A 939,854-nucleotide genomic window follows, 5' to 3' on the forward strand; every position below is an offset into this window, starting at 1 on the left:
CAGTATGTAAAATGTAATAAAAAAATGTATGCACTCTACTGTAAGTCGCTCTGGATAAGAGCGTCTGCTAAATGACTAAAATGTAAAATGTTAATCTAACTGCACTGTCCAATTTACAGTAGCCATTACAGTGAAATAATACAATGCTATTGTTTGAGGAGAGTGCACAATTATGAACTTGAAAATGTATTAATAATAAATCAATTCGGCACATTTGGGCAGTCTTGATACAACATTTTGAACAGAAATTCAATGATTCATTGGATCAGTCTAAAAACTTTGCACATACACTGCTGCCATCGAGTGGCCAAAATCTAAATTGCGCCTGGGCTGGAATAATACATTATGGCCTTTCTCTTGCATTTCAAACATGATGGTACAAAAAAATGCATGTATTATCTTTTACCAGATCTAATGTGTTATATTCTCCAACATTAATTCAACATTTCCACAAACTTCAAAGTGTTTCCTTTCAAATGGTATCAAGAATATGCTTATCCTTGCTTCAGGTCCTGAGCTACAGGCAGTTAGCCTGTCGCTTAAAATGACATACCCAAATCTATCTTAATTAAAGGTGAATAAAATAAAAATAATGTTCTTGGAACAATTTGAGAACATGACTTTAAAAAGAACCATGAGAAAACCTGTAGGAAATTCACACAGAAGAACATTGTTTCTTAAATGTTCTCTAAACTATTTGAGAACATTCCCAATGTCGACGTAATTTCCTGTCTCCAAGAGGAAACGCACTTTTAGGTTCCACCTCTGAAGAATGGCAAAGGCTACTTATACATGTTCACAAATTGAGTGTAGTAATTTCCACATGGAGTTGATAAATAGGACACTGACAGCTGTGAAAATTGACAAAATATCCAATGGATTATGATAATTTTATTGTGAAAAAAAAGTGGCGGTGCAAAACATAAGTTTGCACCCCCCCATGGCTCAAGTGGATACAAGCTGTTCGGCTCATCTATTGTGTAGAAGAATAGCTTTGCAGCCATTTCTGATCAATAAACAACGCCATGCTGGTGGGTGGTAACATTCAAATAAAACCCAGCCCTGAAATGAAACGCTGGCTGAAAAATGATTTGTATGTCATAGCAAAAGACACCACATTCACACAGATTTGTCACTTCAAGCCCAAATATATATAATACTTTGACTAAAATGATGACTTATTGACATATCATTGTGCAACATCATGGGTAAGCTCTGGCCATCGTCTTTCAGCTTGAAAAAGTGGATTTCTATGGCCGTTTAAAAAAGATGAGAATGTTATGTTCCAAAGCCAAGCGACTATCCTACACCCTTCTCAGAAATGGGTGGGAAGATTGTATGCAAAATAACCATAGGACAACCACTCTCTCACCACGCTCAATGAAACATATGGTTCTTAGAACGTTATGTGCTAGCTGGGCAGTTCGATTAAGATTCGATTTTTGGCGGCATTGCATGAAGCGCAGTTTCATTGGCTGCAGCTTGGTTATTCTATTGCCTAAAGCTTAGTTTCATTGGCTAATGGCTATGTCTTGGAACTATTTCCTAAATCTTGGTTTAATTAGCAGAAGTAAAGTCGTATTTTCTAAAAGCTTGGTTCCATTGGCTAGAGCTTGGTTCCATTGGCTAGAGCTTGGCTACATTAGAATGGTCTAACAGTAGTCTACCACAACAGCTTAGAACCTGTAACATTTAAGTGATAATGCTCGAGAAGCCGGTGTTTGGAGGATATATTGGATATGTTGTTAGACCCAAGACGACAAAGTCGCATACTGATGTTCTGTGACTTGATGGATGGAGAACAGGAAACAAGGTGAAGAGGGCGGCACCAGGCAGCAAACTCATTCTGCCAATCGAACTGAGATGCTTCATATGCACCACATGTTGGGCTCAGATTCACCACGCAGTGTAAGTGTGTGCGTTGTCTGATGCACCGCCGCGCAGTGTGTGAGTTGTTCTCAGATTCACCACGCAGTGCGAGTGTGTTTTGCAATGCAACACCACGCAATGCGCGTGTTGTGTCTTAGTTTGTGTTGGATACAGTACGTCTGTTTTCTGCCTGTTCAGTGGCAGGGAGTGTGACTTCCCTCTTGTGGAAAATGGGATCTGAGAAGTTATGCCGCTGTGTACACATTCTTCAAAATGGATTTCAAGCACTGTGTTTTCTCTCTGCGGGCTCGCAGTGTTGCAATTGTTCTGCACTTACACAGAGAACGCTTTCATTAAAGGCTCAGTGAAATCAAAATTAAGTTTTCCTTGTATCATATTGTACTACAACTTTCTAATCAGCAGGTTTGCAAGGGCAGGAGTTTCAGCTTTCCACCGTGACATCACCATGCGGTAAATTGGTTAATAGACTAATAGAGAGAAGTAGTAATGGCGTCTTTTTGTAGGCACTAACTCCGCCATGGTCCGTTGGACAAAGCATATGGTGAAAATGAATGGCATTTTTTTAGGAGATTTTGGATAAACTCTGAAAATAAGGTCTGTTGTAAACACATGCTTAGGAGATCTTATCTGTTTTGTTCTATGAGATACTCTTCAGTTAAATTCTTCAAAATTCACAAAAAGTGATGTTATGTCATTAAAAAAAAGTACATAACTCATAAAGCTCGTGTTAACTGACTGCTATTATCTCATAGAACAAAACATAAGACATCCTAATCATGTGTTAACCTCAGACGCTATTTTCGGTGTTAATTCCAAAACCCTATTCTTTTCCCATTCATTTTCCCCCATAGGGATGGCTGAACAAACCAGAGCTAACTCGTTTCTGGATTTTAGGACGACAAACTGGCGAGCTGTATAACAAATAGAGTTCCAAACCTCTCTGCCAATAACAGCTACTTTCAGTTTACCCTTCTCCACTCAGGCCACTTCCAGACAGTTCTTAGCAAAATGTTTGAGAATGTTTTTCGCTAAAAAGCTATTTTTGCCAATTTTTATGGTCATCTATTACAGTAAAGTACTTATTTGTTACCCAGAAATGATTTAATATTGATATAAATGACTGCACTGGGCCTTTAAAGTCTTCACGTGCCTTTTTCCCCCTTCCTCTGCTGTGCTCCCTCTGTTAATTTAGGATACGCCTGGAGTGTAGCACGCACGCACGCAAATATTTATGCACACTTTTTCCTTTTTAGAACCGGTCAAATGTCCTCCCTTGTCTGAATTCTCCTTTGTTTACTATTCTTGTAAAGACGTCTGGTTCTCACAAGTATAGTAAAACAAAAACACCCACACATACAGGGGGTGTTTACCCAAACTATTCATGTCATGTTCCCTGTGCAGCTCTCAGGATTACAATCCATGACCTTCAAATTGAACCTTCCCACCACTACTCACAGACAACCTCATGTTTTCTTCTGTTCCCTTTCTTCCCTTCACCTTGCTTTAATATTAATAAAAAGTAGAAGCCACAGAGAAATGTTTGTATTTTTGTACAGGCCTTATCTTTCTTCCTTCACGGTCAAATTCAGATTTTCTTATCAACGTTAGGCATTTCCAGACATTGTCAAATATGAGATCTACAGTAGGATTATTTCTCCTCTTCCATATCATCCTTAAATGATCATGTCAGGAGCACACGTACAACAGCAACCAGACAGGCACGGCATGCCAGATGGAAACAGCAAGTGTGTGAGTAAACTTTCCAAATGTTGATAAAACCAAATACGCTAGACAAGGTGGGATCTTTTTGTGTCTGTAAAAGGCATTATGCGAGATTGCGGTGGAAATGCCTTTATGCGCAAATATTGATATAATAACCATCATATCGAAGTAAATGTGGGAGTCACTCGATGATATGTTGTGTGGTCCTTCCACTACGATTCAGGAAAGCATGCCGTTTATTAGGCTACATACAGATGAAATAAATGATGATGGGTCGTGAAAGTGCAAGGTGATGAGCTTGATGCTCCTTTCCAATACATATCAAGGGTCTTATTCTGGTGACATGATCGATCGATCCTTGGCTGCCGTTTGACAAATAAACATAACATTGCTCTTTTGTCCATAATAATCTCATCATGAAGGCTATACCCAAACTGTATCTGCAAGTTGTTGGCTAGAGCGCAACGTGTCAAGACAAGAGTGGGCACATTCTCTATATAGCCATCAGTAGAGTTGAAAATGCGATGGAAACCCATTTAACTTTGTGTTTTTTATTCGGTAAATGGAAATTTAATGGCAAAAGTTATTATGTGCACCACGTCATTACGCACAGCCTTTTATCCGCAAGAAGTCAATTTGATGGAATTTTAAAACATTTGTTATTTATCTAGGCAAGTCAGGAACAAGAACAAATGATTATTTACAATAGCGGTCTACCAAAAGGCAGTTCGTTCCAGTTGCTAGCTGCAGCGAACTGAAAAGAGGAGCGACCCATGGATGTGTGTGCTTTGGGGATCTTGAACAGACTGTGACCGGCAGAACGGGTGTTGTAGAGGATGAGGGCTGCAGTAGGTGTCTCAGATAGGTGGGAGTGAGGCCTAAACATGCTGACTACGCCGCTCGCGTCGCGTGTGCGATACATTTAAACATACGTTATTCAATTATTGCGCACGCCAACGAGCATCTGCGTTGCCAAGCGCTAAAATAGAAGTCAGTTCTGACGCTGATCGCGGTGCATGTCCTGCCTCTCCTGTCTCCTCATTGGTTTATAGAAACAGATACCCACGTGCCATCTCCTCATACTATGAAAGTTAAGATGCCAATCGCCATATGAAGTCCAAAAAAGAAAAAGCCTGGAAGGAGGAGAGATGACTAGAAACAATTCAGTTGACCGTTTTATGTTGGATTAAATGTCAGAGTAGAGGACCTTGTGCATTTCAGGTAAGTTAATATAACAACAACGTTTATATCCCAGGACAAATTAGCTAGCAAATAGGACAATTTATATTATTTCAAGCTGCATGTCGCGATCGCGTTTGGTGTGGGGGGACAAAATCAATTTGCGCACATCCAGAGTGTTTTATAAATAAGCATCAATCAGTGGGTCTTGCGATGGGTATACAGAGATGACCAGTTTACAGAGGAGTATAGAGTGCAGTGATGTGTCCAATAAGGAGCAAAGGGGGCTGGAAAAAGCGCATATTGTTTTTACATCTCTGGTTGGAAAATTGTTATTAATAATTTTTAATGCGGATTATAGAATATTCACGTTAAATTCTATAGCCAATTGGACGGAAACCTAGCTAGTGACAACTTGCAAAGCCCCCATTCTAACAAGAATATGGTTAAGGGGGAAAAAATACACCTTTTAAGTCTAACTCATTTAGGAGGTTGTCTCAAGGCTAATGTTACCAGGGCTGACAAATAAAAAAATGGGGGATACAAGTTTTGGGATATTTTCATCAGGGGACAGATCAAACAACCAAAAATAAATGAGCAATTCAATAATTGGGGTCACCACAGACTCTGGGGTCAGTGGTGATGATGGGTTGTACCTGAGGAATGGCCCATCTCATTCTACTACACCTCACTGGTCACAGGGAAATACTGACCCCAAAGGTCAAAGTTTTCTGGTCTTAACACAAATCAAGAGTCATTTCAATTGTCAAAACTAACACCAAGTAAATACTAGTTCAATCATCTGGTGACGCAAGCTCATTGGGGGAAGTTTGAAAAGACAGAGGATCTTCCTTCAGAAAAGTTACTTACATTATGATCATAAAGTAATTAAAGTAATATTTACTCAATCCCTTTAGGCTGTAATACGATGAATGATTTGATCGGAGACGACAAGAAAGGATGAGCGAGAATTCAGGATGACTTCAGTTCTGGAGGAAGAGAGAAAGAGAGTATGTATAACGACAGTGAGACGGGTGCGTTCAATTCAACGTTTGCTATGTTGCTTGCAGGTTTCTACTGAACAACACTTTTCCCCAAAACGGCGTGCACTTTTCTTCTCCCCCAGGCCACCAATCACACCGTTCTTCGGTGGTCGTTCAGTACAATACTGTTTCTGTTGAATTAAACGTTGAACACCAGTCTGTTGTACTGAATGCCCCCCTGGACTGCCCTCAGAGAGAGAAAGAATCAGAATGTCTTGCCTGGTTGGTTCAGTGGACCTGTAGGATCCAGCACCTACTGTACCTGCCTGTCTGTCAGCCTGCCGGCCTGTCTGTAACTAACCAAACCGTCTCACACAGGGAAAACCGTGACTAGTCCTGTTCAAATACGATTTGAAATGCATCCTTTCCCATACAGTACAGGCAAACCCAGTCCTTAGACTACAGGAAGAGGAGAGTCAACACACGCCTGCACTTCAATGACAGTGGCGTGTAACTAGAGCATACAGTATAGAATCACCCCTGTCCGTGCTTATAACCATTACACTCCATTGCTGTTTTGGTTAGTAATTATTGCCTTATCTCATTGTAGAGCCTCTAGCCCTGCTCAATACGCCTTAGCTAACCCTTTAGTTTACCTCCCACACATGCGGTGACCTCACCTGGTTTAAATTATGTTTCTCGAGACAATATCTCTTTCATCACCACTCAGTGCATAGGTTTACCTCCACTGTATTCACATCCTACCATACCTTTGTCTGTACATTAGGAATGAATCTATTCTACCGTGCCCAGAAACCTGCTCCTTTTATTCTCTGTTACGAACGTACTAGATGACCACTTCTTATAGCCTTTAGCCATACCCTTATCCTACTCCTCCTCTGGTGATGTAGAGGTTAATCCAGGCCCTGCAGTGCCTAGCTCCACTCCCATTCCCCAGGCGCTCTCATTTGTTGACTTCTGTAACTGTAAAAACCTTGGTTTCATGCATGTTAACAATAGAAGCCTCCTCCCTAAGTTTGTTTTATTCACTGCTTTAGCACACTCCGCCAACCCTGATGTCCTAGCCGTTTCTGAATCCTGGTTTAGGAAGACCACCAAAACCCCTGAAATTTCCATCCCTAACTATAACATTTTCCGACAAGAGAGAACTGCCAAAGGGGGTGGAGTTGCAATCAACTGCAGAGATAGTAAGACAGAACTCTGCAGGCTATCCAGGTCTGTGCCCAAACAATTTGAGCTTCCACTTTTAAAAATCCACCTTTCCAGAAACAAGTCTCTCACCGTTGCCACTTGCTATAGACCACCTTCTGCCCCCAGCTGTGCACTGGACACCATATGTGAATTGATTGCCCCCCCATCTATCTTCAGAGCTCGTGCTGTTAGGTGACCTAAACTGGGACATGCTTAACACCCCGGCCATCCTACAATCTAAGCTTGATGCCCTCAATCTCACACAAATTATCAATGAACCTACCAGGTATAACCCCAAATCCGTAAACACGGGCACCCTCATAGATATCATCCTAACCAACCTGCCCTCCAAATACACCTCTGCTGTCTTCAACCAGAGTCTCAGCGATCACTGCCTCATTGCCTGCGTCCATAATGGGTCTGAGGTCAAACGACCACCCCTCATCACTGTCAAACGCTCCCTAAAACACTTCAGCGAGCAGGCCTTTCTAATCGACCTGGCCCGGGTATCCTGGAAGGATATTGACCTCACTCCGTCAGTAGAGGATGCCTGGCTATTCTTTAAAAGTGCTTTCCTCACCATCTTAAATAAGCATGCCCCATTCAATTTTTTTTATTTTATACCAGGAACAGATATAGCCCTTGGTTCACTCCTGACCTGACTGCCCTTGACCAGCACAAAAACATCCTGTGGCGTACTGCATTAGCATCAAATAGCCCCCACGATATGCAACTTTTCAGGGAAGTTAGGAACCAATATACAGTCGTGGCCAAAAGTTTTGAGAATGACACAAATATTAAGGTCTGGCAGCAATATCCTTGCCTGTGAAGCCCTTTTTGTGCAAAGCAATGATGACGGCACGTGTTTCCTTGCAGGTAACCATGATTGACAGAGGAAGAACAATGATTCCAAGCACCACCCTCCTTTTGAAGCTTCCAGTCTGTTATTCGAACTCAATCAGCATGACATAGTGATCTCCAGCCTTGTCCTCGTCAACACTCACACCTGTGTTAACGAGATAATTACTGACATGTCAGCTGGTCCTTTTGTGGCAGGGCTGAAATGCAGTGGAAATGTTTTTTGGGGGATTCAGTTCATTTGCATGGCAAATAGGGACTTTGCAATTAATTGCAATTCATCTGATCACTCTTCATAACATTCTGGAGTTATATGCAAATTGCCATCATACAAACTAAGGCAGCAGACATTGAAAATTAATATTTGTGTCATTCTCAAAACTTTTGGCCACGACTGTACACAGGCAGTTCGGAAAACAAAGGGTAGCTTTTTCTAAAAGAAATTTGCATCCTGTAGCACAAACTCCAAAAAGTTCTGGGACACTGTAAAGTCCATGGCGAATAAGAGCACCTCCTCCCAGCAGCCCAGCACTGAGGCTAGGAAACACTGTCACCACCGATAAATCCATGATAATTGAGAATTTCAATAAGCATTTTTCATACAGCTGGCCTTGCCTTCCACCTGGCTACCCCGGTCAACAGCCCTGCACCCCCCACAGCAACTTGACCAAGCCTCCCCATTTCTCTTTCACCTAAATCCAGAGAGCTGATGTTCTGAAAGAGCTGCAAAATCTGGACCCCTACAAATCAGCCCGGCTAGACAATCTGTACCGTCTCTTCATAAAATTATCCGCCGAAATTGTTGCAACCCATATTACTAGCCTGTTCAACCTCTCACGTATCGTCTGAGGTCCCCAAAGGTTGGAAAGCTGCCGCTGTCATCCCCCTCTTCAAAGGGGGAGACACTCTAGACCCAAACTGCTACAGACCTATATCTATCCTACCCTGCCTTTCTAAGGTCTTCGAAAGCCAAGTTAACAAACAGATCACCGACCATTTAGAATCCCACCGTACCTTCTCCGCTATGCAATCTGGTTTCCGAGCTGGTCATGGGTGCACCTCAGCCACGCTCAAGGTCCTAAACGATATTATAACCGCCATCGATAAGAGACAATACTGTGCAGCTGTATTCATTGACCTGGCCAAGGCTTTCGACTCGGTCAATCACCACATGCTTATCGGCAGACTCAACAGCGTTGGTTTATCAAATGACTGCCTCGCCTGGTTCACCAACTACTTCTCAGACAGAGTTCAGTGTGTCAAATCGGAGGGCCTGTTGTCCGGACTTCTGGCAGTCTCTATGGTGGTGCCACAGGGTTCAATTCTCGGGCCGACTCTTTTCTTTGTATACATCAACGATGTCGCTCTTGCTGCGGGTGATTCCCTGATTCACCTCTACGCAGACGACACCATTCTGTATACATCTGGCGCTTCTTTGGACACTGTGTTAACAAACCTCCAAACGAGCTTCAATGCCATACAACACTCCTTCCCGTGGCCTCCAACTGCTCTTAAACGCTAGTAAAACCAAATGTATGCTTTTCAACCGTTCGCTGACTGCACCCGCCCGCCCGACTAGCATCACTACTCTGGATGGTTCTGACATAGAATATGTGGACAACTACAAATACCTAGGTGTCTGGTTAGACTGTAAACTCTCCTTCCAGACTCACATTAAGCACCTCCAATCCAAAATTAAATCTAGAATTGGCTTCCCATTTCGCAACAAAGCACCCTTCACTCACGCTGCCAAACATACCCTCGTAAAACTGACTATCCTACCGATCCTTGACTTCGGCGATGTCATTTACAAAATATCCTCCAGCACTCTACTCAGCAAATTGAATGCAGTCCATCACAGTGCCATCCGTTTTGTCACCAAAGCCCCATATACTACCCACCACTACGACCTGTATGCACTCGTTGGCTGACCCTCGCTTCATATTCGTCGCCAAACCCACTGGCTCCAGGTCATCTAAGTCTTTGCTAGGTAAAGTCCCGCCTTATCTCAGCTCACTGGTCACCATAGCAGCACCCACCTGTAGCACGCGCTCCAGCAGGTATATCTCACTGGTCACCCCTAAAGCCCATTCCTCCTTTGGCTGCCTTTCCTTCCAGTTCTCTGCTGCCAACTGGAAGGAACTGCAAAAATCACTGAAGCTGGAGACTCATATCTCCCTCACTAACTTTAAGCACCAGCTGTCAGAGCAGCTCACAGATCACTGCACCTGTACATAACCCATCTGTAAATAGCCCATCCAACTACCTCATCCCCCATACTGTTATTTATTTTGCTCCTTCGCACCCCAGTATCTCTACTTGCACACTCATCTTCTGCACATCTATCACTTGTGGTGGTTTATTTCTTTACTATCAAATTAGGAGAGACAAACTTATCACACAAGTCAGAGTTATACTTAAACTAAATCTTTAATAATAAGAGCTTTGCAATAGCAATGACTTTCAACGATTCACCATTTCTAATGATCCATTGAGAGTGATAAAACAAAAGTACAAAGGTCTTTTATAACCAAGATACACCCCTTTCAACCTACATGACGAACAACAGATGCATAGAATGGTTACAAGGTTAAGATTTGTATGAAAGATATCTATAATACATAGCAGACATCATCTGCTGTGTCAACAGTTTTCATTGTATAGACCAGTGTCTGGCCCTTCTACTCCAAACTGGAACCATCTCTCCCTGGTACAGTATAGAACAGAAACATTAACTCATGTTCTCTGGAATGCTCTTTAGGTTTTATCACCCAAAGACATCGTAAATCTCCTCTGTCAGTGTTATCTCATAGAGGCCCATCCTCAGTAGAACACACACACAATAGTTAACAGAATACTCTATTCTGTCAAATAAAACAACCATTATAATGCAAAATACAAGCATTATAACATAATCTTGCAATTTCCCTGACACACTCCAGTGTTTAATTGCTATATTGTAATTGTTTCACCACTATGGCCTATTTATTTTCTTACCTCCCTTATCCTACATCATTTACACACACTGTATATAGACCTTTTCTATTGTACTGCATGTGTGTTTATTCCATGTGTAACTCTGTGTTGTCGTTTGTGTCGCACTGCTTTGCTTTATCTTAGCCTGGTCGCAGTTGTAAATGAGAACTTGTTCTCAACTAGCCTACCTGGTTAAATAAAGGTGAAATAAAAAACTCTGGTGCTGGTAAAACCACAGAAGTCTCTAGAGGGTTCCCTGTTACTATATCCATTACCTGACAGCCCTGCACAGGGACAGAATGTTCCTTCACTAACATGTGCATAGTACTCACACACACACGTTATTCATCCTTCTATCTGTGTGGTCGATGGTAATTGAATTGAGTGTATTGGTATAAGAGAGATTAAGGAGCGTAGGAGCCACTTCCACAGTAGTGACCAACTTGGCATTTAAAAACCATTAGTCCCATAAGCCACAGCTCGACGCAGTCATTGCAGAAGTAACTCCACGTTTGTGACTGTAATTGTAGGTGAGGATGTGTGGGTGTCACCATGCACATTTTAAATCCCACTAGCACACGCTCTATACCTTTGACAGATGCAATATGACTGGTAGGATAGAGCAGAGACATGGAGAAATCCTGATACTAATTACACCTTTCACATAGCATTAGAGAACAGTCTGATCACAATCAATAAGCACGCACACACATTATACAGTTGTAGATATAACCGGGCATTTGCATGTTAATAGGAAATCAGCTGAGCTGATGGAATAGGATGGAGGCAGAGAGCAGGGGAAATGTAATCACTCAGCTGTACATGGAAACTAAAAACCAGGCAGTCTACAGGATAGAATGACTGAATTGCAATGAGAGAAAGCTGTTCAAATTCAGTTTAGAATAACATGCCAGTGCAGTGCCTTCATAAAGTATTCACACCCATTGACTTTTTCCACATTTTGTTTTGTTACAGCCTGAATTTCAAACGAATTATAATGTCAAAGTGGAATTAACTTTTAGAAATGTTTACAAACTAATTAAAAATGAAAAGATGAAATGTCTTGAGTCAATAAGTATTCAACCCTAAATAAGTTCAGAAGTAAAAATGTGTTTATAACAAGTCACTGAATAAGTTGCATGGACTCTGTGTGCAATAATAGTGTTTATCACAAATGTTATATGACTACGTCATCTCTGTACCCCACACATACAATTATCTGTAAGGTCCCTCAGTCGAGCAGTGAATTTCAAACACAGATTCAACCAAAGACCAGGGAGGTTTTCCAATGTCTTGCAAAGGGCACCTATTGGCAGATACAGTAGGTAAGAAAAGCAGACATTGAACATCCCTTTGAGCATGGTGAAGTTATAGATTACACTTTGGATGGTGTTTCAGTACAGTCACTACAAAGACACCTTCCTAACTCAGTTGCCGGAGAGGAAGGAATCTGATCAGGGATTTCACCAAGAGGCCAATGGTGACTTTAAAACAGTTACAGAGTTTAATGGCTGTGATAGAACACTGAGGATGGATCAAAAACATTGTAGTTATTCCACAATACTAACCTAATTGACAGAGTGAAAAAAAGGAAGCCTGTACAGAACAAAAATATTCCAAAACATGCATCCAGTTTGCAACAAGGTGCTAAAGTAATACTGCAAAAAAATTTGGCAAAGCAATTACATTTTTGTCCTGAATACAAAATTATGTTTGGGGCAAATCCAATACAACACATTACGGAGTACCACTCTCCATATTTTCAAGCATAGTGGTGGCTGCATCATGTTACGGGTATGGGTGTAATCGTTACGGACTGGGGAGTTTTTCAGGATAAAAAAATTAATGAAATGGAGCTAAGCACAGGCAAAATCCTAGAGGAAAATCTGGTTCAGTCTGTTTTCCACCAGACACTGGGAAATTAATTAACCTTTTAGCATGGCAATAACCTAAAACATAAGGCCAAATCTACACGGGAGTTGCTTACCAAGAAGACAGTGAATGTTCCTGAGTGGCCGAGTTACAGTTTTGACTTAAATCTACTTGAAAATCTATGGCAAGACCTGAAAATGGTTGGCTAAGCAATTATTAACAACCCATTTGACAGAGCTTGAAGAATGTTGAAAGGAATACATGGGAAACTGTTAAACAATCCAGGTGTGGAAAGCTCTTAGAGACATACCCGGAAAGACTACAACTGTAATCGCTGCCAAAGGTGTCTACAAAGTATGGACTCATATAACATGTTTTCACTTTGTCATTGTGGTGTATTGTGTGTAGATGGGTAAAAACAACAATTGAATCCATTTTGAATTCCGGCTGTAACACAATGTTAAATAAGTCAAGGTATGAATACTTTCTGAAAGCACTGTAGTTACTCAAATACACCATGAAGCTGATATCTGTTAAAGTGACATGCAGCATTGTTCCTGAGATAAATATCCAGCTCCAGTTCATAAAATGGCAAGTGTTAAACATACATTGGCGACTCAATAGGGATATATGGTCAATAGGAAACAATGTCACAGTCTACTGCAGCAGCTACACTATAACAACGATAGTGTGTGACGATAAACCAGCGGTGCTTATGGAGATGAATGCAGGACCACCTCACCATTCAACAGCAGTCAAGCCGTGTGAAGTGAATGCCAGTAAACCTCCATACATTGATAAAAAGCGTAGCAGGCAGAGGCTGATCCTATTACAGTACAGCTGTAGATGGGAGAGGGATAGGCACCCACTGCCATTCAGCTAATTCCTACAGTAGGCCTGATCCAGTTCTAAGGAAGTTAAGATTTACAGTTAATCCTCCCCATCCATGGTTTCCCAAAGATCATTAACCACATACACTGTACAGTACCTGCAGCCATCTTAACTGGGACCTTCTGGTGCATCTATAATGAGAAATACTGGGAGAGCTGTTTAGCCCATATGCTGCTATGAAACTATTGGCACTGTCTGGGATAACGGGTGACTATGTGGTATTAGGACTAGTAATACGGGAGGTAAATGCGTAGTGGTGCCATGAAATTACCACGAAGCACAGGGAAGTATGTTCATTTCATGTAAAAACTATTAAACTAAAGTGTGAGAGCAACAGGTAAATTCATAGTTGACTTAAAATGTCCTCCGCTCCATCTCACTCAGTTCGGGGCAAGTTTTTCAAGTTACACCAGTTGAGGACGGTCTCAGTCATTTCTGCATGGATGCCTCTCCTCCAAATGTGTCTGGGCCACCGTCTTTTCCCCTGGGACTTCTATTTCAGGGACTGGCGAGTGATGTCGGTGGACCGTTTCCGAATGGTGTGTCGAATCCAACTGCAAATCTCCGATGGGAAAGACTGGGATATCAGGTGCTTCAACGTTAGAGGGCCTTAAGGTTTGGGTAGCGGCCGAAGAGAACTCTAAAACGTACATTACATGTCCTGAAGGAAAACACTAATTTCAAAAAGACTTAACGGGGCTGCGGGGGTTTCTGTGGTAAAACATTAAAAAGAGGATCACGAAGGTTAATCGAAAAATAAGTACGTAGACATTTCAGCCATGTACTGCATTTTATTGAAGCGGTTGAAAAAAAGAACAAGGTCTTTCTATTAGAATTTGTTGATTGAAAACAAGCTAAAGATATATTTTCTACTGCTGTTGTGTTCAATGTCACCATTGCTCCCATCATTCTAATACCAGTACAGGAATCAGCTGATATATATATATATTTTAAAAAAGCAATATTGGAAAGAATGAGAAAGGATATTTGAGTTAAGGCTGAAAGCATAAGGCCTTTGTTTTGCTTGACTGCTACAGAACTCAATCACAGTGTCTACGGAACTAGGGGAAGAGAATTGGATAACACTTTATTTTCCAGTCCAGTTTCCACTGTATTTACTAGGATTATTATGTGGTAATAATGGCTACTTTCTGGTACTTATTTCAAATAATTCAACACAATTTGCATCTGGCTGGCACCAAGTGGTAGTGGTGCTTGTTTGAATGAATATCAAAGAAAAGTAATTCCTAGCTTATTGTAGAATTACAATGTTTGTCAAAACCTGACATTTCTGTACCATTAAATGAAGTGCAACCGATTCTCTAGTCCACTGTCATCAATGGGAAAAACTGTTTCTGTACAAAACATCCCTCAAATCATGTTTCAGTTATGTATGTCCTCAATATGATTATATGCCATTTCATACACAACAGGGAGTAGGATCAAGTTGCCCCAAGATGCTGGTCAGAGGTCAGTTTTGCTTTTCCACCCCTAACGGGTAGGTAGGATTAGAGTGGGGTTAGCTGATCCTAGATTTGTGCCTAAGAATAACTTACGTCCTGCTTCAATGTCCCGAGTTCTTCTACCGCCATGCCACAACCACGAGACATGAAGAACCATGACATTTCAGGAAGAAAACCAAACAAACGGAGGGGAAAAAAGTGTGCTTTGACATAACTCGTGACACACCGTAAAATAGCAGCAGCATTCATATAGAAATGTGGTTCAACACGTTTACAAATCACTTGTTAAAAATCGCTTTAATCTCGCAGTCGATTAATTGAATTCATAGTCCGATGATATGAAAATATACACGCCCCAAAAAACAGTGTCTGCATCTCTCAATAGTCCCGTCAACTTGATGATCTCAGGGTGTGAGAAACAATACAGAACAAAGGAACCATGAAGAGAAATAAACTAGCTAAACTAAAAAGTTAAATATCTTCATGCAGAGTCATCCATACTTTACATACACACATACATACATACAAAGTACACTTTTGCTCGCTATTCGCCTTTAAGAATAGATCTGTAAACACTGTTTGGGTCTGTCGGTCAGTGAAGCCATATTCCCATCACGCCACACACGCTTTCCCAGTCAAAAAAAAAAAAAAAAAGTCCAAGGCTCCTGCCTTTTCAGAAGGTTGTCTTTGCGTCGTATTGTTATATTCCCTCAATCCCCCGTCTCTTAACATCCTCCCAAGTATTTACCCCATGCTAAAACTAGAGAAGCAGAATAACTGTTAGAATGGAAGCTCTATTCATGTTTCTATGTGTGTGTTTAAAAAACAAAGTGGTTTGTGGGTAAAGGAAGGTTCTAGGTAGATTGTAGTTAGGGTAGGGTTTGGTAGAGGGGGGTTGTGGGTAAAGGACACGTGAATTATGGGTAAAAGTAGACATGGGTAGTAGAGGTACATGTTGCAGTCCTCTCTCTCTTCTGTGCCCAATAGGGGGTCGAGGAGAGGAAAGGTAGGCTACGGATAAGGTACAGCCGAGATGGTTAGTAGGGGGCAGAGGTTGAGGTCTTTTCTCTCCTGTGCTCAAAGGCCTGTCAGGAGAGATAGATAGTATAAGTCTGGAGATGGATGCATTGAGGGTACAGGAGGGAAAGGGTAGAGATAGGTAGAGGCTCTCCTCTCTCTCCATCTTTCTCAGAGGCCCTGTAGGAACTCCTGGAGCTGCCTGACGATCTCTGTGTCCACCGTCTCCATCAGAGCCCCAAAGCCCTGGTCCCCCATCAGAGCCTGCTGGGCCTTCAGCTTCTCATACACATACTGCTGTAAGGAGACACTGTGCACCGGATCCTCCAGGGCCAACTATAGAAACACACAGAGAGAGACAGGCAGTTAGCAGGACGCCTAAGACAGATTCTCATAGGCCTACTGCTGTAAGGTCATACATCTAGCTAGAAATTCCTCTAGCTGTGGGAGGTAGAGAGAAATGTAGGAATTCAGCAAGACACATAGCACAAATAGAGAATGCAGCAACACGTACTGTGCACTGTGTGATCGAAGACTAGCCACAAGAGACCGAACAGGGAGTGAGTGTGTGTTTGTGTCCTAACCTGGTTGCAGATGAGAAATAGTTGTGGGACTGTGCTTCATCAGATAATCACACTAATTAGTCTACAGGGGAAATCAGGGGAAACAGAGCCAGAGAGAAATGCCACTGTGAGCTTCTTCTGAGAGGCAGGTAATGACCTTCTTGACTCCTAAGCCAATCAGTGAAGGTATACTCTCTATGGTAATTCCCTGTCATTACTGTGTAATCAAACCACCAGGGTTGAGCATGGACTTAATAGAGATAATGTCATCAACGTTACACAATAACAATCCTAATCAGAGTGCCCTAATGTGACACGTGCGTTATGGTTCCCACTCGCTGATTTCCCAGAAGGAGCAGTGAAAAGCAATGCCGAGGTAAATCAACGATCAATATCACGCATGTAGTGAAGTGAAATTATGAGCAAGGGACCTGTAATTAAAAATACGTTTGTGGTGTGTGTGTGTCGTGGTTGAGTGAAACAGTAGCCAATTATGGAAGCTTACACATGCATAGGTGCATATTGAGTGTGGTTCCCCACACTGTGCACGAATAGAAAAACACTAAACACAGATGTGTGTTTGCTCTGCATACTGGGCACAACAGAGGGAACATATGATGAAGAGAAAAAAGGAGAGGTACAGAGTGCCAGCTAAAGAGCGAGGGGTGGAGAGAGAGAACGCCGTGGGGCTTGAGAGTAATGTAAAAAAAAAAAAAGGCCACAGATTAGGGGATTGGGATAGGTATTCGGGGGAACTATACGACCCCCTGCTGTGTCCACCGGCTGAGGTAAAAACCTGACACGGCGCTAAAATAATCAAACAAACACAGGGGTATTACGATCCTCTGGAGAGAGAGGAACAGGAGACTACTGTAACTGTTCAACACTGGGTTTCAAAGAACATAAGAGAACGTAAGGCCGGGACGATACCAGTATCGCGACACTCAGTATCGTGGTAAGGAAACAACACAGATTTATCTTCTTTCGGAAAAAAGCCCTAATGTCGGAAACAAACATCATTATGTTGTCATCCAGAGTCACATTTATTTATTTTCCAGGCTTAAGCACACAATATTTTAAAGGACAAAAGAGTTTTGTCTTTGTGTTTGAATTTTTACCATGGAAGAAATATTGAGCTAATGGTATTGTCACAGATGGTATCGCGAGAGAGTTAAAAGCACTCTTATACAACATACATTGAATGTGTCTGGCCCTGCCTTTACCAAAACAACCAAATCAAAAGTGCCCTGTCAGTCCTTCCTGTGAACTGCATTGTTACAGGCAGTAGCAGCAGCATACAAGCCTGTTGGCGCTCCGGTACCGCTTGCTGTGCGGTAGCAGAGAACAGTCTATGGACTAGGGTGGCTGGAGTCTGACAATTTCTTTGACACTGTCTGGTATAGAGGTCCTGGATGGCAGGAAGCTTAGCCCCAGTGATGTACTGGGCCGTACGTACTACCCACTGTAGTGTCTTGCGGTCGGAGGCTGAGCAGTTGCCATGCAGTGACGCATCCAGTCAGTATGCCCTTGATGGTGCAGTAGTAGAACTTTTTGAGGATCTGAAGACCCATGCCAAATCTTCTGAGGGGGAATAGGCTTTGTCGTGCCCTCTTAACAACTGTCTTTGTGTGTTTGGACCATGATAGTTTGTTGGTGATGTGGACACCAAGGAACTTGAAGCTCTCAACCTGCTCCACTACAGCCCTGTCGATGAGAGTGGGGGCGTGCTCGGTCTTCCTTTTCCTGTAGTCCACAATCATCTCCTTTGTCTTGATGACGTTGAGGGAGAGGTTGTTATCCTGGCACCACACAGCCAGGTTTCTGACCTCCTCCCTATAGGCTGTCTCATCGATATCGGTAATCAGGCCTACCCCTGTTGTGTCGCCAGCAAACTTCTTTGCTCGCTTCGAGGCAAGCAACACTGAAGCATGCATGAGAGCATCAGCTGTTCCGGACGACTGTGTGATCACGCTCTCCGTAGCTGATGTGAGTAAGACCTTTAAACAGGTCAACATCCACAAGGCCAGACTGATTACCAGGATGTGTACTCAGAGCATGCGCTGACCAACTGGCAAGCTGTCCCTGACCCAGTCTGTAATACCAACAAATTTCAAGCAGACCACCATAGTCCCTGTGCCCAAGAAAGTGAAGGTAACCTGCCTAAATGACTACCGCCCCGTAACACTCATGTCGGTAGCCATGAACTGCTTTGAAAGGCTGGTCATGGCTCACATCAACACCGTCATCCCGGAAACCCTAGACCCACTCCAACTCGCATAATGCCCCAACAGATCCACAGATGATGCAATCTCAATTGCACTCCACACTGACCTTCGCCACCTGGACAAAAGGAACATGTGAGTTCATTGACTAAAGCTCAGTGTTCAACACCAAGTGCCCACAAAGCTCATCACTAAGTTAAGGACCCCGGGACTAAACACTTCCCTCTGCAACTGGATCCTGGACTTCCTGACAAGCTGCCCCCAGGTGGTAAGGGTAGGCAACAACACACCTGCCACACTGATCCTCAACACGGGAGCCCCTCAGGGGTGCGTGCTTAGTCCCCTCCTGACCTCCCTATTCACCCACGACTGCGTGGCTAAGCACGACTTCAACGCCATCATTAAGTTTGCTGATGACACAACAGTGATAGGCCTGATCACAGACAATGATGAGACAGCGTATAGGGAAAAGGTCAGAGACCTGGCAGTGTGGTGCCAGGACAACAACCTCTACATGAGACATGAGCAAGACAAAGGAGCTGATTGTGGACTACAGAAAAAGGATGGCCAAACACGCCCCCAGTCACATCGGCGGGGCTGTAGTGGATGGGGTCGAGAGCTTCATGTTCCTTGGTGTCCACATCACTAACAAACTATCATGGTCCAAACACACCAAGAAAGTCGTGAAGAGGACATGACAACACATTTTCCCACTCAGGAGACTGAAAGCATTTGGCATGGGTCCCCAGATCCTCAAAGTTATACAGCTGCACCATGGAGAGCATCCTGACTGGTTGCATCACCGCCTGGTATGGCAACTGCTCGGCATCCGACTGTATGGCGCTACAGAGGGTAGTGAGTACGGCCCAGTAAGCATTTCACGGTTGTATTCGGCGCATGTGACAAATTAAAATTGATTTTCCTGTGACATTACATAAATTCTTCTCAGGGCTGGGTTTTAATTGAATGTTACCACACACCAGCATGGGATTGTTAATTAATCAGAAACCACTGCAAAGTTATTCCTTTTTGGGACTGAGATGTGCCAAACAGCCTTGTGTCCACACGGCCGCCGGAACCATAGAGCTAATTAAAATAGGGGGTGCAAACTTGTTTTTGCACCTCCACTGGTATTTACATTTTTTATTTAAGTATCATAATCCGTTAGATCATTTGTACATTTTCACTTATTTTTGAGATAGTCTGTATAAAAAAATGACCATTTCATAAATAGTATAATTGCGTGATATATCATTTTGAAAACCCACTCTCACCAAGAGATGAATGGTTTTGACCGATAAAGCTTTGCTGCACTACACTCTCCAATGCTGGAAACCACAAGTGTCTACCCAAAAAATGAAAAGGCACCTGCGAACGGAAATTCAAGGAACTTAAAGTTACATGTAATTTGCGGCATGCATGATCATGAGCAATGTCATTGTAGCCTATAATTTCACTTCCCCTGTGAGAACCATGAGCACGGTCTGACTTGGCTTTGCTGTACATCACATCAAAGCCTGCCAGCAGCCTACCTACCAAAGGTTGCACAGTGTCCATTACAACGCAGAAAAGCGCAAATCAGCCAATAGTTATCCATATTACCGGAGCTTCATCTTATTCTTCTCACTGTTTCTATGGTGTATTCCAGGCTGCAATTTATGGAAGATGTCAAAACTTAATGGCAAAAGATAGGCAAGCGGTTTCCATCTGAGGCGAAGTTTTTCCTAAATCAATGCTTATGACAATTCCAGCTCCAGAACGAGCCATCTGGATAATATTTTGAATACAGTGTAGTAAAAAAAAGTAACAAAAATCAACGCCTGGACACCCGCCCGCTACCCTGTGGGAACACAACTGTTCAGTCAGGGAGAAGAGAAAGGGGTATGACAGAGGAAGTTAAAGGAGAGAAGGGGGGGGGGATAAGATGAAAGGAGAAATTATGGTAAGGGGAGAAAAGAGGTAAGCGGAGAGAAGAGAATGGTTGACAGACAGGCAGGAGCCTAAGGAGCACAGGATTGTTTAGACAGAGAATAAGATAGGGGAGGGTGAAAAGACGGAAGAAGAGAATGAGTGTAAGGGAAAAGAGAGTGAAGAGGTGAGGAGAAAGCTGCTGTCAGAGAAGCATTAACCTGTGGGTTCAGTCAGGAAGAGCGGGAGAGGAAGGATGTAGAAGAGAGATGAGTGGAAGGGAGCGATGAAGGGAGAGATCAGGGAAAGAGATGAAACGTAGGGAAAGGGAAAAATGCTGGCTGTGGGTTGTTGAGTGGCAGTAGCCTAGTGAGAAGAGGGGAGAGGCAGGGGAGAGATGAGAGGAAAAGAGAGATGAAGGGAGACGCATGTAAGGGAAAAAAAGAGGGAAGAGGAGAGGTTACTGGCAGAAGCCTGGTGGGTACAGATCTGTTTTATCAGCGAGAAAAGGGAGAGGAGAGAGGACAAAAGAGGGGGAAGAGGAAAGGTCCTATAGCTGGTAGAGGCCTGGTGGGCGGAGGGCAATTGTGTCGAAGGCTCAGTGCCAACTGGCACTCTATTCACTACTTTTGACCAGAGTAGTGCACTATAAGGATTGGGGTGTCATTTGGAACGTAACCTAAATATCTAATCCTGTTACCTAAGCTCTCTGCAGGTACTATCTGCTGTTGATTCCATATATAGTATATAGAGAAAAAACAGACAACTTAGATGCAATTATTTTTGCTCCAGTTTTGTTTACAGGTTTATGGTGGCGCCTGCTAGAAAATACTTGAGAAACAAACCTGTGTAATAACACCAAATCCCTGTCTGGGGGTGGATGCACAGCTTCCTGGGTAACATCATCTGTACTATGATTTAATACATGTAACTGGTGTCTTGCAATTTCCTGACCAAGCTCCTTCCCGTTTCCAGAGAGAAAAAAAAAAGACGGGTACCATGGACCAATAATATACAATTTCTATGACGTATTAATGCAAAAATACAAAATAGGTATGTGCGAATAGATGCAGTAAACGGACATATCAACTGTCTGAGGGCCGATTTTTTTTTTAGTTGTCTAAAAGCTCAAGTCACAAAATAAAATGGTCTGTAACACAATATAGGCCAAAAAAGGTGAATGAAAATTGTGTTGTGTGATGCAAGGAACTACTTCACAAAATAACCTTCACTGTCATCACTGGTATTGACAATGGAAGGCTGCTGCTCTCTGATCCCATGTATTACATCTCTTGCTGTTGTGGCTTTGAGCAAGGCACTTAACACCCACAAAGTGAAATAATGCACTGTATAAAACACATGTGGTCCATCAAGCCTCCATCTGGAGAGCTACTGGGTGTGCAGGCTTTTGATACAGCCCTGCTCAAACGCACCAGTCAGCTTTGTCGCAATTACATGGCCAGTATTGAATAGAGGAGAATCCGCGCCAATTTTGAGTGCTTGAGAGACCGTTTTACAACCAGAGTATGCAGAATTGGTCTCATCAATTACCACCCGTATCAACTGCGTGTATTGGTAATTTGCGGTTATACACGAGCGCAGGACATCGGACATGAACAAGGACATAAATGCACGCTAATCGCTAAATAGTTAACTAGCGAGATAAACAGCCACACTACACAATATGTTTTGAGTTGGCTACCTAGTTATTCTGTTGTATATCATTATTTCTTCCTCCACCTCTCGCTCCTCCCCCCAACCCCCTCCTCTGGCAACGAACCACTGGCACATACGCAGGTGATGCACACGCCATGACTTTTCCAGGATCTTCATTGCTATAACTGGGCAAATAACTCAATAGCAATTATCATCAACAAATGTTCAAATGCGGATAGGCTCGCTTTGATTTTAAAAACGCATCTGGCGACTGCATGATGGAAAGACAGCTCGTGTCTGTCAATGCAGGCCTACAATAATTATACTCCGATGCGCTCTGCAGAGATTGGGAGGACAGTGAGCAAAACATCGCATCCAGAGGACACTTTGATCCAATTCTGATCGGAATAGCCTAATTGTTTGATTCTGTTTGAGAGACTTAAAAAAAAACATGCCCATTCAGACAACTAATCCATAATCTGCGTGTCCAACACATTAAACATAAAAAAAAAGAAGTTCTCGGGCAGGTGGACAACCGTTAATGTCGAGCCCTGCTCCATGACACATTCACACATCTCCAAACTAGCTGTGTGGCACTGGCAGAGGCTCAACATATGTGCTACTCACCTGTTAACCAAACAATTGATCCACTGGATTCCGAAATAGACATTTGCAACATTGTTCCATGATCTTAATCGTGCTGAATCTTCGCTACTTGCTTATTTGTTTGTTTAACGGAGAATCGGATATGTTCCCTGTGACAAAGTCACCACATTAAGTTAAAAAAATGCCACAGCCTTCCCTAATTCCCCTGATAACCAGGTGGAAGGGGATAGAAAAGGACTAACAAAGCCGTCTGACATCTTTTCAGTCAAAAGGTAGGCTAAAACAAATGTCATTTTCTAGGCTGTAATAACCTCCTATTTATATACTTGTCGGCCAACAGTGCTTCATGGGCCTACAATAGAACTAGGCTACATCAATTAAATAGGGTGGAGAACTTTTAGGAGAACATAAAAGTTAATTAAATTGCAACAAATTGCCTACATCAAGAAACCTTTTGATTAATGGGCACATTTCTCCATTTACAGTGGTATAATCATGTCAGATTCTTCCCCGCTGGTATTGTTTTAAATAGCGTTTCCAGTGTGAACGACATCACCGGGATGTCCAGGAAAGGCTTGCAAATCTCTCGGTAAGGAAAAGTAGTAGATTTTCAGGGAAATATTAAACCCTAATATGTAGCTAACGTAATCCCCATGACCTCTGAATCCCTTTCTATCCATACCTAGTGTGTGTGGAGAGGAACAACGGCTCATAGACTTGTTACTCATAGCCAAATGGATTGTGGAGTGCGATTTCATTTCATCACCGCTCACGTCAGACCGTTTCGTGTGCTCTTAAAAAGAGAAACATGGGTTTTCAACTGCACCTCTGACCCTGTTCATCTCCATGCAAGCACACACATCATTCGCAATCTCCGCCCACACGTCATTCTCAACCTCTTTACACACAGGTAGTATATGCATGAGCCTACACCTACACTCACATTATGTGCACACTTCACATGCTCATGATTGTTCAACGGCGGTCTTCAGTAAACGGCGGTAACTTCACCTCCTCCCGGTTCCCTTTGTCCCCCAGGCTTTATACAGAAAGTAACAATAAACAGATGATATACACTGAGTGTACCAAACATTTGGAACGCCTACTCTTTCCATGACAGAATGACTAGGTCAATTCAGGTGAAAGCTATGATCCCGTATTGATGTCCCTTGTTAAGGATCTTCAAGCCTTGAGATAATTGAGCCATGGATTGTGTATGTGTACATTTCAGAGGGTGAATGGGCAGGACAAAATATTTAAGTGCCTTTGAAGGGAGTATGGTAGTAGGTACCAGGCGCACCGGTTTGAGTGTGTCAAGAACTGCAACACTTTGTTTTTCACGCTCAACAGTTTCTCGTGTTTAATCAAGAATGATTCACCACCCAAAGGACATCCAGCCAACTTGACAACTGTGGGAAGCATTGGAGTCAACATGGGCCAGCATCCCTGTGGAACGCTTTCGACACTGTGTAGAGTTCATGCCCAGACGAATTGAGGCTGTTTCTCAGGGCAAAAGGGGGTGCAACTCAATATCAGGAAGGTGTCCCTAATGTTTTGTACACTCAGTGTGTGTTAAACATATTAGACGAAGAGGAAGAAAAGGAGGGAGGACAGAAGAGGAATAGAGAAAACGGAGAAAGAAAATACAGAGGCAGGTATTCTTTAGCAGTCGACACGAGAACACGCAAGCACACACACACTTTAGCATTCTTGCGGCGTGTGGTGCGAAACCTCGACAAGACGCACACACACGCATCTGATACTGAATAATGAGAAACGACATCAACTGCCTACCTCAAAACACCAGTTTGAACGAGTTTTACCAAACACAGATGGAGAGCCCAGAGTCTTCTCTGCCCGGCACCGAGCGCTGCTTTTAGTGGACGCTGTTGTCTTGCATAAACTAAATTGTGCTGTACTGTAGACAATCCTCCCTGATTGGAGATCCAGCCATTCCTCAACACAACCACACTGGTCCTGCTCTATTCTGGACTGTGCCTCTCAGGTCACATTACACATCTGAAAAGATTTCAAAACACCAATTCAACTAAGCCTATCAGCTGGCTGTGTCCATTACCATACGGCTAAGGGCCAGTCTTTTCACATTGACACACTAGTCCTGGAGAGCTGCAATGTGTGCAGACTGGTGTTCCCGCCCTGCACTTGACCTAAGTTCACAGTGAGTCACTGGAGCCAAGCCACGGAAACACAGAAGTCTGTGGTCTAATGGAAATGGCATTTCAGTCTCTCTTCACGCTACACTACACTTAGCCCAATTAAAGTCTGCCTCTCTTGTCCCAATGACAACATTACTCAGCCCTTTTAAATTACTCCCATTGATACCCAATTTTTTTACGGTCATCTTTAATAAGGCAGTCATTAAGACTATATGAAGGTGCTTAAAAAGTTGACAGGACACATTTACCTTGGGGAAAAAGTAATTGGAGTGTGTGTGTTGAGGTAAAACGCTGTTGCCCTCTGATCGATACAGAGGGAATGTCTAACTGGCCCGTCTAGACCAGGTCAATAACCCAACATTAAAAGGGACAATCCTTAGTTGAAACAATGAAGTGATGTCCCCGCCTCTACATTGGTAAAATGCTGAGGGATGGGCCTGGAGAAATGTAACCACTCAAATTCAAAGCCAGAGCTACTGCATGGATGCAAGGACAATCCAAGATATCAAAAGTACAGTTCTAAGCACGTTTTGAGGCTATCCAATGTTTGTTGACATTTACAATGTTTAGAAATATTGGCCTTTTTTTCTCTCTTCAAATTTTGGGTTCTGATGGGGTACGATAGTTGAACTACGTTCGTGAGGCATTTATACGTGCATTCTTCCCAAATCAATGACTATATCTCATTAATCTAAAAGTCCAAAAATGGATGTTCAGTAGCAATCCCGGATTGCCCTTTCAACTATGAGACTGTAAATCTGATCAAACGTCATCACACACTTTACCTCACACAGACATAAGAGGTTGTGGAACCGTCTTAAGAGGTAATAATCCAGGTTAAACTACTCACAATAGTATTCATTATAGCAATTCTGAAATTCAGAGTTGATATTATTTACTAACACGCACACAAGAGGACACGTTTCCCCTGTAAACTCCGGGCAGGTATGATAAATGGGAGACCGCTTAGGCAGTGACAGGTGGTTATTAAAGCAGCACTAATGAGTGTTATCTGTATTCATAATGATCTTCATTACACTGGTCAGTAGAGCTGCTAAAACAACAGGAGATGGGCTGGGGGACCTTGGTGCTCCAACTGAGGACGGGAGGAATTTAAGCTTTTCGGACCGTAGGAAAGCCATGTGTGTGCATAGATGCAGTCATGAAAATGCAAGCGGGCACGCACACACAGTCACACATGCACGCACAGTCGCTGTACCCCCTCGCTGCTAACGAGACGCCATTAGCAGTGACCTCTGGGTCAATTAGTGACCCGGGTCTCGCTGTTGAGCGCGGGATGCAAGGGCCTGCCTGGGAGCCCAGGTGTCAGAGAGGAAAACAAGTTACTGTATTGACTAATCACTGATACGGGAATAGGGATGTGCGAGGTGTGTGTGTATGTGTTTCTGCATATTTTGAAAAGAGAGCGAGGAGAGACAAGAGAGTCAGAAGAAAGGAAAGACTGGGGGCAGAGACATGCATATTGATGAGAAGAACTATGAGAGAGAGAGATGGAGAGAGATGGAGGGAAAACTGCTGAAAGATTGACAATGAGAGTAAAAACAGACATTTCCCTGTCTCTCTCCTGTGTGTGATGTATTGACTAGGTTCATGATCCCTAAGCTCGTCAGAGGATTAAGCCTTAATTATAGTAATTTCCACACTAAATGAAGCAGTACAAATTAAATTGCCCTGAACAGCATTGGGCGAAAGGGCGTAATTAGTTATAGCACACAAACCCACACACACGCGTACCCCCCCCCCCCCCAAAACACCAATCAGAGCACACCAACTGTCCAACTTAACCCTGCTGATGATTTCTGTTATTTTACTGAGGGCATAAGTAAACAAACTAAACAAAGCCACATCAACACAGAGGGCAATGTGTGTGTGTGCGTGCATAGGGCAGCAGGTAGCCTAGCGGTTAAGAGCGTTGGGCCAGCGAACAGAAAGGTCGCTGTTTCGAATCCCCGAGCCAACTAGGTGAGAAATCTGTTGATGTGCCCTCAAGACACTTAACCCTAATTGCTTCTGTAAGTCGCTCTGGATAAGAGTGCCTGCCAAATTACTCAAATGTAAAAATGCATTGGGAAAATTGCACATAGGCTACCTCAGATCAACTTCAAATAGCTATCAAATATTGTACTATGTAACTATTTAACTGAAGGACTATGGTGTGCCTGTGCTTAATATCTAGTGAATGTGAAGCCACAAACACAGATACTAATCAAAAGATCAGCCTCCTCTGTTCTTTTGAGCCAGTAGCAGTGTTGGCTGGAGCTCTTGGGAGGCATGGGGGGGGGGGGGGGGGGGGGGGGGGTATAACAGCGGCTCTAAGAGATCGATAAGCCCAAAGGGACCTGCCTCTGTGAATTACTCTGTATGTGTGTGGGTGTGTGTGTGTCCTGTGAGATGCCCAGGAGCTGCTGATTGAAGACAGGAGTGAGACAAGCCATCAAGGGGGATGAGAGTAGAGGAAAAATCAGTTTTATTGTGTTCTCCAGAGATGAAAGAGAGGCTTTATAAACGACCACAGTAAATAGCTGATGTGGCAAGCAATCATAGGGCTGATTGATGGCATGGACTGAGGATACACAGCTGAACATGTGTGTGAGGAATTGTGTGTGTGTGTGTGTGTGTGTGTGTGCGGGCGTGCATGCATTTGTCTCTCTCAGACGAGGATAACTCACAGGCGGAATCAATAACAGAATGATGTCATCCGCACCATTGGTCTTCGGGGGCCCTTTTTCTTTTATTACTGGTGACACACATCTTCAGTCAATTCACTACTGTGATTGTCTGCATTGGGTCTGTCTGTTGCTAGCAAATGGCCAGTCCCTTTTTTAGTGTACAGCCAGTAGAGTGGAAATGAGACTGAGTCAGCCTCTAGACAGCCTCTAGCTACAAGGTCCAACAATGGAACACCACGGTTCCAATTAAATTTCCACAGTAGTACAAACTTCAGTGAGTAAAAAAAAAAAATATATGTAAAAAGCAGGAGATGAGCATTGTGTCCTTCCATTTCCAATCACCAGACTGTGGAGTGAATGACTCTGAACAAGCCATAAAGAACCATCTGACCAAGAGACCAATCATGCCACTCAATTATCACACTCAGCCTTGAGGCCTCTGGCCGGCACACACCAATCAATCCATGTATCAATGCATAGAAAAGAAATGGAACTGACAAGCTAGCACACACACACGAACACACGTATGTACACAAATCCACCAATTGATTGATGTATCAATGCCCATAAGTGCCAGGAAACAGAACAGTCCGATCCATGTCATCGGATAAGTGGTTCCTCATCGGACACCTGTCTGGGTGGTTCAATATTTGCTTCCCCTCCACCAACTCTATGATTTATAAAATAAATCCAGATAACACTACTTCAGCTCCGGCCACTTTCTTCATATCGCTCTACAGCAGGGTTCCACAACTGGCGGCTGGTGTTTTATCCCCCCCCCCCCCCCCCCCCCAAATGTATCATTTTTTGGGGGGACATACGTCTAAAAACACCAGGAAATCAGCTCCCAATTATTTAAATTTTGGAAATCTGTTCCCAAGTATTCCCCACGCATAATAAAAAGACACGTGATCATATACAAATTAAATGATTACGTTTTAGTCAAATATTTTATCTGTTTGGGCTTCTTGCGGTCAATTTGAAGTCCACAAATTATTTGTAATTATGTTCCGCCCCCCCCCCCCCCGATAATTCACTCAAATTAATCTAGTTGATGATCCCTGCTTCACAGAGTAGCTGGTGATTCAGTACCACATGATTGTCTCTGACTATCTAGCGTTTCTTCTGCCTCCGGGGGCCTGTGTCCATGCAAACATATTCCAGTACGTGTGAATAGTTGGATCAGCAAGAGATGATGTGAAGGACACGTCTACAAACCCATTTCATAACCTACTAATCTATTTAGCTTTAGCAGGTTACGAGGAAAAACAAACATTCAACAACAATGTCAATGTATTAGGAAAGCTAAACTAGTTCTATCGCCCTATTAAAGAGTTAAGAGGAATCTTCAGTACGAGCAAGTCAGTCATAAAAAAAAACGACAAAAGGTTATTGTGTCTGACTGGATGTGAGAAGCCCCAAATAGTCCTGTTCCTCTGGTCTCCTGGTGATGTAACATGCTGCACCATTTCCCTCAGCCATTTTATCTGGAGCCCCAATTAAATCCCCACTGCATTCCCCACCAGCCTCCATAAATCAAACAACGCCATTAAAGCAGCTAAAATAAACTACTTAAAAATCCCAAACACACGCAAACAGTTGACCACAGCACAGACTGTGACAAATCCCAGGCAGGCAGCACAGTCCAATGCCCATGGTACGGTGGTGTCGTGTGTCTGACTGATTAAATTATGACAGGCTATTTTATCAAATCGATTACCTAACGTTTGATTGATTACGTGATTGAATTAAACCATGCAACAATTAACTCGTTAATAACCTGGGGTACCACGGAAGAGTGTTTATAGAGCTGCTGTCTTCCGAATAAACTCTTAAAGATCCGAAGATCTTTTATATCAATAGAAGTCTATAATTAATCGTCACCTTATACAGTCTCATCTGAACATCGTAACAGTCTTGGTTATCTTCACAAACCCTGGCTAACAAGTTGAATCAGCAATACAAAAATTGGCTTAATTATTTATTTACTAAATACCTAAATAATCACACAGAATTACATATACACAGGATGGATCATACATCGATTACGAATAATGTCATAAAAGAAAAAGTCCCTAGCGGACGAAACAGATATGACAGCTTGTTACACAAAGAAAGGGGGTTGGTTTTGAATGAAAGAGTGGGAAGACTGATGGACAAAAGGAATTGGGTCTAAATTGGACCTTGAGAAGCTATGCTACTGTAAATACAGAATCTTATGCATTCTAATAACCGCCCATTCAGAAAATGAAAATGCAAGATATATATTTACACTGAGCTGCACTTCGATAGATGGGTCGAAGATGAAAGACTGGTTTGCCCAGCAGATATCGCCCTTGTCCTTTGAAGAATATTTCTGGTCGTAGTGTTGTAGGGCGGATACGTTGTACCCTGTCATTGTTATTAGGAGATTGGTCTGTCCTTTCCTTTCCTAGGCCACGTACGTTTGCAGCTGATAACTCAACTTCTAGGATGTATCACTTCTTTAGTGAATAAGAGTTCAAAGTTCATACCATTTTGCCATAATCAGCTCGCACTGTATTCTGTCTGGTCTAGTAGAAATTCATCATTCCAGCGTGGTGATCGTCACCTCCACGTGATCTGGTCTCATGTAAATTTCGTTATGTAGGGTGGATATTCAACCATTCGCAACCACAGCTCACGTTGGGGTTTGCTTAGTCTGACGTGAATTGGGTCACGGGGGCTTTATACTGGGGAAGAGAAGGGCATGTTTCATCCCTCTCCAACCAATGTCTGTTCACTTGGGCGTGGCCACTGAGTGTGCATAAAATGACTTATGAAAACAATTCTCTCATTTAGAAGGCTAAAATTACATTTAATCTTTTCACAAATAGTTTCATATCTAAACATATAAATTTCACAATTCCATTTGAATCTGAATGTGTAGACTTTCCAAGATACAATTTATGTCGTCCTATCAGATATAATGTCCCAGACAACTGATCTGACATCATATTCTTTAAGTACCAACGGACACTTTCAAGTGGTTGGATTACAGAAATATTGTTCCATTCCCCAACCTTTTGATGTTACTGTATTGCAAAGTCTCTCTCTGTGGTAACAGAGGATTTTCAAAAGTCAATTCTATAGAGTGGAGAGACCTTCGGTATTTATGGGGTGGGGGATGGGGGTCATAAACCAGTGGTGGGAAGAGAGAGAAAGGGAGTTTTATGACCCTCACGCAACAGGGCAAAGTCATGACAGTGGGAAGAGACTCAAAGCAACTGGGTTCAAAGCCCAGTTTATTTATTTCATTTTTGAATGTTTGAGAGATGAACTATCCCTCACTACCTCTGTAGTAATGTACCAGAGAGAATACGCAAATCCCTTAAAAAAATATAATTTGTGACCAAACGTTCACTGTCTCGCTGCCTCTCGTTTGCATTAAAATAAATCAATAGCTCCTCCAGTAGCTCCTCCAGTTTCGAGGTCTGTCCTGGACTGGGGAAGTAGTGAGACAACACTTACGAGCACCAGACCAGACTCCAAACAGCTGAAGTAATTGATATTGACTTTGCCCTAAAACATGGTACAGATTAGAGTATCAGAGCCACCAATTTCCTGGCCCTTTTTCTTTCTACCTTCTTATCCTCTTGGGACTGTTTTCATGGTTTCGATTTTTTGAGCCTGAAGGTGATCTGGAAATCGTCGACCCTGCCAGACAACATCTGAACGTTGTCTGGCGAACGCCTGTTCGTCTCTGTAGTGGAGAGCATTCTACTGTATGGACGTGAGTTGTGGACACTGGGCAAGATGTTAAATGCAACTGGATGGCTGATGATGATTTAAGTTTTGGCATTAGAACACCATACAACTATGAATCTTTATGAAACAATTCTGAAGTTAAATTAAGTAATTACATGCACAAGGCCTGTTGTTCATGATTTATAGATGACTACAGGTCCTCAGACGGTTAGAAATGTACGTAATGGGGAAATGGAGGTGAACGGGGGAGGCTCATGCTTTTAAAATTTCAGTCAGGGGGAAGGTTTAGTATTTTTTATTAATCATTTCATTTGTAATTTATAACATTTTAATATTTTTCATTGTTTTAGAATGAATTGCTTATTATATCTTGATGTGTGTCTGATGCTGCCCCTCATCTCTGATTCTCCTCTGGGCACGCAATATCAAGTGCGTCTATAGGCTTTAAGTGTGGGAATCAATTATCCATAGTGTATAGGCCTAGGCTATACGAAGTGCATGCTCGGAGAAGCACAGGGCAAAGCTACATTTCGAAGAAAAAAAAACGTCCTTCCCGAGTCTTTTTCATGACAGCTTTGTGGTGCTGAAACTTGAAGAGGCAGCCGGAGCACAATCAATCAGAGACGGACAGCGCCTGGTTCTGAAAGTAGGCCAATTCAGGCTAATTCGAGTAGGCATTACTCATTTTAACAGTCTTTATTTTAATTAGACTTTTCTAACAACAAGAGGGCTTTGTGTTGGAGCCTATTTCTTCCTATTTAAGAAATAGGAAGAATTTATAGACTGCTATCCATAGATTTTCTGGGCCAATTCCTCTACCAACTCATTAAATACCTGTGTTAGTGAAGGACTTTGTGTGTTAAGTTAAAATCAGGACTCGAATTGAGGGGGTATGGGAGGGTATGCCATACATTTTGTTATAAAAAATGGCAAAAAGCATTGGCCGACACCTTGTTAGCTAAAGACTTAAGAAAATAAAACAGACCTGATTAAATAAAGCGATCTATAAACGGTGCTTTAGTCCGTGACGCTTTCTGCTAGAAACAAGCTGTAAAATACCAAGGAAAGATGTGACTCTGATGCATTATGGGGATATATTTGGTTAGTCTCTACGACATTCAGACGTTGAGCTACAACCTACAACTTTCTGTAAACTCAGAGAGCTTGTAAGGAAATAGTTGTTACCACCTTTCTCCTTGGGTTAAGCCATGGAAGAGTAGCCAGCAGTTAAAGCTGAAATGTTTCTGCGTCAGGCCTACTCTGTCTGGGGTGGAAAGGTAGGCCTAACTTTTGAAAGTACCATGCTTAGATTCATAATGAAGTCACATATTTAATTATTTGCAAATCAGACAAATCACATAGACACACTGATATGGCATTGGAGAATTATGATAAGATGAACGCATAGGCCTCTCTCTCCGTCCATTCTTAATTTCGGTAATTTGTGTGGTATACAAAAATAATCTGCTACGGTCTCCAGTTATGTAAAATTACGTAGAATTGTATGAAATGCTACTTTTTCCTTGGATCCTCAAATATGATGATAGATTCCTGCAATCATTTGTTTTAAAGGACATCTTTTCACCCCTACCCTTGTCTGTGGTGGTCTACGAACCAACAACCTTCTGGCATCACAATTGCCACGTTGCCATGCAATGCTTACACGATAGAGAACAGTTTCTAAAACTGCTCTGGTCTGTCCCAGGAGTGAGGATAAATGGTAGGAATGTCTTTTGCTATCCTCTTTGTTTTATTTTGGGTACAGGGGAGGGTCGGGTTTAGTGAAAGTACACTACCGTTCAAAAGTTTGGGGTCACTTACAAATGTCCTTGTTTTTGAAAGAAAATCACATTTTCTGTCCATAAAAATAACATCAAATTGATCAGAAATACAGTGTAGACATTGTTAATGTTGTAACTCACTATTGTAGCTGGAAACAACATTTTTTTAAATGGAATATCTACATAGGCGTACAGAGGCCCATTATCAGCAAACATCACTCCTGTGTTCCAATGGCACTTTGTGTTAGCTAATCCAAGTTTAGCATTTTAAAAGGTTAGTTGATCATTAGAAAACCCTTTGCAATTAGGTTAGTATAGCTGAAAACTGTTGTGCTAATTAAAGAAGCAATAAAACTGTCCTTCTTTAGACTAGTTGAGTATCTGAAGCATCAGCATTTGTGGGTTCGGTTACAGGCTCAAAATGGCCAGGAACAAATAACTTTCTTCTGAAACTCGCCAGTCTATTCTTGTTCTGAGAAAGGAAGGCTATTCCATTGGAGAAATTGCCAAGAAACTGAAGATCTCGTACAACGCTGTGTACTACTCCCTTCACAGAACAGCGCAAACTGGCTCTAACCAGAATAGAAAGAGGAGTGGGAGGCCCCGATGCACAACTGAGCAAGAGGACAAGTACATTAGAGTGTCTAGTTTGAGAAACTGACACCTCACAAGTCCTCAACTGGAAGCTTCATTAAATAGTACCCACAAAACACCAGTCTCAACGTCAACAGTGAAGAGGCGACACTGGGATGCTGGCCTTCTAGGCAGAGTTGCAAAGAAAAAGCCATATCTCAGACTGGCCAATAAAAAGAAACGATTATGATGGGCAAAAGAACACAGACAGTGTACAGAGTCGCCTCTTCACTGTTGACGTTGAGACTGGTGTTTTTTAAGTGACCCCAAACTTTTGAACGGTAGTGTATATTTTGCTGAATTGAGGGCCATCCATTTTCATTTTAGAGAGGTCCCATTTACTCCAAGTAACCCTTATTATAAATAATGTACAGCCTCTAATAAATAGTTGATATGCTATATAAACAAATTATGTTTTTTATCAACTATCATCCCTCCGCTGAGACTAATGCCATTTCCAAGACAACTGGGGACTTTAAAAAATAATGAGATCCGACTGGGAAAAAACTGTTATCTAAACTTTCTAGAGCTCTGACTTTCCAACCTGAAGATCACAGAAGTCATGATTTGACCTCGTTCCCCCCCCCCCCCTGAGTTCCCAGTTGAAAGCACCATCTTGAAAGCACAATGACCATCAGATGCAGTTACCATCAGTTCAGTAAAATAAGCAAATGCTACTGCCCAAACATCATTCCTACAGAACAGTTTTTATTAGGTTAATGTCAATTTGAGCGGTGCTTTTTGACTGCGAAATTGATCTCGACTCAGAAAAGGTTGGTGACCACTGAACTAATGGCTTGTATGCAAAGCTTAAAATGAAGCGTTAAACCAACATGAAACCCACAGAGCTCTCTGCACTCATCTATTAAACAGTAAATTCACACCCCTGGCTGCCAGTCAGAGTGATGCAAATCCAACTTGGCAGGAGTGTCATATAGATCATGGATGTGTTATGTCACATGTTTAAATAATTGATAATGGAAAGAGCGAGAGAGAGATTCACACCACTCATTTCCTCCAACCCCATTGCAGTCCCTTCTAAGTTTCTCTCACCCTCTTTCTATCTCTGAAAGATACCGTCATTTATTTGATCGCGCCTCCTAGGCCATTAGCTTCACCCATCTGTCACTCTCTGTAAAGTATCTCATGCAGGAAGGAATGAGAGTTAAACTTGATTTGAGACAATAGACACTGACAAACACTTTTATTGCATTGTTGTTCTGTGTCTTTAATGTCTTTGCACCAACAAGCACTTTAGGGTTACATTTCAAACCCGAGAATTTCAAAGCCTGAAAGCTCTTTTCCAAAAAACAAGTGGGAAAATATAAATATAATCTGCTGCAGTTTAAAAATGGATGCCTTTGTGTCACAGAAATACAGCCCTCATATTTTACTTCCATATTACCACAAACTTCCATATTAATGTTTTCCCTTGTGTGGAGGTCACTGGCTCAACACACAAACAAATAACACGAAATACCAATGGTTACACATTGAAAAATGATTGCGCTACTTTTATTCAGTCGGGTCAGTGCCTTTTGCTGGTCTGGCGGTCCCCCTTCTGTCTAGTCAATAATACATTACTTTCCCAGCTATCTGTTAATCTTACACAGGGTCTGAAAATGTTGGACCGTTACGGATCTCTCGGGAATCTCTCAGTCCCTATACTTCCTTTGCATGTTCATGAGGAAGTGCTGTGGCCTTATGGGAGGGGCAGGCCGTCAATGCTAGGATATCGATTCGGCAAGGCCTAAAAGCGTGAAATGCTCTTTCTCATTCTCACTTCAGTGGCGGAAGGATGGATTCTCTTAGCATAGCTTTTTGTGCACCCCCCCCCCCCCCCCCCCCCCCCTCAGAGAGAGATGGCAATCCCTCAAGTCAACGGCGGACTTTAATGCCTACACATGATCATCTTTATTCTCCCAAACACACAATGTACTATTTATAAACAGCACTTCACTTGTGTGAAAGCAGGGAACTTACATAAAGATCGATCAATTCTGTCGAAGGGTGAAACAGCGGTATCTCATGGCTATATTTCCAGCATAAAATAGAAAAAAAGTGGTGTTGATATCTCTCCCGGCTGGCACTCGATTGATATGTACATGACATTGCATTAAGTGGGTGAGACAGATTGCGGCACCTGATGTATTGTGTTTTATTCACGAAACTCTGGAGGGGACTGAGACAGCAGGTCTTCCTGCTCCACAGAGATCTCCCAGACTCCTCTACACCCTGTTGGAATGCACGAAGCAAATTAAGATGCTGTTGTCACAGTTCATGTGCACAGATCTGCGTCGACAACCCGTTCATAAAAAGCCTCAACGGTTCATATGGATGCTGGGTAGTTTTGTCTTGCTTCATTACGACAGTCGCAAACTTCTCCAGAATGCTCAGTCACCGTGGAGTCAGTTAGAGCTTCTAACTATGGTATGATTGCTATCCAACTCTTCCACAACGTGTCAAGGCTGAGCTACATCTGTAGCTGGTGGTGTAGAAGTGAAAACTTCAGCACAGCAATCTTTTCAAACTTCTTTGAGAAGGTTCAGTTCACCTTTTTCCGTTAATTTATACCCTCAGACTTCACTGTCGCTGAGGCAGCTGCTAACTTAGATTAAAAAAAAAAAAAATTGTCACTAGTCGATAGCGCTTTCAAAAAGTTTGGATATCTTTTCAGGAGTCGTGAGAAATCCTTTTGAGTACTAGGACGCACTCTTTGAACAATGAGAATGTCCCAGAAATGTCTCTTCAGGATTCAGCCACCCTCTGTGCTGATGGAACTTCTGCCGCAATGTATAATTTCTCCAAGTTTAACTAGAGGACTTCTCAGCTGCTGCTGATCACTTCAAACAAAGTCTTAAAAACTCAGCCACTTCAGGCCGATGGCGCAGCTCACTTTGGTGTGACTGTCTGCATGCTTACACAGCATCTGTTCTGTTAATTCACCCCTTTCCGTCTCCGGTCTCCTTGCTGCTCTTAGAATAGGCTCTAAATCACGTGTCAAACTCATTCCCCGGAAGGCCAAGTGTCTGCGGGTTTTCACTCCAACCTTGTACTTGATTGATGAATTCAGGTCACTAATTAGTAAGGAACTCCCATCACCTGGTTGTCTAGGTCTTAATTGAAAATAAAAAAAACTAAGCCAGCAGCCACTAGGCCCTCCATGGAATGAGTTTGACACCCCTGCTCTAAATTATATTAATGGGATACTTTACATCCAGTTTGCAGAACTGTAATGATAGGGAACATCCCGAGGAAAGTGTCCAGGGAACACTAAGCTCCAGGAATCTCTTATCAGACCACCTCGACATTGGCAGCGGGAAGCTACACTGGTGATCTTGAACTATGCTTACTCAGGACCAAATCAACGGTAGTGCTTTAATTGATCAATTATCTGTTCCGGATCAATGACAAATCTGTCAAATAACCATTATGTAACTGGATTGACGAGCCCTGAATGTGACCCAGCAAGTTCATGTGCATAATCAGGACAGGAGGTGAAATCATCATTTAGGATGCTGCATTCTGTAAGTGGGCCCAGGACAAGATGACATTTTGAGCTGAAATGGCCTACGTGCTGTGTTAGTAGACTACATAGAAGTAGTCAAACAAATTCAATTAATTTTGGATCGATTACAAGAGCCATCAGCGTTGGGTCATTACTTGAAACCAGACAATTTACTCTGAGAAATGAACCAGGGATCCAATGAATCCATCAGACTCTAGACATTTAAGACGTTATGTCTGGCTACTCACCGATCCGCACAGTAGGAGTATTAAATACAGAGACGGCATATAAATCACATACACAACGGGCACATTACATACTACAGTAAATGGGCTAAATGAATATGCTGGCGTCCGCCGGAGAGGCTGCATTATAATTTATTACCTTCTGGCTCGTTAAGACAGGCACAACGCTACTCCCTTCACCTTCGTTAAGATGCTTCCGCTGTTCTAATTAGGCTGTTTGGGACCAGATAAGAGAGAAAGTAACACGGAATATGAACACTAATGATTAATGTTTACATACGTCAGAGTCTAGGACTATTCCTCTGACGTAAATAAGAAGGAATGCAAACAAAATGCAGACCCACATTGTAAAAGAACCAACCCCCTCTGAATTAGGGAAGGGAGTTTTTGAATACTAAATCACTATTGCTAATAGGAGACTTTCAGGTCTTGAAAACTTCTGCATTACGACTTTTACTAGAGCAGGAGAAGTATGGTACAAGCTGTACTCAGGTGTATTTCAACAGCAAATGTTCAAGTATTTCCAACTGGCCTTACATTGATTTTGACATTTGCTTAGTTTGTTGTTTCCCCTATAGTTTCTGGGAGATGGAGAGAAGCTGTACATAAACAAAACAAAGAAAAAACATGACATCATTACCATTATCAAGCAGGAAATAGGTCTGACCCCAAGTGTGACAATTACCCAGCATTCAGTTCTCTAATGGGCTACACGACCTGAAGCAATTAGGCAGATGCCGAGAGAAGCCCTGCACTGAATACGAAGCCTCTCCGTTAGTGTGACAAGCACAAGGAAGAGCAGGATGAGGTTAGGATAATGGTGATACAGTGACAGATGAGGCCAACTTTAAAAAAATATATTTTAAACAGAGCACAAACTTAAAAGTTGACCGACATCCATGCATGACAGAGCTCAAGGTTTCTTTTTGTTGCACTATTGACTTCCAAAATGTGTAAGTACTGTAGCTATGACCTTAGAAAAGTAGCTGAATTGTTCTCTGCATGGATCACAAAATCTCAATGGGTTTGGTGGGAATGAAATCGCAATGAGCATTTTGTACTATCAGACGGGAAAATTAACAAGGTAGAAATGGCCTAGAGCAATGCAATTGTTATCACAATGCTTCTACATACAGTGACAGACACAATGATTGGCTATTGATTCCATTCTTCAAAACATTGCCATTACTTGCTTTGTGTGTATGTGTGAGTGCATGAGTAGCACGCATGTGAGTTGAGAACTATACAATCTGGCGCACCCGTTGTGTGTTAAGAGGTTGAGAACTAGGCTAATCATTTTGTAAATTAAGTCAAGGTTTGTGACTAGATGGAACACAGCTACAGACAATAGGTAGTTATCGCCATAGCAATGGAAAGCACCAAGTCGCTTTCTGACTTAAAAACATCCAAACGTCCAAAGTGCAAACTCGTGGTATTTCAATGGTAAATCTCGCCCGCAGCTGTATTCCATCTAGTAACAACCGAAGTCAACCTGTCACAATAAATACAGTCCATCTCTCAACGGCCAAATAACACATCAGCTTGCATGAATTTTCTGCTCCAGCTCTGGCCTGTAGCCCCAAGTTAACCCAGAAAGGAGAATACATCCCCATTTATCTTCACCTTGCTTCTATTCAAAAAGGTGCAAATTGAAACTCGTCTGTCAAAATGCCATTCGGTTATCAGATTGTCCCCGTCTTAAATACAGTACTGGTGGAGAGGAGAGCTCCGAGACTACAGTGACAGATACTCAGGCTGATGGCTCAATACGCTGCAAGCGCCACACTAGAATTTCTCAGCTTTCAGAATACATCAGAGGGTTATTCTTTAATGCAACTAGATTATAGTGACAGTTGCAGTAATAGCCTGAAAAGGCAAAGATAAGAGCAATAAAGCAGTTTGTCATTTTTAAACGATGACAGATTATTATCAGTGGCCTTTGAAAGAGAGAAAAATGATCACACGATAAAACACACGTCAAACGTGCTTCCATAATAAGTCTTCCTGTTCTTCAAAAAAAAAAAGGACAATACAAAATGGATTAAGTGGGATCATGAACTGATGAGTAATAAGCCTAACATCTCATCTTCTAATACAACAAATAAGATTTATGATTAAAAAAAAAAGAAAAAGGAATTTGGTCCAAGCTTCCAAATGACCTATAGCGATGTTCGAGTCTGCATGAGGCTCTTTGGGGGAAACGAATGCCGACCTCTCCAGCTTTGCATCCAAAAGTTTGGCCGCACCTACTCATTCAAGGGTTTTTCAGTGAATAACAGTGAAGACATCAAAACGATGCAATAACACATATGGAATCATGTAGTAACCAAAAAAGTGTCAAACAAATCAAAATATATTTTATATTTGAGATTCTTCAAAGTAGCCACCCTTTGCCTTGATGACAATGTAGAAAATAGTTAAAAAATAAAGAAAAACCCTTGAATGAGTAGGTGTGTCCAAACTTTTGACTGGTACTGTATATGGGATAATTGGATTTTTATTGAATTACTTAACCTACCTTTATGTAGTCATTTTGATTCCTAACATAAGGCTTCTTTACAAGCAAGCGCCACTGTTGAGGTTCTTACCTTCTTGAAGACTGTGTTCCACAATGTAACATAGCCAGTTAATATTATGGTTTCAATAAATGGATCTTAAATTGCCATTTAGCTATTAGGATTTGTTATCTGTAATGGTTATGATAAATTATGCATTGTGGCGCACTGTTGGCATATTGATAAATGTATATATATTTTTTTTTAAATCGGGGTACTCGGGGGAAACAAATCATGTGAGTACTCGAACAGTCAAAACATGTCAAATTCCCATCCCTATTTCCGACGCAGCCCCACTGTGTGCGCCAGTGGTTCTGAGGGTTTCACTTGAGGGCCTGCTAAACGGCGTGACGGCGAAGGGGAGCCTAAGCTGTCGGAGCGAGCAAACACGAACACACACAGGGGCTGAAAGCCCACCATTACTGTGGGAAAATGTCAGAGCATTCTCACTGAAAACCATCACTGGAGCCTGCACACACATATATGAACACACACACACACACACACACACACACACACACACACACACACACACACACACACACACACACACACACACACACACACACACACACACACACACACACACACACACACACACACACACACACACACACACACACACACACACTACAGTGCATGACCAAGACAAGAGCACAGTTTTTAAAGCGTAAATTCATGATTAAACTGGTTAGCGTGAGAGATATAGAAAATATTTTTTGACTAAAACAGCCGATTTTGACTAGAGCTGTAGCCGTCCCCCCGTCACACACCACCATAATATTTGCAGGGAGTTAATGTCAACTAAGACTTAAAATCCTATGAACTTTCAGGGAACTCTAGAGCTGGGAATTAAGTCTTCCTAAAAACATCCAGATAGAAGCTGAACATTCTGTATGTGCTCTAAATATCAGAAAGCACTACAATGGTAAATCAGGTTAAAGGTAGTACACTTTATAGGGAGCCATTTGGGACTGAGATGCACTGGGTAATATTCTTTATCACTCCCCTATTCCCTCTGCATATCATATTTGACGTGCATAGCCACAGATACGCATGCAGGCACACAATACACTGCATCTACAATAATTACAGCAGTGCATCTTTATAGACCTACAGAATACAAATCTGAAAGTTAACAAATACAGACATCTTAATTCCAATACAAGCACATCCACTATGAGGCTAAAGGTCTGCAATTTAGATGTAATTAGATTGTAATGAAGCCACACCTTGCACAAATTTAACAATCGATGCAGAATGGCTGTTCTGTGGCTCAGTGGATTACTGAGTGGGTCTTTGCCTGACGATACCGGCTATGCTGCCAGACATCTTTATCATAGAGAATAAGCAGTATTGTTTCGGACCCGTATGGCTTCAGTAATTCAGCGGCCAAAGGCTGTATTATAGTGTAAATCCCTGGCAAAGCCTATCCTATCCCCTTCACTGTACAGCCTTAGAGAGAGAAAATGAGAAAGAGGGAGGGGAACGAGAGGACGATATCCTCTATACGTGGAGCTGTTAGGGTGCCAGAACAAGAAACCCTTTCTTCATCAGTATTTTCTCTGAAACTAAAATCAGTCGTCTCACTTTTCTCCCTCTTTGTTTCTTCCCTCCTTACATAAGGAACACAACCTGCACCTTAGTGCCTTCTTTTAGTTTCTTCACAATCCCGTAACACTTCTCTTCCTTGCCATCTTCGTCTCTCTCCCACCCCCTCTACCTTATTCCTGTACAAATCATGTCTTCCATTCAATCCCAATACCAGCACATCCACTATATGGCTAAATGTCAGCAATTTACCTCTGAGTGCTTTATCTTTTCCCCCCCGTAACACCTCTCTTCGTCTTTCTCCCACTCCCTCTACCTTCTTCCTATACAAATCATGTCTTCCATTCAATTACAATACCAGCACATCCACTATACGGCAATTTACCTCGGAGTGCTTTCTCTTCCTTTTTTTCTTCCCCTAACACTTCTTCCTCACCCGCTTGCTCTCCCACCCCCTCTACCTTCTTCCTGTACAAATCATGTCTTCCATTCTGCACTCCTTTCCTGTCTTCCTCTAGATATCCCCTTTCCCTTCATCTCCCTCGTTCACCGTCCTGCTCCTTGCCCTCCGAAACATAAAGATAGGGCTTTACATCCTACACGTCTTCTCCGGCGCTTCCTCTTTCTGATCCCTAACACATCTCTTCTACTCCACCTCTCACGCTCTTTTCGCTCCGTCCTATAAAGACACTGCCTTCAATTCCTTAACCGGGACTGATACTACGAGGCTCTCCTCCCGACCTCCACACAAAGACCACGCCTAACAGTTTGACCTCTTATCTTCCTTTATTTTCTCTGTATCCTTCTCTGGCTCCCAGACACCTGTCTCGTACCCTCCCTCCTCCAGAACTTCATATGAAGACCAGGCTTTACATCTCTAACCCTTCCTCTCATCTTAACCTATAAGCGTCTAAGCCCTGTCTAAGCCGGGGGAGGGGGGTAATCCAAGCTATATGGAATTGTTTTAAGAAGGTCATACCAAGGGTCATTTTGCTATTTGATTTAGAATTTTTATATATGAAACAAACATATACAAAATTATTTGATGAAAATTTGTATTTGGCTTCACTGCTATTAACCCATACAAACGCATTGAATAAAAGATTCACTACATGGAACAACAGATAGCCTCCCCCCCAAAAAAAAATCTGAAGAAAGTTTGTTCTGAAGTGTCTTTCCGAGAGATAGAAGACATTTTCCAGGAAGTCTCATGGTCAGAAGTCTTTCATAGGCGGATGCAGTGGATCCAATGCAAAAAAAAACATATCTATTATTGGGGGTTAATAATAATAGTTTTAATTTGTAAAGCGCTTCACACACACCCAAGGCGCTAATTAAGAAAAAATAATAAAAAATCCAACACAGAACATTGTTCGCAGACAACAATAAAAGCTATATACAGGTGTCATCAGATTCGGTGGATAGGAGAACAGAATTAACATAGGTCCTTGAAAGCTTTTGTGAACAGCAGTCTTTAGCTGTGCTTTAAACGAGGCCAGAAACTCTGAAGCCCTGACAGTGACTGGAAGTGCGTACCACAGCTGAGTCACCACACAACTGAAAGCCCTATCACCCATAGTTTTTAGCCTGCTGTGGAGCTGCTGAAGGAAGTTGGACCTGAAGACCAGAAGGGTGCGTGCGGCAGGAGCTTGGTAGATAAAGGCGTGGATGACTTGCTCAACAGCGGGTTGTGACAGCATAGGTCATAACCAGGCAATGTTCTGTAGATGGAAAAAGAGAGACTTTGGTCACACTTTTGATGTGGGCCTCAAACAAGAGCCAACTGCCAATTATTACACCCAGGTTTGCGAACCTCAATGGAGGAGAGGACCTTGACACCACAAATATTGAGGCTGTAGCTGCTGATGTTAATTATGGTGTGAGAGCCAATTAGGAAGACCTCAGTCTTTTTGCAGTTTAATTGCAGGAAACTCTGCTGCATCCACGCTTTGATGTCCTGCAGGCAACTGATCCGGAGTGCAGTGGCATTGGCAGTATCAGTGTTTTTGAGACATACAGCTGAGTATCGTCGACATAAAAGTGAAAGCCCAGTCCGTGTTTCCTCAAGATGTTTCTCTGTGGAAGATAGAAAACAGTAGCGGCTCTAGGACCGAGCCTTGAGGGACCTCCTGGCGGAGCGTCACTGTGTCTGACCTATTAGGACCGATGGCTACAAACTGGGAGTGATCAGTGAGAGAGACATTGTCCTGGACTGGTTTAGGTCCTAACAGGCCCAAGAGCTTCTCCATGCGGTCCAGCAGATTGGCATGTCTGACCATGTCAAATGCTGCACTTAGGTCCAGCAATTAGAGGACGCTGGCAGCCCCAGAGTCCGCATTCATAAGACGGTCATTGCTGATCCTTACCCAAGGCAATCTGTGCTGTGTCTACCTCTGAAACCCAACTGTAAGGGGTCGAGTAGGTTGTGAGTAGCCAGATGGTGTTGTACTGTAGTTGGAGACAGGCCTGTAGTTCTGGAGGTTGTCATGGTCAGATCCAGGCTCGCTTTTTCATAATCATCCACTGTTCTCCTTCACATGGAGACCATGCTCTCCTCTTCTCTCTCTCTGTTCTCTCCATACTGAGATAGATAAAAGGGTGTTGACACCCAGGCTCACCATGTTCCCACTTCAAAGAGCCCCAAATTAGACATTCTCCTGATGGCTTCAGCAGCCCCTGTTTGTGTGTTCGTATATATATGTGTGCTTTCTCTAATAGCATGAGTGGGGGTGGAGGAGCCTCTTCTCACCATCACACACACTAAAGGCCCCATGCTTCTCAGCTGAAACAGTTTGGAAGTTTTTGTGCATATATTATGACAACATTTTGTTACTTTTTTATTTTAGTTTTGGACTTTGGTGAGGTTTTTTCCGGCTGTTCGGGCACACAACATTTTTTTCGGAGGAAAGCTGAAGTTGGTAGCCCAAGTCTACGCCCCTTTGTCGGTTATTGGTCAACAATAGTGATACTTCAATAAAGTCTGTTGTCATTCAACGAGAGCCGTCTTGTTTTCATGCACATTTTTTCATTGTGAAATACTGCACCAAACATATTAGCTGGATATAAAATTGCACGACTAAGATCTCCTCTGCAAAAATGTCAACATTTTTGACAGATTTTTTGAGTTATCTTAGATTAATTCTGACTATTTTGAGGAAGTGTACAGTATACTGGCTACGGTGTCTCAAAATGGACATATAGCACTATTGCCGCTTTTGATAAATTTGTCACACTTGTTTGGTTTGCCCAGCCGAACTGAAGCATGCTGACGCCTTAATGGGCACCTCTGATGGAAGCTGAGGTGAGGTATCACAGTACTGCCAGGAGCCAAAGATAAGATACACCATGAAACAATGCTATATGTATCAAGCGTCTCAGAGTAGAAGTGCTGATCTAGGATCAGTTTTGTCTTTTAGATCAAAATGAATACAATTATGTTGACAATGGGGACCGATTCCTAGATCTTACTTTGAGATGCTTCATACATATGGCCCTTGGGCAGTATTTCAAAGGGGCTGGAACTATGGTTTAATATGGTAAATTAAGTCAGGGAGATGGAGAGGTTAAGATCAAGAGGTGAGCATAGAATGAATAAATTCCATATCTTTCTATTCTCTCTGGGTCCAATTTTAACCTCATAAGCGTGAGCAATGTGAACTTTCCTGCAAGTCTGCGATTGATGTCAATGCATGATTTGTGCAGTGGTTTGAGTTCCTTGCTCGTAAAGTATCAAATGCTTGAAAAGTCTGAAAAATATTTTTCCTATGGGATGGTGTCCATCCCCTACAGCCAATTAAATACTAGGCTATATCTGAATTGTGTGTAGGGCCTACTGAACGTTTAATGTTAAAACTGGACACAAACACTCCATTCTCAGACCCAAAGCCATATGGATAATTTATCTAAATTACGAGAGAGAAGAGGGTATTATAGGGTATTAATAGATAATTATGATGATTTATTATTAAAATGTCCTCTTCATGCTAAATGGTGTCCATTTAAAATGTGAATGTGCAAATTTCCACTGAGCACACAAAGACCCAGTTCTTACACTACAGTGAGGTCCAAAAAGATTGACACCCTTGATAAAGATGAGCAAAAATTACTATAATATAATTGAAATAACTGAGCTATATTGTATGCAAAAGATTTTTGTGAAATTGTTATTTTATACGAATACAATTGCTCAGAGAAAAAGAGGGATCTTAAGACCATTTCTCCATACATAATCTTCCCAGATCCTTGATATTCCTTGTCTGCACTTATGGACTGCCCTCATCGATTCAAACCACAGGTTTTTAATGGGTTTCAAGTCCGGATACTGAGATGGCCCTTGCAAAATGTTGATTTTGTGGCCAATTAGCTATTTCTTTGTGGATTTTAATGTGTGCTTGGGGTTATTGTCTTGCTGGCCAAGTTCCAGCCTCCTGGTAGAGGCAACTAGGTTTTTGACAAAAATAGCCTGGTACAGGGTAAAGTTTAAAAGCCATTGCCAACTGTACTGGTATGCTTCCAAGTCAAAAGAGTTTGCGCATATATTATGACGCCAATGTGTAACTTTTTTGTTTGTTTTGGTGTTCGGCAAGGTTTTTTCCAGTTTCCCCCCGTATTTTCTTGAGGCAAGTCAAAATCAAATCAAATTGTATTTGTCACACGCCCCGAATACAACAGGTGTAGAATTTACTGTGAAATGCTTACCGACGAGCCCTTTCCATACAATGCAGAATTAAAAAGAAAATGTACAAAAAACAAAAAAGCAAATAACAAAAATAACAACGAGACTATATACAAGGAGTACAAGCACCGAGTCAATGTGCAGGGGTACGGGGAAGTTGAGGTAATATGTACATGTAGGTAAGGTATAAGTGACTAGGCAATCAGGATTTGGTTTGCACATTTTGGGGAATATTCAGAGGTGGAAACTTTCTGTGGGAATTAACGGGAATATATGGGAATTAACAGTAATACCATTTAAATGTTTTTTGCATTGGATATATTTACCATATTATATGGGGAGACAGAAACATAAACCCTTTTACCTTATCATAAGTAGACATAATTGCAAATTATTAAATACTTCCAATAGAAAAATATATATAAATAAATGTAGTTACGAATTGTACTTTAATTAAATTAGTTGACTCTTCACATGGGATGATTCCACAGAACAGCAAAAGGGAATATTGAATGATCCATCGCATCTCCGAAAAACTGTAAAATGATAGTCTAGAAACGAAAGCTTTGGTTGTCTTCCCCTCAGGCTTCCATGTCCTCTCCCTGGACCTCCTCAATGTCCACCGGATGGCAACCAATTTATCAACCCTGTATTGGTCAGCCTGTTGCGTGCTTTGGTGTGTGTGTTCCCGAACAAGGACCAGTTGTGATTTGAGTCGGCTGATGTTGGTGGGATTTGGAGGATGATGGAGGCAACAGCGGAAAGAGCCTCAGATCCACAAAGTCCCTTCCACCAGGTGGCTGATGAGATATGTTGGCACGAATGCCATATTACATCTCCATCCCAAAGCCCTTTCCTGAAAGTGTACTTCACCAGACTGCCAAGAACCTTGCCCTCATCCAGGCCAAGGTGACGAGACAAGGTAGTGATGACACCATAGGCCTTGCTGATCTCTGCACCAGACAAGATGCTCTTGCCAGCATAGTTGGGGTCGAACATGTACGCTGCGGCGTGTATGGGCTTCAGGCAGAAGTCTTTGCGCTTTTTTATGTATTTCAGAACTGCAGTTTCCTCTGCTTGGAGCAATAGATAAGAGGGCAGGGCATTACGAATTTCTTCTCTTACATCTGCAAGCAGAGTCTGAACATCAGACAGGATGGCATTGTCTCCCTCAATCTGTGCAATGGCTACTGATAAAGGTTTCAGGAGTATCCGGCTGCTTACCACTCTCCTAAAATACATCATCCAGGAGGATCCTCTTGATGGCGCTGTCCATATCGGCAGACTGTGATATGGCCATTTCTTGGAGAGACTCCTTCAAACATGATGCCAACACCAACCCAACTAGTGCAGCTTCAATGTGGTGCTCTTATTCTTCTCACTTTACTTTCTGAGGTAGATTGCTGCTATAACTTGATGACCCTTCACATACCTAACCATTTATTTGGCTCTCTTGTAGAGTGCTTCCATTGTTTTCAGTGCCATGATGTCCTTGAGGAGCAGATTCAATGCATGAGCAGCACAGCCAATGGGTGTGATGTGAAGGTAGGACTCCTCCACTTTAGACCAAGCAGCCTTCATGTTCGCAGCATTGTCTGTTACTAGTGCAAATACCTTCTGTGGTTAAAGGTCATTGATGACTGCCTTCAGCTTATCTGCAATGTAGAGACCGGTGTGTCTGTTGTCCCTTGTGTCTGTGCTCTTGTAGAATACTGATTGAGGGGTGGAGATGATGTAGTTAATTATTCCTTGCCCACAAACATTCGACCACCCATCAGAGATGATTGCAATACAGACTGCTTTCTCTATGATTTGCTTGACCTACACTTGAACTCTGTTGAACTCTGCATCCAGCAAATGAGTAGATAAAGCATGTCTGGTTGGAGGGGTGTATGCTGGGTGAAGAACATTCAGAAATCTCTTCCAATACACATTGCCTGTGAGCATCAGAGGTCAACCAGTTGCATACACAGCTCGAGCAAGACATTCTGATTCCAGGAGGACCATGAGCTGTTGCTATCAATAAAGTGTCTGATTCATCATTTTCACCTCGAATAGAAGTAGAGGGACTTTTGTCAGAGGTTGCTTGTTGTGAGTGCTGAGGGAACTTTATGCACTTGGCCAGATGATTCTGCATCTTTGTTGCATTCTTCACATATGATTTGGCACAGTATTTGCAAATGTACACAGCTTTTCCTTCTACATTAGCTGCAGTGAAATGTCTCCACACATCAGATAGTGCCCGTGGCATTTTCCAAGAATAGGAAAAAATGAGTTAAAAGAACAAATAGAATTCCATGTACAGATAAATAGTTAAGCAGTTAGATTAAACAACTCTTTTGTAAGATAAATGTTTTAAAATAATGCATGTATGGAAACAGGTGAATTAACATTCCTCAGTTAGCAGGCCCAAGCAAGCTAAAACCCACATGGCAGCAAAAACTAACTAGCAGAAATTGTTAACAAGTTAGAAATGATTTAAACATACTTTTCTGTAGGCTACTATTTACTAGTTAACAAAAAATCATGTATGTCATAAAATATATTCACCCCACCCAGTAATCAAAACTTACCAGAAAGCATGTAGTCCTTGGCTCAGACAGTGTGGCAGTGTGGGCTCAATAGCATCTCATTAGTGTGCAAGATCTTGAGAATCAGCTGTACAGGTGATGGAAGAGTGCACTGCGCATTCAGAGGGTTGCAATTCCATTGAATTAGGGATAGTTTAACCAAAATATGCCACAAGACCTAGAATTGCCTTTTGTGCATATCCCACAAGAAAGGTTCACTGTTATAAGCAATTTTTAAAAATGAATTTAAGCAAAATTCCCATGGAAAATTTACCAGAAAGTTTCCGACCATTTGCAACCCTAATCAGGATAGATAATAAAGAGTAGCAGCAGCGTATGTAGAGAGTGTGAGAGTATGAAAGCCGCCTCCAACGTTGTTTTACAGAATTTGGCAGTACGCCCAACCGGCCTCACAACCACAGACCACGTGTAACCATGCCAGCCAAGGACCTCCACATCCGGCTTCTTCACCTGCGAGATTGTCTGAGACCAGCCACCCGGACAACTGATGAAACTGTGGGTTTGCACAATCGAATAATTTTTGCACAAACTGTCAGAAACCGTCTTAGGGAAGCTCATCTGCGTGCTCGTCGTCCTCACCAGGATCTTGACCTGACTGCAGATTGGCGTTGTAACTGACTTCAGTGGACAAATGCTTACCTTTGATGGCCACCGGCACGCTGGAAAGGTGTGCTCTTCACGGATGAATCCCGGTTTCAACTGCACCGGGCAGATGGCAGACAGCGTGTTTGGTGTGTGGGCGAGCTGTTTGCGGATGTCAACGTTATGAACATGGAGCCCCATGGTTCCCCATGGTGGTGGGGTTATGGTATGGGCAGGCATAAGCTACGGACAACAAACACAATTGCATTTTATCAATGGCAATTTGAATGCACAGAGATTTTGTGACGAGATCCTAAGGCCCATTGTCGGGCCATTCCTCCACCGCCCTCACCTCATGTTTCAGCATGATAATGCACAATCCCATGTCACAAGGATCTGTACACAATTCCTGGAAGCTGAAAATGTTCCAGTTCCTCCATGGCCTGCATATTCACCAGACATGTTAACCACTGAGCAGTTTGGGATGCTCTGGATCGATGTATGACAGCGTGTTCCAGTTCCCGCCAATATCCAGCAACTTTGCACAGCCATTGAAGAGGAGTGGGACAACATTCCACAGGCCACATTCAACAGCCTGATCAACTCTATGCGAAGGGGATGTCACGTGCTGCATGAGGCAAATGGTCACACCAGATACTGACTGGTTTTCTGATACACGCCCCTACCTTTTTTTAAGGTATCTGTGACCAACAGACGCATATATGTACTCCCAGTCATGTGAAATAAATAGATTAGGGCCTAATGAATTTATTTAAATTGACTGATTTCCTTATATGAACTGTAACTCAGTAAAATCTTTGAAATTGCTGCATGTTGCATTTATATTTTTGTTCCACGTAATTACAGATTTCTTGATTTATCAGATTAATTCTGACTATTTTGGGGAAGTGTATACTGGCTATGTTGTTGCTAAGGAGTCTCAAGAGGGACAAACCGTAATATTGCTGCTTTTTTCTCGCTTTTCAAGTTAAGGTCTTTTATTAAGGGAGTATGCAAGGCACAGACCTTCGCATCTCCTTGCCGAGTTCTGCTAGGAGCAATCCGAACCTTGTACGCGGGCGCCTTTAACCCATCAGCTGGGGAGAACTGGAAAGCAATACCAGGCTACTAGTGGATGACGTATACGAGTTAATGGGGGCTCTGCAAGACAAAATCCAAGAGGAAAACCAACTTTGTCATTCACATTATGGTTCATAAACGGGATTATTTGGGCAGGTCAATGATCAGGGGAAAGTTCATCTCGTGGACAGACTATGTTAACGTAAATCGTACCATAGATCTGTATTTATAATATAAACACCAATTGATGACACGCAGCAATAGTTTTGGTGCTTGGGTTTTTCCATCACTGGTAAACTTGGACAAATCAGGATTGGGTGAATGCGGTATTTGTGTGGTTTTGAAGGAGAGTCTGAAAGGGCGGTCATAGTCTGTTTACGAGAGATAAAATGATGTAAACATTCTGGTAGAGGTCATCCTGCAATGGGATGCGTGTGATAACAAGCAGCATTAGTTCAGGGGCTTAGGTTTTTTTTCTCACTTGTTATTTGGACAAATCACAATTTTCGAGAGAGGGTGGAGCTCCTCTTTCCGGTTCCACTCCTAGCATTTATTCATATCTTCTCTTAATATGTATGGACACAGAACTTAATCGAGCATCTGGCCAATTATGCAAGACATTAGTTCTGGGTGAAAAGCGATTAGGGATACATTTGACAGACCACAAGACAAGACATTTCCAGTAAAAGTAGTGCCCTATTTCTTCTGCTATTTAGAAGTAACACGTGGCAGAGCTAGGAAAAGCTGAACCCTTGAGAAACTCTCGAGGAAATGACGAGACAAAAACAGTCATTCCAGGATTATTCCTCTTCATTTTGAAGCGTACACAGTGACGTTTAGGCCAAAACAAAAGCAGCGGCGCATCTCTTTCGCTCCATGTCATCTGTTTGAGGACAGTAAATCGTATGATCCCACAGAGAAAAGTGGGAGGATGGAATGATCAATGAGAGCCATCACAACCACTCAGAACCAAAACAAACCAATTGAACACACTGAAAAAAGTCCAGCTCTGACCCATTACGACTGGTTTTCAACCATATTGTTTTTCTTCACTTCTTCTACTGTAGGTTTGGGAATGGCCAAGGACCTCACGATACGATGATACTTAGGTGCTGATGCGATATGTATTGCGATTCTATATTGCGATTTTACTGCAATTTGATGTTTCAAACATATTGCTCACCATATGTCTTTTGCAGAGGGACAACAGAGAACGAGTTCTGATCAGTCAGGGAAAGAAAAGTGCTAAAACATATTGTCCCATTTAAAAAGAATGCGGAGAACAAGCCATGAAAGAAAATGACTGGAGTTTGTGCATATACAGCCAACTAACGCAAAAAATAATATTGCGAAAGTCAAAACGATACATCGTCAAAAATAATATCCCGATATGCAACTATCGATTTTTCCCTCATCACTATTCTGCTGTCGTATTTTTCATAACACGGGTTATGTGTAATCTAAATGCTTTTAGCTGTGGCGACAGATTGATCGTTTATGTTTCAAGTTGATATTTAGTGCGTGTCCCCCTTTCCCCTCCACTTCATACATGATAACATCTTTAATAATATAAACTTGAAGCTGATTTAGATGACTGTCTTTACCTCCAACATGCTCCGGGGGACATTTCCTGCCAGACACACACTGTACAAAAATGAAAAGTCTGGAGAAGCCAGGAGGAGGTTGGAATGTGACCCAGTTAGGGAGCTTGCCACTGGGGAGCGAGAAGAACTGTGACAACCACACATACACAGTTACAGACACACCGGTCAAAACACTGATGGCAAACACAGATGGGCCAGCCCATATCACTCCATCTGCAGGTCATTCCAAAGACAGATTCACGTACAATCACGTGCACAAATCAAATCCAGTTTTATTTTAATCCTACATTTATAGCAGTTACCCTGGCCTAAACTCCCAAAAGAGGCAGACAATTGTGTCCTGCACGGGGGTGCTACGCCTGAACATTAAATATCAAATAAAAAATACAGAATAGCCTCTGAACCAAACCATCGATCCCACATTGTCACTCCACATTCTGACTCCAGCACCCTCCATCATCTGTCACTCAACATCCCTCCTCGACTCCATCTTCCACACTGTGCCCATCACGCCACTGCCTCTGCTCCTAGTCAATTCTTCATCCTCTTCTTTTTGTTTCCCTCTTCTCTCGCCTCCTCCACCTATCCCTGATGCTCTCGTCTCAAAGTGCTGCCCCCACCCCCATTGATGTTCCTATGTCTTCCCCCATCCCTTCTTTATATGCTCACCACCCATCATCGATGCGCTCTCCATCTTGCTCAAAGTGCTGTACAGTGTCTCTGTCTGGAGTTTGTGTATCTGAGGGTATGGTGTTTGTGAAAGACAGAGTGTGTGTATCGAGGACTATGTGTGTTTGTAAGACAGTGTGTATTTCAGTTGGATAATGGCCTAGCTCTGAGTCCTGGTTTTCTTACACTACAATGAGCAAGCATTATCCAAATTGCCTTGACCACACACACACACACACACACACACACACACACACACACACACACACACACACACACACACAGCCCTGGCATAGAGTCCCCTGAGGGTAGAGGGAGTAGAAACACAAATTACCATTGGATAAACAAGAGATCCAGAAGTCTGGACACCCACACACACACCCCACTAGTACAACCACACACAACACACACACTGAACGACCACACCCTGCTAGTACACACACCCACACACATAGTAGACTGATGGCAAGACACACCAGGGAAGCGCTCCACCCGGGTTTGTCTGTCAGTGAAAGAGGGAAGAGAAACAGCAGAAGTCTGAGGGAACAACACAGCGTAACTTCAGATTTATCCCTCTGTTATTCTGTTCATCTTTTATTCAGACAGCAGAGCAGGGGGAAATCTTTTCATCCGAAAAGATACAACCATCATCTGCAAGCAGAGGGACCTCCAGGCATGAATAAAACAAAAGAACTAGAAAGGTAGATTTTGCAGGAAAAATTGTGCGACTTGCTTCAGCTGTCCAAATGTATTTTTATGTCAGTGGGAGAAGTGTAGAAGTTAAAATTGATAGAGGCTAGTGTTTAAAATGTGAGACTAGTGTAGTAGCAGAGGTAGTGACTGTATTATAAATAGTAGTGGGATAATATATTTTAGTTGTTTATTAGCAGTAGAAGTAGTTACTTCAGTGGTGGTGGAGGGAGGACGGATGGAGGGAAGGAGGGAGTGATGGCTGAAAAGATGTAAGGAGGGAGGGAAAGGAGGACAAAAGGAAGGTAGGGGCAAGGAGGTATAGAGGAATGAGAGGGAGAGAAATGAATCGAGAGGTAGATTGAGAGCAGAATGGAGTGATGGCGGGAAGGGAGGTATGATAGAGCTCACTCCTTCGTCTTCCTGGCTGTTGTCTGTACATTATTGAGGTTCTACAGCGAGAGGTGAAGCATATATAACTAATATGAGAGGAGACTGAAAAGGAGAGATGAGGATATTTCACCACACACACACACACCGGTGAGAGAGTTGAACCTCGGGCAACACACACGGTTGTGAGGGTCATGGAATTTTGGATGACAGTAATTGGCCAGCCACATTATTTCCCGCCACACATTGTCTCCTCTCCTTCGCTCCTGACTGCATGTGCTGCCATAGAAATGTAATTAAAACATTCTATTTCTATGTTTGCTGCTGCTGCATTGTGCGGGGCGTTGCCTAGGCGACCGAAGACTCATTCGCTAGTTTCATCAAGGCGCAACAAAGTTTCATCACGTCGTTAAAGGGATAGTTCACCCAAATTACACAATGACATATTGGTTTCCTTACCTTGTAAGCAGTATGTGAATTAGGTGTGACAGCAATCCATGCTTTAGTTGCCCTGGCACTGTGTCCACATGCTAATCTTTTAGCGTTTGTGGCACAAACCCCAATCAAGTCATGGGACCGATATTAGCATTTTTAACGCATCATTTTCAAAACGTCTATGTGACTTTTTTTGAGCTTCACAATCAATTTGAGATACTTTCAGATTATTTGGACATGATGCACAAAAAATGCTAATATCAGTCATGTGTGAACTATCCCTTTAAGAGTCCATATTACTGCATGAATGCCTGGCCATCTTCAGCCAGCTGTTTGCCCCCCCCCCCCCAACCCCCCAAAATGGTTATGTCACCGTTAAACGGTAATTGTGCCAGCCCTACACACACTAACACTGTTACAACTGCTGCTGTTACGTCTGCTCCGTCTAAACCAACCCAGACACACACAAACACACACTACATCGGAAGAGACGTCGATATCTTACGCTTCAAGGGCCGAACCCCGACATGAAATTTGTGCGTGTAACCCCGACTTACACAAAATTCTCCTATTGACATCCATTCATGATTGACAAAGCCAGGCAGTGTTGCATCTCAGGAGAGGCTCATTTCCATCCTAGGCCCACTGATTTAACGAGTTGGCACTTCTACGGCAATAAAAGAGTTCAGAGTCGTTAACGCCTTCAAAGAAAATGAAACTTTCCACACCTATGAGCTTGTTCAGTGGTTGGATGGATGGTGCTAAATGGTGTTTATTAATTTAGCTTCAGGCCGGTTCAGAGAAAGGCTACAGCTAGCTGAGAGCGAGAGAGAGAAACAGAGGAGGAGAAGGAGTAGGATGAGGAGGAGAAAATGAAACATAACAACAGCACCTCCGGGCACTACAACACCTACCTGCTTGCAGACAAACTAAACCGCATCCCCACATGCTCTTGTTAAAGCCTCCAATATACATGACATCTGAACGTCCCCGAATGGAGATCGAGACCATATCCATTTCCACAAATGACCACTATATCAAGCGTTTGGGAGAATGAGAGTTACAGATGATACATTTTCTGCACTATTTTGTGCAGCACCTGAACAAAGGGGATACGAATATGGATATACCGCCACACGGGCACAAACGCACGCGCACACACACTTCGGGTGTTTAATAAGTGAAGCTACACTTGCGGCGCAACCAGGAGTCGTGGCTTATGGAGTGGACACATGGCGCCCCAGACGTCACTTAGCCAAAGGTCACTGTTGATGGGACACTGTAGCAGCACATAAACAGGTACACTGTTACACACACACAGGCCAAATGCTACCTCGCAGACTATGTTGCATACAATTTTGCCAGGTGACACACAAGAGGACACCAACACGGTACACTTGCATGCACACACACACACAACGCTATTCAATTGTGCAGGTGAGACACTCACTGGCATGCTAATGTGTTGATTGTGCAGTCTGATGAGGTCTGGAAACACCAGTGTTTAAAATATTTAATCGAAATAGCGATTGAGGAGCAAGAATATTGTGTTAGACTGGTGTCAGTCTAGACAGTTTAGTGCAGTTTGTCCATTCTGCCTCAGAGGTTTACTCATTGTCCCCCTGTTGATGTATGTCTGCTGCTTTTAAACAGCTCCCATTGAAGAGGCTTGAGACCTTGTCTCATGCTATGGTAAGCGCCACAGAACAAACTTTACAAGCTTCTGGATAGCTGAAATGTCTGTGACGGTTTTCTCCCGAGGAGACTAAATATGATAAGCGCAACATGAAAGGTAAAGTGAAGGTTAAAAAAAAACATGGTTTTGTTGCTTATTTCAAATGCCCTTCTGAGAACGGTACGCAGGGCGGTGCATATGCACAGTTAATCTGTCTCTTTAATTGAGACTAGGGAAAGGGTTTCCGCCCTGCGACGAGCAGCACTAGAGATGTGAGCAGGAGTGCGTGTGTGTGTGTTTTGCTACACTCTAGACTCCGAGAGTGCTCTGACTGGGCCTTGTTCCATTCTATTACTGTCACACCGGTGGTAGGGGGCCGTGTCCCAGATCACACAACTACTGAAGCAAACCCACCTGCTAGAGACAGCGCTTGAGTGCACACAGCGGCTGTGCAGGTGTGAGATATCGCCGTGTTGGACTGGGGATCTAAGGCAGAACATTTAGCTCTCTTCTAACACTTAAAAAACGAATATGCTCTCCCCTTGCTGGCTAGCAAGCAGATCAACAATGTATGTGTGTGTGTGTGTGTGAGAGAGTGAGAGAGAGTGAGAGTGAGAGCGAGAGAGAAACAGAGAGAGAAAGAGTCAGACTGAACACAGCGACCATCCTTCAAGGGAGCTGCGCTGGAACAAGCAGTGCCAGCTGTGTGTGTGTTATAGTGCTGCTGTCTCTTTGTGCTCTGCTGTCTTACCCTCAGGGGAAACATCAGGGGTCTGGGCTGAGGTGATAAGTGCTGTGGGACACCGCCACACAGTGCCGACATAAACAAACATGCAAACAAAACCGTGCGCGCGCAGACATACACACACACACACACACGTATACACTCATTCCCACACACCCCTGTGCGTAGATGTGCACCAACACACCAACTTATTCAACCTGTTTAGGAGAGTAAGCGGGCGGTTGGTAGAGTAAAGTCATACTTTAATATATATAGCGTTATTATTTTACCCACTGTGAACCACCCGTGGAGCCTGCAGAGGAACCATGACTGTCCACAGACACACAGCAGGACGGACACACGTAAAACGAGAACCATGGCTCAGAAAGTTGCCAATGGTTTGAAACAAAACCAAATACCAACACGCTCTGCAGTGGGGAGAAAATGCTGTGGTTGTAATTTAACAGAACACACTGTCCTCTGTCTCTCTCTCTCTGTGTGTGTGTGTGTGTGTGTGTGTGTGTGTGTGTGTGTGTGTGTGTGTGTGTGTGTGTATAGACTCACCAGTTTCTTCCTCTTGTCCTGTTCTGTGGGAGGCTCCTCATCGTCAGTCAGCTTGGGTTCCTCGAAATGGCTCATCAACATACAGCTAGCAGAGAGAAACACACACACACAGTTACACATGGACAGACAGACCTGTACCAACATATACATGCACCCTACGCACGCACACATACATGCAAGCGCGCCACACACAGACAGACACATGTACAATGCGCCAACACATATGGCCCAACGGGTAGGCCCATGAATCATGCAGCCGTGTGATTGATAATGCAGTAGTGAATGTATCATAGACATGGTGACTGTGATGAAGAGTCTTCGAGGGGAGAGAACCTTAGGGCATGACATCATCTAAAACCCATGATGCACTGCGGCATCACTCTCGTATATCATACACACCAGATACTTGCTGCACACACAAACATTCACACATTCATTCACATACATATTTACACACAAAAGTATTATACAGGTGATTCTCATGAAACCAGTTTCAAACATGTCTATAGCAAATTGAGCAACAAAACCATGATGCATCTGCAAATATCAACTATCATTCTGAGGACTAAGATGTTTAGTTTTTGGCAAAGTGTCATATTTTAAATAAACTTTATCCCGAATCCTTAATTTTCACCCCAAATTGTCATTACCGAAATACATCCGGATTAAATTCTCTGGTCATTTTTTATAAAATGTTAAATTAGAAAAACCCAACATGCATGAATAAAACACAAAATATGTTGTCGTTTGTCCATAAATCACAAAAAAGGTTATAATAGTTGAAGTTTACATTAAACTATAATATTTATTACGTACAAAGTGTCTGTGGACACTTTGTCAAGTTTCTGTAAAAATGGCAATCTAGAGATGTAATAGAACTTCATTTATTTGCTTACTGTATATGAATTCAGAATGAGGTTCTTATTCTCAAACACCCCTTTGACTCCACTTCACCTTCGCATTACCGAAAAGGCTGAAGCTCAAATTGGGTAAAGATGTCAAATACAATTTGATTATAATTGTATAATTACATTTTTAATTAGTGGAGCAACATAAAAAATATATTTGAAATGTATTACTTTTTTGGACTGTTACGGTAATGAGAACTTTGTGGAAATGGTGGTAAAATGCATAATATCTAATCGAAAAACATAATAATTATGAAATAGATAAGTACAGATCTAATCTCAGTGATCCAAGAGGAAATGGAAATGTCATGAAAAATGACAAGATATTTGGGGTCAAATGTCAGTTTTGTGAGAATGACACACACACACACACACACACACACACACACACACACACACACACACACACACACACACACACACACACACACACACACACACACACACACACACACACACACACACACACACACACACACAAATACACACACACACACAAATACACAAGCATGGTGGTGACAAACTACCCAGTAATTCCTCACTATTTGCATCAACTTCTTATTTCCATCAGTGTGTCCGTTTATTGCATTTGCAAACAATAAAAGCAAGAATCTTCCATTTACTAGGATGCCCAGAGCTGATTCCTAACAACTTTCAACAACAGTCAAAATAACTTGAAGTGTGAACTCCGCATGCCAGTTTGCTGTCTGGGCGGGGGTCGGTAGCGCTGGGGCTGCTATCATATGTCTGGGGTAAACACTATTACGCTGTGCACCATTGTTCCCTGTGCCATTTCACGCACCATTAAATCCCCAGATTGGCACAGCCAATGTTATGTTGAACCAGCACACCTCCTCCTTATGGGATTACATTACTTTTTCAAACTTTCTCTTTAGGCTTTTGGGTTCGATGTCTTTCAGATTCCTACCACCGATTCCGATTTCATGTAGGCGCCCTCAGATTCTAACCGTAGACACTGTGGTTCTTGCTTTCTGTTTCTCACATTCACACAGTTTAAAGGATCAGACTAAATCCATTTTTTGCATCACACGCATTTCCATTTCTGTCATCAGTTCTATTGACTGTCGTTGTGGTCATGCTGTGGGCAAGCTATGGTCATAATGTGGTGGTGCTGTGGTCGTGTTGTGGTCGCGTTCAGGTCAGACGTACTCTTTGAGGGTTCCTGTGTCGGAGTCTTCCGTCATCACGTCATGCAGCGCCTCCACACAGATGTTGATGATGCCACAGAACTTCTCCTGGACCACACTAGAACACACAAAAAAATCACATTAAAAAAGGCAAACTGCAACAACACACATTCGCAAACAAACTGCAAAACAACAACAAGAACAAGACTATGAACAACAACCATTTAAGATAACGCTGTTGTTGTTGTTCCAGTGTAACACACAGAACATCTCCACACTGGGACACAATAAGAGACAGTTTCTTCTGGATCATCCACAGTGTCCGGTATCAAACAGTTGGATCAATGGTCCCTTTGAGAATCGTGCGTGTTCCCGCGTGGCTCAGCTGGTAGAGCAGCCAGGGTTGTGGGTTCGATTCCCACGGGGGACAAATATGAAAATGTATGCACTCATATAAGAGGGTCTACTAAAATGTCAATTGTTTCAATTGAAATAATGTTTGTACCCTGTGCTGCTACCATGCTGTGCTGTTGTCTTAGGTGTTTTGTCCTATATTTTTAATCCCCGTCCCCGATGGAGGCCTTTTGCTAGGCCTACATTGTAAATAAGAATTTCTTCTTAACTGACTTGCCCAATTAAATAAAGGTTTTATTCATTGATGTAAATATCGCAATCGCCATCACACTGCCCTATCCCCCATCTGGACAAGAGGAACACCTATGTAAGAATGCTGTTAATTGACTACAGCTCAGCATTCAACACCATAGTACCCTCCAAGCTCATCATCAAACTGGAGGCCCTGTGTCTCAACCCCGCCCTGTGCAATTGGGTCCTGGACTTCCCGACGGGCCGCCCCCAGGTGGTCAAGGTAGGAAACATCTCCACTTCGCTGACCCTCAACACTGGGGCCCCACAAGGGTGCATGCTCAGCCACCTCCTGTACTCCCTGTTCACCCACGCCTCCAACTCAATCATCAAGTTTTCAGGCGACACAACAGTAGTGGGCTTGATTACCAACAACGACGAGACAGCCTACAAGGAGGAGGTGAGGGCACTCGGAGTGTGGTGTCAGGAAAACAACCTCTCACTCAACGTCAACAAAACAAAGGAGATGATCGTGGACTTCAGGAATCAGCAGAGGGAGCACCTCCCTATCCAAATCTACGAGACAGCAGTGGAGAAGGTGGAAAATGTTAAGCTACACATCACAGACAAACTGAAATGTTACACAAACTTTAACAGATGCACAATCGAGAGCATCCTGTAGGGCTGTATCACAGCCTGGTACTGCTCCTGTAGGGCTGTATCACAGCCTGGTACGGCAACTGCACAGCCCTCAACCACAAGGCTCTCCAGAGGGTAGTGAGGTCAGCACAACGCATCACCGGGGGGGCAAACTACCTGCCCTCCATGACACCTACAGCCCCCGATGTCACAGGAAGGCCAAAAAGATCCTCAAGGACAACAACAACCCGAGCCACTGCTACAATCCAGAAGGCGAGGTCAAAAAGGTGCATCAAAGCTGGGACCGAGAGACTGAAAAACAGCTTCTATCTCAAGGCCATCAGACTGCTAAACAGCAATCACTAACTCAGAGAGGCTGCTGCCTACATTGAGACCCAATCACTGGCCACTTTAATAAATGGATCACTAGTCACTTTAAATAATGCCACTTTAATCATGTTTAAATATGCTACATTACTCATATCATATGTATATACTGTATTTTACACCATCTATTGCACCTTGCCTATGCTGCTCGGCCATCGCTCATCCATATATTTATATGTACATATTCTCATTCACCCCTTTAGATTTGTGTGTATTAGGTAGTTGTTGGGAAATTGTTAGATTACTTGTTAGATATTACTGCACTGTCGGAATTAGAAGCACAAGCATTTCGCTACACTAGCATTAACATCTGCTAATCATGTGTATGTGATCAATAACATTTGATTTGTCCCAGAGTCTGTTTGGGCTATTTATTTCTTGACACGCTGACTAATAGAACAGATACACTTTTCTCCTATGGGGGATAGTAGATTGACATAGGCTAGTGATGTTGCTGTTCGTTACTCGTCTTGTTGGCTGAGGGAAAGTAAAATGGACAGTTATTCAAAGTGCACATCGTTTCGTGGATTCATTCGACCATTTAAGAAAAACAAGTGTCACACAAAACTTGAAAAAGCCATACAATCCACATGGGTAAAATCATTGAGGATAACACACAACGTCTGGGACTTTTTTCCATTATGGTCCTCAGAATTTGGTAAGAAGGAACACACAATGTTGCATCCTCGGCTTGGATGTTCTGTTAATGATAATTTAGAGGCGAAAGAAACACACCTATTTAGGCGAGGCGCTGGCTAGCGGAGTAGAACACTTGAAAAATTAAAGGAGAGCAGCACACTCTAGGAGCTCAGATGCAATAATGTAATAACCTAATATCCAACGTTTCGACAGATAAGCTGTCTTGATCAGGGTTAATAATTACCATAATCTAAATGAGATTTCTGTCATTCTGAGCACCTTGGGTGGATGATCTAATCAGCTTACGCACCCAATGCATATGGGTCCGGCAGATTTCGCCAATGTCCGGTAAATTCAAATGTTGCTGATCAAATATCCTGTGCCACATTTTCCGAACGCAAACCCCGATGTGTGGCTTTATGTCACAGAAACGATATTGGCGCCATGTGTGTGCCAAACATGTACAGAGCATTCGGAAAGTATTCAGACCCCTTGACCTTTTCCACATTTTGTTACATTACAGCCTTATTCAAAAATGTATTAAACAAATAAAAATCTCAATCTACACACAAAACCCGATGATGACGAAGCAAAAACAGGTTTAGAAATGTTTGCAAATTTATCAAAAATAAAACTGAAATACTTTATTTACATAAGTATTTAGAAATTGAGCTCAGGTGCATCCTGTTTCCATTGATCATCCTTGAGATGTGTATACAATTTCATTGGAGTCCACCTGTGGTAAATTCAATTGATTGGACATGATTTGGAAAGGCACACATCTGTCTATATAAAGGTCCCACAGTTGACAGTGCATGCCAGAGCAAAAACCAAACCACGAAGTCGAAGCTCCGAGACAGCATTGTGTCGAGGCACAGAACTGGGGAAGGGTGCCAAAAAAATATCTGCAGCATTGAAAGTCCCCAAGAACACAGTGGCCTCCATCATTCTTAAATGGATTTAGTTTGGAACCACCAAGCCTCTTCCTAGAGGTGGCGGCCCTGCCAAACTGAGCAATCAGGGGAGCAGGGCCTTGGTCAGGGAGGTGACCAAAAACCTGATGGGCACTGTGACAGAGCTCCAGAGTTCCTCTGTGGAGATGGGAGAACCTTCCAGAAGGACAACCATCTGTGCAGCACTCCACCAATCTGGCCTTTACGGTAGTGGCCAGACGGAAGCCACTCTTCAGTAAAAAGGCACATGACAGTCAGCTTTGAGTTTGCCAAAAGGCACCTAAAGGACTCTGACCATGAGAAACAAATTTCTCTGGTCTAATGAAAGCAAGATTGAACTCTTTGGCCTGAATGCCAAGCGTCACATCTGGAGGAAACCTGGCACCATCCCTACGGTGAAGCATGGTGGTGGCAGCATCCTGCTATGGGGATGTTTTTCAGCGACAGGGACCAGGAGACTAGTCAGGATCGAGGGAAAGATGAACAGAGAAAAGTACAGAGAGATCCTTGATGAAAACCTGCTCCAGAGTGCTCAGGGCCTCAGACTGGGGCGAAGGTTCCACGCCCAACAGGACAACGATCCTAAACACAGCCAAGACAATGAAGAGCGGTTTCGGGACAAGTCTCTGAATGTCCTTGAGTGGCCCAGCCAAAACCCGGACTTGAATCAGAGCGAACATCTCTGGAGAGATATCTGTGCAGCGATGCTCCCCATCCAACCTGACAGAACTTGAGAGGATCTGCAGAAAAGAATGGGGGAAACTCCCCAAATACAGGTGTGCCAAGCTTATAGCTTGCCAAAGCTGCCAAAGGTTCTTCAACAAAGTACTGAGTAAAGGGTCTGAATACTTATGCAAATGCTATATTTAGGTTTATTTTCAATAAATTTGTAACAATTTCAAAAAAACTGTTTTTCTTTGTCATTATGGGGTATTGTGTGTAGATTGATGAGAAAAAACTAAACAATTTAATCAATTTTAGAATAAGGCTGTAACGTACCAAAATGTAGAAAAAGTCAAGGGGTCTGAATACTTTCCGAATGCACTGTATGTGTGCAAACATGTGAATGTCTACATGGAGAGAAGTAACATCCCCGGGGACATACAGTATCAGTCAAAAGTTTGGACAAACCTACTCATTCAAGGGTTTTTCATAATTTTTTACTATTTTCTACATTGTTGAATAATAGTGAAGACATCAAAACTATGAAATAACACACATGGAATCATGTAGTAACCTAAAATTGTTAGACAAATCAAAATATATTTCATATTTGAGATTCTTCAAAGTAGACAGACACCCTTTGCCTTGATGACAGCTTTGCACACTCTAGACATTCTCTCAACCAGCTTCACGTGGTGGCAGGTAGCCTAGTGGTTAGAGCGTTGGATTAGTAACCGAAAAGTTGCAAGATCGAATCCCCGAGCTGACAAGGCAAAAATCTGTCGTTCTGCCCCTGAACAAGGCAGTTTAACCCACTGTTCCTAGGCCGACATTGAAAATAAGAATTTGTTCTTAACTGACTTGCCTAGTTAAATAAAGTTAAAAAAAAGAGGAATACTTTTCCAACAGTCTTGAAGGACTTCCCACATATGCTGAGCCCTTGCTGGCTGCATTTCCTTCACTCTGCAGTCCAACTCATCCCAAAACATCTCAATTGGGTTGAGGTCGGGTGATTGTGGAGGCCAGGTCATCTGATGCAGCACTCCATCACTCTCCTTCTTGGTCAAATAGCCCTTACACAGCCTGGAGGTTGGTTTTGGGTCATTGTCATGTTGAAAAACAAATGATAGTCCCACTAAGCGCATACCAGATGGGATGGCGTATCACTGCAGAATGATGTGGTAGCCATGCTGGTTAAGTGTTCCTTGAATTCTAAATAAACCATTGACAGTGTCACCAGCAAAGCACCCCCACACAATCACTCCTCCTCCTCCATGCTTCACGGTAGGAACCACACATACGGAGATCATCCATTCACCTATTCTGCGTCTCACAAAGACATGACGGTTGGAGCCCAAAATCTCAAATTTGGACTCATCAGACCAAAGGACAGATATCCACCCATCTAATGTCCATTGCTTGTGTTTCTTGGCGCAAGCTTGTCTCTTCTTCTTATTGGTGCCCTTTAGTAGTGCTGTAACACTAAAATAACACATCCTAGATCTGAATGAATGAAATATTCTTATTAAATACTTTTTTCTTTACATAGTTGAATGTGCTGACAACAAAATCACACAAAAATGATCAATGGAAATCAAATTTATCAACCCATGGAGGTCTGGATTTGGAGTCACACTCAAAATTAAAGTGGAAAACCACACTATAGGCTGATCCAACTTTGATGTAATGTCCTTAAAACAAGTCAAAATGAGGCTCAGTAGTGTGTGTGGCCTCCACGTGCCTGTATGACCTCCCTACAACACCTGGGCATGCTCCTGATGAGGTGGCGGATGGTCTCCTGAGGGATCTCCTCCCAGACCTGGACTAAAGCATCCGCCAACTCCTGGACAGTCTGTGGTGCAACGTGGCGTTGGTGGATGGAGCGAGACATGATGTCCCAGATGTGCTCAATTGGATTCAGGTCTGGGGAACGGGCAGGCCAGTCCATAGCATCAATGCCTTCCTCTTGCAGGAACTGCTGACACACTCCAGCCACATGAGGTCTAGCATTGTCTTGCATTAGGAGGAACCCAGGGCCAACCGCACCAGCATATGGTCTCACAAGGGGTCTGAGGATCTCATCTCGGTACCTAATGGCAGTCAGGCTACCTCTGGCGAGCACATGGAGGGCTGTGCGGCCCCCCAAAGAAATGCCACCCCACACCATGACTGACCCACCGCCAAACCGGTCATGCTGGAAGATGTTGCAGGCAGCAGAACGTTCTCCACGGCGTCTCCAGACTCTGTCACATGTGCTCATGTGCTCAGTGTGAACCTGCTTTCATCTGTGAAGAGCACAGGGCGCCAGTGGCGAATTTGCCAATCTTGGTGTTCTCTGGCAAATGCCAAACGTCCTGCACGGTGTTGGGCTATAAGCACAACCCACACCTGTGGACGTCGGGCCCTCATACCACCCTCATGGAGTCTGTTTCTGACCGTTTGAGCAGACACATGCACATTTGTGGCCTGCTGGAGGTCATTTTGCAGGGCTCTGGCAGTGCTCCACCTGCTCCTCCTTGCACAAAGGCGGAGGTAGCGGTCCTGCTGCTGGGTTATTGCCCTCCTACGGCCTCCTCCACGTCTCCTGATGTACTGGCCTGTCTCCTGGTAGCACCTCCATGCTCTGGACACTACGCTGACACACAGCAAACCTTCTTGCCACAGCTCGCATTGATGTGCCATCCTGGATGAGCTGCACTACCTGAGCCACTTGTGTGGGTTGTAGACTCCGTCTCATGCTACCACTAGAGTGAAAGCACCGCCAGCATTCAAAAGTGACCAAAACATCAGCCAGGAAGCATAGGAACTGAGAAGTGGTCTGTGGTCACCACCTGCAGAACCACTCCTTTATTGGGGGTGTCTTGCTAATTGCCTATAATTTCCACCTTTTGTCTAATCCATTTGCACAACAGAATGTGAAATTTATTGTCAATCAGTGTTGCTTCCTAAGTGGACAGTTTGATTTCACAGAAGTGTGATTGACTTGGAGTTACATTGTGTTGTTTAAGTGTTCCCTTTATTTTTTTGAGCAGTGTATATTTGGTTACTACTGTACATGTTTCCATATGTGTTATTTCATAGTTTATGTCTTCACTATTATTCGACAATGTAGAAAATAGTAAAAAATACAGAAAAACCCTTGATTAAGTAGGTGTGTCCAACATTTTGACTGGTACTTTATGACAGACAACCCTGGAGCAGAGGATCAAAGAACATATTTAACATCACGTTGGACCTTAACTTCCACTACAACACACATTGCTCCCCTCGTGTGTCGCGTCTATGTTCACCCTCACCTATTCACTTTCTCGCTCATATAATTTCTAGCCACATATTCCACTTTTCTCTTTCCCGCTCGCCCTCCCTCTTGGTCTTTCTACTTGCTTTGTTTCTCTGTCTGGCTTTCAGTGTCAGTCTGTCTCTGTTGGTTTCACTCATCTACCACTCACCTACGTTTGTTTCCAAGAACCCAATACTTGGCAGTCATAAAAACACATAGGCCTATTGTGAAATTGCAGTACTTCCTCCCTCTACGAACTAACGAAGCTAATACCTGAAAGGGAATGAAGAGAACATCTCTCTAAGATTCAAAACCTGCTCTAGTCTACACACCATTGGATTGGAAAATATTATCTAAGGTTCAAATGCTAATAGCACGATCTGAGAAAGCAAAATCCCTCACAAAAGTTGAGTACCCCTAACATTCTAAACACTTCTCAATCAACTTTCCAGTGCTGTGTATGAAAGGGATAATAACGTAATAATAAATGAATAATAAGCTATCAGCGGTCTAAATGGGGGCTATAATAATAAAATGCCATTTAGCAGACACTTTTATCCAAAGCGACTTACAGTCACGCATGCATACATTTTACGTGTGGGTAGTCCCAGGAATCGAACCCACTATCCTGGCATTGCAAGCGCCATGCTATACCAAGTGAGCTACAGATGACCACAAAGCTGGGTGTGAGTAGCAAAGGCCAAGCTTGTATTTCAGACATTGATTTGGAGAGACAGGAAAGTCGATTCCATTCTAGTGACAGGGATTTAAGTTTGGCTGGAGAGAGCAGATGGGACGGAGAGAGGTAAAGTGACTTCATTGATTATCCATGTGTAGTAATCTGTGGAGTGTATGTGTTGATAGATATTGGATTGGGAAGGAGCTGGGCAAAACCATTTATTTGGGATTTGATGATACTTTAACGTATGCCTTTTCATGAGGCACAATGATGGTACCTCGACATCTGCTGAAGTACGTGTAAAAAAAGAAAAAGTAGGGTGTAAAATTCTTGCTAAACTAGCCCACTGGTAGTGCTTTATTTGACAGTCATGTTTCAGTGATAACATCATGTTATTACTGTATGTTAGGTGGTAACCATGGTTACTATCTTGGAGGGGAGAGAGACCGGGGAGACATGAAGTGAGGGAGGGAAAAGACAGTGAGCAAGAAAGAGAGGGTGAAAGAAGATCTGGATAAGAAAATTCTGCCAATAAGACAAGCAAAGAATGCATATTAGAAAGTAGGGAATGTGGGCAGTGATTGAAAATGAGAGGACAGAGAGACACATTTTTCTCTAATGTGGTGAAAACCCGATGGGGAAGACAAGGTCCAGCCACCATTTGATAGCTCAGCTCAGTGCATCAAAGATATAATCTATCAGTGCTCGACTTTGGCAGGAGCTCATCGGAGCGGAGTGCCGGCACCTAAAATCATCTGCTGCTTAAGCTCCTTTTGCTCCTGCACCTAAATATAAACCGTACCGGCACCCAAATTGAGTACCGGCACCTATTTCAGACCAAGTCGAGCACTACAATCTATTAAACATCTGATGACACATTCACCAGAGTTCGTTACATGTTGGACCTTCAAGCCGTTTCAGTTTTCTGCATGTCATCCTCCATGTTTTATTTATTCATAGGTTCCAACAGTTCATATAGGCTGAATTATTGAGGGCACGCATCTGTGAGTATATGTAGCTGGCTGGTTCCAGTTCAACCTCAAGCCCCATTCCCTAGCAAGCTAGCTAACTAAGTTACTAGCTAGCCTTCTCACAAGTTATTTGCTAGCTAACTAGCTTACTATCTAACTAACGTTAACTAAGTAGCTTCCTAACCGACTAACAAATATTAGCTAACTAACGAATTAGCTAACTAAATAACAGATCTGAAAGGACTATGCTGTCAAAACTACACTTCCTTCAGAAAGCTGAAGATACAGAATTTCAGCTACTTTAATGTTTCCCATTGAACACCCAATGCCTAGGGGAAAAAAACATTCATAGATTCATTATTTGAGACTTTCTTTGAAAGGGTGAGAACAGAGTGGGTTGGTCATACCAATGGAAGGAAACGAGAGGGGAAAATAACTTGAGAAAAAGAGGGCAGTGGAGCTTCAAACTCAGCGTCAAACTTGTGAGTGGATGGATAGTCGAGACAAAGGTTTTTATAACTAACCCATGATAGACCACAGCCTGTCGTTTCTAATGGGAGCAAATTAATCCTAGCGGGCAGTACAAGCAAGGAGGTGGGCAGAGCCAAGCGATGCTATTGGCGCATTCTAGTATGTATTAGCATATTTTCGTTAGGGAATGCCTACTCTAAAGCGCACATGTGCAATAACTCAATTCGACCCTTGAACTCCTAAAGAACACAATTTTTTTTTAAACATTGGCAAAGGGTAAAGTCAAGAGATCCAAGGTAGAGATCAAATGATTCATTGATGAGAAAATAAACAGGCAAAATACATCTCGCTCCATCTTCTCCCACTACCGGCCACTAGGCTTCCTCTCATCACCATATTTGGTGGTGGGTGGAAATGCCAACCGGAAAATGTATACATCCGGTGAAACATCTGGCTCATTGTTCGATTTGTGATCGAGCCGGCCCGGAGTCAAAGTCAGCCAATAAGCTTAATTTTGTAGAATGAGTAGCTTTTTCATACTCTTGACAAAATGTCTGTCAATAGCTGCCAATTGTCAGTTGTACATATGCTGTCGTTTTGCCATAGCCATAGTTTGCCATAATAATGTACAGCTACCCCTTTGGTACAACATTTCTACCCTCAAGTCTAAACATGCATTGCTGTTTACATATTAACATTGAAATTATAGCTTAAAGGGGCGGCAGCGTAGCCTAGTGGTTAGAGCATTGGACTAGTAACCGAAAGGTTGCAAGATCGAATCCCCGAGCTGACAAGGTACAAATCTGTCGTTCTGCCCCTGAACAAGGCAGTTAATCCACTGTTCCTAGGCCGTCATTGAAAATAAGAATTTGTTCTTAACTGAATTGCCTAGTAAAATAAAGGTAAAACATTTTTATTTTTTAAATGGCTAAGAGAAAACAATCATATTGAAAGCCTCAAACTGCAAATCTTAAAAACGGACAATAGACTAAAGAAAAACTGTTCTGATGCCACCTCACATAACAGTCTGAACAAGGTGCATTAAAAGTAGAGCCAAACAATTATACAAATGACATTTAGACACTTTTGGAGGACTACATCTTACGCCAACAGACAAACTTGTCTCGGATACTTTCCTATGTCCAGTCATGCGTTTAATAACATTTTAAAACTTTAATAACCTTGCTGTGTAACACACACTATTGGACACCCCTACCCTTAATCTCCTGATATTAGTGTCAGGCTTGGCTGTCATGGCAACCGATTGAAGTAGGCGCCCGGCGTCATATTAAAGATCCCTTATCACAAGTGAGGCTGTGTCAGTTCGAATTCCGTTCTGCTCGACACCTCGTTCGTGATTATTTACCAATGGGTGTCACCCCACCTCCATTCCAGAGGAGATAAAAACATGGACGTGTCAGGGAAGCCAAAGAGTGTCCTCGAGGAGCAAGGAAAGACACATTCTTACTGTATGTAGCTAGTTGCAATGCTTCATGGTGCTAGGGTCAGGCAGGGGATTTTTCTCTCTCCATTAATACTTTAACAGTGTCATACGCATATCCATCTATGACGTATATCAGTGTCGTTCGAAGAAACTTGCGGTTTTGTACATTTCCAGTTCTGTGGTGGAATTTGGGTTGATTTGATTGAACTCGGCCTGTATTTTTGATGTATTCTGTGACTTGAGGACGTTCCCAGCTGGGAAACTTCCATCTCCCTCTTGAGATCTCAAACAAACAAAAGCAACAGTACAAATGCCACAATTGAGTAACTTCTTTAAGAACTGATTCTCTCTTAAAGCTGTTTGACCACATTGAATCGGCAAAGCAGTAACTCATTCACTTTAGTTTGATTGTAATGCTATACAATCCTTGTAGTCCCACACATATGTCTGGAAGATTGGCATGCCAATTTACCAGGTCAAACAAAATACAAATGACCATGGACCAGGGCACTCTTCCATGAAACTGACCACGCAATTTATGCATGCTAAGTAGAGGATATAATAACCTAAAAGCTAGGATTCCAAAACGTGTACTTTACTTATTTAAAGACTTGCAAAAGTCCTTTTAAACTTGATAATCCTATGACCAAAAAACAGGAGGACCGAAAGTCCAATAAGCTATCCTCTGCTGATAAGGAATAAAAAGCTACATTTCCTTCAATGGCTTTAGAGACTAACACAAACCCATCGATAAAAAAATAAAAATAATAAATAAATAAAAAAGGTTGTTTAACAGTGAAAGAAATAGTGATGGATGGACTGAATAAATAAGCATTTCACTGTTGGTCTACAGCACACCTGTTGTTTACGAAGCATGTGACGAATAAAAATGGATTTCGATTCATTTTTTGTTGAATAGTTTATGGTGAGCTAAATGCTCACTTTTAAAAGAAAATGAAGGGGGGACTGAAGTGGTACCCTACTCAGACCAACACCTCTCTAGCCTCTTCAAACCAGAACACTGATTTACATTCAGCGACAGAAAATAAACTAGTCATCCAACATCATTATCATAAGATAGGACAAGAGACGGCTGCAAAATTAAACAAATCATTGAAATGTAAGTGGCAAGGAACAGTTAGTGAGTGGAATAACTGCATGTTAAAGGAGACGGAGTAGTTATCTGAAGCCACCGTGTTATCAGATATTTACATTACATTACTGGCAAAGCAGAAGCTGTTATTCCCATCTGACACACACGACAGTGAATTTACACAAAACATTATTTTTTATATCTCCATTTATTTATGGATTGCCCTGACTAAGTCGCTGTGGATAAAAGCATCTGCCAAATAAGGCTTTCCCAAACTTAGCCACTGTAGTAGTTGGAATTCGGTTCAATCGCAGTGGATCGAATCATGTGAATCAAAAGAATCATTTGTGAATAGCGAACAGGCGGCTAATTTTAGGAAAAAAGACGTTGTTTTGGATTACGTGGTCGCAAAACTCGTTTTGAAGATACTTCAAGTTGGGCATTCAATTTATGAGATATTGCAACTCAATAGATGCTAGTCAACCTGCAAAGTAAACACGACTAAGGTAAGCAAAACATGACTAAACTACGAAAGAAGAAACTTTGTGCGCGTTCCTCAGCTGTCTAAAAATATTTGTATGGTAGTTGTAGATGTTGTTAAATGTAGAATTCAAGCTGAATAGGAGCTGAAGCAGTTCATTATTAAGAATAGGTCTGATTACTTTAGCAGAGTGATATATATTTCAGCTAGGTCATCAATTGTAAAATAATAATAAAATAAAAAATAAAAATAAAAAAAAATGCAGGATATGCCTCTGCAAAATGAAAAATGAAAAACGGTGGTCCCTGTAACTCATTTCAAAACCATTATACCAAAAGTCTAACATCTTTTGGTATGGCTGATAGGTGTATTTGCTTGCTCGCCACAAAAAAAAATGAAATCCATTAAACAGTAAATCAACTGTGTATGGCCTAGTACTCTGTCACCGTACGATTCGATTGAGGCGACGTCTACAAAATTCCTCAAACTAAAGCATTTCAGCTGTGTGACTGTGTGAAATAGGGTGATAGTTTGGAGATGCAACACAGCCAGCAAAGGCTGTCATATCCAATTGCTGACGCAACGCAACGGAGGGGGTGTACAAAAGAACTCCCACTTGCCTACAGTACGATTGTCACATCAAAACAAAAGAAAACTCAGCCCTCAGAATCTGGATAAGGAATTTACCACCATACAACACAATACTTAGAAAGGAGAAGTTCATTCGGAATCCTTTGAAAATCTTTCCAAAAAAGTTCAATAATATGTTTTACCTCCCACTCGGCTATCTGCCACGGTATAATCATTTCAGTGCTTGTAATTCAGTGCTCATTCTTTCTGGCTCACATAAAAGACAAGAAAATAGAATATCAAATGAAATATTTATCGACCAACAGTTGTAAACAAATATTTGTGGTCTTAGTAAGTCCTGAGACTTATACACAAAGCTCCTGCTCCAGCTGTTAGGTTTGACATTATGGTTATATCCTATGACAACCACCCACCATCAATACTGTAGCACAATTAGTTTGTTGACATTTTGAGTCAAGTTGATCAATGTCTCGACAAAGCAGTAACAGATTTTGCTTTCAGGATGAGGACAGTCCTGAATTGACCCTGGCAATGTTTGCACTCTGTGTGGCGTCAGAGAGAGGTGTGTGACCCTTTTAGATTATGTTTTTTGATCCAGCCCAGACTGTCCTACTTACATCCTATCGACCAGCTGTACTCCAATGGTCATCCTCTCTCTCTCTCTCTCACACACACACACACACACACACACATACTAACATTTCATATTTTAAATGGTATTTTACAAAATATTCCATCCCAAGAAAAAAACACCTTTCTCCCAGAAGTGTTATTCTAAAGCTTATAAAGCATATGTCACCATTTGATTAGAGCTTTGATCGGCATGACATTCAAGCCTGATGCTACCTGATCCTGATGAGCCATACATTAATAAAGACATTTTATGAGCCCAAGCCCAAAAAAGCCCAAATTATTGTGCTGGTATCCAATACATAGCCTATAATATACAGTGCATTTGGAAAGTATTCAGGCCCCTTCCCTTTTCCCACATTTTGTTACGTTACAGACTCCAAAATGACCCCCAAAAAGTTGCAAATGCATTAAAAAAATATCTTACTTACATAAGTATTCAGACCCTTTGTTATGAGACTCGAAATTGAGCTCAGGTGAATCCTGTTTCCATTGACCATCCTTGAGATGTTTCTACAACTTGATTGGAGTCCACATGTGGTAAATTCAAATTGGTTGGACATGATTTGAAAAGGCACACGTCTATATAAAAAGGTCCCACAGCTGACAGTGCATGTCAGAGCAAAACCCAAGCCATGAGGTCGAAGGAATTGTCCGTAGAGCTCAGAGACAGGATTGTGTCAAGGCGCAGATCTTGGGAAGGGTACCAAAACATTTCTGCAGCATTGAAAGGATAAGCGCCTTGGTCTGGGAGGTGACCAAGAATCCGATAGTCACTCTGACAGAGCTCTAGAGTTCCTCTGTAGAGATGGGAGAACCTTCCAGAAGGACAACCATCTCTGCAGGACTCCACCAATCAGGCCTTTATGGTAGTAGTCAGACGGAAGCCACTAATCAGTAAAAGGCACATGATCGCCCGCTTGGAGTTAAAAATGCACCTAAAGAACTCCATGACCTTGAGAAACAAGATTCTCTGGTCTGATGAAACCAAGATTGAACTATTTGCCCTGAATGCCAAGCGTCACGTCTGGAGGAAACCTGGCACCATCTATACGGTGAAGCATGTGCCAGCAGCATACCACCCTGCGTCCTACTGCTGGCATGCTTCTGAAGCTAAGCAGGGTTGGCCCTGGTCAGTCCCTGGATGGGAGACCTGATGCTGCTGGAAGTGGTATTGCAGGGCCTGTAGGAGGCACCCTTTCCTCTGGTCCCCCCCAAAATATCCCAATGCCCCAGGGTAGCGATTGGGGACATTGCCCTCTGTAGGGTGCTGTCTTTCAGATGGGAGGTTAAACGGATGTCCTGACTCTGTGGTCAGTAAAGATCCCATTGCACTTATTGTAAGAGTAGTGGTGTTAACCCCGGTGTCCTGGCTAAATTCCCAATCTGGCCTTCATACCATCATGGCCACCTAATCATCCCGTTTATAAATTGGCTGATTCATCTCCTCTCCCCTGTAACTATTCCCCAGGTTGTTGCTGTAAATGAGAATATGTTCTCAGTCAACTTACCTGGTAAAATCATGGCAGCATCATGCTGTGGGGATGTTTTTCAGCGGTAGAGACTGGGAGACTAGTCAGGATCAAGGGAAAGATGAATGGAGCAAAGCACAGAGAGAGAGATCCTCGATGAAAACCTGGTTCACCATCCAAAAGGACAACGACCCTAAGCACGAGTGGCTTCGGGACAATTTAATCCATTTCAGAATAAGGCAGTAACAAAATGTGGAAAAAGGCAAGGAGACTGAACGCACTGTATAGGCTACCGCACATGACAGAAAAACATAAAAGCAAATAGATGTAGTAGCTCTTGGGTAAACAAATTAAACTAGCTCCAGTGGACTGTACTGCATTGTGTTCGGGGGCGGCAGGTAGCCTAGTGGTTAGAGCGTTGGACTTGTAACCGAAATGTTGCAAGATCGAATCCCTGACAAGATCGAATCCCTGACAAGGTAAAAATCTGTCGTTCTGCCCCTGAACAAGACAGTTAACCTACTGTCCCTAGGCCGTCAATGAAAATAAGAATTTGATCTTAACTGACTTGCCTAGTTAAATAAAAAAAATATGGACTGGAATAACACATTCAAACCATAACGCGTGGAGGGAACATGCAATCCTGGTGCAGGACATAAGGCCTACAAATTACCAAGGGGCTAAAATATAATAGGGCCTATTTTACATTTTTATCATTAGTAGGCTGACGCATATATACCTTTCAATCTTTACCAAGATTGAATATTTATGGTCTGAACAAATAACTGCCATAGCCTAAAGCCATCACGAGTTCGCTCTTCTTTCAAACTCCCCTTGAGTTTTACTGGCTGCTGTACTTAACATTCAGCAAACAAGAGCTTGCCTCCCTCTTCCAACAGTATATTCGTATAAGAAATACAAAAACAAAATGTCTAGCAAGCTATTCTAGTCTTTCCTGGGACTTAGAAGTTAGAAGCGTATGCATAAACCATCATTCATTATCTAAATATAAGGCTAATACTGCATTGAATGTTTTACCCGAAAGAAGTAGGACATCATATATATATATATATATATATATATATATATATATATATATATATATATATATATATATATATATATATATATATATATCAATCTTGAACAGGATTATCGATTTTGGATTACATTTGAATGGAATTGATGGAGAGAGAGAATAGGGATGGGCTTTTGACCTTTTTTGACTGTTCGAGTACTTGCATGATTCGACTGAACAAAAAAAAAACATTAAAAAAAAGCTATTTTTTAGAACAAGAGCAGTACTGGAAAGAAATTATCCATATGCCAACAGTGAGCAACAATAACACATTTATAACCATTACAGATAAATCCTAATAGCTAAATTGCCTCATATAGTCAATAAAAAAACAAGTGCAATTTAAGATGAATTTATTGAAACTGTAATATCAAGTGGTTATATTATATCGTGGCACCCAATCTTCAAAAAGGAAGTAACCTCATCAATGGGGCGCTTGCTCATTGGCAATTTTAGCATGTAAATCTTGGTGGGACAAACTTTAAAAAAATACTATGCATGCCAGCAAAGCCACTACACAAAACTAAACAATACATTAATTGCACTATAACGGTGACAAACGGTGCCTACAAACTGTTAGGGCCTACATAAAGCTGTCCCAACAGCAGAGTCCCAACACCTTACCACTGCTACACCTGGCTATCAGCGGAGCCTTGTCTGGCAGCGAAACAGTTAATTCAGCCTCATTTACTGCCTTTAAAAAAACATAAATGCTATGACTGACATGTTAAACAAATGTGGTTTCTACTGGGAATTGAGATGTACAAACTATGGCATAAGGGAACGCCGAACAGATAAGAGGCAATCCGTAATTTCGATTAAGACATTGAGCGAGCTAGGACGGACATTGTCAATATAACTATTTGTTCAGCACTTTTGAAATGTACAGTGACAGAATTCAGAATATGTTCCGTTCTTACAGTATTCTCCCTGTACACCAAGTCAGAACCGTAGGATAAATAACGGGGGCATATAAGCAGACAATGAAAGCTCTTACAATATTCAATGACATGTCTCTAAAACAGGCTATAGGCTAATTAAGAGGGGAAAAGGGAACAAATTAATAGCGTGAGGCACATGGGCTACTAACAGCTTACTACACAACATACACTTAGTAAAGTTATTACTTTCTTAGCTACAGTATACATATCTCCCTGGCATATTACATAATTTATGCAGCAGCATACAATACATTTTTGGACCTACGTTGTTGTGCTGTGCTCACTTCCTCCCAAACCACTCATTGTTGAATCTGCGATTCCCAACTTGTTTAATGTTTATGTCCAATGTCCGATGAGCACTGATAGGTTTTATCTATAATTTCTCTTCATTACTTCTCTTCATACGACAAGGATTGAAAAGGACTTGCCAGTAGATTGTCAACTTGATTCATGATGACTGCTAGCTAATATTTTGAAAGTATGATGTTGACATGATCAGACCAATCAAAGCTACTGTACATATAACGTGATTTTACATTTTATTTCTGGCCAATGACCCTGAGAGCTTTCTTGGATGGGCACTTCTAATATCAGCGGCCAAAGGGATAGAATTTTCGAGGTCTTCCCTTACACTTCGCAGTGACATACACAACCGTTCAAAAGTTTGTGGTCACTTACAAATGTCCTTGTTTTTGAAAGAAAATCAAATTTTTTGTCCATTAAAATAACATCAAATTGATCAGAAATACAGTGTAGACATTGTTAATGACTATTGTAGGTGGAAATAGAAGATTTATTTTATGTAATATCTACATAGGCGTATAGAGGCCCATTATCAGCAACCATCACTCCTGTGTTCCAATGGCATGTTGTGTTATCTAATCCAAGTTTATAATTTTAAAAGGCTAATTGATCATTAGAAAACCCTTTTGCAATTATGTTAGCACAGCTGAAAACTGTTGTCCTGATTAAATAAGCAATAAAACTGTCCTTCTTTAGACAAGTTGAGTATCTGGAGCATCAGCATTTGTGGGTTTGATTACAGGCTCAAAATGGCCAGAAACAAATAACTTTCTTCTGACACTCGTCAGTCTCTTCTTGTTCTGAGAAACGAAGGCTATTCCATGCAAGAAATTGCCAAGAAAATGAAGATCTCGTACAACGCTGTGTACTACTCCCTTCACAGAACAGCGCAAACTGGCTCTAACCAGAATAGAAAGAGTGGGAGGCCCAGGTGCACAACTGAGCAAGAGGACTATATTGAGTTTATTATGCCTGTCCTTGGAATTTTCTAAATGGATTAACTATTCTACATTGAATATTTCATGTGGATGAGTTATGGCTAGGACATCTGTCTGGTGAGTAGGCCAAGGCTTAATGATTCTGATGAAAATACGCTCTGCCTTCATCAAACTAACGTTGTTGCATAGTTTCAGTGTGGAACCTGTCTTTGTTGAGGGGGTAAATGCCACTAGCAGTTTGCAAAGTAGGGTCGTCACTTACGTTAGTTATCACAGCCACAAATTCATAAACCCTGCCTGTTTCTACAATTTTGCTTCATAAAATCAGATTTTAAACTTAACCACATTGCTTACCTTTTTTTTTATTGAATTAATTTTGGGCAACAGATATATACAACAAAATGCACAATGTGGACCCAGAGGATATAACTTGAAAGTATTCATTAAAACGCTTATCTCCAAAGTGGTCCTCGATGGTAAAAATAACTAACACATTTAGATTAAAAGACAAAATGACAAACAACCATAAATACATTCATTACATTGACATCCTAAAAAGTGGAACTATTCACTGCACTTCTCCCTAACCTTAAAAATCAACCATATTAATTTCACATTAAAACAATCTATTAATCGCACATCATACCGATCCTTCAAATAAATACACCTGACCAGCAGTAGGGGGCACAAGGAGCAATGGAGTGGTTTCCCTTAGACAACCTTGTCCGAATGAAAAACTTTGCCTGCTTTTTAAAGCTATTTTTACTTTTTATTTGCTTGATCTCCAAGGGATGGCTATTCCATAGACAAATGCCTGTATGGAAAAACGTGCTCCTCGCAGTACTGTTTACTCTTATGCCTCACCCTAAACTTAAATTTAGACAAAAAAAGCACATGTTTACTTTCATAAATTTTTACAATACAGCCAATGTTGACTTAGTGGCTGTGGTAATTAGTGACAACCGCAAAGTAGCCTAAGCAAAAATTACATAATTATTCCAAAACTGCAACTCATTGTCGGAACACATATTTTCCTACTTCAGTTAACAAGTCCATTATGAATTTGAGATAAAACTCAATTTGGCAAGGAATGTAGCTTGTGTATCCCATCAGAGACGTTTTTATAGGCATTTATTTCTGTTGGTGCACACAGCACGCGTGTGTAGAGGGAGCTGTCAGAACGCAATTGAGTGAGTGAGTGAGTGAGACATTAAGGGAGCAGAACTGTGTGATGCTTGGCTTGGTTTCTTTTTTGTTGTGTCCCGCTATTACACATGTACAAGAGAGAGTGCTCACGTGCGCACTGATTTAAAGCAGCTATATTCAAGTAATAGGCTGTTTTTAAAACTCTGAGCTGCAATAAAAAAAAATACATCTTTACAATAACTGTTTTTGTCAAAAGAAAAAAAGATACCGTGAGACGATACATGCATTGTGAACTGTGCTCCATGCTGAGATGTGCTGTCTGTGATTGATCATGCAGATAGCAGTGAGAGGGCCATAGAGAAGCCAGATTTAGACAAAGAATATAAATGAACCGTTAACATCATGCTGTTCATAAAAATAATTTGCCAGTTTCTTGCAGTTATTTTGTCTCTGCGTACAGTTTGAAGTTGCTAACTGGTAGATACCATAGCATGCTAGTAGATACCATAGACTTCCAGACATTGCACTAACACTAGTTAGCATTGGCTAGGGAAACTACTTCTAACTTTCTTCATGCTGGATGCAGAGACAAAAATTGTATCTATGACTCAGTGGAAAAAGATGAAGGCTTCATTGCAAAAATCCTAGGGTATCACTTTAAACAACTAAAACCAGATATAAAGTATGTAGAAAAGATAATGGAGCTACAGTTGAAGTCGGAAGTTTACATACACCTTAGCCAAATACATTTAAACTCAGTTTTCACAATTCCTGACATTTAATCCTAGTAAAAAATTCCCTGTCATAGGTCAGTTAGGATCACCACTTTATTTTAAGAATGTGAAATGTCAGAATAATAGTAGAGAGAATGATTTATTTCAGCTTTTATTTCTTTCATCACATTCCCAGTGGGTCAGACGTTTACATACACGCAATTAGTATTTGGCAGAATTGCCTTTAATTTGTTTAACTTGGGTCAAAAGTTTTGGGTAGCCTTCCACAAGCTTCCCACAATAAGTTGGGTGAATTTTGGCCCATTCCTCCTGACAGAGCTGGTGTAACTGAGTCAGGTTTGTAGGCCTCCTGGCTAGCACACGCTTTTCAGTTCTGCCCACAAATGTTCTATAGGGTTGAAGTCAGGGCTTTGTGATGGCCACTCCAATACCTTGACTTTGGTATCCTTAAGCCATTTTGCCACAACTTTGGAAGTATGCTTGGGGTCATTGTCCATTTGGAAGACCCATTTGCGACCAAGCTTTAACTTCCTGACTGATGTCTTGAGATGTTGCTTCAATATAGCCACATCATTTTCTTTCCTCATGATGCCAACTATTTTGTTAAGTGCACCAGTCCCATCCTGCAGCAAAGCACCCCCACAACATGATGCTGCCACCCCCATGCTTCACGGTTGGGATGGTTTTCTTCAGCTTGCAAGCATCCCCCTTTTTCCTCCAAACATAGCAATGGTCATTATAGCCAAACAGTTCTATTTTTGTTTCATCAGACCAGAGGACATTTCTCCAAAAGTAAGATCTTTGTCCCTATGTGCAGTTGCAAACCGTAGTCTGTCTTCTATTATGGCGGTTTTGGAGCAGTGGCTTCTTCCTTGCTGAACGGCCTTTCAGGTTATGTCGATATAGGACTGGTTTTACTGTGGATATAGATGCTTTTGTACCCGTTTCCTCCAGCATCTTCACATGGTCGTTTGCTGTTGTTCTGGGATTGAATTGCACTTTTCGCACCAAAGTACGTTCATCTCTAGGAGACAGAACGTGTCTCGTTCCTGAGCGGTATGACGGCTGCGTGGTCCCATGGTGTTTATACTTGCGTACTATTGTTTGTACAGATGAACGTGGTACCTTCAGGCGTTTGGAAATTGCTCCCAAGGATGAACCAGACTTGTGGAGGTCTACAATTGCTTTTCTTTCAAGAGGTCTTGGCTGATTTCTTTTGATTTTCCCATGATGTCAAGCAAAGAGGCACTGAATTTGAAGGTAGGCCTTGAAATGCATCCACAGGTACACCTCCAATTGACTCAAATTATGTTAATTAGCCTATCAGAAGCTTCTAAAGCCATGACATCATTTTCTGGAATTTTCCAAGCTGTTTATTAAAGGCACAGTCAACTTAGTGTATGTAAACTTCTGACCCACTGGAATTGTGATATAGTGAATTATAAGTGAAATAATCTGTCTGTAAACAATTGTTGGAAAAAATTAGTTTTAATGACTCCAACCTAAGTGTAAGTAAACTTCCGATTTCAACTGTATATATTTTTTATATTAAGATCATCTTTGAAAACTAACAATCACCAAAATAAAAAAACTAGACAGTCAGGGAAAATCAAAAATACCTAAATTGTCATACCATTGATCTTGTAAAAATTTGGGTCAGAGAACGGTCATTGGCTACGCCCACATCCCCAGTCCACCTGGTCATGCTGCTGATCCAGTTTCTGCTTTCCTGCCTGCGGCTATGGAACCCTGACCTGTTCACTGGATGTGCTACCTTGTCCCGGACCTGCTGTTTCGACCGTCTCTCTTTTGCTCTATTAATCTCTCCGGCTACCGCGCCGCCGGTCTCTACCTCTGAATGCACGGCTATGAAAAGCATACTGACATTTACTCCTGATGTGCTGACCTGTTACAACCTCTATACCACAGTGATTATTATTCAACCATGTTGGTCAACTATGAACGATCTTGTATTAATGGGCATGCACTCTTATAATCTCCAACCGGCACAGCCAGAAAAGGACTGGCCACCGCTCGGAGCCTGGTTACTCTCTAGGTTTCTTCGTAGGTTCCTGACTTTAGGGATTTTTTTCTAGCCACTGTTCTTCTACATCTGCATTGCTTGCTCTTCAGGTTTTTAGGCTGGGTATCTATATATGCACTTCGTAACAACTTCTGATGTAAAAAGGGCTTAATCCTATACATTTGATTGATTGATGCAATTGTACTATTACTGTGAGATAAACAGTGTGTGTTAACTTGGCTGTTTTCCCTTCGTGGCAGGAGCAGCAGTAGAATTCAGCTGGTCACCCTCCAGCCAACCGTACCAGACCTTCTTAACAACACCCTCACTATCACCATGCCAGACCACCCTAGGGGCAGAGTGTGTGTGCGCCCAGGGATCTTTTTGGATCAAAATTATGCTTAGGTGGTGGGCGGGGCAGGTAGTGGCGTGGCCATGGCCAACGGTACCATGCCCACTATTGGCCGAAGTAACAGAATGTAGCTCCTTTACAACCAATTTCCTACCATTCTACACATTTTTCCATATCTTATGCAATTGTGTATGTTACTAGGCCTATGTTGTGTAAATTTCCCCAGCGTGGCTACAAATGACAATGTATCCTCAGTCAACTCACCTGGTTAAATAAAATAAAAATCTGTGACTCAAACATTATAACAAAATCAATGGGGGCCACATGCCATGACAACAATACTCCTGAACGCATCATTTTTGGAGTTTTAGATTCTCCCATACTATCTAGCTTTTATTTTGTACAAATACAGTGTATTCGGAAAGTATCTATTCAGATCCCTTCACTTTTTGTTACGTTACAGCTTTATTCTAAAATTGATTAAATAATTTCCCCCCTCATCCATCCACAAACAATACCCCATAATAACAAAGCAAAAAGTTTTTTTTGAATTTTTTAAAAATTTATCAATAAAAATAAACTGATATAATACATTTACATAAATATTCAGACCCGTTACTCAGTACTTTGTTGAAGCACCTTTGGCAGCGATTACAGCCTTGAGTCTTCTTGGGTATGGACTCCAATCAAGTTGTAGATACATCAAGGATTATCAATGGAAACAGGATGTACCTGAGCTCAATTGAGTCTCATAGCAAAGGGTTGGAATACTTAGTAAGTAAGGTATTTCTGGTTTTCATTTTTAATACATTAGCAAAAATGTCTAAAAACCTGTTTTCACTTTGTCATTATGGGGCAATGTGTGTAGATTGATGATGATTTGTTTATTTAATCCTTTTATAATAAGGCTGTAACGTAACAAAATGTGGAAAAAGTCAAGGGGTATGGATACTTTCCAAATGCACTGTATGTGTGCACATATGTGAATGTCAACATGGAGAGAAGTGACATCCCCGGGGACCATGGGACATATAGTACCAGTCAAAAATTTGGACAAACCTACTCGTTCAAGGGTTTTTCTTTAGTTTTACAATTTTCTACATTGTTGAATAACAGTGAAGACATCAAAACTATGAAATAACACATATGGAATCATGTAGTAACGAAAAAAGTATAAAACATAACAAAATATTTTATATTCTTCAAAGTAGCCACCCATTGCCTTGACAGCTTTGCAGCACTCTTGGCATTCTCTCAACCAGTTTCATGAGGAATGCTTTTCCAACATTCTTGAAGGAGTTCCCACATATGCTGAGCACTTGTTGGCTGCTTTTCCTTCACCTTTGCGGTCCAAATCATCCCACACCATCTATATTGAAACCAAAAATCTTGATTTGGACTCATCAGACCAAAAGGACAGATTTCCAACAGTCTAATGTCCATTCCTCATGTTTCTTGGCCCAAGCAAGTTTTCTTCTTATTGGTGTCCTTTAGTAGTGCTTTCTTTGCAGCAATTCAACCATGAAGGCCTGATTCACACAGTCTCCTCTGAACAGTTGATGTTGAGATGTGTCTGTTTATTTGGGATGCAATTTCTGAGGCTGGTAACTCTAATGAACTTATCCTCTCAGCAGCAGAGGTAACTCTGGGTCTTCCATTCCTGTGGTGGTCCTCATGAGAGCCAGTTTCATCATAGCGATTGATGGTTTTTGCGACTGCACTTGAAGAAACTTTCAAAGTTCTATATATTTTCCGGATTGATTGACCTTCATGTCTTAAAGTAATGACGGACTGTCGTTTCTCTTTGCTTATTTGAGCTGTTCTTGCCACACTATGTACTTGGTCTTCTAACAAATCTTCTGTACACCTCCTACCTTGTCACAACATAACTGATTGGCTCAAATGCATAAAGAAGGAAATCAATTCCACAAATTAACTTTTAAGATCTGTTAATTGAAATGCATTCCAGGTGACTACATCATGGTTGAGAGAATGCCAAGAGTGTGCAAAGCTGTCATCAAGGCAAGGAGTGAATATTTGAAGAATCTCATATATATTATATATATTTTGATTTGTTTAAAATTGTTTTGGTTACTACATGATTTCATGTGTTATTTAATAGTTTTGATGTCGTCACTATTATTCTACAATTTATAAAATAAAAAAATTAAATAAAACCTTGAATGAGTATGTGTTCTAAAACTTTTGACCCGGTATTGTTTTTTTTAATACAATGTTTGGACTTGAGCGTCCCGCCCAAGACATTTCTATGCAGAAAAAACACAGGTGTGTGTGCCGACCTGTGTTTTTTCGTCAGCCAATGGGAGTCAGGGTATGGAAATAAAGAGAACTGAAACGCTCCAACTTATTTGCTAGGTGTGTCCTCACCTGTTGTCTGATGGTAAGAGGGAGAGCAGAGCCAGAGACGACAGCTTCCTCCTCTCCGGCTGTGTGATGTTGTCCATGCGGTCAACCCACATCTCTATCACACAACCTAACAACTGGCCAATCTGACACAAGAGAGAGAGAAAGTGAGAAAGAAAGGGAGAGAGAGAGAGAGAGCAAGAACACAAGGTTCAAGCATATCAGTCATCTGAAGTGGCCTCTGTCTTTCAAAGTCACAGAAAAGAAGTGGACAGGTGAAAGCATAACAGCTGTTAGTCTTCATCCACAACGCTCTCACCTATTTTGTCACATCAGTACTGATGGAGGAGTAGAGCTTATGAGATACACCCTAGTGTATACAGTGCATTAGGAAAGTATTCAGACCCCTTGACTTTTTCCACATATTGTAAAGTTTCAGCCTGATTCTAAAATTGATTAAATAAAAAAAAATCCTCAATCTACACACATTACCACATAATGACAAAACAGGTTTTTAGAAATGTTTTCAAATATATATTTTAAAAAATAGATATACAAAAATACCTTAATTACATTAGCATTCAGACCCTTTGCTATGAGACTCGAAATTGAGCTCCGGTGAATCATATTTCCATGAATCATCCTTGAGATGTTTCTACAACTTGATTGGAGTCCACCAGTGGTAAATACAATTGATTGGACATGATTAGGAAAGACACACACCTGTTTATATAAAGTCCCCACAGTTGACAGTGCATTTCAGAACAAAAACCAAGTATTGAGGTTTAAAGGAATTGTCCGTGAGCTATGGGACAGGCTTGTGTCGAGGCACAGATCTGAGGAAGGGCACAAAAAATGTATGCAGCTTTGAAGGTCCCCAAGAACACAGTGGCCTCCATTATTCTTCAATGGGAGAAGTTTGGAATCACCAAGACTCTTCCTAGAGCTGGCTGGCTAGCCAAACTGAGCAATGGGGGGAGAAGGGCCTTGGTCAGGGAGGTGACCAAGAAACTGATGGTCACTCTGACAGAGCTTCAGAGTTCCTCTGTGGAGATGGGAGAAACTTCCAGAAGAACAACCATCTCTGCAGCACTCCACCAATTAGGCATTTATGGCCAAACGGAAGTCAGTCTTTAGTAAAACACACATGACAGCCCTCTTGGAGTAAGCCAAAAGGCGCCTAAAGGACTCTGACCACGAGAAACAAGATTTTCTGGTCTGATGAAACCAAGATTGAACTCCTTGGCCTGAATGTCAAGCGTCACGTCTGGAGGAAACCTGGCACCATCCCTAAGATGAAGCATATGGTGGTGGCAGCATCATGCTGTGGGGATGTATTTCAGTGGCAGGGACTGGGAGACTAGTCAGGATCAAGGCAAAGATGAACGAAGCAAAGTACAGAGAGATCCTTGATGAAAACCTGCTCCAGAGCGCCCAGGACTGGGGTGAAGGTTCACCTTCCAACAGGACAATGACCCTAAGCAAACAGCCAAGACAATGCAGGAGTGGCTACAGGACATGTCTCTGAATGTCCTTGAGTGGCCCAGCCAGAGCCCGGACTTGATCTCTGGAGATACTTGAAATGAAAATAGTTGCACAGCGAAGCTCCCCATCCAACCTGACAGAGGTTGAGAGGATCTGCAGAGAAGAATGGGAGAAACTCCCCAAATACAGGTGTGCCAAGCTTGTAGTGTCATACCCAAGAAGACTCGAGGCTGTAATCACTTTCAAAGGTGCTTCAACAAAGTACTGCGTAAAGGGTCTGAATACTTACGTAAATGTAATATTTTGAATAAAATAGCAAAAATGTCTAAACCCATTTTTGCTTTGTCATTATATATACATACATACACTTGAAGTCGGAAGTTTACATACAATTAGGTTGGAGTCATTAAAACTCATTTTTCAATCACTTCAACATTTTCTGTTAGGACATCTACTTTGTGCATGACACGTCATTTTTCCAACATTTGTTTACAGACAGATTATCACAATTAAAGTGGGTCAGAAGTTTACATACACTAAGTTGATTGTGCCTTTAAACAGCCTGGGAAGTTCCAGAAAAGTATGTCATGGCTTTAGAAGCTTCTGATAGGCTAATTGACATAATTTTAGACAATTGGAGGTGTACCTGTGGATGTATTTCAAGGCCTTCCTCAAACTCAGTGCCTCTTTGCTAGACATCGTGGGAAAATCAAAAGAAATCAGCCAAGACCTCAGAAAGAAAATTGTAGACCTCCACAAGTCTGGTTCATCCTTGGGAGCAACTTCCAAACGCCTGAAGGTACCATGTTCATCTGTACAAACAATAGTACGCAAGTATAAACACCATGGGACCACGCAGCCGTCATACCGCTCAGGAAGGAGACGCGTTCTGCCTCCTAAAAATGAACGTACTTTGGTACAACAGCAAAGGACCTTGTGAAGATGCTGGAGGAAACAGGTACAAAAGCATCTATATCCACAGTAAAACGAGTCCTATATCGACATAACCTGAAAGGCCGCTCAGCAAGGAAGAAGCCACTACTCCAAAACCGCCCTAAAAAAGCCAGACTACGGTTTGCAACTGGACATGGGGACAAAGATCGTACTTTTTGGCGAAATGTCGTCTGATGAAACAAAAATAGAACTGTTAATGACCATCGTTATGTTTGGAGGAAAAAGGGGGAGGCTTGCAAGCCAAAGAACACCATCCCAACCGTGAAGCACGGGGGTGGCAGCATAATGTTGTGGGGGTGCTTTGCTGTAGGAGGGACTGGTGCACTTCACAAAATAGATGGCATTGTGAGGAAGCAACATCTCAAGACATCAGTCAGGAAGTTAAAGCTTGGTCGCAAATTGGTCTTCCAAATGGACAATGACCCCAAAGCATACTTCCAATGTGGCAAAATGCCTTAAGGACAACAAAGTTATGGTATTGGAGTGGACATCACAAATCTCTGACCTCAATCCTATAGAAAATGTGTGGGCAGAACATAAAAAGTGTGTGTGAGCAAGGAGGCCTACAAACCTGACTCAGTTACACCAGCTCTGTCAGGAGGAATGGGCCAAAATCCACCCAACTTATTGTGGGAAGTTTGCGGAAGGCTACCCAAAACGTTGAGCCATGTTAAACAATTTAAAGGCAATGCTCCCAAATACTAATTGAATGTATGTAAACATCTGACCCACTGGGAATGTGATGAAAGAAATAAAAGCTGAAATCATTCTCTACTATTATTCTGACATTTCACATCTTAAAATAAAGTGGTGATCCTAACTGACCTAAGACAGGGAATTGTTACTAGGATTAAATGTCTGGAATTGTGAAAAACTAAGTTTAAATGTATTTGTCTAAGGTGTATGTAAACTTCCGACTTAAACTGTATATAGGGCATCTATAATTTGGTCCCTGGTGGACCACGAGGTTGTCTGGTTTGGGTTTCCCACCGAACTCCATCCTCCATTTTCATCAGGGAAAGGTGTACACAGAGGAAAGACAAACAGCCAACTCCCTATAGCAAAGTCTGTATCAGAGGTTCTTAAACTCTGTTTGGCTTCGTAGGCCTCATGAGACCTAACTGTGCGTTTATCCCAATTGGATAGCCTATGTACCCAGCAGGGCCTGATCTGTACGGTGTGGTGACTTGAGCATTAGCAGAGATAGTTAACCCACAGACATCTCAAAACTCTTAGCATAGCAGACAAACAGGCATATACAGTGCATTTGGAAAGTATTCAGACCCCATGACTTTTTCCAAATTTTGTTGCCTTATTCTATAATGGATAAAATGTTTTTTTCCCCCTTATCAATCTACACACAAGAATTCCACAGAGGAACTCTGAAGCTCTGTCAGAGTGACCATTCGGTTCTTGGTCACCTCCCTGACCATGGCCCGTCTTACTGAGAAGTGGCTTCCGTCTGACCACTCTACCATAAAGGCCTGATTGGTGGAGTGCTGCAGAGATGGTTGTCCTTCTGGAAGGTTCTCCCATCGCCACAGAGGAACACTGGAGCTCTGTCAGAGTGACCATTGGGTTCTTGGTCACCTCCCTGACCAAGGCCCTTCTCCCCCGATTGCTCAGTTTGGCCGGGTGGCCAGTTCTAGGAAGAGTCTTGGTGGTTCTAAACTTCTTCCATTTAAGAATGATGGAGGCCACTGTGTTCTTGGGGACCTTCAATGCTGCAGACATTTTTTGGTACCCTTCCCCTCGATACAATCCTGTCTCAGAGCATTACAGACAATTCCTTCGAGCTCATGGCTTGGTTTTTGCTCTGACATGAACTGCCAACTGTGGGACCTTATATAGACAGGTGTGTGTCTTTCCAAATCATGTCCAATCAATGCAATTTACCACAGGTGGACTCCAAGTTGTAGAAAGATCTCAAGGATGATCAATGGAAACAGGATGCACCTGAGTTCAATTTTGAATCTCATAGGAAAGTGTCTGAATACTTATGCAAATAAGGTATCTGTTTTTATTTTTAATACATTTTCAAAAATGTATGAAAACCTGTTTACGCTTTGTCATTATGGGGTATTGTGTGTAGATTGCTGAGGATTTTTATTTATTTAATCAATTTTAGAAAAAAGGCTATAACGTAACAAAATGTGGAAAAAGTCAAGAGGTCTGAATACTTTGGTGGACTGAACGTGATTTAATCATTTAGGCTGCTGTTGAGGGGGAGCAGAATTTCTTTCATTTATTCTCTGTCGCTAAAGAAAAGTTGTACAGACAATAGAGGGTAATTATAAATAAAAATCTAAACAAAAAGGCATCTTGGGAAAATGTTTGTTGCTTTAAGTACTACGGAGGTAACAAAGTTAAATTACGGGAGAGGGGGGGTTAAATGATGTAACGTCCTGGTTAGAGTTACGGGACATATGGTACATCCAATATGCCTACCGTTCCACCACTCTACTAGTTGGCATGGTGTCTCACCTCCTGGTTGTACTCGCTGGCCATCTGTGTGAGGAGAGAGGAGAAGAAACTAGCGTTCTGCAGCAGGACTCTTCCCATGATGCCCAGGTAGGTGGACATCACCACCGGGTACCGCTACAAACACACACACAAGAAAGAACAGGGTAAATGCTGAAAACATGATGTGGAGAGGAGCATGTACGTATTACTGTCAATGAGTAAGTACAGTATATGCCAAGGTAACTGATGAAAGCATAAAACCTTGAGCGCTTTCAGAACAAACCAGTCAAGGTAATTGTATGAGTTTGACATACAGTAGCGCTGAGCAATTAGCGCTTTTTGAGGTTGGTTCGTTTTCAATTCGATTATTAAAAAATAATCAAGGATTTCAGTTTCGATATTATTATTTTTTTAAACATTAAATGTATTATGCATTTTGTCAGTTGAATGCTGTAAAACAGAAAACCGGAGCACCTGGCACCTACTACCATACCCCGTTCAAAGGCAATTCAATATTTTGCCTCGCCCATTCAGCCTCCGAATGACACATACACAATCCATGTCTCAAGGGTTCAAAATCCTTCTTTAAAACCTGTTTCCACCCCTTCATCTACACTGATTGAAGTGGATTTAACAAGTGACATCAAAAGCTATGGAGGGTTCATAGCCTTCAACCTGAATTCACCTGGTCAGTCTGTCATGGAAAGAGTATAATGTTTAGTACACTCAGTTTACAGTGACCTATAGAGGCTAAATGGCTTATACTGTCATTCAATTTAGTCCTTATAGTATTCGACAGGGAATGACATAAGGAGAACCCATAGTGAGTGAGTGAGAGACTAAAGGTTCCTATGGAAGGTTCTGACAGGACGCCATAGCAGATAAAGCAGAGCTCTCATAAGAGAGATAAAAAGAGAAAGACAGAGAGACAGACTAAGGTTGCAAAAATGCTGGTAACTTTCCCCAAATCCCCAACCAGGATTTCTGGAAAACCTGTGAATTTAAGGAAAGCTACTGGAATTTAGCTACCCTGGTTGCACCAAAGCCCAGCTCCAGAACAGGTACAAAGCATTAACAGGTAGCTCACCTCTCCATCCACGATCCCTCTGAAGACAGAAGGCAGCAGGGGCTGGAACATGTGGGCTCCTAACACGGGGCTAACCTTCAGAGCTACTTCTACCACCTACAGAGATTGAGAAAGAGACAGCTATTAGTCTACTATAACGCGATGCGGCTTGGTTGGTTGATCACTCGTTGTCCTACTAGAACGGCTCCTCCCTCTCGTGCTTTATCAGCTCAGTTTAATAAGGTAGCTAAAAAATTACTTTCTGCTGCTTTCCTCACTCAGATCGGACCGGGTGTGGCTCTGACAAGGTCTATACAGAAAGGGTCTTGTTGACCTCTGGTCCGTTTGGAAAAGTTATGTATATTTAAAAAAACATTTTATGCATATAGGGTCTGGGTGGGAAAGCCCCAGGATCATTTCGGAAAGGGTTCGACTTTTTGGACCTGTGAAAAACTCTATTACCAGGTCCTGTGCCTGAAACTGTACTTCAATCCTAGAATGAACATCCTGGAAAAGAACACCTACCCCAAGGTCTAAAACCAGCTAGTTAGCAGAGTCAACATCCTTACCAGTCCTGGACACCGTATGAACAGATTAACTAATGACTCTGAACAAAACGGACAACCCTCCCCAACGCTTGGCTCTAGGTGCACTAGATGCGGCTATCGCCCCAATAAGAAATCCCGCTACTAGAACACTAATGAGATGCTATTGAGCCTTCTGGTAAGCTTTCTGGTAAGTTTTGATTACAATACTGGGTGGGGTGAATATATTTTATATGACATACATGATTTGTTGTTAACTAGTAAATAGTAGCCTACAGCAAAGTGTGTTTTAAATTATTTGTTAATTTGTGCTAGTTAGTTTTTGCTACCATGTGGGTTTTAGTTTACTTGATTCACCTGTTTCCATACATGTTTCATTTTAAAACAAGTATCTTACAAAGGAGTTTATTAATCTAACTGCTTAACTATTTATCTGTACATGGAATTGTATTTGGTGTTTTTCTTACAATTTTTTCCCTAATCTTTACAGGAAAATGCCACGGGCACTATCTGATGTGTGGAGACATTTCACTGCAGCTAATGCAGAAGGAAAAGCTGTGTACATTTGCAAATACTGTGCCAAATCATATGTGAAGAATGCAACAAAAATGCAGAATCATCTGGCCAAGTGCATAAAGTTCACTCAGCGCTCACATCAAGTCCCTCTACTTCTATTCGAGGTGAAAATGATGAATCAGACACCTTATCGATAGCAACAGCTCACGGTCCTCCTGGAATCAGAAGTTTTTTGACTCAATGGAGGAACGTAGTCAGAGAAATGTTGATGAATATCTTGCTCAAGCTCTGTATGCAACTGGTTGACCTCTAATGCGCACAGGCAATGTGTATTGGAAGAGATTTCTGAATGTTCTTCACCCAGTTAACACCCCTCCAAACCAGACATGCTTTATCTACTCATTTGCTGGAAGCAGAGTTCAACAGAGCTCAAGTGAAGGTCAAGCAAATCATAGAGAAAGCAGAATGTATTGCAATCATCTCTGATGGGTGGTCGAATGTTCATGGGCAAGGAATAATTAACTACATCATCTCTACCCCTCTACCAGTAAGAGCACAGACACGCGGGACAACAGACACCCGGGACAACAGACACCCGGGACAACAGACACCCGGGACAACAGACACCCGGGACAACAGACACCCGGGACAACAGACACCCGGGACAACAGACACCCGGGACAACAGACACGCGGGACAACAGACACGCGGGACAACAGACACATGGGACAACAGACACACCGGTCTCTACATTGTAGATGAGTTGAAGGCAGTCATCAATGACCTTGGACCACAAAAGGTATTTGCACTGGTGACAGACAATGCTGTGAACATGAAGGCTGCTTGGTCTAAAGTGGAGGAGTCCAACTTACATCACACCCAGCAGCTGTGCTGCTCATGCATTGAATCTGCTCCTAAATGAAATCATGGCACTGAAAACAATGGATACACTCTACAAAAGAGCCAAGGAAATGGTTAGATATGTGAAGGGTCAAGTTATAGCAGCAATCTACCTGACCAAGCAAAGTGAGAAGAATAAGAGCACCACATTGAAGCTGCCCAGCAACACCCGTTGGGGTGGTGTTGGCATCATGTTTGACAGTCTCCTGGAGGGGAAGGAGTCTCTCCAAGAAATCGCCATATCACAGTCTGCCAATATGGACAGCCCCATCAAGAGGATCCCCCTGGATGATGTATTTTGGGAGAGTGGTAAGCAGTCTGAAACTCCTGAAACCTATAGCAGTAGCAATTGCACAGATTGAGGGAGACAATGCCATCCTGTCTGATGTTCAGACTCTGCTTGCAGACGTAAGAGAAGAAGTCCGTAATGCCCTGCCCACTTCACTGTTGCTCCAAGCAGAGGAAACTGCAGTTCTGAAATACATAAAAAAGCGCGAAGACTTCTGCCTGAAGCCCATACACGCCATAGCGAACATGTTGGACCCCAAGTATGCTGGCAAGAGCATCCTGTCTGGTGGAAAGATCAACAAGGCCTATGGTGTCATCACTACCGTGTCTCGCCACCTTGGCCTGGATGAGGGCAAGGTTCTTGGCAGTCTGGCGAAGTACACAACAAAGCAAGGGCTTTGGGATGGAGATGCAAAATGGCAGTCGTGCTAACATATCGCATCAGCCACCTGGTGGAAGGGACTTTATGGATCTGAGGATCATTCCCCTGTTGCCTCCATTATCCTCCAAATTCCACCAACATCAGCCGCCTCAGAGACTGATGTTTAAGAGGTGGACATTGCGGAGGTTCGCTGAGAAGACATGGAAGCCTGAGAAGAAGACAACCAAAGCTTTAGTTTCTAGACTATCATTTTACAGATGTATGTTGAAAAAGTTTTTGGGAGATGCGATGGATCATTGGGGATTATTCAACATTCCCTCCTTTTGTTGTTCAGTGAAATCATTCCATGTGAAGCATCAACTCATTTAATTAAAGTTCAACTCGTAACTTAATTGTTTTTTAAATGTTCTATTGGAAGGATTTAATAATTTGCAATTATGTCTACTTATGATAAGGTAAAAGGGTTTATGTTTCTGTCTCCATATGATATGGTAAACCAATGCAAAAAACATCAACATTTAAATGGTATTAATATTAATTTACATATATTCCCACCTCTGAATATTCCCCAAAATGTGCAACCCTATCCGCGACGCCCTCAGACGAACCATCAAACAGGCATAGCTTCAATACAGGACTAAGATCGAATCCTACTACACCGGCTCTGACACTCGTCAGATGTGGCAGGGCTTAAACTAATACAGACTACAAAGGGAAACCCAGCCACGATCTGCCCTGTGATGCGAGCCTACCAGATGAGCTAAATGCCTTTCATGCTCACTTCGAGGCAAGCAACACTGAAGCATGCATGAGAGAACCAGCCGTTCCGGACAACTGTGTTCACGCTCTCGGTAGCCAATGTGAGGAAGACCTTAAAAAAGGTCAACATTCAAAAAGCCGCGGGGCCAGACGGATTACCAGGACGTGTACTCAAAGCACGCGCGGATCAACTGACTAGTGTCTTCACTGACATTTTCAACCTCTCCCTGACCAAGTCTGTAATACCTAATGTGTCAAGCAGACCACCATAATCCCTGTGCCCAAGGTAACCTGCCTAAATGATTACTGCCCATAGCACTCACATCGGTAGCTGGTCATGGCTCACATCAACACCAGCAAACCCTGGAAACCCTAGACCACTAATTCGCATACTGCCCCAGCAGATCAACAGATGGCACAATCTCAATCGCACTTCACACTGCCCTTTCCCACCCAGACAAAAGGAAAACATATGTAAGAATGCTGTTCATTGACTAGAGCTCAGCGTTCAACAACATAGTGCCCACAAAACACATCACTAAGCTAAGGACCCTGGGACTAAACACCTCCCTCTGCAACTGGATTGTGGACATCCTGACAGGCCGCACCCAGGTGGTAAGGGTAGGTAACAACACATCTGCCACGCTGTTCCTGAACACTGGGGCCCCTCAGGGGTGCGTGCTTAGCTCCCTCCTGTACTCCCTGTTCACCCACGACTGCGTGGCCAAACACGACTCCAACACCATTAAGTTTGATCACCGACAACAATGACACAGTCTATAGGGAGGAGGTCAGAGACCTGGCAGTGTGGTGCCAGAACAACAGCCTCTACCTCAATGTGAGATTGACAAAGGAGCTGATTGTGGACTACAGGAAAAAGGAGGGCCGAACACGCCCCCATTCACATTAACAGGTCTTTAGTGGAGTGGGTCGAGAGTTTCAAGTTCTTTGGTGTCCACATCACCAACTAACTATCATGGTCCAAACACACCAAGACAGTCCTGATGAGGGCACAACAACACATTTTCCCCCTCAGGAGACCGAAAAGATTTGACATGGGGCCCCAGATCCTCAAAAAGTTCTACAGCTGCACCATTGAGAGCATCCAGACTAGAGGTCGACCGATTATTCGGAATGGCCGATTAATTAGGGCCGATTTCAAGTTTTCATAACAATCGGAAATCGGTAATTTTGGACGCCAATTTTGCCGATTTGTTAAAAAAAAATTAACACCTTTATTTAACTAGGCAAGTCAGTTAAGAACACATTCTTATTTTCAATGACGGCCTAGGAACGGTGGGTTAACTGCCTTGTTCAGGGGCAGAAAGACAGATTTTTACCTTGTCAGCTCAGGGATTCAATCTTGCAACCTTACGGTTAACTAGTCCAACGCTCTAACCACCTGCCTCACGAGGAGCCCGCTTGTTACGCGAATGCAGTAAGAAGCCAAGGTAAGTTGCTAGCTAGCATGAAACTTATCTTATAAAAATCAATCAATCAATCAATCAATCATAATCACTAGTTATAATTACACGCAGAGTCAGTGTATATGCAACAGTTTGGGCCGCCTAATTTGCCAGAATTTTACGTAATTATGACATAACATTGAAGGTTGTGCAATGTAACAGGAATATTTAGACTTAGGGATGCCACCCGTTAGATAAAATACGGAACGGTTCCGTATTTCACTGAAAGAATAAACGTCTTGTTTTCGAGACAATAGTTTCCGGATTCGACCATATTAATGACCTAAGGCTCGTATTTCTGTGTGTTATTATGTTATAATTAAGTCTATGATTTGATAGAGCAGTCTGACTGAGCGATGGTAGGCACCAGCAGGCTCGTAAGCATTCATTCAAACAGCCCTTTCGTGCGTTTTGCCAGCAGCTTTTCGCAATGCTTCAAGCAAGCGCTGTTTATGACTTCAAGCCTATCAACTCCCGAGATTAGGCTGGTGTAACCGATGTGAAATGGCTAGCTAGTTACCGGGGTGCGCGCTAATAGCGTTTCAAACGTCACTCGCTCTGAGACTTGGAGTAGTTGTTACCCTTGCTCTGCATGGGTAACGCTGCTTTGAGGGTGGCTGTTGTCGATGTGTTCCTGGTTCGAGCCCAGGTAGCGGCGAGGAGAGGGATGGAAGCTATACTGTTACACTGGCAATACTAAAGTGCCTATAAGAACACCCAATAGTCAAAGGTATATGAAATACAAATTGTATAGAGAGAAATAGTCCTATAATTCCTATAATAACTACAACCTAAAACTTCTTACCTGGGAATATTGAAGACTCATGTTAAAAGGAACCACCAGCTTTCATATGTTCTCATGTTCTGAGCAAGGAATTTAAACGTTAGCTTTTTTTACATGGCACATATTGCACTTTTACTTTCTTCTCCAACACTTTGTTTTTGCATTATTTAAACCAAATTGAACATGTTTCATTATTTAATTGAGGCTAAATTGATTTTATTGATGTATTATAAGTTTAAATAAGTGTTCATTCAGTATTGTTGTAATTGTCATTATTACAAATACATTTTTATTTTATTTTATTATAAATCGGCCGATTAATTGGTATCGGCTTTTTTTGGTCGTCCAATAATCGGTATCGGCGTTGAAAAATCATAATCGGTCGACCTCTAATCCAGACCGGTTATATTACCGCCTGGTATGGCAACTGCTCGGCATCTGAACGTAAGGCGCTACAAAGGGTAGTGCGTACGGCCCAGTACATCACTGGGGCCAAGCTTCCTACCATCCAGGACCTATATACTAGGCGGTATCAGAGGAAGGCCCAAAAAATTGTCAAAGACTCCAGTCACCCAATTCATAGACTGTTCGCTCTGCTACCGCACGGCAAGCGGTACCGGATCTCCAAGTTGAGGACCAAAAGGCTCTTTAACAGCTTCTACTCCCAAGCCATAAGAATGCTGAACAATTAATCTAATGGCCTCCCGGACTATTTACATTGACACCCCCCCTTTTGTTTTTACACTGCTGCTACTTGCTGTTTATTATCTATGCATAGTCACTTTACTCCTACCTACATGTACACAATAACTCGACTAACCTGTACCCCCTCACATTGACTCAGTACCGGTACACCCTGTATATGTGACCCGATTTAGGAAACTAGGCGTATGTCGCAAGTCACGACTTCACATGAGAGCCATTTGAACAGACATTTTTTTTTATTTATTTTTTTATCAAAATGCGTTTTTTGGCAGAAATGCCATCTCGGACATTCATGTGCCTTTATAACAAACATGTATGCCGTCTGTAAATACAAATACAATTGTTAAATTACGAGCCTTGTTGGTTAAACCACAGAAAAAGACGCAACCTTCTCACTAGCCATGATTGGCTGTGATAATGAGTGGGCTGGACATGCCGAGACAGGAGTTCGGATTGGTCTGCCATCAGTCTGTGTTGGTAATATTGTCGAACGCAGCTTTTTTTATGTATTGTGTAGTGGAGCTGCATAAGTGTTGCTCTCCACTTTCTGGAGGATCAAGTTTTGAAATCAGTAGAATTAGAGTATGTTAGCTAAAGAGATGGAGAAAACACCTGTCTCTGGATTACATCTTCAAACTAAGGGCAACCATGGTATGGCATTCCTGACAGGAAGACGCATCCATGATGCATGTTGATGTATGCAGGTAAGATAGTCTAGCATTGGCAGATATTACACATTTCTAATTTTTTACAAAGTGGTTTCATTTCAAGCAAAAGTGTACTGTTAGCTAGCTAGCTAGCATTAGCTGGCTGGCTCCCTAGCTGACATTATTATTTGTATCCCAGAGCCGATTGCTTTTCTAGTTAGAGCCTAATGTTAGCTAGCTAACATTGAACCTGGTTGGTTAGCTCCCAGCACTGTGGCATTGTTGGCACTGTGTTAATTGTTGTTTAACTAGCTAACGTTAGCTGGCTGGCTTGTTAGCTAATGCTACGTGATGTGTGTGAACTTAAACTTTGTTTACCTAGCTATGTTCATTGTTTACCTAGCTAGCTAGCAATATGTCTTAAGCTAAAGTGTACTGTTAGCTAGCTAATGTTAGCTGGCTGGCTCGTTAGCTAACGTTACATTACGTGTGTACAACACCCGTTGAATATGGCCGGTGTCAGTAAACATCTGCAAAAAAGCGTAATGAAATTGTTGCCAGCAGAGCTGGTCAGGCTGTTTTCATGTTATCCATAGGTAAACAAATCATTGGCCAGACCGTCAAGTGTGCACTCCGAGAGCAAAACAAGATCAGTGGGACTAAAGCTTAACAGGGTGTGAACAATGCTGAGTGGGTGTAGACAAAGAAGAGCTCTTCATGAGATACCAAAACATTCAAAGGCCATTTTCTCAAAAGTGAGTTTAGAAGTTGATCAACTTTCAAAGCATAATTACTTTCTTCAAATGCAGTGTATGATATACCATTTGGTAGCTCTAAGTCTCTACTTTTATCCAATGAAAAAACACAATTTCAAATTTTGCTACATAAGACCGAATCCAGGTGGTGAGTCACGTATATAGCCGTGTTACTTTTTATTTTCTCAACCCTTTCTTGAACTGCATTGTTGGTTAAGGACTTGTAAGTAAGCATTTCACAATAAGGTGAAGTATTCAACCCCTTTGTTATGGTTAGCCTAAATAAGTGCATGAGTAAACATTTGCTTAAGTCACATAATAAGTTGCATGGACTCACTTTGCGTGCAATAATAGTGTTTGCCATGATTTTGGAATGACTACCTCATCTCTGTATCCCACACATACAATGATCTGTAAGGTCCCCTCAGTCGAGCAGTGAACTTCAAAAAACAGATTCAACCACAAAGAACAGGGAGGTTTTCCAATGCCTCTCAAAGAAAGGCACCTATTGGTAGATGTTAAAAAATAAATACCAGACATTAAATAAATATGAAATATCCCTTTGAGCATGGTGAAGTTATTAATTACACTTTGTACGGTGTATTAATACACCCAGTCACTACAAATACAGGCATCCTTCCTAACTCAGTTGCCGGAGAGGAAGGAAACTGCTCAGGGATTTCACCATGAGGCCAATGGTGACTTTAAAACAGTTACAGAACTGAATGACTGTGATAGGAGAAATCTGTTGATGGCTAAACATTGTATTTACTACACAATACTACCTAATTGACAGAGTGAAAAGGAAGCCTGTACAGAATGAAAATATTCCAAAACATGTTTCGCAACTAGGCACTAAAGTAAAACAGCAAAAATGTTGGCAAAGAAATTAACTTTTTATCCTGAATACAAAGTGTTAGGTTTCGGGCTAATCCAGTACAACACATTACAGAGTACCACTCTTACCCAGAAATAATCACCACTGTTATTGCTTTCAAAAGTGATTCTAACATGTATTGACTCAGGGGTGTGAATACTTAAGTAAATGAGATATCTGTATTTCATTTTCAAAACATTTGAGTGTAGATGGGTGAGAAAAAAAACATACATTGAATTAATTCTGAATTCAGGCTGTAACAACAAAATGTGGAATAAAGAGTATGAATACTCTGAGCAATATGTTTGGAACATCAAATCGCAATAAAATTGGAATATCGAATCGCAACACATAAAATAGTGAGAATCACAATACACATCGAATCAGCACCCAAGTATCATGATAATATCATATTTTGAGGTCCCTGGCAATTCCCAGCCCTAGATAACATAGGATAGTGGATAAACGATATGAGTGAGTATGTGTGTAAGTATGTGTTTGTTTTGTGTGTGTTATGACATGAATAGCAGGGCATCCGATCTAAAGACTCCTCTCCTCTGCCCAGAGCACCATGATCAAAGACATATAATCAGGACATAAACCCTGACCTCTCCACAGTTTAACATCTTCTCAGAATTTTACTATTTCGATAGCCTCTCCCTCTAATACTTTTCAACATTTCACTTCGTTTGATCTTTCAACTTCAAACATTTGACACCATGGCCAATGACTAAATCTCAGTTAGAAGACGATACAAAATAACTTAATGGAACATTTCAGCCAGGGCTCGACATTAACGCTCGTCTTCGTCTGGGACAAGTCAAAAAGCCTCATGTCCAAACCGATGCTGACATGAGGCACCAGAAAATGTAGCCAAACTTTAATGAAACTTCAATTACATAAATATGGGCTAAACGGCAGTCATGTTTGATAAATATAATGAAGTATAATTAACAATGTCTAAAGGGTTGATTCTGTCGACATACTCGAGGCACGGTTAGTTCAGATCAAATGGTCACCCGAGAGTGCGCACAGCATACCACCCACATTGAATCTGAGCTGCGGCGGTCAACATTCTGACACTATTTAACCATAAACTTAATTGTTTAAAACCTGGACTTATGTAATTTTATGAAGCATGTCTTACCTCGTTTCAAAGTAACTTAGCCCAAAATACGACAGTGGAAATGTTGAGGAAATTATTTTATAAACACTTTATATGCCATTGAAACCAACATTCTTCTCATATTCTATTGGTTTTCAAATCAACATAATTTTATTGCCCAGCAGCCAAATGCATAATTATAGTCATACAAGTAACCCATGCTAGATGATGCATCTTTAGATCTCCCTCTCTTTCTTAGTTTCTAACAGATATTTTTCATCGCTGTCACAGGAAACCGCTCATGTGCACTTTTGAGAATGGTGTATTCCCGGTCATTTCCTTTTGGAACCTTCGCACGTAGCCTGCATTGTTGCACTTATAATATGTGACCGACCGGCTCGATTCGTATTCACGTGAGGCCATGTACTAAAAAAACTAAGACTAAAAGCTGGTTTATACTATGGGTGTGTCATAAATTCAATCTGTAGTGCCAGATTGTGCTTAGAGTGCACTCTGGGCTTTCGTAAACTCGTTGTCAGATTGTCCATTTGTAAATTCAGAGAGTTTCGCTCTCGGAGCCCACACTGGACGCTCTGGCGGAGGAGTAAGGTCAGAACGCTCGGATTAACCCAACAGCAGCATTCAAGCAAACTGGCTAACGTTGGCTAGCTTGCTAGCTACTTCCAGACACAAATGAGGGAACCGCTCACTCTGACCATTTTATTTGCCTTAGCAGCACTGGTTAGGCAGTTTTTTTGTGGTATTCAGAGCGTTGGTTCTGCAACTGCGCTGCTGGCAACAATTTAATTACGTTTTTTTGCTAACGTTTACTGACACCGGCCATATTCAACAGGTGTTGAGTGTTCGTAAATTCGTCAGTTATTCATAAGAACTAAAAAGTTATCAACATTAAGTTAAACAGTCAGATCTGTTGCATCAGCCTCATTGCTTTTTTACATTTTGTAATGTGCAGTGGTTGTATGAATTTAGGATCTGTCCCAGAATCTATTTTTGAACATTGTTCTAGTGTCCAAGGAATGACAGGACACCATTAATTTTGAGCCCTGGAAGGAATTATTTTATATAGACATAAAAAGTATTTGGTTGTAATGTTACAATATTTTATAGGCTACAAAGGGTGACCAACCATTCCTGCACGAGAGCCTTAAAGGGGAAGTGTTGTATATTGAGATAGGCTTGAATATGCCAATGTTGCAGAGTGTAGCCTACATTTTTGTCTGATTCTCTATGGCAAAAAATATGCATTTGATCTTGTAAAGTGGTTCATTGCATCATACAATTACGTAAAAATTGTGTTACACACCTTTTTTTTGAGGGGGTGTGGGGGGGGGGGGGTTGATTGGTGATGCAATCAACAGTGGATGGGTGGAGAAACAATCCAGATTGCTAGCTCACCGTTCTGTTCCAAGTGAAACCGAATGGGAGCATTCACACCGTCAGGGTGGTCCCACTAGGGCAAACGGCCAGAACAGCGAAGGGCCTACCTGAATGTATCTAATAAACGTCTGTTTGTGTTTTCTATTGCAAAACATTCTGCTACGGTGTGCACTAGTGAATAAAACCGAGGCTAGTGAGAACAGAGAGGGTGAAAGCATTCTCTGAGCTGAGTCTTCATCACTCTGTTGTTCTGCTTCTGTCCTCAAATGGGAGCTAAGTTCTTTAATAGGGATGATTCAGCAACACACATCGGTCCCCCGTTCAAATGTTTAAGATGCATCGGTCAGAAAAATCTATTGAAAAGTTATGAATCATTGATTCACCGAAATGTTTTGCTCAAATTACTTTCTTTCTACCTTCCCGAAAATACCTCTGATCTTTTGTGACAACTGTGTCCTCTCCTTCAGTGGTGAACTAAGCATGTAATTGCATTGACAGTCATTCACCTTAAAGTCATTTTGCATGCCAAACAACCTCAAGAAATAGGTTCTTCGGAAACTATTCAGACACCTTGACTTTCTCCACATTGTTACATTACAGCCTTATTCTAAAATAAAATAAAAATAAAAAAGGTCAGCAATCTACATATAATACCCAATAATGACAAAATGAAAACAGATTTTTATACATTTTTACTAATCTACAGAAAATTCGAAATAAATCTAAAAAAAAATCTAAATCACAGAGTAATTTTCATCATAGGTACACTTCTACTATGACAGACAAAATGAGAAAAAACAATCCAGAAAATCACATTGTAGGATTTTTAATGAATTTATTTGCAAATTATGGTGGAAAATAAGTATTTGGTCAATAACAAAAGTTTCTCAATACTTTGTTATATACCCTTTGTTGGCAATGACAGAGGTCAAATGTTTTCTGTAAGTCTTCACAAGGTTTTCACACACTGTTGCTGGTATTTTGGCCCATTCCTCCATGCAGATCTCCTCTAGAGCAGTGATGTTTTGGGGCTGTTGCTGGTCAACACGGACTTTCAACTCCCTCCAAAAATGTTCTATGGGGTTGAGATCTGGAGACTGGCTAGGCCACTCCAGGACCTTGAAATGCTTCTTACGAAGCCACTCCTTCGTTGCCTGGGCGGTGTGTTTGGGATCATTGTCATGCTGAAAGACCCAGCCACGTTTCATCTCCAATGCCCTTGCTGATGGAAGGAGGTTTTCACTCAAAATCACACGATACATGGCCCCATTCATTCTTTCCTTTACACGGACCAGTCGTCCTGGTCCCTTTGCAGAATAACAGCCCCAAAGCATGATGTTTCCATCCCCATGCTTCACAGTACACGACGAGTTGAGTTTTTACCAAAAAGTTCTATTTTGGTTTCATCTGACCATATGACATTCTCCCAATCTTCTTCTGGATCATCCAAATGCTCTCTAGCAAACTTCAGACGGGCCTGGACATGTACTGGCTTAAGCAGGGGGACACGTCTGGCACTGCAGGATTTGAGTCCCTGGCGGCGTAGTGTGTTACTGATGGTAGGCTTTGTTACTTTGGTCCCAGCTCTCTGCAGGTCATTCACTAGGTCCCGCCGCGTGGTTCTGGGATTTTTGCTCACCGTTCTTGTGATCATTTTGACCCCACGGGGTGAGATCTTGCGTGGAGCCCCAGATCGAGGGAGATTATCAGTGGTCTTGTATGACTTCCATTTCCTAATAATTGCTCCCATAGTTGATTTCTTCAAACCAAGCTGCTTACCTATTGCAGATTCAGTCTTCCCGGCCTGGTGCAGGTCTACAATTTTGTTTCTGGTGTCCTTTGACAGCTCTTTGGTCTTGGCCATAGTGGAGTTTGGAGTGTGACTGTTTGAGGTTGTGGACAGGTGTCTTTTATACTGATAACAAGTTCAAACAGGTGCCATTAATACAGGTAACGAGTGGAGGACAGAGGAGCCTCTTAAAGAAGAAGTTACAGGTCTGTGAGAGCCAGAAATCTTGGTTCTTGGTTGGTGACCAAATACTTATTTTCCACCATAATTTGTAAATAAATTCATAAAAAATCCTACAATGTGATTTTCTGGATTTTTTCCCCTCATTTTGTCTGTCATAGTTGAAGTGTACCTATGATGAAAATTACAGGCCTCTCTCATCTTTTTATGTGGGAGAACTTGCACAATTGGTGGCTGACTAAATACTTTTTTGCCCCACTGTATATACATATATTCTACATTGTTGAATATATATATATATATATATATATATATATATATATATATATATATATATATATATATATATATATATATACACACACATTCTACATTGTTGAATATATATATATATACACACATACATTCTACATTGTAGAATATATACACACACACACACACACAACATTGTAGGCATGTGAGGACGCTAATGGGGCATGGACCAAGAAAAATGGCCCCATTCCAGATGATGTAAAGGATTACAACAAGAGCATGGGAGGTGTGGATATGTCAGACGCGCTGATAGGCTACTACAATTTTCTCCACAAGACAATGAAATGGTACAAGACATTGTTCTATCACTTCATCGACATTGCTGTGGTGAATGCATTCATCCTCCAGAAGGAAATGGCTAAGAACTGTGGACAGACCCCCATGACACAGCTAGCCTTCAGAGAGCTGCTCATCCAGGAGCTTGCCGACTACAGCACAAAGTCCACTGCAGCGCCTTCTGTCCCCTCTACTCCTGCCACCAGTGGTGTTCACCTGCCAAAATACATAACTGCAGACCTGAATGTGCCGCAGGGCCAAAAGAGTACAGCGGGGAGGCATCGTTGTATTCTTTGCAGTTGTGTGTTGGGAGGCATTGGATCAGTGTTCTCGTTACATCTCATGTTAGTACCTTTTATGTAGGGAAGCTAATGATTCATTATTTATGACATTCCTGGGTGTGTAAACGTACATTTTGATTACCATAGCATTTTATGTTCTCTGTAGTTATGTACTTGAAAATGTATCAATTGACCGAGTCGGCCACTTGGGTATATTTGGGGACACTTCGTCCTAAATATTATGTAGCTCTCACTCTCTCATGTTCCCCTGTTGTGAACAACATCTAAATTATCCCCAGCTTCCTGTCAATGTCCTATGTCAATGTCTTTTGCATTTCAAAGAAGAAAAAATCTATATGTAGAAAACACTTTTTTGTTTGTTTGATCTATTACCAGATCTATTGTGTTATATTCACCTACATTAATTTCACATCTACACAAACTTCAAAGTGTTTCTTTTCAAATAGTATCAATAATATGCATATTCTTGCTTCAGGTCCTGAGCTACAGGTAGTTAGATTTGGGTATGTCATTTTTGGCTGAAATTGAGATGGAGGGTCCTATCCAGAAGAGGATAATCAGCTTTTTGATATGCCACGCCTGTCAGGGGGATGGATTATCTTGGCAAAGGAGAAATGCTCAATCACAGGATGTAAACAGATTTGTGCCCAACATTTTAGAGAAATATGCTTTTTGTGTTTATGGAACATTTCGGGGATTTTTTATTTCAGCTCATGAAACATGGGACCAAGACTTTACATGTTGTGTTTATATTATTATTCAGTGTATATACATACATACATATACACTGAACAAAAATATAAACTCAACATGTAAAGTGTTGGTTCCATTATGAACACTTGCTCTTTCCTTTTATACTAACCAGGTGAATCCAAGTGAAAGCTATGATTCCTTATTGATGTCACTTGTTAAATCCACTTCAAATCAGCGTAGGGGAGGAGACAAGTTAAAGAATGATTTTTAAGTCTTGAGACATGGATTGTGCATGTATGCCATTGTGTGTGTGTGTGTGCCATTGAGTGGACAAGACAAGATTGAAGTGCCTCTGAACGTGGTATGGCAGTGGATGCACCGGTTTGAGTGTCAAGAACTGCAGCGCTGCTGGGTTTTTCACACAACAGTTTCCCAAGTGTATCAAGAATGGTCCACCACCCAAAAGACATCCAGTCAACTTAACACAACTGGGAAGCATTGGAGTCAATGCGGGCCAGCATCCCTGTGGAACGCTTGACACCTTGTAGAGTCCATGCCCAGACGAATTGAGTCTGTTATGGAGGCAAAAGGTGGTGCAACTCAATATTAATAAAGGTGTTCCTAATGTTTTGTACAATCGGTGTATATCTGGTGCAGAGAGATGAGAAAATGAGTTTCTCAGTCATGGAAATAAAAGTACTGAAAACATGTTGGCTCACTATTTTAAAATAAAATGGAAAATAAACTATAGGATTAAAAATACCGGCGTTTTGGTCAGGGACAACTGACTAGCGCTAGCTAACGATACCTAGAAGAAGAAAAAACAAAAAAACAAAAGTGTCAATAATCAATATAATATCAGCCAAAATAATATTGAGATATTTAACTATAGACTTTTCCCCCATCACCAATTCAGTCCCGACAAATTATTTCGGTTTACACGCAGAATCTTTCCACGAGAGATGACACAAACACACAACACAAATTCACACACAACCAGGTAATGGAATTCCAATATGGATCCTGCATCCCCAGCGTAATAATGCTCTTTCCTAGTATTTTCCAGGGGAGCTTAACTTCAATAACAACAACAGCGTTTTTTTCATGTCGTCAGAACAAAACATGCCAGACACACAACGAGGGAGGCATATCAAAATCATAATGGAAAAAAATAGTCCATGCAGTCTTTTAAAAAGTTCCCTCATTGCGTTTGAAGTTGGCGAGAAATGACAGTTAGCAAGCTGACTTTTTATATTTGAGGTAATGAATGACGATGTAGGTTGTCAACGTGGTAACGGCTGAGCGGCTAAGAGCTTTTCCAAGTTAACGAATTGCACGTATGTATGCAGCACTTTGGAGGGTGAGCAAGACCTCTAAAGAAATTATAGGCTCCTGTATATTGGAATGGTAAAGGTCAAGTCTATTACTAAAAAGCATAGAAAGGCGAAACATTATTTAACATACATTAATAGACATAATATTCAACTCCAAACCCATGGAAAGTGGAAGATAAGCAGGCAAGATGGATGTCCCTTCACTAAGAAGAACGTAGAGTGTTTCTACATTATATTCCAATATGGATAAATATCTAGAATCATGTTTGTCGACCCTTTCTGGTCTCTAAATAACGTCTCGGCTATCAACTTTTTAGGAGTAACATCATATTAAAAGCTTTCACCGAGGCTACAGTAAACACTATTATCGAGACTACTGTCAACAAACTGATCTTTTAAACAATGTACACGTGATGACTTCACCAACAAGTCAATGAATGTGAAACTTTTGGTACAATACAGACATGCTGCACATCAACTCAGTTCCTGTAGTAGACAATAGTGCTCCGTAGACGTGACGTCAGTAGAACGTTAACAGCACGACAGGATCAACTAGCTAACCTATAGAATGATCTAGAGGCAAAAACAGCACCAACAACAACTAACAACAGGATGAGAAAGAAAAAACACTTCGACCAGAGCCATATATTTAGACATATTTATAAATATACATCTCTGACCTCAATCAGTTGCCTCAGTTCCCCTCATTAGCTGAGAAAAACACAGCAGCGTCTCTGTTCATCAATTTGTGTGTCAATTAGCAGCGAGTGGCATCACCTCTGCTCTGTTGCTATCGACAACCGCACTGGAGGAGTAACAAGTTAATTAGCGTCACTAAGAGTCACTTCCTGTAGCTACCCTACCCTTCCCCAGAAATGGTGTGTCAGTGGCGGTCGGTGCCGTTTAAGATAATTAAAAAATATATATTAGCATGGCCTTATTTCTGACAGAACATTGGATGACTGTCACTCATATTCCATTCACTCAGCTTAATGTAACATCGATAGTTTTAAGTTACTACACGATACAAATTTTTCCTAAACCCATCATAAGGCTGCTACAATCTAGCCTATGAATGAAAATTTACCACGTACAGAGGTCGAGAGAAAGATGAGTAATCAAGTTGAAAGACAGTGACACATTCAATAACGCCTTGCACACTCTTGCCTGCAGCTAGCTGATCTAGGATGTAATCATTAGTCCAACAGTTGCAAAAGAGAGTTTCTATTGGACCAATTCAGGTATATTTATCCCAGTTTCATTCCATTTGCTTCCGTTTAAGAAACGTTATTCAACATAATCGGCATAATGAATACACCCCTAATCACACGCAAACACAGTTCCCTTTCATAGCAGCCACATACAAACAGCATGATCACGTTTCTCATTAATTCCTTCTCGCATCGACGTACTCTCCTCCTTTCACCTTTTCCCTTCGCTTGTGGAATTCAGTGCACAACACATCAGCTGTCTGTGACCAGGCAAAAAACACTTTCCAAGCCAAACCTTTATAACATACCCGCTAACCGCTACACACAGCCTACATCGTTGTCACCATATTTGCTAACGTCTTAGTCAACATCGCTACTAGAACTAATGCATTAGTAAACCCGCTACAATCATGCAGTACAGTGTACAGTGAGCATGCAAGCAGATGACCAGTTATACCTGAATAAAACCAAAAGCTAAACTTGACTTGGAAAAGTTCCAGTGTTGGATAGCCATAGCCAGCTAGCTAACATAACATCCGTCTCTGTTTAAGCTGGGTGTTTGAATAGCCTAACTAAGGAAGTGAAGTTTTTTTTAAACTAGCTAGCTCTAGCTAGTTCGCTCTCTCTCTTGCTCTCTCTGTTCAACTATTGTCTTTGAGTCAACTACTCACCATATGTTATGCACTGCAATGCTAGCTAGCTTTAGCTTATGCTTTGAGTACTATACTCATTCTGATCCTTTGATTGGGTAGACAACATGTCAGTTCAGGCTGCAAGAGCTTTGATAGGTTGGAGGATGTCCTCCAGAAGTTGTCAATGTGTAAGTCTATGGAAAGGGGTGAGAACCATGGTTTTGTACCAAGTGGAGGATAGAAACTAGCTGTCCTCCGGCTACACCATGGTGCTACCTAACAGAGTGCTGTTGAGGGTACTGTAGACTTTCATTGCAAAAACAGTGTGTTATTTTGGTCCTCCCCATCCTTCTCTGAGGAGACTCCACTGGTGTGTATATGTGTAATAATAATTTGGTAGGTGCTTATATTTGCCTTATTTCACACATGTATTAATATGCATGTGAAAAATGGAAGTGTTTTTTTTGCATTTCCCACTGAGACACCCAGACATCACAGCTCTTCAAGGTAAATATACCCTGAGTGTACAAAACATTACGAACACCTTCCTAATATTGAGTTGCACCACCTTTTGCCCTCAGAACAGCCTCAATTCGTCCGGTCATGGACTCTACAAGGTGTCGAAAGCGTTCCAAAGGGATGCTGGCTCATGTTGACTCCAATGCGTTCCACAGTGGTGGACCAGTCTTGATACAAACGGGAAACTGTTGAGCATAAAAAACCCAGCAGTGTTGCAGTTCTTGACACAAACCGCACTGACTACCATAGCCCATTCAAAAGGCACTTAAATCTTTTGTCTTTCCCATGGCACACATACACAATCCATGTCACAATTGTCTCAAGGCTTAAGAATCCTTCTTTAATCAACTATACTAATTGAAGTGGATTTAACAAGTGACATCAATAAGGGATTATAGCTTTCACCTGGAATCACATGGTCAGTATGTCATGGAAAGAGCAGTTGTTTTGTACACTCTGTGTAATGGCTTGTTATAGTGCTTGATGAAGATTATATGGGGAATGGAGGGAGAGCGGGAAAGAGGATGGGAGGGAGAGAAGCTTTCACAGAATAGTACCATATATTTTAAAACATTTTTAATCTAGAACTATTCCACACGCTCAATTAAAAAAATGAACTGGACACTCTCTATTGCCAAATGGCCACTGAGGCAACAAATTGAGGTAAGAGAGATGTGGGCCTTCTTCTGAATACAAGGATTGTCTGGTTCCACACTCTAGATCCAAGATGGCAGTGGAGTCAAACAGGTGGCTGTAATCTGACACCGAGACTCATGCATTTCTTTCTTACTCTCTCCATCTCCCCGACTCTCTCTTTTACTCTTTCTGTCTCCCCCACTTCTCTGTTCCCTCTCTTTCACTTCCTCTCCCCATCTCTTTCTATTGCCTTCTCCTTCTCTCTCAGGGGCCAGCGGGACACAGCAGCACGGTGCCTGGCCTCAGCCTCTCTCTCTGTCTCTCACACTGGCATCGCAGACTTGAGCTGCTTTTCCTCCTCAGTCATCCTCAGTCATCCTCAGTCATCCTCTTCAACAGGGAGGCAAGTGGCTGACACTGTCCCCACAGAAAAAACACAGACACGCACAACTCTGTCCTTCAGAGCACACCACACACCACCCTTCTCCTTCTCTCACTCCCTCCTTCCCTCTTACTCTCCTGTTGCTCCGAGGGGCGACTCCCAAATCGACAGTGCTGACCAAAGTCTGTACACATCTCCACCTCATCTCACCCTTAATCCTTCTCCTACTCTCTCTTCTTCCCTCTAGTCCTCCCCTCTCATTAAGTTCCCGTCAGCCTCCCAAACCCACTGAACAAGCCAATGCAGCTATGAACACCACAACAATCACTTTAGAAACCAGATCACCAAGTATATACTGAACAAAAATATAAACACAACATGTAAAGTGTTGGTCCAATGTTTCATGAGCTAAGAGTCCAGAAATGTTCCATACGCACAAAAAGCTTATTTCGCTCACATTTTGTGCACAAATTTGTTTACATTCCGGTTAGTGAGTATTTTTCATTGACAAGATAATCCATCCACTTGACAGGTGTGGCATATCAAGAAGCTGATTGAACAGCACGATCATTACACAGGTGCACCTTGTGCTGCGGCCAATAAAATGCCACTTTAAAATGTGCAGTTTTGTCACAACACAATGCTACAGATGTCTAAAGTTTTAAGGGAGCATGCAATTGGCATGCTGACTGCAGGAATCTCCGCCAGAGAATTCAATGTTCATTTCTCTACCACAAGCCGCTTCCAACGTTGTTTTAGAGAATTTGACAGTACGTCCAACCGGCCTCACAACCGCAGACCATGTGTAACCACGCCAGCCCAGGACCTTCACATCCAGCTTCTTCACCTGCGGGATCATCTGAGGGGGTGCTGCACATTATTTCTGTCTATAAAGCCCTTTTGTGGGGGAAAATCTAATTCTGATTGGCTGGGCCTGGCTGCCAAATGGGTGGGCCTATGCCCGCCCAGGCCTACCCATGGCTGCGCCCCTGCCCAGTCATGTGAAATCCCCAGATTAGGGCCGAATTAATTTATTTCAATTAACTGATTTCCTTATATGAACTGTAACTCAGTAAAATCTTTGAAATTGTTGCATGTTGCATTTACATTTTTGTTCAGTATACATTGAGACCAGTGGCATCTGGTGGGATTTTAAAGCGGAGGACGGGCTCATGGTAATGACTGGAACAGATTGGAATAAATGGAATCAAATCATGGTTTCCATATGTTTGGCACCATTAAATTCTAAAATGGATGGATGGAAGCAAAGATGGAGAGGAAAAGGACGGAAACAAAGGAAAGGAGAAGCGCGAGAAAGCGGAGATGAGTAGGGAGGGAGTTAGCTATCAGGGTGAACCATACAATGCAGTATTAAAAGAGCACACAGCCTAGTTATTCCCTCTGATTTTATCAAATAAAATGTTAACAGCAGAAGGCTGACTCCTGGTACAGGGAGAGGTTTTTCCCCTCACTGCCCTGTTACACTGATGGACATACTGTACGCACAGGCTGGGGGGGGGGGGGGGGGGGCAGGGAAAATATGTAGATAGAGCTCATTTGTTTGTTTCTTTGTAAAATATGTAGTCTTATTTAGTCTTTGGCCCACCGAGATATCAAGAGGAAATCAAACATAGTCCTCATCCACAGCTAGATTAAACCAGCATTGGTCTCCCATTACTGTACAATGTTCATTTGAACTATTAGTTTTATGGACAGGCTGTGCCCAGAGCGAAACAACCTTCACATCCTACTGGGCAGTACAATTAGAGTGACCTTATACTGGGCAGTTGCTTTGTTCAAGTAACACTGTGCCTGTTGTTTTTAGTGTGAATTAGTTAACTCTCACTGCTGATAGAGCCCCAAAACCTTGCACAGTTACTGGGGCAGTACACTACTCTTGGCTCATACTGCCCCCAAATCAAAGCAAATTTAATTTTTCACATGCTTTGTAAACAACAGGTGTAGACTAACAGTAAAATGCTTACTTACGGGCCCTTCCCTACAATGCAGAGAGAAAAAAAGAAAAAAGTATAACATGAGGAATAAATACACAATGAGTAACGATAACTTGGCTATATACACGGGCTACCAGTACCGAGTCTATGTGCAGGGGTACGAGGTAATTGAAGTTGATATGTACATATAGGCAGGGATAAAGTGACTAGGCAACAAGATAATAAACAGCAGCAGCAGAGTCTGTGAAGAATCAAAAGAGTCGATGCAGATTGTCCCGGTAGCTATTGGTTAACTATTTTACTATTTAGCAGTCTTATGGCTTGGGGGAAGAAGCTGTTCACGGTCCTGTTGGTTCCAGACTTGGTGCTCCGGTACCGCTTGCCTTGCGGTAGCAGAGAGAACAGTCTATAAATTGGGTGGCTGGAGTCTCTGACAATTTTTAGGGCCTTCCTCTGACACCGACTGATATAGAGAACTTGGATGGCAGGGAGCTTGGCCCATACGCACTACCCTCTGTAGCACCTTGCGGTCAGATGCCAAGCAGTTGCCCTACCAAGCGGTGATGCAGCCAGTCAAGATGGTCTCAATGGTGCAGCTGTAGAACTATTTTGGAGGATCTGAGTGCCCATGCCAAGTCTTTTCAGCCTCCTAAGGGGGAAGAGGCGCTGTCGTGCCTTGTTCAAGACTGTGTTGTTGTGTGTGCCATGTTAATTCCTTAGTGATGTGGACAGTGAGGAACTTGAAGCTCTCGAACCCGCTCCCCTCCAGCCCCGTAATGTATAGTATTGGGGAAGAGAGGGAAGCAGGGATCACAGAATGGATACAAGAACCACAAATCTCTTTCTTCCTCTAGAGCAGGGTTTGCCAAACTTGGTCCTGCCCCCCCGGGTGCACGTCTTGGTTTTTGCCCTAGCACTACACACCTGATTCAAATAACCACCTCATCAAGCTTTGATTATTTGAATCAGTTGTGTAGTGCTACGGCAAAAAACCCAAACGTGCACCCGGGGGGGGGGACAGAGTTTGGGAAACACTACTATAGAGCGCACTCTCCTCGCTCCCCCGCCTCTCCCTCTTCGGGGCTCATGCTAGGCAGCAGCGTAGTCGTGTTAGAAGTGGAGTTTTCCCAGAAACACAATTCTCAGAGAAGCCATGATTAAATTCCTAAAGCCGACCGGCGCATCGATAATGGAGAGTAAAACAGAGTGAAAACAAAATGTACAAAAGGGTGCAAGCGCGGGCACACAAGCACAGACACACTACCTTCAGAACTTGGACTTGTCCTTCGTTGGTGATATCTTTGAGTAGATTACAGAAGGATCTGCACAGGCCCTCAGCATAGTTCTGTAGGAAGTCAGTAGCTGACAGGTAGATGTAGGCGTTGACTATCTGGAAGCATGTCCTCAGGTTCTCTGAGCTCATCTCTGAAACGGATAAACACACATCACATTAGAGGGAGGGAGAGATGAGCCAGACAGACTCCTAATCTCTGTGTGCTTTACAGTGTGCAAGGTCCTTTCTCACCAGGCACTGAGAGGCTGGCCTGGCACTAAGGGATGGATGCTCTTGAGGATGCCACCCCTCAGCAGACCCAGGGAATATCAACATCCACTGCCCAGATCCATGTCTCGTGTCGGTGCTAGGAACCAAGTGATATCGTGAGTCTCAATGATTTGACTCACTAGCACATTTTGAACAGCCAAGGGCTTGAACAAACCAGGCCGTCATGCAGTCCACGATCCAACATTAGTCAAGAACACTTGGAGAAACTCAACCCTTCCTGGTTTAAAAAAAAGTAAAATAAATCAAAATAACTGTTGCTATGTCTTGCAAAACACCACACGCCTAACTACAGCACCATGCGGGGCTAACATGATAACAAATACATTCTCCAACATAACATCTCAATGATTCAAAAACGCCCTCCACTTACATTGGCAGCATAACTAACATTATTACTAGCATCGAATCACTTCTGGAGCGATACATAGCCGTTAGGCCCGAGTCCCTGGTGTTTTCCAAACCAGTGTGTTTTCCACATCTACCTGATTAGTGACAGAGTTTTGCAGTTCAGTGATTGAAGCAAACACAAACCCTCACGAGGTAGAGACTCCAGCTGTGTGTTTATGTTTCTGGATTATTAGCGCTGATCAATTATGTGTAACACACTTGTCTAATCACCAACAATCTTATTTTCATTATTATTTACATTTTCTTTACTCTGTTCAGCCCTAAGTGTTAATCCGCGCAGAAAGGTATAGTAGAGCGGGGTTGAGTCCCCAATGGCACCCTATTCCCTATGTATAGTGCACTACTGTTGACAAGGGCCCATAGGACTCTGGTCAAAAGTAGTGCATTTATAGGGAATAGGGTGCCTATTGGGACGGACCCCTCGGAGCCTTAATCCTATCAAGAGAATCTGCATCTCGCCACAGAAAAGGAGCAAACGACAGGACATCGACGAGACAAAGTAGAAAGCTGTACAACAAAGCAATCAATAAATCTAATTGAAATTGATACGGAAATCTGCATATTTTTAACAATTCAAGCCACTAGGGAACTAAAATGCAAATGAGAAAGACATGAATAAGGGATTAATGATGAACCTTTACTAATCATTATGGAACCTAGCTACTCCCAGACAGTATTCAAGCCACTAGGAATTAACATATAAATGAGAAATACATGATGATGGGATTAATGACGAACCTTTACTAATCATTATGGATCCCAGCTACTGTAACCCTGTTGTTCATCATGTGACTCACTGTGGGCTTGTAAGAGCTGCTTTTGACAGGGTTTCTTTCCATAGATGTGCAATAACTAAACTGACCACTGCCACAGAGCCATACTGGTGTGTGTGTATATGTCAGCAAACTCTTCCTAGATTGCTGCGAGGAGCTCAATTTAACAGTGATGTGGAGTGTCATGGTGGCTGATCCAACCCCCCACCCCCAACACACACACACACACACACACACACACACACACACACACACACACACACACACACACACACACACACACACACACACACAGAGAGAGGAAGCTTGTGTCTGACGGTAATGTGAAGTGACAGGGTTACCGCTCCTAACGCCTGGAATAGCAGTCTGCTTGCATCCCCAGAAACACACACCTCTTACCCTTTCAAATCCCCTCCCTCTCCTCTCCCTTCCCAGAATTTGTCCTCTCTTCCCTCTCATGCTGTCGGTCTATTTCTCCCTCTCTCTCTCTCCCTCTCTCTCTGGGCCCTTCTGTAAGCCCCCTAAAACAAGCTCTCACTATCCAGTAGACAGCACTTTGCTCCCACTCAAGGATATTTTGTGTGCATCTATTTGCTAATCAAGAAAAAGGAAGGTTCTAGACCGACATGCTCTTCTCAAGGGTCTGACCATATCAGATACAAATCATACATCATTCTATGAGACTCACCTACCAGATACTAAGGTTGTGTCATTTATAGTGCACTAATTTGGATTTTTTCCCAGGGCCTATAGGGACGTAGTGTAGGCCACTCCGGCATATTGATTGGTACCACTTCAAGCCTCGGTCACACTGTAGACAGACTCACTTTGGGTTGAGGTTATGGGTGGAATCAAATTCTGTTAGCAGCAATCAATAATTTAAAATAAAGATCTATCCAGCTTTTGACGCCCCACCCACTTGATCCAGTTCCTGATCGAACGTGATTGTTTTCCTCCTTCCGGCCGATTGACAAACAAGTAAAACTTTGTTAAATATTAATTATATTTGTCAAAACTATTAAATTATGTGAACAGAATTTGAAAGATATGTTCATTTTATGTTGAGGATAAATATTACAAAAAAAAATGTAATGTTTGTTTCCACGTAGTATAATACTCAGAAGCCATCGTCAGTTAGCATTAGCATTTTCACAGAGAATGAATGGTGGTGTTAGCTAGTTAGCATATTAGCAAAAAAATGTAAACCGTGCCAATATGTTGAATGTAGATAACACATTAGGTTATTTGGAATCTGTTGTGCCACAAAGCTAACACCACAAGGCATTCTCTATTACCAATTTCAGACAGAAGATGAAGTATGTTACCTATAAAAAATATAAAATCAAATTTTATTAGTCACATACACATGGTTAGTAGATGTTATTGCGAGTGTAGCGAAATGCTTGTGCTTCTAGTTCCGACAGAAGCACGAGCATAAGGAAATATTTGTATGAACCCCTTTCTTGCAGGTATACCACTTTTATAAATATCAGTAGGCATGGTAAAATAGTGGGAATTGGGTCTGTGTATGAAAGGGATATATGAGTGAACATATATTTCAAATTCTGTACATGTTATTTAATAGTTATGACAGATTTTATTCGTATTTAACAACATTTTGCTCGTTTGTGAATGGACCGGAAGGAGGAAAATAATCGCAACAAATCTGATGCGCCCTTGTTGGCGCGCGTCATACGGTGAATTAACAAAGAAATAAACCTCCCCTGCACTTTGTAGGTTGTTGTTGTTGGATGCATTAGCCTAGTTGTCTGAATCTTTCTTACAGAGACGTAGTACAGGCCAGTTTAGTTAGCTGGTGGACTCCCTCTATTCTCAAAGCAGTGAGCGATAGATATCAAGGGCACTTCTAACCTGGATAAAAAAGGAAATTAATATGTGAATGTACAAATCCTACATTTCCTGTAAGAAAGAGGGGTAAAATGGCAAAGATGTATTGCCATTGAATCCGATGCTCATTCCCATTCAAGCTACAAGTAATAATGTATGTGACGTGCATTCGTAGTGTAAGTGACAAATCATTTTGGCTCGAGGGCCACATCAGGGTTTTCAAAATTCAGCGGAGGGCCGCCAGATTTCTTTCCAGACATATTTGTTCGTCAAAAGGGCAGTTATTTGTAAATAAAATAATACATTTCCCCAATCTTTTGAACTCAAACCTCCCCAGGACTGGATTGAATGGGCTTGCGGGCTATGCACAGGTTGTTAATGTGGGCAATGTATTTCATAGCATCTGCTCTCTCCACATGTAGTTAATGATGATAATGTATGCAAGGCAGCTTTTTAGTCAGCATCTCAACCCTGCTAGCTTCATGAATATATAAAGTGTCTTCAGAAAGGATTCACAACCCTTGAAACGTTAACATTTTGTTGTGGTACAACCGGATTTAAAAATGGATTAAATTGAGATTTTGTGTCACTGGCCTACACACAATACCCCATAATGTCAAAGTGTAATTAAGTTCAGGAGTATACATTTGCTTAAGAAGTCACACTAAGTTCCATGGACAAAAACAGTGTTTGACAGTGAATGACTACCTCCTCTCTGTAGCACACACAAACAATTATATGTAAGGTCCCTCAGCCGAGCAGTGAATTTCAAACACAGATTCAGTCCCAAAGACCAGGGAGGTTTTCCAATGCCTCGCAAAGGGCACCCATTGGCATGTGGGTAAAAATATAAATGTATATCCCTTGGAGCATGGTGAAGTTATTAATTACACTTTGGAAGGTGAATCAACACAACCAGTCGATACAAAGATACAGGCGTCCATCCTAACTCAGTTGCCGGAGAGGAAGAAAACTGATCAGGATATTACCATGAGGGCAATGGTGACTTTAAAACAGTTAGAGTTTAATGGCTGTGATAGTTTTCTCCTGAGGATGGATCAACAACCCAAATGACAGAGTGAAAAGAAGAAGGCCTGTACAGAATAAAAATATTCCAAAACATGCATCCTGTTTGCAATAAGGCACTAAAGTAAAACTGCAAAAATCATGGCAAAGAAATTTACTTTGTCCTGGATACAAAGCATTATGTTTGGGGCATATCCAACATCACTGAGAATCACACTTCCTATTTTTAAGCATGTTATGGCTATGCTTGTCATCGGCAAGGACTACAGAGGGTTTTTTTTAGGATAAAAAGGAAACGGAATAGAGCTTAACACAAGCAGAGGAAAACCTGGTTCCAACAGATACTAGGAGAAAAAAAATCTACTTTCAGCAGGACAATAACCTAAAACGCAAGGCCAAATATACACTTTAGTTGCGTACCAAGACGACATATGTTTCTGAGTGGCCTAGTTAGTGTTTGCCTTAAATCTACTTGAAAATCTATGGCAAGACTTGAAAATGGCTGTCTAGCAGTGATCAACAACCAACTTGACAGAGCTTGAATAATCTTTTTAATAATAATGTGCAAATATTGTACCATCGAGGTGTGCAACGCTCTTAATTAGAGACTAACCCATAATGACTCCAAGCTCTAATCGCTGCCAACAGTGATTCTATCATGTATTGACTCAGGGGTGTGAATACTTGTGTAAATTAGATTTTTTTTAAAATTATAATCAATTTAAACTATTTAGTTACAAAATGTGTAATAAGTCGAGGGGTATGAATACGTTCTGAAGGCACTGTATGACCTATGAGCTTGGCGAGTGAATGTGTCCGACCAGATAATTAGCTAATTGATTCTGTACACTGGCCACTTCATACACATCACTTACGTACACATAATCACCACTGGCGATAAGGTTAGGCACCTTGCCTAAGTACACAGTCATGGAGGCGCTTCTAATCCCATGCAGATCAAACACTCACTTAACCAAGTTGGCCTCCAGAGACATGGCTCTACAGTACTCACTATGCCCATTAAACATGAATAGATTGAGACATTCCTTCCTATCATCAATATATTACACATAGAGCTATATGAGCTATTTAAATAAACTCTGAAATCCAAGTAAAATGTAAGTTACTCTTAAGCGCTTTTCTTTCAGACAGCCAGCGGAATAGAGCAGAGTTCCCCGCCTAGTACACCATTTGTCTCTCTAGTCAAAGCGGCAAGTGTGTTCACAAGAGGGCGACAGGCCCAGGTGACCACAGCAACAAAATAAAGAAACATTATCGATGTCTGAAATAATTATCACTAACATTATTTATCCGAAAATGGATTAGAAAACAATAACTTCTATTGTTAATGTGACTCACAACTGATTAGCTGGTTTAGCTGGTACTGCTGTTATGTGCTGAGTATCACCACGCAGGGTATGTTTTGTGATTGGGTGGGAAGGCAGCACACTTTCTGCAATTTTACACATTTTGCCATTTGACAAATATTTTTGTTGTTGTTGCAGTTTTATAGCTAATCTCATGCTATTCTACACATTTTGCCATGAGGCTGAGAGAAAATGTTGCCATTTTAAAGCCAATTTCCTGCAATTCTACACATTTTGCCATGGGGCAGAGACGAAAATATGCAGTTTTATAGCTAATCTCATGCTATTTATTTAGCATTTTGAAAACAAATGTAAGCTAAAATATAGGTGTGTTGGCTGTGATAAAGGCACTGAATTATGAGTTGTCTTGTTTGCTAAATTAACAAATGAAATTGGCAGTGGCATGGTGCATACCACCCTGCAGGCCACTGCTGGCTTGCCTCTGAAGCTAAGCAGGGTTGGTTCTGGTCAGTCGCTGGATGGGCCACCAGATGCTTCTGGAAGTGGTGTTGGAGGGCCAGTAAGAGGCACTCTTTCATCTGGCAAAAAAAAAAAAAACGAATATCCTAATGCCCCAGTGGTGATGGGGACAATACCCTGTGTGGGGTGCAGTTTATCGGGTAGGATGTTAAACGGGTGTCCCGACTCTCTGTGGTCACCAAAGATACCATGGCACTTATCGTAAGAGTAGGGGTGTTAACCCCGGTGTCCTGGCTAAATTCCCCAATCTGGCTCTCCCGTAATCATATCCAGCTTCCAATTGGCTCATTCATCCCTCCTCCTCTCCCCTGTAACTATTCCCCAGGTCGTTGCTATAAATGAGAATGTGTCCTCAGTCAACTTACCTGGTAAATAAAGGTTAAATAAATACATTAAATATAGCCATAGAAGCAGTGACATATCCCTCAATGCAGTCATATTCGTTGGCTTATTGGGGGTATGACTTTCAGTTATTTCTTCTTGGCAATCCATCACTTGAGAGTTAATGTCATTACAGGTCATTATATTTAATCAAATCTAACTAAACCAGTGCACTGCTTGCTATGAATTATATCTAATGGTGTTTGCATTTTTAGGTAAAAAGACAAATAATTTATTGTTTGGAACAATTAAAGAGCATTTGTACATTTGTAGAGCATTTGTAGATAGAGTGGGTGGGCCTGGCTATTTTTCAAGCAGTGCCGTCGTTACAGGGGCATAGGCACGAGTGGGCCCAGACCCACCCATTGGGATAAAAATGTATTTAATTGTATTTTTTTTTGTCAACGATCTACACAAAACACCAATGCCAAAGTGGAATAAAAATGATAAAATAAAAAACACTAATATACCTTGATTTGATAAGTATTCACCCGAGTCAATTAAGGGATAATGCCCGAGAAGCCAGTGTTTGGAGGATATATTGGAATGGGTGTTAGGCCCGAGATGAATTTGGCAAACCGAGCCAATATATCCTCCAAACAACGGCTTTGAAGCCATTATCACTTTTATACAACGGGTTACCAACATATTAAACTAATGATTGACATTTTCGTTAATAACTTTATTTTGTGACTACAGAGTGGCGCAGCGGTCTAAGGCGTTACTACAGACCCAGGTTCGATGCCAGGCTGTGTCGCAGCCGGCCGCGACCGGGAGACCCATGAGGCGGCACACAATTGGCTCAGCGTCATCTGGGTTAGGGGAGGGTTTGGTCGGCCAGGATGTCCTTGTCCCATCGCACTCTAGCGACTCCTTGTGGCGGTGTGGGCACATGCGCGCCGAAAAATTGGTGTGGCTGGCTTCCGGGTTAAGCGAGCAGTGTGTCAAGAAGCAGTGCGGCTTGGCAGGGTCGTGTTTCAGAGGACGCATGGCTCTCGACCTTCACCTTTCCTGAGTCCGTACGGGAGTTGCAGTGATGGGACAAGACTAACTACCAATTGGATATCACGAAATAGGGGAGAAAAAGTGGTAAAAATACAAATAAAATAACGTTCTTTTGATTAATTTATTCACACTATTTCATCCTTCCACAAGATAGTCCCGACACAAATCGAGGGTCGCTACACAAGCCGGCTGGTCATTAGTGCCATCGCTTCGGTTGCCAGAGACGCAACCCAGTCAGTTCAGTCTTTTTGTTCTGTATCTATGGACACGACCCAGTCATTCGTTCTAAATTTTCCATTGCCATACCGGCTGGCAACATTCTTATCCCTTGGTTGCTAGCTAACTTAAAGTCATGTCAAAAGGTGCAGAATATGCCAGAATAACAGCAAAGTGTCTGCATTTGCATAAGCGGTTTTCGAGTGACATTTATTTGGATACATCCATAACAATGAGCTATTGAGGCGCGATTTCACCTGGCATAGAAAGTATGCTCACTCGTCAGGACAAAATGTTCAGAGGAGATAGCCAACAACACAGCTAACAAAATCAATTCAAACTGAAGCTGGAAAGACTGCAAACTAGCTGCACTTCATTTCATTTAAACTTTTTTCAATTGACATTTCTTTGTATCCATAAAAATTATGCAAGCTGATTCATGATTTCGACAGGCTGAGAAGCGCTGCCTGTCTGTCAGTCTCGTCCTCACTCCCGACATGTTCATTACTATGGGAGAGCTGGAGGTCGAATTTGAATATTGGAACAATGTTGCAAATACCGGAGAGACAGCAAGTTTTATACAAATCTCCTCTGATGAAAACTAAATATTAGTCTAGTCTAAAAGAAATGTGAGATAATGTCAAGATGCTTCCTATAGTGGAAATCAAGTTTATAAATTCCCTGGTTGGGCTGATGAGACAGTGGATTGCACAGTCAGATGGAACAGAGAAATAGGCATTTTAACGTCATAGATTCAACCGGTGTTAACTTGTGGAATAGACACCAGCTGGAATACGGTTTTAACCAAATCAGCATTCAGGATTAGACCCACCCGTTGTATAATTCATGTTAGAAACACCATTGGCAGTGATTACAGCTGAGTATTTGCACACCTGGATTGAGGAATATGTTATTTCCCTGCCGAAAGGTAAATTCCTCTCCCAGTTGCTGGTGTAAAGACTGGAGCAGGTTTTCCTCTAGGATTTTACTTGTGCTTAAATCCACCCCGTTTCTTTTTATTTTAGTCTTTGCCAATATCAAGCATACCCATACCATGATGCAGTCACCACCATGCTTGAAAATAAGGAGGCAGTTACTCAGTGATGTGTCGCGTTTGCATTAAGGCCAGGAAGTGTATTCCTTTGCCTTGTTTTTTCATAGTACAACTTTAGTGCCTTGTTGCATAAAGGATGGATGTTTTGGATTTTTTAAAATTGTTTATATTTGTATTTTTCTTTTCACTCTGTCATTTAGTTCATTATTCTGGAGTCACTCACTACTATGTTGTTGACCATCCTCAGTTTTCTCCCATCACAGACACGGAACTCCGTAGCTATGTTAAAATCACCTCAATGACCTCATGGTGACATCCCTGAGCAGTTTCCCTCCAGTCATGCAGCTTAGTTCAGAAGGATGACTGTATTTTTGATGCAACTGGGTGGTTTAATACATCATCCACAGCATACAGTGCATTCGGAAAGTATTCAGACCCCTTCCCTTCTTCCACATTTTGATACTTTACAGCCTTATTCTAAACAAATAAAAATATCCTCAATCTACACACAATATCCCATAATGAAAAGTTCAATTGATTGAACATGATCTGGAAAGGCACACGCCTGTCTATATAAAGGTCCCACAGTTGACAGTGCATGTCAGAGCAAAAACCAAGCCATGAGGTTGAATAAATTGTCCGTAGAGCTCCGAGAACAGATTGTGTCGAGGCACAGACTTAAGGGTACCAAAACATTTATGCAGCATTGAAGGTCCATAAGAACACAGTAGCCACCATCATTCTTAAATGGAAGAAGTTTGAAAACACCAAGACTCTTCTTAGAGCTGGCTTCCCGGCCAAACTGAGCAATCGGGGGAGAAGGGCCTTGGTCAGGGAGGTGACCAAGAACCCAACCCAAAAACCCAATGGGAGAACCTTCCAGAATGACAACCATCTCTGCAGCACTCCACCAATCAGGCCTTTATGGCACTGGCCAGACGGAAGCCACTCCTCAGTAAAAGGCAGATGATAGCCCTCTTGGAGTTTGACAAAAGGCACCTAAACGACTCTGATGAAACCAAAATGGAACTTTTTAACCTGAATGCCAAACGTCAAGTCTGGAGGAAACCTGGCACCATACCTACAGTGAAGCATGGTGGTGGCAGCATCATGCTGTGGGGATGTTTTTCAGTTGCAGGGACTGGGAGACTAGTCAGGATCGAGGGAAAGATGAACGGAGAAAAGTACAGAGAGATCCTTGATGAAAACCTGCTCCAGAGTGCTCAGAACCTCAGACTGGGGCGAAGGTTCACCTTACAACAGGACAACGACCCTAAGCACACAGCCAAGACAACGCAGGAGTGGCTTCGGGACAAGTGTCTGAATGTCCTTGAGTGGCCCAGCCAGAGCTGGGACTTGAACTCGATCAAACATCTCTGGAGAGACCTGAAAATAGCTGTGCAACGACGCTCCCCATCCAATCTGACAGAGCTTGAGAGGATCTGCAGAGAAGAATGGGAGAAACTCCCCAAATACAGGTGTTCCAAGCTTGTAGCGTCATACCCAAGAAGACTCGAGGCTGTGATCATTGCCAAAGGTGCTTCAACAAAGTACCGAGTAAAGGGTCTGAATACTTACGTAAATGTTTTTATTTTTTATTTAATTTTTTTATAAATTAGCAAACATTTATAAAAAACTGTTTTTGCTTTGTCATTATGGGGTATTGTATGTAGATTGACAAGAGAAAAAAAATAAGGCTGTAACGTAACAAAACTTGGAAAAAGTCTGAATACTTTCCGAATGCACTGCAGATATTAGCGTCATCCAAAATTCCATGACAGTCACATCCTTACTTTACTGACTATTGTCCCTGTGGGATTTTTTTTTTTGCAGTATCATGTACAAGAACTGTATAGTAGAGAAATAGTAATATTAACCTGAGCTGTTGAGGGATATCGCACCTGGCACAAATTATTGTCTAGTTCTCTTTTTGCTGCTTGGCGGTGCCCTATACCTGCGCCCAGATGGGAGTAGTTCAAAATCCAGGCACAGGGGGTGTCTTACTTTTTTTTTGTGAGCCTTACAGAGGGCCCTCACCTTAAATATCTAATCTAAGCCTGTCTGTTTGACTCAAAGAACCTTGCTTGCTGTGGTGATAATCCTCCAAATATTTTTCTGGCTGACAGCGGCATTACTAAACCAACAAACAAAAAGTTAAAATACTCAATAAAATATGTGTAAAACAGAGTCAGTCAACAATTAAAATATCCCAGGTTTTTGCCAAAGTAGTCTTTGCTGACGCTTTTTGTAGATGAGGTCTGTACATTTACTCCACTGAAGCGTATTGTCCAAGAGGACACACAGATATTTGTATTCCTCAACAATCTATGTTCCGACCTCTGATAGCTGTTGTAGAGGTCGGACTTTTTGGCTTCCTGAAGTCTATACACATCTCTTGGTTGGTGCTGAGAAACAAGTGTGATTCATCACACCACTCTACAAAGTCATTTCAGACTGGGCCATGGTTTTCCTCATCATCATGCAACAGGCTGATCAAGGCAGTGTCATCAGCGAACATGACAAAGTGTCTGTCAGGATGGGAACTTCTACAACGTGATGTGCAGGAGTGGGGACAAAATACATCCCTGTTGGTGGTGCATTTGTCCGACATGTGAGGACACACCTTGACCTGCTGTGAACTCGATCGTGTACATTACAACCCCTGAACAATATTAAAACATCAGCCTGTTTTTCACAATAATCCTCAGACATTTGTAATGACTCTTTCATTTGTTGTACATCCAACAAAGTCGTCTGATTCAAATCGAGAGAAGAAAACATTGTTCATTAGCCATATTCAGGCTGATGTTTCGAAATTGTTCAGGGGTTGTAATGTACACAAAAGCCCAGGACCAGACAAAATAAGTGGATTTGTGTTAAAAGCACTCTGCTGAACAATTAGCTGGCGTTAGACATTTTTCAATCCTCCCTCGGCCAGCAACAAGTGCCAGCATTGTTAAAAAACTCAACAATTATGCCCATTCCTAAAGCATCCGGTACCCCATGTATATAGCCTCTTATTTTTTTACTTTATTTAGTAAATATTTTCTTAACTCTATTTCTTGAACTGCATTGTTGGTTAAGGGCTTGTAAGTAAGCATTTCCCGCTAAGGTCTACACCTGTTGTATTCGGCGCATGTAAGAAATTAAATTAGATCTAATCCCTGTGCAGAATGACTACCGTCCTGTCGCCTTGACATTCTTAGTAATGAAGTGCTTTGACAAAATTGTTTTTAAAGTCATATCTTCGGCGCCACCAAGCAGTTCCTCGACCCCTTTCAGTTTGCAGAGGAGTTGATGCCATTCTTACTCTCCTCAACTTGGTCTACAGACATCTAGAGGGCGCCAAATCCCATGTCTGAACATTCAGTTCATTAGCCATGTTCGGCCCCTAATTCCTCCTAAGGTCAACATTGGCTTTTCCCCTGCCTTTGTGGGGGGCCACTAGTCATGGATTGTATCCCTTGCCAGGCCACACTCGAGTTTCCTGAGGAGAGGTCCTCTCCACCCTTTGCTTTTTGCCTCCTTGTCCACCAGTAGCAGTCTTTTAATCTCACGTTGTACATATCTTAAAGCCTGTCCATCACCCTCAGCATAAACTGCCTTCTTTCTACTAAGAAGTGATTTCAGATGTTTTGATACCAAGGGAAGATTTCACAGGTCCGGGTAGGCACAACTGACAACAAAGAAGTTTATATAGTCTGAAACAACATATGTGAGTTCATTAAGAGCATAGCTGCTGTCCTCAAATAACTCCTACATAGTACAGTCAAACACCCTTGGAGACGAGTGATACGGTTCTCGTTCCAGATCTGGACAGTTTTAACTGTATGTTTCTCCCGCTCCAGGAACCGATAGAAGCTTGGCCGGAGGTAGACAATGTTGTGGTCTGATGTCCTCAGGGGAGGTTTGGTGGTGGCAGAGAAAGCATTTGGTATTGTCCCATGGCACAAATCAAGAGTCTTATTTTCCTCAGATGGCATTTCACATACTGGTGGTATGTGAACAGGACCTTGCGTCAAGTGCAGTTGTTAAAATCCCCTAATATAAATGTGGGTGTGCCAGGGGAAATGGAGTCCAATTTCTGTGACAGAAAATAAATAATTTCTGATGCCTTTGCTAGATTCGGTTTTGTTTGAATGTACACAACGGTAAACCATTGGGGAAACTCACAGGGCGGATAGTAGGCTCGCAGTGACATAGAAAGTAATTCGATGTCGGGGGTACAGAGTCCCTCTCTTACCAGGATCGATTTACACCACTGATCCCTGACAAGCAGGCAGACTCCCCCGCCGTGATGTTTCCCTGTAGCGGTCAGATCATGGTCCGCACTGACCAGTGTGAAGCCGGCAGTCACTGTACGGAACTCTGTCATCCAGCTCACCCGCTTTCCCCCTCAGTGACTGGGTGTTGATCAGCAAGTTGGTGGGTAAGGAAAGTTTGTTCTTAAATATTTTAAGTCTGTCTGATTCCCCACGTTTTCCATGTTTGCATTTGGGCTTGTAATCCATCCACTCGCAGACAATCAGAGATGGGCCCTTGGGATAACGATCACGTTGCTTTGTTGAAGTAGGAACCCTTTGCTGTATTGGATTCTGCTGCCAGCAGCGTTTCCATAACTTAGTCTGTTTGTAGCGGGTATGTACACCATCAACAAGATCAGTCCAACACCCCAAAACTGTAAAGACATCTTTGACAGATGGTTAAGAAACAAAGTGTAAAAATATGTTAAAAACCTAAAAAGAACGCCACGGCAAACATAGCACACACTGCGGGATGCAAAAGAGCCGCACCCCCTTTGCTCATCAGTCAGGCTCAAGTGCAGAGCAACCCAACTCAATGATTAAACACAGAAACATGTCAGACAAGTGCAGCTGTACATTCTCAAATTGGAGCTTGAGGGGCTTCGACTAAATAAATAAAAATGATTAGTGATGCACCGATATAACATTTTTGGCCGATACCTGGTATTTTCATTGCCCATAAAAAACGACACCGATACTGATACCCGACATTTAACATTTCTGCGGCATTTTAAGCATTCTAGTACAGTTAAATAGTTAACACACACACACACACGGACGCAGCGGTCTAAGGCACTGCATCTCAGTGCAAGAGGTATCACATCCTTCCGTGATTGGGAGTCCCATAGCACAATTGGCACAGCATCATCCGGGTTTAGCCGTCATTGTAATTAAGAATTTGTTTATTAACTGACTTGCCTAGTTAAATAAAGGCTATACACACACACACAGACCAAAAAGTTATTTTGTTGGCATTTACATATGTCCCCATTACCAGTAAAACATAATCAAAACCTATTTCTTTCACTTACTTGCTGTGCTGTTTCGTTAATTCGTTCAGTCGTTTCATTCTCAACCAAGATTTCAAACACTATGGAACGCCGTTTGGGTCATTGCGTGTCAAATAACACTATTTGACGTGTCAAATAAGCTTGTTGACCAATCAGGACCTGAATATGACTGCACGTCACATAATACATTTACGCGTTCATAAATGTTTTACGTAGTTATTACACATTGATTACACTATCACTCGTATTTCATATGTCACAACGATTCACCGATACGAATGCTATGATGGTAAAGTTGTCTCGCGCACCTACAGTGCTGGTCATTAAAAAAAAGCTAGCTAGCTCATGGATGCAAACAATGTTCTTTCCCAAAAACATAGCATAACAACAATCTGTTTCAGTAGCTGCAGTTAGCTAGCTAACTATATAGCTAGGTGTCATCTAAGATAACCCTAATTTATAAGACAGTTCTTATTTGATTAATGGTCGGACCCATCTGTGAAGCTAGCCACAATAAGGATTAGCCACAATAGTGGACTTTGCGGTTAGCCTTCAAAATAAAAGTGTCATTGACAGTGATGCAAATGAATACAAATAGTAGACATATGCCAACGTTGGAACGTTGTTATATAAAATCAAATAAAGACAATTTGTTAATTTCACAAAAATCTGTTGAAATCACACTGGATGTATTATACTTCAGAATTGCATTGGGGGCATACTTATTTCACTGTACAGCCTTACCTATGGATTGTGGATCAATGACATGGGGTCTACTCAGTGACACCCAGAGAACATTAGTATCGTAACTCTAATTGCTGGACTCTGAAACAACTGTGAATTGAGCCACATTTACTGTCAACCTATGTGTATTGAACACTATTCCCGGTGAAAAACAATACTGCGTGGATGTTTTGGAGTCTGATAACTGAGGACGTTGTTGGGAAAAAACAGCTTGGGTATTGAGTAGACTGATAACCCATTTCATTGGTCCCCAATCCTTAGGTAAAGCTGTACAGCGCAATATGAATGTCAATACACACAATAGGCCGGGAAGGTTATTTCACACAGTCACAGTCCCGCTACAACGCTAATATTTGCGTAAACTCTTCACGGTTGTGTTCTGTGGGTGTCACCGAGTAGACCGATACCCCATTTCATTGCTTCACATTCCAAACTTGTTTAACATTATCTAGTCTAAATATGGCATGATTCCACCAATTGTAACCTTCTGCATCACTTTCAAATCCTTATTGTGGCTAGCTTCGGAACACATAACCCGGTCCGGAAGAGCCTCACTAGCCAGAAGAAGCTAGCTGGCTGCTTATAACGTTAGCTTTGGGCAACAGGGTTAAGTAGCTGGCTAGCTATTCATTTTCATAAACTGAAGTTCAATTTCAATAGGCAAACAACAAGTGGCTACCTAGCTAATACGTACAAGGATTCCTAAATCATTGTTTAAAGTAATGAAAATGACTGCAGTTTCTACTGGTCATTGTTTTCAGGCTGGTTGTATTGGTTCTAGCTAGGTACCAAGCTAAAGCTAGCTACCCTAGAAGTTGCAGTCAAACAAATAATGCTTTATTACCAACACAGTATTGTAAATACTTTTTTGTACAGCTTTCACAGTGCTACTGATAGTAGTGGTGGTGCTTGGCTCGCATGTAAAAATTCAGAACACACAACATTCTAGAACAGAACTGTGTTATTTGCAAAGACCCAAACGGCGTTCCATAGTATGTCGTGTAGCTAATAGCAGTGACGCTATTACTGTGCAACTCTGGTATGGCAACGTGTACCAGTGCTCGACCAGTCAGCAAAAGCCAACATCATCCACGTCAGAGAACAATGAAATGAATTCCATTATCTTGCCGTTAATGGATTTCACCTTTTGAGTTGTTGAAATTTCGCTGAAATGTTCTTACCCTTTCAAATGACTGCTCGACTTGTTGACTGCTCGATCCACACAGCGGACATTGTGGGTTAAGTTAGGAATGCTGTGTTGCACAACATTTTACGTGGCATCATTACATCATCTACCTATGTCATATAGGTATGCACGTCAGCTTTGACGTTGGTTTTGCACATCGGCGTTAAACTAGACATCGGGCCGATACCAATGTTGGCATTTTTAGCTAATATCAGCCGATTCTGATATGTTCACCGATATATCGTGCATCCCTACAAATAATTTATGAATACTAAAAAATGCATTAACATGGTGCTGGAAAAGGCAGAACACCTGGGAATTAGTTGGTAAGGTCTGGGAGGATGGTGCTAAAGTCTTAAGATCTATGCATGGCCAGTGACGTATACATCCTAGACCTTTAAAAGGTTTGACTTCACCATTATGTATCCCACTCACAGTTAAAACACACCCCATATGATTACCCAAAAGGCAACTGGAGAAACAGCATAGAGTATTGGAATAATCTGTCTCTGTGGCGTGCTCATTTAGAGCAGCCCAGAGGCCGATGGGACATAAGCCTGAAGAGACTTGGAGACTAAGCCAAACCAACAAATACCCAGGGGGAACTAGCCGGAAGTGCCACGGGCCAAACCAACAACAAGCCACCAAGGATCCCTGTGGAAGTGCCCCAGGGCAGATGACACATATCCACTGTATGAGGCAGTTAGAGACAGTATGATTACTGACAAAAGCTAAATCCTTCAGCAATGGTTTGGAAGCTAAAAATAAACATTTGCATTCAAATTAGCTAATTCCAAGTGTTTATAGGTCCAATACAGCAATGTCTTTTTCTTCTCAATATCAAATAACATCTGGTTAACAATTAAGTACCTTACTGTGATTGTTTTCAATTAAAATGGTCAAAAGCAAACAAAAAAAGCTTCTTAGCAAAGATACATTTCTCTAGCAAGAATTCTGCTAGGACTGTCTGGGAGAAGTGTGAGTGGGGAGGGAAAACTGAAAATTAGTTATTGGCAGAGAGGTTTGAAATTCTTACTTATTGGTCTATTTAGTAATTAGGCCAAAAATCCATCGCACCAAAACAGGATGACGCTACAATGACAATTTCACAGTACTATTCCAACCTCATAGTATGGAAATATACATGTACAGTCGGAAGTTTACATACACTTAGGTTGGAGTCATTAAAGCTCATTTTTCAAAAACTCTTGTTAACCTGTTGAGGACAGAGGGCGCTGTTTTCACTTTGGGGGAAAATCGTGCCCAATTTAAACGGCCTCGTACTCAATTCTTGCTCGTACAATATGCATATTATTATTACTATTGGATAGAAAACACTCTAGTTTCTAAAACCGTTTGAATTATATCTGTGAGTAAAACAGAACTCATTTTGCAGCAAACTTCCTGACAGGAAGTGGAAAATCTGAAATCGATGCTCTGTTCTAGGGCCTGCCTATAAATGTCCTTGATATTTATTAGTATACATGCACTTCATACGTCTTCCACTAGATGTCGACAGGCAGTGAGAGAAGAAATGGAGTGTATAACTTGATCTGGGGTCGAATAAAAGCTCTTTGTATGACGTGTCACCAGTTTCCTGTTTTCTGGAGCGCGCGCAAAGGGACCTGGTATTGCCTTCTGAAAGGCTGCCGTTATAGACGACTAATATCTCCGGCTTTGATTTTATTTGATAAATGTGACAATATCATCGTAAAGTATGTTTTTTCAATATAGTTTTATTAGATTATTGAAATTTATTCGGGACGTTAGGCGTGTTGCGTTGTGTGCCTTTGTTCAGGAAGGAGAGCTTTGCGCTACTTTGCTAGCTTTCCGTGCTAATTGACTGGAGAAGAGGACATTCTAAAACCAAACAACGATTGTTCTGGACAAAGGACCCCTTGTACAACATTCTGATGGAAGATCATCAAAAGTAGGACCCATTTTATGATGCTATTTCATATATCTGTCGAACATGTTGTACTAGTAGTTTGCGCCCAGATTTTGGGCACGCTCTCGCTATAACTAAGCTGGATGTCGTAATGAAGTTATTTTTAGAATTCTAACACGGCGATTGCATTAAGAACTAGTGTATCTATCATTTCCTATACAACATGTATTTTCTAGTAACGTTTATGAATAGTTATTTGGTCAGAATAGTTGAGTGTCATAAAAATATCCGCACATTCTGGGAAAAAGATGCTACGTTAGCAGAATGTATAACCACTGATTTCAGCTCTAAATATGCACATTTTCGAACAAAACATAAGTGTATGTATAACCTGATGTTATAGGACTGTCATCTGATGAAGGTTTATGAAGGTTAGTGAAAATTAATATATTTTGCTGGTTTATTCCCTATCGCTATCGCTAACGTGCCTTGATGAATGAATGCGGTAGTGTGGTAGGCTATTGTAGTAAGCTAATATAATGCTATATTGTGTTTTCGCTGTAAAACACTTAAAAAAATCGGAAATATTGGCTGGATTCACAAGATGTTTGTCTTTAATTTGCTGTACACCATCGATTTTTCAGAAATGTTTTATGATGAGTATTTAGGTATTTGACGTTGGTGTCTAATTACTCTGGCTGCTTCGGTCCTATTTGTGACGGTAGCTGTGATGGTAGCTGCAATGTAAAACTGATTTATACCTCAAATATGCACATTTTTCGAACAAAACATAGATTTATTGTATAACATGTTATAAGACTGTCATCTGATGAAGTTGTTTCTTGGTTAGTTTGGTTGGTTCTTGGTTAGTTAGGTTGGCTTTGTGCATGCTACCTGTGCTGTGAAAAATGTCTGTCCTTTTTTGTATTTGGTGGTGAGCTAACATAAATATATGTGGTGTTTTCGCTGTAAAACATTTTAAAAATCGGACATGTTGACTGTATTCACAAGTTGTGTATCTTTCATTTGCTGTATTGGACTTGTTAATGTGTGAAAATTAAATATTTCTCAAAAATATTTTTTGAATTTCGCGCTCTGCCTTTTCAGTGGAATGTGGGAGGAGTTCCGCTAGCGGAACCCCGGTGCCAGACAGGTTAAACAAACTATAGTCATGGCAAGTCGGTTAGGACATCTAATTTGTGCATGACACATGTCATTTTTCCAACAATTGTTTACAGATTATTTCACTTATAATTCACTGTATCACAATTCCAGTGGGTCAGAAGTTTACATACACTAAGTTGACTGTGCCTTTAAACAGCTTGCAAAGTTCCAGAAAATTATGTCATGGCTTTAGAAGCTTCTGATTGACTCAAATTATGTCAATTAGCCTATTGGAGGTGTACCTGTGGATGTATTTTAAGGCCTAACTTCAAACTCAGTGCCTCTTTGCTTGACATCATGGGAAAATCAAAAGAAATCAGCCAAGACCTCAGGAAAAAAAATTATAGACCTCCACAAGTCTGGTTCATCATTGGGAGCAATTTCCAAACGCCTGAAGGTACCACGTTCATCTGTACAAACAATAGTACGTAAGTATAAACACCATGGGACCACGCAGCCTGCATACCGCTCAGGAAGGAGACGTGTTCTGTCTCCTGGAGATGAACGTACTTTGGTGCGAAAAGTGCAAATCAATCCCAGAACAACAGCAAAGGACCTTGTGAAGATGCTGGAGGAAACAGGTACAAAAGTATCTATATCCACATTAAAACGAGTCCTATATCGACATGTTTGGTGGAAAAAGCGGGAGACTTGAAAGCCGAAGAACACCATCCCAACCGTGAAGCACAGGGTTGGCAGCATCATGTTGCGGGGGTGCTTTGCTGCAGGAGGGACTGGTGCACTTCACAAAATAGATGGCATCATGAGGGAGGAAAATTATGTGAATATATTGACTCAACATCTCAAGACATCAGTCAGGGAGTTAAAGCTTGGTCGCAAATGGGTCTTCCAAATGGACAATGACCCCAAGCATTCTTCCAAAGTTGTGGAAAAATGGCTTAAGGACAACAAAGTCAAGGTATTGGAGTGGCCATCACAAAGCCCTGACCTCAATTCTATAGAACATTTGTGGGCAGAACTGAAAAAGCCAGGAGGACTACAAACCTGACTCAGTTACACCAGCTCTGTCAGGAGGAATGGGCCAAAATTCACCCAATTTATTGTGGGAAGCTTGTGGAAGGCTACCCGAAACATTTGACCCAAGTTAAACAATTTAAAGGCAATGCTACCAAATACTAATTGAGTGTATGTAAACTTCTGACCCACTGGGAATGTGATGAAAGAAAAAGCTGAAATAAATCATTCTCTCTACTATTATTCTGACATTTCACATTCTTAAAATACAGTTCTGATCCTAACTCACCTAAAACAGGGGACTTTGAACTAGGATTAAATATCAGGAACTGTGAAAACTGAGTTTAAATGTATTTGGCTAAGGTGAATGTAAAGTTCCGACTTCAACTGTACATAAAACACAGGGAAACCATTTCATTTTGTACTGGACTGGGTCTTTATCAAAGAGTCACATTCTGAGCAGACCAATGCTGCTTTACTCAAGTAGCCTAGCTGCTACAAATGAATTATTGGATATTTCAACATACACTAGCCATTGACATAATCTAAAAGTTATACCCAGGTGAAAATTATCCTCTGAATAACTTTATTTCAGCACAATGCCAGATACGGCTAAGGTGAGAAATGGGACTTCTACAGGTTTTAATTGTTCCCTGAAGGATGGAAGAATGGAGTGAGTGCAAGTAAACTAATAGAACGCTTTGATAAAGCTCCCTTTCAATTCCGTTGAGGATCCTTTCACAGAGGGAAATTCACTTTGGAACGTTGGAATGCACTGGGAACGTGTTAGGGGAGGATGTTGGAAGTTTGTCTGAATAAGGGTTCTTCTTACTACTAATGGATGAAATGATGGTATTAGACAGTGAAGAGGAAGAGGCGGGGAGAGAGAACAGAGAAAAGAGAAAGGGACATGCAAAGAGAGAGAGAATGTGAACGATAATCTCCATATAGACTGTTTCTAAATAAACAATTTGAAGTGCAGTATGATCCTCATAGCCCCAGAGACGGGTTCCCAGCATGACACACACTAGTCCTAAAGCAGTCCAGGCATGATGTGGCCCATCAAGTGACTTTACGCTCCAATGTGCATAATCCATTCTTCAAATGTATATCCATATTACAGCAGGGATCAACTAGATTCAGCCTCGGGGCGATTTTTTTCTTGAGCGGATGGTCAGGGGACCGGCCCGGAACATAATTAAAAATAATTTGTAAACCGCAAATTGACCGCAGGAAGCCCAACAGATATAATATTTGACTAAAACAATCCTCTCAAACCTTGCTTACATTTGTATACGATCATTCTCTATTATGCGTGGGAATACTCTGTAATGGCTTTCCAATGTTAAAACCACTTGGAGCTGATTTGCTGGTGTTTTTACAGTCTTATGTCCAACAATAAAAATAAATACATAATTCTGCTCAGAAAACTTGGGGGCCCAAATAAAATTAAAATAAATCAACTGTGGCCAAGCAGTTAGGGAACCCTGAATTACAGATTAAATGCCTGGGCACCAGCAGTATTTTGTCTTTTTAACAGGATTAGGATATGGCATTCACTTGACCGAGGATACTTGTTAATACATACTAAATGATCAGTGTTTCCCCTATATTCATTTAACAGTGGCGGGCTACTGCTGGTAAATCGTTGCTGCAACCCCCCAAAATTTGGGGTTGGTAAAATGTTTTCAGCGTAAACTTAAATGACTAAAACCAGATATAAATTATGCAGAAAAGTTAATGGAGCTATACATGTTTAAATAAGATCATCTTTGAGAACTAAAAAACAAATAAATAAAAAAACTAATCAGGGAGAATCAAAAATCCCCAAAATGTCATGCCTATGGTTGCACATATTGGCGAATATTCAGAGGTGGAAACTTTCCGTGGGAAGAAAAAGGAATATATGGGAAATAACGGAAATATATGCAAATGAATACCATTTAAATGTATATGTTTATTGCATTGGATATATTTAGACAGAAAGATGGAGACAGAAAGATAAACCTTTTACATTATCATAAGTAGACATAACTGCAAATTATTAAATCCTTCCAATAGAAATAAAAAATTAAAAAATAGTTGTGAATTGAACTTGAATTAAATGAGTTGACCCTTCACATGGAATGATTTCACTGATCAACATTGAATATTGAATGATCCCCAATGATCCATCGCATCTCCCAAAAACGTTTTCAACATACATCTGTAAAATGATAGTCTAGAAACTAAAGCTTTGGTTGTCTTCCTCAGGCTTCCATGTCTTCTCCCTGGACCTCCTCAATGTCCACCTCTTGAACAGACTCTGAGGCCTCATCTTCACTGTCACCTTGTTGAGGATGGCTCGTTGTCAGGCTCAAAAAGGCAAATATTTGCCTGGATGGCCACATATTTTTCAACCCTTGTATTGGTCAGCCTGTTGCGTGCTTTGGTGTGTGTGTTCCCAAACAAGGACCAGTTGCGCTCTGAGGTGGCTGATGTTGGTGGGATTTAAAGGATGGAGGAGGAAACAGGGGAAAGAGCCTCAGATCCACAAAGTCCCTTTCACCAGGTGGCTGATGAGATATGTTGGCACGAATGCCAAATTGAATCTCCATCCCAAAGCCCTTGCTTGGAAGTGTACTTTGCCAGACTGCCAAGAACCTTGCCCTCATCCAGGCCAAGGTGGCAAGACACGGTAGTAATGACACCATAGGCCTTGTTGATCTCTGTACAGGACAGGATGCTCTTACCAGCATACTTGGGGACCAACATCTACGCTGTGGCGTGTATGGGCCTCAGGCAGAAGTCTTCACGCTTTTTGATGTATTGCTTGGCGTAACAGTGAAGTGGGCAGGGCATTACGGATTTCTTCTCTTACATCTGCAAGCAGAGTCTGAACATCAGACAGGATGGCATTGTCTCCCTCAATCCGTGCAATGGCTACTGCTATAGGTTTCAGGAGTTTCAGGCTGCTTACCACTCTCCCAAAATACATCATCCAGGAGGATCCTCTTGATGGGGCTGTCCATATCGGCAGACTGATATGGCAATTTCTTGGGAGACTCCTTCCCCTCCAGGAGACTGTCAAACATGATGCCAACACCACCCCAACGGGTTGCTGGGCAGCTTCAATGTGGTGCTCTTATTCTTCTCACTTTGCTTGGTGAGGTAGATTGCTGCTATAACTTGAGGACCCTTCACATAACCTAACCATTTCCTTGGCTCTCTTGTAGAGTGTATCCATTGTTTTCAGTGCCATGATGTCCTTGAGGAGCAGATTAAATGCATGAGCAGCACAGCCAATGGGTGTGATGTAAGTTGGACTCCTCCACTTTAGACCAAGCAGCCTTCATGTTCGCAGCATTGTCTGTCACCAGTGCAAATACCTTCTGTGGTCCAAGGTCATTGATGACTGCCTTCAGCTCATCTGCAATGTAGAGACCGGTGTATATGTTGTCCCTTGTGTCTGTGCTCTTGTAGCATACTGGTTGAGGGGTGGAGATGATGTAGTTAATTATTCCTTGCCCATGAACATTCGACCACCCATCAGAGATGATTGCAATACATTCTGCTTTCTCTATGATTTGCTTGACCTTCACTTGACCTCTGTTGAACTCTGCATCCAGCAAATGAGTAGATAAAGCATGTCTGGTTGGAGGGGTGTATGCTGGGTGAAGAACATTCAGAAATCTCTTCCAATACACATTGCCTGTGAGCATCATAGGTCAACCAGTTGCATACACAGCTCGAGCAAGACATTCATCAGCATTTCTCGTTTGCAACCCTAGTCATGCCATTGATTTTGTTATAATGCTTAAGTCACACAGGTAGGATAAGAACACGGCACATGCCAAAATGTGTAGAATTGCAGGAAATTTGCTTGAAAATGGCAACATTTTGTCCACGTCCACCCCCCTCCCCTAGCGCAGGTGAGGAATGGCACTACAATTCCCTCAATTCCACACACACTGATTTGATCCCCTCAGGTGGTGCATCAGACTGGGTTCTCTCACGCACAAACATCCACGTACACACACACACACACACACACACACACCTAGGGAGGTTTCTCATGGCTGGATATGAAAACATATCGCCGCATACACCCAGAACACTCCAGGGGGTTATGGATCAGGAGAAGTCAAGGACTTAAATAACACTGACGGTTTCTAATGGCTCTAAACCATTTAACTAATAACTATGTACCTTTTCTAATGACATGCAAAAACCTTGGGAACTTTCACCAAGCAGTTCATTTACATTCATCGGAAATGGTGAAAGCCAGCTGATAAGCTGTGCAAATACAGTAGCAATATCTTCCAGGGACTGTTCATATGAATATCAATACGAGAAAAAAGGCATTCAGGGAGAGAATAAATTGAATTGGATTTCGCGGCTGCATTGAATTTGGGAAGGACAATGTGGAGTGAAAGGTTGGATTTAATAAGGCTTTCAAAAAAATCATAAAAACTCCAGTGTGTGTGAACGGGGGGGGGGGCAGCCGAGTCAACACTTTAAAAACAAAAGCATTAAAGTTTGTACACCCCTATAACTCTCTTTCTGATGGGGGCTGAGAGCAGTATGTCGAAGTAATTTGCTAAACAAATCGCAATATCAAGGTCCGTTGACAAGTCTTCACCTTTCCTTAAAAGCTACTTGTCCATGAGCTAATATACCTAGTTGAATTTCAATACATTTAATGGGTTTGGACGACCGTGCCAAACGGAAGTCTAGTTCTGCCTTGTTCTGGCTGTTGGAGAAGCAGAGATCGTCTTTTAGTGAGCTACCTGTACGCACTGGGGTGATCAGATGCAATACACAGCCCTCTTTCAAGTGACTCACCTGCATCTCCAACTCCCCAAGCACATCACAACTTTTAATACCAGGTGTACATTGTTCACTAATTGTCTTGTCATTCAAACCTGCCTGCTGACCTGCTGAATTGGAGATAAATGAGAGAATTATTTTTAAAAGAATGTCTAAAATTGTCTGTGTGGCATTTTTATGATTTGTCCATCTGTATGACCTCTGTGGTATAGTAGACGTCATTCTCTTGCTCTGACTCATTCTCCTTCCTTTCCCTCTCCTCCTCAGCACCATTAAAAGCAGAGGTAAGACAGGGGCATAGTATAGGCCCAGCAAAGGCCCCGTGAAGATATTCCTTGTGGGCCTAGAAGTCACTTGAAAATAAAAAAATATATCCAATCAAACTATTGGCTGCTACAAAACATCACTGAGCTGGATTGATAAACTAGGTCTTTGTATTACCGACAACAGCTGCAAAGGTACTGATAAAAACATTCACAGAAGATAGCAGTCTGGCCCTGGGCATATGGTGGAGACCGGCAGGACTAGGAATTATCGGACAAAACAAAGTGTGTGTTCAACGCTGGGCCTGCATTTCTGTGAGATAACCATTCCCGAAACAGCTTTAATGTCTGTTGGGAACACTGAGGCTCTGAGGCTGTCGCGGTGACCGTATTACCGCCAGTCATGACCTCGGTCAAAATGTCTGTGACCGTTGGTTATCCCATCCAAAACTGCACAAATTAATGCTGATTGTTAGTCTACTAAACTTGCTAATGACCTGGTACTCGGACGGACAATCGAGCGCTCTCTAATCCCTCTCTAAACAAGTCATGATTTAATTTGAATAATAAGGGAAAATGGTGATGGATTCCGAAATGGACACGGGAAAGCCCTGGACCCAATATGCATACACTTATTTTTAAAACCCGTTCCCGAAAGGACAACCGGTCCAAGTGAGGGAAGCAGCAGAAAAGCCAATTGTTTTGCTACTTTTTTTTTTTTACATGTCTTTCTTTAAACTGGAGCAATTACACAGACACAGAGAGACAGAGAGAAATAGAGAGAGGATGTAGGCTATTAGGGAGCAGAGGCCGTGCGATGTGTGTGTGAGTTAGACATGGGAGGCTGGGAGCAACATAACTCCATTCAGATTCTAGCCTAAATAGCAGCCTACCTGTTGGCTTTTGGTTGGTGTAGCCTTTCTTTCTCATTTCAATTGTGTAATTTTACTTGAATATTCCATAGGTTAGGGCCAAATGAATTGATTTCATTTGACTGATTTCCTTATATGAACTTCAACATCCTTGAAATTGTTGCGTGTTGTGTTTATAATTTTGTTCAGTATAATTTGTGGAACTCACATTTTTCTGTCAGCCTGTCCTTAGTGCCCATTTGATGCACAGATTTTCAATCTCGTCATGGAGCCCCCAAAACCTGCAACTTTTGGGAATGGACCAACAGCCTCCTAGGGTTGTGGCGATCATGAAATTTTGTTAGTCGGCAATTGTCATGCATATGACTGCCAGTCTCACCGTAATTAACCGTTAATTAACCATTGCTTTGCTGCTCTGCTTGTGTGGCAGCCAAGTTGGGGTGTATCTAATCAATGGATTTCACATGACTGGGCAGGGGCGCAGCCATGATTGTGCCTGGGAGGGCATAGGCCCACCCACTTGGGAACCAGGCTCACCCACTGGGGAGCCAGGCCCAGCCAATCAGAATGAGTCATTCCCCCCCAAGAGGATCCTGCAGGTGAAGAAGCCGGATGTTGAGGTCCTGGGCTGGTGTGGTTACATGTGGTGGACATCACTGGAGTCAACATGCCAATTGCATGCTCCCTCAAAACTTGAGACACAATGCAATGCCACAGATGTGACAAAACTGAACATTATAGAGTGTCAGTTAAGAACAAATTATTTTTACAATGACGGCCTTCACCGGCCAAACCCGGACGATGCTGGACCAATTGTGCGCTGCCCTATGGGACTCCCAATCACGGCCGGTTGTGATACAGCCTGGATGGATGGATGATCTTGACAAAAGATAAAATGCTCACTAACAGGGAGGGATCTTAACAAATTAGCTTTTTGTGCGTATGGAAAATGTCTGGGATCTTTTATTCCAGCTCATGAAACATGGCACCAACATTTTACATGTTGCGTTTATATTTTTGTTCAGTATACATTTGGTGAGACTCTGTACCATTAGGGTGTAAGGGTGACCAGACTGTCTGTATAAGCCGTTAGACTAATTCAGAGTAAAGACACAGGGCTGCTCCTTGAGTTCACAGCAATCGCACATAAACCACAGAGAATAGAATTCAAAATAAAGCATAAATGGATGACGTCCCATGGTGAACAAACTTTTCTAAACTACAGAAGAAGAATGACCATCCTCTATTGAACTTCAATCACATCAGTAAACAAGGTTATGTAAAACCTTAGGCTGCGCAATCTAATACTCATCCTGGGACAATAACCGGACTGAATTATTTGCCTCGCCAAATTTAAATAATGGGTTATAGTAAGTCATGGATATTTATTGTTGTGTACACAGAAGGACAACGCATAATTGAACTAAGAGAGGCTTAACTTTTAAAACTAGGAGAGCCCTTTGTTCCCCATGGTTCACAGAGCACTCCATGCCTTTGTGCAACAACCCCAGCGGAACAGCCATGGCCTGATAACACAGTGGGCATAAAGATCAGACCATGAACATGCTGATACATCAGTGTCCATAGACCACCAACACTCCAACTGCATTAGGTAGCAAGTTATGGTCGCTAGAGTATGCTAGCTAGAGACCAACAGCTTCATAAGAACCAAGTAGCGCTGTTGTTCATTACCAAGCCCCCTAACACAGCATCAACAACAAGATGGCCGAAGGAGCTTCAGAGTTAGTGAAAAGGCTAGGGCGCCCTGTGGTGGAGGCGGGCTTTGAAAAGTCATGTCTGAGCAGAAACCTCAAGAGAGAGAAAGATGGAGAGAGAAGAGACAGGCATGGCTCAGCATAGGCGCCAAAAGCAAGTGTATAGGGCGTCCTCCATAGACCCTAAACGTTAATGATGTGAAGGCAAAAAATATAACTCTGGAACAGGCCTAGAGTAGAGATACAGTAGATGGAATAGAGCAGTGGTCACCAACCTTTTCTGAGTCAAGATCACTTTCGCAGTCTTAAAAGCAAGCCGAGATCCAAAGCTCAGATTTGTTTTAAACATTACTTACAAAATTTTACAAATCAAATCTTATTTGTCACATGCTCCGAATACAACACGTGTAGACCTTACAGTGAAATGCTTACTTGAAAGCCCTTAACCAACAATGCAGTTTTGAGAGAAAAAAAGAAGAAAAAAAGTATAAAAGTAACAAATAATTCAAGAGCAGCAGTAAAATAACAATAGTGAGGCTATATACAGGGGGTACCAGTACAGAGTCAATGTGCGTGGGCACCGGTTAGTCGAGGTAATATGTACACTAACGTTTAAAAGTCTGGCGTTACTTACAAATGTCCTTGCTTTTGAAAGAAAAGCTCATTTATTGTCCATTAAAATAACATCAAATTGATCAGAAAAACAGATGGTACCTGCAACAATTAACATTGTTAATGTTGTAAATGACTATTGTAGCTGGAAACGGACGATTTTTTAATGGAATATCTACATAGGCCCATTATCAGCAACCATCACTCCTGTGTTCCAATGACACATTGTGTTAGCTAATCCAAGTCTATCATTTTAAAAGGCTAATTTATAATTAGAAACCCCTTTTGCAATTATGTTAGCACAGCTGAAAACTGTTGTTCTGATTAAAGAAGCAATAAAACTGTCCTTCTTTAGACTAGTTGAGTATCTGGAGCATCAGCATTTGTGGGTTCGATTACAGGCTCAAAATGGCCAGAAACAAATAACTTTCTTCTGAAACTCGTCAATCTATTCTTGTTCTGAGAAATGAAGGCTATTCCCATGCGAGAAATTGCCAAGGAACTGAAGATCTCATCTACGATCATCCACTTCCCTTCATTCACTTCCGGAAGTTTTCTCGAAAGATGAGGGAACCATTCCTTCGCCTCATTATAACATCTTTGGTCTGACAGATTATGTGACACCCAGAATGCATTGTATAATGTCAACAAACATGGCACCACACATAGCTGGCAAAAGCTATGCTAATTATGATCAGTACAACACTCAAAAAAGTATTTTGCACACATCATATTTGTCCATTACAATATTTGCAATAATCGGAATGCATTATGTCACCAGTACATGAAAACATGTGAATAAAACTGTAAATACATTATGCTCCATAAATACATACATACATACATACTGAATGCTCCTACAAAAGAAACGACAACACGATATACAGAATATAAGGAACTCTGATAGGAACGCACACATGTCCAAAGTTATTATTTGTAAGGAAAACATCAAGGAAGGCAAAGCGAGCACCAGCAAGAAAATGCTCCAATTCTCGCAAGACCGCGCAAATATATGCATACTTGATCTGCGCAAACATGCGTGAAGTGCGGTGGGCTCTCCTCGAAGAGAGAAGTTGATCCTGCTCAGTAAAGCCTCAAACATAAAGTTGAAACATAGCCTATAGATAATTAGCAGGCAGCCATCCCCTCCGACGCCATCTTCCAGACATTAACCTCACAAAAACAGTTCTGTAGAAATGAGGTTTGTGCAATAGGCCTAATACATTATCACAGCATAGCCTGACAATATTGTTATTCTCAGACCATATTATATTTCAAAACTCAAACTTTGATAACAAAATAGATCAGTTGGTGTAGTAATTGCGAGGCACAGCTGAGCATAAATTGAAATAAGTTGCTTTGCATTTTACTGGACTGATGGTACCTGCATCTGATGGTCATGGTGCTTCAAGACAACTGGGTGGAAGAATATATACACTACCGGTCAAAAGTTGTAGAATGTTCCATTTTCTACATTGTAGAATAATAGTGAAGACATCAAAACGATGAAAGAACACATGGAATCATGTAGTAAGCAAAAAAAAGTGTTAAACAAATCAAAATATATGTTATATTTGAGATTCCTCAAAGTAGCCACCCTTTGCCTTGATGACAGCTTTGCACACTTGGCATTTTCTCAACCAGCTTCATGAGGGAGTCACCTATTATTATTATTATATTATTATATTATACCTAGAATGCATTTAAATGAACAGGTGTGCCTTGTTAAAAGATAATTTGTGGATAAGGATAAATTCATTAGAGTTAACAGCCTCAGAAATTGCAGCTCAAATAAATGCTTCACAGAGTTCAAGCAACAGACACATCAAATCAAATGTATTTATATAGCCCTTCTTACATCAGCTGATATCTCAAAGTGCTGTACAGAAACCCAGCCTAAAACCCCAAACAGCAAGCAATGCACATCTCAACATCAACTGTTCAGAGGAGACTGTGGGAATCAGGCCTTCATGGTCGAATTACTGCAAAGAAACCACTACTAAAGGACACCAACAAGAAGAGGAGACACAAGCAAAGTGTATATAGAAAGAGGTCAAATGCTGACGTCAGTGATCTTCAGGTTGGAAAGTCGGAGCTCTAGAAAGACGCCAGAGTTTCCGACTTTGAATTCCGAAAAACTTGAGTTGCAACGCGACTGTCTTATGCACAAATTCACGCTGTTCCTATGATCAGAGAAAGTGAAATATTCCCCGATAATAAAACACACACAACGAGCTGCTACTAAAAATGCAGGCCTATCGATACACTTGGCTACTAATTCATAGCAGCTGCAGCGTGAGTGGTCGTGGCTCTTCGCTGTATTCTTTGACAGCCTCTCAGGTCATGGTATTTAAAAGTTATTGAATCTCATGTGGACTTTGATGGAAGCTGTAGCCACGGTGATTTGAGTTGAGTTATCCGATTGGCCGGCTTCTGAATCAAGTGCAAACTGCGTAACACGAGAAAAAAAAGGAAAGGAGCGCAAGCCTTTATCTTTGGCTTTTCTACAGAAATGTTTGGTGATCGACTAGGAATGCCTTGAAGATCGAGCAGTCGATCACGATAGACCAGTTGATGACCACTGGAATAGAGTGTATACTAATGAAAACGCTATGACATCATCTGAAAATGTGTTGCAGCTGATTTCGAACAGTCCATTTAGAAAGCAAAGACCTCCGGAGTTACTGCAGATCCCATCCAAATTAGAGATTCAGAGTTAAATACAGAGATCCAATAAATTAGAGTAAATGGATTGGAGACATTGTCCTATTGTCTGGTAACCTTTGTCGTTCTGTAATGTGTCTAACATTCCCCTCTGCAATAGCTGCGATTTGGGATAAAGCCTCTTTTTAAAAAGATATCTCTTATCTGAACGTGATAACTGTGTGGGCCACCATACAAGACGTCCGACGAGATTCATGTGTCAAAAGAAAGAGAATACAAAATGGAGTCAAGCTCCTGCCATGTAGAGATCCCTCTGGGTGTGTTGGTGTGGAGGTCAGCTGTCAGAATACATCAGATTAGCATTAGAGTAGGAAGTAGGAGTCTTCACTGAACAACACCAGGCAGAGAGGCATGAAGGTGTATTCATTAGGGCAGGAAATTGCCAGGGACCTCAAAATACAATATTTTTGTGACATTTAGGCGGCAATATGTATTGGGATTCTCACGATTCTATGTGCATTACCATTCGACACTGTGATTTTATTTTATTTGATATAGCTTTGTATAAGTCTGGCTGCAGAGAGAAAAAGCAATAAAAAGTGGTTTTGATCAGTCATGGAAATAAAAGTGCTGACATGTTGGCTCACTATTTAAAAAGAAGACAGAAAACAAGCTAAAATACCAGAGTCTTGCCACAGGTACACCCGACTTGCACTTTGGAGTCAAAGTATCAATAAAATATTGTCCCAAATAATATTTCGATATGTAACTGTATAGATGTTTTCCCCCATCCCTAGTATTAATATCATTGTTTTTTAAAGCATGGTCTGACATCTCAAGTAACATTGTTTTCTACCTGACTGACTTATCTTTCAGCCTGCTGTTATCGTGCAGTAGCTTATTTTAGCTCGTACTAACTGCTTAGCTAGGTAAGATTATCCATCAAACTCATTAACTAGTAACATTCCCCTGCTCCAGTTCAGCAGAGATATACCAGTCATCTTCATCTGCCAGACCAGACCAGGCTAGACCAAACAACACTAGCAGACCAGACTATTTGGGATATAACGATTCACCGATATGTATCGGTCTACAGTTCAAATGTTTAAGATGCCAGTGCATTGGTCCTCAGGAGCCCAAACTGATCCAAAACCGATTCAAATGTTACAAATCACCGGTTCACTGACAATTTTTACAACAAAAAATCTGCCTTATTCTGAAAACACCTCTTACCTGATGTGACTAAATTCATGCACTCTCTCCTTCAGCATATCAAACTGTTATGCATGTAACTGTGTATGACATTGAACTACAAATCTGTTAACTGTGCACACGGTGCAGGAGACGCAGCTGCTTGCGCCAACGAGAGGTAAGCCTACCCTATCACTGTTCTAATATTCGTAGGCTACATCTGCACGGTACCTTCAGCATTAAGATGTTTGTGAAATGGCTTTCGCAACATTAAATCATAGGATTTATTAATTGAGGGACAACCAATGTAATTTGTTGGGTCATTGTTACCAAATGCGCGGTAAAAAAGGGTGTTTTACCGGAGGAGCTGTGTAGGCTCCCGGAGTGGGCCAAACTCACATCAGCACTTTGTCATTTTTACATGAACAGGGTGAAGGTGTCATTTCATAACAAGGACAGGAATCATTCTTGCGAGCAGCACTGGTTGGAATGGGAGAAGAGAGCAGTTCTCCTCAATAAAGTAAAACGGTCAAAACAATTTGCTTTTGAGACGGGGGGGGGGGGGGGTGAAATCCAAAACAATGTTATATTAACTGGCTATATATGGCATAGCTAATTTCTAAATATAAATATTGACATATTAATAGCTAAAAACATTTTAAATCTACTATATTGACAAGTTAATCAGTAGGCGATGAGGATTTCAGATATAAATTGCTGCCCCCCCAATAAACAGTGACAAATAGCTTCTGTGAATGTGACGCAAAAAAAAGGGGGGTCCAAATTATATATCCAACTAAACACCAGTGCTAAGATGCAAACTGCAAACCCGAATGGCAACTCAGGGGAATCACATTAATTCATACCAGTTATTGCCACGGCACTACTGAACACGTCTGACATTTTAATAACAGAATGAAAATCCTAAGGTCTATTTCTTCTATTAATAAATGCATTTCCTAAAAATGAGGCCTACTAACAGAGGCTAGCGCTTCCCTCCTAACCCGACGTGCGGCTTGTTGTATGACTAATGAGAAGGAGCTGTCACTAGTTGTGAAATTGATTACATCTGTGGAAAACCTCATTAAGAGAAGTGTCACACTTTCCATTAGGCCAGAATAGGAAAGTGGGAGAAGGATGAAAGGAGGGAGTGACGGGTGTGGCTGTAAGTCGGGTCTGGGGTGTTAACACTGAATAAGGACACCCTTTCTGAGGACATCAAAGGTCCTTCTGCATATATAGTTGACAGATGGGTTAGTAGGTGGATCGTCTGATCAACCTAGAGCAGCAGCAACATCGCTCATCTTTCTGTACTGTCTAGTCTAGGTCCCACAAGATACCAATTTCCATTAGAAACCATTTAAAGTTAATCTTGCATTTCACCTGAGAAAAGTAGGCTGGCCACACCAAGAAAAGGACAGGAGAAAAGTAGCTGGTCAAATAAAATAAAATCTTATTGGCCACATACACATGGTTGGCAGATGTTAATGCGAGTGTAGCGAAATGCTTGTGCTTCTAGTTCTGACATTATAGTAATATCTAACAAGTCATCTAACAGTTCCACAACAAACTACCTTCTACACACAAATGTAAAGGGATGGAATAGCGCTGTCTGCTGATAAAATGCCAATTCGTGAGTGGAGAAGTGCAACTGTCTGAAGCACGAAATTAGTCTGATGCTGAGCAGAAATTACAATAAGAAGTATTTTATACAGTTGAAGTCAGAAGTTCACATACACCTTAGCCAAATGCATTTAAACTCAGTTTTTCACAATTCCTGACATTTAATCCTAGTAAAAATTCCCTGTCTTAGGTCAGTTAGGATCACCACTTTATTTTAAGAATCTGAAATGTCAGAATAATAGTAGAGAGAATGATTTATTTCAGCTTTAATTTCTTTCATCACATTCCCAGTAGGTCAGATGTTTACATACACTGAATTAGTATTTGGTAGCATTGCCTTTAAATTGTTTAACTTGTGTCAAACGTTTCGGGTAGCCTTCCACAAGCTTCCCACAATAAGTTGGGTGAATTTTGGCCCATTCTTCCAGACAGAGCTGGTGTAACTGAGTCAGGTTTGTAGGCCTCCTTGCTCGCACACACCTTTTCAGTTCTGCCGACAAATTTTCTATTGGATTGAGGTCAGGGCTTTGTGATGGCCACTCCAATACCTCGACTTTGTTGTCCTTAAGCCATTTTGCCACAACTTTGGAAGTATGCTTGGGGTCATTGTCCATTTGGAAGACCCATTTGCGACCAAGCTTTAACTTCCTGACTGATGTTTTGAGATGTTGTTTCAATATATCCACAGAATTTTAACACTGAATAAGGACACCCTTTCTAAGGACATCAAAGGTTATTCTGCATGTATAGTTGACAGATGGGTTAGTCGGTAGATCGTCTGATCAACCTAGAGCAGCAGCAACATAGCTCATCTTTCTTTACTGTCTAGTACATTTTAATAAGGACAGACATTATAGGGGTGTCAATGCGGCACATCAGCATTGGGAGAGCCATTCTGGGGGCACAGAGGTGTGTAAAGGGAGAAAGGGGGTGAGAGGGTGAGAGGCCAACCAGCTGTATTAAAAGAGATATTAAAGCTATCTGCCTGGGAGACAGTTTGACGGGTGTTTAGGAGCTTAAATAAGCTTCAAAACTAAATGAGTCCGTGGGGATGAGGAGGCTGTGAATGGATGGTGACTAACTGAGTGTCATCCCATTCCCAACACACTGTAAGAGCAGGATCTGGAGGCAAAGCCACAGAGATATAGACATGTTACATCATATGTCTGTCTCTTCATGCTTTTCTACATTACTGAGAAGATAAAGGAACCCATTTGGACAGCAGAAAAATGGGGATGTTACGAAAAAAATACTACTATTCACAAGGCCTATTTTAGCTGCATTTATTTAAAACCTCTTGGGTTTTTTTACACCATTTTTCTTCCCAATTTCGTGATATCCAATTGCGATCCAATTAAGATCTTGTCTCATCGCTGCAACTCCCTAACGGGCTCGGGAGAGGCGAAGGTCAAGTCATGCATGACCCGCCAAACATGACCCGCCAAACCCTGCTCCTTAACACCCACCCGCTTAACCCAGAAGCTAGCTGCACCAATGTGTCAGAGGAAACACTGTTCAACTGATGACCGAAGTCAGCCTGCAGGCGCCCGGCCTGCCAACAAGAAGTCGCTACAGCGCGATGAGCCCCCCCCCTATCCCGGACGATGCTGGGCCAATTGTGTGCCTGCTCTATGGGACTCCCGGTCATGGCCGGTTGTGACACAGCCTGGGATCGAACCAGGATCTGTAGTGATGATGAAGTGCCTTAGACCGCTGCGCCACTCGGGAGTCCAAAACCTCTCCTCTCTTTATGTTGTTTGTGAGAATGTATTGGGACTGAAAGGCTATGGGGCTGATTTAGACCTGGTTGCTGACGCACAAATCTGGGCAAGAGCAACGGTTGCCAGATTGAAAAGAGGGAGAAGTTATTTACAGCATGGAATTCATAAAACATGAGAGCTTTATGTGGGTTAATGCTGGGAGCACACGCTGATATTAGGTCCACTCATCGCTATTCAATAGCAACTACAGCACACCCCACTCCTATCAGACTAAGACTATATGGGATAGACAATGCCATTGGCAGCTGCCCTCAAGAGCCCATCTAGATATATTTAAAGAGTGATCTAAGACAGTATCAGGGCTGAAAGTAAGGTGGTGCGGTCCGGTATGACGTCCCGGCAAAATAAATACCGGGGGGTACGCCATACCGGTAAAAACATGAGCATATCACAGTAATTAAAACAAAATGTCGAGAAAACTGGAAGCTATTATATCACTTATCATTACCACATGTCAGAGGCATGAAAAATGAGCGCATGGACTTGAAAACGGGTGGTATAGCCTACGCTCAAAACTGGATGTGGTTAGATGAAAAACACTGACATTTTGCCAAGGCAGAGGCGAGTGGCTGACAACGAGACGCACGCGGACATCAGTGGACGCATACATTCTGGCCTAATGACAATCAGCAAATGTCATTACACTTGTCGTGTTTTGTGTGACAGATGACATTCACCACTGTCTGGAGGCTGGAAATGTTGCGAGTGGATGAACGTCCGCGGGTAGCCTAGTAAAGGAGCTATTGGAGTGAAAACATGAATGGTTGTGTTCATGCCACAATAAAATAAAATTTTAAAAGTTAAATATTAACGACTAGGCTCAGATATATTATTGAATTAATATGGATTCTATATGTAATTATATCATTAGGCCCATAACATTTTTTGGTGCATGCGAGGTCCTGTACTGGGAAGAAATGAATTCTACTTTTACAACTGGACCGTATCCATATATACCTGGAGTTACATAGTGAGCCTGTGTCAATGTTCCCCAAACTACACTGCTTACAGCACTGAATCAATCCCCACTCTTCAATCCCGTCTCTGTACTCTGTCTTCACACCACAGGCCTGGGGATTTACTACTGACCACAAGTCGCCCAGCCACTAGCGCCACACTCAATCAAGCACCAGTGAATACAACATCATGATTCCTCTGGCCTTGAAGCAATTCCTGGAACAAGACGAACTATGACCCTATATCACAGAACTGAGTGATAGGCTACTCTGTCGTCCCTCCCTGACTCAACCCTAGGACAGCAACAAGTTACACTACGGAGACTCATTCGACAGAGAAAACTATAGGATTACATTTTTCCAAAAAGAAAACTACATAATATTGTTTTCGTTTTTTGAGATCATACCTTTCATAACATGAAGACATTTGACATTTTAGCCAGTTAGTACCGGCTCTTAACCAGAATGACTTACAATAAGTGTGTGTAACTATGTAAATCGAAACAATGAGTTTTTACTGCTTCTGCCTACTTACACAGAATGATGATGGATGTGCTTTTTAGGACTGCCAATGTCTGTTTGTGGTTATTGCTGTCGGGCTTGGGCGGTATACTGTATGTACCTTACACCGGGGTATTTGGAAATAGCCACGGGATGGTTTTACAATACCGATGAAACTATTCCCTTTAAGTTTTTCAATACATTTTAATATTTGAAGCTACTGTTTAAGAAAATACCTGCAGTCTAGTTGTGCAATAGGTTAGATAATGCAGATCACGTTCTTCCTTTCACCCGTCTCATTATTTGACATTATGAAGCTAACATGTACCATAGTTCACCAGAAAACAGTTAAGCCAGTCACGTGTGTGTTTGTAACTGGCACAACGGGAGAAAGCAGGAGCAGTGAGTCCAGCTGTGTATTGACAGTGGTGGAATTTTATATTGAAAGTCAACTGTGTTTTGCTTCAACAGAGTGATCAGGGACATGCAACTACAGTTTTCCTTCACAGAAAATACATTAGCGCAACACTATTTGGCTGGCAGCCACACAAGTAAATTAGCTTACAATAAAAAAAAAAGCTATGTCTTTTTTAGCAAGAACAATGTATGGCCATCATATTTCTAATGTTTATCATAGAAAGAGTGTAGCCAGCTACATTTCCTAATGTTTTGTTTAAAGTTAGTATTTTAATAAGTATTTTATACGTGCGTTTACAAAACATAGCAAAACATTTCTAAAGCATATTTTTTTGCATGCGTGAAAAACGCAGAATTCCGCATTATAAGACTCTTAAGTTTATCTTGCTAGTTATTATAAGTGGCTGAATGAATAAGATGACTGCATTATATTGTGTTAGCTTTCTGCCATATTTGAGAAGTCAAAGCTCGTCTTCCCCTCTCCCTTCATCTCTGAGCATTTTTTGTGCATGTTTGGCGCCTACTTGTGTACTAAGCCGGTAATACCGTATATCCCAGTACAAGAGAAGGACAGTTTGACGATATAAAAATCTTGATACCATCCAACCCTATTTCTTGACGTTCACTCTGCAGTCTGCATGGTTAGATGGATGCAGAAGATGGTGACATTATGATTTCCACAAGCATTCTATAATTACACTACTAGTTTGTGTATCTTATTGTCTGTCTTTTGCTAGCTAGTTGTGTTAGCTAATGCTAAAAACGAGTTAGTTGGCTAGCTAACGTGCTAAAAGTACTAAAGGTCTGAGCACACAGCTACCTAATATCAAATCAAATTTTATTTGTCACATTCGCCGAATACAACAGCTGTAGACCTTATAGTGAAATGCTTACATACAAGCCCTTAACCAACAATGCAGTTAAGAAAAATAAGTGTTGAGTAAAACAGATACAGTAAGTAACAAATACTTAAAGATCAGCAGTAAAATAACAGCAGCGAGGCTATATACAGGGGATACCAGTACAAAGTCAATGCGCGGGGGCACAGGTTAGTTGAGGTAATATTTACATGTAGGTAGAGTTAAAGTGACTATGCATAGATAATAACCAGAGAGTAGCAGCAGCGTAAAAGAGGGGGTGGGGACAATGTAAATAGTCTGGATTTGATTAGCTGTTCAGAAGTCTTATAGCTTGGTGGTAGAAGCTGTTTAGAAGCCTTTTGGACCTAGACTTGGCGCGCCGGTACCGCTTGCTATGCGGTAGCAGAGAGAACAGTCTATGACTAGAGTGGCTGGAGTCTGACAATTTTTACAGCCTTCTTACACCGTAAGAAGGTATAGAGGTCCTGGATGGTAGGAAGCTTGGCCCCAGTGGCTTGCAGTCAGAGGCCGAGCAGTTGCCATACCAGGCAGTGATGCAACCAGTCAGGATGCTCTCGATGGTGCAGCTGTTGAACTTTTTGAGGATCTGAGGACCCATGCCAAATCTTTTCAGTCTCCTGAGGGGGAATAGGCTTCATTGTGCCCTCTTCACGACTGTCTTGGTGCGTTTGGCCATGATAGTTTGTTGGTGATGTGGACACCTGCTCCTGGGGGCGTGCCCAGTTCTCCTTTTCTCGTAGTCCACAATCCTCTCCTTTGTCTTGATCACGTTGAGGGAGAGGTTGTTATCCTGGCACCACACGGCCAGGTCTCTGACCTCCTCCCTGTAGGCTGTCTCATCGTTGTCGGTGATCAGGCCTATCACTGTTGTGTCGTCAGCAAACTTGATGGTGTTGGAGTCGTGCCTGGCCATGCAGTCATGGGTGAACAGGGAGTACAGGAGGGGACCGAGCACGCACCCCTGAGGGGCCCCCGTGTTGAGGATCAGCATGGCAGATGTGTTGTTACCTAACCTTACAACCTTGGGGGCGGTCCGTCAGGAAGTCCAGGATCCAGTTGCAGAGGTAGGTGATGAATCCCAGGGTCCTTAGCTTATTGATGAGCTTTGAGGGCACTATGGTGTTGAACGCTGAGCTCCAGTCAATGAATAGACTTCTCACATAGGTGTTCCTTTTGTCCAGGTGGGAAAGGGCAGTGTGGAGTGCAATAGAGATTGCATCATCTGTGGATCTGTTGGGGCGGTATGCAATTGAAGGGGTCTAGGGTTTCTGGGATAATGGTGTTGATGTGAGCTATGACCAACCTTTCAAAGCACTTCATGGCTACAGACGTGAGTACTACGGGTCAGTAGTCATTTAGCCAGGTTACCTTGGTGTTCTTGGGCACAGGGATGAATAGACTTCGGTCATAAGAGACAGCAGCAGAAACATTATGTACAAAATGAGTTACAATTAACGTGAAAAAACACACAATAGCACAATTGGTTGAATGCCCGTAGAAAGGGAGCCATCCCCTCAGCGCCATTATTATAGCATGGTACTAGTGCTTGTGAAGGCCTAGATAAAACATGTTGTTTGTGCAATGGTATCTACTAAAATCAGAGAGGAATTGTTACGAATTCCCTGCCGGTGACTCTTAGCACACCATCTCATTCTCACAGCCCTCTCTCAGGGACACAAACTCTGCAACTTTCGAACTCCAGCATTAGGCTCCCTTCCCCCTCTAGGCTATGGGTCGTAAACTGACCCGTCACACCTCTGTACCTAGCCAAACCGATTGGTTGCTAGAGTTCATGGTTGCCAGGGGCCTTATGACACAGTGGGGTCAGCCAATCACAGGCATTTCTGCGATTGGCTGCTTCCAACTTTCAGTCTCAACAAGAGCAGCAAACTCCTCTCTGCCCTGCACAACAACAACACCAGCTGGACTCATATCTGGACTGGACTTGTGGGATGGTGTGCGGGACTGGTGTGACATTTGAATTTTGTTCGTAGTTAGTTGTTACCATTGTTGTACGCTGCCTCTATGTACAGCTGTATTGTAATATGTGCATGTAGCAAACACATTTTCATACAGTCTTTCCCATGTTAATAGCCTTAATAGCCTCAGTTCTAGTATTGGGTACAGTGTGTTCATTAGCTATTTTTGTTTTGAGTTGGACTGAACAGAATAAAACCATCAGAATGGAGAAAGTCACATTGAAATCACATAGAATTTGGGTTGCCAACCTATGGTCATGAACTACTCCCACAATCGTTCACAAATGCATCGTCAACATCAACAATGTAAAACTCACCCAGGAGAGCTGACATGTTCTGGAAGATTCTCAGCAGCTCTGGGGTGATTGCCGGACTATTCTCCAACGTCACCAACCTGTAGGTTGATAAAGGGATGGAGGAGAGAAAGGAGGGTGGAGAGAGAGGGGGGGGGGGGGGGGGGGGGGGGTGAAATGGAGAAAGAGGACCCGAGAGTTAGCGTCACAGAAGCATTTAAAGCTGCTGACCAGACCATAACGAAGCCCTAGATTTCCAGTTTACATTAGTAATTTAGCAGACGCTCTTATCCAGAGCGACTTAAGAGTAGTGAGAGCATACATTTTCACACTGGTCACCAGTGGGAATCGAACCCACAACCCTGGCGTTGCAAGCACCATGCTTCACCAATGGAACAGAACAGATAACACTACAAAAACTGTGTTTGAGATTCAAAATATGTACATATCTATGGCTGGAGAAGAAACGTCAACGTGTCAATGTGTGGCTGAACCATAAAAGAAGAATCTGTCTGAATGAGTCAATCAAACTCAAACCATGACAATGGTTCATCACAGTCAATTGAGTCAGTCTATTGAGAGCAACTCAAGCTCATTCTAGCACGTCACTGCAGACGTTCTGCCCTTTGAGATGAGAATTTAAAAGCAGACAATGTGCTTGTTCAAAGACTGTCCTGTTTGACACACCGGCTCAGAGATAGGACGCGTAATCCCTCTTATCACTGCTAACCATGTGTAACTAGGCCAACGTCATCGAAAGGCACAACAAAAGACGAGCCACGCTAAGGCCTCAGTGTTCAAGCTTTTGCAAGCCAGACAGGCCTTCCACAATAGGATCATTTACTACAAAATGGCCCTGTAAGGAGAACCACCATTTTGAACAAATTTAAATGTCTTCTTTTCAGAGCTCTAGTCGCACAGGAAAATGGGCAGTGTGTGTTACGTCTACTTTGAACTTATCGTCATCGCCCATCAGAGGGCATGAACGAACATGAAAGAGAGTGATTGAAGGAAAGAGATGAGGGAGAGAAGGACAGAGCTAGAGAAAGGGGAGAACAAAAAAACGAGTGACGGACCGCGAGACAGAACACAAAATAGAGTGCGAGACAGCAGGTCGAAAAAAAAGAGAAGCCGTTGACACAAATGACTCTGTAAATGAGGTAAACACGTATTTCGGTTACAACTGTTTATCTGGGAGGAAGCAAAGGCAAAATCAACGTCACGTAAGCGGAGGGGAGCGAGAGAGAGAGAGAGAGAGCGCATAATGGGAGAGAGATGGGTGAGAAAAAGCAGAGGGAAGAAAAAGAGGGAAAAATCTAAGAGGGGAGTGAGAGAGAGAGCTACAGAGGGTGGGATGGAAGAAAGGTGAGTGCTATAAGTGCCTGATAAACGTCTGCCTTTAGAAGAGTGACAGAGACCGTTAGTATCAGTCTGCTCTCAGGGCTGAGTTTGTGTGTGTTTGTCTCTGTGTGGAACTGTTTGTCTCTGTGTGTGTGTGTACGTACCACAGCTCCAGTCCGTCCTCTAGCAGGTAGACATGCGGTGGTTGCGAGACATCTGTACTCAGCTGGATCACAGGAAGCAGGAAGAGATACAGGTTCTTACTCTCCGCCCCCAGGCCCTGTGATGACATCATACAGGAATTGACATAAGCCTACCACATTATGAGGGGGTAAAGATTACGATGGTGTGTATATGTGTCCATGGCACTACTTGTTTACTGGATTTGTACTTTACTACACAGTATATTGACACAGACCCTGGTTAAGATTGGGCAGCAAATGGACATCAAATGGAAGAAAAAGGACCGAAACTGAGGGACGACCTGGATTTGTCCAATAAGACTAGCTTCCGTTCCAAAAAACTTTTCAGTTGCAAAAGGTTTTACTACAATTTGCACTAATGAATATGAGCCTACACTAAAAAGCCAAGCATTTACGGTATTGAAAATCATAGTGTCGGCATTTCAAAATACCCCAGTATACGGTTATTCGCTCAAGCCTCCCATACATTTCCCACACGCACACTGGGAGAAGCGATGAGAAACAGCAACGAAGGGCTAAGGGGCAAGACGGAGTGTATTTTTGATTTAAACATTTTTTTTTACCTTTATTTAACTAGCCAAGTCAGTTAAGAACAAATTCTTATTTTCAATGACGGCCGAGGAACAGTGGGTTAACTGCCTTGTTCAGGGGCAAAACAACAAATTTTTACCTTGTCAGCTCGGGGATTCGATCTCGCAACGTTTCGGTTGCTAGTCCAACGCTCCAACCACTAGGCTACCTGCCGCCCCGTATGTCATACCTGTACAAGGTGAACCAGTGTGGTGAGTATGGCACAACGCAGCATGTTGTGTTCTTCTGATTGTTTCCAAAGCAGTGGCAGGTACTGGACCAGACAGCCTACATATGGCCGGATCTAAGAGAAAACACAATCTGATCAGCAACAACAAACACCAGAGCATTCCATTCAATAGAAACACAAAGGCCTTCATACAATATGAATGTGTAAGCCCAAATCAAATCAATCAATATCTTTATTGTCCCAAGTGTGTACAGGTCCAGGTGCCAGTTGTACTAGTTAGGGCGTACGTCTTGTACTAACACAATGTCTAACGTGGGAAGTATTCTGAGCCAGACCTAACCATTCTAACTGTTGGATAATGTCCTTCCTTGTAATCGTAGGGTTGGTAGGGAGCAGGTCAAGATATTATTTGTGGTAACACGATTTCAAAATATCAAGAAAGACTCCAACAGCTTACTTTTCACACATGCATCGTCTCTGTGTACATTCTCTCCTAAGCAGCCATAACAATGTATTAATCCGAAGGACCCAACACAAACAGACTAACTCTTTTCACTGGCTGCTAATGTTCCCTGAAATGTGCTCATTTGCTGCTTGGCAATAAAAGTCAAATGAGTAAATATCAAATTAAGCCCCACTCCTCTAACAGACTCGCAACTCTACAGTAGAGCTCAGAGTGAGTTTACCATAGCCCACACACTCCTTTCTCTCCCTCTCTCACACACACCCTCTCTTTCTCTGGCAGCTTTTCTGTAAAGGAGGTGTTTATAATGACATCTTTATTGGATTGAGTCAGAGGCATGGCGACTGAGACCAGTCGCTCCCTTTCCTCTGCGAAACTGGTAAATATGTCAGCACCTGCGGCCTCCGATTCACAACTACCTAAGTGCAATGGGCCAAAACTTAATTATACCGTTGTTTTAATACCCATTTTCATGCACAAGAGCCTGTCTCTTTCTTTCTCCACTTGCTCCAGCTCCTCCTGGCTTCCTGTCCCTTTCCCCTCTTAGACTTCTTTCTCTCACTTCCCTCCACCTCCCTCCCTCCTTTTCGGAGAGCTCCTTTGTTTGAATGTCTTGCACCGTTACACATTTTTAAGGATCAGGGGGAAAAGAGAATCACAAAAAGACAGACAGCTTTCAAAATGCAGCCCTTTAAAGAAGATGAGAGGGAACCAAGCCATTCTAAAGGGTGATTTGTAAATTCAGAAGAGAAAGAGAGAAAATATATATATATACCCCATCTCCAAGCAATGGTTTCATTATGCCTTTTCTACCCCATTATTTCTTCATTTTTTTTGCCTTTAAGAATTCCCTGTGAGGTGTAATAGAATATTCACGTGACTGCGTTCTCGCTCACAGGCAGTTAAGACAGGCGATTTAAATATAATCACAGTTGACTGGAGTGGAATCCATTTATGAGGGAGTGAAGTCAAGAGAGCGTTGAGGAGAAATAGAGTACCCCACTGAATAATACGGGGGTCAAAGAATAAAGGTCATCAAAGGCTGACAAACACCGGGTAGATTTAGTAAAACAATTCGATGGTACATGACGGATCATAAAACTATTATAAAAGTGCTTAGAAGGGACAAAAGAAAAACAAAAATGGCGAGTGAGAGCTTTCGTCGTGCTCAGTTGAACTCAGAGTTCACTTCATGACTTGTGATGACTGACAAACGCGTCATCAGTGGAAGGACGGCAGAACCCAGCAGTTGAAGGCGACTGGCTGAGAAAGTGACGACTGGTTTCATTTGCTCTTAGAAAGTCGCTTTGTTTCCTCTAGCCTGAGGGAGAGCAGGCTGAGAAATGTTGCATACCGGTTACATGATGGTTGTTCTTAACAGCAAGGGCTGTCCCCTAATAAATCAAAGGCAATGGATGCCACTGTATTTCTTTAAATTATGTAGCGTTTTTTAACCCAGCTACTAGAATTCCATTACATGTGCATATCCTACCATGACGTATACCATGACCTTAGTAATAAATAAAATAAAAAAATAAAAAATTCAGGCAATGAGCTCTTTGGCATTTGACCCCTCACCTGGATGTTGACCCTCTCAATGACACATGAGATCACATGGAGGACCTGCATCTTAGTGTCACACTCTGTCACCTGCTGCAACAGCTGGAATAGCAGGCTGAAAATAGACTCCAGATACTAAAGGGTGAGAGAGGAGGGAGGTAGAGGGAGAGAGAGAGAGAGGGAGGGAGAGCATTTTAATATCCCATTATCGCATACCATGCATTTACCCCCCAAAAAATGTATTAAAAAAAAAAGCAATGCCAGAATAGAAGACGATTAGCAACATTCTTTAAAAAACATTTCTCTCCTAGAAAAGGCACTCACCGGTAAGAACTGTTCTGTCCGGAACTCAAAGTCGTCGACAGGTGATGACACGTTAAGGAAGAGAAACTGACAGGTCTTACAAGAGGTTCATCTTCACAGAGAGACTTCACAGTGACAGGAAGAGAGGTGCATAACAATATGAATTTTTGAAAGAAGCAACACATTTGTATTTCAGCAAAATAGATTCAATGAGAAGGATATTGAGTTTCAGAGTTGTGGCCGTCTCGATCCGCACCTTTAGAACAAAAACAAAACATTGGTATTTCTGCCAAATATCTCTGAGGGATGGGGCTGAATACGGAGCTGTACTCACAGTTGAGAGAAGACCGACTAAGAATAAGAGATGAACGTAAGGTTTTTGTTGTGGGTGATTGTGATGAGCGAGGTAATTAACCGAAATGTCAGGTTTAAAAAACAAATAATTGACAGGCATCGGCTCAATTACTTCAATTCAATTTCGTTCACATTTTTTTCTGTGAGCTCAATGGGCACATAAATCAGATCAAGCCTGAACTGTGCGATGTAGTAGGGAGTTGTAGTTTCCAAAAAGCCAATATTATACACGGCAGAAAATCTAATCAAACGTGGTAATTAACTACAATGACCATAATCCATTGCTCCTAGTTGTCCGGTCTGTGCATTTCTTTTATACCTTCTACGAGAAGAGACAGAAGAATGCGCGATTGAGAGGGGTAGCAGTTGCTTCACGAGGTAAACTACATGACCAAAAGTATGTGGACATCTGCTCGTCGAACATCTCATTCCAAAATCATGGGCATTAATATTGAGTTGGTCCCCCCTTCGGTGCTAGAACAGCTTCCACTCTTCTGGGAAAGCTTTCCACTAGATGTTGGAACATTGCTGTGGGGACGTGGTTCCATCCAGCCACAAGAGCATTAGTTAGGTAGGGCACTGATGTTCGGGCGATTAGACCTGCCTCGCAGTTGGCGTTCCAATTCATCCCAAAGGTGTTCGATGGTGTGGAGGTAAGGGCTCTGTGCAGACCACTCAAAGTTCTTCCATGCTGATCTCGACAAACCATTTCTGTATGTACCTCACTTTGTGCACAGGGGCAATGTCATGCTGAAACAGAAAAGGGCATTCCCCAAACTGTTTTGGAATTACAGAATTATCTAGAATGTCATTGTATGCTGTAGCGTTAAGATTTTCCTTCACAGGAACTAAGGGGCCTAGCCCAAACCATGAAAAACAGCCCCAGATCATTATTTATCCTCCACCAAACTTTACAGTTGGCACTATGCATTCGGGCAGGTAGCATCCTCCTCGCATCCGCCAAAACCCAGATTCATTCGTTAGACTGCCAGATGGCGAAGCGTGATTCATCACTCCAGAGAATGTGTTTCCACTGCTCTTGAGTCCAATGGCGGCAAGCTTTACACCACTCCAGCCGACGCTTGGTAATGTGCATGGTGATCTTAGGCTTACGTGCGGCGATGTTTAATAAGTAATAAGCCGTAATGGACAGTCACAACCATCATGGGACTTTTTACTCCATTTTTTATTCTGTATAGTGCATTTCATGTTCAATTTTAAACTCAAATTGAAAAGAGAAGACTTGAGAACACCGAAGTAAAGTTGCCGTGTCACTTTCATGGGGGAATTGTAAGACGTCCAGTGTTATTGACTGTCTCCTCTGTGTAATCTACCACTGCCAATGTGATGAAGCTCATGTCTACGACAGGAACAAATGATGAGACCTAGGAGAGGAAAACAAGTCTGGGCCCGGAGTGGAACTATGGAGTGACTACAACCTACTGTCAGTGACGAGAGTTGAGCAGGAGTGTGTGTGTGTGTGAGAGTGTGTGTGTGAGAGAGCGTAGGGCCTTTCTCTCACCGCTAATGTTAAACCAAGTACGGCGGGCAGTCAATAAAAGCTCTGACGCAGTATCGGCCCAGCAGTTGAATAGCCTAGTCCAAAAGTCATCAACAAAAAACATTAAGTGAAAGCACCACTATCAAACCCTGCCTTGACAATCATTCAAGTGTATATCTTTTTTTTGTCTCTGTGAACTGTATATTGAGCATACATTGCACATTTGATGAATGAATACTAGTCAGCGCCTATATTGACAAGACGGCATATGGGCCGACAATTTGACACTACGGCAGTAAGTGAAAAGAATGAACGTGCTTGGAGCATATAACTTATAGTAATAACTACGTTTGCTCTGCTGCTTTAGAAACACTGAATGCCACCCTTAGTGAGATTCCATTCAACTGATAAGAATAAACTGCATTTCCTTTCATTCCTATGACATCTACCGGCTGAGAGAAGCAATAGGCCTAGAGCTTTAGCATTCTCGGATTGGCTAGCACTGCTCTAAAAGGTGGGCATGAAAAGGCCAGCAATTTGACCCCGTTACCGGGCAGAAGCAGACAATGACATTTAAATAAGAATCTCCAGCTCTGTTCAGTTTATATACCTCGGAAGAACGATTTCCTGTGCGTCTGTGTTCCCTTTCTGCAGTCAAGGCAATCACCTCCATTTATTTCATTTGTTGTGGGTAAGCGACACCAACTTAGACATCCCACAGCATGGATAATAACTACGATGCTCACTAAAGACGTCAGTGAAATCAGTTCTTTTTTTAGATGTTCTTACAGCCCTTCTCTAGCTTCACCCTGCTATTCTACAGAGCTCAGATGACAAACAGCCTAGCTGGAGTGACAGAAAATGGGCCACAATGGGCTGAAGAGTGCCACTGCCACAGCGTGAAGCAGCCTTAATGGTTATGGGAACTTTCTTTCCGCTGAGTAGAGGCAGGGCTTGGCAAAAAAAAGGAATCAAATGTCACCAGGAAGTATTTTCAGTCGAGGTTTTGGTAAACAGGGCAGAAATCAGATGGGTCTGAAAAGCAAGGACGAGGACTGAGGAATTGGCAGCCAGCTGAGCTGTCTACAGGGGATGGATATCTATGACTAGTGTGACTCACCTCATAAATATCACTGATAAATGCCCAGTGTGTGGTCCAGTGTGTGTGTGTGTGTGTTGAGCTTTCTCATGCAAAAATCCCTCTCTCTTTTATCATCGTCTCTCTCACTCTTTTTCCCTCTAAACAATTCCCTAAATACTAAATGCACAAACAAATTACAGTATTTCAAATACACTTTTTGATCATGGTCTACCAAACCATGCAAATGACTTTACTTGCACACTTAAAAGGCAGTAATATTACACTTATTACAGGGCAGTATTTATAACATTATTTAATAATAATTACTTTGGAATAATGTATAATACTGTTAGTTGTTTCCTAACTGAATATATTAGTGGTCTACTTCCGTTCAGAATGACGAGGTGATTGGTTCCAAAACATTCACATTACTGGACAGGGAACCAGGTTATTGGTGTCTGGAGTTATTGATAACCAGTAGCTGGTTTGATGAATACGTTTTCAGTCAGACCGTGAGTGGCTATCATCAATTACTCTGACGGTAATACCGCCAATCAGGGTCCCAGCAGTCCCTAATTGAAGGAGGCAGTATTGATCAGAAGGTATAAATAATTTGGACGGTAGCCTGTGAGTAATCAATCGAGAACCATTCCATGTGCAGAGCAGAGGGACTTTAAGGGTGATGCATGAGTGTTGTCCAACTACTTTACGTAGAGTAAGGTCAATACTGTATGTGGACCAGACACAACACATCCCACGCTGGAAACAGTCCTTCATGTGAGTAGTAAAAGTGAGCAGTACAGGCCCAACACAGCAGCAGCGGGTGGCTAGCCGGCTACAGTTTTGCAACTCTCTACAAATGGCATGTTATTGAACACTCCCCAACCACCCACCCTCTTCATGGAAATGCTGGTCTGTAATTCTCTCTCTTCAAGTGAGAGATCTGTGTGTGATTGGGCACTGTGGGTAATGGAGGCAATCTCAAGTCTATTTGGGGCAAATATCGGTTCTGAATATCATTCATCAGACTGTGTAGAAGCAGACTTCCAAACAGACATGTCAGAGCAGAGTTGACTCTAGGACACTGTGTATAGAGTATCACTTCTACAGGCTAATTAGCAAGTAAGCCATCATGGATGCAAAGTTTATTAGAAGCAGCTTAGCAATTAGCGTACTACAAGTACATCATGTTAGCATGGAGTTAATGTCCTGAAGCTCACACAACATAGATTTCCAATTAACAAGCTCTGGCATCTCGGCAGAATTAACTGGCCATTTGTCCTGCCTTGTAAAGTGTGTGAATAACACTTGTTGCTACTAAAGGACCAGTAGTCACTATATTAACTGTGTCTAACAGCCTAATCATGGCTTTCATTACTCTTTAATGTGTGTGTGTGTGTGTGTGTGTGTGTGTGTGTGTGTGTGTGTGTGTGTGTGTGTGTGTGTGTGTGTGTCTCACCACTAGGTCTGGGTCCTGCATGAGGTTAAGGATGACCTCGTAGAGCAGCGGCCGTAGTTCGGATTTAAACTTCACTGAAATCCACTGACCTATGAGCCAGATCACCCGCCGACGAATCAGCTTGTACCTGGACAGCAGAGGGAGGGGGGGGGAGAACCAATCAGCTTGTGCCAGGACTGCGTTCAGTACGTTTTTACATTCTGGAACGTTCAATTGAACGGAAACGGTGCAGTAATGAACGACCAGTTGAAAAATGGGGGAGGGGTCAGGTTGTGGGTTGTCAGCATGGCCAATGCCCTTTAACTACATCCCTCATTGCTTCAAGCCACACCTCGCCACACCCACCAAATGGGAACAAACATACAAGAGCATTTTTGGGGGAAACATGTCATTCAGTATAAACCGTTCCGCAATGTGAAGTAGCAAGCATTCAAGCGAACAGAACGCACCTCTGGACAACAGAGGAGGAGATGACAGTGAGGCGTTGATACACATTCATATAGTGTAACATAACGATAGTTCGCCGATTGGGAGAGCTACACTAGAGAGATAGAGCAGGTACTGTAGCAAAGCACCCATCCCTTAAAACCACCCCCACTCATTATGTAGGCTGAAAGACACTTAACATGTCACTGATCTGTTTTTAACAGGGAACTGGTGAATTAGCGGCAATTGAATTAGGCTTACATATAATATTAGAGCACATAAAGATAAAGGCAAATTCATTTTCACTGAACAAGAACATCTGAAAATTCTGGAGCCGTGTAGTGTTTTGACAGTAAAAATGTTATATATATATATATATATATATATATATATATATATATATATATATATATATATATATACACTGCTCAAAAAAATAAAGGGAACACTAAAATAACACATCCTAGATCTGAATGAATGAAATATTCGTATTAAATACTTTTTTCTTTACATAATTGAATGTGCTGACAACAACATCACACAAAAATTATCAATGGAAATCAAATTTATCAACCCATGGAGGTCTGGATTTGGAGTCACACTCAAAATTAAAGTGGGAAACCACACAACAGGCTGATCCAACTTTGATGTAATGTCCTTAAAACAAGTCAAAATGAGGCTCAGTAGTGTGTGTGTGGCCTCCACATGCCTGTATGACCTCCCTACAACGCCTGGGCATGCTCCTGATGAGGTGGCGGATGGTCTCCTGAGGGGTCTCCTCCCAGACCTGGACTAAAGCATCTGCCAACTCCTGGACAGTCTGTGGTGCAACGTGGCGTTGGTGGATGGAGCGAGACATGATGTCCCAGATGTGCTCAATTGGATTCAGGTCTGGGGAATGGGCGGGCCAGTCCATAGCATCAATGCCTTCCTCTTGCAGGAACTGCTGACACACTCCAGCCACATGAGGTCTAGCATTCTCTTGCATTAGGAGGAACCCAGGGCCAACCGCACCAGCATATGGTCTCACAAGGGGTCTGAGGATCTCATCTCGGTACCTAATGCAGTCAGGCTACCTCTGGCGAGCACATGGAGGGCTGTGCGGCCCCCCAAAGAAATGCCACCCCACACCATGACTGACCCACCGCCAAACCGGTCATGCTGGAGGATGTTGCAGGCAGCAGAACGTTCTCCACGGCGTCTCCAGACTCTGTCACATGTGCTCATCTGCTCAGTGTGAACCTGCTTTCATCTGTGAAGAGGACAGGGCGCCAGTGGCGAATTTGCCAATCTTGGTGTTCTCTGGCAAATGCCAAACGTCCTGCACGGTGTTGGGCTGTAAGCACAACCCCCACCTGTGGAAGTCATACCACCCTCATGGAGTCTGTTTCTGACCGTTTGAGCAGACACATGCACATTTGTGGCCTGCTGGAGGTCATTTTGCAGGGCTCTGGCAGTGCTCCTCCTTGCACAAAGGCGGAGGTAGCGGTCCTGCTGCTGGGTTGTTGCCCTCCTACGGCCTCCTTCACGTCTCCTGATGTACTGGCCTGTCTCCTGGTAGCGCCTCCATGCTCTGGACACTACGCTGACAGACACAGCAAACCTTCTTGCCACAGCTCGCATTGATGTGCCATCCTGGATGAGCTGCACTACCTGAGCCACTTGTGTGGGTTGTAGACTCCGTCTCATGCTACCACTAGAGTGAAAGCACCGCCAGCCTTCAAAAGTGGCCAAAACATCAGCCAGGAAGCATAGGAACTGAGAAGTGGTCTGTGGTCACCACCTGCAGAACCACTCCTTTATTGGGGGTGTCTTGCTAATTGCCTATAATTTCCACCTTTTGTCTATTCCATTTGCACAACAGCATGTGAAATTTATTGTCAATCAGTGTTGCTTCCTAAGTGGACAGTTTGATTTCACAGAAGTGTGATTGACTTGGAGTTACATTGTGTTGTTTAAAAACTTCTTATGGCTGCAAGGGAAAGTATTGAGTAGCCAGTGAAATCGTGCCCATTTCAAACGGCCTCGTACTCAATTCTTGCTCGTACAATATGGATATTATTATTACTATTGGATAGAAAACACTCTCTAGTTTCTAAAACCGTTGGAATTATTTCTCTGAGTGAAACAGAACTCATTTGGCAGCACTTTCCCTGACCAGGAAGTGGAATGTCAGAAATATATGCTCTGTTCAACTTCCTGCCTATACATGGTCATGACACGTAGGAGTCTACGTACACTCCATACGCCTTCCTCTGGGTGTCAAGAGGATGTGAGAGAAGAAATTTTGTGTTCATCTTGGTCTGAGGTGGAATAAAAGCTATTTCTTTGACGTGACCGTCCACTTCCGGTACTCTGAAGCGCGCGACTTGGAAGTGGGATTGCCTTCTGTTTTGCTGCCGTAATAGACGACAACTATCTCCGGCTCTGATTTTTTTTGATACATGTGACCATATCATCGTAATGTATGTTTTTTCAATATAGTTTAATCAGATTATTGAAATTTTTTCGGGAGTTTTACCGTGTTCCGTTCTCTGACTGTGTTTACGTTGGAGAGATCCGTGCCACTCGGCTAGTGCCCATGCTAAATGAAGAGGGAAAGTTGCCATTCTGAATCCAAACAACGACTCATCTGGACAAAGGACACCTTGTTCAACATTCTGATGAAAGATCAGCAAAAGTAAGACCCAATTTATGATGTTATTTCATATATCTGTCGTGCATGTGAACTGGTCGTGGGCGCCCAGAAATTTTCAGAAATTATTGTGGCTACGCTAATATAGCGCTACATTTTGTTTTCGCTGTAAAACATTTAATAAATCGGAAATATTGTCTGGAATCACAAGATGCCTGTCTTTCAATTGCTGCACACTATGTATTTTTCAGAAATGTTTTATGATGAGTAATTAGGTATTTGACGTTGGTGTCTGTAAATATTATGGCTGCTTTCGGTGCAATTTCTGATTGTAGCTGAAATGTAAACTATGATTTATACCTGAAATATGCAAATTTTTCGAACAAAACATATGCTATACAATAAATATGTTATCAGACTGTCATCTGATGAAGTTTTTTCTTGGTTAGTGGCTATTTATTTCTTTATTTGGTCGAATTTGTGATAGCTAGTGATGGAGTAAGAAACTGATGGAGTTAGAAAAGTGGTGTCTTTTGCTAACGTGGTTAGCTAATAGATTTACATATTTTGTCTTCCCTGTAAAACATTTTAAAAATCGGACATGTTGGCTTGATTCACAAGATGTGTACCTTTCATATGCTGTATTGGACTTGTTAATGTGTGAAAGTTAAATATTTTTAAAAAATATCTTTTGAATTTCGCGCCCTGCACTTGAGCTGGATGTTGTCATAAGTGTACCGGTGTCGGGCCAGCCAGCCTAACAGGTTAAGTGTTCCCTTTATTTTTTTGAGCAGTGTATATATACACACATACACACACACACACACACACACACACACACACACACACACACACACATATACACACAGTACCAGTCAAAAGTTTGGACACACCTACTCATTCAAGAGTTTTTCTTTATTTGTACTATTTTCTGCATTATAGAATAATAGTGAAGACATCAAAACTATGAAATAACACATATGGAATCATGTAGTAACCAGAAAAGTGGTGTGCAGCGACGCTCTTCATCCAACCTGACAGAGCATGAGACAATCTGCAGAGAAGAATGGGAGAAACTCCGCAAATACAGGTGTGCCAAGCTTGTAGCGTCATACCCAAGAAGACTCGGGGGCTGTAATCGCTGCCAAAAAGGCGCTTCAACAAAGTACTGAGTAAAGGGTCTGAATACTTATGTTAATGTGATTTCACACTCGATACAGTCAATGTCAGATGCACCTACTCATATTTAAACTGTGTGTCACTCTGGAGACAGACAAGTCATCGATCACACACTGACTCACCTTAAATCATAAACATTTATGAAGGCAGACAGTGTCAAAGAGCTTTACAGCAGAATACCAAGTAGAACACAATAAAAAAAAAAGAGGCATGAACAATATCGTTCAGGTTGGTGTCAAGACAAGCCTTGGCATGAAAACAGACAAAGCTAATTCTCTCTCAGTGACATGGATTTTACACACCTATGTCTCCAGGTCAGAACATCGCTTAATGCTCAATTCAAATGCTCATTAATCATTTTTTACATTTACATTTTAGTCATTTAGCAGACGCTCTTATCCAGAGCGACTTACAGTAGAGTGCATACATTTTATTACATTTTACATACTGAGACAAGGATATCCCTACCGGCCAAACCCTCCCTAACCCGGACGACGCTATGCCAATTGTGCGTCGCCCCACGGACCTCCCGGTTGCGGCCGGCTGCGACAGAGCCTGGGCGCGAACCCAGAGACTCTGGTGGTGCAGCTAGCACTGCGATGCAGTGCCCTAGACCACTGCGCCACCCGGGAGGTCGATCCATACTCATCCGTGTGCATTTTGAATGTCCCTATGTAGTACCTTTAAAAGACATCTAATAAAAACTTGTGTTTAATTTCCCTTCCGCTGGCCCAGAGATGAGGGAGAAAGAGAGGAGAAGGGCTATGTGTGAGTGTTTAGGTGAGGGGGGGGTCAGAGGGAGGGCCTGCTATTCATGGCTCCTCTTCCTGCATCTGACCATACACCACCACAGCCAGTTTCAGAGTACCAGACCCGCCACAGGCTCCAAGGCCGATTAGCGCACGCCTAATGCATTGTGAACTACCGGAACATCAGAACACTGGCCCTGGAGAACAGAGAGTTGGCACTAGAGTCCTTCATAGAAGCACAAATCCTGACGTGAACCCATGCAGGCAGACACATCATGTGAGCACTGACTACCACAGTCTGATAAAAAACAACTGCGTCTCTCAAAGGCCTTTTGGCACTCTGCTAACGCGTCGTAAACTAGCTGTAGGAACAGACACAGATCTGGAATGTATTCAATTCAATGGAGAGGAGAAAATGGCTCTTTCTCCCTCCCTCACCCCTCCCAGTGAGTATTAAGAGCAGGCTGGCAGGTGACGGGTGCAGGTGGGCCATATGTGGTGCCCTTTAAGAACACGCCGATCTGTCTAATCACTCTGCAGCATCATTCCCCTCCCTCCCTCCCTCCCTACCTCCCTCCCTCCCTCCCTCCGAACACAGGTATTCCACATGTGGTGGCCTTTACTACAACACAATGCAGGCTTATCCATCCACTACCATCAGCCATTACCCAGAGGGCCGAGCAGCACGGGCAGGGGGAAATGCCAACAGCAAGGTTGAGGCAGACACGGTTGTCCTTGCCCGTACCAAACCACTGCCTGTCTGACAGTGTCCACACAAGAAGGTCAGCAGAGAAAGCAGCAGATGCCTTTTAGCAACTGCCCTGGCTGGATCAGTCTCTCTTAGTATCTGTCTCTCTCTCTCTCCTATCCGTCTCGCATTTCTCTCTTTTTTTACCTTCTTACGTCTGTATACTTCCGCCCAGTACGGATGGCAGATAATGAACGGCTTGATTCCAAATGCCTTCTTCCATAATTCTCTGGCTCTGCTTTTCACCATACAAATACCCACACGGATTAACAAACACCAGCAAACAATTCAGCTATACACACTAAGGATGCATCCCAAATGGCACCCTAATCCGTATATAGTGCTGTAGTGGCAGAATTACCTATAAAATATTGAGTTCCATTTAGGTTGCATCCTAACTATATCGGTTGAGATCCAGACTTGCACGTTAAACCACTAAAACGGAACAGTACTAGGGTTGGGCGGTATCCAGTTTCATATAGTCATACCGTCCTTCCCTCACCCCGGGATTTACGGTATTACCAGCTTAGTACACAATGGGGAGCCAAAAATGTTAAAAAGCCCATTGGGTGTCTATTAAGAGAATGCTAACAACATTTGCACAAGTAATAGAACATTTCAATGAAATATGCTAACGAGCGCAAATTAAAATAAATGAAAAATCAAATAAAAAAGTAAATCCAGCTCATAAAGTTACACATCTATAGACAGGAACTACCGAATGTCATTTTTGGTGAGTTAAGACATTTACAAGCGAATATGAACGAGAGACATTGTGCAAATGAACAAAGTTTTGAGGCATGCGTGTCTGAAGGAAGAACAGTACTAGCTCTCGAGCAGCATGTCTACAAGCTGTGTCTTTGTGGAGTCTGTTGTCGCTAGGACAACGGGCCTGCCATGCTCTGCGAAGAGGGGGGAGGAGCAGACTGACTAAGAAAAAATAGGAGACCAAAACTAGGAAATCAAGATAGCAGTGGCAGCTGTACAAATAACTAATCCAAAGGGCTTTGCCTTCTCAAACACAGCAGAAAGCTAACACAACACAATGTCCCATCACCTTATTAACTCAGCCACTTAGATAGCAAGTTAAACTTAGGGGTCGTGTTAGAACACAGAATTCTGATTTCACACAGGAAAAATAAATATGAATAATCTTGCTGCATTTTGTAAACATAGAACTAAAATGCATCTTATTGTAATTTTTTGCCAGCCTATTTTTCCTCAGGTAAAATTCTAGATTAACTTCAAGCAAAACATTAGGAAATGTAGCTGGCTACACTCTTTCTATGATAGTCCTAAAAATAAATAGGATGGCCATGCATAATTTTTGCCAAAAAGACCTTGCTTTTTCATTGTACGCTACTTTACTTGTGTGGCTGCCAGCCAAATAGTGTTGCACTTCTGTTGTCATCTGATGAAAATGAAGCAATTTTGTGCCAAATGTGTTGCACTAATTTGTTATATTTGAAGGAATACTATAGTTGCACGTCCCTGACCACTCTATTGAAGCAAAAAAAACAATGTTGACTTTCAATATAAACACGACCCACACACACACACACAAAGGCCAGAAGGGGACCGCATGACTGTGTTGTAGCATTGGGTATGGAGATAAATTATATATATATATATTTGTCTTTATTTAACCTTTATTTAACCAGGAAAAGCCCATTGAGAAATGGCCTCGTTTACAAGGGAGACCTGAAAGGCAGCAGCAATCAATACAAGATTTAAAAATGTAAAACAACACACAATCAGCACGACACGATCTAATACATCTAGGTGAAGCATAGATTGTAGACTATTCCATGCCTCTGGAGCACACTAGGAGAAGGCAGTCTTAACTCCGTAAAGGCCCTGGGGAAGTAGCTTTAGCTTTAGTCGTTTTTGCTTCCTCACAAGATTATCCATATGAACTTTAAAGGTCAGCTTGTCGTCCAACCATACACAGTGCTTTCAGAAAGTATTCACACCCCTTGACTTTTTCCACATTTTGTTGTGTTACAGCCTGAACTTAAAATGGATTCAATTGAGATTTTGTGTCACAGGCCTACACACACAATACCAAATAACGTCAAAGTGGATTTATGTTTTTAGAAATTTGAACAAATTATTTCTTGAGTCAGTAAGTGTTCATGGGTGGAATTAAAGAGCTTATGTTTGGTCATGTATTATTGTTGTGGTCGCTGTATATAAAAGTACCATGTATGTAAAATGTACAGTTGAAGTCGGAAGTTAACATACACCTTAGCCAAATGCATTTAAACTCAGTTTTCCACAATTCCTGACATTTAATCCTAGTAAAAGTTCCCTGTCGTAGGTCAGTTAGGATCACCACTTTATTTTAAGAATGTGAAATATCAGAATAATAGTTGAGAGTGATTTATTTCAGCTTTTATTTCTTTCATCACAGTCCCAGTGGGTCAGAAGTTTATATACACTCAATTTGTATTTGGTAGCATTGCCTTTAAATTGTTTCACTTGGGTCAAACGTTTTGGGTAGCCTTCCACAAGCTTCCCACAATAAGTTGGGTGAATGTTGGCCCATTCCTCCTGACAGAGCTGGCGTAACCGAGTAAGGTTAGTAGGGCTTCTTTGCTTGCACACGCTTTTTCAGTTCTGCCCACACATTTTCTACAGGATTGAGGTCAGGGCTTTGTGATGGCCACTCCAATACCTTGATTTTGTTGTGATTAAGCCATTTTGCCACAACTTTGGAAGTATGCTTGGGGTCATTGTCCATTTGGAAGACCCATTTGCGACCAAGCTTTAACTTCCTGACTGATGTCTTGAGATGTTGCTTCAATATATCCATATCATTTTCTTTCCTCATGATGCCATCTATTTTGTGAAGTGCACCAGTCCCTCCTACAGCAAAACACCCCCACAACATGATGCTGCCACCCCCGTGCTTCACAGTTGGGATGGTGTTCTTCGGCTTGCAAGCCCTCCCCATTTCTCCTCCAAACATAACGATGGTCATTATTGCCAAAAAGTTCGATTTTTGTTTCATCAGACCAGAGGACATTTCTCCAAAAAGTACGATCTTTATCCCCATGTGCAGATGCAAACTCTAGTCTGGCTTTTTATGGCGGTTTTGGAGCAGTGGCTTCTTCCTTGCTGAGCGGCCTTTCAGGTTATGTCGATATAGGACTCGCTTTACTGTGGATATAGATACTTTTGTACCTGTTTCCTCCAGCATCTTCACAAGGTCCTTTGCTGTTGTTCTGGGATTGATTTGCACTTTTCGCACCAAAGTACGTTCATCTCTAGGAGACAGAACACGTCTCCTTCCTGAGCGGTATGAAGGCTGCGTGGTCCCATGGTGTTTATACTTGCGTACTATTTTTTGTACAGATTAACGTGGTACCTTCAGGCGTTTGGAAATTGCTCCCCCAGGATGAACCAGACTTGTGAAGGTCTACAATTCTTTTTTCTGAGGTCTCGGCTGATTTATTTTGATTTTCCCATGGTGTCAAGCAAAGAGGCGCTGAAATTGAAGGTAGGCCTTGAAATACATCCACAGGTACACCTCCAATTATGGGATAGTGTGTGTAGACGAGTGAGAAGAAAATAGATTTAATCCATTTTGAATTCAGGCTGTAACAAGGGTATGAATACTTTCTGAAGGCACTGTACCTAGGTAACTGTTGGGGATGGGCATTTGATATTATTTCACTTTTTAAATAATAATCATCATGAATTTATACTCGAAATTCAAAAATTATAATTGCTCTACTCTCTTGACCAATCAGAATGATGCAACATGCCACAACAGCAGACAGTGCTCAGTTGTTTTCAGGGTACTATATCGGTAGTTTTTGGCTAACAGTAGACTAGGCGAATAGCAACAGTGAAAAAAGTCTGATGTTCTCCATCATATAATGTTGTGTTTTCAGGTGAGTGTTTTGCATTGATCTGTGTCAGGTCTTGTGGACCCTGCGTTGGTGCGCGCCTGTAGGCTAATTGCTATTTGAAGTGGGAAAAATACCATACCGTTGTCAGGGCTGACCGGAAGGCTAAATACTCTGATATTAAAATGCCTTTTACATGTAAAACGCATCCTATGTGAGAGAAAATGTACTTGGAAATAAAACAAATCACGTTGTGCGTCCTCAGAACTGTAAGAACTGCCAAAGCCACGTGATGTCTGAAGCAGCAGTAGCTCACAGCGACTGACAGGAGAAATTCCATTCAAGGACAATGCAGGAAATTATCAATGTTCAAACGCTTCTATCCACAAGCAATCTATCCACAAGCAATATTTGTGCTTCGCTTTTCAAACGGTTCCAAATATCTACCATCTCTCACAATCTCCCAGACTCTCACTCATTCACGACAAGAAAAAAAAGAAACTGAAAAAAAAAAAACGATGTTGAAAAGTGTATCAGAGCTGACTTTATTCTCTGAAGAAACTAAAAATACTCTCCCTCTTTGAAGAGCAGCAGCTCACCCACCACAGATACATGATAAGGCCAGATGGAGCTACCTTAACTAAAGTAAGTCTGTGTGCTTTGATGTGTCCGAGAGGCTTGAGCCATTGTCATTCCGTGGAAAGAACACCCCCCCATCAAAGCCCCATTGTGACATCACCACACCTGCACTGTGACATCACACCATCGTTGGGACATCACTTCCTTTGTGTGTTTGACCACTCAAGTGTCGAGAGGGTTCCTTTGTACTACATGAGATCACACATTCCACCTTTACCCTCTCCTCCTCCTCCTCCTCTCCTTCAAACACTGTCTCTCCCTCACACTTCTTTGAGCTGAGTCATCACAGCCTGAGTCTGGATGTTTGTAGTGACACCAACTACTAACCAAGTGACAGTCCTTCTTGGCTAAAGGAGTGATTTGCATTGATTGATGGAGAAAGAGTGGATGGAGGTTACATAAATGAAGCTCAATTGAGTCAACAGTAACTCCTGTCATTGGGTGGCAATAGAGGAAACCAGTTCACGGATTGGGTAACAGGAGAGTTGTCACGTCCTACGTTCTTGGAAAAGCATTACACCTATACAAATGCAATCCATCACTGTTAATAATGCATCATTATGACACTTATGACATACCTGTGGTGGCTCACGTGTAGCTCGCCCAGAAGCTGATTGTTGAACCACTGGTCAAAGTCAATGTTGTCAAACAGCTCGTATGCCGCCAGCCCCACTGCATTGTACACTGTGGACAAATAGGGACACACAAATTAAAAAAATGTTCAACAATGAAATACTGTTACGACTGAAAGATGCCATCTATTTCTATTCTCTTGCCATCGGATATCTAACAGTCTGAGCTGTAAATTTGGGGTTTTGTCATTTTATATTGAAGGAAACGTGAGGCATAAGGAACAAAACAGAAACTGTGATGCAGCGGCGGTGCATTACTATTCTCATCCATAAAGCCCATTTGAGTAACTACACTGAAGAGCCCACTGACACTAGATGTGGATTTTATAGCGTGAGAAACAGTCAACTATAAACCATGTGAACAGCTGATGACAACACAGTGGCGGTGTGTTGGACAAACGATGTCATTAACAGCGCTGGGAGAACCTGCGGTGCGCTAACAACCACAGAGGGGAGGAGGACACATGCTGGAAGCAACATCAGGACAAGGACAGTCTTTCTACAAAATGAGACCCGGAGAGGGAGTTATAGTCTGTATAAGGAGTGATCAAATTATAGAGAGGGATGGGGCGAGGAAGAGAGAGGGGGGGGTGCAAGGTAAAAAAATAAATAAGAAGGGATGGCGAAATGAAAGAGTGATAGGGTTTTTTAGTCTCTCTTGGGAGTAAATCACTGGAGGTAGAGAACAGGAACATCAGTGTGTCCTCCTGTATGCCAGTATGACTCATCTGGATATTCTGTGTTCCAAAACACCATCTAGACTTACAGTTAAGTCCCAGTAGTGAAAAATATCCCCAGGAAATGTTCCTGTTTTATCTTATTTTCAAACCCTGAATGAGATCTACTAAGGATCCAGTGAGATTTACGGTATATGAGAACGTCCGTCAAAATCCTGTGATGTCAGAGCTGCCAGGCACTTGAAACCGTCAGACTATAGTCACTGCAAAAAGGCGGCAGCTGATTGTATACAGCCTCTGGATAAGGGAATAATCCTAAGGCTCTTCCTAGGATAGCTACAGTACATTTCTTGGAAGACTACTGCAGCCATTTCTCATCTGGATGTCTGAGCTTCAGACTTAAGGAGCAAAGGTACCTCCGACCTTGCAGAGAGCCGTGACCTCTGACCTTACTCCAGTGAGACCACAAGATCTCATGATTACCTACCTGCATCCTTCATCAGCAGCTGAACAGGATCATCCACATTGCTTGGTCCTGCAATCACACACATAACACCGAGTTAAACCTACACACAAACGATAATAAGCTGAACATGGAAAATTATGAAATCCTCTGTCCCTCTCACTTACACCCCTGTTGCTGGAGACTGAGTGGCTTCCCACAATCAATATTTGGCTCTCAGCTAAAATGACATTTTCCAATCTAGTGTTATCCAATTTTTCCTCACTCAGACAGTCCTCTATAATATAACTCTGTCAGAGGAGAACACTGGCCTAAAGACACCCTGTAATTGTCCTGTGTTTGTGTGCACTGACAACTCACTCTGGAAACGAATAACTTATCACAGGTCTGTGTCACAGGGGGAACCTCATATTGTAATCTAAAGAATGTGTTCCTAAAGACTCTTGAACGGCAGTGTTGTATAGCACATGTTCTGAGCCATTTAACATTTTTACATTTTTTACATTTTAGTCATTTAGCAGACGCTCTTATCCAGAGCGACTTACAGTAGAGTGCATACATTTTATTACATTTTACATACTGAGACAAGGATATCCCTACCGGCCAAACCCTCCCTAACCCGGACGACGCTATGCCAATTGTGCGTCGCCCCACGGACCTCCCGGTTGCGACAGAGCCTGGGCGCGAACCCAGAGACTCTGGTGGCGCAGCTAGCACTGCGATGCAGTGCCCTAGACCACTGCGCCACCCGGGAGGTCGCTAAGTGGACACCTCTACAACCAAGGCTGTGGTTGGAGAAGGCCAGGTTCGAAAGGAATCAGGCTGCGTTTTGTAAAACATGTTTATATTTTGCCTTTATTTAAACAGGATGCCACAATGAGATAAGAAATGATTGTCTTGAGAGGACAATACAATGACAGACGTACCTTGTAGATTCAGCACCATCTCCAGCAGCACTGGTGTCAGAGTCTGACTGTAGTTGTGGAATATGTCCAAGAACAACACTTCTGTACAAGGCTGGTGAAAGAGGGGGGGGGGGGGGGGGGGGGGGAATAGGTAAACAACAACACAAACAAATACTCCCTTTCCATGAGATCCAGTCCCTCTCCGTCAGTTCTACTGGCACTAAATCAATGAGCAGGGGAGCCACGTGGAATGCATGGCATGAGACTCCTCACTGACAGCAACAGCCAGGTGTCACTCACAGGGTTAAATGATAGTCATCACCTATACACCACCTGTCAAGCTTTATTAGATCATGCCACAAACACAACCCACCCATCAAACATGTTCTACTCCCACGGGGGGAAACAACCCTGACATGATCAACACCGGCGGAAATCAATAACTAGGTGTTAAGTCTCGCTGCCCATGACAGACCATTGACAATAAAGCCATACTGACAAACAGCTCATTAGAGGACCACGGTGGAGATGGCAGAGGGAAGGCGACACCAAGGACACATCACCCACTGTACTGGGGAAGGCAAATCTATTTTCCTCCCAGCAGGCACACAGCATGCTTTAGTGGAGACTGGGGCATGCATGTCAAGATTCGTTTATTTATATGCAAGGCCCTGAGTTTGCAATGACCACATGATCTGACTAGAAAACAAACACTTGGACCTAGTCGTCAGTGTCTGTGTAGTTGAAAGCCAAGCAGGATTGATGGGGTAGGGGTGGTAGCAGATTTGGGACAGTTGTGATTGGGCGCAAACCGGAGAGCGCGGATATCCTCAGCGAGACAAATGAATGTAAAAGGAGTCGGCACCAATTACATCCTCCACTGTTACCTCATCAGCGGTCGACTGTACTGGTGTACTTCAAAAGAAGTTTGGATCCTAAACCAGAGCGCCATGGAAGTAAGAAAAGCTGGGCTTAACTGAGACAGAGGGAATATTAGAGAAAAAGAGATGGAGAAGAAGAAGCAAGGTGGTGAGGGAGAGGGAGGGAGGAGTCTGATAGCAAGTAAGGAGATGATACAGGCAGCAGGCAAAACCAAAACAAAGCCTACCCCCAATTCATTGAGAATCAGACAGTCAGACATCAGAGACGTCACTAAAACATCCCCCCTGTGCCATGCTACCCACTGGTCCTAACTATAGGAAAGATAAATAGTATATCAAATACATTTCCTTGTATCAGAGCTCAATACTACGAGTGCAGACCTTTCCTTTTTCTAACCATGGTCTGTTTTTGGGTGAGAGTAGTGCTGAGTGATTAGTGCTTTTTGAGATGGGGTCGGTAAAAAAATAAATATGGATTGGATCATAATTATTTATTTTTTTAAACATTAAATGCACAATGTGGGTTGAAAGCTGTAACAGAATAAAACAATGGATATAAGTCCTATGACGGCAGTGACTGCCCGTTGCTGCTTAGCACTTATTAACTCATCATTTACTCACATTACTGTAATAAAATATTTCCATGTGGATATTACATTAGTTTAATTTGATGACTATTATTTCATTCCAAGTCATCATCTCAATAGAGATGACAAAATATGTGCTGTCTAACCAAATAACTATTTTAGTCGTTATTTTATGAATGCTGAATTACCATCCATCACTCACTTAGATCATGTATTTTCTGGTCAGGGTCTCCATTAGCCGGTAATAGCAGGCTTTTGGCCGTTAGAAAAATCGAAAAGCCGATAAATAAAATTGGCTTCGCCACATTGTCTGGGAGAAGAAGAAATCCCACTGCGAAATAACGCTTCTTAGCCTATTAGTTGATGGAAATACTTGTGAATGGTCATGCTTATGAGTCTTATGTTCATTTGCATAATTTAGTGGAATTAAATTGGTATATTTGTTATGTATCTTATTTATCACACGAGTACAGCATACAGATAGAGCTTTTAGGCGGACAATCTATCATACTTTCAGCTTCTGCTGAAGCTTCTCAAACAGAAAATGCATACATAAGCAACAGAAGGTAGACGTCATCAGCGCGTCAAACACCACTTTGCAATGTGCTGGAGGCCGTGTGCATTTTGAAAACATATAATTGTTTGAAACCTGAACATTTTAATACATATTAAAAAGGCATGTCGTACCTCACTTCAAAGTAGCCTAGCAAAATATCAGACCATATCCGTGGAGGCAATTATTTTATAGCAACTTCCTTTCATTGTCCGGTAGCCAAAGGCAAAATCCTAGTCATATTAGCAACCCATGCTAGTTGTTTCATATTAGCTCTCCCCTCTTTCTAAATGGCTAATGGATATTTTCACCTCGGTCACATGAAACAGCTCGCACGTATGGTGCCCTTTTGACAACAGTGTTCTCCCGCTAATTGCATTATGGAACGAACATTCGCGCGTAACCTACTGCCTTGTGTGCACTGTTGCACTTAAACTGTGAAGAAATAATAGTTCATCATCATTTTAAGCTAAACGTTCTGATCTATTGCATCGGACTCGTTTGCTTACATTTGTTTGATGTAGCCGAGGCCTACTGGTTGTATGAATGTGGGATCCGTTGTCCCACAACTGTCCCAGAGTCTGTGTGGAGTAGGCCATTTATTACTCGACAAGCTGACCAATAGAATAAGTCAACTTTTCTACTATGGGGGATAGTAGATTGACATAGTGTAGTAATTTTCCTGTTCGTCACTCGTTGGCCGAGGAAAAGTAAATGTGGACAGATATTCTAACAAGTGCACACCAGAATTCGGTAAGGAGGACCGCACATCGTTGCATCCTCGACCAGAATTCGGTAAGGAGGACCGCACATCGTTGCATCCTCGACCAGAATTCGGTAAGGAGGACCGCACATCCTTGCATCCTCGACCAGAATTCAGTAAGGACCGCACATCGTTGCATCCTCGACCAGAATTCGGTAAGAAGGACCGCACATCGTTGCATCCTCGACCAGAATTCGGTAAGAAGGACCGCACATCGTTGCATCCTCGACCAGAATTCAGTAAGGACCGCACATCGTTGCATCCTCGACCAGAATTCGGTAAGAAGGACCGCACATCGTTGCATCCTCGACCAGAATTCAGTAAGGACCGCACATCGTTGCATCCTCGACTTGCATATCCTATTAAGACGCATTACCATAATCTAAATGGGATTTCAGGTTACGCACCAAAAGCATCTCTCTCAAATTTCCGGTAAATTTAAATGCTGATGGTCAAATTTCCGGTGCCACATTTTCAGAAACCCTGTTAAAGCGAGAGATACCTTCGAAGCAACTGTTCTCGTTCCCTCTCGATCGTGCATTATTCTGTCTCTCGCTCTCCGTGTCTACCCCACACTAACTTAATGGAGCAGGCATAAAACAAACACACAGACCGGACAATTGCATGCGTAATGGATTACGGTCATTGTAGTTAATTACCACGTTGTGTGTGCTAAGCTATGTAGAATATTGGCCTGTTGCAAACTACCCTACATCATCGCATAGTTCGGGCTTGACCGGATTTATCTGTAGAGAACTGCTCAATGTGTGCAGTTCATTGAGGGAAAAAAATGGAATTAAACAATTGAACCTACAGTTCGTTGGTCAATGAGTCGCTTAAAAAATGTAAAATAACATAAACGTTGGTTAATTGCTCAGCTAGTATAAGCCCTAATTGATAGTTTGACTGACCGGCACTGCAATAAGACACATTATTACTGTGTTTAAAGGGAACGCACAGTTTATTTTGCTGAAGACATCTGAAATACTTGTCTTCCTTTTCTTGTATGACAGTTCAGCTAAAGACTACTCTCATTCTTCCCTCTGGTAAGGAGAATATCGTCGCTCTCGCGTGCTTGTAATGGTGTGTGGGGTTGTTATTTTACTAAGACCATACATCACTGGCCACAGGTAGAAACACTATCTCACCTCTACATCCTTATCCTATCACACTTTCTGTCTCACAAATCTAAAGGATTTGTTTGGTTCCCGGTTGTATGTGGCTGTGCTGTGGTATCTTGTTGCACCCCAGTCAAGGACTCCCAAGCAATACAGGAGAAGAGGGATATGATGAAATGGAGGGGAAATAAATCAGCTTCAGTGGGACTGAATACATTGTTGAAATCAAATCAGCAAAGCTGTTAGTGAGAGCAGTGACAGGGAGAGCATGGCTGCTTTCAACGGCTTGCCTGTGCTGAGCAAGTCAGTCGGTCTTGTCTTTGTGCACTGGCATCTATGCGTGTGTGCGTGTGTGTGTGTGTGCGCGCGTGTGTCATTCACTCACCCGTAGACTGTATTTCCAGGAGTCACCCCCTGTTTCTTCAACAGCTGCGAATACAAAAACAGAGCAACAATGAGATAAGGAGGTTGTATGTGTGTGTGTGTGTCTGTGTGGGTGTACTCCAGTATGGTGTGGAGATTCAGAAGGACACATTAGCAGAGTTAACGTGAGGAGAGAAAAGCTGGCAAAGCGACAGGGAAACACATCAGTAGCCGTATGTATTTGTGAGCGTACCGAAGCCCTCGGGGTCCTCCTCCCACATGGACAGCTCTTCCTCGGTCAGCAGAAAGTAGTGGGAGACGAGACGCCGTCCGATCTCCGTGAGGGTGGGGTGTGTGAAGAACGCCGTCTTGATCTTGTGGGCCTCCAGACTCTCCGGCTTACTGTCTGAGAGGGGCGACCCAGAGAGCATGTAAGAACTTACACACACACACACACACACACACACTATTCAAAACTAACCACAACCATCGACAACTAAGTCTCGACAGCTCAGAGAGAAACTAAACTCCACTGTGGCTCCTCCTAACCCGTTATATTATTATAATGGTACATTAATGATGCTTGCAATCTGCCTGCCTGCCAAGGAAGTGCAGTTTTTTGTGGTTGGCTGTATTAACGATGCTACGCCATGTTGATTTCTCCCGCTGTCTCTTTCTATTCTATTTCCTCTCCCTAATTTTCATCTTGCTCTCGCTCCTCGCTCTACTCCTTTATTCTCTCCTTCCCATTTTCTCTTCCCTCCCACCTCCCTCTCCCCACTAGGGCTGGCACAATTACATATAACCATGTCACCAACACTTATGGATGAAGACCGTCATGAAAATAAAATAACAGCCATAACTGGATAAAAATAGTAATAAAGATAGTAAAAATAGTCCAAAATATAGTCCAAAATTCCATCACCATGACAGCCCTAGCCCCCACCCTCCACCTACCCTCGATGTTCTTGCAGGGTTTGTAGGCCTCGTTCTTGACGATGGTTTTGATGAGGTTCATGCACTGGACGGTAAAGCGCTCGAAGACGAGGCCCTCACCGGCCGGCGTGAACACGTAGCTGACAGCAAATTCCAGAGAGCGCTGGATCAGTGGGATGAACGCACACGGGTGGACCTCCAGGAAATCTAATAACTATAGAGAAAGAGAGAGAGAGAGAGATGGTTAAGGAAAAACATGATTCAGAGAAGATGGAGAAAATATTAAACAAGAGAGTAAGGTAGAAAAAAAGGATGGCTAAGGAAAGAACGTCAGAAAAGGAGAAGGAAAAGCAGAACAAAATTAAATAAGGGGAAATAATAACAAATATAGAGAGAAGAAATGTAGAAAAAGAGAGAAAGTAAGACAAATGAAGTTGAAGCACTTGGCGCCGGGATATCAGCCTCTGTCAACAGTACCTGGTATGCAATCAAGACTACTGAGAAACTAACTAGTGTACAGTTGTAACAACACATAGTTGTTGACTGATCAGTTTGACTCACCACTTTAGTGTACAGTATGATAGTCTTCTCAAGCTTCTCTCGACATGGGCTGTCTGGGCCTACCTGCCGACCTGGAAGAAATAAAACCAAAACAAATATGAGCAACAGCACGTTATGACAACAGTATAAAAACAACAAGCCATATGACAAGACTATAAAACAACAATACAAAATATGACAAGTGTTCATCTCTTGCCAACATTACGTGCATCACTTTCAACAAGGGGCTACCCATGAAGATGTTACTCTGATGTCAACCCCCCCCCCCCCCCCCCCCGTGATCATCAATGCCAGACATCGGAGTCCATCTCCCTGCCCGGCTGCCAATAAACCCCGGCTGCCAATAAACCAGGGAGGGGAGGAGAAGACGGAGAGGAAATTGTTAGGTATCCACTGATCTTTTCTGTGTAATACAATCAGAACAGAGCTCGAGTTGAAGGGAGAAGGGAATGAAGGCGGTGAAATCATAACGCACTTCACTACGGATGGATATTTTAATTCCTCCAGTGTATCCAATTCAAATAACTTATTTCCTGGGAGGGAACGTCATGTGTGGTGACGAATGGTACATACAAGACATGAGGCCTTGGCTTCACTTTATAACCACAATACACTCTGGGAGAGTGAATGAAACCGCCACCTGGGAGAACAGGGCCTTTGTTTCTCTAATATAATAAAGTAGACTAATAAAGACAGTGCCGTGTCAGGAATAACTCCCTCGGCCGATCAAAATGAATCTATAAAAACAATAAGCTGTGGCCAATAAAAGAAAATGCCCCGGGAGGTTTACTTCCTCATCACCGTTCCTGATGACATCATCAAGAACAGGAAGCAACGGTCCTGTTCCCAAGCCTCGCAAAGCCGCTGATCCCTCAATATCAGTCTGTTAAGGTTGCGAAGGCCTGCGCCCGGCCTTTTCTATCACCATTGCGTCAGCCCAATCAGCTTCCTCTGATGAACTATGCCGGTGGTTTAGTTACTGACAGGCAGGAGACAACAGGACAACAACACATGTAAAGTCATACTTAGGTGGTGATAGCTAAATATAAAGCTTTACGTGACAGTCTGAGGTTACTGTATCAAGACAATCTCTGTATTGAATTATATGCAGTAGCATAATATCCATCACTACGGTTTGGCAAATTCATTAGATATACCTTGGCTGACGTTAGGCTACTATATTGCTGTTAGTCTCTCGTTGACATCAATATATTAAGCTTCTTTTGGCTCATATTGCCTAAGCCTATTGTCCTGGTGTTCGATATGCCTTTCTCTTGAAAGACGGCAAGTGCTTGTTTTACTTCCAAAAAATGCAGTGCTGCGGCTTCTGTTTTCTGATTGATTGAAGGTGATCCAATCGCTTTCGAATTTGTTTTGGGGAAAGCCTATCTGCCCAAACAACTTCAACGGAATCCCTTCCAGACTAGTAGTGCAGCGGTAATCAGTCTGGTAATTACGAGGCTACCTGTTCCCATACCCCAAAACACATCCTTCCGCAGACAGTGACACCTGTAATAACATGGAATATCCAGACAGCTGACCTCAGCGGAAGGATCATGCACAGGAGAAGGAGAGAGAAAATAGAGGATGGTGCAACTCAACGGACATGCTTCTTTATTCGCCCTTATCTTGCAGGGAGACTGATATTTCTCCTGGCTCAGAGCGCCTACGAGCTTCCGCTGTCGGACAGCCCAAAATACCAACGGACCCAATACACCCCGACCTCCACTGACCCTCTGCAATAAGGACATATTGTGTGTGAAAATAGGGACAGATACCAGTAATTACATTTCTAACACACCATCTGAAGCACTGAGACTTACCCCTATGTGTGTGGTGTGTGGGTGGGTGCTGGGTGTGTGGTGTGTGTGTCATTAGATAATTGTATAATTAGAAAGTTAATAAATATTTAGGAAAAACATTTCAGGATACTTACTGCATTCTAGGAACTGTTTCAGTCTCTCAAAAACTGCATTGAGGAAGCCCTGGTGAGAGAGAGAGGGGAAAAGAGGGGCAGAGGAGGGAAGCGAGAAGAATGAGAGGGGGTACAGGGTTTGTTCAATCTCGGTGGCATCTTGGTGGTCGCATCACTGTTTTATCACATAATTAGGAGAGGCAGTCACACAACTGAGCACATGAGTCATCATACACGTTACAGACACACACACAGGCTTGCCAGGCACACTGACTCAGTGTGCCTGGCAAGCCTGTGCGACATGTCACTGACAGTTCATAATCTGCCCAGACTGGAAAACACGGAGCCTTCTCACTGGGCACAAACTGGTTGAGTCAACATTGATTCCACACGATTTTTAAAAAATGAAGGGAAAAAAATGTAACGTGATGACATTGAATCGACGTGGGAAACTGATTGGACTTGCAAAAAGTTATCAACGTAAAAGGAATTACGTGAATGTTTTTTCACGCAACTTTTAACCTATATTTAATGACACCGTTAATCCTTTAATAGCCTACGGCAGAGGACCACAGAGCTTCAGCACGGAAATCAACGAGGTACCAAATCCAAACATAGGGATGATACACTTTAAGCCTACACAACAGTAACAACCTAAAGTTAGCTCAGTTAAGACAATGACTCTATTATGCCCATGGGGACACGCAGGTTGCTGCTCTGTGCATACATAAAACAACAATCAAAACAAAGACAAGGACATATACAGACAACAAACACAGGTATAAAAAGCAGTTCATAAGCGATCAATGTGGAAATGAGCTAGTATAACTAGCAGGACCTTTTCACAGCGTTGTAAACTCTTCCACTATCCAGTCACATCTATAGGCTTTTCAGCCTGACCTGCCTCCAGCTACAGTGTCACAACGGAAACACAATTACACAAGGCAAAGCGCTATGGTGTGTCCCCTTTGTTATCAAACTGTCACCAATAAGATTTATTTGCAAATATATTCTGCAGTATGCGGGAGAGCTACTGTAACTTTGGGGCAGAAAGAACGTTTCCCTTCACTTTGCCTAGGTGGGGCGGAAGACTTCCTACAAAACCAGTCACATTATTACCAGGCCTTAGGCTGTGTGAGCAGGTAACAACAAACTAGAGAGGGCGAGAAAGCAAGGCAGATAAAGAAAGAGCTGTGTAAAACCGGGATGCAGTCTCTCAGGGCAGGATTTGATAAATACCCAGGATATACAGTGCCTTTGGAAAGTATTCAGACTCCTGGATTTTTCCACATTGTGTTACAGCCTTCTAAAATGGATCAACATTTTTTTTTTTACAAATCCTCAGCAATCTACACACAATACCCCATAGCAAAAACAGTTTTTTGAAATGTTTGAAATTGTAGTAATATTTTTTTTTTAACAGAAAAAGCTTATTTACATAAGTATTCAGGCACTTTGCTATGAGACGCCAAACTGAGCTCAGATGCATCCCGTATCCATTGATCATCCTTGAAATGTTTCTACAATTTGGAGTCTGTGCTAAATTCAATTGATTGGACATGATTTGGAAAGGCAAACCTGTCTTTATAAAAGTCCCACAGTTGACAGTGCATGTCAGAACAAAAACCAAGCCATGAGGTCAAAGGAATTGGGTAACAAAACATTTCTGCAGTATTGAAGGTCCCCAAGAATACAGTGGCCTTCATCAATCTTAAATGGAAGTTTGGAATCACCAAGACTCTTCCTAGAGCTGGCTGCCTGACCAAACTGAGCAATCGGGGGAGAAGGGCCTTGGTCTGGGAGGTGACCAAGAACCCGATGGTCACTCTGACAGAGCTCTAGAGTTTGTCTGTGGTGATGGGAGAACATTCCAGAAGGACAACCATCTCTGCAGCACTCCACCAATCAGGCCTTTATGGTAAAATGGCCAGGCAGAAGTCATTCCTCAGTACATGATTCAACCACAAAGAACAAGGAGGTTTAAAAATCCCTCGCAAAGATGGGCACCTATTGGGAGATGGATTTTTTTTATTTTTATGTAAAAGCAGACTTAGAATATCCCTTTAAGCATGGTGAAGTTATTACACTTTGGATGGTGTATGAATACATCCAGTCACTACAAAGATACAGGTGTCTTTCCTAACTCAGTTACTGGAGAGGAAGGAGACCGCTCAGGGATTTCACCATGAGGCCAATGGTGACAAACAGTTAGAGTTTAACGGCTGTGATAGGAAAAAAACTGAGGATGGATCAACAACATTGTAGTTACTCCAAAATACTAACCCTTTTGACAGAGTGAAAAGAAGGAAGCGTGTACAGAATAAAAAACTATTCCAATTGATGCATCAGTTTGCAACAGGACACTAAAGTAATACTGCAAAGAATGTGGCAAAGCAATTCACTTTTTGTCCTGGATACAAAGTGTTATGTGTTGTATTGGATTTTCCCGAAACATAACTGAGTACCACTCATCATATTTTCAAGCATAGTGGTGGCTGCATCATAGTGGTGGCTGTTATGGGTATGATTGTAATCATTAAGGAATAGGGAGTTTTTCAGAATAAAAAAAAGGAATGGCGCTAAGCACAGGCAAAATCCTTGAGGAAAACCTGGTTCAGTCTGCTTTCCACCAGACACTAGAAAATGAATTCACCTTTCAGCAGGACAATAACCTAAAACACAAGGCCAAATCTACACGAGTTGCTCACCAAGAAGACAGTGAATGTTCCTGAGTCGCCGAGTTACAGTTTTGACTTAAATCTTCAACAAGACTTAAATTGTTTTCTAGCAATTATCAACAAACTACTTGACAGAGCTTGAAGAACTTTGAAAAGAGTAAATGGGCAAATGTTACACAAGCCAGGTGTGGAAAGCTCTTAGAGTATTACCCATTAAGACTCACAGCTGTAACCGCTGCCAAAGGAGTTTCTACAAACTATTCACAGAAATACCTTATTTACTAGGGATGCAGCGCTATGACATTTTTGGCCGATACCAATATCTGATATTTTCCTTACCTAAAAAAACGACACCGATAACCGACAAACATTTTTAGCGACCTTTTAAGCATTCTAGTACAGTTAAATAGTTAGACCGCTGCGTCCGTGTGTATGTTAAGGCACTGCATCTCAGTGCAAGAGGCGTCACTACAGTCCCTGGTTCGAATCCAGGCTGTATCACATCCGGTCGTGATTGGGAGTCCCATGGGCAGTGCACAATTGGCCCAGCGTCGTCCAGGTTTGGCCGGGGTATGCCGACATTGTAAATAAGAACTTGTTCTTAACTGACTTGCCTAGTTAAATAAAGGTCACACACACACACACACACACACACACACACACACACACACACACACACACACACACACACACACACACACACACACACACACACACACACACACACACACACACACACACACACCCTGCCTATCTAAGGTCTTCGAAAGCCAAGTCAACAAACAGATCACTGACCATCTCGAATCCCACCGTACCTTCTCCGCTGTGCAATCCGGTTTCCGAGCCGGTCACGGGTGCACCTCAGCCACGCTCAAGGTACTAAACGATATCATAACCGCCATCGATAAAAGACAGTACTGTGCAGCCGTCTTCATCGACCTGGCCAAGGCTTTCGACTCTGTCAATCACCGTATTCTTATTGGCAGACTCAAAAGCCTTGGTTTCTCGAATGACTGCCTTGCCTGGTTCACCAACTACTTTGCAGACAGAGCTCAGTGTGTCAAATCGGAGGGCATGCTGTCCGGTCCTCTGGCAGTCTCTATGGGGGTACCACAGGGTTCAATTCTCGGGCCGACTCTTTTCTCTGTATATATCAATGATGTTGCTCTTGCTGCGGGCGATTCCCTGATCCACCTCTACGCAGACAACACCATTCTGTATACTTCTGGCCCTTCCTTGGACACTGTGCTATCTAACCTCCAAACGAGCTTCAATGCCATACAACACTCCTTCCGTGGCCTCCAACTGCTCTTAAACGCTAGTAAAACCAAATGCATGCTTTTCAACCGGTCGCTGCCTGCACCCGCACGCCCGACTAGCATCACCACCCTGGATGGTTCCGACCTAGAATATGTGGACATCTATAAGTACCTAGGTGTCTGGCTAGACTGCAAACTCTCCTTCCTGACTCATATTAAACATCTCCAATCCAAAATCAAATCGTTTTGAGGCTTTCTAGAGTCGGCTTTTTAGAGTCGGCTTTCTATTTCGCAACAAAGCCTCCTTCACTCACGCCGCCAAACTTACCCTAGTAAAACTAACTATCCTACCGATCCTCGACTTTGGCGATGTCATCTACAAAATAGCTTCCAATACTCTACTCAGCAAACTGGATGCAGTTTATCACAGTGCCATCCGTTTTGTTACTAAAGCACCTTATACCACCCACCACTGCGACCTGTATGCTCTAGTCGGCTGGCCCTCGCTACATGTTCGTCGTCAGACCCACTGGCTCCAGGTCATCTACAAGGCTATGCTAGGTAAAGCGCCGCCTTATCTCAGTTCACTGGTCACGATGGCAACACCCACCCGTAGCACGCGCTGCAGCAGGTGTATCTCACTGATCATCCCTAAAGCCAAAACCTCATTTGGCCGCCTTTCCTTCCAGTTCTCTGCTGCCTGCGACTGGAACGAATTGCAAAAATCTCTGAAGTTGGAGACTTTTATCTCCCTCAACAACTTTAAACATCTGCTATCTGAGCAGCTAACCGATCGCTGCAGCTGTACATAGTCCATCGGTATATAGCCCACCCAATTTACCTACCTCATCCCCATACTGCTTTTATTTATTTACTTTTCTGCTCTTTTGCACACCAGTATCTCTACTTGCACATGATCATCTGATGATTTATCACCCCAGTGTTAATCTGCTAAATTGTAATTATTCGCTCCTATGGCCTATTTATTGCCTACCTCCTCATGCCTTTTGCACACATTGTATATAGAGTCTCTTTTTCCCCCCCCTACTATGTTATTGACTTGTTTATTGTTTACTCCATGTGTAACTCTGTGTTGTTGTCTGTTCACACTGCTATGCTTTATCTTGGCCAGGTCGCAGTTGCAAATGAGAACTTGTTCTCAACTAGCCTACCTGGTTAAATAAAGGTGAAATTAAAAAAAAAAAAAACACACACACACTGAGCAAAAAGTTATTTTGTTGGCATTTACATATGTCCCCATTACCAGTAAAACATCAAAACCTATTTCTTTCACTTACTTGCTGTGCTGTTTCGTTGTTCATTTGTTCAGTCATTTCATTCTCAACCAGGATTTCCTCATACAAGTCAAGCAGTGAAGTTTCAGCTCTGTCTGTCCGTGGCCTCTCTTCCTCGGTGCGCACAGTCACTGTGTACGTTTCCATCTTGTCCAGGTCTGTATGTAACATTTCACGTAAACCCTGTTTCTTGTCTGCAACAAAGTAGCAGTCCTTACCTAGCATCGTACCTAGCATCGAGCATGGTGGCGACACAGTAAAGAGGCTCAGAGAGAATGCAACCAAATCGCTTGTTCACAGCCTCTAGTAGAGAACTTTTGCAAGTTTTCCCCATCGACCCACTGTGCTGTCAGACTCAGCATGCTCATGGGGCTGACATCGATGGTCCAAATGTCAGCCGTGAAGCTAATAGCAGTGACGCCCCTAGCAAGTGCGTATCAACAATAATGTTTCACTCCGGTAGGGCAACATCTGAAAAATAGCGCCTACTTGGTAGTGTGTACCGGTGCTCGACCAGTCGCGAAAGCCAACATCATCCTCGACAGAGAATGTTGCATGTGGCCTTTTTATTATCTTCCCTTGAAACTTCAAAATAGATCCAAACCACAGACATTGTGGGCTAGGTTAGGATTGCTGTGTTGCACGTGTAGCGCTGGATTATTCGTGGCGTCATTACGTCATCTACCTACGTTATATAGGTATGCACGTCAGCTTTGACATTGGTTTTGCACATCGGTGTAAAACTATACATCAGGCCAATGCAGATGTTGGCATTTTTAGCTAATATCGTCCGATTCCGATATGCTTACCAATATATCGTGCATCCCCATTATTTACATAAGTATTCAGACCCTTTGCTATGAGACTCAAAATTGAGGTCAGGTGCATCCTGTTTCCATTGATCATCCTTGAAAAGTTTCTACAACTTGCTTGGAGTCAACCTGTGGTAAATTCAATTGATTGGACATGATTTGGAAAGGCACACACATCTATACAAGGTTCCATAGTTTACAGTGCATGTCAGAGAATGGCCTTGGTCTGGGAGGTGACCAAGAACCCAATGGTCACTCTGACAGAGCTCCAGTGTTCCTCTGTGGAGATGGGAGAACCTTCCAGAAAGACAACCATCTCTGCAGCACTCCACCAATCAGGCCTGCATGGTAGTGTGGCCAGACGGAAGCCACTTCTCTGTAAAAGGCACATGACAGCCCACTTGGAGTTTGCCCAAAGGCACCTAAAGGACTATGACCATGAGAAACAAGATTCTCTGGTCTGATGAAACCAATATTGAACTCTTTGACCTGAATGCCAAGCGTCAAATCTGGAGGAAACCTGGCACCATCCCTACGGTGAAGCATGGTGGTGGCATCATCATGCTGTGCGGATGTTTTTCAGCGGCAGGGACTGGGAGACTAGTGAGGATCAAGGGAAAGATGAGCGAGGCAAAGTACAGAGAGATCCTTGATGAAAACCTGCTCCAGAGCGCTCAGGACAGACTGGGGCGAGCGTTCACCTCCAACAGGACAATGACCCTAAGCACACAGCCAAGACAATGCAGGAGTGGCTTTGGGACAAGTCTCTGAATGTCCTTGAGTGGCACAGCCAGAGCCTGGACTTGAACCCGATCGAATAAATCTGGAGAGACTTGAAAATAGATGTGCAACTACACTCCCCACCTAACTTGACAGAGGTTGAGAGAATCGGCAGAGAAGAATGGGAAAAACTCCCCAAATACAGGTGTGCCAAGCTTGTAACGTCATACCCAAAAAGACTCGAGGCTATAATCACTGTAAAAGGTGCTTATACAACATACTGAGTAAAGGGTCTGAATACTTTTAAGTCTATTTTAGAATAAGTCTGTAACATAACTAAATGTGGAAAAAGTGAAGGGGTCTGTGTCCTTTCCCGAATGCACTGTACATACTGAACAAAAATAACAATTTCAAAGATTTTACTGAGTTACAGTTCATAAGGAAATCAGTCAAAAATAAATTAGGCCCCAATCTATGGATTTCCCATGACTGGGAATGGGTGCAGCCATGGTCAGCCTTGGAGAGCATAAGCCCACCCACTGGGGAGCCAGGCCACACCAATCAGAATGAGGTTTTCACCACAAAAGAGCTTCATTACAGACATAAATACCCCCCACGCCCCTCAGACGATCCCGCAGGTGAAGAAGCCGAATGTGGAAGTCCTGGGCTGGCGTGGTTTCACGCGGTCTGCGGTTGTGAGGCCGGATGGACGTACTGCTAAATACTCTAAAACAACGTTGGAGGAAGCTTATGGTAGAGAAATAGTTCATTACATTCTCTGGCAACAGCTCTGGTGTACATTCCTGCAGTAAAAATGCCAATTGCATGCTACCTCAAAACCTCTGTGGCATTGTGTTGTGTAATAAAACTGCACATTTTAAAGTGGCCATTTATTGTCCCCAGCACAAGGTGCACATGTCTAATGATCATGCGGTTTAATCAGCTTCTTGATATGCCACACCTGTCAGGTGGACGGATTATCTTTGCAGAGGAGAAATGGTCACTAACAGGGATGTAAACACGTTTATATTTTTGTTCGGTGTATATTTATATTCCTGACTGACGTCTTTCATTCTGACATGTCTTAATGTCTTGTTCTTGCTCTGTTTCAGAGGGGTATGAAAGGGTGAGAAAGGGTGCCATAGTGATCTATCTGCTCTAAAGTTTGATCAAATTGAAAGAAGATTACCCAACAAAAGCATGTCCTCCAAGAAGGCTCTAAATGGAAGCACTTTGGAAACAAGTCAATCAGGACTCTGTGTGTGTGTGCATATGTGTATAAGAATCTCTGCCTACATCAGTGAATTTCATTATTCATTTGTGAAGGAGTTAAGGCAAGGCACAGCCTGAAAGAGAACTAATTAAAACCCATTTAAATGAGCTTCCTTTCCCTGTGGAGTCTATAATGAGGCAACCTGCAACAACAGCTTCATTAAACTTCTCACATCTCCACTGTTGTGGGTCTATTAAGCAGCTCTACACATCTGAGATGGCATGCTGGGAGTAATATGGAGAAAATGCCACTGGTTGTGCTTTGGGAAATATAAGCAGGTGATAAGAGATAAGAAGGAGGAGGAGAGGGTGAGTGGCTCAAACTACCCCTTGACAGTCAACTCACGCCTCATCCCTCTCTCCTTCCTTCTCTCCTTTAACTTTTTCCTTTGACATTCGCAGAACAAGAGGTTGGCTTAATAGGCCCCTGTTGTTCCTTAAACACACCACTCAGATATGAAGGATAGGAGAGTTGGAGTCAAGAGTTCAAATGACCAGAGTCCTCGGAGCAAATGATTCCATTAACTCCAAGCCAGGGGAACAGCCCTCGGCACAAGCACACTTTAATAATTTCATTGGACGATTTACACTAAATTGAATTAACAGTTCCAGGACCTTCATAGCGGGGTCTAGCTTTAAGGAAGACTGCATTCAGGGCCAAGGTTATTATGGTAAACAAAAACAAAAAATGAAAAAGCTAATTTAGTAAACTGAAATAAAATAATTAACAAACCTGTTAAAAAAAAAAAAAAGAACTATACTGAAACTATTATCGTCGACTCCAAAACAAAATTAAACTTAAAAAAAACAATGAATTACGGTCTAATGAGTTTAAGCTGTTTTTCTAATGGGGTTTTCAAGCTTCTGAATCTGGCGGGTCACATTGAGATTAACGTTAGAATTTAAAGGTAAACTCAGTGAGATGATGAGCAGCACAGCATATATATTGGGCACGTTTGCGTGGTAAGGCTAAAGCAACTAACTGTAGACAAACGTCGAGGAGTGAAGACGGGGGAGGTGCATCTGCGACAGTTGGACACTAACGTGGTTTTCCAACAGCCAGGCTCGGATCAACATGGTAGTGTTGCCATTGTTTATTAAATGTTTTCTAATCTATCTAACCCCCATATCACACACTCAAACAACTGAAATCATATTATAGTGTGTGTACATTGTAGTATCACTTTGTGAGAGAGCCTCAAAATGTAACATATATTTGATATATATCCAGTGTACACATAAATGGCGGAAAATTATTTCCCGTTTCAGTCATGTATTTGGTCACGTTAGCGTGGGTCAAATAAAACCACCTTAAGGATTAGTTGACAATAGAGCCTCCCACAATGCATGCGATGGCTGCAGGATGAAGTAGGTGAAGAGCAACTACAGAAACTTGCCGTCGACTGCAGTCATACTTCATGACCTTTCATCACGTGATTTTTGTAAAGTTCATGTAATTGACATGTAGGCGCAAGTCAAACAATTTCCATCCCCAGAATGCAACACACTTTGAAAAGGCGGTGACACTTGACAAAAGCGATCCGCTCGAACGCGCCCATTGAGATGAGCAAGATTTTGGGGCAATTAGCATAGCCAGAAAATATTTTTGCTTTGTTATATTGTATTGTTGCATGGTATACGAAACTTCAGTACATTTTCGATACAAGAACATGAAAAACGGTTATGTACTAGAATTTTAGTTACTTTCAGTACTTCTTTCAAATGGGTCTCACATCATATACGGATTGAAAGGATTGAGTCTGTCTGATCATTTGTCTGAATCTTCTCAAGGGGGCAATAGTAAGCTAGCCAGGCTACTTGCACTTGCAGCTGACACAGCGTGAGCCACTTCTGAGAAGCAAGCCTGAGAAGCAAGTGTGACGAGAGAAAATACAGACCGCATGGCTTCTCCTAAGGAAAACATACTTCCATGCCTACAGCTTGTTGACAAAACTGTCTCTAGAAGCGAACTATGGAAATACCTCGCTGACAAATCAGATGAGGCCCAGCCTACGGAAACTAAGCAAAAGGTGTTATTGCAGCGCAAGGGAGGTTTAGTTCGGAAACGACAATCTATTTTACACATGACATTTGCATTGTGACATTATTCTACTAGCAACTTGTATTCAGCATGACATTCACGGAGCATTATAATAGGATTACGATCCAAAAGTAAATGTAAAATGCCCTCATAAATTCTCTATGACAGCAATATATTTAGACTACTTCATGTATGTCTGGGCTTGCTAGCAGTAGCCAGCCAGCAGCCCTGGGCGGCGTATTGCACCCTGGGAGTTGAAATTCACTCAGAATTGTAGTATGCTGTGTAAAATCCATTGTAGAGAATATTGGAATATAGAAGATTCAGAAATTAGGAAAGATGCCTGTATCTTTGTATTGACCGGGTGTATTGATACACCATCCAAATTGTAATTAATAACTTCACCACGCTCAAAGGGATATTCAATGTCTGCTTTTTTTTTTACCCATCTACCAATAGATGTCTTTCTATGCGACGCATTGGAAAACCTCCCTGGTCTTTGTGGTTGAATCAGTGCTTGAAATTCACTCTTCGACTGAGGGGACCTTACAGATAATTGTATGTGTAGAGTACAGAGATTAGAGATTATTGACAAATCCCATCTTTGCTTCTTTCCAGAATAACTTTCATCTGGTTTTCCACACTCACCATCACTTCCATATTCTGTTGTGGCTCCTGGAATCCATGGACCGTCAGCTTCCGAAGTACTGGGAGGACAATGTAAACAATGAACTTTAGATACAAGTCAATCAGAACTGTGTGTGTGTGTGTGTGCGTGCGTGCGTGCGTGCGTGCGTGTGCGTGCGTGAATGATTCCAGCTACCTTTAAGTGACAGTAGAGTCCTCTCCAGTGAGCTGAGGGCATGGGCCTGATCCACGGCTAGGACCTGCTGGAGGAAGCAGTCTGTGTGGTGGCTCCACAGGGAGCAGGCAAAGCTGTAGATGCCCGATGCCAGCTGCAACACACACACAAAACTCAATTAAATAAGACTCCTTATTTTGGGTCAATCAATGTGTGTGAGTATGAGAATGTGAGTGTGAGTGCGATCGAGCCACAGGTGCAATTTGGCTTTCGATGGCAGGGTTATTGTTCTCTCCGTGAGATTACCCCGGAGCAATAAATTGTAGTTTTCCTAAATTACTTTTTCTTGTAATGGCAACACGGTCTGTCAATTTCTAAACTATTGCTTTGTCATTAATTCTAGAATCATGAGGGACTGACGTTCCATATAACTGTTAACTGTTACTGTGACTTGGCATATTAAACTGCAGAATGAGAATCCTCTGCGGTTGATTGTTGTACAAGTAAAGCAATGCCATTAAAAACTAACTTTGTGCGCTCCCTCTTTGGTGAGAAGTGAGAGAAGCTCTGTGAGATAATGGAGCAGAAAAAACAAGACTGTGGAGAAGACAAATGGCTGAATGGGGGAATGAGCCAATGAGATTAAGCAAAGTGACTGAAGTGATTTATCCTCTAACACAGCCGAAGACACTAATGTTATCAGTCCAGCACATCTCCACAGAAACCATTCATGATAAATCTCCATGCTAACAACAAATCCCTCCGTTTGGCCTGAGGGAGAGAAGAACCCCAAACAGGGCAGGACAACAACATTGACAGTTTTCTAAAGTGCGAAGTTGATGTGGATTGTCTTTAAAGGAAATGATGATCCAAAATATCCAGCAATTCAAGGCTCCACGTCTACAAATGAGATGTCGGACTCATTTGATCTAGTGTTTGTTTGATGGTTATTTTTTATAGTGGCTGACATGTCTAAGGTTCAACTGATGACTCGGAGGAGTATTCCATCTTTAAAATGACAGTATGTTCAATACACACATTTTAGTCAAAGTAATGTTGATGGGATTTCTTTAATAATTTCTTAATGCAAACCCTAAAGAGTATGAAAGTGACTTCAAAAAGAAATGACACAATATATCAAATGTTTACATCCATTGTGGTATTCAGACCACTTGACTTTTTCCATCTGGTTTAAGTTCTAGCCTTATTCTAAAATAGATGAAATTACATTTTTTTCTCATCAATCTACACACAATACCCCATAATGACAAAGTGAAAACAAGTTTAGAAATTTTCGCGAATTTATTACAAATAAAAACAGAAATACCTTATTTACGTAAGTATTCAAACCCTTTGCTATGAGACTCAAAATTGAGCTCAGGTGCATCCTGTATCCACTGATCATCCTTGAGATGTTTCTACAACTTGGTTGGAGTCCACCTGTGGTAAATTCAACTGATTGGACATGATTTGGAAAGGCACACACCGTTCTATATAAGGTCCCACAGTTGACAATGCATGTCAGAGCAAAAACCAAACCATGAGGTCGAAGGAATTGTCCATAGAGCTCAGAGACAGGATTGTGTTGAGGCACAGATCTGGGGAAGGGTACCAAAAAATGTCTGCAGCATTGACGGTCCCCAAGAACACAGTGGCCTCCATTCTTAAAAGGAAGACATTTGGAACCACCAAGACTCTTCAGAGCTATCCGCCCTGCCAAACTGAGCAATCGGGGGGAGAAGGGCCTTGGTCAGGGGGGTGACCAAGAACCCGATGGTCACTGACAGAGCTCCAGAGTTCCTTTCTAGAAAGACAACTATCTCTGCAGCACTCCACCAATCAGGCCTTTATGGTAGAATGTCCAGATGGAAGCCACTCCTCAGTAAAAGGCACATGACAGCCCACTTCGAGTTTGCCAAAGGGCACCTAAAGGACTCTCAGATCATGAGAAACAAGATTATCTAGTCTGATGAAACCAAGACTGAACTCCTTGGCCTGAATGCCAAGTGTCACGTCTGGAGGAAAACCGGCACTCTCCCTACGGTGAAGCACGATGGTGGAAGCATTATGCTGTTGGGATCTTTTTCAGTGGCAGGGACTGGGAGACTAGTCAGGATCTAGGGAAAGATGAACGGAGCAAAGTACAGAGAGATCCATGATGAAAACCTGCCGCAGAGCACTCAGGACCTCAGACTGGGGTGAGGGTTCACCTTCCAACAGCCAAGACAATGCAGGAGTGGCTTCGGGACAAGTCTCTGAATGTCTTTGAGTGCCCCAGCGTGAGCCCAGCTTGAACCCCATCGAACATCTCTGGAGAGACCTGAAAATAGCTGTACAGCGACGCACCCCATCCAACCTGACAGAGCTTAAGAGGATCTGCAGAAGAATGTGAGAAACTCCCCAAATACAGGTGTGCCAAGCATGTAGCGTCAAACCCAAGAAGACTCGAGGCTGTAATCGGTGCCAAAGGTGCTTTAACAAAGTACTGAGTAAAAGGGTCTGAATACTTAAATAAATGTTCAAAGATTTCTAAAAACCAGTTTTTGCTTTGTCATTGCAGGGTATTGTGTGTAGATTGATGGGGGGGACAATTGAATCCATTTTAGAATAAGGCTGTAACATAACAAAACGTGGAAAAAGTCCAGGGGTCTGAATATTTCTAAATGCTCTGTTCAGTGCCGTGGTAAAGTATTTGTCTCCTTTCCGATTCTGTTTTTGCATATTTTTTATACTGAATGTTAAATCAGAGCTTCAACCAAAACCTAATATTAGATAAAGGGAACCTGAGTTTACAAAAATAGTATACTTATTTTATTTATTTAATTTTCAAAAGTTAACATCCAATTCCCCTGTGTGAAAAAGTAATTGCCTTACACTCAATAACTGGTTGTGCCACCTTTAACTGCAATTACTGCAACCAAATGCTTCCTGTCGTTGTTGAGCCGTCTCTCACATCGCTGTGGAGGAATTTTGCCCCACTCTTGCATGCAGAACTGCTTTAACTCAGCGACATTTGTGGGTTTTCAAGCATGAACTGCTCATTTCAAATCCTGCCACAACATCTCAACTGGGATTAGGTCTGGACTTTGACTAGGCCATTCCAAAACTTGAAATTCATTGCTTTTCAACCATTTTCATGTAGAGTTGATTGTGTGTTTTGGATCATTGTCTTGCTGCCTGACCCAGCTGCTCTTCAGCTTCAGCTCACAGATGGATGACCTGACATTTTCCCGCAAAATTATCTGATAAAGCGCAGAAATCATGGTTCCTTTAAATAAGGCAAGATATCCAGGTCCTGAGGCAGCAAAGCATCCCCAAACCATCAAACTACCGACACCATGCTTGACCGAAAGTCAAGCATAAAGTATCACATTAGTAAGACTGCTGAATGTTATTTATTCCGCTCATCCCTCCATTCCGTTTTCAAGCAACAAGGTATGGAATATCAAAGCCCCAAACAAGGTGCCATCCATCCAGACACTCGTTCATCATGGTGAGTTTGTGTGTGTGCCTGTTCCTGACACTCGTTTATCACGCCATGCTCAATCCCTCCTACCTGTCAGTCACAAGATGAACAAAAGGGCCTTCAGAGGATCAGAGCGAAAGAGAGGGGCCAGACCGATGAGAAAAACATGGGGAGAGGTATAAGACAGAGGAGAAAAGATGTCTGGAGAAAAAAGGAGAGGAGGAAGAGGTGTTTAGAGACAGAAATAGGAATAAAAAGAAAAGAGGATTGAGAGAGAGGATGACAGAGGAGAAGGACATAATGGGTCTCTGTCATCAATGAATTTGAATGAAGGTAGCCCGCCTGTCGAATAATACATGTATTTGATACAAAAGAGGCCTGTTCCTCCTCTCCACTGAAGGAAAGAAGCCTCATTATTCAAACACTGGCACAGATAAAAGCTTTTAATACTTTTTAAGGCCTCTTTCCCAGCCCCACTCAATCTCATTCTGTCGCTCCCTCTTTCATTCTGCAAAAACACATACTAACATCTCTTCAACCCACCTGCCGCTAACATACACTACTGTTCAAATGTTTGGGGTCACTTAGAAATGTCCTTGTTTTTGAAAGAAAAGCAACATTTTTGTCCATTAGAATAACATCAAATTGATCAGAAATACAGTGTAGATATTATTAATGTTTTAAATGACTATTGTAGCTAGAAACGGCCAATTTTTTAGGCGTACAGAGGCCCATTATCAGCAACAATCAGTCCTGTGTTCCAATGGCACGTTGTGTTAGCCTTTTTAAAATGATAAAATTGGATTAGCTAACTGATCATTAGAAAACCCTTTTGCAATTATGTTAGCACAGCTGAAAACTGTTGTTCTGAATAAAGAAGCAATAAAACTGTCCTTCTTTAGACTAGTTGAGTATCTGGAGCATCAGCATTTGTGGGTTTGATTACAGGCTCAAATTGGCCAGAAACAAATAACTTTCTTCTGAAACTCGTCAGTCTATTCTTGTTCTGAGAAATGAAGTCTATTCCATGCGAGAAATTGCAAAGAATCTGAAGATCTCGTACACCGCTGTGTACTACTCCCTTCACAGAACAGCGCAAACTGGCTCTAACCAGAATAGAAAAAGAAGTGGGAGGCCCCGGTGCACAACTGAGCAAGTGGACAAGTACATTAGAGTGTCTAGTTTGAGAACCAGACGCCTCACAAGTCCTCAACTGGAAGCTTCATGACATAGTACCCGCAAAACGCCAGTCTCAACGTCAACAGTGAAGAGGCGACTCCGGGATGCTGGCCTTCTAGGCAGAATTGCAAAGAAAAAGCCATATCTCAGACTGGCCAACAAAAAGAAAAGATTAAGATGGGCTAAAGAACACAGACACTGGACAGAGGAACTCTGCCTAGAAGGCCAGCATCCCGGAGTCGCCTCTTCACTATTGACGTTGAGACTGGTGTTTTGCGAGTATGTAGATATTCAATTTTATTTTTTAATCAGCCGCTTCCAGCTACAAAAGTAATTTACAACATTAATGTCTATACTATATTTCTGATCAATTTGATGTTATTTCAATGGACTTTTTTTGGTGCTTTTCTTTGAAAAAACAAGGACATTTCTAAGTGACCCCAAACTTTTGAACGGTAGTGTATGTATTCAATTGCGCCCATCAGCCACACATACTCTAACAATCAAGCTGTGTGTGTGTGTGTGTGTGTGTGTGTGTGTGTGTGTGTGTGTGTGTGTGTGTGTGTGTGTGTGTGTGTGTGTGTGCATGGAAAAGAGAAAGAAAAAACCATGCTGGAGTAAGCTAATCGTCATTGAGAACTTACTTTTCCGGTGCTTCAATTCCCTGTCACACCGTCAAAGAATTATCCACAAATGCTTATATGAAAAAGTAACTTGAGATTGGCATTCAACAAAGTAATTTACTCTTAAAATTAAAGTGCCAAAGAAACACCCATCACACAAGTCAGCACTTTATAGGCTTGATGGAAATGGTGCCAAGGATAAAGTAAAGAATAAATCTATTTCACTCGAAGTAACCAAAACACTACATTTCCTGTATGCCTTTCATGTAATTTATTCCTTCATTCCGTTCAACCACTCTGACATACAGGCATTTTACAGGCACTGATATTCTCTCCCTATTCTAACATTTACTCCATTAAGATGATTCATGTAGACAATAATCGAGGAGATATTAGGGGTGTAGTGTGCCAGCTTAGGACTATAATCCATCAGTCTTTGCTGACACCCATTATAACACTAATGTTATTGAACTACTCTGGAGGAGCTGGAACTCAAGATGTAATGAATAGGGTTGAAAAATCCCAGGAACATTACCCAAAGCCTCCTCCCTAAATTTGTTTTATTCACTGCTTTCGCACACTCCGCCAACCCGTATGTCCTAGCCGTGTCTGAATACTGATTTAGGAAGGCCACCAAAAATCCTGAAATTTCCATCCCTAACTATAACATTTTCCAACAAGATTGACAGTTCTAAGGGGGCAGAGTTGCAATCTACTGCAGAGATAGCCTGCAGAGTTCTGTCATACTATCCAGGTCTGTGCCCAAACAATTCGAGCTTATACTTTTAAAAATGTCACCTTTCCAGAAACAAGTCTCTCACCGTTGCCGCTTGTTATAGACCCCCTTCAGCCCCCAGCTGTGCCCTGGATACCATATGTGAATTGATTGCCCCCCATCTATCTTCAGAGTTTGTACTGTTAGGTGACCTAAACTGGGACATGCTTAACACCCTGGCCGTCCTACAATCTAAGCTAGATGCCCTCAACCTCACACAAATTATCAAGGAACCTACCAGGTACAACCCTAAATCCGTAACCATGGGCACCCTCTTAGATATCATCCTGACCAACTTGCCCTCCAAACACACCTCCGCTGTTTTCAACCAGGATCTCAGCGATCACTGCCTCATTGCCTGCGTGCGTAATGGGTCTGCGGTCAAACGACCACCCCTCATCACAATCAAATGCTCCCTAAAACACTTCAGCGAGCAGGCCTTTCTAATCGACCTGGCCCGGGTATCCTGGAAGGATTTTGACCCCATCCCATCAGTAGAAGATGCCTGGTTGCTCTTTAAAAGTGCTTTCCTCACCATCTTAAAAAAGCATGCCCCATTCAAAAAATGTAAAACTAATAACAGATATAGCCCTTGGTTCACCCCAGACTTGACTGCCCTTGACCAGCACAAAAACATCCTGTGGCGTTAGCATCGAATAGCCACCGCAATATGCAACTTTTCAGGTAAGTCAGGAACCAATATAAATCAGTCAGTTAGGAAAGCAAAGGCTAGCTTTTTCAAACAGAAATTTGCATCAAGTAGCACTAATTCCAAAACAGCACCTCCTCCCAGCTGCCCACTGCACTGAGGTTAGGAAACACTGTCACCACCGATAAATCTACGATAATTGATCATTTCAATAAGCATTTTCCACGGCTGGCCATGCTTTCCACTTGGCTAACCCTACCCCGGCCAACAGCTCAGCACCCCCTGCAGCAAATTGCAAAAATCACTGAAGTTGGAGTCTTATATCTCCCTCTCTAACTTTAAGCATTAGCTGTCAGAGCAGCTTACCAATCACTGTACCTGTACACAGCCAATCTGTAAATAGCACACCCAACTACCTCATCCCCATATTGTTATTTATTCTCTTGCCCTTTCGCACACCAATATCTCTACTTGCATATCATCATCTGCACATCTATCACTCCAGTGTTAATGCTAAATTGTAATATGTCACCTCTATGGCCTATTTATTGCCTCACCTCCCTACTCGTTTACATTTGCACACACTGTACATAGATTCTTCTATTGTGTTATTGGTTGTACGTTTGTTTATTCCATGTGTAACTCTGTGTTGTTGTTTTTGTCGCACTGCTTTGCTTTATCTTGGCCAGGTCGCAGTTGTAAATGAGAACTTGTTCTGTCTTATCCGGTGTCCTGTGTGAATTTAAGTATGCTCTCTCTAATTCTCTCTCTCTCTCTCTCTCTCTCTCGGAGGACCTGAGCCCTAGGACCATGCCTCAGGACTATCTGGCATGATGACTCCTTGCTGTCCCCAGTCCACCTGGCCGTGCTGCTGCTCCAGTTTCAACTGTTCTGCCTGTGGCTATGGAACCCTGACCTGTTCACCGGACGTGCTACCTGTCCCAGACCTGCTGTTTTCAACTCTCTAGAAACAGCAGGAGCGGTAGAGATACTCTTAATGATCGGCTATGAAAAGCCAACTGACATTTACTCCTGAGGTGCTGACTTGTTGCACCCTCGACAACTACTGTGATTATTATTATTTGACCATGCTGGTCATTTATGAACATTTGAACATCTTGGCCATGTTCTGTTATAATCTCCACCCGGCACAGCCAGAAGAGGACTGGCCACCCCTCATAGCCTGGTTCCTCTCTAGGTTTCTTCCTAGGTTTTGGCCTTTCTATGGAGTTTTTCCTAGCCACCGTGCTTCTACACCTGCATTGCTTGCTGTTTGGGGTTTTAGGCTGGGTTTCTGTACAGCACTTCGAGATATCAGCTGATGTACGAAGGTCTATATAAATAAATTTGATCTCAACTGGCCTACCTGGTTAAATAAAAGGTGCAATAAAAAATGTTTAAAAAATCCCAGGTGGAAGATTCCCTGAATCAAGGCTTAATAAACAGCAAATACAGAATCCATCCAGGATCTCTGAAAAACATTGCAATTTGGGGAATATAACTGAATAAGGCGATAATAATAAGTGCAGACCAGGACGGCTCGGTGGGATTGTTGAGGAGGAGCCTCGGCTCTCTCTCCTCTCCCCCGTGCGCCCTTCCTTTCCCTTAAACTTCGTTCTGAATAAGCCAGTCAAGAAACCCAGTGCAGGGATGGACTATTAAGCCTGACATGGAAGGTTATGAGCACATGGAAAAGTGGCATAATAAAAGTATCTAATCCACTCATGAGGGACCTGGAGAGGAGCCGTATAAATAATAAATCCAATCCGTTATTAATATTATGTGAAACCACAGGGGTCTTAAATAAGACTATGTGATATAAACCAATAAAGCAGCCTTCTTTGGTTGAATTACATATTATAAAACTGGATCCTGGATGATGATTGGCTGATAGCAGGGAGTTATACACCTCAATCCCCAGGTAACACCTGTTCATTATCAATTCATATCCAGTGTCCTACAGCCTAGCCAGGCAATTCATATACTTAATCTCTCCGGGAAAAAAGCATCTAGACATTATTTCCCCATGCTATGTTGCAGCTATTTCAGCACCACGGAGGGAGTCTCTGCAACTGGGCCCTGTCAAAGATCATCTATTATATTGTCAAGATAATCGAGTGGCCGCTCTACCAATGGAAATACAAGTCCTCAATGATTGAAGGCATGCGAGAACATTCTAGCAAATGAGAGGGCAGATACGCATGTGCACAGCAGTCATTTTTTTATCAAAAGTTCCCAGAATGCCACGTGCATACCCTTATATCAGTACGTTTGTAACAGCCTAAAGATTACAAAACTTAAATTCGATCAAATAAGCCTCATGTAATTCGACACACTATACAAAAAAAAAACGCTTCTCACATGGACAGATTTTGGGCACCTCTTCCTCTCTGGCCGCGCCTAGCTCCACACCAGAGCTCTTAAATGGGTGATATGCCAAACCTGTGGAAAGGACTGTGAGCAACATATACATATTTGGCAGGAAGAACAAATCCCACTTAGGATTTCTATTGATCCCATGAACCTTTCGCCTAGTTTTAGAGATTTGTAAAGTTAATAGTAAACAAAATATGTATTTTCAAGTACGGCTACAGGACTCCTAAATTAAACACCACAAAATTGGTGCCAAACCCCAGGAAGAGGGGGCTAGCATTTGGTTTGCAACAGTTGGACTTTGTCTAAACCTTACTGCCTGCCTATCCGACCTGGGCAACAATGTTGCATTTTATTTTTGCAATCTCCGTGCGATAGTGAAGAATGAATGTGACGAGACTGACAGCTTCTCTGAGAAATGTATTTATCAGGATCACTATAATGGATAAATCCAAATAAATGGCAATAGAAACAAAGGTAAAACCAATGAAAATGCATGGTTTGCTGTCATTCCACCTCCTTGATGTGTTAGCTTCAGTTGGCTAGCTAGCAAAAGAGAAGTAGCTAGCTTGCTTGGTAACCTTTTTTTGCTTAGAATGTCCATGCCAATAGAATGGAAAACCAGCCAGTTTGGCTAGCAACTTCAGAATATCAGAATATCTGAACTTATGACTGGACTATATCCTATGGTGGAAGAATGAAAAAAATGTGCTCAAAATAATGTTGATCGAAAACATGTCAACCTTTTTATATATATATATATATATATATATATATATAAAAAAATAGATATAGATATATAGATAGGCAACAGTTTTATCAGAACAATAAGGCAATAGACCCAGGAATTATCGTGAACAACACCCTCCTAAGAGCTGTTTCCTCAGCCCTTCGCTTCACTTCAGTAGAGTCCATTAAAGCCTATAAAAGGGCATACAACACTAGTCTGTTTCGGCCTTCTGAATGAGACCCTGGTAGACCTTCTGCTAGGGGCAGGACAATACCAGTATTGCAACGCTCATTCGTATCGTGGCAAAGAAAACAAACACGAAGCGGATTTAACTTCTTTAGGAAAGCAGCCATAATGTTGGAAACGTTATGTTGTCATCCAGAATAACATATTTATTTGTCAAGTTATAATAAATCATATTTTACATACAGCAGGTTTTTAAAGGACCAAATAGTTTGGTCTGCATCGTGTTTACATTTTTGCGATAGTGGTATCGTCCCGCACCTACTTTCTCCAATGAGGAAACATTTCGCAAAGGAAATTTACAGTGGTACAAGTACTATGCAGCAGGTAGCCTCGAGGTTAGAGAGTTGTGCCAGAATCTGGTTTGAATCCCGAAGTTCAATTGCTCCAGGTGTACTTGCACCGATGAACACTTGTATAAGTGTGTTAAAGGACAAATATAAGCATCCCCCAAAGTATTATTATATGCTTAACTCTGTGCAGCAGCCCCCCCCCCCCCCCCCCTGGCTGCAAGACCACTCCACCTCCAGGTGCACCAGGATAATTGGATAATGTATAAATGACTAGAATGTCCTCTACGGTTCCAGAAGCTTCCAGTCCAGTTCTGCATAGTTTTCAAAGCATTAAAAGCCCAAACTAAGCTCGAGTTGGATCATTTTGATATGTATAGGCTATTATATGTCTAATTCATGTCATTACGATGTCATCAAAATTAAAATGTTAAACGCATGATATATTCATAAGCTTAATGGCTCCCATGGTGATAGTAATCTATTGGCCCATTTTCATTCCATTCAAGTCATTAATTTATGAATCATCTGCAAAGCTTTATATAGCATTTCACCCAGTGTGATATTCTTTATTGGTAAAGAACTACTGGTTCATTACCAAAACCCCAATTCAAAAGACATGCTAAATGGTAACTCTCAACCCCAATTTCAGCCTTTGCCCAAACCCTTCAAATAATAATACATTTAAAAAATGCGTTCAGATGAGAAGTTGTGGGTGGGGGGAATTGCTCATAAATATTCATTTTGGGGGTGGGTAAACAGTTGAACCTGACGGCAACACTTTCTTACTAAAGCATACTTCCCAGAAGTCCACTGTCACGCTCTGATGATAAAATGATGTGCATCGAGAGCATATACAGCTCTTGACAGTTAGCTCACAGCGGTAAGGCGGCGAGTTCCTTACATCTATTGCCACTTGTGGTGTAAGTCTGAATCCACCACGGGGCACCTGAATCTTTGAACTGTGGACTCACATTTAACGTGGTAATGTGTTGGGAAGAAAAGTGCAATCATCACCTTGAAAATGAAGATAAGGGTCCTCAATTCCATCCAACCCGCATTTCAGTATTTACGCAGTAGCTCTTTTTCCAATGGTCAAATGAACTCATAGCCTACATAATAACTCATAGCCTACATGTGTTTTTTTCTTCGTAAAAGCACATTAGAAGTGTATGAAACGGTAAGCAAAAACATTGCATTTGGTCATATGTGGAAATATGGCTTACTGCTTTTAGAATTTTGTGTAACGTCAGTAGTCTACTCAAGGAAGTATGCAAAATATATTGGCACACTCCACTTACCAAGAACATTGCCAAATAAGGAGTGCCTGTCACCTGCTTTTATAGTAAGCCTTGAGGAAGTACCACCCAGCACATCTAGAAGAGAGTGTATTTCATACCGAACCCTTACCTTGAGATGACGTAATAGAACCTTCTGAAGGTGCCTCGACATCACAATTTCAATGGGAGAGTTGAACCGCTAGGGACAAAAAGCACTAGACTACTTAAAATACCTAAATATATCACTTTTGACAAACTGTCAAAATGAAGACCAGAATTGACATGTTTCACTATAACTAAGCCTAAAACATCTGATTTTCAAAGATTTTTTTTGTTCATGAAAGTTACTCTTTGTGATTCCTCTCTCATTCTCTCCTCCCTTATACTCTACTCCCTTTCTCCATCTCTCTTAGTAATATTTCCTCCCTGTATCTCATCCTCCTCCTCTCCCCATTCCTCAGTCATTTTCTACCAGCAGCCCACTAGGCAGTCATGTGCAGCTGGCAGAGTGCCAGTGTTTACTGGGAGCAGCCAATGGCCAATAAAACCGAGAGCCAGTTAATGTCCCATCCATCCATGTGTGTCCAGGTTTCCGTTAGTCGGTAATAGTTAGCTTTTGGCCGATAAAAAAAAATGAAAAGTCGATAAATAAAATTGGTGCCACCCAATTGTCCAGGAGAAGAAAAAATCCCATTGCAAAATAATGCTTTTTAGCCTATTTATTGACGGAAATAGCAGTCGATGGAAACACTTGACTGGTCATGCTTATCGGTCTGTAGTTAATCTGCATAATTTAGTGTATATTAAATTGGCGTGTGTACATCATATGCATTATGTGTTTTATTTATCACACGCGTACAACACACAGATACAGAGCCTTTGAGCCAAAAATCTGTCAGACAGTGTGGGAGCTGCTGCTACAGCTCCTCAAACAGCAAATGAATACATAGGCAACGGAAGGCAGGCCTCATCAGCGCGTCACACAACAACTTGCAATGAGCTGGAGGCAGCATGCATTTGGAAAACATACCTAATTGTTTGAAACCTGAACGTTTTACTACATTTTATGAGGCATGCATTACCTTGCTTCAAAGTAGCCAAGCCAAAACCAGACCATATCTGCGGAGGAAATTATTTTAGATAAACGTCCTTTCATTGTCCAAGTGCCAAAGGCATAATCCGAGTCATATTACATTTAGATTTTAGTCATTTAGCAGACACTCTTATTCAGAGCGACTTACAGTAGCAATTAGGGTTAGGTATCTTGCTCAACCTATGCTAGTTGTTGCATATTAGATCTGTCCTCTTTCTAAATGTCTAATGGATATTTTCATCTGTCACATGAGACCGCTAACATGAGCGGTGCGTGTTTTCCCACTAATTTCATTACGGAACGAACATTCGTGCGTAGCCTACTGCCTTGTGCGCATTGCTGCGCTTAAAATGTGAACAAGCTAAACGTTCTGATCTGTTGCATCAGACTCATTGCATTTTACTTTTCTTTTATGTAGCCGAGGCATACTGGTTGTATGAATTTGGGACTGTCCCAGAGTGTATGGAATACCACAACTGTCCCAGAGTGTATGGAATAGGCCATTTCGTTCATTCCAAGCTGACCAACACAATAGGTCAAGTTTAATACTATGGGGGATAGTAGATTGACATTGGCTAGTGATTTTTCTGTTCGTTAGCTGAGGAAAAGTAAATGTGGACAGATATTCTAACATCTTCAAAGTGAACATCAGAATCCGGTAAGAAGTACCGCACATCATTGCATCCTTGACTTCTATCAATACGAATGACCATAATCTAAATAGGATTTCTGTCATTCTGAGCACTGTGGGGGGGGACCATATGGGTCCAATAAATTTCTCAAATGTCCGGTAAATTAAAACGATTCCAGTCAAATATCCAGCGACACATTTTCCTAACTGAAAACCTGGTACTTGTTTATCAGTCCGTCCAACCTGTCTGTCTGGGAGAACTGAGACACCTGCTTCTCAGCTTCACACACAACTACTGAAAAGGGACAGAGATATGGCCTACATTAATATTATTATTATTATTATTATGTATGCCATTAAGCAGACGCTTTTATCTGAATGGACCTATGCGTTCATCATTTTTTTCATGTATATGTGGTCGCATGAATCAAACTCTACCAACTACCAACTGAGCTAGAGGACCACACTATGTAGCGAGTATATAATCCAGGCCTGCAGAGTTACTGTACTGTTACTTTTACTGTTCAGTCTAAATATCAACCTTCTCAGATCAGTCTGCTCAGCCAACCTGAGGCCAACACCAGAGGACAGGTTAAGTAGGGAGGACTAACTAAAACACTCCTTAACATATTTTAATAAAAGGCCTTCTTCGAAGCACAGAGCTAGGGCTGGGCGGTATTTTACTCTATACCAGTATTGATGCTTGGATGGGTTTGGGTTAATGCCAACTATTGTATTCTAACTATAGAATTCTAATAATTATTCTATTTCCATGATTTCAACAGTTCAGCCAAGTGTTTTGATCTCAGTTTGATCTAAATTGTAAGTCAAATAACAATTGCAATATTTGGTAAAAATAATGCCTCGAATGTTTTGCCCATATCGTGCGGGAAATGCAGAAATTTATGAAATTGCTGAAAATCATTTTTGGTTGAAGTTTGAACAGTATAAAACAATCAAAATGGAGAAAAACCCAATGTAATCACTTACTACTGAAAAAGCTAACGGAGAATTTGTATTACACTGAACAAAAAAAATGAACGCAACATGTAAAGTGTTACTCCCATGTTCCATGAGCTGAAATAAAACATCCCAGAAATGTTCCATACGCACAAAAAACGTATTTCTCAAATTTTTCACAAATTTGTTTACATCCGTGTTAGTGAGCATTTCCCATTTGCCAAGATGATCCATCCACCTGACAGGTGTGGCATATCAAGAAGCTGATTCAACAGCATGATCATTACACAGGTGCACCTTGTGCTGTGGCCAATAAAAGGCAACTCTAAAATGTGCGGTTTTGTCACAACACAATGCCACAGATGTCTCAAGTTTTGAGGGAGCGTGCAATTGGCATGTTGACTGCAGAAATGTCCACCAGAGCTGTTACCAGAGAATGTAATGTTCATTTCTCTACCATAAGCCTCCTCCAACATCATTTTATACAATTTGGCAGTACGTCCAACCGGCCTCACAACCTCAAACCACGTGTACGGCGTCGTGTGGGCGAGCAGTTTGTGGATGTCAACGTTGTGAACAGAGTGCCCCATGGTGGCAGTGCGGTTACGGTACGGGCAGGCATAAGCTACGGACAACGAACAAAAATTCATTTTATCAATGGCAATTTGAATACACAGAAATACCATGAGATCCTGAGGCCCACTGTGACACACATTTTGAATGTATCTGTGACCAACAGATGCATATCTGTATTCCCAGTCATGTGAAATCCATAGATTAGGGCATTATTTATTTATTTATTTAAATCGACTGATTTCCTCAAATGGACTAGAGGTCGACCGATTATGATTTTTCAACGCTGATACCGATACCGATTATTGGAGGACCATAAAAGCCGATACCGATTAATCGGACGATTTTTTTACATTTTATTTTTGTAATAATGACAATTACAACAATACTGAATGAACACTTATTTTAACTTAATATAATACATCAATAAAATCAATTTAGCCTCAAATAAATAATGAAACATGTTCAATTTGGTTTAAATAATGCAAAAACAAAGTGTTGGAGAAGAAAGTAAAAGTGCTATATGTGCCATGTAAGAAAGCTAACGTTTAAGTTCCTTGCTCAGAACATGAGAACATATGAAAGCTGGTGGTTCCTTTTAACATGAGTCTTCAATATTCCCAGGTAAGAAGTTTTAGGTTGTAGTTATTATAGGAATTATAGGACAATTTCTCTCTATACCATTTGTATTTCATTAACCTTTGACTATTAGATGTTCTTATAGGCACTTTAGTATTGCCAGTGTAACAGTATAGCTTCCATCCCTCTCCTCGCCGCTACCTGGGCTCGAACCAGGAACACATCGACAACAGCCACCCTCAAAGCAGCGTTACTGATGAAAGAATTTGTTTCCTAAATGTTCGTTAACCAATTTAATTATAACAATGCAAACACTATCCGTTTATAAGAATTTGTAAGATTCTTATTTGCATAAAATAGACAGAGACCCGTGTCCAAATTAATCAATAGCGTTTATTCTCGAGAGATCTCCCCCCCAAAAACCATGTACCTCACATTATATATTACAAACAGCGTCATAGAGTCCCTCCCCCTCCAACTAGGACAAAGCTGATCAAAAGTTCATTCCAACACGCTTACGCACATACCTTACACACAATATCTGAATTATCTCCTGAAATCTCTCAGTTTATTACCACTTAGCTGACAGTTCCAGTCCCCCCCCCCAGATATGGAAAACCCAGAGGGGCTTGAGCTGTCTTCCCTTATCTCCACAGAGTTATAGCTTAGTGGTTCAAACACAGGTTAATGATCCACTTAGTTTTCTTTAGGCACACACACAGAAATTCCTTTCTACCCCCCTACATGCTACCTAACCTCTAATCCTAATGGTTAAGTTTCTGGGTAGAATTATTTAATCATTTATCTTAAACCTTGATAAAATATCCTAACAGTTACCCATGCAGAGCAAGGGGAACAACTACTCCAAGTCTCAGAGCGAGTGACGTTTGAAACACTATTAGCGCGCACCCCGCTAACTAGCTAGCCATTTTACATCTGTTACACGAGCCGAATCTCGGGAGTTGATGGGCTTGAAGTCATAAACAGCGCAACGCTTGACGCACAACGAAGAGCTGCTGGCAAAACGCACGAAAGTGCTGTTTGAATGAATGCTTACGAGCCTGCTGCTGCCTACCACCGCTCAGTCAGACTGCTCATTCAAATCATAGACTTAGTTATAACATAATAACACACAGAAATACGAGCCTTAGGTCATTAATATGGTCGAATCCGGAAACTATCATCTCGAAAACAAGACGTTTATTCTTTCAGTGAAATACGGAACCGTTCCATATTTTATCTAAGGGGTGGCATCCATTAGTCTAAATATTCCTGTTACATTGCACAACCTTCAATGTTATGTCATAATTACGTAAAATTCTGGCAAATTAGGCGGCCCAAACTGTTGCATATACACTGACTCTGCGTGCAATGAACGCAAGAGAAGTGACACAATTTCACCTGGTTAATATTGCCTGCTAAACCTGAATTTCTTTTAGCTAAATATGCAGGTTTAAAAATATATACAATGCTCAAAAAAATAAAGGGAACACTAAAATAACACATCCTAGATCTGAATGAATTAAATATTCTTATTAAATACTTTTTTCTTTACATAGTTGAATGTGCTGACAACAAAATCACACAAAAATTATCAATGGAAATCAAATTTATCAACCCATGGAGGTCTGGATTTGGAGTCACACTCAAAATTAAAGTGGAAAACCACACTACAGGCTGATCCAACTTTGATGTAATGTCCTTAAAGCAAGTCAAAATGAGGCTCAGTAGTGTGTGTGGCCTCCACGTGCCTGTATGACCTCCCTACAACACCTGGGCATGCTCCTGATGAGGTGGCGGAGGGATCTCCTCCCAGACCTGGACTAAAGCATCCGCCAACTCCTGGACAGTCTGTGGTGCAACGTGGGGTTGGTGGATGGAGCGAGACATGATGTCCCAGATGTGCTCAATTGGATTCAGGTCTGGGGAACGGGCCAGTCCATAGCATCAATGCCTTCCTCTTGCAGGAACTGCTGACACACTCCAGCCACATGAGGTCTAGCATTGTCTTGCATTAGGAGGAACCCAGGGCCAACCGCACCAGCATATGGTCTCACAAGGGGTCTGAGGATCTCATCTCGGTACCTAATGGCAGTCAGGCTACCTCTGGCGAGCACATGGAGGGCTGTGCGGCCCCCCAAAGAAATACCACCCCACACCATGAGTGACTCACCGCCAAACCGGTCATGCTGGAGGATGTTGCAGGCAGCAGAACGTTCTCCACGGTGTCTCCAGACTCTGTCACGTCTGTCACATGTGCTCATGTGCTCAATGTGAACCTGCTTTCATCTGTGAAGAGCACAGGGCGCCAGTGGCGAATTTGCCAATCTTGGTGTTCTCTGGCAAATGCCAAACGTCCTGCACGGTGTTGGGCTGTAAGCACAACCCCCACCTGTGGACGTCGGGCCCTCATACCACCCTCATGGAGTCTGTTTCTGACCGTTTGAGCAGACACATGCACATTTGTGGCCTGCTGGAGGTCATTTTGCAGGGCTCTGGCAGTGCTCCTCCTGCTCCTCCTTGCACAAAGGCGGAGGTAGCGGTCCTGCTGCTGGGTTGTTGCCCTCCTACGGCCTCCTCCACGTCTCCTGATGTACTGGCCTGTCTCCTGGTAGCGCCTCCATGCTCTGGACACTACGCTGACAGACACAGCAAACCTTCTTGCCACAGCTCGCATTGATGTGCCATCCTGGATGAGCTGCACTACCTGAGCCACTTGTGTGGGTTGTAGACTCCGTCTCATGCTACCACTAGAGTGAAAGCACCGCCAGCATTCAAAAGTGACCAAAACATCAGCCAGGAAGCATAGGAACTGAGAAGTGGTCTGTGGTCACCACCTGCAGAACCACTCCTTTATTTGGGGTGTCTTGCTAATTGCCTATAATTTCCACCTTTTGTCTATTCCATTTGCACAACAGCATGTGAAATTTATTGTCAATCAGTGTTGCTTCCTAAGTGGACAGTTTGATTTCACAGAAGTGTGATTGACTTGGAGTTACATTGTGTTGTTTAAGTGTTCCCTTTATTTTTTTGAGCAGTGTACTTCTGTGAATTGATTTTAAGAAAGGCATTGATGTTCATGGTTAGGTACACATTGGAGCAACGATACGCACCGCATCGATTATATGCAACTCAGGACACGCTAGATAAACTAGTAATATCATCAACCATGTGTAGTTAACTAGTGATTATGATTGATTGATTGTTTTTTATAAGATAAGTTTAATGCTAGCTAGCAACTTACCTTGGCTTACTGCATTCGCGTAACAGGCGGGCTCCTCGTGGAGTGCAATGAGAGGCAGGTGGTTAGAGCGTTGGACTAGTTAACTGTAAGGTTGCAAGATTGAATCCCCCGAGCTGACAAGGTGAAAATCTGTCGTTCTGCCCCTGAACGAGGCAGTTAACCCACCATTCCAAGGACGTCATTGAAAATAAGAATGTGTTCTTAACTTACTTGCTTAGTTAAATAAAGATGAAATAAAGGTGTAGAAAAATAAAAATAAATTAATTAAAATCGGCCAAATCGGTGTCCAAAAATACCGATTTCCGATTGTTATGAAAACTTGAAATCGTCCCTAATTAATCGGCCAGTCCGATTAATCGGTCGACCTCTAATATGGACCGTAACTCAGTCAAATCTTTGAAGTTGTTGCATGTTGCGTTTACATTTTTGTTCAGTATATTTCAAAACATAAAATATCAAACAAATTCCCCATTTTTTTTTATTTAAATATGATATAATACTTGGGCCATATCGCCCAGACCTACAAAGGTGAAAAAATTCACAGGGGAAATTGAAATTGGATACGATTCATTATCGATGAATGTGGAGCTCTGGCTGCCCAATGCCAAACACTACATACTGGTGTTTGAGGAAGAGGGAAGTTCAGAGACTTAATGCCAGGCAATAATATGGAGGTATACTTCATTACTAAGACTGTCTCAGGGCAGTAGCTCTCAATGGTAGCATCAAATCCTTTCTGGGAGTATCAAAACGTTGATGCACCCTTATAGATTGGGTTTAAGTCAATAGTTCTGACCGGATTACTCACCAAGGATATAGAAAAACAGCATAACATTTGTGTATCTTAAAAATGAACGTCTGTTTTATTCAAAATGGACAGACAAAAAGATTAGAACTTGAATCAATCATTGTAACAAGGACTCTTGTCTCTCCTACTATAGTCTTTAAACTCTGGTAAAAACTATTAGTGTTTCAGTTGAACTTGTTTTTTGTCTGTTTCCTGGTGTTTTCTATGAGCCACCGCGTTGACACTGGGTTGTGCGGAGGATAGCTGTGTTTGTTGATGGGCCATTTAGTACTGAAATCATCATCACTGCCCGCATCATTAAAAAAACTCTGTTTAAATGAGTCTCTGAAAGACTGCCCACACAGCCCACAGTCTGACCCCACGCCTTATGTATTTTGTATCATTTTATATGCTGAGGACTTATCGTCTTTAAAAAACATGGAGGGGAAATGGTGTTACTTCAGAGTCTGAGCATCTGTACACACACACACACCCACTGCAGAGAAATCAGCACACAGCTAAACAGAGACACCCAGAGGCCAAGGCTGGCACAGCACGTGCATCAAACCGAGGAAGAGAGCAGCAGGGATGGGCAGGCGGAGGAAGGAAATACAATTGAGAACTACAGAGAATGAATGTACGAGAGAAATACAGTGCCCTTAGAAATATTCAGACCCCTTGACTTAATCCACATTTTGTTGCGTTAAAGCCTGAATTCAAAATGAATTAAATGTTTTTTTCTCATGTATAACAATACCCCATAATGACAAAGTGAAAACATGTTGTTTTTAGAAACTTGAGCAAATTTACTGAAAACTAAACAGAAATATCTAATTTACATAAGTATTCACACCCCGAAGTCAATACATGTTAGATTCACCTTTAGCAGCGATTAACGCTGTGCGTCTTCCTGGGTAAGTCTCTAAGAGCTTTGCACACCTGGATTGTACAATATTTGCACATTCTTTCAAAAAATTATTCAAGGGCCATCAAGTTAGTCGTTGATCATAACTAGACAGTCATTCCAATGTCGCGCCATAGATTTAAAAGCTGATTTAAGTCAAAACTGTAACTAGGCCACTCAGGAACATTCAATGTCATCTTGGTAAACAACTCCAGTGTATAGAGAGATACAGAAAAAGAGACACTCACATGGGAGTGTTTGACCTTTAGGCCATGCTCTCCCGAACCACAACAGGGTTGGTACATCCTGGTACACCGCAAGCCTGTATCTTTATAGTGACTGGGTGTATTGATACATCATCCAAAGTGTAATTAATAACTTCACCACGCGCAAAGGGATATTCAATGTCCGCTTTTTCTTTTTATCCATCTTCCAATAGGTGGCCTTCTTTGCGAAGCATTGGAAAACCTCCCTGGTCTTTGTGGTTGAATCTGTGTTTGAAATCCACTGCTCGACTGAGGTACCTTACAGATGATTGTATGTGTGGGGTACAGAGATGTAGTCATAAGGCTTGCCATAACAAAGGGGTTGAATACTTATTGAGTCGAGACATTTCAGATTTCCATTTTTAATTAATTTGTAAATATTTCATTTTGACATTATGAAGTATTGTGTGTAGGCCAGTGACACAAAATCTCTATTTCATCCATTTTAAATTCAGGCTGTAACACACAAATGTGGAAAAGGTCAAGGGATGTGAATACTTTCTGAAGGCACTAAGTGTTTAGACTCACAAAGACAGACAGGAAGAAAAAAAAAAAAGAGGGAAAGTAAAGAAAAAGGGAAAGTGGCGAGAGAGAAAAAGAGGGAGAGAGAACGAGATGTAGCGACGGGCGTCCTTACGTCTTGAAACAATCGTTTGTCCTGGGCCAGGCGCTTGGAGGCCAGGGTCTTGGTGACGTGGTAGAAGGTGAGTAGAGCCCTGTGCTGCTGCAGCCCGTCCTGACCCTTCACTGACTCGAGCAGGATGGGTATCAGCTCTGGCCACTGGCGGGGACAGTCCAAACGGGCCACCTTGGCTATCAGCACTGCTATCTGGGTGGCTATCTGTTCATACAGGAAACATATACAATAGGTTAAACATTATTAGAATAATAATCAGGAATGTTTTCAGGATAGTCAAAACACATGCATTGAAGAAATGTTTTTGTGCAACTTCAATGGGGACTTGCTCTCTGCTTATTGTTTCAGCACAGACAAGTGGGGGAGGGGCACAAGAGGAGCAGGTGTCCGACATGGACGGAGAAAGAAAGAAAGTAGCCAAACCGACTCGCAAAAGTTAGAGGTGTTGCTGCTATAGGTTATCTATAATCTCATCTGGTAGTGTCTGTCTTGACTGCATCAAATCGATGTAAAGAAGCTAGCTAGCTACACTAGCCAACTAAATTAGTTAGACAGCTAGCTAGTCAGCAAGGCTAATTGAGGCGATTTTGCTGCGCTCCACGCGTCCCTGTCTACAACAACTAACCAACAGATGCATATCTATATTCCCAGTCATGTGAAAGACATAGATTAGGGCCTAATGAATTTATTTGCATTGACTGCTTTCCTTAAATTAACTGCAACTCCGTGAAATCTTTGAAATTGTTACATGTTGCGTTTATATTTTTGTTTAGTGTATAAAAATCACGATCTTCCTGATTAACCTCTAATTCCTCCCAAACCCGGATCCGGGAGCACCCCCATCAGTAAAAAAGCTGACTAGCATAGCCTAGCATAGCGTCACAAGTAAATACTAGCATCTAAATATCATTAAATCACAAGTCCAAGACACCAGATGAAAGATACACATCTTGTGAATCCAGCCATCATTTCTGATTTTTAAAATGTTTTACAGGGAAGACACAATATGTAAATCTATTAGCTAACCACGTTAGCAAAAGACACCACTTTTTTTACTCCACCAGTTTTTTACTCCATCAGTAGCTATCACAAATTCGACCAAATAAAGATATAAATAGCCACTAACCAAGAAACAACTTCACCAGATGACAGTCTGATAACATATTTATTGTATAGCATATGTTTTGTTAGAAAAATGTGCATATTTCAGGTATAAATCATAGTTTACCATTGCAGCCACCATCACAACTCTCACCAAAGCGACTAGAATAACTACAGAGAGCAACGTGTATTACCTAATTACTCATCATAAAACATTTCTTAAAAATACACAGCGTACAGCAAATGAAAGACACAGATCTTGTGAATCCAGCCAATATTTCAGATTTTTTAAGTGTTTTACAGCGAAAACACAATATAGCATTATATTAGCTTACCACAATAGCAAACCACACAACAGCACTGATTCAAGCCAAAAATAGCGATAACGTATAACCCAGCAAAATATATAAATTTTTTCACTGACCTGCTCAGAATTCTTCAGATGACAGTCCTATAACATCATATTACACAATGCATATAGAGTTTGTTCGAAAATGTGCATATTTAGCGGCACAAATCGTGGTTATACAATGAGAAAAGTAGCCAAGCTGCAAAGAAAATGTCAGGAGAAATCTTGGGAAAGGCACCTATTCTAATCGATAAGTAATCATAAACTTGACTAAAAAATACAGATTGGACAGCAAATGAAAGATAAATTAGTTCTTAATGCAATCGCTGTGTTCGATTTTTTAAATGAACGTTACTGCGCAATACAGCGTGCGCTAAAGCGAGACCGCACCGAAATTCATGGCGGAATTATTATTTGACATTTGTCAACATAAATACGAATTAACAGCATAAAGACTGCTTACTATTTGCTGAGCTTCCATCAGAATCTTGGGCAAGGTGTCCTTTCTCCAGAACAATCGTCTTTTGGTTGAAAGATGTCCTCTTCTCCTGTCGAAATAGCCGCTAACATTAGCTATGTGCCGGAAAGGTGTCCAACTCCTGATAGCGCGTCACAAAGAAATCCCAGAAAATCGCAATAAACTGATATAAACTGCTATAAGTCGGTTTAAATTAACTACCTTATGATGTCTTTAACAACTATAACGAATAAAAACATGACCGGAGATATAGAACTGCTAAAACGAAAGCTTTGCAGGACGCCATTGTGATGTCCCTCTTGCGCCAGGCGCCCCGTTGAAAAGAACGGTACTTCCGTTCCACGGTCTTATATAGGGCCCCAGATGGTGCAATCCACTCCATTCAAATTCTCACCGCTTACTGACATCTAGAGGAAGGCGTATGCAGTGCATGTAGCCCCATAGCTTACATGGGGACTTATAAACTGACCCTAGAACAGGGACCTCGATTTCAGAAATCTCACTTCCTGACAGGAAATGTGCTGCAGAACGAGTTCTGTTTCACTCAGAGAAATAATTCAAACGGTTTTAGAAACTAGAGAGTGGTTTCTATCCAATAGTAATAATAATATGCATATTGTACGAGCAAGAATTGAGTACGAGACAGTTTAATTTGGGAACGAAATTATTACAAAGTGCAAATAGCACCCCCTATTGCCAAGAGGTTAACACTAGTTCCTAACTTTTAAAATAACTGGGCTCTCCCATGATTACTGTAGATATGGAACACCGGCAGCAGACACACTGGCTAGTGGCTACTAAGACACACCGTGTTCGATCAGCAGAGCAAACCGTTTCCAGTTAGCAGCAACTCAGTGCTAGTATGTTTGAATGGCCATTACGGTAGCAGGTTTGCCAGCATGCTGATGAAGTTGTACTGCACCAAAGTTATGGGACTGTTGTCAGAAATACTGACAAATAATCACAAAATTCCTTAGCTAGATGACTGGTGCACTCGAATGTGTGGATAAGCCACTGGGAGTAAACGGATACCGGACTGCACTTTGGTCAAAGAGTGATGACAGACACAGAAGCCCAGTCGAGGATTTTAATGATGCAACAGAGTATACATGTAGTCTGTGTACAGAGGGAAACGGGATAAAATCAATCGAAAATTACTACAATGTAAATCCAATAAACAATATATTAAATGTCAGAAATCTCTATACACAATAAGAGAAAAATAACAGCATAATTCCTCTCAGGAGAAGTAACATTACAGTTACAACAACTGGTAGGCTAATCACAATTGTACAAAATAGTAGAACTGGTGAAGAAAGTTACTCCTCTACATACAAATATCTTGTATTTACAGATAACAGCAGCAACATTATAAAAGTGACTTACATTTGGTAAAAAACGGACAAATATCCCTGCAAATTAAAACTGTCTGATCTCCACGAAAGCCAACCGAACTGAGAAATAAGTTTAATTTCTATACTAACAATTGCCTGCCATGGTGAATAATCCAATAATAAACTGGTAGAACACATGAAAGGAAACAAAAAGAATTCACCGGAATCTCTAAATGAAAACAAACATGTAGATCAATAAAATGTTCTGGTACATCAAATTACATTTAGATGATTCTAAATTCAAATCTAATGGGCTTTAATCCATCCACACCAGAATTAGTGTAACCAATTCAAACTTATTAAAAGCCTCCATCTTCCTTTCTACGAAGGGAGGTCTGTGTCCTCATGGTGGGCATCAGCTCCACCAGTTGTACCCCAATGTGTCTGTAGGGCAGTGCCATCGGAGTCCTAACGTGGGCTCTTCAGGGTCCACACGGTCTTGGGAGAGCCACAGATCTTGCTTCTTTAGGGAGATGCTCAACAACAGCTGGGACATTACTCGCCCATTGACTTATCTCAAATCCTTCTGTGGCAAGCAGAGTCCTTGACTTGTTCACCAGCTGGCGTGCTTCCTGGTATTCAGGGAGGCTATGCAGGCAATTGTCGACTTAGAAGGCATGTTCCACCATCTGTAGCACATCCTCATTACAATCATTATGATCGCGCACATGTTGCTGCAAGGCGAATGTGGCGGAGAAGAGGCTGCAGGTTGTGCCAGAAGGAAGCACCTGTCATTCATAGACGATTGAGGTCATCTGAACGGGAGATGGTGGAAGTGAACAGGCACCGTTGTTCCTTGCTGGAACTGGACAGGAAGTTAGAAGGTCCTTGGAGTGCCCAACGAAGTATTGTGTTGACTGCAACAGGTTCACCTTAAGGGCCCATGCACACCGGTTCCATCTGCGTTAAGAAGTGGGGGTGATCTGGACCAATCAGGACCAGGGGACTGGCCTTGGTGAAGGTCGTCTGACGAAACCAAAATGTAACTCTTTGGCCTGAATGCAAAGCATCACGTCTGATGAAACCAGGCACCGCTCATCACCTGGCCAACACCATTCCTACGGTGAAGCATGGTGGTGCAACATCATGCTGTGGGGATGATTTTCAGCAGCAGGTAATGGGAGACAAGTCAGGATCAAGGGAAAGATGAACAGAGCAAAGTACAGAGAGATCCTTGATGAAAACCTGTTACATAGTGCTCAGGACCTCAGACTGGGGTGAAGGATCACCTTCCAACAGGACAATGACCCTAAGCATACAGCCAAGACAACACAAGCATGGCTTCGGGACAAGTCTCTGAATGCCCTAGAGTGGCCCAGCCAGAGCCCGGACTTGAACCTGATCAATCATCTCTGGAGAGACCTGAAAATAGCTGTGCATCGACGCGCCCCATCCAACCTGACAGAGCTTGAGAGGATCTGCAGAGAAGAATGGGAGAAACTCCCCAAATACAGGTGCGCTAAGCTTGTAGCGTTATACCCAAGAAGACTCGAGGCTGTAAATTGCTGCCAAAGGTGCTTCAACAAAGTACTGAGTAAAGGGTCTGAATACTTATGTAAATGTGATATTTTTTTAAATAAATTTGCAAACATTTCTAAAAACCCGTTTTTGCTTTGTCATTGTGGGAATTTGACATTTGAGAAACATGGATAAACGTCGAATTCTGACGTCAGACAGAGCTGGTAGGTTCTACATGCAATGTCTTAAACGCTTTGAATGAATCATCACCTTAGAAAGCGCTGTCCATTTCGTTGCGTTTGGCTTTCAAAGAACATCCACAATTACCATGGTTTTCCACTCAGTTTCAAACAGTTGTTGAACTTTTTCTTCAAATTGATCATCACAGTGAGGTCAAAAAATGTAGCCTAACTGAGTTTTAAAAGCATGCTACTGTTTTGATATGTGTTTGATGTGATTTTCAATTGCATTTGCATCTTTGTCAGAGTGGTTGGAGGGGACAATAGAGCACTGAGTACTAGGCCATTTGTGACCCAATTGTCATTCACAAATTGGGTACTACCAACGCATGTTCAAAGGTAACGTGAAATTTGACTGTGGTCATGACTCATGACTGACGGTGTGGTGGTGACCGTATTAGGTTAATTTGCTAAAATTTGCGGAATAAAATCTGGGGCGTGTGTATTTTTGTTAGTCACCATGCATCTTATTTACCACACAGCATACAGAAACTATTTTGAGCTGAATATTATTTGCCAGACAGTGCTAGAGCTGCTTCTGCAGATACTCAGCATGTTGTTACTCGAGTGAAACATGCTTTAATAAGCCCAGTCACTGCACAACAATTCTAAATGCAATGGCGTTTTAAAAACTGTTTTGATGGCCACGCTAAAATAAATAATTGGTAATTGAAGTGCGCATCCCATTCATCATTTAAATTCATAGGCAAGGTAGGCAGGCTAACAGAGCGTCACCCACCACTTTTCAATGTGAGCTGGACGAAGCATGCATTTTGAAAACATACTTAATTGTTTGAAAGCTGAACGTTTTACTTCATATTATGAGGCATTTCTTACCTTGCTTCAAAGTAGCCTAGGCTAAATCCAACCAGAGAAACATTGACAATTATTTTAAAGACTTCCTCATTTGCCATCCATTGAAACCAGCATTTCTCTCCTGTTCTATTGGTTTTCATGTCAACTTTCTTTAGTTGTCCAGCAGCTGAAGGCAAATCCTAGTCATATTAGCAAGCCATCCTAGTTGTTACATCTTTAGATTTGTTTAGTTTCTAAGTGAGATTTTCATATCTATCACATATGGAACCGCTCTCATCAGGTGCACTGTTTAGAATGTTTTCCTGCAAATTGGAAAATGTTTGAAAATGAAGTTTTATTGGCTGCTTCATTGCAGGAGTTGCATGTTCTATTAAGATGAATTGCCATAAACTAAATGTGACTCCAACCCCATCATTAAGTTTGCTCATGAAACGAAGGTGGTAGGTCTGATCAGGACAACAACCGCTCCCTCAATGCCTTCAAAACAAAGGAGCTGATTGTGTACTACAGGAAACGGAGGGCCGAGCACGCCCCCATTCACATTGACGGGGCTGTAGTGGAGCAGGTCGACAGTGTCAAGTTCCTGGGTGTCGAGGGGGTTGGAGGGGCGAAATGTGAGACTGACGTGTTTTCCGTTTGCTCCCACAGTATTCTTAAAGTTTATGTGAATTTTGCAGCAAAACTGTAGTTATTTTCAAATATTCGTTTGATGATCCCTTCCCGTAAAAACCAAGACTACTTTGCTTTCGAATGTCAGCATGTCGACGAAACATAAGGCCAAAAACATGACTTTGAGAAAACCCGGCCTACAAGACCCACTTATCAACACCCTCTCCGGAGTCTGAGGGCCCGGAGACACACACTTTACCCGGGGGTACGGCTTGGCCTGGCGGCGCTGAAATTAACAATCGAGGCCATCAAACTGCAAAGCTCTGAGATAGCTCAAATGAAAACGGAGGTAGTTGCTACAATTGAGGCCCGAATACAGGAGGTTTCTGATACTTTAAAAGCAGATCTAACCATCCTGTGAAACGAGACGGTGCCAGCAATCACATCACTCAAAACAACAACAGAGTTGCACACTACAACGATTGCAGCCCTGGAAACCTCCGCTACCAATGTCTCCAAACGACTACTACAGGACCATCCAGGTGTGAAGTATGGACTGCGATTCCCGGCCCGTCTACGGCTTTCTCATGATGGTAAACACTACACATTTGATTCTCCGGATGAGGCTATGGCTCACATTCAACGTCACATCAAGAAGTCTTGAATTTGCCCAAAGATCAGCAACTGCTGCTTGCGAAATGTGGATAGTAAGTAAGTAGCCCACCTGTGGTACAACTATGTTTAGTTATAAGGTACTATTCTTGTACAGTTGGGGAGTTGGCGAACCCACTCAAGCTTATTTGATGTGATCTAATGTTTTGATCATATAATGTGCTTGCCTTACAAGCATTCAGTCATATTAATTTCATTGTATTAAGGTTTTACTTAACTCCTTTGTTTCCAGGCTGTCTCATTCACCTATTTGGTTTGTTTACATAGTGCCTTCAGTGACTCAAAATATTTTTGGTTATTGGTTTACTACATCCGTTTATACCGACCCAATAAACAGAAAATGTTCCGAGGCTACACGATTTTGGGGGTCTTCAATTCAATTTTAAAGGTTTTGAATGTAATTTATGCCCAGCAAACTTTCAACGTTGCACACACATATTTTTTTGGTCTTGGCTGTAAATTGTCTTATTGTCTAACCAGACAATTTTTTTTTTTTTTATCGTCTTACTACGATTTGCCTACTTCAAATTAGGTTTTTGGTTGAGAGCCTTGATACATTTTCTCTCTCAATGCCTGTTATAAGACTGGGAATATAATTGTATTATCTACAAGTGGTGTGCTTTTGTAATTTCGATTGCGCACTTTGTTTTTTTTCTCTTTTTGCTGCTTGATCCACTAACACAAAACACGACTTTAAGAACACATTCTTATTTTCAATGATGGCCAAGGAACGTTGGGTTAACTGCCTCGTTCAGGGGCAGAACTACAGATTTTTACCTTGTCAGCTCAGGGATTCAATCTTGCAACCTTACGGTTAACTAGTCCAACGCTCTAACCACCTGCCTCATGAGGAACCTGCCTAATGAGGAGCCTGCCTGTTACGCGAATGCAGTAAGAAGCCAAGGTAAGTTGCTAGCTTGCATTAAACTTATCTTATAAAAAACAATCAATCAATCATAATCACTAGTTATAACTACACATGGTTGATGATATTACTAGTTTATCTAGCGTGTCCTGCGTTGCATATAATCGATGCGGTGCACATTCGCGATAAAGGACTGTCGTTGCTCCAACGTGTACCTAACCATAAACATCGATGCCTTTCTTAAAATCAATACACAGAAGTATATATTTTTAAACCTGCATATTTAGCTAAAAGAAATCCAGGTTAGCAGGCAATATTAACCAGGTGAAATTGTGTCACTTCTCTTGCGTTCATTGAACGGAGAGTCAGGGTATATGCAACAGTTTGTGCCGCCTGGCTCATTGCGAACTAATTTGCCAGAATTTTACGTAATTATGACATAACATTGAAGGTTGTGCAATGTAACAGGAATATTTAGACTTATGGATGCCACCCCTTAGATAAAATATGGAACGGTTCCGTATTTCACTGAAAGAATTAATGTCTTGTTTTCGAGATGATAGTTTCCGGATTCGACCATATTAATGACCTAAGGCTCGTATTTCTGTGTGTTATTATGTTATAATTAAGTCTATGATTTGATTGAGCAGTCTGAGCGATGGTAGGCACCAGCAGGCTCGTAAGCATTCATTCAAACAGCACTTTCGTGCGTTTTGCCAGCAGCTCTTCGCAATGCTTCAAGTATATGACTTCAAGCCCATCAACTCCAAAGATTAGGCTCGTGTAACCGATGTGAAATGGCTAGCTAGTTAGCCGGGTGCGCGCTAATAGTGTTTCAAACGTCACTCGCTCTGAGACTTGGAGTAGTTGTTCCCCTTGCTCTGCATGGGTAACGCTGCTTCGAGGGTGGCTGTTGTCGATGTGTTCCTGGTTCGAGCCCAGGTAGGAGCGAGGAGAGGGACGGAAGCTATACTGTTACACTGGCAATACTAAAGTGCCTATAAGGACATCCAATAGTCAAAGGTATATGAAATAAAAATCGTATAGAGAGAAATTGTCCTATAATTCCTATAAAAACTACAACCTAAAACTTATTACCTGGGAATATTGAAGACTCATGATAAAAGGAACCACCAGCTTTCATATGTTCTCATGTTCTGAGCAAGGAACTTAAACGTTAGCTTTCTTACAGGGCACATATTGCACTTTTACTTTCTTCTCCAACACTGTTTTTGCATGATTTAAACCAAATTGAACATGTTTCATTATTTATTTGAGGCTAAATTGATTTTATTGATGTATTATATTAAGTTAAAATAAGTGTTCATTCAGTATTGTTGTAATTGTCATTATTACAACAACAAAAATATACATATTAAAAATCGGCCGATTAATCGGTATCGGCTTTTTTTGATTCTCCAATAAATCGGTATTGAAAAATCATATCATCGGCCGACCTCTAGTTTGTAGTTTTTCAAGTGATTGCCTATCCAAAATCCAGTGTAAATGGTGTCAGATTGCACTTCCTAAGGCTTCCATTAGATGTCAACAGTCTTTAGAAAGTTGTTTGAGGATTCTATTGTGAAAGGGGAGCAAATAAGACCAGTCACAGTAAGTGCCTCAGCTGAAAGCTATGAGTTGTTTATCGCGTGCGGCCGTAAGCACGAGCTCCGTCCCCTTTCTAATGACAAAGGAATTGTCCGGTTGAAACATTATTGAAGATTTATGATAAAAACATCCTAAAGATTGATTATATACATCGTTTGACATGTTTCTACGAACTGTAATGGAACTTTTGAGACTTTTCGTCTGGACTTCGTGCTCGTGCCTTGTGCATTTGGATTAGTGAACTAAACGCGTGAACAAAAAGGAGGTATTTGGACATAAATATGGACTTTATCGAACAAAACAAACATTCATTGTGGAACTGTGATTCCTGGGAGTGCATTCCGATGAAGACCATCAAAGGTAAGTGAATATTTATAACGCTATTTCTGACTTTTGTTGACTCCACAACATTGAATTGTAAAGTTCTAATGTTGTCATTCTGTCTTCAAAAAAAAAAATTCAACAAGTTATTCTGGGGTTTTTGGGTATTCATTGCTTTTCCACTCTATTCTCTAATGACAGGGTTGTATAACGGGAGTGCTCAGGGTGGCCGAAATAATATGATCAGGTACATTTCGTGGAACATCAAAGGGGCTAACAACCCTGTGAAGCGTAAGAGGGTGCTGACACACTTAAAGGGTTTGAACGCAAATGTTGCATTTCTACAAGAGACTCACTTGAGGACTGGTGGGCACTTTAGGATGCGTAGGGACTGGGTTGGACAAGCGTTCCACTCTAACTTTCATAGTAAATCAAGAGGTGCTGCCATTTTGGTTGATAAATCTACTCGTTTTGTAGCTTCTGAGGTTATTGCTGATCCTAAGGGACGATACGTCATAGTACCCGGTAAACTGTTTTCTACCCCTCTTGTTTTGGCTCGTCTGTATGCTCCCAATTGGGATGACAAGTTTAATTTCTTCCTTATCTGCTATACCCAATTTTGATTCCCATTTGTTGATTTTAGGGGGGATTTCAACTGTACAATGTCCCCAGTTCTTCACAAGTCCTCACAAAGAACTACAGACCTATATAAATGTGCCCTACATATTCAATCTTTTCTTCAGAAATATGCTATGTGTGAGGCCTGGCGTTTCCTACACCCTACAGATAGACAGTATTCCCTTTTTTCTCATGTTCATCAAACATACTCCCACACTGATTACTTATTTTTGGACAAAAAACTTCTGCCTAGCCTTCGGAGGTGTACTTATGAGAGTAGTGTTACTTCTGACCATTCACCATTAGTGCTTGAACTAGAGTTTCCCCAGCAACCTCCTGTGTTATCAATGGCGTCTTAGCCCCATTTTACTCTCAGCTAAGGAGTTTGTCAATTTCATTTCTGCTGAAATCACCTTATTCCTAGAAATTAATTAAACGGCAGGTACAGTTGAAGTCGGAAATTTACACACACTTATGTTAGTCATTAAAACTTGTTTTTCAGCATCTCCATGAATTTCTTGTTAACAAACTAAAGTTTTGGCAAGTTGGTTAAGACATCTACTTTGTGCATGACAAGTCATTTTTCCAGCAATTGTTGACAGACCAATTATTTCACTTTATCACAATTCCAGTGGGTCAGAAGTTTACATACACGAAGTTGACTGTGCCTTTAAACAGCTTGGAAATGTTCCGAAAATTATGTCATGGCTTTATAAGCTTCTGATAGGCTAATTGACATCATTTGAGTCAATTGGAGGTGTACCTGTGGATATATTTCAAGGCCTACCTTCAAACTCACTGCCTCTTTGCTTGACATCATGGGAAAATTAAACTAAATCAGCCAAGACCTCAGATCCACTGGATCACCGGATCCACTGGTCCGGGGCAAAACTTGGAAAAATAATCTCTGATTTTGATGCTACTCGTGTCCGATGTAAAACGGTACCAGCCACACAGTATCATATGTTTTGGGGCCGTCACAAACTGTCAGGTTTCTGGGAATGAATATGATTATAGTGACTTGCGGATGCCTTGTTCATCTTGCCCTGTAAAACACTAAAATGTGGCTCGTTTTGTCCTGTTTTTTATTTTGTTTATGCTTACAAAAAAAAACGTTTTTTAATAAAGCATTGTAAACTTTATTTTTGACTGTCTGAGTGGTTGCATTTCTCCACCCCTATCCCTTGTCTGTTTACAAGAACAATGGTGAGGTGTCCACTCTGTCCCTGTACTACAGATGCCCTTTAACCTTTGTAGCCTTCTGCCCGGTGTGTTTAACTTGTCTAAAGTACGGTATCTTCATAGCTAATCTTTTTTATTTGTACTATTTCTAGTTGAGTATATTATTTATATTGTTTTGTATTGTCTGGTGTGTAAAACTGAATAAACAGAGTAAAAAAATATAAGTTCCTTGGTGTCCACATCATTAAGGATCTATCATGGTCCACACATACCAACAAAGTTGTGTAGAGTGCACGACAAAGGAGGCCTCCCCCTAAGGGGATACAGCTGCACCTTAGAGAGCATCTGATTGCATCACCGCTTGGTATGGCAACTGTTTGGAATCTGACCGCAAGGCGATACAGAGAGTAGTGTGTACAGCTCAGTACATCACTGGGGCCAAGCTTCCTGCCATCCAGGACCTCTATACCAGGCGGTGTCAGAGGAAGGCCCTAAAAATGTGGAAAGACACCAGCCACCCAAGTCATTCACTGTTCTCTCGGCTACCGCACGGCAAGCGGTACCGATACACCAAGTCTGGAACCAACAGGACCCTAAACAGCTTCTACCCCCAAGCCATAAGACTGCTAAATAGTCAACCAAATAGTTACCCGGACTATCTGCAGTTACCCTTTTTTACCTCGTACCCCTGCACATCGACTCGGCACTGGTACCCCGTGCACAGTATTCAGACTTTTGACTTTTCCACATTTTTGTTACGTAACGTTATTCTAAAATGTACAAAAACATTTTTTTACAATATCCATCTACACACAATAGCCCATAATAACAAAGTAAAAACTAAAATAAATATCACATTTACATAAGTATTCAGACCCTTTACTCAGTACTTTGTTGAAGCACCTTTGGCAGCGATTACAGCCGAGTCTTCTTGGGTATGACGCTACAATCTTGGCACACCTGTATTTGGGGAGTTTCTCTCATTCCTCTCTGCAGATCCTCTCAAGCTCTGTCAGGTTAGATGGGGAGCGTTGCTGCACAGCTATTTTCAGGTCTCTCCAGAAATGTTTGATCGGGTTCAAGTCCGGGATCTGGCTGGGCCTCTCAACGACATTCAGAGACTTGTCCCAAAGCCACTCCTGCGTTGTCTTGGCTTTGTGATTAGGGTGATTGTCCTGTTGGAAGGTGAACTTCACCCCAGTCGGAAGTCCTGAGCGCTCTGGAGCAGGTTTTCATCAAGGATTTCTCTGTACTTTGCTCGATCCTGACTAGTCTCCCAGTCCCTGCCGCTGAAAAACATCCCCCACAGCATGAGGCTGCCACCACCATGCTTCACTGAAGGGATGGTGCCAGGTTTGCTCCAGACGTGAGACTTGCCATTCAGGACAAAGAGTTCAATCTTGGTTTTATTGTTTCTCATGGTCTGAGAGTCCGTTAGGTGCCTTTTGGCAAACTCCAAGCGGGCTGTCATGTGCCTTTTACTGAGGAGTGGCTTCATTCTGGCTACTCTACCATGAAGGCCTGATTTGGTGGAGTGCTGCAGAGATGGGAGAATCTTCCAGAAGGACAACCATCTCCACAGAGGAACTCTGGAGCTCTGTTAGAGTGAGGATCAGGTTCTTGGTCACCTCCACGACCAAGGCCCTTCTCCCCCCCCGATTGCTCAGTTTGGCTGTGTGGCCAGCTCTAGGAGGAGTCTTGGTGGTTCCAAACTTCTTCCATTTAAGAATGGAGGCCACTGTGTTCTTGGGGACCTTCAATGCTACAGACATCTTTTGGCACCCTTCCCCAGATCTGTGCATCAACACAATCCTGTCTCTGAGCTCGATAGACAATTACTTTAACCTCATGACTGTTTTGCTCAAACATCCCCTGTAAACTTTGACCTTATATAGACAGGTGTGTGCATTTCCAAATTGTGTCCAATCAATTGAATTTACCACAGGTGGACTCCAATCAAGTTGTAGAAACATCTCAAGGATGATCAATGGAAACAGGATGCACCTGAGCTGAATTTTTATTAATAGCAAAGGGTCTGAACATTTATGTAAATAAGGTATATTTTTTATGTGTAATACAGTTGGGGAAAAGTTTTTTTTTTTTTTTTTACTGTTTTCACTGTCATTATGTGGTATTGTGTTTAGATTGCTGATTTTAGAATTAAGCTGTAACGTTTAAAAAAATGTGGAAAAAGTCAAGGGGTCTGAATACTTTCCGAAGGCACTGTATATAGCCAAGTAATCGTATTCATTATTACTTTTATTATTACGTGTTATTACTTTCCTATTATTTCTCTATTTCCTTTCTCTCTGCGTTGTTGGGAAGGACCCGTAAGGAAGCATTTCATCTGTTGTTTACGAAGCATGCGAGAAATAACATTTGATATCTTGCTAGGGACCGAAGATGGGCCAATAAGCTTCTGTAAGAAGTGTCACTCCACTGACTGCACAGATGGCAATAAAGATTAATCATATTTGTATGTGTGTGTGAAAATAATTGGTGTGATCGGGCAAAACTCACTTATCTGCATTACAGTCATAGCAGAGGGAGAACAGGGACATTGATCAAGATGCATTATGGCAAGCTGAGTGTTCTCTTCATTTTGGATTTTTGCTTGTGCATGCATGCAGCACACTCTCTCTGAGGCATTTGGAGGTGATGTGTGATACGGTAAGGTTACACTATATGCAGCCTTAGGGGGGAGATTAACTCTAGACCACACACACATCATTGGATTACAGCAGATTGCTGACGGAGTCAACCTCCTTTCCAGAGGGGTGACAGAGAGAGGAAGAGACAGGTGAGACAAGGGGCTAGAATGGCTGAAATGCTCTCCATTTGGACACAGACAGCCACTGCTACTAGTAGAGAGGTATCCCTAGGTAGGGGTCTCTGTAGAAGTATGGCCACTTCTCCAAGACAGAGCCAAATGGACATACTGGAAAGCTGTTTGGGAGTGTTCCACTTTGTGATGGTGGTCGATGAAATGATGCCCCGAAAGGGACGAGTCATTGGTTGACAGCTCACGCAAAACAAATGACTGACCTGGTTGACGGGCTCGTTGAAGTTGGTGATCAGGCCAGCTCGCAGCGACGTCTTCTCCTCTTCTGACAGAGCACTGGACGGACACACACACACACAGAACTAGGTTACAATAAGGTTACAAAATAATGCCAAACATCAACGCAAACATCTTTTCAATACTCAATTTCCATTTTGAATTAGATGACTGCTTCAAATGTGTTATCAGAAACGCTCTCCACTCTAATGGAATTGTTTGAGGCCTCAATATGCTAGAGGAAAGGACGGGGGAGGCACATTAACCATGTGCAATTCCTGTCAAATACCACCATCTGCTTCTTTAGTGAGGCGGTCAGCGAGAATGACCCTCGTATTATTACATTTCCACACCCTTCCATTTGAGAGGGAGAGGAAAGCCATGGCATTATCAACTGCCTGACACAGCACCCAGCTGATATCCTGTGAGAGACGCCTTCTGCTTTGAATCCAATTTCCCCAGGGAGAGAGGTAGCGCCACAGCGCAGGCTTTAATATAGAGGGCTGATACGACATGAAGATGACAGAGCAGCAGTGAGGGATAGCTCCGTCCCTGTATGAAGCTATTGTATACACTGTCCCGGGCTAACACTAGAACTGCTAAAGCAGTCATTTTGACTGCTCATACATTTTTTAAATGTAAAGTCATGCCACCCTCCGTTCTTGACTTTTCCTAAATAAGTCCATATAACACTGTCTTTGTTAAAATCTTAAATATCACAAACAAAACTGGAGTTTTAACCAGTTTTAGGGGGGCATGTCATTTTTTGAATGGTTTTCCCCCATTGCCCCTACTTCTCCACACATTTGAAAGTGCAGTACCCAGCTGATGATCACCTTGATAATTAACTCAAAACTGAAACTAATTTCACACATAACAGATTCAATAAATTAAGTAAGGTACGATGGGGAGAATGGGTGAGTTGAGTGAGGGGAAGCGAACTATGCATAATTATGTAATCACCAATTGTGAATGAAGAACAGGGCAGGCCATTCTATTGTATTGATCTGTTCTAATTATAATCTCAAAAAACGGTATGTACCCTATATCAGTCCACAGAATGTGTTTTTTGGTTTTTACATATAGCCTACAGTAACAAAATAATGAAAATGCTATTGTGTTATTTGAAATAAAAATGGTATTCTAATTTTACCCATGGCCTTCATAAAACACCAATTTATAATCTTTTCAATAGCATATATGAAATGTATTAATTACACGTATAGAATATTGCAGTCAGAATGACTGCTCATTAGATTGAAGGAGGTCCCTCGAGGCCCAGCGGTTCTATTGTTAGAGGAAGCGGGAGAGAGAGAGAGGGGAGAGGGGAGGGAATCATGGAGAGGTAAGAATGTTAAGAAGAGTGAGGAAGGAAAGGTGGCAGCAGTGGATGAGAAAATAGGAATTAAAGCAGGAGATGAGAAACAGAAGAGAGAGGGGATTAAGTGAAGTGTAATGTGAAGAAGGGAAGAGGGACAGAGAAAGAGGGAAGAGTTGTCACATCCCATACAAAGTAGCAGACATCCTAACCGCGGTAGAAGTTTGTGCGACAAGCCCGCAGATAGTTTCCCCCAGTAAATTGGGCAACTTCTGTAGGCACTGGGTGCATTAAGCGCAAAGCAATGGCCAGGAGTTCATTGCACCTTCCACAGCAAGCAGAGGTGACAACGGCTCTGTTCGACAAATGACAATGAAGTACCCACACCTACAAAAGAAAAGAAGGGGGGACTTTGGAAGGAGAGCACAAGGGGTGAGAGGTAAAAATCAAAAGAATGGCTGGAGATTGCAGAGGCAGAACTGATTGTCTTTGAGGTGAGGTGGTTAAAAACAGTCTTTGTTCTGTGGACCTGTAGGTGAACTTGAAACATTAAGCTAGTCAGCAATCCCATAGCTGTGAATGGACAATACCATCCCATAGGTTGTGTCTGCACAATACTATCAGTATGGCCTACACTAGATGGACGTAAGAGAATGGCGCCAATGAATAACAATGTGAGCTCACAAAACACACACAGCTGAGCCCAATCATTTTGCAGAACTCGCCATTAATACTGAAACATGATGATGGGAGAGGTGTAACAGGTGTGGGAAGATATTTTTTTTAATCGTAAAAAGGCGAGATGAGAGAGAAGACGAGACAGAACCATAAGGAAAGTGAAAAGAATGGCGGGAAGAACGGAAAGAAGCAAGAGAAGAAGAAGAGGGAGGTAAAAGAGAGAAGGCTTACTTTGGTGCGACTCTCCTCCAGTACCTGTCGATGCCATTTTTGAAGTAGAGCACGGCAAGCCATCGGACGTTAACATCCAACATGTGGTTGTTGAAGATATTCTAGAGGACAGAAAACACAGGGCAGCGTTTAAATAACTTAGTAGGTGGGAGGAATCAATATTATTTAAACCACTGTGATAATGTCCTTTGCTGCAGCTGGAATTGAATTTCACAGCTATCCAAGGAGTCGTTTCAGAAACTACACAAAGTGCTTACATTCTTGGGTTAGGGTCTGGTTTGGAATTGGGCCTTCTTATGGGACGGTAGCGTCCCACCTGGCCAACATCCGGTGAAATTGCAGAGCGCCAAATTCAAAATACTGAAATACTCATAATAAACATTCATAAAATATACAAGTGTTATACATCGGCTTAAAGTTTCCCTTCTTGTTAATCCAGCCGCTTTGTCAAGATTTCAAAAAGGCTTTACGGCGAAAGCATACCATGCGATTATCTGCGGACAGCGCCCCGCTTACAAAAGCATACAAACATTTTACAACCAAGTAAAGGAATTACAAAAGTCAGAAACAGCGATAAAATTAATCACTTACCTTTGATGATCTGCATATGTTAGCAGTCACAAGAGTCCATGTTACACATTAAATGTTTGTTTTGTTCGATAAAGTCCCTCTTTATGTCCCAAAAACTCAGTTTTGTTGGCGTGTTTGTTCAGTAATCCACTGGCTCAAAGGCGGTCACGACATGCAGATGAAAACATTCTAATAGTACCTGTAAAGTTCGTCGAAACATGTCAAACGATGTTTATAATTAATCCTCAGGTTGTCTATTGTCTAAATAATTGATCATATTTCAACCGGACAATAGCGTCTTCAATAGAAAAGAAAAACAACGAAAGGTGCGCAATCAGTCACTCGCTCAAAATAGCTCTGGTTCATTTAGAGTCCACTGAAAGAATGTTCTCATTCTTCCTCGTTTTTCAGAATACAAGCCTGAAACAATGTCTAAAGACTGTTGACATCTAGTGGAAACCATAGGAACTGGAATTTGGGTCCTATCCAAATACATACTGTATAGGCATTCAATAGAAAAGTACCCACATCAAAAATATCCCACTTCCTGGACGGATTTTCCTCAGGTTTTCGCCTGCCATATCAGTTCTGTTATACTCACAGACATTATTTTAACAGTTTTGGAAACTTTAGAGTGTTTTCTATCCAATACTACCATGCATATGCTAGCTTCTGGGCCTGAGTAACAGGCAGTTTACTTTGGGCACGTTTGTCATCCAAACTTCAAAATACTGCCCCCTACCCAAGAGAGATTAACAAAGCCACACTGGCTGGCTGCTTATCTTAGCTGTCCTACAAGGATTTTTTGAGTGACAGAGCGAGAACCCAAACTTTGGGCTCATTAAAAAAGATGTACCAGCACCCGAGGTGAGTTCGGCGGAGGTGGGGGTGCATGAGAGGGGCATGCTGGGAGCTCGCAGTCTGGAGTACGCACCTGGCGCCAGACTGAGACAATCACAGCAGAGTGCTGCCACACTCCACTGTACACACACACACTTCTCTCAGCAGGAGAACTGAAGGGTGAAGCTGCGTTGAGTAGCGAACCACAGGGGTGAGTGGGGGCAGAGTACAACAATGTTCTCTGTTATTAACTCAGTCCTGACTGTCTGAATACAGCAGAGTTCTAGGCTCAGAGCTGATTCAAACGGTGTTGTTCTGTGGGTAGAAAAAGCAGAACCTGGCAGTGCAGCCTCAGTTGGGTGGCTGATGTGGCTAGGGTTGCAAAGGGAGGGTATATTACTGGAAACTTTCAAAAGTTTACCATTAAACTACCAGAATTTTGCCATCTTTCAAGGATTTTACGTAATCTATCACAAGATATCCAGTGGCCCCTTTGGGAACTTCAGACTATCACAGGTGTCTGTAATAATCTCTGGCCCTCTGTGTGGCCTCATCACATGTAAAATATATGAAATATGATGATTTTAAAATAAATACAAAGCCGTAAAAAAACATTAACCTAAATATAAACCATCAACTTAGTGAATACAAATGTATTTTTTGTGTGTTTATTTTTTTTTACTATGTCAATATGTATTCGCTGTCAATGTTTTGTCATTGTCATTTTTGTGAAAAAAGTCAAGTTGGAAGAGTTCATTGAAAAGAATGCCTTTGTTGATTAGATGCTTTTTAAATTAATTAAGCTATTTTCTCTTGAACTTTGTCATGGACAAAGATATAGTGCATTCGGAAAAAGACTCAAGGCTGTAATCGCTGCCAAAGGTGATTCGACAAAGTACTGAGTAAAGGGCCTGAATACTTATGCAAATGTTATAGCAAATTTATTAAACTAAATAAAAACTAAAAAGTGTCTAAAAACCTGTTTTTCTTTGTCATTATGGGGTATTGTATGTAGATTGATGAGGGGGAAAAACTATTTAATCAATTTCAGAATAAGGCTGTTACGTAACAAAATGTGGAAAAAGTCAAGGGGTCTGAATACTTTCCCAATGCACTGTAAAATGTATATCATGTATGAAAAGAAAAAATAGTTATTCAAGTATAAATTACTAACGTTTTTATTTTTTATTTAACCTTTATTTAACTAGATAAGTCAGTTAAGAACAAATTCATATTTACAATGACGGCCTACCCCGGCCAAACCCTAACGACGCTGGGCCAATTGTGCACCGCCCTATGGGACTCCCAATCACGGCCGGTTGTGATACAGCCTGGAATCGAGCCAGGGTCTGTAGTGACACCTCTAGCACAGATGCAGTGCCTTACACCGCTGCGCCACTCGGGAGCCCACGTTAAAACAGATTGCCATAGATTTTCTGTTGTTTAGAAAAATTACTGAAGATTCTGGAAAATTACCGGTAGCATTGCAACCCTAGGAGTGGCAAACAACCACCTACTGTAACAAGGTATTGGATAGCTGATGGATAGAGATCAACAAAGACCATCTACAGTACACTGACTGAATGAGGAGAGATGGTGAGGAGGATGGGACAGATTAGATTTCTTTACAGCCTCTGTGGAGTATCACACACACACACAGTATCCTGCTACTATGGTTTACCCCATGGCTCTAACAGCAGCACAGTGACACATCAACCTGGGCTAGACTGGGGCATTGTGTGTAACCTAATGGTCTATCATTTATGACAGGGACTAATGCAATGTGACAATGGGATAATGACAGTCAAGGTTAGTGTACAGCTGAGCACCAGTGAGCATCCCATCTATTTCTCTGTCACTATCTCTACCATTCCTGTTAATTTTTTAAAACTTTTTTATTTTATTATTGTAGTGAGGGTGGGGTGATTTGTTAGTAGTGATTCTAAATCAGAGCAAAAAACTGCCCACAGATATTCTTTATGGAAACCACACAAGCTGATCGCCGCTGCCGTTGTTGTTTCTGCTGCTGTTGTTGTTATTATTGATATCCAGCCTTCTCTGACATTTGAGAACCCAGTTGCATATAGTATCACATCACCACAGCTTTGCATAAATCAAGATGATCCAAAACCACAAGAGAAGCATGTTGGGCCCACAGAAGGCCTACCTTTTTAAAAATGTCTGCATAAATTGACCCAAAACGTTCTAGCCCATATCCTATCCATTGTGTAATAATTAGAGGAACAAACTTAACTTGAGGAACTCAAAGCTTTGCACAAATCAATGGATGATGTGTGGTAAGCTCCAGTATAGACGTTGGTGCCTGTGTGTGTGTTAGACATACCAGCAGTACAGAGTAGAAGCCAGGTTGTGTCTCCCACTGTCGTAGCTGCTCCTCAGCAGGCTTCAGTAGAGCGGTATCCTGACTGGTGGCCTGGGTCAGGGCCTGTAGGACCACCGAGCTGGCACTCTCCATATCCATACCTAGAGACACCTGGGGGTTAGAGAGCGAGAGAGAGAGAGAGGACGGGGGTGGAACAGAAGGGGGAGAGGAGAATGAAAGGGAGAGGGGATGGAGACAGAGGGTGAAGAAGAGTGTGAGAGGAGGGGAGAGAGAGAGAGAGAGAGAGAGAGAGAGAGCGAGGCAGAAAGAGTGAGAAGGGTTCAACACCACCTTCCCATAACAGGAATATGGAAATGATTAAACTTCAGTAGAAGGCACAAGGCAGACATTATGCCTGCACAAATAGACAAATAAACCAAGGAGGTCTTTACATGCCTCTTCATCCCACCATCCCTCCCCTCCTTCCATCATCACGGTCCTCTCTCGCTCTATAACAGATCACACTGTAAGTAAAATCACTCAGAGGCTAGAATGGTAGTCCCAATGACGCAGGCACAGCCAATGACGCAGGCAGGCACAGCCTGACACAGCAGAGCAACACACCTGGTGCTCATGCAGACAAAACCCTCTGCGACTTTGACGGAAATCATTCTATCCTACAGTCGAAACTGCCTGACTTGTAAATTTCAAAAAGGGAGACCCGAGTCAATCTATCTCCAATGTTACTCAGAAGAACTAACAATGATAATCCCTGAAGAAATAGGCTATACAGCTCTCTGTCTGTACGGCATGACTTTAAATTATTTCTCAGCATTGCCTGAAATTACTTTAAATGTTTCATGTAGTGTTATTTTACTACCCATTTGATAACGTCTACATCCCAGCAGATTTGGTTGTTTTTATCAAAATGTCAAAAAACTCAAATCTGCTTTACCCAACTGTGTGGAGACCAAAGGGGCCCCCAGTGTTATGTAAGCCTGAGACCAGGTTTGATCATTTATAAGTCTAAATTGAATTAATGATGATAGACACAAAGGAAGTTTCCTTCGTTACATAGAGGCCCAAGCCACTTTTTGATTCAAAACACAATGATGAGTTCTATAACCAGTAATAAACCTAATGGCACAATGAAAAATAGCATCTAGTGGTTTAAGTGTAGATGCTGCTGCATGCATATAGATAATATCCCCATAATCTAAAATAAACGTAAAAATGGCGTGGACAATTTCCTTCCTATTAACAAAAGTCAGACCATGAACTTAAACTTCTTCACCAGCTCAGTAACATGACAGTTTGTCATCAAGCCAGATACCAAGATATTTGTAGGATGGAAGGAAGTCAATTTGTGTAATATTCAAACTAGTCATTACAAATTCATTTAAATGTGGGTTATTATGGGACCTACAATCTATATAAATAACATTGGTAATGCAGTCACAAATATATATCCGATTGATTAACATTAAGAATACCATTTACAGATAGAAAATAACGTAGCTGTTTGTGGACCAATGATTCTCGTATTTTTGCAAGACAAAGGAGCCTGGAAATTGGCCGATAACTATCGAGATCACTACTATCCCCGCACTTATGGAGTTGTAGCACAAAAGCTGCTTTCCACTCATTTTGAAAATGTCCTGATACTAAAGTTACATTTTAAAAAATGTGTTACTGAGCCAGCAATGAGTGGCGCTGCATAATAAGCAAAGACGGGTCCAAATTGTCAGCCCCTAATGACTTCTTGATGTCAATAGCAAATAAGGCAGCAAGAACTTCTGTTCCTTTGAGTTGCCAAAAAGACTACCAATTCCCAAGTCATGTGAGGTTGACTGATCCATCGAGGCAACTGAAAGCTGTATGTGGGGAAAAACAGGAAACCAGCTCAGATAAAATGCTAATTAAAAGTGTCAGAAATCTTAACTTTTTCAGTAATGACAGTCTAAAACTACTTGCTTAGGCCGGAAAGTAGAGGAATTACCCGGCTTCAGTGAATGAACAGTTTTCCAAAATTTTGAGGGATCACTAACAGTCTGCCATAGCGCTAAGGAAGTACTTTGATTTGGCCTGTTTAACTGCGGCAGTGCACATACACCATATATACAAAAGTATGTGGACACCCCTTCAAATTAGTGGATTCGGCTATTTCAGCCACACCCATTGCTGACAGGTGTATAAAATTGAGCACAACCATGCAATTTCCATACACAAACATTGGCAGTGGAATAGCCTTATTGAAGAGCTCAGTGACTTGCAAGGTGGCACCATCATAGGGTGCCATCTTTCCAACAAGTCAGTCCGTCAAATTTCTGCCCTGCTAGAGCTGACCCGGTCAACTGTAAGTGCTGTTATTGTGAAGTGGAAACGTCTAGGAGCAAAAACAGCTCAGCCGCGAAGTGGTAGGCCACACAAGTTCACAGACCGAGATAGCCGATTACTGAAGTGCATAGCACTTACAAATCATCTGTCCTCGGTTGCAACACTCACTACTGCGTACCAAACTGCCTCGAAGCAACGTCAGCACAAGAACTGTTCGTTGGGAACCTCATGAAATGGAGTTCCATGGCCGAGCAGCTGCACACAAGCCTAAGATCACCATAAGCAATGCGAAACGTCAGCTGGAGTGGTGTAAAGCTCGCCGCCATTAGACTCTGGAGTCATGGAAACGCGTTCTCTGGAGTGATGAATCACGCTTCACCATCTGGAAGTCCGCCGGATGAATCTGGGTTTTCGGATGCCAGGAGAATGCTACCTTCCCAATGCATAGTACCAACTGTAAATTTTGGTGGGAGGAGGAATAATGGTCTGGGGCTGTTTTTCATGGTTCAGGAAAGGCCACCTCAATTCCAGGGAAGGGAAATCATATGCTACAGCATACAATGACATTCTATACTGAACAAAAATATAAACGCAACATGTAAAGTGTTGGTCCCATGTTTCATGAACATAAATAAATTGCAAATGTTTTCGATATGCACAGAAACCTTATTTTCCTCAAATTCTGTGGACAAATTTGTTTACATCCCTGTTAATAAGCATTTCTCCTTTGCCAAGATAATCCATCAACCTGACAGGTGTGGCATATCAAGCAGCTGATTAAACAGCATGACTATTACACAGGTGCACCTTGTGCTGGGGCAATAAAAGGCCACTAAAATGTGCAGTTTTGTCAAACAACACAATGCCACAGATCTCTCAAGTTTTAAGGGAGAGTACAATTGGCATGCTAACTGCAGGAATGTCCACCAGAGCTGTTGAATGGGGAATTGAAGAATTTCTCTACCATAAGCCACCTCCAACATAATTTTAAAGAATTTGGCAGTACATTCACCTGGCCTCACAACCGCAGACCACATGTAACCACGCCAGACCAAAACATCTACATATGGCTTCTTGAACTGCAGGATCGTCTGAGGGGGGATGTGATGAGGAGTACTTGTCTGTAATAAAGCCCTTTTGTGGGGAAAAACGAATTCTGATTGGCTGGGCATGGCTCCCCAGTGGGTGTGCCTATGCCCTCCCAGGCCCACCCATGGCTGCGCCCCTGCCCAGTCATGTGAAATCCATAGATTATGGCCTAATTTGTTCATTTAAATTAACTGATTTCCTTATATGAACTGTAACTCAGTAAAATCATCTAAATTGTTGCATGTTGCGTTTATATTTTTGTTCAGTATAGATAATTCTGTGCTTCCAACTTAGTGGCAACAGTTTGGGGAAGGCCCTTTCCTGTTTCAGCATGACGATGCCCCCGTGCACAAAGCTAGGTCCATACAGAAATAGTTTGTCGAGATCGGTGTAAAAGAACTTGACTGGCTACACCGAGTCCTGACCTCAACTCCATCGAACACCTTCGGGATGAATTGGAACGTCGACTGCGAGCCAGGCCTAATTACCAAACATCAGTGCCCGGCCTTGCGGCTGAATGGAAGCAAAACCCCGCAGAAATGTTCCAACATCTAGTGGAAAGCCTTCACAGAAGAGTGGAGGCTGTTATAGCAGCAAAGAGGTGACCAACTCCATGTTAATGCCCATCATTTTAGAATGAGACATTCGATGAGCAGGTGTCCACATCATTTTTGTCAAGTAGTGTATTTCTCAATTGCCTAAATAGCTAATGAGCCAGTTAGTCTAGCCTTGGCCCAGACTTGATTTCTTATCAAGACGCGGTCAGAGTACAGGACAGTACCATGGAATAGTTTGTTTTTTGACTCTGAATCGCTTGAAAGGAGCATGTTTATCAACCAGAGGTAAAAATGGATGAGAAAAATTAAAGTGGCAAAACAGTGTCTGGTATGCAGCTAGTATAAAAAAGCTCTGCATAACAGATTATGAAGGAATGCCAGGGGTGAGAATTTCCACTTACACAGTAGACCACAGCAATAAATATAAATATTTTGGATATGGACACTTTTAAGAAAGCCTTATGACATAAAAGAAGGTCTTACATAAATAGCCCCTTTTCCCCCCCCATCACATCTGAAAATGAGGTAGTCCGCAATGGCAACGTCCTTATCCATAATCAAATTATTCAGCCAGGTCTGTGAGATAAGCAGAACTTCTGGGCTAGTGTCATGCACCCAGACATCAATCCAGAAAGTCCAGTTTAGACATCAGGCTTCACACATTTTATGTAACAGTCCAAGCCCTCTGCGGGGCTTGAAAACAGCAGGAGTATCCATGGTGACAAGAGTCAATCGAACTGGATGAGATAGCCACAATAGGCTTCCTGATTGGATTCAAAGATGCAGAGCTAATAGCAGAATTCAGGTAAATGTGCACAAGATTACTATGGACAATACACCTACGCTTGTGGACACATGTAGCAAAACATTAGCTTGATATAAAACTATTAATAGCATAGGTGGAGCTAGCAATAGTTCCTTAAGGCAGCTAACGGAGCTATCAACGGAAATGTAATTAACAGGCACAGAATGGCTATTTACAATACCCTATAAACATGGGACGCTGTGGTGGAATTATATCGCTGCGATTTAATGAGAGTAGATACATTTGAGGAGCTAAAGGCAATGACAAGTCAAAATCATGTATTTCATGAAATTTGTTGATATTTCGATTAAACCAGATCAAAGTATAATAAACAAAGTATGAAAAATGACCGTTGCTTCTACATTGATAAAGTGTGATCATAAAAAGTTACTGATCCTTGCCCATGTCAAACATTTGGGTTCAGGAGGCGGGATTATTAAGGGGATAGGGTGACGTCACTCTAACTCATTTTAATACACCAATGGTAACATGATAGTCGCTTACCTAATTTAAGTACCGGCTTGCAACCAACATTGGAGAAGGCATGTTTGCGGAAGGGCGTGGTTAATATAGCTAGATAGCTACTCTACTGGTGCCAAAATTTTACTGTAGGGTGTCAGCAAATATAATTAAAAGTTTACACTATTCATCTCTGGCAAAGATACTTAAGACATGCCAAATGGGAGATGTTTATTTAAAAAAAATGCATTGATGCAATTTCAATGTTGTTTGAGTTTCTTTGTGTATCACCAAATTTGCTTGAAAGGATTTTACTGCATCCAAGTTTCTTGACATAGGCGTTTCAAAGAGCTGTCAGCCAAGATTCCTGCCCCGTCAGCCGGTCTTCTCAAACATCCTGGGAGTTAGCTATGAGAGATAAAGTACTTTTTCTCTGGGAAAAATATTATGGGTGATGTTTAGTCACTCAAAAGGCTATTTTACATGGGAATCAGCATGACTGTTCAGGACCTTTAAAAAGACAAAAAACAAGCTGAAAAACTTGTGAACAGTGAAATATATGATAATGTAAACGGGCAATCCGGGATTGGTACATAGTTGTTTTCACTTTTAAATACACACACACACACACACACACACACACACACACACAAAGCTATGCTCCCTCACGTTTTATCCACATATCCCTCTGGAATTCATACTCAACACTGCATATCTCCAGCAATGGATAAAAGCCACTCGTACACCAGCAGTTGTGCCATGAAGCTACAAGAACAGAGACAGACAGCCAGAGATCAGAGCGCAACATGTGCAGAGGAAGGCCTATTCAGTAAGGAAATCAGCTTCGCTAGACTGCCATCTAGAGGCATGAAGAAATTAGAATCCAAAACACCAAACAAGAGAGAATGCTGTTATGTAGGCCTACAGAGTAGCCTATGGTTATAGATGCTAAACTCACTCAGTACAAAGAAGTGATAAAGATCATACAGCAGCATATTGCAACGCGTTTTAAACTAACCCAAGCTGAATCTCAATAGCCTTTCCTCGACTCCTTCTCCAAACCTTCACTCACTTCCTACTCAGTCAGATGGAAGTGAGAAGTGGATCCAAGGAGAGGAAACAAGTATAAGAGGAAACATGCTTGTTAGCAATGAGTCATGTCTGAAAAATGCATTTAAATTCACTGCCAAAAGAACACATTAGAACACATTTATTTACTTATTTTTTAGAGAAGAAAACAATTGAGATGGAAAAGCGTATCCAGTGTAAACTTAAATGACAAAATCCAGATAATGTAGAAGATAAATGGACCTATACATTTTTAAGTAAGAGTATCTTTGAAAGAAAAATAAAATAAAAGCTAGAGTCAGAGAATTTAAAATAAAATCTGCATTCAGGAGTATTTTTATCATGAATTGGGCCCCCACAGATTTTGTTATGTTTGAGTCACTCGGAATGCAAAATGTGTAGAATTGCAGGGAATTAGCTTTAAACAGCTACAATGTTAGCCATAAGATTCCGATCTTACGCTCGCCGTAATTAGGTTGTCATTATGGGGTGTTGTGTGTAGATTGATGAGGAAAATGTTCTATTTAATCCATTTTAGAATAAAACATAACAAAATCTGAAAAAAGTCAAGGGGTCGGAAATACGTTCCGAATGTACTGTACACACACACACACACACCTGGCAAGTGTCTACACTGACATTATCAACCTCTCCCTGACCAAGTCTGTAATACCTACATGTTTCAAGCAGACCACCATTGTCCCTGTGCCCAAGAAAGCAAAGGCAACCTGCCTAAATTATTACCACCCCATAGGAGTGTGGTGCAGGGACAACAACCTCTCCCTCAACATGAGCAAGACAAAGGAGATGATTGTGGACTTCAGGAAAAGGAGGGTCGAACATGCCCCAATTCACATCAACGGGGCTGTTGTGGAGCGGGTCGACAGTTTCAAGTTACTATGGTCCAAACACACCACGAAAGTCGTGAAGAGGGCACGACAACGCCTTTCCCCCTTCAGGAGACTGAAAAGATTTGGTATGGGTCCCCAGATTAGAGGTCGACCAATTAATCGGAATGAGCGATTAATTAGGGCCAATTTCAATTTCAAGAATCGGTAATCGGCAATTTTGGATGCCGATTATGGCTGATTATATTGCAATCCACGAGGAGCCTGCGTGGCAGGCTGACCACCTGTTACGCGAGTGCAGGCAGCAAGGAGCCATGGTAAGTTGCTAGTTAGCATTAAACTTATCTTATAAAAAAACAATCAATCTTAACTAATTCAATAGTTAACTACACATGGTTGATGATATTACTAGTTGAACTAGCTTGTCCCGCGTTGCATATAATCAATGCGGTGCCTGAAATTGTGTCACTTCTCTTTCTTTCAGAGTAAGCAGAGTCAGGGTATATGCAGCAGTTTGGGCCGCCTGGCTCGTTGCGAACGGTGTGAAGACCATTTCTTCCTAACAAAGACCGTAATTAATTTGCCAGAATTTTATTCATTCATTCAAACAGCACTTTCCTCCGTTTGCCAGCAGCTTTTCGCAAAACTTGAAGCAAAGCGCTGTTTATGACTTAATGCCTATCAACTCCCGAGATTAGGCTGGCAATACTATAGTGCCTATAAGCACATCCAATAGTCAAAGGTCTATGAAATACAAAAGGTATAGAGAGAAAAAGTCCTGTAATAACTACAACCTAAAACTTCTTAATTGGGAATATTGAAGACTCATGTTAAAAGGAACGACCAGCTTTCATATGTTCTCCTGTTCTGAGCAAGGAACTTAAACGTTAGCTTTTTTACATGGCACATATTGCACTTTTACTTTCTTCTCCAACACTATGTTTTTGCATTATTTAAACCAAATTGAACATGTTTCATCATTTATTTGAGACTAAATTGATTTTATTGATATATTATATTAAGTTAAAATAAAAGTGTTCATTGTTCATTCAGTATTGTTGTAATTGTCATTATTACAAATATATAAAAATTGGCCTATTAATCGGTATCGGCTTTTTTTTGGTCCTCCAATAACCGGTATCGGCGTTGAAAAATCATAATCAGTCGACCTCTACCCCAAATCCTCAAAAAGTTCTACAGCTGCAACATCGAGAGCATCCTGACTGGTTGCATCACTGCCTGATACGGCAATTACTCGGCCTCCGACCAGAGGGTAGTGCGTATGGACCAGTACATCACTGGGGCTAAGCTGCCTGCCATCCAGGACCTCTACACCAGGCGGTGTCAGAGGGAGGCCCTAAAAATTGTCAAAGACCCCAGCCACTCCAGTCATACACTGTTCTCTCTACTACCGCATGGCAAGCGGTACCGGAGTGCCAAGTCTAGGACACATCAGAAAATCAGATTTCACCATTTAAATTAGTGATGCACTGCAATGACATTTTTGGCCGATACCGATATCCGATATATTCCTTGCCAAAACTAACGACACCGATATTGAACAGCCTTTTAAGCATTCAAATACAGTTAAATAGTTAACACACACACACACAGACGCAGTGGTCTAAGGCACTGCATCTCAGCGCAAGAGGTGTAACAAAGTCCCTGGTTCGAATCCAGGCTGTATCACATCCGGCCGTGATTGGGAGTCCCATAGGGCGGCGCACAATTGGCCCAGTGTCGTCCGGGTTGGCCGCCATTGTAAATATGAATTTGTTCTCTAGTGACTTACCTAGTTAAATAAAGGTTACACACACACCACACTGACCAAAAAGTAATTTTGTTGGCATTTACATATGTCCCCATTACCAGTAAAACTTCATCAAAACCTATTTCTTTCACTTACTTGCTGTGCTGTTTCGTTGTTCATTTGTCATTTCATTCTCAACCAGGATTTCATCATACATTGCCTTGCAAACGCATTCATCCCCCTTGGCTTTTTTCCTATTTAGTTGCATTCCAACCTGTACCTTAAATTGATTTTTATTTGGATTTCATGTGATGGACATACACAAAATAGTCAAAATTGGTGACATGAAATGCAAAAATAAAAAGTTGTTTACAAAAATTCAAAAAAATAAAAAACTGAAAAGTGGTGTGTGCGTGCATATGTACAGTTGAAGTCGGAAGTTTACATACACTTAGGTTGGAGTATTAAAACTTGTTTTTCAATCACTCCACAAAATTCGTGTTAACAAACTATAGTTTTGGCAACTCGGTTAGGACATCTACTTTCTGCATGACAAGTAATTTTTCCAACAATTGTTTACAGACAGGTTATTTCTCTTATAATTCCCTGTATCACAATTCCAGTGGGTCAGAAGTTTCCATACAATAAGTTGACTGTGCCTTTAAACAGCTTGGAAAATTCCAGAAAATGATGTCATGGCTTTAGATGCTTCTGATAGGCTAATTGACATCATTTGAGTCAATTGGAGGTGTACCTGTGGACGTATTTTAAGGCCTACCTTCAAACTCAGTGCCTCTTTGCTTGACATCATGGGAAAATCAATGGAAATCAGCCAAGGCCTCAGAAAAAAGAATTGTAAGCCTCCCGGGTGGCGCAGTGGTCTAGGGCACTGCATCGCAGTGCTAACTGCGCCACCAGAGTCTCTGGGTTCGCGCCCAGGCTCTGTCGCAGCCGGCCGCGACCGGGAGGTCCGTGGGGCGACGCACAATTGGGCTAGCGTCGTCCGGGTTAGGGAGGGTTTGGCCGGTAGGGATATCCTTGTCTCATCGCGCTCCAGCGACTCCTGTGGCGGGCCGGGCGCAGTGCGCGCTAACCAAGGGGGCCAGGTGCACGGTGTTTCCTCCGACACATTGGTGCGGCTGACTTCCGGGTTGGAGGCGCGCTGTGTTAAAGAAGCAGTGCGGCTTGGTTGGGTTGTGCTTCGGAGGACGCATGGCTTTCGACCTTCGTCTCTCCCGAGCCCGTACGGGAGTTGTAGCGATGAGACAAGATAGTAATTACTAGCGATTGGATACCACGAAAATTGGGGAGATAAGGGGATAAAATTTAAAAAATAAATAAAAATAAAAATAAAAAAAAGAATTGTAGACCTCCACAAGTCTGGATCATGCTTGGGAGCAATTTCCAAATGCCTGAAGGTACCACGTTAATCTGTACAAACAATAGTAGGCAGGTATAAACACTATGGGACGACACAGCCATCATACCGCTCAGGAAGGAGACGCGTTCTGTCTCCTAGAGATGAACGTACTTTGATGCGAAAAGTGCAAATCAATCCCAGAACAACAGCAAAGGACGTTGTGAAGATGCTGGAGGAAACAGGCACAAAAGTATCTATAGCCACAGTAAAACGAGTCCTATATCGACATAACCTGAAAGGCTGCTCAGCAAGGAAGAAGCCACTGCTCCAAAACCGTCATAAAAAAGCCAGACTACGGTTTGCAACTGCACATGGGAACAAAGATGGTACTTCTTGGAGAAATGTCCTCTGGTCTGATGAAACAAAAAGAGACCTGTTTGGCCATAATGACCATCGTTATGTTTGGAGGAAAAAGGGGAAGGCTTGCAAGCCGAAGAACACCATCCCAACCATGAAGCACGGGGGTGGCAGCATCATGTTGTGGGGGTGCTTTGCTGCAGGAGGAACTGGTGCACTTCACAAAATAGATGGCATCATGAGGGAGGAAAATGATGTGGATATATTGAAGCAACCTCTCAAGACATCAGTCAGGAAGTTAAAGCTTGGTCGCAAATGGGTCTTCCAAATGGACAATGACCCCAAGCATACTTCCAAAGTTGTGGCAACATGGCTTAAGGATAACAAAGTAAAGGTATTGGAGCTGCCATCACAAAGCCCTGACCTCAATCCTGTAGAAAATGTGTAGGCAGAACTGAAAAAGTGTGTGCTAGCAAGGAGGCCTACAAACCTGACTCAGTTACACCAGCTCTATCAGGAGAAATGGGCCAAAATTCACCCAACTTATTGTGGGAAGCTTGTGGAAGGCTACACAAAACGTTTGACCCAAGTTAAACAATTTAAAGGAAATGCTACCAAATACTAATTGAGTGTATGTAAACTTCTGACCCACTGGGAATGTGATGAAAGAAATTAAAGCTAAAATAAATCATTCTCGCTACTATTATTCTGACATTTCACATTCTTAAAATAAAATGGTGATCCTAACTGACCTAAGACAGGAAATTGTTACTAGGATTAAATGTCAGGAATTGTGAAAAACGGAGTTAAAATGCATTAGGCTAAGGTGTATGTAAATTTCCGACTTCTACTTTATTCACCCCTTTTTCTATGAAGCACCTAAATAAGATCTGACATAATTAGTTGTATGAACTCCACCTGTGTGCAATCTAAGTGTGACATGATCTGTCAAATGATCTCAGTATATACACCTGTTCTGAAAGGCCCCAGAGTCTGCAACACCACTAAGCAAGGGGCACCACCAGAAGTATAGAAGTACAGATCAGGGTTGGGTTATAAAAAAATACCAGAAACGTTGAACATGCCACGGAGCACCATTAAATCCGTTATTAAAAAATTGAAAGAATATGGCACCACAGCAAACCTGCCAAGAGAGGGCTGCCCACCAAAACTCACAGACCAGGCAAGGTGGGCATTAATCAGAGAGGCAACAAAGACACCAAAGATAACCCTGAAGGAGCTGCAAAGCTCCACAGCGGAGATTGGAATATCTGTCCATAGGACCACTTTAAGCCGTAAAAAAGTAAAAAATAAGCAAACACGTTTGGTGTTCGCCAAAAGGCATGTGGGAGACTCCCCAAACATATGGAAGAAGGTACTCTGGTCAGACGAGTCTAAAATTTAGCTTTTTGGCCATCAAGGAAAATGCTATCTCTGGTGCAAACCCAACACCTCTCATCACCCCGAGAACACCATTCCAAGAGTGAAGCATGGTGGTGGTAGCATCATGCTGTGGGGAAGTTTTTCATTGGCAGGGACTGGGAAACTGTTCAGAATTGGAAAAATAATTGATGGCGCTAAATACAGGGGCATTTTTGAGGGAAACCCGTTTCAGTCTTCCAGGGATTTGAGACTGGAACGGAGGTTCACCTTCCAGCAGGACAACGAACCTAAGCATACTGCTAAAGCAACACTTGAGTGGTTTAAGGGAAAATATTTAAATGTATTAGAATGGCCTAGTCAAAGCCAGATCTCAATCCAATTGAGAATCTGTGTTATGACTAAAAGATTGCTGTACACCAGCGGAACCCATCCAACTTGAAGGAACTGGAGCAGTTTTGCCTTGAAGAATGGGCAAAAATCCCAGTGGCTAGATGTGCCAAGCTTATAGAGACATACCCCAAGAGGCTTGCAGCAAAAGGTGGCTCTACAAAGTATTGACTTTGGGGGGGGTGAATAGTTATGCGCGCTCAAGTTCAGTTAGTGTGTCTTATTTCTTGCTTGTTTTACAATAAAAAATAAATAAATAAATATATTTTGCATCTTCAAAGTGGTAGGCATGTTTTGTAAATCAAATGAAACAAACCCCCCAAAAATCTATTTTAATTCCAGGTTGTGAGGCAACAAAATAGGAAAAATGCCAAGGGGGTGAATACTTTCGCAAGCCACTGTACATGTCAAGCAGTGAAGTTTCAGCTCTGTCTGTCCGTGACCTCTCTTCCTTAGTGCGCACTGTCACTGTGTCCGTTTCCATCTTGTCCAACTGTGTATGTAACATTTCACGTAAACCCTGTTTGTCTGCATCGAAATAGCGGTCCTTGTACTTAGCATCGAGCATGGTGGCGACACAGTAAAGAGGCTCAGAAAATGCCACCGAATCGCTTGTTTTTAGTTACACAGTAATAATGTCACTGCTATTAGCTTCACGACACACTATGGAACGCCGTTTGGGTCTTTGATTGTCAAAAAATAAATACCAAATAACACAATTTGACACGTCAAATAACACAGTTCTATTATAGAATGTTATGTGTTCTGAATTTGCATGTGCAAGCCAAGCGCCACCACTACTATCAGTAGCACTGTCAAAGCTGTACAAAAAAGTCTGCAAACAAGCAAACACCGGCCACGAACGACGAGTTTACAATACCGAGTTGGTAATAAAGCATTATTTGTTCGACCGCAACTTCTGGGGTAGCTAGCTAGCTTCAGCTTGCTAGAACCAATACAACCAGCATGAAAACAATGACCAGTAGAAACTGCAGTCATTTTCACTATTTTTTAGCAATGATTTAGCAATCCTAGTGAGTAAGTATTAGCTATACTTGTTGTTTGCCTATTGAAATTGAACTTCAGTTCATGAAAATAAATAGCAGCCAGCTACTTAACCCTGTTGCCCAAAGCTAACGTTATAAGCAGCCAGCTTGCTTCATCTGGCTAGTGAGGCTCAACCGGACCGGGTTATGTGTTGTGAAAATAGCCACAATAAGGATTAAGCACAATAGTGGAATTTGTGGTTTGCCTTCAAAATAAAAGGTACCTCTTTGAAAGTGATGGTTACAATTGGAGGAATCATGCCATATTTAGACTAGATAATGTTAAACAAGGTTGGAATGTGAAGCAATGAAATAGGGTGCAATGAAATGGGGTATCAGTCTACTCAATACCCAATATATCTTTTCGCCAACATCCTCCTCAGAGTTATCAGACTCCAAAACATCCACGCGGTATTGTTTTTCCTCGAGAATAGTGTTCAATACACATAGGTTGACAATAAATGTGGCTCAATTCACAGTTGTTTCAGAGTCCCGCAATTAGAGCTACGGCACTAATGTCCTCTGGGTGCCACTGAGTAAACCCATGTCATTGAGCCACAATCCATAGGTAAGGCTGTACAGTGAAACAAGTATGCCCCCAATGCAATTCTAAAGTATTATACATCCAGTGTGATTACAACAGATTTTTGTGAAATTAACAAATTGTCTTTATTTGATTTTATATAACATTCCAACTTTGTTTAGCATGATCGCCAGCAGCATACCACCCTGCATCCCACTGCTGGCATCCCACTGCTGGCTTGCTTCTGAAGCTAAGCAGGGTTGGTCCTGGTCAGTCCCTGGATGGGAGACTAGATGCTGCTGGAAGTGGTGTTGGAGGGACAGTAGGAGGCACTCTTTCCTCTGGTCTAAAAAATTATCCCAATGCCCCAGGGCAGTGATTGGGGACACTGCCCTGTGTAGGGTGCCGTCTTTCGGATGGGACGTTAAACGGGTGTCCTGACTCTCTGAGGTCATTAAAGATCCCATGGCACTTATCGTAAGAGTAGGGGTGTTATCCCCGGTGTCCTGGCTAAATTCCCAATCTGGCCCTCAAACCATCATGGTCACCTAATAATCCCCAGTTTACAATTGGCTCTTTCATCCCCCTCCTCTCCCCTGTAACTATTCCCCAGGTCGTTGCTGCAAATGAGAATGTGTTCTCAGTCAACTTACCTGGTAAAATAAAGAATAAATAAAAATAAATATTCAATTATGGCATAATTCTACTGTCAATGACATACTTTTATTTTGAAGGCTAACCGCAAAGTCCACTATTGTGGCTAATCCTTATTGTGGCTAGCTTCACAGATGGGTCCGACCATTAATCAAATAAGAAATGTCTTATAAATTAGGGTTATTTTAGATTACACCTAGCTATATAGTTAGCTAGCTAACAGCTGTCGTTATGCTATGTTTTTGGGGAAGAACATTGTTTGCATCCATGAGCTAGCTAGCTTTTTTTATGACCAGCACCATAGGTGCACGAGACAACTTTTCCAGCATCATAGCATACGTATCGATGATTCATTGTGACATATGAAATACGAGTGATAGTGTAATCAATGTGTAATAACGTAAAAATTGTATGAACGCGTTAAATGATTATGTGAAGTGCAGTTATATTCAGGTCCTGATTGGTCAACAAGCTTATTTGACACGTCAAATAACACACAAAGACCCAAATGGCATCCCATAGAAATCCTGGTTGAGAATGAAATGACTGAACAAATGAACAACGAACCAGCACAGCAATTAAGTGAAAGAAATAGGTTTTGATTATGTTTTACTGGTAATGGGGACATAGTCAATGCCAACAAAGTCTGCTGTGTGGATCGAGCAGTCAACAAGTCGAGCAGTCATTTGAAAGAGTAAGAAATATATTTTGATTTGTTTAACACTTTTTTGGTACCTACATGATTCCATATATGGTATTTCATATTTTTAATGTCTTCACTATTATTCTACAATGTAGGAAAAAGTACAAATAAAGAAAAACCCTTGAATGAGTAGGTGCCCAAATTTTACAGGTACAAAATTTTATTACATTTTGCATAAGAGCGATATCTTATGGGTTCCCCATCCGTATGTAAGGCTTGCTTTGTATGTAAGGCTCCGTATGTACGTTTATTTTATATATTATATACTTCTGGTACATTCTTTCACCCTCTCTCCACTGGGATTATCTGCCTCTGACCCTATTTACGGGGTCTGAGTTACTGGCTTACTTGTGCTCTTCCATGCAGTCCCTAGGAGGGGTGCGTCACTTGAGTGGGTTGAGTCACTGACATGATCTTCCTGTCCGGTTTTGCGCCCCCTCAGGCTCATGCAGCGGAGGAGTTCTTTGTGGGCTACACTCAGCCTTGTCTCAGGGTAGTAAGTTGGTGGTCTGTTGATATCCCTGTAGTGGTGTGGGTGCTATCCCTTGGCCAAGTGGGTGGAGTTATAACCTGCCTGGTTGGGTATCATTGGACGGGGCAACAGTGTCCCCTGACCCTGTCTCAGCCGCCAGTATCTATGCTGCAATAGTATATGTGTCCAGGAGGCTAGGATCAGTCTTAAATCTGGTGTCCCGTGTGAATTTAAGTAATTCTCTCTCTCCCTTCCAAAGGACCTGAGCCCTAGAACCATGCCTCAGGACTACCTGGCCTGATGACTCATTGCTGTCCAACTGGTCATGCTGCTGCTCCAGTTTCAACTGTTCTGCCTGCAGCTATGGAACCCCTGACGCGCTACCTTGTCTCGGACCTGCTTTTTTTGTCTTTCACTGAATGCTCGGCTATGAAAAGCCAATTGACATTTACTCCTGAGGTACTGACCTGTTGCACCCTCTACAACCACTGTGATTGTTATTTGACCTTGCTGGTCATCTATGAACATCTTGAAGAACAATCTGGCCATGTGCTCTCTGAGGTTTTAGGCTGGGTTTCTGTATACGCACTTTGTGACATCTGCTGATGTAAAAAGGGCTTTATAAATACATTTGATTTTATTTGATCAGTGGGTGATATTTGTATGTTTTCATTGGAGGAGTGTGGTTACAAAGATGTGCTCTCGAAACAGATTAGAATATCAAGAACAATTGGAGTTTGTTTTGTTGGTGGTGTAGTCCTGTGTAAACTAAAAGACGTATCAGAAAAGTCAGAATTTCTGATTCAAATCGCATTGCTGGGAGTATCATCACGAGCAAGAGTCCCGTCATAGTTAGACAGGTGAAACAGAGCTAGCTTCACTGCAAGATGGATATGACTAACGTTAGCCCTCGTCGTAGCTATAAAATCAAAACAATGATTTGGCATATCTGACCACCCCCACTAGCCTCAACTCTCGAGGCACATTCTGCAGCTGAAAAGCTTCATACCGTTGGGCTCTTACTATAATAAAAGTAGAACTAACGTTAACTAGCTACAGTACATACTTAAAGGATATGTTTGCTATTCTGCAAAGCTGTCAGAGACATAGTTAGCTACAGTAGCTAAAGTTAGCTAGCTACCTAGACTAGAGAGACCTTGCTAGCTAGTTACCGTACGTTGGTTATTCTAAAAAAACGTTGAAGAATTTGCCCTCAGTATCATGGTAGAGACTAAAGCGCTAAATTTGTTTGCTACGTTTCTTTCATGTAACGTTAGCTAGGTGAATTGTCAACACAGACATGGAGGAAGAAACTAGGAAGAAACGTGTCTATCAACTAGCAAGCTAGCTAACGTTAGCAACATCCTTGTAAAGATAGCTAACACGACTTAAGGGGAAGGCTTTCATTTGCGAATGACACACTTTTGCAGATTGCAGTCACAAATTAAGACTCACCTAAGAAATGATATCTTGATAGAAACACTGTAACTTGACTAATCTTGTGTCAGCTGTTCGCAGCTACAAACGCACACGCTGTCGCTTGGAAGGGCGCGATCCACAGCAAGCAAGGCGCGTTTTGATGACGTAACATATTAGCTTAATTTGTTATTTTAGATCGTGCACATAAATACATGTCTGTGCCACCACCAGCTTCACTAAAATACTAAACTTTTGATCTCAAATCCTAAATGCTGAACTATAGAGACATTTTAAATGTTAACTTCATTGTCCAAATCGTGCAGTCATGGTCCAAATACAGTGCCTTCGGAAAGTATTCAGACTCCTTAACTTTTTCCACATTTTGTTACGTTATTCTAAAATGGATTAAATATAATTTCCCCCTTACCAATCTACACACAATACCCCATAATGACAAAGTGACACAACAGTTTGGGTCTCAGGCACCATGAGACCCAAACCGTTGATGGCAGCAGCGCAAGCCCCCAACAACAGACATTAGACAGGCTCTTCAGCACAACAACAGGCTCTTCACAGGAAAGAAGTGCGATAAGGGACGGAGTGAGAAAATCCCAGCGCTGATTACATAAATTATTGCTGTTGATATGCAGCCATGCCATGTCGAAAAACCGTGCAGGCTCGGATGGAGAAATTGTGCAATGATTGCTCTGCAAGTACAAAGCACAAGCTCTCAAACACCACATACACGGCGTTAACATATTACTGGACGTCCATGAACACGCAGTCATACATCACTGGAACGAGCCATCACATTGATGAGAAGTGGGACATGAAGTCCCATGGACTGACCACCGGGAACATGGAGGAGAGAGACACAGCAGTAAGGTGAGCGCTGTCTGATTGCAATGAAGGAGATATAGAGACCCTATTAAATTACTAGAGGGTCTATGTCATAAACACCTCAAAGTTCCAAATGGGGTGAAAATGTCAGCCATATTTGTGAGGGATAAATCTTAACCAGTCTAATTAAACTTATGCACGAAAATAAAAGTATGGCATGTGATATATCATAAATTGTGAAATATAAATGTCAACCTAAAACATTGTCATATAACTAATAATACAGTTTATATGGGTTTATACCAATTTCCTGTATAGTTCATGTGATATGTGCAAATAATTTCATAAAAACATGAAACTAGTACAGTTAGGGGCCCTGACTATCAAAACATAGGTGTAGACATCACATTTTCTGTGTTATCATGGTTGGTTCTACAGATATGATGGAAAATACATTGCCTGGTTATGGAGGTTACATTTTTAAATGCCCAAACCAGTAGAAAGCCAGAGCTTATCCATGATGTTGCACAACGATTTAAGTCAATAAGTCATCGTTTTAGTCAAAGTATGATATAGTTGGGCTTGAAGTGGCAAATCTGAACTGCCCACTTCGTGCAAATCCATGTGATTGCAGTGTCTTTTCCTATGATATGACATACAAATTGTTTAAAGCCTACGTTTCATTTCAGGGCTGAGTTTTATTTTAATGTTACCGCCACCCAGCATGGCATTATTTATTAATCAGAAACAGCTGCAAAATTATCAGTTTTCGTGACTAAGATGAGCCAAACAGCCTTGTGTCCACATGGCCGCCTGAGCCATGAAACAAATAAAAATAGGGGGGTACAAACTTATGTTTCTGCATCACTACTTATTTTACCACACAATTATCATAATCCATTGGATAATTTGTAAATGTTAATTTATTGTTGAGCTAGTCTGTATTATTTTTTATATATGACCATTTTATGAATCGTATAATTGCGTGATATGATCGCATTTAGCAAACCCGCTCCCCTCGCTGCCCCAAGATTAATGGTTTACTCTACTGCTTTGATTGGTATGATGTTAGCTAGAAACCACAAGTGTCTACAGTGGCGAACCGTCATTCAGGGCAGAGCCCCACCTGTTTTGATCCCCACTTGTTCAGCTAAAGAAATTTATTAAAAAAGAAAAAAATTGTTGCCTGTTTTGCATGTTACTTTGGCATTAGTATGTGTCACATCAGTTTGCAAACAATGTAAAAAAATATATATAATAATCAGAGTTAATAAAGCCGCATACACAAACATATATATTTCTTTGTTGTTGTTATTTTTACCCCCTTTTTCGTGATATCTAATTGGTAGTTACAGTCGTCTCATCACTGCAACTCCCGTACGGACTCGGGAGAGGGAAAGGTCGAGAGCCATGCGTCCTCCAAAATACGACCCTGCCAAGCCGCACTGCTTCTTGACACATGTAACAGTATAACTTTAAACCGTCCCCTCGCCCCGACACGGGCGCGAACCAGGGACCCTCTGCACACATCAACAACTGACACCCACGAAGCGTCGTTACCCATCGCTCCACAAAAGCCGCGGCCCTTGCAGAGCAAGGTGCAACCCTACTTCTAGGTTTCAGAGCAAGTGACGTAACTGATTGAAACGCTACTAGCGCGTACCCGCTAACTAGCTAGCCATTTCACATCCGTTACACTCACCCCCCTTTCAACCTCCTCCTTTTCCGCAGCAACCAGTGATCCGGGTCAACAGCATCAATGTAACAGTATAACTTTAAACCCACCCCTCGCCCCGACACGGGCGCGAACCAGGGACCCTCTGCACACATCAACAACTGACACCCACGAAGCGTCGTTACCCATCGCTCCACAAAAGCCGCGGCCCTTGCAGAGCAAGGTGCAACCCTACTTCTAGGTTTCAGAGCAAGTGACGTAACTGATTGAAACGCTACTAGCGCGTACCCGCTAACTAGCTAGCCATTTCACATCCGTTACACACACTGCTCGCTTAACCCTGAAGCCAGCCGCACCAATGTATTGGAGGAAACACCGTACAACTGGCGAGTGAAGTCAGCTTGCAGGCGCCTGGCTCGCCACAAGGAGTCGCTAGAGTGCAATGGGACAAGGACATCCTGGCCGGCCAAACCCTCCTCTAACCCAGACGTTGCTGGGCCAATTGTGTGCCGCCTCATGGGTCTCCCGATCACTGCCAACTGTGACACACCCTGGGATCAAACCCAGGTCTCTAGTGACGCCTCAAGCACCACTATGCAGTGCCTTACACCGCTGCGCCACTCGGGAGGCCCCCCATGGTGTCATTTTTGACGTCTTGATTCAACCTTCTTTTTCTTCAGAGTTCCCAGTTGTCTTGAAAGCACCATCAATCCAGAGCATGCCAGACTTTGATGACAAAATCTGCCCACAAGGACCACCGCGCCAGCTTCCTGTTCAAGTGAGCACAGCACAACAAGGTGAGTCCAAAAATGTATTGTATGCTGCTCCATAAATTATGTAATATGCCAAGGAGATCTGTATACCATAGCTAAGAAAGTAATACTAAGTGTATGTTGTGTAGTAAGCTATTAGTAGCCCATGTGCCTCACCCTAATAATTTGGTATCTTTCCCCCTCATAACTTAGCCTACTGTTCTGACTTGGTGGTGTACATGTAGCCTATAGCCTGTTTTAGAGAAATGTAATCATTTAATATTGTAAGAGCTTTCATTGTCTGATTATGCCCACTTTATTTATCCTATGGTTCTGACTTGGTGTACGTCTGTCCTAGCTCACTCATTAATGTCTTAATCAAAATTACGGATAGCCTCTTATCCGCTCGTCGCTCCCTTATGCCATAGTTTGCATATCTCAATTGTCAGTATAAAACACATTTGTTTAAGCAAGTCAGCCATATCAACTATGTTTTTTTTAAAGGCAGTACATGAGGCTGAATGAACTGTTTCGCTGCCAGACAAGGCTCCGTTGACAGCCAGGTGTAGCAGTGGTAAGGATTCACTCCATGGTGCTGAAAAGAAAGCTCTGCAGTTGGAACAGCTTTATCTAGGCCCGAACAGTTTGTGAGCACCGTTTGTGACTGTTATAGTGCAATTAATGTATTGTTTAGTGTTGTGGCATGCATAAAAAAATGGGGGAGTTTGCCCCACCAAGATTTGCATGCTAAAATCGCCACTGAGTGTCTACCCAGATAATGAAAAGGCACCCGAAAAATAAAATTCAAGGAACTAATAGTTACATGTCATTTGCAACGTGCATGATCATGAGCAAAGTCATTGTAGCCCATCATTTCACTTCCACTGTGAGAACCATGAGCATGGGCTGACTTTGCTTTGCTGTTCCACAGCTGAAGCCTGCCAGCAGCCTACCAAAGTTTGCACCGTGTCCATTACAATGTAGAAAAACGCAATAGTTATCCATATTACTGGAGCTTCATTTTATTCAATTTTTATGGCCGATTCACGGCCGCAATTTATGGAAAATGCCAAAACTTTGGCAATAACAAGCATTGATATAGGGAAAACGATCTATTGTTATGACAAATCCAGCCATAGGGCCAGATGGCTAAACATTTGAACAGGGTGTAGTAAAAAAAAAACAGCAACAACAGATAACATTAGCTAGCTAGATAAGATTAGCATACTAGCTACACTGAGTTGGAACCTAAAAGTGCATCTCGAGGAAATGACGTTGAAATAGTGGCAGAGTTTTCTTTTTAAATGGCAGTTTAAACATTAAGAAATGTTTTACATTTGTCACATCCCTAACAGTTAATAACCTTTGGTTTTCAGATTTAACAACATTCTTAAACCTTAGTTACATTGAAATTTCTCAGTTGAGCCTTTCACCTGTGTAAAACCTTTAATTCCCCCTTCCAGTGGGATCAAGATAATCTTCATTTTCGGCACCAAAACTATTCTAATCACAACTATAATATTTAGCCCAATCTTGATTAAAGGCCACGGCAAAGGTTTTCCTGTTTGTTAAAAGTTGTCCTTCATCTGCAGTTATGGACTGCCCTCTTCAATTAAAACCACGCTTTCAATGGGGTTCAAGTCTAGAGACTGAGATGACCATTGCAAAATGTTGATTTTGAAAAACAGAAGCATATGCAGAAAAGTATGTCATACCTATGGTAAAATATGGGGGTGGATCTTTGATGTTATGGAGCTATTTTGTTTCCACTGGTCCTGGGGCCCTGGCTAAGGTCAACAGCCTTGTTTGTCAAGAGGTGTGGAAGGGTGGGGAAGGTACCTGCAGTCAGAGAATAAGACAAGGATGCAAATGATATCCACTACTCTACCGGTCCAGAAGACATCAGCTAGACAACCAGCATCTTCCAACTCTCAGAGGTAAGTTTGCTTTCACTGGGGCTCATCTCAGATGTACATAGGTGGTTAAGTGTTCGTAACTCGGTCCATCCCTGTCACAGAAGACTCCGAATTTGAATTAACCTGGTGTGCTCTCTGTGCTCTCGTAGAGAAAGACCTGTTGTGCTTAAGGGATGAAGATCCAGATTGTGATACTGCTGTTTGCTCTAGTGAGCATCCCTTTAGCAGCAAGCCTCAACGAAGCTACCCTTAATGAAGGTATGTCTAGTGTGTGTGTGTGTGTGTGAGACAGGTGAGTGTAGAGTGTCTCTGTCGGTCTCTGGGATGACAATAAAAAAATGTTGGTCAAGAGGTGAAAAAAAGTTACAATTAGAACCTGTAGAGTACTTAAAGAATACATATGTGCAAATTAGGCTCAAATTGTTAGCTGTAGCTAAAGTGTTAGGACAACCGTAATAGCCATGAAAAATATCTTTAAGCTGCTTGTTGGTGTACTGTGACATGTGAGATACCTTCCTAACATAGTCATTGTTCTGCTATTATTGTCATAGCAGCTAATCATACCCTTATTCCAATTGGCACTCCTATATCCAATGTTGAGTGTTCTGGCGCAAAATGCTGCTTTGCATTATCCAGTTGAGTGTTACACATTGCAGGTGGATGAGATCAGAGACCTAAGGGCCTAGATTCCATCCATAGCACCAAAGATCCACGCTATTGTGCGATTTAAATTCAAAGGCAATGTTCCCACTTTAGCTGAGACTGCATTCACCCTAAACGGTAAAACACTGCATATGTCGGTTCAATAGAAAATTATCCAGCTACAAGGCAGATCTTCCACACTACAGATTAAATCTAACCCCTTATACCCGCAATGCTAAAAAATGTATTCTATTCAACTGAGACATTTACTCTGTTCGTATTCTTATATTTTGCCTCTTATTATTGTTGCATTGTCGAGAAGGAACCTGCAAGTAAGCATTTCATTGGACAATGTGTATCCCGTACATATGACTAATTCAATGCAGGAAAACTGAAATCAGTCTTACCTCATTTCTACCAGCATCTCACGTGTGCAATTAGAGGCGAAAAAAAACTCTAGATCAACTTTACTCCACACACAGAAACACATAAAGCTCTCCCTCGCCCTCCATTTGGCAAATCTGACCATAACTTTATCTTCCGGATTCTTGCTTACAAGCAAAAACTAAAGCAGGAAGAACCTGTGCAGAGCTCAATACGGAAATGGTCCAATGAAGCGGATGCTAAGCTACAGGACTGTTTTGCTAGCACAGACTGGAATATGGATTCATCCGATGGCATTGAGGAGTGTAAGTTCTTTGACGACGTCATCCCCACAGTGACCATACGTAATTTTCCCAACCAGGAGCCATGGATTACAGACAACATCCGCACTGAGCTAAAGGCTGGAGCTGCCACTTTCAAGGAGCGGGACACTAATTCGGACACTTATAAGACATTCCGCTACGCCCTCTGTTGAAACATCAAACAGGCAAAGTGTCAATAAAGGACTAAGATCGAATCTGACACTTGTCGGATGTGGCAGGGCATTCAAACTATCATGCATTACAAAGGGAAACCCAGCCACGAACTGTCCAGTGATGCAAGCCTACCAGACAAGCAAAATGCCTTCTATGCTCACTTCGAGACGAACAACACTGAACCATGCATAAGAGCACCAGCTGTGTGATCACATTCTGTGAGTAAGACCTTTAAACAGTTTAACATTCACAAGGCCGCAGGGCCAGACGGATTACCAGGACATGTACTAAGAGCATGCGCTGACCAGCTGGTGAGTGTCTTCACTGACATTTTCAACCTCTCCCTGACCCAGTCTGTAATACCTACATGTTTCAAGTAGACCACCATAGTCTGTGTGCCCAAGAACGCCAAGGTAACCTGCCTAAATGACTATTGCCCCGTAGCACTCACAGCTGTAGCCATGAAATGCTTTGAATGGCTTGTCATGGCTCACATCAACAGCATCATCCTAGACACCCTGGACCCACTCTAATTCGCATACCGCCCCAACAGATCCACAGATGACGCATTCTCTATTGCACTCCACACTGCCCTTTCCCACCTGGACAAGAGGAACAGTGTATTCTGAGAGGGTTTCATCAGGGAAGTATTTGTACTCCAATGTAGTAAAGAGGAAGGAATGTCATTTTCAGGGTATAATGGTATACTTAGTTAGTAGTAGGCCTACATGTTATTCAAACTCTACCCCAAGAACTTTATACAATAACTGGTCCCCCACAAACTGATCCATCTGAAACTCTGTCTGAGCATCAAGGACCATTTTGTTTGTGTTGGGAGGTCAATAGGTTGCTAACCACGTGCTACAGCTAAGCTGATCATTTGTTACTGGACCCTGGTGTATTGTGAATGTGCATGCTTAAAGCACTAGTATGTGCTATTCTAATTAAAACAAAATGTATATTAGGCTACATTGTATTGTTCTACAACTTTTGACTTCTTCTTTACCAGAGCAGTACACATGATGGCTACAGGTTAAAAGCGAAATCATTATGGTCAACTGATCATCGTACAGACAGATACAGTTGGGGTCAAATATATTGGCACCCTTGAACGATTCCCTATTTATTTTGAAATACATTGAAATAAAAAAAACCGCTCATGTGTTATTGTTTGATTTACAACTGCACATAACTCCCAAAATGTAATAATAGACTGAAATTGCGATTTTTCACTAAATGATTCAAAATTAAAATTATTTTGGTTGGAGCCAAGTTATTCTCGTTTACTGTGTAATTTACTACGCTTTGATATCCACCACCAACTACTGTAACTAAAAAAAAAAATGATGGTGTGTCTATGCCTGCAAGTTGCTACAGTATGTCTGATATTTGTCTCATATTTTCCTCTGCTGCTTTCTTGGTTGAACCAGGTCTCGCTTGAAAAATCAATTCTCTCTCAATGTGACTAACCTGGATAAATAAAGGTTAAGTAAATCAAATAAAGTCAGTGTTAACAGAACAATAGAAGCCAGGGGATTCAAACACAGCAAATGTATTGCTCAAAAAAGTATACACATGAAAGAACAAATTGTACAAGTGGATTAAACAAATGTTTTTCCTGGATTGTAACAGTTGTAACAAATCCATGACCCATTTATCAGGGAATCTTTAAGATCCAATATGTATACTGACCGAAAAGGTGTTGGCTTGAAATTAAAATACATTATTAATCAGGGTGGAATGATATTGTTCAGATATCTGCAAGTGATTCAAAGTAGGCCTATTTTATCCAAGAAATGTTGAATAAATGCCAGGTGCTTTTGCATCATGTATGCAGTATTGGAACCAAACCATAATGTTTACAGAAAGGTAAACATTTGAGATTTTTGCAACAATTGACATTCAAAAAATTCAAAAAAAGTTATTTGTGGTTTTTGTTTGAAGGTGAATATTCCTCTAGTAGTAGTGAGAGACCGCTATGGTGAGATATCATATGCATTCTTTGGTCTTTGCCTCCTGATTTAATGGGCTTGACCAATAAGCAAAAACATGTCTCCAAACCTCGGCAGCATTTCAATCGGCACCTTATTCCCTATGTGTAGTGCACTTTGCATACTTTGCTGGTGCTACTGCCTGGCCACCATCTCCTTCGCCCACAGCCCTTCTTTCTCCCTCCCCCTGGGCCGTCCCAGTGCAGCCTGCCTCCTGTGGGGTCCAGTCCCAGCGCCACACATGAAGCATGTGGTCATAGAAGGAACAGCTGGCCATCAGGCAGGACACTGCAGGGCTGTCCACGGCAGGGTTAGGACAGGCAGGTGGGCCTGCCACAGAGCTAGCAGATGACGGGGATAAACTCTCAGGTATATAACGTCCTGTGTCATCCTCCAAGGAGGTATCGAAGCTGGCAGTGGGAGATTCATACTGAATCCTTAGGTGTCCTCCTGTACGGCTCTCTGTTTGGGACTGTCTTGGCTCTGTGGTCTCCAGAGGGGAGCAGGGGGGAGGCTCCTCCAGGGAAAGCTGGGACCAGTCAGCCCCATAGGCCAGGGAATTGTGGAGGATATAGGAGGCTAGGACAGAACATGCTCCTCCGCTGCCCTCTAGAGGAAGAAGTAAATATTACAGGTTTGACAAAATGACAAGACATAACTTGGGTCTTATTCATAAGAACACAGGGTAGAAAAACTTTTGCAATAAAAAAATAAAACAAGTGTTTCTTATTGGACAAATTCAGGTAGGCCCCTCCCTGCTTCAGTTGTTTCCTTGTGAATACAACCCAGCTCTTCAACCAGACAGACATGGTAGTTGTGGCAAAGCGGCGAGTTTTCATGTGAGCAGCATCACGTCCCAGACAGTCAGACTCACCCAGAGCTTGCTGGCAGTGAAGGATGTGGAAGTCGTTGTGCATGCAGGCAGCCAACAGCAAGTGCTCATGGGTAGGATGCCACTTCAGTCTCCACACTCCGCCACCCAGAGCACTCTCACTGAGAGGCTGACGCATGTTCCTCTCGTCCCACAGGAGCACCTGCTCGTCATAGCTACAGGACAGGAGAGAGTTCACATGATTCACTGCATTTCAAATGGAACACTATTCCCTATGTAGTGCACTACTTTTGTCCCGAGTCCAGATATTCCCTATAGAGTGCACTACGTTTGAACAGAGCCCTATGGGCTCTGGTCAAAAGTAGTGCACTACATTGAGAACAGTGGGCCATTTCGGACGCAAGCACTATAGGGTTCGTATGGGCCTCAGGGTTTGACACCAATCTATCTTTCACACATCTGGTAAGTAACATCAATGAGTATGTTGATAGAAAAAACGGATTACTCAGCTTTTCTCCCAGGGACACATAGTGAATATAAAAAGGGGAGCTTGATGAATACAAGGATTATAGTATATTATAATACCAGCCTGGCCTTTTGAAAATAAAACACCTGACTGAAATAGTCCAATCAATGTTCATTTACCTGCCTGTGGCTAGAATGCGCTCCCGATGTGGGCTACTGTGTACACTGCATACACCCATCGAGTGCCTTCAAGAGAGGAAAAACAGTATTGGTTACATGTTCATTTAAGACATGTTTCTGATGCACCTACTTACTTTGCCATGGGAATGGCGAATGCATTTTGACTGTGTATTGTGTCAACATGCTCACCTCTTGCTGGTGAATGTGGGGGAAGAGGGACCCATCCTAAGATCCCATCCCTTAAGTTTGCAGTCATCCCCGCCTGCCAGGTGCATTCCATTCAGACAACACACACCCACACACACACACACACCAACCCACAGAAGATAAAAACATAGGATGTATGTCACAACTTTTTAAAACACGAGGATCCCGTCTGCTCAAAAAGCATGACAACCCTGATCACCTTATTAAGGCAAAGTGTAAACATCATCATCGCACAAGGAGGGGCAAACATTTAGGTTGCAGAAACAAAGACAGATAAACAGAAAATAGGATGGATAACACAGAACTTGACAGGAGGGTATTGAGCACTAAGCAGCCTGTATTAGCTAGATGTGTTTCGAGAGGGAGTGTTACCGGAGTAGACAAGCTGAGTATCCCAGTATGAGAACGCTGAGATCCAGGCTTCAAAGTCGTGGGCCTTCCACTGTGATACAGCAGTGAGACTGTTCTCCCCCAGGGACAAGACGTTGACACAGCCTGCAGAGTCACTGGACACCACACGCACGTCACTACTGCAGAGAGGAAGAGGAGAGGATACACCATGGTTGTCCATGGTTGCGTCTCAAATGGCACCCTATTCCCTATTATGTGCACTACTTTTAAACGGGGCCCACAGGGATGAAAACCCTAGGTAATCACATAACTTAGTACTATATCCTAAACAATTCTATTGCGCTGCTCTTTCTCTGACAATATTAAAATGTAAAATGACTTAAATGGAATATTAGGAATATGTAATCCTAAAATGATATTACTCTTGTCTGAACAGACAAAACCATTCAAAATACTACATCAGAGAGCATAATTTAGCCACAGAGGATCAATAGCTTCCAAAAACTTGCTGTGGATCAAGTTTTAGCATAAGCACTTCAAGTCGGGAAGGCCACAATTTGGGCCGCATGCACGCCAAATATAGAACAGCTTGTTGCGTTGTGGCCAGAGACATATAATCCAAAGAAGGGTTTTGAAAACCTCTAAGCCTGGCAATTTGACTGTTAAACTCATGGGTACACTCGCTATTGCTGCCAGTCCTGACTTGAATGGATTATATTGCTATGGTTGGTTGCGGCTGTCAGTTGGCCTTTCGCAAATTTCAAGATATAATTCCGAGAAAAACTTTAACGTTTGGAAAGCAAATGCCTACTGCTGAAAATAGAAGACTAATCTGTCTGTAGAAGCCAACAAATTGTTTTTGCAACTACTTTTGAGCGATTCTGAGCGAACAACACTGTTTTTCTAAGTAGCTTATCTTGAAATAAGCTATTGGCGTGAGTGCATCGGCCATCGCCGGTGAGTAGCCTAGGCTTCATCTTCATCATTCAGTGCCACTGGAAAGTTATTTAGTAGCCTACTGCAACCTATAATATACACTGAGTGTAAAAAAACATTGCGTTGCATCCCCTCTATCCTCAGAACAGCCTCAATTCGTCGGGGCATGGACTCTACAAGGTGTCGAAAGCGTTCCACAGGGGTGATGGTCCATGTCTTCCCACAGTTGTGTCAAGTTGGCTGAATGTCCTTTGGGTGGTGGACCATTCTTGATATACACAGGAAACTGTTGAGCGTGATAAACCCAGCAGCTTTGCAGTTCTTGACACTCAAACTGGTGCGCCTGGCACCTACTACCATACCCCATTCAAAGGCACTTCAATCTTTTGTCTTGCCCATTCACCCTCTGAATGACACACATACACAATCCATGTCTCAAGGCTTAAAAATAAAATAAAGGGGGATTAGAAATGATGCAAACAATTAAATTGATAGAACCTACAATCTGCAATATTAAAGCTGATCTACCCCCCCAAAATAAAAATAAAATACAAATGATGTATTTTTGTTTTGGTTTTTTTACCCCTTTTTCTCCCCAGTTTCATGTTATCCAATTGGTAGTTACAGTCTTGTCTCATCGCTGCAACTCCCGTACGGACTCGGGAGAGGCAAAGGTTGAGAGCTGTGCGTCCTCCGAAACACGACCCAACCAAGCCGCACTGCTTCTTGACACAATACCCGCTTAACCCGGAAGCCAGCCGCACCAATATGCCGGAGGAAACAACGTACACCTGGCGACCGTGTCAGCGTGCATGCGCCCGGCCCACTACAGGAGTCGCTAGAGCGCGATGGGACAAGGACATCCCTGCCGGCCAAACCCTCCCCTAACCCGGACGACGCTGGCCCAAATGGATCTCCCGGTCGCGGCAGTGCTCAAACCAGGATCTCTAGTGGCACAGCTAGCACTGCAGTGTCTTAGACGACTGCGCCACTCGGGAGGCACAAATGATGTATTTTAACATGTAAATGACGTAGAATTGCATGAAATGCATTTATAAAAAGGCCCATTTATTTCAAGGCCCTGCTAAAGAAAATCCCCATGTGTGGAAATCTAAAAAAAGAAATGCCTCTGTTCAACTGTATGCCACTACGGAAATGTGACTATAGATGCATGCAATGCTTTATAATTTAATCTTTATTTAACTAGGCGAGTCAGTTAAGAACAAATTCTTATTTACAATGACGGACTACACCGGCCAAACCTGGACGACGCTGGGCCAATTGTGCGCCGCACTATGGGACTCCCAATCACGGCCGGTTGTGATACAGCCTGGATTTCAACCAGGGTGTCTGTAGTGACGCCTCTAGCACCGAGATGCAGTGCCTTAGACAGCTGCACCACTCGGGAGCCCAAATAATTAACTTGAAACAGACAAACCTACCACGGATATGCTTACATTTTTGAAATTTTACTGTATTAGAACATTAGTTGTCCAATCTGTGGCCTTTAGTAACCTCCCATGCAGCGTTCAGTATATCCCAAATGAAGCCATTATCCTCACCTGTTACCTCTTCCAGTGGACCAGTCTAATGACAGAGCCAACTTATCAGCTCCCAGTCCAAAACTGGTCACAGTCTGCAGAGCACACCGGCCTTCCTACTGGAGACACGTATCCATAAGAGCAATGCCCCAAGCTAGGGTTGCACAATTCCATAGTTTTTCTGAAATCCTGTTTAGAGGATTACAGATGTTGTGCTTATTCCTTCCTGATTCCAGTAATATTGCAAATCAGGATCTCTGGACAACCAGGGAATTTGGGGAAGTTACCAGAATTTTGCAACCCTAGCCCAAACACTCTTTAACATAACGGACATGGATATTCGACAGTGAATGAATCTGTATCTCACCTGACTGTCTATGAGTCTGTGCAGCTGTATCTCCCCACTGGCTGTAGCCATGCCCAACAGAGGCCTCTCTGACACTGGTACATGACACCTGAGAATAGAGGTATAGCAACAAAGTCATCATCAAGGCCAGGTGGAGGATCTCCATTGAAATAGCTTTTTAGTTCCGGACGAGGTTTAATGTGTCAAGGAAACCAGCCCAAACTGAAAAAAAGCTTGTAGCTGTTTGCGTCATCTTACCATTTTAGATTTAATATAGCTGGTGTGTCAATCCGCTGCAGCTCACTGAGGGGCGGACACATAGGTCCTTGTTGACGAAACTTGAACAGGTACAGTCGGCCAATCCGAGTAGCCGCGTCCTCTGGTCCCTGATGATTGCACAATGAGAGAACTGTTACACCACCTTATACACACACCAGAGTCCCAACGTGTATGAGAAGTAGCAACTTTCTGATATAGAGTCAGTGACATACATCATGGTGTATACAGTCATACACTACATGACCAAAAGTATGTGGACAACCTGCTCGTCGAACATCCCCTTCCAAAAATCATGGGCATTAATATGGAGTTGGGCCCCCCCTTTGCTGCTATAACATCCTGCACTCGTCTGGGAAGGCTTTCCACTAGATGTTGGAACATTGCTGCGAGGACTTGCTTCCATTCTGCCACAAGAGCATTAGTGAGGTCGGGCACTGATGGCTTAGATTGGCTTAGATCGGGTTGCTTGTAGCTGGTTTGAGAATGATTTAAAAGACAGAACACAGTGTGTACTTACTGATGGCGTTAAGTCAGGATTTCTAGTCATAACAAAAGGTGTCCCACAAGGTTCGATTCTTGGTTCAGTTCTTTTCACAATTTATATTAACGGCATTGGTCTATTTGTACAAAACTGTAACTGTCATCTGTAAGTAGATGACACTGTTGTATACTCTACTGCCTCTACGGAAGCTCAGGCTCTGTTGACTCTTCAATCTGCTTTTACTACCTTGCAGAAAGCCTTGGTTGACCTGAAGTTGGTACTAAATGCTGGTAAAATCAAGTACATGTTATTTTACAAATCATGTAATGATGTAACTGATGATTTTTGCATAAGTACGTTAGATGGTGCCCCAATTGATCGTGTCCCCGCCTAAAAATATATGGGCATCTGGATTGACGAAAAGCTATCTTTTCAAAAGCATGTTGACGAGTTAGTCAAGAAATTAAGAATTAAGTTGGGCTTCTTTTATAGGAATAGGGCTTGCCTTTCATTAAAAATAGTAGAAAACAGATAATTCAGTCTACATTTATTCCTGTTGAAGTGTATGGCGATATTATATACATGAATGCAGATGCCAGTGTTTTGGACACAATTTATCATAGCACACTTCGTTTTATAACATCTGACAGTTTTGACACTCACCACTACATCTTTTAACATAAAGTTGGTTGGACATCGCTAAAAACACGTAGGTTACTTCATCATTCTGTTTATAAAGCCTTGCTCAAACTACCAATTTACTTAACATCATTGTTGAAATATAGAAACTCGGATTACAACACTAGATCACAGGGTTGGTTAATGACGGAGACTTCCCTTTACTTTTCCTACCAGGCCCCTATCATGTTGAATAATCTCCAAGTAATGCTTCATTTGGATGTGTTATTGTCTCTGGGTCAGTGTAGGAGAAAGGGATTCTTATATTGATAAATGTGTTTATTTTGTTTGTTAATTGTGTATATAATATTTGCTATTTATTTAATTGTGTGTTTTAAGTTGTGTATAATTTTATTTTCCTGTATTGTTACCAGGGCACATTTGCAAATGAGACCTAGGTCTCAATGTGTTTTTCCCTGGTTAAATGAAAAGTTACCTGTTTGGGATAGGGGGCGGTATTTTCACATCCGGATGAAAAGCATGCCCAAAGTAAACTGCCTGCTACTCAGGCCCAGAAGCTAGGATATATATAATTGGTAGATTTGGATAGAAAACACTCTAAAGTTTCTAAAACTGTTAAAAACATGTCTGTGAGTATAACAGAACTTATTTGGCAGGCGAAACAGAGGACAAACCATCCAGGATTTTTTTGTTGTTGAGGTGACTGTTTTCAATTGCTTTTCTATGGGAATCTAGATTTCTGAGGCATCTGGTTGCAGTTCCTAGGGCTTCCACTAGATGTCAACAGTCTTTAGAAATTGGTTGATGTTTTTCTTTTGAGTAAAGAAGAAGTATGGCTGTTCAGACTGAGTGTCGAGTCTAGCGTACTGTTGTGTTTGGGGCGCACAACCTGGCGCTCGCTTCACTTTAATTTTATCCACTATTGAATACAGTTTATTCCGTCTTAAATTTTATCGATTATATACGTTTTAAAATATCTGAAGTTGGATTATGAAAGTTGTTTGAAATATTTGGACGAAGATTACAGGTAATTTATTAGATAATGTGTAGTCATGTTGGGCAAGTTGGAACCGGTGTTTTTCTGAATCAAACGTGCCAAATAAATGGACATTTTGGGGATATAACGACGGAATTAATTGAACAAAAGGACCATTTGTGATGTTTATGGAACATATTGGAGTGCCAACAGAAAAAGATCTTCAAAGGTAAGCCATGAATTATATCGTTATTTCTGAGTTTTGTGTCGGGCCTGGTGGGTTGAAATATGATTGTCATGTGTTTGTTTGATGGGGTGCTGTCCTCAGATAATCACATGGTTTGCTTTCCCCGTAAAGCCTTTTTGAAATCTGACACGGTGGCTGGATTAACAAGAAGTTAAGCTGAATTTTGATGTATTACACTTGTGATTGTATGAAAGTTAAATATTTCTAATCATTTATTTTGAATTCCGCGCTCTGCAATTTCACCGGATGTTGTTGAAACGTTCCGCTAGTGGAACCCCTAGCCGTAAAAGGTTTTAATAAATGTTGGGCGATTAGGCCTGGCTCGCAGTCGCCGTTCCAATTCATCCCAAAGGTGTTTGATGAAGTTGAGGTCAGGGCTCTGTGCAGGCCAGTCAAGTTCTTCCACACCGATCTCGACAAACCATTTCTGTATGGACCTCACTTTGTGCACGGGGGCATTGTAATGCTGAAACAGGAAAGGGCCTTCCCCAAACTACTAGTACAAAGTTCGACGCACAGAACAGACTAGAAATGTATGCTGTGGCGTTAAGATTTCCCTAAGGGGCCTAGCCAAACTTTACAGTTGGCACTATGCATTCGAGCAGGTAGCGTTCTACTGGCATCCTTCAAACCCAGATTTGTCTGTCGGACTGCCAGATGATGAAGCGTGATTCATCACTCCAGAGAACGCGTTCCCACTGCTCCAGAGTCCAATGGTGTCAAGCTTTACACCACTCCAGCTGCTGCTCGGCTTCCCGACGAACAGTTATTGTGCTGATGTTGCTTTCAAAGGCAGTTTGGAACTCGGTAGAGAGTGTTGCAACCAAGGACAGAGGATTTTTAAGTGCTACACGCTTCATTAAACACTCGGCGGTCCGTTCTGTGAGATTGTGTGACCAACCATTTCGGGGCTGAGCAGTTGTTGCTCCTAGACGTTTCCACGTCACAATAACAGCACTTACAGTTGACCGGGGCAGCTCTAGCAGGCCAGCAATTTGACAAACTAACTTGTTGGGAAGGTGGCATCCTATGGCGGTGCCACATTGAAAGTCACTGAGCTCTTCAGTAAGGCCATTCTACTGACAATGTTTGTCTATGGAGATTGCATGGCGGTGTGCTCGATTTTATACACCTGTCAGCATTGGGTGTAGCTGAAGTAGCTGAATCCACTCATTTCACGAAGAGTCCACATACTTTTGTGTATATAGTGTATCTTAGTTTGATTGTCTGCTTGTCTAACGATAGTATCTACAATCTTACCCCATCTGGCCCTTTCTGCAGTTGATATGTTCCACATGCCAGTATGTTGTGCCACTGTGGGATGGGGCACCACTCCACTGTGTCGGCACTCAGCTCTGTGTCAAACACCTGTAGACTGCGGGTCCTTGACTTCCAAGCCATCGCAAAATGTTCTGCATATTACTGGACCACAGCACCAGTCAAATATGCAAATATGGACAGTGTCAACAATTATTATGCCAAGATAACACAGCCCACCATCAACAACATGAACACGGGTAACCTAGGATTGGATCAAATATTAGTTAACTAGCTAGCTAACTAACTATTTAACTGCTGGTTGAGATACATGCAACATAAACAAGCTAGCCTCCAGCTAGCGCATATATTTAGCAAAACCAGCACTAACGTTACTGTTAACAAGCTATAATTTACCTCCCTACTTGGCTAGCAACAGGCGTCTAGACGAACATCTAGCTAGCTACACAGTTCAAACTATAGTATTTCGATTTAATTATAACGCACATATCCCAATACGCTATATTTGTTTACAGATCAACATATATTCTGATAAAGAAATTAGAAACATACATGTGAAGCAGCTATTCGGCTGGCAAACACTTCCTGAATGACGCTGCCACGTCACCGACTGGGGGCTACATTCAGCATCGAAACGTTGCACAATGTTACATAGACGTGGGATATCACAAGCCACCCACTGGCAACCACACACAGTGGAGGTTCCCTGACCATCAGCTCATGCCCACACCAACACAAAATATGGATGGAAATCTACCGTTGACCCAATCATCGTATTGCACCGTGGTAGATAAAAAAGACCAGTCTAAACTAATATGCTACACGCATACAACATCTGGGATATTCAATGTTGGGTGAGTGTTGATAGCTATCTAGCCATTTCCGTATGGGTAGAAACCTTGCGTTATAACGACGTAAACTGACCAGAAAACTGACCTAGCGAGCTACAGTAGTTGTGGACATGTAGCTAGCTATTTATTATACATTAGCGATTATACAGTTTTGCTCATATAGAGAGGCGATCTCATCTCATCGCCTCGGGCGAATCACAGTAAGCTCGTGCTGCAGTGTTCAGGTTAATGCTAACAACAACAACAACAAAGCTGCCGCCAGTGGTACTATATAGATATTGCTATAATATTCACCTGTAAAAGAAATATCCATGACATTGGTGTAGTAGCACATGCAGCTGACATCACACTTGTTTTCTGTTTCAGCTTGACAAATGCCTTTGATGTGTGGAGCACAGATTTCACCGAGGAGACATTGAACCAGTTTGTATGTATCCTGTACATATGTATGTACATATGTAGGTTCTTAATGAGTTATTTTGGCATTTCCCCTCTGTATATGATAACAAAATGACATGCACATTTATTTTCAGAGACAGAAGTTTGCCTTAAAGTCAACAGAGGATTATATCCTGAAAATCAGGTATGTTTATCCCATTTCCCAGATTATTTTAATCCAAGGACCTCATGCACTCCTTGATATCCTTACACTTTCCATGCCTTTACAATACTTACATATTCCTTTAATTCCTCCCCTCTCCTCTCCTATGTTCTTCCAGGTCTGCGTGTGGGAGTGGGAGTGTGTCGGTATCGGTGCAGGACACGAGTGCAGTGCTCTATGTAGTGGCCAGTCCAGGAGACCTGAGTGTGACTCTGTCCAGGCTAAAAGAACAAGAGGCTAAAGAGGTCCTGAGAGAGCTGCTGTTTAGAATGGCAGACAGCCTGACCCATTTAAACAATACTGGTGAGATATTGTTTAATACAAAGTTCTCCTCACATACTGTACTCTTTCCGATCTAGGGAAGGCCTTGCTAACTGCTGTTACAGAATGCATGTGTACTCTTACCACACGGTCTTTATGTTCTCTGTTGTGTTACTATGTTCTGTCCAGCAGGCCCTGCCTCATTCAGTCCTGGGAAGAGTCCGCACAAACGGAATACAGGTGCTGTGTGACAAGTTCTCTTCATCTTCTTTTTTCCTGTAGATATGTATTTTTAGTTGCCTTGGTAAATTACAATAGAACATAACTCATCCTCTAACGTATGAGGATGAGCTATCCTCATAGCTCATCCTCATAGAGGTGTATTAGGAACGATGATGTATAGTAAATGCTACTCTTGCTCTTTCAGACTTTGAGCCAAGGAGACACCAGCAGAGTGGCCAAACTTTGGCAGTCAAGAAGCGTCTCCCAGGAGATTCTCTCATCAACCCAGGAACTAAGAGGTAGGTACCTTCTCACTGAGATCAGGACAGTGGATGTGTCCCAAATGGCACCCTATCTCATATATAGTGTACTGTTTTTTTACCAGAGCCCATAGGTCTCAGCTTAAAAGTAGTGCACTTTAAAGGGATAGGCCTTAATTCCAAAATAGTCCACTAATTTAAAAGGCTGGGCCCTGGTCAAAAGTAGTGCACTATAACTGGAATAGGGTGGCATTTGGGACGTAGCGACAGACGGTCTTTACATACTGTATTTACATGCATCTGCATGCAAATAATGTAAAGAGACAAGTTCACTATTATTTATGTTTTTCTGACCTTTTTCAGAAAGCGTCAAGCAACCGGGGTGGCATTTGATGAAGAAGACGATCAATGATGATTTGCTAAGAGGAATGACCACAGTTGCTTTCCATCCTTGCTGTCACATTTCTCCAGCATACAAACAATATAGTGCATGAATGTTCTTTTAATCCACTAACACTAATCCATACAACTTCAACAAAAAAAAAGATATACCTATTTAATGAATACTGTCCAAATGATGACAATCTACTTTTTAAGGACTAATGGGGTAGAGTCTCAAATGGCACTCATTCCCTACTTGGTGCACTACTTTTGACCAGATCCCTATGGGTCATGATTAAAAGTAGTGCACTATATAGGGTGCATGATTAAAAGTAGTGCACTATATAGGGTGCAATTTTAGACGCACTCATTATCATTACCTTAATCACTGTGGGAAGACTTGAAACATGATATTTAAAAAATAATAATAATAATAATAATTCTCCCCAATTTCCGTGGTATTTAATTGGTAGTTACAGTCTTGTCTCATCGCTGCAACTCCCGTACGGACTCGGGAGAAGCGAAGGTCGTGAGCTGTGCGTCTTCCGAAACACAACCCAACCAAACCGCACTGCTTCTTGACACAGTGCCCGCTTAACCCGGAAGCCAGCCGCACCAATGTGTCGGAGGAAACACCGTACACCTAGCTACCGTGTCAGCGTGCATTGCGCCTGGCTTGCCACAGGATTCGCTAGTGCGCAAACGGACATCCCTGCCGGCCAAACCCTCCACTAACCCGGACGCAGCTGGGCCAATTGTGCACCGCCCCATGGGTCTCCCGGCTGCGACAGAGCCTGGACTCGAACCCAGAATCTCTAGTGGCACAGCCTTAGACCACTGCGCCACTCGGGAGGCCCGTATTTTAATCTTTTAACTTTATAATAATCATTACTTTTTAAAGCCATTCTCCTTGTCCAAACATTCATGTCGATTTGTTCTAATAGCATAATTATAATTTTTAACAAGAGTCAAATCTGCTCAGGAAACCATGAAATGGATAGTGTATATCAGACTATGATTCTCATATCTATATTGTTAGCAAAATGACTGCAAGCCTTCAAAGAGCATGCACAGTAAACTATTTGGTTCTAATACCTAATGTTGAAGTTAGCTACTAGAATACCATAATTAAATGTATGATTAAAACCATAGATAAAAAGGACCCAATTGATACCTGATTTATTTGTCATTTTTTTGTTTAAAAATCCAGATCACCCAACGTGAAGCACAGAATACAGAAACAACAGTAGAATCAGCAACAAGTCCAAATGTAACGCAAGAAGAACAAATATGAACAGATGCTTTACAACAGAAAAATGTCAGACACATTTTCATAAAATATATAGATATATATTATATTCATATGCACACATACACTACCTGGGTACATTCCAAAGCATTTTTGCTTAGGAGCAAAGCCAAGTAACCACTAGATTGATGAAGAAAAAAAAATATCTCATTGTATTTGCACCCATGTAGAATTGCACCTAATTCTCATATTTGCTGGTGTCGTTTTAAAAAAAATAACTGTTTTTGTTTTACTTTTACTCCAGAGACCTTTGAACAATAAGTTTTTGTCAATTTTACATTTGTTTTTTTTAAATCAAGCTTTTTTCTGCTCAGGGAAAACTTCAAATACATTTAAGTATTCAGAGATGTTGGGTGGCAACAACAGATCAAACAATGATCAAAACCATCTAAAATGGTCCTAAACCACATCGCTGTTCCTTTGACATCCAGAGTCACAGAACTCTAGTTAAAGCAGAGCATCACGGTCATCATTTAGTCTGAGTTAAAGGACACAAGTTAACCTCAAGTTCATTACATCTTTCCTCACGGCTTTTCAGACCCAACATATACAGGTAGCATTAATTAAACAAATTTCAAAGACAGGCCTGGTTTCTCATTCTCATATTAGTTCACATGAAAAATTATAATTTTATCCTGGACATCAGTAAAACATTTCACCTACTTTACATTCTGAGGAAAACAAATTACAACAATTAGTTTCCTTGTTTAATAGTAAAAGGATAACAACCACCCCAGTCAAGATATTTTTTTTCAAATAAGTCCCACATTAAGAAATCAATGTGTTAAATTACATAGAATTAGTCCATGAAATAACTTAAGCAATTTCTGAGAGGAATAAAGAGAGATCACAACTATATCTTTACAACACAAACACCCCATGAACATATCCATTTCAAATCACATGGCAACATACATATTCAAGAAATGACAAACATTTATCTTCATTAATGACCTGGTGTGGGTGTTCTTCAAAATTCTAATATGCTCCAACTTCCAAAAAATAAGTCAGCTGACTTGAAAGCATCTTGTAAATCATACAATCTCAAGTTCAAACTAAACAATGATCAGAAAGTTCAACTTCTTTTTCTCACAGTGATGGTAGTGCAGTAGTGTATGCTTATTATTGTAAATCCTGTATGTGTCCTTTCTTATAGGTATTACAGGATAGTCATTATTAAGTTCAGTTCTTTTCACGGTTTTTGATTACTTAAATTATTCTTGTTGATTACCTTCATTGTAAAGTAAGTTATTACATAGTGTCCAACATAGGATCTTGTCGAAAGAAACAAATCATTATGATTTGTAGAAGCACAAAATTCAGCATTCAGTAGAAAGTGCTCTAATTATCATGTCGAGACAAAAATATACAGTGTCCAAATGAAGAGGCTAGAGATTTGGGAGGCACCATCAGCATATAGAATCATTCCGCTACATTCTCTTAAAAGAGGAAATCTGGTGCAGCTTTCCTCTGACTCACTTAGTCTATTAAAGTGATTTCAAATAAAAGGCCAACGATTCAGGACTCACGTCAAAACTTACTTAGCTATCAACCATCATCAGTTATTGCGAAATCAATCACAGATCCGATATCTGTTCTGTATACATTTCAATATGTCCTGTATACGTTCAGAAAATGAATAATTCTTCTTGCCACAGAAAAATATAGATATACACTGCTCAAAAAAATAAAGGGAACACTTAAACAACACAATGTAACTCCAAGTCAATCACACTTCTGTGAAATCAAACTGTCCACTTAGGAAGCAACACTGATTGACAATAAATTTCACATGCTGTTGTGCAAATGGAATAGACAAAAGGTGGAAATTATAGGCAATTAGCAAGACACCCCCAATAAAGGAGTGGTTCTGCAGGTGGTGACCACAGACCACTTCTCAGTTCCTATGCTTCCTGGCTGATGTTTTGGTCACTTTTGAATGCTGGCTGTGCTTTCACTCTAGTGGTAGCATGAGACGGAGTCTACAACCCACACAAGTGGCTCAGGTAGTGCAGCTCATCCAGGATGGCACATCAATGCGAGCTGTGGCAAGAAGGTTTGCTGTGTCTGTCAGCGTAGTGTCCAGAGCATGGAGGCGCTACCAGGAGACAGGCCAGTACATCAGGAGACGTGGAGGAGGCCGTAGGAGGGCAACAACCCAGCAGCAGGACCGCTACCTCCGCCTTTGTGCAAGGAGGAGCACTGCCAGAGCCCTGCAAAATGACCTCCAGCAGGCCACAAATGTGCATGTGTCAGCATATGGTCTCACAAGGGGTCTGAGGATCTCATCTCGGTACCTAATGGCAGTCAGGCTACCTCTGGCGAGCACATGGAGGGCTGTGCGGCCCCACAAAGAAATGCCACCCCACACCATGACTGACCCACCGCCAAACCGGTCATGCTGGAGGATGTTGCAGGCAGCAGAACGTTCTCCACGGCGTCTCCAGACTCTGTCACGTCTATCACATGTGCTCATGTGCTCAGTGTGAACCTGCTTTCATCTGTGAAGAGCACAGGGCGCCAGTGGCGAATTTGCCAATCTTGGTGTTCTCTGGCAAATGCCAAAAGTCCTGCACGGTGTTGGGCTGTAAGCACAACCCCCACCTGTGGACGTCGGGCCCTCATACCACCCTCATGGAGTCTGTTTCTGACCGTTTGAGCAGACACATGCACATTTGTGGCCTGCTGGAGGTCATTTTGCAGGGCTCTGGCAGTGCTCCTCCTTGCACAAAGGCGGAGGTAGCGGTCCTGCTGCTGGGTTGTTGCCCTCCTACGGCCTCCTTCACGTCTCCTGATGTACTGGCCTGTCTCCTGGTAGCGCCTCCATGCTCTGGACACTACGCTGACAGACACAGCAAACCTTCTTGCCACAGCTCGCATTGATGTGCCATCCTGGATGAGCTGCACTACCTGAGCCACTTGTGTGGGTTGTAGACTCCGTCTCATGCTACCACTAGAGTGAAAGCACCGCCAGCCTTCAAAAGTGGCCAAAACATCAGCCAGGAAGCATAGGAACTGAGAAGTGGTCTGTGGTCACCACCTGCAGAACCACTCCTTTATTGGGGGTGTCTTGCTAATTGCCTATAATTTCCACCTTTTGTCTTTTCCATTTGCACAACAGCATGTGAAATTTATTGTCAATCAGTGTTGCTTCCTAAGTGGACAGTTTGATTTCACAGAAGTGTGATTGACTTGGAGTTACATTGTGTTGTTTAAGTGTTCCCTTTATTTTTTTGAGCAGTGTATATACGGTATGACACAACACTAGTTTGACTGGTTTCATGACAGCATGCTCTCAAGGCAGGTAGAGGATTTTAAAGGGGGTTGGGGTGGAATCTCTGGTTGAATATGAACATTGAGTCCCAAATGGCACCCTATTCCCGTCAGTACATGATGCACTACTATTGAACAGAGCCCCATGGGCCATGGTCAAAAGTAGTGCACTATTAGGGAATAGGGTGCGATTTAGGACGCATCATTGTACTTTGGCAGGGACGGAACACATTTGACCAATGTTGAATCACAAATTCACTGCGTCAAACATCTGATAAAAGATTAGACTCAGTAAAGTGGTCATATCAGAAGGAATTATATAATATTTTGTGACATCATCGGCAGTGAATGAAGCCAACTTACTAGTAGCGACATTAATACCTAATCAGACCTTTTGATATCAGTCCATTCTAGATGGACCACATTGGTTTTCAGTGTTCCCATCTATCAATATATATATAAAAAAGATACATATAAACATTCCTATAACAACATATCTCCATTAAAATACAAGCATTCTCACTGTAGCAGTATGTTTCCCATGACAGAAGACCTATCTCTTCGTCACCTCAGCCTTTAACCATGGCTAACTCTGTGACAGCTTTGAGAGGCTGACTTCACTTTTCTGTCCTCTTCTCTGTCCCACTGTGTTTCCTTCTCTGAGTCCAATGCCTCAGTCTCTGTCACTGTTAGGTGCTTGAGGCTAAAAATGAAATGTATCTTACTTTCCCCTGGGTAGATAGAGACGGTACAATCTCTTCCTAGTACATGTAAATCAGTGGAGGCTGGTGGGAGGAGCTATAGGAGGATGGGCTCATTGTAATGGCTGGAATTAAATCAATGGAACGGAGTCAAACATTCCAGCCCTTACAATGAGCCCTGCCTCCTATAGCTCCTCCCACCAGCCTCCTCTGATGTATATTTCCTCCTCTCTCTTTCTAATAGACACACCCTCTCTGAATTTCCTCCTCCCACTTTGTATATCTAGCCACACCCTCTCCGAGAGTCCTCCTGCCACGTGGTCTGTCCAGCCACGCCCCCTCTCTGAGTTTCCACAGTTCAACAGACAGTATCTGTGTTAAAGGAGAGCTGCACCTGCCATGGAGACATACAGGTGATTAGTAAAGGATAAAATACAGTCAAGTTTACTTACAGGTAATGACTTAGTTATTACGTTTAAGTGTGATCCGCATAGTGTGTCTATGTAGACAACATCCCATCTCACTTTCTCAGTCTTTTCCTCTCCCCTCACACCCTCTCTTCCCTTTACACCCTCTCCTCTCTCTTCCTGCCTCTCACCCTCTCCTCTTCAAAGCTGATGAGGCCCTCATCGTCGTCACTCTCCAGTTCCTCCGGCTCTTCGCTGACCAGGGCGCTGAGCTCCGTATTGGCCGGCCGGGGCCTCAGCAGGGTGAGCAGGCGCTGCAGGGGTGACTGGCCTCCACCAGGGGGGGAACTCTCCTGCTGCTCCAGGTTGTCACTTTGCTTCTTGGCAAAGTTCACGAACACCTAAGGGAGGGAGAGAACGCAGAGAAACAAAGACAAGGGGATATAATTGAGACTTTTAAGCTTAGATGTTTCAGCTGCAAGGCCTTCCTCAAGTCAACAAACAAACATGAAAGGGAGCAATAACCGATGTCTGTGCATGCACAGATTTTTTTTTATAAACGTTTAAAATCACCTCATCTGGACTGTCTCAGTGGAAATTATCAGTGGTGTAAAGTACTTAAGTAAACATACTTCAAAGTACTATTTAAGTAGCTTTTTGGGGTATCTGTACATTACTATTTATATTTTTGACAAATTTACTTTTACTTCACTACATTCCTAAATAAAAGTATGTATGTTTTACTCAATACATTTTCCCTGACACCCCCTGCTTAGCAGGACAGGAAAATTGTCTTAATTCCCACTTATCAAGAGAACATCCCTGGTCATCCATACTGCCTCTGATCTGGCGGACTAAAATGCTTTGTTTGTAAATGATGAGTTTTGGAGAGTGCCCCATGGCTATCTGTAAATAAAAATAAAATGAAGAAGTGATGCCATCTGGTTTGCTTTATATAAGGAATTTGGAAAAATTTATATTTTTACTTTTGATATTTAAGTATATTTTAGCAATTACATTTACTTGTGATACTTAAGTATATTTAAAACCAAATACTTTTACTGAAGTAGTATTTTACTGGGTGACTTTCACTTTTACTTGAGCCCTTTTCTGTTAAGTTATCTTGACTTATTCTCAAGTTTGAAAATTGGGTACTTTTTCCACCACTGGAAATGACTAAACACAGTGTAACAGTAACTCACATTGTCCAGTGTAGTCTGGCTGACAGAGTAGTCCTCTATCCCCAGCACCTCCACCACCTGCTCCATCTTACTGAACACCTGGGCCAGGGAGATACTGTCGGACTTCAGCTGGAACTGGACTTTAGTGTGGTGGCGCTCCTGGGGGTGGATTCAATTCAAACAACTTGTGTTACTTGCAATCACACCTGCAATTTTTTTTTTTCCCTGCCACTGACTCTGCTGATGGCAGTTATGTCAAAGAAGAGTCTACCTGCATTAACTGGGATATGTGGTCCAACTAAACGTAGGGTTCTACTCAATCTGTAAAGCTGAAGCTTTCATTTAAAAGGTCATTTCCGATTGAGCCGGCGACATACGCAGCGTTTATCGCGAATGCATTCTCTGCGAGAGCAGGAACATTGCCTTTAAATTTTAAATCACGCTGTAAAGCAGAACTTCCTCGATGCGGAATGAATAGAGCCCTAATCGAATGCACTGACTGTAAGCGCTCTGGATAAGTTCCAAGTATCAAGTTTTAATGTCACGCGCAAAAGTTCAGTGAAATGCCTTTCTTGCAAGCTCCAAACCCAACAATGCAGTAATCAATATCAATGTAGCACAAAAAAATAGCACAAGAGCGTCTGCTAAATGGCAAATGTAATGTGTACCTTTAGTACAGCCTCAGGGAAATTCCTGTTGAAGAATCTCACCACCTCCTTCACATTGGCACTGGTTCTAGTCCGCACTGTGATCATGTAACCGTCACCAAACCTAAGGAAGGCACACAACCACGATGAGAGTAGACAAGACACACAGGCCATGTTTGCTTAATTTAGAAATTCAACCTTCTTCCTTGAAGTAATCACGGCTCTAAATTGGTTGGATTGGCAGAGTAACAGGGTGGTAACCTTGCTTACATCTATCTGACCACATATGGATCTGTGCTTACCTCAAGGAAATAAGGAAGGAAGGATGCATTTCTGAAGTATTTCAACAGGGTCACAGATTACATAACAGGTCGTGTAACCATATAGACAAACGACAAGTTGAAGGATGGAGGAAATAGAAAAAAAGAAGGGGGATTCAAAGATGGTTACAGATTAGTTGGCATCCCATAATGTCTTCAGCTTCTGGTTGGCCGAGCAAAAGAGTGAGGCCACACCCTGCATTAGCTGAGTGAGTGTGCACTTCCTCTGACCTGTTCTTGAGGTGCTGGATGCTGCCCAGGCATTTGAACCTGCCGTTGACCATGATGCCCAGTCTGGTGCACAGTGCCTCACATTCCTCCATACTGCAGAGTCAGAGACATTCACAATTGACATTTTAGTCATTTAGCAGACATACTGACAGTCACCGCTATCAGCAGAATCAGTGCCAGGAGGAAAAAACAAGCGTGAGTGTGAGTGCAAGGCAGGGGATAACAGACGTCTTACCCACTCACTTCAATAATACAGATACTAGTAAATACATTTGCAGCACACAGTATGCAGCACATGTCTGATGAGAATGAGTGTCTCACCTGTGTGATGTCAGCACCACAGAGCGTCCCGTCTTGATGATATCAAGGATGAGGTTCCAGAGGAATCTGCGGGCCTTAGGGTCCATCCCTGTAGTAGGTTCGTCCTGGACAAACACACAGAACAGGACACAATCAGAACTGAGGGTATTCTATCTTATCCAGAGGAGAATATGTATTTTTGTAAGTATTTTAGAATTTTTCAAACAAAAGACAATATTTGTTTTTAAATTAAATGAAGAGAAACAAAAAATATAATAAAATAAAAATTAGCCAGAGCCCTATGGCACCCTACTTCCTATATAGTGCATTACTTTTAACCAGAGTCCTATGGTCCCTGGTCAAAGGTAGTGCACTATATAGAGAATAGGGTGCCATTTGGGTCACACATGGTGATGGGGTTGAGTGAGTCTAACCAGGAAGATGAGAGAGGGGTATCCGATGAGGGCGATGGCAGTAGACAGCTTGCGCTTGTTTCCCCCACTGTAGGTGCCAGCGGGCTTGTCTGCATACTTGGAGAGCTCCAGTTTCTCTAGGGCCCATGAGACCACCTGAGAGGGGAAGATGAAAGTAAACGAGGAACTTATCAACAACATCGATTCAGAAAAATCACACAGTAATATAATATTTTGAATGCGAAATGTGGAGTGTGTGTGTGTGCATACGTTTGTATGTGTGTGCGTGCATGCATATGTGCATGTGTGTGTGCCCGCTTGAGAGTTTGCGTGTGTTGTAGCCGTACCCTCTGCTCGTCCTTCCAGGGGATGCCTCGGAGGCGTGTGTACAGCTCCAGGTGCTCTCTGGCTGTCAGGTCTTCAAACAAGGCATCAAACTGAGGGCAGTAACCAATGCTCTGCTGCACTCTCAACAGCTCCCTCAGGATACTGACAACACAATACAGATCCAGCTCAACAACAGTACCTGGGCCCGTATTCATAAAGCGTCTAAGAGTAGGAGCACTGATCGAGGCTCACGTCCTCCCTGTCCATATAGTCTTACTGATGATTATCTAAAAGGCTAAACTGATTATAGATCAGCACTCCTGAGACAATTTATGAATACGAGCCATGATGTACAGATTTATTACTAAAACTAGCATAACACATTGAGACGTGTATTGGAATTAGCAATAACCACTTCGGTATCAATCTCAGGTAGGCTACAGTACCAGTATCTGATATAAACTTTTACTAAGACTAGCATAGAGCATTGAGATTTGTGTTAGCATTGTGATTAAAGACCCATCTGGGGTACGTCCCAAATGGCACCCTGTTACCTATATAGTGCACTACTTTTGACCAGGGCCCGTCAAAAGTAGTACACTATAAAGGGAATCGGGTGCAATTTGGTACGCAAGACCTGGTGTATATGTAAAATACCTGTTTCCCCCTATGAAGGCCTCCCCTCCCGTGGTGCTCTCGTCACCAGTCAGCATCTTAAAGGTGGTGGTCTTCCCTGCTCCGTTCACCCCCAGGAGGCCAAAACACTCCCCAGGACGCACGCCCAAACACAACCGGTCCACAGCCAAGATACGACCCATCTTCCTCGACTTGTACACCTGGTGACACAGAGCATGGTATAAGGAAGTGACTATTTATGCATTGCGCGTTTTACATAACTCTCAAGTTTAAATAGCCTCCTTGTAATGCACATTGTTGAAGAAAAATGTCTATTTAAATCATGCTGCCAGATTACAATGAGGTGCATAGTATTGTTTGCACAGATCTGTTCCACGGAAATGTTGCCTCTAGTTAGTGCTGAGCGATTAACCGAAATGTTGGTTATTTTTCGGTTGTTAAACAACTAATTGATGACATCAGTTAAATTATTTAATTCCATTTGTAAAAAAAAATAATCTGTGAGCTCAATGCACACATTGCGCAATTTCTCTAGACATAAATCAGATCAAGCCCGAACTGTGCGATGCAGTAGGGAGTTTCCAACAGGCCAATATTCTACATAGCTTAGCATGATAGAGAATGACAGAGAGCAGCTGCTTCGCGAGGTATCTCAAATAAAATTAAATCAAATATCTCTACCTGAATATACATTATCTACGTCAGGAATGGGCAACTTTGATCATGAGGGGCCGCAGTTGCTCACGGGCCTGCGTACCCACATCCATACATTTCATAGTTAATTATGTGCAATTCTACACATTTTTGCCATTGAGCGAAGAGGATTCTACACAATTTGCCATAGGGTGGAGAGAAATGTTTGCAGTTTTTAATATGATATCTGAGTGAGACTGACTACCAAAATCAATGGTGGCCCCCCGGCCAGTAATTCGACCATGATTACTACGTTTAGATAGCTGGCCATTAGATTAACTTACATCTATAAAATGTTAGCTGACATGGGCTAATTGAGTGACTGTCAATGACTGACATAACAAGAGAGAAACTGCTGATGAACAACCAAATTTCGAAATTGCACCTTGTGTATTCTACTATTCTAACTCGCAACAGTAAGTTGAGACCCTGGCATGAGTTCCAATATATATATATATGGATATATATATATGTTTCTTTGGGGGGGGGGGGGGGGGGGCTCCGAGGAATTGATCCGAGGGCCTTCAAAAGAGAGGCATGCCACCAGTTGCCCATCCCTGATCTAAGTGATTGATAGGTCAGCAGGCATAAAAGTATGCCTTATTTACTTTGAATAACTACTAAAATAGAAATGTTGTCAGACAGCAGCTTTATAGAGATAAGATGATGACTTGGAATGAAATAATAAAGTCACTAAATATTTTTGTTTTACTATACACAACAACTGAAATATTTTATTAAAGTAAAGTAGTGTGAATAAATGATGGTAGTAAGCAGTCACTATCATCATGGGACTTTTATTCATTGTTTTATTCTGTGTTGTTATAGCATTCAACCCACATAATGCATAGTGCATTTCATGTTTTTTTTAAAATATCGAAACCGAAAACCGGGATTATTTTTTAAATAACTGAAGCGAAACGACCTGAAGCACAAATCGCTCAGCATTGCCACTAGTGTCTAGTGATACTCAATTGACCTTAATGCTATTTAACCTACTATACACTTATCTATTCTGGTCCTGAAGCTAAATAAAGCACATTGGGATCTCTGTGTCTGTCTGACCTTGGTGAGGTTGTCAATCTTCAGCATGTCGTTGTCAGCATCTCCTCTCAGTACTCTCCGTCTCTCACAGGCCACATCCACATCATCATCCTCTATGAGCTGGCTGCTCACTGGTACTCTCCTGTTACAGTACACACACACACACACACACACACACACACACACACACACACACACACACACACACACACACACACACACACACACACACACACACACACACACACACAGTCTTGTACAGCTAACTTTTGTACAGCTAACACAATTCAGTCCCATTCAAAATCCTATTTTCCTTAACCCCTAACCCTAAATGTAACCCTAACCCGTACTCTTACCCTAACCTTAGCCTTAACCCAAAAATCTAACTGCAACCCTAAAACTAACCCTAGCTCCTAACCCTTAACGTAATTCTAACCCTAATACTAACTATAACCTTAACCCTAAACCCCCTAGAAATAGCATTTGACTCTGTGGGGATTAACAAAATGTCCCCAGTTGGTCAAATGTTTGTTCGTTTACTATGCTTGTGGGGACCAGAAGTCTACACACACACACACACACACTCAGAGTCTGCACAGAACTAGAACACTGCAGTGGATCTTATTGGTGTAATACACACACACACACACATACTAATGCATGCACATTCCACATATAGCACATTGCATGCACCTACACACACGAGCAGACACACATGCACACACACACTCACAAGGGTTTCCTGAGGAAGTTGTACTGACACAGGATGGTGATGAAGAATCCTACAAAGCCCTCGATTGTCATGGCTACCAGCCCTCGAGTCACAATGTCCCACTCAAATGGAGACTTGATCTTGTCAAACTGACCTGAGAGTTAAATATATAAGAGAGATTGAATAGATTGATTAAATTCAACAGGAGGAGGGCAGGATTCAAATGTACGGAACTTGAAATATAATTGAACTGTAACAATACCTATTTTAGCATAGTACTCATTGATGTATTCGTTATAGGCCATTTCCATCAGGCCGTGACCCAGGTTGTAGTTTGGGAAGATAAGGAAACAGGACTTTAGGTAGCTGTTCACCAGTTTCAGATCCTGCAGGGAGAGACCAAAACACAGTGGTGTGAGGAAATGTTCAATATAGGGTTGCTAAATTCTGGTCATTTTCCAAAAATTCTTTCAGTTTTTCAGAAATCCTGTTTAGAAGTTTCGGGATTTCCTGCTTCTTCCCTCCTGATTTCAGGCAACTTTCAAACGGAATTTCAGAAAAACCTTGGGGAAAGTTATAGGAATTCTGTAATCTGTCAGTACACCAATACTGTCAGCAGAGTAAAACACACACCTTGTCATGCTCAAAGAGCTGCAGCAGGAAGGTAGCCACTGTGGCAGTGATGCCTATGAAAAGGTTGATGACGATGAGGAACACATAGGCCGTGCTGGGCACCTCGAAACAGAAGGAGGCCGGGTACATGATTGGAGTGATAGACCACCTGAAGGGAGAGAGAGAGAGGGAGGGAGGGAGGGAGAGAGAGAGATAGATAGAAGGTTGAATAGAGAGAGAAAGAGAATGAAAGAGAGGGGAAAGAGAGAAAGAAAGTATGATAATAGGCTATATTCATTAAACATTCATTACAGTTTCTTGATATCGTCAAAGACAGTTATGAATAATGCATTACTGTTCTTAAATGATGTCATCAAAAGAACACTGTCTATGTTTTTTTTCCAGGTTACCTACGGTAAATCCAAAAGCAATTTTTCTGTGTATCCCTCATAATGGGTCTTAGATAAGAGAAGTGCTGATGTGTCTTCAGTGAAGTGCACTCACCCGTAGAGGAGGAAGAGAGACAGGACCGCAGGGAAGTTGGTTGGGGATGTGTACGCAGGAAGGTCAAAGACAAACAGGATAAGGACACAGCACGTGGCAGGCACCAGATAGTTCAACTAAGAGACAGAGCGAGACAGAAGAGTTTCAGTTAGATAGGCTGGCAGAAATAGACAATATCTCTCAAATATTCATAGTACCCTCTGTAGATAAACAGGACAAACAGAGAGAAGACAGACAGGCCCTGGTAGGACTTGTTTCAGGGAGTACGGCTATAGGGACTACTTCCATGCACAACGCACACAATAACAAACTTCACCCCCCCTCACCATGTCCCATATATAGTTAGCCAGCCAGTAGATGACTGGGTCACATCCAGACACAAACTGCAGGTGCTTGGCCTTGGTCGACTTCTCTGCCACCAGAAAGACCACAAAGCTGGCTGGTACAAAGGACATGGCCACGATGATGAAGATAGCTATCACCACATCAGTGCCCTGGAGCCTGGAGGGACCAAAATAAACTTATTAAGATAGTGTTTGCATCCCAAATGGCACCCTATCCCCTATATAGGGCCCAATAGGGAGTAGTGGGCCATTTGAGACACTGTCAGGTACTTTCAGAAATGTTGTACCATATATAGTATAATATACAGTAACTCAATGCATAAATTCTTACAAGTAGTCCAGAGAGAGGCTTGCACTGGTGCGGTTCATGGGGTGGTTGGTCAGTGTGATTCCTGCAGAGCCAAGCACACATCAACAACATGGTTTAGATGTAACAACAGTATAGCTTCCGTCCCTCTCCTCGCCCCGAACCAGGGACCCGCTGCACACATCGACGACAGCCACCCTCGAAGCATCATTACCCATCGCGCCACAAAAGCTGCGGCCCTTGCAGAGCAAGGGGAACAACTACTTCAAGGTCTCAGAGCGAGTGACGTCACCGATTGAAACGCTATTAATGCGCACCCCACAAACTAGCTAGCCATTTCACATCGGTTACACAAGGAACTTTGAAAATACATTTTCACATAAACAACTACCTAATTCAAATAATCCCAGCCAGAGTGCCAGCCTGTTTGTGCTATAATGCTAACTCCTCGTCACCTGTGAAGAAAAGGGAGAAATAAGAGTCTTGACTCCGCCCTAAATCTGTCCGTGTGAAAATACAGCGTGAAGCAGACTAAGTGGGAATTTGGTCAACATAAAATATAATTGCTAATTTGCTACGTGAGGCTTATTTGATCTAATAGAAGTTGGTAATGTTTAGGTTTTTATGAATGTATTGATATAAGTGTACGCCAGTGGCATTCCGCCAACATTGAGAAAAAATATTTTATAACGGAGCTGTGCCTGTTGTTCACACACGTATCGACCCTCTCATTGGCTCGAATTATCCAGCCAACCTCTCGTCTGCCTTCATTTATTTCCATTGTTAGAGTGGTCAGTCCAGTATCTCGTCAGTACATAGATAATCTTTGTTGTCACTCATTGTCATTGCTTTGACAGCAATGAAGTTGGCAAGATAAAAAACTGATCTGGAACCAGGCTTCTGAGTACGTACAGGTAACACCGATATAAAGTGTCTTAATAGGGCGTTGGGCCACAACTAGCCAGAACAGATTCTACAAGTGTCTGGAACTCTATTGGCGGGATGCAACACCATTCTTCCATGAGAAATTCTATAATTTGGTGTTTTGTTGATGGTGGTGGAAAATGCTCCATCCAGAAGCTTCCATAAGTGTTCAACTAGGTTGAGATCAGGTGACACACACACCGACACACAGACCCTTTAAAAACATCTATGCTCCTTCCTTTGAGAGCCCTCTTTAACAGTCAGGGAGGTCTCTTCTAGCCATCGTAGCCAAAACAATGGGCAACTGGGCATTTTCATACATTATCCTAAGCATGGTGGGATGTTAATTGCTTAATTACCTCAGGAACCACACCTGTGTGGAAGCACCTGCTTTCAATGTGGTTTGTATCCCTCAATTATTCAAGTGTCTCCTTTATTTTGGCAGAATCTCTTACCGTATGCGGCAGGGTTGCCCTTGCCTGGAGGCAGGTTGGCACGCAGGATGGCATTGTTGAGGACGTTGAGATAGGTTGGCATGCTGTGGTACCCTTTATTATTGAACAGCACCTATTGGGATGGGGACAATTCTGTCACTGGCAATGAGACAGCAGCGCAAATAGCTAAGTGTAATAATAAACCTGTCCATCAAACTGACACTAGAGTTGCATCCCAAATGGCCCCCTTTTCCCTATATAGTGCACTACACCCTCCCCCTTTCAAGAAAATGCCCTTCTGCTGACCTGAGCTGATCTGCGGACTGCTATTTTGCGAACCATGGGCGGAGTCTTTTTCCCAAAGGATGCTGGGACTGATTTCTGTATGTTGCCTACTGTGAGTCCTCCATATCTAGGAGAGAGGGAGGGAGAGAGAAAAGACATTTAAAGCGTGTGTGTACGCGTCTGTGCCCGACCCCGGTGAGTCTGTTACCTGTGCCCGACCCCGGTGAGTCTGTTACCTGTGCAAGCGCAGTCTGTCAGAGGTGTAGAGGAGATACTCTGACACGTTGCGCCCGGTGATGTCTACCAGAATGTCCCCGGTGACCACCTTCATAAGGGGCGGCCGCCCCCCCACCCCGCTGGGGCAGGAGAAGCCCGTCCCCTGCATGGAGCAAATACAACGAACCAGCTCCCGGATGAACAGGGACAGGGTGGGAGGAGACGTCACCGTTTCTGAAGACAGACACATAGACAGAGGCATGATTTTTAGGGAGGCTACTGTAGAGGACTCTAGTAAGTAAGGAGAGTAAGTAAGCCTTTTCTGAGCCAAAATGGCCGACACAGGACTCTACTGTAGCTATCAAATACAATTATATAATGTTTATATAATGCAATTATATGACACAGGGTACAAGTACTATAATACAGTATGATAGGATAAAACATTATCCTACATACGAAGTATAGCATATCCTTTTAGACAGTTTTTACCACCTGAGCATTGAGCACGGTGGTGGGAGGGGCGCAAAGACATACCCCTGACAGTGGTAGGAGTGGTGGCAGTGAAGTTCCACAGCCCATCCTCAAAGCGAGTGTCGGGGTCATCGGAGGGGGCTGGCGAGGGGGGAGGGGGTACAAAGTTGGACAGTGGCACTCCCTGGGTGAAGGAGTCCAGACACATGGAGTCAAAGTAGCGGGCGGCCAGGGTCTTGCTGTTGTTGGCGCTGGGGTTGAGCGTCTGTGCCAGCTGGTCCAGGGTGCTGTTGAAGGGCGTTTTGAGGACGCAGGTGGCGCCCACGCCCGATGGCAGACGCAGCGTGTTGGCGATCTTCTGAGGGCTGGCATCCGGGGACAGTCTACTCCTGAGGAGAGGAAGAACAGGAGGCTGTTATAAAGCTACAGACGGAAGCTTTACAACATCCATGGCCTGTAGATGAATGTTACCTGTCAGAAAGAAGGATACGATTATGGATGTGTAAAACAGCGCATTTACATTGTGTATATACTAGCATGAGTGACATACAGTCCCCTACTCCCAATGTCTGTCTGACCTGTACTGTGGGCGGTCTTCGTTGGCGTAGGGGATGAAGTTGCCACGGGGCTGGGTGTAGTTGTGGTACTGGGATGGGGACAGGATCAGTGGTGGCAGATCTCCTGAAGAACAGAAGACAGACATCACGCCACGATGACCGACAAACACTGACAAACAGCCAAGTCAGGTTCAAGATCAGCTGTAGTTGAACTTGAGGGGAAACAAACGGTACTTGTCTGTCGTGCACTCACACCTGCACTTTTCTTCCTCTTCCTGCCACTGATTCTGCTCACAGCGGGTATTTCAAAGAAGAGTCCACATGCAATAACTGTGATATGTGGTTGTTTTCTCCTGCTAAACTTAGTTGACTACACTCCGGGATAAGAGTGCCTGCTAAGTGACTAAAATGTTCAAATGTAATGTCACTTGTAGTTGTCCTCACCGATGGAAGGCACCGAGAGCGCAACAGTCATGGCCACGCAGACAAAGAATGCGGGCAGCAGGATCTGTGAGAAGAGGCCCTTGGTGTTCCTCTTGGCGCAGTGGAACCTCTTGACGATGAGGCCGTGGAACTGGCGTAGCTTCAGCCACCAGCCCTCCAGCTTGACGCTGCCCTGCCCCTCCAGGACCACAGGCTCCGGGGAGGCCTCCTCCACATCCGCTGGAAGTAGAGAGAGATGGAGCGAGACAAAGAGAGAGACATTAGCAAAGCCTAAAAACGCCTCACATAGAGCAAAATAACTCTCACAAACTCATCCGACCATATTATATATCTCATTGCCCCCAGTTGGCCAGGTACGTGTGGTAAAAGAGAATGTGTTCTTAATAACATACCTGGTTAAATATAATGAAGATAAAAAAAAGGTATTCACTAAGTAACACCCTCTCGATGTCCTTCAGTCTCCTGATCCAACAGTGGGACTCTTACCCCTCAGGCTGGTAGAGTGAGGGTCCCGTCCATTGTCGAAGAGGCGGCAGTAGTCTCCGTAGAAGTCTGCGTAGAGCCCTTCCTCATCCCCCAGTACGGACCCCAGGGAGGAGGAGGAGCGCAGGGAGGATTGGCTCTGGCTGAGCCTGGAGCTCATCACCAGGTTAGAGAGCTCTACCTCTGGCCTCTCCAGACTGCTGCTGCTCCCCGCCGGAGCCCCCGGCTCCTGTGGATAGGGAGAAAGCAAGTCAAATAAGTAAGCCTTGTCTGAGCCAGAACGGCCTAACAGTAGCCCATCTCATGTTAGCGTGTGGCAGCTTGATGTCTAAGTACACCCCCTGGACCAGACGCAAGTCTATCGCAGGGATGAGAGATGGGTAAGTTAAGATTCATCGATTCATTAATTAGTCAACCAAGGGTGTCTTTATCGATTAGAAAATAAGGGAAGCTAAGATAAAATAAACACATTTGTGAAATTACTAGAATGTTTCATTTGTTCAAATAAATGAACATTACTCTGTTTTGCAATCAACTAATAATCAATTCTGAAAAGCATGTGTTGAACTAATCCCTACCTGTGGCTTTCCAGAGCCCCCCAGACCCACTGCAGCAGCAGGTTTCCCCACTGAGATACCGCCGAGGGAATCCTTCATGTCTGGGAGGAGAGAGAATTGAATAGATCATGATTAACATTTAAAGAGAGTTGCAACACCACCACTAAATAGATAACTTGTGAAAAGTCTATGTCAGCATTTAGCTATTTGGCAACGCAAACACTGTTTGCAAACTCAGCAGAAATGAAATTCATGATGTGTATCATAAATAATGAATGTAATGAAGCCCTCCCAAAATAACTTTATTGATCCGTGTAGCCGCAGACAGACACACAAAGCTTTGGTCCCACACACAAAAATAGAATCACTAGAATGGACATCCCTATTCAAGTCAATGATGCCATAATTGGTGGACTGGCAGCCATTTTGAGTGTACTCGTAGAAGTAAAGGCATATTTCTTTGGTCTCACCGGCATCACTGTTCTCCAGGGACTGGTCCTCCTCGGACACCTTGAGGAAGACCTCCTCCAGAGTGGTGTCCATCACCCCGAAGCTGGTCAGAGCCAAGATGGCCAGATTTTGCTCCAATGCCTGGGAATAGGAAATATGGGCTCTGGTCAAAAGTAGTGCACTATAAAGGGAATAGGGTGCCATTTGAGACACAATCTGAGTCTGTCTGTCTAAGTGAGTACCTGAAAGAGTGTCTAGGTCTTTGTCTGTCTGTCTGAGTGTGTGGGTCAAGTCTCTCTAGGTCATGTGTCTCTCTGAGTGTGTGGGTCTTTGTCTGTATGTATGTCTGTCTGAGTGGGTGTGTACCTTTATCTCTAGGTCTGTGTCTGTGTCTGAGTGGGTATACCTTCATCTCTAGGTCTGTGTCTGAGTGGGTGTACCTTCATGTCTAGGTCTGTGTCTGTGTCTGAGTGGGTGTACCTTCATCTCTAGGTTTGTGTCTGTCTGAGTGTGTACCTGAAATAGCCTCTCGAAGCAGCCCTTCTTGACAGCCTCAGAGGGCAACACATAGGATAGCTCAGTGTTGGAGTCAGACAGCAGCAGACAGGACCCCACAAACTGACGAATGAACTGGGTGACCCGGGCCTCCGAGCAGGGAGACAGGGAGGAGGAGGAGGGGGGCAGGGAGGAGGAGGAAGGGGACAGGGTGGAGGGAGGCTGGGTGACCTGGTCTGGAGGCACAAACACACAGCATGATGGATGGAGGGAGGGAAAGGAGGATAAGGTGTAAGCAGAGAGTGGGGCAGCGGGAAAAGTAGAGGACAAAGAGACTTTTCAGAGCCAAATACTAGCTGTACATGTTCAAAGACTTTTAAAAGAGAAAGTGAAAGATATTATAGAGAACACAGGAAGTTGGTGGCACCTTAATTGGGGAGGACAGGCTCGTGGTAATGGCTGGAGTGGAATAAGTTGAATGGTATCAAATACATCAAACACATGCTTTCCATGTGTTGATGCCGTTCGCTCCATTCCCGCCATTATTATGAGCCGTCCTCCCCTCAACAACCTCCACTGAAAGAAAACAAATCCATCATATTCTAAAAGTGAGGGACAGAGGAAGGCTGTCATTGATAACAAACTGAGACAGCTTGTGACTAAATGAAAAAGAGAAACACTCATACACATATAAAAGACTCACCTCCGCTCTCACTCTGTTTCTTGACCAGGGTGAGTTTGTAGCCGTCTCCGTAGGTGCTCTTGAGAAAGAGTGGAGAGCCGCAGCACTTGAGTTTCCCATGGGAGATGATGGCTATGCGGTCTCCTAACAGGTCAGCCTCATCCATGTGGTGGGTGGACAGCAGGATGGTGCGACCTAGAAACACAGTTGAAACGTTTCTCTTTCAATATACGCTGAGTGCACAAAACATTAGCAACACCTTCCTAATATTGAAGGTGTTGCCCTCAGAACAGCCTCATGTCGTCGGGGCATGTACTGTACATACTCTACAAGTTGTCGAAAGCGTTCCACAGAGATGCTGGCCCATGTTGACTCCAATGGTTCCACAGTTGTATCAAGTTGGCTGGATGTCCTTTGGGTGGTGAACCATTCTTGATACACACGGGAAACTGTTGAGCGTGAAAACGCCAGCAACTTTGCAGTTCTTGACACACTCAAACCGGTGCGCCTGGCACCTACTAACATACCCAGTTCAAAAGCACTTCAATCTTTTGTCTCGCCCATTCACCCTCTGAATGGCACACATACACAATCTACAGTATGCCACAATTGTCTCAAGGCTTAAAAATCCTTCTTTAACCTGTCTCCTCCCCTTCATCTACACTGATTGAAGTGGATTTAACAAGTGACATCAATAAGGGATTATAGCTTTCACCTGGTAAGTCTCTGTCATGGAAAGAGCTGGTGTTCCTAATGTTTTGTACACTCAGTGTACATCAAAGGGAAGAGGGTGACAAACCAGTGCACTCTATAGGGAACAGGGTGACAAACCAGTGCACTCAATAGGGAACAGGGTGACAAACCAGTGCACTCAATAGGGAACAGGGTGACAAACCAGTGCACTCTATAGGGAACATGGTGACAAACCAGTGCACTCAATAGGGAACAGGGTGACAAACCAGTGCACTCTATAGGGAACAGGGTGACAAACCAGTGCACTCTATAGGGAACAGGGTGACAAACCAGTGCACTCTATAGGGAACAGGGTGACAAACCAGTGCACTCAATAGGGAACAGGGTGACAAACCAGTGCACTCAATAGGGAACAGGGTGACAAACCAGTGCACTCTATAGGGAACAGGGTGACAAACCAGTGCACTCAATAGGGAACAGGGTGACAAACCAGTGCACTCAATAGGGAACAGGGTGACAAACCAGTGCACTCTATAGGGAACAGGGTGACAAACCAGTGCACTCTATAGGGAACAGGGTGACAAACCAGTGCACTCAATAGGGAACAGGGTGACAAACCAGTGCACTCAATAGGGAACAGGGTGACAAACCAGTGCACTCTATAGGGAACAGGGTGACAAACCAGTGCACTCTATAGGGAACAGGGTGACAAACCAGTGCACTCAATAGGGAACAGGGTGACAAACCAGTGCACTCAATAGGGAACAGGGTGACAAACCAGTGCACTCTATAGGGAACAGGGTGACAAACCAGTGCACTCTATAGGGAACAGGGTGACAAACCAGTGCACTCTATAGGGAACAGGGTGACAAACCAGTGCACTCTATAGGGAACAGGGTGACAAACCAGTGCAGTCAATAGGGAACAGGGTGACAAACCAGTGCACTCAATAGGGAACAGGGTGACAAACCAGTGCACTCTATAGGGAACAGGGTGACAAACCAGTGCACTCTATAGGGAACATGGTGACAAACCAGTGCACTCTATAGGGAACAGGGTGACAAACCAGTGCACTCAATAGGGAACAGGGTGACAAACCAGTGCACTCTATAGGGAACAGGGTGACAAACCAGTGCACTCTATGGGGAACAGGGTGACAAACCAGTGCACTCAATAGGGAACAGGGTGACAAACCAGTGCACTCTATAGGGAACAGGGTGACAAACCAGTGCACTCAATAGGGAACAAGGTGACAAACCAGTGCACTCTATAGGGAACAGGGTGACAAACCAGTGCACTCTATAGGGAACAGGGTGACAAACCAGTGCACTCTATAGGGAACAGGGTGACAAACCAGTGCACTCAATAGGGAACAGGGTGACAAACCAGTGCACTCTATAGGGAACAGGGTGACAAACCAGTGCACTCTATAGGGAACATGGTGACAAACCAGTGCACTCTATAGGGAACAGGGTGACAAACCAGTGCACTCAATAGGGAACAGGGTGACAAACCAGTGCACTCTATAGGGAACAGGGTGACAAACCAGTGCACTCTATGGGGAACAGGGTGACAAACCAGTGCACTCAATAGGGAACAGGGTGACAAACCAGTGCACTCAATAGGGAACAGGGTGACAAACCAGTGCACTCTATGGGGAACAGGGTGACAAACCAGTGCACTCTATAGGGAACAGGGTGACAAACCAGTGCACTCAATAGGGAACAAGGTGACAAACCAGTGCACTCTATAGGGAACAGGGTGACAAACCAGTGCACTCTATAGGGAACAGGGTGACAAACCAGTGCACTCTATAGGGAACAGGGTGACAAACCAGTGCACTCAATAGGGAACAGGGTGACAAACCAGTGCACTCTATAAGGAACAGGGTGACAAACCAGTGCACTCTATAGGGAACAGGGTGACAAACCAGTGCACTCAATAGGGAACAGGGTGACAAACCAGTGCACTCTATAGGGAACAGGGTGACAAACCAGTGCACTCTATGGGGAACAGGGTGACAAACCAGTGCACTCAATAGGGAACAGGGTGACAAACCAGTGCACTCTATAGGGAACAGGGTGCCATTTGAGACACAATCTTAGTGTGGTTGACCCATGTCTCACCTGTTGTGAGTGTTAGTGTGCGAGGGTTAGTGTGTGAGTTTGACGCATCATGTCTCACCCTGTTTATACTTGAGGATGAGGTCCCAGATGGCTCTGCGTGCGTAGGGGTCCACCCCCGCTGTAGGCTCATCCAGGATGACGGCCCGGGAGCCGCCCACAAACGCTATGGCCACGGACAGCTTCCTCTTCATTCCCCCAGACAGAGTCTGCACCAGGCTGTGACGCTTATTATTCAACTCTAGATCGTCTATCATCCTGACAACATACACACAACTCATGGTCATTTACATTATTTTGGGCTGTGGATGGGTATAATTTGTTTCCAAACTATACATATCCTTCAATGGCAGTCACCTGTACTTATATACTATCGACACCCTTCAATTTGAAGAGGTGAGATCCTAATCTAATGCCATGTTGATAGTTTAATTTCCACCTTAGGGTCTTTGACTTGGTTAAACCATCCAAATGGGATGTGACGTACTTGTCCATCTCCTTGCGGATGTCTTCCTCGGCCATGCCTTTGAGTTTGGAGTAGAACCACAGGTGCTCCTCCACGCTGAGCTTGTCAAAGAGCACATTGTGCTGGGGACACATGCCCAGGTTCTGCCTGATACGCTCCATGTCAGTACGGATGTCATGGCCGTAGATGGTGGCTGAGCCAGAGGTGGGCGGGAACAGGCCTGTAAGAATAGACCTGGGGATCGTAGTAGAGAACCAATGGTAGTTAGTGACAAGGTTAGTTAGAGAGGGAAGAAATGGACACGTAAAACATAGGTTATACTGTATTTGAAGGCCATTTTGTGGACATTACGGTGATGTTATGGGAATCATATGGGAAAGTCAAGGAAAGATGACGGGAACGTTATGGTGATGTTATAGCCAACATTATGCATGGCCTGTTTATAATTTATCATTACATGACAATTGTTTACAAATAGTTCATCTACAATATGGTTTATAAGCAGATGATGAATAGCCCTTCAAACAAATTCTTACCAAAACATACAACACACATCTCCCCGTGTCTCTCTGTAAATCCACACGTCAACACAACACAAACGACTGGGGACCCTCTGACACACACGTGGGCACACACACATTTCTCTCTCTCACATGGTGGTGGTCTTGCCGGCTCCGTTGTGTCCCAGGAAGGACACCACCTGGTTCTCGTGGAGGTTGAGGCTCAGCTTGTTGAGGGCCAGCTTATTGCCCATCTTGTAGACCTTGGTCAGCTTGTCTATACAAACCACCAGAGGCAGGTGGCTGGGCTCCTCTTCAATACCACGCATCTCCTCTGGAGGGAGAGAGAGCCAGCGAGCGAGAGAAAGAGAGAGAGAGAGGGAGAGAGAGGATAAAGCTGCTGTCTATTACAGAACCAGGGAAGAACCTTATTTTGAGATGAGATTTTTTGGTAACATCTAATTTGGATAGTCCCAAATCAATGCTTTATAGATGTTGAGTAGATGTTCAACTACCTATCAACAATATTTCTACTAACTATCCACTAACCAAGTCCAAGGTCAGGCTTGGCCCTACCAGATCGCCGGTGTTCCATGGCACACGCCTGGTCCTCCTCCATGACACTCAGCCTGGCCCCTCCCCCCCAAGGACACTCCCATGTCTCCACACGCCCACTGCCCAGCCAGTAGGACTTCTGCAGGGGGAAGTACCACGGCCGAGGCAGCCCATACATCCCTGGAGGACAGGAGAGAATGGGTGAAAAACCCCATTTGTGATTCAGCCCAGTTGCTTCCATAAACATATTCAGACAGTCAGTGACAAAACAGGGACACAAAAGGGAGGGATTTAAGTTAGCAGCCAAACACTTGAAAAATGGAAATCCATATTGGATGTTGACTGTTTACCTGGGTGCACAGCCTCTATGTACCAGGTGAGTACTCCATACACACTAGCATCGATGATGAGCATCATCATGGACAGGCCAAGGTTGAAGTCATCGCCCTCTACAGGTGACTGGTTGATGGTGCGCCACTGGATACCAACCCCAGCCACCTCGTACAGAGCAAAGTACTTAGATCCCAGTCCGAACGCTGTGGTCGACATAAGAGACTGGAGAGAGGAGAAAATGGGAATAAGGACAATGGACCTGTTAAAAGCTATTGACATTTATGAAGATCAATGTCTTTCAAGGGCTGACTGATTCAGACTGGTATTGTCAGAGAATAGAATAGAATTTTGCAATTCACGACTCTTGAAGTCTGGTTTCTTCCTGACTTTCAACTACTTTGCTTGACATTTTGATACATTTTGATACACCTTTGACACTCAGAAACAGGCCATTTGACTCAGTGAAAGAGACAAATAACGAAATCTAGCCATGAGCCTGGGGTCATGTTTCTCTCATTAAATATATCCAGACAGTCTAGACATGGGCACAGTTTATGACTTACAAAAAAATTCCCTGTCATGAATAAAGCATAGGGAGAGAGTCAGACAGGGAGGAGAACAAAGGCCAGATCTTACAGCGATACACTTCTCGAAGGCCGTGATCTTGTCATGGGCCACCTCCTCCCTGATGGCCACGTACATGTATGGGACATAGCTGAGGAAGTAGATTATCCCACCACACGCTGACGCCAGCTTGGCCTTGGAGTAGATCACTGACACCAGGAAACTGACATACACAGACAGGACACAGACAGACAGAAAGGAGAGAAATACTGTTGGCATTTACTAATCTTGTTTCTAAACACTTTCGCCCAATGGACAATAGCCTGGAGATGTATTTTTATTTATTTATTTAATTTAACCTATTTAACTAGGCAAGCCAGTAAAGAACAAATTCTTATTTACAATGACAGCCTACCAAAAGGCAAAAGGCCTCCTGCGGGTATGGGGGCTGGGATTGAACTTTTATCAAATCAACCGTTAAATATTATAGTGACTCATGGTGAGTGATTCATTAGATTCATCTCTAACACCCTGAATGTGTGTGACGTCACTGCTGCTTTGATATCACGGCTTTCAGCGAGGATTGCAACAACAGAGAGAGGGAAACCAGTCAAAGCAGAAGTTGCAGATGCCCCTAGACACTGTTAGTTTCACATTTCCCCCCGATAACGGTGAAGATTTCAGGAAGGTAAACTGATCCTATATCTGTGCCTAAGGCCATGGCAACTTCTATCTGGGACAAAAGTTGAAAGCTGCACATATGCTCCCAATGATTTAATGGTTGAAAGAGCAGTGTGCAACTTTCTTTATAGTATAATATTATGTTCGTCTGCACTTCTCCTACTATTTTGGCTGTGTGTCAACTCGTGCTTTTTACTAGACGAACGTCAGAGCAGCAGTGGTGCCATTACCAGAACATAATGGTGGCGATGGCGTAGATGGAGAGGAAGAGCCAGATGATGAAGATGTCGCTGTGGAGGAGCACCCGACCGTACTTCAGGATGGCCGTCAGGGCCGTCACTGAGATGGACAACTGGACAAAGCCAGTGATGAACCAGGCCACCCAGTGGACCGCGTTGTTCAGGCCCATCATCTTCATCACCTACAGGCCAGGCAGGGAGGATACAGGTTACTTTCCAGAAGAGGTTATTCCTCTTATTTACACTCTTACAGTCACTCATATGGATGTGAATGTGACCTCAACCCCCACCCCCTCCCCAGATATGAAACAAAATATTCTGAATATGAAAAAAAAAAAAACTCATACAATATTATCATAGGAATTCAACTTGGAAAAACATTTAATTGAAATCCATATTTCTCCAGCAGGGGACAGAAGAGAGGCAATAAATACGAGTGACATCATCTTGCTATAGGATGCCGAACAAAGGCAGAGAGTAGATGGCTTTAGTGTTGCTGCTTCAATGTCACAGACAGACAGACATTGGATAGGAGATGCATTCTAAATACCACCCTTTTCCCTATATAGTGTACCAATTTTGACTAGAAGTCTGGTCAAAAGTATTGTACTACAAAGGGGTTGCCATTTGGAACACACACCGAGAGCCTAGTGTAGACAGGTGAGCAGGCAGCTGCAGGCAGCCTCACCTCTTTGAGCCGGTGCTCCTTCTCCGCCACAATGTGTTGGATCATCATGGCTACAGAGTAGACCCAGGAGATCACCATGCACAGAGGCATCATGTGCTCGATCACAAACAGGAAGCTATGGACCAACGACAGACATGAGAAATCACTCGCTCAATGCTAAACCTCATTTAGATCTGTTATTGAATCATTTGGCAGTCGAGCAAGTTGAGGAGACTAAACTGCTGGATGTAACCCTAGGTAGCAAGCGTTCACGGTCAAAACTCAATGGTTGCTAAAATGAGAAGAGGTCCTTCCATGATAGGGCGTTGCTCTGCCTTCTTGACATCTCAGTCGACCAGACAGGTCCTACAGGCCCTAGTTTTGTCGCACCTGGACTACTGCCCAGGTATGTGGTCATGTGCGGCAAAGGACATAGGTCAATTGCATTTGGTCCAGAACAAAGCAGCACGTATTGCATTTAGACGTACACGGGAGGGTAAGTGTCAGGAACACGTATGTCAATCTCTCCTGGCTCAAGGTTGAGGAGAGATTGACTGCATCACTAATGGTCTTTGTGCGAGGTATTGATGTGTTGAAGGTACAGAACTGTCTGTTCAAGCAGTTGGCAGACAGTTTGGACACTCATCGGTACAACACAAGACATGCAACCAGAGGTCTCTTCACAGTCCCTAGGTCCAGAACCGAGGCTGGGAAACGCACAGTATTAAATAGAGCCATGACTACATGGAACTCTCTGCCACCCCAAGTAACTCAAGCTAGCAATAAAAACAGTTTTAAAAAACGGATAAAAGGGGACTGTGAAGAGACACACGCATTTTATATATCTTGTATTGTAATTTGCACTGTACTATGTATTAGACCTAGATATTGTGTGTACTCTATGTACTAATATGTAGGCTATGTTTGACATTTTAAATGTACTTCAGTCTTTGACTTATAATGTTCTGTACTATCTATCCATCTATCTATCCGTCCATCCATCCATCTATCTATATGTCTATCTATCTAAATGTGCAGGGCCAATGTAATTTGATTACCTCAGCAATAGTGCCAGAATGAATGGTTATTTTGGCCACAGTCCCAGGGCAGAGCAACTATAAGAAAAACCCAATGTGAGTAGAGGAGAGGTATATTGAGAGAGTTCCAAGTCTTACTCGTCTCTTGTGTAGCAGGGGTAAGGGAACATCTGAACATAGTTGCCAGGCTCCACCACGTCATGGCCCACAAACGTGTTAATGATGGCTCTCTCCATCATATCTGAGGACACACGCACGCGCACACACACACACACACACACACACACACACACACACACACACACACACACACACACACACACACACACACACACACACACACACACACACACACACACACAGCAGAGATGACAGGGCCCATCAAGTTTTCCCCAAAACATACAGAGAATGTGCTGGATCTGCAGCTTGGCGTTGGTACCCACACAGGTGTGCCTACCTCAAGATCACTAGGGTAAGCAGTTTACCCCAATAAACCCTTATCTTAATAAAACACAAGCAAAAAATTTGTTTGACATAACAATTGTGTCCTCCGTGAACCTGATTTTGTCAGTTGATTTATAGTCTATGTACAGTATAGCCTATTTATAGTTTTGCCTTCGGCAGATAACGCTGAAACAACAAGTACAGCTTTGAGTTTTGAGACGTCTTCTTCACTACTAAGCAAGGGGAATGAGAAACATATCAACGACACAACATTGTGAAATGCCATACCAGCATTCTAATTATGTATAAAACACTAATTAGAGCCAACAGTTTTCTTCATATTAATTCATTTGAAATAGCCCAGGTGCCAATCTATTCTGCTTTGGTTAAAGGGATACTTTGTGATTTTGGCATGCTAGCAGATATCCATAGACTTCCAGTCATTGTGCTAACACTAGTTAGCATTGGCTCGTGAAACTACCTTTAACTTCCTTCATACTGGACGCAGACATAAAAAAGTTATCCACGAGTTCATCTGACTCTGGGGAAATAGATAAAGTGCCTCATTGCCAAAATCCAGAAGAATCCGTTTAATGCCTTTGTGGCTGTGATGCTGATGATAATGGCTAGAGTTGTCTAGAGTTGTCTAAAGTTGTCTAGAGTTGGATAGAATTGGCTAGAGTTGGCTAAAGTTGGCTAGAGTTGTCTAAAGTTAGCTACAGTTGGCTAAAGTTAGCTACAGTTGGCTAAAGTTAGCTACAGTTGGCTAAATGTGGCTAGAGTTGGCTAAAGTTGGCTAGAGTTGTCTAAAGTTAGCTACAGTTGGCTAAAGTTAGCTAGAGTTGGCTAAATGTGGCTAGAGTTGGCTAAACTTGGCTAGAGTTGGCTAAACTTGGCTAGAGTTGGCTAGAATTGACAATATTTCAGTAGACAACATGGAGGATTCTGGTCACGTACCCTGGATCCACACAAAGCCGTAGAGGAAGTAGAACTTTCCCCCCGTGTTGGGCCCTGGGCGCCAGTAGGCCCGGCGGATCTCGTTGGTTTTCTCTGTGAAGCTGGAGTTCTGTCTGATCTTATAGAGGACATGAGGAGGCAGGGAGCCATCTAGGTTGGTCTGGAATATCACACCTGGATGAGAGGGAAGGGGACATTATGTACACTATGTCTTTGACATTATTTCCTCACAATATGAAACCTATTTCCGATCGGAGGCTAGCTGCATGCCATAGCCACTGCCCTTTCCGTAAAATCCATCTGGCCACCTGGGCCTGGCCGTTAGCCACGATCTGTGTTTTACTGTAAAGCCTAATCGAGTGCCAGAGACACATTTCCATTTTGTGATCATGTAATGGACAGTAAAGTTGTCATATCCTTGCTTATGATTAAATCAAGTAGTCTGCCCACTGCAGTGGTTCGTGGACTCACTGGCAAACACTGAGATGTTATCATGGTAAGCTTGGTTCAGTGTGTAGTTGACGATGCTGTCCTCATCCGGAAAACCCTTGAAGATATCCACACTGACCTGGAACAAGAAGAAGAAGAAGAATAAGAAAAAAAGAAGAATACTTCATTGATCCATTTTCCTTGCAGTCAATGGAAAATTGTTTTCCGTCTTGATCCCAACCAGATGGCAGCCACAGTGCAGCGCCAACCCCCAAGAGCACAAGAAACGTCTATATCGGCAACATCGGTAATAATAGTCCCTGTCCTGGGCTCTGGTCAAAAGTAGTGCACTATATAGGGAATAGGGTGCCATATGGGATGAATCCTGGGACTATTGGATGGAGCTTTGCATCCTTGTCCAGAGCTGATTATCAGTGCTCATATTACTGCACGCCTGCTGTCTGTGTTCGGATCAATATACAGTACTCAGGTTCCACTGCTCTTCCTGTGTCAGTCTGAATCAGAACGCCCATGTCTACAGTTCTTCCTGCCCGTACACCAGAATCTTATAAAGCTCTCATGTAATGGATAGTGACCTTGAGCGTTCTTTCCAACCAGGACTACTTCTACTAGATTTACTATTCCTCTGTGGGTTTTTTTGTGTGTGTGTTTGTGTGTTTCTTTCTTTTTCATTCAAGTTTCATACTGACCTTGGACATGAAGTGTGTCCAGCCACAGGCGGCGTTGTCAATGGTGTCCAGCTGCTCCAGCAGGGTGGAGGTGTTGGGCAGGGTGTAGTTGCCCTCCAGCAAACCACGCAGCAGATCACTGTCTGTCCCATTCAGCAGTTCCGGGTGACCACGTAGGTCAGAGGTCAACTAGGAAGAGGAATACATAAGGAGTTAATGCACAGGTAGGCATATCCATGGGCTTATTGTCCAGTAGTGTGTATCTGTTTATGTTACAGTGTACATATGGGCTTATCAGGCAAGATATGGACTGTATTAATATACGGTGTGGGGGACAATACATTTTTTCAAGATTGCCAGTTAAATCTTATGCCATTTATCAGACAATATTACCTTATGAGGTGAGGTGAATAGTGTCTGTTACTGTATATGAAGAGAGGTAAAAGCTGTGTGTTACCTGCTGCATCCAGGCCAGGTGGTGGTGCAGCTTGCCCTCCTCCAGATAAGTCCTGAGCTGGGCAGAGATGTTGAGCCACACCCGGGCGTAGTGAGTCACGTTCCCCACAAATGCAAATGTCTCATTGGCCTTCACACAGAAGCAGAGTCACGGGTCACCGACACAGAAGAAGCTATCCCAGGCCTAGCTCTGGTCCAGGATGTTACGTGCAGCTTGCTGGTGCTGAGGCTTCTCAGTGTCAGCAAGCCACATCCTGAAGCAGAGCTATCCCAGTCCCATGAGCGTCTCGTTACTCTATCCACGTCCTTTCAACTGTCCTTTTCTGTTGAGTCCTTTCTGTGGCCATTCCCTCTACTTTTTGCCTCTCTCCCTCCCTCTCTAGTTTTGTTCATTTCTTAAAATCCCTCCCTCCTCCAGTCCTCTTGCTAAGATAACAAATCTAGCTATAGACCATCTGCCAATAACAAGCCGGTGGTAACTAGTGGGATGTACAGAGAAACAGAGAATCAATTGCCAGTTCTGCATATGTTGTGGTTTGGCGAGACCTCCGGGGACTGACGATAGCATGATTCATCTGGCAACGCATTGACTTCCTACACATCTTGCCCTTAACCGATGTACAGAACATGATTAATGTGTAAGGCTGGGATACAAATGACCATGGGGCTCCTAGTGAATTCCCAACATTTTCTCAATACACTGTGAGTCTCAAAGTGTCTGACAACAGCTAGGCCGTATTAAATGAAAGAAAAACCTGGAGCACCGGCTATCCTCGGTTTAGTCTTGGCATTTGGAAATAGATCACATCTTGTGTACGTAAGCACCAGTTTTCCTCGTACTTTATCAAATGAATATAGACAATGCCTGGGCAGCAGTGTGCATAGCTCTGTAGCCTAATGACATCTGAATAACTCTATTACAGTACACTGTATAGGTACAAGTCACTGTGTACATGCTACAGTACATCCACAACAACGATACAGATGCCAGAGCATGAAAGAACATGGTCAAGTACTTGCCTTCTGAATGACTTTGTCCACCTGTGAGCCGATGGGAGAGTAGAGGATCTTGGGATTTGTAGTCATCAGATGCACTAGTAAGCCCAGATTGCGCTGCTCTTTACTGGTAAAGCCCAGAGAGCTCATATTCCCTTGCTTTAAAGCCTCTGGCTCAATGATTCTGGAGACAGTAGACAGGGATCAACAACTTCAGCCTTTACGGCATAGGTGTGGGTGACAGGGAGCAACTCCATGGGTGACAGGGAATTGGCATGATAGCATAAACAGACTAGCACTCAGGCAATTGGATCTGCAGTTAAAGTACAATGGCATAGAAATGATCCTATTACATAGACACAAACCTGTTGTTCCCACACAGAATAGGCTGCAGCCCTGCCCACAGCTGCACAAAGGTGGAAAACGAGTGAGGGTTCTCTTCTTTCACATTCTCTTTCTCTCGTCCTCTCCCCTCCTCTCCGCCCTCCTCCCAGGTGTTCTCGGTGGTGTTGGGCCCCCAGGTGGTGGCGTTGAGGGACCAGGAAGTGGTGGTGTTGGCTGGAGCCCCAGGGGGGGCGTGGCCGGCACAGGCGCCCTTGGGGAGCAGGCGAGCCAGGCCTGACAGCAGGTCTACATCCCTGAGGAGCCTCTCCACGTCAGCCAAGTCCTTCAGCAGAGCACCCAGGTGGGACTGGGACAGAGGGGCCGAGGAGTTGGCTTGCTCCAGATGCAGCTGGAGAGAGAAGGCCGAAAGGTGTGGAGAGACAGAAGAAAGGGGGAGAGTATGAGAGAGCGAGAGGAAGAGAAAGAGAGAGACAGATGTGGAGAAGAATCAAAGGGAGAGAGAATAATGAAAGTATTAGCGATAGATACTGAGATACAGTAGTATATACTGAGATAGATAGGGAACTGAGATAGTTACTGAGATAGATACTGAGGAGCCATAGAATGTTAGCCATTCCAAATACAAAATCCACAGTATTTATTTATGTGTGTTTGATGAGGGAAAAGCACCTCACCACAGGGATTCTCAGTTCAAAGCAGCCATTGAGTGTGTCCCAAATGGCACCCTATTTCCTATATAGTGCACTACTTTTTTTATGGGCCCTGGTCAAAATTACAGCACTGCATAGGGAATAGGGTGCCATTTTGGATGAAGCGATTGTCTCTAATGTACCTTGTCAATGAGGCTCTGTGTGTCTATCTGCTCTCGGAGCTCCTGGCTCATCTCTCCAAAGCGCTCAGTCCTTTGTCCCGCCCCACCACCACATGCTGCGCTGTGATAGGCCTGGAGCAGGGACTGCTGCTTCTCGGGAACCAATAGGATCTTGCTCAGCTCACTAGGCCCATCCTCCCCACAGGTAAGCATTTCCAACATGGCACCAGTCAGGAGAACACCCTTTGAAAAAACAATCAACAGCACATTCAATAGAATTCACCATCATCAGCATCATCATCATCATCATCATGTATGGTATCAATTATTTCAATGGTAGTCTTGTAAAGGCTATTGATACAGGTAATTGATTCAGGCTATACGATAAAGGCTATTGATTCAATAGAAAAAAGACAGGAGGAAGGAGGAAAGAAAAGGAGGATGATTCAGATAGAGGAGGATAGATAAGATAGGCAGTGCACCTCCACCTCCTTCAGTCCCTGAGGGTCGTATCTCTGGCCTGCCCCTCCTCCTGCTAGGCCTAAAGCCTGGGACATGAGTTTGAGTAGAGCCTGCCGATGTGCTGCTTTGGTTGGGTCTCGTAAAGCTTTGTGGATCAGTCCACCATCCAGACTTTGCATGACTCCCAGCAGCTTCTCCTGAGGGGACGATAGGAGGGGATTACTGCTGAGCTAATACACCGACTCAGATCAATTCAATTCAATATTTCCCATTAGTAGCCTACCTCCAGTTGAAGGATCTTCTCTGCAGGGGTGTGTGTGGTCTCTTTTTCCCTTCCAGAACTGTGACTACTCCCCCCTCCAGTTCTGGGGTACAGGCCAAAGATCAGGTTGAATACCTGCAGTTCAGCAAGTTAAAGAGAGGACCCACACACTCAGAGAACAGGAGGATAAACACACACACGCACGTGCACACACACGCAAACACACACACAGGTGGCAGACAGGACGTCAGTGTTTGTTCGCATAGGGAAAGCTGTCAGAAAGACAGGATAATGAAGAGAAACAAGAAGGGGCAGACAGAAAGTGACTGACTGGAGAAGATAAAGATGAGGACCTGATGCCAGGCCTAGACAATTAACTGGGACAGAGATGGAGGGAAACGGAAAGTTGGGAGGCACCGAGCCATATATTGATACTGTATGATTCAATGTCATTCCTCAATGACAATACGTCTTTGCCAAATCTGTAATCTTGGCAAACGGGTGTATATTCAAATTTAGATGTCAAAATTGTGTTATCTAAATGTAAATATACCCAATATTTCAGATTTGGCAGTCTATACTAACATTGTTTCTTACTTCCTTGTTCATCAGTCATGTCACAACATTTGAATGTAAACTCTGCATTACCCCATAACTAAAACAGTCCCCAGGGGGCAGATGAGGACTAGGGATGGAGGGTGGTTGGGTTGGTGGGTGTGTCCTGTCCTGTCCTGTCCTGTCCTGTCCTGTCCTGTCCTGTCCTGTCCTGTCCTGTCTGTCTGTCTGTCTGTCTGTCTGTCTGTCTGTCTGTCTGTCTGTCTGTCTGTCTGTCTGTCTGTCTGTCTGTCTGTCTGTCTGTCTGTCTGTCTGTCTGTCTGTCTGTCTGTCAGGATCACAGACCTCTTTGAGGTTGATAGGAGTGGAGAGCAGCAGGCTGGCGGTGTCATTGGGGAGTGACAGATTCCTGACCAGGAACTGATGGAACACTGACTGGTTCTTCAACACACTGGCTACTGTGAACCCTGCAGGGCAAGAATCACACAGCACAACCACAGATAATACACATGAAGACTTCCAGGAAGTGCTTATCCAATAGAAATCGCACAGAACAGTATCAAATGCAGTGTACGTACATCCAATAACTTGTAGGTGCCGGGTACAAAAATAAACTAATGGAATTAAGATAGATACCCACAAACTGACAGTTCTGTGGAAGCTACTCTGAAAATGTAGTTTACCGAGCTACCAATTACTTCACACTGGAAGAAGTTAAGCTACACTAAAGCTACCCTTAAGAAAAATATAATTGACTTAACTAAAGTTACTTTGAAAAAGAAGTTCAGTACATCCAAGCTACTTTTTGAAAAATGTTCATATGTACATCTGAAATGTCATAGACTACACATTTCAAGGCAGATCACTTTGGGGTCATATGCTAACAGAATGTGTAATTTAGCCTATTCGACACAAAAACTATGTTTCAAGTGAGAATTAGGCGGGTCGGATGATGAAAAAGAAAGGAAATGATTGCCTACTTCACCCAAAAAGAGTAGTGTGTAGTTCCAGTAGTTAGCTACACCACTACATGGCAAAAAAAGTAATTAACTACTGAAAACACTACCTACTACTACCAAGCTACTGCAAAACCTAGTTAAATTACTAGTTAAACTACATGTAGTTCACTACTCCCCAACACTGCAAACGGATGAATGCTCCTGCAGTTTATTGTGTAACGTTTCAACCCAAAGGTCTTTGTCCTCCTGAAACTTTTTTGTGCATGTGTATCACTTGGGTGTGGCACGCACACACACTGCAGGAAATCACTATCCAGAGAGAGCACTTGTTTCTTGCTAGAATTCCTCAAGCTTATTGATTTCCGTGCCCTGAAAGGACAAACACAAACCTTTGATTTGAAAGGTTAAATTGCTTGTCTTCCAAATCTGTCTACAGCTGGTGTCCTCAATATTGAGAGCAGAGGTAGTTTAGAGAGGTACAGGTTCACTGTAACACAGACACACACACACACATAGGGCTGTATAACCGTGTAACCGTGTAACCAACGGTTATGGGCCATCATGAAAATAAAATAACTGTCATAACCTTTGAAAAATAAATGTGACACACACACCTTGGCTGGTGTTGAAATTGTTGTCCAGTGGGTAGGGCCCTGCAGATGTGCTGAGGCTCTCCAGGTGTTGCTGTAGGGACTCCAGCTCCTGGCCCAGTCCTGGCCTGTCTGCTGTGAAGAGGTGGTTCTGTAACACCACCTCACGGATCCGCTCCAACAACTGGGTGACACTGGGGGAGGGGGGGGGGGGGGGGGGTGAAATAGAGGAGAGTGAGGGAAAGAAAGGTGGAAAGAGAGTGGAGGGAGTGAAAGGAAGGGACAAAGAGAGAGAGAGAGAGAGAGAGAGAGAGAGAGCAGACAGATGAGAGAGAGAGAGAGGACAGATGACAGAGAGAGAGAGAGAGAGAGAGAGAGGACAGATGAGAGAGAGGGAGATGACAGAGAGAGAGAGAGAGAGAGAGAGAGAGAGAGAGAGAGAGAGAGAGAGAGAGAGAGAGAGAGAAAGAGAGAAAGCAGACAGATGAGAGAGAAAAGAGAAAAGAGAGAGTATTGAGAGAGGTGTGGGGTCTAGTTCTAGGTAAAGACACAATGACAGCCCCGACAAATCAAAAAACTAAGCAGACGGAGATTAATCAATCACATGCATACAATTGCAGGTAATGACCACCATCCAATCCTACTGTTAAGTGTTATGGACATTAACACTGTTAGGACATTAGTGCTTAGTGGCATTAAACTATTAGCTGCCTGTCATATAGGAGAGAAACAAAAGGGGGAGGTAGAGAGAGAGAGAGAGAGAGAAAGCTGGGACTGTTTGACTCACGTTGAGTTCTTGTACTGTAGGAAGCCAAACTCGTCCCTCTGGCCGTCGGGACAGAGAGACTGCATGATGGGAATGATGCCTGCTGAGGTGAGGGGAGCTGCGCTGTAGAAGGCTGGACATACAGGATGTACACCAGGGAAGGACGGGGTGGGGGGCAGGTGGTAGGTAGGGAATAGAGAATAGAGAATAGAGAGAGAGGACAGGGATAAAGAAGGGCAGGGAGAGATAGGCAGGACACAGATAGTCAGGACAAAGATAGGCAGGACAAAGAGATATGATTCACAGGAAAAGCAAGGAAGAGAGAGAAGGGAGAGGATTAAAGGATTGGTTGGGAGGAGGTTGGAGGGTTTGAATGTAAAGACCAAACCCCAAAAAGTATGTCAAATGAGTAAAGAGAAAAAGAGAGAGGAAGTTAGAAAGAAAGAAAAAAAAAACAGATCACAGATAACACACAGTCAGTAGCCAGAGAGGAGAGGGACCAAGATGTCAGGGCTGAATTCTTGGACATAATGATATCATTCTGTCTCAACAAAATGCTGCTTTTGTTCCTAAACCACTCATAAATGGTGACTGCTGGACACGCTTTCACCAAGCCTGCAAAAAAACTAGGTCCATACTAACAAGGTCTGGACATAATGAAAGGTGTCCCGCAGGGGTCAATTCTGGGTCCTGTACTTTTTACTTTTTACATTAACAATATTGATGTCTGTACAAATGTTTTACCTGCACTTGTATGCCAATGATACTGTTGTGTATGCTATTGTCTGCCTTCATTGTACTAAAGAAAAACCTTATTGAAATTAAAATCTGAAATTAGTATTGAATGCAGGTAAAACTAAATATATGTTGTTCTCTGGAGTTCATAAAAAGACCTTAATTTAAGCATATGTACTTTGGATGGTGTTCATATTGATAGTGTCCCTACTTACAAATACAGTATCTGTGCATCTGGATAGACGAAAGGCTGTCTTTTAAAAAGCATATTGATGAGTTAGTTAAAAAGCTAAGAATGAAAATGGGTTTCTTCTATAGAAATAGGTCATGCCTCTCGCTAAATAGTAGAAACCAGATTATTCAGTCGACGTCCCTAACAGTTCTATACTATGGTGACATCTTCTATATGAACACAGCTGCAACTTCATTAAAGCCGTTAGCTACTGTAGATACTGTTTATCAGAGCGCACTGTGCTTTATTACGGGCAACAGTTTTAGTACTCATTACTAGTTAAACTACTGCAGTCTTTACCAGAAAGTTGGTCGGCCATCTTTGATGTCACGTAGATTGATACTTTTCTTTTCGATTTTTTGTTTTTTTACTTTTACCCCTTTTTCTCCCCAACTTGGTATCCAATTGGTAGTTACAGTCTTGTCTCATCGCTGCAACTCCCGTACGGACTCGGGAGAGGCGAAGGTCGAGAGCCATGTGTCCTCCGAAACACGACCCGACCAAGCTGCACTGCTTCTTGACACAATGAAGCCAGCCACATCAATGTGTCGTAGGAAACACCGTACACCTGGCGACCGTGTCATCGTGCATGCGCCCGGCCCGCCACAGGAGTCGCTAGAGCGCGATGGGACAAGGACATCCCTGCCGGCCAAACCCTCCCCTAATTCAGGGCTCATCTGTAAAAGAGACCATGTCTCAGTATGACTCCCTGATAAAAATAAATGTTAAATAAAATAATACTGTACAATGGAATGGTCCGTGTTTCCATGACTACCGTGGAGAGTTTTTCTTAACCTTTCTCTCTCAGCAGCTCCATCCATCCCCCTGGCAACAACACTCTCTATTCTCTTCAATGATACATCCATTCATCCCTCCTATTACACTGTCATGCATCCCTTCGGATAAAACAAAAAGCATCCTAACGATGCATATCCTAGCTATTCACAAATAGGCCACTTTGAGAATGTATTGTTTTGATATAACGGTTGCCTTGATTGGCAATGTAGAGCGCTACCTATAAAGGATATTACTAAAAGCTGTTTGTGATCTTGGTCTTTAAATGATTAAACGGATCAACTAGTGTTCGGATGTTAATGTAGTTTTAGTCTGATTGTTCTTAACGTGCAGTGATATTTTGCAGCTTTTTTGTTCACATAAGACTTGGGTATAAAAATGAATTACCCCCTGTGATTATAAAAATCTATCCATCTCACCAACGTTGCTTTTATCCTAATACAACCGGATGCTAAACTGCTGACACTTACTCTGGTGCTATTACTGTCTCATTGAATAACCTATAAAAATTGGAAATACCCACTTCTGAGCCAATTCCAGATGAAGGAGTCCTTATGTGAGCACTTCTCGTGATGGTCTAGGATGAAGCAGCAACCTAGAGACACTGGTCTAAGGTCAGTTTGTTTTGGGTTTCCCACCTCTGATGGTTAATGTAAGGTTTGGAGAGGGTAAACTGATCCCAGATCTGTACCTAAGGGCAATTAGTATTCAGAGCTGCTGAGTAATATCTGTCATGTTAAGTGTTACAGTGACAGACTCTCTAGTGATGGCAGCCTGTTGAAGACGACAGTCGGTACATCCCACATGTTTTCCTGGCACCACTCTGCCAGGGAGTAGTTTAGAGGTCTGGCAGGAGATCAGGCTCTCCCTCAACGTCAGCAAAACCAAGGAGCTGATTGTGGACTACAAGAAAAGAGGGGGGGGGGGCACGCCCCTATTGTCATCGACGGGGACGCAGTGGAGAGAGTCAAAAGCGTCAAGTTACTAAGCGTGCACATCACAGGGGACCTGACATGGACCAACCGTACTACTACCACGGTGAAGAAGGCGCAACCTCGAAGGCGCAACACACACATGGACCGTGGCGCTTCTCCTTCCAGTAGACTATAAAGACGTTAGAACACAGAACATGCCTGTCAAAAAAGTTCTGTTTCTGAGAATGTTGAAGGAATGTTCCTTGATAACTGCATAGCTGGAATTGAAGTCCCGTGTTGCTTCGTTGGTAAGAGCAGAACACAAGCAGAACCCAAGGTCGTGGGTTCAATTCCCACAGGGATTTCAAAGACCTACACTTACAAAACGTGTATGCATTGTACTGTGCTGTAAGGAGGCCCGAGCACACCCCCATTCACATCGACTGACTACCTTATCATATTGACTCATCCCCCATGTGCTGCTGCTACTGTTTTATCTACCCTGTTGCCTAGTCACTTTATTCCTAGTTATATGTACATATCCACCTCAATTACCTCGCACCCTTGCACATCGACTCTGTACTGGTACCCCGTATATATAGCCAAGTTATTGTTACTCATTGTGTACTTATTAATACGTATTATTTCTCTATTTTCTTTCTCTCTGCCTTGTTGGGAAGGGCCCGTAAGCATTTCACTGCTAGTCCACAGCTGTTGTTTACGAAGCATGTGACTAATAAATAAAGTTTGATTTGACACATACGCACGCAGGCAGGCAGGCATGCACGCGCGCGCACACGCACGCACGCACGCACGCACGCACGCACGCACGCACACACACACACACACACACACACACACACACACACACACACACAGTCAATGCTGCTGTTCTATTATATATAATTTATTATACTGCGCGACCAAGACACTGCCAACTTTATATCAGTAAATACTGTTTATTATTACTAAGCATACTAGCTCTTTTATTACTTGCTACAGTATTTTATACTTTTTGTCTTGTTTTTATTGATATAGATTATTGTTCTGCATTATTGAGGGAGCTAGCAGACAAGTATTTCACTGCACCTTTTATGCCTGCTGTAAACTGTGTGACGATTAGTATATCTTTTTTTAACGTTATCCTATTCCCTATGTAGTTCACTATTTTTGACCGGGGCTAATAGTGCTCTGTTCAAAAGTAGTGCACTAAATACGAAATCGGGGTACCATTTGGGACGTAAACAGTCCTATCTTCCACATTTACAACCCAGTTCAGACCGGACATCTGGTCCCCCTTCACACACTGAGCTCAGGATAAAAGGACACAAGATCATCAAAGGTCAATGGTTTAGTCGATCAGTCAACCAGCGGAAAGGTAGATCCAGTGTCAGTCGGTTAGATCTAGTTCCAGACAGATTTATGGTACAGGTATGTGATGTATACATGATGTATTATATGTTGCTACCAGTAACTGGTTATCACAGAAACACAGAAACATAGACACAGGCACCCATACTGATTCCCACATACTCACACACACAGACAACATTCACCTTCAAATCCACACAGACAGCCCAGTGACTTTATTTGTGATCATGACCGTGTAAGTGCAGTCACAGATAGCATTTTGTATTTGCTCCCTACACATTTGAGCCGGTGGTTGTGCGCCCGCGTGTGTGTATGTGTGTGTGTGTGTGTGTGTATATATGTGGCAGGGTGCCAGTGTGTTCCTTACAGCGCTAACCTGGGCACAAAGCACTTCAGTATTAGTCAGATGTGTGAAATAGGATCTGTTGGCTGGATATGACATTGTAGACAGATCCCACCCCAGTCACTGAGAATACGTCCCAAATGGCACCCTATTCCCTATATAATGCACTGTCCTGGTCAAAACTAGTGCACTATAAAGGGAACTACAGTGCTGACAACACAGAGACCAGGAGGGGAGGCATACACACACATTTCTTTTTAAATATTTGACATTGAAGTTCTTTAACAGACACTGTTATTCAGAGGAACTTAAAGAAGCAATTAGGGTTAAGCGCCCTGCTCAGGAGCACATTTTTTTCACCTAGTCGGCTCAGAGATTCGAACCAGCGACCTTTCGATTACTGGCCCAACGCTCTTAACCGCCAGGCTACCACACACACACACACGTACAAACACATATATTAGGAGACCAGAGTCAGAGTCAAGGTAAATATAACCATAGATGAGATTTTCATGAATGAGTCAGTCACAGCCACAGTAATAAAGACGTATTCGACACTTACAGACTGCTCCAGCATGCAGTGAACATGCATCATGCGGAGGAGACAATAGAGAGTAGAGAAGAGAAAAAGAAGACAGAGAGAGAGAGGGAGAGATATAAAGAGAGAACGAGTAGAGGGCCATAGAATAAAAGAGAGAAAAAAACATGTAAATAAAACAGGTGTGTATGTCTGTGGACAATGACAGTGCACAAACTAACATGACTAAACATGACTAACAGTACCACGAATGACAACACGACTAGACAGTAGTGTCTTTGCAACCAGCCCTTCACTAGCAGATTAGCAAAGCTAATGTTTGCCTTCTACAACTAAACAGAAATAAGTGTCAATTCACAACAACACATGTAGGCTGTCTCAAATGACACCCTATTCCCTTTAAAGTGCACTACTTTTGACCAGTAGTGCACTATATAGGGAATACAGTGCCATTTGAGACGCATACATTCTATATTTAGGCCAATACGCGTCTGTATCTACGTCTGTATCTACGGAGCATTGTAGGCTACAGCACTGTTCATTTTCTTCTAGAACTCCACAGTGGGACTGTCAATGAAAGTATGGTTAGATTAATGTGTTGTGTTTGAATTGGTGGACCCCTTTCCCACTGGGAGGCAATAGTGAGGTAAGCATGGGAGATTCTCACACATCCACCGCACAGTAACTAACCAACCACTAACCACCATCACTCCTCAACCCTCTGCATCCTGGCCTCCTCTCATCTTCTTCTGCATTAACCTGCTCCCAGATCTCTTTGTGCTCTTGCCAAATCCATTGCTGTCCTGGACAGTTGTTGTTACCCCCATATTCAAGTCTGGAGATTGTTTTTTGGTCAATAATTATGGACCTACACTCAGTACACAAAACATAAAGAACACCTGTTCTTTCCATGACATAGACTGACCAAGTGAATCCAGGTGAAAGCTAGGATCCCGTATTGATGCCACTTGTTAAAAGTAGATGAAGAGGAGGAGACAAGTTAAAGAAGGATTTTTAAGTCTTGAGACAATTGAAACATGCATTGCGTATTTGTGCCATTCAGAGTGGGCAGGACTAAAGATTCAAGTGCCTTTGAACAGGGTATGGTAGTAGGTGCCAGGCGCACCGGTTTGTGTCAAGAACTGCAACGTTGCTGGGTTTTTCATGCTCAACAGTTTCCCGTGTGCATCAAGAATTGTCCACCACCCCAAGGACATCCAGCCAACTTGACACAACTGTGAGAAGCATTGGAGTCAATACGGGCCAGCATCCCTGTGGAACGCTTTCGACACCTTGTAGAGTCCATGCCCCAATGAATTGAGGTTGTTTTGAGGGCAAGGGAAGATCAATATTAGGAAGGTGTTCCTAATGTTTGGTATACTCAGTGTATTAGAATTTTGCCAATTATTTCAAAGGCTGCAGAGAGGGTAGTTGCTGAGTAATTTGATTGATCACTTGAATACTTGTGATTTGTCATTTACACCCGATGAAATTTGGCTTCAGAGATAATCATTCTACTGAATCAGCAAACTGTTATTTTTGGGGGGAAGGTTCAATTGAAACTTGACAAAGTGGGAGTGGTAGGAGCTTTGCAAAAAGCATTTGATACTGTAAATCGGGTTGGGCTAAATGTGGAAGACACGTTTCAGTTGAATACATTCAGTTGGACAACTGACAAGGTATCCCCCTTTCCCTTTCCCTTTCCCTAAATAACAAATTATATTCTCTAAACTAGCAATGTTTAAAGAAAAAGCATTGAACCTTTTCTGACATCTTTATTAAGTCAGAAGAAAATCTATATTGTGTCTGAATATAAATACCTGGGTGTGGTATTAGACTCTGACTGACTTTAAAAAAACATGTAAAGAAGCTGTTTAATACTGTGCAATTTTACATTAGACATAACGGTGCCTTCAGAAAGTATTCACACCCCTTGAGTTTTTTCACATTGTGTTGTGTTACAGCCTGAATTGAAAATGATTACATTGAGATTTTGTGTCACTGGCCTACACACAATACCCCATAATTTCAAAGTGGAATTATGTTTATTGACATTTTAGCTAATTAATTAAAAATGAAAAGCTGAAATGTCTTGAGTCAATAAGTATTCAACCCCTTTGTTATGGCAAGCCTAAATAAGTCCAGGAGTAGAAATGTGCTTAACAAGTCTCATAATAAGTTGCATGCACAATAATATTACTTTAAATTATTTTTGAATGACTACCTTATCTATGGGCCCCACACATACAACTATCGGTAAGCTCCCTCAGTTGAACAGTGAATTTGAAACACATATTCAACCACAAAGACCAGGGAGGTTTTCCATTGCCTCGCAAAGAAGGGCACATATTGGTAGAAGGGTAAAAAAAAGCAGATATTGAATATCCCTTTGAGCATGTTGAAGTTATTAATTACACTTTGGGTGGTGTATCAATACAGCCAGTCACTACAAAGATACAGGTGCCCTTCCTAACCCAGTTGCTGGAGAGGAAGGAAACTGCTCCGGTATTTCACCATGAGACGAATGGTGACTTTAAATTGCTTTACTTTATTTAACCTTAATTTAACTTGGAAAGTCAGTTAAGAACTAATTCTTATTTACAATGACGGCCTACCCCGGCCAAACCCTAACCCGGACGAGGCTAGGCCAATTGTGCGCCACCCTATGGGACCCTAAGGGACTCCCAATTACAGCCAGTTGTGATAAAGCCTGGAATTGAACCAGGGTCTGCAGTGATGCCTCTAGCACTGAGATGCAGTGCCTTAGACAGCTGTGCCACTCGGGAGCCCATTTTAAACAGTTACAGAGTTTAATGGCTGGGATAGGCAAAAACTGAGGACGGCTCAACAACATTGTAGTTACTCCACAATACTAACCTAATTGATAAAGTGAAAAGAAGAAAGTCTGTACAGAATCAAAATATTCCAAGACAAGCATCCTGTTTGCAACAAGCCACTAAAGTAATACTGCAAAACATGTGGCAAAGCATTTCACTTTTTGTCCTGAATACAAAATGTTACAGTGCATTTGGAAAGTATTCAGACCCCTTGACCTTTTACACATTTTGTTACCTTACTGCCCTGATTATTATTTTTTATTTTTTAATCAATCTACACACAATATCCCGTAATGACAAAGATAAAACTGTTTTTTTTAATTATCTGGGCAAATGTATAAAAAATAAAAAACCTTATTTAAGTAAGTATTCAGACCCTTTGCTATGAGACTCAAAATTGAGCTCAGGTGCATCCTGTTTCCATTGATCATCCTTGAGATGTTTCTACAACTTGATTGGAGTCCACCTGTGGTAAATTCAATTGATTGGAAAGGATTTGGAAAGGCACACACCTGTCTATATAAGGTCCCACTGTCACGCCCTGGCCTTAGTATTCTTTGTTTTCTTTATTATTTTAGTTAGGTCACGGTGTGACATGGGAAGTTTGTGTGTTTTGTCTAGTTTAGGGTGTGTGTATTGTTTAGGGGGTGTTGAATAGTGTATGGGGTTGTGTTCAGGAGAGAGTTCTAGGAAAGTCTATGGTTGCCTGGTTTGGTTCTCAATCAGAGACAGATGTCATTAATTGTCTCTGATTGGGAGCCATATTTAAGGCAGCCATAGGCTTTAGGTGATTGTGGGAGATTGTCTATGTGTAGTGTTTGTGTCAGCACTATCTGTATTTATAGCTTCACGGTCGTCAGTTTTGTTATTTTGTTAGTTAGTGTATAGTTGTTCGTTTCTTGTTTGTTTTCTCTCTTCTTATAATAAAGAAGATGTATTTTGCACACGCTGCGCCTTGGTCCAATCTCTCACAGCAAGACGATCGTGACAGAATCTCCCACCACACATGGATCAAGCAGCGTGAGCGGAACCAACAACAGCGGCAAAGTAACCAGGACTCGTGGACATGGGAGGATGTATTGGACGGCAAGGGTTGCTACACATGGGAGGAGATCCGAGCTGGAAGAGATCGCCTTCCATGGGAACAGCTGGAGGCGATTAGGAGAGCAGAGGCAACCGGAGAGAGGAACCGAAGATATGAGGGTACGCGACTAGCAAGGAAGCCTGTGAGTAAACCCCAAAAATTTCTTGGGGGGGGGGGGGCTAAGAGGTAGTGGGCCAAGGGCAGGTAGGAGACCTGCGCCCACTTCCCAGGCTAACCGTGGAGAGCGGGAGTACGGGCAGACACCGTGTTACGCAGTAGAGCGCACGGTGTCTCCTGTACGTGTTCATAGCCCGGTGCGGGTTATTCCACCTCCCCGCACTGGTAGGGCTAGATTGAGCGTTGAGCCGGATGTCATGAAGCCAGGCCCTACATATCTGGCCACCAGTACGTCTCCTCAGGCCGGCTTACATGGCACCAGCCTTACGCATGGTGTCCCCGGTTCGCCTACATAGCCCGGTGCGGGTTATTCCACCTCCCCGCACTGGTCGGGCGACGGGGAGCATTCAACCAGGTAAGGTTGGGCAGGCTCAATGCTCAAGGGAGCCAGTACGCCTGCACGGTCCGGTATTTCCGGCGCCACCTCCCCGCCCCAGCCTAGTACCACCAGTGCCTACACCACGCACCAGGCTTCCAGTGCGTTTCCAGAGCCCTGTTCCTCCTCCACGCACTCTCCCTATGGTGCGTGTCTCCAGCCCAGTGCTTCCAGTTCCGGCACCACGCACTAAGCCACCTGTGCGTCTCCAGAGCCCTGTACACACTGTTCCTTCTCCCCGTACTCGCCCTGATGTGCGTGCCCTCAGCCCGGTACCACCAGTGCCGGTACCACACACCAGGCCTATAGTACGCCTTGAGAGTCCAGTGTGCCCTGTTGTTGTTCCCCGCACTAGCCTGAAGGTGCATGTCCTTAGCCCGGTACCTCCAGTTCCGGCACCACGCACCAGGCCTACAGTGCGTCTCAGCCGGCCTGAACTGCCCGTCTGCCCAACGGCGCCTGAACTGCCCGTCTGCCCAACGGAGCCTGAACTGCACGTCTGCCCAACGGCGCCTGAACTGCCCGTCTGCCCTACGCCGTCTGAACTGTCCGTCTGTATTGAGCCTTCAAAGCCGCCCGTCTGCCATGAGCCTGCAAAGCCGCCCGTCTGCCATGAGCCTACAGAGCCGTCCGCCAGACAGGAGCCGCTAGAGCCGTCCGCCAGACAGGATCAGCCAGAGCCTTCCGCCAGACCGGATCAGCCAGAGCCTTCCGCCAGACCGGATCAGCCAGAGCCCTCCGCCAGACCGGATCAGCCAGAGCCTTCCGCCAGAAGCTCTACACCCACAGTGCATGTCAGAGCGACAAACCAAGCCATGAGGTCAAAGGAATTGTCCGTAGAGCTCCGAGATAGGATTGTGTCGAGGCACAGATCTGGGGAAGGGTACCAAAACATTTCTGCAGCATTGAAGGTCCCCAAGAACACAGTGGCCTCCATCATTCTTCAATGGAAGAAGTTTGGAACCACCAAGACTCTTCCTTAGAACTGGCCGCCCGTCCAAACTGAGCAATTGGGTGGGAAGGACCTTAGTCAGAGAGGTGACCAAGAACCCGATGGTCACACTGACAGAGCTCCAGTGTTTCTCTGTGGAGATGGGAGAACCTTCCAGAAGGACAACCATCTCTGCAGCACTCCATCAATCAGGCCTGCATGGTAGAGTGGCCAGAAGGAAGCCACTCCTCAATAAAAGGCACATGACAGCCCGTTTGGAGTTTGCCAACAGGCACCTAAAGGACTCTCAGGTCTGATGAAACCAAGATTGAACTCTTTGGCCTGAATGCCAAGCGTCAAGTCTGGAGGAAACCTGTCACCATCCCTACGGTGAAGCATGGTGATGGCAGCATCATGCTGTGGGGATGTTTTTCAGCGGCAGGGACTGGAAGACTAGTCAGGATCGAGGGAAAGATGAACGGAGCAAAGTACAGAGAGATCCTTGATGAAAAACTGCTCCAGACTTCAGACTGGGGCGAAGGTTCACCTTCCAACAGGACAACGACTCTAAGCACACAGCCAAGACAATGCAGGCTCTGATTGGCCCAACCAGAGCTCGGGCTTGAACCCGCTCTACCATTTCTGGAGACACCTGAAAATAGCTGTGCAGTGACGCTTCCCATCCAACCTGACAGAGCTTGAGAAGGTCTGCAGAGAAGAATGGGAGAAACTTCCCAAATACAGGTGTGCCACGCTTGTAGTGTCATACCCAAGAAGACTTGAGGCTGTAATCGCTGCCAAAGGTGCTTAAACAAAGTAAAGGGTCTGAATACTTATGCAAATGTGATATTTCAGTTTTTTATTTGTAATACATTTGCTAAAATGTCTAAAAAACAGATTTTGCTTTGTCATTATGGGGTTTTGTGTGTAGATTGACGAAGATAAATTAACTATTTAATCAATTTTAGAATAAGGCTGTAACGTAACAAAATGTGTAAAAAGTCAAGGGGTCTGAATACTTCCCGAATACACTGTATGTTTGGGGCAAATCCAATACAACACATTACTCTACATAGTGATGGCTGTATCGTGTCATGGGTATGCTTGTACTGGGGAGTTTTTCAGGATAAAAAAATGACTGAATGGAGCTAAGCACATGCAAAATCCTAGAGGAAAACCCGGTTCAGTCTGCTTTCCACAAGACACTGGGAGATTAATTCACCTTTCAGCAGGACAATAACCTAAAACACAAGGCCAAATCTACACTGGAGTTTCTTACCAAGAAGACAATGAATTTTCCTGAATGTTCCTGAGTGGCCGAGTTACAGTTTTGACTTAAATCTACTTAAAAATCTTTGGCAAGACCTGAAAGTGGTTGTCTAACAATGATCAACAACCAATTTGACAGTGCTTGGATAATTAAAAAAATAATAATGCGCAACTGTTGCACAAAACAGGCGTGGAAAGCTCTAATTGCTGTAATTGCTGCCAAAGGTGGTTTTACAAGGTATTGACTCAGAGGTGTGAATACTTATGTAAATTAGACACTTATGTTTTTCATTTTCAATCAATTTGCAAAAATGTCTAAAAACATGTTTTCACTTTGTCATTATGGGGTATTGTGTGAAAATGGGTGAGAAAAAAACAACTATTTAATGCACTTTGAATACAGGCTGTAACACAACAAAATGTGGAATAAGTCAAGGGGTCTGAATACTTTCTGAAGGCACTGTATAATAAATTGTCTTAACACTAATGCTGCTAAGGTTTATATGCACGCTATGATATTTTCTCACATGTTCTATTGCATTGCAAGTTGGTCACAAGAAGGAAAAAAAGGCCAATCAAACCATTGCAAATCTCAGTACAAGCGTGCATTGAAAGGTTTTCGATCAGAAACCCGAATATTCATCACCATTGTTAAATTCTCAACCCAATTTGTTAAGTTTCGAAGTTTTTGTACATTTTAAAATGTAAAGCTGCTTTTTAAATGTTTACATGGACTTGCTCCACAACCCTTAAGTAGTCAAGTGACTACTTTACTATCTATTGTATATGGTCCAATACTTGGGGTAGTTTCAGTGTGTAGAATAGATTTTGCTCAATCTGCATTTTCTGTAAAAACTGTTCACCACTGGAACCAACTTCCCGAAAAAAGTAAATGTGTGGCGAACCTTTTTTGTTGCTGTTTGTTTTTCTTGCAGTTTTTTTTAACTGTTTTTACGACTCTTAATTCCAATAGCAATGTATCTGATTATTATTATGTGCAATGTCTTGACTTCAGTCTGGAAATGCATCTCTTTGTCCTGACCTGTATTTGTTTTGTATTTTGTATTATATACACTACCAGTCAAACGTTTGGACACACAAGGAAACCAGGAAAACATTATTTATACGAACAGACAACATACAAACATCAGACACACATTTTTTTGATATACAGTAACAGTCAAAAGTGTAGACACACCTACTCATTCAAGGGTTTTTCTTATTTAAAAAAAAACAATTTTCTACATTGTAGAATAATAGTGAATACATCAAAACTATGAAATAACACATATGGAATCACGTAGTAACCAAAAAATGTTAAACAAATCAAAATATATTTGAGATTTGAGATTTTTCAAATAGCCACCCTTTGCCTTGATGACAGCTTTGCACACTTTTGGTATTCTCTCAACCAGCTTCATGAGGTAGTCACCTGGAATACATTTCAATTAACATGTGTGCCCTGTAAAAAGTTAATTTGTGGAATGTCTTTCCTTCTTATTTGGTAAAAGACCAAGTCCATATTATGGCGAGATCAGCTCAAATAAGCAAAGAGAAATGACAGTCCATCATTACTTTAAGACATGAAGGTCAGTCAATCCGGAGAAAATATCCAAAACGTTGAAAGTTTCTTCAAGTGCAGTCGCAAAAACCATCAACCGCTATGATGAAACTGGCTGTCATGAAGACCGCCACAGGAAAGGAAGACCCATTGTTACTTCCGCTGCAGAGGATAAATTCATTAGAGTTAACTACACCTCAGATTGCAGTCCAAATAAATGCTTTACAGAGTTCAAGTAACAGACACATCTTAATATCAACTGTTCAGTGGAAACTGTGTGAATCAGGCCTTCATGGTAGAATTGCTGCAAAGAAACCACTACTAAAGGACACCAATAAGAAAAAGACTTGCTTCGGTCAAGAAAAACGAGCAATGGACATTAGACCGGTGGAAATGTGTCCTTTGGTTTGATGAGTCCAAATTGAGATTTTTGGTTCCAACCACCATCTCTTTGTGAGACGCAGAGTAGGTGAATGGATGATCTCTGCCTGTGTGGTTCCCACCGTGAAGCATGGAGGAGGAGGTGTGATAGTGTGGGAGTGCTTTGCTAATGACACTGTCTGTGATTTATTTAGAATTCAAGGCACACTTAACCAGCATGGCTACAGTATTCTGCAGCGATACGCTATCCCATCTGGTATGCGCTTAGTGGTACTATAATTTGTTTTTCAACAGGACAATGACCCAAAACACACCTCCAGTCTATGTAGGGGCTATTTGACCAAGAAAGAGAGTGATGGAGTGCTGCATCAGATGACCTGGCCTCCACAATCACTCGACCTCAACCCAATTGAGATGGTTTGGGATGAGTTGGACCGCGGAGTAAAGGAAAAGCAGCCAACAAGTGCTAAGCATATGTGGGAACTCCTTCAAGACTGTTGGAAAAGCATTCCAGGTGAACCTGAATGAGAATGCCAAGAGTGTGCAAAGCTGTCATCAAGGCAAAGGATGGATACTTTGAAGAATCTCAAATAAAACATATATTTTGATTTGTTTAACACTTTCTTGGTTACTACATGATTCCATATGTGTTATTTCATAGTGTTGATGTCTTCACTACTATTATACAATGTAGAAAATAATACAAATAAAGAAAAACCCTTGAATGAGTAGGTGTGTCTATACTTTGACTGTTACTGTATCTCAACAACAATGTCTGATGTTTGTATGTTGTCTGTTCGTATAAATCATATTTTTCCTTGTTTATACTGTATGTTCACCTGCCCGGGGACTGCAGACTGAAATTAGCTGTTGGTTAAGTCTGGTACAATGCAACTTTTCTCAAGTGTACTGAGACTTATGTTTTGTTGTACATTGTCCCTGTTCAAATAAACGTAACAATAATACCAAACTATGTTGGCAGGACAATGAGTTACAAGGAGTTTGCATGGTAACAAACAGACTGGCACTTCGGCTACTTTTACATCACTTCTATTGCTCTTCAATTTCGACACTCTTTTGTGTAGCTCCCCTTCTTTCTTTCCTACCTTCCTTGACGGGGATGGCAGGTTTCTTCTGGCGCAGGCCCAGCAGAATGAAGAAGAGGACCAGAGGGATGAAGATCTCAAAGGCCAACACCCACTGTAGAGAGGGAGGGAGGGAGGGAGAGAGAGAGAGGGGCAGGGAGGGAGAGAGAGCGTTAAACCGCTGAACAGCTCGACCAGTCTAGGTACAGTAGTTGTAAACAGCACACAGGTGTGGCTACAAGGTTGAATTTAGTTAGCTACTACTTTCTTTCCACAATGAACCACTCCTTGTCGAGTCTCATTTACTTGGTGATATATCAGCGTAGTGAATGGATTGAGTTGACTTAACCCAGTGTCAGTTATTGATCCATTAAATCAGGGAGCTGGAGTGAAGGTTGTTCAGTTTGCTAAACAAGCACTATTGGCTCATGGACTGGGTGCCAAAACGGCCAGTGCTTCCAAAGTGGTCTGCTACAGATATTACTTATGAAGAAAGGGGGGTATAGAAGATGGAAGATGCAGCACTATAAGAAACACCACACACACTGACACAAATCACTGACACAAATCACACACACATACACACAAAGCAGGTAATCTGTGTGAACTGCCTGGTGTATATTGGCAGGAAAAGGAACTAGCACTGACAATTTCACATGTGTCAACTGACACGAGTCATCTAGTAGTGGAGCCATAGCAGAAGAGCAAAACAGTTACAAAATAAATTTTAAAAAAACACATAAAACCAGCCCCTTGCCAGGCTATCATTGCAAATAAGAATTTGATTGACTTGCCAGTTGCCTCGTTAGATAAAAGGTTAAATAAAAAAACGGGGGTCCAATTGTTCCTCCTTACGTCTCTCTATGAGAGACGGTACCACTCTCTAAACATTCAATTATACTTGCCTTGAACGCAACAAAGTGATGATTCATAAATCACATCAAGAATGTTGAGGAACGGTAGGTAGGGTTTATGCATCCTGATCAGTATTCATGAGCGAAAGAAAGAGAGACAAAGAGAAAGAGAGAGAGATGCAGAGAGGAGGAAGTATAGTGGAAAGAGGAAAGGAGAGAGGGGAGAGAGAGAGAGAGAAGCGAGAGAAAGAGACGGAGAGAGGAGGGAGTGTAGAGGAAAGAGATGTCATGACTTGCCCTGTTGGGTGAGGATTAGAGGCGCCCCCCCACCCCCCCCCCCACCAGTTTCATGACCGGTCGTAAATATTGTGTAGAAACTTTAGCTTTGGCAGGATTGAGGGGAAAGAAACCTCTTTGTTACAAGGAGATTCCTCGCGCCAAAACGGTAACATCAAAAAATTGAATAATGAAACAACAGTTCTGTAGTTCAAGCGGTTGGAGTGGTCCGTGGGCACTTAAAGAACAATTAAGTCAGATCAGTTGTGTTTTGGGATCCCACGAAGGGCAGTATAACAACATAACTGTATCTCTGAATGTGTATATTTCCCAGTGAATGTGTATATTTCCCAGATTCACATCCAAATGTTGGGGAACTGATATGATTAAATATGAAACTATTTGTGAGAAGATGTAATGTGATGTGAGCCTTCTAAATGAGAGAAGTGCTTTTCATATGAAGTCTTAACCAAGTCAGTGGCCACACCCACGTGAGCACACACATTACGTCGGCATCATGGAACGCCCCTTTTCCCAGAGTGCATAAAACCCACTTCTGACAAAATGAACATTAGATTTGGATGGTGTGAACCGGAAGTCACGAATGGTTAAGAAATCTACAAAACTAAAGACCAGAGAACGTGAGGACATGCGTCCCCACGCTGAAATGGTTACCACTCTATAGACCAACGAGACCGAGAGCGTTAGCTGAAAGGTACTGAATGGCTAGAAACTCTGAAACTTTCAACAGAGAAGAAGAACATCTCTACAAGACTACAAATTCACAGTATGCAGCTGTATATGTAAAATAGTCTAGGAAACTCGACCGAAGAAGAGAGAGAAGAACAATTTCCTCCCACCACTATAGATACCTCTGAAGTATATATTCTAACGAACCAAGCCCGAGAACCATGGGGTGGTACCTCTAAAGAACATTTCCCTATCCAATAACCATTGGTACATCTGGAAAATCAGTTCTAACAGACACAACCAGAGACTTTCTGTCGAATTACTCCTCAGACGGACCGGCGATTTCAACAGAGACAACAAAGACATACAATCGGAAATATATACATTGCAAATCTTTTCGAATGAGCGGCCGATCATGTGCAAAGTATAGCATTTCCATGAGCATAATTTTGAGCTGTGGGTAGATGAAGTCCTTTGTCTTTTCTCCCACTCTTTCTTACATGCCACTCCCTTTTCATTTGGTCTAACAAGCCGTCATATCGGTTTATTCCGATATTCTGATCTGTCCTGGTTATTAGACTTTTCATTGCATTGTGTTAGTAACCAATAACTATACTGTTTGTGTGTTCATGTAATTCTGTGTGATTATTTAGTTAGATAGTAAATAAATAATTAAGCCAATTTGTATATCGCTGATTCATCATTTATGCTAGGGTTTGTGCAGAAGGATTTTGCGACTGTCACGTTCGTCTTGTGGTGCATGAACGGACCAAGGCGCAGCAGGTGAGGAATACATACTAATTTATTGAATGAAAGACGAAAACACTGACAAAACACTAGAACAAACTACAAAACAATAAACGAAGGCAACAGACCTGAAACCAACGAACTTACATATAGACGAAGAACGCACGAACAGGAACAGACTACCTAAAACGAACGAACAAACGAAACAGTCCCATGTGGTATACACTGACACAGGAACAATCACCCACAAACAAACAGTGAGAACAACCTACCTTAATATGGCTCTCAATCAGAGGAAACGACACACACCTGCCTCTAATTGAGAACCATACCAGGCCACACATTAACCCAACATAGAAAACACATAACATAGACTACCCACCCCAACTCACGCCCTGACCAACTAAACACATACAAAACAACAGAAAACAGGTCAGGAACGTGACAGAACCCCCCCCTCAAGGTGCGAACTCCGGGCGCACCCCTAAAACTCAAGGGGAGGGTCTGGGTGGGCATCTGTCCGCGGTGGCGGCTCCGGCGGTGGACGAGGACACCACTCCACCACTGTCTTTGTCCCCCTCCTTAGCGTCCCTTGAGTGGCGACCCTCGCCCCCGACCATGGTCCAGGAACCTTCACCAAAGCCCCTCCTAGATAGAGGAGACAACTCAGGACAGAGAGATAGCTCAGGACAAAGAGGTAGCTGAGGACAAAGAGGTAGCTCAGGACAAAGAGGTAGCTCAGGACAAAGAGGTAGCTCAGGACAGAGAGGTAGCTTAGAACAGAGGGACAACTCTGGACTACTGGCAGCTCCGGACTGAGTGGCAGCTCCGGACTGAGTGGCAGCTCCGGACTGAGTGGCAGCTCCGGACTGTAGGGCAGCTCCGGACTGTAGGGCAGCTCCGGACTGGAGGGCAGCTCATGACTGGAGGGCAGCTCATGACTAGAGGGCAGCTCATGACTGTAGGGCAGCTCATGACTGTAGGGCAGCTCATGACTGTCTGGCGGCTCTGGCAGCTCCTGACTGGCTGACGTCTCTGGCAGCTCCTGACTGGCTGACGTCTCTGGCAGCTCCTGACTGGCTGGCGGCTCTGGCAGCTCCTGACTGGCTGGCGGCTCTGGCAGCTCCTGACTGGCTGGCGGCTCTGGCAGCTCCTGACTGGCTGGCGGCTCTGGCAGCTCCTGACTGGCTGGAGGCTCTGGCAGCTCCTGACTGACGGACGGCTCTAGCGGCTCCTGACTGACGGACGGCTCTAATGGCTCGGGACAGACGGGCGGCTCTAATTGCTCGTGGCAGACAGATGGCTCAGATGGCGCTGGGCAGACAGATGGCTCAGATGGCGCTAGGCAGACAGATGGCTCAGACGGCGCTGGGCAGACGGATGGCTCAGATGGCGCTGGGCAGACGGATGGCTCAGACGGCGCTGGGCAGACGGATGGCTCAGACAGCGCTGGGCAGACGGATGGCTCAGACAGCGCTGGGCAGACGGATGGCTCAGACGGCGCTGGGCAGACGGATGGCTCAGACGGCGCTGGGCAGACGGATGGCTCAGACGGCGCTGGGCAGACGGATGGCTCAGACGGCGCTGGGCAGACGGATGGCTCAGACGGCGCTGGGCAGACGGATGGCTCAGACGGCGCTGGGCAGACGAGCAGTGCAGGCGGCGTTGAGCAGACGAGCAGTGCAGGCAGTTCAGACGGCGCTGGGCAGGCAGGCAGCTCAGACGGCGCTGGACAGACGAGCAGTGCAGGCGGCGTTGAGCAGACGAGCAGTGCAGGCAGTTCAGACGGCGCTGGGCAGGCAGGCAGCTCAGACGGCGCTGGACAGACGAGCAGTGCAGGCGGCGTTGGGCAGACGGCCAACTCTGACCTGCTGAGGTGCACAGTAGGCCTGGTGCGTGGTGCCGGAACTGGTGGTACCGGACTGGAGACACGCACCTCAAGGCTAGTGCGGGGAGCAGGAACAGGGCACACTGGACTCTCGATGCGCACTATAGGCCTGGTGCGTGGTGCCGGAACTGGTGGTACCGGGCTGAGGGCACGCACCTCAGGGCGAGTGCGGGGAGAAGGAACAGTGCGTACAGGGCTCTGGAGAAGCACAGGAGGCTTGGTGCGTGGTGCCGGAACTGGAGGCACTGGGCTGGAGACACGCACCACAGGGAGAGTGCGTGGAGGAGGAACAGGGCTCTGGAGACGCACTGGAAGCCTGGTGCGTGGTGTAGGCACTGGTGGTACTGGGCTGGGGCCACGCACCATAAGGCGAGTGCGGGGTGCTGGAACTGGAGGTACTGGGCTGGGGCGGGAAGGTGGCGCCGGATATACCGGACCGTGCAGGCGTACTGGCTCCCTTGAGCACTGAGCCTGCCCAACCTTACCTGGTTGCATGCTCCCCGTAGCCCGTCCAGTGCGGGGAGGTGGAATAACCCGCACTGGGCTGTGTTGGCGAACCGGGGACACCATGCGTAAGGCTGGTGCCATGTACACCGGCCCGAGGAGACGTACTGGAGGCCAGATATGTAGAGCCGGCTTCATGGCACTTGGCTCAATGCTCACTCTAGCCCGCCCAGTGCGGGGAGGTGGAATAACCCGCACCGGGCTATGCACCCGTACAGGAGACACCGTGCGCTCTTCCGCATAACACGGTGTCTGCCCGTACTCCCGCTCTCCACGGTAAGCATGGGAAGTGGGCGCAGGTTTCCTACCTGCCCTCGCCACACTACCCTTTAGCCCCCCCCCCAATACATTTTTGGGTGAGCCTCTCGGGCTTCCGTGCTAGACGCGTCCCCTCATAACGCCGGTTCCTCTCTCCGGTTGCCTCCGCTCTCCGAGCTGCCGCCAGCTGTTCCCATGGGAGGCGATCCTTTCCAGCCAGGATCTCCTCCCATGTGTAGCAACCCTTGCCGTCCAAAACATCCTCCCATGTCCATTCCTCTTTCGTGCGCTGTCTCTCTCTCCCGTTACACCGCTGCTTGATCCTTTGTTGGTGGGTGATTCTGTCACGTTCGTCTTGTGGTGCATGAACGGACCAAGGCGCAGCAGGTGAGGAATACATACTAATTTATTGAATGAAAGACGAAAACACTGACAAAACACTAGAACAAACTACAAAACAATAAACGAAGGCAACAGACCTGAAACCAACAAACTTACATATAGACGAAGAACGCACGAACAGGAACAGACTACCTAAAACGAACGAACAAACGAAACAGTCCCATGTGGTATACACTGACACAGGAACAATCACCCACAAACAAACAGTGAGAACAACCTACCTTAATATGGCTCTCAATCAGAGGAAACGACACACACCTGCCTCTAATTGAGAACCATACCAGGCCACACATTAACCCAACATAGAAAACACATAACATAGACTACCCACCCCAACTCACGCCCTGACCAACTAAACACATACAAAACAACAGAAAACAGGTCAGGAACGTGACAGCGACATTCAGAATGAGATTGATAGAAGGTAAATAACAATTAATTAATGACTGATTAATGACTGAAATGTAAGAGATATTTATATCTTTAAGAGTTATTTCGGCAAACGGTAACTCGTTAAATAAACCTTTTCCGTAGTGCCCCAAAATTGCTGATGATGAATTGTTACATGAGTAATTGAATCATCGCAATAATTAAACATAGTTAATCGATTTGATAAAACAATCGTCATCACATTAATGATAGCCAAGTCATGACAGAGAGTAAAGGAGAGAGGGGAGAGAGAGAGAAGAGAGAGAAAGAGATGGAGAGAGTGTAGAGGAAAGAGGAAAGGAGAGAGTAAAGGAGAGAGAGAGAGAGAAAGAGAGAGAGAGAGAGAGAGAGAGAGAGAGAGAGAGAGAGATAGAGAGATAGAGAGAGATAGAGAGAGAGAGAAGAGGAATAATGTGTGTGACAAAAAGAGCAGTGTGCTGATTTTCTCTTCTCTCCCGAGTGTTCAAATAGCTGCTGGTCTCTATGCGCTGCGGAGGTCTGTGTTCTCCTAGAGAAGAGAAATCATTTGAGATGCAGACTCTGACCCTAACTCCATCCTCTGCTACAGTCTTCTCTGCTGGGACTCCCATGGCCCATATAGGCCAAGCAAGCCTCACTTTATGGGAGTGGCAAACATTGGTCACCTGAGGGGACATGGTGTGCGTTCCAAATGTGTCTCTATAAGCCCTGGTCAAAAGTAGTGCAGTACATAGGGAATAGAGTGCCATTTGGAACACAGCCCAGTTCTCCTCATCTATGCTGGTTACCTGATCTAACCCTCTTTCCAACTAGATCTGTCCTGGTTTAACCCTGTCCTTATTTTCCATTCTACAGCTGAAGTTCCCTGCATTGGGTACAATGACTGATAATGCATATAATAAGCTTAACATTAACATAAAAATGTTGTATGGACATGAAGTAGGGCTTTGTTGGACAAAATAATGTTTATATTATCATGCAAAACATGTCACTTAATGGGTAGTATGGAGATGAGAGTGTACCTACAGTGAAGGAAAAAAGTATTTGATCCCCTGCTGATTTTGTACGTTTGCCCACTGACAAAGAAATGATCAGTCTATAATTTTAATGGTAGCTTTATTTGAACAGTGAGAGACAGAATAACAACAAAAAAATCCAGAAAAACGCATGTCAAAAATGTTATAAATTGATTTGCATTTTAATGAGGGAAATAAGTATTTGAGCCCCTCTCAATCAGAAAGATTTCTGGCTCCCAGGTGTCTTTCATACAGGTAACGAGCTGAGATTAGGAGCACACTCTTAAAGGGAGTGCTCCTAATCTCAGTTTCTTACCTGTATAAAAGACACCTGTCCACAGAAGCAATCAATCAATCAGATTCCAAACTCTCCACCATGGCCAAGACCAAAGAGCTCTCCAAGGATGTCAGGGACAAGATTGTAGACCTACACAAGGCTGGAATGGGCTACAAGACCATCGCCAAGCAGCTTGGTGAGAAGGTGACAACAGTTTCTGCGATTATTCGCAAATGGAAGAAACACAAAAGAACTGTCAATCTCCCTCAGCCTGGGGCTCCATGCAAGATCTCACCTCGTGGAGTTGCAATGATCATGAGAACGGTGAGGAATCAGCCCAGAACTACACAGGAGGATCTTGTCAATGATCTCAAGGCAGCTGGGACCATAGTCACCAAGAAAACAATTGGTAACACACTACGCCGTGAAGGACTGAAATCCTGCAGCGCCCGCAAGGTCCCCCTGCTCAAGAAAGCACATATACATGCCCGTCTGAAGTTTGCCAATGAACATCTGAATGATTCAGAGGACAACTGGGTCACCGTGTTGTGGTCAGATGAGACCAAAATGGAGTTCTTTGGCATCAACTCAACTTGCCGTGTTTGGAGGAGGAGGAATGCTGCCTATGACCCCAAGAAACCATCCCCACCGTCAAACATGGAGGTGGAAACATTATGCTTTGGGGGTGTTTTTCTGCTAAGGGGACAGGACAACTTCACCGCATCAAAGGGACGATGGACGGGGCCATGTACCGTCAAATCTTGGGTGAAAACCTCCTTCCCTCAGCCAGGGTATTGAAAATGGGTCGTGGATGGGTATTCCAGCATGACAATGACCCAAAACACACGGCCAAGGCAACAAAGGAGTGGCTCAAGAAGAAGCACATTAAGGTCCAGGAGTGGCCTAGCCAGTCTCCAGACCTTAATCCCATAGAAAATCTGTGGAGGGAGCTGAAGGTTCGAGTTGCCAAACGTCAGCCTCGAAACCTTAATGACTTGAAGAAGATCTGCAAAGAGGAGTGGGACAAAATCCCTCCTGAGATGTGTGCAAACCTTGTGGCCAACTACAAGAAACGTCTGACCTCTGTGATTGCCAACAAGGGTTTTGCCACCAAGTACTAAGTCATGTTTTGCAGAGGGGTCAAATACTTATTTCCCTCATTAAAATGCAAATCAATTCATAAAATTTTTGACATGTGTTTTTCTGGATATTTTTTTTGTTATTCTGTCTCTCACTGTTCAAATAAACCTACCATTAAAATTATAGACTGATCATTTCTTTGTCAGTGGGCAAACGTACAAAATCAGCAGGGGATCAAATACTTTTTTCCCTCACTGTACAGACAGACTGAGGGTGGGATTGTAGTGATGTGGGTTTAAGGGTCAGAGATGGTGTGTGGGAGACAGATGACGTTATTGACACAATGGGAGTGTCAGAGACCCAGTCAGAGTACACAGACTACCTCATTCTACGGCATGGTGTCATGGTACCCAGCACCTAGAGAAACAGTCATCTCTCGCTCGCTCTCTCTCTCTCTCTCTCTCTCTCTCTCTCTCTCTCTCTCTCTCTCTCTCTCTCTCTCTCTCTCTCTCTCTCTCGCTCTCTCCAACACCCACACATGCATACATGCAGGCCACCTGTCCAATCACAGGCTGGATGCTGAGTGCTGAGTCACCGGAAAGATGGAGGATGGATAGGTGATTGAGTGACAATGAAGGTGTTTGTGTGTGCCTGTGCGTGTGTGAGTGATGTACTCTCTTCACCCTGCTCTGTCCCAATCGTCTCTTGTTCACATGAGAGACAGGGGGGTCAGACATTCTGTCTCTGTGTCTGTCTGTGAAGGTCATGACGGACAAACAGCTCTTTGACATGCTTCTCTCACAATGCCCTGACACACTTAACAAAGCTTCCATTGTAAGATCCTGAGTAGTAAACACAACTCCTCTCTCTCTGTGTATACACACATGCATGAACAAACACATTCAGTATGCACACACACAGGCACAAGCACACACACACACACTCAAACACACGCACGCACGCATGCACAAACACACACAGGCAAGCGCACAGACACACACACACACAAACACACTGCAGGAAATCACTGTCCAGAGGGAGCGCTTGTTTCTTGATAGAATTCCTCAAGCTTATTGATTTCCGAGCCCTGAAAGGACAAAAACAAACCTTTAATTCGAATATTAAATAGCTTCCCTTCCGAATCAGTGCGTTTCAAAGTGCCCGTTTGAGTCTTTTCCTCCCCCAAATTTGCATGTCGAAGGTATATCTTCCATTATTTATAGGTGTGCCAATGCGTCTATCTGCCTCTGCTGTCCTCAATACTGAGTGCAAAGATAGTTTAGAGAGGTACAGGTTTACTGTAACACAGACACCCACCCACCCACCCACCCGCACGCACGCACGCACGCACGCACGCACGCACGCACGCACGCACGCACGCACGCACGCACGCACGCACACACACACACACACACACACACACACACACTATAAACAGATTCTGGGACTACAGGCTTCACAGGTAATCTGATGTCACTTAACAAACAACATCACTCACCTCTGTAGTAGATATACTTTAGCACAAAAAAAATATCTAACAAACACTCACAAACTAACCACCATCTAGGCACCCGAACACCACTCAGATATGGCCCTGACATGGTCTGCAGTCCACAGGAGGCTGCTGAGGGGAGGACGGCTCATAACAATGGCCGGAACGGAGCGAATGGAATGGCCATTCCACTGATTCCTCTCCAGCCATTACCACGAGCCTGTCCTACCCAATTAAGGTGCCAACAACCTCCTGTGCTGCAGTTCCACACAAGATAAAAAAACAAAACCCTACTTATTCCACTGACAAATCATGCAGCATAAAAATGGCCAGTGTTAAGTACAGTGCCTTTGGAAAGTATTCAGACCCCTTGACTTTTTCCACATTTTCTTACGTTACAGCCTTATTCTAAAATTGATTAAATAAATAAATAAAAATCCTCAGCAATCTACACACATTCCCCCATAATGACAAAGTGAAAATAGGTTTTATTTACATAAGTATTCAGACCCTTTGCTATGAGACTCGAAATCGAGCTCAGGTGCATCCTGTTTCTATTGATCATCCTTCAGGTGTTTCTACAAATTTATTGGAGTCCACATATGGTAAATTCAATTGACTGGACATGATTTTAAAAGGTACACACCTGTCTATATAAGGTCCAACAATTGACAGTGCATGTCAGAGCAAAAACCAAGCCACGAGGTCAAAGGAATTGTCCGTAGAGCTCCTACACAGGATTATGCACAGATCTGGGAAAGGGTACCAAAAAATGTCTGCGGCATTGAAGGTCCCCAAGAACACAGTGGCTTCTATCATTTTTAAATGGAAGAAGTTTGGAACCCCCAAGACTCTTCTTAGAGCTGGCTGCCCAGCCAAACTGAGCAATAGGAAGGGCCTTTGTCTGGGCGGTGACCAAGAACCCGATGGTCACTCTGTGGCAATGGGAGAACCTTCTTGAAGGACAACCATCTCTGCAGCACTCCACCAATCAGGCCTTTATGCCAGACGGAAGCCACTCCTCAGTAAAAAGCACATGATAGCCTGCTTGGAGTTTGACAAAAGGCACCTAAAGACTATCAGAACGTGAGAAACAAGATTATCTGGTCTGATGAAACCAAGATTCAACTCTTTGGCCTGAATGCCAAGTGTCACGTCTGGAGGAAACCTGGCACCATCCCTACGGTGAAGCATGGTGGTGGCAGCATCATGCTGTGGGGGTGTTTTTCAGCAGCAGGTACTGTGAGACTAGTCAGGATTGAGGCAAAGATGAACAGAGCAAAGTACAGAGAGATCCTTGATGAAAACCTGCTCCAGAGCACTCAGGACCTCAGACTAGGGCGAAGGTTCACCTTCCAACAGGACAATGACCCTAAGCACACAGTCAAGACAATGCAGGAGTTGCTTCGGGACAAGTCTCTGAATGTCCTTGATTGGCCCAACCAGAGCCCGGACTTGAACCCGATCAAACATCTCTGGAGACACCTGAAAATAGCTGTGCAGCGACGCTCCCCATCCAACCTGACAGAACTTGAGAGGATCTGCAGAGAAGAATGGGAGAAACTTCCCAAATACAGGTGTGCCAAGCTTGTAGCGTCACACCCAAGAAGACTCGAGGCTGTAATTGCTGCTAAAGGTGCTTCAACAAAGTACTGAGTAAAGGGTCTGAATACTTATGTAAATGTCATATTTCTGTTTTTGCTTTGTCATTATGTGGTATTGTGTGTAGATTGATGAGGGGGGGAAACAATTTGATCAATTTTAGAATAACACTGTAACCTAACAAAATGTGGAAAAAGTCAAGGGGTCTGAATACTTTCCGAAGGCACTGTATATTGTAGTGTCAAGGATCTCAACAATTATAAAGCTATACCACAAAGTATTAAATAGCATTCCCCTTGCCTATATATTTATAGTATTCCCAAAGGTATCACTTCCTCAAATAAAGTGAGAATTCTCACTTTAAATGGGATTATTTTGATAATAACAACAAAAAGCAGTGAAACTTTAGTGTGTTTCTTTCCCACCTAGGGAGAGTCTAATAAATGGAAAGAGTGAAATAGGGACCAACAGAGAGAGAGAGAACTGGAAGGGGAGAGGTGAGAGATAGAGAACTGGGAGGGAAATTGGATTTTAAAGTCCTAGGGAATTGCATTCCTGCCATGCCATGCAAACTTTTCCCACTGATTCATTATACAGGCTGCATGGTGCCCAATTCCTTATGCAGTGCACTGCTTTTGACCAGGGCCCATAGGACTCTGGTCAAAAGTTGGGCACTATATAGGGTATAGGGTGCCATTTGTGACGAGCCCACAATGTAGCCAATGTCTGAGGTTTAAGGATGTGTGGGTGGGTGGGTGGGGGAGATGGAAAAATTAAATGCCTGAATATTGCAGAGCAGCTTATCGCAAGGGTTCAATCAGTCACTCAACAGGCAACTGGAGTGCACAATAGAGCCGGAATGGAACCATGGTCAATTGCACTGGATTGATTCTCCATACTACGTCATAATAAGAGGCTAGCTTGAGCCGCAGACAGACCCTTATTTCCCCAGGAAAGGGCCCACTCCCCTCTCTCTCTCTACCTGATTGCTTAGAGGAATAGCCTTAGTCTATGAATAGTGTCTGCCTCTGACCTGCAGAATCAATCCAACATAGAGATGTTTGCATTTGAACTGGAATTAATTTGTACAGGTCACCATGGCCCCGTTCCAGGCTAACTAGATTGTAGACACCTGGATACTGTAGGTGTTTATGTGCCCTTGAGCAAGGCATTTAACCCTAATTTGCTCCACGTGCGCCATACTACTATGGCTGACAACACAATTCACGACACCTATCCGAAAACCAAATTAGTTTCTTCCTTCAGGCTTCTTTTTCTTCTTTGGACTTTATATGACAGTTGGCAACCAATTTTATGGTGCATTACTACAACTGACTGGAGTGTGGACCTCAGTTAATCTTTCAATCACCCACGTGGGTATATGCTCCTAAAAACCACTGAGGAGACGGGAGAGGCCGGACTTGCAGCTCGTTGAGAATCACAAATAGAACCAATTTCTATTTTAGCGCCTGGCCATGCAATGATGTGCAATGATTGAATAACCTGTATGTGTACATTTATTTTGCAACGCTCGAGCGGTGTGGTCAGCACGTAAGAAGTATACAAAGTTACAGTAGCTAGGTTTCCATCGAATTGGCGGAATATTTTTTGGGGGGCCGGCAGGACGCATGGCTCTCGACCTTTGCCTCTCCCGATTCCGTAGGGGAGTTGCAGCGATGGGACAAGATCGTAACTACCAATTGGACATCACATAATTATTTATATTTTTAACAACTATGTGTGTATTTTTCCACCCGATCAAATGTACTTGTTGTGGATAAAAGGCTGTGTGTGATGACGTAGTTAAATGGGGTTCCATCGCATATTCAACTCTACTGATGGCTTTGTAAAAAAACAATGTTGCATTATATAGCAAACGTGCCCACTCTGGTCTTGGCAGGCTCAGTGCGCTCCAGCTAAGAGCTCGAAGATACAGTGTGGGTAAACTTGCCTACACAATGAGATTATTATGGACAAAAGAGCGGGACAATTTTTTATTTGACTTCACAGCGTGGTGAAAGTGCATGGTGATTGATGCTCCTTCCCAATAAATATAGAGGGTCTTATTCTTGTGACATGATGACTGATGATGTAGCCTAATAAACTGCATGCTTTCCCAGGTCGTAGTGGGAGGACCACACAACCTATCATCCATCGTGTGTCACAACTTCCGCCGAAGTTGACTCCCCTGCCTGTTCGGGCGGTGCTCGGCGGTCGTCGTCACCGTCCTACTAGCCGCCACCGATCCCTTTTTCGTTTGTCTGGTTGTTTTGTCTTATTAGTTGCATCTGTTGTTTTTGTTTCGTAATGAGCTTCCCTATAATTAGGAGTTTGACCCGCCCTTGTTTTGTGCGGGATTGTTTTTGTTACGTGTGTGTATGTTGGGTGTTTGGCAAGTGTTTTCACTGCGCCCTGGATGTTCGGGCTTATTCAGTTTGTTGTAAAAAAGAAAAAATAAGGAATATTTTTCCCAAGCGGCTCTCTCTCTCTGCGTCTGGTTCTTTCGCTCACCTAGTCCCGCGTAACAGAATCCCGCACCTCAAAAATGGAACCAGCAGGAGCAGCCGCGTCTCCTCTCCCATCGATGGAGGAAAGGGTCCTCCATCACACCAGTGTTCTCCACAGAATTGGGTCGGCTATGGACCAAATGATGGAGAGGATGGATCGATGGGAGAGGAGTGGCCTTCCCACCTCATCTCCAGCACCCCCTCCTCCAGCACCTCCTGTTCCTGTTACAGCATCTGGCTCCGGGGCTCTTCGGCTGGCGCTCCCACGGGAGTATGATGGAACGGCGGCCGGGTGTCAGGGGTTTCTTCTCCAGCTGGAGCTTTACCTGGCGACCGTTCGTCCTACTCCCTCCGGAGAGGAGAGCGTGAGCGCCCTCGTCTCCTGTTTGACTGGACGAGCTCTTGAATGGGCCAACGCAGTGTGGAATGGCCCAGACTCGGCGAGGGATCATTACCCTGAGTTCACCCGCCGATTCCGAGCAGTGTTTGACCACCCACCAGAGGGTCGTGCGGCGGGTGAACGGCTGTTCCACCTGCGTCAGGAGACGAGGAGCGTACAGGACTTTGCCCTGGAGTTCAGGACCTTGGCTGCAGGAGCAGGGTGGAACGACAGGGCCTTAATCGACCATTTTCGATGTAGCCTTAGGGAGGACGTCCGCAGGGAGCTAGCGTGTCGGGACACCACACTCACGCTGGACGAACTTATTGACATCTTGATCTACTCTGCCACCCGCGCGGCGCATGTGTCTCTGGTGCGTAAGGTACTTGGGCGACTGCTGGAGCATGACCTGTATTGCAAGGCGGAGAAATGTGAGTTCTTCAAACAGGCCGTTTCCTTCCTGGGTTATCGTATTTCCACCTACGGGGTGGTGATGGAGGATGACCGCGTTACAGCCGTGCGTAATTGGCCGACTCCGACCACGGTGAAAGAGGTGCAGCGGTTTTTAGGGTTTGCCAATTACTACCGGAGGTTTATCCGGGGTTTTGGTCAGGTGGCTGCTCCCATTACCTCACTGCTGAAGGGAGGACCGGTGCGCTTGCGTTGGTCAGCAGAGGCGGACAGAGCTTTCAGTCGTCTGAAGGAGCTGTTTACCAATGCGCCCGTGTTGGCGCATCCGGACCCCTCTTTAGCGTTCATAGTGGAGGTGGACGCGTCCGAGGCGGGGGTCGGGGCCGTGCTGTCCCAGCGCTCGGGCGAACCACCCAAGCTCCGCCCTTGTGCCTTCTTTTCGAGGAAGCTCGGTCCGGCGGAGCGAAACTATGATGTGGGGGACCGGGAGTTGTTAGCTGTAGTCAAGGCTCTGAAGGTGTGGAGACATTGGCTTGAGGGGGCGAAACACCCTTTTCTCATCTGGACTGACCATCGTAATCTCGAGTACATCCGGGAAGCGAGGAGACTAAATCCGCGTCAGGCTAGATGGGCCATGTTTTTCACCAGGTTTCAGTTCACCATCTCGTACCGACCAGGCTCCCAAAACACCAAGGCCGACGCGCTGTCCCGTCTCTATGATACCGAGGAGCGGTCCGTTGAGCCAACTCCCATCATTCCACCTTCATGTCTCGTGGCACCGGTGGTATGGGAGGTGGACGCGGAGATAGAGAGAGCCTCACGGTTAGAGCAGACCCCTCCTAACTGTCCAGCGGGGGTTCAATACGTGCCGGGAGGGGTCCGGGATAAGCTAATCCTTTGGGCTCATACTCTCCCCTCCTCGGGTCATCCGGGCATCGAGAGGACAGTGCGGAGTCTTAGAGGGAGATACTGGTGGCCCACGTTGGCTAAGGACGTGAGATTTTATGTCTCCTCCTGCTCGGTGTGCGCTCAGAGCAAGGCTCCTCGGCACTTGCCTAGAGGGAAGTTACAGCCCCTCCCCGTTCCACAACGGCCGTGGACACATTTATCGGTGGACTTTCTTACCGATCTTCCCCCGTCCCAGGGAAGTACTACGATTTTGGTCGTTGTGGATCGGTTTTCTAAGTCCTGCCATCTCATCCCGTTGCCCGGTCTCCCTACGGCCCTGCAGACTGCGGAGGCCTTGTTTACCCATGTCTTCCGGCACTATGGGGTGCCTGAGGACATCGTTTCTGATCGGGGCCCCCAATTCACGTCCAGAGTTTGGAGGGCGTTTATGGAAAGACTGGGGGTCTCGGTCAGCTTGACCTCGGGTTTTCACCCCGAGAGTAATGGGCAGGTGGAGCGCGTAAACCAGGATGTGGGCAGGTTTCTGCGGTCATATTGCCGGGACCGGCCTGGTGAGTGGGCGAGGTATGTTCCTTGGGCTGAGCTCGCTCAGAACTCCCTCCGCCACTCCTCAACGAACATGTCCCCGTTTGAGTGTGTGTTAGGTTACCAGCCGGTCCTGGCCCCATGGCACCAGAGTCAGACCGAGGCTCCTGCGGTAGAGGACTGGGTACAGCGCTCCAAGGACACCTGGAAAGCCGTCCAGGAATCGCTAAAGTTAGCAGGACAACGGCAGAAGAGGAGCGCTGACCAGCACCGCAGTGAGGCCCCCGTGTTCACACCGGGGGACAGGCTCTGGCTCTCGACCCGAAACCTGCCTCTCCGCCTGCCCTGTCGGAAGCTGGGGCCGCAGTGTGTGGGGCCGTTTAAAGTCCTGAGGAGAATAAACGAGGTGTGTTATAGGTTACAACTCCCTAGGTATTACCGTATTAACCCCTCGTTTCATGTGTCTCTCCTCAGGCCGGTGGTGGCTGGTCCCCTGCAAGAAGGTGAGGTGCCTGAGGTCCCTCCACCCCCTCTGGAGATCGAGGGGTACCCGGCGTACACAGTACGTGCCATTCTGGACTCGAGACGCCGGGTGAGGGGCCTACAGTACCTCGTGGACTGGGAGGGGTACGGTCCGGAGGAGAGATGCTGGGTTCCGGTGGGGGACATTTTAGATCCTACTCTACTGAGAGACTTCCACCGCTTCCACCCGGATCGCCCGGCACCTCGCCCTCCGGGTCGTCCTCGAGGCCGGTGGCGGCGCGCTGCGGGAGCCGCGCGTCAGGAGGGGGGTACTGTCACGACTTCCGCCGAAGTTGACTCCCCTGCCTGTTCGGGCGGTGCTCGGCGGTCGTCGTCACCGTCCTACTAGCCGCCACCGATCCCTTTTTCGTTTGTCTGGTTGTTTTGTCTTATTAGTTGCACCTGTTGTTTTTGTTTCGTAATGAGCTTCCCTATAATTAGGAGTTTGACCCGCCCTTGTTTTGTGCGGGATTGTTTTTGTTACGTGTGTGTATGTTGGGTGTTTGGCAAGTGTTTTCACTGCGCCCTGGATGTTCGGGCTTATTCAGTTTGTTGTAAAAAAGAAAAAATAAGGAATATTTTTCCCAAGCGGCTCTCTCTCTCTGCGTCTGGTTCTTTCGCTCACCTAGTCCCGCGTAACATCGTGTGACTCCAAGATTACGTCGATATGATGGTTATTATATCAATATTTGCGAATAAAGGAGTTCCCACCGCTATTTCTCGCATAATTCATTTTACAGACACAAAAAGATCCCACCTTGTCTAGCATATTATGTTTTGCTGACACGTTTACCGACAAATTTACTGTTTCCATCAGCCCTATTGTGACATTTTTTATCGTTTTTATGCGCATCAAAAGGTTGGATGGAAACCTGGTTACTAAGGAGGAAGAAACGCACATCTCTGAGTTGTTAATTACCAAGCAAACTGTGAGCATCACAAACAAACTTTGATCTTTCTGCTTGTGGAGGCGTCGCTTTTAATCAATACCAGTCAACTCAGGACCGCATGGGCCTTTATGCATGAAATACATCCAAATTAGCAGCTTCATCACAGCAATTAGTGGAGATTCTGTCTCTAGAGCCTTTCGTTGTTTTACACTGCAACTAAGAACAACTGAACACACTCTCATCCTCTCTATTCTGCTGTCTTCTACTTTCACTATCTCGGTCTTCCTCTGCTTCGCTGTCTGTCTCGCTCTGCCTCTCTTTCTTCTTCCTCTCTCTCTCTCTCTTTCTAGCTTTCTCTCTCTCTTACCTTCTCTCTCTACATATCTCTCTGTTTCACTCTTTTTTTCCCAGCCTAGTTACTTGCGCCCCAGTCTTTAAAATTGGAGATTCTACTCAATAGAAAGACAAGTCACAAAAATACACAGAACATCTGGTCTCATTTCACCCCTCATTTCATCTGCTTTTCCACCTAGGTAATTGTGTTTCTTTTTAGCTGGCATCTTTCCTTGTAGCCTATCTCTCCTCTGTTCTCTCCTCTGTTCTCTTCTCTGTTCTCTCCTCTGTTCTCTCCCGTTCTCTCCACTGTTCTCTCCTCTGTTTTCTCCCCGGTTCTTTCCTCTGTTCTCTTCTCTGTTCTCTCCTCTGCTATCTCCTCTGTTCTCTCCCCTGCCCTCTCCCCTGTTCTCTCCTCTGTTCTCTCCCCTGTTCTCTCCCCTGTTTTCTCCTCTGTTCTCTTCTCTGTTCTCTCCTCTGTTCTCTCCCGTTCTCTCCACTGTTCTCTCCACTGTTCTCTCCCCGGTTCTTTCCTCTGTTCTCTTCTCTGTTATCTCCCTTGTTCGCTCTGCTATCTCCTCTGTTCTCTCCCCTGCCCTCTCCCCTGTTCTCTCCCCTGTTCTCTCCACTGTTCTCTCCCTGGTTCTTTCCTCTGTTCTCTCCCTTGTTCTCTCCTCTGCTATCTCCTCTGTTCTCTCTCCTGTTCTCTCCTCTGCTATCTCCTCTGTTCTCTCCCCTGCCCTCTCCCCTGTTCTCTCCACTGTTCTCTCCCCTGCCCTCTCCCCTGTTCTCTCCCCTGTTCTCTCCACTGTTCTCTCCCTGGTTCTTTCCTCTGTTCTCTCCCTTGTTCTCTCCTCTGCTATCTCCTCTGTTCTCTCTCCTGTTCTCTCCCCGGTTCTTTCCTCTGTTCTCTTCTCTGTTCTCTCCCTTGTTCTCTCCTCTGCTATCTCCTCTGTTCTCTCTCCTGTTCTCTCCCCTGTTCTCTCCTCTGTTCTCTCCCCTGTTATCTCACATAAAGGAGCTCGTTTCTGCTGCTGCTCTAACTCTCGTCTAATACAATGCAGCTGATCAATTATTAACGAGCAGCTCGGCACTCATTTGCAGGTAAATTATTAAGAGGGCTGATCATGAGAAAGCTCCGTTGATGGACCCAATGTGGAGCACTCTATTGGACAGTAATGTGTGAGAGAAATGCCATGTGTGTGTGTGTGTGGGTGTGTATGTACCTGGGGGTAGAGATGTGTGTGTGGGTGTGTATGTACCTGAGGGTAGAGATGTGTGTGTGGGTGGGTGTGTTTGTACATGGGAGTTGAGATGTGTGTGTGCGTGTCTCGTAGTTGAATCAGAATTAGTTAGGTAACATAGATAAATAAGATGTTTTATTTACTTTCATAATATGCTTATGTGAGATACTTGTCATTAGAATGTCTCTTTTTGGACTATACTGTCGGCAGTTGCATTTTTCCTTTCTTCTCTAGGGAAAAGTCACTTGGGGCCCAGAGAGGGGAGAGGTCAGGCTTGTCTTTTACATGTCTGGTAATATGCAGAATATCAGAAAGGAAGAGGTCAGAATGGAACATTATCTTCATATGTGAATGTATCTGTTAAACCATGTGAAGGGATGATTAAGGGGGAACCAATTATCCCTTGGCTCCACAATGTCTGTGCACAAGTCACTCCCCTCAGTGAGCTTGTCCAGGTAGTGGGGAGAAGAGGGGGTGTATTTGAGATGGGAGTACCTAGAATTGACAATTGATATATGCCATTGGATGAGGTAATGTTTTGGTACTATGAAGTACCAAGAACGAGATTAGAACCTTGTCTTAGAGACCAAACTGAACGATAATTTATAGCTAATGCTATCTGGCTATGGGATACTCCTCTCTCAAGTAAAAGGCCCTTTGTGAATTTCCTGAGATCTGTGGTTCGTCATGTGAGTTGAGAGGGGTGTATCTTGGCTATAAAAGATACTAGAATTCTTTTGTAAGGACTCTCAGAATTCATTTATAGACACTGAATTGATCTGAGAGTCAAAGGGCTATGGTGAAGCTCATATAATTAAAGATGAAGTTTAAAATATAACTCTGACTTGTGTGTGGTTTGTAAACTCTCCTCATTTAGTAATACAGGAAATTACCACGACACGTGTTCACATCAAACACGATAATACTGCTGGATTATGTGAAAACACATCACTTTGACTGCTTTCGCAACACACACACAGTTCAGTCCACCCCTGTAGTGCTCTGTAGCGTCAGTCATGCTATGGCTGGAAGGCAGGCAGCATCCCTGTCCATTTACCCAGTGTGTCACAACGTTAGAGCACACATGGCCCTAGCCACCTGTCATGGCGTGGCCCTCTTTGGGTATGGCGAGTACCCTCCCCCTCCCTCTCTCTCTCTCTCCTACACCCAGGTTCTGTTATCTCAGGTCATAAATTCCTGGAGGAGACTCTCTCTCCCCTGGCTAGGCAGTATAGAGAGAGAGAGTTTCACAGTAGAACAAAGAAACTTCTTCTACATCACAGAACTTGAGAACTGAACAATATCCATGTTTTGGAGAATGTGTAAACGGTCGGTGGAGAAACCAGCTACGACCGGTCCGTTTTGTTTCATGTTGTGACCTCGTGGAAAGACAGCCACATTACCATAACTCTGTTTATACAGGAGCCTCCATTATGAGGTTTGCATCTAATTATTGTACAAAATGAATGAGTAAAGATGAAACTATTTGTGAAATTATGTAAGGTGATGTTGAACCGTTAATGTGAGAGAATTGTATTTCTGTTCAAAGTTTAACGAAGTCATTGGCCTGCCCCATGAGCACAGACATTGATCTGGCGTCATGGGACACCCCTTTAGTACTGTTACGAATAAAACCCCGACCTGAAGAATTTCCCTTCAGACCATGCCTACCTCGGTCAGCTGAGGGACCGAAGGTTGAGTAGAGACCACAAGAGTCTCAGTATAAGCTAAGGTCGTAATGGTTGTTGAAACTCTGAGACAATCGATTCCAACAGAATAAGAGCAACTCTTCGATACTAATTACTAGTCTGCAGCTAGGAATTATGTACCATTGAATGCGAAGACCGACAACCGCCGAAACATCTATTCTATAAAAACATTTCTGGGTGGTGCTCTGAAGTATCCATTCTAACCACGAGATACTTCATGGGAACCGAGAGAGACGGGCGGATGAACTTTCCAACTGAAAGACGGACGATTCCAACAGAGATCACGACGACACACTGAGCGTAAATATATATTGATTGCAATTATTCCCGAATGAGTGAGCGTTCATGTGCAAAGGATTAGCATTTCAATCAATATAATTATCAACTGTGTAGTGACTTATAATTCCCGCCCTTCTCAGTCCACCCCCACTTCCCTTTGTCCACCAAGCCGCCATATCGGCTTAGCCCACTAGGGAACATCCCCTATAATTTCCTTGTAACCATATCTACTGTTTGTTTGTTTATGCACTTCTATGATTATTTAGTTAGTTAGTAAATAAATTATTAAGACAATTGATGTATGGATGATTCATAGTGAAGGCTGGGTTCGTGCAGATAACCAACAACTTACAACGTTTGGAATGAGACTAATGTGAGGTAAAGAATAATTCATTAATTAGAAGACTAATTGATCAGATATTAAAATATCTGAAAAGTTATATTAGGAAAATTATAACTTTGTAATCTGAATATTTTCCTTGGTGCTCCGACTTCCTAGTTAACCTCTTTGGGCTTGGGGGCAGTATTTTGACGTCCGGATGAAAAGTGTGCCCAAAGTAAACTGCCTGTTCTTCAGGCACAGGTGCTAGGATACGCATATAATTGGTAGATTTGGATAGGAGAATTTCCCTTCAGACCACGCGAAATCCTCCCAGATTGCAGTTCCTAGGGCTTCCACTAAATGTCAACAGTCTTTAGAAAGAGTTTCAGGCTTGTTTTTGGAAAAATGAGCTAGAAGTTGTAGTTTTTCTAGTTGGCTCCCATTTTGGCTGTAGTGTTTTCATGCGCGTGGATGAGAGCGCGTTATTTGTTGTTTATCTCCGGTAAAGACAATAACAATTCTCCATTTAAAATTTTATCGTTTATTTATGTATTAGGGTACCTGAGGTTTGATTATAAACGTTGTTTGACTTGTTTGGATAAGTTTATTGGTAACGTTTGGAATTCATTTTGTATCCATTTTGAAGGAGGGAAACCGGTGGATTATTGAATGAAGCGCGCCAGCTAAACTGAGTTTTTATGGATATAAAGAAGGACTTTATCGAACAAAAGGACCCTTTGTGATGTTCCTGGGACCTTTTGAAGTGCCAACAGAGGAAGATCTTCAAAGGTAAGGCATTTATTATATCGCTATTTCTGACTGCGCACCTGCCTGGTTGAAATGTTTTTCATGGTTTTGTATGCGGGGCGCTCTCCTCAGATAATCGCATGGTGTGCTTTCGCCGTAAAGCCTTTTTGAAATCTGACACAGCGGCTGGATTAACAAGAAGTGAAGCTTTATTTTGATGTATAACACTTGTATTTTCATGAATGTTAAATATTTATATTTCTGTAATTTGAATTTCGCGCTCTGCAATTTCATCGGATGTTGTCGAGGTGGGTCGCTAGCAGAACGCCTGCGCCAGAAAGGTTAATTACATTTACATGATTAGTTTAATCACGTTATAATAATTACAGAGAATTGATTTGATAAAATAACAGTCTTCAATTTAATGATGCCAAAGACACGACACACCCTACCCTTCCTCCACCACTGTCTCTCTAGCATAATACCAGCCCTACCCTCTGCCACTATCTCTAACTATCATAATATCAGCCCTCTGCCACTGTCTCTCTATCATAATACCACGGCATTTACATTCACTGGCTTTCTCTATCTTACACCCAATTTTAAAGTCCATAGAGTTTCATAAACAGCAACATCTCCTCAGGCAAATGAGAGAGAGAGCCGGCCTTATGTAAATACGAAGATCAGAAATAAAAAGAACATTCCGTCCTCCTGAAGGAGTTGGAGATTATCGTTTGCTGTTTGCTGCATTATGCAAATGTGAGGAGTGTCAGTGTGTGTGTGTGTGTTTGTGTGTGTTTTTGGCTGATGACAGGGAAGGTGAAAGTGGAAGGTTATGTACAGGTCAGCAGTCACACACACACACAGACATACACATCGCATTCTCTTGTGTCTCACGCCGGTGACATCAGCAACCTCCCTGTGTCACCATGAGAGAGAAAGCTCTACCCAGCCCCAAAGACCGTTTTTATACAATGACATAATCTTTGAGGCTCCAGATATTACATAACGACATCGTCATGCAAAGATCCCTTCATATAAATTTGACTTATTGCAAATGCCAAACTTTTATCACCATGCTACAGTACAAATTGTTTGGACACATTACAACACATCTCCATTGGGGTTGTTTTCTCAGGAGCTGTAGCAGTGTAGTCATACAGTGTTGCGGCCGGCCGGCGCTCTGTTCTGTTCCAAGGTGTTAGGTAAACAGACTACAGTCTGGCAACACTGTCACACAGCTACATGGGCTGGCCAACCTGAACCACACTGGTGCATTGGCCACGTCCCAAATGGCACCATATCCCCTATATAGTGCACAACTTTGGAAGTGCACTAGGGAATAGCGTGCCATTTGCCAGGGAATGGTGGAAGTCAGCCGCCTGCAGTGGACAGCATCCCTACTGCTGTTACAGTTGTAATTTTCAGTAAGCATTAAACATATTTCTAAAGGACTTGGGATTAGTGAGTGGAAGCGATAATGAAATTAGAGTAGAATTGTGGAGGTAGTTTGAGGTGAAAAAGAAAGACAGAAAAAGTAACTAGTCTAGTAACTAGAAAACTAGTAACTAGAAAAAGGGGACAGATGAGAGTGAAAGAGAGGCACTCAGAGAAGAGGTGTAGAATGGGGTTAACAAGTGTCCTTTATCACTAATTAATGTTAAAGGGTCAGGTGGTCTCTAAACCTGGGATGACAGGTGTGAGCCAGGACAACAATGAGCAGGTTACGTTCCAAACAACACCCTATAATAGTGCACTACTTTTGGCCAGTGCACATCTGGCTTTGGTCAAAAGTAGTGCACTACATAGAGAATAGAGTGCCATTTGGAACATACATCTATTCGTTCCACAAATCACCTATGAATATGTCATATCCTTTGGAGAGGACTGATAACAGGACGTGTGGGCACTGAACGTCTGTTAGGCACATCCTGCTATGAATTACACATAGTTTGAAATGGTGTCTCTCTGCAAGGAGTCACCATTGGAAGACACGAGGAGTTACTGCAATGTCTTATGGAGGGACTCCATACCCTGGCAGAATGCCATGACTAGGCATTCGATACATTGCTGGAGCATATCCACGGATTCCCCACTGGGTAGCGGGTCACACCCGTAATCTCCCAGCCTACCCCAGTGTCCCGAGAACCCCGCTTACCTCCTCCGGAGCGCTACGCTGGAGATTCCGGAACCTGCTGGGTTTTTCTCTCGCAGTGCTCCCTCATTTTCGAGCTGCAGCCTTCTTCGTTCCCCTCGGACCTCTGGAGGATGGCGTATATCATAGCACTGATGTCCAGGAGGGCACTCGCCTGGGCCACAGTGGTGTGGGAGCAACAGTCCGCCGTCTGGCTCAGTCTGGAGGAGTTTGTGGAGGAAGTTCGGAAGGTGTTTGATTCTCCGTTGTCCGGGAGCGAGGCTGCTTAAGCTGCTCCCGTAGTGTGGCAGACCACCCAGTGGATTTTCGCACGTTGGCGGCTGAGAGTGCCTGGATCCCGGAAGCATTGTTTGACATGTTCCTTCACGGACTATTGGAGGTGATCAAAGATGAGCTCGCAGCCCAGGAGCTGCCCATGGACCTTGACTCCCTCATGGCCTTGACCATCTGGATCGATGGGCTACTTCAAGGTCAGAACTGGCAAGTGTCTTCAATTCCCACAATTCCCACTTCACATTTTCAACCTCTCACGGATTCCCCCGGTACTGCTGCTCATTCCGTTCACCAGCTCCGGAGGTCTATGTCACCGGCCTTCTAGGCGTCACCGAACTGGATCATTACCACCAACTTCGGACTGTCTTGTCTCATTACGCACACCTGGTTCACATTCCCCCATCACCGTGTTAGTGTGCACTTGTTATTGCGGGTCTCGTCCCATGTATCGTTATTACGGGTCTTGTCCCGTGTATGTAATAGAGGTTTATACCTCACTCTTTGTTTGGGTTATAGCCCTGTGCTATACATATATACGTCTTGGTTTTGGGCTTCGTCCCCATCACGTTCATGGGGTACGCTATTTTGGAGTGGAGACACTGGTTGGAGGGGGCGGAACATCCGTTCATTGTGTGGACAGACCACAAGAACCTGGAAAATCTCCGCACCGCCAAGCGTCTCAATTCCAGGCAAGCTAGATGGGCCCTGCTTTTCACCCGGTTTAACTTCTCCCTCTCCTACCGACCAGGATCCAAGAACATCAAGCCGGATGCGCTGTCACGCCGCTATAGCCCCGCGGCTACACTCTTGGACCCCGAGACCATCCTTCCCACCTCATGTCTGGCGATGGCACTCAGCTGGGGAATAGGGAAGCAGGGCCGTGAGGCGCGTTCCCAGCCGAGCTCCCCTCCAGGTGTCGCCCATCTTCCTCATTATCCCCGGTGTTCTCTGTTTGTCTGTTGCCAGTTCGTCTTGTCTTGTCAGGTCTTACCAGTGTGTTTTCCCGTCTCCCTGCTTTCTCATGTTCTGTTTCCTAGTTTCCCCGGTTCTGACCATTCTGCCTGCCCTGACCCCGAACCTGCCTGCTGTTCTGTACCTGCCTGACTCTGACACATTTACGAACCTGTCTTTCCTGACCCTGAACCTGCCTGCTGTTCTGTACCTTATTAACTCTGCCCTGGATTACGGACCTCTGCCGGCCTTTGACCTGTCTTTTGCCTGCCCCCTGCTTGGGTCAATAAACATATGTGACTCTATCTGTCTGCATCTGGGTCTTATCGTGAGCTCTGATAGAGAGAGTGAGTCTAGAATGATTAATGACGCTGATTATTATAACAATTTTGGATGCAGCCACAAGCAGGCAGGGGGCTAGTATGGCTACTAGCTAACATCTGGGAAACACTCCTGCAATGTTGGGCACAGCTGGGGTGTAATCATTACTCCAAAAAGTTTTGCAACGGATACGTTTACTCCAAACGGAAAACGTTTTGCAACGAAAATCGTTTTCCTTTGGACAAATTCAGGTAAGCCCCACACTGTTTTGTTCCATTTTCTTCAGTTTGGTTATGTTTGGTTCCTAGTGAAATAATTAATACACACCATTTCAAAATGTTTTGCAACTGAAAACAAAAACAGGCGTTTCTTATTAATGGACTTATTCACGTATGTCCCTTCTTGATTTGGCCTGTAAAATGATTTCACCATGGTGAAAACTGTTCAGCCTCCCTCCCTCCCTCCCTCCCTTCCTCCTTCTCTCACTCTCTCTTCTATCTCTCTATTCTCTCTGTTTTTCTCCCTATCCTTAAGTTATATCTCTACTCATGCAGTTTCCTTGACTATGATGTGAACTCATTCAAACACTAATTCAGAATCGATGCTCCCTCTTCAACATGGCCACCTGAGACGGCAGGCTTTCTCTCTAACCATAGCTGTCTAATCTCCCTTTCCCTCTCGCTCTCTCCTTCAGTAAACCTCTATCTTCTTCAGTAAGCCAGGGAATAAGACCACCCTCAATAAATACCATTTCCTAAATCGTGACTTTCTTTTCCTCAAGCATACATACACTATAAATAATGTACTAATCAGCTTTGGATAATATATGCCAAAGTAGACAGAAAAGCAATCTGGGTATAAATAGTGGAAGATAAAAAGACAAGCCCACCAGACTCTCTCCTGTCCTCACATTCACCCCAGTACAGTCACACACACACGTCTTTCTCGCAGACACTCACGCAGACACACACACATGCACACACACACACATGCACACACACACACACACACACACACACACACACACACACACACACACACACACACACACACACACACACACACACACACACACACACACACACACACACACACACACACACACACACACACAAAGTTTCTGGGCGGAAGTTTAAATGATTAATTGGGATCCAAGACGACAGTATCAATCATTAACATTCCCTCCCTCTTTCCCTCCTTCCATCCCTTCCTCCCTCCTTCTGCACTTGGCACAGCCTTCATCTAAGTGCCTGAGCAGAGCACTCCTCTGAGGACCTTCTACAAGCATCACAGTGCGCAGCTGAACATTGTATGCTGGAAACACTTGGTTTGTTATTTTTTATTAAAACAAAACCGCTATTCATTAAATACGAATACAGAACTTGTTTTTGCGTGGATTCTGCGACGTGGTAAGCTTTAACAGCTCGGACCGGCATTTCTTGTCCCGGAATCCCACTTAACAGACAGGTTGAAGACTGCTAGCCATGAAGCTAGCAAAGTACCAGTCCCAGATGTGTTTTGCAATGGAGCCCTCATTGTCTGGAGAAATAAATGAACGGTTCCAGTGCTGTAGAAGCTGTATCTACTACGGGTCGCCAGCCTACGTAAGAAACTGGGGAAAACGCAGAATGGAACGTTTACATTTTCTACGCCGTTGGCTGGACGGCGTTCGCGCTTGTTGAATGCATCTCCGCCTTGTAGTTTGTCGTTATCCGACTGGCTGGTGTTGCCCGGAGCTCTCCCATCTGATAGCGGAGTTGAATGAGCACAGCATGAGGAAAAAAGCAATCAACGATGGTCGCGTGTTACGAGTCGTGGAAGCCGAAGACAGCGACCTCCTGCAAAGCAGTCTACACTCCCAACGAGAGGCCAGGAGGGGATACAAACAACAAATAGTTTTGCCGTCCTGGAGCCTGTTCTTCCTGCACCCTCGTCGCTGTACATGCCTGTGTCTGCGGCCACAGTGCCTACTATTTCGAAGTCGACGTCGGCAACCTTCCGTCCCTGCTCTGGATCGAGCGGGGCTTTTCCATCTGTCGGAGGCCTGAATCCTGTGAAGCGTGGGAGTGGGCGGATTTCCTCGTCCTTCTCGCCAGCTGTGATTTTGGGCAGCTCCGTGGTAAGAAATGTGACCGTTCCTGGTGCAAAAACAATGTCCTATCCAGGAGCAAGAGTAAATTACATTACTAAGCTGCTCCCGAATGTACTACGCCAGGACATGGAAATCGATTCTATCGTAGTCCATGTGGGTTTTAATGACATTATGAAGGGCAGCTCTGAACAGTTGAAACTGGATTTTAATGAGCTGATTGACTCTCTGCTAAACATAAATAAAAGACCCCTCGTATCTGGCCCTGTGCCCTCTCTTAATAGTGGCATTGAACGCTTTAGCAGGATTCTTTCTCTTCACAACTGGCTACGGGATTATTGCAGCTCAATGGGTGTAACGTTTGCTGACAATTTCGATACCTTTTGGAAACAAAACGCGTTTTATAAGGAGGATGGGATCCACCCAAATCATTTGGGTTCCTGGATCCTTTCACAGCATTATAAGGCTGCGTTGAGACAATGACTTATCAATGACCCAAGCCCAGCTCAGCTAATCCCTACCATTGTGACGCAGTGTAGTCATAATGCTTCAGCAAATGTACATTACACCAGGGGCATCGGTAGACACAATATAAGTAACATCATGTATGTCCTTCTAACTGCTCTGAATGCCTCTGCTGATCCTACAGCTATTGTATGCAGTAATCATGTGCCTACAAACCCGATTTACACTGTTTGCACTGAGCCGGTGTGCCCTAGGAGGAAGTCCACAGGATAAAGAACATGAGCACATCTATTGTTGCTAAGCTTCTGAGTAAAGCAATAAAAACAACTAAGCATCCCAGAAGAAAAGTGCTCAAAAAAGCCCACGTTAACATATGTAGCTTAAGAAATAAGGTTAATGAAATCCATAATGTAATAGTAACAGGTTATCTGTTCATATTCTGACTATCTCTGAAACTCACTTCGATAATACCTTTGATGATACAGTGGTAGCAATACAAGGTTATAACATTTACAGAAAATATAGAAATACCAATGGTGGAGGTGTTGCTGTATATATTCAGAAACACATTCCTGCAAAGATTAGAAAGGATCTCATGTTAAATACTGTTGAGGTAATATGGCCGCAGGGTCATCTGCCTCACCCGAAGCCCATTCTGGTGGAAAGCAGTTATAGACAACCAAGTGCTGACAGTCAGTATCTGGATAACATGTGTGAAATGCTTGATCATGTATATGAGTTCAATAGAGAGGTTTACTTTCTGGGTGATTTAAATATTGACTGGCTTTCATCAGGCTGCCCACTCAAGAGAAAGCTTCAAACTGTAACTACTGCCTGCAACCTGGTTCAGGTAATCAATCAACCTACCAGGGTAATTACAAACAGTACAGGAATGAAATCATCAACATGTATTGATCATATTTTACTAATGTTGCAGAGATTTGTTTGAAAGCAGTATCCAAATCTATCGGATGCAGTGATCACAGTATGGAAGCCATATCTAGGAAAACCAAAGTTCCAAAGGCTGGGCCTAATATAGTGTATAAGAGGTCATTCAAGAAGTTTTGTAGTGATTCCTATGTTGTTGGTGTAAAGAATATTTGTTTGTGGTTTGTGGTGTGTAAAGAGGAGCAAACAGACACTGCACTTCACACATTTATGAAATTGCTTATTCCAGTTACAATTAAGCATGCACCTAATAAGAAAATGACTGTAAAAACTGTTAAATCCCCATGGATTGATGGGGAATTGAAAAATTGTATGGTTGAGAGGGATGAGGAAAAAGGAATGGCAAATACATCTGACTGCACAACCGATTGGCAAACATACTGCAAATTGAGAAATCGATACTAAACTGAATAAAAAGAAGACGAAACTACACTATGAAACAAAGATAAATGATAGAATGATAGTAAAAAGCTTTGGAGCACTTTAAATGACATTTTGGGAAAAAAGGCAAACTCAGCTCCATCATTAATTGAATCAGATGGCTCATTCATCACAAAACCAACTGATATTGCCAACTACTTTTCATTGGCAAGATTAGCAAATTTAGGCATGCCATGCCAGCAACATACGCTGACACTACACATCCAAGTATATCTGACCAAATTATGAAAGACAAGCATTGTAATTTAGCATTCCCTAAAGTGAGTGTGGAAGAAGTGAGAAAATGATTGGTGTCTATCAACAATGACAATCCACCCGGGTCTGACAACTTGGATGGAAAATTACTGAGGATAATAGCGGACGATATTGCCACTCCTATTGGCCATATTTTACATTTAAGCCTACAAGAATGTGTGTGCCCCCAGGCTTGGAGGGAAGCAAATGTCATTCTGCTACACTAGAATAGTAAAGCCCCCTTTACTGGCTCAAATAGCCGACCAATCAGCCTGTTACCAACCCTCAGTAAACTTTGACCAGATACAATGCTATTTTACAGTAAACAAATTGACAACAAACATTCAGCATGCTTATAGGGAAGGATATTCAACAAGCACAGCACTTACACATTATGACTGATGATTGATGATAAAAAGATTGTGGTGGCTGTTTTGTTAGACTTCAGTGGGGCTTTTGACATTATTGATCATAGTCTGCTGCTGGAAAAACGTATGCGCTATGGCTTTACACTCCCTGCAATATTGTGGATAAAGAGTTACCTGTCTAACAGAACACAGAGGCTGTTTTTAATGGAAGCCTTTCCAACATAATCTAGGTAGAATCAGGAATTCCCCAGGGCAGCTGTCTAGGCCCATTACTTTTTAAAATCTTTACTAATGACACCCCACTGGCTTTGAGTAAAGCCAGAGTTTCTATGTATGCGGATGACTCAACTCTATACATGTCAGCTACTACAGCGACTGAAATGACTGCAACACTTAACTTTTTATGGCTGCAGGGGCAGTATTGAGTAGCTCTGTTTAAGGTGCCCATTTCAAACGGCCTCGTACTCAATTCTTGCTCGTACAATATGCATATTATTGTTATTATTGGATAGAAAACACTCTCTAGTTTCTATAGCCGTTTGAATTATGTCTCTGAGTGGAACAGAACTCATTCTACAGCACTTTTCCTGATATGGTGTGAGATTTCAGAAATCTTGGCCCCTGCTCCCAGGTCAGTTCATAAGTCCCTGTGAAGGCTATGATGCTACAAACACTGCCTACGCCTTCCTCTAGATGTCAGTAAGAGGTGACAATTTGAATGGAGTCGATTGCGCAATCAGGGCCTGTATAAAACGCCAAAGACCGGATGTACCGTTCTTTTCCTGCTGCGCCTGACGCACGATGTACGTTGGACCTGCTCTCTTTCCAAGCTTGGGTTTAGCCAGTAATATTTCGCCGGTCATGTTTTTACTCGTTATAGGTGTTAAAGACATCATAAGGTAGTTAATTTAAACCGTTTTATAGCAATTTATATCCGTTTAGTGCGATTTTGAGGCAATTCTTGGTGATGCACTTTGAAGCTTTGGGCACGTTTCCAGTACCGGTCGAACGTTAGTGGGCATTTCGACGGACAATAGGACATCTTTCGACCAAAAGAAGATTAGACCCAAGAAAGGATACATTGCCCAAGATTCTGATGGAAGATCACCTCATAGTAAAAAATATTTAAGATGATAAATCGTTGTTCTGTCGAAAGATTTTAAACGCATATTCCGCCATTTTCTTTGGTATAGCTTCGCTTGGCGAACCCTGTATTGCACAGTAAGGATAATTTTAGAAATGTAATTCAGCGATTGCATTAAGAACTAATTTGTCTTTCGATAGCTGTCCAACTTATATTTTTTTAGTCAAGTTTATGAATAGTTAATCATGAGACAAGATCACTGTCAAATATGGCGCCCGACATTTTCAGGCTAGTTTTGCTAGTTTTGTCATTGTATAACCACGTTTTTTTGTGGCTAAATATGCACATTTTCGAACAAACTCTATATGTATGTTGTAATATGATGTTACAGGAGTGTCATCGGAAGAATTCTGAGAAGGTTAGTGAAAAAATCTATATATTTTGGCGATGATTACGTTATCGCTCTCTTTGGCTAGAATCAATGCTCTGGTAACGTTTGCACATGTGGTATGCTAATATAACGATTTATTGTGTTTTCGCTGTAAAACACTTAGAACATCTGAAATATTGTCTGAATTCACAAGATCTGTGTCTTTCCATTGCTGTGAGCTGTGTATTTTTAAGAAATGTTTTATGATTAGTAATTAGGTAATACACGTTGCTCTGTGTATTTATTCTAGTCGAGTTGTGATGGTGGGTGCAATTGTAAACTATGATTTATACCTGAAATATGCACATTTTTCTAACAAAACCTATCCTATACAATAAATATGTTATCAGACTGTCATCTGATGAGGTTTTTTCTTGGTTAGTGGCTATCAATATCTTTATTTGGCCGAATTGGTGATAGCTACTGGTGGAGAGAAAAAATGGTGGACAAAGAAAAATGGTGTCTTTTGCTAACGTGGTTAGCTAATAGATTTACATATTTTGTCTTCCCTGTAAAACATTTAAAAAATCTGAAATGGTGGCTTTATTCACAAGATCTGTATCTTTCATTTGGTGTCTTGGACTTGTGATTTAATGATATTTAGATGCTACTATTTAATTGTGACGCTATGCTAGCGATGCTAATCAGTGTGGGGGGGGTGGGGGATGTTGTCATAGGTGTACCGACCTCGGGCTTGCAGCCATAAGAGGTTAACAAAGAGTTGCAGTTAGTTTCAGAGTGGGTAGCAAGGAATAAGTTAGTCCAAAATATTTCTAAAACTAAAAGCATTGTATTTGGGACAAATCATTCACTAAACGCTAAACCTCAACTAAATCTTATAATAAATAATGTAGAAATTGAGCAAGTTGAGGTGAATAAACTGCTTGGACTAACCCTGGATTGTAAACTGTCATGGTCAAAACATATTGATACAACAGTAGCTAAGATGGGGAGAAGTATATCAATAATAAAGCGCTACTCTACCTTCTTAACAGCACTATCAACAAGGTAGGTCCTACAGGCCCTGGTTTTAATCGCACCTGGACTACTGTTCAGTCGTGTGGTCAGGTGCCACAAAAAAAGGAAAGTTGCAATTGGAAAGTTGCAATTGGCTCAGAACAGGGCAGCACGACTGGCCCTTGGATGCAATACTAATAATATACATGTCAATCTCTCCTGGCTCAAAGTGGAGGAGAGATTGACTTCATCACTACTTGTTTTTAATGAGAAGTATTGACATGTTGAATGCTATCTGTTTGAACTGCTGTCGCACAGCTCGGACACCCATGCATACCCCACAAGACATGCCACACGAGGTCTCTTCACAGTCCCCAAGTCCAGAACAGACTATGGCAGGCGCACAGTACTACATAGAGCCATGACTACATGAAACTCTATTCCACATCAAGTAACTGATGCAAGCAGTAAAATTAGATTTTAAAAAACAGATAAAATACACCTTATGGAACAGCGGGGACTGTGAAGCAGCACAAACATAGGCACAGATACATGCATACACAAACATACGATAACATGCGCACTATACACACACATACACATGGATTTTGTACTGTAGATATGTGGTAGTGGTGGAGTAGGGGCCTGAGGGCACACAGTGTGTTGTGAAATCTGTGTTGCGAAACTGCCTTAATTTTGCTGGGCCCCAGGAAGAGTAGCTGCTGCTAATGGGGATCCATAATAAATACAAATACTGTACACTGGCCTACTCTCCACTGCTTACACAAAACTACAAGATCCACAACCTAAAGGCCCGCATGATTTACCAAACAACAGCAATGTGGAGAATATTCATAATTTTGGAAAAGAGACTGTGGGGAAACCTATGTTCGGCTGTTAGCCAACTCCACTATTGAGCAATGGAGGAGTTGGCTAAAGCACAAAGCTATGTGAATACCAGACTAAGGCTTGTGTTATCGCCGGGTGAAATGAACAATGGACTCCACAGGTTATGTGACAAAGATGAGTAGCTACTCTACTGCAGCATCTGCCTAAATCCTGCTCCTCTCCCCTCCCGTCCTTTCCCCACCTCTCATCTCCTCTACTCTGCTCTGCTTTCCTCTCATCTCCTCTCCCACTCCCCCCCTCTCCTATTCTCTACACTCCTACTCAGCCCTTTTTCCCACTCCGCTCCACTCCCCATTAGACAGACAAGACAACATGAATTTTGCAAACAAGCTCCTCTCTGCTTCCTTTTACCAGACAGACAGTGAACAAGACGTTCTGCTGGCTGGGCCATCAATCCTAAGAAGAGAGGCTGTTGGACACAGAAGACACGTAGAACAAACAAACTATCTTTCTCCTGTCACCCAAAGTCATATCCATCTAACAGACAACATTTAGCGAGATGTTCACTTAGGCACTTCGGCATACAGGACACTTCCCATTACTTGGAACTAAAACCCTTCTGGAGAATAAAAATCTGCCTTTTACAACAAACTAGAAGAGAGGACGCATTTAAATAATGGCCTGTAATACATCCCAAATGGCAGTCTATTCCCTATATAGTGCACTTTGACCAGGGCCCATAGGACTCTCGTGAAGTAGTGCACTATGTAGGGAATAGGGTGCCAATTGAGACACAGTCCTGGGAGACGGTTATCTTTCACATGATTAGTTTTACATCAGAAAATTCAAGATGTCTACAAAGGTAAAACATGACGATTTGATAAGGATGAACATTGTATTATGGTTATGGTACAACAGCTGTAAATATTTAATGGTATGCATTAAACACGGCAACTAAATTAGGTAAAGCAGCCGTGAGGCCATTTTCATTCCATTAACAGTAAGACACCCTGATTACAGCTGAGGGGACACAGCAAGGGATAGAGGAGGGAGGGAGATAGAGAACACGTGAAAAGAGAGATGGAGGACAGACGCAGAGAAATAGACAGACGTACATTTCACATTCTGTAGACGCGTGTGGATGTGTGCACGTTGATAGTCACACTTCCACATCATATTAAATAACCAATCTCATGACGACGATCCTAATTGATGACAATAATGGTTGTAATTAAACGAACACGCATAGACACGCACGCCTTCCCTGGTCTCAGTAGGTGTGAGAGCATTGTTACTGGCTACAGATCTGTAACAGCAAACAGGTGGCTCGCACAGCAGGACTGGGGAAGGGGCCATGCACAGCCGAGATACAGTCATATCAACACACAGTCACACACACTGTCACACACACACACACACACTGTCACACACACACACACACACACACACACACACACACACACACACACACACACACACACACACACACACACACACACACACACACACACACACACACACACACACACACACACACGCACACACCCTGACTTGAGAATACACAGTGGTAGATCCTTCCACCATTAGATCCAAGTCTCTGTCTACTATTCCCAGCAGTCAAGCTTTACTAATCCCTGACTAACTATGAAATGACTTTATGAGATGTAGTTATAAAGCCATTTGACAGGGAAGGCTCCACACTCACCATACTGTCACTCAGTTATGTCAAACACATAGCAGGTGATATGAGGTCAACACTTGACCATTGCGCTTTATCCTTTCAGTTACAGCAGGCAAAATGTTATGATTACTAATCTCCCTCTGTCTCTCTCTCTGCCCGCGTGGTGAACGGCGGCTGTTGGAATTCTCTCCCTCTCCCCTAATTATTTTTTTCTTCTTCTCCATCTCGTATATTCAACCCAGTCTCTCTCCAGCACGCTAGGCTCTGGAAAGAAGGAGTCGGAGCAGAGGACTCTTAAAACCCATCGGAGGGCCTGTGATTTTTCTTCTTCTTCCCCTCTATGGAAATCAAATGCCCATCCAACTGATTTGTTCTGGCACCGGCCCAGCCAACACCACCACCAACACTGCCACCACCACCAACCAGTGATGTGTGGTCAGGGTAGACAGGGTTGGCATTGTTTTACCCTGTGAAAACGAGTGAAAAAATAACTGTAATGAAAAATAAATAAATCTACATTTTATCAATAATCATTTCGTCATCGTCATGCTTTTTTCTGCATGATAAAATCTATTTCTGAACTCGTACTTAGGTCCCAAATTTGCGGTGATCTGGTACAAAATGCGCAAGGAGGCCAGGGGAATGGCACCCTCGCCGTGTGCCTTTCTCCTGTCCTTCAAACTCTAAGCTCAATGAAAGGCAATGACATGACTTGCGCATGCGTGTGTCTACCTTATACTGCCAGCTAAAGGATGCTGAAAGGCAGGCAGAAAGCTTCGCTGCCTTCCATGTGTCAATATGTCCCATGAATTTTCATATATTGGTGTGAAAAAAGTAATGGGGTTTACATTCGTTTTACTGCTAGCTAAAGTTAGCTGAACAGGATGACTAACATATTGCATCTGAAACCGTTTTCATAGTTGGATTTTCGTGCGAAACAGGGAGTTATAAGGGATGGAAGACCAACACCTGAGCTTAGGGACCTACATCAAAGGAAGGGACAGAAAATAACACTATAGTTTCAATCTGAGTGTTATGACCAGAAAGACTGGCTCTGTGGCTGCGCTGTTAGCAGCTGACTCAATTGCTTCCCCTGCCTGCTGTTCTCCACAAGCGACAGCGTTTGGACAAGAGCCAGTTACTGCAACTTGAACAACTTGCCTATAGCACTCAACAAGTGTGAGAAGTCTCTCTCACATCCAAAGACAGACAGCTTTTAAAACATTTGGCAGCTCACGGGTAGATCTGTCATTGAATGAACATCTGCATGCAGAAAGCAAAAGTAAAAGAGAACAGTGGCATTTGAATTAATGCTCATCATGCTACCTAGGTGAGAGTGCAGGCTCATCAAACAGGCCCAGGGGAAAGTACGTGTAGCTATAACATGCCTTCAATTTAAAAAATGAACCGTTAGCGACTCATTTAGAGACCAACACCATGTTTGCTTTTTGCTCATGATGGAATTGTCAATGAAGAACAAAGAACAAAGGGATGGATATGAGTGTCTGCCATACCCGTATCAGCCGCACAATGCAAGTCCTGGAACGGCAGCGTTAAGACTTTGATCATTTCTATGAGAGATTCGAGCAGAAATGCAATGATCTGGGCTTGGCAGAAAGCGAAACTCGTAGTAAACAGCCGATCAGTAGATAGGGGGGGAATTTACTACAACATACTGGACAAAACCAATGTTCAGATGAGAGCCATGTTTGACCACATTGGTGAACTTAATTTCCTTGGCTTAGTGGACCGCACATTTTTTTCAACAATGTCACAAAAGTTAGACACCAGCAGATGAGAGCCTGTCAAAATATGCTAAGAACTTTAATTTCGTTAGACTTAATGCTGATCTTGTCAGACTGTACAGTTCACAAATGGTACGAGACAAATAATTTAGACTGCTCCTCAGCTTTTTGTTCCAGCATGACACAAACTGTCCTCGAGGTGACAAAGTTACTACAGCTCCCAAGGCGACAAAGTTACTACAGCTCCCAAGGCGACAAAGTTACTGCAGCTGGTCATCACTATACCAGCCACCAACAGCGTCCGTTGAGGGAATTTTCTGAAATGGATAAAGACATGCAGTTGAAACTGGACCGATCAAAGATGACTCTCATCCCTTGCCATATGATGACTCTCATCCCTTGCCCTTGCCATCGCGTCAAGACCGACAGACTTCTAAAACTGAGGGCCAACAGGCAGTTCAGTCACTGATGTCTTTACCCAGAAGGATAGACGGGTGGTGCAAATGTGTATTTACAGTAGCGCCGTCTACTATTATTACATTACATGTCTATTGTGTATCTCAATCAGTAGCAATAACTACTAAGCATTTTTGTGTGTAGCACTGTCTACAAGTAGGTCTACTCGCTGGCATTTGGGTCGCTGTCTGTGGTGCTGAAAGTCACCTGTTCATGCAGGGCCTGGGAATCAGGGTTTACGTTAGCCGGTAATTGCTTGCTTTTGGCTGATAAAATAAATTAAAAGCTGATAAATAACATTTAGGAGAGAGAGAAAGCGAGAGAGGAGCCTTGGCCTAGGCTACTGTTGATTGCAAAGATAGAGGCCTTTTTTCATTTAAGTAAAACTAAAGTTAGAGAGTATGACTGTAGTGAAAATTCTATACAAGGTAGGGCTCCAGACTGCGACCATTTAGTCGCATTTTATGACCCTTTCACTTGGCTGTGTGAGTAAAAAGAAACATTGGTCGCATTGTTGCGGGATGCACATTCATTCACCTCACTAAAAACGCCTTATTCTTTAGGAGGCTAAAACCATGATTTGGTCAAACAGTAAAGTGCATTATCCTCTTGATTCATGCAATGAAAGTATCTGCCTGTGTGCCCCTGTACCTGTTTTGCTGGGGACCGCTGCTGTGTCGAAAGAGTCACTCTCTCCTTTCCCGGGGGGAAAAATGCTCCGGGAGAAAGAAAAGTGTTCTGATTGTATAACATAAAAAAGTCAAATTCCTGTGAAAACACAACTATCTTGTTGTCACAGATGGAAAGAGGATGTTCTCAGCTTTCTGTAGGTAAACTTTTTATTTCTCAACTCTCAATTATGAGCTCAATAGCACCTATTTTGACAGATATTTGATATGGCTTTGAGATACAGAGCACTCGAAACGCACATTGGTCATTGTGAGTGAATAGGCCTCATTGGACAATAGGCAAGAACTGCAACTTTTTTGGGGACATTAAATGTCTCAATAGAAAGTGCCTACTCGGCCTCAGACCTCACCACACGTCACTGCCACCTACACTGCTACCAGCACCACCACCAAGACTGCTACCACCACCACTACCACTAAGACTGACACCACCAGCCATCACTACCACCAACACTGCCACCACCACCAAGACTGCCACCACCAACACAGCAACCAACACCAACACCACCAAAACTGCCACCACCACCAACACTGCCACCACCACCACCAAAACTGCCACCACCAACACAGTAACCAACACCAACACCACCAAAACTGCCACCACCACCACCACCGCCACCACCACCAACACTGCCACCACCACCAAGACTGCCACCACTACCACCAACACTGTCACCACCACCACCACCAAGACTGCCATCACCACCACTACCACCAACACTGCCACCATCACCACCAAGACTACCACCACCAACAGAACTGCCACCATCACCACTACCACCAACATTGCCACCACAACCACCAGCAAGACTGCCACCACCACCACTCCTACCAGGCTGGGAGTCTAGGCTAGGCCAGTGAGAATCCAGATGGAACTGAATGGGAATTTGGAATATGGGGGGCGGCTGTGGCTACTGTATCTTGTAGCCAATTCTTTGTGCATGAAAACAATAGAAGAGCTGCAGCACAGTATGGGACCAGGCTAGTGTCTGTCAGGCTTGGGTTAACCCAACATCTAGTCCTAGAGAGGGCCTGCATGAACCATGCCAGGTGTGACTGTGAGCCAATAAAATAGGTACTGTATGGAAGGCCATGTTTACTGGTTGTGTTATCAATCAGCCATAAAGCTGTCTCTGTGTGTGTTTATTATGCTGTGTGTCATAAAACATATTTATTACAGTGCCAAACAGCATCAGACTACAGGAAGTTCTGTCATACTTCTAAAGACAACTGGTCCCAAGTCAATCCTTTTTTTCTAAATCCTTAAAATGACGAAACTTAAAAAGGCTGTTAAACATGATAGAAAACATCAAATGCATGCCTCGGGCTGGAGTAACAACTGAATTAATCAGGTACTGAACTGTAATATTCAAATTGAATAACCTGTCAATCAAAATCCTCAAGTTATTGGATATTCATCCAATTGGAACATCCAGGAATATTCAAATCCCCTTTCGTAAAAAAAAGTTATCCAAGGGCTTGCAGATTATCTTTTCTTACTTGTTGAATATATTCTATGCCCAATTCAATATTTTAAACTGTTTCTGTCACTTCAATTATACAAAGAAAGAGGCAATACATAAAAACAAAAAAAGCATGTATAAGCACTCGTAAAAAAAACAAAAAAACATTTGTAATATAATTTTGAGAGAGTTTCATTTTTGGTACCGGTTTCAGTCAGGGGCTGAAGTAAACTCAGAGTCAGACATTCAGGAAAATGTATATCCTCATATGCATATTGCATACCCTACATATCAGCCACTGCAGGTTGGGCCAAATAATTCTGAAGGCTCTAGTCACGACTCATTGACGACATCATTCATGAGCTCTCACTATTAGTGAGGGATAATGGATTAGAGTAGTACACATTAGGCTTGTACAGTACTGTAGTAGTACTACTCCAAAGTGAGAAATCTGTGTGCAGCCCCTCCAGACTGACCTCCATTTCCATCTCTCTCCTGTCTGAGTCCTGTCCCTGCTGTGAGATCAGCATACAGAGATAGTGTGTGTCTAACATCCCCAACATCTATGAGCTACTGCAGTGCTAGTCCATTAGAGTTTACAGATATCATGTATAATTTATTGGCTTGCCAGTTTGACGCGCTCCTCTGTAGTTGTCACTTTCTCTCTTTCTCCGTTTCAATCTTTCTCCCCCTTTTACCTCTCTCCCATCTCTCTCTCCCTTTCCCTCTCTCTCTCTGTCTCTGTTACCCAGCCAGCTCTGCCCGGCGCGGCACGGCCCTCAGTCAGCCAATCATTCAGGGACACTGAGTGCCTGACTGGGAGAACTAGGTCATGAGTGCTGATGCTGCTGCTGCACTAGGCAGGCTAGTGGTGAGCTAAGAGTGGGACAGAGAGGCGTTTGACCACACTCTCTCTCTTGCTCACTGTCTCTCAGCTTTGACCCCTCTCTATCTTTCTCTGTTCTCTCTTCCTCTCAGCTCTCTCTTCTTTTCTCTCTCTCTCGCTCTCTCTCTCTCCCTCTCTCTCTCGCTCTCTCACTCTCTCTCTCTCTCCAACAGAAACATGTCTGCAAAACAGGAGCAGTGACAGGGAGTTATTGACAGACAGGAAGAGGAGCTAAAGGTTTGACGCTACAGCCATGGGACTTTCCTGTACCAAACAACAAAGGGATGAGGTGACGTTATTTAGTGAGATTTGCATTACGCCTCGACAGACATTGTTTTGCCTTGGAAATAATCACAAGGTTTTTCTGTGTGGCACGGACTGTCAGGCAGAAAACAAAACAATGAACCATGGTCTTCACACCGTGGCGTCAGTTGGTTGCTATGCAAATAAAAACCTTTCCCGGTACAGTAGGCTCTTTCGAAAGCACAGTAAAAAGTTGTAAATTATCAACTCTCCTCACAAACATTGCTCTGTCCATAAAATGTCAAACGTGCACTGGCATAGTGGACACTCACAAATGGCAACCCATTATTCCCTATATAGTGCAATACTTTTGACCAGAGCCCTATGGGCCCCGGGAATAGAGTCAGTCACAGCCACAGAGTTTCCAATTTCTATACAATAGCAGGACTCACACATTAGAACATAGACCAAAGCATGCCACTGGTCCTGACAAATGCTGACTAGCCCCATCCTAGAACCCATCAATCCACTAGGCTAATGCTATAGACATCTTCCTGAGCCCCTGCAAGCCCAGCGCTGGGCTGCATGTTAATACACCTACAGATGACGTGGCTGTTACTAATATTACTCTGTGGCAACCCTAGTGTACTCCAGGGAATCTATCTGACGTCTTTATTGAGGCTGTGTCCTAAATTGCACCTTATTCTCTATGTAGTGCAGTACTGTAGTGCATGAACAGGGCCCTCTGGTCAAAGACTTGTGCACTATATAGGGAATAGGGTATGGGCCCTGGTCAAAAGTAGTGCACTATAAAGGGAATAGGGTGGCATTTGAGACAGATCCTGTGTGTGATCTCTGAAGGGGAACCAAAGATAAAAATAGCACAAAAAAAGGACACGGTTGGCAAAGACATTAGGCTACGATGGATGATGGATAAAACTAAGCATATTTAGGAACAACAAAACAAATGTGTCCGGAGCTCTACATCGCCAATTGTATTTCTAACATCTACCCTTTTAATGGAAAGGGTAGATGTGAACTATAAAGATCTTTACGCAAAACCCCCACTGCTGTAAATGGAAAGGCTCCAAAATGCATGGAAATAGATTGTGCTCTCTATAGACTACTATAAATAGGCCATGTTGACTAATTAACTAAAAACAGTCCTTTAGGTCATTAGGATTTAAAGTAGGTACTTTACACTGTACATTAAAGGGGTTCACTCCAAAGTTTGTCAGGTGCTGTCTACAAACTAGGCACCATACATTATAAGCATTGTTCTGGGATTCATCCAATGGCATTGAGCTTGAATACCTCCTCAGTCACTGGCTTCATCAATAAGTTGACCGTAAGTACATATCCCAACCAGAAGCCATGGATTACAGGCAACATCCGCACCGAGCTAAAGGCTAGAGCTGCCGCTTTCAAGGAGCGGGACACTAATCCGAACGCTTATAAGAAATCCTGCTATTCTCTCAGACGAACCATCCAAGCAAGGTGTCAATACAGGACTAAGATTGAATCCTACTACACCGGCTCTGATACACATCGGATGTGGCAGGGCTCGCAAACTATTACAGACTACAAAGGGAAACCCAGTTGTGAGCTGCACAGTGACGCGAGCCTACCAGATGGGGTAAATGCATTTTATACTCGCTTCGAGGCAAGCAACACTGAAGCATGCATGAGAGCACCAGCTGTTCCGGACGACTGTGTGATCACGCTCTCCATAGCCGATGTGAGCAAGATCTTTAAACAGGTCAACATTCACAAGGCCGCGAGGCCAGAAGGATTACCAGGACGTGTACACAGAGCACGCACATACCAACTGGCAAGAGTCTTCATTGACAGTTTCAACCTCTCCCTGACCCAGTCTGCAATACCTACATATTTCATGGAGACCACCATAATCCCCGTGCCCAAGAACACGAAGGTAACCTACCTAAATGACTACCGCCCATAGCACTCACGTCAGTAGCCATGAAGTACTTTGAAAGGCTGGTCATGGCTCACATCAACACCATCATCCCGGAAACCCTAGACCCATACCAATTCGCATACTGCCCCAACAGATCCACAGATGATGCAATCCCAATTGCACTTCACACTGCCCTTTCCCACCTGGACAAAAGAAACACCTATATGTAAATGCTGTTCACTGACTACAGCTCAGCGTTCAACACCATAGTGTCCACAAAGCTCATCACTAAGCTAAGGTTCCTGGGACTAAACACCTCCCTCTGCAGCTGCATCCTGGACTTCCTGATGGGCCGCCACCAGGTGGCAAGGGTAGGCAACCACACATCTGCCACGCTGATCCTCAACACGGGAGCCCCTCAGGGGTGTGTGCTTCGTCCCCTCCCTCCTGTACTCCCTGTTCGCCAAGCACAACTCCAACATCATCATTAAGTTTGCTGACGACACAAAGGTGGTAGGCCTAATCACAGACAACGATGAGACAGCCTATAGGGAGGGGCTCAGAGACCTGGCAGTGTGGTGCCAGGACAACAACCTCTCCCTCAACGTGAGCAAGACAAAGGAGCTGATCGTGGACTACAGCAAAAGGAGGGCAGAACATGCCCCCATTCACGTCAACGGTGCTGTAGTGGAGCGGATCGAGAGCTTGAAATTCCTTGGTGTCCTCATCACCAACAAACTAACATGGTTCCTGCCATCCAAGACCTATACACTAGGCGGTGTCAGAGGAAGGCCCAAAAGATTGTCAAAGACTCCAGACACCTGAAGTCATGGACTGTTCTCTCTGCTACCGCACGGCCAGTTTTATTTTCTTAAAACTGCATTGTTGGTTAAGGGCTTGTAAGTAAGCATTTCACGGTAAGGTTATATTCGGTTGATTTGATATTCAAGCCCAAATTCCAAGTGAATGGGAAAGGCACCATCTAATTAGAGTTACGTAAGAGTTCATTCAATCCCATTAAGTCCGTTTTACATAATAATAATCATATCATAACAGGTTATAACTTAATAATATGCTATTCTGTATCTGTAGTTATAGAAGAGTTAGATTACTGCTCAGGGTCTTTTAGGTGCTGCTGCAGCTTTACTAATCTGACATAAGCGTGTAACACTGTGTAGCCTAACACATGCACGTGCTACTGATTGGGGAGCTCTCTAAGAAAGTAGTGTCGTTTGTTCCACTGTGTGGTTTTAGAAAACAATGTGTAGACCAGTGTTTAAAAAAAACGTGTAGACGAGTCAAGACATACACGTACTATAACATTAAAATGAGCCAGAGCTGCGAAAATCCTTGGATTCGGGTCCTTTCTCTCTATTATCCTATCTGAAGAGAGAGCCACCACAGAGCATCTTATTTTTGCAGGGATATGCACAGATAGGTGCCAGAGCACCTGCCCCCTCTGTGAAAGTGCCCCTCCCAAGATGTTAGACGGAGCACCAGCTGTCCCCATTCTCAGTGTCCTGTCCTTACTGTAATTGTCTGTCAGGTAGCCTAGGCTACACTTGAGGCTGGTGTTTAACCAAAAGACCCAAATAGATGCATACAAGCAATTGGTTACGCTATACTTATGCTTTTTTTTTTATATGAATACCATTTAGTTACTTAAATGTAATCTATTATCATTTCAAGATGCATATCATGATACATTTTCACGATACCAGAATGACTTGCATTTAAAAAAGTTTATTAAATGTGTGTTTACATCTTCTTCACTACCACATTGATTGATGTACTGAGGCGCATGATCTGATATTAGTTGTTGTTTGTTGAAACAAAACAACCTGTTCAGTTCTATGTGCACGACAAGTAAAACCCGGTGCTACACCACCACATCTAAACATCTTGGAAACTACGGCAGCGCAAAATGGCCTACAATTTCACAAACATATCAGTGAATGAGATTTATTGATAATAAATGGGACGAGGTGCTAAATGTTCAGTCGATACATGATGATGACTCTGAATATCATGCCATTGAAATACATTCAATGCAACTGCAGCAACCGAATTCTATTGGAGACCGACGCCTGTCGGATCTCGCGCTGACATCCGGCGAGCGCACAAGCTAAAGAAGGCCCACATTTCCAAGTGTCTCCATTCTAATGATCATCTATGAATATCAACGAAAATGTTTCCTTACCGGTCCTCTCCTCTTCAAAGACACATTCTTCCACAACAGAAGATGTAGCTGGTGGAGGAATCCCATTTTCACAGGCTCGCGGTTTAACGGTTAAATTATGACACCGTTAATTAAGTTGCCATATAGTGGTGGATTTTTGGAAATGGATTACGAACCATTCCGACGTTTTAAATGACAATTTGAATACATTTCTGTTGGACAAGCTATACAGACTTGATATGGGCTTATTTGCCCATTTTACCTCTCGCTCTCTATCTCTCTCTCTCAACTAGACCAGATGACTGTTTTCCTCCACTGATGGCTAAATGTGACTAGCTGTATTTCAGCGGCAAGCCAGGCTGGTATTCTGTATGCAATCACCATCCGCGGAAAAATACAGAAGCATCCAATGGAAACCGTGCTTATGCAATGCGTTAGAATGAACCGAGCACCGTGGGTATAGGGAGAAATATCACCGTCGTGCAGTCTAGTGGGCGGAGACAGCTACAGTAGTCTACCTCTTCTCCCACTGGAATCTCGATACTATTCTTTGAAACACAAAGTTCTTCCAGCCAAAACCTAGTAGTCTATGTAATACATATAGTTCCAGTATTTTAACCTCGTCATTTCAGTGTAGACAGCCTCTCAGTGTTCCCAAATCTGAGTTGTAGAATTCTAGATCTCTCTAAATGTTGTTCTTCCTTACAAAATATTTTTTTATGACCATTGCTGTCTCAAATGTTTAGTCATGCACTCATGTGTCACTCTGTATGTGTGTGTGTGTGTGTGTGTGTGTGTGTGTGTGTGTGTGTGTGTGTGTGTGTGTGTGTGCAGAGAGAGAGATTATACAAAAATGGAGACAGACTGAGCATCTTTGTGTCTTTATGCAGGGGTTCTAAATACTAGGGGTCTGGGAGGACCCAACTAAGTTGTCTAGTCAAATCTTAAACAAAATATTGTGTTCATATCAATTCACTTCTACCACTTGAGGATGATCTATTTATTTACCTGTTCCTAAAGAATATACCTGGCAAAGCAAATGCTTTACTTCCGATGCCATCTAGTGGTCTTTTTATAAATTGTTACTGCTACAATTGTTATCTTTTCCCTTTATATAGTGTGCTACGTAGAGAATAGGGCTCCAATTGGGGCACAACAGTAGTGGCACGACAGTAGTGGCACGACAGTAGTGTTCTACTTGTTAGTAGGGGAAAGTAGGGGTGTGATAAACGTATAAAAGCATAGGGAAATGCTCCTCAGTGGTTTATTGCGAAGGTGTGAGTAGATAAAACACGATTTAAATGATAGCCCTTTTCAAGCCTTCCATTTTGGTACAATTATCAGTTTAAATCAGACAGCTTTTGCACAGTAGCCAAACTGAGGGCATGGTCACGGGCGGGACCTGGTCTACAACAGGAGAGAAACTAGGCAGGGCTGTGTTTGAACAGATACAGTGCATTTGGAAAGTATTCAGACCCCTTGACTTTTTCCACATTTTGTTAAGTTTCAGCCTTATTCTAAAATGTATTAAATAGTTTTCCCCCATTATCAATCTACACACAATACCCCATAATGACAAAGCAAAAACCGTTTTTTTGAATTTTTAGCAAAAAATAATAAGAAAATACTGAAATATCACATTTACATATGTATTCAGACCCTTTACTCTGTACTTTGTTGAAGCAACTTTGGCAGAGATTACAGCCTCGAGTATTCTTGGGTATGACGCTACAAACATTTGGGGAGTTTCTCACATTCTTCTCTGCAGATACTCTCAAGCAGGTTAGATGAGGAGCGCCGCTGCACAGCTATTTTAAGGTCTCTCCAGAGATGTTCGATCGGGTTCAAGTCCGGGCTCTGGCTGGGTCACTCAAGGACATTCAGAGACTTGTCCCAAAGCCACTCTTCATTGTCTTGACTGTGTGCCTAAGGTCACTGTCCTGTTGGAAGGTGAACCTTCGCCCTAGTCTGAGGTCCTGAGTGCTCTGGAGCAGGTTTTCATCAAGGATCTCTCTGTACTTTGCTCTGTTCATCTTTCCCTCGAGCCTGACTAGTCCCCCAGTTCCTGCCGCTGAAAAACATCCCCACAGCATGATGCTGCCACCACCATGCTTCACCATAGGGATGGTGCCAGTTTTCCTACAGACGTGACGCTTGGCATTCAGGCCAAAGAGTTCAATCTTGGTTTCATCAGACCAGAGAATCTTGTTTCTCATGGTCTGATAGTCTTTAGTTATCTTTTGGCAAACTCCAAGCAAGCTGTCATGTGGCTTTTACTGAGTGGCTTTCGTCTGGTCACTCTACCATATAGGCCTGATTGGTGGAGTGCTCCAGAGATGGTTGTACTTCTGGAAGGTTCTCCCATCTCCACAGAGGAATTCTGGAGCTCTGTCAGAGTGACCATCGGGTTCTTGGTCACCTCCCTGACCAAGGCCCTTCTCTAGGAAGACTATTGGTGGTTCCAAACTTCTTCCATTTAAGAATGATGGAGGCCACTGTGTTCTTGGGGACCTTCAATGCTGCAGACATTTTTTGGTGCCTTTCCCCAGATCTGTGCCTCGACACAATCCTGTCTCGGAGCTCTACGGACAATTCCTTCGATCTCATGGCTTGGTTTTTGCTCTGACATGCACTGTCATCTGTGGGACCTTATATAGACAGGTGTGTGCCTTTCCAAATCATGTCCAATCAATTGAATTTACCACAGGTGGACTCCAATCAAGTTGTAGAAACATCTCAAGGATGATCAATGGAAACAGGATGCACCTGAGCTCGATTTCGAGTCTCATAGCAAAGGGTCTGAATACTTATGTAAATAATTTACACTGTGTGTAAATTGCAGAGGATTTTTATTTATTGAAACAATTTTAGAATAAGGCTGTAACGTAACAAAGTGTGGAAGTAAATTGCTGGCAAGCCAACTGCAAGAAAAGTGGCATTGGCCACATAAAACCGTTATTCTGTGGTCATGGTGTGGTACCTCTTTCCTCTCCATTTTTCAACAATGGCACGAAAACATTGTGGTTAAGTCACACGCCCTTGGTGCCTACGGATGACCTCAACTGAAGTGATTGTTCTGAGCATACAGCTTAGATTATTAATGGGGAAAAGATATTGAACAAAGCTCAAATACAGTAAAAAAAAAAAAGGGAAGCTGGAACATATGAAATGAATTCAGAGCAGAAAACCGATTAGGATCTACTGATTAGGATCTAGTAGAAAGTCCGGTTGACCAAAAACTCTGCTTGTACCCTCGTCCAATGATTGAAATACGCTTATTTTGGGCTCTTTCATTATTGTGATTGTTGTTGTGAGCACTAAATATGCTCCCAACAATTGAATGAGTACATATAAAATGTAAATAATGAGAGTAAAATTAATGTATTCTTAAAGTAACTACAAGAGTGCCCTACCAAAGCTCAGCTGTACTATCCAAATGACTGTCATAAAGTCACAACCAAGGGTGTGGTTTGTGGTAAGTGCATGTTGAGAGAGAACAGAATGATGATGTAGTGATAAAGGAGCAAAAACGGGTCAAAACAGGATTTCCTACACACTGGTATGTGCCGCTGCCTACGTTACTACATAATCTCAAGGGAGAAAAGTCATCTTCAGTGAGTCTTACCTCCACAGGACAGCAAACACGGACAGACATTCACCTCGGACCTCACCCAGGTGAGTACAATTGAGCCTTGGTGTCGTGAGACGTACCACTGAGCCTAGGTGTCGTGAGACATCTCTATTTGCCAAATCAAATCTTATTGGTCACATTCACATGGTTAGCAGATGTTAATGCGAGTGTAGCGAAATGCTTGTGCTTCTAGTTCCGACAGTGCAGTAATATCTAACAAGTGATCTAATAATGCCAGCGCTACTAAAAGGGTTCTATGGAATGGGATGCTCATCTGGGTAAATTTAAAAAAAGAATCGGTGATGGCATGGCTTACTACCAGGGAGAACACTAAATATAAGAGTATCTATGCATTAGATAAAATGTTTGTTGTTGCAGCCTTTTTGGGACATCTCCTTGATGTGTCTTTATGCACGAAGAATGCAATGGTTCTGAATACTACACTCTTAGAAAAAAAGGAGCTATCGCAAACCTTAAATGGTTCTTTGGCTGTCCCCATAGGAGAACCCTTTGAATAACCATTTTTGGTTCCAGGTTCCTTTCCACAGAAGGTTCTACATAAAACCCAAAGGGGTTCTATGTGGAACCAAAAAGGGTTTTCCCTGGAACCAAAACGTGTTCTCCTATGGAGACAGCTGAATAACCTTTTTGGAATACTTTTTTCTAAGAGTGTAGGGGTCTGGGAAGGCTGAAAAATAATGTTCCTGTTATGCACAGCATGATACATTGTATCTCATTACATAGCCACACACAGCAGGAGGCCATTCAGGCGTCACACATTATATTTCACACCGCATGAATCAGCACAAAGCAAGAGCACTTCAGCAGGTACCATCTGAAACCATTTCTGTTCCTCTGACTGTCATTTCATCTCCTTTGAAACTGTATGGAGGAGGCAGAAAACGTGCCTTTATGTACATGGGCTATGTGAAAAAAGAGAGATAATTTTCATTTGTAGTGATATATGAATATTTTCTGATTACTTGAATCAATTAATCAGTCCTCAGATATGGTACATTGCATCTTCTGTAAGGCTAATAATTTGCTGTACTTAATGTATTTAACTGTCACAGTGATTGTGAAATACTGATGGTAAGTGGGATGGTTATCTTAAAAATAGAAAGAAGTGAGAGGAAGTGGTATTGCAGAGGGGAAAGTGAAAGTGGAGTGACTATTTTCATTCATTAGAGAATCTTCTGCCATATTGTTCATGTCTGTATTTATAAGGAATTCCAAGAGCTTCTTCCAACCCTATTCTTTAAAGACCCGATTCAGACTTAGAAAAGGTATGCTTTTCCTAAGCGTTTTGACTGGGCCCTTGAATCTATTGAATACTAATTTATCTTATTGTCTTACCAGGGAGGAAATATTACACTATTCGAGTAACAATCCCAAGGAGATCGTGTGATTCTGGACTAAACTAAAGTACGCCGCAATTCCACCATTCAGTCTGTTGCCTGCCTGTCATCCCCTGAGTCAGTGATGACTACCTCCATGCCCCTGTTCCTCTCAGCCATTATGCTCCTCAGCATCTCCTCTTATGTGCTCCACCAGAGGCTCCTACTGCTGGCTCAGATAGGGATCGCTCATCAACACCAACCCAGGAACCTCACCATCCTGCTGTGGCACTGGCCCTTCGGCCATCCCTACAGCCTGGAGGGAGATGTGTGCAGCGACAAGTACGGTATCCCAGGCTGCCTCCTCAGTGACAACACCTCCCTGTTCCCCCAGGCAGACGTGGTGGTCTTCCACCACCATGAGCTGAGGACCGGCCGCTCTTCCCTGCCTCTCCACCTCCCCCGGCCAGTCTCCCAGCGCTGGCTCTGGCTGTCCCTTGAGCCCCCGGTGCACAATGGCAACCTGACCCAGTACAATGGACTGTTCAACTGGACCATGAGCTACCGAGGCGACGCTGACATATCCATGCCCTATGGGAAGATAGTTCCGGTTCCACATAACGGTAACAGTAACAGTAGCAGCTTTGTGATCCCCAAGAAGGGGGCTTGTCTGGCCAGCTGGGTGGTCAGCAACTACAGGCCGGACCATGCCAGGAGTCAAGTCTACCAGAGCCTGAGGAAGTACATTCCCATAGAGGTGTATGGACACTGGTCAAAGAGGCCACTGACCGACCAAAGTCTGATACCCATCATTGGCCACTGTAACTTCTACCTGGCTTTTGAAAACTCAGTGGCATTGGACTACATAACTGAGAAGTTGTGGAGGAATGCCTACCAAGCAGGGGCAGTACCTGTGGTTCTGGGAACCTCTCGGGCTAACTATGAGGCCCTTGTGCCACCAGGCTCGTTCATCCATGTCAGTGACTTCAATAGCACAGAGGGGCTGGCTGTCTTCCTACAGCAGCTGGCCACAGACAGAGGACGCTATGAGGGTTACTTCAAGTGGCGTCAGACACATAGAATCAAGATGTACACCGACTGGAGAGAGAGGCTCTGTAATATCTGTGCCAACTATCAAAGACTACCAGGTAACAAGGTGTACTACGATCTGGAGGCATGGGCCAGTAGATAACATCATAGATGCTTTTGCTACTGTAGGTTATTTTGTACTACAATATGTTCAAGAACTTGTACTGTAGCCAGTTTTTTTTCACATGCAAAACAACAGTCTGCAGTGAAACTTGAAATGCATTCTGTTCTGGTGGTGTGCCACTTTAACATCAGCTGGATGATATTACAACATTGACATTCGGTCCCTAATGCAGAAACACCACAGACAAATCACAACTTCTGTAAAAGAGGGAAGTTATTAATATAACACCCAGCTTTCTGACACAATACATTTTTTTGTTCATATATTAGATGCTTTATTTTATTATTATTATTAGTATGCATTTTCTTTCTGTATCTAATCAGGTTGGCAAATGTGGGTGGGCAAGTGGGAGGGATAGGGAAGGATCAGGGGACAAACAAGGGCTTTTCGGGATTCGGAGCGGTTTCACTTTTGTAAAAATGTATGCTTAAAACTTCAAGAAAAAAAGAAGGAAAAAAAGAAAAAAATGGAAATAAGGAAATGACACAACCGTGTAGGCTAGCTAGCTCATGATGCAATTGTAATGGCACAAGACAATGTCTTTCCTGGCAGTAATATTGAGGGTAAGCTTTCATAGATTTTTTCTCTCTCAGTATTTGGCTACTTATAATACGTTACAGTATAGTTCATACCCTTTATTTAGGCATAATGACTAATGCAAGTAAGTTGCCAACCTTAGCATGACTTACTCGACTTAAGTCCTTCGCTCCTATGGGGAGAATAGGCAGTTGATGAATGTCCTCCATCACACTTGGTTCAGGGTTTTTCCAGATCACACCAATTGAGGCAATTCTCAGTCATTTCTACCTGGATGTCTCTCCTCCAAGTGCCTCTGGGTCAACCCCTGTTTCTTTTCCCCTGGAAAAGAATAGTAAACCATAAACAAAATCCCTGTACCAAAATGTACGCAATTCCTCTCAGAGAGACTGTGCATTAACAGTTCTGCATGTCACTCAATTCAAACTAACTCCTCTGTAACCTAATGTGACTGTATAACCAATAGTGATGCATATTATTGAATTTCTAGTTTCAATGAAAATTACACACACAACCGTTGCATCTCAAATGATACACTATTCCCTACATAGTGTAATTTATAGGGAATAGTGTGCCATTTGGGATGCAGGCTTAGTTTCTGGTACAGATACTGAGGAGATGTTGCTTTATAATCTCTATATCTATGGATTCAGGGAACAATAATTGATGCACATATAGCTCTGGCCACCAGATGTCATGATTGCCTAAAAACTGAATAAAATATGGAAACAATAAAGATATGCTTTTTACATTTCTTCAATGGTGTAAAGTACTTAAGTAAAACTACTTTAAAGTACAACTTAAGTCGTTTTTTGGGGGTATCTGTACTTAACTATTTATATTTTCAAAATTGTTTACTTTTACTTCACTACATTAAAACATTCCCAAACCAGAAACCGTGGATTGATGGCAGCATTCGCGTGAAACTGAAAGCGCGAACCACTGCCTTTAATCAGGGCAAGGTGACCGGAACCATGACTGAAAACAAACAGTGTACCTATTCACTCCGCAATGCAATCAAGCAAGCTAAAGGTCAGTATAGAGACAAAGTAGGGTCGCAATTCAACGGCTCAGACACGAGAGGTATGTGGCAGGGTCTACAGTCAATCACGGACTATAAAAGGAAAATCAGCCCCGTCGCGGACCAGGATGTCTTGCTCCCAGACAGACTAAACTTTGCTCCCTTTGAGGACAATACAGTGCCACTGACACGGCCCGCTACCAAAACCTGCGGTCTCTCCTTCACTGCAGCCGATGTGAGAAAAACATTTAAACGTGTCAACCCTCGCAAGGCTGCAGGCCCAGACGGCATCCCAGCCGCATCCTTAGAGCATGCGCAGACCAGCTGGCTGGTGTGTTTACGGACATGTTTAATCAAACCTTATCCCAGTCTGCTGTCCCCACATGCTTCAAGAGGGCCACCATTGTTCCTGTTCCCAAGAAAGCTAAGGTAACTGAGCTAAATGACTACCGTAGCAAGTCAAGGACCATATCACCTCCACCCTACCTGACACCCTAGACCCACTCCAATTTGCTTACCGCCCCAATAGGTCCACAGACAACGCAATCACAGTGCACACTGCCCTAACCCATCTGGACAAGAGGAATACCTATGTGAGAATGCTGTTCATCGACTACAGCTCAGCATTTAACACCATAGTACCATCCAAACTTGCCATCAAGCTTGAGACCCTGGGTCTCGACCCCGCCCTGTGCAACTGGGTCCTGAACTTCCTGACGGGCCACCCCCAGGTGGTGAGGGTAGGTAACATCTCCACCCCGCTGATCCTCAACACTGGGGCCCCACAAGGGTGCGTTCTCAGCCCTCTCCTGTACTCCCTGTTCACCCACGACTGCATGGCCATGCACGCCTCCAACTCAATCATCAAGTTTGCAGACGACACGACAGTGGTAAGCTTGATTACCAACAAAGACGAGACGGTCTACAGGTAGGAGGTGAGGGCCCTCTGAATGTGGTGTCAGGAAAATAACCGAAGTCAGTACAGATGCATCAAAGCAGGGACCGAGATACTGAAAAACAGCTTCTATCTCAAGGCCACCAGGCTGTTAAACAGCCACCACTAACATTGAGTGGCTGCTGCCAACATACTGACTCAACTCCAGCCACTTTAATAATGGATAAATTGATGTAATAAATTTATCACTAGCCACTTTAAACAATGCCACTTCATATAATGTTTACATACCCTACATTACTCATCTCATATGTATATACTGTACTCTATACCACCCACTGCATCTTGCCTATGCCGTTCTATACCATCACTCATTCATATATTTTGTTATGTACATATTCTTATTCATTCCTTTACACTTGTGTGTATAAGGTAATTGTTGTGAAATGGTTAGGTTAGATTACTCGTTGGATATTACTGCATTGTCGGAACTAGAAGCACAAGCATTTCGCTACACTCACATTAACATCTGCTAAACATGTGTATGTGACAAATATAATTTGATTTGATTTACATTCCTAAAGAAATGTACTTTTTACTCCATACACTTTACCTGACACCCAAAAGTACTTGAATACTTAGAAGGACAAGAAATTGATCCAGTTCACACACTTATCAAGAGAACATCCCTGGCTATCCCTACTGCCTCTGATCTGGCGACTCACTAAACACAAATGCTTTGTTTATGAATTATATCTGAGTGTTTGAGTGTGCCCCTGGCTATCTGTAAATTTAAAAAACAAGAAAATTGTGCTGTCTGCTTTGCTTAAGTATCAAAATATACTTCAGTATTATACTTAATTATATTTTAGCAATTACATTTACTTTTGATACTTAAGTACATTTAAAACCAAATACTTTTAGACTTTTACTCAAGTAGTATTTTACTGGGTTACTTTCACTTTAGCTTGAGTCATTTTCAATGAAGGTATCTTTACTTTTACTCAAGTATGACAATTGGGTACTTTTTCCACCACTGGATTTCTTGAGTTTAGAATAAATAATTAATTGTTTAATAGGCTATTAACATACAGTACCAGTCAAAAATGTGGATACACCTCCTTAATCCAGGGTTTTTCTTTATTTTTACTATTTTCTACATTGTAGAATAATAGTGAAGACATCAAAACTGAAATAACACACATGCAGTAACCAAAAAAGTGTTAAAACAAATCCAAATATATTTTATATTTGAGATTCTTCAAAATAGCCACCCTTTGCCTTGATGACAGCTTTGCACACTCTTGGCATTATTTCAACCATCTTCACCTGGAATGCTTTTCCAACAGTTTTGAAGGAGTTCCCACATATGCTGAGCACTTTTTGGCTGCTTTTCCTTCACTCTGCGGTCCAACTCATCCCAAGCTATCTCAATTGGGTTGAGGTCGGGTGATTGTGGAGGCCAGGTCATCTGATACACTTTCCCTCTTGGTAAAATAGCCCTTACACAGCCTGGAGGTGTTGGGTCATTGTCCTGTTGAAAAACAAACGATAGTCCCACTAAGCGCAAACCAGATGGGATGGCGTATTTCTGCAGAATGCTGTGGTAGCCATGCTGGTTAAGTGTGCCTTGAATTCTAAATAAATCACAGACAGTGTCACCAGTAAAGCACCTCCACACCATCACACCTCCATGCTTCACAGTGGGAACCACACATGCAGAGATCATCCATTTACCTACTCTGTGTCTCACAAAGACATGGTGGTTGGAACCAAAAATCTCACATTTGGACTCATCAGACCAAAGGACAAATTTCACCAGTCAAATGTCCATTGCTCGTGTTTCTTGGCCCAAGCAAGTCTCTTTTTCTTATTGGTGTCCTTTAGTAGTGGTTTCTTTGCAGCAATTTGACCATGAAGGCCTGATTCACACAGTCTCCTCTGAACAGTTGATGTTGAGATGTGTCTCTTACTTGAACTCTTTGAAGCATTTATTTGGGTTGCAATCTGAGGTGCAGTTAACTCTAATGAACCTATCCTCTGCAGCAGAGGTAACTCTGGGTCTTCCTTTCCCGTGGCGGTCCTCATGAGAGCCAGTTTCATCATAACGCTTGATGGTTTTTGCGACTGCACTGGAAGAAGTTTTTGAAGTTTTTTAAATTTTCCAGATTGACTGACCTTCATGTCTTAAAGTAATGACGGACTGTCGTTTGTCTTTGCTTATTTGAGCTGTTCTCACCGTAATATGGACTTGGTCTTTTACCAAATAGGGCTAATTTAAAACTGTTTTGCTTACTACATGATTCCATATGCTTTATTTCATAGTTTCATAGCTTCAATATTATTCTACAATTTGATAAAATAGTAAAAATAAAGAAAAACCCTGGAATGAGTAGGTGTGTCCAATTTTTGAATGTTACTGTATATTTCGATCCTCTCAAGAGATCCCAGATTATTGTTTGCATCACATCTAGTATTTTAGCTCGATTTTCATTTAAAAATAATCTTCACTTGAAGCTTTAGATCATCTTCCAACACGATTGTCCATTATGTCATCAAAAACACAGCACAGCAGACCATGTTGCAGTTAAGATAGTATAAATACTTTATTACATTTTTCTGATATGTCGACATGCATCATGTTTAACAATCCCAGTAGTAGTAAAAGAGGTTGTTCATCTCTCAGGGTTGGTGCGTTAATTACCCTCTTGTCGGGGGGGGGGGGGGGGGGTTACTGTAGAGAAGGGCAGTCACTAATCACTCCTGGAGATTCTTAACCATCCACATTCGTGAAAGCAAGCAAAGAGCAAATTTCAACCCTTCAACAAAGATTTATGGAAAAGCTAGGAATTATGATCAGGATTTTGCAACCCTGGGCCTAGGGGACAGTATTGATGTACAGGTAACTGCCAGAATAAAAGGAAACCCATGAGGAAATGAGGGATACAAAGTACTGTATATTGAAGGCAGGTGCTTCCACACAGGTGTGGTTCCTTAAAAGTCCAAAGCAGATGCTTTTCTCAATATCAAATCATTTCTGGGTAACAATTAAGTGCCTTACTGTGATTGTTTTCAATTAAAATGATCAAAAATAAACAAAAATAGCTTCTTAGCAAAGAGCAACTTCTCAAACATGAATTTTGCTAGGACAGTCTGGGATTGGTCTGAGTGAGGAGGGGGAAAACTGAAAACTAACTGTTATTGGCAGAGAGGTTTGGAACTCCCTTCTTATTGGTCTATTAACGACACCTGGGTATGACACCAGGCAGGCCAAAACTACAGTAGGCTGAACATTTCAGGCAGTCTTTTCAAACAGCTCTTACACTTAAAGTGCATTACCATCATTTTCACAATGTTAGTGTTATTCTAACCTCAGTGTGGAAATCCATGACAGACTGACCAGGTGAAAGGTATGAACCCTTATTGATGTCACCTGTTAAATCCACTTCAAACAGTGAAGATGAAGGGGGAGGAGACAGGTTAAAGAATGCTTTTTAAGCCTTGAGACATGGATTGAGTATGTGTGCCATTCAGAGGGTGAATGGGCAAGACAAGATATTTAAGTGCCTTTGAACAGGGTATGGCAGTAGGTTCCAGGCACACTGGTTTGAGTGTCAAGAACTGCAACACTGCTGGGTTTTTCCACTCTCAACAGTTTCCCGTGTGTATCACAAATGGTCCACCACCCAAAGGACATCCAGCCAACTTGACACAACTGTGGGAGGCATTGGAGTCAACATAAGCCAGCATCCCTGTGGAACGCTTTCAATACCTTGTAAAGTCCATGCCCTAACGAACTTAGGCTGTTCTGAGCGTAAAAGGGGTGCAATTCAATATTAGGATGTGTGTTCCTAATGTTTTGTGCATTCAGTGTATATATAAAACATTTGACTGCACTGGGCTTTAAGCAATTAACATCCCATCATGCTTTGGGTCATGTATAAAAATGTCAAGTTGGCCATTATTTTGGCTACAATGGCTAGAAGCAGAAATCTGTGACTTTGAAAGACGATAGGGGGTTTAAAGGGTGTGTGTGTGTGTGTGTCTCTGTCACCAGATCTCAACCAAATTGAACACTTATGGGAGATTCTGGTGCGGCGCCTGAGACAGTGTTCTCCACCACCATCAACAAACTCCATATTATGGAATTTATTGTGGAAGAATGGTGTCACATCCCTCCAAAAGAGTTCCAGACACTTGTAGAATCTATGCCAAAGTGCATTGAAGCTGTTCTGGAGGCTCGTGGGTGGCAACACTTCCAATTAAGACACTTTGTATTGGGGTTCTTTATTTTGGCAGTTACCTGTAGGTATGTGGTAAAACAGTCAAGGTTTGATGTTCAGCAATCTTAACAAGTCATCTAGGCCTACATCAACAGATGGGTCCATTCTAAAGAGAATCCTCTTCCTATCTTACATACATTGTTCTTGAAGCCTAACTGGGCAAATAAAATTGTCTGCATCCACAAATCATTCATGTTACAGTATGTGTCGGACTACCTTTTCCTTCAGTGTGAGAGTTGAGGCAGAGTAAGAGAAATGGTTAAGTACATAGGAGAGCTAATGACATCAGCATTCCTGAGAGACAACAGCAATAGGCAACTTCTGAAAAGACTAGTGTACTCCAAAGAGCACCCTTTTCCCTATAGTGCAAAACTTTTGACCAGGCCCTATCTGGCTTTCATAAAAAGTAAATGCACTATACAAAGATTGGGGTGCAATTTGGGTCTCACATTAGGCTAAAGAAAACAGTGGTCCATTTGACACAGCAATCAGAAATATAGACTAATAATGTGTACAAATACATCATTAGTGGCAGTTTGCCATCTCTGTACAGTACACGTCATTGGCTATTTACATAAACGTCATCACAAATCACGGGGACAAATATATGTACACAATGGGGTTGCTCTGTTTCAGAGTTCTGTAAAGTTCCAAATTCCTTTGAAATCATTCATATTATCTAAATATCATAAGCAAGTTTACACAGGAAACTTGAATAACAATCATAAATGCATATAGACTTTTATCCCTTTTCAGCAGAACCCAGTGTCATCAAGTCATGCATAGAGGGACCATATATAATGATAATATAATGGCTATATAAGAGAGCTTTAACAGGTCAGGTTTACCGTATGCGCTGCATGTGTACATGAAACAGTAAAATAAAATACAAATTATATATATTATTATTTTTTAAAGTTAAATTATTAGAAAGTCAATGAGTTTCAGATATTTAAGATGCATAATTAATGGAACTTCATTCCCTATATATGTGTATGTAGGGAATGAGGTGCCTTTTGGAATGCAGCCATTTAGTCTGGCCAATGATTAGCATTGACAGCCTTATAATTGTACTATGCCAACCATTCCTCATCTCCGTTTCAAAGGCTTGAACTAACGTCTGCAGTTCCATAACTATTTCTAGGACCAGTTTTCAAGTCTACAGCTACCTATAGGCCCATAACACATCTTTCCTTTCCCACTGTTATGTTCTCCTTGAACCTGTCTGTGGGTATCTGTCGTATACCCAGGGTGGTATTCATTAGTGCACACTGTAGCAATACATTTTGCAATGGAAACAGAAATCACCATTTCTTGTTGGAAAAGTTCAGGTATAGTCCCTCTGTCAGTTTTCTTCTGTTTGATTTCTAGTGAATACGACCCAGAAGTTCCTCTGTACAGGGGTGACACTGCGCAAAGGACTGAAGGGGAGAGCAGTACTTGGAGAATGCTATACATCATCATACACACTAATCTCTCAGTCAGTTTGTTGGTTGATGTGTGCACATGTTTGAAAAAAAAAGGAAAGAATTTTACAGGATCAATTACACCAGAGATAAGATAAACATAACAAAATACGAAGGAATGGATATTTTAGGTCAGACGGAAAGGTACAATATCGTGTAGGTTTTCTAAGTGCGAGAGACGTCATGGGTCCCAGATATCAGTCCGATCCAAGAGGAGATTCACCAGCATGCCACTTCAATCTGCCATTCAGATACAATGTCCATACGGTCCACCACTTCTCTTCCTCCTCCTTTTCAAGTCCGTCTTTCTCACAACTTCCGCTCATTCCTTCTCTCCTTACAAACCTGCCGCCCTACCGTGTTAGGAGTGTATCATGTGAGACAGGCTAGTATAGAGAAACCCGATGTGTATTTGTAGGTGTTTGAGTAATTAAGTGTGATTTGATCTTCCTGTACGTGTAGGATGATATCTTTTATAGGTACATATCAGAATGTCCAGGGTTGTCAGGGTTACTTGTGGCTCTGCTGAAGGGTGGAATCATCAAACAAAGGATTCTTCACCTCCATTTCCCCCGTCTAAAGAGAGAGAGAGTTAATGACAACCTGCCATGAGATGAGGAAGAATGTGTAGTTTATAAAACTATGATTAGTAGTATTGAGTCCATTTATTTCCCCCCTCCCCTGATTAAAATTGTTACTTGATAATTCTGTTCTGATTTACATAACCTGTTCATTTTCTATTGTTAATTGCTCTATTTTCTAATTTAACATTGAGCTTTGGCAATATGTATCAATACGTCATGCCAATAAAGCAAATGCGAGAGAGAAAAGAAGAGAAGTCTGTAGCCTACTTTTTATAAAATTGTATTCAAAGTAAATGTACAGTATTTAACAAAAATGTATTCAAACTAGGAGGTAAATATATATTGGATATCAGTCGTGTATCGTTGCCTCTACCATGCCTGCATGTCTGTACAGTACACTGTGTGTGTCTTTCTCTTACTGGGGCCAATCCAGGACACTCGTACACCGTGAAATCCCCGTCCTCATTCTCCTCATCTGACGTGGCCCCAGAGTCAGGCACCTTTGGTTCATCCCGGTGTCTGAAGAATAAGGAAAAACACAGAACAGAACACCGAGTCATGGAGGTATCCAAACATCACACCACAACCTACAATTCACCCTGATACAGACTGACAGGAAGACAAGGGAGAAGAAGGGAGGGAAGAGGAGGAGAGAGGCGAGACGTGGGCTGTGTCTGGAAACGCTAATAGCCTTCTTCCTCTGTCCTTTTCCCCCTCAATTCCTGGTAAAACACTTTGGAGGACCACCAAGTAGCTTTACAAAAGAGGAGACAAGGAATTGACAGCTAGGAACATTTTCAGACAGCCAGGGACAGAGGGCAGACAGGTAAGTCTGGTTACGTAGCTGACAGGACAAACAGACGGAGTGGAGCTAGCAGGCCTGGGGCATGACTCACTTCTCCAGGGAGAGCATCTGCTGTTTCTGGTGTTGGTAGTGGTACATCTGGGCATTCTGAGCCAGCCTCTTATCCCCAGGCTGCAGGCAGGGCATACGATTACATTAGAGGGCATGGTGGCACCCTACTCCCTACACAGTACACTACTTTTAAACAGACGATATAAGAATCGGGTGCCATTTGGGAGTGTTTCAATAGAACATTATTGTACAGAACATGATTGTTTCAATGTGATTAGTATTGCATTGCATTTAAAATTGAAAACACACTTTACAGTAAAACAATAAAATGAAGATAAAAAAACAAACAGAAGGCAAAAGCGATGAATAAAAATACAAACTAACATGAAAGATAACGTAGGAAAAAAAACGGATAAAATAACATTTATATGATTTCTATTGTAACCATGACTTTGTAATGCGATTGTGTTCTGTACTCACCACATTGTTGTCATAGGAATGGGGCCCCATACCCCCATAAGCAGGGTAGTCTGCCTTCTGAGCCAGGCGCACACCTCTCTGCATCCTGAGATGATACAGGGACATCAGAGTTAGCTCTATGCCATACCCAGCACATTGTACATCCTACTGTAATGATTGTGGTTCTATTTTGTAAAATGCACTTTCTTCTTTGTCAGCATTTATAACATGGAATAGATCACAGGGCTCTAGACAGACTTTTTTCCATTTTGACTTGTGTCCCATATTGTACCTGCATTCCATACAGAACCAGGCTAACGACTAGCCATCTATTAAATGACCATGCCCTTGTAGGGCTTGACATTCAGGTACATTTGCTAGTGGCACACTGGGCCAGTGCCACCTGAAAACTACTAGCCTGAATGAAAAGAATACTTGCCCGGCAAAGCAGATGATTTGCGCATCATTTAAATGTCATCTTTAATTTGCGGGCTGAGCAAGTAGCTTATAATTACATACCCTCAAACAAAATGACATTTTAACTTGACAATATCATATTTGCATTTATTGTTTGGAGGGAAAAATATAACCTATACACAATCTCAAAAAGGGTGTTATTTGTTAGAGATTTTGAGGGCCCTATTTAATTTTCCCAGTTTCTCCAAGTTTTTTCAGGTTTTCACTCTTGAAATATATCGATATTTGTTATACTACAAAAACTGCATATTCTAACAATGCCTAACCCACACCAGAAGAGATAGTTGTGTTTGGCTAGCAGCGTTTTGTACTGTACAGTGTAGGCTACATGTTGTGATGGCGGAATTTGCTAAACAAATGCCGGGCAATTGATACAAATCATTATGATATCATTCTGCCAGGTAGGCCTACTTTGTAGTCAACATTTAATTGGGAAGTTTTTTGGTGAAAGCCTTTAGACAATGTTCATTCAAACAGCGCATGATGGGTGAATTGTGCATCCCAAAGTCAACTAAGACTTCGGATCAAACTTTTAGAATACCTGGTTTGCATACCCATTGTTGCGTACCGATTGATGTTCGAATAAATCTTGATACATTTTTTTTTTTTTTAAATGAACCAAAAACTAACGTAACCAGCTAAAGCAATTAAAAAATTGGTGTCGCACTGCCAAGTCAAAGGGTCGCAAATTCGAGGATTTCGGTCACAGTTTTGAACTCTGGATTAAAGTTTAAACCAATATGAATCTAATCTCCCTGAATTTGCTTTGTAATAATAACAAATAGTCATGTAGCAAGTTAAACCTCGGTTGTTTATTAATGCTGAGTCAGTCGAGACTCTAAAATGGTTACATGGAGTAAATCTCTACTAGTCCGTACAACTAAAGTGCATACAATTTACAATCAGCAACTTAAACGTACAATAAAACAAAGCAACAATGTGACCACTAAAAACACACCAAACTGTCCGTTCACAAAACAGTTAAGTCAATGTACAGTAAAGTACCACGCAACATCTAAGAAACCAAAGCCAACTGGAACAAGACACAGATGTAGGGAGAAATTTACCTGATCCAACAGACACCAGCCAAGAGCAAGGCCACAGATCCCATGACCACAAACACACTGGTCATGACTGTAAAGAGGAAAAGAAAGGGTGTTAGGAAAAGAGGATGAAAACGGCTGGTCGAGAAAAGGGAAGACATATCTCTCGAAGAGGGTATAGATCAGAGGAGACGACAGACAGACTAAGCCACTGTCTGGGTTAGTTCACAGACTAGGAGAAGTAAGTGGGACAGGAAAATGAATCCATTCACAAGGTTGTATGCATCCCAAATTGAATCCCTGGGAATATCTTGCCATTTGGGGCACTAACCTCGGTTAAGAGCCAAGAGCAGTTAAAGTCAATGTAGCATTCACAAGATAATCAGGATGTGGAGAAACTTCAGATTGGAGAACAATGGTTCCCCCTGTTCAATATTTCCATGAGAAATGTGTAGATAATACTGGAACGTTCTGGACTCATGTATATAGAGGAAAGCATTTTGCTGTTCAAATCGAAACATTAAAAAGTAATAAGGAAGGTTACATGCCAATAAACACATGATCGTTGGAGGGGTAAGGGATGATCAGGGGCCCACTACGGACTGCTGGGATGTGGGTGGTGGTGGTGAGGGCCGTCATTGTGGGGGCGGCTGTAGTCGTGTTATACGGGGCTGTAGTGGTATTGTGTGTCGTAGGCTGCTCTGTGGTAGGCCGTTGGGTGAGGATCATGGATCGGTCATCTTCCTCCTCGGCTTTGGAAAAATCCTGAGAGAGAGGAGCTAGGAGATACAAAAATGAGAGAATTAATGGTAATTGATAGCAAGGAAAACTATACTACCAATAAAGCAAATCATATGATCAAAAGTATGGCACTGTAAAGCCAAAGGTTTTCTTCTCTCACCTGGATGTTTGACCCCTGACTCCTTCTGTTGGCTGATGATGGTGGACAGGAAGTCTATCTCCTCATCCACTTCAGGGAACGTGGTCACTTTGCCCGCTGAAAGGAGAACATGATCTTGGTCATTGGGTTTCAATGATTACTTACACAACGATGTGAGGAGAGGAGAAGACAGAGGTAGACGCAGAGAGAGAGAGAGAGCAATTCCTCCTCCACCATCTGGGTGATTGCAGGTATGAGTCAGAGATCTACAATCGCCAATGATGACCTTCTACTACACCTTAGTGACCATGGGGAATCAGTCATCAGATACTGATAAGACAAGCTACACTTAATCAACTGCACAAGCTATTGATTTCCACACAGAATGAAAGGCTACGAAATAATACAAAACACAGAGCCATATAGTCACACAACTGTAGAGATCAGGTATCTATTCATCCTATAATTGTATTAATAGTACTGCTGTAGGTCAGGGTGGCAGATCAACAGGAAAACCACAGCCCTGCTGACTAAGGGAAATACAGAGTCTTTGGTACTTGACTCCAGAGGCATACACTTTAAATGGGGAGCTAACATGGCCACCATATGGAATTACAGTGTCATCATGTAAATGCATCATATTGCATCTATTACTGAACATAAATACAAAACGCAACAACTTCAAAGATTTTACTTATTCTTATTTACAATGACGGCCTACCCCGGCCAAACCCGGCCGCCGCTGGGCCAATTGTGTGCCGCCCTATGGGACTACCAATCACGGCCGGATGTGATGCAGCTGGATTCGAACCAGGTACTGCAGTGGCGCCTCTTGCAATGAGATGCAGTGTCTTAGACCACTGCGCCACTCGGGAGCCATGGGTGGGCCTGGGAGGGCATAGGCCCACCTACTGGGGAGCCAGGCCCACCTACTGGGGAGCCAGGCCCAGTCAATCAGAATGAATTCTTCCCCACAAAATGGCCATGCTGTTTAATCAGCTTCTTGATATGCCACACCTGCCAGGTGGATGGCTTATCTTGGTAAAGCAGAAATGCTCACTAACAGGGATGTAAACAAACTTGTGTTCAAAATAAGCTTTTTGTTCATATGGAAAATGTCTAGCATCTTTTATTTCAGCTCACAACACTTTACATGTTGTGTTTATATTTTTGTTCAGTGTAAATACATGGCTATCCTTGACTCCATCCATATACCCCATACTGCTACTCATAGGGACACAGAGGAATTCCAGTTAGAAAGAACTGGTCCATGCTGCCCTTGTGTGGATAAACACACACACCTACAACAAGTGAGTCGATGATAAGTGCAAGGATCCAAATCCAAATCATTCATCAAGTACAAAAGGCTTGCGCAAACACAAACTGCAGCCTTGCAAAAGCATTAAATATCTTTGTATTTGCAGAGATGACACGCTGCATGTTTCTTACATTGGATTGGTTTGTGATTAATCATAAAGGGTTACTATATCAACAGTAATTAATAAATGCTGGTTTCACAGGTGAGGTGAGAGCAGTGAGGTGATAAACTGCATAGCAGTACGGTGCTGTAAGTGTTAGAATGTGTGTGTGTGGTACTGTAATGCCTGTGTGTCTATGTATGAGACTGAGTAAGCCAGTGATACTGTGTGTTGCTAGCTGGATCAAAGTGAGAGAACCTCTGTGTGGGTGGGTGTCTATGACAGAGTGAATGTGAGGTGCTTTCGTGCATACGTGTGTGTGTGTGTGTGTGTGTGTGTGTGTGTGTGTGTGTGTGTGAGGGAGAGTGGTGCAGTGTGTGTATGTGAGAGAGAGTGTGTGTGCATGCATGCGTGTATTTGTGTGTGTAAGAGAGTCTGTACATTACATATTAGTGAGAGTGGGGGAATGTGTCGCAGTGTGTGGGTGGATAGGTCAGCGTCTCTGTCATGAAGAGGTGCTCTGAGCGTGTGGGTGGAGGGCACAGAGGAGGTAGGGAGAGAACGATAGAGAGAGATAGAGAGAGAAAGACGGAGGGAGAGCGAGAGAGAAATCATGAATGAAAACCATAACCAGGGCAACAGAGAAAGGAACCAAGAAAGGGAAGGGAGGGGAGAGGATAGAAGGTAACTATTCCCCAGGTCATTTCTGTAAATGAGAATGTGTTCTCAGTCAACTTACCTGGTAAAATAAGGGTTGAATAAATACAAATAAAAAAAGAGAGGGGGTCAGATTCAGATTAAATATGTGGTTCAGAGGTGAAGAACCGTAAATGAACCAAAGACCCATTTCTAAAGGCCATTTCAAGTACTGTTGGGTATTATTATTTTCTGATGTAATAAATGTTTTCAAAATGTGAGACTTTGGTCATATACATCATCACTCCATAGCTTTCGTGCCAACCGACCACATTGTAAGTGCTCTTCGCCTAGAGGTCAGTAAAGTGAAGTGCACAATAATACAATAGTGATGAATTGACCAGTGGCTTCCAAGCAGCTCTGAATAATATTAACTGCTGGGCACCCTGTCATCAATTCTTCCTATTCAGTTCAATGCAACTATTGTATGCAGCAGACCACAGATATAACTCTCTCATGAGCTGAAATAAAAGATGTTCCATATGCACAAAAATATTATTTCTCTCAAATTTGATGTAGAAATTTGTTTATATCCCTGTTAGTGAGCATTTCTCCTTTACCAAAATAATCCATGCACCTGACAGGTGTGCTATATCAAAAAGATGATTAAACAGCATGGCCATTACACAGGTGCACCTTGTGCTGGGCAAAAATAAAGGACCCCTCTCAAAATGTGCAGTTGTGTCACACAACACAATGCCACAGATGTCTCAATTTGAGGGAGTGTGCAATTGGCATGCTAACTGCAGGAATGTCCACCAGAGCTGAAGCCAGAGAATTATACATTCATTTCGCTACCGTAAGCCGCCTCCGTCGTTTTAGAGAATTTGGCAGTACGTCCAACCGGCCTCACAACCGCAGACCACATGTGATGACGTGCAGCAGCTTGCAGAGATTTGTAGTCTTGCATGACGTCTTCTTTGATGCTATTTAGAATTTTTGAATCAGAGTAAATAGAGCCAAATATATTGAATAAAGCCACCTTGTCCGTGAGAGATTTACATGGATATCAACATTTCATGCCAGGGTAAGCTTACACAAAACATAGCCCTTATTTGAAGTGTTTCTAAAATCTACAAAGGATAAAATTAATGGTGGAAAAACAACTGGAACCATTTCAGTGTTTGAACGCTAGGTTTTATGGGTATTATGACGTGGCCAGTCACATTCTGTTAAAGGTCCCCAAAGCACATACATCCCTGGGTCGCTCGTCTTTTCAGTTCGCTGCAGCTAGCGACTGGAACGAGCTGTAACAAACACGAACTGGACAGTTTATTGTCAATCTCTTCTTTCAATGACTCAAATCATGGACACTTACTGACAGATGTGTTGTGTTGCTACCATGCTATGTTGTTGTCTTAGGTCTCTCTTTATGTAGTGTTGTCTCTCTTGTCGTGATGTGTGTTTTGTCCTATATTTTTAATCCCAGCCCCCGTCCACGCAGGAGGCCTTTTGGTAGGCCGTCATTGTAAATAAGACTTTGTTCTTAAAACTTCTTATGGCTGCAATCCCGTTAACGGGATGATATGACAACAGCCAGAGAAAGTGCAGGGCGCCAAATTCAAACAGAAATCTCATAATTAAAATTCCTCAAACATACATGTATTTTATACCATTTTAAAGGTAATCTTGTTGTTAATCCCACCAAAGTGTCCGATTTCAAATAGGCTTTACAGCGAAAGCACCACAAACGATTATGTTAGGTCACCGCAAAATCACAGAAAAACACAATTTTTCAGCCAGAGACAGGAGTCACAAAAAGCAGAAAGAGATAAAATGAATCACTAACCTTTGATGATCTTCATCAGATGACACTAATAGGACTTCATGTTACACAATACATATATGTTTTGTTCGATAAAGTTAATATTTATATCCAAAAACCTCCGTTTACATTGGCGCCATGTTCAGAAATGTCTCCAAAATATCCTGAGAAATTGCAGAGAGCCACGTCAAACATAAATACTCATCATAAACTTTGATGAAAGATACATGTTTTACATAGAATTAAAGATACACTTGTTCTTAATGCAACCGCTATGTTAGATTTCAAAAAAACTTTACGGAAAAAGCAAACCATGCAATAATCTGAGACGGCGCTCAGAAAAAAAATAATTATCCGCCATGTTGGAGTCAACAGAAATCAGAAATAACATTATAAATATTCCCTTACCTTTGATGATCATCAGAATGCACTCCCAGGGAATCCTAGTTCCACAATAACTGTTTGTTTTGTTCGATAATGTCCATTAAAAGTAGCTACTTTTGTTAGCGCGTTTAGTACACAAATCCAAACGCTCCAGCCGAACGTCGGACGAAAACTTCAAAAAGTTATATTACAGGTCGAAGAAACTTGTCAAACTAAGTATAGAATCAATCTTTTGGATGTTGTTATCATAAATATTCAATAACGTTCCAACCGGAGAATTCCTTTGTCTGTAGAGAAGCAATGGAACGCAGGTCACTATCATGTGAAATGCACATGACCAGGACCTGGCTCTCTGCCAGACCACTGACTCAAACAGCTCCCATCCGGCTCCACATCACAGTAGAAGCCTCATTCAAGGTTCTACAGACTGTTGACATCTAGTGGAAGCCGTAGGAAGTGCAAACAGATCCATATCCCACTGTTTATTCAATAGGGTCTGGGTTGAAAATCGACCAACCTCAGATTTCCCACTTCCTGTTTGGATTTATTCTCAGGTTTTTGCCTGCCATATGAGTTCTGTTATACTCACAGACATCATTCAAACAGTTTTAGACACTTCAGAGTGTTTTCTATCCAATACTAATAATAATATGCATATAATAGCAAATGGGACTGAGGAGCAGGCCGTTTACTCTGGGCACCTTTCATCCAAGCTACTCAATATGGCCCCTGCAGCCATAATTAACTGACTTGCCTAGTTAAATAAAATAAAAAGTCCACTGCAACTCAATAGCCCCAAATAGTAGCCGACTAAACAACACGATATACGATGGAGTTGAGCAGCAGCTGGTGTGAGCAGACTGGTGCACCAACATCACATAAAATGATTTATTAAAATAAAAACACTATTGATTTCAGCACCCAAAGAATATCCTGCAATTACACAGAACATTTTATGTGACGTCGGAGCTCTAGTCAGTCCACACTAGTCGCAGTTAAACTCCAATTGTTAATCGTTGTTTAAAATCGGCTATATCGGCTGTATAGTTGAGCCATGATAATACTGTAACGACCCTGGGTTTATAAGTGCGGAAATCGACTCTGCCGCTTGAGCATGCTTTTGCGGCACAGTCGATAGCGCACTGGACTTTGGGCTAGAATGTCGATGGTTCAAAGACCTGCTCCCTGCCTGTTTCATTACATTGGTGTCAGAAGTGATCTGACCTTGCATCCACGACAGTGCGTGTGCTTGACCGGTGAGCGCGTTCCTGTAAGACGTAAAGTCGCAAGCTAGTGCGGGAACGCGCTCTTTGAAAGGAGGGAGTAGTGTAACGACCCTGGGTTTATAAGCGCGGAAATGGACTCTACCACACGAGCATGCTTTTGCGGCACAGTCAATAGCGCGCCGGACCTCGGGCTAGAAGGTCGAGGGTTCGAGACCTGCTCCCTGCCTGTTTCATTACAATATGGTGTATAAGACAAAAAGGCCTCACTGCTTGTCTCCTGGCATATGAAATGAGTAAATGTCATTAAGTATTGAATTATAAAATCACAGAACCCTTTTCAGTCTGGCTCCCTTCTAGCTGTGGTCGATGGCATATGGGTCTTAATGACGCAAGCCAGTTATGCATATATTAGTGAACTATTCCCTATTGATAACAGAGAAAAGGTTGCACCTGAAACCAATGCAAGTTAGTCAACTCCAGCTGCAATTTCCAATAATCTGGTGGTCACAGTTAAAGTGACAATCTCGGACTTAAACAACAGCTAGGGAAAGTGGTGACGTTTGGGAGGGACAAAGGACACAGTGGCAACAGAAATATGAGTCATACTGCAGCTCAATGCTCAAATGTAATTATTCTGTCACATTTCCTCAAAATGTTCTGTGTTTGTCGAGTGGGTGGTTGGGGCTGGGTAAAGACCAATCTCTTGTTTGAACATGTCTGCAAATATTGCCCTGTTTTGGGGGAAATTACCTGAAATAGGCAACTGTTTGCCCTGTGTGTCTAGCAGCCATTGTCTACTGGAAATATGCTGCCGATTGCCCCATGTGCCTAGTGGCCATGGTCTCAAGTGTATTACATATAATTGTTCCAGGTGTTTTGTAAGTGAGTGAGCTGTACGTTAGGGCAGGGTTCCCCAACTGGCTGCCCACGTGCTGTGGTTTAATTTGGCCCCCCAAGTTTTCTGAGCAACTGAAAAACGTATGTGTACTCTGCACAAAAATATTCTCTCAAATTTTGTGCACAAATTTGTTTACATCCCTGTTAAGTGAGCATTTATCATTTGCCAAGATGTGTTTGTCGAGTGGGTTACATCCATCGTTTTAGAGAAATTGGCAGTCCCTCCAACCGGCCTCACAACATACAAAGTGGTTCGCATGCGATGCATTCTTATCCATTCAATTCAGTCATGTGTCAGTCATGTCCCAAGTGGCTGCAAAGAACTAATGGCCATTAGGAAAATGGATACCACTTAAATGCGGTGGGCTAAAATCGGTGAATTAACTGTGTGTACAGCTGCAAATCCAGAGGTACATCTCAAATGGCATCCTTATTCACTACATAGTGCACTATTTCTGAACAGAAGCCAGACTATGGTCAGAGCAGTGCATACAGGGACCATTTGGGAAGCAACATGTCCAGATGACAGATACTCAAAGTCTAAACGGGTAGAATGATCTATATCACAACCAACATCCGTGTTGACATGGCCATCCATACGAGTGGACGATCGTTTCCAACAGGGCAAACTGTTGCTCACAATATCAGTGTGCTCAAGTGTGTATGGGGTGGAGGATAGAGTGTGTGAAGGACAGCAAGAGGAAAAGAGAAAAGGAGGATAGAGAGCGATAGAGAGGAAGAGAGATATGTGGTAGAGGAAAGAATAATAGAGGGGTCCTCTCTAACCTTCTGTTTCGTGATTTACTCTGTTTACCATCAGCTCTTCTAGAGCCAGTCAGTGGATGTGTCCCCAAATGGCACGCTTGCGTTAAAAGTAGCATGCTCTATAGGGATTAGCGTGCCATTTGGGATGTCTTTTCTGCCAGTGGATCAGGGAAAACCTGCTTGGCAGACAGTCGTGCTTTTAAAATCTGCGCCGAGGGATACTCGTTTCGACTTTGTTGTGACTAGGCTGTAATCTCACAGACCGACGGTGAATCAGGTCTCAGTCTTTCAATTCCTTTCCTTCTTTATGTAGGGCTTTCCTGGAGTCGCCCCTCCCTCCAGTGTCTGTCTGGCCTATGACTAAATCTAAGAGATATCTTTATGGGTTTTAATGCCAATTGTTTTGTATCAGTACCACTTTATTAAAGTCATCCATTCTCATGTTGAACCCTTATGAATCCTTTCCCATTGCTCTGGCTCGCTCTCTCCATTGGAATAACGGACCTTTTCCCTGAGCTATCAGCTCTCAGTCCCCTGATGACGCACCTCCTACGCTGTCTCATTCACACTCGTTAAAGTCTGAGGCAGTGGGGGGACTGGAGGGGAGACTGCTATTATCCATTAAAAAGTGAGCAATATTAACTTATTTTTCACATTAAACTAGTCTCTCGTGAGATGGGACAGACAATGTGGAACAGTTCTCCCTGTGCCCTCGTTTTGTGTAACAGGTTATTAGGACGAATCTCGTGGGGGTACACTCGATGTTCCCTCAAAAGGTCTGCTGAGCGCAAACTTGAACATTGTGAAAATTCTGTGCAACTCCTGGCGCTCGTTTACTGCGAACACTGCGGCTGTACCCGCTTTAACTTAGTTTTGACAGTGGTCAAGTTGACTGCTGTGGCAATTTGATCATAATTTAGTCCTACCAGAGTGGGCTACCATCAAAACCAATGGAGAAAATGGATCTCATAACATTCTAACATGGAAATAGCTGTTATATCATTCAGCCTACAGTAGCAGCCAATGTGTGGTGTTCAATGTAGGCCTACATTCGATTAGACCAGTGGTTCCCAAACTTTTTATAGTCCCGAACCCCTTCAAACATTCAACCTCCAGCTACGTACCCCCTCTAGCACCAGGGCAGGGGACTCTCAAATGTTTTTTTGCTGTCATTATAAGCCTGCCACACACACACACACACACTATACAATACATTTATTAAACATAAGAATGAGTGTGAGTTGTCTTCACAACCCGGCTTGTGGGAAGTGACAAAGAGCTCTTATAGGACCAGGGCACAAATAATAATAATAATCAATAATTTTGCTCTTTATTTAGCCATCTTATATAGAAAACTTTATTTGTTAATTGAAAATTGTGAATAACTCAAAGGTTAATGAGAAGGGTGTGCTTGAAAGGATGCACATAACTGCAATGTTGGGTTGTATTGGAGAGAGTCTCAGTCTTAAGTCATTTCCCACACACAGTCTGTGCCTGTATTTAGTTTTCATGTTAGTGAGGGCCGAGAATCCCCTCTCACATAGGTACGTGGTTGCAAAGTGCAACAGTGTCTTAACAGCGCGATTTGCCAAAGCAAGAAAGCGTAGCTCAATCCAGAAATCTGGCCGTGGCTTCCGATTCAATTCCATTTTCACAGAACTGCTTTATGCAATTTCGATGAGGCTCTCTTGTTCAGATATCGGTAAATGGACTGGAGGCAGGGCATGAAAGGGTTAACGAATCCAGTTGTTTGTGTCGTCCGTTTTGGGAAATAACCTGCGTAATTGCGCACCAAACTCACTCAGGTGCTTCGCTATATCACATTTGACATTGTGAGTTCATTTGCACACAAAAAATCATACAATGATGAAAATACCTGTGTATTGTCCTTGTTAATGCAGACAGAAAAGAGCTCCAACTTCTTAAATGATAGCCTCAATTTTGTCCTGCACATTGAATATAGTTGTGGAGAGTCCCTGTAATCCTGGATTCAGATCATTCAGGTGAGAAAAAACATCACCCAGACAGGCCAGTCGTGTGAGAAACTCATCATGCAAGTGGTCAGACAAGTGAAAATTAAAGAAAACTAAGTTTGTCTCTCAATTTAAAAAAAAGTGTGAATAGTTTGCCCCTTGACAACCAGCGCACTTCTGTATGTTGTAAAAGCATTACATGGTTGCTGCCCATATCATTGCATAGTGCAGAAAATACACAAGAGTTTAGGGGCCTTGCTTTAACAAAGTTAACCATTTTCACTGTAGTGTCCAAAACGTCTTTCAAGCTGTCAGGTATTCCCTTGGCAGCAAGAGCTGCAGTGTACCCAAGTGGCGTCGGGGGCAACTGTTTGCACGCGCATTACCACTCCATTAGGTCTCCCTGTCATGGCTTTTGCGCCACAGATACTAACACATCTTGACCACCAAAGTCCATTTGATGTCACAAAGCTGTCCAGTACTTTAAAAATATCCTCTCCTCTTGTCCTGGTTTCCAGTGGTTTGCAGAAGAGGATGTCTTCCTTAATTGACCCCCCATAAACGTAACGGACATTTACCAGGAGCTGTGCCAGGCCCGCCACGTCTGTTGACTCATCCAGCTGGAAGGCATATATTGCACTGGCTTGTATGCGAAGCAGTAATTGTTTCAAAACATCTCCTGCCATGTCACTGATGCGTCGTGAAACAGTGTTGTTTGATGAAGGCATTTTCTGTATAGTTTTTTGGGCCTTTTCCCCCAGCATTGTCTCAGCCATATTCGTGGCAGCAGGAAGAATTAAGTTCTACAGAATAGTGTGGAGCTTGCCTGTCCTAGCCACTCGGTAGCTCACAATATAAGACTCTTCTAGCCCCTTCTTTTAATAGTATCTGTTGCCTTTATACATGTCTTACTACTTGGAAGTCTTAATTCTCGCTCAAAAAACTCCCATGGCTTATTTTTCTAATTGGCATGTTTTGATTCTAAATGTCTGCGCAAGAGTGAAGGTTTCATCGTGTTGTGAGATAGCACTTTTGAACATATAACACACTGTGGCTAAGGAAAGGCACTACTCCATACTTCCTATGGACTAATCTGTCCATAGGACCAGTTTAAGCAATACACTCCACAAAGCTGGGCTTTACGGAAGTGGCCAGGAAAAAAGAAAATAAGCAAAAATGTTTGGTGTTCGCCAACAGGCATATGGGAGACTCATCAAGCATATGGAAGAAGGTACTCTGGTCAGATAAGACTAACATTGAGCTTTTTGGCCATCAAGGAAAACGCAAACCCAACACCTCTCTTCCCCCCGAGAACAACATCCCCACAGTGAAGCATGTTTGTGGAAGCATCGTGCTGTGGGGATGTTTTTCCATCGGCAGGGACTGGGAAACTGGTCAGAATTGAAGGAATGATGGATGCCGCTAAATACAGGGAAATTCTTGAGGGAAACCTGTTTCAGTCTTCCAGAGATTTGAGACTGGGATGGAGGTTCACCTTCCAGCAGGACAATGAACCTAAGCATACTGCTAAAGCAACACTTGAGTGGTTTAAGGGGAACATTTAAATGTATTGGAATGGCCTAGTCAATGCCAGACCTCAATCCAATTGAGAATCTGTGGTATGACTTAAAGATTGCTGTACACCAGCAGAACCCATTCAACTTGAAGGAGCTGTAGCAGTTTGCCTTGAAGAATGGGCAAAAATCCCAGTGGCTAGATGTGCCAAGCTTATAGAGACATACCCCAAGAGACTTGCAGCTGTAATTGCTGCAAAAGGTGGCTCTACAAATAGACGGAAGTCTTATTTCTTGTTTGTTTTACAATTAAACATATTTTGCATCTTCAAAGTGGTAGGCATGTTGTGTAAATCAAATGATACACCCCCCCCCCCCCCATTTTTTTTATTCCAGGTTGTAAGGCAACAAAATAGGAAACATGCCAAGGGGGGGGGTGAAAACTTTCGCAAGCCACTGTACACAATAAAATGCATCATTATTCCCATACCACTATTACAGAGAATCAGACAAATTATGCTACCCTCCACGTATTGGCTACTTAGCTCTTCAAGCCTGTCTCAAAATACAACACTGCTCCTTTAAAAACATGAAAAGGCACTTTACCTGACTCACTTTTCAAAGATGGCTTGAAATGCACACGATTGCAGCTCTTGTAAAAAGCAATCACTCCCCCATGGCTGACTACAAATGATCTATAACTTGGCTAATAACTCACTAACTAGCAAAGGATACGAACAAAAGTGCACGTGGCTACATTTAGCTCTCGATTTGATCTCAAAACAAGTGCATCTACTCATGACCGCTGTCGTGACGTGACTTCATTTATGTGATGAGTGTTATTTATCTAATAATTACCTACCATGTTTAATTGTTACCAGACTAAATTAATCATGCAACAATTAACTCAGTAGGAATTTGGGGAACCACGGAGGAAGTTGTTTAATGAGTTTCCATCTCCCGAATTATACTAAAGAATATATACATAAGTTATATAAATCGATAAGTCACATAATCATTACCTCATATCAGTCTCATTCTGAACATTGCAGACTTCTTGAATCTGCACAACCCTGAGTCTTACTGATTATTCCGTACCACACAAATTGATTTGATTATTTATTTACTAACAAACTAAATGATGACACACACATACACTTACTGATTTGAAACTTAATAAGAAGAAAACAGGTCCCTAGTGGACTAACACAATATGACACTTGTTACAAAAGATGGAGAGTTAAAGAGAGACAACACTTAGATACAGTCAGGAACTACACTCACAGTAATCCTAATACCTTGCCCCGAACTGCTGCCCGTTTGGGTAAGAAGTAATGCATGTATTTACGTGTTGAAGGTCTTCGTCGTGTATCTCTGTTGGACCCAGGCCTTCGTGAAAAGGGTTCGATTGGGCCTTCTCCTTAGTTCGTAAGTGTAAGTCTCTGTATGTCCACAAGAGGTCACAATGTCCTTCTCCTTAGTTGTCTGTGTTTACTTTCACTCGTTCTGGAAGAGTGGTCTTCTGAGGACAGCTAATCAGCTGTGTTGATGATCCCCAGAGTTGTGATGAGAGCAGTGTAGTCGACGATGATTTGAAGAGAATCACCGGATGGTCCTATTCACTTTCTTAGATACAGTACTTAGAACAGCTACTCAACCGTAACATTGATTGGTTAGAGGCTACTTTGTCTTCTTCAACTCGTGTTGTTTTTCAGGGTCGTGACCAATGGAGACCTAGCTGCAGCTTGTGGTCCTTCTAGTCTGGTATGTCAATTCTTAACTCAGTCTTTTATACACTTGGGTAAAAAGAGGCATTTCTGTCATACTGACGGGTAAAACAGGCAAAACGTCGGGCAAAACATCAAAAACTATGATCTCGTTAGAAATCTAAAATCACATTCCTATCTTAACTAACGAGTCACCCTCCTGGATCCGGGATCCTACTTTATGATGTTTTTCTCATATGTATCCAATAAAATCAGAGCCGGAGCATTTCGTCGTGTATACGTAACGCATTTCAGAAGACAATGTGAGGTTCCCTGGTGCGCAGTTGAATACTGACAAAAGAGCGGACCTGTCACTACAAAAGCTCTCATTCGGTCTCACATCAAGCTAGACACCCCATTCAACATTTTACTGCCTGTTGACATCTAGTGGAAGGCGTATGAAGTGCATACAGATCCATAAATATAAGCCAGTTGAATAGGCAGGCCCTGACACAGAGCCCCATTTTCATTATTTTCACTTCCTGTTTGGAAGTTTGCTGCCAAATGAGTTCTGTTTTACTCACAGATATAATTCAAACAGTTTTAGAAACTTCAGAGTGTTTTCTATCCAATAGTAATAATAATATGCATATTGTATGATCTAGAACAGAGTACGAGGCCGTTGAATTTGGGCACGATTTTTTCCCAAAGTGAAAACAGCGCCCCCTGTTAAGAAGAAGTTAACAAAAATATTATCTTCATCTTTGATATTTCCTACACAGCGTAAAGGATGTAAACCTGATATACACAGTGTGAAAGCTCTTCAAGTTAAAATATATTTTCGTTATATCGCTTTTATATAATTTTTAATGACAATATATAAATTAATTTCCCATCTCTCATCATTCCCCACATTCGGATGTTCAAATATACTGTCCCAGTGTTCACTGTTGGACGTTAGAATGTTTGGGCTGCAAAACCTTCCGTAACAAAGATTCCATTCACCAATACTAGAGACCAAAACCCACACACCAATGGCTCTGTAGACGCTGATCGATTGTAGCCTGATCTTTGGATCCTCACAGGAGAGTCATGACACCGCTCATGCTGTAAACATAGTCCAGTTCAAAGTAAATGGCACAGTTCCATATATGGCAATGGTATATTTGCAAATAGGCCTACTGCAGCTCTGATTGGTTACGACACACCGATCTGTGTAGAGTTCGGGCCTGTCATATCTGTCAATGCAATAGAATCTTACTCCGATGCATTCTGCTTACAACAAAATATCTTGCATAGTTAGTTTTGCATACTCAATATGCATAATACAGTGCTCCGCTCTCATGCTATGAGGGCATTCTCCGACAATGTTCTCTTGTGTACGCTTGTGAGAACGAGAATGTGGAGAATGCATAAAACATTACATTTGCGAAGCACTCGCACTCCCTCTACTGTATTACCTCATGCTTCACCTCCCCACTTACTGAACCTTCTTCCAGCCAGGACAATAGCAACAAGACAAAACAAGATATTCACAAAGCAAATATAATAACTATTATCAGCTAGATAATTCAATCGTAATAATCTAACTAGCCAGCTAGTTAAACAGGCAAACTAATGTTATGCAAGGTAGATGTACATTTTTTGGGGGTACCTACCAATTCTTCGTGGCTAGCTAGCTAGATAGCCCTATTGACTTATTATGGGCTTGTGATCTACGTTATGTAGACAGGTAAACATGCCAAAATTAACACAGCATGTATTTATTAACATATCAAACATTTCATTCCGATGGCGGAGTGTATTTTCTCTCGCTTCAGCTCAAACAATGAAATAACTGATTTCAAGAAATTTTACCACATTTTTTAAGTGGTTGCATTTTATTTTTAATTGCATACTTTCCGTTGAAGCTTGCATTGATGCATGGTAGTATGCTTTTTTGAGAAACACCCCAAGTCTTGCATAGTTCGTTTTGTTTCGGTATGTTGCATTGAAAGTGGGTAATATTGCATTGATTCGATCACAATTCCCACAGTAAAGGGAAATGTTGATAGTGTTAACTAACGGGGAAAACTCTAGAAAGTTGAGTGAAGTTCAAACTAGTGCTTCTCTGCGCAGGCAGATATTTCTTCTGCACGGCAGTCCTGAGGTTGCCGTGCAACCTCTCTGAGCTTAGAGGGAACATTGGGTACACTTACATTCAGCATCTTTTGAAATTCAGAAGGAGAGGGGATATTTGGCCCAAAGGCTTGGTCAAGGCTTGCAACGAAACATGCTTTGTGGCTTTGACTACTGTTTCTACACTAGCAGTAAAACAGCAATGCATTGGCATTAGTAGGGATAAGTGAACATACCAAAATGGGAGGCGTGAGCGTGTCTCCTCTTCACTATGCATCTGCCATGCGAGTTCTCTACCAGCGGGTTGAGGCAGGGGCCGCAGTGTGAGCTGCCCGGCTGGCAGAAATGACGCCCTGCTCGGGCACAGTCTAAGCTCCGCGGGCATACTGAAGAAGACCCTGTGGAGATAGTAAGACACAGAGAAACATTAGTCTTCACATCCATTTGGATTTTAACGTCAGTGCACCTGCGCTAACAGTGAAAAGGCAAGCCCATCTCTTCCTGACTGTTGGTGCTAACATCAGCAGACATATTACTTAAACATGTTCCTGTAAAAATGCTAATCAAATGTATTGTCAATCAAAACACCCGTCTCTATGACAATACCCATTGAGGCTTCCACACAAATTGGACACACACACACACTAGAGAACTAAGCATATAACATTATGCACAGAGGCATCTCATGAGTCTTATAGCCTAGCTATTATCAGGGTGCCTAAGGTGACAACGGAAGAGTGAGTGAGAGAGAAAATAGACAAAGGAAAAAATAGAATCATAATTACTGGTGCCTGACAGTACGTCATCTAATATAATACGCCTTCAGGCCAGCCCTACCACTCACTGAGCTACAGCTAATCAGAATAGACATTACGTCCCAAATGGCACCCTATTCCCTGTGTAATGCACTACTGTTGACCAGAGCAATGGTCACAATAAGTGCACTACACAGGGAATAGGGTGCCATTTGAGTCACATCTATAGTTTTAGCTGAGGATATACCTAGTCCGACATCTACTTCACTACCTCTCAGGAAAACCAGCCAAATTCCTCACTGTACCAAATCTCACCACTATGGTTGAGTCAGAGAAACCAAACTCCTCTGAAGTCTGGGGGCAGTCTTTAGCTTGTAGAGTTTGTTATCTAAGGGTCAGAAATTATTCTGCAGGTTTAGGCTACCATGGAGGAGGTTGAAATCCTTCACTCTGATGTGAACAGAATATTAAACTACAGTATTTCTTGACTGGTGTTTGATGTTGTTTTTGGGGCCATGGTCATGTGGCCTCTGTCGCCACCTGACCGGTGTGTAGTGGGGTGGAGGTGGACATGCTCTCTGGGCTGGGGGACTATATGGGCCAGCAGGTGGGTCCTAAGATAAGGGTAAAGACTGTGCTGTTAGCTAAAGGCCCTTTTCTCATGGAATAGTAACCCTCACTGTGACTAGAACAGTGAGTGAGTCAGTCAGTCTGCCAAAGGCTCCTGACTCCTGTTGGGTTGTATGTTTGGTGTCATGTTGAGATAGGTGTTTTTACTGTTAGGCAGGCTGACTAAACTCCTAACCGACTAAATAATGCTCTCCGCGGAGAGTTAGACCAAATGACAGGCCCTGGTCAAAAGTAGTGCACTACATAGGCCAGGGAATAGCCAATCGGGACGAAGCTTTAGTCTTTGTGTGTGTGTGTGTGTGTGTGTGTGTGTGAGGTCTTGGCTGGGCTCGACTTAGCAAGGCTGTTAGAGGATTCATAAAATCAGCCGTAGGCTTGTTCGTCTCTGCCTGCCAATGCTCTGTAAGCATTCAATAGGCTGAGGGAAGCAAATAATTAAAAGTAAATTTATCAATATTAACCCCTTATTGACTCTCCCCACAAAAAGGACTCAGCCAACCACTGAAACTCTAGGCTGCTGTGGTTGCCATAACGACTGCCATGGCAACAGACAGCGTGACATCAGGTGCGAGTCAAACTGTGAATGCAGAATCCGAGGATGGCGAGAAGGGGTGGGGGAAGGTGGGATTAAGACAAACTAAGATTAAGACAAACGATAGCGAGAAGGGAACATTTATTTTAAGGGGGTTAGTAAACGTTAAAGGACAGTGTTTATTTTAAGTAGTAAACTATGCTCCAGTCTGCTTCTGGAGCGTTATCAATGAGATATTCATGAGTTTTGACCCTGAAAAGCAAAAACAAACCCTTGAATCTCATCTGAATGTAATATTAAAGTAGCTAAAAAAAAGCTACAAATACTGACCTATATTTATTCTCCCTCATTCTCATACGTCCCCTACGTCCCAAATTGCAGCCTATTTCGTCTAGGGCTCTGGTCAAAAGTTGTGCACTATGTAGGGAATAGGGTGCAATTTGGCACGCAAATTCAGTTTTCCCGATCTGACTAATTAACTCAATATCTGGCCCAAATGGCTTTTTTTTTGCACTTGACAAATCAGGCTTCTCAGTTGGGTTCTGACAGAGAGCAGATCTCCTGTAATCTTCATTCAGTACCAGCAGGCTATAATCCCCCCCCCCCCCATATCTCATTTTCCTCAGAAAGCACGGTCTCTCAACAATATGCTAGTCTAGACCCTGGCTATGGCCATGAAACTTTAGAAGACAACAAGAGAGAGAACGGAATATGTTTCCTCAGCAGCGTGACAAAAAAATTAAAAAAAATAACTACTTGAGATTACCCTGTAAACCATGTAATTAAAAATGACAAAAACATTGAAAGGAGAAAATAGGTTGTGAGGGGTATGAACAAACAACAAGACCCAGGTCTTTACAAAGCATCCATGTCAACTAGTGATGGTCTTCCATAGGCAGCATCCAGCTGCTTGCGGCCTAAGCAGGCTCAACTGACTACAAGCCATTCATCATTCTCCACAACTGTCCGTGGGTCAATAAATCCACAACTGACACATATAACCAAATCCTCTCTGGGTACACTTGAGGTTGCCTCGTTCATCTGTCAGCACACACTGCGTCCCAAATGGCATCATATTCCTATCTACTGCTCTACTTTTGACCTAGTATTAAGGGAATAGGGTGCCATTTGGGAAGGGCTGGTGTCCATCTAGCAGCATACTGTATGCAAAACAGAAGACGTAAATGTAGTACTGCAATCTCTCCAACTCTACCAAACTAAAAGGTGAGTCAAGTAGACTGTCTCCTCCATTTTGATGTGAAGGGGTTGTATGCCTATGAACTGTCTGCCAGAGTCAATTCCATTTAAAAAAAACTACTGAAGACCTGGAATAGAAAAAACAATGGCAATAATTTTCTGGGAACTCCAATGAATTCAGAAACAGAATTCAAATTTAACCCTTGTGTGGCGGTGGTCATGTTTTTGTTATTCACCCAATGTTTGCGGGTCTCATAACCCAATAATGTTGTTGGTCTTTTAAAACAATACAGCCGTAACAATTTATGTAAAAACTTAAAAATGTTCACATGTCAATTACAAGCAATATAGACAGCATACATGGTTAACGTTTGCCATTTACCTCGGCTAGATAACATATATATCAATAAAAGTGCTATCCCTTTTTTTATATAATTAAGACATGGGTGGAATAAAATCATGTTTATCTTGAACAAATATAAATGCAAAAGTTATCGCTATTGATGTCTATTGCTTTGAATTGAACAAATGGGAAGGACAAATGACACACTATATTTTATGGAAATTATAAATGAGCCCCATTGAACACAGATTAAGGCCAGTCTACACACCACATGGACAGAGTTTTACTCTGTGTGTGTTGCAAATGTATTTCTTGATGCATGTGTACTGTGTCTTCCTGTCCTTCTTGGGTCCACACACAAGTCGCAGCGCTTCTTCTTGTTGCTACCGGCTGCAATCTAGAATGATGAAAACACTTAGTTGAGGAATTTTACTAACATCTCACTCACATATATAGTTACAGCAGGCCAAGGTAATAGAGTCAGACACACACACCATCACTCATACTTACTTCCGGTATTGGAGTTGTTGGTTCTGTGGATCGGGCGGATGGGGCACCAGCATCCTCCTCCTGAATCCTCCTCACGATGGCCTCAGAAGCTGGGGTCCTTGGGATATGTTGCCTCCTCTGGATTTGAGGTCTTACCCAGCTCCTCGAGAAAGAGCCGTCCCCTCTGAAGCTCTGTTCCAATCTGGGTTCAATGCCATCCAGATGACAAACGTGTTGTACGCCGAGATCTCCAAGATGTTGATGAATATCACAAGTGGCCAGCTTAGGGTTCTTCTTTTGCAGCTGTAGCCAGTCACCAGCTTGTCTAAATTGTCCACCCCTCCTTTTATGGTATTGTAATTTTACGTACTGTTCCTACCATCGTCAGCTTCCGAGAGGAGCTCCTGTCCAAACTTGTGCAAAGTAAAAACGTGTTGCATGTGATGTTGTGGCCACGGAGTCCCTGTGTCACATCCAGGACAACCCACATCCTTTGGTTCTTCTCAGGGGCCATCTCCATCTAACTGCCACGTATACACTTGCAAGTTCCACGCATATGATGAAGCAGCATCACAGGCAGCTCAGATCTTGATTCCATATTTTGTGGGTTTAGACAGTATGTACTGCCTGAAGGGGCAACGGCCCCTAAATGGCATAAGCTGCTCAGCAACAGTAACATTGGCCCCAGGGTTGTAAAACAGGGGAAGGCGGTCCCACCCACTTGTCCCACACTGACCCGATTGCAGCTAGCTTGTCTCTCTGCCGCCGATGTTATTCACAGAAAATGAGCAAAGGCCAATGAGTCTCAAGTTGAACAAATTATTTATTGTATCATTTTTCTTTCAGTAAACATTTAAAATGGGCCCCACAGACACGAACACCACACAAGGGTTAATTGACTCAAATTGAAATGGTATGACTATGGGGATTATCAAAGCACTACGGCAAGGTACGGTCTACGTGCTCCTCCACAACCTGCCACCTATTGGGGCTGGTGATCCTCAGGGCTAGGCAGGCTGTGTGAGGTCAGCTAGCTAGCTGTAAGCTGCTGTCAGAGGCCAGACATTAATTAAGCCCCGTGTACCTAGGGCACTGAAGGGTGGCGACCGTGGCGCTAATCTGAAAACACGACAGGCAGTCTCCATCAAGAGCCTGCTATTTACAAATAGAAGACTCTGCCTGTCTGTCTATCCGTTTGAGAGATGTCAACAGGAAGAGTCCAGACTGATTAGCATCCTCTTTTAGGCTAATTGTTTACTATTAAGACTTAAGGAGGTCCCAAATGGCACCCTATTTCCCATATAGTGCACTCTTTTTGACCAGTGCCCTATGGTAGTAGTGCACTATATAGGGAATACTAGGATTCCATTTGGGACACAGCCTCACACTCTTCCAGAGGGTGTTATAGAAAAGATGCAGTTCTATATTGGGCCCTTGGCTCACTTCTGCTCCATCTGTTTAGAGCCATTTTCTGTTTACCATCAAACAGCACGTTCGAGTGATGCGTGCGCATCCCAACATCAAAAAGCGCTGTAGCAGGATAGCTAACACTGATGTCGGGACCTTGACAAATTTAACAGTGAGTGAGTGATGACCATATTAACACGCGAGACTGATGGCTTTATCTCTATAATTAACAAAAATATAAAACGCAACAATTTAAAAGATTTTAGTGAGTTACATTTTATGTAAAGTAATCAGTCAACTGAAATAAATTCATTAGGCCTTAATCTATGGATTTCACATGACTAGGCAGGGGTGCAGCCATGGGTAGGTCTGGGAGGGTATAGCCAGGCCCAGCCAATCAGAATGAGTTTTTCCCCACAACAGGGCTTTGTTACAGACAGAAACACTCCTCAGCACCGCTCTCCCGATCCCACAGGTGAAGAAGCCTGATATGGAGGTCCTAGGCTGGCTTGGTTACACGTGGTCTGCGGTTGTGAGGCCGGTTGGACGTACTGTCAAATTCTCTAAAACAACGTTTAGCATCTACTTTTATGTTTATTCCATGGCCAAACATCTCTCTAGCTATCCCTTATTCCACAATAAGCCTTTTACGCCCAATGGTCCCTCAACTTCAGACAATTCGGAACTCTCCATCTTCTCTTAAACCCAACCTACCTTCACCCATTTTCCCTACGCTGCTTCCTTCACTTGTTCTTCTCCTGATTTGATAACATCTAGACTCAGTAACGTAAAAAAAATTAAATAAATGTAAGTGTTGTGGTGTACTGTTTTTGCTACCCTTTTCACCTGTGTAATGCTGTCCTCCTGCTTACTCTGGGGTTCAGACTGAATGCAGTGGTAAACGTGCTGCTCACAATTAACAGCAGCAACATGGACCTGTTAAATTGACAAGAAAGGTGTTGATATAGCTACGTTTAGGCATGGCTTCCTTGTTTTGAGTACGTTAAGTGTGTTTCTCATTCTGCTGGAGGGGACCTAGTATTTTATATAAAACCTACCTTCCTTGTCCAGTTTTTCCATTTCTAACTCATCCACCAAAATATACTGTTTTTACATGCCATTTGTGCTGGTCGATTTCCTAAAATGGAAAAGCATAAGAATCTGTGCGCTCTCGGATAGTAATAATACTTCATATGGTGCTTCGGGATGTCCCAGGTTTGTGGCATTGATTAATAAATCATTTAATGTTTACTTAAAAATTCAGATGTTTATATGTTATGTATAAAAGGGATACACTCACCAGAGAGTTTATTAGAGACACCCATCTAGTACTGGGTCAGACCCCACTTTTCCTCCAGAACATCCTGAATTATTTGGGGCATTCTACAAAGGTGTCGGAAACGTTCCACAGGGATGTTGGACCATGCTGACACGATGGCATCACACAGTTGCTGCAGATTGGAAGGCGGTACATTCATGCTGCTTACAGCCAATTCCATTGAGTTGAGGTCTGGAGACTGCGCAGGCCACTCAAGAAAACTGATCTCGCGGTCATGTTCCAGGCGATGTTGTTCCCCTCCTCAATTGTCCAGTGTTGGTGATTGCGTGCCCATTGAGGCCGATTTTTCTTGTTTTTAGCTGATAGGAGTGGAACCCGGTGTGGTAGTGACAAGGATCAACGAGTTGTGCGTTCCAAGATGTCGTTCTGCACACCACTGTTGTACTACTCCGTTATTTTTCTGTTTGTGGCCCGCCTGTTAGCTTGCACGATTTTTGCCATTCTCTTCCACCCTATACTCAACAAGCTGTTTTTGCCGACAGGACTGCCCCTGACTGGATGTTTTTTGTTTGTTGCACCATTCTCGGTAAACTCTAGACACTGTCATGCATGAAAAGCCCAGGAGTTTAGCCATTTGAGTCACTGGATCAGGCACTTGGCACCAATAATCATACCACGCTCAAAGTTGCTTAGTCACACTTTCCTATTCTATCATTCAATTGAACAGCAACTGGATGCTTTGATGCCTGTCTGCCTGCTTTACCAACCTGCCCTCCAAATACACCTCTGCTGTCTTCAACCAAGATCTCAGCGATCACCGTTTCATTTCTTGCGTCCGTAATGGGTCTGCGGTCAAACGACCACCCCTCATCACTGTCAAACGCTCCCTAAAACACTTCAGCGAGTAGGCCTTTCTAATCGTCCTGGCCCGGGTATCCTGGAAGGATATTGACCTCATTCCGTCAGTAGAAGATGCCTGGTTATTATTTAAAAGTGCTTTCCTCACAATCTTAAATAAGCATGCCCCCATTCAAAAGACTTAGAACCAGGAACAGATATAGCCCGTGGTTCACTCCAGACCTGACTGCCCTTGACCAGCACAAAAACATCCTGTGGCGTACTGCATTAGCATCAAATAGTCCCCGCGATATGCAACTTTTCAGGGAAGTCAGGAACCAATATACACAGGCAGTTAGGAAGGCAAAGGCTAGCTTATTCAAACAGAAATGTTCATCCTGCAGCACAAACTCCAAAAAGTTCTGGAACACTGTAAAGTCCATGGAGAATAAGAGCTGCCCACTGCACTGAGGCTAGGAAACACTGTCACCACCGATAAATCCACGATAATTGAGAATTTCAATAAGCATTTTTCTACGGCTGCCCATGCTTTCCACCTGGCTACCCCTACCCTGATCAACAGCCCTGCACCCCCCACAGCAACTCGGCCAAGCCTCCCCATTTCTCCTTCACCCAAATCCAGATAGCTGATGTTCTGAAAGAGCTGCAAAATCTCGACCCCTACAAATCAGCAGGGCTAGATAATCTGGACCCTCTATTTCTAAAATTATCAGCTGAAATTGTTGCAACCCCTATTACTAGCCTGTTCAACCTCTCTTTCGCGTCGTCTGAGATCCCCAAAGATTGGAAAGCTGCCGCGGTCATCTCCCTCTCCAAAGGGGGAGACACTCTAGACCCAAACTGTTACAGACCTATATCCTCCTGCCCTGCCTTTCTAAATTTTTCGAAAGCCAAGTGAACAAACAGATCACCGACCATTTCGAATTCCACCGTACCTTCTCCGCTTTGCAATCTGGTTTCCGAGCTGGTCATGGGTGCACCTCAGCCACGCTCAAGGTCCGAAACGATATCATAACCACCATCGATAAGAGACAATACTGTGCAGCTGTATTCATAGACCTGGCCAAGGCTTTCGACTCGGCCAATAACCACATTCTTATCGGCAGACTCAACAGCCTTGGTTTCTCAAATGACTGCCTCGCCTGGTTCACCAACTACTTCTCAGACAGAGTTCAGTGTGTCAAATCGGAGGGCCTGTTGTCCGGACATCTGGCAGTCTCTATGGGGGTGCCACAGGATTCAATTCTCGGGCCGACTCTCTTCTCTGAATACATCAATGATGTCGCTCTTGCTGCTGGTGAGTCTCTGATCCACCTCTACGCAGATGATACCATTCTGTATACATCTGGCCTTTCTTTGGACACTGTGTTAATTAACCTCCAGACGAGCTTCAATGCCTAACAACTCTCCTTCTGTGACCTCCAACTGCTCTTAAATGCAATCAAAACTAAATGCATGCTCTTCAACCGATCGCTACCAGCACCTGTCCGCCCGTCCAGCATCACTACTCTGGACGGTTCTGACATAGAATATGTGGACATCTACAAATACCTAGGTATCTGGTTAGACTGTAAACTCTCCTTCCAGACTCATATTAAGCATCTCCAATCCAAAATTAAATCTAGAGTCGGCTTCCTATTTCGTAACAAAGCATCCTTCACTTATGCTCCCAAACATACCCTTGTAAAACTGACTATCCTACCGATCCTTGACTTCGGCGATGTCATTTACAAAAGCCTCCAACACTCTAGTCAGCAAATTGAACGCAGTCCATCACAGTGCCATCCGTTTTGTCACCAAAGCCCCATATACTACCCACCACTGCGACCTGTATGCTCTCGTTGGCTGGCCTTCATATCCGTCGCTTCATATCCATCGCCAAACCCACTGACTCCAGGTCATCTATAAGTCATTGCTAGGTAAAGCCCCACCTTATCTCAGCTCACTGTTCACCATAGCAGCACCCACCCGCAGCACCCGCTCCAGCAGGTATATTTCACTGGTCACCCCCAAAGCCAATTCCTCCTTTGGCCGCCTTTCCTTCCAGTTCTCTGCTGCCAATGACTGGAACGAACTGCAAAAAAAATAAAATCACTGAAGCTGGAGACTCATATCTCCCTCACTAACTTTAAGCACCAGCTGTCAGAGCAGCTCACAGATTACTGCACCTGTACATAGCCAATATGTAAATAGCCCATCCAACTACCTCATCACCATACTGTATTTATTTATTTAGCTCCTTTGCACCCCAGTACCGCTACTTGCATACTCATCTATCACCCCAGTGTTTAATTTACCATACTGTAATAATTTCACCACTATGGCCTATTTATTGCCTCACCCCCCTTATCCTACATCATTTGCACACACTGTATATAGACTTTCTCTATTGTATTATTGACTATATGTTTGTTTATTCCATGTGTAACTGTTGTTGTTTGTGTCCCACTGCTTTGCTTCATCTTGGCCAGGTCGCAGTTGTAAATGGGAACTTGTTCTCAACTAGCCTACCTGGTTAATTAAAGGGGAAATAAAAAAAAATTAAAAAAAATGATATAACAAGCCATGACTCACTGTCTGTAGGTGCGGCCCATTTTCAAGAATGGATGGCGTACCTAAAACTGTCCGGTGAGTATGTATTGTTTACCATTTTGATTTCTTTAAAAACAATTGTTGGAGTTCAGGTGTTTGACCTGATTGATGAGTGACTAAGCATATTTATTTGAGAAAAATGCACCTATTCATTTATGATTGTGGATAGATAATGCAATGTGTTCAACTGGCTTAAAATCTGCAACAGGACATGTCAACAAATTTTTTTGCATCTTCATTGTTGGACATAAAATACAAAAAAAATAAGAATGCTAAGTGATTTTGATTAAAACACAAGCATTTTGCTAAACCCGCAATAACATCTGCTAAATGTGTGTGTGACCAATAAAATTGATTTGAATTGTTAAAATCTGTACCCAAGTATTCCCACACATAATAGAGAGACGTGATCGCATACAAATATAAGCAAGGTTTGAAATTATTATGTTTTAGTCAAATATATATGTTTGGGCTTCTTGTGGTCAATTTGCAGTGTATTAATTATTTGTATTCAAGTTCCAGCCCATCGACCATTCTCAAAAAAAAGAACAAAAAAAAGAAATATATATTTTTTTAACATCAGCCAGTGGCTGAATTTAGTTGATCCCTGCTGTAGGGTCTTAAGTAACCTCGTCCCAAAGTTAAATTTCTACCACATAAAGGGAAAGCCGGCTGGGGACAAGATTAGGTCTGAAAGTATTGTACGTAGAAATGTAATTATTTCTATGGTAGACATTGAATATTTCCATTACAACAATGTCCAGTAGTGAGTGTGATCTCCCCTGAGAGAACCTACAGGTGTGAACCCATGTGAACCATTGAAGGTCATTGAGACCCCCCAGTCTGTTGTATTATAGATATCCTCAGCTGCCTGGCAGATATTTCCTTTCCACACAACCTAATCCTTAAATTAATTTTCTCCCCTGTGACATTCTGCACAGCTATACAAGGACACAACAAGTCTACCTTGCATATGGCAATCACTGAACTGGATTGACCTGGTAATCCATATGCAAAGTGAACTTCTTATGTCCTTGTTTAGCCGTGCCGAATGTCACAGGAGAGAAGATACGTTTTTTAGGCATAAATGTATAAAGATTATTCTGTCCTTAATGCACTTCACATTATTTTACCTCCGTTAATCCAGACTGTGCACAGAACCTTCCTTGGTTATGATGAAACTGACATGCACTTAAAATAATTATGTTTCTGGTACTGAAAACAAAAATATGATGTAATGTCCATCTGGTTACTGGAATGTGGATTTACTGATCAACATTAAAATGTTAAATCAAACAGATTCATGGGTTACAGAATACAGTTTAGGCTAATTAATGATTTATTCTATACACTAATATCCCTGCTTTAAATGATGAAGAGACTGACTAAAATAGAATGGATTCAAATGACTCCCATTGATCAGTGTTGTTTGACAGCGGCCGGGAATGAGTTCGGCTTCTATTCCAGTGCCTGAGTGGCTATATTATTAGAAATGATCCCTCAACCTTAATTTGAGGACGTGTAGATGTAATTACCTTCATATGATATGAGCATTTATGGGAATGGAACTCTGCAATGGAAAATCTTTGTTGCGTAAAATAAGTATCTTTCGTAAATACTAATCTATGATTCAAAGTACTTTGGTTTATTCCTCTTCAGAAAACAAAAGGAGGATTCAAGAGCAAAGATGGTTTTAGAAATGTCAAGTGTCCTCTTAGTGAACTTTTTTTTTTTTAAGTACTCCTAGAAATACAGTATGAGAAACAGGACATAGGGTAACGTGGGGTGACTAGCCCCTCCTGTCCAATTGATGACACAAAAAAGCAATGTTTGCAGAAGAAAAATGGTATGTAGTTGATGGGCATGCTTAGGCAAACAAACTATGACGGGAAATATGTGGCTATAGTTTACACTTCATAGTTAATTAATGAAATGTATTAAAAAAAAAAATATATATATATTTTTATTTTTTAGAAAAGGGGCGTTTTCCCCCCCCCAAGCGATTGTGGTAACGTACAGGAACTCAAGTCCTTCTGTTCTCCCGATCTAGAATGGTGACCGCATTACCTCCAGAGATAATTATCTTCGGTTATTGTCACTGTGGTGTATATTACCCCCGAGCTGACATCACAACGTCTCAAGGAACTACACTGGATTTTGTGCAAACTGGAAACCACATATCCCGAGGCAGCATTTATTGTAGCTGGCGACTTCAATAAAATAAATCTGAGGAAAAAGCTCCCGAAATTCTAACACTAGTTCTCTGTTACACACGAGAGAATACTCTTGACCATTGTTTCTCTTGCTTCCAGGATGGCTACAAGGCCCTTCCCCACCCTCCTTCCCCAAATGAGATCAAGCCTACATCCTGCTTCTCCCCGCCTATAGGCAGAAACGTAAGCATGAGGCAGCTGTGGTAAGGACTGTTCAACGTTGGTCTGACTAATAGGAATCTATGGTTCAAGATTGTTTTGATTAGGGGGACTGGTAACTTTTGGGAATTGTATCGAAATATACTATGACTCGGAGACTAGTTTCATCAGGAAATGCATAGAGGATGTTGTTCCTACTGTGACGATTAGAACTTATCTATCCCCGGTTTTTGGTTTGGATAACAAAATTTGTGCAAAACTGAAAGCGCGAACCACCGCATGGAATCATGGCAAGGTGACTGAGAACATGGACATGTACAAATAGACCAGCTACGACCTCCTTAAGGCAAAATGACAGTACAGCGACATAGTGGAGTCCCAATTCAAAAGCTCAGACATGAGAAACATGGTGGGGACTCCAGACCCTCAGGTACTATAAAGGAAAAGCCTGCTACGATGTGGACACCGACGCCTCTCTCCGGAACAAGCTAAACACCTTCGCCCGCGTGGAGGAAAACACAGAGCCGACGATGTGGGCTCCTGTCGCTCACGAGGACTGTGTGCTCCGTGGCCGACGCGAGTAAGCCATTTAAGCGTGTTAACCCTCGCAAGGCTGCCAGCCCAGACGGTATCTCTAGCCACGTCCTTGGAACATGTGCAGACTAGCTGGCTGGAGTGTTTGTGGACATATTCAAATATCTCCTTCTCCCAGTCTGTTGTCCCTACTTGCTTCAAAATGTCCACTATTGTTTCTGTATGCAAGAAAGCAAAAGGTAACTGAACTAAATGACTATCGCCCCTTGGCACTCACTTCTGTCATCATGAAGTGTTTTAAGAGGCTAGTTAAGAATAATTTTACATCCACTACAATTTGTATACCGCCCCAACAGATCCACAGACCACACAATCGCCATTGCACTGCCCTATCCCTCTTGGACAAGAGGAATACCTACACTACCGTTCAAAAGTTTGGGGTCACTTAGAAATGTCCTTGTGTTGTAAAAGAAAAGCACATTTTTTGTCCATTAAAATAACATTAAATTGATCAGAAATACAGTGTAGACATTGTTAATGTTGTAAATGACCTTTGTAGCTGGAAACGGCAGATTTATTATGGAATATCTACATAGGCGTACAGAGGCCCATTATCAGCAGCCATCACTCCTGTGTTCCAATGGCACGTTGTGTTAGCTAATCCAAGTTTATCATTTATTTTAAAAGGCTAATTGATCATTAGAAAACACTTTTGCGAATTATGTTAGAACAGCTTAAAACTGTTGTGCTGATTAATGAAGCAATAAAACTGGCCTTCTTTAGACTAGTTTAGTATCAAATCAAATTTCATTGGTCACATACACATGGTTAGCAGATAATGCAAGTGTAGCGAAATGCTTGTGTTTCTAGTTCTGACAATGCAGTAATATCTAACAAGTAATCTAACAAATTCACAACAACTACCTTATACACACACACACATGTAAAGGGATGAATAGAATATGTACATATAAATATATGGATGAGCGATGGCGTGCGGCATAGGCAAGATGCAGTAGATGGTATAGAACACAGTATATACATATGAGATGAGTAATGTAGGATATGTAAACATTATTAAAGTAGCGTTATTTAAAGTGACTAGTGATACCTTTATTAAGTCCATTTATTTAAAATGGCCAGAGATTTGAGTCTGTATGTTGGCAGCAGCCTCTCTATGTTAGTGATGGCTGTTTAACAGTCTGATGGCCTTGAGATAGAGACTGAAGAACAGCTTCTTGGTCCCAGCTTGATGTGCCTGTTCTGACCTCGACTTCTGGATGATAGCGGGGTGAACAGGCAGTGGTTCGGGTGGTTGTTGTCCTTGATTATCTTTTTGGCCTTCCTGTGACATCGGGTGCTGTAGGTGTCCTGGAGGGCAGGTAGTTTGCCCCCGGTGATGCGTTGTGCAGACAACACCAACCTCTGGAGAGCCTTGCGGTTGAGGGCGGTGCAATTGCCGTACCTTGCGGTGATACAGCCCAACAGGATGCTCTCAATTGTGCATCTGTAAAAGTTTGATTGTTTTAGCTGACAAGCCAAATTTCTTCAGCCTCCTGAGTTTGAAGAGGCGCTGTTGCGCCTTCTTCACCACGCTGTCTGTGTGGGTGGACCATTTCAGTGTTTGTGATGTGTGCACTGGGGAACAAAAAATAAATAAATCCACCTTCTAACACTACTGTCCCGTTGATGTGGATGGGGGGGGGGGGGGGGGGGGTGCTGTTTCCTGTGGTCCACGATCCTCTCCTTTGTTTTGCTGACGTTGAGTGAGAGGTTATTTTCTGGACACCACACTCGGAGGGTCCTCACCTCCTCCCTGTAGGCCGTGTCTGGAGCATCAGCATTTGTGGGTTCGATTACAGGCTCAAAATGGCCAGAAACAAAGACTTTCTTCTGAAACTCATCAGTCTTGTTCTGAGATATTAAGGCTATTCCATGCAAGAAATTGCCAAGAAACTGAAGATCTCATACAACGCTGTGTAATACTCCCTTCACAGAACAGCGCAAACTGGCTCTAACCAGAATAGAAAGAGTGGGAGGCCCCGGTGCACAACTGAGCTAGTACATTACAGTATCTAGTTTTGGAAACAGATGCCTCACAACGCATCATTGGGGGCACACTGCCTGCCTCTGGTCTGGAAGCTAATTTCCTGCAATTCTATTCATTCTGCCATAGGGTTTTGTACTGTGTATTTAAATAGTGTATTCTCGACATAGCTCATTATAATATTTATACTGCTGTGCATTGTATTTTAATTACACTGTTTAAGCCTTACACATATATATATATATATAATCCAGTATAAAAAAAAAAATATATATATATATATATATATATTTCTCGACAGTGCAAAAACAGAGTAAAAAACTAAGCCATGTAGGAACAGTCCCTAGAGCTCCGAGACAGGATTGTGCTGAGGCACAGGTCTGGGGAAGAGTATCAAAACATTTCTGCAGCATTGAACACAGTGGCCTCCATCATTATTAAATGGAAGAAGTTTGGAATCACCAAGACTCTTCCTAGAGCTGGCCGCCCGGTTAAACTGAGCAATCGGGGTAGAAGGGCCCAATGGTCACTCTGACAGAGCTCCAGAGTTCCTCTGTGGAGATGGGAGAAACTTCCAGAAGGACCAATCAGGCCTTGATGGTAGATTGGCCAGACGGAAGCCCCTCAGTAAAAAGGCAGCCCGCTTGGAGTTTGCTAAAAAGTACCTAAAGACTCTCAAACCATGAGAAACAAGATTCTCTGGTCTGATGAAACCAAGATTGAACTCTTTGGCGTGATTGCCAAGCGGCAAGTCTGGAGCAAACCTTGCACCATCCCTAGGGTGACGCATGGGTGGCTGCATCATGCTGTGGGGATGTTTTTCAGTGGCAGGGACTGGGAGACTAGTCAGAATCGAGGCAAGGATGAACAGAGAAAAGTAGAGAGAGATCCTTGATGAAAACCTGCTCCAGAGCTCTCAGGACCTCAGACTGGGGTGAAGGTTCACAATCCAACAGGGCAACGACCCTAAGCACACAGCCAAGAGTGGCTTTGGGACAATTCTCTGAACGTCCTTGAGTGGCCCAGACAGAGCTCGGACTTGAACCCGATCTAACATCTCTGGAGAGACCTGAAAATAGCTGTGCAGCGACACTCCCCATTCAACCTGACAGAACTTGAGTGGATCTGCAGACAAAAATGAGAGAAACTCCCTGAATACAGGTGCACCAAGCTTGTAGCATCATACCCAAGAAGACTCAAGGCTGTAATCACTGCCTAAGGTGCTTCAACAAAGTACTGAGTAAAAGGGTCTGAATACTTATGTAAATGTAATAGTTTTTTTTTTTAAAGGGACAAATTCTAAAAACCTGTTTTTGCTTTAAAATTATGGGGTATTGTGTAGATTGCTGAGGGGAAAAAACAAAAGAATATGGTTGTAACATAAAATGTGGAAAGGGTTGGCTCTGAAAACTTTCAGAATGCACTGTATTTCTGTAGATATATTGATGATTTATAAAGCCAGGCAGTTAGTTACCCTACATGACGTTCTAGATCAGGGGTGTCAAACTCATTTTGCCACGGAGGGCTGCACTTTGCTGTCAAAATGTGCTTTAGTTTCGATGACTGTTAGCAAGCTGGACAGAGTAGAGAGACTAACTGTAGGTCCATTATCATTTATACACAGTTTTGATTTAGTTTGAGTCATTGCCAGGTCGATCGAGATCGTTTTTCCCCTGAGAAAAAAGGGATCTATAAACATAAAATAATGATTTACTCAAACCACCCCTGTCCTAGATGGTTCAAGAGTAACAAAGGGTTGAGACAGAGAGAGAATACTCTTATGAGCATTGAGAGAGAAGTGAGTTCTTGAACATTTACCTACGGCACCAGAGATGTTATTGACAATAAGAGATAGCATGAAAGAGGAATGACTCAAAAACATAGAAGAGAGAGAGCGAGAGGAAGAAAGAGAGCAAGAGGAAGAAAGCGAGAGACCAAGAGAATGAGAGACATAGAATTGGAGAGGAAGAGAAGGCTGGGAGAAAGGCAGTCTAAGCTGGTCCTCCCAGTGCCAGCAGCACACACCACATCAGCAGAAAGACTAAACATCTCACTGACACGTCGACAGGATTCATCTTCAAGCGAGCACTACTCTGACGTTTTTTGGAACCACCGTATGAAGCGTTTGGTCTTTTGTGACATGATAAGATCTGAAAGCTGCTGACAGGTAGCAGTTAGTTCACCATGTGACGTCAGTCACTTCCATACCAAAAGCACACTGTCGACTAGACAATACCTAGAAAAAAACGGTTTAAAAGGTTTCTTCATGTTTTAAATCAGATCTTAGTTCACATACTGTTAGTGTAAAAAGGCCCTAAGACTTGCTGTGCCAGTCTAACATCAAGTCCGTACGCTTGTTGAGACTCAAGCACAGACCTCTACAGACGTCAGATTGGGTGAGACGAGAAGAGGCAGGTGATATGAAGAAACTACATTCAGTCACGCGCCGAAAACCAACGCCTTCGGGAGAAGGCACAGACCTGCCCTGGTCGCGTTGTCACAGTTACGCTCCACAGCTTCTAATAAACCTAGGCAGAACCTTTTAATTCAGCCCTCCCTCTTCCCCTACTCTTGGGGCAGCGGCAATACAACAAATTCGACATCTCCACCGCGACAAAGCAAATCGATACAGGAATGCATTTATTATGAGCATTTCCTACAGAGACCAACACTTTAAAAAGTCAACCCTCTAATTATCAATTATCATTGAGAGCCTTTTAAAATTGTGCTTCTGGTATTCCAAGTGGCATATTTTCCAAGAGCTAGACATACCCTCTGGTTTCCTTGAACAGTCAGAAGCAGCATCCTAAATGGCGTCCTAGTCGCTATATAGTACACTATGGGCCCTGTTCACAAGTAGTACACTATATAGGGAATATGGGTTCCATTTGGGACTCTGCGGAATGTCTACACTTTGTGTGATGCCAGAGCTATATTCTATCCAAAAGACTGGAGAAACAAACCCACATATCTACATTAAAATTAACAATGGGGTCTATCTCGGCCAAAATGACAAGGTCTGGCACAGGGACAAAGCTTCCCAATGGCCTGAAACCGCTTCGCTCGAAAACAGAATGCCCTAAATGGCTTCTCAACAACAAAAACATTTTTTGGGGGGGACATTTAGCCATAAAAGGTGAAAGTGTGTTCAGGACAGGAGTGCCAGCACAGCACATCTCCTTTAGGAGCTGAATACTATACAACTGTAGTTATCTCCTCTACAGTCCTAACATAATGCTGCCATATGGTTAGCCAGTGTGTTCAGGACAGGAGTGCCAGCCCAGCAGATGTCCTTTAGGAGCTTTAGGAGCTGCAGTATACTATAACAGCTCCATTTCTCTTGTTTCCACACAGTCCTAAAATCAGGTTCTCAATTCTACAGCTTTAACAGAAGCCAGCTCTCATCCCTCTGCCCTTCTATCCAGCTCACACATACCCAGGTTGATTCCAAAAGAGAATGTCAACTGTTAAAAACAACTGCTATTACACAGTCTGCATGACAACTTGTCATTATTACACGCTACTGTACATACGTTTCTACATACCAGATGTTATAACGTCCTTATATAATTGACCAAACTCTGTCACATTATTACATTGAATTGAATGATGGGTGGCATAACCATGTCACATGCAGTTATAGTGTGTGCACAGGCACCGTGAGTAGTGACATTTGAGGTGTTATAAAACAGTTCTGAATATGTTTGATACTGTACCACATGAGTTGAGAGTATCACAAAACCATTCAGGATCTCCAAGAAACATGGGCAAATGAGAGCACAGATGTATTTAGGATTTTTATTTATTTTGACAAACAAAACAAACTGCTCTGGAACACAACAGGAAGTGACAGCTGTGAAAAAAGAAGAGTGTGCAGGCTACTGTAACAATTACATAATATGGGTAGTTAGTCAGGTAGCCAGCCCACTAAGTAATTGCAACATGTAGCTCTATGGGAACAGGGTTAGAGAGCCCTGCTCTACACAGTCCAAACAAAGTGTTTTGTTTGACAGTATAGAGCCCCACAGTGGAGGTGTCATAATACCCAGAAAACCTAGCAGTCAAAAAGGGAAATGGTTCCAATCGTTTTTCCACCATTCATTTTCCCATAGGAAATTTTAGAAACACTTGAAATAAGGGCTGTGTTTCGTGTAGGCTTACCCTGGAGTGATGTTTTGATAACCATGTAAATTTCTCTCAGACAAGGTGACTTTTATCAATATATTCAGCTCTAGTTACCCTCAGATTCTGTAAAGGCTAATCAGCATCAAAGTAGACATCATGCAAGACTACAAATCCCTGCAACCTCCTGCAAGTCATTTTAGCTGATACCTTTGCTATTTAAAACTTGCACAACAAAGTTTACAGAATTGTCAACTTAAATAAATGTATTTATTCATACTAAATTTAGCTAACAGATATTTAATCCAGAGATTCTTACCCTTGATTTGGCAGTCTCATCATGGAGTTTGTAGTTCTTTATGATAGCCAGATTAACAGCTAATTAGCATTTCATTTTGGGGGTTAATACAGGCAAATATATTTATAAGTCACCTTGCCCTAGAGAGATTTACACAGTTACCAAAACTTCGCGCCAGGTTAAGCCTACACAAAACACAGCGCTAATTTTAAGTGTTTCTAAAATCACCTTTGGGAAAAATGTATGATGGAAGAACGATTGGAACCATTTACTTGTTTGACTGCTAGGTTTTATGGGTATGACGAGTCATACTGTGGTACTCTATTGCCACTAGCTAGCCATTCATTCACCCATAGGGCCACGGCATGAGCACGAGCAGCCCCACTGTGCCTCGATCGATGCATAGCTAGATGGCTAGCTATTAGCTGACTAGCTATAGGAGGAATCCCGAATTATAAAGCTGACGTTGCAGCACATCACACAATACATTCCCCCTATGAGCCCTGGTCAAAAGTAGCACACTAGAAAAGGAATAGGGTGCAATTTGGGACACAGCCCAACTCATTGATGCCTGTGCGTAAGAGCTCACATCAGTAAATCCAGGTTCATGTTGCCTGTCAAACACAGCAGCACTAAAACCAGTGGCAGGGCTATGCCGCGCACTTGCACTCGCTGCTACCCTTTTCATATCACAGATGGTATCACCTCTCCTGTGCCCGGGTCAGGGAAACAGGGATGAAAGGAATTAATCAAGGTGGTGAGAAGCACTGTTAACAGTCCTGCACTCCAATAAAGCATGCTAAGTGAAAACACAAAACGATCCTGGAAATCAGAGTGGAAACTCAAAGCACAACATGTGCTCTGCTTCTGTTCTGAGGAGCGAGATCATGCCATACCATGAATGGCATAGAAAATCATCATCTTCACAGAATGCAATCTACTTGATTGGGTTAAACATGAATTGACACAGATCCGTGTTCATTATGTTATATAGTACAGTAAAATGTATTTTTGTGTAGCAATTGTCGTGGAATTATTCTAATCAAAGGAGAGACTTAGATTTCTTCAAAAACATTCAAACTTCATTGGTAATTACTGCAGTAATGGAACGTTAACAACCACCCCAATGGTGTAGAGTTAAAGCCCAAATAAACAGGATTCTGTTACAACTCTTTATAGTCTTCCTGAGTCCTTGTGACGAAGAACAGATATGTTGAAATTATACAAAATGGTACATTGTGCTCTCATGCAACAGACATCAAGATTTACATTGCGGCAAATATGTCTCTAGTTTATTTACTGCTTGCTTACACAAAAATACTAATGCAACCTAGAATACTAAATCCTTTCCTTAAATAAACAGGTGGTTGGTTCTCCCTGTTACCGACAGACAGGCAACACAGACACTAATCAAGGTTTGGAATGCAATGCAGTCTTTAGGTTATCACCAAGCCATCGTGAATCTACTTGTCAGCGTTAAATCTCAGGCTTCTCTCCCTTCACACAGACACATGAAAGTTCTAACAATCCTACTGTGTTGCCTCTAAGAAAAACAGACAGTGTGAGTACTAATATAGGATTACATTCTAATATAAGAGTAATGTGATTGACAATGTTGTAATTCTACGACACAATCTATAGAGTATTTGTGGTGTTGCTTCTTAGTTCTTTGCATGTCTCTGAGTTTTGTTGATTTTAAGAATACTTTTGATTCCATATGGCGTAATGGATAATATTACAAAACCCTCCAAAGTGGTGTTGGGGGTAAAGTATACGACATTATAAAATCTATTTATTTGAACAACACATGTAGCATTAAAATGAACAATAAAACTACAGAGTTTTTTGCGCGAGGGGTGAGACAAGGGTGCAGTTTAAGTCCAACATCTATATCAACGAACTAGCAGTGTTGTTGGACCGATCTGCAGCCCCTGGACAAACCCTCAAAGATGAGGTCAGATCCCTGCTCTATGCAGATAACCTTGTCCTACTGTCACCAACAGAGCAAGGTCTACAGGAACAACTTAACATTATTTGGGAATACAGCATCAACTTACAGAATACCAAAGTTGTGATTTTCCAGAAAAAGGCCAGGAATCAGAGCAGCAGACACTCCTTCAAATTAGGAAATACCATGGTTGATCATGCCCAATGGTACAACTACCTGGAACTAAAAATCAGTGCCTCTGGTGGATTTGGTATAGCAGTGAATGCACTAAAAGAAAAAGCCTGCAAAGCATTTTACTCCATAAAAATACATCTCAAAAATAGATATTAATATCCAAATCTGGTGCAAAATATTCAATAGTGTAATTTTACCAATTGCACTATATGGAAGTGAGGTTTGGGGTCCAAACTGTAATTACGATTATGAGCTTTGGGAGAAAAACCAGATAGAAAATCTACATACAGAATATTGCAGAATTATCCTAAATATCCAAAAGAAAGTACCAAATAATGCAAGCAGAGCGGAACTCGGACGATTCCCTTTAAATTGTAAATATAAAGAAAAGGACACTAACATTTTGGCATAATTTGAGATTAAGCCCCAAACATTCTTACAATTCAAAGCACTGGAAAGCCAAGAGCTGAACCCTGAAAAGAGTCCCCTATGTCAGCGGTTAAAAACACTAAACAACCCTATTATTCAAACAAGGAAATTCATCAAATTGTTACAAAAATAAAAACCTACTTGACAAATTGTGAAGATGAAACAAAAACACAGAATAAACTGAATTGCTATTTGGCAATCAAAAGATAATACAAATGGGCAGAATCTCTCTACACTGTCAGAGATACAAAACAGAGACCGATCCTGACCAAATACTGGCTCAGCGACCACCAAATAGCTAAAGAAAAAAGGGAGACACAAAAAGACAGGGCTAATCAAAGAGGTGTGGTCCCTGCACGCCAGGGGAGGTAGAGACAGAGATGCACTTTTCCTCTACTGTGAGAAATACTCCCAAATAAGATCATATTTTTATCAATAAAATATCTCAATCAATTCCTAACTTCTGTGCATTTACTAATAACATAAAAAGGTGGGAATTATTCTGGGTGGGGGGAAAAAAACACAAATCTGTTTCCATTGATCATCCTTGAGATGTTTCTACAACTTGATTGGAGTCCACCTGGGGTAAATTCAATTGATTGGACATGATTTGGAAAGGCACACACCTGTCTATATAAGGTCCCACAGTTGACAGTGCATGTCAGAGCAAAAACCATGCCATGAGGTCGAAGAAATTGTCCGTAGAGCTCCGAGACAGGTTTGTCTCAAGGGACAGATCTGGGGAAAGGCACCCCAAAAAATGTCTGCAGCATTGAAGGTCCCCAAGAACAGTGGCCTCCTCCATTCCTAAATGGAAGAAGTTTGGAACCACCAACACTCTTCCTTGAGCTGGCGCACCCAGCCAAACTGAGCAATTGGGGGAGAAGGGCCTTGGTCTGGGAGGTAACCAAGAACCCGATGGTCACTCTGACAAAGCTCCTTTGTGGAGATGGGAGAACTTTCCAGAAGGACAACCATCTCTGCAGCACTCCACCAGTCAGGCTTTTATGGTAAAGTGAGCAGACAGAAGCCACATGACAGCTTGATTGGAGGCAACTAAAGGACTCTCCGACCATGAGAAACATGATTCTCTGGTTTGATGAAACCAAGATTTAAGTCTTTGGCCTGAATGCCAAGCGTCACATCTGGAAGAAACCTGGCCCCATCCCTACGTTGAAGGATGGTGGTGGCAGCCTCATGCTTGTGGGGATGTTTTTCAGAGACAGACTGGGAGACTAGTCAGGATCGGGGGAAAGATGAACGGAGCAAAGTACAGAGAGATCCTTGATGAAAACCTGCTCCAGAGCTCTCAGGACCTCAAACTGGGGTGAACGTTCACCTTCCAACAGGACAACAACCCTAAGCACACAGCCAAGGCAACGCAGGAGTGGCTTCGGGACAAGTCTCTGAATGTCCTTGAGTGGCCCAGCCAGAGCCCAATCGAACATATCTGGAGAGACCTGAAAATAGCTGTGCAGTGACGCTCCTCATCCAACCTGAGAGCATGAGGATCTGCAGAGAAGAATGGAAGAAACTCCCCAAATACAGGTGTGCCAAGCTTGTAGCGTCATACCCAAGGAGGCTGTAATCGCTGCCAAAGGTGCTTCAGCAAAGTACTGAGTAAACAAAGTCACGTTGTCATTATGGGGTATTGTGTGTAGATTTAAAAAAAAGGTGTCTAACATAACAAAATGTGGAAAAAGTCAAGGGGTCTGAATACTTTCTGAACACACTAAGTGCTGGAATTAGTTAGCAGGGGTCTTTGATTTAACATGAGTGTTTTGACATATTTCTAATACCTTTTAAGACATATGATGGTAGATGCTGTCTAAGACCCCTTTCCCATCTGTTTGACCAGAAATCAAAGCTTTTGCTTATTCCAAATGTTTTGGCTGGAAAATGGTTGACAAACGTTAATAAAACAAATTATAATATATGTGTGTGTGTGAGAGAGAGATACAGTAGACTTTCATTGACACCCAATATGACATGGTCATGGGTCCTTTTACTTGGAAATGACCAGAACAATCACAATGGGGATCAGTTGCCAAATATTCTAGAGCATTGCATATAGAAATGCCATGAAGAGCTGATATGATACCTTACTCTATATGTCAGAGAGGCATGTTTGTTCTACATAGAAATATACTTTATATTTTCCAATTAAAATATCCCTTTTTCAAATCTAAAAAAGCCTATGATCTGAAATTAATAGTATTATCTATTTTTGAGTTTGTGTAGGCTTAGAGGCCTACCATATGTTACCTTTTGTAGGGAACGCGCTAACACCTGCGCATTAATATGTTTACATTGACAGCATATGACATCATCCACATCGGGATCAACTTTCAGAAATGTGCGCACAACACGCAGACTTAAATATTAAAAGAGCTGTTCTTACCTGGCATGCATGCGCTCATAGCAACGAAGGTTGCAAAGACAGCAACCTGGGTTAGAAGCGTGGCGGCGGTTCTCGGTCGGTGATCGACACCTCTTCTCGGGGATGGCATACTGCAAAGCGCTCTTACAACTGATACAACTGAGCTGGAGATGGGGAGTCAGGGTTGATCATTCCCCCATCCCCTTAGAACAGAAAGAAGCTTAGGAAAGGTGCTCAGCTTTTGTAAATATGTAGTCAGAATGCGGAGTAGAAACGGCGCTCAGTTGCAAGTACCAGATTCGGTAATAGAGCGCTGGTCAACGATTTCGTCTGCTATGTGTTTTGCGCAGGATCCCATTATGTCGCTTTATGTGTGACGGTTGAAGAAACGAGTGAGGGCAGGGCTGCTGTCTGTCACAGAGTTTCTATGGTGTTGTGAGAGAGTTACGTAGATGTCGTCACGATGCGCGCCTAATCAGTTTTACCGTACGCACAGCCGCAAATACAAGCCACAGTACCAAAGCCAACAGGTGCATTTTAATGGACTATAGTGCCTCCCCGGTTCTGAGAGAAATGTGTTCATAAAAAGCCCTTTGCTATTTTTTAAAGGATTAAAATCATCTGTATAAGGGCACACCGACGATTCATACATAATGACACCAAGGTTACATAATAAAAGGCTGAAATAGATAAATTAAGTCTGGAATAGAGATTCTAAACATTGTCCTACTTAATTATGTGGCTGAACCAATATCTCTTGAAATAGTATCGTTTTTAGAGTGTTTTGTTTGTGGAAGACCAATACTTAATGTGGGTTATACATATTATATATTTGTAGTAGGCCTATAGTTTGTAGAGCAGGGGTATTCAACTCCTACCCTACGAGGTCCGGTCCAGAGCCTGCTAGTTCTGTTCTATCTGATAATTGACGGCACCCACCTGGTGTCCCAGGTCTAAATCAGTCCCTGGTTAGAGGACAGAAATGAAAGGAAAAAACACACAGTGGAACTGGCTTCCAGGTCCAGAAGTGAATTTGAGGGCTCTAGTCTGTACCCCTCAAACTCGAAGCCAGTTCCACTGCATTTTTTCATTGTTCCCCTCTAGACAGTGACTGATTTAGACCTGTGACACGAGGTGTGTGCAATTAATTGTGCAATGAATTTTCAGGTCGAACAGAAAACCAGGAGGCTCCAGACTTCCTAGAGTAAGAGTTGAGTACCCCTGGTCTATACATTTGGCATTTCCCAAGACAACATTTTTAAACCACAATTAAATCTATGGCAGACATTGTCCTATTCTGGAAGGTGCAACGATGCAAGGCATAGTAGCAAGTCTCTCTTCAGACTAACTGTAGATTGTGCCCAGATGGAAATATGACAGTCAATGTGAATGCAAGACTAAATACTGCTCCACTTGAACCCAACAATCATTTAAAAAGGGGCAATCTGGGATTGGTCCATTGGTCCATTTGAGAGTAGTTCAAATTTCTCCAGTCTCATCCCTGAGCTGTTTAACAAAAAAAAGTGGCAAGATGTCCATGTTGTTTTTCAAATCCCAGACTGCCCCTTTAACAAACCGTTGTGTTCCAAAGGAAAAACATACAGACGAACATATTGAATCAACAATGATTTATTATCAGTAACAGTCCTTTGTATAACATTGAGTAAAATAAATCTAAAAGTACAGGCATCAAAAGGGACATAAATGCAGAGTGCAATACATAATAAATACAAATAATTGAGGAGATCATATTACGTGTATCAATGAAGGCACTGAAGAGAAAGTCAAAAATAAAAACTTGTCACAGCTGCTAAGACAAGCATCTGTGGAAAGACTATATGATAGTGAAAAGGGTCAAAAAACGTATGAAGTCAACATAGCATTAAATACAGTATGTACAGATGCTTTCTCTGTTGGGAATAGCTCAATGTTATAACTGAGGTATTCATATCAATAAGAATTTGTCAAATATTAAGGACGACATATCAAATACCATTACTCATTTGCCTTGCTTTCCATGTCTTGCGATAACAGAACAGTTAACACATCAATATGTTTGACGGATTGTCATTTCAATTTGAAATAGAACATAAAAAGTACTTTGAATGAGATGCTTTCTAGTATTTCATAAGGCACTGTTACTATAGAATTGCTTGCACAAATTACTTGCTTCCCAGACACCTTTTCAACATATCTCAATAAATACACGCCAGAAGAATATTATTGGAGGTTGATGCACAATTATAAAAGTATTGGAATTACTCTGACAGAAAAAGAGATTCAAAAACTGACAGGAAAATTCAGAGTAGAGAGCAACTGTACGAAAGTAATGAAAGAACACCAATAAGATGCCAACAAGGACACATATCAGTCGTTGAACCTATTGGAATAAATACTCTATGATTTTGATTTAGCCATGGCTAGCTATACTGTAGCTTTGCTCATGTTGTCATGGTCCACTCTAAATACAATTTAACACAAACTAGATAAGTCAGACCCTTGACAGCTTTTGGATTCAGGGTAAAGCCAATTAAAATGGTTGAGCAGTAGTGCAGATCATAGAGGACACATCAATGATGATATTGAACGTTATATACCCCACCAAGAACACCTGAAGTGTGTGAGTTAATTTCATATTTACAGCACACCATAATATGGACACAACTGGGTCTTTCTATTGTGCTCATCATTCACTACCCAGTGAATATATAGTAAAAAAGGACAATGGAGTGAGTTCCTAACCTGATTCCAGATCAGTTTGTGGCCTTTCTAATTCCAAAGCTGTCATTGTCAAGCCATGTTTTTTTTAATGACAATGAATGACAGTGAGAGTTGGCATGAGCGCACAAACATCTGGCACTCAAGCTACAATGCACATGCTATCAATTGGAATGTGGACGTAATCTGTCAAAATATAGAAACAATAGGAAAACAACATATACAGGCATTGAAGTTGCACCTGAAACCCGATCAATGTACATACAGGCTGATGATTTGGTAGAGGTGGATAATATTGGTGAAAAAAAGTAACTGTTATTTAAGACAATAATCTTGAAGACGAAAACTAAGCAGTAAAATTATTGGCAAAACTACTGTATACAAACCATTTCCATTGATGAAATTGTCTATGCTATTGTGAGATTAATTGTGTATAATATCCCGGTCTTGGTAAAAAAAACAAAATCCAAATTGTCACCAGCATACAGCCCAAACAATGACTCAATCCACACTGCCTTCTCGGAGTCCTTCTTCTATCCCGTCACAGAGTCCTTCTTCTGCGCTGCTGCTCCCTCCTGGGCCACAGTCACTCCCTCTCCCTCTGCCTCTGCCTCTGCCTCAGGGATCACCTCTGCTGCCTCTGGCTCCTCTGTACTGGGGGCAGCCTTCTCCACCGCCTCACTGGTGGCATGTGGAGGCGGAGGGGGCAGGGAGTTCAAATCCACCGTGGGTTGTGGATTTGCTCTCTGGACATCTGAAGTGCTCTCAGTGCTCTCCGACTCCTCTGGCATTGGTGCAGGGACAGGGACTTTCTCCGTCTCCAGGGCTGTTGTCGTGGCTGCAGGAATTTCTGTTGGTGTGAGTGCAGGCACTAGGAGCTCTGTGTCCAGGGCTGTTGGTATGGGTGTGGGGATCTCCTCTTGTGCTATGGGTGTTACTGCTACTGCCTCCATCTGCGTTGAGAGTAGGGAAGATACCGCCTCCGAACTAGGAGACGTATCCTCTTGGGTTAGAGCTGCTGGTGCCGAAGCCTCTTCCTGAACTGTTTTCAGAGATTCCTTCTCTTTGCTTGAGGGTACACTACTAACCTCCTGGCTTGAGGGGGACACTACTACTGCGGTCTCCTGTGAAACTGCAGCCACCTCCACGCCTGGCTCGCTGTCCTCTTCCTGCACAGCATTCTCTATCTCCTGTATGGCACTCTCGATGGCTGATTCTGTGTTCTCCTGTAAGGAGCTCTCGATCTCTCTGAACTTTTTCTCACGCTCAGCATCCTGGGTCACATCCTCTGAGATTTTGGTCTGCACCTCTGGGGCCACACTCAAGATTGTCACCGACTCTCCTCCTTTCAGGACGGAGCCGTTCGTTAGGGCAGGGGATGGACTGTTCTCTGGCTGGACAGGAGGTGGAGGGGCTTTCTTCTTTTGTTTTGAAGTGGTTGCATTATCTTTGACTGGATCCTGGTGGACGATCTCTGGAGACGATGGAGCGTCTGCGTCCTGGTCCTCCCCCTCTCCCTCTCCCTCCTCAGGGATGCCGTCCACACTGGGCACCTCCAGGCAGGACTCGTTGACCAGGATGGGGGAGCCATCCAGCTGGATCATAGAGACCACCTGCTTCATCCTGCGCCTCCTATGGGCCTCCCCAGTATCACCAGTCTCCTCCCCCTCATCTTGTCCCTGCCCTTCCTCCGGTTCTGTCCCGTACTCCCCAGCCCAATCGATGGCAGTGTTGTCCCCCAGCAGGTGCAGGTTGGGGTCACTGCTGGTCAATACAATGCTGTCCCTGTACAGGTTGTGTCTCCTCTGGACTGCTGCCTCCTTCACAGCTACACAGGGAGGAAGAAAGAAAGGATAGAAAGAGAGAAAGAGAGAGAGAAAGGTCATTAAGACATTGTCCACCGGAGGTTCGTTCCATTTAATTTCAGAAAGCCATGACACCCACCATCTCAGATTGTTCTGAAATGGTTTCTGTAGTTGCATTATTTGTTTTAACATTATATATGTATTTCAATATTATTTTGTTGAAAGACAGGATTCATATAATATTCATTAAATATAATGCCCAAAACCCAATTTCATGGCCTCTGCATTTCTTATTGACCAAGCCGAAAAACAAGGCCTTGATCAGAAAGTTCAGACCCCCCTTAATAAACACAAGTGACCAGCAAAATTGATAAAAGTAACAGCATGAACAGCGGCATCTAGTGGGAAAAACATGGTACTTTCACACTATTTTATGGGCAGAAATGCAAGCGACTTCAATGGCAAATTTGTCTGAACAGGGGGGGGGGGGGACATCACAAAATTCACAGAAAATGCATTACATAGTATGAATAAACAATAATCCAAGCCGCAGTGTCATACTACCTGTCAAATATAGATAACTGATACTGTATACTGGCCATTGGGATGGGCTTGAGGGGGTCCGTGGGAGGCTTTTGACCATTTATTTGGATTTCTCATGTTTTATACATTATTAAGTGGTTTGCACCAAACTGGAAGATGGGTAATATATTTATTGAATATTATATGAATCCTATAAATTAAAATGGCAAATATGTGCAACAATTTGCTTAATTTCTCAAATGTTTCAAATAATCTTTCAATAAAATAATGCTAATATCTGTTTCTAACTACAGAAACAATTTCAGAACAATCAGAGATGGTGGCTGTCAATCTTCTTTCTTGTGCTTTTGAGGTGAAACGACTCAGGAGCGGTATCTCTTCTAACACATCGATTTTGCATATCACTAGAGCATGGAGTCTTCCTAGTGAGGTCATTTGGTGACGAAGAACTCTGGGGCCTAAATATAGCCTGTGAGTACTCTTATTCCATACACTGAACACATAAGGCAGGGATCATCAACTAGATTCAGCACCGGGCCAATCTTTTCTTGAGTGGATGGTTAGGGGGCCGGAACATAACTACAAACAATTTGTAAACTGCAAATTGACACACTCAGAAGCCCAACAGATATAATGTTTGACTAAAACATAATTTCAAACCTTGCTTATCTGCATATGATCACATACACTGAGTGTACAAAACATTAGAAACACCTTCCTAATATTGAGTTGCACCTCTTTCGCCCTCAGAACAGCCTCAATTAATCGGGGTATGGACTCTACAAGGTGTCAATCATTTCACAGGGATGCTGGCCCAGGTTGAATCCAATGCTTCCCACAATTGTGTCAAGTCGGTTGGATGTCCTTTGGGTGGTGGACCATTTTTGATACATATGGGAAACCTTTGAGCGTGAAAAACCAAGCAGTGTTGCAGTTCTTGACACATTCAAACCAGCGTGCCTGGCACCTACTGCTATACCCCGTTCAAAGGCACTTAAAGCTTTTGTCTTTCCCATTCACCCTCTGCATGGCACACATACACAATCCATGTCTCAATTGTCTCAAGGCTTAAAAACCCTTCTTTAACAGATCTCGTCCTCTTCATCTACACTGATTGAAGTGAATTTAACATCAATAAGGAATCATTGCTTTCACCTGGATTTACCTGGTCAGTTTGTCATGGAAAACGCAGGTGTTCCTAATGTTTTGTACACTCACTTGGTGCGGATTTGCTTGTGTTTCTATAGTATTTTATGTTGAACCCTCCATTTTCTGCTCAGAAAACTTGGGGGGGCCAAATGAAAATCACCGACAGTTGGTTAACCCTGACATAAGTCATTCAAATATAAGAGAAGTATATGTCTGCGTCCCAAATGGCACCCTATTCCTCCTATTGATCAGGGCCCATAGTAATGCAATAGAAAGGGAGTAATGGTGCCATTAAGGACAAAGCCACTGTTTCCACTGTGAGACTCACCCATCATGATGTCCTTCATGACAGAGTGCAGCACCACTTCCTCAAAGATGTTCTCCACCAGGATGAAACGAGAGAAGTCCTCAAAAATCAGCTCCTGGAAACGAGGCAGCTCCTGGACACGGCAGAGGAACAAGTATGAGAACAGAGGACCCATAAAAGGTGTCATACACACTCAGGAATACACTCAGGAGAGACATGCTGAGAAACAGTAAGTTAACAGTATGAGTGACAAAGGGAATGCTATTGCATGGAAGTGCAATGTAAGTTTCACACAACGTATGCATTTGACCCGTCTAGACACAGTCTAGCCGGCTACAGCTGCTAGACTTACAGATGCGACGGAGGGAGTGAGCTGCTTCAGCATGTAAGGGATGAAGATCTGAAGAAGAGCCTCTCGAAAGAACCTCTTCCGGACTGTGCTGCTGTCATAGTCAAATTTCTGTGGACAGACAGGAGGGAAATAAAAGACAGGAGATGTGATGATTTTTTAGAGAACATTTATGTAGCATCAATCTGCTCAAGCCTACATTTTCCAAGATGGAGTGGCAGCAATACGTGTTTGTTTTTGTCCCGTGTAAATATTCCGCTTTTTTTTGTCTTTCTGTATACATTTCAAACTCTTTTTCCATTTTAGAGTTAAATATAGCTTCCTGCAACCCGCCTCACCCAACGTGGTACGGATCTGCTATTGTTTTTAGACATAACCGGAACCTCCATCCATAGCTACTAGCTATTTAGTCATTGCTAGCAGTCTTTACCTTTAGCACAGACACCAGCCACTTTAGCCTGGATAGCCCGGATAATATCTGCCAGTCTGCACAGCGCGATATCACCCCGGAGCATATCGGACTGCTTTTTTCCCACACTACATCACCGGATTCCTGCCACAAGCTCTGGACCATTACACCGGATCATCGCAGCTAGCTAGCTGCTACCGAGTGGCTATCGTGGCTAACGCCCTTGTCCAGAAGCAAGCACCAGTTAGCCTCGAGCTAGGCCCATTCCCCCGGCTAGCAAATGTAGTACACCAACTACAATACCTCTTGCCAATTGGCCTGGACCCTTTGTCGACACAGCGCCCCGCCGATCCATCACGACTGGTTTGCTGACGTATTTCGGCCAATGTGCTCTCAACCGGCCTCTGCGTCGTTGATGTCGGTGAGGACCCAGCTACTAGCCCCGGCCTGCTAGCTCTCTGAGCGCCGTGTCTCCCGCTCGCCTAGCGTAGTGATGACTGCCGAGCGGCTCCCTGTTTCGTCCATTGCTGCTTATTGGACCCTATGATCACTCGGCTACACAGCTGATTCCTACTGGACTGTTCATTAACACGGTACTTCATTTTGTTTATCTGTTGGCCCCAGCCTCGAACTCAGGCCCTGTGTGTAGCTAACTGACCCTCTCTGCCCATTCATCGCCATTTACACGTTATTGTAGTCTTAGCTTTTTACCCGTTGTTGTCTTAGCCCTCCCAATCAACACCTGTGATTGCTTTATGCCTCCCTCTAATGTCAATATGCCTTGTATACTGTTGTTTAGGGTAGTTCTCATTGTTTTGTTTTACTGCGGAGCCTCTAGTCCCGCTCTACATGCCTCGATTAGCTCCCTTGCCCCACCCCTCACACATGCGGAGACCGCACCTAGCTTAACTGGCGCTTCCAGAGATGCAGCCTCTTTCATCGTCACCCAATGCCTAGGTTTACCTCCACTGTACTCGCACCCTACCATGCACTTGTCTATGCGTTATGCCCTGAATCTATCCCACCACGCCCAGAAGTCTGCTCCTTTTACTCTCTGTTCCGAACGCACTAGACAACCAGTTCTTATTGCCTTTAGCCGTACCCTTATCCTTCTCCTCCTCTGTTCCTCTGGTGATGTAGAGGTTAACACAGGCCCTGTGTGTACCAAGGCGCTCTCATTTGTTAACTTCTGTAACCGTAAAAGCCTTGGGTTCATGCATGTTAACATCAGATTGCTATTCCCTAAGTTTGCTTCATTCACTGCTTTAGCACACTCCGCCAACCCTGATGTCCTAGCCGTGTCTGAATCCTGACTTAGGAAGGCCACCAAAAATTTGGAAATTTCCATCCCCAATTACATTTTCCGTCAAGATAGAACTGCTAAAGGAGGCGGAGTGGCAATCTACTGCAGATATAGCCTACAGAGTTCTGTCATACTATCCAGGTCTTTGCCCAAACAGTTCGAGCTACTAGTTTTAAAAATCCATCTCTCCAGAAATAAGTCTCTCACTGTTACCGCTTGTTATAGACCCCCTCAGCTCCCAGCTGTGCCCTGGACACTATATGTGAATTGATTGCCCCCCATCTATCGTCAGAGTTTGTACTGTTAGGTGACCTAAACTGGGATATGCTTAACACGCCGGCCGTCCTACAATCTAAGCTAGATGTCCTCAATCTCACACAAAGTATCAAGGAACCTACCAGGTACAACCCCAAATCCGTAAACATGGGCACCCTCATAGATATCATCCTGACCAACTTGCCCTCTAAATACACCTCTGCTGTTTTCAACCAGGATCTCAGCGATCACAGCCTCATTGCCTGCGTCCGTTATGGGTCCGCGGTCAAACGACCACCCCTCATCACTGTCAAATGCTCCCTAAAACACTTCTGCGAGCAGGCCTTTCTAAACCGACCTGGCCCGGGTATCCTGGAAGGATATTGACCTCATCCCGTCAGTAGAGGATGCCTGGTTGTTCTTCAAAAGTGCCTTCCTCACCATCTTAAATAAGCATGCCCCTTTCAAAAAAATGTAGAACTAAGAACAGATATAGCCCGTGGTTCCCTCTAGACTTGACTGCCCTTGCGCACTGCACAAGCTTCGAATAGTCCCCGTGATATGCAACTTTTCAGGAAAGTCAGGAACCAATATACACAGTCAGTTAGGAAAGCAAAGGCTTTTTCAAACTGAAATTTGCTCCCTGCAGCACTAATTCCAAAAAGTTTTGGGATACTAAAGTCCATGGAGAATAACAGCACGTCCTCCCAGCTGCCCACTGCACTGAGGCTAGGAAACACTCACCACCGATAAATCCACGATAATCTAATATTTCAATAAGCATTTCTCTACGGTCGGCCACGCTTTCCACCTGGCTACCCAATCCCGGCCAACAGCTCTGCACCCCCCGCAACAACTGGCCCAAGCCCCCCCCCCGCTTCTCCTTCACCCAAATCCAGACAGCTGATGTCCTGAAAGAGCTGCAGAATCTGGATCCCTACAAATCAGCTGGGCTAGACAATCTGGACCCTCTCTTTCTAAAATTATCCGCAACTATTGTCGTAATCCCTATTACTAGTCTGTTCAAACTCTTTCATATCGTCTGAGATTCCTAAAGATTGGAAAGCGGCCGCGGTCATCCCCCTCTTCAAAGGGGGAAACACTCTAGACCCAAACTGTTACAGACCTATATCCTTCCTGCCCTGCCTTTCTAAGTTCTTCGAAAGCCAAGTGAACAAACAGATCACAGACCATTTCGAATCTCAGCGTACCTTCTCCGCTATGCAATCCGGTTTCCGAGCTGGTCACGGGTGCACCTCAGCCAGCCGTTTTCATTGACCTGGCCAAGGCTTTCGACTGTCACCGTATTCTTATCGGCAGACGACACCATTCTTTATACATCTGGCCCTTCCTTGGACGCTGTGTTAACAAACCTCCAAACGAGCTTCAATGCCAAACAACACTCTTTCCAGGGCCTCCAACTGCTCTTAAACGCTAGTAAAACTAAACGCATGCTCTTCAACCGATCGCTGCCCACACCCGCCCGCCTAGCATCACTACTCTGGACTGTTCGGACTTGGACAACTTTAAATACCTAGATGTCTGGCTAGACTGTAAACTCTCCTTCCAGACTCATATTAAGCATCTCCAATCCAAAATTAAATCTAGAATCGGCTTCCTATTTCACAACAGTCTTCTTCACTCATGCTGCTAAACATACCCTCGTAAAACTGACTATCCTGCCGATCCTTGACTTTGGCGATGTCATTTACAAAATAGCCTCCAACACTCTACTCAGCAAATTGGATGCAGTCTATCACAGTGCCATCCGTTTTGTCACCAAAGCCCCATATACTACCCACCATTGCGACCTGTATGCTTTCATTGGCTGGTCCTCGCTACATATTAGCCGCCAAACCCACTGGCTCCAGGTCATCTATAAGTCTTTGCTAGGTAAAGCTCCGCCTTACTCAGCTCAATGGTCACCATAGCAACACCCACCCGTAGCACGCGCTCCAGCAGGTATATTTCACTTGTCATCCCCAAAGCCAACACCTCCTTTGGCCGCCTTTCCTTCCAGTTCTCTGATGCCAATGACTGGAACGAATTGCAAAAATCACTGAAGTTGGAGACTTATATCTCCCTCACTAACTTCAAGCATCGGCTGTCAGAGCAGCTTACCGATCGGTGTAGATGTACACAGCCCATCTGTAAATAGCCCATCCAACCTACTACCCATCTCATCCACATAATTGTTTTTTATTATTTTCTGCTCTTTTGCACATCCTCATCTGCACATCTATCACTCCAGTGTTTAATTGCTAAATTGTAATTACTTCGCCACTATGGCCTATTTATTGGCTTACCTCCTTACTTAATTTGCACACACTGTATACATATTTTCTATTGTGTTATTGACTGTACGTTTGTTTATCCCATGTGTAACTGTGTTGTTGTTTTTGTCGCACTGCTTTGCTTTATCTTGGCCAGGTCGCAGTTGTAAATGAGAACTTGTTCTCAACTGGCCTACCTGGTTAAATAAAGTTGAAATAAAAAATATATATAAAATGTTACCCATTCATGTGCCTAGCAAGCCATATATGACATTTTTGTGTGCTTATCTAGATTCACTGGTTTTACGCACCAACAAAACTTTTTGGGGGGAGAGCGCAATGGTCTTGATTAGTCATCGTGCCTATGTCATGGTGTGCACTGGGCCAACAGCCATCCCTTTCCTGTCTGCCTTACCTTGATGACCCGGTCCTGGCAGCGCTGGATGCTCTTACAGAGATCCTCTGGCCCCTGGTCCTCCAGACTCTGGTGGAGGATCTGCTCAAAGGTGTACACCGCATCGTCCATTTGCTGCACAGATAAAAGGTTTGTTTATCAGTTTACATTTTAGTCATTTAGCAAACGCTGTTATCCAGAGTGACTTACAGTCAGTGCATTCAACTAAGTTCAGTGGTGGGAAAACAACCACAAATCACAGTCATTGCAAGTAAACCTCTCTTTAAAATGGTCTATACTCTACCAGACAGAAAGAGAACGCAGAGAAATCGGTTTATAAAATGGATCATAATGTGGGCATGTTGGTAACTCAATAAACTGGTGAACTCCACTAAGCAGTCATCCGACAGTGTATAGATCAAGTCCATGATTTGCCTGTTTGCTGAAATCACAAAATGCCAAGCCAAGAACAAAACATTCCATCAGTGTTCATATATTCACCACAAGGGGGCAGTATCTTCCCAACAATTCCTTTTTAAGTGGAGCATAACAAAATAGGATTGCTTTCTATATACACTAGTTGAATCCTGTCCAAAATAAAACCTTCCCTCCCGCCATTCTAAACTAATCACACTCTGAACCCTGAGGGTAGATATTTGCTATTGTATATCTGAACTATAAACAGAATCTTGGATGCAAAGCAAAGTTCAATTGTTGAACTCTCTGAGACCTTAGCCCCTGTCTGAGAAGTCTCACCCCCAGCAGCTTCTAGCCACTACAAAGAGGACAGCCTATGTGATTCACAGTGGGGGACAGAGTGGTGAATACTTGGCTCTAGGATATCTCTCCAACAACCAACAGCCTGTCAACAGAGACCTGCCAGCCAATGACAGTAAACCACCACTCACTAACCAGAATGTGCTTGTTCTCCAACCACAATAATAAAGAACTCCCCATACTGTAGCTCTGAGGATCTCAGACAAAACAGCACAACCAACAACCACAAAATAGACCTGCAGGCCACATCCGTTCAGCACTCATACACCAGCCAGGAACTCAAATTGAGACCTTTCAGCAATTATTTAATTAGTACCTCACCATACTCATACCCCATATGACAGTTTAGTGAAAAACTGTCCACATCATCAGTAAGAGGTTGTGTCACGTTTTGCAGAATGTAATAAGGTGTGGGAGGGTGTAGTTCCTGTTTGCATTTTGATCACATTCAATTAAGCTAGGTACGACAACCTATCACAGTCATTGCATGTAAAACCTTCATCCTCAATCAGCGCCCGTTAGAAATGTTGTACCTCTCTCATGAGGATCTGTGCCCTCTGGACGAACACGGAGGGGCTGGAGACGTCGAACCTCTGCTGCAGGCCGTCCAGGCTCAGGTCCTCCACTTTCTCATAGCAGCTCTGCATCTTCACCGGGTGGAAAGCCAGCATAGAGATCTTCTCCATGTGCTGACGAGAGAGGGAGAGAAGGAGGGAGAGAAGGAAGAGTGAGGCTGGGTTGACAGAATTAACACACAGACCATGGAGACCAGGCTTGGATGATATACGTCTTTCAATTCACGCATCAATTTGTATGCTACACTTCAGATATCACCTAAAATGGGTGGATTGAAAGAACGCAGCTAAACTGTTATGCTGGATCATTAGACTGACACCCATGTAAATGAATATCAACGTTCTCACCTCTCCCAGTTTTTCCTTGGTGCTGTCGTTCAGTGTGTTCTTGCTCATGTCCACCAGCTCTCTGAAGAAGACGTCCCTGACCTCAGAGAAGCCTCGACTGGTGGGCTCCATCAGGGCCTCCAGGATAGAGCTGATGTAGGGCTGGATACTCACCTTCAGCAGCTTCTCTGCCTTAGGCAGCGCCACCGCTGGGAGGAAACACAACGAGAGAGAGAGAGGATGTCAACGCACAGACTAGTCTACATGACTTTATAAAAACTGGCAGAAGTTCCACTGTGACTCATTGTGCAACACATGCTTTTCTCAAGATATGATTCGTCCGAAGGAATTCAGCTCCTCTCCATATAAGACTGTTATTGCGACAGACTAAGTCCCCCATGTAACTGTTGATGGAATGCTGCTATTCTTCCTGACTGCCACTCCATGGACGCAGGCTGTCAACATAGCACAAAACTGTCTGTGGCTGTGACAACCACCACCTGTTCAACTGTTGGTAAATATTTGTCACACCACTGGCAAAGAGCCCAGAATGACATACAGGCCAGACATGTACTGTAGGTATTCAGAGTATGAACTAGAATCTACCCTTGTACTGCAACTACTGGTATTTACCTACTGTGGGTCCCAAGTTGCCCTGGCTTGGGCACAGATCTAGGATCTGCTTACTCCCCCAAAATCCATTACTGAGTGGACTGTAAAACTGACGTTGGGTCAATGTCTGGGACTAGGGCTCAACTTCATCTTACTGTGGAGGGCTCATACCTTTTAAATATATTTATTGTGGGATATTTATTTATTTTATTAAGATGGGTTAATGAAGAGGAGACATGAAAGGTGGAAAAGTTGGCAAGTCAGAAGTGCAGTGGTGTGGATTCCAACTCATGCCGACTCTAGTATACATGAGCTGGGGTCCGCAGCTCTAACAGCTGGACCACACAGGTCACTGAGGGTTCACCTTTGATTTTGTTGCTGACGTGCTCCTTGGAGGTGATGATCTGGTCCATGTCTGTGCGTATGGAGGCCTCTAGAAGGGGGCGTCCAGCCTCACAGCTCTGCACCACAGCCTCATACTGGGCCTGGGCCTGCCTCACCACCAGACCATAAACAGCATCGCAGATCTGCATGGGGACACAGAGGATTGTTATGTCTGCATCTTGTATTGAGAAAAGCCACTGGGCCGAAACGTTGACCAAAGTGCCATATTATCCACCTTTGTGAACATGGAATACAAAGATGCAGATCACCTGCATTCTTGCATCACAACATGACATGGATTCATGTACAAACAGGGAACTCAGAAGCTGATTAAGGAGAATACATTTTCCCTAGTATTATAAAAGGGGTATTTGGTCAGTTGTGTGAGATAGGACTTACCAGCATCCAGTTCCTCTGCCTTTCGTACATTTTGCCTTTCAGTCCCGGGGTGATGAGATCCCTGACCTCAGGAAGAAGTGTCTCCATCACCAGGTTGGCCAGAATCTACAGGGATGGTAGTGGGTTTGAGATCAGATGACAACAATACGTGTGGTGATGCTGTGCTGTTTGAGATGCAAGACAAATTTCCCAAAAAGGGACGCAAAGTGATTCATGAACTACTGAGACCAATACAGCCATACTTCCAGAGTGATACAATTCGTATGACCTACTAAGGTCATACCAGCTCACTCTCTCCACCTCTGGGCAGTGGGGCTAATCTATGGCCTCGGGGCAAAGTATTTAATTATACATGGGAAGTGGTTCATTTTAGGTCCTATTCATGCTTTGTATCTGCTGGAGGGCATCTCCAAAAGTCTGTATACTAGTCTACTGTACTTTACCCTCTCAGGTGTGGTCGGCACTCTACACTACAGATATGTCAGAGCTATCGAAACCTGAGAACTGGTTTTTCTAGCCTGATTGCTCTAGATCAGTGGTATTAAACTCTTACCCTATGAGGTCCAGAGCCTGCTGGTTTTCTGTTGTACCTGATAATTAATTGCACCCACCTGGTGTCCCCAGGTCTAAAATAAGTGGAACTGGCTTTGAGGTCCAGAGGTGAATATAAGGGGCCCAACACATTCATCACAACATATTTATCATGACTATCTTCTATTGTACTTATTTGGCCTTGAAGTCAAGAGCTTTGGGCTAGGCTGCATTGGATGCGAGTTACTGATCTTGTATGATGATATGGGACAGAGGAATGTGTAGGAGCCGAGTTGGCAATGCTGCCAGAGAATCTCTGTTCTACCATTCTGGTGTATTTCAACTTGAAACAGAACGATGAGTGCTGGTCTTATCTGTAGGTGTCTCATTGGTGGTGTGTCACAGCAGGGCACGGTGAATGACTACCACTGTTTGGTTATTGTTAAAATGTTAGCCAAGGAGTGCAGAGGCAGCAGTCACTGCCGCTACAAGCATAACAGCATCAGGCTCTGTCCTGATCGGTCTCTTAAGACTTGTTCACAACGCTAGCCTTAATGCTCAACATCGGTTTTGTTTTTCAAATACGTTTTGGAATACTGACTGTTCAAAAAGCAAGTTACAAGTGACCAAATAGGATGCGTGTATGTTCAGACAGCAGTCATTTTCTTACAAGGCTATGCTAGTTGTCATAGTAATGGCGGATGTGTGTGCAGTGGTGTAGGCTGATTGGTAGTGGTGCTCATGCTACCTACCACTCAGAAGTTATGTAGCAAGTTAAGTTGACAATGCCTGCCATGGACATTTCCCAGTTGCTTTGAATGTTCAAAAATCAGTGTAAGAACACTTTAAAAGCCTCAAATGACTCAGTTTTGTCTACCAACAAGAGCCAACTAGCTAGCTAGGTAGCCATTTAGCTTTCTAACACATTCACTAATTTGTTTGTAAACCGTTAACAAGATAGTTAGCTACCATGTTCTTGTCAAACTGTCAACAGAGTAACTAGCAATAAAACAAAATGTGCCAAACCACTTGAGGGCAAATAATAAGGTGCATGGCCAGGAATCAGATTTGTATCGGACTTCAAACCACTTACGAAGGTGGTTTGAAATGTCTTCTTTAACTTTGAATGTCTTCTTTAACTGGTATCCTCCCCTTCATCTACACTGATTGAAGTGGATTTAACAAGTGACATCAAAAAGGGATCATAGGATTCACCTGGTCAGTCTCATGGAAAGAGCAGGTTTTCATAATGTTTTGTACACTGTATATACACACGCTGTCTGTCTGTCTGTTGAAAGTGCTGTGTTGTGACTCTGTGGCTAACTCTGAGCCCAAGGCTCCTCGTCTGACCTTTGGCTCCCTCCATCTCCCACTGGAGCAATCTGTCTATGAGATACTAAGAATGATGGGTATGAGTCAAGGCCCCCAGGCCCTGATGTAAGAGCTACAGACATCACACTCACACAAACAGACAAAGACTCAGCTCTGCTCGGGGGGGGGGGGGGGGGGGGGGGGGGGCACAGTGAGCTCATGCCCACAGGATGCTGTGTCACCAGGGCAGGGGGCATAGTGACATCATCTCTCAGCTGGACTCTACATCCCTGATTGCATCCCAAATTACACCCTATTCCCTACATAGACCCATTTGGCTCTGTTCAAAAGTAGAGTGCATTCGGAAAGTATTCAGACCCCTTGACTTTTTCCACATTGTTACGTTATAGCTAGCGATGTGCGATATAATATATATATTTTTTTGTTGTATTTTTTTTTTTTTTTTTAAAAATCGGTAAGCATATCGAAAACAATCGATATTGGCTAAAAATGCCAACATCGGCCTGATGTCTAGTTTAACGCCGATGTTAAAGCTGATGTGCATACCTATATAACGTAGGTAGATGACGTAATGACGCCACGAAAAATATAGCGCTACACGTGCTATATTCCTAACCTAGTCCACAATGTCTGCTGTGTGGATCGAGCAGTCATTTGAAAGAGTAAAAACATTTCAGCAAGACAACTCCATTCACGCCAAGATAATGGAATTCATTGCCCTTGACAATCAAATGTTCTCTGTTGTGGATGATGTGGGCTTTCGTCAACTGGTCGAGTACCTCGAGCCCCGGTACACACTACCATGTAGGCGCCATTCCTCAGATGTTGTTGAAACGCACATCCATGAGCTACTTGCTATGGGCGTCACTGCCATTAGCTTCACGACTGACATTTGGACCAGCGATGTCAGCCCCATGAGCATGCAGAGTCTGACAGCGCAGTGGGTTGACGACGATTTCGTACAGAGGAAAGCTCAAGAATGTGCTGGTTCTCATACCGCTGCTGCCATTTCAATGGCAATCGAGAACATGAACACACTCTTAGCGCCATTCGAACAACTGACTTGAGAAAGAAGCTCATCAACTGCGTCTGCAGCAGACGCTCAATAAAACTGCCGACACAGACCGTGGGGTTAACTTGGAAAAGTACTCTACGAGAGGCTGTGAACAAGCGAGTCGGTGGCATTCTCTCTGAGCCTATTTACTGTGTCGCCACCATGCTCGATGCTAGGTACAAGGGCCGCTACTTCGATGCAGACAAGAAACAGGGTTTACGTGAAATGTTACAGACACAGCTGGACATGATGGAAACGGACACAGTGACAGTGCGCACCGAGGAAGAGAGGCCACGGACAGACAGAGCTGAAACTTTGCTGCTTGACATGTATGACGAAATCCTGGTTGAGAATGAAACGACTGAACAAATAAACAACGAAACAGCACAGCAAGTGAAAGAAATAGGTTTTGATGTTTTACTAGTAAATCGGGAAATATGTAAATGCCAAAAAAATAACTTTGTGAAAAAAAAGAGGAGGAAGGTACACAATAGTAGATTTCAAACTTTATTTCTATTGAACATGCCATACAAATAAAGGCATTATTATTCATTAAATATATGAAGAGTGCCTTGGTCCGCCTTCCTTTTTAAAATAACTTTTTGGTCAGTGTGTGTGGTGTGTTTCAGCTATTTAACTGTACTAGAATGTTTAAAAAGGCCGCTAAAAATGTTAAATATCGGTTATCGGTATCGGGTTTTTTGGCAAGGAAAATATCGGATAACGGTATCGGCCCAAAATGTCATATCGGTGCATCACTAGTTACAGTGTTATTCTAAAATGGATTAAATACTCCCCCCCCCCCCCTCATCAATACACACACACACACAATACCCCATAATGGCAAAGTGAAAACAGGTTATTATTTACATAAGTATTCTCACCCTTCGCTATGAGACTCAAAATTGAGCTCAGGTGCATCCTGTTTCCATTGATCATCCTTGAGATGTTTCTACAACTTGATTGGAGTCCACCTGGGGTGAATTCAATTCATTGGAGATGATTTGGAAAAGGCACACACCTGTCTATATAAGGACCCACAGTTGACAGTGCATGTCAGAGCAAAAACCAAACCATGAGATCGAAGGAATTGTCCGTAGAGCTCCGAGACATGATTGTGTCGAGGCACAGGTCTGGGGAAGGGTACCAAAACATTTCTGCAGCATTGAAGGTCCCCAAGAACACAGTGGCCTTCCATTTAAGAATGATGGAGAAGTGTGGAATCATCAAGACTTTTCCTAGAGCTGGCTGCCCAGCCAAAATGAGCAATCGGGGGAGAAGGGCCTTAGCCAGGGAGGTGACCAAGAACCCGATGGTCACTGACAGAGCTCCAGAGTTCCTCTGCGGAAATGGGAGAACCTTCCAGAAGGACAACATCTCTGCAGCAGTCCACCAACTAGGCCTTTATGGTAGAATGGTCAGGCACATGACAGCCTGCTTGGAGTTCGCCAAAAGGCACCTAAAGACTCTCAGATCATTAGAAACAACATTCTCTGGTCAAGATTCAACTCTTTGGCCTGAATGCCAAGCGTCACCTCTGGAGGAAACCTGGCATCATCCCAACGTTGAAGCATGGCGGTGGCAGCATCATGAAATTGGGATGATTTTCAGCGGCAGGGACTGGGAGACAAGTCAGGATCGAGGGAAAGATGAATGGAGCAAATTACATAGAGATCCTTGACAAAAACCTGCTTCAGACCCTCAGGACCTGAGACTGGGGCAAAGGTTCACCTTCCAACAGGACAACAACCCTAAGCACACAGCCAAGACAACCAGGAGTGGCTTCGGGACAGGTCTTTGAATGTCCTTCAGTGGTCCAACCAGAGCCCGGACTTGAACATGATCGAACATCTCTGGAGAGACCTGAAGATGTGGCAGGGCTTGCAAACTATTAGACTAAAAAAGGGAAGCACAGCCGCGAGCTGCTAAGTGACACGAGCCTACCAGACGAGCTAAATTACTTCTATGCTAGCTTCGAGGCAAGTAACACTGAAACATGCATGAGAGCATCAGCTGATTCCGGACGACGGTGTGATCACGCTCTCCGTAGCCGATGTGAGTAAGACCTTTAAACAGGTCAACATCCACAAGGCCAGATGGATAACCAGGACGTGTACTCCGAGCATGCGCTGACCAACTGGCAAGTGTCTTCACTGACATTTTCAACCTGTCCCTGACTGAGTCTATAATACCAACATGTTTGAAGCAGATCATCACAGTCCCTGTGCCCAAGAACATTAAGGCAACCTGCCTAAATGACTACCGACCTGAAGCACTCACGTCTGTAGCCATGAAGTGCTTTGAAAGGCTGGTCATGGCTCACATCAACACCATTATCCCAGAAACCACTCCAATTTGCATACCACTCCAACAGATCCACAGATGGACAAAAGGAACACCCATGTGAGAATGCTATTTATTGACTTATGCTCAGCGTTTAACACCATAGTGCCCTCAAAACTCATCACCAAGCTAAGGACCCTGGGACTAAACACCTGCCTCTGCAACTGGATCCTGGACTTCCTGAAAGGCTGCCCCCAGATGGTAAGGGTAGGTAACAACACATCTGCCACGCTGATCCTCAACACGAGGGCCCCTCAGGGGTGCGTGCTCAGTCCCCTCCTGTACTCCCTGCTCACTCGTGACTGCATGGCCAGGCATGACTCCACCAGCACCATCAATCAATCAAATTTATTTATAAAGCTTTTTACAAAAGCCGATGTCACAAAGTGCTGTACAGAAACCCAGCCTAAAACCCCAAACAGCAAGCAATGCAGATGTAGAAGCACAGTGGCTAGGAAAAACTCCCTAGAAAGGCCAGAACCTAGGAAGAAACATAGGGAGGAAGTGTGCCAAAGACACAACAGTGGTAGGCCTGATCAACGACAACAATGAGACAGCCTATAGGGAGGAGGTCAGAGACCTGACCGTGTGGTGCAAGGACAACAACCTCTCCATCAACGTGATCAAGACAAAGGAGATGATTGTGGACTACAGGAAAAGGAGGACCGAGCATGCCCCCATTCTCATCGACGGGACTGTAGTTGAGCAGGTTGAGAGCTTCAAGTTCCTTGGTGTCCACATCACCAACAAACTATCATGGTCCAAACACACTAAGACAGTCGTGAAGAGGGCACGACAAAACCTCTTCCCCCTCGGGAGACAGAAAAGATTTGGCATGGATCCTCAGATCCTCAAAAGGTTCTACAGCTGCACCATCAAGAGCATCTTGACTGGTTGCATCACTGCCTGGTATGGCAAATGCTCAGCCTCTGACTGCAAGGCACTACAGAGGGTACTGCATACGGCCCAGTACATCACTGGGGTAGAAGCTTCCTGCCATCCAGGACCACTATACCAGGTTGTGTCAGAGGAAGGCCCTAAAAATTGTAAAAGACTCCGGCCACCATAGTCAGACTGTTCTCTCTGCTACCGCACGGCAAATGGTACCGGAGCGCCAAGTCTAGGTCCAAAAGGCTTCTTAACAGCTTCTACACCCAAGCCATAAGACTACTGAACAGCTAATCAAAGGGCTACCCAGACCCCTCTTTTACGCTACAGCTACTCTCTATTATCTATGCATACTCACTTTAACTCTAGCTATATGTACATATTGCTATTGTTATTTTACTGCTGCTGTTTAATTACGTTACTTTTATATATATATTTTTTTAATTACTTTACACTTATTATTCTTAACTTCTTAACCAACAATGCTTTAAGGGCTTTAAGTTCTACACCACTTGTATTCGGCGCATGTGACAAATACAATTTGATTTGATAGCTGTGCAGCAACGCTCCCCATCCAACCTGACAGAGGTTGAGTGAATCTGCAGAGAAGAATGGGAGAATCTCCCCAAATGCAGGTGTGTCAAGCTTTTACTGTCATACCCAAGAAGACTCAAGGCTGTAATTGCTGCCAAAGGTGCTTCAACAAAGTACTGAGTAAAGTGTCTATATATTTATGTAAATGTGATATTTCAGTTTTTTATTTATTATACATTTGCAAAAAATGATAAAACTTGTTTTTGATTTGTCAGTATGGGGTATTGTGTGCAGATTGATGAGGAAAAAAACATTTAATCAATTTTAGAATAAGGCTGTAACATAACAAAATGTGGAAAAAGTGAAGGGGTATGAATACTTTCCAAATGCACTGTATGTAGGTAATAGGGTGCATAGACCCTGGGTGAGTGGCAAGTATGCTTCCTGTAGCTGGTCAGGAAATGTACACTAATGGAAAGTGACTTGGTAGGAAAAGAGGTATTCTGATCAGTATTTTGCTGACCAGGTCTCTGATTGTACAGTAGAGAATCAAAGCACCTAAGACTTAGATTTATTCAATTGTCTTACAGTCTTGAATAAGGTCTCTTACCAAAACGTTTACACAAGGTGCGGCAGGTAGCCTAGTGGTTAGAGCATCGGGCCAGTAACAGAAAAGTTGCTAGATCGAATCCCCGAGCTGTCAAGGTAAAAATCTGTCGTTCTGCCCCTGAACAAGGCAGTTAACCCACTGTTCCTAGGCCGTCATTGTAAATAAGAATTTTTTCTTAACTGACTTGCCTAGTTAAATAATGGTTAACAATCAAAAATACTATGTGCAGGGGTAAAATCATGCAGAAAGACGGGCGTTCTCTCTCCTACAACACGCAGAGAGAATTTCTGTGTCTCAAATGGCACCCCATTGCCAACACTACTTTTGACCAGAGCCCAAATGTTGTGACGTAGTATATATAGGGAATAGGGTGCCATTTGGGACACAGCCACTGTTATTGGCTGTGCCATCCTTACCTGTGGAGGCGTGCCACACATCATCTCCCAGGTGCCATACTGCCCATGGGCCTGGCGAAAAAGCCTCACTGAGTCTGTGAAGGCTGGCGTCTGCACCTTACTCTCCTCCAACAAACCTATGGGGTAACCACAGAGGATTAGCATTGTTAGTGGAAGTGGACATGGTGAAGGTTGATTTGAAAAACATTGTACAAGTTTGATAATTTATCATAAATCAGCACTAGCCTGGTCAAGCAGACTGACTGCTGTGCTCACATTTCAAACCAAATTGTGAGCCATCGCACAATCAGACTGGTTCCACCAGGCTAATCTCAATTGAAATCTTGAATTCAGGTTTGACAGAAATATACTTGAAAAATAGTTCCCATGCATTCCTAGAGTCTGTTGCAACTTGTGCAGAAAGAGAACTGTATAGTACAGTGCATTTGGAAAGTATTCAGACCCCCTTTTTCCACATTGTTACTTTAGTCTTACTCTAAAATTGATTAAATAAAAAACTCATCACTCTACACACACTATCCCATAATAAAAAAGAGAAATACCTTATTTACATAAGTATTCAGACCCTTTGCTATGAGACTCGAAATTGAGCTCAGCTGCATCCTGTTTCCATTGCTCATCCTTGAGATGTTTCTACAACTTGACTGGAGTCCACATGTGATATATTAAATTAATTGGACATTTGGAAAGGCACATACTTCTCTACATAAATTCCCACAGTAACCAGCGCATGTCAGAGCAAAAACCAAGCCATGAGGTCAAAGCAATTGTCCATAGAGCTCCGAGACAGAATTGTGTCGAGGCAGAGATCTGTGGAAGGATTCCAAAACATTTATACAGCACTAAAGGTCCCCAAAAACACAGTGGCCTCCATTTTTCCTAAATAGAGGAAGTTTGTAACCACCAAGACCCTTCCTAGAGCTGGCTGTGCGGCCTAACTGAGCAATCAGGGGAGAAGAACCCGATGGTCACTCTGACAAAGCTTGATGAAAACCTGCTGCAGAGTACTCAGGACCTCAGACTGGGGTGAAGTTTCACCTTCCAACAGGACAACAACCTTAAGCACACAGCCAAGACAATGCATGACTGGCTCCGGGACAAGTCTCAATGTTATTGAGTGGCCCAGCCAGAGCCCGGACATGAACCCGATCAAACATCTCTGGAGAGAACTGAAAATAGCTGTGCAGCAACGCTCCCCATCCAACCTGACAGAGGTTGAGTGAATCTGCAGAAAGGAATGGGAGAAACTCCCCATATACAGGTGTGCCAAGCTTGTAGCATCATACCCAAGAATACTCGAGGCTGTAATAGCTGCCAAAGGTGCTTCAACAAAGTACTGAGTAAAGTGTCTGAATACTGGTGTAAATGTGATAATTCCATTTTTTATTATTTGTAAATGTGCAAACATTTCCAAAAACCTGTTTTTGCTTTGTCATTATGGGGTATTGTGTGTCGACTGATGAGGGGAAAAAAACAAGGGTTACCAAGGGTCACCATCTAAATATGGAGGGAAGAGTGAAACAGTCATATGCAATGACCACACCACATACACTCTGTAAAGTCAACTGGATCATTCTCATGTCACGAGTGGCTAGGGTTATTTATCAGAGCTTTGCCATGGCAACCCAGGGAGATTCCACATTATCCACCTTTAGGGAAGTAAATTCTTGTCTCCAACACATTTTTTATTTAAAAAAATAATCACCCAATCATTTTCCAAATATTGTAGTAGCTACAGAAAGTGCCAGTAATCGCATGATAACTGTACATGTTGTTTTGGCAACAGGGTTTGTTTTGACCATAAAGTCACAGTTTCGTTGGGCCAGAGTGACTGGTGAACAAGGCTACATCTAATAGATGGCGCACACAGACACACCTCCAGCTTAGATCATCTTCACCTCTACTGAAAGAGTCAACCTGAAGAATTTATTAATGTATCCAGCTGTGTTTGGATCAGGAATCAGACTCTGGTATGTAGACTCACCATCCAAACATACAGTGCATTCGGAAAGTATTAAGACCCCTTGACTTTTCCCACATTTTGTTAAGTTACAGCCTAATTCTAAAATGTATTAAATTGTTTTCCCCCCCTCATCAATCTACACAAAAATACCCCATAATGACAAAGCAAAAAGAGGTTTTTAGAATTTTTTGTACATTTCAACAACAAAAAAATCAGACCCTTTACTTAGTACTTTGTTGAAGCACCTTTGGCAGCGATTACTCTCTTGTGTCTTCTTGGGTATGAAGCTTCAAGCTTGGCACACCTGTATTTGGGGAGTTTCTTCCATTATTCTCTGCAAATCCTCTCAACCTCTGTCAGGTTGGATGGGGAGCGTTGTTGCACAGGTATTTTCAGGTCTCTCCAGAGATGTTCGATCGGGTTCAAGTCTGGGCTCTGGCTGGGCCACTCAAGGACAGTAAGAGACTTGTCCCAAAGTCACTCCTGTGTTGCCTTGGCTGTGTGCTTAGGGTCACTGTCCTGTTAGAAGGTGAACCTTTGCCCCAGTCTGAGGTCATGAGTGCACTGGAGCAGGTTTTCATCAAGGATCCCTCTGTACTTTGCTCTGTTTAGCTTTCCCTCGATCCTGACTAGTCTCCCAGTCCCTGCCGCTGAAAAACATCCCCACAGCATGATGCTGCCACCACCTTGCTTCACCCTAGAGATGCTGCCAGGTTTGATCCAGAGGTGAAGCTTGGCATTCAGGCCGAAGAGTTCAATCTTGGGTTTCATCAGCCTAGAGAATCTTGTTTCTCATGGTCTGAGTCTTTGGGTGACTTTTGGCAAACTCCAAGCAGGCTATCATGTGCCTTTTACTGAGGAGTGGCTTCCGTCTGGCCACTACCATAAAGGCCTGATTGGGGGAGTGCTGCAGAGAAGGTACTCCCATCTCCACAGAGTAACTCTGGAGCTCTGTCAGAGTGACCATCGGGTTCTTGGTCACCTCCCTGACCAAGACCCTTCTCCCCCAATTGCTCAGTTTGGCCAGGCTGCCAGCTCTAGGAAGAGTCTTGGTGGTTCCAAACTTCTTCCATTTAGGAATGGAGGAGGCCACTGTGTTCTTGGGGACCTTCAATGCTGCAGATATTTTTTGGTACCCTTCCCCAGATCTGTGCCGATACAATCATGTCTCGGAGCTCTATGGACAATTTCTTCGACCTCATGGCTTGGTTTTTGCTCTGTCATGCACTGTCAACCTGTGGGACCTTATATAGACAGGTGTGTGCCTTTACAAATCATGTTCAATCAATTGAATTTACCACAGGTGGACTCCAATCAAGTTGTATAAACATCTCACGGATGAACAATGGAAACAGGATGCACCTGAGCTCAATTTCGAGTCTCATAGCAAAGGGTCTGAATACTTATGTAAATAAGTTGTTTTTTTATTTTTTATAAATTTGCAAAAAAAACTCAAAACCTGTTTTCTCTTTGTCATAGTGTGTACTAGATGGCTTAAATAAAAACGAATTCTCATCAAATTTAGAATAAGTCTAACGTAACAAAATGTGGAAAAATTCAAGGGGTCTGAATACTTTCTGAATGCACTGTACATGAGCTAGTCTAACCAAAGCATCAGAAATAATCATGTGAAATCCTGTCTTGTGATAAAAATGGGGAATTCATAAATTAACTCTAGCCATGACAAAGACAGGAAGTATGTTGTGCAGGGTGGGGGAGTGAGTGGGATGTGTGAGTGAGAGTTCGGCCTGGGAGCATGAATTAGGGGGGGGGAAGTAGAGCTTCTAGCTACAGGCAGGAAGTCTACAGCCCCAAACTACCTCCCTTTCTGAAAGCTCTGTGTGTGTGTGTGTGTGTGTGTGTGTGTGTGTGTGTGTGTGTGTTGAAAGAGTGTGAGGGTGGGAGCCAGGCAATTTATCTTGGCACTGCCTCATGAGAACGTGGAGGGGATTTTTGCCAGCCCAATAAAGTCTGTACCCCGGATCTAAAGTCAAATTAGACTAAGAGACTAGTTTATGCTGAAATTCCAGTACTGTATATTAATTGATCAGCATCTGTAGAGAAAGAATGGCCTGGTCAGTTTGAGGCTGGTTGTGGTTCAGCAACACCTCCTTATAGTGAGTAGTCTTGTGTGTGCGTTTTTTTTTTAATTTTATTTTTTTAATAGTCTGCTTTGTTGTCAGATGGTCCAGCTTCAGAGCTGACTAGGGAGATTTGTATTCAACTTAAAAATCCCTATATCATATGCTTTTCGGACATGGTGATCATAGCAACTTTTTCCAGATCATATACAGCCCTACAGTGTGGTTTTCATTAAAGAAGTATCATATTCTCAAGTTGGACAAAGTAACATGGTCACAACTGTCAATGTAGACAGAGGTCAATAGAAACCACTGACAGATACAAATCAAAATCGTACTTGTCACACGCGCCGAATACAACAGGTGTAGACTTTACCGCAAAATGCTTTCTTTCGAGCCCTTTCCCAACAATGCAGTTAAAAAGTAAGAAAATGAACAAATAGATAAAGAAAATATAAACAGCATAACGATGCAATTTACAAGGAGTACCGTTACAAGGTGGTTGGGGTGATTGAGGTAATATGTACAGTATATGTAGGTTTGGTTAGGTAATTGAAGTACTATGTACATGTAGGTCGGCGGTAAAAAGCAGAAAGTTTGGGTAGCCGTTTAATGAACTTTTCAGCAGTCTTATGGCTTGGGGGTAGAAGCTGTTCAGGGTCTTGTTGGTTCCATACTTGGTGCATTGGTGCGCGGTAGCAGAGAAAACAGACTGACTTGGGTGGCTGTAGCCTGACAATTTTTAGGGCCTTCCTCTGACACCACCTGGTATAGAGGCAGGGAGCTCGCCCCCAGTGATGTACTGGGACGTACGCACTACCCGCTGTAGCGCATTGCGGTCGAATGCCGAGCAGTTGCCATACCAAGCGGTGATGCAGCCAGTCAAGATGCTCTCAATGGTGCAGTTGTAGAACTTTTTGGGGATCTGAGGGCCCATGCCAAAACCTTTCAGCCTCCTGAGGGGGAAGAAGAGTTGTCCTGCCCTCTTCACGACTGTGTCTGGACCATGATAGATCCTTAGTGATCGGTCCATACCACCCTGCATCCCACTGCTGGCTTACCTCTGAAGCTAAGCAGGGTTGGTCCTGGTCAGTCACTGGATGCTGCAGGAAGTGGTGTTGGAGGGCCAGTAGGAGGCACTATTTCCTCTGGTCAAATTTTTTTAATAAAATCATGCCCAGGTTCCAGTTGGCTCATTCATCCAAACTCCTCTCCCCTATAACTATTCCCCAGGTCGTTGCTGTAAATGAGAATGTGTTCAGTCAACTTACCTAGTAAAATAAGAAAAGAAAAAAAAAGTGATGTGAACACTGAGGAACTTGAAGCTCTCGACCGTCTCCACTACAGCCCCATCGATGTGAATGGGGGCGTGCTCAGCCCTCCGTTTCCCTTCTACAACCTCATCAATGCTGGCTATTCCTGCCGCTCCCCACCATGCTAACTTCAGTCTGCATGAGTCCTAGGTTGTGTCCCAAATGGCACCACATTCCCTATATAGTGCACTACATACATTGGGAACAGGGTGCCATTTGGAAAACATCCCTAGTGCTGGAACATAAGCGATGAATGAGGAGTAAATCCTGTGGCCCCTGAAGGTGAAGCCTTCATTCATGGTCAGCAGGGTGTCCGTCTGCTGGACAGGGTCCCTCTGTGTTCGGCCCCTAGCCCCCAGCCTGCTCTAGGAAGGAGGGTGGGGGTGGGGAGAGCCAGGGCAGGGCGGCCCGCCTGAGGAAATTAATTGCCGCCACATACCAGACTTTATTGAGCCTGCAGTCTAAACATCGAGCTACAGAGCAGTTGTTCATACACTGCTCTGACCGACCACTCAGGGTTTGACTACATGAAGACATGCATGTTCTAAATGGCACCCTATTCCCTATATAGTGCACTATAGGTCCTGGTCAAAAGTAGTGCACAGGGTGTCATTTGGGAAGCGCACGTGACGTGCACTTTAGACTCAATCGACAACATTGTGGTCCCCTTCTTTATGAGGCGCAGGCTGGAGCTTCTACACATTGTATACACTTAATGATGTGTTGTTTTTAGGTTGGCCTGTGTCTTTGCTCTGGTCACACAAGGCTACAGGGACATATCAAATAGTACTTGAAGTATTTGCCTCATGCTACAGAAATTGGATATGGACTAATGTGCTATGGGCTGATCTGGCTCGGGAAAAGGCAAACTTACTTATAGTACTTAAAGTGAGTACAAATGTGAGTTTTGGGGCATGCTCTAGACCAGTGTTTCCCAACTCCGGTCCTCGAGTACCCCCAACTGTACATATTTTTTGTTGCGGCCCGGACAAGCACACCTGATTCTACTTGTCAACTAAGTTGAATCAGGTGTTTTTGTCCAGGGCTACAACAAAAATGGGTGCTGTTGGGGGTACTCGAGGACCGGAGTTGTTAAACACTGATTCTAGACTCCCTGATATGACAGAAAGAAAGAGCTGTACTGTACATCCGCGGAAGCCCTGGCCGCCAGGCAGATGAGATCTTTCACTGAGGACTAAATCAGATTAGAAAAGTAACAAAGTTGTCGGTCGAGAATCCCAAGAATGACAGCTGCCTGCTAACAGATTCCTTTACCAAGTTCTCTCTATCGAGTTAGAGCTTGTTACATGTAACAATTTGCCTAAAAAAAAGGGGTCTAAGGTTAGCCCCTGGTGCCTGTCAACTCCTTCATTATCTCTTCCTCTCAACCAAGAACATGTTGCCAGCTCATGCTTCCAGTTTGGGCTAAATTACCTGCAGACCCTGGCTTGTTAGGTCACACAACACACTGTCCGGCCACTCGCATACACCCTCACAGACTCGGTGCTTAGCATGCCTACTAACAACTCAATTAAGTCACATAATGACTTCAATTAAGCCATCATAGATTTTGGACTGGGGGAACTTAGTAAGTCAATCCATGTCAATCCCAAAAGGCACTCTGTTCCCTTGCGTGCACCACTTTTGACCAAGGTGTTCATATGAACCCTCTTACTCCTCTCCCACAACATTCAACTCTCCCTGGAGTACTATCAAAAGGCACTGCGAGTCCTGTGTTGAGGAGTAGCAGAGCATGTGAGTCAGAGGGAACCTTCCTCTCTCTCTTCTGTTCGTGTTGACTGCCTGGTCTGGTCTGTACCACTGCTAGCTAGCTCACCTGTCCATGTATAGTGCACGCAGAGCGGATTCCAGCAGCAGGCAGGGCCGCCCACAGTCACAGCCAGACCTAGGTTCAACTACCATTTGAAATCATTTACAAATACTTCATCTGTACTTGATTGAGCTTGCCTTGCTTCATGGACCAATGGAATAGTCCCTAACCCTGCCCATCTGGCACTTGTGGCAGGCTAAAGCAAACACACAAAATATTTCAACGATTTCAAATAGTATTTGAACCCAGGTCCCGTCACAGCTGCTCCCTAATACCAGAGTAGCCATAACTCAAACAGGGGGAGAGATATATGAGTGAGGTAGTTTACATTGTAGCAGTGTGAAGTACACTGACTGGTGGGTGACGTGATGTCGTCTGAACCCACTCATCCCAGGCATTGTGGCTTCTAGCTGTTCTCTGCTCACCAGCCTCACCGTTTCATGATGGTTCCCATGTTTCTCGTGCAAGATCCTATCCATATACGGGTGAAATAAAAGAGCCAAGTAGGTTTGCAGTCCAGTACATTATGTTAACTAACTTCTAGGGACCTATTGATAGTGTCTTGGATCGGTTAGGGCACCCATGTTGGCTCTGAAGAGCCATGCAACGACAATGCTGGTAAAGACTCAAGTATAACTACATAGATTATACATAGTTCTATGGTTTTGGCATGACTTCATTGGGCATGCATCCGTTTCTCTACAGTATAATTTGCAGCCACGGCACACGATCACTGACATCTGCAGTAACATCCAGTTAGTTAGCTATAACATCTTCAAGTGGACTGAAACAGAAACGCAGGTGGATGTTGCACTGGAAAGGTTTTGACTATGGAATAGACTGCACGTGATGTCAGCCGTTTACCTGGTCCCCGTTACGACAGCAGAGACATTTTGCCGGGAGTACCTGCCTGCCACTCTTAACTGTCAGTTTTGTTGTAACGCCTGTTGAGCTGCCGCTGACTCTTGAACATATTTCTGAACTTACATAAACAGTACGTCACACACACGATTCCCTATATTTAAAGTTTGACAACTGGTAATGTAAACTACAGTTGTAACATTGACAGGCACTTGTCTGTGCATGTGTCACACTCTCTTGTTGACAATTCTGTGCATTGTGCAGGGCAGGCAAAAGGTTGGATAAATCAGACCCTAGACTCATCCACAGGCATGAAATACAAGCGAAGAAAGCTAAACAAAGTTTTAAAAAAGAGGAAGACTGTTGGAAAGCGACACATCTAAAGTTACGGAGTAACCAATGAATGTCAATTAGTGACACATCTTGCACAATGGAAAATGTACAACAGTGAAGTTGAAAGGTCATTACCGCAAGGCATATTTATGTTGATTCAACCTCCAGAACATCAACAACTAGTCTAGCTACATAATAAAACTAAAGTAAATCAGATTTTTTTTTGGCGCCTTTTGAATCCCTTTAATATTTTAAATGGAAACTGTGCACAAATACTGCATTTTATAAGCCTGTTAATATTAAATGAAGTGCCCTTTAATATAGAGCACATGGACAATTCTATAACTCGGACTTGCTAAAACTCAATAAATATATCTTTTGACTTAAAGACTTGCTAAAGTGCCAACATTTCTCAAAGTTTTCACCGTCATTGTAAGGGCTGTTATTATTTTGTTTCTTTGACTACAGTGAGTCATTTCATGTGGTTGGTGATTCATTTTAGGTTCATAAAAATGTGTCCCTCATTTTAAGGCCAACCTTGTTTCGTGAACTGAACTCTCGTTTTAATATGGCGAAACTATTCCTTTAAATAAAATAATAAACTCACATGAAACATTGAACATCTAATAGTTAAATCATAGTGTAAAAGCAGGTGAGCTGGTTTGGCAAAAAAACATTTGTGGTGGAAAACTGAGCAGGTCGAGCGTAACACGTCAGCCCTGTTACCCATAGATACAGACTAGAAATGTTTTTAAATTCAATTGTCCCTCCCTGTTGCACAGAACAAACTTCCATTCCCCCTGTCACAAGGGGATTTATGGCTGATTTAAGATAAAGTAACAGGGCTGACAAACTTATTTGGCCTTTCATATGCACTTACTATAGTCATTTTATAAATTTAACCTCGAGCTAAACACTTCCTGCTCACTTCGAGGCAATCAACCTGGGTCCTCCAATGAGGACCCCCACTGCTGAAGAGGACTGGGAGCTCTCGATCTCTGTGGCAGACGTAAGTAAGACTTTCAAGCGCGTGAACACTCGCAAAGCAGCCGCCCCCAGATGGTAACTCTGGCCGTGTCCTCAGAGCTTGCGCAGACCAGCTGGCTGGAGTGGTTAAGGACATATTCAACCTTTCCCTGTGATCCTTCAAGATGTTCCCTTTTTTCCCCTGTACCCAAGCAAACAAAAAGGTAACCCTGTAGCACTCATTTCCATCATCATGAAGTGCTTTGAGAGGCTGGTCAAGGACCACATCGGCTCCACCTTACCTGACACCTTGGGCCTAGTACAGTTTGCGTACCGTCAAAACAGATCTAAGGACGAAGCAATCGTCATTGCTCTGCACGATGCCCTGTCCCACCTGGACAAGAGGAATACTGTACATATGTGCCAATGCTTTTCGTTGAATACAGCCCAGCTTTCAACACCATAGTCCCCTCCAGGCATGTCACTAAGCTCAAGGCCCTGGGTATGAACACCTCCCTCTGCAACTGGATCCTGGACTTCCTGACAGGCAGACCCCAGGTGTTAAGGTTAGGCAACGCCACGCTGACTCTCAACACGGGGGCCCCCCCAGGGTGTGTGCTCAGTGCCCTCCTGTACTCCCTGTACACCCGTGACAACGCACGACTCCAACACCATCATTAAGTTTGCCAACGACATGGCGGTGGTGGGCCTGATTGCCAAGTCAGCCTACAGAGAGGAGGTTAAACAGCCTCTCCCTCAACGTCAGCAAAACCAAGGAGCTTGATCGAGGACTACAGGAAGCTCTTTATTTGTACGTTTTTGAATTTGCGAACATGGAGACATTGACATCAATACAACATATCCAGTCCTTTATCCCCCCCACCCACCCCACCAAGGCATCATTTATTAAACATTTTTTAAGCAGAATGATTTAAAAAAAAACATTTAAATTAAATAAATAATATATACAAAAGAGAAAATACAATGAATAAAATAAATTAGGTCTCACAATAACAATGGAATCATATCTGCACACTGTATCCAGTGAAATAACTGCCTATACAGAAAAAAATAATAGTTATTCTCCACTAGCAGCTCAAATACCATCTGGCCAATACAGCGTCCCCAGTCCTGGCCCCGGGGACCAAAGGGGGTACAAATCCCTGCTCCTGCATCCAACGCACTCGACTCCAGACAGAAGTTTGGTAACGAGTTAGTACGCCCCTATTGACATTGACGGGGCTGTAGCTGAGAGGGTGAACAGCTTCAAGTTCTTCGGCATGCACATCAAAGAGGACCTGACATGGACCAATCACGCCAACACCGTGGTGAAGCCAGCGCAACAGCGCCTATTCAACCTCAGGCTACTGAAGAAAACCAGGGAGTACAGGAGGGGGCTGATCACACCCCTGGAAGGCCCCCGTGTTGAGAGTCAGCTGTGGCGGAGGTGGCCCTCAGATCCTCAAGAAGTTCTACAGCTGCACCACGAGAGCATCTTGACAGGCTGCATCACCACCTGGTATGGCAACGCCCTCAACCGCAAGGCTCTACAGAGGGTGGGTGCAAGCTTCCCAAAACTTCACTGGGGGCGAGCTCCCTGTCCTCCAAGGCATCTACACCAGGCGGTGTTTGAGGAAGGCCCAAAAGGTTATTAAGGAATCCAGTCACCCGAGCGATGGACTGTTCACTCTGCTACAGCTTCTATCACCTTCAGACTGTTGAACAGATAACCTTAGCGGTCTCCCTGAACAGACCTGTACCTTGTGACTATTACACCCTTGAGACCATCTGCACCTTAGAGACTATTTGCACTGTCCACACATCCAACCCTTATACACACACAAACATTGCGTGCAGCTGCATTCCGAATTGATGATTACTTGTGTGCTGCCAGCTGTGGGCATGATTGAAACAAACCTAACCTTCATTTACGTTGTGATGCAGTCAAGACTACAAGTCTCAAGACTACAAGTCTCAAAAAACGAGACTGACCTTTTGACCAAAATTATCCTATTTACACTTAGTAGTCAATTTTGTCGGTAGAATAAATGTTTCTGATTCATATCGATGCCTCATAGGCTGTTTTCTAAATTTAGTTTAGGGGCAGTTGCTCTTTAAGTTTAACAGGTGCTCTTTACGACAGACTTAAAACGAGGTGAAATAAAACAGGGTTTTTTTTCTCACCAAGTTAGGTACTCAATTGGTGGAATGACCCTAAGATCTGTGGAATTGTGTGCTTAACATGTGCTCCACTACCACATCATTAAATGTGAATTTTGGGATTTTTATGGGCTCTACAGTGTGTCTAGGTTTGAATGTTTGTTGAATGTTTGTACTCACCATCATTGGTATGTCTCACACAGTCCTGAAAAACTGCATGCCACTTCTTCTGCTCTTTCTCCGTTACCACACAGAAGTAGTAGTGGCGGGCATACGGGTGCCACAGGATCAGAAGGAACTCGGTGGCACACTTCAGGAAGGGAGCGTTGCCCACTTTAGCCTTTACATCTGAAACACGCATTCCTCTATCAGTCGGTGGCCACATCGCCCTTTCTGCATGGTTTTGGAATCATACACTCACACTGAAAACTTAAAAGCCCAGTATAGTCAAAAAGCAGATTTCCCTGTGTTTTACATGGCATTTGAATACTAGTAGTTTAAAGTAATACTGAGAAATTGAGAAACATATGATCACACCTATAGCCTCGAGTTCTTTAGAACATCAAATGACATTGAGATGTTCATAATAAGAACAGTATTACGCCTTCCATTTTAAAGGATTATATTTGACAATTGGGTGAGCAGTTGCAACATGTGCCTCACGCCCACCCCTGCTACTCTCCTCCACACCTCCCCTGGTTTTCAGTCGTAACATGTTCTCACCAGGCAGGCTGTTGTTGAGTAGCTCCAGGTACTGATCCATCGAGGTCAGAACTTTGTATCCGGCACAGTTGATGGTTCCTTTGGGGTGCAGCCCTCTCTCATGAGACTGGACGGGAACATAAGGACATGGTAGACTTAAGAGAATGATACATTCAGATATAGTAGCATTTCATTAGCTAATACGGACATAAAATACACCATCATAATGCAACTGAGCTAAGGTGTGTGTGTATATTATATATCACACACACAACCAGTCAATTTGACACACCTACTCATTCAAGGGTTTTTCTTTATTTTTACTACATTTTACATTGTAGAATAATAGTGAAGACATCAAAAACGATGAAATGACACATATGGAATCATGTAGTAACAAAAAAAAAAAGTGTTAAACAAATCAAAATATATTTGAGATTCTTCAAAGTAGCCACACTTTGCCTGGATGACAGCTTTGCACACTCTTGGCATTCTCTCAACCAGCTTCACCTGGAATGCTTTTCCAACAGTATTGAAGGAGTTCCCACATATACTGAGAACTTGTTGGCTGCCTTTCCTTCACTCTGCGGTCCAACTCATCCCAAACCATCTCAATTGGGTTGAGGTCGGGACCCGTGGAGGCGAGGTCATCTGATGTAGCACTCCATCAATATCCTTGGTTAAATAGCCCTTACACAGCCTGTAGTTGTGTTTTGGGCCATTGTACTGTTGAAAAACAAATGATAGTCCCACTAAGCGCAACCCAGATGGGATGGTGTATCGCTGCAGAATGCTGTGCTAGCCATGCTGGTTAAGTGTGCCTTGAATTCTAAATGAATCGCAGTGTCACCAGCAAAGCACCCCCACCCCATCACACCTCCTCCTCCATGCTTCATGATGGGAACCACACATGCGGAGAACATCCGTTCACCTACTCTGTATCTCACAAAGACATGGTGGTTGGAACCAAAAATCTCAAACTTGGACTCACCAGACCAAAGGACAGATTTCACCGGTCTAATGTCCATTGCTCATGTTTCTTGGCCCAAGCAAGTCTCTTCTTATTATTGGTGTCCTTTAGTAGTGGTTTCTTTGCAGCAATTCGACCACGAAGGCCTGATTCAAGCTGTCTCCTTTGAACAGTTGATGTTGAGATGTGTCTGTTACTTGAACTCTGTGAAGCATTTATTTGGGCTGCAATCTTGAGGTGCAGTTAACTAATGAAGGTATCCTCTGCAGCAGAGGTAACTCTGGGTCTTCCTTTCCTGTGGTGGTCCTCAAATGAGAGCCAGTTTCATCATTGCGCTTAATGGTTTTTGCGACTGCACTTAAAGAAACTTTCAAAGTTCTTGAAATGTTCCATATTGACTGACCTTCATGTCTTAAAGTGAGGATGGACTGTCATTTCTCTTTACTTATTTGAGCTGTTCTCGCCATAATATGGACTTGGTCTTTTACCAAATAGGGCTATCTTTTGTATACCCCCTACCTTGTCACAACACAACTAATTGTGTCAAACGCATTAAGGAAACAAATTCCACAAATGAACTTTTAACAAGGCACACCTGTTAATTAAAATGCATTCCAGGTGACTACACCATGAAGCTGGTTGAGAGAATTCCAAGAGTGTACAAAGCTGTCATCAAGGCAAAGGGTGAATACTTTGAAGAATCTCAAATGATTCCATATGTGTTACTTCATAGTTTTGAGGTCTTCTCTATTATTCTACAATGTAGAAAATAGTAAAAAATAAAGAAAAACCCTGGAATGAGTAGGTGTGTCGAAACTTTTGACTGGTACACTGTGTGTGTGTGTGTGGGACATTTGAATTAAATTCTCCCTTACCGCTTTGTTGTCATAGTAGTTAATGTTGTAGGAGTCAGGAACGAAGAGGAAACGGTTTCTCCATTTCTTGTTCTCCTCCAGAAACTGGAACAGAGCTCCAGAGAAGATGGACCTATTCTCCAGCGGGGCCTGAGTGGGACAGACAGGGGAGTCAGTACACATCCCAATGATGACTGGCAAGAACGGACATCACCTCTGTGTGGATAGAGCCATATTCATGGATAGTATATTTTTACGTCAACAATAAATTCCATGATTTTGTAATACTCCAGAAAGCCAAGGAGTGGCTTAAAGCTTTTAAGCCTTTGCGTTCTTTTAGAAACATCAGGCATACTTATACTGCATGCCATGTGTGATACTACTGTCTGTAAGTGATATCTCCACTGTAGCCTAGAGACTGGTGTAGTGTTGTTTTGTTTACCCAATCATAAGCCCACCCAGTCAGTATTGTTGTTCTCAGGAAAACAGCAGGCATGTCTCAAGAACCTCACTTACTCACCAGAGACAATTAAACTATGTGTATCCCAAATGACACCCTATTACCTTAGTAGTGCACTACTTTTGAACAGAGCTACATAGGGAATAGTGTGGCACTTCTGATGCGGATCAAGACTTCGGTCACTTCCACACAGCTTCATGTAGTTATAGTAGCATTCTGAGTGCAGCGGTAGCACTGGACATAATGTAACCGTTTCTCTTTAAAAAGGTAATAGCACTGTGCAGGCTTGAAAAAGGTGAATTAAACCATGGCTAGAGACACTGGACACCCAGGAGAATACAAATAAAGAGTTTACTAGGCGTGACGCCACTCGCCCTAAAGTCAACTGTAGCAGTTGTTCAAGCTTACTTCTCACTTTGTCAGTAGCACGGTTAACTTGAGATCTCATTGCAGATGAGGTCACCACGACACACCATGGCTGCTTGTTCCTCACTAGCCTGCTAGCTAACATCTGCTACACAGAGATAGAGCCATACAAGGAAAACGGAGATCTTTCCCTCCGTACCATGTAACTCTAAAGCAGACGACTGGATGAAGTGGAAGTGGCCTTCGAAATCAAGGCTACTGTCATTCTGTATTTATAATAAACTATCTCGTGATCTAAACACACTTAAATCTTCAGAACACACTGAAAGCATGGGAGTGTAAATCAGCATCTGTCCTGAGTCACTCTTAGATTGCCATTCATTTGATGTAGTGTGATGTGAGCTTCAGGTTCAACATAATGTGGGCAAAGTGTTCCAAGTGTCAGCACTTCATGAGAAACTGCAGATATTATTCCATCACCTTCTTAGGGAAGACACAGTAGGAATAAAGGAGTATGGAAGAGGGGAACAAGTGGAGGAGAAGAAACAGGGACAGGAGAGGAGGACGTGTTCGTTACCTTGCGGCGCAGCAGCTGTGGCTGGGGCCCCCCTCCTCCCTCAATGTCAAAGCGGACCTTGTTGAAGAGGGCCACTGCATACTGCTGCTCATACAGACGGCCAAACTCTCCAATCACCTCGCCTGTCCGGGCTGCATGGGGAAGGGAGGAGAGGCGGGGTCAGGTGTTACAAATTAAGTGGTGTATAATGACACACAGCCACATGCTCCAAACAGGAGGCTCCTGCTCTATAGGCCATTCTGGCTCCGACAATGCTTACTTAATGACATATTCCCCATGTCAACAGTGATGTATTAGTTAGTGTATTCTGAATTAATGTGTTACAGTTGAAGTCGGAAGTTTACATACACTTAGGTTGGAGTCAGTAAAATTTGTTTTTCAACCACTCCACAAATTTCTTGTTAACAAACTATCGTGTTGGCAAGTCAGTTAGGACATCTACTTTGTGCATGACACAAGTCATTTATCAAACAATTGTTTACAGACAGATTATTTCACTTATAATTCCAAGTGTCACAATTCCAGTGGGTCAGAAGTTTATATACACTAAGTTGACTGTGCCTTTAAACAGCTTGGAAAATTCCAGAAAATTATGTCATGGCTTTAGAAGCTTCTGATAGGCTAATTGACATCAGTTGAGTCAATTGGAGGTGTACCTGTGGATGTATTTCAAGGCCTACATTCAAAAGCAGTGCCTCTTTGCTTGACATGGGAAAATCAAAAGAAAACAGCCAAGACCTCAGACAAAAAATTGTAGACCTCCACAAGACTAGTTCATCCTTGGGAGCAATTTCCAAATGCCTGAAGGTACCACGTTCATCTGTACAAACAATAGTATGCAAGTATAAACACCATGGGACCACGCAGCCGTCATACTGCTCCGGATGTAGACGCGTTCTGTCTCCTAGAGATGAACGTACTTTGTTGCGAAAAGTGAGAATCAATCCCAGAATAACAGCAAAGGACCCTGTGAAGATGCTGGAGGAAACCGGTACAAAATGATCTATATCCACAGTAAAACGAGTCCTATATCGACATAACCTGAAAGGCCGCTCAGCAAGTAAGAAGCCACTGCTCCAAAACCGCCATAAAAAAAGCCAGACTACGGTTTGCAACTGCACATGGGGACAAAGATCATACTTTTTGGAGAAATGTCCTCTGGCTGATGAAACAAAAATAGAACTGTTTGGCCATAATGACCATCGTTATGTTTGGAGAAAAAAGGGGGAGGCTTGCAAGCCGAAGAACACCATCCCACCAAAATTATATGGATATATTGAAGCAACATCTCAAGACATCAGTCAGGAAGTTAAAGCTCGGTCGCAAATGGGTCTTCCAAATGGACAATGACCCCAAGCATACTTCCAAAGTTGTAGCAAAATGGCTTAAGTACAACAAAGTCAAGGTATTGGAGTGGCCATCACAAAGCGCTGACCTCAAATCTAGAGAGAATTTGTGGGCAGAACTGAAAAAGCGTGTGCGAGAAAGGAGGCCTACAAACCTGACTCAGTTACACCAGCTCTGTCAGGAGGAATGGGCCAAAATTCACCCAACTTATTGTGGGAAGCTTATGGAAGGCTACCCGAAACGTTTGACCAAAGTTAAACAATTTAAAGGCAATGCTACCAAATACTAATTGAGTGTATGTAAACTTCTGACCCACTGGGAATGTGATGAAAGAAATAAAAGCTGAAATAAATCACTCTACTATTATTCTGACATTTCACATTCTTAAAATAAAGTGGTGATCCTAACTGACCTAAGAAAGGGAATTTTTACTAGGATTAAATGTCAGGAATAGTGAAAAACTGAGTTTAAATGTATTTGGCTAAGGCGTATGTAAACTTCCGACTACAACTGTATGTAAAGGTCTTTGAGAGAGCAAACGGCCACTTTTCTCTCCTTCCAGTGCACCATTACCTCAATTCCTTATCACGGTGTAAAACAACAACAAATGGAAAGTAAAACACAGGCTTTGAAGAATGTACAGCATTTCACACAGTCCTTTGTGTCCTTTATCAGAATGTCCACACGGTCATGTTTGCATTACCCGGAGTTAGCCTTCAGTTCACAGATCCTTTTACTCTACCCAGTAACGGAGTTGGCATGGAAACAAACCTGGCACATTATCAATCTGTTTGTGAAACTGAAAAGGCCCTGACTTCAAAGTTATATCCTGGACTAGGGCTGGAAATTGCCAGGGATCTTTCTATTTGACCTAGATAGTTTGTGTGTATTTATTGATATGTAGGCTACATGTGCCTTTTTTTTTTATTATGTAGTTCTGTCTTTGCGCTGTTGTTGTCTATTGATGTTCTGTGGTCCCGTGTGGCTCAGTTGGTAGAGCATGGCGCTTGCAACGCCAGGGTTGTGGGTTCAATTCCCACGGGGGGACCAGGGTTCAATTCCCACGGGGGGACCAGGATGAATATGTATGAACTTTCCAATTTGTAAGTCGCTCTGGATAAGAGCGTCTGCTAAATGACTTAAATGTAAATGTAAATGTTCTGTATGTCATTCTGTATTATGCTTTGTGTGGACCCAAGGAAGAGTCGCTGCTGCTTTTGAAACAGCTAATGGGGATCCTATTAAAATACCAAAATATATGATATTGTCATGATACTTAGGTGCTGATACAATATGTATTGCTATTTGATACTGTAATTTTATTGCGATTTGATGTTCCAAACATATTGCTTCCCATAGATCTGCTGCAGAGGGACAAGAGAGAGCCATAAGAAAATTAGTTTGATCAGTCATGGAAATGAAAAGTGCTGAAACCAAATTGGGTCCCTATATAAAAAGATGGAGAACAAGCTATGAAGGAAAAATATTGAGTCCTGGTGCAGGTACAGCCAACTAGCACAAAAACTATATTGCAATATTGTCCAATAAATATGATATACCAAAGATTACATCCCGAACTATCGATTTATTTCTCCATCACCATCCTGGACCTTCTCCAACAAACTATTTGAGCCGTTTCTTTATGTGACTCATACCGAACGAGGCCATTTCTGGTGTTATCGGTCTCTTTATGTCTAGACTATTTCAGAGAGAAGGGAGAAAAAAAAAGTCAAATTTGTTTGTTTTTACTTGTCTCTTTATTTAGAGAGTGGTGCTATAAATGTAGCGTGGCGGGGAATGGTCTGCTGACAGGGCAGCGGGCTCTGGTCAAAAGTAGTGCACTATGTAGGGAACAGAGTAACATTTGGGACGCAGACCCAGAAAGTGAGAGAAAGAGAGAGCTGGAACCAGGCCAGTAGGGGAAATAAAGAACCACCTGACTGGTGCCAAATAGTTTGGGTTCTCCTGAAAGAGGACAGCAAGAGTCCTTCCATCTGCTGCTCTTTAGACCAATCATGTTCTAAGACCACCAACCAAAGATCACTCAGGACCCAGCTGGGGGAGAAAAATTGCAAAAAATATAAATAATTGTGTGTATGTGAGTAGTAGCCCAACCGAGTGAGTGACTAAATGATATTGCCAAAACAGAATTACAAAATTGGCTAAATCTGTATTTCTGATACTATAGCACTTACACTGGAAATATGATGTTTTATAGTAATTATAGTTGGAGCAGAGATAATCTTTCTCTGATCCCATCTGTTCTGCATTAAGTTTATGAAATGTTTCTTTTGCTGGGACTGGGAGAGAGGTGGTTGGGTGAAAATAGAGATGGATCAGATTTGCTTTCTAAAGACTGAGGCTACAGTATAATTAAGGGCTCTGGCAAAGCCATTAGGCAGGCAGGAGCAGCGTCTGGGGGGCCTGGACATTAGAACGAACTGGGTTCGTAAGGAACTAGGCTAAGAAGACATGGGGAGGGGTTGAAAATCACCAATTATTTTGTGGGAATGATAGGCTCACAGCAAAGTCCACCTTGTGCCACTCCTTCCTATGGCCTTCCAACAACACAGGCCTTCCATAAGATTACTGAACCGACGCGCTGATAGGCCCCCAGTGTCTCAGTGGAAGAGGGAATAAAGTAACAACTCTATCCATTTTCATTCTTCCACTCAACTGGGCCACCCACCACTCTCTCGCTGTCCATCCCCTGTACTGTGTCTCAGAGTAGAGTGTGGGTCTATGAGACTTGAGGACCATGGTACAGAGAAGGAATAGCAGGTGACATGTTGGTGGTGGTTTTAGGGTAGCCTTTCATCGCTGTATCACTGTTTGTGCAGTGACTCACAATCCATCTTGAACAAACATCTGACTGTAGACAGAGGACAAAAACTGCAAGTTGCTCCTCCACTCCCAGTCAGTCCAAACCCATCCAGTCACCAGATGTTTGCTCAACTAAACTCTCCCACAGATTCTGACTGCTTCATCCCTTAGTTATGAGAGCTAGGTCAAAGACAATGGATGGTTCCACAGGCCACAGCTATTCGGACATAGGTCACCTCTAGGTGGAGTGAGCCGAGCCTGTGTGTCAGCATGTTTCTGCTGTCCTTGTCAGCTATTGTCATGCCAAACATGACAATTTCATAGGGAGTTGGCAAGATTACAGAAACAGATCTGGGACCAGGCTAAAGTGAGTCTAATGCACTGCAACTCTGTTGCAGAAAAAGCTAAAAAATATGGTCAGGTCAGAAGTAGTAATACTGGCTGTGACCATATGCAAAAAAAAAAACATTTTACATAGGACAAATATTGTATAAGCACCCACCAAAATGAATGTTATTATTAATTATTAGAATTAAATAAGGTTAAAGAATAGAAAGGCCCAAACACTGTAATTAAAACTTTTGTTTGACCTGATGAAGATCTTCTTGATCAAAACAGTGTCATTGTGTAACCTTTATTTAACTAGGCAAGTCAGTTAAGAACAAATTCTTATTTACATTGACCTCCTACCCCGGCCAACCCCGGACGACGCTGGGCCAATTGTGTGCCACCCTATGGGACTCCCAATCACAGTCGAATGTGATGCAGCTTGGATTCGAACCAGGTACTGCAGTCTTAGACCACTGCGCCACTCAGGAGTTTTTTTAGGATGCGAGTATGACCAACCATTTCTACCGAAATAAGATGACACAAAGCTTGGGGAATGTCCTGGTGGGCCAGCTGGCTGACTGGTGAGGAAGTCTCTGCATTATGTAACAATTAATAACAACTTAGTCGGGGGGGGGGGGGATTCTAGTGTCTTCATAGTGCTACTGATGGAACAAAACCTGGAAATCAGTTCAGGGCTTAGACACACTCCAGCAATTAAAAAAAAAAACTTTTCCCTTTGAAAAACTGAACCAGTGAGAGGGAGCTAGGAAAGAGAGTTGGCCTGGGAATGGTTCCCATGTTGGGGGTGTGGAGAAGACAGTCACTTTTGAAAGCTTGGAATGACAGGCCTGAGGAGGAGTAACAACCACAAGATACAACAGTGCGTGCGTGCGTGTCACTTGATTGAGTCACATACTGACTTAGTTTCATGTGATCAAGGCGAGACAGTGACACTCTTCTCATTGTTCCCAAACATGACATTAGAATAGCAATCATGATGAAATTATACAGCCAGATTGGCAGTCTTAATCCTCTGTTAAACGTGTTTAAAAAGCCTACAAGTGATTGAAGTCACAAGGTAACTGAAAGAGCACTCTGTATGGCTTTGGTAGACTTCATAACACTAACAATATTCACAATGAGGTGTGAGCGGTTGATTTGGCGCATGACACAGTTGACATGCTCTCAACACTGTCCTTTGATTTACTCGGTTGTTTGTGAGGCATGATCACATGTTGGCAGGACCACTGGACTTCTTTAAGCTTTTTTTTTTTTAAATTTATCTCAGTACATGATGTCTAACTAGACAGCATGCAGTAGCTGGGCTCACAGATAATACTGCCCCCTATTCATCTGGCCTTTGTCTTGTAGGCTACAGTTGAATAAACTTCCCTGGAACTTTTCTGTGAAGATGAAACGGTCCACTGTAAACTTTCCTGATGAACAGCAAACTCTCCGACTCGGACTTTGTGCTGTTGCTGCCGTTCGTAAACTTCGCCCGAATCAAAAATGGAAACTCAATTTCAAAACATTGTGTTGTATGAAAACGAACCTACAGTACTGTGGGCTTCTGTCTTCTGTTCACCCCAAATGGCACCCTATCCCTTATAAAGTGCAATACTTTTGACCAGGGCCCATAGGTCAATATAGGAAATGGGGTGCCATTTTAGATGCAGCCTTAGTTGACACTAGATCCCATAATAACCAACCCTGTGCCCTAGAGGTTTGGAGCCCGAGTGTGAGAAATGTGATTCAGATGTGTGTGTGAGTTCTCTCTGCAGTGCGAGGATGGGTGAGGGTTTCTTGTTCTTCATGAAGAACAAAAAGTCTCTCCCCCGCTGTCAAGAGCGGTGAGGGGGAGGAAGGGAGGGAGGGAGTGCTGACAGGGCATGTGTATCATCTCACATGAGATGGGGGTCACTCCTATGCAATACTTGTCCCTAAACCGATTTAAATGCGTTTGATGTAAAGTCCTAGTACATACTGTAACACAGTGTGGCATTTTACAGGACTCTACTATATATATAAAAAAGTATTTAACCTTTATTTAACTAGGCAAGTCAGTTAAGAACAAATTCATATTTTAGAATGATGGCCTACCAGAAAACAATGGGTTAACTGCCTTGTTCAGGAGACCAACGCACTAATCACTAGGCTACCTGCCGCCCCAAATCAGGAGGCACAAAAGAGCAATTGAAATGGAGAAAATCAGAGTACTGTAATTCAAATCACTATTGCAGACAATTGGCAGTCAGATACAATATGCTATAGCGCCCAGACTGAAGAGTATCCTTCTGTGCATTGTGTACATGTTCAGCCCGGCTAGGCGGCAACTATGTGGGAGTTGCACCAGGGCCACATTATTTTATGTGTTAGTTAGGCAATCCACGTCAAAATCATGATTGTGTATACTATAAAGTTAATCTTTACACCGTCAAGCTGTAACACCGAGGCTAAGAGCAATAAGGTAATTGCATTTCACCATATTACCATCCTCCATTCAAAGAAACACTTCATTGTTCCCTTTAATCCATTTTCATGGAGAAGAAAAGATAGACGAGTTAAAAATATGGAAGAAATAGAAATGGGGAGCATCTTGGCTCTGTTATTGTGAGACTAGCTGACGCTGTGCTAGGTTGTTCATTTGGTGTGCCGTCGTGTCCCAGCTAATTGTGTTGGGGGCCTCAGCAGTGCTGAGTCTGGGTGAAAGCTGGGTTACTGTCTAGTCATGTTCCAATGACTCACAGGAGAACGCTCAGTCTCAAATAGCACTTTAATCTCTTTATTGAGCAGAGCCAAACGGGCACCCTACGCCCTATATTAGTGCACTACTTTCACGTCCCCCATAGCAACACTATATAGGGAATAGGGAGAACTTCACTGGGAGAAAGGATGTTTGATATGCTTTTTATATTTGTATCACAAACCATTTTTTTGAAAATCATGAAAGTGGCCAAAGGCAGCAGAAATGTAATGTGTTTGAAGAGCACATTGTTCCAAACAATGTCAAAAAAAAAAAAAAATCAAGAGTACTTTTGAGATATTCATATTAATATTTTTAATGTTGAATAAATGAATGTGAAAAATGTTATGAGAATCTAGACACACTTCATTTTTAAGAGCACATAAGGAGTAAAATTACACCAATATGCTGCTGTATCATGTAGGGTTCACAGAGTCTTCTTACAAGAGGCATGTATAGGTCTAAAAAGGGCCTAAAATGGCAACTTTCTAAATTATTTTCAAAAAAGTGATACAAATGTAAAATGCATATCAAACATCCTTCCTCCTAATGAAGTTTGTGTGAGAATATCCAGAACAATCTGAGATACCAAAAATATGTTTGCGTGCAATTACCCTAGGGTGTCATTTTGGAATGCATCCGAAATCTTTACCAACCACATCCTTACATCAAATTGACTACTTAATTACTTTAGGGAAGTACATGTTGAACAACTGCATTTAAACAGCTGAATAGCCTATGGGTGGGTGGGTGGGTAAATGTATGGTATGCACTAGCTCTCAAACTCTAGGTGACCTTGTGCCTTCTCCCTACAGTTCTCAGCCATTAGATTAGTCCACGACTGGCATATGTGAACTACACTGAACAAAAATATAAACAACATGCAACAATTTCAAAGATTTTACTGAGTTAGTTCATAAGCAAAATCAGTCAATTGAAATACATTGATTAAGCCCTAATCTATGGATTTCACATGACTGGGAATACAGATATGCATCTGTTGTTCACAAAAAGATAGGGGTGTGGACAGAAAGCCAGTCAGTATCTGGTGTGACCACCATTTGCCTCATGCAGCACGACATCTCCTTCGCATAGGAGTTGATCAGCCTGTTGATTGTGGCCTGCGGAATGTTGTCCCACTCTTCAATGGCTGTGCGAAGTTGCTGGATATTGGCAGGAACTGAAACACGCTATTGTACACGTCGATCCAGAGCATCCAAAACATGCTCAATTGGTGACATGTCTGGTTAGTATGCAGGCCATGGTAGAACTGGGACATTTTCAGCTTCCAGGAATTGTGTACAGATCCTTGCGACATTGGGCAGTGCATTATCATGCTGAAACATGAGGTGATGGCGGCGGATGAATGGCACGACAATGGGCCTCAGGATATCTCTGTGCATTTAAATTGCCATTGATAAAGTGCAATTGTGTTCGTGGTCGGTAGCTTATGCCTGCCCATACCATAACCTCACCGCCACCATGGGGCACTCTGTTCACAATGTTGACATCAGCAAAGTGCTCGCCCACACAAGGCCCTACACACCGTCTACCATCTACCCGATACAGTTGAAACCGGGATTCATCTGTGAAGAGCACACTTCTCCAGCGTGCTAGTGGCCATCGAAGATGAGCATCTGACAGTTTGTGCAGATATTCTTTGGTTGTGCAATTCTTCGGTTGTGGAAATGATCCCGCAGGTGTAGAAGCCGGACGTGGAGGTCCTGGGCTGGCGTGGTTACATGTGGTCTGTGGTTGTGAGGCTGGTTGGACTTGCTGCCAAATTCTCTAAAACGACGTTGGAGGCGGCTTATGGTAGGTAAATGAACATTCAATTATCTGACAACAGGTCTGGTGGACATTCCTGCAGTAAGGTGGATGGATCATCTTGGCGAAGGAGAAATGCTCACTAACAGGGATGTAAACACATTTGTGACCAAAATATGAGAGAAATGCGCTTTTTGTGCGTACGTAAAATTTCTTGTATCTTTTATTTCAGCTCATGAAACAAGTGACCAACACCTTACATGTTGCGTTCATATTTTTGTTCAGTGTGTAAGTGTAGGGTACAGATGGTAGTCAATCAAAAATCAAGGTAACCCATGCAACGTATTATGGGACTTGTTTAGCACATTTTTTAGGGTTGCCATAAAGGAGTCGAATACTTATTGACTCAAGATATTTCAGCTGTTCATTTTTTTAAATTAATTTGTAAAAATGTTGAAAAAGAATTCCACTTTGACATTATTGCCAGTGTTAGGCCAGTGACACAAAATCTAAATATAACGCATTTAAAATTCAGGCTGTAACACAACAAACATCACGATTGTGTGGTTAAACAATACATAGCATAACAGCCTACTGCATATTACGCATGGCAGAAATATATATATATTTTTAAGATTTAAGGTGTCTTTGGTAAAAAAATAAAAACAATTGTCTAGCCTACACTCCAAATTTAAACAAATTATAGTAAATCGCCTTTGAGTGTTGATGAACGGCACGAGTATTAAACATACTGGATGGACAGGTTACCTTATGCTACGCTCCAAACTTTCAATCCATGAGTCTGGGAAAGATCATAAACTCACAAAAAAAAAAACATCCCTTTTTTTAGGACTTTGTCTTTCAAAGAACTTGTAAAAATCATTTTTTTTTTTAAAACATCACAGATCTTCATTGTAAAGGGTTTAAACACTGTTTCCCATGCTTGTTCAATGAACCATTAACAATTAATGAACATGCACCTGTGGAACGGTCGTTAAGACACTAACAGACAGTAGGCAATTAAGGTCACAGTTATGAAAACTTAGGACACTAAAGAGGCCTTTCTACTGACTATGCAAGGAGGCATGCAGATGTGGCCAGGGCAATACATTGCAATGTCCGTACTGTGAGACGCCTAAGACAGTGCTACAGGGAGACAGGACGGACAGCTGATCGTCCTCGCAGTGGTAGACCACGTGTAACAACACCTGCACAGGATCGGTACATCCGAACATCACACATGTACAGAATGGCAACAACAACTGCCCGAGTTACACCAGGAACGCACAATCCCTCCATCAGTGCTCAGACTGTCCGCAATAGGCTGAGAGAGGCTGGACTGAAGGCTTGTAGGCTTGTTGTAAGGCAGGTCCTCATCAGACATCACCGGCAACAACATCGCCTATGGGTACAAACCTACCATCACTGGACCTGACAGGACTGGCAAAAAGTGCACTTCACTGACGAGTCGCGGTTGTCTCACCAGGAGTGATGGTCGAATTCGCGTTTATCGTCAAAGGAATGAGCGTTACACCAAGGCCTGTACTCTGGAGCGGGATCGACTTGGAGGGACCGTCAGTCTGGGGCGGTGTGTCACAGCATCATCGGACTGAGCTTGTTGTCATTGCAGGCAATCTCAACGCTGAGCATTACATGAAAGACATCCTCCTCCTTCATGTGGTACCCTTCCTGCAGGCTCATCCTGACATGACCCTCCAGCATGACAATGCCACCAGCCATAGAGCTCGTTCTGTGCATGACTTCCCGCAAGACAGGAATGTCAGTGTTCTGCCATGGCCAGCGAAGAGCCCGGATCTCAATCCCATTGAGCACGTCTGGGACCTGTTGGATCGGAGGGTGAGGGCCAGGGTCATTCCCCCCAGAAATGTCCAGGAACTTGCAGGTGCCTTGGTGTAAGAGTGGGGTAACATCTCACAGCAAGAACTGGCAAATCTGGTGCAGTCCATGAGGAGGAGATGTACTGCAGTACTTAATGCAGCTGGTGGCCACACCAGATACTGATTGTTACTTTTGATTTTGACCCCCCCCCCCCTTTGTTCAGGGACACATTATTCCATTTATGTTAGTCACATGTCTGTGGAACTTGTTCAGTTTGTCTCAGTTGTTGAATCTTATGTTCATACAAATATTTACACATTGAGATGACGTTTCTTTTTTTGCTGAGTTTATATGCCTAGGCGATGCTGTTTCATTGACTGCGCAGGGCGGCTTGCAGAGTTAATTATAGTGAATTTGTATTTGATTTTGAATAGCCTAGTAATAGGGCATTTTTTTTAAAATATTTTCATAATTAATAGGCTGAAACATTACCTTTTAGCTACAGAATATCTCACCACCGAACGTTTCTATCTCCTCTCTCTCCTTAATTTCTTTCTCAAGTGCGTAGAGATAGGGGCTGTCAACAGTTTAATATGTTTTGTTGTGAAAAAGTTAGTCAATGTTCACCCAAATTAACCACTGGGTAGCAGCAGGAACACGGTTGGAAATGTATCAGTGTTTACTTGATAGCTACCTACACAAATAGCTAGCTAGAACAAAGTGTTAATAAGATTTTTTTTAAATCATTAAAAAGATTTAAAAGCAATACAAATAAAAGTTCATACAGAATTTTGGCAGAATGTCACCTGTCATGCAGCGAGAGGCTGCATGCTCCTCAAACAGTGGTTGATGAATGAAGTGAAATAAGTATTCTTATAAGCCCAGACATTTCTATATGCAATCCTGTGTGATAGTAGAGTTTTGATGGTTGCCACTAAAAGGAGGAGGATCCCAGCTGCAACTATATATTTTTTTTTTGCTGCTCCACTATGAAACCGGAGTAGGCTACCTGGCATGATTTTAAAACGAACTGCCTCCATTCACTTTTCGAGTGCTTACGGGTGACATGTATTTTTTCCCCCTGCCCATTTAATAATGGGCCATTCTAAATCGAAACAAATTTTACATATCAGTAAAGACAAGATTAAATTGAGAATAGTCTGATGGGTGAAAATATGATCCCTTGAGAGAACAGCGTGTTCAGTCTGAGGGAAGGAACAGAGAGCAAGCTTTTTTTTGCGACTTTTTAAAATAGTCAATAACCTAGTCACATCACGCAGCCCATATACATTTTGATTTCTAAGACATTCTAAGGTTTGTATCATTCACAACTAAATTAGCCAATAAACTTTAAATCTAGCGTATGATCACTTTTACGCTCGACATAGCCACTTCCATAGCGACTGCGCATATGAATGGGAACAATATCCTTTCTATTTCATGCAGCTAAGTTCAATAATATTATTCTTACTATAAAATAATGGCATGGGACTTAAGCAAATCTTGTCCGCTAAATTAACAACCCTACAGCCTATGGCATGGCGCATAGCCAGATAACATACAGTAGGCCTACTCATATTGAAGTTCTTTCTTTAGACCTGCCTAAAATAAATAACGGATTTATTGTGATGATGTATAATGAATTTAAAATGAATTTATTATTCTTTTAAATATAGATGTTCCAAAAGGTACGCATCAGTGGCTTGTAAGCATGGAGGCCTGGAGATTCTAAACATGTTTATGTTAATTAACAGTCAATTACGGTGAGACCAGGAGTCACTTTCAAGACAATAACCGTCTGACAAAATGTCACGACCGCCACGGCCCTTGCTGCAGCCCTATCCTACTAGTCTCAAGATGATGACCTCATTCAAGGGTTACCGGAATACAGTTATGATGTTCAGTTTTGGAACATGGCCATGTGTGGAGGGATTCCCTGACTGTAGCTCCTATCAGCATCAAGGCAACTCTAACTCTCTCAACAGAGCTGGACCAGAATATAAGCATGGAGAACACACCAAGCAGCCAGTAAAACAGGGAAATTAGTCATGACACAGTGATATCTGATGATTCAAATATTAACTATTCTAACTGTAAGTGAACAGTCACTTTGGCTACATCCAGAATATAGTGACTGATTTTCAGTAGGAGTTCTCTCCCTCTCTGTCTGGCATGCTGTTTAGGTAAATATGTGGTTTGTGTGCGCAAACAGTGACGTATGTGTGTGTGTGTGTGTGTGTGTCTCAGCACACAATAACGAACAGACATTTCCTCAGAGCAGACTGAAAGAATACCTTGACGTCTTCAGGCCCTTGACAGTCAGTACTTTAGAGACTGTGTGGCGCTCCGCTCTCTCTGTCCGAGACTCACAAGAGACTGACTGCAGCCCAAGGCCCCAAATATTCTAGTTTTCCAGCCACAAGCACACATGCTTTTTTCATGCATTCCTGTAATTCCACATCTGATATGTGTCTCTGGATTGGCTGGCCAACGCATTAAAAGTATGACTCCAAAATAGAACATTGCTCCCTTTATCATCAAGAGGATCACTCTCTCAGATGTTTCCCTGCTAAATGGCACAGGATTACTTGGAATAGGGAAAGACTTCATGTGTTATCTTCAAAACCTTTTATTGACATGTTTGGTTTTTCATAAGATAGCTCGACATTCTTCGTATTGATGTATTGTGTGCAGCCAGGGTTTATAAAAGCACATGGCCATTCAAAAGAAAAATGTGTAGTTGATTAGGAGTCAGGATACCTCAATGAAGAATATAAGCATTGGTGTGCTATGGCTAGGTAGGTGTTGATACTAAATGTCAATGTTGGGAGGGAGCGTCCATTCTCTCCTATGTTGCCCAACACACCCTTACCCAGGGTTATTTTCTGGATCAAAATGGGGCTTAGGTGGTGGTGGGCGTGACAGTGGCGTGGCCAATGGTACTGTATTTTTTGAAGCCCTCCTGTTGGCCGCAGTGACAAAATGTATTATTATTATACATTTTTTACCTTTAACTAGGCAAATCAGTTAAGAATAAATTCTTATCTACAATGACGGCCTACACCGGCCAAACCCTGACGGCGCTGGGCCATTTGTGCACCGCCCTATGGTACTCCCAATCACGGCTGGTTGTGATACAGCCTGGATTCAAACCAGGGTGTCTGTAATGACGCCTCTAGCACTGAGAACCAGGGCCTTAGACCGCTGCGCCAGTCGGGAGCCCGAAAGCTGTTTTAAAGCACATTTCCTGCAATTATACACCTTTTTCCATGTGGTGGAGATAACATTTTGCAGTTTAAAAGCAGATTTCCAGCAATTCTACACATTTTATGCTATCAGAGTGCCTCAAATATTATAACAAAATCAATGGTGGCCTTATGTCATGACAACAAAATAAACTCCTGAATGCATCATAAAAACATTTCAAAAAGATTCTCCCTGACTGTCTAGCTATTAGGGATCGGAGTTTGAAATAATTTCACTATTCGAATAGTATCATGAATTTTCATTGGATATCCGGATATTCTAAATACCTATTTTTACCTGAGCCCTGCTGAGTGAGGGAGAAGAAGGCGCTCTATTGCTGCCACTGCAGAAATATGGGGCGTTGTGTGTAGCGAGAAGACGGAGGGAGAGAGAGACGCCAAGGCAACTCGGCTACAGCTAAGACTTGTAGAAAGCCACAATGTTATTTATCATCCCATATAACAGTGCCTGTTGACTGGAGTAGCCTAGAGAAGCTAGCTAGGTTAACTGAGGCCACCTGCTGCGCTTTCTCCCCAACCCCATTCAAAAAACAGCAGCCTACCTGTTGGTTGCTCGTTGTAGCCTACTCCTCATGTCGCTAACTTTTAATTCCGTAATTTTATTCCATCTTGCATTGCATTAGTAAACTCGCACTCCACTTGCGTCTCTTTGTAGTTTATGTTGGCCAATTAACTTGGCAAAGCTACACAGGTCAAGGCTACTGGTCGGCCACATGTCTTTTTGGGGGGAGCATCACGCACATCATAAAAACGACTTTGATAAAACGACAAACTTTTCAAATGAATAATTAGAAATGTCATGGTATACCCTTGTATGTAACATCACATGAATATTTTAATTTAGAAAAAGGCTTCAGTGTTAAAATAAGGCCAAATATTTTTTCCCCCCCTCACCAAAATTAATACTCAAGTATTCGAATACTAACATCCGTTCGGATGACTTGGCCTGCACAATCACCCGACCTCAACCCAATTTGAGATGGTATGGGCGGAATTGGACCGCAGAGTGAAGGAAAAGCAGCCAACAAGTGCTCAGCATATGTGGGAACTCCAAGACTGTTGGAAAAGCATTCCAGGTGAAGCTGGTTGAGAGAATGTCAAGCATGTGCAAAGCTGTCATCAAGGCAAAGAGTGACTACTTTGAAGAATCTCAAATATATTTTGATTTGTTTAACACTTTTTTGGTTACTACATGATTCCATATGTGTTATTTCATAGTTTTGATGTCTTCACTATTATTCTACAATGTAGAAAATAGTAAATATAAATTAAACCCCTGGAATGAGTAGGTGTGTCCAAACTTTTGACTGGTACTGTAGATGGCCCGAAAAAACTGACAGCCTGCCCAAGACTTTTCTACTCAGAAAAAAACCCTGTTAATCATGTGTTATGTTATTCCTCTCTAATCAAGGCACAATATCTCAGCTGCCTGTGGACAAGTTCCTACAGGCAGACCCATGAAGCTACTGGGATTATACAGACTGCTGCACAAGAGTCTGATTATACAGTGAGATAAAACTCAGTCCTTATGGTCAGCATTGCCACGTGGGCTTCACATTGCTATCAACTCAAGTAAAGGGGATTTACATTAACAATACCCCCCCCCGCCACTTTAAACCATGCCTCTGTGTAGTCTGATTAATCAGTCTGTAATACACAATGAATTGGTATATAGAGCCTGAAACATTTGTGTGCAAAATTATGTATATGTTCCATAAAAGACAGAATGCTGAAAAAAAGTTACATTTGAACTTAACATTTCTCTGTGCATTTTGTCCTTCAGCTCCTCAAAATTTGAGACAAAATATCCACAGGAAAATATTGTTCACCACATTTTTAGAGAGCCGGTAGGTATATGGTTTGGCACCAAGGTAAAGTTTTATTTTGGATATTCGGTTCTCTTGTCAATAGCTATTCAACCAAGCATTCCATGACAATGAAAATGGTATACTCTGAATCAGGGGAGGATTGAGAACAATCCACACATTTTTTGTTAACATTTTTGTATAACTTTTTATTCAACATTCTGGCATTTAAGGAACATTTACACGATTTTGTACACAAAAGTTACAGGCTGTATATACCAATTCATTGTGTATTACAGCCTGATTAATCAGACTAGCGTCTGTGGTGACACTAACCCATTCATAGACGCTAACGGCCTACAGGGAGGAGTTGAGGGCCCTGGCGGAGTGGTGCCAGGAAAATAACCTCTCCCTCAACGTCAACAAAAGTAAAGTAAGGAGCTGATCGTGGACTTCAGGAGACAGCACACCCCCATCGACAGGGCAGCAGTGCAGAAGGTGAAAAGCTTCAAGTTCCTCAGCGTACACATCACTGACAATCTGAAATGGTCCACCCACATAGACAGTGTGGTGAAGAAGGTGCAACGCCTTAGTGAAGAGCTCAGAGACTTTCAACGTGGCACCGTCATAGAATGCCACATTTCCAACAAGTCAGTTCATCAAATTTCTGGCCTGCTATTGCGGCCCCGGTCAACTGTAAGTGCTGTTATTGTAAAGTGAAAACGTATAGGAGCAACAACGGCTCAGCTGCGAAGAGGTAGCCCACACAAGCTCACAGGACCGCTGTGTGCTGAAGTGCGTAAAGATTGTCTGTCCTCGGTTGCAACACTCACTACCGAGTCCCAAACTGCCTCTGGAAGCAACGTCAGCACAATAACTATTTGTCGGGAGCTTCATGAAATAGGTTTACATGGCCGAGCAGCCGCACACAAGCCTAAGATCACCATGCACAATGACAAGCGTCGGCTTGTGTAAAGCTTGCCACCATTGGACTCTGGAGCAGTGGAAACGCTTCACCATTTGGCAGTCTGACAGATGAATCTGCATTTGGCGAATGCCAGAAAAAAATGCTACCTGCCCAAATGAATAGTGCCCACTGTAAATTTTGGTGGAGGAGGAATAATGATCTACGGCTGTTTTCCATGGTTTGGCCTAGGCCCCTTAGTTCCAGTTAACTCATTTAACTAGACAATTCTGTGCGTCCACCTTTCCTGTTTCAGCATGACAATACCCCCATGCACAAAGTGAGATGCATACAGAAATGGTTTGTCGAGATCGGTGTGGAACAACTTGACTGGCCCGCACAGAGTCCTGACCTCAACCCCATCGCTTCTGGATGAATTGGAACACCGACTGCGAGCCAGGCCTAATTACCAAACATCAGTGCCCGACCTCACTAAAGCTTGTGGCTGAATGGAAGCAAGTACCCGCAACAATGTTCCAACATCTAGTGGAAAGCCTGGGGGGGGGGGGGCCCACCTGTGGTAAATTCAATTGATTGGACATGATTTGGAAAGGCAACCACCTGTTTATATAAAGGTCCCACAGTTGACAGTGCATGTCAGAGCAAAAACCAAGTAATGAGGTAGAAAGAATTGTCTGTAGAGCTCCGAGACAGGATTGTGTCGTGTTGACAGATCTGGAGAAGGTTACCAGAAATGTCTACAGCATTGAAGGTCCCAAAGAACACAATGTGCCCCATCATTCTTAAATGGAAGAAGTTAGGAATCACCAAGTCTCTTCCTAGAGCTGGCTACCTGGCCAAACTGAGCAATCAGGGAGAAGGGCCTTGGTCAGGGAGGTGACCAAGAACCAGATGGTCACTCTGACAGAGCTCCAGAGTTCCTCTGTTGAGATGGGAAAACCTTCCAGAAGCACAATCATCTCTGCAGCACTCCCCCAATCAGGCCTTTATGGTAGAGCAGCCAGACGGAAGCCACTCCTCAGTAAAAGGCACATGACAGCCTGCTTGGAGTTCGCCACAAGGCACCTAAATACTCTCAGACCATGAGAAACAAAATTTCTCTGGTCTGATGAAACCAAGATTGAAGTCTTTGGCCTGAATGGCAAGCGTCAAGTCTGGAGGAATCCTGGCACCATCCCTATAGTGAAGCATGGCGGTGGCAGCATTATGCTGTGGGGATGTATTTCAGCACAGGGACTGACAGACTAGTCAGGATCGAGGGAAAGATGAACGGAGCTCCAGAGTGCTCAGGACCTCAGACTCGGGCGAAGGTTCACCTTCCAACAGGACAACGACCCTAAGCACACAGCCAAGACAAAACACAAGTAGCTTCAGGACAAGTCTCTGAATGTTCTTGAGTGGCCCAGCCAGAGCCCAGACATGAACCCGATCGAACATCTCTGGAGAGACCTGAAAATAGCTGTGCAGCGACACTCACCATTCAACCTGACAGAGCTTGAATGGATCTGCAGAGAAGAATGGGAGAAACTCCCCCAAATACATGTGTGCCAAGCTTCATACCCAAGAAGACAAGGCTGTAATCACTGCCAAAGGTGCTTTAAAGTACTGAGTAAAGGGTCTGAAGTTTTTCCTAGCCACCGTGCTTCTACACCTGCACTGCTTGCTGTTTGAGGTTTTAGGCTGGGTTTCTGTACAGCACTTTGAGATATCAGCTGATGTACGAAGGGCTATATAAATACATTTGATTTGAATACTTATGTAAATGCCATATTGTATTTTGAATACGTTTGTAAAAATTTCTAAAAACCTGATTATGCTTTGTCATTATGGGGTATTGTTGGTGTAGATTGAGGCAAAACGATTTAATCAAGGGTGTAATGTAACAAAATGTGGAAAAAGTTAAGGGGTCTGAACATTTGCTGAATGCACTGTATATTTATACTCCGGACTCAGACATTGTACGTCCTAATATTTCTATATATTACTTTTAGATGTGTTAATTGTTGTGTATTGTTAGATATTACTGCACTGTTGGAGCTAGGAACATTTTGCTATACTGTTGGAGATAGAAGCATTTCGCTACACCCGCAATAACATCTGCTAAACGTGTGTATGCGACAAATTGAATTTGATTTGTTTACAGCTTTATTGCCTATTGACGATAGTATCTTCTGGTTGAGGGAGTTTTGTTAAGATCCTGAACGCTCATTCTGAACGTTAAAACGCACGCTTGCAGTACGGTTTTGGAAACATAAGGAACTAATCTTTCATATCAGCGAGAAATAATAACAAAAAAAGGTTCAAATACTACACACCTTTATAGGGTTAGTGTTCCCACATGGTCATATCTCAACTACTTACTACTTTACAACTACTTACATAGATTTTTAACAGATAACATAATGCTAATTAGCTATTGAGCATGCTCCGAACACCTGTGTGTAAGCATAGGTGGGGAGGAAGTGCAGCTGGTCAACGGGAGCAACCTGGTCTTAGAGTATTTGTATTATTCTGTACGGAAATCTGAGAAACTCCATTTAGTACATGTTACGTTTCGTATGGTAAGTAATAATTTGTGGATGTCTATCATTCATTTTGTATGATATGTTACAAATTACAATTTGTTGTACCTAACTATAGCTAGGCGGTTAACGCTAATGTTAGCTAGCTGGCTAGGAGTTAAGATTAGAAGTTAGGGAAGGGTTAACTAAAAGGGTAAAGGTTAGGGGAAGGTTAGCTAACATGCTAAATAGTTATAAGATAGTAAATTGTTTAAGTTTCTAAAATGCTAAAGTGGATAATCATGAGATTAGAACACACAATCTATGGGTCGCTAGACGTACGTGTTATACAGTTGAAGTCGGAAGTTTACATACGCCTTAGCCAAATATATTTAAACTCAGTTTCACAATTCCTGACATTTAATCCTAGTAAAAATTCCCTGTCCTATGTAGTTAGGATCACCACTTTATTTTAAGAATGTAAAATGTCAGAATAATAGTAGAGAGAATTATTTATGTCAGCTTTTATTTCTTTCATCACATTCCCAGTGGGTGAGAAGTTTATATACACTCAATTCGTATTTGGTAGCATTGCCTTTAAAATGTTTAAATTTGGTCAAACTCTTCGGGTAGCCTTCCACAATAAATTGGGTGAATTTTGGCCCATTCCTCCTGACAGAGCTGGTGTAACTGAGTCAGGTTTGTAGACCTCCTTGCTCGCACACACTTTTTCAGTTCTGCCCACAAATTTTCTATAGGATTGAGGTCAGAGCTTTGTGATGGCCACTCCAATACCTTTACTTTGATGTCCTTTAGCCATTTTGCCACAACTTTGGAAGTATGCTTGGGGTCCTTGTCCATTTGGAAGACCCATTTGCGACCAAGCTTTAACTTCCTGACTGATGTCTTGAGATGTTGCTTCAATATATCCACATAATTTTCCTGCCTCATGATGCCATCTATTTTGTGAAGTGCACCAGTCCCATCCTGCAGCAAAGCACCCCCACAACATGATGCTGCCACCCCAGTGCTTCACGGTTGGGATGGTGTTCTTCGGCTTGCAAGCGGACCCTTTTTCCTCCAAACATAATGATGGTCATTATGGCCAAACAGTTCGATTTTTGTTTCATCAGACCAAAGCGGTATGATGGCTGCGTGTTCCCATGGTGTTTAGACTTGCGTACTATTGCTTGTACAGATGAACGTGGTACCTTCAGGCGTTTGGAAATTGCTCCCAAGGATGAACCTGACCTGTGGAAGTCTACAATTTTTTTCCTGAGGTATTGGCTGATTTCTTTTGAGTCCCCCATGATGTCAAGCAAAGACGCACTGAGTTTGAAGGTAGGCCTTGAAATACATCCACAGGTACACCTCCAATTGACTCAAATGATGTCAATTAGCCTATCGGAAGCTTTCAAAACCATGACATAATTTTCTGGAATCATCCAAGCTGTTTAAAGGCACAGTCAATTTAGTGTATGTAAACTTCTGACCCAATGGAAGTGTGATACAGTGGATTAAGTTAAATAATCTGTCTGTAAACAATTGTTGGAAAAATTACTTGTGTCATGCACAAAGTAGATGTCCTAACCGACTTGCCAAAACTATCGTTTGTAAACAAGAAAATTGGGGAGTGGTTGAAAAACGAGTTAGTGACTCCAACCTAAGTGTATGTAAACTTGCCTTAAGTAACCTTCTGTCTTTTGTACCCATGCCAAACCTAAAATATACTCATTTAAAAGTATCCTGGAATTACATTTACTATGTTACGTCAAGTCTGAGACCATGCTGACTGGGGGCACACAACTTGTGGATCGGATATGTTCAAAACTGCTAGAGTATGTTATCTTTTTTACATTAAAAGATAAGAATATGTTTAAAAAAACGGTTTGAAAAGCGCTGATTGACGTTTCTGAACGTTAAAAGACAGCATCGATATTGTTGTTCACATGGAGCCAACCTTGGGCGAATGTAAGCTGAAAACCCTACAAATGGAGAACGGTTTTCGAGAGCTATGGTAACACTAAAGCTTGGGAACTGGAATCGAACTATTCCATATATTAGACACACGCCTAGTAGTTTACTTTACCTGCTATATTCATGATATAGAGAACGACAGTGTTTCCATTCAGAACACTAAAATGCTGCTGGTAACATTGACTATGAAGGCTATACTGCTCAGTTCCCTAGTTCTTATTCACGCATTTATGATCTGTAGTATGCATGTACACACAAAACATGCATTACTGTGGTAAAAGCAAATATTGACAAAATCCTAACGCACTCACCTTTAATGATCTCCCGCTTGCCCTCATCCAGGTGGCTCGAAATCAAGTCCCCCATAACAACAAATAAAACTTAATCCAGTGACAACAATGTCGTTCGTTTCAACGGCAAATAGAACATACAAATATACTAAACAAATTAACAGGAACTATTTTGAACTCGTGTGCACACAGCGTGGTGAATGATTGGAAGAATGCAAGCGGTGGAGGGAAAGAGAATAAAAGTTGAGCTCGCCTTGAGCAGGAGGGAGACACCCTAAATGTGAGTCACTACTCGTTGAACTATGCCAGTCAGACATTTCTTTACGCATGTCGAAAGTGTGGTTTCGACAGAGGTAGTCCTACGACAGATGAGGCCAATTCACTAGTTTTAAGGGCGTGTCAAGAGATTGTAAACAAATTATAGCACAAACGGAATTATTTTTAGCTGAAAGATGGAGAGATTTTCTCTCCACAATAGTTTTACCAGCTGTGAAATACTTGCATTAAATGTGGGGTTTTATTCGATGTTGTACTATAAACCAAACTAATCCGTTTCAGCTATAAAATACACGACAAATGATCCTAAAATCATGATTAAATTAGCGCCGAGACCCCTAGAGGGCGTAGTTATTTCTGACGTCTTGTATTAACAGTCTACTGTATGTGTCGACTCAATCTGCCCAGTGGTTCAACCCACTGAGATACTTTGGAAACGATGTTGTCAAAATATATTGGTTGCGGATTGGACCGCGGTCGCCATGACATTTCTCTCAAAAAAATAGGCTACCTGCCTTTATCTAGGCAAACTATGGCAAAGTTGAATTACAAACATGAACCGGGATTTTAGTCTGTAGCCTATGCCTATTGAAATGACAAGTCAATCTCGCAAATGGGCCATTTATAACGATTTCACATCCTGTGTCCAACTTTCATCACTCAAACTCCCCTGTCGGATTTATAATTATTCAGATGCGCAAAATTGATTTATTTACAATTACATAACTGGTTCTAGCCCTGAATGCGGATTGGCTGAAATTCGTGGTATATCAGACTATACACGGTGCATTCGGAAAGTATTCAGACCCCTTGACTTTTTCCACATTTTGTTACATTACAGCCTTATTCTAAAATGTATTCAATCGTTTTTTTCCTCATAAATCTACACACAATATCCCATAATGACAAAGCAAAAACAGATTTTTAGAATTTATTGCAAAAAAATTAAATAACAGATCACATTTAAATAAGTATTCAGACCCTTTACTCAGTACTTTGTTGAAGCTCCTTTGGCAGCGATTACAGCCTCAAGTCTTCTTGGGTATGACGCTACAAGCTTGGCAAACCTGTATTTGGGGAGTTTCTCCCATTCTTCTCTGCAGATTCTCTCAAGCTCTGTCAGGTTGGATGGGGAGCGTCGCTGCACAGCTATTTTCAGGTCTCTCCAGAGATGTTCGATCGAGTTCAAGACCAGGCTCTGGCTGGGCCACACAGAGATTTGCCCCGAAGCCACTCCTGCGTTGTCTTGGCTGTGTGCTTCAGGTCATTGTCCTGTTGGAAGGTGAACCTTCTCCCCAGTCTGAGTTCCTGCCGCTGAAAAACATCCCCACAACATGATGCTGCCACCACCATGCTTCACCGTAGGGATGGTGCCAGGTTTCCTCCAGACGTTATGCTTGGCTTTCAGGCCAAAGAGTTCAATCTTGGTTTCATCAGACCATAGAATCTTGTTCCTCATGGTCTGAGAGTCCTTTACGTGCCTTTTGGCAAACTCCAAGTGGGCTGTCATATGCCTTTTACCGAGGAGTGGCTTCCGTCTCGCCACTCTACCATAAAGGCCTGATTGGTGGAGTGCTGCAGAGATGGTTGTCCTTCTGGAAGGTTCTCCCATCTCCACAGAGGAACTCTGGAGCTGTGTCAGAGTGACTATCGGGTTCTTGGTCACCTCCCTGACCAAGGCCCTTCTCCCCGATAGCTCAGTTTGGCCAGGCGGCCAGCTCTAGGAAGAGTCGTGGTGCTTCCAAACTTATTCCATTTAAGAATAATGGTAGCCACTGTTCTTTGGGTGCATGGTAATCGGAATTGTGTTTTATTAAGTAAAATGCACATTTTTCCAGTTTTCTTTTCGGTGGCACACCATTCAACTAGTTTAGGAGGAAACAGATGCCTTTGCAGCCTGAAGGGAGGATATTTTATGTACTCGCTGGTTGCGGGGGTTACGAGTGTATTGCCGGCTACGCAATTCATATTGGGACGCCAAAGACAACCCGCCTCACCCAATGTGGTATGGATCTGCTATTTTATTAAGTATTTTTCTTTACCTTCGAACTGGAATCCCCCAACATAAGCTAGCCAGCTAACTAGCTACTAGCTAGTAGTCAGCTAACCACTGCTTGCGGTCATCATCTAACCTCTAGCTCAGAAATCTCTCGCCAGTTTGCACAACGCGATTAAAAACCAGAGCATACCGGACTTATTTTCTCTCCATATCCCCGGATTCCTACCGCAAGCTCTGAACCTTTTATCCTGGATTATAGCAGGTAGCTAGCTGCAATCCGAGTGGCTACTCCTGGCTAACGTCTCTGTCCCGAAGCAAGCACCAATTAGCCTGGAGCTAGCCCATGCTAGGCCCATCTCCCAGCTAGCTGAAGAGGTCCATCAGCCACTCTTTGGGCTACAATACCTATTTTGCCAATTAGCCTGGACCCCTTTTACTACACGAAGCCCTGCTAATCCATCACGACTGGACTACTGACGTAATCTGCCCGGGGTTTATTTTTCCAACAGGCCCCTCCAGCTAGCAGGCTCTGCTACCGACGTAATCTGCCCGGGGCTTCTTTTTCCAACAGGCCCCTCCGGCTAGCAGGCTCTGCTAGCCGCGGCCCGCTAGCTGTCTAGAGCATATCGGACTGTTAGCTGAATAGGTCCATCGGCCAATTTCTTGGGCCACTATACCTATTTTGACAATTGGACTGGGCCCCTTTACCACACGGAACCCTACTAATCCATCACGGCTGGTCTGCCGACGGAACCGCACGAGGAGGCTACAACAGACTTCTTCCGTCGCGACGTCCCTCTAAGGCCCTTCTGCTAGCTTGCTAGCCCCGGCCCGCCAGCTGTCTGAATCGCTGTGTCTCCAGCCAGCTTAACTACTCACTGGACCCCTATGATCACTCGGCTACGCATGCCTCTCCCTAATGTCAATATGCCTTGTCCATTGCTGTTCTGGTTAGTGATTATTGTCTTATTTCACTGTAGAGCCTCCAGCCCTGCTCAATATGCCTTAGCTAACCCTTCAGTTCCACCTCCCACACATGCGGTGATATCACCTGGTTTAAATGATGTTTATAGAGACAATATCTCTCTCATCGTCACTCTATGCCTAGGTTTACCTCCACTGTATTCACATCCTACCATACCTTTGTCTGTACATTATGCCTTGAATCTATTCTATCGCGCCCAGAAACCTGCTCCTTTTACTCTCTGTTCAGAACATGCTAGACGACCAGTTCTTATAGCCTTTAGCCGTACCCTTATCCTACTCCTCCTCTGGTGATGTAGAGGTTAATCCAGGCGCTGCAGTGCCTAGCTCCACTCCCATTTCCCAGGCGCTCTCATTTGTTGACTTCTGTAACCGTAAAAGCCTTGGTTTCATGCATGTTAACATTAGAAGCCTCCTCCCCAAATTTGTTTTATTCACTGCTTTAGCACACTCTGCTAACCCCGATGTCTAGCCATGTCTGAATCCTGGCTTAGGAAGACCACCAAAAACTCTGAAATTTCCATCCCTAACTATAACATTTTCCGACAAGATAGAACTGCCAAAGGGGGCGGAGTGGCAATCTACTGCAGAGATAGCCTACAGAGTTCTGTCATACTATCCAGGTCTGTGCCCAAACAATTCGAGCTTCTACTTCTAAAACTCCACCTTTCCAGAAACAAGTCTCTCACCGTTGCCGCTTGCTATAGACCACCCTCTGCCCCCAGCTGTGTCCTGGACACCATATGTGAATTGATTGCCCCCCACCTCGTGCTGCTAGGTGACCTATACTGGGACATGCTTAACACCCCGGCCATCCTACAATCTAAGCTAGATGCCCTCAACCTCACACAAATGATCAATGAACCTACCAGGTACATCCCCAAATCCGTAAACACGGGCACCCTCATAGATATCATCCTGACCAACTTGCCCTCCAAATACACCTCTGCTGTCTTCAACCAAGATCTCAGCGATCACTGCCTCATTGCCTGCATCCGTAATGGGTCCGCAGACCCAGACCTCGTCTGGTTCATCACTGTCAAACGCTCCCTAAAACACCTCTGCGAGCAGGCCTTTCTAATCGACCTGGCACGGGTATCCTGGAAGCATATTAACCTCATCCCGTCAGTAGAGGATGCCTGCTTATTCTTTAAAAGTGCTTTCCTCACCATCTTAAATAAGCATGCCCCATTCAAAAAATGTTGAACCAGGAACAGATATAGCCCTTGGTTCACTCCAGACCTGACTGCCCTTGACCAGCACAAAAACATCCTGTGGCGTATTGCATTAGCATCAAATAGCCCCCGTGAAATGCAACTTTTCAGGGAAGTTAGGAGTCAATATACACAAGCAGTTAGGAAAGCTAGGGTTAGCTTTTTCAAACAGAAATTTGCATCCTGTAGCACAAACTCAAAAAAGTTATGGGACACTGTAAAGTCCATGGAGAATAAGAGCACCTCCTCCCAGCTGCCCACTGCACTGAGGCTAGGAAACACTGTCACCACCGATAAATCCACAATAATTGAGAATTTCAATAAGCATTTTTCTACGGCTGGCCATGCTTTCCACCTGGCTACCCCTACCCTGGTCAACAGCCCTGCACCCCCCACAGCAACTCAGCCAAGACTCCCCCATTTCTCCTTCACCCAAATCCAGATAGCTGATGTTCTGAAAGAGCGGCAAAATCTGGACCCCTACAAATCAGCCAGGCTAGACAATCTGGACCCTGTCTTTCTAAAATTATCTGCCGCAATCTTTGCAACCCCTATTACTAGCCTGTTCAATCTCTCTTTCGCATCGTCTGAGATCCCCAAAGAATGGAAAGCTGCCGCGTTCATCCCCCTCTTCAAAGGGGGAGACACTCTAGACCCAAACTGCTACAGACCTATATCTATCATACCCTGCCTTTCTAATGTCTTCGAAAGCCAAGTTAACAAACGGATCACCGACCATTTAGAATCCCACCGTACCTTCTCCGCTATGCAATCTGGCTTCCTAGGTCATAGGTGCACCTCAGCCACGCTCAAGGTCCTAAACGATATCATAACTGCTATTGATAAGAGACAATACTGTGCAGCTGTATTCATCGACCTGGCCAAGGCTTTCGACTCGGTCAATCACCACATTCTTATCGGCAGACTCAACAGCCTTGGTTTTAAAAATGACTTCCTCGTCTGGTTCACCTACTACTTCTCTGATAAGAGTTCAGTGTGTCAAGACAGAGGGCCTGTTGTCTGGACCTCTGGCAGTCTCTATGGGGGTGCCACAGGGTTCAATTCTCGCGCCGACTCTCTTCTCTGTATACATCAATGATGTCGCTCTTGCTGCTGGTGATTCTCTGATCCACCTCTATGCAGACGACACCATTCTGTATACATCTGGCCCTTCTTTGGACACTGTGCTACCTAACCTCCAGACGAGCTTCAATGCCATACAACTCTCCTTCCGTGGCCTCCAACTGCTCTTAAATGCAAGTACAACTAAATGCATGCTCTTCAACCGATCGCTGCCCACACCTGTTCTGACTTAGAATATGTGGACAACTTCAAATACCTAGGTGTCTGGTTAGACTGTAAACTCTCCTTCCAGACCCACATTAATCATCTCCAATCCAAAATTAAATCTAGAATCGGCTTCCTATTTTGCAACAAAGCCTCCTTCACTCATGCTGCCAAACATACCCTCGTAAAACTGACTATCCTACCGATCCTTGACTTTGGCGATGTCATTTACAAAATAGCCTCCAACACTCTACTCAACAATGGATGCAGTCTATCACAGTGCCATCCGTTTTGTCACCAAAGCCCCATATATTACCCACCACTGCGACCTGTACGCTCTCGTTGGCTGGCCCTCGCTTCATACTCGTCGCCAAACCCACTGGCTCCAGGTCATCTACAAGTCTTTTCTAGGTAAAACCCCGCCTTATCTCAGTTCACTGGTCACCATAGTAGCACCCGTTCGCAGCACGCGCTCCAGCAGGTATATTTCACTGGCCACCCCCGAAGCCAATTCCTAGTTTGGCCACCTTTCCTTCCAGTTCTCTGCTGCCAATGACTGGAACAAACTGAAAAAATCACTGAAGTTGGAGACTCATACCTCCCTCACTAACTTCAAGAACCAGCTGTCAGAGCAGCTCACAGATTATTGCACCTGTACATAGCCCATCTGTAAATAGCCCATCCAACTACCTCATCCCCATACTGTATTTATTTATTTATTTATTTTGCTCCTTTGCACCCCAGTATCTCTACTTGCACATTCATCTTCTGCACATCTATCACTCCCGTGTTTAATTGCTATATCGTAATTACCTTGCCACTATGGCCTATTTTATTGCCTTACCTCTCTTATCTTACCTCATTTGTACAGACTCTATATAGACTTTTTCTACTGTATTATTGACTGTATGTTTGTTTATTCCATGTGTAACTCTGTGTTGTTTTATGTGTCAAACTGCTTTGCTTTATCTTGGCCAGGTCGCAGTTGTAAATGATAACTTGTTCTCAACTGGCCTACCTGGTTAAATAAAGGTCAAATATTTGTATTTTTTAAAACACCTCCCTGTCTCGTTGTTGTTGGTAATCAAGCCCACTACTGTTGTCTCGTCTGCAAACTTGATGATTGAGTTGGAGGTGTGCATGGCCACACAGTCGTGGGTGAACAGGGAGTACAGGAGGGGACTGAGCACACACCCTTATGGGGCTCCAGTGTTGAGGGTCAGCGAAGTGGAGATGTTGTTTCCTACCTTCACCACCTGGGGGTGGCCCGTCAGAAAGTCCAGGACCCAATTGCACAGGGTGGGGTTGAGACCCAGGGCCTCCAGCTTGATGATGAGCTTGGAGGGTACTATGGTGTTGAATGCTGAGCTGTAGTCAGTGAACAGCATTCTTACATAGGTATTCCTCTTTTCCAGATGGGATAGTGCAGTGTGATGGCGATTGCATCTGTGGACCTGTTGGGGCGGTATGCAAACTGAAGTGGGTCTAGGGTGGCCGGTAAGGTGGAGGTGATATGATCCTTGACTAGTCTCTCAAAGCATTTCATGATGACAGAAGTGAGTGCTATGGGGCGGTAGTCATTTAGTTCAGTTATCTTTGCCTTCTTGGGTCCAGGAACAATGGTGGCCATTTTGAAGCATGTGGGGACAGCAGACTGGGATTGGGAGCGATTGAATATGTCCGTAAACACACCAGCCAGCTGGTCTGCGCATGCTCTGAGGACACAGCTTGGGATGCTATCTGGGCCAGCAGTCTTGCGAGGGTTAACACGTTTAAATGCTCCCGTCGGCCATGGAGAAGGAGGGGGGGGGGGTGCAGTCCTTGTTTGTGGGCCGCAACGGTACCACTCAGTTTGTCTGGAAGCGTGGCATCGGTGTCCGTGACGTGGCTGGTTTTCTTTTTGTAGTCTGTGATTTCCTGTAGACCCTGCCACATATGTCTCGTGTCTGAGCCGTTGAATAGCGACTCCACTTTGTCCCTGTACCAGCATTTTGCTTGTTTGTGTCACGCCCTGACCTTAGAGATCCTTTTTATGTCTCTATTTTGGTTTGGTCAGGGCGTGAGTTGGGGTGGGCATTCTATGTTTTATGTTCTATGTTTTCTATTTCTGTGTGTTTGGCCGGGTGTGGTTCTCAATCAGAGGCAGCTGTCTATCGTTGTCTCTGATTGAGAACCATACTTAGGTATCCTTTTCTCACCTGTGTTTTGTGTGTAGTTATTTTCTGTTTAGCTGTTTTGTTTGCCTGACAGAACTGTTCGCTTTCGTTCCTCTGTTTGTTGTTTTTGTTCGATTGGTTTTTTGGATTAAATCATGAACACTTTAAACGCTGCACCTTGGTCCGCTCTTCCTTCAGCCCACGAGAAGTGTGACAGTTTGATTGCCTTGCTGAAGGAATAACTACACCGTTTATATTCAGCCATATTCCCAGACCTCTTTCCATGGTTAAATGTGGTTCGTGCTTTCAGTTTTTGCGCGAATGCCGCCATCCATCCATGGTTTCTGGTTAGGGTAGGTTTTAATAGTCATAGTGGGTACAACATCTCCAATGCACTTCTTTATAAACTCACTCACAGAGTCAGTGTATAGATCGATGTTGTTATCCGAGGCTGACCGGAACATATCCCAGTCTGCGTGATCAAAACAATCTTGAAGTGTGGATTCCGATTGGTCAGACCAGCGTTAAATGGTTCTAGTCACTGGTACATCCTGTTTGAGTTTCTGCCTATAAGACGGTAGGAGCAAGATGGCATCGTGGTCGGATTTGCCAAAGAGAGGGCGCGGGAGGGCTTGTATGCATCGCGGATGTTAGAGTAGCAGTGATCGAGTGTATTCCACCCGTGTGTAGTGCAATCAATATGTTGATAGAATTTAGGTAGCCTTGTTCTCAAATTTGCTTTGTTAAAATCCCCAGCTACGATAAATGCAGCCTCAGGATATATGGTTTCCAGTTTACATAGAGTCCAGTGAAGTTCCTTGAGGGCCGTCTTGGTGTCTGCTTGAGGGGGAATGTACACCACTGTGACGATAACTGGCGAGAATTCTCTTGGGAGCTAATATGGCTGGCATTTGATTGTAAGGAATTCTAGGTCGGGTGAGCAGTAGGACTTGAGTTCCTGTATGTTGTTATGATTACACCATGAGTTGTTAATCATGAAGCATACACCCTCGTCCTTCCTCTTCCCAGAGAGGTGTTTATCTCTGTCGGCGCGATGCATGGAGAAGCCCGGTGGCTGTACCGATTCCGACAACATATCCCGGGAGAGCCATGTTTCCGTGAAACAGAGAATGTTACAATCTCTGATGTTTCTCTGGAAGGCAACCCTTGCTCGAAATTCATCTACCTTGTTGTCAAGAGACTGGACATTGGCGAGTAGTATACTCGGGAGCAGTGGGCAATGTGCACATCTACGGAGCCTGACCAGGAGGCCGCTCCGTCTGCCCCTTCTGTGGCGCCCTTATTTTGGGTCGGCTTTTGGGATTAGGTTCATTGTCCTGGGTGGTGGTCCAAACAGAGGATCCGCTTCGGGAAGGTCGTATTCCTGGTCGTAATGTTGATAAGTTGATGTCACTCTTATATCCAATAGTTCTTCCCGGCTGTATGTAAGACTTAAGATTTCCTGGGGTAACAATGTAAGAAATAATGCATATAAAAACACAATACTGCATAGTTTCCTAAGGACTCGAAGCGAGGCGACCATCTCTGTCAGCGTCGTCTTACAACTTGATATTTCAACCTGTGTGTCCTGATGATCACATCTGGTGTGGATGGACAAAATCAACATGCACGCGATGGCGCTTGCACGCGCCTGTTCTAGTCAGCATGTTACTCCTCAGCCTGAAGTGTCCCCACTTGCACCAGCGAATAGCTGTCTTTTCGCATTGTGCCGACTGGGAAGACGCTTCAGGAGGGCGGTCATGTGTGCTAGCAAGGCATAGGCCTCTAGTGTGACTGCCTTTCTGAAGCGTCTTGTCAGTCGGCGTCATGCAAAAAGCTAGCTAATGAGGCGACACAAGCGGAACACTTCAGGCTGATGCCTTGATCAAACCAACCGCGTCATTGCATTATGGTACACCAGAAGTACAGATTTCCAATGGAAAGCTGCGTTTACCTTGCAGCATTGCATTGCAGAGGCAATTACAGTGCATTCTGTGTGGTTACTGCATCTTGCCTATGCCGTTCGGCCATTGTTCATCCATATATTTATATGTACATATTCTTATTCATTCCTTACACTTGTGTGTGTATAAGGTGGTTGTTGTTAAATTGTTAGATTACTTGTTAGATATTACTGCATGGTCGGAACTAGAAGCACAAGCATTTCGCTACACTCACATTAACATCTGCTAACCATGTGTATGTGACCAATAACATTTGATTTGATGTTGGATTTATCGAACCCAACGTACAGTGGGGCAAAAAGTATTTAGTCAGCCACCAATTGTGCAAGTTCTCCCACTTATAAAGATGAGAGAGGCCTGTAATTTTCATCATAGATACACTTCAACTATGACAGACAAAATGAGAAAAAAAATCCAGAAAATCCCATTGTAGGATTTTTAATGAATTTATTTGCAAATTATGGTGGAAAATAAGTATTTGGTCACCTACAAACAAGCAAGATTTCTGGCTCTCACAGACCTGTAACTTCTTCTTTAAGAGGCTCATCTGTCCTCCACTTGTTACCTGTATTAATGGCACCTGTTTGAACTTGTTATCAGTATAAAAGACACCTGTCCACAACCTCAAACAGTCACACTCCAAACTCCACTATGGCCAAGACCAAAGAGCTGTCAAAGGACACCAGAAACAAAATTGTAGACCTGCACCAGGCTGGGAAAACTGAATCTGCAATAGGTAAGCAGCTTGGTTTGAAGAAATCAACTGTGGGAGCAATTATTAGGAAATGGAAGACATACAAGACCACTGATAATCTCCCTCGATCTGGGGCTCCACGCAAGATCTCACCCCGTGGGGTCAAAATGATCACAAGAACGGTGAGCAAAAATCCCAGAACTACACGGGGGGACCTAGTGAATGACCTGCAGAGAGCTGGGACCAAAGTAACAAAGCATACCATCAGCAAGGGCATTGAAGATGAAACGTGGCTGGGTCTTTCAGCATGACAATGATCCCAAACACACCGCCCGGGCAACGAAGGAGTGGCTTCGTAAGAAGCATTTCAAGGTCCTGGAGTGGCCTAGCCAGTCTCCAGATCTCAACCCCATAGAAAATCTTTGGAGGGAGTTGAAAGTCCGTGTTGCCCAGCAACAGCCCCAAAACATCACTGCTCTAGAGTAGATCTGCATGGAGGAATGGGCCAAAATACCAGCAACAGTGTGTGAAAACCTTGTGAAGACTTACAAAAAACGTTTGACCTCTGTCATTGCCAACAAAGGGTATATAACAAAGTATTGAGATAAACTTTTGTTATTGACCAAATACTTATTTTCCACCATAATTTGCAAATAAATTCATTAAAAATCCTACAATGTGATTTTCTGGATTTCTTTTTCTCATTTTGTCTGTCATAGTTGAAGTGTACCTATGATAAATTACAGGCCTCTCTCATCTTTTTAAGTGGGAGAACTTGCACAATTGGTGGCTGACTAAATACTTTTTTGCCCCACTGTATGCGTCAAACTGTATGAGTAGACAGCTTGACAGAAATGGTAGCAGAGGGTGAATGCAGCATCCAGATGATGCTGCATACCATTTTGCGCAATGAAACTGTAGGTGTGATCGAGGCGTGAGGATTAAGTTTCACACATCCCCATTTGCTACACAGGCACTTCATGTGTTTGATGAAATCAACCTGGAATTCCAGGTTTGTGAAATGTAGGCAATCAGTGAACTGATCAATTAGCTCAGTTGGTCAGGTGTGGTGACTAGTTGGAACAAAATCCTGCAGTACCTGCAGCACTCCAGGAACAGGGTTGCCTACCCCTGGTGTATGCACAAGACATGACCTTACACCTCGATCACACTGACAACTTCATTGCATTTTGGTACAGCAGAAAAACATTAATTTCTGATGGAACGCTGTGTTTGCCTTGCAGCATTGCGTCGGAGAGGCAGTGGCAGTGCGTTCTGTGTGGTGCATACTTTTGGATTTATTGAACGTATGCGTACGGCTTTTCAGAAATGGTAGCAGAAGGCAGTGGTGGAAAAAGTACTAAAATGTCATACTTGAGTAAAAGTAAAGATACCTTAATAGAAAATGACTCAAGTTAAAGTGAAAGTCACCGAGTAGAATACTACTTGAGTAAAAGTATTTGGTTTGAATATACTTCAGTATCAAAAGTAAATGGAATTCTTAAAATATACTTAAGGTAACAAAAGTAAATGTATTAATGATTTCAAATGTCTTATCTTATGCAAACCAGACAGCACAATTTTCTTGTTTTTTATTTATTTTCCAGATAGCCAGGAGCACACTGCAACACTCAGACATAATTTACAAACAAAGCATTTGTGTTTAGTGAGTCTGCCAGATGTTCTCTTGACAAGTGTGTGAATTGGACCATTTTCCTGTCAAAATGTAATGAGTATTTTTGGGTGTCAGGGAAAATATATGTAGTAATAAGTACATTATTTTCTTTAGGAATGTAGTGAAGTAAAAGTAAAAGTTGTCAAAAATACAAATAGTAAAGTACAGATACCCAAAAACTCTACTTAAGTAGTAGTTTAAATTATTTTTACTTAAGCACTTTACACCACTGGCAGAATGTTGAACTTTTGTTGTAGACATATCCAGATGATGTTGAGTTTTGCGCAAAGACACTGTCAGTGTGATGGAGGCATAAGGATGGATAATAGGCCTATATTTACTTAGGCATTACTGCCCCTCTGTGGACATCTGTAGGTATTATTGATAATGTAGCCAATGTAGTCTATTGTGTTTTATCCTATTGCAGTTGCTGTGAAAATACAGTATGTTAAAAGAATAATTCAATGGTCTGATCATGACTTTTTTCAATTAGGGTTGTACAATATCCTAATTGTTGTATACAAATTACTAGGTCTATAACTGATATTTATTCTAACCCTAATAGCCTATTAAAATAGTTCATAAATACAATAACTTTATTTCACTTGATAAATGATACCACTGCAAACAGCTAAACATAGGCTATGTGGATGTCTATTAAAAGTTGAAGTAGGTTGTCCGTGGCATTGTATGACAGACAGTTGAAATCGGCATGTTTGTGGAGGCGTGGAAGGGATTATTTTCGAAGCAATACGGTCCCTCTTCAATCACTTTGGATGTTGTCCCGAGGCCTACAGTCCAACACAGTATTAGCGGTGGTTGGGTAGAGTTGAGAAGGGGAGGCGGAGACACGTCCACGACAGAGACATCGTTACCATGGCACCACTCGGACTAAAAGCCATTGTGGGAGAAAGTAAGAATATGTATTTTTGTTTAATCACTTCGTTATGTAGGTCTATGCGCTATGGTTATTTTGTATTTTTTCAGGTACTGTGTGTTGGCCTAGGCTATTTTCTTTTTTGCTTTATTTTGGACATTCTATTAATTTAGGATATTTAGTTGGTTTGAATTACTATTTCATTTAGATCTCAATTTGTATTTCAAACACAATTTAAATAAAAAAAATTGGACAAAAACTTGTCCAGAAGTAGACCTATTGAAAGTCAAATCTAGTGCGTCTCGCGTTCGATAGGATTGCTCAAAGTGCGTAAAGGCGCACTACCGCACTCTCAATTATCCTATCTCTCTGCATCATTAGATATTGCAAAATGTTGGCCTTTTAATATATTGTGTTTTAATTCTGTGCACTATACAATACAGTCATTTGTTTTGTAGTGAGTTGCACTATGAAATTGTCGTTTCGGGTAAATCCACATGCGCTAAATCCATACGGATTAAGGACTTCCACTGTCATAGTGCGTCTTGCTGCATGGATCCACCACAATACAGCTCCACACTCGGTTACCTAAAGGCACCACGAAAGGGGAAATCTCTTCTTATGTAGATGAAAACGTGTAGGCCACAGGTGGCACCTTAATTGGGGAGGACAGGCTCATTGTAATGCCTGGGGCAGAATTACTGGAGTGGGATCAAATACATCAAACACATGGTTTCCATGTGTTTGATGCCATTCAATTTGCTCCGTTCCAGCCATTATTATGAGCCATCCTCCCCTCAGCAGCCTCTACTGGTGTAGGTCTATTACTTTGTATTGTGCGCTTTTAAAATACATCTGCTGTGTTGAAGGCAATTAATTCAAGAACGGGCATACAACCTAGTTTCCCCATTATGCACATAAAAAGCAAGACCTTATCCATGCATGAAAAAGTGAAAACAATAGTTCCACAATGCAACTTCAGTCTTAAATACGTTAAATGTTTGGCTGGCAGTCTTTTATTTATTTATGGTATGGTAGACAGGGGAATAGAGATATTGGGGTTAACGTGTGTTGTTATTGCGTGGGTACCCGCTATTTAATACCTCCTCAGCGGGGTTTGGTAGGTCACTTGGGTAGGTCACTTTCTAAATGTAATCCATTACAGTTAATAGTTACCTGTCTAAAATTGTAATCAGTAACGTAACTTTTGGATTATCCAAACTCAGTAACATAATCTGATTACATTCAGTTACTTTTAGATTACATTCCCCTTAAGAGGCATTAGAAGAATACAAACATGTATGTTACAAATTCATTTATCCTGCAATAGATGTGGTTCAATGTTAACGTTTACATAGCTGGCCATATATGGATGTTAAATTTTACTTTATGGGTTGGTTATGTAGGCTTCTTCTACCCATCGCTTTCTACTACATATAATAATAGTATAATAATAATAATAACATTATATCTTTACAAGTCCAAAAATGGATGTAGTAACTACAGATTGCCCCTTTAAATCTATCAAAAGTGTGCGAGTTTGAGCATGTGTCCATTAGGTCTATGGATGTATTTCTTTTATCAGCATGAATTAGATTGAGCAATTAAAAGCCCCACTTTTATTCCTAAAGCTGGGATACATACTATGCAGCTGTTACAAGAGCGCATTTTTCACTGGCTGTCGACTGGTTTCAAAAACAATGATTAATAGGCAGCTTAAACTATTTGAGTTCAACCATTATTGGGTTCAAATACACATTTAGATTTGTGAACAGCTATCCACAACAACCACAGTCCGTAAGGCGCAAATAGCAAAATGAGAGAGCAGCAGTGTGATTCACATCAATGTGCTATGTAGATATCAATAATAAGTGATATCCGTATCGCCATAGACTACACCACTGCTGTCATCCTTACCTCCAAGCGTTTATTCAAGTTGGATAATCTTTGGATGCTGACAGCAGTCGCACCATTGGAAGACATAGCTTGGACTGTAGCCTACAAAAGCCTATTCCTGCTCTTTTCCCGCGATCCATCAAACACATTTGGTATGTCATCATACTGATTTCTGACTTGTGGTCAGACTCGCTCAGGTGGAACCACCTTAAATTTGAGCCTTTTTTCAATGCAGATTTGAATGTCATTGAGAAAACAGAGAAGTGTCAAAGATTTTTTTTGCAAACATCCTTTCTGAATTTAAAGTTATCATCTACTTTTTCAAAAGTATCTGTAATCTGATTACATTTTTTTTTTTACTGGTAACGTAAAGGATTACAGTTACCGTTTTTGTACATGTAATCCGTTACTCCCCAACCCTGCTCCTCAGATACCCACTGTATTTAATTGAGGTGAGACAGGATGGTGCTATGGTGATTCAGAGTTTGTTCCACTGGTGTAAAGTGAGCTGTGGTCTCCAACTCCACCCAGCCACCAGTAACATTCAGCATCACCAACTGCTAGCTATGCTGGACTTTCTGAAAATCACACATTGCAGTACTGTGTTCACAAGGAGTAATGTTGGTGTTCACAGTTTGTTGATTCTGTCTGCCCCTTAAATTTTCTGGGATGTTTTGCTCTTAATCCTGAAGGCTTTTATTGTCATACAGACATAAATATCTATGGGTATGACAAATACTGTATAATAAATTAGAAATTGATGGAAATCACCCACTCAAAAAGACAGAGAAAAGTTAGTTGAATTTCCAATGTGTTATCACTGCTTTCAACCATCTAAAAGCACAACCAAACTCCAATGGAAAAACAATGTCAGATTTTTGGTTTAGTTGTCAACCAAATATATATATCACTGACCCCACCCCTGTTTTGGTAAAAAGCTGAGGAATGGGGGTTGGAGAAATTTAACCACTCGTACATTCATAGACAGAGCGACGGAAAAGGACTGACCATCCATGATATTAAAACTATAGTTTTAACCATGTTTTGAGGCCATGTGGTGTTTGTTTACATTTACTTTGTTTACAAACATTGGAGTAAAACAAGCTTATATTTTGGTTCCTGATGGGGTACAACAGTTGAGCTAGACTCATGAGGCATTTACAAGTTATATTCTTCAAGAATCAATAGGTATATATCATTTATTTGTCAATCCAAAAATGTATGTAGCAACTGCTGATTGCCCCTTTCAAAAGTACATGGTGCAAGTGATCAATGCCTTTTGAAATTCTGCGCATATTATTGCTGCAACAAACTGGAATTAAAGCCAGAATAAGTCAGTGGAACAGATGGAACTATCCAAGCAGAAGATACATCTGCTTCAAAAGTTGATATTTGGTTGCCCCGACAACCGAACACAATTCAATATCATTGCATTCACAGCTTGAAATCCTAGGCCTATTGTATTGTCTATGTTTAGTTGAATTTTGGGTTGAATTGAAACAATAGCTGTTGATGACTTTGCAATTGCTATATAGGCCCAAATAGCATAATTGATGATATATGAGTGATAAAGTATGGTCACGTTTAATTTGCTCTTTTAAATCTACCTCAATAGTAACAGTGAATCTTAGTTTTCAAGTGGAAATCTCTCACCAATCATTCTCACAATGGCACATTGATAATAGTCACTGACACATATCATAGCAAAGCAGGGATGGGCTTGGTTAATAGCCAAACCAACCGTTTACGTTAATTACTGATAACTTTTTTAATGTCCAATGTATTTTCCATGTAGATTCCACGTCATAATACGTTGACACATTACGTTTAAACCATGTTGATTCAACCAGTTTGTTCCCAGTGGGTTAGTTAATAATTGATATGTCTAAATGAAAGAGTAGGATCAAATCAAACTTTAAATGCACTTTAAATAAAGTTTGATTTGATTTAGTTATATTATTTAACTCTCACAATAGCACACTGGTAATAGTCAGTTACACATATCATAGCTAAGCAGGTCTTGGTTAAAATCCTAGATGGGAGACCAAAGTGTAGCTGTGGATAGACCAATTATGCTGCACAGTGTCACACCCTGGCCTTTGTTATATTGATTTTCTTTATTAGTTTAGTTAGGTCAGGGTGTGACATGGGGGATGTTTGTGTGTTTTGTCTAGTTTAGGGTGTGTGTATTGTTTAGGGGGTTTTGTAGTATGTATGGGGTTGTGTTCAGTGTAGGTGTTTAGGAAAGTCTATGGTTGCCTGGTTTGGTTCTCAATCAGAGACAGCTGTTTATTGTTGTCTCTGATTGGGAGCCATATTTAAGGCAGCCATGGGCTTTAGGTGTTTGTGGGTAATTGTCTATGTTGAACGTTAGTAGCTTGTGTGTGCACTTTCGTTTATAGCTTCACGGTCGTTTATTGTTTTGTTAGATTTGTAAGAGTGTTTCGTGTTAAGTCTTCGTCTAATAAAAGGAAGATGTATGTCTCTCACGCTGCGCCTTGGTCCGCTTATTATGACGATCGTGACACACAGCCTATTGTTTATTTCTGATAGTGGATATAACTTTGTATACAAGGTTTGTCTATGTTGAAATTTGGTTATCATGATGACATAATAATCCTGTGTGAAATTTAACTCTCAAAAAAATATATTTATGTTGATGACTTTTTTCAAATCCAATGTATTTTCCACGTAGATTCCGCGTCACAATACATTGGCAAATTACGTTGAAACAACGTTAATTCAACCAGTTTTGGCCCAGTGGGTTGGCTCTTTTGTTTACCTTCTGAGACACAATAGTTGTGGTTGTCTGGCTCAGACAAACAGGAGGAGTTTAGTGTGTGCGTCCCAAATGGCACCCAATTCCCTATATAGTTAACAAATGTTGACCAGAGCCCTATTGGCCCTGGTCGAAGGTAGTGCACTATATGGGGAATAGGGTGACATTTGAGACACAGACATTATCTCCCATCCCAAAGCAGCTTGTTAGTTTGTTGATGCGGACTGACTCTTTCATGGGGCATTGGGGAAATTCCCCCTAGCTAATCCAGTTGGGTAATTGGATACAGAACTCATTCACTGATAGACAGACATGTCACCTCAATTATCAACCCACCCAACCCATATTCAAAACAACAACAGTGTTTGAATTAAGCAAATAGGCACATTTTTGTTCTTGATTTCTGAAATGTTAACCGTGATTGAGTTGATTGATTGTTATATATTTGTGACATTGTCTGGTTTTGTCTTTCAATGGAGGTAATGCCTGTTAAGATGAATTTAGAAAACAGAGAGCCATGCTATGCTACACCCTTTGAATAACTATTTTTGGTTCCATGTTGAAACATTTTTGTTCCAAGTAGAACCATTTTTGGGTTCCATGTGGAACCCTTTTCACAGAAGGTTCTACCTGGAACCAAAAAGGGTTATCCTATGGGGACAGCTGAAGAGCCCTTTTGGAACCATTTTTTAAATAGTGTATCCTGACACAACAGCCAAATACTTCTCTCTCTGTCTCTGGCTTTTAGGATCCATGCTCTATGTAACAATCATTTTAAGTTGGGGAGGAAGGATATACAGAGCCTTCAGAAAGTATTCACACCCCTTGACTCTTCCCACATTTTGTTGTGTTACAAATTGTGATTAAAATGGATTAAATTCTCTTTTTTTCCCAACACAAAATACTCTATAATGTCAAAGTGGAAGAAAATTCCATATACAAATAAAACCCTAATATATCTTGATTAGATAATTATTCAACCCCCTGAGTCAATACATATTAGAATCACCTTTGGCAACGTTCACAGCTGTGAGTCTTTTTGGGTCAATCTCTAAGAGCTTTGCACACCTGGATTGTACAATATTTGCCCATTTATTCTTTTTAAAACTCTTCAAGCTCTGTCAAGTTCGTTTTTGACCATTGCTAGACAGCCATTTTCAAGTCTTGCCATAGATTTTCAAGCAGATATAAGTCAAAACTAAAACAAGGCCACTCAGGAACATTCAGTGTTGTCTTAGTAAGCAACTCCAGTGTATATTTGGCCTTGAGTTTAGATTATTGTCCTGCTGAAAGATGAATTTGTCTCCCAGTGTCTGTTGGAAAGCAGACTGAACAAGGTTTTTACTCTTGGATCTTGCCTGTGCTCTATTCCATTTTATTTTTATCCTACCAAAAAAACTCCCAGATATAAGTCAAAACTAAAACAAGGCCACTCAGGAACATTCAGTGTTGTCTTAGTAAGCAACTCCAGTGTATATTTGGCCTTGAGTTTAGATTATTGTCCTGCTGAAAGATGAATTTGTCTCCCAGTGTCTGTTGGAAACAGACTGAACAAGGTTTTTACTCTTGGATCTTGCCTGTGCTCTATTCCATTTTATTTTTATCCTACCAAAAAAACTCCCTAGTCCGTGCCGTTGATGAGCATACCCATAACATGATGCAGCCACCACCATGCTTGAAAATATGAAGACTGGTACTCAGTGATGTATTGTGTTAGATTTGCCCCAAACATAATGCTTTGTATTCAGGACAAGAAGTTAATTTCTTTGCCACATTTTTTGCAGAATTACTTTAGTGCCTTATTCCAAACAGGATGCATGTTTTGAAATATTTTTATTCTGTACAGACTTCCTTCTTTTCACTCTGTCATTAAGGTAACTACAATGTTGTTGATCCATCCTTAGTTATCTCCTATCACAGCCATTAAACTATGTAACTGTTTTAAAATCCTTGAGCGTTTTCCTTCCTCTCCGGCAACTAAGTTAGAAAGGACACCTGTATCTTTGTAGTGACTGGGTGTATTGATTCACCACCAAAAGTGTCATTAATAACTTCACCATGCTCAAAGGGATATTCAGTGTCTGCTTTTTTTATTTGTACCCATCTAACAATAGGTACCCTTCTTTGCGAGGCATTGGAAAAACCTGCCTGGTCTTTGTGGTTGAATCTGTGCTTGATACAGATAATTGTTTGTGTGGGGTACAGAGATGGAGTAATCATAAAAAATGTTAAACACTTATTATGTTTTAAGCAACTTTTTACTCATGAAAGTATTTACACTTGCCATAACATCGGGTTTGAATACTTAACTCAAGACATTTCTAAAATCAAAATTCCACTTTGACATTGTGGGTTATTGTGTGTAGATCAGTCCCACAAAATCTCAATTTCATCCATTTGAAATTCAGGCTGTAACACAACAAAATGTGGAAAAAGTCAAGGGGTGTGAATACTTTCTGAAGGCACTGTAGCTACTACTCATTTACTGCGTATACTTATTTAAAATCAAATAACACCGATGAATGTATTTAATGGAGTTTTTTTAGGATACTAGCCAAATCGAACATACATGTGTGTGTCAACAGGTTTCCCTGTGACGTCACATCCTGTGGCACAGAAAGAGCCCAGAAATAGCGATCCTGGCGGTTCTGTGGCGTAAGAGGATTGGAAGAGATTAGGCCTTGTGATTGCTGTGTGTCTCTCTCACTGACTCATTCCAGTAGATAGATGGGCCAGCTTTTAAACTATAGATTCAAAGCTGACCCTTCCCCCCTCTCCATTACCACAGACTAGCATTTGGGATGCATGAACTGTCTCCCAGATGGTTCCAACGGCGCACTAGGTTCCCAGACTCCTCACAGATGTAATGAGTGTTACATTGGTATAACTGCTCACTTCAGACCCCTCACCGGAGCCCATTAAATTCCAACTGTGGCTGTGCCGTCACTGCTAACACCGTCTGTCACCCCCCTAAACTAACAATTCACTAGACCAAAATATCTAACATGCCCTTTTATACCTGAAGCATTATGCTTAGATACCCAGGCTTCGCTCAAGTTGTTCCATTAGTTTGAGTCAACGAGACGAGATTCGGAAGGATGACCTCGTGAGACTAAACTGTATACAAGGTGTCAAGGCTCAGGAAAAGACCCAGATGCAGACAGTTTTGAAGTAACAAAAGTTTATTACAAAAACAGGACGGCAGGCAAACGACAGGTTAAGGGCAGGCAGAGGTCAGTAGTCCAGAGCAGAGTCTGAAAGGTACAGAACGGCAGGCAGGCTCAGGATCAGGGCAGGCAGAATGGTCAAAAACCGGGAAAGCTAGAAAACAGGAACTAGAGACAGAAAGGAGCACGGGAAAAACCGCTGGTAGGCTTGACGAAACAAAACGAACTGGCAACAGAAAACAGGTATAAATACACTGGGGATAATGAGGAAGATGGGCGACACCTGGAGGGGGGCAAATAGCACAAAGACAGGTGAAACGGATCAGGGTGTGACACAAGGGGCAAATAGCCTACAGTGCTTGTGCTTTTTAGCACAGAACAGTTTAATGTGTAAGTTGAAGTGTGTGCTAATCAATTATTCCTCCGTTTACAGAGATTATGAATGATGTCATCAAGAAGGTGCACAAGAAGGGCGAATGGAAGGTATGGGCAAATAAAATCAAACTTTGTCACATCCACTGAATACAACAGGTGTAGTAGACCTTACCGTGAAATGCTTACTTACAAGCCCTTAATTAACTAACAATTCAGTTCAAGAAAGAGTTAAGAAAATATTTACCAAATAAAATAAAAAATTATAAAAAGTAACACAATAAAATAACAGTAACGGTATCCCCTGCTATATGCAGGGTGTACCGGTACCGAGTCAGTGTGCGGGGGTACAGGTTAGTCAAGGTAATTTGTACATGTATGTAGGGTTAAAGTGACTATGCATAGATAATAAACAGCAAGTAGCAGCAGTGTAAAAACAAATTGGGGGGTTTGTGTCAATGTAAATAGTCTGCGTGGCCATTTGATGAATTGTTCAGTAGTCTTATGGCTTAGGGGCAGAAGCTGTTTAGAAGCCTCTTGGACCTAGACTTGGAGCTCCGGTACCCCTTGCCGTGCGGTAGCATAGAGAACAGTCTATGACTTGGGTGACTGGAGTCTGACAATTTTTGGGGCTTTCCTCTCAAATCGCCTAGTATGTAGGTCCTGGATGGCAGGAAGCTTGGTCCCAATGATGTACTGGGCCGTACGCACTACCCTCTGTAGCGCCTTACGGTCAGATGCCGAGCAGTTGCCATACCAGGCGGTGATGCAACCGGTCAGGATGCTCTCGATGGTGCAGCTGTAGAACTTTTTGAGGATCTGGGTACCCATGCCAAATATTTTATATCAATGACATTCTTGGTTATGAATGACTGTGTATGTGATAGTACATGATAGTACTTGTCTGCGCCCAAATGACACCTTATTACCTATATAGTGCACTACTTTGACCAGAGCACTATGAGCCCAAGTCAAAAGTCGCACACTATATAGGGAATAGGGTGCCATTTAGGATACACCCCTTGACCCCCTGTAAACCTCGTCCCTGTCCTCCCCCAGGTTCTGGTAGTAGACAAGCTGAGCATGAGGATGATGTCATCCTGCTGTAAGATGACAGATATCATGTCAGATGGCATCACCAGTGAGTACCACTCCGTCAACATCTCACACGCACATGCACGCTCAATGTTCAGCATCACTTCAAAGGCTAACTGAATGACTGTGCTTTTCTCTCCTATCCTGTCCAGTTGTTGAAGACATTGGCAAGAAGCGAGAGCCTCTCCCCAGTATGGAGGCCATCTACCTAATAACTCCCAATGATGAGGTATTGGAACCATTTAGTTTTAGTAAATGTGTTTATCCAAAGTGCTTTACTGTAGTGCATGCATACTTTTACATATGGGCGGTCCACGTGTAATCAAACCCACAGCCCTGGCGTTGGAAGCGCCATGCTCTACCATCTGAGACACGCAGGAGCAAAAAACTTTAGCTTTCTTTGGTAAGATATGTGATGTTCCTTCTCCTACCCAGACTGTGGAGGCACTTATAGATGACTTCAGAGACCCGCGGTCGCCCAGATACAGAGGAGCTCACGTCTTCTTCACTGACAGTGAGTAATATTGGAGAGACATGGGACGACTTTGTACCATCACGTATTGTATACAGTACATGAATTTGAGTTTGGAGCAGTCTGATGATGCCTTTATATCTGATTCTCCTCGGAGTACTGGGAACAGACTAGCAGACAACTCCTCTTTGCCACAATACCAACACTCAATGTCAACCTTACACTCTCTCTTCCAAAAGGGTTTTTCAGCTGTCCCCATAGGAGAAACCTTTTTGGTTCCAGGTTAAAAAAACTTTTTGGTTCCCGGTAGAACCATTTGGAGTTTCATGTAGAACCCTCTGTGGAAAGGCTTCTACTTGGAACCAAAAACGATTCTACTTGGAACCAAAAGGGTTCTACCTGGAACCAACAAGGGTTCTTCAACGGGTTCTCCTATGGGGACAGCCGAAGACCCCTTTTAGGTTCTAGATAGCACCTTTTTTTGTAGGAGTATATAGATTTCTATTCTATTTCCCTATTATTTTCATCCTTTAATTTCATAAAATTTCAATTTTAAATCATTTCATGTTTTTTTTCACCCCCCCAACTCCCAGCAATCCCAGATACATTGTTCAATCTGTTGACGAAATCCCGTGCGTCCAAAGCCATGAAGACCTTGACTGAGATCCACATCGCCTTTCTGCCCTATGAGTCACAGGTAAGAGCATATCTGCCCCTCTGTTTCTGGCGAGGGATAGAAAGACAGTGGGAGAGATACATAGAGAGAGCGGAGGAGGAGGAAAGGGGAGGATTATGATTAGGGGGGTGAACAGGAGGGGACACAGAGAAGGAAACACCAGTGGCGAGTGGGAGAGGGGGAGGAGTATAGGAAGAGTAGGGGAGGAGTGGGGGAGGGATTGCTGAATGAGCTAGGGTAGTCTCCTCTCCTCTTTCTCCTGATGGAATGTTCCAGAGCAGAGTGGCTTTAGCCAGGCCATGGCTTTGCTGTGCCTCCAATCCTCTGCTGTTCTGTTGTCCTCTAGAATTAATCCTACAGGGGACGGTGTGGGGATGAGAAGGAGATGAGGGGTGTGTGGGGATGCCACGTCGCCCAGCCTCCCTCCCTCCCAGTCCGTCTCTAATCCCTCACCTCATTGGCGGATGCATCAAAATGCTGGCCCGGGGAGCCAATGGGAGCCGGAGGAGGGTTGTGTGAAGTTGTTTGCACACGAGAGGGATTGTTGTCATGTGATGGTCCAACTGATGGGCTCGAGCGCTTGGAGGTGCTGGTTGCAGTGGTGCATGGGAAAGAGAGAGCCTGCCTGACTGACACACATTATGGGTTTAGTAGAGTGGATGAAGGGAGGCATGGCTGAGAAGAAATAGGACGTTTTAGTTTGGAAATAAACTGTCACTTATGTCATGGGGCATTTGGCAGTGTTATCAGAAAGCCCGGCATTGATTTTCACTGCTATGCAGACGATACGTAAGTCTACATTTCTGTGTCACCAGAGGATTTTAGTTCCACAGATAAATTATTACACTGTATTCGTGATTTAAATACTTGGATGGCTCACAACTTCTTCCAGCTAAATCAAGACAAGACCGAGGTACTTATTGTTGGAACCAAAGCACAGAGAGAGAATCTGGCCTCACATTTTAAACAAAGATGAAACACCAGGTAAAAAAACCTAGGTGTTATTTTAGATTCTGAACTAAATTTCAAATCACACATCAGGATATGTGACCAAAATAGCTTTTTACCACCTGAGGAACATTGCCAAGGTGTGTCCATTTCAAATCAAATCAAATCAATCTCAGGCTGATACAGAGAGACTCATCCATGCTTTTATTACAAGCAAGCTTGACTACTGTAATGCTCTCCTATCTGGTCTACCCAAGAAAGCCATTGGTCAACTGCAAAACATACAGAATGCTGCAGCACGGGTACTGACCAAGACCAGATGGAGAGCACACATTACACCGGTTTTAAGGTCTCTGCACTGGCTGCCTGTGAGTTTTAGAATGATTTTTAAGATGTTTCTATTGGTTTTTAAATCAATCCACGATTGTGCACCCCAATACATGTCAGACATGCTTTTAAGTTATGTACCCAGTAAGTCCCTCAGGTCCTCTGGCGCTGGCATTTTAACTATCCCAAAGCCTAGGACCAAGAAGCATGGAGATGCAAACTTTAGTTATTATGCCCCCAGCCTCTGGAATAGCCTGCCGGAGAACCGAAACTGTGGACATTTTTAAAATAGATGTTTTGCTTTTTGCTTTGCTTTTCCATAGGGTGCTTTTTAGTTGTTCAGTTTGTGTTATTATTTCGTTTTTATCTTATGTTTGTTGTGTAGTAAATATTTCAGCTTTTACTTTTAAAATATTTTATTTGTTTGTTTTTTCCTGTAAAGCACATTGTGTTGCATTCCATGTCTGAAATGTGCTGTATAAATAAAGCTTGATTTGATTTCGGGAATCAGTCATAAGGGAAAGCAAGGGGAAGGGGAAAAGGGATTCATAGTCAGTTGCACAACTGAGTGGATTCAACTGAAATGTGTCGTCCGCATTTAACTCAACCTCTCTGAATCAGTGAGGTACGGGGGGCTGCCTTAATCAACGTCCACATCATCGGAGCCCAGGGAGCAGTTGTTGTTGGGGGTTTAACTGCCTTTCTCAAGGCTGGAGGAATTAATGAAAGATGTCCCGTCTGATCCTACAGCACCGTACTGTATTGTCAGTCATTTGGGCATCAATGCAGTCAAATTGGATTATATTATCTCGCCCACACTGTCTCACACACTGCTACAGTGCCACCTGCAGGTCTGGCCCTGCATGCCCACTGGATAGAGTTACAAACTTTTGTTAATTTCCCCCAAATTCATAAATTCCTGGTTGGAGGATTCACAGATTGTTCTTGCTTATTCTATCCTGATTCTGGGAATATTCCAACCAGGATTTCTGGAAAACCTAGGAATTTTGCGAAAATGACCAACATTTTTGTGTTTAGGACGGGTAACTGTAAAGCAAGTTGTTACTGCTGATGTAAAAACAGCCTAATAAAACACATGTCATTGATTTGATTATTTCTCTGTGTGTATCCAGGTGTTTTCCCTGGACAAGACAGATGCCTTCCAGGACTTCTACAGCCCCTACAAGGCTGACATCAAGCACAACATGTTGGAGCGCTGTGCTGAGCAGATCGCCACTCTCTGCAACACCCTGAAGGAATACCCTGGCATCAGATACAGAGGGTAAGAAGGAGAGAGAGAGCTACAGCAACATCAATTACTGCTGCTGTTTCATGTATACTGGCTTCTGTGGTGGTGTCTGGTGGTTTCGTTTGAGTCCCAGACAGACCAGAGTGCAATGTAATAGGCTATGTCTCAATCCAAAGGCAGCTACCTACCTCCAAACATAGCATCCGTGTGGATTGGGACGTAGCCTATTCATTCTCCTCTGAGAGGATTCTTAGAAGGAGTCAGTCTTCTGTACGTCTGATGGAAAGCGAACAGCCTGTTTGTTGTCTACTCTGTTGTCTTGACTCAGGGAGTACAAAGACTGTGCCACTCTGGCTCAGCTCCTGCAGGAAAAGCTAGATGGCTACAAGGCAGACGACCCCACCATGGGAGAGGTGAGGCAGGAGAGCAGCCAACCAACAAGCCACACTGATTGAACTGATATAACACACACTGTAAAGGGATTACTGTGAATTTGACAGTATCTTACAGGCAGCTTGGTGGCAAGTACAATTCTGTATTTCATATTACAGTACACCTACTGTAATATAAATACGGTATCAAACAAGTACGATAGGTCAGCCACCCGCTGCTTTTACCCTTTCGCCGGCATGGTGTGTTTTAGTTAGTTGAATCTATTGTAGATCGTTATGACGTTTTGGAGGTTATGAAACTGCAATAGTACAGTCAAATCATAATGTAAAACTCTTTGTCCAGCCTTTTGTCTCTCTGTCCCTGTCAGCTAATATGACCCCCTCTTTCTCTCCGCCCTGCCTAGGGTCCGGACAAATCTCGCTCCCAACTCCTGATTCTGGACCGAGGCTTTGACCCAGTCTCTCCCATCCTCCACGAACTCACCCTCCAAGCCATGGGCTATGACCTGCTGGGCATCGAGAACGACGTCTACAAGTAAACACTCACACGCTGGCACAGCCTGGAACAGCAATGGGTTCATCGCACACAACACGCTGGGCCTCGTACCACAGAATTACAGAGAACATATAGGATCTTTATCCCTATGTGAATTATAGGATCTCTATCCCTATGCGAATTATAGGATCTCTATCCCTATGCGAATTATAGGATCTCTATCCCTATGCGAATTATAGGATCTCTATCCCTATGTGAATTATAGGATCTCTATCCCTATGCGAATTATAGGATCTCTATCCCTATGCGAATTATAGGATCTCTATCCCTATGTGAATTATAGGATCTCTATCCCTATGTGAATTATAGGATCTCTATCCCTATGCGAATTATAGGATCTCTATCCCTATGCGAATTATAGGATCTCTATCCCTATGTGAATTATAGGATCTCTATCCCTATGTGAATTATAGGATCTTTATCCCTATGTGAATTATAGGATCTCTATCCCTTTGTGAATTATAGGATCTATATCCCTATGTGAATTATAGGATCTCTATCCCTGGCACAGCCTAGCAATAGGTCCATCTCTCATTTTGTTTGGATAGGAATTGTCATCTTGTGCTGTAGCTTCCTATTTGTTTCTAAGTCAACATTTGAGCATATCAATCTTTGCTGTTATGAGCATTTATGTTGTACATCTCTCTGTGTTTGACTCTGTTCCCTGTTTCTCTCTCTCTCTCTCCTCTTTCTCTCGCTTTCGTCTCTTGCTCTCTCGCTCTCCGTCGCTCTGTCTCTGTCTGTCAGGTATGACACCAGTGGGATGGGGGAGGTCAAGGAGAAGGCGGTGTTGCTGGATGAGGATGATGACCTGTGGATGAGTCTCAGACACAAGCACATTGCCGAAGTCACCACGTAAGTCTTTAAAAAATAGGATGCGCCCTTGGTTCTCACACACATACATGCACGGACACACAGACGCACGGACACCCTGCTGCCCTGTATAGGTCTTTTAGTTCTCTCTTTTTTTTTATCTATCCCTCTCACACATTCAAACAGGGCTGTGACCCGCTCCCTCAAAGAATTCTCAGCCACCAAAAAGATGAACACAGGAGAGAAGGTACATGCAACTCAGTCTGTATTAGTCCTGCCTACCTACTGCATTATTGAACTGAGACGTGTCCTTCGTAACCCTCTGTACTGTATTGACTGCTGTATGTGTCTAACAGTGATGTGCTGTTCTGGGTTTGCTACAGACCACAATGAAAGACTTGTCTCAGATGCTGAAGAAGATGCCGCAGTATCAGAAAGAGCTAAGCAAGGTAAGCATGATGAGCCATATGATACTGTATGGGATGTCCCGGCACAGAAATAATACACCCAACATGCTCAGACAGACAACTGGTCCCCCAGGCAGCTATGAAATATAACACATAGAAGTCCTTCACTGTGGACTATTAAGACTATGACTGTGTGACACCAAATGGGAGACAATTGACTGAAACGCGGAGGGACTACCTTGACGTTGTCGTTTTTTCGTTGCAAAGTGATTTTGCTACTGTGTACACTAATGAATCCACCCCTCCCTGTGTTTCAGTACTCTACCCACCTCCACCTGGCTGAAGACTGTATGAACCGATATCAGGGCACGGTGGACAAGCTGTGTCGTGTTGAGCAGGTAACAGAATAACCAGGGAGCCCAGGGAATTGGAATACATTTAGGTGAAATGTTTGTGATCTGTTTGTACTCTTGCCAACTCCATTGCTGTTACTGTCAAGCCAAACAACCAGTGACAGGGCGTTGGCATCATAGCACAAATAGACTAGAACTCAGGCTATTAAAATGGGTACACTATACTAGATATACCCTGAGTGTATAAAACATTAATATTGAGTTGCACCCCCTTTTGCCCTCAGAACAGCCTCGATTCGTTGGGGCATAGTCTCTACAAGGTGTCGAAAGCGTTCCACAGGGATGCTGGCCCATGTGGACTCCAATGCTTCCCACAGTTGTGTCAAGTTGGCTGGATGTCCTTTGGGCGATGGACCATTCTTAGATATATCTTTTTCAACTATTATTATTATTATTATATAATTTTCCTTGTTTCAGGTCAACATCGTAAAGAGATTGTACATATATTTGAATTCCAAAATGAAACAAGGTAACATAAAACATAGCATAACCAATAAACACCAAAACATAGCAAAAACAATAAGAATTATACATCCCATTTCAGTTCTCTGCTCTTCATTTTTAATTACTTTAATCAAAAAATATAACATTAATTTCATTATCATTATTATTTTTTATGTTCCTTACATAGACTATCAAAATAAAGAAAGTCACACACTCCATATATTAACTCCCAGTAATTAAATGGGCATTTACCAACATTTCGGCAGCACTGTGCCTTCTTCAGGGTAATGTCATGAACCAGGTTATGTAGACAAACAGTGCAATTAGTGCAACCAATGACAATAGTGAGGGGTGTGTCATAATGATTAAGTTAATTAAAATGAATTAGTGAAACTGTTAAAAAAACAATAGTTTATGGCATATTAAATATATTACGCTATTGTTATCATATAGAAACATAACTGAATATTATACATCATATTAGCATCAAAATACATTATTGTTTAATTCAATTTCACATAATTGTTTCGTATTTCATTTCATATTTGTTACATGTAATCTTTTGGTTCAACCTTAATGTATAATGAGCATCATCAACGGGGGAAAATAGTAGGTGTACGCTAATAATCTGTCGAAATAATATATACGTTTATAAGACTTGTTCATAAAAGAAAAAATTGTTCATAAGAAGGGCCTGAGATCAAAGTCAACATTCAGACCAATCAGGGGTCAATGTTTTTAGATAGGATATCCAGTAAGCCTCCCTTTGTAGTAGTAGGATCTCGATGTTACCTCCTCTCCTTGCTAGAGCAACATGCTCAATGCCTGTGTATTTGAGGGAGGAGATTGGATGGTTAGCTTCAACAAAGTGAGCTGCTACTGGATAGTCAATGTTCTTACACCTGATTGAGCTGCGGTATTCAGCTATGCGTTGTTTTAATTGTCTTTTCGTTTGTCCTACGTAGGCTTATAGTTTATTCGCCGTTAGTCAGCACCTCCACACAAACTAATTTTTCTGGTTGTGCGCTAGCTCATGTTTTTTTAAATCTATGTTCCTTACATGCCTTTATTCATTTTACTGTCACAAAATGTGTGGCTGTAGTGTGTAAAATACCCTTAACAAAGTATTGAAGCCTGTACGACAACATAATAATTTTATACAAGAAAGCGACAAGGGTCCAGTTGACCAACAGACTCATAAAATGTTTATATGGACACTTCTTAGGGTATCTGTAAGATTAGGGGGATAGACTTAATTAAGAAGAAGGATTCGTTAATGACAGCTGGCTTCTTAATCGAATACCAGGGCAAATCCCATTCTGCTTCATATTATAGACAGCAAAATCAAACAGAACCACCTCTCAATATTTGAATCCCAGTCTGAGAGCCATCGGCGAGGCTATAGTGGCTCATTAATCTATCAATCTTGATTATTCGGGCCATATTATGATGGGCTTCTGACCAGCTCGAGTCATTTTCCCCAACTGAGCTCTCAGCGCCAACATAAAAAACATACGGCTAATAAATTGAATCATTCATGAGGAGGAAAAGAGAGGGGTCTTTGGAATCTTTATGCTGAAAGTGGACAGGCACCCAGTCACCACATCAATATGAAAATCCGAACAGAATAGACCCATACAAACCGCTACAGGTAGGTGCTCTCGAGCCACCGGTCGGCGGAGGCCCCTGCCCTCGACCAAAGGGATCATCCAAGGACGGGAGAGACCCAACCCGGACGGCCGCCCCGACGGGCACGGAGACGAGCGCACCTACAAACCCCACTCCAAAATAATAATTTAAAAAACAATTACAAATAAATCGGGTCTATGATTAGTCAGAGAATATTTTCCTCAACACAAAGAATGTATATGCAGTTAGCCTATATTGTCCCGTTTGAATGACATGACGCATGTGACCAGTAATAGTCGCTGCTAGGCTACCTCTGCCAATAATTCATATCCCGTTGAAGTACGTAGTCGTGCAGCATACTTAATAGGGACAAGAAGAGGGAACTTAACAAGAAACTAAATAATTCCATCACGACATATCATGAGTCATGACTTCCATTTCCTTTAGTCTTTAGTGAGTTCTTTATATCCATTTGACTGTAGTGTCAGCGTGCAGGTGGTGGGTGGACCATTCTTGATAAACATGGGAAACTGTTCAGCGTGAAACCCAGCAGCGTTGCACTTCTTGACACACTCAAACCGGTGCGCCTGGCATCTACTAGCATACCACGTTCAAAGGCACATAAATATTTTGTTTTCCCATTCACCCTCTGAATGGCATACATACACAATCCATTACTCAATTGTCTCAAGGCTTAAAAATCCTTCTTTAACCAGTCTCCTTCCCTTCATCTACACTCATTGGAAGTGGATTTAAAAAGTGACATTAATAAGGGATCATAGCTTTCACCTGGATTCACCTGGTCAGTTTATGTCATGGAAAGACCAGGTGTTCCTAATGTTTTGTATATCTGTTAGATCTCTCATCCTCTAATCCACCCCGTGCCCCTCCAACTTTCTTGCCCTACCCCAGGATCTAGCGATGGGTACAGATGCAGAGGGGGAGAAGATCAAGGACCCCATGAGGGCCATCGTACCCGTCCTGCTGGATAAAGATGTCACTGTCTTCGACAAGATCCGCATAATCCTGCTATACATCTTCATGAAGAACGGTGAGAGAGAAATCTATTTTCTGTGTGTCTGTATTTTACGATGTACATTACTCCACTTCTCTGTTACCATTACAATTCAGATTTTGTTGTGTGGGTGTGTGCATGTTTCTGCACGTCTGTGCATGTTTTCATGCGTGTGTGTGTTTTTCTGGGCATGTGCATGTGTCCATGTCTGTGTTTGTGCATGTGTGTGTGTCAGGTGTTTCGGAGGAGAACCTGTGTAAGCTCCTCCAGCATGCTAACATCCCTCCTGAGGACAGTGACATCATCGCCAACATGGCCCATCTGGGCATGCCCATCATCTTAGAGGTGAGATCCTATAGTACCATACTTTAGTAACACCAGGACATATATTCATTAGGCACTGATCAGAAGAAAATGGACTGAAACAGGGAGGAACTACTAGCTAACTTGTCCAACAAGCAACTCTTGTTTTCGTTTTCTGTTGTAAAATGTTTTGCTACGTTTTTCTACAGTGTGCCCTACTGAATATGACCCATGAACAATTGTGGAACTATCTCACAACTCTCTCACACACTAGTAGAAACATTTTAACATGTGGATTGGGGATCCATTTTTGGGATAGTGGCATAAATATGATATCTGCAGTGTTTATATGCTATATGGGTCCAACTGAAAAGTGTTTCAGTGCGTCATCTACCGAACTTTCTAGGGGAACCCGACCCGCAAAGTGAAAAAGACTGACCGGAAGGAGCGAGTGAGTGAGCAGACCTACCAGCTCTCCCGATGGACCCCTCTCATCAAGGACATCATGGAGGCAAGTCCAGCCTGCTGTTGTAGACTGTTATATACATGATCAATTTGTTAGTAGGGTCTAACATACATTAATTTAGTGTGGGTTAAGACTGGCATGGAAGAAATGGTCTCTCGCTGGTAGGGTTGAGTCAGGGTATGGACATAAAGTTAGGGTTAGGGTTGAGCCGGGGTATGGTTAGTCCACTGACCCAATTATGTCTCTCTACAGGATGCCATTGAGGACAAACTGGATCCAAAGCAGTACCCCTACATCTCCCAACGCACTGCATCCACCCACAGCAGTGCTCCATCAAGGTATACAGATAAACCCTATTAATTTTACATCACCTCTGTGCTTTGTACCTTCTGAGATTCCAATTACTTAATGACATTTTTCATTTTAGGTCTTAGTGGAACAGCCTCAATATTTCCCAACACTTTGGTTTGATAGTTTGTATACTGAACCAAAATATAAACGCAACATGTCTAAAGTGTTGGTTTCATGAGCTGAAATAAAAGATCCCAGAAATGTTCCATACGCACAAAACGTAATATTAAACATATTTCTCTCAAACTTTGTGCACAAATTTGTTTACATCCCTGCTAGTGAGCATTTCTCCTTTGCCAAGATAATCCATCCATCTGACAGGTCTGGCATATCAAGAAGCTGATTAAACAGCATGGTGATTACACAGGTGCACCTTGTGCTGGGGACAATAAAAGATCACTCTAAATGTGCAGTTTGTTTCACACAACACAATGCCAAAGATGTCTGAACTTTTGAGGGAGCAAGCAATTGGCATGCTAACTGCACGAATGTCCACCAGAGCTGTTGCCAGATCATTTAATGTTAATTTCTCTACCATAAGCCACCTCGAACATTGTTTTAGATAATTTGGCAGTACGTCCAACTGGCCTCACAACTGCAGACCACGTGAATGGCATTGTGTGGGCGAGCGGTTTACTGATGTCAACGTTATGAACAGAGTGCCCCATGGTGGCGGTGGGGTTATGGTATGGGCAGGCATAAGCTACGGACAACGAACACAATTGCATTTTATCAATGGCAATTTGAATGCACAGAAATACCGTGACGAGATCCTGAGGCCCATTGTCATGCCATTCATCCGCCGCCATCACCTCATGTTTCAGCATGATAATGCACAGCCCCATGTCACAAGGATCTCTACACCTGAAAATGTCCCAGATCTTCCATGGCCTGCATACTCACCAGACCTGTCACCCATTGAGCAGGTTTGGGATGCTCTGGATCGACGTGTACGACAGCATGTACCACCTCCATCCAATATCCAGTAACTTTGCACAGCCATTGAAGAGGAGTGGGACAACATTCCACAGGCCACAATCAACAGCCTGATGAACTCTATGCGAAGGAGATGTTGTGCTGCATGAGGAAAATGGTAGTCACACCAGATACTGACTGGTTTTCTGATCCACGCCACTACTTCGGTATCTGTGATGCATATCTGTATTCCCAGTCATTTGAAATCCATAGATTTAATTTATTTCTATTGAGAGATTTTCTTATATGAACTGTAACTCAGGAAAATCTTTGAAATTGTTGCACGCTGCGCTTATATTTTTGTTGTAGTACATCTGTAGACACTCTACAAACTATTGAAAAGACTTAGCAGATAATAAGAAAAGACGATCAGTATTTACCTTGCTAAAAGAGAAGGAATATAATATCTATTGGTTGCAGGAAACTCGTTCAATAATTTTAGATGAAGTTGTGTGGAAAAAGGGGGGGTTAAATATATTTCTCCCATGGGCAAAGAAATTCAAAAGGGGTGATGATATGAATTATCAGTAATTTTGATCCGAATGTGCAAATTGTCTAAACAGATCCTCAAGGTAGATGGATGATTTTAAATATGTTATTGGACCATAACCAGATATGGCTCTTCAACCTACAGTGTCTTGGGAAAGTATTCAGACCCCTTGACATTTTCCACCTTTTATTAGGTTACAGCCTTATTTTAAAATTGATTAAAAACAAAGTTTCCTCGTCAATCTACACACAATACCCCATAATGACAAAACCAAAACAAGATTTTATAATTTTTTGGACATTTATAAAAAATAAAACACTGAAATATCACATTTTATATAAGTATTCAGACCCTTTACTCAGTACTTTGTTGAAGCACCTTGGGCAGCGATTACAGCTTCGAGTCTTATTGGGTATGACGCTACAAGCTTGGAACACCTGTATTTGGGGAGTTTCTCCCATTCTTCTCTGCAGATCCTCTCAAGCTCTGACAGGTTGGATGGGGAGCGTCGCTGCACAGCTATTTTCAGGTCTCTCCTGAGATGTTAGATCAGATTCAAGTCCGGGCTCTGGCTGGGCCACTCAAGGACATTCAGAGACTTGCCCCGAAGCCACTCCTGCATCGTCTTGGCTGTGCGCTTGGGGTTGCTGTCCTGTTGGAAGGTGAACCTTCGCCCCAGTCTGAGATTCTGAGCGCTCTGGAGCAGGTTTTCATCAAGGATCTCTCTGTACTTTGCTCTGTTCATCTTTGCCTCGACCAGACCCTGCCGCTGAAATACATCCCCACAGCATGATGCTGCCACCGTCATGCTTTACTGTAGGGATGATGCCAGGTTTCCTCTGGAAGTGCTGCTTGGCATTGAGGCCAAAGAGTTCAATCTTGATTTCATCAGACCAGAGAATCTTGTTTCTCATGGTCTGAGAGTCTTTAGGTGCCTTTTGGCCAACTCCAAGCAGGCTGTCATATGCCTGTTACTGAGGAGTGGCCACTCTACCATAAAGACTACCAAAAATAACTTTTTCCTTTAACGAGTCCGACTAGTACGACGTGAAGGATATACTGCTTTCCCGGGAACAAGCCCAAATCCCCGTGATTTGCGTGAAGAAAAGTCAGAGAAAAAGAGGTCAGGCTGCCTTCTGAGAATTCGTAGGCAAGCGAGTAAACTCCCACTGCCATCCATTCTATTGGTCGATGTGCAATCATTGGAAAATAAAATCGATGACCTAGATCAAGATAATCCTACCAACGGGACATTAAAAACTGTAATATCTTGTGTTTCATCGATTTGTGGCTGAACGACGACACGGATAATGGTCCCGTGTGGCTCAGTTGGTAGAGCATGGCGCTTGCAACGCCAGGGTTGTGGGTTCAATTCCCACGGGGGGACCAGGGTTCAATTCCCACGGGGGGACCAGGATGAATATGTATGAACTTTCCAATTTGTAAGTTTCCAAATTATGCCCAATCAATTGAATTTACCACAGGTGGACTCCAATCAAGTTGTAGAAACAGCTCAAGAATGATCAATGGAAACCGGATGGACCGTAGTTCAATTTCGAGTCTCATAGCAAAGGATCTGAATACTTATGTAAATAAGGTGTTTTTGAATTTTTTTAAATAAATTTGCCTAAATTTCTGAAAACCTGTTTTTGCTTTGTCATTATTGGGTATTGTGTGTAGATTGCGGAGGATTTTTTTTATTGAATCTATTTTAGAATAAGGCTGTAATGTAACAAAATAAGGAAAAGTCAAGGGGTCTGAATACTTTCCAAAGGCACTGAATACCATCCAAATAATGATGATCCACGCTTCTTTGAAAATATATATATAATAAATGATTAACCCTACAAGCAATACAAGACTCTATTATGATGGGGGGATATTATAATACGGTTTTAAATACCTCTATGGACCGTAAAGGAAATCACACAAAAAACTATCATCTTTATGCCCTTACGGTAATCATGAATGTCATGGATATATTGGAATATATGGAGGCTTAAATATCCTGACCTAGTGAAATATACACTGCTCAAAAAAATAAAGGGAACACTTAAACAACACAATGTAACTCCAAGTCAATCACACTTCTGTGAAATCAAACTGTCCACTTAGGAAGCAACACTGATTGACAATAAATTTCACATGCTGTTGTGCAAATGGAATAGACAAAAGGTGGAAATTATAGGCAATTAGCAAGACACCCCCAATAAAGGAGTGATTCTGCAGGTGGTGACCACAGACCACTTCTCAGTTCCTATGCTTCCTGGCTGATGTTTTGGTCACTTTTGAATGCTGGCGGTGCTTTCACTCTAGTGGTAGCATGAGACGGAGTCTACAACCCACACAAGTGGCTCAGGTAGTGCAGCTCATCCAGGATGGCACATCAATGCGAGCTGCGGCAAGAAGGTTTGCTGTGTCTGTCAGCGTAGTGTCCAGAGCATGGAGGCGCTACCAGGCGACAGGCCAGTACATCAGGAGACGTGGAGGAGGCCGTAGGAGGGCAACAACCCAGCAGCAGGACCGCTACCTCCGCCTTTGTGCAAGGAGGAGCACTGCCAGAGCCCTGCAAAATGACCTCCAGCAGGCCACAAATGTGCATGTGTCTGCTCAAACAGTCAGAAACAGACTCCATGAGGGTGGTATGAGGGCCCGACGTCCACAGGTGGGGGTTGTGCTTACAGCCCAACACCGTGCAGGACGTTTGGCATTTGCCAGAGAACACCAAGATTGGCAAATTCGCCACTGGCGCCCTGTGCTCTTCACAGATGAAAGCAGGTTCACACTGAGCACATGTGACAGGCGTGACACAGAGTCTGGAGACGCCGTGGAGAACGTTCTGCTGCCTGCAACATCCTCCAGCATGACCGGTTTGGCGGTGGGTCAGTCATGGTGTGGGGTGGCATTTCTTTGGGGGGCCGCACAGCCCTCCATGTGCTCGCCAGAGGTAGCCTGACTGCCATTAGGTACCGAGATGAGATCCTCAGACCCCTTGTGAGACCATATGCTGGTGCGGTTGGCCCTGGGTTCCTCCTAATGCAAGACAATGCTAGACCTCATGTGGCTGGAGTGTGTCAGCAGTTCCTGCAAGAGGAAGGCATTGATGCTATGGACTGGCCCGCCCGTTCCCCAGACCTGAATCCAATTGAGCACATCTGGGACATCATGTCTCGCTCCATCCACCAACGCCACGTTGCACCACAGACTGTCCAGGAGTTGGCGGATGCTTTAGTCCAGGTCTGGGAGGAGATCCCTCAGGAGACCATCCGCCACCTCATCAGGAGCATGCCCAGGCGTTGTAGGGAGGTCATACAGGCACGTGGAGGCCACACACGCTACTGAGCCTCATTTTGACTTGTTTTAAGGACATTACATCAAAGTTGGATCAGCCTGTAGTGTGGTTTTCCACTTTAATTTTGAGTGTGACTCCAAATCCAGACCTCCATGGGTTGATACATTTGATTTCCATTGATCATTTTTGTGTGATTTTGTTGTCAGCACATTCAACTATGTAAAGAAAAAAGTATTTAATAAGAATATTTCATTCATTCAGATCTAGGATGTGTTATTTTAGTGTTCCCTTTATTTTTTTGAGCAGTGTACATGGCGGAGGCTCAATCAAGCTAGTCATCTTGACTACTTTCTTATGTCATTCTCTGTGGCACCAAAAGTTTAAAAAGTGTTTATAGGGGACAGAATGCGGTCGGACCATCACATCATTGCATAGAAGTCCCGAGGCTGTAATCGCTGCCAAAGTAAAGGGTCTGAATATTGATGTAAATGTCATATTTAAGTTTTTTTTATTTTTAATACATTTGCAAACTTTTCTAAAAACCCATTTTTGCTTTGTCATTATGTGGTATTATGTGTAGATTGATTAAGGGGGAAAAAAACGATTTAATACATTTTAGAATAAGGCTGTAACGTAACAAAATCTGGAAAAAGTCAAGGGGTCTGAATACTTTCCGATAGCACTATATATATAAATATACACTACCGTTCAAAAGTTTGGGGTCACTTAGAAATGTCCTTGTTTTTGAAAGAAAAGCATACTTTTTCCATTAAAATAACATCAAATTGATCAGAAATACAGTATAGACATTGTTAATGTTGTAAATGACTATTGTAGCTGGAAACGGCTGATGTTTTATTGAATATCTACATAGGCCCATTATCAACAACCATCACTCCTGTGTTCCAATGGCACGTTGTGTTAGCTAATCGAAGTTAATCATTTTAAAAGGCTAATTGATCATTATAAAAAATTATAAAATTATTGGGCACAGCTGAAAACTGTTGTTCTGATTAAAGAAGCAATAAAACTGGCCTTCTTTAGACTAGCAGCAGCATTTGTGGGTTCGAGTACAGGCTCAAAATGGCCAGAAACAAATAACTTTCTTCTGAAACTCGTCAGTCTATTCTTGTTCTGAGAAATGAAGGCTATTCCATGCGAGAAATTGCCAAGAAACTGAAGATCTCGTACAACGCTGTGTACTACTCCCTTCACAGAACGGCGCAAACTGCCTCTAACCAGAATAGAAAGAGGAGTGGGAGGCCCCGCTGAACAACTGAGCAAGAGGAAAAGTACATTAGAGTGTCTAGTTTGAGAAACAGACGCCTCACAAGTCCTCAACTGGCAGCTTCATTAAATAGTACCCGCAAAACACCAGTCTCAACGTCAACAGTGAAGAGGCGACTCCAGGATGCTGGCCTTCTCTGTAGAGTTGCAAAGAAAAAGCCATATCTCAGACTGGCCAATAAAAAGAAAAGATTAAGATGGGCAAAAGAACACAGACAATGGACAGAGGAACTTTGGTCCATCCACAGATGTTCAACAAACTGTCAGTAGACTATTATCAACATCTCATCAGCTTTTCTTTAGCCTTTCAGTAGCATCTCAACAGTATGTCTCATCATAAATGGACTATCCAAATAAAGTTACTTGAATATCTTCCCCTCTCATTGCAGTGCCCGGTACGGTAACTGGCATAAGAACAAGGGCCCCACAGAGATGAAGACAGGTCCCCGAGTCATCATCTTCATCATCGGAGGCATGACCTTCAGCGAGATGCGCTGTGTCTACGAGGTCACACAAGCCAATGGAAAATGGGAAGCCATCATTGGTGAGTTGGCAGCATATGTAGAGTTACATGTTTTACTGTTTTGTGTTCTGTTTTTCTTTATCGAACATGGGAATATAAACTGTGAATAAATACATAGGCCTAGGCGATATCCATGGGCTGGTTGCACTAGTTGGATGTATTCCTGGTCATCAAATAAAATATACAACTGTATTTGTCACATGCTTTGTAAACAACAGGTGCAGACTAACAGTGAAATGCTTACTTACGGGTCTTTTTCCAACAAAGCAGAGTTAAAGATAAATGTATATATTTGTAATATACAGTAAATAACGATAACGAGTAAAACTAACATGGCTATATACAGGGAATACAGTACCAAGTCAATCTGCAGAGGTACGATGCAATTGAGGTAGCTATATACATTTGAAGTCGGAAGTTTACATACACCTTAGCCAACTACATTTAAACTCAGTTTTTCACAATTCCTGACATTAAATCCTAGTAAAAATTCCCTGTCTTAGTTCAGTTAGGATCACCACTTTATTTTAAGAATGTGAAATGTCAGAGTAATAGTAGACAGTGATTTTATTCCAGCTTTTATTTCTTTCATCACATTCCCAGTGGGTCAGAAGTTTACATACACTCAATTAGTATTTGGCAGCATTGCCTTTAAATTTTTTAACTTGGGTCAAACATTTCAGGTAGCCTTCCACAAGCTTCCCACAATAACTTGGGTGCATTTTGGCCCATTCCTCCTGACAGAGCTGGTGTAACTGAGTCAGGTTTGTAGACCTCCTTGCTCGCACACACTTTTTCAGTTCTGCCCACAAATTTTCTATGGGATCGAGGTCAGGGCTTTGTGATGGCCACTCCAATACCTTGACTTTGTTGACCTTAAGCCATTTTGCCACAACTTTGGAAGTATGCATTGTCCATTTGGAAGACCCATTTGAGACCAAGCTTTAACTTCCTGACTGATGTCTTGAGATGTTGCTTCAATATATCCACATAATTTTCCTGCCTCATGATGCCTTCTATTTTGTGAAGTGTACCAGTCCCTCCTGCAGCAAAGCACCCCCACAACATGATGCTGCCACCGCCGTGCTTCACAGTTGGGATGGTGTTCTCATGCTTGCAAGCCTCCCCTTTTTCCTCCAAACATAACTATGGTCATTATGGCCATAAAGTTCTATTTTTGTTTCATCAGACCAGAGGACATTTCTCCAGAAAGTACGATCTTTGTCCCCATGTGCAGTTGCTAACCGTAGTCTTTTTTATGGCGGTTTTGGAGCAGTGGCTTCTTTCTTGCGGAGCGGCCTTTCAGGTTATGTCGATATAAGACTCGTTTTACTGTGGATATAGATACTTTTGTACCTGTTTCCTCCATCATCTTCACAAGGTCCTTTGCTGTTGTTCTGGAATTGATTTGCACTTTTCGCACCAAAGTACGTTTATCTCTAGGAGACAGAACGCGTCTCCTTCCTGAGTGGTATGACGGCTGCGTGGTCCCATGGTGTTTATACTTGCGTACTATTGTTTGTACAGATGAACGTGGTCCTTTCAGGTGTTTGGAAATTGCTCCCAAGGATGAACCAGACTTGTGGAGGTCTATAATTTTTTTTCTGAGGTCTTGGCTGATTTCTTTGGATTTTCCCATGATGTCAAGCAAAGAGGCACTGAGTTTGAAGGTAGGCCTTGAAATACATCCACAGGTACACCTCCAATTGACTCAAATTATGTCAATTAGACTTTTAGAAGCTTCTAAAGCCATGACATCATTTTCTGGAATTTTCCAATCTATTAAAGGCACAGTCAACTTAGTGTATGTAAACTTCTGACCCACTGGAATTGTGATACAGTGAATTATAAGTGAAATAATCTGTCTGTAAACAATTGATGGAAAAATTACTTGTGTCATGCACAAAGTAGATGTCCTAACCGACTTGCCAAAACTATAGTTTGTTAACAAGAAATTTGTGGAGTGGTTGAAAAACAAGTTTTCATGACTCCAACCTAAGTGCATGTAAACTTCCAACTTCAACTGTGTGTGTGTGTATATAATATATATTATATATATATATAGCTGAAATAAATCCTTCTCTCTACTATTATTCTGACATTTCACATTCTTAAAATTAAGTGGTGATCCTAACTGACCTAAGACAGGGAATTTTTACTAGGATTAAATGTCAGGAATTGTGAACAACTGAGTTTAAATGTATTTGGCTAAGATGTATGTAAACTTCCGACTTCAACTGTAGGTAGGGGTACAGTGACTAGGCAACAGGATCGATAATGGACAGTTGCAGCAGCGTGTACTGTGAGTGTGTGTGGTGTCAGTGTGCATATGTGTGTGTGTGCTGGGGTGTCAGTGTAAGTATGTGTGAGTGTGTGGGTCCAGTGTCCAGTGTGTGAGTCGGTGCAAGAGAGGGTCAAAGCAGGGAGTCCGGGTAGCCATGTGATTAGCTATTTAGCTGTCTTGTTTAGCAGTCTTATGGCTTAGGGGTAGAAGCTGTTCAGGGTCCTGTTGGTTCCAGACTTGCACTGGTACCGCTTGCCGTGCGATAGCAGAGAGAACAGTCTATGGCTTGGGTGGCTGTAGTCTGTGATTGATAATTTTTTGGTCCTTCCTCTGACACCGCCTGGTTTAGAGGACCTGGATGGCAGGGAGCTCGGCCCCAGTGATGTACTGGGCCATACTCACCACCCTCTATAGTGTTTTGCGGTCTGGTGCCTTGCAGTTGCCGTATCAAGCGGTGATGCAGCCAGTCAAGATGCTCTCAATGGTGCAGCTGTAGATCTTTTTGAGGATCTGAGGGCCCATGCCAAGTCTTTTCAGCCTCCTGAATACTTAGGAACTGTGGAAATCATTAGGATATACAGTTGATATCCTATATTGCTGTTCCACTGTGTCTGACTCTGCTGCTGCTACTGGGTGGAATCAGCTTAGTGTGTTAGTGGGCTTAGATCAGATGGTGTTTCTGAGAATGCATCAGATAGTGTGTTGTGACTGCAGGGAATGGATACCAACAGTGGCAGGGACAGGACACAGTAACTCTACGAAGGTACTGAATTACATTGATCTGTAGATTAGTTATCTATCAAAAGCCAAGCCTAGGTCAAGTTAAATGACTTAGCTGCTTAGGGTGCCATTTAGGACAAGAAAATAAGCTTAATTCATGTTATCTGGAGAATGTTCTTTCACACATGTTAACTGCTTTTACATTCTTTTTTTGTTGTTGCCGCTAATATTTATCTTTTTAGGGGACCTTACCATTTTGCATCAGATAAAGTGTGACAACTCCATCTCCACCTCCACACGTTAGAATAATGTCATCTGTCGTAAGACAATGGAGATTTTACACAAAAACAGAGAATGAGATTAGGGTGCAATGTGAAAGCCTTTGTCCCTCCTTAGGTTCCACCCACACACTCACTCCCACCAAATACCTAAAGGAGCTGCAGCACCCTGACTTCCTGGACCCCAACGCTGCCCCCGAGGAACCAGAGCCTGCCCCTGCAGAATGAGAACACACACTGAGAAGTAAAGATAGTTGTTGTGATGTGAAGCCACCTTTTCTGATCTCCCTCAGCCTCACCCCACTTCCCCTCCTCTGGCCCTGGGCCCGGGTTCCCGATAGCAATGGAACTTAGGCTTTCAAGTGTTTGAAAGATGCATCGTTCCTACAACAACCGAAGACGTAACATGCATTTCCCAAAACACTACGCAGAACGAACGTTGGCTAAGTGTGTCGTTGGAGCGTGTGTCAATACTGATATAGGTTCGAAAGAAAGGCCCAGCTGCTCTCGGATCATCTTTCTCCATTGAAATCTTACCTAAACATTATAATTATTCCACAATACTGCCGACGGATCAGGTCCTAGAGAGATATTATCACCTTTTGGCTGCAAATATTGAGGCGGCTTATTCTAATGCCTACCCTGGAGCCTAATAATGCATTAAATCACAAATTTGGCACATCAATGCGCACATATTGTTACACATCATGAAATATATATATATATATACTGTATATGCAGAGGCCTATGTAGCCTACTGTATTATTTTTTTGAAGCAGTCATCTCGGTTTTCTGTTATCCTTCACAGACATTGCCAGCTTAGTATTTGTAGTCAACTTCGATTCGAAGTTATGGGGGTCCCAGAGAGACAGATAAACAGCTTGATTCTATGTTTAGTGGAGAGATCTTCTGTGTATAAAGTGACACGGAAGGGCAAAAAAGGCATCAAACGGCGCACTTAGCTGTTTTGAGGCAGTCGGAAAATAACGAGCGTTTTTCAAGTGCAACTTTACTAACGATGGTTTTGGGAAAACAGCTCGGAGATTTAACGGTGCTCCTACGAAGGTTCTAACGATGAACTTAGCCTTAACTAGCCTTAAGATGCTTTCGGGAAACCGTGCCAAAGACTCTGTCCCCTGTTGTGCATCCCAAATGGCACCCTTACATTGCACTACTTTTGACTAGGGCCCATAGGAAAGCACATTTTGATTCTACTGTTTGTGATCTATCCCTTTGTTCCTCACGGTTCAGTGGATTGTTTGTTCTCACCTCTATTCTTTGTCTGTATGTGTGTACTTGGTTAGTGGTGCTGTCGTCTATTCTGTTTATCTTGTCTGTGCTCTCTGTGTCTGTCCTTTGGAGATTTGTCCTTGTGGTGTGCTGTATGCAGACAGTTGTCAATAGCTCCCATTTGTAATTTATTAACAATCAACAAGGCACTATGTCGGAATTGTATTTAGCAATGTAATATTTCTTGCACAGGTTTTTTAAAATGAAGCTTTTTTGCCCCTGTATTTTTTGTCGTTTGGCTGAAAATGACATGTTTTAGAGAAGCATATAAAAGCTGAACCCATGTCTGCATATGTGATTTCTGCTGTCTGTGTATTTCTCTCAATGTCATTCCAATTTGGAACTGTACTGTACTCTAATTAACAGACGAGCCTAGTTCAAACTGAGAAGATATGTGTAGTTCTCTCTCTCTCTCTGCTGCAGGATCAACCAATATCTTCACCCCTACACGCCTTCTTCAAGCCCTCAAAGACATGGATAAGCAACAAGATGTTTGAGCTGAACAGCGAAGAGCTCCCTGGCTGCAGTTGTCCCCTCACCTAACCTACAAACTCTCCCAACTGGCATACATGAATAGTCAGGACCCAAGACATAACAAGCCCTTCTACTCTATACATAAGACTGAAGAAAACAAATGGCAGCATCTATTTCTAGCATATCCATGTCATGTATTCAGATATCATGTTTCAATAGAATTACATAAGATCCCTCAACCAGAGAACCACATAATGTTTTAACTACTGTACATACACCCTTAATGATTGGATGGAAGAGTAGAGATTGAGTGTACGCTGGATAACTGTTGATACTATGAGCAGTAGATGTAAACTGCCATCTCAGGATGCTGTTGTTTCACTTCCTTGAAAAGGAAGCCAGTCATAGAGGAGATTAGATTAGTGTAGTTGGAAATTGAAGAATTATTTAGGCTGGTGTTTGGTGTAGAGTGCTCATCATATTTCAGATAGGAGTATAAAGGCACCAACTGTGAAGATAGTGGGATGGGATCTATGTATAACGTTCCCCCCTCAAAAATATTTGCAAGATTCCTGTGTTTCTAAGACTGTCTGTTTTTTAGTGTCATTATATCTTTCGTCTCAGTGCTTGTAAACATTTCCGGAACATTGAGCAAAAAGACCGATTTTTACTTTCAGTATTTTGAAAAACTATTTTAGAATTTGGAAACTTCACCACCATTTTAAAATGAGAAACATCGTCCGTCTCACGCAATCAGTAGTTAGTAGAATATATGCCATGCTGTATCAATGTTTTGATGGTGATTCACCGAACTTTGGACATGACAATGTGAAGCCACTCTGTACTGGTGGTCATTTAGCGGTAGTAAACAATACAGTAGTTGGACAGTGATCAAACATTGGAAAGTTCTTCCTCTATTAGTTTAGTTGTCTGTCTCTGTTCATTAACATTATGTCACTATATTGACTTGATTTGTCCTTTCCTCTCCCTGTAGTAGTTACGGTCATTTCCGTTCCACTTTCCAGTGTTGACACCGTCATGACGCAACAATTTGTTGTCATTGCAGCTGTTGTTGTTGTATAGTGATTTGTTAGCTTTCTATCAGAGTGATCTATTATTTATTAAGAGATATTAGTTCCCGTAATACCAGTATAACTTATCAGAATTCGATGCTTGGAAGTGATTTATCACAAACCGTACTCTTTCTGAAAATATCATGTACTAAAGCTCCAATAAAGGCTTCAAATAAAAGTTGGTCTTGTACTGTTACATTACTACATGACTATTGAAATACATAGAGTGCATTCGGAAATTATTCAGACGCCTTCACTTTTTCCAAATTTTGTTACGTTAACAGCCTTATTCTAAAATCGATTTAAAAAAAAAAAATGATTCTCATCAATCTACACACAATACCCCATAATTCCAACAAACTTCTAAAGCTTTTGAATATTGTGGGGGTTACTTCAATAAATGAAACATTTCTTTGAATGGTAGGACTAAATTAATACTATGTTTTGTGGGTGGGACTAATAAGAATACAAATGTAAAATATACTGTGTCTGTAAAATGTATATAGGTTCAGAACTTTTGTGAAATAGCACAGTTAATAATATGTGGCAAATAGAAATCAAACTGGATGGAATCAGAAATATAGGAAGGCCAGGACAAAAATAAAAACAAAACAGAACGATTATAAAATAGATTGTGTCTGTGAAATGTATATATTATGTACAAGCTGGAAGTAGAAGCCTAAGTGTTATTGTTTATTAGTTTATTCCAATTAGGGGAGGGGCGGTAGAATTGTGAGAAATAATAAAGGAAAATACATTTTAAAAGGATATGTACATGTGTGTGTATGTATGTATGTATATATATATATATATGTGTGTATATATATCATATATATATATATATATATATATATATATATATATATATATATATATATATATAAATAAATCTGTTTTGTTCGACAGAAGGATACCCAGCAGTGATGCAGCTTCAACTTGCAGGTATATTTTAATTTGTCACTGATTATCTCCTTACGTAATGAATGTATAGCCAAAATAGAACTCCTACCTGACATAATAGAGAAAAATGCAGTACATCGAGTCATATGTGCTATCCTATTTAATAGCTCTATAATACGAGTCTCTCTGTTGAGCACTGCGAAGGAAGTTCAAGGCCATATGTTTGTAGGCAGTGGCTGCTGAGCCAACTGAACACTATGTCAGCCACCAATTTATGGTGACAGCAGAGGAGGCTGGTGGAATGAGCTATAGGAGGAAGGGCTCATTGTAATGGCTGGAATTGAATAAATGGAACGGAATCAAACGTATGTTTAATACGGTTCCATTTATTCCATTCCAGTCTTTACAACGAACCGGTCCTCCTATAGCTCCTTCCACCAGCCTCCTCTGGGTGATAGTCTATTCTTAATTGATAAATGATAAATGAAATGAAAAATATTTTGAAATGTTATAGCTATACAACCAAACCAGGCAAAAAAAGATCTAAGACATGAGTTGGTAAATCTTTATTCAATTCACTTCAGTGTGGCATTGTTATGCACTCTATAGACTTCAGGAATATGTCTACGGCCTAGATTCAATCAGATCAAGCATTAACCGGTGATAGCCAACACCCGCATTGCTGATACTTTGCCGGTGTTGGAGGTGTCAAATCGGTGAGCAGCTACTTGTGATCATTTTCAAAAAGCCACCTCCGTCCTACTGGTATTAGAAGTTCAGAATGAGAAAGTGTAGGCTATATAGAAATAATGACGCTCAAACTGAAAATCATTCAACGAAATGGTGAGGATTTCTGTCATCCTAATCGAGGTGTAGACTACATCTTACATTCCAGTGTTCAAACTTTTAAAGAAGGCTGCATGGGATTTCTCTTAATGCGGCTCCATGCAGCCAATGGCAATGTCCGCTTTAGGTATAATGCCAAAAGCCGCTTGTGGATTTCACAGCTCTAATGCAGCTCCACCTCCGACACCGCCAAAACAACCTCTATACAGATGTCGGATCTGATTGAATAGAGTCCTAAGGTTTTAGTGCAGTAAGCATTTGGTTATGATTGTACACCTCTAATATTGTGTCAGCTCTGTAGTAGTAAGATGCACTATGTTACTATGATATGCTGCTACAGCTATAGTGCTGAAACATTAGCCTGGTCCTAGACCTGTTTGTGCTTTTTTTTGTCAAATTTGTATTACGTTTATTTGCAGGGACAATGCACAACATAAACATAAGTCTCAAACCACTGAGGATTGATGTGTTGCACCAGATTTCGCTTACAGCTACTTTCCATCTGTAGCCAACTCCATTGCTGTCATTGTCAAGCCAAACATTGCCATGACAATGAGTGACAGGGAGCTGGCATGATAGCACAAACAGACTGGCACTCAGGCTACTAAATCATTGTCCAGCATGATTTCTTTTTTTACAATACAGCCTACTCTTGGGTAACAGAAGGCTGGCACAGAACAAAAAAAAGGCAAATTAACTGACAATGTATTACCTATAGCAGGTGAGGGTGTTGTAATGTTACATCACTTTTATCTTTGCACCAAAACAATGCAAAATAATTGCAAATACTCACGGTAACAGTATGTGACATCAGTTGAAATATGATTGTATTTGTCACATGCACCGAATACAACAGGTGTAGACTTTACCATGAAATGCTTACTTACGAGCCCTTTCCCAACAATGCAAAGTTAAAAAGTAAGAAAAGTTAGCAAAATAAAGAAAGGAAATAGTAACACAATAAAATATCAATAATGAGGCTATATACAAGGAGTACCGGTACCGAGTCAATGTGCAGGGACATTTAGTTGACAATATAGTAAGATGAAAAACCCATTGTAAACCTAAAGTAGACTATTTACAAGTCTGCTGCATCATGGCTGCGTTTACACAGGCAGCCCAATTCTGATCTTTTGCCCAATTATTGGCAAAAGTGATGATCTGATTGGAGGAAGAACCAATTAGTCAAAAAAGATCAGAATTGGGCAGCCTGTGTAAACCGGGGCAAGATGCAGCAGACTTGTAAATAGTCTACTTTAGATTTACATTTTCATCTGACTGTATTGTCAACTGATGTTCACATACTGTTACTGTGAGTATTTGTAAATCTTGGAATTATTTTGGTGCAAAGTGCCAAAAGGTGATGTAGCATTATATCACCCTCACCTGCTATAGGTAATGCATTGTATGTGGTCAATCAATCAATAACCAACTGGAACCTGAGCAAATACACTCTGAGCAACTAGTCGAATGAGAGATACTGTAGAATGTGACAGCAGACACAGGAATAATACAATCATATTGTTTGTAGTTGTGTGATCCTTCAAACAGTAATGTAATCTGTCACTCTATATATATCTATACATCTATTTACAGCATATACAGTGCATTCGGAAAGTATTCAGACCCCTTGACTTTTTCCACATGTTGTTACGTTACAGCCTTATTCTAAAATGGATAAAAATGTTTTAAAAAATCCTCATCAATCTACACACAATATACCCCATAATGACAAAGCAAAAACAGCTTTTTATGAATTTTTGGACATTTATTAAAAAACAAAACAGAAAAACCTTATATACATAAATATTCAGACCCTTTGCTATGAGACTCGAAATTGAGCTCAGGTGCATCCGGTTTCCATTGATCATCCTTGAGATGTTTCTACAACTTGATTGGAGTCCACCTGTGGTAAATTCAATTGATTGGGCATGATTTGGAAAGGCACAAACCTGTCTATATAAGGTCCCACAGTTGACAGTGCTCGTCAGAGCAAAGACCAAGCCATGAGGTCGAAGGAATTGTCCGTAGAGCTCCGAGACAGGATTGTGTTAATGCACAGATCTGGGGAAGGGTACCAGGATTCTTCCTAGAGCTGGCCACCCGGTCAAATTGAGCAATCGGGGGAGAAGGGCCTTGGTCAGGGAGGTGACCAAGAACCCGATGGTCACTTTGATAGAGCTCCAGTGTTCCTCTGTGGAGATGGGAGAGCCTTCCAGAAGGACAACCATCTCTGCAGCACTCCACTAATCAGGCCTTTATGGTAGTGGCCAGAAGGACGCCACTCCTCAGTAAAAGGCTCATGACAGCCCGGATGTTTTTCAGCAGCAGGGACTGGGAGACTAGTCAGGAATGAGGCAAAGATGAACGGAGCAAAGTACAGAGAGATCCTTGATGAAAACCTACTCCAGAGCACGCAGGACCTCAGACTTGGGCGAAGGTTGACATTCCAAAAGGACAACAACCCTAAGCACACAGCCAAGGCAACGTAGGAGTGGCTTCAGGACAAGTCTCTGAATGTTCTTGAGTGGCCCAGCCAGAGCCAAGACTTGAACCCGATCGAACATCTCTGGAGACCTGAAAATAGCTGTGCAGCGACGCTCAGCTTCCAACCTGACAGAGATTGAGAGGATCTGCAGAGAAGAGTGGGAGAAACTCCCCAAATACAGGCGTGCCAAGCTCGTAGCGTCATATCAAAGAACACTCAAGGCTGTAATCGCTGCCAAAGGTGTTTCAATAAAGTACTGAGTAAAGGGTCTGAATACTTATGTAAATGTGATATTTCAGTATTTTATTTTGTATAAATTTGCAAAAATGTCTAAAAAACAGTTTATGGGGTATTGTGTGTAGATTGATGAGGGGAAAAAACCAATTTAATCCATTTTAGAATAAGGCTGTAATGTATAAAAATGTGGAAAAAGTCAAGGGGTCTGAATACTTTCCGAATGCATATATGTGGACAATATATATGTATCATGTTTGGACTGTTTGCAGTCACAAAAACATGTAATTTGTATAATATTAAAAAAGACCTACAAACCTTTAGTCTATGATAATCTGTTATACTCTTATTGAAAGATGTATCATTAGTCATTTTATAGTCTCTTACTCTTACAACAGTTCATCCAGTTCAAGACATCTATCAACAGCAAGCAATGTGTTGTGTCCCAAATGGCACCCTATTCCCAATATAGTGCACTACTTTTGACCAGGGCCCATTCGGGAAGTAACTGGTGCCAACCTCCCCGTTATGGTGACAGGATATCCACTAGTATCTCACTACACTAGCATACACTGCCGCTGATACACTACATGGCCAAAAGTAGGTGGACACCCCATTAAATTTGTGGATTCGGCTATTTCAGCCACACCCATTACTGACAAATGTATAAAATTGAGCACACATTCATGCAATCTCCATAGACAAACATTGGCAGTAGAATGGCCCGTACTGAAGAGCTCCGTGACTTTCAACGTGGCACCATCATAGGATGCCACCTTTCCAACAAGTCAGTTTGTCAAATTTTTGCCCTGCTAGAGCTGCCCCGGTCAACTGTAAGTGTTGTTGTTGTGAAGTGGAAATGTCGAGCAGCCACACACAAGCCTAAGATCGGAATGCGCACCGCCATAGGACTCTGCAGCAGTGGAAACACGTTCTCTTGAGTGATGAATCACGCTTTACTATCTGGCAGTCCGGCGGACAAATCTGAGTTTGGTGGGTGCCAGGAGAACGCTACCTGAACGCTATAGTGCCAACTGTAAAGTAGGAATAATGGTCTGGGGCTGTTTTTCATGGTTTGGGCTAGGACCCTTAGTTCCAGTGAAGGGAAATCTTAATGCTACAGCATACATTCTAGACGATTCTGTGCTTCCAAATGTGTGACAGTTTGGGGAAGGCCCTTTCCTGTTTCAGCATGACAATGCCCCGTGCACAGAGGTCGATAGTGAAATCGTTCGCCGAGATTGGTGTGGAAGAAGTTGACTTTTGGCGATGTAGTGTACAGTATATTCTCTCCCATACACACAATGTGCATTATGGCTGCTGCTGCATCCCCTCCACCCCCAGCTCTGCTAATAGTGAGTCAGTTACCTATAATTGACAAGTTATTTATCTGTATAACGATGCATTAGCAGCTCCTGGACTAATTTACCTCTCCCAGGATCACTCTCTGACTCTTCATTACCGTCTCTGATTCAGCTCTACAGCTCAGATGAAGTACCTTTGCTAATTTTCAGTATTGTCTCTGCTTTTATCTACTGTATATATATATAGTAGATAAAAGCAGAGACAATACTGAAAATTAGCAAAGGTACTTCATCTGAGCTGTATATATATATGTATATATGCATATGGAAGTGTATGAAAAAGGATTCTTAATGTAATCACAAAATTCACCACACAGCCAATTAACCAATACTGTATACCATGAACACAAAGTATAGAAAACGAACTGCCCTTATAAATAAAAAATGAATCAAGTAAATTAATAAAATCCATAAAGAAATGTGATCCTCTTACATACAGACGACCTAGTGTTATAAATAGCTCAAATCCTCTACCTAAAAGGTGTTTCAGTGTTATATACAATATATACGATACACAATATATAGGGTGTTCATAAACATTACAGAACTTATACAAAAAAAAGTATTTCAGAGATAGCATAAAGGTATAGTTCGACTAAGATTAGATACAATTTCTGCCCATTTTCAAAGCACCATCTTGGTATAACCACTTCCAGGGGAGAGCTGCTACGAATGGCAGACCTATTAGAGAGGGGAGAGCAGGGAGACTGAAAAGCAGCTCAATGGAATGACATAACTAATGACATCACAGCATTGATATTGTTGTTATAAACGGTGATTTTCAAGATTTCAGTTCAATACTATTAGGTTCCATTGGTGGGTTCTTCTTAGGTTCTATTAGGTTATATTGGGGAGTTCTTAATGCAGAATGTCATGCATTTTGGCAATACAACTCTACATGGCAAGCCTGGTTGCGATCTACAGACAAAAAAGTGGGAAGGGAGAACGGGTTTAGACGAGACTAAGGTAGATTTTTTATATTAACACTCAGACCTCTCCCTCCTGTTCTCTCCTTCTCCATCCGTTTCACCTCTTTAAAGTGCAAAGTCCTGCTAAAGCCCCTGCAGGAAAATGGGAACAAGCACTTCATATTTATTTCACAAGTTCAGGTAGTCCCTGCCTATTTCAGTCCGTTTTCTTCTGTATGGTGGCTAATGAATACGACCCTGCAAAAGGCCCTGCAGGAGAGCTGCGTTGAACTCTGTGACCAGGAAGTCAATGTGGTCCCTCTCTTTGGAGTTGAAGGCCTCAGCGATGATGCAAGCAGCGTCCTGGTGCTCACGGCCCCTCAGGGAGACACCGTTCACTTCCAGAATCACCTGACCCACCTTCAGCTGCCCACAACCATGTGCCGAGCCCCCCTTCTATAAGAGAGAGAGATGTGGGGGAGAGTGAGAAAGTGAGAGAGAGAGATACAGAGGGGAGAGTGTGAGAGAGAGAGAGTGAGATACCACAGTGTGCCATCACACCAGCAAGATTTGTGACCTGTTGCCACAAGAAAAGGGCAACCAGTGAAGAACAAACACCATTGTAAAGACAACCTATATTTATGTTAATTTATTTTCCCTTTTGTACTTAAACTATTTGCACATAATATGACATTTGAAATGTCTTTATTCTTTTGGAACATTTGTGAGTGTCATGTTTACTGTTCATTTTTTATTGTTTGTTTAACTTTTGTTTATTATCTATTTCACTTGCTTTGGCAATGTAAACATATGTTCCCATGCCAATAAAGCCCTTAAATGGATAATTAATTGAATTCAGAGAGACAGAGAGAGATACAGGGAGAGAGAGAGATAATGAAGCATCATCCTTGTGGCAGAAATAAAGCGCTAAAGAGAGAACGAGAAGATATGAAGCGAAGAGAGAAGAGGAGAACATGGTTGGCGGTTTCAAGGAAAGGTTAGAGACAAAATACAAAGGTAGAGGCTCTTCTGATTAATTGTCAGAAGAGATTGAGGGGAGGAATGATTTGGCACTTTGTGCAGGGTGGCCTTCTATCGGTCAGGCCAAATAAGGACAAAGACATCAGGGTAAAGAAATCAGGCTAATCAAATCAAATACCATTTTATTTGTCACATGCTTGTAAACATCAGGTGTAGACTCACAGTGAAATTCATACGTACGGGTCCTTTTCCAACAATGCAGAATTAAAGACAAAACATTTAATAAAAAATGTATATAATGACCCAAGGAATAAATACACAGTGAAAAACGAACAACAGTGAATCACTGTGAATTACTCCCATCCTCAAGCAGGCATTGACCATCAGAAGGAGCAACATCACAACATCTGATAAGCTATGGATGACTCCTCAAATAAAGGAGCTCAATGTCGATAGGCCGAGAGCTTTCCAATCAAAGGACAACAGTGAGTACCAGAGACTGGGCTCCAAAGTGGCATACCTGGGGCAGCAGGTGGTTAAGAGCATTGGGCCAGTAACCGAAAGGTTTGCCGTTCTGCCCTTGAACAAGGCAGTTAACTCCCACAACAACTGCTCCCCGGGCGCCAATGACGTGGATGTCGATTAAGGCAGCCCCCCCACACCTCTCTGATTCAGACGTGTTTCAGTTGAATGCATTCCGTTGTGCAAATGACTAGGTATCCCCTTTCCCTATCTCATTCAACATGCTAAGAAAATATACTGCACTAGGAGGATAAAGTCTCTCATCTCAGGACTAAGGACAGCAGAAACTGGTCCATTAAAAAGCTGATGGGAGATGCAGAAGACCAGAGCGAGAGAGATGACACAAAGACACAAGAGTGTGAAACCCTGAGTCTATACTTCTCTTCTGTGTGGAAGGGTGCCACATGCAACCTCCCAAGCTCGGAGGTTGAAGACAGCATTTTGGCAAACATCACTACTGATACCTACAGTATTGACAGGTCAAAATACTTATTCTCAAGGTGAACGGGAGGAAAGCAGCTAGCAAAGATGTAGTGGGGTAATATTTGATATATGCATATTATATATACACCTCACATGCGACTCATAATAAGACTAAGCAATTAGCCTATAATGCTTTTTATCTGACTCCATGAAGATAACTAAAATATACAAGCAAGCTTTACATGCTGACCACACCGCTCGCGTCGTATGCGCAATCGTTGCAAAATAAATGTACACATACATGTTATTCAATCATTGCACCCACACTGCTTGCACGAGTCAACGAGTGTCTGCGTAGCCAGGCGCTAAAATAGAACTTGGTTCTATTTGTGATGCTTGATGTGCTGCAAGTCCCGCCTCTCCCATCTCCTCATTGGTTTTTAGGAGCATATACCCACGTGCCATCTCCTCATTGGTTTTTAGGAGCATATATCCATGTGGGTGATTGAAAGATGAACTGAGGTCCACACTCCAGTTCAGTTGGTGGTGGTAATGCACCTTAAAGTTGGTTGCCAACCTCTATATAAAGGCCAAAGAAGAAGAAGAAGCCTTTAGGAGGAGAGATTATTATAAACAGACTTTTACCCTTTTATCTGTGGATGAATTGTCAGAGTAGAGGACCTTGTGCATTTCAGGTAAAATAACAACCCAATGTTTATATCCCAGGACAAATTAGCTAGCAACAGCAAGCAAGCTAGCTAAATTGCCATAAATGTTTAATGCTTTTTGACCTGTCCCAAAATTAATATACTTGGTTCAGTTTGTTTTGATATTTCAACCTGCGTGTCCTGATCGTGTCTGGTGTGAGTGGACAAAATCAACATGTGCGCGATGGGGCACACGGACACACGCGCACGAGCGGTCTGGTCAGCATGTTAGGCAATGAGTTGGCGTTGACGAGCAAGAATTGGTCTGAGAATTGTCTATATCAAAATGCAGATATTTAAGTGATACCGCCCGAGAAGCCGGTGTTTGGAGGATACTGGATATTGGCACAGGTGTTGTTAGGCCCGAGTTGAAGTTGAAGGCCGGCAAACTGTGCCAATATATCCTCCAAACACCGGCTTCAAGGGCATTATCACTTTTATACAACGGGTTACCAACATATTCAAATAATATTAAAATAATGATTTACATATTTTCATTAAAACCTTTATTTTGATAAATGGGTGAAACGGTTCACAAAACTCACGATTCGGTATGATACGATACAGTGGTGTCACGGTTCGGTACGGTTTCGATACATTGACAAAATAAATGCCTGAGAAATATGTAATTTTTATTTAGATTTTCCATTTATTATAATAGTAAACATGGTTAGCTTGAATTCCCAGGAGCATATGGAATCAAAGGGACAACAAAAAAACAGCAGTGCCTGCCTTATAACATGAAATAAAATAGTAATTTAAAACAGAACTTCAACCAGAGTGCATAGTCCAACAGCATATATCAAAATTAAGTCACATAGCAGTGCCTTAAACAAAATAGGACCACTTGAGACTGGTTACTTAAAAATATATATATATAATAATCAGATTTTCAAGTTTTTCTTTAAGAAGATTAATTTATCGAAATTATCTGCAGTGAGCACAGATCGGCTTGCTGTGGAGAATGCGCTGTGGAGAATATCCTTTCGCTAGGGACAGAGGTCCCAGGCACAGCCAGGTAGCGCCTTGCTAACATGGCAACATGAGGGTATATTAACTCTTTGGTCTTCCACCATGTAGGTGGATCAGCATCCAGGGGAATACAGTCCACTTCCCTGTACGAGGTCACCTCCTCCTCTATGACCTTGACCTTTGACTTGGTTCCCTGCTCCTGGGTCGTGAACAACTCTCCAAAAAGCTCAGCCATGGCAGACTTCTTTTCTGGAGGAGAACCCCTGTTGTCTGCTATCTCTGTAAAGGGGTTGGCTCCTGTGGTATCTATGGCTTGACCCTGCAGAATTACAATTAGATGAATATTACTGTCTCTGAAGTGGCTTTAAAAATACGATTTGTTGTTAGAAATATACATCAGACACTATTAGGACAATTACAATTATAACTTTATAATTAATTGTTAAATCACTAATTAATAAAATAAATGTCACATTAACAAAATAAATACAATACCTGTTGTATATTGGTCACAATCTCTGCTGTGAGTTCATTGTAAACTCTCAGACGAGCAGCAGCATCCAGGTGCAGCAGGGACTTGAACCGGGGGTCCAAAGCGGTGCTCTTGTGTAAGAAGTCTTTGACACCAGGGTCAGCATATCTAGGCTCCAGGTTAACTCTGATAGCAGTCTTGACATCCCTTGCTGCGGGTTCATCTTCATCAGATGCCACCATTGATTTCAGGATCATTGTTTTCATAGGCTGGACCATGGAAACTGATGGAATGCTCTCAGACTGTTTTGAGAGGTTTGCACACTTTGATAACTTCCTCTGCTAGTCTTATGTCATTTTCAGACAGTCACAATATCTTTGACATTCTTCCTCACAGCTTGATCAGTCAGTGTAGAATACACCGCAACTTTCTGAACAAGGTATCTCTCAACCATGTTATGGCTTGAGTTCCATCTAGTAGGGACATCTTGGATTCGTTTGTGGTATGGGAACTCCAGCATGTGCAGCAGTTGTGCTTTTGTGAAAAGCTTATGAAGGAATTAGCCGTTAGCTAAATGCAAAGGAGCAACATGGCAAGCATTGGCGAGCCAGAACTAGAAGACGCGCCAGTATCATTTAGGTCTGCCGTCTGGGAACATTTCTGTTTCCCTGTAAACTATGACGGGGATTGCCAACGAATGGTGGATAAAACTTCTACAACATGTAGGCGCTGTTCATTGCCGATAGCCTATTCGAGTGGCAATACGCGTAACATGACTACTCATTTGCGCCGAAAACCCTTAAGTGCCAATCAGTGGGACTAGGTGAAAAAATGAAACCACGTCTCCCCACAGCCTTCAGGCAACAATATGCGGCTGACTCCGGTAGGGCTAAATAAATCAACGCAGCGATAGCAAAATCCATAGTGGCAGATATGAGACCTTTCTCTGTGGTAGAGAATGCGGGGTTCAGAAACATGTTTAAAGTGGTTAAGCCGCGCTTCACTATTCTTTCTCGTACACATTTTGCCCAGACATTAATACCTGCTTTATACAAAAGAACAACTTGAAAGCGAGTAGTCAGAAACGCGGTCTGTTGCTCAAACAACAGACAGTTGGACGAGCTACCTTACTGTAATGGCTCATTGCATTACCGCAGAGTGGGAGATAAAAAGCCATGTCCTTCAAACACGAGAGTAGTCACAGCAGTGTAAACTTGGGGGAAGAGCTAAGGGACGTAATTGGAGAGGGATAATGTAACGATTTCTGTGACCACTGACAACGCTAGAAATTTTGTAAATGCAGTTGCACTAGCTGGATTGGGGCCACAGATAGGATGCTTTGCTCACGTTATTAATCTAGCATCTCAAAAAGCAATGTCAGTGAATCCAATCTCTCGCAGCACTAGCAAAGACCAGGAAGGTGGTATAAGCTAATTGCTGCTACGATGTTCTCAGCTCTGTTCTCGCTGGAGTGAAATAACTAATGAGCGGAGCTGCGGACAACTATAAACAACTTTATTATTATGTGGATATTTTGCCCATGTTAATTTATACTTTTTTCCCTAGTTATAATATATGATTAATGTATTGTTCAGTTCGCAGTGCGTACCGAACCGTGGACCCTGTACTGAACGGTTCAATACGAATACACTTACCGTTTCACCCCTAATATATATATACACTACCGTTCAAAAGTTTGGAGTCACTTAGAAATGTCCTTGTTTTTTAAACAAAAGCACATTTTTTGTCAATTAAAATAACATCAAATTGATCAGAAATACAGTGTAGACATTGTAATGTTGTAAATGCCTATTGTAGCTGGAAATGGCTTATTTTTTATGGAATATCTACATAGGCGTACAGAGGCCCATTATCAGCAATCATCACTCCTGTGTTCCAATGGCACATTGTGTTAGCTAATCCAAGTTTATTATTTTAAAAGGCTAATTGATCATTATAAAATCCTTTTGCAATTATGTTAGCACAGCTGAAAACGGTTGTCCTGATTAAAGAAGCAATAAAACGGACCTTCCTTAGACTAGCCGTGTATCTTGAGCAACAGCAATTGTGGGTTTGAGTACAGGCTCAAAATGGCCAGAAACAAAGACCTTTCTGATCCTGGATCACTACTGCCTCTGTTCTGGCGGATTCACTAAACACAAATGCTTTGTTTGTAAATCAGGTCTGAGTGTTGGAGTGTGCCCCTAGCTATCGATGAATAAATAAAAACAAGAAGCATGCTTGCCTTACTGCTCTCGCTGTTCCTTCACTGTTTCCTACAATGTAGTCATTCAGCAGACGCTCTTATCCAGAACGACTTACAGTCAGTTCATTTTTTGGTAGAAACCCCCCACCCATCACAGTTATTGCAAGTAGACCCTTCTTCAAAATAATTTTCCTCTATCAGCAGAATCAGCGCCAGGAAGAAAAATATAAGTGTGGGATGTAATAACACCCTAACAACAATTATATTGGACAGCAGCAGTCCCCACTTAAGTTTAAGCCCCCTGCAATCTACCCTCATTACGACAGAGGGGGAAGGCATTCCAACTAACCAACAATGTTTACTCTTTGGAAAGCAGTGGCACTCTAGCGTTATGCAATAGCTGCTGCAGAGCCTTGAAATTGGCTGTGACAACCTATTGTTTATAATGTTCTTATCGCACCATATCCCCAGATGTGTTAAGGCTCTATATCATTAAGTCAGTAAAACAATACAATTCCATTAGTGTTGACTGTCATATCCTGAAATAACCTCTTCAACCATGTCACTTATAATTCTCTGTATGACCATTCAGAGCCAACCTAATGTATGCGTGTCAAATAGAACCCTATTCCCTATGTAGTGCATTACTTTTGACCAAGGCCCATACACTCTTAGAAAAAAGGGTTCCAAAAGGGTTCTGTGGCTGTCCCCATAGGAGAACCCGCTTTCGTTCCAAGTATAGCCCTTTTTGGTTCCATGTGAAAGACTTTTGGGTTCCATGTAGAACCCTCTGTGGAAAGAGACCAAAATGGGTTCTTCAAAGGGTTCTCCTCTGGGGACAGCCGAAGAATCGTTTTAGAGTGTAGGGACTATAAGCACTAAGGTTGCCATTTGGAAAACAACTATGGACTGTTACTGAATCATAGACAGTATCATTAAATGGTGGGGGGAAATAGTTGGAATAATGAGGCGGTGTGATATCCCTGCTATGTTGATAATGGGCGAGGCAGCGAGTGTTGTGTTAGATGAACCTATAAATGAGTGGGAGTCGGTCCAACAGGACTCTATTGGACTACTGATATTTATGGGGGCTGTTCATGAGGAGTCATTGATATGGAAATCTCTGCACCGTCACACATACACCTGTTTCTGTCACGCCTGCTCCCGCTCTCCCTCTCTGGCACTCGGGGGCGCCAGGCTGCCTTTCATTACGCACACCTGTCACCATCATCACGCGCATCAGCGCTCATTGGACTCACTTGGACTCCTTCCCGTTTTGATTGCCTTCCTATGATATGTCTGTTTCCTCTGTTTCATCCCTGTGCCAGCATTATTGTTGTTTCCGTTTCCCCTGTCCAGACGCTGTCTGTATTCTGTTCCTGTCCATTGGTTATTAAATGTTCACTCCCTGTACCTGCTTCTCGTCTCCAGTGTCAATCCTTACATCAAGACTGTTCTTGACAATAATATTTAAATACACATGCAGGTCCACTCACAATGACTATGTCTGTCTACTCACACCTGAAAACTAAACATGAAAACACGTGTTCCTTATTGGACAAGTTCAGGTCGACCCTCCATTTTTGGGTTTGCTTCCGTTTTGTTCCTAATGAATATGGGCCCTGGTGACCTGAATTGATCATCCAATCCAAGACTCCTGAGACTAAACAGGTGGTAGAAAACTTTCTTCAACAAAGTTACAAATCCCCAGGAGAGCATCCTTTACCTGATTTGAGATTCTGATCAATGCAAATATAGGCTGCTATTGCGCACATAAACAGATGCTCGGGGGAAAGTCACATTTAGGATGAAAGTGAAAATGGTAATTCTGTCATTTTTTATGCTTGCTGTTTATGCAATAAAAAATATATAAGTATGGCACACCTTCAGGCGCAACATGGGGGGGTCTACATTCACATAAGGACAAAGTAGTTCTTACTATTTACAGACATCACAGTACAAAAGCCCTGTGTAGTCCTCATCATGCTACATTCATGTTCAGAGTTATCCTAAATGCCGGAGTATGATAAGGTGACGCAGAATCATCTGCTTTTACCCGGAGCCCCATAAACCCTGGTCAAAAGTAGTGCACTATTTTGGGAATAGAGAGCCATTTGGGACGCAGAGGTCTCTCTTTCTCACCTGTATGGTGACGATGCGTGGCAGCGGCTGGCGTGTGTTTGCCCCTCCCTCTATAGCGATACCCAGAGTATTGGCATTCTTTACCACATGTACCAGGGTAGGGGTGGGCACTGGAGAGCCAGGCTGCTGCAGGGAACACAAGAAGAATGAGGACATTGAATAAGGACAAAAAGACAGAAACAAGACAAACACTACGGTTAACGGATGGACAGGCACTGAGTGTACTGTAATAAAACGTGTGACAAACCATGAATTTGTGAAAAGGCTAAACATAGTGTTGTGAAACTCAGAGATTTTTTTATGTTATGGAGTGCATCCCAAATGGCACCCTATTCCCTAGCTAGGGCTCTGGTAAAAAGTAGTGCACTATGAGCCCTGGTCAAGCGCAGTGCACTATATATGGAAAAGGGTTTCATTTGAGACACCAACATGTTATTTATGTTGTGATATGAGCCCTTGGTGGCCCTCACCTGTTTGGATGCCAGTGCTGCAGGTCCCTGGGCCACTTGGGACTGCTGTGTGGGCTGGTTCTTACTGGGCCGAGGACTGCTGTCTTTACTCAGCCCTCCTGCCTCAGCAATGTCCACCCCACTGTCCTCACTCAGAGTCTGACCACTGTCTGACAGTTGGGACAATGTGGCGCCTGGATACACAGAAGTAATAGATTCGATTATATATACACCTTCCTAATATTGAGTTGCACCCCCTTTTGCCCTCAGAACAGCCTCAATTTGTTGGGGCATGGACTCTACAAGGTGTTGAAAGAATTCCACAGGGATGCTGGCCCATGTTGACTCCAATGCTTCCCACAGTTGTGTCAAGTTGGCTGGATGTCCTTTGGGTGGTGACCATTCTTTTTATTTTTTTTTATTTTTAAATTTTATCCCCTTTTCTCCCCAATTTTCGTGGTATCCAATCGCTAGTAATTACTATCTTGTCTCATCGCTACAACTCCCGTACGGGCTCGGGAGAGACGAAGGTCGAAAGCCATGCGTCCTCCGAAGCACAACCCAACCAAGCCGCACTGCTTCTTTAACACAGCGCGCCTCCAACCCGGAAGCCAGCCGCACCAATGTGTCGGAGGAAACACCGTGCACCTGGCCCCCCTTGGTTAGCACGCACTGCGCCCGGCCCGCCACAGGAGTCGCTGGAGCGCGATGAGACAAGGATATCCCTACCGGCCAAACCCACCCTAACCCGGACGACGCTAGCCCAATTGTGCGTCGCCCCACGGACCTCCCGGTCGCGGCCGGCTGCGACAGAGCCTGGGCGCGAACCCAGAGACTCTGGTGGCGCAGTTAGCACTGCGATGCAGTGCCCTAGAACACTGCGCCACCCGGGAGGCCCCGGGTGGTGACCATTCTTGATACAGACGGGAAACTGTTGAGCATGAAAAACCCTTCAGCGGTGCAGTTCTTGTCACACTCAAACTGGTGGGCCTGGCACCTACTACCATACCCCGCTCAAAGGCACTTCAATCTTTTGTCTTGCCCTTCCACCCTCTGAATGGCATACATACACAATCTATGTCTCAATTGTCAAGGCTTAAAAATCCTTCTTTAACCTTCCTCCTCCCCTTCATCAACACTGATTGAAGTGGATTTAGTGACATCAATAAGGGATCATATCTTACACCTGCATTCACCCGGTCAGTCTATGTCATTGAAAGAGCAGGTTTTCCTAATGTTTTGTACACACAGGGTACAAGCATGTAAAGTGATACACACACAGAAACACAGGCAGGTACGCACAAAAACACATAGACACACATTGACCTTTACCTCTCTGCTGGGGCTGGGGCCTGACCTCAGCAGTCAGTCTGTGTACGCCTGCCATGACACACTGACCTCCCTGGCTGAGGGAGGGAGAACAGGGAGAGCAGGGTCTGTCTGGGCTACATGGGGGCGGCTTCAGGACAGCAAGAGAGGGACAGGGTGAGGGACATGGGGAGAGACCAGGGGAGGGACACGGTGAGAAACAAGGGGAGGCAGTCTTAGGGGAGGTAGCAGGCTTCTCATGGGAACAGGATCTGAAGATGGGGTGCTTGATGGTCGTCTCCTGGGTTGGAGGAGCAGAGGGGAACCACAAGGGGTTGTGATGAAGGGAGCCGGGGCAGGTATGGTGGCTAGAGCTAGGGCAGCCTTGGAGGGGGTGGTGGTCAGAGGTGGGGGTGGAGATGTGGAGGGAGTTTTGGCAGGTGTGGTGGAGAGAGTTTATGGATGTCTGATGACCAGAGCTTGGATTGGCACTGTGGTTGGTGCCAGGGTTGGGGCTGTTTTGGTGGCCAGGGTTGGGACAGGTGTGATGGAGGCCAGAACTAGGGGAGGTGGAGGTTTGGTGGTTGGAGGAGCTGAAGGATTTGAGGGATTTGTGGTGACATTCCTGGTGTAGCCTGGTGGGGGCAGTAAAGATCAGGCCAGACTGGGAATGACTGGATGAGGGGCGCTTGGAAGGGGCTCTCTCCTTGGGGTTTCTGGTCTGGGTATGGCCGGAGGGAAGAGATGGCTTGAAGGACGGAGGAGATTCAGCTGTAGACTGCACTTCTTTCTAGAAACACAAAAGGACATTGCTTGTACAGAAAAGTGGTCCAAACTCTTTACAACCTCAGTCTGTCTGCTGAAGTTCACCCCAAAAAAATGTAATGGAGAGAGTCACCTTCAAACGCAACTTCACACCTCACCTTTAAATGCATTGTACACAAAGATTAGCATTTAAGGCTAATTTTCCACTCATGCACGTAATAAAACCTGACTACTATTTCCATCAGACTAGAACAACCTCAAACTCACACAGACTCACCAATGTAACGTCAGGTAGGACATTAGTGCGTACCCCTGGATCTTGCTCTACACTGTCACCATGTGAGCACTCATGCTGAAAGAGACAGAGATATGACTTCACCTGTTTACTTTAACTTATCATTCAAAATAAACAGGCCCATCCATAGACTCACTGACCTGCATCCCAGAACAATGTTGTGTGACAATAATGTGCTGAAACATTAACCCCGTACCGTGACTAAAGACTTCAATTATCAATTAACACATAAAGTTAATTTAGTGCATACAATATAAATGAACTGCAATTTCTTGTTTACTAAGGGTGTGATTTTACAACTATAGTAATGAGGATGTCAACGAGGCCAATTATACAAGCACAGAATGGACCCTGGCAATCAGCAAAACCAGCCAACCAACAGAAAACAACACTTTGTCACCTTGGACCATGGGGAAACTGACACACACATATACACACACACACACACACACACACACACACACACACACACACACACACACACACACACACACACACACACACACACACACACACACACAGAGTCGCGTACAAAAACAGTCGCGTACACACACACACACACTAAGATGAACTACTGCTGAGCACACAGAGATATACAGTTGAAGTCGGGAAGTTTACATACACTTAGGTTGGATTCATTAAAACTATTTTCTCAACCACTCCACAAATGTCTTGTTAACAAACTATAGTTTTGGCAAGTCGGTTAGGACATCTACTTTGTACATGACACAAGTCATTTTTCCAACAATTGTTTACAGACAGATTATTTCACTTATAATTAATTGTATCACAATTCCCGTGGGTCAGAAGTTTACATACAATAAGTTGACTATGCCTTTAAACAGCTAGGAAAATTCCAGAAAATTATATCATGTGTTTAGAAGCTTCTGATAGGCTAATTGACATCATTTGAGTCAATTGGAGGTGTACTTGTGGATGTATTTTAAGGCCCACCTTCAAACTCAGTGCCTCTTTGCTTGACATCATGGGTAAATCAAAAGAAATCAGCCAAGACCTCCACAAGTCTGGTTCATCCTTGGGAGCAATTTCCAAACGACTGAAGGTACCACGTTCATCTGTACAAACAATAGTATGCAAGTATAAACACCATGGGACCACGCAGCCGTCATACCGGTCAGGAAAAAGGCGCGTTCTGTCTCCTAGAGATGAACGTACTTTGTTGCGAAAAGTGCAAATCAATCCCAGAACAACAGCAAAGGACCTTGTGAAGATGCTGGAGGAAACAGGTACAAAAGTATCTATATCCATAGTAAAACGAGTCCTATATCGACATAACTTGAAAGGCCGCTCAGCAAGAAAGAAGCCACTGCTCCAAAACCGGCATAAAAAAGCCAGACTACGGTTTGCAACTGCACATGGGGACAAAGATCGTACTTTTTGGAGAAATGTTCTCTGGGTGATGAAACAAAAATAGAACTGTTTGGCTATAATGACCATCGTTATGTTTGGAGGAAAAAGGGGGAGGCTTGCATCATGTTGTGGGGGGTGCTTTGCTGCAGGAAGGACTGGTGCACTTCACAAAATAGATGGCATCATGAGGGAGGAAAATTATGTGGATATATTGAAGCAACATCTCAAGACATCAGTCAGGAAGTTAAAGCTTGGTCATAAATGGGTCTTCCAAATGGACAAAGTCCCCAAGCATACTTACAAAGTTGTGGCAAAATGGCTTAAGGACAACAAAGTCAAGATACTGGAGTGGCCATCAAAAAGCCCTGATCTCAACCCTATAGAAAATTTGTGGGCAGAACTGAAAAAGCGTGTGTGAGCAAGGAGGCCTACAAACCTGACTCAATTACACCAGCTCTGTCAGGAGGAATGGGCCAAAATTCACCCAACTTATTGTGGGAAGCTTGTGGAAGGCTACTCAAAACATTTGACCCAAAAACTATTTAAAGGCAATGCTACCAAATACTAATTGAGTGTATGTAAACTTCTGACCCACTGGGAATGTGGTGAAATAAATAAAATCTGAAATATATAATTATTTTTACTATTATTCTGACATTTCACATTCTTAAAATAAAGTGGTGATCCTAACTGACCTAAAACAGGGAATTTTTACTAGGATTAAATGTTAGGAATTGTGAAAAACTGAGTTTAAATGTATTTGGCTAAGGTGTATGTAAACTTCCGACTTCAACTGTACTTGGGTTTAGCTCTCAGTCATCTTAAAGATAATCTCTCCTCACAATGGTTTCAAATCCCCCCAGTCCACGGCTGAATAATCTCTGCTTTGTTGGAGCAAATGGCACCCTCTTCTGTATAGTGCATTACCTTTGACCAGAGCCAGAGTCTGGTCAAAAGAGGAGCACTAAATAAGGAGTAGGGTGTCATTTAGGGTGCAATATTTCCACTACCTTGGCAGAGCAGAGAGTGGTGGGGTTGGAGTGGCTGTGGCTGGCTGAGGGCTCTGTGTGTACACAGTGGCTGTGTGGATGCAACGTTCCTTTTTCTCCATGCCAGGCCTTCAGACCCTCCCTCTCACGGTGCAGCACCAGACCATCATACAGCTCCAGGTCCTGGGGAGCCACCAGGCTACGCACCTCAGACAGCAAGGATAACTGTAGAGGAGAAACGGTCAACAAGTTACATAGAGGCCCAATAGAGTTACATAAATGCGCTATCATAGTTAAATAGAAGCCCTATGATGTTACAGAGGCCCTGTCGGTTACATAGAGGCCCTATAGGTTATATAGAGGCCCTATAGGTTATATTGAGTCCTTATTTGACTTAGAGCAGGTGCTGGATGTCAGAAAGTGTTCAAGAAAAGGTGAAAAGGGGACTCAACACGCTGCATTATGCTCTCAATGGGAATTTATTAGACAATGTTTAACTTTCGAGCACTAGGTTTTCATCATCTCCTTTGACAAAGGGAACTGGAGGGAGGACAGGAGGAAGAATGGTGGACAGTTAGGGTGCCCTATAGGGTGCCATTTGGGATGCTAGCCCAGATGTGCTGGGCGTTACAGTACCTTGGCGTGGGTGTTGAAGAGTTCAAACAGGGCCATAGCCAGGGGTTTCAGACTGATGTGTCCATCCTGGTACTCCTGCAGGTAGTAACCCATGGTCTGCCTCTCTGGGTCTGTCAGCAGCAGAAAGGCCTGCTCCTCCAGAGACACCTGGGAACCTGGGGGCCACACACCTCGACACACTGACTGTATCGAGGGAGGGAGAGGAGAGAACAAGAGAGAGAGAGAACAAGAGGGAGGGAGAGAGAAAGAGAGAGAGAGAGAAAGAAAGACAGACAGGCAGAGAGTGGGAGGGAGAGAAAGACAGAAGAAGAGAGAGAGAAAGAATGAATGTACACTTAGAATTAAGGGTTTGGTTAGGGTACAGTATTGTTCCCTGAGGTACAACAATCTAAATACACAGAATGTTCCTTCAGAGGTATAATCTCACATGAGACTGTTACTGTAGGTACTGTACCTTTTAGGATACATGTGCTGTTAAGGATCGGACCCTTTTTTTCAATTTTCACCTAAAATGACGTACCCAAATCTAACTGCCTGTAGATCAGGACCTGAAGCAAGGATATGCATATTCTTGATATAATTTGAAAGGAAACACTTTGAAGTTTGTGGAAATGTGAAATGTAGGAGAATATAACACATTAGATCTGGTAAAAGATAATACAAAGAAAAAAACATCTTTGAAATGCAAGAGAAAGGCCATAATGTATTATTCCAGCCCAGGTGCAATTTAGATTTTGGCCACTAGATGTCAGCAGTGTATGTGCAAAGATTTAGACTGATCCAATGAACCATTGCATATCTGTTCAAAATGTTGAATCAAGACTGCCCAAATGTGCCTAATTGGTTTATTAATACATTTTCAAGTTCATAATTGTGCACTCTCCTAAAACAATAGCATGGTATTATTTCACTGTAATAGCTACTGTATATTGGACAGTGCAGTTAGATTAACAAGAATTTAAGCTTAACTATATCAGTTATGTCTATGTCCTGGGATTTTTTTGTTTGTTACTTACAACCTCATGCTAATCACATTAGCCTACGTTAGCTCAACCGTCCTGCGGGGGGGACACCGATCCCGTAGAGGATAAACTAGTATAATGGTACAGTTTTGTACCTAATATTTTGAATATAAAGGTGAAATCATCACAGAAACCATGCCCATAATTAACATATTTCCCAGCATGCTCTATTGCAGGTTGATTTTTAGAATTGTTTGTTTCAATAAGTGTGTTTTTGAATGCACAATGATTGATCTTATGCTACACAAAGATAAATATATACATGTTTCTATACTAATCCTAGTCTGGTAATAGTTGGACTAACCAGGAGTTATGGCCTCATGATATACGTAATGTATTGTCATAAAGAATAAAAATAAAAAAATTCTTAGGCCCTCACTTGGTGAAGGCTACAGCACCGAAAGTCATCGAATGCAACAACCATGTCTGTGTCACTAGCAAACACAGTTGGGTGGTACTGTTAACTCAAAAAGTTGCTTGAAATGCATCCTGGGAAATATGCAAATGAGGCTTTACACCTTACAATGTTAAAACAGCATCCCAAAACCTTTTCAGAGGTACATTTTTGCCATTTAAAAGGAACAAAACGGCTTTGTCACTGTGGTGGTAACCTAAAAAAGGCAAAATTGTACCTTTTCCAAAGGCATGCTGTTATACCTGTACTATATTGTCCCCTAAGGAACATTATTGGCTCTTTTAAGAAATTAACCGCAAGGGTACAATTATTTGACTGAAGGTACAAAGGACATACCTTCGAGTGTACCGCTACAGTGACACGCGTTTGTACCCCTTTAAGAAAAATCGCAACCTTTATTTCCGAGAGTGTACAGAGTCTGCTGTACAGTATATCTCCTTTGCTCTCAGTCATCCCACACACATCAACAGCACACCAACAAGCTTTCTTAAGCTCTAACAATAGAAACCACTTCAAAGTCATCCGTGTTAGGGTGAGCCCAATAACTGTATCATTGTTATTCAGCTACAGCTTGAAATGGCCATTCCAGCTTTAATTAGACCGGAACATAGAATATTGAGTACCTAGCCGTTGATGGATCTTAAATACCATTCATGGTTAAATGATGGCACTCAAAATTATACAGTTCCACTCATTCTAAAATGGGTGCCTGGATAAGAGCTGTATGTGCATGTGGAGAGGACTTCTAACACAGATGGTTATGTTTTGACATATCAGATGATATATCGCAGCACACCTTTTTGAGGACAAAAATGTTAGAGGTTATAGACGCCTGGGAATGTGAAACAGATTGTCAAGAGGAGCACCAGGAGGATGAATATGTTGCAGGGCCCAGAGAGTAAAGAGAAAAATGACAGAGACAGTTAGCAGGTCAGGAGCAAAGCAACGACTCTTGTTCATATTAATTACTAAGGGAATTTGTCAATCACACTGGGCTCCTGTCCTGCGCTGTGCTGCCCTCACTTCTCCACCAGCACCATACTTAGCTCAGACCAGAGAAATTCACCGGGTCCCAAATGGCACCCTATTCCCTATGTAGTGTGCTACTTTTGGCCAGAGCCTCTGGTCAAAAGTAGTGCACACTACAGAGAATAGGGTGCCATTTGGGAATCAAGGAAGACATTCATTTCTCCCCAAGGTGACCCTACAGGGTTTACCCCGGTAGCATTCCAAGTAACACAACCCTGTGGAGTTTACGTGAGCTTCCATATTCTGCAATGAAATCCATACAATGGAAGAGCAGTCACTTTTATGGTTACGTATCGGGTTTGAGATACAGTTGAAGGTCTACAAAGGTGTAAAGGAGAGTTGATGATGTGAACATTAGAGTATGACTAAGGACAGGGCAAACTGCGGTGAAAACACTTTCAGCATAATCAATCACAGAAAGTGTGATAAAGCACAGTATAGCTCTTTTGAGTCACCTCTGTCTCTGTATCTGTCTCTCGGTTTATCTCTTTCTTTCTCTCACTCTCTCACCATTGAGCTCCATTGTAAACAGAAAGCCAAAATACAAATTTGCTTAGAATGCTTACAATTAGATCTACATCAAAGGACCTTGCTAAAATTAAACAGCTATTCATCAGGAATGAGTCCAAACTGGGTGCCTCTGGCGGTCTGCAACTAATGAGATTTGTAATTGGAGATTGGTGGTGAGGGCATGTTGATTTAATACAGGTCAGAGTATCATTTTAACAGCCGCAAGCCAGACTGACTGAATGCATTAGGGACACGAGGATGTGTCATAAATGGCTCCGCAATTTAGGAAACAGGCCAAATAAAAGACGTCCCCTCTTTGGAAACAAGGCAGCAACCATTGCAAGATGAGATTACACATTTAGGAACCGGTAGATTTGAATGTGTTGGTCTAGGTTAGAAGGAGGAAAGACAGAGCTTTGTTTGAGTACCTGTATCATTTCACAGTAAGGGAATGTGTTTTTCTAAAGCTGGTTGTTGTGAGTTAGGTAGCATTGATATTGGTCATGAGTCCTCACTTTTCGGCAGGCGGCACCATAGGGTGTTCTCCTGCTGTTGTGACTGTGAGAGAATGGTATCTGTGTGTGTGACTGTGAGATTGGTACAGGGGCCATTAACCTCTCTCTGGCTGCCAGAACTCACCCTAGACACTGTAAATTACACACACAGACACACACACACACACAGACACACACACGCACACACACACACACACACACGTCTATATTGTGTGTGAAACCATTGGTGGTGCCATTGCAGTCCTTTGTGTCTCAACATGTTTATGATGATTGAGTGTGTGTGTGGTATGTGTGGCGCACATGCGTGTTTGCTCATCCGTGCATCCGTGTATGCATGCTCGTGTGCATGATTGAGTGTCTAGGCTGTCTGTCATTGAATCCTGTCTCTCATCACCACCATGGGACCACTCTGCAAGCCTCCTCAGGAGAGCCTGACTGGAGCACAGGTACACAGCACTCTACTCATAGCAGTAGAAGGTAAACCATCATACAAATGAAAGCTTCAGAACCTAGAATTGCTCAGCCATCAAGTTGATATTTCTCTCACCAGACTCAGGGCGCTCTGCACACTCATACAGTGGCTGTGAGAAGAGACTATTCCCAGACTGGAGAACATGAGGAGGAGAACCTCAGGGTCTCCAAAGAAATGGATCAACTCTCTCTACATATCTCAGGTGATAAATACACTGCTTGCCCTAATAGTCATACTACTGTAACCTGTAATTCTACGACATCTGTTGCATTGCATTTCTCCGTATTATACTTTATAGATAGTGAATGCTCACGAGTAGCGTAAGGTTTTAGGGACAACGACAGTGATGTGTCATGGTTGAATACGGAATGCAGCATTTCCTCCATGAGATTAGCTCAGTGTTCCCCTTTAATTAAAGATGACTAACGAAGGACTCTTCCCTCGCTTTTCTCTTTTATTGAAGAGACCTGACTGAGTCGCCATGGTGATGGCATCTTGTCAGGCGGCTGTCACTGTCCCTTGACAGGATCGATCAGAATGTCCAACTAAGGATGAGGTCATGGATGTTAGGAATGAAGTGAGGATGAAATTCAGCAACTCTTGGAGGACAGTGAATCTTGATAAAAATGCTTCTTTATTGTTAAAACCACCACGTTTTGGCCTGTGAAGAAGGCCTGAACATGAAGGAGAGTTGTTGAATTTCCTCTTCACTTCAGTGCCTCTCTTGCTAGGAAATAGAGAGAGAGAGAGAGCAAGAGCAAGAGAAAGAGAGAGCGAGCGAGCGAGAGAAAGAGAGATAGAAGAGAAAAGCAGGGGTGAGCTACTCTTAACTGTAAAACGGTAAAACACAATACGTACATACAGTACCTAACCCGTGACGGTTTGTTAAAGTCCCATAACTTGAGTCACTGCTCTTCATGGTCGGATACCATCTGCAGTATTCATTTTCCAATCGAACTAGCCGCAAAGTGCCTCTCTTTCTTCTCTTCCAGTAAATCCTACTGTTTTCTATGTTTTCTGCATTTGCTACTGATGGGCATCCCATATAGCACCCTATTCCCTACATAGTGCACTACGTTTGACCAGAGCCCATAGGGATCTAGTACATTATATAGGGAATAGGGTGACATTTTGGGACATAACAATGGTCTTACTTTAAGTACTCCCACTTTGAGCTATAGATTCGTACCTTAATGGTAGTGTAAGATTTAGCGTGCATCCCAAATGGCACCCTATACTTTTGACCAGGGCCCAGAGGCACTTTGCGGCTAGTTCAATTTGGAAAATCAATATTGCAGATTGTATCCGACCCTGAAGAGCTGTGTGTCACGCCCTGACCTTAGAGAGCCTTTTTATGTCTCTATTTTGGTTTGGTCAGGGTGTGATTTGGGGAGGGCATTCTATGTTCTGATTTCTATGTTTTCGTATTTCTATGTGTTGGCCGGGTATGGTTCTCAATCAGGGACAGCTGTGTATCGTTGTCTCTGATTGGGAATCATACTTAGGCAGCTTTTTCCTCTTTTGTCATTGTGGGAGGTTGTCTTTGTTAGGGGCACTATAGCCCTTGTAAGCGTCACGGTCGTTTTTGTTATTTCTTGTTTTGTTTGCGTCATTTTACTAAATAAAAGAAGATGTACGCTCACCACACTGCACCTTGGTCTTCCATGAACGACGGCCGTGACAGAACCTCCCACCACCAAAGGACCAAGCAGCGTGGCCAGGAGGAGCAGGGATCCTGGGCCCGGGAGAAGAGAGAATGGAGGACATCTTGGACATGGGAGGAGGTTATGGCAGGGGACAAGACCCTGCCATGGAAACAGGCTGAAGAAGCGAGGGAGGAACGACTTCGCTACCAGGAGTCACGGCAACGGAGCAGGCACGAGAGGCAGCCCCAAAAAATGTTTTTTGGGGGGGCACACGAGGAGATTGGCTGAGTCAGGTTGGAGACCTGAGCCAACTCCCCGTGCTTACCGGAGGTAGCGTCGTACTGGTCAGGCACCGTGTTATGCGGTGGAGCGCACGGTGTCTCCAGTGCGCGTTCATAGCCCGGTGCGCTACATTCCAGCTCCCCGCATTGGACGGGCTAGAGTGAGCATCCAGCCAGGACGGAAGGTGCCAGCTCAGCGCATCTGGCCTCCAGTGCGTCTCCACGGCCCAGGATATCCTGCGCCGGCTCTGCGCACTGTGTCTCCGGTGCGTCTGCACAACCCAGTGCGTCCTGTGCCAGCGCCTCGCATCTGCAGGGCGAAAATAACCATCCAGCCAGGACGGGTTGTGCAGGCTCTACGCTCGAGACCTCCAGTGCGCCTCCACGGTCCAGTGTATCCTGTGCCTGCCCCCAGAACCAGGCCTCCTGTATGTCTCCCCAGCCTGGTGAGTCCTGTGCCTGCCCCCAGACCCAGGCCTTCTGTATGTCACCCCAGCCTGGTAAGCCCAGCGGCAGCTCCACGCACCAGGCTGCCAGGACGTCTCCTCAGTCCGTTGAGACCTGTTCCAGCTCCACGGAGGAAGCCTCCAGTGATGATCCAGGGCACGAAGCCTCCAGTGATGATCCATGGCACGAAGCCTCCAGTGATGATCCATGGCACGAAGCCTCCAGTGATGATCCATGGCATGAAGCCTCCAGTGATGATCCATGGCACGAAGCCTCCAGTGATGATCCATGGCACGAAGCCTCCAGTGATGATCCTTGGCACGAAGCCTCCAGTGATGATCCTTGGCACGAAGCCTCCAGTGATGATCCATGGCAGGGAGCCTCCAGCGACGTCCTCCAGTCCAGAGCCTCCAGCGACGGTCTGCAGTCCGGAGCCTCCAGCGACGGTCCCCAGTCCGGAGCCTCCAGCGACGGTCCCCAGTGCGAGGCCCGCAACGAGGGTCCGCGGCCCGCAACGAGGGTCCCTAGTCTGGGGCCCGCAACGAGGGTCCCCAGTCCGGGGCCCGCAACGAGGGTCCCCAGTCCGGAGTCTCCAGCGACGGTCTCCAGTCCGGAGCCTCCAGCGACGGTCCCCAGTGCGGGGCCCGCAGCGAGGGTCCCCAGTCTGGGGCCCGCAACGAGGGTCTCCGCACCAGAGGTGCCACCAAAGTGGGGTGAGCCAGAGGTGGAGCGGGGTCTACGTCCCACACCAGAGCCGCCACGGCGGATAGATGCCCACCCAGACCCTCCCCTATAGGTTCAGTTTTGCGGCCGGAGTCCGCACCTTTGGGGGGGGTACTGTCACGCCCTGACCTTAGAGAGCCTTTTTATGTCTCTATTTTGGTTTGATCAGGGTGTGATTTGGGGTGGGCATTCTATGTTCTGATTTCTATGTTTTCGTATTTCTATGTGTTGGCCGGGTATGGTTCTCAATCAGGGACAGCCGTCTATCGTTGTCTCTGATTGGGAATCATACTTAGGCAGCTTTTTCCTCTTTTGTCATTGTGGGAGGTTGTCTTTGTTAGGGGCACTATAGCCCTTGTAAGCGTCACGGTCGTTTTTGTTATTTCTTGTTTTGTTGGCGTCATTTTACGAAATAAAAGAAAATGTACGCTCACAACGCTGCACCTTGGTCTTCCTTGAACAACGCCGTGACACTGTGACTCAAGTTATGGGACTTTAACAAGCCATCACGGGTAGCCCTGGTAACCCACTATATGGTAATAGACTGCCATTTGGGACCCACACACTGTGTAGTTCATGTATGATGTGCTCAGCTGTCTGTGAGTTTGAAGGTATTAGAATATTAGGTTTTAATCTGAAGATTGTGAACTATCAGTCTAAAAGGCCTTAAGTGTGGCCAAATCTGGTGACCCCTCAATTAAGAGACCTATTATAAACGTGTGTATGCGATGTCCGTGTGTTCTTCACTTCTGATGTCATTCATTTGGGGTTATGTGGAGCAAAAAGAACTCAGATATTATACGTTTATTTATCAATGACGATATAGCAGCATCAAGTAGTATAGGAGTATATACTGTAAGTATGTAGTGGAATTTGACTTACCTTTCCTAGTACAGGTGTAGCCCGCGCTGAAGATGGCCTGCAGCAAAAACAGTAGAACATTAAAGATGCTCACATTATGAACCACTGACAGAAAACCCATTTTACAATAGCACATATAACAACCAAGCACAAATGACTTTGAAATATGTAATATGACATGAAAACAACAACAATAACAGCCCGGAGAGAACTGGCAGCAGTGCTTCCTGTGCCTCAGGAAAAAGGAAGCCAACAGATGCATCTTGAATGGCACACTATTCTCTACATACAGTGGTTCCTCAATTAAAAGTTGCGTGCGTAGACCAAATCACTTTTCAAATACATTTTCAGAATTCCATACAGGCAAGACGTTTTGATTGAGGAGATTCTAATTAGCCTATTTTTGGCAAATAACTCTCAGAATTGTTTCCAAAAACGTTTTCCCAGTATAAAGGTGGCGCCACACGTGAGTACTGGTAGCATTAGCCATCGGGAAAAATATCCTTTCTATTTTATTCTGTTATATTCCATTTTATTGTTACTGTAAAATGTGTGTGTGTTGATTACGGTAGGGCAGGGGAATATTACACTGAACAAAAATATAAACGCAAAATGCAAAGTGTTGGTGCCATGTATCATGAGCTGAAATAAAAGATCCCAGAAATGTTCCATATGCACAAAAATATTATTTATCTAAGATTTTGTGCACAAATTTGTTTACATCCCTGTTAGTGAGCAATTCTCCTTCGCCTAGATAATCCATCCACCTGACAGGTGTGGCATATCAATAAACTGATTAAACAGTATGATTATTACACAGGTGCACCTTGTGCTTTGGACAATAAACGGACACTCTAAAATGTGTAGTTCTGTCACACAATACAATGTCACAGATGTCTCAAGTTTTGAGTGAGCATGCAATTGGCAGGAATGTCCACCAGTACTGTTGCCAGAGAATTGAATGTTCATTACTCTACCATAAGTTACCTCCAACGTTATTTTAGAGAATTTGGCTGACAACGTGTATGGCATTGTGTGTGGGCGAGCGGTTTGCTGATGTCAACGTTGTGAACAAAGTTCCCCATGGTGGCGGCGGGGTTATAATATGGGCAGGCATAAGCTACGGACAACAAACACAAATGCATTTTATCGATGGAAATTTGAATGCACAGAGATACCATGACGAGATCCTGAGGCCCATTGTGAGGCCCATTTTTTAAAGGTATCTGTGACCAACAGTTGCATATATGTACTCCCAGTCATGTGAAATCCATAGATTAGGGCCTAATACATTTATTTCAATTGACTGATTTCCTTAAATTAACTGTAACTCAGTAAAATCTTCGAATTTGTTGCATGTTATATTTGATATTTTTGTTCAATATATAATCCTAATACAGTGTACAAAACATTGGGAACACTTTCAAAAGAGCCTCAATTCATCGGGGCATGGACTCTACAAGGTGTCGAAAGCATTCCACAGGGATGTTGACTCCAATGCTTCCTACAGTTGTGTGACGTTGGCTGGATGTTCTTTGGGTGGTGGACCATACTTGTTCCCTGTGTTGGGTAGGTTACTTTCTAAATGTAGTCTGTTACAGGTACTAGTTACCTGTCCAAAATTGTCATCAGTAACTGAATTTTGGATTACCCAAACTCAGTAATGTAATCTGATTACATTCAGTTACTTTTAGATTACTTTCCCCTTAAAAAGGCATTAGAAGAACACAAAAATCTATGTTACCAATTGAACAACATCTATTGCAGGATAAATCAATGTTACATAGCTGGCCATATATGGATGTTAAATTTCATTTTATGTGTTGGTTATGTACAGTAGGCTTCTTCTAACCCATCGCGTTCTACTACATAGAATAATATAATTTAATTGTATCTTTACATTAATATATATCATTTATAAGTCCAAAAATGGATGTAGCAACTACAGATTGCACATTTAAGTCTATCAAAGGTGTTGTTTTTATCAGCATTAGATTGAGCAATAAAAAAAACACTTTTATTCCATAGGCTGGGATACCCACTATGCATATGCATATGTTGCAAGAGCGCATTTTTCACTGGCTGTCGACTGGTTACAAAAACAATGATTTAAAGGCAGTTTAAACTTCTTAAGCCCTGCCACATCCGACAAGCATCGGAAGCCGGTGTAGTTGGATTCAATCTTTGTCCTGTATTGACACTTTCCCTGTTTGATTGTTCATCCATGGCTTCTGGTTGGGGTATGTACTGTGGTAGACCAGGGGGTTTGGTCAAGACGTTTACACAGATCAGACACGGACAGAGTAGGATAAACTCGGTTTCAAGGGTGTTTATTTAAATAATAAATCAAAAACAAAAAAGATAGGTCTCCCCTTTGAGACTCTCTCCAGGATACCGTCTTCTGGGCTCCGGGTCTTGCTGTATCCTGTCCGGATCGCAACTGTACTCACTCCTGTTCCCTCTGTAACCGTCCCCAACTATATGGGAGTCCTTTCTTTCCCCACTCTCCCTTGTATGCTGCCCTTCTGGCAGCTTTATGGGCCTTGCACAGCTGGTGAGCAATCAGCCCTTGATTACTCACCGGTGAGCAATCAGCCCTTGATTACTCACCAGCTCCCAATCAGCCCCAATTAGTCCTGGTCGGAGAACCCGTCGAGACCTGGCACGTCCAGCAGATGGAGCCATCGCCTCGTGATGTATACTTCGTCTGTCACCAGGCCTCAACGAGTCTCCCCCTGGTGGCTGACCTAATGTACGCAACAGTACGTATGGTCACTGTCGGGACGACGTCATCGATGCATTTATTGATGAAGCCAGTGACTGATGTGGTGTACTCCTCAATGCCATCGGAAGAATCCCGGAACATATTCCAGTCTGTGCTAGCAAACAGTCCTTTAGCTTAGCATCTGCGTCATCTGACCACTTCCCTAGTGAGTCAGATGTAGGGAGCTGCGCTGTTGCGCATACTTTTCTAATAAGAGCGGTCCATGATCTCTGTAAAAAGCATTAAGTAATTATTTGGCCTATTGGCCTGCTCCAGAACAGCTATGTGAATCAATTTGCAAACGAGAAAATAAATGGGGGCAAATTAATAATTAAGCATTACCATTGAATTTAACCAGAGGGCCCTTTCCATGTTGAGAAATAGCCTCACACACGTGCACCTTGGTTGGGTGTTCTGGCTTGTGTTTGGGAGGGAGGAAGAGGGAGAGAAAGAGAGGAGGGGCTCATCTCTCCCGTTCTGAGGACCGGAACGAAAGCATAATCAGCGTTCTAACTCCCCCTTGTGGCGGTTTGGCGCAATGGCACAGTTGCGGTGACTGCATTAGCACCACACCGGTGATCACGAGTCACGAAGGAAGTCAAATTCTGGTAATTAGGCTTCTCCAAGCTCTGATGCTGCTGATGGTCATTAGTAGCCTACCAAACTTGCTAACTGCCTGTTACTCAGCACTCTATTGTCCCTCTAATCACTCTTGACATCAATGTAAATGTAATCGAAAATCTAATCAAACATGAGAGCCCATGAGCTAATGTTGTGCAACATTTCTATAGGCTATGCAATTGTGCGAGAAAACAGAGTGATGGCCTCTACTAAAACGTGGAGGATCCCATCAGCTTTCTATAGACTAGGCCTACTATATTTATTTCTCAACTTTAATAATATTAAGCACATTGTTTATCTTTACAACAGGAGTATAGCCTACCTGGCTGGCACGAAAATGAACCACAGGAAAATCATCTTCCATTTGCTATTTAAGTGCATACAGTTGAAGTCGGAAGTTTACATACACTTAGGTTGGAGTCATTAAAACTCGTTTTTCAACCACTCCACAAATTTCTTGTTAACAAACTATAGTTTTGGCAAGTCGGTTAGGACATCTACTTTGTACATGACACAAGTCATTTTTCCAACAATTGTTTACAGACAGATTATTTCACTTATAATTAATTGTATCACAATTCCCGTGGGTCAGAAGTTTACATACAATAAGTTGACTATGCCTTTAAACAGCTAGGAAAATTCCAGAAAATTATATCATGTGTTTAGAAGCTTCTGATAGGCTAATTGACATCATTTGAGTCAATTGGAGGTGTACTTGTGGATGTATTTTAAGGCCCACCTTCAAACTCAGTGCCTCTTTGCTTGACATCATGGGTAAATCAAAAGAAATCAGCCAAGACCTCCACAAGTCTGGTTCATCCTTGGGAGCAATTTCCAAATGCTTGAAGGTACCACGTTCATCTGTACAAACAATAGTATGCAAGTATAAACACCATGGGACCACGCAGCCGTCATACCGCTCAGGAAGGAGACGCGTTCTGTCTCCTAGAGATGAACGTACTTTGGTGCGAAAAGTGCAAATCAATCCCAGAACAACAGCAAAGGACCTTGTGAACATGCTGGAGGAAACAGGTACAAAAGTATCTATATCCATAGTAAAACTGTGGAAATTGTGGAAAAATGGCTTAAGGACAACAAAGTCCAGGTATTGGAGTGGCCATCACAAAGCCCTGACTTCAATCCTACAGAAAACTTGTGGGCAGAACTGAAAAAGCGTGTGCGAGCAAGGAGGCCTACAAACCTGACTCAGTTAGACTAGCTCTGTCAGGAGGAATGGGCCAAAATTCACCCAACTTATTGTGGGAAGCTTGTGGAAGGCTACCCGAAACGTTTGATCCAAGTGAAACAATTTAAAGGCAATGCTACTAAATACAAATTGAGTGTTAATAAACTTCTGACACACTGGGAATGTGATGAAAGAAATAAAAGCTGAAATAAATCATTCTCTCAACTATTATTCTGACATTTCACATTCTTAAAATAAAGTGGTGATCCTAACTGACCTAAGACAGGGAATTTTTACTAGGTTTAAATGTCAGGAATTGTGAAAAACTGAGTTGAAATGTATTTGGCTAAGGTGTATGTAAACGTCCGACTTCAACTGTAGATGACATGTATTTTTTCCTGCTGCTCCTGTTTTCGAGACAGGTGCATGATAACGGTCCATTCTAAATCAAAACAAATTTCACACACATATTATTTAGAATATGCAAAGACAAGATTCAATCAAGAATAGTCCGATGGGTGACATTATTAGCCTATCACTTGTGAATGATGCTCAGCATTAAAAGAAATGGTCGCACACCTCATGTAGTCCATAGGCCTATATATTTTGATACGGTTTGTATCACTACTAAAGTGGCTTCTTAAAATTAAGCACATTAATCCTCTTTACAAGGGGTTGAGAGCCTAACTGGCATACATAAGCAGGGCGTGAGTTTCAAGTTTGGGGAAGATCATTTTCACCATAAAAATGCACCTTGATAATAAATGCATTACATGCATAATTGCATTCACGGTCATTTTTGATAGTGGTGTTTTCATAGCCTACTGCCATGTGCGCATTGCTGCACTTATAATGTGAAGAAATAGCCTAATAGTTTATTAACATTTTAAGCTAAACATTCTGATCTGTTGCGTCAGCCACATTTTATAAAACATGTTTTTTGATGCTAGTGATAGTATTAATTTGGGATCTATTGCACCCCACAACTGACCCAGACTATGTTTGGAATATTTATTTCTTGCACACAATAGAATAGGTCGACTTTTGTACTATGGGGGATAGTAGATTGGCATAGGCTAGTGCTTTTGCTGTTCGTTAGGCCTATTCATCTTGTTGGCTGACGAAAAGTAAATGTGGAAAGTTCTTCCAATATCTTCAATAGGCACCTCGGAATTGGACAAGGACGTGTTCAGTTGCGTCCCCAATGTGTCTGTCTTCACCTGTAGCCTGTGAGAAAGACCCGGTCATGTGATTGAGAGCCATGTGGGTGGGAGAGGCGCTTCGGATTTCACAGCAATCAGGGAGAAGGGCACAACGCAGCACTCCGGGACACAAAAGGCAAGGATCTTTTTAGGTTGCATCACGGCCACAAAGGGGATGCCGCCGTGAAATTCGAGGCATTATCAAGTGCTTGTCAAATTGTGAATGAGAGACGATTGAAGTGTGTACAGCCTGAGCAAAAAACAAAGCAGAGCTCATGCCTTTCAAGCGACTTTTTTTCAAATCATCATTAGTCTCATCATGCAGCCTTACAATGTATTAAAAACAAAATCATATAGCCCAACGTTTGTAGAACAACTAAAGTTACATTAATAACTCTAAATTAAGGACAGGAGTTTGTATTTCTTTGTTAACTTCTTTGTTAACTAGAGCATAGCCGCATGTGCACACTCCATCAAATCATTTGGAGAAAATGATTAAATTGTACTCTTCATACTATACAATAATATAAAATAATGCCACGGAATTCTAAGCAAATCTTAGAATGAGCCCACAGCCATTTTGCATTGCCACATCAGGACCTAACATAAGGACAACTCAGAGTATGATATTATTTTCCTCTGACATAGACTATATTTTCTTCATATCATGCTTCTTTAGACCTGTCTAAAATAAATAATGGATTTATTGGGAAGGTGTTATATGAAGAGAAATTATGAAGAGAAAATATAGATAAAACGTAATGATGCTCATCGGCCATTGGACATAAACATTACATAACAAGTTGGAAATCACAAATTCAACAATGAGTGGTTTGGAAGGAATCAGTGGCTGCCTGCAAGCATTGCAAAGCAATCACTAGCCTGCTATTCAGTGGAGTGGGTATGTGGTCCATGTCTGGGTTTAAGGGTCTCTTTTCCAAGCTTAAAAGGATACATATTAAACATTGGCCATGCTGTCAATCGAGCATGACTTCTAGAAAGAGGCCCGAGTTCCTGACTTGGAAACTCAGAACTGGAAAATCTCAGACTTCAGTGAGTTCAAGACAACTGGGAACTCAGAGAAAAAACGAGCTCCGACTGGGAAAATATGTTTTGAATGGTCATCCAAGTCAGGAACTCGGGCCTCTTTCTAGAGCTCACTGACATCATGATTAGAGCTCACTGACATCATGATTCAACCTTGTTTTTTTCAGAGTTCTCAGTTGTCTTGAAAGCATCCAGAGAATGCCATACTGTGATGACCGCCGCGCCACCTTTCTGTTGAAGTGAACACAACACAAGGTGAGTCCAAAAATGTATTGTATGCTGCTGCATAAATGATGTAATATGCCAGGGAGATATGTATACTGTAGCTAAAAAAGTAATACTAAATGTATGTTGTTTAGCAAGCTGTTAGCTGTTGGTGGTGCACATGTAGCCTATAGCCTGTTTTAGATTAATGTCATCATCGAATATTGTAAGAGCTTTCACTGTCTGCTTATATGCCCCCTTTATTTATCCTACGTTTCTGACTTGGTGTACCGGGAGAATACTGTAACAATGGCCCATGTTCTGAATTCTGTCACTGTACATTTCAAAAGTGCTCAACAAATAGTTATATTGACTACGTCCGTCCTAGCTCGCTCATTAATGTCTTAATCAAAATTACGGATTGCCTCTTATCCGCTCGTCGTCCCCTTATGCCATAGTTTGTACATCTCAATTGTCAGTAGAAACCACACGTGATTAAGCAAGTCAGCCATGTTTTTTTTAAAGATAGTAAATGAGGCTGAATGAACTGTTTTGCTGCCAGACAAGGCTCCACTAATAGCCAGGTGTAGCAGTGGTAAGGATTAATTCCATGGTGCTGAAAAGAAAGCTCTGCCGTTGGGACAGCTTTATGTAGGCCCTAACAGTTTGTGGGCAACGTTTGTCACCGTTATAGTGCAACTAATGTATTGTTTAGTGTTGTGGCTTGGCTGGCATGCATCTTAAGCAATTTTCTTTTTGCCCCACCAATATTTCCATGCCAAAATCGCCACTGTACACACAAGTATACACCCACACTAAAGTGCTATAGGTTTTCCTGATAACCTTGAACAGTGAATGTCATTACAACAGTCAAGGACAGTGTTCAGGAGAGAGCAGAGCACACATTCTGACAGCTGCAGCTCAAGGTTCAGCCAATAACACACACTACACTGAAGCAGAACTTAGTGCACTCGAACCCGCCACAGCAATGTGTAGGCTATGCAGTTTCTTTGTTGACTAACTACTGCCCTCGCAAACACACACTTCTTATTCTGGAAATAACCTCTGGTGTCATTCGCCCATGGCAAAAGAAGCTACTGGCCTGGTCAAGCAAATTGGCTGCTGCACTCACGTTTCGTTTCACGGATACGTAAAGTGAAACAGCACGTGAGTTATTTCCAGATTAGCCTGGTTCCAGGCTAAGCAGCTAACGCAATGTGGTTTGATTGAATTGTGCCATAAGACCGAGTAGGCTCTTTGGTTAGTAGTTAAACAGAAAGTGCTGGAAGGAGGATATCACTAATAATGAGAGGCCAAATATATGGAAGTGAAGGACTAAAAGCGACCTTGCTTGATTTCTAAAGGAGCTGAGGGGAAATGCATACTTCCTAGGGTTCTCAAACAGCCTGCCTCCATTAGAGCTGGTGACAGAGAGCTGAGGAAAGGAGGGAGAGACAGGCAGCTCGCTGTGGGACTGAGCACCATATCACACGTCACAGTCAAACCCAACAATGAAGTGGATGTATTCTGCCTCACATTACTCACTCAATCACTCGCATAACAAAAGCCCTGCCACTGACAGTGGTAGGATAAAGAATTACATTGGTCAGAGACTGAATGGTAATTTCATTCTGTTACCTTGCTACGTGATATTTCGATGAAATGCTTCAATGGGGGCTGTCTTATAAAGAAAAAAAATATTAAATTATGTTGCTAATCTTAATGTCAACCGATTGAATATAATTGATTTCACCCAACAGAATGCCAGCGTCCCAAATGGCATCCTAATCCTTATATAGTGTACTAGTAGTGCACTAAATACGGAATAGGGTGCCATGCAGACAAAGTATTTTTCCATCAATGCCCTAAGACATTCTTTCTGCTCAAATAAGAAATTACTGACTGAATGCAAATATCATTCAATGTTCGAAGCATTAAACATACTACATCCCTCTTCAGAGAATGTTGGAGCCACTGTACATTGTACATTCCAAGAACGTTTGGTTTAAAGGGAACTTAAAATAAACAGAGAAAAGAGCTTACACTCACTAGTTGCGGTTAGAACTGTGACCTATAACATGACTTTTTCGCTGAAAACAAAAATGTCATAGAACTCCCATAGGAAGCATCTCAAATGGCCCATAGGGTTCTGGTCAAAAGTAGAGTACTCTATAGGGAATAGGGTGCCATTTGGGTTACACACATAGAATTCACAAAGAGATTGCCCTTTTGACAATGTTGTGCCTGTTTGTGCTAAATCACCGTGTAGTAGCTGGGCTGGCGGTGCTCTCTGCTATGGGCGGTGGGCTCGGGGGGCTAGGGCTGCTGATCCATTTGGTCTGGTCCACCACGGTGCGGGCATGAGGCAGGCGGCCAACGTCTCTCACCCTAACCAGCAGGTGGCGACACGTCTTCAGGATCCTCACCGCCTCATCATGGGGGATGGCCACGAAGCTCCGCCCATTCACCTCCAGCAGCTGGTCGCCCACCTGAACCCACAGAGAAGAGAGGTTATACTTGTAGATATACACTAGGCATATCAAACATTAGGTGCACCTTCCTAATATTGAGTTGCACCTTCCCTTTTGCCCTCAGAATAGCCTCAATTTGTCAGGGCATGGACTACCATGTGTCGAAAGCGTTCCACAAAGATCCACATATTGACTGAAATCCTTCCCACAGTTGTGTTAAAATGGCTGAAAGTCCTTTGGGTGGTGGACAATTCTTGATACACACGGGAAACTACCTACCCAACACGAAACAACCCAGCAGCATTGCAGTTCTTGACACAAACCGGTGCGCCTGACACCTAATACCATAACCCGTTCAAAGGCACTTAAATCTTTTGTGTTGCCCATTTACCCTCTGAATGGAACACATACACAATCCATGTCTAAATTGTCATAAGGCTTAAAAATCCTTCTTTAACCTGTCTCCTCCCCTTCATCTACACTGATTGAAGTGGATCAGTGACATCAATAAGGGATCACAGGCAGAGCCCCACCTCTTTTGAGCCACACCTGTTTAGCTAAAGAAAAGTGTGTTTTGCATGTTATTTTGGCATTAATACGTGTCAAATATCTGTTTTCAAACAATGTAAAAAAATAATTGCTAAGTTAATAAAGCCGCATACAAACATGGTCTCTTATTGCTTTCTTGAGTAAGGCAGCTCCAAAATGCAGGTGTTTCAGCCTAGCTCAGTGCTTTCTGTGGTGGTGGGGCAGTCAGCGGAAAATACAGAGCGTAGGGGTTGGTAATGTTCTCTAGTTGCACCATGATTGGCTCACTGTTCTGTCACTCATGGGGACACTACGTCACCTCAAAATCTACAGAGAAAGCTCAAAAATTCAAGCCCCTTGGGTGCTGCCATAGATTTACATTAGAAGTGCCCATCTAAGAAGGCTCAAGGTCATTGGCTGCAGATAAAATGACATCAAATCCCGTTATATCTACTGTAGCTTTGATTGGACTGATGAGAGGCCAAATCTATGGAAGGAACATCATTCATAAAACCATGTTCTAGCAGACCATAACAACCAAAGCTTATTATCTCCCAGCCTATTCATTCTTCAAAAGCACAAAAAAAACATTGTGATTTACAATCAATAATCCTCTTTGTTTTATGCCCTTCCATATTCTTCCTGTTTGACATTTATGAGAACCAGTTTAGCTTTGATTTGAGCTTAATAGTTATTAGGGAGTGAACGTTATACACGGAGAAAATTGGACCTCTCTGAAATTAAAATGAATGGCCCTTCCTTCAGCAAAATATATTTTACCTAAACCCTCCCTGAACGCGTGAAAATAATAATAATTAAAACAAAGTGGATAGCAGAGAACATGTCTACCCTCACTTATTGGACAGACCAGAGACTTAGATATGCAGTTTTAAAAACTGTTCTTCATCCTGTCAGCATTACATAGCAAATTAGGAATTTGAATAGCGCTCAGAGCTGCTGGCCAGAAGGTTGTGGGTTCGCAAACAACCGTGGACAAGAGTAGGGATGGAAATATCTCCTTTATAGTTAAAGCATTGCATGATTGCCATTTATAAACATTTCATGCAATTCTACGTCATTTTACATATTAGCAGAATATTTTTTTAATACCACAAAATTACCGAAATTACAGACTAATGGACAGAGAGATAGGCCTATGTGTTCATCTTATCATTATTTATCCAATGCCAAATCAGTGTGTCTTCTTTGTAAGAAAACTGTCCCAGTTTGCAAATTTGTATTTTTTTTTCACCTTTATTTAACCAGGTAGGCTAGTTGAGAACAAGTTCTCATTTGCAACTGCGACCTGGCCAAGATAAAGCATAGCAGTGTGAACAGACAACAACACAGAGTTACACATGGAGTAAACAATAAACAAGTCAATAACATGGTAGAAAAAAAAGAGAATCTATATACAATGTGTGCAAAAGGCATGAGGAGGTAGGCAATAGATCGAATAATTACAATTTAGCAGATTAACACTGGAGTGATAAATCATCAGATGATCATGTGCAAGTAGAGATACTGGTGTGCAAAAGAGCAGAAAAGTAAATAAATAAAAGCAGTATGGGGGGTGAGGTAGGTAAATTGGGTGGGCTATATACCGATGGACTATGTACAGCTGCAGCGATCGGTTAGCTGCTCGGATAGCAGATGTTTAAAGTTGTTGAGGGAGATAAAAGTCTCCAACTTCAGAGATTTTTGCAATTCGTTCCAGTCGCAGGCAGCAGAGAACTGGAAGGAAAGGCGTCCAAATGAGGTTTTGGCTTTAGGGATGATCAGTGAGATACACCTGCTGGAGCGCGTGCTACGGGTGGGTGTAGCCATCGTGACCAGTGAACTGAGATAAGGCGGCACTTTACCTAGCATAGCCTTGTAGATGACCTGGAGCCAGTGGGTCTGACGACGAACATGTAGCGAGGGCCAGCCGACTAAGGCATACAGGTCGCAGTGGTGGGTCGTATAAGGTGCTTTAGTAACAAAACGGATGGCACTGTGATAAACTGCATCCAGTTTGCTGAGTAGAGTATTGGAAGCTATTTTGTAGATGACATCGCCGAAGTCGAGGATCGGTAGGATAGTCAGTTTTACTAGGGTAAGTTTGGCGGCGTGAGTGAAGGAGGCTTTGTTGCGAAATAGAAAGCCGACTCTAGATTTGATTTTGGATTGGAGATGTTTGATATGAGTCTGGAAGGAGAGTTTGCAGTCTAGCCAGACACCTAGGTACTTATAGATGTCCACATATTCTAGGTCGGAACCATCCAGGGTGGTGATGCTAGTCGGGCGTGCGGGTGCAGGCAGCGAACGGTTGAAAAGCATGCATTTGGTTTTACTAGCGTTTAAGAGCAGTTGGAGGCCACGGAAGGAGTGTTGTATGGCATTGAAGCTCGTTTGGAGGTTAGATAGCACAGTGTCCAAGGAAGGGCCAGAAGTATACAGAATGGTGTCGTCTGCGTAGAGGTGGATCAGGGAATCGCCCGCAGCAAGAGCAACATCATTGATATATACAGAGAAAAGAGTCGGCCCGAGAATTGAACCCTGTGGTACCCCCATAGAGACTGCCAGAGGACCGGACAACATGCCCTCCGATTTGACACACTGAACTCTGTCTGCGAAGTAGTTGGTGAACCAGGCAAGGCAGTCATTAGAAAAACCGAGGCTACTGAGTCTGCCGATAAGAATATGGTGATTGACAGAGTCGAAAGCCTTGGCCAGGTCGATGAAGACGGCTGCACAGTACTGTCTTTTATCGATGGCGGTTATGATATCGTTTAGTACCTTGAGCGTGGCTGAGGTGCACCCGTGACCGGCTCAGAAACCGGATTGCACAGCGGAGAAGGTACGGTGGGATTCGAGATGGTCAGTGATCTGTTTGTTGACTTGGCTTTCGAAGACCTTAGATAGGCAGGCCAGGATGGATATAGGTCTGTAACAGTTTGGGTCCAGGGTGTCTCCCCCTTTGAAGAGGGGGATGACCGCAGCAGCTTTCCAATCCTTGGGGATCTCAGATGATACGAAGGAGAGGTTGAACAGGCTGGTAATAGGGGGTGCGACAATGGCGGCGGACAGTTTCAGAAATAGGGGGTCCAGATTGTCAAGCCCAGCTGATTTGTATGGGTCCAGGTTTTGCAGCTCTTTCAGAACATCTGCTATCTGGATTTGGGTAAAGGAGAAGCTGGGGAGGCTTGGGCGAGTAGCAGCGGGCGCGGGGGGGGGGGGGGGGGGGGGGGGGGGGGGGGGGCGGGGCGGGGCTGTTGGCCAAGGTTGGAGTCGCCAGGAGGAAGGCATGGCCAGCCGTTGAGAAATGCTTGTTGAAGTTTTCGATTATCACGGATTTATCGGTGGTGACCGTGTTACCTAGCCTCAGTGCAGTGGGCAGCTGGGAGGAGGTGCTCTTGTTCTCCATGGACTTTACAGTATCCCAGAACTTTTTGGAGTTAGAGCTACAGGATGCAAATTTCTGCTTGAAAAAGCTGGCCTTTGCTTTCCTGACTGACTGCGTGTATTGGTTCCTGACTTCCCTGAACAGTTGCATATCGCGGGGGCTCTTCGATGCTATTGCAGTTCGCCACAGGATGTTTTTGTGCTGGTCGAGGGCAGTCAGGTCTGGAGTGAACCAAGGGCTATATCTGTTCTTAGTTCTGCATTTTTTGAACGGAGCATGCTTGTCTAATATGGTGAGGAAGTAACTTTCAAAGAATGACCAGGCATCCTCAACTGACGGGATGAGGTCAATATCCTTCCAGGGTATAATAATAATAATAATAATAATAATAATAACCTGAGTTGTCATTAGGATTCTGAGCATGGTACTTTCAAAAGCTAGGCCTACCTTTCCCGTTCTATCGATTCCTTGGATCATTTCATGTTTTCATGTGTACATGAGTTATTGACAAGCAGGCAGAAATCCCGCCGGTGTTACGTAGCACGGTGATAGTCGCTCTCACTACTGTACACTAGAAGTTGATTGGAATACGACGTTTAGACCGCGGAAAAATATATCATACATGTCTGATTTCAATATTGGCCGATGTCATAACTCGGGGGGATTTATTTTCTCTAATGAGCCAATTATCATATTTTTTTTTTTCGATATTCCTACCTCGAGAAATGTGTAATTTAACAGAGGGTCTAGCACATTTTCCTATTTGTCTGCCTCTTAAATCTAGCGCGCATTGCATGTTGCATTTGCTAGAGATATTATGGAAAGGAGATAGGAATACAATGAACAAAGTAACGTATAACGTCCCACCTTCACTGTCAACCAGTCGCGTTCACGTTGCCATGCTGCGTAACGCGGTTGCTAAGCTAATCATCACGCAATCCATTCTCAAAGTCAGTGTATATTTTTTTCCTCGAAAGTACCTAATGTCACGATTTCAACACAAAAATATTAGTAATGTTGTACTTTTTGTTGACGAAATTCTGCGAATGTTGGGTTTTTGAGCTAGACCCCAATAGACTCTCATTCACTCCTTGAAGGAGAGCGCTCCTTGTCCCTGAATCGCCCAAGATGCACCACGCGGCCATTTCCATAGCATGTGCAACGTTTCCCATCTCCTCAAAACTACAGTATTTCTGCCGTTGCGAATGTTAGAATCCACTCTGTTAAAGCACATGTTGTCTGCAAGTTGAATATGTTGAGTTTGTAGACTCCTAAATTGATAGTGCAGTTTGCTCTTGGCGATTTTACAGCTAACTAGGTACATTACATTATGATATTGTATTTTGTAATATTGTGTTTACGTTTGCTAGCTAGTTACCCGGCCCAAACCTTTAAATCATCTCCTGAACTGCCACCATAGCCCCACGCAGCACAGCCATTAGTTAAGCAGCATACAAAAACGTGTTCGATTAGAAACAGCAGAGCAGGCCAGCGCGCAAGGTTGGAATATCCATTACTGTGTTAATTAACATTTATTTAACTAGCAAGTCAGTAAAGAACAAATTCTTATTTTACAATGAAGGCCTACCCTGGCCAAACCCTCCCCTAACCCAATCACAGCCAGTTGTGATACAGCCAAGGATCGAACCATGGTCAGTAGTGACACCTCTAGCACTGCCTTAGACTGCTGCGCCACTCGGGAGCCCTCAAAATGCAGCCTAGTTTTGGCATAGGCTGATCAGGTAAATCCAGGTGAAAGCTATGAACCCTCATTGATGTCACTTGTTAAATCCACTTCCATCAGTGTAGTTGAAGGGGAGGAGACAGGTTAAAGAAGGACTTTTAAGCCTTGAGACAATTGAGACATGGCTTTTGTATGTGTGCCATTCAGAGGGGGAATGGGCAAGACAAAATATTTAAGTGCCTTTGAATGAGGTATGGTAGTAGGTGCCAGGCCCACTGGTTTGTGTCACGCTCAACAGTTTCCCCATGTGTATCAAGAATAGTCCACCACCCAAAGGACATCCAGCCAACTTGACACAACTGTGGGAAGCATTGGAACCAACATGGGCCAGCATCCTTGTGGAAGGCTTTCGACACCTTGTAGAGTCCATGCCCCGATGAATTGAGGCTGTTCTGAGGGCAAAATTACATGACCCTCCCCTGGACCATGTAAAAAAAATACTAAACCCTCCCCTTGACTGAAATTGAAAAAACATGACCCTCCCCCATGTAAAAAAAATACTAAACCCTCCCCTTGACTGAAATTGAAAAAACATGACCCTCCCCCATGTAAAAAAAATACTAAACCCTCCCCTTGACTGAAATTGAAAAAACATGACCCTCCCCCATTTTCCTCCAGGTAACCATTTATTTCCATTTCTATCTGTCCCTTAGTAAGGAAAACATGATCAACAGGGGGATACAAAAGGCGTCTTTGCTATCAATATGTAACATGATTAGTATCTAATAGAAATATAATTCACAATTAAATAACTTCTATATAGACTGAAGTGTATCAATGTTGTTTTTCCATTTCTCAAGTCTTATACTAGTCTTCCACCATAAAGGTGGTGGTCTAGCTCTCTCCTCCTGCCTCATAATCTATATCCTATCCATTAAACATAAAAAAGAAAAGACTGCCCCACATCTTAAAAAATAATAAGTTAGGCTAGTGTGAAATAAAAGACAACAGAAAATCTTAGAAACACAGGAGAAGCTGAGGTATAGTGGCATTACTGGACCTCTTCAAATGGCCAATTCTCTTTCCACAAGAGGAAGAAATTAGTTATTGACTTCTCCCCTCCTCTCCCTCCCTCCCTCCCTCCTAACACTAATGCATTTACAGTATATGCAGTGGAAGAATCAGCTTGAGTGAACCTCCATAATTCATTGAAGAGGAGGGAGGGAAAGAGATGGAGGGAGGGTGAGGGTCTGATTTACATCGCCCAGCCAGGGCATCTGAGGTGCAGCCACTGAATGGGAGAGTTTTACTATAGGGCTCTGGTCAACAGTAGTGCACTATAAAGGGAATAGGGTACCATTTGGGACGCACATCAAAGTCCATATCCCTCAGCCCCCTGCCTCTGTAATGCTTACTCTGTGGCAGTATGGGACCCCTCCAGCGTACTGTAACTCAGCTGCTCAAAGTCGATAGATCGAACCGTCATTTCCAACTGGCGTTTCATTGATCATCCGAGATGAAGCGTTAAATAAAATGGTTATGAGTCAGACGAGACTGAGAGGAGCAATTGTCCATACACAATGTTCTTGTCCTTTCTCAGAGAGAGAGAGAAGGGGGGGTAGAGAGAGAGAAAAAAAAGAGAGGCTAAGGGCAATTTCCTATTTTGGGTGGCTGAGACAGTTGTCTGACTTGATCGTTTTTCTCCAGGTGGCCTGAGAGAGAGGGGCTATTACTGACACGGTACAGCAAATGGACAATCTCTCCGAAACACACTACATGTTGTTTTTCAGAGGGTTGCCAGCCAAAGAGACAAGACACTGGCACCTATCTGTGGATGAGAAGTGGCAGAGGCTATGTCCCAAATGGCACCCTGTGAAATGTTCCAGCTACAGGCCCTTGTCAATGTTTTATTGGGATTTCAAGCTGTATGCGAAGGTTGAACACTTCTATTTGAATTGCATACACCAGGATTTCCCAAACTAGGGGTCACAACCTGATTTGAAAATGGGGTTGCGAGATAACATTTGTGCTTGGTTCATAGAACCGGGGTTGTTCTCTAATAAGAAACTATATGCATATGTTTTGGCACTGATTAACTGTTGAAGCTCTTTGGAAATAAGTTTGTTGATGTCTTAAGAAAAATTCTCATTAAGATTCTTCCATTTTTGCCCCGTTCTCATGCTCTTTGGTTACAATCAAAAATTCTACATGTCTTTTCAAGAAAAGCTAATAATCTTAGCAGCTTCAACAGCTGTGGGGAAAAAAGCATTCTCAAAAGTTGGTTTGAACTGAATATTGTATTGTGTAAAGTTTGGGTATTAATGTTCAATGCCTGCCAAAATTAATGGAGTTAGTGTTGAGACACTAACCACCTTGTCCGAGGCTATCACGTACACCCAGAAGATGATCTAGGATATAACACTTTAAGATATTTGGCTACTATTATAGGCTATATTTTTATGTTTGGTTTTTATATGTACTGTATGATTATATGCATGTGTACATATAGGTTACCGCCAACATAACAGAAACACCAACATAAAGTGTCTAAATAGGTTAACCTGTTAAACTCTGACCCCCCCTGGTGGCATTTTCTAAACAATGCATAATATTGTCTACTACCCTCATAAAGTACATTTCGGTTGCAAAACTATACATCCTACAAACCCATGCTAAGTAAAGTACTGTTAGAAAGGTAAGAACTGTGGGATGCTGATAAAGGTGTCAGAAACAACTACAGAGCCTGAGAAACAACAGGCCCTGAAATGTTTTTAATTTTTTTTTTACTGTCCCCATTTAGGGAATAAGAGATTTGTAAGTTTAGTTTTGAGATAAAATATGTCACCAATTACTATTCCCAAAAGATTTTCAAAAAAATTAAGAAAAACAATTGAAAAGATTTGGGGGGAAAACAAAATAAAAAAACAATCTGTTACGTAATGGTGGCGCGCTAAACACGCACAAATTCCAATAGGAACAGAGACATTTGAAATGGCACAGGGCTTGTTCAACGTTCCTTGCCTTCATTTTTCGTCTTAAATAAATAATGGTTCCAAGTGGCACCCTAACCCCATAGGGTTCTGTTCAAAAAGTAGGGGGGAAAGTATAGTGTGCCAGTGGGCTGGCCTGTTAAAAGAAAAGAAAAGGCAGGGCTGTAGGCTGGATAAGACAGCGTCCGATCCCCTGGGGGAGTGACACTAATTAAAGCCCACGTCAGTGCACACAGATGGGACAGGCACACGATCATCTGTCACACCGCCTGTTAGACAACAGCTGCATCCAGACTGGCTTGATAGAGGCCCTCGTTATGGGGCTGACACCTGGCTGACGGACTGTGTTTTTTTGCTCCTCAGTGACAGGATGACTAATAAGATGCATTTAGAGGAGTTTAGTTTATCCACTGTCAGAGGAGAGAAAAGAAGAGGAGGCATTTTGTTTCTCCTAACTTCTGTAAAATAACTTCGGAAAATGCCTTGAATCCAAAGAGCAACATTGAATTAGCCTCATGAAATCAGCCTGATCTTGATAGCTCCCATTCTGTGTCACTGCTTGACCAGGCTAACATTGAAAGTCCCTGTTCTCAAACAAAAATTTTTTACTCCATAATTCACAGGGCTATATATAACTTCATCCATTTATAAACAACAGGTTATAGAACATTAACACCGCCACAATAATGCCTGCAATCACATACAGCCTTTGTGGTAATTAATCATTTATACACCTGGTGGTGATGCAGGTGCAAACTACATACTAAAAAGAAACAATAGTTTGATATCTAGCTGTTTCCCATTGATCTGCCAGAGGTAGCAGACAGGCAGGCCTCAAGTCAGTGTTTAACAGGCTGAGGTAAGAGAGAGGTAGAGGGGAAGAAAGAGGACATAAGAGACGGAGAGAGGGAAAGGAGAATAGAGAGAATGAGAGAGGGAGGGGAGGTAAATGTGGGTAGGTGAGACAGACAGAGACGACCTCCTGAGGAGAACAGACAGCCTCTTTACTTTCCTACTGCTCCTCCTCTAATGGCAATATCACTCACTCTGCCAGACTGCCATGGATGTAGACCCACAACATAACACCGACAGAGCATTACACTGGAAAACAGTGTAGTTCTTATGGACCCCTGAATACACTGTGGAGTGCAATTAACAATACTGAGGCAGAACATTAAAAAATATATATATATCTGAGAGGCTTGTAGTAGAATAGAGAAAGAAAAATAACCTGTAACTTTTCCAAAATTAACAGGTTCTCCAGAAATCCCAGTTGGAAGATTCCGGGAATCAGGAGGGAATAACCAGGGAATCTTCCAACCAGGACTTCTGGAAAACCTTTAGTCCATGCAGGTTGTCATCCCAGTGGCTAGAGTACCATCGGCCCCACAGAACTAGAATGAGTAGAACAGGTCTCCGTTAATGGGTGGACTGGTGGCCATTTTGAGTGCTGGCATGAGTTTACTAGTCAAATTGCCATAGTTAGAGATTGTTATTCCCATTCTAGTTATGCTATTTATATGGTTGTCCGCAGAGCCCTAACACTCAGCTGATAGCGTGCCTGGCCTCTATCCCCGCCTCCCCCTGCCACAGTCAGCTAGAAAACACAAAGCAGCACAGTGCTTTCTGTCAAAGAAATGCTGCCAAAATGTCAAGCGCCTGTTATTTAATCAAGAGTCCAGGCTTGGATTTAGTGTGGCTTTCTGAGTTTTTTATAGTCCTCTTTATGGAAGAAGATTTTTCCAAAGAGGGAGATGACATGTTTGAACTGGGCTGACAGAGGGGATTCAGTGAGAAACAGAGACAGATGTATGCCAGATATCTTCCCAAGCCCAGCCATGCCATAATGCTATGATGCATGATTCAGCCATACTGTTTATAGGCACACTGATCTATACAGTGGCAAGAAAAAGTATGTGAACCCTTTGGAATTACCTGGACTTCTATATAAATTGGTCATAAAATGTCAAACAATAGACAAACACAGTGTGCTTAAACTAATAACACACAAACAATTACACGTTTTCATGTCTTTATTTAACACACCGTGTAAACATTCACAGTGCAGGGTGCGAAAAGTATGTGAACCCTTGGATTGAATAACTGGTTGACCCTCCTTTGGCAGCAATAACCTCAACCAAACATTTTCTGTAGTTGAGACCAGATCAGACCTGCACAACAGTCAGGAGGAATATTGGACCATTCCTCTTTGCAAAACTGTTTCAGTTCAGCAATATTCTTGGGATGTCTGGTGTGAACCGCTCTCTTGATGTCATGCCACAGCATCTTAATCGGGTTGAGGTCAGGACTCTGACTGGGCCACTCCAGAAGGCGTATTTTCTTCTGTTGAAGCCATTCTGTAGTTGATTTCCTTCTGTGTGTTGGGTCGTTGTCCTGTTGCATCACCCAACTTCTGTTGAGCTTCAATTGGCGAACAGATAGCCTTACATTCTCCTGCAAAATGTCTTCATAAACTTGGGAAATCATTTTTCCAATGATGTTAGGATGAAACAGTCAGAGGTCACCAAGCGCAACATAGCTTCAGCGTGTAAATCAGCTAGAAAGATGTGTCGGCATCGAGTAATTGTCTCTGGCCCCCTCCCAGTTAGGGGGAGTGATGAGCTCTACAGCAGAGTCTCACAACTCAATCGCTGGTTGAAAACTGTTTTCTGCCTCTCCCAAAAGATAGAATTTGTAGATAATTGGCCCTCTTTCTGGGACTCACCCACAAACAGGACCAAGCCTGGCCTGCTGAGGAGTGACGGACTCCATCCTAGCTGGAGGGGTGCTCTCATCTTATCTACCAACATAGACAGGGCTCTACCTCCTCTAGCTCCACAATGAAATAGGGTGCAGGCCAGGCAGCAGGCTGTTAGCCAGCCTGCCAGCTTAGTGGAGTCTGCCACTAGCACAGTCAGTGTAATCAGCTCAGCTATCCCCCTTAAGGCTGTGTCTGTGCCTCAACCTAGGTTGGGCAAAACTAAACATGGCGGTGTTCGCCTTAGCAATCTCACTAGGATAAAGACCTCCTCCATTCCTGCCATTATTGAAAGAGATCGTGATACCTCACATCTCAAAATAGGGCTACTTAATGTTAGATCCCTCACTTCAAAGGCAGTTATAGTCAATGAACTAATCACTGATCATAATCTTGATGTGATTGGCCTGACTGAAACATGGCTTAAGCCTGATGAATTTACTGTGTTAAATGAGGCCTCACCTCCTAGTTACACTAGTGACCATATCCCCCGTGCATCCCGCAAAGTTGGAGGTGTTGCTATCATTTACAATAGCAAATTTCAATTTACAAAAAAAAAAAGACGTTTTCGTCTTTTGAGGTTCTAGTCATGAAATCTATGCAGCCTACTCAATCCCTTTTTATAGCTACTGTTTACAGGCCTCCTGGGCCATATACAGCGTTCCTCACTGAGTTCCCTGAATTCCTATCGGACCTTGTAGTCATAGCAGATAATATTCCAATTTTTGGTGATTTTAATATTCACATGGAAAAGTCCACAGACACACTCCAAAATGCTTTCGGAGCCATCATCGACTCAGTGGGTTTTGTCCAACATGTCTCTGGACCTACTCACTGTCACAGTCATACTCTGGACCTAGTTTTGTCCCATGGAATAAATGTTGTGGATCTTAATGTTTTTCCTCATAATCCTGGACTATTGGACCACCATTTTATTACATTTGCAATCGCAACAAATAATCTGCTCAGACACCAACCAAGGAACATCAAAAGTCGTGCTATAAATTCTCAGACAACACAAAGATTCCTTGATGCACTTCCAGACTCCCTCTGCCTACCCAAGGACGTCAGAGGACAAAAATCAGTTAACCACCTAACTGAGGAACTCAATTTAACCTTGCGCAATACCCTAGATGCAGTTGCACCCCTAAAAACTAAAAACATTTGTCATAAAAAACTAGTTCCTTGGTATACAGAAAATACCCGAGCTCTGAAGCAAGCTTCCAGAAAATTGGAACGGAAATGGCGCCACACCAAACTGGAAGTCTTCCGACTAGCTTGGAAAGACAGTACTGTGCAGTATCGAAGAGCCCTCACTGCTGCTCGATCATCCTATTATTCCAACTTAATTGAGGAAAATAATAACAATCTGAAATTTCTTTTTGATACTGTCGCAAAGCTAACTAAAAAGCAGCATTCCCCAAGTGAGGATGGCTTTCACTTCAGCAGTAATAAATTCATGAACTTCTTTGAGGAAAAGATCATGATCAGTAGAAAGCAAATTACGGACTCCTCTTTAAATCTGCGTATTCCTCCAAAGCTCAGTTGTCCTGAGTCTGCACAACTCTGCCAGGACCTAGGATCAAGAGAGACACTCAAGTGTTTTAGTACTGTATCTCTTGACACAATGATGAAAATAATCATGGCCTCTAAACCTTCAAGCTGCAAACTGGACCCTATTCCAACTAAACTACTGAAAGAGCTGCTTCCTGTACTTGGCCCTCCTATGTTGAACATAATAAACGGCTCTCTATCCACCGGATGTGTACCAAACTCACTAAAAGTGGCAGTACTAAAGCCTCTCTTGAAAAAGCCAAACCTTGACCCAGAAAATATAAAAAACTATTGGCCTATATCGAATCTTCCATTCCTCTCAATTTTTTTTGAAAAAGCTGTTGCGCAGCATCTCACTGCCTTCCTGAAGACAAACAATGTATACGAAATGCTTCAGTCTGGTTTTAGACCCCATCATAGCACTGAGACTGCACTTGTGAAGGTGGTAAATGACCTTTTAATGGCGTCAGACCGAGGCTCTGCATCTGTCCTCGTGCTCCTAGACCTTAGTGCTGCTTTTGATACCATCGATCACCACATTCTTTTGGAGAGATTGGAAACCCAAATTGGTTTACACGGACAAGTTCTGGCCTGGTTTAGATCTTATGTCGGAAAGATATCAGTTTGTCTCTGTGAATGGTTTGTCCTCTGACAAATCAACTGTACATTTCGGTGTTCCTCAAGGTTCGGTTTTAGGACAACTATTGTTTTAACTATATATTTTACCTATTGAAGATGTCATTCGAAAACATAATGTTAACTTTCACTGCTATGCGGATGACACACAGCTGTACATTTCAATGAAACATGGTGAAGCCCCAAAATTGCCCTCGCTAGAAGCCTGTGTTTCAGACATAAGGAAGTGGATGGCTGAAAACTTTCTACTTTTAAACTCGGACAAAACAGAGATGCTTGTTCTAGGTCCCAAGAAACAAAGAGATCTTCTGTTGAATCTGACAATTAATCTTGATGTTTGTACAGTTGTCTCAAATAAAACTGTGAAGGACCTCGGCGCTACTCTGGACCCTGATCTCTCCTTTGACGAACATATCAAGACTGTTTCAAGGACAGCTTTTTTCCATCTACGTAACATTGCAAAAACCAGAAACTTTCTGTCCAAAAATTATGCAGAAAAATTAATCCATGCTTTTGTTACTTCTAGGTTAGACTACTGCAATGCTCTACTTTCCGGCTACCCGGATAAAGCACTAAATAAACTTCAGTTAGTGCTAAATACGGCTGCTAGAATCCTGACTAGAACCAATAAATTTGGTCATATTACTCCAGTGCTAGCCTCCCGACACTGGCTTCCTGTTAAGGCAAGGGCTGATTTCAAGGTTTTACTGTTAACCTACAAAGCATTACATGGGCTTGCTCCTACCTATCTTCCGATTTGGTCCTGCCGTACATACCTACACATACACTACGGTCACAAGACGCAGGCCTAATTGTCCCTAGAATTTCTAAGCAAACAGCTGGAGGCAGGGCTTTCTCCTATAGAGCTCAATTTTTATGGAATGGTCTGCCTACCCATGTGAGAGACGCAGACTCGGTCTCAACTTTTAAGTCTTTACTGAAGACTCATCTCTTCAGTGGATCATATGATGTAGTGTAGTCTGGCCCAGGAGTGTGAAGGTGAACGGAAAGGCTCTGGAGCAAAGAAACGCCCATGCTGTCTCTGCCTGGCCGGTTCCCCTCTCTCCACTGGGATTCTCTGCCTCTAACCCTATTACAAGGGCTGAGTCACTGGCTTACTGGTGCTCTTTCATGCCGTCCCTAGGAGGGGTGCGTCACTTGAGTGGGTTGAGTCACTGACGTGATCCTCCTGTCTGGGTTGGCGCCCCCCCCTTGGGTTGTGCCGTGGCGGAGATCTTTGTGGGCTATACTCGGCCTTGTCTCAGGATGGTAAGTTGGTGGTTGAAGATATCCCTCTAGTGATGTGGGGGCTGTGCTTTGGCAAAGTGGGTGGGGTTATATACTTCCTGTTTGGCCCTGTCTGGGGGTATCATTGGATGGGGCCACAGTGTCTCCTGACCCCTCCTGTCTCAGCCTCCAGTATTTATGCTGCAGTAGTTTATGTGTCGGGGGGCTAGGGTCAGTTTGTTATATCTGGAGTACTTCTCGTGTCTTATCCGGTGTCCTGTGTGAATTTAAGTATGCTCTCTCTAATTCTCTCTTTCTCTCTTTCTTTCTCTCTCTCGGAGGACCTGAACCCTAGGACCATTCCTCAGGACTACCTGGCATGATGACTCCTTGCTGTTCCCAGTCCACCTAGCCGTGCTGCTGCTCCAGTTTCAACTGTTCTGCCTGCGGCTATGGAACCCTGACCTGTTCACTGGGCGTGCTACCTGTCCCAGACCTGCTGTTTTCAACTCTCTAGAGACAGCAGGAGCGGTAGACATACTCTTAATGATCGGCTATGAAAAGCCAACTGACATTTACTCCTGAGGTGCTGACTTGCTGCACCCTCGACAACTACTGTGATTATTATTATGATGCTGGTCATTTATGAACATTTGAACATCTTGGCCATGTTCTGTTATAATCTCCACCCGGTACAGCCAGAAGAGGACTGGCCATCCCTCATAGCCTGGTTCCTCTCTAGGTTTCTTCCTAGGTTTTGGCCTTTCTAGGGAGTTTTTCCTAGCCACCGTGCTTCTACACCTGCATTGCTTGCTGTTTGGGGTTTTAGGCTGGGTTTCTGTACAGCACTTTGAGAAATCAGCTGATGTAAGAAGGGCTATATAAATAAATTTGATTTGATTTGATAGCATGCTGTCCAGGCCTTGAGGCCAAACCACGATGCTCCCTTCACCATACTTTACATTTGGGATGAGGTTTCGATGTTGGTGTGCTGTGCCTTTTTTTCTCCAAACATAGAGTTGTGTGTTCCTTCCAAGTAACTCAACTTTAGTTTCATCTGTCCACAGAATATTTTGCCAGTAGCGCTGTGGAACATCCAGATGCTCAGATGTGCAACTTCACTTTTTTTTGGACAGCAGTGGCTTCTTCCGTGGTGTCCTCCCATGAACACCATTCTGGTTTAGTGTTTTAGGTATTGTAGACTCGTCAACAGAGATGTTAGCATCTTCCAGAGATTTCTGTAAGTCTTTAGCTGACACTCTAGGATTCTTCTTAACCTCATTGAGCATTCTGCGCTGTGCTCTAGCAGTCATCTTTGCAGGACGGCCACTCCTAGGGAGAGTAGCAAAAGTGCTGAACTTTCTCCATTTATAGACAATTTATCTTATGGACTGATGAACATCAAGGCTTTTAGAGATACTTTTGTAACCCTTTCTAGCTTTATACAAGGGAACAATTCTTAATCTTGGGTCTTCTGAGATCTCTTTTGTTCGAGGCATGGTTCACATCAGGCAATGCTTCTTGTGAATAGTAAACTCACATTTTGTGAGTGTTTTTATAGAGCAGGGCAGCTCTAACCAACATCTCCAATCTCATCTCAACGTTTGTACTCCAGGTTAGCTGACTCCTGGCTCCAATTAGCTTTTGGACAAGTTATTAACTTCTTATGGCCTTGGGCAGTATTGAATAGTTTGGATGAATAAGGTGCCCAGAGTAAACTGCCTGCTACTCAGTCCCAGTTGCTAATATATGCATATTATTAGTAGATTTCGATAGAAACACTCTGAAGTTTCTAAAACTGTTTGAATGATGTCTGTGAGTATAACAGAACTCATATGGCAGGCAAAAACCTGAGAAAAAATCCAACCAGGAAGTGGGAAATCTGAGGTTGGTCGTTTTTCAACTCATTCCTTATTGAAGATACAGTGGGATATTGGTCATGTTGCACTTCCTAATGCTTCCACTAGATGTCAACAGTCTTTAGATTCTTGTTTAATGCTTCTACTGTGAAGGGGGGCCGAATGAGAGGGTATTGAGTAAGGTCTTGTTAGAGGAATTTAATTCCTATGTGTTCGTTAACCAATTCAATTATAACAAAGCAAACACTCTGTCCGTTCCTAAGAATTTGTAAGGTTCTTATTTGCATAAAATAGACAAAGACCAGTCTCCAAATTAATCAATAGCTTTATTCTCGAGAGAACTCTGACGTGCATATACAAAACCGTTCTTTTTATCCCTTCTCTTAAACTAACGCACATACATTACACACTATATTTGGATTATCCCCTGAAGTCTCACCACAGTTTATTACCACTCAGCTGACAGTTCCAGTCCTCCCCCAGATACGGAAAACCTGGAGGGGCTCTCGCTGTCTTATTTTATCTCCACAGAGTTATAGCTAGGTCGGTTCAAACATAGGTTAAGGAGTCTCTTTGCTTTCTTTCGGCACACACATACATTCCTTTCTTCCCCAATGGTTATCATTTTTAATTACCCCTTGTCCATGCTACATAACCTCTAATCATAATGGTTAAGTTTCTGGGTAGAATTATTTAATCATTTGTCTTAAACCTTGATAAAATATCTTAACAGGTCTGCCATGAGCTGACCATGCGCTGACCATGCGCATTCACGTGAGAGTTAGCTTGCGTTCCATTGCATTTCTGAAGACAAAGGAATTCTCCGGTTGGAACATTATTGAAGATTTATGTTAAAAACATCCTAAAGATTGATTCTATACTTCGTTTGACATGTTTCTACGGACTGTAACGGAACTTTTTGACTTTTCGTCTGCTCCTAGTGAACGCGCTTCATGAGTTTGGATTTGTTTACCAAACGCACTAACAAAAGGAGCTATTTGGACATAAATGATGGACATTATCGAACAAAACAAACATTTATTGTGGAACTGGGATTAATGGGAGTGCATTCTGATGAAGATCATCAAAGGTAAGTGAATATTTATAATGTTATTTCTGACTTTTGTTGACTGCACAATATGGCGGATATCTTTTTGGCTTGTTTGGGCTCTGAGCGCCGTACTCAGATTACTGCATGGTTTGCTTTTTCCGTAAAGCTTTTTTGAAATCTGACACAGTGGTTGCATTAAGGAGAAGTTTATCTAAAGTTCCATGCATAACACTTGTATTTTCATCAACATTTATGATGAATATTACTGTAAATTGATGTGGCTCTCTGCAAAATCACCGGATGTTTTGGAAGCAAAACATTACTGAACGTAACGCGCCAATGTAAACTGAGATTTTTGGATATAAATATGAACTTTATCGAACAAAACATATGTATTGTGTAACATGAAGTCCTACGAGTGTCATCTGATGAAGATCATCAAAGGTTAGTGATTAATTCTATCTCTATTTCTGATTTTTGTGAATCTTCTTTGGCTGGAAAAATGGCTGTGTTTTTCTGTGACTTGGCTCTGACCTAACATAATCGTTTGTGGTGCTTTCGCTGTAAAGCCTATTTGAAATCGGACACTGTGGTGGGATTAACAAGAAGGGTATCTTTAAAATGGTGTGAAATACTTGTATGTTTGAGGAATTTTAATTATGGGATTTCTGTTGTTTTGAATTTGGCGCCCTGCACTTTCACTGGCTGTTGTCATATCGATCCCGGCAGCCGTAAGAAGCTAACCCAGGGGTTCACATACTTTTTCCAACCTACACTGTGAATGTTTAAATTATGTATTCAATATAGACAAGAAAAATACAATAATTTGTGTGTTATTAGTTTAAGCAGACTGTGTTTGTCTGTTGTTGTGACTTAGATGAAGATCAGATCTAATTGGGTTCATACTTTTTCTTGCAACTGTATTCCTGCCTCAGAAATCTGAACTGAAAACACAGCAGACTGAAGTTGAAAATAGAGCGCAATGAACTATGTTTTGTACATAGAATCGATGTCTTTAGTCGAGTAAAAAGCGGCTGCCATGTTTCAAATCAGCAACACAGACCATAGCAGACTCTTTCCCCCACTGCTTTGCTGCGTCAGAACCTTGCATCGTGTTTTATTCACTGTGGTGGGGTGAAACAATTGCCATAGGATGTGTATGGTAATGGTCTGTAAATACCTTGAGTCCACCGTGGTCTGCGGCTGAGCCTGGGTCCACTCCAGTAATGTATATGCCCAGGTAGTACTCTGCCCCTCCTCTGATCATCAGGCCCAGAGAGAGGCCATCGTTCAAGTTTAGGGTGATCTGCAGGGATACACAGACAGAGGGGACAGGGATCAGTGGTCGTGTTCATAAAGTGTGCAGATCTAGGATCAGGTCTTCCCTGTCTATGTAATCTTATTCATTATGATCTAAAAGGTAAATCCTTGATCAGCACTCCTATTGTGAGTTGATTGATACATATGGCACCAGACCTCCTGGAAGTGACAGTGATCAGTGATTATAATTTAATAATACCAAGAGTAACAATAATACATGGAACGTATACAGTATAGCGCTTTTCAATGATCCAAAGTCACGGACAATTGTAGAAACTAAACAAAACAACAGAGATCATAACAAGACAACACCAGACTAACAGAAGGAAGAAACAAAAACATTAAACAAAGAGAATGGGGAGGGGCTTAAAGAAGGGAAAATAGTGTGATGTGTATGAGTGAGCGAGCAGGTGTTGCATGTGTGTATGAGAGAGAGTGTGTGTGGGAGAGAGGGTGTGTGTGTGGGGGGTGGGAGAGAGGGTGTGTGTGTGTGGGGGGGGGGGGCTGCTGTGGTGGAATGTATTGAGCGTGTGGGTTGGTAGGGGAGAAGAAGGTCGCAGAGGTAAGGGGGATAAGGTGGTGAAGGGCTTTGTTGTTCAGAAGGAGGATCTTGTAGTTAATGCGTTGGGAGACAAGGAGCCAGTGGAGTTCACGGAGGACAGGGATGATGTGCTGCCAGGACTTAGTGTGGGTGAGGAGTCGGGCCACAGAGTTCTGAACCATTTGGAGCTTATGGAGGGAGCTTGCATTGATGCCGCAGAGTAGTCAGTTGCAGTAGTTGAGACGGTAGGTGATGGATGAGGGTTTTAGCAGCAGGATGGGAGAGGGAGGACCTGACTTTGGAAATATTGCGGATGTGGAAGAATAAGGATTTGACGGACTGTCGGATGTGGTGGTCGAAGGAGAGGGTGGAGGCCAGGATGACGCCAAGGTTGGTGCGTGGTGTCATCAATTTTGAGGGTGAGGTTGCTAACTTTGCTCAGTGTGGTTTTGGTGCCTAATAGAAAGAGTTCAGTTTTGTAATTCTTTTGCTTGAGGAAGTTGTGTTGCATCCAGGTTTTTATTGCAGAGAGGCAGGATTCAATGTGGGTCAGTGGTGGGTCGAGGAGGGATTTGGTGCTGAGGTATATCTGGGAGATGTCAGCATATCTGTGGAAGTTGAGGTTGAAGTGGCAGAGGATCTGACCATGGGAGAGGATGTTGATGAAAAGAGCAAGGGGCCTGGCACAGAACCCTGGGGGACACCCTGTGTGACAGCAGCAGAGTCAGAAGTATGGCCATTGAGGGCAATGTAGTGGGTCCGGTTGGTACGATGTGATTGTAGCCATGAGAGTGCGGTGCTCCAACACCCAGACCCTGAGCAGAACTTGATGGCTCACCGCGTAAAAGGCGGCACTCAGGTGGAAGAGAATCAGGATGTTGAGGGCACCATTATCAGCAGAGGTTAGGAGGTCGTTGATGACTTTGAGGAGGGCAATTTCAGTACTGTGGATGAGGCGGAAACCAGACTGGAGAGGCTCAAATAGGTTATTGTTCAGGAGGTGGGTTTGTAGTTCAAATCAAATTGTATTTGTCACATGCTTCGCATGCTTTGCAAAAAGGTGTAGACTAACAGTGAAATGCTTACTAATAAACAATAGAAGGAATAAATACACATTGAGTAACGATAACTTGGCTATATACACTGGGTACCAGTACCGAGTCGATGTGCAGGGGTATGAGGTAATTGAGGTAGATGTGTACAGTGCCGTGAAACATTTTCTGATTTTCGCATATTTTTCTTACACACCCCAATTTCATGGTATCCAATTGGTAGTAGTTACAGTCTTGTCTCATCGCTGCAACTCCCGTACGGACTCGGGAGAGGCGAAGGTCGAGAGCCATGCGTCCCCCGAAACACAACCCAACCAAGCTGCACTGCTTCTTGACACAATGCCCATCCAACCTGGAAGCCAGCCGCACCAATGTGTCGGAGGAAACACCGTGCACCTGGCGAGCGTGCACTGCGCCCAGCCCGCCACAGGAGTCGCTAGCGCACGATGAAACAAGGATATCCCTGCCTGCCGAACCCTCCCTAAACCGGACGACGCTGGGCCAATTGTGCACCGCCCCATGGGCCTCCCGGTCGCGGCCGGCTGCGACAGAGCCTGGACTCGAACCCAGAATCTCTGGTGGCACAGCTAGCACTGTGATACAGTGCCTTAGACCACTGCGCCACCCGGGAGGCCCTTATTTTTGCATATTTTTGATACTGAATGTTATCAGATCTTCAACCAAAACCTAATATTAGATAAAGGGAACCTGAGTTTACAGTGTTTGGTTTTCGCCAGGCATAATGGGACCCATGTCATCTAAAAAGTTGACTCAAGTTTGGCAAAAAGCATCTGGAAGCACCTGGATGATCATCAAACTCTTGGAAGAATGTTCAATGGACAGATGATTCAAAAGTATATATTTTTGGATGACATGGTTCCCATTATGCCTAGCGAAACCCAAACACTGCATTCCACAGTAAGAACCTTTGGGGCAGCAGGTAACCTAGTGGTTAGCGTGTTGGGACAGTAACCAAAAGGTTGCTGGATCAAATCCCCGAGCTGACAAGGTAAAAATCTGTCGTTCTGCCCGAGAACAAGGCAGATAACCCACTGTTCCCCGGTATACCGTCATTCTAAATAAGAATTTGTTCTTAACTGACTTGCCTAGATAAAGAAAGGTTAAATTAAGAAAAGCATTTTTTAGTGTCGAACATTGTGATGGTTTGGGGATGCTTTGCTGCCTCAGGACCTGGACGACTTGCCTTAATTTAACGGGATTGGTGCGCGAAGGGATCACTAAGAAGTTAATAGAAGGAACCATGATTTCTGCTCTGTATCAGATAATTCCATAGAAGAATGTCAGGCCATCCGTCTGTGAGCTGAAACTGAAGCGCATCTGGGTCATGCAGCAAGACAATGATCCAAAACACACAATCAAGTCTACATGAAAATATCTAAAAAGCTCAAAGGTTTTGGAATGGCCTAGTCAAGGTCCAGATCCCTAATCCCAATTGAGATGTTGTGGCAGGACTTGAAACGAGCAGTTTGTGCTTGAAAACCCACAAATGTCGCTAAGTTACAACAGTTCTCCATGCAAGAGTGGGCCAAAATGTCTCCACAGCGATGTGAGAGACTGATAAAAGACTACAGGAAGCATTTGGTTGGAGTCATTGCAGCTAAAAGTGGCACAAGCAGTTATTGAATGTAAGGGGGAAATTATGTTTTCACACAGGGGCATTGGGTGTTGCATAACTTTGTTTATGAAATAAGTATGTAATTGTTGTGTTGACTCAGGTTCACTTTATCTAATATTATGTTTTGGTTAAAGATCTGATTCAGTATAAAAAATATGTAAAAGTACAGAAAATCTGAAAGGGGGCAAATACCATTGTGTTGTCTGCAAACTTAATGATGGTGTTGGAGTTGCCCGCTGCCACACAGTCGTGGTTGAAGAGGGAGTTCAAGAGGGGACCAAGCACACACCCCTGAGGGGCTCACATATTGATGGTCAGTGTGGCAGATGTGTTGTTGCCTACCCTCACCACCTGGGGGCTGCCCGTCAGGAAGTCCAGATCCAGTTGCAGAGGGAGGGGTTGGAGATGGGGCGATAGTTGTTGAGGATGGAGGTATCTAGTCCGGGCTTCTTTAGGATGGGGGTGACTGCATTTGTTTTGTAGTCTGATGGGACAGCTCCATGGGCCAGGGAGAAATCGATGTGGAGCTCCCCTCTGAGAATCCAGACACCCAGAATACATCCCAAATGGCACCCTATTCACGTGAGCCCTAGTCTAAATTAGTGCCCTTTATAGTGAATAGGGTGCCATTTGGGATGTAGCCTGTGTTCTCCTTTCTCCAGTGCTTGCCCACCTCTCTCATATATTGATGTGAAACTGCATCGTCAGCTCCACAGACCAGGCGGGGTGGGCAGGGGTACGATACACAGTTTTGCACAGCGCTGCACATTTAGATGGAAACTTTGATGGCCAAACACATCCAAACAGATTTACATTCACTAAATAAACCGTGGGAATACTTGGCTAGCCAGGGGGCAGACTTAATCCTGCATTTGGATAAGACCCGAATGGCCTGAGATGTTAAATGTCATTAATGTTGACGGTGATATGGTTTCTCTGGACGTGGGGCTGAGACATCGTTACTACCATTGATATCTCAGCCCAGGCCCCAGGCAGGGTATGATGTATTGCTTGTCTGCGTCTAAAATTGCACTCTATTCCCTATGTACTGCACTACTTTTGAACATAGGGCACTACATAGGTAATAGGATGCCATTTGGGAAGCGGCCCGTGTCTTTAGGCGGAGTCAGGGGACATGAATCTCTGCCAATAGAGAGTCAGGTCTTTACTTCGGGACTCCTCCTTTGCTGGGCACCTAGCCTTCTTTGTGGGAATTGATGTTACCTCTGCACCTCTATATACACTCATTTGTATAGCATGGTTGCTGGCAAGGGCATTCTTTATCGTGTATATTTAAGATGTCAAGACACAGATCAAGTAGTTAGCATTTGATTCCTTGTAATAGCAAATCTACATGGCTGTCCGAGCAGCCCGACCACGGACCTACCTAAAATTCTCTAGCAACGCAGCTCCGCTTCCCCGGCAACAGAATGTGTGGATGGATAGAGAAATTGTTTGACCCGTGCTGAGAATTCAAAAAGTATGACAACCAACGGTCCAATATCAGACTCACTGTCTTCTCAGCCCTCTCCTGTGTGTGTCCACGTCTCTGGCTGTCCTGCCGTCCCAGGGTGCTGTGCTGCTCCTGCTTCTCCAGGTCGGAGGGAGGGGAGACACTGCGGCCCTGAGGGTCCACCCAGGTGTAGATGTGGTTGGTGATATAACCGCCAGGGATACGGCCCACAGAACACACTGACATGGCTAGCTTCTTACAGCCCTTCAGGACCTGCATAGAGGAGAGGGAGGGGATTCAATTTAATTCGATAAAAAAACGTCATTCATCCCAAAGGGTAATTTAATTTGGGGATGTGAGACTAAGTAACCACAACAACATGAGAACATACAACAAACATACCATAAATGACACACACACAGGAGAGTGAGTAGTAGAAGATGGGGAGGGAAGAAGAGGACAGGGGTGAGTTGTTTGCTAACTTCACACACACTCATTCCACTTTGTGTCACACTTTGTGTCATATACCCCTCACATCGTCCTAGCTGATTACGTACGTAAAGGCTCCACCATTATATCAGCACGGTTCAACAATGTTTTCAGACTAACTGGTGATATGGACGCAGTGTTTTGTTGTCCTCTCAGGATGAATCGCTGTGTTTACCATCGTCATACCTCCGTCATTGGTTTCATTGTGTTCTGTTTGAAAACAGTGAAGCTCGTAACGAGCGGAGGGAGTGTCTAGCAGCAGCCACATCATTCAGCTTCTTTATGAGCTGGAGGCAGCTCTCTGAGTGACTGTCCTCTGACTCTATATATGCACTGACGGAACTATGACAGAAACACACAGGGACACACACTGACACAGACATAGACAAACACACAAGGTTACACACACAGGGCCAAACACACACACACACACATGCACGCACACACACACACACAGTACATGCCTATCTATACAACAAAGTCTGAGGGGGCAGGGAGATCATGTGGTGATAAGGATCTCCCTGGAGGCACCAAGCTGTCCCTCTCTACAGGATGGCTGTCAGAGGGAGACAGAAAGAGAGAGGGCAGAGACAGAAAGAGAGCACACTCAAGAGAGAGAGATGTGTATCTGAGAGTGGCAGATTGGCTGCTTTTATCTTTCTGAGTGCATCTATCTGTTTTTCTTCCTAGAAAAATAGTTCTGGAGAATATTGAAAACAATTTTCTGCTATACTGTTATTTGTAGCTGTACCGTATTTGTCTTTTATTGTGGATGAATAGAGTAATCCGGAAGTGAGTCATCTGTAAATTGGAGTTGCTCATCCTCTGTTCTTTTATGGTACAGTGGTAAAGAGAGCGCATAGGTTGCTTCACTCTGACCACACTGTTGAATCCACGCACCTATCAAATCAAGCTTTATTTCTACAGCACATTTCAGACAAGGAATGCAATATGTGCTTCACAGGGAAAAAAACAATGAAAATAAAAACTAAAATATTTACCACACAACAAACAAGAGGATAAAAAACAAAAGAATAACAAAAACTGACCTACTAAAAAGCAACCTGAAGAAAAGCAAAAATAAAATGTGTGTTTTAAGATCTCTTTTTATTTTATTTATCCGTTATTTTACCAGGTAAGTTGACTGAGAACACATTCTCATTTGCAGCAACGACCTGGGGAATAGTTACAGGGGAGAGGAGGGGGATGAGTGAGCCAATTGTAAACTGGGGATTATTAGGTGACCGTGATGGTTGAGGGCCAGATTGGGAATTTAGCCAGGACACCGGGGTTAACACCCCTACTCTTACGATAAGTGCCATGGGATCTTTAAATGACCTCAGAGTCAGGACACCCGTTTAACATCCCATCCGAAAGACGGCACCCTACACAGAGCAGTGTCCCCAATCACTGCCCTGGGGCATTGGGATCTTTGTTTAGACCAGAGGAAAGAGTGCCTCCTACTGGCCCTCCAACACCACTTCCAGCAGCATCTGGTCTCCCATCCAGGGACTGACCAGGACCAACCCTGCTTAGCTTCAGAAGCAAGCCAGCAGTGGTATGCAGGGTGGTATGCTGCTGGCTATCTTTGAAATATGTCCACGGTTTCGGCCCCCCTCAGGTTCTCTGGCAGGCTATTCCAGGGGCTGGGGGCATAGTAACTAAAGGCTCCTCCCATGCCTCTTGGTCCTAGGCTTTGAGACAGTTAAAAGGCCAGTGCCAGAGGGACCGACCGGGGACCTACTACAGTAGGTACATAACTTAAAAGCATGTCTGACAGGGATTTAAATACCCATTGAAAAATCTTAAAATTAAATCTAAAACTCACAGGCAGCCAGTGTACAGACCTTAAAACCGGTGTAATGTGTGCTCTTCGTCTGGTCTTGGTCAGTACCCATGCTGCAGAATTCTGTATGTTTTGCAGTTGACATTGTACATTTTCTAGAACATATGTGCCCCCATATATATTTCGTAGTAGTCAGCAGGATAAGTGCACTCTACATGTGTGTCTAGGTGATTAGACACCATTAGACATGCACCTGTCTGGGGAGTGGGCATGTCTGGTTATTTTTGTACCATTGCTATGGCCTAATATTTACTGTTGCTATGGTTACGCCTATTGGGAATTTTCTAGAACATGTGTGCCCATTATACAGTTGAAGTCGGAAATTTACATACACCTCAGCCAACCTCATTTAAACTCAGTTTTTCACAATTCCTGACATTTAATCCAAGTAAAAGTTCCCTGTCCTAGGTCAATTAGGATCACCTGAAATGTCAGAATAATAGTAGAGAGAATTATTTATTTCAGCTTTTATTCCTTTCATCACATTCCCAGTGGGTCAGAAGTTTACATACACTCAATTAGTATTTAGTAGCATTGCCTTTAAATTGTTTAACTTGGGTCAAACATTTCGGGTGGATATAGATACTTTTGTACCTGTTTCCTCCAGCATCTTCACAAGGTCCTTTGCTGTTGTTCTGGGATTGATTTGCACTTTTCACACCAAAGTATATTCATCGCTAGGAGACAGAATGCGTCTCCTTCCTGAGCGGTATGACGGCCGCGTGGTCCCATGGTGTTTATACTTGCGTACTGTTGTTTGTACAGATGAACGTGGTACCTTCAGGCTTTTGGAAATTGCTCCCAAGGATGAACCAGACTTGTGGAGGTCTACAATATTATTCTGAGGTCTTGGCTGATTTCTTTTGATTTTCCCATGATGTGAAGCAAAGAAGCACTGAGTTTGAAGGTAGGCCTTGAAATACACAAATTGTCAATTAGCCTATCAGAAGCTTCTAAAGCCATGACCTAATTTTCTGGAATTTTCCAAGCTGTTTAAAGGCACAGTCAACTTAGTGTATGTAAACTTCTGACCCACAGGAATTGTGATACAGTGAATTATAAGTGAAATAATCTGTCCGTAAACAATTGTTGGAAAAATTACTTGTGTCATGCACAAAGTAGATGTCCTAACCGACTTGCCAAAACTATAGTTTGTTAATTAACAAGACAATTGTGGAGTGGTTGAAGAATGACTTTTAATGACTCCAACCTAAGTGTACGTAAACTTCCGACTTCAACTGTACATCTTGGAGTGGTCAACAGAATAGGTGCGCTCTGTATGTGTGGCTAGGTCATTGGGCACCATTGGACATGCACCTGTCTCGGGAGTGGACATGTCTGTTTATTTTTGTACCATTGCTATGGCTCTAATGTTTCTATGCCCAAATATGAAACCAAACTAAAATTAGTGCAAGGAAAAAAGATAATGGTGGCTAAATGCCAGAGGGGATGAATCATTAACATAAAGAGGAGTTACTATATGTGTGACATAAGGATGAAATCTGTATAAAAAGTGCATGCCAAGGCTGGAAAGTTGGTTGTTTTCATGAACCAGCTCGACTTATATTACTTTGTAATAAAAGTATCTGAACTCACAGGCTCCGGTATTTGAGAAATGTTATTGACTGAATATTTCCACAACATAAATGGTGAGCTTGCTAGGAGTGGCAAAAAGGGACCAGAGATGGTGAAAATCTGCAGCTGCAGACGGGGCTTCTTGGATGAACTGCACAAATAAGTGGCCACTTGAAAAACAAGGTAAGCTTAGTTCTTGTCTATAGTATGAACCACATTGTGTGGTTCGCTCCAGAAACCTGCCTCAGCGGTAGGTCACAAAGTGGGTCTCTCCAAATTTGCCGAATCAAAGAAATATTGGGGAGCTTTTGAGTTCAAATGAAATGCATGCAACATAATGACAGGATAAAAAGCTTTGAGGGTTGCAACAGTGAAAATAGAGTATAGTAATTGGTGTGTGACCAATTGCAGAGGGAGATTTATGTGCTTCATCTGGCTTGACTGGCTCAGTTGAGTGGGGTTATTCACTAATTTGTTCGGGCAGTTCATCTGACCAGTTTGTTCATTCTGTTTGAGTTGTGACTGTTGTCTGAATTCAGTTTGGCTGGGCTTATTTGTTTAGACATGTTTGAGTTTGCGCACAAAACACAGCCCAGTCATCTTATTCAATCAGTCCGAGTCAGTGGGTCATTCAATTCATCCAGCTCGCTCAGTTGCTCATCTGGGGTGGGTGTGTTCAGTCTCGTTCAGGTTGTCTGTCTGCCCTGTTGACTGTTCTGTTTGATCGAGTTTGGAGTGGCAACTGTCCATCTGCACGGTCAAATAAAATGAAATAGAAATCCTGTGATACCACTTATCGTGTTGAGGAAGTAAATCGATAAGGACTGCTTGGATGGGTAGAAATCCTGTGATACCGCCTATTGCATTGAGGATATGAATCGATCAATGGGGACTGCTTGGAATACTGCCTTTTCTGTGTTGAGGAAGTGAATCGGAAAAATGCTGCATTTTCAGGTTGCTTAGAAAAGCATGAGAGAGTGTGAAAGTGAGTGTAAAAGTTCTCTGATGTTGGTGGGGAAAGGGCCACGCACCTCTCCACAACCGTTGCTTAAAGTGTGACCTGGTAGGGAGGACGCACCCAGTCCCGCACTAAAGGAGGGGAGTGTGAATGGTACATGAATAACCATTGAAGTAATATGATACTAGAAGTTTGAATAGTTAGGATAAATAAAAAAATACATGAACATTATAGTGAAATAGTAATAAATGTCAAGACGACATCAGCGATTGCCCGGTAAGGCCATTAAACATTGCATACTGTGTTGCAAGGTAGAAGAATATACAGTACAGAGAAATATAGAAATTGGGTACATTTGAAGTAAGAATATACTCAAAAAGAGAGAACAATTATTTAAAAAAAACTTGAGACAGGGGCAATAACCAATAGACCGAGTACAAGAATCAGAGAAGGAAAAATAACGCGGATATAAATAGGAGGGAATAGGGTGTGGTCAAATTGTTCAGGGCTTTAACAGACCGTTAGAAAGATTTAGCCCTGGACGAGTAGAGAGAAATCTAAGAACAAGAGAAAAAAGTGGTTTTAATAAAGTGAATAGCACAATAAAACAAAACTAGGGAGCAAAGAATAAATACAGATATCACAGGAAAATAGGGAGAGGCTTGGAAAGTAGTTAATAAAGGTGTGTAATATAGAAGGGAGTGAAGAAATCTAAAACACCCTAGACACAGTAGGAAGAGGTTTGGGAATAATAATTATTCATATGTTGACAGACGGCCCTGTTTCTCTCCGTAATATGAAGCTAGAGGATTTTAATAAAACCATGGAGTCGCTGAAAGAAGCGCACGAAAATTCTACCAATTCGGCTCGAATATGGGAAGAATTGAGCAAACTGGATAATATTGGGCAACATTTCCCTGCTAACGGAGAATTCAAATCAAATAAAGAATTCAGGGAGGCAATTATGAATTGGCACAATCACATAAAATCAAAAGCTCAATATACCAGCGTGTTGATGTTAGCGGTCTATCAGCGTAATCGCATGAACCGTACTATTTAAGTATGGATACTGTTGAATGGGGGTACGTGGTAGAATCGCTCAGGCTATTTTGTTCGGATTTCAAAGTTCTAGTTTGGATGTACCAGAGTGCAGAATAACTGATGAATTTACGAATGCTCAATGCCGGGTTGAATATGGCCGGTGTTAGTAAATGTCAGGGAAATAACGTAATTTGAATTATTGCCAGCAACAAAGTTAGTCACCAACGTTTTTAACAAACTTTAGCCAGTTAGCTTGGGTACTTGACTGCCTTGTGGGGGGGAAAAAGCATTAGGCATTATGAATCAAAGTTTGGATCAACCCTGTTCATTAGCGGCTTTTGGGGTTGAATAATCCTTGTGAGAATCAAGGACAGTGTATATTAGGTAACATATTAAAATTAGCGGTATATATGGGTGAGAGCACGAATGATGTGTAAAAATAGTCGAACTTTGTATCACGCCTCATTCAAACAATCGCTAAAGGGTGTAGATTTGGGGGTTCTGTGTTGATACGATATGTAAGTTAGTGAATTTGTTATTGGCATAAAAAGACGAAGAAACTCATATGCCAAACATTTCCACATTAGTAAACTATGTGGTAGAGCATGGTCACAAGGAATTATAGCTATGGTAGAGTACAACCGGCGAAACAAGAGAACATATTTGGGTTTTGAGAACCGGGCGACTCGAGAAGAAAACCCTAGTAGTTTTGAACTCGTGAGACTTTATTTCGTTTTATTCAAAACAATATTTATTGAAGTGACGAAAGCAAGGAAGATATAAGAGTGATTAAAGTGGCCTCCCTGTGAAAAGTAGAAGTTATGTTGTTCTGACTATAATTAAATAAAAATTGTTCACTTAATAAAGTAACGTTCGCGGAAAGACAGAGGTGGAGTATGGTTGAGATTGTAGAGAGCTTTCTGAGTTTAAGGGGAGAGATGTAGACTAGTGAAGGTGACAAAGGAGAGTTAGTCAATTGGAAAGTAAGAATTTCGAAGATGAATTGTTTGGATTGATAAAAAATAGGTTGATGTATTTTCTACATTTGGGCATTACAAGTTCATCTTAAAATAATAGATGTTTAATGAGTGTGAAGCAGAGGTTAGTGATAAAAATATAGTTCTATTGATAAGGAGGATTGATGTAAACGTAATGAGTGTTGACACTATGTGAATGGTAATATGTTATTAGTGTTTTTATAGCACTCTAATGATACGATAGTTTAGTAATTTGAAAAGCTGAGGTTTCAATACAAGGTTAAATGATGAGTAGAGGGATTGAGCCTTGAGATTGTAAAAAAGATTAGCTGCGGTTGAAAGCAAGCAGGTAGTGGGATATTTGAAGTAGAGGTATGAGAAACATTCTTTGTGTAATCACGTGTGTGTAGGTGGCAGGGAAGTCAGGCGCAGGAGAATCGAACTTGATATAAATGGAGTCGTTTAATAGACTTAACAAAACTCCATAACCAAAATGACAAGATAAATAAAAGTGGGTACAATCACCCGTCACGCACCAATACATAATGCACGAACATACAAACAAACAATCTCCGACAAGGACATGAGGGGAAACAGAGGGTTAAATACACAACATGTAATTGATGGGATATGAACCAGGTGTGAAGGAAGACAAGACAAAACCAATGGAAAATGAAAAATGGATCAGTGATGGCTAGAAGGCCAGTGACGTCGACCGCCAAACACCGCCCGAACAAGGAGAGGGACCGACTTTGGCGGAAGTCGTGACACTTTGACAGTTTCTGATTATTGTTGCCTGGTTTTATAGTTGGGTAACACCAGTGAATTTGAGCAGGAAGTTCATGTATTCTAAAATTATCATCTGTTTCCATTATATGGAACAGTGTCCAGTAATAAAAACAGAATTAAATAAGAATTGACTATTAAGCTGATAAGACAGCTCCAACGTTTTGAAGGTTCTACATTTGTTAAACAACAGTTTGGTATTTTACTAAATTAATGCAACAGGTTAAACTGATAGGATTACCAGAAAGGGGTTCTGGGATTGTTTATTTTAGATGGGGTCGATTCCACTTAATGGAACACTGTATTATCTGATGTGTCTTGAGTAGGATTCTTGCTTCCAGGACTGATGGAAGTCCAATACAGTAGGTATGGTAATTAGGGGAGACATAGGAGACCATGTCTCAAACAACTTTCTATTAGATACCTGGGATCAAGTATCACTGATTCCTTAAGCTGAGAAACTGACTACATTTGCAACAGGAAAAAGTATTCCATTTAGAAAGGTTAACAGGAACAATCTAAGGTGAAACAGCTATTGCATATGTTGATTGGACATTGGTCTAGTAACGATATCAGGATAATTGTACATGGTTATGGAAGAGAGAGACCAATCATATAATACCATATGGGAGTGAATTGTGTTAAGGGTAGTACATGCTAAATAAAGAATGGGGTGGATTAAAACAAACATTTAATGATTGGAGTAAGGATTTACCATTATCATGTTTGGTTTATAAATAATACTTTGGGATTGCTGATTAAGATGTAGCATAGTGAATGCTAACGAAATGTACACTTTCTTTTCCAGAAGAGGAGGGTGTCTCATTACCTCTCTTTGAAATGTTTCCTGAGGCTATGGTCTTGGGAGAGCAGTTAGTGAAATTAGGCAGTTTTATAAGTATAAAGGTATCCGGATTCAGTGATGAAGAGAAATTACCAAATTAAATAAGGCCTGGCCATTTTTGTTTGTTTTTGTCATATGGTTTACCACACACACAACAGCACACGCACACAATTCACCGGTTATGAATATGCGTTAGTGGTGTTGAACCTGTGGGATTTATTTTGGATAGGGTTTTTTCAATTCAGTTTTAAATTGGGTATGGAGAAGGATGGAAATGCTTTGAAACGTGTTTAAATGGTTTCGGAAGGTCAGGGAAAGAAAAGGGAGAGGAAATATTTTAATGGTGTCGAATGCACTGTATCCTGTCTTTCTGGTGAGGTCTGATCTATCTCACTAGAAATAACAAGAACAGGTGGGATTTAATTATAAAATGAATGGGAAGCACCCGTCTCTATTCAAATTGTACCATTACTGTATGAGATTCTAATATTTCCTTAGGGAGTTATAAAGAGTTGTAATTCTAAGTTGATTAGTTATTTGAATTGGTTTCTTTTTTTTTTAACACGTTTTTGAATCGTGTCTTCGAAGGGGATCATTACCAGTTTCCTGGGGTCCTGTTCTTTGGGTAAATCTACAAATGTACTTTGTTCAGTCTGCATATAGAAGGGATGACAGGTACTCCAAATGGAGTGTGATATGTAAATTGCTGAATAAAATGTTTTGTTTTTGTTTCGATACAAATTTCACCAGATTGACTCAAAGTAAGCACTAAGCACTGTCATTCTGAATTTGGGTTGGATCATTTATAAACGGTTGTAGTTATGATTCGGATACAGCGAGAGAGAGTTGCTTTCGAACGGTGAGGGGTGAAGGCACCGCTCAAATTTATTAGGCAGAGGGAGGCTCCAGAAACCTTATTTCTAAGTGTCCTCCGACAGGAATGTTGTTAGGGAACTCACTGGATGATAGCTTGGGTTAACCATGAAGTTTTTTGTTCTCTTTTGTTTTACCATGTAATCAAAATGATAGTTTGTCGCATCAACGGGTGGTGTGAAGTTATTAAACGTGTACTTTTTTATCTTTCCTTTTCAAGTCAATATGTTTATTAGGTTTCGAGGAACATCAGAGTGATCAATGTTCCAGAGGAGGGATAAATGTATATTGACTAATTGATTTGAGAATGTTGTAGTATGTTTATAAATAAAGAAGTGCATTATTAGGAGTAGTGACTAGTGTGTTATGGGTTAGATGGAATGATATATGTGCATATGTGCAAATGTATCTGTAGCAGGAGGAGGTGTTTGAGACTAAATGTTTACATAGGGATGTTAAGTGGGATTAATGTTAAGTGGGGTTAAAACTTCTTACGGCTGAGATCCCGTTAACGGGATCGACTTGACAACAGCCAGTGAACGTGCAGGGAGCCAAATTCAAACAACAGAAATCTCATAATTAAAATTCATCAAACATACAAGTATTTTACACCATTTTAAAGATAAACTTGTTGTTAATCCACCACAGTGTCCGATTTCAAAAAGGCTTTACGACGAAAGCACACCATCTGATTATGTTAGGTCAGTACCTAGTCACAGAAAAACACAGCCATTTTTCCAGCCAAAGAGAGGAGTCACAAAAAGCAGAAATAGAGATCAAATTAATCACTACCCTTTGATGATCTTCATCAGATGAAACTCATAGGACTTCATGTTACACAATACATGTATGTTTTGTTCGATAAAGTTCATATTTATATCCAAAAATCTTAGTTTACATTGGCACGTTATGTTCAGTAATGTTTTGCCTCCAAAACATCCGGTGATTTTGCAGAGAGCCACATCAATTTACAGAAATACTCATAATAAACATTGATAAAAGATACAAGTGTTTTACATGGAACTTTAGATAAACTTCTCCTTAATGCAACCGCTGTGTCAGATTTCAAAAAAACTTTACGTAAAAAGCACACCATGCAATAATCTGAGTACGGCGCTCAGACACAAAAACAAGCCATACAGGTACCCGCCATGTTGTGGAGTCAACAGAAGTCAGAAATAGCATCATAAATATCCACTTACCTTTGATGATCGTCATCAGAATGCACTCCCAGGAATCCCAGTTCCACAATAAATGTTTGTTTTCTTCAATAAAGTCCATAATATATGTCCAAATACCTCCTTTTTGTTTGCGCGTTTAGTTCAAAAATCCAAATTCATGACGTGCAGGCCAGACGAAAAGTCAAAAAATTCCATTACAGTTCGTAGAAACATGTCAAACGATGTATAGACTCAATCTTTAGGATGTTTTTAACATAAATCTTCAATAATGTTTCAACCGGAGATTTCCTTTGTCTGTAGAAATGCAATGGAACGCAGCTAACTCTCACGGGGGCGTGCCTGAGTGAGCTCGTGGCACTCTGCCAGACACCTGACTCAATCAGCTCTCATTCCCTCATCCTTCACAGTAGAAGCATCAAACAAGGTTCTAAAGACTGTTGACATCTAGTGGAAGCCGTAGGAAGTGCAACACTGTATATTGGATAGGCAAACATACAAACCTCAGATTTCCCAATTCCTGTTTGGATTTTTTCTCAGGTTTTTGCCTGCCATATGAGTTCTGTTATACTCACAGACATAATTCAAACAGTTTTAGAAACTTCAGAGTGTTCTCTATCCAATACTAATAATAAAATGCATATATTAGCAACTATGACATAGGAGCAGGCCGTTTACTCTGGGCACCTCTGTGCACCTTTCATCCAAGCTACTCAATACTGCCCCTTCAGCCATAAGAAGTTAAGGGAGTCAGATTGTCTCCTTAGCATCATAGAAGGTGCTTCCCTTCTCACTTGTACTGGAACATACTTCAAGGTTTGGGACTTATTAAGCCCCAAAGGAGGGATATATTGGACATTTTCCAGTACATATGTGCCCATTACACATTTCATAGTAGTCAGCAGGATAAGTGCACTCTACATGTGTGTCTAGGTCATTAGACACCATTAGACATGCACCTGTCTGGGGAGTGGGCATGTCTGGTTATTTTTGTACCATTGCTATGGCCTAATATTTACTGTTGCTATGGTTACGCCTATTGGGAATTTGCGCCTATGTTACGCCTATGTGTCCATTATACATCTTGGAGTGGTCAGCAGAATAGGTGCGCTCTGTATGTGTGGCTAGCTCATTGGGCACCATTGGGCATGCACATGTCTGGGGAGTGGACATGTCTGTTTATTTTTGTACCATTGCTATGGCTCTAATGGTGGCTAAATGCCAGAGGGGATGAATCATTAACATAAAGAGGAGTTACTATGTGTGTGACATAAGGATGAAATCTGTATAAAAAGTGTGTGCCAAGGCTGGAAAGTTAGTTGTTTTCATGAACCAGCTTGGCTCCGGTATTTTATTCACTGAATATATCCACGACATTGACCAATGGCTTTCTTGGGTAGACCAGCCTGAGAGAGAAACGGTCGCACCGTGGCAATGTACCTCAGGGGGTAAAAAGCTATTTTGATCACATTCCTAATGTGTGACTCGAAATTGAGTTTAGAATGTAAAATAACACCTAGGTTTTTTACCTGGTGTTTTATATTTATTGTCCATTAATTAAAATGTGCGGCCAGATTCTCTCTCTGTGCTTTGGCTCCAACAATAAGTATCTCAGTCTTGATATATTTGGAGGAAGTTGTGAGCCATCCAAGTATTTAAATCACTAATACAGTCTAATGTATTAGTCAAGCTAAAAATCCTCTCGTGACACAGAAATGTAAAGGTGTGTATTGTCTGCGTAGAGTAAAAATCAATGCTGTGTATTCTGATAACGCTGCCAAGGGTTAACATATATAAAAGGAACAGTACCGGAACCAAAATTGAACCTTGTGGAACGTCACATGTGATATGTATTTTCTCAGAGTTATGTTCACGAAGGGTGAAAACCAATTTAGAACTGGACCAGAGAAGCCAACCCACTTCTCCAGTCTGTCCAGAAGGATATCATGGTCAACAGTGTCGAATGCAGCACTGAAATGTAAGAGTACAAGGACAGAGCGCTGTTTAGCATCTGTGTTTGGTTGTAAGATAATTTTCCACTTCAACTAAGGCTGTCTCTGTGCTGTGGTGAGCCTGAAAACCAGATAAGATTTTTTTTTATACAGTTGACACTTAACAAATAATTTAGCTGTTTGAAAACCAATTTTGCTTAAGAATGGAAGGTTGGAGATTGCTAAAAGCTGAAGAAACTAGATGACTTTTCTTCAGAAGGGGTTTCACAATAGCAGTTTTTAGTGCAGTGGGGAAAGTGCCTGTGAACTTGCACTTATTCCTACTAACAACTAACATTAACCTGACAGACTGTTATTTCACAGCACGGTGCACTTTCAAGTGGTTTTTCATTAAACTTGACTTTCAGGACATTGCAATCGATGTGTAAAATATAAACAGCAGCTCCTCTCTTCCTCTTTCTCCCTCTCTCTCTACCCAATTAGGCTACTTAAAACCCTAAGGCATTTGTAACTCAAGTAAGTTCTAGTAAGTTGAGCCCAATCTCCAGACCTGAACCCCATTGAAAACAACTAGAATATGATAAAGAGGAAGATGGATGGTCACAAGCCATCAAACAAAGCCGAGCTGCTTGAATTTTTGTGCCAGGAGTGGCATAAAGTCACCCAACATCAATGTGAAAGACTGGTGGAGAGCATGCAAAAACGCATGAAAGCTGTGATTGACAATCAGGATTATTCCACCATATATTGATTTCTGAACTCTTCCTAAGTTAAAACTTTAGTATTGTGTTGTTTAAAAATGAATATGAACTTATTTTCTTTGCATTATTTGAGGTCTGACAACACTGCATCTTTTTTGTTGTTTTGACCAGTTGTCATTTTCTGCAAATAAATGCTCTAAATGACAATATTTTTATTTGGAATTTGGGAGAAATGTTTTCAGTAGTTTATAGAATAAAACAAAAATGTTCATTTTACCCAAACACATACCTATAAACAGCAAAACCAGAGAAACTGGTAATTTTGCAGTGGTCTCTTAATTTTTTTCCAAAGCTGTATATATATATATAATATGTGTGTGTGTAATATATTTTCATAATTTTTGGGGGGTGACCCCACTTGGGACGCGACCCGACTTTGAATACCACTGCCTTACAATGAGAAATGACTACAAAATCACGAACTAACTGTCGGCTACTCAGATATATTAAGCGCAACGTGTTTTGAGTAATGACAGCACATTGGGGTTTACAGTGCATGCGAGGAGATAAGGTTTGTGTGATGCCCTGATTAGTGATCTCTACCCCTGGGACAATCGGACTTTCACTCTCTCCCTCTCTTAAAACAAAATGGGCATGACTGTGACTCTCTTCCAAACACACACACACACACGGGTGCACACACAGCTTATTATTCACACAAATGATTTTCATTGTACCGTCTGCATGCATCCCCACCCCAGTGTTGGTGATGGATGTCTGCCTCAGCACTAAGGTACCTGAAGTGTCATTCCAGCAACACACTGCCCATCCATCACACTGTGCTCGGCCCGTCACCACCCTGACAAACCAGCTGACAAACAGCCAAAGACAGACCTTGGATATGTTAGCTACATCCCAAATGGCACCCCATTCCTTATGTAGTGCACTACTTTAGGCCAGATCCCTATGGGTCCTAGTCAAAAGTAGTGCACTATATAGTGTATAGAATGCCATTTGGGATGCAAGCTCTGTGCTGAGCCTCGGCTGGACTGGGCCGGTGGTCCCCCACTCAACCATCCACACGCCCAGCCTGTACAGCTTCATCAGAGGGTGTGTGTGTCTGTCAGTCTAGGGCCATAGACACAGCATTAACCCCACTCAGGCTCCACCCAGCCACGAACACAGACACATCAGACTAATTGTTGTTACATCAGTACAGTCGAAAATAAACAAACAATCCACAACAGTCCATAACAATGTAAACCATAAAGCTAGCAGCCAGACGTGAGTGACTGAACCGCTGTTGTACTGTTGAACCGTTGATGTACCCAGCTGTTGAACCGTTGATGTACCCAGCTGACTCAGTATAGAGCCCTTTTGGGCCTGACTGACTCCCAGCTTAAAGTAATACTTTTCTCTCTCCCCCTCTTCCCACTCGGTCAAACCTCAGCTACACTCAGGCTGAAACTAACTACTGTAGCAGTCCCAGTCCTAGCAGATGGTTCCAGAACACTAAGTAGAGTGTTGGCACGCTGAGTTCTACCCCCAAAAGACTGAAGACCCAGAAACACACTTAAAACAGGTAGAAAAGGGCAGGAAAGGTAGGGCTGCACCCAAATGGCACCCTATTCCATGGCTTCTGGTCAAAAGTAGTGGACTAAATAGGGAATAGGGTGCCATATGTGCTGCAGCCTAGGTCTTGTCTACCTCATTCTCTAACAATAAATATGATAGACACCCCACATCCTTATGATCTAAAGCATTTGTCACATTAAACAGGAATATTTGTGCTTTTTGACGATGTGCGAAGTACCTCATTTACTTTGATGGGCCGTTCTATTTGGGAGTTAGGAAGTGTTTCAAGTACAGATGACAGGAGGTCATTGTGACAGTATAGTACTGTAGATCGCTTCATTTCCGACGACGGGATAATTATAGATATAGTAAGCTCTGGGTTTTATCATAGGAGAGTGAGAGATATCATAAGTTCCTGAAGTTGTATTACTGTATTCTTCACTAAACATACATGATACAGCAGAATGTAGAGAAGTAGAGAAGGGACTGTCGAAGTCTGATTGTAAACGATGTTGAACAACAGTATGCTTTGGGCATGGCAAAAAGTCCCCATGCATGTCCTAATTTATTGTACATTTTCTCCAAGTTCTATCCTGCCATCCTACAATCTGCTAGGCTTTCTAAATGATTTTTAATGACAAACATGGAAATGAAGTGTGGTGGAATGAATATAATTGCGACTGTGTTTAGTCATTATTCATTATAGATGCACAGGGGAGCAGACAGACATCGGGTGCATCCCAAATGGAACTCTATTTCCTATGTAGTGCATTAACTTTTGACCAGGGCCCATAGGGTTCTGGTCAAGAGTGGTGCACTATATAGGAAATATGGTGCCATTTAGGACGCAGCCTGTGTTTAGTTATTCTTTATTATGGATGTTCAGGGGAACAGTGTTTTCCTTGGCGCTGTCTATATAAAATCATGTGTCCTCCAACACTAAAGACCTCCAACCTCCAATTAAATCCTTCCCATGCTCCATTACTTCTGACAGCGCACAATAAAAGACACGCTGTTAAAACAAGCACTCGACATTAAAATGTCTCTCCTAGCCCATTATGGTCTTAATAAATTAGGTTGATACATAGAATCAATGTATTAATCACTTGACCCAGATACAGCATAGAACAAAACAGAACATCGCTCTTCTGCAGTATAAAATTGTTTCCCAAACTAAAACACAAAACAATGTATGCTCTATGGTCACAAAAAGGATGCTAGCATAGAATTACAGTAAAAAAAAAAGAATCACTAGTGAATTACACAATCTTTATGGAGGCTACTGACTGGAACAATGTACTGAACCATCCACTACTTGTACAACATGCTTATATCACTCTTGAAGTATACATTTAGTCAGAAGTACAGAACAGTAACCCCTTTTCTATTCTAAGTTGTTGGGTAGATGTGCTGCAGGCACCAAGCTCATATAGGAGGACGAGAGCCAAAGGTCAGTGCTGTATTGAGCACAGAGGAGTAACACTCACCTGCTATTAGGCTATACATGTCTCCCTCAGGTTTTCAACGGATGCAGTCAGAGTTGGAGTGGGCGTAAACAGTGTGAGTTGGATGTATGGTGATGGGTGGAGGAGGATGGAGGGCTTTATTTATAAGCTGGAAGAGCAGACCGAGAGGAGCCTAGAGGAGAGGGGCCACTGCAGACGTCAACGCAGGGCAAGCTGCAAGCTGCAGTGGCTCTGGCTAACAGGGCTTTCAGAGTCGTACTTCACTACAGATGCGTATCTTAATTTGATCCTCCTGTTTTTCCAGGAATTATTTCTGCACAGCAGGAAATGCAAACTTGTAGTGTATCGGAGGTTTAAAAAGGCTTCTAAAGTTGCATATTCTATTTAAAGTGTCAGACTTGATTTGCCCTAATGAAAAATGGATCATTAATTATAATCCACATATTAATTCACATTTCCTGTTACAGCAGGATTATTTTCCTGCTGTAGCAAACTGGTTCAAATTAAGATCCTACATCTGTAACAGTCTCTCCTCACAGCATTATCATAAATGTTTAAATCAAGTATCTGGTTCTGGGTGCCGAGATTAACATTAGTGGTATCAGATATTATCTGACACCATGGAAAGGTGCTCTTTATTTCAGCTCTTATTACAGAACACATCTTATGCTCTGCAGTGCATTGTGTACAGTCGCTTGCGAAAGTATTCATCCCCCTTGGCATTTTCCTATTTTGTTGCCTTACAACCTGGAATTAAAATGGATTTTCTGGGGGTTTGTATCATTTGATTTACAAAACATGCCTACCACTTTGAGGATGCAAAATATTTTTTTATTGTGAAACAAACAAGGAATAAGACAACAACAAAAAATCTGAAAACTTGAGCGTGCATAATTATTCACCCCCCCCCAATACTTTGTAGAGCCACCTTTTGCAGCAATTACAGCTGCAAATCTCTTGGGGTGTCTCTACAAGCTTGGCACATCTAGCCACTGGGATTTTTGCCCATTCTTCAAGGCAAAACTGCTCCAGCTCCTTCAAGTTAGATGGGTTCCACTGGTGTACAGCAATCTTAAGTCATACCACAGATTCTCAATTGGATTTAGGTCTGGGCTTTGACTAGGCCATTTCAAGACATTTAAATGTTTCCCCTTAAACCACTCGAGTGTTGCTTTAGCAGTATGCTTAGGGTCATTGTCCTGCTGGAAGGTGAACCTCCGTCCCAGTCTCAAATCTCTGGAAGACTGAAACAGGTTTGCCTCAAGAATTTCCCTGTATTTAGCGCCATCCATCATTCCTTCAATTCTGACCAGTTTCCCAGTCCCTGCCGATGGAAAAACATCCCCACAGCATGATGCTTCACATTGGGGATGGTGTTCTCGGGGTGATGAGAGGTGTTGGGTTTGCACCAGACATAGTGTTTTCCTTGATGGCCAAAAAGCTACATTTTAGTCTCATCTGACCAGAGTACCTTATTCCATATGTTTGGGGAGTCTCCCACATGCCTGTTGGCGAACACCAAACGTGTTTGTTTATTTTTTTCTTTAAGTAATGGATTTTTTCTGGCCACTCTTCCGTAAAGCCCAGCTCTGTGGAGTGTACGGCATAAAGTGGTCCTATGGACAGATACTCCAATCTCCGCTGTGGAGCTTTGCAGCTTCTTTAGGGTTATCTTTGGTCTCTTTGTTGCCTCTCTGATTAATGCCCTCCTTGCCTGGTCCATGAGTTTTGGTGGGCGGCCCCCTCTTGGCAGGTTTGTTGTGGTGCCATATTCTTTCAATTTTTTATAACGGATTTAATGGTGCTCCATGGGATTTTCAACGTTTCTGATATTTTTTTATAACCCAATGATCTGTACTTCTCCACAACTAATCACATCTAATTATGTGACTTCTGAAGGTAATTGGTTGCACCAGATCTTATTTTAGGGGCTTCATAGAAAAGGGGGTGAATATATATGCACGCACCACTTTTCTGTTTTTGATTTTTTTGAAACAAGTCATTTTTTTCATTTCACTTCACCAATTTGGACTATTTTGTGTATGTCCATTACATGAAATCCAAATAAAAATCTATTTCAATTACAGGTTGTAATGCAACAAAATAGGAAAATCGCCAAGGGGAATGAATACTTTTGCAAGGCACTGTACGCTTCTCAATAGAGTTGATATTGTACATAAAAGCAAACAAACTGCAAAGATACTATTTTTCTAGTTCATGAGGCTTGTCATTTCCAAAGCACCACAGTAGATTTACACAAATACTTTCTAATCCCCTTCTATATGTGCACATGCTGGAGTCAGACAAGATTGATTTCCAAACCACAAATAAGTAAACAAGGATTACATAACAGTTTATATGAGGCCCAACAGCAGTGATGGTGTGTGTGTGTGTGTGTGTGTGTGTGTGTGTGTGTGTGTGTGTGTGTGTGTGTGTGTGTGTGTGACAACCTCAATGTAGCAGCTGTAAATTGAGGTAAATTGTCTGTCACCTCAAATCTCCTTTGCCAGCTGCTTCCCCCCATTTCTTCATCTATCACTGTTGACGCAACTCATCCCTTTCTAAACATACCTTCTCCATCCCTCTCATCCATCCACCCTCTGCTACCCCAGGCCGAGACACATCCAAACACAGGACATGATTACTACACTCCCACTCCCACCTCCCTCTTCCTCTCCCTCAATCTCTCCTACATGGCCAGTTAGGGTGGTTTTTTGACACCAGAGGATCTGATTCACTTCATGTCCTCCTACACAGTGACGTTACTTAGAATATGTGCTTTGGAAGAATAACGAGCTACACTACATTACCAAAAGTATGTGGACACCTGCTTGTCAAACATCTCATTCCAAAATCATGGGCATTAATACAGAGTTGGTCCCCTCCTTTGTTGCTATAACAGCCTCCACTCTTCTGGGAAGGCTTTCCACTAAATGTTGGAACATTGCTGCAGGGACTTGCTTCCATTCAGCCACAAGAGCATTAGTGAGGTCGGGCACTGATGTTGGGCGATTAGGCCTGGCTCGCAGTCGGAGTTCCAATTCATCCCAAAGGTTTTCGATGGGGTTGAGGTAAGGGCTTTGTGCAGGCTAGTCAAGTTTTTCCACACGATCTCGACAAACCATTTCTGTATGGACCTTGCTTTGTGCACGGGGGCATTGTCATGCTGAAACAGGAAAGGGCCTCTCCCAAACTGTTGCCACAAAGTTGGAAGCAATGAATCGTCTAGAATGTCATTGTATGCTGTAGCATTAAGATTTCCCTTCACTGGAACTAAGGGGCCTAGCCCGAACCATGAAAAACAGCCCCAGGCCTTTATTCCTCCTCCACCAAACTTTACAGTTGGTACTATGCATCCAGGCAGGTAGCGTTCTCCTGGCATCCGCCAAACCCAGATTTGTCCGTTGGACTGCCAGATGGTGAAGCGTGATTCATCACACCAGAGAACACTGTTTCACATTCCAATGGCGGCGAGCTTTCCGCCACTCCTGCCACCGCTTGGCATTGCGCATGGTTATCTTAGGCTTGTGTGTGGCTGCTCAGCCATGTAAACCCATTTGATGAAGCTCCAGATGAACAGTTCTTGCTGACTTTGCTTCCAGAGGCAGTTTGGAACTCGGTAGAGAGTGTTGCAACTGAAGACAGTCCCGTTCTGTGAGCTTGTGTGGCCTACCACTTCACGGCTGAGCAGTTGTTTCTCCTAGATGTTTCCGCGTCACAATAACAGCACTTACAGTTGACCGGAGCAGCTCTGGCAGGGCAGGAATTTGATGAACTGACTTGTTGAAAAGGTGACATCCTATGACAGTGCCATGTTGAAAGTCACTGAGATCTTCAGTAAGGCCATTCTACTGCCAATGTTTGTCTATGGAGTTTACATGGCTGTGTGCTTGATTTTACACAGCTGTCAGCAACGGGTGTGGCTGAAATAGCCGAATCCAGTCATTTGAAGGGGTGTCCACATACTTTTGTATATATAGTGTACATTCAAGAACACTCCACAACAGCCACTGAAAAATGTGGTCTTATTGGAAGAGCTGTCATTGTTTGAAAGTGTGGGTTGTGCCATGACTAAAGAGGCTCCAAGGAACTCCAGGAGATGCTCAAGACAACATCACTGGTTCTAATAACAGCTGAGTCAAAATAATAAGTCACTGACCTTTACCTAACTGTCAGAAAAACACCTCCTACGAACAAAGACATTTTCCCTGACCTCTTATTGTCTGTTGTGGAATATTCAAAGGTGTGAGCAAAATAACAGAAAGAAAGCAAGCTAGCAATTTGGTTCCCTAAATGGTTAAAAGTTTCTGGAGTTATACTAATGTAGTTCATCACACTAGTTGAATAACTGAATAGTGTAACAGATGGGGATCAATAACTTACTCCTCAGCCTAAAGTGTCTCCACCGGCACTGCCGTATTGCTAGCTTTTCAGTGGCGTAACTGGCTAGAACATTGTCAAGGAGGGTTGGTAGCGCATGTGTGCGAAGCAGAAGTCCCGAGTTCTAGTCTCGGTAAGTGCTGGCTAGGAAGTGGTACGGCAAGCACAGTGCCAGTGCTGCATCTACATTCACACTGTACTGCCAAAGAAACAACCTGATTACAGCTTTACAAGTGCATCCCTGCTGTTACTGACAGACGAGAGGTGCACTGAAGGGAAAGAGTGTAGTATCACCATTTCCCAACTGATGGCCCAGACAGAGAGGTAAAATATAATAATGTCAACCACCAAACAGACACAAACAAATGTTTTCTTCCCTACGGTATATAGTGCACTTTTGACGAGAGCCCTATGGGTCCTGGTCAAAAGTAGTGAACTATATAGGGAGTAGGGTGCTATTTGGGATGCACTCTAAGTTAATGAAGCAGGAAACACTGTCAGGCAATCAAGTGTTAGGGTACATAATGCTGTCTGCTGTGTGACTTGGAGCACAGAAGCTGATGTAAAAGGTGGCAAAGAGCATCTCTGTTCCACAGGGAATTCGGTGGCAATTAGCAGAGTATCACAATAATGGATACTACAGTTTTGCTATTGTTATTCAACTGTAATACATCCAAATTAGTCCGTCATGCTACTCATCTAAGCAGTTCTATGACACGAATCCAAGATGGCGTAGCAGTTCAGACATCTTTGTCTTGTCGTGTCCCGTGTATATATCTTTTTTTCCTTTGTATGCATTTCGTATATATTTTTTATATTTTTAAACTCAGTTTCAAAATACTCTCCTGCAACCCGCCCCACCTAATGTGGTATGGATGTGCTATTTTCTATACTTTAGAACCAGAACACCAAACAGAAGCTAGCCAGCTAACTAGCTACTAGCTAGTAGTCAGTTAGCCACTGCTAGCGGTCATCAGCTAACCTTAGCCCGGTCAACTCCTGCCAGTCTGCACAGCACGATTCAACCCAGAGCATACCGGACTGCTTTTTCTCCACATCTCCGGTTTCCTACCGCAAGCTATGAACCTTTTTACCTGGATCATCGCAGCTAGCTAGCTGCTATCCGAGTGGCTACCCCCTGGCTAACGTCTCTGTCCCGAAGCAAGCACCAGTGAGCCTGGAACTAGCCTCGTGCTAGGCCCATCTCCCGGCTAGCTGAAGAGGTCCATCAGCCACTCCTTGGGCTACAATACATATTTTGCCAATTGGCCTGGACCCCTTTTACTGCCGACATGGAGCCCCGCCGTTTTCATCACGACTGGTCTACCGATGTAATCTACCCGAGGGGTTTCAACAGGCTCCTCCGTCGCGACGTTCCCTGAAGGCCCATCCGCTAGCCTGCAAGCCAAAGCCTAATAGCTGTCTAGAGCATATCGGACTGTTAGCTGAAGAGGACCATCAGCCAATTTCTTGTGCTACAATACATATTTTGCCAATTGTCCTGGACCCTTTTACTGCCTACACGGAGCCCTGCCAATCCAACACGACTGGTCTGCCGACGTAACAGTCCGAGGGGGCTACAACAGACTTCTTCCGTCGCGAGGCCCTTCTGCTAGCCCCGGCCCGCTAGCTGTCTGAATCGCCTCCAGCTCGCCTAGCAACCCACTGGTCCCTATGATCACTCGGCTACGCATGCCTCTCCCTAATATCAATATGTCTTGTCCATTGCTGTTCTGGTTAGTGATTATTGTCTTATTTCACTGTAGAGCCTCCAGCCCTGCTCAATATGCCTTAGCTAGCCCTTTTGTTTCACCTCCCACACATGCGGTGACCTTACCTGTTCTAAATGATGTCTCTAGAGACAAAACCTCTCTCATCGTCACTCAATGCCTAGGTTTATCTCCACTGTATTCACACCATACCATTCCCTTGTCTGTACATTATGCCTTGAAACCTGCTCCTTTTACTCTCTGTTACAAACACACTAGACGGACAGTTCTTATAGCCTTTAGCCGTACCCTTATCCTACTCCTCCTCTGTTCCTCTGGTGATGTAAAGGTTAATCCAGGCCCTGCAGCGCCTAGCTCCACTCCCATTCCCCAGGTGCTCTCATTTGTTGACTTCTGTAACTGTAAAAACCTTGGTTTCATGCATGTTAACAATAGAAGCCTCCTCCCTAAGTTTATTTTACTCACTGCTTTAGCACACTCTGCCAACCCGGATGTCCTAGCCGTGTCTGAATCCTGGCTTAGGAAGGCCACAAAAAATCCTGAAATTTCCATCCCTAACTATAACATTTTCCGACAAGATAGAACTGCCAAAGGGGGCGGAGTGGCAATCTACTGCAGATATAGCCTACAGAGTTCTGTCATACTATCCAGGTCTGTGCCCAAACAATTTGAGCTTCTACTTCTAAAAATCCACCTTTCCAGAAACAAGTCTCTCACCGTTGCCGCTTGCTATAGACCACCTTCTGTCCCCAGCTGTGCCCTGGACACCATATGTGAATTGATTGCCCCCCATCTATCTTCAGAGCTCGTGCTGCTAGGTGACCTAAACTGGAACATGCTTAACACCCCAGCCATCCTACAATCTAAGCTAGATGCCCTCAATCTCACACAAATTATCAATGAACCTACCAGGTACAACCCCAAATCCATAAACACGGGCAACCTCATAGATATCATCCTGACAAACCTGCCCTCTAAATACACCTCTGCTGTCTTCAACCAGGATCTCAACAATCACTGCCTCATTGCCTGCGTCCGTAATGGATCTGCGGTCAAATGACCACCCCTCATCACTGTCAAACGCTCCCTAAAACACTTCAGCGAGCAGGCCTTTCTAATCGACCTGACCCGGGTATCCTGGAAGGACATTGACCTCATTCCGTCAGTAGAGGATGCCTGGTTATTATTTAAAAGTGCTTTCCTCAACATCTTAAATAAGCATGCCCCATTCAGAAAATGTAGAACCAGGAACAGATATAGCCCTTGGTTCACCCCAGACCTGACTGCCCTTGACCAGCACAAAACATCCTGTGGCGTACTGCATTAGCATCGAATAGCCCCCGCGATATTCAACTTTTCAGGGAAGTTAGGAACCAATATACACAGGCAGTTAGGAAAGCTAAGGCTAGCTTTTTCAAACAGAAATTTGCATCCTGTAGCACAAACTCCAAAAAGTTCTGGGACACTGTAAAGTCCATGGAGAATAAGAGCACCTCCTCCCAGCTGCCCACTGCACTGAGGCTAGGAAACACTGTCACCACCGATAAATCCACGATAATTGAGAATTTCAATAAGCATGTTTCTACGGCTGGCCATGCTTTCCACCTGGCTACCCCTACCTCGGTCAACAGCCCTGTACCCCCCACAGCAACTTGCCCAAACCTCCCCCATTTCTCCTTCACCCAAATCCAGATAGCTGATGTTCTGAAAGATTTGCAAAATCTGGACCCCTACAAATCAGCCGGGCTAGACAATCTGGACCCTCTCTTTCTAAAAGTATCTGCCGCAATTGTTGCATCCCCTATTACTAGCCTGTTCAACCTCTCTTTCGCATCGTCTGAGATCCCCAAAGATTGGAAAGCTGCTGCGTTCATCCCCCTCTTCAAAGGGGGAGACACTCTAGACCCAAACTGTTACAGACCTATACCTATCCTACCCTTCCTTTCTAAGGTCTTCGAAAGCCAAGTTAACAAACAGATCACCGAACATTTTGAATCCCACCGTACCGTCTCCGCTATGCAATCTGGTTTCCGAGCTGGTCATGAGTGCACTTCAGCCACACTCAAGGTCCTAAACGATATCATAACCGCCATCGATAAGAGACATTACTGTGCAGCCGTATTCATCGACCTGGCCAAGGCTTTCAACTCTGTCAATCACCACATTCTTATCGGCAGACTCAACAGCCTTGGTTTCTCAAATGACTGCCCTGCCTGGTTCACTAACTACTTCTCAGACAGAGTTCAGTGTTCCAAATCGGAGGGCCTGTTGTCCGGACCTCTGGCAGTCTCTATGGGTGTGCCACAGGGTTCAATTCTTGTGCCGACTCTCTTCTCTGTATACATCAATGATGTCGCTCTTGCTGCTTGTGATTCTCTGATCCACCTCTACGCAGACGACACCATTCTGTATACTTCTGGCCCTTCTTTGGACACTGTGTTAACAAACCTCCAAACGAGCTTCAATGCCATACAACACTCCTTCCGGGGCCTCCAACTGCTCTTAAATGCAAGTAAAACTAAATGCATGCTCTTCAACCGATCGCTGCCCGCACCTGCCCGCCCGTCCAGCATTACTATGGACGGTTCTGACTTAGAATATGTGGACAATTACAAATACCTAGGTGTCTGGTTAGACTGTAAACTCTCCTTCCAGACTCACATTAAGCATCTCCAATCCAAAATTAAATCTAGAATCGGCTTCCTATTTCGCAACAAAGCATCCTTCACTCATGCTGCCAAACATACCCTCGTAAAACGGACTATCCTACCAATCCTTGACTTCGGCGATGTAATTTACAAAATAGCCTCCAACACTCTACACTGCAAATTGGATGCAGTCTATCACAGTGCCATCCGTTTTGTCACCAAAGCCCCATATACTACCCACCACTGCGACCTGTATGCTCTCGTGGGCTGGCCCTCGCTTCATATTCGTCGCCAAACCCACTGGCTCCAGGTCATCTATAAGTCTCTGCTAGGTAAGCCCTGCCTTATCTCAGCTCACTGGTCACCATAGCAGCACCCACCCGTAGCACGCGCTCCAGCTGTTGTATTTCACTGGTCACCCCCAAAGCCTATTCCTCCATTTGGCCGCCTTGCCTTCCAGTTCTCTGCTGCCAATGACTGGAACGAATTGCAAAAATCACTGAAGCTGAAGACTCATATCTCCCTCACTAACTTTAAGCATCAGCTGTCAGAGCAGCTCACAGATCATTGCACCTGTACATAGCCCATCTGTAAATAGCCCATCCAACTACCTCATGCCCATGTTGTTATTTATTTTTTGCTCCTTTGCACCCCAGTATCTCCACTTGCCCATTCATCTTCTGCACATCTATCACTCCAGTGATTAATTGCTAAATTGTAATTACTTTGCCACTACGGTCTATTTATTGCCTTACCTCTCTAATCGTAATTTATTTGCACACACTGTATATATATTTTTTGTATTATGTTATTGACTGTACGTTTGTTTATTCCATGTGTAACTCTGTGTTGCTGTTTGTGTCGCACTGCTTTCCTTTATCTTGGCCAGGTCACAGTTGTAAATGAGAACTTGTTCTCAACTGGCCTACCTGGCTAAATAAAGGTGAAATTAAAAAAAAGTTTATATAATCTTAGCACCCAAAACCAAATAATCTTAAGGCTCATATTACAGCAATACCTATAATCATCCAGTTACCTCAAGCCTAGATTTGCAACTAATAGTGGTAAAGACTACTCTCAAGGTCCAGTTTATCATAGTGTGAGGATGTCACCTGTCTGGACCTTTCATTATTGGGCCCATAGGTTTCCTGGGAGCCTGAGATTGTTCTGCATCCCACACGGCCCATAGTAAATAAGTAGCCTTCCACAAGCCTTGGCTCCTGTTTCTGTAGCATGAGACAGCTTCATGTACAAGTTCACCCCCTTTACACTAGTCTATCACAGGGTCTTACCCCCAATCTATCTCCATAATGCTGAGTGCCAAGCAGAGACACACCGGTTTCCATTTTTACAGTCTTCGGTATGACTCAGCAAGGGATTGAACTCCCAACCTTCCAATCTCAGTGCAGACACATTAACCACAAGGCCACTGAGTTGGTCAAAAGTACTGCACTCTATAGGTAATTGGGTGCCATTTTGGATGTAGCCTGAGATGGAGTCTAGTCCCCAAGTATCTTCATTGCAGACAGTGATTACAAGCTACAACTCATTGCTCTAACAGCTACATAAAACACATAATTTACTACTGCCTATCTATCTATCCATCCATTCCACTGCTGCCTGACGGACAGACTGGCTTGATGTGCTGCTGAAGCATATCAGTTTAAATGTTTCTCTCTGTAGAGGGCTGTTGGTTGGTATTCTGAGTGAGGGGTAGAGTGAGATACACAGTATTGTCCAGGGAAGACAGAGAGCAAAGAGAGAAGGACAGAAAGATATGCTTTAGCAGTGAAAGGGAGACAGAAGAAAGAAAGGAATATAGGTCCAGAGAGAGAGAGAGACAGACAGAGAGAGAGTGAGAGATACAGAGAAAGCGAAAGAGTTGAACGACAGAGATGAAAGATGGGTGACAAGAAATGGATCACTGGTGACAGGAGATAGGTGAAAAAGAAAGAAAAAAGGAAAGAAAGGAAGATGGGGGAGAAGATGACAGACAGGTGGCTTTGATAAAGAGAAACAGCACATACAATGGAGATGACAGTTCAGTAATGAAGCCAGGGACAAAGTCAGTCAGAACTAGGGGGGTGGGGGAGACATGTATGGGCTAGGGCTGATCTGAGCCATACACTAATCTAATTGTCAAAAGAATGAGCTCTCAGACTACAAATAACAAGAACTCATGTAAAGTGCATTAGTAAGCATCTTACATTTAACCTTGGGCAGCTTCAATATGTTCATTCTCAGTCCTTTGGTGCAGTGTTGAATACACTTTATGAATACAGGCCCAGAAGTATAAAAAGAGCAGGGCATGATTTTGAGAGATGGTTGAGGTGAGTCTCATGTCGTCCTCTTTTCTTGCATCTCGTGGAGAGAGCTGTGCCGGAGTATGTTAGGCCCTGCAGGCCCCTCAATGGTGCCTCAGTAAGGAAGAGAAGCTATATAGGACACATTTTGTGCATGGGATGAGAACCCACCCAATTGATTCAACTATAACTCCACATTTCAAACATCTCAAAAAAACACTGCTGCCCCCTCAAAGCAAAATAGCTCTTTGATGAATCAATGGCTGAACTGCGTCCCAAATGCGTCCCAAATGGCACCCTATTCCCTAAATAGCGCACTATTTTTGACCAGAGCCTTATGGTCCCTGGTCTAAAGGAGTGCACTGTATAGGGAACAGGGTGCCATTTGGGATGCAGCCCAAGCCTGGCTGGGATCCAGCCCAAGCCTGGCTGGGATCCACTTTGATAATACTGACCACGCCATGGCAGCTGAGGACAACTGCTGCTCCCTCCCTTGATATCTATTTATTTAATTATTTGCTTATTATTCACCTCATTATTCACACTCCGCCGTTATATAACGGTACCGTTTCTCTAACGCTTTTGTCATGACATTCGCTTTTTGTTAGGTTACATGAAAAACTCAACTGCCCCTGTGTATCACGCTATATAAATAGCAGCAGCAGCATTGGTTAGAGGTCTGTTCCAGAGCGGTGGGAATTCAGCACAGCTTGTTTCTGCTTCATCTACTTCCTCCTGAATGAATGGAGAGGACGAGGAAGAGTATTAGCTGTTCACAAGACTGTGAGGGCTGTCTTGCCTTCAGCAAATTCCTCTGTGTGTGTGTGTGTGTGTACGCATGCGTGTGTGAGAGCATGTGAAAGAGAGAAAGAGAGGGAGGAAAAGAGAGAGGGAGAGAATGCAGATAAGAGTGACCGATATAAGCTCCTTGCCAGGCTGTTTGGTTTACTGTGAAGAAAGAGTCACAACACTGCAGGGGAGAACCATGTAGGTAAAACCCCATAGACCAAAGTTTCCATTTCCCTTCAGCTACACTCCCCCCAGCTCTTTGACAGAGAAACGTACAGGCTTCAAGTAATATGAGATTTGAATATATTACACTGTATGTGTTCCATAACAGCACCGGATAAACAATGAAGAGTATACCAGCACAAAAAAAGGTATGAAAATGTATACATTCACTAATGTAAGTCGCTCCGGATAAGAGCGTCTGCTAAATCACTTAAATGTATATAACTGCTCACTCCCTTCAGCTGCTTCCTGTCTGGCAAACATACAGTGGCACTTTGTCTACATCTCAAATGGCATCCTATGTCCTAAATGGTGCACTACACTACTAAAGTACTGCACTATATAGGGAATAGGGTGCCATTTGTGACATACCCTTTGAAGTAGCACAAGAGAGGAAGCATTAGCCTTGATGCTCCCTGCCGTAAATGCTGCCTGCTTAATTAAAAGCTTTAATGAATTATTTAGTTCTTGATGAGATTGGGGATCGAGACCAATGAATAACTGAGAGAGAGCCACAGTCTCTCTCTGCAGGGAAATCATAGCAGCACAGCAGGGTGGTACAGGCCTTAGGAACGGATAGGAGTCTGCTGGGATAGGAGTCTGCTGGGAACGTATAGGAGACAAAAACTGAAAAGTGATGTAACAGTTATATAAAATGACAATTTCATCCTGTGGATCTTATCAGTTATCTGGAACAAAAACCCTTTTCCCATAACGTTATGAGTTAATAACCCCTTTTCCTTCAAAAATATGAATGTATAAAAAAAATAACAGCGACAAACACACTGGAAAACCATTTTAATTTACTTTAGGCACACTAGAGTGCATTAGTAAAATCGCTCGGAAGAGGTGGTTTTAACTGCATTCTAATGTCGACATTGCTTATGGAAACCGTATTAAGCGAGTTAAGGCTTTTACACATTTTATGAAAATATATATGGCCACTTATGTAAATAGAGCTCTTTGTAATGGTTCAACTGTGTAAAGACTGTTAGAGACCTTAGTGACCTGAGTACCTTTTCATGTATAGCATAATTAGCTTATCAGTAGTAATTATCTAGTTTTGGGTTATATTGAACCTATAGTGCATTCAGAAAGTATACAAACTCCTTGACCATTTGCCCATGTGTAACACACATACAGTGCATTCGGAAAGTATTCAGACCCCTTGACTTTTTCCACATTTTGTTACATTACAGCCTTCTTCTAAAATGTATTTTTTTTAAATCCACCTCATCAATCTACACACAATACCCCAGAATGACAAAGTAAAAACAGGTTTTTAGACATTTTTGCAAATTTATAAAAGTAAAAAACTGAAATATCACATTTACGTAAGTATTCAGACCCTTCACTCAGTACTTTGTTGAGGAAACTTTGGCAGCGATTACGGCCTTGAGTCTTCTTGGGTATGACACTACAAGCTGGGCACACCTGTATTTTGGGAGTTTATCCCATTCTTCTCTGCAGATCCTCTCAAGTTCTGTCAGGTTGGATGGGGAGCGTCGCTGCATAGCTATTTTCAGGTCTCTCCAGAGATGTATGATCGGATTCAAGTCCGGGCTCTGGCTGGGCCACTCAAGGACATTCAGAGAATTGTCCCGAAGCCATTCCTGCAATGTCCTTCCTGTGTGCTTAGGGTCGTTGTCCTGTTGGAAGGTGAACCGTTGCCCCAGTGTGAGCGCTCTGGAGCAGGTTTTCATCAAGGATCTCTCCGTTCATCTTTCCCTTGATCCTGACGAGTCTCCCAGTCCCTGCCAGCTGAAAAACATCCCCACAGCATAATGTTGCCACCACCATGTTTCACCAACTTTCCTTAGTTTAATTAAGGTTAAATAAAAAATAAAAAAACGTAGGGATGGTGCCAGGTTTCCTCCAGACGTGACGCTTGACATTCGGGCCCAAGAGTTCAATCTTGGTTTCATCAGACCAGAGAATCTTGTTTCTCATGGTCTGAGAGTCCTTTAGGTGCCTTTTGGCAAACTCCAAGTGGGCTGTCATGTACCTATTACTGAGGAGTGGCTTTCGTCTGGCCACTCTACCATAAAGGCCTGATGGGTGGAGTGCAGCAGAGATGGTTGTCCTTCTGGAAGGTTCTCCCATTTCCACAGAGGAACTGTAGAGCTCTGTCATAGTGACAGTCGGGTTCTTTGTCACCTCCCTGACCAAGGCCCTTCTCCTCCGATTGCTCAGTTTGGCCGTGCAGCCAGCTCTAGGAAGAGTCTTGGTGGTTCCAAACTGATTCCATTTAAAAATTATGGAGGCCACCGTGTTCTTGGGGACCTTCAATGCTGCCGTATTTCTTTGGCACTCTTCCCCAGATCTGTGCCTCGACACAATCCTGTCTCAGAGCTCTACAGACAATTCCTTCGCCCTCATGACTTGGTTTTGCTCTGACATGCACTGTCAACTGTGGGACCTTAAATAGACATGTGTGTGCCTTTCCATTTCATGTCCAATCATTTGAATTTACCACAGGTGGACTCCAATGAAGTTGTAGAAACCTCTCAAGGATGAACAATGGAAACAGGATGTACCTGAGCTCAATTTCGAGTCTCATAGCAAAGGATCTGAATACTTATCTAAATAAGTTATTTTCGTTTTTATTTTTAATACATTTGCAAATATTTCTAAAAACCTGTTTTTGCTTTGTCATTATTAGGTATTGTGTGTAAATTGATGAGGATATTTAAAAAAAAAAAAAAAATTAGAATAAGGCTGTAACGTAACAAAATGTGGAAAAAGTCAAGGGGTCTGAATACTTTCCGAATGCACTGTATGTGTGTTACACATGGGCAAATGGACAAGTACTGACAAGTACAGAAGGAGCCTGTCTCTGAGTGCAAGTACGATCCTATAAGAGTTGGATAGGAGCCATCTGTCTGGGATTAGAACATGTTTTGCAGAGTTGGACAGAAGCCATCTGCCTGGGTTACGATAAGGTCGTGGTTGAGTTACTGCCCACCAGTCTAGTCCCTGTGGGAAGACGGGAGATGGTCGTCAACGTCGAAGTTGGGGAGCGAAGTGAGAATAACAGGATGAAGAGAGAGGAACTGTAACTCAAGGAGGAAGAATAGCCATCCGGCCCAGCCTATGCAATCCTCCTGTGACATTTGCTACATGCACTGTATATAGAGAACTGTGTAACAGTATGCTATACAGCTGAAGCATCCAGTTGGGAGAATACATCTGGTTTGAGCTTTTATCAGTGTCCGTCTAGATCTGTACCTTGAGAAGAACCGAAGACCAACAACAATACATTGACTCATAATTACCAGGTTCCAAAGATAACAAGCTGAACCCATTCAAAACGTAATAAGTAAGACAACACAACCCTATTTGTCTGTCCTTCAGAGACTCCTCTGTTCAGGTACAATTAGCAGCCTGATGAGCAATAACCACCAAGACCAACATCCATATATTTAGATATGATTTATGTATATCTTAATATATGACTCTGCCAAGGCCCAACCATTCTAAATCCCTCATTTTGAGGCAAGCAAACAGAAGGAGTTTGGAGTGTGACTGTTTGAGGTTGTGGACAGGTGTCTTTTATACTGATAACAAGTTCAAACAGGTGCCATTAATACAGGTAACGAGTGGAGGACAGAGGAGCCTCTTAAAGAAGAAGTTACAGGTCTGTGAGAGCCAGAAATCTTGCTAAATACCAAATACTTATTTTCCACCATAATTTGCAAATAAATAAATAAAAAATCCTACAATGTGATTTTCTGGATTTTTTTTTTTCTCATTTTGTCTGTCATAGTTGAAGTGTACCTATGATGAAAATTACAGGCCTCTCTCATCTTTTTAAGTGGGAGAACTTGCACAATTGGTGGCTGACTAAATACCTTTTTGCCCCACTGTATCTAATAGAATACATTTTTATTTAATAAAAAATATCTGAGGGATCACGTGACCCCTGAACGAGATGGCCGCATGAACTAGGAGCTCCGCACAAGTAGTTTCCAATTCCTAATCTTACCTCCACTTCAAGTTTAAACTCATTTAGCTTTAGTCAAAAAGTCATGGCGGCTTCAAAAGGCAACACTACAGGTGACATTTTTACCCGGACTCGAGTACTAGCGACGGAAAAAGCCTCCAAGAAGCAGCTAGCTTCAGAAAAAGCTAGCGCCATTAGCCAGGAGAAAGAGGACCCGTTCCCCCCCGAGGCCCAACGAATGCCAACCTCGCACTCTGTCGAAGACATCTTTTCTGAGCTGAGATCCCAACGTACAGAACTCAACACTAAACTAGATGCCATTAACGCTCAGCTCAGTGCGATAGGGGGCAAGGTGACAATCCTGGAAAATGCTTTGCCTGACATAAACAACAAGATAACCATAAACGCGGGGCGCCTGGACGAGGCAGAGGGGCGAATCCTATCCACGGAAAACTTATTGACAGATGCCATGGAAACAATAGCATATGCTAAAAAAAAAATAGAGCAGCTGGAAGAGAAAACAGAGGACCTGGAAAACAGGGGGCGAAGGAATAATTGTGTTCTATTAAATCTGGGCGAAAAAGAAGAGGGAAACATGCCACTGATCCGCTACCTGCAAGACAAACTTCCCGAGTGGCTCCACCTGTCCACCGACAGGCCCATAGAACTCGAGAGAGCTCACCGAGCACTGAGGCCCCCACCAGCAGCCAGACAACCATCGCGCCCAATCACCATACGTTTCCTGAGATTCACCGACAAGGAACGAGTCCTACAGGCGGCGAAAACCAACACCATTACAGTGGGAAACGCCAAACTCACCTTACTCCAGGACCTGTCAGCTGGAATACGCCGAAAGCGCCGAGAGTTTGACGAGGTGAAGAAATGCTCCATTGACCGAGGCATCTTTAGGGGATTCAAATACCCAAACGAGCTCAGGATTCTTCACCAAGGAGCCCTGCGACACTTCAAAACTCCCGAAGAGGCAAAACGTTTTTTGAAAGACAACCCGGTCAATGAGAAATGGACCATTGACTAAATGCGATTACTGTTATTACTAAAGGAGGTAAGACAACATATAGCCGATATCCAAAGACCCACCCGCCCTGCTAAATGTCATTATAGCCGTCCAATCTATATTTATGTTCCTTTAGCTGAGAGGGATAGGCCCCATATTATAACCTAGGCCTACTATATGTAGGCTGGGCTATTGATTTTATTTTCTCCCTTTTTTAATGTGGTCTGGACGGGGGCTACGTTGTCATTTACTCAATGCGGGGCGGAGAGGATGAGGCATTTCTTTGGTGGGGAGGGGGAGACGTTGTGCGTTGCTAACTGTTCCCGGTCTTTTTTTTGTTGGAACACAGAATTGTGACTGAGCGGGGAGGTAATAGATCCAACGGGATATGTCGAGTTGTTTGGGAACTCGGCTGGGGTGTTCAGAGATTGTTATTTTATGTAAACCATTTATTTTCCTTTTATGTGAACGCAGCTGTAACTACTATCCACCTTTACCCAGAGATGACTTGCACTAAAGTTCGATTACTGTTCGATGACGATGACTAGTACCTTAAATCTATTGACATGGAACTGCCACGGTCTAGGCCATGCAATAAAACGGAAAAAGATACTATGTGCTCTAAAAAAGGAAAAAGCAGACATCGCGCTATTGCAAGAGACACACCTATGTGATGCTGAACATGCCAAACTCCGCAGAGCTTGGGTGGGACAGGTGTATTTCTCATCTTTCAAATCCAACAGTAGAGGTACAGCAATACTTATCCATAAGAATGTTCCATTCATAATTGACAAAAACATATCTGATCCGGAGGGGAGATTTATTTTGATAACTGGGTCACTGTATGGGCAACCAATTACTATCTTAAACATATACGCCCCTAACACAGATACTCCTGCTTTTATGTCGAAAATGATAACCCTGTTCAATGAGCATTGTGTTTCCTTTGGAGTGTTGGCCGGAGATTTTAATTGTACCCTGAACCCAACCCTAGACAAATCATCTCAAGTCCCCACCACAAATCCTAGATCTGCAAAGATGTTGAACTCTCTTACTAAAGAGATGGGACTGATAGATATCTGGAGAGAGACTAATAGCTCAGCTATGGACTATACATACTACTCTAATGTCCATAACACCTACTCCCGTATAGATTACATTTTTATCCCAAAGAGTTTCATAAATTCAGCCACGTGTACAATCGGACCCATAGCGCTTTCGGATCACGCCTTTGTCCACCTCCGCTTTGACCTCTGCAAAAACATCCCGAGATCAAAGAGCTGGAAATTCAACACCTCCATGCTATCAAACGAAGCATTCCATACATTGGTAACTACATGGATAGACAACTACACACAAGACAACAAAGATTCTCCTGTTTCTCCGGCCACAATGTGGGACGCTGCTAAAGCCACACTAAGAGGTCATCTAATTGCATATGCTTCCTCTAAGAAAAAAGCAATGGAAGCACACAGGCTAGATCTGGAGAGGGAGCTGGAACGCTGTGAAAAAGTACATAAACAATCCCCAGACAGCACCTCCTGGAGTCAACTTAAAGCAGCCAAAGCCAAACTGAATTTGGACTATACTCGGGAGATAAAAAAAAAAGTTTTCTTTACTAAACAGAAATACCATGAGTATAGCAATAGGCCTAGTAGATTGCTTGCTTATCAATTAAAAAAAGAGCAGTCAGAGCGTACAATTATGGCTATCCGAACAGCAGAGGATGAGGTCACATATGACCCAAAAAAGATCAATTTAACTTTTCATGATTTTTACTGCAAACTATATACCTCTGAGAGAAAACACACGGAGGCAGAACTCCACTCCTTCCTAGAGGGAATCTCGCTACCTAAACTATCAGAGACCGACCAAGAAGATCTCAACTCCCCCTTCACTCCTGAGGAGATCCTGGAGGCAATTACCTCCATGCCACCTAACAAGTCCCCAGGCCCAGATGGATTCCCCAGAGAGTTCTACAAAGCTTTTTGGCCCCAGCTTAGCCCTATTTTCATGCCAATGCTGGAGAATTTTTGCAAAAACGGAGTTCTCCCAGACTCAATGCACACAGCTCGCATTACAGTGTTGCTCAAAAAAGACAAGGACCCCCTATCCTGCTCCTCCTTCCGGCCCATAAGCTTGTTGGATTTCGACTACAAAATAATTACCAAATTGCTCGCCAAAAGACTAAACACTCTTCTTCCCAAAATAATAAAAGCGGACCAAACGGGATTTATTAGAGACAGATACTCTTCTGATAACATTCGCCGTCTTTTTGATATTATTGATCAAGTAAACGCACAGAAGACCCCTGTCCTGCTGGCTTCACTGGATGCTGAGAAGGCGTTCGACAGGATGGAATGGAGCTTTCTGTTCTCAGTCTTAGAAAAGTTCAACATGGGCCCAAACTTTATTAAATGGATCAAATCACTATACTCTCATCCAAATGCCATGGTGACTACTAACGGACTGAACTCTGACAGATTCCCTTTGGGACGGGGCACAAGACAAGGGTGCTCGCTGTCCCCCCTGCTCTACTTGTTGGGGGCGGAGCCTCTGGCAGAGTTGATAAGGAGCAATCCAAGTATTATGGGTGTTCCTGCAGGCGGCCTGCAGCACAAGATTTCGCTTTACGCGGATGATGTCTTGCTCTACATATCCAACCCTGAGAAATCCCTTCCTCCCATTTTAGACACAATTGCTCAGTATGGCACGTTTTCAGGTTATAAGATTAATTTGAACAAATCCACTGTCTGCCCTCTCAATATTACACTCACCAGTTCTATGAAGACACTATGCCCATTCCAATGGAAGACACAGGGGTTTCAATACCTTGGGATATTCATAACACCAGATCTGAATAGGCTTTTCAAGGAGAATTATCTTCCACTCCTGGATCGAATCAAGAACAACCTCCAAACCTGGATCTCCCTCCCAATTAGCTTAGTAGGAAGAATTAATGTAATCCGTATGAACATCCTCCCTAGACTGAACTATTTATTTCAGATGCTCCCATGCTATCTCCCAGCTTCCTTTTTCAAAACAATTAACCAAAGCATCACCAAATTTATATGGGGCAATAAAAAACCTAGGATCAAGCTCTCCACTCTATCGAAACCTGAATCTAAGGGTGGTCTTGCCCTTCCCTCCCTTCAATTGTACTACTGGTCTGCCCAAATCCGCAACATGCTAACATGGATCACAAACAGACAAGAGTCAACGTGGATCCAGATAGAAGCCCAATCCTGTGGTTCATTGCCACTAAGCTCAACTATATTCATTAATAACTTTAGTGAAGTGGGCAACATAGCCAAAACATTTGTGATTTACAGCACCCTACGAGCGTGGAGGGACTGTAAGAAATACCTGGGCATCTCCTCCCAAATATGTTCTCACTCGCCTATAGTAGGCAACCCAGACTTGCCAAAAGCCCTGAGGGATGCCAACTTTAATCTTTGGCATACTCTAGGAATCAGGACCTTTTCAGACCTATTTCATCAGAAGACCACTACACTGAAATCCTTTCAAGAGCTCTGCAATGAATTCAATGTGCCAAGATCCCATTTTTTTAAATATCTTCAAATTAGACATGTCATCTCCTCATTTACTTCCAAGAGGAGGTTTAGAACTCAGTTGAATGAAGTTGAAACCCTTCTTGTCACAGCACAATCCATTAAAGGCAAAATATCCTATATCTATAGACTCCTTTCTGAGAAAGGAGGATCCTCCTTTACTCCTTTGAAAATAATATGGGAAAAGGACCTTGGTCTGACTATCAGTGATGAGTTATGGGCGGAGGTTTGCGACAGGGTATACTGCTCCTCTACTAATGTAAAAATGAAAGAATCTAATTACAAATTTTTGTACAAATTTTATTACACTCCCCTGAGACTCCATAAAATGAAAACAGACATTTCTCCTAACTGTAAAAGATGTACCTCTGAAAGTGGAACCTATATGCATGTATTTTGGAGCTGTAGAGAGATTGCCAGATTTTGGCAATCTATACATACTGCTGCACAGAAAATACTAGATGTACAGTTTGATATGACCCCGTGTCTCTATCTTCTTAATGCCCAGCAGGACTTTGTTCTTGATCCTGACAGAGAAAATTTGCTCATGACCATTACATACAAGAAATGTATTCTTCTATTGTGGGCCTCTAATACTTCTCCTACATTTAAAATGTGGATTGACCAGATTGTTGACTTTCTCCCTCTTGAAAAGCTCACTTATGACCTCCACAAGAGACAGCCCAAGTTTGATAGACTCTGGTCTCCACTACTCAACTATATTTCAAATTGGACAGAGTGAATGGGGGAATCAGGGAGATGAGCAGATGCGTGTTGTGTAAGGTGCTGTAAAATCTAAAAACTAATTATTGGCTCGTCATCTCAGCTAAGGCTGGAAATAGCTAATAAGAACCTTGATAGTGCTGCTGCAAGTTCTATAATTTAAATTTTGTTATAATTATTATTTGTGTGTGTGTGTGTGTGTATATGTGTGTGTGTGTGTGTATGTATATATATATGTATATATGTATATATATATATATATATATATATATATATATATATATATATATATATATATATATATATATATATATATATATATATATAAAACAATTTTGTATTATTATTATTATTATTTTTTTTTTTTAAGTCACATCTGTGAATGTGGAATGTGTTTGGTTGGTTGATTGAAAACTTAATAAAACTTTAAATTGAAAAAAAAAAAAAAAAAATATCTATTCATATTTTGGCTCAGTATTTGACGAAATAAATGACTGGACATGTTAACTTTGTAAAACAGTTTTTTCCTTCTAAAGTGATCCAAAATAGCCAAATTTTCTTTGACTGTGTTGAAAAAGGTTCTTTATTTGGTCTTAAATTATACATCAATCAATTCTGAATCCTCTGAAAGGGCTTTTATTTTGCAACAACAGAAAGCTGCAGGTTGTGTATTCAAGTCTGACTGGGTGAAATCAGATGGCATTTGCCATACAATGTCTTGTAACAGACAGCCTGACGAACACAGACAGCAGCACTGATAAAACACACCTGCTGTGACAACAAAAGACCCCACTGATAGCAACCCCACAAATAATGTCACTATGTGAAACACATACATTTTCCTGACTAGATAAGAGAACCAGGCATTACACTATCTGATTGAGTCTTAAATGGCACCCTATTCCTTACAATGCACTAAATGACACCATATGGGTTCTGGGCAAAAGTAGTGCACTTTATAGAGAATATGCTGCCATTTGAGACACACACTCTCACTCTGCTGCCTGTATTCATCTCCCTCCACTCCACTCACCCTGCCCCCTCCACTTTACGTTCCACTTACAAGTCCACTTTCAATTTCATACTACTTTTAGTGCACTATATAGGGTATAGGGTAACATTTGGGACGGCCCCAGTTTCTGCACTATACTTTCTCTCCTCAGACTAGCGAAGTTCCGCAAAAATAAAAAAGAGAAATTCAGCTAAGGTCCCATTGGAGACACAGGCCATGGTAGGGAGCATGAATCTGTGATCAGTGATGTAGAATAAAATACAACATTGATTTTGATGGGATTAAAACTAGCGTCTTAAACTGGACCTTAAGCAACTGATGTAGTATCCCACATGACACTCTCTGTCGCTGTTTCAGCAGACAAGACTACATTAGTAGTTTGCTTTTCACGGGTCCTGTCCTTTTTCCTTAACAGACAGGAATTGTCTCCCAAATGGTACACAATCCCTTATGAGAGCACTACAGTTGACGAGGGCCTTTTATGGCTCATGGTCAAAAGTAGTGCCCTTTTTATAAAGAATATTGTGCCATTTGAGACGTAAAAAGAGCTTTTGTGTGTCACATTATGTTGTATTGGAACTGGGCATCATTGCTACTACTACCCTGTGTCTTGGTTTCTTCTGTTTTATTCATCTTCTCTATTCAGCTGTGGATAGGCATATGCACTATGAATAGGGACAGTGGCGACCAGTCATTCAGGGCACGTGGATTTTTTGCCTGTTTTGCATGCTATTTTGGCATTAATATGTGTCACATATCAGTTAGCAAACAATTTTTTTATTAGTTAATAAAGCCGCATACAAACATGGTCTCTTTTTTGCTTTCTTGAGTAAGGCAGTGCCAAAATGCAGGTGTTTCAGCCTAGCTCAGTGCTTTCTGTGGTGGTGGGGCAGCCAGCGGAAAATACGGAGTGTAGGTGTTGGTAATGTTCCCTAGTTGCGCCATGCTTGGCTCAGTGTTCTGTCACTCATGGGGACACTACGTCACCGCAAAATCTACGGGTAGAGCTTAAAAATTGAAGCACTTTGGGTGCTGCCATAGAGTTACATTAGAAGTGCCCATCCAAGAAGGCTCAAGGTCATTGGCCACAGATACAATTATGTCAAATTACGTTATGTCTACAGTAGCTTTGATTGGACTGATCATATCTACATCATACTTTCAAAACATTAGCTAGCAAGCTACGACTGGAAAAATACATGTTCAATGGTCATCCAACTCGGAATTGCAAGTTGGGAACTCGGGCCTCTTTCTAGAGCTCCGACCTGAAGATCACTGAAGCACCATAAATCCAGAGAATGTCAGACTTTGATGACAAAGACCGCTGCGCCACCTTCCTGTTCAAGTGAGCACAGCACAACAAGTTGAGTCCAAAAATGTCTTGTATGCTGCTGCTGCATAAATGATGTAATATTCCAGGGAGAAATGTATACTGTAGCTAAGAAAGTAATACTAAGTGTATGTTGTGTAGTAAGCTGTACATTTTCCCCTCATAATTTAGCCTACTGTTCTGACTTGGTGGTGCACATGTAGCCTATAGCCTGTTTTTAGATAAATGTAAGCATTTAATATTGTAAGAGCTTTCATTGTCTGCTTATATGACCCCTTTATTTATATTACGGTTCTGACTTGGTGTATAGGGAGAATACTGTAATAACGGTCCATGTTCTGAATTCTGTCGCTGTACATTTCATAAAGTGATGAACAAACATTGACTATGTTCATCCTTGCTCGCTCATTAATGTATTGATCAAAATTACAGATTGCCTCTTATCCGCACGTCATCCCCCTATGCCATCGTTTGTACATTTCAATTGTCAGTGGAAACTGAAAAAACTGTTTCAGCAAGTCAGCCATATCAGCTATGTTTTGTTAAAAGGCAGTAAATGAGGCTGAATGAACTGTTTCGCTGCCAGACAAGGCTCCACTGATAGCTGATAGTTGGGACTCTGCTGTTGGGACAGCTTTATGTAGGCCCTAACAGTTTGTGGGCACCGTTTGTCACCGTTATAGTGCAATTAATGTATTGTTTAATGTTGTGTTGTGTAGTGGCTTTGCTGGCATGCATTTAAAAAAATGGTTTGTTTGCCCACCCAAGATTTACATGCTAAAATCACCACTTGATAGGGATATCCGTGTACACACACACACACGCACGCACGCACGCACGCACGCACACACACACACACACACACACACACACACACACACACAATGAGATTTGAGGTGACAACCAATTTATCCCTGCTTCATGAAGGCTGTCCCAGACACACAAACACACACATATACACACAGCCACACAGCCTACCTTGACTGCCTCCATGTGTGAGAGTCTGTCAAACAGCATGTCGTTAACAGTCACTATCTGATCACCGACCCTCAATCCCTCATTCTCAGCGAAAGATCCGGGTTCTACTAGCGACACATATATTCCCACATCGTGCTCGGAGCCTCCCCGGATGCTGAACCCTAAACCCTCATTGCTCTTTCTGCGTCTCAGTGTCACTTGGCGGATCTCTCCAAAAGGCTCCCCCTGGATGAAAGCCTGGGGAGCGGTCCCATCAGCAGTGGTGCTGAAACCATCCTTGCCGGGACACGCTCCTGGTGATGCATGACAAGAGAGATCGTGAGGGTTCATACAGTGAGCAGTGGGAATTTGGACATGGTGGTTTGCTGCATTGCCTACTTCTCCTCCAGAGCTTTCAGGGTTGTTACCACTGTTTTGCGGTAGATGGTCCGTTTTAAGGTACAGGCCCTCGGAAGTATACTGGTCAAACAACAGCTGGTCTGAGCGCGGAATGACCAACCGCAACATGGGGAGGAGTTGTCGTTTGTTTGGCGTGTTGAGGATTATTTTGAGAGTTTGAACTAAATCGAAGACGTTGCGCTTTGCATGGTAAACGTTTAGACAGTGTATGAACTGTTCTCTCTCGAAGTCTGTGAGCAGCAGGTTGAGCGCGTTGTGCAGCTTCCGAACGTTTGCTGACAGCGCGCGGCCACCCGACCCAGTTCCCGAGTTAGCCGTCGTTGAATTGAGTGAAACGCGCTCCAAATCACTGCTCATCATGCTACAGCTTTACCGTAAACAGCACACCCCCGACAGGGATGGTCAGATCATGCATTTGAAATACTGCTATAGAAGTCTCTCCGCTCCGAAAACACATGACCGCACAGTGATTCTTGGAGGAAGTCAGCTTTGAAAAGTGTCATCTTTCCAATAATGCCCGTCGGAAGCATCAAATAATAACAGCTCTCCATTGCCGCCGCATCTTCGATTTTCACCTGTTTATGGAGAGTCCGGATTGTGTGAAGGTGCACGGTAGATCCGTAGATGATGGTGAGAAAATAATTGCTTCAAAAAGTTGGCAAATATACTCGTGCAGCAGAACAATATTTCTAGACGTGTCACAACAACAACAACTTTTATTCAACTGAATATGTTCCTGGATAACAAAGAAGACGGACAAGATGCGCGCGCTCTTGCGCTACAAACACACGCTATCAAAACGTGGCACCTGAATGTGTTCCTCTGGGTTGTCTGAGCAAAACAGTTCGCAATTGGTCATCTTTGTAGCCTACCTATGTCATCATTATTATTATAGACCAAAATGAAAAAGCTGGTTGTTTCTCGTTCTTCCCAGTGTCCCCTTCAATTGCAAGGTAGTTGGTCTTCCTCTATCGGAGAAGAATATTTCATATTGTTACTTAAAAGCTCCGCACTTGCTCATTCACTCAGATATTTTCTGATTAGGAAATGACGCAGGTGTGTGTGTGTTGCTGAGAAACTGACAGCGAGTTGCGAGGCGTTACACATCCACTCATCCAGATGCTTGGCAATATGTGAGTTCTCATTGAAGTAATGCACACAAATAATGGAAGTTTCCAGCTACAATATCACTACGCTCCAGTTAATTTACCTTACATAAGATAGTTCCATAATGTCCATGAGATCTACCCAGGCTAGTGAGAGTAGCATCGAGAGTTCACTACTTCATTTCAATCACGTGTAGGCCTATGGACTAAATGCAGGGCTACATGTCCCCATTCAGTGTATTATAATACATCTCTGATAATTATATAATTTTTTAGGCCAATATTTGGGGCTCTGTATCTGAGATACTGTTGCTGGTGGCTCTCTATTTGTAAGGAGCTAGATAACAGTAGGCTAAGCATTCAGCAGACTATAAGACCATACAGCTGCATTAGCCAGGTCCCTACACAGACCTCATCTCATAGCTGCATACCTTACCACGGGCTAATTATAATCGTTATCTATTTTTAGGTAATTGTCTCCACCAGCAATAACACAGCAATAAGCCTTCTCCTATCCACACATTTCCTCTTCTAGATGCACTCCACGGTATTTGCTAAGGATGGAGTGAGCATGGAAGCATTAACGCTAGAATCCTTAGAAAAATGCATTGAAAAATGAAAATATGCCAAGACTGTGCAAAGCTGTCATCAAGGCAAAGGGTGGCTACTTTGAACAATCTAAAAATCTAAAATATATTTTGATGTGTTTAACATTTTTGTGCTTACTACGTGATTCCACATGTGTTATTTCATAGTTTTGATGTCTTCACTATTATTCTACAATGTAGAAAATAGTAAAAAAAAAAAAAAAAAAAAACCTGGAAGGGGTAGGCGTGTCCAAACTTTTGATTGGTTCTGTATATATATGGTATATGGATAACATGGGTTCATGGTAGGCCTATCAAAACATGCGCCACCAACACATGAAAAAGCGAGCAGGCATATTGCACATCTCGCTGACTTTATTAATAAGACCCAGAAAGCAAGTGCCGACAAAAACAGAAACCTAGAAAAGGTTTTTTAAATGATCCGGAGTTGCAACTGTTGGTAGGTAAGTAGCCTATCCAGAAACAGTCAAGTAAGCAAATGTCTACAAAAACAGTAGCCTACAAAAACAGTAGCTAACAACACGTTATTTAAACGGTCCGGATTTGAGAATGTTGTTAATTAACCTAGTGTGAGACGAAAAAGCTGAACAGATAAATATCGGGTATTTAATTTACAGGAGGGGTGAATTGCATTGAATCTAAATATTAATGTCCAATGATTTACCACCCATTAGGCTAGTCACAATAAATATGCTTTAGAATAGATTCATATCTCAATCATGTGCATATACTTTATTAAGGACAAATCTAACATAAACTCAGCAAAAAAAGAAACGTCCCTTTTTCAGGACCCTGTCTTTCAAAGATAATTTGTAAAAATCCAAATAACTTCACAGATCTTCACTGTAAAGGGTCTAAACACTGTTTCCCATGCTTGTTCAATGAACCATAAACAATTAATGAACATGCACCTGTGGAACAGTCGTTAAGACACTAACAGCTTACAGACGGTAGGCAATTAAGGTCACAGTTTTGAAAATTTAGGACACTAAAGAGGCCTTTCTACTGACACTGAAAAACACCAAAAGAAAGATGCCCAGCGTCCTTGCTCATCTGCGTGAATGTGCCTTAGGCATGCTGCAAGGAGGCATGAGGACTGCAGATGTGGCCAGGGCAATGAATTGCAATGTCCATACTGTGAGACACCTAAGACAGCGCAACTGGGAGACAGGACAGACAGCTGATCGTCCTCGCATTGGCAGACCACGTGTAACAACACCTGCACAGGATCGGTACATCCAAACATCACACCTGCGGTACAGTCACAGGATGGCAATAACAACTGCCCGAGTTACACCAGGAACGCACAATCCCTCCATCAGTGCTCAGACTGTCCGCAATAGGCTGAGAGAGGCTGGACTGAGGACTTGTAGGCCTGTTGTAAGGCAGGTCCTCATCAGACATCACCGGCAACAACGTCGCCTATGGGCACAAACCCACCGTCGATGGACCAGACAGGACTGGCAAGGGCTCTTCACTGACGAGACACAGTTTTGTCTCACCAGGGGTGATGGTCGGATTCGCGTTTAACATCAAAGGAATGAGCGTTACACCGAGGCCTGTACTCTGGAGCGGGAACGATTTGGAGGTGGAGGGTCCGTCATGGTCTGGGGCGGTGTGTCACAGCATCATCAGACTGAGCTTGTTGTCATTGCAGGCAATCTCAACGCTGTGTGTTACAGGAAAGACATCCTCCTCCCTCATGTGGTACCCTTCCTGCAGGCTCATCCTGACATGACCCTCCAGCATGACAATGCCACCAGCCATACTGCTCATTCTGTGAGTGATTTCCTGCAAGACAGGAATGTCAGTGTTCTGCCATGGCCAGCAAATAGCCCGGATCTCAATCCCATTGAGCATGTCTGGGACCTGTTGGATCGGAGGGTGAGGGCTAGGGCCATTCCCCCCAGAAATGTCCGGGAACTTGCAGGTGCCTTGGTGTAAGAGTGGGGTAACATCTCACAGCAAGAACAGGCAAATCTGGTGCAGTCCATGAGGAGGAAATGCACTGCAGTACTTAATGCAGCTGGTGGCCACACCAGATACTGACTGTTAATTTTGATTTTGACCTCCCCCCTTGTTCAGGGACACATTATTCCATTTCTGTTAGTCACATGTCTGTGGAACTTGATCAGTTTATGTCTCAGTTGTTGAATCTTGTTATGTTCATACAAACATTTGCACATGTTAAGTTTGCTGAAAATAAACGCAATTGACAGTGAGAGGACGTTTCTTTTTTTGCTGAGTTTAAGAATGATGCATACTCCATACAGTGAATGTTTGTTTCGAAATCAGCACGGTGAAAAGAGCTGGAACAAAGGGTTGTCATTGTAAAACCATCAGGTAATAAATCCACATACAAACATGGTCTCTTTAGCTTTCTTGAGTAAGGCAGCTCCAAAATGCAGGTGTTTCAGCCTAGCTCAGTGATTTCTGTGGTGGTGGGGCAGCCAGTGGAAAATACAGAGCGTAGGGGTTGGTAATGTTCTCTAGTTGCGCCATGATTGGCTCAGTGTTCTGTCACTCATTGGGACACTACGTCACTGCAAAATCTACAGGAAGAGCAAGAAAGTTCGAGCCCTTTGGGTGCTGCCATAGATTTACATTATAAATGCCCATCCAAGAAGGCTCAAGGTCATTGGCCACAGATAAAATTATGTCAAATCACGTTATATCTACCATACCTTTGATTGGACTGATCATGTCAACATCATACTTTTAAAATCTCATCTAGCAAGCTAGACAAGCAGTCATTATCATGAATTAAGTCGACAATCTCTTTGTAAATCCTTTTCATTCCTTGTCAAATGAAGAGAAATTATAGATAAAACGTATCGGTGCCCATCGCACATTGGACATAAACATTACACAAGTTGGAAAACGCTAATTCAACAATGAGTGGTTTGGAAGGGATCACTGCAAGCATTGCAAGCAATCACTAGCATGCTATTCAGTGGAGAGGGTGTGTGGTCCAAGTATGGGTTTAAGGGTCTCTTCTAAGCTTAAAAGGATAAACATTCACATGCAACACCATGGGCCAGAAAAGGGTGGATACATTGGCCATGCTGTCAATCCAGCATGACTTATACTATGTTGAAAGCATCATAAATCTAGAGAATGCCAGACTTTGATGACAAAGTTTGATGACAAAATTTGCCCATAAGAAGGAACGCTGTGCCACCTTCCTGTTCAAGTGAGCACAGCACAACAAAGTGAGTCCAAAAATGTATTGTATGCTGCTGCACAAATTATGTAATATGCCAGGGAGATATGTGTACTGTTAGTAGCCCATGTACCTCACGCCCTCACCCCAATAATTTGGTCCCCTTTGCCCTCATTACTTAGCCTACTGTTCTGACTTGGTAGTGCACATGTAGCCTACAGCTTGTTTTTGAGAAATGTCATCATCAAATATTGTAAGCGCTTTCATTGTCTGCTTATATGCCCCCTTTATTTATCCTACCGTTCTGACTTGGTGTACAGGGAGAATACTGGAAGAAGGGTCCATGTTTCTGCATTTTGTCGCTGTACATTTCAAAAGTGCTGAACAAATAGCTATATTGACTATGTCCATCTTAGCTCGCTCATTAATGTCTTAATCGAAATTACGGATTGCCTCTCATCCGTTCGTCGTTCCCTTATGCCATAGTTTGTACCTCTCAGTTGTCAGTAGAAACCACATTTTTTTAAGCAAGTCAGCAATATCAGCTATGTTTTTCTAAAAGGCAGTAAATGAGGCTGAATGAACTGCTTCGCTGCCAGACAAGGCTGATAGCCAGGTGTAGCAGTGGTAAGGATTCACTCCATGGTGCTGAAAAGAGAGCTTTATGTAGGCCCTAACAGTTTGTAGGCACCGTTTGTTACCGTTATAGTACAATGAATGTATTGTTTAGTGTTGTGTGGTGGCTTTCCTGGCATGCATCAAAACATGTATTTTTTTTTGTTTGCCCCACTGAGGTTTACATGCTAAAATTGCCACTAATTCTAACTCCCAATCCATATTGCGATAGCACGAGCATGAGACCCATATTTTCATGTTCTAGCACCATCTAGTGGATCTGTAGTGTATGACGTCTAAAGTAGTTCCAGAAGTATGTTGGATGCAATAGCTTCCTGTAGGTTACTGCCCAAAGGTTTAAACACTTAGTAGGCTTTGAACTCAATCTGCGAGACAAGTCAGTGCGATGAGGATATCTGAACAGATGTTCAAATTTATTTTGGATGATAGTCCATAGTGATTCCACAGGTAGCGGGTCTAAAATACCGACCTCGTCTCACAGCATTTCGTATTATTCTGTATGTAAATCCGAGACACTCTATTTAGTATGACATGTTATGTTTCGTATGGTATGTATTCATTTGTGTTTGTGGATGTCCAGCATACATTTCGTATGATATGTTACGAATTTGCAAAACGGATGATACAGTGGGGCAAAAAAGTATTTAGTCAGCCACCAATTGTGCAAGTTCTCCCACTTAAAAAGATGAGAGGCCTGTAATTTTCATCATAGGTACACTTCAACTATGACAGAAAAAATGAGGGAAAAAAATCCAGAAAATCACATTGTAGGATTTTGAATGAATTTATTTGCAAATTATGGTGGAAAATAAGTATTTGGTCACCTACAAACAAGCAAGATTTCTGGCTCTCACAGACCTGTAACTTCTTCTTTAAGAGGCTCCTCTGTCCTCCACTCGTTACCTGTATTAATGGCACCTGTTTGAACTTGTTATCAGTATAAAAGACACCTGTCCACAACCTCAAACAGTCACACTCCAAACTCCACTATGGCCAAGACCAAAGAGCTGTCAAAGGACACCAGAAACAAAATTGTAGACCTGCACCAGGCCGGGAAGACTGAATCTGCAATAGATAAGCAGCTTGGTTTGAAGAAATCAACTGTGGGAGCAATTATTAGGAAATGGAAGACATACAAGACCACTGATAATCTCCCTCGATCTGGGGCTTCGCGCAAGATCTCACCCTGTGGGGTCAAAATGATCACAAGAACGGTGAGCAAAAATCCCAGAACCACACGGGGGGACCTAGTGAATGACCTGCAGAGAGCTGGGACCAACGTAACAAAGCCTACCATCAGTAACACACTACGCCGCCAGGGACTCAAATCCTGCAGTGCCAGACGTGTCCCCCTGCTTAAGCCAGTACATGTCCAGGCCCGTCTGAAGTTTGCTAGAGATCATTTGGATGATCCAGAAGAAGATTGGGAGAATGTCATATGGTCAGATGAAACCAAAATAGAACTTTTTGGTAAAAACTCAACTCGTCGTGTTTGGAGGACAAAGAATGCTGAGTTGCATCCAAAGAACACCATACCTATTGTGAAGCATGGGGGTGGAAACATCATGCTTTGGGGCTGTTTTTCTGCAAAGGGACCAGGACGACTGATCCATGTAAAGGAAAGAATGAATGGGGCCATGTATCGTGAGATTTTGAGTGAAAACCTCCTTCCATCAGCAAGGGCGTTGAAGATGAAACGTGGCTGGGTCTTTCAGCATGACAATGATCCCAAACACACCGCCCGGGCAACGAAGGAGTGGCTTCGTAAGAAGCATTTCAAGGTCCTGGAGTGGCCTAGCCAGTCTCCAGATCTCAACCCCATAGAAAATCTTTGGAGGGAGTTGAAAGTCCGTGTTGCCCAGCAACAGCCCCAAAACATCACTGGCCTAGAGGAGATCTGCATGGAGGAATGGGCCAAAATACCAGCAACAGTGTGTGAAAACCTTGTGAAGACTTACAGAAAACGTTTGACCTCTGTCATTGCCAACAAAGGGTATATAACAAAGTATTGAGATAAACTTTTGTTATTGACCAAATACTTATTTTCCACCATAATTTGCAAATAAATTCATAAAAAATCCTACAATGTGATTTTCTGGATTTTTTTTTCTCATTTTGTCTGTCATAGTTGAAGTGTACCTATGATGAAAATGACAGGCCTCTCTCATCTTTTTAAGTGGGAGGACTTGCACAATTGGTGGCTGACTAAATACTTTTTTGCCCCACTGTATGTTACGAGCTGGTTAATGTTAGCTAGGCAAGGGGTTAGGATTAAGGTTAGGGTTAAGGTTAGGAGTTAGGTTAAAGGGTTTTAGTATTTAGTAGGATCCCCAATTAGCTGCTGCCGAGGCTGCGGCTACTCTTACTGGAGTCCAAACAGGAAACAACACAACCAATAAAATACATAATATATATAAATAGCACTAGATTTACATTACAATTTAGCCATTCAGCAGACACTCCCATCCAGAGCAACCCACAGCTAGTGCATTCATCTTAAGATAGCCAGGCGAGACCACCATATGTCACAGTTGTATCCCAACCACGTATCGCATACATAATACAATACATAATACAACGCAAAATACAATATAAAATGCACAGAAATGGCTGTGTGTCTCTTCACAGTCCCCGTTGTGCCGGGAGGTTATGCTTAGGGGAAGGGTTAGCTAAAAGGGTTAAGGTTAGAGGAAAGGTTAGCCTACAATTCTACTGTAAGTAGTTGCAAAGTAGCTAAAAAGTATTAAGTAGTTGAAAAGTTCCTAATTATCTAAAATACTGATGTTGTCCTTGATGAGATTCGAACACGCAACCTTTGGGTTGCTAGATGTTGGCATTATACGCTCGACCAATCACCCTCCTTTCATGTTTGCCTTAAATAACCTTTTGTCTTATGTAACCATACCAAACATAACATATTCATGGTGCTATACTGACCAGTACCTGATCACTTTACAAATATTTCCATTTCAAACATGGGACATTCTATTTCAATTATTTCTTAGAGTTTTAAAATGTGGCTTATTCTGTTGATAATATTCAATCTGTTTGATAGATGTATTATGTAATAAACATATGTGATAGCATTCATTTTATGACATTTTCCTCCCCAAAAAATGTATTAAGAGTTTTAAAATGTAGTCTATTTCTGTTGATAATACTCAACTGATTTATTAGTGACAATTAATGTGATTGATTTAATAGAGATAAACAGGGAATTCATTTCAGGGGTGAAGTAGAAGAGGAGAAGGGGATTGTCTATCAGCAAAAATGTTGATAGCCACGCTAGCTTCGCCCTCATGTGAGTGCTAGCAAGCAAGCAAGCATACTAGGTCGTGCTAGGTATCTATCAACAGCCAATCCAGTAGGGGCTGGAAGCTATAGTGAGCTTTGATTGGTTAATAGCACCGTGATGTCACAGAGTATTGCTCTCCATGGTGCTGACACCTGGTCATATCTCAATCTCCAGTATCTATGCTGCAATGGTCTGTGTGCCGGGGGGCTATTGTCAGTCTGTTATGTCTGGTGTAATTCTCCTGTCTTATCTGGTGTCCTGTGTGAATTTAAGTATGCTCCCTCTAATTCCCTCTCTCTCCCCTCCCGGAGGACCTGAGCCTTTAGGATCATGCCTCAGGACTACCTGGCCTGATGACTGCTGGCTGTCCCCAGTCCACCTGGTCGTGCTGCTGCTCCAGTTTCAACTGCTTGGCCTGCGGCTAGGGAACCCTGACCTGTTCACCGGATGTGCCACCTTGTCCCGGACCTGCTGTTTTTGACTCTCTCTCTCTACCGCACTTGCTGTCTCGACCTCTGAATGCTCGGCTATGAAAAGCCAACTGACATTTACTCCTGAGGTACTGACCTGTTGCACCCTCTATAACCACAGTGATTATTATTTGACCCTGCTGATCATCTATGAACGTTTGAACATCTTGAAGAACAATCTGGCCTTAAATGGCAATGTACTCTTATAATCTCCACCCGGCACAGCCAGAAGAGGACTGGCCACCCCTCAGAGCCTGGTTCCTCTCTAGGATTTTTCCTAGGTTCCAGCCTTTCTAGGAAGTTTTTCCTAGCCACCGTGCTTCTACATCTGCATTGCTTGCTGTTTGGGGTTTTAGGCTGGGTTTCTGTATAGCACTTTGTGACCTCTGCTGATTTGATTGATTGATTGATTTCCCCTCCTCCACTGGTGGTGGTGCTAGCAGTTTTTCCCTTCCCCCAATTAGCTGCAGTCACACAGATCAACTTCCCCAGCAACACTGGAAGAATGCCCAAAAGCTTCCCTGGCTCAATGTCATGATGTCTTTGCTGCTCGCGCTCATGCGAGTAGGGAATGTCTAACTATCTAAAATGTCCATTAATTATATGAAACATAATCATTCACATTTCCTGCAGAATTGTTTTCCTGCTGTGAGAAGCAGGGTCAAATCAATATACGGCATCTGTAGAGTTAGAATGACAATTCAAACTCTGTCCTGGGTTCTCACTTAGCCCTGGGCTACTCTTTTGAAACTTTATGTGAGCGGGACTTATAAGTATCATAAACATTAGTAGTATATGACTGACAACACACCGTCCTGTTGACCATAGAACCAATCTAAATAGATGTGGGGTTATCTCATAGACTGAGGTTAGGGTGCAGAGGGTTGTTCTCTGTGGAGCAGCATTGCCTCTCACTGACCACAGCTGGAAGCCTCAGGCCAGGTTCATGGGAAGGGGTACGCTGGGGCACATGGGAGGTCATGAGGGTCTCAGCCTGCATAATTGTTTCTGTTTCCTTGTACGAGTAGGCTACGACCCACTAATGACGTCCAGAACTTCCCTGTTGAGAAAATAAAAGTGATTTGAATTGGAGCGTTTTTAACTCTGGCCTAGCTGTATTTTAGATCTGCTACCTGTAGAATCTCCACAGACTATTATCCAAAATCTATTTGAAATACTTAGAATACCTGTTTGGTCGCACTGACTCGTCTCGCAGATCAAGTTCAAAGCCTACACAGACCTAATCTACTCAAATCGGCTTGCTAAACTAAAATTATTCAATCATGGATTTTACGTCATAATAGACCAAATGCCCTGTGCACGCTCCCTGTGTTGACGCTAACCAGCTAGCTAGCTAGCCATTGCTACCGTATCTAGAGGCCAAGTGTTTGAAACTTTTGGCAGTAATCTACAGTAGACTATTGCATCAAACATTCTTAACATTCTTCTATATCTCTCTTGCTACATGGACTGGGAGACAGAATTATCTTTATCAGCTGTCACCAGGTCCGGTTCATTTTAAATCCATGGGGGGGGCACAACTAGTATTACTTTGGAGCCATAATAACACAAGGTATATTGGTCCTACTACTGTTCAAAATTGGTCCCACTACTGTGGGAAAACGCATCTGAAATGTAGCCGTCGTTTTATATAATAATACATGAAAGATATGCGCCCCCCTTATACGACATTCAAGTGTATCCGAAATGCAGCCATAGCTGCACTGGAATACCGGACACCCCTGGGGGGGGGGGGGTATGAGCTTTGAGTGCCCATGTGCCTGTCATCAATTATTTGTATATTTAACAAATCATTTTGACAGAAACACTACGAAAAGTAAATGATAAATCTTTTTAATTTCCACATGTACTAGGAAGCTAAGTATTTCTTTCTAGGGCTTCAAGAATGTGACTGATCAGAGTGCCTCATGCCTTGAAAAATAAATAATTAAACTGATTGAAAGTAAGGGGATATCGGTGAACAAATGCCGTGGTCGAAGCTACAACGGCGCCAGCGCAATGAGTGGCTTACTCAGGTGTCTAAAAGCGCATATCAGACCAAGAGCCTAATGCTTAGTTCTTAGGTAGTTCTTTTTTCGCTTCTCTGCAGAAGTGACAGTTACAGGGATGGTTAAAAACTGCTTAATTACGGTAGAAACAGCAGGGAAACTGGGCAGAAGGGAGTGGTGATTCAAATACAGCAGCTCTGCACAACATCTTTCCATTTTTGTTTCTCTCTTTGATACTCTGATCTTCAATGTGTATTGATTCCTACTAACCAGCTTGGTAAGAGCTAGATTTGTACTAAGCTATGCTGAATGCTGATGATCATTCGTTTTTCCTCTCTTTCAGGTCTCACTGAGACTGGATTCCCCCAAGAGACATGCTATTCAGCTGCCCATGATTGCCTGATCTTAGTGTATGTAGATCCAATTGAAATAGCACCGCTTCTAATAATATGTTTGTAAAGCTAAAAAAAACTAAAAAAACATTTAACTCGCCTTTTTTTTCAGGTGCAAAAAACCCTTGTGTCCAGATTCAACAGACACCTCCCTCGGCGAGTCATGTAAAGTCTCTCCCCTTTCTCTCTTGCTCATTCTAGCTGCCGCTCTCACTCAAACTCACACACGTGCACAGTTGCAGAGAAGAAGAAGAGATGTGCCAATTAAACACATTTCTAATGATGTTTGTTGCAGGAATGATGACAGACAACTTTTGAAAAATCGAATACGTTATTGTCTGTTTATTGTCTCTTTACACACACTTTAAAGAAAAATGTCAACATTTCTCAACTTCATATTCATCACCTCCAGCACCACCCCAATGACATCATCGGTGTGCAGCATGTGATTTTAACCAATTATGAGTAGGCATTGCTTACAACTTGTCTATTTATTGTCTACTAATTGGTTGATGATATCAATGGAAACACTTATCTTCCTCTTATCTTTTTTAGTACAAAACATAGAAATGTGCCATTTTCACATATGTTTATGTTGGGGTGGTGCTGGAGGATATGAATGTTTTTTTTTCTGCATTTCCTTTTCTTTGTTTAAGACTGCCAAACTGTCCTCTGTCTGGTACATTGTCCTCAGGATTACGGAGAGAATATTACAACATGTATTAGGATTAAGCAAAACTTTACCATTTAGAGATGAGTAAAAAATGGTCATTATCTAACTACTAATTTCAGATTGATGACCAATTAATTAAATTCCATAGGGATCAGGCAGCACATGCAATGTAAGATCTGCAGTTTTGCTGCATTCAAGTACAAATACCTTCTCATATCGAAGACAAGATGTCGTTCAGGCCCTTCCTGTGAAGGACTTCAAAGAAAGATGGCCAGCCCTATTTGAGCCCACTCAGGTACAAAATACAGCCAAATGAAAATAGTCAATGTAGGTAAAACATTTATTTAAATATTTTGTTGTCTTGACCTAATATTCTAATCTACAATTCAAAATGCATGAAAGATTAGTTTGAACAATCTCACTCTGCACAAGCCTTGGGAGGGGTTTCTCAATAGCATTCTGGCTCTCAGATCATCTTTTGTTCTCATCTGTTCAGAAGATGTTTTCTCTCTCTCTCGCTCATATTAAGGAAGAGTTCAGAAGAATTACAACTGTTGCTCTTGAGTCCACCTTTATCCAGAAGCTGGACGAATTTACACCAAAACTATTGGACTTGTTTAAGTCAAAAGGAGGTGCTGTAAAAGGCGGACATGCAGAAAATCCTTGAAGTTCTGTACAGGGTATGCACAGTAACACCTTCACAATAGTGTATAGGTTATACTGTATATATTTAGTTGCCGGTAATTAAATGCAATTATTTGTATAACATCCTATTATAGTGCGACACCATCCAGGAAACAAGAGACAGTGTGGTCCGTGGCCTGATCATATACCTTGGCGAGAGGGTTGAAGACCTTATTACAGAATACAAAGTAAAGGGTTTTATTTTTGGATCCTTATTTATCTCAAAATGAGTTATCTTCCTTTCTTTCCCTCCTTTTTATTTTTTTACCTTTATTTAACTAGGCAAGTCAGTCAAGTTGCACAGTTAATCTAGTAGCCTAGTCTGTTATTTCTTCATCTTTTCACTCAGGATGCTGATGACACCATGATCCGAGAGGACCTCGTTCAGCATGTGTTGAATGTGTTCACTGTGAAGGATCTGCACCAGAATATAGAGCATGGGATCTGCATCGAAGGAGCAGAGGTCCTGGCTGGTATTCCCAGTGTTACACAGTCATGTACGTTGCTTATGGGCCTCATCTAAGGCTTAACTTAAGGTACCCCAAAGAACTGAAGTATACATTTGAGGTGTTCCAAAAAGTATTCTTGGAAGTTGAGGATCTCAGGACCTCCCCACGGGTCCAAGCTCTAAAGATGAAGTTACTTGTTTTCAGAGATATCTAAATATATCTATGAGAACTCTCAAAGGGCCACTCGCAAACTGTGGTCTAAACTCTACTCAGTAAACTGAAGAGCTAGTTGCTAGGTGGTATAGGAGCTACAGTTTATATGATGCTCTTTGTCAGGTGAAGTCATAAAAGACATTGTGCTTCTACACATGCATTGCTTGCTGTTTGGGGTTTTAGGCTGGGTTTCTATACAGCACTTCGAGATATTAGCTGATGTACGAAGGGCTATATAAAATAAACTTGATTTGATTTGATTGTCCATTCCTGTTTAAAAAACAGCTTTGTTTTAAAACTTACTCCATATGCACTTGTGGATATCTGAGATTATTTGTCAGGTGCAAGATATCTGGATGTAACTTTACCTATGGAGGCAAGGTGGAGTATTATCCAGAATGCTTATACCTGTCAAAACAATATGCCCATATGGGCTTCACTAGTGCATGGGCTTCACTAGTGAGTCAGGTTTAAGGGATAATTTGGCATATATTTTGTAACAAATGTGCAATGTATGTTTTGAAAACCCATGTTTTGATTCATCTAAAACAGTTTGAATGAGGTTGTATTTGAGCTAAAGTTCATATTGTGCTTTGTGTAAAGTCTATTAAGACAAATAGTTAATTTACGTTTCTGTTAAAATATTGCTTTGTTGTTAAGGGGCACACAGACCACCAAAAGATGATTGCCAAACTGTACACGATGTGAGGTCAAAGTGCTAATCCCAAACTATCACCTTAACTTTATGCAGTTGTGAAGATCTAAAATGATTTGTCGTCAGGTGCAAGCTATCTTGATGTAACTTTACCTAAGGAGGCAAGGTGTAGTTATACCCAGAATGCTTACAGATTACAAAATACGAATGCCTAAGGAGTAGGGTTTAAGGGGCAATTTGAGATTGAAGTTTGAAGAAATTATAAAATGATAACATTTATTTTATTCAAAATAAAGGTGTGGAAGTTTGAAGTTGAACACTGTTGTTTCTTTTTGCATATTCCCTTGTATAGAAATAATCATTTTTAGTAAATTATCCCAAGTATATTGAGGTAACTATTTGCATCAGCTTTTTAAATATAGTTGTGAGTATATATTTGAGTAGTAGGAACCCAATTTAAATACATTTTACTAACCTGAGTACCACAAGTAACTGAGCAAAAAACATTTGTAAATAAACCATAGAATATCAACTACGATACTGAGTAAATTCAGCAAATTAAACGTACAATATTAGTTCTGTAACTGATTACATTAAGTATATCAAATGTATAACATTAGTTCTGGGACTTAAGGATTTAAGCAGGTCAACAACAAAAAAACTTTTGAGGAATTTTTGAGATCCAGTTAGTTGTTTGCACTTCATATATTTGAGTTTGTAATACACTAAAAGCAAATTAAATTATACTTAAAAGATCCTCCTTGTTGGATTTACTTAAACAGCTGATGCCAATAGTTACCTAAAAAAATGTAAGTAAAAGGGGCACAATACTTTTTACAGTGTACATTCCTCCCTCCACAGATCATGAGCGCACACCCAGCATATAGCATCTGTCCCGGTCTGCGCTGCGCTACTGGCAGGCCCGGCTGCGTTACTGGCAGGCCCGGCTGCGTTAAAATGGCAAAACCAGGTATGGTAATTCATATACCATTTGTTAATATTATTTTAGCAGGCAACCAAAATCATACATTCAATAAGATTGACAGAAGTAGCAATACAAAAGGCACATTTAAGGAGCCTCCAAAGAGGCTGAAAAATGTAATCTCTACAAATAATTTACAGGACACCTCGAGATTACTATTCCCAACAACAAAGATGACTCGTTTTTTTCTCAAAGTAAGAAAAGCTATTCAAGAATTGACTTAATTTTTATTTCCAAAAATGCACTCCACAATTAACTGGGTAAAAATATCCATGACATAGTGATATCGGATCATTCTCCGGTATCATGCTTAATTACAACAACAGAAAATACACTTGGCGACAGAATATGGAGAATGAACAGAGCACATCTTCAAGATCCAAAATGTATGAAATACGTAAATGAAAAAATAAAAACATTTACCATTACAAATGTAGACATAGGGGACAGAGAAAAGCCGACCCCAGTATCATTTGGGATGCTTTTAAGGCGTATGATAATCTGTAATTTGTGTAATTAAGTATAATCCGATATCACTATGTCGTGATTTTTTTGGGGGGGGAATGTAGTTAATTCTTGAATAGCTTTTCTTACTTCGAGAAAAAAGGAGTAGTCTTTTGTAGTTGGGAAAGTCCCCTTATTGATTAAATAGTGACAATAACATAATAACAAAGCTCATAACCAATAGAAATAGTCACAAACAAATACAATAACATGTTTTTAGTTTAATACAATACGCTAAAAAACAAGATTTATCAATAATGGCTGATGCCGATGATTAATAGCCTTTTTTATTCAACGCTTTGGAGGCTTTCAACTTTCCAGCTAAAATAATACATTTAATGAAAATATTATATAAATATCCTAAAGCAAAAATATACACAAATAATGCATGATCTGATGAAATTGCTTTAGAAAAGGGCACAAGACAGGGATATCCTCTCTCCTGTTTTCACTGGCACTTGAACCGCTTGATTCAAGAAAGAATTAGACAGGACCCAAACGTAACAGTTTTGGTAAACATGAATATAAATTAAACTTATTTGCAGATGATCTCCTAATACACCTAACCAATATTTAAACCTCAATGCCCCCCTTAAAAAAAAATCTGAATACTCTCAAATCTCAGGATATAACATTTAAGTGAAAAAAATAAACAAATAATGGCAATAAGAAAAATAATAACTCATGATCTACAGCAATCCTTTAAGTGGACCACACACACAAAAAAAATATATATAAAGATAACTTATCCCATTACTTAACAATATGAAAGCAGATCTAATTAAATCAAACAATCTTCCCATAAAACTTACAGGTAGAATTAAAACTCTTCAGAATGGCAAAGTTTATATATTTATTCTCGGTAATAGAAATGACCCCACAAAGACATTATTTAAAAAGGTATACTTGGTCATAACCATCTTTTTATGGGCAAATAAAATTCAAAAGGAAAGTTTAATTTCTTTCTAAGTCTGAGGGTTTCCAGACTTGGAATTGCATCAACTGGTCATCCAAGGCATTTACTTACGACCTATACAGTACCAGTCAAAAGGTTGGACACACCTACTCATTCAAGGGATTTTCTTTATTTTTACTAAAATGTTTCATGATTAACGACTCATGGTGTAATTCTAGGAACATACAGGACCTCAAGTCATTTTGTTCACCCGACCTAGAATACCTCACAATTAAATGCCGATCATATTATCTCCCAAGAGAATTCTCCTCCGTCATCACCACGTCTGTTTACATCCCACCTTCAAGCCGAAACCTCGACGGCCCTCAAAGAACTTAACTGGACTTTATGCAAATCGGAAACCACATATCCTGAGGCTGCAGTTATTGTAGCTGGGGATTTTAACAAAGCAAATCTGAGGACTAGGCTGCCGAAATCCTACCAACATATTGACTGTCCTACTCGTGCTACTAAGACTCTCGACCATTGCTATTCAAACTTTCGGGATGCTTACAAGGCCCTCCCCTGCCCTCCTTTTGGCAAATATGACCACGACGCCATCTTGCTCCTCCTGTCCTATAGGCAGAAACTCAAACAGGAAGTGCTCATGCTTGGTACTATTCAACGCTGGTCTGACCAATCAGAATCCACGCTTCAGGATTGTTTTGATCACGTGGACTGGGATATGTTCTGGGTAGTGTGCGAAAATAATCTAGACACATACACGGATACGGTAACTGAGTTCATAAGAAAGTGTATAGGAGATGTAGTACCCACTGTGACTATTAAAACCTACTCTAACCAGAAACCGTGGATAGATGGTAGCATTGAAAGCACTGCACACTGCATTTACCAATGGCAAGGCGACTGGTAATATGGCAGAATATAAACAGTGTAGTTATTCACTCTGCAAGGCAATCAAACAAGCTAAACGTCAGTATAGAGATAAAGTGGAGTCGCAATTCAACGGCTCAGACACAATATGTATGTGACAGGGACTACAGACAATCACGGACTACAAAAGGAAAACCAGCCAGGTCGCCGAGACCGACGTCTTGCTTCCGGACAGGCTAAACACATTCTTCGCACGCTTTGAGGATGACACAGCAGACTGACGTGGCCCGCTACCAAGGACTGTGGGCTCGCCTTCTCTGTGGCAGACGTAAGTAAAACATTTGAACGTGTTAACCGTCGCAAGGCTGTCGGTCCAGACGGCATCCCTAGCTGCGTCCTCAGAGCATGCACAGACCAGCTGGCTGGCGTGTTTACGGGCATACTCAATCTCTCCCTATCCCAGTCTGCTGTCCCCACATGCTTCAAGATGGCCACCATTGTTCCTGTACCCAAGAAGACAAAGTTTACTGAACTTAAAGACTATCGCCCCGTAGCACTCACCTCTGTCATCATGAAGTGCTTTGAGAAACTAATCAAGGATCATATCACCTCTACCTTACCAGCCACCCTAGACCCACTTCAATTTGCTTACCGCCCCAATAGATCCACAGACGATGCAATTGCCATCACTCTGCACACTGCCCTATCCCATCTGGACAAGAGGAATACCTATGTAAGAATGCTGTTTATTGACTATAGCTCAGCATTCAACACCATAGTACCCTCCAAGCTCATCATCAAGCTTGAGACCCTGGGTCTGAACCCCGCAACTGGGTCCTGGACTTCCTGATGGGCCGCCCCCAGGTGGTGAAGGTAGGAAACATCATCTCCACTCCCCTGATCGTCAACACTGGGACCCCACAAGGGTGCGTGCTCAGCCCCCTCCTGTACTTCCTGTTCACCCATGACTGCATGGCCAAGCACTCGTCCCAACTCAATCATCAAGTCTGCAGACGACACAACAGTAGTAGGCTTGATTAGCAACGATGACAAGACAGCCTACAGGGAGGAGGTGAGGGCTCTGGGAGTGTGGTGCCTGGAAAACAACCTCTCATTCAACGTCAACAAAACAAAGGAGATGACCGTGGACTTCAGGAAACAGCAGAGGGTGCACCCCCCTATCTACATCAACGGGACTGCAGTGGAGAAGGTGGAAAGCTTCAAGTACCTTGGCGTACACATCACTGACAAACTGAAATGGACCACTCACACAGACAGTGTGGTGAAGAAGGAGCAACAGAGCCTCATCAACCGTAGGAGGCTAAAGAAATGTGGCTTGTCACCTAAAACCCTCACGAATGTTTACAGATGGACAATTGAAAGCATTCTGTCAGGCTGTTTCATCGCCTGGTACACTGCACCGCCCGCAACCGCAAGGCTCTCCAGGGGGTGGTGCCCAATGCATTACCGGGGACAAACTACCGGCCCTCCAGGATAGGGCTGAGCGGTATACCGTATTTTATGATATACCGGTATTGATGCAGGGACCGGTTTGGTTTTTTACTTTACCTTCTATACTGGTATTTTGGTTTGTTAAATGCCATGTGTAATTTCAATTTTTATAGTTTACTTCACGACTTGAGTCATCTCTCTGCTCTTTCTCTCCATGCCACTTTCCACACAGACCTAGCCACGCCCCCTGTCACTCAAGGAGGGAATTTGATGTTCTTCAACCACGAGACGCTTGTGTTCAGTCTGCATGGTCAATGCAGCACATGCAACAATGTTGATGACAACAATGCTTTTCTCACTTTGCTTCTTAATATAAATCCACTAGCGTTCTATAATGGCACTATTAGTTTGTGTTTCTTACATCAGCAAACAGCAAGTTGCCCTAAATCTTGTGAGATGCTATTTGTTAGCCGCTAATAGCTAGCTAGCTAATAAATGTACTGAGTAAGAGCAAACGCAGCTAGCTAATACAGCCTGCTAATACTAGTGATGGTGTAGACCTAAATCAGCATGTTGTTTGTGCAACAGTATCTTCTAAATCAAAGAGGAATATGCAAAGCAAGAATATGTTAGCTACATGAAGTAGCTAAGAGAAAACATGCAATGTAGCCAAATCTTATAGGGCAGTGTTGCCAACTTCTCAGCAAGGAAAGTAGCTATTGGCTGTCCTAAAAGTCGCTAGAAGTTGCTAAATGATGTCATCACCTAATTTGCATAATTGTCCATGTGCATGTAATTGTGATGGACGCTGTAGGAGAGAGGAATAACATCGTGGGAGAGACAAAAAATGAGTAAAAAACACCCTAAATATGTTTAGAACTACAAATGAGCAAGCTGCAGAGAATGGCATACACAGAGAATAAGAACCAGATATTTGAGGCCATACTCCTCCTTCAGCACTTTATGGACCCCATTGTTAATCCCCGTCATAACAGAGGCATTGTCAGTCCCCAATCCCCAGGAGTTTCTCTTTTTTAAGACAACACTTCTCGAGGAAAGCCACAACAGCACGGGCTATAGATTTGGCATCTCCTCCCTCCAACTCAACAAGCCCCAGAAATGTTGATACAATTGTCTGCTTGGTGTCACTAAAGTACCTTATCACATCCCCCAGGTACTTAGAAATACTTACATCCGTGGACTCATCGAGGAGGAGGCTGAAACGCTGGTCACCCACATCTGCGACCAACATTTTCAGAAAGTATGGTGCTAGAACACCATTAATCATTTCTGTGCACTTTGTCCTGTGCAATTTGAAGTGGGTAGCAGCAGTGGAGTCTGAGAAAGCAGCTCTACATGCTTCTCCAATGTGATCACATGCCAGCATGGAACAGTGTTCAGTGATAGCTAATGCCATGGTGGCCTTAGCCTTTTTTGCAGAGCCAATTTTTTAAACCATAAATGACAGCTTGTTTTGGGTGGAACTGTTATAAGGCTTTGCCTTTTGAGTATGTTTTTGAGTTGTCATGTGTTTTTTTACATCACTAAGTTAGGCGTAGAAATCAGCCTTACAATACAGGTAGTATGCCAGTGTATCATCAACCAGCCTTTTAATTCAGAGTTTGATTCCCACTCCTTTCTGTATTTTTGAGTGTACAGTTTAGACTGAGACATGATGAGCTAGCCAGCTAGATGTTTAGCTTATGTCACAGAGAGGCACACACACAGTGGACAAGGTGAGTAAGTGACTGAGGCTGTGTGAGTCAAATGCAGTGATTTATTTTTGTGCAGTGATTTATTTTAGACATAGAACATTTTACATTTACATCCCGCCCTGAATGTAAGCCAGCGCGGGATCAGCCAGCGGCGGCTTCCTGCATGCGCGATTCATTTGCAGTCTGGACGCGGAGGGGTGAACATCTCCTGCTCTGACTGCAGCTGGGAGGGACTGCTGCACGAGGACAGGGCCACCTGTGAGTGCTTTGGGACGGGGGTGGGGCCCACGGCAGCACCCGCTGCTCATTGAGAAGAATAAGAACGATACGCGCTTTCACGTCAGAGTCTCCAATAACACCAGAAAAAGTCGCTAGTCAATTTTTTAAAAATGTGTCACTAGAGGGGTCTATACAGGGTCCCCTAGGAAACATTTATCAACACTTCAGTTCCTATCATGTCACAATAACTCCTCCCTTCCATTTTAATTCGTTGTCATCTCAAACAACACTATTCAAAGTGCCCACTACTATATTCTAACTATAGAATTAGAATAGTCATTCTATTTCCATGATTCCAACAGTTTTGCTCTAATTTGCAAGTCAAATCGCAATTGCAACATTTGGTTAAAAATAAGTCCTAGAATATTTGCCCATATCGTGCAGCCCTACGTGGCAGTGTGGAAATTGAGCAGTGGTGTAAAATACTTCAGTAAAAATACTTTCAAGTACTACTTAAGTCGTTTTTTTGGTATCTGTACTCTACTCTTTTTTTATTTTTGACAACTTTTACTACATTCCTAAGGAAAATACAGTACTTTTTACTCCATACATTTTTCCTGACACCTAAAAGTACTCGTTACATTTTGAATGCTTAGCAGAACAGGAAAATGGTCCAATTCACACACTTGTCAAGAGAACATTCCTGGTCATCTACTGCCTCTGATCTGGAGGACTCACTAAACACAAATGCTTTGTTTGTAAATTATGTCTCAGTGTTGGAGTGTGCCCCTGGTTATCCGTAAATATTTTTTTTTTAAAGAAAATGGTGCCATCTGGTTTGCTTTATATAAGGAATTTGAAATTATTTATACTTTTACTTTGATACTTAAGTACATTTAATCAATTACATTTACTTTTGATACTTAAGTATATTTAAAACCAAATACTTTACTCAAGTAGTATTTTACTGGGTGACTTTCACTTTTACTTGAGTCATTTTCTATTAATGTATCTTTACTTTTGCTCAAGTATGACAATTGGGTACTTTTTAAACCACTGCAATTGAGTGCAGGAAATGCAGAAATGATAAAAGGGCTGAAATTTGTTTTGGTTGAAGTTGAATTGAACAGTATAAAACAATCAGAATGGAGAAAGACTCATTGAAATCACTGAGAATGTATGTGTTGCCACCCTAGGATCACTCACTACTCATAAAGCAAACGTAAAACTTTTATTATTCAAAAACAAAAAATACCGTCAAATATCGTCATACCGTCCAATTTGTACAAATATTTTGGCCATATCGCCCAGCCCTACTCCAGGACACCTACACCACCCGATGTCACAGGAAGGCCAAAAATATCATCAAGGACATCTACCACCCGAGCCACTGCCTGTTCACCCCACTATCATCCAGAAGGTGAGGTCAGTACAGGTGCAACAAAGCTGGGACAGAGAGATTGAAAAACAGCTTCTATCGCCAGAACATCCGACTGTTAAACAGCCATCACTAGCACATTAGAGGCTGCTGCCTATAGGCATAGACTAGGAATCACTGGCCACTTTAAGGAATGGAAGCCTAGTCACTTTAATAATGTTTATGTATCTGGTATTACTCATCTCATATGTATATACTGTGTTCGATAAAGTTCTACGGTGTCTTAGTTACTAAATAATGTTTACATATCTTGCATTACTCATCTCATATGTATATACTGTGTTCTATACTATTCTACGGTATCTTAGTCACTTAATGCTTACATATTTTGCATTACTCATCTCATATGTATACTGTAAACTGTTTTTTTTATACTATTCTACGGTATCTTAGTCCTTTCCGCTCTGACATCGCTCGTCCATATGTATATAGTCTTAATTCATTCCTACTTAGATATTTGTGTATTGGGTATCTGTTGTGTAATTTTTTTAGATATTACTTGTTAGATATTACTGCACTGTCGGAGCTAGAAGCACAAGCATTTCGCTACACCCGCAATAACATCTGCTAATCACGTGTATGTGACCAATACAATTTGATTGATGCAGCACTCCATCACTCTCCTTCTTGGTCATATAGCCCTTACACAGCCTGGAGGCCTGTTGGGTCATTGTCCTGTTGAAAAACAATTGATAGCCCCACAAAGCGCAAACCAGATGGGATGGTGTACCGCTGCAGAATGCTGTGGTAGCCGTGCTGGTAAGTGTGTCTTAGTAGTAGTAAGTGTGTCCGCCTCCATGCTTCACAGTGGAAACCACACGTGCGGAAATCATCCCTTCACCTACTCTGCGTCTCACAAAGACACGGCGGTTGGAACCAAAAATCTAAAATTTGGACTCATCAGACCAAAGGACAGATTTCCACCGGTCTAATGGCCATTGCTTGTGTTTCTTGGCCCAAGCAAGTCTCTTATTCTTATTGGTGTCCTTTAGTAGTAGTTACTTTGCAGCAATTCGACCATGAAGGCCTGATTCACACAGTCTTCTCTGAACAGTTGATGTTGAGATGTGTCTCTTACTTGAACTCTGTGATGCATTTATTTGGGCTGCAATCTGAGGTGCAGTTAACTCTAATGAACCTATCCTCTGCAGCAGAGGTAACTCTGGGTCTTCCTTTCCTGTGGCAGTCCTCATGAGAGCCAATTTCATCATAGCGCTTGATGGTTTTTGCGACTGCACTTTCAAAGTTCTTGAAATTTTCCGCATTGACTGACCTTCATGTCTTAAAGTAATGATGGACTGTAATTTCTCTTTGCTTATTTGAGCTGTTCTTGCCATAATATGGACTTGGTATTTTACCAAATAGGGCTATCTTCTGTATACCACCCCTACCTTGTCACAACACAACTGATTGGCTCAAACGCATTAAAGAAGGAAATAAATTCCACAAATTAACTTTGAATAAGGCACACCTGTTAATTGAAATTCATTCCAGTTGACTACCTCATGAAGCTGGTTGAGAGAATGCCAGAGTGTGCAAAGTTGTCATCAAGGCAAAGGGTGGCTCTTGAAGAATCTAAAATATATTTAGGTTTGTTAAACACTTTTTTGGTTACTACATGATTCCATATGTTTTATTTCATCGTTTTTATGTAATCAGTCTTATTCTACAATGTAAAAAATTGTAAAAATAAAGAAAAAACCCTTGAATGAGTAGGTGTGTCCAAACTTTCGACTGGTACTGTATATATATTCTTTGCTAAACAGGTGGGGCTCAAAACAGATGGGCTCCGGGATGCAGACAAGGTCCTCTGCCCTTATACATTTAATTCACACACACTCCAGCTTTTATCTTTCTGCCAGTCCACAACCCTATTAAAAGAATATTACTTTTTGTTCAATGTGGGCACTAAGGTAAAGTAGGCCTAATAGAATAAGGGAATGGTATTATTGCAAATTCATTATTTCAATAATACTTTTTTACAAAAAAGACCCATAGGGCTACAAGGTTTTTTTCTTTAACGCCATTCTTACAACTAGATTTTAGTTTAACACATTTACATAATCATAGAGGGAGTAACAACGATATTACAGTATATCAGTGATACATATTCAGGGACAGTGGTTGACAGTAAGTGGAAAAGGTGAACCACTTTTAAAGGTCTATACAACATTCCATAAGTACCTGTTTGACCAAATGCTAAGGCAACAAACCCACTCTCTCTATTCCCTCTGAGCTCATGGAAAATGTCAGTGGCTTTGACAGGCTGACCTTCATGTCTTTCATATCTTCACCTTCATGTCTCAAGCAAACACAATATATAATCCTCCATCAGACAACCACAGAAACACGTGAAGAGATGACATATAGTCTCAGGACTGACTCTGATGAAGGCCAATGACGGCCGTCATGGTCCCAACTCGAAATAGATAAATACAGTATCACGTTTTTGATTGTGTGCAAGAGCTGCGCCTATTTCTTACACACGCCCTTTAGATTTTTTGGGTTGCACCTAATCTCATGTTGGTTGAGATCCTTCTAGTCCTCCGCATATAGCCTGCGTCTCAAATGGCACCCTATTCACTAAATAGTGCATTACTTTTGACCAGGACCTATAGGGGTCTCTTCCCAAGGGGGGGAAAAAAATACACATACACCTCAAATATACATTTACACACAGAAACTGCAAATCCTCCATATAATTCATCTCATAGGCCTAATAGTACTGTTGAGCTCTTTTTACTTGTAAACATTATAGCTGGGTCACCCCGTCCTGTCCCTAGGGGTCCACCACCCTGCAGTGCTCCAACTCAACACACCCCACTCAGCTTTAGGATCTTAGTGAAACATTTATTTATTGGTTTTGGGTGTGTTAGGCCAAGGCCAGAGTGAAAAGCAACAGGACAGCAGACCCCCAGGGTCAGGACTGAGCAGCCCAGCAGTTAGGGATTGGCTAAATAGGTATCTCCCCTGACACGGGCATGTTTTCAATACAGACTCCTTTACCTGTACTGTATTCCATATAAGGCATCCAGACCTTATGAAAGTTGCCCAGTATACCCATAATCTTGTAATAAATCAAATTTAGTGATACATAAACTTGACATTTCTGCCATCCATTGTGACATTGTTGGAGGATAACCAACCTTTTCTGAGCTGCTATAAATGCTTGGTTACACAGTTTTTTCAGACAACGGTCTCCAGTATCAACATTGCCAAGCAAACAGAAACAGGGAGAAGGGAGAATCCGTAGACATGCTGAGATAAGAGAACATACTCTTTGCCAGAATTCAGCCAGGCTACACAAGACCATAACATATACAAACATGTCCCATTTTGTGTTTTAAACCTCCAGCAGAGGAATAACATTTCTTTTTTCCCCCAGTTTCACTGGCATATAGTACGTTCTATGGATGGTTTTAAACTACAGTAATTTATGTCTGAGATGATATGAACATGACTGGGCATTCAAACATATCTGTATTCATTCATCATCATCAATAGCTTATACCAGGTTTTCCTCACATTTTTGTTTTACATGTCTGAAAAATGCCTGTGGGTCGCGACAGAGATCATTGCGACCGCGGTCTGAATCTTTCATGCTGCGGGCGGTCAGACAGACATCTTTGGGATGAAACTATTTTTTGTTGTCCCACAGATTATTTTAAAGGGGCCGCTTTCTGCTTCGTATGCGTTAACCTACCTATTGTATTAAAAACACATATTTATTCACACTCAGAATTCGCTTTCAATTTAGGTAGCCTACCTCTCCTAGTTGGGCGTGAGCGTTCAAGTGCGCCTAGTAGGTGTGGTCTCGTTAAAATAGAGTAGGCTGCATACATGGGCGGAGAATCACCTGGTAGTTAACTTAAATATTAAATTAACTTAAATATGATTAGACTGTAGTTTACTACAGTGTCTGTAAGTAAATAGGCTTTTGATAATGGAAAGAAGTGGAGGGCGCTCAACCAACGTGAGTCAAAGTGCAATATTTTTTTTGAATCATTGAGGAAAAAAAGAAAAGGCACACAACACGCGCATAGGTTAGACTACTATGTTAAGCGAGCGTTGAACCTTTTCATTTTCAATAAGTATTGATTATCCATTTATTTGTCTCTGAATTGTAAAAGGTAGACAAAATCCTATAGGCCTATGCAAAACGTAGGAAGTGTCGCTGTCGTCATTCTTGCTGCTTCAAATTCAGTAGCCATACCTGCGAGATCAGGTGCGAGTGTGGTCTCAATTAAATAGAGTAGACTATAGCCTATGCATAGGCGGAGAAGCACGGGGCAGTTATCTTTCCAAGGAAATGTACTTCCTAAATACTTTACTACATTGCCTAGAAATAGATCACCCATATTTCTCCTTTGAAAATCTTCCCACTCCTAAAAGGTAGGCTTTACAAATAGCTCAAGAGAAAGTGCAAGTCTCTCCTACTCTGCTCTCTTCAAACTACATTTAGCATACTGGCTGCCCAGTAATACAGATAGCCTAATATTATGGCCATGTGCCGAATCTTTGGTAATTTAAACTATTTCTTAAGTTATTTTTGCGCATTTGATATTGCCTAAAGGGCACAACATTTCTGGGACCATGGCAAGTGAGCTGTGTCACATACGCCTAAAATAACATTGAGGGACTGCAGTTGGGTTTGGGACAAGTTCTTGCAGAAGCAGGTGGGAGTCAGACAGAAAGCCAGCGTAGTGGGCGGGGTGCAGGTGGAGTGCGGTATGAAAAGCTGCAGATTAAGAAATCGGTCTCACTGTGCACCATGACAGTGAAGCCTGGAATTTTAGAGCTGTTTATTACTGTGTCAGTGTGAAAAGTAGGGAATTAGGGAAACTGACAAATCAATAAAGTTACATTGCCATACTGACTAATAGAAACTCACATTGCACTGAAAAAACATCAGAATATCAATTTTCAATCATTTGGCTGATGGTTTCATCATTTGATTGAGGTCTAGTGTGATTGAGTAAAAAATAATAGCTAACATTAGCCAACCTTTGGCCAACTCTCTCTTTCTAACGGTACTTCAACTGGCGAAAGCTAAGCAAGTTCACTTTCCTTCTGTTGAAACAGAACAAAACGAAGGCTAAAAAACATTTCCATACAAACAATTGCTGTTAGATAGTAATAATAGCCACCTCATATCGCTATCTGACAGATAGCTAGATGCTAGAGCTGACCTGGATGTGGTAGCTACAGTACTAGCTAACATACACACTGAACTATGCTCATCTCTCCCGTGCCGGTCCAGCCAGCCTCCCAGAAGCTTTGCCTTCAGACAGCCTGTCAGCCCGCTCTGTGGTATCCAAGCGGTCCTAAATCAAGCTGGCTGAACACTCCAAACAGCCTACCCGACCACTCGGAGGCATGGTCCTAAAGCACACCATTGCCACTTTTTGTATCACATTGCAAAGATAAAACTGGGGGGGGGGGGGGGGTGTAATTTCAGAATGTGGGGGGGACATGACCCCCCCCGTCCCCAGTGAAAGTTGCACCCCTGGTTGTGGGGGTCTCTTCTTCCCGGTAGGCAAAACAGCTGGGGAAGATGCCAATGTAACCAGCACAGTGTCCCTCCAGCCACTCCTCATTGACTGGTAGACAGAGGGGGGGGGGGATAGAGTCATTTGTCAGAACAGGAGGTTACGTACTTACTGTGTACTTAAAAAGCACAAGACTTCATAATTTCTCATGCTCCATTACCTTCACTGAGAATGTCAATAGAGTCTCCCTCACTGAACTCCAAGTCCTCTGGGCTGTCTGCTGCATAGTCATACAGTGCCACCATCTGGTAGAGAATGGTACGGTTGTCCAGGCGGTCCTCAGTCTGACACAGCGAGAGCAGAGGAACATACGGGTTATTTTTTACTCAGAAATTAGCCACACAGTCCATTGATGAATTTAAATTCAAAATGGCCCTGTGCTACATACAGTATATTGTACTATTGATTATTCCAGAGGCATACACTATAGGTCTTTGTCCAAAATGGCACCCTATTCCCTATATACTGCAAAACTTTTTTCCTGAGCCCTGTGGATCTCACCTGGCACCACAGTGTGGTTCTGCCTGCCTCTGCCACCTCCAGCAGGGCCCTGAGCCCCTCCTCCCCATCCAGAGGCTTCAGCACCTGGGAGCCATGCTGCCTGTGTCTGGGGGGAGAGGAGAGAAGGAGGGCAGAGGGAATGGGAGAAAGGAAGAGAGGGGGAGAGAGTGGCAGAGAGGGAGAGGAAGAGAGGGGGGGGATAAAGTGGGCACACATGAGGGTGAGTGGTTATATTTTTAGTGCGGTAGCAGCACTTGTTAAAATTCAAGGTGACAGAAATGGGTTGGCAGGTCTGCAGTTACCTGAGGCGCAAGTGTGAGGCTGGCTGCCCCAATTTGTGAGCAATTCTCTCCTGTAGTTCATCGTACGGTGTGCCTAAAGGGACACTCAGAGCCACGGTGTATCTGTAATGCACCTTTACCACCACAGACCCAGCCTCTGCTCCCTGGGGTGAAGTGGGATCCTGTGAGAAAACATGTAAATTGTATGGCATGGGAAGTATCTGCACAAAAAAAACCTCAAACAAATTCTACAAAAAGCACTTTCTACATGATTGTATAGGAAACAAACATGAGTGAATGATCATAAGGAAGCTTTCAGAATTTTTTTTATCTCCTGACTATAACTGGATTGGCAGTTTTTGCCTGGACAGAAATGGAGAGAAGTCTAGTTTAGTCTAGAACACTCTCACTAAAACCTCTCTTTCCCCTAGTCAGCCAGTCAGGCATCTTATGGGAAAGTATAGCAGCCTTCACACGAGAAGTCCATTACATTTTGGCACAGGCATCAGGGAGATTTTAAGAGGTAATTTCTTCTTCTGAAAGAAATTCAGGTCACTGACATGCTGAGGCACAAAATAACATATTTTTTTTATCTGACATCTCCCTCCCCTAGGCATTCTATGGACTTAATCAGGGCACATCATCAGCATTCTACCTCATTACACCACTACAACGCTTTATGAGTCGTAAAAGGATTTTCTATTTATCCACAACCATCAGAATACTGTATATGTAAACCCAGCTGGAAGGATGTATAGTATAACATAGTTTGTGGGTGTCAAGTGATTACTCCTGTACACCTGCACATTGAATAAGGTGCTGGCACTGACCTGTATATACTTGCATTCTCATGCTTCTTTAACTCACATTGTAGTTGTTGTGCGTTTGAAAAAATATATTTCTGTAATGATCTATATTATGATTATCATCACTGCTTTGTTGGGAAATAGCTTTCAAGGTAAGAATGTCCCTGTACTGTTTTACACCTTTTGTTTCCTGTGCAAATCAACTTTGAAACCTTGACCCTTCTTTGAATCACGTTGGTACACATTCTAGTTTCCCTGTGAGATACGTACATATCCTACAGTACAACTTGAGGACAGATCGACTAAATATTTGCACCTGCTACCTTTAGAGGAATAAATTGCATGATCATAATCTTAATTTTATCTTTAAATGTATTATTTCGCTGGTGATTAACAGTTACAAACTCAAGATACAAACACTGATTAAGTCAGGCCCTTTACTCACCAGTTCAGTGGGGCTGTCTACTGTGGATGTGTACATGCGTAGCGGGGTGGAGCTGTTTGGTGAGTGGGTGGCAGAGGCATAGGATGGTGGTGGTGCCTGTCTAACTGGGCTCTCTGCAGATGAATTGCAGTACAACATTAAAACACTCAGTGAAGAGGTTTTCAAAATTATCAAATTTATACCGGTAGTACTGTACATGGGCATGCCAGAATGACGACTGTTATAATTAAATTAACAACAAAAGGTGCTTTAGTTTAGATGGATGCTGGCCTGGCTCCATCCCCTTGTCCTGTCCTCTGCCAGAGGGGTTAAATGAGTTGAGCCTACCCTGAAGAGATGCAATGGGGCTGGGCTGGTTCTGTGGGCGAGTGGGCGGCCTGAGGCCCGGTGGGAGGGGGATCCCACTGGGAATACTCTGTGGAGGACACATCAGAACAGGGTAGTCAAGGTAACAGATCTCTCTCTGTGCTTTCCATTACAGCAGTGAACTATCCAGAGAGGCTAATAATTGCTATCCCTTTTATGACACCTCTCTCCCTCATCGTTAAAATCCAAGGGAATTCAACAAGCCTGTCTGTCCTCTACATCTCGAAGTGTTAAGCAGGTGCAACTTTAGTACATTGTGATACAGCAACTTTTCCCCCGACACATCACTTTTTCCCCACTAAGTCCCGGGGGGGGGGGGGGGGGGGGTACAGTGAAGAAAAAGCTCTGTTCAGCATTACTCTAAAACTGAAAATCGAGAGATTAAATAGCCCCGATTTTAAAAAAGTGTAAATGAAGCCGCTCCTAAACGTAGTGGCACATTCAGTTCACCTCCACAACAGACATTGTCTTTGTAAAATAACAGAAACAAAAAGTCTTACTTTATAATTTCTCCTGCCTTTGGACTTCTTGACATCCACGGGGTCTAGCAGTGTCGTGGGGACAAGTCCTTTCTGAAGGAGGAAAGACATTCCAAATGAAAGATGAGTGGAAATCAAATGTTGAAGGCATAGATACACAATCACACAGAAAGAAGACAGGCCACAATACAAGGAGTAGGTGCACTGGCGTAGTGGAAACCCCCGCAGTCACTGTTGTCTAATTTATTTGTAAATGTTTTCATAAATCATTTTGACAGTAACCCTCCTTTTCCATTTCCACACGTAGCAAGCCAAGTGTTTGTGTTATCCCGTCTAGATGGTAGTAGGTGAGGCAGACAGACAATATAGTTGTCATGCGTCTGAGTAGCCTATTTCTCTGCCCGCCTCGGCCTTCTCACCTGATTGGCCACCAAATATCAAAAAAGTTAAGTGAATCAGGTCGGACTCGGGTGGCGAGTGAGTGCGTTGTTCAAGATGGATAAACAAAAAGGCAAGATAGACCAGGTGGTGCACAAAAACGATGTAAAAAAATCAGTCTTGTGCCAAATTACTGAAGATAAGCTTCAGCAAAGCTACCACCTCGTCCTCGAATTACGAAACACCATCGCAGGTGGAAGCTAGTAGGCCTAGTTATGCAGCAGCTAGCACTAGCAGCCTCCCAGTCCCGACAGAGCCCTCACTGCCCTGGCCCGGCAATGACAGTGGCCTTGTTCCTCCTCTTCTTCCTCCCCTCAAGAATAGTGACAGTTCCTCTAGTGATAGTCCCTCCTTCTCCTCCTCTCCCAGAAAACCAAGCTGATGACTGCCAGAGACCCAGCGGCGCTCATGAGAGAAACCTCCATTCTGTGAACACTGGTAAGCCTACGAGTGATGGAACGGATAGCCCCGACAGCATGGAGTCCAAGTTCCAATGTGTAATATAAATAGTCTACCAGTTAAATACTGTATACAGCTATAGATAGGCTAGTAGGCTATCAATTGCCAGACAGCTCTTGTAGGCAGCAGAGCCTCGTATGGAATGTGGACGTATTGCATTGTTCTTATGTGCTTTGTAATTCAAGCGTCATTGTTAGCTTCTACTATGGAGTAGCGGCCACTAGTTACAGGGGTCTTTCACCTGTCCATCGTGTATGACCGTGGCCAGTCCATCTCTTTCCATATCACTGAAGACAAACACCATGGCTCCCCCTGGCACCGTCAGCTGACCAGGGCCCCCGGATATGTAGGGGGTACGCAGACGCATGTAGCGAGAATCCCTATGGGGAGGCAGATACACCATTAGAAGTAAAGGGTAAACATGCACACTACCATGCTTTTCTCACTTGTAGTGCAGAGAGTGAAAAACCTAAAATAAACACACCCAATTTTACTTTTGGACACCATGTCACTCAATCCACCATATTAACAATGAACATCTTCTTTTGGATTCAAATATCAGCTCTGAGCTTTTCCTATGATGTCCCTGATCATTTTTTCTGCTCCAATGACATTAATTTTGGGAACATAATTAAATGTCTGCGTGAATAATGTAACTTACTCCACTCTATCCACCTTGGGCTCGTAGTATCCAGGTTTCTGTTCCAGAGGACAGAGTCACAGTCAGAGGGAGAGGCAGAAGACATGGGCTTTGGGCTGTGTCCCAAATGGTACCCTATTCCCATTACAGTGCACTACTTTGGGTGGGGTGGGGGGGGGGGCGCAGAAAATAATAATAATAATGTGTACATTGCAAATTGACCACAACTAATCCCAAAAAGAGATTGTATTTGAAAATAACAATCATTTCATACCTTGATTACATTGAGACATACAGTGTGTCTATTTTTTTTATTTGTGGGAATACTTGGGAACAGATTTCCTAAAATAAAGTCAAATTCTGCTGAGCTACTGGTAATTTTACAGTAATTTGTTACCCAAAACTGTATTTTTTCAAATATTTGAGGGGATTAAAAAAAAACGCCTGTTGCCGACCCCTGAAATAGTGTGTCATTTGGGACGCACACAAGGTTCTGTGTAATTCCAATGCTATTCTAACAGCATTATTCAGCCTTACCTGAACCCTGAGAGGTTCAAATCCACCAAAGTCATCATTGGGAATCATAGAGGAAATGACCTGAAAGCACAGGAAAGGCCAATCTGTGATTAAATCTGATTCAATTGACACACACACACACACACACACACACACACACACACACACACACACACACACACACACACACACACACACACACACACACACACACACACACACACACACACACACACACACACACACACACACACACACAGAGAGAGAGAGAGACAGAGGGTGGTGTGGATTTACTGTACCTTTGGTTTGCCCAGGAAGTCTCTCTCTCCCAGCTGTTCTACGTCCTGTTTCCTGGGGCGGAACACCTGCCCCTCTGGCACCAGGAGGACAGGCAGCACCTCTCCCCTCTGGGGATGGACACACACGCACGCGCACATACAAAGAGAGAGAGTAACTCAGCACAAAGAGAAATGTAGCCATGTAGGACAGGACACCACACACCATCATGCCAATGTCAAAAGATTATGTGGGGATATAGCCAGGACTCTTTCCTGGCCATGTGACTTGATCATTGAGAAACAACCTCTGGTCCTATGTGGGGAGATTCCGATGTCTTAAGTGAATGTTTCTGATAGTGTACTTACAGAGATCATGTCTAAAGCCACCTCCATGTTCCCTCCTCTCCCCCCTCTTCCTTTCTCCTGGGAGGCTGAGATCAGGATGTCCCGGGCTTTGTCCAACTGGTCCAGTCTAGAGTGGACAGCTGCTGTGTTATACAAGACCTGGACAACCATAGAGAAACTGTCACAACTGGCACCTTATTCCTTATATAGTGCACCAGATTCCCTATCTAATGCACTACTTTTAACCAGAGCCCTACGTGCACTGGTCAAAAGTAATGCAGTATAGGAATACGGTGCCATAATAACAAAATCAAATCAAACTTTATTTGTCACAACACAGCAAGCCCTTAAGTAAGCATTTCATGGTAAGGTTGTATTCGGCGCATGTGACAAATAAAGTTTGATTTGATTTTGTTTTACACTCTCCATATGCTCACACAGACAAGTAATACTCAACAGCAGCCCATGAGAGCGCTAAATTATGCTGCAATTGAAAACTTTGGTGACGCCTCATCTCTTAACAAAAATATATAGATTTGTCTGGGTGCTACAGCCAATACGTAGTTCAACTTGAATCAATAAAGGTCTCACAAATGTGGTTAATAAACCAAAAATAATAAACATTTGTTCTAGCTGATAGATTTGGGGAAATACATTCCTATGTCAAGAATGCCTTCGCCTGACAGACAGACACATAGTCGGTAGCCCAGATTGAGACAAACACAGCCACAGGTGTACATGGGGTAGGAATGTGTAATATGTCTTATCTTCATTATGAGAGGTATTTAATATTGTGTAACCTCAGAAACTTTCCCCCCTTCCTTCAATGAGGCTTTTTCAAAGATCCCTACCAGGTGGTGTATCTGGCTTCTGAACTGCACAATGAAAGTGTTGACATATTGGAACTGGGGATTATTCTCAGTCATGAATTTCTCCGTGTACAGCCCAAATGGCACCCTATTTCCTATATAGTGCACTTCTTTTGACAAGAGCCCTATTATAACAAGTCACATGACCATAATTTGTGCCCTTTAAAGAGAATAGGGTGGCATTTGGGATGCAAACTTTATTTAAATATCTGACACCATTATATCTGACACTATATACATTTGGATTGTCATAGATCCATTTACAATCGTGTTTAATCATACTTTACTCCACTACTGGTACCTGGTGCACACATATAAGGTAAAAACGACACCTACACAGAGATCCTATTAGATTAGAGTTCTAATACAGTATGTCATTCTATGTACATCTATAAGACTGTGGTGTAAGTCTACACCTATAAGTTACAAGTCCACCTATATGATCACGGTGTTGGTATGATACAAGTCCACCTATAGGATCACGGTGTTGGTATGATACAAGTCCACCTATATGATCACGGTGTTGGTACGATACAAGTCCACCTATAGGATCACGGTGTTGGTACGATACAAGTCCACCTATAGGATCACGGTGTTGGTATGATACAAGTCCACCTATAGGATCACGGTGTTGGTATGATACAAGTCCACCTATAGGATCACGGTGTTGGTATGATACAAGTCCACCTATAGGATCACGGTGTTGGTATGATACAAGTCCACCTATAGGATCAAGGTGTTAGTATGATACAAGTGTATGCCTTTAAGAGCATGGTGTAAGTCTGTTGTACCTGCCAACTGTAGAGCTTGTAGCGTAGCCCCAGCTGTTTGTAATCAATGACCATGTTCCCTCTCATGTGTTTCAGAGCTGAGATACAGTCATTCAGAGCCTCCTCCAGCCTGCACACACACACACACACACACACACACACACACACACACACACACACACACACACACACACACACACACACACACACACACACACACACACACACACACACACACACACACACACACACACACACACACACAGCAGCAAGGAGATGTCGGATATAATGGTTATCAGCTAAATGTCTCTTGTAATCTAAAGAATGAATAAACAGTAATTTGCCTTCATAGGTTAACCAATGTCTAAAAACTGTACAGACTCAACCTGTTGTTTACTTTAATAAAAGACAGAACATCAGTAGACCGAAGAGGAACCATAATGTTGTACAGTGATCAATTACCTGCTAGCCATCATGAATGCTCCAGCTCTTTGGAAAAAGCCAACTGCAAGTCGCTCATCCTTTGCTATGGTCTGGTCTAGAGCCTTGGCAACACAGGGTGACATAAATATGACACACACGTGCACACCCATACACTCCAGATATTGATCAATCACTCTCCTCCAAACTGACCTGGATGGCAGGCTCCAGCTGCCCCAAGGCGAGGTGAGCAGAGGCGGTCAGAAACAGAGTCCGGGAGGTAGGTTCAGTGATCTGGTTGAGTTTAGACAGGGCTCCCTGCCAGTCTCTGGCATCCACTGCCTTTACCGCCTCATCCCACAACCGCAGAAACTCTGTGTACAACATCCTCCTCCTGTAATAGGAAGTTTTATATAAAGGACAAGTTATACCACAAACAAGTTAGGACAAGTGGGAAGCAGAAGAATTGTATACACTGCAATTTTAAAGAGAATCTGGTCCATCCATTTTCACTCTTTTAAATGATTGATATAGAGCCATTGTAGTGTATATCGCCTCTGTTGTTTTTCAAAACCCAGACAGCCTAATTAACCAATAACCTTGACAAGTCTGAGTGCAATTAAGAAAATAACGAGATTACTCTGAGAATTTAAGAAATGTTATTTTCAACATTTCATGTAGGCCTACAATGTAATAACTGGACTAACTGGTGTGGTAGCCTATAAGAAGGGGGGGGGGGGGGGGGGGGGAATAACACAACAAATAAAATAATTAGCTGATCTTCATCATTAAACAAGAACAACCAGCTTTGTTCTCATACTCAGCAAACAGAGCAGGGAGATTTTGATTGGGTGACTTTTAAAGAGTATGCCAGTCTTTCACATGTAATAATCAACCACATGCAAGCTAGAAGGACTTCCTTAAATATATCTTGCCTTTAAATATGCATTTAAATATATACGAAAAAATGGTTACTTACAGGTTCTCCCTCTAACACTTAAAACATAAACAAGAAGAGAATCCTATGGTCAGTTATAGGTTCCTGGTAAAGTATTCCACCTGAGCACCTTGAGTCTCCCTCAGGATGGTAGTGAGAGCTGCATGCTTTGGTGACAGCAGTGAGTGAGCCACAACCCTGCTCTACAAGGAAGTCAGTCGCATTCCCCGGGGTGGGGAGTGGAGCAAGCAAACAGGGCATGGAATGCACCTGGGCTGTTTCTCAAATGGAACCCGATTCCCTAAATAGAGCACTACTCTCGACCAGGGTCCATAGGGCAAAAGTCAAAAGTAGTGTATTATATAGAGAATATAGGGTGCCATTTGGGACATACTCCAGGTATGTGACAATAGCAAGTACACAATAGCTTCAATTACAAACTTTTACTGATTCACAAAGGGCGAGACTACAGTTGAAGGCACACACCCACTGAGGTTGACTTAGGTCATGGCTGATTCACACTTTTTATAACAAACTCATTATGAAACTAGGACGCATTCATTTACATTCTGGTAATTCAAATTGACCTTTGAAACTTGGGACTTTAAATGGATGTTCAAGAAGAGGAAGGAAAATATATTTGCCATTGAGTTTTTACCTGTCTACAAGAGGTGCTTTCTTTGAGCGCTCACCTTTCCAATTGAATGATAGCTTGTAAAGCAGTTAAGCCAACTATGTTGTGATTGTATATAGACTTATTTTTCTACTGTATTATTGACTGTATGTTTGTTTTATTCCATGTGTAACTCTGTGTTGTTGTTTGTGTCGAACTGCTTTGCTTTATCTTGGCCAGGTCGCAATTGTAAATGAGAACTTGTTCTCAACTTGCCTACCTGGTTAAATAAAGGTTAAATAAATAAATAAATAAAGAACAGGTTCTGCTCCATCACTTTTTTTATTTTTATTTCACCTTTATTTAACCAGGTAGGCCAGTTGAGAACAAGTTCTCATTTACAACTGCCACCTGGCCAAGATAAAGCAAAGCAGTGCGACACAAACAACAACAACAACACAGAGTTACACAAACAAACGTAGTCAATAACACAAAAGAAAAGAAAAATAGAAAAACCTATGTACAGTGTGTGCAAATGTAAAGGAGTAGGGAGGTAGGCAATACATAGGCGAAAATAATGACAATTTAACATTAATACTAGAGTGATAGATGTGCAGATGATGATGGGGCGGCAGGGTAGCCTAGTGGTTAGAGCGTTGAGCTAGTAAACGAAAGGCTGCAAGTTCGAATCCCCGAGCTGACAAGGTACAAATCCTAGGTAAAATGTTCCACTGTAATAGTGAAGGTGTAAACTTGGCAGTAGAAAATCTTAACAGTATATTTGACCTCTCAGCTTCCCTATCAAATCTAAAAATCTCAAATAGGAAAATGAACAACAATGACAAATGGTTTGATGAAGAATGCAGAAATTGAGAAACCTGTCCAACCAAAAACATAGAGACATAGTCTACCCCCAAAAAACATAGTCTACCCCAAATTGTAAAACACCAAACAACAACATGAAGAATTAGCTATCCAAACTTCTCCAATCTTTTTGGCTCTATAACAAAGAGCAAAAACATGATCAAATACAAATCTTAGAATCAACTATTAAAGACTGCCAGAACCCACTGGATTCTCCAATTACCTTGAATGAGCTACAGGACAAAATAAAAACCCTCCAACCCAAAAAGGCATGTGGTGTTGATGGTATTCTCAATGAAATGATCAAATATACAGACAACAAATTCCAATTGGCTATACTAAAACTCTTTAACATCATCCTTAGCTCTGGCATCTTCCCCAATATTTGGAACCAAGGACTGATGTGGTGGCATATTTCTGCATTACCAAATGAGGAGAGTTACAAACTACACACCAGTCAGAGTTATACTTAAACTACATCTTTAATAATAATAAGCTTTGCAATAGCATTTGACTTTCAACAATTCACTATTTCTAATGAACCGTTGAGAAGTACCAACAGAAAAGTACAAAGATCTTTTATAGCCAAGATACACCCCTCTCAACTTACATGACGAATCACAGATCTTAGGAACAGTTCACAAAGAAATACTTTTACTTGAGAAAGATATCTATAAACCATAGCAGATAGTTACTGCTGTGTCAACAGTTTTCAATGTAAAGACCAGTGTCTGGCCCCCTTACTCCAAAAGGGAACCGTCTCTCCCTGGTACGGCATAGAACAGAACCATTAGCTCATCCAATGGCATATATCAATTGTCAACTCTAGATACGCCCATCTCAAGTAAACCCCCTCTTGACCCCACTCCTGGACAAGCTCACTGAGGGGAGTGAGCCTCTAGGTAATACACTATCCCAGGATAAGATCAGAGAGGACATACAATGTTTCCAGACACTGCCATACACCTCCCCCCAATGGGAAAAGGAGGGAGTGACTGGCGCACAGACATTGTGGAGACAAGTAATTGGTTCCCCATTAATCATGCCATCCCTTCACATGGTTTAAGAATAGTTAAAGACACATTCACATATGAAGACAATGTTCCATTCTGTCCTCTTCCCTTTCTGATATTCTGCATAGCACCAGGGACATGTGAAAGACAAGCCTGACCTCTCCCCTCTCTGGGCCCCAAGTGACTGAGCCCTAGCTGAGGGAAAAGTGCAACTGCCAACACTATAGTCCAAAAGGATACATTCTAATGACAAGTATCTCACATAAGCATATTATGCAAATAAAACATCTTAATTATCTGTTACCCAACTAATTCTGATTCATTCGCCACATTGATCACCTCAATCCACAAAAGTGGAGACAAATTTGACCCCAATAACTACCGTGGGATATGCGTCAACAGCAACCTTGGGAAAATCCTCTGCATTATCATTAACAGCAGACTCATACATTTCCTCAGTGAAAACAATGTACTGAGCAAATGTCAAATTGGCTTTTTTACCAAATTACCGTACAACCGACCATGTATTCACCCTGCACACCCTAATTGACAAACAAACAAACCAAAACAAAGGCAAAGTCTTCTCATGCTTTGTTGATTTCAAAAAAGCCTTCGACTCAACTTGGCATACAAATTTATAAAAATGTATGGAAAGTGGTGTTGGGGGTAAAACATACGACATTATAAAATCCATGTACACAAACAACAAGTGTGCGGTTAAAATAGGCAAAGAACACACACATTTCTTCACCCAGGGCCGTGGGGTGAGACAGGGATGCAGCTTAAGCCCCACCCTCTTCAACATATACAGTGGGGAGAACAAGTATTTGATACACTGCCGATTTTGCATGTTTTCCTACTTACAAAGCATGTAGAGGTCTGTCATTTTTATCATAGGTACACCTCAACTGTGAGAGACGGAATCTAAAACAAAAATCCAGAAAATCACATTGAATGATTTTTAAGTAATTAATTTGCATTTTATCCAAAGCTGTGAACGATCTGAGAGACAAGGCAAGAAGTGCATTCTATGCCATCAAAAGGAACATAAAATTCAACATACCAATTAGGATCTGGCTAAAATTACTTGAATCAGTTATAGAAACCATTGCCCTTTATGGTTGTGAGGTCTGGGGTCCGCTCACCAACCAAGAATTCACAAAATGGGACAAACACCAAATTGAGACTCTGCATGCAGCATTCTGCAAAAATATCCTCCGTGTACAACGTAGAACACCAAATAATGCATGCAGAGCAGAATTAGGCCGATACCCGCTAATTATCAAAATCCAGAAAAGAGCCGTTAAATTCTACAACCACCTAAAAGGAAGCGATTCCCAAACCTTCCATAACAAAACCATCACCTACAGAGAGATGAACCTGGAGAAGAGCCCCAGGACAGCAACACAATTAGACCCAATCAAATCATGAGAAAACAAAAAGATAATTACTTGACACATTGGAAAGAATTAACCAAAAAACAGAGCAAACTAGAATGCTTTTTGGCCCTAAACAGAGAGTACACAGTGGCAGAATACCTGACCACTGTGACTGACCCAAACTTAAGGAAAGCTTTGACTATGTACAAGCTCAGTGAGCATAGCCTTGCTATTGAGAAAGGCCGCCGTAGGCAGACATGGCTCTCAAGAGAAGACAAGCTATGTGCACACTGCCCACAAAATGAGGTGGAAACTGAGCTGCACTTCCTAACCTCCTGCCCAATGTATGACCATATTAGAGACACATATTTCCCTAAGATTACACAGATCCACAAAGAATTCGAAAACAAAACCGATTTTGATGAACTCCCATATCTACTGGGTGAAATACCAGTGTGCCATCACTGCAGCAAGATTTGTGACCTGTTGCCACAAGAAAAGGTCAACCAGTGAAGAACAAACACCATTGTAAATACAACCCATATTTATGCTTATTTATTTTCCCTTTTGTACATTAACCATTTGTACATCGTTACAACACTGTATATATACATAATATGACATTTGTAATGTCTTTATTCTTTTGAAACTTCTGTATGTTAACTGTTTACTGTTCATTTTTATTGTTTATTTCACTTTTGTATATTACCTACCTCACTTGCTTTGGCAATGTTAACATATGATTCCCATGCCAATAAAGCCCCTTGAATTGAATTGAATTGATCTTTGTTAACATGAGGCCAAAGTTACTGCTGGACAATTGACCAATAGTGTCCTCTAGTGGCGATTTCTGAAAGTGACACAAGTTATACAATGCACTCATACAAGAGCTACTGTATTCTGAACTGTCTTGCATGATGGCACAGTATCCCTTCTATGGTTGACGCCCACAATGTAGCCTCAGAATCACTCAGGCAATAGCTTTACATGCCGTGCTTCTAGTCTAGAAGAGACTACCGGACATTCAAAACGTTAAACCACATACTCTATGGCAGGGACACTCAAGTACTATTTGAGAAGGTCCAGTCACACATTTCCTAGGCGGTAAAGGTCCGGACGGATATGTCATTTATCGGCTTAGTAACAAACCCTCACCTCACAACCCATGCAACCCCAAACTGTTCACATCCTTCTTGTCCTGTTCTCCCCGCTTTCATCACTCAGAAGCAGAGCATCATGGCAAAAACTGACAGACTGCATGGCCAAACCTTCAGGTTGCCGAATAGCCACCACTAGTTAGCTACCTCTTCCCCTCCTGCCCCACAGACTTCCTACCCCACCCTAGCTATGGACATTACCCCCTGCGCTTTTATGCGCCCGCCCGCCCCTCCCTCCACCTGCACCTCCCAATGGTCATTTATCCTTGTTACTCATTTGTCACTTTATGGACAAGTAGCCTTGTTTACACACTTTGCCCCTTTTAACTGCAGCAACTGTACAGAATTTAAAACTAATTGTAAATATATACAGTGCCGTAAAAAAGGATTTGCCCCGTCTGATTTTCTCTATTTTTGCATATTTTTGATACCGAATTTGATCAGACCTTCAACCAAAACCTAATATTAGATAAAGGGAACCTGAGTTTACAAATAACAAAAATGGATACTTATTTTATTTAATTAACAAAGTTATGCAAGACCCAATTCCCCTGTGTGAAACAGTAATTGCCCCTTGCACTTAATGACTGGTTGTGCCACCTTCAGCAGCAATGACCGCAACCAAATGCGTCCCGTAGTTGTTGATCAGTCTCTCACATTGTTGTGGAGAAAATTTGGCCCACTCTTGCATGCGGAACTGCTTTAACTTAGCGACATTTGTGGGTTTTCAAGCATGAACTGCTAGTTTCAAGTACTGCCACAACATCTAAATTAGGATTAGGTCTGGACTTTGATGAGGCCATTCCAAAACGTCAAATTGGGCCAAAATTCCTCCACAGCGACGTGAGAGACTGATCAACAACTACAGGAAGAGTTTGGTTGGAGTCATTGCAGCTAAAGGTGGCACAACCAGTTAATGAGTGTAAGGGAGAAATTACTTTTTCAAACAGGAGCATTGGGTGTAGCATAATACTGTTTATGAAATGAATGAAATAAGCATGTTTATTGTGTTATGTGCTCACACAAAAACCTAAAATTAGGTTTAGGTTGAAAATCTGAAAACATTGAGTATCAAAAAATATGCAAAAGTAGAGAAAAATAGAAAGGGGGCAAATACTTTTTTTCACAGCACTGTGTGTGTATATAAACTCAGCAAAAAAAGAAATGTTCTCTCACTGTCAACTACATTTATTTTCAGCAAACTTAACATGTGTAAATATTTGTATGAACATAACAAGATTCAACAACTGAGACATAAACTGATCAAGTTCCACAGACATGTGACTAACAGAAATGTAATAATTTGTCCCTGAACAAAGGGGGGGGGGTCAAAATCAAAAGTAACAATCAGTATCTGGTGTGGCCACCAGCTGCATTAAGTACTGCAGTACATTTCCTCCTCATGGACTGTACCAGATTTGCCAGTTCTTGCTGTGAGATGTTACCCCACTCTTCCACCAAGGCACCTGCAAGTTCCCGGACATTTCTGGGGGGAATGGCCCTAGCCCTCTCCCTCCGATCCAACAGGTCCCAGACGTGCTCAATGGGATTGAGATCCGGGCTCTTCGCTGGCCATGGCAGAACACTGACATTCCTGTCTTGCAGGAAATCACGCACAGAACGAGCTGTATGGCTGGTGGCATTGTCATGCTGGAGGGTCATGTCAGGATGAACCTGCAGGAAGGGTACCACATGAGGGAGGAGGATGTCTTCCCTGTAACGCACAGTGTTGAGATTGCCTGCAATGACAACAAGCTCAGTCCGATGATGCTGTGACACACCGCCCCAGACCATGACGGAACCTCCAAATCGATCCTGCTCCAGAATACAGACCTGACAACGCACATTCTTCGACAATAAACTTGAATACGACCATCACCCGAAGAGATGATGGACCAGCCAGTCCTGTCTGGTCCAGCGACGGTGGGTTTGTGCCCATAGGCAATGTTGTTGCCGGTGATGTCTGGTGAGGACCTGCCTTACAACAGGCCTACAAGCCCTCAGTCTAGTCTCTCTCAGCCTATTGCGGACAGTCAGAGCACTGATGGAGGGATTGTGAGTTTCTGGTGGAACTCGGGCAGTTGTTGTTGCCATTCTGTACCTGTACCGATCCAGTGCAGGTGTTGTTGAGAGGGGTCTGCCACTGCGAGGACGACCAGCTGTCCGTCCTGTCTTCCTGTAGCGCCGTCTTAGGCGTCTCACAGTATGGACATTGCAATTTATTGCCCTGGCCACATCTGCAGTCCTCATGCCTCCTTGCAGCATGCCTAAGGCACGTTCACGCAGATGAGCAGGGACCCTGGGCATCTTGCTTTTGGTGTTTTTCAGAGTCAGTAGAAAGACCTCTTTAGTGTCCTAAGTTGTCATAACTGTGACCTTAATTGCCTACCGTCTGTAAGCTGTTAGTGTCTTAATGACCGTTCCACAGGTGCATGTTCATTAATTGTTTATGGTTCATTTAACAAGCATGGGAAACGGTGTTTAAACCCTTTACAATGAAGATCTGTGAAGTTATTTGATTTTTTACAAATTACCTTTGAAAGATAGGGTCCTGAAAAAAGGACGTTTCTTTTTTTGCTACATTTATATACACTACCGTTCAAAAGTTTGGGGTCACATAGAAATGTCCTTGTTTTTGAAAGAAAAGCACATTTTTTGTCCATTAAAATAACATCAAATTGATCAGAAATACAGTGTAGACATTGTTAATGTTGTAAATGACTGGAAACGGCTGATTTTTAATGGAATATCTACATAGGCATACAGAGGCCCATTATCAGCAACCATCACTCCTGTGTTCCAATGGCACGTCCAATGGCACAAATTGCCAAGAAACTGAAGACGCTGTGTACTACACCCTTCACAGAACAGCGCAAGCTGGTTCTAACCAGAATAAAAAGAGGAGTGGGAGGCCCCGGTGCACAACTGAGCAAGAGGACAAGTACATTAGAGTGTCTAGTTTGAGAAACAGACACCTCACAAGTCCTCAACTGGCAGCTTCATTAAATAGTACCCGCAAAACACCAGTCTCAACATCAACAGTGAAGAGGCGACTCCGGGATGCTGGCCTTCTAGGTAGAGTTGCAAAGAAAAATACATATCTCAGACTGGCCAATAAAAAGAAAAGATTAAGATGGGCAAAAGAACACAGACACTGGACAGAGGAACTCTGCCGAGAAGGCCAGCATCCCGGAGTCGCCTCTTCACTGTTGATGTTGAGACTGGTGTTTTGCGGGTACTATTTAACTTCTCTGGGATATGTGGGACGCTAGCTCAACAACAGCCAGTGAAATTGCAGGGCGCCAAATTCAAAACAACAGTAATCTCATAATTAAAATTCCTCAAACATACAAGTATTATACACCATTTTAGAGATAAACTTCTCGTTAATCCAGCCACAGTGTCTGATTTCAAAAAGGCTTTACGGCGAAAGCACACCTTGCGATTATGTTTGGTCAGCGCCAAGTCACAGAAAAACATACAGCCATTTTCCTTTTTGTGTCACAAAAGTCAGAAATAGCGTTAAAATTATTCACTAACCTTTGATGATCTTCACCGGATGGCACTCCCAGGACTCCATGTTAGACAATAAATGTTTGTTTTGTTCGATAAAGTCCATAATTTATGTCCAAATACCTCCTTTTTGTTCGCGCGTTTAGCCCAGTAATCCAAATGATCAATGCACGATCACTTACTTCAGACGAACTAAGGAAATAATTGTATCAATTTTAGAATAAGGCTGTAACGTAACAAAATGTGGAAAAAGTCAAAGGGTCTGAATACTTTCCGAATGCACCGTGTGTATATATATATATATATATATATATATATATATATATATACAGTTGAAGTCAGAAGTTTACATACACTTAGGTTGGAGTCATTCAAACAGTTTTTTCAACCACTCCACAATTTCTTTTTTAACCAACTATAGTTTTGGCAAGTCGGTTAGGACATCTACTTTGTGCATGACACAAGTAATTTTTCCAACAATTGTTTACATAACAGATTATTTCACTTATAATTCACTGTATCACAATTCCAGTGGGTCAGAAGTTTACATACACTAAGTTGACTGTACCTTTAAACAGCTTGGGAAAATTCTTTGCTTGACATCATTGGAAATCAAACGAAATCAGCCAACACCTCAGAAAAAAAATTGTAGACCTCTACAAGTCTGGTTCATCCTTGGGAGCAATTTCCAAACAATTTCCAAAACCCCCATAAAAATAGCCGGACTACGGTTAGCAACTGCACATGGGAACAAAGATCGTACTTTTTGGAGAAATGTCCTCTGGTCTGATGAAACAAAAATAGAATTGTTTGGCCATAATGACCATAGTTATGTTTGGAGGAAAAAGGGGGGAGGCTTGCAAGCCGAAGAACACCATCCCAACAGTGAAGCACGGGGTGGCGCACTGGCCTCCCGGGTGGCGCAGTGGTCTAGGGCACTGCATCGCAGTGCTAGCTGCGCCACCAGAGTCTCTGGGTTCGCGCCCAGGCTCTGTCGCAGCCGGCCGCAACAGGGAGGTCTGTGGGGCGACGCACAATTGGCATAGCGTCGTCCGGGTTAGGGAGGGTTTGGCCGGTAGGGATATCCTTGTGGGATATCCTTATCTCAGTATGTAAAATGTATGTAAAAATGTAATAAAATGTATGCACTCTACTGTAAGTCGCTCTGGATAAGAGAGTCTGCTAAATGACTAAAATGTAAATGTAAAATGTGGCAGCATCATGTTGTGGGGGTGCTTTGCTGCAGGAGGTACTGGTGCACTTCACAAAATAGATGGCATCATGAGGGGAAATTATGTGGATATATTGAAGCAACATCTCAAGACATCAGAAGTTAAAGCTTGGTCGTAAATGGGTCTTCCAAATGGACAAGGACCTCAAGCATACTTCCAAAGTTGTGGCAAAAATGGCTTAAGGACAACAAAGTCAAGGTATTGGAGAGGCCATCACAAAGCCCTGATCTCAACCCTATAGAAAATTCGTGGGCAGAACTGAAAAAGTGTGTGTGAGCAAGGAGGCCTACAAACCTGACTCAATTACACCAGCTCTGTCAGGAGGAATGGGCCGAAATTCACCCAACTTATTGTGGGAAGCTTGTGGATGGCTACCCGAAGCATTTGACCCAAGTTAAACAATTTAAAGGCAATGCTACCAAAAACTAATTGAGTGTATGTAAACTTCTGACCCACGGGGAATGTGATGAAAGAAATACAAGCTGAAATAAATCACTCTCTCTACTATTATTCTGACATTTCACATTCTTAAAATAAACGGGTGATCCTAACTGACCTAAGACAGGGAATCTTTACTAGGATTAAATATCAGGAATTGTGAAAAACTGAGTTTAAATGTATTTGGCTAAGGTGTATGTAAACTTCCGACTTCAACTGTATATATATATCCAGTGTATGCCGTCTTACATTTTTCCATTCTATTATTTTACATAGTATTATTAATATTAGTGTTTCACTCACTTCTCTTTGACCTACATTGTTGAAGCTTGGAGCATAAGCATTTCACTGTACCCTGCAATTACATCTAAGACCCTGTGCATGTGACTTATAAACTCCGAGTTGTATTTGTATTTATTATGGATCCCCATAAGCTGCTGCCAAGGCAGGGGTCTATCAAAATTAAGGCAGTTCTACAATTTTAAAAACATGACATTCATAACAGATTTCACAACACACTAAGTGTGCTCTCTCAGGCCCCTACTCCACTACCACATATGTACAATACAAAATCCACTGTTTGCTTCACAGTTCCTGCTATTCCATAAGGTGTACTTTAATCTGTTTTTTAAATCTGATTCTACTGCTTGCATCAGTTACCCAGTGTGGAATAGAGTTCCATGTAGTCATGGCTCTATGTAGTACTGTGTACTAGTCGTTTAAACAGACAGCTCGGTGCTTTCAACATGTCAATAACTCTCACAAATACAAGTAGTGATGAAGTCAATCTCTGCTCCACTTTGAGCCAGGAAACATTAACATGCAGATTATTAATGTTTGCTCTCTGTGTATATCCAATGGCCAGACGTGCTGACCTGTTCTGAGCCAATAGCAAATTAATAAGGGTTGGTAAAAGGCTGATTGGTCGGCTATTTGAGCTAGAAAAGGGGGCTTTACTATTCTAAGGTAGCGGAATGACTTTTGTTTCCCTCCAGGCCTGAAGGCATACACTTTCTAGTAGGCTTAAATTGAAGATATGGCAAATAGTTGTGGCAATATCGTCCGCTATTATCCTCTAATTTTCCATCCAAGTTGTCAGACCCCGGTGGCTTGTCATTGTTGATACCAATAATTTTTTCACTTCTTTCACACTCACTTTACAGAATTCAAAATTACAACATTTCCATGGCTTATGTGTGTTCATATGATACCAGGAGTCGAATCCCGACTGAATGCCCCCCCCCCCCCAAAAAAAATATTGTTGTGACCCACAGTCCTTGTTTTACCCATTCTGGGTCGGGATTACGACCTACGGTCCACCACTTGAGAATGTGCTGTGACCTTGCCATAGAGCAGCCATAGGGGAAAATATATTCTTTATCACATTTAAAGAGTTGTAGCATACACCTGCAATTGACACAAACTTCAATGAAAGGATGGAGAGGCACTACAAGGACAGGGAGCAGTTGGTTTTCAGAAAGCAGTGAATGGTAAACACACAAAATTAGCACTCCAGCGCATCAGGTAAATTCAAAACCTTTATTGGTATTAACAAACTTGAGAAGTGATGTTACAAGGCTTTTCACATTTTCCACAGTTGAGGAATAAACAAATTCACATTAAAATGACCCGGCGTGACAGCTGAATTGTGTGAAACTAGATCAGATAGTTAGTGAGGACTTGCTCAGAGCAACAGTTGGTCGCAATGTGCTCCATAGCCCCCTCCCTTGGCCCTAACCCATTGATATCTGCGGATCTGAAGGCTTTGGAAAGGTATAAGCAGTGTAGTGGTGGAGGGTCCACCTTACAGATCTGCAGACATCCAAGGGTCAGGTCCACATACTGGTTAGGACCAAGAGCGTAGTGATAGGGAGCAAATTGGGACCAGCTGCAAGACAAGAGTTGGGCAAATAGAGGAGTAAGTACATGAGCAGATAATCACCAGACAAATACCAAGTCACTGTGTTGATACTTAAATCAACAGAAGAGTCGTGTACGTGTCAGTGCTGCACGTACATGCATCCTGAGATCACACAGCAGCGTAGGTTAATAAGTGCTTAAAGTGGTTTAACAGCAAAAATGGCAGACTGTTTTAGCATTAGATATCCTGCAGCATAGTCTGGGCTGGCTAATGCTAGAACAGAATACCATCCCGGGTTAGTAGTTTGTTTCACATCTAAAACAACACAAAAGCTTGTCGGTATGAAATGCATTGAGCACCTATGATTTTCTCTCTCAGGTCAATACTATCTCCAGGAGTTGAAACAAAATGTACTCCCCATTTCACATAAACAAAGCACAGAATTCAAAAAGAATACTGCAACAGAAATGCTCTTAATGTAATAATGATTTGAATGACTGTAGCCCCGAGGGCGAGGATAGTCGGTTTAACAGAATGAGAGATTATATTGCATTGGTTGTTGGTACCGGACAGTACTGTATGAACACACAGTGAACAATCCCAACTGCCAAAATGACTCACACACACCAAGACTCCCAAGCACTAATCAAAGGTAAATCGTTAAAGAATGGCGCCGGAGGGGATGGCTGCCGCTTACAGGCTCTTAAACAATTGTGCTATTTTGTGTGTTTTTTCACATTGTTTGTAACTTATTTGGTACATAATGTTGATGCTACCGTGTCTTATGAATGAAAAGAGCTTCGGGATAAGAACAGCGATTACTCACCTCAAACGGGACTAATATTTTTTCTGTAATGAGTCTGACACAAAGGATATAAAGCTGCTCTCAGACAAAAGCCCAAATCCCTGTCATTCGCATGAAGAAAATAAAGAAATACAAGGGGCGGAGATCAGGGTGCCTTGTGAGAATTTGTAGGTGAGTGGATAACCCGCCTCTACCATCCATTCTATTGGCCAACATGAAATCACTGGAGAATAAACTGTATGAGCTCCGTTCGAGACTAACCTACCAACGTGACATTAAAAACTGTAATATCTTATATTTCACAGTCGTGGTTGAAATAAGACAAGGATAATATACAGTTGGCTGGGTTTTCCGTGCATGGGCAGGACAGAACAGCTACGTCCGTCAGACAAGGGGTGGGGGTGTGTGACAATTTGTCAATAATAGCTGCTGCGAGATGTCTAATATTAAGGTCTCGAGGTATTGCTCGCCTGAGTTAGAGTACCTCATGATAAGCTGTAGACCACACTATCTACCAAGAAGGTTTTCATCTATATTTTTCGTAGCGTCTATTTACCACCACAAACCAATGCTGGCACTAAGAAAATGCTTATCCAGAAGCGACGCTCCTAGTGGCCAGGGACTTTAATGCAGGCAAACTTAAATCCGTTTTACCTCATTTCTACCAGCATGTCACATGAGCAACCAAAAATGCTAGACCACCTTTACTCCACATACAGAGACGCGTACAAAGCTCTCCCTCGCCCTCCATTTGGCAAATCTGACCTTAATTCTATCCTCCTGATTCCTGCTTACAAGCAACAACTAAAGCAGGAAGAACCAGTGACTCGCTCAATACGGAAGTGGTCAGATGAAGCGGATGCTACGCTACAGGACTCTTTTGCGAGCACAGACTGGAATATGTTCTGGGATTCATCCAATGTCATTGAGGAGTATACCACCTCAGTCACCGGCTTCATCAATAAGTGCATTGACGACATCAATCCAACAGTGGCCGTACGTACATATCCCAACCAGAAGCCATGGATTACAGGCAACATCCGCACCGAGCTAAAGGCTAGAGCTGCCGCTTTCAAGGAGCGGGGCACTAATCCGGACGCTTATAAGAAATCCCGCGATGCCCTCAGACAAACCATCAAACAGGCAAAGCGTCAATACAGGACTAAGATTGAGTCCTACTACACCGGCTCTGACACTTGTCGGATGTGGCAGGGCTTGCAAACTATTATGGACTACAAAGGGAAACCCAGCCACGAGCTACCCAGTGATGCAAGCCTACCAGATGGGCTAAATGCCATTTATGGTCGTGTCAAGGCAAGCAACACTGAAGCATGCATGAGAGCACCAGCTGTTCAGGACGACTGTGTGATTATGCTCTCCGTAGCCGATGTGAGCAAGACGTTTAAACAGGTCAACATTCACAAGGCCGCGAGGCCAGACGGATTACCATGATGTGTACTCTGAGCATGCGTGGACCAACTGGCAAGTGTCTTCACTGACATTTTCAACCTTTCTCTGACCGAGTCTGTAATACCTACATGTTTCAAGCAAACCACCATAGTCCCTGTGCACAAGAAAGCGAAGGTAACCTGCCTAAATGACTACCGCCCCGTAGCACTCACGATGGTAGCCATGAAGTGCTTTGAAAGGTTGGTCATGGCTCACCTCAACACAATCATCCCGGGAAACACTAGACCCACTCCAATTTGCATGCCGCTCCAAAAGATCCACAGATGATGCAATCTCATTCCACACTCCCCTTTCCCACCTGGACAAAAGGAACACCTATGTGAGGATGCTATTCATTGACTACAGCTCAGCGTTCAACACCATAGTGCCCTCAAAGCTCATCACTAAGCTAAGGACCACCATGGGACTAAACACCTCCCTCTGCAACTGGATCCTGGACTTCCTGACGGGGCGCCCCTAGGTGGTAAGTGTAGGTAACTAGACATCTGCCACGCTGATCCTTAACATGGGGGCACCTTAGGGGTGTGTGCTTAGTCCTCTCATGTACTCCCAGTTCATCCACGTCTGCGTGGCCAAACACAACTCCAACACCATCATTAAGTTTGCTGACGACACAACGGCGGTAGGCCTGATCACCGACAACGATGAGACAGCCTATAGGGAGGAGGACAAGAGACCTGGCAGTGTTGTGCCAGGACAACAACCTCTCCCTCAACGAAAGCAAGACAAAGGAGATGATTGTGGACTACAGAAAAAGGAGGACCGAGCACACCCCCATTCACATCAACTGGGCTGTAGCGGAGTGGGTCGAGAGTTAAGTTCCTTGGTATCCACATCACTAACAAACTAACATGGTCCAAACACACCAAGAAAGTTGTGAAGAGGGCATGACAATGAGTTTTCCACTCTCAGGAGACTGAAAAGATTTGGCATGGGTCCTCAGATCCTCAAAGGTTTTACAGCAGCACCATCGAGAGCCTCCTGACCGGTTGCATCACCACCTGGTATGGCAACTGCTCGGCATCTGATCGTAAGGCACTACAGAGGGTAGTGCGTACAACCCAGTACATTACTGGTGCCAAGCTTCCTACCATCCAGGACCTATTACACTAGGCAGCGTCAGAGGAAGGACTAACAAATTGTCAAAGACTCCAGTCACCCAAGTCATTGACTGTTCTCTCTGCAACCGCACGGCAAGTGGTACCGGAGCACCAAGTCTAGGTTCAAAAGGCTCCTTAATAGCTTCTACCCAGAAGCCATAAAACTACTGATCAATTAGATCAATTAATCAAAATAGTCCACCAGGACTATTTACAGTGCATTCTCGACGTGTATACAGAAAGGCTGCCAATATAGTCTATGGCCTCTATACAAATGCATTGAACATTCAACAATGCTACATTTTCTCAAGGTCTATCTATTTTGTAAATAAATTGTATTTCAATAACTTGAAGGGCAGATTTCAGATTCTCGCAAATGTAATATTATTAATAAGAGCAAGTAACTATTTTTGCTTAACTATAAATACACACACAATTCAAGGAAATACTTATATATATAAAAAAATCTAAATCATGTTCAAATATTGCATTTGACCAAACCATACTTATTGACGCTCTGTTCAATAAGGCACGTTACCATGGATTAGTTAAAGCCATAAAAGGAGTAGAGGTTTGGCCTCACAGTGGCATAGCTAGAAAAACAACATCAGCCTCCCTGAGGACAGTCACATCAAAAGCACATTTCAAATATTGAATACAAAAACTCAAAACTTCCAAACACACCTCCCATCAGCCATGTTCTTCTTATAGACTTAACTCACAATTAAATGAAGGTTGCGTCCCACCATTCCCTAATATAGTGCACAACTTCACTGAAAAAAAACCAACATTAAACACATGTACAGTCGTGGCCAAAGGTTTTGAGAATGACACAAATATTAATTTCCACAAAGTTTGCTGCTTCAGTGTCTTTAGAAATTTTTGCCAGATGTTACTATGGAATAGTGAAGTACACTGCTCAAAAAAATAAAGGGAACACTAAAATAACACATCCTAGATCTGAATGAATGAAATATTCTTATTAAATACTTTTTTTTTTTTAAATAGTTGAATGTGCTGACAACAAAATCACACAAAAATTATCAATGGAAATCAAATTTATCAACCCATGGAGGTCTGGATTTGGAGTCACACTCAAAATTAAAGTGGAAAACCACACTACAGGCTGATCCAACTTTGATGTAATGTCCTTAGAACAAGTCAAAATGAGGCTCAGTAGTGTGTGTGGCCTCCACGTGCCTGTATGACCTCCCTACAACGCCTGGGCATGCTCCTGATGAGGTGGCGGATGGTCTCCTGAGGGATCTCCTCCCAGACCTGGACTAAAGCATCCGCCAACTCCGGGACAGTCTGTGGTGCAATGTGGCGTTGGTGGATGGAGCGAGACATGATGTCCCAGATGTGCTCAATTGGATTCAGGTCTGGGGAACGGGCGGGCCAGTCCATAGCATCAATGCCTTCCTCTTGCAGGAACTGCTGACACACTCCAGCCACATGAGGTCTAGCATTGTCTTGCATTAGAAGGAACCCAGGGCCAACCGCACCAGCATATGGTCTCACAAGGGGTCTGAGGATCTCATCTCGGTACCTAATGGCAGTCAGGCTACCTCTGGCGAGCACATGGAGGGCTGTGCGGCCCCCCAAAGAAATGCCACCCCACACCATGACTGACCCACCGCCAAACCGGTCATGCTGGAGGACGTTGCAGGCAGCAGAACGTTCTCCACGGCGTCTCCAGACTCTGTCACATGTGCGTGTGAACCTGCTTTCATCTGTGAGCACAGGGCGCCAGTGGCGAATTTGCCAATCTTGGTGTTCTCTGGCAAATGCCAAACGTCCTGCACGGTGTTGGGCTGTAAGCACAACCCCCACCTGTGGACGTCGGGCCCTCATACCACCCTCATGGAGTCTGTTTCTGACCGTTTGAGCAGACACATGCACATTTGTGGCCTGCTGGAGGTCATTTTGCAGGGCTCTGGCAGTGCTCCTCCTTGCACAAAGGCGGAGGTAGCGGTCCTGCTGCTGGGTTGTTGCCCTCCTACGGCCTCCTCCACGTCTCCTGATGTACTGGCCTGTCTCCTGGTAGCGCCTCCATGCTCTGGACACTACGCTGACAGACACAGCAAACCTTCTTGCCACAGCTCGCATTGATGTGCCATCCTGGATGAGCTGCACTACCTGAGCCACTTGTGTGGGTTGTAGACTCCATCTCATGCTACCACTAGAGTGAGAGCACCGCCAGCATTCAAAAGTGACCAAAACATCAGCCAGGAAGCATAGGAACTGAGAAGTGGTCTGTGGTCACCACCTGCAGAATCACTCCTTTATTGGGGGTGTCTTGCTAATTGCCTATAATTTCCACCTTTTGTCTTTTCCATTTGCACAACAGCATGTGAAATTTATTGTCAATCAGTGTTGCTTCCTAAGTGGACAGTTTGATTTCACAGAAGTGTGATTGACTTGGAGTTACATTGTGTTGTTTAAGTGTTCCCTTTATTTTTTTGAGCAGTGTATAATTACAAGCATTTCATAAGTGTCAAAGGCTTTTAATGACAATTACATGAAGTTGAGGCAGAGTCAATATTCTCAGTGTTGACCCTTCTTTTTCAAGACCTCTGCAATCTGCCCTGGCATGCTGTCAATAAACTTCTGGGCCACATCCTGACTGATGGCAGCCCATTCTTGCATTATCAATGCTTGGAGTTTGTCAGAATGGAGGATTGACCAAAAGTTCTCAATGGGATTAAGGTCTGGGGAGTTTCCTGGCCATGGACCCAAACTATCGATGTTTTGTTCCACGAGCCACTTAGCTATCACTTTTGCCTTATGGCAAGGTGCTCCATCATGCTGAAAAAAGGCATTGCTCGTCACCAAACTGTTCCTGGATGGTTGGGAGAAGTTGCTCTCGGAGGATGTGTTGGTACGATTCTTTATTCATGGCTGTGTTCGTTCTTAGGCAAAATTGTGAGTGATCCCACTCCCTTGGCTGAGAAGCAACCCCAAACATGAATGGTCTCAGGATGCTTTACTGTTGGCATGACACAGGACTGATGGTAGCGCTCACCTTGTCTTCTCCGGGACAAGCTCTTTTCCGGATGCCCCAAACAATCGGAAAGGGGATTCATCAGAGAAAATGACTTTACCCCAGTCCTCCGCAGTCCAATCCCTGTACCTTTTGCAGAATATCAGTCTGTCCCTGATGTTTTTCCTGGACAGAAATGGCTTCTTTGCCAACCTCCTTTTGAAGCTTCCAGTCTGTTATTCAAACTCAATCAGCATGACAGAGTGATCTCCAGCATTGTCCCCGTCAACACTCACACCAGTGTTAACGAGAGAATCACTGACATGTCAGCTGGTCCTTTTGTGGCAGGGCTGAAATGCAGTGGAAATCTTTTTGGGGGATTCAGTTCATTTGCATGGTAAAGAAGGAATTTGCAATTAATTGCAATTCATCTGATCACTCTTCATAACATTCTGGAGTATATGCAAATTGCCATCATACAAACTGAGGCAGCAGACTTTGTGAAAATGTATATTTGTGTCATTCTCAAAACTTTTGGCCACGACTGTACAGTGCTGGTCCCATGTTTCATGAGCTGAAATAAAAGATCCCAGGAATGTTCCGTATGACCAAACTCGTTTACATGCATTAGTGAGCATTTTATCCTTTGTCAAGATAATCCATCCACCTGACAGGTGTGGAAATATCAAGAAGCTGATTAAACAGTATTATCATTACACAAGTGCACCTTGTGCTGTGGAAAATAAAAGGCCACTAAAATGTGTAGTTGTCTCACACAACACAATGCCAGAGATGTTTCAAGTTTTGAGGGAGTGTGCAATTGGCACACCGGAGCCGTTGCCAGAGAATTTAATGTTAATTTCTCTAGCATAAGCTGCCTCCAAGGTCATTTTAGAGAATTTCGCAGTACGTCCAACCGGCCTTACAACCACAGACCACGTGTAGCCACGCCAGCCCAGGACCACCACATCCGGGTTCTTCACCTGTGGAATCGTCAGACGGGGGAGGAGTATATCTATCTATAATAAAGCCATTTTGTGGGGGAAATCTTATTCTGATTTCTTAAAATGTTTATTTAACCTTTGGCTGGGCCTGGCTCCCCAGTGGGTTGGCCTGGCTCCCAAGGCAAAGGGTGGCTACTTTGAAGAATAAAATATATTTTATTTGTCCAACACTTTTTGAGTTACTACATGATTCCATAGTTTTGATGTCTTCACTATTATTTCTACAATGTAGAACATAGTAAAATAAAGAAAAACCCTTGAACGAGTCGGTGTGGCCAAACTTTCGACTGGTACTGTATATATTTTAGGGAATGGGGTGCCATTTGGGACGGAGCCTAAAATAATCAGTCATATTGATTCATCAAAAGCAGTACTAGCGTGTCTGAGTACTCACTTACTATAAATTATTGTAAAAATATATAGAATAAAGATATAGCCTTACTAACTCATTTCAATTCACATATTTCTGACACTAATCAAATATATTTTTACAGGTCTTGCTATTGCACAAAAATGCACTATTATTACACGTATATCTTATGATAAGGCAAGTCATCGCACAGTCAATAATAAGTACATGATGTTTTGGTTAAACAGCTCACATCTAGTTTACTGGCCCACCATTCAACTAGCAGGTTTACTTAGCTCAGTATACCACTGCATGTCAAATCCTTCAATGCATTGGCTTAGTATGAACATACTAAGATAGCTTGCTTCATTGCAGGAAGGAATGATACACCACCACTCAATCAACCCCCTTCCACTAATGTGACATCCGTGGATCAAGCGTCAATTTCCCCTGAAACCTATCATATGTAGCCTGGTCCCAGAACTGTTTGTGCTCTTGCCAACTCCAACGCTCAGTGTCATTTTCTCCTATTGAAATCCTTGGGTGGGCCGCCATCCAAACTGTGTAAAAAAGAAAAGATAAACAGGCCGGTTGCGTCCACTGTCACGTCCACCACCTAAGACACTTTTTGATCCAGAAAAACCCCTGCAATCAGTGACAAGAAGTTGGTCTAACAGCACAAACAGACAGGCACTCAGACCGCCCATTGTCAGAAAATACGAGTACTATTGTTCCTGGTGTAGTGAGTTGTTTTAAGAGCATTGAGAACAGGCGCAGAATTAGAGCAACGTGATAACATTCAGAGCACAATGACAACTAATTAATACATACAGTACCAGTCGAAAGTTTGGACACCTACTCATTCAAGGGTTTTTATTTTTTACTATTTTCTACATTGTAGAATAATAGTGAAGACATCAAAACTACAAAATAACACATATGGAATCATGTAGTTGCCAAAAAAGTAGCCACCCTTTGCCTTGACAGCTTTGCACACTCTTGGCATTCTCTCAACCAGCTTCATGAGGTAGTCACCTGGAATGCATTTCAATTAACAAGTGTGCCTTGATAAAAGTTAATTTCCAGAATTTCTTTCCTTCTTAATGTGTTTCATCACTTGTGTTATGACAAGTTACGGGTGGAATACAGAAGATAGCCCTATTTGGTGAAAGACCAAGTCCATAATATGGCAAGAACAGCTCAAACAAGCAAACAAACAGTCCATCATTACTAAGACATGAAGGTCAGTCAATACGGAACATTTCAAGAACTTTGAAAATTTCTTCAAGTGCAGTCGCAAAAACCAAGCGCTATGATGTAACTGGCTCTCCCAACACAGGAAAGGAAGATCCAGAGTTACCTCTGCTGCAGAAGATAAGTTCACTAGTTACCTGCACCTCCGATTGCAGCCCAAATAAATGATTCACAGAGTTCAAGTAACAGACACATCTCAACATCAACTGTTCAGAGGAGACTGCGTGAATCAGGCCTTCATGAGTCAAATTGAAGAAAGAAACCACTAATAAAGGACACCAATTACAAGAGACTTGCTTGAGCCAAGAAACACGAGCAATGGACATTAGAACGGTGGAAATCTGTCCTTTGGTCTGATGAGACCAAATTGGAGATTTTTGGTTCCAACCTCTGTGTCTTTGCGAGACGCAGAGTAGGTGAAGGGATGATCTCTGCATGTGTGGTTCCCATCATGAAGCATGGAGGTGTGATGGTGGTTTGCTGATGACACGGTTGGTGATTTATTTAGAATTTAAGGCACACTTAACCAGCATGGCTACCACAGCATTCTGCAGCGATACACCATCCCATCTGCGCTTAGTGGGACTATCATTTGTTTTTCAACAGGACAATGACTCAAAACACAACTCCAGGCTGTGTAAGGGATATTTGACCAAGGATATTGATGGAGTGCTGCATCAGATGACCTGGCCTTCACAATCACCCAACCTCAACCCAATCGAGATGGTTTTGGATGATTTGGACCGCAGAGTGAAGAACAAGCAGCCAACAAGTACATTACAAGTGTAATGTAGATTTTTTAAAATAATTTTAAAAAATAAAGAAAAACCCTTGAATGTGTAGGTGTCCAAACTTTTGACCTGGTACTGTAGGTCTCTAGATAGATATTTAAATCAAGACCATTACCAAGACAGATTTGACTTCAGACACTAAAAAGACAGCACATAATACACTTTTCTAAAAAGAAAGTTGCAATTAAATACATATTTGGGAGAAGGACAATGTCCTCCTTTACTTTCCCACTTCTTTGAGTAGTGTCACACTGTGACTCACAGCAGGCAGACCACTAGGCTCCCAAGGTTGAACACACAGAGAGATTGTGAGCGAAAGCAAAAGATAAAGTCAGTGTGTCTGACCACCCAAATCCACCTGTACCTCCACACTCTAAGTTCTGGACTTAATGTGATAAGCACAACCATTGCCACCACAGCAAGTGCATCCCAATACTTCCTACAAATCTAAAAGCATCAGATTTGTGGAGGCATGGACTAGAGGGAGTTTCAACCACATTTCTTACACCAGTCATTTCCTTTTAAACCACAGAAGGGAAGTGAACAAGTGCACAATTTAGAAGGAAGGAGAGGTTAACTGGAACATAACCTGAGGTTTAATCATTCAGGAAGGGTGGAACGTTACACAACTTTAAGATGGAAACACGTAATTTAGAACAGACCTTATTTGTCACAGGGAATAATCTAATCGGATCCGCTCTATACATTACATGTCTATCTACAACCTTTGGAACGTTTTCATGTTCTGAACAAACCTCTGGTGAGTACTGAACACTCATTTCATCATCACGCAACAGTTTGATGCATGTTCACTTGCAGTCTGACTTGTCTTCAACCAAATTATACAGACTGCCTGGAGTCATTCAACTCACGGTAGAAACATTCACCTTTGAGGACATGTAATAATTTAAGGAGACAAATTAAACAAATTCATATTTGAATATGGCAAAAAGGAATGTTTTTGAAGAGTAAACATTGGTTTGATGCCCGATGGTCTTTTTTTGTACATGGATAAATGTATCAAATAAATCATGTGCGTCATAACTATAAACTGTTATTTTTAAAATGTAAAAAAACAACAATAATTGTAATAATCATGTTAACATAGTTTTGTACAAGGTTTTCTGTGGTATAAATAAATATGTATTTTACACCCCCCCCCCCCCCCCCCCCCCTTTGACTTTAAGGCAAAAAACAATACTTGTCACAGCCGTGTGCACACTTACACAAGCTCACCTACACACACACACACAAGCTCAACTACACACACAAGCTCACACACACACACTCACACAAGCTCACACAAGCTCACACAAGCTCACACACACACACTCTCTACGTGCGGTTGAGTGTCTGGAAGATTCTGGAGATCTGCAGCATGACAGGCCCAGTCTCAGGGTCATTCATCCATTGGGGGCTGTTCAGAGGGTTCTCCAACATGTCCTCAAACGCTACACACAAACAGAAGGTTTTAGAGGGTTTTAGAGACTACACAACAATTCAATAAGTAGCCTCGTCTGAGCCAGAACGGCCCATAAGACTGAAGCATGTTTCTGTAGCGTGACGCTTGATGAACAGGTACACCCCCTCCCCTTATCCTCTGAGCTTTGTTATTTTTAACTGAACAATTTGTTTTACTCCAAACCTACCCAGCAGTGTTTTGGGATTGGTGAGGCCCAGCTGGACCACAGGGTTCTCCAGGATGGCCTGGAACAGAGAACTGTTGATGTCGATGCCTTTATCCAAGTCCTCCGGAGACGGCTTCCTGTCCCCCAGCAGCCACTCGCACTGTGGGTTTAGATCGCTAAGTTAACTTCTCTTAAACTAGGACGGTCAATGGAGAACCAGTTCTCATTCCTAATGACAACATGGGTAAGAGGTGTAAAAAGCAGTCCATTCATAGAAGACAGGAAGCAATTACTTATTTTTTTTACTCAATAAGTGTCTGCTTCATTTTCTTTGATCTTTTATTCCTCAGTGTGGACAGTAAACCTACTGCAGCATCCTGTTGGTTGTTATTGACTCTCAGGGCATCGACCACCTCCTTCTCATCAAAGCCCATCTCCATTAACGCAATGACAGCCTGCAGAGACAAAGAACGATACTGAGTTAGTTTATCATTACACACTACACCGTCATTCTATAAAAAGGGCCAATAGTTTATCACAGTTTGAAGACAACATTCAGTAAGAGAGTAGCAGAGACACATTTTACGACATTTTAGGTAAGCTAGCTAACAGCTATATACACAGTGTACAAAACATTAGTAATAGCTCTTTCCAGGGGAAAGCTATGACCTCTTATTTATGTCACTTGTTAAATCCCCTTCAATCAGTTGATGGATTCTGTTAAAATGTAACATGTTTCATTTTAAACTATAGTTTGTTTGTATCTTGTTTAGTGAATAATCATTAACAAGTGAGTATTAATGGAGTTCAGGCCATGAAACTGTGTGTACCGTAATTGCTGGACTATTAAGCGCACCTGAATATAAGCCGTACCCACTGAATTTTTTACAAATATGTATTTTGTACATAAATAAACCGCACATGTCTATAAGCCGCAAGTGCCTACCGGTACATTGAAACAAATGAACTTTACACAGCCTTTAAACGAAACACGGCTTGTAACAAAAATAAATAGGCTTTTAAACGAAACACGGCTTGTAACAAAAATAAATAGGCTTTAACGAAACACGGCTTGTAACAAAAATAAAAAATAAATAGCAGTAAACAGTAGCCTACCAAGAAAGTCAAACTTCATTGCGGTGGCGATTGTTTTGGCTTTCAGTCGGATCTGCACAGTTCCAACGTCTTATCATCGACTCATTAAGGCCAAGCTCCCGTGCAGCAGCTCTATTTCCTTTTCCAACAGCCAGATCGATCGCCTTCAACTTGAAAGCTGCATCATATGCATTTCTCCGTGTCTTTGCCATGATGAGGGTGACAAAATGACTACCGTAATCAGAATGATGGCAAGTTTGAGCGCGCTCGATTTACGTCACATTATGTGACGGTGCTAATTTTTTTGGCGGCATGAATCTTGTGAAAAAAACAAAAAAACAAATTAGCCGCGTCATTGTATAAACCGCGAGGTTCATAGCGTGGGAAAAAAGTAGCGGCTTATAGTCCGGAAATTACGGTATGCTATCTCAATTCCAGGCTGCATTACATCCGGCCGTGATTGGGAGTCCCATAGGGCGGCGCACAATTGGCCCAGCGTCGTCTGGGTTTGGCCGGGGTAGGCCGTCATTGTAAATAAGAATTTGTTCTTAACTGACTTGCCTAGTTAAATAAAGGTTCCATAAATAAAAAATTTAAACAATTCCTTATTGCAGAGGTTGCAATAGCAATGGGGAGGAAAGACAGGTTAAAGGATTTTTAAGCCTTGAGACAATTGAAACATGGATTGTGTATGTGTACATGTCAGAGGGTGAATGAGCAAGACAAAAGATTGAAGTGCCTTTGAACGGGGTATGGTAGTATGTGCCAGGCACACCATGGGCCAGCATCCCTGTGAAACGCTTTCGATATGTTGTAGAGTTGAGGCTAATGAATTGAGGCTGTTCTGAGGGTACATTGGTATGCAATTCAACATTAGGAAGGTTTCTTGCCTGGTCACATATTTGTTTGTCGTCTTGCCAAATCCTTCAGTTGGCTATTCAGCACAAACAGATATGGGACCAGTCTAACATGTAACAGTTTTAGCTTGGTATATCCCAGGGCATTGGGACAGAGAGAACACTCACCCGTGAGTCGGGCCTGAACTCCCTTTTCCTTCGGATCCTCTTGAAGATCTCAGTGAGTTCGTCCTGCCTGGCGGCGGCATCCGTGTTGGTCTGGGAGAGGGTGCGGAGGAGGTTCGGAAATGAGGCGGAGATAGAGGGGATCAGGGGTGGTGCTGTGGCTCCTACTGCTCCTGGGGCGTCCTGGCCGGGCAGGGTGGTGTCCACCGTGGGGTCGTCTACATGCTCAATCAGCCACTCCATGGCCTGGGTCACTGACATGCTGCAGGAGAGGCAGTGAGGGAGGGGCATGGTTAAATTTGTTGTTTCAGACTCATCTGATCAGACTGGACTCACTTGTTGTGATGGATAGAATCACAGGCTAAGTGTCTAATTGATTCTTTATAGACTTCACTGATATGACCACTGACCAGTATCATTGACTCAGACTACACTCCAGCGTAGTGGTCCATCCTCAGTGAATTTATAAAAAAAAAAAAAAAAAAAAAAAAAAAAATGCCAGAAATGTATCCTTTTTGGATAAAACTATACTAAATATAATCACATCACCAAATAATTGATTAAAACACACTATTTTGCAAAGAAGTTCTACAGTAGCCTCAACAGCACTCTGTAGGGTAGCGCCATGGTGTAGCAGGAAGACAGCTAGCTTCCATCCTCCTCTGGGTACATTGACTTCAACACAAAACCTAGGAGGCTCGTGGTTCTCACCCCCTTCCATAGACTTACACAGTAATTATGACAACTTCCAGAGGACTTCCTCCAACCTCAGAGCTCTTGCAGCATGAACTGACATTTTGTCCACCCAATCAAAGGATCAGAGAATTAATCTAGTACTGAACGCATAAACAGCAAGCTAGCACTAGTGTATAAAATGTGCTGAGTAGTTGATTCAGAGAGAGAAAGACAATAGTTGAACAGTTAAATTAATTACTTCCAAAATGGAGAAGCAAGAGAGAGTAATTTCTCTCTCTCACTTTGCTAGCAAATGCAGCTAGCTAGTTTAGCCTACTGAACACCCTGCTCAAACAGAGGGATGGCTATGTTAGCTAGCTGGCTATGACTTTCCAACACAACACTGGAACTCAAGGTAAGTTTTCGGTTTTACAAATGTATTGCCACCAGGGCCGCCAATGTAACTGCTTAGTGACTATACAGTACACTAACATTACTGCATGATTGTAGCGGGTTTACTAACGCGTTAGTTCAATTAGCTTTGCTGACTATGACGTTACTTTAGCTAATATGGTGACAATGATGTAGGCTGAGTGTAGCGGTTTGGCTTGGAAAGGTTTTTTCACAGCTGATGTGTTGCACATTGAAGTCCACAAGCGAAAGGGAAGAGGTGAGAGGAGGAGCGCGCATAGATGCGAGAAGGAATCCAACGTGGCTGCTATGAAAGCGAACTGTGTTTGTGTGAGATCAGGGGTGAATTTATTCACGATTCTGTTGAAAAATGTTTCTTAAAAGAAAGCAAACGGAACAAAACGAGTATAAACATAGCTGAATTTGTCGATTAGAAACTCTCGTTTGCAACTGTTGGACTAATGATTACACCCTATATCAGCTAGATGCAGGCAAGAGTGTGCAAGGTAGTATTTAAATGGCACCGTCTGTCCATGTGTCAAAAAAAAAAGTGTCACTCTGTCACCCTAAATTTGGTGTCTCGCCCTGTGTGCACCTACGTTGTAAACTTTTATTCATAGGCTAGGTTGTAGCAACCTCATGATGGGTATAGGGAAAATTTGAGTATTATGTGGCAGCCTAAACCTATCGCAGTTACATTGAACATGAATGAGTGTCATCCAATATGCTGTAATAGAAACAAGGCCATGCTCATTCATTTTTTTTTTTTATCTGCCATCATCTTAAACACTACAGTTTTTTTTTTTTTTGCATAGAAAAGTCTTGGGCGAACGGCCTAATCATTTGTTTAGGTCCAAACAGTGTTTTCAGGGGGGGATTAATTTTTGGGATGGAAAAACGTTCTCGGTGTTGTTGTATATAGAAAAAACTAACCAGTTAGTATCATGAATGTAAAAAAAATATTTAAAAAAATAATGGACCTATAATTTTTTTTAACTATGAGAGAAAAAAATTAATAAAAATCACTCAAATAAAAGCTAGACAAAAACAATGAATTCAGGACTATTGGTTTTGTTATCATGTTTGAGCATAAGAACACCGTATTAGCCATGGCAAAATACATCAAATTGCAGGGGGGAAACATGCAGGAAAATAGCTAAAAGTTCTCTCAGCTCCATAGCAGAATTGCAGAAGATTGGCTTACAAACGGCAAAAGCTCTCTCAGCTTCATGGAAAAATCTGCAGAATTGCAGGAAATAGCCCCGTGGCCAAGATGGGGGTCTCAAAAATGTTCTTGCCCAGGGCCTTGACCAAATACAGCTGGGCCAAGATAGCACTAACCATGGGCTGAGCATGCCCATTGCCACACCCCCGTCACGCCCCTTTTTGATTCAGAAAAAACCCTGCACTGGTTGTGTCAGTGATTCTGATTAATCTCATTTGACTTCAGGTGCTGATAAGTATTATTGATTGTGACTCACTGGTTGAGTCTGAGAGCTTTGATGGCTCTGCTCTCAGGGAAACCCATCTCAGTCAGCTGCTGAAGGGTCGTCTCATCCACCCGGTCCTCCTCCTCCTCATCCAGCATGGCTGACAAACCACACACACAATATTAGTGAATAATAGTATAACTATAATAATACTTTATGCAATGGCATTGCTACTGACTGCCTTGAAGGGAATTTTAGAGCGTGCATTATTTAAGTGATAATGCCCGAGAAGCCGGTGTTTGAGGGATATATTGTCAAACCGTGCCAATATATTCTCCAAACACCGGCTTCTCTGGCATTATCACTTTTATACAACGGGTTACCAAAATATACTTTATTTTATTTTGATTAATTTATTCATACTATTTAATCATTCCACAAGATATAGTACTGACACAAATCTAGGGTTGCTACCCAAGCTGGCTGGTCGTTCGTTCTATCGGTTCGGTTGCCAGAGACGTGACCCAGTCATTTAGTCTTTTTGTTCTGTATCTACAGTTGAAGTCGGAAGTTTACATACACCTTAGCCAAATATATATATATATATATATATATATATATATATATATATACAGTAATCCCTCGTTTATCGCGGGGGTTACGTTCCGAAAATGACCCGCGATAAGTGAAATCCGCGAAATAGAAAACTTTTTTTTTTTTTACAATTAGCAACTATTACATGTATACAAATACAGTGACTCACGTGTAGGCCGTTTCGTCGACATTATGGGTTTAGGAGATGTTCGAAATTACAAGATAATTTGGCCAACTTAATGTAAATTTGCCAAGCTGTTTTATGTACGTACACATAACTGCACGAGACGACAAAATGATAGCACAATTCGTAGCATGTTTTGATACAAGAAGCGGGAGTGAGTTTTTAGCGAATCAGAATGCAGAGCACAATGCACCAAAAAAAAAAAAAAAATGCATTATGAAAATCCGCGAAATAGCGAATCCGCGATAAGTGAACCGCGAAGTGGCGAGGGATCACTGTATATATATATATATATATATATATATATATATATATATATATATATATATATATATTTTTTTTTCTTTTTAAATTTTCTCCCATTTTCTCCCCAATTTTCGTGGTATCCAATCGCTAGTAATTACTATCTTGTCTCATCGCTACAACTCCCGTACGGGCTCGGGAGAGACGAAGGTCGAAAGCCATGCGTCCTCCGAAGCACAACCCAACCAAGCCGCACTGCTTCTTAACACAGCGCGCCTCCAACCCGGAAGCCAGCCGCACCAATGTGTCGGAGGAAACACCGTGTACCTGGCCCCCTTGGTTAGCGCGCACTGCGCCCGGCCCGCCACAGGAGTCGCTGGAGCGCGATGAGACAAGGATATCCCTACCGGCCAAACCCTCCCTAACCCGGACGACGCTATGCCAATTGTGCGTCGCCCCACGGACCTCCCGGTCGCGGCCGGCTGCGACAGAGCCTGGGCGCGAACCCAGAGACTCTGGTGGCGCAGCTAGCACTGCGATGCAGTGCCCTAGACCACTGCGCCACCCGGGAGGCCAGCCAAATATATTTTAACTCAGTTTCACAATTCCTGACATTTAATCCTAGTAAAAATTCCCTGTCTTAGGTCAGTTAGGATAACCACTTTATTTTAAGAATGTGAAATGTCAGAATAATAGTAGAGAATGATTTATTTCAGCTTTTATTTCTTTCATCACATTCCCAGTGGGTCAGAAGTTTACATACACTCAATTAGTATTCGGTAGCATTGCCTTTCAATTTTTTAACTTGGGTCAAACGTTTTGGGTAGCCTTCCACAAGCTTCCCACAATAAGTTGGTTGAATTTTGGCCCATTCCTCCTGACAGAGCTGGTGTAACTGAGTCAGGTTTGTAGGCCCCCTGAATCACACACGCTTCTTCAGTTCTGCACACACATTTTCTATAGGATTGAGGTCAGGGCTTTGTGATGGCCTCTCCAATACCTTGACTTTGTTGTCCTTAAGCCATTTTTCCACAACTTTGGAAGTATGCTTGGGGTCAATGTCCATTTGGAAGATCCATTTGCGACCAAGCTTTACTTCCTGACTGATGTCTTGAGATGTTGCTTCAATATATCCAAATAATTTCCCTCCCTCATGATGCCATCTATTTTGTTAAGTACATCAGTCCCTCCTGCAGCAAAGCACCCCCACAACATTATGTTGCCACCCCTGTGCTTCACGGTTGAGATGGTGTTATTCGGCTTGCAAGCCTCCCCCTTTTTCCTCCAAACATAAGGATGGTTATTATAGCCAAACAGTTCTATTTTTGTTTCCTCAGACCAGAGGACATTTCTCCAAAAAGTATGATCTTTGTCCCCATGTGCAGTTGCAAACCGTAGTCTGGCTTTTTTATGGCGGTTTTGGAGCAGCGGCTTCTTCCTTGCTGAGAGGCCTTTCAGGTTATGTTGATATAGGACTCGTTTTACTGTGGATATAGATACTTTTGTACCAGTTTCCTCCAGCATCTTCACAAGGTCCTTTGCTGTTGTTCTGGGTTTGATTTGCACTTTTCGCACCAAAGTACGTTCATCTCTAGGAGACAGAACGTGTCTCCTTCCTGAGCAGTATGACGGCTGCGTGGTCCCATGGTGTTTATACTTGCATACTATTGTTTGTACAGATGAACATGGTACCTTCAGGCGTTTGGAAATTGCTCCCAAGGATGAACCAGACTTGTGGAGGTCCACAATATTTTTCTGAGGTCTGGCTGATTTCTTTTGATTTTCCCATGATGTCAATCAAAGAGGCACTGAGTTTGAAGGTAGGCCTTAAAATACATCCACAGGTACACCTCCAATTGACTCAAATTAGGTAAATTAGCCCATCAGAAGCTTCTAAAGCCATGACATTTCCTGGAATTTTCCAAGCTGTTTAAAGGCACAGTCAACTTATGTATGTAAACTTCTGACTCAATGGAATTGTGACACAGTGAATTGTAAGTGAAATAATCTGTCTGTAAACAATTGTTGGAAAAATTACTTGTGTCATGCACAAAGTAGATGTCCTAACCGACTTGCCAAAACTATAGTTTGTTAACAATAAATTTGTGGAGCGGTTGAAAAACGAGTTTTAATGACTCCAACCTAAGTGTATGTAAACTTCCGACTTCAACTGTATTGGCGCAACCCAGTCGTTCATTCTAAATGTTCCATTGCCATACTGGCTGGCAACGTTCTTATCCCTTGCTTGCTAGCTATTCAACTACAGCTAACTTAGTCATGTCAAACAGTGCAGCCAGAATAACAGCCGCATTTGCGTTTGTTTAAGCTGTTTTCTAGTGATATTTTTTGGGATACATCCATAACAATGAGCTAATGATGCGCGATTTCACCTGGCATAGAAAATCTGGACACTGTTGTTCAGAGAAGCTAGCCAAAAACACAGCTAACACAATCACTTCAAACTGAAGCTGGAAAGACTGCAAACTAGCTGCACTTCATTTAGCTTCACCTGTTTATTGACATTTCTTTGTATCCATAAAAATGTATGCTGATTCATGATTTCGACTGGCTGAGAAAAGCTGCCCGTCTGTCTCAAATTTGAATATTGAAATGTTGCAAATGTCAGAAAGCAAGATTTATACAAATCTCCGCTGTTGAAAACTAAATGTTAGTCTAAAAGAAAGGTGAGATATTGTCTAGATGCATTTTATAGTAGAGATCAAGTTTATAAATTGCCTGGCTGGGCTGACGAGACAGTGGATTGCGCAGTCAGATGGAACAGAGTAAATAAGCATTTTAACGGCATAGATTTAGCCAGTGGTAACTTGTGGAATAGACACCGACTGCAACGCAGTTTTAACCAATCAGCATCCAGAATTAGATCCACCCGCTGTATAATTAAGCAATAAGGCACGGGGGGGTGTGGTATGTGGCCAACATACCACTGCTAAGGGTTGTTCTTAGGCACGATGCCAACCCACAAAGCCCAGAGGTGCCTTATTGCTATTATAAACTGGTTACCAATGTAATTAGAGCAGTAAAAATAAATGTTGTCATACCCGTGGTATATGGTCTGATATACCACGATTGTCAGTCAATCAGCATTCAGGGCTCGAACCACCCAGTTTATAATTCCCTATAATGCACAGTATAATTCAGTGGCTATGAAATTCATACTTACATGTTCTGTTTGAGCTGCTTTTGAAAGCAAAAGTTGATTTGAAAACATTATTGGCATTGTTGAATTAGATTTTCATAATAGCAAATTAGGACTAATGCTTTGGCCATAGAAATCAGAATCAATCATACTGATTTATATGGATTTGGTTAGCTGAGCTAGCAAGTCTATTTGTTTGGTTACCAAGGCAACTACTATAGATATCTAGTAAACTTGCTAGCTACTTCAGTGGTTGAACACATTTCTAGCATCAAATGTGTTAAATTATAGCCATGGTATAAAAAAAGGGATATTCAACTTGGGAGCTCTAATGCGTACTCTGGAAAATAATACAACTCTGTGGAAGGTGAGTTCCACGTCGCACATTATTTTCCAGAGAACGTATAGCCACTAGTTGATTATCCCTTACATATTGCACTATTCTGTCACTCATACATAAGCTCAGTGACAATATGACTGTTACAGCTCCAACTTGTTGTTCATTAAAAATGGCAGGTAGCCGTTGGGGCGGCAGGTAGCCTAGTGGTTAGAACGTTGGGCCAGTAACCGAAAGTTTGCTAGATCAGATCCCAGAGTTGACAAGGTAAAAATCTGTCGTTCTGCCCCTGAACAAGGCAGTTAACCCACTGTTCCTAGGCCATCATTGTAAATAAGGATTTGTTCTCAACTGACTTGCCTAGTTAAAAAATATAAAATAAACTAATGCAAAACCAGCCTCTTACAGCCCTGCAAGGCAGGTGCCAAAAACAATCTTAGATAATTAAATAATTTCTACACTGTACCATTGGCCTTTTTGAAGAGCTCCACGGCATCGGGGTTCAAGGCGAGAAGCTTCTGGGCCACTTCAATGAGAGAGACAAGGATTTTCCTGAGCTCCGTCTGAAACTGATGGAAAATGTACACACACACACACATAAACCAGAATTAATAACCTCTCTTTAAGAATGAGGTTCTTTGGGAATGAGATCTTCTGACCTCATTGGAACTTCCTGGCTAAAAAATAAATAAATAAATCTTAGTATCAGGGACTTAGAACAGGCTTAATATGACCAAATCCACTCATTTGAATATGTCTCTGATAAGTTTGCAGGACCATGCATTTTAGGCCTATAGTTGAATTTCAGTACAATAGTTAGTTGAAAGCTCCTGAAGTGCTTGAACTATGCATTCTGACAGGTTATTTACTGTATTGTGCCGTACTGTACTTACATCTCTGATGTTATGTTGGGTGACAGTGCGGTCTGTGTGGCGGGTGGACAGGCCAGCGGTGGCCTTCAGGATGGCATCTTTATCTGGAGCCTTGTTATCCTGCTTCTTCTGACAGACAAGGAGGAAACACACATTAAGATAGTCCCAAACAGTACAACTAGTTGGATGTAATACGTTTCTTGATGTGTTGTCCCTGGTTCTAGCAGTCTTAGCAATTCATTAAACATTTTTGTCTGATGATCAGTGCCCTTGCCGAGTTAGATAAGCCACAAACCAATACAATTAGGGAGAGTATTTAAATCTGTTGTTTGGCCTACCTTTTCCTCTGCAGTTATGTCAGCCATTTTCAGAGGGGGTGGCAGTGGTCTCTTCTTTATCAGTAGAAGAACATCTAAAAGCAAAGGAAAACATTCACTTAATGGCATGTAGTAGCATTGATCATATTGGCTAATTGTTTGATTGGAAATTATAAACATTGAGACAACTTCAAACCTTTAAATCTATAGGAGTACCTTTATCTTTTAGACTTTCATCTGCAACCGTTTTAGTTTCTTTGAGGATCCTCTCCGTGGCAGCATGGACAAGTTTATGGTGTGTGATTGTTTTGGGGTCTTCGAGGCTTCCATGTACATACTGCAAAACAAGCAAACCCCCCACCCCCCCAAAAAAATTATCCCACCGACAGGAACCAGTAGCAGTACTTTCACCCTGATAATTATATTACTCTTTTTTTCTTTTTTTTTAACCACGCAAATAATTGGTAATGGATAGGCTAGCTAGACATATATCAACAGCCAAACCTATTTCTAAAAAGTACCAATGATTTCTGCATTAGCTGGGTCTCTTACTGTTATCTCGCTTATCTAAACTTGTACTAGGAGGATGCAGTGCAGAAAGAGACTGGCAGCCATATGGGGTAGGCTAGCTGCATGTGGGGCATCATACTGCCACTTACAGAAGAATCAAGTGTAAAAATGGGTGGCCCTAACTAGCAACAGTACAGTATAGTCTGTGGAACAAATAAGGAAAAGACAGGAGCCTAGGAACATAAACAGAGTAACTTACATAGCTACACCAACAGACACGAGCATTTGGGCTAGGCTAGCTATCACATTTTGCCAAAGAGCTCATGGGGTGCGCCTAGTTTGCAGGGATTCTAGGCTCGCTAACTTGTGAACCAACTTGCTAAATTATAAATAGCTGTGTCTACCCAGTTACTATAAATACGGAACGACTGACACCGACACTGACTATTTCAACTAGGGCTGCAAACATCGGCGACACAGTTACACAACTACGTTACAATTTCACCCGGGCAAACACCAATTAATGAGCAAGTAAGAAAATAAACAAGCATACATGTTTCAAGCACTTCTCTTTGAGTTTTTCAATAGTGGTACCCTCTGTTACTTCTTCCAACCACTCTGTACCCTCCATAGTACAAATGTGGATTTTTAATATTTTTCCAGCGAATATCTTCTCTTCTTGCACAAACATAGCTGTAGTTTTGTGTGTAACTATCTAGCTAGCGAGCCAGTTCAGTGATGGCTACGTTAGTTTGCTAACATTAGCTAGCGCCTTCGAAAAACAGCGACAATAGTGCAAACACCTACACTTATGATTTTCAAACAGTTTGATCAGACTCCAATGCTATAGCAGTCGAGTGCTGTTAATTTCACAAAGAAGAGTTGTTTATCTTTCTCCAAGAGCCGAGCAGCTAGCCAAGTATACTATTGTGTTGGTTATGATTAACCTTTGAACCTAGGCAACGTTTGTCCCTGTGCAAAATGGGAATTGTAGTTGTTTTAAATTGTGTAGTTTGACGCTCAATTTGCTTAGCTGTGAATCCTACAATGTACCACCAGAAGAGGGAGACAAAGCCTGCAGTGCCTGGGCCTACCTACTACACTGAACATAAATATAAATGCAACATTTTCACATATTTGACTGAGTTACAGTTCATATAAGGAAATCACTCGAGATATATAAGGACAGCACTCGAGATATTAGCTGATGTACGAAGGGCTATATAAAATAAACTTGATTTGATGCCTGTGGAATGTTGTCCCACTCCTCTTCAGTGGCTTTGCGAAGTTGCTGAATATTGGCGGGAACTGGAACATGCTGTCGTACACGTCAATCCAGAGCATACCAAACAGTTTTTGACAGTTCAGGTCATGCACAGCATTGAGACTGTTTCTGTACTTTGGTTTCTGTACACATAGGTACAGTTGAAGTCGGAAGTTTACATACTCTTAGGTTGGAGTCATTAAAACTTGTTTTTCAACCACTCCACAAATGTCTTGTTAACAAACTATAGTTTTGGCAAGTTGGTTAGGACATCTACTTTGGCATGACACAGGTCATTTTTCCAACAATTGTTTACAGACAGATTATTTCACTTATAATTCACTGTATCACAATTCCAGTGGGTCAGAAGTTTACATACAATAAATTGACTGTGCCTTGGAAAATTCCTGAAAATTATGTCATGGCTTTAGAAGCTTCTGATAGGCTAATTGACATCATTGGAGGTGTACCTGTGGATGTATTTCAAGGCCTACCTTCAAACTCAGTGCCTCTTTGCTTGACATCATGGGAAAATCAAAAGAAATCAGCCAAGACATCAGAAAGATATTGTAGACCTCCACAAGTCTGGTTCATCCTTGGGAGCAATTTCCAAACGCCTGAAGGTACGATGTTCATCTGTACAAACAATAGTACACATGTATAAACACCATGGGACCACGCAGCCGTCATACCGCTCAGGAAGGAGATGCGTTCTGTCTCCTAGAGATGAACATACTTTGGTGCGAAAAGTGCAAATCAATCCCAGAACAACAGCAAAGGACCTTGTGAAGATGCTGGAGGAAACTGGTACAAAAGTATCTATATCCACAGTAAAACGAGTCCTATATCGACATAACCTGAAAGGCCGCTCAGCAAGGAAGAAGACACTGCTCCAAAACCGCCATAAAAAAGCCAGACTACGGTTTGCAACTGCACATGGGGACAAAGATCATACTTTTTGGAGAAATGTCCTCTGGTCTGAGGAAACAAAAAATAGAACTGTTTGGCCATAATGACCATCCTTATGTTTGGAGGAAAAAGGGGAGGCTTGCAAGCCGAATAACACCATCCCAATTGTGAAGCACTGGGGTGGCAACATCATGTTGTGGGTGTGCTTTGCTACAGGAGGGACTGGTGCACTTCACAACATTGATGGCATCATGAGGGAGGAAAATTATGTGGATATATGTCACGTTCCTGACCTGTTTTCTGTTGTTTTGTATGTGTTTAGTTGGTCAGGGCGTGAGTTGGGGTGGGTAGTCTATGTTATGTGTTTTCTATGTTGGGTTAATGTGTTGCCTGGTATGGTTCTCAATTAGAGGCAGGTGTTTGACGTTTCCTCTGATTGAGAACCATATTAAGGTAGGTTGTTCTCACTGTTTGTTTGTGGGTGATTGTTCCTGTGTATACCACATGGGACTGTTTCGTTTGTTCGTTCGTTTTAGGTAGTCTGTTCCTGTTCGTGCGTTCTTCGTCTATGTAAGTTCGTTTGTTTCAGGTCTGTTGCCTTCGTTTATTGTTTTGTAGTTTGTTCTAGTGTTCATTAGTGTTTCGTCTTTCATTTAATAAATTCAGTATGTATTCATCACCCGCTGCGCCTTGGTCCGTTCATTCACCACAAGACGAACGTTACAATATATTGAAGCAACATCTCAAGACATCAGTCAGGAAGTGAAAGCTTGGTCGCAAATGGGTCTTCCAAAATCGACAATGACCCCAAACATACTTCCAAAGTTGTTGCAAAATGGTTTCAGGACAACAAAGTCAAGGTATTGGAGTGGCCATCACAAATGTGTAGGCAGAACTGAAACAGCATGTGGGCGAGCAAGGAGGCCTACAAACCTGACTCAGTTACACCAGCTCTGTTAGGAGGAATGTGTCAGAATTCACTCAACTTATTGTGGGAAGCTTGTGGAAGGCTACCCAAAATGTTTGACCCAATTTAAACAATTTAAAGGCAATGCTACCAAATACTAATTGAGTGCATGTAAACTTCTGACCCACTGGGAGCATGGTAAAATAAATAAAAGCTGAAATAAATCATTCTCTCTACTATTATTCTGACATTTCACATTCTTAAAATAAAGTGGTGATCCAAACGGACCTAAGACAGGGAATTTTTATTAGAATAAAATGTCAGGAATTGTGAAATACTGAGTTTAAATGTATTTGGCTAAGGTGTATGTAACTTCCGACTTCAACTGTATGTGGTGCCAAACTGGATCAGTACATCTACTGCTTTCTCAGTCAGGCAGGAGACTGCTTCTTGTAGATTAGCAACCCAGAACTGTATGAGTGTTTGCCTCAAAAAGCATCTTGCTTCAATCAGTTTATTCCAGTTCATAATACAATTATTACTTGTATTTTAACAGCAACAGTTCCAACCTAGACTTGTTTTCAACAATAATTTCTACAGTAAGATGTACAGTAGGCCTGATCATTTTTCATCTTCATCTGCACTGTTATTAGCGTCGCTAGCTCGCTTGCTTTGGCTAACGCTAGCTATTAGCTGTGAACAAGGCCAGGGAACTGATTGAAAGAGAAACTCAAATCTACTACGAGAGATAGTACTCCCTTATTTCACCTGTTATAAAATGACATTCTGCCCTGTTTAGTAAGAACTCCTTGGGTTTACCGTCATGCTGTGGATGATGTGTCATATTAATTTGTTCGTTTTGAGAATTATTACTAAGCACTTCTCCGCACCAAACACATTGTGGGCGCTCCTCGTTATTTCTCAAAGTTTGTATGAAAGAGAGATAAACTCATCGGCGTATTTGCGTTTCATGACGATTCCGCTCAGTCAGAACTTGTGGCTAGCCTGAGTCCATTTGATGACAGCGGTGAGTGGGAATGACAAGTCAGTGACAGCGCATCATCTGCTGCTGAACGACAGCGCTGCAGCGTGTGTCGCGGAGTGACGTTCAAGAAAACTGCAGAAAAAAGATCTGGTAAACGACGAAGCACACGGGCATCTCCCTCTCCCACTCTGCCAAACCGAGCAGAGACCGCTGCTAATCAGAGAGTGCACTGAACAGAGAGCGCAGTCGCACTTGGCCAAATCAATTCCAGTAATTCATGAATTAATTATACATTTACTCTGACACCTCGCGACCCACTTTGGAATGACAGATCTGTAACTCGCATTTCTATGTGAATTTGGTCGCCTCTCCCAAAAAGTTACAGCTTTAAATTTAAACTTTTTTTCTTCTCAAAATGTGCATCAGCCAATTAAAATCGTCAACGTGGTCTATGAAAACCCCTGTGTTTTTCCCTCACTGTGGGGAAATTGTGAATAGCGACTTGGAGAAGGCCTATTGGCTGATGCAGAATTTGTTACAGGAAATAATACATGTCTAATGTGTTGTTAGAATATAGGGCTAAGTGTGCCAGGTTTAGGCTATCAGAGGGTAAAAGCTAACATTTAGCGTTTTATCATGTGCAACTACCATTTACAAATGTTGTACGTGATCGAACTGAATGTCTATGGATCAAAACTGAGGGGATTCAATTAATGCCCCAGGCCTGCACGGGTGAACAGGGTTACACGGAACCCATACCGGCTTTGCGCATGCGCCATCGTGCATAAATGTATTTTGTCCCCCTACACCAAACGCGATCATGACACGCAGGTTAAAATATCAAAACAAACTCTGAACCAATTACATTAATTTGGGGACAGGTCAAAAATATTTAAACATTTATGGCAATTTAGCTTGCACTTGCTAGCTAATTTGTCCTAATTAGCTAGCTTGCTGTTGCTAGCTAATTTGTCCTGGGATATAAACATTAGGTTGTTATTTTACCTGAAATGCACAAGGTCCTCTACTCCGACAATTAATCCACACATAAAAACGGTCAACCGAATCGTTTCTAGTAGAGGTCAACGGATTATGATTTTTCAACACCGATACCGATTATTGGAGGACCAAAAAAAGCTGATACCGATTAATCGGCCGGTTTTAATATATATATTTGTAATAATGACAATTACAACAATACTGAATGAACAATGAACACTTTTATTTTAACTTAATATAATACATCAATAAAATCAATTTAGTCTCAAATAAATAATGAAACATGTTCAATTTGGTTTAAATAATGCAAAAACAAAGTGTTGGAGAAGAAAGTAAAAGTGCAATATGTGCCATGTAAAAAACGTTTAAGTTCCTTGCTCAGAACATGAGAACATATGAAAGCTGGTGGTTCCTTTTAACATGAGTCTTCAATATTCCCAGGTAAGAAGTTTTAGGTTGTAGTTATTATAGGACTATCTCTCTCTATACCATTTGTATTTCATATACCTTTGACTATTGGATGTTGTAATAGGTACTTTAGTATTGCCAGCCTAATCTCGGGAGTTGATAGGCTTGAAGTCATAAACAGCGCAATGCTTGAAGCATTGCGAAGAGCTGCTGGCAAATGCAGTAAAATGCTGTTTGAATGAATGCTTATGAGCCTGCTGCTGCCTACCACCGCTCAGTCAGACTGCTCTATCAAATCATAGACTTAATTATAATATAATAACACACAGAAATAAGAGCCGTAGGTCATTAATATGGTCAAATCCGGAAACTATCATTTCGAAAACAAAACGTTTATTCTTTCAGTGAAATACGGAACCGTTACGTATTTTATCTAATGGGTGGCATCCATAAGTCTAAATATTGCTGTTACATTGCACAACCTTCAAGGTTATGTCATAATTACGTAAAATTCTGGCATATTAGTTCGCAACGAGCCAGGCGGTCCAAACTGTTGCAACTACCCTGACTCTGCGTGCAATGAACGCAAGAGAAGTGACACAATTTCCCTAGTTTAATATTGCCTGCTAACATGAATTTATTTTAACTAAATATGCAGGTTTAAAAATATATACTTCTGTGTATTGATTTTAAGAAAGGCATTGATGTTTATGGTTAGGTACATTCGTGCAACGACTGTGCTTTTTTCGCAAATGCCCTTTTGTTAAATCATCCTGTTTGGCGAAGTTGGCTGTCTTTGTTAGGAAGAAATAGTCTTCACACAGTTCGCAACGAGCCAGGCGGCCCAAACTGCTGCATATACCATGACTCTGTTGCACAGAACGCAAGAGAAGTGACACAATTTCCCTAGTTAAAATAAATGAATGTTAGCAGGCAATATTAACTAAATATGCAGGTTTAAAAATATATACCTGTGTATTGATTTTAACGAAGGCGTTGATGTTTATGGTTAGGTACACATTGGTGCAACGACAGTCCTTTTTCCACGAATGCGCTTGTTAAATCACCCGTTTGGTGAAGTAGGCTGTGATTCAATGATAAATTAATAGGCACCGCATCGATTATATGCAACGCAGGATTAAAGCTAGATAAACTAGCTAGATAGTAATATCATCAACCATGTGTAGTTAACTAGTGATTATGTTAAGATTGATTGTTTTTTATAAGATACGTTTAATGCTAGCTAGCACCTTACCTTGGCTCCTTACTGCACTCGCATAACAGGTTATGCAGTCTCCTCGTGGAGTGCAATATAATCGTCCATGATCGGTGTCCAAAAATGCCGATTACCGATTGTTATGAAAACTTGAAATCGGCCCCAATTAATCAGCCATTCCGATTAATCGGTCGACCTCTAGTTTCTAGTCATCTCTCCTCCTTCCAGGCTTTTTCATCGTTTAACTTATATGGGGATTGGCATCTAAACTTTCATAGTATTACCATGACAACCGGCAACAGTTCGTCTTTCAATCACCCATGTGGGTATAACCAATGAGGAGATGGCACGTGGGTACCTGCTTCTATAAACCAATGCAGCGCGATTGGAGCGCGATCTACATCAGAAATAGGAATGACTTCTATTTGCCCTTGGCAACGCAGACGCTCGCGAGCAGTGTGGGTGCAATAATTGAATAACATAGATTCCTAAATGTATTTTGCAACGCTCGCACACGCGACACGAGCGGTGTAGTCAGGGTATTAGCGTTGATTGCATTCGTCTTGAAACCGGGCTGCCTCCCAGGGGTGAGCTGGGTCGCCTGGTAAAAGCCAACGGCAAAGTCGTTTGAAAACAAAAGTGACATATGCCCGGTGATGTGACGGGCCATAGCACGGTTTACCATGGTTCAGTCTAATTGAACTCGCTCACTATTTCATTTAAGCCACACAACACGATTTTTTCCCCCGTCTTTATTTAACCAGGTAGACCAGTTGAGAACAAGTTCTCATTTACAACTGCGACCTGGCCAAGATAAAGCAAAGTAGTGTGACAAAAACAACAACACAGAGTTACACATGGGATAAACAAACGTACAGTCAATAACACAATAGAAAAATCGATGTACAGTGTGTGCAAATGTAGTAAGATTAGGGAGGTAGGGCAATAAATAGGCCATAGTGGCAAAATAATTACAATTTTGCATTAACAGTGGAGTGATAGATGTGCAGATGATGTGCAAGTAGAGATACTGGGTGCAAAAGAGAAAAAATAAATAAATAACAATATGGGGATGGGGTAGTTGGGTGTGCTATTTACAGATGGGCTGCAAATAAAAGTGTCTGAAGGGCACTGCGTGTTCAGTCCGAAGTCTGCATTAGCCATACAGCATTTACTGTGATGTGACCTTGCAGAAGCAATGTTCCCTACATTTTTTGGGGCACTGAGCAAATTTCAGGTCTGCTGAGGGCAAACATTGTGAATATTCTGTGTAATTTCTAGCATGCGTTTACTGTGAACACTGTACCCGCTTTAAATTTCAGTTTCAGACAGTGGTCAAGTCAGCTACTGTGTATGATCATAATGTAGGCCTACCAGAGTGGCTTACCATGAAAACAATGTAGAAAATGCATTACATAACATTTGAACTGTTCTATCGTTCATCCTACAGTTGCAGCCAAACAACAAACAACACATACAAAGTTGTATAGCGGCAGAATAAGATACCAGGTAGGGAGTGGGCAATTTTGTTAAGTTATTCACGCACCACGTTTATTCCGAAAATTGTCCTCACTTTGGTAGCCTATTGACAAACATTAAGAATAAGCTACGTGGTGAGTTGATGCCTATTCCTCAGCTAGTTAGCAAGGTGAATTGATCATGCTACTTTGTATGCGTTGTTTGTTGGCATCCTTGTTATTTACAACGTTTTTGGAACAGATTTCTGTTGGAACGTTCCACAAATTATACCCACCCGTTGAAAAATTTACATGTTTTATGCTCTTGTAAGAAGCAATCACCCCCCCCCCCCCCCCCCCCCATTGCTGACAACACATTATTTATAACTGGGATAATAACTCCCTAACAGGTAAAGGAAATGAACAAGATGTGCACATCTGGCTACATGCAGCTCTTACTTTGATCTCAAAACAAGCACATCTACTAATGACAGCTCATGCTGTAAAACAGTCCAGTTCAAAGTGAATGACACAGATCCATATATGGCAATGGTATATTTGCATATAGGCTTACTGCAGCTCTGATTGGTTATACCGCACTGGTTTGTGTCGAATATGAGCTGAGTCCTGCCTGTCAAAGCAATAGAATCCTACTCCGATGCGTTCTGCCGACAACAAAATCTCTTGCATAGTTCGTTTTGTTTCTGTATGTTGCATCGAAAGTGGCTAATATTGCGTTGATTCGATCACAATTCCCACAGTAAAGGGAAACGTTGATAGTGTTAACTAAGGGGGAAAACTAGAAAGTTCAGTGAAGTTCAATCTCGTGCTTCTTTGTGCAGGCCGTCCGGCGGAACTGCGCTCCTGCGCACACACATATGCAGATTAAAGGCGCTGGGTGGTCATTCCGGGGTCTCCATTGGCCTTGCAGAATTTGGGGTGATAAGACCTCTGCAGAAATCAGGGCATTCATACTTTTGCGCAGAGCTGTTGTGAAGGAAATTGTCAAGGAAGTGAGTTTGTGTTTATGCAGGACCTCCCGCCCTCACCTACCGTCAACCAATCATGTCAATGCAGAGCCCTCCACATTTTTTTTTTTTAATTGAGAGGTGCACAGCGATGCTGTACGGAGCTCAATTTGGCCTCTGCATGCCTCCAGAAGCTCCGTATTTGCATCACACCATACATACGGCGCTTCCGACCACATTTTCAGATCAAGCATAAATTACCAGGAGTCATGCTCGCTACACTGTGATCAAATAACATTTTATTTGTTGCATCATTCGTAAACAACGAATGAACAAGGTGTACTAATACCGAGTTCAAAACAACTGGGAACTCTGAAATTTCCAACTTCAGTGCATTCAAGATAATGGTGCTTTTAAGATGCACACAAAATTTCAGCTTTACACATAGCTCACTGTTATGATGCGTTCAAGAAAACTGTGAACTCTGAAAAATACGAGGTCGAATCATGACGTCAGTGATCATGAGGTCAGAGTTCTAGAAAGAGGTCTGAGTTCCTGAGTTGGAATTCCATGGTGGATGACCATTCAAAATAAAAGAAATGTTACAGGTCGGGGGCGACCACTTATGTCGCCTATGCCTGGAACCGGCCCGGGTTCCACCTGAGCGAGTCTGACTCTGACCACAAGTCAGAGACCACTATGATGACCAAATGCGTTGGATGGATCCTTTTTTGGCTTGGCACCTAAAACCCTCACAAACTTTTGCAGATGCACAATGGAGAGCATCCTGTCGGGCTGTATCACCGCTTGATACGGCAACTGCACCAACGCATCACCGTGGGCAAACTACCTGCCCTCCAGGACACCTACAGCACCCAATGTCACAGGAAGGCCAAAAAGATCATCAAGGACAACAACCACCCGAGCCACTGCATGTTCACCCTGCTATCATCCAGAAGGCGAGGTCAGTACAGGTGTATCAAAGCTGGGACCAAGAGACTGAAAAACAGCTTCTATCTCAAGGCATGTTAAATAGTCATCACTAGCCCATAGAGGCTGGCCACTTTAATAAATTAAACACCAGTCACTTTAATAATGTTTACATATCTTGCATTACTCCTCTCATTTGTATATACTGTATTCTATACTATTCTACTGTATCTTTTTTTCCCTTTTTTTCTTAGGGGTTGGATCAGCTTTAATATTGCGGATAGATTGTTGCTTCCATCAATGTAATTGTCTGCATCATTTCCAATCCATTTAATAATTTCTGCCCTCCAAATTCATATTCATTATATAAATAGGCCCTTTTAATTTTGTCTGCCTTGCCATTCCAAATAAAATGTTATATTTTTTGCGCGTATAATTTAAAAAGCAGGTCGCTGCTGGTCTGACATTGCTCGTCCATATATGTATATTCTTAATTCCATTCCTTACTTATATTTGTGTGTATTGAGTATATGTTGGGAAGTTGTTTGATATTACTTGTTAGATATTACTGCACTGTCGGAGATGGAAAAACAAGCATTTCGCTACACCAGCAATAACATCTGCCAAACACGTGTATGTGACCAATACAATTTGATTTTGTCTTCTAAGGAGAATGTAATCCAAAAGTAACTGAAAGTAATCAGGTTATGATACTGAGTTTGGGGTAATCCAAAAGTTGTTACTGATTACAATTTGAGTGGTAACTAATACATGTAACTGATTATATTTAGAAAGTAACCTACCCAACCCTGTTCAATATACTATAATTGATTGATAAGTTGAAGGGTCATATAAAGTACTTATTAACAAATGCAGTTTATATTACATTTCCAGGGACTAATTTCAGAACATAACAAAAGTTGTTGGTATGGGCATATACAGACCGTATTGCATATACACATGGGCTGGGTCGTTCCTGATACTTTTTTTGCAAAAAAACATACAATGTAACATTGTTTCATATCTACCTTCATACGCCCTTCTTTGTCACTGAATGAATGGTTACTTTGAATCTCGGTTGCGTGATAGTTTGAGCATCCACGCAGGCGTAGTGATTACTGGTTACCTAGCTATGTATGTATTGCTAACCGACTGACTATTAGATTTGTATGGGAAAGCGCAGACACGGAGGTACACAAGGTGCTTATTGCGAATAAGTCAAATTCTTCGGCCTAAAATGAGCCAATAAATAGAAGGGATAAACGGTAAACCGCCGAATGATTAAATACTGTGTTCCGTAACCGCCGTACATTTATATCTGGCATTGGTTGTAAGTAAGCGCTCCTCGGGGTGCCGTGGCCGCAAATTTCTCAGGCCGCAAATTTGTTTTTTTGTTGCTGGGGAGGAGACCGTTCGTTCACCTCGCTGCTGTTATGTGCTGCTTGGGCTTTGCTCGAGCAATTGCATAAGAACGTCCTTATGTTGAATCCATTATCCTGTCGGATCTATAGGGTGGATTGAGGACACATCGCGGCTTTGAAGGTATATTGAAAATATTGTTTGATTTAGCTAGCGAATGTCCGCTTGATTCACCCAGTTGCTGTAACCTAGCGTAGATACTATCAGGCAGGCTGTTGTTTTTAACCTCCTAGGTAGCTAACGTTAGCGTCTGTGTTGGCCAATGTGCTTTCTAACTTAGCTAGCAAAGCTATTTTGTAAAACATGTAACTTACGACACAGATTTAACATAACAGCCCACCCAGTTGTCAGCTCGCTAGTTAGCCACCTGTCCAAGGATGGGCGCCCAATGAAGCTACGCTAGGAAGCTAGTGTTAGTGGGTTAGTTAGCTGGCTACAGTAACCAGTTAGCTAGCTAAGAACATTTCTTCAGTGACTAGCTAACATTAGCTAGTTAACGTAATGCACTCATGAAATCACCTGTAGTATGTTTGATGTAAAAAGGGCTTTATAAATAAATTTGATTATAAGTACATGTGATTGAATTTGACTGCTTTACAGGATGGATGTGGAATTGTGTGCTGGCGGGCACAGCACCCGAAGAAAGATGGATTCAGCTGGCGAAGGGACAGTGGAGGTTGTACCTTTGGAATTGTACGACTCTGCCAGAGCAAAAATAGACGCCAACCTACGGTGGCTGTTCGCCAAAGCCTATGGAATTGGTAAGTTATTACACGCACACAACATAGGCATTGAAAAGTTCCAAAATAGTCTCCTGTCACACACAGCGCAAATGTCTTGGTGCATGTATACTGAAGAAAAATATAAACACAAAAGATTTGACTGAGTTACAGTTCATATAAGGAAATCAGTCAATTGAAATAAATGAATTAGGCCCTAATCTATGGATTTCACATGACTGGGAATACAGATATACATCTCTTGGTCCCAGATACCTGGGAAAAAAAGTAGGGGTGTGGATCAGAATCTGGTGTGACCATTAGTTGCCTCATGCAGCGCAACACATCTCTGTCGCATAGAGTTGATCAGGCTGTCAATTGTGGAATGTTGAACTCCTCTTCAATGGTTGTGCTTAGATATTGGCGGGAACTAGAACACGCTGTCACACGTAGATTCAGAGCATCCCAAACATGCTCAACGAGTGACATGTCTGGTGAGTATGCAGGCCATGGAAGAACTGGGACATTTTCAGATTCCAGGAATTGTGTACAGATCGTTGCGACATGGGGTCATGCATTATCATGCTGAAACATGAGGTGATGACGGAAGATGAATGGCACGACAATGGGCCTCAGGATCTCGTCATGGTATCTATGTGCATTCAAATTGCCAGTTGGACCTACTGACAAATTATCTAAAAGAACGTTAAGGTGGCTTATGGTAGAGGATTGAACATTAAATTATCTGGCAACAGCTCTGGTGGACATTCCTGCAGTCAGCATGCCAATTGCAAACTCCCTCAACTTGAGACATCTCTGGCAATGTGTGACAACATGTGCACATTTTAGTGGCCTTTTATTGTCCCCAGCACAAGGTGCACCAGTGTAATTATCATGCTGTTTATCAGTTTCTTGATATGCCACACCGGTTAGGTGGTTCGATTATCTTGGCAAGGAAAAATGCTCACTAACAGGGATGTAAACAAATTTGTGCACAACATTTGAGAGAAATAATATTTTTGTGTGAATGGAACATTTCTGGGATCTTCTATTTGTGCTTTTTTATTTAACCTTTTTTTTATTTATTTTTTTAAATTTTATCCCCTTTTCTCCCCAATTTTCGTGGTATCCAATCGCTAGTAATTACTATCTTGTCTCATCACTACAACTCCCGTACGGGCTCGGGAGAGACGAAGGTCGAAAGCCATGCGTCCTCCGAAGCACAACCCAACCAAGCCGCACTGCTTCTTTAACACAGCGCGCCTCCAACCCGGAAGCCAGCCGCACCAATGTGTCGGAGGAAACACCGTGCACCTGGCCCCCTTGGTTAGCGCGCACTGCGCCCGGCCCGCCACAGGAGTCGCTGGAGCGCGATGAGACAAGGATATCCCTACCGGCCAAACCCACCCTAACCCGGACGACGCTAGCCCAATTGTGCGTCGCCCCACGGACCTCCCGGTCGCGGCCGGCTGCGACAGAGCCTGGGCGCGAACCCAGAGACTCTGGTGGCGCAGTTAGCACTGCGATGCAGTGCCCTAGACCACTGCGCCACCCGGGAGGCCCTTATTTAACCTTTTAACTAGGCAAGTCAGTTAAGAACAAATTCTTATTTACAATAACAGCCTACCCCTGCCAAACTCTTCCCTAACCCGGGTGATGCTGGGCCAATTGTGCGCCGCCCTATGGGACTCCCGATCACGGCAGGTGATCGAACCAGGGTCTGTAGTGATGCCTTAGACCACTGCGCCACTCAGGAGCCCCAAGAATGACACATGGGACCTACACTTTACATTTTGTTTTATATTTTTGTTCAGTATAATTATTTTATTTTAATGTTCTCACTAAGGCACTTCTGGGTGTTTTATATGAACCAAAATGTTATCCAGACGTGAGGTTTTTAATTACCAGAAAAACAACACTGCCCTATCCAGTGTCCATTGAACCTGGAATTGAAAGTGAGGATCAGCTGTCTTTATCCCTCATCTGCAAGGCTGGCAGAGTTGGGCCCAAATGTTGTTGGACAGGAAACGTGTCTGTATTCGTCCACACCCCAAACTAACAGTTAGCAGTTAAGCTAGTATTAATGAGGCACGCTTGGAACAGACCTAGATAGTGGGAACCATTCTGAATGGTTCCCACTACATGTATGTGTTGAAATGGCTGCCCCCCCCCCCCCCCAGTATGACTTGGCAAATGATCTGCCTCCCCACTGACTCACCAGATTTTGCCATTCTGTTTTTGTGCAGTGGCCTTTAGCAGCAGTGAGACAGGACTCGCAGGAAGCTGATATATAAATCCACAGAATCTACTGTCAGACTGTCATCAGGTCATGGAAAATGCAGAACAAGACATTAGCCTTTCTCACTCTCTTGTGAAGATAGCCAACGGTTGTTGGCTTGTTGTAATGATGCTATATTTAGGTGAAGAACATAATTGACAAAAAATAGGCTACCTGGATCTAGTGCTAACTCCAACCGGAACCTCTTTTGACCCCAAGGCCGACCCACCCATCCCTTCAGACACGACGTCTAGGCTCTGCCTGGCCAGAGAGGGGGGCACGGATATTGGGGTGGCACTCCAGGCCTGGCTTACTGTTACTGACCACTGTAGCAAGTGTTGACCTTTAGTATTAGCCTTTTCCAGGTGACCAAGTTCTCTGAGCTGTTGAGGGTAACCACTAGAGCAGGGTAACCACTAGCGCAAGCAATAGTTCAAGGGCTGCAGGTACCCCAGTGGTTAAGAGCGTTGGGCCAGTAAACAAAAGGTTGCTCGTTTGAATCCCAGAGCCGACTAGTTGAAAAATCTGTCTGTGCTCTTGAGCAGGTCACTAAACCCTAATTGCTCCTGTAAGTCACAATGGTTAAGAGCGTCTGCTAAATGACACATGAACATTTGTCAAACTTCTTCATAGCAAAACAACCTAAATATTTTGACGCTTCTGGATTTCTAGTTGGTTGCAAGATTCCTAATCTCGTTCCCCGACACTTCCGCCCAAAAGCACAAAGTCTTGTGGACCAACGTGTCAGACATGGCCTTTGTTAGCCAAAACAGAGCCAGGATGCAAATATAACTTTGTCTGTGCATTCATGTGATATGAGTGACACACAAATTACTACAATTTCTATGGGCAAAAAAATTAAATGGAAACATTCGCTGACATGGGCTAGTTGACCTGGACATTTCTGACAAGTTATAAATAGCTGTCTAAGGTATGCAATGACTAACATGACAAAAGGAACTGATGGTGCACTACCCAATTTATAAATTGCACCTTGTGCATTCTACTATTACAACTTCCAATAGTAAGTTTAAAGTTACTTGAAAAGAAAAACCTGCGTGCCCCACAGTTTGGGAACAACTGTCTTAAAGGACCAAAGAGTTTGGTCTGCTTTGTGTTTTCATTCCTGCCATGGGAAAAATATTGTGATACTGGTATCGTCAGTCCTAAAAGGCATTGGCTTACTCTACCAACCAATCATCTCCCACAACACCTTCCACTGCATGCTAGCATACTACAAGCACAAAGCTACGCCTCAATCATGTGATTCGCTAAAATGAAATGACAAATACTTTACTCAGTAGTTCAGTTCCACTAAGGCCAACTGAATGAGTGATTATCCCAGGCTTAGGCTATATAAAATAGTATTTGTCACATGCGCTGAATACCGTGAAATGCTTACTTACAAGCCCTTAAACCAACAATGCAGTTTTAATATTTACTAAATAAGCTAATGTTAAAAAATAATAAGTAACACAATAAAATAACAATAATGAGGCTATGTACAGGGGTACTGGTACTGAGTCAATGTGCGGGGGTACAGGTTAGTTGAGGCTGTGTGTAATAGCCTGGGGAAGAGGTTACAAGATTTCAATATCTGTCACTGTTCTGTAGCTCATCAGTTACCCTCACCTCCAGTATTTACAATGTTTGTTTGGGAGCATAATTGCATAGATACAGGTAGGAAATCCTTTAAAATAGCAATCAGGCCTAGCATTGTTATTGAAGGCCTGTGGCTGTGGTTACATGCAGGAGACATGCTAAGATGTTGTGGAGGAGCCAGAGCGTGGTCTGTCTATCAATAGTAGACAACCTGTCATGTGTGACCTAATTTCACCGAAAGAGCACTTAGTCTGGCCATGAATCTTTAATTGCTGAACAGTCATGTCAATGGAGTGTGTCGTTTGTGCCTGTTGTCATTGGAAGAACAGAATGGCTCCGTCCATTGTTTTCATATTATGGCTTCTTTGGATTGCCGTTCATATTACCACTTCTGGCTTCAAGGGTCTATTTATTTTTGTATTAACTTACTGTTCAGGCCTCACTAATGCTGAGGCCTGTCACCTCCCTTAGTAATATGTAAGCACCTGCATCTTTGCAGTCTATTGTAGTATATCATAGCCTACATTGTTCTTATTTAGGCCTAGGTTCAATTTCATGATCCTACCCTTTAGATTTCTGCATTCATTACTGTGATTTCATGATGTCACTCAGACTCAAGCCTGCACAAAGAAAGCAGATGATCCTAGATTTAGTTTATAATGGTTATCTATATGGATTGTTTGAATGCTGTTCTCCCATTTTAAGGATGTTTTCCTGCTTACTCTCATAAAAGCTCCCTGTGTTCTAACAGTGAGCTGTGGTCCCAGAGAGCTCAGAAACAGTAATTGGCTTTTGTCCTGATGACGAACTCTGCCTGGCACTCATCCTCCTCTCCCCCTCCCCTCCTCTCCACTCCTCTTCTCTCACTCTGAGGAGTCTCCCCACTGTCTGTCTGTCAACTGCTCTAAGGGCCTTGGCTAACAAAGCCATGCAGGCAAATCAAAGTTTATTTGTCACGTGCGCCGAATGCAACAGGTATAGACCTTACAGTTAAATGCTTACTTAAAGGCCCTACCCAACAGTGCAATTTTTAAGTAAAAAATAGGTATTAGGTGAACAATAGATAAGTAAAGAAATAAAAACAACAGTGAAAATAACAGTAGCGTGGCTATATACAGGCACCAGTTAGTCGGGCTAATTGAGGCAAAATGTAGGTATAGTTAAAGTGACTGCATATATAATAAACAGAGTAGCAGCAGTGTAAAAGAGGGGTGGGACACTAGGCAAATGACATTCAGGAGTCTTATAGCTTGGTGGTAAAAGCTGTTGAGATGCCTTTCGGTCCTAGACTTGGCGCTCCGGTACCTCTTGCCCTGTGGTAGTAGAGAGAACAGTCTATGACTGGGGTGGTTGGGGTCTTTGACAAATTTTAGGGTCTTCCTCTGACACCGCCTGGTATAGAGGTCCTGGATGGCTGGCAGCTTAGCTCCAGTGATGTACTGGGCCGTACGCACTACCCTCTGTAGTGCCTTGCGGTCAGAGGCCGAACAGGGCGTGCTCGGTCCTCCTTTTCCTATAGTCCATAATCATCTCCTTTGCATTGATTACGTTGAGGGATAGGTTGTTATTCTGGCACCACCTAGCCAGGTCTCTGACCTCCCTATAGGCTGTCTCGTCGGTGATCATGCCTACCACTGTTGTATCGTCTGCAAACTTAATGATGGTGTTGAAGTCGTGCCTGGCCACGCAGTCGTGGGCGAACAGGGAGTACAGGAGGCGACTGAACACGCACCCCTTGAGGCTCAGCGTGGCAGATGTGTTCCTACCTACACCTGGGAGTGGCCTGTCAGGAAGTCCAGGATCCAGTTGCAGAGGGAGATGTTTAGTCCCAGGATCCTTAGCTTAGTGATGAGCTTTGAGGGCACTAAGGTATTGAATGCTGAGCTGTAGTCAATGAATAGCATTCTCACGTAGGTGTTCCTTTTGTCCAGGTGGGAAAGGGCAGTGTGGAGTGCAATATAGATTGCATCATCTGTGGATCTTTTTGGCTGATATGCAAATTGGATTGGGTCTAGGGTTTCTGGGATAATGGTGGTAATGTGAGCCATGACCAGCCTTTCAAAGCACTTCATGGCTACGGACGTGAGTGCTTCGGGTCTGTAGTCATTTTGGCAGGTTACCATAGTCTTCTTGGGCAGATGGACAATGGTGGTCTGCTTGAAACATGTTGGTGTTAGACTCAATCAGGGAAATGTTAAAAATGTCAGTGAAGAAACCTTGGTTGGTCAGCATATGTTCTGGTAATCCTTCTGGCCCCGCGGCCTTGTGAATGTTGACCTGTTTAAAGGTCTTACTCACGTCGGCCACGGAGGGCGTGATCATAGTTGTCTGGAACAGCTGATGCTCTCATGCATGCCTCAGGGTTGCTTGTCTCAAAGTGAGCATAGAGGTGATTTAGCTTGTCTGGTAGGCTCGTGTCACTGGACAGCTCGCGGCTGTGCTTCCCTTTGTAGTCTGTAATAGTTTGCAGGCCCTGCCACAAGACGAGCGTCGGAGTCGGTGTAGTACGATTCAATCTTAGTCCTGTATTGGCGCTTTGCCTGTTTGATGGTTCGTCGGAGGTCATAGCAGGATTTCTTATACGCTTCCGGGTTAGAGTCCCACACCTTGAAAGCGGCAGCGCTACCCTTTAGCTCATTGCGAATGTTGCCTGTAATCCATGGTTTCTGGTTGACCATGCGTGTTCATGTGAGAGCGAGCTCTGTTCTATCACATTTCTGAAGACAAAGGAATTCTCCGGTTGGAACTTTATTGAAGATTTAGGTTAAAAACATCCTAAAGATTGATTCAATACATCGTTTGACATGTTTCTACTGACTGTAACGGAACTTTTTGACATTTAGTCTGCTTTTAGTGAATGCGCTTCGTGACTTTAGATTTGTTTACCAAACGCGCTAACAAAAGTAGCTATTTGGACATAAATGATGGACATTACCGAACAAATCAAACATTTATTGTGGAACTGGGATTCCTGGGAGTGCATTCTGATGAAGATCATCAAAGGTAAGTGAATATTTATAATGTTATTTCTGACTTCTGTATGGCGGATATATTTTTGTCTTGATTGGGCTCTGAGCGCCGACCTCAGATTATTGCATGGTTTGCTTTTTCCGTAAAGCATTTTTGAAATCTGACACAGCGGTTGCATTAAGGAGAAGTGGATCTAAAATTCCATGTATAACACTTGATCTTTGATCAATGTTTATTATGAGTATTTCTGGAAATTGATGTTGCTCTCTGCAAAATCCCCGGATGTTTTTGGAACTACTGAACAACGCGCCAATGTACCGAACAAAACATACATATATTGTGTAACATGAAGTCCTGAGTGTCATCTGATGAAGATCATCAAAGGTTAGTGATGAATTTTATCACTATTTCTGCTTTTTGTGACTCCTGTCTTTGGCTGGAAAAATGGCTGTGTTTTTCTGTGATTTGGCGGTGACCTAACATAATCGTTTGTGGTGCTTTCGCTGTAAAGCCTTTTTGAAATCGGACACGGGTGGGATTAACAACAAGATTACCTTTTAAAATGGTATGAGATACTTGTATGTTTGAGGAATTTTAATTATGAGATTTCTGTTGTTTGAATTTGGTGCCCTGCACATTCACTGGCTGTTGTCATATTGATCCCGTTAACGGGATTGCAGCCATAAGAACTAGACATTGGGCCGATGTTGGCATTTTTAGCTAATATCGGCCAATTCCGATATACTTACCAATTTTTATATTGTGCATCCCTATTGTAGAGTATATTGGTCATGCTGCTGCACAGATGCTGGGCTGGCCCTATAAAAAATACTTCACTGGCAGGAGAGGCTGCCTGCCCATCCCTGTGTAGTTGACAATTCAGCCTCTCCTATCAGAGATGCATCTTGGAGTGTGTGTGTGAGAGAGCGGGTGGCTACGTCATGTGTGTTAGCATGCCTGTGTATCTGTGTCTCCCTGTGTAGTGTCTGTGCGCACGCATGCTCGCGCCTGTGTGTTTGTATCCTCCCCAGTGCCGACACAGACAGAACATGGCTGGCACAGCTCCTCACACCAGCGGCCAGCCATCCAGTCAGAATGCCACCCGTTGGGGCAAGCTGGTGTTCTGCTCTCCTGACTGGTCTGATGGTGATTGGGGGATGCACTACAGCTGGTCCTGGCAATGGAGCGAAAGGGTGTTTACCATGCAGAGCCCTCTCCCTGTCCCAGTAGTTGGCTATCCCAGCCCACTGTGCAGAGGGGGTAGGAGAAGGGGAAGCTGCTGCCACACAGTATCAGTGTCTCCAGGGGGAAGTCAAACATGAAGACCCATCCGGGTCCCAGCAAGGCCAGACCCCTTTTTGTTTTCACTCAATGCGTTATATAAAGTGCAACTCTCACACACATCTCTCTCTCGGAATGACTGACTGTTATACAATAACAGGATTATTATTGAATCTGTTGTAATACCCAGACGGAATCAGACATTGTTATACAATCCCAGGTGTATTATCCATACATCCCTACTTCTCATAACAATATTGTTATGGGCATTGAGTGCCTACTCAGACTGTGTATTGCAGTAAAATCCAAATCAGACTATCTTACCTGCTGTGTTGTTGACTGGTTCAAGGAGAGCTCTGCTTGCCTCAACCTGTATATCTTCCTGTTAGTGTGGTTGGATGGGAGAATGCTGACGATCCGATCCCTTAGGATCGGATTTAGGCTCTGCCTTTATGCCGTCAGTCAGTCAGTCATGGCTGGGAGGGTGTCAACACGCTGATGTAGGAGTTTAGATATGGAGATGGAGTTCTGTTAGCTCAGCCTCACAGCCACAACTGAGAGCGAGCTGTCTGAATAATGGAGTTCATCAGGGTTATTTTTGCCCTGAAGAACATCACACCTTTCTGAGAGCGTGTGCATGGGCTTGTCACGTGCAAGGGTCCGCTGTGGTTTTTCTGTTTTATGCCTCCGCTTTACTGTTTTAAGATCATAAAGACATGGATTGTATGCACATGTTTCCTATTAGATGACCAGGTATGACATCAACAGACATCAGTTATCATGATCTGATTCCTATCCTTCAACACGAGTCATTTAGCCTGATATGGTGGGTTTTCAAGTCATTGCAAATGCAAGATAGACTAGGATAACTCCTAGATCAGAGTTTGTTTTCCTCCTCTGTGGTGGAAACTGGAAAGGCTTTGTTGCAGACTAGAACAACCAGAGAACCCAACTCTGCTCTCATTAGTGTTACTGTAGCCCATCTGTTTCTGAGTGGAACTCCTGAGTGGAAATATAGGTCCCAAGCCGTGACTATATTTACACAGAGTAAACTGAGCCCTCCTTGCAGAACAAATACACTACATGGCCAAAGGTATGTGGACGCCCGCTTGTCGAACATCTCATTCCAAAATCATGGGCGTTAATATGGAGTTGGTCGGCCCTTTGCTGCTATAACAGCCTCCACTCTTCTGGGAAGGCTTTCCACTAGATGTTGGAACAATGCTACAGGGACTTGCTTCCATTCAGCCACAAGAGCATTAGTGAGGTCGGGCACTGATGTTGGGCGATTAGGCCTTGTTCGCAGTTGGCGTTCCAATTAATCTGAATGGTGTTAGATGGGGTTGAGGTCAGGGCAGGCCAGTCAAGTTCTTCCACACCGATCGCGACAAACCATTTTTGTATGGACCTTGCTTTGTGCCCGGGGGAATTGTCATGAGGAAACGGGAAAGGGCCTCTCCCCAACTGTTGCCACAAAGTTGGAAGCACAGAATCACCTAGAGTGTCATTGTATACTGTAGCATTAAGATTTCCTTTAACTGGTACTAAGGGGCCTAGCCCGGACCATGAAAAACAGCCCCAGACCATTATTCCTCTTCCACCAAACTTTACAGTTGTCACTATGCATTCGGGCAGGTAGCGTTCTCCTGGCATCCGCCAAACCCAGATTGGTCCGTCAGACTGCCAGTTGGGGAAGCGTGATTCATCACTCCAGAGAACGCGTTTCCACTGCTCCAGAGTCCAATTGCAGCGAGCTTTACACCACTCCAGCCGATGCTTTCGATTTTTATACACCTGTCAGCAATGGGTGTGGCTGAAATAACCAAATCCACTAATTAAGGGGTGTCCACATACTTTTTTTACACAGCGAGCAGTTGCAGTTGTCACATTCCCTTTCATTGTTGAAAGGTTTGATATTCCCTAAGAAACTTAATACTACAGAGACGCTTGTGGAGTTTTCAAAGTTAAAAAGTTAATTATTTCACATTTGGCCATCCATGAAACATTAGACTCTTGTGTATATAGCCCTATGCATCTTAGTCATCACAGCAGTGTTTCCCCTAGATTATTCCTGAAGTAGGCAAAGGGCTGCACGCACCAAAATATTCCATTGAAACCGATAGCAACCAAATATTTTCATGCCGGTTGCTATACAAATAGATGTAAGAATTGGAACCCAACCAGTCTGTTACAACATAACTAACCATGTCTCTTCCCCTCCAGACCACATCCCAGAGGACCTGCGGGACCCATTCTACACAGACCAGTATGAGCAAGAGCACATCAAGCCCCCCGTCCTCCACCTGCTGCTGTCCTGTGAGCTCTACTGCCGTGTGTGTGCCCTCATCCTAAAGACGGACCAGGCCGCCTCGCTGCAGTCACACCTGTCAGTTATCCAGGCCCTGAGCCGTAAAGGGATCTATGTCATGGAGAGTGATGACACACCTGTCACAGAGGCTGACCTCGCCTGTGTGCCCATCAAAATGGTGAGTGGTAGAGAATGGGTAGTGTGTGTAGGAAGGGTGAAATAGGCCTACTGTTCAGAAGGTAATGGCAGCATCTCAATAGTCTTAAAGGCCGACTTTGGGCATGAAAAACAGTCCAACTCTGCCTCTCTTGGAATTTTCAAACAGATATGGGGTGTGCCTTTGGTGGATCATCGACGTGTCATTCTAGTCATGCGCACCGCGACTGACGTAGTGCACAATAACTCTTCCAGTATGTGTTGATGTCATTTCTCAGGATTTATTTTTGGACGGGATCTGTTGTGATCGGTCAGATATTGCACTTCTGAAGCCAAAAATCTTATGCTTCCATTTTTTTAATATATAATTACATTTCATGGTATAATGGTGCGTTTGTCAGTTATACAGTTTAAAGCTGTTATTTTTGCCCAAGGTCGACCTTTAAGTGGTTCAAGTATTTCTCATTGTCTCCTCTTCTTAATCTGCACTGAAAACATTGGAGAGAGAGAAAAGCAATATGGTGGATGCCTCGCATGAGTACAGATTAAGGAAAAGAAGCGATTGAGATGCACCCAATGGCCACTTCATCACAGACCAGGAGCTCCCTATTTGGGACGTTGGGACTGATTTGGTAGGCGATCCATGGTGTTTGTGGGAGTCTTTGCCAGAGGCTGCTCATGATTTGTGGTCGAGAAGTTTTTAAAATGAATTAGCCCCTGTGCAAAAACGGATATAAATCAAGTCAGAAAAGCACACACTGCCTTTCTGCTGGTGCAGTGTTGCCTGTTAACTGGCCAAGGATGAGCGAAGTCAAGAACCTCCGACTTCTGTTTGGTTAATCTTTGTGTAGGTACACTGCCCTTTATATAGACTGTCAAGCTGGCCAAGGCAATGTGAGGGAGAGGGAAAGGAGTTTGCAAATGTTACAGGTGCCAGTATCAGTATCCCTTCCTGCTGTAGGCCTTCTCTTATCTCTTCTGATTTATCCAATGGAAGTAGCCATTGTTCTCTCTATCAAACTATGGCATCTCTCTACAGCCCTAAGCCTCTAACACTGGAATACCTAATCTACTAGATCTTGGCAAACAGCTTTTGACCTCCAGTTTTGCCTTTGACCTCGTGTCTTTGTTGTTGACAATACTTTCTCATCATAACATTCCGGCTTACAGTAATTTACATGTTGTTCATTTGTTTGACCTATTAAATTAGTTCCAGACCATTTGGCTGCTTCCTTATCTTTGGCTACCTTGGTGATTTCAAATTTGTCTCGGATTCATGTCCATATAAAGTCATTTCCTATTCCTTGTACATTCACAACAAAGCTTTTGGCCCATTCTGGTTCTTTAGGTCATTGTGAAGGGAACACTGATTCAGTTGATCTCGTTTGATAATCATTTCCTCACAGCTGGATGGAGAAAGGCTAACATGCCTCTCCATGGTGAGAGGAGAGAGCAGTGTTGAGTTAGGCCTAATATGAGCTAAATGACCCAGTGGGGTTCCTTCTGTTCTGCACGACCTTTTCCACTCTCCTGTAGTGTACCCTTGTCCCTAACAGGGCCATTTTCCATGTTGACTAGTCAATATGGAAAGTCTGGTGCAGCAGTTGCATAATGATTGATTGAACATTTTTAGCGCTCTATTCTGTCTCCACTAGCTCATGTAGCCTAGTTCTCATGAAGCACAAAGCTTCTCCTTTATGACTTTCAAATCTGTGACTGGTATTTTTTTTATTGGGCTTGTACTTTTTGCTGAGGTCTCGATTTAAATCCTGAGATGGCACAGGAAGGTGAATGTTTTGACACGAGTCACCCTGCTGATGTCTATCAGGTCAGGAAACACAGATTTGGACTACTGACCCATAGCAACATCTCCAACTAGCTTTGTGGAATGAACACCACTCCCTCCATGCATGTTATGTTGAATTGAATACATTACACCAGTATTTCCTTTCATAAGAGATCCAATAATATGTTTCACTGAAAGCACTTAGAGTACCAACACCGGTGTTCGGCAGCGTTAAAACATTCTACCCTGTCGTTGCCACGGAGACACACGTTGTAGCTGAGGCAGCTTCGTTCTGGTGCGTGACTAGTCAAGTGTGTGTCTAAGTCTAGGTTGATAATCCAACCAAGGTGCTATGTAAGCAACCAGACACACATGCTTAGGAAAGTCTGAAATCCTCCTGACCAGAGAGAACTGCTTGTCCTTTGATGGACTAGGCAGGTCTGTGTAAGAGTTGAGAACCCCCCGGGTTGCTGAGTTGGCAAGGATGTGTTTCCATGGCAACACCAGTGTTCTTCCGCCACTCCTCATGTGCAGCTCCTGGGCTGTCTGTGTGTGTGTGTGTGAGGAGGCTGAAGAAATTTGGCTTGGCCCCACAGACCCTCACTTCTACATATTTACCATTGAGAGCATCCTGTCAAGCTGTATCATTGCCTGTTTCGGCAACTACTGCACCATCTGCAACCGCAGGTCTCTTCGGAGGGTGGCGCGGTCAGCCCAATGCATCACTGGTGGCACACTGCCTGCCCTTCAGGACATCTACATCACCTGGTGTCACAGGAAGGCTAAGAAGATCATCAAGGACCAGAGCCATTGCCTGTTCACCCCGCTACCATCTAGAAGGCAGAGACGGTACAGGTGCATCAAAGCTGGACCTGAGAGACTGAAAAACAGCTTCTATCTACAGGTCATCCGACTGTTAAATAGTTGGCACTAGCCGGCCGATATTCGCTTAAAATGCCAGCATCGGCCCGATGTCTGGTTTAACGCCGATGTGTAAAACCGCTGTCAAACGCTGACGTGCATACCTATATAACGTAGGTAGATGACGTAATGGCGCCACGGAAAATATAATGCTACACGTGCAACACATCATTCCTAACCTAGCCCACAATGTCTGCTGTCTGGATCGAGCAGTCAACAAGTCGAACAGTCATTTGAAAGCGTAAGAAAATTTCAGCGATATACCTCAAAGGCGAAATCCATTAACGCCAAGATAATGGAATTCATTGCCCTTGACAATCAACCGTTCTCTGACGTGGATGCTGTTGGCTTTCGCCGACTGGTCGAGCACCGGTACACACTACCAAGTAGGCGCTATTTTTCAGATGATGTTACCCTACCGGAGTTGCACAGTATTGTTGAAACGCACATCCATGAGCTACTTGCTATGGGCGTCACTGCTATTAGCGTCACGACTGACATTTGGACCAGCGATGTCAGCCCCATGAGCATGCGGAGCCTGACAGCACAGTGGGTCGACGAGGATTTCGTACTGACGAAAGCTGTGTTGCATGCTCAAGAATGTGCTGGTTCTCATTCCGCTGCTGCCATTTCAATGGCATTTGAGAACATGTTTGAAACATTCACACACTTCTAGCGCCATTTGAACAACTGACTCGAGAAATATGCTCAACTGCGTCTGCAGCAGATGTGCTACCCTCTGCCATGGCATTGAAACACCTGCTCAACAAAAATGCAAACAGACCGTCGGGTTAACTTGGAAAAGTTCTCTACTAGAGGCTGGGAGAACAAGCCCGTCGGTGGCATTATCTCTCAGCCTCTTTACTGTGTCGCTACCATGCTCGATGCTAGGTACAAGGCCCGCTACTTCGATGCAGGCAAGAAACAGGGTTTACGTGAAATGTTAGACACAGCTGGACAAGATGGAAACGGACACAGTGACCGTGCGCCCCCAAGGAAGAGAGGCCACGGACAGACAGAGCTGAAACTTCACTGCTTGACATGTATGATGAAATCCTGGTTGAGACTGAACAAAAGAACAACGAAACAGCACAGCAAGTAAGTGAAAGATAGGTTTTGATTATGTTTTACTGGTAATGGGGACATGTGTAAATGCTAACAAAATAACTTTTTGGTCTGTGTATGTGCGTTTCAACTATTTAACTGCACTAGAATGCTTAAGGCTGCATTCTTTGGGGGGGGGGCAAAGAAAATATCGGATATCGGTATTGGCCAAAAATGTCATATCGCTGCATCCCTAGCGATAACATCTGCAAATGTGTAAGCGACAATTCAAATTAGATAGAGCGATACCTGCTCAGTGCTCTGCTTCCTGTTTGACTCCTGCTGCCCAGCAGCTGGGGCTAATAAAACAGCAGTGCACCATTTCCTGGGTCTACTCCGACAGGTTGGAGGAAATGCATTGTCTTTGTGAGGGGGAGACGAGACTTGAAAGTCAGCTTGGGGCAATATAACAGTAGTAGTCCATCCATACTCTCCTGGGTTCCTTTCAGACAGGTCTGGGGAAGGGGATTGTTGGTTTTGTGTGTGTCTGGCGTATTCATTGTCTTCTAACACTAGCACATGACAGTTAGACTATGCTGTTTATGCTAGTATTTTTATTTGACTCAATATTTTTTTGTTTAGATACAGCGTCCTGAGGATGAATAAACAACATTGTAGTTACTCCAAAATACTAAACTAATTGACAGGGAAAAGAAGGAAGCCTATACAGAAATATTCTAAAACATAAATCCTTTTTGCAACAATGCAACAAGTAGTACTGCACTTTTTGTTCTGAATACACAGTGTTATGTTTGGGGCAAATACAAAACATTACCGAGTACCACGCTCCATATTGTTAAATAAAATCACATTTTATTTATAGAGCACATTTCAGACATGGAATTACAATGCAATGTGCTTCACAGGAAAAAAACTAATAAAGAAAATAAAAACAAATGTACTACACAACAAACAAAATAATAATATACTGAACAACAAAAAAAAGCAAAAACTTAAAAGCTGTGTTTTAAAATCTCTGTTTAAACATGTCCACAGTTTCTGCCCTCAGGTTCACTGGCTGGGGCAGAATAACTAAAGGCTGATTCTTCAGAAGGGGTTTCGCCATAGCAATGTTTAGTGCTTTGAGGAAAATGCCTGTGAACAGGGAGTAGTTAACACTAGCTTGCAATTCTTCAGGTATGCAATTAACTGTTTTGAAGAAGGTGGTGAGGATCGGGTCGAGAAGGCAGGTAGAAGGCTTAAGTTGTGATATCACTTTCCTGAGAATGTCTGTGTCAACCAGGGAAAATAAATCCATTGTGCCTTTGCGTGGTATGCTAGGGCACATATAATCAAAGTTCTCATCAGGTCTTGCTTGACTGATTCCCAGCCGAATGTTTATCTTCTCTGAAATAGGTTTGCGGGGCTAGGATTTATTAGGCCGACAATGGTCGATAAGAGTGCACTCAAATTATTCTGATTAACAGGGATCAAGTTTGAAAAATGAGCCCGTCTGGCATTTCGAATTGGCTTGTTATACAGTACCAGTCAAAGGTTTGGACAAACTTACTCATTCAAGGGTTTTTCTTTATTTTTACTATTTTCTACATTGTAGAATAATAGTGAAGACATAAACTATGAAATAACACATATGGAATCAATGTAACCAAAAAAGTATTTTATATTTGAGATCCTTCAAATAGCCACCCTTTGCCTTGATGACAGCTTTGCACTCTTGGCATTCTCTCAACCAGCTTCACCTGGAATGCTTTTCCAACAGTCTTGAAGGAGTTCCCACATATGCTGAGCACTTGTTGGCTGCTTTTCCTTCACTCTGCGGTCCAACTCATCCCAAACCATCTCAATTGGGTTGAAGTCGGGTGATTGTGGAGGACAGGTCATCTGATGCACTTTTCCTCTTGGTAAAATAGCCCTTACACAGCCTGGATGTGTGTTGGGTCATTGTCCTTTTGAAAAACAAATAATGGGAACCACACATGCGGAAATCATCCCTTCACCTACTCGGCGTCTCAAAAAGACACGGTTGGAACCAAAAATCTCAAATTTGGACTCATCAGACCAAAGGAAAGATTGCCACCGGTCTAATGTCCATTGATCGTGTTTCTTGGACCAAGCAAGTCTCTTCTTCTTATTGGTGTCCTTTCGTAGTGGTTTCTTTGCAGCAATTCGACCATGAAGGCCTGAGTCACACAGTCTCCTCTTTAACAGTTGATCTGTCTGTTACTTGAACTCTGAAGCAGTTATTTGAGCTGCAATCTGAAGTGCAGGTAACTCTAATGAACTTATCCTCCGCAGCAGAGGTAACTGGGTCTTCCTTTCCTGTGGCAGTCCTCATGAGAGCCAGTTTCATCATAGCACTTGATGGTTTTTGCGACTGCACTTGAAGAAACTTTCAAAGTTCTTGACATTTTTAAAGTAATCATGGACTATTGTTTCTCTCTGCTTATTTGAGCTGTTCTTGCCATAATGTGGACTTGGTCTTTTACCAAATAGGACAGTCTTCTGTATTCCACCCCTACCTTGTCACAACACAACTGATTGGCTCAAATGCATTAAGAAATTCCACAAATGAACTTTTAACAAGGCACACCTGTTAATTGAAGTGCATTCCAGGTGACTACCTCATGAAGCTGTTTGAGAGAATGCCAAGAGTGTGCTAAGCCGTCATCAAGGCAAGGGTGGCCATTTGAAAAATCTCAAATATATTTTGATTAAACGCTTTTGGTTACTACATGATTTTATGATGTCTTCGCTGTTATTCTACAATGTAGAAAATGGTAACAATAAAGAAAGGCCCTTGAATGAGTTGGTGTGTCCAAACCTTTGACTGGTACTGTATATGCCAAGATGCTCTCTCAGAATATCATAATGGAAGTGCAACTTTGACTTTCTCCACTTCCGCTCTGCCTTTCTGCAATTTCTCTTTTAACCTTTACTTCATACCCATCCCGGATCCGGGAGCATCCTCATCAAAAAAGCTGACTAGCATAGCCTAGCCTAACGGGACAGGGATATCATATAATATAATTTCATGAAATCACAAGTCCAATACAGCAAATGAAAGATAAACATCTTGTGAATCCAGCCGCCATTTCCGATTTTTTAAAAATGTTTTACAGCGAAAACACTATTTATATTAGCTAACCACAATAGCCAAACACACAACGCCATGTTTTCACCATGTTTCCACCGCATAGGTAGCTTTCACAAAACCCAGAAATAGAGATAAAATTAATCACTAACCTTGAACAACTTCATCAGATGACAGTCTTATAACATCATGTTATACAATACATTTATGTTTTGTTCGAAAATGTGCATATTTGAGGTATAAATCGTAGTTTTACATTGCAGCCACCATCACAAATAGCACCAAAACAGCCAGAATAATTACAGAGAGCAACGTGAAATACATAAATACTCATCATAAAACATTTATGAAAAATACATGGTGTACAGCAAATGAAAGATAAACATCTTGTGAATCCAGCCATCATTTCCGATTTTTTTTTACAGCGAAAACACTATATATTTCTATTAGCTCACTACAGTAGCCAAACACGCAACGCAATTTACTCCCCGCCAAAATAGCTTGCACAAAACCGACAAAATAGAGATAAAATTAATCACTAACATTGAACAACTTCATCAGATGACAGTCTTAACATCATGTTATACAATACATTTATGTTTTGTTCGAAAATGTGTATATTTAGAGCTGCAAATCGTGGTTATACATTGTGAATACGTAGCAACGATTCACCAGAATGTCCGGAGATATTTTGGACACTCACCTAATCTGACCAAAGAACTCATCATAAACTTTACATAAAAATACTTGTATGGCAAATGAAAGATACACTGGTTCTTAATGCAACCGCTGTGTTAGATTTTTAAAAATAACTTTACTACAACATACAGCATGCGTTATTGTGAGACAGCGCTCACCAACACGGCGGAGAATAGGAGTCAACATATTACACAGAAATACGAAATAACATCATAAATGTTGTCTTACTTTTGCTGTTCTTCCAACAGAATGTTGTGCAAGGAGTCCTAGGTCCAGAATAAATCGTTGTTTGGTTTTAGAATGTCCTTTTCTTCTGTCGAATTAGCAACTTTGGCTAGCCATGTCGAGCTCACGTGTCCATCATCTCTTGACGCATGGAACGAAAAATTCCAAAATTCCCAATAAACATTGAATAAACTGATCAAACTCAGTTGACAAATCCTACTTTATGATGTTTTTCTCATATGTATCAAATAAAATCAGAGCCGGAGCAATTCGCCGTGTATCCCGAACGCTCTTCAGAAGACAATGTCGAGGTTCCCCGCGCGCCGTCAAACAAACAAAATACCGGACCTGCCACTCCAAAAGCTCTTATTCGGCCTCAGATCAAGCTAGACACCCCATTCAACCTTCCACTGCCTGTTGACATCTAGTGGAAGGCGTATGAAGTGCATACATATCGATAAATAAAAGCCGGTTGAGTAGGCAGGCCCTGAAACAGAGCATCGTTTTCAGATTTTTCACTTCCTGTATGGAAGTTTGCTGCCAAATGAGTTCTGTTTTACTCACAGATATAATTCAAACAGTTTTAGAAACTTCAGAGTGTTTTCTATCCAATAGTAATAATAATATGCATATTGTATGATCTAGAACAGAGTACGAGGCCGTTTAATTTGGGCACGATTTTTTCCAAAGTGAAAACAGCGCCCCCCTATTGATAAGAAGTTAATTGATTAGTTTCCTCATTCATCCAAGGAGCTTTCTGTTTGGATGTTGTAACGCTCGTCGTTAGGTGGAAGAGAGGAGGACCAAGGCGCAGCGTGGTAAATGTTCATGATGTTGAATTTTAATAAATATCCAACAAAACAGAACACTGACAAAATACAAAAACACGACGTGAACAGACCTGAACTTGAGAACAGATAAAACATGAACGCACAAACAGGAACAAATGAACACAGTACCGTGTGGCGAACAAACACAGACACGGCAACAATCACCCACAAACAAACAGTGAAAACAGTCAACCTTAATATGGTTCCCAATCAGAGACAATGACAAACACCTGCCCCTGATTGAGAACCATATTAGGCCAAACAATGAACCCAACATAGAAACACATAACATAGAATGCCCACCCAGCTCACGTCCTGACCAACTAAACAATACAGAACAAAGGAAATAAGGTCAAGAACGTGACAGATGTGGCCTTTTTCAACCTTACCAGACAATGGCATCAATGGTTGCCCTTTTAATTTGCTATTAAAGTGATCCAACTAAAGGATCACAAGAGGAAGGCAGAATAGGTGATGCTAATTGTTCATAAATCTGTTGCAAGTTAGTGTGTTTTAGTAATGTGTTCAGTATTACCCTGTGCTATGGGCAACAAGGTCGTAAACAAATACACAGTGATCAGATAAAGCAACATCAACTGGAGAATATGTTAATAGAAAGGCTCTTGGTAATAACCAGGTCCAGATTTTGGCTGCTGTTATTGGTGGGCCTAATAACATGTCTGATAATGTCCATAGAGCTCAAAAGATTAATAAATTCAATGACCTTGGAGTCACTCTTCGTCAACATGAATATTAAATCAATAGGTAATAGTAAAGAAAGTGGGGCAGTGCATAATTATTCTCTTCTCTGTGCTAGCAAGGGTGTGTTACATTTTTTTTGTAGTCCTTCCTGGGTTTGGACTGCTTCGGGCAGGGGGGCTGGAGGCTTCGAGCCAGGCTAGCCTGACCCTTCGCAACAGCAGATGGTGTCGGAAACCCCAGGAAGGTGGAGGATGGTCCAAGACCCTTCTGGTCTCCTGAGTGGCGCAACGGTCTAAGGCACTGCATATCAGTGCTAGCGGTGTCATTACAGACCCTGGTTTGATTTCAGGCTGTATCACAACCGGCCATGATTGGGAGTCCCATAGGGCGGCGCACTAGCCCGGGGTAGGCCGTCATTGTAAATAAGAATTTGTTCTTACCTGACCCTCCCTAGTTAAAAAAATACAAATATATGTCAGCGACCTGCTGAACTGTGGGATTGGGACAGATCAACACCGCCGACTCATAAACATCTTTGCTATAGGAGGCATTTAATTCTAAGATTCGTTTTGCCTGGGTTACAGCAAGGTCAGTGTACTTAGAAAGCAGGTTATCCTTTTCTCGCAGCCGAGCAAACAGCCGGAGGATCTCTTCCCTAAGCTGCTTGCACATGGTGCATTTAGGGCAAACAAATCCCTATCCATTTTCCAGTTCCACCTTATCCTTCATCTTGTGATTGTCATTTCTGCTCAGACGTGGATAAAAACACTGGTTGGTTAGCGCTGCTAGCGTTAGCCTGCTCCTTTTTTGTGATGGCTTGCAGCTAATTAAGGACAGGCAAACTCCTAGAGGAAAGCCTCGTTCAGTCTTCCCCCCACCAGACACTGGGAGATGAATTAAACCTTTCAGCAGGACAACCTATAACACAAGGCCAAATCTATACTGGAGGTTCTTACCAAGAAGACAGTGAATTTTCCTGAGTGGCCGAGTTAGTTTTGACTTACATCTGCTTGAAAATCTATGGCAAGATATGGAAATGGTTCTCTAGCAATGATCAACAACCGATTTGACAGAGCTTGAAGAGTTTTGAAAATAATAAAAGGCAAATATTGTACAAACCAGTTGTGCAAAGCTCTTAGAGACTTTTCCAGCTAGACCCACAGCTGTAATCGCTGCGAAAGGTGATTCTAATATGTATTGGCTCAGGTGTGTGAATACTTACAGTGCGTTCAGAAAGTATTCAGACCCCTTGACTTTTTCCAGATTTTATTATGTTACAGACTTATTCTAAAGTTGATTAAATTTGTTTATTTTCCCCTCATCAATCTACACCCAATACCCCATAATAACAAAGCAAAAGCAGTTTTTTTGTGTGGAAATCTATTAAAAATAAAAATAAACATTCCTTATTTACTTAAGTATTCTCAGACCCTTTGTTATGACACTCGAAATTGAGCTCCGGTGCATGGTGTTTCCATTTACCATCCTTGAGATAGTTCTACAACTTGATTGGAGTCCACCTGTTACTTTCAATTGATTGTACATGATTTGGAAAGGCACAAACCTGTCTATATAAGGTCCCACAGTTGACAGTGCATGTCAAAGCAAAAACCAAGCCATGAGGTCGGAGGAATTGTCTGTAGAGCTCCGAGACAGGATTGTATCGAGGCACAGACCTGGGGAAGGGTACAAAAACATTTATTCCGCATTGAAGGTCCCAAAGAACACAGTGGCCTCCATCATTCTTAAATGGAAGAAGTTTGGATCCACCAAGACTCTTCCTAGAGCTGGCCGCCCGGCAAAACTGAGCAATCGGGGGAGAATGACCCAAGAATCCGATGGTCACTCTGACAGAGTTCCTCTGTGGAGATGGGAGAACCTTCCAGAAGGACAACCATCTCTGCAGCACTCCACCAATCAGGCCTTTATCGTAGAGTGGCCAGACGGAAGCCACTCCTCAGTAAAAGGCACATGACAGCCCGCTTGGAGTTTGCCAAAGGGACTCTGACCATGAGAAACATTATTCTCTGGTCTGATGAAACCAAGATTGAACTCTTTGGCCTGAAAGCCAAGCCTCATCACCTGGCCAATACCATCCCTATGGTGAAGCATGGTGACTAGTCAGGATCGAGGGAAAGATGAACAGAGCAAAGTACAGAGATCCTTGATGAAAACCTACACCAGAGCACTTAGGACCTCAGACAGGGGCTATGGTTTACATTCCAACAGGACAATGACCCCAAGCACACAGACAAGGTAACGCAGGCATGGCTTTGGGACAAGTCTCTGAATGTTCTTGAGTGGCCCAGCCAGAGCCTGAACATCTCTGGAGAGACTTGAAAATAGCTGCGCAGCGACGCTCCCCATCCAACCTGACAGAGCTTGAGAGGATCTGCAGAGAGGAATGGGAGGAACTCCCCAAATACAGGTGTGCCAAGCTTGTATCATACCCAAGAAGACTCGAGGCTGTAATCTCCGCCAAAGGTGCTTCAACAAAGTACTGAGTAAAGGGTCTGAATACTTACAGTACCAGTCAAAAGTTTGGACACCTACTCATTCCAGAGTTGTTTTTCTTTTTTACGTTGTAGAATAATAGTGAAGACATACAACCATTAAATAACACACTACTAAAGGACACCAATAAGAAGAAGCGCAATGGACATTAGACCGTTGGAAATCTGTGCTTTGGTCTGAGTCCAAATTTTAGATTTTTGGTTCGCAGAGTAGGTGAACGGATGATCTCCGCATGTAGGAGGTGTGGGGGTGTTTTGCTGGTGATGCTGTCAGTAATTCATTTAGAATTAAAGACACTTAACCAGCATGGCTACCACAGCATTCTGCAGCGATACACCATCACATCTTGTTTGTGCTTAGTGGGACAATCATTTGTTTTTCAACAGGACAATGACCCAACACACCTCCAGGCTGTGTAAGGGCTATTTGACCAAGAAGGAGAGTGATGGAGTGCTGCATCAGATGACCTGGCCTCCATAATCACCTGACCTCAACCCAATTGAGATGGTTTGGGATGAGTTGGACCGCAGAGTGAAGGAAAAGCAGCCAACAAGTGCTCAGCATATGTGGGAACTCCTTCAAGACTGTTGGAAATGCATTCCAGGTGGAGCTGGTTGATTTGAATGTTAAAAGTGTGCAAAGCTGTCATCAAGGCAAAGGGTGGCTACTTTGAAGAATCTCATATAAAATATATTTTGAAGTAACACGTTTTTGGTTACTACATGATTCCATATGTGTTATTTCATAGTTTTGATGTCTTCACTATTATTCCCCGGAATGAGTAGGTGTGTCTGAATTTTTGACTGGTACTGTATGTAAATGTGATATTTCAGTTTTATTTTTAATAAATTAGCAAACATTTCTAAACCTGTTTTTGCTTTGTGGTATTGTGTGTAGATTAAGGGGGGGGGACAGCTGTAACCGAACAAAATATGGAACAATTCAAGGGGTCTGAATGCTTTCCGATGGCACTATATGAACCACATTGACACATCCATCCCAAAGCGGGAGGTTAAAAAATCTGGAGCATGTCTTTAATTAGACTTATGTGGCCATGTCCCCACATACCCCTGATTTTGTTTTTCTGTGTCTCTGCCCCCTCCACCCACCCATCCCCATCACATGCCCATAATTTTTGCCGTGATGGACCTGTTCTTTGCCATCCCTGTGCCCACAGTCGATATCCCGATTTTGACGTGATTGTTCTGGCTCGTCCTGCCCCCACACAATGCCAACATACCCATGATTGATCAATACCCTACTGTTTTCTGAACTGACCTATCCCATGATTGATCAATAACATGGTGTTTTCGGAACTGACCTAGACCTATGTATCCCTCGCTCCCCCTCCATCTACCAGAGTTCCCACATGCCCCTACGATGACCTACCTTTACACAGTGTGTGTGTTTTCTGATCTAATCTGTGCCATCGTTTCCCTCCAGAGTGCCCACATGCCGATGGTTGATGCCCTGATGATGGCCTACACGGTGGAGATGATCAGCATAGAGAAGGTGGTGGCCTGCGTTAAACGCTTCTCCACCTTCAGCGCCTCCAAGGAGCTGCCCTTTGACCTGGAGGACGCCATGGTATTCTGGATCAACAAGGTATGGTGGGGAATACACAAACATGTATGTGCTACACACACACAATATTATAAGAGTGGAGGTGTCTGTCTGTGTGTGTTTTTAACATACATGTTCTTATTTTAGTTGTCTATCAGCAAGAGACATTCAGAAAATAGCACTTTAAGAACTAAGAGTGAATGTTGCTTTTGTTGCAGGTGAACCTGAAGATGAGGGAGATCACAGAGAGAGAGCTTAAAGTCAAGCATCACCCGCTGGAGTCTCCCAATCACCAGAAGGTGAGGCTGGAGCAGCACAGCGCTCTCATGGCACTGCCATAGATAGAAGACGAGGAAACTGAAGCGCTAGAGCCAAAACGGCCCCCCATGGAGCTTGCTGCTCTTGATGCATCATTAGTCTCTATACTGCAGTCTATACATCCAGGACACATTCCAAGAATAATTGCTGTTGTAAAACCAATTTATTTGTATTTTTGCAGGTTAGTCTCATCGACATATCTATTTTTCAAGAAAGACCTGGTCCAAGTCAACATAGCTCTTCATCTACTGCCATTTGGGCTTGAACCCTGATTGACCTCTGTTCTCTTAACCCTTAACCTGGAAGCAGATCCAATCCTGTCTGACCTTTGACCTTTCTGCTCCTATTCTTCCTATCTGTCTCCTCCTTCCTCCTCCACCCCCCTCCCCTCTCTCCTGCTACTTGGATAGTCTCCCTCCAAATGGTATTGGAAACTAGTACCTGTAAGTTGGCTGCTAATAGTCCCCCCTCTCCTCCCTTTTGCACGCATAGTTCTGTGTCTATGTGCACACGCACCACACCACCATGGCTCATCCAAGCCCTTTCTGTGCTGCTTGTAGCCATTGAGTCAACCAGCCAGTGGGAGAAGGCTGGTGTTTTTGGTTATTCAAATTTTTTTGTTGAGAATGTCACACCCTTGTCTAGTCCGGTGGTTTTGGGTATTTGGTGACAATGTTTATTTTGGGTGAACAATGTTTTTTGCCTTTCATTTCAAGCTGCTGCAAACTGTGGAGTCATAATGGCGTGTGGACAAGAGAGAAAGATGTGTGTGAGTGTGGGAAAACAGAAAATGTGGAAGTGTCTTGAGTGAGAGAGAGCCATGTATCCATCGCTCAGCCCTTGCTTTCCTTTGCTCATGTGCTGAGATATTGATGCCATTTCCACCTGTGCCCACAACCTTTACCATGCCCACCCCTCCTATGCTGTCTCTGTCTGCTGTACCCATGTGGTCTCTCCCTGGCCTCTCACGGTGTCTCTCTGCTCTGCCCGCGGTCTCCTTCTTCCACTCTGCTGTCTGTGCGACTCAGTCTGATTTTGTGCACGCCCTGGCCCCCTGCATGCTGGAGCCAGAGGAGCTGGAGCTCTCCACAGTGGTAGTACACCTGCAGTAGTCCTCCTTACTGTAGATGTCCCTGGCTCCCTAGAGAGCCCTAGAGATCTGGAACTTTCTAGTAATCTTTTTCTCTGACTTGTCACTAGTTAGGCCTACCCATGTGGAATTAGCTACTTCCCAATTAAAGATTGATGTGTTGTTTTATGGTAGTTACACTTGAATAATTAGCCTCCACCCCCCCACACCACCGTGAAGATTTGTATATTCAGATTGCAGGATGAGTTATTTTATTTGCTACTACTGTGGCCAAGTAGTGATTAGACTGGGAGGCCTATGGATTGGGGTCCATTTAGTATCTCTTATCACATATTCAGTCTGTAGTCCTTGTATTTGGTTGATGGTTGGAGTTTAGTTTGATTTAATCATTAAGTTAATGTGGTTCAGGCTGTTCAGCTAGTCCTGGCCAGTAGACTAGAGCATTGATGAATGCAATAGGCTAGCTCATTTTTTTTTATATTTTTTTTTTACACCACACAGTTAGCGAGCAGAAGTGGGCCAGTGATTCCCATGTGACCCTCTTCTGTATGCTAGTGGCCTGGTTTGACTGTGGGGACAGTGACACTGCATTCACAGAGAGGTTTGTGAGGGTTGGTGGCAGACCAACCATGGCTCCATGTCACTGGGGCTTATTCAGGGAGTGCCACTGAATGATTTCCGCTAGAAATGCATTGTCTAAACCGGACATGATTCTGTTTTATTCAATAGGGAACCGTGTCTGCCTTTGTCATTACATTCCTATCTACTCTTGTCATTATATTTCTATCTGCAACCTTATAAACATTGCCGTCCACTGAATAAGCCCTAGGCTGTATGGTAGGACTATAATAACTCAGAGGGGCTCAAGCCATGGAGATGGGCTGACTCTCTCCCTCCCCCTGGTGGTCAGGTGCGGTACCGCAGGGAGCACACGTCAGGGCGCCAGTTGCCCTTCTTCCCCCTGCTGGAGGACCTGATGAGGGATGTGTGTGATGGAGCCGCGCTCCTCACCGTGGTCCACTACTACTGCCCCAACCTCATGAAGCTTGACGGTAGGACATGGACGCCATCCCACTCAACAAACTTAGGCTAATCATTAGATATGTTGAATTACTTTGTTGGTCAGAGGAAGCCTATGCAATTTGTTTCCCTGTTTAGGCCTAGTTAGAAGGCCTTGATTGAACTAAGCAATCACGAATGTCTTTCATCTGATTATAATTGAAATAGACCATGGCAAACTAGTGTTGTTCTCTTAAGCTGAGTTGTGTAATCCTGTGCTCCTTCTATGTGATATCTCAGCAGCAGGTCTTTCAGCTCCATCCTGACCTTTTGACCTGTGTGTCTCCTATCAGATATATGCCTGAAGGAGGTGACCTCCATAGCTGACAGTCTGTATAACATCCAGCTGCTCAAGGAGTTTGCCAACGAGTATCTCAACAAGAGCTTTTACCTAACAATAGAAGATATGCTCTACTCTCCACTGGTGCTCAAGGTAAATATTCCATATATTAGCGTTTATGAGCTGTTGCATGTACCAAACTACTTCTGGGATTTGATACCATACTCACAACAGTACTCTGCTAGCCCACAAAATATTGATTGTTAGGGCGACAGTACTTAATCTCTCATGGGGAAAGGCAATGTCATTGGGCGAAGCTAAGCTAGCCAAGGATAGCTAGCTGCCAGGGCGTTAGGCTATATGTCTGTTGTCTAACATGGGCCCTATTCTCTCCCTGCAGCACAATGTGATGGTGTTCATTGCCGAGTTCTTCTGGTGGTTTGAGACGGTCAAGCCAGAGTTTGTCCAACCCAGGACTGAGGAGTTCAAAGATGGTGAGCATCATCTGCTCCTCACCTGGTTCAGTTGGTGATTGGGTGGGTGTGTCTGCTGTAACCAATAAGCTTGATCGTGCAAGGGAGCTACTTAGCTAGCAAGTTAGCAAACCAAATGCATAGCTGGAGCACTGAGCTTGAGATCATTTATTTGGCACATCTTAGATGGTGAACCTATATTTTTCATCAGTGGCGTAGCACACACCCCCTGAGCTTCAGGGGGCCCCAGATCCTATATATATATATTTGTTTTATTTATTTATTATGTTTTGACGATATTGAGAATCATACCATCGGTATTTCAAAATACCCCAGTATACGGTGTACCACCAAAGCCTAGTTGAGATATAGTGATGTACAGTGCATTATGTTTTATTTGTATGAGCAGGGAGGGTAGTGCCAACTGGGTGGATCAACTAAAGCTGTTGAACCTGTAAGACAAGGAAGAACAGTATTAATGGTTTCTTACTTATAGAAAATGATTTGGTTAAACTGAAGTGTCACTTGTCTTTTTTTATTTCTACTGTAATTCCCACAACTTTTCATTGCACATTTGTAGGTAATCTCCTTGCAATTTTCAATCGTCTGTTATGTATGTTGACTTGCTGATCTTAACAGGATACATTTAGACAGAACTTGACTGGGAATGAAAATAAGCAGCTGCAGTTCAATGAGACAATTTACATTCTCCACTCCTTACCCACCCACCTCTGTTTTGATTGATGCCTCTCCCCTCCTCTCACAACAGCCCGAGCCATGGCTCAGCCGAAGAGTGCCCGTCCCTCAGTGCCCATCTCCAACGCCACCAAGCGAAGCTTCCAGGTGACCCCTGGCATCACCGAGGCCTCTCTGTCTGTCTCTGCCCAGAGCAGCCCTGATGTCTCCAACAGGTACTTCCTGCACCCTGCTGAAGACCCTGACCCTCTGTAAGTCTCTCCTTCCTCTCTCTCCACCCTTCTCATTTCATATTTCACCAACCTGGGTTTCCCATATAGAGATCTTGGAAAATATTACATTGTTTCCTCTCACCTTTCACATGCATTTACTGGCCCTTCCAATTTTTGTCCTCACCTTCTCCTCCACTGTGTTTATTGATATTAGTTAATTTATGTTCCACAATCATTCCAGCCTTGAAGAAAATATATTGCGTGAACATTGTCTATCGTGTTTGTTGGTTGATCAGTGGGAGGGTAAAATATTAGGATTAATTGATGGGATTAACGGGACAGTAAGTCGGGATCAACACCGACCATAGTGTCAACTGACTGATGGGTTGTTTATCTGTGTGGAGGGTGGGTGGTTATGGGGTGTCTCTTCCTGATGTCTGTTTACTTTTAGTACTCACTTTCACTCATTCTTAAAGTCCCAGTGCTGTCAGATAAATACATTTCCTGTGTTTTATATATATTTCCACACTGACGTTGGAATAATACTGTGAAATTTATGATAATGTCATTTTAGTGTAAGAATTGTTTGAAAAGACAGCCTGAAATTTCAGCCTGTTTTGGTGGGATGGAGTTTTGGCCATCCATGGTGACATCACCATGCAGTAAATTAGTTGATAGACCAATAAGTGTTCCAAACCCCTCTGCTAATAACAGCTAATTTTAAGTTTTCACCTCCCCACTCAGACCACCCCCAGACAGTCCTAGCAAGACATCTTTTGACCATTTAAAAAAAAAACAATCACATTAAGGTACTTAATTGTTACCCAGAAATGATTTGATGTTGAGATGAAAACCGTTGCATTGGACCTTTTAAAAATGCGAGCAATAAGAGACGGCTAAACCGATAATGTTCTAGGGAATGTGGGTCAATCTGCTTTACCGAAGGTGTAAGAGGGGCTAATCCCTTCAACTGTCTGTGTACTTAAGACCTGAATGAATCACGTAAGACCTCAATGAATTCACATAGTCTAGGAAAGGATATACAGTGCCTTTGAAAAGTATTCAGACCCCTTGACTTTTTCCACATTTTGTTATATTACAGCCTTATTCTAAATTGAAGGGAATTTTTTAAAATCAGTCTACACACATTACCCCATAATGACAAAGCAAAAAAACAGGTTTATAAATGTTTGCAAATAATTACAAATAAAAAACTGAAATCACATTTACATAAGTATTCAGACCCTTTACTCAGTACTTTGTTGAAGCACCTTTGTCAGCGATTACAGCCTCGAGTATTCTTGGGTGTGACGCTACAAGCGTGGCACACCTGTATTTGGGGAGTTTCTCCCATTCCTCTCTGCAGATCCTCTCAAGCTCTGTCAGGTTGGATGGGGAGCATCACTGCATGCACAGATATTTTCAGGTCTCTCCAGAGATATTAGATCGGGTTCAAGTCCGGGCTCTGGCTGGGTCACTCAAGGACATTCAGAGACTTGTCCCAAAGCCACGCCTGCGTTGTCTTGGCTGTGTGCTTCGGGTCGTTGTCCAGTTGGAAGTTGAACCTTCACCCCAGTCTGAGGTCCCGAGCACTCTGGAGAAGGTTTCCATTAAGGATCTCTCTGTGCTTTGCCTCATTCATTGGCTTCCGTCTGGCCACTCTACCGTAAGTGCCTGATTGGTGGAGTGCTGCGGAGATGGTTGTCCTTCTGGAACTTTCTCCCATCTCCACAGAAGAACTCTGGAGCTCTGTCAGAGTGACCATCGGGTTCTTGGTCACCTCCCTGACCAAGGCCCTTCTCCCCCGATTGCTCAGTTTGGCCAGGCGGCCAGCTCTAAATCATGTCCAATCAGTTTAATTTACCACAGGTGGACTCCAATTACGTTCTCAAGGATGATCAATGGAAACAGGATGCACCTGAGCTCAATTTTGAGTCTCATAGCAAAGGGTCTGAATACTTAAGGAAATAAGGTATTTCTGTTTTCGATTTGTCATTATGGGGTATTGTGTGTAAATTCATGAGAAAAAATACATATTTAATCAATTTTAGAATAAGTCTGTAACAAAATGTGGAAAATGTCAAGAGCTCTAAATACTTTACGAATGCACTGTAATCCTGCAAAAATTTAATTTTAGCAGTACAGCAGCAGACAACATCCAAAGACTGACTAGGTAGGTAATCGAAATGGTTTGTTTGCGTGTGATTCACAGTACTAAAGGAGGTCCTGCTGCAGCCTTCAGCACCTCCCACCCACTCCTCCCTCTGAGGCAGCGACAACAGAAGCAGCAACAGGGAGAGGATGGATCAGGTGAGGGCACCACACGACACAACACCACTGTTACCATTTACCATAGAAGACTATCCAAAACCACCCATGGGCACATTTTAGAAATTACATTTATACTTTGGTTATACTGATGGTTTTCTCTAGTTGTGTAGCTTTTGTTGTAGTGGAATAATACTACAGCGCACATTTCAATATCAGATGGCTTTTCTATTGTGTCTTATAGGTAGCTGTATGGTCAGTGTTTTGTCTGTGTGTCTAGGAATTAGAAACCGCTCCAACTCCTTGGAGAACAGACAGCCACGAGGCTCAGTGCAGGCCTGGCCTGACAAGAGACAGAGGTATAGTATGACAATAACACCTTTCTTAATTAATAATACATATGTGTATCGGGGATCTCTGAGTTAATTTTGTTTAACTCCAGAAAACCTGATTTCTTTCTCCCCCCCCCCCCCCCCCCCCCCCCCTCTCCAGGCCAATGTCAACTCTCAACCCATACACGTTTGGTATCTCAGCCACCGACAGCGACGCTGATATAGCCTCTGGGGACAGTGTGAGTCTGGCCCGCTCCATCAGTAAAGACAGCCTGGCCTCTAACGTAGCCAACCTCACCCCCAAACACCAGGGTCTCACCCCCCAGGGCCACACCCTGATCGGACCCGCCCAGGTAGGCCGTGCTCCAGTCAGCCCTGCACCCCGCCGAGTCAACGGCCACGGCCTGCTGGGAAACGTCAACATGGAGGAGGAGCAGCTTGTGTCGGTGATGAGGACTGATGCGTCAACAGCTCTCCCCAGTCAGGGAGAGGTGATGCAGCCAACTGCTGGGGCCAGGCCCAAGGATAGCTTTTACTTAGAACCACTGATGCCTGCTGTGTTGAAATCGGCAAAAGAGAAGTCTGTATGCCTGAATAAGGAGGAGGAGAGTGGAGAGGTGGGCCGATCGTGGGGAGCGGGGTCTATCCGGAGAGTAGAGGGGGTGCCTGGACTCGCGGCGTCGGCCAGGAGGAAAATCCCCACCAGCCTAAATCGGACCTCTACTCCCACTTCTAGTGGGGAGTTTGCCGTGTCTACTGAAGCTTCAGTGGCTGGGCCACCCCAGGGACAAGGAGCCTGCAAAAACCTGGTCACCAGTAGTGTGGACCCCTCCTGCAGAGAGCCATCTGGGGGCTTCTACCTCCACTCTGACAGTGACAACCAGAATCTTGGTCAGGACCTGGAGCCAGACCTGGACGAGGCTGATGAGGAGGACCTGGATGAAGCTCTCACCACCAAGGACCCAACCAGGCCTCGGAAGGCCTTCGACGAGGAGGAAGAGTCAGCCAAGCTGCAGGAGGACCTGAAGGAGAAAGAGGACAAGGATAAAGGGGATGATGGTGGTAGTGGACGCTCCAGCCCTTGTCTCAGCACCCACTCCCAGGCCAGCAGCCTGGCCAGCGGCAGCGTACGCATGACCAGCTTCGCTGAACGCAAGGCCCAGCAGCGCTTTGGCAGCAACCATGACCTGCGACCCAGCGCATCCAGCTCCCAAAGGACCACCCCAGACGGCTCCGAGTGCAGCGGGCCCCTCTCTCTGCCCACCTCCTGGAGGCTGAAGAGGGACCAGAGCCCCTCCTCGCCCCAGGGGGGGCGGGGGGACGGTGGCACCAACTTGCTGGCATCTGAGCTGGTCCAGCTCCACATGCAACTGGAGGAGAAGAGGAAGGCCATCGAGCACCAGAAGAAGAAGATGGAGGTGCTGTCAGCCAGACATAGACAGAAGCTGGGCAAGGCTGCCTTTCTGCACATCGTCAAGAAGGGCAAGAGCGATACCCTGCCCCACCCGCTCAAACCAGACTACTACTCCAAAGAGGAGCTCAACGGGGACAAAGGGGGGAGCTCGAAAGATGACTCGTGCCTGGACGCACTGAGAGGGGCCAAAGAGACAGAGTCTGCCACCTCGCCAGTCCCAGATGCCTTAGAGACAGTGGAAAGGAAGTGCAGCGGTAGCCCCGGTCTGCTGCTGGACGAAGAACTGGACCTGAACGAATGTAACCGCTCCATTGAGATGCTGAATGACGCTATCGGCAGCATCCAGCAACAGATGATGCAGCTGTCCCTCCAGCAGGACCTGCTGATGAAACAGAATGTACAGTCCCCTCCCGGCCCCCCTCCTCCCAACGACAAGACCAGCGGCTCTGAACCAAAGGCCCAATCTGCCGCCCACTTTGTGGAGATGGGCAGCGGCGCACCAACCACAGGTACAGCACCAACCAGGAAACCCCCCAAGCTGACCTCGGCCAGAGGCCCAAGGTCCAAGCCGTCTGAGCTGAAGCTGTTCAAGGAGCACGGGCGGCAGGGCCTTACCTCCAGCAGGGCAATCACCCCCACACACAGCCTCGAGACCCTGCCCCACTTGAGGCAGTTCCCTGGGGGCAGGTCCCCCAGGGCAGACCCCCCTGACACCAGAACCTCTGTTGGAGGAGAGACAGTCGGTGTGCAGGACAAGCCTGGACGGAGCGCCACCTTTAGGCTCAACGATGAGGCTAACCTACGCACAGTGGCCCGTATCGACCCGGTAAATGTCACCCCAGAAGTGTCCTTTGAGTGCCTGTCCAGTACCTTGAGGGAGGGGGAGCTGAATTCCTCGGACGGCTCGGGGAAGGAGAACGTCCCCTTAGAGGTGTCATGGAGCAAAGCCCCCCTGATAGAGGTGGACCTGTCAGACCTGAAGGACCCAGAGGAGATGGAGGGAGACTGTGGTCAAAACAGCACCATGGATGGGGAAGACGGAGAACAGAAGTCTGGCCTGGGATTCTTCTTCAAGGTGTGTGTGTGTGTGTGTGGTTTTCTGTCAGAAAAATTTGCCGCTGGACAATGTGACTGGGAAGATTTTAATTTACCGGACATTTGAGAAATTTACCGGACATCCATATATATACGTTCAGATCTGAGAGAACGAAAACTCTTACTTTGCCAAATTATCCATATTTACGTGTCCTTAAAAACAGCCTATAACAAATTACAAAAACACTAGGCTTTTCTCTGTTTCGATGTGTATCAAATGCAAAATGCTATAGCCTATTGTTTTTTACTTTTTTTAAATAATGATTGTCCACAGATTTGAGCACTAAATGCATCAGGGCATTGCATGCGGCCTATAGGCTTAGCAGTCCACTGTATGATATTAATATTTAAAATATATAAAGGAAGAAAAGCTTAGGCCTAGTTCCAGAGAGATAGAGATATGCTGGCGGCATGCTACGACACCAACGTTAATTTCTTTATCCTTGTCAGATAGGCTACTGTGTCTGCTATAGAGATAGATGTACAGAAGGAGGCTAATTAGTTCATTTTTCTATCAGAATATTTTTTATAAAAATTAGCATTATATTGTTAGATTATAGGAGTAACTCTGGTAGGCCTAAAACATTCCTAACCTCAAGTTCAACTGTCGAACTCTGTTGGATTTCCGGTGCGCAATGCCTTCATATCATAGGCCTGCAGTAGCTAAAGCATAGCTTAATTTAGCCAATGAAAATGTCTCAACAGAATGAAACAAAACATGTTTGCATATTTAAAGAACTCGTTTAGATTAATACACCTACAACAATTAAGCAATAAGGCCCGAAGGTGTGTAGAATATGGCCAATATACCACAGTTTAGGGCTGTTCTTGCACGATGCAACATGGAGTGCCTGGACACAGCCCTATTGGCCATATATCACAAACCCCAGAGGTGCCTTAATGCTATTATAAACTGGTTACCAACGTAATTGGAGCAGTCAAAATAAATGTTTTGTCATACTGATGGTATATGGTTTGATATACCACAGCTTTCAGCCAATCAGCATTCGGGGCTCAATCCACCCAGTTAATAATAAGTGATGTACAATAATAATGATCAAACCAATGATTATACTTTCACCCAGGATGCAACTATTTTTACCCTGTAATGTTAAAACAAAATCGGACAACCCTATAGAAGAATAGTTTACATATTTACCTAGTCGGGTTGTTGTGTTCTATGCGAGATAAATATTATTCTCGAGGCGCTTTCAAGTTGAGAGCCATAGGGAGGGAAACATGTATTCTGATAAGCAGTCAATAAACAAAAATTATTAACGCAATCGCTGGAAAATGCATGTTTGTTTATATATTTGTTTTATTGTTATACATTTTTTCTTTGTAATTTTCCCCCATTTTTCTCCCCAATTTCGGGATATCCAATTGCTAGTTACGATCTTGTCTCATCGCTGCAACTCGGGAGAGGTGAAGGTCGAGACATGCGTCCTTCGAAACATGATCTGCCAATCCACGCTGCTTCTTAACACACTGCTCGCTTAACCCGGAAGCCAGCCGTACCAATTTTTACGGAGGAAACACTGTTTGACTGAACCCAGCTTGCAGGCATTAGAGGTTGCAGGCGGAGTCGCTAGAGCGCAGTGAGCCAAGGAAAGCCTCCCCTAACCTGGATGGCGCTGGGCCAATTGTGCACCTCCCTATGGGGCTCCGTATAGGGATCAAACCCCTGGCTGTAGTTGCGCCTCAGCAATGCGATGCAGTGCCTTAGACTGCTCCGCCGCTCGGGAGGCCCACAGCAAATGTATTTTGAAAACAGTTTTGGCCTTTGTTAAGAGAGGGGGATCCCAATTTTTCCATTGCTACCACGTTTATTTCTCTACTTCAATTGTGCGAGTTGCATCGTTTTACAAATGCAATTACAACCGGAGTTTCAAGCATGATTTAGGCGCAGCTGCGCAACACAGAGCTCAATGGGGCAATGGTGTATTAAAAGGGCGATGGCATACTTTCATTATAGAAACTTTTTTTTATTTGATCAAATGAATAATTATTTATAATAAAATAATTATTAACAATCAGGATGTTGTGTCTAATGGGGTAAATGTAAATGGACAAATCCCAGGATTCAGCCTATGCAAATTGTATAGCCACTATGTTGCATCAGTTGGGCTACAGGCAATGAATGCCTTTTGCTAATAGCGCATCTAAGAATATAGACCATTCATAGGTTATTATTTAATTTAACCTTTATTTAACTAGGCAAGTCAGTTAAGAACAAATTCTTATTTACTGTGACAGCCTAGGAACAGTGGGTTAACTGCCTTTTTCAGGGGCAGAACGACAGATTTTTATTTTGTCAGCTCTGGGATTTGATCCAGCAAGCTTTTGGTTACTTGCCCAACGCTCTAACCATTAGGCTACCTGCCGTTATATACATGGTCCAATATGTAAAAATCATTTTAAATGCCCAATGCAGCTGTTTTATCTCAATATCAAATAATTTCTGGGTAACAATTTAAGTACCTTGTAATAGTTTTCCATTAAAATTGACAAAAAAATATTTTACAGTGCTCGTTTCATCAGCTGTTGTACAATATGATACAAATCACAGGAAAAAATGTATTTTGACTGCACTGGACCTTTTTAAAATACTTTTTACCGATATGTTATTGGGCACATTGCTGGTGGTGGAAATGATATTTTAGATGGTGTCAGCGTAATTTTATTTAAATACATTTTGGAGTAGAATGTCTTTTTTTAAGTCACCAGAACTGAGCTTCTCAGTTCTACATAAAAATTATCTCTGGGAGGACCCAGGACCACCTAAGCAAGGGAACTGGAATTGACAAACTTGCTGTTTTTAAAAACTGTCCTCTTTCCCTAAAGGCATGATGGTCATGCCTTTCCTACATGAAAGGGGAGGTTAACAATTGATCTGAGAATGACTTACGTTTCAGTCATGGGATTTTTTAGTTGTTGCTTTAATCCTTGTAAATATGAAAATTAAGGAAAGTTCCAAAATTGCATTCTACCTGAAGAGCAATTTGCACACAGTAGCCTGCATTTGGCTGCGCTAACGTTCTTCTCATCTTTGTCCACTACAATATAGGCATTTTCACTGAAGGCCAAAAAATGTTCCTTCAGCTTTCATTTTACTTCAATGAAAAAGGCCTCGATCTTCGCAATAACAGTAGCCTAGGCCAGGGGTAGGCAACTGGATTCAGCCGCGGACCGATTAAAAAAAATATATATATATATATATATATATACTTTTTTTTTTTGTCCGAGTGGATGGTCCGGGGGCAATTATAATAATCTGTAAACTGCAAATAGACCATAACTAAGCCTAAAAATAGATTGTATTTGACAATACAATAATTTCATATCTTGAATTACATAGAGACATGATCACATACAGTATGGCTCTTGGGAGCAGATTTCCCCCTTTTTTTTTTTTGCTAAATTATTGTGGGCCAAGGCTCCTCTCACTAGTTCTTTCTCTCAGCAGCAGGCGCACGTAAGGCAGCGCGCAAGGAGTGCGGGAATGGTGCTGTAGCACGAAATCACGGTGTATGATAGGTAGCCTAATTGGGGGATTGTTTTTCTCCCGGCTACAATTTAATAAAAAAATGTATTGGCCAAAAGCCTTCAATTACCGGCTAACTGTGTGTGTGTGTGTCATAAAGTGGACAAGATATAGGGCCTATTCTCCTCATCTTTTGGGTGGTCGAATGTCTAGGACAGGGAAAGGTATTACATCATTTTTATAGTACAACATTTTCCGGGAAGGAATAATATAAAATTCTACATTTACTGAATAAATAAAGCAAGAGACGAGGGAGGAGACACAGGCAATTGTTTGTGGCATAAATCAAGTTGTATTGAATGTAATTGAGTAAAATACTACTAGTAAGTGTGTTGTATTGTGCTACAGGATGAACAGAAGGCGGAGGATGAGCTGGCTAAGAAGAGGGCAGCGTTTCTCGTAAGGCAGCAGAAGAAGGCTGAGGATGCCCGGTTACGCAAACTACAGCTGGAGGCAGAGACTGAACAGAAGCGGGAAGAGTCCAGGTAACAAACATGACGTCTTTACAACCAAATCAAAACTGTGTCTGCTAGATAAGTCATAATGCTCAGGTAAGATAAGACTGTCTAAGCACTAGCTTAAAAACCACCAAAACCCTCCCACAATAGCGTGTGTTACCGGTATAGTCACAAGTTTTGCACACCTGTGTATTTGCTCTTTACACCTCAAATGTAGTGCGTACGTTCCAGTACATCACTGGGGCCAAGCTTTCTGCCATCCAGGACCTATATACTAGGTAGTGTCAGAGGAAGGCCCCAAAAATTGTCAGACTCCAGTCACCCAAGTCATAGACTGTTCTCTCTGCTACCGCAAGGCAAGCGGTACCGGAGCACCAAGTCTAGGTCCAAAAGGTTCCTTAACAGCTTCTACCCCCAAGCCATAAGACTGCTGAACAATTAATCAAATAGCCAACTGGACTATTTACGTTGACCACCTACCTACATGTACAAATTACCTCGACTAACCTATACCCCTGCACATTGACTCGGTACCGATACCCCGTGTATATAGCCTCGTTATTGTTTATTGTTATTATTATTATTATTTTTTACTTTAGTTTATTTCGTAAATATTTTCTTAACTATTTCTTGAACTGCTTTGTTGGTTAAGGGCTTTTAAGTAAGCATTTCACGGTAAGGTCTACACCTGTTGTATTCGGCGCATGTGAAAAATAACATTTGATTTGAAATGTTCATTCATAGAAAAACACAGAAAACGTCCCTCCGTCCTCTTCCGTGTTAAGTCTATTCAAATGCTGCAGTTGTTGAGCCTGTGGTCTGTCTCTCCCCCTAGGCGGAAGGCGGAGGAGGACCGGATGAGGAAGGAGGAGGAGAAGGCCCGTAGGGAGCTGATCAAGGAGCAGTACCTGAGGAGGAAGCAGCAGGAGCTGATGGAGGAGCAGGGCCTTGGCAGCCCAGCCAAGCCCAAGACCCCCAAGACCAAGCCTAAGAAACCCAGTCACCAGACTCACAGACCCAAGTCTGCGTTCAGCAGAGAGGAGTCGTCCAGCGACACCTTCTCTTCCAAGTGCTCTTCTTCTACACGTAAAAACCACCACACTTTTGTTCATCTTACTAGGCCAGGGGTTAATAACTCCTGTCCCAGAGGGCTACAGTGTGTGCAGACTTTTGTTCCAGTCCTGCACTAATACATCTCATTCAGCTGCGCTGGGGGGGGGGGGGGACCTGTTAACACTGTGGTTCTCTGGAACCAGGGTTGGTTGACATCCTTGGTCCAGGTCAGTTTCATGTCTCCCAATTCCGTTTGAGAAAATATTTCAGATTTTGCGGCCATGCATTTCTGTGTGAGGATAGGAGTGTAATAGGACGAGTTAGCTATACTAAGATGGAATCCTATATTTTGGTTCTCGGTAGCTGACAACCTGAGCAGTGCCCAGTCAGGCTCCAGTCTGTCCCTGGCCTCCGCTGCCACCACTGAGGCAGACAGCGTTAACTCTGGAGGAGCAGGATCCCAACGGTAAGTGGCCCCAAAATATGTAGGTGGGTGCTTGTGTAAGAATTTTGGTTTGGGTGTAATTGATGTCAGTGTTTTCTATCTCTTGTGTGCCATTTTTAAACCTATTCCTTTTTTGATCATCATCTGTGTGCTCTGCTGTCCGTTGCCAGTGGTGAGTCTGAGTCTTTCCCAGGCCTGAGTCGGAACGCCAGTCGAAACACGGAGAGAGACTGGGACAACGGCTCCACTGCATCTTCAATCAACTCCATGGCAGAATACACTGGTCAGTACACATGAAAGTCAGTCTCTTGTCACACTGGGGAAAGAGTCTTTCCCATAATGTTCCAATAATATTCCCATAACACCCAGACAATGTTCCCATAAAAATCATTGCTCTGCTCACGTTCTCCTCGTCTCTATTAATGTTAGCATTTAATGCTAAGACTTGTCGGTCCACTGTGTCCTCAGGTCCCAAGCTGTTCAAGGAGCCCAGTTCCAAGTCCAACAAGCCCATCATCTTCAACGCGATCTCTCACTGCTGCCTGGCTGGCAAGGTCAATGAACCCCAGAAGAACACCCTGCTGGAGGTAACGCTTTACCTAACTGTGAAATGCTATTGACGTGCGCTCCCGATCAAATGGTCATGCAGCAAATCATCTCACTGTTGTGACTTTTGGCTAATATGGATATTCAAGATAATTTACTGATTTAATTACTGGAATAGTTGATCTAATTTAATTAATTTGGTTATCCTATCCAAATTAATCCGGGGGCACCATTTAAGGGTTTTGATAGAAAGACCCCTTGAATTAACACTATCAGTAGTTATTAACCGTTATACCATTTAATCCTATATCAACAGTAGTCATAATCAACAGTCAATTTACTATATTTTCATTCTGAAGAAATGAAGAAAAACTATCTATTGGATGAAGTACATACAGTAGTCCCCCCCCCCAACACACAAAAAAACAGGCCATTCAGTCGTAAAGGGAGAGCAGTTTATTTTTCTTATAATAGCCTTTAAAGGGGCGCCATCTAATACAGAACTAACTTTTGACCTGGAATGTGGTACTTAAGGATCTTTGTTCTCCGTCACCAACTCCGCCCCCCTTTGTGGGCTCTTCGTCACAACATAGTCAAATTGGGATGTAGGGATGTGAACCACGAAACCCAAGAGTTTAGTTCTTCTGTCCTATTTATCAGTAATTTAGTCCAGCCAAACCCCATGCTGTGTAAATGAGCACAGTAACATGTAGGTCACATTTAGTGGGACAGAATGAGCTGCTCAGCTCAATATTATCCAGCTGTAGCACAGCATGTTCTTGTACTAAACACACACTGATGTCCTGTTTTTAAAGTACTCTTGAGTTTTCCTGACTAAAACTTAAGTCTAGAGTTTTTGCGGGTCAATCAGGTGGTCAGGAAGGGAAAACTCCCGACCCTTCCCAGGAGGACATCCAGACATCACTGTACCTGGGGGTATCAAATTGCTTAAAATGTGAGACTGCTTCTCAAGATATTTGTCAGCCATACATACTAACAATCCCCCCCCCCCCATCTCATCCCAGGAGCTGGAGAAGGTTGAGGCCCACCACCTGATGATCCTGTTCAGGGACGGGGGCTGCCAGTTCCGGGGAGTCTACTCCTTCTTCCCAGACACGGAGGAGATCCTCAAGCTGACTGGCACGGGCCCCAAGAGCATCAGCAAGAAGATGATTGACAAGCTCTACAAGTACAGCTCGGACCGCAAGCAGTTCACCGTCATCCCCGCCAAGACTGTGTCGGTCAGCATAGACGCCATCACCATCCACAACCACCTGTGGCAGGCCAAGAGAACCACTGTGCCAAAGAAGAGCGGGAAATAATCTGTGGAGGCCCTTGGAACTCTGGGGTTCCATTCCACTCCATGGTTGTCCTAGGTTCCATTCCACCCTGCTCTCCTGGATGAACTGCATTGATGTCCACAGCCAATAAACTCCCTCTATCAAGCTGAAGGAGAGGCCACGTGTTTGGACAGACACGTGGCCCCTTCAGTTCACACTAATGTGGGGGCATGGATGGATGTATGCATCTGTGCTGGTGGCCTGCGAGTGGGATTGTCATCTGCATGAACCAATATGGAGGGTCCTCTTTGTCTGGATCTCAATGTATTCTGTTCAGGGTGTCCATCGATCAATTCATTCGGTTCTGTTTTTCTAAAGACTCTTAAGAGAAGCATGTGGCATTTTTTTTTCTTTCATGTGGTGGATTTCTTTTTACTTGAAGTATTTATTGGTTTGGCACTGAATGGTTGAGCTCAGCTGCAGCGTACATACAGTAGTCCACACAACACTACCCCCCCCCCCCCCCTCGCTCTTATTGGACTGGTTATGACCCTACGAACACCACTCTCGCTCTTGTTGGAGGGGGTGGGTTGTTCAAAATTTCTCTACTGCAAAATATGACCTGAAAGGACCTTATGTCCCTTCAGGACTTAAAGGACCGTTCTGCTGCAACAAAACAATCTGCAGTCGAACACACTAGAACTCATCTACCAGACGAGCATCGCCAACCTTGCCTCTCCAGTTATCTTTCTGTCCAATGTGCTGCTTTGATCTCCTGTTTGTTACCTGGGCTCCTCCCAGACCATCTGCTGGCCTTCTTCATGCGTCATAGTGGTACTGTCAACTGTCTATTTATTCAAACGTCAACCGCTTTTAAATGCATATCAGCCTGTTGTAGCACTGTCTATCTGGTGTGTAGAATTATGATGGTCGTTTTTAAACTACTCGTCTACTCGCCTTTTAACCCCCTCAAACGAGGGTGTGAAGACGATGAATAATAGGCTTTGGTACTGTCGAAAAATGTCACAACGCTTTTTTTTTTTTTTTTTTTGTTATTTTTTTTTATATTGAGCAGTGTGGTTGGTTATACAGCAATTGAGCTGATGATATGTGTTTTTCATCATAACATACATGAATCTGTCTGACATACGTTAGCTAGTTAGAGCTAGTCGTGTTTCTCTTCACTGGGCACTACTATGTCCTGTATAAAGGTGCACTCCACTCATGATCACGTTTCAAAGGCTTTTATCATGCAATGTACCCCCCTCCCTTCTATCCCATGAGTGATCGGCTACCCACCAGGGGTGTGGGGTCCATTCCATTTCAATTCAGGAAGTAAACTATCATTTCAAGTCCATTGGAATTAAAATGTTGGCTTAGTTCCTAAATGAACTGATTTGACCCCAACCCTGCTACCCACCCAGCTTTCTCCCCTCCCCTTCTGCATCCCTTTCCCCAGAGAGCTGGATGCTCTTGTTCTGAAGAGTGTGTGCGCCCTGCTGTAACCGGTTTGAATGACATTATTTCATATATTCATAATGGGTTACTCTGTGGGACTGTGGTCTATTTATTTACCTACCAACCAACATTAAAGAACATTCCTGAAAGGTGTCAACAAACACTGCCACAATTTTCCATTTTTCTCTGTCCAAGTGCTTATTATTAGATACCATATGTTGGCCTCAAGAACAACTAATAAGTGTTGCACGTGCACTTTACTTACTGAGTATAAAAAAAAGTGGAATTCAACTTTAAACGGACATTTGAAACATATTGCAAACAAACAGAACATGGTCTAGTTTTTTAAAACTGAACTCCTGTACACTCCCAACAGAGAAACACTACCCTTCCCGAACTTAAACAAAACACTAAGATTTAACACTGAGCAGTCGATTTTAAGAAGTCCTCGTTTCTTCACTACTACGGCTGTCTCCAAAAATACGTAGAATACCTGATTTATAATTTGGTTTATTTTTTTAATATATCTTTTCAATGTTAGTGTTTTTATGTTTACTAAAAGATTGTATAGGCATTGATGACCATTTGTTGTTACTGTATGCAATTTCCATCCCTGTTCATTTTACTATTTCTTTCAGATCATACCATCTATTTATTTTAAACGGACGCACTGAAACTGAATAAAATTTTCAAGTTAATAAAACACATTTTCATCTTTTTTGTTCACATTGTTTGTTGAATACATTTGACTTAAAATACATGTTTCAGCCTACATCACCAACAGTTCAATTTATAGTTTGGCATTCATGTGCATGTTCACGACTATTCAGACGCCTACAATACACATTTGCAGTATATTTTTGCATGCCCTGTTTTCACTCCCACACCAGTTACCTAGGGATTATTGATGGCATCTTTCACTTAAATTGAATATCATGTAGATCTAAAGTTTTTTTTTTTTTCACCGGTGCTGGGCCAAACATACTAGTGAAGTTAAACCCAGATCACAAGTAACCTACAAGGGTGTTCGTGAGATGTGCTGCTATCCCCCAAGCCTCCCTGGTGTTAACTGTCTCCCCCTCCACCACCCAACTGGAACAGCGGTGCCCGGCATGCTTCGATGGCAGCAGGACTCATAACCATGGTAAACACCTACAGACATACATAGGCTTGCCATGGCAACGGACAGTTTATTCTCTGCAGGTGGCTCAGTGTCAGGTATTCCGTCACAAGATAATCTGTGACTTGCAGGTCCCATCTGAGAGACTAGTTCTAACTCAGTTTTCTTCAGACACAGAACAATCACAGAAGCAAACCAGATGCCTGGCATTTGAGGCCACATTGAATTCATCATGAACGGTGAGTTCTTATTCCTCGTTTGGATGGTTGTCACAGCCATGTATTTGTATTGGAGGTAAGCTATGAGCTGAGGTTCACTTACTGTTACATATCCCACAGTGTCTGCTGCTGGCCTTTCTGTGTTGATGCTGTGTGGGTTTCTGGTCTCGGTGCGCTCCAACCGTTGTACTCCGGAGGCACAGATTTACATCTGTCAAGAGATCCCACAAAGTAAGTCCTTTAGAAACAAAGATATTTGATCACAAAACTAAACATTAACATGGATCTTTAGGCTGTCTTCTATGCCATTTATACTGTATATTTGGGTCAATCTATTCTCTACTTTATGATCAACATTCTATGGAATACCTATGAACAAGACTTAACGCCACTACACACTTTTCTTTTTATTACCTCAGGTTACCCTGCTGGCCTGGCCTCTCTGGTGCTCTTAGTAAGTAATGTTGGAACAATCAACAGTACTGTGTTCAGTAGTGTCAACCTGGCCTCAGTCACCCGCCTCACCATCAACAACGCTGGTATCACCGACATCGCATCCACAGCTCTTGGTTTCTTCCACATCCTCAAAACCCTCAGCCTGGACCTCAACAACATCTCCCAGCTCAACCCAACCTGGTTCCATGAACCAGCCACCCTCCAAAACCTCACCCTAATTCAGAACCATATTGAGTTTGTAGAGGACTCCATGCTTAGTGGGTTAACTGGTCTAATTAGCCTAAACCTGACCAGGAATATGATCCAGAGCATTGCTCCTGGTAGTTTTACCACCCAGACCCATCTGGCCAGTTTGGACCTGTCTGGTAATAGGATCGTAACCATCAGTCCTGGTAATGTAGCATGATGTACTACATTACCCATAATGCACTGTGTATGATATCCTGTTTTATCTTAGTAAAGAAGTTCCTGAAGCTAACAATGGTGTACTGTCTCATCAATACAGGTAGTTTCAGTGGACTCACTGGCCTAACTAGTCTAAACTTGGCCAGGAATAGGATCAAGACCATCAGTCCTGGCTGTTTTAGCGCCCTGACCAGTCTGGTCTACTTGGATCTGTCTGGTAACAGGCTGACCAGGGTTAACCCCCAGGACCTGCTCCCACTCTCCCCCTCCACACAGATCAGGCTGGATGGCAACCCCTGGGACTGCTCCTGTGGAGTGGAGGACTTTGTCATCTTCCTCAGAGGTAGTGTTTTCTAGTCATTTGTGGGTAGGGGTTATGGTGGGGTATAAGTACTGCAATGCTGTGAAGTGATCATATTTAGTATATTTTTATTGCAAAAAGCTTCTTTAATTCAGTTTTTTTTTAATCTACAATTTTCATAGCATTTGTAATGAGTGAAACAAATTAATTGGGCTTGAGCCACCCACACAATGGCTACCACACACAACCCACACACATTATGTTCTAGATGTCACTATTGTGTGTCCAGGTCTGCAGAATGCCTCTCTGCTGGAGAGGGAGATGGAAGTGACGTGTGCCAGCCCTTCAGCCCTGAGAGACCAGCCTGTGTGGAACGTGTCCAAGTGTTTGATACCTAACCCACAGCCCCAGGAGGACACCCACATACGGCCCCCAGCCATGTCCATCACTGTCTCCACACTCATAGCAGTGATAGGTAGGTTCTGGTGCAATGCTGTACAGTGTACACAAATAAATAAAATAGAACACAATAGTATTGCCTATACATATCTATAGTACAGTATGTTAAGACTGGTTTTCTCATAACGAACAATTTACACTTATGCTATCAGGCAAAATATGTATCGTGGTCCATTCTGCATATAACACAACAGAATAAAGTGTGAACATAGTCTTCACTAACTCTAGCGTTTCTTGTCTTCCAGTGGTGCTGTGTATCCTGATCTGTGTGGTCTGTGCCCTGGCTGTAGTCTGGAGGAGGAAACGTGAGACCAAACAGGTGATGCCCAGTCTGGCGACAAAAGAGGAGGAGGAAGCTGCAGAGCAGCCAGACAATTCCACCACCACCCTCCACAGACAGGTGGCTTCTTCGTCTGACTGGGATCCAGAGCTTGCTGCAAGGACTTACAGATCTGGAGTCAGAGCCAAGTCTGCTGATGCTGTCCTCTCCACGTCCCAGTTCTGTAGAGCAGAGAGAGAAGCACACAGGGTGGTGGTGGAGACTGAGAGAGAACTATACAGGACGGAAAGTGTGAGAGAGCGCCCGTTAAAAGAGACGAGGAACTCCGAGGAAGAGAACAGCAAAGAGCCAGGAGATAATGAGTCCCAGGGGGTAGATAGAAACCTGACAGGAAAAGATGATATTAAGGGTGAAGTGAGTTGGGAAAATGACAGAGGTGAGAGAGATGATGATGGAACTGTGAATCTGCAAGATGGCGGCCAAAACATAATCTGTGTATCCCAGGATTCGGAGGCCATACCGTACCTGACCATCGGTGCTGACCCGGCCGAACCAAACCTTGAACGCCACAAAGGTCCAAGTCTACAGAAAGTCATGACAAGGATTTCCACTTGGCCCGCTACCTCAGCTCAGTGGCAGACCCACTTCACCATACAGAGAGAGGGGCTCTGTGTCTTCCCTAAGAATGACCCTGGTCAAGAGGTCGAAGGTGAAACAAAGAACCAATCACCTGACCAAGAGGTCGAACAGATCCAGTCACCTGACCCTGGTAAAACCGAGAACCAATCACCTGACCTTGAGCAAGAGTTTAAAGATGACACAGATAATCGTTCAGCTGATGTTTTTGTCAGTGTTCTGGAATCTTCCCCTTCACCCATTGCTATGGAGTCTTCACCCCCAGAAGGGGACATGGGTGTGGTCAATGCTGAGGAGAACTGCAGTACGCCACCAGACTTAGAGACATCCTCTCCAGAGTATGATCCAGTCTCACTGAATGATACTGAACCAGAACCTCTCATTAAGACAAGCGAGACCCTGTCAGACCTGGTCGACACTCCCCTGTCTAGTAACGTCCTGACCCAGACTGAGACCAATCCTGGTCAAGAAAATCCTGAAGAATTGGATAACAAACCCACACAAATTAGGGCTGTACAGAGTGAAGGCAAATCAAACAGAAATGGGGTGCCAAAGAGAGCAGGCAGGAGCAGAGAGAGTACAGAGCATAGTGGAGCTCCCCCTAGTGGTGTCTCCCCCAGTGACGACAACCTGCTACTGGATAATGAATACGCCTATATTGACTTGCTGCACGAGGTGGTTCAGAACCAGGGCCGGTGGACCAGAGAGAGGTGGAAACAGACTCACCTCAACAAAGCAGCAAGCAAGAGAAGCAATCACCAGGGACATTAAACTACAGACTGTGGCTTTTATATGATCTGGTCTTATGTTTTTACTTGTCCTGTGTAATAGTCTGTAGTGTTTTGAAAAGTGCTATACATAATAAAATGTATTTTTCCTGTGGCGACAAAGGGTGAGCAACCCCACCATTAGAGGTGTTTGGTTATTCCCATTTTTGTGTTTTGAGTGATGATTTCTCTCGGTGATTAAACAAACTACAGGAGTGTTTTTCCATTTCAATGTTTCCGGCTGCATGCAGCATTTATTGTTCATATTTTACATCACGGTAGAGAAGTAGACATACTTCGGAATAAGAAAAAGTACAAAATGGATCAAACCTTTTTGACAATTAACTAAAAATGTGATAAAGGTAAACACAAGATTTTGTCTGGAGGACATGCATGGTCCCATATAAAGATATCAAATGACATGCTGACAAATAACAAGCGGGAGATATGATTAATTTTCTAGTTGTGATACTTCACACAGGTCACCTAACTGTAGGAAAACATATCTGGTTTGGCAAGCTTTCTCTCAAAACATGCTTTTTGTGTTTGCATGCCCCTTTCTATATTACAGTAAGAACTTCAAAATTTATTTTTTATTCAACTTCTCCAATAAGAGAATTTCCTTGGGGTTCCGTTCACATACAACGATGAGGGGGGAGGACACGAGGTGATGATCTGTAAACTGCCCTTCTGGGGGCCTGGCTAGTATGGAACATATTTTATCTACACATACATACAGTACTTCAATGGAAATGGGGACACATTACATTACATCCCAAAACACATCAAAGACTACTCCAGAGATCTTCAAACTGCAAAAAATTTTAAAAGCCTGACTTTACCCACTTTTTTTCCTGTCTAACCTTTCCATCAACTTAATCTCATTCATGCAATCAGGCAATGCATGTTCAGAACTACTAAAATGGCACATATCAAAATATATTTCTGTTTACAATGACAATGATCATTTAAAACTTTGCAAATGTACTGAACAAAGGCCTAGGGCTCTATTCAATCTTTACAGCTGACGCGTTACAGACTCTGCGATAGAAATGTAAAGGTAATTTCCGATTGAGCCGCCATATGCAGTGTTCACCGTGAACGCCGTCGCCGCTAAATTGGGAACAGCCAATGGCAATGTCCTCTTTAGGTATAATGCCAGGAGCTGCTTGGTGGATTTGACAGCCCTAACACACAGTTCCACCTCTGACACGAAAAACAACCGCTGTGCGGATGTCGCCTAAAGCGGATCGGATTGAATACAGCCCTTTAAAAGTTGATATACTATATATATATATATATATATATATATAAAAAACACTTCTGACTGTATGGAGACTGATTCCTACTGTGCGAATACTAAAGTCTGTTTTATTGTATAGTTAAAGTTTCGGGTTAAAGGGTCATGCTATAACGCTCTATTAACGACCACAGAGCTTAGTGCAAAAATATTTCAAGTCCCATTTGTTTTCATTTGACTAATAATGACCAAAAGAACATTGAACCAAACAATGCGGATAAAAAATGTTTACAATGATAAAACCACACATTAGTCCAAGCAAACAGTATCAGAAATACAGATGAATAATTATTAAAATATATAAAGCACACACAATACTACATTTACTGTACAAGTGATGCACGTACAAGTGAAATTACATATTGGAAGGCAGCTTGCAACACTGCACTCCAAGCCCAGGTACTGGCCATATTAACAGACTTCAAGTAATTGTTCACTCCAACTCATCTTTACATCAGATTACTTTTGATATCTGAAAACATAACAAAATGTTCATTTTGGAGTGAACTATCACTTTAACTATGCCTGTCTCTTATTGTGCAAAATAAGTACTCATAACAAGTGTTCATAACATAGGGTTGCCACTGTAAACAGCTGTGAAAGATTGTTCTACTGTAATTAATAAAATCCTGTCAGAAATGTGGAATGATTGAGCATTGGCTTTCGTAGAACATTGACTGATACATAAAGAAAAACCAGAACCTCTATGGCACAAATAGAATGACGTAGGTGCATGGCATAATCCATTAAGTATTCTATACTTTTTAATAACAAATAGCATGATATTCGAGAAAAAAAATGTCATACAGAATGAGCAGTAAAAGATAGTGTTTAAAAAAATTGCTTATAAAAGTCTTCCCACACACTGTTTTCACATAATTTCAATGAAATTACGTTGAACCAACGTGGGATAGATGTTGAATTGACGTCTGGGCCCAGTGGGTTGTGCTCATAGGGAAAATAATAAGTTCTCATGTACTTTCATGATTGATGTGTATAAATACTGCCAGGAATTCTTGTTAAGGAATAACAATTTCTGTACATGACTTGATTTTGCAACTGATATTCACACAGTCTACACACACACACACATGCCAAGTGTGCTTGGTGTAGCTCGCAGGTGCGCCATTTGGGCAGAGTTTGCCCTTTTGACACCTTTCTATTGGTGCTAAAGTGCAAGCAAGCTCCACCCACCTAGTATGCCGACGAGCTAAATCAAACAAACCTCTAAATATTCAGAGCATCACATGACCTCCGACATAATCTGTCTCTCCTCTCCTTTGGTTGGTTACCAGTATGTTTCCATCGACTGGTGCATTGTTCATGTTTTATCTTTTGCAAAGAGGGCCATGTCTGAGTCTTTGTGTCTGATGCTCTCTAAGGGGTTAGGTTAGGTAATGACGAGGCACTCTTCATGCATCCTCCCATAGCAGCTCAGTGACACGTGTTTCTCTGTATGTCTGATACAGGGTGGAGGGGGATTGGAAGGTAAGGGTGGGCAAGGGCAGTGGGGATCTTCCCCTTGTATGGCACAAATAGAATGTATCGTGCAAAGGCGGTGAGACAAGGGGGCAAGAGGTCCGGTGATGGTGAGACAAGGGGGCGGGAGGTCCGGTGATGGTGAGACAAGGGGGCGGGAGGTCCGGGGGTGGTGAGGCGAGGGTGCCAGGAGGGGCGAGGGGATTTCAGAGATGGGTCTCATCCCTGGTCTCTGTGCCAAAGTCCTGCCTCGTCCGGCCGCCGCCGCTGCTCTGCCCCTGAGCCGCATCCTCGGGCACGTCGGGCCCCGCCAGCGGGTCGGACCGGATGATGTAGCTAGAGAGAGATGAGGACAAAACCAACTCGCTTGGGTCACATCCAGATATTTATAAAACACACTACTAGATAACTGTACTGTCCTATACCTAGGCTAGTGACCAGTCGACACAGCTTAGTACAGTATAGTACCGATACTGTAAAGAAGAAGGGATGAAAAGAGAAGAGACGCCTCTCCTGCTGGTACTTACACAATGTCATTGAGCTCCAGCATGGTATCTGGAGGGGGGTTGATGAGAACGTAGGACAGAGTGTTCTGGTGGTCGTTCATCTCATCTGGAACAGAACAGATGCAGGGACAGCTCTTAGCAGCTGCTCTGGCTGTACCAGTCCCCTCATAGTCACCAATTACACAACTAATGGTCCATTTAGAAAATGGAAGTATAGGATTCCCTGATCTTCAGTAAACGTCTGACTGACATAATAAATCATATGCATATACAGTAAGAGCCGTTTTAAGGGCCGTTCTGGCTGAACAAAGCTTATTTATATATAGTAAGCCTATAAGTCCTGTATGATATAAGTCCTGTGTTCATTTTCTTAATGTCTATTCAAATACAGTATAATCAATGGTGTGTAACTGAATATCCCTTGACATGGCATACTTTGATGTCCTGTGCTTGTCTTGGAGTAGGATCAAGTTGCCCCTGGGCCTAGGGGAGGGGGCAAAGTCTATTCAGAGTGAGTGAGAAGTGATTGTGTTTTACCTGTTTCGCGTGTATGAGTGAGAAACTGTGCACCTGGGACAGAATGAGGCTCAAGCTTGGGGGTTGGGGGGTAAAGTGCATCTGCTTCTCCAAAACCCACCTGTGTTTGCCCCTTATAATGCCAGGCGGGGTGGGTAGGAGAGAGAGAAGGTCTAACTGTTACTGACAGGGCATGGCTGGTACAGGGTAGGCCCATGCTGCCACAAGGCAAGCGCATCCCTCCATGCGCAGTTTAAGAAAGACATGCAGACACTGTCCACATCGATTCACCTTCTGCGCATTCCACACGTCGGCCTGGTCACGCACGGCGACAGGTCACCATGGTTGCCATGCCAACGACACTCAGCCCCCATATAAAAATGTTGACACACCCACAAACACAACTAGAACATGCTCTGGCATCCGGCAGGGCAGACTCAACCAAACAAAGTGAGGCTCAACCAATCTGAGAGTGAAGCAAAATACATTGGGTATGTGGGATTAGAAGGGGTCCTAATATAGCGTCAATCTAGGATAGTCTTTCAGAGGGACTAAAATGTGATGAATATTTTGAAATCATATTGTATTTAGGCTAATAAAATGCTAAATGTTTTTTATATTCTACAAGATTCTCAGTGTAACTTTGGTTTGTTGATAGTAATGTACTGTTGACCTTCCGAACAACACAGTCATAATGCTTTCTGCTCCACTCTGTCCCATCCCGCCGTACTGTAGTGTATCCACACTCTGCTGCCCTGCAGTAACTTGGTAGTCTGTCTGGCCGTCTCTCACGTTCCATCATCAGTCAATAAGTCCTAGTTCACACAGGTTGTACAAGTGATGCACAATGCATTTGAAACAACTGTTGTGTACATCAGTTGTACAATTTGAACTAGGCCTAAGTCTCCCACTTCAGTCCACACAACGCAGAGGACAGAGAGAATGAAAGACTGCTTGTCTGCCACCCAACACTGCCATCATCATTATCACACAGAGTCATGCAGTAGTGCTGTATGATTATGATTCTCCATCTAACCTGTTCTGGTCTCTTCTCTTAACGGATGCTCTGAAATTCCCTGCAACTCTAAGACAGTCAACACTTGTTAACTCACAGGCTACTGTCGTACTTTCATTCAATAACACAACATTCTGACTGCCTATACTAACATACGGTAGCCTAGCTATTCAAAACAGGTACTAAACTACTAGTATGACATCGATCCATCCACCATGTATTTTAATGAATATGGTACCATCTTCAACCGATCTCGCCTTTTAAAGGGATGGTGGTATATCCACCACTTGAGATGTCTTACAAAGTAGAATATTAGAAGCATATACAGTGCCTTCGTAAAGTATTCAGACCCCTTGACTTTTTCTACATTTTGTTACGTTACAGCCTTATTCTAAAATTGATTAAATTAATGATAAATCCTCAGCAATCTACACACACTACCTTATAATGACAAAGCAAAAACAGATCTTTAGAAATTGACCCTTTTCTATGAGACTCGAAATTGAGCTCAGGTGCATCTGGTTTCCTTTGATCATCCTTGAGATGTTTCTACAACTTGATTGGAGTCCACCTGTGGTAAATTCAATTGATTGGACATGATTTGGAAAGGCACACACATGTCTATATAAGGTCCCACAGTTGACAGTGCATGTCAAAGCAAAAACCAAGCCATGAGGTCGAAAGAATTGTCCGCAGAGCTCCGAGACAGGATTGTGTCGAGGCACATATCTGGGGAAGGGTATCAAAAAATGTCTGCAGCATTGAAGGTCCCCAAGAACAGTGGCCTCCATCATTCTTAAATGGTAGAAGTTTGGAATCACCAAGACTCTTCCTAGAGCTGTCCGCCCGGCCAAACTGTGCAATCGGGGGAGAAGGGCCTTGGTCAGGGAGGTGACCAAGAACCCAATGGTCACTCTGACAGAGCTCTAGAGTTCCTCTGAGGAGATGGGAGAACCTTCCAGAAGGACAACCATCTGTGCAACACTCCACCAATCAGGCCTTTATCGTAGAGTGGCCAGAAGGATGCCACTCCTCATTAAAAGGCACATGACAGCCCGTTTGGAGTCTGCCAAAAGGCACTTAAAGACTCTTAGACCATGAGAAACAAGATTCTCTGACGGTCTGATGAAACCAAGATTGAACTCACATCTGGAGGAAACCTGGCACCATCCCTACGGTGAAGCATGGTGGTGGCAACATAATGCTGTGGGGGCGTTTTCCAGTGGCAGGGACTGGGAGACTAGTCAGGATTGAGGCAAAGATGAACGGAGCAAAGTACAGAGAGATCCTTGATGAAAAACCTGCTCCAGAGCGCTCAGGACCTCAGACTGGGGCGAAGGTTCACCTTCCATCAGGACAACGACCCCAAGCACACAGCCAAGACAACCCAGGAGTGGCTTTGGGACAAGTCTCTGAATGTCCATGAGTGGCCCAGCCAAAGCCCAGACTTGAACCCAATCTAACATCTCTGGAGAGACCTCAAAATAGCTGTACAGCAACGCTCCCCATCCAACCTGACAGAGCTTGAGAGGATCTGCAGAGAAGAATGGGAGAAACTCCCCAAATAGAGGTGTGCCAAGCTTGTGTAGCAGCATAACCAAGAAGACTCAAGGCTGTAATTTCTGCCAAAGGTGCATCACAAAGTACTGAGTAAAGGGTCTGAATACTTTTTGAATGCACTGTATAATTTCCCTAACAACATTCTTCTGTGAGCAATGAGCATAGCTTTCAGGAAAGTAGCACTATACTTGAACATATAGAATGAAATTCTAATTTCACACCACTTGACATATTTAAGAGATGGGAGTGATGACTAAATGAAATGTGTTGCATTGCATACTGTATGTGAACACTACTGTATGTGGGATTACCTTGTAAATATCCTAGATTTACTCGGTTCATGACATCACTCGCAGTAAGATTAGCAACATCCTCTACAAGACAGAAAATAAAAAGAGGAGAATGAAAAGATTAGGCAAGCAGCAAAAATGCAATTGCAGTTTTCAAAAGGGGATGCAAAAATGACATGCAAACAAATATGTTTTTTGAATTATTTCATAAATATTAGATCATTTATTATGTAAATATCTACATTATTTCTGGCTCAATCATCCAATTTAAAATCACCAGTAAATAATTTGTTAAGTATTTAATTCTTTAGTATTTTTAATGCTTTTCTGGCAGTATTACGTAATAAGCATTTCCCTCGAATGGGATTATATGAATGAGTCATCATAATGTTTTGGCATGAGGAATTGTATGGAGAATTATATAGGGAAATAATTTTGGGGTTTTGCAAAAGACGGCGAAGGAAGTTGAGGAGAGAGGAAAAGAGTGAAGAGGTGAGAGGGGAGGAGATTCAGTCTGAGGGGAGGCTAAATGCAGTCTGAGATGAAATGCTTCATTATACTTCAGTTGTCCATCCATAGGCTACAAGTAACATGAAGGTTTATGCACATTCATAAAGAGGTTATGCAGGTACATTATCATACTATGTAGAATCATGTGAATAATGGAGAATAGTCCTCAATATTTACAGTATGTTAGGCGTTGTGAGATGTTTATTTGGTTATTGGTGTTATGGTACTTCTTATACACCCCTTTGAAATGGTGTTCAATGAAGTGAAGTGATGGACAGATTGCATGGTGAAAATAACAGTCAGAAGCTATGTAATACATCTTTAAAAAACTAACACAACTCAATAATATTACTACGATAGAATTTTCATCTGCGGAGATAATTAGTAATTGACAAAAAATCAGATTTAACATACAGCAAAATATATCCCAAACATCTCCAACAATATATTCCAAACAAGTCCATCATAAAAACTCCCAACTAATCCCCCATCATTGTCATTCCATACAGCACCAATTCCCAAACTATGACAGTTGACTAGGGTTGCAAAATTCCGGGAACTTTTAATATGTTCTCTGGTTTTCCAGAAATCGGGAAAACCAAGGAATTTATTGAGAGTTCCCGGAATTTTGCAACCCTACAGGTGACACATATAAGACCACCAAACTAAATATGACACAGCACCCTATAATATCACTCAGTATTACCAGGGTGTCCTGTAACTTTCCGCTCACCGTATCCGACAGTGGGCAAGCCTAGGTGCTTCATGCGGTTCTTGACCAGCTCAGACAGCTCCTGTCTCTCGGAGCGCCGGTACAGGTTGAGGCGCTGCTGGGAGATCCGCTCGGTGCGACTCGGTGGCTTGGTGTTCTTACGGCTCAGACGCCGCGCCCACTGGAGGCTCTTCTTCCTCAGCAACGGATGTTCTGATTGGTCGCTGGTGGTGGAGTTCCGCTGAGCTGTTTTCTCCTTCCACGACGCACGACGATTGCTTCTCTGGTCGTCACCACCAGTGTTCTCTACGTTGATGGATACTTGAGACTAGGGGAGGGGGAAGGGTTAATACCAAATGAACTGTGTGGACAGTATGAGGATCCAATAGGATGTCTTGGTGACACTTTACATCAGTAATGGAAGCTCTAGATACGCATTTATAGTGCATTATGAAGAAGCGCTTGACTGACAGCATTACTGAAGTGCCAAACAAAACACAACGCATACTTTCATTTTGTTGTACTGCAAATATGAGCAGATCGTGACAGTCCTGTTATGTAAAATGTCAAGACAAGGATTTCATCTTAACTGTGGGTAACTAAGAAGGAGGATACTTGGACAGACCAACAAACAAAAACACACAATGATGGATGAAATAAAAAACTTGCACAGAGTAGCATTGGCAAAAGTAAATATAATTTACTTGACCAAGAATGTTTGTTTGTGAATGTTTGCACCAAATAGTTCAATGATGCATATAAAGCATAATTACAATGATTAGCAGCACAATTATAGCACAAATACACTGAGTGTCCACTGAGTGTACTTTCCATGACATAGACTGTCAAGGTGAATCCAGGTGAAAGCTATGATCCTTTATTGAGGTCACCTGTTAAATCCACTTCAGTCAATGTAGATGAAGGAGAGGAGACAGGAGTTTTAAGCCTTGAGACAATTGAGACATGGAATGTGTATGTGTGCCATTCAGAGGGAGAATGGGCAGGACAAAAGATTTAAGTGCCTTTGAACGGGGTATGGTGGTAGGTGCCAGGCACACCGGTTTGAGTGTGTCAGGAATGGCAATGCTGCTGGGTTTTTCACGCTCAACAGTTTCCCGTGTGTATCAAGAATGGCCCATCACCCAAAGGACATCCACCCAACGGCAGGCTAGTAGTCGAAAACGGATAATTGATGAAAGAGGACAAAGAAGGCTGAGACAAATTGTGCAGAGCAACATACAGGCTACAGTTAGTCAACTGACAGTCCAGTACAACATTGGTGCCCAAAGACCCATAAAAGAATGCACAACTCGTAGTACCTTGACATGAATGGGGTATGGCAGCCGACGACCTTACAGAGTTCCACTTCTTTCAGCAAAAAACAAGAAATTGCGGTTGCAGTGGGCTAAGGAACGAAAACACTGGAGAATTGGAAAAACATGCCTGGTCTGAAGAATCCTAGTTCCTGCTGTTTCACGCTGATGGGAGGACTAGGGTATGGAGAAAACCACATGAGTACATGCATCCATCATGCAGCGTGTCAACATTGCAGGCTGGTGGTGATGGTGTGGGGAGAATTTTCATGGCACACAATAGTCCTCTTGAAAAAAGTGCAGCAACACTTGAATTCCACATTATATCTGAACATCATTGCCAATAAGTTGCATCCCTTCATAGCAGCAGTGTACCCATCTGCAAATAGATTTTTTCAGCAGGATAGTTCCCCATGCCACAAGGCTAGGATTGTCCAGGAATGGTTCCACAAACATGACAGTGAATTCATCTTACTACAGGGGCCTGCCCAGTCACCAGATCTCAATCCATATGAGCATCTGTGGGATGAGATGGAACAATCTATTCGGAGTAGAGATCCACTACCAGCTAACTTGGAATCAATATGGGCCAGCATCCCTGTGGAACGCTTTCAAACACCTTGTAGAGTCCATGCCCCGACGAACTGAGGCTGTTCTGAGGGCAAAATGGGGTGCAACTCAATATTAGGAAGTTGTTCCTATTGTTTTGTACACTCAGTAATCTATTGATGACGCAGAGGTGGCTTTGTTCAAATTATTATTTTTAGAATGCATCCTTTCTTTCCATCCTTCCTTCCTTCCTTGAGCTAATCATTTATCATTCTGTGATTTGACAAGTCGAAAGCAAGATTACTATCCCTATTGCTCTCATTTACCTCAAGGAAGAAATTAAGAGAAAAAATAAATAGTGGAAGGAAGGAAGGAAAGAAGAAAGGAAGGATGCCTCTCCAGAGTATTTGAACAGGGACTGCCTCTATCTTGTCTTACCTCTGAGGAGGAGAACATGTGTGACTCTGTACGGTAGATGCCTATTGGAATCTCTGCACTGGAAGAACACAGCTTTTGGAATAACCTGCCATACGTCCTGATCCACAGGTCCTCCTCTGTCACCTTCATCTGGGAAGGAGGAGGGAGCACATTCAGTATACACATCACATGTATATAAGCACGCACACCCGCCCGCCCACGGGCACACACGCGCACACACACGTGCACACACAAAAAGGAAGACAAAGTTGTGCGTTGACCTATGATGCCTCCCTCCCAGACGAACTCAATGCATTCTATGCTCGCTTCGAGGTAAACATCAATCCATGCGCTGTTCCGGATCTTGCTCTCCGTGGCTGACATGAGAAAGACTTATAAACGGCTGAAAACTGGTAAGGCTGCATGCAGGACCTGATGGAATACCAGGGCAAATCCTCAGAGCATGCGCAGATCAGGTGGCAAGCGTCTTCACCAACATTTCCAACCTTTCCTTGACCTTGTTGAAAAACGAGTTTCAATGACTCCAACCTAAGTGTATGTAAACTTCCGACTTCAACTGTACATATTACCTCAGCCTCCACCATATCCCTGCATATTGATATGGTACTGAACTGACCTTGTATATACAGTTGAAGTCGGAAGTTTACATACAATTGGGTTGGAGTCATTAAAACTCGTTTTTCAACCACTCCACACATTTCTTGTTAACAAACTATAGTTTTGGCAAGTCGGTTAGGACATCTACTTTGTGCGTGACAAGTCATTTTTCCAACAATTGTTTACCGACAGATTATTTCACTTATAATTCACTGTATCACAATTCCAGTGGGTCAGACGTTTACATACACTAAGTTGACTGTGCCTTTAAAAAGCTTGGAAAATTCCAGAAAATGATGTCATGGCTTTAAAAGCTTCTGATAGGCTAATATTACATAATTTGAGTCAATTGGAGGTGTACCTGTGGATGTATTTCAAGGCCTACCTTCAAACTCAGTGCCTCTTCGCTTGACATCATGGGAAAATCAAAAGAAATCAGCCAAGACCTCAGAAAAAAAAATTGTAGACCTCCACAAGTCTGGTTCATCCTTAGGAGCAATTTCCAAACGCCTGAAGGTACCACGTTCATCTGTACAAACAATAGTAAGCAAGTATAAACACCATGGGACCACGCAGCCGTCATACCGCTCAGGAAGGAGACGCTTTCTGTCTCATAGTGATGAACGTACTTTGGTGCGAAAAGTGCAAATCAATCCCAGAACAACAGCAAAGGAGCTTGTGAAGATGAATAGGAAACAGGTACAAAAGTATCTATATCCCACAGTAAAACAAGTCCTATATCGACAGAACCTGAAAGGCCGCTCAGTAAGGAAGAAGCCACTGCTCCAAAACCGCCATAAAAAAGCCAGACTACGGTTTGCAACTGCACATGGGGACAAAGATCGTACTTTTTGGAGAAATGTCCTCTGGTCTGAGGAAACAAAAATAGAACTGTTTGGCCATAATGCCCATCGTTATGTTTGGAGGAAAAAGGGGGAGGCTTGCAAGCCGAAGAACACCATCCCAATTGTGAAGCACGAGGGTGGCAGCATTATGTTGTGGGGGTGCTTTGCTGCAGGAGAGATTGGTGCACTTCACAAAATAGATGGCATCATGAGGGAGGAAAATTATGTGGATATATTGAAGCAACATCTCAAGACATCAGTCAGGAAGTTAAAGCTTGGTCGCAAATGGGTCTTCCAAATGGACAATGACCCCAAGCATACTTCCTAAGCTGTGGCAAAATGGCTTAAGGACAACAAAGTCAAGGTATTGGAGTGGCCATCACAAAGCCCTGACCTCAATCCTATAGAAAATGTGTGGGAAGAACTGAAAAAGCATGTGCGAGCAAGGAGGCCTACAAACCTGACTCAGTTACACCAGCTCTGTCAGGCGGAATGGGCCAAAATTCACCCAACTTATTGTGGGAAACTTGTGGAAGGCTACCCAAAACGTTTGACCCAACTTAAACAATTTAAAGGCAATGCTACCAAATACTAATTGAGTGTATGTAAACTTCTGACCCACTGGGAATGTGATGAAATAAATAAAAGCTGAAATAAATAACTCTACTATTATTCTGATGATCCTAACTGACCTAAGACTGGGACTTTTAACTAGGATTAAATGTCAGGAATTGTGAAAAACTGAGTTTAAATGTATTTGGCTAAGTTGTATGTAAACTTCCGACTGCAACTGTAGCTTACATTCTTGTGTGTGTTTTTTTTATCTGACCTGTTGTTGCTTTTTTTAAAGATCCTATTCTTGACTCTATTTCATACATTTGATATTGAACTCTGCATTGCTGAGGAAGAGCTCGTAAGTAAGCATTTCCTGGTATGGCTTACACCTGTGCATGTGACAAATGAACTTGGATTTCATTTGAAACACACACAACCACACACCCAAAACAGGTGTGCTGGAAATGTTTTTGTTTGTGCTTTTCTAATAACCAGTTTCTGTGTTCTTTATTTGTGCTTTTCTAATAACCAACTTCTGTGTTCATGCAAGTGACTGATTGAACGTGCCTGGGATAAATCCTCACTGTAGTATCTGCAATTTGGCAGTACGCCCAGACCCTTGTTTGGAGAACAATATCTCAGTTTCAAGGTCTCAGCTTGGAGAGAAGAAGCCTCGTGAGGTATTGGTCTGCCACATTCATGAATCAGTATTGGTCGGTCACATGAATGAAGTAAACATTAATGCTGAATTAATTATGAATAATGAATACGCTAAATCATGCAAATATTACTTTCTGTGTAAGTATATAAGAGAACTAATGGGACTGCCCCGTTAGAACTAACGGGACTGTACATGGTGCATTGAGTTGGTTGGAACCTCTCCAGCATGCTGATAATAAAGAATGATTAATTTAAGATTGACTTCGAGTGTCCCTGTGTGAGAATTTCCACGACACAGGTATCCATACTTACTGCACATAGGTAACCAGACCCTGGTGTGGTGTCCAGGCCTAGTAAAAGTCTTGCTATGGGAATCATATAGTCCTTTACAAATGACTGTAAAAAAGCAAGAGAATGTATAAACAAACAGGAGGAACCAGAGACTGAAAACACACTCATGTCTAGTTCCAAAGAAAACACTATTGAGGAGAGGTGAGAAACTACTGAATGATCATTGCGCTCAAAAATACTTTAGCTCTCCCTCTCTCCCTCTCTCCCTTCAAAGACAGTGCAATATCAGATGCTTTTCTCAGTAAGTACTGGAGTAAGATTACATCATACACTGATAAGCTCCACACACCCCTGTGAACAGAGTATTCCCTCGAGACACTGATCTAAGATCAGTTTTGCGGTTCTCCACCGAATAGTTAAGGGTTAGGATTTATAGAAGTTAAGCTGATCATAGCCTAAGGGAGTGACTAAGTGATCTGCAGATAAGCTCCCTAGCTACGTCTGAAATGGGACCCCGGTCAAAAGTAGTGCAGTATATAGGGAATAGGGTACTATTTGGGACTCTATCCTAATACATTACATCTGGTAACCCACTTGGTAGAGCAGCGTATCCAGCATACTGATACTGAACACTCTGCCTGCAGCGAACGGCAGGCGGAACATGAAGGCCAGGTTGGAACCCTTATCACGCTCTATCTGTAGGGGCGAGAGGGAAGAGGAGGGGAGGGAGAGAGTGTGGGAGAGGGAGCAGAGGGAGAGTGGGGGTGAGGAAAAGAGGGAGGGGGAAAGAGTTAGGAGAGAGAAAGAGGAGTGCACATGAAATGTCACCAGCTGGCTTGCTAACCCAGCCCCAGGGCTCTATATATTCATGTCTGAGTCTGTATAAGAGTGCACCTCCCACACGACATCCACACAGACAGATAATAATGAGGGCTGAAGCCTGAGATCTAAAGATGGAGGAGTGACATGCCCCTGAAATGCTCTGCTCACCTTCTCTAGCTTGGAGAGAGCCAGGGAGTAGCAATCCTTAGCCCTGAACTGCATAAACCTCATGTTGGAGGGGTGGGTCAGCTCGGTGATGATACTGAGACTGGGGAACAGCCTGGACAAAATGGAGAGAGAGAAAGAGATAGAGGTGTAGGAGAGAGGGAGAGAGAGAGAGGGATGAGGGAGGAAGGGAGAGAGAGTGGTAGGGAGTGGGCGGGAAGAGGGGATGGAGGGAAGAGGGGATGAGGGAGGGAGGGCGAGAAGGAGGGGATGGAGGAAGAGCGAGAAATAGAGAGAGCGAGAGAGAGGGAAGAGGGAGGGAGCAAGAGAGGAAAAGAGAAAGAGGGAGGGAGAGAAATAGAGAGAGAGAGGAGACAGAGATTAAATGCTTTGAGCTCACCAAGCTGGCAGTGATGCATAGATTACATTTTAGGATGTTGAAGAAGAAAACCTTGCAGAGGTTTTCTACCCTGATAGATGCTGTTTAATATAGTTTCACCCAGGGTTTTAATAACTTCAGAGACTTTTCAGGGGGAAAAAACTACAGTGGCTTGCAAAAGTATTCACGCCCTGTCACACCCTGACCTTAGAGAGCCTTTTTATGTCTCTATTTGGTTTGGTCAGGGTGTGATTTGGGGTGGGCATTCTATGTTTTGTTTTCTATGATTTTGTATTTCTATGTTTTGGCCGGGAATGGTTCTCAATCAGGGACAGCTGTCTATCGTTGTCTCTGATTGGGAACCATACTTAGGTAGCCCTTTTCCCTCCTTTCAGTGTGGGAAGTTGACTTTTGTTAGTGGCACTTAGCCCTGTAAGCTTCACGGTTGTTTCTTTCGTTTGTTGTTTTGTTGGCGTCATTTTTCTAAATAAAAGGATTATGTACGCTCATCACGCTGCACCTTGGTCTTCTTCCAGCATCGGCCGTGACACGCCCCTTGGCATTTTTCCTATTTTGTTGCCTTACAACCTCGAATTAAAATGAATTTTTGGGAGGTTTGTATCATTTGATTTACACAACATGCAAAATATTTTTTATTGTGATACAAACAAGAAATAAGACAAAAAACAAAACTTGAGCGTGCATAACTATTTACCCCCCCAAAGTCAATACTTTGTAGAGCCACCTTTTGCAGCAATTACAGCTGCAAGTCTCTTGGGGTATGTCTCTATAAGCTTGGCACATCTCGCCACTGAGATTTTTGCCCAGTCTTCAAGGCAAAACTGTTCCAGCTCCTTCTGATTGGTCGCTGGTGGTGGAGTTCCGCTGAGCTGTTTTCTCATTCCACGACTCGCGACGAGTCGAATGGGTTCTGCTGGTATACAGCAATCTTTAAGTCATATCACAGATTTTCAATTGGATTGAGGTCTGGGCTTTGACTAGGCCATTCCAAGACATTTAAATGTTTCCCCTTAAACCACTCAAGTGTTGCTTTAGCAGTATGCTTAGGGTCATTGTCCTGCTGGAAGGGGAACCTCCGTCCCAGTCTCAAATCTCTGGAAGACTAAAACAGGTTTCCCTCAAGAATTTCCCTGCATTTAGCACCATTCCTCATTCCTTCAATTCTGACCAGTTTCCCAGTCCCTGCCGATGAAAAACATCCCCCACAGCATGATGCTGCCACCACCATGCTTCACTGTGGGTATGGTGTTCTCGGGGTGATGAGAGGTGTTGGGTTTGCGCCAGACATAGCGTTTTCCAAAAAACTCAAATTTATGTCTCATCTGACCAGAGTACCTTCTTCCATATGTTTGGGGAGTCTCCCACATGCCTTTTGGCGAACACCAAATGTGTTTGCTTATTTTTTTCTTTAAGCAATGGCTTTTTTCTGGCCACTCCTCCGTAAAGCCCAGCTCTGTGGAGTGTATGGCTTAAAGTGGTCCTATGGACAGATACTCCAGTCTCCGCCGTGGAGCTTTGCATCTCCTTCAGGGTTATCTGTGGTCTCTTTGTTGCCTCTCTGGTTAATGCCCTCCTTGCCTGGTCCGTGAGTTGTAGTAGGCAGCCCTCTCTTGGCAGGTTTGCTGTGGTGCCATGTTCTTTCCGTTTTTTAATAATGGATTTAACTTCTTATGGCTGCAAGGGCAGTATTGAGTAGCTTGGATGAAAAGGTGCCCAGAGTAAACTGCCTACTCCTCGGTCCCAGTTGCTATTATATGCATATTATTATTAGTATTGGATAGAAAACACTCTGAAGTTTCTAAAACTGTTTGAATGATGTCTGTGAGTATAACAGAACTCATATGGCAGGCAAAAATCTGAGAAAAAAATCTAACCAGGAAGTGGGAAATCTGAGGTTTGTAGGTTTTCAACTCATCGCCTATCGAATACACAGTGGGATATGGGTCAGTTTGCACTTCCTACGGCTTCCACTAGATGTCAACAGTCTGTAGAACCTTGTCTGATGCTTCTACTGTGAAGTGGGGCCGAAGGAGACGGGAATGAGTAAGGTCTACCATGAGCTGACCATGCTCTGACCATGCGCATTCACATGAGAGGGAGCTCTGTTCCATCGCACTTCTGAAGACAATGGAATTCTCTGGTTGGAACATTATTGAAGATTTATGTTAAAAACATCCTAAAGATTGATTCAATACATCGTTTGACATGTTTCTACTGACTGTTACGGAACTTTTTGACATTTCGTCTGCTTTTAGTGAACGCGCTTCCTGACTTTGGTTTGTTTACCAAACACGCTAACATAAATAGCTATTTGGACATAAATTATGGACATTACCGAACAAAACAAACATTTCTTGTGGAAGTGGGAGTCCTGGGAGTGCATTCCTACGAAGATCAGCAAAGGTAAGTGAAGATTTATAATGCTATTTATGACTTTTGTTGAGTCCACAATTTGGCGGGTAACTGTATGGCTTCCTTTTGTGGCTGAACGCTGTTCTCAGATTATTGAATATTGTGCTTTTGCCATAAAGCTTTTTTGAAATCTGACACAGCGGTTGCATTAAGAACAAGTGTATCTTTCATCAAAGTTTATGATGAGTATTTCTGTTATTTGATGTGGCTCCGCAATTTCTCCGGATATTTTGGAGGCATTTCTGAACATGGCGCCAATGTAAACTGAGGTTTTTGGATATAAATATGAACTTTATCGAACAAAACATATATGTATTGTGTAACATGAAGTCCTATGAGTGTCATCTGATGAAGATCATCAAAGGTTAGTGATTCATTTTATCTCTATTTCTGCTTTTTGTGACTCCTGTCTTTGGCTGGAAAAATGGCTGTGTTTTTCTGTGATTTTGCGCTGACCTAACATAATCGTTTGTGGAGCTTTCGCTGTAAAGCCTTTTTGAAATCGAACACTGTGGTGGGATTAACAAGAAGTGTATCTTTAAAATGGTGTGAAGTACTTGAATGCTTGAGGAATTTTAATTATGAGATTTCTGTTGTTTGAATTTGGCGCCCTGCACTTTCACTGGCTGTTGTCATATCGATCCCGTTAACGGGATTGCAGCCAAGACGTTTTTATGGTGCTCCGTGGGATGATCAAAGTTTCAGATTTTTATAGCCCAACCCTGATCTGTTTGGAGAGCTCCTTGGTCTTCATAGTGCCGCTTGCTTGATGGTGCCCTTCGCTTAGTGGTGTTGCAGACTCTGGGGCCTTTCAGAACAGGTGTATATATACACTGAGATCATGTGACAGATCATGTGGCACTTAAATAAAGTCCACCTGTGTGCAATCTAACTTAGGGATAGCCGATCCGTCAACGGGACAGTTGTAAATCATGTAGCGCCGTGTGCCATGATCGCAGATTTTAGAGAAACAACACGTCGGTACATATAAGTGTCTTATATCGGCTGAAAGCTTAAATTCTTAATATATAACTAATATATAAATATATTAATATAACTGCACTGTCCAATTTACAGTAGTTATTACAGCAAAAAAATGCCATGCTATTGTTTGAGGAGAGCTCAAAACAACAAAACACTTTATTCACTGCGACAGGTTTGATAAATTCACCTCTGAAGGTGAAATGTGTACTTACATTCTGAAATCTTGCTCTGATTTATCACCCCAAGGGTCCCAGAGATAACATGAAGTGTCGTTTTGTTAAATAAAAATCATTTTTCATATCCTAAAAAAGGTCCATATAGCATGCACGATCGATTTTGTATGTGCAAAGAAAGGAATTTGAAAAGAAAGGAAGAAAGGAATTGTTTTTCTGTCAGTTCCATGCTTGCAAAACAATTGTCCCTCTTGAATAATAAGATTGTTGTTCATAATAATACTTTACTAGACTACAAGTAGTCCACACAATAGTTTACTCAAAATGGAGAGCCAAAACTCTGTGTGCAGTCGATAATTTAACATGGGAGAATGCCTCCCATACCATACCTGAACATGGTCTGTACGTTGACGATAGTCTTGGCATCTGCCATATAGTCCTCCTCAGCACTCATGGTGCTCTCCTTGTCCACCACCACCAGGTTATCAGCATAGATGATGCCACACTGTAGCAGATGGTCCAGGCTGCCACAGAGAGAGCAAAACACAAAAGAACGCATATTGAAAATCTGCCACAAAGAGAACCCAACACAATACACCATATTATGATATTCATGACTTTGAAATTTAGCAGCCTATAAAAGATGCACATGTGTAATTGATTTCACTTGATAATTGTAAATCCCTGGGATGTAATAATATGGTACGTCATGGAGTGATATGTGGTTTATTGTTACCTGTCTGTGCATGATGTCATGGGGATGTCATTTAAATAGAGAAGAGTAATTGTAATTCTGTGAGGAGGGGCATTATGTTTATAATGATTGAGTAATGAACACCTACTTATCTATGGTTCCGGCCATGAAGTAGACCATTGGGAAACAGCAGATGGCTTCTAGGAAGTGGTTGTCAGGCCTGCAAACAGGAAACGCACATCAATAGGGACAGGACACCTGCAACCACACATAGATTAAATACAGGTAACTGCCAAAAATAAAGGAAACACCAACATGAAGTGTCTTAATAGGGCGTTGGGCCACCACGAGCCACTAGAACAGCTTAAATTAGACTTGCCATAAATTCTACAAGTGTCTGGAACTCTATTGGAGGAATGCAACACCATTATTTCACAAGAAATTCCATCATTTGGATTTTTGCTAATGGTTGTGGAAAACACTGTCTCAGGCGCTGCTCCAGAATCTCCGATAAGTGTTTATCTGGGTTAAGATCTGGTGACTGACATACACACACACACACGCACACATGCCCTTTAAACCACCTATGCTCCTTTGAAACCCCTTTTTCAAAGTCACTGAGATCGCTTCCTCTAGCCATGGTACCAAAAAGATTGGGCAACTGGGCATTTTTATAAATGACCCTAATACCCTGACTACACTGCTCGCGTCGCGTGTGCAAGCGCTGCAAAATACATTTAGAAATATATGTTATTCAATTATTGCACCCACACTGCTTGCGCACATCTGCGATGCCAAGGGCTAAAATAGAAGCCCTTTCTATTTCTGACGCAGATCGCGCTGCAAGTCCTGCCTCTCCCATCTCCTCATTGGTTTATAGAAGCAGGTACCCACGTGCCATCTCCTCATTGGTTATACCCACGTGGGTGATTGAAAGATGAACTGTGTTGCCGGTCGTCGTGGTAATACTATGAAAGTTTAGATGCCAAACACCAAGTTCAAAGATGAAAAAGCCTGGAAGGAGGAGAGATGACTATAAACTATTCGGTTGACCGTTTTATGTGTGGATTAATTGTCGGAGTAGACCTTGTGCATTTCAGGTAAAATAACAACTCAATGTTATATCCCAGGACAAATTAGCTAGCAACAGCAAGCTAGCTAAATAGGACAAATTAGCTAGCAAGTACAAGCTAGCTAAATTGCCATACACGTTTAATGCTTTTCGACCTGTCCCCAAATTAATGTAATTGGTTCAGAGTTTGTTTTGATATTTTAACCTGCGTGTCGTGATTGCGTTTGGTGTGGGGGGACAAAATACATTTATGCATGATGGCGCACACGCTCAGCCGGTTTGGGTTCCGTGTAAGCGTGATGTGATGTTAATTGCTTAACTTAGGAACCACATCTGTGTGGAAGCACCTGCTTTCAATATATGCTGTATCCCTTATTTACTCAAGCGTTTCCTTTATTTTGGCAGTTACCTGTACATACAAGTGCGAATTTAGACAATTAGAAGCCTCAGCGAATCATTGGAAATCAATTTGCCTTTGGCTATGCATTGAATTACATAATGCCCTAAAATGCGTCTGTAACAAACATGTATTGTGTTAACTGTTTGCTCACTGGATTACAAAATACTGTTCCTCATAATTACTCAGGATATATGCAATATGGCCAATTAGACTTTTGCCATGATAACCCATCATACAGTAGGCAGCTTTTAAGTGGCACTTGGCTAGATAAACAGACAGTGTTAGTCTCTCTGCTTCAGACTCCTACCTATCTTTCCGATTTGGTCCTGCCGTACATACCTACACGTACGCTACGGTGTCGTGTCTTTGGCATCATTTAAAGGTGAAGACTTATTTTATCAAATCAATTCTCTGAAATTATTATTTTGTGATTAAACTAATCATGTAAATTTAATTAACTAGGAAGTCGGGGCACCACGCCAAAATCTTCAGATTACAAAGATTTAATATCTGATCAATTAGTCTTCTATTAATGAATTATTCTTTACCTCAGGTCAGTCTCATCTGAACGTCAAAAATTGTTGGTTATCTGCACGAACCCAGCCTTTACTATAAATCATCCATACACCAATTGGCTTAATCATTTAATTACTAACTAAATAATCACAGAAATGCATAAACAAACAAACAATAGATATTGGTTACTAACAAATGATAGGGAAGATTCCCTAGTGGGCTAAGCCAATATGACGGCTTGGTGAACAAAGAGAAGTGGGTGTGGACTGAGAAAGAAGCGGAAAAGACAAAAGGGATCACTACACACAGTTGATAATTATATTAATTGAAATGCTAATCCTTTGCACATGAACGCTCACTCATTCGGGAATAATTGCAATCAATATATATTTACTTGGTACTCTTGGTCTTGGTACTCAAACCTGTGCCATGTGTTGTTGTGATCTTCTCTGTTGGAATCCGGTCTCACTTGCTCTCTTTCTGTTTCCCTGAAGATCAAAGTCTTTCGTGGTTAGAATGGATACTTTAGAGTACCATTCAGAAATTTTCTCCTAGTATAGATGTTTCGGCGGTTGTCGGTATTCTCGTCCCAGGTTTACATAATTTCTAGCTGCAGACTAGTAATTAGTATCTAAGATTTGCTCTTATTCTGCAGGGATCGATCGTCTCACAGATTAACCATTTCCAGCCATGTAGCCAATGCTCCACGTGGTATGGTTAGGAATTCAATAACTATTCGCAATCACAGCTCACGCTGTGGGTTTGCTTAGTCTTGGTACTCAAACCTATGCCACCTCAGCTTACACCGAGGTATGCGTGGTCTAAACTATTCGCAATCACAGCTCACGCTGTGGGTTTGCTCAGTCTTGGTACTCAAACCTGTGCCACCTCAGCTTACACCGAGGTATGCGTGGTCTAAACTATTCGCAATCACAGCTCACGCTGTGGGTTTGCTCAGTCTTGGTACTCAAACCTGTGTCACCTCAGCTTACACCGAGGTATGCGTGGTCTAAACTATTCGCAATCACAGCTCATGCTGTGGGTTTGCTTAGTCTGAAGAGAATTGTCTTAGGAGGGGCTTTTATTCGTAACAGTAGAAGAGGCGGTTCCATGACGCCTGATCATGTCTGTGCTCACGGGGCAGGCCAATGACGCAGTTAAACTTTAAAAGGAATACAATTCTCTCACGTTAAAGGTTTAACATCACATTACATCATTTCACAAATAGTTTCATCTTTACTCATTCATTTCATACAACAATTAGGTGCAAGCCTCATAACTGAGGAACCTGTATAAACAGAGTTAGGGTAATGTGGCTGTATTGTCTTTCATGAGGTCACAAACATGAAACAAAACAGACCGGGTCGTAGCTGGCTTCTCCACCGACCGTTTACACATTCTACAAAATATGGATATTGTTAAATTCTCAAATTCTGGAATGTAGTAGAATTTGGCGGGAGTTCCTTTGTTCTACTGTGAAACTCTCTCTCTCTCCATACTGCATGGCCAGGGGGAGAGAGTCTCCGCCAGGAATTTACGACCTGAGATAACAGAACCTGGGTGTAGGAGAGAGTGAGAGAGGGGGAAGCCACGATATATATCCAGAAAGGGCCACGTCATGACAAAGGTCACAAGACGCAGGCCTCCTTATTGTCCCTAGAATTTATAAGCAAACAGCTGGAGGCAGGGCTTTCTCCTATAGAGCTCCAATTTTATGGAATGGTCTGCCTATCCATGTGAGGGACGCATACTCGGTCTTGACCTTAAAGTCTATATTGAAGACTCATCTCTTCAGTAGGTCCTATGACTGAGTGTAGTCTGGCCCAGGGGTGTGAAGGTGAACGGAAAGGCACTGGAGCGACGAACCATCCTTGCTGTCTCTGCCTTGCCGGTTCCCCTCTCTCCATTGGGATTCTCTGCCTCTAACCCCATTACGGGGGCTGAGTCACTGGCTTACTGGTGCTCTTCCATGCCGTCCCTAGGAGGGGTGCGTCACTTGAGTGGGTTGAGTCACAGATGTTGAGTCACTTCAACTATGACAGACAAAATGAGGGAAAAAAATCCAGAAAATCACATTGTAGGATTTTTAATGAATTTATTTGCAAATTATGGTGGAAAATAAGTATTTGGTCAATAACAAAAGTTTATCTCAATACTTTGTTATATACCCTTTGTTGGCAATGACAGAGGTCAAACGTTTTCTGTAAGTCTTCACAAGGTTTTCACACACTGTTGCTGGTATTTTGGCCCATTCCTCCATGCAGATCTCCTCTAGAGCAGTGATGTTTTGGGGCTGTTGCTGGGCAACACAGACTTTCAACTCCCTCCAAAGATTTTCTATGGGGTTGAGAACTGGAGACTGGCTAGGCCACTCCAGGACCTTGAAATGCTTCTTACGAAGCCACTCCTTCGTTGCCCGGGCGGTGTGTTTGGGATCATTGTCATGCTGAAAGACCCAGCCACGTTTCATCTTCAATGCCCTTGCTGATGGAAGGAGGTTTTCACTCAAAATCTCACGATACATGGCCCCATTCATTCTTTCCTTTACACGGATCAGTCGTCATGGTCCCTTTGCAGAAAAACAGCCCCAAACATGATATTTCCACCCCCATGCTTCACAGTAGGTATGGTGTTCTTTGGATGCAACTCAGCATTCTTTGTCCTCCAAACACGACCAGTTGAGTTTTTACCAAAAAGTTATATTTTGGTTTCATCTGACCATATGACATTCTCCCAATCTTCTTCTGGATCATCCAAATGCTCTCTAGCAAACTTCAGATGGGCCTGGCCATGTACTGGCTTAAGCAGGGGGACACGTCTGGCACTGCAGGATTTGAGTCCCTGGTGGCGTAGTGTGTTACTGATGGTAGGCTTTGTTACTTTGGTCCCAGCTCTCTGCAGGTCATTCACTAGGTCCCCCCGTGTGGTTCTGGGATTTTTGCTCACCGTTCTTGTGATCATTTTGACCCCACGGGGTGAGATCTTGCGTGGAGCCCCAGATCGAGGGAGATTATCAGTGGTCTTGTATGTCTTCCATTTCCTAATAATTGCTCCCATAGTTGATTTCTTCAAACCAAGCTGCTTACCTATTGCAGATTCAGTCTTCCCAGCCTGGTGCAGGTCTACAATTTTGTTTCTGGTGTCCTTTGACAGCTCTTTGGTCTTGGCCATAGTGGAGTTTGGAGTGTGACTGTTTGAGGTTGTGGACAGGTGTCTTTTATACTGATAACAAGTTCAAACAGGTGCCATTAATACAGGTAATGAGTGGAGGACAGAGGAGCCTCTTAAAGAAGAAGTTACAGGTCTGTGAGAGCCAGAAATCTTGCTTGTTTGTAGGTGACCAAATACTTATTTTCCACCATAATTTGCAAATAAATTCATTAAAAATCCTACAATGTGATTTTCTGGAGTTTTTCCTAGCTTAGGCTGGGTTTCTGTATAGCACTTTGTGAAATCGGCTGATGTAAAAAGGGCTTTAAAAATACATTTGATTGATTGATATTACCATAGACTAGGGCTGGGCGATAAATTAATATCAATAATTATCGAGGTAATTACTTCCCTCAATAACGATATAAAAACGTTTCGATTTATTTTCGATAATGTCGACATAGAATAATTAGGTACAGCAGTCCATTTGACCTCTGACGCAGCAGGAATGTGCAGATAAGTGACAAAATGCACGTGGAGAGGTATACGCCCACTAAAAACCACTTAGCACCTCGAGTGATGGAGTAGCCACTATTAACCACGAAAAATGAGTGATGTAGGCGATAACAGTGGCAGTGATAGCCATGCAGAAGGAGCAGCTTCCAACAAAGAAATGATTGATTAAAAAAAAAAGAGTTAATTAAACTGTTTCAGTTATTTGGAAGTGGTTTGGCTTTTTGAAGTCTGACAAAGAGCAGAGCAATGTTCGGTGCAAATTGTGTCACAGACAGGTGGCTACCAAGTCTGGTAATACGACAAATCTTTTTCACCATCTGAAGCAAAATCCCTCTTTAGAACATGCAGAAAGTTTGAGTTTGCGCCACGGTATTGATAAACGCCCCTCAAACACCAGCCAATCTAGGGATGTTCGCCCGAAGCAGTAAACACTGACAGTGTTTATGCCCTAACGAGCAAACAACCGAAAAGACAAAGACATCACAAATGCTATTATGCATTGCATTGCTAAGGACATGTGTCACGTTCCTGACCTGTTTTCTGTTAGTTTTGTATGTGTTAGTTGGTCAGGGCGTGAGTTTGGGTGGGCAGTCTATGTTTTCTGTTTCTATGTTGGTTTAAAGGGTGACCTGATATGGCTCTCAATTAGAGGCAGGTGGTTTTCATTTCCTCTGATTGAGAGTCATATTAAGGTAGGTGTTTTCACACTGTTTGTTGTGGGTGGTTGTTTCCTGTGTCAGTGTTTGTTGCACCATACGGGACTGTTTCGTTCGTTCATCGTTTTATGTAGTCATTTTTCCTGTTGTGCGTTCTTCGTGTTTTAATTAAGTTCGTATGTTCAGGTTTGTCTACATTCGTTTTGTTATTTTGTTTATTATCAAGTATAGTTCGTTTTTCGTCTTGTTTGAATAAATATCATGTCATTTCACAACGCTGCAGTTTGGTTCAATCCCTGCTCCTCCTCTTCGGATGAAGAGGAGGAGGAACGCCGTTACAGAACCACCCACCAATCCAGAACCAAGCAGCGCAAGTTTGAGCAGCGGCCAAGAAATCAGGACTCATGGACTTGGGAGGAAGTATTGGAGGGAAAGGGACACTGGGCTCACATTGGGGAATATCGCCGCGCTCGTGAGGAGATGGAGGCAGCGAGAGCACAAGAGCGGTGGTATGAGGAGGCAGCAAGGAGACGTGGCTGGAAGCCCGAGAAGAGACCCCAAAAATTTCTTGGGGGGGGGGCTAAGAGGTAGTGGGCCAAGGGCAGGTAGGAGACCTGCGCCCACTTCCCAGGCTAACCGTGGAGAGCGGGAGTACGGGCAGACACCGTGTTACGCAGTAGAGCGCACGATGTCTCCTGTACGTGTGCATAGCCCGGTGCGGGTTATTCTACCTCCCCGCACTGGTAGGGCTAGATTGAGCATTGAGCCAAGTGCCATGAAGCCGGCTCTACATATCTGGCCACCAGTACGTCTCCTTGGGCCGGCTTACATGGCACCAGCCTTACGCATGGTGTCCCCGGTTCGCCTACATAGCCCGGTGCGGGTTATTCCACCTCCCCGCACTGGTCGGGCGACGGGGAGCATTCAACCAGGTAAGGTTGGGCAGGCTCAATGCTCAAGGGAGCCAGTACGCTTGCACGGTCCGGTATTTCCGGCGCTACCTCCCTGCCCCAGCCCAGTACCACCAGTGCCTACACCACGCACCAGGCTTCCAGTGCGTTTTCAGAGCCCTGTTCCTCCTCCACGCACTCTTCCTATGGTGCGTGTCTCCAGCCCAGTGCCTCCAGTTCCGGCACCACGCACTAAGCCACCTGTGCGTCTCCAGAGCCCTGTACACACTGTTCCTTCTCCCCATACTCGTCCTGATGTGCGTGCCCTCAGCCCGGTGCCACCAGTGCCGGTACCACGCACCAGGCAAATAGTACGCTTTGAGAGTCCAGTGTGCCCTGTCCCTGCTCCCCGCACTAGGCTTGAAGTGCGTGTCTCCAGTCCGGTGCCTCCAGTTCCGGCACCACGCACCAGGCCTACAGTGCGTCTCAGCCGGCCAGAGTCTGCCGTCTGCCCAACGGCGCCTGAACTGTCCGTCTGCCAAGCGCCGCATGAACTGCCCGTCTGTATTGAGCCTTCAAAGCCGCCCGTCTGCCATGAGCCTGCAAAGCCGCCCGTCTGCCATGAGCCTACAGAGCCTTCCGCCAGACAGGAGCCGCTAGAGCCTTCCGCCAGACAGGAGCCGCTAGAGCCTTCCGCCAGACAGGAGCAGCCAAAGCCTTCCGCCAGACAGGATCAGTCTGAGCCATCCGTCTCCGCAGCGCCATCTGAGCCATCCGTCTCCTCAGCGCCATCTGAGCCATCCGTCTCCCCAGCGCCGTCTGAGCCATCCGTCTCCCCAGCGCCATCTGAGCCATCCGTCTCCCCAGCGCCGTCTGAGCCATCCGTCTCCCCAGCGCCGTCTGAGCCATCCGTCTCCCCAGCGCCGTCTGAGCCATCCGTCTGTCCCGAGCCATTAGAGCCGCCCGTCTGTCCCGAGCCGTCAGAGCCGTTAGTCAGTCAGGAGCCGCTAGAGCCATTCGTCAGTCAGGATCTGCCAGAGCCGCCAACCAGACAGGATCTGCCAGAGCCGCCAACCAGACAGGATCTGCCAGAGCCGCCAACCAGACAGGATCTGCCAGAGCCGCCAACCAGACAGGATCTGCCAGAGTCGCCAACCAGACAGGATCTGCCAGAGCCGTCAGCGAGCCATGAGCGTCCAGAGCCGTCAGCCAGCCATGAGCGTCCAGAGCCGTCAGCCAGCCATGAGCGTCCAGAGCCGTCAGCCAGCCATGAGCGTCCAGAGCCGTCAGCCAGCCATGAGCGTCCAGAGCCGTCAGCTAGCCATGAGCGTCCAGAGCTGCCATGTATCCAGAACTGCCACTCAGTCCAGAGCTGTCTCTCTGTCCGGAGTTGCCCCTCTATCCTGAGCTACCTCTCTATCCTGAGCTACCTCTCTATCTTGAGCTACCTCTCTATCCTGACCTACCTCTCTGTCCTGAGCTACCTTGTCCCGGAGCTGTCCCTTATTTTGGTGTTGCCTCTTATATTAGGTGGGTGGAATAGGAGGGTGGTCATTCTGAGGGGGAGAAGTAAGCTGGGATTGACTATGGTGGGGTGGGGACCTCGCCCAGAGCCTGAGCCACCACCGTGGTCAGATGCCCACCCAGACCCTCCCCTAGACTTTGTGCTGGTGCGCCCGGAGTTCGCACCTTGAGGGGGGGGTTATGTCACGTTCCTGACCTGTTTTCTGTTAGTTTTGTATGTGTTAGTTGGTCAGGACGTGAGTTTGGGTGGGCAGTCTATGTTTTCTGTTTCTATGTTGGTTTAAAGGGTGACCTGATATGGCTCTCAATTAGAGGCAGGTGGTTTTCATTTCCTCTGATTGAGAGTCATATTAAGGTAGGTGTTTTCACACTGTTTGTTGTGGGTGGTTGTTTCCTGTGTCAGTGTTTGTTGCACCATACGGGACTGTTTCGTTCGTTCATCGTTTTATGTAGTCATTTTTCCTGTTGTGCGTTCTTCGTGTTTTAATTAAGTTCGTATGTTCAGGTTTGTCTACATTCGTTTTGTTATTTTGTTTATTATCAAGTATAGTTCGTTTTTCGTCTTGTTTGAATAAATATCATGTCATTTCACAACGCTGCAGTTTGGTTCAATCCCTGCTCCTCCTCTTCGGATGAAGAGGAGGAGGAACGCCGTTACAACATGCTACCAATTAGCACAATCGAAAAGGAAAGTTTCAAGAGGATTATCAATTTAATTGACCCCAGGTACGTGCTCTGTGGCCGCAAACATTTCTCACACCGCCCTGCCTAAACTCTACGCTGAGTGTAGGGAAAAAGTTGAGGAACAGCTCAAGACAGATTAGAGCCTTATTTTAGCCTCACTATCCACTATATTGACAAAGACTGGAATCTTCTAAATAAACGCCTTCAAACATCATACTTTCCCGACTACCACACGGGTGAAGCTATAGCAGAGAGGCTCATTGACGCTCTCGCCTCCTGGAGACAGATAGTGGTGCGAACGTGGTGAAGGCCGTTTGTACATAACTAAAAGGAATTATTGTGATTGAACATTTTATTAAAATCTCTTGATTTCTCTTAGAGTGGGTAAAGATAAACGGGTGGATCGAGCAATTGGAGTATGCAAGAAAGTGGTAGGTGCCTTTTCCTATTCGTGGAGAAAGCAGAGAGACCTGGCAGTTGCTCAAAAAGAACACAACCAGTCCCAGCACAAGTTGGTGACAGAGTCACCTACCAGGTGGGGATCACATCAAAAGATGGTGCAAAGAGTACTGTAGCAGAAGAAAGCAATTTCACAGGTCTTGTCCAGTGACAAGAAGACCCGGCACTTAGCTCCCACCTATACAGATATAGATGTTCTTGAGTCCATCAACCAGGCATTGACCCAACTCCTAGAATTCACAGATGCTCTGTCTGGTGAGTCTTATGTCACTGTGTCTTACCTGAAGCCAGTACTACACCTGTTCAATACAGAGGTCATGAAACCTGATGATGGTGAAACAGAGCTCATCCAAACCACCAAAACGATAGTCATGGACTATCTGAATGAGAAATATGATGACCTCCTGGACTTATCCTCGTTGGTCGACCCTCGGTTTAAAACACATTACATCAAAGAGAAGGTGGACCACATAAAAGCAAGAGCTGTCTCAGAGATGGTCAATGAGGGACATGAAAACACAAGCCCAGCACAGGGAGACATTGCTGCTGCTTCACCACAACTGCCAACTAAAAAGAGAAAGTCACAGGGCAGTTTTTTCAAAAAGCCATGCTCCACCACCACAGGTCTTACTGAAATCCAGCTGATAGAAAAGGAATTCAGCTGCTACCTTCAGTCTCTTGATGCTCACAGTGAAACCAATCCACTGGACTGGTGGAAGATCTACCCAAAAAAAACATTCCCAAAGTCAGCAACCTGGCAAAGCGCTACCTGTGCATTCCTGCGACCAGCTCCCCCTCAGAGCGTGTTTTTAGCACAGGTGGCAACATAGTGACCTGCCATAGGGCAGCTTTAAAGCCAGAGACCGTAGACAGACTTGTCTTTCTTGCTTGTAAGACAACAACCCCAACTGTAATGTGCCATTAGGCTAACAGTTATAATACGTAGACTTGCGCTATTTAAAAAAAAATGTTTTATTTCTTGTTCATAACTTGTAAGGGTTTATAGCTTTAAAAAAAAGTGGAGTTAATGTTATTTGTGAGTTCTTCTACTTCTAAACATTAAAGACTTCGGTTTGTTCAGGCAGGCTTGAGTCTGAAGTAAAAATGACCCTTTTAAACATTATTTTATAAAAATTGTGACAATTATCATTAAAGCTAGAGACAGTGGATAGACTGGTCTTTCTTGCTTGTAACTTGTAAGACAACAACTACCCCAACTTCAACTGTGATGTGCCATTAGGCTAACAGTTATAATGCATATTGACTTGCATTAATATGATGCATTTTATTTTTGTATTTCTTGCTCATGACTTGTAAGGGTTTACAAGTATTTCGCTACACTCGCATTAACATCTGCTAACCATGTGTATGTGACAAATAAAATTTGATTTGATTTGAAGTTAAAATGTTATTTGTGAGTTCTACTTCTGACAATAAATAAGAAACATTAAAGCTTTAGGTTTGTTCAGGCATTCTTGAGTCTGAAGCAGAAATGACCCGTTTAAACATTATTTGATTAATATCGTGATAATTATCATTACTGAATGAAAAAAAAAATCATCATGATCATTTATTTGCTATATCGCCCAGCCCTACCATAGACTGTATGTCATTGAGAGCAACATGGCTCTCTCTTTATCTACACAAATAAAATTTCACTGGAGAGTCTTTTGAAGTTATTGTAATGAAATCCCTACTGAATTATTAGTGGCAAAAACATAATACACTTACATGCACATGCACACGCACACGCACCTGAGTGCTCTCCAGTGCTCCATTAATCCAACAGAGGCACTGCCAGCAATGAATAATGCAGAAATCCTTTCTCAACCTGCGTCACTAAAGTTAACCCCAGGCTGTGCTGTATAATAACCTCTCTCTCGCTCTACTGAGGTAACACTGGCAATTCCTTCATGTACACTTCATTCATCTTCATGTAGCCAAGCAATACATCTTGGTAACACTTTCTTTTAAAGTTACCATCTGTGTGTAATGTATTTTACTGCTATAATTAAGCAATAAGGCCTGAGGAGGTGTGGTACAGCATATGGCCAATATACCACAGCTAAGGGCTGTTCTTAGCACAACGCAACACGGAGTGCCTGGACACAGCCCTTAGTCATGGTATATTGGCCATATATCACAAACCCTCGAGGGTATGTTTTGTCATACCCTTGTTATACGGTCTGATACACCACAGCTTTCAGCCAATCAGCATTCAAGGCTCGACCCACCCAGTTTATAAGTAGTTTACCAACTGAATGTAATGCATTATGCAAAGAACATACAGTATAAGCAGGAATACTGCGTTATGCATTTATAAAGGCTTTTATAAGATTCCATTACCAATGCTTAGTCTTAAAATGCACTTTGAGTGTCCTATAAAGCACTGTAAATACATTATAAACGGGTGGTTTCAAGGATGTGTTAGCTAAAACCCTTATAAAGAAGCAGAGGGATTTCTTACGGGTAGTCTAGTAGCAGTACAATAGGGTTGAGCTCTTTTCTGGGGCGGTAGTAAGCGCGTAGAGGGACGATGAAGTTATAGAGGCCGTTCCCTGCCGTCTCCGCGGATACTATGATCAGCTTGTTCTTAAAACCATAGGCCTTGGCATCCTCAAAACTGTTGTGTCTGCAACCCTGGATATGAAAATGAAAAATATATTTTTTATTATGTTTAAAGATTGTTAATGTTTGTCATGTCTGTCAGTTTTATTGAATAAATCCTAAGGCAACTTTTGTTTCCATAAACAAACTATTCCATAAACTATTGCGTTGGCAATATACAATAATATTTTTTCTGCTCTATTCTATTATTCAAAGCTACAAAGACTTTCTATTATATTATTCATACAGTCAACTTTACAAAGAGGAGCCATACAATTGTTTAGACACAGCACAACACAATAGGATACAATATAATTGTTTACTGTCTTTGGAATAGGATTATGTGGCTTAACAAGACAATAGGCCTCATCGTGTCCTTGTCTCTACTCACCTTGTCCAGCCGAAGGCAGCAGAATGAGGCTTTCTGAGGTAGGAGATGGCACAGGGTTGGAGAGCTGCCAATGTATGGGGAGTTTGGCGGGTATCCTTTCACAAAGCTGAGGTAAAATAACAGCAAAAACACACATACAGAGAAAGGCTTGAGAAGAAGCAATAGACCAAAAACTTTAGCAACAAGGCAATCGATTGAATAATCAAATCAAATTGTATTTGTCACATGCCTCGTAAACAACTTGGTGCATCCGTACTGCTTTTCGTGCGGTAGCACAGAGATCAGTCTATGACTTGGGTGGCTGGAGTCTTTGAAACATGTTTGTGCCTTCCTCTGACGTCGCCTAGTATAGAGGTCCTGGATGGCAGGGAGCTCGGCCCCAGTGATAAACTGGGTCGTACGCTCTACCCTCTGTAGGTGTCCAAAATGTTGAATGGTACTGTATATATTCAAAGCGTTGTTGTATTGAAGGTTCACACAGAGGAGTGATGGATTGCTAAATACAGTATTGAGACTGAGTGAGTGCATCCTTTTTCCAAAGGCTTGTCTATCACATGACCACGCAGGGGCACTGTAGAACAAAAAGCTACATTTTAGTCTCATCTGACCAGAGTACCTTCTTCCATATGTTTGAGGAGTCTCCCACATGCCTTTTGGTTAACACCAAACGTGTTTGCTTATTTTTTTTCTTTAAGCAATGGCTTTTTTCTTCCGTAAAGCCCAGCTCTGTGGAGTGTATGGCTTAAAGTGGTCCTATGGACAGATACTCCAGTCTCCGCTGTGGAGCCTTGCATCTCCTTCAGGGTTATCTTTGGTCTCTTTGTTGCCGCTCTGGTTAATGCCCTCCTTGCCAGGTCCATGAGTTTTGATAGGCAGCCCTCTCTTGGCAGGTTTGCTGTGGTGCCATATTCTTTCCATTTTTAATAATGGATTTAATGGTGCTCCGTGGGATGATCAAAGTTTCAGATATTTTTTTATAGCCCAACCCTGATCTGTACTTCTCCACAACTTTGTCCCTGACCTGTTTGGAGAGCTCCATGGTCTTCATAGTGCCGCTTGCTTGGTGGTGCCCTTGCTTAGTGGTGTTGCAGACTCTGGGACCTTTCAGAACAGGTGTATACATACTGAGATCATGTGACACTTAAATAAAGTCCACCTGTGTGCAATCTAACCAATTATGTGACTTCTGAAGGTAATTGGTTGCACCAGATATTATTTAGGGGCTTCATCGCGAAGGGGGTGAATATATATATACACTGCTCAAAAAAATAAAGGGAACACTTAAACAACACAATGTAACTCCAAGTCAATCACACTTCTGTGAAATCAAACTGTCCACTTAGGAAGCAACACTGATTGACAATAAATTTCACATGCTGTTGTGCAAATGGAATAGACAAAAGGTGGAAATTATAGGCAATTAGCAAGACACCCCCCAAAAAGGAGTGATTCTGCAGGTGGTGACCACAGACCACTTCTCAGTTCCTATGCTTCCTGGCTGATGTTTTGGTCACTTTTGAATGCTGGCGGTGCTCTCACTCTAGTGGTAGCATGAGACGGAGTCTACAACCCACACAAGTGGCTCAGGTAGTGCAGTTCATCCAGGATGGCACATCAATGCGAGCTGTGGCAAAAAGGTTTGCTGTGTCTGTCAGCGTAGTGTCCAGAGCATGGAGGCGCTACCAGGAGACAGGCCAGTACATCAGGAGATGTGGAGGAGGCCGTAGGAGGGCAACAACCCAGCAGCAGGACCGCTACCTCCGCCTTTGTGCAAGGAGGTGCACTGCCAGAGCCCTGCAAAATGACCTCCAGCAGGCCACAAATGTGCATGTGTCAGCATATGGTCTCACAAGGGGTCTGAGGATCTCATCTCGGTACCTATTGGCAGTCAGGCTACCTCTGGCGAGCACATGGAGGGCTGTGCGGCCCCACAAAGAAATGCCACCCCACACCATGACTGACCCATCGCCAAACCGGTCATGCTGGAGGATGTTGCAGGCAGCAGAACGTTCTCCACGGCGTCTCCAGACTCTGTCACGTCTGTCACATGTGCTCATGTGCTCAGTGTGAACCTGCTTTCATCTGTGAAGAGCACAGGGCGCCAGTGGCGAATTTGCCAATCTTGGTGTTCTCTGGCAAATGCCAAACGTCCTGCACGGTGTTGGGCTGTAAGCACAACCCCCACCTGTGGACGTCGGGCCCTCATACCACCCTCATGGAGTCTGTTTCTGACCGTTTGAGCAGACACATGCACATTTGTGGCCTGCTGGAGGTCATTTTGCAGGGCGCTGGCAGTGCACCTCCTTGCACAAAGGCGGAGGTAGCGGTCCTGCTGCTGGGTTGTTGCCCTCCTACGGCCTCCTCCACGTCTCCTGATGTACTGGCCTGTCTCCTGGTAGCGCCTCCATGCTCTGGACACTACGCTGACAGACACAGCAAACCTTTTTGCCACAGCTCGCATTGATGTGCCATCCTGGATGAACTGCACTACCTGAGCCACTTGTGTGGGTTGTAGACTCCGTCTCATGCTACCACTAGAGTGAGAGCACCGCCAGCATTCAAAAGTGACCAAAACATCAGCCAGGAAGCATAGGAACTGAGAAGTGGTCTGTGGTCACCACCTGCAGAATCACTCCTTTTTGGGGGGTGTCTTGCTAATTGCCTATAATTTCCACCTTTTGTCTATTCCATTTGCACAACAGCATGTGAAATTTATTGTCAATCAGTGTTGCTTCCTAAGTGGACAGTTTGATTTCACAGAAGTGTGATTGACTTGGAGTTACATTGTGTTGTTTAAGTGTTCCCTTTATTTTTTTGAGCAGTGTATATATATATGCACGCACCACTTTTCCGGGTATTTTTTGTGCTTTTTTTTTTTTAAACAAGTCCTTGTTTTTATTTCACTTCACCAATTTTGACTATTTTGTGTATGTCCATTACATGAAATCCAAATAAAAATCTATTTAAATTACAGGTTGTAATGCAACAAAATAGGAAAAACGCCAAGGGGGTGAATACTTTTGCAAGGCACTGTAAGTGACCGTTGAGAGGGAGTGAGGGGGGAAATGAACATAGGGGGAGTAGCAGGGAGTAGGTAGCTGACTAGTGATGGCTATTCAGCAGCCTGATGGTCTAAGGGTAGAAACTATTGGCCAGTCTTCCAGTTTTTGTCATGATGCTCCTGTACTGCCCACGTCTGAGTGATTGAAGCGGGGAGAACAGGGCATGGCTTGGGTGGCTGGGGTCCCTGATGATATTCTTGGCCTTCCTGCGACACCTGGTGTTGTAGGTGTCCTGTAGGGCAGGCAGTGTGCACCCAATGGTAAGTTTGGCTGCACGTATCACCCTCTGAAGCACCTTGCAGTGCGCGGTGGTGAAGTTGCCATACCAGGCTGCGATGCAGCCCAACAATTTACATTTACATTTTAGTCATTTAGCAGACGCTCTTATCCAGAGCGACTTACAGTAGAGTGCATACATTTTATTACATTTTACATACTGAGACAAGGATATCCCTACCGGCCAAACCCTCCCTAACCCGGACGACGCTATGCCAATTGTGCATCGCCCCACGGACCTCCCGGTTGCGGCCGGCTGCGACAGAGCCTGGGCGTGAACCCAGAGACTCTGGTGGCGCAGCTAGCACTGCGATGCAGTGCTCTAGACCACTGCGCCACCCGGGAGACCCCCAACAATATGCTCTCGATGGTGCTCCTGTAGAACACTCCCGTCTCTCTCTTATTCTCCCTCTCTCTTTTCCAGCCAGCAGTACATCCAGCACCACTCAAAGCATGGAAGCTAAACATGCACCATGCATGGAAGGAGGAGAACATAAAAGAGCCTGGAGGCTAGGAGAGGCTAAATCATGTCTTGCTCTGTTAGAGGAGAGCGTGTAGTGGCCAAGACTGCCCTAAACTGCTGTGTGGGGTTGTATGGGCTGAGACAAGCACTGTGACATTGCCAGAAGCACAGCCAGACACATGCAATATGTTCTGAGCAGTAGCAGTCTCTTGCCGCAGGATGTCATGGCAGAGAGTGTTATTTATGTAACTGTGGTCTAAGGGCTCAATGTTATGCACTGAAAGACAGAAAGAAAGGAAGAAAGGCATAGAGAGACAGAAAAAGAGAGAGAAAAAAAATAAGAAAACGAACGAACAAAAGAAGGAATCCAGTAGTCTAGCCTACTCTAACACACAGATAGGATCTGAGTAACTTGTCCTGTCTCAATCTATGATTTATGAGTTGAGAAGGAGCCATATCAGGTGGAGAAGCATGCTACCTTTCATCAGACACATCCATCACCCACACGCCACCTCAGTACCTTAAGACATCACCACACAGGTTACTTGTCATTACCTACACATTCCAACTCAATCCTTTCAATCTCACACCCATGACCTTTGTGACATAAAGTCAAATGAGCGTAATCCACAGTCACCCGCTCTAACCCCCATCCATCCCACTCACACTCATCTCCTCTCTCCTTCTGTGATTGAATAGATTGTAACGATCGTCTGTGGTGGTAGAAGGATCGGACCAAAGCGCAGCGTTGTAAGTGTTCATGATGACGTTTAATTCAACCTCAGAACACTAAACAAAACAATAAACGATGAACAAATGAAACAGTACCGTGTGGCGACAAACACTGACACGGAAGACAAACACCCACAAACCAAAAGACAAAACAGGCTACCTAAATATGGTTCCCAATCAGAGACAATGACAAACACCTGCCTCTGATTGAGAACCATATCAGGCCAAACGAAAAACCCAACATAGAAACACAAAACATAGATAACCCACCCAACTCACGCCCTGACCACACTAAAACAAAGACAATACAAAATAACTATGGTCAGAACGTGACATAGATAGAGTAGATATGGTTCAACCTTGAGCTGAATGGACTCTAAGTATTGAATGGACTCTTACTTCTCGTAACCCTTCAGATTATTTAAATAATGTTTCTAGGTACAGCCCAGTCATAATCCATCAAGTAGGAATTTACTGCAATCCACCAATCTATTCCCGACCCGCCAAAGAAACTCCTACACCCCTCCCAATCCTCTCCTCCTCTGCGATTGCACACTCACTCTGACACCGACGAGCCCTCCTCGTCTGAGTGGTTGGTCTCGTCTTCTGATTGGTCACTGAGCAGGTCGCAGGGCAAAATGGAGGAGGAGTCAGCTATCTCCAGGACGGGGGCAATGCTGGGCCGTCTGCTCCCAGCCCCGTTCTCTGTAGGCAGGCTCAGTTTGCTGCAGTCCTCTGGGGGGTCCGCTGGATTCTGGAGGTCCATGGCTACCGTCCCTGGAAAAGGTGGTAGAATGGAGGGTGAGACAATTATATGTATGGGGTGGTGCTGAGGTGTAAAAAGCCCTAGTGTTAGATAGATGGACTTCATTGTCAATGACATTGTCCATTTATTGATAACTGTTTAACTGTTTGCAAAAAAACTTTGGTGATACTTCCTATTAAAACACTATACATAGTGCATTTTAAGCACATGCTGTTGCCTAGCGATGATACTCATGATTATTTTTATTATTGAAATTAACCCGCACAGCAGCCATGCTGTCATTACTTTTGGTTGAATTAGAAATCTTTGTCTTTTGTCCTTCCCCAAAGCGGCACACTCATCCATCAAACTCATATTTCCTCTACACTTAATTTTAGTGGACTTTACAGACTACTCAACAATATCTGGGTCGTTCCACGAAATGGATGCCTTTTGCGTCCCTTTGATATTTTAAGTAGAAATGATGCACCAATATTGAATATACCTTTTAATTTAAAAGCATGTCATATTAAAATGAAGTGTACTTTAATATAGACAACATTCAATAAAAATTCAATCAATCAGATGTTTTATATAATTAAAGGCTTGTTAAAGTGCAAAATTCAGCATTTTCAACCCACTTAATCCAAAAATGTCTCCAAGTTTCACCATCTGTGAAAAGGCCAAGTTATTTTGCTGCTTTGACAAAGTCATTTCAGAATATTGTTTATATTCAGATTAGTGATGCATTTACGTCTGTCCTTAATTTTAAAGTGAAACCTATTTACACCTTTAAAATAATGTACTATTACACCAAGAAAAATTATTCACAGCAGGTAACATCATTTGGGTCTTCTGAACGGCATGGTGGAAAAGGAAGTCAGTCTTCTCTCTCTTTTTGGTCTGTTTATAATTGTTCATTCCAGGAAAACTTAAATTTGATTATATTTCCATTATATGTGGAACACAGTATGTACAGTTGAAGTCAGAAGTTTACATACACTTAGGTTGGAGTCATTAAAACTTGTTATTCAACCACTCCACAAATTTCTTGTTAACAAACTATAGTTTTGGCAAGTCAGTTAGGACATCTACTTTGTGCATGACACAAGTCATTATTCCTACAACTGTTTACAGAAAGATTATTTCACTATTAATTCACTGCATCACAATTCCAGTGGGTCAGAAGTTAACATACACTAAGTTGACTGTGCCTTTAAACAGCTTGGAAAATTCCAGAAAATTATGTCATGGCTTTAAAAGCTTCTGATAGGCTAATTGACTTCATTTGAGTCAATTGGAGGTGTACCTGTGGCTGTATTTCAAGGCCTACCTTCAAACTCAGTGCCTCTTTGATTGACATCATGGAAAAATCTAAAGAATTCAGACAAGAAAAAAAATTGGAGACCTCCACAGTTCATCCTTGGGAGCAATTTCCAAACGTCCGAAGGTACCACATTAATCTGTACAAACAATAGTACGCAAGTATAAACACCATGGGACCACGCAGCCGTCATACCGCTCAGGAAGGAGACACATTCTGTCTCCTAGAGATGAACGTACTTTGGAGCGAAAAGTGCAAATCATTCCCAGAACAACAGCAAAGGACCTTGTGAAGATGCTGGAGGAAACAGGTACAAAAGTATCTATATCCACAGTAAAACGAGTCCTATATCGACATAACCTGAAAGGCCGCTCAGCAAGGAAGAAGACACTGCTCCAAAACCGCCATAAAAAGCCAGACTAGAGTTTGCATCTGCACATGGGGATAAAGATCGTACTTTTTGGAGAAATGTCCTCTGGTCTGATGAAACAAAAATCGAACTGTTAGGCCATAATGACCACTGTTATATTTGCAGGAAAAAGGGGCAGACTTGCAAGCCGAAGAACACCATCCCAACCGTGAAGCACGGGGGTGGCAGCATCATGATGTGGGGGTGCTTTGCTGCAGGAGGGACTGGTGCACTTCACAAAATAGATGGCATCATGAGGGAGGAAAATTATGTGGATATATTGAAGCAACATCTCAAGACATCAGTCAGGAAGTTAAAGCTTGGTCGCAAATGGATCTTCCAAATGGACAATGACCCCAAGCATACTTCCAAAGTTGTGGCAAAATGGCTTAAGGACAACAAAGTCAAGGTATTGGAGTGGCCATCACAAAGCCCTGACTTCAATCCTGTAGAAAATTTGTGGGCAGAACTAAAAAAGCATGTGCAAGGGAGGAGGCCTACAAACCTGACTCAGTTACACCAGCTCTGTCAGGAGGAATGGGCCAAAATTCACCCAACTTAGTGTGGGAAGCTTGTGGAAGGCTACCTAAAACCTTTGACGCAAGTTAAACAATTTAAAGGCAATGCTACCAAATACTAATTGAGTGAATGTAAACTTCTGACCGACTGGGAATGTGATGAAATAAATAAAAGCTGAAATAAATCATTCCCTCTACTATTATTCTGACATTTCACATTCTTAAAATAAAGTGGTGATCCTAACTGACGTAAGAAAGGGAATTTTTACTTGGATTAAATGTCAGGAATTTTGAAAAACTGGAGTTTAAATGTATTTGGCTAAGGTGTATGTAAACATCCGACTTCAACTGTATAATTTCTAATTTCATTAACACTATGTGGTCACATCCTTTTCACCACATGGGGAGTAATATCCGACCTTCACCTAAAACTTCAACCCTGTTATTGTCAACCCTGTCGGAGGCCCAACGGTAACTTTATCGGTGTGATATTATGTGAGTTTATTTGTACAAGGGATGCTTAAACAATGAGAAAATTTTGGATTTATCTCAAACATGCTTTTAATAGTGAGGAAGTTACATAAGTGTCCGTAACAGGGTTGACAGACATTGTAGTACAAATGCAGATAAAAGGCAGATAAAAGGTTCATAGGATTTTTTATGCCTCAGATGGGAAACAGTGTTTTTATGTAGACTAAACCATCTTTGATGGTTGTACAGTCATCTCAAATAAAACTGAAGGACCTCGGCATTACTCTGGACCTTGACCTCTCTTTTGACCAACATATCAAGAATATTTCAAGGACAGCTTATTTCCATCTTCGTAACAGTGTAAAAATAAGAAACTTTTTGTCCAAAAAGAACAATCTGGCCTTAAATGGTAATGTACTCTTATCTCCACCCGGCACAGCCAGAAGAGGACTGGCCACCCATCAGAGCCTGGTTCCTCTCTAGGTTTCTTCCTAGGTTCCTTCCTTTCTAGGGAGTTTTTCCTAGCCATCGTGCTTCTAGATCTGTATTGCTTGCTGTTTGAGGTTTCTGTATAGCACTTTGTGACATCTGCGAATGTAAAAAGGGCGTTATAAATACATTTGATTGATTGATTGATCTTCCATGCAATTGAATGTTGAAAGGAGATATATTTTAAAGTTAATTTCTTAAAAGTTTGCATGTCCAAAAGGCACCCATTTCATGGAACGACCCATCTACACTGTACCATCTACCCTCCTTCTATAGAATTATAAAGTATCCGTCACAGCTGTGCTATACACTACCTTGACAAAAACAAATGACTTCAATGCCGTCACTGAATGGATGGATGCCCTTGAGTTCACCGTCAGCATGGTAAATTACAAGTTCTAAAGCCATCCGTTCAGAGCAGATGTGTCCACCTTTTGCATTTCATTTCTGAAAGGCTACACATGAAGGCAAAACTTTATCTGGTTATAGTGGGGAGTAGCTTCATCACCTGACTTTAGGGTTTTAAAGGCACTTTGCTGAAAGTAAAGGAACCCTACAACACATGCAAAACCACATAGATGTGCTTATGTCAAAAGTATATATGGACTGCATACTGTATGAAAAGTCATCCATTCGTATCACATACAACATTTTGACAGGACAGTTAATGCTTATTTGAAAAACAGAACAAAAATAAAAAATGATGTGCAAAAACCTGTCAAGAAAACACTGATTAACAGCAAATACATTTACAGAACATATCAAGCTTTAACAATCACACACAAAAAATGACCCTACATAATAGATAGCACAATGATGTGGTAGCAACATGCACAAACTTACCATAAAAAGTGGCCTGATCAACTTTAACAAGCGATAGTAGGAACAAAAAATAAAAAAATAAAAAAGAAGTCAGCCCAGAAAAGGAAAAAAGCCAATAGAGTCAGAAAGGAACACATGCATGTCATGTAAGAGAGCACAACCACACAACAACCACCACAAACAATCACCACCATGTCTATTCCAGCATACGGGTCATTCCACCAATTTGAAGCCTTTTGAGAAGTGTAAGATTTCACAAAATTTTAACATTCTGTCATAAAGAGCACATGTTCTACTTCATAAAAAACTTTTTTTCCATCTCAAAAGGTTGAATAAAAAAATACAAAAAATATTATAGTAAGTGTCTATTAAGTTCCAAATAAGGTAACAGGGTTGAATGTAACAGGGTTGATGATTTCTTTGTAAATCATCCATAAATCCCCTTGTGACGGGGGAATGGAAGCTTGTTGTGCGCAACAAAGAGTGGCAAGCTTCACAATAAAAAATGTAAAAATTGGTATAACATTTCTAGCCCGTCTATCTATGGGTAACAGGGTTGACGTGTTATGCTCGACCCGCTCAGTTTTCCACCACAAAACACCAGTAAATGGCCAAAAAGAGTAGAATCAGCTCACCTGCTTGTACTCTATGATTTGACTATTAGATGTTCAATGTTTCTTTAGAAAAAAATATTAAAAAATTAATAGTTTCACTATCTTAAAAGAGAATTCAGTTCAAGTTACAGGGTTGACCATAAAATGAGGGACGGACATAAATAAATCACTAATCATTAAATAAATAATAATCTTCAGAAATTAACTTGTCAAAGCAACAAAATAACTAGGGCTTTACAATGATGGTGAAACTTCGATCAATTTTGAGATTAAGTGGGTTACAATCTTCCTAGAAGTGATACAGGGTTGACGGAGGGACATGTCAAAATGCTGAATTTTGGCACTTTAGCAAGCCTTTATTCATATAAAAACCTTAGATTTAATTCTTCATGTGGTTGAAATGGATTAAATGTACTTTGTGCATCTTATCTTTGGTGTCAAAACCAATCCTTGGTTCCTGTCTGTGTCTGGTCAAGAGAGGAGGGGGAGGGCCGCTCCGAAGGAACATCTGGCAGAACGGCCAGAATATGTGAACAGATTCTGGAAGCTAGGCGTATGTCACAAGTCACCACTACACAGGAGAGCCGTTTGAACGTTATTATTATTATTTTTTTATCAAAATGCGTTTTTTGCCAGAAATGCCTTCTCGAACATGTGAACTTTCATGTGCCTTAAGGTTAGGTATAGGATCTAGGGTTAGGTTAAGGTTAGGTTTAGGATCTAGGGTTAGGATCTAGGGTTAGGTTATGGTTAGGTTTAGGATCTAGGGTTAGGTTATGGTTAGGTTTAGGATCTAGGGTTAGCTTAAGGTTAGGTTTAGGATCTAGGGTTAGGTTTAGCCGTGGGAAGTAGGGGTGCTGAGGGTGATGCAGCACCCCCTGATATTTTTCTTTTCTTTTTTAACTTCTTTGGGATAGGGGGCAGTATTTTGACATCCGGTTGAAAAGCGTGCCCAAAGTAAACTGCCTGCTACTCAGGCCCAGGATATGCATATAGTTGGTAGATTTGAATAGAAAACACTCTAAAGTTTCTAAAACCGTTAAAATAATGTCTGTGAGTATAACAAAACTGAAATGGCAGGCAAAATTCTGAGGACAAACCATCAAAAAAAGAAAGAAATTCACTTTTATAATAGGGCGGAATCGTCCCCGATTGCAGTTCCTAGGGCTTCCACTAGATGTCAACAGTCTTTAGAAAGAGTTTCAGGCTGGTTTTTGGAAAAATTAGGGAGAAGTTGTAGTTTTTCTAAGTGGCTCCCATTTTGGCTGTAGTGTTTCCAAGCGCATGGCCGAGACATTTTGTTCATTGTTGTTTAACCAGCTAACGTTAGCTGGCTGGCTCGTTAGCTAACGTTACGTGACGTGTGTAAAACACCCGTTGAATATGGCCGGTGTCAGTAAACATCTGCAAAAAAGCGTAATGAAATTGATGCCAACAGAGGCTGTTTTCATGTTATCCAGAGGTAAACAAATCATCGGCCAGAGCGTCACGTGTGCGCTCCGAGATGGGTGGGGATAAAGCTAAGAGGGTGTAAACGATGCTGAATGGTATAGACAAAGAAGAGCTCTTCACTAGATACCAAAACATTCAAAGGCGATTTTCTCAAAAGTGAGTTTACAAGTTCATCAACTTTCAAAGAAGAATTACTTTCCCATTGACCCTCAAATGCAGTGTATGATATACCATTTTGTAGCGCTGAGTCTCTACTTTTATCAAATGTAAAAAACACCATTTCACATTTTACTATATAAGACCGAATCCAGGTGGTGAGTCACATATGTTCTTTAAGATAGACGGAGCCAGTCACATGTGTAAACCGATCAAATTAATCATGTAGGTGTCACGCCCTGATCTGTTTCACCTGTCTTTGTGCTCGTCTCCACTCCCCTCCAGGTATCGCCCATCTTCCTCATTATCCCCTGTGTATTTATACCTGTGTTCTCCGTTTGTCTGTTGCCAGTTCGTCTTGTTCGTCAAGCTTACCAGCGTTTGTCCTGTCAGCTCCTGTTTTTTCCCAGCCTCTCTTTTTCTCGCCTTCCTGGTTTTGACCTTCGCCTGTCCCGTCTCTGTACCCGCCTGCCTGACCACTCTGCCTGCCCCTGCCTGCCAACCTGTACCCTTGCCCCAACTCTGGATTATTGACCCCTGCCTGCCTTGACCTCTCTTGCCTGCTTCTTGGACTATTAAACCATTGTTTATTCTACGTGTCTGTATCTGGGTCTTACCTTGATTCCTGATAATAGGTTTAGATAGCAGTATATAAGGCTTTATGTAAGGAATGCCCTTTTAGAGCTCACTTCAGACTGGTACTTATGCATCTAAGTTTGACTGTGACCTCTCCAGCTTGCTGACAATACAGAGTGATTCATTTAATACTGACTTTGAGTGTCCTATGTAAGAATTTCCATAACATATAACAGGCTTAAAAAAAATTATATTGGTGCACAACATCTACTTCAAATATCAAATGGACGCAAAATGCACTCATTTCGTGGAATGACCCATACAGCAGGTGTACTGTGAAATCTTTGACCCGGCAAAAGGTGAGCTAAACTCATACACAGCAGTGAAGAGTGAAAAAATAAAAACAAAACTCAGTCATCCCTCTCCTTCACCCTTGCCATATCATCCCCAATCTCTTCTTCCTTCCTCCAATAATAGAACCCCCCACTTACCTCTGCATGAGACTTCCCCTCACCCCCCCTTCCTACCTCCCCACTAGCCCCTTTATCAGACTCACCCATCCCTCTTCTCTAACCAACATAGAAGATACAGACCCTGCTCTCTCACTCTCCTACCTCCCACCATCCCCCTCCCCATTTCTCACCCATGCTGGCGATGATGCTGTGCACAGGCAGCCTGGAGGGGGCATCATACAGCCCGGTCACCGGCAGGCCCTTCTTGTCTTTCTCCTCCTGTTTGAAGATGAACGCAGAGTTCTCTTCCTTGGTGATGTTGATGTAGTAGCAGGTGTCTGGGGCGGACATGATGTGGCGAGGACCTGGGTTCAGCAGGATGCTCTTGTTGTCTTCCCTCTTCACCCCGATCAGACACACACCATACCTGAGGGGAGATGGACTAGATACTTTATTGTCCGTTTGGTTAGAACAGAAATGAGCCTTCTGACTTTTTTTCCAACACCCCCAGAGAAATGAAGAGTAGGCTCGGTCATCTGAAATGTTGCAGTTTAATCCAGTGGTGTACAACTCCGGGACCTAGAGGGCGCCTGCAGGCTATCCTGGTTTGTCTTTTATACAGAGACATTCCTGGGTTACCAGGATAATCAGTAAGCCTGTCTACTCACTTTTTGTGTGCGTGGAAGGAGGCATAGGTGAAACTCTTCCCGTCGTACTCCCCGAAGAACTTGCTGTCGCACAGGCGGATGTGGTAGACCTCGTTCCCAGAGCAACGTCCATACGTCCTCTGCCACTGCTCTGGTGACAGCTGGCCCTCCCTGTAGTCAAGGACAGAAGAAGTCGAGGAAACTCATTGTGGCCTTATGTCCCAACGGGGAAGAAGATGATTGAGCAATTAATTGACTCTCTCTGTAATAGCAAGCAGTACCTGAGAAGAGAGACTCAGTGGTCTTATACCTGACAACACCTTGACCTGAGATGCTAAGACAATGTTAGACAGTGATGAACTACTAGCTATTATGAAGAGAATCTGATACACTTTTCACAGTATAGTCTCTGCCTGAACCATAATGTGCTGGCTCAGATATTTTATTTTCACATTGTACTTTCCAGCAACTTTGGTGTATGGATGTGTAAATTGGCCAGCACAGTACAGCTCAGAACGGCATTGTTCGCCTCAGTAGTGTGAAAAATATATGACTGTTCTTCTTCTTTATGTATGGAAAATGGCAGACTGAACGCTTTTAGGGGTATTGATATACACTCTGGGTTGGCTCAGTTACCTCCACTCCCATAGTACTCCTTTGGCTTGATTTGCAACTCAGCACTTTCCCTTGAATAATTGCTCCATCTGGCCAAACAAAATGTTTCTGACCTTTTATGAGCTTGTACTCATCCATACCCTCCTTCTATTGTTCTTCTCTCTCTCTCTCTCTCTCTCTCTCTCTCTCTCTTTCTCTCTCTCTCTCTCTCTCTTCTCTCTCCTTCTCGCTCTCCCTTTCACATTTTCACTTTTAATCAATCTGATGACTTCAGAGAAACTCTTCCATAAAAACCTGTCACATAAAAAGAAAATAGCCTATCCAAGTTTCCATAAAGAGGATTATGATAGCTTTTCTGCTAAATTAAGCTGTGGATATTATAACGGTGTTGAAGTTTTTATCACCGTGGCTTGGTGTAGATGGAAGCGCACTGTGAGATTTATGAGTGTGGAGGCACAAGGTAAACTCTATGGCAGTGCAGTAGTTTTCAGGAAGGAGACCATAATAGGGTAAGGCCTTTGGACAGTGTTTGTTGTTGTGGCTTCCTGGCACTTGTTTAGAAAGAAGGAAACCTCAATGTATAGGTTACGGTTTCACACTTCAAAACCTGCATGTATAATAATGTATTTTATTTGTATAGCACTTTCTCACAACCCCAAAGTCTGAGGTTTATGGTTTCAATATGTATGCTTATTTGCAGTGTTTTCAGTAGGAGGGAGAGTATCATTAGTGTTTTAATGGGAAGTTAATGGGGTGTACTCACTGTCCTCTGGAGGTGTGCACCAGGAGTGTGACCAGTGTGGATGTGGCTGGACATACACAGTTCAGGGCCAGCATGGCATACTTGAATTCCTCCTCACAGACCACATGATCTAACAAATAAACCAGAATACTCTAAGTCAGAGCAAATAGGTGTTGTAAGGACTTGTTTTTTGTAAGGCTTGCAAATGAAGGAGACAGAAATTGAGAGAAAGAGTTGTGGGGTGGGGAGGGAAGGGAAGGGAAGGGAAGGAGCGACCAAGTTATAGAGATAAAGTGAAGAATGGAGTGATTTGGAGAATGGAGTAGAGAGAATGTAAGAGAAAGAGACAAAGGGAGACAGGGCGACAGAATGAAAGAGAAAGGGCGACAGAATAAAAGAGACAGGGAGACAGAATGAAAGAGACAGGGAGACAGAATGAAAGAGCACAATTTGCGAGGAGGTAAGCTCACCAGCAAACTTTACATGGAATTTGTTCTCTGGTTTGAGAATCTGGACATACAGGGGGCAGTTTGGGGCAAAGTCCTTCACAGCCCAGGCTCTCAGTATGGTCTGGTGGTCCTGCAGGAGAAAACAACATCCCTTACCATCTGACACTTCTGCCATTTCCACCTTCAATATTGTCATTATCCCTCAACCGTAAATGTAATCCAGATTTTATGAGCCCTGAGAATTGGCGAGCTAGGCTGTAATGTGTGACCAATATGAGTATATAAATCCAATACATATTTTTCATTTTCTTCCCATTTCTGTCCATCTTGAAAAATCAGCTGATTGGAAAAGTAAAAGAGTACTTGAGCCACAGATCCAATCAGCACGATTGTAACAGGCTTCCTCCTTCTCTTCACCCGAAGAGGAGTAGCAAGGATTAGACCAAAATGCAGCGTTGGAGTTATACATATTATTTAATACAAGGAACAGACGAAGACGGAAAAACTCTTGAACAACAATACAAAACAACAAACGAAGTAGACAGACCTGGACTACGAACTTACATGTAACGAAGAACGAACGAACCAGTACTGACTACAAACAAACGAACGAACGATACAGTCCCGTATGGTGCAACAAACACAGATACAGGAAACAACCACCCACAACAAACAATGTGAAAACACCTACCTTAATATGGCTCTCAATCAGAGGAAATGAAAACCACCTGCCTCTAATTGAGAACCATATCAGGTCACCCATTAACCAACACGAAACACATAACATAGACTGCCCACCCAAACTCACGCCCTGACCGACTAACACATACAAAATAACAGAAAACAGGTCAGGAACGTGACAACGATCTAACTGAGAGGGAGTTGGAGCGGAAATATTCAGTTCATTGCAATCGTAACTCTATTCATATTTGGACATGTGTTGAGTTATGATTGCAATGAGCTGAATATGAAGTCATGAATCTGATAAACTTACAGCAGCAGTGCGGTCCACCTCGTTCCTACTGCTCAGGATAAAACAGGCTTCTGCATCATCCATCCTGTAGGAAACACACTGTATTAACAGAAAGACACACACCAAGCCAAGCAAGCTACAGACAAGTAATATTAGTGAGAACTACCTGTGAGAAAAGCTAATAGGATAACAGCACCATGTTGTTGTAATGTGAACTGTACCATTACTGTATTTCTGTATCATCCGGAGTCATTTCATGTGTGAAAAGGGCAGAGTGGAGGGATGAGCTGCTGGAATTATGACTCCGTTTTCACTGAACGGCCATGCAGCGCTGCGCTGCAGTTGATAGGGTAAATTTCACTCCATCCTAGTTTTCCCTCATGGGGACAAGCAGTATTACCACAATTCGACCACCATTCCATAAGATCCACTCTATGGCCTCAATAAAAACGGGAGCTATACATTAGAACAGCTGCATATATCAATGGATGCCTGCATTGTGTTATTGACAGGTCAGCCCGTGCCACTGCCAACACGTTATGGTGTGATATACCCAGGCAAAAATGTGTGCTGATGCTTATGAACTTGGCTGTTATGACGAGGATGAGCAGTAGTGAGAAATCCCATTACACTGATATACTGTACTAGGAGAGGACAGCCAACTAAATGAATACCTTCGGCCGCCATTTTCCTGACTTCACTGTTCTCATATCTGCCAGCACCACAAGGTACACAGACTCACTCACAGACGCTTGACTAATATCTGAGAGCAGAAAGCCTATCAGCCAGTAAGTATCAGGACTCAATAACAGGTTCATGAGAGGTTGGTCCATATCTGAGGTAACCACAGCCGACCTCTGTGACCTCAACTGATGGTGTCATTAACCTTTCTGATCCCCCTTGCTTCCCCTTATCATTGCAAATAGAAATGCTATAGAATGGAGCTGACTGAGAGACGTGATAGTTGTACCTATAACGCACCACAACATTGGGCCCTGTTCAACGCTGCCCTTCTCTCCCATTGAGACTCTTTACTCTCCGTGGGTTGTGGGTCACTCACTTGGCCCTCATGAGGTCTGTGTCTTTGAGTGCTGAGCCCTGGAGATAGATGACCCTCTGGGACCACAGGGGGATCTGGAGGATACGACGCACCTGGATGTCCATCTCTGTAGGACACAGGATCACCACATAGTAGTCCTGCAGGAGAGCAGGGTAGATACCTGTTAGATACCTTACATCTAGACTGAATGTTTGCATTTTCACATATGATATTTTGCAAGCTAATTGCACATGTTGTTAGGCACGATTTGATTGTCTTAATGACAAGGGTGACAAATAAAATGGAAATATTGAGCGCTGTCCTTTAGCTCTGTCTTTGGAGTACACCAAATAACATAGCCTTCCTCTATTCCTGTAGACCTACCTGTAATCTAGGATGAGCGTAGAACTCGTTGAGGAAGTCCATGAGCAAGTCTATCTTCAGAGAGCTGACGCACAGGACCGCATGTTTCTCTGTCTGGGCCCGGTGTCTGCTATAGTTTCCTCCTGACTTCTGACGCTCCATCCACAGATAGGCCAACTCCTCAAACTGACACACACACACACACACACACACACACACACACACACACACACACACACACACACACACACACACACACACACACACACACACACACACTTGGGGTTACAACCTGCTGTACGCTACTGTAAGTAATACACGTATAGCCTAATGATGTGCTTTTGGATGGTGACAGAGTGAGGAGTTAAAATGCTGATGCAGAAGTGAAGTTCATGAAATGGATTTCTATGGATTCTATTCATTAGCTAATGTATACTGTGAGGATTTTGGCAACATATCAAAATGCTTTATGAGGAGGGTTGCTGCTCTGTGAAGTCCTTCTTTCTTTTCTTTCCATAACTCTTGAGCGTGCGGTCTCTGATCAACTCTCTCGTTATCGCTCTCAGAACGCGTCTTGACCCTAACCAGTCAGGCTTCAAGACAGGTCACTCAACCGAGACTGCTCTTCTCTGTGTCACGGAGGCTCTCCGCACTGCCACAGCTGACTCTCTCGCTCCTCTGTTCTCATCCTCCTAAATTTATCCACTGCCTTCGACACTGAGCACGCACCCCTGAGGGGCTCCAGTGTTGAGGATCAGCGTGGCAGATGTGTTGCTACCTAACCTCACCACCTGGGGGCGGCCCGTCAGGAAGTCCAGGATCTAGTTGCACAAGGTGTTTAGTCCCAGGATCCTTAGCTTAGTGATGAGCTTTGAGCGCACTATGGTGTTGAACGCTGAGCTGTAGTCAACGAATAGTATTCTCACGTAGGTGTTCCTTTTGTCCAGGTGGGAAAGGGCAGTGTGGAGTACAATAGAGATTGCATCATCTGTGGATCTGTTTGGACGGTATGCAAATTGGAGTGGGGTCAAGGGTTTCTGGGATAATGGTGTTAATGTGAGCCATTACCAGCCTTTCAAAGCACTTCATTGCTACAGATGTGAGTGCTACGGGTCTGTAGTTATTTAGGCAGATTGCCTTAGTGTTCTTGGGCACAGGGACTATGGTGGTCTGCTTGAAGCATGTTGGTATTACAGACTCAATCAGGGACATGTTGGAAATGTCAGTGAAGACACCTGCCAGTTCGTCAGCACATGCCCTGAGTACACGTCCTGGTAATCCGTCTGGCCCCGCAGCCTTGTGAATGTTGACCTGTTTAAAGGTCTTACTCACGTCGGCTACGGAGAGCGTGATCACACAGTCGTCCAGAACAGCTGATGCTCTCATGCATGCCTCAGGGTTGCTTGCCTCGAAGCAAGCATAGAAGTGATTTAGCTCATCTGGTAAGCTCGTCACTGGGCAGTTTACGGCTGTGCTTTCCTTTGTAGTCTGTAATAGTTTGCAAGCCCTGCCACATAAGACGAGCGTCGGATCCGGTGTAGTACGATTCAATCTTAGCCCTGTATTGGCTCTTTGCCTGTTTGATGGTTCGTCGGAGGTCATAGCAGGATTTCTTATAAGCTTCCGGGTTAGAATCCCACACCTTGAAAGCGGCAGCTCTACCCTTTAGCTCAGTGTGAATGTTGTCTGTAATCCATGGCTTCTGGTTGGGGTATGTACGTACAGTCACTGTGGGGACGACGTCCTCGATGCACTTATTGCCAAAGCCAGTGACTGATGTGGTGTACTCCTCAATGCCACCGGAAGAATCCCGGAACATGTTCCTGTCTGTGCTAGCAAAACAGTTCTGTAGTTTAGCATCTGCTTCATCTGACCACTTTTTTATAGACTGAGTCACTGGTGCTTCCTGCTTTAATTTTTGCATGTAAGCAGGAATCAGGAGGATAGAATTGTGGTTAGATTTACCAAATGGAGGGCTAGGGAGAGCTTTGTATGCGTCTCAGTGTGTGGAGTACAGGTGATCTAGAATTTTTTGCCCCTCTGGTTGCGCATTTAACATTTTGATAGAAATGAGGTAAAACTGATTTAAGTTTCCCTGCATTAAAATCCCCGGCCACTAGGAGCACCGCCTCTGGGTGAGCGATTTCCTGTTTGATTATTTACTTATACAGCTGACTGAGTGCAGTCTTAGTCTGTCTGTGGTGGTAAATAAACAGCCACAAAAAGTATGGATGAAAACTCTCTTGGCAAATAGTGTGGTCTACAGTTTATCATAAGATACTCTACTTCAGGTGAGCAAAATCTAGAGACTTCCTTAGATTTCGTGCACCAGCTGTTGTTTACAAATATGCACAGACCCACTTTCCCACTCGTCGTCTGTGGATCCTTACGAGGTACCCCACTCCGTGTCCTCTGTACCTGCGTCTCTTTCTCTTGCCAATGACGGGAATGTTGGCCTTGTCGGGTGTTCGAAGTAAATCCTGTGCGTCATGCTTGTTGAATAAAAAATCTTGGTCTAATCCGAGGTGAGTGATCGCTGTCCTGATATCCAGAAGCTCTTTTTTGCCGTAAAATACGGTGGCAGAAACATGTACAAAATAAATTACAAATAAGCGAGAAAAAACACAATTGGTTAGGCGCCCGTAAAACTGCTGCCTTTTCTTCCGGCGCCATTTTAGGTATACTTCACACAGGAAGCAGCGCAGGTCCTAATCCAGGCACTTGTAATCTCCCGTATGGACTACTGCAACTCACTGTTGGTTGGGCCTTCCGCTTGTGCCATCAAACCCCTGCAACTTATCCAGAACGCCTGGTTTTCAACCTTCCCAAGTTCTACCATGTACCCCATTCTTCTGCATACTCAACTGGCTTCCAGTCGAAGCTTGCATCCAGTCGAAGCTCGCATCCACTACAAGACCATGGTGCTTGCCTACAGAGCAGCAAGCCGAACTGCCCCACCCTACCTTCAGGCTATGCTCAAGCCCTACACCCCATCCCGAGCACTCCGTTCTGCCATCTCTGGTCTCTTGGCCCTCTCACCAGCTCCTGCTTAACCCAGTCCAAGCTCTTCTCTGATACGTCACCCTAATTGTGGAACCAACTTCCCCCTGAAGCTAGGACAGCAGAGTCCCTGCCCATCCTCTGAAAGCACCTGAAAACCTACCTCTTCAAAGAGTATCTTAAATAAATCCCCTCCTCAACCCCCCCACCCAACAGTGAGTGAATGCAATAACTGATAAATCACTCAAATGTAAAAATGTGTCCTCATTTCTGAGTTCCAAAAACAGATGGACAGTGCATGAGGTCAGAGTATGACAAGCATATTAAGTTAAGTTTTTACACCAGATGCAACTACGTCTGTTTCTTTTTTGTTCTAGATCATGATGTGTGTTCAAGCCGTCTTAGCATTGAGGATGTTACTTTATGGTTACTACTACGGGTATACAGCTATCATTTCCAAACAGCTCTGATCAGGTACTTCTTAAATCAAATGTTGTGATACAGTGTTTGAGAACAATCAACAGTCGACCCAGGAAACATTATGGGAAATCCTTTTCAGCCTCAATTATCTTTCAAAAAACATCTGGGGCCACACGGGCTATTTTCCCATTGTATAAGCTCTGTTATATTCAGTCTCATACCTGTAGCGGGAGCACCACGAGGGCCACACAGATGAGAATGACCACCAGCAGCTGAGAAGGCCAGATATGAGGTGTGACGTCACCATAGCCCACCGTAGAGAAGGTGACGATGCAGAAATACAGAGAGTTGAACAGAGTCAGGTTCTTTCCGGCCCTCTCTAGATGCTGGATACCACACGCCCTGGAAGGAGGAGAAGGATTTCACATTCAAGGGGAAACATTTTGCACGAGGTCGTCTTGCGAGCATAGACGCTCAATGCTCAGTGTTGTACGTTTCTGAATCTGTATTATGGAGAACCACTATAACGCTGGAACTAGCCTATGCATGGGGAAATAGCAGTGCGCTCATTTGAATAAGGATAGATTCAATTCAAATATGGACACGTTGAATTAACAAAGAGAAAGGTGAATTACACTATCATGTAATGATAATAGAGTGGTGAGCCAATATGACCTACTCATTTCCGATAATATTTCAACAGAGGCTTTGGCATACATCTACATTGAAATTCAGCCTGGCAGATTAAGGATCAAAATCCTACTTTCCCCACGATCGATGCACCACAACACTTCTGCTCTGATCTGTGTAATCAGTGAGAATGACACCATTGATTCTGCTGTCTGTTCTGCCTGACTTCCTCAGTTAGTTCTCTGTATTGGATAATGACATGCCAAGATGACAGAGGTAGGAGGAGAGGAGAAGGTCCCAGGGAGCTTCAGGGATGAGTGGCTAAGATCAGGGGCTGCATTTCATTCCACAAAGTTGTTTCCTCCTCTCCGATCTGCTCTTGTTAGTCCCCTTCACAGATCTGCAACAACTGGGCAAGAGCAAACTATGTCAGTGGGCATTACAACCAGTTTGGCCCATTTTAATAGCTTCACCTCCTTTTTTCAATGTTTCTTACACCTAACCAGATTCTATCAGATCTGTGTGTGAGAATGGACAGGTGGGAGGGAACATGTTTGTGGAATGAGATGCTGCCCATGGTGCCAGATCCATGGAGTTTCAAGGGAAAAAGGTCTGGGATCAGGGGGCACATACCCAGTGAAGACCAGACAGAGAAGGGTGCAGATAAGTATGAGGACCTGGTTGAACATGGCAGAGTGGGTCCTCTGGATGGCACGATGGAGATCGTTCTGAGGAGAAAGAGGGGTAGAGGGAGAGTGGGAAGGAGAAAGACAGTGAGAAGGAGTGTTAATATTAAATCGGTTGGTCAGTCAATTGGTCTGCTGGTCAGCCAGTCTGTCTGCCTATCTATCTACGCCAGTGGTATTTAAACATTTTCAGCGGGCATCCCATTTCTTCTGCCAGAATTTCTGGGGACCCCATTTTTTCATTTTATCTGGTTACTTTGATACTCATGCAACCAGTCAATAAACACGACCTTTCCTCAGATATACCAGTGGGCATGCAGTCCATGCCACACCTTGTTAATGTTTCTACCTGGCTGATTTGCTACCCACCATCTCCCCTCCAATCTCTTCAAGCTACCTACCCACCATGTCCCTTCATTACGTGTTAATGTTTCTGCCTGTCTGACTAGCTACTTCCCTCCAACCTCTCTAGGCTGTATCTGTTATCTGTTCTCTCTCACAGCACTGATCTCCTTGGCCCTGGACCTAACCATCTGCCCACAGAGAGATGCCGCTGGCTCTGCCTCAAATCTACACTCATTGACGGTTTGCTTTACTCAATACAAATAGAAACTGGGTGTCTTTTGACTCTTTATAACTAGGGAATTTCTACCCACCACTGCTTTGGACTGTCTTCCCACATACTGCAGAGTTTGGCTATTCTACTGGTAGACTACTGTATATAATCTCTTAGAACTGATTCATGTTGATAAAAAAACATGTATTGTCATGTGTACTCCCTCTCCGGCCTCTAGGTCACCAGGCTGCTCGTTAGGGAGCACACCTGTCACCAGCGTTACGTGCATAATGACACTCAACTGGACTCCATTACCTCTTTGATTACCTGCCCTTTATATGTCACTCCCTTTCGTTTCTTCCCTAGTCGTCATTGTTGCTGTTTCATGTCAGTGCGCCGTTTGTGTTTCTTGTTTTGTTCATTTATTAATTAAATGTATTCACTCCCTGAACTTGCTTCCCGACTCTCAGCGTACATCGTTACATTTATTCTCCGCGAGCGAAACTGGTTGAAATGACGTCATTGCAACTAGTTTTGTCCAGTTTTGCCTGCTGCGTTATGGTTATAGCATATACTCACAATCATATTCTCCAGGGCACACTTGGCTAACCAGCAGTTGAGAAACACTGGGATGAAGATGTTTCTCAATGGAGGCCAGAAGATCTGAAAAGACAATTGAATGAGTGATTACTCGAGTCTAGGGCAATATGCACATGTACAGTGTAGGCCTATGCTCCCATCATCAAGTTTCGATACTCATAGTCTTGCGTTACCATACTCCTAAGTCTCGAGAGCCTGAAATCGACACCATAAACACTGCAAAAAGTCATATGTTTGCTAATGGGCTTTGTTTGCATGTGGAATATGGTGTGTGTGTGTGTGTGTGTGAGAGATCAGGTGGAAGAAGACTCACAGTAATTATAAATGGCACGGTATTAATCATCTCCAGGATGAAGGAGATCTGGAACATCTGCTCCCAGATATTCCCCTGGAACAAAGAAACAGGATCAATGCAGTGTAAGCCAAGGCTGTGTATTAATTGCAGTAATAGTGACCAGATCAGAACTATTATATTTGATTTAACCTTTATTTTATTTAAAGTCATTTAAGAACAAATTCTTATTTACAATGACGGCCTGCTGGAGAACAGCGGGTTAACTGCCTTGTTCAGGGGCAGAACGACAGATTTTTACCTTGTCAGCTCGGGGATTCAATCCAGCAACCTTTCGGTTACTAGCCCAACGCTGTAACCACTAGGCTACCTGCCGCCCCGAATGCGAAAATAACTATGATCAATCACACCTGGGTTCAAACACTATTCTAAAGAATTTCAAATACTTTAGCTGAGCTTGACTGAGCTTGCCTGGTGCCTGGTGGAACCAATAAAATAGGGACACAACTGCGAATCCCGCCCATCTGGTAGACTAGAGCAAACGCTCAAAGTGTTAGCCGTGGCATTGGCTCTGTCTGTGTACTAATTACAGTAATAGTGACTAGGTCCGAATACCAAAACAACACCAATATTGTTCTAGTAATGACAAGCCCTCATAACTTCATTAAAACAAAATAATTGGGGATGGGATCTATCTGCCAAAACGAACAAAAAATAAACCCAATGTACTTTGTCCTCCTGAAGTAAATCAAACGTCACCTAATTCATCAAAGAGACATAGCACTGTAGCACTTTAATTAATGGGTCATTTAAGGAAATAAAATCAATGTAGGATGGACACCTAATCTTTTATTCATTGGGATTCCAGGACTTTGTTTAATGGGATAGCGTATTAATTATCTGTTCTTCTGGCCCAGGTTAGAGCTAAGTGAAGGTGCATTCACATTGGTCACTGTAAAAACTTTGCCAGAAAGTGCATTTAATTGGTGAAATCTCACACAGACATGCCTCAGGACTGCTCAATGAAATGACTTCCTTCTAGCTTATACGACCCTGACTGAGTAGAGCTGCGGTGGCTTACTTTGTAGCTGAGATATGTGAGGAGCATCGCCTCCAGGAAACTGATTAAGGCCACGGTCACCTGGAGCAGAACAGACAGAAGAAACATATTACCAGGGCTGCAATCTAACCAAGGCACCTAGGCAATCCATTACTTGAGAGAGATGTGTTGTAAAGTCGTTCCTATTCTGAAAACTTTCCGTCTGTAAAATGTTTTCAGTTTAAATGCTGCGTGTTAAGATGCTACGTTTTACTTGGACTACAGTACCAATAAAGATGACTCTTGGTAAGGTCAAAATTCCAAAATGTTTGGAAAGGCATAGAGAGGACGGAATCTTGAAATCTACGTGAATTCCTACATTGGTGTCAATGGGAGATTCACAGGGATATGTACACATATGGGTTCGGCCCAGAGTGATTGTGTGGCTATTGTTGAATGAAAAACATGAGAAGTGACTCTCAGTCTCCTCTTACCTGTATCGCCCAAACAGGAACCCTTCTGTTCACCCAGAAAATCAACTCCCTTTCACAAGACAAAACAACCTTATTGATTATACAGTGTGTACTGTATATTTATTATTATTATCATCATCAGACAAAATTAATTATCCCTTTCACAAGACAAAACAGTATTATTGAGTAGGCTATAAATACACCATATGGGTTAGACAATACTAATTCCAAAACACCATCTGATAGCTATGGAATTAGCTGAGCACAGTACAATCCAAAACACATTCAAAGCCCAGGGTCAAGTCAATGTGCAGTGACCCTCATAACTTACCAGTTGATGTCTGTGATTTCTGTGGATTCTGCTGTGGCTGTGCTTGTTCTATTCTGACAGTTGACACTGCAAATTAAATGCAAATGAAATGCATAGGAAAGGTGGGGGGAAAGAAGTCATTCAGAGAGTGTGTGTGTGGTGAAAAATATACCTTGTGGGTAAGTCACCATCACTCACTCAGTACTGTATGTTGCCATGGTGATGGCCGGGAGGCAGAGGGACTATGTCTTTAAGAGCTTCTGGCGGCGGGATACACAAACAAACATATCCTGCTTCCACATCACTACACTAAGACTGAGAGAAAGGCTGCCCCATCACCAACGCTGCTCTTTCAGGCTTTGTGTCTCACACTCACAAATAAAAATAATAATTTCAGAGTCATAGAAAAAGAAAGAGAAAATCTTTTTTATCTGGACCAAATAGTTCTCTTTTCAACTGTGTAAAAGTTAGATTCTCTGAATCAAACTATCCCCACATGGATGAATACCACATTTATCAATCAATAGGAATAAAATACATCATCAGTAAAGTATGTATGTATTCTGTCTCCATGCGCCCACACAAGTCTGTATTCACCAACTAAATGACAAATCACAGTTTAGCATACATGGTGAGTCACTAGTAAGAGGTGAAATAGCAGGACTCTAGTAAGAGATGCAATTGTAGGAGTCTCACCATACTCCAGTGACCTGTTCAGGGTCGTCCAGAGCCACTCTGATGACGTAAAGGGCACACGTCAACAGCTTCAAGGAGAAGTTAAACAGACGGATCCTCAGGCCTGCAGGGGAGCAAACACAATATAACACTAAAGGCCAGATTTACTAAGTAATTGCATTGGGAGCAAATCTGTTCACCTGTTTCCAAAAGGGAATTAAACGATTATAGCTGACAAAGGGCAAATCAAGCTTAATAACTTATTATGGTAAAGAGTAACTGAATTTGTGCTGATTTATCACCTATTAAAAAATGAATATGCTTAATCCGGGCTATTGTATATTAATAAATCTGGATGATGTTTGCAGTAAAGTTTTTGTAATGCAAGACACATTAGTATAGGGATATACTAGTTTAGGAAATGCGTTTTAACTCGGAAACTGACCTCATCCTGGGCCAATGAAATAAGAGGTGGGGACATTTAATCGAATATCCGGATTTCCAAGCGGACGTTAGTATTCGATTACTTGAGTGAGTGTTCATTTTCGGAGAACAAAAATAGTAGGCCTATTTTGACAATAAAAAAATATTTGTTATAAATTAAATGATATTATCCTTGTGACATTGTTACCTACCATGACATTTGAAATACTTAATAAAATATATTATATTTTTTATAACCGTGCTGAGCTAATGCTGCACATTTAGACTTCCAGTCAGAATCAGTTCTATCACGGCAAAAATCAGACTTCTCTTTCATTGTTGCTTTTAGCCAAAAACTACAGAAAAAAGCATCCAGTCCTCTGTTAATTACCTCTGCCATATGCATTTGCGGCATTCTGAATGGTCAAGAGAGTCGAGAGCATTTTTTATTATTTCGACTACGCTTTACAGATTTCCGAATGTTTTAAAATTATTCTACCTGACAGATGTATCATCTCTCACCTGAACCTGTTCTGTTTGCTTCTCTGTCTGTCTCTGGCCAGAAAAAAGTGATTATATCTGTCTACGGACAGAGCCAGTGATTCTACCCTACCGGACATCTCTCCTCCCCTGAACCCTATCTGTCTAAGTGCCCAGGCTGTGCTTTCTGCTCTCTGTCTGACCAGTCTAAAGTGACAATATAGAGTGGGGAGAACAAGTATTTGATACACTGCCGATTTTGCAGGTTTTCCTACTTACAAAGCATGTAGATGTCTGTCATTTTTATCATAGGTACACTTCAACTGTGAGAGACGGAATCTAAAACAAAAATCCAGAAAATCACATTGTATGATTTTTAAGTAATTAATTTGCATTTTATTGCATGACATAAGTATTTGATCACCTACCAACCAGTAAGAATTCCGGCTCTCACAGACCTGTTAGTTTTTCTTTAAGAAGCCCTCCTGTTCTCCACTCATTACCTGTATTAACTGCACCTGTTTGAACTCGTTACCTGTATAAAAGACACCTGTCCACACACTCAATCAAACAGACTCCAACCTCTCCACAATGGCCAAGACCAGAGAGCTGTGTAAGGACATCAGGGATAAAAATTGTAGACCTGCACAAGGCTGGGATGGGCTACAGGACAATAGGCAAGCAGATTGGTGAGAAGGCAACAACTGTTGGCACAATTATTAGAAAATGGAAGAAGTTCAAGATGACGGTCAATCACCCTCGGTCTGGGGCTCCATGCAAGATCTCACCTCGTGGGGCATCAATGATCATGAGGAAGGTGAGGGATCAGCCCAGAACGAGGTCGTGTTTGAATGCTGTATGTTGTGGCAGGTATATAAAGCAGTGGAATAGAGGATTAATTAGTATGATAATTGGGGAAGAAAACACAACCCAGAGTACGGTGACAGTAAAGTCATTACAACAACACTGTGTTTGCACAAGGCTGAACTCACACACACACACACACACACACACACACACACACACACACACACACACACACACACACACACACACACACACACACACACACACACACACCTTGCCTGGCTGCAGATACACATGTAAGTCAGAGGATGGTGCTAGTTGCTTTACAAAGACAATTTTCACTCTTCAATCATCCAAGCCTGCCTGCCATTGAATCTCTTTGCAATATAAACTCACCAGGGGACACAGTTACAACATCAACGCTTCACAATGGTTCTAAACTGAACAGGCCAAGACAATCATTGTAAATGGCTTGTTGGTTCAGCAGTAGGCTCTATACGGGTTGGATTTGCATGATATTTCTATTTGGCCCTGATGCTTTTTTCTATAACTGATGGGAAGTTGCTCAGAGATAACGACTAATACATTGCAAACAGTAACAACATACTGCAACCACACACACACACACACACACGACTGATGTCTAACACACACATTGTGCATGGCAAGTCGGACAGATATGTCCATTTTAGAAAGCCTACTGTACCACTGCCTTATGTCCTGATCAGAAATGATAATACCCTCTCCCTCAACCAAAAACCAAAGTATTGTCCTTTTTTCACACTTACATGGTGTGTAGATACAGCACCATGCGTCACGACAACTAATTGAAAACCCTGACTGGAGTTGAAATTGGATATGTGATGCACCTTATCACTTAGATTAAAGTTGTTATCCTTCTCGTTTCCAGGTCTCTGACTTCCTTGTTATGTTGTGACAGTACTGTACTTATCTGTGCTGTACTCCACTTACTTGACCTTTGGTTTTTGATGAAGAACAGCTTGAGCCTCTCCTTGAAGGTGTTTTCATTCACATAGAACTCCACCTGCACCCTGGACAGAAGAGAGACAGTCAGTACAACTACCATGGAAGGTCACATGCATCCATATAGATACAAGGACCATGGTTGTGTGGTTAAATTCTGAACGTTGTCATGATATTAGTGAGTAAATTAACTTTATCAAGATGCATTGTGGTGAATACTGGGAAGCTCTGTTTTTTTGTGTATCTGTAACATCCATTGTTGCATTAGAGTACCATATGAGGCATTCAACAGTGTGAGACAAGGAACATAGCTGGTCCTGGATGGGAGACAGATGCTGCTGGAAGTGGTGTTGGAGGGCCAGTAGGAGGCACCCTTTCCTCTGGTCTAAGAAAAATACCAATGCCCCAGGCCAGTGATTGGGGACATTGCCCTGTGTAGGGTGCTGTATTTCAGATGAGACGTTAAACGGGTGTCCTGACTCCCTGTGGTCACTAAAGATCCCATGGCACTTATCGTGAGAGTAGGGGTGTTAACCCTGGTGTCCTGGCTAAATTCCCAATCTGGCCCTCATACCATCACGGTCACCTAATCATCCCCAGCTTACAATTGGCTCATTCATCCCCCCTCCTCTCCCTTGTAACTATTCCCCAGGTTGTTGCTGTAATGTTTTCAGTCAACTTACCTGGTAAAATTAGGGTAAAATATTTTTTTTTAATGGGTCACAATTACAAAACTAGTTCCTTTCATTGATTATGTTTTCCTGGAATGGGTAGCTAGACAGATACTGCTTAGATTTAAAGAAGTAATACATCGTAATGGCCCCTTTATAGTCTCTTATTACCCACAGTGGTCCAATTACGACAACAAAGTTTAATAAATTATTAAAGAGATGAACAGTAAGCATAAGAATTTGGAAACATATAGAGGTTGAATAGAGCAATGGATCTGATGTTGGACAACAACACATTGAGAATGCAATCTGTTTTAACATCAGCGCCTTCCCTGTCTGCAGGAATGCAAACTGGTGAGGGCCCAAAAAGGTGACACTTTTTTTTTGCACTGAAACATGCAGAAAGTCCCTGCTAGCGGGAAATGCAGGTTAACTAATTAAACAACAAAGAATATGATCTACATGATCAGTCTCTGTGTGTAAAATAAAGTGGTTAATGTGAACCTAACTCACAGCTAAAAAATGTAAAGAAAGCAATCCAATGTTATTTGTTGCCTAGACTTTACTGCAAATGACACTCAAGTCTTGAGAAAAAAACTATACACGAATATTGCAGTTAGCCATGACAGCCTTTATAATAGGACACTTGTGACCATACACATCTAAATATTGCACTTGGGGGAAAAACCCCCATCTTAAAGTAGAAATAGAATGAAAAAAACAGGCATTCTATTTTTGCTCTATTATAGTGGCCACTATAGTAGACAGGCTACATGTGTGCAAAAATAACGTTCACTGAGTAAAACAATTTAATAACCCCCCCTCACTCACGCGTGTTACTGTCAAATTCAACACAACACAAGCAATATCTTTCTTGCGGCACATTATTACATTGTACACTTTCTGCCTGTGGACATCTGTTCTACAATGTGCCAGCGGAGTATGATACCCTTTGTTGGCATAATTGATCTCTTTCAGTCAGAGAGTACACCTGGCATACCCCTTTTTAACCACTGACTGAAAAAGTGAGAAAAAGAGAGTTTAAACCAGGCCCAGCTCCACTTCATCCCTGAATCCACTTGTTTTAACAAGCAACGCTTCATTTTCACCTAATTCTCTCATTCAGAAAATTAACCACATATCGTTACTTTAGAGGAAAAACATCAGTTCACAGATAATTTGTTAGCTAGTTAACATTTCACACAGATTGCCAGGGTCCAGTAAGCAACTAACGAGTTATAACTTGAGGAAAGGCAAGGAGTCGTATACCAGTTAATACTATAGCGAATTGGTTAGCAGCCAGCTAATTTTCACACCATGAACTAAATGATTTGATCAGTTAAAGTTGGCTAATGTTGCTCAACATTTCTCTCGCTAGCTAACGGAGAATTCAATCCAGCTAGCAAGATACTTAATGCTATCTACTTCTTCTCCCATGATGCAATTTGCTAAGCCACCCCCTTAGTAGGCCTACAATACCATTTATCCAAGCAAGTTACATACTGTACTAGTGTGAGAAGTTCAATAATGTAAGAAGTAGGAACTCTCATTAAGTTCGGTCATATGTTGATTATAATGCTCTGTGAGCTGCAGTACTGTAAATGCATATTACCTCATTATCAACACATTACATAGCTGTGGCTCCTATCTGTAGAAAGCTTTGTCGCGGTGTGAAGAACTTTAGTGTACTAAAAAAAGGAAGTGGCGAATACAGTATTTCTGGTGTTCCCCAGGGAAGCACATCCCTACCCATCCTTTCCTGTGTGACATCCTCAGAGACGTTCTTAATATTTATATCCTGTACTGTTAGAAAGAAGGTTCTGGATAGAACCACCAAGGGTTTTATGCACGCTTCATATATATCACCCTGAAATTGGTTCCATATGGAACCTTATATGGAATCAATTTTTGTTCAGTGACGAAGAACCCCTGGGGTTCTGATCAGAGAGCCCTACAAAACGGTTCTATATAGAACCTTTAGGGGTGTCATATATGCAGCAAGCACTATAACCCTTATTGGTTCTATCCAGAACCTTTTTTTCTAAGAACGTGCACTCTGATTGGTCCCTCAGCTATTCCATGTATTCCAATTGGACTCTCCTAATCCATCATGTCATGAATAAGTAAAACGGAACGGTGTAGTCACTGGGATTTATGGATCACCCATGTGGTACCACTTATTCATAATTGATAAGCTAGTCACTCTAAAAATATATATTTCATTCTATACAGTTGCATAGGCCTATACTGTAGCTATCTAATGAAACACATTGACGTTCATGTAACGCAAATACATTAATAAGGGCCCATGGACTGAACGTTGGGGTGTGTCTGGGAGGTTACAAATGATGGGAGAGCTAACTGTGACTAACTATGAGTCAACTTATCTAAAATGGGGGTGAAACAGATCTATTTGATCTCTTTCTGTAATAAAATGGTTGCCTCCCCTAACTCCTGCAGAGGGTAACAATAATGGGCTCTAAGCTCCTGCATGGACCTTGGAGCCTTGTTTGTGCCTGACAGAGGTTAGATTGTAAGCTATTGATGTGTAGCTACAGATGTGTAGCTATTGAGCCACAATCTTCCTCTGCATCTCGCTTTCATTCATTTCATGTTTCATGAGCTGAAATAAAAGATCCCAGAAATGTTCCATATGCACAAAAAATGTATTTCTCTCAACTTTTGTGCACAAATTTGTTTACATCCCTATTAGTGAGCATTTCTCCTTTGCCAAGATAATCCATCCACCTGACAGGTGTGGCATATCAAGAAGCTGATTAAACAGCATGATCATAACACACACAGGTGCAACTTGTGCTGGGGACAAGAAAAGGCTACTCTAAAATGTGCAGTTTTGTCACACAACAAAATGACACAGATTAGCATGCTGACTGCATGAATGTCCACCAGAACTGCTGCCAGATAATTTAATGCTCTTTTCTCTCCCATAAGCCGCCTCCAATGTCGTTTTAGAGAATTTGGCAGTATATCCAACTGGCCTCACAACCACAGACCGTGTGTATGGTGTCGTGTGGGCGAGCGGTTTGCTGATCTCAACGTTGTAAACAGAGTACACAATGGTGGCGGTGGGGTTATTGTATGGGCAAGTTACAAACACAATTGTGTCACACCCTGATCTGTTTCACCTGCCCTCATTATTGTCTCTACCCCCTCCAGGTGTCGCTTGTTTTCCCAGACTATTTATCCAACTGGCACAGAGAGACTATTTATCTCTCTGTGCCAGTTCGTCTTGTATGTCTAAGCCTATCAGCGGTTTTCCCGGTTTCCTGCTTTGCCTTTTCTCCTTTTTCTAGTGCTCCTGGTTTTGACCCTTGCTTGTTCTGGACTCTGTACCCACCTGCCTTACCGTTCTGCCTGCCCTGACCTTGAGCCTGCCTGCCACTCTGTACCTCCTGGACTCTGTTCTGGTTATGACCTTTTGCCTGTCCACGACCATTCCCTTGCCTATTCCCTTTGGATTTATTAAACATCTTAAACTCCAACCATCTGCCTCCTGTGTCTGCATTTGGTTCTCGCCTAGTGTCATGATACAATTGAATTTTATCAATGGCAATTTGAATGCACAAAAATACCGTGATGAGATCCTGAGGCCCATTGTGAGGCCAATTTATTTTTAAGGTATCTGTGACCAATAGATGCATATTTGTATTCCCAGTCATGTGAAATCCATAGATTAGGGCCTAATGAATTTATGTCAATTGACTGATTTCCTTCTATGAACTGTAACTCAGTAAAATCTTTGAAATTGTTGCATTTTATATTTTTGTTCAGTATACATGCACACACAAATGTATATTTAATTAGAATTCACAATGTAACTTAAATATTTAATTTTCATTCACATTGAACACACGCACGTGTGTGCGTGCAAAGACATGCGCACACACACACACACTATTGCCTACGAGAAGATTACGATTTCACGCCGCTTTGAAAATGACACACTGAAGTGAAGACTGTGCACTGTAAATAAACATCAAACAGCTTTTTGACGGCAGGGCAATCTGTCTAAAAGAAGAGAACAAAGCTGCTTTAAATGCTCTGTTATCTGATTCACTATCATCTGTTGGGAGAAGTGAAACCATGATAAATGAAAGAGACAGACGTTTCATTCCACATGTCTTGTTTTTAAAAGGCGTAGAAGTAACACACACAGATGACAGTGTCAATGATTGTTAATTCTCTAACCATGGGGGGGGAGTGACTGAGATGCAACCAACAGTTGGACACTTGGAAAATTGTCTAGGTAATTTCCTACACGTTCAGATCAGATATCTCATTGGCTGAGCCGAGGCTTGTTTGATAGGAGACACACAGCTGTGATGATTTCCCATGTTATCTTCCTACATAAAAGTATTTGCATACTGAACAATATTCTATATCTCTCTCTTTCTCTCTCTCTCTCTCTCTCTCTCTCTAGTCAACCAACTCCACTGCTCCAGTCAACCTATGTCTATCTTTGATGACTGTGGATAGAATAAAGTCAGACTATCCATAATATACACAAAGTGATCAGAAATAGAAATAGCAGTTCTTACTCTAAGCACAATGTCTGTTGAGATATGTTGCAAGTAGAGAATCAGGTGCACATGCAAATACAAGACTTTTAAGACTTTCAAGCATTGGCTATGTTTAGCTTTCAAATGTACATTTATTGATCAACAGAACCAGCCTTCCATAGCCTTCTGGTTTGGATCGTCCAGCCCAGGCTGACTGGAGGTGTATCACAACACAGAGACTACAGCTTTCAGGGAAACAACCAAGCCAGTCCCTGCATGTCTAACAACTCCTACTTGGAGGTCTTGTTCCGTGGGCGCCGTGGCGTGTTGAGGAAGCCTAGGCAGAGAACTATGTCAATATTGTAATATTTTACTGTTTTTTAAGTGTTTTTTATTGCATTTCTTAATAAACCCCTCTATAGGGGGCTTTTCCGAACAACCACCAAGTATGGTGGTCTTACTACCGCTTTTACAGTCACTGAGGCATCACCCAGGTGGGTGGTACACTTTGATATTGGATGATCCAGCCTACTTTACTGTCATGCCTACTCCCTCTCTCCAGCGCTCGACGTCGCAGGTCTACTAACCACCGGCCCTGGCAACCTTTATTACGCACACCTGCTCCCCATCATTATGCCTGGACTTCATCACCTTGATTATATTCCCTTTATTTAGCCCTCAGTAGCCTCAGTCATCAGGCAATATTGGTTTGTTGTCCTGCTCAGTACGAATCCCCTGTTTTTTTGCACCTGTTTCCTGACTCGTATTCGTGACAGCATACTGCCTCGCAATATGGAAGCAGCAGAGGAGAAAACCATCTTCTAGAAGGTCCGGGAACAGGGTCATCTGCTCCACCAACCCCGCGACCAGCTGGCGCAACTGGGTAAGGCCATGGAGGAGGTTCTCCACCGCCTCAACACTACCAGGGAGGCTATCCATACCCCTATCAGAGGGCCTCCTACCAAGGGTCGTCATAGTGAGCCAGTCCCCCAGCCTACCCAGCCGTCCACCCAGGTTAGCGAAGCTCTATTGTCCCTTCCGGAGAGGTATGACGGTACTTCATCGAAATGCCGTGACTTCCTACTCAAGTGCTCCCTCTATTTCACCCATCAGACGGGAGCCCCTACCACCGAGAGGTCCAAGGTTGCCACGGTCATTTCCCTACTGACCGGGCGGGCGTTGAAGTGGGCTACCACCGCCTGGGAGAGAGGATTGGAGGAGCTGGGTTCCTATGAGAGGTTCATGGCTCTGTTCGGGACGGTTTTTGACCATCCTCCAGAGGTCATAGAGGGAGGTGAGCGACATCTCCAACTCCAGCAGGGTCCCCAGACCGCTGCGGAGTACGCCGTTACCTTCGGACTGTGGCAGCCTCTAGCGGATGGAATGAGACGGGCCTTCACACTCTCTTCTGGAGAGGACGGCGCAAAGAGGTCCAGATGGAGTTGGCGTGTCGGGATGACAACCTATCCTTGGACGCACTCATCACGATGGCCATCCATCTGGATAACCTTCTTCGGGAGCGCCGTTGCTCACCTCGCCACTCGCCTCCCACCTTTGGCTGTCCTGAGGCTGAGCCTGAAGCCATGGAGGTAGGGGCCACACACCTCTCCCTGGCAGAGCGGAGTTGCCGTAGACAGCCGGGGCTCTGTCCCTATTGCGGCCAGGAGGGGCACCAGCTTCAGCGGTGTCCAGTGCGTCCCAACCCGGAGTCCACTAGGGCAGAGGTGATCTTCCGTCTCCCAGGGTAGGTGTGCGTATTCATGTTTTCATGTTCAGTTTGCATCCCGTTTTGTTAATTTGCCTTGCATCATTGTAATTAAACTCTCCTACTGCACCTGCTTCCGGACTCCCTGCGTATACGTGACACTTACGAAGGAGGAGCTGTAAACATCGAAGATGACAAGGTGCCCGATGAAAAGCTCCGGGGCCGTTCTGTCAGATGTTTTCCAGCCAATTCCTTGCCTGGCTGCACTATCAATGCTCCCTCCGCTCAAGACACTAATTTTCCAAACTGCCTAGCTTCATCTGAAATTGTGGAAGACCATCTCCCAAAAACCACCAGATTCCCAAAAATGATTGTAGCGCCTTTTGAGATTCTACTTGGAATGTGTAACGTCTGTCTAATGCAACGGCGCTCCCGAAGAAGATTATCCAGATGGATGGCCATCGTGATGAGTGCGTCCAAGGATAGGTTGTCATGTCTAATGGAGTAAGGGTCGGACCAAAACGCAGCGTTGAATGAAGACATAATGAATTTATTTACAGACAGACGAAGACGGTAAAACTCTTAAACAAACTACAAAACAACAAACGACGTAGACAGACCTGAACTTGAGAACTTACATATACACGAAGAACGCACGAACAGGTACAGACTACACAAACGAACGAAAACACGAAACAGTCCCGTGTGGTGCATACAGATACAGACACAGGAACAATCACCCACAAACAAACAGTGAGAACAGCGTACCTTAATATGGTTCTCAATCAGAGGAAACGTCAAACACCTGCCTCTAATTGAGAACCATATCAGGCAACACATTTAACCCAACATAGAAACACATAACATAGAATGCCCACCCCAACTCACGCCCTGACCAACTAAACACATACAAAAACAATGGAAAACAGGTCAGGAACGTGACAGAATGAAATGTATAATTATTATTACTTGTACTGTAAATAAGACTGCTAGCTAATTATTGACTTCTTCACATGCTCTACATTCATTAGGGAGGAATTTATGAAGCAGCACATAATCTATTTCCCATGTTCAGCCCCTGCATTAGACAGTGATGATGATACATCTTAAAGAAACACTGTTGCTGTGAGTGGTAACACGGATCAAGATTGATTATAATCATGTTTTCCATTCTAAATTGGTGTTTCTGAGTCAATTCCAAAGCCTGGTCAGATCACATATCACATTATGTAGGACCACTTTGCTCTCAAATATCCACTTTGACCACAAGAGCAAAATATAATTTTGTAAGTTATAACTGCTTGTTTTTTTTTAACCAACGTTATTTTATGATACAAGATACTGTTTCAAAAGCAATTTGATTTTGCACTATTTTAGTACATGAAATTAACAAATCGAGTACCAAACGCTCAAAAGCAGAATGCCATGCCATCATATGGAAATATTGTGAGGAAAACCCTGTTTTGTTTGAACATTTTGCCACCCACTGCTCGATTGATTCTTTCTCCACAAATGGCAAACAAATAGGGCCATGAATTGCCAGGGACCTAACGATACAATATTATCATGATACTTAGGTGTTGATACGATGCGTATTGCGATTCTATATGTATCAGTGATTTATCACAATTCTATATGTATTCCATTTCGATACTGCAGTTTTATTGCGATTCAATGTTCCAAACATATTGCTAACTTTATGTCTGCTGCAGAGGGACAAGAAAGAACCATCATAAAAACGAGTTTTGATCGGTCATGGAAATAAAAGTGCTGAAAACATGTTGACTCACCATTTAAAAATACGATTGAGGCCAAGCTATAGATGGAGAATCATTTTGGCGCAGGTACAGCCGACTAGCGCTAGCTAACGCTAACTACGTTTTTCGAGAATCGATACGTGGGATAATAGAATCAATATAATATCGTCCAAAATAATTTTGCGATACTCCTTCCCTTCCTCCATCCCTCCCCTTTCCAGCCCCACCTCTAGAGGGGAAAGACCATGGGGGAGAACACTTGTGCCAACAATTAAGGTCAGCTGCATACTTCTGACACCGCACCATCAGCACTTACAGCATCCCTAAGAAAACCTATTCACCATCCATCTCCTCGACAGACAGACAGACAATACAGAAACCACAGAGAGCACAGAAAGCATGTTATCAGTTATCATTTCCAGCCTGCCAGGCATAGCAGCCCACAAAAAATTAACCACACACGCACTCCATCAAAATTGCTGTTTGACTTAGTGGCGTTGGTGATTGTTAGGCGGGCCGGAGGGCTGCATTGATCTTTTTTAAAATACGCAATAATGTGATTTTAGTAACCAGTAGCCCGTTTAGCCCACTTTGGTAATGATCTCTCTAAAAAGTAATTTGCAATAAAATGCTGAGGGAGCACTTATCAAACCGGCTGACAATGGTTGATAAGCGTTCCTCTATGAAGACAACCAATTACTCATTTGCAGTTCTTCTAGATAGCACTATACAATATGTACATTGTAATGCCTACGGTACGCTGCAATAATTTATAGGCAGGCAAGCAGACAGTCAACGTACTCCAACCATATCCACTGACTGCATCACTGAACAAAATCAAATAATCTGGTTTTAGAGGTTTTAGCACCTAAAGTACTTCTCTAAACTCCTCCAGTGGTTGATGACACAAGCTCAACGGTTTTATCTGGTGCTGTGACTAAGGCTACATCCCAAATGGCACACTATTCCCTTTATAGTGCACTACTTTTGACCAGGGCCCATATGGCTCTGGTCAAAAGTAGTGCACTCACTGTATAGGGAATAGGGTGCCATTTGGGACACATCCTCAAGTCAAAGGAGGGATAGAAGAAGACAAGCTGTGTGTGTTTATCAATCTCCCATAGTGGACAGAGTCACAGGACACATGCCATGCCATGCTAGCATGATGCTGGAGTTATGTCCCAAATGGCACCCTATTCCCTACATAGTGCACTACTTTTAAGCAGAGTCCTATGGGCCCTAGTCAAAAGTAATGCACTATATAGGGAGTCGGGTGCCATTTGGGATGCATCCTGGGACTTACTGGGCGTTGGTAGAGTCCATACTGTACTCCTCCTGATACCTATAGGCACAACACACATGGACACAGATAGGGAGATGTTAAGAGGAGAAAAGGAGGAAAGGAAGAGAGGGAGGGATGGGGGGCGGCGGCATGCTTTTATAGAGGACACGTAACACCAGAAAGACAAAAGGGTCTTAGAGTAGGAGTGCTGATCTATTAGCAGGTGCCATGATTTACAAAAATGAAAAACTGATCCTCGATCAGGATCAGGATCACACATTAGGATTGACAGGGATTCTCGGATACAATGCTTTGATTGGTTTAAGAACAGACGGGAGACTCTTATTGCAAACCACAGGAGACTACAGGACAGCAGGAAGGAAACCCACTGGGTCAATCGCAATGGCTTATTAAGCATTCAAATGACGACCAATTGAACAGATTATACTTCGTTCTGTAGCAGGTTGAATGAATGTATCATGGTGACATTGAGCCGAGCGGTGCCATGGACACATTAATAACGTATGGTGACAGCAAACAGAGAAGGATAATGTTGAGAATCAAAGGCTCAATGTCAAACATTGAGGATATGAGAATAGTCATGGAGGATATAAGAAAAGTGAGTCAATTAAATAAGAATTTGTTCTTAACTGACTTGCCTAGTTCTTTTGCCCATCTTAATCTTTTCTTTTTATTGGCCAGTCTGAGATATGTCTTTTTCTTTGCAACTCTGCCTAGAAGGCCAGCATCCCGGAGTCACCTTTTCACTGTTGACGTTGAGACTGGTGTTTTGCAGGTACTATTAAATGAAGCTGCCAGTTGAGGACTTGTGAGGCATCTGTTTCTCAAACTAGATACTCTAATGTACTTGTCCTCTTGCTCAGTTGTGCACCGGGGCCTCCCACTCCTCTTTCTATTCTGGTTAGAGACAGTTTGCGCTGTTCTGTGAAGGGAGTAGTACACAGCGTTGTACGAGATCTTCAGTTTCTTGGCAATTTCTCGCATGGAATAGTCGTCATTTCTCAGAACAAGAATAGACTGACGAGTTTAAGAAGAAAGTTATTTGTTTCTGGCCATTTTGAGCCTGTAATCGAACCCACAAATGCTGATGCTCCGGATACTCAACTAGTGTAAAGAAGGCCAGTTTATTGCTTCTTTAATGAGCACAAAAGTTTTTAGCTGTGCTAACATAATTGCAAAAGGGTTTTCTAATGATCAATTAGCCTTTTAAAATGATCAACTTGGATTAGCTAACACAACGTGCTATTGGAACACAGGAGTGATGGTTGCTGATAATGGGCCCCTGTACGCCTACTCTATGTAGATATTACGTAAAATATCAGCCGTTTCCAGCTACAATAGTCATGTTCAACATTAACAATGTCTACAGTGTATTTCTGATCAATTTGATATTATTTTAATGGACAAAAAATGTGCTTTTCTTTCCAAAACAAGGACATTTGTAAGTGACCCCAAAGTTTTTGAATGGTATTGTACATCAGGGGCAGATTACAATGTTGTCCAGGCCACATACTTTGAGCTAAACCTAAATCCCTGAGCTCAACTACATTCAGGTCACTTAGTGTGGATGAAGAGAATAGTGTGTTGCGCATCACAATCAGGAAGTAGTCAGGACCCTGGAGAGGTCCAGTAACCACTTTGGTGTGAACAGAGACGTTTCATCCACACTACTCTAAACTGGAACTCATCACCTATTGAGTCTCTTAGGCGAATACTTTTGACTGCCAAATAAAAAAAACTATTTTAGTATTCAGTCTGTCCCTGACATCGTTGTACACTGCAACATTTTTAGAAGCAATTTATTTGGACAGTCTTCAACAGATGATCTACACAGGTGTTTCTCAACTGCAGTCCTCTTCTACCCTTTTTTGTTCAGGCCCCGCACAAGCACCCCTGATTCAACTAATCAAGGGTTTGATGATTTGCTGGAGAATATACATTTGCAACCTTGGGGAACTTGACAAACCTGACACTGATATACAGTATAGATGTTCAACTAATCAATCAATAATTTACACGCTGTCTGTTTGATTTATTAAGTTTCAGTTGACATTTAAAGAGCGACTGCCTTTAAAAAGCAACAAATCCCTTTGAAAACGGCCTATGTGGCATCGATTCGAGTCAGAAACAGTTATTCTAGTGTCAGAATTGACTACAAAGTGTAAATAGGATCATTTTGGTCATAATTTCAGTCTTGTCTAAAATGGAGTTTGGAACATCTGTACGTCACAACAGGATAAATGAAAGTTGGGTTTTGGTTTGACGATGTCCATTTGCTCACTATCATGGGGTGAACAGCTATGGTGATTGCTCTCTGTCCAATAGCATAGCTAGTGAGACAGACCTGCCCAGCAGCTCCGACTTTGTTTACATAAGACAACACATCGCACATTTTTTTACATGAGAAATACTGCACCAAACACCTTCGTTAGATATAAAATTGCGCAACTAAAACGTCCTCTGCAAAAACATCAAAATTAATTACAGATTTCTTGAGTTATCTTAGATTCATTCTGGTTATTTTGAGGAGGTGAAATAGACTTCTGCATCTACCGTGTGTCATGGGGGACAAACGTCATTAACGAAATGCGGAATCGGTCAGGAAACACACCTCAAAGACTGAAATCTCATTTTTCTAATGAGAAAAAGAAAAACACACGTGCCAATCAGCGTGTTCAGTGGCTCTTTAATACAAATCCAACTGAAAGTATGTTGATAGTCTGAGCATTTCTAAGGTATACATCATATGTAGAGGTCGGGACAATCCAAATACAAGTGAGACTGGTGTCTCCGTGGCAATGGACAGAGTGGTTTTGTCAACATCTCTCTAGGTCTGTTTGATGGCTGCAGTTGAGGGCTGTGAAATGAACAATAGATGGTATCTAATTATAAAGCACTTATCTGCTACTCAAGCGGTAGGCCATACACAGATGTTCTTCCTCTAATCAGCTCTGTTGATTACATATCTACTGCTACATCATCAACCACTCGATCTCTGCCTCTGGTATCAGAGGCATCACAGGCCCACTGGAGGAGCCTGCAAGTCTCTGTTATTTTGGTAATCATGCAGGTGAGGTAGTGTATCATAAACACTGTCACATTCTGTTTAGCCCCTGAGGCATGCAATGCAGGAACAAATTGATTCTCACCTCACCTTGACAGTAGATCCGGCAAACCAATTTATATAAAAAACAGCAACTGCTAGTGCTAAACCAGTGCTAAACACTGCATGTATTTGTGAATTAATGCAGATCCATGCTGCTGACACTGACTGAATCCTCTGTCACTTATTCCCTCAAGGACCTATTGAAATGTTGTGGGGCCACATGAGTCTCTGCAGTAATTTAGAGGGATGCTGGAACTTGTAGTTTTGATTCCGTTTCCCAAAAGTGGAAGCTCGCCAGTGGGGCATAGAACTACACCCCTCCTGAAGTCACACCTGCCTCTGCCAACACCTCTGGGGAATTACTCTGTCCTTATAATCCAAAGGGACAAACAGTGACTTAAACATGTAAGGCATTTGCATTTAGTGTTTGTAAGGATCTCCATGCATGCACACGCACACACAAACATATACACCCCCCTGAATGTTAATGGCAGCTTTTATCTCCACTCGACTATCAAAGTAGGGATTGTGGGTAGTAACTCACAACGCACCAATCACGACAATGCTTCCATGGGGGCTACTCTGCTTTTCAAGTCAACTGATGAGCAACTGCTTCCGCTCCAGAACACAGCCCTAATGATAACAATTGTGACATAATTTACCATGAGGACCACGTTAAAGGGTGACTGCATTCCCTGATTTGGCCTCGTTTTGAAGATTGCTGATTAAGAAATGCTAGTGGACATTGAATTAAACCAAACAAGAGTTGTCTTGGGGGAGTAGCTTGATGGTGGTGTTTTATGTTTGCATACACTGGCTGATACTGTTTGTCCCCCCCCCCTGAGTCACCATAGTAACAACATAGCCACTTCCTTAAAATAGTCAGAAATAATTTAGGATAAATCAAGACATCTGTCATTAATTTAGATGTTTTTGCCGAGGAGGTCTTAGTCACGCAATTTTACATCTAGCTAAGGTGTTTGGTGCAGTATTTCTCAAGTAAATAATTGTGCATAAAAACGAATCAGCGCAGTGCATACAGTCTATCAGGTCGGGAAGGTATGTTAGCGCGCTCAGGACTGATTTTTGAGAACAATAACATGTCTACAACTTCATCATCTGCAAACTGTCAAGCTATCGTAATGAAAGCACAAGTTACACGCTGTTTATCAGTGCTCAAAATCAAGCAAGTAACGTTAGTAGCTAGCATGCTTCGGTGCAGTTTAGTTTTTTACAACTTTCTCACTATCTATTAAGCGTCTGTCTGGCGGTGTCTAATAGGGAATCATGTAAAAAAACAACAACAGGGTTTTGGATTATTGATAAATTGTAGTTGGGATACAAGTGCAAACTGATCATCTCAATTCTCATTTTGCACCAAAAAGTGGCATACTCGAGTGATTGACACTATCAAACACATCAGCAAATGACCACGCTTAGAGCCAAGGGTTATTTCAACATAGCCTTGGTGACGTGTTGTCTTATTTAAACAAGTCTGAGGTGCTGTGTAATGTACAGGTCTGTCTGACTTCTTGGAGGTCTTGGCTGCTATGTTTGGATGGAGTGTGCAGCACAGCTACTTCTCTCGTGTTAGTGGGCACTGGGCAAGTGGGCATGATCGTAATCCATACCCAACCCTCCAGTAAATAGTGACAGTTATATTAAGATAGCTAGAAATTAGCACCAAAACAACCCAAGAGATGGAGATTTCAGATGCACTTCCCTTTATACAGTGAGCTCCCAAAGTATTGGGGCAGTGACACATTTGTTGTTGTTTTGCCTCTGTACTCCAGCACTTTGGATTTGAAATGATACAACAACTATGAGGTTAAAGTGCAGACTGTCAGCTTTAATTTGAGGGTATTTTCATCCATATCGAGTGAACCGTTTGGAACAAATAACTTTAGTCCGTTTCCTCGCGCGAACCAGGGAACCTCTGCACACATCAACAACAGTTTAAAGGCAGTCCACAAAGGCCGCGGCCCTTGCAGAGCAAGGGGAACCACTACTTCAAGGTCTCAAAGCGAGTGACGTAACCGATTGAAACGCTATTAGCGCGCACCACCGCTAACTAGCTAGCCATTTCACATCCGTTACACTCACCCCCCTTTCGACCTCTTCCTTTTCCGCAGCAACCAGTGATCCGGGTCAACAGCATCAATCTAACAGTTTAACTTTACGTCCGTTCCCTCGCCCATACTCGGGCGTGAACCAGGGACCCTCTGCACACATCAACAACAGTCACCCACGAAGCATCGTTACCCATCGCTCCACAAAAGCCGCGGCCCTTGCAGAGCAAGGGGAACCACTACTTCAAGGTCTCAATGCGAGTGACGTAACCGATTGAAACGCTATTAGCGGGCACCACCGCTAACTAGCTAGCCATTTCACATCCGTTACATATATTAAAGTAGTAAAAAGTGAAGTATTTAGTCCCATATGCATAGGATGCAATGGCTACATCAAGCCTGTGACTCTACAAATGTGTTTGATGCATTTGCTGTTTGTTTTGGTTGTGTTTCAGATTATTTTGTGCCCAATAGAAATGAATGGTAAATAATGTATTGTGTCATTTTGGAGTCACTTTTATTGTAAATAAGAATATAATATGTTTCTAAACACTTCTACATTAATGTTGATGCTACCATGATAACGGATACTCCTGAATTAATCGTGAACAATGATGAGTGAGAAAGTTACAGACGCACAAATATCATATCCCCATGATATGCTAACCTCTCACAATTACAATAACAGGGGAGGTTAGCATTTTAGGGGATTGATATTTGTGCATCTATAACTTTGTATATGTGAATTTGTCCCACTACTTTTGTTCACCTAATATGGGGTGACTATGTTCCAAAACTGCTGTACTTTCTAAACGATTCACCCGATATGGATTAAAATACCCTCAAATTAAAGCTGATAGTCTAGTCTGCACTTTAACCTCATAGTCACTCTAATTTCAAGTCTTGGAGTACAGAGCCAAAACATCAACAAATGTGTCACTGTCCCAATACTTTTGGAGCTCACCGTAGCTAGCTTCAGTAACACCTGCTATGAGTATACTGAAGACAGCAGCTAATGGAGTGTGTTAACTTCTAAGATCTTGATGATTAGGTAGTACGCTAATTACAGTTAAAGGTGCAACCAACATTTCTATTAAATTGAGTAAATAGCCAATTTAAGCACAGATATAGAGTAATGGATTAGATATGGATTGATAAGAAAACATCCCAGAAGGGATCCTGGATAATAACTTGGTTCATGCTCTCCCTCCCACTAAAGGAATAAAAAATACAGCATTGAGTCCAATCAACTAACAAGCTCCTGCATTTTAACTAGGTAACCCCTTGGAAAGGTGCTCTTGGATTTATTAAAAAGGTGCGCTTGAGGTATGGGGATATCATTTGCATTTACAAAAATGAAAAACAATCTGCCAACTGGATGGGCAATTTGCACTAATAGATAATGACTGGCACAACATACAGTGTAGTGTGTGAATGACGATAGTAGTGGCCCTACATTGAACAACAGCTGAATAGGATAAGCCTATACATAATCAATTGTGGTACAGGGGGCTGAAGAGAGGATTGGGGAGGTTGTAAGAGATTAAACTAAGGCAGAGAACTAACAAAGCGAAAGAACATTGCGTTCAGTCTTTTCAAGCACAGCACTCTCCTCATTTCAATTAGAAAAGCGGCAGCCTCGGCCTGCACAGCAACAAATCCCCCTGCAATCCGTCATCAGCATCCTCCAGCTATTCCCTAGACAAAAGTTCTTATTACTATTGAGGCCAGAGCATTGTGGTCAAGCCATTCCTTTTTGTCATTTAGCAGACCCGTAGCAATTAAGGTTAAGTGCCTTACTCAAGGGCACATTTACACATGTTTCACCTAGTCAGCTCGGAGATTCGAACCAGCGACCTACTATAGTATTTATACCATAGTATAGTATTTAGTATAGTATTTTTTTCATGTGGGAATGGGTGAGTTGGTGTGAAGATAGATCTAATGATCGCAATGAGGTGAAAGCCCAGTTGGTGCTCTGAAGGGTGGAGGAGGATTCTGGTGAGGGAATTCAGCTAAAGTATGACGTTTTTCTATATCTATAGCTTAGTATATTCAATCTGAGTTACATCTCAATAGATTTTGTAAGAGTGCACACAATTGATCTTTTCATGATCTGTGTCAAACCCGAGTAACATCTATAGCAGCGTTTCCCAAACTCGATCCTGGGGACCCCAAGGGGTGTGTACATTTTGTTTTTTGCCCATCATCAAGCTTTAATGATTTGAATCAGCTAGTAGTAGTGCTAGGGTAAAAACCTAAACATGCACCCTTTGCGGTCCCCAGGACTGAGTTTGGGAAAGCCTGATCTATATTGATACAGTTGCAAAAAATATTTTGGTTTCATAACATTAAGGGACAGACTTTGGAAGCATAGAACATAGCATATTCCCATAACCATTATATAAATTATGATTGATCCCTAATGTATCTAACCTGAGTAACATCTCAATTGATTCTATAGGGATAGAGATGCACACAATTCATCTATCTTTTTAATTTCATGATATAAGGCACAAGCTTTGGAAGCGAGTACTATTAATCCTATAATCCCATAATCATAATAGTCCCATAATCAGAATATCGTACAAATATTTTACAGTATAAAAGAACAAGATCTTACAGTATCAACTTCCTGTATCCTTGGAAAGAAAACTACTATATTAGTTTACTTTAAGTCTTGGTTACACTGCTTGTTTACATCCTACATCCTTCCGACCAGCTGTTGGTATGAATGTACCGTGACGCATCCTAGCACGGCACTGAGAGGGTTCCTAGGCATTTAAATAACGCCGTAATGAATAACTAAACAGAGAGGAGTGTGGAGGAATGGAGCGGTGGGTCAATGGAGATGGGTCAAATTATGGATTCTCACTACTTCCTTCCATCTCTCCTTACTTCCATCCTCTCTGGAGCTAAACACTGAACACGTAGAGGACAGGTCTCACGCTGATCATGTTTCATTGCCTTCCCATGCAGAACTCTGACTGACTGACTGACAGCATCCTTTCTGTCTGAAGGAAGCAAATTAAAAGTGATGGGAAGTGGGAATTTTGTTGCAGTCACAGATACAGTAATATAATGTTTTTGTACTATAAAATGTTTGTCACACAATATATGGATATGTAAAATATAAGTGTAAAATTAAATTATATGGACACTATTATGCAAATGAGAGCCTCGACGTGGATGTTGATTAAAGGCAGCCCCCCGCACCTCTCTGATTCAGAGGGGTTGGGTTAAATGCGGAAGACACATTTCAGTTGAATGCATTCAGTTGTACAACTGACTAGGTATCCCTCTTTCCCTTTCGATTTCATACAAGATCAATGCATAAAAGACCAGCACAACAGACTAACTATCTAATGTGTGGTGCTGTTTGACTATCTAATATGATAACGGATGTTACAAATGACTCAGACAATCTCTGCTATATTCTACTGTGTTTATCATTCCATGCTGCAGCAGTAAATCAACACGGTAGGCTATTAAGTGAAAACTGTGCTGTGCCTGGCTGCATACAGTACACTCAACAAAAGTGGGACGATTTACTCTCATTCTCACTCCAGTGTATGTAGATCAGTGCACGATGACTATGAGGCTTTTGTGAGTATATTAAGCTGCATGGGCTTAGAGTCATAACTACCATTATCATAATCATCTGAGGAACACTATCTTGTCCCTGCACGCAAGCACACACACACATGAATGCACATACACGTGCACAAGCACTAGTGATGCACGGGTTGACTCATAACCCGCAGTCCCCGCGGTTATATCTGCGTGGATGAAGGATGGGTGCGTGGCGGAGAGACAGGTTGAATATAGAGAAAACAATGCATTAAAAATCCATAAATGTATCATTCTTGTGCAATCCATATCTATAGGCTGTATTGAGGTTTTTCATTAGGCCTTAAATGTATTTGCTGCACGAGAGAAACAGAGATGAAAGAGGAAAGAGAAAACAAACTTTACCACTGTCAACTAGATTTAAGCATTCCTTCTATCAATGTTTTATGACTTTTATTATTGTGAGCAAGGGTTTATGTAGTATTCTAGGGCAACAGGTAATGACAGAAGAGAAGCCGCATCTAGCCTACCAAAATGTCGGAAATTATCAGCAGAAACATAGTCCTATGTAAAAAGGCCTGTCAAAAAATTGTTCCGCCATCTCTGACTGTACGCAGCATTATCTATATTTGCGGGTTAGGGTCGGGTGCGGGCCTCAGATTTTGTCTGGCAGTTGTGGATGTGTTATTAGCAATTGCGGGCGGGTGCGGGTGTAACAGTATAACTTTAGTACGTCCCCTCGCCCCGACCCGGGCGCGAACCAGGGACCCTCTGCACACATCAACAACTGACACCCACGAAGCGTCGTTACCCATCGCTCCACAAAAGCCGCGGCCCTCTGCAAGGGGAAATCCTACTTCAAGTCTCAGAGCAAGTGACGTAACCGATTGAAACGCTATTAGCGCGTACCCGCTAACTAGCTACTCATTTCACATCCGTTACACGGGGGAAACAGCTGACCCGCGCATCACTAGCATGTGGACAAACGCACGCACGCACGCACGCGCACACACGCACACACACACACACACACACACACACACACACACACACACACACACACACACACACACACACACACACACACACACACACACACACACACAGGGCTCTTTAAACTTCCCAATCATCTCTGTCTCAGAGCCTAAGGCTGACAGCATGGGGAAACAACAACAGGGGATAAAAAGTAGGCAGGGCAGACAGGAGAAGAAGATCTGCAGAGGCCTGGTAGCTTCTACTGTTGAAAATAAATAGAAGAGAGGACCAGAACAGTAGTCTAATGTTTGGAAAAGATTTGGTGAAGTGGTAAAAGAGGATGATATGTATGTTATGTATAATGATCGTGAGGCGCTATACAAATTCGACAGTCACAAGAGGGGGAATTCAAATTGAATCAGCTGTGTTTTGTTAGGGCAAAAAACTAAATGTACACCCCTTGGGGTCCCGAGGACCGAGTTTGGGAAACTCTGACCTAATATGATATTAACTCCTGCAGAATTAAGCATTTCTTGCAGTAAAATGATACACCAAGTGTACATTTTTAATCAGGAACAGGAGTGGAGAAACATTATTAATTTATTATAGGATGTTGAGAGAATGAATGCGCGGTTAGGGACCGTTTGTAAAGGGTGCCAGCTTTATCAGCATCATAAACGCTGATAGTGTTTCAACCACATAAAATATGCATCCAAGCTGAACCGAAATCTTATAAACAAGCGTGTTGAGTCGTTTTAACAGCTTTTAATTTCCTTAAAACTGGTCAAACTGATGAAATTTTGCATGGAAAGGCGTTCTCGTTGTTTTAGAGTTAGGCCTATTGCATTTTCTCTAAACGTCTTTGCTGCGCGAAAGAAGCAGATATGAAATAGAAAGAGAAAACAAACTTTCCGATGTCAACAGGATTGAAGCATATCTATTTATGACATTATTCTGGCGAGCAAGGATATATTTAGCGTTCTAGTAATAACAGAAGAAAAGCTGCATGTATCTAATTATTGTGAGGGTGCAAAGCACCCCACACCATATTTTTATTTAACCAGGCAAGTCAGTTAAGAACACATTCTTATTTACAATGATGGCCTACCGGGGAACAGTGGGTTAACTGCCTTGTTCAGGGGCAGAACGACAGATTTCTACCTTGTTAGCTCCGGGATTCGATCGAGCAACCTTTCGGTTACTGGCCCAACACTCTAACCACTATGCTACCTGCAACCCCTAACAAATAGCCTGACTAACAAATAGCCTGCATAAATGTTGGAAATTACAAGCAGAAACATAGATATATCTAAAAAGGCCTGTCAAAAAATAGTTCCACCATCTCTGACCGTACAGCACATTTTCTATATTTGCGGGTTAGGATCGAGTGTGGGCCTCAGATTTTTACGTTAAATCAAAAATATGAAGTACCTGTGGCCCCACAGGACCAGGGTTGTCTACCCCTGCTCTATGGTATACCAGCTACAGTACTTTACTTTAGACTCCAAAAAAGCCCCCTGATGCATTTTGCTGTTGGTGCAGCAGTGGGCCTCTTGATTTCTGCCTCAGTCTGTATTATTTATGAGAGATAGTGCCTTTGAAATAGAAACATATACTGCCTACAGACTATACTGTCCAATTTTCACAGGCAGTAAGGCAGTATACTATAGCATCAGCAATAATGCATTCGCTTTGACATAATTATTGTTGTAATGGTATACAGAAAACGATTAACATACGTGTGTCAATATTTCTGAATAGTTAATGAAGCCAGTGACATTGGAAAATCACAGGTAAGTGGATCCAATGTGCATACATGTCAGAACTAAACATTACAGGCATATGTAACTGTTAATAATGTTAAAACTGCTGTAATTAACTGTATTGACTTGGCACAACTCTCTGCAACTATTGAAAGATTTAACACCCTGCACCAAGCTCAACCTTACTTTGCCCCTCTGGATTTTGCTACACAGCAAAAAATACTGTAGCAGACTCAAAACATTGTTGCAAGTTTCTGCACAACCAACATCATTCATTGAATTATGCAGTAAAGTGCTAAGAGAAACGGTGAGAAGGGATGAGAATGTTAAAGAGAGCATTTTAACACCCATACTGACTTTTATTCAGGCAGGCCAATATAGGCTGCCTGCATATCCTCCCCCTTAATGAAACCGTGCAGTCCCATTCAGAGAGAAGCATCTCATGTGACTTGGCTGGGGAGTAAAGGTAAGGCTACTCCACTGTAGTTGCTGATGTGCTCCGGCACACATGTAGCCTAGGCTACACACATAGGCTACACACAGAGACACACAGACACACACACACACACACACACACACACACACACACACACACACACACACACACACACACACACACACACACACACACACACACACACACACACAATCCCCTGTGGTTTGCATTGGAAAGCAGACAGTAACTGAAAGGTTTCTGGTTAGAATTCTCGAATCCCCGAGCCCAGCCGACAGGGCTTTGTCGATGTGCCCTTGAGTAAGGCACTTAACGCGTATTGGTCCTGTAAATCGCTCTGGTTAAGAGCGTCTGCTAATTTACTGAAAAGTATATGTCTATCATTGAAATTGAAATCGATTAAATCACTTGAATGAGCAAAATATCAATACAAATGTGTCAATATCCTCCATGCAATCAATAAAGCAATTGCACGGTCTATAAAGAGCCGCAGCATCATCGGAGTTATGTAAGCGATGCACAGGAATCAAACTGCAGACATAAAGAAAAACCCAGAAAAACCTAAACAGGAGGCTGAGAAAAAATATGATTTACAAGTGGGTGGCACACACAGTGCCAATTTCCGCAAATGTAACAAACAGTGCCATTGCGTGCAGTCAGCTTTGACAATCCGTCATAAATCAGTTTCATAAATCGCGCATAACATGTGTCAATATAGCCTTAACCTATCAACAGACTGGAAAACAAAGATCGCGATTTGTTATTTTCATTTTTGCAAAGGATTTAATCGACTAAGGAATGTAGGATATATATTCGATACGAATGTATCATTACAAAGGTCAATTCATATCCTTTGCCTAAATATAATAATAAATAGCTTATATGGGATACAATTTGACTGCGCTTTGCCCCGCGCGCTTGAAGCACAACGGGTTTGAGGATGCTGCAGGTTTGATATCGAACTGGTGCTCTTAGTCTGAGACATGCAGCGGCTTCATGCGGGTCAATGTGCGGTACCTTTGCCCAGCATCACTCCCAAAAGAGCCCATCGTCCGTATCGGCTTCAACGGGTTGACCCAAGTCGGCTCCTCCGGTGTTTTCGTCGCCTCGGTCTTGACGTCTGGGTCTATCTCCGAAGGAGACGGCGTGAGTTTAGCGCCTGCCATCGTTCACCCTCTCCCAAGTTACCCCCAGCCGAGAATGACCAATATGTTACCCCTCTGTTGTCAATACCAGCCTATGGAGCGACTGAAATTCAAAACTGAATCCTGAACGCACTTCTGCGGCAATATAGACCGAGGTAGACTTGCTTTCCATTCCTTTCTGCATCACACAATCACGTGAGAAAGTGCTGGGAGCTTATTTTTATTGAGCAGCACTCCATCATTTGGAGATGTGAGGTCCATTGCATCTCAGCCTCAAGACGTCATCAAACCATTCTACCCAGTAGACGCGTGCCGCTGTTGCTAGTGTAGCTGTACTAATTGTTACATAACTTGCAAGATGTTCAAAGGGGGGTGTGATCAAAGATTTATTTTGATCACTGCACATTGCCACAGCTGTCATTCTGTGCACCAAAATATAATGTGTATTAACAGTTTTGTAGTGTAAAGTGTCTTTACCCCATTATGAATTAATAACCTCTACAAGATCGGTGGGTCCCAGCAGGAAGGTTGAGCTAAAGTAGGCTAATGCGTTAAGCATGAGGTTGTAAGTAACACGAAAATTTCCCAGGACATAGACATATCTGATATTTGCAGAAAGCTTCAATTCTTGTTAATCTAACTACACTGTCCAATTTATAGTAGCTATTACAGTGAAAGAATACCATGCTATTGTTTGAGGAGAGTGCACAGTTATGAACTTGAAAAGTTATTAATAAACCAATTAGGCACTTTGGGCAGTCTTGATACAACATTTTTAACAGAAATGCAGTGGTTCATTTGATCAGTTTAAGATTTTGCACATACACTTCTGCCATCTAGTGGCCAAAATCTAAATTGCACTTGGGCTGGATTAATACATTATGGCCTTTCTCTTGCATTTCAAAGATGATTGTACAAAAAAATACAAAAAAAGCATTTTTTTCCCTTTGTATTATCTTTTACCAGCTCTAATCTGTTATATTCTCCTACATTAATTTCACATTTCCTCAAACTTCAAAGTGTTTCCTTTCAAATGGTATCAAGAATATGCATATCCTTGTTCAGGTCCTGAGCTACAGGCAGTTAGATTTGGGTATGTCATTTTAGGCGAAAATTGGAAGGTTTTTAATGCATAGGATCACTGAGGTGAGCTTTATTAATTTACAAAACAAGAGTGATGGATGACTTATTCATACTGTGAAATCTCAGTAATGCTTGACGCTCGCAGTTGCCACCAGATCTGACACTCCTATAATCAGTAATCACTCCCATGTCTCATCTAAAGTGAGTAGTCTTTTACAGTGTAGACACAACACCTGATGTGGCACCACCAGACCAACAGCCACAGGCATATGAACAGGTGCACTGCAATTAATGAACACTAGGATGCTTGTATGCACTTAATATAGGAGCTCATTTATAACACCAAAACAAAAATGGAACCTCCACTCCTCACCATGGCCTACAGTATATTATCCAACATTACTGAACCCTCAAAGCCTTTTATGTTGTCCTACAGTGAAGAGGATAATACAAGGAAAGACAAAAAGACAGCCTGTCACAAACACTTTAGAATGATCAATAGATAGCAACTCCAGGAAAAGCAATTGCATGAAGAAAAGTGAAGGAGGACTGAGTCCAGTAAGGGAAGAAAATGATATAGGTAATGTAATAAAAAAGTGATAGAGATTGAAGGGGGTGCAAGAAAAAAATGATTTAGAATGAAGGATGGAAAAAGGATGAGGAAGAAAACAAAGGAGGAAACAGGAGAGGACCGTACTCAGTCTCCACAGAGTCACCTTGTGGTGATGGAGAGAACAACAGCCATACCTCCAGCAGACACTGAGCAGGAGCAGCAGTTTACCACAAGGAGCAGACAGAAACAACTGAATGATCAGTAGTATTTTATGAGCAAAATATAGCTCTTAGGATAAGTTGATGCTTTGTCAATGTGTGTATGTAACAGGGGGACTTCGTAACCAGGAGCTATTGCCATTAGATCAAAGGGAAATCACTCTGGTGCAAGGGATACTATTGGGTTTTATACATAGTCAAGGCCAATACTTGCCAGAGCATGATTTCAAATGACCTCCGCTACATGTACCTTTTTGGAAAACAGCAATATATAGCACTAATAACACTACCACAGTCTGTGACAATAAAAAACACTAGCTATAAAAACATACATACTGTACTGTAGTGTTGTTAGAAGATTGAACAGTCAGCAGATTGCAGATAATAGGCACTTTGGGAGAGGGTCAAAAAGGTCCCCTTAAATCTCATTCCAATACTGAAAATAAGGCTGGCGACAGTGGGAATGGAATGGCAGTCTGGGGGCGACAATACACACACGGACACACATACACAGACACACTGCAGTCGGAGCGACCACAGTCCCCTAATCCCTCATAATCACTGGTCATGCACCACTACCTCCTTCACACTGCAGATGGCAACCGAGAGCCACAGTAACACTGTTCTGTCAAAACACATTAGAACAGGAGCAAGCGGCGTCAAGCTCCACAGGCTACACAACACCACAGCTGTCTGCTTCAACATAACATGGCCAGAGAGGGGAGAAAGGCTGACAAGTCAACACCACTGGCACACACACATTCATGACCACATACAGTACGCACACACGTGCACACGTATACACACATATTGTATATATACATGCTTGCACACACACACACACACACACACACACACACACACACACACACACACACACACACACACACACACACACACACACACACACACACACACACACACACACACACACCTGTGCATGCAGCAGAGGGACTGCGACCCAAGGGCTAACCTGAAAAAGAGCACTTTCCTCTATGTGTTCTGAAATAGACTATGCCTCAGGGATCAAGGGGGGGAACATATGGACATATCTTATTGTATAGATATGTGACAGAAGTGGAAACTGGTTGTTTATTTTAATGGCATAATAGTCACATATATATATATATCTACAGTACCAGTCACCAGACACACCTACTCATTCAAGGGTTTTTCTTTATTTTTACTATTTTCTACACTGTAGAATAATAGTGAAGACATTAAAACTATGAAATAACACATATGGAATTATGTAGTAACCAAAAAAGTGTTAAACAAATCCAAATATATTTAATATTTGAGATTCTTCAAATAGGAACCCATTCTTTGCCTTGATGACAGCTTTGCACACTGTTGGCATTCTCTCAACCAGCTTAACCTGGAATGCTTTTCCAACAGTCTTGAAGGAGATCCCACATACTGTATGCTGAGCACTCGTTGGCTGCTTTTCCTTCATTCATTCCAAACCATCTCAATTTGGTTGAGGTCGGGTGATTGTGGAAGCCAAGTCATCTGATGCAGCACTCCATCACTCTCCTTCTTGGTAAAATAGCCCTTACACAGCCTGGAGGTGTGTTGGGTCAGTGTCCCGTTGAAAAACAAATGATAGTCCCACTAAGCCCAAACCGGATGGGATGGCATATTGCTGCAGAATTCTGTGGTAGCCATGCTGGTTAAGTGTGCCTTGAATTCTAAATAAACCACATACAGTGTCACCAGCAAAGCATCCCCACACCATATTTTGATTTATTTATTTAACCTTTATTTTACTAGGCAAGTCAGTTAAGAACAAATTCTTATTTACAATGACGGCCTAGGATCAATGGGTTGACTGCCTTGTTCAGGGGTAGAACGACAGATGTTTACCTTGTCAGCTCTGGGATTTGATCTAGCAACCTTTTGGTTACCGGCCCAATGCTCTAACCACTAGGCTACCTGCCGCCCAAAAGGGCTCACCATAACACCTCCTCCTCCATTGTTTATGGTGGGAAATACACATGCGGAGATCATCTGTTCACACACACAGCATCTCACAAAGACACGGCGGTTGGAACCAAAAATCTCAAATTTGGACTCATCAAACCAAAGGACAAATATCCACCGGTCTAATGTCCATTGCTCGTGTTTCTTGGCCCAAGCAAGTCTCTTCTTCTTATTGGAGTCCTTTAGTAGTGTTTTCTTTGCAGTAATTCAACCATAAAGGCCTGATTCACACAGTCTCCTCTGAACAGTTGATGTTGAGATGTGTCTGTTACTTGAACTCTGTGAAAATAAAGGAGAGCCGCACACTCTAGGAGCTCAGATGCAAAAATATTTAATTACCAACGTTTCGACAGGCAAGCTGTCTTCATCAGGGTACAATCACAGACACTGCGGGATGACTCGTTTATATATAGTGTCAAGACACACAGGTGTCTGTAATCATGGCCAACAGTGGCCTAATATCATTGGTTAATTACTCATATTAAAACGGCATAGAATGAGCAACATACAATTAATACAAATGGATAGCATACGATCATAGACACACTAAAGACCACACAAGCCTACAAACAACCACAATGGCAAAGTCACAACAATCACAACAATCACAAGAATGGCTTCAGATCAAAGTCCACGTTAAGACCGAAGGGAGCAAGGGTCTTTAAGTTAAATATCCAAGCAGCCTCTCGTCTTAACAATAAATTATCAAGGTCACCCCCTCTCCTAGGGAGGGTGACATGTTCGATGCCAATATAACGCAAAGATGAAATCGAGTGGCCTGCCTCCAAAAAGTGGGCCGCAACTGGGTAGGTCAAGTTTTTGCACCTAATGGTGCTACGATGCTCTGAGATACGTACTTTTAATTCACGCTTTGTTTTACCCACATAATTTTTACCACAAGGACAAGTTATGAGATAAATAACTGCCTTAGTGGAGCACGTAATAACACCTTTGATTGGGATCGATGTCCCTGTTTGTGGATGTTTAAAGGATCTGCATTTATAAGTGCCATTGCATTGGGCACAGCCATTACACTTATAATTACCATCCAATAGGGGCGCAAATAGACGTTGTTCAGGAATATCTTGGGGGGTTAAATCAGAGTGTACCAATTGGTCTCGGAGATTTCTGCCCCGCGAAAATACGACCAAGGGAAGGTCAGAAAACACATTACCGAGACTATCATCGGATTTAAGAATATGCCAATGTTTGTGAACGATTCCCTTAATTTGTTCAGAGCGCTTTGAATAGCGGGTAGTTAAAATGCAAGAATGCGTCTTTTTGCGAGACTGCCCTTGAAAAAGGTCATGTCTCGTTTTGTTTTGAATTTTCTCAATGGCATTATTAATCTGATCATTTTTGTACCCCCTCTCCTTGAACTTTCTTTGCGTCTCAGCCATATTTCTGTCGAAATCTGATTGTTTTTTGCAAATTCTTTTGATTCGACAGAATTGGCTGTAGGGCAAACTATTTTTCAAGGGAAGTGGGTGACAACTGTCAGCCCTCAACAAACTGTTACGATCAGTAGGTTTCCTGTAAAGATCAGTGTATAGAACATTATTTTCACACAAGATCAGAAGATCAAGAAAACTGATTTGACGTGTATCAGATTGCATAGTAAATCTCAAATGTTCAGAACAGGAGTTAAGAAAATCATGGAACGCCTGGAGCTGTTTTACATCACCCCTCCATAGAACAAAAATATCATCAATATACCGTTTCCAAATAATGATGTTAGGCAAGAAAACATTTTTGAGAGGATTGAAAATAGACTGTTTCTCCATGTAACCAACATACAGGTACATCGATCCCAATCAAAGGTGTTATTACGTGCTCCACTAAGGCAGTTATTTATCTCATAACTTGTCCTTGTGGTAAAAATTATGTGGGTAAAACAAAGCGTGAATTAAAAGTACGTATCTCAGAGCATCGTAGCACCATTAGGTGCAAAAACTTGACCTACCCAGTTGCGGCCCACTTTTTGGAGGCAGGCCACTCGATTTCATCTTTGCGTTATATTGGCATCGAACATGTCACCCTCCCTAGGAGAGGGGGTGACCTTGATAATTTATTGTTAAGACGAGAGGCTGCTTGGATATTTAACTTAAAGACCCTTGCTCCCTTCGGTCTTAACGTGGACTTTGATCTGAAGCCATTCTTGTGATTGTTGTGATTGTTGTGACTTTGCCATTGTGGTTGTTTGTAGGCTTGTGTGGTCTTTAGTGTGTCTATGATCGTATGCTATCCATTTGTATTAATTGTATGTTGCTCATTCTATGCCGTTTTAATATGAGTAATTAACCAATGATATTAGGCCACTGTTGGCCATGATTACAGACACCTGTGTGTCTTGACACTATATATAAACGAGTCATCCCGCAGTGTCTGTGATTGTACCCTGATGAAGACAGCTTGCCTGTCGAAACGTTGGTAATTAAATATTTTTGCATCTGAGCTCCTAGAGTGTGCGGCTCTCCTTTATTTTCTAGTTTTCTACTCCGCTAGCCAGCACCTCGCCTACATAGGTGTGCGTTTCTTTTTTCTTCTAGATTGTTCTGTTACCTAGTAAACAGCACCCTACCGACACAAAAAGCTCTTAAACGATGCCGAATGATAATTCTTCTCCTGACACTGGTCATAGACCCAAACAAGATTACTTTGAATATAGCCAAAGGGAGCGTGATAAGATCATTGTTTCGGAGTCCCTTTTTGACATGCCGGGAGGTAATTCTGACCTCTCGAAAGAACTGTTACAGTTATCTAAGCGCCAGACGAGAACGCATCTACATATAGTCACTCTTAGTGATTATGTGCGTCAAGGCATTATTCCACGGGGACTCAGGTGGCAAGAAGAACCATCATTGGGACAGCGCACAGATGATTTCTGTGAGCGCTGGTGTGCCATCCTGAACAAATGCTCTATTGATTTAATGACATTAATTGTTGACCAGTTGAAAAAGGATTTTAGTGAAATGGATAACACGATTAAAGACAAACGCACAGCTCTACAAATAGCTGTTAATGATGATGGCATATTCAATGAACTGATAAACTAACCAAGCGCTCCAGGACAAGTTGTCTACAGAAATAAAGGAACTTAAAATCAAGAAATTCAACCAAGACAAAAAAGACAAGGCCGAGGATAAAGTCTACTTCTGGAGAAACCCTGACAAGGGAGGTCCTGCTCCTCCTCTCCATGGCAGGCGCAGGAGGGATGCCGCTTACTTCGATCCACCCCTGTCTGATCAACACTCTACAACCAGCGCCTCATCGGCTTCCAGTGGTCGTTTTTTATTCAACGAGAGACTGGACGGACGGAAGGGCGGAGGTGGCCGCAGGCACGCACATCGACGAGATGCCGCACCCGACGGGGTAAGAAGAAACGACTATCAGAGGCAGAGGAGACCGTTCACACGGTCCCAGAACCCACGGGACTGAGTGTTTTCAATTTATCAAGCAAGATATTGAGCCCTGCCCATGTCTCTTTGCTTAATAAAGGGTTATCTTTTGTGCCTACGACCCAGTGCAACGACTTTGATGTTAAGGTAGACATGTTTAAGTTTTTTAGAAACATCCGTTTAAGGGAATACTTTAGCTCCCCTGATCCTGATATTTCTATTGAACCTGTATATTGCTCACCTGCACATACTCTGACTCCTTTTAGAGGCAAGAGTTATTTTATACCTCCTACCAATCGCAATCACTCTATCGAGACATATTGTAGACTTGTTGAAAAAGATGTTGCGCAACTCCTTAAGAACAAACAGGAGTCCAAATCTTTCCACAATTTACATAAGGATGAAAAACACGCGTTGCTTGATTTACAATCCGATACCTCAGTCCTTATTCGTCCTGCTGACAAGGGTGGGTCGGTTGTACTTATGGATAGGGCAGCTTATGTAAATGAGTGTCACAGACAGCTGCTTGATAACACCTTTTACAAGAAACTCAGAAGTGATCCCACTTCTCAATTTCAGAATACTATCTTAACTGTCCTAGATGGGTATTTAGGTTGTGGTCAGATAACCAAAAAAGAACATGACTTTTTGGCTATTCAACACCCAAAAATTGCCACTTTTTATACTTTGCCGAAATTACATAAGAATGTTACTAAACCTCCAGGGCGCCCTATTGTAGCGGGCATTGATGCAGTAACGGCCCCTCTTTCTACTTTTGACTTTTTTATTAGACCACTCGCAGAACAGCTCCCCTCCTTTGTAAAGGACACCAGCAGTATGATCTCTATCATAGAATCTCTTGATCCTCTCCCTGAGAACACATTGTTAGTTACTTTTGATGTTGAGTCGTTATACACTAATATTCCTCACGAGGGCGGTATTGAAGCTATGGAACATTTTCTTCTGCAACGTGACCCCAATAAACTACCTTCCAGTGAATGCATTATAACATTGGCTGAAATAGTACTTACACACAACTATTTCATGTTTCTAAATGATTTCTTTATTCAGACGAAGGGTACTGCTATGGGATCCCCCATGGCTCCTAACTATGCTAATTTGTATGTTGGTTACATGGAGAAACAGTCTATTTTCAATCCTCTCAAAAATGTTTTCTTGCCTAACATCATTATTTGGAAACGGTATATTGATGATATTTTTGTTCTATGGAGGGGTGATGTAAAACAGCTCCAGGCGTTCCATGATTTTCTTAACTCCTGTTCTGAACATTTGAGATTTACTATGCAATCTGATACACGTCAAATCAGTTTTCTTGATCTTCTGATCTTGTGTGAAAATAATGTTCTATACACTGATCTTTACAGGAAACCTACTGATCGTAACAGTTTGTTGAGGGCTGACAGTTGTCACCCACTTCCCTTGAAAAATAGTTTGCCCTACAGCCAATTCTGTCGAATCAAAAGAATTTGCAAAAAACAATCAGATTTCGACAGAAATATGGCTGAGACGCAAAGAAAGTTCAAGGAGAGGGGGTACAAAAATGATCAGATTAATAATGCCATTGAGAAAATTCAAAACAAAACGAGACATGACCTTTTTCAAGGGCAGTCTCGCAAAAAGACGCATTCTTGCATTTTAACTACCCGCTATTCAAAGCGCTCTGAACAAATTAAGGGAATCGTTCACAAACATTGGCATATTCTTAAATCCGATGATAGTCTCGGTAATGTGTTTTCTGACCTTCCCTTGGTCGTATTTTCGCGGGGCAGAAATCTCCGAGACCAATTGGTACACTCTGATTTAACCCCCCAAGATATTCCTGAACAACGTCTATTTGCGCCCCTATTGGATGGTAATTATAAGTGTAATGGCTGTGCCCAATGCAATGGCACTTATAAATGCAGATCCTTTAAACATCCACAAACAGGGACATCGATCCCAATCAAAGGTGTTATTACGTGCTCCACTAAGGCAGTTATTTATCTCATAACTTGTCCTTGTGGTAAAAATTATGTGGGTAAAACAAAGCGTGAATTAAAAGTACGTATCTCAGAGCATCGTAGCACCATTAGGTGCAAAAACTTGACCTACCCAGTTGCGGCCCACTTTTTGGAGGCAGGCCACTCGATTTCATCTTTGCGTTATATTGGCATCGAACATGTCACCCTCCCTAGGAGAGGGGGTGACCTTGATAATTTATTGTTAAGACGAGAGGCTGCTTGGATATTTAACTTAAAGACCCTTGCTCCCTTCGGTCTTAACGTGGACTTTGATCTGAAGCCATTCTTGTGATTGTTGTGATTGTTGTGACTTTGCCATTGTGGTTGTTTGTAGGCTTGTGTGGTCTTTAGTGTGTCTATGATCGTATGCTATCCATTTGTATTAATTGTATGTTGCTCATTCTATGCCGTTTTAATATGAGTAATTAACCAATGATATTAGGCCACTGTTGGCCATGATTACAGACACCTGTGTGTCTTGACACTATATATAAACGAGTCATCCCGCAGTGTCTGTGATTGTACCCTGATGAAGACAGCTTGCCTGTCGAAACGTTGGTAATTAAATATTTTTGCATCTGAGCTCCTAGAGTGTGCAGCTCTCCTTTATTTTCTAGTTTTCTACTCCGCTAGCCAGCACCTCGCCTACATAGGTGTGCGTTTCTTTTTTCTTCTAGACTTGAACTCTGTGAACCATTTATTTGGGCTGCGATTTCTGAGGCTGGTAACTCTAATGCACTTATTCTCTGCAGCAGAGGTAACTCTGGGTCTTACATTCCTGTGGCAGTCCGCATGAGAGCCAGTTTCATCATAGCGGTTGATGGATTTTGCGACTGCATAAAGTTATTGTAATTTTCTGTATTGACTGACCTTCAGGTCTTAAAGTAATGATGGGCTGTTGTTTCTCTTTGCTTATTTGAGCTGTTCTTGCCATAATATGGACTTGGTCTTTTACCAAATAGGGCTATCTTCTGTATACCCCCCTACTTTGTCACAACACAACTGATTGGCTCAAATGCATTCAAAAGGAAAGAAATTCCACAAATTAACTTTGAACAAGGCACACCTGTTAATTGAAATGCATTCCAGGTGACTACCTCATGAAGCTGGTTGAGAGAATGCCAAGAGTGTGCAAAGCTGTCATCAAGGCAAAGGGTGGCTATTTGAAGATATTATTTTGAGTCAATAAGTATTCAACTCCTTTGTTATGGCAAGCCAAAATAAGTTCAGGAGTAAACACTTGCTTAAAATTAGCTTAACAAGTCACATACTGTAATAAGTTGCATGTTTAATAGTGTTAAACATGATTTTTTAATGACTACCTCATCTCTCTACCCCACACATACAATTATCTGTAAGGTCCCTCAGTCGAGCAGTGAATTTCAAACACAGACTCAACCACAAAGACCAGGGAGGTTTTCCAATGCCTCGCAAAGAAGGGCACCTACTGGTAGATTGGTAAAAAAAAAAACAGACAATGAATATCCTTTTGAGCATGGTGAAGTTATTAATTACACTTTGGATGGTGTATCAATACACCCAGTCACTACAAAGATACATGTGTCCTTCCTAACTCAGTTGCCGGAGAGGAAGGAAACCGGTCAGGGATTTCACCATGAGGCCAATTGTGACTTTAAAACAGTTACAGAGTTTAATGGCTGTGAGCGGAGAAAACTGAGGATGGATCAACAACATTGTAGTTACTCCACAATACCAACCTAACTGACAGTGTGAAAAGAAGGAAGACTGTACAGAATAAAAATATTCCAAAACATGCATCCTGCTTGCAACAAGGCACTAAAGTAATACTGGAAAAAAATGGCAAAGCAATTCACTTTTTCTCCTGAATACAAAGTGTGATGTTTGGGGCAAATCAAATACAACACATTATTGAGTACCACTCTTCACATTTTCAAACACAGTGCTGGCTGCATCCTGTTATGGGTATTCTTGTAATCTTTAAAGACTGGGAAGTTTTTCAGGATAAAAAATAAACAGAATGGAGCTAAGCACAGGCAAAATCCTAGAGGAAAACCTGGTTCAGTCTGCTTTCCACCGAACACTGGGAGATGAATTCACCTTTCAGCAGGACAATAACCTAAAACACATAGCCAAATCTACACTGGAGTTACTTACCAAGAAGACCGTGAATGTTCCTGACTGGCCGAGTTACAGTTTTGACTTAAATCTACCTGACAATATATTGCAAGACCTGAAAATGGTTGTCTAGTAATGATCAACAACCAATTTGACAGAGCTTGAAGAATTTTGAAAATAATAAATGGGCAAATGTTGTACAATCCAGGTGTGGAAAACTCTTAGAGACTTACCCAGAAAGACTCAAAGCTGTAATCGCTGCCAAAGGTGCTTCTACAAAGTATTGACTCAGGGGTGTGAATACATATGTATATGAGATATTTCAGTATTTAATTTTCAATAAATTGGCTTCAATTAAAAAAAAAACAGTTTTCATGTTGTCATTATGGGGTATTGTGTGTAGATGGGAGCAAAAACAACAACAATTTAGTCCATTTTGAATTCAGGCTGTAACACAACAAAATGTGGAATAAGTCAAGGGGTATGAATACTTTCTGAAGGCACTGTACTAGCCAATTATTTTCTATGTATTCCACTTGCCTGCACAGAGAAGAGATACGCAGAGTAACTCTTCTACCGTTCTGCCAAGTCTCATCGAAACCAATTCCCATTTCCCCTTGTCCCCACATCAGCCTCCAGTCCAGTGTGACGATGCTGTGTCTCTATGGACACACCACCTGCACGCAAACACACACACACGCACACGCACACGCTCACACAGTCCCTTTGCTCGCTGACGAGCTCGTCACATCCCAGTCATTACAGCAGCTTATTAAACATGACAACCATAGGGCTCCAGCCTCCACCAACGGCAGCTAATTAAACAAGGGAAGACAAACGCCTGAGTGATATAATTTACCACGTCCAATAAGTGAAGGAAAGCAATACAGAGGTTATAAAACTCAGTTCTCCCCTGACAGTTTTCCTTTCTCACTTCTGTGAAGTCTATACTTATTGCAGTTGCCACTAGGATGAGCCTCGTGAGACTGTGCTCGACAACCAATTAGTATCATCTGCGTTGGTGCTCTATAAAACAGGCTAACAGTAACTATTCATACTGTAGGCAAAAATTTATTTAATCTTATTCTATTTTCTAGCTAGGAGATACTGACGAATACTAGATATGATAAACACTTGTTTCAGTGTTTTAATATCAGAGGGAAGTAGAAATCGATTCTCAAAGACACATTTAACACATTGGGATTCTCATACTGATTGAGCTATATTCCGCAATCCAGATGTACAGATCGAGACAGTGCAGCCAATTTAAATGGAACAATGTCTAGTGCCGATGAGGGTGAGAGGCGAGAGCTATAATTGTGGGCCACCCACACACTAGCATGATGACTAAGCCTACCTATGGTCTAGACTCCAGGCTCTGAGTCTGAAAGTGTGTGTGTGTGTGATGCTTGTGCACGTGTGTGCATGTTCATGTGTGTGCCATGCGTTTGTGTCTAACCTGTAGGTGCCCTGTTTTGGAAGGAACATTTCCCAACACTCCAGTCCAGGCACATCACATAATGTATCTTCACACATTAGGCTGCAGAACAGGGAAAAGTTCACACTAACCCGTGACCTTCCCTGAGGCTCATACAGCCCTTGATGGATTCAGAGGACTACTGCTGGTTCATCATCATCATCATCATAGTCATCGTCATCATCATCATAGTCATCATGATCATCATAGTCATCGTCATCGTCATCATCATCATCATCAGTGCTACACCCTGCCATGACACTGTTATGTACACCATCCAGCTAGAGTCTTGTCCACGGCTGCCTTGTTGACGCCGAGAGGAGCATTGAGAGGAGCATTTTCAAAGTATTAAACGCTTATTTCTCTATTAAACAGGCTATAGAACGCAAGGGCAGTATTCGAACAGTGATTCTTCCTCAAAGGAGCAGTTATAGTTGATTCATCATCTAATTACCACCACTCATTCCGTATAGCTCCCATCAGAATCATGAAAAGCGGCACAAGGGGGGGAGGAAAACAAAATGATTAATCGTAAGGGAAGATACACTACTGTTCAAAAGTTTGGGGTCACTTAGAAATGTCCTTGTTTTTGAAAGAAAAGCTAAAAAAATGTGTCCATTAAAATAACATCAAATTGATCAGAAATACAGTGTAGACATTGTTAATGTTGTAAATGACTATTGTAGCTGGAAACGGCTGATTTTGAATGGTATATCTATATAGGCATACGGAGGCCCATTATCACCAACCATCACTCCTGTGTTCCAATGGCACGTTGTGTTAGCTAATCCAAGTTTATAATTTTAAAAGGCTGAATGATCATTAGAAAACCCTTTTGTAATTATATTAGCACAGCTGAAAACTATTGGCCAGTCTGAGATATGGATTTTTCTTTGCAACTCTGCCTAGAAGGCCAGCATCCCGGAGTCACCTTTTCACTGTTGACGTTGAGACTGGTGTTTTGCGGGTACTATTTAATGAAGCTGCCAGTTGAGGACTTGTGAGGCGCCTGTTTCTCAAACTAGATACTCTAATGTACTTGTCCTTTTCCTCAGTTGTGCACCGGGGCCTCCCACTCCTCTTTCTATTCTGTTAGAGACAGTTTGTGGTGTTCTGTGAAGGGAGTAGTACAAAGTGTTGTACGAGATCTTCAGTTTCTTGGCAATTTCTCACATGGAATAGCCTTCATTTCTCAGAACAAAAATAGACTGACGAGTTTCAGAAGAAAGTTATTTGTTTCTGGCCATTTTGAGCATGTAATCAAACCCACAAATGCGGATGCTCCAGATACTCAACGAGTCTAAAGAAGGCCAGTTTTATTGCTTCTTTAATCAGACAACAGTTTTCAGCTGTGCTAACATAATTGCAAAATGGTTTTCTAATGATCAATTAGCCTTTTAAAATGATAAACTTGGATTAACTAACATAACGTGCCATTGGAACACAGGAGTGATGGTTTCTGATAATGGGCCTCTATACACCTATGTAGATATTCCATTAAAAGTCAGCCGTTTCCAGCTACAATAGTCATTTACAACATTAACAATGTCTACACTGTATTTCTGATCAATTTGATGTTATTTTAATGGACAAAAAAATTGATTTTCTTTTGAAAAACAAGGACATTTCTAAGTGACCTCAAACTTTTGAATGGTAGCGTAGATAGAACCAATTTTCACAAACATTACCCCGCTGCTCGTTAGGGTTTCAATCAAGAGGTGGGCGCACATAAAAGCCAAGCTACATAGAGAATCTGTCTTCTGTTTTCTATTTCTGAAATGAACATTTAACAACCCCTCCTCCGCCTCCTCCTCCTCTGCTCTGCCAGCCCTCCTTCCTCCCATCCCCCTGTCAATCATACACGTGTGTATACACACACAAACACACAAACACACACATAGTCCCATCCCCCGTCATATGCGTGCCCCTGGTGTGCCGGTTCCTCTTCAGCAGTAATTGTTCCCCCCCTGCACCCCCCAGCCCCAGAGATAATGACAGCCAGTGAGGGGATCCGCTCTGAGAAGGACGCCAATGCTAGCTTGCCAGCAACACCAGCCAGGAGCAGCAGCCAGCCTGGGAGACTGACAGCACTGACAGAGCCCACTAGCCTCACTTTACCTACTACTCAGACAGACACAGGGTGGAGGGAGGGAGAAAGCACTGACAGAGCCCGTTGGACCGCACGACTACCCCTACAATCCCATCCACTAGCCTGCATACTAGTAATAAAAATAAATATAGCTATTTTCTAAAAACTGCCAGTTAAAGTGGGGGAAGAAAGAGAGAGAGAGAGAGAGAGAGATAAAGAAGGTGGGAGGGAGGGAGAGAGAGAGAGAGAGTGAGCAAGCTGGGGACGGTGTTGCATGGGAGTCTGGGTGTCATCATATCATCCGTGCCTTACTATAACAAGGTCAGACTGTATTGCATGACAACCAACCTTTGAGGAATTGACTACAACACAAACAGATCAGACCACTACCAGGCAGGTACATTGGGGTGCTGGTGGTTTTGGAGATGTCCCCCTCAACAAATCACAGACACGTCGGCTCGGTAATCACAGCACTTCAAAACTAAATACATTTAAAAAGCAGACATTGAATATCCCTTTGAGCACGGTGAAGTTATTAATAACACTTTGGATGAGGTATCAATACACCCAGTCACTACAAAGATAATGGCTGTGATAGGATAAAACTGAGGAAGGATCAACAACATTATAGTTACTCCAAAATACTAACCCTTTTGACAGAGTGAAAAGAAGGAAGCCTGTACAGAATAAAAAATATTCTAATACATGCATCCTGTTTGCAACAAGGCAGTAAAGTAATACTGCAAATAATGTGGCAAAGCAATTAACTTTTTGTCCTGAATACAAAGTGTTATGTTTGTGGAAAACCCAATACAACACATTACTGAGTACCACTCTCCGTATTTTCAAGCATAGTGGGTGGCTGTTATGGGTACGCTTGTAATTGTTAAGGACGTGAGTTTTTCAGGATAAAAAAGAAATGGAACGGAGCTAAGCACAGGCAACATTCTAGAGGAAAACCTGGTTCAGTCTTCTTTCCACCAGATACTGGGAGATTAAATCACCTTTCAGCAGGACAATAACCTAAAACACAAGGCTACATATACACTGAGGTTGCTTACCAAGAAGACGGTGAATGTTCCTGAGTGGCTGAGTTAAAGTTTTGACTTATATCTGCTTAAAAATCTATGGCAAGACTTGAAAATGGTTGTCTAACAATGATCAACAACCAATTTGACAGAGCTTGAAATTTTTTAGAAAATAATCATGTGTAAATATTGCACAATCCAGGTGTGCAAAGCTCTTTAGATGTTTTCACACTTGGTCCCTTTCAGACAATTTTTGCGAACTCAGTGTGGTTCGCTTAATTTTCTGTGCAGTGTGAACACTCAAAAGGAATTCAGACCCCTCAAAAGAGCCCCCGAAGCGAACCGAACTGAGACCATCTCGAGAGGTGGTCTGAGTTCGGTTCGCTTGAATTACGTGGTCTGGTTCCCTTTTTTAATACAATGTGAATGGTTCTCTTGTCATTATTCCTGCACCACACACTAGGCTACTGCAACACCGTTTCCCCTGCCATAAACCCTCCCATTGTTGCCACAAAAGAGAGAAGATGATGATGTGCAGGTTTGCAGGGGGCTGTTTTTGGATATTGATTAGCGATTGTCAAGGGTGCACAGAAATTCCAAAATGTGTGGAGAGAGCTATATATGCTGTTTATTGATTGTGGGGTTCGAATAATGTGAGAAGACAATATATTTGGTACAAATCACAAAATAGTGTACAAAATCTATGCCAGCTCTTAAAGGGTCAGGTGCCTACCTTGTGTGTACAATTTTCAATTACAGCATTATTTATTCTGCAGTTTTTATATGGCTATTTATTCTGTTACCAATCAAATGTACATGTTAATAGTATCTTCTGTATGCTATTATTATGTCTCATATTTAACTAAATGACATCTATTAGCTTCCAAAATGTAAGTAGGTATATCAAGCTGTCTTACAACACATTCTGATTGAATGGCTTGTCCTGCACTTTGTAAAAACCCAGTGTGCATGTTGGAAAAATATATTGGTTCCTTTCTAAACAAATCAAAGTGAATGCAAAGAGGACTCAGTCCACAAAATAGGTAACAAAACTGGCAAACGAGTTGAATCCTCATTCAAAGGCAAGGGTAGTGTGAATACAAAGAGAACTGAGTTTTTTTGTTTTTTTCACTTTAAAGAGGACTGAGATCGGATCTTTAAAAGAGGACTACAAAGGTGATTCTAACATGTATTGACTCTGGGGTATGAATACTTACAGTTGAAGTCGGGAAGTTTACATACACCCAAATACATTTAAACTCAGTTTTTCACAATTCCTGACATTTAATCAGAGTAAAAATTCCCTGTCTTAGGTCAGTTAGGATCACCACTTTATTTTAAGAATGTGAAATGTCAGAATAATAGTAGAGAGAATGATTTATTTCAGCTTTTATTTCTTTCATAACATTCCCAGTGGGTCAGAAGTTTACATACACTCAATTAATATTTGGTAGCATTGCCTTTAAATGGTTTAACTTGGGTCAAGCGTTTCGGGTAGCCTTCCACAAGCTTCCCACAATAAGTTGGGGGAATTTTGGCCCATTCCTCCTGACAGAGCTGGTGTAACTGAGTCAGGTTTGTAGGCCTCCTTCCTCGCACACTCTTTTTCAGTTCTGCCCACAAATGTGCTATAGGATTGAGGTCAGGGCTTTGTGATGGCCACTCCAATACCTTGACTTTGTTGTCCTTAAGCCATTTTGCCACAACTTTGGAAGTATGCTGGGGTCATTGTCCATTTGGAAGACCCATTTGAGACCAAGCTTTAACTTCCTGACTGATGTCTTGAGATGTTGCTTCAATATATCCACATAATTTTCACGATGCCATCTATTTTATGAAGTGCACCAGTCCCTCCTGCAGCAAAGCACCCCCACAACATGATGCTGCCACCCCCGTGCTTCACAGTTGGGATGGTGTTCTTCGGCTTGCAAGCCTCCCCCTTTTTCCTCCAAACATAACGATGGTCAAACAGTTCGATATTTGTTTCATCAGACCAGAGGACATTTCTCCAAAAAGTACGATCTTTGTCCCCATGTGCAGTTGCAAACCGTAGTCTGGCTTTTTTATGGCGGTTTTGGAGCAGTGTCTTCTTCCTTGCTGAGCGGCCTTTCAGGTTATGTCGATATAGGACTCGTTTTACAGTGGATATAGATACTTTGTACCTGTTTCCTCCAACATCTTCACAAGGTCCTTTGTTGCTGTTCTAGGATTGATTTGCACTTTTCGCACCAAAGTACGTTCATCTCTAGGAGACAGAACACGTCGCCTTCCTGAGCGGTATGATGGCTGCGTGGTCCCATGGTGTTTATACTTGCGTACTATTGTTTGTACAGATGAACGTGGTACCTTCAGGCATTTGGAAATTGCTCCCAAGGATAAACCAGACTTGTGGAGGTCTACAATTTCTTTTCTGAGGTCTTGGCTGATTTATTTTTATTTTCCCATGATGTCAAGCAGAGGCACTGAGTTTGAAGGTAGGCCTTGAAATACATCCATAGGTACACCTCCAATTGACTCAAATGATATCAATTAGCCTATCAGAAGTTTCTAAAGACATTTCTGGATTTTTCCAAGCTGTTTAAAGGCACAGTCAACTTAGTGTATGTATAATTCTGACCCACTGGAATTGTGATACAGTGAATTATAAGTGAAATAATCTGTCTGTCAACAATTGTTGGAAAAATGATCTGTGTCATGCACAAAGTAGATGTCCTAACTGACTTGCCAAAACTATAGTTTGTTAACAAGAAATGTGTGGAGTGGTTGAAAAACTCCAACCTAAGTGTATGTAAACTTCCGACTTTCTAAAAACACGTTTTCACTTCGTCATTATGGAATACACTTATTATTCAGGCTGCAACACAACAACATGCGGAACAAGTCAAGGGGTATGAATACTTTCTGAACTTATAGAGCGTAGCTAAACCAAATGAGTTTTCTTCTTTCGGTTTACACTAGGCCTATGCTCTGGAGCTCAGAAACATCCAATCACGCTAGTGATAAACTAATTGCAGTTGTTTCGATTTTGGCTGATGTTCTTAAGACACAACCTGCTAAAACCAGCAAGTAGGTGAAGATGCTTTTCACATAAATCCCACCACAGCCATGAGAGAATACAGACACAGAGAGATTATTCTCCCTCCTCTGGAGGGATTATAGTGAATTAAAGTGTCTAAAAGGCCAGCAAACACGGTAGCCCGGCAAATGGCTTCGATTATCCTCAACAATGAGACGGTGAATAGCTCCACAATGACCTTTCTGAAATACTCAAGTGAAAATATACATGAAGATGTATGCATTGGTTGGCATTGGTCTTCATGTTATTGGGGTTTTAAAGATATATACTGTTACATATGAATAGGCAAACATGTTATATGATATTCACAGTGCAGTGAGATGAAACATATCCACAAATCTGCTGATTTGCACAATATTTTTGTAAAGCAATCTCTATCTGCTTAGAATCAACATTCTGCAGATAATAGGCGGTGGGCCGAAGCATCGCATCTGCTTAATAAAAACAAATGTTTTTTAAAATGTATTTATAGATTTTCAGATATAACAACAAAAACAGTACAACCCCAACCCCTCAATCTCCCATCCATCCATCCATCCATCCATCCATCCATCCATCCATCCATCCATCCATCCATCCATCCATCCATCCATCCATCCATCCATCCATCCATCCATCCATCCATCCATCCATCCATCCATCCATCCATCCCCTCCCTCCCTCCCTCCAAAACCATCCACTGACCAAGGCATCTATAAAAGTAAGTTAAATATGAAAGAAAAACATAAACAAACAGTAATAGAAACAAAAACTATGGAGAAAAAAAAGTTAAATAAAAATATTATCAGCACAAACGGCCACTAGAACAGACATGACTGCTTAACAAACTATGCAAGTTACACTAAGTAAAAGACAGGCTCTCCACATATTGTATTAATGGGGACCAGGTTAAGTCAAACTTTTGTCAGCACACATGCACAGTGTACCTAACCTTCTCCAGAGGCAGAGATGACATCAACTCTTTAACCCACTGCATAAAGGAGCGCGGCTTTGCAGACTTCCAGTGAAAGAGGACAAGGCGGCGAGCTAGCAGCTTTCGCATTTACCTGATGCGTGGTAGCATTCTGGTCTAGGGGAAGTACCCCAAAAATGGCAGTGACCGGGTTGGGGCTAACAATTGTATTACACATACACTATCGTTCAAAAGTTTGGGGTCACTTAGAAATGTCCTTGTTTTTGAAAGAAAAGCACATTTTGTGTCCATTAAAATAACATCAATTTTTCTGAAATACAGTATAGACATTGCTAATGTAGTAAATGACTATTGTATCTTGAAACAGCTGATTTTGAATGGGATATCTACATAGGCGTACAGAGGCCCATAACTGTTTGTTAGGGACTCGTAAGTAAGCATTTCACTGTTGTATTCGGCGCATGTGACTAATAAAATTTGATTAGAAATTTGATTTGATCTAATCATCTCTTCCCAGCGTCACAGATTGACACGACATTCCAGTTCTGGCATAGGAACGGTCTGGTGTTTTTTTGTGACCTATTTGTTGATAACACATTTGTCATATTTGATACTCTGAGGGTTGACCATAATATTCCCAATACCCACTTTTTTAGATACCTGCAAACTCACAGCTTTGCCAAAAAACATGTCCCTTCATTTCCACTCAAGCCTCCTAAGTGTCCAGTCGAGAGGTGCTTAGATCTTAACAATTGTCTGAAGGGCACAATCTCCAGACTATACGACATAATACAGAACATTAATCCGCCTTCCTTTGCAAATACAAAATCTGCATGGGAGCAAGACATAGGTGGCGAACTACCTGATGATATATGGCAACAAAGTATTGAGCGTATCCACACATCATCATTTTGCATAAGGCATGGGCTTATTCACCTTAAGGTTTTGCACTGTCTCCATTACTCGAATGACAGATTGGAAAAAATATACCCAAATGTTGACCCCAAGTGTTTGAGATGCCAGAGTCAGAGTCCTGCGGGGGAATAGGTTTTGTTGTGCCCGATTCACGACTGTCATGGTGTGCTTGGACCATGTTAGTTTGTTGGTGATGTGGACACCAAGGAATTTGAAGCTCTCAACCTGGGTTGGCGCCCCCCCCTTGGGTTGTGCCGTGGTGGAGATCTTTGTGGGCTATACTCGGCCTTGTCTCAGGATGGTAAGTTGGTGGTTGAAGATATCCCTTTAGTGGTGTGGGGGCTGTGCTTTGGCAAAGTGGGTGAGGTTATATCCTGCCTGTTTGGCCCTGTCTGGGGGTATCATTGGATGGGGCAACAGTGTCTCCTGACCCCTCCTGTCTCAGCCTCCAGTATTTATGCTGCAGTTTATGTGTCGGGGGGCTAGGGTCAGCCTGTTATATCTGAAGTATTTCTCCTGTCTTATCCGGTGTCCTGTGTGAATTTAAGTATGCTCTCTCTAATTCTCTCTTTCTCTCTCTCGCTCTCTCGGAGGACCTGAGCCCTAGGAACATGCCACAGGACTACCTGGCATGATGACTCCTTGCTGTCCCCAGTCCACCTGGCCGTGCTGCTGCTCCAGTTTCAACTGTTTCAACTGCCTACGGCTATGGAACCCTGACCTGTTCACCGGACGTGCTACCTGTCCCAGACCTGCTGTTTTCAACTCTCTAGAGACAGCAGGAGCGGTAGAGATACTCTCAATGATTGGCTATGAAAAGCCAACTGACACTTACTCCTGAGGTGCTGACTTTTTGCAGCCTCGACAACTACTGTGATTATTATTATTTGACCACGCTGGTCATTTATGAACATTTGAACATCTTGGCCATGTTCTGTTATAATCTCCACCCGGCACAGCCAGAAGAGGACTGGCCACCCCTCATAGCCTGGTTGCTCTCTAGGTTTCTTCCTAGGTTTTGGCCTTTCTAGGGAGTTTTTCCTAGCCACAGTGCTTCTACACCTGCATTGCTTGCTGTTTGGGGTTTTAGGCTGGGTTTCTGTACAGCACTATGATATATCAGCTGATGTGAGAAGGGCTATATACATAAATTTGATTTGATTTGCTCCACTGCAGCCCCGTCGATGAGAATGGGGGCGTGCTCGGATCTCTTTTTCCTGTAGTCCACAAAAATCTCCTTTGTCTTGATCACGTTGAGGGAGAGGTTGTTGTCCTGGCACCACACGGCCAGGTCTCTGACCTCCTCCCTATAGGCTGTCTCGTCGTTGTCGGTGATCAGGCCTACCACTGTTGTGTCATCGGCAAATGTAATGATGGTGTTGGAGTCGTGCCTGCAGTGCAGTCATGAGTGAACAGGGAGTACAGGAGGGGGCTGAGCATGCACCACTGAGGTGCCCCTGTGTTGTGGATCAGTGTGGCAGATGTGTTGTTACCTACCCTTACCACCTGGGGGCGGCCCGTCAGGAAGTCTAGGATCCAGCTTCAGAAGGAGGTGTTTAGTCCCATGGTCCTTAGCTTATTGATGAGCTTTGAGGGCACTATGATGTTGAACGCTGAGCTGTAGTCAATGAATAGCATTCTCACATAGGTGTTCCTTTTGTCCAGGTGGGAAAGGGCATCTGTTGAGGCGGTATGCAAATTGAAGTGGGTCTAGGGTTTCTGGGATGATGGTGTTGATGTGAGCCATGACCAGCCTTTCAAAGCACTTCATGGCTACAGACGTTAGTGCTACATGTCGGTAGTCATTTTGGCAGGTTACCTTAGTGTTCTTGGGCACAGGCACTATGGTAGTCTGCTTAAAACATGTTGATATTACAGACTCAGACATGGAGAGGTTGAAAATGTCAGTGAAGACACCTGCCAGTTGGTCAGCGCATGCCCGCAGTACACGTCCTGGTAATCCGTCTGGCCCTGCGGCCTTGTGAATGTTGACCTGTTAAAAGGTCTTACTCACATCGGCTGCGAAGAGCGTGGTCACAGTCTTCCGGACAGCTGGTGCTCTTATGCATGTTTCAGGGTTATTTGCCTCAAAGCGAGCATGGAAGTAGTTTAGCTCGTCTGGTATGCTTGTGTCACTGGGCAGCTTGCAAGCCCTGCCACATCCACCGAGCGTCAGAGCCGTTGTAGTAAGATTCGATCTTAGTCCTGTATTGACGCTTTGCCTGTTTGATGGTTCGTCAGAGGGCATAGTGAGATTGCTTACAAGCTTCTGGGTTAGAGTCCCGCTCCTTGAAAGCAGCAGCTCTAGCCTTTAGCTCAGTGCGGATGCTGCCTATAATGTGGGGACGACAGGGACGACGTCATCAATGCACCCAATGACTGTGGTGTACTCCTCAATGCCATCGGAGGAATTCCGGAACATATTCCAGTCTGTGCTAGCAAAACAGTCATGTAGCTTAGCATCTGCTTCCTCTGACCACTTTTTTATTGATCTAGTCACTGGTGCTTCCTGCTTTAATTTTTGCTTGTAAGCAGGAATCAGGAGGATAGAATTATGGTCAGATTTGCCAAATGGAGAGCGAGGGAGAGCTTTGTGTACGTCTCTGTGTGTGGCGTATAGGTGGTCCAGAGTTCTTTTTCCTCTGGTTGCACATTTAACATGCTGATAGAAATTTGGTAAAACAGATTTAAGTTTCTCTGGATTAAAGTCCCCGGCTAATTGGAGCGCCACCTCTGGGTGACCGTTTTCTTGTTTTTTTATGGCAGAAAACAGCTCATTCAATGCTGTCTTAGTGCCAGCCTCTGACTGTGGTGGTATGTGAACAGCTACAAAGAATACAGATGAAAACTCTCTTGGTAGGTAGTGTGGTCTACACCTTATCATGCGATACTCTACCTCAGGCGGGCAATAGCTCGAGACTTCCTTAGATATCGTGCACCAGCTGTTGTGTACAAAAATACATAGACCACCACCCCTTGTCTTACCAGACACCGCTGTTCTATCCTGCCGGTACATCGTATGATAGTCGTTTTTATTTTTTTCTGCGATTTTATTCTCCAAAGATTGTACGTTTGCTAGCAGAATGGAGGGAAGTGGGGGTTTATTCGATCACCTACGAATTCTCAGAAGGCAGCCCTACCTTCGGCCCCTCTTTCTCCACCTCCTCTTCACGCAGATCACGGGGATCGGGGCCTGTTCCCGAGGACGCAGTATATCCTTCACGTCGGGCTCGTCATAGTTATGAAAGGAAAAAAAGGATTCTGCTAGTCCGTAGTGAGTAATCGCAGTCCTAATGTCTAGAAGTTATTTTTTCTTATAAGAGACGGTAGTGGCAACATTATGTACAAAATAAGTTACAAACAAAGCAAATAAACGAACAAAAACCACAATCGGCTGGGGGCACAAAAAACGTCTGCCTTCTTCTCCGGAAAGAATTTGTCCAATCATGATAAGTTAGAACTCCTCAGGCAGCAGGCAGCTGCTGATATTGATGATAGAACACTGCTTTCAAATTCTATTCTCAGAGTTTGTATGCGGTGGAAGAAGGGGAAGAAAGTTCCATAAGCAACCTTAGAGAATTCACAAAACCATTAAAATGACTTTTAAACAGTGTGTAATGATGACTAAGTAACCACATTTGAAGAAGCTATGCAGCACAAACCAATTATGCCTGCCTGCAGCTCAATAGCATTACACTTCATTCTGTTTCTTTACTCACTGAGTTTCATTCATTTCAGCACCACAAAGACAGACAGCTCCACAGCCAACAGTGAAGCAGAATGCCCTTTTATATACAGTGCTTTGCAAAAGTGTTCACCACCCTTGGCATTTTTCCTATTTTGTTGCATTACAACTTGTAATTTAAATCGATTTTTATTTGAATTTCATGTAATGGACATACACAAAATAGTCAAAATTGGTGAAGTGAAATAAAGAAAAGTTACTTGTTTCAAGAAATTCTCTAAAATAAAAAATGGAAAAGTGGTGCGTGCATATGAAGCCGCTAAATAAGATCTGGTGCAACCAATTACCTTCAGCAGTCACATAATTATTTAAATAAAGTCCACCTGTGTGCAATCTAAGTGTCACATGATCTGTCACATGATCTCAGTATATATACACCTGTTCTGAATGGCCCCAGAGTCTGCAACACCACTAAGCAAGGGCACCACCAAGCAAGCAGCACTATGAAGACCAAGGAGCTCTCCAAACAGGTCAGGGACAAAGTTGTGGAGAAGTACAGATCAGGGTTGGATTCTAAAAAAATATCTGAAACTTTGAACATCCGATGGAGCACCATTAAAGCGATTATAAAAGAATGGAAAGAATATGGCACCACAGCAAACCTGCCAAGAGAGGGCCGCCCACCAAAACTCACGGACCAGGCAAGGAGGGCATTAACCAGAGAGGCAACAAAGAGACCAAAGATAACCCTGAAGGAGATGCAAAGCTCCACAGCGGAGATTGGAGTATCTGTCCATAGGACCACTTTAAGCCGCGCACTCCACAGAGCTGGGCTTTATGGAAGAGTGGCCAGAAAAAAGCCATTGCTTGAAGAAAAAAATAAGCAAACACGTTTGGTGTTCGCCAAAAGGCATGTGGGAAACTCTCCAAACATATGGAAGAAGGTACTCTAGTCAGATGAGTCTAAAATTGAGCTTTTAGGCCATCAAGAAAAACGCTATGTCTTGCGCAAACCCAACACCTCTCATCACCCCGAGAACACCATACCCACAGTGAAGCATGGTGGTGCCAGCATCATGCTGGGGGGGGGGGATGTTTTTCATCAGCAGGGACTAGGAAACTGGTCAGAATTGAAGGAATGAGGGATGGCGCTAAATACAGGGACATTCTTGAGGGAAACCTGTTTCAGTCTTCCAGAGATTTGAGACTGAGGTGGAGGTTCCCCTTCCAGCAGGACAATGACCCTAAGTATACTGCTAAAGCAACACTTGAGTGGTTTAAGGGGAAACATTTACATGTCTTGGAATGGCCTAGTCAAAGCCCAGACCTCAATCCAATTGAAAATCTGTGGTATGACTTAAAGATTGCTGTACACCAGCGGAACCCATCCAACTTGAAGGAGCATGTAGATTTTGTGTCACTGGCCTACATACAATAACCCATAATGTCAAAGTGGAATTATTCATTTAAAAAATGAAAAGCTGAATGTCTTGAGTCAATAAGTATTCAACCCCTTTCTTATGACAAGCCTAAGTTCAGAAGTAAAAACGTGCTTAACAAGTCACTATAAGTTGGACTCACTCTGTGTGCAATAATAGTATTAACATAATTTTTTAATGACTACCTCATCTCTCTACCCCACACATACAACTATCTGTAAGGTCCCTCAGTCGACAAGTGAATTTCAAACACAGATTCAACCACAAAGAAGTGTACCTATTGGTAGATTGGTAAAAAAACTCAGACATTTCAGTTTAAACATGGTGAAGTTATTTATTACACTTTGAATGATGCATAAATACACCCAGTCACTACAAAGATACAGGCACCCTTCCTAACTCAGTTGCTGGAGAGAAAGGAAACCACTCAGGGATTTCACCATGAGGCCAATGGTGACATTTAAACATTTACAGAGTTTAATGGCTATGATAGAAAAAAACTGAGGATGGCCTGGCACAGCTCCTGGTATATGTCTGTTACGTTTATGGGGGGTTAATTAAGGAAGACATCCTCTTCTGCAAACCACTGGAAACCAGGACAACAGGAGAGGATATTTTGAAAGTACTGGACAGCTTTGTGACATCAAATGGACTTTGGTGGTCAAGATGTGTTGGTATCTGTACTGATGGCGCAAAAGCCATGACAGGGAGACATAGTGGAGTGGTAACGCGCGTGCAAGCAGTTGGTCCTGATGCTACTCTGGTACACTGCAGCATCCACCGAGAGGCTCTTGCTGCCAAGGGAATCCCCGACAGCTTGAAATACTTTTTGAACACTACAGTGAAAATTGTTAACTTTGTTAAAGCAAGGCCCCTGAACTCTCACGAATTTTCTGCATTATGCAATGACACAGGCAGCGACCATGTAATGGTTTTACAACATACAGAAGTGTGCTGGTTATCAAGGGGCAAAATATTGACACGTTTTTTTTTAAAATTGAGAGACGAGCTTAAAGTTTTCTTTACAGACCATAATTTTCACGTGTCTGACCCCTTGCATGATGACGAGTTTCTCACATGACAGGCCTATCTGGGTGATATTTTTTCGCAACTATATTCAATATGCGGGACATAATTAAGGCTATGATTAAGAAGTTGGAGCTCTTCTCTGTCTACATTAACTTGGACAACACACAGGTCCTTCTATCATAGTATGATTTTATGGACAATATCAAATATGATATAGCGAAGCACCTGAGTGAGCTGGGTGTGCAATTACGCAGGTACTATATCGAAATGGATGACACAAACAACTGGATTCGTTATCCCTTTCATGCGCTGCCTCCAGTCCACTTACCGATATCTGAACAAGAGAAACTCATCGAAATTCTGTGAAAATTTAATTTAATTTCCAGATTTCTGGATAGGGCTGCGCTCAGAGTATCCTGCTTTGGCAAATCGAGCTGTTAAGACACTGATGCCCTTTGCAACCACGTACCTACAGTATGTGAGAGTGGATTCTCAGCCCTCGCTAGCATGACAACTAAATACAGGCACAGACTGTGTGTGGGAAATGATTTAAGACTGAGACTCTCTCCAATACAACCCAACATTTGCAGAGTTATGTGCATCCATTCAAGCACACCCTTATCATTAACCTGTGGTGAGTTATTCACAATTTTTGATGAACAAATAAGGTTTTATATTTAAGACAGCTAAATAAAGAGCAAAATTATTGATTATTATTATATTATTATTTGTGACCTGGTCCTACCAATGAGCCGGGTTGTGACAAAAACTCACACTCATTCTTATGTTTAGTAAATGTATTGTATAGTGTGTGTGTCAGGCTTACAATGACGGCAAAAAACAACATTTGAGAGTGCGCTGACCCTAGTGATAGAGGGGGTACGCAGCTATAGGTTGAATGTTTGAAAGGGTACGGGACTATAAAGGTTTTGGAACCACTGCAATAAGGCATTAAAGTGAAACTGTAAAAAATGTAATTAACTTCATGTCCAATACATAGTGTTATGTTTGAGGCAAATCCAACACAACACATCACTGAGTACCACTCTGTCACGACTTCCGCTGAAGTCGGCCCCTCTCCTTGTTCGGGCGGCGTCCGGCGGTCGACGTCACCGGCTTTCTAGCCATCGCCGCTCCATTTTTCATTTGTTTTGTCTTGTTCCCCGCACACCTGGTTTTCATTCCCCAATCACACTACATGTATTTATTCCTCTGTTCCCCCTCATGTCTTTGTGTGAGATTGTTTTGTGTTACGTGTCTATGTTGACGTGCTTTACTCGTATGCGTTTATTCCGTGTTTTATTTTCACGAGGTATGTTATTGTGTTTATACAATATTATTGTGACTGTTTGCGCGTTTGCACTTTTGCATTGGCTGGAGGTTTCTCCTGCCTAAATAAAGTGTGCGCCTGTTCACAACTCTCTGCTCTCCTGCACCTGACTCCGCTCCCAGTACGCACGCCATTGACACACTCTTCATATTTTCAAGCATGGTGGTGGCTGCATCATATTATGGGTATACTTGTCATTGGCAAGGACGAGGGAATTCTTTACGATCAAAATAAACATTATAGAGCTAAGCACAGGCAAAATCCTAGAGGTAAAACTGGTTCAGTCTGCTTTCCAACAGACACTGGGAGACAAATTCCCCTTTCAGCCGGACAATAACCAAAAACACAAGGCTAAATACACTAGAGTTCCTTACCAATTAAATTCAGGCTTTAATACAATAAAATGTGGAATAAGTCAAGGGGTATGAATAATTTCTGAAGGCACTGTATTTGCTAAGGGGATATAATTCAAGGTGTCTTGGCCAATAGCTTTTCTTCCAATCAACCAATGAAATACCTCCGCAGCTACGATACCTGGAGAGCCCCTAGTCAATATTATAGGACCAATTACGTGGTCAATTAAGTGAAAAACATGAGGAAGAAAACAACTGCACACACAGCCCACGCATGCAACACACACATGTTGCATGTAAACACACACATGTTGCATGTAAACACACACATGTTGCATGTAAACACACACATGTTGCATGTAAACACACACATGCACACACCGTGGTCATTCCAGGACTTTTTTTAATGAGGGCCATATTATGTCCTGGCCAGAAGTATTATAGTTGATTGTGGTGGCTACCTGTCGTCATTCTGAAATGACTGGTCCCCCAGCAGCAGGTCCCTGAAGCGGTAGCGGGGCCGTAGAGGGGGGACCTCAGAGTCCACTTCCGCCATCTTCAGGGCTGAGATGTCCAGAATAACTCCAGCGTTGCTGCTGTTGTTCTTCTGCAGGGTCTCAGTGGACGATGACCTGACAGGATTATAGACATAGAAATATAAGAAATATGGATTGTTGGCTGGCTTTTGATACGCACTCTGATTGCTGTCTGGCTTTTGACCTGATCTCTGACACTCAGACATGTTGATTTCCTGACAGAGCACCGAGGATGTTGGAATAGTCTCACATTGGGAATATGATATTTTTTGAGTTGTTGACATCACAGACATAAAACTATGACCTATGTGACTCGTTTCAGGAAAATAGGCGTATGTCGCGCGTCACTTCTTCACACTACTTCCATTTGAACGTAAACGTATTGTTTTTTTTTATCAAAATGCGTTTTTTGGCAGAAATACCTAATGGAACATGTGAACTTTCATGTGCCTTAATAACAAACTTGTATGCCATCTGTAAATACAAATACATTTGTTAAATTACAATCCTAGTTGGTTGAGCCACAGAAAAAGATAATGAGTTTGGATGGGTCTGCCATGTAGCACGCTTCTGTCTATTTGAGCTGGTCAGTATGTGTTGGTAATCTTTTTTAATGCAGCTTTTGTTTTGTTAAGATTTCATGTAGTTTAACTGCATAAGTGTTGCTCTCCACTTTCAGGAGGACCAAGTTTTTAAGTCAGTGGAATTAGAGTATGATCGCTAAGGAGATGGAGAAAACACCTGTCTGTGGATTACATCTTCAAATTAAAGGCAACCAAGGCATTTGTGACAGAGAAGGAGAAGCGTCCATCCATGTATACGGGTAAGATATTCTAGCTAGCTATATTTTCAGATATTACGAGTTTCTAACATCATGAGTTGGGATCATGGTTCATTATTTAGATAGATAGCTAGCTACATGTCTTAACAAAAGACTCCACTATGCAAGTAACCATTTCAATGGAATGTTCATGATGTCACTGTGACAGCTGTTTATAGACGTAGCTTCTCAATTTGCTCTGGCTATCTACTCCGATTTCAGAGCACTCTTGTCTGAGTGTGCCAGAGAGCAGAATAACTGACGAATTTACCAAAGCTCACCAACTGTTGAATATGGCCGGTGTCAGTAAACGTTGAAAAAAAGCGTAATTAAATTGTTGCCAGCAGCACAGCTGCAGTCACCAACGCTATGGATAACAACAAAACAGCTTAACCAGCTCTGCTAGGGCGAGTAAAATGGTCAGAGTGAGCTGTTCTCTCATTTGTATCTTGAAGTAGCTAGCAAGCTAGCCAACGTTAGTCATTTAGCTTGGGTGTTTGACTGCTGTTGTTAGGACAGAACGCTCGGATCAACCCTACTCCTCAGCCTCACATGCAAATCCTTAAAGAGATGGGTGGGGCTAAAGCTTAAGAGGGTGTGAACGATGCTGAATGGGTGTCGACAAAGTTCTCCAGTAGTAGGTGTACCAAGACATTCAATGACCATTTTCTCAAAAGTGAGGTTACAAGTTTATCAACTTTCAAAGCATTACTTTCCCATTGTTCCTCAAGTGTAGTGTATGATATACCATTTTCTAGCTTTGTCTCTACTTTTATCCAATGTAAAAAACACAATTTCAAATTTTGCTACATAGGACCGAATTTTGCCTGTCGGTCACATGTCTCAATGGTTGGCAACATGCACAACCAGTATACTTTATTTCTTCTTATTCTGTAACTTTCCATTGCAATGAAAGGGAACGAGATGACAAACAAGCAGAAAAGGAAATTATATTTTCATCAGGAGATTTGTTCATATCTGGGTAGATATCTGTGTGTGTGTGTGTGTGTGTGTGTGTGTGTGTGTGTGTGTGTGTGACGGTCGTCGTAATCCTCCTCCTCGGACGAGGAGGAGAGGCGAGAAGGATCAGACCAATATGCAGAGTGGTTAGTGTCCATGATTATTTAATGAAAACAGACTGAACACTTAACATACAAAAACAACAAACGTGACAAACCGCAAACAGTCCCGTGTGGTGCTAACACAGACACGCGATACAACCACCCACAAAACACACGTGAAACCCCGGCTGCCTTAGTATGATTCTCAATCAGGGACAAACGATCTACAGCTGCCTCTGATTGAGAATCATACCAGGCCGAACACAAAACCCCAACATAGAAAAACACACATAGACAACCCACCCCAACTCACGCCCTGACCAACTAAATAAATAAAAGAAAAAGGAACAATAGGTCAGGAACGTGACAGTGTGTGTGTGTGTGTGTGTGTGAGTCTGTGTGTGTGAATGGGGCACATTTTCATTACGTGGGCAAACATTTATACTGAACAAAAATAAACGCAACATGTAATGTGTTGGTCCCATGTTTCATGAGCTGAAATAAAAGATCCCAGAAATGTTCCATATGCACAAAAAGCTAATTTCTCTCAAATGTCGTGCATGCATTTGTTTACATCCCTGTTATTGAGCATTTCTCCTTTGTCAAGATAATCCGTCCATCTGACAGATGTGGCATATCAAGAAGCTAATTAAACAACATGATCATTATCCTGGTGCACCTTGTGCTGGGGACAATTAAATGCCACTCTAAAATATGCAGTTTTGTCACACAACACAATGCCACAGATGTCTCAAGTTTCGATGGAGCGTGCAATTGGAATGCTGACTGAGTGAATGTCTGCCAGAACTGTTGCCAGAGAATTGAATGTTAATTTCTCTGCCATAAGTCGCCTCCAATGTTGTTTTAGAATATTTGGCAGTACGTCACATGTGCTTACAACTGCAGACCATGTGTAACCACGCCAGCCCAGGACCTTCACATCCAGCTTCATTAATCGGGGAGACAGGTACCCTAGTGGTTAGAGCGTTGGGCCAGTAACAGAAAGGTTGCTAGATCGAATCCCCGACCTGACAAGGTAAAAATAATCTGTTGTTCTGCACCTGAACAAGGCAGTTAACCCACTGTTCCTAGGCAGTCATTGTAAATAAGAATGTGTTCCTAACTGACTAGCCTAATTAAAAAAAAAAAAAATACCTGCGGGATTGTCTGAGACTGGACAGCTGATGAAACTGAGGAGCATTTCTGTCTGTAATAACAACTAATTCTGATTGTCTTGCCCCTGCCCAGTAATGTGAAATCCATAGATTATTGACTGATTTCCTTATATGAACTATAACTCAGGTAAATCTTTGAAATTGTTGCACGTTGCGTTTATTTTTTTTAGTTCAGTAAAGAGTGTCCTGAAAAGAATTACAACACTTTTGGCATTAAATGGTAAATGAAAAAACACCTGTTGGAGAGTGACGATGCTAAATCCATTTACTTATACAGTAATTGAATGGTAAGATTACCAAGCAATTACTAAGCAATTTTATCAATATAAAATTAAAAGAAGGTAATTTTGTCTCTCTGCGTTTGATAACTGCGCCACAAAGTCTGCACATTTGAACAAGTGGAATTTGATGTTATGTTATGTATTCATTATTACTGAATTCTGGGTCTCGGTTTCTGTGTTCAGTGTTCTGTGACAAACGTGTTTGTAAAAGAAAGCTAATAATTCTAATAAAATAAATTGGATTTGATTGTGGAGGGCTAAACATTATCTGAACTAATACTCTGATTCACATCAAGTCATGCATGAAAACCCTCCAGAGGATACAGAGAGACCATCTGAGGCTAGATACAGGTAACTGCCAAAATAAAGGAAACACCAACTAAAGTGTCTTAATAAGGCCTTGAACCTCCAGAACGGCTTCAATGCACTTTGGCATAGATTCTACAAGTGTCTGGAACTCTTTTGGAAGGATGCGACACCATTTTTCCACAATAAATTCCATAATTTGGAGATTTGTTGATGGTGGTGGAAAACGCTGTCTCAGGTGCCGCTCCAGAATGTCCCATAAGTGTTCAATTGGATTGAGATCTGGTGACTGAGACAAACACACACACACACACACACACACACACACACACACACACACACACACACACACACACACACACACACACACACACACACACACACACACACACACACACACACACACACACACACACCCTTTAAACCCCATATGCTGCTTTGAGGCCCCTCTTTCAAAGACTTCTTCTAGCCATGGTAGCCAAAATAATTGGCAACTATGTATTTTTATACATGACTCTAAGCATGATGGGATGTTTTAATTGCTTAATTAACTCAGTAACCACACCTGTGAGGAAGCACCTGCCTCCAATATACATTATGTTAGTTTGTGTCACATTGAGAGGAATTAAACAGGTCGGAACATTACCTGTCTCCATTGGAACTCGAGGATCGACGTTGCGGGCTCATAGTCACCTCTTGGCGAGGGATTTAGGGAATTCAAGAGAGAGAGGGGGAGAGGGGGGAGAGAGAGATGAATAATTCATATATTAAGGTCAGAAGGCATGATATGTATCATTATTATTACAGACACAGCATTTACAGCTAAGCAAGCCAATCCCTCTGAAGTTAGCTCTCTTCCCTTGACTTTCTTCCCCAGGATTACTCCAACACCCAGCCGATGCTTGAGACTTTTTGGGATAAACCCTCTGGATGGCTTATGTCTCACTGTGACACACTAACGGTTTGATAAAACCCTGTGCCTGTTCAAAGTACTGTTTTAGCTGTAGCCAATGAACTGTACTAAGTGGAGTGTTTGATAATCAACACGCAGTAAAGTGACTCTCAGATGTTCTGTAATAATAACAAGCTATGTAACACAATGTGTGAGTGTGCTGTTCCTCAAACACAAGGGAATATGACGGGCTATGAAAATAAGAAGACATGGCATTGATTTTGTAGTCTATCACATCTCTGATTGTAATGGATTCCTGATCTGGTGAGTCATGTTCTGGGCTAACAAGTATGTTCAATCTATGGCAGCCTATCCTATTATTCAATCTATAATTAGAAGCTTAGGTGTTGGTGATTCATCTGTAACAGCCATGGTGACTCTATCACAATCAATTACTTGCGAGACAACCCCACTCACTCGCTCTTTCTCTCTCTCTCTCTCGTTTTCTCTCCACACAATTTCCTCTTTGCTCTTATCACTTTGCTCAAGTGGACAATATGGCACTCAAATCAATTAAGATGGACATCCTGCATAAAAAGCATACACCATGTAATGCATATATTCAATCTATGCGCTGTGCTCAAAGTCCGCTACCTACCATCTCACGTCTCTCACATACATAGAGTGCATTCTGTACATCGGGCTATCCAGTGCACACAAGTGGCTAATGACTGTATAGTTCAGGGGGTCACCATGCTAGAGAGTGGGCCCAAAACACACAGAGACAGGGATTTTCCTTGATTAGCAGCCCAGAGGACAGATCCTGAGATGCTATTCTGTCAGACTGGGGGAGGGGGAAGGGAGAGGAGAGCATGTGGAGATGATAGTGGGCCAGAGTGGAGTGGAGGTGATGGAAGTGGAGGGGAAGCGAAGTGTTTGTGAATATGTGGTATGTCTCTTGCTTATGAAATTCCTGCGATGTAGCCTCTGAGAATGGGTACACAGTCACACACACTTAATAGATTTGGTCCCTGGTACTGGCAGCCTGTGAAACGGAGTCTCTTGATAATTAAGCAATAAGGCCCAAGGAGGTGTGGTATATGGCCATTATACCACAGCTAAGAGCTGTTCTTATGCATAACACAACGCGGACTGCCTGGATACAGCCCTTAGCTGTGGTATATTGGCAATATACCACAAACCCCCAAGGTGCCTTATTGCTATTATAAACTGGTTACCAACGTAATTAAAGCAGTAAAAATAAATGTTTTGTCATACCCGTGGTTTATGGTCTGATATATCACGGCTGTCAGCCAATCAGCATCTAGGGCTCGAACCACCCAGTTGATAATAGAGAATATAGTACACAGTGGGGAGAGACTAGAGCAGATTGGGCAAATACATATATATGGAGGGAGGAGGAAAATATGGTCCTGAGGTAGAAGAGACATTTGGGGAATGATGAGAATTAGGATGAGGACTACTAGGTATTTTTATTAATCATTTATGCTTTGAGGCCTCTGGAAATGTAGTCAGTCATATTTTGTTTGAATGAAGTGACGATGCTTATTCTGCTCCGTACTGTTATGATTTATATTAACCTACAACATGAAACACGACTGTCTGCCTTTAGCGGCAAACTGATAATCAGCTCACTGAATAAGAAACACATCTGGATTTTCTGGAAAATGTGAGGACTGAAAATTGCATTCATGTTTTGCAATATCAATGGCTCTTCATGATTAATGAAGTGAAGTAAATACATAAACAACTACTAAATAAAACCCTGAGACAATGCAATCAGAGTAATATTGACCATCAACGCCAAACACTGAATTCTCCTTCCTCATCTCTACGTTTTTTATTTTCTCCAGAAATACTTGGAATTATGGTAACAACACACAGCACAGCAGCCTCAAAGCAAAAGCAATGCTGTTCATTTAACTCTGAAAGCGTAAAATGTACACTATTTTCAGTGAACATATGAGTCCCTGTCACGCCCTGACCGTAGATTGCTTTGTATGTTTCTATTTTTTGTTTGGTCAGGGTGTGATGTGGGTGGGCATTCTATGTTTGTATGTCTAGGTTTTGTATTTCTATGTTAAGGCCTGGTATGGTTCCCAATCAGAGGCAGCTGTCTATCGTTGTCTCTGATTGAGAACCATACTTAGGTACCCTGTTTTCACACTTTTAGTCGTGGGTGGTTATTTTCTGTTTAGTGTTTGTATCACCTGTCAGAACTGTTTCGGTTATTCCTTTTTTTATTTTGTATTTAGTGTTCAGTTTCGAATAAATAAGATGAACACGTATCACGCTGCACCTTGGTCCTCACCTTCTTCCTCTGAATGCCGTTACAGTCCCACTGTACTGGGGTTAAAATAACACTTTTGAAAGTGTTAAGGATTTAACTATGTTGCAGTGTTCTACATTTAAGTCTGAAAGTGTCAAATTGACACTATTTCAGTGAAAATATGAGTCCAACTGTACTGGTGTTAAAATAACACCTACAGTGTAAAACACAACACTTGATTTAGAGCAAACTGGACTTACTTTGCTTCGTGCTGACGCTGTTACACTATCTCAGTATAAGGTATTAGTGTTACAGTAAATCAGTTTTGGGTGTTGTTTTAACACTGTGCCTTTTCTTTTTGAGCAAGTTGTAGAGCTAACACGCAACACTGTATCTGTTAGTGACAGAGACATGGTTGTTGAATTATTTTCTTTTAAAGCCTGTGGCTTTCACAAAGTGAGTTCCTAGGCGAATGTTATCAATAAAAATGCAACTCTATGACAATACATTATATATACCATAAGGCCTTACAAATTGGCCTAGTTGATGGCCTAGTTTTACCCTAACACAGTGGTGTTAGGAAACTCCTGGTTTACAGGCCACATCAGGATTGCAAGTTACATTATGCTGGCTTGAAAAGGGATGTGTAATTTCTATTGGAATCCAGCCAGAGTAAGGATAGCCAATAGTAATGTGCAGCCTGCGAACAATTCATTATTTTTGAACGACTCTTTTTACTGACTTGAGAGTCATGCTTCATTTTTATGAGTGATTTGTTCATTTTGACGTTTATTTGACCTGCTGGCTGTGGGATTAATATGTGCTCCTCCAGCTCAGTCGCTCCGGAGACGTGCTCAGACCAACTACTGTAAAATAGATCATGCTGCAGGCAGCAATAACAGCATAGGCGAGAAAAATACATGTTTAGAACTTGTTATTGATCGCATGGTGCAAGAATAAATGCAATTCATTGATTATTGAATGTTTCGATAGACACAGCTTTGTAGAACAAAACACTCACAGTCTCTGCTCAATAAACTTGAACTCGAAAACAAATTGTTTGGGGTGCTGCAGTTCGTGAACGACTTTGTGCTCATCGCCCTCATGGCAGTCAAGCAATGCATTCCACCAAGAGTTGTTCACAATCTAGTCCGGCCACAACTAGACTACGCTTAAAATGCATCAAGCGATAATCATATTTGTATGACTAGCAAGCAACAAATTGACATTGTTTAAAGCACACTTTTACAAGTCTCAGTCACAAATGACAGCTCCAATAAGCCACTTATGGTGAACGACATGTGAACTGGAAGCTTGTAGAATCATGACTCTTTCGAGTTTTCAGTTCATCGTTCGCCGGAAGGGGGTCCTGCGTGCTCTGGGCATTACTGATTCAAATGAACAAAATGAGTTGCAATTTTAAATAGTTTTACTGAACGAGTTGAAAAGACCAGTCAGCAAAAAAAGCCAAACTTCCATCACTAATATTCATAAATTAAATTTGTATTCACCCATAACATATATTGAGAATGACTGTCAGGGTTAGGAAACACTACCTAAACCATTTAACCCAGAACAACCATTTCAGTAACGGGTGCAATAAATCTAACTAACTGAATGGATTATTTTAGAAAAATGTATGTTCTTAATCTTTGTGTAGCATAAGATTATTAATCAATCAATCAATGTACATGCAAAAACACAGATATTAAAAATAATCCTCAAAGATCTACCTGCAGTAGAGCATACTGGAAAATATGGTAATGATGGGTGTGGTTTAGATGGGATTGTTTTACTCTTCACAGTGTAAAACAATAACTTTGGTTATTAACACCAACACTGGGGGTATTTTACACCACTGAGTGTTAATTTCACTCTTACTTAGTGACTTTAAATCCTGAATCAACACTAGAAATGTTACAATGAAAAATCAACACAGGCCAATTTGCTGTGTACAATGTTAAAAGTTGAATAGACTGCAGTTGATGACAACAATGTTTGGCTCTCAGTCAATTTCAATCAACGTTGGCCAAGCCAAGACTATAGCTGGCCCCAGTTCGGTCCTTACCTGGATCTGTCGGTGTCCGTGGTCTCATCATCGTAAACACACGTCTTGTTTATGATAAAACATCCGCTGCACATTGTCCGTGCAGCCCCGGTCGAGTCGCAGAGGTGGCGGATGTCTTCCGATTTAAATGTTGCATTGAAAGCTCCGTCTTCTTCATGGATACATTTAAATTAGCCTACACTAGAAAGGGTCCGTGCCGCTGAAGCCCCTGATAGAGGGTCCACGCATCCAGGTGGAAGTATTTTCTGGTCCTCGTTGAGAAATATTTCTGACACTACATCTCCGACTGTATTTTCCTTTTTATCTTTATATTTTACAAGGCCGTTGTTCTTGTTGAAAGACAACTTGAAGTTGAAATGTTTCTACTTACGTTTATTTTTTAGTTAGAAAATGTCATGTTTTCTTTGTAAAACAATCAAACGCATTTCAAAGCAGATACAGGCTAGTGACAGCATCAGCCTCAGTGGTCCTAATTGGATAGCATAATCCATGCTTTGTGTCCACTGCCACACAGGAACTGTTCCCCTCCTATGTGCATGTGTAAGGGCAGGGTATTGCATGTGGAACGATGGTAAGACGCCCATTCACAGCACCCAACCGACGCTCCATGCCCACACACACATCCATACACAACTCGCCATCTAACGGACAACCTTGAAATTATTTTTATGCTTTGTATCTTCTTCGAAGTAGGCGTGTAATAAATGGAGCTATTGCGTAGTAGACTGAATAGGGACGTGTAAGAGCAAGACCTGTCATTAAAAAGCTTTTTTAATTTTTTAAAATCAGAATTAGGTTTAGGAGCCTTCTCCTTAATAATTGTCAATATCGGTAGATGTGGGCTTTTACTTGAACACATCATCAGTTCCACAGAAAGCTTATCCGTAGGGAATTATATGACGAACATTCAAGAGAAGGTTGTCGGGTACTGTATACAGATGTACTCCAGAGGTTACTATAGTGAGGTGCACTTCATCCTTTCTCACGCCCTCTGGTGGCGTTGGAGGAGATTGCAGCTCTCCCTTCTCTGAGAATGAAGCGATTTATTTGATTGAGCTTTGAGATGCAGTCAGACATTTAGAACCATAAACATGTTGGCCGATACAAACACAGGTATAGGCCTACATGTTTATGGTTCTAAATGCTTGACTGCATCTCAAAGCTCAATCAAACAGTATTTACAAATAGTACAGCATTCTTGAATTTCTACAAAAATCGCAATCATTTATTTCCTTTGATCAAAACATGTTGAAACAGGAAACACAATAAATGAATACTTATGTACATGCAAAACACCACACCAGACAATAGCCTACCACTACATCTGAGAAATGGCATTATATGTGTTTCTACACACCTCCAATCACCCTGTCCTCAGCAACTATTCCCCTTAAAATAAAATATGAATGTGTTGTGTAGGGTGTCCAATCAAAACGCATATGATGACCAATTGATAATCCTTAAAAAAACGAATAGTACAAACCTTATGTCTCTATCATACTCCGTTCAAAAGTTATTGGAGTTTCTACCCTTGCAGGGTGGCCAAAATTAAGGTGACTAAATCAATGGAGGCAAAAGAAAATAGACAATATTGCACAGCATCGCATCAACTAGGCTGGATCCTATGCGAGAATGAAGGATACCTGACAGGCTCACTTTCACGTTGAACTCCGCATCTTTCTTTTCGAATCTGCAGGACCTAAAACTAAAAATCAGTAAGATATATATCAATTTTGAGACATGACATGTAGGCCAAGTATTTTCATATTTTAGTATACACTTTTCATATTAATGCGAAATTCCTGTACTTTTTCAAAGATTACCCACAAAAACAAGGTATCTCTGAAATGTCAACGGAGCACTGAGTTTACCGCTGGCTTTTTATTTATGCTACCTGCGAAAACAACTTTGAAGACGACCACCACAACATGTCGAGAAAGTTGCGTCGAGAAAGCTGCACCGCTATGTCAACAGAGCTCAGTCCTTATTATCGGGAGGGGTCCAGCTGCGGCATCATCTCTCAGAGCAGTCATGCCTCAGGGTCTCTATGCTGCCATCTACCGATGTCATCTCTCAGTGCAGTGCATCTTTCAGCAAAAGTGGGGGTTTCGAAAGGAACCATATAAGGAGAAGTGGGGGGTTTAGAAAGGTGCAGTGGTGTAAAGTACTTAAGCAAAAATACTTTAAAGTACTACTTAAGTCGTTTTTTTGAGTGTCTGTACTTTACCTTACTATTTATATTTTTGACATCTTTTACTTTTACTTCACTACATTCCTACAAATAATGATTTACTTTTTACTCCATACATTTCCCCTGACACCCAAAAGTACTAGTTACATTTTGAATGCTTAGCAGGACAGAAAATTGTCCAATTCACACACTTATCAAGAGAACATCCCTGGTCATCCCTACTGCCTCTGATCTGGCGGACTCACTAAACACAAATGCTTTGTTTGTAGATTATGTTATGAGTGTTGGAGTGTGTCCCTGGCTATTTGTAAATTAAAAAAACAAGAAAATTGTGCCATCTGGTTTGCTTAATATAAGGAATATTACATTATCATACTGTTGCTTTTGATACTTAGATATATTTTAGCTATTACATTTACATTTGATATATTTCAAACCAAATACTTTTAGACTTTGACTCAAGTAGTAGTATTTTACTGGGTGACTTTCACTTTTACTTGAGTCATTTTCTGTTAAGGTATCTTTACTTTTACTCAAGTATGACAATTGGGTACTTTTTCCACCACTGGAAAGGTGCCACCCAAGATGTCGTTTGGTTTATCGGACATTAGTCATGGTCTGCAGAGATGACCGTAGGAATTGTCTATTCATGCCTATTCACTCACTGTGAGCTGTGTCTTTGATTGTTACCTACTCTTAGCCATGTATGTAACGTTAAGTTTTTCATAAATGCAAATGCTAGCGAACGTTAGCTACTGTAACTTGTAAAAAATGCATTCATTTTACAATGTATTATTTATAATTTAATATTTAAATAATAATTGAAATATCAAGTCATGGCAGTTCGAGTAGTTATGGAATTCCAGCGCTTCTAATGTAGACCCCTTTTGAAATTCCCACTTCTCCTTATATGGTTCTTTTTGAAATCCCGCTTCTCCTTATATGGTTCCTTTTCAAAACCCCCATTTCTCCTAATATGGTTTCTTTCTAAACGCCCACTCCTTTCGAAACCCCCCTCTTTTTCTGATAGATGCACTGCACTGAGAGATTACATATCAGAAGGTGGCAGCATTGAGACCCTGAGGGTTGACTGCTCTGAGAGATGACATCGTAGATGGACCCTATTGTTATTATCAGACATATTAGGTTACAAACTCCGACTTGTTGGATATGCTGTTAATTAAATGTTAGAGAAAGACCCCACTGGACAATTCAGAACATTAATAATCATATTTGTCTTGGTAAAATGTATTTTATAACATACTCTAAGGAAGTAAAATTTCATCACCAAAGCGTGTTTTTACCTGACACCCTATTCTGGGGAAAAGAAGTCACTGAGACTGAACTGAATGAATGGTACAACACTTGAGAAAACAGCAACATGACTTCAAATGCTGGATATTTTGTCAATGCTAAGGGGGGACTGCTTGATGATTCCAGCGTTATTACTTTCAAAGCCTCTCAACCACTCAGAACTTTCCCATGCCAACTATTCAGCCATCACTCACTTATCTTCCTTTAAAACGTATTTTTTCCCACAGATATCTTTCTCCCTGGATGCAGATGTCTGAAAGTTACAGTTTGACCAGGGACATTGTTTGCTTTGCCTTTAGCAAGTGTTTATGTAAGTTGCAGCATATCGAATGTTGTCATTTCTGATTGCTAGGGGATGAGATCAAGGCTGTGACACACGTACGCACGCACACAAATACACACACATGCATGCAAAAAAAAATTGGCACTTTCTGTGTTTTTACATCGATTGGAGCTACTACAACAGCTCCTTTTATTGCAATCAACAATCAACAATCTAAACTCTAAAACACAACAGTACTCAAGATGACATAACCCAGCTAGCACATAATGTTCTGAGAACAGTATGTTTCTTAGAGCTTGGTGAGGGCGTGGCTGTCCTATGGTTAAATTGCATACAACCTCCCCACAACTTTCTGGGAATGGTGCAGGATAGTTGTTTGGCTATGGAACATTCTGAGCACATTTAACCTCTACAGGATCGGTTTAAGGAACTTGACAAAAAAACATACTTTTCTTAGTATTTCATTACTTTAAAAGTTGAAACATGGCTTACATTTAATTTACATGTTGGTAATGTTTTAGGAACGTCTCCAACTGGTTTGGAATTGGGAATGTTCTCAAATAGTTCAGAGAACGTTAATAAGAAACAACGTTCTTCTGTGGGAATTGCAGTTCTTCAGCATAACGTTTCCTACAGGTTTCCTCATGGTTTCCTGATGGTTCTATTTAAAGTCATGTTCTCAAATTGTTCCAAGAATGTGAAGAAAACATTTGATAAAATCCACAAGAAAACTTTAGTAACGTTCAGAGAACATTCTAAGAATGTTATTTAAAAAACATATACATTCTGTTCTCAGCATTAACAAAACTCTCTCTATCCTCTATCTTGCTAAGTGTGTTCGCCTTGCCCACTAATTGGCTACACCTGATCTTAACGAGTGCTTGTTTCCTTTGAAATGGGGTCTGTTTGAATATATAAAAATAATACAGATTTGTATGCATAAAAAAAACATGGCATGTTAGCTCCATCCTGGTGGCGCAGTGGACTAAGGACAGTCGTTTGCATGATAAATGCCTAAAGAAATGAATTTCCATGTTTCCTATCCGTGCTTGGAGTTCAAAAAGTTAACCAAAATAAGCTAGCAGTTTTATTAAAAGTGTTATTGAAACATTCATTGAAAGTTTTAAGGAAGTTATTCAAAAATCTCCAAATAACCTATAATTTCTGTTCTCAGAGCATTAATAAAACCTCCCAGGAAAACATTCAAGGAACCAGAGTAAAACATTCTCAGTTAGAACCTCCCTGCAAACAAAAAAATAAATGTTCCCAGAACAGGCAACATTTTTACTTCTGTTCTCAGAACTTTTAAAAAGCTTTCAGTTTGACCGGTCAGGAAAAGTATGGCTTCGTTCCCACAACCAATGTAAAACCAAGAACATACATTCCCACAACTTCCAAGGAACCAAATGTGCTAGCTGGGTAAGGTGTCATTTGGGATACAGCCATACACATCCTAACAGACTTTTCTCAATCATCCTTCAATGTTCCTATCCTGCCTTTCCCTTCATCATACACTTATCAATAAACTATTTCTATTGAAGAAGCATAACACTATTTACAGGAGTCTAACAGTTGCTGTCGCAGAAATTCCATACAGCTTCCGCTGTAATTGTCCTATGTTACATAGTCATATAATTATCATATTTGTGGTTATGATTACTACTTGCACATACACTTTATAAATCATAAATAAATAATATCATAATAAATATTATGAATCCATAAGTTATTGTCCATCAACGTTATGTCCAGTTACAGGCTGTAACCATGTTTTGTGTTCAACAATGCAACATGGCCTCCCGGATGCTTGGTCTTCATGCTCCCAAAGTGTCTGAAAACAAAGCAGGGAGAAGAACTTACATTATTATCAGAAAAAATTACCAAAGAAATATACTCCCAGTCTAACTGCATAAAATATGTATAAGAGTCTCCTCTTTCATAAGAACTTGGTTGATGATGAGCCAGAGCCGCAGAGAGTATGCAAATAGAACAGTCTTAAAAAGCAGCTGCAGTGCACAACTACAGTAGTTAGTGGTCTTTCTCTTCCCACAAAATAAAGCATATTCCTTGATTGACTAGATACAACTGATTGGGCCCACTCCACCTATTACGGTACATACTGTACCTCCATGTGTTTGACTCGTGGTTGTATACTTCTATTGTTTTCAGATTGGTAACGCCATCAGAGCCTCCTACAGCCAACAACGACCCATTGAACACCATCAGGGACATCTGAAAAGGACAGACCGGATAGGAGCACCAGTGAGCCACAAGGGCTAATGTGAAAAGTTGACTCAGCAAGATGATATCATCATAAACAATGAGACAATTTCCCACTTACAGACATCAACATTAACAGTAACCAAATCTGACAAGTGTGTAATTATTGTCTCTTAGAAAGGATGTGTGCTAAGAGACAATAATGGGCATCTTGGGAGATCTGGGAACTGTTGATGTGGGAAGTCGTCCAATAACCAAGAGGATGGCCAAAAAGGGTGTGTGTGACCAATCACTTACGTTGTTCCTCTTGCACCTCATGTGTTTGACGGGGGTCCATCTCAGAGCGTCTGGATCAAACTTCTCTGCAGCGCTGAGCTCCAGGTTGAGGTCATCCCGTCCTCCGGTCACAAACAGACGTCCCAGGTACACACAGCAGCCAGCGTTCTCTCTAGCGGTCAGCATGGGGGGGCACACATACCATATCCCGTCCAAGGGATTAAAACGCTCCACTGGGGATCACAGAACACAGACATATACAGGTAATAAACAGATACAGCCCACAAAATACATACAGACCTTAAAAAAGACACAGGGCAGAGACATGGTCATGGATGAGGTCTTTTAGGGGGAAATACAGAGACAGCACCAATGATACGGCCACAACAGCACAATTCAATTATTGTTGTTTTCTTCATCTGTTTCTGGTTAGTGGGCTAAATCTCCCTGAAATAGAATTAAACAGGTTATTGGACTCTTACTGGATTCTTACTGGTTTTTCTGCAGTAACTGTAACCTTTGTTGTCAGATTCTTGCCCAGCTAGCTTATAACGTTCTGAGAACCATATGTTTCTTAGAACTTGGTGAGAGTGTGGTTGTCCTAAGCTGAAACGTCTGTGTACGCTATCCCCGATGCAGTGAAAATAATAAAAAACATAGAATAATGAAGTAAGCTTTAGGAAAAATCTTTTTGAGTGCGAACCCATTACACCCCTTTGTCATTTCACACAAGTTCACATGGATGTGATTCTATTTAATGTCTTATTTTTACTACATTCTGGGATCTCAAACATTGTGACTTAAGCAATGTTCTCAGAACGTTCAGAGAAAGTATGGTTATCTTTCATGTCTGTTCTACATATTAACATCAATTAGCTCTAAATGCCAGTCTCAGAACATGAAGAAATCTTTCCATGAAAACCACAAGAAAACTTTAGTAATGTTCAGAAAACGTTCTAAGAATGTTATTTAAAAACATATACAGTTGAAATCGGAAGTTTTACATACACCTAAGCCAAATACATTTAAACTCAGTTTTTCACAATTCCTGACATTTAATCCTAGTAAAAATTCTCTGTCTTAGGTCAGTTAGGATCACCACTTTATTTTAAGACTGTGACATTTTAGAATAATAGTAGAGAGAATGATTTATTTCAGATTTTATTTCTTTCATCACATTCACAGTGGGTCAGAAGTTTACATACACTCAATTAGTATTTGGTAGCATTGCCTTTAAATTGTTTAACTTGGGTCAAACGTTTCAGGTATCCTTCCACACGCTTCCCACAATAAGTTGGGTGAATTTTGGCCCATTCCTCCTGACAGAGCTGGTGTAACTGAGTCAGGTTTCTAGACCTCCTTCCTCGCACATGCTTTTTCAGTTCTGCCCACAAATTTTCTACAGGATTGAAGTCAGGGCTTTGTGATGGCCACTCCAATACCTTGACTTTGTTGTCCTTAAGCCATTTTGCCACAACTTTGGAAGTATGCTTGGGGTCATTATCCATTTGGAAGACCCATGTTGCTTCAATATATCCACATCATTTTCATGCCTCAAGATGCCATCTACTTTGTGAAGGGCACCAGTCCCTCCTGCAGCAAAGCACCCCCACAATATGATGCTGCCACCCCCGTGCTTCACGGTTGGGATGGTGTTCTTTGGCTTGCAAGCCTCCCCCTTTTTCCTCCAAACATAACGATGGTCATTATGGCCAAACACTTCTATTTTTATTTCATCAGACCAGATGTCAATTAGCCTATCAGAAGCTTCTAAAGCCATGATGGCGTTTTCTGGAACTTTGCAAGCTGTTTAAAGCCACAGTCAACTTAGTGTATGTAAACATCTGACCCACTGGAATTGTGACACAGTGAATTGTAAGTTAAATAATCTGTCTGTAAACAATTGTTGGAAAAATTACTTGCGTGATGCACAAAGTAGATGTCCTAACCAACTTGCCAAAACTATAGTTTGTTAACAAGAAATTTGTGGAGTGGCTGAAAAACGAGTTTTAATGACTCCAACCTAAGTGTATGTAAACTTCCGACTTCAACTGTACATTCAGATCTCAGCATCAACAAAACTCTTTATCCTCTATCTTGTTAAGTGTGTTCAGGTGTGTTGGCCGCGCCGACTAAATGGCTTTGGGAAACCATGGCTAGTGGACTAATTCCAGGGATAGAGAACAGAGGATCATAGGTTTGAATCTCACTGACGCTGTCACAATTTAAAAAACTGTTTCCATTAATAATGCCTAAGCAAATGTATTTCCACGTGTCCTACTGTATCTGTGCTTGGAATTCAAAACATTTAACCCAAAATAAGCTAGCAGTGTTATTAATTTTTTATTGAAACATTCAGTGAAATAACCTTTACATTTCGTTCTTAGTGTTAAAGGTCCAATGCATACATTTTTATCTCAATATCAAATTATTTCTGGGTAACAATAAAGTACCTTACTGTGATTGTTTTCAATAAAAATTGTCAAAAATAAACAAAAATAGCTTCTTAGCAAAGAGCAATTTCTCAAACAATAATTTTGCTAGGACTGTCTAGGAGTGGTCAGAGTAGCAGTTATTGGCAGCGAGGTTTGTAACTCTCTTTCCTTCTTTCTTTTTAGTTTGTTGTCATTTTTACCCCCTTTTTCTCCCCAATTTCGTGATTACGATCTTGTCTCATCACTGCAACTCCCCAACGGGCTCGGGAGAGGCGAAGGTCTAGTCATGCGTCCTCTGAAAACTTAACCCGGAAGCCAGCTGCACCAATGTGTCGGAGGAAACACTGTTCCTGGCGACCGGAGTCAGCCTGCAGGTGCCCGGCCCAACACAGGGAGTCGCTAGAGCGTGATGAGCCAAGTAAAGCCCCCCCGGCCAAACCCTACCCTAACTGGGACAACACTGGGCCAATTGTGCCCGGCCTGTGGGACTCCCGGTCACGGCTGGTTGTGACACAGCTGTACTGACGCCGCAACACTGCAATGCAGTGCTTTTGACCGCTGCGCCACTTGGGAGACCTCGGAACTCTCTTTCTTATTGGTCTATTAACTAATTTACCGCATGGTGTTGTCACCAGGCAGGACAAATCTCCATCCCAACAAAACAGGTAGAAATTTCAGGCAATCTTTTCAAACATCTCTTACACTAAAAGGGCATTATAATAAATTTCACAATTTCACATTATTATTCCAACCTCATAGTATGGAAATATATATAAAACACAGGAAAATCACGTTTCTGATAATAACCATAACAAAACTTTCACAACATTTAGAAAATGTTTATTTATTTAAATAACCTATAATAATAACCTATAATTTTCGTTTTCAGAGCGTTAATAAAACCTCCCAGGAAAACTTTCAGGAAACCAGTGTAAAATGTTCTCAGAACCTTCCTGCAACCTAAAAATGAACGTTCCAAAACAGGTGAACATTTTACTTATGTTTTCAGAACTTTTAAAAAACATTCCGTTTTACCGGTCAGGAAACGCATGGCTTAGTTCCCACAACCAATGTGAAACCAAAAACATACGTCCCCAAAACTTCCAAGGAACCAAATGTGCTAGCTGTGTGTGTTCTTTCTAGCAAATCCCCTAGTGTCTGGGTTTTATGAAATCTGAAATGCTTATGGGAATTTTCACAGACAGAAATAAGCACTGACAAGTGGCAGCACAACATAACCTTCCCATGTGTATTTCTGGCAGACTCAGAGGGTCCAAGTATGTGCTTGTTTGTGTGTGTGTGTATATGTATGTATGTGTGTGTGTGTGTGTGTGTGTGTGTGTGTGTGTGTGTGTGTGTGTGTGTGTGTGTGTGTGTGTGTGTGTGTGTGTGTGTGTGTGGTGTGCATGAACGCAAGTGTGTGGAGTTTTTTCTGACTACATGACCTCACCAAGGCAAACTCTGGACCCTTCCTGTGATGTGTCCAGAGATCAGACATCGAAAGACCCCTGAAGCCAGGTCAACCATACAGTCTGTCCTAATTAGGGTTAAAATATTCCGGTAACTTTCCCAAAATTCCCAGGTTTTCCAGGATTCCTTGTTGATGGATTCCACATTTCTTGCTTCCCTCCTGATTCCAGGAATCTTCCAATCTGGTTTTCTGGAAAACCTGTCATTTAGGAAAAGTTACCAGACTTTTGCAACCCTAGTCCTGTTGTACGTTGAGGTATGCCTATCTGTTATCTTATTGCTTTATTTATACCTGTGTTCATGGGTACGTCTCCATCGCTGCCTCCAATCACGTACAGCTGACCCTCCATCACAGCAGCAGCTGCCCCACAACGCTGGCTCAGCATCGGCACCTGCTTCGTCCAGCTGTTCATTTTGGGATTATACCTGGTGGAATACGAAGAATATACAAACATTATGTTTCCAGAACAAAAGTAAGATTCATATGAGCATTAGTTAGACAGAGACAAAGAAACTATGTCTTAATACATCGTTCAATTCTCCCTTTCCTCTGTCCATATTCAGGTAAATCACAGAAAACAGGAAGTACCTAAAGAGTATTTAGACATGACCCTGGCCTTTGTGATTATTTGTCTATCTTGCAACCATCATGCAACAACTGATGATAATATGGCCATACCTCTCAACAGTGTTGGTGCAGACCATGCCGTCATACCCTCCAAGTGCGTACAGGTATCCATCCATCTCCACCAGACACACTCCGCTGCGGGGGCTGCTCAGTGGGGCCACGTCGTTACTCCAGGTATTAGTTTCTGGGTCGTACCTGCAGAGGTAGGGAAGGGAGAGAGAAAGGGGGGAGGGGGGGGGGATTAGCCTCATGTTTTAGATAAAGCTGGTAAAGACCTGTCTGGTGAACAGAGTTAGCTGTTAATAATTAGTTATCAACATCTCGATCAATGTGATACAAAAAGACTGAAACGTGCTGTTTAGGGATAGTAAAGAGAAATCCTCAAAACACTAACTTAGGTATGAGGAGCAAAATAAACTGTCCATGATGTGTCATAAATTATAGCTCTACTGCAGAAGTGACAGAGTAAACCCTCAGTTGGAAACCAAAATTGTGTTGAGTGACAGAGTGTGTTGGTTTGAGCATGCAATCAGTTAATTGTTCGGAAGTAGCACAGATTGCCGCCAGAGACACATCTTTCCCCCCCTGCAGGGCTCAAATGGGAAAAAGTAAAAAAAAAATGATGCACTCACAACTGTAAATCGCTCTGGATAAGAGTGTCTGCTGAATCGCAAATTTTTTTTAATGGGAAACCCAGCATGAGGCCTAATCAAATGATGAGATCCCTGAGAGCCAGAGCCCAGGGCTTGAATGCTACTCTTTACTGCTCTCTGCTGCTGTCTGCTTTCTCTGCTCTGCCTTCAAGCAGACATATGGGAGTAACCGGCCAGACCGATAAGAAAAGGTTGAGCTCCGAGGGAACACTACCCACAAGGGACTGTCTCTAGCTTCTAGGAGGTGGAAGATTGTGAAGCAGAGAGGGGGAGTACTAGTCTGCAGAATAGTATCCCAATTAGCTTCCTTTTCTCCTGAAGTGTGCAGTCATGCACTCCCTCGCCAAGATAATTAAGATGCAGGGCCAGTTGTGAAAGCGGGCGATACTGTAGAAATTTAGAAGTGCTGGATGTTTCCAGGAGACATAATTCCATCCCCACCCCTCACCCCCTTTACCCCACCATGCAGAGGCCCAATCCTGGGGATTCCTCTCTGACTACCCAGCCCCTCAGCCCAAACCTCCAGACCCTCTGGTGGACCACCCTCCTGCTAGATTACCTCTCAATAGTTATCAGTTATCATATCAATGCACTGAAAATAAATGTGCAAATAAAAATATATTTTTGGGCCAATTTCTAATATATATTTACACACATACTATACTTAAGAGTCAAACCTGTGACATATATTTATATTTATTTTATACAACATACATTTACATTTCAAAATATCAGGACATAATATCACAAACATTTAATGAATAAAGACATAGAAAAACATTCCTCAACATAGATAATGTTGTAATTACTGAGCGTGTGCACCTGCTGGATAACTATGTGAGCGCTCTTCAAATCAACAATCTGCAGTGGTGAGTACAGGTCAGCAGATGCTTTTAAACCTTAATAAACTTTGTTATAATTTATTCTTGCGTGTGATCTTTTATATTACCAATGTAGGATATGTCTAGCATTAAGAATGTGTGCTTGAAATCATTAGCAACATGAGCAAACATTAGCAAACATTTGCAAATTGTTTTGGCACCATAATGAAGGAATGGCAATGGAATAGAATGTTCAATGTGACGGGCGGTCTCCAAAACAAACACAAACGGTATCCTACTTGCTGAAATAGGAAATACAAGTAAAGCATTACCAACAGTTCTATGGGCAGCCATCTTAAAACGCCTTTACCTGTCCACATTGCTTTTGTAGGTGACGCCATCGGACCCGCCCACTGTGTAGATCTTCCCATACAGGCCGCACACGGCCACGTTACCACGGTGATTGATCATGGAGGCCATGTTCTTCCACTCATTCTCCAGGGGGCAGAACTGTTCCACTGGGCAGGAGGGGTCCTCCTGGGTCCAGCCGCCCACTGACAGGAGATACAAGGAGAGATGCATTTGTGAGTGAAACCAGTTGAGGAGTTTGTTACTTTATTGACAGGCCTGTATTTACCTGGTACTATTGAGACTCGTAATTAGAATTGTAATGATTTCCTTAGGATTGCTCCTCTGTTTCTTTGAGATTCATTAACGAGTACTGTATATCTTTTCGTCTATTTTCAATCCCACTATTATCAGGACTGCTCACAACTAAGGCTCACTCACTTACTACTACCTAACTGTTTAACCTAGGATATCTAAAGCACAAATAAAAAAATATTTGCATTCTCAAAAACACGGCAGAGTTTATTTTAGTTCATCATTCACACCCATAAGCGGCAGTTCCTTATTCAGACAATTAATATGATCCGTCCTCTCCAGAAATACCAGTCCTTAATGCCTGAGGGTAGGGATAATTTATGATGTGTCGCCCTCTCACTTTCAGGCCTGAACACTTAGCACTTAATGCCCCGGTCCTATCTTCCAGCTCAGCTGCCTGACTACTGTATGACGTGTGACTGTAAAGCAGAGGTACACAGTGTGTCATTCCTCCATGTCAAGTGAACATACCCAGTGAGGCCCGCACTAAGTCCAAAGATAATGCTGTTCAATTTGCAGTCCTTACCCCCAAAAAGTATTGCAAGACTGAAGTTCAGAAATGTGTTGATAGATACGGTGCAGTTTGTTCTTTCTTTACATTTATTGAATTCAATATATATTTCAGCCAGCCCCCCGTGATCATATCCACCAAGTGTCAAACTGAATCTGAGATAGCTATGGCTTTTACTCACATCAACCAATGCCAGACACAATCTGCATACCCATGGCATTGCAAGAACATATCACATTTTTACAACGCATCAGAGTTTTAAAGATGTTGTGGCACTGATCATGCTACCACAATAAATGCATTTGAATTGTATGAAGATTCTTGGTGCCTTGTTATTTTTAATGTCCAATTAAACCTTAAACCAAAGAGCACCTTTATTCTACATTTTTGAAGATCTAGTACACATGCCGCTTTTCCCATTTTTCATATATTTTTTTTCTCTACAGGATTTCACATTTATCCAAATTGTCATGACATGCCATAGACACAAATATACCTGCATATAACATTTGGCATCCCACCTTTCCTTTGGAGTTAGGCAATGGCTTTTCCTTAATACAGTTGAAGTCGGAAGTTTACATACACTTAGGTTGGAGTCATTAAAACTCGTTTTTCAACCACTCCACACATTTCTTGTTAACAAACTATAGTTTTGGCAAGTTGTTTAGGACATCTACGTTGTGCGTGACACAAGTAATTTTTCCAACAATTGTTTACAGACAGATTATTTCACTTATAATTCACTGTATCACAATTCCAGTGGGTCAGAAGTTTACATACACTAAGTTCACTGTGCCTTTAAACAGCTTGGAAAATTCCAGAAAATGATGTCATGGCTTTAGAAGCTTCTGATAGGCTAATTGACATCATTTGAGTCAATTGGAGGTGTACCTGTGGATGTATTTCAAGGCCTATCTTCAAACTCAGTGCCTCTTGCTTGACAACATGGGAAAATCAAAATAAATGAGCCAAGACCTCAGAAAATAAATTGTAGACCTCCACAAGTCTGGTTCATCCTTGGGAGCAATTTACAAACACCTGAAGGTACCACGTTCATCTGTACAAACAATAGTACGCAAGTATAAACACTATGGGACCATGCATCCGTCATACCGCTCAGGAAGGAGACGTGTTCTGTCTCCTAGAGATGAACGTACTTTGGTGCGAGAAGTGCAAATCAGTTGCAGAACAACAGCAAAGGACCTTGTGAAGATGCTGGAGGAAACAGGTACAAAAGTATCTACAGTGGGGCAAAAAAGTATTTAGTCAGCCACCAATTGTGCAAGTTCTCCCACTTAAAAAGATGAGAGAGGCCTGTAATTTTCATCATAGGTACACTTCAACTATGACAGACAAAATTAGAATTTTTTTTCCAGAAAATCACATTGTAGGATTTCTAATGAATTTATTTGCAAATTATGGTGGAAAATAAGTATTTGGTCAATAACAAAAGTTTATCTCAATACTTTGTTATATACCCTTTGTTGGCAATGACAGAGGTCAAATGTTTTCTGTAAGTCTTCACAAGGTTTTCACACACTGTTGCTGGTATTTTGGCCCATTCCTCCATGCAGATCTCCTCTAGGCCAGTGATGTTTTGGGGCTGTTGCTGGGCAACACGGACTAAAAAAAAAAAAAAAATCCTACAATGTGATTTTCTGGAATTTTTTTTCTCATTTTGTCTGTCATAGTTGAAGTGTACCTATGATGAAAATTACAGGCCTCTCTCATCTTTTTAAGTGGGAGAACTTGCACAAGTAGTGGCTGACTAAATACTTTTTTTGCCCCACTGTATATCCACAGTAAAACGAGTCCTATATCGACATAATCTGAAAGGCCGCTCAGCAAGGAAGAAGCCACTGCTCCAAAACCGCCATAAAAAAGCCAGACTACGGTTTTCAACCGCACATGGGGACAAAGATCGTACTTTTTGGAGAAATGTCCACTGCTCTGATAAAACAAAACTATAACTGTTTTTCCTCCAAACATAACAATGGTATTTATGGCCAAAGAGGGAAGCTTGCAAGCTGAAGAACACCATCCCATCCGTGAAGCACGGGGTGGCAGCATCATGTTGTGGGGGTGCTTTGCTTCAGGAGGGACTGGTGCACTTCACAAAATAGATGGCATCATGAGGCATGAAAATGATGTGGATATATTGAAGCAACATCTCAAGACATTAGTCAGGAAGTTAAAGCTTGGTCGCAAATGGGTCTTCCAAATGGACAATGACCCCAAGCATACTTCCAAAGTTGTGGCAAAATGGCTTAAGGACAACAAAGTCAAGGTATTGGAGTGGCCATCACAAAGCCCTGACCTCAATCCTATAGGAAATGTGTAGGCAGAACTGAAAATGCGTGTGCGAGTGAGGAGGCCTACAAACCTGACTCAGTTACACCAGCTCTGTCAGGATGAATGGACCAAAATTCACCCAACTTATTGTGGGAAGCTTGTGGAAGGCTACCCGAAACGTTTGACCCAAGTTAAACAATTGAATTGCAATGCTACCAAATACTAATTGAGTGTATGCAAACTTTTTACCCACTGGGAATGTGACGAAATAAATAAAAGCTGAAATAAATCATTCTCTCTACTATTATCCTGACATTTCACATTCTTAAAATAAAGTGGTGATTCTGATGGTGGTGAACTGACTCAAGACAGGGAATTTTTACTATATCAGGAATATCAGGAATTGTGGAAAAACTGAGTTTAAATGTATTTGGCTAAGGTGTATGTAAACTTCCGACTTCAACTGTATATGGTTAACGTATTTTCTTTAACGTATGGTACCTATAACCTACACTACGGCAGTCTGCAGAGTAACTGTCCACATAAATTGAACATAAGTGAGCACGTCTTTGAGGGGAAGTTACTGACCTATGTACATGACGTCGTTGAACACCTCTTTAGGGGGGAGTTTGGAGTGTTGTCTGTGCAGGGACATGGAGCTCGGGATGCCATGGCGACCACCAACACCCCCTTGTCTGTCTTTGTGTATCATGACCTCCTGTGTGTCTGCTTCCCCAAGGGCCTCCCTGACACACACACACACACACACACACACACACACACACACACACACACACACACACACACACACACACACACACACACACACACACACACAGGATCAGAATGAAAGTTCATGTAATGGTTAGTAATAATTTACGTTTACCATCTTCAAATTACCTGGTATTTACTCATATCAGATTCATTACAGACTTTATAGGCTGTCACCAATAGGTCAAATATGCACACCCTGTACATACCAACATACTGTACTCATCATACTATTTGTATTAAGCATAACATTTCTCAGCTTTCGAAAAGGTTCATCCCGAGAAACAGGAAAATGTCTCTTTACTGTGGCATTTTCTTGGACACTATAAACTGCACCGTCTTACCAGTAATACTTTAACTACCGCAACAGACATCACTGCATGTTTTCTCATTCACCATTGTGCTGTCTCTCTTAAGCAGAAGAAACTCTGATTAGAAAACATCCACATTAATATTCAGAGATCAAATCAAATTGTATTAGTCACATGCGCCGAATACAACAGGTGTAGGTAGACCTTACAGTGAAATGCTTGAGCCCCTAACCAACAATGCAGTTTTAAAAAATACAGATGAAAATAAGAAATAGAAGTAACAAGTAATTAAAGATCAGCAATAAAATAACAATAGTGAGACTATGTACAGGGGGGTACCGGTACAGAGTCAATGTGCGGGGGCACCGGTTAGTTGAGGTAATATGTACATGTAGGTGGAGTTATTAAAGTGACTATGCATAGATGATAACAACAGAGAGTAGCAGTGGTGTAAAAGAGGGGGAGGGGTGGGGGGATGCAAATAGTTTGGTTAGCCATTTGATTAGGTCCCCAGGCAGTGATGCAACCAGTCAGGAGGCTCTCGATGGTGCAGCTGTAGAACCTTTTCAGGATCTGAGGACCCATGCCAAATCTTTTCAGTCTCCTGAGGGGGAATCGGTTTTGTCATGCCCTCTTCACGACTGTCTTGGTGTGCTTAGATCATGTTAGTTTGTTGGCGATGTGGTCACCAAGGAACTTGAAGCTCTCAACCTGCTTCACTGCAGCCCCGTCGATGAGAATGGGGACGTGCTCGTCCTCTTTTCCTGAAGTCCACAATCATCTCCTTTGTCTTAATCAAGTTGAGGGAGAGGTTGTTGTCCTGGCACTACACAGCCAGGTCTCTGACCTCCTCCTTATAGGCTGTCTTGTCGTTGTCAGTGATCAGGCCTACCACTGTTGTGTCATCTGCAAACTTAATGATGATGTTGGAGTTGTGCCTGGCCTTGCAGTCATGAGTGAACAGGGAGTACAGGAGGGGACTGAGCATGCACCCCTGAGGGGCCCCTGTGTTGAGGATCAGCGTGGCAGATGTGTTGTTACCTACCCTTACCACCTGGGGGCGGCCCGTCAGGAAGTCCAGGATCCAGTTGCAGAGGGAGGTGTTTAGTCCCATGGTCCTTAGCTTATTGATAAGCTTTGAGGGCACTGTGGTGTTAAAAGCTGAACTGTAATCAATGAATAGCATTCTCACATAGGTGTTCCTTTTGTCCAGGTGGGAAAGTGCAGTGTGGAGTGCAATGGAGATTGCATCATCTGTGTATCTGTTGGTGCGTATGCAATTTGAAGTGGTTCTAGGGTTTCTGGGATAATGGTGTTGATTTGAGCCATGACCAGCCTTTCAAAGCACTTCATGGCTACAGACGTGAGTGCTACGGTTCGGTAGTCATTTTGGCAGGTTACCTTAGTGTTCTTGGGCACAGGCACTATGGTGGTCTGATTAAAACATGTTGATATTACAGACTCAGACATGGAGAGGTTGAAAATGTCAGTGAAGACACTTGCCAGTTAGTCAGCGCATGTTCTCAGTACACGTCCTGGTAATCCGTCTGGCCCTGCGGCCTTGTGAATGTTGACCTTTTTAAAGGTCTAACTCACATCGGCTGTGGAGAGCGTGATCACACAGTCTTTTGGAACAGCTGGTGCTCTCATGCATGTTTCAGTGTTATTTGCCTCGAAGCGAGCATACAAGTAGTTTAGCTTGTCTGGTAGGCTTGTGTCACTGGGCAGCTCTCGGCGGTGCTTCCATTTGTAGTCTGTAATAGTTTGTAAGCCCTGCCACATGCTGAACAGTGACAGTCATTCATTCATTACACACATAAAAATGCACACATTCACCACACAACTCCAAGAATTACTAGAATTAGCCTTGTTCATTGTACACTCCAATGTCACCTCAGCTCTCAGGTCAGGTCTCCAGCAACATTATATTTTCTTTTGACACCTTGACAGCTAGTCAAATCTCTCTTTCACAGTCTTGTCGATCTATAGTTCACTTCAGCTCACTCTCTGCTACCTGAAGTCTATGTTCTTGCCCAGTCTACTGACTGATATAGTAGACTGCTCTGTTTGCTGCTCCCTAATGTCGAATACTGATAACCCCAAGAGCCAGAGCCTGCCCCCTCTACCCTGAGATACATCTATGTCTGCCCCTTCTACCCTACCCAGCAGCCATGCCAGCCACCAGCTGTGTCATCCTGACTCATACGTCCCGAAAAGCCTGCTGAAACCCTAACCCCCGTTAATGCTTCTTTAGAATCCTCATGCTTCTTTAGACACTGTATGAATCAAAATTGACCGGATTCCATTCCAAAGAGCACCGACAGGAATGTCTCTGTTCAGACTTAGAGGACTAGTGGTGTCATACATACAGACATAGAGTAAAGAGATGGATTGAAGAAGAGATATAGAGAGTGTCTTTGTTGAAGATATACAGTACTTTATATTGCTGGACACTACTGGAGACCTTTTGTCCTTTTTGAGATACAGTTCAAAGCAGTGGAGTGGTGAAATTCATAGTCACCATATCGTCACAGGGGCATAGAGCTATTATTGTCTGACCTGACCCTATCAGCTCTCGCTCTGAACCTTTCACTCTCCCTGATCCTCCCTTAAAGCTCCAATAGCGACCTGTATGTCCATTTATATTTCTATGGACACTGCAGAAATACCTAAAGTAGTCTGAATATTTCCTTTAATATGGGTCAAAAGAGGCACTGCTAAAAAAAACAGATCAGTATCACTGTTCTCTACCCACACAGCAGATAGCTTCACCATTGCGGCAACTACCAACCAGAGACTTACTGTTCAGAGCAGATGGTGAAATAGCTGGACTACGTGGCTCACTGGGTAAGATTGACATTATGCTTAATCAGCTTTGAAAAAAATCTGCTGAGCCAGACAGTGACACAACATATTGGTGTACTTGGCTTCCAACTCCAACTCATATTGTTACATTAGGTTAAAACGTTAATTAACCTTTGCAGCAAGTGCATCAGTTAATATGACCTGCCAATACTGGATGAAATATGAATTGTGCATCAGCCAGCCTCAAGGGATTGACTTTTACAACACGCCTTAGACTGTAAAACAGCAGAACCAAGGACTCACCTAGTTTGGGAATTTCAATATTCATGCAGATTTAAAAAAAACATAGCATTCACAACTTCTAAACATACATGCTCAAGGCATCATCATTTATAGACATACTTTGGGGAGAGTTGGACGGGTTTTATCCTCTTGGCAGAAAATGTCTTAATAGAAATGAATGAAATTAACACATAGACAAACACTCACCAGGAAACAACACCTCCGGTATATTGGCCAAGGACTCAACGAGGCCTGTAAAATGAATCCTATAAGACAGACACCCAATGTCTGAAAAATCAAGTGTGAAAGTAATATCTAGTTCCTGTTATTCTCCAGGTGTAAATAGTAGTTTAGCCTCTTGTAGATGTTCCCCAAAGTCCCACGACAGTCCTGAGCCAAAGTTCTGGGAACCATCAATGAGCCTCAAACCCTTGTAAGAGGCCTTTAATGTTGTCACTTATGTAACCCTGGCCCTTGGCAGCACCCAACTCAAGGCGTAGTCTCTCTAAGGATCTAGTCTTTCCATTTCCATCGTAAACCGGGCACTATTTTTATTTTTCAGGAGGCCAAAGGGTTCGGTGGAGGACGTTAAGTTAATGCTGACACTTAAATTTCATAAGATTTTACAGGTGGAAAAATGCAGATGGTAAGGTACTCTCTGCTGAGCTATTAAAATCTTACTCTAGCCAGAAAGAAAGGAACACACCTGTATAGTGCCAGCTTTTCCACCCTCTTCAGTGGTTTTCATTTGGAAATAAATAGTATATATTGAACAGAATGAGGGAAAGTTATGTGTTTAAAACAACCTGAAAAATAGGGATTTAATATAGTTTAATAGAGGAAAAGGGATAGTATACTGTCCCACCGCCATGTCCGATGGAGTTTCTCAATCTCTCCGTGGCGCTTATTAATCAGCGATAATAAATGTATCTTTATTGTACATGAATGCTTCTGCAGATTATTTTGGATTACTTTATTTGGAATCCCCGAAGGTTGCACAAAGGTCAATAGAGGGTAAATTCATTTACAAAATATAGCTGTGAGCAGCAATGAACGGGATTCACAGGATGACAGAAAGGACACAAGATCAGTTGGATAACAAAGCAAGCACTTTATCATGTAGGAACTATCTTCCTTTATGTGCAATTAGTGAAGCATTATCATGTTTATCTCTCAATACCACAAGGATGACACAAGTGAAGTTTAGTTTAGTGCTATAGGTTGGTTATCTTTGAATGCAGAAGGTGTTCATTCTTAAAGTCATGACTTAATGTATTGAGTTTATATACCAATTCTGAGGTTAATTTGACTAATGGTTTATGTTAAGATTTGGGAAATATTTTCTGCGTTATTTTCACAATATTTCACATTGTTCGCCTGCATATTTTTTATATTTGACATTTTAGTAATTTAGCAGATGCTCTTATTCAGAGCAACTTACAGTTAGTGCATTCATAGTATGTACATTTTTCCTCAATAAAGAAGTTATCAGCAAAGTCAGTGCTAGTAGGAAAAGTCAACTATCTAATTTAGGACCGCTTTCTGGAGTCTCTTTGCATTTCCAATGTCTCATCACGTGTTTCTCTGTCTGTGTGTTTATAACAAAGGCCATGAACTCAGATACCTCCTGTGCCTCTACCTGTTGCTTCGGCATGTTGTTTTCCAAAGTTTTACTTTGTTTTATAAAAAAAATAAAAATAACTGTTTGTGTCAACACCTGCTACCAACTAGCCAGATAGCTAGCTAACTAGGTTGCAATGGAGACCGCTTCGCCTGGAATAGCAAACGAACGCTTGCAGTACTGTAGAAGCTGTGTTTATTACATTCTTGTCCGGGACAATTTGACAATCCGGAGTTCCAATGCGGCAATTGTTTGCTTGCAGAGGATTACAGGAATGAGGTGAAAGAGGAAAGGGGGCTATGCTTAGCAAGCAAATCTCAATTCTGTGTGAATTTAATGGGAAAACACAAATTGGAATAACTTTGCTGCACTGTTGCTTGATCTACCTGCGCCTACATCGCTGGGATTGCCTGTGTCCTATACGCTGACTCGGTGAGTATGTTAATAAAGAAGTGCATTGGAGATGTTGTACCCACTGTGACTATTAAAACCTACCCTAACCAGAAACCGTGGATGGATGGTGGCATTTTGCGGAAAACTGAAAGCACGATCCACCGCATTTAACCATGGAAAGAGGTCTGGGAATATGTCTGAATATAAACAGTGCAGCTATTCCCTCGGCAAGGCAATCAAACAAGCTAAATGCCAGTACAGGAACAAGGTGGAGTTGCAATTCAACGGCTCAGACACGAGACGTATGTGGCAGGGTCTACAGGAAATCACAGACTACAAAAAGAAATCCAGACACATCACGGACACCAACGTCACGCTTCCAGACAAACTAAACACCTTCTTTGCCCGCTTTGAGGATAATACAGTGCCACCGTCGCGGCCCGCTAACAAGGACTGTGCCCCCCCCTTCCTCTCCTTCTCCGTGGTTGACGTCAAAACATTTAAACGTCTTAACCCTCGCAAAGCTGCTGGCCCAGAGAGCATCCCTAGCCGCGTCCTCAAAGCATGCGCAGACCAGCTGGCTGGTGTGTTTACAGACATATTCAATTGCTACCTATTCCAGTCTGTTGTCCCCACATGCTTCAAGATGGCTACCATTGTTCCTGTACCCAAGAAAGCAAAGATAACTGAACTAAATGACTACCGCCCCGTAGCACTCACTTCTGTCATCATGAAGTGCTTCGCGAGACTAGTCAAGGATCATATCACCTCCACCTTACTGGCCACCCTTGACCCACTTCAGTTTGCATACCCCCCAAACAGGTCCACAGATGACGCAATCGCCATCACACTGCACACTGCCCTATCCCATCTGGACAAGAGGAATACCTATGTAAGAATGCTGTTCATTGACTACAGCTCAGCATTCAACACCATAGTACCCTCCAAGTGCATCATAAAGCTGGAGGACCTGGGTCTCAACCCCGCCCTGTGCAATTGGGTCCTGGACTTTCTGACGGGCCGCCCCCAGGTGGTGAAGGTAGGAAACAACATCTCCACTTTGCTGAACCTCAACACTGGGGCCCCACAAGGGTGCGTGCTCAGCCGCCTCCTGTACTCCCTGTTCACCCACGACTGCATGGCCATGCACACCTCCAACTCAATCATCAAGTTTGCAGACGACACAACAGTAGTGGGCTTGATTACCAACTACGACGATACTGCCTTCAGGGAGGATGTGAGGGCACTCAGAGTGTGGTGTCAGGAAAACAACCTCTCCCTCAACGTCAACAAGACAAAGGAGATGATCAAGGACTTCAGGAAACAGCAGAGGGAGCACCCTGCTATCCACATCGAAGGGACAGCAGTGGAGAAGGTGGAAAGTTTTAAGTTCCTTGGCGTACACATCACAGACAAACTGAAAGGGTCCACTCACACAGACAGTGTGGTGAAGAAGGCGAAACAGCGCATTTTCAACCTCAGGAGGCTGAAGAAATTAGGCTTTTCACCCAAAACCCTGATAAACTTTTATGATGCACAATCGAGAGCATCCTGTCAGGCTGTATCACCGCCTGGTATGGCAACTGCACCGCCCTCAACCACAAGGCTCTCCAGAGGGTGGTGCGGTCTGCAAAACACATCACCGGCGGCAAACTACCTGCCCTCCATGACACTTACAGCACTCGATGTCACAGGAAGGCCAATAAGATCAGCAAGGATATCAACCACCCGAGCCACTGTCTGTTCACACCACTACCATCCAGAAGGCGAGGTCAGTACAGGTGCATCAAAGCTGGGACCAAGAGACTGAAAAACAGCTTCTATCTCAAGGCCATCAGACTGCTAAACAGAAATCATTAACTCAGAGAGGCTGCTGCCTACATTGAGACCCAATCACTGGCCACCAAAATTACAATTGGCTCAGAACAGGCCCGCACGGCTGGCCCTTAAATGTACACGGGGAGCTAACATTAATGATATGCATGTCAATCTCTCATGCTCAAAGTGGAGGAAAGATTGACTTCATCACTACTTGTTTTGGTAAGAAGTGTTGACAAGCTGAATGCACCGAGCTGTCTGTTTAAACTACTAGCACACAGCTCGGGACACCCAGGTCTCTTCACAATCCCCAAATCCAGAACAGACTAAAGGAGGAAAACAGTACTACATAGAGCCATGTCTATATGGAGCTCTATTCCACATCAGGTACCTGATGCAAGCAGTAGAATCAGATTTATGGAACAATGGGGACTGTGTAGAGACACTCACACAGATACAGACACATGAATACGCACACACATGCTAGGTTAATAAAAAAGACAAAAAATGATATTTTACTTACAAGTAACGATAAAGTGCATAATGTTATACATAATACCGACCTGTAAAACAGGAGAAATTATGAGACTGGAAATACGGTGTCTGGTTCATGGACAGCTTTGCGAATGAGGAAGTAGCGCCAAGGTCAAAGTACATCACCAACCAGAGCTCCCAAATGTTAGTCTTGTGGTGACACTTGTTGTAAATGACTTCCAATGAAACGTCTGGAAGACATATATTCCTAAATAGAATATTTAGTCCGAAAAATAAGGTGCACATCTCTTAATAAATAAAAGAAAACATAAAATTAACACAAAACTGTGACCATACATTTTGTGTGTGTCACATTTAGCAACGTAGGGTGGTCAATAAGACTGAGAGCTAGCTAACCAGCTGAGCTAGCAAATAATGTAACAAAATTATTATTTTGGATTCAAATCACAGTAGCAAGTACCCCTGGTGCATTAAGTTATTTAGCCATTTAAACAATTTGTTTTTTGGTGAAAACGTTCTCTGTCGGCTTTCATGTGTTTCAAAAGTGAGCTTTTCCGAGGTGTTGGAAACGACGATCGTTGATATCCTTTGGAGCGCTAAGATTGGTTTCCCACAATCCTGTGGCCGGTGAATGGGTCAATTGACCAAGTTACTCATGGCCTCTAGTTTCTGTGTTCCAAATGAGAAAAAAAAGTGACTAATCTATGATTGAGTTATTTGATCATGTCAAGGGAAATAAAGAAAATGTGAACCCCTATTTACTGTAGTTCAAAATCGAAGATATGGCAGTAGAGGAGGAAGAGGTCAAACAGCAGTGTCAAAAACATGGATGATTCCACCTCTGTGACACATAACAACAATCATCCTGGATACAGTACATAAAACACATTAAACTGCAATGAAATCAGAATCATTCTACACTCTGCAAAGCCAGGGAAAAACTAAAGGCAGAGCCAGATGGATCCCGCAGAACTGTTGTCACTGGCAGACATTTTGGTTCCAAAGGGCGCCATAAGATTGGGGGACCAGGTGGCAGTTTGCATCTGAAATATCAATGTATTCCCGTAGTGCACTACATTTGGCCAGGGTCCATACGGCTATGGTCAAAAGTAGTGCACTAGTGTATATAGAGAATAGGTTGTCATTTTGGACACATGCCTCAGGACCAGGTGGCAGTCAAATCCAGGTTGAGCAGACACCATCCAAGTTACCCAGAGTCAGAAACTCAGTGTGTGAGTGATGCTAACGATGTAGTGAGGTTACTGCTCAGATATGAGCTTGATGGATTATAATACAGTGAAAGGTCACTAACATCAGTCCAGTATTGTCAGATATATCCTGGTTTCAAATAATATTTGAAATAATTTAAAACACTTTATCTGGGCTTGCTTGATTGAGCTTGTCTGTTGCAATGGAACCAATGGACCACCTGGCACATCAGGAAGACTAAGGCAAATGCTCAAAGTATTTGAAAGATTTCAAATAGTACTTAAACCCAGGTCTGTTTTGAGCAGTTCTTTGAGTCCATGCAGCAGCTGTTTTGGTCACTGTATCTCTGACAGTTGGCCAGTACAAATAAAGAAATCGAAGCTTGCCATGAATCACCAACCAGGGGCCATTTTTTGGTGCAAATGTGACAATGTTCATTCACTAAATGTCCTGATACCAAACAGGAAAGGGTGACAAATTGTAGTTGTGGGTTATCCTATTTTAGGAAAGGATTTTCAAGAATGACTGTACACATTTTGATTGATTAGGAATATTACAAATACTACTGATATTTCTCATTCTTTTGGTCTTTCCACATTACGTGCTGTACAGTCGTCATAGAAAGTCTATGGTTTGCATCACCCAGTGGTTTGGAATGGCATTGTGGGGAAAGACCCATTCATTACATCCAGCTGAGTGTCCTGAGATCCCCTGGGGGGCTAGCCTCATATTACCATCCTGATGAAAGCTCGCAAGATTTCAGGATGGTTGCACAAGGCTACTGGGGGGGCTGACCCGGGATACACATACCAGGGAACTGCCAGGCCAGTCAGGCAACGAAACCCATTGAAACCCTAACACTTTGTAGCCAGTCAGCCAGCCAGCAACACCCTAGCCCGTCGCAGCTGTCCCATTGCCCTCACTGCCAATCACCTACGTCATAACACAAAGACATGCCAAAAGGGCCACTGCAAGTGATTCATCCGCGCCCTTTAAGAACCAGCTGGCAGCCACAGCCACGGTAGTTGGGTAGCAGCACTAATATTTTCGGTGTTGGTGGTGTCAGTAGTGTAGATGTACAACGTTGGGTGTGAAAGTGAGGTGGACATTTTACACTTGCAAGGCTTGGTAATTGTATCAATCACTTGAAAGCATGTTGGCATTGTTGAACTCCCTTCAACACACACGCACGCACGCACGCACGCACGCACGCACGCACGCACGCACGCACGCACGCACGCACAATACTGCAGGGCAATTCCATGTTAACATAATTGTGCTTTGACTCAGTTTTTTCACTTTATGCAAAACAAAAACCATTGATTTCAAAGTTTAACAAACAATATAACTCTATGCACAAGCACTATGTTTAACAATTTCCACTGAAAATTGTACAAAAATGAATTTAGTGGAAGAACTGTGCAGATGCAAACTTTAGAAACAGAATTACGGTAAAATCTCCCTCAGGTTTTTATGCAACCATATTTTTTTTAAACTCTGTTAAATATCTGCTCCATATTCAAATTCAAAGTTGTCTGCAGAAAGAATGTGATGTCAGCTATAACATGACACATTGAGTTTGAAGAAATCTCTTTTGGTTATTGAACTACAGTAAGTGAAATAGATTTGCACCCAGTAACAGAATTATGGTAACGGAATTACATCATGGATCTCTGATCTATACTACACAGAAATGCATAATGCTTCTGTGAACTTTCATTATCCTCCCTCATGAGGGAAATAAATGTAAAAAATATCCTAAAGATATGTCGGTTTTTGGTAAAGGAATTACAAAGCCCAAGGCAATATTTCTTAAACTTACACAAGGTAAACAATTTCTTCCAAACTAAATATAAGTGTTGATATTAGTCAACATTATTGTGTTTTGGTGTAGTTTTGATACCATTTTATTTTTCTGGTATCTGTTTATCCAGAAATCAAAGCCTCTACTTATGCCTAATTTTTAAGATGTAAAATGGTTGTAAAATGTATCTATGCCTTCGTTTCCCAAAAGAGTAGACTCTTAGCTTTCATTTGACACCCAATTTGATGCTCCTATGAACTTGTTGATGCTCATGGGTCCTTTTCAATGGAAATGCCCTGCAACAACCCCTATTCAGTCTAGGGACGAGAGGAGAGAAAGAGGGGGACAGGCAGGAACAACTTGAGGTCCAGACAGGAATTTAGAACACTGTTCAGAGCTGATGAGGAAGCTACTGTCTGTCTGCACATTCATCAACATCTGAATGGAAAGCAGCACACACACAGCACATATGTGTGCTCTCTGTTTGTTATCATCATAAATTAGGCTGCATACCCACTGTCCGTTAACGGGGAAAGACATCATACTCTTGGTTCCTGAAGAAGCTATCTCAGACAAGCAGTCTGTGTTAGGATATCATAAAAAAACACCACCCAAGAAGCCTAATTAAACCAGAATGTTTGATGTTCTTTCTAGGCCTATCTTGTACATTTCTTACTGTAAGGGTTGTTTTTGTCCCAGGCAAAGTCATATACGATTTTGAGAGTTCCTAAGGAGTTACAAATACGAATTTGTTCTTTAACTGACTTGCCTACTTAAATAAAGGTTAAATAAAAAATAAAAAATACTCTAGACTCCTGTCAGAATGCGTATCTAACCCATGACCAGGTAAAATGTGCTCATCCATCAGATGTGCTCATCTATCTACTCATCTAGGTGCTAATACTGTTACACATCCAATATATAATGATGGAAGTCTTACTGCAACATCAGATAGCCCTCATTACTCAAACACAGATATGTAAATACTCTGAAACCATGTACAGTGCCGAGAGAAAGTTGACATACCCCTTGCAGTCTTCACATTTTGCTGCCTTCAAAATAATTACATTTGATTTGTTTCTTACCAATGTACACAACCTACTCCACTTTTTCAAAATCAAAGAAATCTCAAATGAGTAACAAATTAATTAAATTAATGAAGATGCCTTGATTGCTTCACACCCCAGAGTTTATACTTGGTGAAGCACCTATGGGAGCCATTACGTTTGTGAATCGTTTTAAATACGATTCTACCAACCTTGCACAACTCTTAGGGCAACATATTGTTCTTGTCAAAATTGCATCAAGGTCTGTACATTTGGTTAGGAGTCATTGATGGACAGTAATATTCAAACCGTGTCTCTGATTTTCAAGCAGATTTAAGTCAGGACTGAGACTGGACCATTCAGGAGCACTGAACACCTATTGGAAAGCCATTCTGGTGTGTCTTTGGCAATAAAATGTGTGTATTGTCCCGCTGAAAAATAAAACTATCCCAGTGTTAGGTATTCAGAAGACTGAGACAGTGTTTCCTCAAACTTTTTTGAGCTGAGCTTTTCTCCTTTCTTATTTCTTTTGATCATGGCAAACTAACCCTGCAAGTTATTTTTCAGCGGGACAATTACACACATTTTAATTTTGAAGACACACTAGGTTGGCTTTCTAAGATGTGTTGAATGTTCTTGAGTCGTCCCAGTCCTGACTTATATTTGTTTACAAATCAGAGACAAGGTTTTAATATTGCTCTCCATCAATTATTCCCAACCACATTTACTGAGCTTGAGCAATTTTGACAAAAACAACAGATGAATGTTGCCTTAAGAGTTGTGCAAAGTTGGTAGAATTTTATTCAAAATGATTCACAGCCTCTTATGGATGCTAAAGGTGCTTCCGCCAAGTATTAACTCTGGGGTGTGAAGACATACGCAATCAAAACATCTTTGTTTTTTAAATTTGTTATTCATTTGTAACATTTTCTCATTTTTCTTTCACTTTGAAAATGTGGAGTAGGTCGTGTAGATCGTTAATAAAAAAATACACTTTATTCCCTTCTTAGATTTTAAAGCAGCAAAATGTGAAGACTGTAAAAAGCGTGTATAGACTTTCACTAGCGACTGTACATACATTTTTAATACTCATATTTATACTGTACTGTAGGACCCAATATAATCTCTTCACTATTGATTCTCTATGGAAACAGTTTTTTTATACTGCATTACAACATAATAATATGGATAAAAATAATACATTCATTTCTTAAGTTTCTATAGAGCTTTTCAAAGCGCAAAAATAAATAAGTAAAGTAATGGAATATCACGACAGGTCAACCAATAGAGGCCAAGTCTTTGAAAGCTGCATCCTCCGAAGATAGAGAGGGTCAGTTCATGGCTTGAGCGAAGGAAGCTAGACGGAGGATTGTAGATGATGGTGATCATTGTAGAGGGCAAGTCTGGGAACCAGCCTGAGTCTTGCAGCCACTGGACTTCTCCTCGTCCACTCTGTGTTGCACCCACGTGGCTGATGCCTCAGCAGCTCTGGGTGCCAGAAAGCTCACCACATAAAGTTCAGAACAGTAGCCAGTCTTCCTCTCTACAAGCCCTCTTCCTCAGCGCTACTGTATTCCTCTATTTCCCATTCCTCTCATGCTTCAGGTGACTCCTTAAATGATGTTCTCAAAAGAACAGGAATTGGCAGCCAGGTGAAACAAAAAAGACGGTATGTGTCCAGATGCATTTATCAAACAAAAAGTGTTAGGGGTCAAAATGGACAGATACTTGCAATAAAAACTCAATGTTGTTATTTACACATTTACAGGAGCTCTGTGCTTAGGCTGCTACTAGGGTGCCAAGGTAACTATAGAGTCAGTGGTCGGTTGATATAGTATTTCAACATCTCAAAATAAAATAATATAAATGGCAGACAGTTTTACTGTACAAATTATACTACCACTGCCTGCCTTGGTCACTACTAGAATAAAACCCAGTTCACAGGTACAACCTGTCCTTTACCTTTATCTATATTCTGCATGGCAGTGGCTGTGACCTTAGAAGAGACACTGGGGTACATCCCAAATTACACCTTATTCCCTATTGGCCCTAGTCAAAAGTAGCACACTACACTGAGTATACCAAACATAGGGACATCTTCCTAATATTGAGTTGCAACCCCCCATTTTGAACTCAGAACAGCCTCAATTCATGGGCATGGACTCTACAAGGTGTCGAAAGCGTTGTCAAGATCAAATCAAATCAAATTGTGTAGACCTTACAGTGAAATGCTTACTTACAAGCCCCTAACCAAAAATGCAGTTTAAAACATATGAATAAGAATAAGAAATAGAAGGAACAAGTAATTAAAGAGCAGCAGTAAAATAACAATAGCAAGACTATATACAGGGGGCACCGGTACAGAGTCAATGTGCAGGGTCACCGGTTGGTCGAGGTAATTGAGGTAATATGTACATGTAGGTAGAGTTATTAAAGTGACTATGCATAGATAATAACAGAGAGTAGCAGTGGCTTAAAGGGGGGAGGGTGCAATGCAAATAGTCTGGTTAGCCAGTTCAGGAGTCTTATGGCTTGGGGTAGAAGCTGTTTAGAAGCCTCTTGGACCTAGAATTGGCGCTCGGGTACCGCTTGCCGTGTAGTAGCAGAGAGAACAATCTATGACTAGGGTGGCTGGAGTCTTTGACAATTTTTGGGTCCTTCCTCTGACACCGCCTGTATAGAGGTCTTGGATGGCAAGAAGCTTGGCCCCATGTACTGGGCCGTTCGCACTACCCTCTGTAGTGCCTTGCGGTCGGAGGCCGAGCAGTTGCCATACCAGGCAGTGATGCAACCAGTCAGGATGCTCTCGATGGTGCAGCTGTAGAACCTTTTGAGGATCTGAGGACCCATGCCAAATCTTTTCAGTCTCCTGAGGGGGAATCGGTTTTATCGTGCCCTCTTCACGACTGTCTTGGTGTGCCTGGACCATGTTAGTTTGTTGGTGATTTGGACACCAGGGATCTTGAAGCTCTCAACCTTCTCCACTGCAGCCCCGTCGATGAGAATGGGGGTGTACTCGGTCCTCTTTTTCCTGTAGTCCACAATCATCTCCTTTGTCTTGATCACGATGAGGGAGAGTTTTTTTTGTCCTGGCACCACATGGCCAGGTCTCTGACCTCCTCCTTATAGGCTGTCTCGTCGTTGTCGGTGAGCAGGCCTACCAATGTTGTGTCATCGGCAAACTTAATGATGGTGTTGGAGTCGTGTCTGGCCGTGCAGTCATGAGTGAACAGGGAGATCAGGAGGGGACTGAGCACGCACCCCTGAGGGGCCCCTGTGTTGAGGATCAGTGTGGCGGATGTGTTGTTACTTACCCTTACCACCTGGAGGTGGCCCGTCAGGAAGTCCAGGATCCAGTTGCAGAGGGAGGTGTTTAGTCCCAGGGTGTCCTTTGGGTGGTGGACCATTCTTGATACAAATGGGAAACTGTTGAGCATGAAAAACACAGAAGCTTTGCAGTTCTTGACACAAACCGGTGCACCTGGAACCTACTACCATAACCCGTTCAAAGGCACTTCAATCTTGCCCATTCACTGCCCAAATGGCACACATAACACAATCCATGTCTCAAATGTCTCAAGGTTTAAAAATCTTTAATTTACATGTCTCCTCCCCTTCATCTACACTGATTGAAGTAGATTTAACAAGTGACATCAATAATGGATCATAGCTTTCACCTGGATTCACCTGGTCAGTCTGTCATGGAAAGAGCAGGTGTCCTTAATGTTTTGTACACTCAGTGTATAAAGGGAATAGAGTGCCATTTTTGGGATGCAGCCTGTGAGAGGAGAAGACCCCCTCACAACCAATGGGGTAAGGAGGACACGTGTGCCTGTCTTACTGTCATGGTTAAATTATGTGCTGTGCTGACGCAAACATCGTGCCAATGGAAACCTGATAGGCCAGTCTGTGGGAAGAGGATCTAAACACATCGTAAAACACTAATCTGTCCTCAGCTCTACAGCTCTCATGCCTCGGTCTCTGTAGTGTAGGAGCAGGGGAGGGTAGACGAAGGGGAACAATGGGACAGTGGAGTCTGCTTGGAGACAGGGGCTGTGTCTAACACTCTAAGGTGGCTCTCTTTCAAGTGTTATAGTCCACACTGGTTTAAAAGAACTGGACAGGTGAAAGCCCAGCTGGTTTACTTCAATTCTGCTCTCACCTTCGAATATTTCTAGGTCAAGGTGGACCCACGAATTGGATATACTGTGTGACCCCATTTCAGAATATTGGGACAAACCTAGGATCCCTTGAGTGTTGGGGGACTGCAATGGAAGAGGCAGGGACTAGAAGGTTGAGGAGGGTGATGAGTATGGAAAGAGAGGAAACAATATCTGCAAGTCGTAAAGCCCCTTTTAGAATATTGTAACTTTCTAACTGCCGGGGGACAGTTGGGGGGACTGCTGGGGGACATCAGTAAGGAGGGGCAAGGAAAAATGATGGGAGTGTGGTTAGGTTAAAGATGGAAGGAGAGGAATGATATCCGCAGCTGCAGGTCGTAAAGTCCAGGGAACATACAGTCCAGTGCACAGTATAACCATCTTATAGGATCAAGGACAGCTGATCTCATCTAGAGACAGTATCGACCTGACAGGGTTATATAATTAGCTGTAATGTCCACTATATTTCACACTGTCACATCATTTCTCAATCAGAGCCTATATATATATATATATAGCATTTAGTCTGGGATTACTGTATTGGTATGTCTTTCTGTATTTACGTTCTACATTTTTGCTTTAAAACAAAAACAAATCCACAACCAGACTTGCCATTAGGAGGTATAAAATCCAACAAACCCAACACATACATACAAACCCACCCAACGATGTTCCCTCTAAGCTGCACACGTTCGCAGGCGCGCAGCTCGCGGGGACTGCCGCTCAGAAGAAATATCGGCCTGTGCAGAGAAGCACAAGATTTACTAGAGTTTTCCCTATTAGTTAACACTATCAACGTTTCACTTTACTTTGGGAATCGAATCAACGCAATATTAGTTCACATGCCTTGTGACCTTGATATACAGTGCATTCAGAAAGTATTAAGACACCTTGACTTTTTCCACATTTTGTTACGTTACAGCCTTATTCTAAAATGAGTTAAATTGTTGTTGTTTTTCTCAGCCATCTACACACAATACCCCATAATGACCAAGCAAAACCAGGTTTTTAGAAATGTTTGCAAATGTATAAAATAAAAAAATATTCAGACCCTTTACACCATACTTTGTGGACGCACCTTTGGAATTGATTACAGCCTTGAATCTTCTTGGGTAAGTCCGGGCTCTGGCTGGGCCACTCAAAGACATTCAGAGACTTATCCAGAAGCAACTGTTGCATTGTCTTGGCTGTGTGCTTAGGGTCGTTGTCCTGTTGACGCCGCAGTCTGAGGTCCTGAGCGCTCTGGAGCAGGTTTTCATCAAGGATATCTCTGTACTTTGCTCCTTTCATCTTTCCCTTGATCCTGACTAGTCTCCCAGTCCCTGCTGCTGAAAAACATCCCCACAGCATGATGCTACCACCACCATGCTTCACCTTAGGGATGGTGCCAGGTTTCCTCCAGAATCTTGTTTCTTATGGTCTGAGAGTCCTTTACGTGCCTTTTGGCAAACTCCAAGTGGGCTGTCATGTGCCTTTTACAGAGTAGTGGCTTCCGTCTGGCCACTCTACCATAAAGGCCTGATTGGTGGAATGCTGCAGAGATGGTTCCTTCTGGAAGTTATCCCATCTCCACAGAGGACTACTGGAGGTCTGTCAGAGTGACCATCAGGTTCTTGGTAACCTCCCTGACCAAGGCCCTTCTCCCCCGATTGCTCAGTTTGGCTCGGTGTCCAGCTCTAACAAGAGTCTTGGTGGTTCCAAACGTCTTCCATTTAAAAATGATGGAGGCCACTGTGTTCTTGGGGACCTTCAATGCTGCAGAAATGTTTTGGTACCCTTCCCCAGATCTGTGCCTCGACACAATCCTGTCTCGGAGCTCTACTTACAATTCCTTCGACCTCATGGCAGGGTTTTTGCTCTGTCAACTGTGGGACCTTATATAGACAGGTGTGTGCCTTTCAAAATCATGTCCAATCAATTAAATCAAGTTGTAGGAACATCTCAAGGATGATCAGGATGCACCTGAGCTCAATTTCGGGTCTCATAGCAAAAGGTCTGAATACTTATGAAAGCCACATATTTCTGTTTTCGCATTGCCATTATGGGGTATTGTGTGTAGATTGATGAGGAAATGTGTTATTTAATCCACTTTAGAAAAAGGCTGTAACGTACCAACATGTGGAAAAGGTCAAGAGGTCTGAGTACTTTCCGAATGTACTGTATAGGCCTAAAGACCGAGACAATAAGAAGACACAGTGGCAGAATAAATCCAACCACACCTTTGTTTCATCACAACACCGGAGAGCAACCTCTGTCCGGTGAAATTCACAAAGCATATTGGATGTAACAAACAGTTACATGACCTACAGCATGGTCAAGCAGGTCAATGTTTCCAGCATTTTTTGAGACCACTAAACATCTATTGATTTAGAACCATGGAGAGTTACCGCAAGTCGCAAAGAAAACAAGAGCTGCCTCCACTATTCCAGCACCATTTCAATTCTAACATTTCAACATCATCAAATCATCTATGCTTAGTCTAATACAGTGACAACTAAAAGATACCAAAAACTAGGGATGCATGATATATCGGGGAACATATCGTAATCAGACGACATTAGCTAAAAATGCCAACATCGGTATTGGGAAGAACATTGTTTTCATCAATGAGCTAGCTAGCTTTTTTTATGACCAGCACTGTAGGTGCGCGAGACAACTTTACCAGCATCATAGCATACATATCGATGAATCGTTGTGACAAATGAAATACAAGTGATAGTGTAGTCAATGTGAAATAACTACAGAAAATGTTTGAATTATTAAATTATTATGTGACGTGCAGTCATATTCAGGTCCTGATTGATCAACAAGCTTATTTGAAACGTCAAATAGTATTATTTGATGTGTATCTTTTTTGACACGCAAAGACCCAAACGGCGTTCCATAGAAATCCTGGTTGAGAATGAAACGACAGAACAAATGAACAACAAAACAGCACAGCAAGTACTGTTGGTGAAAGAAATAGGTTTTGATTATGTTTTACTGGTAATGGGTACATATGTAAATGCCAACAAAATAACTTTTTGGTCAGTGTGGTGTGTGTGTGTAACCTTTATTTAACTAGGCAAGTAAGTTAAGAACAAATTCTTATTTCCGATGACAGCCTACCGCGGCCAGACCCGGACGATGCTGGGCCAATTGTGCGCTGCCCTATGGGCTCCCAATCACGGCCGGATGTGATACAGCCTGGATTCGAACCAGGGACTGAGATGCAGTGCCTTTGACTGCTGCGTCCGTGTGTGTGTGTGTTAACTATTGTGTGTGTTTTAACTATTTAACTGTACTAGAATGCTTAAAAGGCTGCAACATTTTTTAATATTGGTTATCAGTATTGTTATCATTTTTGGGGGGCAAGAAAAAAATTGGATATCGATATCGGCCAAAAATGTTGTATCGGTGTATCGCTGCTATTTAGTCCAATCAACAAAAGCTAAATATAATGTGTGTGTGTGTGTGTATGTGCGCGTTCGTGCAAGTAGAAAACACATTTACTCACCCTACTTGTAGAGAAACGCCAATTTTATCCTCCTCTCTTTCATTTTGACGAAACGGTCTATCACTCTGTCATTAAGTACACGCTTTTATTTTTTGTTGTCTTAGGCTACCTGGCTAAAATGCTTGCTCGCTAGCCTAACTTCCTTTCATGGGCATCGTTCGCTAGTTCTTGCCACTAGGGGGGTGCCATTTCGACATAGTACAAATTCATTTCCAAATTAAACTGCCTCGTACTCAATTCTTGCTCGTACAATATGCATATTATTATTACTATTGAATAGAAAACACTCTCTAGTTTCTAAAACCGTTTGAATTATGTCTGTGGGTGAAACAGAACTGGACTTAGAGCAATTTCCCTATGTGGAGTTGAGAATGCAGAATTTTCCAACCTGTTCTCAGACCTGTTTATAAATCTGCCTGTCTTCTATTGGTTGAGATGCACTGCATACACCTTCCTCTGGGTGTCAGCGAATAGAGGGCCTTGAAATGGAGTCTCTAGGCAGAGCTGAAAGTCTATAAATTGATTGGAAACGAGGTGTATCGTTCTTTTCCCCTTCGCTCTGACGCACTGAGGACCTTGGAACGTTCTTTTGGAAACATCGGTTATAGATCTTACACATTTCCGGCTGTGTTTTTATTCGATATAGGCTTTAAAGACATCATAATCTTGTTATTTTGAACCGAATTATATCAGTTTATGTCAGTATATTGCGATTTTCGGGTATTTATTTTCTTGGCGCTGTAGGAAGTTGGGTATCTCTCTCTCTCAAGCTAATGTTTACTGCTAATTGCAACGTGGAAGACGACGTTCTCCAACCTAGCAACGATTTTTTTGGACAAAGGACACCTATCCCAAGATTCTGATGAGAGTTCATCGAAAAGTAAGAACTATTTATGCTGATAATTCATTGTTCTGTTGAAAAATGTAAAATGCATAAGACGCCATTTCTTGCAGTGTAGCCTTGCGTTATCGCACCCTGTATTGCACAGTAACGTTAATTTTAAAAATGTAATTCAGCGATTGCATTAAGAACTAATTTGTCTTTCAATTGCTGTCCAACCTGTATTTTTTTAGTCAAGTTTATGAATAGTTTTCGATAAGAATAGGCGCCTTTCCAAGATGGCGCCGGACAGATTGCTTGACGTTATGGACACTATTCTCATTGTATAAGCACGATTTGTGCCGCTAAATATGCACATTTTCGAACAAACTCTATATGAATTGTGTAATATGATGTTACAGGACTGTCATCTGAAGAATTCTGAGAAGGTTAGTGAAAAAATTAATATATTTTGGTGGTTTATACGTTATCGCTCTTTTTGCCTTGAATCAATGCTGGGGTGATGTTTGCTATTGTGGTAGCTACTATAACGCTATATTGTGTTTTCGCTGTAAAACACTTAGAAAATCTGAAATATTGTCTTGATTCACAAGATCTGTGTCTTTCATCTGCTGCACGCTGTGTATTTTTAAGAAATGTTTTATGATGAGTAATTAGCTAATACACGATGGTCTCTGTAGTTATTCTAGTCGCTTTGGTGAGAGTTGGGATGGTGGTTGCAATGGTAAACTATGATTTATACCTGAAATATGCAAATTTTTCTAACAAAACATATGCTATACAATAAATATGTTATCAGACTGTCATCTGATGAGGTTGTTTCTTGGTTAGTGGCTATTTATATCTTTATTTGGCCGAATTTGTGATAGCTACTGATGGAGTAAAAAAATGGTGGAGTAAGAAAAGTGGTGTCTTTTGCTAACGTGGTTAGCTAATAGATTTACATATTGTGTCTTCCCTGTAAAACATTTTAAAAATCAGAAATGATGGCTTTATTCACAAGATGTGTATCTTTCATTTGGTGTCTTGGACTTGTGATTTCATGAACATTTTATTATATGATATCCCTGTGGCTTTAGGCTAGGCTATGCTAGTCAGCTTTTTTGATGGGGGGGATCCCGGATCCGGGTTTGGGAGGTGTTAGAGGTTAACATTAGCCGTCTACATCTAGCTACATATTGAACTTCCATCCTCTCATGCCAGAGGCACAATGTATGAATTAATGGTTGGATCAGAATTGATGTTATACTCATTGGCAATTACGGAGAATTAAGTAAAACCATAAGTCCACATCCCTATCTCCATCCATGGCTAATTTAGGAAATGGCTTCCCTTGACACTTTTCTTTAGTGCGCCAGGACCATTCACAGTTGAGCTCATTCAATGCTAATTGGCTATTGTTTTATAAAAAAAATTATCAAGGGAGGTCAAATGTTCGATGGCTTCCCTTGCATGTAATTCTACGGGCGGCAACAATGTCATACTCTTTTGGACCAGACAGCATCAGATAGATGGCCTACACATACAGAGACAGGGGTGCTGTTTCGCTCGCTCTGATGATTTCTCCGGTGAGGTACATTAAGCTTCTTGTGAATTTAAGGAAAATTATGAAAATTATTGGTGAATTTTCTGTGGAAGCCATCCCTCGGCACCCATGAATACACTCCACTGCTTTCAATTCAACATTCCGAAACAAAACAAACTATGCAAGAGATTTTGTCTCATTGAATGTTGGCCTACATTGAACACCATACATTGGCTTCTACTGTAGGCTGTCAGGACCCGGTGTGAGAAACAGTCACTAATAGTCGGCAGAACCCAGAAGATGAGGCAGACACAGCAGTACTAGAGACGGTGGTTTAATCAAAGTAAAAGATCTTCAGGCAAAAATATAAATCCACAACGTCAAAAGTAAAGCCAAGAGAAAAAATGGATATCCTCCAAAATACAAAGAAAATCCACAAAGTGGTAAGAACAGCAAGGAAAAAACAAACCTCAAAAGACTAATCAAAAATAAACAAGAACAAAACCAGAGTACCTCTGGAAAATCCAACAAGAGAAATATAAGTTCACAGCATGGCTGGGGCTGGGTGCTAACATACAAACACTGAGCAAAGAACTGAGGAACACACAGGGTTTAAATACCTTCAAGGAAATGACACACAGGTGCAAATAATAATTAGAACAAGGAAAAAACAAAAGGTTCAAAAAAGGCACAATGGGGGCATCTAGTGACCAAAACCTGAACAATCCTGGCCAAATCCTGACATAGGCTGTATTATGGAACAGCTATTTCCATGTTAAAGTGTTATGGAATGCATTTTCTACATTGTTTTTGATGGTAGGCCACTCTGGTAGACTTACATTATGATCAAATAGCCACAGTACACTACTTGACCACTGTTAAAACTAACTTAAAGCGGACACAGCCTCAGTGTTCACAGTAAACACACGCCGGAAGTTGGAGCAGGTTTGATTCCCTTGTTATTGAGTATGTGTATGAATCATCCCCTTGAAGGTGAGTGTGGGAACCAACAAGCCAGACAGACTGGCAGGTGAAGGAGTGAGAGAGAGAGAGAGAGAGAGAGAGAGAGAGAGAGAGAGAGAGAGAGAGAGAGAGAGAGAGAGAGAGAGAGAGAGAGAGAGAGAGAGAGAGAGAGAGAGAGAGAGAGAGAGAGAGAGAGAGAGAGAGAGAGAGAGAGAGAGAGAGAGATTGTGGACAGATGAAGCAGAGCAGATCTTTCGTGCATCTGAGGGGGAAGGCTGTCACAGAGGGGGGTGAAAGTTAGAGGGTTAGAGGGGGAGAGATGGGGAGGAAGACTGTCACAGAGGGGGGAGGGGCTCACAGCATGTCAGCAGACAGAGGATGGATCTCTAATGAGGGAGAAGGGAACTGTCTCTCTAAGTGCAACTTCGCAAATAGGAGTTAGTGGATACATATGGCTGACACAGTATGGATGTAGATGCCAGCTTAATTGGAGGCATATGCTATGTGGTCTTCAGTTGTGTAGATGTCAGCTTCTTGCAACAGTGAGGTTTCATAATTCCTTTTTTTTAATAAACCTTTATTTAACTAGGCAAGTCAGTTAAGAACAAATTATTATTTTACAAAGACGGCCTACCGGGGAACAGTGGGTTAACTGCCGTGTTCAGGGGCAAAACTACAGATGTTACCTTGTCAGCTTGGAGATTTGATCCAGCAACCTTTCAGTGACAGGCCCAAAGCTCAAACCACTAGGCTACCTGCTGCCATGGTATGTGCTAGGTGTAATGTATGTAATGTAAAGGCTATGACATTCATCAGTTTGAGGAGACACCCTTTGGACTAAGCAATTGTCCCTCAAATATCTAGCTCCTGTGCGCAAGTTAAATGCGGCTTCTAATCCTTATTTAGCATATAGTGTCATGACATCCAAAACAACGGCAACCGCTTTAGATGTGTTTTTTTAAGGCTCTCTCATTGTGTGGGTGAAAATAGAGCCACGATTGAATGTGCCGTGTGTCCAGTATTGCTGTTCACTGCTTAGCCCAGGGTACAACAGCAGCGGGACGTCTCAGTCCCACACATTACATCAGCTTAACTATCTGTCAACAACTGGCATTGAACGGCCAGCCGGCCACAATAAGGGAAGGTGCTTTCGTGGTGTCGACAGCAGAAACAGATGATGCAGCACAACAGAGAGAGATAGTTAGCCACAGGAGAATGAAAAAAGCACAATGAGGGTCAGGGACAACAGCCAACGATAACAAGGAACAAGCCAGACTCCACAGTAAATGGAAGAGATGATGGGGAATGGCTGGTTGGGTCCTCTTCTGCACTCTAGTGGTGAAGTTTTGGAAATACAGGAGATTATCCTTCTGTCTATGGCTAAACTATGAATGCATTGCATGATTAAACCCATTCCCATCTGTTTATTGGCTTGGGATTTAACAGCTGCTTTACTGTCATTTTTTAAATTTTTATAAACAGTAGTTAATGTTCAGAACGTCAACACTCAATAGTATGGCTGTTACTTTTATGGAATCCAGGTGTTCAATACTGTGTTGCGGTCTGACTCACTTATTGTACTTGACACTTAGAATGTAGAATAAAATAGAAAAGGCTATCATATGAATATGATAATGCATCCCACTCATTAGATGGTTCTCCAATCTAACGTGTTCCCGCATATAAATACTTAGGAATTTGGAGGGATATGGATTTGACGTTTAAAAACATCCAGATGAGATGGTTAAGAAGCTAAGATTTAAAATGGTCTTTTTCTACAGAAACAGATCGTGCCTTTCTCTAAATCAGTAGGAAGCAGATTATTCAGTCAACCTTTTAATCTGTTCTTGATTATGGTGATAATATTTATCAAAGTACAGCTGCTACTACTCTTAAACCTTTGGATGTCATCTACCATAGTGCCCTTCATTGTGTTACGGGTGACAGTTTTGATAATCATCACGGCATCCTGTATCAAAAGATTGGCTGGACTTCGCTAAAGACCAGTAGATCTTTACATTACTCCCTTTTCATTTACAAGGCCCTACTTCATAAACTTCCATCTTATCTAACTTTGCTGTTGAAGTCTAGACACCTGAGTTGCCTAACCCGTTCACAGGATTGGTTAACTCTTGAGGATCCTAGGGTCTCTGCTTTTAGTTTTAATGCACCTTATTGTTGGAACAAAATTCAAAATACATGTAGCATTGAGGTTCTGGTGCCATTCGGGCAATTTAAAGTATTGATTGGGCACTTATTTGTGGAGGAATGTAACTGTTTTTCTGGGTGATTTGTGATGTTTAATTTTGTGCTTCCCATGACTGTGTTTTTGTATTTTAATGTGTATATACAGTGCATTCAGAAAGTATTCAGACCCCTTTCCTTTTCCACATTTTGTTACATTACATACAGCCTTTTGCTAAAATGGATCAAATGCATTTTTTCCCCTCATCTACACACAATACCCCATAATGACAAAGCGAAAACAGGTTTAGACATTTTTGCAAATGTATTAAAAATAAAACAGAAATACCTTATTTACATAAGTATTCAGACCCTTTGCTATGAAACAATCCTGACTCAGGATAAGACCCAGATGCAGACAGTTTGAATCACAGATGTTTATTTACTAAACAGAGGGCAGGCAAACGACAGGTCAAGGGCAGACAGAGGTCAGTGTCAGTAAGGTACAGAACGGCAGGCAGGCTCCAGGTCAGGGTAGGCAGAGGTCAGTAATCCGGGGCAGTGTCAGAAAGGTGCAGAACAGCAGGCAGAATGGTCAGAACTGGGAAAAACCAAAATCCCAACTAGCGCACGGGAAACACGGGAACTTGACAGAACAAGACGAACTGGCAACAGACAAACAGAAAATGCAGGTATAAATACACAGGAGATAATAGGGACAAATGGGAGACACCTGGTGGGGGGTGGAGACAAGCACAAGACAGGTGAAACAGATCAGGGTGTGACAGACTCGAATCTGAGCTCAGGTGTTTCCATTGATTGTCCTTGAGCTGTTTCTACAACTTGATTTGAGTCCACGTGTGGTAAATTCCATTGATTGGACATGATTTTGAAAAGGCACACCCCTGTCTATATAAGGTCCCACAGTTGACAGTGGATGTCAGAGCAAAAACCAAGCCATGAGGTCGAAGGAACTGTCTGTAGAGCGCCGAGACACGATTGTGTCAAGGCACAGATCTGGGAAAGGGCACCAAGACATTTCTTCAGCATTGAAGGTCCCCAAGAACACATTGGCCTCCATCATTCTTAAATGGAAGAAGTTTGGAACCACCAAGACTCTTCCTAGAGCTGGCCTGCCCGGCCAAACTGATCAATCGGGGGAGGAGGGCATTGGTCAGGGAGGTGACCAAGAAAGCCACTAGAGTGGCCAGACTGAAGCCACTCCTCAGTAAAAGGCACATGGCAGCCTGCTCGGAGTAAAAAGGCACCTGAAGGACTCTCAGACCATGAGAAACAAGATTCTCTGGTCTGATGAAACCAATACTGAACTATTTGGCCTGAATGCCAAGTGTCACATCTGGAGGAAACCTGGCACCATCCCTACGGTGAAGCATGGTGGTGGTAGCATCATGCTGTGGGGATGTTTTTCAGGGGCAGGGACTGGGAGACTAGTCAGGATTGAGGGAGAGGGCCTCAGACTGGGGCACATCTCTGCCAAAGGTGCTTCAACAAGTGCTGAGTAAAGGGTCTGAAATTAATGTAAATGTGAGATTTCAGTTTTTTATTGCTTTGTCATATTGTGTGTCGATTGATGGGGGGATGGGGGGGGGGACAATTGAATCTACTTTAGAATAAGGCTGTAACATAATTTTTGGGAAAAAGTGAACGGGTGTGAATACTATCCGAATGCACTGTATATTTTGGGTATAATGTGTATATTTATGTTTTATTATACAGGGTGCATTTGCGAAAGAGACCTAGGTCTCAATATGTCTTCCCTGTTAAAATTAAAGTTACATTAAAAATGTTGAATATAATGCACTATTCACATAATGCATCCACATGAAGCTGGGGAGCAGGAGCGTACGGACAGTAGCTCCATAAACTGACACATTGCCTCAGTGAGAATGGCAGAAAACAAACACAGGCCTGCCAAGCACAACCCACAGGACCCTATCTGTTTATATGGATGTAATGGATCCAGCAGGCGACCAGAAACCGGGGCCCAGTCGCTCCAGGATCACTTTGAACAGCACAGAGCATAAGAAACCAAAAGAATGTTTGGAGCCAAATTGGATGCCAGATGATGGCTGAATGGTCCTGTACAGTAGCAGCATTTACACAGCTCACAGCAGGGGCACAGCAGCGAGGGAGAGATGAGGAGATCTCTATGGAGATACTGTACTATCAAGATACCGTTTATTCCTGTTAAATGTCTAAACCATATGACTGAAGGCCGTTAGGATGAATCCAAATAAATGCATCTGGTGTTATCCTATGGGATTCTGCCTTAGAGAGCTCTCTGTTGATGTACGAGTTTCCTGTTTTTAATGAAGCAAACAAGTTTAAGAATAGTAGAGTCTCACAGATACAGTAGGGTTACTGTAAGACATCAACTTGATTAGACTATCAACGATCACAAATCCTAATCACAATATAAACTCTACAAAACTATTCTGAACTACTATGTTTTCACACATGAAAATGGTCTAATACAGACTATAAAATCCATTTCACAAGCAATAGAAGCCGTATACCCAGTAGTGGCCACTTAAGATGCCCCGCAGCAATGCCTAAATGAATTAACCACAGTTTATGCCAAAATAATCCAGACACATCTGCAAATAACAACACAGTGACCAATGCAACAAAGCAACAGGAAAGAGCCATAAAGGACAGCCCATGTAAGTAGCAGCACATATAGCTAGGCAGAGACAGAAGGACATAAGGTTAGGATGCTTAAAGATGCATGAGGGACCAGTGTGACTTGGTGTCAAAGCTGTCAGCTGCTCAGGTGTGCTCAGGTGTCACTGTCAGTGGTGTAGTGTGAGACGGGAGCAGAGAACAGGAGATCAACAGGTGGATGGGTGTCAGATTACCTGGAGGGAGATTTTACCTGGCTGAGCTGGAAATACAGATATATACTTTTTTGCAAGATAACAGGTAAGACAGCTGTTTATTTGTGGTTTGTTCCAATTACAGTTGCTGTAATAGTAGAATCTGTATCATTGATGGTAGAAGTTAGATTAGTAGATTATTGTTTTACAGCAGAGGTTATTGGGGAATGGGAGATGTTAGTGAGTAAAGCCCAATTACTTGTAGGTCACCGTTGATTATGGGTCGTGTATGCTTGTATGACTTTTCAAATCAATATTGACACATGATGAGTAGATCTGTGACACTTGTCATAAATCATCCACAAAAATGTGTAAGGTAACACGTGTTTGACATCAACAAGTACGTCAACATAATACTATTCCTAGGTATCAGCGACCAAACCTCCTCTCCCTGCAAAAGACCACAGTATAGACCAGCATACATTTCAAGCTTGTCCACGCTGGTCTGTGTAGGTCTGATGCTGGACAAGCTGGTCTGACCAGCATGGTCTAACTCAGGGATGGGCAACTTTGATGGGGGTGGGGGCCACAAAAAAAATGAACTCGTCATGAGGAGCCACAGTGGCTCGTGGGTATGCGTACCCACATCCATACCCACATATGTAGTCAGAGCCAGCCTTAGCCTTTTCGGGGCTCTAACTGAAAAAACGCCCCCCCCCCACCTTGCGAGCAAAACATTTTAGAGTTTCCCCTCTTGACAACAGAGAAAAAAAATGACATTTCCTGCAATCCTACACATTTTGCCATGGGGCGTAGAGAAAATCTTGCCGTTTTCAAGCAAGTTTGCTGTAATTCTACACATTTCGCCATGTGGGGAGAGAACATTTAGCAATTTCACAGCCAATTTCATACAATTCTACACATTTTGCCATAGGGTGGAGAGAAATGTTAGCAGTTTTTCATATACTGTATCTGAGTGAGAGTGACTAACAAAATCAATGGGGGCCCCTCGGTCGGTAATTTTAGATAGTCTAGCCAGCTAACATTTATTTTGCTGACATGAGCTAATTGGGTGACTGTCAGTGACTCATACACAATATATACAAAAGTATTTGGACACCCCTTCAAATGATTGGATTCGGCTATTTCAGCCACACCCATTGCTGACAGGTGTACAAAATTGAGCACACCGCCATGCAATCTCCATAGACAAACATTGGCAGTAGAATGGCCTTACTGAATAGCTCAGTAACTCTCAGTGTGGCACTGTTATAGAATGCCACCTTTCCAACAAGTCAGTTCATCAAATTTCTGCCCTGCTATAGCTGCCCCGATCAACTGTAAGTGCTGTTATTGTGAAGTGGATATGTCTCGGAGCAACAATGGCTCAGCCGTGAAGTGATAGGCCACACAAGCTCACAGAAAAGGACCGCCGAGTGCTGCAACACTCACTACCGAGTTCCAAACCGCCTCTGGAAGCAACATCAGCACAAGAACTGTTCGTCGGGATCTTCATAAAATGGGTTTCCATGGCATAGCAGACGCACACAAGCCTAAGATCACTATGTGCAATGCCAGGTATTGACTGGAGTGGTGTAAAGCTCGTCGCCATTGAACTCTGGAGCAGCGGAAACGCGAGTTCTCTGGAGTGATGAATCACACTTCACCATCTGGCAGCCCGACAGATGAATGTGGGTTTGGCGGATGCCAGGAGAACGCTACCTGCCCCAATGCATAGTGCTAACTGTAAAGTTTGGTGGAGGAGGAATAATGTTCTGTGGCTGTTTTTCATGGTTTGGGCTAGGCTCCTTAGTTTCAGTGAAGGGAAATCTTAATGCTACAGCATATAATGATATTCTAGACAATTCTGTGCTTCCAACTTTGTGGCAACAGTTTGGGGAAGGCACTTTCCTGTTTCAGCATGACAATGTCCCCGTGCATTAAAGCGATGTCCATACAGAGCGGCCTAATCGCCAAACATCAATGTCCAACCTCACTAATGCTCTTGTGGCTGAATGGAAGCAAGTCCCCTCAGCAATATTCCAACATCTAGTGGAAAGCCTTCCCAGAAGAGTGGAGGCTGATATAGCAGGAAAAGGGGGACCAACTCCATATTAATGTCCTTGATTTTGGAATGAGATGTTCAACGAGCAGGTGTCCACAAACTTTTGGTCATGTAGTGAAACAAGAGAGAAAATGCTGATGCATAACCAAACTTCGAAATTGCACCTTGTGTATTCTACTATTCTTTTTTTCAATTTAAAGTTTTATTAAGTTTTCAATCAACCAACCAAACACATTCCACATTCACAGATGTGACTTAAAAAATAAAAAAAAATACAAAATAATAATACAAAATTGTTTTATATATATATATATATATATATATATATATATATATATATATATACATACATACATACATACATATACACACACACACACACACAAATAATAATTATAACAAAATTTAAATTATAGAACTTGCAGCAGCACTATCAAGGTTCTTATTAGCTATTTCCAGCCTTAGCTGAGATGACGAGCCAATAATTAGTTTTTAGATTTTACAGCACCTTACACAACACGCATCTGCTCATCTCCCTGATTCCCCCATTCACTCTGTCCAATTTGAAATATAGTTGAGTAGTGGAGACCAGAGTCTATCAAACTTGGGCTGTCTCTTGTGGAGGTCATAAGTGAGCTTTTCAAGAGGGAGAAAGTCAACAATCTGGTCAATCCACATTTTAAATGTAGGAGAAGTATTAGAGGCCCACAATAGAAGAATACATTTCTTAGCAAAGTATGTAATGGTCATGAGCAAATTTTCTCTGTCAGGATCAAGAACAAAGTCCTGCTGGGCATTAAGAAGATAGAGACACGGGGTCATATCAAACTGTACATCTAGTATTTTCTGTGCAGCTGTATGTATAGATTGCCAAAATCTGGCAATCTCTCTACAGCTCCAAAATACATGCATATAGGTTCCACTTTCAGAGGTACATCTTTTACAGTTAGGAGAAATGTCTGTTTTCATTTTATGGAGTCTCAGGGGAGTGTAATAAAATTTGTACAAAAATTTGTAATTAGATTCTTTCATTTTTACATTAGTAGAGGAGCAGTATACCCTGTCGCAAACCTCCGCCCATAACTCATCACTGATAGTCAGACCAAGGTCCTTTTCCCATATTATTTTCAAAGATATAGGATATTTTGCCTTTAATGGATTGTGCTGTGACAAGAAGGGTTTCAACTTCATTCAACTGAGTTCTAAACCTCCTCTTGGAAGTAAATGAGGAGATGACATGTCTAATTTGTAGATATTTAAAAAAATGGGATCTTGGCACATTGAATTCACTGCAGAGCTCTTGAAAGGATTTCAGTGTAGTGGTCTTCTGATGAAATAGGTCTGAAAAGGTCCTGATTCCTAGAGTATGCCAAATATTAAAGTTGGCATCTCTCAGGGCTTTTGGCAAGTCTGGGTTGCCTACTATAGGCGAGTGAGAACATATTTGGGAGGAGATGCCCAGGTATTTCTTACAGTCCCTCCACGCTCGTAGGGTGCTGTAAATCACAAATGTTTTGGCTATGTTGCCCACTTCACTAAAGTTAGTAATGAATATAGTTGAGCTTAGTGGCAATGAACCACAAGATTGGGCTTCTATCTGGATCCACGTTGACTCTTGTCTGTTTGTGATCCATGTTAGCATGTTGCGGATTTGGGCAGACCAGTAGTACAATTGAAGGGAGGGAAGGGCAAGACCACCCTTAGATTCAGGTTTCGATAGAGTGGAGAGCTTGATCCTAGGTTTTTTATTGCCCCATATAAATTTGGTGATGCTTTGGTTAATTGTTTTGAAAAAGGAAGCTGGGAGATAGCATGGGAGCATCTGAAATAAATAGTTCAGTCTAGGGAGGATGTTCATACGGATTACATTAATTCTTCCTACTAAGCTAATTGGGAGGGAGATCCAGGTTTGGAGGTTGTTCTTGATTCGATCCAGGAGTGGAAGATAATTCTCCTTGAAAAGCCTATTCAGATCTGGTGTTATGAATATCCCAAGGTATTGAAACCCCTGTGTCTTCCATTGGAATGGGCATAGTGTCTTCATAGAACTGGTGAGTGTAATATTGAGAGGGCAGACAGTGGATTTGTTAAAATTAATCTTATAACCTGAAAACATGCCATACTGAGCAATTGTGTCTAAAATGGGAGGAAGGGATTTCTCAGGGTTGGATATGTAGAGCAAGACATCATCCGCGTAAAGCGAAATCTTGTGCTGCAGGCCGCCTGCAGGAACACCCATAATACTTGGATTGCTCCTTATCAACTCTGCCAGAGGCTCCGCCCCCAACAAGTAGAGCAGGGGGGACAGCGAGCACCCTTGTCTTGTGCCCCGTCCCAAAGGGAATCTGTCAGAGTTCAGTCCGTTAGTAGTCACCATGGCATTTGGATGAGAGTATAGTGATTTGATCCATTTAATAAAGTTTGGGCCCATGTTGAACTTTTCTAAGACTGAGAACAGAAAGCTCCACTCCATCCTGTCGAACGCCTTCTCAGCATCCAGTGAAGCCAGCAGGACAGGGGTCTTCTGTGCGTTTACTTGATCAATAATATCAAAAAGACGGCGGTATTCTACTATTCTAACCCTCAACAGTAATTTGAGACCCCGACTGATCCGTGGGCCAGTTACCCATCCCTCGTATAGCTGGTCAAGCTGGTCTGACCAGCAAGGTCTAGCTGGTTAGGCTGGCCAAACTGGCGATGCTGGTGACCAAGCTGGTCCATGCTAGTCTATTCTGGTCCAGCATGGTCTAGCTGGTCAAGCTGGTCTGCAAAACCACGCCCAAAACCATCATTATCATATTTACCAGCAGTTATTGCAGTTAGATTTATGTTTCAATACCTTTTTTGTTTGTTGTGTTTTTGCATGAACAGTCGAGGCCAAAAGTTTTGAGAATGACACAAATATTAATTTTCACAAAGTCTGCTGCCTCAGTTTGTATGATGGCAATTTGCATATACTCCAGAATGTTATGAAGAGTGATCATATGAATGCAAAGTCCCTATTTGCCATGCAAATGAACCGAATCCCCAAAAAACATTTCCACTTCATTTCAGCCATGCCACAAAAGGACCAGCTGACATCATGTCAGTGATTCTCTTGTTAACACAGGTGTTAGTGTTGATGAGGACAAGGCTGGAGATCACTGTCATGCTGATTGAGTTCGAATAACAGACTGGAAGCTTCAAAAGGAGGGTGGTGCTTGGAATCATTGTTCTTCCTCTGTCAATCATGGCTACCTGCAAGGAAACACGTGCCGTCATCATTGCTTTGCACAGAAAGGGCTTCACAGGCAAGGATATTGCTGCCAGTAAGATTGCACCTAAATCAACCATTTATCGGATCATCAAGAACTTCAAGGAGAGCGGTTCAATTGTTGTGAAGAAGGCTTCAGGGCGCCCAAGAAAGTCCAGCAAGTGCCAGGACCGTCTCCTAAAGTTGATTCAGCTGCGGGATCGGGGCACCACCAGTACAGAGCTTGCTCAGGAATGGCAGGAAGCAGGTGTGAGTGCATCTGCACGCACAGTAAGGTGAAGACTTTTGGAGGATGGCCTGGTGTCAAGAAGGGCAGCAAAGAAGCCACTTCTCTCCAGGAAAAACATCAGGGACAGACTAATATTCTGCAAAAGGTACAGGGATTGGACTGCTGAGGACTGGGGTAAAGTCATTTTCTCTGATGAATCCCCTTTCCGATTGTTTGGGGCATTCGGAAAAAAGCTTGTCCGGAGAAGACAAGGTGAGCGCTACCATCAGTCCTGTGTCATGCCAACAGTAAAGCATCCTGAGACCATTCATGTGTGGGGTTGCTTCTCAGCCAAGGGAGTGGGCTCACTCCCAATTTTGCCTAAGAACACAGCCATGAATAAAGAATGGTACCAACACATCCTCCGAGATCAACTTCTCCCAACCATCCAGGAACAGTTTGGTGACGAACAATGCCTTTTCAAGCATGATGGAGCACCTTGCCATAAGGCAAAAGTGATACCTAAGTGGCTCGGGGAACAATACATCGATATTTTGGGTCCATGGCCAGGAAACTCCCCAGACCTTAATCCCATTGAGAACCTGTGGCCAATCCTCAAGAGGCAGATGGACAAACAAAAACCCACAAATTCTGACAAACTCCAAGCATTGATTATGCAAGAATGGGCTGCCATCAGTCAGGATGTGGCCCAGAAGTTAATTGACATCATGCCAGGGTGGATTGCAGAGGTCTTGAAAAAGAAGGGTCAACACTGCAAATATTGACTCTTTGCATCAACTTCATGTAATTGTCAATAAAAACCTTTGACACTTATGAAATGCTTGTAATTATACTTCAGTATTCCATAGTAACATCTGACAAAAATATCTAAAGACACTGAGGCAGCAGACTTTGTGAAAATTAATATTTGTGTCATTCTCAAAACTTTTGGCCACGACTGTACATTGATTAATTCAGCTTATGCTACACAAAGATAAATAACATACAATTTTTTGTATTTATCCAATCAGTTTGACTTATTGCATCCATTACTGAATGGTTGTTCCAGTTTCATGTATTTATCTTTCTGAACCTGGCAGTTTGTTACGCTCGTCGTTTGAATGAGGAGACCAAGGTGCAGCGTGGTAGGCGAACATCTTACTTTTATTAAAATGAACACCAAAAAACAACAAAATACAAAACGAACGTAAAGTTCTGCAAGCTACACAGCAACTATACAAAATCAAGATCCCACAAACGAAGGTGGAAAAAAGGCTGCCTAAGTATGATCCCCAATCAGAGACAACGATAGACAGCTGCCTCTGATTGGGAACCATACCAGGCCAACATAGATTGCCCACCCTAGTCACACCCTGACCTAACCAAATAGAGAATAAAAAGGTTCTCTATGGTCAGGGCGTGACACAGTTATTCTGAATGCAGATTGTGGGTGAAAAAAGTTCAAATTTTTGAATATCCCCACTCTGGCTGGATTCCAATAGGAATTAAACATCACTTTGCAAGCCAGCATAATGTGATTTGATGCTGGTAGTGTCTCATGACCATCTTTTACAGGTCACCGAAATAAAATAAAATAAAATTGTATTACTCGCATGCGCCGAATACAACATTAGAGTGAAATGCTTACTTACGAGCCCCTAACCAACAATACAGTTTAAAAAAATACAGATAAGAATAAGAAATAAAAGTAACAATTAATTAAAGAGCAAGCAGTAAAATAACAATAGCGATACTATATACAGGGGGGTACCGGTACAGGGTCAATGTGTGGGGGCACCGGTTAGTTGAGGTAATATGTACATATACGTAGAGTTATTAAAGTGACTATGCAAAGATGATAACAACAGAGAGTAGCAGCGGTGTGAAAGGGTGGGGGGGGGGGGCAATGCAAATAGTCTGGGTAGCCATTTGGTTAAGTGTTCAGGAGTCTTATGGCTTGGGGGTAGAGGCTGTTCAGAAGCATCTTGGACTTAAACTTGGCGCTCGGGTACCACTTGCCGTAGCAGAGAGAACAGTCTATGACTAGGGTGGCCGGAGTCTTTGACAATTTTTAGGGCCTTCCTCTGACACCGCCTGGTATAGAGGTCCTGGATGGCAGGAAGCTTCGCCCCAGTGATGTACTGGGTTGTTCACAATACCCTCTGAAGTGCCTTATGGTCGGAGGCCGACCAGTTGCCATACCAGTGATGCAACCAGTCAGGATGCTCTCGATGGTGCAGCTGTAGAACCTTTTGAGGATCTGAGGACCCATGCCAAATCTTTTCAGTCTCCTGAGGGGGAATCGGTTTTGTCGTGCCCTCTTCATGACTGTCTTGGTGTTCTTGGATCATGTTAGTTTGTTGGTGACGTGGACACCAAGGAACATGAAGCTCTCAACCTGCTCCACTGCAGCCCCGTCGATGAGAATGGGGGCGTGCTCTGTCCTCTTTTTCCTGTAGTCCACAATCATCTCGTTTGTCTTTATCACGTTGAGGGAGATGTTGTTGTCCTGGCACCACACGGACAGGTCTCTGACCTCCTCCCTATAGGCTGTCTCGTTGTTGCCGGTGATCAGGACTACAACTGTGATCAGGCAAACCATCGGTTAACTTAATGATGGTGTTGGAGTCGTGCCTGACCGTGCAGTCATGAGTGAACAGGGTGTACAGGAGGGGACTGAGCACACACCACTGAGGGGCACCTGTGTTGAGGATCAGCGTGGTGGATGTGTTGTTACCAACCCTTGCCACCTGGGGGTGGCCCGTCAGGAAGTCCAGGATCCAGTTGCAGAGGGAGGTGTTTAGCTTATTGATGAGCTTTGAGGGCACTATGGTGTTGAACGCTGAGCTGTAGTCAATGAATAGCATTCTCACATAGGTGTTCCTTTTGTCCAGGTGTGAAAGGGCAGTGTGGAGTGCAATAGAGATTGCATAATCTGTGGCCAAAACACAGCGAAGGCTGGTCACCAACAAAAACACAACGAAGCCTGGTCACCAGCAAAAACACAGCAATGGCTGGTCACCAGCAAAAACACAATGAAGGCACCAGCAAAAACCCAGTGAAGGCTGGTCTCCAGCAAAAGGCTGGTCGGGGCTATTAGTCGTGTCTCATAAGAGCAGCCTATAGTCAATACCTGTTACCATACATCTGATTCTGTGGTCATTCATGCATACTGTAACGTAAGCGCTGGGCCAAATGA

General features: G+C 42.7%; 13 protein-coding genes across 18 annotated transcripts; 4 read left to right on the forward strand and 9 right to left on the reverse strand.

The window, feature by feature from the left end:
• Positions 1-14,358: 14,358 nt before the first annotated feature.
• On the reverse strand, positions 14,359-253,595 carry ipo11 (importin 11). 2 transcript variants are annotated; one of them, XM_038988255.1, is made up of 29 exons: positions 253,494-253,595; positions 236,262-236,411; positions 232,508-232,608; positions 230,268-230,340; positions 215,513-215,716; positions 194,252-194,384; positions 194,077-194,135; positions 183,373-183,421; positions 181,437-181,507; positions 180,897-181,089; positions 180,193-180,345; positions 179,962-180,005; positions 175,696-175,786; positions 174,794-174,841; positions 173,576-173,681; positions 162,768-162,894; positions 158,595-158,628; positions 158,394-158,434; positions 158,088-158,204; positions 156,047-156,160; positions 155,248-155,363; positions 153,767-153,843; positions 113,057-113,217; positions 90,466-90,561; positions 89,400-89,513; positions 84,501-84,622; positions 59,642-59,737; positions 57,564-57,648; positions 14,359-16,399 (listed from the first exon to the last, which is right to left on the reverse strand). In XM_038988255.1, exons 2-29 carry the CDS (start codon positions 236,397-236,399, stop codon positions 16,235-16,237), a joined length of 2,928 nt encoding a protein of 975 aa, XP_038844183.1. In that variant the 5' UTR covers positions 236,400-236,411; positions 253,494-253,595; the 3' UTR covers positions 14,359-16,234. The 2 variants fall into 2 exon arrangements, with proteins under 2 accessions (XP_038844183.1, XP_038844191.1); XM_038988263.1 differs by lacking the exons at positions 14,359-16,399; positions 84,501-84,622.
• Positions 253,596-261,678: 8,083 nt separating this feature from the next.
• Positions 261,679-271,496, reverse strand: dph7 (diphthamide biosynthesis 7). 2 transcript variants are annotated; one of them, XM_038988275.1, is made up of 10 exons: positions 271,444-271,496; positions 270,874-271,035; positions 267,250-267,377; positions 267,013-267,100; positions 266,667-266,761; positions 264,190-264,347; positions 263,800-263,872; positions 263,611-263,676; positions 263,008-263,180; positions 261,679-262,742 (listed from the first exon to the last, which is right to left on the reverse strand). In XM_038988275.1, the coding sequence occupies exons 2-10, from the start codon at positions 271,012-271,014 to the stop codon at positions 262,228-262,230; spliced, it is 1,437 nt and encodes a 478-aa protein (XP_038844203.1). In that variant the 5' UTR covers positions 271,015-271,035; positions 271,444-271,496; the 3' UTR covers positions 261,679-262,227. The 2 variants fall into 2 exon arrangements, with proteins under 2 accessions (XP_038844203.1, XP_038844210.1); XM_038988282.1 differs by lacking the exon at positions 271,444-271,496 and having other exon boundaries at positions 270,874-271,433.
• Positions 271,497-271,540: 44 nt separating this feature from the next.
• Positions 271,541-274,638, forward strand: paxx (PAXX non-homologous end joining factor). The gene is made up of 7 exons (XM_038988293.1): positions 271,541-271,745; positions 272,109-272,169; positions 272,276-272,325; positions 272,462-272,646; positions 272,794-272,844; positions 273,032-273,125; positions 273,450-274,638. The coding sequence occupies exons 1-7, from the start codon at positions 271,612-271,614 to the stop codon at positions 273,496-273,498; spliced, it is 624 nt and encodes a 207-aa protein (XP_038844221.1). The 5' UTR covers positions 271,541-271,611; the 3' UTR covers positions 273,499-274,638.
• A 3,358-nt stretch (positions 274,639-277,996) lies between these two features.
• abca2 (ATP-binding cassette, sub-family A (ABC1), member 2) lies at positions 277,997-369,860 on the reverse strand. Its single transcript, XM_038998467.1, has 50 exons — positions 369,755-369,860; positions 324,659-324,752; positions 310,030-310,141; positions 309,267-309,436; positions 308,039-308,160; positions 307,160-307,273; positions 306,897-307,073; positions 306,436-306,657; positions 305,624-305,991; positions 305,283-305,442; positions 304,264-304,392; positions 303,828-303,995; positions 303,160-303,256; positions 302,689-302,862; positions 301,426-301,528; positions 300,272-300,386; positions 299,575-299,765; positions 298,736-298,886; positions 298,117-298,321; positions 297,788-297,946; positions 297,365-297,545; positions 296,733-296,945; positions 296,307-296,503; positions 293,440-293,624; positions 292,769-292,981; positions 292,273-292,393; positions 291,854-291,903; positions 291,249-291,471; positions 290,763-290,981; positions 290,340-290,442; positions 289,825-290,150; positions 289,308-289,521; positions 289,093-289,198; positions 288,808-288,919; positions 287,453-287,513; positions 287,104-287,278; positions 286,778-286,893; positions 286,295-286,442; positions 285,924-286,047; positions 285,683-285,815; positions 284,971-285,091; positions 283,234-283,412; positions 282,597-282,738; positions 282,271-282,405; positions 281,858-281,961; positions 281,537-281,629; positions 281,007-281,109; positions 280,360-280,497; positions 279,349-279,558; positions 277,997-279,144 (listed from the first exon to the last, which is right to left on the reverse strand). Exons 1-50 carry the CDS (start codon positions 369,818-369,820, stop codon positions 279,109-279,111), a joined length of 7,578 nt encoding a protein of 2,525 aa, XP_038854395.1. The 5' UTR covers positions 369,821-369,860; the 3' UTR covers positions 277,997-279,108.
• A 4,986-nt stretch (positions 369,861-374,846) lies between these two features.
• Positions 374,847-375,893, forward strand: LOC120051538 (alpha-(1,3)-fucosyltransferase 7-like). The gene has a single exon (XM_038998478.1). The coding sequence runs from the start codon at positions 374,847-374,849 to the stop codon at positions 375,891-375,893; it is 1,047 nt and encodes a 348-aa protein (XP_038854406.1).
• An 8,733-nt stretch (positions 375,894-384,626) lies between these two features.
• LOC120051545 (neural proliferation differentiation and control protein 1-like) lies at positions 384,627-409,310 on the reverse strand. The gene is made up of 9 exons (XM_038998488.1): positions 409,289-409,310; positions 403,114-403,275; positions 388,437-388,532; positions 388,084-388,314; positions 387,560-387,626; positions 386,037-386,121; positions 385,597-385,676; positions 385,120-385,219; positions 384,627-384,692 (listed from the first exon to the last, which is right to left on the reverse strand). The coding sequence occupies exons 1-9, from the start codon at positions 409,308-409,310 to the stop codon at positions 384,627-384,629; spliced, it is 909 nt and encodes a 302-aa protein (XP_038854416.1).
• A 19,566-nt stretch (positions 409,311-428,876) lies between these two features.
• On the reverse strand, positions 428,877-486,911 carry LOC120043735 (protein Niban 2-like). Its single transcript, XM_038988302.1, has 14 exons — positions 486,622-486,911; positions 464,988-465,118; positions 463,606-463,734; positions 461,782-461,887; positions 461,239-461,406; positions 449,551-449,666; positions 441,843-441,947; positions 441,424-441,586; positions 440,469-440,656; positions 440,079-440,234; positions 438,790-438,903; positions 434,138-434,245; positions 433,807-433,918; positions 428,877-431,809 (listed from the first exon to the last, which is right to left on the reverse strand). Exons 1-14 carry the CDS (start codon positions 486,674-486,676, stop codon positions 430,515-430,517), a joined length of 2,946 nt encoding a protein of 981 aa, XP_038844230.1. The 5' UTR covers positions 486,677-486,911; the 3' UTR covers positions 428,877-430,514.
• Positions 486,912-499,725: 12,814 nt separating this feature from the next.
• Positions 499,726-532,310, forward strand: LOC120055203 (syntaxin-binding protein 1-like). 2 transcript variants are annotated; one of them, XM_039003127.1, is made up of 19 exons: positions 499,726-499,762; positions 508,002-508,051; positions 509,000-509,081; positions 509,188-509,264; positions 509,471-509,549; positions 510,101-510,204; positions 512,592-512,740; positions 513,036-513,120; positions 513,504-513,634; positions 514,403-514,510; positions 514,655-514,715; positions 514,852-514,917; positions 515,193-515,273; positions 518,274-518,412; positions 518,612-518,721; positions 519,086-519,190; positions 519,398-519,483; positions 525,930-526,084; positions 531,059-532,310. In XM_039003127.1, the coding sequence occupies exons 1-19, from the start codon at positions 499,726-499,728 to the stop codon at positions 531,130-531,132; spliced, it is 1,779 nt and encodes a 592-aa protein (XP_038859055.1). In that variant the 3' UTR covers positions 531,133-532,310. The 2 variants fall into 2 exon arrangements, with proteins under 2 accessions (XP_038859055.1, XP_038859063.1); XM_039003135.1 differs by having other exon boundaries at positions 510,110-510,204.
• A 6,855-nt stretch (positions 532,311-539,165) lies between these two features.
• On the reverse strand, positions 539,166-635,912 carry LOC120051554 (whirlin-like). The gene is made up of 13 exons (XM_038998498.1): positions 635,535-635,912; positions 635,157-635,363; positions 594,311-594,523; positions 589,429-589,554; positions 570,368-570,594; positions 557,199-557,256; positions 553,161-553,343; positions 552,546-552,749; positions 550,147-550,221; positions 549,129-549,894; positions 547,818-547,990; positions 547,348-547,473; positions 539,166-539,378 (listed from the first exon to the last, which is right to left on the reverse strand). Exons 1-13 carry the CDS (start codon positions 635,910-635,912, stop codon positions 539,166-539,168), a joined length of 2,949 nt encoding a protein of 982 aa, XP_038854426.1.
• A 31,639-nt stretch (positions 635,913-667,551) lies between these two features.
• On the reverse strand, positions 667,552-671,556 carry LOC120051564 (neutrophil cytosol factor 2-like). Its single transcript, XM_038998507.1, has 8 exons — positions 671,383-671,556; positions 671,212-671,294; positions 670,771-670,879; positions 669,132-669,269; positions 668,787-668,894; positions 668,509-668,568; positions 667,993-668,030; positions 667,552-667,711 (listed from the first exon to the last, which is right to left on the reverse strand). Exons 1-8 carry the CDS (start codon positions 671,554-671,556, stop codon positions 667,552-667,554), a joined length of 870 nt encoding a protein of 289 aa, XP_038854435.1.
• A 23,558-nt stretch (positions 671,557-695,114) lies between these two features.
• On the reverse strand, positions 695,115-707,349 carry LOC120055224 (ubiquitin-associated domain-containing protein 1-like). Of its 2 annotated transcripts, none has more exons than XM_039003138.1 (10): positions 706,961-707,349; positions 706,114-706,234; positions 705,919-705,992; positions 705,602-705,706; positions 705,175-705,277; positions 700,245-700,353; positions 697,681-697,939; positions 695,929-696,015; positions 695,582-695,720; positions 695,115-695,383 (listed from the first exon to the last, which is right to left on the reverse strand). In XM_039003138.1, the coding sequence occupies exons 1-10, from the start codon at positions 707,096-707,098 to the stop codon at positions 695,268-695,270; spliced, it is 1,251 nt and encodes a 416-aa protein (XP_038859066.1). In that variant the 5' UTR covers positions 707,099-707,349; the 3' UTR covers positions 695,115-695,267. The 2 variants fall into 2 exon arrangements, with proteins under 2 accessions (XP_038859066.1, XP_038859065.1); XM_039003137.1 differs by having other exon boundaries at positions 705,602-705,709.
• A 10,259-nt stretch (positions 707,350-717,608) lies between these two features.
• On the forward strand, positions 717,609-761,317 carry LOC120043745 (calmodulin-regulated spectrin-associated protein 1-B-like). 2 transcript variants are annotated; one of them, XM_038988311.1, is made up of 18 exons: positions 717,609-717,992; positions 718,470-718,630; positions 728,943-729,205; positions 742,460-742,621; positions 742,798-742,878; positions 744,898-745,039; positions 745,340-745,479; positions 745,727-745,820; positions 746,569-746,746; positions 748,920-749,017; positions 749,220-749,334; positions 749,468-751,796; positions 755,709-755,845; positions 756,654-756,904; positions 757,235-757,337; positions 757,487-757,599; positions 757,785-757,903; positions 758,888-761,317. In XM_038988311.1, exons 2-18 carry the CDS (start codon positions 718,471-718,473, stop codon positions 759,182-759,184), a joined length of 4,782 nt encoding a protein of 1,593 aa, XP_038844239.1. In that variant the 5' UTR covers positions 717,609-717,992; position 718,470; the 3' UTR covers positions 759,185-761,317. The 2 variants fall into 2 exon arrangements, with proteins under 2 accessions (XP_038844239.1, XP_038844242.1); XM_038988314.1 differs by having other exon boundaries at positions 749,256-749,334.
• A 6,910-nt stretch (positions 761,318-768,227) lies between these two features.
• On the reverse strand, positions 768,228-877,956 carry si:dkey-21e5.1 (potassium channel subfamily T member 1). The gene is made up of 28 exons (XM_038998510.1): positions 877,844-877,956; positions 825,646-825,725; positions 822,985-823,087; positions 822,000-822,048; positions 821,548-821,607; positions 820,488-820,562; positions 820,154-820,237; positions 818,966-819,060; positions 817,924-818,104; positions 814,304-814,468; positions 813,941-814,077; positions 812,902-812,965; positions 811,929-812,037; positions 811,480-811,588; positions 810,123-810,272; positions 809,646-809,881; positions 801,987-802,203; positions 796,894-796,999; positions 796,363-796,535; positions 784,177-784,248; positions 783,724-783,858; positions 779,369-779,480; positions 778,973-779,074; positions 778,400-778,483; positions 775,431-775,559; positions 773,152-773,458; positions 768,549-768,633; positions 768,228-768,357 (listed from the first exon to the last, which is right to left on the reverse strand). Exons 1-28 carry the CDS (start codon positions 877,936-877,938, stop codon positions 768,228-768,230), a joined length of 3,444 nt encoding a protein of 1,147 aa, XP_038854438.1. The 5' UTR covers positions 877,939-877,956.
• Positions 877,957-939,854: the final 61,898 nt, after the last annotated feature.

The sequence above is a fragment of the Salvelinus namaycush genome, chromosome 1 (genome assembly GCF_016432855.1).
Source record: "Salvelinus namaycush isolate Seneca chromosome 1, SaNama_1.0, whole genome shotgun sequence".
Taxonomy (NCBI): domain Eukaryota; kingdom Metazoa; phylum Chordata; class Actinopteri; order Salmoniformes; family Salmonidae; genus Salvelinus; species Salvelinus namaycush.

Bases quoted from the DNA above. Each gene is read 5' to 3' on its own strand.
- ipo11 (XM_038988255.1), bottom strand. From the start codon at position 236,399: ATGGATATGGAGAGTGCCAGCTCGGTGGTCCTACAGGCCCTGACCCAG. The intron at 181,090-181,436 runs GTGAGTCAAACT...CTTTCTCTATAG, and splicing joins TCATACTGTACACTAAAGTG to TTATTAGATTTCCTGGAGGT. The intron at 180,006-180,192 runs GTACGCTCACAA...TTGTATTCGCAG, and splicing joins GGAGGACCCCGAGGGCTTCG to CTGTTGAAGAAACAGGGGGT.
- dph7 (XM_038988275.1), bottom strand. From the start codon at position 271,014: ATGGCTTGGAAGTCAAGGACCCGCAGTCTACAGGTGTTTGACACAGAG. The intron at 267,101-267,249 runs GTAAGATGACGC...CTCTATTCTCAG, and splicing joins GCTATATTAAATCTAAAATG to GTGTCATGTACCAGTGTCAG. The intron at 263,677-263,799 runs GTGAGCATGTTG...CCTCTCTTGAAG, and splicing joins CCCACATTCACCAGCAAGAG to GCACTCGATGGGTGTATGCA.
- paxx (XM_038988293.1), top strand. From the start codon at position 271,612: ATGCCCACACCAACACAAAATATGGATGGAAATCTACCGTTGACCCAA. The intron at 271,746-272,108 runs GTGAGTGTTGAT...TTTCTGTTTCAG, and splicing joins TCTGGGATATTCAATGTTGG to CTTGACAAATGCCTTTGATG. The intron at 272,170-272,275 runs GTATGTATCCTG...ATTTATTTTCAG, and splicing joins AGGAGACATTGAACCAGTTT to AGACAGAAGTTTGCCTTAAA.
- abca2 (XM_038998467.1), bottom strand. From the start codon at position 369,820: ATGGGATTCCTCCACCAGCTACATCTTCTGTTGTGGAAGAATGTGTCT. The intron at 306,658-306,896 runs GTGCACTGCCTA...GTTTTTTCAAAG, and splicing joins AGGGACTGAAGGAGGTGGAG to GGTGTTCTCCTGACTGGTGC. The intron at 279,559-280,359 runs GTGAGTTACTGT...TCCCTCCCTTAG, and splicing joins GCCAGACTACACTGGACAAT to GTGTTCGTGAACTTTGCCAA.
- LOC120051538 (XM_038998478.1), top strand. From the start codon at position 374,847: ATGACTACCTCCATGCCCCTGTTCCTCTCAGCCATTATGCTCCTCAGC.
- LOC120051545 (XM_038998488.1), bottom strand. From the start codon at position 409,310: ATGGAAAAACTGGACAAGGAAG. The intron at 387,627-388,083 runs GCATGTAACCTT...TCCTCTTTACAG, and splicing joins CAACGATCATGTGTTTATTG to TCATGACCAGTGTGTTTGTG. The intron at 384,693-385,119 runs GTAAGAGAAAGA...CTCTCTCTTTAG, and splicing joins AGTGTCCTGGATTGGCCCCA to ACGGGGGAAATGGAGGTGAA.
- LOC120043735 (XM_038988302.1), bottom strand. From the start codon at position 486,676: ATGGGGGACTTGATTTCGAGCCACCTGGATGAGGGCAAGCGGGAGATC. The intron at 463,735-464,987 runs GTAACGAACACG...TGTCCCACTCAG, and splicing joins CACAGCTGCTGCGCCGCAAG to GCCCCGCTGGAGAATAGGTC. The intron at 449,667-461,238 runs GTGAGTACAAAC...GTTACCCCATAG, and splicing joins TGTGAGACATACCAATGATG to GTTTGTTGGAGGAGAGTAAG.
- LOC120055203 (XM_039003127.1), top strand. From the start codon at position 499,726: ATGGCACCACTCGGACTAAAAGCCATTGTGGGAGAAA. The intron at 508,052-508,999 runs GTATGGGCAAAT...GTCCTCCCCCAG, and splicing joins ACAAGAAGGGCGAATGGAAG to GTTCTGGTAGTAGACAAGCT. The intron at 514,511-514,654 runs GTAAGTCTTTAA...ACATTCAAACAG, and splicing joins CACATTGCCGAAGTCACCAC to GGCTGTGACCCGCTCCCTCA.
- LOC120051554 (XM_038998498.1), bottom strand. From the start codon at position 635,912: ATGAGCAGTGATTTGGAGCGCGTTTCACTCAATTCAACGACGGCTAAC. The intron at 589,555-594,310 runs GTGAGTCTGATA...GTATCCCTGCAG, and splicing joins AGGAGAGGGCTGAGAAGACA to ATCACCCTAAACTTGAACGA. The intron at 570,595-589,428 runs GTATTTACAGAC...CTGTGGGTTCAG, and splicing joins CAGACCACGGTGGACTCAAG to GTGGGCGACCAGCTGCTGGA.
- LOC120051564 (XM_038998507.1), bottom strand. From the start codon at position 671,556: ATGTTGTACACAGAGTTTCTGCGGTTGTGGGATGAGGCGGTAAAGGCA. The intron at 670,880-671,211 runs GTAATTGATCAC...GTGTGTGTGCAG, and splicing joins GCATTCATGATGGCTAGCAG to GCTGGAGGAGGCTCTGAATG. The intron at 668,895-669,131 runs GTAAGTACACTA...GTCCATCCCCAG, and splicing joins TGGCTTTAGACATGATCTCT to AGGGGAGAGGTGCTGCCTGT.
- LOC120055224 (XM_039003137.1), bottom strand. From the start codon at position 707,098: ATGTTTGTGCAAGAAGAGAAGATATTCGCTGGAAAAATATTAAAAATC. The intron at 706,235-706,960 runs GTATGCTTGTTT...CTTGTTTTGCAG, and splicing joins AAGAGAAGTGCTTGAAACAT to TATGTACATGGAAGCCTCGA. The intron at 700,354-705,174 runs GTACAGTGTAGA...GTGGTTTGTCAG, and splicing joins GCTCTTCAAAAAGGCCAATG to CCATGCTGGATGAGGAGGAG.
- LOC120043745 (XM_038988311.1), top strand. From the start codon at position 718,471: ATGGATGTGGAATTGTGTGCTGGCGGGCACAGCACCCGAAGAAAGATG. The intron at 742,879-744,897 runs GTGAGGCTGGAG...CCTGGTGGTCAG, and splicing joins AGTCTCCCAATCACCAGAAG to GTGCGGTACCGCAGGGAGCA. The intron at 757,338-757,486 runs GTAAGTGGCCCC...GTCCGTTGCCAG, and splicing joins GGAGGAGCAGGATCCCAACG to TGGTGAGTCTGAGTCTTTCC.
- si:dkey-21e5.1 (XM_038998510.1), bottom strand. From the start codon at position 877,938: ATGGCGGAAGTGGACTCTGAGGTCCCCCCTCTACGGCCCCGCTACCGC. The intron at 823,088-825,645 runs GTAAGTGGAGTA...GCTCCCCTGCAG, and splicing joins CATCAAAAACCAAAGGTCAA to GCCTGAGGATCCGTCTGTTT. The intron at 814,469-817,923 runs GTATGAGACTGA...TGTGTGTGTCAG, and splicing joins TCGTGGTGCTCCCGCTACAG to TTTGAGGAGTTGGCCTATCT.